Raw genomic sequence first — 1,153,433 nt, 5'->3', positions numbered from 1 at the left:
TGTTATCACTAGGTATCGATCCGGCCCTGGTGTCTTTTCTAGGCAACCTGCACAAGGATATATCTGCCTCTGTTAGGTTTGAAACTGATGGCAGTTGTTTGAGATTTTTCCCAGTATCTCGGAGTGTCAGGCAGGGCTGCATCCTGGCACCTTTTCTGTTCACAATGTGTATTAATTACCTGGAATAGGTGCTAACTGAGCTGCTTTGTGACATGCCCTGGGTGGGCTAGCGGGCTGTCCCAGTTCTGCTCTACATGGATGGCACGTCCTTATGTCCATGATGGCAGTAGGGATGCAGCATCTGCTTGACACCTTTTCTGATTTCTTTGCCAATTTGGATCTTTCTATAAATTAGTCAAAATTGTATGTTATGGTCATCGGCCGAAAGCTTTCCAAGCCTAAAATCCTTTATTGTAACAAGAGTAAAATTTATCAGATACCCTCTCTTAATTATTTGAGTATCCTTCTTGACAGCAAGAATACCTGGGGCCCACTTCTAGCTCGGATAATGGGGGGCGACAATGAATTGTGATGTTAGGTGAGGTAGGAGGTTATTTAAGCCCCTCCTTCAAATTTATGGTGCTAAATGCATATCAGCCACAATACGAGGCATGGATATTTAGAGTTATAATGATTCTTGTTGATATGTGTTTTTTAATAATGATTGGTAATTTGTTAATCTGGGATTTTGTGTGTTTGAAATGTGTCCTTTTTTTTAATTCTTCTAGACCGTGCTTTTAAATTTCTAGGCAGTATGATATGCTCATTGTCTAAGACTGGAGGCAATCTTTCTTGGATGTTCTCATTATTGTCTCACTGGTTGTTTTTATGTGCTCATGTTATTATGTAAATGTAAATTAGCACTTGTATAGCGCACTACTCACCCGTTAGGGTCTCAAGGCGCTGTACTCATACCGCTATGGAACCCCTCCTGGCTTTTCCCTGTGAGGCACCCACTCCTGAGCACCCCCAGGGTGAAGCCAGGCATCCAAGCGCTGTTGGGGCCGTTGTGGAGATTAAGCAAGCTATTGCCCAGAGTGGGACCCATGAATTAGATTAGGCACCGAGGCGAGAATTATCTGGTTAAGGGGAATTGAGCCCAAGACCTGCCGAAGCGGGACTTGAACCCTGGTCTTGAGCCAGATCTCTGCTTGAGGGTCTGCCGCTCTAACCATTGAGCCACACTTCTCCACCTATGGAATGCGCTTAATGTTTTTGAGCTGTTTTATATCTTTTAGTTTTTTTTTCTAACCAAATAAAGATTTATACTACTACTATATATGAAGCAGGTGTTTTAGAACAAGGTGATTGCCGATCACTTAGTTGTAACTGCTACCACTTTTTTCACACATGTACAGTGGCATGTCAGGTGATTTATGTGTACGAGGTCTGAGACTATGGGTGCCTGTTTGTTTGTCTGTTGTCATTGGTGTCTGTAGGTTTTCTGGTAAAAGCACATCTATGTATGCATGTGTTGTTTGTGCAAATGTTATGGAAATGTGGAGGTTTTGCTTGTACAAGAGATGTACTTATAGTACTGCATATTTCATTGTTTAAGTCATGTAAATTCGTACTATTTCCTGCAGCTATGATGGCGTGCAATAGCTATGTGAATTGAAATGAACACAAATTCAATTAAAGTTATTCCACTGGCTGGCAAAGAAAAAAAGCCATTAAAACATGGAGCAGTTGCGGCAGCTCAGTTATGTGAGGACAGGATTGATCAGGTTGGGTGAATTTCAATATGTTGCAAAGACATTTTGTTCTAGCCTTTTGTTGATTACATTTTCCAAATTAAACCAATAGCTCCGTGGGAAATCTAAGTAATTTACTGAAATTACTCAACCATATGGTCAGGAAATCTACCCTTGAAAAGTAAGAGTTAGTCCAGCCAATGAAACTGGCACGAATTGATTTTGAATTGGCTATGACGACAAACTTTGATGGAGACAATCAGTGTTAGCACTTCCATTGTTTGACTTATGTTCATCTACTTAGTCACTGACTTTTTTAGAATAAGACAAACTGAATTTATAAACTTTGAAATTTATAGTTGAAGAATTAGAAGTATTACCATGTTTGCAAATGAATGCAGCCATGTAAGTGCACAATTTTTAGTATTTTGCTTTGATTGTCATTTTCATTGAAATGCCGTTTTGGGAAAAAATTGTATGTTTGACGTATTTCTTCTCAATCAACTCGGATTTTTAGGTACCAAAAGTGGGATAAACTTTCCTATGAGTAGCTAAATTCGTAGTGTTCATGATTGCATCCTGGTTAATTTTATGTGTGCACGTCAGAGGAAAGTTCTAATACGGGTGTGCAAACAATAGAGTATTTGTGAAAAAAGTAAATAACGAGAGGAGTGAGTACTTTCATGTTGAATGATGTGCTTTGAGAGGTGTAGTGAGTTTAGGTACATTTGTTAAGTTATTCTTTCAGGGGTGTGAGTTCGCCACAGGATTCATAGTTGCTGAACGACTATTATATCACATAGCATGCACGCCATCACTCCCCATCTGCATGGGACACTTTTGATTTGTAATCACAAACTTGCCAATGTTTTTACTTCTTCTCATAAATGAAACCTATCGAATTTTAAGTAAGTTGTTAGTTAAATATTCCACCAATTTACCTGTCCATACGTTGGCATGCAAGTGTAGGGTCATTTCACGTAACAAGCTACTACATTGTTCTTGGAGTGAATTATGCCAGTTTTGTGAGCCAAGACGTAGCACCCGTTTACTTTTCTCTGTGTACAAATTCCTGCATTGCAATGGAATTTCATGTCACTAGCGGTTTCTATAACGCACACTAATTCTATTGTCTGAGGGAAATATTAATAATCTGCATGTATAACAATGACATCTTCATAACTATTGTTCACCCCTATCTCTTCCTACAATGTACTGCATACCAATACACAATCATGTAGCAGTGCGGTTTACTAGAACTGTATCTTTTTGCACAAGTTATATGATATCATGACTATTTTGAATGCTCGTCTCAAGAAAAAAATTGTCTTGCAACTTCAGACCTAAAAATGTGAGAGCATATTTGTCAAATGTCGTTCGTGGTTTTTGCAGTGGGTTAACCAAGCACGTTCATCAATGACTACTTTATTTTGTCACATGCAAAGAGCCTGTATTCCAAATATTCAATGCGGACCTTTCCAGCAAACAGCTTGAGATACTAGAGGAAACCATCCTGCTATTTGAACCATCACTGCATGCCTTTCTCATGTAGGATAAAGTGGTGTGGAATAAAGCAATGTGGGATAAAGTGGTGAGTGAACTGATGGCGGAGGAAGCAGCAACATGAGATGCAGAGTACTGTAGGACAAAATGGATGAAATGTGGTGTAGTATAAAGGGGACCATGGGCCACATGTGCACAGCTTTTTTCTTGTTGCAAAAGTCCCAATTCGCAGAAAGCATTTTGCAATGTACTGATCCATTTTTGCGATTAGGTAATCTATTTACCGAATCGCAAAAATGGTTTGTGAGTCACAATTAGGAAGGGGCGTTCCCTTCCAAATTGGGAGTCGCACTGCAATGTATGATTGTTTTATGACCGTGAATGCGGTCACAAAACAATTGCAGTTAGCACCAATTTCAAATTGGTGCTAACCCGTTCGCAAACGGGAAGGGGTCCACACAGGACCCCTTCCCCTTGGTGAAATGTAGCGATTTTTTTTTCGGAGCAGCCAGTGGTCCCACTTCTCTGAAAAAATGAAAAGAAAACTTTTCATTTTTGTTTTTGAAATGCATCCCGTTTTTCTTTAACCCCTTCGCTGCCAGGTCTTTTCCCCTCAAGTGGCCGGCTATTTTTTGGCTATTTGGGGCAGTTCGCGCTTAGGGCCTCATAACATTTTGTCCACATAAGCTAACCACGCCAAATTTGTGTCCTTTTTTTCTAACATCCTAGGGATTCTAGAGGTGACTAGACTTTGTGGGTTCCCCTGTAGGAGACTAAGAAATTAGCCAAAATACAGCAAAAAACTAAATGTTTTCCAATAAATGGGAAAAAAGGGCTGCAGAAGAAGGCTTGTGTTTTTTTTTTCTCCTGAAAATGGCATCAACAAAGGTTTGCAGTGCTAAAATCACCAGCTTCCCAGCTTTCAGGAACAGGCAGACTTGAATCAGAAAACCAAATTTTTCAACACAATTTTGGCATTTTACTGGAACATATCTCATTTTTACTAATTTTGTGCTTTCAGCCTCCTTCCAGTTAGTGACAGAAATGGGTGTGAAACCAATGCTGGATCCCAGAAAGCTAAACATTTCTGAAAAGTAGGCAAAATTCTAAATTTAGCCAGGGACAATTTGTGTAGATCCTACAAGGGTTTTCTACAGAAAAAAAGCTGAAATAAAAAAATGTTGAAATTGAGGTGAAAAAAACAGGCATTTTTCTCAATGTTTTACTCTGTAACTTTTTCCTGCAATGTCAGATTTTTGAAAGCCATATACCGTTACATCTACTGGACTCTTCTGGTTGCGGGGACATATAGGGCTTGTAGGTTCATCAAGAACCCTAGGTCAATAAATTAGCTGCACCTAGCAATGGGTTTTCATTCTATACCGGGTATCCAGCAATTCATTTGCTGAAATATAAAGAGTGAAAAATAGGTATCAAGAAAACATTTGTATTTCCAAAATGGGCACAAGATAAGGTATTGAGAAGCAGTGGTTATTTGCACATCTCTGAATTCCGGGGTGCCCATACTAGCATGTGAATTATAGGGCATTTGTCAAATAGACGTCTTTTTTACGCACTGTCTTACATTTGGAAGGAAAAAATGTAGAGAAAGACAAGGGGCAATAAGACTTGTTCTGCTATTCTGTGTTCCCCCAAGTCTCCCGATAAAAGTGGTACAACACATGCGTGGGTAGGCCTAATGCTCACGACAGGAAACACAACATGGACACATCACATTTTTACATTGAAATTTGACGTGTTTTTTGCAAGGTGCTTAGCTGTAGATTTTGGCCTCTGGCTCAGCCGGCACCTAGGGAAACCTACCAAACCTGTGTATTTTTTAACATTAGACACCTAGGGGAATCCAGAATGGGGTGACTTGTGGGGCTCTCACCAGGTTCTGTTACCCAGAACCCTTTGCAATCCTCAAAAAAAGGGTATCCTCACATTTTGAGACAGAAAGTTTTGGAATCTGAGAGGAGCCACAAATTTTCTCCCACCCAGTGTTCCCCCAAGTCTCCCGATAAAAATGGTACCTCACTTGTGTGGGTAGGCCTAGTGCCCGTGACAGGAAATGCCCCAAAACACAACGTGGACACATCACATTTTACTAAAGAAAACAGAGCCGTTTTTTGCAAAGTGCCTAGCTGTGGATTTTGGCCTCTAGCTCAGCCGGCAGCTAGGAAAAGCTACCAAACCTGTGTATTGTTGAAAATCTGTTACCCAGGATCCTGTGCAAACCTAAACATTTGGGGAAAAAACACTTTTTCCTCACATTTCGGTGACAGAAAGTTCTGGAATCTGAGGGCAGCCACAAGTTTCCTTCCACCCAGCGTTCCTCCAAGACTCCCGATAAAAATGGCACCTCACTTGTGTGGGTATGCCTAGTGCCCGCAACAGGAAATGCCCCAAAACACAATGTGGACACATCACATTTTCCCTAAGAAAACAGAACTGTTTTTTGCAAAGTGCCTAGCTGTGGATTTTGGCCTCTAGCTCAGCCAGCACCTAGGAAAATCCTACCATCCTGCGCATTTTTGAAAACTAGATTGCGAGTCATCGTTGCAGGAAATATAGCCGTTGCCATCAAAGGACTAGTAGACCAAAAAGAAGCCAGTGACAGCTTCCTTATCAACCCAATCAAAAAAGTCAAACCCAAGAACTTTTTCATCTCTTCCAAATTTGTGGGAATGCAATGGGTAGCTCTAGATTGAGGCCTAAGTCTGGCAGCGTTGTCCCTCAAATACTGCTCCGCATACAAATTAGTCTGCTCAACAATCTCTTCCAAAAATACATCATCCATAAACAGCTCAAATGACAGGCAAAAAGTTTTCTGTATTTACTCTACACCCTGGGAGAATAGTAAAGGCAGGCAACTCTGGCTGCTCCTTGTTTGGGGCAACACAGGTGTCAGGTCTTCCAATCAGAAGCCTTTCAGCCGCTGGCTATGGCACCATTGGCACATTGATGTCCTCCTCGAAAACAGGCGCTTCATCCTCACTGAGAGTGTCTTCCTCATCAGAAGACTCCTCTTGGACAGAAATCTCACTGCTAGAATCTCTATCTTCCTCGTCTGCCTCAGATGCAGAGTCCGTCTCATAATCATGGTCAGAAGACGACTCAAAAAGCATGCCAACAACCTGATGAGCGGTTACTCTGCGGCTAGCCATGATCCTTTCTAAGAGGTGTAACGTGACAAATGTGCCAATAACAACCAGCACTGTCTAAAATAAGTAATAAACAAAGTGTGGCTTTATTACAAAGAGTTATGTACTCAAAGACTATATCACTCACTTGCCTGAAAAAGCTAGACTCAAAAGCAACTAATCTGCACAGACTCAGCAATCACCAATGGTATCCCACTAAAAAGAAAAAAGAAAAGCATATTAGACAAAAGACAACACAAATATTGTGCCCAAATCTAAGGACAATTTCACACACAATCCTGCATTTAGTACACCACCAAAAACATGTCATTCATGCATGGCAACAATACTCCTTTTGGGTAAATTTACTTACCCAAAACATGCAACTACGCAAACCGCAGGTCAACCACTGCCAAAATGAGCCACAACAAAAGAAGCAAAAGCTTTGAACTAGAACAAAAAAAACAAAATCTGTTATAATCACAAATGAAATGCAAACTCTTCGCCAGTTGAGAAACACCCCGCCACCAAACAGTTAAAAACTTTCCCTAGTGTCTAGTGGTCTCCGGGGCAGATGGGCCTGAAAAAAACTAGGCCGATCTGCCCCCAGGGGGGCAGAAACAGTGTAAAATAATATGCCCCCTTGGGGGAGCAGCCCTTGCCCAAGGAGCCGCCCCCTGCACAAAAAACACAAACACAAAAAGAAAATCCCTGGTGCTTATTGGATTCTGCCCCCCCCTTAAGGGCAGATCGGCCCAAAAAAAAAAAAGGCCGATCTGCCCCAAAGGGGGGCAGAACGGCCCAAAAGTGTTTCTCCCCCTTTGGGGGGTTGACCCTTGCCCAAGGGGCCACCCCCCCACAAAAAAAAGCAAATAGCAGCACATCCCTGGTGCCATTGTGGCTTCTACCCCCCCCCCCCGGGGGCAGATCGGCTGAAAAATAATGAGCTGATCTGCCCACAGGGGGGCAGAAATGGTGTAGAAGATTATGCCCCCTTGGTGGAGCGTCCCTTGTCCAAAGGGCCGTCCCCAGCACAAAAAACTCACACACACACACACATAATCCCTGGTGCCTAGTGGATTCTGCCCCCCTTGGGGGCAGATGGGCCAAAAAAACAAGGCTGATCTGTCCCCAAGGGGGGCAGAACTGCCTAAATGTTTTTCTCCCCCTTCAGGGGCGACCCTTGCCCAAGGGGCCACCGCCTGCACAAAAAACACACACAGAAAAAGAAAATCCCTGGTGCTTAGTGGATTCTGCCCCCCCTTAAGGGCAGATCACCCCCCCCCCAAAAAAAGGCCGATCTGCCCGAAAGGGGGGCAGAACTGCCCAAAAGTGTTTCTCCCCCTTTGGGGGGTTGACCCTTGCCCAAGGGGCCACCCCCCCACAAAAAAAAGCAAATAGCAGCACATCCCTGGTGCCATCGTGGCTTCTACCCCCCGGGGGCAGATCGGCTGAAAAATAATGAGCTGATCTGCCCCCAGGGGGGCAGAAATGGTGTAGAAGATTATGCCCCCTTGGTCAAGCGTCCCTTGTCCAAAGGGCCGCCCCTAGCAAAAAACACTCACACACACACACACATAATCCCTGGTGCCTAGGTGGTCATTACAACCCTGGCGGACAGTGTTAAAGCGGCGGTAAGACCGCCAACAGGCCGGCGATAAAAATTTTTGAATTCCGACCGTGGCGGAAACCGCCAACAAAGGCAGCCACTTTAACACTCTGACCGCGGTGGTACAAACAAACAGCGCAGCGGTCACCGCCAACTGACAGGCGGGAGACAATGTACCGCCCACAGTATCACAACCTACCAATCCGCCACCTTTTCCGGGGTGGATTCACCGCGGATAAAAACACGGCGGAAACAGGCATTTCGAAGGGAAAACGCTCACCTCTACACACTCCACGAGGAACGACGACACCATGGAGCCGGAACTCCATATTCTTCCTGCGCTAGTCTTCCTGCTCCTGTACCAGGAGCACCAACGCCGGCGGCGAAGACCACGGTGAGTACTGCACCTACGACATAGGGGAGGGGGGAGGCAAAAAACAGGGACACACGCAACACTCCAACCCCCACCCCCACCCTCACCCACTACAACACACACACCAATGCATATCCAAACATTACAGTAACACCACCCAAACCCCCCGGAAGAATGCAAAGACAAAAGGAAATTAGTGTAACCATTGTAATATATCAAAATAGAGTAAGCAAAAATATACATATATACACTATTAACAAAATATACACCACGAATAGTAGTCCAGGTAATGCACCATTCACAGTCCGTGGACCACTGGGCCCAAAATGCATGGGCGAGGCCCACACATGATACCCGAACATGACGGAGAGAACACTGCAGGGGCATCAGATAGAAATACAACAGGCACCTCAGGGGGAAGGGAAGGGGGGCACCTCAGCCGGATGAGTGCACGACGCCAGATCCACGAGGGGGCTCCATGCCCATTGATATATCCTGGGGAGTGCAAAGCCACAGTCTCTCAAGTCTCTGCAGTGGGTGGTTTGCCCACTGTACCATCCTGGGGAGTGCAAAGCCACAGTCTCTCAAGTCTCTACAGTGGGTGGGTTGCCCATTGTACCATCCTGGGGAGTGAAAGCCACAGTCTCTCAAGTCTCTACAGTGGGTGGGTTGCCCACTGTACCATCCTGGGGAGTGCAAAGCCACAGTCTCTCAAGTCTCTACAGTGGGTGGTTTGCCCATTGCTTTATCCTGGGGAGTGCAAAGCCACAGTCTCTCAAGTCTCTACAGTGGGTGGTTTGCCCACTGTACCATCCTGGGGAGTGCAAAGCCACAGTCTCACAAGTCTCTACAGTGGGTGGTTTGCCCACTGCTTTATCCTGGGGAGTGCAAAGCCACAGTCTCTCAATTTTCTACAGTGGGTGGTTTGCCCACTGCTTTATCCTGGGGAGTGCAAAGCCACAGTCTCTCAATTCTCTACAGTGGGTGGTTTGCCCACTGTATCATCCTGGGGAGTGCAAAGCCACAGTCTCTCAAGTCTCTACAGTGGGTGGTTTGCCCACTGTACCATCCTGGTGAGTGCAAAGCCACAGTCTCTCAAGTGGATTACAGTCTCCACTGGTTCTGGAGGGGGCTTTGTGCCCAGAGTGCTTCATCCTGCCAAGGACTAAGGTAGTGGATGGGATACTCCACTGGTTCTGGAGGGGGCTTTGTGCCCAGAGTGCTTCATCCTGTGCAGGACAGACGGAGTGGATCCATGTCTCCACTGGTTCTGGAGGGGGCTTTGTGCCCAGAGTGCTTCATTCTGCCAAGGACTAAGGTAGTGGATAGGATACTCCACTGGTTCTAGAGGGGGCTTTGTGCCCAGAGTGCTTCATCCTGTGCAGGACAGACAGAGTGGATGCATGTCTCCACCGGTTCTGGAGGGGGCTTTGTGCCCAGAGTGCTTCATCCTGCCAAGGACTAAGGTAGTGGATGGGATACTCCACTGGTTCTGGAGGGGGCTTTGTGCCCAGAGTGCTTCATCCTGTCCAGGACAGACGGAGTGGATGCATGTCTCCACTGGTTCTGGAGGGGGCTTTGTGCCCAAAGTGCTTCATCCTGCCAAGGACTAAGGTAGTGGATGGGATACTCCACTGGTTCCGGAGGGGTCTTTGTGCCCAGAGTGCTTCATCCTGTGCAGGACAGACGGAGTGGATGCATGTCTCCACTGGTTCTGGAGGGGGCTTTGTGCCCAGAGTGCTTCATTCTGCCAAGGACTGAGGTAGTGGATGGGATACTCCACTGGTTCTGGAGGGGGCTTTGTGCCCAGAGTGCTTCATCCTGTGCAGGACAGACGGAGTGGATGCATGTCTCCAGTGGTTCTGGAGGGGGACTGGTGCCCAGAGTGCTTCATCCTGTGCAGGACAGACAGAGTGGATGCATGTCTCCACTGGTTCTGGAGGGGGACTGGTGCCCAGAGTGCATCACTCACCCCGTGACGGTCCCTGTTGCGTCACTGCCCCTGCCGCTCATTGGCTAGCGGTGCTTGACTTGGCGGTCCTTGCCCTGTTCAGCGGTGCTTGACTTGGCGGTCCTTGCCCTGTTCAGTGGTGCTTGACTTGGCGGTCCTTGCCCTGTTCAGCGGTCCTTGCCCTGTTCATCGGTGCTTGCCCTTTTCAGCGGTGCTTGACTTGGCGGTCCTTGCTCTTTTCAGCGTGCTTGCCCTGTTCAGCGGTGCTTGACTTGGCGGTGCTTGCCCTGTTCAGCGGTGCTTGACTTGGCGGTCCTTGCCCTGTTCAGCGGTGCTTGCCCTGTTCAGCGGTGCTTGACTTGGCGGTCCTTGCCCTGTTCAGCGGTGCTTGACTTGGCGGTCCTTGCCCTGTTCAGCGGTCCTTGCCCTGTTCAGCGGTGCTTGCCCTGTTCAGCAGTGCTTGACTTGGCGGTCCTTGCCCTGTTCAGCGGTGCTTGCCCTGTTCAGCGGTGCTTGACTTGGCGGTCCTTGCCCTCTTTAGCAGTGCTTGCCCTGTTCAGCGGTGCTTGACTTGGCGGTCCTTGCCCTGTTCAGCGGTGCTTGACTTGGCGGTCCTTGCCCTGTTCAGCGGTCCTTGCCCTGTTCAGCGGTGCTCGCCCTGTTCAGCGGTGCTTGACTTGGCGGTCCTTGCCCTGTTCAGCGGTGCTTGACTTGGCGGTGCTTGCCTTGTTCAGCGGTGCTTGACTTGTCGGTCCTTACCCTGTTCAGCGGTGCTTGCCCTGTTCAGCAGTGCTTGACTTGGCGGTCCTTGCCCTGTTCAGCGGTGCTTGCCCTGTTCAGCGGTGCTTGACTTGGCGGTCCTTGCCCTGTTCAGCGGTGCTTGCCCTGTTCAGCGGTCCTTGCCCTGTTCAGCGGTGCTTGACTTGGCGGTCCTTCATTGCCCAGCTGGGCTGGGGCTGGTGGTCCTTCATTGGCCAGCTGGGCTGTGGCTGGCAGGGCCCTCCTGGGCAGCTGGGCTGTGGCTGGCGGGGCCCTCCTGGGCAGCTGGGCTGTGGCTGGCGGGGTCCTCCTGGACAGCGACGATGGGGCTGGCGGTGGCCTCCTGGCCAGCGGGGATGATGGCGGTCTTCTCCGCCGTGCTGGTCCACCCAGATTTGCGGGTTTCTTCTGCCCCTTCCCCACCTTGGGAGGAGTCACAGCTGAGTCCACACTCCCCCCGGGACCCCTGTGAGCGGCTTGGGTGGCTGGAGTCTTCCCCCTCTCCCGCCGGGCACTGGCCAACTTCTGGTGCTTCACAGGGGGGGGACTGGCTGTGCTCTGGCTCCGTGATACACTGGCTGGCCTGGTGGCCGGTGCACTCCACATACCTGTGACAACAGGCACCACTGGTCCCAGTGATTTAGTGGCTGAGGTGCTAGTACGGGACCTATGAGTTGGACGGGGGGTGGTGGGAAATAGGTTAAGGGTGGACATGAAAAGTTTTTGGGAGACACTGGGACGGGTAGCTGGAGGGGGTTTGGGAGTGGAGGAAGAGGTGGTGGTTGTAGGAGGTGTAACTTTTGTGGATTTGGGTGCAGGTGCATGCGCTGGAGGCTGTCGTGAGGTGGATGGCTGTTGGGTGGGTGTGTGCCTGCGTTTGTGTATCTTGGGAGGGGGCATCACAGACACACTGGGAGAGGACACAGGGGACGTGTGAATGGTAGTGGAGGTGGTGAGTGCACGTGAGCGGGGTGTGGTGGTGGGTGTGCTGGAGAGGGACGTAGTGGCTGTAGTGGTAGTGCATGCAGGTGTGAGTGTAGACGAGACTGGGAGGGAGGAGGGAGAAGAGGAGGAGGGGGACACAGTGGAGGCAGTGGATGTTGGTGTGTCTGTATGTGTGAGATGCTTGCGTGAGTGCCTGTGGGATGTGTGGTGCTTATGTTTGCCTGAGCTTCCCTTGTGTGGTGAGGTGTGTGCAGGCTGGTCTGATGGTGTGCTTGGGATAGGCAGAGGTACAGGGGATTGGGTCTGGGTGGAGGAAGTAGGAGGGGGGAGGCTAGACACAGGGACAATGGCTGCAATCAGTGCTGAGGCCAGAGTTTGAACGGTTCGATGAAGGGCAGCCTGAACAGAATGAATGCCCTCCAGGAATGCATTTGTGTGTTGCAACTCCCTTTCTACACCCTGGATGGCATTCAAAATGGTAGACTGCCCAACAGTGAGGGACCTGAGGAGCCCAATGGCCTCCTCACTGAGGGCAGCAGAGGTGACAGGGGCAGGGGCTGAGGTGCCTGGGGCGAAGGTGATGCCCACCCTCCTGGGTGAGCGGGCAAGGGGCGAAGGCTGAGGGGCTGCTGGGAGGGCGGTGCTGGTAGGGGGGGTGGCGGCTGTACCTGTTGAAGTGGGGGGCACAGATGTTGCTGCCACCACAAGGGAGCTCCCATCGGAGGACGAGTCTGTGTCGCTGGTTGCAGATCCTGTGACCGCTGTGGTGCTCGTCTCGCCCTCCGTCCCACTGGTGTATTCAGAGTCCATAGTGTGGGCCTCCATGCCCATGTGGGATGCAGCTCCCTCGTGCTCTGGTGCCACTGCACCTGCGCCTGATGATGCTAATGCACACAAGAACAGGGAGACCGCAAAAAAGGGGGGGGAAACAGAAGAAAGACAGGTTGAGTGCATGGCTTACCGCTACCGTTGGAGGACAAGACAGACACAGCAGCCCCCTGCACTACATCACGCTGTTGGGCTCTACAGTGCAATTCCTGGGAAATGGCCTACAAGGCTATGGATGACATCTGCACACCTAGATGACACAGGTGCATGAATAGCTGTACTTGGCACTCTACAGAGGTGGGGTGGGGGGCCACAGGGCCATGCCTTACGAAGGGGCCTAGCCTACGGAACTTGCCCTGGCCTAGAGAATGCCACAGCCCTCCTCCCCCACCCAGACTCCTCCACTGCACGCAAAGTCAGCAGAATGAGAGTGTACTCACCCCCTTGTGTCTGCTGTGATGCCCTCAAGCGCCCATCCAACTCAGGGTAGGCCACCGCCAGGATCCGGAACATCAGGGGGGTCATGGTTTGACGGGCACCCCTCCCACGTTGGGAGGCCATCACCAGCTGAGCCTCCGCCGTCTTCTTGCTCCAGCGGCGAATGTCCTCCCATCTCTTCCGGCAGTGGGTGCTCCGTCTGTGGTGGACCACCAAGGTCCGGACGTCCTTGGCGATGGCACGCCAAATATCCTTCTTCTGGTGGGCGCTGACCTACATGAAATGTACAGGGGAAGAAGAGAAGTCATTAACAACTGCACCGTCAAAGTGAGTGGACCCCATCCCTACCCTTGCCATGTGGCACATGCCCAAACCGTCTTTCATGCACGCAGAACTCTGCCCCCTTTCTTCTTACAACCAGCCCTCTCCACACAGGCATAGCCCATACAACATGCTCCCTGTGTACTTACCTGTTGGTCTGGAGGACCGTAGAGTAGCGTGTACCGGGGAGGACCCCGTCGACGAGCTTCTCCAACTCCTCCGATGTGAAGGCAGGGGCCCTTTCCCCAGACGCACGAGCCATTGTCTCTTCCAAACCGAGGTCACAGCAGCACTTGCAGTGTAGGTCCTCTCCTGTCGAAGATCAGGTATCGAGTGATTCAACAGCTAGAAAATGGCGGTCACGTCCGCGGCGGTCAAGTCCGCGCCGGTGCGTACCATCACCGCTGGCGTACATCGTCATTGGCTCCTGGGACCCATAGGGTCCAATGTTAACCAATGCAGCATTGCGCCGCGGTCTTCGACCGCCTACCGCGACAGTGTACAACGCCAGCGCAGTTACCTCACATCCAATTGTCCCGCTTTAGAGGTCAGGCAGCCGCCATTTCAGGGGCCCACATGGCCTAATTACCAACTGCGTCACACATACGTAGGCCTACTCTCAACACACATACAGGCCAGATTTTGTGTATGAATCGTGTTCTGTGTAGACTGTGGGTACGTACCTCTGAGTTGTTTGACTCTGTGCTCGCTGTTGTCCTTCATAGGCACCGTCCGCTGGGACATGTGAGGAGATGGCGGAATCCTCCGGTGTACCGACCGCTGGTGGACCTGTCGACAATGGAGGAAAGAAATTTGATCATCACCTACAGGTTTGACCGTGCCACAATCCAGGAACTGTGTACCCAGTTGGAGCCAGACCTGATGTCAGCAATCCGCCATCCCACAGGAATCCCCCCTCAAGTGCAGGTGCTAACAGTGCTCCATTTCCTTGCAAGTGGGTCTTTTCAAGCAACTGTGGCCATGGCATCAGGGATGTCCCAGCCTATGTTTTCCAACGTGTTGTCCAGAGTGTTGTCTGCCCTGCTGAAACACATGCGGAGCTACATCGTTTTCCCTCAAGTGGAGGACTTGCCTACAGTGAAAGGTGACTTCTATGCCCTTGGACATATCCCAAACATCATAGGTGCCATTGATGGGACCCATGTGGCTTTGGTCCCCCCCCACAGGAGTGAACAGGTGTACAGGAACCAGAAGAGTTATCATTCGATGAATGTACAGATGGTATGCTTGGCAGACCAGTACATCTCCCATGTGAATGCCATGTTCCCTGGCTCATTGCATGACACCTACATCATGCGGAATAGCAGCATCCCTTATGTGATGGGTCAACTACAGAGGCACTGGGTGTGGCTATTAGGTGACTCTGGTTACCCCAACCTGTCATGGTTACTGACCCCAGTGAGGAATCCCAGGACCAGGGCAGAGGAACGCTACAATGAGGCCCATGGGCGGACTAGGAGGGTGATCGAACGCACCTTCGGCCTCCTGAAGGCCAGGTTTAGGTGCCTCCATATGACAGGTGGATCCCTATTCTACTCACCAAAGAAGGTGTGCCAGATCATCGTGCTGTATGCTTCATAACTTGGCTTTGCGACGACAGGTGCCTTTTCTGCAGGAGGATGGTCCAGATGGCAGTGTTGTGGCAGCTGTGGAGCCTGTGGACAGTGATGAGGAGGAAGCAGAGGAAGAAGACATTGACAACAGGGACTCAGTCATCCAGCAATATTTCCAGTGAAACACAGGTGAGAATACATTCCTGCCTACTACAAGTACTTTTACACTTCTACCTCTATCCTGTCTGTCGATTTCACCCAGTGTATGGTCACTGAGTTGTCACTTTCCCTTACGGTTTCACAGGTGTGGGTCCCAACGTGTGTCATCTGCTTAGATTCCTCATGGACTAGAGCTGTGTGACATAGGTATGTTGACATTACTATTTCCTGGAAATTTTGTCACTGTAATTGTAAATACACTATTTCAAAATCACAGACAGACTCCAGATCTTTTGGTGCTTTAGGTGTGTTTATTTACATACAAAATATTGGAGGGGGAAGTTAAATGGTGAGGGGTGATGGTGGAGGAGTGTCCATGGCAGAGTCCAGTCTATTTGTCTCATAGGTGCATTGCCCATATGGGCATAGGAAGTGGGGCTGGGGCAGTTCCAATATGGACAAGGTGACAAAGTGGGACAGTGGGTTGACAATCAGGGTGGTCTCATTTCTTGGCGGAGGTCTTGGCATCGTGCTCTGTCTTGTTCCTGGATCTCAGGGACCGCTTGCGGGGTGGTTCTCCATCTGCAGGGGGTGGGGTGCTGGTGTGGTGGTCCTGTGGCGGTGCCTCCTGTCCACTAGTGCCGGCAGAGGTGGTGGGCAGTTCATCGTCCATGCTAGTGTCAGGGGCCCCTTGGAGTGCCACAGTGTCCCTCCTGGTGTTGAGTATTTCCTTCAGCACCCCTACGATGGTGCCCAGGGCAGAGCTGATGGTTCTGAGTTCCTCCCTGAACCCCAAATACTGTTCCTCCTGCATGCGCTGGGTCTCCTGAAACTTGGCCAGGACCGTTGCCATCGTCTCCTGGGAGTGGTGGTATGCTCCCATGATGGAGGAGAGGGCCTCATCATGGAGAGTGGGTTCCCTTGGCCTGTCCGCCCCCTGTCACACAGCAGCCCTCCCAGTTCCCCTGAGTTCCTGGGCCTCCGTCCCCTGGACCGTGTGCCCACTACCACTGCCCCCAGGTCCCTGTTGTTGTTGGGGTGGTGGGTTATCCTGGGTTCCCTGCAGTGGTGGACACACAGCTGATTGACATGTCCTGGGGACGGAGGTATGGGCCCGCTGGGTGGGTGCTGTGCTAGTGTTACCAGAGGGTGGAAGGTCTGTGGTGGCCTGTGCCTGTGTGAGGGGAACCGACTGTCCCGAGGCCCACGATGGTCCGGGCTGGTCATCTAGATCCCGTTGGACAGAGCTGCTGTCATCACTGTGGGCCACTTCTGTGGGTGGGGTGGAGATGGCTGGACCCTCCTGTCTGGTGACGTTGGGTAGTGGTCCTGCAGGGGTGGAAAAGCATGATTATTGCATCTGTGTGTGTCATGGTGTGCAATGGGTGGGTGACCGTGTACCCCAGTGCTTGCAGTCCTGTGTGGGGGCTTGTGTGATGATGGTGTAGGGGGGTGTATGGGTATGTGCAGTGGGCATGCTTTAGTGATGGGTGTCCATGCATTGGTGTTGCATGCAGGGCTTGGTGTTGGGATGTGTGGTTTGTGAAATTGGTACACTTGTGAGGAGTTGGAGTGATAGGGGAGTCGGCGAGGGTGGGGGTATGTGATAGCATGCAGGTAGGGTGGGGGATATGGTAGTTAAAGGTTTGACTTACCAGAGTCTATTCCTCCACTGACTCCTGCGAGGCCCTCAGGATGCAGAATCGCCAAGACCTGCTCCTCCCATGTTGTTTGTTGTGGGTGAGGAGGTGGGGGTCTGCCGCCAGTCCGCTGAACCGCCAGGTGGTGTCTGGAGACCATGGAATGCACCTTCCCCCGTAGGTCGTTCCACCTCTTCCTGATGTCGTCCCGATTTCTTGGGTGTTGTCCCACTGCGTTGACCCTGTCGACTATTCTTCACCATAGCTCCATCTTCCTTGCAATTGAGGTGTGCTGCACCTGTGCTCCAAATAGCTGTGGCTATACCCGGACGATTTCCTCCACCATGACCCTGAGCTCCTCCTCCGAGAACCTGGGGTGTCTTTGCCGTGCCATGGGGTGGTGTAGGTGATGTGTGGGGTGGTGTGTGCGGTAATAAGTGTGGTGATATGTAGTGGTGTGTGGTGTTTTGTGTGTGGAAGTTGTGTGGGTGATGGTGTTGAGTGCCTGTGGATGCTAGTTTGTGGATGGTGGTGTCTCTCTCTGGCCTTCTCTCTGTAATTGTGGTCGTAGGGGTTTGTGGGTGATGTGGGTGTGTGTTTTATATTGTAATGGGTGTGTGGGAGTGGTGTGTGTATGTGTATCAGGTGTGTGTATTTCGAATTGTCCAATGTGGCGGTGTTTTGTAGAAGTGTGTGTATTTTGAGCGCAGGGTTGTGTACCGCCAATGGAATACTGTGGTTGAAAGACCGCCGCGTGGATTCGTGGGTCATGATAGCGTGGGAGTATTTCTGTTGGCGTGACGGTGGAGTTTTTTTTTCCGCCTGTTTATCACTGATCTTTGGTGTGGCGGACTTGTGTGGGTGTCTGAATTTTGTCGGATTTCGAGATGTGGGTCATAATAGCTGTGGCAGAATTCCACGGCTACGGCGGTGTGTTGGTGGTCTTCTGCAGGGCGGTAAACGGCTTTTACCGCCAATGTTGTAATGACCCCCATAATCCCTGGTGCCTAGTGGATTCTGCCCCCATTGGGGGCAGATGGGCTAAAAAAACAAGGCTGATCTGTCCCCAAGGGGGGCAGAACTGCCTAAATGTGTTTCTCCCCCTTCAGGGGCGACCCTTGCCCAAGGGGCCACCGCCTGCACAAAAAACACACACACAAAAAGAAAATCCCTGGTGCTTAGTGGATTCTGCCCCCCTTGCGGGCAGATCGCCCCCCTAAAAAAAAGGCTGATCTGCCCCAAAGGGGGCAGAACTGACCAAAAGTGTTTTTCCCCCTTTGGGGGGGGGGTGACTCTTGCCCAAGGGGCCACCCCCCCACAAAAAAAAACAAATAGTAGCACATCCCTGGTGCCATCGTGGCTTCTACCCCCCTGGGAGCAGATCGGCTGAAAAATAATGAGCTGATCCGCCCCCACAGGGGGCAGAAATGGCATAGAAGGTTATGCCCCCTTGTAGGAGCGGCCCTTGACCAAGGGGCCACCCCGCACAAAAAACTTACACACGCACGGAAACATAATCCCTGGTGCCTAGTATATTCAGCCAAAGAAACAAGGACAATCTGCCCACAAGGGGGCAGAACTGCCGAAAAGTTTTTCTTCCCCTTTGGGGGGTGACCCTTGCCCATATAATAGGCCTTAAGAAAACTACAGAGGGCCTACTCTGGTCAACACACGAATTTGAAAATAAATGTGCAGAAGTCTATATTAAAATTGAAAAGTACAGGCCTCAGTTTGAACATAATGGTCAATAAGGAACGCAGGGACAGAAAGGAGAATGAGGAGAGAGGCCAGGTGCAGGGTAAAGCAGTTACGATTCAGCCTAGCATACCACAGATAACTTAGAAGGACGCACACACACAAGGGAGAGTTTGAGCTACTTTCTGATAGCAGGAAAGGATAAGGGTAAATCACGACAGACTTGAAAGGGACACGGTGTTAGATGTTTGTGTTTCAAGGCTGGCAGAAGGGAGGTGACAGGCCATAAAATTTTTGGAGAGCAGGATCGAAGAACATTGTGTATGTTAGATACTATGTATGTAGTAAATCTGCTAGGACTGTATTTTTGTAACAAGCTGTCAGATAACGCTGAAAGAGTTATTGTTTTTGTTAATTGTAAGTGGGTGGGTTTTAAGCACCCTCTGAAGGTATAAAAATCACTGTGTGTAAGAGCTGAGTTGAGTGTGGCTTCAGTTGCAGAACTGTGCTGTACTCCCGGCCGTATTGTATTCTGTTTATTGTGGTTATATAAATACACAATTATTACTAGAATTGTATCACTTCTTTATTATTAATGAGAAATTTGATTACATTTTGGTGAGCCAGCCAGGAGCCAATCACTTCCTTCCCTGGACCAGCGGCTAAAGGAGGCATCGCCTGTGACGCTTGAACAGAATATTGCACGCATGCCAGGTGAGGATTACACCTGTCTCTTCAAGCGGACAGGAGAGGTTCCAGAGGCTGCTGTCCTAAAAGGGTAAGGAGGGGTCTGGCTTCTTACTGTGATAGATGAAAGTGCATAATTATGTGGTAATTGTAGTATGGGGAAGTAAATGCATGCAGCATTTGTATGGATTTGTTGAAATATAACGTTGATATGCAATGTGGTATCCCGGCCAGGCCGTAAAGCTAGCTAGTAGGGATTCCCTTTTGTAATAGAAAGGAGATAATGAGTATTAGTGGATAACCTAGGGGACAGCCCCTGGAAGACACATTAGGTGTATAACCTAAGAGGATAGTTCCTAGAAGACACCTTAAGTGTATTAACGGGATCCTAGGAGAGTAGCTCCTAGAAGACACACTAGGTGTATTTGTGGATAACCTAGGGAATAGCCCTAGAAGACACATTAGGTTTATTAGTGGATAACCTAGGAAACAGTTCCTGGAAGGGACAGTTAGTGTCCGTTACGTAGCCAGGCTAGGTCCGGAGGGTGAAAGTAGAGAATGGGTGAGACAGGTAATGTGTAAAGTCGGACAAGGTGTAAAGGGACGACCACGTGGTCGGTGTCAAGTGACCTTATCCAGAGCACGGTCAGACTTTCTGTTGAAAAGTGTAATGATGACAATGAAAATGTGTGATATTAATAATGTGTAATGTGAATGATGAAAAGATTGTGATTTTCCATAATCATAGTGGGCAAAGTGTAGAGAAAAGGCAAAGATTCTCGCCAGTTTGTTATACAATCTGAAATAAGTGAGGAGGAGGAAGTGTGAGATCTCTACTGCATATTTGATATTCCCGGGGGGAAATCTTGAAGTGCCCGGGGAGGGGGAAAACCTCAAAATGAATAAAGCCCGAGAAATTAAATAGAGAGCATTAAAAATTAGTGGAGATAAATAAAAGCTCTCATGAATGAGACTGATAATTCCCTGTGGCAAGAAGAGAATACCCTCAATTTAGTAATAACATTTGAATGGGCTCACGGCCAACACCTGTGTCTGTGTAACACTCCTCGGTTTCACATAATAACGCAGGAAGTTATTGTGTTAGAGGCTCTCCTAGACGCATTTTTCACAGATTTGTACGATTCAGAGGTTTTAAATGTAGAAAGGGACATCAGGTTTCTAAGTGTGGGAATAGAAAATGCTAATTCATAATAAAATGTGATTTGCATCATGTTAGGCAGTAACCTGTGTGGTTCCCTATAAATGTATACGCACCTGATATTGAAATAGAAGAAGGACTATAGGCTATTGCTATAGGTCAAAATACACATAGTAGTAAAAGGGACATGAGAAGTAAGTAGAAATAAAGAGCGTATAGGGGTGTAGGAAGCGTATGTCCCGGGGAAGAAATCATGGATGCTCCCTTGGAACATATGATAAAAACATTTTCGTCTGACAAAAAGAAAATACAGAAATATTGTAAGCAATGGTACAGAGACACTAAAGACTATGCTCAGCCATGGCCTAAGGAAGGAACATTTGATGAGGACATAATTGAACATACGTTGACTTACATTAAATCTAAATATCAGAAGAAAAAGAGAAAGAAGAGGGAAGCTATTTTGTCGTTATGGCGTGTTTTCTACGATACAAAGACAAATATAAAACCGACAATGTTAGAACAGACAGTGACACAAATACAAGAGAGAGACACAGAAGGGGTGTCAGAGGGACCCCCACCGTACGGTCTCTATCCTATTCGACCAGCGTCTGGATACCAAGATCCAGTGCGGGTTGAATGTGAGGAAGGTGAGACAGAGGTGAATGGGGCGTAGAAAGCATCTTGCTTACTCCGGACAGCTCCGCGGGCAGAGTATGAACAGAGAAGGAAGGAGGGAGCAATATCTAGGGTACAGCTTACTGAAGAATGGGCAGAGAGGTCGGAGAATGTTGATTCTCTTCGAGGGCGATGGACTACGGGTGGATTATTCTTAAAGTAGGGGATAAGTCTGCGAGCACATTGAGAGAGGCAGCAGGAGAGTGGATGTTGGAAGAAAGGGAAAAAGAGGAAGATGTAGAAAGGGTACGATATGATAGGTATTCAGAAGAAAGAAGAAAGAAACAGAAGCTGAGGCAACAGTTAAGGATTGGGGTGATGACTCTTATACAAATGAGGGTGCAGTAGGAAGAGGCAGGGGCCTGTATAACTTTCGACCCCGTCCTATACGAAGGTTACAATTAATAGCGTGAGACTCAGATGAGGTAAAGAGGAAGTCAATAATAAAACCATCTAAATTAAGGATGACACCTATTGAGACAACAGAACAGGAAGAAGGAAGGTATTTTTGTTACCCCTTCTCAGATGAATTGGCAGAATGGACTGAGCAACAGGGGAGAAAATCATGGCCCTGACAGGGGTCGTTTCAACCCTATGATTTAGCAAAAGCAGAAGATTGTATACGACAAGGATAGGGTGTCCGGGTTGGGACTATCCATAAATGCAAGAGTGTCTTGCTGTGTGGGAAACATATGCAGAGGACAAACCGACTGAAGTGATGTGCAGCAATAGGCCAGACCCGAGGCTAAGGAGTAGGTTGACCAGTTCCCCGCCTATTATACAATTGCCTCTCATTTTTAAAGGAGGGCAGGCACCGACATCCGTGCCTTGGCCACAGATGGACAAAAAAAACTTAAAAATAGCATTGCCTCCATTGTCTGAAGGTGCAGGAAAATGGATACGGAGTTTTGAGAAACACACAGCTGGGGTGAATCTTGCTCTAGGCGATGTTAGGAGTTTGTTGAGTTCCGTGGCAGGAGATGAGGTGAATAGTATGTTCACAAGAGCAGGACTTCCTCAGGTAACGTTGACAAATACACAATTTGATGGATCGTCTTTTAATAATGTTCGCCAACATATTTGGGATGCGCTGAGGCGGATATATCCAGACAGACCAGATATTGGAGCCCTTATGGCAGAAAGTATTAAGCCATCTGAGGGCATTGCAGAGTTTATTACAAGAATGAAAGAGGGATGGATACAGGAGGTAGGATGTAATTGGGAAAACACGGGAGGAAATGCACTGTTATTTTATAATGTGTTGAAGAAAGGCCTTCCCACGGATATACAGGTAAACTTAGATGGAGTGGTGGGAATTGAGGCTAAACCGTGGCCAGAAATACAGACGCACATAATACATTATTTGAAATGAAAACAAGAGAAAGACAAAGAGAGAATAGAGCAGGCAGAAAGAGCTACTGCCAAATTAGTGCAACAAAAGGTTAAGAAACTGAGCACTGAAGGAGCGCTTGTGACCATACCATCAGCAGCTGTTGCAACGCCAGTGCACAGGCAAGTACCAGGAGCTCAAGGACTAAGTGAAATGGGGAGATGACAAGGAGGCCCATCAGGAGAACAAGGAGCAATGCAGGGAAGAAAACAAGGAGGATTCAGAGGGGGGCCGATATGTTTTTATTGCAGCAGGTCGGGTCATTTTGTAAGGGGGTGTAGAACAAAGAGGATTGATGAGCGCATGCAGGGATGGGCCGCTCCGGAAAGACAAGTTGCGAGGCCATCGCAGATGCACTGGGGACCGCAACAATATGCAAGACAAGAGGGTCCCCAGCCTCCTCAAACTCAGTGGATGGTACCTCAGGGGCCTCCGAAACAACAGGTGCCGCAGGGTACCAGTAACCCCATAAGTGGTCAAGTGCAGGAGCAGGTAGGAGGAGTAGTGGTGCAAGGAGGTAATCTCTTTTATGTGCCGCCCCAAGTATCTGGTGGGGTACAGTCACCCAATTATGTACAATGACAAAGCCCACAGGTAACAACTATGTGTCCAATGCTATTAGTAACCCACAGATCTGAGGAGGAACCCACTGTGATGGTAGCCATAGAAGGTCGCCCCTATCAGTTCTTAATCGATACTGGGGCCACCAAATACAGTAAAAGAAAGAGATTTGGCTAAGGTACCAGAGGTGTTATGGACAAAAGGACCACATGATGTGGGATTGATTAAAGGAGCTGAACCTGTTAAGATTACACTGAAACCTGGAGCTATATTGCCCAGGATACGCCAGTACCCTCTATCCAAAGAAGCAGAGGAAGGTATTTTACCTACCATTCAGGCGTTACTTGAGCAAGGGGTGATATATGAAAGACCGACACCCTGTAACACTCCGATTTTCTCGATAAGAAAGGCTAAAGGGGGAACTTGGAGAATGATTCAAGATTTGCGCTCTTTGAATGATATTGTCATTCCAGAATTTCCTGTGGTACCCAATCCTTCGGTTATTTTGATAAATGTTCCTAGAGAGGCTACTTTCTTCTCTGTAATCGATTAAAAAAATGAGTTTTTCAGTATTCCATTGCATATCGACAGCCAATATTTGACTGGATTTACATTTTAAAATACTCAGTGTTGCCACAGTAGGCTTCCTCAAGGATTTTGCGAATCCCCAAGTATTTTTAATCGAACAGTTAAAAAGTATTTAGCGAATATTCAATGTAAAAGTATGCTTTTGCAATATGTGGACGACATTTTGGTTTGTAGTGCCACTGAGGAGATATGCAAAGAGGATACTGTTGGTCTTCTCTGCACGCTGGAAAAAATAAGTTGCAGTACGAGCAAAAAGAGGTTCATTGTTTGGGACAACTGATATCTAAGGATGGACGGAAAGTGACACCTGACAGAGTGGAAAGTATAAAAAACATGCCTAAGCCCACGACTACCAAACAGATGCAGCGGTTTCTGGGACTCTGTAATTATGCGAGACAGTGGGTGTTTGATTATGCTACGTTGACAGCACTCCTTCTCATCATGTTAAAAGAATCCCATTCGACTGCAAATAAAATACATTGGACAGAAGATGGAGAGATGGCATTTCAAGAGCTAAAGAAAGCAATTATGAATGCCCCAGTGTTAGGTACGCCTGATTACAAGAAGCAATTCTACCTCTTTTGTCATTGTAATGGAATGACTATGACTGCAGTATTGACTCAGAAGACATCTATGGGACATAAGCCAATTGCCTACTACAGTGGACTGCTAGATCCTATCATGAAGGGCCATTATCCATGTGAGCAAGCCCTGGCTACAGCAGTGTTTGTGGTCCAGAAAAGCACTACTATCGTGATGGGATCACCTTTAACACTGTATGTAGAGCATGCAGTATTTGCTATTTTGCAAAAAAGTAAAAGCACTCTTACGACTCAGAGAGTGTCTGGATATGAAGTAATACTTCCATTACACTCCCTACAGGTGGTTAGATGTCATACAGTTAATCCAGCGACATTCTTTGCGCACCCAGTTACTGACGACGAACAAGTACATGACTGTGCCAATTATGCACCAGAGGAAGTCCCAGGGAGCATGTTGCTCTTCTTGGATGGATCCTCTATCATAGACCAGGTAACGCAGATTAGGCATTCAGGAGCAGCAGTTGTAAAAGTTGAACAGCAAGGGTCATCTGACACATTGCAGATAGTGAGTCAAGTACCATTACCCTCTCATTTTTCAGTGCAGGCTGCAGAATTAGTGGCTATTATAGAAGTGTTACAACATGCGAAGGGATTAGACGTTACAATCTTTTCTGATTCAGGATGTTAGCACTACTGTGCATTCATGCATTCACAGGTGGGAAAGGAGAGGATTTTTTAAATCTGATGGGTCTGCAGTGATGCACAGAGATTTATTGGTAAAATTGATATTTGCTTTAACATTACCATCTAATGTGGCAGTAATAAAATGTGCAGGTCATACGAATAAGCAAGACCTTGTCTCCAGGGGTAATTCTCTGGCAGAATGGGCAGCTAAAGAAATAGCTAAGACATCTCCAAATTATATTAATACAGAAGAGAGTATACTGGAAATGATAACTAGACAACAGAATGATATTAACTTACAGCCCTCACATTGAGACAGCACAATTACATTTACTTGAGTTGCAGGAAGAGGCACCAACATATGAAAGCGAGTTATGGGAACAGCGAGGATGTATACAATCCCCCACAGATTTTATTTATAGAAAGGAAAGCACGGGGGAAACCTGTAATGCCCCAAGTTTTGTTGCATACAGCGCTGGAACAATTGCATCTTCCTGCGCATACTGCCAAAGAATATCTTCTAGCTACATTGCAGGCAGATTAGTTTATTCCACAATTGTCGGAAATGATTACAATGTATATTGCTGAATGTGCAGTATGCCAACAGTACAGCCCAAGACCTACATTAAAAGTAATTACATCAAAAATTCCCCGGTCGTCAGGTCCATTTAAAAATCTACATTTAGATTTTGTTGACATGATTGAGAGATATAACAATTATAGGCATCTAATAGTTGTGGTCTGCCCTTTTTCAAGATGGATCGAGGTAGGACCATGTGTGCATAATGATGCTAAAGCAGATAATGGCAGACATTTTGTAAACGTCCTTTTTCAACATATTTGCAGTTCTCTGGGGATAAAGCATAAACTGTCATCTGTCTATCATCCCCAAAGTAACGGAATAGTGGAATGCCTCAATGGTCTATTGAAAAATAAAATAAGTAAACTGTGTGCTACTTTGCATAAAAATTGGTTCCATTGTCTTCAGTTGGCCTTGTATGCTCTGAGAAATATGCCAGGAAGTGACCACCATCTCACACCGCATCAAATAGTGACAGGACACCCTATGCCAACTCCTTTGACAATAGCAAGGCACAGGACAGATGCGCATAAAACTGCTGAAGTGTTGGGGGAGGAAATGAGTGGGTATTTGTCTCAGTTGTTGAAATCTGCAAAGTTCTTCTCTAAACAGGTAACAGTGCACCACCGCAGCCCAGCAAATCAGTCCAATTTCTGTGGGAAAATTGGTATATATTCGGAATTTTGTACGAAGATGGAAAGACAGCAAATTTGAAGGGCTTTATTTGGTCACTAAGAGCACCCCCACTGCAGTAAAAGTGGAGGGCAGGAAACCATGGATACATTTGTCAGACATTCGACTGGCTCCTGCGTTGTGTCAAGCGTTGCCATTGGCACAGGAACTTTTGCAGGAAAATGAGACAGTGGAGAAATAACAGTATACTTTTTCAGAGAACGAGTGGAGCACATTAGTTCCGCCAAAAGATTTTTCTGGATTGTTTTTGTGTTTAGCTTTTTAAGTTTTTCCTTATTTACTGCTGGTTTCAAATGGTATTTTAGTCCATGTATAGAATCATGCTCAAAGGTGACATATTCTAAAAGAAATGTGTATACAAATAGGTCTCATGTACTACATTATAGATTAACTGACAATGCTTGGTATCGACACATGATGGAAATAGGTATGCAAAGTACTAATGAATCGTGCTTAGTATGTTCTTTGATTCCACATGCTAGTGATTGATAGATTGCATTCATCTAAGGAAGTTTCATCTAATGTTACACAGTGTCTTCTCCATCTTTTCCTATGTAAAATGAGGGCTCAGATGCAACCTTCACAAGTGCAGCAGGGAAATTTTTTAGTAAACATCACACAATACGAAAGAGGGTTAGCTGACATAACGAATGTTTTGACTGATCGTAAGGACATAGAAACGAAAATAGAAGCAATGTCAAGGACAGGAGACTTAAGGTACAAGGGGGGTAGATGGAAAGCAAGGATAATAGGACAAGGATTTTTAGGGTTATCACGATCTACTCTCTTATGCAGAGATTATACAGCCACACCTAGGCCTTATGGCTGTCAAGAGAGACCTTATCTTAGGGTAAATGAGTCAGTATACGTCCATGGTCAATGGCACCATGGTGCAGTATTTGGATGTAGAGCTCTCTCCCTAAGGGATAAAAGTGGGAAAAGCATTAATATACAACAAGATTGTCAGGTAATATGGAATAAAAATATACAAAGTTTAACCTGGGTAGAAACACCTACAACTTTTCGAGTGGGTCGAACACCAAGTGTTTTCTTCTTATGTTTTAAGGGTAATGGAACAATTTCAGTAGGGGCAAACGTTAATTGTATCATCACAAGATAAAATGAGGACATGCAATGGGGCACCTCTAGTCTAATGGACTATTATTGGCAATGTGGAGAATGGCTATATACTCAACTTCCCGCAGGATGGAATGGTCTCTGTTCTTTAGTCACTGTGCACACCCCTTCCTTATTAATTCCCGGAGTGGATGTTTCAAAGTTACATGAGCATCCTATGAGCCGTCCAACTACTTTGTTACACCATCATCGAAGGAGAAGAACTGCTGAATATTTTGGCACTGCAACATGGGCAGATATTCCACAGCAATATCGACTGTTCAACGACGGCCAGGTGTTTTTTGGAGGCATCCTCCCATTCATTCATGCCAAAGCTGCTGCTTGCTGGTTGCAAATAACGTGTTGGGAGCTGATGAAAGCCATCAATGCAATGGAAGATGGTTTCAATATAATCAAAGAAGAATTGAGGGCAGTGCGAGTAATGCTTATGCAACATAGATATGTGTTAGACTTGATGACAGCAATGGAGGGTGGGGTCTGTGCCAAAATGGATACAGCGTGCTGCACATATGTGCCGGCTAATGATGCGGACAATGGAACGATAACAGAGGCTATACAGACTTTGCACAATCTACAGAAGAACATGGTAGAAGAGGGGGGTGCCTCCAACGAGTGGTTTCCAGGGTTGTTTTTGTGGATGTCGGCCTGGTTAGCTGAACTGTTTAAAGGACTTCTTCCAATCCTTGTGATGATTCTTTTAATGTACTGCCTAGTTCAGATTATTGCAGGGTGTTGCAAATCAGGTAGTCAAAAGTTAGGGGGAATCTTTACTAATAGATTAGCTAGTAAAGAGTGGAAGGAGAAAAAAATGCCTACACTGAGATGGGTGTATTGGGTAGGAAAAGTGAGTAGGTAGTTGAAAATTCAACTAGAGGGGGAAATGTAATAGGTCTTAAGAAAACTACAGAGGGCCTACTCTGGTCAACACACGAATTAGAAAACAAACGTGCAGAAGTCTATATTATACGTGAAAAGTACAGGCCTCAGTTTGAACATAATGGTCAATAAGGAACGCAGGGACAGAAAGGAGAATGAGGAGAGAGGCCAGGTGCAGGGTAAAGCAGTTACGATTCAGCCTAGCATACCACAGATTACTTAGAAGGACGCACACACACAAGGGAAAGTTTGAGCTACTTTCTGATAGCAGGAAAGTAGAAGGGTAAATCATGAAAGACTTGAAAGGGACACGGTGTTAGATCTTTGTGTTTCAAGGCTGGCAAAAGGGAGGTGACAGGCCATAAAACTTTTGGAGTCTTGCAGACGTTTTGGGGGAACACATTGGTAGAGGTCACAGAGCAGGATCGAAGGACATTGTGTATGGTAGATACTATGTATGTAGTAAATCTGCTAGGACTGTATTTTTGTAACAAGCAGTCAGATAATGCTTAAAGAATTATCGTTTTTGTTAATTGTAAGTGGGTGGGTTTTAAGCTCCCACTGAAGGTATAAAAATCACTGTGTGTAAGAGCAGAGTTGAGCGTGGCTTCAGTTGCAGAACTGTGCTATACTCCCGGCCGTATTGTATTCTATTTATTTTGGTTATATAAATACACAATTCTTACTAGAATTGTGTCACTTCTTTATGATTAATAAGAAATTTGATTACACCCAAGGGGCTGCCCCCACAAAAAAAAAAAAAAAGTCTCATCCCTGGTGCCATTGTGGCTTCAACCCCCCCTAGGGGCTAATCGGCTGAAAAATAAGTAGCCGATCTGCCCCCAGGGGGGGCAGAAATGGCATAGAAGACTATGCCCCCTTGGTGGAGCGGCCCTTGTCCAAGGGGCCACCACCCGCACAAAAAACTCACACACACACACATAAATCCCTGGTGCCTAGTGGATTATAAGCCCAAAAAACAAGGCCGATCTGCCCTTTAGGGGGGCAGAACTGCCTAAAAGTGTTTCTCCCCCTTCTTGACTCTTGCCCAAGGGGCCGCCCCCGCACAAACAAAACACACACAAAAAGAAACTCCCTTGTGCTTAGTGCATTCTGTCCCCCTTAAGGGCAGATCGGCCCAAAAAAAAAAAGGTCGATCTGTTCCACAGGGGGATAGAACTGCCGAAAAGTGTTTCTCTCCCTTTGGGGGTGACCCTTGCCCAAGGGGCTGCCCCCCGCACAAAAAAAACAAATAGCAACACATCCCTGGTGCCGTCGTGGCTTCTACCCCCCATGTGGGCAGATCGGCTGAAAAATAATTTGCTGATCTGCCCCGTGGGGGACAGAAATGGCGTAGAAGATCATGCCCCCTTGGGGGAGTGGCCCTTACCCAAGGTGCCGCCCCCGCACAAAAAACACACATGCACACAAAACAAAATCCCTGGTGCCTAGTGGCAGGAATGCTAAAAAAGAGGCATCGAGGGAAAGGAAAACCCTTTCCTTTCCCCCAATGCCTCTTTTGAAGCTACCCCCCAGCAGGAGGAGAAATTTACCTCCTTTTCCCACAACAGGCTGGAAGCAAATGGCTTCCAGCACATCGGGCGGCCTCTAATGATGTCAGTGCGCAATCGAAAGTTGACGTCATTAGATAGGGGCAGGAGCGGAAAGGGGAAACGATTCCCCTGCCAGCCCCGCCCCAGGCCCTCGGGGAGAGCCCAGTGCTTTTCCCAAGGGCCGGGTGCAGGACATAACCGTTACGTCCCAGGCATCCGAGGGGTTAAGGAAAATGGGCTGCATTTGCTGCTTCATTTAAAAGCAGTCACAGACATGGTGGTCTGCTGTCCCCAGCAGGCAACCATCCCTGTGAATGCCACCATTCCCAATCGGCTCGCAAATTGTGACCTACCTCATAAATATTTATAAGGAAGGCCATTTGCAACCCCATTGGGAATCGCAAAAGTTGTTGTTGACACTGTTGTACATCAGGTTTTGAGACTCGCAAATTGTGAGTCCCTAACATTCGCAAAACGTGATATTTGTAAATGTGGCCCCATATTTAAAAAAATTATCATGCTCGGGGGACAGGTGGTATTCCTCTGTAGATCCAGACCGCACACCTATTCATCAAGATTAAGTGGACCTTAACTGTATAGAGGGCTTTTGAAGCTTGGACATTTGTGAGAAATATACTGCTGACATGTATTTCCACACAATTTGCACTTATGTCAGTAAAATGCATGTACAGTATTCTCTTAAGTAACTCAAGTGCTGTACAAGTGGTTAATAATACTAGTTTGTCAAGGTGTCAAATCAGTTGCTGGTAAATTATAAACTGTGATTAGCATAGGAGGCTTTAACATATTTTTTCACATCTGCTCCAGTGCAGTGAACAATGCTGAAATAATGGAAGCAGAAAGTACAACCAATGTGGATACCGAAGACAACATGAAAGAAAGTTTTGTGCACACATGCCCAATTAAGACAGCACCTGAAGTTGAAACCCAGCTTGAGGCTTCCACTGTGGTGAGTGATCAATCTGATGTTTCAGTGACATCACTACAGAATACATTACCAGAGGATGTGACAACAACTCCCAAGGACAATCAGGAAGAGATTATTTTTTCCCAACGTGAATAGAACATTGCCTACGAGATTGAAGCAACACTTGCTGATGGTAACAATGCAAGAAGTAGTATCTGGCAATGAAATCTGTGCAGTGATACCTTTCAGAGAGCCAAGATTCTCGAGTCACTACTCAACCATTTGAAAACCAGCAAGAGTCCGCAATAATTTATGAAGGCATTGATTGTGGAATGGAAATAGAATATGGCATGGTCGGTCAGATGTATGTATTTACGAGGCGTAAACATCATGGGCCTGATTCACAAAGGTAAACTTAGACCAAAAATCTAAGTTTAGACCAAAAGTGTAGACTTAGAACAAAAGTCTAACTTTACTTGTCTTTTGGTCTAAGTTTATACTTTTGGTCTAAAGTTAGACCAAAAGTGTAAACTTAGAGGAAATGTTTAACTTTACTATTGTTGGAAAATGGGTTATTGGTAGGGCAGGTAGGTACCTACACCTAGCAACAAGCCACAAACCTCCACAAAAGTACAGTTAGGTCTCAGTAAATTAATCCCAGCTCTACCCTTGGTAGCTTGGCATCGAGCGTCAAGGCTTAACTTAGGAGACAAAGTGTAAAGCATTCAAATATCACAAAACAGTAATTAAATAAAACACAGGAAACAGTTTAAAAATCCAAAACCAATTTATAAAAATAGCTTATATTTTTATCTTTAAAATGACACAAAAACGATTAAAATCGGTTCAGGGGAACCGGAGATATGAATTTTTAAAGTATTATTATTTTCTAGCGCATAGAAACAAAAAGCGCCAATCGGGTCATCTGGTTGCACCAGGACCGGGACAAAGTCAAACTTTCAGGCCGACCGCGATGGAGCCCTGCTCGGCTACAGGTCGCGGGAGGCCTCGGTTAAAAAGTTACCTTCTGACTTAGTCTTTATTTTGAAGTTTTTCTTCACCGGGACGAACCTGCCAGTTGGATCCGACCTCCTGGAGCCCTTGTCCGGATACGCGAAGTCGGTTTCCTCGGTGGTGATTTTTACCTTCGGACTTAGTCGTTTTTTCGAGATGAAAATCCTTCGACCGGGGTAAACCTGGATCTTGATCCGACGTCCGTGGAGCCCTTCTCGGATACGATGGCTGGAAGGTCCCGGTCAACTTTTTACGTTCGGACTTAGTCTCTTTTTTGGATGTTTTTCTTTACCGGGATGAACCACGAAGTCAGGCCGGGTCGCGGTTGAGGCAAGCCGGCTAGAATTTCCGCGTCGGGTCGGTCACTTTATGGAGCTTTTTTCCAAAAATTCTCCAATCTTTTCCAAACTTCTGGGGCTTCACCCAGATGTTCTTTTAAGGTTCTTTTGGGGTCCACAGCTCACCCCAAGGGTCCAGAAGTTCTGTGATGGTCCTTGGGAAGTGCGGACTTCAACTCCCAGAATGCACCTGGCGCAAACTCCTTTTTGGCCACTGGACAGTGGTCAGCTGGTCACTTTTTCAGGAGTTGGTGCAGGGGACTCTGGTTAGCAATTTTTCACCTGTAGCAAACAGGGAGTCCCTCCTTGAACCAGTGGAAGCCAGGCAAAGTCCTTCTTGTGGTGAAGCCCAAGTGTGCAGCTGGTGCAGTCTTTCTGAGTGCAGGGTCCAGGTGCAGGCCAGGGGTCCAGCAGGGCAGTCCTTCTTCTCCTTGTAGTTCTTTCTTCTTGAAATTTGGTGGGGATCTGAGGCGTGGGTGCAGGTCTGCCAGTTTTATCCTTGCTCCTGGGTGAAAAGCAGGGGGGCCCTGGTCCTCCAATCAGGGACAGGGTCGTCCCCCTGTGATGACCACTTCCTGGGAAGTGTGGCAAAAATCCATCCCAGAAGGCAACAGTCTCTAAAAATCCAAAATGGATGAATCTGATTGTTAGAAGAGAGATCTGGCTGAGCCCACCCACTGGTGTGGCTAAAAATCATAAACACACCCCTCTCCTGCCCTCTCCTAATCTTATCAAGGGGGCACCTAGCTGTCTGGGGTTGCAGGATGTGGGGGTGTTGCTGGGTGCTCCAGATGTCCTTCTCTGCCTTTGAAGACCAGTTTGGCAGCCCTCCCCCTTCCTGCTTCCCCATCTGCTGAGGGGAGATTCTCTCCCCCAAGCACATTCCTTTGTGTGAAGTCAGGCCACTTCACACCTCATTAAAGTAGCCTGGCAGAAGCTGCTGCAGGCTGGCCAATCAGAGCACAGGAGCAAAAACAATGCAGAGCTGAAATTGGCAACTTTTTAGGTAAAGTCTAAACTTTTTACCTGCACTAGTTATATTAAATCCAACAACTGGAAGTTGTGGGATTTATTATAACAATCAATTTGATACCAAATTCTTGGTATGTAACATTTAAGGAGACTTTAAAATTTAAAATAAAGTCTGCCCATTCTAGCCTATGAAGGCCATTTACTTCAATGAGGGAAAAACGAATTTGGCTGTTTTTACCTCACCAGGGCTTATAAATCTATTTTTATAAAGTCCCTGCTTATAGTTACATGGCACCCAGCCCTAGGGGCACATAGGGCACACCTTAGGGGTGACTTATATGTAAAAATAAGGTAGTTTAAGACTTTGGAAGTACCTTTAATTCCAAAGTCGAATTTGCATATAACTTTAATTTAAAAGCAGCCAGCAAGGCAGGCTTGCTTTTAAAATGACACTGGGCACCTCAGCAATGCACCTAGGTGTGCACCACCTATGCTGTGGTCCCTAAACCTACATGCCCTACCATATACTAGGGACTTATAGGTAGGTTAACTTAGCCAATTATAATTAGCCTAATTTGCATATCCATTTTACACAGAGCACAGGCCCTGGGACTGGTTAGCAGTACCCAGGGCACCATCAGAGTCAGGAAAACACCAGCATAAAGTGGAAAATGGGGGCAAAAAGTTATGGGGCCTCTGCAATCAGCCCCAGTTTCTCACAACTATGAGTAGACTTTAAATCTAAACTTACACTTTTGGTCTAAACTTACACTTTTGGTCTAAGCTTACCTTTGTGAATCGGGCCCCATGTTCCTGAACTCCCACATAAGACACAAGTAAAGAAACACAGAAAATGGTGAAAATGTCATTGCATCTTGTTCTCAAAGTTTGAGGTACACTACTTCTAAAGTAATAGCCTAATGACAGAGATTTGAGTGCACATTATTTCATTTGATTTTCTCGTGTTAGCACTGCACTTTTTTGTTTTCATTATGCTTATAAAATAAAACAATTTGTCATAGAACAAATAATTATTTATAATAAGCATTTTAACTACAGACATTGCTGATAACACTATGTATAATTTTGGTCACATAAACCCCCAATGCAAACAGTTTTTCGTACAATGTTACTTCAACAAAAACAATGTTTCTCTTACACAGCAAAGTTGGGCGTGGTCAAACTATATTCTTAGGGCATATTTACAAACCCTTAATGCCACCTGAATGTCACTTTTTGTGACGCTCCGGTGGCTTTGTGCCCTGTGCCATATTTACAAGGCAGCGTTAAGCCACTTTTTGTGGTTTAACACCACCTTGTATATATGCCCCGTTACTGCAGTTTTTTTTGCAGCAGAGGGGCGTGCAATGGATGTTGCTGTGGCAATACCCATGCAACACCCATCGCTTTTTGGCACTGCCCCACATTTACAAGGAAATGTAAATCTGAGGCAGCACCCCAGGGTGGGCGTTAGCATGATGCAATGAGGAGAAATACTTTTAATTATTTTTTGTGTGTGCAGCATTCTGCAGCAGAAGTAGAAAGAGCAAAAGGCCATTAATAATTGTGTATGTTCAGGAAGGTGCCCCTTCCTGCACATAAACAATCATTAAATAATGCCGATTTGCTATTTCTATGTGTGCTGTACTCTGCAGCACACAAAGGAGTAACAAATCAGCATTATTGATAGTTTACATGCAGGAAGAGATACCTTCCTGCACATAGACAATCATCCCTGCAACTATGGTGCAAGGGTGCCTGCTTTGGTGCAAGAATTTAAATTTAGCACCAGCATTAGAGGAAACACAGGGGTGCACCATATGTTTGTGAATACGGATCATTCCAGTGTTTCAGAAGTGAAGCAGTACGGCGCTGCTAATTTTGGAACAGCACCGCACAACTTATGTGTAAATATGCCCCATAATCTTATAAAATAAAGGCTAGTGAAAGACGTTTATAGCAAGTCTGTTGAATATATCTGTTCCTTTCCTATGCCCATCTTCCACTCTGTCATCACCATATTAATTGCCATCTTGTCACTGGCCATCCATTATGAGAGATAAGATGCCTCTGGTTGCCACAGTGTGCTACATGCAAAATTACACAATATAGTTTACTTGTGAGTATCAAATATCCCTGCACAAAATATGCAAACACAAAGATAGATTTTTGTTTTAGAAATTCAAAAGTTCTTTAATGGTATTCCTTGTTTTATGAGTTCTGATGAAATTCTTGCCTGTTTTGTTGTGTGGATGGTGTATAGCAGTAAACACCTACCGCTTCAATGAGTAGGAGGTATCAGATGATGGGGAAACACAGACAATAATGGACAAACTGCTACTGTATTGTGAAGCCACAAGAATGAACTTAACGAACTGTAGCATGATCCAGCAAATGAATAGAGAGAACATAGTATGTACTCAATGTAGACATACCTTTAGTAAGCATTTCCTGCCATTTTGACACAACAGCTCTACATACAAGTTAAATGCAATTAGCACCCATCTAATAACCACTTGCTCACTTGGTGCATGTCCATCACAATATATGGAATGCTGCATGGTCATGTGAGGACCCGATAAATTTGGTGTTGTAATTAAGTATACATCACAAATTATTTGGCATTTTAAAATCAGCCATTTAAAAGTATCTTATGTCCTGTTGCAAAATATGTGTTTTATTTTTGAAGCGGGATCCCTATGTATATGCACTCAGTTACGTTTACCAAATGAGGAACTGTAGCAAGGGCACAGAATCCAGTTTTGACAGCAGAAACTCTGTTGTGCATCAAGGTAATTGAAGACAGTGAGATGTGTCTCAAAACATAGGCCCTCATTCTGACCTTGGCGGGCGGCGGAGGCCGCCCGCCAAAGTCCCGCCGTCAGATTACCGTTCCGCGGTCGAAAGACCGCGGCGGTAATTCTGACTTTCCCGCTGGGCTGGCGGGCGGTCGCCTTCAGACCGCCCGCCAGCCCAGCGGGAAAGAGGCTTCCACGATGAAGCCGGCTCGGAATCGAGCCGGCGGAGTGGAAGCTGTGCGACGGGTGCAGTTGCACCCGTCGCGTATTTCACTGTCTGCGCAGCAGACAGTGAAATACATGTAGGGGCCCTCTTACGGGGGCCCCTGCAATGCCCATGCCAGTGGCATGGGCACTGCAGGGGCCCCCAGGGGCCCCGCGACCCCCCCTACCGCCATCCGGATCCCGGCGGTCCGACCGCCGGGATCTGGATGGCGGTAGGGGGGGTCGGAATCCCCGCGGCGGTGCAGCAAGCTGCGCCGCCGCGGAGGATTCAATGGGGCGGCGGTACACTGGCGGGACCCCGCCAGTGGTGCCGGTCCGACCGCGGCTTTACCGCCGCGGTCGGAATCCCCATTGGAGCACCGCCGGCCTGTCGGCGGTGCTCCCGCGGTCCTCCGCCCTGGCGGTCAAAGACCGCCAGGGTCAGAATGACCACCATAGTTTTGAAAACTTGGTTCCAGATCAAGAAGGTTGGTGGGAAAATTTCAGCAGAGACAGAAATTGAACCTTGGAAGGAACCAGTTGTGCAGAAGTAAAAAACTGTTAGTAGCATTGGCAACAGTGACACTGTCATGCATACAGTTGTGCATGGCTCCAATTTCATCTTGATCCAATACACAATGTGTACTGTGGACACTTATCCAATTTTTTAAGGCTTAATCACTTGCTCAGCTCTAGCTCTAAACATACATCCCTTTCTTCTCCCCTGGGCCGTGCCAGTCCAGGCTGCTGCTCTTCAGCAAGCTGCTGCGTCCATTGTCTTCTCAAGCAGTAAACACTGCTGTCATTGTACCCGCATAGACACCACGCTATTTTTGTATACAAAACTCAAATAGCCATAGTTCTGTATGATGCGGGAGAGTGGTATAGTTTAACAAGTACGTTTTTGTTCCAAAAGCCTCCAGTAACTTTTACAACATGTAAAAGAGAAGAACGACTTCCAGAATTTAAGAATTTACACACACAGTCCGAAACCTTGCAGGTGCCCGACCACATCCACCTAATGAGGTTAATGTGGGACAGTGGGAGCAGGACCCACTCCATATATTAGGCAATTCTTCATCAACATACAATGCAGAAAAAAGCCCGCACTCCGAGACATCAATGCCGTAAAAATTGAATGTAAGACTAACGTGTTTCAACCTTCACGGTCTATTCGGAAGTAATATTCATGATAGGTGCTTTCTTCCTCTTTAACCCACCATGAATAGAAACAAAAAACTTTACAATACATCAAACAGGATTATATCAAACACACAGGTAAAATATCACATTCAGTGAAAAACATAAATAAAACAAGTACTTGTTCCAAACTCTGACAACACTTTCATAATAGCAGCGAAACAGTGTGATTGTCATTGATATAGAAAATATATTCTGTTAAAAATTGCCTAACAACTGCTCAACATAGTAAAGAAACACTGCACAACACGCGCATCTGAATTGAGAGGGGAACCTACAATATGTCAAGTGGCAAACTGTAAACCCATCTTTTCAATCATAATACAGTAACAACACACTTAACATTACTGTCATCAAAACTCCCCTTGGCATTTTACACCACAGTATCATAGCCAAGTGGCCGATATAAGAGATTGGACCTGGTGTAACTTCCACACATTTGATACCCTCAAATTTGGCACTTGAACATCTTATAGAAACAACATTGATACATAAAAAAATGCAAAAGAGAAAAGAAAATATACAATTCCGTATATTGTTGCATAAGCTGGGCAATCAACAACTAGCCATTATTGAATAGGTATATATCTCACCAACCTGATCATGGACATAAGACCTGCAAGAAATCAAGAAGGTCAAGGTACAAGAGTAAGGGATGATCCAATGAAAAAAGGGGGTTGAGGAAAGGAAAAGGGAAGCAGTGAATCCTAATTCCACTCATAACAGCAGTAAGGAAGTCCTCAACTCATGTGTACATGCAGTTCCTCATCTTGATTCAGACCGCAAATATGTCTGCTGTTAAGTCTGATAATATAATCCAATTCTATTTTCTTAATTAGGTGCTCCCTGTCACCTCCTTTTGTATTGGTCAGAACCCTGTAAATTCCAAAAAAGGAAACCTTGTCAGTATTGGTGGCATGCCCCTGATGCCAATGTGTTGCCACAGGATAATTAGGGTCATTGTTATTTATGGCACACAAATGCTCTAAAATCTGCTTCTTAAAGGGAAGATAGTACTTCCCACATAGAGGAAGCAACAAGAGCAGGTCAAAACATACACCACAAAATCACTATTGCAGGTAAACAGCTTCCAGATTTTTACATCTCTGCCAATGGGTAAAGTGAAAAACTTCCTTTTGGAACTGAGAGCGTATACCTTGCATTTCCCACATTTATAGAATCCTTGCTGATCCCTAAGCCCCGACCCTTTGTGGCCCTGATGTTTAGTTGGATAGCTAGGTACCAACATGTTGGAAAGTGGATTATTGGTAAGGGCAGGTAGGTACCTACACTTAGCAGTAAGCCACAACTCCCCCACTTAGGTCCAGTCAGGGTCTCAATAAATTTATCCTAGCTCAAACTTTGGTAGCTTGGCAACAAGCAACAAGGGTTGTTGCTTACGAGGCAAAGGGCCGCACTATGAGGCTAGCGGCGTTAAGACACCCAGCCCCGCGGTGGTGGTCAGGACTGATGCTGCTGTGACAGTCCGCCCACCACATTAAGACTCTGGTGGACAGACCGCCAGGGTTCCGCCGTCTCTGCTGTGATCAATGATCCTGACGGGTTGACGGCGGGTGGAAGTGGCAATCCTCCAGGGCAGCTCTTGATGCAGCACTGCCCTGGGGCCACAGGGGGACCCCTCACTTGGCATGGGCAGTGCAGGGGTCCCAAAGCCCAGTACCCTCACAATGTTCACTGTCTGCTGTGCAGACAGTGCACATTGTGAGGGTGCTGGTGCACCCTGCAGGTGACAGCATTGCCAGAGACAATGCTGCAGCCTGTTTCCCACATGGCTGATGTGCGAAAACCTCGGTTTCTGCCCGTCAGCCTAGCGGGAAACTCCTAATAGGTCCAGCAGGGTGGCAGCCACCCCATTGAAAGTGTGGCAGACGAGTTATCCCATCCATCAAATTCATTATCAGACCCAAAGTGTGTAAAGCATTAAAAAATCACAAAACAGTAATACAATAAAACACAAAAAACAGTACATAAATTCAAAACCAATTTATAAAAAATAGAAAATATTTTTATCTTTAATTTGACACCAAAACAATTCAAATCGAATGAGGGGAACCAGAGATAATGAATTTTTAAAGAAGAACTGTTTTTTAGGACATAGAAACTAATATCCCCACTTGGGATATCTGGTCGCACATCGACTGGGGCAAAGTCACAGTTTGAGGCCGACCGCGAAGGAGCCCTGCTCAGCTACACCAAGTGGGAGGCCTCTGTCAATCGGTTACCTTTGGACTATCTCACTGGGACGAGGTCAGATGAAGTCGCCTCCCCGGAGCCCTTCCTCGGATCTTTGTTTCAGGAGGCCTCGGTGAAAAATCCTTCAGTCAGACTTAGTCTCTTTTTCGTCTCAAAAATGTTAGTCTGGGACCAAGTCAGAATTGAAGCTGACCTCCCTGGAGCCCTCGTCAGATGTGCAGCACAAGTGGCCTCGGTGAAGATTCTAGGTTCGGACTCAGTCTGATTTTCAGGACAGAATCCTTTGTCCGGGACCAACCTTCCTGGAGCCCTCCTCGGATCCTTTGTGCAGGAAGTCTCGGTCAGATTTTTACCTTCAGACTTTGTCACTTTTTTGGAGCTTTTTTTCTCTGACATCGACGACCCTTCAATGCAGTTTCGAATCAACGTCATCCGATTGCCTTTGCACAAGCCCCTGGTGGATTCCTGGAAGTCTGGAGGTCCGGAGCTTTTCAGCGGGATGAACTTTCAAATCAGGCCTGGTCGTGGTCAACATAAGCCGGCTTGACTCAGGACGTCGGGTCGGTCTACTTACGGAGCTTTTTTCCAAAAGTTCTCCAATCTACTCCAAACTTCAGGATCTTCTTCCACAAGGTCTTTGAAAGTCCTTTAGGAGGCTACAACTCACCCCAAGGTTCCAGAAGCTCTGAGTTGCTCCTTGAGGGTTAGAACTCCAACTTCCAGAATGCACCTAGTTCAAATCCAAAAATGACCACTAGCCACTGGTCAGCTGGTCAGTTTCTTCAGGGCTTGGAACAAGGGGCTCTGGTCAGCTATTTTCTACCTGTAGCAAGCAGGGAGTCCCTTCTTGAAGTAGTTGAAGCCAGGAAAAGTCATTTTTGTGGTGAAGCCCAAGTGTGCAAAAGGTGCAAACCTTCAGAGTGCATTGTCCAGGTGCAGGTCAGGGGTCAAAATCAATCCCAGAGGGCATCGTTCCCCAAAAATCCAAAATGGCACAATTTCAATCTTAGAGGTTAGATCTGGCCGAGCCTACCCATTCCTTCAAGCCTCTCCTAATCAATGGGACACCTGGGTTTGCAGGAAATGGGGATGGTCCAAAGCTGCCCCAAATGTCCTTCTATCCTTTGAAGTCCAGTTTGGTTGCTCTCCTCCCATTCTGTTTCACCATCTCCTCCCCCAGGCACTTCCTTTGTCCTTAGCCAGGCAACTCCTCATCAAGGAAGCCTGGCTAGGCTGCCAGAGTCTTTCAGATCAGACAAGGGCACTACAGGCCTGAAGTTGGCAACTTTCAGGCAGAGTTCTAAAACTCTTTCCCTGAGTTAGTTATATTAAATTCAACAATGGCAAGTTGTTGGATTTACTATAACAATCAGTTTGATACCAAACCTGAAATATTTAGCTCCTTTTGAAACTTTATTAATTAAAAATAAACTCTCCCTGTGTTAGCCTATGTAGCTAATTCACTACAATGAGTGAGGGATAACAAATTTGGCTATTTTTCCATCACCAGGGCTTATAAAACATATTTTATAAAGTCCCTGCTTATAGTTACAAAGCACCCAGCCCTACAGGCACTTAGGGGACACCTTAGGGGTGACGTATATGTAAAAATAAGGTAGTTTAAGACTTAGGAAGTACTTGTAATTCCAAAGTCGAATTTGGGGTTAACTTTTACTTAGAAGCAGCCAGCAACGCAAGCCTGTATTTAGAATGGCACTGGGCACCACAGCAGTACACCTATGGGGGTCCTATCTATGCTCGTGTCCCTAAACCTATACAACTTTCCATATACTAGGGACTTATAGGTAGGGGGGCATAGCCATTTATAATTAGCCTAATTTGCATATCAACTTTACACGGAGCACCGGCCCTGGGACTAGTTAGCTGTACGCAGCGCACAGCCAAAAGTAGGCAACCACCAGCATGTGTCCCAAAATGTTTAGGGGTTTCCTACACTGCATGCCCCTTAATGATTTAAGTTTCCTGTATGTTTCACGGGGGGAAAGCTGATAAGCTTGCTAATACCCTGATCAGATTTGACCAGGTGCCAATGTATCCTCCATATTCCACTAATGGTACCTTACTCGCTGGTTACAAACCTGACCTCATTGAATCCTTTCTCCCTTTCCTTAGGTACTAGATTGCTATCCCACTTGACCTTGGTCAACTTGTCACTCACTGCTCTGATCACCTTGCCCGGATGCCCCCTAGACTTGAAACTGGTACTCATTCTATTCCATTCGATCAATCAATCAGTGCTTGTGAAGCGCAACTACTCACCCGTTAGGGTCTCAAGGCGCTGGGGAGGGAGTGTAGCATTCACCAGTGGTTTAAAAAAGCCATCTCTTCATTTCCTTCATGGACCTGAGGAGAGAGGTGGTTTGTCTGATGTGGAGAGGAAGGGCGTTCCAGGTGGTGGCTACGAGGTAGGGAAAGGAACGTCCTCCTGTTCTGGTTTTTCTGATGCAGGGTACATCTGCGAGAGAAAGCTGGGTTCTGTGTGGAGTCCTGTGGGGTACCTGGAGGTTGAGTCGCTGGTTCAGGTAGGCTGGTCCAGAGTTGTGGAGGGCTTTGTGTGCATGTGCGAGGATCTTAAAGGTGATTCTTTTCTCTATGGGTAGCCAGTGCAGTGTACGCAGGTGTTGCGAGATGTGGCAGTGTCGAGGTAGGTCGAGGACCAGTCTGGCAGCTGCGTTATGGATGTTTTTTAGTTTGCGGATGAGTTTCTTGTTGATTCCAGCATAGAGTGCGTTGCCATTGTCCAATCTGCTGGTGATGAAGGCGTGTGTGACGGTCTTTCTATTTTCAAGGGGGATCCATTTGAAGGACATGTGTAGGAGGCGGAGGGTGCACAAGCAGGTGGAGGTGACTGAGTTGATTTGATGGTTCATGCTGAGATTGGAATCCAGGATGATCCCGAGGTGGCGGGCTTGGCTGGTGGGGGTGGGCAGGTTTATAAGGGTGGGTGGCCACTAGAAGTCGTTCCACATGTTGAATTGAGGTCCCATGATGAGTACTTCTGTCATGTTTGCGTTGAGTTGAAGGCAGCTATTTCTCACCCAGTTTGCGACTGCTTCCATGACTTCGTGGAAGTTGTGTCTCACTTTTATGGGTTCGTTGGAGAGGGAGAGGATGAGTTGGTTGTCAACGGTGTAGGAGATATGTTGATTCCATAGCTTCTGATGATGGTGGCTATTGGGGCTATGTAGACGTCAAACAGCGTGGGGCTGAGGGACGATCCCTGGGGAACTCCGCCGGTGGTGGGTGTGGGGTCTACGAGGAAGGGGACAAGTCCCACTCATTTACTTCGGCCGGAGAGGAAGGATTGGATCCAGTTGAGGGCCTTGTCTCTGATGCCTGCTTCATGGAGTCTTAGTATCAGGGTGTGACTGTGTCGAAGGCCGCCAAAAGGTCTAGCAGGATGAGTGCCGCCGTCTCTCCCTGTTGAGGCCAGAGGCCTGTTTCGGTGCTATGGTTTTTCCTGAATCTGGATTGGGACATGTCAAGAATGTTGTGATCTTCTAAAAACGTGGCGAGTTGGCTGTTGACCGCTTTTTCTATGACTTTCACAGGAAAAGGGAGTAGGGAGATGGGCCTGAAGTTTTTGAGGTCGGTGGAATTTGCTGAGGGTTTCTTGAGGAGGGAGTTGATCTTGGTGTGTATCCAGACGTCGGGAAGGTGGCGGAAGCTGGTGAGCGGTTAATGGTGAGGCAGAGCTTAGGGGTGATGGTGCCTGCGGCTCTATTGAAAATGTGGTGGGGGCATGGGTCCGTGGGGGCCCGGGAGTATATGGACCTCATTGTTCTCAGAGTATCTTCGATGGTGAGAGGGGTCCAGGTGGTAATTGTTGGTTTGTTTGTGTCAGGTATTGGTAGAGGGGGTTCTGCGTGGAGGTAGTCCTTGCTGAAACTGTCATACATGTTCTTAATTTTTGGGTGAAGTAGGTGTTGAGTCTGTCACAGAGGTCCTGTGAAGGTGGGATGTCCGTTGTTTCACTGTTGGGTTGGGCGAACTCCTTTACGATGCTGAAGAGTTCCTTGCTGTTGTGTGCGTGTGAGGAGATTCTGGCTTGTTTAGCTTTTTTTCTGAAGTTTCTGATGAGTTGGTGGTGTGCGGTGGTGGCGGCTCTGAAGTTGCTATGGGGTTCTGTGGATTTGGTATTTCTTCAGATTTTTTCAAGGCGGCGACAAGTGCATCTAGATTCTCGGAGTTCTGGACTTCCTTTCTGCCTCATATGCCTCCAGAGTACTACTATTAGCTTTCACTCTTAGTAACTTCCTGTAAGGGATACTCCTCTTCAAATTCAGAGGATGATGACTGCAGGCATGAAAGATACTATTGCCCGCAGTGCATTTCCTAAAGAGGCTAGTGTGTGTGGTTTCATTCTCCACTGTAACCAAAACAACAAGAAACTCTGTAGTAGTTTTATGTTGCTTATGGATGAACCTCAGATTTAAATCATTATCATTTATCCAGTGGAGGAAGGAATCCAACTCCTTTTGAGGATCATCCCATATGATGAATAAATCATCAATATTACATGTCTAAAAAAATCAGATGCTGCATCCACCTCACATTCACCTCTGTCCAGATGTGTTGGGTCTCCCACAACCCCAAAAAGATGCCAGCATAACTGGAAGCAAAACAACTCTCCATTACTGTCCTAGTAAGTTGTCTAAACCACTGGTCACTGAAAAGAAAAAGGTTATTCCAGGCAAAATCTCAGCATCCTGAGAAGCACCTTGGAGTGGTCATACAAGTAAAAGGGTTTGTCCCTAAAGAAGTATCTGTAGGCTTGCACTTCTCAGTAGGAAAATGGAACTATGGTACAGGATCAGTGAATGCTATAGGCACCACCCTGCACATAAGGGAGGACATCCGGAAGAGTTGGAATGCCCTCAGGGGCATGGTGTGTTCACTGGTCTGCAGGCCCCAGCTGCAGGCCAAGAAGACTGGCAGTGACCCACCAAGTGCCCCATTACATCTCTTTCTCTGGGAGGAGAAGGTCTTAGCCATCATGCATCCAGAGGGCTTGACAGGAATACCTGTGGGAGTGGAGTCTGGTAAGTCACCACACAAAAAAGGGCACCGTAATGCAATGTCATGCATGCTCATAGCTCACCTTTTGCCTCATTTACTGTTACTCCACTTACCCACCCTGTATTCACCTGTTTAAAAACCTCTATTGGGCAACTCACAATTGAAGTGTACTCACATGGGGATATGACATTTGTTTAGTGTTTGTAGTACAGGGACTGACATGACCCCAACTAACAGCAGGCATTGTTTCTATAACTCCAAACGCCGGATCGGTGGCCACTTGTCCAAAGACCTTTGTTATCTATTAATTTAAGGGTACACATTTGGGGAGATAACATTTGTCAAGTGTCTTTTGTACAGGCACTGACATGACTACAATTCCCAGCAGGCACTATTCCTCTAACCACAAGCACTAGCACACTGGTCACATGCTACACTACATCTGTTTCATAATTATCATTTGCAGTATACTTACATGGGAGGGGATAATATTTGTATAGTGTGTGTAGTAGAGCTAGTGACATGACTGTAACTCTCAGCAGGCACTGTTTATATAACCCCAAACACCTGGGGGATTAACATTGGTCAAGTGAGTGAAGAAGATGGAATAACCTGACTGCAACAACCAGGAGGCTCTGTTACTATCACTCCAACAATGGGAAACAGCCTAAACAATGACTCCTGAACAACGACGTGCAACGTCCATGAAAGCAGAACAACGCTTTCGTGAACAACGACCCTGTTTTTCTCTGTCTTAACAATGCATGTCCTGAACAAAAACATGCGTGGTTAAGGCAGAGGAAAACAGACTCAGGATCGGAGAGGATGCGGTCAGGTAAGTGGGGCTGGGGTAGGGTTGGGGGGAGTTTTAGGGGCAGGGTGGGGGTAGGTTTTGTTTTTAAGGGCTTGGGCGGCGGGCTTTGTAGTTTTAATTTTATGGGGCGGGCTTGGGGTGTCGGGGTAATTTGAGATATTAGGGGTGGGGTACGGGGTCAGGTTAATTTTAAGTTTTAATGGTGTGGTGGGGTAGTTTTAGGAGTGGGGTGGGGTGTTTGGGTAGTTTTACGTTTTAGGGGCGGTTGGGGGTAAGGGTAATTTTAGGAGCAAGGGGTGGGGTAGTTTAAGTTTTAGCGGCGGGCGGAAGTGGAGGGGTTGGGGTAGTTTTAGGGGTTGGGGTGTTGCGGTAGTTTCGGAGATGGGGTGGGTTTGGGGTAATTTAAGTTTTTAGGGGCAGGGTAGTTTTAGGTTTTAGGGGTGGGGTGGGGGGTTGCAGAAGTTTTAGGGGTGGGGTGGGGGTCGGGGGAGTTTTAGGTTTTAGGGGTGGGATGGGGTTGCTGTAGTTTTAGGGGCTGGGTGGGGGGGTCGAATAATTATAGTTTTTAGGGGCAGGGGTTGAGGTAGTTTTAGGTTTTGGGGGTGGGGGGTCAGGGTAGTTTTAGGGGTGGGAAGGGGTGTTGAGGTAGTTTAGGTTTTAGGGGCAGGGGTGGGTGGTCATGGTAGTTTTAGGGACAGGGTGGAGTGTCAGGGTAGATTTAGTGGTGGGGGTTGGGGGTCGGTAGCTTTAGGTATTAGGGGTGGGGTGGGGGTTTGGGGTACTTTAGGTTTTGGGGCAGAGGTTGTGGGTTGGGGTAGTTTCAGTTTTAGGGGTGGGGGGTTGCTGTACTTTTGCAGGTGAAGTGGGGGTTCAGGGTAATTTTAGTTTTTAGGGACAGGGGTGGGGGTAGTTTTAAGGGTGTGGTGTGAGGGTTGCTGTAATTTTAGTTTTTACGGGCGGGCTTGGGGAGTCGGGGTAATTTGAGATTTTAGGGGTGGGGTGCAGGGTCAGGGTAATTTTAGGTTCTAATGGCGGGGTGGGGTAGTTTTAGAGGCGGGTGGGGGTTTGGGCTAGTTTGACATTTTAGGGGCAGTTGGGGGTAAAGGTAGTTTTAGGGGCAGAGGGTGGGGGGTTGGGGTAGTTTAAGTTTTAGCGGTGTGGTGGAGGGGTTGGGGTAGTACTAGGGGCAGGGTTGGGGTGTTGCAGTAGTTTTGGAGATGGGGTGGGGGTTGGGGTAATTTGAGTTTTTAGGGGCAGGGTAGTTTTAGGTTTTAGGGGCGGGGTGGGGGTTGCAGAAGTTTTAGGGGTGGGGGTAGTTTAAGTTTTAGAGGTGGGGTGGGGTGGGGTTCGGGGTAGTTTTAGGTTTTAGGGGTGGGATGGGGTTGCTGTAGTTTTAGGGGCTGGGTGGGGGGTCGGGTAATTATAGTTTTTAGGGGCAGGGGTTGAGGTAGTTTTAGGTTTTGGGGGTGGGGGTCAGAGTAGTTTTAGGGGTGGGAAGGGGCGTTGGGGTAGTTTAGGTTTTAGGGGCAGGGGTGGGTGGTCATGGTAGTTTTAGGGACAGGGTGGAGTGTCAGGGTAGATTTAGTGGTGGGGGTTGGGGGTCGGGTAGCTTTAGGTATTAGGGGTGGGGTGGGGGTTTGTGGTACTTTAGGTTTTGGGACAGAGGTGGGGGTTTGGGGTAGTTTCAGTTTTAGGGGTAGGGGGTTGCTGTAGTTTTGAAGGTGGAGTGGGGGTTCAGGGTAATTTTAGTTTTTAGGGGCAGGGGTGGGGGTAGTTTTAAGGGTGTGGTGTGAGGGTCGCCGTCATTTTAGATTTTAGGGGCGGGATTGGGGAGTCAGGGTAATTTTAGATATTAGGGGTATTTTAGGTTCTAATGGTGGGGTGGGGTAGTTTTAGGGGCGGGGTGGGGGTTGGGCTAGTTTTACGTTTTTAGGTCGGTTGGGGGTAAGGGTAGTTTTAGGGGCAGGGGGTGGGGGGTTGGGGTAGTTTAAGTTTTAGCGGTGGGCGGGGGTGGGGGCATTCGGGTAGTTTTAGGGGCGGGGTTGGGGTGTTGTGGTAGTTTTGGAGATGGGGTGGGGGTTGGGGTAATTTTAGTTTTTAGGGGCAGGGTAGTTTTAGGTTTTAGGGGCGGTGGTGGGGGGTTGCAGAGGTTTTAGTGGTGGGGGTAGTTTAAGTTTTAGGGGTGAGGTGGGGGTCGGGGTAGTTTTAGGTTTTAGGGGTGGGATGGGGTTGCTGTAGTTTTAGGGGCAGGGTGGGGGGGTCTGGTAATTATAATTTTTAGGGGCAGTGGTTGTGTTAGTTTTAGGTTTTATGGTTGGGGTAAGGGTAAGGGTAGTTTTAGGGGTGGGAAGGGGCGTTGGGGTAGTTTAGGTTTTAGGGGCAGGGGTGGGTGGTCATGGTAGTTTTAGGGACAGAGTGGAGTGTCAGGGTAGTTTTAGTGGTGGGGGTTGGGGGTCGGGTAACTTTAGGTATTAGGGGTGGGGTGGCCGTTTGGGGTACTTTAGGTTTTGGGGCAGAGGTGGGGGGTCGCTGTACTTTTGCAGGTGGAGTGGGGGTTCAGGGTAATTTTAGTTTTCAAAGGCAGGGGCGGGGGTAGTTTTAAGGGTGGGGTGTGAGGGTCCCCGTAATTTTAGTTTTTAGGGGTGGGGGTTGGGGGTCGGGATAGTTTTAGGTTTTAGGGGAGGGGTAGAGGGTCCCGTAGTTTTAGGGGTAGTGGTGAGGGTTGGGATAGTTTAGGTTTTAGGGTCAGGGATGGGAGGTTGGGGTAGTTTTATGTTTTAGGGGTGGGATGAGGGGTCATGGTAGTTTTAGGGGCTGGGTGGGAGATCAGGGGGGTTGCCTGCTGGAACCACGCATGCCTTTACCAGGGATGCCTTCACAACGAAAAATCACTGTTAAGGCATTCGTGATAAAGGCATTAGTGGTAACAGCGCAATCGTTGTTCTGACCACGTTGTTCAGGCATGTGTGGTTCCAGCATGCTTTTTTTCCGACGTATATTCTCCAACCACCAGTCCAAAGTTCTCTTCTCCAAATACCCTTGTTTGTTAACTCACAAATGAAGTGTTCTTACCTGGGAGGATGTCATTTATCAAGTGTATGACGTAGAGGGAGTGACCTGACTACTAATGCCAGGAGGCTCTGTTTTCTTCAACTCCAAACACAAGGCCAGTGTTCACATGCCCAAATACCCATGTCTGTTAACTCTCAATTGAAGTTTACTCACCTGGGAGGATACCATTTGTACAGTGGTGGGAAGTAGAAAGAGTGACCAGAATGATAAGCCCAATAGGCCCTGTATCTTTAACTTCAACCACAAAACCAGAGTTTACTTCCCGAAATCCATCTATTTATGAACTCTCAAATGAAGTTGACTCACCTGATAGGATACCATCTGTCAAGTATGGAGAGTGACATGACTGCAACTCCCAGCAGCCACTGTTTCTATAACTCCTAACACCAGACTAGTGGTAACTTGTCCAAATACCCCTGATTGCTAACTCTCAATTGAAGTTTACTCACCTGGTAGGATACCATTTGTATAGTGGTGGGAAGTAGAGGGGGTGACCAGAATTTATAGCCCGATAGGCCCTGTATCTTTAACTCCAACCACAAAAGAAGTGTTCACTTGCACCACAACCATCACTTTGTGAACTCTCAAATGATGTTGACTCACCTGGGAGGATAACATTTGGCAAGTGTGTGTAGTATGGAGAGTGACATGACTGTGACTCCCAGCAGAGACTGTTTCTATAATCGCAAACACCAGATCAGTGGTAACTTGTCCAAAGACCCTTGCTAGCTAACTCTCAATTGAAGTTTACTCACCTGGAAGTGACCAAGATATAGATCATGCTCAGCTCTGAGATGTGTCTGGCTACCTAGCTCCATCTTGACCTGCTAAGCCAAGATAAAAGTTTTAAGGACAGGAAGGACAGCTTACCCAGTGTGCAGAACAATGATCCCTAAGGCCTCGAGATGCATAACCAGAATGGTATTGGCAGCAGACACATTCACACTGTACTGACCACATGATGAATCTAGTCACATATACATCATACTCGTGGGTCTGCCTGCATCACAATCAGCTAGGCTTCAAAATGGACAAAGCTAAACCTTGCATAGCAACTGTTTTGCCTACACTGGTAGCAAGGTGGCATTCTCAGGCCATCCTCCCAAGGGCTAATGATCTGCATATTTCAGCAGCTGCTTCAGTCAAATATATTTTGCATGCTCCACAAATATCATGCCAATACAATGAATACCATGGGTACTTGTCACAATAGAATTAACTGCAATTTAACTTTGTACCAGGACTCTGATTCATGCAACACGAAACTGTTGGCGATAGATGTCACAATACAACAAGTAACATTGTATATTTCAATAGGTCGAGTTGCCACTGGGCACACAGAGGCCACAGAAGAGACTGGCACTAATCCCCTAGATTAAGCCCTCAGTGAAGAAGACACTCTTGGACTTCTGGAAGTAGAGGACGGTTTTGGTACATCTGGGCAACCTGGTCAGACACCAACAATGAGTCTCACTGTGGCCCCTCCAACACCTCCCAGCCTGGTTGCCTCAACATCACAGGCAACCATTCACCCCCCCCAATCTGTGTACCAAACACAGTTTCTACCATCTTATGCTCCCCGTCTAGCATCCTATGTTGTCGTGCAACACTTTGGACAATGAGGTTGCAGGACCCAGTAGGCGAGGGCACCCTGTGGCAAGGGCTCAGGGCCATTGGGGTAGGATGCATGGGAGGGATGCTGTGGGCCAAGGGGTGAGAACACTGGGTCTGCTCCTGGTGAGGAGTAACCATCAGTTACATCTTGGGGGTCTATCAGGAATCCCAAGGCGTGATGTGCCAGGTAGTTAGTAAACTCTGGGAAATCAAGCAGCTAGAGGGACATTCACAGAGATATGCGAGAACAGATGTAGACCCACAATATCAACATGGCCTCACTAACTGAGGAGATGAGGGACAACAACATAGTTCTGAGCAAGGCTTTTCAAAACCAATCTTCCCCTTGCTTTGGCTCATGGCTTTGGCTCATCAACCCCAGGCACATCAACATCAGTGTCAGCCACTGGATGGGAGGCCCTGAAAGATAAATAAGCCAACCCAGACACCCCTGCCTCCATGTAGCAGATCCCCACGAAGTGTGGATGTCCAGCAAATAATCCAGGAGGTACAGATGGCAAGGCACCCACCACAGCCAGCAAATTACCTCTTCCTAAAGGAACTCCTTTGTGTACCACATATTCACTCTGTTGACTGATTCTCAACCACCTACCAGTTTCAATGGGAGATGTACTCTGGATTTTGGACTGCCAATGTTGTGGCATCTATTCCTTTGATTTCATTCCCCATGACTGACACCTTCACTTTACTTTTTTGTTCATTTCTGCTCAAATGTTATGTTCGGCATCAGCATTGTAATATATTCACCCATCACAAACTGATTTCTTGCTTTATTTCCACATTTTCCTATGTACAGATGTACAACCATGTGAACAATATGATGAAAATGCAATCTACTTGTGGAAGGAGGGATATTTTAAAAGTACACAGTGTCCTGCTCAGCAATGCAACCATTACAACACAAACACATTAGTCCAAGTGCCTGGCCACACCAAACATTTTATTCCAGGGCATAGCACAAAGGCTGTCTATATGTCTGGACATCTTGAAACAAGAAAGTGTGACTCATACTGAGTCAAAGTACATATTCTAAGGTACAGCCCCCAGACCACAGAAGAAAAGGACTTTTCAGGCATTTTCCTGTATAATGGGCAAACATTAAAGTGGATGATGTCACCAGCTTGAGCCTTAACACACCAAAGTAATTCAACATCACATAATCTAAAATACAGACAGATGGCACTACAACAGTTCCTGATCACAGGCCCATCCTGATCTACTGACTATGTTTCTGGTGGTATGACACAAACATATGTCAGTGGTGTGGCACAGGCACAGTGCCCTGAAATAATGAAACACATCTACAGCTACATACAGGTCACACAAGAATAATGTTTAGCCAATGGAAAATGACTTGGTTGCAATCTATGACTGCATATTTCATGCCCACATGACGACACACATGATGTAATCGCCCACCACAGCACACAAAACAAGTCCATTGTACACTTCCATCCTTCCACCCAAATACTGTGCAAGCTGTCTTGGCACAGGTCTCATACCCCCCAAATCTGTGACCAAAGTTACCTGGAACAAACCATGTCCACTTCGTTTGCCAGAACAGCCTCAGATACCTGCTAAAGTCACATCTCTACATGAGGATATCATGGTGAAGGTACCTGTACAAAAACAAAACAAGGAGTATAGGCTTCAAAACACAAATCACATAGTAGGCATTTGGAAAAGAATTGACATTGTAAGGAAACTGGCAGAAACAAAGCAACATCATCAAGGTGGGGATATGTCAAAAGCCAACTCATCAAGCAGCCTTTGGCTGAATATTGCAGAGTATAAGCTCCCTAGTTGTTTCTAAAACAGTCAACTCCACACATTCACACAACTACAGTTCATTGTACAATAACAGTCATTACATCACATGACATACTTACACTCATGAAAAGTAGCTATTGATGAGATCTTCCTGCAAGTCAGCTGCTTCCTCTTCACCACTGTCATCCTCACCTGGCATTTCAGGAGTCTCACCCAGTGGCACTGCAGGCTCCCTTTGTTTTGGGATGTACAGGATATTCCTCCGCAGGGCAATGTTGCGGAACATGCAGAATTCCACAGAGATCTGACACACTTTTCCAGGTGAATGGAGGAGGGCTTCACCAGTCCTGTCCAGACCCCTAAATCTGGCCTTCAGGAGCCCAAAAAACCCACTCCACTACCCACCATGTTCTTCCACGGGCCTCATTGAAGCGGACTTTCCCTGGTGTATTTGGATTCCTTAGTGTCATCAACAACAAAGGACAGTTTCGATATGTAGTGTCTCCTGTTAGGGAAAGAGAAATATGTGCAATAATGAGTCACTCACTTACTAATTGTAGCACCTGACAAATCACGCACATAACCAAAATGGATGTAACTAACCAACCAGCCAGGCCCTCTCTGGATACAGTTGTGACATCAGATGGGATATGGTGCTGTTCAGCATTATTAAAGAATCACGGGGTGAACCCAGAGAATGAGCACAGAAATGACAAATGTAGTGATCCAACAAACAGACAACATTCACATTGATGGAATTGAAGTTTTTTCTATTACAATAACTTATTCATTGGCCTGTGGTGGGCCAAGCCAACATATATGCCATTAATGGCCCCCACCACATGTGGGAGGTGTGCACAGCCATACAAGTCAGCCTTCACATAGGCTAAATCCTCACATCGGGGAAACCGGACATAGCTGTCAAGGTGTTTCAACATTGCTGAAAGGATATTCTTCAATGCTGGACTAAACATCGGTTGGGTTATACCAGAAGATAGGGCCACTCTATGTTGGAAGGGTCCTGTAGCTAGGAAGTGCAATACTGACATGACTTGTATAATGGGTGCTATGCTGGTTGGATAACTAATAGCTGGTATCAGTGCTGGCTCCAACTGATGGCCTAAGTCCACTATTGTTTGCCTATCCAGGCGGTATGATGTGCCTTTGCTTCATGGTCTGAAGGTCTAGCAGTGGGTAGTAGACAGGAGGTTGTCATATCCTCCCTCTCCCAGGGTACCTATGTAGGACAAGAAATGATTTCTAACATTAGTCAGTATTCCCACAGCAACATACATGATGTATGTCAATGATGTCATATGCCAAAGCATTTCTGACTTTATAGATGTGACACACAGTACACGTCACAGCTGACAAATACACATGGGTCACATGTAAACCCATGGTTTTTAACACATGTGTCTTCAACATGGATTTGGATGAAACTCAAAGATGTGCTACACAATTGCCCCTCAAAACGTAACTGTATATCCCGACCGCCAAAATGACCATTGGCGGTAGTGGACTGTACCCCACTGTTAAATGCCATATGTGCCCAGCAGCACAGTAGAATAGTGGTTGAGTAGTAGGACCTATATGACAAGACAGGATGAGGATGTTTGTGCAGTAAAAAAACATGTTTTGTAGGTGTGACGCAGTTTATGAAGCAGAATACAGCATTGCAGGCCTCCAAAATTGCAGCTTCCTGACCTACTCCACTGGACATTAGGAACCACCCCTGCAACTGACCGCAGAAGTCGTCATGGTTTTAGGTGGTTGCAACCGCGCGGATACAGCCATAGGCTAACATTGCCAGTGGCAGGAACTGCCCAATGGCTGTGTCCGCCAATGGGGAAAACCACGTATGTGGCAGGCATGACCGCCATGTTCTGCAGGTTCACTCACTTGACTCCTGACAATGCTGCCAGCACCACCTCCACAACCTGAACTGCTGTGTGCTGCCTCTGGGAGCAATCATGCTATGTCCAGCAGGTAATAGGGCCCCTGCCTTCTCTCAAAGAAGCTGGAGAGGCTTGTTACTGAGTAGGTAGGACACCTGTATGAACAGCTCTATGACTCACAAAAGGAGTTGGTGATTACCTAATTGGAACAATTTTCTCTGTACTTCACCATCCTTTTCCTTTTCACAGGCTACAATGTTCCCTTGTGTGCCAGTTAGACTTCTTGTGTGCCTGTTGTTGCAGTGTTTGTGGCCTCAATGGGAGGTAGAATGTACCGGTATTTGTGGACAGTAGCATATATTGAGGTCAGTCACATTATGTTTTGTGAGGTTGTTGGGGTCCTAGATCATCCTTGTGTTGGATGCACATAACTAGGTAAGGAGACATTCCTGCCATCCTATGATATCTCTTCCCTCATGACTGTTGTAAATACTGGACAATATGTATGTGCATGACAGCATGAACTGTGTATGGATGCTGTATGAGTCATTTGAGAATCATTTGAGCAATGTGTATAGTGTTACAGATCTTTGAAACCACATCTGGCCTTACTAAACTGTTTTGTAGAAGGCACATCACGACTTACTGTGCCCTTAAGTTTGCCACACACACCACATGCCAAATTGCTGATGGCCACATGATCCACTGTCATGCATGGAAGTGATGTGAATAGAGTGCCATATAGGTTATGTCTGCTCAACCTGCAGAAACCAGGGCCTGTCAAATGTGTCTCCCAAAATGAAACCTTGTCTAGGCTGTAGGAGTGTCAATATGGCTATACAAGTGTTACACTGTGTCCATTCCCTGTACCCCCGAAGATCCTGCCATGTGGCCAATGTGATACTCTAGTGGCAAAACCTGCCCTGAATGCCTCTTTCCTTCAACAAGACTAGAAATGGGTACAGAAATAAATCATTCATCTAGTACATATGTCCATTTTGCATCATTGTCAATGTGTGTCTTAGACTCATGACAGGTCCCTTACTCCCATAGCTCTGTTGTCACCTTCACACATGTCATATTTGTCCTGTACAGGCTTATTGCATAAATGTCAGTCTCACAGTGCAGACAGTGTGTTGATTCCTGGGAGGCCATGATATGTGACTCAGTAGTTTTCTCATGTAGCAGAAACTGTACAATACATATCTATGTGTGTTGGATACCATTTCTGAAGGACAGGCACATATATCCAAAGGACTGTTCTGTGGTACAGGCACATAACACAGAACAACCCCTGAAGTGGCAAGAGTCTGCATTTGTTACTCCACATGGACAAGGAAGACATTTTCTGTACCCACCAAGCCAGCCCCTTGATTGTTAGGCAAGTATAATGGTGAAGTTTGTACTATGGCAGTTGACTGTAGGGACAGTATGTAATGTATCAATCTCACAGAGTGTAAATTCAGGCCTAAAGAGTTTACCCTTTAGAAGCCACATAGGTGTGCAGTGTTTCATTGTGGCTCACATCACAGTACAGGTTGCTGGATCATGGGGTACCTGATGCTAGTAAGCTTGCTTAGTCATTGTAGGCCATGAGCAAGGTAGTGGGGTAGTCTGCAGATGCAAATACATATGTCTGTAGTCATGTCCCTGTACTTATGAGCTTGTGTATTTCACACTTGTGGAGTGTTAACAAATTGAAAAGTTCTAGCTTGGTGTTTCTGACATGTAGGTGACTCAACCATTTGTGACAAAAATTGTGATTGTAATCTCTTGATTTGTCTTTTGCATCCATGTAGGTCAATGCCCATCTGGAAAAGGAGCTATGGAGAGCCATCACCAAGAAGGTGCAGACCCTGGGGGTCCACAGCCGGCAGAGGTACCATTGTCGGAAGAGGTGGGAGGACCTGAGGCACTGGGCCAGGAAGAATGCTGATGTCTAGCTGGGGATGTCCTTTCACTGTGGGTGGGGTGCCTGCTGGACCGCGACCCCCCTGATGGCCCACATTCTGGCAGTGGCCTACCCAGACCTTGATGGGCATTTGAGGACAGCAAAGAAGCCACAAGGGGGTGTGTACAGTTCATAATCCTGCCTGTCACATTGCCAAGTGAATGTGTTAGGTTCTGACATGAGCCATGTGTAACAAAGAAGATGAGTGATTTTTTGTGTAGACATGTCATGTGTTACATACTAATGTGCCTTGCCTATTGGCCCAAGGACGTAGGATACAACTGTGTGCATTCCACAAGAAATATGCTCTCCAGGAACATATGGCAGTGTATAGTGATCAATCAAGTACTGTTTGTTGTTGCAGTGGGTGTAATTGCCATGCAACAGACCACTACTCCTCAGTGTTACAGGCCAAAAAGAAAGATCATGATGGATCACTGCCCTCTGCCATGTGTCTGGTGAAAGGGGTATATTGGCCTCTGCCACCCAGAGGCTACTTGCCTCCAGACTATGACTAGTGCTGGTACCTCAGTACTGTCTGTAACGTGAGGATGGGTACAGCTATAGATTAATACTTTCCCTTGGTAAGTGGGGAATGTCCATTGACATCACTTATGTGCAATCACGGTTGCCTACGGGAGAGCTTGCCAGGGTAGGTGACCCTGTGCACAATTGGCACTTTAAAATAGTGACCACTTATGGTATGCTACTTCCCAAGGGGCCCCCTGAATGACGAGGGATGGACGACCTTTTTGTTCTTATTTTTGACAGACAGTTTACTTGAATGTAAGTGACTGTATTATTTGTTTTTGGTTTCAATTATCTAACTTCCTTTAACTTATTAAGAGTCAGGAGGAGTTTCATTAATTGTAGATCCTGAAGAAGCGTCATAGGATCTGTAGAGACCAACATACGCGAAACATGTTGACCATATTGTAGGGGATTGGCAAAATCTCCCATCTCCAGCTCTAGATAGAAAGTGGTTGAGCATTACCTCTCATTTTCCACTTTCCTTATGTTTTTAATCTTGGTCTTGGCCCTGCCATTCCGATATATTAAATAATACTGTATTTAGTGGGGTTAAGAACTAATTTTAACTTATCACTCCCCTGCCAGGAAAAGTGCCTGACAATCTCTAGTGAGTATTTATCATTACGGCAGCCAATTATAAAAAGATCTCCGGCAAAGAGCCCCCTAACGGGGAGCCCGTAAGACATTGCAGCCCCGGTCTGACGAGGAGCAACCCGATGATGAAGCATGACATCCTATTAGGATGTGTGAGGGCTCTTGCTCCTGAACATTAAAGTTCCCTAGTCATATCCCTTCCTGGAACAGTGTACACATCATTTGTGTTACCAATCACTGTTGCCAACACGCCTACATGTCAGCATGTGTCCCTTTTTCTGTAGAAAAACATTTGTAAGCTGCCATTTTATGCATGGTTTACCTGTGTTGAGGGGATCATTTCTGTATTCCCTCACATATATATGAATGTCAACCTATGTGTGGAATAGGACACTTACAATGGGAATACATTTAACGTTGTGCCACAGACAGCAGTGTGTCACTATTGATTTTTGGCTGACACATCCCCTCAACTATCATAGCATGTCATTTGGCATGTACAACTGCAGCAGCAATGAGGGACTTGACGATTAGGCCTGGAGCTTTTTACCAACAATTTGCATTTCTATGCCATTGATGTAGAATCAGGTAACAAAGTACTTGGCACATGTGAAATGGGGAAGGTCTGTATCCTGACTGTTGGCATGCATCATGGAGTGACTTGCAGTTATGTTGGAAACACATGTTTTTGGGTACAAGCATTCATCCACAGGCCTCTGGGTTTGCATGACCAATATTGAGACAATGATGTAGTTTCCAATTGGGCTGCATATTGAGGACCTTCTACAAGTAATTGCAAATCTCTGGGACTCTTTAACATCCAAAGGACTTATGGCGTCTACTGGTGCACTCAGAGTATGTCATTGTAAGAGGTGCCAGACATTAGTGGTGATTCCTTGGGACCTGCTGATTCATTGTGTTGTGGATTTTAGAGACATATCTCCCTGACATTTTGCACATTTTATCTACACTGTACATTTCCATGACAAATGTGTGGCACATCTGAGCAACATTAGTACTACCTCCATGAGCCCATTGGGACAAAGTTCACATGGTGAAGTATGCACTGTAGAACTGTTTCCAGTGTGAGATGAGCATTTCCATGTCATCTTCTCCAGGCTATTGTACTGTTGTCAGCAACATGGCATGTTCTGGGTGCATCATTTCTTATTGTTGTGTGAATGCGTATGTGACACATCAATGTGTGCATGGCCTTCTGTGGGATCTGTGGGAATGAATGGACTTGGCATCAGCCTATTATTGTATGACAACAGGTAAGTGATGTACGTTCCATGAGGCAAAGCATTGAAGGCGATGAGGTCTCCTACTTGTTTATTGGTTACTGTGATTGCACAAGTTCAGACATGCAATTGTATTTGTGTGTGATCCTGATATTTATGTGGGCAACTGTTGGCAGTTCAGATGGCATGCATGCATATGGTATGGTTCATGTATGGGCCACTTACGTGGAGTTTTTGTTTGGGACTATTTGACATCATGGTAATGTCTGCTAATCACAACTGTTGTTCAAGTGTGATCATGGACATGTGATTACCCTATTCCTCCTTGTATTTGCAGCATCAGCACAGGGAACCAAAGGCGACAGGGCACAGCGGAGTGTTTAAGCATCTGGCCATAGGACCGTGGGTCAAGAAACCACTGACACAGAGGGACCTATGGGCCTGGAGGTTGAGAGAAGTGCCATGGGAGAGACCGGATCAAGATCCTCATCATCATCAGATTTTTCCTCCAGTGGCCATTTCCTAGTGGTGGCTGACCCACCGGGATGTTCCCAGGTGCCATCTTTGTCTGCCGCCCCAGTTCTATTGCCACCTTCCCTGTTGCTCCCCACCCAGTTGGCCATGCCCACTCTCCCAAGAGGGTGGGCATGTCCTTTGCCGCAGGAACCTCTGCCCCAGCCCCTGTTACCCATGGTGGCCTCAGTGAGGAGGCTATTGACCTCCAAAGGAGTATCTCTGTGGGTCAGACAGCCATTGTGAATGCCATCTAGGGATTGTCTTCTACCTACAACAAGCACACAGATCGATCCCCATACATCCACCTCAACACACAAGAGTACAACACATAAACACCACAAAACACATTAGCATGCAAGCACTCAACAGAGACACCCCCACCGGCACACACATCAGACACCACTTCCCCAGGCACCCCCACCACTCCCACTGGATCACACACCATGTCCAGCATACACACCGGCACCACCACAACAGTCAGTGACACACCCAACATACCCGCTGACACCATCACAACATACTGCCATCCATCACATCCACCATACCTGCAGACACCACCCCAACATACACACCGACATCCACCACTACAAGCATACCCCCAGACACCACCCCAACAGACAAACACACTTCCACCACTCCCACATCACCCAGCACCTGCACTTTTCAGCCCCAAGACACGCAAACACCCACACACGCAACAGACACCACCAACACATAAGCTTACCTCACACATGCACACACCCAAGACATCAGCACTGACGCAGAAGACAACCCATCCCTTTCACCTCCAAGTCCAAGAATGAGATATTTTAGCTGTGTTTCTCCTATGATAAAGTGTGAACTATTGTAAAGCCTTTTGTTTATATTCATTGTGACGTTGTGGGTTGAAGGGGAAAAATGCACCTACCACAAACATGGCTTTTAAAAAGACAGTGGAGGTTGAAACATGTTAGCCTTGCATTAAATTTGCAGGCCATTGATTTTGTGGAGAACAGTCTTTTTTGTGCAGAATTATATATATATATATATATATATGTATATATATATGTATATATATGTCAACACCAGGACAGTGCGCGCTCTACGGGCAACCAGAATGCAAAAACCCGTAAAAGCTTTCCCTGCAGCATGCCTGGGTGTGGTTGTGGGCTAGGCCAAGACTCTATAAAAGGGAGCCAGCCCAGCTCCACGTGCTCACTATTCAGAGGTCCCAGTGCAGAGCAGCAGCAACTTCCTGAGCTCCTGTTCCGCTGGCCTACTTTGATTTTCCAGGCCTCGCCCTTTCACTTGTTGGGTGATTCTTGATCAGGGCGGTAAGATGGAGGTTGGGCTGGGTCCCGACTCCGTATCAATGACGCTCGAACTCTTGGGCCTAATTTTTTCTTGCTAAAATAATTTGCTCTTGCGTGTGTGAATGTGCGTTTGGACTTTTCCATTACATTTTCATGGTGGCATTCGAATCGGCAAGACGCGCGATTCTTTTCTTGTGTACTAATTCATGATATACATTGTGCGCTACCATTCCTTGGCAGTTTCATGGTGGCATTCGAATCGGAAAGACGCGCAATTCTTTTCTTGTGTACTAATTCATGATATACATTGTGCGCTACAATTCCTTGGCAGTTTCATGGTGGCATTCGAATCGGCAAGACGTGAGATTCTTTTCTTGTGTACTAATTCATGATATACATTGTGCTCTACCATTCCTTGGCAGTTTCATGGTGGCATTCAAATCGGCAAGACGCGCAATTCTTTTCTTGTGTACTAATTCATGATATACATTGTGCGCTACCATTCCTTGGCAGTTTCATGGTGGCATTCGAATCGGTAAGACGTGCGATTCTTTCCTCGTGCTTAATTCATGTTGTTCATTGTACGCTACCATTTTTTGACAGTTACATGGTGGTTTTCGAATCGGCAAGACACGCGATTCTTTCATCATGCTTAATTCATGTTGTTCATTGTACGCTACCATTCCTTGACAGTTACATGGTGGTTTTCGAATCGGCAAAACGTGCGATTCTTTCCTCGTGCTTAATTCATGTTATTCATTGTGCACTACCATTCCTTGATAGTTACATGGTGGTTTTCGAATCGACAAGACGCGTGATTCTTTCCTCGTGCTTTATTCATGTTGTTCATTGTGCGCTACCATTCTAAGGCATTTACTTGGAAGTATTCGAGTTGACAAGTCACATAATTTATTCCTTGAATCTATGTGGTGTTATTCATGGCGCTCAATCCTTCTATGGGGGTTGAAATACCTATGTGGAAATCTACAATGTGCGCAATTCATGTTTCAACATTTAGAGAGAACAAAGAAGTCCAGAGTTCTAGATGAAATGTCGTGTGTTCCTAATATGTATTCTTAAAATAAGAATTATACAAAGGTTCAGAATTTACTCAGATAGTTTTCCTGATATTCATGCTAAAGAAAGTACTTGAATCTGAAAGTAATATTTAACTCCTATTGTTTTCTCCCACAGGTATTCAGTCATCAAAAAAGTCTAGTCTTTATAAGATTAATTCTTAAGGTTATTCATGTATTCAGAGTGATGATGCTTAGAGTAATAGTATAGTACTGTTTTCATGAGAGATTATTTTTATGCTTGTGTGTTTTAACCTTTTGCTTCCTACAGGTCTCCTTCCCACTGTTCCCTTCCTAATCCCCTTTTCCCCACTTGGACTCTCTTAGACTCTGTGACAAATCTAATCAGAGTATTGGAGCTGTATTGTGGTGGAAGTGTTGGGAGCGTGCACAGACTCGAGGATCTGGTGACTCTGACAATATATATATATGTCTGACACCATCAGAGGAATTATGCAAGATGTTTTTCATGATAAGATTGAATTAATCCTGAGAGATACAGAAGAGGAATCTGACACTAAAGGTAAACCCCGGTTGGAAGACAGATCGAGTAATGAGAACTCATTGATGAATTCAGGAGTCGGGGAGTTGGGTCTGACAGATAAATTGGACATCATTAGGCCTATGAGTAGTGAGATTTCCAAGAAATTAGCTATGTCTATGTCCTCTGGTTCCTCTCTCGACCACATTCCACATGAGGACAGAAAGACAGGGCAGAATTTTTATACCCAGGCCTACTAACGGTGTGTAATCAATCCTTAAGGATGTGTGAGGTCCCTTCTGGTTGGAAAAAAGCACTTGTTAAACCTTTATTGAAAAAACAAGCCATCTGCTGACATCAGTGACCTTAGTAGTTACAGGCCTATCTCTCAACTCACATACCCAGTAAAGATTGTCGCAAAAATATGTTAGTAGTAAGTTGGCAAAGTTCCTGGAAGATAACAACATTTTGGAAAGTGAACATGCAGGCTTTAGACCAGCACATAGTACGGAAACAGCGTTATTCCATGAATTGGATGAGCTGAGAATGTCAATCTATAATGGTAAGGGAGCAGTTTTAATTTTGCTAGATTTACCACAGAATTCTACTGGATAGAATGAAGGAAAATGGGGTGGAAGCCATATTTATGGACTGGGTGGATTCATATCTAACTGATAGCTATCAGGCAGTTGCACTTTCCCCTTTCCAGTCAAATTTTAAAAAGATGTGCCATGGGGTCCCACATGGCTCGGTGATCAGTCCTAACCTTTTAAATGCATATCTGCAGCAATTACTGAAATTAATTAGATCATATGGTATTACCTTTGTTAACTATGCTGATGATACCCAAATCATTTTCTCGTCGGATAATGACAGTCCAGCCCACTAAAACAGATTACATACCTGCCTATTTGATATAACAAGATGGCTTAAACAGAATTCATTTAGATTCAATGGGAGCAAGACAGAGGGGCTGATTTAAGAGCCCCTCACGCTTCCTTGCCCCCATTAGCATTAATTTATTTTACCCTAATGTGTCCCACGGAGGCCAAAATTGCCACGCCAAATTTACAAAATGGAGCAACGCATGCAATGCACCACTTTGTAACCCTTTGCGCTACATTATCCCTGCGCGAGGCATAATGTATGCAAAGAGGGAGTTCGCCCATTAGGGGCAGCCAAAAAAATGGTGCAAAGAAATCTGAAAGATTTCTTTGCGGCATTTATTTTGCCACTTTTAACGCCTGCTCAGAGGATGGTTTAAAAGGAGGCATGCTATTGTTTTCAATGGTCCTCAATTAGCTTTGCAGGATTAGTGTCAACATTTTTTACGCTAATCCTGCAAAGCTCTAAATTAGTGTAAAAAATGTTAACGCTAGTTCCCCTAACTGCCGCCATGGACGCAGTGCACACACAGTGGAGTTAAGGGGGCGGTTATGGGTGCAAGAAAGGTGGCACTGCGCTGGGTGCAGTGCCAGTTTTCTTAAATCAGGGCCAGAGTTTCTTTGCTGTAGACTAGAAAACAATGTCATTCAACCTCTGGCCTTGGAACACCTCAGAAATTTTCAAGACTTTGCAAAGTGTTCGTAGTAATAGATGAAAATCTTACAATGGAAATGTATGTAAATAAAATAGTGGCAACATGCTATGGTTTGCTGAAGAACTTAAACAAAATCATTGCCTTGCTACCCCAACCAGCAAGGAAGCTGGTGATACAGAGCACAGTGCTCAGTAGACTAGATTATTACAATGCATTGCAACTAGGTATTCCCAACTACCTAATGAAATAATTGGAAAAGGTGCAAAATGGCAGCTAAACAGGTGTCTTCAGAGAGCTCCATTGGCTACCAGTGAAGGAAAGAATCATAATTAAAGCAGTGTGTATTGTCTTCAAACGTAAGAACAGAACTGGTCCATTACTTTTGTGAAAAAAGTAAGGCAGAGACTGCTGCAAACTGTGTCTGAAAATTAGAATTGAGTACCCATATTTAAAACAATTAGGTGCAGTGGTAGATTCTTTCAGGTGAGAGCTCGCAGTGGTGGACCAAATTAACATTCCTCCTCAGGAAGGAGGAAAACTTGTATAGCTTCAGGAGAAAGTTAAAAACCTGGCTCTTCCTAAGTGGTACAAGAGTAGAGCCTATAATTGATAAGCCAGATCTGTACCTAATTCTCTGTGCTTTTACTGTAGTCCTTCTTAGGGACACAATACCTGCCAGGTATATATATATATTCACTTGAAAAACCAAAGGATACAGAGACTTGAAAAACCAAAGGATACAGAGACGTAATCGTTAGGCTCACATCTTTAAAATATAAAACAATAGAAGTTCACCTTTTATAGCTAGAGTTACCTCAAGTAACTATAACTCATGATCTAAGGCAGCCATAACTCGTGCTCCCGCCATTCGTCAAAAATGTCACTGCAAATTTTATAATGATATTGTCAATGATGTTATCAAAGATGTTATGAGTGCCATCATTTCTGGGGTAATTAGCAGTGTATTGTAAGGATGCGAGTTTAGAGCATGAATTATAGTTACTTGAGGTAACTAACTATAACTGGTGAAATTTTGTTGTTTTGTATGTTGAAAATGTAAGCCTAACTATACTTGCCCTGTAACCTTTGTTTTCTAAGTGAATATCTATGATTTTGTAATGGTCTATTTCCTAACTATAACATCCCTGTAACTTTAGTTTTTTCCAGTGAATTTCTAAGTTTTTTTTTAATGTATAGCAATTTTCATTACTATACGTTAATCGACCTCCGCAGGCACATGGCCGAAAAGCCAACCTCCTAAAAGCACCCAACCTTGCACCATGCACTGCCTTAAACCATGCGCAGTAAAGGTTGACAGCAAGACCTGGCCTGCAGCCAGACCCTGCGGCCAGCCCCCTAACCACTCAACCCCATGCTGTGCACGGCCCTTTGAGTGTGCATGGCGGGAGTTGGCCGCTGTCTCTATGGGTTTGAGAATAAGTGTGAGAGGGTGTATCTCGGTATCAGAGTGTCTGTGAGAGTGCCTGTCTGGGTGTGAGAGTGCATAAATTAGTACTTTAGTGGATGCATCAGTGTGTGCACAGGTCTCTGAGTGGGTGTATGAGGGTGTCAGTAGTTCTGTGAGTGGGTGTGTGATAGTCTGAGTGAGTCTGTGAGTGGGTGCTTAACTATCTGAGTGGGTCTATGAATGGGTGTATGAGGGTCTTACTGGAGTAAAATAAAATAAATAAAAGAGTGCCCCCAGGACCTGGGCCACCCAGCGACTTATTTAAAAACAAGCATGGGATCCTACACTTGTACTTCAGATTTGTGACCCTGTCACAAATTCATGGTAAAAAAAAAAAAAAAATGCTTTTTTGTGCTGGGTGGGTACCTCTGGGACCCTAGAACCATAGCTAAGGGATCAGGGTATTCATACCCTGGCCCCTTTTTTATTTTGTATTCTTTTTTTCAGGGACCAAAGATGGATGCCAACACTTCAATGGCTTCCTTGTTGAGGTGTTGGTAACCAATCATATCTCAGCGTGAGATCAGGAGAGGTCACAAATCCTTTGCATCCCTAGATATGCAAATTAGAATTTTCTTTTTTCTCTAAAACTACTTAACAGATTTACACCAAAACAAAAACAAGTTACTTTCTCGACCAGGACCTACCTTTCTGCTAACTTTGGAGTAATTCTGTCCAGTATTTTCGGCGCTATTGCTGTTCAAAATGCCTATGGTAAAATGAATGGGGAAAACGTGTTTTGGGACACCCCCTTTTTCTCACCCCACATCCCGAACGGATCACCCAGAAACTTTCCAGACAGCAGCTGCCATGACTGGCAATTTTGTTTTGAAAGTTTCATGAAGATTTTTCAAGTGGCGCCAAAAATAAAGGCCACTATAAAAACTAGATTCTAACTATAACTACCTAGTGGCGACTGCCACTAGGTAATGCATATATATATATATATATATATATATATATATATATAAAAAAAAAAATATATATATATATATATATATATACCAAAAAATTACAGGGAAGTTATAGATAGGCTCATATTTTTGACATACACAACCATAGAAATTCAACTGTTATACTTAGCGATATCTCAAGTAACTATAACTCGTGCCCTAAGTTAATTGTAACTCCCGCCCCGGCCATACACAATTTTTTAGTGAAAAATTTTACAGCAAACATTACATTGATCTTGTCAATGATGTCATCAAAGATGTCAGGAGTGCTGTAATTTTTGGGTGGTTCACTGACAAGATATTAAAACCTTAAATATCATGAGACTAAAATTTTGTGTCAAAAATTTCGAGTACAAAAGTATTGAAAACAAACTGTTTTACACTAAAATAGGAAAAAACCCTTGACAGCCAAGGGCGTATCTTTTACATCCTTCATTGGGTTGCTGAGGCGCCAAGGATATAACCGTTACGTCCTGGTACCGGCTCCATGAGCCTCGCCTCAGAGCCCCCACTGCATGGATGGAAGGGGACTCGCTTCCCCTTCCACCCCCACCCCCCTTCTCACCCGAGGCATCTGATGATGTCAGCGCACGATGGTTCGCTGACCTCATCAGAGGCCAGTCCCTCTGCACTAGAAGCTCAGCTTCCAGCATGGATCGGAGGAGAAACGCTTTTGCATTTCTCCTCCGATCATGTGGAGGGCCGAGAAAGGCATCAAAGGAAAGGAAAGGCCTCTCCTTTCCTTTGATGTTTTTCTCAGCATTTCTCAGCATTTCTGCTGCCCGATCGCGATGAGATTGGGAAGCAGAAATGCACACTAGACACCAGGGAGTTTGTTTTTTGGTGATTTTGACATGAGGGGAGCGGCCCCTTGGGCAAGGGCCACTCCCCAGGGGGCTGACTTATTTTTAGGCCATTTCTTCCCCCCTTGGGGGCAGATCAGCCTTGTATATTTAGGCCGATCTGCCCCCGGGGGGGGCAGAAACCCCCTAGACACCAGGGCTGTTTCTTTTTGGTTTTTTTTTTATATGTGGGGAGCGACCCCTTAGGCAAGGGTCACTCCCGGGGGGGGGGGGAATTCATTTTAGGCTATTTCTGCCCCCTTTTCGGGCAGATCAGCCTAATATAATTAGGCCGAACTCTCCCCAGGGAGGTAGAAACCACTAGACACCAGGGATTTTTTTTTTTTACATGAGGGGAGTGATCCCTTGGGCAAAGACTGCTCCCATGGGGGCCAAATTATTTTTAGGACATTTATGCCACCCTGGGGGCAGATCGGCCTAATAGAATTAGGCCGATCTGCCCCCTGGGGGTGCAGAAACCCCCTAGACACCAGGGATAAAAAAAATATATATATGTTTATTTTTCATATGTGGGGAGCGACCCCTGAGACCCCTGAGCCTAATTTTAGGCCATTTCTGCCCAGAAACCACTAGACACCAGGGATTTTTTTTTCTTCATTGTTGACACGAGGGGAGCGGTCCCGTGGGCAAGGGCCGCTCCCCTGGGGGAGGGGAGAAATATTTTTAGGCCTTTTCTGCCCCCACTGGGGGCAGATTTCCTATTATAACTAGGCCGATCTGCCCCCGGGGGCAGAAACCCCTAGACTCCAGCGATACATTTTTTTATGTTTACTTGTTTTTTATATATGGGGAGCGACCCCTTAGGCAAGGGTCGCTCCCCTGTGGGGCAAATTGTATTTAGGCCATTTCTGTCGACCTATTTTTGTTAAGCCAATCTTCCCCTCAAGGGGGGCAGAAGCCACTAGACACAGGGGATTTTTAGTCTTTTGCATCAATTTCACGCAGTGGGAGTGAACCCTTAGGCAAGGGCTGTTCCCCTGGGGGGCAAATTTATTTTAGGCCATTTCTGCCCCCCCTTGGGGTTTTTTTGTGCCAATTTCACACAAGAAGAGCAACCCCTTAGGCAAGGGTCGCTCCCCTGGTGGCACATGGGGGCAGATCAGCCTATTTTTGGAAGGCCCGTCTGCCCCAGGGGGGCAGAAAGCCCACCAGAGACCAGGGAAGATTTGTTTTTCAAAATAAGAGGTTGCGGTTATGGTCATACCCCCACCCCAAATAAATGGTGCCAAAGTTGTTCCTGCCCACCAGTGGGAAGATGGGGCAATTACCCCTAATCCACACCCATAGGGGCAGAAAGTCCACTAGATGCCAGGGAATTGAAAAAATAGTGGGGTGGTGGCTACCAACCAATATGGGGCTGGTTATGCCCCCATCCCAACTGAAGGTGGTAACAGTCTTTCAGCTCTCACACCGCACACTAAAACATCTTATCCCACGGCAAGCAAGAGGACATTTGATTATTTTGGGTTTTGGTTTTACATTTGGGCCATGAGAGCTTGGCTAACTCTCAAAATCGTCCCACTTGGAATGGTGAGGGCTGCACTTTTTGGACTTTGGGACGCTGCCATGTAGAAAAATCCACAAGACCTTGACACATCTGAAAACGAAACATCTGGGTGATTCCAGGGTGATGTGCTTCACGTGCACCCCCCACCATTTTCTTACCCACAATGTCCTGCAAACCTCCAACTTTGCTGGAAATCACACATTTTTCCTACATTTTTGTGATGGAATCTTCCTGAATCTGCAGGAATCAGCAAAATTCCTAACACGCTGCATTGTCTCATCTATACCGATAAAAATTCTGCTGCACTTGTCAGTCTAAAAATATTTTTTTTCAAACTGCCCTTTTGGACCCGCTTTGGTTCCCCCTCAATTTCAACATGTTTTTGGCTCTTCCCTTTCACAGGCACTAGGCCTACCTACATAAGTGAGGTATCACTTTTACCGGGAGGCTGAGGGGAACATTGGGTGGTAGGAACTTTGTCCCAGTGTGGTGATCCCTCACAGAAATGTAGGAAAATGTGATTTTGTAGCTAAATTTGAGGTTTACTGAGGATTCTGGGTGAAAAAACACTGGGGGATCCACGTAAGTCACACCTCCCTGGACTCCCTCAGGTGTCTAGTTTTCAGAAATATCTGGGTTTGGTAGGTTTCCCTCGATGGCTGCTGAGCCCAGGACCGAAAATGCAGGTGCCCCCGCAAAAACAGGTAGTTTTGTATTTGATAATTTTGATGTGTCCAGATAGTGTTTTGGGGCATTTCCTGTCGCAAGCACTAGGCCTACCCACACAAGTGAGGTACCATTTTTATTAGGAGACTTGTGGGAGTGCTGGGCGGAAGGAAATTTGTGGCTCCTCTCAGATTCCAGAACTTTATGTCACCAAAATGTGAGGAAAAAGTGTTATTTGGCCGTATTTTGAGGTTTGCAAAGGATTCTGGGTAACAGAACCTGGTGAGAGCCCCACAAGTCACCCCATCTTTGATTTCCCTAGGTGTCTAGTTTATAAAAATGCACAGGTTTGGTAGGTTTCCCTAGGTGCCGGCTGAACTAGAGGCTGCATGCAGTGCAGCCCTGGCTGATTCTGACCTCCGCGACCACCAGCGCGTCGGGATCATGGATCCCAACGCTGATGGTGGTGCCCTGATGATCTAACCGTCAGGGTCCTAATGTGGCAGTGGTCCGACCGCCACTGCGAGCTGGTGGTCTCAAGACCCTAAGCCTGTGAATAAGGCACACCATTTTAGTTCATAAGGTACCAACACTTACCTACCATATTGTTGACTATATGACAATCTAAAGGACAAGCCAGACCATACAATTAATATTGGCCTAATTAAAGGGACAGTGCAACATAATACAGTAAGCATCATAAAAACAGTCCAAGTAGAGACCGCAGGAAATGTGTTAACTAAAAGATTTTTAAACATGTGTTCTCTTGCAAGCTCAGCTACAAGGGACATCTCAGTTAACAAGGAGCCCATGCTTACTTGTCCCAAGGAGTGCCTTGAGTTATCTATATTACAAACCTACTGACTCCTTTACCCTGTAAAGGATAAAACTTTAGACCATACAATTACTGTTAGCCTAATTAAAGTGACAGTGCAACACAGTACAGTCAGCATCTTAAAAACAATCCATGTAGAAACTACAGGGAAAGTGTCAACTAAAAATGTTTTAAACATGGGTTCTCTTGCAAGCTTTGCTACAAGGGACAGTAGACCATTGAAACTCTAATTTGTCTCAAGCCACTTTTTTTATTTTTTTTTTATTAAATATCTGTCAAATATACCCTTTGGCATCAGAACACTCAAGACAGCTCTTGGCTTTAACCTGACCTACCCGATCATTTTAGACATTTCTTTAAAAATCGGCAATATAAAATGTGTACCTCTACAGAACAGGGGAATTGAAGTGCTGCTTATCTACATGAGTGAATGTTTAATATCCTAAAAATATGTTTTAAGTAAATTTTCCTTTGTACTTCTGGTGCTGAGCACATGCAGAAAACATGTTCAAGTGTCTCTTGCTTGTGCCCACAAAGAAGATAAGATTGAAACTGCGGACGGAATTTCCAAGAAGGGACAATGGGCCTCATTATGACCCTGGCGGTACAGAACCGCCAGGGTCAACGGGGGTGGGAGCACCGCCGACAGGCCGGCGGTGCTCCCTTGGGCATTCCGACCGCGGCGGTAACGCCGCGGTCGGACCGGGACAACTGGCAGTCTCCCGCCAGTTTCCCGCTGCCCAAATGAATCCTCCATGCTGCGCCGCCTTGGGGATTCTGACACCCCCTACCGCCATCCTGTTCCTGGCGGTTCGCCCGCCAGGAACAGGGTGGCGGTAGGGGGTGTCGCGGGGCCCCTGGGGGCCCCTGCAGTGCCCATGCCAATGGCATGGGCACTGCAGGGGCCCCCGAAAGAGGGCCCCGCTAGTATTTCACTGTCTGCATAGCAGACAGTGAAATACGCAACGGGTGCAGTAGCACCCGTCGCACCTTCCCACTCCGCCGGCTCGATTACGAGCCGGCTTCATCGTGGGAAGGTTGTTTTCCCCTGGGCTGGCGGGCGGCCTTTTGGCGGCCGCCCGCCAGCCCAGGGGAAAACTTGGAATACCCTCCGCGGTCTCTGGACCGCGGAGCGGTATTTTGGAGGGGGGAAGTCTGGCGGGCGGCCTCCGCCGCCCACCAGACTTAGAATGAGGGCCAATGTCTTTAGTGTCCATCATCCCAAAGCGAACTACCATGAATTAATATTTCAGAACTTGAGAGAGGTACATTGATAGATATTCCTGGGCCCATAATGTTTTATGTGATGATAGTACAGACCAGGCATGCTGTCTTGCAGCAACCATGTTTTTCTGTTAAAAAGAACATAAACCGAGTAGCAATGTTTGCTATGCGATCAAACTCCATTCTCCAAAAAGTTAATGACCCATGCATCTTGCACACCTAGCTCCTTGATTACATGATTTAAATAGTAACCCCATGAGCCTTTTACATTGCTATGCTGTTGTTCCTCGATTTCCAACCAATGTAGGTTGCTGATGGAGCTGACATCTGCAGCTTGACGTCTAAGTTTGATGTAGGCACACTTGCACTCGAATGCTTGATTTTTCAACCCAAATTCTAAACACATGTGTGCTGGTGAAGCTGAATTTGGATTCTGGAACACTGTTTTGTAAACCTTAATTTGAATTTGGTTGAAGGAGGCTATTTCCTTGCTGCGCACGATTTTGGCCCCAGGAGTAACTGTTGGCATTCAGTGCGCTGACATTACGGAAAGCAAATGGCTAAGTGAAGGACAGCTCAGTTTTTGTTTTAGTAACTTAAACCCATAGATAAGGGGCTGTGCTTTTGCTTTAGCGTCAGCAAGTTGTGGTTTAAAAGTAATTTGATGATCCACAATAAGTCCCAAATATTTATATGAAGGTACTACCTCCACCGGATTTCCAATTACCTTAATAAACCATGCAAATGATTTTAAATTTGAATCAACAAGCCAGACTACCTTGGTTTTAATCAAATTTAGTTCAAGACCCTGCTTATCTGTATAGCTAATAGGAGCATCAATACTGCGCTGCAAGCCAACTGATATTTGGCTAAATTATACAATATCATCTGCATATTGTAGCGTGCTATTGCTTCAGAGGCCAAAATGGGCAGATGGCTGTTTTTGAGTGAAAGTGATCCAGCCAAGTCTGCAAGATATAAGTTCAACTGCATTGAGGCTAGAACACATTCTTGTTTGAGCCTTTAGCTGTTTGAACTCTATTAATAACTTGACCACCCTCTCCAATTTCTACTTGAACCCAGGTGTTTGAATGCAATTCGCCCAGTAGGTCAAAGCATTGCACAATATTGAATGTAATCAACATATGCAATACCAATATTTCAATAGCAACAATCCAAAAATGAAGGAAAAATGTTTGATGCATCAACTCAAAATCCACACTTCCCTCCCTAACCATTAATTCTAGACTCCCAGTTATTTTATTTAAGAGGTTTTAAGAGAAAACTTCAGCATACAGAACCTCTGTAGATGTTTCTGTCAAGAGTGGTGAGGTGGCATAGAAATTAAAGCCTGAGGTGTGGGGTACCTCAGAAAAGCCTGCTCTCAGCAAAGAATGGGGGAATTTAAATCTTACCACTAACTAAACTACACTTAAAGTTTAATGCTGCCAAAGGTGACATCACATCCAAAACTTTTACTTCCAAAACAAGAACGAATATCACAAATTTTATTTAGCACTTTAGCCTTCTGTGGTCTTCTGCATTCAACCTTGGTGCACCCTCACACTTTGGAATTTCAGTACAATTACTGCTGCCAACTCAGAATACTCCTTCTGCCATTGATAAAACATTTCTCCAGGCCTTCTTAACTCCGCACAATGAACTGTCTGTTTTCTCGAACTTGTATCCTGACCTGCAGCTTTTAGAAAATATGCAACAAACAAGCTTTCACATCGGAGGTTAAAACACAAAGAACTAAGGACTTTACTCTGGCCAAACGTACAACAAACATGAATATACTTCAGTTTAAAAGACTTTTTGCATGTTTTTCATAAATGCAATGTATATAAAATAATTGCGAAATTACATTTCTAAAATACCACTGTATAAGCATACATGAAGTGTGAAGAATAAGTGTGATCACATAAAGTTAAATTCATTGTGCATTTTACCTGTATATATTTCAGTGCCTCACGTTTTTATGAGAATTAACTTGCATGTTTATATAGGAAAATAACAAATCAATTCACAGTTAAGAATCATAGTGGCACAAATTAGTTTTGCTCTCAAAACTCTTTTGAAGTCATCATAAACCTATTTCATTCTCAAATGAGATTCTCTAAAACCTGATTTTTTTTAAACAGTTTTTGCCTGGACTCCTCTAAACGCTTCACATCATCGTAATAGTTACACATACTATCTTCCAACTCAATCACTGCTCTCTTTCTTTTTCCACCTCTCTAAATCCTTCCTCTCTAGAAAATCTTGTATCCAACCAATAGAACCATTCCCGCTATTGAAATAATCAACAAAGTTCTCAACATAATACCTAGAACTTCACTTCCCAAATTCCCAAACAATCTGTCTATAGCAGAAAATCAATTTCTAATTGCTTCCATGGCACCAGTCACTTTCAACTTCTTCAAATCTTTCATCAACCTTGAAATGTGCCAGATATACTTCTGCAAATTCTTACTTTTATCTGGAATAAAGGAACAACATTGTTGGACCTTCAGCATCCGACAGACTCTTCCCTCTTTTGCAAACAACAAATTCAGTGCAAGCAGATTTTGTAATACCATGGATCTGATTGCTATCATTTTAGCATTTACAGCCAGTAAATCTCCAGCAGTACTAGTGGCTAGTTTATCCATTAGAGTAGACAACCTCTGTGTCTTTAAATCAATCAAAATCATTCCCACAGATACAACTTCAAGCACCAATATGTCACCCACCACTTCTCCTGCACTCACACCTAACTTAGGTCTAGAACCGCAAGCCAAAACAGGGTCATTAAAATGTTCTACTTGATAAATCTTGGGACAAACAATCCTAAAATAACATGTGCCATACCATCCTTTTAGCAAATTAAAATAAGCTTTTCACAAATACAATAAACTGCAGGTATAACTGCATCCTTTCCATCCAAATATTATTTGAAATTCCCTTGAACTTCAAAAGTGTGTTCACATTCACTCTTTCCAACAAATATATTGTCGGTATCAGACCTTTCCATCCAAATGCAGAACTTTAATTTATGTTCCCACCCTAAAGCTAAAGCAGCAAGATTTCCAGCTAACTGATGATCAATTTATTCTTTCATTTTATGTTACATAGTCACTGAGGAGGGTAAACCCGGCATTCTTTCATCCTACTCCCTCTTTTGAATTGCAATTTCTTCTTTAGACCACTTATTTTGACTCAGGAAATGCTTACCTGATTTGGAACTGGCTTCTAATTCCCTTCTTCTGTCCTCAACTAAATGTAAGAATTTATTTTCAGCTTCTGATACCATCCAAGTTAAAATGTGTCTATGTGCATAAACTATGGCCCTCATTCAAACCCTGGTGGTAAATGCCCCCTACCGCCATGCTGACGGCCGCCAGCATACCGAGACCGCGGTGGTAATCCGCCACGGGTATTATGACCCACACTGAGAATTCTGCCACAATATAGACACCCACACAAGTCCGCCAAACCAAAGGTCAATGATAAACTGGCGGTACCAAAACCCACACCGTTACACCAACAGGAATACGCCCACAGTATAACAACCCATGAATCACCGCGGCGGTCTTTCAATCGCGGTAAACCATTGGCGGTACACACGGCCGCGCTTAAAATACACACAGACTTACAAAACTACACCACATTGGACAATTCAAACTACACACACCTGACACATATACACACACCACACCCACACCACTATAAAACACACACCCTCATTACCCACAACCCCTTACAGTGAAAAAAAAAGATAGCAAGCAGAGAGAGACACAAGGCAGGAGCACCCACTCAATCAGAGGCACAGAACACCATCACCCATTCACCATCCACACACCTCACACCAGCACCACAACACATCACCCCACACATCACCCCTCACATCCTCACACCTGCCACTCACACCACATCCATGGCACCCCAAAGACACCCCAGGTTTTCAGAGGAAGAGCTAAGGGTCATGGTGGAGGAAATCATCCAGGTAGAGCCACAGCTATTCGGATCACAGGTGCAGCAGACCTCCAATGCAAGGAAGATGGAGCTATGGGGGAGAGTCGTAGACAGGGTCAACGCTGTGGGACAACACCCCAGAACAAGGGATGACACCAGGAAGAGGTGGAACGACCTACGGGGAAAGGTGCGTTCCGTGGTTGCAAGACACCAGGTAGCAGTACAGAGGACTGGCGGTGGACCCCCACCTCCTTTCCCACAACTAACAACATGGGAGGAGCAAGTCTTGGCAATCATGCATCCTGAAGGCCTTGCAGGAGTAGCAGGAGGACTGGACTCTGGTAAGTCAAATCTTAACTACTTTCACCCCCCTCCCTGCATGCCATCACACACCCCGAACCATATCATCACTCCCATCACTCCACCACCTCCCATATACCCCACCATCACAACCCACCCATACCAATGCAAAGCCCTGCATGCAACACCAATGCATGGACACCACTCAAAGACCTGCATGGACACCCATCACCAAAGCATGCCCAGTAGGGAGACTCACCCACCCATAAATTCACCACCCACACAAGGCCAAGCCAACAGGGAAAGCACAGACATACAGGGAAACAAACCCATGTACAAGATTGCACAGGCAGATACATTAACAATGCATTTGCATCACAACAGGACCCCTACTCAATGTCACCGGAGAGGAGGTGCCAGCTGCATCCAGACCCCCCACAGAGGAGGCCCACAGTGACGAAAACAGCTCTGCACGCCTGGATCAGGATGACCAGCCTGGCCCATCAGGGGCCTCTGGACAGTCACCCACCACAGAGCCGGCCCCCCCAGGAAACACCAGCACATTACCCACCCAGCGGGCCCATGCCACTGTCCCCAGGACACATCAATCAGCAGTGTGTCCACCACTACAGGGACCTCAGGCAACCCCACAAACACAGGACGATCAGTGACCTGGGGTCAGTGGTCACACAGTTCAGGGGACAGAGGCACAGGACAACAGGGAAGCTGGGAGGACTGCTGTGCGACCGGGGGAGGACAGGCCTAGGGAACCGACTCTCCACGAGGCACTCCGTAACATCCTGGGATCATACCACCATTCCCAGGAGACCATGGGCCAGGTACTGGCCAAGTTGCAGGAGACCCAGCGGCTGCAGGAGGGACAGTACCTGGGGATCAGGGAGGACCTAACAAAAATCTACACCACCCTGGTCACCATTGCAGGGGTGCTGGCTGACATGGGCAAGACCAAGAGGGAGGCAGTGGCACAACAAAGGGCGCCTGACACTAGCCAAACCGAAGAATAGCCCTCCACCTCCGCCAGAGCAAGTGGACAGGAGGCCCGGCCACAGGACCAACAGGCCACCAGCACCCCGCCCCCTGCAGATGGAGAACCACCCCGCAAACGGTCCCGGTGATCCAGGCAGAAGACAGAGAACATTGCCAAGACCCCCACCAGGAAATAGGACTCTCCTGATAATCACCCTTCTGTCCCACTCTGTTACCCTGTCCACCTTGAACTGCCATTGCTCCCCTTCCTATGCCCCACTGGACAATGCACCTGTGATCACAAGAGATTGGACTCTAACTGGAGATTCCTCCACCATCACCCCAGCCCCTTGCACAAACCCTTATACTTATTTGCACATAAATGCACACCCTTGAAACAAAAACCATCCTGGAGTCAGTGTAATGAATCTCAAATGTATCAGTACAACATTCTCAAAACATTGCAACGTATATGTACAGTGAAATATACTACAGGATGACCTTTGGTGGGCAGCAGTACCTATAGCAGGAGCCAGAATGGGGCACACAGATCTGAAAATAGAGAATCCAAAGGGAACAGTCAGTGGCCATAGACATAGGGTAAGAGGCTGCCATGTACAATGTCCAACAGATTACTGAAATGTTAAGAGAAGCTACAGTGTCTTACCTGAGTGTTACTGGAAGTACTGTTGTATAATATTTGTTCTGTTGTCAACATCTTCTTCCTCTGCCTCCTCTTCCTCACTGTCCAGAGGCTCCACCGCTGCCACAAGACCATCTCCAGGCACATCCTCCTGCAGAAAAGGCACCTGGTGTCTCAAGGCCAGGTTGTGGAACATGCAACGATGATCTGGCACACCTTCTTGGGTGAGTAGTACAGGGAGCCACCTGTCAGATGGAGGCACTGGAACATGGCCTTCAGGAGGCCAAAGGTTCTCTCAATTATCCTCCCTGTTCGCCCATGTACCTCATTGTACAATTCCTCTGCCCTTGTCTTGGCATTCCTCACTGGGGTCAGAAGCCATGAGATGTTGGGGTAACCAGAGTCACCTGCAAATATAGGGTGACAACTGTTAGATACACACTAACCCTTAGGGACAACTCCATACCCAGACACCTGCTCATACTGTGTGAGGACCTTTGGCTCACTTATTAGCCACACCCGGTGCCTCTAGAGTTGGCCCATCACATATGGGATGCTGCTATTCCTCAATATAAATGCGTCATGCACAGAGCCAGGATATTTGGCATTCATATGGGAGATGTACTGGTCCGCCAAACACACCATCTTCACATTCATAGAGTGATAGATTTTTCTATTCCTGTAAACCTGTTCATTTCTCTGGGGGGGACAAATGCTACATGTGTACCATCAATGGCAGAAAAGATGTTTGGGATATGTCCCAGGGCATAAAAGTCAGCCTTCACTGTGGCCAAATCCTCCACCTGGGGGAACACAATGTGGCTGTGCATGTGTTTCAGCAGGGCAAACAACACTCTGGTCAAAACGTTGGAGAACATGGGCTGAGACATCCCTGATGCCATGGCCACTGTAGTTTGAAAGGAACCACTTGCCAAGAAATGGAGCACTGACAGTACCTGCACTAGAGGGGGGATACCTGTGGGCTGGCGGATAGCTGACATCAGGTCTGGCTCCAATTTGGCACACAGTTCTTGGATTGTGGCACGATCAAGTCTGTATGTGATGATAATGTGTCTGTCCTCCATTGTTGCAAGGTCCACCAGGGGTCTGTACACCGGAGGATGCCTCCATCTCACAATCTGCCTCAGTGGTTGTAGCCTATGGAAGAGAATGGTGGTCAGAGGGTCATATTTCCACATATATTGCACTAATGTTGCTGATTTTACTTTACAGAAGCAGTATGTGAAGTCGAGAATCAGTTGATGTGCCAATGTCTGCTGTGACGCAGTTAGGTGCCATGCCCTGTGCCCCCGTGAAATGGCGGCTGCCTGACCTCTGAGAAGGGAAAAGTGGAAATGAGGTAAGTGCGCTGGCGTTGTGCACCATCACGGTAGGCAGTCGATGACCGCCGCTCAGATTCACTTTGGTTATTATTGGGCCCTATGGGTTCCAGGAGCCAATGGCGATGTACGCCGGCGGTGACGGTCCGCACAGCCGCAGACGTCACCGCCATTTTCTAACTATTCACTCACTTGCTACCTGACCATCAACAGGAGAGGACGTACACTTCAAGTGCTGCTGTGACCTCTGTCTGGAAGTGACAATGGCTCATGTGTCTGGGGAAAGGGCTTCTGCCTTGCCTGCGGAGGAGTTGGAGAAACTGGTGGATAGGGTCCTACCCCAGTACACATTACTCTACGGTCCTCCAGACACAAATGTGAGTACACTGAGCATGATGCGTGGGCAATGCATGTTTGGAGTGGTGTGGATGTAAGCCACATGTTGGGGGGTGCTGAGGCATCCTGACCTGAGTGCTGCATGAGAGGTGATCAGTGTATGTGCATCAGGGCATGGGTGGGAACTGGTGGGCAATGAGTATGACGATCCGGACAGGTGAGTAATTCGATTTTCTGCTGTCTTTTCCCTGCAGGTTTGCGCCCACCAGAAGAAAGGTATTTGGCGTGCCATCGCCAAGGAGGTGCAGACCCTGGGGGTCTTTTGACAGGCGGTGCACCCACTGCCGCAAGAGATGGGAGGACCTGTGCCGCTGGACCAAGAAAACGGCAGAGGCCCAACTGGGGCTGACCTCCCAACGTAGAAGGGGTGCCCTTCGCACCATGACCCCCCTGATGTTCCGCATCCTGGCTGTGGTCTATCCGGAGTTGGATGGGAGCTTGAGGGCATCACAGCAGCCACAAGGGTGTGAGTACAGATTATGAAAGCTGACTTTGCGCCCTTTAGGAGTTAGCTGGGTTGGGGATGTGGGCTGTGGGTGCCCCAGGCCAGGGCAATCATGGCAGGGTAGGTCCCTTGTTGTGCAGGCTCTGGTTCACTCCTACCCCAATGGTGTAAGGGGCCATCTATTACTGGGCAGGGTCCTGTGGGTTTCAGGTGGGCAGATGCTGGCCTTGTACCCCATGGGCTGGAGACTGTCTCTGTAAATGGTTGGGCATGGCCTAGTGCATAGGGCAGCTGCCTGTGTGTTGTGTCCTCTAACGGTAGTGGTGTTGCTGGCATTGACCAAGTGTATCCTCTGTCTCCCCCCCCCACTTTTTGTTATGCCACCCTGTCCTTGTGTGCATTAGTATTCTGGCAGAGGAGCAGAGGCACCAGCGACGGAGGGAGCTGCATCCCACATGGACCCAGAGGCCGAATCCACCGAGGGTGAAGGCACCAGTGGGATGGAGGGCAAGGGGAGCACCACTACGGGGGCAGGAGGGGAGCCCACAGACAGCGACTCCTCCTCTGATGGAAGCTCCCTGGCGGTGGCAGACACCTCTGTGCCCACCCCATCAACAGGTACAGCCGCCACACCCCTACCAGCACCACCCTCCCAGCAGCCCCTCAGCGTGTTTCCCATGCCCGCACACCCAGGAGGGTGGGCATCTCCTTCGCCCCAGGCACCTCAAGCCCTACCCCAGTCAGCCCTGCTGCCCTCAGTGAGGAGGCTATTGACCTCCTGAGATCCCTCACTGTTGGGCAGTCAACCATTTTGAATGCCATCTAGGGTGTCGAGAGGCAACAAACAAATGCATACCTGAAGGGCATTCACTCTGGCGTGGCGGCCCAACAGAGAGCATTTCAAGCTCTGGCCTCAGCACTGATGGCAGCCATTGTCCCTGTGTCCAGCCTCCCCTTCCAACTTCCACTACCCAGACCCAATCCTCTCAACCTCAGCCTATCCCAAGCACATCTTCAGACCAGCATTCACCCAAATCAACACACAAAAGTGGCTCAGGCATACACAAGCACCACCATTCATCTCACAGGCACTCACGCAAGCACCATCCCAATGCAGACACAACAACATCCACTGCCTCCACTGTGTCCCCCTCCTCCTCTTCGTCCACCTCCCTCCCAGTAGCATCTCCACTCACACCTGCATGCACTACATCCTCATCCACTACCTCCATCACCAGCACGCCCATCACAACACATCCCTCACCAGCAGTCACCACCCCCACAACCATGCCACATCCCCTGTGTCCTCTCCCAGTGTGACTGTGAGCGCTCCTCACAAAGTACACAAACACAAGCACCTACCCAACAGCCATCCACCTCACAACAGCATCCAGCCCATGCACCTTCACCCAAACTCAGGAGACGTACACCTCCTACAACCACCACCTCTTCCTCCATTCCCAAACCCTCTCCATCTTCCCATCCTAGTGTGTCTCAAAAACTTTTCATGGCAGACATTGACCTCTTCCCTACTCATCCCCCCCTGTCCTTCCCCTCTGGCCAGGGTGTCCAGATCCCAGGCCAGCATCTCAGCCACCAAGTCGTTGGATGCTATGTTACCTGCAAGGCCCAGAGGATCAAAGGGGGCACCCGTCAGGGCAGCCAGTGTGCTACCGACACCTGCAAAGGACCTACCCATTCCGCCACCTGCCAAGGTGAAGAAGGGGCCAGCATGCAGCACGGCCAAGGAGCACAACCCACCTAGCAAGGCCTCATCCAAAACTCAAGAGGACAGTGCCTAGGTCCGAGCAGCATCTGCCATGGTGGGGAAGGGGAAAAAAAAACAAGGCAAGGCACTTCAGGCCTCGGAGGCTCCAGGTGAGGGACTGGTGCCCACCATCAGCACTGACAGACTCGCAACCTGTACCGTGGCAAGCACCGCCACAGGCACTGCCACCTGCACCGCCATCTGCACCACCACCTGCACCGGCACGTCCACTGCCACCTGCACTGCCACTGCCACAACAACTGTTAGCAGCAGCATCCCCAGTGGACAGCCGTCAGATGCTGCAGGAGAAGGCCAGGAGCCTCCCACCACCATTTGAAGCACCCCCACCAGCACCAGCACTACCACCAGTTTTGCAGCGTTAGTCACCGCAGGATGGAATTTGGGCCTGCCTACATGCAGTATCATGCTACCTGTTCCCTGCAAATTTCGTGCCTCAGACACCCAGGTGAGGGACTGTGAACTGCCACACCCCAAGTGTTTAATTACTGGGCACAAGGCCCCCTTCAGAACCAGTGGAGAACTGCATCCACTCACCCTATTCTTGGCAGGATGAAACACTCTGGGCACAAAGCATCCTCCTGAACCAGTGGAGAATTGCATCCACTCACCCTTTCCATGGCAGGATGAGACAGACTGGGCACAAGGCCCTCTCCAGAACCAGTGGAGAACTGCATCCACTCACCCTATCATTGGCAGAATGAAGCAGACTGGGCACAAGTCCCCCTCCAGAACCAGTGGAGAACTGCATCCACTCACCCTATCCTTGGCAGGATGAAGCACACTGGGCACAAGGCCCCCTCCAGAACCAGTGGAGAACTGCATCCACTCACCCTATCCTTGGCAGGATGAAGCACTCTGGGCACAAGGCCCCCTCCAGAACCTGTGGAAGAAGGCATCCAATAGAGAGACTGTGGCTTTGCACTCCCCAGGACCAAGCAGTGGGCAAACCACCCACTTGAGAGACTGTGGCTTTGCACTCCTCAGGACCAAGCAGTGGGCAAACCACCCACTTGAGAGACTTGAGAGACTGTGGCTTTTCACTCCCCAGGACCAATCAGTGGGCAACCCACCCACTGGAGAGACTTGAGAGACTGTGGCCTTGCATTCCCCAGGACATCGCTGTGGGCATGGAGCCTCCTCGAGGAGCAGTGGCATCGTACCATCTTCCAGCTGAGGTGCCCCCCTCTTCCCCTTCCCCCTGAGGCACCTGTGTGTTTACGACCTGATGCCCCTGCAGTGTTCTCTCCGTTTTGAGGCAGGAGTCAAGTGTGGGCTTGGCCCATGATTTTTGGCCCAGTGGGCCATGGACATTTACAAAGGACAGCATATGGCCTTCTGTACGTATTGTAAATATTTGTATATACTATTTTTTTATATTTGTTAACTATATCTGCGTGTTCCAAAATATCACTGATTGAACTCAATTCCTTTTGTCCTTGCATTCTTCGAGGGGCTAACGGGGTGTAACGTAATATTGCTGCATGTTTTTGTGTGGATGGTGTTGTGAGTGAGGGTGGGGCTGGGAGTGTTGTGTGTGTGTGTCACTCTCTTTTTCCTTCTCCCTCCCCCTCCCCTGTGTGCTAGGTGCAGTACTCACCGTGGTCGTCACCTCCGCCTTCGATATCCGTCGTGTATGAGGAGGTACACCAGCATGGGGTGGACTTGTAACTCGGGCTGCATGGCATTCTGGTTCATCGTTGAGTGTCGAGAGGTGAGTCGTTTCCCTTCAGTGTTCTGTTTCCGCCGTGCTTTTGATGGCGTTGGTACCACCCCAGAAAAGCTGGCGGATTGGCCGGTTGTGAGAGGGTGGGCGATACATTGTCTTCGGTCTGTCTGTTGGCGGTTACCGCCGCAGTGTTTGTTGCTACCGCCGTGGCAGTCGGAGTGTTAAAGTGGCTATCTATGTTGGCGGTTTCTGCTGTGGTCGTGATCCCATTTATTTTACCGCCGGCCTGTTGGCGGTATTACCGCCGCTTTGTCACCGACCGCCAGGGTTGTAATGAGGGCCTATGTCTAAAGTAGCAACAATTTAAAAAAATCTTGCAATTATTTTTATTTCTGAAGGAGCTGGACGTCTACTCAAATGATCAATAATAGGGATTTCTGAAAGAACTAAATAATAATTTGAAAAATAATACTGATAATGTCCTGTTCCGTAAAACAAACTCAACAAAAGACTACACAAAATCCTATAAGTCACAGGAATATGATGACAGGTAATATCTTTTGATACAGAAGCAGGTAATTGAGTGCACACATAACAATCCCTTGCTTTCATGGTTTCAACATATTCATATATTAAGTGATAATATTCAATTGCAGAAAATCTCCCCTAGGTGCGTCTGAGTGTATTGCTTTCTCATGTAACTTATTACTTTCCTTAGGATTAATGATTTGCAGGGATAAAACTAGAAGATATCTCCTTTTCTACAAGAAGTGTAGGGGGAAAGTCTACTTTTAGCAACACTGCTAATATTACAAGAGAAATAAGCAATAGGGCACCTATTGTATATCTTGGGCTAGCTTTCGGATTTGGCTACATTTCCTATTTAAAGTCAGATCTATTATCAAATACGTACAGCAGTCGCAAAATACTTTTTTGTTGATTTCACCAATGCGAACAGCAAAGAGAGTTCAAAAGTTCAAAGTTCATTTATCAACAATATGTGAATCTTTGTGAGACTTCCCTAGCCCTTCTCTGTGTTCTTATAAATGACAACCCTGTCTCTTCTACTGGGGCCTAGGAAATCTGATTCTCTATCCCAATGGATGTATATATCTCTAATATTTGCACAAACCAAGTTCATTGAGTACAATGAAAATTCAAGATACAATTCAACCACAATGGTTAGTTCATGAAGGCTCATCCGAACATGTATGTTGATTCCAATATTCCCAGGACATTTGCAAAGTAAGTCAACTCTGGTGAAGAATACCTACAACTAGGCACTCTTGTTCTTTTCAACCTTTATAGTGCCACACCTTCGTCTTCACTCTCACTCAAGTCAGAGCTTTCAGTCTCTTCAGTGGTCATCAGTGGCAGGGGTTCTGTAGGCAGACTCACTTTCCCTCTTTCCTACCTTCTAGGCCAACGGTCTCCCGCATCCACTTGTTTTCTTTCAGCACTAGTGCCTTCTTCAGGGTCTGATTCTGACTCATTCACCACAACGCAAGGCTTGATTGTCTCTGCTTCAGTTTCATTTGTGACTTGTTCAAGACCCTTCTCAGCTTGATCAAGTGCTGTTTCAAGCTGGCCAAGCAGCTAAGATGACGCACGCTTGAGCGCTCGGCTCCGGAGGGGCCTACAATTAATCAGTCGAAATTGCTCGTACCCCTGGCCCATCGGCTCCGAAAGCGCTGTACCTGAGGGGACTGAACCCAGGAGAACGACGTGGGGATCCGACCCCGAAATTTGGGCGGTGCAGGCAGGCCGACTTCGTGGGTGCTGCGGCCGGAGCCGGGGACTAAAGTGAAGACACGAGGGGGCCCGAGCCTGGAGGCTTGGGTGCACTGTGGGCCCGACCTTGCCGGACCCACGGCCGTCGCCGGGCCAGCACGCCGAAGCAGCGGTAAGGGGGGATCTGTTCCCCGAGAATTAAGGACGTGGCTGGTCCGGCTTGGCTGGGCCCGCAGCCGGATCTGCGCACGGGGGCAGCGTGACGGCCCAGACCGGCAGGCGGCTCGGCGCCCGGCTGCAGAGGACGGAGGGGGGACGGGACAAGGCCCGAGTAAGGATGCGCTGCGGGCGATGAGGAGTGGCACCCCTGCGTGCCGGTGAAACAACGGGGTTGGGCGGACCCAGCCCCCTCCCAACAAGGTGAGTCTCCTAGGGGTGGAAGACGGAGGCGGGCCCCAGAGGAGGTGTGGAAGTGCTGTAGGGCCACCGGGGCGACCCTACAGCAACTGTGTTCTGCCACTTGGGAGGCCACCTGTATGGAGATGGAAAGCCGGTGACGGGGAGTACGGGCAGAACAGTGTGGAGACGGGAGACCGGCCCTCACAGAGGCGATCAAGCTGGCATCTGAAAGTAGGGACAGTGCCCTGGCAAGGGTAAACAAGGCAACCTTGACGCACGTGGTGGCAGCGCATTGACCAGGCATGGAAGACACTGGCTGAGAGCCCCTGCTCCGGTGGGGGCGCGGGAGAGTAACGCTGGAGTGGGACCCATCCTGCTGCACAGAGAAGAGGTAGTGCATTGCGAGCAATGTGAAGAAGAACATAGGGAAGACCTAGAATTGCAGCTATCGCTCCGAGAGCTATTCTGTGCTTGATCAAGGTAGTACCGGATGCCAATGGCAGCAAAGACCATGACTTGGAGCTGAAAAAGGCAGCGGGGAAGCCTGCGAAGCCCCCTTAGAGAGAGAACTAGGTGAGAGGGAACACTCTGAAGAGGCAGAGCTAGTGCTAGATGGTTGGGCTGCCCTGATCCCTTATGCCGAAGAGAACGGCGAGGGACAGACTGCTAAACCCGCACGGACTGTAACGGAGAGGCTCACTCTTTTTTCACGGTCGAAGTAAACCACAGCTTCCCTGATGTCATCCAAAAATCGACATAAGACCAAAACCATGGAGCATCTGACAACTACTGACCTCAAAGAGGGGGACCCTCAGAACCTATCGCAAATGAAAGTCCAGGATACCCTTGATAAAATCCTTGGGGCAATTGAGGACACTAAAGCCACATTGCAGCATGATATTAATCAAGTAGCGGTGGAAGTGGGACTCTTGAGAGCAGATCATCAGAAACCCTCAGATAGAGTCAAGGAGACGGAGACAACATTGGCGGACAGTACTCCTAAGCAAAAAGAATTAACAGCCACAGTAGAAAGCCTTAGCGATAGAGTGAAGTGACTGGAACAGAGAGAGGAGAATGCAGAAGGGAGAAACCGAAGGAATAATGTGCGTGTAGTGGGTCTACCGGAGGGGACAGAGGGGACCAACATGGTGGCATTCATGGAAGACTGTTTGTGCATGGTGGTGGCGCCGGAGGGCCTGATCCCGTTTTTCACACTTGAACGAGCACACCGAGTACCCTCGAGACCCCTCGCCCCAGGCAGACTGCCCAGAGCGGTAATTGCCAGAGTACTGCATTACAGAGACAGAGATACGCTACTCCAGAGAGCGAGGGAGGCGGGCCCCTTCAGAGTAGAGAACAGAGAGGTGACGTTGTTCCCAGATTTCACGTTTGAGGTCCAGGTCAAGCGAAACTCATGTATGGCAGTCAAGAAGGCCCTCAGAGCGGAGGGGATCCAGTACTCACTCCTCTTTCCGGCTCGCCTGAGAGTGATGCATGAGGGTAAATCTCTGTTCTTTCAGATACCGGAGGAAGCGTGGGAATGGCTTGAAGCCCAAGGGGGTCAATCATCCCAGAGGACAAGGGTCAATACGGGAGAAAACGGAAGGCACAGGGAACTGATCAGATGGAGAAACGGAGGCCGCTCCCGGGGGATGTCAACGCAGACACAGAAAGAGATCGGAAGGCAGGCGGCCCTGGAAGCGGTGGCATCCTTGAGCAGAGAGGCGTTCGAGGAAGTTGGGGTTTACAGTTACAAAGTTTGATGGTACACTGGACGGGTTGGAGAGAGGATCTTAGACATGCACTCAGAATTAAGGGGTTTATGTACGCAGACCGGGGACTGGCAATGGGTAATGCTAATAAGACATGTCCATGACTGAATATAATATACTAACATGGAATATACGTGGTTTGGGGTCCCCGTCCAAACGACAGAGAATACTGTCCTTCTTGAAACGAAGGGGGGGTACAAGTGGCAATGCTGCAGGAGACCCACTTAACCACGGGAGAGGTAGAGAAATTAAGACACAGATGGAGAGGGCAAGTGTTTGCTACTGGCTACTCAGCATACGCGAGGGGCGCTTTGATCTGGATACGTGCGGGGGTCCCCTTTGAACTAATATCCAAAGAAGTAGACCGTGAGGGAAGGTTTGTGATCGTGGAGGGAAGGCTTAATGGAACCCCAATTGTGCTGGGCAGTGTGTACGCCCCCAATCAGGATCAAGTCCCCTTTTTAACACAACTGTTGAGCCGCCTCACATATCAACAGCTCGGGGAAATATTAATAGGAGGAGATTTCAATGGAGTAGTAGATGTGAATTTGGACCGCTCCTCCCCACCACTTACAGGTGCAGCGACACATAGGGTAGCGAGACATTTAAGGGAGTGGATGAAGGCATGGGGCTTTATAGATATATGGCGGGAACAGCACCCCACAGATAGAGACTACTCATTCTATTTGGGATCACACAAAGTGCATACTCGAATAGATAGAGTAGTGTGCACAGCGGAATTAGCGCAGGGCATGACTCGTTCAGAATACCTTGCTCGCACACTATCAGATCATAACCCCCTACTGGTCACCTGGAGGGCGACACTGGACAGACCCCCCGTCCCAACATGGGGATTGACCCCTGCCTCACTAGAAGATCAAGCATACAGAGAATCCCTTCGCCTATACCTATCTGACCACATTAAAATTAACAAGGGATCTGCCTCCTCAAGATCACTGGAATGGGAGGCCCTTAAAGTGGCAACCAGAGGTTTCTGTCTAAGTCAAACAGCTGGAGTGAGGCGCACCCTAGAACGGGAATTAAATAACTTGGAGACGATAATGCATGAAGGGGAGCATAATGAGGGGACCGGGGGGGGTGAAACAGGAAAAGTATGATCAGGCACGAAAGTCCTATGCTCAAGTGGAAGAACAGCTTCGTTGTCACAGTCTCCAGAGGTACCTGTCCTCGCTCCAGGAGGAGGAGAGACACTCATGCAGAATGCTGGCATGGTTGGTGAGAGCGGAGGGGTAGAATGCCCCCATTATGAGTGTGCATGACATGGGGGGAGAACGCCTATGTAGACCAGGACCCATAAACAACACCTTTAAGGATTATTACTCTCACTTCTATAGGGCCCCGGGGGAACTTGAGGCGGATGACTTGGACGATTTTTTGAGTCCACTTCCTCTGACCACACTGCCATCCGAGGAACAAGACAGTTTAGGTGGCCCACTAACGGAAGATGAGATACAAGAAGCTATTAAGCAGTTGGCTCCAGGTAAGACCCTGGGCACAGATGGGCTTCCAATGGACTTTTACAAGAAACAATCCACACTATTGAGCCCCCAATTAGTGGAAATGTATATGGAAGCGCTGCAACGAGGAGCTTTGCCAGACTCATTGAGAGAAGCTTTGGTAATCCCCCTACCCAAGTGGAAGTCAAAGGAAGTCTTGGTGACTGACTTTCGCCCGTTATCAATGCTGAATAACGATTTTAAGATCCTTAGTAAAACCCTGGCCAACAGATTATTACGTTACATCACTGGGTTAGTACATACAGATCCAAATGGCTTTGTACCGAACTGCAGTACCTCCCTGAACCTGAGGCACTTACTCGTTATCTTGCACATGCCAGAAGAAGAGAAACCTAAGGCGGGGCTACTGCTAGCAGTAGACTTTGAGAAAGCCTTCAACTCAATTAGATGAGACTATCTTAGAAAAGTGATGCGTCGGAAGGGCATGGGTGAGAGCTGGATAAAATGGGTAGACTTACTGTATTCGGCACCATTGGAAAGGGTGAGGACGGGCAGAGTGATATCGGACACTTACCCGATTCATAGGGGTACGCGACAGGGTTGTCCGCTGTCACCATTACTGTTCGTCCTGGCCATAAAACCACTTGCGGCTGAGATGCTATGCAGGGGTGTAGGCAGGGGAATAAGATGGGGTCAATCAGAACATATCTTATCACTGTACGCAGATGACATTCTTATATATGCTAGAGATGGGGAATCGGATCTGCCCTGGTCCCTGACGACGTTGGACCGATTCGGTGCATTATCAGGACTACACCTTAATAGAAGTAAGACGTGTGTCTTCCCTCTAACACAAAACCTGGGGCGGCCCTCCCCTTCCCAGAGGACGTGGTTTGGTCCCCACGCACTTTAAATACCTGGGCATACAAATATACCATGAGATGGTGGATTTGCGGGACGGAAACATTGGGAAGGCACTCCGTTCTTTGAGGGCGTCGGTTGGGTTCTGGTGCTCATTAAAATTATCCAAAATGGCCAGAATTTCCTTATCCAAAATGGTTATGCTGCGCTGCTTCCTTTATTATTTTGCCAATCTACCAATATTGATCCCTCCGACCTGGTTCCGCGAACTGAATACATTACTTAGGGAACTTATCTGGGACGATGGCCGCAGACGTACTGCACTCGCGACCCTCTGTAGTCCAACGTTATCGGGAGGACTGGGGGTCCCAGTCTTTGAGATTTATTATCTATCTTTTCAATTCAATGGGTTGCCAGTTGGCTCGCTGGGAAGGGATGTCTGGAAAGATGGGTCACCACCGGCGATAAGGGTACGGACTGGGTCATATCGCGATTGATTGAAAGGAAGGTGGCCAAACAGGTGGACAGTGGGATGATGAAAGTTGCCATATCAAACTGGAAGAGGTGCACCAAACGAGTGAGGGTGGGATCCCCTTACTCTCCGGCTTTGCCTCTGACCGTGCTATTAATAGATTCGGGGGAAGAGGGCTTGATAGGCATGGGTCTCGGGATCTGGAAAAGAGCGGGAGTGGAAACGGTGGGTGACCTTTTCCGAGACGGGGTGCTGAAACCCTTTACTGACCTAGTTGATAGAGAGGGAATCCCGCTGGGGCAATATCTTCTATATCAGAAGTTAACACATAACTTACAAGAACACTGGGAGACAGTGAATGCAGAACCCACTCCTCATCAAATATTACACCTCCTCTTGACACTAGGAGACGATTCCCACTGCATCACAAAATTGTACCGAGCCCAACAAGAGGAGGCACTTGACCCAATGCAACCTTTAAGCGAGAGATGGGAAAGATCCCTGGAATGTGAAATAACAGACCAAGAGTGGAGTAGGGTACTAGCACACTCCAAGGAGGTCTTGAGAAACACAAGGCTGAGATATACCCAGTATAATTATACCCACAGGACGTACCTCACCCAACACCGCTTATTCTTAATGTATGGGGGGAGCCCAGGACGTGTCCCAGGTGCAGTTACGTAGATGCAGATTTTGACCACATGGTGTGGCATTGTCCCCGAAATACAACGAGGCTGGGGCAGTGTGTTAGCAGATCTTAATAGTATAATCGAAAAGGAATTGACCCTATCACCTACTGTGTGCCTCCTGGGTATTAGAACGGGACTGCCATGTGGGAAGGTGAGGAGTCGATTTGTAGACTTAGCTCTGGTTCTCTACAGGAGATTGATAGCAATGGGATGGAAGTCCCCCAGGCCCCCCACGTTAACGGAGTGGAGGTGGGAGGTGGAGAAGTGGTCCAGAGCTGAATTGCAGGTATTGAAAAGAGAGGAAGAATGTGGAATTTGCCACACACCCATTGCCCCAGCCTGGGAGGAGATACTGACGAAATGGGGAGGGATAGTAAAGGGAGTAGACCTGACTACACAGTGAATGACATAGGAACTGAATGGGGGACAGGAATAGAAGGAAACAGAGACACAATACCCACACTAGAAAGGAATGAACCGGGGACCTTAACCCTAAACGAACAATGGGAAGGAAACGGCCACAGGCATCGGAGATAAAGTCTAAGGACACAAGATGAGTGGTCGAAGATAGATGGAGTTGGGCAAGGCATGAAGGAGATACTGTTTTAATAGGGACGAATAGCACAAAAGGAATCAAACCGGTCCTGAAAAGAAAAGGGAAAAAAAGACTAACCCAGAAAGTGCAACCGCCAGTCCACACAAGTACCATCACATTATTAGTTGGTTTTAAATTAGTTAAAGACTGTTTTAGAATTATGGGAAAACAAAAAGACTGATGTTGTGGCATTTACACGTTTCACAGGTATATACACGAGGCCTACTAGGATTGAATTAAGTGTATCTGAATGCGAAGTAATGATGTAACAAATTATGCAATAACCTCTTGAACCTTGTACTACCCTGAAATACTGAAGGGAGAACTAGACGATACCACAAATCATAATGTATATGTAGAACAGCAAAATGTTAATAAGTGCTGTTTCAAGCTCAGTTTGTTCCCCGACAACTTGTCTGACCTGCCCCTATCGTCTCTTTAGCACCACTGGCTCTTCTGGAACAGGCAGCGTTGTATCAAAGAGAAACTCAACTCTGCAGGTATGGGAAGTATGGATCCAATTGGGGAGACCTCCACACTTTACAGCAGTTGTCGTAACCAGGATCACCTGGTAAGGCTCACACCAATGGGGTTCTAGTCACCTTTTTCTGACATTTCATTACCAGCACCCAATCACACAAATTAAGGTCATTACATTGTTCTTTATGTGAAGGGGCTGTGGCTGCCTAGGTCTGGTGAGACAGAATGTACGACATCAGCTACTCCCTTACGATAGTCTAGGACCGTGTATTCAGAAAAATTCACAAGTGCATTCACAGGATCGCTGGCAGTCTCATCGCCCTCCCGGTTATGATTTCATGGGGCGGCAGCCCAGTCTTTCAATCAGGTACACTCCACAGACTCATTAACACAAGAGGCAGAACTTCAGGCAATTTCAATGATGTTGAAGCACACACCTTTGCCAGTCTGGATTTCACGGTGTCCTTCATCTGCTCCACAAGACCCAGTGCCTCAGGTCTATAACTGTAATGCAATTGCTGCTCATTTACAATGCTGTGCATAACAATTTCAGGACCTCACTATTGAAATGAGTTCCTCAATCTGATTCCAAAGAGGTTGGAAAGCAAACCTGAAAATAAGTTCCCTCAACAGCAGTTTAGCTACAGTGAGTCTGTCATTTCCCCTAAATGGGTAAGCTTCGATTCAATTAGGAAAAGATACACACTACAACCAAAACATATCTCAATCCATTGCACAAGGGCATCTTAATGAAATCCATTTGTATCCTGATAAAAGGTCATTCTGATCTTTCTATGTGACTCAGTGTGACTGCAGTTCTCTTCCCAATGTCATCATCTCTTTTGAGACAACCTGCTCTGACCCAACTCTGTTGTTTCTCCTCAGACACTTCCTCCTGCAGCATATTCACTTCAGCTAGGTATCAACTGTTGTGAACAAGAGGTAAAGTCAGTCTCATCCAATCCCTCATTTGTGAATTTACCAATAAATGTACAAATATTGTTAGCACAGTATTTAGCAACCTCATCGGAGTGCCTTTTGCCCAGGGTCACATGATCATCTTCAGAACAATGTGCAGGACACTTAACAACTGCAACTTGTTAGGGCAATTGTAGTGCATCGAGGAGGTTTCTCCAGAATCCAGAAGACATCATAAACTCTTGTTGAGACCAAAGTTGTCCAAAGTCATTAATGACACCAAAGTCGTACTGACTATCGGTAAACATTGTCGCATTCAGTTGATCAAAAACAAAACAAGCTCTTGAAAGAGCAATCAATTCAGCTACATAGACAGAGAATATTCCTTGAAGCCAGGACGCTTCAACAACTCCAGAAAGGGTATAGACAGCATAAGATGCTCTCAGACATCCTACACTGTCTCTCAAGCATGAGCCATCGACATAGAGGACATCATCAGATTCCGGTAATGGTTCATCTCCTTTGCCTGGTGTCAGCACGGTGCAGAGTTCAGTAACATCAAGACAACTGTGGTCCATTTCACAATCTTCAGCATTTTCCTGACTTGTTACAGGCAACAAAGTAGCAAGATCAAAGATCCCACAGCATTTAATAGTCACGTTCTCTGCAGCCAAGATTACTTGCTCATATTTAGTAAGTCGGCTGCTTATTGGGTACTATATTCTGGTTCTAGTCATTAAAAGTTTGACTGAATGAGGCACATACACAGTTAATGGGTGACTCATGACAACATTTTCATACATCTCTATGATAGTGCTAACCGCAGCTACTGATTTTAGACATCCAGGGAATGCAGAAGCAACAGGATCTAATGTGGCAGAAAAATGTGCCACTGATCGCTTAGCATTTCTATGTATTTGAGTCAGCCCTGAGAGAGCTCATCCCTCCCTTTCACTGTAGAAAAGTATAAAAGATTTGTTATTATCAGGCTTCCCCAGAGCCAGGGCATGTCAGAAACATTCTTTCAGCTCTAGGAATGCGACAACGCAATAGTTGTCCCATGGTACTTGATCGGATGCTGAAGCCGAGTCTAAAAATGGCTGCCAACACTTCTTTGTTGATGTGCTGTCAGTCAATCAGATATCAGCACGGGACAGTTGGATCCATGGATTCTCCACGTCCCTAGATATCTGTATTTTTTAAACTCTAGCATCTCAACTCAGAAACTACTTGTTGGAAAATGGGTTATTGGTAGGGCAGGTAGGTACCTACACCTAGCAACAAGCCACTAACCTCCACATAGGTACAGTTAGGTCTCAGTAAATTAATCCCAGCTCAACCCTTGGTAGCTTGGCATCGAGCGTCAAGGCTTAACTTAGGAGACAAAGTGTAAAGCATTCAAATATCACAAAACAGTAATTAAATAAAACACAGGAAACAGTTTAAAAATCCAAAACCTTTATGAAAAATAGCTTATATTTTTATCTTTAAAATGACACAAAAACGATTAAAATCGGTTCAGGGGAACCGGAGATATGAATTTTTAAAGTATTATTATTTTCTAGCGCTTAGAAACAAAAAGCGCCAATCGGGTCATCTGGTTGCACCAGGACCGGGGCAAAGTCAAACTTTCAGGCCGACCGCGATGGAGCCCTGCTCGGCTACAAGTCGCGGGAGGCCTCGGTTAAAAAGTTACCTTCTGACTTAGTCTCTTTTTTGATGTTTTTCTTCCCCGGGGCGAACCTGCCAGTTGAATCCGACCTCCTGGAGCCCTTGTCCGGATACGCGAAGTCGGTTTCCTCGGTGGTGATTTTTACCTTCGGACTTAGTCGTTTTTTCGAGATGAAAATCCTTCGACCGGGGTAAACCTGGATCTTGATCCGACGTCCGTGGAGCCCTTCTCGGATTCGATGGCTGGGAGGTCCCGGTCAACTTTTTACCTTCGGACTTAGTCTCTTTTTTGGATGTTTTTCTTTAGCGGGACGAACCACGAAGTCAGGCCGGGTCGCGGTTGAGGCAAGCCGGCTAGAATTTCCGCATCGGGTCGGTCACTTTATGGAGCTTTTTTTAAAAAATTCTCCAATCTTTTCCAAACTTCTGGGGCTTCACCCAGATGTTCTTTCAAGGTTCTTTTGGGGTCCACAGCTCACCCCAAGGGTCCAGAAGTTCTGTGATGGTCCTTGGGAAGTGCGGACTTCAACTCCCAGAATGCACCTGGCGCAAACTCCTTTTTGGCCACTGGACAGTGGTCAGCTGGTCACTTTTTCAGGAGTTGGTGCAGGGGACTCTGGATAGCAATTTTTCACCTGTAGCAAACAGGGAGTCCCTCCTTGAACCAGTTGAAGCCAGGCAAAGTCCTTCTTGTGGTGAAGCCCAAGTGTGCAGCTGGTGCAGTCTTTCTGAGTGCAGGGTCCAGGTGCAGGCCAGGGGTCCAGCAGGGCAGTCCTTCTTCTCCTTGTAGTTCCTTCTTCTTGAAATTTGGTGGGGATCTGAGGTGTGGGGGCAGGTCTGCCAGTTTTATCCTTGCTCCTGGGTGAAAAGCAGGGGGGCCCTGGTTCTCCAATCAGGGACAGGGTCGTCCCCCTGTGATGACCACTTCCTGGGAAGTGTGGCAAAAATCCATCCCAGAAGGCAACAGTCTCTAAAAATCCAACATGGATGAATCTGATTTTTGGAGGTTACATCTGGCTGAGCCCACCCACTGGTGTGGCTAAAAATCATAAACACACCCCTCTCCTGCCCTCTCCTAATCTAATCAAGGGGGCACCTAATTGTCTGGGGTTGCAGGATGTGGGGGTGTTGCTGGGTGCTGCAAATGTCCTTCTCTGCCTTTGAAGACCAGTTTGGCAGCCCTCCCCCTTCCTGCCTCACCATCTGCTGAGGGGAGATTCTCTCCCCCAAGCACATTCCTTTGTGTGAAGCCTGGCCACTTCACACCTAATCAAGGCAGCCTGGCAGAAGCTGCTGCAGGCTGGCCAATCAGAGCACAGCAGCAAAAACAATGCAGAGCTGAAATTGGCAACTTTTTAGGTAAAGTCTAAACTTTTTACCTGGACAAGTTATATTAAATCCAACAACTGGAAGTTGTGGGATTTATTACAACAATCAATTTGATACCAAATTCTTGGTATGTAACATTTAAGGAGACTTTAAAATTTAAAATAAAGTCTGCCCATTCTAGCCTATGAAGGCCATTTACTTCAATGAGGGAAAAACAAATTTGGCTGTTTTTACCTCACCAGGGCTTATAAATCTATTTTTATAAAGTCCCTGCTTATAGTTACATGGCACCCAGCCCTAGGGGCACATAGGGCACACCTTAGGGGTGACTTATATGTAAAAATAAGGTAGTTTAAGACTTTGGAAGTACCTTTAATTCCAAAGTCGAATTTGCATATAACTGTAATTTAAAAGCAGCCAGCAAGGCAGGCTTGCTTTTAAAATGACACTGGGCACCTCAGCAGTGCACCTAGGTGTGCACCACCTATGCTGTGGTCCCTAAACCTACATGCCCTACCATACACTAGGGACTTATAGGTAGGTTAACTTAGCCAATTATAATTAGCCTAATTTGCATATCCATTTTACACAGAGCACTGGCCCTGGGACTGGTAAGCAGTACCCAGGGCACAGCCAAGAGTCAGTAACCACCAGTACCTATCCAGAAAGAGTGGGGGTGATCAGGCAAAAAAAAAGGACTTTCCTACACTGCCCCCCCCAGATGAAAGGTGATGGGTACTAACCTACACCCTGGTAGTCCTCATCAGCTAAGTGGAAAAACCTGGAAAGACCATCTGCATTGGCATGAGCAGTCCCAGGTCTGTGCTCCACTGTGAAGTCCATCCCCTGTAGGGAAATGGACCACCTTAACAGTTTTGGGTTCTCCCCCCTCATCTGCATCAACCATCTGAGAGGTCTGTGGTCAGTTTGTACACGGAAGTGAGTGCCAAACAAGTAAGGCCTCAACTTCTTCAGGGACCAAACCACAGCAAAGGCCTCCCTCTCAATGGCACTCCATTTTTTCTCTCTGGGGAGTAGTCGCCTGCTGATGAAGGCAACTGGGTGATCATGGCCCTCTTCATTAACTTGTGCTAACACTGCCCCAATCCCTTCCTCTGAAGCATCTGTTTGCACTACAAATTCCTTGCTATAGTCAGGGGCCAGTAACACTGGTGCTGAACACATAGCCTTTTTTAGGGTGTCAAAAGCTTTTTGACACTCTGGGGTCCAAATGACCTTCTTGGGCTGTTTCTTGGAGGTAAGCTCAGTTAGAGGGGCCACTATGGTCCCAAAATTTTGAACAAACCTCCTGTAATACCCAGTCAGGCCAAGAAAGGCCCTGACCTGAGTCTGGGTTTTTGGAGCCTCCCAATCCAGGATAGTCTGGATCTTGGGCTGGAGAGGTTGTACATGGCCTCCACCAACAAGGTGGCCCAGGTACACAACAGAGCTTTGCCCTATCTGGCACTTGCTTGCCTTGATAGTCAGGCCTGCTTGAAGCAGGGCCTGAAGCACTTCCTTCAGGTGGACCAGGTGGTCCTTCCAGGTGGAACTAAATACAGCTATATCATCCAGATAAGCTGCACTGAAAGATTCCAACCCAGATAGGACTCTGTTCACCAACCGTTGGAAGGTGGCAGGAGCATTTTTCATCCCGAAGGGCATCACCTTGAACTGAAAGTGGCCCTCTGGTGTGGAAAATGCTGACCTCTCCTTAGCTCTTGGACTTAAGGCAATCTGCCAATATCCTGAGGTCAGATCAAATGTGCTCAGGAATTTGGCAGCCCCCAACCTGTCAATGAGCTCATCAGCTCTAGGTATGGGGTGAGCATCAGTCCTAGTGACTGCATTTAGACCTCTGTAGTCCACACAGAATCTTAATTCTTTCTTCCCACCTTGGGGATTAGCTTTGGGCACCAGTACCACTGGACTGGACCAAGGACTATCAGAGGGCTCAATTACCTTCAGGTCCAACATCTTAGCCACCTCAGCTTTGATGTTGGCCTTGACCTGGTCAGACAGCCTGTACAGCTTGTTCTTGACAGGCAAGCTGTCACCAGTGTCAACATCATGGACACACCAATTGGTGAGTCCAGGGGTCAGGGAGAACAGACTAGCAAACTGTCCCAAGACTTGCTTACAGTCTTGTTGTTGCTGATCTGTCAATTTGGGAGAGAGTACCACTCCCTCCACTGACCCATCTTTTGCCTTTGAGGACAGGAGGTCTGGCAGAGGTTCACCCTCCTCCTCCTTCCCTTCATCAGTGACCATCAGCATGGTCATGTCTGCCCTGTCCTGGTGGGGTTTCATCCTGTTTACATGTAGGATCCTGTGAGGATTCCTGGGGGTGCCAAGGTCCACCAAGTAGGTGACCTCACCTTTTTTCTCTAGGATTGGGTAGGGCCCAGTCCATTTGGCCTGTAGTGCCCTAGGAGCCATGGGCTCCAAAACCCACACCAGCTGTCCTGGGTGATACTCAGGCATGGTAGCCTTTTGATCATGCCAGAGCTTCATGAGCTCCTGACTGGCCTCCAGGTTTCTGCTTGCCTTCTTCATATACTCAGCCATGCGAGACCGCAGGCCTAGTACATAATCCAGCACATTCTCCTTGGATTCCTTGAGAGGCTTTTCCCAAGACTCTCTCACCAAGCACAATGGGCCTCTTACAGGGTGCCCAAACAGTAACTCAAAGGGGCTGAATCCAACCCCCTTCTGTGGCACCTCCCTGTAGGCAAACAGCAGGCATGGGAGGAGGACATCCCATCTCCTCCTGAGTTTGTCAGACAAACCCATGATCATGCCCTTCAGGGTCTTATTGAATCTTTCCACCAGACCATTGGTCTGTGGATGGTAGGGTGTGCTGAACTTATAAGTAACACCACACTCCTCCCACATGGCTTTCAGATAGGCTGACATAAAGTTTGTGCCCCTATCTGAGACCACCTCCTTTGGGAATCCCACTCTGGTGAACACACCAAGTAGGGCCCTAGCCACTGTGGGAGCAGTGACTGTCCGGAGGGGTATTGCCTCAGGGTTACCTGGTGGCATGGTCCACTACCACCACAATGTACCTGTTACCTGAAGCAGTTGGTGGGTCTAGGGGACCAACAATGTCAATCCCCACCCTCTCAAAGGGAGTCCCAACCACTGGCAGTGGAATCAAGGGAGCCTTTGGCTTGCCCCCTGTCTTGCCACTGGCTTGACAGGTGACACAGGAGCTGCAAAACTCCCTGACTTTTTCTGACATTTCGGGCCAATAAAAATGGCTGACCAGCCTGCTCCAGGTCTTGGTCTGTCCCAAATGACCAGCTAAGGGGATATCATGGCTTAAGGTAAGGAGGAATTCTCTATACTTTTGGGGGACCACTACTCTCCTAGTAGCCCCTACTTTAAGGGCCCTTGCCTCAGTGTAGAGAACTCCATCCTCCCAGTAAACCTTGTGGGTACCACTGGTATCCCCTTGTTCTTGCCTGGCAGCAGTCTGCCTCAGGCCCTCAAGAGTGGGACACTCTCTTTGTCCCTGGCACAAATCTTCTCTGGTGGGCCCACCTGCCCCTTGCAGTTCTGCCAAGTCAGGCAGAGTTTGCAGGGAAGGTGTCCCTCCCTCAGAGTTCAGATCCTCCCCCTCAGGGTTGGATTCTTCCTGACCCTCTGTACTTGTTGGGGCTGGCAAGCCAGACCCAGTGCCTTTTCTCTTTTTCTTGGAGGCTTGGCCCATTGTTCCAGGGTCCAAGTGTCCAGCATTCCCCTGTTGTGCCGCCTGTGACCTGGTCACAGCACACACCCATTCAGGGAGGTCCAGCATCTGTGCATGGACCCTTCTTTCCACTTCTGACCACTCAGATGCTTCAAGATCATTCCCCAGTAGACACTCTACTGGGAGGGCAGGAGCTACAGCTACTTTTTTAGGGCCAGTCACACCTCCCCATTCCAGACTCACCATAGCCATGGGATGGAGTTTGGTTCTGGTATCTGCATAAGTCACCTGGTGGAAGACACCAGGTAAGACCTGCTCTGGAGAAACCAGCTTTTCTGCGACCATTGTCACACTGGCTCCTGTATCTCTCAGAGCTTCCACTTCAGTCCCATTGACTTTAGGCCTCTGCCTATACCTCTCCATGATGGGAGGTAAGGTGGCCATAGTTGCAATGTCCACCCCACCCACGGATACTAAGGTGACCTCAGTGTACCCTGATTCCACCCCTGGGCCAACTTCCACCCCCAACCCTACACTAGCAATCCCCTGGGATTGCCCACCAGTGGGGGGCTTCTTGGAGCAGATAGCATCTCCTCTTTTATGTCCTGGCTGATGACAGTCAAAACACTTGCCGGCCTTAGCAAGCTCCTGAAACTTTCCTGCTTTAGCAGGATCATAATTCTTTCCCTGATACCCTTTCCCTTTAAAAGTGAATTGGCTCGGGGCTCCCCCTCCCTGAGAAGTTTTTGGGGACTCTTGTGAGGACTCTTTGGGTTTTTTGTCATCTTTCCCCTGGTTCTTCCCCTGAGAAGAACCATGTCCTCCCTTTTTCTGATCACCCCTGGGGGTTTCTGGTTAACCCTTGTTCTTAACCAGTCATCTGCTGCCTCCCCCAGCTCTCTGGGGTTGGTCAACCTAGAGTCTACTAGATACTGGCGGAGCCTCTCTTAGACACAATTAGTTAGAAGGTGCTCCCTCATAATCAAATTGTACAGCCCCTCAAAGGTACTTACCCTGTTGCCCTGTATCCAGCCCTCCAGTGCTTTTACTGAAATGTCCACAAAGTCCACCCAGGACTGGGTGCTTGTCTTTTGGGTGTCCCTAAACTTAAGCCTATACTGCTCTGGGGTTAGACCAAACTTTTTAGTCAAGCAACTCTTAATACTGGGGTATGAGTCTGCATCCTCACCATTCATGGTTAGGAGCCTATCCCTCCCAGAGTTGGGAACTAACTCCCAAAGGAGGGAACCCCAGTACTGAGGCTTGACTTTCCTCATCTGGAGGGCCCTCTCAAAGGCCCCCAGCCACTTATCTATGTCATCCCCCTCTACATAAGCAGGAACTACCCCCTTGGGTAATCTGTGGCAAATCCCCCTACCCATGGACACCTCAGCTTCTTTATCGCTGCCTCCATCTTTTTTTCTTTGCTTGCCCACTTTTTCTTTTCTAGGGCAAGCTTATCTGCTTCCAAAGCTATGTAGGCTAGCTGGGCTTCCAGCTCTCTTTCTCTGATGGATGGGTTCTCTCCTCCTGAAAGGACCCCCTTCCTACCACTAGCTTTGGGTCTGCCCCTAGTGACTGTATCCACTGAGGACCGTTCCTCCTCTTCCTCACTTGGGGTCTGATGCCTTCCCTCCCCTGAAAGGTTAGAGCTAGCATCTTCCCCTTTTTCTTCCTCCTCTGGAGCTTCCTCTGTCTCTACCTCTTGGGCCTGAGCCCATGCTGTCAGGGATTTAATCAGGATTTCCTTCCTGAGATTAGTGGTTGCAGGCAACCCTCTTTCAATACACAACCCCCTAAGCTGGACTACTGTCAGTGTGGATAGGCTAGCCAGATCAAGCTCCATGGTTCCCTAGTTTTGTGTCAACAAAAACTTTTTGCAAAAATTGGAAACAAGAATTTAGAAAAATTACAAAAATTCAATAATTGAAATTAATCCAAATTAATAAAAAAAATTAAAATTAAAAATTAAAAACAATTTTTGCACTAGGACAATTTAAAGGATTTTGAATTTGTTTTACCTAAAACTGTAACGTGATATTGAACACAAGTACAGGATCCCGTCGCTGCTTCCAATTATGTTGGAAAATGGGTTATTGGTAGGGAAGGTAGGTACCTACACCTAGCAACAAGCCACTAACCTCCACATAGGTACAGTTAGGTCTCAGTAAATTAATCCCAGCTCAACCCTTGGTAGCTTGGCATCGAGCGTCAAGGCTTAACTTAGGAGACAAAGTGTAAAGCATTCAAATATCACAAAACAGTAATTAAATAAAACACAGGAAAAAGTTTAAAAATCCAAAACCAATTTATAAAAATAGCTTATATTTTTATCTTTAAAATGACACAAAAACAATTAAAATCGGTTCAGGGGAACTGGAGATATGAATTTTTAAAGTATTATTATTTTCTAGCGCTTAGAAACAAAAAGCGCCAATCGGGTCATCTGGTTGCACCAGGACCGGGGCAAAGTCAAACTTTCAGGCCGACCGCGATGGAGCCCTGCTCGGCTACAAGTCGCGGGAGGCCTCGGTTAAAAAGTTACCTTCTGACTTAGTCTCTTTTTTGATGTTTTTCTTCCCCGGGACGAACCTGCCAGTTGAATCCGACCTCCTGGAGCCCTTGTCCGGATACGCGAAGTCGGTTTCCTCGGTGGTGATTTTTACCTTCGGACTTAGTCGTTTTTTCGAGATGAAAATCCTTCGACCGGGGTAAACCTGGATCTTGATCCGACGTCCGTGGAGCCCTTCTCGGATTCGATGGCTGGGAGGTCCCGGTCAACTTTTTACCTTCGGACTTAGGTGGTCATTCTGACCTCGGCGGTAAAAGGCGCCTACCGCCGGTCAGAAATCCTCCATAATCCCGCCGCGGTCGCGGAAACCCGCCACGGTCATTCTGACCCGCAGAAGGCAAACCTCCGAAAATCCGACCGCCACAACAGACCGCCAGACCAGCGGTCGGCGGAAAGGTGGAGGTGACAAAACCTCCACCGTCACGCCAACAGAAATACGCCCATGCCATTACGACCCACGAATCCACGCGGCGGTCATTCAAACGCGGTATTCCATTGGAGGGACACACCGCCGCGGTCAGAATACACCCAAACGAACAAAACTCAGCCACATTGGACAATTTGAATCCCACACACCTGATACACATACACACACCACTCCCACACACACAATACAATATAAAACACCCACCCACATCACCCACAAACCCCTACGCTAAAAAATTCGTAAAGAAGGCAAGAGCGAGACACCAGCATCCAAAAAATAACAGCCACAGCCACTCAACACCATCACCCACACACTAGCCACACACAAAACAACACACACCACCACACTCAACTCACTTAAATACACATACTCCACCCCACACATCATACACACCACCCCATGGCACCCCAAAGACAACCCCGCTTCACAGACGAAGAACTCAGGGTCATGGTGGAGGAAATCGTTCGGGTAGAGCCCCAGCTGTTCGGCACACAGATACAATACACCAGCATTGCCCGGAGGACGGAGCTATGGCAGAGGATTGTCGACAGGGTGAACGCAGTGGGACAGCACCCCAGAAATCGGGAAGACATCAGGAAGCGATGGAACGACCTACGGGGGAAGGTGCGTTCCATGGTATCCAGGCACAACATCGCCGTGCAGAAGACTGGCGGAGGACCCCCACCTCAACCCCCACAATTCACATCATGGGAGGAGGAAGTCTTGAACATCCTGCATCCTGACGGCCTCGCAGGAGTCGGCGGAGGAATGGATACTGGTAAGTTGAAGCTTCAATACTGCTTCCCCCCCACCTGCATGCCAAATCAGACCCCAACCCTCACCCCCATCCTCGAACCCCACCCTCACCCCCACCCCCATCCTCACCCCCACCCCCACCACCATCCTCACCCCCACCACCATCCTCACCCCCACCACCATCCTCACCCCCACCCCCAGCACACCTATTCCCCGCCAATGTCTCACCATCACAACCCACACATCCCAAAACCTAGGCCTGCATGCGTCCACTAAGCATGGACACCCATCACCAAAGCATGCCCAATGCATATACACATCCCCCCCACAAGCCACCCTCACCAAAGCCCCCACACACGAATGCCAGCACTTGGGGACACGAGAACCCACAGATACACCCATATGCCACACATTGAAACTATAACCATACCTCTATACCCCTGCAGGACCCGACCGTCAACACACTGCGGCGGAGGGGCCAGAATTCTCCACACCCCCCACCCAAGAGGCCGTCAGCGATGACAGCAGCTCTGTCGACCTGGACACAGATGACCAGCCCGGACCATCGGGGACCTCTGGACAGTCGGTTCCCCTCACACAGGCCCAGGCCACTACAGACCCAAACCCCTCTGGGAACACCAGCACAGCTCCCACCCAGCGGGCCCATGCCTCTGTCTCCAGGGCGCGTCAATCTGCGGTGTGTCTACCACTACAGGGCACCCAGGATAACCCACCACCCCAACAACAACAGGGACCTGGGGGCAGTGGTAGTGGGCACACCGGCCAGGGGGCAGAGGCCCAGGGAAACAGGGGAACTCGGAGGGCAGCTGTGCGACAGGGGGGGGAGGAGAGGCCCAGGGAACCCACTCTCCACGAGGTCCTCACCACCATCATGGGAGCATACAACCGCTCCCAGGAGACGATGGCGACGGTACTGGCCCGGTTCCAGGAGATCCAGGTACTGCAGGAGGAACACTATCGGGGGTACAGGGAGGACATCAGAGCCATCAACACCACCCTGGTTACCATGGTAGGGCTGCTGCAGGACCTCGTCAACAACAGGGCGGACACTCAACAACACCCAAGGGCCCCTGCCACTAGCCTGGACCAAGAACAGCCAACCACCTCCGCCGGCGCTAGTGGACAGGAGGCCCCCGCACAGCAGCAGCCCACCAGACCCCCACCTCCTGCAGGAGAAGAACCACCCCGCAAGAGGGCCCTGAGATCTCGCAAGAAGACAGAGTAGGATGTCAAGACCCCCGCCAGCAATGGATACCACCTGATGTCATCCCACTGTCCCACATTGTCACCCTGTCCATCCTTGAACTGCCCATGCTCCATCTCTCCACAGGCCTCTGGACAATGCACCTGTGTGACTGTTACTCTGGACTCTGCCATGGACATTCCTTCACCATAGCCCCCACCCACTTGAAACCACCCATCCCATTTTGAGCACTTCAATAAACACCTATTTTGCACCAAAATATCTGGAGTCTGGCTGTGATTTCAATAGATTGTAATTGACATGACAGTGCAAATATGTCCTTGTACATGGTGAAGTCAACAAACAGCTGCCACAAAGCTGTAGTCCATGGGGAAACGAAGCACAGGACTCGTAGTGGGGACCCCAGATCTGAAATAGGGAGGGAAAAGCCAAAACTCAGTCATCATACACTGGGGCAAATAGACAGGCAGCAGAGATGCTGGAGAGTAGTTAACATTTACTAAATTATCTTTGAAATGTTACCTGTGTCCTATTGGAAGTACTGTTCAATGATTCTGTCCCTGTTGTCTGTTTCAGCCCCGTCGTCTTCCTCCTCGTCACTCTCCTCAGGTTCCACCGCTGCCACAACACCACCGTCTCGACCATCCTCCTGCAGGAAAGGCACCTGGCGGCGCAAAGCCAGGTTGTGAAGCATGCAGCAGGCCACGATGATGTGACACACCTTCTTAGGTGAGTACATTAGGGATCCACCTGTCATATGCAGGCACCTAAACCTGGCCTTTAGGAGGCCAAAGGTGCGTTCGATCACCCTCCTAGTACGCCCATGGGCCTCATTGTACCGTTCCTCTGCCCTGGTCCGGGGATTCCTTACTGGGGTCAGTAGCCACGACAGGTTGGGGTACCCAGAGTCCCCCACTAGCCATACACGGTGTCTCCGTAGCTGTTCCATCACGTAAGGGATGCTGCTATTCCTGAGGATGTAGGCGTCATGCACTGACCCTGGGAATTTGGCATTTACATGCGAGATGTACTGGTCAGCCAAACACACCACCTGGATGTTCATTGAATGGTAGTTTTTTCTGTTCCTGTACACCTGCTCCCTGTCTCTTGGGGGAACCAAAGCCACATGGGTCCCATCAATGGCACCAATTACGTTGGGAATATGTCCAAGGGCGTAGAAATCACCCTTCACTGTAGCCAATTCGCCCACCTCAGGGAAAATGATGTAGCTCCTCACGGATTTCATCAGGGCAGACAACACTCTGGATAACACCTTCGAAAACATGGGCTGAGACATCCCAGAAGCAATTCCCACGGTTGTCTGAAATGACCCACTTGCCAAGAAATGGAGTACTGACATGACCTGCACCAGAGGGGGAATCCCTGTGGGTTGGCGGATGGGGGACATCAGGTCGGGCTCCAGCTGGGCACACAGTTCATGGATAGTGGCACGGTTAAGACGGTAGGTCAGGATAATGTGGCGTTCTTCCATTGTCGACAGGTCCACCAGCGGTCGGTACACGGGAGGATTCATCCGTCTCCTCGCCCAACCCAGCGGACGGTGCCTAGGAAGGACAACATGGAGCACACAGTCAAGCAACCCACAGGTACGTACTCACAGCTAGCACAGTATACGATTCTCTATGCAGTGAATGGCGTGTCTGAGTGGCTATGCAAGGCCTAGGCCTGTGTGACGCAGTTGAAATTGAGCCATGTGGGCCCTGGAAATGGCGGCTGCCTGACCTGTGAAGTGTGACAATGGGATGTGAGGTCAATGCGCTGGCGTGGCACACCGCGGCGGGCGGCGGGCGAAGACCGCGGCGCAAAGCCGCATTGGTTAACATTGAAGCCTATGGGTTTCAGGAGCCAATGGCGAAGGGCGCCGGCGGTGGCGGGACGCACCGCCGCGGTACGCACCGCCGCGGACGTCACCGCCATTTTCTATCTACTTATCCACTTGCGACTTGAACTTTCACAGGAGAGGACCTATACTGCAAGTGTTGCTGTGACCTCGGTCTGGAAGGGACAATGGCTGCTGCGCCTGGGGAAAGGGCCCCTGCCTTCACTGGAGAGGAGTTGGAGAAACTTGTGGATGGGGTCCTCCCCCAGTATGCGCTACTCTACGGTCCTCCAGACCAACAAGTGAGTTTAATTCAATATGGATTTGGGGCCACTGGCTGGCTTGGGGGCCTGGCGGGGGGCCTGGCGGGGATGGGGGGCATGTTGGGCCTGGCGGGGGGCCTGGCGGGGATGGGGGGCATGTTGGGCCTGGCGGGGGTCCTGGCGGGGGGCCTGGCGGGGATGGGGGGCATGTTGGGCCTGGCGGGGGGCCTGCCACCACCCTCAGTAGTTTGTCAGTACAGCCATCCCTGGGCCGTGTCATCCATGGGTGCAGTTGTCAACTCTAGGCGTGTAGGGCATGTTCCACGGAATGCGTAGCGGACCCCAAGTGCGCAACTTAGTGCAGGGGGCATCTGTGTCTGTCATGTCCGCTAACTGTACCGGAGATCCATGTACTCAATATCCCTTTATTTCTCTCTCCCCCCCCCCTTTTTGTTTGTCTTTCTGTGCTTGTGTGCATCAGCATCATCAGGCGGAGGAGAAGTGGCATCGGGGCAGGAGGGAGCTGCATCTCACATGGCCCAGGAGGGCCATGCCACAGAGTCAGACTGGACCAGTGAGACGGAGGGCGAGGGGAGCTCCACGACGGGGACGACTGGACCCTGCAGCGACACGGACACGTCCTCGGAAGGGGGCTCCCTTGCGGGGGTGGCACCATCCGTGCCCCCCGCCATTACAGGTACAGCCGCCACCCAGCGCACCATCTCCGCCCTCCCAGCAGCCCCTCAGCGTTCGCCCCGTGCCCGCTCTGCCAGGAAGCCGGGCATCTCCTTCGCCCCAGGCACCTCAGGCCCTGCCCCTGTTACCCCCGCTGCCCTCAGTGAGGAGGTCATTGACCTCCTCCGAACGCTCATTGTTGGGCAGACTACCCTTTTGAATGCCATCCAGGGGGTGGAGAGGGAGGTTCATCGCAGCAATGCGTACCTGGAGGGCATTCATTCGGGTCAGGCTGCCCATCAGCGATCGTTCCAGGCTCTGGCCTCAGCACTGACGGCAGCCATTGTCCCTGTCTCCTGCCTGCCTCTACTAACTCCCTCCTCCCAGTCTCCTGTTCCTCTGCCTGTCCCACCCACACCATCAGACCAGCCTGCACACACCTCAACACCCAAGAGAAGCTCATCCAAACATAAGCACCACAGATCACGCAGACATTCACACACGCAACATTCCGATGCAGACATGCCAACAGTCACTATCACCTCTGTGACCCCCACCTCCTCGTCTCCCTCCTCCCTCCCTGTGACGTCTACACTCACACCTCCATTCACCTCACCATCAGCCAGTGTTTCCATCACCAGCACACCCTCCACTCCAGTCCGCACACGTGCAGTCACCACCCCCACTGCCATTTACACGTCCCCTGTGTCCTCTCCCACTGTGTCTGTCACCCCCTCTTCCACACCACACAAACGCAGCCACCCACCCACCCAACAGCCATCCACCTCACGACAGCCTATCCCTCCTGCACCTGCACCCAAAGACAGCAAACGTGACTCACCTACAACCACATCCTCTCCCTCCACTCCCATTCCCACTGTACCTACCACTCTCCATTGTCCCAAGAAGCTCTTCCTCGCCACTACTAACTTCTTTCCTGACCCTGAGCCCCCCCCCTCCTTCTCGTCGGGGTAAGAAGAGCACTCAGCCACCACCAGCCCTGCAGCCCCCTTGACAAGGGTGCAGGGGTATTGGAGCCCGCCAGCCCGCATGTCTGGATCTTCGCCCAGCAGCAAGGGGACAGCCAGCCCACCCCCTGGTAAGAGGAGCAGAAGGCAGAAGGGGCGCCGCAGGAGCCCGCCTTCTACATCCCCCCCGGACACCACCCAGAGACAGTCACCAGCCACAGCTCCAAAGGGAGGAAAGGGCCACAGGCCCACGACTAAGGAGGGCAAGGGCAGCAAGTCGGAGAGGTCAGGCAGCAGGCCTGCTGCCCAGGAGGAGCCCACAACCCCCATAGCCGCTGCCCCGGGAGGAACCGGCACAGCTGCCCCGGGAGAGCCCACCACCCCCATAGCCGCTGCCCAGGGAGGACCCAGCCCAGCTGGCCAGGAGGGCCCCACCACCCACAGCCCAGGTGGGCAGTGAAGGAGCACCATCCCCGCTGCCCAGGAGGGCACCACCAGGCAATTAGCAGTTGGCCATAGACCGTCCGCCGTCTCAAGAACCGCTGAACTGGGCCCTTCAAGGCAAGGACCGCTGAACTGGGCCCGCCGTCTCAAGAACCGCTGAACTGGGCCCTTCAAGGCAAGGAGCGCTGAACTGGGCCCCGCCGTCTCAAGAACCGCTGAACTGGGCCCTTCAGGGCAAGGACCGCTGAACTGGGCCCCGCCGTCTCAAGAACCGCTGAACTGGGCCCCGCCGTCTCAAGCACCGCTCCGCTGGGCCCCGCCATCTCAAGAACCGCTCCGCTGGGCCCCGCCGTCTCACGCACCGCTCCGCTGGGCCCCGCCGTCTCAAGAACCGCTTAACTGGGCCCTTCAGGGCAAGGACCGCTGAACTGGGCCCCGCCGTCTCAAGAACCGCTGAACTGGGCCCCGCCGTCTCAAGCACCGCTCCGCTGGGCCCCGCCATCTCAAGAAGCGCTCCGCTGGGCCCCGCCGTCTCACGCACCGCTCTGCTGGGCCCCGCCGTCTCAAGAACCGCTTAACTGGGCCCTTCAGGGCAAGGACCGCTGAACTGGGCCCCGCCGTCTCAAGAACCGCTGAACTGGGCCCTTCAAGGCAAGGAGCGCTGAACTGGGCCCCGCCGTCTCAAGCACCGCTCCGCTGGGCCCCGCCATCTCAAGAACCGCTCCGCTGGGCCCCGCCGTCTCAAGCACCGCTCCGCTGGGCCCCGCCATCTCAAGAACCGCTCCGCTGGGCCCCGCCGTCTCACGCACCGCTCCGCTGGGCCCCGCCGTCTCAAGAACCGCTTAACTGGGCCCTTCAGGGCAAGGACCGCTGAACTGGGCCCCGCCGTCTCAAGAACCGCTGAACTGGGCCCGCTGTCTCAAGAACCGCTGAACTGGGCCCCGCCGTCTCAAGCACCGCTCCGCTGGGCCCCGCCATCTCAAGAACCGCTCCGCTGGGCCCCGCCGTCTCACGCACCGCTCCGCTGGGCCCCGCCGTCTCAAGAACCGCTTAACTGGGCCCTTCAGGGCAAGGACCGCTGAACTGGGCCCCGCCGTCTCAGGAACCGCTGAACTGGGCCCTTCAAGGCAAGAACCGCTGGCCCTTTGGCAGACGTGGCAGGGCAGGATCTATCTCGGGCAGGGCTGCAGGATGTCCTCTGGCCAACTTGCCTCCTCCAGTGGCAGTGGGGTCTGTTATGGACTGTATGGACTGTGGCTTTGCTCTCCCCAGGATGGCCCAGTGGGCAGGCCACCCACTGTATGGACAGTATGGACTGTGGCTTTGCTCTCCCCAGGATGGCCCAGTGGGCAGGCCACCCACTGTATGGACTGTTTGGACTGTGGCTTTGCTCTCCCCAGGATGGCCCAGTGGGCAGGCCACCCACTGTATGGACTGTTTGGACTGTGGCTTTGCTCTCCCCAGGATGGCCCAGTGGGCAGGCCACCCACTGTATGGACTGTATGGACTGTGGCTTTGCTCTCCCCAGGATGGCCCAGTGGGCAGGCCACCCACTGTATGGACTGTTTGGACTGTGGCTTTGCTCTCCCCAGGATGGCCCAGTGGGCAGGCCACCCACTGTATGGACTGTTTGGACTGTGGCTTTGCTCTCCCCAGGATGGCCCAGTGGGCAGGCCACCCACTGTATGGACTGTATGGACTGTGGCTTTGCTCTCCCCAGGATGGCCCAGTGGGCAGGCCACCCACTGTATGGACTGTTTGGACTGTGGCTTTGCTCTCCCCAGGATGGCCCAGTGGGCAGGCCACCCACTGTATGGACTGTTTGGACTGTGGCTTTGCTCTCCCCAGGATGGCCCAGTGGGCAGGCCACCCACTGTATGGACTGTATGGACTGTGGCTTTGCTCTCCCCAGGATGGCCCAGTGGGCAGGCCACCCACTGTATGGACTGTTTGGACTGTGGCTTTGCTCTCCCCAGGATGGCCCAGTGGGCAGGCCACCCACTGTATGGACTGTTTGGACTGTGGCTTTGCTCTCCCCAGGATGGGCCAGTGGTCATGGAGTCCCCTCGTGGATCTGGCGTCGTGTACTCAAGTGGCTGAGGTGCCCCCCCTTCCCTTCCCCCTGAGGTGCCTGTCCTATTTTCTTTCTGATGCCCCTGCAGTGTTCTCTCCGTGGAGTTCTTGTCGTGGGACTGGGCCTTGCCCCTTTGCACAGGACCCCTGTGATCCACGGACAGTGGTTGGACTACATTTAGTAGCTGTATATATTTTGTACATAGTTTATTTATTTATTGGGATTACTGGTGTACATATTTCAATATATCTGCCCGTTTATGATCTCTTCTTTTGGTCTTTGCATTATTTCGGAGGGGGGTGGTTTGTGGGTTGTGACAGTGATCTGTGGGAATGCATTGATGTGTGTGTTGTAGTGGGTGTGGGTGGGTGGGTGTGTGCCGGTAATCTTTTCCCTCCCCTGTGTCGTAGGTGCAGTACTCACCGATGTCTTCCGCGCCGCCGGGCGTGCTCCTGGTATATCAGCAGGAATAGGAGTGCGGGGATGACCTGCAACTCTGGTTCCATACTGCCGGAATCTCGCATGGAGTGCGTAGAGGTGAGCGTTTTCCCGTTCGTAGTCTGTTTCCGCCGTGTTCTTATCGGCGGTGCTCCCGCCCCGGAAAAGGTGGCAGATTGGTGGGTCGTAATAGGGTGGGCGGTACATTGTCTGCCGCCTGGCTGTTGGCGGGAACCGCCGCGCTGTTTGTTTGTACCGCTGTGGCGGGCGGAGTGTTAAGTTGGCGGGCTGTGTTGGCGGTTCCCGCCAGGGTCAGAATTGCATATTTTAGACCGCCGGCCTGTTGGCGGCTTGGCCGCCGCTTTATCACCGACCGCCAGGGTCAGAATGAGGGCCTTAGTCTCTTTTTTTGATGTTTTTCTTTACCGGGACGAACCACGAAGTCAGGCCGGGTCGCGGTTGAGGCAAGCCGGCTAGAATTTCCGCATCGGGTCGGTCACTTTATGGAGCTTTTTTTTTTAAATTCTCCAATCTTTTCCAAACTTCTGGGGCTTCACCCAGATGTTCTTTCAAGGTTCTTTTGGGGTCCACAGCTCACCCCAAGGGTCCAGAAGTTCTGTGATGGTCCTTGGGAAGTGCGAACTTCAACTCCCAGAATGCACCTGGCGCAAACTCCTTTTTGGCCACTGGACAGTGGTCAGCTGGTCACTTTTTCAGGAGTTGGTGCAGGGGACTCTGGATAGCAATTTTTCACCTGTAGCAAACAGGGAGTCCCTCCTTGAACCAGTTGAAGCCAGGCAAAGTCCTTCTTGTGGTGAAGCCCAAGTGTGCAGCTGGTGCAGTCTTTCTGAGTGCAGGGTCCAGGTGCAGGCCAGGGGTCCAGCAGGGCAGTCCTTCTTCTCCTTGTAGTTCCTTCTTCTTGAAATTTGGTGGGGATCTGAGGTGTGGGGGCAGGTCTGCCAGTTTTATCCTTGCTCCTGGGTGAAAAGCAGGGGGGCCCTGGTTCTCCAATCAGGGACAGGGTCGTCCCCCTGTGATGACCACTTCCTGGGAAGTGTGGCAAAAATCCATCCCAGAAGGCAACAGTCTCTAAAAATCCAACATGGATGAATCTGATTTTTGGAGGTTACATCTGGCTGAGCCCACCCACTGGTGTGGCTGAAAATCATAAACACACCCCTGTCCTGCCCTCTCCTAATCTAATCAAGGGGGCACCTAATTGTCTGGGGTTGCAGGATGTGGGGGTGTTGCTGTGTGCTGCAAATGTCCTTCTCTGCCTTTGAAGACCAGTTTGGCAGCCCTCCCCCTTCCTGCCTCACCATCTGCTGAGGGGAGATTCTCTCCCCCAAGCACATTCCTTTGTGTGAAGCCTGGCCACTTCACACCTAATCAAGGCAGCCTGGCAGAAGCTGCTGCAGGCTGGCCAATCAGAGCACAGCAGCCAAAAAAATGCAGAGCTGAAATTGGCAACTTTTTAGGTAAAGTCTAAACTTTTTACCTGGACAAGTTATATTAAATCCAACAACTGGAAGTTGTGGGATTTATTACAACAATCAATTTGATACCAAATTCTTGGTATGTAACATTTAAGGAGACTTTAAAATTTAAAATAAAGTCTGCCCATTCTAGCCTATGAAGGCCATTTACTTCAATGAGGGAAAAACGAATTTGGCTGTTTTTACCTCACCAGGGCTTATAAATCTATTTTTATAAAGTCCCTGCTTATAGTTACATGGCACCCAGCCCTAGGGGCACATAGGGCACACCTTAGGGGTGACTTATATGTAAAAATAAGGTAGTTTAAGACTTTGGAAGTACCTTTAATTCCAAAGTCGAATTTGCATATAACTTTAATTTAAAAGCAGCCAGCAAGGCAGGCTTGCTTTTAAAATGACACTGGGCACCTCAGCAGTGCACCTAGGTGTGCACCACCTATGCTGTGGTCCCTAAACCTACATGCCCTACCATATACTAGGGACTTATAGGTAGGTTAATTTAGCCAATTATAATTAGCCTAATTTGCATATCCATTTTACACAGAGCACTGGCCCTGGGACTGGTAAGCAGTACCCAGGGCACAGCCAAGAGTCAGTAACCACCAGTACCTATCCAGAAAGAGTGGGGGTGATCAGGCAAAAAAAAAGGACTTTCCTACACTACTGAACAGTTTTATATCAAATGACAAAAAGCACACTTTCTGGACCAAGAGCTAGCTTTCTGCCAAATCTGATGTAATTCCATCAAGTGGTTCGGGCTGTAGATGTGTTCAAAATCACTATGGGAAAATGCATGGTAAAACATGTTTTGGGATCTCCCCTTGAGCTCGGCTCCGATGGGGCGATAGCTGACGAATCACTTCAAAACTTTCAAGACAGCAGCTGAACCAACAGTGGTATACATTTTGAAAATTTCATGAAAATTCACAAGCGGTGCCAAAGTTATTAGCAATACAAAAAACAGCCTTCCTATTGAAACCAGGTCCTAATTATAACTATCTACTGGTGACCAGTAGGTAAGAGATATATGTATATATATATATATACATATATATACATATATATATATATATATATATATATATATATATATATATATATATATCTCTATAAAACACTCATCTCTTAGCTGCATCACCCTCATAGATCCACAGCACCATTTGTTTAAAACTTGGCAGCTGATCAGACGTTGATTTCATTATTTTATTTGTGTTGCTGTTTAATGTGTTTCTCACAAACAAACAGAGTGTCAATGTGCTTCGACTGGTGCCTTCTACTAGACTATATATATATATATATTCACTGAAAAAAACAAAGGTTAGAGGAACGTTATATTTAGGAAATAATTCAGCAGTTACCCTTTCACACATCAATACAATCACTTACACTCACTGGAAGATGTCATCAGTGATGTAATCAGTGATGTCATATGAGATGTCATCAGTGATGTAGTCAGTGATGTCACTGACCATGTCATGAGTGATGTAATATGTGATGTCATAAGCAGTGCATTATGGGAGTGCAAGTTATAGTTAGCTCGGGTAAATATAACTGCTGAATTTCTTCCGTTTTGTATGAGTAAATTCAGAATCTAACTGTAACGTCCATGTAACCTTTGTTTTTTTTCAATGAATTTCTAAGTTTTTTTAATTCTATTTCCTAACTACAACTTCCCTGTAACCTTAGTTATTTTCAGTAAATTTCTAAGGTCTTTTTAATTCTATTTAATAACTGTTTCCTAACTATAACGTCCCTGTAACCATTGTTTTTTTCAGTGAACTTCTAAGTTTAAAAAAAAAAATTATTTCCTAACTATAGTATATCTGTAACCATTGTTTTCTTCAGTGAATTTTTAAGTTTTTTAAATTCTGTTTCCTAATCTTAATGTCCCTTTAACCTTTTGTATTTTTATGGAACTTCTAAGGTTTGTTTAAGTGTATTTTAAAACTATAACTTGTGAATGTTTGGTTTTTATAGGTAATTATAATTTTTTTCTCATACATGCTTAGATATCAACCCCAGATGTTTGGGGAAAAAACTGTTAGGAATCCTTTCATTAGGCTCTCAGCCATAATGAAATACACCAACCCTGTGGAGTGTTGCAAATTAAATTGAAAAGCCCAATCCTTCTTACAAAAGTGCTGCTGATACTGTTTTATGTCTTATTCAGTATTTACACAGATCTGAAGTAGTATTGTAATATTATTATTTTTTACTTAATTTTGGAACCCCAACGCCATCCGCAGTTCCGCAGACGCAGAGCTTATTTTACAGTTTTCATGAAACCGCGACTCTAGTTCAGAACCGTGTAGCTGCTCGATGTGTGAAGAGAAATTTGCCATTTCATTGGTTACTTTTGAACCACAGCAAGTTTTGGGTAGGGCACTCCCTAAAACAGTTGTTATTTGAGGGAGAAGCATCTCAGCTGTGATCTTCCTGCTACAAACTTTCCAGAACGGCTGAAGGGAGTGCTCCACCACCACCTGCACACTCTCAAGATATTCCTGAAGAAGATGGTTCTCAACTGGTGTCTTCGTCATCTAGAAAAGAGAGTGATGTATAGATTTATTTTAACATACCTAGTGGGGAAAAAAGTCAGCACAAGAATTGTGAAATGCAACCTCTGTGAAAAAGCACTTTCGTGGTACATCAATGAAATACAGCCACGGAACATCAAATATGTGGAAACATCTGTGCACAATCCACAAATGGGCATACTGACCAATGATAAGAGAAAAAGAACAGAAACATTTTGATGCAGAACCTGGCACATCATCATCTAGCCAAGCTACTGCTCAGAATATCATTATGCCAGCCACATGCACCGAATTAGGTCAAATGGTGGCATCCTGCAGCATCTACCATAATCTTGTGGTTGCAAAAGTTAAAAATGTCAACAACTTCTTTTTGAAGGAGAAAAAAACAAAAATTAAAACTTGTTCTACTGAAATCTAAAAAACAAATGGTTCTTGTTAGAACCACCAATGAATTAAACAAAGAGGTGTGTTAGAGCTTTTATTGCTCATCAGTATTTCCATGCCTGTGTGAGTGCATACATAACATTTCATTTCCATATATGAGTTTGTTTTAGCAATTTCTGTCTAGGTGTCTCAACCTATCCAAATTGTGTCACTCGGTGTTTTAGTGTAAGTGTAAATCTGATCCTGGGGATGTCAATGTATACCATAGTGTTTACCTGTATGTTTGAATGAAGGCATTACTATATGACTGGCTTTGTTAGTTTCTGCATTAGTGTCTGCCTGGGTCTCTCAGTGTATGCATCAGTGTTTATCTCGGTGAGTCAGTATGTGTATCAATGTGCCCCTGGATATATTAATCTATACATCAGTGTGCATCTGAGTGTGTCAGTGTATGCAATCATGTGAGCCTGGGTCTGTTAGTGTATGCATCATTTTGCATGTGAGTGTGTCAGTGTATGCAGTAGTATCTGTATGGCTGTATAAGTGATTGCATACGTTTGTACATGGCTGTCTTAGTGTATGCATGAGTTTCTGCCTGGCTATGTCAGTGTATGCATCAGTGTGTGCTTGTGTGTAGTAGTTTATACATCAGTGTACTCTCAGGTGTGTGACTGTCAATCTTTCCATCTCTCTCTCCCTGTGTGTCTCAGTGTATACATCACTGTACATCTGAATGATTCTCTGAATACATCAGTGCCCACCTGTCCGCATCACTGCATGCACCAATATGTGCCTGAATCTGTCAGTAGATGCATAATTGCATCCCTGGATATATCAGTATATGTAAGAGAGTGTGTCTGGATGTATCACTGTATACATCTGTGTGTGCCTGGCTCTCTCGGTCTATAGATGTATCTCCGTGTCCCACTACTTGCGTTACTGCATACCTTAGTGTGTCAGTGTCTATGGCAGTGTATCCTTGGAGGTGTGTCAGTGTACACATCACTGCCATCTAGATATTATACTGTGTGCATTACAGTGCAACTGGGTGTCACAGTGAGTTCATCAGTGTTCACCTGGTTGTGTCAGTGCATGTAACAGTGCATGCCAGGGTGTGTCACTCTACGCATTATTTTGCATCTGAGGATGTTAGTCTATACATCACAGTGTGCATAGGTGTGCCAGTGTACAGATCAGTGTGTGCCTAGGGGTGACAGTATATGTATCAGTGTGTCCCTGATTGTGTTATTGAATCTAGCAGTGTGATCACTGGTGTATGGCTTGGTATATTTGCATCTGCACTGGTGAATATGCAAGCAACTTTATGACTTTTTATTTAGATACGGACTGACTGTATTTTTTCCTTATTAGCTATATAAGTGTCATATGTTCTAGTAGAGTGCATACATACCTGGGCATAGGCCTCTACAACTTTTATCTCAATCAGTAAAACTCAGAACAACATGCTTCATCTTTTAATAAAAATAAACTCTCTTCAATAGTCTACATACATCTCATTTAAAGGGTAATTTGTCTCACAACACAAAATATAAACCTACTTAAACATATTTTCTAATGTCAAGTGTACTTAAAAATAAAACTATGTACCTATGCTCACAATTAGTACCCTAAACCATATTTAAACCACCATTTATATAAATAAGAATCTATGGGCCAGATGAATCATGTTTTCAAATAGCGATTACCTAATTCCGATTATCTGTGAATTACAATTATGTAATCACTATTTGAATGTATGAAACTCCAGGAGTTTCAATTAGCGATTCCCAATGGCTTGCAAATGGACCTACCTTATTAATATTCATGAGGTAGGTCGCAATTTGCGATCCATTGTGAATGGCCATAATCACAGGAACGGTGACCTGCTGGGCTCAGCAGACCACCATGTCTGTTATTGCTTTTAATCCTTTTTTAAAAAAATGCATCCGTGGGACCACTGCCTGCTATTAAATAATGTTTTTGCATGCATTCACAAAGGGGTCCCTTGAGGACCCCTCCCCATTTGCGAATGGGTTACCACCTACTTGAAGTAGGTGGTAAAAAGCGAAAGTTTTGCTACTGCATTTGGGTCACAAAACATTCCTACATACCACTGCGATTCGGTATTAGGAAGGGACGGCCTTGACACCCCTTCCTAATACCAAATCCGTATGTAGTCTCAATTCCATTTACCGATTTGGTGACAAGTTTCCAAATTGCAAATTGAAATTCATACATACCAAAATGCATTTTGTTGGGCCGTTTGCGATCGCAAAAAGGCATGATACATCTGGGCCTATATTATCAATATACAAAACTACATATTGCATTCATTATATTACATCCTGAATACATCTCTTACTGCAGCCTATGTACTCAAATTCCCTATGTCCACATCAATATACAAGTGGTTGTTAATGTCACTAACTGAGTATAAGTCTCGCTTTATATTTGTATTATTTTCTATCTCCTTAACAGTATACATTAGACATATACACATACCTTACCATAGTAAGTGCAGTTTTAACACAATAACAATGAACAACACTTTTTTCTCTTCTATAGACATAGCAACCTCCTCTTCAGTCTATATACAGTATATCTGACCCCTTCACCTCTACAGCAAAAACCAGTTCAAGCTACTCTCACCCAATCATTTTTCTTAGCTTTTGAAGTAATATACTTCACTAATATGGATGTCTATCTCATAGTGAAATAACCCCTATCATCTCTCAATGCAAGTGTGACTCATTGCATACATTTCACATTGCTTTTACACATACCCATTTCTGTATAGACAAACACATAAAATTTGTAGAACTCACTGCAACATTTTCAACCATTAAATTACTCATACATGAGGCATCACTTTAATATACTGATAGAAACTGGAAACATCCTTATCCAACTTCAGCTGAATACATTTCTTATATAATGAATTACTTGTCTAAAATCACAAACCTTTTATTTATATCTTTTATAGCATGTCGTGAACACAGTGCTTACTTTCTTCAACCTAATATTCATGTACTAATACTTTGTAAAATAAAGTAAATTTCAATACACATTTCTTCTGCTCTATGTTTCTCTTACAGTGTTAGTTAGAATTTCTTCTCACTGAACAAACCTCATTAAACGAATTGCAAGAATGGAAGTCCACTCTCATAGCAGGCAACCAGTAATAGCAACCTCTTCAACTCTCATTTCAAGGTTACTGAGTCAGTAAACCAATCACAATCCCCCTTTTATGCTAATACAATGTTCTAAAACTTCACACTGGTTTGTCCAGTTAACCCTTTGCAGTGCCCCTGGAAAGTTAGCCAATACCATGTGAGTTTCACTGGATCCGCAGATCTACTGCGGCGCCCAGCATGGCCCCCCTGTGTAAATTTGCGGGTGGATCCCAGATCCACAGGGAAGTTCTGAAATAATTTTTTAATCTTATTAAAAAAAAACTCAGCCATATAACCAGTTTTTTAGAACACAAAACCAAATCACAACATTAAACAATCATTATGACTCATTACTGCCTCTATATATATGGTAAAACAGAGTCACAGTCTATGCCTTATGCTCCTCTAGTTCTGTTACCATGGTTACACAAACTACAATATTTTGAGGCATGAGTTTATGACTACAGCATGCTTAGTTTCAAGGCACATTAAGCAGGTGTGGTTGAATCTTTCAGAGTAAACATATCACAGTTATTTTAACTGGTCTCCAATTTTTCTGAAACCAATCCAACATGTACTTATAATTCACATAACCTCACTATGTACCTTTACCCAACAAAATATCTACAACAGCCAGTGGAATCACTTCTTCCAGGCTGTATCTACTACCCTCCATTTCAAATGATTTTCATTTCATACCAGCCTCATTCAGCTATAGCCATCTCCTGGGTGCTTCTCCAGATTACCTCCAAGATGCTTAGAGTATGGATTGTGGGTCACAGCTTTGTGTTTTTGGCCAGAGAGACTGAAAAAAGAAGTGGTATTGACAGGGTCCTAGGTTTGTCTAATGTTTTTGTCACAAATAGAGAAATCCAGGAAACATATCAATAAAACTCTTCCTGCATTCATCAGGGACCATACATGATTTCTATATACCACAGCAACTTACGATTTCCTACAGAAGGTATATACAGAAATTACGGAGTTCACCTAATAGAGAAAGACAACAAACTTTTCCGGCATAACTTCAGAGACTGTATCCTCTATCATGTGTAGTAATCACCTATACATCGTAAACACAAAGGCTCTTTTCAGAGCCAATCTATTACCCATAAATAGATATATTTCCATTTATATACTTCTTTTTTTTCAAATCTCACTCAGGTCCGCGAATGGCTCCACCAATCTTTTAAGAGGAATAAACTATTTGAGACTGTCTATGTAGGTATGAGAGTGCTTGTAACAGTGTCTGTCTGGATGTCAGACTGAGGCCCTCATTATGACAACGGCAGTCTTTTGCCAAGAACGCCATGCATAATGCTGCCACTATACCACCAGTGCTGGCAGTACAGTGACCACCGTATTTGGTGTCACCCACGGGTTTCCAGTCATTCACAGGCGGACATGTGACACCTTCGGCCTGACCGAAGGCAAGTAGGGGCTGTTCCACTTCCAGCACCGCCATGCCACAAGGACTCCACCCGCCATGTTACGATACGTAATATGGCACGGCGGACCCTGCACGGGTGTGAGGGGCTAGCGGTGGAACAGCCAATACCCATCCCCTCCCAGACGACCACGTATGAGGAGGAGAGGGGGCATGTTGGGGTGCGAGAGAGTAGGTGTGAGTATTGGGATGCATGCGAGTGGGGGTGCATGTGTGCAAGTCTGCAAGTGAGTGGGGGGTGTCTGTGTGGATGCGTGTGAGTGAGTGAGGGTATCTGTGTGGATGTGTGCAGTTGGATGGGGGTGTTTGTATGGAAATGTGCGGATCGGGGTGTATGTGCAAGTGTGCGGATGAGGGAGTGTGTGCAAGTGTGTAGATGAAGGTGTGTATGTGTGCAACTGTGCAGACGGGGGTGTGTGAAAGTATGTATAGGTGAGGAGGGTGGGGGTGTGCATAAATGCAGAGGGGGTGGGGGAGTGAATGATTGCAGAGGAGGGTGCATATGTGTGAGTGGAGCCAGTGTTGTGGCCAGCCCAGAGGGTCATGACTCACCTGGTCAGAGATTTGTGTTTTGATTTCTTGGCTGCTCTCTGCATATTGTGAGTGGGTAGTAGACCATTTCTGGAGTAGTTAGAGCAATTGGAGCATTTAAAGGTGTTAAAATATTGGAATAGCTTGAAATTATTTTGGAAGCCAGTGGGTGCTGATTCATGCATTATGTGGAGCGTACCTTCATATTCCATTTGGCTGTGCTTGGAAATTAAGTAGTTGGTGTGAGAGGACTGCACTTGAATCCCTAGTTTTTACAGTTGAGGCTCGGAAGTAACTAAATAACTGAATAACGCAGCTGTTGTTGAAAACGTGGCATTTGTTTATTACGTTAATATTATACATGTTTTACCCAGGAAAATTAAGGCACAAGTATACTATTTGAACTCTGCACCGAGTAATGTATTGTACTGTAAGGATGTACAACAAACATTAGGAGAGCAACAAACATGTTACCCGAACACTTAAACATATAAAGAACCCTAATTTAACTATAAGAATGCCCTGTGAATAGCAGCTGATAAAAAATTGTACTTGTCCTAATTGGGAAATTAGAACTTAGAAGTAGTATTCATAATGGTAAAGTTTAAGAAAAAGAATAAAGGGAATCATGCAGAGAACCAGTACAATGAATGAGGAAGGAAGTGAGGATCCTCTAACAGACTTGCACGTTGTACAGCAAAATTAACTGTATGATCTACACATAAAACCCCTAAGAAATAGATTATTAAACAGGAATCGGTCACATTTTAAGAGGAATCAAAACCTAAGATGAAAATGCACTTATATAACCTAAAACTGAGTTTGCAAAACCCTCATGAAAGAGATATCACGTTATGAAGGAAAAGTGTGTCAACAAACGTTTCATGCATAAAAAAAATGAGTGTATGCCAAATTGAAATAAAGGATGATAAGAAGGATGAATGAAAAAATAAGCATGTTCAAAATTAAGGGGCTGATTGCAATCTCAGCGGCAATGCTGCTGAGACAGCTAATAAGGCTGGGGTGATGATGCCATAAAGCTGGTGGCCTCACCCCCGTTGTATTCTGATGTTTCCACCAGGCTGACCAGTGAAAATGTTGTATTATGTTTCCGCTGATCATCCAGGTGAAAACAGTGCAGTGGCATTGGACTCAGCTACATTAGGGAGCCAAGGCCAATGCCGTCACACACATGCATTGCAGACAGTGAGCATTCCAAGGGTGCTGGCAGAGGGGCCCCTGAACTGCCTACATAATGATCATAGGCAGTGCAGGGGCTCCCTGTTGCCCCCAGCACTGTTGTTTTGCTAGCCTTTCCATGACAGGCCCCTGCCATGAAAAGGCTGGCAGAAATTGAAGTTGTGATCAGCACAGCAGTGCCAAACTGTACACTGCCATTGCTGACCATGACTTCGACTGCCGCCAATCAGTCGGGATCCATTATCCTGGCTGTGGTGGCAGTCATCTTGCCGTCGAACACAAGGATCTTAATCTGGCAGTCGGACTGCCAGAAGTGCAGCAGTCTGGCCACCACTGTAAGTTTGGCGGTCCGTAGACCGCCAAACTCGTAATCAGCCCCTAAGTGTGTAAAAATAATAGAGATAGTAAGTCTGAATGAAGTAAATACCCATCCCACAATGAATGTGCAGAAGGATCACAGTTTGATTCAAGAAAGTAATATTATTTTGATTGGTATAGGGCACTAATCACCCTTGAGGGTATCCCGTCAATTGAGAGGATGTGTTGGCGAGTGGTCTCCATGGTGTTATACAAAGAGCCAGGTCTTCAGTCTCTTGGAGGACTCAAGTAATGAGAAAGAGACTCTAAGGTGTTGATGGAGGTCATTCCTGGTCTTGGGTGCGATATAGGAGAATGAATGACCACCTGCTCTTGTATTATGGATGTGGGACATGTGTGTGAGGTAGAGTGAGGCAGAGATTAGGTGTCTGCCAGGCTAGTGAATGTCTATGTGGATGTTGAGGTATGTTGGTCCAGTGTTGTGTAAGGCTTTGTACGTGTGTGTGAGGAGTTTGAATAGTCGGCGCTTGTGAATAGGGAGCAAGTGAAGTTACTTGAGGTACATTGTGATGTGGGTGTAGCTTAGGAGGTTGAGTATGAGCCTTGTGGCAATCAATCAATCAATCAATCATTGAATTTGTAGAGCGCTCTATGTACCCGTGAGGGTTTCAAGGCGCTGGGGTGGGGGGGTGAGCTGATGTTACTGATCGAAGAGCCAGGTCTTGAGGAGTCTTCTGAAGGTGAGAAGGTCTTGGGTCTGTCGCAGGTTGGTAGGGAGCATGTTCCAGGTTTTGGTGGCGAGATATGAGAAGGATCTACCGCCGGAGGTTTTTCTTGGATGCGGGGGATGACGGCGAGGGCGAGGTTTGCGGAGCGGAGCTGACGGGTGGGTTGTAGAAGCTGAGTCTGTTGTTCAGGTAGGTTGGTCCGGTGTCGTGGAGGGCTTTGTGAGCGTGGGTAAGAAGCTTGAAAGAGATCCTCTTGTCCACGGGGAGCCAGTGAAGGTTTCTCAGGTGGTGGGAGATGTGGCTGCGGCGGGGTACGTCGAGGATCAGCCAGGCGGAGGCATTTTGGATGCGTTGGAGGCATAGTAGGTCTTTTGCTTGGATGCCTGTGTAGAGTGCGTTGCCGTAGTCTAGTCTGCTGCTGACGAGGGCCTGTGTCACCGTTCTTCTTGTTTCTATCGGGATCCACTTGAAGATCCTACGGAGCATGCGGAGTGTGTTGTAGCAAGAAGAGGAGACTGCGTGACCTGTTTAGACATGGTGAGGGAGGAGTCGAGGACGAAGCCCAGGTTGCGTGCATGGTTGGTTGGTGTTGGTGGGGTTCCTAGTGCGGTAGGCCACACAGGAGTCGTCCCAGGCGGAGGGGTTGGGTCCTAGGATGAGGACCTCCGTCTTGTCCGAATTGAGTTTCAGACGGCTGTTTTTCATCCATTCGGCAATGGATTTCATTCCCTCGTGGAGGTTGGTTTTGGCAGTGCGCGGGTCTTTGGTGAGCGAGAGGATGAGCTGGGTGTCGTCGGCATAGGTGAGAATGTTGAGGTTGTGTTGTTGGGCTACTTGTGCGAGGGGGGCCATGTAGATGTTGAACAGCGTCGGGCTGAGGGATGATCCTTGGGGGACGCTGCAGATGATGTTGGTGGCTTCGGAGCGGAAGGGGGGGGAGGCAGACTCTCTGGGTTCTGCCGGAGAGGAATGAGATGATCCAGTCGAGGGCTTTTCCTTGGATTCCGATTTCGTGGAGGCGGGTTTTCAGGGTGCGGTGGCAGACTGTGTCAAAGGCGGCAGATAGGTCCAGGAGGATGAGGGCTGATGTTTCGCCGTTGTCCATTTGACGTCTGATGTCATCTGTGGTGGCGAGAAGGGCGGTCTCAGTGCTGTGGTTTAGTGTGAAGCCGGATTGGGAGGGAGCCAGGATGTTGTTGTCTTCGAGGTGGCTGGTTAGTTGTGTGTTGACTATTTTTTCAGTCACCTTCGCTGGGAAGGGGAGTAAGGAGATCGGTCGGAAGTTCTTGAGGTCGTTGGGGTCTGCTTTGGGCTTCTTGAGGAGGGCGCGGATTTCGGCGTGCTTCCAACTTTCCGGGAAGGTCGCTGTTTCGAAGGAGATGTTAATGACCTTCCGTAGTTGGGGGGCGATGGTGGAGTCAGCTTTGTTGTATACGTGGTGGGGGCAGGTGTCAGACAGAGATCCTGAGTGGATGGAGTTCATGATCTTGCATGTCTCAGTGTCGTTTACATTGGTCCAGGAGGTCAGGTGTTTTGCACAGGTGGAGCTTTCGGGAGTGGGGGCTGGCGTGGGAGTGGCGTTGAAGCTGTCGTGGATGTCGGTGATCTTTCAGTGGAAGAAGGTGGACAGTGCGTTGCAGAGTTCTTGGGATGGAGGGATGTCGTTGAAGTTGGCGCTGGGGTTGGAGAGTTCTTTTACGATGCTGAAGAGCTCTTTGCTTTCATGTGTGTTGTTGTCCAGGTGGTCTTTGAAGTGGGATCATTTGGTTTGTCTGATGAGTTGGTGGTGTCTGCGGGTGGCGTCCTTGTGGGCTGTGAGGCTGTCTGTTGTGTGTTTGAGGAGCCATTCCTTTTTTAGTTTTCGACAGTCACGCTTGGAGTTTAGGAGTTCGTTGGTGAACCAGGCGGCTTTTCTTCTGACTTAGTTGTTGGTGGGTTTCTTGAGTGGTGCGAGGATGTTGGCGCAATCGTTGATCCACAGAGTGAGATTGTGGGCGGCGGCGTCTGGGTCGGTGGGGTCGGAGGGTGGGTTCTGGGTGAGGGTGTTTGTAAGCTGGTCTTCCGTAACTTTGCTCCAGCATCGGCGGGGTGGTTGTTGGGTGCGATGGTGCTCGGTATGTTTCTTGTAGGTGAAGTGGATGCAGTGGTGGTCGGTCCAGTGGAGTACGGTGGCGTGGTTGAAGGTGACGTGGGCGCTTGAGGAGAAGATGGGATCAAGCGTGTGGCCGGCGATGTGGGTTGGTGTGTTTACAAGTTGTCTGAGGCCGTGGTTTGTGAGATTGTCGATCAGAGTAGTGGAGTTGGTGTCGTTATTGTTCTCCAGGTGGAAATTTAGGTCTCCAAGGAGGATGTAATCCGTTGAGGTGAGGGCGTGGGTGTTGGTGAGGTCAGCGATGGATTCGCTGAAGTGTGCTTGTGGTCCGGGAGGTCTGTAGATGAGCGTTCCTCTGAGAGTGGTGTTGGGGTCAGTGGGGATGCGGAAGTGTAGGTGTTCGGCGGTTTCGAGGGTGTCGTCAGTGTGAGTGTAGACCTTGAGGGTGGATTTGTGGGCGATGGCTATTCCTCCTCCGATTCCGTTGGTGCGGTCCCTTCGGATGACCTTGTAGCCGTCTGGGATGGCTATTGCGATGTCGGGTGCCGAGGAGTCGTTCCACCAGGTCTCGGTCAGGAAGGCTACATCTGGGGCGGTGGAGTCGAGCAGGTCCCAGAGCTCGATGGCGTGCTTGCGTGCGGAGCGGGTGTTGAGGAGTATGCAGTGCAGGTGATTAGTTCCGGTCTTTGTAGGTTTTGTTGTTCTGTCGCAGGTGAAACTGCAGCTGTGGCATGAAAAGGGTCCGTGGGTGTTCCTTGGTGAGGACTGGAAGCATGCTGTGATGCGGCCGGGATTGAGGGCGTTGAGTTGGTCGGGCATGTAGCGGCGCCTGGCGAAGCAGGGGTCTCGCGGACCGGGGGGGTGGCGCTGGGCGCGGTCCAGGCGCGGACGGGTGCAGACGGGCTTGCCTCTGGCGCGCTAGCGGCGTGCCCGCTGCGCGGATGATCAGCAACCGCCAAGAAAAAAGGGAGGGGTGTGGGAGGAGCAGCTGGGAGGCGGGAGGGAGCGGCGAATGGCGGTGCGAGGGGGGCGGGCCGCAGGGAGGCAGCAGCGGGGAAAGCGGCTCAAGGAGAGCCGACAAGGGGACGGGGGGAGCGCACAAGGGGCAAAAAAAGCGGCAGAAATAACAGAAGGAAACTGCAAAAAAGAGCGGCACAGAAAATTCAAAGGCACATAGAACGAGTCACAAATAGACGAGAGGCACAATAAATCAAGGCACAGAATACGAGTCACAGATGAACGAAAGGCACAATAATTCAAGGCACAGCACGCGAGTCACAGATGAACGAAATGCACAATAATTCAAGGCACACAACGCGAGTCACAGATAAATGAAAGGCACAATAATTCAAGGCACAGAACAGGAGTCACAATCACATAAAATGGCACAAAGCACAAGTCTAGTGAAGCTTACCAGAGCCCACTAGACGCCAGGGATGAGGCGCAGGAGGATGCCTGCGGGTGGAGGAGGGCCTCGAACGCGCGTTAGGCAGCGCGTGCAGGGTCAAGGGCAGGGGGACAGCTTGGTGGTGCTGCGGGCGTGGGGGAGCGGTCTCCTGACCAAAATCAGTGGCAATGTTCTAATTGGACTGGTGTCTACGTAGGAATTGTTTGAAGATTCCTGCATATAGAGATTTGTTGTAGTCCATCCTGCTAATGATGAGTGCCTTTGTGAGAGTCCTTCTAGTGTTCTGTGGGAGCCATTTGAAAATCTTTTACAGCATGCAAAGGATGTGGAAGCAGGAGGAGCTCACTGCACTGACTTGTGCTGTCATGTTGAGGTTGTCATCTAGGATGATCCCCAGGTTTCTTTTGTGGTCAGCTGTTATTGGTCCTACTCTGACAGCCAACAGGTGGAGTCCCATGCAGGGTCTTGTTTCCAATGACCAGCATTTCTGTCTTGTCTGAGTTGAGCTTCAGAAAGTTGATTTGCATCCAGTCTGCTATCATGGTCAAGTAGTTGGGGAAGTTGGCTTTAGAAGTGGCTTTTTCGTCTGTCAGGGAGAGGATGAGTTGGGTCCAATCGATAGAGGAGATGATGGTGATGCCTTGAGAAAGATGATGTGGGTGAGCAGTGTCATGCAGACATCGAACAGGATGGTGCTGCTAGACAATCCTTGGGGAACTCTGCAGATCAGGTTCTTGGTCTCTGATGTGAAGTGTGGCAGTCTGACCCTCTGGGTTCTTCCAGTGAGGAAGGAGCAGATTCAATTGAGTGAGTCTTCTTGGATGCCAGTTTCTCAGAGTTTTATAATGAGTGTGTTATAGGTTGCCAAGGATTATCAAAAGGAATATAAAAAAGAAATGGATAAACACAATTTAAATCCCAAAAATGTTGCCAAAGAAATTAAAGGAGAGGAAATTATAGGTGATGCAGTAAGTGTACATTTACCTACTGATATTAGACTTGAAATAAACACGGGACAGGATGCTCAGGAAATGGAAATTGGTGACAATATGCTGAAAATAAAGAAAGAAGATTATCATACAATAGTGAATAATAGTATATTCACTGACAAAGTAATAACATATCAAAGTCAATGATATCAAGTAGCCCATTTATAATTCATAAAATAAAAATCATTTTCAGGAGATCAGGATGAGGAAAGCAGTAGTCTAAATTTACTCTGGGAACCCATGAATTAGTGGCCAGGTGTGGGAGAGGATAAGGGGTGAAGTCATGAGTAATAGAGCTGGAAAATTAGAGTCTGACAGTCAACGAATACATTTATTTAAGAAAGCACCTGTTTCAGACATCATTGTATGACCACTTAATTTGGAGGGGAGTAATAAGTGCTCAGAAAACTCAGGTGGTTAACATAGTTCTAAGAGAATTATGGGGGTCATTCTGACCCCGGCGGGCGGCGGGAGCCGCCCGCCTGGAGGGAACCGCCAGAATACCGCTGCGCGGTCAAAAGACCGCCGCGGGTATTCTGGGTTTCCCACTGGGCTGGCGGGCGACCGCCAAAAGGCCGCCCGCCAGCCCAGTGGGAAACACCCCTCCATGAGGATGCCGGCTCCGAATGGAGCCGGCGGAGTGGAGGATGTGCGACGGGTGCAGTAGCACCCGTCGCGAATTTCAGTGTCTGCTGAGCAGACACTGAAATTCAAAGTGGGGCCCCCAGGGGCCCCACGACACCCCTCACCGCCATCCTGTTCCTGGCGGGCGGAACCGCCAGGAACAGGATGGCGGTGAGGGGGTCGGAATCCCCATGGCGGCGCAGCAAGCTGCGCCGCCATGGCTGATTCCCATGGGCAGCGGAAAGTCGGCGGTACACCACCGACTTTCCGCTAATGGCTGCGGCTGTACCGCCGCGGTCAGAATGCCCGGCGGAGCACCGCCAGCCTGTTGGCGGTGCTACCGCCGACCCCGGCCCCGGCGGTCCTTGAAATCCGGCGGGGTCAGAATGACCCCCTATGTGTTTGTCCAATAATAAATTTGACTCATAAATTATCATAAAGAATTTGTGTGACATACAGAATATGGACTTGTTTTGTATTTAGATAGGTAAGAGGTTTTTATACTGAGGTCATTTTGTTGCTATCAGTTCATAAGTTGCAATCATTCCATTATAGCACAATGATCTATTTACCAGCATCAAGGAGCTTCATGCAAACTGTAAGTCATGGATTAACTCCTTATTGTTTGTTTTCACAATCTGCTGTTATTCTGATATTGCTAAAGAGTGCTCCTTTAGAAAATAATAATGTTTTATTAGTACAGACAACCACAATCAGCGCAATAATTGTATATACAGACTTTTTTATTTCTCCTCACCATTCCCTGTTAATATATCATGTCTATAATTAAGAATTGTATGTAATTCCTACACTTTATAAGCGATAACTCTCATTGTGTTTTGTAACATTTCCGGTACAATGAGTTACTAACCAATATGTTTTATTATGCCTCTTTGTGTGATGTTAAGTACTTTGGGCCAGGTGTATCATGCATTTCTGCAATCGCAAACAGCCCAACAGGCTGTTTGTGATCGCAAAAATGCATTTTGGTATGTATGAATCCCAATTTGCGATTTAATAACTTTTTACCGAATCACAAGTTGGAATTGCGACTACATACCAATTCAGTATTAGGAAGGGGCTCCCCTTCCTAATACCGAATCACAGCGTTATGTAGGAATGTTTTGTAACCGAAATGTGGTCATAATACATTCGCATTTTACCACCTACTTCAAGTAGGTGGTAGCCCATTTGCGAATGCATGCAAAAAAAATTTTTAAGAGCAGGCAGTGGTCCCACAGATCACTGCCTACACTTAAAAAATGAACAGAAAACTTTTCATTTTTCTTTTTTAAACACATCCCATTTTCCTTTAAGGAAAACGGGCTGCATTTTTTCAAAAAAAAGATTGCTTTATTTAAAAGCAATCACAGACATGGTGGAGTGCTGAGTCCAGAAGACCTCCATCCCTATGATTGTATCCATTCACAATGGGTCACAAATTGTGACCTACCTCATGAATATTAATGAGGTAGGTCAATTTGCAAGCCGTTGGGAATCGCTAAATGAAACTCCTGGAGTTTCATACATTCAAATAGCGATTACCTTAATGCGATTCACAGAAAATGGCAATTAGGTAATCGCTATCCAGATAATAGATACATTTGGCCCTTTGACACTCTACACTGGAATAACTTGCACTACAAAAGAATATTTGTATACACCTAAATCTTACATTCTCACAGTGCAAGCACATCTATTACATAGGGAGTTGTACACAGTTACAAATCTGCCTCCAAATCACAGTTTCTCTTAGCTACTTGTGACATGATAATCTTCTGTGTGCCTTTGCTTTCTTCTGTTGCTTTGGAGTCTACAAGCTAGGCTCCAGATGGCTCCCATACAGTGTCAAACAGAAGGTGGACTAATAGTCCTTTAAAACAAGTCTTTGTTTTGGGCCCAGCTGGAAATGAAAATAAAACAAACCCTTCACTGACTGCTTGTTACTAGCAGTGATTGGAATGAATTGTGCCCCGGTGTCCGAAAACAGCACTATGACAAATTCAGCATGTTTTACTGGGTCGCTTGGATCCCAGATCTCGCCAGAAATAGCTGCTTAACAGAGATCTGGTGCAGCCCCCTACTTTCCAGCACTGGATATAAAAGTAAGCATGCTTGGTTAATGATGAACATGAACTATTCTCAGCAAAAAACAGAAGACATATTGAAAGCTTCTAATGATATTTGGAAGCTAGGCTTTGTCAATTGGCCATTGCAGGAAATTGTTAAGTCCTTCTAGAATGATTAGTCCACAATATTAAATAAACAAATGGCAAACATATGATTATGACAAGTTCAAACTATATGAAAGTATAATATATACAAAATTAAGATAAGATGGGTGATTGATCCAGGAAAAAGGTACCCCTAGATTGGAACTGATGTACTAAAACCATTACCCAAAAATGCTTCCTCAAAACCCTCATGAACCCTACCAAAATGTAATGGAAGTTAGTCTTATAGAATATAGTTGGTACTTGCATAAAACGGAATACAAGAAGGATGGAACATTATAGAAATGTATAATGTGATGGTAGTTATTTTGCAAGAAACACAATGTTAGAAATTGGGTTTCTGGTTGGCAGAGGTATGCTCTCTGTCCAAGCAGGAACCAAAATCTTAGTCGGGGTAAGTCAGATATACCCCCATGAACTAACCTATGCTCACCCCCTGGTAGCTTGACACAGAATAGGCAGGGTTAACTTAGCGGGCAATGTGTAAAATATGTGTGCAACACTTAAAACTGTAAAACTGTAAAACACCACACAAAAAGGATCCACAAAACGTTAGAAAAATAGAGCTTAATTTAATGAACAAAACAAGATAAAATGATAAAAAATCAATTAGCAGAAGTCGAGAAATGTATCTTTAAATATTATCTTTAACATAGAACTTAGAAGTTTAAAGCATTAACCAGGGCTATCTGCTCATGTTAAAAAAGGTGGAAATGCAAAAGTTCAGGCCGATTGTGATGGAGTGTGGATTGGCTACAGGGACAAACATTGTCCTGCTGAAAATGTACCTTTTGTGGAGGGTTAGGTTGACGTCGAAGATGTGATGTAAGCAGCAGAGGGGAAGATGAGAACGTGATATGTCATTTGCAATCTGCGCAGTAAGGGCTGTGTCATCATTGAGCCACACAGTTGATGATGTGATGTCCTTGAGCAGCAGTGCAGCTTTGAACCCTTTGTGATGAAGGCGATGAGTCGTATGAAGGACTGGGCCTTCATCTTTCCATCTCAGAACCAAGGTGATTCCAAGAGCTTTCTGGCTTGTCTCCTGTTCTTCTGAAGTCTCAGGGACATAAAATGCTTCCAACTCATCACCAACATCACCTGGACTCTGCCATCTAGGAGTCTTGCCCTGCAAAGTGGTGACAATCCAGTCTTGGAGCCTTGTTCTGCCTTCTGTGGTCCTCATCAGAACTTGTGTAAAGCAATGCGTAGCCCCACAAAGTCTTGCCACACAACTTCAAGCCTCATCGGAATCGATAACAGGTGATGTGAAGCCCCGCAATACCTTTCCATGCAGCTGCCAACCCATCAGAACCAATACACAGTGACACCAAGCCCCGTAAAGCCTTACTGCACATCTCATCAGGAGCAATGCACAGCGATGCCAAGCCTCCAGAAGCCTCGCAGCAAATACCCTGCACCAGGATTGAAGGTGCTTTGTTCAGCGGTCCCAAATGGGTCCATGTAGCCTGCCCGCATGCCATGGCTGTCAGCCTGAACTAGTCACTTTGTCTGGGTTGGTTCAACCAGTTAACCGCAGTTGGTGATTTGAGCCTATTAGCACTATATTTAATTTAAAATCTTTAAAAATCAATATCTCATCTTCTGCTTATTGGATTTAAGTTGTTTTGGTCTTATTTTATTTAATAAAGTCAGATCTATTTTTCTGACTTAGTGTGGTATCTTTTTGTGTGGTGTTTTCATTGTTTTACTGTTTGAAGTGTTGTGCAAACATTTTACGCATTAGCTCTTAAATTAAGCCTATCTGCTCTGTGCTAATCTACCAGAGGATGAGCACAGTTTACTTTAGTGTGTGTATCTGACCTACCTTAGCTAGGATTGGGGTTCCTACTTCAACAGGGTGCATACCACTGCCTACCAGAAAGCTAATTTAGCCTGCAACTTTTGCACTTCATCACCAAGTTTCACCAGCTTTCAACAGGGCTCATTTATATGACCTGTGTTTACAATGTGGAGGAATTTCATAGTTAAAATCCTTTTTAAATTAACGAATTGCTCAAAACTGTTTGCACCAAACTGAACAGAGTGTGACACACAACTAAATTGAAATACAGTTGCACTTAAAATTGGTGAAAAAAAAACATTTTTTAGACAAAATAATTTTAAAAGGATTGCCTTTGTCTCTAGCATTGACAGAGCCCCTAAAGTAATATTTTTGCAATATTCATGCAGCAAGACAGGCCTCCTTTGAAACGCCATTTACAGCTCTAAACCTATGTTCAGACAGGATATGGCTTCATTTATGGCTGACAGCTATCAGTAAAAGGATACATGTTGGGCCTATAGGGATTTAATGCGACATAATCATAAGCCACCACTGCACACAATTAAGCCATGGTAAATCCCACGCATGTAGTGGAAGTAGATGGATCAAGCTGTAGTTTGCTTGAAAGGTTTTGAAATCCCACAAACTTGTAAGTCGCGGGCACTTGCAAATTACCCTCTGACGCCTCCATCCAGGAGGCAGTCTAAGATTTGCACCAGCAAAGGGCTCGGGTAACTTGCCTTCCAGAGTGTGAAGGTGAATAGAACACCACCAAACTTTGTGGTGGAGTAGATACATTGATTTTTTTAAAAATAATTTCCCCATGGAAAACAGACTAGAAAATAAATGTGGTTTTCACAGTGTGCATAAGTGTACAGTAAGTATTGTTGTGCTTTGAGGAAATATCAGCCTTTAAAACAGAAAATCACATGATTTGGAAGAATGCATGGAAAGCTGCGACTGGAGCACCTTTCCAGGAGTGCTGCTTCTCATGTTTTTCTCAGTAAGGGAAACCCATAAATCTGCACGCAGGAGGAATGTTACTTCTGTTAGTCTTTTTTGACTCCGACCCAATATTTGCAGCACGTCATCTCAAATATCACATTAGTATTGATTTAGCATCCATTGCTATACAAATTACCTTATTTATTATATTTAATCCCTTGACTTTGCAAGGATGAAAAGCTAAATCCGCCTTGCCTCAAGACTAACCTGTGACTTTCAATTAACGCATTTTGGGGGTCATTACAACCCTGGCGGAAGGCGAAGAACCGGCGGTAAGACCGCAAACAGGCTGGTGGTCTTACCTTGTGGAATTATGACCATGGCGGTTACCGCCATGGTCATCCGCCGGTTCTCCGTTCCGCCCGCCGGGCTGGAGACCTGGGTCTCCAGCCCGGCGGCCGTCACTATACCGCTGGTGGTATTTGGACCCGGCTTACCGCCATGGATTTCCAGCGGTTTGAACCGCCATGAAATCCATGGCGGTAAGCACTATCAGTGCCAGGGAATTCCTTCCCTGTCCCTGTCCCTGATAGGGGTCTCCCCCACCCCGACTCCCTCCCCTACCCCCTCACCACCCTTGCCACCCCCCAATTGTGGCAGGGCCCCCCTCCCCACCCCGACCCCCAACATCACTTCACCCATACCCACACGACACGCACGCAGGCACCACCTACATACTTACACGCACAAACGCCGACATACATGCCTACATCCACACACACAGTCATACACGCACACCCACATTCAAACATACACGCACATATCCATACAGACATACCCACAGACATACACGCACTCATTCCCATACACACAACACCCCCGCAGGCATTCACGCACTCAAACACCCCATCTACATACACACACGCACAACCCCATGCACCCACACAACACACAACACCCCCTCCTCCCCTCACGGACGATCGACTTACCTGGTCCGACGATCCTCTGGGAGGGGACGGGAGCCATGGGGGCAGCTCCGCCGACACCACACCGCCAACAGAACACCGCCACGGCGAATCACAGGAAGTGATTCGCTGGGCGGTGTTCTGTTGGCTTGGCGGTGGAGCAACCTCCACTTCTCCGCCTCCCGCCAGTATGGCTGTTGGCGGCTCTCCATCCGTAAAAGGACGGAAAGCTGCCAACGGTCATAATAGGCAGAGCGGCAAACCGCCACCAATGGCTGTCTTCCGCACGGAGGTCCCTCGGCGGTCTAGAAAAAAGACCACCGAGGTCAAAATGACCCCCTTTTTGTGGAAAATGGTGAACTCCTTGAGTTAGGTAATAGTAAAGAGCTAGTATAAAGGGGTCTTAAATTAGCATCATATATTGATGGAGGCGAACAACAGGACTTTTAAATGCCCTTTTCTGTGCAAGTATTAGCATGGTACTCCTGCAGTAATATAGGCTTTAAATTTTCAAACAAATGCTTTTTCCACAGCTAGTAGGTCTGCTTTTAATAGGCCAGCACTTGTAAATTGCAGTTTACATTCCTCTGCTGGCATATGTTACCACACTAAAGCAAGCCCGATTGCCATTGCCATTTTTTTTAAAGAATTGGTTGTATGACCCCGTTCTGTGCCAGAGGAACTGAAGTGTAGCTGCACTTCGTGCAAAGCCTTGGCCATGTACCCAAATCTATAACCATCCCCTGGTTTAGCGTTCAGTCACTCATACATGCACAAGACAAACAGCGTCATTAAGAGTCAATAAAATGCAAATCATTTTTGTTAGGCCATTCTGCCCCAAAGGGGGCAGAAACCACTAGGCACCAGGGATCTTTTTTTTGCGCCAATTTCACGCAAGTGGAGCGAACCCTTAGGCAAGGGTCCCTCCCAGAGGGGGACAAATTTATTTTAGGCCATTTCTGCCCTCCCTGGGGGCAGATCGGCCTATTGTTATTAGGCTGATCAGCACCCATCGGGGGCAGAAACCTCTAGGCGCCAGGGATGCATTTTTTTTTTTTAGAGGTGGGGAGCGACCCCTTGGGCAAGGGTCGCTCCCCTGGGGGGCAAATTGTATTTAGATCATTTCTGCCCCACCCCCTTGGGGGCAGATCAGCCAATTTTTGTTAGACCAATCTGCCCCAAGGAGGGCAGAAGCCACTAGGCACCGGGAATATTTTTTTGTGCGCCAATTTCACGCAAGGGGAGCGACCCCTTAGGCAAGGGTCGCTCCCGGGTGGGAATTTATTTTAGGCCATTTCTGCCCCCCTGGGGGCAGATCGGCCTATTGTTATTAGGCCGGTCTGCCCCTCTAGGTGCCAGGGATAATTTTTTTTGTTTTTTTGTTTTAGAGGTGGGGAGTGACCCCTTAGGCAAGGGTCGCTCCCCTGGGGGGCAAATTGTATTTAGACCATTTTGGCCCCATTGGGGGCAGATCGGATGATTTTTGTTAGGCCAATCTGCCCCCAAGGGAGGCAGAAACCACTAGGCACCGAGGATCTTTTTTTTTTGCACCAATTTCACACAAGGGGAGTGACCCCTTAGGCAAGGGTCACTACCTGGGGGGGGGCAATTTTATTTTAGGTCATTTCTGCCCCCCCGGATTTGGTAGGTTTCCCTAGAAGGCTGCTGAGCCCAGGACCAAAAACGCAGGTGACCCCCGCAAAAACAGGTAGTTTTGTATTTGATAATTTTGATGTGTTTTGGGGCATTTCCTTTCGCGGGCAGAAGGCCTACCCACAAAAGTGAGGTACCATTTTTATCGGGAGACTTAGAGGAACGCTGGGTGGGAGGAAATTTGTGGCTCCTCTCTGATTCCAGAACTTTCTGTCACCGAAATGACAGGAAAAAGTGTTTTTTTGGCCAAATTTTGAGGTTTGCAAAGGATTCTGGCTAACAGAACATGGTCAGAGCCCCACAAGTAACCCCATCTTGGATTCCCTTAGGTGTCTAGTTTTCAAAACTGAACAGGTTTGCTAGGTTTCCCTAGGTGCCGGCTGAGCTAGAGGCCAAAATCCACAGCTAGGCACTTTGCAAACAACAGCTCTGTTATATTTGTGAAAATGTGATTTGTCCACGTCGTGTTTTGGGGCATTTCCTGTCGCGGGCGCTAGGCCTACCACCACAAGTGAGGTACCATTTTTATCGGGAGACTTGGGAGAACACAAAATAGCAAAACAAGTGTTATTGCCCCTTGTCTTTCTCTACATTTATTCCTTCCAAATGTAAGACAGTGTTTAAATAAGACATCTATTTGAGAAATGCCCTGTAATTCACCCCGGAATTCAGAGATGTGCAAATAACCACTGCTTCTCAACCCCTTATCTTATGCCCATTTTGAAAATACAAAGGTTTTCTTGATATCTATTTTTCACTTTTTATATTTCAGCAAATGAATTGCTGTATACCCAGTATAGAATGAAAACCCATTGCAAGGTGCAGCTCATTTATTGGCTCTAGGTACCTAAGGTTCTTGATGAACCTACAAGCCCTATATATCCCCTGCAACCAGAAGAGTCTAGCTGACTTAACTGTATAATGCTTTCAAAAATCTGACATCGCAGGAAAAAGTTACAGAGTAAAACGTGGAGAAAAAAGGCTGTTTTCTTCACCTCAATTTCAATATTCTTTTATTTCAGATGTTATTTTCTTTAGGAAACACTTGTAGGATCTACACAAATGACCCCTTGCTGAATTCCGAATTTTGTCTACTTTTCAGAAATGTTTAGCTTTCTGGGATCCAGCATTGGTTTCTTACCTATTTCGGTCACTAACTGGAAGGAGGCTGAAAGCACAAAAAATAGTAAAAATGGGGTATGTGCCAGTAAAACGTCGAAATTGTGTTGAAAAATTAGGTTTTCTAATTCAAGTCTGCCTGTTCCTGAAAGCTGGGAAGATGGTGATTTTACCACCACAAACCCTTTGTTGATGCCATTTTCAGGGAAAAAAACACAAGCCTTCTTCTGCAGCCCTTTTTTCCCACTTTTTTGAAATTTTTTGCTGTATTTTGGCTAATTTCTTGGTCTCCTTCAGGTGAACCCACAAAGTCTGGGTACCTCTAGAATCCCAGGGATGTTGGAAAAAAAAGACGCAAATTTGGCATGAGTAGCTTATGTGAACAAAACGTTACGAACGGCCCCAAATAGCCAAAAAAAGGCTTGGCACAGGAGGGGAAAAGACCTGGCAGTGAAGGGGTTAAGAGCTCTTTCTATGATGAGCAATTTTGGGCCAATAACTGATGAAATTACCAGAGATCAGATTGTAATATATGTTAAAATTCAAAAAAGATACAAGAACAATTTTGGGTTATGTGGGATCCAAAATTACAAGATGCCATTGCTACTGCAAAAGCTTTGGAACAATCAGAAAAATGGATGTCTTCCATCTCTAACAAAGGATGCAACTTTGAGGAAGTTTGTACTAATAATCAAATTGAGAAGAATATGTGTGCAGTGAGGGCAGTGAACAATGCACAGTTGTAGAGTATTAATGAAAAAGGAATTGCATGTTATATGTGTGGCAGTACCAATCACATTGTATCATTTTTCCAGTATCCTGCAATCAGAAAAGAATGTAGCAAATATAGACGACTAGGACATCTTGCCAGTGTGTGTAAAGATACAAAAAATGTGTGATAACACACACCTTAAGTGGAAAATAGCATACATTGCAGAAAGTAGAGAGCAACCCAAAAAAATGTAAATGTTGCAAATGGGAAATGTGCATTAGAGGAGTGGTATTATCAATCAAGAATCTTAACACATGAGAGGAGAAATATGAAAGTAAAGGTCAACCCAAGTGTGTAGTGAAGATTCTGGATGTGAATCTGGAACTTATGGCTGATTCAGGTTCTCTATGGACAACCATTACTAGACATTATTTTAATGAGAAACTTGCCGAAGCAATAGACATACATTAGTTAAAGAAACCTGACATTATAGAGAGTTTTGATGGGTCCATCATTGATATTATTGGATATGAACTGGATGACTTATATTTTAAGGAAACAGTAGCTCAATTCAAATTGTATATTGCTGAGAAAGGTGTCAATGTTCTTGGCTAGAAGGATCAAGGGAAGTTGGACATTATTCCTAATCCTAGAAGCCAAGAACCATTCTCATTGGTGGCTGATAGTAAAGAAGGTGAAAGTGTAATTTCAAGGTTTCCAAATATTTTCACAGAAAAGTTGGAAAATTGGCAGAATAATTCTCAGAAAATTAAAATGAAAGAGGGAGCAATTCCAGCAAAGCAGAAATTAAGGGATGTTCTATTTATGTAAGAGAAGAATTTAAAGAAAATGTAACTCAAATGCAAAGGAGGATATTATAGAGGCGATCAAATCTCCAAAGTAGGTGTCTCCACTAATTTTGGCAAGGAAGGGCGACAGCTGTTTGAGATTCTGGGCCTCATTACGATTTTGGCGGAATGTTTAGACCAACCGCTGAACTTCTGATGGGGAGGTTGCCGCCATAGTGGCTATTTCTCTGCCAGGCCCATTAAGAGTTTCCCGCTAGGTCGGTGGCAGAAACCTGAGTTTTTGACCACTGACATAGGAGGAAAATGCCTACAGCATTGTCTCCAACTCATAAACGAGCTGGCGGCAATGCTGTAGGATGCAGGGTGCAACAGCACCCTCGCAATGTTCACTCTCTGCAAAGCAGGCAGTTAGCATTGCAAGGGTGCTGGCCAGGGGTGCCCCCCTGCATCAATTCTCCATCAGCCTTTTCATGGTGGTGCTACAGCCATAAAATGGCTGGTGGGGAATGAGGTCGAAATCCCCAGGGCAGCGCTGCTTGCAGCATTGCCCTGTCAGATTAGGACTGCTACCTACCACCAGACTGCTGGGATCCCTGATCCGGGTGGAGTTGAAGGTCCCACAGTGGTCTGACCACACGGTTGTAATGTGGTGGTTGGACCACTGCATTGGCTGTGGTCCGACTGCCACTGCGAGTCTGGTTATCTAGTGACCTCCAGACTCGTAATGGGGGCCTATGTGTTGACGTAAGAGATACAAATGGGAATCTTATTGTAGATTGTCATCCTCTATCTAGTATTAATGAAGTGGTAAGCATGCTAGAGGCAGCAGTGGTATTTTCCACCATGGATTTATGATCAGCATACCACCATATAGAACTGACAGAGGATTCCTAACACTATACAGCTTTTCTTACATTGTTAGTCTTGTTCCAATTCAAGAGGATGCCTTTTGGGTTGGCCTCAGTGTTTCAAAGGGCCATGTATCATATTGTGGGGGGGTGTTTAGGGCTACAGAGGACACGGACGCCAAATTTCAAAACCCTTGACAGGGTTTACACGTGATTTATTTGAGTTATTGGAGAGGTGGAACAAAACCAAAATAAAAATAAAATGGTAAGGCTTCTTTTTCTTTCTTTATCTCCTTTTCTTGGGTGCGCTGGGTTTCTCTAGGTCTTTAAACGGGTTTCTTTTCTCCTCCTTAGGTGGTGAGGTTTGAGTGTCTTCCTCCGGGTATCGCGTTTCTCTCGGAAGAAAAAAGGACACACTAGGTAAGTGGGACGGTAATTTCTGATTTCTCGTTTTCTTGGTTAGTACGGGGAGGTGTGAGGGGATACGAAGTGCATAAAGAAAAATAACCAGGCACGTGGTGCTTTAGTGGGGAGTTAGGATCTTATGGGAGTAGGCTGTGCTGGGTTCTGTGAGGTTTAGGGGGAAGGTGCCCTAATAATTCCCCAGTCCCTGTTCCCTGGACAGTCCTTCTTAACCTCTCCCTGTCCTTCCCCTTCTGCTCTTCCCCCCTCCGCCTCCCTTTGTCCCCCTGTAAGGTGATTGCCCTTGAAGAGGGCACGTACCTTGTGCAGCCACGACCCTCCTGGGCCGTGGCAGGCTGTCTCATTTTCTCTCTGTCGTGCAGAGTCTGGATGGGCTCCTGGTTCAGCACGGCTTGTCTCTCCCGTCGCGCTCGTCTCCTCCCAGTCAGGTTCTTTCCTCGGCTTCTCTTCTCGCTCTGGGGTCCCGTCGCGTCTCGCCTGCTCCTTCTTTCTTTTTTCCTTGCCGCCCTCGATCGCAGCGTCTCCCTTTTTAGGCCACTCGGCAACCCGGAAGTCCGGTGCCGAGTTCCGTCTCCACCCCCATGCGTCTCCTTGGCGACGTGAATGGGAGCCGGAGGAGGTATTCGGCATCCGCCAGTGTCGTGCCCTTGTAGGCGAGGCGAACGACGCCCGCCTACACATATATTTAAAGATGTGAACAAATTTGTGAAATGTTTTCAGAATGATATCCTCATATTTTCAAAGGATCATCAAGAACAATGGACTCATCTTAAGGAACTGTGCAGAAGGTTAGAGAAGCATAGTTTAACTTTGAAGAAAAGTGAATGTAAATTATTTTGTGATTCTGTGAAATATCTGGGACACACCCTGTCTGGTGATGGAGTAGTGCCTAAAAAGTCACTTGTTGATGCTATTGCTAATGCTCCAGCACTAGACAGCAGAGAAAAGTTGCTCTCATTTGCAGGCATTTGTGAATTCATTAGCAATTTCACAACAAAAATTAAACCATTGCGTGTCTTGACAAAACATAATGTAGAATTCCATTGGACAGACATACAATAGCATGCATTTGCAAGCATTAAGCGAGACATTATTGACGCTCCCACCTTAAAACATTTCTGTGTATGGGAGGAATACATAATTACCACTGATGCTAGATTGTATTGGTTAGGTGGACTATTGTCTCAAAAATCTGGAAAGCAGGAATGGAATGTAGCTTTTTCATCAAGGACTCTAAATGATACAGAGAGGTGTGACACTGTGCTCTACTGCGGCGTCCGATTGTGCACCGCTGTCGGGCCACCGCTCGGAGTATCGGAGGGCCAACTTCACCGTGGCCCGTGTTTTTGCCTGCCTTTTTACACGGCGCGTTCAGGAAAGCGCATTTCGTGCTCCCGGTCGCACCGCTCTTTCAGCCTGCCTACCTCATACTCTTTTCCCTTCTTACCTGGTGGAACTCCTATTCTTTCTTCCTTTTTTCTTCTTCTTGTTTTCCATCTTTACTTCTTTTCTTGTTCTGGTGTCCATGTTGTCTTCTTCTTTGTGTTCCTTTTTCCCAGCATGCCTTCTTTCGTTTTCCTTTTATACTGCTCCTTTTTTCCTATTCTGTCCTATGTGGCTTTCCCAATCCAAGATGGTGTTGCTCTTTCTTCCTGTTTGTCACTTCCTGTTTCCTAGTATATAAGCCTTTCAGTTCCGGTCTTCTTTGTGTTGCAAACACTTCCTCTTGGTGGTGATCCTCGCTCCTGTTCGTCATGTTTTCTCCAGTTCCTTTTACTCTGACTAAGACTTTTCCAAGTTTTTCCTCTTTTTTACTCCTTGTTTTTTCCTCTTTTTCAGGAGTTCCTTTTCTGAGGTTTTCCCCAAATTTTTTCTTTTTTTTTCTTCTGGGACTCCTTCTTTAGGGTACAGTCTGCTTAGGTGTTTTCTGTCAAGCAGCACCGGGGCTACTAGAAAGGGTCGTCCTTATCTTGGTCAGTCCAGAACCAGCAGAAGACCGGGTGCTCTTTCAAATTTTTCAATCAAAGGTGAGAAGCATTGTGCAGACCGTGACAAGAGGAGGTATGCTGTAATTGAAAATTAATTACTGGCATGTGTTTGGGCTATCAAACACTTCCCTAATTATGTCTGGGGGTCCTATTTCATCCTTAGAATGAATCATAAGCCATTAGTAAACATTTTATCACCAAAGGGAAGTTGGAATGGTGCTACACGGATTGTGAGACTGAACTTGAGGTTACAAGAGTATAATTTTAAGGCAGAATATGTACTAGGCAAAAATAATATAATGGCAGATTTCCTTTCAGAATGCCATGTAGAGTGAATGAGGAAAAGGAGGTTAATGGAGAGCAGGAGATGATTTCCAGCATTAAAGAAGTTGTTGGTAAATTTAATGGGATTGATGAGAAATTGTGGGCAGAATGGGAAGGCAAAGATGTGTTACTGCAAGAAGTTAAGAAATACATTATGGAAGTGTGGCCTAGGAAAGATAATTTTTCTCCGGAAATATTACAATTTTGGAAAATTTCAGAAGATTTGGAGTTGCAGGGTGGAATGTTCTTCAAAAGTAGCAAGTGTGTCCCACCTGTCTTGATGCAAGAAGTGATTCCGAAATTGGCTCACAAGGAGCATTTAGTCATGTCTTCCATGAAGAGGCTTATCAGAGAAAACTTTTGGTGGCCAGGTTTAGATGGACAAGTTGACAGAATGATGAGAGATCGCTATCACTGTATAAAGGGAGAAAGGTCACTTAGGGGGTCATTCTGACCCCGGCGGTCATGGACCGCCGGGGCCAGGGTTGGCGGGAGCACCGCCAACAGGCTGGCGGTGCCCCGCAGGGCATTCTGACCGCGACGGTTTGACCGCGGTCAGATGCGGAAAACCGGCGGTCTCCCGCCGGTTTTCCGCTGCCCAAATGAATCCTCCATGGCAGCGCAGCTCGTGCGCCGCCATGGAGGATTCTGACACCCCATACCGCCATCCTGTTCCTGGCGGTTCGCCCGCCAGGAACAGGATGGCGGTATGGGGTGTCGTCGGGCCCCTGGGGGCCCCTGCAGTGCCCATGCCAATGGCATGGGCACTGGAGGGGCCCCCGTAAGAGGGCCCCACTTTGTATTTCAGTGTCTGCTTTGCAGACACTGAAATACGCGATGGGTGCCACTGCACCCGTCGCACCTTCCCACTCTGCCGGCTCAATTCTGAGCCGGCGTCCTCGTGGGAAGGGTGTTTTGCACTGGGCTGGCGGGCGGCCTTTTGGCGGTCGCCCGCCAGCCCAGTGTAAAACCCAAAATACCCTCAGCGGTCTTTCGACCGCGGAGCGGTATTTTGGAGGGGGGAACTCTGGCGGGCGGCCTCCGCCGCCCGCCAGGGTGAGAATCACCCCCTTAATGTCCTGCACCTCTGAAACCTGTGAAATGGCCAGAATTTCCATGGCAATAACTTGCATTAGATATTTCAGGACCATTTTATTCTTTGCCACAAGATGCGAGGTTTGCTTTGGTATTCATGGATTATCACTCTAAGTGGCCGGAAGTTAGGTTTGTGATGCAAATTCCTACCACTGTAGTCATTGAGTTCCACCGAAGAGATTTTTGTGAGAGAAGGATACCCTAAAGTGTTGATAACTGATAATGGTGTCCAGCTGAAATCTAGAGAAATGGAAGAATTTTGTGTGAGTTATCAAATACAACATTTCACCAAAGACGTGTAAAAATGTCTTGAGAGAAAATTGTGTTTTTATAGGACAATACTTCATATGGTCACAGAAGTCTGTTTGTTCAAATTGTTAAGAGGGAGAGAACCTATATCTCAATTGTGCCCGTGGTGGTTACGGAAGAAGTGGGTGGAGAAGAATGGGGGAAGTGATGTTGAGGATGTGGCCTGGAAGGTTGAGGACAAACAATACAAGATGTATGACACTAAGGCCCATATTTATACTTTTTTAGCGCCACATTTGCGCCGCTTTTTGACGCAAAAGTGGCGCAAATGTACAAAATACAATTGTACTTTGTAAGATTGCGCTGCTTTTGCGTAAAAACATTATGCAAATGAGGCATGAAAAAAGTATAAATATGGGACTAAGTGGAAAGTGAGGTGGGGGACTGGGTGAGAATTTGGTTGCCAGGAATTTTACCTGAAATACGGAAAAGCAATGAAAGTAATAAAGGTAAACACTAAGAGTGTAGTCACACAGAATGGCAAAGTATGGAACATAAGACGTGTGGTAAAAACGAGAGAGATAATGAGTGATTGTAGTAAAGATTCAGCACAGAATTATTTCCTCAGAATTGACAAATCTAAATGGAATGACCGATTTACATAAGAAAGCTTTGGCAAGTGCTGACTTTGTCATGAATGAAAAAATCATTCCTGTTTGTGACTCTGCGGCAACAAGAGTTAATTAAACTAATCGAGTGAGACAAGTATCTGACAAATACAAAGATTTTGTTTATTTAACCTCTTCGTTGCGGGCGTCGGCCAGTGGCCGACGCCCACACACCCTCCCTGGTGCGGGTCACGACCAGTGGCCGACACCAGGAAGGGTATCAATAAATCCTCGGGTGCGTCGCACCCGAGGATTTATTCTTTTTTTTAAACACCCCCCGGGAGACACGGAAGCTTCCGTGTCTCCCCCCGCCCCCCCACCCGCCCCTTTGTGACGTCAGCGCGTTGCAAAGGTGTTTTCCCCATCAAAGCAGGAAGCAGCCTTGCGGCCGCTTCCTGCTTTGATGGGGAAAACGGGCTTTCCCACGTTCGGGAAGGCCTCGTAAGAAAGGGGAGACACTCCCCTTTCTTACGAGGCCTTCCTGAAAGTGTTTCCTGGCCCCCGGTCGCAGCTGTGCTGCGATCGGGGGCCAGGAAACACTTTCAGGTTTCCTGGCCCCCCGATCGCAGCACAGCTGCGATCAGGGGCCAGGAAACACTTTGAAAAGGCCTCGTAAGAAAGGGGAGACTCTCCGCAGCTGTGCTGCGATCGGGGGCCAGAAACAGTTTGAGAAGGCCTCGTAAGAAAGGGGAGAGTCTCCCCTTTCTTACGAGGCCTTCTCAAAGTGTTTCCTGGCCCCCGATCGCAGCACAGCTGCGATCGGGGGCCAGGAAACACCACCAGATGCCAGGGATTTCACTTTGGGGGGGCGGCCCCCTCGGAAAACGGGCCGCCCCCCCCGGGGCATAATTAATTAAAAAAAAAAAGGTAGGTGCCCCCTGGGGGGGGGGGGGGGGGGGGGGCGCAATCGCGCCCCCCCCCCAGGGGATTGTTTTTCTTTCAAAAAAATAAAAATAAAAAATGACAGGGGGTCGCCCGTGGGCAGGGTGACCCCCTGTGGGGGCAATTTTTTTTTTAGATGTTGTAGGGTTTCCCTGGGGGCCATTTTGGCCCCCAAGGAAACCATACAACAACTAAAAAAAATAGATCTATATATAGATCTATATTTATATATCTATGTAGATAGATATATCTATGTACATGGATATATCTATAGATATATCTATGTACATAGATATATATATATATATATATATATATATATATATATATAGAGGTAGATCTATATATACCAAAGAGATTTATAAAGTGTGCTACTCACCTGTGAGGGTCTCAAGGCGCTTGGGGGGGGGGGGCGGGGGGAGGGAAAGGGGCTGGGAGGTTCACTGTTCGAAAAGCCAGGTTTTGAGGCCCTTCCTGAAAAGAAGTAGGTTTTGGGTCTTGCGAAGGTGGGTTGTGAGGGCGTTCCAGGTTTTGGGTGCAAGGTAGGAGAAGGATCTGCCCCCGGTGGTGGTGTGTTTGATGCGGGGGACAGAGGCGAGAGAGAGGTCAGCTGAGCGGACGTTTCGTGTGGGGGTGTGGAAGGTGACTCTCGTTGAGGTAGGCAGGGCCTGTGTTGTGGAGTGATTTGTGTGCGAGGATGAGGATCTTGAAGGTGATCCTTTTGTCAATGGGGAGCCAGTGGAGGGATTTGAGGTGTGGAGAGATGTGTTCGTGTCGGCGGAGGTCGAGGATGAGTCGTGCTGCTGAGTTCTAGATGCGTGTAGTTTGCGCTTGAGTTTTAGAGTGGTGCCGGCGTAGAGGGCGTTTCCGTAATCAAGCCTGCTGCTGATGTGTGCGTGAGTGACAGTTTTTCTGGTCTCTGTGGGGATCCATTTGAATGTTTTTCAGTATACGGAGTGTGTTGAAGCATGAGGAGGTGAGAGCGTTGATTTGTTGGGTCATCGAGAGGGAGGAGTCTAGGATGATGCTGAGGTTGCGTGCGTGGTTGGCGGGGGTGGGTGCAGGGCCTAGCGTGGTGGGCCACCATGAGGGGTCCCAGGTGTTTTTGTGTGGGCCAAAGAGGATTATTTCGGTTTTGCTTGAGTTGAGTTTCAGGTGATTGGCTGTCATATATATATCACTTTTGTCAATATGTGTGTGGTTTCCCTGGGGGGAAAAGGGTCCGACTTGTCTAGTGGCAGTTTTAGTGCCATAAAGAAGCGCAGAAGGTTTATATGCCTACTGCAAAGAGCAAATCTGTATTTTATGTAAATAGCTGAGTACATTAGCAAAGTCTATGGAGAGATGAAGGGCACTTTTGCTGGGTGGTAATGAGGGAATCCGAGGAGGAGGGAGTGGGAGCACCAATAATGATTGTTGGACTGGGCGCAGGAGGTGCTAAAGACTGTGACGAATGGTATGTGACAAGGTGTTTTTTGAGTGTCTTGAAAGTACGTGCTGATTGAGGGAAGAAGCGCAGGTAAGGTGGCCTCTACTGTTGCACGTATCTCACACACCATCGATTTTGTGACTGTCTACGTAGGCTAGTGTTTTAGAGCAACAGTTTAGCCAATAGCAGAGATGGCATCTTGATGGATGACTGCTGCCTGCACTCGGGTTATAGAGTACCGCTCTGACATAGGATCAGAGACTGAGACATCAGATACTGAGACAGCATCTGAGGGATAGGACAATGGCGCAGACTCTGGGAGTGATTTTTCAGTCAGAGGAGTCCCATTCGATAACTCCTCTTCCAGTACATTATGAGGGAGGTGATGAGGACAGTCCTGCTGTCCCTTCGCAAGCTGTTTGTGCAACTGGGTAATAGTGGGTTAGGCCAACCCAGAGAGCAGGTGAATGCGGCGGCAAGCAGAGAGAGAGTGCTCTCTTGGGAGCTCCCCAATTTAGTTCAGCCCCAAATTCCACCACCCAAATCATATTGTGGAGACATCAAAATTATCCATGGCAAAACAAACTGGTTTTGTAAGGCAGGCACCTGTGTTTTTGGTCCTGGATTCGGCGGCCATATAGAGAAACACACTAAACCCAAACATTTCTGGAAACTAGACATTCGGGGGAGTCCACAGAGGTGTGACTTGTGTGGCTTCCCCAAAGTTTTCTTACCCAGAATACCCTGCAAAGCTGAAATGTTGAAAAAAAACTCAATTTTTCTCGCATTTCTGTCACACAAACTACAGGAATATGCTGGGATCCACAATATTCCTACCACCCAGTGACTCCTCACCTGTCCTGATAAAAACACTACCTCACTTGAGTGCCTACACCTAGTGTCTGTGTCAGGAATGGATCACCCCAGGGTCAACAGCTGCCTCACGTAAGGACCAACATTGACCGTTGTGTGATCTATTCCTGTCGCAGGCACCAGGCCTAACCACACAAGTGAGGTATCATTTTTATCGGGAGGCTTGGGGGAACGCTGGGTGGAAGGAAATTTGAGGCTCCTCTCAGATTCCCGAACTTTCTGTCACCGAAATGTGAGGAAAACTTGTTTTTTTAGCCACTTTTTGAGGTTTGCAAAGCATTCTGGGTAACAGAACCTGGTCAGAGCCCCGCAAGTCACCCCTCCTTGGATTCCCCTAGGTCTCTAGTTTTCAGAAATGCACAGGTTTGGTAGGTTTCCCTAGGTGCCGGCTGAGCTAGAGGCCAAAATCTACAGGTAGGCACTTTGCAAAAAACAGCTCTGTTTTCTGTGATGTGTCCACGTTGTGTTTTGGGGCATTTCCTGTCGCGGGCGCTAGGCCTACCCACACAAGTGAGGTATCATTTTTATCGGGAGACGTGGGGGGACGCTGGGTGGAAGGAAATTTGAGGCTCCTCTCAGATTCCAGAACTTTCTGTCACCGAAATGTGAGGAAAACTTGTTTTTTTAGCCACTTTTTGAGGTTTGCAAAGGATTCTGGGTAACAGAACCTGGTCAGAGCCCCGCGAGTCACCCCATCTTGGATTCCCCTAGGTCTCAAAAATGTACAGGTTTGGTAGGTTTCCCTAGGTGCCGGCTGAGCTAGAGGCCAAAATCTACAGGTAGGCACTTTGCAAAAAACAGCTCTGTTTTCTGTGATGTGTCCACGTTGTGTTTTGGGGCATTTCCTGTCGCGGGCGCTAGGCCTACCCACACAAGTGAGGTATCATTTTTATCGGGAGACTTGGGGGGACGCTGGGTGGAAGGAAATGTGAGGCTCCTCTCCGATTCCAGAACTTTCTTTCACCGAAATGTGAGGAAAACTTGTTTTTTTAGCCACTTTTTGAGGTTTGCAAAGGATTCTGGGTAACAGAACCTGGTCAGAGTCCCGCGAGTCACCCCATCTTGGATTCCCCTAGGTCTCTAGTTTTCAAAAATGTACAGGTTTGGTAGGTTTCCCTAGGTGCCGGCTGAGCTAGAGGCCAAAATCTACAGGTAGGCACTTTGCAAAAAACAGCTCTGTTTTCTGTGATGTGTCCACGTTGTGTTTTGGGGCATTTCCTGTCGCGGGCGCTAGGCCTACCCACACAAGTGAGGTATCATTTTTATCAGGAGACTTGGGGGGACGCTGGGTGGAAGGAAATTTGAGGCTCCTCTCCGATTCCAGAACTTTCTGTCACCGAAATGTGAGGAAAACTTGTTTTTTTAGCCACTTTTTGAGGTTTGCAAAGGATTCTGGGTAACAGAACCTGGTCAGAGCCCCGCGAGTCACCCCATCTTGGATTCCCCTAGGTCTCTAGTTTTCAAAAATGTACAGGTTTGGTAGGTTTCCCTAGGTGCCGGCTGAGCTAGAGGCCAAAATCTACAGGTAGGCACTTTGCAAAAAACAGCTCTGTTTTCTGTGATGTGTCCACGTTGTGTTTTGGGGCATTTCCTGTCGCGGGCGCTAGGCCTACCCACACAAGTGAGGTATCATTTTTATCGGGAGACTTGGGGGGACGCTGGGTGGAAGGAAATTTGAGGCTCCTCTCCGATTCCAGAACTTTCTGTCACCGAAATGTGAGGAAAACTTGTTTTTTTAGCCACTTTTTGAGGTTTGCAAAGGATTCTGGGTAACAGAACCTGGTCAGAGCCCCACGAGTCACCCCATCTTGGATTCCCCTAGGTCTCTAGTTTTCAAAAATGTACAGGTTTGGTAGGTTTCCCTAGGTGCCGGCTGAGCTAGAGGCCAAAATCAACAGGTAGGCACTTTGCAAAAAACAGCTCTGTTTTCTGTGATGTGTCCACGTTGTGTTTTGGGGCATTTCCTGTCACGGGCGCTAGGCCTACCCACACAAGTGAGGTATCATTTTTATCGGGAGACTTGGGGGGACGCTGGGTGGAAGGAAATTTGAGGCTCCTCTCAGATTCCAGAACTTTCTGTCACCGATATGTGAGGAAAACTTGTTTTTTTAGCCACTTTTTGAGGTTTGCAAAGGATTCTGGGTAACAGAACCTGGTCAGAGCCCCGCGAGTCACCCCATCTTGGATTCCCCTAGGTCTCTAGTTTTCAAAAATGTACAGGTTTGGTAGGTTTCCCTATGTGCCGGCTGAGCTAGAGGCCATAATCTACAGGTAGGCACTTTGCAAAAAAACAGCTCTGTATTTTGTGAAAAAATGGGATGTGTCCACGTTGTGTTTTGGGGCATTTCCTGTCGCGGGCGCTAGGCCTACCCACACAAGTGAGGTATCATTTTTATCGGGAGACTTGGGGGAACATAGAATAGCAAAACAAGTGTTATTGCCCCTTATCTTTCTCTACATTTTTTCCTTCCAAATATAAGAGAGTGTGTAAAAAAGACGTCTATTTGAGAAATGCCCTGCAATTCACATGCTAGTATGGGCACCTCGGAATTCAAAGATGTGCAAATAACCACTGCTCCTCAAAACCTTATCTTGATCCCATTTTGGAAATGCAAAGGTTTTCTTGATACCTCTTTTTCACTCCTCATATTTCAGCAAATGAATTGCTGTATACCCAGTATAGAATGAAAACCAACTGCAGGGTGCACCTCATTTATTGGCTCTGGGTACCTAGGGTTCTTGATGAACCTATAAGCCCTTTATATCCCCGCAACCAGAAGAGTCCAGCAGACAAAACGGAATATTGCTTTCAGAAATCTGACATCGCAGGAAAAAGTTACAGAGTAAAACATAAAGAAAAATGGCTGTTGTTTTCAGCTCAATTTCAATATTTTTTTATTTCAGCTGTTATTTTCTGTAGGAAAACCTTGTAGGATCTACACAAATGACCCCTTGCTGAATTCAGAATTTTGTCTAGTTTTCAGAAATGTTTTGCTTTCCGGGATCCAGCATTGGTTTCACACCCATTCCTGTCACTAACTGGAAGGAGGTTGAAAGCACCAAAAATAGTAAAAATGGGGTATGTCCCAGTAAAATGGCAAATTTGTGTTGGAAAATGTGGTTTTCTGATTCAAGTCTGCCCGTTCCTGAAAGGTGGGACAATAGTGATTTCAGCACCAGAAACCCTTTGTTGATGGCATTTTCAGGGAAAAAACCACAAGCCTTCTTCGGCGGCCCTTTTTTCCCATTTTTTGGGAAAAAACTAAATTTTCACTGTATTTTGGCTATTTTCTTGGTCTCCTCCAGGGTAAACCACAAACTCTGGGTACCATTAGAATCCCTAGGATGTTGGAAAAAAAGGACGCAAATTTGGCGTGGTTAGCTTATGTGGACAAAAAGTTATGAAGCCCTAAGCGCGAACTACCCCAAATAGCCAAAAAAGGGCTCAGCACTGGGGGGGAAAAGGCCCAGCAGCTAAGGGGTTAATTATTTGCTCAAGGAGGAAGCTGTGTTGCATACAGTTATATTTAGATATTAACATTTAAGATCAAGTACAAGAGTACAGCAGAAAAACAGCTTGGCAGAGTAGCAGTCCTAGTAGCAGCACAGCAGTCCTTCTTCCTGATAGAGTGTCCACAGGTCCATATGTGTACTGAGTTGGTGGTGCCAGAGATCCAATACTTATACCCAATTCTACATTTGAAATGGGAGAGGTGTGACATATAGATATAGTTAGATGGTAACATTTTAGATCAAGTACCTTGTGTACCTTTTCTTTGTCATATTTATTGTGTAGGCCATTATTCATGGATGTTTAACTAAAGAATTTGTTTATGTTCATTTGTGTTGCTCTGCATAAGCTGTATAGAATTCAAAGTGTTGATTCTGGACCAGCTGCAGCGCAGAGGCCGGGTGACTTGGATGCTGTGCTGTGAATAAATACCTGCTTGTAAATAACTCATTCATCCCTGAATCTTTTCAATTTACACAAAAAGCTTTAAAGAAAGGAGTTTAAAGGGCACAGAGGTTCTCCCTTCCTGCCTTGGCTCCAGGCTCACTACAGGGGGTATACAGCACTTTGTGTGTGGCAAGGTACTGACCATTCAGCTGTGTCAGCCCCTCCCTCCCATTCCGTCCAGGATGGCCCATCAGGATGTTGATGGCTTATCAGTCACACCTAAGCTCCCTTTATGTGTGGCTAGAGGGAATGCACAAGCCCAGCTGTCACCCCACCCGGATGTGTATTGGAGACAGGCATTAGGCAACAAACGCTAAAGTGGGAAAAAGCCAACTTTTTAAAAGTGACGTTTTCAAAAGTTTAAATTCAGTGATTTTAAACTGTGAGTTCAAAAGCACCAAACTTGACAAACCTCTCTCTTCCAGACTGGGAATTACACTTATAGGATTTTCACTAAGGGGAGGTTCTTTTGCAATGGCGAAGGAGTTTCTCCCCACTTGCTGACCCAGTAGCTGAAAAATAAAACAATATTTTTCAGCTGCTGGCTCAGCAAGCATGTGTAAGGAGGGGTGGGGCTCGTCGTGGGAGGGGGGAGGAGGAGGATTGGAGCCAGTGCACTAAGAGCGCATTTCAGTTTGCCCGGCAGTCTTATGCCGTCCAAACTGACACGCACAATTAGGCTTCTCCAACCCAGCTGTGCAACACAGCCAGGTTGGAGAAACTGCACAGACCCTAGTGCACTATCTGAGTGACAGACCAAGCCACTCAGACCAATCCTGACGCTGATCTCATGTTAGGTATATCATGACAGCAGTGCCAGGATTGTGTGTTGAGCCTGTGCTGGTGTCCAAGGGATTGCTGGGTCACCAACACCATAGAGGGAAGAGAATTGAGGCGGCCGGCGGCAGCAGCAGAAACAGTTAAGCTTTTTTTAGATTATTATTTTATTTTCCCTATACCCCCTATGCCCCACCCCTTCCCCTGTGATTTTCAGTGACCACCACTGGTTTCAATACCAGGACATGTAAAACTTAAACGTACATGTGCTGCCTTTTAAATATCTTACACTCTGTCCCAGGGGTGACTTATATGCATAGAAAGCAAAGGTTTAGGCCTGGCAAGAGGTTTAACTTGCTAGGTTATCATGGCAGTTAAATACAGCACACAAAGGCTCAGCGAAGGAAGGAACGAGAAATGGTTGAAGGGCTACTTAGGTGGGTGGCACAATCAGTGCTGCAGGCCAACTAGCAGCAGTTAAGCTACAGGCCTGGGCATATTCAGTGCACTTTATTAAGGACTTATACGTTGCCATGTTTTAGGGGCAAGAGCACAAACACTTGAGCACTGGTTAGCAGTGACAAAGGCGGTCATTCCGACCCTGGCGGTCATGGACCGCCAGGGCCGGGGACCGCGGGAGCACCACCAACAGGCTGGCGGTGCTCCCAAGGGCATTCTGACGCCGCGGTCAGAAACGGAAAACCGGCGGTGTACCGCCGGTTTTCCGCTGCCCTGGGGAATCCTCCAAGGGATTCCGACCCCCATACCGCCATCCTGTTCCTGGCGGCTTTGGCCGCCAGGAACAGGATGGCGGTATGGGGTGTCGTGGGGCCCCTGGGGTCCCCTGCAGTGCCCATGCTAATGGCATGGGCACTGCAGGGGCCCCCGTAACAGGGCCCCACTGAGAATTTCAGTGTCTGCATAGCAGACACTGAAATTCGCGACGGGTGCAACTGCACCCGTCGCACTCTTTCCACTCCGCCGGCTCCATTCGGAGCCGGCATCCTCGTGGAAAGGGGTTTCCCGCTGGGCGGGCGGCGGCCTTCTGGCGGTCGCCCGCCCGCCCAGCGGGAAACACAGAATAACCGCAGCGGTCTTCTGACCGCGCAGCGGTATTCTGGCGGCTCCCGCCGGCACTGCGGTTTCCGCAGCCGGCGGGAGTCAGAATGACCCCCAAAGTGTGCAGAGTCCTAAAGCCAGCAAAAAAAAGGTCAGAAAATGGAGGGAGGCAGTTAAAAAGTTGAGGTAAGACCACCTAATGGCTGTCCGATGTAACATAGGCTATGCTCTTTGAAAGGTGTGATTCATGAGCTAATTCAAAAAGAGATATGATGTATTCATTAGTCCACTCAGATCTTTCTATGTGTATAAATATGTTTATGAAGAGGCCAGTGACATGGAATAGCTGATGCCTGAGCAAGCATATCATAATGACGATCACTAGTATATTATATCACCCATTTAATGAATGGCTCTATGATATAGAAATGAAATACAATATATAACAAAAACATACTTCAGTAGAAGGAGAAAGTAGAACAAAATAAAACCTGCACAAAGTAAATAAATGCTCATCTGCAGTTTGCTAGGAACATACACCTTGCCTAATTATTATACATTTTCGTGAGAGTTGCCGACCCTGCCTAGAGTGGTGAATTACTGCCAGATGTACAGGAGCAGTTTTTAGAGGTTAGGGTACAGTGTGAAACTGTGACAACAGAGTTAAAGGATACCACACTGGCTACGTGCCAATGTAAAAGGCTTGCAATTATGACCGTAAAGCTACACCATCTCTGTTCACTGGTTGTAAAACAAAATATCTACCACAAAAATATCCTGTTCAAACATCGACCAAATATACTCAATTTTAAATATGTATAATGTAATGTGCAAACATATCGACTACGAAATCCAAAATATTTACATTATAATGGTAATTATATGTATTTGTTTATAAATGACGTTATAATTTGGAATAAAAGTTTCTTTTTTTTAAAAGAAAAGACTATGTTAAAAAATATTACCACCACAAAATATTAATTACTTCATTTTCAAAACATATTTGAAAAGTGAAGGTAAATATGAAAAATCATCAAATAATAAAAATAAATTCTAAATAAAACATGCTCAAGATATTTTAAACACACTTCCAGAATAAAATAGCATGCAGTAACCTACCTCCAATCCAAAATAATCAAAAAATGAATCCTACAAACGTTGGGAAAAAGAACGCGCAAACATTGAAGAAAGTGCATACATTTAGGGTCAGACGTGCTATTCTAACTCTGGCCTGGCAAATATTGGGGAAAATTATCACATTGTGGGGGTCAGTTTCTAGTAATCTGACTGCATTCTAATGAGTGTCCAGATTTACTACCACCAAAAATATAAACACACGTAAAAATCATTTATTGTATATAAATGAAATGTTTAAAAACCCAAAATATATATAAAAAAGTAAAACATAATAAACTATTTTTAAAATGTAACAAACAGATCAGAATAAAACCATATTTTTTTAATGCATTGAGTAAAAAACCAAACATGCAAGAAAAGTAACAAAACGTTTTATTAATTAACTGTTTCTTTTTCTTTATTTATAATGTAACTACTTTTTTTAAACACATCATACCCACAATTTACCCAATATCCTGATGATGATGATGATAATAATAATAATAATAATAATAATAATGGTAATAATAAAGCAATTTATTAAGTGCATAGTAACTTCAACACAAAGGGGGTCATTCTGACCTCGGCGGTAAAAGGCTCTTGCCGCCGGTCAGAAGACCGCCATTCTACCGCCGCGGCCGCGGTAAACCACCACGGTCATTCTGACCCACAACTGCCAAACCGCCAAAAACCCGACATCCACGGAAGGCCGCCTCATCAGCGGTCAGCGATAAACTGGAGATGACCAAACCTCCACTGTCACGCCAACACAAACACGCCCATGCCATTATGACCCACGAATCCACGCGGCGGTCATTTAACCGCGGTATTCCATTGGCGTTACACACCGCCGCGGTCAAAATACACACCCAGCTCCAAAACACAGCCACATTGGACAATTTGAAATACACACACCTGATACACATACAAACACCACTCCCACACATCCAATCAACTATAAAACACACACCCACATCACCCACAAACCCCCACTACTAGAAATTCGGAGAGAAGGCGAGAGAGAGAGAGAGAGCACAGCTATCGAAAACCCCAACACACAGAGGAACACAACATCATCACCCACACTACATCCACGCACAAAACACCACACACCACCACACACACCCCACTCATCACCATAAACACCACCCCACACCACCCCATGGCACCCCAAAGACACCCCAGGTTCTCGGACCAAAAACTCAGGGTCATGGTGGAGGAAATAATTAGGGTAGAGCCCCAGCTATTCGGCACACAGGTGCAGCACACCACAATAGCCAGGACGGCGGAGCTATGGCAAAGGATCGTCGACAGGGTCAACGCTGTGGGACAGCATCCCAGAAACGGGGAAGACATCCGAAAGCGCTGGAACGACCTACGGGGGAAGGTGCGGTCGATGGTGTCAAGACACAACATCGCTGTGCAGAAGACTGGCGGCAGATCCCCACCCACTCCACCCGAATTCACAGCATGGGAGCAAGAGGTCTTGAACATCCTGCATCCAGAGGGCCTCGCTGGAGTAGGCGGAGGAATGGACTCTGGTAAGTCTAATCTCAACTACTTCACCCCCCCCAACCACCAGCATGCCAACCCACACCCCCACCCTCACCCCCAACCCCCCAGCACACATCATCCCTGCCAATGTCTCACCAGCACAACCCACCCAACACAACACCAATCCCTGAATGCCAACACAAACCATGGACACCCATCACCTAAGCATGACCACTGCACATACCCATCCCCCCCCACAAACCACCCTCACAACTCCTCCCACAAGGGAATGCCAGCACTGGGGGACAAGGGCACCCACAAATCGCACGCCATGGCACACACAGAAGCAATAACCATACTTTTTTACCCCTGCAGGGCCCGAACGCCAACACACCGGCCAGGAGGGTCCAGATTTGTCCATCCCGCCCCCAAAACAGGCCCCCAGTGATGACAGCAGCTCTATCGACCTAGAACCTGATGACCAGCCTGGACCATCGGGACCTCTGGACAGTCGGTTCCCCACACACAGACACAGGCCACAGCAGACCCAACCCCCTCTGGGAATACCAGCACAGCTCCCACCCAGCGGGCCCATGCCTCTGTCTCAAGGACGCGTCAATCAGCGGTGTGTCCGCCACTACAGGGCACCCAGGCTGACCCACCACCCCAACAACAACAGGGACCTGGGGGCAGTGGTAGTGGGCACACCGTCCAGGGGACAGAGGCCCGGGGAAACAGGGGAACTGGGAGGGCTGCTGTGCGAGAGGGGGTGGACCGGCCCAGGGAACCCACTCTAAAAGAGGCCCTCACCACCATCATGGGAGCATACCACCACTCCCAGGAGACGATGGCGACGGTACTGGCCAGGTTCCAGGAGATCCCGGCACAGCAGGAGGAACGGTACATGGGGTTCAGAGACGAACGCAGGAACATCGGTTCCGCAATGGGGACCATCGTCCTGGCCCTCAACCAGATAGTCACCACATTGCAGGACCATGTGGCACCCCAAAGGGCCCCTGTCACTAGCCCGGACCACGAACAGCCTACCACCTCCGCCGGCGCTAGTGGACAGGAGGCCCCCACACAACGACAGGCCACCAGAACCCCACCACCTGCTCAAGATCAACCACCCCGCAAGCGGAACCTGAGATCACACAAGAAGACAGAGTAGGATGCCAAGACCCCCGCCAGCATAAGATACCCCCTGATGTCATCCCACTGTCCCACATTGTCACCCTGTCCAACCTTGAACTGCCCCTGCACCATCCTTCCACAGGCATATGGACAATGCACCTGTGCGACTGAGAACTGGACTCTGCCATGGACATTACTCCACCCCCACCCATCACCGTTTTACTATCATGGACCTATATGCAGCACTTAAAATAAATCACCAATTGCACTTCAAAATTCAGGAGTCTGCTTGTATTCTTCACAAATGTATTACACATAACGGTGCAATAATGCGGAGCGGTGCTTGACAGGAAGGGCCCAGCGGAGCGGTGCTTGACAGGAAGGGCCCAGCGGAGTGGTGCTTGAGAGGAAGGGCCCAGCGGAGCAGTGCTTGAGACGGCGGGGCCCAGTGGAGCGGTGCTTGACAGGAAGGGCCCAGCGGAGCGGTGCTTGACAGGAAGGGCCCAGCGGAGCGGTGCTTGAGACGGCGGGGCCCTGTTCAGCAGTGCCTGTCTTCACGGCGGGGCCCTGTTCAGCGGTGCCTTTCTTCACGGCGGGGCCCTGTTCGGCGGTGCCTGTCTTCACAGCGGGGCCCTGTTCAGCGGTGCCTTTCTTCACGGCGGGGCCCTGTTCAGCGGTGCCTGTCTTCACGGCGGGGCCCTGTTCAGGGGTGCCTTTCTTCACGGCGGGGCCCTGTTCAGCGGTGCCTTTCTTGTCTATCAAGGGAGCCAGACCTGGCCAGGACTCCCTGCTTAGTCGCCCTCCGACCGTGCAGTTGCTGGACCCTCCTGTGACGGAGTCCTGGGCCCGTGGGTGTCCTCCGTCACACCCGGGATGGGGCTTGTGGGGCCCTCCTGGTCCGCGCCCCTGCTGGCTGACTTCTCCGCCCTGCTGCCCTTGCCCTCCTTCGATGAGGCTCTCTGGCCCTTGCCTGCCCTTGATGTTGTGGCAGGTGACGGGCCACGACTTTGCTCCTTGGGGGCAGCCGTGTCAGCCTTCTCACGGCGGGCCTTGGTTTTACGGGTTCTCTTTCCAGGGGGGGGGCTGGCTGTTCCCTTGCTGCTGGCCGATGTATCTGTGCTGGGAAAGGATGGAATCCAAAACCCGTGCACAATGGTCAGACTTGATGCAGGGCTGGTGGTGGCAGAGGTGCTCTTCGGACTCTTACCAGATGGAGGGGGTGGGTCAGTTGGTGCAAAGAGGTCAAGTTTGGAGAGGAAAAGTTTTTTAGGAGCAATGGGATGGGTAGGTGCAGTGGGTATGGGAGTGGAGGGAGAGGATGTGGTTGTAGGAGAGTCAGGTGTGCTGTCTATGGGTGCAGGTGCTTGTGACGTAGGCTGTCATGTGGTGGTTGGCTGTTGTGGGGTGGCTGCCTGCGTTTGTGTGTTTTGGAAGAGGGGGTGACAGACACAGTGGGAGAGGACACAGGGGACGTGTAAATGGCAGTGGGGGTGGTGACTGCACGTGTGCGGACTGTACTGGAGGGTGTGGTGGTGATGGAAGTACTGGCTGATGGTGGTGTGCATGCAGGTGTGAGTGGAGACGTCACAGGGAGGGGGGAGGGAGACGAGGAGGAGGGGGACACAGAGGTGGTAGTGACTGTTGCCATGGCTGCATCTGGATGTTGCTTGGGTGAATGCTTGTGGGATCTGTGGTGCTTATGTCTGGATGAGCTGCCCTTGGGTGTTGAGGTGTGTGCAGGCTGGTCTGATGGTGTGGATGAGATAGGCTGAGGAACAGGAGACTGGGAGACGGTGGAGGCAGTTAGAAGAGGGAGGCTGGAAACAGGGACAATGGCTGCCGTCAGTGCTGAGGCCAGAGCATTGAACGATCGTTGATGGGCAGCCTGACCCGAATGAATGCCCTCCAGGTATGCATTGCTCCGATGCACCTCCCTCTCTACCCCCTGGATGGCATTCAAAAGGGTAGACTGCCCAACAATGATGGTCTGTAGGAGGTCAATGACCTCCTCACTGAGGGCAGCAGGGGTAACTGGGGCAGGGCCTGAGGTGCCTGGGGCGAAGGAGATGCCCGCCTTCTTGGGAGAGCGGGCACGGAGCGAAGGCTGAGGGGCTGCTGGGAGGGCGGAGCTGGTGCGCTGGGTGGCGGCTGTACCTGTTGAGGCGGGGGGCACGGATGTTGCCGCCACCGCTAGGGAGCTCCCTTCCGAGGACGTGTCAGTGTCGCTGGTGTCACCACGGGTCCCCGTTGTGGAGCTCCCCTCGCCCTCCGTATCACTGGTGACCTAGGTGTCTGTAGCATGGCCCACCGGGGCCTTGTGAGTTGCAGCTCCCTCGTGCTCCGATGCCAATTCTCCTCCGCCTGATGATGCTAATGCACACATGCACAAGAAGATAAAGAAAAAGGGTGGTGGGAGAAATAAAGACAGGTTGAGTGCATGCATTGTCAACACCGTTGTCGGAGAGGACAGACACAGGAGCCTCCAGCACTACGCCGCGCAATCGGGGTACACTACTCAGTACTTGTGACTAGGCCTACAGGTCTATGGACAACAAATGCACACATGGGTGATGCTGGACCATGGATTGCTGTACTTGGCACCCTACAGAGGTGGGGGGAGGGGGCACAGGGCCATGCCTAAAGGCGGGGACTACACTACAGAAAGCGCCCTGGCCTAATGTCACCCACAGCCCTCCTCCCCCACCCAGGCACCTCCACTGCGCGTAAAGATAGCAGAATGTGCTGGTACTCACCCCCTTGTGTCTGCTGTGATATCCTCACGCGCCCATCCAAATCGGGGCAGGCCACTGCCAGGATCCGGGACATCAGGGGGGTCAAGGTACGACTGGCACCCCTCCTACGTTGGGAGGCCATCCCCAGCAGTGACTCAGCGGTCTTCCTGGTCCCGCGGCGGATGTCCTCCCACCTCTTTCGGCAGTGGGTGCCCCGTCTGTTGTGGACCCCCAGGGCCCGGACTTCCTTGGCGATGGCACGCCAAATGTCGACTTTCTGATGGGCGCTGACCTATTTGACATGTACAGGGTGGGAAAGGAAATTTCAACATTTTTCTGCATGTTAGATGTGATTGCCCCCCCCTCCCCAACCCTGCCATGTGGCACATGCTCTCATCTGTCGTGCCTTGCACTCCTCATTCGCTCCCCACCCCACCATTTTACATCCACCATACACAACCCAGGCATAGCCCATTCAACGTGCACCCAGTGTACTTACCTGTTGGTCTGGGGGAACCGTAGAGTAGCGCATACTGGGGCAGGACCCCATCCACAAGTTTCTCCAACTCTTCTGAAGTGAAGGCAGGGGCCCTTTCCCCAGTCGCAGCAGCCATTGTCTTTTCCAGACCGAGGTCACAGCAGCACTTGTGGTATAGGTCCTCTCCTGTGGATGATCAGGTCTCGAGTGATTAAGCAGATAGAAAATGGCGGTCACGCCCGCGGCGGTGCGTACCGGCGCGGTGCGTACCGCCGGCGCACATCGTCATTGGCTCCTGAGACCCATAGGGTTCAATGTTAACCAATGCGCCTTCGCACTGCGGTCTTCGACCGCCTACCGCCACGGTGTGCCACGCCAGCGCGTTGACTTCACATCCCACTGTCACACTTCTCAGGTCAGGCAGCCGCCATTACAAGGGCCCACATGGCTTAATTGCTACTGCGTCACACAGGCCTAGGCCTTGCATTGCCACTCATACAAGCCTTTCAATGCATAGCGATTCGTGTACTGTGCAAGCTGGGTGAACGTACCTGTGGGTTGCTTGACTCTGTGCTCCATGTTGTCCTTCCTAGGCACCGTCCGCTGGGACTTGCGAGGAGAAGGATGAATCCTCCCGTGTACCGACCGCTGGTGGACCTGTCGACAATGGAAGAACGACATATTATACTTCGATACCGACTTGACCGAGCCACTATACATGAACTGTGTGCCCAGCTGGAGCCAGACCTGATGTCCCCCATCTGCCAACCCACAGGGATTCCCCCTCTAGTGCAGGTTCTGTCAGTACTCAATTTTTTGGCAAGTGAGTCTTTTCAGACAACAGTGGCCATGTCATCAGGGATGTCTCAGCCTATGTTTTCTAAGGTTTTGTCCAGAGTGTTGTCTGCCCTGATGAAATACATGCGGAGATACATTGTTTTCCCTGAGGAGGGTGATTTGGCCACTGTGAAGTGTGATTTCTATGCCCTTGGACATATCCCCAACATCATTGGTGCCATTGATGGCACCCATGTGGCTTTAGTACCCCCAAAAGACAATGAGCAGGTGTACAGAAATAGAAAAAATTACCATTCGATGAATGTCCAGGTGGTCTGTTTCGCTGACCAGTACATCTCCCATCTAAATGCCAAGTTCCCTGGGTCAGTGCATGACGCGTATGTCATGCAAAATAGCAGCATCCTTTATGTGATGGAACAGCTACAGAGACACCGTGTGTGGCTAATAGGTGACTCTGGTTACCCCAACCTGCCTTGGCTATTGACCCCAGTGAGGAATCCCCGGACCAGGGCAGAGGAACGGTACAATGAGGCACATGGGCGAACTAGGAGGATTATAGAACGGACCTTCGGGGTCCTGAAGGCCAGGTTTAGGTGCCTGCATATGACAGGTGGATCTCTAATGTACTCACCAAAGAAGGTGTGTCATATCATCGTGGCCTGCTGTATGCTTCACAATCATGCATTGCGACGCCAGGTGCCTTTCCTGCAGGAGGATGGTCCAGATGGTGGTGTTGTAGCAGCTGTGGAGCCTGTGGAGAGTGAAGAGGAGGAAGACGACGGGGACGACACGGACAACAGGGACACAGTTATACAACAGTATTTTCAGTAGCACACAGGTAAGAATCACCCACTCCATTTTACATTTACTTCTGGCCTCCTGCATCTCTACTTTCTGTGTTTCCCCCCAGTTCTTTTTAACTGATTTTTGACTTTCCCTTCCCTTTTCAGAGCTGTATGACCCACAGCGTGACTTCTGCTTTGTTTGCCCATGGACTAATGCTTATTGACATTTGTATGTTGTCATCACAATGTAACTCAAACACTCACCCCCAGTCACAGATCTGGGTTTAATCTATCGTTCTTTTGCTCACCATGCCACCCCAGTTTGGACCCAGCCATATGCAAATCAGTCTTGACCTATGGATTAAACCCAGATCTGTAACTGGGGGTGAGTGTTTGACAATGTTCAGCATTCTGTCCATCACTTGTTGTTTTTGCTTTGTCGCCCTAAGTGGGAAGGGCATGCCCAGACGTGAGTCCCGTGCTTCCCATGCCACTGGATTCAAGCTAGCCTGGCTGATGAGGGGTGAAACCCTGAAACCGGTCCCAGGATGCTTGTTTCCGGTCCAGTGAGGACCTGGCTTGGCAGTTCGGGCTGGACTGTTCCCATGAGGAACTGGGTCAAGACTGATTTGCATATGGCTGGTCCAAACTGGGGTGGCATGGTGAGCAAAAGAACGATGGATTAAACCCAGATCTGTGACTGGGGGTGAGTGTTTGACAATGTTCAGCATTCCGTCCATCACTTGTGTTTGCTTTGTCGCCCTAAGTGGGAAGGGTATGCCCAGACGTGGGTCCGGTGCTTCCCATGCCACTGGATTCAAGCTAGCCTGGCTGATGAGGGGTGAAACCCCGAATCCGGTCCCAGGATGCTTGTTTCCAGTCCAGGGAAGACCTGGCCTAGCAGTTCGGGCTGGACTGTTCCCATGGGGAACAGGGTCAAGACTGATTTGCATGTGGCTGGGTCCAAACTGGAATGGCATGGGCAGCAAAAAAACGATTGATTTAGGCCCAGATCACTGTACTGGGGGTGAATGTTTGACAATGTTCAGCATCCCGTCCATCACTTGTTGTGTTAGCTTTACATCAAACCAGACGAAAAGGTTCTTGACTTTTGCCTTAGAGACTTGTAACAGCCCTAATGAGTCCGCTGAACACCAAATCGAGGGCTACCTACCCATGACCAGAACCTCTATTTTTCCCACATTCAGCTTCAAACACTTGAGAGCCATCCACTCAGCTACTTCCATCAGACATGATCATAACATGGCCACCATATTGACATCATCCTGAGATAAAGTGATGATAAGTTGGGTATCATCAACATATGACACAATATTAAATCTGCAATGCTCGATGATGTCAGCTAGTAGACGCATATACAAATTAAATAAGGTGGGGCTCAGTGAGAAACCCTGTGGCACTCCCAAATGCAGAGGTAAAACCCGACATGTATATGGTTTCAAGGCTACATGAAAGGTGTGATTCTGAAGAAAGGAGGCAAGCCACCACAGAGCCTTAAATCCGGTCCCACATCCCCACGATCACTCAAGAAGAAGACTGTAAGAAATGGAGTTAAAAGTTGCACTAAGGTCTAACGGCAGCACCACCACAGTGTTTCCTCTGCCTGCAAACTGATGGATAGATTCAGAGGCAAACAGTAGCATAGACTCCGTGCTTTAGTGGGGGCGGAAACCGGACTGAATCCTATGTAGGAGTTAATTTGCCTCGATAAAAGCCGACAGCTGTTGATTGATATATTTCTGGGCTACTTCAAGGAGAAGAAAGGCAACAATGAAATGGGCCTATAATCTACTTACATAGTAGGATCCAGAGATGGTTTTAGCAATGGGACTATGGTAGCATGTTTCCAGCCTTAAGGAACCCGGGCAGTTTCAAAAGAGCTGTTAATGAGACCACAGAGCACTGGTACTATAGCATTCATACTTCGTTCCCAGACCGCAGGAGAGGTAGTATCAAGCGGGACCCCTGATTTGACAACTGGGGCTACAGATAGCAGTTCCTTGGTAGTAACAAGACCGAAGATGGAAGTTGTCGGCAGAGGTTTCAAACCATCCCGCGAGGCGCATCTCTAACTGTCTCTGGAATAGGGGAACAGATGGAAGCTACTTATCAAAGAAAAACAGAGGCATTTTATTGTATTGTTCCTTGGAACTGGGAATAGTGGGTGTGGTACGCTCTAGAGATGATATTGACTTTGTCGTGTTGTCTCCCATTATACGAAATGAGACTGCTGGATTCAGGCAGCAGCGCCACTGTGCTCTGGGGAACTGAGACCAATCCCACTCTGTGTAACAACTGTGGGCCTCACCCTTCTGGTCAGCTAGCAGTACTTCACTTGCACCTAAAAGAGACAATGACTTGTGGCAGCCATGCGCATTACATTCTGATTTCTCATGGAAATCATGGTGTAACAGATCTCATCCTTTTCTCTCAGTTACATTTGTCTCACACATGCAAAGACAAACAGAAGCAGAAATTGGTCCAATATATTTTGTTGAATCACCTGCATTGTAGAGAAATGGAATGTACTGCAATAATTAGGATGATAAAACATAATAATTGCAATGCTGTGACAAGGAAAGTGAAACATAAGAAAACTCCCACCATAGAGTCAGAATGTTACATTTTGGAATTCCTACTCACGCCACTAAGGAACAATTAGAGCACAGCAGTGTCAGCCCTAATCCGCCCTTCAGGATCCCTAGGAAGACACCATCTCCCATACCCAAATATTGTAGTAGCGAAGAGGGCTGTTGGTCTACTGAGATTCCTCTACCATGTAGGGGGAAAAGACGTCAAGTCTCAGCAGACAGCTTCAATGAAGCGACAGAATGCAGTGGCAATCTGAACTCTCCATCTAACGTATAAGGGACAGAGGGAAGGTTTATAATAAAACAGCTCCTGTTCTGAGAAAACTGCCCTAACATAAGAACACGTATGTTTCTCGTGAAGTGGAAAATATTGTGGTGTTCTGCTTTGTACTGACAACATCATGTACTGCCTTGAGCAGAGTACAGAACAACAATGTAAGATTAAAAGAATGAAAACAGTACTTCGGCTAAAATTTTATGAGATAAAAGGAAATAAAACATCACCGCAGAGTGATGCTTCTGCTCAGGAAATACGATAAATAAATAAAATAAATTGTTAGTGGGCTAAAGGGCACATTCCTATGGCTAAAATGACATGCCCTGAAAGCTTACTAAAATAACCTCACAACAGCTTTACAACTGAGAAGAGTTTGTGAGAAGAATTCTGGGACATCTAAATTTTCCTTGCATAAAAGGTTCGATAAGTGGCCCTAATCTGTCTATGATAGTCTTTAGAGTCACTCCATAGTTGGCTGTATCAGTAGGATTTACATTCCTCCACCAGATCCGTTCCAGCAGTGCTTTTTTTTTCAAGGCAAGAAGCTCATCATGAAACCACTCCACAGAGGGTTTGGTTCTTCTGATAGTATGAGCAGTCGACTGGGCGATTTGATCAAGTGCATCCCTAACCTATCTCTCTACTTTGGAATGAGCGGTATTCACTCATTCACCAAAAAAGGGACAATTCAAAGCCAAGGTTTGGGTAAAAGAAGTCATTTTGGCCCATTTGTCCTGACCGGCTTCCCAGAAATGTGTACGACTGCAGATGTCATCAAAGGGATCTGAAAAAGTATAACAAAATGGTCTTACCAGAGAAGAGGGAAAGAAGAATCCACTACTAGACCAGTAACATCAGAAAAAATAGGGTCCATTGTATGTCCCAACTTGAGAGCGCGAGCATTAACCGGTTGAACTAGCTGAAGAGCCTCCAAATCTAAAACCTATGTGGCAAGGCTTGAACATGCAGCATCCTCAAAGTGGAGATTGAGATCACCAATGACTAAGAAATTCAAGTAATGCAAAACAAAAGGCAACAAGGTATCTGCTAAGGAATATATAAACTTAGAGGCTGGGCATGGAGGATGGTAGATCAAAAACCCAGATAAGGTGAGATTGCTACCCAGGGCAAGTGAGAAGGAAGCTGCCTCACTTACTGTAATTGTAACTTCCGTAAAGGTGCAGTGAAAAGACTGTTTGAAAATATTTGCAATACCACCCCCCTTTGTGATTGCATATCCAATCTCACAATCGCATAACCTTGGGGAACAGCTGTCAGAATATCAGGTGCTGAGTTTTCAGTTAATCATGTCTCCAATAAGAAGATTGCAACAGGCAAATAATCAGTCAGAAAGTCAAATATCTCTAATCTGTGTCTAACTAGTGAACGGCAGTTAAAGTAATAAAAACACGCCCTCAGAGAGGGTTGTAAATACTTGCTCACATCAGCATTCTTTACCAATGAGGCATGGGGTGCAAATCTGCATTTCTACAAAAAAGTTTATCTTTGGCTAAGTCCAATGAGTAATGACACTCACTTAATGTAGTTGGGGCCAATCTCAACAGCTCCCACATAGCAAATTGTATGGGGTTATGTTTTAAACACACAGGCAACCTGGCCCCTGGTGCTGGCAAGGTGCATATGGGCACACATGGGCTTGCCTTAGATGCGCCTTTGGTGCACCAGTGACGCGTTGGTGCATCAGCCCTATTTTTATAGGAAATTGGGCAAATGGCAGGGTCTGCCTCCACACTGCAGTGCTGACCCAAAGCCAAGTAGGCCACCCAAAATGACTGCCACAAATTCCCCACTTTAAACTAGAGTGCTAATTCCCCATGAGTATGAGCTCTAAAAGGCTGTCAACTCACACACAAAGCAATTGTTCTCCCATGTGACCCCAGCTAAAAAAACAACTTATAGCACAAACAAGTCACAAACTCCCTAATCAAGGTGCAATTTGAGGCTCACTTAAAATAAAATAATATGGTGCGGTAGAAGCGTGAAAAATGCTTGGAAGACTCTGGTGCCATTAACAGCACATTTGCGCATCTGGCCTATTTTTATAGGAGATTGGGCAAATGACAGGATTCGTCTCCACACTGAAGCACTGACCCTAAACTAAGTACCCCACCCAAAAATAGCTACCACAAACTCCCCGCTCTAAACTAGAATGCTAATTCCCCATGAGTACGAGGTCTACCAGGATGTCAACCCACACACAAAGCAATTGTTTGTCCTCTGTGACCCCAGATAAAAACATATATTTTAGCAGAAACAAGTAAAAAAAAAAAAAAATCAAGGCACAATTAGAGACTCACTTAAAATAAAATAATATGAAGGGGTAGAAGTGTGACAATTGCACAGAAGAGTCTGGTGCCATTAAAAAAATAATAATAATAAAACATGTAAACATATAACAATGCCATACATTACAAATTTATCATAGTAAACACTTCAAAAAATGTATTCACACTTTTAAAATAACATGACCCCCACAAATCCTAAAGTATGTATATGTATGTAATATTTATGTAAGGCAAACTTAGATAAAAAAGCTGTGAAGTTCTACATAGGGTCAAAAACAAGCCTAGAGTCACCAAGTGACTGACAAGGTAGTTGGCTAATGGATTGTTATTACATTGTGATATAGTGTTCTTAAAAGAGGTGGGTTTTCAACCTATTACTAAATTGAAACAGTGTTGAGGCAGTTCTTACAGATATAGAATATTCTTTCAGTACCTGGATGCACAGAAGGGAAGAAATCTGCTGTTTTTTTTCATCTTTTTTACATTTTATTGTCTTCAGTTTGATGATGACAGGCTGCCGGTGTGCCAAAAGCCACCAGAGAAGGTGAGCTTGTCTGCAATATAGCTTTCTAACTGATTCAGCTAATTTTGAAGAAGATGTGGGCCAGCAAGGAGAGCCAATGGAGTTCCATCAGGATGAGGATGATGTGATCACATTTATTCCTGTCCCAGATGTGGTGTGCTTTCTCATATAGGATGCCCTTAAGGAGTGCCAATTCACAGTTTGGTTGCCTATGGAGCAGAGTAAGTGCCCAGAGTCCTAAAGCCAGCAAAAACAAAAATCAGTACAGGATCAAAAACAGGAGGTCAGAATAAAAAGGTTTGTGGATAACCCTGCAAAACCGGCCATCTCCAACATAGCCCCCTCTACGCCTAAAGCCAGGGTAGGCCAATCATTATCTTGCTGGACTTCCCTGCTTAAGGCGAGAGAACCTGGACTATGGCCCACCATTGCAAGAGCTCCTGCCAGTTCTTTCCCCCCCTGAACCTAGTTGGATTCCTATGTCTACACTCTCAGGGTCCGCTGAACTAACCCAGTGGGAACCCTTCTTCTCATCTGTTAGCTCCATTTATGCAACACTTAACCTTGGCCAACAGTGTCATGTGTCCCATTCCAACCCTTGTGTCTGACTTTGGTCCCCCAGCCCAGGGAAAACTCTCACCACAAGGACAACCACCAACAGAGGCTACTGACAGCTGTCAGTGTCAAAAAACAAGCCCCAGGCCATCCAGGTGTCTCTAGCCACAGTGGTTATGAAAGGCGGGGGGCAGTAGCCCCAGGTGCTTGGCACCCTCCCACCAGTTCAGGGGTGGTGTCCTGAGATGGATCACTCAACTTAGGGTCTGTACCCTTAGGCTAAGCAGAGGGTAGGGTGGGCTCCCCTCATTCTGTCCCTCTTGCTGGGGTCCTGTAAAATCCACTTTGGAGTGGTACCCCCAGACAACTGAACTGTTAGAGCACTTTTGGTGGCCACCCCTCCCAGTTCCCCTGACACTGAGGGCAACTAATTCACCAGAATGCAGTCTAGGGGCATCTGGGGACTAACTATGGCCCTTATATCGGTCACGTTCCCACCCCACTCTAGGGACACCAGAGCCATAGTGTGACAAATGTCCTGCCCAGGGGCAGGAGTCACTCTACACACCTGCTGGTGTACTGCTCTGGGGAAACTAGCCTTTCCACAACCATGGTCCCACTAGCCTTGGGGTCCCTCAGAGCAGTGATTGTGACCCCCTCAACTTTCACCTGGTGGAACTGATGACTCCCACTTTCTGAGATCACCAACTCACCCTCTGAGTCCACCTCCCAACTAAGGGAGATTAGTGCATGGTCAATGACCTGTCCCTGGGCCGCCCCTGTAGAGTGGCCACCAGTGGGGGTTTTCTTAGGACAGACAGAGTCCCCTTTCTTGTGTCCTAGCATGGAGCACACAAAGCAATTGTGTTGAAACTGTGGCACCTTGGACCACCGCCCACCAGAACCTCTCTCCTTCCTGTCAGAAGAGACATGGGAAACTTTTTCTCCCCCTTATCATGGGACCTGTCTGTGTCTCCCTTGACCTCCCCCTCTTTATTCTGTTGGGGACTGTGCCCACTTCTTTTGGACCCTGGCGCTGAGCCAGCTTTCTGCCTGTTTGGCAAGCTTCCTGGGATCAGTAAGCTTGCTTTCAATCAAGTGCTGGCACAGCTCTGGAAAACAACAGCTAGACATGTGCCTCCCTGTAATCAAATTTTACAGCCCCTGGTACTCTGTCTTGTTACCTTTCACCCAACCATCCAGTGCTCTGGGAAAGGAATCAACATACTCCACCGAAGTTTGAGAACCAAGTTTAGTGCACTCCTGATAAATCTCTGGGGTGAGACTATACCTCCTGATTAGGGCTTCCTTCATGACAGGGTACTTCATACCATCTGCTTCATCTGAAGCCAACAAGGTGTCCCTCCTATCCACACTTCCACAGGCCTGCCCCTGAATCTCTCCCACAGACCCCGTTCATGCTCAGTGCCACTTCAAAACCCCCATACCCTTGCTTTATGTCATTCCTCGACCACAAAATCCTTCACTACATTCTTGGATATATATAACTTTCCCTGAGACTACACTGTAGATCTGCTGCCACCATCTGTGCTGTATCTGCTCCTTAAGTCCAGCTTCTTCAAGCTCAGCTCGTGAGCTAAGATAATTTTCCCTTCTTCTATGGCCAGTTCTTATGCCTCCATTTTGAGCCTTTCCAGCTCCAAATTGGGATGTCTAGCTTGCTTATTTCCTCCAGCTCCTCTGGGGTCAGACCCTTTGAAGAAACACTGCTGCCTGCCCTGGAGGATGACTTCCCCCAGGCACCCTAATTATCCACAAAATCACCCTGTAGGCTCTCCTTCAATCTATCCACAGTAGTATTCTTCTCCTCTGTGGACTCACCATCCTCCTTTGCTGCCAAACAGGCTCTAAGCACCTTTTACGGCTCCTCCTTTCTAGTGAGGCCTTTAATAGGACATTTGAGCTCCTTGTAGAATTTTTTGAGCTAAGGCATCAAATAGGTTTCCAACCTCTCCTGTTCAAATATCAAATCTGAAGCTCCAACTGTTGGCTCACTAGACCAAGAAATGACTGTGAATAAAATTAAAAAGTTGCAAAGTTTCAAGAAGACAAAATGACCCAAAAAGAAAAAGGAAAAAGAGTATGCCACCACGTTATGGTCTTCAATATGGAAGTAGTGTACACAATCACTGCATGCCAAGTACAAATACAAGTCCTATCCTGACTGCTGATCACCAATGTTAGAAATGGTGTCTCTAGTTAGCAGTGGTTTGCACCCTGACTAAGAAGGAACCCTCACTCTTGTCAGGGTAAGGGAGCCATATAGCTAAGATAACCCCTGCTCAGCCCCTTGGTAGCTTGGCACGAGCAGTCAGGCTTATCGCAGAATGAATGTGTAAAGTATTTGTACACACACACACACAGTAACATAATGAAAACACCACAAAAGTACTCCACACCAGTTTCGAATAACAGCCAATATTTATCTGAGTAAAACAGGACCAAAATGTCCAGAATCCAGCATACACGAGTAAATATATAACTTTTTAAAGGTTTAAATGAATCTTAGTCCATATGAATCAATGGTTGTATCTTTTTAGCACAAAGTACCTGGGATGCTTCAAAAACAAAGACAATGTGGGCCACAGTGGAGGTGAGGCATCAAAAAAACAAAGTGATGCATAGGCTCCTTTCAGTGCAGCGCAGGTGAAGCATTGATTCTTTCCTTGAAGGTAAGGCAATGTGTCAGTTCCTTACTGAAAGGGGAGGTGATGCATTGCTTCTTTACTTGCAGGAAAGCTGATGTGTTGATTTCTGGACATGCAGCCTTGGTTCCTTACTGCAGAGCTGGTTCGATGAGAAACTGATGCCCAGGGACAATGCGTGGAAAATCCAGACTTGCTGTGTTGATGGAGCTGTGTTTAAACTGTTGCTGTGTCGATTCTGCAACTGCAAGACATTTGCTGCACTGATTTTTCAGCCACAGAATATCAATTTATGGATTTTCTCCTTCAGGTCACCAACTTATGCTTCCAAGGGCTGGAGTTGACACCACTTGGCAAGTCAGCGCTCTCAGCAGAACAGCCCATGTACTTGCAGATTAAGGCGGTCATTCTGACCCTGGCGGTTGACTACCGCCAGGGCCGGGGACCGCGGATGCACCGCCAACAGGCTGGCGGTGCATCCATGGGCATTCTGACCGCGGCGGTACAGCTGCGGTCAGAAACTGGAAACCGGCGGTGTCCCGCCGGTTTCCCGCTGCCCTAGGGAATCCTCCATGGTGGCGGTGCAGGCAGCGCCGCCATGGGGATTCCGACCCCCTTACCGCCAGCCTGGTTCTGGCGCTTTTGACTGCCAGACCCTGGCTGGCAGTAACGGGTGTCGTGGGGCCCCTGGGGGCCCCTGCAGTGCCCATGCCAATGGCATGGGCACTGCAGGGGCCCCCTAACAGGGCCCCACCAAGATTTTCAGTGTCTGCCAAGCAGACACTGAAAATCGCGACGGGTGCAACTGCACCCGTCGCACCACTTCCACTCCGTCGGCTCCATTCGGAGCCGGCATCCTCATGGAAGGGGGTTTCCCGCTGGGCTGGCGGGCGGCCTTCTGGCGGTCGCCCGCCAGCCCAGCGGGAAACTCATAATTACCGCGCCGGTCTTTTGACCGCGCAGCGGTATTCTGACGGCGGGACTTTAGCAGGCGGCCTCCGCCGCCCGCCAAAGTCCGAATGACCCCCTAAGTCTTTGATGTCCCTGAGACTTCTTAACAGGAGGCAAGTTCAGTTCAAGCCCTTGGAGAAGCTTAAAAAGGATGTAGAAAGCAAAGTCCAGTATTTTCACTCCCAGGGTAGAAGCAGCAAACAGCAGGCCAGCACAACAAAGCAACAGGCAGAGTGTCAGTCCCTCCTACAGCCTCCAGCTATTCTTCCTGACAGAATGCCCTCAGTCCAGAAGTGTTCAAACTATGGGTGTCAGAGGTCTAGTACTTATCCCTATTTCTGCCTTTGAAGTGGGCAAACTTCAAAGAGAAGTCTTTGTAATGCACAAGACCCTGTCTTTATTTGCCCTGGCCCAAGATACTCTCTAGGGGGGTGGAGATTGCTTTGTGTGAGGACAGGCACAGCCCTATTCAGGTGCAAGTGTCAGTTCCTCTCACCACTCTAGCTCAGGTGGGCCCATCAGCCCAGTGATGGGCCATCAGGCTATGCAGAACACACCTCAGCTCCCTTTGTGCAAATGTCTAGAGTGAATGCACAAACAGCCCAACTGTCATCCTGACTCAGATCAGAGTGTATTCAGCAGACAGGCAAAGTCACAGAATAGTTAAGCAAGAAAACACCTACTTTCTATAAGTATCTAAACACTAACTGTTGGAACATGAGTTATTGGCAAAGGCAAGTAGGTACCTGCACTTAGCAAGAGGCCACAGTCACCCACTAGGTCTAGTCAAGGCCTCAATAAATTAATATTTGCTAATCTCCTCCTACCTTGACCCACAAGCAGGTAGGCTTAACTTAGTAGGCAGGTGTGCAAAACATTTAGGCCCTCATTATGACATTGGCAGTGACTGTTTATGTGGTGGTAATACCGCCCACAGGCTGGCGGTAATTACCGCAAAATTATGACCATGGCAGTGATAACTCCCATAGACAGCCAATGTACCTCACCACTGACCACAGCGGTAGCCATCAACAGCCAAGTGGAAGACAAGGTACCGCCCACCATATTATGACACTGCAAACCGCCAGGATTTCCTGGGCGGCACCAATGCCATCAAAAGCCTGGCAGAAACACATCACAGAAAACCAAAGACTTACCAACAGAGTCACAGAGAAGACCAACGCCGCCATGGAACCAGAACTGCAAGTCTTCCTGATGCTCTTCTACTCCATGCTCCACCTGGAACACCAACGCCGACGAAGACGATGACGGTGAATACAGCCGCCTAGCACACAAGGGAGGGAGGGAGGAAAAGGAGAGTGACACACACACGCACGACACACACCACACACACACCATACACACAACCAGCTGCAGAAGTAAACCAATGCCACACAACGCACAGCATAATAATACAAGGACTACAGTTCAGCAGCACTAACATTGTAATAGCAAGGCAACACCCACCATATAAACCAATTTTAGAACAAAGGTACATGAACAATTGTCCGGAAAGGACCAATGCCCAGTCCAAAGTACATAAGGCCCACATGGCCACAGCGCACAGTCCAAGCCCCAACTTAATCCTGACGAATTTCGCACAACACTATGCATGGGCAACATCTCGGAAATGGACAGGCACCTCAGGGGGAAGGGGAATCCCTCAGCTGAAGTCGGGAACTTGCCCACTGCTCCTGGAGGGGGCTCCATGCCCATTTCCCAATGCTGGGGAGTGCAAGGTCACAGTCTCTGAGGTAGGGCACTTGTCCACTTCTTCTGGAGGGGGCTCTGTGTACAACAGTCCCTGGAGGGTGGCCTACATGCGCCCTGCTGGAGGTGAGGGCTGCATTGTCTCTGTTGGGGCGGTGTCTCCTGGGCAGCCTCTGCTGGAGGTGAGGGCTGCACTGTCTCTGCTGGGGGAGGTGTCTCCTGGGCAGCCTCTGCTGGATTTGAGGGCTGCATTGTCTTTGCTGGGGAGGTGTCTCCTGAGCAGCCTCCGCTGGAGATGAGGTCTTCTTGCCTGTTATTGGTGGTTGAGTGGGAACCTTTTCTGACATTGGTGGTTGAGTGGGAACCTCTTCTGACATTGGTGGTTGAGTGGGAACCTTTTCTGACATTGGTGGTTGAGTGAGAACCTCTTCTGACATTGGTAGTTGAGTGGGAACCTTTTCTGACATTGATGGTTGAGTGGGAACCTCTTCTGACGGTGGGTGAGTGGGAACCTCTTTTGATATTGGTGGTTGAGTGGGAACCTTTTCTGAGATTGGTGGTTGAGTGAGAACCTCTACTGACATTGGGGGTTGAGTGGGAACCTTTTCTGACACTGGTGGTTGAGTGGGAACCTCTTCTGACATTGGTGGTTGAGTGGGTACCTTTTCTGACATTGGTGGTTGATTGGGAACCTCTTCTGACATTGGTGGTTGAGTAGGATCTTTCCTTTTTCTGGCTGGTGGAGTTGATCCTTCCCTTTCCTGGCTGGTGGAGTGTGAGAGAACAGGGCTGATTGCAGAGGCCCCCTAACTTTTTGCCCCATTTTCCACTTTTTGCTGGTGTTTTCCTGACTCTGATGGTGCCCTGGGTACTGCTAACCAGTCCCAGGGCCTGTACTCTGTGTAAAATCAGTATGCAAATTAGGCTAATTATAATTGGCTGAGTCAACCTACCTATAAGTCCCTAGTACATGGTAGGGCATGTAGGTTTAGGGACCCTAGCATAGGTAGTGCACCGATACGTGCACTGCTGAGGTGCCCAGTGTCATTTTAAAGGCAGGCCTAACTTGCTGGCTGCTTTTAAATTAAAGTTACATGCAAATTCGATTTTGGAATTAAAAGTAGTTCCAAAGTCTTAAACTACCTTACTTTTACATATACGTCACCCCTAGGGTGTGCCCTATGTGCCCCTAGGGCTGGATGCCATGGAACTATAAGCAGGGACCTTATAAAAATAGTTTAATAAGCCCTGGTGAGTTAAAACAGCCAAATTCGTTTTTCCCTCATTGTAGTGAATGGCCTCCAGAGGCTAGAATGGGGAGACTTTATTTTAATTTTAAAAATCCCCCTAAGTAACAGATACCAGAGGTCGGTATCAAAGTAAGTGTTATAATAAATCCCACAACTTCCAGTTCTTGGATTTAATAAAACTTGTTCAGGTAAAGAGTTTTTAACTTTCCCTGAAAAGTTGCCAACTTCAGCCCTGCAGTATTTTTGCTACTTTGCTCTGATTGGCCAGCCTCTGGCAGCCTGGCCAGGCTGCCTCGATGAGGTGTGAAGTGGCCTGGCTCCACACAAAGAGATGTGCCTGGGGGAGGAGATCTCCCCTCAGCAGATGGTGAAGCAGGAAGGGGGAGGGCTGCCAAACTGGTCTTCAAAGGCAGAGAAGGACATTTGGAGCATCCCAGCAACACCCTCACATCCTGCAAACCCAGACAATTAGGTGCCCCCTTCATTAGATTAGGAGAGGGCAGGAGAGGGGTGTGTTTAGGATTTTTAGCCACACCAGTGGGTGGGCTCAGCCAGATGTAACCTCCAAAAATCACTTTCAGCCATGATGGATATTTGATGAATGTTGCTCCCTGGGATTGATTTTTGCCACACTTCCCAGGAAGTGGTCATCACAGGGGGAAGGACCCTGCCCCTGATTGGAGAACCAGGACCCTCCTGTTTTTCATCCAGGAGCAAGGATAAAACTGGCAGACCTGCACCCACACCTCAGATCCCTATCAGATTCCAACAAGGAAGAACTACAGGAGAAGAAAGACTGCCCTGCTGGACCCCTGACCTGCACCTGGACACTGCACTCTGGAGGACTGCACCAGCTGCACACTTGGGCTTCACCACTAAAAGGACTTTACCTGTCTTCTACTGCTTCAAGAAGGGACTGTTTGCTACAGGTTCAAAGGAGCTGCCTAGAGTCCCCTGCATCAAGTCATGCAAGTAGAGCCCAGCTGACCAGCGCCCAGTGGCCAGTTGAGGATTCTGACCAGGTGCATTCTGGGAACTGTAGTCCCAACTCCCAAGGAGCAACTCAGAGCTTCTGGAACCTTGGATCAAGTTGTGGACACTTCAAGGACACAAAAAGGACCTCTGGAAGAATATCCAGAAGTTTGGAGACATTTGGAGCAACTTCATAAGTCGAAGAGGTGCATTGTGGGAGTTGTAGTCCCAGACCCTAAGAGGCATCCCACAGCCTCTGAACCCTTGGCTGGTGCTGTGGACCACTTTCCTGAATCAAACGCCTCTGAAAATAAGTGTGACAGTGTTACCTCGTGGTTGGCCTGAAATCTGGACTTTGTTCCTTTCCAGTGTGACCTTTTTTAACCCTTTGAGCGCTAGTTGCTTCTATGCATTAGAAAGTATTAATTCTTTAAAAATTCATATCTCCGGTTCCCCTTATCCGATTTTATTTATTTTGGTGCCATTTTTTTTTTTATAAAGAGATTTTTAGAGTTTTGTAATAGACAGTTAAATAATAATACAGCATATACAAATAGTATGAAAACAACTGGTGCGCGAACACAATCAACCCCGGGTCCTGGACAGAACTCAGAGTGCAATATCTGTGTGTCAAGATGGTAGTCAATAACCTGGTCTCAGTCTCTGAAGGAAGGATATAGGCAGTGGAAGAAAAAGAAGGAGAGGGAATCTTCCCACCATCTCCTTTGGTAAAGGCGCCACTCCTCCAATTGCGCAGCTCTGTTTCGAGCTATTCGTATGTCATGGCCTCCCACTTCCCCCACACTTTGTCATATTTATTTGGGCACCCCCTGGCATCATACACCAGCGTCTCACACTGTGCACACCAGTCCACTCCCCGTCTCCATTTACTCAGAGTCGGTGCTGCTCCGGCTTTCCAGTCCACCATAATGTCTCTCTTTGCCACCAGACCTGCCACTCCCACAAAACTCCGGTCCGCCCTCCTCAATCCCACATCCCCCATGACCCCCAGTAGAAGCGGTAGTGGGGCCACCTCTAGGTCCTCTCGCAGAGCCCTGGAGATCTCTCTCGTGACTGCCTTCCAGTAAATCCCTAGAGCTGGGCATGTCCATACCATGTGGAAGAAGTTAGCATTTGGGTTGGAACACCGGGGACAGTCAGCTGTGGGTCGGAGGCCTGCTGTGTGCAATTTTGCAGGTGTAAGGTATGCTGTGTGTAGATAGAGGGCTTGCAGAAGATGGAATAGGATAGCCATCGTTAGAGTCCGAGGTGCCATCAAAGCCGCTCTCCATTCCTCTTCCTCCATTGGTCCCACCCAGTCCTCCCACCTGTGACGAAGTCCCTCAAGAGAACATGAGGTATTGGTTATCAGTGAGCGGTAGATCTGGGAAACACCTCCTCTGCCCAGATTTCCCATTAGTACCTCCGCTTCCATGGGGCTGTACTCGGGAATGTGTTCTCCCGCTCGTGTGTGCACTATTAAAGCATGGCGAAGCTGGAGGTATTTGTGGAACTGTGTCCTGTTTAGTGAGAAGAGTCCCTGAAGCTCCTCGAAGGACCTCATATGTGATCCCCCCAGACATCTCCCAGTGTGGAGATTCCTATGTTGTCCCACTTCTGGAACCCTTCCAGCCCCGCAACCTCTGCAAGTAATTTTCCATGCCATAGCGGAGTCTGCTGGGTAAGGCGACCCCACCAGCCTGACACCTTCTGGGCTGCGCGCCACCCCAGCAAGATTACTTTAGTCACGTCTGGGATAATCCGGGGGATCGGGCAACCATAAAGAGCATCGAAGACCCCAGGGTAGCCCAATGTGCGGAGCTCCAGCCGGTATGCAGGGTCTGTCCAACCACCTCCCACCCAATCGTTGATTACAAGCAAGTGCATCGTAAGGTGATAGTAGTAAATATTAGACATTCCCCACCCTCCGTCATAGACGTCTCGTTGACAAGTAGTAAGTGCCAGTCTAGGACGGGTACCGCTCCACAGGAACTGGCGCGCCACTAAGTCTATTTCTTTGAACCATTTCTTGGGAATTGGGTATGGGAAGTTCTGCAGTAAATAAAGGAGCCTAGGGAGGACCATCATTTCATAGAGTGCTATTCTCCCAAGCAGATTGAGGAGTAGGGTCTCCCAACGTTGAAGATCGTCTTTGACTCTTGTAGTAAGTGGTGTAACGTTAAGTTCCCACGCTAGTTCTGGAAGAAGGGTGACGTAGAGTCCCAGGCATTTGAAACTATTTCGATGGATGGGGATGTTATGTTGCCAGTCAATACAGTCCCTCGTGGGGTGTTGAGGAACCAGTAAAGCTTTGCGGGGGTTTAGAGTTAGGCCTGAGGCCTCTGAGAAGAGTTCCAGAATCTCTAAGATACGTGGGCCACTTGTGGCCGGGTTAGCGATGTGTAGGAGAATGTCATCAGCGTAAAGTGCCACCCGGTTCTCCAGTCCTGCAGGCCAAGACCATCCCTCAATCAGAGGGTCCTCACGCAGCAGTTTCGCCAAGGGCTCTATTACGAGTGCAAAGAGCAGCGGGGACAAAGGGCATCCTTGACGAGTGCCTCAGCTGATGGGAAACGGGTCGGAGACCACTCCATTCACCTGCACCCTAACTGTCGGGGTTAGAGTATAGTAGCCCCACTAGGCTTCGGAACTTGGGACCAATTCCGTTACCCCGCAGGACACGATCAAGGTAGGACCAGTCCACGGTATCGAAGGCTTTTTCGAAATCGAGTAGGAGTAGGGCCATGGGGGATCGGGCCAAGACCCCGCGGAGCGCCAGGGCCAAGTGCAGCCACCTGATACAATGTCTAGCACTTCGGGAGGGCATGAAGCCACATTGATAGGGTGAATCAATGACGGGAGTGCTGTTTTCAGCCTGGAGGCAAGAAGTGAAGACAGTATTTTAATCTCAGTGTTCAGGAGGGAAATGGGCCGGTAATCTGAACAGTGCTGTGATGGAGGTTGAGTCTTGGGGATTACCACAATTGTGGCTTGGTCGATTCCAAAGGGGAACTGACCGTTGCTTTCTGCTTCGTCATACCTGTTGAGCAGGTGAGGACCTAAGATGTTGCTACATCTACTGTACAATTCTGCTGGGAAGCCGTCTGGGCCCGGAGTCTTACTCGATGCTAGGGTGGCTATCGCATCAGTTACCTCTAACAAGCTTATAGCCTCTTCTAAATCAAATCAAATCATTAACATTTATAAAGCGCGCTACTCACCCGTGCGGGTCTCAAGGCGCTAGGGGAAAGGGGGGGGGGTTACTGCTGCTCGAAAAGCCAGGTTTTTAGGAGTCTCCGGAATGCGGAGTGGTCCTGGGTGGTCCTGAGGCTGGCGGGGAGGGAGTTGGCTGCCAGGAAGGCGAAAGACCTCCCACCCGCCGTGGAGCGGCGGATGCGAGGGACGGCAGCGAGCGCGAGGCCAGAGGAACGGAGGAGGCGGGTGGGGACGTAGAAGCTGAGGCGTCGGTTGAGGTATTCCGGTCCCTTGTTGTGGAGGGCTTTGTGTGCGTGGGTGAGAAGTCGAAAGGTGATCCTTTTGCTGACTGGGAGCCAATGCAGGTGTCTCAGGTGTGCGGAGATGTGGCTGTTGAGGGGTACATCGAGGATGAGCAGGGCCGAGGCGTTTTGAATGCGTTGCAGGCGATTTTGGAGTTTGTCGGTGGTCCCAGCGTAGAGGGTGTTGCCGTAGTCCAGGCGGCTCGTGACGAGGGCGTGGGTCACGGTTTTTCTAGTGTCGGCGGGGATCCAGCGGAAGATCTTGCGGAGCATGCGGAGGGTGAGGAAGCAGGCGGAGGACACGGTGTTGACTTGCTTGGTCATGGTGAGAAGGGGGCCACAGCGCACAGTCCAAGCCCCAACTTAATCCTGACGAATTTCGCACAACACTATGCATGGGCAACATCTTGGAAATAGACAGGCACCTCAGGGGGAAGGGGAATCCCTCAGCTGAAGTCGGGAACTTGCCCACAGCTCCTGGAGGGGGCTCCATGCCCATTTCCCAATGCTGGGGAGTGCAAGGTCACAGTCTCTGAGGTAGGGAACTTGTCCACTTCTTCTGGAGGGGGCTCTGTGTACAACAGTCCCTGGAGGGTGGCCTACATGCGCCCTGCTGGAGGTGAGGTCTGCATTGTCTCTGTTGGGGCGGTGTCTCCTGGGCAGCCTCTGCTGGAGGTGAGGGCTGCACTGTCTCTGCTGGGGGAGCTGTCTCCTGGGCAGCCTCTGCTGGAGTTGAGGGCTGCATTGTCTTTGCTGGGGAGGTGTCTCCTGAGCAGCCTCCGCTGGAGATGAGGTCTTCTTGCCTGTTATTGGTGGTTGAGTGGGAACCTTTTCTGACATTGGTGGTTGAGTGGGAACCTCTTCTGACATTGGTGGTTGAGTGGGAACCTTTTATGACATTGGTGGTTGAGTGAGAACCTCTTCTGACATTGGTAGTTGAGTGGGAACCTTTTCTGACATTGATGGTTGAGTGGGAACCTCTTCTGACGGTGGGTGAGTGGGAACCTCTTTTGACATTGGTGGTTGAGTGGGAACCTTTTCTGAGATTGGTGGTTGAGTGAGAACCTCTTCTGACATTGGGGGTTGAGTGGGAACCTTTTCTGACACTGGTGGTTGAGTGGGAACCTCTTCTGACATTGGTGGTTGAGTGGGTACCTTTTCTGACATTGGTGGTTGATTGGGAACCTCTTCTGACATTGGTGGTTGAGTAGGATCTTTCCTTTTTCTGGCTGGTGGAGTTGATCCTTCCCTTTCCTGGCTGGTGGAGTATGAGAGAACAGGGCTGATTGCAGAGGCCCCCTAACTTTTTGCCCCATTTTCCACTTTTTGCTGGTGTTTTCCTGACTCTGATGGTGCCCTGGGTACTGCTAACCAGTCCCAGGGCCTGTACTCTGTGTAAAATCAGTATGCAAATTAGGCTAATTATAATTGGCTGAGTCAACCTACCTATAAGTCCCTAGTACATGGTAGGGCATGTAGGTTTAGGGACCCTAGCACAGGTAGTGCACCCATAGGTGCACTGCTGAGGTGCCCAGTGCCATTTTAAAGGCAGGCCTGCCTTGCTGGCTGCTTTTAAATTAAAGTTACATGCAAATGCGACTTTGGAATTAAAGCTAGTTCCAAAGTCTTAAACTACCTTATTTCTACATATACGTCACCCCTAGGGTGTGCCCTATGTGCCCCTAGTGCTGGGTGCCATGTAAAGATAAGCAGGGACCTTATAAAAATAGTTTTATAAGCCCTGGTGAGGTAAAACAGCCAAATTCGTTTTTCCTCATTGTAGTGAATGGCCTCCATAGGCTAGAATGGGGAGACTTTATTTTAATTTTAAAAATCCCTCTAAGTAACAGATACCAGAAGTTTGGTATCAAATGAATTGTTATAATAAATCCCACAACTTCCAGTTGTGGGATTTAAGATAACTTGTTCAGGTAAAGAGTTTGAAACTTTACCTGAAAAGTTGCCAACTTCAGCCCTGCAGTGTTTTTGCTGCTTTGCTCTGATTGGCCAGCCTCTGGCAGCCTGGCCAGGCTGCCTTGATGAGGTGTGAAGTGGCCTGGCTCCACACAAAGAGATGGGCCTGGGGGAGGAGATCTCCCCTCAGCAGATGGTGAAGCAGGAAGGGGGAGGGTTGCCAAACTGGTCTTCAAAGGCAGAGAAGGACATTTGGAGCAACCCAGCAACACCCTCACATCCTGCAAACCCAGACAATTAGGTGCCACCTTGATCAGATTAGGAGAGGGCAGGAGAGGGGTGTGTTTAGTATTTTTAGCCACACCAGTGGGTGGGCTCAGCCCGATGTAACCTCCAAAAATCACTTTCAGCCATGATGGATTTTTGAGGAATGTTGCTCCCTGGGATTGATTTTTGCCACACTTCCCAGGAAGTGGTCATCACAGGGGGAAGGACCCTGCCCCTGATTGGAGAACCAGGACCCCCCTGTTTTTCACCCAGGAGCAAGGATAAAACTGGCAGACCTGCACCCACACCTCACATCCCTATCAGATTCCAAAAGGAAGAACTACAGGAGAAGAAGGACTGCCCTGCTGGACCCCTGACCTGCACCTGGACACTGCGCTCTGAAGGACTGCACCAGCTGCGCACTTGGGCTTCACCTCTAAAAGGACTTTACCTGTCTTCTACTGCTTCAAGAAGGGACTGCCTGTTTGCTACAGGTACAAAGGAGCTGCCCAGAGTCCCCTGCATCAAGTCCTGCAAGCAGAGCCCAGCTGACCAGCACCCAGTGTCCATTTGAGAATTCTGACCAGGTGCATTATGGGAATTGTAGTCCCAACTCCCAAGGAGCAACTCAGTGCTTCTGGAACCTTGGATCAAGTTGTGGACACTTCAAGGACACAAAAAGAACCTCTGGAAGAAGATCCAGAAGTTTGGAGAGGTTTGGAGCAACTCCATAAGTTGAAGAGGTGTATTGTGGGAGTTGTAGTCCCAGACCCCAAGATGCAACCCGTAGCCTCTGAACCCTTGGCTGGTGCTGTGGACCACTTTCCTGAATCAAACACTTCTGAAAGTAAGTGTGAAAGTGTTACCTCGTGGGTGGCCTGAACTCTGGACTTTGTTCCTTTCCAGTGTGACCTTTTTAAAACCTTTGAGCGCTAGTTGCTTCTATGCGCTAGAAAGCATTAATTTGTTTTAAATTCATATCTCCGGTTCCCCTTATCCGATTACATTTGTTTTGGTGTCATTTTAACGATAACAATATAATCTATTTTTATAAATTGATTTTGGATTTTTAAACTGTTTCCTGTGTTTTATTTAATTACTGTTTAGTGATACTTGAATGCTTTACGCTTTGTCTCCTAAGTTAAGCCTTGTCGCTCGGTGCCAAGCTACCAAGGGTTGAGCTAGGTTTAATTTACTGAGACCAAACTGGACCTAAGTGGAGGTTAGTGGCCTATTGCTAAGTATAGGTACTTACCTGCCCTTACCAATATCCCATTTTACAACATGGAGTGGGATCCTTCCCTTTCTTGGCTGGTGGAGTGGGATCCTTCCCTTTCCTAGCTGGTGGAGTGGGGACCTTCACTGTCTTGCGTCCACGACCAGGAGGTGCCTCCACTGTCCCCGTGGACTGTTTGGCTAAGGTGCTGGCCTGGGTCGTTGGGACCCTGCTTTTAGGGGCAGGAGGGGGGCAAGGGGGAGGGAAGAGGTCAAGCTGGGTAAGGAAAAGCTTCTTAGGGATGGTGGGTTTGGATGAGGGAGAAGGGATGGGAGTGGAGTTTGAGGGAGTGGCTGTTGGAAGAGTACTTCTGCTAGACTTTGATGCAGGTGCATGGGTAGTGTGCTGATGTGAGGTGAATGGCTATCGGGTGTCTGAGTGCCTGCGTTTGTGTCCTTTAGGAGGGGGGACAGACAGGGTGGGAGAGGACATAGGGGACGCATGGATGGATGTTGTGGAGGATTCTGCTAGTGAGGTGTGTGCTGCTTGGTGTGGTGATGCTGGTGGTGGCTGCTGAAGAAGTTTATGCAGGTGTGAGATTGGACGTAACTGTGAGGGAGGTGGAGGAGGAGGAGGGGGAAACAGGGGAGGCAGTGGATGTGAATGTGTGTGGAACTGTCTGTTGTTTGTGTGAGTGCTTGTGGACTGAAGTGTGGTGCCTGTGTTTGGATGTGCCACTCTTGTGTGATGTCTTGTGTGCATGCTTGTCTGTTAGTATGCATGGGATGGGTTGGGGTTGAGGAGACTGGGATTGGGAAGTGGTAGTTGGAGGGGGGACGGAAGGGACAGAGACAATGGCTGCCATCAGAAAAGAGGCCAGAACATGAACTGATCTCTGTTGGGCGCCAGTCCACTGTGGATGCCCTCGAGGAATGCATTGCATTGCTGCATCTGGGATGCCAGCCCCTGGATGGTATTTACTATGGTTGACTGCCCTACAGAGATGGCTCTCAGGAGGTCAATAGTCTCCTCACTCATGGTAGCAGGGCTCACTGGGGCAGGGCCTGAGGTGCCTGGGGCAAAGGAGATGCCCACCCTCCTGGGTGAGCAGGCACGGGCAATTAGCTGAGGGGCTACTTGGAGGGCGGCGCTGGTACAGGGGTGGTGGTTGTACCTGCAGCTAGGGTGGTCACAGAGGTGTCTGCCACCACCAGGGAGCTTCCATTGGAAGCTCATTACCCTTGAGCTGGATCACGCTGCAATGTCTAGCCTGGCATTAAGAGGCACCCACTAAATCACAACCACCACCCAGATCCCATGACACCTAAAGAATATTGTAGTAAGGCCCACTGTACTCACCCCCTTGGGGCTGCTGTGATGCCCATCTAGCTCTGGGTTGGCCACCACCAGTATGCGGGCCATGAGGGGGGTCAGGTTCCGACAGGCATCCCTTCCTCGTTTGGAGGCCATCCCCAGGTGGGCTTCCGCGGTCTTCCATGCCCAGTGTCTCAGGTCCTCCCACCGTTTCCTGCAGTGGGTGCTCTGCCTGCTGTAGACCTCCAGTGTCCGCACGTCCTTGGCAATGGCACACCACAATCCCTTCTTTTGATGGGCGCTGACCTGCAGAGGGAATACAGACAGGAGGACAGCATCACACATACAATCCAGCCTGTCACACATATGGCTCACAACTCCTGTTTCCAACTCCATTGGCACACTCATCGCTCGGCACACACCATGTACACTACCACCAAACATACCACCCCACATATTACACAATTCCTGCACACACTTCTCTGTGCAACACTCCCACATGCATCGTGGCCAAGGTGTACGCACCTGTTGGTCTGGAGGCCCCTACAGCTGTCCATACAGCTGTCCATACTGGGGCAGGACCCCATCCACCAAGCGCTCCAACTTCATCGAAGTGAAGGCAGGGGCCCTTTCCCTGGTCACACGGGCCCTGGTAGGTTCCAGACACAGGTCACAGCAGCACATGCAGTGTAGGTGTTGTCCTGTGGAAAGTCAGGAATCAAGTGAGGTTATAGACAGAAAATGGTGGTCATGTCCGCGGCGGTGTACACCGTCACCACCGACGCTGATCCCCATTGACCACTTTACTCCATAGAGATCCAAACTAACCAATGCAAGACCGCCTTCTGCCATGACGCCCAACGTCGGCGGAGTTACCTCACTTTAACCTGTCCTTAGATACAGGACAGGCGGTCGCCATTTCATGGTGGTGGACTACATAAAGCTCTCCACTAACTACATCATTTAGGGAAATTGCACATATATTGCCATTCCCACTGTCCCATCACATTAATGTTGTGACAGCCTACTCACTCTTATGTCCCTTAGATACCTACCACGGAGGATGACTACACTGGAGGACAGGCACATTATACTCACCTACAGACTGGACAGGGCCACAGTCACAGAGCTGTGTGCCCAATTGGATCCTGACCCGACATCAGCTATTGGTCATCCCACTGCAATCCCCCCTTTTGTGTAGGTTCTATCAGTTCTCCATTTCCTGGCAACTGGTTCTTTCCAAGTGATGGTGTGCTCGGCAGCAGGAATGTCAAAGTCAATGTTCTCAATCGTGCTGGCAATGGTATTGTCTACCCTGGTGAAACACATGTGCAGCTACATTTCTTTCCCCCAGGTGGAAAATTTGGCCACTGTGAAAGCGAGATTCTATGCAATGGAACATATTCCCAATATTATTGGGACGATTGACGCTACACATATTGCATTCCCCCCCCACCAGAATGAACAGGTGTTCAGGAATCGGAAGAGTTTCCATACACTCAATGTGCGAATGGTGTGTCTGGCGGACCAGTACATCTCTCATGTTAGTGCCAAGTATCCTGGGTCAGTGCATGATGCCTTCGTTCTGAGGAATAGCAGTATCCCAAATGTGATAGCCCAACTACAGAGCCACAGGGTGTGGCTAATAGGTGAGCCAGAATCCAAATCCACTGTATGTCAGTGTATGCCTTCAAGTGTTTTCCCCATAGCATTGTGTAAGGCTAAATTGTGTTCCTCAAAACTAGCAGGTTTCCCTGGCTACCCAAACTTATCGTGGCTTCTGACCCCTGTGAGGAATGCCAGGACAGTGGCTGAGAACCGTTCTAATGATGCACATGGGCGAACCAGGAGAATAATAGAAAGGACCTTCGGCCACCTGAAGGCCAGGTTCAGATGCCTCCATCTGACAGGTGGATCCCTGTGCTACTCACCCAAGAAGGTCTGCCAGATAGTAGTGGCATGCTGCATGTCGCACAACCTGGCCCTCAGATGACATGTGCCTTTTCTGCAGGAGGAGAGGACTGGAGATGACCCTGTGGCAGCAGTGGACCCTAAGGACAGTGAGGATGAGGGGGCAGAGGATAAGGACAACAGAACATCATTTATACAACAATACTTCCAATGACACACAGGTGAGACAGTGTAACTGACCATTGCTCTGACTATTGATGTTTTCTGTGTGGCTGTAGCATGAAGTCATTCACTTCCTTCGCATCTCAACTTATTGTCACCTATGGCTTGTCCTTTTACAGATGTTGGTGATATGACAACAGTGTCCTGATGTGTTTACTGCAGACAGCTACAGGTCATTATTTGTATGCTATCACAGTGTTCAGGTCATTTGCAATAGATGTGACTGTTCTCATAAATGCACATTTTCAACACATAAAATGGTGTCACTCAAGTTGTGTTCAAGAGTGTTTACTGTAGTGCAAATAATTGACTGAAAAATGCAATGGAATGGGGTGATGGTAGAGGAAAGACCAGGATATTGTTCCAGTCTGTTTGTAGCACAGGTCCAGTGTCCATGGGGCCATCGGAAGGGGAGCAAAGGCAGTTAAAAGTGGACAAAGTGACAGGGTGGGACACAAGGGGGACAATCAGGAGAGTCTCATTTCCTGGCGGTGGTCTTGGTCTTGGCAAATGTCTCTGGCTTCGGTCTGGGTCACAGGGAACTTTTGCGGGGTGGTTCACCTTCTGCAGGGGGAGGGGTGCTGTTGGCCTGTGGGTCCTGTGGCGGGGCCTCCTGCCCACTAGCTGCAGCGGAAGTGGAGGGCTGGTCAATAGACTGGCTACTGGTAGGGGCCCGCTGGTTTACTGTCAATTCCCTCATGATGTTGGCCATGTCTGCCTGCACCCGTGCTATGGAGCTCATGGTGGTGATGAGAGAATGCAAGTCCTCCCTGATCTCCTGATGGTGTTCCTCCTGCAGCCGCTTTTTCTCCTGCATGTTGTTAAGGAACTGGCCCATCGTGTCCTGGGATTGTTGGTAGACCCCCAGAATCTTGGTGAGTCCCTCCTAGAGAGTCGGTTCCCTGGGCCTGTCCTCCCCTGGCACACAGCAGTCCTCCCAGTGTCCCTGTTGCCCTGTGCCTCTGTCCCCTGAACGGTGGGCCCACTGCCACTGTCCCTGATTGTTATGGGGGTGAGGTGTGGACTGGGGTCCCTGTACAGTAGGCACACTGCTGATTGATGTGTCCTGGGGACAGAGGTGTGGGGATGCTGAGTGGGTGCTGTGGTGTTGGATACTGAAGAGGGAGGCTCTGTGGTTGACTGGGAGTGGGCTGGGGTGACCGACTGACCAGTGGTCCCTGATGGGCCAGGTAGTTCATCCAGATCCAGAAGTCCAGAGTTACTGTCATCACTGAGGTCATCTTCTATTGGGGTACTGGTTTGTCATGTGTATTATGCTTCATGTCTGTGACATATTGTACATCCCTAGCTTCCCCTCTATCGTTGCTGTTGTCCTGCCACTTTTGTTTGTGTACGGTGATGTTTGTTGTGCTTGTAAGTTCTCCATACTGTGCATGCTTTTGTGATGGTTGTCCATGCAGGGCTAGGAGGGCTGTCCATGCATTGTTATAGCAGGCAGGGCTTGGCATTGGGGTTAGTCATAGTTGTATGTGGAGTGTGTGGGATGGAGTGGAGTGATGGAAGTGAGGGTGAGGGTGTGAGATGGCATGCAGGTAAGGGGTGTGATAAGTAGTAAATGTTGACTCACCAGTGTCCAGTCCTCCAGCAACTCCAGTGAGTCCCTCAGGATGCAGTAATGCCAAGACTTGCTACTTCCATGCTGTGAGCTGTGGGGGAGGAGGTGGGGGTCTACGGCCAGTCCTCTGGATGGTAAGATGGTGCCTTGCTGCCACGGAACGTACCTTCCCCCGTAGGTCATTCCACCTCTTCCTGATGTAGTTCCTTGTTCTTGGATGCTGTCCCATGGCGTTCAGCCTGTCCATGATTCTCCGCCATAGCTCCTTCTTCCTGGCAATGGATATTAGCTGTACCTGTGCTTCAAACAGGTGTGGCTCTACCCTGACTATTTCCTCCACCATGCTCCACAACTCCTCATCTGTGAAACGGGGGTGCCTTTGTGGGAACAAGGGTGTTGACTGGTGTGTGTAAGTATGTGGGTGTTGGGTACTGTGGTTGGGTGTGTGAAGTGGGGTGCATGAGGGATTTATGTGTGTATGTGGTGTGTGTGTCTAGTTGTCGCAGTAGTCTTGGTGTCAGTCTGGTGGCAATAACTTACATTCGTAAAGGGTTGTGGGTGATGTGGGTGTGTTTTATAGTGCTGTGGGTGTGTAGATGTGATGTGTGTATGAGTGTCAGATGTGTGTTTTTGGTATTGGACAATGTTTTGTAGTTTAGTACATGATGTCCATTTTGAGCACGCCGGTGTGTACTGCCAATGGTTTACCGCCACTGAATGTCCGTCGTGGTGATTCGTGGGTCATAATGTCATGGGCGTAGTTTTGTTGGCTTAACGTTATGGGTGTTGGTACCGCCACTTGACCTCTGGGCGGGCGGATCTGTGTATGTGCCAGTATTCTGTTGGATTGGTGTGTGTGTCATTATTTAGCTAACTGATTTTTGCCACCGCAGCTGTATTTTGGCAGCCGTCACTGGACAAGGACAAAGGACAAAGCCCAGAGTTCAGGCCACCCATGATGTAACACTATTACACTTACTTTCATAAGTGGGTCTTGATTCAGGAAAGTGGTTCACAGCACCAAACATCTCCAAACTTCTGGATCTTCTTCCTGGGGTCCTTTTTGGGTCCTTGCAGTGTCCCAAAATTTGATCCAAGTTTCCATAAGTTCTGAGTTGCTGCCTGAGAGTTGGGACTAAAATTCTTAGACTCTACCTGGTCAGAATCCTCAACTTATTACTGGACGATGCTCAGCTGGGCTCTTCTTGCAGGACTTGATGTCGTGGACTGTGGTCAGCTCTTTTGTAATTGTAGCTTACAGGGAGTCCACTCCTGGGCTTGTAGAAGCAATGCAAAGTCCTTGTGAGTGAAGCTGGTGTAGTCTGTGTGAGTGTAGTTCTTCAGGTGCAGACCAGAAGTTCTGAAGGGCAGTCCTTCTTCTCCAGTATCTTCTTCCAGGAGGGATCTAAATTGTTGGGCCGCTCTGCCATATTTATCCTTGCTGTTGGTTTGGCAGGGAGGGGGCACCAATGCCTAATAGGATGTAGGGTGCCACTCTCTGGGGTGACCACTTCCTGTAAAGTGTGGCAAAAATAAATCCCAGAAGGCAACATTTTTAAAAAATCTAACATGAATGAAATCTCTCCTTGAAGCTTACATCTGGCTGAGCCCACCCAATTGAGTGGCCACGTTTCCCTAATAAACCCCTTCCAGCCTCTCTCCTAACCTAATTAGTGGTGCTCCCATCTGGCTGGGGGAACAGTAAATGGTGGAGGTCCAGCTTCTGTCCCATGTGGCTTTCCCTCTTTCAAAAACCAGTTTGGCTACTCTCCCCCTTCTGCTCTGCCATTTGCTGTAGCAGTTCTCCTCCCATCAGATGCATCCTTTGTTCCAGGCCACTTCACACCTCATTAAGGCAGCTTGGAACAGGCTGTCAAAGGCTGACCAATCAGAAAAGGGCACTATGGGGTAATTTTGGGAAATTTCTGATAGAGTTCTAAAACTCTTTCTCTGTTCTAGTTATAATAAATCCAACCTTGGCAAGTTGTTGGATTTATTCTCTCTTTTGATTTAATACTAAATGTGGCAGATCTAGCTGTTTTCTAGTGAAAATTAGACTATTGATTTTCAATAAAGACTCCCAATATTAGCATATGGATTTAATACATTACAATGGGGAAAAGTGACTTTGACTGCTTTTCCCTCACCAGGGCTTGTAAAATATCCTTTATAAAGTCCATGCTTCTGTTTACACTGCACCCAACCCTTGGGGTACTTAGGGCAAATCTTAGGTGTGCCTTATATGTAAGATTAAGGTAGTTTAGGACTTTGGAAGTACTTTTAATTCCAAAGTTGAATTTGGGGTTAACTTTAAATTAAAAGCAGCCAGCGAGGCAGGCCTGCCTTTAAAATAACACTGGACACCCCTGCAGTGCACTATCTATACTGGGATCCCTAAACCTACATGCCCTACATATAGGCCCTGATTCCAACTTTCGCCCGCCAGGCGGGAACCGCCAATCGGCCGCCATGCGGCCAAAAGACCGCTGCCGGCATTCCAACATTCCCGCTGGGCCGGCGGGAATGAGGCCGCAACACAGAAGCCGGCTCCGAATGGAGCCGGCGGTGTTGCGGCCGTGCGACGGGTGCAGTTGTACCCGTCGCGCTTTTCACTGTCTGCTAGGCAGACAGTGAAAAGCTGGCCGGGGCCCTGTTAAGGGACCCCTGCACTGCCCATGCCAGTGGCATGCCAGTGGCATGGGCAGTGCAGGGGCCCCCAGGGGCCCCAGGACACCCCTTACCGCCAGCCTCTTCCTGGCGGTGAAAACTGCCAGAAACAGGCTGGCGGTAAGGGGGTCAGAATCCCCAGGGCAGCGCTGCCCTGGCGGATTAGCCCAGCCGGGGCAAAAACGGCGGGAAACCGCCAGCCCCGGTTTTCCGACCTCGGCTTTACCGCCGCGGTCGGAATGGGCTTGGAAGCACCGCCAGCCTGTTGGCGGTGCTTCCGTCATTCGTGGCCCTGGCGGTCTTGGACCGCCAGGGTCAGAATGACCCCCATAGTCTGGACTTTTACGTAGGTTGTCAGAGCCATTTTTAATTATGCCTAATTTGTACAAACCATTTCACACAGATCACTGGCCCTGGGACTGGTTAGCAGTGCCCAGGGCACAGCCAGAGTCAAAAAACACCAGTGTCAGCTAAAAACTGGGGCAGAAATTGAGTGGGCTTCTGCAATCAGCACAGTCTCCCACAATAACCAATAAAACTTAACAGTGGTGCACAAATATTGTTCACAGCTAGAAATTTCTCTTTTTACTTGCATTGGAAAAACACACTGCAATGGCAGGCCTGATACATGTTTACAGGGCTACACATGTGGGTGGCACAATTAGTGCTGCATGCCCACTAGCAGCATTTGACCTACAGGCCCTGGGCACACATAGTGCACTTTAATAGGGACTTAATAGTAAATCAAATATGCCAACCATGGATAAACCAATCACCAATACAATTTAGACAGGGAGCACCTGCACTTTAGCACTTGTCAGTAGTGGTAAAGTGCCCAGAGTCCTAAAGCCAGCAAAAACGAAATTCAGCAGAGGAGCAAAAACAGGATGTCAGAAGCAAAACATTTGGGGATAACCCTGCAAAAAGGGTTGTTTCGAACAAGCACATACCACAAACTACTAAACCAAATTCAAATTAAAAGGAACACCTACTCCCCACATTAAATAATCAACTTTGTACAAGATCCAATAATAATTAACTATAGCCATACACAGCCATACAAGGCTGTTACTACCACTTTAACCAGAGCATTTGGAGACACCGCCAACAATCTGCACTGAGTAGAATATGTAACAAAAAAACAGTTTGCCTTCGCAATAAATCAAAATGATTTTACTATCCTATGTCCCTTTAACAGTGGTAGCTCAACACTACAACTTACTACATTATGTGAACAAAGCAAGCACTAACTAAGGACCTGATTTAGGCCTTGACAGAGGGAATACTCCGTCACAAAGGTGATGGGTATCTACTTTATTATGATCTCAATAGGATATTGTGGGATTGTAATAAGGTGGACGGTATATATGTCACATTTGTAATGAGTGTTCCCCTCTGCCAAGACATAAATGAGGCCCTAAGTCCCCTACAGTCTACTTTGAAGACACCTGGGTTGGCAGACTGCACCATTCTAGACACAGACACGCTGTGGACCCAGCCGTCACTCCAAATTTCAAATATCATGATGAGATATCTACATCAGTGCCATGGCTCAAAAAGTCAAAACCAACAATATAGTGGAAGAATGTCACAATGCCTTCCAATGTGCACTATGGAGAACCCAAACTAGAATCTACAAATTTATCAAATCAACTAAGAATGTATCAATCAGTAATCACAATTATTGTTAAAATTAGCAAACAAACCAGTAGAATGTTCTACATGCTACAATGTAAAGTAAAACTCTTTACTAAGAATAAAGGAGTGCACTACTTAGAATCAGAGGCAAAATCCCTACCCTATCATAAACTATACTGTATAAACACTAACCAATAAACTGAGGTAAACACCTGTACACCAGCATAACTAAAACATGTTTTACTAAATATGAAGCAAATTATTTTTATACATCAGTCAAAACAACATACAAATAAAATTGCAAAAAACAAATACATAAAAATAATATGTCTATTAATTAAGTGAAAAAAAAAACAAATCACCAAACGCAAAACTTACAATTACAAATAAAATTAAATGTAACTGAGCAAATAAAATACACAAAACAAATAAGACCTAACAGTGCCATCATAGCACATACATAATGAACTATCAGTGTAAAAATATAATCCACCAAAAATGGGAAAATTAAATCCCAAAAAGCCCAAATAAATGGGAAAATTAAACAGGTCCATTTTATACCCAGCAAGCAATCCATTGTCATAAGGAACCATAAACAAAAGCTCAAAAATGTTAATAAGAACTCTCCATCAAGCTAAAAAATCAAAGGAAATGACAAAATAAAAATATTAGTTTACTAGAAATTAAATTAATTTCCTTGGAAAAAAAGTGCAAAATCCAAACATCCATAAGATTATTTTGGATCTGTAAACCTGTAAAAAAACATACAATACCCGCCCATAGAAATTACTATCTTCAAACGTTATATAAACATTAAAATAAAACTATGTAAAGCACATTGAATTAATGTATAGTAATCAAAATTACTTCAGGCTAAAAAAAAATAGAAATTCACCGGAAAAAAACAAAGGTTACAAAGGTGTTATAGTTAGGAAATAGAATTTGAAAAAACATATAAAGACACTTAAAAAATCCAAACAGGAATGTTATAGTTTTTTTTCTTTTTATTACGTGTTTAATGTACAGTACCCATCCATGGGTGTAGTATAGCTATGTAGCCACCATTTATACAGATTGTTTGCCTGTCACCCATAGTGACCATGGTGTACTTCATGAACAGTTAACAAGTAAAAATAATAAATAAGAAGAAGAAAACAACCCACCACCAACTGGTACAGGTTCATTGCTCCCTTACAAAAGTCTTCCAGGCATCATTGTGGTGACATTCTTGGTTCTCCATGTAAATGTTGCCTTCCTAGTGGGTCCCCCCTCACATTATAATATTGTTCCACCTTTGTTCCCGTATCTCCAGTTATCCTCCATCTATAATTGTTGGGTAGAATTACTCTTTTCTGGTTATGCATTACCCATAGTTTGCATTTGGGTGTCAGACATGTCCGCATTTCTCAGTCTGTGTGTCAGCATTCTGTCCATCATGTCGGTTTTACTCTCCAGGTCTTCTTTTAGCTTGTCATCCCTAAAGAATAGATTCGTATGCACTTTCTCAGCCTTAGACCACTCTGAGACATCCCTGTTTCACAGTTTAGCAGATGGTGTCCATGTCCCCAGCCAGCCCTTGGTCACCCTCCTTTTTGCCTGGGTCAGTGCTAATTGTTGGAATTTCCAGTGCATTTTCTTATCCGTAGGTCATGCAGTCATATCCAGAAAACATGTCTGTGGTTTTTTTTTAAAATGTAACCGTTGTCACCTGTCTCAGTGTCTGTGACACCCTTAGCCAGTATTGATGCACTGTAGGCACTTCCAGGCCATATGCAGTGGGAAAGCCCCTTCAATATCACATCAAAGGCATCTGACCCCCTCTATTTGGGTACATTCTGTGTAGTTTGATCAGTATTAGCTAAGTAAGATGGAGGAAGGTAAAGTGAGTTAGCTAAACCTTGCGTTGCAAGACACCTTTTTACCCACTCACATGACGCGCTCCAGTCTGCAGCCGTGATTTGTGTTGCTAATTCCCCCTTCCCATGCTCCTCTGGCAACCGGTGGCCTCGCTTCCCTATCAGCCTGTGGTGTTATATATAATTTGGTGACCAAATGACTCGTCTTGTTGCTGCCAATAGCATCTGTAACTTAGTTGTGATTCTCAGGGCATTCGAGAAGTCCATCCAAATCTTGAGCACTATGGTGGTGATTCTCACCCTGGTGGGTGGCGGAGGCCACCCGCCAGAGTTCCCCCCTCCAGAATACCGCACCGCGGTCATTAGACCGCTGCGGGTATTCTGGGTTTTACACTGGGCTGGCGGGCGACCGCCAAAAGGCCGCCCGCCAGCCCAGTGTAAAACAACCTTCCCACGAGGACGCCGGCTCCGAATGGAGCCGGTGGAGTGGGAAGGTGCGACGGGTGCAGTGGCACCTGTCGCGAATTTCACTGTCTGCAATGCAGACAGTGAAATTCATTATGGGGCCCTCTTACGGGGGCCCCTGCAGTGCCCATGCCATTGGCATGGGCACTGCAGGGGCCCCCAGGGGCCCCACGACACCCCATACCACCATCCTGTTCCTGGTGGGCGAACCGCCAGGAACAGGATGGCGGTATGGGGTGTCTCAATCCCCATGGCGGCGCAGCGAGCTGTGCCGCCATGGAGGATTCAGAAGGGCAGCGGAAAACCGGCGGTTTTCCACTTCTGACCGCGGCCGAACCGCCGCGGTCAGAATGCCCTGCGGGGCACCGCCAGCCTGTTGGCGGTGCCCCCGTCATTTTAGCCCTGGCGGTCGATGACCGCCAGGGTTAGAATGACCCCCTATATCTCTCAACTTAGCGTATTGAAGGAATTGCCCTCCTCCCACACCAAACTGCTCTCTAGCCTCTGCAAATGTTAGGAACGTGTCTCTAGGGTATAAGTCACCCAATGTCAAGCACCCCCACCCCTTCTCCATTTCACCATGGACACAATCTCATTTTTGTGTTGGAACAGGAGCAGTGGCCAGTGTCAGTTCCCTAGCAAACACTGTTTTTTTTAACACCCTGGTAATCACCCACTCCATATCTCCACAATCTATCAGATTTGAAAGGGGGTGCCTTGTGGGACCCTCTTTCTGCACCTAAATAATTCAATCAGCGCGTGTGCTTCATGCATGCTCCAGAATAGTCGCTCCTCTACACTATCCACATCAGGCAGCCACTGTGGGACATATCGTAACTTGGTGGCATAATATAATAGCTCCAAGTGTGGAAGTGCTAGTCCTTCAATCAGGATTTCCCTCTCGTAGGGACAGCGCTACCCGACTCATTTTTCCCACCCACAACAGGGACGTTAGGAGACTATCCAGTGTACGGAACAATCCGCAGAACAACATATACATCACGTTTTGGATGGTGTAGAGGCATGTGGAAGGAACACCATTTTTGCCACTGCCACTCTTCCAATGGTGGATAGCGGCAGTGTGTTCCAGAATTAGACTGATCTTGTAAGCCCAGCCAACAGTGGGTCAATACTGTGGCATTTCTGATCTTCGGGATCATGTCTCACCATACTACCAAGGTACCGAGACTTGGCCCCCTCCCAGTGTAATCCTAGTGGAGGCAGATCCCCTTCTGGTATCCCCTCTTGTGCCCCCAACAGGTACAACAGCAACTTATGTCTATTGATTTGGAGTCCCACTACCTCACCATACCTGTCTAGGTGCTGCAGTAATTATGGCATTGATTTCCATGGACATTGCAAATAAAACAGCACATCATCTGCTTACGAGGATATTAGGTGTGTAGTGTTCCCCACTGTTATCCCCTCAATCCCCATAGTCTTCTGAAGTTGCGCTGCAAATGGTTTGACTGCTAAAGGAAATAATAAAGGCAAGAACAGGCAGCCCTGCCTCATATCTCTTCATACTCCCCAATCTTCTGACACTATTCCTCCGCTGTGCACTCTCACTCGGGTGATGCATGTAGGACCTCTACCCATTGTCTGAAATTCAGGCCAAACCCCAGGTGCTGTTGCACTTGGTGTAGGTAGTCCCATTCCACTGTGTCAAATGCCATTGTAATGTCGACCAACAGCAGTGGTAGATCTTGGTCACTGCCCGCACCATGCGCATTATATGTCATAGCATATGCAAATTATCAGCTGTACTCTTTTTCCGCATAAATCCACGCTGATCCTCATGTACCAGTGATCCTACCACCATCATCAGCCTACCAGCTAGGATTTTGAATAACACTTTTGTGTCCACCTTAAGCATAGTGAGGGATCAGTATGCTGATGGATCCTTTTCATCCTCCCAAGGTTTTGGCACCATACAAATCTTTCCTTCCCTTAAGGCTTGGGGTAGTAATCTTTGCTCCTTGGCTTCCCTGTATAACTCAAGAAGGAGGGCCTGCTAACTGTGCCGAGAATGTCTGATGAAATTCCACCAGGAATCTATCTCTCCCAGGTGCCTTTCCCCTGTTTTGTCTCTTTATGGCTTCCCTAACTTCTTCAAGGGTAATGTCTATATCTATCTCTTCCCTTAGATGTGGCGGTAGCTCAGGTAGCCAATTTTTCATCAGATAGCCAGTTTTCATAGCCAGGTCTGCCTCCTCTCCCCTTGTATATGATGTCTGTAGGTGTGTCTGCAGTGTGTCATTTATTAGCCTTTGAGTGGTGGCTTGCAACCCATCTGGGCTGTTCAACATCATTATAGGCAGCCAGGGTAGCATTTTGCTAGGCTTTTCCCCCTCCCTATGAAGGTGTTGTTGGTACTGTCATATCGTAAACTTTCCCAGCATATCCCACGCATCTTCCAGCTGTCTATTCATATTAACCACTTGCACTTTCTCATCCTGATCTCCCTGTCATCTCCTCTACGCTTCTGCTAGCTCACTTTCCAATTCCCTAAGCTTTTCTTGCAAGTGCCAGCGTACTCTATAGACACCACTTATGCATTTTCCTCTGAGGATAGCTTTAAACGCCTCCCATTCTATACCCCTATTGGTTGCTGTACCCCAATTATCTTCCAAATAGTTTGTGATCTTTTCACCCAGAGTTTGCTGAAACGGTATGTCCAGCAGTGCCTCAGGGTGCATACGCCAACACCTCCCTCTGGGACTGCTTCTTCATCCATTCCACTCCAACATCATTGGGGAATGATCTGAGAGATATCTGCCCATGTGGATCACTTTTTGTATTTCTGTTCTCAAGCTTGCGGTGCCCAGGACTCTGTCTAGCCTACTGTAGGTGTCATGCGTAGCTGAATAACAGAAGTATTCTTTATGGTGTGGGTATCTCTCCCGCCTTTTGTCTGCACATCCTCATTTGGTCATAGTGTCAGCTAAGGAGCACCTCATTCTTGGTTTGCTAGGGGCCACAGGGGTTTTTGGTCCATGCTTGTATCTATGACACAATTAAAGTCTCCTATCCACAGCAGCTTGTTCATCAAATTCTCTATCAACAGATTTTGCTTCTTGGGGGCCTACGTATTGAGGATAGTTATGCTGGTGCCGTCCAGTGCTCCCTGCAATAACACATACCACGCCTGTGTGTGAGCCTCAACATAAATCATCCTGAAGGGGATCCCCACTTGTACCCACACCACCACTCCTCTGGCATACGAGAAGTAAGTGGCCGCATAGAGCTGCCCTCTCCATTTCTTCTTTAGCTTGTCAGCCTCGCTGTCTGTGAGGTGGGTCTCTTGGAGACATGCAATGCCTACCCCTGTACACTTCAAATTCAAATATATCCTATATCTTTACACTGGGCTGCTCATGCCGCTGACATTTCATGTCACAATCCTATAGTAGTGTGCCTTACGGTGGGTTGAAATTTGTCACTCTCCCTCGTGATATTGTCTTGACCATCCTGGGGGGCATATTGGTCTTCCTCCTGGACATTCATCCCCAAGATTCTCAGAATAGCAAGGTGCACCCTGTACCAAATAATAGATGAACAACATACAACTGTAATCAACCAGTTCCTTTCCCGGCCACCCCGGGCAACCCTGAGATAACCATAACCAACATTGTTACCCACCATCCTGGGTAACCTATGTCCAGGTTAACCCACCCTCCCCCAACTTTTAATTTACTTATGTCCTATCTAAACTTCTACCTAGTTTCCCCAATGTGCAGAGGCGAGTTATGCCAGTGCTTCATCTCCCTAGCAAGTCCAGGGAGAGGGGCCACCCCAAGCCTCACCTCAGCTGCCCTAAAATAGCCCTTAGGTCTGTGGCCTATCAGTGGCTCAGTCAGGATATCCCCATATGTCATGAATACTTGACCTCTCCTTTTGGTATATGAAGTATCTTCAGTTTTTCATCCTCCTCATCTTAAATACGAGGTCCCTCCCTCACTCATCTTTTATTATTACCATTGCCATTGTTCAGTGGTGTGTCAATGAGTTTTCATGAGTTTAGCTACCACTCTCTTGGTCAACAATTCCCAGAGTAGGAGGTGGTGTTTCCTCTTCTTCCCCACTACTGTGGGCAGGTGTACCGTTCTCTTCTTCCATTTGCATCTCTGCTTTCTGTACCTCAATCCTGGTTATCTCTGCGGTCTCCACTGTTGAGTCTCCCGGGTATATACCCCACTTGGTTACTCTCCCTCATCTGTCTCTTTGCCTTGGGCCCTTACTTGAGGTGCCCCGGGAACCTGGGGGCATTTTATACCAGCACTCAAGTCATGCCCACACATCTTCCGGCGTGTCAAAGAAGTTTGTTTTTCCATGTACGACCAATCTAAGTCTCGCTGGTAAGAGTAGCAGATATGGGAGTCCCATTGATTTAAATATTTTCTTAACTTCTATGTACAATTTCCTCTAAGTCTGTACTTTCCTTGTATAATCATGGTAAATGTTGTGGTTCTCAAATTTGAGGGTCCCCATTCTCTAGCAGCTTTGAGTATACAGTCTCTGTTGTGGTAGTTAAAGACATTCAATCGAGGCCCTCGGTGGGGACTTATCACCAGCGCCATATGGGCCCTCTCCACTGTGAACATCAGGACAAAGCCTAGGGTTTCAGCGTGCCTGTGATCCATATTTCCAGAAAGGCCTCAACCCAGTTTCCCTCTACTTTTGCTGGAAATCCTATGAGGCACAGATTGTTTCGACCGGAGCGGCCCTCTGCATCTTGAGTCCTGTTCTCCAGTGTCCTTGTTGTGTCTATTAGTTTGGTGACTTGTTCTTTGAGGGCAGCCACCTCCTTACTCATGGCACTTAATGATGTTAATTGTTTGTCACTTGACCCGAAACCTTACGTAGGTCCGCCTGCAGGAGCCCTACCTTGATTGTCACTGTGTCTATTTCACCCTGTAGGGCTTCACTGGTGCCCCATATGGCTGCCATTAGAGCTGCCCTAGAGGGTTCTTCCTCCTGTCCAAGTGCCCTTGCTCCAGCCTATCTTGTGATCCACTGTTTTTGGCCCTGTGGTTGCTCAAACTGGGTGATTGTATTGCTCTGTTGTCCATTTGTTGGTTTATCTTTCACCATGCCGTGGCAACAGACTGACTATACCCGGGGTAGTTTACTTTTATATTGCGGGAGAGGTCATTATTTGTATCTAATTGGGTCAGCAAGGTGAAGTTTAATCCAATAGGAGGGGGAATTACTTTGTTCTCTGCTCCCAGCCACCAGTTCTGCATGGGTGCAGGTCACCCCGAGGCCCACAGCCAACCCCTATAACCAACAAACCCCATGCAGTGCATGCCCTTTGGACCCCCTCCCGAGGCTGATTCTGGCCCCGGGGACGTCATCCCCAGGGACCTGGCCTAATTATCATTTTTTGGGTGGGAGGTGGGCCACGTGATCCCCCTCTCCAGGCTGATATCAACACTGGGGACCCATCCCCTAAGGCCCAGTCTAATTATTATTATTTTTTGGGGAGGGAGGGGACTATATCTGCCATGGGGACCCCATCTCCAAGGGCCTAGCCTAACTAAACATTTTTTTGGGGAGAGGGATGCCGTGTGCCCCCCCCTTCCCAGGGCTGATCTCGGACCCAGGGACCCTATCCCCCGAGGCTTGACCTAACTAATAATTTTTTGGTGATAAGGAAGCTGCATGGCTGAACAGGTGAACAGAAACAGGAAGAACCTTCACTCCATGAACATTCAATTGGTGTGTACTGCAGACCAGTACATATCACATGTGAATGCCATGTTGCCTGGATCAGTCTGTGATTCCTTTGTGCTGAGGAACAGCAGTGTGCCACACATGATGGAACAACTACAAGGGGACAGAGGATGGATCATAGGTAAGGGTTTCTGACACTTTTTGGCACATAGCAGACAGCCACGCTGTCTGCAAATGAGGTTTGTCAGTGACAGTCCTGTTTTGCCCCCTTTTTCAGGTGATTCTGGCTACCCCAACATGCATTGGCTCCTAACACCAGTGAGGAATCCTAGGACAGATGCAGAGAGGAATTACAATGAGGCCCATGGACGTACTTGGAGGGCGCATAATAGGTCTCCAGAAGGCTAGATTCCGTTGCCTCCATATCTCTGGTGGATCTCTGGCCTATGAGCCTGAAAAGGTGTGTAGAATAGTAGTGGCCTGCTGCATGCTGCACAACAAGGCTGTGAGGAAATCTATTCCACTCTTGGAGGAGGAGGGTGCAGTATTACCAGACCAGCGTCCTCAGAGAGGGGATGAGAGTGATGGTGATGATGAGGAGGGGGAAGATGTACACTCCAGGAACCAACTGATCCAACTGTACTTCCAGTAACTAAGTGGTACTATTTGATGGTGTTGCTATCTGTGCAGCATACTGTCAGTATGCCTTATCCTCTATGGGGGTGTTGGGTCTATAGACATTGTCACTGGACAAGGAAGGATCGGGGTATAAGAAGAAGACACAAAATCCCAGACTTTTAGAATCTTTCTGGAATCAAGAGGAACCTCTGCCAAGCAGAAGAGCTCAAGAGCTGGAGGAGGAGTACTGTCCCTTTGCTTTGTTGCTTTGCTGTACTAGCCTGCAGTTGCTGCTTCTGCATGAACAGAGTGCAAAGGGTGACCTTTGCTGTGTGACCTGCTTGAGAAAGTTCTCCAAGGGCTTGGAGTAGAGCTTGCCTCCTGTTGGATGCCTCAGGGACACCAAAGACTTCAGTTTCCTCAACCTTCAGCACTGGAACTGTGTGTGTTGTGCTGTTCAAGAGGAGAAACCACTGCGACGCTGCCAACAAAGCCAGTGGCCTGCAGCGTGACCTGCCGATGCCGCATGGAGTCGCATTGCTCCGATTTGCACTGCGACCCTGGTCTTGCCGATGCCGTCATTGGATGACTTCACTGGGCCGCTTCTCTCACTGTGACCTGTGGGCCCTGCACTCCAACATCGCATGCTCACACTGCAGCCTGGGCATCCCTGATGACGACGCTCCTGCTGACAATGGCGCCGCTGCCTGCACTGTAGCCTGTGTACACTGCTCATGAAGTACACAAAGCCCCGTCCCGTCCCACACAGCAGCCCCGGTCCACCGACGCCAGCATCATCGACTCCAGTGTCGTCATCAGGCATCCTGCCTGCTCTGTGGCCTGTGGACAAAGCTTGTGAGGGTCCAAAAGCACCGTCCTGCATCGCTGGCTTGGGCCTACTGACAACAGCTCTTCAGGAATGACGCTGCCTCTGACTGCAGCTTGACCTGGTAACACCGCACATCGCACCACCATGCTTCACACTGCAGCCCTGGTCTCACTGACGCTGCTGGATGCCATCACTGAGCAGCTGCCTGCATTGTGACCTCTGGGCATTGCTCGTTGCATCATCCCGTTTCGCACCGCAATCTCGATGCCATCCACACCAGCGCTCCTGACTTCATCAGCCCAGAGTTCGATCTTCAAAGTGTGTGACTTCAGGGCCCGAGGACTCCTGCACCGACTTCAGAGCAGACACCGCAACGCTACTCTCTGGAGCTCATCGCAAGGGTCACGATGCCCTGCAATTCCAAAGGTACTGTTTGTGGGTCTTCCCAACACCGTACCTGGCCCCCCGACACCGCGGCTGGCCTGAACTGTTGATTTTGTTGATCACAATGCCATGATAGCCCCAGGTGGAGCTATCAACTTCAAGGAACTGTATTTTTGAATAAATCTTGCAGAATTCATATAGTTATTACTTTATGGTGGATTTTTATAGCATTTGGTCTTGTTTTATATAGATAAATTTTGGCTATTTTTCCAAAACTGGTGTGGTGTCTTTTTGTAGTGTTTTCACTGTGTTACTGTTTGTTATGTGCAAATGTTTTACACATTGCTTCTGAGATAGGCCTGACTACTCGGCCAAGCTACCAAGGGTGTGAGTAGGGGTTATCTGAGCATGTATCCCCCTTATCCTGGGTGAGTGAGGGTCCCTACTTGGACAGGGTGCAAACCGACAACTAGAGACCCCATTTCTAACAGATATATATATATATATATATATATATATATATATATATATATATGTGTACATATAAACATAGGGGGTCGCCACTAGGCAGTTATAGTTAGGACTTTTTTTCATTAGACGGAGCGGTTTTTGTTTTGTCAATAACTTTGCCACTGTTTGATGAATCTTTCTGAAATTTTCAAAATGTACAATTTGGTCAGTTCAACTGCCGTCTTGGAAGTTTCAGTGTGATCCATCAAGCTGGGGCTGAGAAATGGGGGGATCCCAAAACACTTATTCCCCATTCAACATCAAAGGGATTTTTCAAATGTTTGAACATGACTACAGCCCCAACCATTGAACTGAATTATACCACATTTAGCAGAAAGCTAGCTCTTGGTCCTGGAAAACACACATTTTTTTATGATTTGGTGTAATTCCATTCACTAGTTTGAGAGATATTAGAGTTTTTAAATATAAATATATATAGGAATGGTGATCCTCCACGAATTCAGATTCACGAATCCGGATCCACAGACCTGGAGAAAAGGCAAAGCATGACAAAAAAGTTGCGCCCGTCATTTTGTTTGTTGCATCGGCTCGGGTGGGAACAGAAAAGTGCAAAAATACAAAAGGGTTCAGGACACAAGTATCATAACCCCATAGGTCACATAGAGGGGTCCCTTAGAGTCCCCTCGTGGTCATGAAATTGGCCTGTTTTTTTTTGTCCGATCCGCGGATCCAAAGGATTTTTATTTTCAATACACCCACTGCATTCAACCTCATGCGGTCACAAAATTGAGAACATATAAAGGGTGATAACAGATTTTAATTGCAATTTAAATCATTTTTTGTTGGTACAATACTAATTTTCGGAATTGTGGTATGTTCTAAGGTGATTTTACCCTGTAAAAAAGCCTTCTGCTGGAACTCCATCATGTTTGAGAGAAAAATGATTTCTCGTGATTTTCCCATAGAAGTTATTAAAGGTGCTCCAGGAGCTAAAATGAGAGTATATATCTTTTAAGTTCACATTATCTTTCTCAGCAATGTGAGAATAAAGTCTGACATTCTCAGTAAAACATGTACTTCCAATAGGAGCAGCCTATCAGTTGATTTCTTTGTGTTCTACTGCAGTCTCCCAGAGTGTTCTAAAGAGGAACCAGAGTGATTACAGACTTAAATATGACAAAAGTGTGCCAGAGCTGATGCCATCTTGATTGAATAAAACTGGTAAAACTTAAAAAAAATAATTTAGAAAGGAACAAAATGAGGGGGGTCATTTTGCAATAGAAGATGTGGTTAGTGCTTGAAAGAAAAATTAGGACATGTTTTAAATGAGTTCTCAAATATCTTCTTCTATTTCATTAAAACATTCTGACATGCAGACTGAAACAAGCACTTTCAGCACCAGCAGCAGACTGCTAGTTCATTCCCTGGTAATCAGCAGCTTTACTACAGTGTTCTAATGAGCAACTAGAGTGCTAACATTCTGAATTTCTGCCAAAAGTGAGGCACACTTGAATGCCATCTTGATGGAATCAATGTGGAGAAATGAATTACTTTCTACTGAGGATACTGCAGTCAATGAGGAAATTAGGGAGCTTCATAACAAATAAGTCTCCCAGATGGTCACCACATAAAAAAGAGCCCAACTTTAGCATAAATATCACTCAAATGTAGCCCATATGTATTTTCTTGTTTGTTGCAGTTTTATATAGTGCAGACTTGACCTGAAGGTATTGGAGTGCTTTACATGAGAACTAGTTGCATTACACAAGGACACATACCTTGTTGGCTTTAGGCATGGGGAGATCAAGTGAGTTGCCCAGAGTCATATAATGTGAAGCTGATGCCGAAGCTCGAACCTGGTTCCCCAGTTGCAAAGTCTGCAGCTCTCCAATGAGTGTAACATATCATCAAGCATTCCACACTTTTGTAATAAATATAGACTGTTAGCAATTTAGTGGTTCAGTAGAATACTGTGGCGAGGCAGATGTCAGGGGCACGGACTTGGATAAGTGAGGGCAGGGAGGAGGTTGCAGAGGGGACAAGTTGACCATGCTGGGCAGGCAGGAGAGGCAGTGGCAGCACAACAGACCATGGAGGTCAGGGAAAAGAAGGGCAGGGCCAAAAACCCAACCATGCAGGACAGGCAAGAGAGACTGTGGCAATATAACAGACCACTGAGGGCAGAAGAAAATGGCAGTGGCAGTACAACCATACATGCCAACAGACCCAATTCAGGCACAAAACTCCCAATGTTTTAAGCCCAAAAGGACTTTTTTATCATCTGCCTAAAAGCTCGACTTTTTCAATGTAAGTCAATGGGGAAAATCAATTCTCCAGGCTTTTTTCCAAAAGCTCCCTCTTACCAGGAGGAATGGGGTATGGGCATGGTCTTGGATAACAGAGGACAGGAGGGAGATGGGTAGGTGCACCAAACTGACCTTACGGAGGAGGCCTCAGGGGGTGCAGTGGCACAATACACCACACAGGGCAAGTGAGATGGCAGTGCAGCACAACGGACCATGGAAAGCAAATGGGAGTGGACAGGGCCATGCACATGGACAACAGTGAGCAGAGTTGAAAGGGGCAAGAGCAGCAAGTTCACGATATCGGACAGACAGGAGGGACAATTGCAGCGTAACAGACTATGAAGGGCAGGAGGAAGAGGGCAGGGGCATGACAATGGATCAGACAGGACAGGAGGAAGATGATAGTGGGCTGCATATGAAAAATGGAGGGCAGGAGGCATGGGGGCAGGAGCAGCAAGCTGACCATGGAGACAGGCGGTATGGACACTGGAAGCACAACCCACCATGGAGGGCAACAGTGAGACTATGATGGTATACGCATAGACAATGGAGGGATGGTGGAAGGGGGCCAGGGCAGCAAGCTTACTACACTGGGCAGATGGGAAGGGCTGTGGAAGCACAGAAGACCATGCATGGCAAGCAGGAACTTTAGAGGCAGCACAATAGTCATGGTGGGTGGGGGAGTAGGCTGGTAGGGACTGGACAAAGACAAGAGAGGGCAGGGAAAGGGGCTTCACAACAGACTATGCAGGGCAAGCAGTTGCAGCACAAGACGGCATGGAGGACAGAAGGGAGTGGCAGCAAAATGGGCCATGGAGGACAGGAGGGAGGGGATTGTGGCATGGAACTCAAACAGGCAGGGTGGAGATAGCAGGGACTGGCGGCAGCCATCTGACCATACTAGGCAGGCTAGAGGGGCAGTGGCAGTTCAACAGAACACTTGGAGTGGATAGGATGGATAGTGGCAGGTCCGTGGAACTTGGTGGGCAAAAAGGAAGGGGCAGGGGCATGCACACAGATATTGGAGCGCAGTGGGAAGAAGGGTGGGGGCAGCAGGCTAAGTGCAGAAGCTAAGCAGGAGGGCAATGTTGGGGCATAGAATTGGGCAACGGAGGGCAGGAGGAGTGGGCATGGGACATCAAGCTAAATGGAGGGCAGTGGCAGCACACCAGACCATGCAGAGCAAGAAAGTCTGACAACAGAGGGTATGGAGGAGGTGGATGGGGCAGCAAGCTAACTGTTCAGGGTAGGCAGGAAGGGCAGCGACAAAACAGCAGCCTCACGGGGCTGTAATGAGGGAGCAGGAGCATGGACTTGGACAACAGATGGAGGAGGGGCAGGAGCATCAAGCTCAAGTGGGGGCAGCACAATGTCAGGCCAGGCCGTGCCCCCAAAGTGCATTGCGATGGGCATCTTAACATTAAAAAAACCCTAGCAATTCACAGAAAAAAGCAAAGGATTAAAGGACAATATCGTTAGGAAATAGAATAAAAACAGTGTTAGATATTCACTAAAAAAACAAAGGTTACAGGTATGTTATATTTAGGTTCAGGTTTTACATGCAAAAAGCCATAGAAATGCAGCTTTTTTAGTAAGAGTTAGTTAAAGTAACTCTAACTTGTACTCTGAGGTAACTATATCTTGCGCCCTCGTCATGGACTGCTAATTACCCCAGATATTACATCACTCATTACATCTTTTATGACCTCATTGATAACATCACTAACATTTGCTGTAAAAATATTGATGAGAAAACTGCATGGCGATGGCACGTTTTAGTTACCTTAGGGCACACGTTATAGTTACTTGAAAGAACTTTAACTATAAAAGCTGAATTTCTATGGTTTTTCACATGTAAATTCTGAACATAACTATAACATCCCAGTAACCTTTATTTTTTAAGTAATATATACATATCCCAATATGTGGATTTAGATATATGGTTCTTTGTTGCCACCTCCTCCTTCGTTGTGCTGTGTTTGTCGACAGACTCGCTCACAGACTCACTCACCTGTTGCCATCTATTTCCTGTTTCAGATCTCTGAAATAATGGTAATTTTTTCCGTGGCCCATGTGTGTTTTGATCATAGGCCGGCCGTGTGATGTGAGCTGACATTAAGCCCCGGTGTGCTTCACTCAACTGCAATAATCTGTGCTCAGGGGCCAATAGTCCCGTCACAGATTTCTGCCCATGTACATTATTTGGGTACATTATGTAGTACCGGTCTTGGCGGAGAAATCCGACTTTCCACACATTGAGGAAAAATATGGGATCAGGCTTCTGTAAAGCCATTCTCGGTGGACCTGCGTGCCTGCCCTCAGAAGGCACTGCTGTTGTTTCCAATTACCCTGCCCACTGACTTCTCAAGTGCTGATGGTTAGGAGACGGAGCGAAAAGAATTAGTTACTGGAGCAAATTGCCTTGTTGAGCGTCTGTCCTGAGATGTGTGATACTTCGAGGGGCACTTCCCTTTCATTACCCTCTCTCATCCAAAGAACCGAGGTAACTCCGCTCTATGCTTTGGTGCACTTGTCTCTTGTTTCATTATGGTCTCCTAAATAATTGGCAAAACTCTAACCACATAGAAAGTTGCGGAGTTTTCTCTGCCATAACAGGGCTATCTTTTCCTCCTGCTGACATATAAAAGTATGTATGCAGTGGCTCATTTTAATGTTTTAATATTCATGGAAGAAAACAATGCAGCGTTTCGGAACTTGTGCAATTGTATGCCTATTTCCAAACTGAAAAGATTGCAAAACTTGGCCTCCTCTATTGGAATGCAAACCTTTACTCCATAGTGTGCGCTGCCTCTCTCCCCTTTTCACTTTCTACTGTGAAGCCTACTTGCCCTTAATAATAGAGGCAATATTTTTCGTGTCAGTTTTCAGTATTCATTATTGCAATTCACAATTACAACACTTGACAGAGTGAATGCACAGTACTACATTGATGTATTCTTCCTTCAGTTCCTACTGCCACCCCCCAGAAGTACCCTCCATCCTAATACAGAAAAAATACACAGGACCAAGCCCAATTTGCGCAATAACGGAACTAGGATGCATCATAGAATAAACACAGCGGTTCTGTGGGCCACATTTCTGCATGGTTAGCTGTGAATATCAATACAAGAATAGTCTGTGTTAGCGTGGTGCAATCAGCGAGTCCATCCGCCAGCTCCAAGATTAGAAGTCACTGGTGTAAGTGAGGAAGCACAACCACTTATATAGCGCCAGTCAGTACATAACAGGTGACCAGTACCAGAATTTATGCATAGCACCCACTGCAACATTTGTGAGGGTAACTAGCACCAGGTTCGGTATAGCACCCAGTATAAAGCGACAGAGAGATGCAGATTCACACGTGTTTGCTATAACTACCCCTTCCCTCCGCAGCATGATAGGTTGCTCTTATATAATGGCTTCTGTACGTACTATATTTTTTCACAGCTTCTCATTGTCAGCCTGTGCAGCTCTATTTCATGAAGTGATGCAGCATAACAGATCGTTAAACTGTGCATTTCTGCAAGGTAAATGCTCTGATGTTTTCAAACTACCTACTTCCCGTCTGCTACATATTAATCAGTTTCGTGAATGTGTTATATTAAACCACCTCAACAACCTCGGGGGACAAGCTTAGCGGATTCTTTATAGGGACGATGTGAGTGCCAGCTGGCTCTCTGTCAGGGGTGTGGGATGGGGTTGGAGGCCGGACTCTTGATTCTCCTGGCGATAATCAAGGCAGACACCTCCAAGCTGCTTTCCAATGCATGTGAATGAACAAGAGTGGGATTCAGTCTTGTCTGGGAAATATGTGCATCTCATCCAGCTGTATACCCTTGCTTTTGGTAGGTTAGTGATTTTTGCGTCATGGCCTGGTTTGTTTAAATAATGTTATGAATTTACCGGTATGCAGTGACTATCAAGGAGCAAAGTGTATATTTGTCCATATCATATTGCTGTTTCAGCACTGTTGCGACACTCAATGTCACTCTGCTACATTTCGATTTCCTTTCTCACCCTCGCAAAGCTGCACAGCTTTTGCACTTACTCTTTCCTTGGGATTTCCAGGCATCTTCAATTACACCTTGTCAGAATCTTGTTCAGAGGGCAATGGGAGCAAGTAGAAGCTACTGGACCCCACTGTGGGGGCTGAGGCCTTTTTAACCCTGATGTCCCAGGACCCAACCAACTATGGATCCTCAGCAACTGGATCAGGTACCTTTTCAGCATTTGACTCACAGTGGTAGTGGAGGTGGAGCAGTCCAAGGCTTCTCAGGGGTGGGAGGGTGGTGGAGGAGAGTAGGGGAGACACAGGGTGGTGAACACAGACTGCCAAATTAAAATGTGTTCAGCCACAGCAAACACTGATTGTCCTGTCAAACTCTTGCTTTTATGAAAAAAGTATTCATATACCAACACAAAGTGAAGTACAGCATTCACAAATAATGCACACAGTCCCCTAAGGTCAGGGCTCTAGTGTTTTAGCAGGAAGTTCCCTGAGTCCCACTCCCTTCTTCCCAGCAGTTATTTCCTTCTCACTAGCAGTCCAAGTCTCAGGAGTCCCACTCCAAAACTAAAGTGGTCCAGTGCTGAAGAGTTACACGGCAGGCACGTTTGCCTGGGTCGCCTGACCCATAATTCAGTCTTACTTGCACCACGCGGAACCTTCATGACCAGTGCGTCTAAGCTTGCCACCTCCAGGGATGCTGAAGCTGCGGCAGCTGTCTTCTGTGTGTTCCTCACACATTGACTTGCAGGCACAGCAGGCAGGTGCCCTCCAGTTCCTCACACATGGTCCTGCAGAGGCAGCAGCTGCGGGGTCCTCAACATTCATCCAATTTTGGTAAATTTCCTTGGATCCTCCCCACCGGTGTAGTGGGGATTTGACATGCCTGGTGCTGGTCCTCAGTCCGGGCTTGGGTTTGTATGGGTCTACATGGTGGCCTCTTTCTTTCGACAATGATCTTGACCAGACCATACTCCTTGCTTTTTTTCTGGTAGCGCCATCTGGCATCTAGGTTCACTGTCCTCACTCTGTAGACAGGCTATGCCAATTGGTACAACAACAATCTTCACAGTGACCCGACCTGGCATACGGGTTCACCGACTTCAACCTGCACACAAACTATCCAACCTGATTGGTGAAAGTTCACAGTTCCCTTCACTGTGGCCCTCCTCTGGCATAGGGATATCATCGACTTTAATCAGCACATAGGCAATGACGTGATCAGTGCAGCAGCTATCTCCTCACACCTAGCTACAGGAATCCAATCACCAGGACCCTCCACTGGACATCTCTTCCTCCGACTCTCTCTTCTTTCTCACAGAGTACACTGGTCTTGGCAAGCAGGCAGGCATTGGTGCTCCAGGCTCCAGAAGCAGGTGATCTTAGATTCCCTGGGTGTTGTCTCCTCACCCAGCTGGGCAACTGCCAGGTTTTGGCCCCCAGTCCTGGTCACAGGCATAAGTCTTGCCGAGTTTCTCATCCTCACACATCTTGAGTGGCTGCTTTCAGGGCCTCCAGCTCCCCTTCTTATAGACCATTTCCAGATACCAAAAGCCATTTACAGTCTGAGTCTTTGGCATTTAAATTGGGGGTCCGGTTCCTTTTAAAGTGCCTCTTCTTAGCCTTACCATTCTTCTATAAAGCAGTCTGTCACAGCATGAGTGACTCCACAGCTGATAACCACACAACACAGGTCATGGGAGTGACTAGAGGTTCATACCTAGATGTCAGCCACAAGAATATGTGTATCAAAAGATGACCCCAGGGCCTCAGCCCTACTCTTTATAATACTCTTATCAGCCCCATCTCCATCCTGAGATGTCCCCAGACCCATTCCCAGTGATGTCTCTGTGAATCAATGAGTACCCTTTGAAGGTATACTGAAGAGACTGACTCTCCCATTCTACAGTGTGCTCCATCCAGCTTACAGGAATGCAGAAATTCACAAATATATCTAATGTACCCTTCCCAGGCCCACATACACTCAGCATATACATTTAAAAGACACACACTCTGCAGCACTACATCTTCAATGTATTGTTCCATTCACAGACACACATACATTCAGCACATGTACATAACATACACACACTGCACAGTACTACATCTTCCATATATTTGTACCAGTCACAAGCACACATACACCCCACACTTGTATATGACACACACACTTCCCAACACTGCCCCATCCCTATCTTGTACAATTCACAGGCACACATACACGCAGCACATGTATATAAAACACAAACATGGGGCACCACTAAACAACACTACATTGTAGGACAAGGGAGAGTTAAACACACAGCAACAGAACTTTAAATAAGTGACCCTGTAGGCTTCATTCCAGTGACACAGGTAAAAGGCATGCTTACTCCAACTGATCACCACAAGGTATGATGCCACCACCATACTTCTGCTGCTCAACCCCTGGTAAAGGCAGTAGCCTTTCACCACTATGAGGGTAAGGCTTTGGGTGCCCCTTCGAGCCCCAACGGACTGCAAACTGTGTGACAGGACTATGTCATGGTGCACACCACTGATCCGTGGTCACCGGTGGCAACAAAAATCAGCACAAGGGATCCAGACCTCATAAAAGTTGGGGCTTTTAGGGCAGGGGTACACGTCTATCACTGTGCAAGAGACTTTTCCGTCCCAACACACCTGCCATTCCTGAGGTGGTGTTGCAAGTTACATAAATGTCTCCGAAGCATGAGTTCTTCCGAATGAGCTATCTTGCAGCGAGATCAACATACTGAGGTGCTCCTAATGATCGAATGAAAACCATTTGTTGTGGCAACTGTACAGTTAATCAGAATCTTTGGTAGCAATTTTTCATCTGTCTTGATATAGTAGCTAATGAACCTGTAATCCCAAACACACAGACATAGTTTGGAATTCCCACAATGACAATGTGTCTGGAAGAGCGGGGGTGACTAGAAAAGTCAGGAAACTGTTTACATATAGACATCACATGACTTTTTAATACAAGATACCTAAATGTTAACATGTACCTCAACTTTACCTGCCTTGCTTATTTATTTATTATCAGTGTATTATCTTTCTGCAAACGTACAGAAAATACTGACTCAGTTTTGCTTTTTATGTCCTATTAGGCAGCAACATTTGTATTGGTAATGAAGAGTAAATGGTCTGAAGAGCAGCAATTCAGAGGAAGTTTTATATTTTCTGTCTACATACAAAGAGTGCTACCATTTCTATTCATTATGTCACAATGTACTTTGGTCTCAGAATAGCATAGTTTCCAACCCAAGAGCGTCATGTTTCAAAAGGAGCCTTGTTTATCACAAAGATAGCAAAACTAATTCACCCATTCTAGCCATCTTTATATGCCACTGATGGTGATGAATGCTAGTTTGTAGTCAAGGAGATGGCTTAGAGTGGAGGTTATATTTAGCAGTATGGCCTATCCTTCTGGTAAATCATACCCCAAACTACCATTGAGTGCCATCGCAAAGCACTTGTATAAACCGCTCATGTTCCACTTGTGTGCCTCTCTCACACCTGTTTCTCATATCCACATTGCTGACCTATAACGAGCTGGAGTGTTGCAGCAGACTTAATAAAGTTCATGTCAGATCCCCTGCAGCAGTGGAAATGGTTACCTGACTCTTGGTCACCCGTATGTCACCCTTGTGGAACCAATGTAATGGTCGACTGAAAAGTACTCTCATGTTCTTCTAAAGCCTCTTTCATTCCAATCTAAACACAATCCCAGACAGAACAGCTATTGGATCCCTGCCTCTGTGCATGTGCCCATGTACCCTACCAAACTTAAGAAAGACACATTCATTGCTTTTGTGGAGCTGACCAGATCCTTTTTTTGCTTTTCCTTCCCCTTTCCTTGAAATAGCGGAGTCCTAATAAACAATAATAACACTGACATTTCTCTCACAAAATGCCTGCCACGGAACTTGTGCAATTGTATGCTTATTTCCAAACTGAAAAGATTGCAAAACATGGCCTCCCCTATTGGAGTGCAAACCTTTACTCCATAGTGTGCGCTAAATCTATCCTCTTTTCACTTTCTACTGTGAAGCCTACTTGCCCTTAATAATAGAGGCAATATTTTTCGTGTCAGTATTGCAATTCCCAATTTCAACACTTGACTGAGTGAATGCACAGTACTACATTGATGTATTCTTCCTTCAGTTCCCACTGCCTTCCCCCAGAAGTGCCCTCCATCCTAATGTAGAAAAAATACACAGGAACAAACCCATTTTGCCCAATAACGGAACTGACGTTTCTCTCACAAAATGTCTACCACGGCTACCATGCTGCTTGGTAAAACCAACTTTAGAGAGCTTGTGCCAGATGCATGAAGTCTTTTTACAAGCACAAAAGGGCAGATTCACAAAATTGGGATATTTGCAATGACAAAGAGGTTCTTGTCATGTATGAAACCCAAATTGTGATTTAGGAACACGTTAACAAATGGCAATGTGGGTTTGTGACCAAATAGCATTTTATAATTTCGAAGGACCTTGTTTAGGGTGTCCCTTCCAAATACTGAATCAGAATGGTATGTGTTAGACCTGTCAGCCTTAGGGTGGTCTTTCCGCAAACGTTTTTGCCTTGCTCCTCCATTTTTTGGCTGATGTCGTTTTTGCTGGCCTTAGGATTCTGAGCAATTTACCACTGCTAACCAGTGCTAAAGTGTGTGTGCTCACTCCTCTAAACATGGTAACATTGGCTCTTAACCTATTGCCATTTTTGATTTACTTATATGTACCTAGTAAAGTGGTACTACGTGCACCCAGGGCCTCTAAATTAAATGCTACTAGTGGACCTGCAACACTTATTGCACCACCCACCTAAGTAGCACTTTAAACATGTCTTTGTCTTTCCATTGCAACCTGTGTGGACAGTTTTAACCTGCCATTTTGACTTAGCACAATAAATCTTGTGTCAGGCCCAAACTTCCTTTCAAATACTTATAAGTAACATCAAGAGCAGGTCCTGGACAGCCTAGTGGGCAGGGTGCAATCTATTTAAAAAGTAGAACATGTACTTGAAAGTTTCATGTGTCCTATTTATGAAAAAGTCTTAAATTCATTTTTCACTACTGCAAGGCTTACCTCTCCCACAGGATAACTTTGGGTCTCCCTATTACCATTAATAAGTGCCAACTTTCAATGTTGCGCAAGTAAGGATATCAAGTTAGGTCTCTAAAAAATTGTAATTTAAATCCTCTTTAATGGTAATGTTGGATTTTAAGTCACAACTCTGAAAATGCCACTTTTGGAAAGCTGGCATTTTCATGCCCCAACCATTTGGTGCCTGCAGGCTGTATCCTGGTTCAAATGATTAGGTGAGCATGCAGTTGATCTTTATGTCTGGTGTGAAGAGGGGGAGGAGCTGTCACCTACCATACTTGCACATCACAACGATTATGCCTGTGCACACTGACAAAGGGTTTGACACTAGTCTTTTGTGACTGCAAACAAGCTGGGGCCTGGGCAGGGAGGCAGGCAATGCCAATCACTTCTATGGGTGGAAACCTCCAGAACTTTTTCCTAATTCAAGGTGGGCACCAGGCATATATAATGGACACGCCGACCGAACTCTTTAGTACACCCCTTAGACCTGTGGAAGACTCAAAAGGAGTGTTGTGCTGCTCTGCAAGAACACTGGAGTTACACTATTACATTTAATAAGTTGTAATTTCCAAATGGTAGCAGGTAGTCAATTCATGTTTGGTGTCTATGGAATTGTAATGAAAACTCATAAGTTGTGGTGGAGTCAGATTTCAAATTACAATTTTGTAAATACCACATTTTAGAAAGTTTGCATTTTCCTGCCTTAGGCATTAAGGGGGTCATTATGATCTCGGTGGGTTTCCCTGTCGAGATCTGCGCTGACGGTCGACAGAGGACTGCCAGCACGAAGAACCCCCCGCTGGCCACATAAAGAACATCCAGCTGGGCCAGTGGGCGGAAACAGTGTTTCTGCCCGCAGGCCCAGCTAGAAACAAGGCCTGAACATTGGCAGCAATGTGGCAGTGTGGCAGGTGCAGCAGCACCCGTTGAGCATTTCACTGCCCATAATTCGGCAGTGAAATGCGCGACGAGGCTGTGCATGGGGGCCCCCGCACTGCCCATGCCAAATGCATGGGCAGTGCGTGGGCCCCAAAGGGGGGCCCGAATCACTCATTCCGCCAGCCTTTCCCTGGCAGTGTAAACCGCCAGGGAAAGGCTGGTGGAATATGACTCATTATCCAGAGGGTAGCGCTGCTTGCAGCGCTGCCCTGTTGAATCTGAAACACCACCAGCACCAGGCTGCCTGGTGGCGGGAACCTCGCGGTGGCGGCGATTCATCCGTGGCAGTTCAACCACGTTAGTAATATGGCGATCTGGACCACCATGCCTTTGGCGCCAATTACCGCCACCGCCGGCATGGCGGTCCAGACCGCCATGTTCATTATGAGGGCCTAAGTCCCTGAAGCCTGTCTTTGGTTCACATGAATGGGTGTAGTTAGCAGTTGGGCTTTGTGTATTCCTCCTAGACAGTGACACACAATAGAGAGTTTATCTGTGCCTGGATGGGCTATCTCCCTCAAGATGGGAGGGCAGAGCTGGGCAAAGCCCTCCTTCCACTTGAATAGGCTGTGTCCTGCCTACACACAAAGGGCTCCATACCCTCTGTAGTTAGTCAAGAGCCAGGACAAGGAAGGCAGCATGCCTGAGGACATCAAGGGGGAACATCTAAAAGCTTTTCTCAACATCAAAGGCACATCTGGGTACATATATTGGACCTCAGACACAAACTCTTCAGTACACATCTGGACCTGTAGATACTCTACCAAGAAGAAGGACTACTGTGCTGCTGAAAGGACTGCCACTCTGCTGGACTGCTGCATGGAAGAACTGCTGCCTGCTGCCCTCTTGCCTGGATGAGAAGGCCTGCATATGTTGAACCCAGGAACACAAACTGACTCTAAGGGCTAGTTCACTGGCTAGAGCTTCAGTGACAGAAGGCCCCATCAACATTGAAACCAGCACCTGGACTCTGCCATCTGTGAGTCCGACCCTGCCAACTGTTCCCACCCCAGTCCTGGACCCTAGGAAGTGGGTCTGAATTTGCTGTGCCAGTCCATCTGTGGATCCAGCAAAACTGATGCATCTCCTTAGTGGCACATCTCCAACAGAACCAGTGCATCTCCTTTGCTGTTCAACCATCACCTTTTGAACTGATGCATCACCTCTGCTATGAGGGTTTTCCCAATTTAAGTACTCTGCATGGACCCACAGCCTGCATCAGGAACAGTCACCTTGTGAAGCTTTACCCACATCACAAATCCCTCATTGACAGCAGCCTCAATGACAACACAGGCTCTCACATCACAGCCTCACAACTGTTTGAAACGTATGCATCGCCTGGACTATGTGACACATCCACAATGCCAGACTTTGCATTGCAAGCCCTCGGCGAGGGGACCACCAAGGACGACACAGGACTTTGCATTTCAGCTTCACCACTCCTTGCAATGGGCGCATCGCCTTGGCTGCACAACGCATCCTCAGCGTGGGACCTCGCAGAGCTCAGCAAACCAGAATTTGAAGAACTCTTGTTCAGCAGGCCTAACTGGGTGTCTATAGCCGGTCTATGCTCCATCGCAGCCAGCCTTTACTTGTGGCTCTTCCCCAGTCTGGCACAACCAGATATACACAGTTGGTACTTTGAGCTTTTTGTTTCTATTTGTACTTAAATCTTTAAACTTCATATCTCCAGTTCTACTGATTGTTTTTTTGACAATTTCTCTTGTTTTATTTATTAAAAGCAATATCTGATATAAGGTCCTTTTTGTGTGGTGTTTTTCACTGTATTACTATTTGAAGTGTTGCACAAGTACTTTACACATTGCCTCTAAGTTAAGCCTGACTGCTTTGTGCCAAACTACTAAAGAGTAATTTAGGTTTGGCTTGTGCCTCTTCCTGACAAGGATTGCGGTTGGCTTACACACAGTCAACCAAACATCCAATTTCTCATAGTAACTTTATCTGAGATCAGAGAATACTAACAAAGATGGACAGCAAGAGAGAGCCTGGCAAATCAGGTATAAGTGAAGCTCTGTGAGAATAATACAAACATGTTTATTTTCACTTTTGCTAATTACAGAGGGGTGTCAGAAGCTCATTTGAAGAGTCATTCAATACTGGTGTGCATGAATCAGAGCCCTTTTTCTCACATGTTTACGGGTCCTAAATTAGAGATAAGTGACTGTACATAAGCATCAAAAGTCTTAGGGGCTGACTTAGAGTTTTGCAAAGAGGGTACAGCGACGTAGTTCCCTATCTGCCAAACTTACCGTCACAATCTAACGTTGGGCGGACTGGAAGTATGTTGATGATGGGGGCCAACTTTTGCTCCATCATTGACATACTCCGCTTACAGTGCGACTGATTATGGGTTGCCAATGGCTTTTGTTTACTGTCCACACAATAGAAATAAACAAAATGGCAGCACAACATGGGAGATATCTCCCATGGTGTGGGGTTGTTAGTTTTACATTTTTCAGTAACAAACTCTCAGTTTGGTTTTGAAAAAAAACAAAACTTTATAAACGTTTGAATATTTGTCAGACTTTTACAGCATTGCCAGAATCCACTGTGACAGAGGTTCCTGCTAATATTAAGAGATGTCTGTGGAGCTGGTGGACAACTATAAAGTTGGGGGACGGGTAATACATCACCCGCCCCAACTCAAAATCAGACCCTCAAAGTACCCCAGTGCCCCTTGTTCCAATCACAACATGAATGGAGATAAACATATGGTAAGCAAGAAATGTAACATAATAGCACACCAAACTAAGGGCCTCATTTACAAGAATCTGACACATCACCATTGATGCGTCAGATTTCTTGTGCTTCCCGCACATCCCCTAACAACGCCATGGATGCACTGTATTTATAAGACAGAGTGCCATTGCACACGTTTTCACAGATAGTTCAGAAATTCTGATGCATCTGTTGGTGCTAAATGCATGCATTGCTGGAGTATTGTTGTTAAACTGACGCAACTCCAGGACTGCGAGGAGTCTCCGATAGGAAAAAGCCCAACATCAATTTTACGCCTGCTCTGAGCAGGTGGTAAAATTTTGGCACAGTGAAGTCACAGAGTGACGCAGTGAAATGTTGTAAATTTCACTGCGTTATTTCTGCATGGCTTTCCCCCTTCTGCAGGCATAATGTGATTCAGGGCTTTACAAACTGATGTATTGGGCCCAATGTGTCAGTTTGTAAATATGGAGTAGTGTAGTGCACTGCCAGCATCACCACTGCATCAAAAAAAGAGGAGGTACTAAGTGTGGGAGTGCAATACTAGATAAAGCCAAACAAGGGGACATATATGAGGGAGGAGCAAAGCAATGCCAATCTGCCATTCTCCAAGTAGTTAAGGCGTCCTATAAGTTTCTGCACATAAAGAAAGAGGTTTGAAAATCACACCTTCTCGTTGTCACTGCATTAGATAATAATGGATAAGGGGGCTGAGGTCATTCTAGATGTCTCACAGTCGGTACATTGAAGTTCAAACACCTGCAAGTGTTTATTTTTCTTCAGGTCTTGCCTTTGAGATAGCTTTAGCTGTTGTGCCATACTATTGCTTTTCCAAAAAATGATCATGCATAATATGCATACCTATAGAGACTTTTGGTCAGTAGGCATCATCTGTTGTTTGTTTAATTGTCATTAATATTTGGCTTCCATCCATTAAAGCATACAGCATATGGCAGTGGGTCAGGCCACTTTCCTCACTGGCTCGTTTCACTTTCAGAAACTGCACAAAACTTATCCACATTGTTCACATCAGCATAAAAATGAATCGTTTCTCTTAAGCTACAAAGCTGGTGTTTATTTCATTTCTTTTTTTATATTATTTTTCATTTGAGTGCCCAGCTAGATGGTGATTTGATTTCTGTCTCCCATTTCAAGTTTCTGCAATAATATCTTTAAGTGACACTGACATAGTAGCTGCCTGCAATCTGAGTGCTTAGTGTTATGATGATTTATTCTTGATTTGTTATTTAAATACCTTTATTAGTAATGTAGGCACATCGGTGATTTTTTGTGTGTAATTTGAGTGTTTTTATGACGGGCATATGGCTGCCACATTTAGGTGGCGACATGCTTTTTTCTTTTTTGTAGCGTAGGCTTGCACTAACAGCAGCAACAGCAACCCTGCTATTTATTTTCCTTTTCAAATACCTAATGGTTGACTATGTAGATTACACATTACAAAATATTCAAAATGATTCATTTTTGCTTTCCTGCCGGCAATTTTTTCTATACAAGTGGGAGATCAAAAATGTCCTCCATTTGGAAGCCCTGCATGTGATATTGGTAATATGGAGATTCGTTTGTTAATACCAAGTTCCGCACACGCGACCTTTTGATTTACAGTAGCAAAGAACATCATTCAGCAATCTAAACACGACACACAAATTCACATGAAAAGATAGCATTTGGTAAGCTGTTGAGAAATTGTTGTGCTCTGGCCGATGTAGAGTTAAACTCAGTGCTTAATTTGTGCACTTGTTTTTTAGGGCCGGCACTTATTTTTTCTGCCTCTAGCATTTACTGCCAGCAAAAGACACATATGGGAAAGACGGAAGAAGCGAAAAACGAAAAAAGCCTCACAATGGGAGAAAGAAGAAAGCTACAAGAGTGAACTGAAGGGGCAGGGGGTGGCTTTAAATAGACTGAAGAGGTCCGAGATGGCTTCAGGATTTCGCTGCCTCAGTATTCGCACATTTAGGCCCATATTTATACTTTTTGACGCAAAACTGCGCTATCGCAGTTTTGCGTAAAAAAAATTTGCGCCGTCTAACGCCATTTGGATGCGCCATTCGGCCGTCAAAGTTATACTTTGACGTACGGCGGCGCAACCAACAGGTGGGAGTCATTATTTCGTGACGCAAACAGCGTCGGTCTGTCGTAAGGCAAACCCACGTAAAAGTGACGCAAATCACTGTGGGTCGATTTACGACAGCGCAATCGTGAATACGCCGTTTTTTTTCACGCTATTGCATGACATTTTTGCGCGAAAACTGCACTTACAGGAGAGGAGACCCAAAATGGATCCCAGATGCCCCAACAGACCCCAGGAGGATGAGAGCAGACCAGGACCCAGCCAGGAGGAAGCACACAGGAACCAGGACATGTTAAAGAAAAAAAGAAAGTGTCGCTTCAGTGCAGAGGAGCAGGAAATCCTGGTGAAAGAGGTGACGGAACACCAGCACCAACTTTTCATATCCTCCAAATTGCCACTCAGTAGGAGAGAGGCCATCTGGAAAGAAATTGTGGACAAGATAAACAGTGTGGCTGAAGAACGCCGGACAGTCACCAAGTGTAAGAAACGCTGGCATGACTGTAAACGTAGGACCAAAGAGAAAATGGCCAGGAACAGGAAGGCAGCAATGCAGACTGGAGGGGGGAGTCCAGCACAACAGGAGGCTCTGGACCACATGGAGGAGATGGTCGCAGCCGTCATCCCAGAGGAGATCGTCACAGGGATACAAGGACTGGACAGCGCAGACTACCACGACACTACGCACATGCAGGGTAAGTCGCATGGGGAATTACAATGCAATAATGGGGACTGTAAGCAGGGGGGGGATACCTACTACACAATGCATGTAACTTAGCACATATATGAAGTGGCATGGGGAAAGGGGCACGGCAGGGGGGAATGCCCAGTACTGACCATAGCCGGGGCACGACAAAATACTGCCACCACTACAGTCCCATGGGGACATCCTGTAATTACAACAAGAGAGCCAAGGGAAACCAGTGACAGGTGGGAAGGACACTACCCTGAATCCACATCCAGGCACTTGTTTTGCACAAACTATTCCCCATCAACTAGGTCCCTACCTGTAATGCAGTAGCAAATACAACAACTGCAACTTAACTGCCACCACAGTTGACAATAACACCTCTCATCTCTGGGCAGCTATAGTACCAAATGGCAGGAACCCCACCCTGGAACATACATTCCTAAATTAGGGGGTGAGGATGACATCTGCAACTACTCCTAGAAATAAGACAAAGCTACCAGTACACTTAAATGCCGAATGTCCATAACTGACACATACATAAGCCTAAGTAAACAGCAATAGGAGCCACACAGCACTAACGACACACACATGCTGCATACGTCAGGGTCCCTCACGTGCCTGCCTAACAATGCTACATCACAAATGTCATACTGCTCAGACAACAACATTGACGAGGGGACACAGGCAACTGGTCAATGAAACACATCTGCACAGTCTAACCAAAAAATAGGACATTCATACGATAAACAGGCCAATCCAGTAAGACACACATGAGACCCCATCTGATACAAACATCAACAATGTTTACATCCATACCACATCCTAACATTGACATACATAGGTCATGCCACCTAACATGTACAGATCATGCAATGTGAATAAAAAGTGTATGGTGCAGGGCCTGTGAGGCAAGTGTGCTGGCAGGGCAGTCACAACACCCACAGTCAGTCAAAGTGTAGCGTGGCAAGTGAAACGTATACTTTGCGCAATAGCCTCAGGCTGGAGGCCTTTGTGCATCTTACCCTGAATGTACTTATACTCATTTGCTCACATCTAAGTGCCTCAGAGCACTTTGCACTAAATGAATCTCATTGCCCTTCCTATCAGTTAATGTAGCAAATAGTCAGTCCTAAGGTGTTGGCAATTAGTCAAATCACCCTGTTTTGCCTACTTCTGCACTGGAGTTTGCCAGAACATATTCACTCTGTGGCCCAGTCAAGGATACCGTCTGGTTCGTTGATGATAGATGTGGTAGGGGTTAAGGTTTGCCATTCCTGCGTAGGGAAACTTTGTCATCACAATGACATATGTCTTTTAAATTCACTTCCTCGTCCCAAGACACGCATGGGGGAGTTTACAAACAGAAAATCACATCTAGATGCTGCCTGCCTTGCTGCTGATGCACAACCAGATCCCAGCCCATTCCTCTGATATGAGGGATGATGTCTCCCCTGTGATTCAGACAGCCAAGCTCCAAACTTAACATGCAGTGCTATATATAGAACAAGCAGAGGGAGAGTAGAAACTGTTAAGCACCATGATAGCTGTGTACCAATGTATTACTCTCCTGCGGACTATTTCAGTTCTAACTGTGTGTATTGTTTTGGTTATTGGGGCTCACACCTAAATTCCTACAAGTCAGTTGTACAATGAAACTTCATATCAAACAAATACTGTCTGTGTCATTTGTGTATGGGAACATACCGGAAAAGATAGAAATGTGTAGGACCTGAGTGACCACCACTTCCCTGAGAAGTCCCAAAGATGTCATGGGCTTGGACTTCTAAACATTCCTCTGTTGTGGGAGACCAGAGGCACTGCTAGTCTGTCTGAGCTAAATACAATATCTGGGTGACAGAGTTATTTACAAGTGGGTCAAACTTAGTCCCCCACACCATTAGCTATCCTGCTGCCTAGAAAGCCAAGAATCACATGTAGGATAATGAGAGCCCACCCAAACAAATGTCCCTCCATAACAATAGTGAAACACCGAGGGAGGAGTAGGACAAAAAAATGCATATTCCAAAATAATTACAAATCAACACCTAGAGATGACCTGGCAGGCATGTCTGATAGCTCCATATCATATATGTGACACACAGGTGGGCCATAGGCCTACAACAATGCCCTATGACAGACAGCAGATACCAAGACAAAATCAGAGTACAAAGTAAAGGCATCCAAAGGCTTGTATCTTAGTGCTAAATGATCTCAACACAGACACACTAATTGTACCCTGTTTCTTTGCAGAGGAACACGGATCTCCTGCCGATATGCCTGTCCATGAGTTCCCTGATGACATGGATGACGAGAACATCAACCTCACACAAGAGACCATTGACATGGTCCTCGAAAGCCTCCAAACCCCCCCTTCAGTAACAAGGAGGAGCCAAGATGAAGCAGCCACCACAGTAGAACCACCCGCCACCCCAATTGTAAGACCTGCCAGCTCCAACACAGCTGAGGACTCTGACGACACTGGCACCAGCTTCGAAAGAACAGTCGTTGGGGTCCAGCGGGAGCTGGCCAAGGAGGTGCGGGTGGGGATGCAAACTATGGCAGCCAGCCTTGAGGGGGTGCGTTCGTGCATGCTGTCAACTGCTGATCAGGCAGCTGCAATGCAAGCCAGAACATCGCTGTTGGAGGAACTTTTAGTAACACAGAAGGCAATCTGCACAGCTGTCATCCAGTTGACCAAACAACTCCAACAGCAAGCCAGTCAGCGTGTGCACGAATGCAACATCGAACCCCTCAGGGCAGACCTGGCTGCCTACCATCGGGATGTGGCTGCCATTCTGAAAAACCAGCACGCTCTCCTTGCTGCAGTACTGCCCTTCATAACTGGACAGGGATCAGCCCCCGGGATGTCTGCCTCCATGTCTTCTGACACTGAGGTGTGTGTTGCCCCTTCAAAACCAACAACAACAAGGACACACCAGGCAACACACACATCAGAAGAAGAAGACATGGAACAGATAACATTCACACGCAAGAGTACCCGGAAGCCCTAGTCCCTGCACCATGCCCCACTCTGACCAAGGTCCTACGTTTTGACACATGCCAGCCTCACTCCAACTACCCTCAATGACTGTTCGGCAATCTACTGTTTAACTTGTCCACATTGGCTGTAAATGTTTCTCTCCTACCATTTGGCAATTCCTGTTCCTCTGCACCGTCTGTGACATCACCCCAGCATGTCAGGAGCATCATCCACACCCTGTAAATAGGATCACCATTTAAGAATGCACCAGAACGGACTCACCTAACATTGTTAATGGACTTTTTGCACTACTCCACCTAAAAATAAATATCACTTGCACACCTATTGTGTCTCTGTGTCATTTCACACTTCAACTGTGCAGTGCATAACTCCAAAGTGGCTGTGTGGCAACCATGTTGATTCTCTAGACTACTGTCCTGATTTCATGTATACTGAAACATCTGTGCAGTGGCCAGGATTGCATCATAGCTTTACTAGACTGAGGAAAATAACTGATGTAGGGACTAAGCACACACAATCATGCTGTGTTGGACAGAATGAGGCCCCATCCATAGCTATTCTAGACAACTAATGGTGGATGAGAAATGTAGGCACCTTGCGATACTAACACAATACATTATGCTGTAAAATGAAAGGAATGAAAACCAAATTACACTGCATCAATCACCCTTACAGCGTATACTACCATGAAGGAAAGTCATGCTCAAGCAGTACACACATGATGTAGGTCAGCAATGACAGCAACAAGACAAGAGTGTGAACAAATACTCATCTACAAAGCTCTCCCTGAACTTCACAATGCTGTCCGACCTATCTATTTACCTACAAAATCAACTCTGGAAGCACTCTTTGTGAAGTAGGATACATACCAACCCCAAATCTTGATGATCTATGCACACTACCAATGGTGGCTCTCCCACACGGTGGATACTTACCAAGTTAGCACACGGGTAGCTGGCATGTTAAACCTCAATAGCCTGGGGATAGCGAGCATAGGACACAAATGTCATACTAAAACTTTCTGCTACACTGATGTCAAGGCCATGAAAAGGTAGCACCTAACGCATCTGGTAAAGGGTTAACAAATTTTTTATTTCCAATAAGTAAGAAAAGAGGCAACTAAGGGAAAGATAAACCTACACTAATCTAACCTGACTACTACTAACCCACAACTGTCCCTAACTAACCTAAGCTAAACTTACTCTACACATGTAACGAAACGATCTAAACATCAACCCCCCACCCACCATTATGAGACAAGACACATGCAGGACAACACTTACTAACCTACACACATACTATACTATCCTAAACAAACATATATTTTTTTGTATTTTTTTTTTTTTAATATATTTTTTTTTTTTTTTTTTTTTTTAATCAAACAGGAATCCCAACATTGCCCCCCACCCACCCACCCACACAAAAATATTAGATAGAAAGTATAAGGACCCCCCACCCTCTTACCTAACACTAACTAAGCTAATTACCTATACTTATCGTACAACTAACCCCCCAAACCCAACTAACAGTATGAAAAGAGGAAAGAGGGGAGAGGGGAGGGGTAAAAGTTCAGGAGGGCAAAATAACTAAAGATTTGCCCTCTGAAGTGTGCGCCGGATGGAGCGCACCTTCTTTTTAACCTCCGCCATGTCCTCCGTCAGGTTGTCAACCTTTTGAATTAACCTGTCCAGTTTCCTAGACAATGCCTGGAAGGCTGCAGGGTCAAATGGAGGGTCATTGCTGGTCTGCGTGCCGGTGGAGGTGGAGATTGTCGCTGGAGTGGAGTGGCCACGGGACAGCCCTGCTCCCAACACACGGCTGGGTCCAGGTCTTGAGGAAGATGGCTGGTCCGTCGCTGGGTCCCCTTGGGCAGACCTGGTGGTTGTAGGTGGCACCGTTGGTGGAGCCTGTGGTGTGGCATACCACGCCCCGGAGGCCCGTTCCGAATTGTATCTGCGGGCCATCCTCCGATACCCACACTGCACCTGCAGGATGTGCCTGTACCTCATTGCACGGCGCTCAAACTGGTTGCGAGCTGCGGCACTCAGGTTTGCAGCTGTGAAGGGAAAAGGCAAATATTGAGCATAGAATTTACAGTGGGTTGAATACCACAATGGGTAATTTGTCCATTACTAGCAATGTATTGGTTGCAGCAATTGTTACAACATATTTCACGGGAAGGCTCAGAGGAAGTACATGTGAATCATGCATACTGAAGGGCATATCACATATAGCATATCCATGTCTCTACATGATGGATGACATCACCCTAAACTACTCCTACAATTCATACCTAAGCCATTATACATTATGGCAACAGCTCGTCCGCATACTGACTTCACTACATATGTCATTCTATGTGATAAGAATCACACTCCTCACTCAATGGCATTTCGAAATAGTTGTGTGCTAAGATTGAACCCCTGGCCATGAATCATATGTCGACACTATGGGCCAGATGTAGTAATTGATGGGAAATCAACTAGCAAATTGCAAAGCTGAACGGTGTCTCTGACACCGTCTGCGAGTCACTATGGGGTCCCTAAATCCCACCTCATGAACATCAATGATGTGGGTTCCAACTTGCACCACCTTAGCAACTATGGGCACTCACGGGGATGGAGGCCTGCTGGGAACAGCAGAACTCCATAGACGTGACTGCTTTTAAATGAAGCAAGTTATTTTTCACCAAGTGTAGGCCCTTTATCTGAAAGGAAAATGAGCTGCGATTTGTTTAAATTCACAACAATTGATTGTTCGTAATTTACACAATAATTATTGCTCCCCTAGATCACTGGCTGTTTTGTGCAGGAGTATTTTGGTCCACTCACAAAGGTGAAGGTTCACAATGAGGACCCCTTCCAGTCAGCAAGTTGGTTAGCAGCCACTTCAAGTGGATGATAACAGCTACTCACTTTGCAACCACGTACTCGTTAGCAAATGGGATTGCCTAACACTGTGATTTGCAAGTAGGGCTGGTAAACTCCTTTATTTTTTTACTTTAGAAAAGCATTTTGCGAATATGTACATGACCACCAAAAACATTTCGGATTAGGAAACAGACGTTTGCAACTCACTAACATCAAATTATGCTATTTGCAATGTGGAGACATTTTGCTACATCTGGACCTAGGTACAAACTCAAGTCACAAAAGGTGTTAAGTACGTGTAACATACTGTTTGCTACAGTCCTAGGTACCCTGTTTCACAGTAACATCCCAGTGTTTGTGGGTGGTGTGGGAAGAACAAACAACAATCCCATGATCAATGCACAACCAGGAGTGTACAGAAAGTTCAACAAGCATGTGCCTTCACACACAACACCTATGAAGGGCTAGCAACACGTTGGAGTCAGCCCAACCTTGTCACATCCCAGGTCCACACATGTCAAAATGATATGACTTAGCCAAACATGACATACTATTAGTGAGGCATGTTTTACAACACACACAGAGGAGGTAGAACACCCATTCACATGATTCAACAGAACACCTAGGCCATTGCACTCAAGTCACACACACTTCGAGGTCACCTTGTGGAAGTACATGCCCCCGGAAGATCCGACCTACAGTGTACACAGTCCATCCTCAACTAGGAAGAAGCACTTGTCATCGAAGCCATGTGCCTAAGCTATCTGGGAGACTGTCAGTCTGATATGCTGACTCAGTTAATGGCAAGTTCCTGACCAAGTCTAACATTGACCAGTGTGTTCAAAATGAGTCATGCTATTCCCAATAGTCGCACTAATTGAATGACCTACTGCCCCTCAATCTGACAGATGACTAGGGATTGCTTTACCGAAACATTATTCCAATTTGATATCACACCAAAACAACAAAGCCAATGAACGGCCAGCACATCATATCATGAATTGTCCTGAACACACAGTAATCCATCATGCTTCATTTCCAAACAATGTAAATAGCACTTAGGCAACACTCACTGTAGGTATCGGGGTCGTCAAAATGGGCTACCTCACCAACGGTGTACGGGGCTGGTCCACCTGTAAAGCATGAAAGGAAGATTATACTCAGACTGGGTGAACAGACAAATAATTTCTGTTACAATGACAGTGTGTGAATATTACATGGTAATGATACACTTTCACACATGCTCATCCTGCCTGGCTGACTTTGTATTCTAGATTATCATTGGATGAGTCTCCTGCTCCAGTGACACACCCTACTACACTCATGCAGTGGCCAGGACAGTCATGTGTCGTCCAAGTTACTCCTCCATTAGTAGGCCCGAACAATCATGTGATCCATACATCTCAGCATGTGCATCCCAGAGAGAAACATTTCACAACTGGTTCCATGAGGACTGCATGACCACTCACAATCAAACAGGCTATGTGGACAGGTTCAACACACAGCAACCAGACACACATGTGACATATGTGTGGACAACATGACTAACTTCATGTGACGTGAAGGCAACACACAGGTGTTGCATCATCATGTGTTTGCAATTTTCGGTCTAGCTATGGCGTCTACATATGTAGGTATGTTGTTTCTACATGACGTACTCACTGGCCATTATGACCAGTAGAGTACAAATAGAGCAGTTCACGTGTTGCTTTTCAGACACAAATGCAACACTACATTCCATGCAGCTACAGCCATCTGGTATGTGTTGCAAAGATAAGGCATCGGCCTGGTAGCATAGGTCTTCATACACACCCGGCAACAAATACACATTTGGACACATATGTATACCTTTGTAGCGCAGCATTTGCATCATTTTGTGACGCAGAGAGGGGGCTACTTAGCAAAATACAAATAGATGTTGCATTTTACTGCTGTTATTGGGTGTACATGTGTAGCAAAAATGGGGATTTATGTGTATGCCCATGGGCCTAGGTTTCCCTAGTATAACACGCAGTCAGCTACTTATTTTACAGATTGGCTACCAATCATCACATGTTCACGCACACATTCCTATTATTCCCATGTAATTGATTATTACTCACCAACATAGCCACCAATCTGGAGTCCCAGGTGGTCCAGCAGGTCCTGTTCCCTGCTGATCAGATCTGCCCAGCGGTGCTTGAGTTGATGGACATTCCTCAGACTCCCGTAGACCCGGACCAGGTGATGGCGCACCTTCTCCCAACGGATTTTCCTCGCCTCCGTGTGATACCCCTGTATCACACGGCCCCCAGCCTCCAGCATCAGTGGGAGGAAATGGCTTACGAGCCATATGAAGCCCCCCAATTCGTCCTCACCCATCCTGGACAGGCGAGGCCTACCTGACATGATGCGAGGTGTAAAAAAGTACCAAAGAAAAATGAAAGAAAAAGTGGGAAATGGGGAAAGGTAGAGGTGTGAAAGAAAAAGAAGAAGGAGAAAAATAGCCCAACTAACACCCCAAACTATGCTCCCCACAACAGACTCCCCCAGACAATACAAACTATCACAGGTATAGACAAAACAACAATAAACAGACTGAGACAATGTTTGACAACAATAAAAGATTGACACAAAGACAAAATACAAGGCACACAGGACACTAAAGCAGTAAAACACAGGACAACACCTTTCACACAACCACACAGTCTAGATAACTCTGAGACTGCAAAGTGAAAGTGAAAGTCAACTCCCAGTACAGATTTGGTAAACAGGATATCCTATTACATCACTTCCTGCATAAAATGGCCGCCGTTTTTATTTTCGCGTAATGCGTCATATTTTCACGCATACACAGATGTGCGTCATATTTTTTTGACGCATTACAGTGCACATGATGCGGAGTGTAAAAATATGCTATGAATATTAATATTTCAAATTGTACATGAGATGACCAACATATTGTGCATGTAGCGTCAATTTCACCACGCATACATCATGGGCGTCGTTTTTTTTACACGTACAGTGGTGCACATGATGCGGAGTCAAAAAATATGATATAAATATTAATAATTAATACTGTACATGAAATGAGCAATATATTGTGCATATAGCGTCATTTTGACCACGCATACATCATGTGCGTGGTTTTTATTACACGTACAGTGGTGCACATGATGCGGAGTCAAAATAAATGCTATGAATATTAATAATTAATACTGTACATGAAATCCGTAAAATATATTGTGCATATAGCGTCATTTTGACCACGCATACATCATGTGCGTGGTTTTTATTACACGTACAGTGGTGCACATGATGCGGAGTAAAAAAAAATGGTATGAATATTAATAATTAATACTGTACATAAAATGAGCAATATATTGTGCATATAGCGTCATTTTGACCACGCATACATCATGTGCGTGGTTTTTATTACACGTACAGTAGGGCACATGATGCAGAGTCAAAAATATTGTGGATGTAAATAATAATTTGAAGGTGAAATATCAAGACACTTTTGGATACATTGTATCTGACTCTGCATTGTGTGCACTCATGTACATGAACAAATTATGACCGCCATGCTGTATGCGTAGAATATGGAGCAAATTGATCCAAATGTCTTCATGTGTTTAGCTTTGGAAAGGTGATTTGTCATGGTAAAACGGTGCGATGTGAGACACATTTGTGTTTGTATCTGACAAATGTCCGTACTTTTATGTATAGACGGCCTTCACACTGTGATGTTTGGGATACGTTAACTAATGTATTGGCCATATTTGACAACATATTTGGTGTAATTGCTGATGGCTATTTTGAAATGAGGTTTTTGATACCATTATGTATTCCGTCTCCAAAATGTCCCCACCTTTATGATGGGGATGCTTTTATCTGTAGTCCTAACAGGGAGTGGGAGAGTCACTTTCAGTTTTTAGGGGGCTGACCATGTCCCATTATGATTTTGTGTTTCATATTTGTGTAGGACTTGTGACATGGAGGCCACATATGTGCCTTATGCATGTGTTTAGTTCACAAGTACATGATTCCTGTATGTTTTGGGGGTGGTAGAGGTGGAGTTAATCCCCAGGACCCTAGGATTTGACCATCCAGAATAGCTACTGTATCCATGGAGTATTTTGATCATATCCTGGCAAACCTGCAGCAGCGGGCGAATGTAAGGCCATATGGTATGAATGACTGTTGACCATTCATTCATCTCATTAGCCCATTTGACGTTTGCAGTATTGATGATTTGGAGCTAAGTTGCATACCATTTTCATATGACTAAGGGGGTCATTCTGACCGCGGCGGGCGGCGGTCGCCGCCCGCCAAGCGGTTCCCGCCGAAAGACCGCGGCGGTCATTCTGGCTTTCCCACTGGGCTGGCGGGCAACCGCCAAAAGTCCGCCCGCCAGCCCAGCGGGAAACACCCTTCCCACGAGGACGCCGGCTCAGAATGGAGCCGGCGGAGTGGGAAGGTGCGACGGGTGCAGTTGCACCCGTCGCGAATTTCTGTGTCTGCAAAGCAGACACTGAAATTCTTTGTGGGTCCCTCTTACGGGGGCCCCTGCAGTGCCCATGCCATTGGCATGGGCACTGCAGGGGCCCCCAGGGGCCCCGCGGCACCCCCTACCGCCATCCTGTTCCTGGCGGAAGACCCGCCAGGAACAGGATGGCGGTAGGGGGTGTCAGAATCCCCATGGCGGCGGAGCGCGCTCCGCCGCCATGGCGGATTCTCAAGGGCAGCGGGAAGTCCGTTTCTGGCCGCGGCTGAACCGCCGCGGTCAGAATGCCCATCGGTGCACCGCCAGCCTGTTGGCGGTGCTACCGCCGACCTCCGCCAGGGCGGTAATTACCGCCAGGGTCAGAATGACCCCCTAAGTTTGCAAGACTCTCAGCGTTCACGATGTGATAATGCGAAGATTGTTTTGCTTGTCTGTGTCCCTTTCTGCATAAACTGGTTTAGTGTCATGTTACAATCTTCCTGCTAGGTTCAAACTGGGACACAACTGTGATGGTCTACTTTCAAATATTAGGTTGGTTGTATGACATATGTGTACATGTGTGTGGGAATGTGGATCCAGTATGACCTGTCTGTGTGTATGTTGTCACTGTAACTTCAAGGTCTCCTCCTGAATTAGTGGCAGCTGATGTTGTTGCAATTGTGTATTGCTCACATCATACACTTGAGAGAAGCCATTGATGACATGTTCACGTACACATGGATGGTCCCACCCTGTCTCTGAACCCGTGTGATGTGACTTTCAAATGATCTCCAATTTTGGGCTGGATGAGAGACTGTTTCAGTTGTTTGGATCCGGCATGTCTAATTGTCACATTTGTACTCTTGTTGGGCTCTGTGTATGGTAATGTAACATGTCACATCCTACCCTCTGTGCATACAGTTGTGATGTTTATTTTTGGTGTGATGATTTTTAATGGCATTCTTGATCAATGAGACGACATTCATCTTCAGCTATTTCAAACTAAAGGTGGTCAGAAATGAATAGGCCAAAGCATGATGTGGTGTTTGTGATCTGTGTTTATTTACAAGTGTGGAATACAAGTGATTATAATGACTTAAGTAAAAAAATTGTTCACAAGCTGTTGGCGCCTACGCACTCCTGCTGCGGTGTTAGGTTGTTCCCCCTCCTGTTGCAGGCCAGCATCCTCCTCATCATCATCCTCAGGCATGTCTGGGTCCGGTTCAAGGAGGGGAATGTTCCTTTGTACACAAATATTGTGTAATATGGCACAAGTGAGTATAATTTTGCATACCATCTCTGGGGAGTATAGTAGGCTTCCGCCAGTGATGTCAAGGCAGCGGAACCTTGACTTTAGGATCCCAAAGGTCCTCTCCACAATGCTGCGGGTCCTCTTGTGGGCGTCATTGTATGCCCGCTCAGCAGCAGTATTTGGGTTCCCATATGGTGTCATTATCCAAGGCTGGATGCCATACCCCTGATCAGCTGAAAGAGAAACACAGAATGGTATCAATTAGATGTAGGAGGCACTGTTGTACGTATCTTTGATGGCAGTAGTTGTGTTGTGTTGTCTGTGACTATTTTGTGTACTAATGTGACAACCTATGGTTGTTGGTGGAAACTTTGGCATTGTTTTTTTTCCTTGGCTGAGCAAGTGTTTGTTGTCTAACTGTTTGTCAGCAGGATGTATTGGTTTCTCAAGTACAGTGTGCCCTCCTTTGCATTGTGACTTGTGACACAGGTGTCCGTGTGTCCTCACTGGGGGTGTGATGATAGTTCCATGCAGAGTTGAAACATGAAAGGGTATTAGAAACGTCCATATTAACATAGCCAGGCCATCCCATCCCTTAAAAGTTATGCATTGTATTAGTGTACAGGTTATTGTGAGACTTCCAATTTGCAAGGTGACATTTAGGCAACCACAGTCATGAATGTCTTCACACTAAGCTGTGGAGTAAATTCAAATGTGTGAGAGGTTCAATGGTGACTTGTGACACATGGCTAGTGATGTGAGTACCTCAGTGTGTTCCTGTCTAGGTGTTGCTATTGTGGTGTATGTGTTGTTTATCCTAGAGGGTTTCTGTGCAGTGAGTATATAAGTAGATTTTTGTCCTTACCAACAAGTAGTCCATTGCCATACCGTCCATCCTGGAAGTGTTGGTTGATGGTGCAGTGACGGAAGATGAATGCATCATGTACACTCCCAGGATATTTAGCCACGATGTTGCTGATCAGTCCTTGGTGATCGACTATGGCCTGCACGTTGATGGAATGTGTGTGCTTCCTGTTGCGGTAGAGGTGTTCACTCGCAGCAGGTGGCACAAGGCGTACGTGTGTGCAGTCAATTGCACCAAGGACGTGCGGAAAGCCACTGATGGCGTAGAACCCCTGTTTTGTTTCCTGCTGCTTCTGCAGTGTGTTAGGGAAGCAGATGTGGCGGGGTGTCAGTCCAATGATGGCATCCAGTACTTTAGGCAGGAATGCGGAGAAAGATGGTTGTGAGATTCCACCAACCAGGGCACCAGTTGTCTGAAAGGAGCCACTTGCCAGCAGGTGAAGTACGGCAAGCAGCTTTGTTTCTGTTGGGATAGTGCGTGGAGTCACTAAAGTGGGGGCCAATTGCTGTTCAATATTTGTCAGCAGCTGCTGAATGGCCTGCCAGTTCAACCGGTACCTCTGGATGATGTCTCGTTCCCTGAGGCCATGCAGGGTTGTTCTTGGGCGGAATATCCTCTCCTGCCTTCTGCGCTGTCTTTGGGGTCCCTGCTGTTGTTGTTGTGGCTGCTGTTGTTGCTGCAGGGCTCTGCGTCTACGTGCACGTTGAAGAAAAAGCACCTCCATGTCTCCCTGTTGCTGCTCTGCTGCTCTGTTGTTTGTTCTGTGTGTTCTGATTAAGTACAGGTGTGTTTGCCCCATTTTAACGCCTGCCCTGACCCAGGCGTTAAAATTTCACGCTATTCATGCTTTGCGCCATTTTTTTGCGCCGCCTGCCGCGCGGGAGTGATTTTTGCCCTGGAGCATAAATACCACGCACCGCTATGTGCGTCTGTTTTTAGACGGGAACGCCTTCCTTGCATCTCATTAACGCAAGGAAGGCGTTCACGCAAAAAAATGACGCTATTTGCCAATACTTTGGCGCTAGACGCGTCTAACGCCAAAGTATAAATATGGCGTTAGTTTTGCGCCGAATTTGCGTCGAAAAAAACAACGCAAATTCGGCGCAAACGGAGTATAAATACGGGCCTTAATTGCTACAGCCGCGTGTTTAAGAGGAGGGCTTTGGGCACCAGCACGTTATTTACAAATTAAGCAGTGATTAAACTGCTTTGTTGCGCTTGAAAACTCAGATAGTGTTTTGAATATCATTTAACCCAATTGACTTACACTCCTTGCAGTATGTCAAGAACTTAAAATTAATTATATACAAAACAATTAATGAAATATAATTCATATTGAATAAAAAATAAAAATGCTACAGCTGGTGTATTTTTTAGGTATTCTAACTATCAATTATATGTTCAATAAATCTATATTAATTAATTAATACAAATTTACGTTAGTGTGCTGTAAGGTTTCATTTTATTAGGTCTAGGTGGACAATAAATATTTACATTTATTTTAAATTAACCCCTTCCCAGCCACAGACGTAATGGTTACCTCCAGTGGCGTGGTGCTGAGGCGGCACTGACGTAACCATTACGTCCTGGTATAGGCCCCTGGGGGAAGCACTGGCGCTCCCCCCGAGGGCCTCCCTCCTTCCCCCCAGGGTAGGGTTGGAAGGGGAATCGCTTCCCCTTCCATCCCCGCCCCCTCCACCTCCCCAGTGATTTCTGATGACATCAGTGCGCCAAAGTCCGCTGACCTCCTCAAAGGTCAACTCCCATCGTGCTGGAAGCACGAGCAGAAACTGATTTGTTTCTCCTCAGTACAGGTGTCAGGGGAGGCAGAGAGGCATGAAAAGGGAAGGAAAGGCTTTTCTGCGTTCCTGCAGCACGATCGCATAGCAATTGTGCTGCAGAAAGCCACTAGACACCAGGGAATTTTTGTGTGTGGAAATTGTCATAAGGGGAACAGCCCCTTGGGCATGGGCCGCTCCCCAAGGGGGGCATTATATTTAAGGCCATTTCTGCCCTGCCGGGGCAGATCAGCCTATATTAATAAGGCCGATCTGCCCCAGAGGGGGCAGAAGCCATTAGGCACCAGGGATGTCTTTTTTTTTATTTATTTTTTATATATTGGTAGGGGCAGCTACCCCTTAGGCAAGGGTCGCTCCCAGGTGAGTAATTTTTTATTAGGCCTTTCCTACCCCCCCTGGGGGCAGATCAGCCTACATTAATTAGGGTGATGGGGCAGAAGTCACTAGACACCAGGGATTTCTTTATTTTTTTATTTATATTGATGAGGGGGGTGAACCCCTTAGGCAAGGGTCACTGCCGGGGGGCATCTTTTTTATAAGGCTTATTCTGCTCCCCTGGGGGCAGATCGGCCTGTATTAATTAGGCCGATCTGCCCCCGGGAGGGGCAGAAGCCATAAGGCACCAGGGATGTTTTAAATTTTTTATTTATATTGATAAGGGGAGCGATCCCTTAGGCAAGGCAATTTTTTTTCTAGGCCTTTTCTGCCCCCCCTGGAGGCAGATTGGCCTATATTAATTAGGCCAATTTGCCCCAAGTGGGGGCAGAAGCCACTAGACACCAGGTTTATTTTTTTTCTTTATATTAATAAGAGGAACGACCCCTTATGCAAGGATCGCTCCCCAGCGGGAGGGGAAAATTGTTTTTAGGCCATTTCTGCCCCCATTGGGGGCAGATCGCCTATTTCTATTAGGCCGACCTGCCCCCGGGGGGAAGCAGAAATCACTTAGGCACCAAGGATTGGTGTGTGTGTGTATTTTGTTTGGGGGAAGCCCATTGGGCAAGGTTCACTTCCCATGGGGCACATTACTGTTGGCCATCTCTGTCCCCCTTAGGGGCAGATCGGCCTATTTTTGGAAGGCCCATCTGCCCCAAAGGGTGGCAGAAAGCCCACCAGAGACCAGGGAAGATTTTTTTTGTCAAAATAAGAGGGTGGGGATATGGCCATACCCCCACCCCAGATAATTGGGGCTAAAGTTGTTCTACCCATCAGTGGGCAGATGGGGCAATTACCCCCGATCCACACCCCAGGGGGTGCAGAAACTCTACTAGATGCCAGGGAATTAAAAAAAAAATTGTGTGGTGGTGGCTACCAACCAGTATGGGCATGGTTATGCCCCCACCCCAACTGAGGGGGGAACAGTCTTTCGACTCTCTCCCAGCACACTAAAACATCTTATCCCACAGCAAGCAAGAGGACATTTGATTGTTTCGGTTTTGGTTTTACATTTGGGCCATGAGGACTTGGCTAACCCTCAAAATCGTCCCTTTTGGAATGGTGAGGGCTGCGCTTTTTGGACTTTGAGACACTGCCATGTAGAAAAATCCACAAGACCTAGACACATCTGAAAACTAAACATCTGGGTGAGTCCAGGGTGGTGTGCTTCACATGCACCCCGCACCATTTTCTTTCCCACAATGCCACGCAAACCTCCAACTTTGCTGGAAATCACACATTTTTCCATATTTTTGTGATGGAACCTTCCAGAATCTGCAGTAATCCACAAAATTCCTAAAACCCAGCAATAAAACTTCTGGCCCACTTGTCAGCCTAAAAATGTTTTTTTTTTCAAACTGCCCTTTTAGACCTGCTTTTGTTCCCCCTCAATTTCGACATGGTTTTGGCTCTTCCCTGTCACAGGCACTTGCCCACCTACACAAGTGAGGTATCATTTTTACCGGGAGACTGAGGGTAATGTTGGGTGGTAGGGAAGTTGTCCTGGTGCGGTGATACCACACAGAAATGTGGAGAAAATTTGATTTTTAGCTACATTTAAGGATTCTGGGTAAGAAAACATTGGGGGATCCACCCAAGTCACACCTCCCTGGATTAACTCAGGTGTCCAGTTTTCAGAAATTTTGGGGTTTGGTAGGTTTCCCTATATGGCTACTGAGCCCAGGACCAAAAACGCAGGCCCCCCCACAAAAACCGTTTAATATTTGATAATTTTGATGTTTCCACATAGTGTTTTGGGGCATTTCCTTTCACGGGCACTAGTCCTACCCACCCAAGTGAGGTACAATTTTTATCGGGAGACTGTGTGAACGCTGGGTGGAAAGAAATTTATGGCACCACTCAGATTCCAGAACTTTCTGTCACTGAAATGTGAGGAAAAAGTGTTTTTTTGGCCAAATTTTGAGGTTTGCAAAGGATTCTGGGTAACAGAACCTGGTGAGAGCCCCACAAGTCACCCCGTCTTGGATTCCCCTAGGTATCTAGTATTCAAACATGTTCAGGTTTGGTAGGTTTCCCTAGGTGCCTGCTGAGCTAGAGTCCAAAATCCATAGCTTGGCACTTTGCGAAAAACAGCTCTGTTTTCTTTGGGGAAAATGTGATGTGTCCATGTTGTGTTTTGGGGCATTTCCTGTCACGGGCGCTACGCCTACCCACACAAGTGAGGTACCATTTTTATCAGGAGACTTAGGGGAACACTGGGTGGGAGGACATTTGTGGCTCCTCCCAGATTCCAGAACTTTCTGTCACTGAAATGTGAGGAAAAAGTGTTTTTTTGGCCAAATTTTGAGGTTTGCAAAGGATTCTGGGTAACAGAACCTGGTGAGAGCCCCACAAGTCACCCCGTCTTGGATTCCCCTAGGTATCTAGTATTCAAACATGTTCAGGTTTGGTAGGTTTCCCTAGGTGCCTGCTGAGCTAGAGTCCAAAATCCATAGCTTGGCACTTTGCGAAAAACAGCTCTGTTTTCTTTGGGGAAAATGTGATGTGTCCATGTTGTGTTTTGGGGCATTTCCTGTCACGGGCGCTACGCCTACCCACACAAGTGAGGTACCATTTTTATCAGGAGACTTAGGGGAACACTGGGTGGGAGGACATTTGTGGCTCCTCTCAGATTCCAGAACTTTCTGTCAACGAAATGTGCAGAAAACGTGTTTTTGGGCCAAATGTTGAGGTCTGCAAAGGATTCTGGGTAACAGAACCTGGTGAGACCCCCACAAGTCTTCCCATCTTGGAATCCTCCTAGATGTCTAGTTTTTGAAAATGCACAGGTTGGGTAGGTTTCCCTAGGTGCAGACTGAGCTAGAGGCCAAAATCCACAGCTAGGCACTTTGCAAAAAACAGGTCTGTTTTCTTTGGGAAAATTTGGTGCGTCCATATTGTGTTTTGGGGCATTTTCTGTCCCGGGCTCTAGGCCTACCAACACAAGTGAGGTACCATTTTTATCAGGAGACTTAGGGGAACACTGGGTGGAAGGAAATTTGTGGCTCCTCCCAGATTCCAGAACTTTCTGTCACCGAAATGTGAGGAAAAAGTGTTTTTTTGGCCAAATTTTGAGGTTTGCAAAGGATTTCTGCGTAACAGAACCTGGTGAGAGCACCACATGTCACCCCATCTTGGATTCCCCTAGGTGTATAGTTTTCAAACATGTTCAGGTTTGGTAGGTTTCCCTAGGTGCCGGCTGAGCTAGAGGCCAAAATCCACAGCTGGGCACTTTGCAAAAAACAGGTCTGTTTTCTTTGGGAAAATGTGATGTCTCCTGTTGTGTTTTTGGGCATTTCCTGTCACGGGTGCTAGGCCTACCCACACAAGTGAGGTACCAATTGTATCAGGAGACTTGGGGGAATGCTGGGTGGAAGGAAATGTGTGGCTCAGATTCCAGAACTTTCTGTCACCAAAATGTGAGGAAAAAGTGTTTTATTAGCCAGGTGTTGAGGTTTGCAAAGGATTCTGGGTAACAGAACATGATGAAAGCCCCACAAGTCACCCCTTCCTGGATTGTCATAGGCATCTAGTTTTAAAAAATGCACTGGTTTGGTAGGTTTCCCTTGGTGCCGGCTGAGCAAGAGGTCAAAATCTACAGCTCGGCACTTTGCAAAAAACACGTCAGATTTCAATGTTAAAATGTGATGTGTCCATGTTGCGCTTCCTGTCGTGAGCATTAGGCCTAACCACTCAAGTGATGTACCATTTTTATCTGGAGACCTGAGGGAACACAGAATAGCAAAACAAGTGTTATTGTCCCTTGTCCTTCTCTACATTTTTTCCTTCCAAATGTAAGACAGTCTTTAAAAAAGATGTCTATTTTTGAGAAGTGCCCTGTAATTCACATGCTAGTATGGGCACCCCGGAATTCAGAGATGTGCAAATAACCACTGCTTCCCAACACCTTGTCTTGTGCCCATTTTGGAAATACAAAGGTTTCCTTGATACTTATTTTTCACTCTTTATATTTCAGCAAATTAATTTCTGTATTCCCGGTATAGAATGAAAACCCTTTGCAAAGAGCTGCTCATTTATTGGCTCTGGGTACCTAGGTTTCTTGATGAACCTACAAGCCTTATATATCCCCACAACCAGAAGAGTCCAGCAGACGTATCGGCATATTGCTTTAAAAAATCTGGCATTGCAGGAAAAAGTTACAGAGTAAAACATTGAGAAAAATGGCTGTTTCTTTCACCTCAATTTCAATATTTTTTAATTTCAGCTATTATTTTCTGTAGCTAAATTTTGTAGGATCTACACAAATCACACTGTGCTAAATTCAGAATTTTGTCTACTTTTCAGAAATCGTATCTTTCTGGGATCCAGCATTGGTTTCACACCCATTTCTGTCTCTAATTGGAAGGAGGCTGAAAGCACAAAAAATAGTAAAAATGGGGTATGTCCCAGTAAAATGCCAAAATTGTGTTAAAAAATAGGGTTTTCTGATTCAAGTATGCCTGTTCCTGAAAGCCGGGAAGGTGGTGATTTTAGCACCGCAAACCCTTTGCTGATGCCATTTTCAGGAAAAAAACATAAGCCTTCTTCTGTGGCCCTTTTTTTACCATTTAAAAAAAAAATCAAAATTTTTGCTGTATTTTGGCTAATTACTTGGACTCCTTCAGAGGGACCCACAAAGTCTGGGTACCTCTAGAATCCCTAGGATGTTGGAAAAAAAGGATGAACATTTGGCATGGGTAGCTTATGTGGACTAAAAGTTATGAGGGCCTAAGCGCGAACTGCCCCAAATAACAAATAAAAGGCTTGGCACCTGAGGAGGAAAAGGCCTGGCAGCGAAGGGGTTAATGTTTTACATTAAAATATGTTTAATAATCCTTCAAGGTTGATAGTGTTTAATACATTGGCCTATACTTTACAATAGGGAGTTTTCCACCACAGTGGCAGTGGTCTTCACTTATGTGTAAAAAGTTAAGAATAGCAATTATTCAATCCCGAATCCTGGTATAGATTGTTGGAATAGAAGTTGAAGGCATGTAAGTCTACCTCTAGAAGTAATTGTTCCCACAGTAATGGTGTATAACAAAAAAGTGTATAGTTACTATGTGTAGTAGTAAGTATATGTGAGTAAATATACACATGCGCATTAACCTCTGTGAATGGACCAGAAAATATCAATCTAAAGGCCCCATTCACAGAGAAGCCACTCAGTAAGTAGTATGTGAGAAACAGGTAATGTACACTGAAGAGAGTTTACTAAAAGATTTGTTAGACTTCTTTCACAGGGAAGTGGAGAAGAGCACATTTTACTAAGGGTCAGTGTTGTCATAGCCGGGTAAGGTGCTTCTCGGCTGCAACAATATGTGAGGCAGGATACTTTGAATGCACCTCTGGTTAAGGAGATTCATGTGCCTTGCTGCTGAATAAATAACAATACATTATTAAATATCTATAATTGCCTCAATACTTTCAGTCCCCTATGGGACAGACATATGGGCAGTCAGAAAAAAACGTCTAATGGGTCAGATGGCTTAGCTGCCCGCACAGTGTGACACTTTTTCTTTGACACTTAAGAGATTGTGAGCTTACATTTATAACAAATTCTAACATCGTGTTCAACAGACATGATCAGAACATAAAACTTTGCATCTGAAAAATGAACATGCATTGATAGCAATTTGATGCGTGCCTTTCTTTCTCTAAGCGGTTCAAAGGAATGAGCGGATTTGGTCAAAGCTGTGCGAGAACTGTGCTGGGATACAGGCGCACCGCCTTGATCTGCTCGAGAACAGCCATCTAGTAATGCTAATCGTCTACCAAGTGTCATTTAGATGCAGAACCTGTCATGCCTGCTGCCTTGCTTGCGCTCCTGCCTGTGACAAAGAAAGCAGTCCCTCCTGGAACTGTTACACATCTGCGTCAACACTGTGGCATGCATGAAACCCGCGACTGAAGAGAGTCATAGGAATGCATTAATACACTTTATAGTTGCAAGATCACCCGTGACAAGTAATACATTGTACTGAAGTGGGACTAGACACTACAGATAGCAATAATTGTAGAATATTTCAAGTTAAGCACAGCAATTCCTTTGATGGCTCTTCGACCTCCAGAGTATAAAGTGTTTTATTAAGATAGAAAAAGAACACTAAGTGGTTGAATTGCTTAGGTCACTTAAAATGCACATTCGTTGAACTAAAGTGCAATTATCTATTTTACTATTTGATTATATGTAGCAACTAAATCAAAAGCGTCGCATTTGAGTCGTTTTATGACGCCAAATTGGCTCAACCTTATAAAATACAGTTATACTATTCCTGAAATAGTTGTTAGGCCGGTCCATTGATCATGTAACGGCATTAAAATGCTACACAAAAGTGTACAATGAAGGATCGTGTCAAAAATAGATACTTCTTGGTAACTTTACAGAGTCGGAATTTACCGACCCCATAGGCTTTTGCAAGCACTTTCATAGATATGAAGGAATTGGAAATCTTGGAACAAGTGTATGATTAATGGATAATATCAATTCACACTGACAAAGTTACTGATGCTCTAGATTAGCGAGCACCATTTAAGGCAAGGTTTTCACTTGAACCAGATCCCATGAGTAAACCTGGGTGAGCATTTGGAAAAAAGATGGAAAGTTAAGAATGGTAACCCATACAAACTGTAGAAACTGCAGGGCCGAGCCAGACTAATTCTGAGACTGGATATTTGCAACTAGAGACCACAGGGCATGATCATTCAAATGATAGCTCCCAATTTTAAAACATTATTAACACATAAATTAACTTCAGTGTTCTCACAATGTAAAACATGATGTATCGGTGTGAGAAATTGGGTTGCTGGTGGAGGGGGAAGTGAGTCCTGCTCAAGCAGCAATCCTCATCAAGTCACTAAATTAACACTGTTCTTAACCTCTTTTATCCTGGCACAAGATTAGCCAGGCTTAATTTAGAGACAGTGTTTAAAGAAATTGTGCAGCACACAACAGTAATAAAGTGAAAACATAACACAAGAACAACTTCCACATCAATTTAGAAAAATTGAGTGCATTTTAATAAATTGTTTGACACCAAACAACAAAATTCCAAACCTTACAACCAGTGCTGTGAATTTTTAAAGTTTAAAATGAAAATTAGCAACTAAAAGATCAAAGCACCAATAGTGGACATTTAGTTGTGAAACTGGGGAAAGGTTGAAAGTTATGGAGCACCATTCAGATACACAAAGTGGATTGGGCCCTGTCTCCACTTACCTTAACTTAGAAGAAACTTCAAGGAAAAATGTCTTAAAACGTAAACATTAGTGTGGAAAGGCAGATGGCAGTGTCAGAGGAGGAGGCATCGTCACTGGGGAGCCACTGGACGAAGTTGTGATCAAGATTCCTTCATTTGGACTTTGAAAGTCGAAAATGTCCAGTGGGACAAAGGTGCAGGCTATAGATGATGAGGGCACCATGATGGGGAATACCCCTTCAGCGAAGAGCTGCTGAACATGATTTGCTACTGTGGAGAAGAACGCAGCAGCTGCTGCCACAAAGTCAGGCTGACTAGTGATGAACCCTGAGCAGGTCGACGAGCAAGTACGTCTTGATCTCCTATAGGTTGTTGGAGCAAATTTTGGCAGAAAATGTTCTAAGTCCCAAGTTTTAGATTTGGACTATCTGAGCACCTTTAGCACAACTTCCAAGGATCGAGGAGTCAGGCAGAGCCACTTAGAGTTTAAGGACTCACTCATACTGGGTCCAGGTGTGGGTTGAAGATGGTTGAAGCCTTTTCTGTCCCTGAGGCTCTGTTCAGGAGGCCTGCCATCTAGCCCTTGGAGTCACTCCTGAGGTCCTGGGTTCAAGATGAAGTGCAGGGGTCAGGCATCAGGAGGTTAAAAGAAGTCTTCAGGCAGCGGAAAAGTACACAGCAGTCCTTAGCAGCAGGCAGTTCTCTGAGAATCATTCTGCAGGTCCAGAAAGTGAAAAGAAACTGAAGAGTGGGTCTGAGGGTCCCCTTTTTATCCCTGGTGCCTTCTTAGAACTGAGAGAACCTTCTCGAGGTTCCCCTTCATTGAAGTGTCTGAAATTTCCTACATCCCTGCCTTGGCCCCAGTGCAGCTATCAGCATAAAAGACTAAGGGAGTTATTACAACTTTGGAGGAGGTGTTAATCCGTCCCAAAAGTGACGGTAAAGTGACGGATATACCACCAGCTGTATTACGAGTCCATTATATCCTATGGAACTCGTAATACGGCTGGTGGTATATCCGTCACATTTGGGACGGATTAACACCTCCTCCAAAGTTGTAATAACCCCCTAATTCTCCTATGGGAGAGATGGGCCTCACTGAAGTGAAAAAAAAGAGTTTTTCGCTGCCAGGACAAGTAAAACTTAAAAGTGCATGCCCAATATTTTTATTACAATGCACCCTGCCATATGGGCCTACCTTAGGAGTGACTTCTTTGTAATAAAATACATTTTTAGACTTAGCAAGGTTTTTTTTTTCAAGTTGAATTGGCAGTTTAAACCTGCTGACAGGCTGCAATGGTAGGCCTGAGACATGGCAGGGCTAATTTAAGTGGATGGCACAATGAGTGCTGTAAGCCGACTAGTAGCATTCAATTCACAAGCTCTGAGTATATGGTATACCAATTTACTAGGGACTTATAAGTAAATACTATGCCATTCTGGTGTAAGCCAGTTTTGCCAAGATAGTGAGAACAAGCATTTTTAGCACTGGCTAGCAGTGGGAAAGTGCAGAGTCCTAAGGCCAACAAAAACAAATTCAGAAAAATAGGAGGGCAAGCAATTGGGAGAAAACCACCCTCATGCTGACAAATCTGACAGGAACCAATCCATTGTGTTCATGGTGAGAGGGTATATAGCAAAACAATTCCAATTCTTTTGTATGGTGCAGCGGTCTGGGCACCAGTAAGCTCTATTTTGTCACATGCAGAAGTGGCAGACAGCATGCACAAAGAATGACCTCCTGTATTCTGCCAACCATTCCTGATTCTTTTAGAAGAAATACAATGAGTTGAACATTCATTTATACCCACACTTGAAGTGTGGCTGTCTCAGTGCAGAATCATGGTACATAGCCTGTTTAGTAGTCTTTAAAAAAAGATGCTGTCTCATTTTCTAGATAGATTTCTGGGTAGCAATTGCTTTCTTGCTGATTTTCTCTATTAGTAGAAGTTGGATAATAGGGCTGAAGTTGATGAGGGTGATTATGGCCATGAGCAGTTTCTTTAGCAGGGAAGTGATCTGACCAGTCTTAAAGGAATTTTAGAATTTGCCTTGGTGTTGACAATGTGGAGAATGTGAGAGCCAGCTTCATATTGAAGTGATTTGAAGATGGAAGAAGGAAGGGTGTTGTCTTCATAGCAGTTGCCTTGAGAGATTTAAGGATAATTGACACAAATATGCATGCGACTGGGTTGGAAGAGGTGTTTTAGGCAGTGAGGTGCTGGTGTGGTGGGGGATTTGAGGGGACCATGGAAGTGATAATGAAGTTTTATTTGATTTAGTTGATCTTGATGTAGTAGAGGTTGATAACATTAGATTTGTCAACTAAAATAGGGACTTGGGTTCTGGAAGCAGATGGCGCAGTGTTTGACAGCCTTGAATAGGGCTCTGCTTCTACCGGTTGCCTCACTGATGGTAATCTTGTAGTGGGAGTCGTTAGGTGCAATGGTTTGTGATAAGCGATTAGAACAATGTGTTTTGCACATAGTGAGGTCAGTTTCTGAGGATTTTGTACATATCAGGCTGCTGATGGCTTTTGCTTGGTAGATCAGGTTTTCAGTGGAGCATAGCCTTTCATGTGTTGATAGAGTATTGACATCTGTGGCATGCTAGACATGTTCTGGTTGTTTAGTTCTTCCTGGAATTTTAACTAGATGAATGGATTTAATAACACAGAATGCTATTTTTCCTCTTTTCAATTATTCTTTTTCTGAGGTGTTCTATGCATGATGGTGAAAGGGAAAGTCAAGTGGTTAGTCTAGTACAGGGTGATAGGGTTAGAGGTCTTTGTCAGGGAATGTCGCTATTAGAATGAGGTGCAGTGTGTTCATTTTGGAGAGGGTTGGGTTATTGATGAGTTGTCTTTTTTCCAGTATGATGAGAAGTCTGTGGAAGAGTTCTTTCATTAATTTAAGTTTGGAGTTGCCAGGGAGGATGAAATATCCAAGAAAAGTGGGGTAGGTGTGTTGGATGGGGCAGAGGACTGAAATCTGTTCTAGAAATGATTGCGTGATCTAAGTGGTCTATAGATCAGATAAAATAAATCTTTTTTTGAGGTTTAGAAAGGGAAATGGTAGGAGAGGAGTGTAAGAGTGTAATTTAAGTAATGTTGTCAAGAGTGCAGGGCCAGGACATCCAGTGAATAACTGCAAGCCCCCTTCTGTTTTGAGTTTTCTGTTTATGTGTTGGATGCTAGAACCATCAGCGAGGACGTAGTCCAGGATGTGTGTGCAGAAGGTGTGAGCCAGGTTTCATTGATGAAGTGTGCTTATAGGTTGTGTTGGATAATGATGTCAGTATTGCCAGTGATATATGGGGTGCCTCCAACTAAAAAGTGCACATTTATGAGCATTGACTGAGGGTGTTGAGGCAGGGATGTGTGTTCTCTAGAGTGGTATGTGGATGAAGTTAGAGGTGTTAGATGTGCTAACGGGACGAATGTGTTTGCTTGGTTTGCGTGTGGGTATGGTATGAATTGGAACATTTGTAAATCACACTGTGAAGCTCTCTTCAATTCTTCTTTGTAAGGCACTCATAATTCATCTCTTTGCCATGTCCTTTTGCCACTTCTATGGCTGATTTTGACCTTTTAGGGCTACTCCTGCTCTTGTTCTGTCTGCTGTTCTTCTTCCTGCACCTACAGCTCTTTTCAGTATTCTTTTGTTTAAAAATCTCCTCACTGGTAGATTGATGGACACTTTAATTCTATTGCCTCACTCAACAGTCACTAGCAATAAGATGGGATAAGTGAACTGTTAAACTTTTTTATTGTTGAAGACATAGGACCCATTATAACTATAGACCGCCACACCCACAGTGGAGGTCCAGACTACCACCAATGCGGCGGTCCGACCGCCACATTACAACCCTGGTGGTCGGACCGCCAGCTCCGCCAGTATCTCAGATCCCATCCGTCTGGAGAACGGTGGTGGACCTAATCCACCAGGGCAGCCCTGGGGATTAGGACCCTATTTTCTGCCAGCAGTTTCATGGCGGTAGCACCGTCATGAAAAGGCAGACGAAGAATGGATCCAGGGGGCCCCAGGGAGCCCCTGCACTTGGCATGGGCAGTAAAGGGGCTCCCCTGGCCAGCAGAATTGCAATGTATAGTGTATGCTTTGCAGACAGTGAACATTGCGAGGGTGTTGGTGCACCCTGCTCGCTACAGCATTGCCGCCAGCTCGATTACAAGTCAGAGACAATGCTGTAGCCTGTTTCCCACTAGGCCAGTGGGCGTAAACTCAGGTTTCTGCCCATCGACCTAGCAGGAAACTCTTAATAACTCCTGTGGGGAGATCACCGCATAGGCGGTGTCGTAGTTTGACTCTTGCTCTAGGCAAGACTGCTGGTTTAAGGATGACAGTACTTATGTTTGTTTATGACTATGCCAGTTCTACAAGTCACAAATGTCGTCCCAACCCTCCCTGCTCACAAGCAACACCTCACCAAAAACCCAAACAGTAAAAGGTGATTTGTGGCAGCCTTTACGCATAGACTCAAGAGTGTGATATCTCAGAGAGTGTTGTTGTTAAACAGAGATTACCCCTTTCCCACATGAACAACATTTCTCAATCAAACAGAGGCAAAGAAAGAGAAGCAGTAACATTTTCAATAGGTTTTATTTAACAAAACTGCAATCTATAATAGGTTCCATGGGTTCCAATGATTAGGATAATGAAGAGTGCAAGAAACAGAATGGTGAAGAAAAGAGTCATTAAAACAAAGGTCCCCACGATCTTGCAATGACATGAAATGAAATGACATGAGATATGAAATATGTCCTAATGCCCTAATAATGTGAACCTAATCTCTATCCTAGAAGAGAGCTAGGTGTGTTAAACCTAATCTGCCAATGCCATGTCCATGAGAAGAGCCCCCAACCCTCGTTACCTTTGAATGAGGTCTCTGGCTAAGACTCCGTAGGGACTGGGTCATCGTCGAGGCGATTTGCGACATCGATAGCAGCAATGGCATCTAAGTGAGGTGCATTTTTACAGATCTGCTTGGACCACTGATGTAGGTCTATTCCCAAACAATAGATAACAAGACATGCATGGGACGGCAATTTATGTAAAGAATTCCCTCAAAGGCGTGAAGAGGGAAAGTACCTAATGTGAACACCTACAGTTTGTTTATCTTTGTCGCTTGATATTGACGCCTTAGCGCTGTGGCACTGATAACGTGAAACTAAAACATTGGCCTAACTAGAAACAAGGCAGCAATCTTAAGATATAATTAAAGAAATGGGCTAAAACAGAGCAAACTAAGTAGGGTAAAAGTCACTAGGTGACGGGGGCATGAGTCTGCAAGCCAATGGCTAAGCTCACTCCTGTTTCCCATTAAAACAAGATAGGATTCACTACATCCTCCCCATTGCCATAACAAGTATGACGCCATAAGTTGCCGTCACCGAAGGTGAATGAATTCAATGGTAAAATGTACTCTGTACCAAAAGCTAAAAGCATAAAACTAGATTAAAAAAAATCACATTTAAAAATGTGTTAAAAATCAATAGCTTAAAGACATACAAAAAGATATAATGTCGCCCATGACAACTACAGCAGGCCAAAGTAAGGGCAGTAAATGCAAACTTTGAATTCGGCATAATAAGCCAAACATCAAATATTTCTAACAGTAGTCATGATCTTGAAGAGCATCTACGAAGTCATTGAAGGGAAAGGACCTCACGAAAAAGGCCACATTGTCAGATGTTACTTCAATGACAGGATAGGCAGACCGATCCACGGAGCAGTAGTGAGTAGTAGTCTCTTCTGCAGGTCCACCTGCAGGAATGGCACTATCTACAGTGCCAACAAGAGCCAGATTATTCACTAAGGATGGCTCACAAGTGGCCTTGCAAATTAGCCTCAGATCTCAAGGGGCACGACTGTGAATGAACTCTCATCGGGGACATCAGCAGTGCTTGGTCCACAGGAGGCACTGGTGTAACAGCAGGATACAGTGTAGGAAAGTGTTAGAAGAGGCACCAGACTCTGTGAAAGACGGATTGCACTCACTATAGTAGTAGTCAGCATGACAATGACCAATCACGCTCCAATTCCCCCAGCAACGAAGCATTAAAGACCTGAACCATGCATTCATGGCACAGTTGAGCTGGTGGCAGTGGCTCCCTTGCTTTGCGTAGCTGAAAAGACACATCCACTGCGAATCAGAAGAAATAGCAGTAGTATTCCACCTATTAATGCCAATATTACAGGAAAGCCACCAAACACACTTGAAAAGAGTGAATGGATGACCAATGGAATCAATCCGAAGACAGTCTGGAAGATGGACACAAATCCAGACCCAACAGCCTTAAAGAAATGGACAATCCCCGTAGTGCTCGAAGCATTGAAAATTCTGGAAACCAGCTCTCCAAAGTGCTTGAGGAAGTTGGTATTTAATAAGGATTGTATCTCGGCTGATGATCTCGCAATCTGGAGAGCAAACGTCTCTCTAGCTGATGTCAACATGACTTGTTTTTGTAACAGTAGCGCCTTTAGTCTGCTCAGCTTGTCATAATTTACATTAGCAGTATCAATGTGAGGCCACATTTCTGATACTTTTATCTCTTGTGTGGCAGGGAATAAAACTTGTTGTCAAAACGTAACGGCCTTAGAGACTGAAATTGCGTAGGCAATTCCTGGTTGCATACCGCAACAGCTTTGGTCGCTCAACACAACATAACTTACATTTGAAAGTACATGAAATGCTGGTTGAATCAAAGGGACAGGAGTACCCTTCAGAAAACAGGCCAAGTTCATGACCCCTGCATTGCAAAGGCTGTGAAGGGACACCTGCTTGCATATCATTGAATGAATAACAGTAGTCTTGCATTCGCTTCAGCTGAGAAAGACCTCTGTTTCGCCATTCAGACATTTTTATTCTAAGGGTAACTCCCACTCTCCTTTAATATAGCTATTGCCTGGTAGCTCGTACCTGCCCACAGCAAGATGTTTCGAGCATTTCAAAAAACTAAAAGTGGAAACGGGCAGATTAATAATGCCATGTAGGAGCCAAACTGTTGATGGACATTCTACAACTGTGAAAGGCAACTTCTCTAACTTTTCTATGTGAAGCATGGTGAAATTACTTCCCTTTTAGCCATTGTCTGTTAAAAGTAGTGAGCAATTCACTACCGTTCATATACTTCCATGTAACCCGGCCATTTTTCAAAGTCTGTAACGTCCATCCTAACTGCATGAAGGAATGCAGCTGACTTTGCCCATGATATAAAAGGGACATGTCTGGCTGAAGGATATCTATCCCAGACAATACTATGTTTGTCAGGGAATAAATCCTGTTGGACAGAGTGTTCATGCCGTTATCAACAACAGCTAAAGCCTTTTCTAAGTTTTCCTTATCTATTTTCCTTAAACGTGCATCAGCTTCTATATGGGAAAGGTTCCAGATCTCATTATATGTGGCAAAGATTAATCTTTTGGAGTGTGGCTATTCTAGGACCTAACAAGAAGTTCTGCAAGTCTACATCTTCAGAGAGAGTGTTAAGATGTTCCTTAACTGTGGCTATGGTGTTAGTCTGTTCCCACTGTTGGCACAGTTTACCCACACTGTATGTTGTAACTATACCCGTGGGTTCACCCGAGACAAAGAGAGGGTTTGGCCAGCTAATCTTGAAACCCCCCTGAGGAATTCACAAAACGTGCCTGACACCCATTTGTGTCTACTGGCCAAACTAATCACCCGCCGGGACTGGAAAGTGAAGAGTTATAGGTACCAGCATGAACCTTTGCATCTAGTTCTTCCTCGGTGACATTCAGGAAGGATTACCAATTATTAAACTTTTACGGTGTAGGGATACTGGGCGTATTTCTTTCTTTCATTTTCGCTAACCGCAGACAGGATGTCTGTTGGATGGTGTCCTTTAAAAATATAATTTGCAAAGGAATAAGGCACGCTCTGAACAAAACTTCCTTATCCTGTATCTGCAAATCTTGCATTCCCCATACACTTTTTAACTAGAAAGGGTTCTTCCAGTGTTTGTAACCTTCAACTGCAAGACGGGAAACAAAGGAATCTGAATAAATTAGTTTTGAATCAGTTAGCAAAATGTTCCTAATTTTTGAAGGAGATCATTTGAAATAATATGACTCTGGATGTTTTGTGTTGTGACTGGAAAAATAAGTAAATTTATCTGAATAACGTTTTAGCCTCCCCAGTCGGTATTGAACAGTGTTCCCACTGTGTGTAGTTAAGTATTGGTCTATGTCTATTGGCACGGTACAGGTAGTAATGTCCCCAGTTGCTATAGCAGAACATTTACCCATAATTCTTTGTACTTGTGTATACATCATCACTTTCAAATACTGAATAGTCCTTCATTTCAGTTAACATAGAATCGAACTGTCTGGACATCCCAATCATCCGATACAACACCAGGTGTAATTACATCAGTCATAGAAATTTTGAAGACATATGGAATTTGAGTGACCTCAGTCGGCGCGTATATATCTAATGGAACATTGTCCCACACAATCCCATCAAGAATAGGTACAGCTGAAATGTTCACAAGGGACAAGTCTCTTCGGACCTTATGTGAGGAATGACATGGAGTTAAGACTTCATCCTTAGGCTCAACAGAGGAGTGTTTAGGCAGGTAATGAGCATTTATAAGTAAAAAGAAAACAGTCACGAAACCAATCCCTATAAATAATGAAAAAATGTCAAGCAGAACCATAAATATTTCCATGGGTGAATTAAATAGTTATTTTTAAGCCATAAATACAGCTTATGTGTCTTTGAAACATTTTCAATCACAGGAGTGGATGAGCTTAAAGAAAAGTCATCAATTTCGATGAAATAACCAGAAGCAGTCTCTGCAAATGCAGGAGCAGGTGCATTACCGGTGGATGGATCCACTTTGCGTGGAGGTACACAGTAGACCGTGTCGTCAGTCTGTGTTGTATTGGTGTAGAAAACAGCAAAATCTTGGACAGGTGCTGTTGTTGAAGTGGTAACTGGAATCAGCAAGAGCTCCTTTTCTGCCCTCCCCATGGTCGAGGAGGTATTCATAGCATCACTGGACATTGTTGTGTAATCCGAAGTAGTGTTGTTGTTTCTGCTTTGAGGAGGTATATCCTGTTGGGTAGTGAGAGGGAATCGGGAACTCTCCAAGGGACCTCTGGGTCTACTGTGCAGAATCGGCCACATGGTGAAGTTTGATGTCATCATTGGAAATTAATCTGTTTGCTTTGGAACCAGGCAGCGGTGGTAAGATTACAGTTCTGGTACCTTGTGCTGCCAGGACTGGGACCGGTGCTCTGTAGGATGAACCAAATTCCTTCTTCACAGTGATCTTCTCATGAATCAGATCCCCAACTTTAGGAATCCAGCCAGTGGAAGTTTTTTGTAAATCTCTTGTTCCTTAAGTGGCAGCACTGGCAGATGATTTATCATCACAAGATTTATGTCAAAATGTGTATCTGCTGCCACCAAACCAGGGCCATCAAGATCTGGGACATAGATAGGTATCCCAAAGAGAACCTCATAGGGAGTGCTTGCCCCCAAGGACGGTATTGGAAGATTATTTAGTGCTCCCTGGACCCCATATATATGATGAAGCCAACTGCGGGTAGAACCTAATACTCTAGCTGTTAAGGACTGCTTTAGATCAAGATTCCTCCACTCCACAACCGAATTTCCCTCGGGATGGTATGGTGAGGGCTAATGGAGTTCAACACACATCGTCCTCATGGTGTGCCTGAATGCCTTAGAGGCAAATGCAGGGCTCTGGTCCGAATGGAATGCTGCAACCGCATATGTACCGATAAAGATCAGCAACTCTTTTATAACAGTTAGAGCGTCAACTGACCGCTGTGTCCATACCCACAGGAATCTAGAACAAGGATCTACAGCGACTAAGATGTATTTGTATGCACCATCAGGTTGAAGGAGACCACAATGGTCCAGGCACACGCATTGTAGTGGCCTATTGGATACTAAGAGGGATCGCTGTGGTGGTGTCTGTTGTTGGAGTCCTAATTTGCTGGCAAATGGCACACAAAGGATGTATTGTATTGTCTGTTTGTATAGACCTGGCCACCAGAAGCGTTCTGTAAGAGTGTTACTGTGGCCGAAATACGAGCATGAGCAGAAGTGACACCCTCATGCGCTGCTTTTATTAGATATACTCTCTGGTCATGATTGGGATCACTCGATCTCCAACCCCAGGAATTGTTGCGTAGGCAACATTCTGTGAACTGATGTGATAAGAATATTTTATAGGGTATGCTTTTGGAAAAGACTTATCTTCAGCTGAAGCTTTCATGGCAGTCAGAATTTTATTATCCAATCCCATCTGATAACGAGTCACTGCAGCCACAGATGCTGTAGCTACTGCAGATTTGACCACTTCATCAGCCAAAGTGTTGCCGATAATGTGTACTCCTACACATTGGTGGCCCAATGTATGTACTACATGGACACAAGGTAGCTTATCCTTGAGAATAGCCACCCTCTCCCACAGAGTTATGTGTTTAATGGTGTTCCCTTTGGAATCTCTAAACCCTTTCAATTGCCAATGATTAAGATAATCATTGTAGGACTGGACGCAGTAGTATGAGTGACGGACAATTAAAGTGAGTAATCCTAGCTCTGTGTGTTCTAGCACCAATATCTGCCCTTTAAGTTCAGCCAGTTAAGCTGTGCAGCCCCCTAGGGTCTGGGTGTAGGTATTGTGAGGGTGGAAGACTCCATCCTTCATCACTCCGCTTACACCTGCGCAAGCGGCTGAATATTGATATTTGGTACCTACAGCTGATTGTGCTGAACCATGACAGCATGATATTTGTCAAGTGGCAGGATATTTAGAGGAGCGGGGTACTCCTGTTCATATTGGAGAAATTCTTGTGTTTGAAGTTTTGGATCAAAGATGTAATCAACAATGGTGGCAGTCAGGGAGGTTGCCCACTGAATCCAGCGTGGATGTCATGCTTTAGTGTTAGGAACGCCTATAAGGCTGGTACCGGGGTAACGACAATGATGTGTTTCCCTTGGGCAAGTGGCCTCTCCTTAATGACAGCCATCTGAACTGCAGTTAGAACTTTTTCTGTGGTGCAAAACTTTGTTCTGCATTGGAGTATAAATGTGATTTATATGCTATGAGCACAATGTCGCCTTCATTAAAGGGGATATAAGTGAACCCAATGGCACCAGCAATTATTCTGATGACCAAATTTGTTTTGTCGTCACAGGTGTTCAAGTGTTTTGCTTCTAGCATGTCCTGTTGCAATTCCCTAAGGATGCATGTGTGTTCAACATCCAGTGTCTGCTTGAAAACTCAGGACGTATTAAGTCATAAAGTGGCTTGATACGTTATGATTAGTCAGGAATATATGTTCTGACAAAATTTAAGAAGCCAAGTAAAGACTGTAGTTTCTTGAGAGTGTTAGGTGAGTGGAGTTGAACACATTTTCCCAGAAAGTGCGTGGCCAAGCTCTTTCCATTCTTTTGATAGCTCGCATCCCCGGAATAATACGCTGAAATAGGCTATTTTAGTTTTCCTAAAATAAAATTTGTAACCAAGGGCTGCGAATCCTAAAACGATCTGATCGATCCTGGCACGATGAATGTTGAGGTCGTCATCTGTGAGATAGATGTCATCCACATAGGACCACGCCTTGGGATCAATATCATGTAATATTACACTGGCTGAGAACAGCCCTGGGCAGTTCTTGTAGCATTGGGGCAAGCGGCAAAAGCATTTTGGTGAGCCAAATGAGAATGTACTCAGGTCCTGACTTTCATGTAGTAAGTTTTGGCAGAAAAATATTTTTGGAAATATACAAGGTTATTTTGTATTTTTTGCACACTTTGTTGTTTCTTAGTGCAGTGCTGTGTGCATTTTGTATAGCGTATGTACGTGTATGACTGTTTAAGTGTCTGTCATATAAGACTATTCGATAGGAATGGTCTGGTTTTACAAAGGGGAATAACGGGTTATTCATTGCAGAGACACAGGGCTCAATTACTCCCTGGTACTCAAGTTGAGTGAGGATCTCCCTCAGTGGAGCTTTTGCTTTGTGTTTAATAGGATATTGTGGCTGAGGCTGGGGTACAGACCTGATAGGTATTACATGACAAAGAGAGTCCTTGTCCCAACCTACATGATTGGGAGTACGTCTCCCTTAATTCGGATTTTAAATCATAAACCCTGTCGGATGGGAGTACATGCCTGTCCGCGGTCTCAAAAGCAATGAAATTGCTAGTTGCTGTCACATCCAGATGATCTTTCAGACTCTGGCAACATATTGTGACCTCTGCTGCGCTGTCTAACAGTGTCACTGCCCATGTTGTGTTCTTCAGCAATGTTCTCAGGTGTACTGGCATTTTTAATTGACAGTGCTGCCACCTTTTTCTTTTTAAACTGTAGCTTTTGTTGTGGGGACTTATCTACTTTTTGTCTGTGGTGAGTCTTTCTTCTGTTTCACATATTCAGGACGTCAATCAGGATGGCCCCCTCTCTTGCTACGTCTATCCGGTGTGTCCCGAAAGGAACGAGAGGGACGTGAATCAGTATTTCTGTCAGGAGCTTTTATGTTTTCTCTATTTCTGAGAGAATATCTCCTGTCGGATTTCTCTGGGTGTGGAGAATCAGCTCTCTGATTTCGTCTGTCTTTAAAATGTTTTTTATTTATTCCAGCGCTTCTTAGAACCCTCCTGTGCTTGTTTAGTACCCTCCTTATGGGTGGTACTCTGTATTTCAAGCTTCTTTGGCTTGGCTCCCAAACTATCCTATCCTATACTAGTGTAGGTGTCGGAAATAATTTTCGGTAGCTGTTTCTCCTGGTCCAAGTGTGGAATCTCTTAGAGGCGACGGCGTATAGTCAGTGCTACTGCTTCCCCTTTAATATATTACTGAGTATAATAGAAGAGACTGTGTCGAAGTTACACATTAATTTCATCCTCAAATCTGGTCCTGGTGCAGCCCCATGCTCATTCGGAATTTGTTTTAACACTTCCAGTAAATTGGCAATTGCCGGGGTACTATGTGTGGTGGTATAAATTGCAGCAAAGACTGTACCCCATGGGGCGCAGTCATCCACCGAAGGAACCGTCCCGAAGGGCTAGCACATTGTGGGAATTCCATGTTTCTCCTATGGTCCAGTATGGGGAAACACAGCTTCCAGCTGATTTGTTTTCTGAGCTATCCAGAACGGGATTTTCTTACCCATGATAGTATGCACTGTTTGTGGATTAATCCCAGTAGCCAATTAATATTCAGCAGGTGCTGGAGGTGCTGGACATGCTGTATAGTGTTCAGAGTCTGCATCACAAACTGAATGAGTCGTCTGTAGAGTGTTACTAGCCCAATGTAAAAGTTTCGCAGGTCTGGTGCCTGCATGTTTTGTATACCTGGGTGAGGTGTGTATGTGGCAAACATAGGCCATGTTGGTCCGTCATTACCTAAAGGACCTAATCTCATGGGTTGTATTACATGTGGTAGGGCGCCTTCAAACCATTTCTGATGCTCCTGATAAGTGAGCGGTATTTCATGATACTGGTATGCTTGGTACCGATGAGGTACATTTGCAATTCTCTGTTTGTGGAATGTAGTGTTGTCTTCCTTAGGAAAGTGAACCCAGGAATAAAATGTGTCTGATAAGCTTCACTAGCTTCCACTATGAATGTGACATCCCGCCCTCTTCTCTTAAGCCAGGCGTTACTAGGTGTAATGTTAATGCTTGTCTAGCATTCTCAGGCTAAAAGAGATGGAACACCAAGTGAGGAGAAAAGTCCTTTTATGAGTTCGGGCTCGAGCAACCTACAGTCTAATTGGGTGGTCGCTGTTCAGCTGAGGAGGATCTTCCCCAAGACCACGGACATCTCTGTATAATGGGACTTAGTGTACCTGCTGTATGTGAGACAGTGATAGTCAGGGTATCCGTAAATTAGTGCCTAAACACTATTGTTGTTGGCGCCATGTCGTAGTTTGACTCTTGTTCTAGGCAAGACTGCTGGTTTAAGGATGGACAGTACTTATGTTTGTGGCAACTATGGCAGCCCTACAACATGTCGCAACTGTCGTCCCAACCCTCCCTGCTCACAAGCAGCACCTCACCAAAAACCCAAACAGTAAAAGGTGATTTGTGACAGCCTTTACGCATGGAATCAAGAGTGTGATATCTCAGAGAGTGTTCTGGTTAAACAGAGATGACCCCTTTCTCACATGAACAACATGTCTCAATCAAACACAGGCAATGAAAGAGATGCAGTAACGTTTTAAATAGGTTTTATTTAACAAAACTGCAATATATGATAAGTTGCATGGGCTGCAGTGATTAGGATAATGAACAGTGCAAGAAACAGGACGGTAAAGACAAAAGTAATTAATACAAAGACCCCCAGGATCTTGCAAAGACATGAAATTAAATGACTTGAGATATGAAATATGTTCTAATACCTTAATAATGTGAACCTAATCTCTAACCTAGAAGAGCGGTAGGTGTGTTAAACCTAATCTGCCAATGCCATGTCCATAAGAAGAGCCCCCAACCCTTATTACCTTGGAATGAGGTCTTTAGCTCAGACTCTGTAGGGACATGAAATCTGGGTCATCGTCAAGGTCACGTGAAGCACCAATAGCAATGATGGCATCTGGTCGGAATCCCTCTGACTATCTGTCTAAGTGAGGTGCATTAATGCAGATCTGCACGGACCCCTGACATAGGTCTGTTCCCAAACAATAGATAACAAAGCATGTTTGGTATGGCAATTTATGTAAACAATTCCATCGAAGGTGTGAAGAGGAAAAGTACCTAATGTGAACACCTACAGTTTGTTTATCTTTGTTGCTTGATATTGACGCCTTAGTGCAGTGGCACTGATAACGTGAAATGTGATAACGTGAAACTAAAACATTGGCCTAAGTAGAAACAAGACAGCCATCTTAAAAGATATAATTAAGTAAATGCGCTAAAACAGAGCAAACTAAGTAGGGAAAAAGTCAATAGGTGACGGGGGCACGAGTCTGCAAGCCAACGGCTAAGATAACTCCTATTTCCCATTAAAACAAGATAGGATTCACTACAGCAGCAGTCACCCTGTTGGGAGTTTGGCAGACAGGCTTTCCCGTTCGCCAAACTCAAACTAGGGCCCATAGACTCTTCAGTCTGAACAAGAACAAAGGAGCAAAGTAATGTTCTTCACATTCTTTGGCAGTTCCAGGATATATGAAGCTTTTACCATGCATGGGAGCAGGAGAAGGTAAAGAGAGTTAAGGCCGCTTAATACGTGACCCACAATTTTAAGTCCGGAGGATGACAGAAATACATTTGCACTGTAAAGATGATTCTTCCAGCCCCTATAAGCAACACTTCATAGCCTACTAAAGCACATTACATGCATTCATGAGATGGGCACAGTGACATACAAACTTGGTGTCATGCTTACAACTTGGGGTTAGCAAAGTATTCTGTTCTGCCAGCAGAATTTTGTTGACTCCACATTACACTTGTGTTACAAATGGGGTCTTTGGTTGTCAGTCAGATTACCCCCTGACCAAGCAAGGACCCTCACTCTAGTGTGAGAGTGTGAATTTTATAATATATTTTATTAATTATTTCCAATGTATTAATCATTTGGTGAATTAACATGCAAAAACAGGTGACTTTTGTAAATGGTTGCCATAATTAATTTTTGTTCTCTGGCTAAGCAAAATTTTAGCTGAAGTCGTAGTTATTTTCCATTGCTCAATGCCTACATAAAAGAGTGTGCCTAATAGTTCAATAAATGTGTAAACAGCTACCCATAGCGGGTTGCTGCACTATGTCTTACAAGGTCAGATTTATTAGGTCATTACCCAAGTTTGAATGTTCTATTGTTTGAAATCATCACTAATACGTGGTTTCTTCCTCGATGATGGAAGTAAATGTTGCGAGATGAGAAGTTTCTTCCTGAGAAGAGAACTTTAGACAAGATGGAACAATGGAGTCACAGACGATACAGAAGAAGAAAAGTTACTGTTATGAATGTCTCCTGGTTATTATCAACATCATTGTGTTTTAGGTTATCAATTAGAACAACTATTGGTTGAATCGTAAACCACCCCATGTACTGACCAATCATAAACATTTTGAAGATTACTATAACAACCTGGGTAGGATTTTCTAGAGTTGGTTCTTATTCTTGATGGTGGTTCGAGTCGTATTAAGCGGTGTGGGTTTAGCTGTTGATAGGCCCGATTCTTTGAAGATTTACCTGATGGTGTCCCTTTGCTGAAGTAGACTGCATGTTGTTGTTCTATGGGTAATGTATGCAATCACATAGATATGTGTCTCTTTTGCTTTGCAGGTACCAGCTACAACTTACAGTTTAATTGCTGCATAATAATAACCATAATGTTTTTTTTATAATAACCCGAGCTAGTGTGATTTTCTAAATTTGTGTTTCTAAATTCTTTTACATGAAGTCCAACATGTTGATGCTAATTTGTGGCTAGTGAGGGAATCGACCTTCATATGCTCAAGATACATTTTGACACTCTTTGATTGTTTGTACTAATGTATACTTTACCTTTGTTGCGAAGTCTAGTGTTATTAATCAGTGTTATGATACTTGAGATTATTTGCTTGATTGTTTTGATTAAACTCAGATACATAAGATGTTCTAATCATCCACTATTGATTCTATATGCTTATCATTTGTGTGTGAGAGTTATTTTCGTGACATTAGCATTGCTAATCTAGCGAAATAAATGTATAATTCTTCTTAATAAACTGGTGTGATTATTGTTTGAGGTTCAGATCTTTGAATATACTGATTACTGTTGATGATTACAATACTCATTATTGACATCCCCTCAATGCATTGTCGTGTCGATCCATTGACCTCTTGCGCAGATTCCACTATTCAGTTTCAAGTAATAGCTAGGATTTCAGGGCGCTGTAGCAGTTTTTTGTAGCAGAATATGGTTACGTCATCGATTGATGATGACATACTGAGAGTAATGTAACTTGTGAAAAAATATTTTCTTTTAAAAGGAAATAGATTTGTTGACTTTTCTGAAATGTTATACGGATTTGATATGATGAGTTGCTAGTTGCTTTATGTGACTTTAAGTGACTTTCCCCAGTTCTTGGATACCGTCTAGGTTGAAGGGTATGTTTCTAGCGGGGTTTGGTTGAATTGAGTGAGGTGATTTGCGCTTGCACAGCTTAGGCTAATTTGCAGATGATGAAGGTGCATATGAGTTCAGAAGGAATGGATGTACTGCAGTAGAGTTTAGAAGGAGTGGGCATACTCCAATGAGGGTAGGGAAGCAGCGTTCTTCATTTGAGTGTGGCACTCAATGCAGGAATAATTATCCACGTGGTTGTTGATGACAGACCTAAGGAGAGAGGTCTGGGACTCCGGAGTATATTGACAAGTGTAGTGAGACACTTGGTATATGTTGTAATTTGTCCATTTAGTAGACCGATCCGGCGTGATTGGTAAATCGAGGTTCTGAGATAAGTGCTGTGATTTAAATTATACTGTGATTTGGTGAGTTCTAAGTGCACTAGGACAACAGTCCAATGACCAGTTGAGAAGTGAAATTTGCAGGTCGAATTTTGCTTGCGAATGAGGGGAACTGTGAAAAAGAGTAAGCGGAAGCCGAAGGTTACTTTAGAAGGTTCCTGAAGTGATTGTATTACCCTACCTTTAGTAAATGGGCAAATTTGTTTTCTTATTTTTTAGTTTTAAGTTCTGCTCGCAAATTAATATTGCGTTGATTTAATGTGTGTGTTGTAAAGAAATCAGACCGAAAGACTTTGTCAGCGTCTCAGCGATCGCACTGAGAAGGGGTGTGTGTGTTAGTGTGATGTAAGTGGTGCCGCACTGGGATTGGTTGATTAGGTAGAAGGGTCGCGCACAGATTCGTCAATCAGTCAGTCAATAAAGTAATGCAATTGGAAGGTGAGAGGGTCGAAGAGAATTGTGGGATCATATTCACTTTTTCTTGATTGGTTGTTTTTGAACAGATTTCTTTATTTGTTTTGCTTGGTTTAACTTAGTTTGTAAATAATAATTTTTGTTGTGGACATCAGTTTTGAATGAGAATTCAGTTGAAAATGAAGTTTTCAAGGCTTTGAGAAGTGCGTTGAGAGGTGATGAATATATTCTGGCACTTGAAGGAGATATTTGTCCACCAGAAAAATACTCCAGCATATATTGTATTTTAGGTTAAAGGTGCAGTAGCATGTCTTTGATTGAAACATTGAGTTAAGATTACAAGGAAAGAAGGTTGCTTAGCTTTTCCAGAAAATGGAACATTTCATTTGAGAATTTTGGAGAATTTAAGGCAGAAAATGTACAGTTTAAAACCTCATCCTAGGCCAGCACAGTGCGAAGCCCTAGCAATTTGGGAGCTGGTAGCTAGACAGCAACAAGCATTGAAATTTGAGAAAAGAATGAGGAGAGTAGAAAAGACGCTAGTGGAAGCTAGATGGGATTAAGAGTGGAAAAGGTGGAGTGTAGCAACTCTACAGGGAATCAGATTATTTCTTGCAAGGACAAAAGAGGATGAATCAAAAGATGGAAAGAAAAAGAAAAAGAGTTCTTCGGTAAGTAAAGAACAGAAACGAGATTTGGGTGCACAGTCTAATGAGGTTTCTTTGAAAGGTTTATCTGCACAAGAGATAACAAAGTGGTTGGAAGATTTAAGTAATTCAAAGACCCTAAAGAAAACATGATAAACACAGTGAGACTATCAATGGAAGGAAGTGAACTTCTGGAAGGGACCATGGGGATGAACAGACTTGAGTGTTATTCTGAAGCTCAACTGTGATATTTGTGTAAAATAAGTACAAAAGGAGCAGAGAAAGTACACCAGCAGTTAAAGGAAATAGCAGATGAGTATGGCATTGATTTATTGAAAATGAAAAGCCTGAAAAGAAGTTACTGTAATGCCGCGCCTTGACGCGGCGTCTCTTTCTGCTTTCGTGGCAGGAACGCGCTGCCGACATTCGGAGCGCCGTTCCCTGCGTTTTTTGGTAGCGCATCCTGGGAAGCGTGTATTACGCTCCTGGTCGCGTTACACTTACCTGTAGACATTTTTTCCTCTTTTCTGTTGGTGGTGGGTTTTTCTCTGGTCTTTTTCCTTCTTGCCTTGTCCATGCTTGTGTCCATCTTGTCTTCTTCCTGTTGGTGTCCGAGCATGCTCTCTTTTCTTATATACTGCTTTCTTTTTCCAATTCTTGTCTATGGGCTTTTCCCAATTCAAGATGGTTTTCTTTTCCTTTCCTGTGATGTCACTTCCCCTTTTTTCAGTATATAAGTCAGTCAGTCTTGCTCTACCTTGCGTTGCAAACACTTCCTTTTGGTTGTGCTCTTCGCTCCTGTTCTTCGTTCCTGCTTTTTTGCCTTGGAATATTTTTGTCTATTTTTTGTTCCTGTTGTCAAGTCCTGTTTTTTCTTCTTCTCTTCAGGAGTTCTTGCTTGAGGTTTTTCCCCAGTGTTTTTTTTTTTTTTCCCTCTGGGACTTCTTCTGGAGGGTACGGTCTGCTTTGGTGTTTCCTGTCAAGCGGTACTGTGGCTACTAGAAAGGGTCGCCCTTATCTGGGATTATCCAGAACCTGTAGAGCACAGGGTGTATTCGCCAACCCTGTATCCAGAGGTGAGAAGTCAAGTGCAGTTCGTAAGAGTTACAGATTAAACATGGACGAGGAACATTTTATACACATGAGGTCTTCAGGGATGAGAACACATCTTAGAGAATTACTTGAGAGAGTACAGGTTTGGAGAGTATTAGACAAATGGGAAGGCAGATGGGTCATGTTGCCGATGAGAGATATGCCAGGAGGAAAATTTGTACATATACCTTGGAATAGCGGTGATAGAAAAAGAACCCTGGAGTCATTGGTAATGCCTTACCAATCAACATTGGCACAATAAATTGATGATTTATTAATTGCATCAGAGACAAAAGAAGGCTGCAAAGAGTACAATTGTATTGTTGAACATTTTAGGAGACAATGGTCATAAGGTATCCCCTACCAAGTTGCAGTTATGTCAGCGAGAGGTAAAATATTTGGGTCATTGGATTTAAAAAGGATCCCGGAGAATCTCGAGGGAAAGAGTAGTGACAATTATGAGAATGAAAATACCAAGCTCACAGAAAGAGATGAGAATGTTTCTGGGAATGGTATGATATTGTCGTCAGTGGGTTCTGAATTTTTCAGCCATTTCTAAACCTTTGCAAAGGCTGATGCATAGGGATGTTTCAGATCCCATAATGATGGATGAAGAATGCATGAGAGCATTTACTGAGTTGAGAGAACGTTTGTGTCAAGCCCCAGTTTTAGGTATGCCTGATTACACAAAAAACTTTCCTGTTGTTTTGTCATGAGCGTGATGGATGTTCTTTGCTTTTCCTGACACAGACACATGGTGGTGTCAATCGATAAGTAGCATATTTTTCAGCTACTTTGGATCCCATTGCAGCAGCCTTACCAGGATGTTTATGAGCAGTTGCAGCAGTTGAGCAGAGTAGAACTCAAAGTAAAAATATTGTAATGGGTTATCCTCTGACGGTAATGGTACCTCATTCAATAGAAATTCTATTGACACGATCAAAGACACAATACCTGATCAATGCATGATTGACACGTTATGAGACAGTGATTCTTGGAGCACCAAATGTGACGATCAAGAGGTGCACAGTGCTTAACCCAGCAACGTTGTTACCAGATGAGAGAGATGATCCGGATAAAATAGACAATACTAAGCATGATTGTTTAGAAGTGACCGAATTATGCACAAAACCAAAAGATGATATGAAAGACACTTGTCTAGAAGACAATGATCAAATTATCTTTGTTGATGGTTCCTGTCTAAGAGATAATAGAGGTACATTGAGAGCAGGCTATGCAGTGTGCACAATTGCTGGCATACTAGAAGCTTTATAGCTTAAAGGAGTAATTTCTGCTCAGGTTGCAGAATTGGAGGCTCTTAGTAGAGCATGCCAATTATCAGATCAGATGAAAGTAACGATCTACACTGATAGCCAGTATGGATTCAGCATCGTACATGATTTGGGGAAAATTTGGTCACAGAGAGGCTTTTTAACCTCATCAGGTTCACCCGTAAGGAATCGTGAAAGGATACATGAATTACTATAGGCTGTACAGAAACCTGAGAAAATTGCTGTGGTTCAATGCAGTGCACATCAGAGAGGACAAGATTATGTAACTTTGGGAAATGCTTATTGTTGGACCTTTTGCTTATGCAAGGTCATCCCCAATCTTTTTGCCTCCTGACTCCTAATTTTTTCTGACCTGTTGCTGTTGAACTATGAGCACTTTACCACTGCTAACCAGTGCTAAGGTGTATATGCTCTCTGTGTAAATTGTATGTGATCGGTTTATCCATGATTGGCATATTTGATTTACTAGGAAGTCCCTAGTACAGTGCACTAGAGGTGCCAGGGCCTGTAAATCAAATTCTACTAGTGGGCCTGCGGCACTGGTTGTGCCACCCACATGAGTAGCTCTGTAATCATGTCTCAGACGTGCCACTGCAGTGTCTGTGTGTGCAGTTTTAACTGTAAATTCGACTTGGCAAGTGGATCCACTTGCCAGGCCCAAACCTTCCCTTTTTTTACATGTAAGGCACCCCTATGGTAGGCCCTATGAAAACCCAAGGGCAGGGTGCAGTGTATTGTTAAGGTAGGACATATAGTAATGTGTTTTATATGTCCTGACAGTGAAATATTGCTAAATTCGTTTTTCACTGTTGCAAGGCCTGTCCCTCTCATAGGTTAACATGGGGGCTACCTTTAAATCTGAATAAAGTGTAGATTCCCTTTGGGAGCGGATGGACATGTGGAGTTTGGGGTCTCTGAAATCACAATTTAAAAATATATCTTTTAGTAAAGTTGATTTTAAGATTGTGTGTTTGAAAATGCCACTTTTAGAAAGTGAGCATTTTCTTCATTGTACCATTTCTGTGACTCTGCCTGTTTGTGGATTCCCTGTCTGGGTCAGTTTGACAGTTGGGCTGGTTGCACCTCACACTAGACAGTTACACAAAAGGAGCTGGGGTGTAGTCTGCATTTCCTGATGAGCCATCTGTGCTGGGAGGGAGGGGAGGAATGGTCACTTACACCTAAAAGGGCTGTGCCTTTCCTCACACAATGCAGTCTCTGACCCCCCGGTGAGTGTCTGGGGCCTAGCCTGGGCAAGGCAGGATTTCACATTCAAAAGAGACTTTACTTTGAGTAAGTAGAAATTGGGTATAAGAAGGGCACCCAAAACCACAGACTTTAGATCACTTCTGGACATCAAGAGGAACCTCTGCCTGGAGAAGAGCTGAAGATCTGAGGAGAAGTGCTGCCCTGCCTGTGACTGTGCTTTGTCGATCTATTCTGCAGTTGCTGCTTCTGCTAGAGTAAGAGGGCAAAGACTGGACTTTGTGTGCCTTCCATCTTGTGAAGAAATCTCCAAGGGGGTGATTTAGAGCTTGCCTCCTGTTGTTTGAAGTCTCAGGGACAGCAAAGACTTCTCTCTGCCAACACCTGGGGGCTCTGACAAGTGGTGCCCTACCCAGTCCCTGGGCCCTTGAAAGGAAAGCTGGTGAAAATCCAAGGAAATCGACTTCGGACAACTTCGGACCGACGCCGCTGCTGAATCCGGTGACGCCACCTGCAACCGACTCCGTGATCTTCGCTGGAACGTGATGACCTTCGCAGGCCCGATGCCGCTGCAGTCCCGCTGAGGTCAACGACTCCGCCGATGCCGCTCAAAGTGTGCGGATTCAACATTTCGCACAGACGCCGCAATCCCCGACTTCGCGCATTGGCTTGTTTTCACTCTTCACCAAAGGTACTATACTTGGGGGTCTACACAACTCCATGTCCGGCGCCGCTGGTGTCGGATTGTGGGGAACAACTCCGTTACAACGCTGTGTTAACACCTCATCTAAGCATTTTGTGTTTCTTCTTAAAAAATTCATAACTTGACTTGTGTATGTTGGATTTTTGTCGTTTTGGTCTTGTTTTGTTTAGATAAATATTTCCTATTTTCCTAAACCTGTGTTGTGTCATTTTGTAGTGTTTTCATTAAGTTACTGTGTGTGTTGGTACAAAATACTTTACACCTAGCACTCTGAAGTTAAGCCTACTGCTCTGCCAAGCTACCAAGGGGGTAAGCAGGGGTTATCTGAGGATGATTCTCTTTTACCCTGACTAGAGTGAGGGTCTTTGCTTGAACAGGGGGTAACCTGACTGTCAACCAAAGACCCCATTTCTAACACTTATGCAGACCAGCTTGCAAAATTCTGTGCCTTAAATGGTATCTCATTGAAAGGAAATTGGGAATTTATGTCTGAAAATGATGACGTTTAAACAAATTTCACAATGCAAATTGTTGAGACCTTAGAAGAAGTGAAGGCCATACAGAACAATGTTACAGAAGAAGAGCATAGAGACTGGGTGAAACATAATTGCATTCAAAGAGAAGATGACATTTGGGTAACCACAGAAGGGAAAGTGGTTTTGTCAAACAGTCTGTTGACACAAATGGCCAGATATTATCATGGTCAAGCACACATAGGGAGAGACGTGATGATCAGGTATTTCAAACAGTTCTGGTATAATCCAAAATTTAGGCAAGTTGTTGAACTGATTTGTCATAGATGCACTGTCTGCCAACAGATGAATGTAGGCAAAGGAACAGTTGTCAACATGTGATACATAGACATGGCAGGAGGTCCATTCAGCAGAATTCAAGTGGATTTTATTGAGATGCCTGTGTGTGCTGATTTGAAATACGTGTTAGTGATTGAGTGCATTTTTAGTCACTGGATTGAGGCATATCTAACAAGGAGAAATGATAGCCTTCCAGTAGCTAAGTTACTTTCAAGAGGGTTAATTCAATGTTTCGGTTTCCCGGTCTCTTTGATAGATAAAGGGAGCCACCTCAATAACGAAGTGCTAGAATTACTATTTTCAGCTTTAAACATTCAGCAGAAACTACATTGTAGTTACCGCCCAGAAGCCTCAGGACTTGTAGAGCAGATGAATGGAACTTTAAAGTCTCGAATGGCAAAAGTGTGTGCGTCAACGAATTTAAAGTGACCTGATGCTTTACCATTAGTTCTAATGTCAATGAGAAGTTCTCCTGACAAGAAGACTGGGTTGTCCACTCATGAAATTTTAATGGGGAGAGCAATGAGATTGCCAGCAATACCAGAAAATGCACTTGTGAATATTACAGACGACATGGTACTAGATTATTGTAAAAGCCTGGCTGATGTGGTTTGGTCTTTTTCTCATCAGATGGAAGCAACAATACAAGGTCAAGGCCACAACTTGAGAGCTGGTGATTGGGTTATTATACAGAAGCATGTGAGGAAGTCATGTCATGTCTTGAGCCACGGTAGAAGGGGCCCTACAAAGTCATCCTCATGACAACGCCGGCTGTGAAGTGCACAGGTTTACTGAACTGGGTGCAGGCCAGCCACACGAGAAAAGTGAATAACCCAACAGAACAAGAAGAGGAGCTGTTGAGGTTACCAACAGCTGATGACATTGCAGGTAAAGAGCAATAAAGTGAAGAGTTGGATCCTGAGAATGTTTAAGATTTACCTACTCCTATGACAGATGAGAAGGAACAAGGTTCAGAAGAGACTGAACAATCTGCAGATGGAGTAGAAGAGGAGTCGGTTCAAGAAGCAAGAAAAATATCGGTCGAGATAAATTCTGATCAGAGGAGGGTGTCCTCAGAAGAGAGCGGTCATAGACAATCGGCTGAACGAAAATCTACTCAGAGGAGGGTGTCCTCAGTAGCAGGTGGTTTGACATACCAAGCCGAACAAAGGACTGACCCTATTGGCAAAGAAATTGAGGGTAGTCCAGCCCAAGTGGATTATACTCTTCCTGAACCAGTTACGAGAACGTCAGAAGAAAAAGGGTCATATTCAACTGCAAACCCAATCTTGAGGAAGTCGTTAATGAAGAAGACGTTGAAAGGAGACAATTGGCCAGAGAAAAGTTCAAAAGGTGGAAGAATAAATGTAATACCACTGATTCAGAAGGAAAAAGAGTTGAATGAAGGTGAAAACAGTAGTGGAGAAGAAGGCGAAAGTAGTAAAATACCGAAAAGAAAAAAGAGTTACAAGCAAGCGATATTCTGGTCCAGAATGGGCTTATGTAACTACACTTAAATGGCAAGAAGAATTTTGGAGTTATTGTTTTGATAGAGCCACTGAAAATGTTTAGTCTGGGACATGAAGATTATGGGAAAATATTTGAGAAAAATTAGAGACTTATCTGAAAGTCGTGCTTGAAAGAGACATTAAGAATTTAATTTTTACTAGGGACTTACTGGTAAACCAAATATGCCAATCATGGATAGCCAATGTACACATACAATTTGTACAGGAAACACTTACACTTTAGCACTGGTCAGCAGTGGTAAGAGTGTTCAGATTAAACAAAACAGCAAAAACAAAGTCCAGCCCACAGAAACAACCTGGGAAGTAGAGGCAAAAAGTTAGGGGAGACCATGTCAATGATGCCAAGTCTAACACGTGTCCCCCCAGCTGAAAGTGGGAAGCAACTACCCAACCTCATGGGAGTTTTAATCACTAAGGCGGAAGAATCTGGACAGACCATCAGCATTGGCGTGGTCGGTGTCAGGGCAGTGTTCCATCGTAAAGTCCATTCCCTGTACGGAGATGGACCACCTCAACAATTTGTGATTCTAACCCCTCATCTGCATTAACCATCTGAGGGGCCTCTGGTCTGTCTGAACCTGGAAGTGAGTCCCCAACAAGTATGGTCTTAGCTTCTTCAGTGCCCAGACCAGAGCAAAAGCTTCACGCTCAATTGCACTCCACCTACGTTCCCTGGGAAGTAATCTCCTGCTAATGAAGCCTACAGGTTGATCTAGGCCCTCTTCATTAAGCTGTGACAGTAATGCTCCAATACAGTGTTCTGAGGAGCCGGTTTGCAAATTCCTTGGAATAGTCAGGTGCCTTCAGCACAGGTGCTGAGCGCATGGCAACCTTCAGGACATCAAATCTGTCTGGCCAGACTCAATCCAGATCACATTTCTGGGCTTCATTTTGGAAGTTAACTCAGTCAAGGGAGCAACAATTGTGCCAAACCCCTTGACAAACCTCCTATACTATCCTGTGAGACCTAAAAAGGCTCTCACCTCATTCTGGGTAGCAGAGTGGCATTCAGTTCAAACCAACATTTCATGTCTTCCTGGCTTGCTTCCAGGTTTTCCTGTACGAGACTCCTGAAGCAGGCAGTCTGGTTTCTCAGAGCTGGCATGTAACTGAATACATCCTAAGGGAGTTTACTAGGGGTTTTCTCTAAAGCTTCCTTGACCAGACTCAAAGGTCCCCTCACAGGGTGGCTATATAACAGCTCAAAAGGACTAAAGCCAAGCCCTTTTTGAGGTACCTCCTTGTAAGCAAGAAGATGGCACTTCCACCTCAAGGGCTCTGACAGACCCATTATCATGCCCTTCAAGGTGCGGTTGAATCTTTCAACCAGACCATTGATTTGAGGGTGGTAAGGTGTGGTGAACATGTACGTTACCCCACACACCTTCCACAGAGACTTCATGTTTGTTGATATGACACCACCTCCTTGGGTAACCCCATGTGGGTAAAACCCCCATCAATGCACGGCCCACCACAGGGGCAGTGATCGATCTCAAAGGAATGGCTTCCGGGTACCGGGTGGCATGGTCCACCATGACCAGGATAAACCTGTTGCCCATGGCTGTCTTGGGATCCAGAGGCCCCACAATGTCAAAACCAACTCTCTCAAAAGGGGTACTAAAAACAGGGAAAGGTTGGATGGGAGCATTACATTCCCCCCCCCACCTTTGCCACTTGCCTAATAGGTTGGGCAAGACCAACAATAAGCATCAGAGTGCCTACACATTTGAGGCCAATGGAAGTGGGTCCCAAGCCACTCAAAGGTCTTGTCCGGTCCCAAAAAAACAGCTAAAGGCACCTCATGAGCCAGACCCAGTAGGAAGGCTTTGAAGCACTGGAGTACCACCAGCACATGGGCTGACCCAGGCTCAGGAATCTTAGGCTCACTATATAGGAGGCCATCCTCCCAGTAAATCAAATGTGATCCAGGCTCCTTGCCGGACGCCTGGTCTGTAGCCTGCTGCCGCAAACCCTCCAGAGTAGGGCATGACTTTTGTGCCTCACAGAATGCTTCCCTGGTGGACCCCCCTTCCTGCTGCCACTGTGACAACTCAGGGACATCACCTAGTTTAGAAACCTGTTCCCCCTGTAGGCTATAGGGCTTCCCCCTCAGGTTCAGCCTCCTCCTGGACTGTGGGAACTTCTGGGGCCAGTTTCCCTCACCCCTTGCCCTTCCTCCTTCTGGCAGACACCAGGCCACTCTCTCAGGCTCTCCTTATCACCCTGATGGGCTGCCATAGACTGGGTAGACACACAGACCCACCCAGGCAGACCCAACATTTCCAAGTGTGACCTGCATTCCACCTCCTGCCAAGGGGAACCCTCCAGGTCATTGCCAAGCAAACAATCTACAGGCATGGTTGGACTCACAGCTACCTTCAAGGATCCTGAGAACCCCCCCCATTCAAACAGAACCTGCGCCACTCTGCACAGGTGCTCTGAGTTGTCCGCTGCAACTACTTGGTGAAGTACAAGGGGATCTATCTGCTCTTCAGACAGCAGGTGAAACCTCACTGTAGTCACACTGGCTCCTGTGTCTCTCAGAGCCTCCACCCTCTGTCCATTGATGGTCACCCACTGCATGCACATCTTAGTGTTATCAGGCATGAATGTCCTCTGGACCATCACACTGTCCCCTAGTGAGACAAGGGTCATCTCAGCTGGCTCCCACCCACCTGGAACCAACTCCTCCCCAAGGGCTACACTGGCCAAACCCTGTGACTGAGCACCAGTGGGTGCCGGTGTCCACTTGGGACATTTGGGGCCCCACCCTCATGTGACCCTCCTGATCACATGCAAAGGTCTTGCGGGACCCCTTCTCTGTAGAGACCCATGGTTTCTTTTCTACTGGGGGCTGGGATTCTTTACCCTGGGAACTAGGTTGGGGCCCTTTTGAGAACTCCCCCTGTTTACTCTTACCCCATCCACTTCTTCTGATGGGGACCCTGCCCACCCTTGGCATGGTCTCCCCCAAACCTCTTTTGGATCCTGGTGTTCTCCCAACTGTCCGCTTCCTGCACACGCTTCCTGGGGTCAGTCAGCTTGCTGTCAATTAGGTGCTGATGCAGCTCTGGAAAACATAAACTGTACAAGTGCTCCCAAGCAATCAAATTGTAAAGCGCTTCATACGTTGTTACCTTACTGCCCTTCTCCCAGCTATCCAGTGACCTGCAAAAAGAATTAACACATTCCAACCATGTTTGGGATTCCTTCTTCTCATGAGACCTAAACTTGTCCTTATACTGATTAGGGGTGAGACCATACCTAGTGATCAGGGCATCCTTCACGATACGGTTAGAGAGCCCCTGGGGATCTCCTAAGGATGTCAGAGTATATCTTCCCTCTACCTCAAAGTGCTTCTAGAGACCTGCCCCCCAATGAGCTTCAGGGACCAGATTCATATGGAGAACAGACTCCTACCCCTTAAATCACAACAGTATATCATCCTCCCTCTTGTAATCCTTCACAAGGTCCTTAGGAATGTGCACCCTCCTCTCAGGCTGCACAGTGTTATCGCTACCACCATCCCTACCAGGATGGCTCCTCTGATCAGGTCACTCAAGCTGAGCTCATGAGCCAACAATAACTTTTTCTCTTCTATGGCCATCCTCTTTTTATCCAACGCCAACTGGTGAGCCCTCTCTGCCTGTCTGTCCTGAAACTCTTCAGGAGTCAGACCCTTGGATGACACACTGCTACCTGCCCTGGAGATCCTCTCCCTGGACATAACAGGCTCACCCACTACACCATTGTGGATGGATTGCTCCTCCTCCTCCTCCTCCCCTGTGTGCCCCTCAGCCTCCTTTCCTGTTACCCAGGCTCTCAGTGCCCATTTGCAGCTCCTCCTCTCTGGTGGAGCCCTTAATGGAACAAGCAAGGTCTTTGCAGAACTGCCTCAACTGAGCAACTGTATAGCTCTCCAGTTTCCCTAAATCAAAGGCAGCTTCAGCTGATGCATCTCCAGATTGAGACATGACGAAGAGTTAAAAGTGCAAAGTTCCAAAGGCAGAAAAACAGGTTCCCAAATGGAGTTCAAAAGTCAAACAAGGATTACCACAAAATGGAAGTAGGGAAAAATCAAAAAAAGAGAAAAATGAAAACATCCCAAAGACATGTAGTATGTGGTCACGTAATGGTCTGCACTGAAAACAGTAGTGTACACTTAATCACTGTATGTCAAGTCCAGTCCTACCACTGCCACCAATGGTAGAAATGGGGTCTTTGGTTGGCAGTCAGGTTACCCCCTGTCCAAGCAAGGACCTTCACTCTAGTCAGGGTAAAGGAGAATCACCCTCAGTTAACCCCCGCTCACTTCCTTGGTAGCTTGGTATGAGCAGGCAGGCTTAACTTCGGAAGCAAGGTGTAAAGTATTTGTACCAACACACACAGTAACTCAGTGAAAACACTACAAAATGACACAACACAGGTTTAGAACAATAGATAATATTTATCTAAACGAAACAAGAACAAAATGACAAAAATCCAACATGCACAAGTCAAGTTAGGAATTTAAAAAGCAAAAGAGTCTTAAATCCTTTAGAAAATAGTGAGAACACTTGTTAGCGTACAAAAATACCTGGGTAGCGTCAAAATAAAGCTGCACGGGTGAGTGTGAATTGGAAAAGGCCAGTGATGCGTCAATTTCAAGAGTGTGCGTTGTTCCTCCTCTGGTTGGGTCAGCGTCCATTGTTTCTTCTCTCCCGCAAGAGAGCGCTGCGTCGATCTGGACCGGCACCACGGATCCGGGCAGGCTTTGCATTGATTTTCCATGCCCAAATTCTGTCAACTGTCACATGGCAGAAATATTTCTTGTGTGTAGCACCAGAATGGTAAGTTGCTGAGCGTGAGCAAGATTTGGTGCCCCTAGCATGATTTCTGGTCGCTATTTTTTCAACATGACCGGTTGCAATGATTCACAGTTAGAAAGCTGCCACTCAAGTAGAAAATCTACTTGAATGGCAGCAAAATCAATTTGAGTAGCTGCACTCTCTGGTGTGCTGCATGATGCTGTTTGTGCTGATTTTTTAAGGACACACCACCAGCAGCACAGCGTGCATATTTCCACCTATTGGCCAAACTCTGAGGAATCTCAAAGAGTTTTTATGAAACTAGGTGGAATTCCGTGGAGTCAAATTCGTGAGCTCCACCCTCCCCTACTTACAACACCTGTTAAAGATAAATCACCTCTGAGTGGGACACACCTACATACTACATTACTTAAAAAACTCCAATGGCTCAAAATGTTGAGCAAAGTTCTGGAAATAAACATCCACAATGTTTAAACATACATAGAAATTGTTCTCAATCACATCTCTTCAACTCATATTAGGTGCATTCAACCTTTATCTTGTTTAACATGTTTCACATGGAATAATACTTACAATCTGAAATTTAGTACACCATTTAACTTTCAATACACACAACCATGCTTCCTACCAGGGCATTTGCTAATCCCATGTTATAAGCCCACATACGCACACTGTGCTGTTTATAACTATGGTGCTATCAGTGATGTCATCAATTATGATCTTTGAGATGGCATGAAGGATGTCATTAAAGATTTCATTTTACATGTCATGGCCCCCAGGGTCAAAATATATTTTTTTCAGGCTGCATGTCCCCTGGTATTCTTGCTGGATCCCCTGATGCTATGGTGAGAGTCCAACTTCATCCCCCAGAAGTACAGCGGTAGTACTTTGGGAATGCTGTGGGAGTGGAAAATATGTAAATTAGTGATGTCACTTGAGATTTTATCATGGTGTCATCAATGATATCATTGACCATTCCATAAGTGATTCAATATGTGATGTAGAATGTGAGGCCATGAGGGATGCATGGCTTTGAAACACACATTTTTCCATTATTCTGAGACCTAACAATAATGTCAATTTTTTTTTCAATGAATTTCCATTTTTTAAATGTAACTAAATTCTAAGTATGTTCCTTTGACCTTTGGTTTTTCTCTTAGTGCATGTTGAAGACGCAAAATGTGTCATAAAGGTCAATGTGCTGTGTTACATGCATTGTAAAGGATTGCATGATAAAGGCATGCATGGTAACATTGTACATCCCTTCCAGGCTGCCTTCAAATTGAAGGCAATTGAGCAGTACCTGAAACTCTGTACTGCACTTGTGGTGTGTAAGGGTGTGCCTTCACCTGTGATGATGCTGGCCGTTGATGGTCTGCTTGCTCTCCTGTATATCTGAGCCATGTCCAGTGTTGTGGATTTTCCCTGACCTGCGGTTCAGATTTCACTGCTACAGGGACTCAAGCTGTACATCATCATTTCACCTAAAAAGGGAAAAATGTGTTTATGTTTTTTTTGTTTTTAATGAGCTGAAGGGGTGCAATCCCATTCTCTTGTATGACTGTCTCCAGAAAGGAATAAAGAAAGCAAAATGAACTGTAAGAAAAACCAAATCAAGAAAAACATTGTAAATAAATAACAATTAAAACAATGAAATGAGAAAAGGACAGTTACAGGTGGTCAAAAAAACATTTGTGGAACAGTGGAAGTAGAAAGAGTAGAAAATGAAAGGGGTGGACTTTCAGCATAGAGGGGTTAAAGTTAGGAAACTTGAAAAAATGATAAAATAGACTGGTGGTGTCTTCCTGTTTTTGTCCTCCTGCAGACTTCTTTGCTGGTGAAAATTATGAGAAATCCTGATCAGAAGGTCCTTCTAGGGCAGTCAGAAGGTGCTAAATCTTAATTATAGCAACTAGGAACTTTATTTTCTGGTGTCCTGGGGCACACCCAGTGAAACCGCAAACAGGGAACCAAGTATCCCTTTAAGCATTTGACTATCAGGGTAGCAAGGCAGTGCAGTCCAGGTTTACGCGGGGAGTGCTGAAGGCTAGCGAATCGGTACTCAGCTATACAGCAAACACCAACCGTTGTCCCGTCAGTGCTTTTTCTTACAAAAAGGAAAAAGGATGCTTCGCCCTATAATTGCCTCCCTTCCACAGGCATTGCACAATAAAAAATGCCGTACAGGTGAGGTAACCCCTTAAATGTTCCATTAAGGCAACTCGTTCTTTGCACCATCAAACCATAACCTCTAAATACAAAATAATCTCTTTATGCACCTAACACAACATGGGTGCACTAATACAGACGTCTAGTGCCACCATAATATTTAAATGAAAAACATAAGACCTTTACCCATAATGCGTTCCTGCACTGAAAACATTTCAAATAAATATGCTCACGAGGTAGAGTGGCAACTCTTATTGCACTTTGAGATGTTGGTTCTTAAACCTTGCTGATGGGGAAAATGCCTCAAGACACACAGCCAACGTATAGTAATAAAGGCGATTATGAAATTAGTTTAATTGTTTTTGCATTGGCCTTTGAACAGTGTCAGAAATAAAAACAAAAGAGAATGATGAAAACTGAATTTAGACATTTTGAAAGACTGCAGATTGAAACTCTCATTAGTTTCTATTTCGATATATTTTGCACAAAATTATTTCCTTGTCACTCCTTTTGGTGCAAGCAAGTAAAAAGTAAAGTTCATAAAATAAAACATGACGACGCTATATTTCAAGGTGTGGGAAATATTTTTAAAACATTTAAAAGATCGCATGAAATCATCTTTTTTGTACACCTTGATTTTTATTGTGTTAGTGAACTCCATTTAGTGCTGGCTGAAATCGGGCGACCTTTTCATTTACAGTTACATAGAATTCCTTTTTAGACACCAGAGAAGGAGTAAGTGCTTTTGGACTCACACAACACCATTAGAAGCAGCTAAGCTGTTTGCTTAGATTAATCAAGGCTGAAGGCCAGGACACTGGTTTTTATGAGGGAGTTATTTAACTCTTCCTCGTTTGTTTAGGCACAGAGTGATACAAACAGATGAGCACATGTTATTTAACTCTAGATAAAACAAAATAAGGACATTATCTTATTCTTAGAATTTATAATCTAAAAACGATATAATTTGTACAATAAATTGCATAAACTCCAAGTTAAAGATTTAGCCAAGAAATATGTTTAGCTCTCTTCCCTTAACCGTTCAAATGACAGTGACTTGAGATATTTTTCTAGCCTGGCCTTTCCTCGTGATTTTGTAGTACATTATTGGGAGCTGTCAGTCTTGACATCCCCCGTGGGGTAAGACCCAATGGGAATTCACTTTCATAGAAATATCTGTTAACATGATCAAGAGGTGGTTTCATCTGCTAGCTAGATTGTTGACTTTGGGCTGGAAATCTAACGATGCAATTCTGGCCTTTCCACTTCATCACCTCATAGGATTGCGGGTACATCACCTCATAGTCCTGTGTTTTACTTCTCTTATTTGACCCAACTGAGAATTATCGATGATGAGGTGACCCCCATCACTATGGGCTGCGTATTAAGTAGACATTTAAAAATATGGTTTTAGAACATTTGATGTGTACTTTATACATTGACACACATACATATTGTTGAAAATTGGGTCTCTAGTTGGCAGTGGTTTGCACCCTGTCCAAGTAGGGACCTTCATTCTGATCAGGGCAAGGTAGTCACACAGCTAAGATAACACCTGCCCACCCCTTGGTAGCTTGACTCAAGCAGTTAGGCGTAGCTCAGAGGCAATGTGTAAAGTATTTCTACACACACACACACACACACACAGTAACGCAGTGAAAACACCACAAAGGTACTTCACACCAGTTTAGAAAAATAGGCAACATTTGTCTAAGTAAAACAAGACCAAAATGACAAAAATCCAACATAGACAAGTCAAGATACCACTTTTAAAAGTTTAAGCGAATTTAGTCCATAGAAATCAATGGATGCATTTGTTTTAGGGCAAAGTACCTGAGATGTGCAAAAGATCAAAGACGAGAACAGGTGCAGGGGAGGTGAGGTGCTGGAAACGCAGACAATGGATTAGTTCCTTACTGCCAGGCGAGGTGATGCGTTGGTTTCCTGATACTCTGCCTCGTTTGTTTTTACTGCAGTGCGGTGTCGAAGAAACTGACGCACAGGGATGATGTGTAAAAAATCCAGATGCACTGTGTTGGTCTACAGCGGCGAAGCAGGTGTTGCATCTATTCTGCAGCAGCGGTGCAGGTGGTGCATTGATTCCCAGCAGTAAAGCAGGCGCTGCATTGAAATTTCTCCTTAAGATCACCAGAACTCGCTTTCAAGGGCCAAGGGACTGGATTTTACACCTTTTGGCAAGTCAGAACACATTCAGGCGCAGTGCTATTTACCACCAATTAAAGAATAGTAAACCTGGGTATGGATGGCTACATGGTAAGGTAATAGCACTACATGGGCAGGGATGTGCCTACACCTTCACTACAAATGCTAACTGAAACACATTTGGTTTCCAGGCAACAGTGTCAATGATGCACGTGGGTGGATCCTCACACCCTATCTTCATACCAACATAGAAAAGTAGAAGATACATAAAATGTGGCCACAGAAGAACATGAAACATTGTTTTGGTCAGTTTGGTGATTTTGAAAGGAAGGCGTAAGTGCCTTAAACAAATCAGGCAAGGCATTACAACCTGGCATGTCATATGCTGCAGGATCATTGTCATATGTAACATCTTATAAAACACAACAATGCATAGAGATGTTGAATGTTTTATAAAAAAAGGCGGGAGGTGACAATGACAATACTGATGGAGCAAATGTTGCCAGAGCCACAAAAGGATGTGGCAGAAGTAATAAAGCCCCCAAAGTTATTTTTGAGGTAAGTAAATCACATTATAAGAATGCATGCCTACATCAATGTTTTGAAGACACCCAATAACATTTTCTAACTTGTTTCAAGAGATACAGTGACACGAAAATAACGTGTCATGCTCATGATGAAAAGACAAAACTGCAAATTAAATCCAGTGCAAATATGGAAATAAAGTTTTCTGAAAGTGTAATTTGAAATAACTGAATGTCACCAGTGCTTTCTACAGCAACCCTTTACATCCGCTTCACTGCCCTGGCTTTCCTCATGTGTTCTCCTGTGCCCGTGATGGTTGGGCATCTGCAGATGGTCACAGTGGCAATACATATTGAATCACTGCCAGTGGGAGTGGTTATAGGTCTTGATATGTCATTGAGATGTCTTTTATGGCTGTGGCATTTTGCAGCAGTGCTGTGCCTTGCTCTGTTTTGCTTATAAAAAGTCTTCATATCATCTGAAAATTCTCCTGCTCAGTATATTGCTGGAATTGGCTAACTCGTACACTGTGGCTGTGTGACTGTTCTATAGCTTTATACTGGTTTGCTAAGGAGGATTGTGTAGCATCTTGAATACAGACCATGCAAGTCCTTTAAGGCCCCGCAGTATACCCTGTAGGTTCACCTTCCTGTTGGTACATGTTTCTATGATGGTATTCATGATGTAACTCACACAGAAGCCACTGATGTTCATAGCACACAACTGCAGTTTCTGCACAGGTATGCATATGTATCTATGTTTGTGTGTATTTATGTATGTATGTAGTATTTCTACAGCAGAAACCTAGACAAAAGGCAGTGAAGCACTGAACATGGTCAAAGTCTAGCATAAAGTGATAGGACAGGTAGCTGGTTTGTGGACTGTTAATGCATTGGGATAATATGTTCTTTTAGGAGGTAAGTCTTCATCTCTTTCCTAAAAAGGAGAGGCATTGAGGGTGGTCCTGTTGGATATGGGGATGCTGTGAAGATCCTGAATCCATAAATGGAAAATATCTGCTGACTTGCGTTTTACTTTTTCACGTTTCTTAGTCTGATGGCATTCTGGCTGTTGATATATAGAAAAACACAAGAGTGTTTTTCTGCACATCAACAGAATGTTGAGCTTTCCTGCAAGACAAATGGGAGGTCTAGAGCAGGATGCTGGTAGTTATCACACTGCAAATGATGAAGCTGTGTTTGAAGATTGTAGATTGTACAGTCCAGCAAGAGGAGTAAATAGAGTTCCATCAGGATGGGTATGTGATGTTGTCTTATTTTTTCGGACCCTGTATCAGATGTGCTGCAGTACGTAGAACGTGCTGCTTCAGAAATGCCAGTGTGTAGTCTATAAGATCATAGAGTAGGGCATTACCACCATGCAGATGCAAGAGAATACGGGGTTGAAGTGCAGTTCTGAAGTTAGTTTCTGGAAGAAATTATTTTACTTTCCCTACAAGAGAGGTGGGACAAAGTCATGTGTGTTATTTGGTAATGTGTGGAAGTTGAGGGTGAGGATTTGGTTAAGGCTGGTATTTTGATCCCATGGTCTCAGGATGGTGGCTGATTGATATCATGCAAAGTTTACAGAGAGGGATCACCTAGGTTGCACAACATCATGACTGAATTGCAGGCTTACTTTTCTTGTACATTGATTCTTGATAGTGCTGTGGTTTTCACTGGTGTCATTAATCATTTAATTGTGGTTTATCAGCAGAGATTATAATTGTATACCAAGGTTCCCACACGGCCCAGTGACCCTGTATTATCACTTCAGGCAGCTTTGGAGCCAGGTCAGGGGAGGCACATCCCGGGTCCTCGCATGTTATGTCGACAGAAGCCTTGACAATGACACTGAACTCCGCATCGTGACCTCGCAGTTCCTCCGAACCAACACATCGCCAGCTGCACACTGCATCCCTGATGCCAGACTTAACACCGCAAGCCCTGTTCTTGGCCTAACTGGGTCCCTTAACTAGCCCGTGCTCCATCACGGTCAGCCCGAACTTGTGAATTTGTCCAGGTCCAGTGTGACCAGATTTCCCCGGGAGCGATTTGTGCCTTTGGCGCTATTTTTACTTAGAATTTTAAAATTCAATATCTCACATTCTACTGATTGAGTTTTTGTCATTTTGGTCTTGGTTTATTTATGAAAAACTTGTCTTTTTTCCTAAATCTGTTATTGTCTCAGTTTGTGGTGTGTTTCCAATCTGTTTTTGTTTGATGTGTTGCACAATAACTTTACACATTGCCTTTATCCAGACTGGTCTCTGCCAAGCTACCAAGGGAATGAGCACAGGTTAATTTGGGGTTTTCTTGCACCTTACCCTGATAAGGACTGTGTTTTGGGCTTAACAAGGGCTTACACCCCAGTCAACCAACAACCCAATTACATATACTTGGGACCTGATATATGGTTGGGACACCCAGTGTCTGATCTGTAGATAGTACATGCACTCCAACTCAGGATACCAGACCTGGACTTCAATTGCTGGAAGGATTGTAGGTCCTCTCCATTGTATAACTCATCTTTGCTCTTGCAGTTTGTGGTCTGCCACTCAGTACGTTTGTTACAGATGAAAGCAGAATGAATTAATGATTATGGTTCTCAATGATGAAAACATTGTTGTAAGACTGTCCGATACCGCCACCTGGTTCCATGCTTCAAGTGGTTCTCTGGTGACTGGGGAAGAATAGATCCACCTGGCCAGTACTACCTGGCAAACCAGGGATCTTACATAAATGGATTTCTGCAATGTGTTGGTCTATAAACCACAAGTGCTTTACAGAGGTTGACCAATGCCACTCCACCTTATAACTGAGTTGTGCCTTGATGTACTAATGCATTAGATGCAGGACTCCCAGGGCCCCCTCCACAGACAGGAGATGAGCTTGTTTTCTCGAAATTTGTGTTTTCTTGTGTCCCCAAAAGAAGTTTTAAACTAGTTTCCGAGGCTCTGAGATCAGCCCCAAGGATGGTTGCAACAGTTGCATCTGCATTAGGTATAGTATTTTAGCTCCAGCCATGCGATGGAGAGAGTGGTTAGTACAGTTAGGTATCAGTGCTCAGGCCTTGCAGTGGAGTGGAGAGCACTGGGAGCTCGGATGATCCTAAATTGTATTAAATCTCCTCAACTCTTAAATACCCAGTAGGGAATCTTTGGAATGAGCGGGGGAAATGACAAACTGTAACTCATAAACTTAAACTTTTGGTATTAATCAGATGCTAATTCTCAAGAGTCAATAATGAGCATTTTAATTAATGAAGGTTGTATTAATCATTAGTTCGTATTTCTTTTTCTGTATTAATCAAGCATAAGTTGCAGAACATAGCATAAAGTATGTCCCATGAATCTGATCACTGTTCTACAATTCTAAATCAGGAAAGTACATTCAAATCAGCTAACTCCTGAAGAGTTTCTCATAAAAGAATATTCAAGGCTCAGTAATAGAAAATCATCTGAGTCAGATAGTATCAAGCAATTTAATATAAAATAGCAGAATGAACAAGTGTCTGAGAGTCAGTCAAGCAAGCACAGCAAGTGAAGTATTGCCCTCTTTAGCAAGAGAGGGATTGAGAATTACCTGGTTCGTCCTTAGGACACTTGCATATGAAATACAATGATACCTAACTGTTAACAATTAGTTTAGATAAAGTATTAGATCAGCCAATCAGGAAGTGTTAGACTTTTCATCCTTGGCGTGGTCTCCCTTACTCCCTTAATGTTTTGCCTCTGTTACCCAGGTTGTTGATGTGTGCTGGACTCTGTTTTTGCTGATTTTGTTACTTTGGGCACTTTACCACTGCTAACCAGTGCTAAAGTGCAAGTGCTCCTATACAAATGTGTATGTAATTGGTTCATTCATGATTGACATATCTGATTTATTTGATTTACTGGTATGCCCCTAGTACAATCCACTAGAGGTGCCCAGTGCCTGTAAATCAAATGCTACTAGTGGGCCTGCAGCACTGGTTGTGCCACCCACAATAGTAGCTCTGTAAACATGGTTCAGACCTGCCACTGCAGTGTCTGTGTGTGCAGTTTTAAACTGCCAATTCGACTTGGCAAGTGTACCCACTTGCCAGGCCTAAACCTTCCCTTTTCTTACATGTAAGGCACCCCTCAGGTAGGCCTTAGGTAACCCCATGGACAGGGTTCAGTGTATGTTTAAGGCAGGACATATACTAATGTGTTTTATATGTCCTAACAGTGAAATACTGCTAAATTCGGTTTTCACTGTTGCAAGGTCGATCCCTCTCATAGGTTAACATGGGGGCTGCCTGTAAATATGATTAATGTGTAGATTCCCTTTGGGAGCGGATAGACATGTGGACTTTGGGGTCTCTGAGCTCACAATTTAAAAATACATATTTTAATAAAGTTGATTTTAAGATTGTGTGTTTGAAAATGCCACTTTTAGAAACTGAGCATTTTCTTGCTTGAACCATTTCTGTGACTCTGCCTGTTTGTGGATTCCCTGTCTGGGTCAGTTTGACAGTTGGGCTTGTTGCACCTCTCTCTAGACAGTGACACAAAGGGAGCTGGGGTGTAGTCTGCATACCCTGATGAGCCATCTGTGCTAGGAGGGAGGGGAGAAGTGGTCACTCACACCTGAAAGGGCTGTCCACTAGCATGGGCAGTGCAGGGGACCCCATCTTGAATAATAATGTCTCAAGGTTGCTTTCCATGCAGTCTTGGCTTTCATTAACCAGCTCCAACCATGCTGTTACCTGGAGCTTCACGTTTGCAGCTATACCTCCCAGCAAGCTTGGTTCTGGTGTCTAAAAAAAAGGAGTGCTTGAATCCCCACTCCCCTCCTCCATTCTATGGACTCTGGTGATCACTATGAGGCCCCTCAACAAAGGAAAGCATAAGTGTGCACAACACTGCACAGCCTTGTGCGCCATGTCAAGAAAACATTATCCTATACCTGCTGGTTTTCATGTGCCATATCTAATACAATGCGTTCTGGCAGCTGTAGCCTTTGATCCTTCAATTGGCTCATTAGGGATAACACAACTGGTACATGTTTTGTACAAAGAAAGTCTAGGATCTGAAATGTATGGGCCGGAATACACTATCACTTTTTGTCAGTTTTACTATAAAACACTGTCATTTGCAGTCACCAGCGCTCTAGCTCTACTGCTGCTCCATGCTCTGTTTGTCTTGGTCATGGTGTGAGAGGCAGCTGCAGTCTGCGTTTTTATACGGATTGGAGGCGCCATCTTTCTGATGAGGAAGTATTTGCTGCAGAATACCTATTAGCAGAACTCTTCGGTGAGTGAAGCTTTTGGGTGTGAATAAAATATGATACATAATAATAGTGATCAGCCGTACTTCGTATCTAGCTTTACATATCACCTTCATAGTACAAGACATTGACCTTCATGACCTGTTGCAAGGCCTTAAATAACTTCGGGACAACGCAATAGAACTGACAAGTGACTAGTTAATATTATAGCTTTCGAAAAATATTTTAAAATTGAGAGTAACAGAATCTGGGCATTGTCTAGTTGGCTTAGCGTTAACGTTTCCCATATTTTAACGCAGAAGCACTGGTACCAAGAGCATACAAAAGTATGGTACCAAAGAAAGTTCTTACAAAACTGATGTTTGTTTTACTCATAGCTGCATGAAAAAGCACTTGTTTTCTTTGTATATGACAAGTACACAACCCTCTGGTGATGGAGGAGCCAATAATTGACAGCATTAAAGAGGATGTGAAAAACGCACAGATGGCAAACAATCTGCATGCGTCACAGATCAGAGGCATTCTGTTTGCTCTCGAGACCTGCATGTTAATGTTGAAATACTTACAGGCACGATCATTTTTAGGGATGTATTTGTTCAAATTTACAAAGCTACAGATTGCTTCTTTCTGTTTTTATAGTTGATATTTGCATCATAATGCCGGGATCTCCTCTTGGGAGCACATCTGGGAAATCAACCCATTGAAAATGTTTCTGTAATTTTTCTTGCAAGTTGCTCATTACATATTGAACATTCTATATCATTCATGGAACAAATAGCTAAACGCTTCTGCATCTTAGATGAAGCTCAAGGATTTATCTGCAGACGGAATTGACAAGCTGCATTTGCTCCCAGAGAGACCTTCACATATAAACAACGCTTCCCTGTGTTCACAATATAAATGCCTATCTGAAGTATTCCTCTCAATTAATGTTAAGTGATGTTATTAGACTCGGCCTTTTGAAAAGAACGCTAATTATGGGAAAGCAGGTCGGCATCAGTGTGGCACAGCAGAGGAGAGCAGCTTAGGTGTTACATTTGGATGCTATATCTATTCCATTTCTTACTGTAGGGGGCAGTGTCTGGGTAGACTCAAAAAAAGGCAGAGAGGCACCACTCAGTCCGGGAGAGTTGTCTGCAGAGCTTTACGGGCAGGGCCTTTCTCTTTGGGTGATGACACTCAGCAGGACCATTCAAGTGGCACTAAGAACATGTTCATACAAGAGGCAGTTAAAGTTAAAAGAGATCATTCGTCTCCCCAGAGATAGCACCCAGTGCTGACAACACTACCGAGAAAACATGCTAACACTTATTGAACTTGTTTAAGGAAACAGTCCTCTTCTTTCTTGAATTTTAAGGAACTGAACATTTTGTACATGTGGACTGGGCGACTTTTGTAAAGTAGAGAGTCCTGTGCATCATAACATTAATTCATTTTCTTTATTCTCTTGATAAAGGGGGCCAACTGCAAGGGATAATTGAAAATAGTTTCCTGCTTGGTACATGAGTGACATTTCTGGCTAAACAGATTGGCTAAATGGATTGCTTCTGATAAAACTTCACCCTTTTGTCCACTAGTATCTAAAGAAGGGGTTCACAAGGGAGACGGGACTTTATTTGTTTAAAAAAACACGAGATTTGGACAGTTAACTGCAGCAGTACCATTGATTATAGTGGGGCTCCTAAATAAATATACCTGCCAAAATCCAGAGAAAAGTGCAGAAGGTGCTTGAACAGCTTAACATTAAAAAAAGACATTTGCCACACTCTACACCTGCAGTATTGAAGAAAAGCAAGCATCTATTAGGATGCACCAGAATAAAGAATAGGTGCTTAGTGAACTGTTGTAGCGTGAAATAGGTTAACCATAGGTTACTGTAGATGAATGTGACCTTTTGTGATGTAGACAGTTTTCATTTAAAGTGCTCCAATACCTTTGGGTTGATTTCGCTTTACATAAAACTGCAACAAAAAAAAATCACAATATTTTACAGAAAGCCACTTGTCGTTCATTAATGAATCAGACTTGTGTGATTGTCCTTCAGGCCTTCTGCTAAGGCCTCTCATGCCCATGCTACTTCCATCAATCAGAATGCCCTCCTGGCTTCATGAAGTGGAACTGCACCCCTGTGTCTTGCCAATCTCTCAAATTCCTTATGCCCTGTGGTGATACGGGACACCCCAGGGCCTTCCAATGTCATGTGATTTCCCTCTTTGCTAAGATAAAAGCTACATCCTGAAAACGACTGGTGATCTTTGTTTTTGCAGTGTTTGGGAACCAATGCAGAATGCAGTGGTGTTAGAAATGGGGTCTCTGGTTGGCAGTTAAGTTACCCCCGTCCAAGCAAGGACCCTCACTCTAGTCCGGGTAAAGGAGAATCACCCTCAGCTAAACCCCGGTCACCCCTCTGGTAGCTTGGCACGAGCAGGCAGGCTTAACTTCAGAGTCTAGCTGTAAAGTCGTTGTACCAACACACATGGTAACTCAGTGAAAACACAAAAAATGACACAACCCAGGTTTAGACAAATAGGAAATATTTATCTAAACAAAACAAGACCAAAATGAAAAAAATCCAACATACACAAGTCAAGTTATTAATTTTAAAAGCAAAAGAGTCTTAAATCCTTTTGTAAATAGTAAGAACACTGTTAGCATTGAAAAGTACTTGGGTAGCATCAAAATAACACGCACGGCTGAGTGTGTGTCAAAAAAGGTTAGCGATGCGTCGATTTCTCACCCGTAAGCGAGACCGTGCATCGTTTCTCCTTCTCCGGTTGGGTAGGCGTGTGCCGTTTTTCCTCTCCGCAGGAGAGTGATGCGCCAATCTGGGCAAGCACGCAGGTCAATCTGGGCAAGCACTCGGGTCTGGGTAGGCGTTGATTCATTTTTCCGTGGCCAGCAAGATTTGCGTAAAAAATCCTGCCGCACGGTATCAGCAAAACCGCGCTGTGTAGTTTGCGATGTTACCAGCCTCTGTTAGCGGTGTTGCACGTGGTTTCTCCTGCCGCGTGCGTTGATCTTCCAGCCGCACTGCAGGCAGAGCATCGATTTCAGCCGCGAAGCCAGCGGTGCGTCGTTTCTTCAGCCACGTCTCGGAGGTTGCGTCAGAAATTTGCCCGCATGGCGGTCTGTGCATGGATTTTCAATCTTGGTCTGACAGCTACACCTGTCAGGGCCCCAGGAACTGGCTAGGGCACCACTTGGGAGTGCAGGAGCCTCAGCAGAGAGTCCAGGTGTTTGCAGGGGAAGTCTTTGATGTCCCTGAGACTGCAATAACAGGAGGTAAGCTCAGGACAAGCCCTTGGAGATTTCTTCACAAGCAGGAATGCACAACAAAGTCTAGTCTTTGTCCCTTTCACCAGGCAGAAGCAGCAACTGCAGGATAGCTCCACAAAGCACAGTCACAGGCAGGGCAGCACTTCTCCTCAGCTCTTCAGCTCTTCTTCAGGCAGAGGTTCCTCTGGATTTCCAGAAGTGATCTAAAGTCTGTGGTTTTGGGTAACCTTCTTATACTTATTTTGGCAGGCACAACCCTTTCAGCTGTAACCACTACTCCCCTCCCTCCTAGCACAGACATTTTGAAACATATGAAATGCACACTCAAAATTAAATAAAATGTTAGTTTTCTGCAGGCTTCATAAAAAAAGCCTATTTGATTTCAGGGGTTCAAACAGCAGTTGCTAAATTTTATCTTTGCCTTTTTAGGACCTTTCCCTACAGGGAAAGAAGGAGAAAAAAAACAAATCCTAAGGGTGACCTGGCAGGTTATGCTTGCATCACAAATACATATGGTCAGCCATTTGGTTCACTGCCTCTGTTCTGCTGCTGCCCATGCAATGCATAACTGGGCCCAGATTTACATAGAATTCACGCAAGGCAGCCCAGCAAGAAAAGTAGATGTGCTGCACTATGTGAACAGAAGAGAGCAGAACAGCATCATATGCACTAAGATGTGGCCCAGTTCTGCTCACTCTTTGTGCTTGCTCACTTTTGGCTGCCATGTACCAATAGAGCCACCCTTGTGTCATAGTGCAAGGGTGTCTGCCTTGCACGAGGCATAGGTTTTGTGCTGTAAGGAGTCCCTTCTAGTACAAAAACTATGCTTTAAGGTGTTTTTCACTTTCCATGTATGTTGTAGGATGAAAACCCTTCTCCTTGTCATGCATACCTTAAGGAGGCAAAGGATTTTGGCTTGAATCATTATGTACTATTCATTGTAGTTATGGGTTTGCATCAAAACCCATTGGTGGTTGCCAAAGGAACGCCCATGCACCACTCGCAGAATGACCCCTCGGCACAAGGTAAGGCAAGGGAAGGCTCTGCGCAGCTTTGCATTACTTTAGGTTACAATCCAATGCAAATTGTGATGAGCTTTGGATTGCAAATTACACCACAGCACATTGCATCGGGTTTGTATTAAAAAGCGCACTTCAGAGGTAAAGTGTTTGTATATCGGGTCACAGTTTGTGATGATCGCCTGAAATAATGATAAGGCTTTTTATTTGAGGCTGTGTGGAAGAAATGAGCACTGTATTTTGGGCACTGGGTGATGTTTCTAGCCCTTAACAGGGCCAGGGCATTTTTAGCTGGGTCTAGTTGGTTTGACCTTGTGCATTTGCATGTATGTGTCCAGGTAAATCCATCTAGGTAGATGACAGCTACGAAGTTGATGTTTGAAAGCAACACTTCTGGCAGTTAATATTTGCACCCATAGCATATCATGGCACTGTGTGCAAATCTGCAGTTTCACCATTATTTGTTAATTTTTTTTAAATTTCAGGGTACCACGGAGGAAGCCTTAAAGCCCCCGCGGCCCCTGCTGACTGCCGGTATTGCAGGGAGCTGCTTTAAATAGCAGCTACCTGCTTGCGGGAGCAATGATTTAATATCTTTCCCTGCAAGCATTTTTGCTTCCAGGGAAACAGATGAAAGCTCTGATTTCATCAAGCAGAGCTGTTGGACACTGCCCACTTGCTGAAAGCGACTGTGTGTTTGCTTTTGCTTTGTGGGAGATGTCTGCTCCTGCCAAGCAAAAGCAAACAGCTACCTCCCGAAGGTGGGTACTCAGGAGGTAGCAGTATCCAGCCCCCCAAAAAATGTATGAATTGCCCCAGTGAGGTGGCGGTCCCCAGGTCGTGGGGGCTGTTTGGCCCACACATCTATTATACTGATTGCCCAAGGAAGATGTGGTCCCTGGGGCTCCGGGAGTGGGGTCGTGAAAGCCCCCTGCATAGATAGAAGTTTATTGCCCCATGGAGTTGGTGGTCCCCGGGCTGGGGGTCCACCATGATTCCCAAAAATTATTTTATATAAGCCCTGATGGAGGAAGTGGACCCTGGGGCTGCATGCGGGCCGTGTGGGTCCCCTCACATTCATTTAAGAGGTTTTGACCCAGGGAGGTGGCTATCCCTGGGAAGTGGGTGGGCCGAATGGGCCTACCCGCATAACTAATTTGTAGTGGCCTGGGGAGGTGGCAGTACCTGGGCCTGTGGGGAGCACCCCCCCCACATAGGCAGTAGTTGATTGCCCCATGGAGGTGGTGATCCCCATGGCTATGTGTCCACGCGGACCCCCTATATTATTTTATTTGAGACCCGGGTAGGTGGTGGTCCCCCGGACTACATGGGAGCCACCTAGCCCCCACCTGTTCATTTTAGAAATTTTGCCCTTGGAGGTGGCAATTACTGGTGCACACGTGGGCTAAACGGGCCGGCCCGCATTCAAAATTTGCAGTCCCCAAGGGAGTTGGCGGGCCCGGGGCTACTAAGCCTTAACACGGGGACCCTGTGCAACAGCCTCCTTTTTTCGAGCTGGCAATTCGTCTGGGACCTTACCCACCCGGTGGCAAAATAATTCAAGAGCGCAGGAGACCTTGCTTTAAAAAAAAAGAAATTATCCGTAGAAGCAGCGGATCTATTCGCAGATGTTTCTGAGATTTAATTTTTAAATGCCTATTAGTCCTGGCGTAGTCTCTGGGGGACCCCTGCACCAAGCCTAAGGGGTCACCCTGGCCCCTTTTCTTTTTTAATATGTTTTTTTTGTGGGACTCGGCTGAAGTAGAACCCCAAAATGGCTGCCAAGCCTTTCTTCTTGAAGTGTTCACAGTCAATCAGATAGCAGCATGGGGATAAATGGATCTGTGGATCGTCTGTGTCCGTAGATATCTATATTTTTTACCTTGAATAGCTCAGAAACTACTGTAGAGATCCACACCAAATCACAAAAAACACAATCTGTGCACCAAGATCTAGATTCCTGCTACATGTGGTGTAATTCCGTTCAGAAGATGAAGCTGTAGGTATGTCCAAAGACCCAAATGAACAGGGAAAACATGTTTTGGGACCCCCCCTCTATTTCTCAGCTCCTGCGTGAGCCCCAAATCTTTAAAGACAGCAGCTGAACCAACTGTCAATTTAGTTTTGAAAATTGCATGAAGATTTGTCAAGTAGCACCAAAGTGATTGGCAAAACCAAAAATGTTTTTATTACTGAAACAGGTCCTATCTCTCTCTCTCTCATATATATATATATATATATATATATATATATATATATATATATATATATATATATATATTGTACCTGGTGGAAGAAATATATATATATATTGGGAGCACGATCCCTATGGCCAGAAAACGAGTTTTAGAGCATATGAGAGTGATCACACAGCATGATTTGTCTTACCCTGTAGCTAGACATTTTCATGAAGAACATCATGGGAGCAGTAGCCAACTACAATTCTTTTGTATTGATCAGGTGGGGAGGGAGGAGAGAGGTGATGACAAAGTCACAAAATTGAGGCAACTTGTGTCCTGCTATATCATTAGACTAGGGATGAAGTAACCTCTTGACCTTAATAGTAATGAAGAAATGTGGACACACATGGGTATCTAAAGTTGAGTTATGTTGGTTTGCACTACGGTTCTGAAGAAATATTGAATGAAGTTAATATAGTTAGAGAAGGTATACCCTTCATAGGCTGAGCCCTTATTGTTGGTATGTTCTGCAATATTTGTTAGATAGTTGGAAATTTGAAAAACAGCTGTAACAAATAAGAAATATGAATGAGCTATTAATTTTTTTGTTGTTGACGATGTATGATCCAGATATTATTATGACAAAAGATGAAAGTAGTATTACAAAATTGTTAGACCTGACATGCCTTAGGGTGGTCACCCCTAACTTTTTGCCTGCCTCCCTCCACTTTTTGGACTCTGTTTTGCTGGCTTTTAGACTCTGCGCACTTTACCACTGCTAACCAGTGCTAAAGTGCATCTGCTCTCTCCCTTTTAAACATGGTAACCTTGGATCATACCTGATTGGACTATTTAATTTACTTATAAGTCCCTAGTAAGGGGCACTATATGTGCCTAGGGCCTGTAGATTAAATGCTACTAGTTGGCCTGCCGCACTGGTTGTGCCATCCACTTAAGTAGCCCCTTTACCTTGTCCCAGGCCTGCCATTGCAAGGCCTGTATGTGCAGTTTCACTGTCACCTCGACTTGGCATTTAAAAGTACTTGCCAAGCCTAAACCTCCCCTTTCTCCACATGTAAGTCACCTCTAATGTGTGCCCTAGGTAACCCCTAGAGCAGGGTGCTGTGTGGGTAAAAGGCAGGACATGTACCTGTGTAGTTTACATGTCCTGGTAGTGTAAAACTCCTAAATTCGTTTTTGCACTACTGTAAGGCCTGCTCCCTTCATAGGCTAACATTGGGGCTGCCCTCATACAGTACTGAAGTGGTAGCTGCTGATCTGAAAGGAGTAGGAAGGTCATATTTAGTATGGCCAGAATGGTAATACCAAGTCCTGCTGACTGGTGAAGTTGGATTTGATATTATTATTCTAGAAATGCCACTTTTAGAAAGTGAGCATTTCTTTGCACTTAAATCTTTCTGTGCCTTACAATCCACGTCTGGCTGGGCTTGGTTGACAGCTTCTTGTGCATTCACTCAGACACACCCCAAACACAGGGTACTCAGCCTCACTTGCATACATCTGCATTTTGAATGGGTCTTCCTGGGCTGGGAGGGTGGAGGGCCTGCTCTCACACAAAGGACTGCCACACCCCCTACTGGGTCCCTGGCAGACAGGATTGAACTGAAAGGGGACCTGGTGCACTTCTTAGCCACTCTTTGAAGTCTCCCCACTTCAAAGGCACATTTGGGTATAAAACAGGGCCTCTGCCCTACCTCATCAGACACTTGCTGGAGAAGAAACCAGAACCAGAACCTGCATCCTGCCAAGAAGAACTGCCTGGCTGCCTAAAGGACTCACCTGACTGCTTTCTACAAAGGACTGCTGCCTCGCTGTTGCCCTGCTGCCTTGCTGAACTCTTGTCTGGCTGTAAGAGTGCTCTCCAAGGGCTTGGATAGAGCTTGCCTCCTGTTCCCTGAAGTCTCAGGACCAAAAAGACTTCTCTTTTTCATTTGGACTCTTCGTGCGGCGAAAGTTTTGATGCACAGCTTGCTCGGCGGCGAGAAAAATGCCGCATACCGATGCTGATCAACGCGACGCCTTCGGTACGACTGGAACTTCGACGCACGGCCTCGCAAGGACAACGCCGCCCGACTTCCAGAGGGGAAATTGACGCAACGCCTGTCGTGAGAGCGAAACTTAGACGCACAGCCCCACGGAACGACACGCAGCCGGAAAACAAGCAGGAGAATCCTTGCACAGACCCCGGGACATCTGGTAATCCCGCGACCCACAGAAGGAGACTGTCCGCGCGCCGGAAAACGACGCCCGACTTCCCCGCGTGAAAAATAATGAAGCAAGTCCGTGTGTGCTGGGGAGAAATCGACGCACACACCATTTTTCCACGTATTTCTTCTTCTGCGGCCCTCTGCGGAGATTTTCCACTCCAAACCAGGTACTTTGTGCTTGAAAGAGACTTTGTTTGGTTTTTAAAGACTTAAGACACTTTTATATCACTTTCCAGTGATATCTCTACAATTTCACATTGCATCTTTATTCGTTTTGACCTACAATTATCCTGATAAATATTATATATTTTTCTAAACACTGTGTGGTGTATTTTTGTGGTGCTATATTGTGGTATTGTATGAATTATTGCACAAATACTTTACACATTGCCTTCTAAGTTAAGCCTGACTGCTCGTGCCCAGCTACCAGAGAGTGGGCACAGGCTAATGTTGGATTGTGTGTGACCTACCCTGACTAGAGTGAGGGCTCTTGCTTGGACAGAGGGTAACCTGACTGCCAACCAAAAACCCAATTTCTAACATTGGTGATCAGCGGTGAGGATAGGACTTGTATTTGTGCAGTGACATGCAGTAGCTAAGTATTTCACTACCTACCCACAGTTGAAGGTCAACTTGATTTTTATCTCTTGTTTTGCAAATTTGTTTTTCCTGACAATTTTCAAAAACTAAATCCTCACTCAACAATTCTCTGACTGGGTCTCAAGTAGGCGACTTGACCTAGCCCTGTTGGATACATATACGGTCAAACAGCTAAGAGGGTTCTGCAGGGTGATGAGAGTACCCACCCAAGGGGCCTCCAAAAAGGAGGACTTTCAAGTGGCGCTGAGGGCCTGGGCAGAAGCCCATTTAGAGGAGGATGATGAGGAAGAGGAGCCAGAAAATGACCCCTCAGAGGATTTGTTGCTATCAGTGGATGATGTTACCACTGCAATTGTGCCCCCTTCCAGACCAGGGAGCAGTGTCTCTGTGCAAAGCCTGACCGCAGAGGAAAGGAGAGAGGAAAGGGAGTTCCAATTGCAAATGGCAAAACTGAAAATTGAGGCCCAACAGGAAGACAAGAGGGCAGAGAAAGAAGCCAAACAAGCTGAGTCTGAAAGAGCTTTGGCTGAAAAGAACATATAGTTGGCTCACAAACTGAGTCTCAAGGAGCTGGAGATCAAGGCGAGACAGTCTGAATCCAGCAATAATGGTGGCAGCATACAGACAGGACCTGCTGGAGAAAAGAAGATTCGTATACCCAAAAATGTGGTGCCCAGTTTTGTGGTGGGAGATGACATAGATAAATGGTTAGCTGCTTATGAAGTTGCACTAAGGGCTCATGAGGTTCCTGAAGGGCAATGGGGGGTAGCTATGTGGGGTTATGTGCCGCCATTGGGGAGGGACACACTTCTCACATTGGATCAACCTGATCAAAACACATACCCACTTCAGAAAGCCATTTTACTTGCCAAGTTTGGGCTGACCCCTGAGGGATACCGTCAGAGGTTCAGGGACAGCACCAAACAAACCACACAAACATGGGTAGATTTCTTTGACTTTTCCAGTAAGCCACTGAATGGATGGGTGCGGGGCAACAAAGTAGATAATTATAAAGGGTTATATGACTTGATTCTGAGAGAGCATATGCTCAATGTTACCTATACAGAGTTGCGCCAGCACTTGGTAGATAGTAAGCTGGCTGATCTCAGGAAGCTTGCTGAGGAGGCGGACCTCTGGGTTAGCACCAGAGTGTCCAAAAAGGTACCTGGGGGGACACCCACAAAGGTGGTCAGGGTTCCCAACAGAAGAAAGAGGGGGGAGATAAACTTACAGATAAGGAACTCTCAAAAGGTCCCCAAAAGAATTCCCAGGTAGGGGGTGGCAACCATTCCTTTTCCAGATTTGGGAAAAAGCCAGGGACATATGATAAGTCAGGGAAATCCAACCCCAAATGCATGGAGTGTTGCCAGTATGGTATGGTCACTATAAAGGAGACCCCCAGTGCTCCAAGAGGGCACCGTCCACTACCGGACAGACATCTGGGTTGACTAGTGTAGCGCTCGGGGGGGGAGATGGACCCAGATAGCTTTGGGGAGCAGGTAGAGATTTCCCTAGTGTCCCTGGGAGAAAGAGAAATGGTGCCCAAAGCCCACATGCCCCGAAATACTTCCAAGTACAGGCAGTGGGTCACCATTGAAGGGCAGAAGGTGGAGGCTCTGCGTGACACAGGAGCCACTATGACTACTATCAAGAGTCAGCTGGTGTCAACAGAGCAGGTAATCCCTAATACATTCCACCAGGTCATAGTCGCTGACAATCGTGAGAGTCACCTACCGGTGGCTCTGGTTCCCTTTGAGTGAGGGGGTCTCTGGTACTCTGAAAGTAGCTGTGAGTCCTGCCATGCCTGTAGATTGTCTGTTAGGCAATGATCTTGAGCATACTGCTTGGAAAGAAGTGGAGCTCAGATCTCACCTGGAGATGTTAGGGTTACCTGAGTGGGTCTGCATGACCACACAGTCCATGGCTGCCCGGGAAGGGAGTCAAGGGTGTCTGGAGCCTGGAAAGATGGCCCAGGCTGCTGCCAAGAGGAAGGGCAAGGGGCGCGGGAAACCCGCCTCCAATGTTCCCACGGTGGTGGACGAGGCCCATGAGGAGGAGGAGGCCCCTGAGCCAACTGGGGAGGACATAGCTGACCTGGGTAACCTACCTGAACTTGCTGGCTGGCAAGTGGAGGGGGGACCAACCAGGGCAGCATTCTGCAAGGCGCAGAAGGAATGCCCCACCCTTAAGGGTCTGAGGAAAGAGGCCACAGCCCAAGCAGCAGGTGACGCCTCTGGCGCTCACCATATTTACTGGGAGAATTATCTCCTTTGCAGTGAGCGTAGGGTTCCAGGTCCTGGGGCACCCCGTGTACTGGTGGTCCCCCAGTGTTACCGGAAATTCCTACTAGGCCTGGCTCACGACATTCCCAGTGCAGGACACCTGGGCCAAGACAAGACCTTTTACAGGCTTGACATCCACTTTTATTGGCCCAGAATGAGGACAGCCTCAGATAACTTCTGCAGAGCTTGCCCCACCTGCCAGGCTAGTAGGAAGACAGGGAAACAGCTTAAAGCTCCCCTAATCCCAATCCCAGTCATTGGCACCCCCTTTGACAGGGTGGGCATCGACATTGTTGGTCCCTTGGACCCCAAAACTTCCTTGGGCAACAGGTTTATCCTGGTTTTGGTGGACCATGCCACCCGCTATCCAGAAGCAATCCGTCTGAGAACAGTGACTGCACCGGTGGTGACCAGAGCCCTGTTGGGAATATTTACCCGTGTGGGATTCCCTAAGGAGGTCGTGTCTGACAGGGGCATAAACTTCATGTCTGCATACATGAAGGCCATGTGGGATGAGTGTGGGGTGACCTACCGGTTTACCACCCTTTATCATCCTCAATCCAATGGGCTTGTTGAGAGATTCAACCAGACCCTGAAAGGCATGATTGGTGGCCTGACTGAGGCCATGAGGCGTAAGTGGGACGTCCTCTTACCCTGCCTGTTGTTTGCTTATAGAGTGGTGCCCAAGAAAGGGGTGGGGTTCAGCCCCTTTGAGCTTCTCTATGGTCACCCTGTCAGGGGACCCCTAAGCATTGTTAACGAGGGCTGGGAGAAAGCTCCCCAGTCACCTCCCCAGGATGTGGTCAGCTACATGCTGGCCCTCCGCAAACAAACCCAACGCTTCTGGAAGCAGGCCCAGAGTGACCTCAAGGCCAGTCAATAGGTGATGAAGGAGTGATATGACCAGAAGGCCACTCTAGTTGAGTTCTCACCTGGAGACAAAGTTTGGGTGATGGAGCCAGTAGAGCCCAGGGCTCTCCAGGACCGCTGGACTGGCCCCTTTGAGATCAAGGAGCATAAAGGGGAGGCCAATTACCTAGTGGACCTCAAGACCACAGCAGTTGTAGCACAGGGGCAGAGTCCATGGGGCCAGTGGTGGATGTGGACATAGCAGTGGAAAGTCAACAAGGTAGCTCAGTGGCACATAAGGGAGACAGTTCAGGGCAGGGGCTTCCTAGCGATGGGCTTGGTCTTGGCTGTTGTTTCACTGGGATGTCTGGGTCTGAGGCCACATTTGCGAGGGGGAAGCTGGGCTGCAGGAGGGGTGCTGGTGTCCTGTGAGTCCTCAGGCAGCGCTACCAGTCCACTAGCTGATTGAGATGTAGATGGCAGTGCAGTGTCCTGGCTAGTGGAAGGGGCCTGCAGGTGGGTGGAGGACTCAGGCAGGATGCTGGTCTGGCACTGCAGCACCACTGCAATGGAGGCCACAGCAGTATTGAACTGTTTCCATTGATCCATGACCTCCGGGTGTTGTGCTACCTGCAGCCTCTGACTCTCCTCCAAGGTGGTCAGGATCTGGTCCATCCTGTGCTGAGAATGGTGGTATGCTCCCAGGATCATCTTCAAGTGGAGGACTGGCACTTCTTGGGGTATCTGTCCGGGTGACATGGGTGGTGGTGCCTGTGTGTGAGGGAGTAGAGATGTGGGTATCCTGCACTTTCGTTTGCGAAATGGTGTGCGTGTTAGTGTAGTGGCAATGCTGTATGGGATATGGCATTGGCAGTACTGTCCCTAGATCTAATATGAGTAGTATGGGGGTTGATTGCATCTGTTTTGTTTGTATCCTGTCTAGTTCCCCCAATACAGTCATTGCCATTTCCCTTGCAGCACTAGTCAACAGTAGTTGGTGGATACATTTCCCATGTACTAGCATGCTGGTTCCCATTGTGTAAATTTTTATGCATTTGGTGATGGACCGGTGGTGCATTCTGGGTGTTGTAGTGCTAATAACTTTAGATGGAGGGGTTGTAGTCTGTGCCCAGGGGGCAGGATAGTGATTCGTTTTTTTTTTTTTGGGTAGGGGTGTCTGGATGTTGTGGGCTGGGTGGGTGATGGGGTTGTAGTGGTAGTGAGAGGGGTAGGGTTAGACATGCATTACAGGTGTGATGATGATAGGGTATTGTAGTAGACGTACCCGAGTCCAGTCCTCCAGGGAGTCCAGTGAGGCCCTCCAGGTGCAGGATAGCCAAGACCCTCTCCTCCCAGTCGGAGTATTCAGGGGGAGGAGGTGGAGGACCACCGCCAGTCTTCTGTACCACGATATTGTGCCTGGATGCCATGGAACGCACCTTCCCCCGTAGGTCTTTCCATCTCTTCCTGATGTCATCCCTTGTGTGTGTGGATAGCTTCCCACAGCATTGACCTTGTTGACTATCCTCTGCCATAGATCCATCTTCCTGGCCAAGGGCGTCTGCTGCACCTGTGTCCCGAACAGCTGCGGCTCGACCCTGAGTATTTCGTCCACCATGGTCCTTAACTCCCTCTCAGTGAAGCGGGGGTGATTACGGGGTGCCGTGGTGCGTATTGTGGTTGATGTGTTGGCGGTGAGTTGGTGGTGGTGTTGTTGTGTGTTTGCGTGTGTGTTGTGTGATAGTGGGTATACAGTGTTGGAGTTTTGTTTGTGGTTTTGAGGGTGTGACTTGTGTGCCGGTTGGTTTGGTGTATGGGTGTTCGGGTATCACTCTCTCGGTCGTGAAATGGGCATAGCAAAGGATTGTGGGGTGTGTATTTGTGTGTTTTATAGTGATGTGCCTTGGTGTGTGAAGTGTGTGGATGTGTGTCAGGTATGGGCCTTTCAAAATAGCCAATGTGTGCTGTAGTTGTTGGCGGGTCCCATTGCTTACCGCCAATGGTCGTTCCCCATCCACTGTCCGCCACGCTGATCTGAGCATCATTATTTGGTGGGCGGGAGGTTGTATGAGTGGTGGTGGCGGGGTGATGTGTCAGGCATTTTCTGCCGTCGTTGGCCCCAGCGGTGGGTGGAGGATGGCAGATTTTTGGCAGACTGTCTTTTTGGCATCATTATAGGGCGGGATGCATTCTGCCGCCAATGGCGGTGTTCTGTCGACTGTCCGCATGGCTCGCAGAGGTCTTTCTCACCAGGTTCATAGTGACCACCATAGTATTTAGGGGCATATTTATACTCTGTTTGCGCCGAATGGGCGTCAAACATTTTGACGCACATTCGGTGCAAACCATGCACCATATTTAAACTTTGACGCCTGAGCCTGTGGACGTCAAAATTCCTCTGTGTGCGTCATTTTTGGGATGCAGGAAACTGCCTTGCGTTAATGACATGCAGGGTAGGCGTTCCCGCCAAAAAATGACTTTAAGGCCTGTGCGCCTTATTTATACTCCAGCGACGCACAGGAGGGGGCAGACCTTAAAAAACGGCGCACAGCCTGATGTGTGCTGTTTTATAACACCTGGGTCAGGGCAGGCGTTAAGGGACCTGTGGGCTCACTTCCATGGTCTCTGACCATGGAAGGAGTCCAGAGGTGCCCTTCCCTGCCCCCAGGGACACCCCCTGCCACCCTCGCCCACCCCTGGAGGACACCCATGGATGGGGGGACCCATCCCAGGTAAGTACGGGTAAGTTGAGGTAAGTATATATATTTTTTTAAGTGGCATAGGGGGGCCTAATTTGGGCCCCCCTTACATGCCACTGTGCCCAATAACCATGCCCAGGGGACAGAAGTCCCCTGGGCATGGCCATTGGGCAAGGGGGCATGACTCCTGCCTTTGCTAAGACAGGAGTAATTTCAATGGGGGTTGTGCGTAAAAAAATGGCACAAGTCCGGTTTGAGGCATGATTTTTGCCTCAAACCTGACTTGCACCATTTTTTGACGCACAACCCCCATTTTCCCCTACGCCGGCGCTGCCTGGTTTGAATCATTTTTTTTACTCAGACCAGTCCACAGCGCTGCCTAACATCATTCCTTAAATAAGGTGCATGCATGGCGCGTAGGAATGGCGTTAACCGGCGGTAAAATATTTGACGCAAACCAGCATCGGCGCTGGTTTGCGTCAAAAAGTATAAATATGGGCCTTAATCACAAAATCCAACAACTGGGTTAGAAAAAAACACACTTGTGCTTATCACAAATGTCAACTAGAGCAGGGATGGACTGCTCAAAACATTTTTGCACTTCAAGCAAAACTGGCCCAACATAGCAAATTGGGGACCTGTTGGGCAATGATCAGATGGAGCAGCAGTAGTGGTAGATGTTCCAGTTACAGCTTCACCTGCTGAAGATGTTGCTGTCGAGCTGCAGTCACGGTCTCCCTTCGCATGAGTTAGGTGCCTTAGGTGAATTGTCTTAAGATGTTTTAGCATGCTAGAACTACCACATAATTACGTCTTTAAACTACCTCTTGATAGAAATTTATTTCACATCATGTACTGCAACTTTTGGGCCACCACTTTTTTTCCCCCCATGGAATAGAAAACAATTCCAATGCAATACTCCCCTTCTTGGGAGTCTTTCCTCCTCAGAAGTGCTTCTGTTGTCTGGATTTACATTTTGAGGAACAGATGCCATCTCTTCTTCAAAAAACAAATCGAAAAGCCAAGTGCAAAACAAAACTGTAACTCTCGATGGAGAAGTGTGAAATCTCACAGCAACATCTAAAGCATGGGATAAAGTGGTGGAGACTTCCTGCACAAGCGATTGAAAGGTCTTTGAACCACTGAAATTCATTTGTTCCTGTTTCACATGAGATTCACAACATCATTGTGACGTCATTGTGACGTTGTCACAAATCCCAGAAATCTATTTAAATCAACTTTAAACATTTTTTTCACTTAAACTCCATTCGTTTCAGTATAGTTTTAGAACCCCATTGAACTGAAACACTATTTTTTAAGTTTCTATATATGTTTTTAGGTACTGACCAGACCACTGCACAACCCTAAATATTGAACTAAGGAACTCTTCAAAAGGATGGGATGTGTCTTCACTGTCCTGTAATAGTACCCCCGGCCAACTGAAGACCATCATCTTTCCTTCTACCTGTAACATCTAAACACATTGTGAACAGAGAGCAATACAGAAACAGCAGTTATTCAGAAAATACTGACCATGCTACAAATACACAATAATCTACTACCGCGTGCTCCTGATTTGCATACATTGAAAGAAACACCAGCTAATCATGGATTTATTAGTACAATGATATAGCATGGGTTTTTTAGCGCAATCATGTAGCACATGGTGCTTTTTACTAATAAAATGGCTTCTAGGCGGTAGCAAAACATGGTATACCTCAGGGTTCCAACTGCTATGCTCCACATACTCGATGTACCCTTTCCTGCTACCCCTTGCCCAGTGCCACTGGTAAATTAAATGTACAAGACCTTAGAAAGTCACTGAAAAAAAATCTATGGTTTCAGTGACATTATAGTTAGGCAGTAGAATTAAAAAAACTCAGAAATTCACAGAAAAAGCCAAAGGTTTCAGGGATAGTATAGTTAGGCTGTAACCAACAAGACCATACAAATTAGGCAGTTATAGTTACCTCACCAATGACTTCTATCCCCACAATGTACTGCTTATGACCTTACAAATTACATCACTCATCACATGGCCAGTGACATGACTGATGTAGTGGTGTAAGTTATAGTTATAGTTAGGTGAAACTATTCTGTTGAATTTCTATGGTTTTGTACATTTCAAATGTCAGCCTAACTATAACATCCCTGAAACGTTTGATTTTTCAATTAATATATATTGAAGACAGAGGCCCTCATTCTGACCTTGGCGGGCGGCGGAGGCCGCCCGCCAAAGTCCCGCCGTCAGGTTACCGTTCCGCGGTCGAAAGACCGCGGCGGTAATTCTGACTTTCCCGCTGGGCTGGCGGGCGGTCGCCTTCAGACCGCCAGCCAGCCCAGCGGGAAAGAGGCTTCCACGATGAAGCCGGCTCGGAATCGAGCCGGCGGAGTGGAAGCTGTGCGACGGGTGCAGTTGCACCCGTCGCGTATTTCACTGTCTGCGCAGCAGACAGTGAAATACATGTAGGGGCCCTCTTACGGGGGCCCCTGCAATGCCCATGCCAGTGGCATGGGCACTGCAGGGGCCCCCAGGGGCCCCGCGACCCCCCCTACCGCCATCCGGATCTCGGCGGTCCGACCGCCGGGATCTGGATGGCGGTAGGGGGGGTCGGAATCCCCGCGGCGGTGCAGCAAGCTGCGCCGCCGCGGAGGATTCAATGGGGCCGCGGTACACTGGCGGGACCCCGCCAGTGGTGCCGGTCCGACCGCGGCTTTACCGCCGCGGTCGGAATCCCCATTGGAGCACCGCCGGCCTGTCGGCGGTGCTCCCGCGGTCCTCCGCCCTGGCGGTCAAAGACCGCCAGGGTCAGAATGACCACCAGAGTCATTTGGAGTGCGGTTTTTCCTTGATTAATATAAGGAATTTGTGTATATATATATATATATATATATATATATATATATATATACAAATAACACCAATAAGCTCCCATACCTTCAACAGGTAATACTGTGGCTACGCTACATCAATGACCTCTTTGTAGTGTGGAAAGGGACTGCAAAAGAAGCTCAACTATTTGTGAAGGAATTCAACAAAAATCTCACAACTTGATATTTACTGAGAATATTTGTAAGAATAGTGTGATATTGAGTGTGATATTGAGGTGAAAATGGTGAATAACAAGATTGAGACCAGGTTTCATAGAAAATCTTCTTCTTCATGCTCTCAGTGACCATCCTACAAATTTGAAATGGAGAATCCAGTTTGGGGAGCTGCTGAGTGCAAAAAGAAACTGCAGTTGTGCTTGAGAGAGGAAGAGACTGTGGTCAATAGATTCAAAGAGAGAGGATAGCCTTGTTGGGTCTTAGATGAAGCCCGCAAAAAGGTGAGGAAAATTGATAGAAATTAGATCTTAGTGGAGATAGAGGGGGCCTTAACCAATGACAAAAATCAGAATGGCATGAGATCCAATTAATTTTGTGCAAACATTGGAATATCTTGATGAATGACCCCCATATTGGTGACACAGTAGATGTACATCCCAGAATGACATATAACGAACTTTGAGGGATATGATCGATGCTAATGACATTACATTACATTACTTTTACTAAAGCATCAAAGACCATGTCTTGCAAGGTTTCTTTCCCTGTGGTCATTCAGGGCTTGCCAAAACAGTAAGATGGTACAAAAGATGTAAATACCCAATGGGGATGGGGAATGGGGAATGGGCTATCAAACAATTCCTCACCTGTAGCACTGCATATGTTATATATGTACTGGAGCGTTGTTGCCAACTGAGCTATATATAGAAAGCACTACATTGATGGCCAAAAAAGAGGGTAATGGAACATATGAGGTCTATAAGGATGTAGATCCCCATTATCCAGTAGCTAGACGCATTCATGAGAAACATGGTGGAAACAGTGCCCTTTTGTCTTTCTATGCTATTCAGCATATATCACAAAGTCCCAGAAGGGGGAATAGAACATTACGACTGAGACAACAAGAATCCAGATATATTTTGGAGCTTGAAACCAAGACCGCCACAGGCATCAATTATGATGAGGAATTTGGAATACATCTTTATGAAGAATAAGAGGGACAGTGTCCTTGTTTTGCCAGAAACAGTATGTACAATGTTTAAGGTAATTTATTTGTTGCAGTAAATCCGCTTGCACTACAAAGTTGAGTGAGCATCTCTATTGTTCGATTCAATTTTGGGAGTTTTCAGCCAGCGTGCTTCACTGGTGAGAACGCTCCACCCCCACGGGTAGTGACTCCAGCAGAAGAGTTCATTGTTTAGGTTGTATATATATATATATATATATGTATATATATATATATATATATATATATTGTACTGTCAGTTTCCAGTAGGTAGTTATAGTTAGGATCTACTTTCCATTGCATTGAAAAAATGTGTGCCCAAGAATCTTGGGTTGGGGAGTCAAAAAAGGTACATTTCCCATGTTAATTCACATTGACTCTTTAGACCTGGCTGCAGCCCGAACCTCTGGGCGGAATTACTCAAAAAATTTCAGAAAGGTGACTTTTTGTCCACAGATCATGCTTTTTGTTATTTTGTGTAAAACCATTTCATAATGTTTGAGAAAATAAAGGAAATCCATTTTGTATATCTGTGCAGAGCCTAGGCACAGATCTCATGGTGAGTTCTGATTGACTGTCAGCACTTTAATCAGGCAGTGCTGGCAGCCATCTTGGGACCAATATATATGATAGCAACCCATTGAAATGCATTGTAGTGAATGGCGGGTTTTGAGGATCACAAAAATAAGAACCTATTAAGTGTAATTTTAGGAACTGTGGTGGGTACTAAGGTGATTTTACCCTGCTGGAATTTCATGAATCATATTAGAGAGAACACTGTTTTCCCATAATTTTGCCATAGAGGTGATGGAAAGCAATCCAGAGGCTAAAATGAGAGCGTATTTTCTTTAAATTCATGCTCAGCCATATGAGAATGATCACATTCTCAGTAAAACATGTACTTCCAAGAAAAGCAGCCTGTCAGTTGATTCCCTTGTGTTCTACTGCAGCCTCATGAGAGTGTTCTAATGAACAACTAGAGCGCTAACAGGCTTACTTATGAAAAAAGTGTGGCACACCTGAAACCATCTTGATTGAATCAAACTGGTAAAATTTAAAACATTTAATTTAGAAAGGAACAAAATGAGGGGATTCATTTTTGTCATAGAAAGTATGGCTAGTGCTATAGGAAGAAGAATTAGACATGTTTCAAGTAAGTCCTCAAATATCTCTCCCTTCTGTTTCATTAAAACACTGTGACATGCGGACTGAAACACGCACTTTCAACATCAGCAGCAGAATGCCAGTTAACTCCTTGGTGATCAGCTGCTAATAGTGTTCTAATGAGAAACTATTTTGCTAACATTCTGAATTTATGCCAAAAATGTTGCACATCTCAACGCCATATTGATGGAATCGAAGTAGAAAACTGAAAGCATTACCTACTGAGGATACTGCAATAAATAAGGAAGCTTGGGAACTTCATAACAAACAAGTCTCCCAAGATGGCCCCTAGAGAAAATAGAGCGCAAATGTAGCAGACATATTGACAAAATGTAGTACAAGTTTAGAGGAAGTATTGCCAATGACAGAAATGTGCAAAACACTTGGAGGCATATTTAAGATCCACCGGACCATCACTTTTAGTGCCGCTCCTGTGCCGCTATGCACTGCACCGTATTCACAAGGTGGTGTTAAGCCACTTATTGTGGCCTAATGCCACCTTGTGAATATGGCCCCACACAGTACTTTGCATGGAAGGGGCGTGCAATGGGTGTTGCTGTGGGCGTGCCACAGCAACATCCATTGCATTTTGATGCTACCCAAGGTTTATCGGTTTTGTGATCCTGAGGCAGCACCAAAATCTAACGTCACCCCAGGGGTGGTGCTAGAGTTGCACAACAAGGAGAAATGATTTAATTTCTCCTAATTTTTTGCTCCTTCTATGTGTGCTGCATAGAAGGAGCAAATGGCCATTGAAGATTGTTTTTGTGAGGAAGGTGTTGTTTTCTGCACAAAAACAATCTCCCCCTCAACACAGCTATCCTTGCACTATGTTGCTAGGGTGGTTGAATTGGCATGCAGCAGTACATTTTGCGTGGTGCAGGAGGAAGCACAGGGGTGTGCTATATTATTGTACATATGGCACATCCCTGCGTTTTGAAAATAATGGTGCGCAATGCTACTAAATCTGGCGTAGCGACACACACTGTCATTTTCCCTTAAATCTGGCCCTTGATTTTTTAGTATTTTTGCAGTTTTATATAGTGCAGACTTGCTCTGAAGATATTGGATTCTTTTATATTAGTATTAGTTAAATTACACTAGGACATATTAATTTTGGTATATAAAGATAGAAAATAATTTAAAAGTGCTTTGTCGCTGTTTGAGAAATCAGAAAATATGTCCTCATTTTAGTTTTTATAGAGCACTAACCATCTTTTCTATGAGACAAAGACCCTCTCATTTTTGTCATTTTTAAAGGAAATGCTTTAGGTATTATGAATTTGATGACGCCAAGCATGCCACACTTTTGTAATAGTCTTGGCACCATGATACACCTCCGTAAAAAAAAATGTTGTCCAGAGATTTTCATTTTTGAGTTGTGCTGTAGAGAAGTAATTTAGCTTGGGTACACATTGCTAATCCGGGCTGATGTTTCCTGAATAACATTTTTCAAAATGGCCAATGTGTTGAAGTGATGATGTAATATTTGAGGAACTGTGCAACCTATATACTTCATTTGGTGTCAAATAGATTTTGGGGGTCAAATAGGTTTTGGTGATCAAGCAGTGTTATAGAGACAGAACACCTCAGAGCAATCCTTTCTTCATTTTCCAAAATGGCAGCTCTATAATGATGTGTTTTAGCCATCATATTGGTAATACATTTTAATATTGTTTTTGTTTCAGGTTTCCATTGATTCAAATTCATAAACATGAGCAATGCAGGTGGTAGTAGAGGATCTTTACCTATTGCTAACTACTAAATTGGAGGACTAAGAAAGCAATATGTGTCATATGCCAAACTAGTCTGAAAGAAAAGCTAAAATCAACTACAGCTGGACATAAGAGAGTTAGAGATGCTGCAGGAATACAGAAAGATGAAGTTTACAAAAGATTGAAACTGATGGGTGAAGAGGATCACATCTTTTATCACTGTAACAACAAGTGCTACACGTTGTGTAAAATGGAAATAAAGCCTGGGATAAAATGTCAAAAAAGAGCACAAACCAGTGAATCACAACAGGAATCTGAGTCTTCTGAGAAAGCGGCAACATCCAAACCCAATGCCCATCCACTTAGAAGATCGATGGCTACCCCTCGTCCACCTTCAACAACTGATCTGAAAGCTGAGGATCTTCAAAGTGTTGTATGTGGTTTAGGTAGAACAAGAGACACAGGGATTGATGAAAGAAAAAAGTACAGCGTATGTGAGTCTCAAAGGGCAAACATGTTTTGATCTGCAGCTAGTTTCTTCCAAGATGAGGTTTTCAGCATAGTAGCTGATCTCAGCAGCAAGGTGAATGTATTTGCAGAAGATTTGTATGCCCACCAGAACTGTATGCATGCATACATTCAAAAATATGAATGTACAATGAGCTCCCAGCAGCAATGTAACCCCCAGCCTTCAGATAAGTTACCCCTATTTGAAAAAACAAATAAAGTTTTAAAGCCATTCGAGTGCTGGCTAGGGGTTCACACTCAGTGAGATCAGAGAAATAGTGGTCAACTGTGATAAAACTGTATTGATCAATAATAATGAAATTAAGATTTTTTCTGGTGAGAATTTACAACGACAGAATTATTTTTTGTCCTTCTACCAAAAAGAATGAGACACTTATCGTTTTCTCAGCAGATTTGACTCCAGAGGTTCCTGTTGCCAAAATAAGGTCGCAGAATGCAGTAAAATCAGATTGAACAATTTAAGAAATGTACTGAAAGATTTAGATTTTGGATTTAATTGCACATTTTATGATGCCCCAGAGCATCTCAAAACATGGGAGCAACAAGAATGCCTGATGTTGTCTTGACATTTTTTACATCATTGTTTAATATCTGCAAAGCAAAACTGTTACAAACTAAAGTTCTTGAGTCCAGAACAGAAGCCAACAACATTGATGATGGCTTTGAAGATATAAGCAAAGAAGTGAAAGACAGTCCCATGAACGAAAAGGCTTATGCAGTGCAAATGTACTGTGTTTTCCAGATCATGCTTTGTGATATACATCACAGCAAAAAATAAACTCTGCTATACATGATGACTGCCCAAGCAATGACAAGTGCAAAAGTAGAGAATTAATCAATTCAATGGACAGGTTTGGTGTATCAACAAGTTATAATGACATAGCATGGAGCAGGAACTTGTTAGCAGCGCATGCTATAACATTTTGTGAATCCTACAGCACACCACTTCCAAGTCACTTTACCAGGAAAGGAGTTACAATTGCTTCTCTTGATAATTTTGATTTTGAAGACAGCTCATGTTTGTCTGGAGCATCCGGCACACATGACACTGCCACAGTGGTTTTACAAGACTATACCAATGAAGTAGCTGCTGGGAAACAAGCTGTGTCAGCTGTAGCCCTAAACAAACAAAGCTGCAAACTTATAACCCAAGTGCCTTGCCAACGTGTGCAAAATCACAACAAGTTATCAACATGACCCAGTCTACCAGAAAGTTTCAAAGGGGCAGAGGACATGGATCTTCTTCTACCTGATGCGGCGCACTGCAAAGCTGATTTAACTGAATTTATCATATCCCCTATTCAGTGCAGACAGATGTGTGAGGAAAAGGTAGTTACTCCATGGGCTGGAATTCATGCTCTGATCTCCAAGAATACCGTCCCACCGAAGAAGGTTGGGTTTTATCAGTAATACCATCTTAGACAATGTACTTGTTGAGGCTGAATTCTTTGGAACCAAAACTGTCCAGACATTATTGAGCGGAACTCATTATGTCAGGTTGTTCGTTACAAGATAAGCTCATCATATCTGTGGCCACACAAACATTGCATTGAAACGCTTTCTGAAACAAGAATAACAAATTACCATATCAGCAATTCCTGGACAAGATGGGCCAAATACTCGCCATCTTGGGGAAAAACCAAAGGCTGAAGATGGAATACCACCAGGAGGCCATGCAGCAGTGGCAGACACTGAATGCCTCCATGGCCACCATTGCATGGGTTCTCAGGGACCTCCCCAGCATTCTGCATCCCACCTCAACCCAGCAGCAGGCCCCTTTCACTGGCAACCCCTTATCGGAGCCCTCTACATCAGCAGCAGCCAGTGGACTGGAGGCCCTGACAGGGGAGCCACAGGCCACTGACACCCCTACCTCTGTAGCTTAGGAACCCCCCAACACACGTGGTCGTCCATCCAGGCATCTGGCTGGAGCAGATGCCAAAACCAACCCCACTGCCACGAAGTGACCCTCTCCTGAACATCCTCCCTTGTGTGCCACTGACACACCCTGTTGACTGTTCAATGTCATTTCTCCATTTTACCTAGGGTCCTTGAAGACTGGACCTATACTACCTACAGCTAGACCATCCTCTCCGATGATTTCATCCTCCATGACCCCACTCATCAACTATTGGACAAAATACGCACAATAAACTCTGTTGATCACAGCAAAAGCATTTGTGTATTTATTGTGTGATGTTCAAATGTGTGTTCAGCTAAATGTGATGTGTAGTAATATCCCTCAACCGACAGCAAGTGCAAATTACAGTAGAGGGAGGCATCCTCTGCAGTGGACCTAGTACATCAGAGCTTCACCATAGTCAGTTGAACGAGAGACAGTAGTGCAGCACACACCAGAGCAGACTCAGTAATCAAATCTGAAAAAAGCACTTCCAGGGACACAAATCAGGATGTGAGGCATGGTAGCACTCAAAGCACATATGCAGTCCATCATTGGTGTGATCATTGTGGATTGGCAAGGCAACAGGGTACAACTGATTACACTTCTACAAAACAAGTAGATAATTAAATAGCTGCAGCTGACAGCTGCAATGGGCTCAACTTAACAACTTCAACTGTTAGAAATTCAACTTGACATGGATGGCTCAGGCAACTGCTAGGAGAAGAAAGGATAACCTGTACACAGTCCATAGCTGCACTCTCATCTGGACATGAGATGACAGGACACATAGCACACTAAAGGACTGTCTTTAGAAGAAGCTCACCTAGAATCCTGCATAGGGCACATATGGCTGACTTGAGACCAATAACACTGCTGCAGACATACAATCAGTCATCTATCACCACCCATGCATAGAAATAATGTAAATGGCCAGTAGGAGCATTGTCATTAATCCAAGTGCAAGTATATTACCTGCTACAACACACACAACATACCAGTATGTCACTGCTGGAAGTACTGATTGGTCAGCTATGTCCTAGAGTGTGGTGCACCATCCTCATCTGCCTCCTTATCACTTTCCATGTCACCATCACCACCCATCGGTCCAGCTGCCACCTACTCATCTGTCAGTAATGAGATGTGACGTCATAGGGCCAGACTGTGGAGCATGCAGCAGGCAACTATGATATGGCACACCTTTTGGGGACTGTTGATGAGGGCACCTCCAGAGACATGGAGACAGCAGAATCATGCCTTAAGGAGGCCAAAAGTCCTTTCAATCACATGCCTCGTCCAGCCGCAGGTCGTATTATAACATGTCTCGGCATCCATGGCTGGGAACGTCACTGATGTTAACAGCCAGGGCAGGTTAGGATGGCCTGAGTCACCTGTACGAATAAAGGCAGGACATGTTACAAACCAGGGACAGCCACAGAGAAGAATGTGTTAACAGGTTCTAAAACAGAGACGCACATCCATATTGATACTTACCAATGAGCCAAGCCCTCTCTCTCTGTAGATGTGCCATCATATGTCGGATTGCTGTTCCTTATTATGTAGGTCTCATGCACAGATCCCAGAAACTTGGCAATCACTTGGGAGATGTACTGGTCTGCCAAACACACCACATGCACGTTAATAGAGTGAACGTTTTTCCGGTTCCCATATACTTGTTTGTTTACAGTGGGAGAAACCAAAGCAATATGGGTGCCATGAATTGTTCCTATGACGTGAGGAATGTGTCCAAAGTCATAGAAGTCTGCCTTTACAGTGGCCAAGTCTGCAGTTTGGGGGAACCTGATGTATCTGTCCATGTATTTTAGAAAAGCAGACTGTACATCCTTCAAAACTAAACTGAACATGAGCTGTGACATCCCTGCAGCCAAGCCCACTGTGACCTGAAAGGAGCCCGAGGCAAGGAAGTGTAGTACCATCAAGACTTGTACCGCGTGAGGGATGGCATAGGGATTAAGGATGGCAGGCAGTAGATCTGGCTCCAGCTGGGTACAGAGCTCCATGATGGTGACACGATTCAGACGAAAGGTGGATGATGTGTCTCTCTTCGAAGGTAGCAAGGTCTACTAGTGGACGGTACACAGGTGCATTTCTCATTCTTCTCATTACGTGGTATCTAGGATGGAGAGGAGAGAATGTAGAATTTGATTAGCACTCCACACGTTAGCTATACAAAATGTTGTGCCACACACCAAACTGTGCATACATGCCTGCACATGTGACACACACTACATTGTGGAAGCAGACGGGCCATTTCTACCATCCTTGCTGTCCATTGTTGGCCCTGTAGATTGTTTGAGCCACACAACACATGTGTGATGTTCCATGTTGTATGCCCATATGGGTCCCCGTGGGCCATGTATGTAGATGCTACAGTCATCTAGGGTGCAACAGTGCCTACAAGGCAGCTAGTAGGTGAACATGCAGTTCATTTGATCTCCGCCCATATTACAGCACTGTGCATTGAATGTGACATGTATGTGCCAATATATGATGGTACAACATAGGCCTGCGCAGCATTCTGAACATATAAGTATCATGGCACACTTATATTTTCAACAACAAGCCATTTACTGAACATAAATTAGCAGGCGCCTGTCCTGCAGCACAGGACAGATGGAAGTGATGCAAGTCCGCTGGTGTATCCTGTCATGGCAGTAGGCGGACTCAACCGCTGTGCAACTTCTTATTGGTTAACATTGCTGCCTAAGGGGGGCTGGGGCCAATGATGATCTGCCCCGGCAGTGATGGTCATGGATGCGGTGGCCATGACCACCATTTTCTACCGCTTATCTCACTTGATTCCTGACACTCCTGCAAGCAACACCTCCACTACGTGAGCTGCTGTGCACTGACTCTGGGAGCCATCATGCCACGTCCTGCAGGTGATAGGGCCTGGCCTTCACCCAAGAAGAATTGGAGAAGCTGGTCAAAGGCATCCTACCCCTGCCTGGACAGCTGTATGGGGGCCCAGAGGAGCAGGTGAGTCCCATGCAATTATCATGTGTGGTAGGGGTCTGTGTTGTTATGAATGGTGTAGGTATACCGGCCATGGAGTACATGCATGCTGGGGGCATGGATATTAGGAGTTTGACCCATTACAATGGATGTGGATGGTGATGTGATGTGTCTGGTGTGTGTGGACCATTGCTGCCTACTTTGTGCCAGTCTGGCATCACAGTTTCACCACAAGAAGAGTCTCAATGGGACAGGAGTATTGCCCAGATAGGTGACTATGCAAACATATGTCACCTTAAGAGTAGAGGGATGTGTAGAGAAACAACAATGGGATACTGCTGCATGAGATTACATGAGGGCTGTCAGAGTCACCAGATCCTCGGGGTCTGTGCACGTTTCCAACACATCCACCACTGAACAGCTCCAAGACTCTGATAGATAAATCACAGAGAATGAGAGAGTCCAAGAGGGGAGGGGATTAGGAAGGGAACAGCTGGGAAGGAGACCTGTAGTAAGAAAAAGGTTAGAACACACAATATGAAAATTATATCTCCTGAAATCAATACTAGACTATGATTCTAAGCCTAGTCACTCTGAAAACATGAACAATCTAAGACTTAAGTTTAAAATGACTAAGTTTCAAGATGGCTGGATACCTGTAGAGGAATCAAGATGAATTCAATGAAAACTTTCTTATTCAAGTACTTTCCTTTGCATGAGAATCAGAAAAAACATTCTGACTAAATTTTAAACCAGTCATGTAAATCCTGTTTTGAGAATGTATACTAGGACCATACAATATTGCATCTAGAAACTCTGGCCTTCTGTGTACTCTTAAAATGTTTCAACACAAATTGCGCATATTGCATATATATATATATATAGTAAACACCATAAAAGGATTGTGCACCATGAATAACACAATATGGATTTAGGAAACAAATCACATAACTTGTCAACTCGAATATTACATAATAAATATCTTAGAATAGTAGCATACAATAAACAACATGAATTAAACTCGAGGAGAGAATCGTGCGTCTTGCCAATTCGAGTGTTACCATGTAAAATACCAAAAAATGGTAGCATGCAATGAATATCAAAGTCAAATCATCATTAATTAAATCGCGCGTCTTGCCGATTCGTAAAACACGATGTAAATGTCAAGGAATAACAGCTCACAATAAATAACAAGATCAAAGTACCATGAAACGAATCGCGCTTCTTTTGCCGATTCTTAAGCCCCCATGTAAAATGTCAAGAAATGGTAGCGCGCAATGAACAACATAGTTAAATGCTCATGAAACGAGTTGTGCGTCTTGCCAATTCGTAAAACATCATGTAAATGTCAAGAAATAGTAGCACGCAATGGACAACAACGTTTAAACACCATAAAACGAATTGCTCGTCTTGCCGATTCTTAAGCCACCATGTAAATGTCAAGAAATGGTAGCGCGCAATGAATAACAAAGTCATTGTGCGGACTTGGCCTTACATCTATGGGATTGTACATGACATGGTAAGTGCCCTGTGAGGTCCCTGAAGTACCAACATTGTGTATTCATGTCATTTTTTGATATGCCCCAGCCAATTCCTCTGCTGCACTGGTGAGTCACTGCCTTCATATTTGTACTTGTGTGCACATCTGATGTTAACTGTCCATTACAGCTTTCCATGGGCAATAGGTATGATCAGAAGTGGAGTGCAATTGCAATGGCATGCCCATGTTCATATGTGTTTATGGAAGTTAGGTGTTGACCCTTTTCCACCCTATCTTCTCTCTCTCCCTCCCTCTCTTTCTCTCCCTTTGTGTGCATCAGCATCATCTGCCGAAGGAGAAGGGGCAAAGGTGAGTGGGGAAGAGGCAGCCCATGGGACCCAGAAGGCTGATTCCAGTGAGGCCGAGGGACCCAGTGGGACGGAGGGCAAGGGGGAGTGCCATGGGAAGACTGGATTGTCTACATCATCCTCGGAATCCTCCTCCAGTGAACACTCCTTGGCAGTGGTGGTCCTTTCTGGGATCACCCCAGCACCATCACAAGCACCACAAGACCCACCTATGGCATGCACACAGACAACACCCACCTGCAGACACAAAAGCATCCACTGCCTGCACAGACATCCCCACTACACCCTCCATCTCAGACACTTCACCACTCATGCTTGCTGGCATGACATCAACAATCCCTGATCCAGCCACAACTCCTATATTACCCAAAGTCAACACAATAGTTGACCCTCAGACATCCATCCCAGTCACCATACTGCACTCACCACAACCACCGACACCCCAACATGCAGCATGTCCACCATTCCAGCGACCGCCACCCCAACACACAGTCAACCATCCAGCATGGCAATTACCAGTACCTCCTCTCTACCTCCTCCCTAGACACCTAAACGCCCGCACTCATCCACCCAACAGACACCCAGCACACACAAGCATTCTACTCACGTACCTATACCCGTGACACACAAAAAGACACATCTGACAACCACTCCCACTCCCAAATGCTTTTCCCATGACCGCCCTTGTGTCCCTAAGAAACGTTTACCCAGCTCCCTGACCCTCTCCCATCCCATCAGTCCCCAAAGCACCCTGTCCCTGCCCAAGTCCAGCCCTTTCACCTCCACCATTCCAGTGCCCCAAGGTGTTGCCCCAGTTCTTCCTCCTGCCAAGAGTTCCACCCCCCAAATCCAAAGTCCCCCCTCCCAAGGTCAAACCTAAAGACCCTCCACCAAACCCCAAACCCAAGCCCAGGCCCCTCCTCTCCCAAGCCCAAACCGCCTCTTGACCACCACTTCCTCACCCCTTAGGCGCCTGCAAACCCCCGTGATGCCCCAACCATGTGGAGGTGATTTTGGAGTCAGGAGTCACGTTGGGGCAGTGAGACATGCCATTTCTGTTATGGCACGGAGACACATGGTCTGGCCAGTGGCCTTTTGCCTGTACATAGGTCCTCATTGCGACCCTGGTGGATGGGGGAGCAGTGGCGGTAAAACCGCCAACAGGCCGGTGGAAAGAAAATGGAATTATGACCATGGCGGTTAACGCCACGGTCATCCGCCACTTCTCCACTCAGACTGCCAGGGCGGTGATGACCACTGGGCTGGAGACTTCGGTCTCCAGCCCGGCGGCTGTCACCAGACCGCCGGCGGTATCAGGACCCTGCAGACCGCCATGGATTTCGGGTGGTTTGGAACCGCCACGAAATCCATGGCGGTAGGCACTATCAGTGTAAAGGGAATTCCTTCCCTGGCACTGATAGGGGTCTCCCACACCCCCTTCCCCCACCCCGAGTCCTCCCCCCACACCCCTGACCCCCTTTATCCCCAAAGGTGGCAGGACCCCTCTCCCCACACCCACCCCCAACAATCACATACACACACCCCCTCCCCACCCCCAACATGCACATACACACATCCCTACACGCACACATACACTACAACAACACATACCCCCACACATACAAACAGACATGCACACAGACCGCACACATTTCCCATACACACAACACCCCCTGCATGCATACACGCACTCACACACCTCCTCTACATGCTCACACGCACACCCCCATGCACGCACACAACACCCCCCCACCCCCCTCCCCTAACAGACGATCAACTTACCTTGTGGGTTGATCCTCCGGGAGGGGACGGGATCCATGGGGGCTGCTCCGCCGCCAGCTTCCCGTCACCAGAACACCGCCACAACGAGTCATGGGACGCGATTCGGTGGCCGGTGTTCTGATGACGGGACGGTGGAGCAGCCTCCACTTCCCCGCCAACCACCAGTATGGCTGCTGGCGGCTCTCCGTCCGAAAAAGGATGGAGGGCTGCCAGCAGTCATAATACGCTGCGCGGAAAACCGCCTGCACTGGCGGTCTTCAGCATAGCGGTACCTCAGCGGTCTTTAAAAAAGACCGCCAAGGTCGAAATGAGGGCCTTAGGGCCATATGTACAAACACATTTTCCCATTGACACAGAATGGGGAAAACCCTTTGCTACATCTGGCCCTTAGTTCTTTATTTATTTTTGAGCTTGAATACATCAGTGCCAACCTGCTGTTGATGTCAATGATGACTTACTTGTCCTGCCTTTCATTCAACATGTCTTATTTGTGTTTTGGGCTTTGGTTTGTGGGTGTGTGAGTTGTGGGTGTTGGTAGTGATGGCTTTTGTACCTGGAATGCATGTGTGTGTGGGGGCCTGCCATTGGTCCAGCTGCTGCTGATGTATTTTGGGTGTGTAATATGACTGTATGATTCCAAGCATGTGTGAGCATTGTAAGTGGTGTGATGTGTTGTGGTAGTGCTGTGTGCCACTGTGTGCTTGTTGTGTGTGCGCCCATGTGCGTGGTGATGGCTATGTCATCTGCGTTTTGTGTTATGTGAGCATGGTGTGACATTTGTTATGCTGTGTGGGTGTATGCTGTTGTTGATTGGTTTGTGTTGTCTATGTGTGTTGTTGTTGGTATGTGTTGGCATGTGTAGGTGTGCAGTATAATGTGTTGGCAAACATTGTTGTGTAGCTGCGATTATGATGTTGTGACTTGGTGGTATTGTGTCTATGTGTAATGGCCTGTGTTTCGGTCATGTGTGTGCAGGGTGGTGTGTGTATGGCACATGTGTTTTGTGCGTACTGTGTGTATTGTTCATATGTGTGTGTGTGTTTTGTGTGGGAGTGTGTGTGTGTAGGTGTGTTTGTGTGTTGGTATGGGTGTGTGGTTGCGCATGTGTGTATCCATCACTAGCCGTCCTGGATGTGTGTGTGTGTATGCGTGTGTTCTGATACCTTTCCCTCCAGTGTGTGCTAGGTGTGTGTACTTATGGTTGTTGTCCTCTTCGTCATCGCTGGTTCCAAAGGCGTAGGGCATGCTGGATCATTGGGAAGACTTCAAGCTCTGGTTCCATGGTGGCTTCAGATGTGTCTGTGTTCCTGAAGATGAGTGTCTCCTTTTCTATGGTTCGTTTCCGCAAGTGTATTTTTACTCTGTTGAATCCTTCACAGGGTTCAGGGCAAGAAACAGTACAGAGTCTACTCTTTTGGCAGTGTTGGACAGTGTCTGGTCACTAATATATCCAGGTAAATCAACAGCACTAATCCTTTTGGATCTTTAGGCAACTTTCAACATTGTATCTCACCAACGTTTGCTCCAAAGGCTGCATGAATTTGAGTTGCATTTTCACACTCTGCAGTGGCTTTATTCATTTCTAAGCAATAGATCTCACTCGGCACAGCTATCCCCTTTGAAATCTAGCCCTCGAAATTTGCACGGTGGAGTTCCTCAGTGTTCTTCCCTGAGACCCATGAAGATATTCATGCTATTTCTTTAGAGCACTGGATTTTAGTCTGATGCCAGCATTGTTAGAGGATGATTGGAGATTCAGGAATAGCCCTTTTCCCCTGCAAAAATTGGAAGAAACAGTGAGAAGTCTTCCTGGGGGTGAAGTATGCGGTCTGGATGGGTTCCCCACTGCATTATCTAAGACTTTTTCAGACGTTTTAAATCCTTATTTGTTAGCATTTGTTAAAAACATTTTAAAAAGAGGATTAACCCTGTATTTAAGCTAGGCAATGTGTTAGTTAAGACCCATTGGATCCAAACTCCTACAGTCTGATCCCACTCTTAAATATGGAGTACATAATTATAATGAAGTTGATAGCGAACACATTTATAAAATTACATCCAAACTGATTGATGGGGGTAAAAATGGGTTATAGCTGGTTGGCATATGAGGCCAAGTACCAATTATTTATTAGAGGATTTGGATATATTTGCTATAAAATGGATTCCGGTGATGAGTTTTTTTATTGACTGCAGAAAAGGTTGTTGATCTTGCGGTCTGGTAAACTCTTTTATGTATATTAGAGAGATTTGGATTTTCTTACAGGATCACAGGTTTTATAAAGAAGATCTATTTTAACGCCGATGAAAAACTGATCCTAAGTTCTTTTGATCTAGGACCATTTAGAGTTCAATGCAGAACAAGGCAAGGCTGCCCTCTTTTGCCAGTTCTTTGTGTCTTTTTCATTAAGCCTTAGCTATACAAAAATTATAAAGCACTTCTGTCTAAAGTTTATAAACCAAATGGGCACCACTTCCTCTCACACTTTTTGGAACTGTTGGCAAAATAAAAATGGCATTTCTTCCTCTATTTAATTTTCTTTTTGCAGCTGTTCCATGTATAATATACTCTAGATTTTTTAAATTAGCAAATTAAATTATCTCATCTTTTTTATGGCATAATTCTAGTCCGTGGTTAGCACTTAGGCCCATATTTGTACTTTTTTAGTGCCGCTTTTGCAGCATTTTTTGACGCAAAAGTGGCACAAACTTACAAAATATAATTGTATTTTGTAAGTGTGTGCCGCTTTTGTGTAAAAAAATTACGCAAATGCGGTGCTAAAAAAGTATAAATATGGGCCTAAGTACTTTATATAGAAGCACGGAGAAAGGCGACGTGGCTCTTCTAAGCTTAAAGTCACATTATTTGCGCATTTTGCACATTATTAATTTAGGTTTAGTAAGATTTGCACTTGACATAGACATATCTAGAATGATGCAGTAGACAGGATGTTAGTAAAAAATCAAATTAGAGATACCTTAAGGCAATCCAAATACACCAAAAAAGTGAGATGTAGGACACTTTAAGCGTTCTTTAAAAAAAATTATTTTATACAGCATATTGCATTCCATATGTTGAGATGGAGTTACTAGGTGGGAATATTGGGTAAACTTGTGTGGGACAATGGGGCACCATGGATTTGGCAATTGTAGGTAGGTAGGCAGCTGATGGTTTATTGAAATTGCAAGATTTCTGGGTGAATTATATATTGAAAACTTAGAATGAGATTGAATTGCAGATTTCCAGTGATAAAACCTGACTGCAGTGATCCTATCGGGCTCTGGATGGGGTTCTACAGAACCTCGATTCTAGGGCCATGTTAGAGAAGAAGGAGTTGGTGATAAAATTGATTAATAAAACTGACATGAATAAATTAGATTCTTGGAAGCATTAATTTCTACTCTGTGAGAATGTATATTTTATGGTGTGAAATGGTTAAGAGGAGAGAATGTGGTATTGCACAATGATAGTTGGCAGATAATTAATTAGTTACATTTCTCTATTTTGAGGGGGGGGTCAATCTCCATAAAATGCAATGCTTTTTAAAACATTGTTGACACATAGGACACCACAGTGTTTGAATAAAATAAATAGACAATGTCTGAATCAATGTTTTAGGAGTGACACAGTAGGTGGTGGAGGTTGGGCACATATTAAATGGAACTTTGGTAACTTGGGTAAGTACTGGGAAAGTATTTTTAGATTAGATTTGTAGAGAGACAGTTGCAGATTCACATACCTCCAATCCCTATGCTGACAGTTTTGGGCTCCTGTCTCAAAATGGGCAGTGCATGGAGGCATCAAAAGCTGATAGTTGTTGTAATGCTGGTGGTGTGGTCAATACTTTCACAGGGGTGGAGGTCAAAGATAGCACCCAGTTATTTAGACTGCTTAGGGAAAATGAAGAAGGTTAGGGAGAAAGGAAGAAGGTGTTCTCTGCTGGGTCAAAAATTACAAAAAAAATGAGAAAGTGCGAGACCCCTTTTTGGTAAATTAAGAATTGGAAATTGCAGTAATCCTGCTTGTTTTTTTTTATTTTTTAGAAAAGAGGAGTTTTATGGATGCCATGAAATGTCTTTGGGGTTGGTTATATTTATTGTATTTATAATTATATCAGATGTTCCATCATGGGCTAGGGGAATTTAGGCGACTCTGGTGAATTTGGATTGCATTTTAGAAATGCTGTACTGTGCCGCCAAATGAAAAATACAAAAATAAATAAAAAAATCTGACGACACGTAAAGTTTGGATTTTTTAAGGGTAAAAGGCAAAAACATGAAACATGAAATATTGCTATGAAATAAGGACATGAAATATAGGTTCCACAATTGTAAGTCGTTGAGATGTGTGAAACAAAATCTTTCAACTACCTTGCAATTTCCAACAATGCCACAAGAGACCTGCACTGAGTGAGTCTTAGCAAATACATCAGTGGTATCATCTGCTTCGATAGCCACATAATCAGTGCTTCTCCACTGCTGTGCAATGTATTCGTCAATTACCTATAGCTTATAGGCAATCAACGAAATCAGAATAGTTTTGGATGTGTGTTTAACAAAGCAATTTTAAATGTGTTTCCATTGCACTGTCAATGCTAGAGAAAATTTTAAGCAGCCCTCTAAACATCCCACTATTAAGAGACTCTTCAGTCTTATCATGGCTTTGTAATAACAGTTGAAAGGCACCGAAAATAAATACTGTCAATCAATTTGGTTCAAAGGTATCCATTTTTATCAATGTCTGACTTATGATTTCCTACTCCCACACAATATGTGTGAAACCCTACAGAGGCCCATGAGGCAAGCAGGAGCACCTGGCTCAACCATAGGAGTTAAGGCTTCAACTATCCTATGCCTACTATGGATCCTAAGCAAGTCGGCCAAGTAATTTTTCAGCTCTTGACACTCAGTGGTATCGCGCTGAGCAGTACAAAACTCCTTGGGGGATGTAGATGCCAAGGGTGAATCCTGGCTCACAACTCAATACGTTTTCACTAGCAGCAATAACTGAATACCCCGTCAAACGCTTGCTTCTATTAAAAAAATGACTTTTATTTATGAACACAAAGGGAAATGTGGTGTATACAAATAATGCACACTAAGGCCCATCTTCGCTCTCTATTGGTAGTGGTTATTCCCATTCCTAATAGGTGACTTTCAGGTTAGGTTTCGCTAGCAGTCTGACTCTTAGAAGTCTAATTCCGACTCTTAAAGTGAAAAGCGTTGCAGCGCTTATAAAGATATGAGGCAGAACAGATTCCCCTGGGCCATGCTCTGAATAGAAATAATTCATTAAAATTCGCCATCAAATGGCAAAGCTGACATTGGGTAATACCCGTCAGAAAAGTTCAAGGCAGATCATTGATATATCCTATCTTTTCTAAACACAGCAAAACAAATATTTATTATTCCACTAAAGAGTTTCCATTTCTTAATATTTCCAATTTTAAATGGAGCTAATTTACAGACAAATATTGAACAAATTGCAAAGCTCTTATTATTAGAAATTGCAGTGTTATTTCTAACTGAGATCCTGTTGTAAACTGGATTGCGCTATAGAGAGTTTACATGTCCTACAGCTCATACTCTTCTCATTGTACTGATCGGAAACCCCATCAGAGCTCCATAGCCAAAGATGCTTCTTCATCCAACCACACATTTGGCACCAATTTACAGTGGAGTGTGGACCCTTCAGCTACATAGAGAAGCATGTCTTGCCTTCGTACTTGAGGTCAAGATGCAGAATGGGTGAATTTAGGTGATGGCTCAGTTGCAGCAAAAACACAATATGTAAATTGTCTTCTATGTCTCCTAGTCGTACTGATCTTGAATGCAGTTTTCCTATGACCTGACTTAACTCCAATTTGCCAAATGCTGATGCATTAAAAGAAGGAATTTATGCCACCAGTTACATTGGAAGCATGTGGTATTTCTATGAAATATGTTTACTGTAGAAAACTGTTTTCCACATACCAATTAACAACATTCCAAACAATACATTTTGTCAGAACATAGAGCTGGGCTAACCATTGAAGGCATGAGCCGTGCTGGAGCCTGATGATCCTCTTGGACCCTCGACGGAAAAATAACAAATCCTTCATGTGGCTCATATTTGTCACCCAATCTCTAACATCGTGCATCAAGAATTGAAGGTAACACATTAATCATTCATGGAAAATAGGAGAACGATGTGCCTAACTTGTGGTTGAAAAGCACAGTGTGAAATCTGGAAACTTCTGATCAATCCCAGCCTCCTTGATTGAGATCAACTTGTGTGATCGTCAGCAATTTAATTCACTCTGCCTATTTTTCCTTCCTTCATTACAGGTTCAGCCCTAGTGTGCCATCATTGAGACTCTTTGCTTTCCTTTCAGAGCTGTAACCACTAAGGAATGAGAGACGTTCTTATTTTGACTTCCAGCTGGACCTAATACAAAGGCCTCACTTAAAGGGCCATCAGTCATCCTTTTGTTGGGGTCTCATCCTGGCTGGAAGCTATCTGGAGGCTAACACTTAGAAGCAAGTACCATGGAGGGAAACAGAGGCACTTCGCTTGTTGTCACTTCGAAAATGCTCTGGAGACTTTATTCAATCTTTGAATGTAACTGATATTCATGCTTGTAAGGATGTATAAATATCTGTTTATATGAGTAAATGCATAAATAATTATTTATATAGCAGAATGCAGGATTACAGAGTGTTTCACATCACACACACATTATACAGCGACAATGAATCATATGTCTGTGCGAGTCAATGTACAGGAACATGTACAATTAGGATGACGAGGGGCAGGAGTGACATATCATCCTTAAGGTATGTATGAATACTGCTTGGTCTAGGGAAACACAGAGTCAGGAATTTAAACATAACACAGTGGTTGAGGTTGTCAGTCCGTACTAATATAAGACTTTATTGTTGTCTGCAAAATGTACACCTTAGAATGACACACAATTGAAAAAGGGATCTGATTTAGAGTTTGGCAGGCAAGTTACAAATGTGACAGATATCTCACCTCCCTTATTATAAGTGCATTATAACATATGTGTTGGAGCAGGCTGTCTCTGCTTGGTCACCCCCAAACCTTTTGCCATCACTCCTCCTGTTTTGCTGTTTTTTTTTTTTTTTTGGTTTTATGGCTCTGTTCACTTTACTACCGCTAAGAGTCCTAAGTGCTTGTGCTCTCTCCTATAAACATGACACCATTGGTTTATACCCAATTGGCATATTTAATTTACTTGTAAGCCCACTGTAAAGTGGTACCGCATATAACCAGTGCTGGTAAATTAAATGCTACTACAATTAAATTGGGTTGATAGTTGAGGAAGGTGAAACCTTACTTAGGCAGTTTCCACAAACCTTGTCAGGGTGAAGTCACAAGCAAACCTCAAATTAACCTGTGCTCAGTTGTCTGGTTCCTTGTCACAGAGCAGTCAAGTTTTACTTAGAGGCAATGTGTAAAGTATTTATACAGCAATTTAAACAGTAATAAAGTGAAACACAACACAAGCAAAGCCCCACACCAATTTAAAATGTTTAGTAAATAATTTGATACCAAAACAACAAAAACCTAATCAGTAGAACCAAAGATATGCAATTTTACTCATTTAAATACCATTCTAAGGCTGACACGTCTAACCCTTCTATTGGGCCTGCAGCACCTATTGATCCATCCACTTAAGTAGCCCTTTAAAACCTGTCACAGGCCTGCCATTGCAGCCTGCGTGTTCAGTTTTTAACTGCCAGTTTCACCTGGCAACCTAAACATGCTGACATGCCTAAATCTTTCTTTTTAATACATATGTCACCACTGGGGTACTCCCTAAACAGCCCATAGGGCACGGTGCTTTACTTCACATGCCCTGGTAGTGAAAAAACCTTCAAATCTGTTTTTCACTATTGCAATGCTGACCTCCCCCACAGGATACATACCCTATCAGAATTATTAAGTGACAACTTGTTTGGGAGAAGTTTGGAATACCATGTTTGGTGTCTCATGAAGTATAATGTAAAACCCTATTTAATGGTAAAGTTAGATTTTAAGTCATCATTCTGAGAATGCCACTTTTAGAAAGTTTGTATTTTTCTAGTACTAACCATTTTTAGCCTGCAACCTGTTTCCTGGTAACATGACTTGGTGTAGTTGGCAGTTGGTCTTTGTGTATTCCTCCCAGATATCCACACAATAGAGGGTCTGGGTGATTGCAGAAGGGGCAGAGCTGTCACCTGTCACACTTGTACTTCAAGAGCATTGCCTTAGTTCACACACAAAGGATTACAAATTAGTCTATTGTGCCTGCAGACAGAGTGGGACCAGGACAGTGAGGCAGGAAATCCCAGACACTTCTGTAGGGAGAAAACTGTAGACGTTTCTTCCACTTCAAAGTGGGCACCAGGTATAAAAATGGAACCCTCGACTTACTCTTCAGTGTACTCCAGGACCTGTGGATACTACAGAGGAAAGACTGCCCAACTGCCAGAAGAATGCCCTGGTGCATGAGGCCTGCCATTCTATCTGAGAAGAAAGAAGGGACATGCATCTTTTAATCCCAAACTACCTGAGGGCTAGCTAGTTGGCCTCCTGTTCTGCGCTATAGGGACACAACAAGCTCCAGAGACCTCTCTGCAACTGGCCAGATGACCTGCTGTAACTGGACCTGCCTATACCTGTAACTGGACCTGCCTGAGACATGCTGGACTCTGCTGGAGTGAGTTCCTGATTGCCAAGAGGTGCCTCCTAGGTGCTGGGACCATGGTGTGGCATCAGTTGAGCTGACCACAAATGGGCCGGTTCATAGCAAGATCTTGCTGCCCATGCTGACCACCAACACTAAGTTCTGGTGAACCGACTCTTCTATTTTTGTGAGCAACCACCAGCGGTGATCAACAACTCGAGATCTGCACATCGTGCTACAGTATCTATAGCCCGCAAAGACTGTCTACAAAAAAACTCCAGAAATGACCAACTAAAATGCCCAGCAGGATCTTTGCGCTACAGCGACAACCATCTGTGGTGCTCAGCCTGCTTTTCCCGCTACAATGACCATCCACAATGCTTTTCCTGCTCCATGTGGCCTCCCCCACTGCAAATGGAGCTCTTTGCGCTGGACTTTGGAAGGTAACCTTTCAGTGGGACTAACCTGGTCCCCGATTGGGTCTGTGCTACATAACTGTCTGCCTGAACTAGTGACTTTCACCTAGTCATGCATGACCAGATAAACATGAGGAGACCTTTGTGCTTTTAAGAGCTTTACTTACCTTAAATGTTTGAAATTGCATATCTCCAGTTGTATTGATTGGATTTTTGTCATTTTGGTGCTTAATTATTTATTACATTTCACTCCACTTTACTTTCTTGTGTTGTGTTTTCACTCTATTACTATTTGTGTGCTGCATAAATACATTAAACATTGCCTCTAAGATAAGCCTGACTGCTTTTGTGGCAAGCTACTAGAGGCTTAAAAACAGTTTAATTTAGTGACTGTTTGTGGTTCACCCGGCAAGGATTGTGGGTGTTGCTTGAGAATGACTCAAACCCCCTTAACCAAGCATATGGAGTATCTGTCTTTTTTGTGGTGGAGTAACACATCCACCATACTATAACTAAGGCCCTAAGGGACATATTTATACTCCGTTTGTGCCGAATTTGCGTCGTTTTTTTCGACGCAAATTCGACGCAAAACTAACTCCATATTTATACTTTGGCGTTAGACGCGTCTAGCGCCAAAGTTTATGGAGTCAGCGTCATTTTTTGGCGTGAACACCTTGTAATAAAGTGAATCCACACCAGATGAAGATATATGGTAGGAGGTATTTATTACAGCCTCAACCAACAGCCAGCATATCAACTGTCATGCAGAGAACCCTGCATGACAGAACCTCAGAACAAGCTGGTTCCATGCCCAGTGTTCTGGCATGGAGCCATGTTACATCATTGCACTTCTTCCTCTTTACATTAGAACAGAAATAACATGAGAACAAAAAACACATTTGAACAGAAAGAAAAAGAGGGTAGAAAGAACTACACAAAATCACGCAAATGTAAAGGAAACCTGCATGTTCTGACACTCCTACGAGTATTATCAGACCTTAAATCAATGTCAGAGGGAAAACGATAAGAAGTATCATCTCTCCTGTCGGCCACACCACACCCCCCAAAATGTGCTACACGACTATGATTCCAGATGCGACCATCATCCGTCTTGACAGCATTTTTAAACAGCTTAATGATAGTTTTTGGAGAGGTATATTTTGACCAATTTTGACACCCAACAGGAGCTTTGACCTTTACTTTATCTCCAACCTCAAAATTTGTAACTTTTGCATTATTCCTTTTATCAACATAAATCTTCCTTTTGCTTTGCAGAGACACTTCTTTGTCTCTCCATTCCCCAATACCATTGTTTTTCAAACCCTTCCCAGCAACCATCCAGCCAGGACACAAACAAGTATTTGGAGACCTTCCCCTGAGCAGTTCAAAAGGAGTCTTCCCCGTTGATGCATGAGGAGTGTACCTGTAAGCTGTTATACGACCCTGCAGTTCTTTTCTCCAATCTAAACAGTTTACCTTTGCTAATTGTATACTCTCCTTTAAAGTCCTGTTAAATCTCTCCAAAGCACCATTTGCCTCTGGATGATATAACGCACTTTTTTTATGTACAATTCCACATTTTACAAAATACTCCTCCATCTGAGCAGAACAGAACTGCGGACCATTGTCAGAAAGAATAGAGTTAGGAAAACTCTCGCGTTTGAACACAGATTCTAAAAAACTGATCACAGATTGAGAAGTGATCTCACTCACCAAACTCACCTCCACCCATCGTGAATACAAATCCAGCAACACCAACAGGTAAGGAGTCTGATGTTCTCCATGCAATGGCCCCACAATATCGATAGCTAATTCATCCCATGGACTTTTTGGTAAACTTCTACAAACCATAGGTGAATATCTTGGTTTGAGTACCTTATCACTAGCTTGACAAGGTGTACACTCCCTAACAGTACGTTCCACCATCAAATCTAATCCAGGCCACCAGAAATCCTGACGGATGCGCTCTTTGGTTTTAGAAATGCCCATATGCCCTTCATGAGCCATGTTCACGATGACTTCTCTCAAACTCAATGGGGGAATCATTCTTGTGCCCCTCATTAGAACACCATCAACAACGGCTAACTCATTCGCAACTAACGACCAAGGTTTAACCAGACTTCGAGACTTATGCTGATCCAAAAGAGACATCACAGAACACAATTCACTATCCTTTTGCATCTCATCCCTCCATTCATCTTCCTTTACAGCCCCCAGCGTAACATCACAAACTCTTATGCCACACTCAGCATCACATTGATCATTTTCATCCTGAGATTTATCATTCTCTACCACCTCCACCAATCTCGACAGACAGTCTGCTGTTACATTTGTCTTTCCCGGAATGTATTCAAACATGAAGTTATACTCCTGTAAGGAAATGACCCATCTCCTGATCCTCGAGGAAATCGAGTCCAAACCCTTCTTCTCAAAAATTTCTTTCAGGGGTTTATGATCAGACCTGACTACGAAAGAAGATCCCCACACAAATTTTCTGAACTTGTTTATGGCCCAGAATATTGCCAACGCTTCCTTCTCTATAACAGAGTAACATATCTCTGCCCCTTTCAAGCATCTTGAAGCACAAGCTATTAGCACCTCTTGGCCCTTCCTGATCTGAAAAAGAAGAGCACCCAGCCCCTTTATACTCGCATCAGTAACAATGAAAGTGGGATTCCCAGGTACAAAAGCTTGTAAGTTTGGTGCATTCCTGAGATCATTTTTTACTTGTTTAAATTCTGTACCACACTCTTCCGTCCAAACAAACTCTGCATTCTTACACATCAACTTCCTTAGATTTACTGTCTTATCTGCAAAATTTCATATAAATTTGTTATAAAATTCTGCCATACCTAAGAATGAAGAAACCTCATCTTTTGTACACTTTAACATTTCGATAGTGTCCACCAAATCCTTTTTAGGACTCACCCCCTGCCGTGAAATATGATGACCCAAATAGTCCAGTTCAGTGACTCCAAATTTACATTTGCTTCGCCTAAGAGATAACCCAGCATCAAGCATCCTTTTAAGCACAGCATGCACCCTCTCATCATGTTCTCTCACGTTTCTCCCACATATTAATACATCATCCTGGTAGCACTTTACGCCTGAAATGCCTTTAAAAAGATCTTCCATAATCCTCTGGAATACTGAGGCCGCAGAAACCAGCCCAAACGGCATACGCAAAAACTTGAAGGCCCCCATTGGCGTAATAAAAGCCGTTAATTCTTGACACTCTTTACTCAACGGAACCTGATGGTATGCTGATGCCATATCCAGAGTGGTAAAATAGCAAGCATCATCCAACGATTATACTAATTCCTCAATATTGGGAAGTGGGAACTTGTCAACCACCACTTCTTTATTTAAGGCACGAAGATCCACACATAGACGGATTTCATTATTTGGTTTACGTGCCACAACAATGGGAGCTAACCACTCCGTTGCCTCTACAGGCTGTATAACACCAGTGGACAACAATTTATCTATCTCTTTTTGTACAGCGTCTTGGACACAAATGGGAATGCGTCTAACTTTTGCCACAACTGGTACTGCGCCCTGTTTCAACTTAATATGGTGATTGTACCCCTTTAAACACCCCAAGGTGTCACTGAACAATTCACCAAAAGCTCTCACAAACTTGTTTTCGTCACTCTCAATAGATTGTACCTGAACAGATGGATGTGCATTAGGATTGAGAATGACACCCAAGCGTGCTTGATGACTCCAGCTCAACAAATTATCACCCCTCTCAGCAACATAAATCCTAGCATCAGTGAACCTACCATTGTACTCAATGCAGTCATCAAAATAACCTAGTAACTTAATTGGCAACCCACCATAACCCGTAGGTTTAATATTAGGTTTGAACAGTTTCTTCCTTCCTTGAAAATTCTTCATAAAAAAATTATTTGAGAGAAACGTGATGTGAGAGCACGAATCAAATTTCATTTTGACTCTAACATTCCCCACCAAAACCCACTCAGAGGGATTTTCCACCTCACTCTCACTAACTTGAAAACTGACTTCCTTTATTTCTGATCTAGAAACTCTCCTATTCCTCATCCTACAATTTTTTCCAAAATGTCCTCTTTTTCCGCAAACATTACAAGTAATCCTATTAGCAGGACACTCACTTGCATTAGCCATGTGTCCAAATCTTCCACATCTGTAGCAATTTCCTTGAAAAGGTGTTGCAAACCTCCTATTCCCCTGTGTCTTTCCTGCGCTATTTTCTATTACAACACCTTTCTCACGGACACCCTCATACTTTTTTTCCTTCTCATCTTTTTGTATGACTTGACACTCCACTTCTTGTGCTTTTACACTAACCTTGTCTTCTTTATGTGCTTTACTTAGTTCTCCAACACACTTTAACATATGCTCTACCCTTTTTGCAATACTAACAACCTCATCCAACGGTGGCTCGTCCTTTAGCCAGAGTTCTTCCCTCACTTTATCTCTGCAACACCTCAGCACAAACTGATCTCTAATCCTTTCTTCTACCAACGCCCCAAATTTACAACTTGAAGCCAACTTCCGTAAAGCGGTAATATATTCTTCAACACTCTCCTCTTTCCCTTGCTCCCGCAAACCAAAATGGTACCTTTCCATAATAGTACTAATCTTTGGCAAGTAATGTAAATCTAGTTGTCTTGCATATATTTCATATTCATTCAACCCCCTCTGATCAGCTTGCGACAATGGAGGTAGATTTTCCAACACCTCCTGTCCTTCACCCCCTAAACAATGTAACAAAAGTGCCTGCTTCCTTTCACCACTCAAATTCGTACCACACACACTGGCATAATTCTCAAAAATCTTTTTCCATTTCTTCCACTTAATAACCGGTTCTCTTGGATCTGACAAGAAAAACGGCGGCGCCGTAACATTCTGCATACTCACAAGAGGTGTAAAACACTTCTTCCCCACAATATATTCCAAACCCTACTAGTTGCTAAAAGTACTTAAAGTCCAAAAGGTGTGCAAGTCCAAAAGGTGTGCCAGTCACTGTATGTCCCAGCACGATGCCGCTATATCAAACACGGGTCTTCAGGTGTGTTTGTCACCGCAGAGACGACCTTTTCAGTGTAATTCATTTTACAACGCCCAATACTTGTATTCCACAAGTGCAATAAAGTTTCCAAAGAAATGTATATTCCCGTGACCACAAACCAATATAGGGATCCTTATCCAGTCTCCGTCTTAGTTTCAACTTCCAATAGACCGTCGATGTTCTCCAACAATTGCGCTGTAAAAAATTTTTTTTTTTAAAAATACAAAAATTCCTTCTTCCTCATCTAAGATGGCCGCCACAAAACATTTGGTCCGTTTTCTTCAGGCAGTTGGGCTTGCTTTCTCTTTGAGCAATCTCTGATCGTTTTCCTCACTCAAAATGGCCGCAACCAAACATCCAGTCTATTTTCTTCAGTCAATCTGGCTTGTTTTTCTCCTTCCACCACACTCAAGATGGCCGCCAACAATTCCCACAGCTTTCAGTCCTTTTCCAATTGCTCACTGACCTTCTGACGTCGTGAAGCATACAGAGACCACTTTGATCCTCAGTAAATGCTCAAACAGCTTTCCACAAAGCCCCTACCACCGCAATTTCACACTTTTCTCCGCTAGAACATGCTGCAAGACGCTCGATCCTCTCCCAGCACGTCTCTGTAAGTTATCTCAGTTTTTCTCTTAAATAATCCAAGCTCTTCCTTCTTTGTTGTTGTTGAGGCTGTCCCTTCCTCTGTGTTCCTTTCTCCGCCCAAGCGTCGCCAGTGTAATAAAGTGAATCCACACCAGATGAAGATATATGGTAGGAGGTATTTATTACAGCCTCAACCAACAGCCAGCATATCAACTGTCATGCAGAGAACCCTGCATGACAGAACCTCAGAACAAGCTGGTTCCATGCCCAGTGTTCTGGCATGGAGCCATGTTACATCATTACACACCTTCCTTGCGTTAATGAGATGCAAGGTAGGCGTTCCCGTCTTAAAAAATGACTCCCAGGCATGTGCGTGGTATTTATACTCCCGGGCAAAAATGACGCCCGGGAGTGGGCGGGGCAAAAAACCCCGCATTTGCGCCTCTTTTTAACGCCTGGGTCAGGGCAGGCGTTAAGGGACCTGTGGGCTCAGAATGAGCCCAGAGGTGCCCTCCCCTGCCCCCAGGGACACCCCCTGCCACCCTTGCCCACCCCAGGAGGACACCCAAGGATGGAGGGACCCATCCCAGGGAAGAAAAGGTAAGTTGTGGTAAGTATTTTTTTTAAAAAATGTTGTGGCATAGGGGGGCCTGATTTGTGCCCCCCTACATGCCACTATGCCCAATGACCATGCCCAGGGGACAGAAGTCACCTGGGCATGGCCATTGGGCAAGGGGGCATGACTCCTGTCTTTGCTAAGACAGGAGTCATGTTAATGGCGTCTGGGCGCCCAAAAAAAATGGCGCAAATCGGGTTAAGACGTTTTTTTTGCCTCAGCCTGACTTGCCCCATTTTGGGACGCCCAAACGCCATTTTTCCCTACGCCGGCGCTGCCTGGTGTATGTCTTTTTTTTTCACGCACACCTGGCAGCGCCGGTCGGCTAACGCCGGCTAACGCCATTCAATAAATACGGCGCCCGCATGGCGCTTCAGAATGGCGTTAGCCGGCGCTAATTTTTTGGGCGCAAAACTGCGTTAGCGCAGTTTTGCGTCAAAAAGTATAAATATGGCCCTAAGTTTCTAAACCTATGGCTTTCAGCTTGATTGCATCTCCTTTATGATGATGCACTTAATGTAGGCTGCAGCATGACTGCACAGCCGATGTGAGCAGCAGATGCATCACAGACACACCAAAGATGTGCTAAAGGTAAGCCGGTCTGGGCCTGGCTGTGACTGAACTGCACCCAACGCCAGGCACCCTGGTCTGTGAGGTGTATACACGTACTTCCCCGAGACACTCCTCTGACTCAACCCAGACACCTCCAAGACCGCTGCTACCTCACTGCACTACCAATCCACAGTTAGTCCATAGTTAGTCCTTTCACATGCCTACACTGCTGCTTTACCTGCCACCACACTCTCATACCCTCCAGACAAATTGGTAGTATTGAAGTAGTAGTATTGAAATCAGTCTACTCTGGGGAACCCTTTGGACCCTTGCACCCACCACATCTTCAACCGAGCTGGCACCACCATCACCACCATCACCCCCAAACTGTGCTGCACCATCAATTGCTCCATTGAGGCTGTCACCTCCCCGAAAGACTGGAAACATGTGGAGATCAACCCTCTATTGAAGAAGCCCTCCTTCGACCCGACGGACCTGAAAAACTACAGACCTATCTCTACTAGGGCAAAGCCATCTAGAAGGCCATCAACGCCCAGCTCACTAAATTCATTGAGACCAACCACATCCTGGACCCCTCCCAATCTGGATTCGGAAGCAACCACAGTACAGAGACCACACTCCTCGCAGCCACGGATGACATTAACTCCTCTACGGTGGCGAACAGTAGCCCTCAACCTCCTGGACCTTTCCGCTGCCTTCAGCACCATCTCCCACACCACACCACCGTCTACACCAGACTACACGGTGCTGACAAACCGACGGAGACCAGCTGTGGCGTACCCTAGGGCTCCTCCCTGAGCCCAAGTCTCTTCGATATCTATGTGACCCCACTTGCTAACATCATCGGACACCATGGTCTCAACATTGTTTCTCACACTGATGGTATCCAGCAGTTTCTCTCCCTCACTGAGGAACCAACAACGGCCAAGAACAACTTCCCCATGGAATAAAGGCAATCGACCTCGATGTCTCAAGGTGAACTCCAACACGACTGAAGTCATCATTCTGGGCTGCATCCCCTACACCTGGGACGAAACTTGGTACCCTGCAGCTCTCAAAGCCCCACTACCCACTGACCACACATGCAACCTCGGCATCATCAGTGTGCTTCCACATGCTTTGCCTGCTCTGAAAGATCTTCAACTGAAACCCTATTGAGGCAAGAAGAAATGTCATCCAGGCACTCATCAGCAGCAAGCTTGACTACGGCTACACACTCTATGCCAGCATCACCAAGAAACTCCAAACAAGACTCCAGAGAATCCAGAACGCCACAGTCAGACTCATCCTAGACATCCCCCACCACAACCACGTCACGGCACACCTGAGAGACCGCCACTGGCTACCAGTCAACAGAAAATCGCCTTCAAGCTTCTCACACATGCATACAAGGCCCTACACAACATTATTGGTGTTATTAACCAACACCTCTCCTTCGACACTCCCACCTGACAGTTCCATTGCCCCCAGCTGGCCCTCGCTTCCACCCCAAGGATCTGTAAGAAGTCAAGTCAAGGAGGAAGATCATTCTCCTACCTTGCAGTGCAGACCTGGAACACGCTGACTCTCCACCTCAGGCAATCCCACTCTCTGATCCAGTTCAGGACGGACCTCAAGACCTGGCTCTGTGGCTGATCTGCACCCTTCCCCCCAGTGCTGTGAGACCCACCGGGTGATAAGCTGCGCTTTATAAATACCTGATTCATCGATTACACCCCTACAAGTTTGACAATTTAGACTCTGAGTCACAGGTATTATTATTTTTTAATGTATATTGGCTTATTAAACACACATGTGGTACTGATCTCAAAATTAGGCAGAATTCGTGGACTGTCATTAGAGCCGGTGCTGGAAACCACCAGCTCAAATTAAGCACTGCCCTAAGATGACACGTCTAACATATGCGGCCAGTCAAAATCTATATTAATTATCAATATGTTTTTGAATTTACATAGGGGAAACAGGAAGCAAATAAAATTGGATTTCTGTGTAACCCTGGATAACCTAAATAGCAAACATGATAGTCACAAAATCATTTTGACATGGGGGTTCAATTTAATTTTTTCCAGTTTTTTTATACAGCACAAATTTGACTGGAAGGCATTGGAGTGCCACAGGGAGATTAATTGAACTGAGACGCTGTGTGCCAAAGGTGAACCCAGAGCGGAACAAACACCGAGGATGTAAGCAGCTGCTTGGAGCCACAACGTGTGATGAAAAACAGACTAGTAACATTAACAAACTAAGGCCCATATTTATACTTTTTGACGCACTACTGCGCCAAAGCAGTTGTGCGTCAAAAATTTTACCGCCGGCTAACGCCATTCCAACGCGCCATGCCGGCACCTTATTTATGGAATGACGTTAGCCGGCGCTGTGGACTGGTGTACGTCAAAAAAAATGACTCACACCAGGCAGCGCCGGCGTATGGGAAAATGGGGGTTGTGCGTAAAAAAATGGGGCAAGTCAGGTCTGAGGCAAAATTCAGGCCTCAAACCGGATTTTCGCCATTTTTTTTTTACACCCAACCTCCATTGACATGACTCCTGTCTTAGCAAAGACAGGAGTCATGCCCCCTTGCCCAATGGCCATGCCCAGGGGACTTATGTCCCCTGGGCATGGTCATTGGGCATAGTGGCATGTAGGGGGGGCCAAATCTGGCCCCCCTATGACACTTAAAAAAAACGAAAAGAAATACTTACCCCAACTTACCTCAACTTCCCTCGGATGGGTCCCTCCATCCTTGGGTGTCCTCCTGGGGTGGGCAAGGGTGGCAGGGGGTGTCCCTGGGGGCAGGGGAGGGCACCTCTGGGCTCCTTCCGAGCCCACAGGTCCCTTAACGCCTGCCCTGACCCAGGCGTTAAAAAACGGCGCCCATCAGGCTGTGCGCCGTTTTTTAAGGCCCACCCCCTCCTGTGCGTCAAAATGATGTCAGAGTATAAATATGGGGCACAGGCCTTAAAGTCATTTTTTGGAAGGGAACGCCTACCTTGCATATAATTAATGCAAGGCTGGTTCCCCCTTCCAAAAAATGACACACATGGTGGAATTTTGACGCCCGCGGGGTCGGACGTCAAAGTATAAATATGGGGCAGGGTTTGCGACGATTGTGCGTCAAAATTTTTGGCGCACATTCGGCGCAAACAGAGTATAAATATGCCCCTAAGTGAGATAAGAAAGGCAGTGGCAGAAGCTGTTTTTGAAATAAAGAGACTTGAAGTAGTTTGCAAACAATCACAAATTGGTAAATGTACGCTGAAACTTAAACATGCTTTCCCATTTTCAAAGTCGGAATCTCTATACCATAGACTGGCAACAAAGGTCCACATAAACAAAAAACAAGCAGCTGCTGGGCGCTACGACCTGCACCGAATGAACATGAAATAATAAAAAAAAACAATAAGGGTCGCAATGTGGATGAGCGCGAAAGAGAGACACAAAAGAAAAAATAGTTCACTCACAGTTAAAAAAATTGGCAATCGTGCAATTATCCATGTAACATGGTCCGTCCCCAAGGTGGTAACAAAACCACCCCAAGGCTGGACAAACATGAAGCAATTGCAATGACATGAAGGGATTATTGAAAGGTAAGTCCACGAACGAGTGAAAGTGATGAGCGAGAGGTGGGCATGGTTAAAAGCCCACAATACTTACAACAGGTCAAAGCGCTTGTGCACTTAACCTAAAAAGGCAATAACACAGATCCAGCAAATTACAGGCTAATTACATTGCTGGACATTGATGCAAATCATATGTCAAGATTCTGTGAAAACATTTGGAGGACGGGCATATGTAAAAAATTAAGAACTTTTAATCAAACAGGGTTCAAACAGAAATCATCACCAACAGGTATCACTGTAGGATTATCCTACCTGGCACACAACACATCACACAATTTGTATTCACCTATGTTTGCATACTTTGTCGATTACTCAGCTGCTTTTGATATGGTAGATCAACAGCTTTTATGGGCCAATCTTACCGGGCATACCATTAGGATTACTCAATGTAACAGTCAATGTCTACTCCAATACCTGCATTTGTATCATACTGGGTAAAGGTGACAAATTTACACAACATATACAAATGAACCAAAGCTCAAAGAAGGTATGTGTCATGGTGCCAATATTTTATAATCTCTGTGCCATTGCCCTTGATAGTGCATTGTAATAGGCAAACTCCATTCACCCTAGGATTGGCACATATCAGTTTTGGATCATTCAATATGCAGACTATTTGGTCATCCTAGACCAAATGAAAATTGGCATGCAACATGCGCTGGTCTAATGGATCGTATTTAGTTTTAATGGGAATCAGGAGTTTAGCTTAGTCTTCTGGCTTGAAGGCCTGTGCCCCCGTCATCTAGTGACTTTTAACCTAATTAGCCTGCAATGTGTTAGCACATTTATTTAATTCATTTTTCCAAGATGGCTGCCATGTTTGTAGTTAGGAAGATGTTTTAATTTCATGTTATCAGTGCCACTCTGTGAAAGCGTCGCTATCAGTGTCAAAGATAAGTAATATACGTAGGTATTCACAACATGTCCTCTCCCACTTACGTGACAAAGTAACATAGGGCCAGATGTAGTAAGCCGTTTGCATGTCGCAAACTGCAAAAATCGCAGTTTGCGGCATGCAAACGGCCGAACGCGATGCTCATTCCCAAATTGCGAGTCGTTACCGACTTGCAATTTGGGAATGCGACTCACAAATAGGAAGGGGTGTTCCCCTGTAACCGAGAATGAGGTCGCAAACCAACTCGCAGTTACCACCAGTGTCACACTGGTGGTAATTCATTCGCAAAAGGGATGGGGTCCCGAATGGGACCCCTTCCCCTTTGTGAATGTCGGCAAAAATACTTTTTCAGAGCAGGCAGTGGTCCTGTGGACCACTGCCTACTCTGAAAAAAACGAAACCAAATTGTTTTGGTTTATTTTTCATTTTGCAACTCGTTTTCCTTTAAGGAAAACGGGCTGCAAAATGAAAAAAAAATCTGTTTTATTTATAAAGCAGTCACAGACATGGAGGTCTGCTGACTACAGCAGGCCACCATCCTGTGAGTGCAGGGACTCGCTATGGGGTCGCAAAATGCGACCCACCTCATGAATATTGATGAGGTGGGTCTTTGCGACCCCATAGCGAGTTGCAGAAGGTGTCTGAGACACGATTCTGCATCCAATTTTGCGACTTGCAAATTGCGATTCGGTCGGACTCGCAATTTGCAAGTCGCAAAATTGGATTTTCCTACATCTGGCCCATAATGTACCTTTTCAGGGATTTGTTTAAATAATTGTTAGTTAGTGATTTTTTTTGCAAAGAGTGATTTTCACCATCAACTTGATTTTTCAAAATGACTTAGCTACTTTGTGGCAGTGAGACTTTGTTATGAAGGCACCTATTAGGAATACAGCCCGTGCATCTGGAAGTATTGGGCTGTTAGTTCACAGCGAAATGCAGCACATGCCTTGAGACTTGGACTGTGTATGACAATTGTAACTTTTAAATATAACCAAAGAATGTTGAATTGTCGGCATAATATTCTGCTGGTCAAAAAATAACTTTTACAATTAAAGAATACCTAGCTGAATCTGACAGTTATCAGAGGAAAGACTCCATTGTGATGGTGCTGATTCTAGCACATGAAATACTGTAGCTTGAAAGAAATTAACTACAGGACTGGTCAAAAATGTATTAGAAGAACAGGATTTCCAAGCTTGCCCTAACCTTCCACAAGTGTTAACCTACCTAAAGAATATCCAGTATACAGAAGTAAAAAATTGGGTGTGAAAAAGAAGACTCACTCAATTTCGACTGAAATAGAAATAATAGAAATAATAATAATAATAATATTAATAATCATGCTAATAATAATTGTAAGTGTGACTATGAGTCAAAGTGTTAATTTTGTGACTCTAAAGAACAGGTGTTTAAAAGTATTGTTTAAAAAAAAAAATACAGTGAGAAGACTATGACACATTGGCGATGGTATGCCCCCGACCTCCTGGAACACCTCTCGGCACTTCCTAGTGGACTCAGAAACCCCAGCAGGTGTCCCAAAAGGAAAGGAGTAGTGAAAGAGAAAGAGACAAAACACTGCCACATCTTGCCGGTCCAGCCAGGTACCCTGTATCTTCGGGGGGCAGGTCGTTGTTGACAGAGCGATAGTAGAGTTAGTGCACTCAACTTCCTTGAAACTGAATCTCTCTTTCTGAAATGGGCATGGGAGTGGTAGAAGAACACCGGGATGCTCCAGCACTTTTCTTGGATAATAATAACTGTTGGCACAATTACTAACACTGCATTACCAAAAACCCAAACTGAGTACCATAACAATAAGTACTGCAACACTAGGGCTGGCTTCACAGAGATTCACTGTTGCACACTACAATTAGAACTGTGGTTGCACTTATCATGCAAAAGAAAGACAAACAAGGGCACTAATTATATCACATATAACTTTCTTGCATGCATAGGGTTAAACTAAAAGGAACAAAAACAATCCAAGAAATACAAATGTCCACTCCGGGTTCAAACAGTGAGGGTGGCACAGTTTGGTTTGGTTTCACTCTGTGTGAAAAACCCTTCAAAAAGCTAATTCCTCAAACCTGAAACACAGGCATGAATGACACAATTTAAATCCAAGAGTTATGCTATTAGAGAAAGAAAAGTCACGTAAATCCTCTTTTAAAATTGCACTGTCACGTTTTGTAGTACTTGAGTTCAAGCAGATTTCCTAAAGCTCATTTAGGCAAGTAACTACAATAATAATGTAGAATGTTCAGAAATGCATTTATCTCTTCAAGATAAGCACTCTGCCGAAATACGAGGTCTGAAATACACCAGCTGTTGGAGTAAACGCGCTCAAAGAACAAACTCCCTTGAGAATACTAGTCACTTAGCTGCAGTCTTTTCCGGTGTGCTGGAGGAATGCCTGGTGTCAGTTGGTACAGGAACGAAGAAAAGATTTGCCTCAACAGTTCTGAATACGAGGATGACAGTCAGATGCTGAGATCAGGAAGCAAAACGAACCCAAGTAGAGAGGCATGCTTCACTCTGCTATTTATAGCCAATCAGGAAAGCAGTTGAGATGAGTCACCATGCCCAATTAGAAGCACATGTCTACACCTGCTCACATTAGCAAACAAGCATTGATAAAAACGAATTGTGTAACACAGCACATTATGCTACTTAGAAATATGAAAGTTTAACCAAGAACAGAGATATGATTTAACCCTAATCCCTGGGGATGCTGACAGATAACGAAGGAGGCACCTTGGGGATTCCTGACATCGCTAATGTGGTTAGATGGTGCAAGGCCATCCTTAACGTTGGACCTACGTTTTATGTAGTAAGCTAGGTATGTTTTTTCAAAATAGTGCAAAATTAAGACTGAAGCACCTTGAGTGACTGTTAGTCTCTTCCTAGGTAGCTTGTGCACTTACCTTCACTAAGAAAGAATTTATGATTATCAAACAAAATTCTGAACCTACTAGTTACCATATTACTGCTTTACATTTTTAGCCCTCTGTGGGTCTCTAGCAAACCTTTTCATCATTACAAAAGCAGTACCCAAAGGATTTTTTTCTCTATTAAGAGTTCCATAACCCTTTCTGAACTCCCCCTTCCTACTGAACCCAATCAATTGTATGCAACTCTGACAGAGCTCCCTTCTCTTTTCCTGAAAGCAACCAAAGAAGTGATTTTGACCATCAGTGTTGGTTGCCCTTTGGGAAATAGCCCATCTGTAATATGCATTATACTGCAGACATTAGAGCACTTAATTTAAGCAGGCATATTTAATTCTCTTTCAGTTGTGCTTCAACCCACTTTGGAAGAAAGTACTCTCCTTCCTTAGGAAGAGGTGAGTGAATTTGGCTACATTGGGCAATTGCAGGCCTATTTCTTTGCAATCCTTTGCATCAAAATAATGGAAAGGGAGTTAAATTCTCAAAGTCTTGACGTGGGTTTCCCTCTGACATTCCACAGCCCAACCCTTTTAATTGTTATGTTACTTTGCAACACTTATGAATTATGTAGCCAACACTCACAATATCCTGAGATTGGATGTCAATTTTGACTTTGTTCTGTTTGGTCGGTTTCTGTAAGTTTTGGACTGCAGTTATAGAACCAATGAGGGACCATTGTCTCAAAATCAATTGAAAGAAGACCTATGTCCTTATCTCTGGAGGATCTCCTTTAATCTGGTCTGCTTATTGCAGGTGTCTCAACTTGGCATCTGCCCTCAACTGTTATATCTGAACACAACCTACGGTTTATGTTTGACCTGGAACATTCTCATGCCCTTCAAATTGCCAAAGTTTCAGCAAATTGCATTTTTGATCCAAACGTCTTAAAGAAGATCCATACATTTCTCTGCATAGAACAGCACTTCTCTGTTAGCTTAGTGACAATAGGCTCTCTCCTGGGGCTGTGTCTCTATCGGATCTATTGTTGTCAGTGAATGAAATTGGGTTATTGGTTAGTAGGGGTGGAAGCCCTACGCAAATAACCACTACAATGCTTGCCAGGGTGTGGTTATCCCTCTGGTAGCTTGGCAAAAAGCAGTCAGACTTAACTTAAAGGCAATGTGTAAAGTATTTTTCTAGAATACAAACAGTAATAAAGTGAAAAAGCAACACAAGAAAAGTCCTAAACCAATTTAGAAAAGTAGAGTACATTTTAATAAACAAAAGGATACCAGAGTGCCAAAAATCTAATCAGTAGAAACAGAGATATGGAATTTTAAAGTTCTCAGTGAAAAAGCTCCAAGAAGCAGGAACCACTACTCACTATTATCTGGTTGCCCTAGACTTGGGGAAAGTCACAAGCTCAGGCCAGCTGTAATGGAGTGTGGGTCAGATACAGGGACAAGGTTAGTACTAAAGAGGTAGCTTCTGAAGTCCAGAGTGAAGAGTTTCACTTGCTTTGTAGGAGGTTATAAGGAGGACACTTTCAGTCCAAAGAGCAGGTCGAACATCGCAAACGGTCACAGCTGCAGTTTGAAGAGTTGGTTATCACCAACCTTTGAGCTGTAAACTGAAATACAAATCATGAAATGTAATGCCAGCTAAAATTTAAAATCAAATTTTATAGAAAGCCTTGAAGGACTGAACGTATATACCCTGGCAGCATTTGTTGAAGCTAGCCTCGCACCTGGTCTCAAGCTACCTTTCGAGGCCAAGAATGCTATTGAATGGTAAAGGTAGCTCATGGAGCTGTCGTGCCTATATTGCAGGCTACAGCCCATCACTGGGGACTCGACTGAAAGCCAAAAGCCCAAAAGCCAATGTGTCAGTACAGAAATAGATAAAAGCCACCTCCTGGTGCTGCCTTATGCAGAGTTAAGTACAGGAGTCGAGCTAGATGCCAGAAGTCCAAAATACATAAAGGCCAAGTGTATCTTCTACATTCTTTGATAGCAAGCTTCAACAGTTTAGCCTAAAGGGCTCATTTGTTTCTCAGGTCTGTACAGAGTAAGAAAACCCAGCATGCAGCTCCATGCTTTTTAGAGAAGCATTCTGACGGTTTAAGGGCCGAGGTCTATTTCTGGGGGCCCAGGTACAGATGCCAGGAGCCAAGTGGACAAGATTTGAGTTAGAGGTTGCTGTGGGCTCTGTAGAGTTAAGTGCAGGTCTTGTATTGCCGGCCATCACAGATGGTCACTGTCAGCACAAAGAGCAGGACTCAGCAGGGCCTTGCATAGGCAGTTCTCATGAGGAGCAGAATCTTGGTGCAAACGGGGAGGTTTGCAGTCATGAAAAGCCAAAAGTTAAGGATTTTCTCACTGATGCCATCCAAGAGTCCAGGACCTGGGGAGCACCTCTTGAGGATCAGGAATCAGGTCAGCAGAGGCTAGCAGCAGGGCTCAGGCTGGTCCAGGTAAATCCATTTGGTGCTGGACAACTTGCAGAGAGGCCATGGAAAACTTGTGTTCTTGTAGCTCACACAATCAATTAATCAATCAATTTGTAGATTTGTAGAGCACTTCTTGTTACCTGTGAGAGTATCCACATTCTGGTGGATCCAATTGATTAGCCAAGTAGCCAGGTCTTCAGGGACTTTCAGAACTCTGGAAGAGATTGAGAGGATCAGAGATATAAGGTTAGCTCGTTCCATGACATTGCTGCTAGGTAGGAGAAGGATCAGCCTCTGAGTCTGCTATGTTAGATGCGGGGCTTGAGGGCTAGAGAAATGGAAGCTGAGTGGGAGTATCTAGTGGGCTGATGGAAGTTCAGGCTGTTATTCAAGAAGACAGAACTGCAGTTGTGTAAGGCCTTGTATGCATGTGTCAGGAGCCTGAACTGACATCTTTTCTGTACAGGGAGCCAGTGGAATTCCCTGAGGTGGGAGTTGATGTAGGTTTGCCTAAGGAGATCCAGGACAAGTCTGGCTGCAGTGTTCTGTATGGTCTGTAGCCATTGGAGAAGTTGATCTGTGATCCCTGCATAGAGAGTGTTGCCTTAATCCACTCAGCTGGAGATGAGTGCCTGAGTGATGCTGCATCTTGAGCTATGAGGTAGGTATTTGAATATCTTACAGAGCATGCAGAGGATGAAGAAGCAGGAGAAGGAGACGAAGTTGACAGGAGCAATCATGGTTAACTTGTTCTTTAGAATGATGCCTAGGTTCTTAACATGGTAATTCGAGGAAGGAGTAAGTGCAAGTTTTGAGGGCCACGACGATGCATCCAAACGGGAGCTTTTGTTTCCAAAGATCAGTACGTCTGTCTAGTCCTGATAAGCTTTTAGGCAGTTGTCATTCATCCAGTCAGTGTCATCTGTCATGCAGGTGTGGATGTTAGTTTTGGTGTTGGCGGTGTCTCCAGAGAGGGAGAGTATGAGCAGTGTGTCGCTGAAGTGAGATATAATGTTGAGTCAGTGGGTTTTGATGATGCTGGCCAGAGGTGCCATATAAATGTTGAAGAGGGTGGGACTGAGTGAGGATCCTTGGGGTATTCCACAGATGATTTCCTTGGATTCGGAGGTAAAGGCAAACCTTTTGTATTCTTAAGTTGAGGAAAGAGGCAATCCATCTGAGCGGCTCCTTGGATGCCTATGTTATGCATTCTTGTGATGAGGTGTGGTGGGAGCCCGTATCAAAAGCTGTTGAGAGGTCTAGAAGATCAGAGCCCCAGTCTGTCCTTGGTCAAGTAAGGCTTGGATGCCGTCGACAGCTGCGATGAGGAAGGTCTTGGTGCTGTAGTTGCTGCAGAATGCAGATTGGAAGGAGTTGAGTAGGAGATTCCATTCCATATGTGAGGAGAGTTGTTGGTTGATGCCTTTTTCTAATACTGTGGCTGGGAATGGTAGCAGGGAGTTCAGTCTGTAGTTGTTGAGTTTACTGGGGTCTGTCGATGATTTCTTTAGTAGGTAGTTGACTTCTGTATGTCTCCAGTTCTCGGAAAAGGCCTGTGGCAATTTAGGGGTTAAACAAGATAGTGAGTATGTGGCTGATTCTGGCTTCGCCTACGTTGAAGATGTGGTATGGACATGGTTCAGTTTGGGCCACTCAGTGGATCAAGTTCCTGGAAAGGGTGTCCTGTGGGGCGAGCGGGCACCATTCAATTAGCTTTTATGGGCCAAACTGACCAAACTGGGCATTCCACCAGAATTACTCATAAATAATAAATAAAAATACAAATTATAGCAATCAGCAATAGGTGGAAGGTGAGGGGGCATTGTGCCACAGGGAGATTATACTCCTGTACCTATTCCAGTAAGAAAGAGGTGCTTTGGGGGGAGCATGTGTAAGTGAGTGAGTAGGAATGAAAGAGAATGAACAAGTGTGAGTGAGAATGATTGTGAGAGACTGTGAAAGAGTGTGAGTGAGTGAATGAAAGTGTGCATGATTGACTCTGAGTGTGTCATGCTTGTGAATCCCCTCCTGGCATTGACATTCCAGCGGTAATTCTTAATTACCCCCATAAGGAGCCCACATGGCAAAATACTGCTGTTGGCACACAAGAGGTAATACTTTATATACTAAAGATAATTCTGGGCACAAGTATGAGAAACTATAACGTGGTAGGAAGAATGAGGCACAATGAAAAATGTAGACCATGACATGTGAGAGATAATTTTTGACGTATTAATAACTCCTGTTATAGAGAGAGAATACATGGCTATATTCTTCCATTATTTACAGATGGAGGGGAACCCATTTAATATTTTGAAAAAATTGAATGTACCCTTGGGAAGCATCAGGCTTTAATGGCTTTGCACACCACAAGTATTTGAATAATTAATTACTGCAGTTTCAGAGTCAATGGATTTTAAGCAATTGTATGTGAAAGGGGAAACATCCTTTATGCCGACTTTTTTATAACGAAGTCCTGGTTAACGAAAGCGGAACAACGCTTTCTTTAACCACGACTTCGTTATTTTGTGCCTTAACCACGCATGTCCTGAACAACAAACATGCATGGTTAAGGTACAAACAAGGGAGTTGGCTGAGGAGGACGACGCAGATGATGAGGCGACGACTCAGGTAAGTGGGGGGTTTTAGGTTTTGGGGAGGGGGTGGGGGGTCGGGGGTTTTAGGTTTTGGGGTGGGGTTGGGGGGTTTTTGGTTTTGGGGAGGGGGTGGGGGGTCGGGGGTTTTAGGTTTTGGGGTGGGGTTGGAGGGGTGGGGCGTTTTTGGTTTTGGGGAGGGGGTCGGGGTTTTAGGTTTTGGGGTGGGGTTGAGGGGGTGGGGCGTTTTAGGTTTTGGGGAGGGGGTGGGGGGTCGGGTTTTAGGCTTTGTTGTGGGGTTGGGGGTGGGGCGTTTTAGGTTTTGGGGAGGGGTTTGGGGGTCGGGGTTTTAGGTTTTGGGGTGGGGTTGGTAGGGTGGGGCGTTTTTGGTTTTGGGGAGGGGAGGGGGTGGGGGGTCAGGGGTTTTAGGTTTTGGGGTGGGGTTGGGGGGTGGGGCGTTATTGGTTTTGGGGAGGGGGTGGGGGGTCGGGGGTTTTAGGTTTTGGGGTGGGGTTGGGGGGGTGGGGCATTTTTGGTTTTGGGGAGGGGGTGGGGGTCGGGGGTTTTAGGTTTTGGGGTGGGGTTGGGGGGGTGGGGTGAGGCATGCAGGATCAATGGGTGCCTGTTACTAATGACTTTACCAGGAATGCCTTTACAATGGCATTCGTGGTAAAGGCATTAGTAGTAACAACGAGGTCGGTGTTCCGACCTCGTTGTTTAGGCACCCGTTGTTTTGTCAGTCGGCATTCCGTCGTACAACCATGTGAAAGTGGTGCTCTAAACAACTATTACTTCTAAACTTTTTATTTCAAACAACAGATGAAAATACCTTCAATACCTATCCCACCAAAACACCTCCTTAAAATGGAAGGGTGGGTGAGATAATAGTAGCTTCCAATACAATCATGATTCTTTATTCAGTCATCCTATGAGATTCATAATTTTATGGCAAGACAGGAAGATAGCATTATGCATGTTTAAAGACCTTCAAAACACAATTGGAAATATGTTCCACTACAAGTTTGAAATAAAGCCTTATGAAAGTCTCAGTTGTTGACCTGACCACGTGTTGCTTTCATGATCTCCTCCAACTGTCCTCCTATCATGCAATCTTTGCTTGCCATGGCACCCCTGATAGAATAAACTGTAAACTTTGACATATATACACCTGGTTCATTCATTGTAGCCTTCACCTACCTTGCAATTGTTGCACTTGTGACTGCCTTAAAAGGTTTTACATAGGAGATTAATAAAATATCTGCTCTTGCACACCCTCTATCTGACATCCCACTTTCATACTTTTTTAAACATTGAACCACACACAAGTTAGGCGAACTATCAAACCTACAATAAAACAAGCACAACTACAGAACACTTTTGGACTGAGGACGTTCTGCCAGGAAGAAGAGCTGGATGCTTTAGGAGGAACTGCTACTCTGCCTGTTGCTTTGTTGTGCTGGCCTGCTGCTTCCATCCTCGGAGTGAAAGGACTGGACTTTACTTTCTACATCCTGCTTCCCAGGGTTCTCTAAGGGCTTGACCTGAGCTTGCCTCCTGTTAGGAAGTCTCAGGGACATCAAATACTTCATCTGCCAGTGCCTGGACTCTTCTGCTGAGACTCCTGACTTGCCAAGTGGTGCCAAATTCAGTCCTGGGGCCCTTAGAAGTGGAAACTGGTGTCCTGGGGAAGGAAATCCAACCATCAGATCACCACAGCTGAAATTAGACGCATTCCTGGGCTTGTGGCAGAAGAATCGATGGAGTACCTGCCTTGTGGCTGAAGAATCGATGTAGCGCCTGTCTTGCAGTGGATCAACGCAGTGTATGTAGGACCAACACAGCACCTGTTCTACTACCGCTCTATCATCACTGTGAATCTCGATTTTCCCACGCATCCTCTCTGGGTGTAATTATTGCATCAACCCCGCACCACAGCAAGGAACTGATGCTGTGTGATTGGAAACAGATGCATCATCTCTCCTATAGGGAGAGAAGAGATGTATAACCTCCCCTGCTGGTAAAGAATTGATGCATCACCTCCCCTGCCAGTAAGGAACTGATGCTTCACCTCTCCTGCAAGGACAAAATTGGTGCATCACCTCTCCTTTCAGTAAGGATCCAACTTATTTCCTCCCTTGTGCAGTAAGGAACCGATTCATCACCTCTCCTGCAAGGACAAAATTGATGCATCACCTCTCCTTTCAGAAAGAAACCTACGCATAACCGCCCTTCTGCAGCAAGGAACCGATGCATAGCTTTCTGTCCAGTGCCTCACCTCCTTTGCAGCCCACTTTAAAAATTGACAACCATTGATTCCTCTGGATTAAGACTCTTTGCAACTTTTTAAAAGTGATATTTTGCTTCTGTATGTTGCATTTTTGTCATTTAATCTTCTTCCATTCACATAAATATTGGCTATTTTTCTAAACTGGTGAGGAATCCTTTTGTAGTATTTTCACTGTGTTACTGTGTGTGTGTGAGTGTACAAATACTTTACACATTGCCTCTGAGATAAGCCCGACTGCTCCTGCCAAGCTACCAAGGGGGTGGGCAGGGATTATCATAGCTGTGTGGCTTCTTTACCCTGACTAGAGTGAGGGCCAATATGTGGACAGGGTGCAAACCACTGCCAACCAGAGACCCTATTTCAAACAGTGGGCAACCATGTCTGTGCTTTCCAAAAAGGTGTAACTAGTACCAGCTGATATATCTGTCCCCTCACCTGTACTAATACCATATGAATCATCAAAAATGGGGGGGAAGCATATCCTCCCATTTCCTTTCAATAATGCATAAATGCATCCACTCCTATTGCTCTTAGATTCTCTCTCCAACTGATATAACTTTGGAACTAATAAGTCAGTCTGGAAGCAAACAGATCCACCACTAACGGCCCCATCAGTTTCTGAATCCTCTGGAATATATCCTCCATTAACTTCCAGTCACTGTAATATGTCTTATAGTGTGAATTCTAGCCTGCTTTCACATTCCGAACTCCTGGAAAATACTCTGCTTTCACATCATTTTTGTGTTCCAAAATTCCCAATCTCTTTTGCTAATTCTGATAATGCCTTTGACATGCTTTCTCCTAAGTTGTTTACATGCGTTACAGCGGTCATGTTGTTCATCTTTAATAGCACTAAATTCCTCTTTAAGTTTGTCCTGAACTCTGGAATGCAAACAATCCTGCTTGCATCTCCATACAATTTACATTTTCCTTTTACTCTAAGGGAGTGCAAACTCTATCTGTCTCCTAACTTAAGCATGTAGTTCCACGTCCTGAATTGCTTGCATCCATCTCCGTTGAAAAATCTGGTCTTGTTCCAAAAATAGCCCATCCATTTCAGGCTTCCAAATTTTCCTTACATCAAAAACACTGTACTCCTGTCTCCCTGCTCAGAGACACCAGGTCCTCAACCAAAAACCTTTTGCTATGTCTAAAGTCTTTAAATGCTGAATGGCCCTGAAATGTAAAAATAATCATAACATTCAACAGTATTTATCTGCTCAGAAGCAGCAAGCAAACAAAAGAGGAAGAAGATGGAGGACAAGAATAATTTATGGGACTGAAAGTTCTAATCTTTCATTGTGATTTTTTTAAATTTCTGTTTTGGAAGCTTTTAAAGGTTGCTGCTCAAAAGGAGTGAATAAAGTGTTATGCATAATGCTAGCCTCCTGTCTTGCAACAAAATGTGTTGCCTCTTCAGCTGGCAATTTTTTATGCTAGTAAAACAAACAATTGGATCACCCTTTACTCTCTTCTGTAATTTTTTAGTTCCTTGATTTAGAATTCGGAGAGAACTAAAAACAGTATTCTCACTGTCCTTCAATGATAATAACCAACAGAGAAATCCAGTGTTACTTCACCTGCTTGGAAGGCTTATCTTGCTTTTACAAAACACATACATAATTTAAAAAAGCAGCTAGATGTCATCCGAAATTGAGTCATCATGTTTGTTAATAGACTTGTTAACTTTGCTTAAACAGTTTATAAAATACACAACCTGAATTGTAAACCCTATTATCAGTATGCATTTTTTATAGTTTATTTGTTCAAAAATGTTTTTATCTGTTTGCATTATTTGATTTGTTGATCTTGTTTTATTGCTTACAAGTGACTGTCAGGTGATGGTAAGTGATTCATAATTAAAGAATGATTTTTACTGGCACAAGATAGGCAGTCCTGTGTCATGCAACAGAGCATACTGTTGACACAATGGCAGTTTGTCACCACTGTGTAGTTATCGTTCAACCAAACTTTGCAATGAAAAGGCATTTTTTGCTTATAATGTTTGACCCTGAGGATGGATTTGCACAAAACATACTACTCTACTTTCTATCAGCTAACTTTCAGAATGCCAAGTGTTGTGAAGGTCCAGTCACAGGAAAAAAGTTAAAGGAGAGTGTGTAAAAGTATAACATTTCCCACGTTCTATAAGAAACTTTGCTAAAAGATAGAGCTGAACAAATGTGCACCAAATTACATGAAAGTATAACTTTACATGGAAGGGAAGTGTGCATTTTTATTTAATTTGGTATATATCTGTTCAGTATTGTTCTGAGGTATTCATGTTTAAAAAAATGTGCCAAGGATGAGTTAAAGGGTTTATACTTTTGAATAGATTGTTCATTGCAAAGCCATTTGTTAATTCGCTTATAACCTTGGCACTATTTGATTAGTCATACCCAAAATTTGATAGACATTTAGGATCTGATTTAGATTTTGACAGAGTGTGTACTTTGTCCCCACTGTTATGCAGAAGTCTTTGAGCCAAACCATTATTGTGGCTGCCTGATTTACTGGTTGACAGATGTTAAGTAAGTCAAAGACTGGGCCTTCACCACCTCCGGTGCTGACATACTTCCCCAGTGGCCCGATGGAGGACAGGCCATCAGAGGTTTACATATAAGACCATCAGCCCAACTTTGAGAGAATGGTGTTTTATGCTTCTTTTGCTGTTGATGAGTGACAATAAAAGACAAATACTGACCCCCACACCATAGGAGAAAGCTCCTATGGTGTGGGAGGTCATTAACCTTTGCAGTTTTTAAAAACAGAATTCTGATTTGGGATTTTTTGTTTTTTAAGCTGGGCGGCCATCAAACTTTTAACACATTGACAGGAAGTGCCATGATGGCAGTTTCTGTCAATTAATTGAGATGTTTGCAGAGTATGTACTCTGTGAAGCAACATAATATTTTACTCTTTCAACCTGATGGAGTACAAACCGTACTCCACAATTTAAACCCGGCCTTTTGAAAAATCATATTACCATTGGTATTTTTGAATTTGTGCATATCCATGAAGGGGGTGCCAATTCAAAAGGGGGATTGAAGTAACACAGTTTTCTTTTGCTAATACATTTGCCACTGCGTGATTAAATTGCATTAAATTTGGCAGAATTGCTTCAAGCGTTATGAGAAGGAAGGTGATTTGTCTTCACAACACAAGCAGTACCAGGTGAATGTAATTTAAAAGGTGGGTTATTTCTTCATTGGTTTGAAGAAGCTGCTAGAAATTGTGTAAAAACTGAAGCTGCAGAAAGACCGAGCACTAGTTCAAATACAGATATCATTACAGCTCCTGAAAAGTAGAGACCTTCAAATGTGCTCAAGTTGAAAGTCAAACTAGATAAAATTATTGGAGGATGTTTGAATCTTGCCGCATAAACCAATATCAAGAATAAAAATTGGTTTATTTTATCAAAGAAATTACAAGATAAGCTGTCGTTCATGACGGATTAACTGAATTAGAAATCAAATATGAAACTGATATTTCTAAAAGTGTACCATTACAGAGACGTTTTAAGGTGCAATTAGATGATGAATTCATTGAAAACATGCAGCCTTCAGAAATGCAAATTCATCTGACTGAATTCATATAATGCGTATTGTTAGACTTATCATTCTTGGCGTAGTCTCCCTTAACTTTTTGCCTCTGTTTCCCAGGTTGTTGATGTGTGCTGGTCTCTGTTTTTGCTGTTTTTGTTACTCTGGGCACTTTACCGCTGCTAACCAGTGCTAAAGTGCAAGTCCTCCTATACAAAATGTGGATGTCATTGGTTCATCCATGATTAGCATATTTGATTTACTAGTAAGTCCGTAGTACAGTGCACTACAGGTACCCAGGGCCTGTAAATCAAATGCTAATAGTGGGCCTGCAACACTGGTTGTGCCACCCACATTAGTAGCTCTGTAAACATGGTTCGGACCTACCACTGCAGTGTCTGTGTGTGCAGTTTTAAACTGTAAATTCGACTTGGCAAGTGTACCCACTTGCCAGGTCTAAACCTTCCCTTTTCTTACATGTAAGGCACCCCTAAGGTAGGCACTAGGTAGCTCCAAGGGCAGGGTGCAGTGTATGGTTGTGGTAGGACATATAGGCCCTCATTACAACATTGGTGGTAACTGCCGCCTACCGCCACGGTGATGGGCGCCAACATAGCGTTGCCATGGCTACCAGCCGCCCACCTCAATTATGACCCTCAACAGTATTTCGCCAGAATGCTGGCAGAATACCGCCGATGGTCATGGCGGAGGACTGAGGTAAGGTGGCGCTGCTGTCAGCAGCAGCACCATGCCAGCAAAACACCGTCAACAGTATCATGAGCAGTGATACGGCCTGGCGGTGTTTTTCTGGCGGACGGTGCTGCTGACAGCAGCGCCGCGTCCTGTCTCTAGGTTGAGGTTCCCCTGCAAGCAGGTGAGTCTGGTTCTCCAACAGAAAAGGGGGGCAGGGGGTGTTGTGTGCGTGTGTGGGGGTGTTGTGTGTGTGGGGGGGTATCTGTTTATGAATGCGTGCATGCGGGTGTGAGTCGCATTGAATGAGTGCGTGAATGCCTGCATGTGAGTGTACGTGTATGTTGTGGTTTGTGCATAGGTGTGTGTGACAATGTATGCTAGTGTGTGTTGCAATGTGTGGGTATGTATGTGTGCATGCGTGGGTGGAAGGGGGTATGCGTGTGTGTATGTGTGTATGTGTATCTGTGTGTGTGCATGAGGGTGTGGAAATGTGCGGGGGCAGGAAAGGAAGGGGGAGGCTGGGGTAGGACTCTGGGGAGAGGGAGTGGGACGGAAGAGACCCCTATCAGTGCCAGGGAAGGAATTCCCTGGCACTCGTGCCTACCGCCATGGTTTTCGTGGCAGTACGCTTGCCACGAAAACCATGGCGGTAGGCAGGGTTATAATCCTGAGGGTGGGATTGTGACAGCATCCGGGCTGGAGACTTAAGTCTCCAGCCCAGCGGCCGTTACCACCCTGGCAGTTGGAGTGGTACATTGGCGGTTTGGCTTGAGCCAAACCGCCAATATCATAATTTGTGAAAAGGTACCACTAGCCCGTCAGCAGTACCTTTCTCCAAATTACCGCCGGCCACCAGGGTCGTAATGAGGGCCATAGTAATGTGTTTTATATGTCCTGACAGTGAAATCCAGCTAAATTCATTTTTCACTGTTGCAAGGCCTGTCCCTCTCATAGGTTAACATGGGAGCTACCTTTAAATATGATTCAAGTGTAGATTCCCTTTGGGAGTGGATAGACATGGAGTTTGGGGTCTCTGAGTTCACAATTTAAAAATACATCTTTTAGTAAAGTTGATTTTAAGATTGTGTGTTTGAAAATGCCACTTATAGAAAGTGAGCATTTTTTTGCTTATACCATTTGTGTGACTCTGCCTGTTTGTGGATTCCCTATCTGGGTCAGTTTGACAGCTGGGCTGGTTGCACCTCTCACTAGACAGTGACACAAAGGGAGCTGGAGTGTAGCCTGCATATCCTGAAGAGCCATCTGTGCTAGGAGGGAGTGGAGGAGTAGTCACTCACACCTGAAAGGGCTGTGCCTGTCATCACACAATGCAGTCTCCAACCCCCTGGTGTGTGTCTGGGTCCTGGCCTGGGCAAGGCAGGATTTCACAATCAAGAGAGACTTTCCTTTGAAGTAAGCCTACTTCAAAGGGCCAAATGGGTATTAGAAGGGCACCCAAAACCACAGACTTTAGATCACTTCTGGAAACCAAGAGGAACATCTTCCTGGAGAAGAGCTGAGGAAGAAGAGCTGCCCTGCCTGTGACTGTGCTTTGTGGAGCTATCCTGCAGTTGCTGCTTCTGCCTGTGCTAGAGGACAAAGTCTGGACTTAGTGTGCCTTCCTTCTTGTGAAGAACTCTCCAAGGGCTTGATTTAGAGCTTGCCTCCTGTTATTGAAGTCTCAGGGACAGCAAAGACTTCTCTCTGCCAGCACCTGGAGCCTCTGCTGAGACTCCTACTGCGCCAAGTGGGCCCATCCAGTTCCTGGGTCCCTGAAAGGAGAAGCTGGCAGGACAAGAATGAAAAATCCACGCACAGACTGCCATGAGGGGAAAAGATGGACGCAACTCCGAGCCACGGCTGAAAAATCGACGTGCCACCGGATTTGTGGCTGAAATCGGCGCTCGTCTGTTGCGTGGCAGGACGATTGACGCACCCTCCTGGAGAAACGACACGCAGCATCGCTGACTGAGGCTGGTGAGATCGCAACCTGCGCTGCATGGTTTTCGAATCATTGTGTGGCAGGATTTCCGACACAAACATCGCTGGGTGTGTAAACCTACCCGGACTCGAGAGTGCTGTTCGGATCGACGCATCGCTTTCCTGCGGAGAAAAGAAATGATGCACGCCGACCCGACTGAAGGGGAAATAATGCATGGTCTCGCTCGTGAGTGATATCAACGCACTGCAAGCCCCTTTTGAGGCACACTCACCCGTGTGGGGTTATTTTTGGCACACTCAGGTACATTTTCACGCTAGCAGTGTTAGCGTTGTGTTTAAAATCACATGAAGACTCCTTTTGCATTTTTATTGATAACTTGACTTGTGTATTGTGTTTTTTTGTCATTTTGGTCTTGTTTGGTTTAGATAAATATTCTCTATTTTTCTGAACCTATGTTGTGTCATTTTGTAGTGTTTTCATTGAGTTACTGTGTGTGTTGAAACAAATACTTTACACCTAGCACTCTGAAGTTAAGCCTGCCTGCTTGTGCCAAGCTACCAAGGGGGTGAGTGGGGTTTAGTTGAGGGTGATTCTCTTTTACCCTGACTAGAGTGAGGGTCCTTGCTTGGACAGTGGCTAACCTGACTGCCAACCATAGACCACATTTCTCTGACATATGCAAATGGAGTGAATTTGACATATTTGGAAGGAAATGGCCACAAAAACATGAAAAGAAAAAGAAACAGCAGAAGAAGATGAGAAGAAAGGAAAACAAACGGCCTGTCCAGAGAAGAAAGAGACAACTACAGCCTATCTTTTAAGGGAGATACAAAGAGGGTATGTACATGTCCCTTGGTGTAAAGGAGACCTTGCATCATTTACAAACAATTTTCCAAAGTTAATAGAAAGCCCATTGCACAATAAACAAGTTGAGAGATTTGTTACAATTTCAAATGTGTTCTGGCTTGATTAAAATATATTTTTTGTTATGTGGTCCAGAGTGATTTGAAGACAGAATCTAAGATTGCTGTTCAATGGCCAAATGCAGAATCAGTGAGAGATCTTGTCACTAATGCACCTTTGCCTATGGTAATGATTAAGTATAATAAAGCAATAACATTTTAGAAAGGCAGAATTCCACCTAAGGATTTGATCGATTTGAAATTGAATTGAATGCAGCAGGAAGTTAAGGAAAATGTGCATGAATTTTAATTAAGGTTGATGAAAGCATTTCAGCAGCATACAGAGCAGACAAACCTTGATGTGACAAATTTGGGACTTTTCATTTCACAGTTTGTGCTTGGTTTGAGACTTGAGATTTGTCAGAACATACAACAGAATGTGATTAGCTGGAAAACAACGTCTTTGGATGAGTTTTAGAAGTATTCCAAGTAGTACAGTGACAGTGAAGAGGAAGAGATGCATTGATTGATCCGAGTACAAGTGTTGAAGTTGTGACACTTAAGAAGATGGCACATTATCGCCAGATAGAACTGGCAATAATCAGATGCACTGAGTAAACCAAACCCAGATGCCCAATGTTCCTATGAGCGAAATGCAGGTGCCGTGGCAAAATTAGACTCAAATGGTAACCATGCTACAAGCACCTGTGGTCCAGTCTAATGTTAACAGTGCAATATTAAATCAGAATCGGTTGATAAAAATGAATCAAAATGTGATGAAGGTTCAAAATCAAATTGCAGCCCAGTAGTTTCCCATGTTTGGTAACAATGGGATGTTAGAATCAGCCATGTCACAATGATGGTGCCTGAGAGTTGAAGTAGATTGCATGCTTGGCGCAGTCTTACATGTAGAGCATAGTGGACTATTTGTGGAAGGTGATGTGAATGGCCACCAAGTATCATTTAAGATTGGCACAGGAGCTACCTGTTCCACTGTGACAACAGCAGAAGTACCAGACCTACCCTTTTTGGGCCATGAGATCCAAGTTGTGGGAGTTGCATATGGAGAGATTTCTAACCTGATTTCAAAAGAGGTATCTGTAAAAATAGGATTGTTTGAAGAAAATCATCAGTTAGTAGTGTGCAATTCAAGTCCGGTTAATCAATTAGGGAGAGATTTATTGTGCAAACTAAATTGCACTACCTATTGCACACCACAAGGAGTCAAGTTTCAAAATCATGATGAGGACGTGGATTTTAAAATTTCCCAGAAGAGACAATAAGGATCTGACCAAGGTTAACGACAAAAGATTTGCCTGCAGATCAAAAAAGGACAGTTAACCCAGAAGTGTGGGATTTTATAGGAAAATATATGAATCAAAGCAGTTAAATCAGTCAAAATAAACATAAAACCGAATGCAGTTTTTCCTACACCACCACCTTATTATATGACACCTGAAGTGATAGCGGCAATAACACCTTTAATTAATGACATGTTAGAAAACTGCATTTTGAGAGAAAGAATTGGGAATCCATGCAACTCACCAATTATTCAATTGCAAAAGCCAAATGTCAAATTTAGACTCACCCAGGACTTGAGGAAGGTGAATGATATTGTTATCCCATGTTGTCTTGTGATACAGAACCCAGACACCATCATTCATCAAGTCCTATTTACAGCAGAGTGGTTTACTGTGATTGACCTTTGTCCAGCTTTCGTCTCAGTTCCATTGCATAAAGAGAGTCAATACTTGTTTTTCATTGTGTTCTGAGAGAAAGTATTAGCATGGTGTCGGTCCCACAAGGGTACACTGAGAGTCCCTTTATTTTTAAACAGATCTTGAAAAAGACTCTGGAAGCATTAATCATGGCCCAAAGTTCAGGCTTGGTACAAAACAATAGATGATTTGCTTATTGCATCAGAGACAGAAGAATCTTACAAAGTTGACACCATTGCATTGTTGAGTCATTTGGCAGAGAATGGACATAAAGGGCATGATTTAGAACTCAGCGGATGGGTTACTTTGTCATAAGGTTGACGGATATTCCGTCCGTAAAAATCGAAATCCCATTATGGGCTATGGGATTTAGATTTTGGCAGAGTGGATATCTGACACCATTGTGACAGAGTAACCTGTCAGCTGAGTTCTATATAAGACCCAAAGTGTCTCTTATAAACAAAATGTAATATTGTCAAAAAGAAGTACGATATTTGGGACACATCGTTGAAGAAGGAACAAGGAAAGTATCAAAAGAGACAGTCAAAGCTATTCGGAGGATGAGTCCTCCTAAAATGCAGAAAGAAGTCAGGATGTTTCCTGAAATGTTTGGCTACTGTAGACAGTGGATACCCAACTTTTCTTTAGTGGCAAAACCTTTACTGAGGTTCATGTGCAAGATGTACCAGGTCCGATTTCAAGGGACAATGAATGCATGAAAGCATTCCTAGCTGAGAGAAAGTCTCTGTTGTTCCCTGACACTTGGAATGCCAGATTATGCAAAAGATATCATACTGTTTTGCAGTAAGAGGGAGTGCTGCGCTCTCTCAGTGCTAACTCAAGTTCATTGAGATGCCAAAAAGCCTGTGGCTTATTTTAGTGTGACTCTTGATCCTGTAGCTGTTGCTTTGCCTGGATGTCTCAAAGCAATTGCTGCAGTGAGTGCGAGTCTTGAAGAATGTGAAAACATTGTGATGGGACATCCTTTAACAGTCATGGTCCCTCACTCAGCATAAATATTACTCACAAGATCGAAGCACCTTACTAACTCTAGAATACCTCACTATGAGCTCACATTTTGGCATGAAGTAATATTGTGCTGAGAAGATGTCAAGTACTGAATCCTAGCATACTGTTACCAATCCCCAAGGGAAATTAATCTGACTGTTTTGAACATGATTGCCCTGATGTCATGGACATATGCACCAAAGCCAGACCAGAAATAAAAGATGAGCCTTTAATAAGCCCAGATTATATTTATTTGTGGATGGCACCTACTAGAGCTTGCACCTTGGCAGCACAAATGAGAGTGACAATATTTACAAATAGTATGAATTTGGTGATGTCCAAGGTTTGGAAAATTGTGGTCGCAGCGGGGGTTCATCCATTAGAAATATGGAACATGTAAAGAACATATTAGAAGCTCTATAACTCCCTACTGGAACTGATGCTGTGAATTGTACAGCACACTGGAGTGACAGCATTTTTGTCACATTTGGCAACAGGTATGCTGATGAAGTGGCACACTATTGTGCACTTGTGGCCTGCAAATTTAACAGATCCAGGAGAAAAATGTTTTTTTCAATGATGATGAGAGTGGCTGATACTTGGAATGGAGTTAAACGAATGCAGGAAAATGCAGCAGACACAGAAAAAACAGGGTTGGATAAGAGCAGGATGTGGGATCGATGAGAACAATGTTTGGGTCTCTGCACATGGAAGACCAGTATTGCCAGGCAGTCTGCTATTTCCAATGACAAGACAATTCCAAAGCCTAACTCAGCTAGGTAGGAGTGCCATGATTCAAACTTTTAAACAGTTCTGGTTTAACCCCCGATTTAGAGCCCATGCAGAGGAATGATGTCATCAAAGTGTAACATGTCAACAGGAGAATGTGGGCACACAAACACATGTTACATTGAGTCAGGTAGGATGATCAGAAGGTCCTTTTAACAGGACGCAGATGGACTTTATTAAAATGCCCGTATTCAGTGGGTTGAGATATGTCCTGGTGATTATCTGCATCTTTTTCAGATGGATAGAAGCTTATCCAACCAGGAGAAATGATAGTCTCACAATAGCAAAGTTACTGTTGAAGGAATTAGTACCCAGATACGGTTGCCTGTCTCTCTAGAGTCACATCGAGGTACTAACTTTAACAGTAAGATTATAAAAATGTTGTGTGCAGCATTGCAAGTTGAACAAAAGCTCCATTGCAGTTATCATCCAGAAGCTTCAGGCATAATGGAACAATTTAATGGGACAATTAAATCAAGATTGACGAAAGTTACGTTGTCAGGCAGGACTGCCAGAACTTTGAGACGTAATCTAGAGACTGTCTACAGTGAGAGCTGAAATACAATACAAATACAGTGGTCCGGCAACTGAGCCCTCATAACAATCTTATACGTTTGTTGTTAATGTTTCTGTTTTGGGTCTAAACATACAGGAAGATCAGCGGATGGATCATTTGGAAAACACCACACGGTAAGTTAGGGACAGGGTGAGTTCAGGGGTTCTTCACAACACCAAGATATACTGATGGTTTGGACATATCCCCCTCATGTTGCAAGGGGGGACTTAGACCCAGTTAGGCATACTCCAACCAATTCTGCTACGACACACCTACAATCAATAAAGATGTTATCATGGAACATCAACGGCCTGGGCAATAAAATAAAGCGGAGCCTGATAGAAAGAGTGCTTCATAGACTTAAACTTGCCATTGAGTACATACAAGAGACACATTTGATGGATAAGCAGCACTGTAGGATGGGGAGGAGATGGCACAGACTGGCGGGACATGTACAATATTCCTCAGGCTTGAGGAAGGTAATTATTCTTATCAGGAAAACACTCCTCTTTCATGTCAAATGCACTTGGACTGATGCTCATGGATGCTACACTGTGATCTTAGGTGAACATGAGGGGAAAGAGATGTTATTGGTTAATGTGTACGCCCCCAGGGCTAAGGGATGAGGGCACTGTACTGTTGGAGGCCCCGCTGGCATTGGTGGTGCTGGGCAGGGACGTCATCCTCATGCTGGACACAACAAAGGATAGGATGAGTCACCAGGTAGAGGAAGGATATACCTAGAGGAAAGCTGGAAGGTTTCGCACAGGTGATGGGGCTCTGTGACATATGGAGGGAGATTCACTCTGACGATAGTAGATATTTTTTTAATTCTGGAATCCATAATATACACTGCAGACTGGACTATTGTTTTGCCAAGGTGAATCGCTCACAAGGTTTAGTGCAGTGACTTACAAGGGTGTCTTAATGACTACCATCCTCTACAGGTGACATTAACTCTTAAAACTCAAAAACCCTGACAGATATGGAGAATGGAGACATAGCATTTGACTAATAAGCAAGAAGTGAAGCACTTAGATAAAGCATCTTATTTTTTTTGTGTAAAATAAAAGACAGAACCTAATAACCCTGTGGGAGGTGTAAAAAGTTGCAATTAGAGGGTTAATCTTTTTTAGGGAAATAGGGGAAAGACAGAAAAGGTGTGCTAGATTGATTACCCCAGAGGGAGAATTGATACAGCTATAAAAGGATTGTGCAGTAGCACTGACCCACTCAGGAAAAACGGCCCTGGTATCGAAGAGGGCAGAATACCAAGCGGTGGCAAAACATGAGGCAAAGACATCCTATTTAGCAAAGCAAAAGCAGATTTATGAAGGAAGTAATAAGACAGGCAAATTGCTTGCATGGCTGGGAAGTAAAGAGAGAGCTCAAGTGACAGTCAGGAAGCTAAAGACAGATATAAGGAGTACGGTAAGGGGAAGTATTTGTCAAATACTTGGAAACATTTTATGACTCCTACATGAGCACCCCCAAACACAAGGTGTTAGATTTTGTTAACAACTGCCCCATATGTAGATTAGGGGGAGACCGAATGAAAGATCTAGAAGATGATATTACAGTAGAAGAGGCGTTATCTACAATGGGCCAAATGCATGCTGGTAAAGCACAAAGACCAAATGGATTTCCGGCTGAACTATTCAGAAGGCTGTGGAAGCGAACGGTTGCTCCACTGCATGCAGCATGTATTAGAGCATTTCAGGAGGAGAAACTGCTGGATGACATGTGCACTGCAATGGTGGTAGTGATACTAAAGGCAGGTAAAACTCCAGACAGCTTCAATTCGTATAGGTCCATATCACTTCTAAATGCTGATGTTAAAGTTCTGGCAATGTTTTTAGGGAAGTGGTGACAGATTTAGTACATCAGGATAAGAACGGATTCATGCTGGGTTGCTCGACCAGGCTGAATCTAAGGTGCCCCTATAATAATTTAGAGTGTGTCCAAAGCTCACCAGCAGGGAAGGTAATTGCTCCCATGGATGCAAATAATGCCTTTGATTCCATTTATTAGATCTATATGTTTGAATTCCTGAGAAAGAGAGTATTTGCTTCTAAATATATTAAGTAAATCAGACTTTTCTACGACCGACCCAAGGCAGAAGTGCATTTTAATGCAGAAGTACTACATCCGGAAGGGTACATGGCAAGGATGTCCTCTCTCACCAATGTCAATTGCTTTAGCAATCGAGATATTGGCAGCAGGGGTGCAGGTAGCTGCCCAGGTATGGTGCTGGCTCAAGGGGATTAGAAAAGACGAATGCATCTCACTATTCACAGTTGATATACTACTTTACTTGACCAATGTTAAATAGATAAAAGACTGATCTGTTTATCAAATTAAAAGATTAATAAATGGATTTTAAAAGAAGATAAGAAAAGTATAGAGGTCTAAAGGAGCAGCCGAAGCATAGGGATAACATTTTAGAAGAACACAGAGTAGGGTTAAGGATTGTCTATATGAAGATATTAACATTAGTAATAGTGAAAGATTAAAAGAAAAAGAAATTACAAGGAAAAGACTAACTCAAGATGAAAACTAAACTGAAGAAGACTTCAGTGATATTGCTCAAGCTCAACAAGATATAATTTGCTGTCACAAGTGATGCATTAGTAGTAGATGTGATTTTAGAGAAACATGAGCTGATAATAGAACTAGATGCAAAATATTTTTTGGGACTTTACTTACACTTGTAGTTTTAGGAGGAGTAGCAATAGCATCAGTTATATACTTCACATGTGACGCAAAAAAACCTGTAGTAGAAAATGCCACTGCAACATCTAAACCAGGTATAGATGAAAATGAGTTGAAGACATCATTTGAATTTTATATGAATGAAGATTACTGAATGAATGTTTACTCTAGAATAATACAAGACTGCATTAAGACTATTGATGTTAAAGACTGCTATGTTTGTGCACACATGCCATCCTCAGCAGAAGAACAGGTTTCCTATCATCATATTCCACTTTCCTATGTTATCTCATGGAGTATATTTCTTAGTTTAGCTTATAGACAACAACATCTTCAATACTAATGCTCAAACTTTGATATGGAACTTTCTAAAGTTCCACTAATGAAGAGTATGAATCTACATCCACAAGGTAGAGAAATGTAGACGGCACAGCATTACTTTAGACCCATTCTTCCTGTAAACCCTGTTAAAGCACATGAGAGGAATCTAACATGCTTACTGAATTTACAAAAAAGGCGTTTGTTGCAATGTTAGAAAAGAGAAATGAGCAATTTGCAAAAAGTGCGTATAAGAAAAAAGAATTTTCGGAAGAATGAATGAAATAAGAATATGAACTTAGAAAGAAAATGTCTGTTCCTAAGCTTAAATTAGATAAAATAATCATGGGGAAAGTATGTGTTTTAGAGGAGAATTGGTCGGAGAAAGACACCAGTGGAAAGCATGTGCTTAAATTGTCTTGAGAAACATGGCAAATTTTGCAAGAAGATAATCCTCCAACACCTGGACTGTACTTTATATGTGGAGAGAATGCATATTTTAGGTTGCCGCTTATTAGGAGAGTATTTGCTACAAAATCTAACTTTTTCCAAAAATGTTTCACATACAGAGCTTAGATGCATTAACAATGATACCTGCGCACAAACAATATACTCACATTATAAATGAGGGAACACAGTTAGTGGGAGACATATTTGCAGCAATCATTCCTGCTGTAGGAGTAGTTTTGAAAATTGAGAAAATCAGAAAGTTTTCAACAGTAGTTGATAGATTAGCAAATAGTACTTCTGGAGCTTTATTGGTAGAAAACAGTGAGGTTATAGCAATTAGATCAATGGTTTTGCAGAATCACTGCGCCTTAGATATCATACTTGCTGAAAAAGGCAGAGGTTGCAAGATGTTGACAAATGAGATATGTTGTACATACATTCCTGACAAGAGTATAAACATAGTGGAGTATGCAAAAAATATTTCTGATCTAAAGCTTAATCTTGAACCTTTAAAAAACATGTATAGTTCAAAGCTTTCCAAAAGGATTTTCCACAGTAGATAGTAGTTTAAGGCAGTAGGAGGAGGGATTCTTAAACAATTATTAATTCCCATTTTTAATATTAGTAGTATGCTTCCTTCTTACATTAGCAATTTACAAGGCACTACAATTATTTTAATAAAGAAGAGAGCAATAAACATGAATAAAAGAATGAAGAAAGATTTAGAATTGAGTGACAGAGTCACAGAAGAATATAAGAGATTGAAAGAAAGATAAAACCGTAAATAGAAAAGAGGAGATACTGAAGAAGATGAGAGTGAACTCTGACAAATTAATTAGTGAATGAAATTTTTGTGATGGTTTTAAACCATCGGATGGGAAAGTTGCAAGAGTTTTCAATACCAATATAAAAAACATCTAAATAATAACCTGTATGAGTGAAATCTAGACCTAATTAAAAGCTGCATTTTAAATGTGTATTTCCCTTGTAAACTTTACATGACCTTCATTTGTTTGACTTGCTTGATTTGCTAATGTTAACAAATTCCAAATAGCTTTAGCTCAGCAGAAATGTTCATATCGTGACTTTTGCATGGCCCTTTCATGACGCAAACTTCCTATATTATTTTATGCTTTTTAACCACTTGACTAGCATTGGAAGCTCAAAACGTGCAAAACTACTCTGAAACTTGCTTCTTTATGAATAGCTTTTAGTCTGAAGATGTGTGAGAATTAAAAAGACATAAACTATTTGTGCATAAAATTTACATACGTGTCTTTTCTTTGAGAGACCAAGACGGCTGAGAAAATCTTTTAGTGTATCAGCTTATGTAAAAATGTTTAATAAATGTATTTTGTATTAGAGCTGCCTTTGTTATAAGTTACCATCTCAACAGACCTTGTTCCTGGCTCACTGTTTTTCCTGTTTGTGATTTGCTTACTCAAAAAAGCAGTTGAAACAATTGTCAGAAAGTGTAATTAATTGTATTATTATTATTATTATAAAGGTTTACCAGGGAAAGAACAGATATTCATAATTAGAGATCATTTTTAATTCTCTCATGCCTGATCCATTCTATCACTTTCACATGGAGCTCCTAACTGCGAGACTTAGACAGACTTTGCTCTCTGCCTAGACTATTCTCTATCACAGACAGTTGCAGTATTCTCTATGAGTACTGATAGCTTCGCTGACCAGACTACCATTTAGATATTTGTTCCGTTGTGCTATTTTCTGAGTAAAGTTATTTACTTTTACTGATTTACAATACTAGAATGGGGCGTAGATTATGGGACACACTTTATACAATGTTCTGTCAAAAGTATTTAACTAATAAAAAGTAAGATTTAAAACGCCGGATAAATAATCTTTCAAACTATTAGTACAAGTCTCATTATTGACTACGGAGAGAGGTGAAATTCTGTATTGATGTTTAAAAACTGCATCTTTCTAGCTCATATAGAAGAACACCTACAGAGTGTCCAACAGGTGTAGAGTATTTTATAAATTTAGGATTCTCTGTGCTCCCAGACTCTAGAGGGAAATAGTCTTCCATTGGTGTGTCACGTTTTGTGCCAATCCATAAAGGAGGGCGCATTTAAAGGAGAGGGGAGTCAATAATATTTTATTTGCTTCAGCTGTGTGCAGCATGGGGTGAGACGCATGGCCTGGATGCAAACTCACCCATGGGCTCCTGCATTCATTTATTATTAGTTTATGTACTTATGTATTTAGTGGGTGTCCTGGTGCCACCTGGGACACCTATATGTTTTGTTTTTCTGGTGTAGGCCGTCCATGAGCTGGCAAACCATTTTTTGTGTTTTGTTTTAAATTTCTAAAACTGGTGTGCCACAGTGCCCACCCTGGACACGGGCAGCATTTTTTAGGTTTAGGGCCATGGTGGGAGCCCCATGGCCCACGTGGCCCCTACAGGCTTCCATGATGGCAGCTGATCACTTTTTCCTTTTTTGGTGGTGTTACAGTGCCAACCCAAGGGCCCCACAACAACGTTGAGAGCCGCAAGGGAGCCCTGAGGCCCTGGAGGCCCCAGCACAATCCCCAGCCAGCACCATACTGGGTACTGGCGGGAGCTGGCACCATTCTTTTGCACCCATGCAGGCAGGAGCAGCATATTACACTGCTCCCACCAGGAGGGAACAAAGCTATGTTTTCTGCTCAGGAGAGTGTGGGCGAGGTATTCACACAATATCCAGGACAGAAAACACAAGTGTTCCAGGCAAAGGACCCCCTGGGACACTGCATCTCTATGAGGTGCCAGGGGGTGCATTCCCCAGGGCCTCTTCAAGGTTCAGGGAGGGAGTCTGCATGTCCCCCTCCCCTTAACACTCAATACAGCTCCAGTAATAATAGGGTCCCCAGGGTCTGCAAAAGGGTTGAGGAGGGGTACATTGTGCCTTCTCTGCTTTTGTACATTACTGGCCCTGTGGGATTGGATCCTTGGTGCCTGTTTCAGGCTCAGAGAGGGTACCCCGAGCCCTCTCCCCTTAAAAGCCAATGCCCCCACAGGGAAAAGTGTCCCTGGGGGCTGTAAAAGACTCAGGGTACAGAGCCGCTAGCCATCCTCATCATAATATTAACATATTGACCACTGGGCCTATTCAAAGCTCGGGGAGGGGGGGTGCATGCTTTGTCCCCTTAATAATGAATATGCACTGTTCCCCTGCGCCCTTTTCACGCCCTGGAGTTATTGTTTTATACCATGGGAGTCCACAACTTTTTTTTTTATTATTACACTCATTAGTGGTTCCACTGCGAATTTTCTGTAAATTAAAAACAAATGGTTTCGGCCCCTGGCAACCCACCCTATGAGCTCTAAAAAGGCTACTGCCTTCTTTGTTGATATGGTGGCCAATTAGATTGCATCTTGAGATCTCTCAGCTCCGTGGATCATCTGCAGCATGAAATATGCAAAAAAAAATTGAGTCCTGATTTCACAAAAACTCCTGGACAGATTTACACACAATCACAAAAAAACATGTTTTCTGGAACAAGATCTGCCTTTCTGCCAAATTTGGTGCAATTCTCTTTAGCGTTTGGGTTGTGCCTTCTGTCTAATTTTCATAAAGAAAAATGAATGGGGAAATTTTGTTTTGTAACTCCCTCCCTTTATTTCAGCCCCCACTTGATGGATCACCCGCACACTTTCCATTTTTTGGGAAGTTTTTTAGGAGATTCATCAAATGGCACCAAACTTACAAAGAGACAAAAAAAATGCTTTTCCTATTGAGAGGTGCTCCTAACTATAACTACCCAATGGCTACAGCAACTGGTTAAAATGTTGCATATATTAATCTGTTGATGTTGGCACCTGGAAGTTCCAAGCCAAAAGCTAAGGGCCGCATGGGTTGGGTACCAGACTGGGAACTGAACTTTGATGTGAGGTCAAACCCTGCATAAGGCCCCCCTGTGCATGGCCTAAGGCTTTCCACAGTGGGCTTTGGCACTTGTGGAGGATTGGACCTTGATCCAATTTAGAACATGATGACAAAACCTCAGAAATTCACAGAAATGAAACAAAGGTTAAAGTGAAAAAAGAATGCAAAAAAACCTAATATTCTTGCTATACTATAAATAAATTTGGTGCCATGTGATGAATCTGCATGGAGCTTGTCAAAAAATGCATACACTTCAGATGGGGCAGGCTTCTGTGATATAATTGGAAGACCTGGTAGGTGGTGGCAAGGTGCAGCCCATTCAGGCTAAGATTGAAACCATCATGGCCTGGCAACCACCTAAAATCCAAACAGAAGTGAGAGCTTTGCTAGGTGTCACTGGCTACCACAGAAGATTTATTAAGGGCTATGGCAGCATTGGTGCCCCCTTAACTGAGCTGACTTCTAAAAAGCAGCCCAGGTTGGTATCCTGGACAGAAGCTTGTCAGAAAGCCTTTGTTACTCTCAAGGAAGCCATGTGCACATTACCTGTGCTCAGGGTCCCTGATTACTCCAAGGAATTAATCATGCAGACGGACACTTCAGAGCATGGCCTAGGGGAAGTCTTAGCACAGCTAAATGAGAAGGGCCTAGACCAACCAGTAGCCTTCATTAGCAGGAGATTACTTCCACAGGAACAGGAGTGGAGTGCCATTGAAAAAGGAACATTTGCAGTGGTGTGAGCACTGAAGAAATTGTGACCATACCTGTTTGGGACTCACTTCCGGGTTCAGACAGACCACAGGCCCCTCAGATGGCTCATGCAAATGAGGAGTGAGAATCCTAAACTCTTGAATGGTCCACCTCTCTACAGGGAATGGACTTTATAGTGGAAAATCACAGGGGGACTGACCACACTAGTGCTAATGATCTCTCCAGATTCTTCCCCCTCAGTGAAGGGTTGGGTAGCTCTCCCCACTTTCAGCTGGAGGTACACATATTATACTTGACAGCCTTAGGGTGATATTCCCCAAACCTTTTGCCTGCCTCCTTCTCTGTTCTGATTTCATTTTTGCTAGCTTTAGGACTCTGGCACTTTACCACTGCTGGTCACTGCTAAAGTGCTTGTGATCTCTCCCCTAATCATAGTAACATAGGGCCAGATGTATGAAAAAACCAAATTGCATTTCTTAAATAGTGAATTTTAAGAAATCGCTATTTAAGAAATGCAAAATGGTATGTACGAATTTGGCGATTCAATAATAGCGATTTCTTAAAATTTGCAAATGCTATTACCGAGTCCTAAACTCTTGAATGGTCCACCTCTCTATAGGGGATGGACTTTATAGTGGAAAATCACCAGGGGACTTTCCACACCAGTGCTGATGGTCTCTCCAGATTCTTCCCCCTCATTGAAGGGTTGGGTAGCTCTCCCCACTTTCAGCTGGAGGGACACATATTATGCTTGACAGCCTTAGGCTGGTCTTCCCCAAACCTTTTGCCTACCTCCCTCTCTTTTATGATTTCATTTTTGCTGGCTTTAGGACTCTGGCACTTTACCTCTGCTGGTCACTGCTAAAGTGCTTGTGATCTCTCCCCTAATCATAGTAACATAGGGCCAGATGTATCAAGAAATCCCTATTTAAGAAATGCAAAATGGTATGTACAAATTTGGCAATTCAGTAATAGCGATTTCTTAAAATTCGCAAATGCTATTACCGAATCGAAAATAGAGAATCCAACCCCAAACGCACCTATGGGCCTGTTGCGAATGTTTTTGCATTTCCCAAATTGAGAATTCCAGTTAGGAATTCTCAATTTAGGAAATGCAAATCCCAGAGTGCTGGGGGCCTAGGACACCCTTTGCTGCACCACAAAAATATTTTTACGGACGTGTGAAGCACACATGTCAATTTTAAAAATGCATTTATAATGCATTTTTTAAATTTGCACATGGTTACCACCAAACTTTAGTTTGTGGTAACTGCATTTCCTAAATGCCCAATTCACATTTAGGAAATGCTTGATACATGTGCTTTGGAAATCGCAAATAGGAATTCTCTATTTTCGATTTCCAATTTAGAGAATCACAATTTGCGATTCTCTAAATGGGGTTGCAATTTTAAGGAATCGCTAAAATAGCGATTCCTTAAAATTGCACTGCAAATGCCTTTCATACATTGTGAAAGGCACTTTTGCATTCGCAAATGTCCGAATTTTGCAAATCGCACCGTTTGCAAATCCAAAAAAGCTTGATACATCTGGCACATAGGCTTATTCCAAATTGGCATATAATTTACTAGTAAATTGCACTACATGTACCCAGGGCCTGAAAATTAAATGCTACTAGTGGGCCTGCAGCACTGATTGTGTCACCCACATAAATAGCCACTTAACCATGTCTCAGGCCTGCAATTGCAAGGACTGTGGCCCACATTATGACATTGGAGGTAAATGCCACTTACAGCCATGTTGACTGCCTCCAACATACCGCCGCGGCGGCGGATATCCGCTCACCATATTATGATACTCACACCAATCCGTCACTATTCAGCCATACACACAAATCCGCCAGCCCAAAGGTCAGTGAGAAACTGTCAACTATAGACCTATCAGTCTTATTGATGTTAGTCAAAAGATATTCACTAAGCAAGTACTGAATAGATTACAGACATGGATAGAGGATTCCCAAATTCTCTCTGATTCTCAGGCAGGCTTCAGAAGAGGGCTGAGCACAATAGACCAGGCATTTCGGTTTAACCTTCTTTGCTGGAAATACCTGTCACTTAATAAAAGCCATTTGTATGTAGCTTTTATCGATTTAAAAGCTGCTTTTGACATGGTACCTCGGGATACATTATGGAAAGTCATGGAGAGTTATTAACCCAATAGTGAACTACTAAGACTGATTAGATATCTACACGAAGGGACTTATGCTCACGTGCGCTGGTCAGATAGTGGCGATCTAACGGAAGCTATTCCTGTCGATAGAGGGGTTAGGCAGGGGTGCATCTTGGCACCAACACTGTTTAACCTTTATATTAATGGTGCTGTGGACCAATTGCTACATTGCAATCATGATGCCCCAAGGTTAGCTGGAACCCCGGTCCCCATCCTAATGTTCGCCGATGACACTCTACTAATTTCAAGAACACCCATGGGCTTACAAAATGAATTGGACACCTTTTATAATTTTTGCTCTAACAGAGGACTTGAAATTAACCCAACAAAATCTAAGTTCATGGTTTTCAACCCGCATAAACTATTTAGGGGAAAAATGACGATAGCAGGCCAACCAGTGGAGAGAGTAAGCCAATTTGATTATTTGGGGATTAGGTTAAGTGACGACCAACGTTGGTCAGCTCAGATCAGGAAGAGTTTGACAGCACTCAGACAAAGGTCAACAGTGATAGTGAGGAAAATAGCCAATACTCGTGAAGGGGAGATAACACCTGCCATCACTGTTTACAAAGCAGTGGCAGTAGCAGCCTCAATTTATGATGCTGAGCTTTGGGGACATACTAATTCTAGGTGCCTGACCACGGTAGAAAATCGTTTTATATGAAATTTCCTGAAGTTGCCGACGAGCACCCCTCTCACCCTGCTCAGATTTGACTTAGCCCTAAACGAAATACATAATGAAATTGCACTAAGACCACTAATGTATTGGATTCGTCTTTGGACCTCAGAGTACCTGTCCACTCTCCATATAGCATTAGATTAATTTCTCGTAAGTGACAGCGCACTAAAGATCCCTTGGTTCAGACACATCAGAGATATGTGTAAATTCCTTAAAATGGAGGAGGTGTGGAGTGCTCCCCATAATTTGATCAAGGAAATAAAGGAGCGTGTAAAAAGGTGCTATTGGGAGAACATCTTGGCCCTAATTTGGTTAAAAAATCATGGCAGTTTGACTTTACAGTTTTTAGACCATAAATGCAGCCCCAAATTTGAGGCCTATATGGATAATGTAAATCCTCCCTATACTAAAACACTATTCATCAAGTTTAGACTAGGGACCCTCCCGCTCAAGACATTTACAGCACAATGGAGATCGAAGGACTGCAATTCAATATACTGCCATCATTGTCAAAAGACAAAAGAGTCACTTGCGCACTTTATGTTTTTCTGCCCTAGATATCTGGCACCTAGGAAAAAGTGGATTGCTCCATTATGTAGGGCAGTTGGGATAAGGGAATGGAATACAGCATTACGACTTTTAACAACTGACACAAATGATAAAATAGTATTTTCTGTTGCAGGATACTTGCGAAGTGCATGGGCCATAAGAACAAGAGAATTATTATAAACATGTATTTTTAACACATTGGTTTTAGCTTATATTCATTTTATATATTAGGTCTTAACTGGATGAAGCCAAAGTCTCAATGGCCTGGATCTTCAGATTTTAATGACGACTTGCTTGTTTTTTATAAATTTGTGACCCCATTATTCTCCTAGGGCTCTTAAAGTAAATTATGGAATTGTCTCCCTTTACACCAGACAACTGAGATAAATGATAAAACTGGTCCCTCAGTGATGAGGTACCTGTAAGAACATAGGGGAGATATGAACTAGAGAATTTTTATAATCACGAGTTTTTAATAATTTGGTTTTAGATTATATTTATTTAGTTTGATAAGTTTTAATTGATTGGAGCCAAATTATAATGACCTAACATTTTTATATCTTTTGGTATATTGTAAAATTCTTAAAAACAATGCTATCCTTATAGCTTTATAATTGTTAATTAATATGTCCCCTAATCATGTTATGTTTTGTATTGTCTACTTTTATGGCTTTCAGCCGAAATAAAGTTATACAACAACTGGTGGTCCCAAAACCCACACTGTTACGCCAACAGAACTACACCCACCACATTATGACCCACAAATCACCACGGCGGACATTCAATGGCGGTAAAACATTGGTGGTTCATATCACTGTTGTGTAGCCATTTTAGTTACAGCTCCATGCACGTTATTTTAGCACACTAGGCCATTGTGCACTTTAACCTAGATATATTTTATTCGGCTTTGCATTGTTATTTTTTACAATAACCATTTTTACGGTCTTGTTTTATTTTCACCTATCTAACTGTGTTCGCCTAGACCAGCACTGTGTTCTCAAACAAGACATTCTTGATCACTCTGTGCTTCATTCAAGGTTACAGTTCGGTACATTGCTGGTGAACGTGGTAGAAGTTTAGTCTCCAACATTCGTAGAAAATACATAGGGACATTTTCTCAGAATATCAGCTGTGTTGTTATATAAACACTTCCTTGTCGATTACACGATAGAGGGAGATTCCAGCCAGGGAACCACAACTTTATGCTGATTGCTGAATGCTTCGCTACAGGTGATAACGCAGACCACAGGACTTTACTCAGGTATGGGGGTTGATACCAGGGGAACCTGAAAGGCAGAATTAGAGCTTAACATGCTGTGCTCAAATTATAACCTAGATAGGAAATAGACCCTCGACTATAGTGACAATATGATAGCGTTGTTTTTATGCTTCACTCTTCTCATCACCATTTTAATACTATCATGTTGTATCGTCCTGGTTATTGCAGCTCACGCTTTGCTATCTAAGATGCAGTCGTTTTATTAAAATAATCATCGGAACATACACTGCTTCTGTTTGTCATTTATATATGAGACTGAATTGTAAGTGAGAGAACCGGATGCGACCTGAGTGACCCCGACTTCCCTGAGAAGCCTAATATGTCATGCGCTCGGCTGCCCAATCATCACTATCCCCTGCTAGAGATGAGGCACTGCTAGTTGGCCGGAGCAAAACCCGGATTTAGAGCGACAGGTGTCACCTGCAGTGGATTGCCACACCGCAGACGATCTTGCTGCTCAAAATCCAGTAGTCTCATTAGAATAATGAGAGCCTACGGGACACCACTGTGCTCAAAATACACACACATACAAAACAACACCACATCGGACAATTCAAACTATACACACCAGACACCCATACACACACCACACCCACACCACTATAAACATACACCCACACTACCCACAACCCCTTACGAATAAAAATAATTGCCAGCAGAGTGAGACAGCAAGAGCACACACACAACCAGAGCCACATACCACCATCACCTATCCACCACCCACGTACCTTACATCACACCCCCAACACATCACCCTACACACCCTGACACACACACCACTCACACGACACCCATGGCACCACAACAACACCCCAGATTCTTTGATGAGGAGCTAAGGGTCATGGTGGAGAAAATCATCCAGGTAGAGCTACAGCTATTTGGAGCACAGGTCCAGCAGATATCCATTGCAGGGAAGATGTAGCTATGGCAGAGGATTGTGGACAGGGTCAACGCTGTGGGACAGCACCCAAGAACAAGGGATGACATCAGGAAGAGGTGGAACGACCTACGGGGGAAGGTACGTTCCATTGCAGCAAGACACCATCTCACAGTACAGAGGACTGGCGGTGGACCCCCACCTCCTCCCCCACAACTAACAACTTGGGAGGAGCGAGTCTTGGCAATCATGCATCCTGAGGGCCTGGCAGGAGTAGCAGGAGGACTGGACTCTGGTAAGTCAACTTTACACTAATTTCACCCCCCTACCTGCATACCATCACATACCCCGACCCATACCATCACTCCCATCACTCCACCACCTCCCACACACCCCACCATCAATACCCACTCATCCCAATGCCAAGTGCTGCATGCCTAACTAATGCATGGACACCACTCACAGACATGCATGGACACCTATCACTGCAGCATACACACTAGAGACAATCACCTAGCAAACCAAATAACAACTCACATGAGGCAACTCTGCCAGGGCTATAACAACCATAGAGGGCAACCCACCCATGCACAAACAATAGCACTGCATTTACATCCCCACAGGTACCCTAGCCAATGTCACTGGAGAAGAGATGCAACATCCAGTCCCCCACATAAGAGGCCCACAGTGATGACAGCAGCTCTGGTCGCCTGGATCTGGATGACCAACCTGGCCCATCACGGACCTCCGTACAGTCGGTCACCCAGGCATACTCACACCACCACAGAGCCTCCACCTTCAAGAAACAGCACTACAGCACCCACCGAGCGGGCCCATTCCTCTGTCCCCAGGACACATCAATCAGCAGTGTGTCCACTACTACACGGACCCTAGGCCAACCCACAAACACAAGACAATCAGGGACCTGGGGTCAGTGGCAGTGGGCACACGGTTCAGGGGACAGAGGCAAATGACAACAGGGAATCGGGGAGGACTGCTGTCAGCCTGGGGAGGACAGGCCCAGGGAACCGACTCTCCAGGAGGCACTCACTGTGATCCTGGGAGCATACCAACATTCCCAGGATACACTGGGCCAGATCCTGGACAAGATGCAGGAGAACATGCAGCTGCAGGAGGGACAGTACCTGGGGATTAGGGAGGACTTGAAGTCCATTAACACCACCCTGGTCTCCATTGCAGGGGTGCTGGCTGACATGGCCAACAGTATGAGGGAGGCAATCTCACACCAGCGGGCCCCTGCCACTAGCCAGACTACGAAACTGTCCTCCACTTCTGCAGCCGCTAGTGGACAGGAGGCCCCGCCACAGGACCAACAGGCCACCAGCACCCCTCCCCCTGCAGAAGGAGAACCACCCCGCAAACATTCCTTGCGATCCAGGCAGAAGCCAGAGACTACTGCCAAGACCCCAGCCAGGAAATAGGACTCTCCTGATTGTCACCCTTGTGCCCCACTATGTCACCCTGTCCACCTTGAACTGACATTGCTCCCCTTTCTATGCCCCTTTGGACAATGCACCTGTGCCACCAATAGACTGGATTCTACCCTGGACTTTCCTCCATCATCACCCCAGCCCATTGCACTTCCCACTTTTCTTCAGAGCACTGAAATAAACACCCTTTTAAAAATACAAGTATGGAGTATGTCAAATCATTTCAAAATGTATAGGTTTAACGAGGTTCAAACACTGCAATTCAACTGTAACTGTAATGTTTCCATAGGGAAGACCTGTAGTTGGCTGCAGTAAACACACCAGGAGCACTAGTGGGCCATCCAACATCTGCAAAAAGAGATGCCAATGGGTACTGTGAGTGGGCATTGAAGCTGGAAATCACAGCCTGCCAGTGACTATGTCACACATCAAACTGTCAATGAAACGTGAAATAACAATGTCTTACCTGTGTGTCATTGAAAGTATTGACGAGTGAATGGACTTCTGTTGTCCTCATCCTCATCCTCTGCCTCCTCATCTTCACTGTTCACAGGGTCTACTGCTGCCACACGGCCATCTCCAGCCTCCTCCTGCAGAAAAGGCACATGGCGTCGCAAGGCAAGGTTGTATTACATACAGCATGCCACGATGACCTGGCAGACCTTCTTGGGTGAGTGGCTTCAGGAGGTCCTTTCTATTATCCTTCTTGTTCGCCCATGTGCCTCATTGTAACGTTTCTCTGCCCTTGTCCTGGGATTCCTCACAGGGGTCAGTAGCCATGATAGGCTGGGGTAACCAGAGTCACCTGTAAATATCGAGGGACAACTGTTAGCCACACACTAAACCTTATATTCCATAACATACCCATACACCAACATCCACAGGGTGGGAACCCGGGCTCACCTATTAGCCACACCCTGTGCCTCTGGAGTTGGGCCTTCACATTTGGGATGCTACTATTCCTCAGGATAAAAGCATCATGCATTGACCCAGGATACTTAGCATCGATGTGGGAGATGTACTGGTCCGCCAAACACACCATCTGGACATTCATTGAGTGATAGCTTTTTCGATTTCTGAAGACCTGTTCATTTTACCGAGGGGGGGGGAGGACAAATGCAATATGTGTACCATCAATTGCACCAATGATGTTGGGGATATGTCCCATTGCAAAGAAGTCAGCCTTCACTGTGGCCAAATCCTCCACCTGAGGGAAAACGATGTAGCTGCACATGTGTTTAATCAGGGCAGACAACACTCTGGTCAGCACTATTGAGAACATTGGCTGTGATATTCCTACTGCCAAGCCCACTGTCACCTAGAAATAACCTGTTCCCAGGAAATGGAGCACAGGTAGCACTTGCACAAGAGGGGGGATCCCTGTGGGGTGACGGATAGCAGATATCAGGTCAGGCTCCATTTGGGCACACAGCTCTGTGATTGTGGCCCTGTCAAGTCTATAGGTGAGAATAATGTGCCTGTCCCCATTGTTGCCAAGTCCACCAGGGGTCTGTACACGGGGGATGTCTTCAACTCCTATTCATCCGCAAAGGCTGCAATCTATGGGGTAAAAGAGTGAGCAGCTGGTTATTATCTGTACATTGTAACCACTACAGTTCAATGCATAATGTGTTTGTTACAATATTTTGTTGGCATATGCCCAGAACGTGGAATTGTAAACTGTGACACAGTTAGGATCGATGGCCTGCCCCCCCTGAAATGGCGTCAGCCTGTCCAGTATGGAGGGACAGGTAGAAGTGAGGTAATTCCGTTGACGTTGTGCACCATTGCGGTAGGCGGTCGAGAACCGCCAGGCAACTCCTCATTGGTAATCATTGGGCCCTATGGGGTACAGTGGCCAATGGTGATGTGCGCCGGTGGTGACGGTATGCACCGCCACGGAAGTGACTGCCATTTTCTATCTGTTCACTCACTTGTGACCTGTCCTTCAACAGGAGAGGACCTACACTGCATGTGCTGCTGTGACCTGTGTCTGGAACCTACCATGGCTCGTGTGACTGGGGAAAGGGCTCCTGCCTTCACCTCGGCAGACTTAGAGAGACTAGTGGATGGGTTTCTACCCCAGTACCGACTGCTGTGTGGGCCTCCAGACCAACAGGTGAGTACACTGTGAGCACAATGCATGGGGCATGAATGCAAGGAGTGCTGTGTGTGAAGGCCTCGTGTGAGGGGGTTGGTGGATGGGCCCTGGGTAGCATGCAGCATGTATGCTGGGCCATGTCTGTGTGTAAGGGGATGGGAAGGGCTATGGTGGGCCATAAATGTGACATGCAGGATGGTCAGACTAATACCTTTCCCTGTGTGTATTTCTGTGCAGGTCAGCACCCATCAAAAGAAAGGTATATGGCGTGCCATCGCCAAGGACGTGTGGACCCTGGGGGTCTACGGCAGATGGAGCACCCACTGTCGGAAATGGTGGGGGGACCTGAGACGCTGGGCACAGAAGGCGGCGGAGGCCCACCTGGGGATGGCCTCCCAACGAGGAAGGGGTGCTCATCGAACCCTGACCCCCCTGATGGCCACATACTGGCAGTGGCCTTTCCGGAGCTGGATGGGCGCTTGGGGGCATCACAGCAGCAACAAAGGGGTGAGTACAGTGCCCTTCATTACAACTTACACCTGGTGGCGTGGTATCCGGGTGGGGGATGTGTGCCTGTGGGTGCCCCTAGGCCAGGCCTGACACAGCAGAGTAGGTCCCATGTTGGCCAGGGTTCTGATGTGATATTCCTCCAACCTAGCTAATAGTGATCAACTACTGGGCAGGGGTGTGTGGGTCTCAGGTATGCTGCAGTTGGCGGTATATGTCCCTACCCATGGCGTGGTTACTAGCATTCTAACTGGTAGTGCATTGCTTAGTGCGTAGGGCTGTTCCCTGTGTATGAGTGTGTTGTGTACGCCAACGGTGGTGTTGGTGCCACCATTGACCAAGTGTATCCTTTGTCTCTTCCAACCCCTTTTTGTTTTATCATCCTGTCCTTATGGCACATTAGAATCATCTGGCTGAGGAGTAGAGGCACCAGTGGAATGGAGGGCGAGGGGAGCACCACGGCGGAGACTGAAGGGATAGTTCGGACATGGACACCTCCTCCGATGGAAACTCCCTGGTGGTGGCAGACACCTCTGTGCCCACTCCAGCTACAGGCACAGACGCCACCCCCGTAACAGCACCTCCCTCCCAGCAGCCCCTCATCAAGTTGCCTGTGCCCGCTCACCCAGGAGGGTGGGCATCTCCTTTGCCCCAGGCACCTCAGGCCCTGCCCCAGTGAGCCTTGCTGCCCTGAGTGAAGAGGCTATTGACCTCCTGCGATCCATCGCTGTTGGGCAGTCAACCATTGTGAATGCCATCCAGGGGCTGGCAGCCCAAATGCAACAGTCCAATGCATTTCTGGAGGGCATTCACACTGGCTTGGCGGCCCAACAGAGATCAATCCAGGCTCTGGCCTCCTCTCTGATGGCAGCCATTGTCCCTGTTTCCACCCTCTCCCTCCAACTTCCTCTTCCCAGTCCCATTCCCCTCAACCCCAACCCATCCCAAGCACACAGGCAGACGAGCATGCACACAGGACAACACACAAGAGTGGACACGGCAAACACAAGCACCACACATCATCCCACAGGCACTCACACAAACACCATCAAGATGCAGACATACCAATATCCACTGCCTCCACTATGACCCCTCCTCCTCCTCATCCACCTCCCTCCCACTTACGTCTCCACTCACACCTGCAGGCACTACATCCTCATCCACTACCCCATCACCAGCACACCTATGAGAACACATACCTCACTGGCAGTCAAAACCCCCACACCCATGCACACGTATCCTGTGTCCTCACCAACTGTGTCTGTGCTCCCCCTCCCAAGGTACACAAACGCAAGCACTCAGACACCCAAGAGCCATCCACCTCATTACAGCATCCAACCCATGCACCTGCACCCAAACACAGTAGACTGACACCTCCTACAACCACTCCCTCTTCCTCCCCTCCAAACTATCTCCCTTTTCCCACCCCAGTGTCCCTAAGAAGCTTTTCCTCTCCATCATTGACCTCTTCCCTACCCCTCCCCCCAGAGGGTAAAAACCCAGGCAAGCACCTCAGTCACCCACTCCAGGGGCACAGTAGTGGCCCCAGCAACTCCAGGTGGGAAAGGATCCCGGCCACCATCCAGCAGACCAAAAGGGTGCCTGTCCCAAGTGCTGCAGGAAGGAAGGGCAAGGAGCCAGCCCCAGCTGCTGCAAGAAGGAAGGGCAAGGAGCCAGCCCCAGCTGCTGCAGGAAGGAAGGGCAAGGGGCCGGCACCAGCAGGCAGTGAGGACAAGGGGCCTGGTGCTGGGTCTGAGACCCCACCATCAACCATAGTTGTGCAGCTGTCTGAGGCTGCAGGGGATGGGTTGGAGCCTCCCCCACCACCACCAGCACTGAGTCCAGCAGCAGCAGCACCAGTGGGCAGCCGTCCGAGGCTGCAGAGGATGGGCTGGAGCCTCCCCCCACCACCACCAGAACCACCACCAGCAGCAGCACCAGTGGGCAGCCATCGAAGGCTGCAGGGGATGAGCTGGAGCCTCCCCCCACCACCACCACCAGCATTGCCACCAGCAGCAGCAGCAGCACCAGCACCGCCACCAGCACCACCACCAGCAGCAGCAGCACCAGTGGGCAGCTGTCCGAGGCTGCAGGGGATGGGCTGGAGCCTCCCCCCACCACCACCAGCAATGCCAGCAGCAGCACCAGTGGGCAGCCATCTGAGGGTGCAGGGGATGGGCTGGAGGATGAAGATAACTGGGCACAATGCCCCCTCCAGAACCAGTGGAGAAGACATCCACTTGAGGCACTGTGGCCTATCACTTCCCATGACCAGGCAAAGGGCATGTAGCCCCCTCCAGAACGAGTGGGCAAGTCACCCACTTGAGAGATTGTGGCATTGCACCCCCCAGGACCAGGCACAGGGCATGTTGCCCCCTCCAGAACCAGAGGGCAAGTCACCCACTTGAGAGACTGTGGTCTTGCACTCCCCAGGACCAAGCACAGGGCATGTTGCCCCCTCCAGGACCAGTGGCGTTGTACCATCTTCCGGCTGAGGTGCCCCCCACTCCCCGTCCCCCTGAGGTGCCTGCCTATTTTTGACCTGATGCCCCTGCAGTGTTCTCTCCGTGTTGTTTCAGGAGTAAAGTGGGGCCTTGGACTTTGTAATTTGGCCCTGTGGCCTATGAACATTGAGGACTGGGCAATGTCCCAACATTTGTATATATATGGATATACTTTTTTTGATTTGACCTGCTACTATTTGATGTTATTGCACTCTTTTGACCCTATTGTAGTTATCCTTGCAATATTACTGAGGGGCACGGGGTAAATATGTTATGTTACTGCATCTGCTTGTGTGTATGGTGTTCGGGGTAGGGGTTTTGCATGTGTGTGTCACTCTCTTTTTCCTCCCTCCTTTCCCTGTGAGCTAGGTGGCTGTACTCACCATGGTCGTCTTCGCCGTCGCTGGTGTTCGTAGTGGAGCAGGACATAGAAGAGCATGGGGAAGACATGCAGCGTGGGCTCCTTGGCTGCATGGTTCTTTCCTGAGTCTCCAAAGGTGACTCGTTTCCCTTCTGTGTTCTGTTTCCACAGCTTTTGATGTCGTTGGTTCCACCCTGGAAAAGGTGACGGATTGGGCTGTCATAATACAGTGGGCGGAACATTGTCTTCTGCCTGGCTGTAGGAGGTTACCGCCGTGGTGCCTGTTGATTCCGCCCTGGCGGTCGGTGTCTTAAAGTGGCTGTCTGTCTGAGCTCTTTCGCAATGGTCATAATTTGGCAGTATTTACCACCAGCCTGTTGGCGGTATTACCACCACTTTATCACCAACCGCCAGGGTTGTAATGAGGGCCTGTGTGTACAGTTTTACTGCCACACTTCAACTTGGCATGTAAAACTACTTCTGAAGTCTTAAACTCTGCACCCGGAAATCAGTGCATCACCTTGCCTGCGAGGAAAGAATCGATACATCACCTCCATTGTACCAGAAAAATCAATGCATCGCTTTACTTTCCAAATCATCACCTCCTTTGTGGCCCTCTGCGTCATTAATTATGATGCATCCCAGGTGCTGTGTGGTAAAAATATACAACCACTGATTCTTATGGATTAAGACATCTAAACCTTTACAAAGTGATATTTCCACTTATGTACATTGCACTTTTGTCATTTTGGTCTTATTTTATTCAGATAAATATTATCTATTTTCCTAAATTTGTGTGGAGTATTTTTTGAGGTGTTTTCACTGTGTTACTGTATGAGTTTTTGCACCATTGTTTTATAATTTGCCTTCTAAGTTAAGCCTGCCTGCTCTGTGCCAAGCTAACTGAGGGTGAGCACAGGATAATTAACGTTCTGTTGTGACTTACCCTAACTATGCTTGTGGTCCCTATTTAGATAGGGTACATAACTCTGCCAACTCAAGACCCAATTTCTAACAGGGATCAGTTTATATTATAAAAACTGATATTCCCAGGCCAGAAGTAAAAACAAATACTGAATGGCCCACTTAGGATCTAATCTCCCCTGATTCAATAAGAAATAAATACATAGGGGAAGCTGAAGAATACTTTTTTCTGCAAGCCTAATCATATGCAGCTGAGTAATTCCAGTAAATAAAAACCTAAAACTACTTTTCCAACCAGAATGTAGATCTTGAAATGCTGTTTTGAGCAGAGATAATATCATTAAGTTATTTCTAGCACCTCTACTGCTACATCTTGTATTAAAAGGCATTAGGGCAATAGCCTCTGAAGCACCAAACCCTGGGGAGCTAACTGACATTTTAGAGATAACTTTTGGACAATTTGGGGAACCAAAGAGCCATTAAATCTTATTTGGAATTACAAACAGCAGTTACTGAACTGGGGAATTAAGACCCTCCTCTATTTTATACCCCACCAGGATTTCAGATTTGGTAAACTAAAGGGGGGTTCTCATCAAATTTTCCATGTATGTACTATGGACGGGGAGCCTATTTTATACATAATGTGCATGTGGGAATCACTGGGAAGAGAAAGAAAGTTCTTGTTAAGACTCAGGAATCTGCATTTAAATATACAGATATGTAGAGAAGTGGTGAGTTCTTGTTTAATGTGATTAGACCACTAATCTACTAGTAGAGTTTTAAAATTCTTGACAGTGGCTTGTAGCAAAATTCAGACAGCTCACACCAGTATCTCTCCAACAGAAGAAGGTTAGGATATATGCGATCAATGTATGATTATATATTAATTAGGTGTATCTGTTGTAATGTTTATTATTTATGAATTTGACTATTTAATCTACCTTTTTATGTGTTTTAGTTCTAATGATAATTATTATATTGATAATCACTAAGAGCCTCATTTAGAGTTTGATGTACAGATTACTCCATCACATAGATGACAGAGAACCCTGCCTGTCAAACCCTCAGACTGCCCACCTAAAATAGAGAAAGGCAGACCTTAAGTATTCTACTGACATAGCCCCCATTGAGTCTGTGCTTCCCCTGATGCCTCAATGCTTTAGGGTCAGTCAGAGAAAGAACATTACACCATTCATCCTATTTCAGGTTAGTAGGGTAATGCCTTTTTTGCTATCCAGTGAGGGACAGGAAAAAAACAAAAATAACCTCCACACCTTGGGAAAAAAGTCCCATGTCTTGGAGCTCATTAGCATTTTTTGCAGACACAAACTCCAACTTGGAGAGCTTGTTTTTGAAAAATAAGAAAAGTAAATGGTTTGGAGGATGGCTGTGAAAACAGATGTCAAGTATGTTGAATGGAACCACTGTGATGGTGGTTACTTCCATTGTACAGAGACGACCACTGGGCTGTTGGTCATCTCCAATATTTGGCAGGAAAAGTACCATTGAGATCACAGAGGTAATGGCATCCGCCATCTTAACGTAGACTACTCTGAACTCCATATGCTATATTAGGCCTTCATTCACTTACTTACATTTTTATTATGGTATGTGACAGCTGTTGTATCTAGGGAGTTACGTCCAGTTAGACCTTACACCCTTGGTGTAATATTTCCCCAAACGTTTTGCCTTCACCGCTCCTGTAATGCTCAATTTGTTTTTGTTGGCTAACCAATGCTAAAGTGCTTGTGCTTTCTCCTTCAAATACGGTAAACTTGTTCTACACCTAATTGGCACATTTATTTAACTTGTAAGTCCCAAGTATATGGTACTACATGTACCTAGGGCCTGTAAATTGAATGCTGTTAGTCAGCCTTTAACATTCATTGTGCCACCCAATAAAAAACATATCCCGGGCCTTCCACTGCAGGTTGTAGTACAGTTTTAAACTGCCATTTTGACCTGGCCAAACAAATCTTTTGCCTGGCTTAAACCTTTCTTTTGATACTTATGAACAACCCCTAAGGTAGGCCCTAACCACCCAGAGGGCAGAGCTCATAGGGGCATATTTACAAGCCCTTTGCCCCTCCTTGTGGCACATTAGCATCATTTTTGTTTGCACTAATGTGGTATTAGGTAGGCATTTCTGGCACACCATATTTACAAAGTGGCACAATGCTTGCAATTTGCCACCTTGTTACCCCTTGGCAACATTATGGGGGTCATTCTGACCCTGGCGGTCATTGACCGCCAGGGTCAACGACCACGAGAGCACCGCCAACAGGCTTGCGGTGCTCTCAAGGGCATTCTGACCGCGGCTGTTTGGCCGCGGTCAGAAAGGGAAAACCGGCGGTCTCCTGCCGGTTTTCCGCTGCCCTCAGGAATCCTCCATGGATTCCGACACCCCATACCGCCATCCTGTTCCTGGCGGTTCGCCCGCCAGGAACAGGATGGCGGTATGGGGTGTCGTGGGGCCCCTGGGGGCCCCTGCAGTGCCCATGCCAATGGCATGGGCACTGCAGGGGCTCCCGTAAGAGGGCCCCACAAAGAATTTCAGTGTCTGCTTAGCAGACACTGAAATTCGCGACGGGTGCAAGTGCACCCGTCACACCTTCCCACTCCGCCGGCTCCATTCGGAGCCGGCTTCCTCGTGGGAAGGGGTTTCCCGCTGGGCTGGCGGGCGGCCTTCTGGCGGTCGCCCGCCAGCCCAGAGGGAAAGCCAGAATGGCCTCCGCGGAGCGGCCATATGGCGGTTCCCGCCAGGCGGGCGGTGACCGCCGCCCGCCGGCCTCAGAATGAGGCCCTATGTCTGTGACAGTCTTAATGTATGCAAGGTGGTGTTTCGGCCCTGGGAGGCCAGAAAAAATGGGGTAGTGAAATTTACAGGATATCACTGCGCCATCTTTTGCATCATTTTTAATGTCTGCTCAGAGCAGGCATTAAAATGATGCACCCATTGTGTCCACTGGGCCTCCCTGTGCTTTGCTGCACTATTGTCAAAATTGTTGACACTAGTGTAGCAAGGTGCCACAATAGCATCAAAAATGTTGACACAACTGCCATAGTACACCGTATTGTAAATATGGAGCAACCATGGTGTCGTTCGGTGCTGTTAGGGGGGTGCAAGAGAAGTGGCGCATCATCTATGATGCATCATTGTCTTGTAAATATGGACCATAATATTTAAAAAGTAGGACATATTGGTTTAAGCTTTACATGTACTGGCAGTGGCAATCTCCTAAAGTTGTTCTTCACTGTTGTAAGGTCTATCTTTCCCAATGATTAACACTGGATTATCTATTACATGCAATAAGTACTAACTTAGAATTGGGAACATACAGAGAAATGCTGTTTACACGCAAATGAATTGTAATTTAAAATCCTCGTTTAATGGTAAAGTCAGATTTTAAGTCGTACTTCTGAAAATGCCTGTTTTAGAAATTTGGCATTTTCTTATCTCAACCATTTGTGCCTTCTGCCAGTGTCCTCGGTCACATGACTGTGCATGGCTCTGCTGTTGGGGTTTGTGTATTGCCTTCAATCAGTAACACAGAGGGGGGCATAGCTGTGGACAGTATGGGCCATCTTAGAAGGATGACTGAGGAGGAGTTTACCTAGCTCCACTTAAACTTTAAAAGGCTTTGCTTCCTTCACACACAAAGGCACCTGACACCAGGCCTGCCCTGCCTTTTGTCACCCACAGACAATTTGGAGCCTTGGCAGTGGAAGGGGAAGAACTTTAAGAACCAGGGGCCAGATGTAGGAAGCATTTTGCATGGTGCAAACTGCACAAATCGCAGTTTGCGCCATGCAAAATGCTCATCGCGATGCTCATTCACAATTTGCGAATCGGTACCGACTCGCAAATTGTGAATGCGACTCGCAAATAGGAAGGGGTATCCCCTTCCTATTTGTGACTCGCATCGCGATGCTAAATTGCTTTGTGACCGCGAATGCGGTCGCAAAGCAATTCGCAGTTACCACCAGTGTCACACTGGTGGTAACCCATTCGCAAAAGGGAAGGGGTCCCCGTAGGACCCCTTCCCCTTTGTCAATGTTGCCAAAAAAGGTTTTTTCAGAGCAGGCAGTGGTCCAGTGGACCACTGCCTACTCTGAAAAAACTAAACCAAATGGTTTCGTTATTTTTTTTATTTCGCAACTCGTTTTCCTTTAAGGAAAACGAGATGCAAAAAAAAAAAAAACTGATTTATTTAAAAAGCAGTCACAGACATGGAGATCTGCTGTCTTCAGCATGCCACCATCCCTGTGAGTGCAGGGAGTCACTATAGGGTTGCAAAGTGCGACCCACCTCATTAATATTAATGAGGTGGGTCTTTGCGACCCCATAGCGAATCGCAGATGGTGTCTGAGACACCGTTCTGCATCCGATTTTGCGAATCGGAAATTGTGAGTCGCACCGACTCGCAATTTCCAATTCGCAAAATCGGAACTTCCTACATCTGGCCCCAGATCTGATAGTAGGCGTGGGGTCCCCCACACAAAGGCTGGCACCAGGTATAAACATTGGACCTCCAGAGCCACACTTCAGAACACTCCTGGACCTGTGAAAGTTACAGAAGAAGGACTGCCCTGCTGCCCCAGGACTGCCTGCTGTTGGATGTCTGCCTTGCTGTCTGAGAATAAAGATTAGATCTGCTTGCCTTCATATCAGGCTAATCAAAGTGACTTGTTTGTTCAGCTGCAACTGGACCAGTCTGGGCTAGCAACTGGACCTCCCTAAACCTTACTGGCATTTGGTGGATTGAGTCCTCGATCTCCATGAGGTGCCTCCCCTCATCCCGGACCCTCGGCTTTCTTCAGAGTGTACTCCTCCTAAAGAAAATTAAGTTTGAACTCCTTGTGGAGCAGGCCATTCATGCCTAAAGTCTGCGACCTACGATGACCACCAGTGCAAACTCTGGTGACATTGTGTCTCATCAGCCACTGTCAGTGATGACTGGCAATGCAAAACCCACACTTTGACCTACAACAACGGCAGCCTGCCATGATCTCCAGCGCAAAACTCCAGCAATGACCATCCGTGATGCTTGACCAGCCCTTCGCAGTACAACAATGCCCGACCTGCTCTTCCCCCTACAGCAATGACCTCCTCATGGCCTTCTCCACACCAAGAGGAACTGTTCATGCTGAAGTTTGAAGGTACATTTTCAATGAGACTAACACGGTCTCTCCATCCCAAACTACAACGTAGCCAGCCTGAACTTGTGACTTGCCCCCAGTCTAATGCGACCAGATGATTACTTTTAAACGCTATTTTCACTCAAATATTTAAAACTGAAAATCTCCAGTTCTACTAATTGGATGTTTATCATTCTGGTGTTATTGTAGTTATTATAATTTTCTCTATGTTTCTAAATTAGTTTGGGATGTTTCCTGTGTTGTGTTATCTCTTTATCATTGTTTATGTGCTGCAGAAGTACTGTACACATTGCCTCTGATTTAAGCCTGGCTTTTTTGTACCAAGATACCCAAGGGTTAAGCACAGGTTATTTTAGTGACTTTTATGGTTTACTCTGAAAAGGACTGTGGTTGTTGCCTGAGTAGGGTTCCAATCCCCCACCCAGTAACTCAATTTCTTACATGTCTACCAGTGACTTCAAGGACCATGGTTCAGCAGCTGACAGCTAAGGGCCTGTCCACAAACTAGACATCTGTTGCAAGAGCTTGAAAGATATGTTACTACCTAAATGTTTTTGACCATAAACTAATCAATATTTTAGCAAGTATAATTTCTACTCCTTGTTATTGGAAAAGTGCCTTGCAGGGACATATGAGAGTATCTATTAGTAACAGCTATGAATATACATTATTTGTGAACTTTTTTATAACTCCTGGAGACAATTATCATAGCAATGATGGTGTAACAACCACAAGCAGAGGGATGCTTGTAATTCTCAGAGGAAACCTGATCCTCCTTAAAGCTATACTTTCTGCAGCCTCCACTGTTCAAGAGGAAGAGTAGGAGGAGCAGATGGAGTGGGGAGTAGGAGGAGGATGAAAAGATGGAGATTGTTTGCCCAACAGAAAAAAATTCTCAAAGAAGAGCTAAGGCCACCAGAAGTCTCCCGACAAGACTACTCCTGCAGATGACAAGTCACCAGGGAACAGCTATTTGACAATGGATGCTTCTACAAGATATGCAGGACTGTTCCTCCCCCTATCTCAACCTACAAGTAAACCAGTTGGCATACCTGCTTTTTCCTCCAATGTAGGCATAACTCACCTCATTTCTTCATCAACAGAGGAAAGAAAAAGTCCTGGTGAGAAACCCCATTTAACAATCTTTCTCCTACATTGGGTCAGCTGTCAATCCCACTCTAATGAACAACCTTACTGTATTCTATGATGACCATGCATGTATGGGGAGGGATTTTGGCATAACCTAATTCCGTTCTCCAAGAGGATCATTTTTTCCAACAACAATCCTCCAGGAGAGGGAATATTTTGTCAAATGGGGGAGAAACTATACAAACTGGAACCTCACCAGGAAGCTGTAAGAAGGTTGTTGGAAAAAGTGAACCGTTAAATGAGGTGAAATTATCCATCGAATCTTGGTGGCGTTACCGCCAAGCACCATCGGTCCCAAGAAGACAATCAAGCCAACGGTGTTTAACCCACCATATTTAGATGTTACAGCTCTGCAAGTGGTGGATTGCCGATGGAAGGAGACAGCGACAGGATCCAATGGACTTAATACAATGGCAGTGGCAATGGCAAAGAGGAAAATGACACACAGTCACTGTACTTTAGACACATGTGTCCCGTGCACTGCACACTACAGAACACAGTACATACACACCGTCATCAGTTACAATTCCAACACAACACAACCAGTACATGCCGAAAAGACACATTGACATACATCCATGAGACAACACACACACCATTGACATGGCACCCACACATGACACAACCAAAACAACCAACACAACTGCACACTCAGCTACACAGACACACTCACATCACAGCAACTTCCGCCACACATCAACAACACTCTCCTGAATGAGTCACACTGTAACACAGCATACACAACATCTGTCTCACATGCAAGTGACACACGCACAGACACAACCATATCACACACTCCAGTTCCCTCCACCTCAACCAGCCAATCCATACACCTACTTACACATACATGTACTGACTCAAATAGCACAGGTCCTCTTGCAACACGTACACATGGACACCATTTTCAAGTGTGAATGTACCCTCATTGTGCGGCCAGCATTCGTTTGGTAATAAATGATGATACCACAATGACCAGTGTGTATGTGTGCAAAATGCATGTTGTGCCAGTGTGTCCCCAGCCATGTGTGACACAATTGTCTCCCCGACATAAGCCTGTCACAGTGATTTAAAAAAAGTACTCTGACATATATATGCCTGCAGTGGTCACGACCTCCCTTGCAGTGCCCACCAATCACACCCTGGCAATGTTGATGCCCTACCTTCGGGTCTGCCAATGGGGGGATTGTGTTTTCTCTGTGGGACGGTGGCAGCAATGACAACAGGTGGTGTCCAGTTGTGTCCAGTCCAAAATGGAGGTGGAATGGGGAAAAAAGGAGAGTTTTCACCTCCTTTGGACCCCAATCTGTCAACTCAGAAGTGGAGGTCAGATCACCGCTTTTTGCTTGGCGATAAGGCACATCCAAATCTGCACGGTGGGCAGGGTGGCTAGTGTCCCACTGTAAGCCACATTTCCCTATCCCGCCGTCATCGCTGGCTGTGCTTCTTGGGGTAAACAGCAGTTTAAATGCAGGATTTTGGCTATGAGACTGTCATCATCTTAATATGACGAGCGGACTGTGACAGTGGCTGATGGGTTTTCAGTCGAATACCCAACAGCAGGACCATTACTGCCAACATCTAAATCAGGCCCAAAGTTAAATTTCTAATCAGAAACGATAGGGGACCTCTCCATATGATCCACAGCCATTTTGAGTGAAAGGCTGAGAAATTGAGCAGCAGGATGATGGAGGATTCTATTGAACAGATGGCTAAGTAATGGCCTACTTCCTGTTTCTGTATCTCATTTCCTGTTTGGCATAGTGGATGGAAAACTCCACCTTGACTCTGGAGATCTCCATCCGAGTAGGGAGATTTCTACATGAACAGAGGAGGTGGAAAAATCAAGCCTGGACTTGAAATTCAAAAAAATGACAGGATAAAATATCACAATATAAATGAATGTGTATTGTATATAATTTATGTTGGTATCAGTAACAGATAGTAAATCAATGAGGGAGAAAGTGATATGTAAGTGAATGCATATGACAATGAGACTTGTAGGGTTGTGACATGATGGTATTGCAACAACAGCAATGACAAAGTGTACCATTCATTATTGACTCAACACTGTACAAACACTACGATGCGGCAAACAAAATAGCAGCTCATGTGACAAAAAAGGCAACTAGTTGGTCACTCACCAGCAGACCATGACTTCTGTTACGTGTCCTGATCCTGGAACCAAGACTGTGCATAGTTCAGGGGTCAAATCCACATGTATCCATTAAATAGCGATGTCGTGCAACAGACTCCAACTGTTGTCACACTTCAGGTGAGACGGGAGCAGCCCACTCCTGTGTAATCAAAACATCTGAAGTGCGACATGAGGATGTAAAAAATGATTGCTCTTATACATGTGTGCCTTGTAATATCTCTCTCAAGGCATTTTATGTTGGACGTTGGGATGAGGAGATGGTGAGAGAGGACATAACTCGTAACACATATAACAGACATGATATTATTGTGTGATGTCAGTTCATTGTAAAAGCTACACACATTCTACCCATGCATGTACAAAGGGATATACCCCTGGGTAAGTATAGTGATAGGGTGAAATTGAGGGTGACTAAATTGAAAATGCCATGACCTTTTTAACATGCAGTCACAGTGTTAGTTAGTGAAGCCTAACTATTAGCTAGGCATGTGCAGAGTACGCAGAGTCCTGCTTCGTGGAACTCCGCGAAGAGGCTAAAAACTCTGCCGCACTATGCGGAGTTCCACTAGCGGGTAGAGATCGCTGTTCACCCATTCTCATTGCATTTTACATCACACACAACGCGAAGTGCGTACTTGTGTTCAAAATCTCGAGTGAATGACACCGCAAGGTTTGTAAGGATGCAGCCATCTTGTTTTTCACTCTGTTTGCGGTGCTGGGACTTCTACTTCTATCTGCCCTCAATCTTTGCAATCCTCTATCCTATACTTCATCAACCCCTATTTTTGTATTTATTGTATTAGTGTTTCTTTTTGAGTCTCATTCGTTTTACTTAGTTTACATTTTTGTGTGTTTTTTGTGACTTTTTGTTATTTAGTTTATTTTTCCCTTTTTCCTTCCTTTTCCTTTTCCTTATGTTTCTTTTTATTTTCTCCTACCCTGCCCACCCAGCACCATGTCAGAGCAACAGCGGGGCAACAACGGCCACTTGCCTTGTGGGCGGTGCCACTGAAAAGTGTTGGAGTCTTGCCTGATCGTCAGCAAGGAGGAGGAGGTGGCAATACTTGTTTCTTATATGCAGTGCCACCTCCACGCTGGCAGCAGGAGGCAGGCCTGTAAGCGGGTAGCCCTGCTGGAGCATCAGCAGTGCTGGCCAAGATAGCGCTGATTGGTCAGGGCCACTACTAAGGTCCAGCGCACCACCCAACAGCAGACTCATCTCTGACTGTGTATCATCGACTGTGAGCAGGACCTGCTCATATTGCTAGACGTGCAGATCCCAGGGCTTGATGAGTATTATATTTTTATTGTGTTTGTGTTCTACAATAATAACTTTTTTTTCCGAATAGCATGTGGCTTCCACTCAGAGGTAAATTATGTTTAGTTTATGTTAGATTATAATTTTTTATGTTATCCAGGTGCTCGGTGCTACATCATTGATTTTTATATTCATAGGTAGGCACTCGCTTTGGCTGATCATTTAGGAAGCCATTTTAATGCAGACTCCGCTGTCCTCCTCCTAACTCAATAATGAATTGGTGATATCAGTGAGTTAGCATTCTCTGTGACTTTATGTAGCACGTACAGTCCCAAGCAATCACCACCCACCGACAGGCCAGATTCGACCGTCGGGCCGACTGTGGGCACATTCGACCCGGCGGTGGAGGCCGGACCTGCGGTGGGATTTTGATCCCATTTCCATCAGGGATTTCCTGGTGAGATACCCTGCCAGGTAGTTGCTGGTGGAAAGCATACGGGTGACAGAAATAATCATTCCTGTCACCTGTATGGGATTTGCCAGGCCCCCCCTTGCCACTACACCTACCCACCCCCCATGCCCCTAGATCTGCCCCCGCCCCCGAATCCTGAAAACCCACCCCCCAACCCTCCACCCCCAAAACCCCATGTGGGTCCCCCCAACCCGACCCTCACCATCCCCCACCCCTCACTTCTACATATAGGTCCCCCCACATCGACATGCACCCATTCACCTACATGCACACATGCATACATGCACTCAGACACACACACCCCCAGACATACACTCATGCACACCCCATGCTCTCACACACTCACACACATCCCACTCCCCCTTCCCTCTCGGACACCACTTACCTCTTCTGTCGCACTGCTCCGGGAGGGAACCGGCTCCCTGGATGCTGCTCCACCGCCATCGCCGCCTCTCCATACACGGCCATCCCTATAACTGCTTCATTATAGGCATGGCGGTGTATGGTCTGACGTGGCAGTGAGGGTGGAGCAGCATCCACCGCCGCCACGCATGGCGTCCCTCACTGCAATCATTGGCGGTGAGGCTCCATGCGTCATTATTTGTCGGGATACAGGCCGCCACCACTGGTGGTCTTCCATTGACCGCCTGCACGGTTGGCGGCGGGGCATCCTGCCAAGTCCATAATGAGGGCCTAAGTTTGGACTTTTCGCTTGACGTTTTGGGGATGGGTTATATTTGTTTGGGGAGAGGGTGGGACTGTTGTGGGTGGAGAGGGAGGGATTTATATTTGTAAAGAACAAAGGGGATTGTTTTTTCTTCATTTGCGTGTCAAATCTTTATTTAGGTGTTTTAGACTTTTAGTTTACACTGTGTCTTTTAGCGTAGACTGTTATTTTTAATCTGCTAAAAAAAAGTGTATGTAATTTACTTAGACCCTTGCTCTATTGCCCTCTGCAACTAATATTGACCACAAGGGGATGATTGCCCTTACCTATTATGCCTACAAAAGCCCAGTACACACAGGCCACATCTTCTTTAGTAGGAGTTAAATACTAACTAAACAAGTTCACTTCATAGTACTTCTCTTTCCTGAGTAGATGAAGTGAGGGAGTCTTCTTCTTACTGCAGGGTTTTCCCAGGATGGCATCTTAAGGGGGTGGTAGGTAGGTAATAGTAGTAGCAGGCTAGCACACTAACAGAGAAGACAGAACATGACAGAATGTGCAACCCCACCTATGCGAACTCCAACTACAGGATAAATCAAAGGGTTATCCATCATTGTCAACTCGATTGAAAGAAAATAGAAAGTTAGTGGGTCATCATCATATATGATAACTGTAGAAAGAGTGAGACCAGACTACTACAATCACAGCATTGACAGACAGAAAAGAAGAAGACCTGATAGGTTAACAAAATATAGAAATATAAATTTCTTCTGAGCAATAGTAGGGAGCTATAGTATAATAAAACTAAACTTAGGAAATGACATCATGGAGTCAGAAGTGAGCTCAGACTCAAGAGTGTTTGGACCAGGTTAAGCATTTATGGAACACACATACAAGGTATGAATGAAGATAGTAATGGAGCCAGTGTAGAATATTGCTCAGGGTAATAGAAGGTTGAAGATCATGCAGTGAATTGGTGTTGCTTACTTGCTTTCACCACATGCGCCCCAGCAAGTGTGTGATTCATTTATGGTATACAATTAGGTCACACCTCAATAAATCACACAGCCAGGGGGAAGAGTGTTAGGGACCCAGTGAATGGATGGGAAAGGGGATTTGGGAAAATGTGTGACAAAGACAAACACTACACAAAAGAAACCTTGACGATATTTGTTGGGCTGCTGAGCAGCACACTTTCACCAATCTGTTGTGAAAAGAGGAAAAAAGGGATAAGTAAGAAAGTATGACACAGTTCAGTAAATTCATTGGAAACAGACCTTCTGCCACAGAGAGACCCCAGATAGTATATCCTAAGTGTTATGTTTTCTAGTTTTGAAATAGATAGGGAAGATTGAATGTAACCCACCCAGTTCTAAAAATGATGATTGTTAAAAGGAAAATGATACTGTATTGCAAAATTGGGTGATGCATCTCCATTCTCATTGGAATGTCCATCACTCTGGTGTCTGTCTGATCCTTTCCGGTAGGTAAGCTAGAATCTTGAATTTTGCAAGTTTTGTTTGTGTAGGAGAAGACTAGAAGAAGGCCTGTGTATTGAATAAAAACAGTAGCTGTATTATAGAGTAAATGAAAAGGACAAGAAGACTCAGAGGCAGAGCAAGGAAATAAGAGGAGTTTCACATTTAAGCTAGGAATGCAGCAACCACATACTCTACAGCATTTCCAAATCAATGTACCTCTCTCCAGTTCACAGAGCTGAGTGAGTACTAGGCCTCAGAGTCTTTGCCATCATCATGGTTTCTCTTTGAAGTTTAAAACGTTCTTCTTTCTAGCTGTTGAGGTAGTCCCACCCTGAGTCCTTCAATCATCCTCCCCCAGATTCAGAGTAACTCCGTCCCAGTCCCAAACCGAGCAAGGTAGACTTGTGAAGTGCGCTACTGTTGAAGAACAAATAGAGAAACAGAATAGGAGTATTTTTTGTGTAGATTTGTGTTTTGTAAGTAAAGTGCCTGGTTTGTTATGAGGAACCAGAAAAAAGGAGTGGACCCTGCAAGTAAATTTCACAACTTTTGAAAGGCCATTCACTTTCAGGAAAAAATGATTATGCACCACCACCCAAACTTTGCAAATCATCAGAAACAAGTTTACAGTTTTGTTCAACTCACTCCCTGACTGTCAGCCACCACATACATCAGTTATCACTCAAAAATTCACAAACACAATCAATCAATATATCACCCCTCATTGATGCAATTGTTACTTAGTTACCTCTTCTAATTCAAACATGGTGGTTGAACAAAATACCTCCTCTTTGATGGTATCCACATATTGGAATTAGACATTGGCAGTCTTTTAATGAATGATTTTCTAGGTCAGCCCTGCTAGGTAATGTATAGGATAGGCAATGGCATGTGAGGGAGGCAGGCAGCATCTCCAATGTCCTGAAGTGTATGTGGGGCTTTTTCACTGCACATGGGTCCAACTCCAATCCAGGCTTGTGTATGACTATAAAATCAATGGTGTGGCAGCATAAATCTAACACAAACCTAATGTTAGAATAGCATTTTTTTTAAAACAAAGAAAGGGAAAAAGAAGCTGATCGAGAAATAATGAAAAAAGTCTGTTGGGGCACTTGCATACACAATCCGGGAAATAGTGTTTGTTCTCAAACTCTGGTGGTTCACCCAAAAGTTGGTCATCTAACATGCTTGATTGGGACTAATCATTCTCTTCCTCCTCCTGTGGTGTTTCAGGAATGGTGTTATTAGGTGCTATAAAATGAAGGATCATTTTGATCATGGTCAGTCTCTCCATGTTTTGAGGAGAGAGACTGGTCCTTCTCACTGTAACAACTGCACCAGCTGCACTGAACACATGTTCAGCAGACAGCTGTCTACAGGACAAGCTAGAAACGTTTTTGCCAGCCTGCTGAGCTCTGGCCATTGGCGCATCTTTGCATACCAATCCACCAATGGATTTTGGGTCATTTAGATACTCCTGGAACATCCTCTGAATTGTCATTGGTGTTGCAACCTGCTGAACCACTTTTTCATTCACCTCTGCACTGGACTTAAGCCCTGCCAGATGTTGGGTCCAATTCTTCTGATGCTGTTGTTGTCTGTTTTCCTGTTAGTAGGGTTTGCGGATGTGAGACAGGACTGCCCTCTCTCGAAGTGGAAGACAGCACCCCACAACTGTGGAGTGGGAATCTAAGTTCCAGCCAGTTATTGTTTCAGTTCTCAACAATCCACCACTTGTGTTGTGGAACATCCCCTTCAGAAAAAGGAATGATAGTGGGAAGAATTTTTTTAGTAGCATGGATCAAGTAAGTTGGCACAGATGTACTCTTTGAACAAGATGATGTCATTTTGCTGCCTCGCATTATACATCAAGCAATAGCTTAGGCTAGTAACCAAGGCATACGTTTCTGGGTTTTCATTCGCACCCACAAATTCAAACCTTTCAGACACCTTCTTTAGCTGCTCCTATAGCAGATGCAATAACGGGATAGCTTGTCCCATTGCACTGTCCTCCTTGCTAACTTCTGGCGTGAAAACCGCACAAGGGAGCAGCATCTGTGTGAGTCATTTGACTAGGCCCCATTTGTCTGCATCCATGGTCATAGCTCTCCCAATTGCATCAGGTCTTTTTTCAATGACATAGCCAGTCATCTATTTGTCTCACTCAAACAGACATTGCAACATATAATAGCTTGAGTTCCAACATGTTGGCACCTCCTCTATCAGGGCTTTATTAGGTCCTCTGTATGATGCTGAATAATCCGCAACTGTTTCCAAGGTTTAAAAGAATGGCTGAAATGAGTGCAGATGCGTCTATAGGTGATCAGTATGTTGATGACTATGTTGGTCATTATGATACTGGCGGTCAGTGATAAAGTGGTGGTAACACTGCCAACAGGCTGGCAGTAATTACTGCCAAATTATGACCTTGGCGGTGATAACTCCCCTAGACAGCCAATGTACCACACCAACCACCAGGGTGTTAACAACATTGACCATGGCGGTAGCCATCAACAGCCAGGCGGAGGACAAGGTGCCACCCACCATATTATGACACAGCACACCACCACGATTTCTGGGGCGGTACCAACGCCATCAAAAGCCTGGTGGAAACACAACACAGAAGACCAAAGAATCACCATTAGAGACACAGATAAGATCAACGCCGCCATGGAACTGGAACTGCAGTTCTTCCCGATGCTTTTCTATGCCATGCTCCACCTGGAACACCAATGCCGACGATGATGACAATGGTGAGTACAGCCACCTAGCACACAAGGGAGAGAGGTAGGAAAAGGAAATTGACACACACACGCACAACACACACCATTCACACACACACCATATACACAACCAGCTGCAGACGAAAAACAGTGTCACAGGACACACGTCATAATAATGCAAGGACAACAGTAAGGCAGAACTGAAAATGAATTTGCGTTACAACAACCACCATTAGTACCGAAATGACAAATATTATACATGAACCATTGTCCAGAAAGAGCCAATGCCCAGTCCAAAGTACAAAAGGCCCACATGGCCACAGGGCAGCGTCCAAGCCCCAAATTGATCCTGACATTCATCGCACCAAACTGTGCAGGGGCAACATCTTTGAATTGGGCCGGTACCTCAGGGGGATGTGGTGGGGGCACCTCAGCTGAAGTGGGGAACTCACCCACTGGTTGTGGAGGGGGCTCCATGCCCATTTCCCAAAGCTGGGGAGTGCAAGGTCACAGTCTCTGAAGTGGGGAATTTGCCCACTGCTTCTGGAGGGGGCTCCTTGTACAAAAGTCCCTGGAGGGTTGCCTACATGCCCTCTGCTGGAGGTGAGGGCTGCATTGTCTCTGCTGGGGGGAGTGTCTCCTGGACAGCCTCTGCTGGAGGTGAGGGCTGCATTGTCTCTGCTGGGGGAGGTGCCTGCTGGACAGCCTCTGCTAGGGGCGAGGGCTGCAGTGTCTCTCCTGTGGGAAGTGTCCCCTCGGCAGCCTCTGCTGGGGGTGAGGGCTGCATTGTCTCTGCTGGAGAAGGTGTCCCTTGCTCTGATGGAGGTAAGGGCTACATTGTCTCTGCTGGGGGAGGTGTCTCCTGAGCAGCCTCTGCTGGAGGTGAGGGCTGCATTGTCTCTGCTGGGGGAGGTGTCTCCTGGGCATCCTCTGCTTTAGGTGAGGGCTGGTTGAGTGAGAACCATTACTATCATTGGTGGTTGAGTGGGAACCATTACTGTCATTGGTTGAGTGGGAACCGATATTGTCATTGGTGGTTGAGTGGGAGCCGCTACTGTCATTGTTGGTTGAGTGGGAACCTTACCCTTCCTGGCTGGTGGAGTGGGATCCTTCCCTTTCCTGGCTGGTGAGTGGGATCCTTCCTTTTCCTGGCTGGTGTAGTGGGATCCTTCAGTTTCCTGGCAGGTGGAGTGGGATCCTTCATTTTCTTGCCTCCACGACTAGGAGGTGCCTCCACTGTCCCCGTGGACTGTTTGGCTGAGGTACTGGGCTGGATCGTTAGGACCCTACTCTTACTGGCAGGATGGGGGCAGATGGGGAGGGAAGAGGTCAGGCTGGGCAAGGAAAAGCTTCTTAGGGATGGTGGGGTGGGATGAGGGAGGAGGAATGGGAGTGTAAGTTGAGGGAGTGCTTGTTGGAGGAGTATGTCTGGTGGACTAGGGTGCAGGTGCATGGGCAGTGTGCTAATGTAAGGTGGATGGCTGTTGGGTGTTTGAGTGCCTGCGTTTGTGTCACTTAGGAGGGGTAGACAGACAGGGTGTGAGAGGACACAGGGGACGCGTGGATGGATGTTGTGGAGCTGTCTGCTAGTGAGGTGTGTGTGCTGCTTGGTGTGGTGCTGGTGGTGCTGACTGCTGAAGCAGTGCATGCAGGTGTGAGTGTGGATGTGACTGTGAGGGAGGAGAAGGAGGGGAGGCAGTGGAGGCAGTGGGTGTTTTTGTGTGTGCAACAGTCCATTGTTTTTATGAGTGCTTGTGGCTTGAAGTGTGCTGCCTTTGTTTGACTGTGCTATTCTTGTTTGATGTTTTGTGTGCATGCTTGTCTGTATGTGTGCATGGAAAGGGGTGGGGTTGAGGGGACTGGGATTGGGAAGCGGTATTTGGAGGATGGACGGTAGGAACAGGGACGCCATCAGAGAGGAGGCCAGAGCCTGGAACAATCTCTGTTGGGCCGCCAATCCACAGTGGATGCCCTCCAGGAATGCACTGCATTGCTGTTTCTGGAATGCCAGGGCCTGGATGGTATTCTCTATGGTTGACTGCCCTACCGAGATGGTTCTCAGGAGGTCAATAGCCTCCTCACTCAGTGCAGCAGGGCTCACTTGGGAAGGGCCTGAGGTGCCAGGGCAAAGGAGATGCCCACCCTCCTGGGTGAGCGGGCATGGGCAACTCGGTGAGGGACTACTGGGACGGTGGTGCTGGTATGGGGTGGTGGCTGTACCTGGAGCTGGGGTGGTCCGAGAGGTGTCAGCCACCACCAGGGAGCTCCCATCGGAAGAGGAATCAGAGTCAGTGTTGTCACCTCCTATCTCCACAATGGTGCTCCCCTTGCCCTCCATCCCACTAGTTCCCTTGGCATCTGTGAACTCTGCCTCCTGGGTCCTGTGGGGTGCCCCTGCTCCTCCGCCAGATGAAGCTAATGCACACATGGACAGGATGACAGAAGAAAAAAGGGGGAAGAGAAAGGGAACACTGGGTCAATTTCACACAGTTGTCATTCACATTACCATCACACACAGGGTTCAGGATTGAGCACTATGCACCACACTGGCAATCAATTGGCTAGGTGCCACAGAAAGATGTGGGTCAAACACCGCCAACTGCAGCCCTCCTGGGACCCACTAAGCCCTGTCTGACATGAAATACAACCTAGCTAGGTTTCCTGAATTTGCTCTACACCCATTACCCTTGAGCTGGGTCACGCTGCAATGTCTGACCTGGCATTAAGGGGCATACACTGACTCACAACCACTACCCGGATCCCATGCCACCTACCAATGAATGTAGTTACACCCACTGTACTTACCCCCTTGTGGATGCTGTGATCCCCTCAAGCGTCCATCCAGCTCTAAGTAGGCCACCACCAGTATGTGGGCCATCAGGGGGGTCAGGTTCCGAGGGGCACCCCATACTCGTTGGGAGACCATCCCCAGCTGGGCCTCCACGGTCTTCCATGCCTAGGGTCACAGGTCATCCCACCTTTTCCAACAGTGGGCTCCCCGCTTGCTGCAGACTCCCAGTGTCTGCACGTTCTTGGTGATGGCATGCCACAATCCCTTCTTCTGATGGACGCTGACCTGCAGAGATAATACAGACAGAAGGACACCATCACACAGACAATCCAGCCTGTCACACATATGGCCCACAAATCCCATTTCCATCTCCATTGGCACACACATCACCCGGCGTCTGCCATGTACACTGCCAACAGACATACCACCCCCCCAAATAACACGATGCATGCACACACATCTCCATGCAACCTTGGCACATGCATTGTGCCCAAAGTGTACTCACCTGTTGGTCTGGAGGCCCATACAGCAGTTCATACTGGGGTAGGACCCCTTCCACTGAACGCTTCAACTCCTCCGAAGTGAAGGCAGGGGCTCTTTCTCCAGTCACACAGGCCACAGTAGGTTCCAGACACAAGTCAAAGCAGCACACGCAGTGTAGGTGTTGTCCTGTGGAAAGTCAGGAATCAAGTGAGGATTTAGATAGAAAATGGCGGTCACATCTGCAGCGGTGTACACCATCACAGCCACCGCTGATCCCCATTGGCCAAGGTACTCCATAGAGCCCCATATTAGCCAATGAGGAATTGTAAGGCGGTGCGAGACCGCCTTCCGCCAAGACGCTCAACGTCGGCAAAAGTACCTCACTTCCACCTGTCCCTACATACAGGACAGGCAGTCACCATTTAATGGTGGTGGACAACATTCAGATAATCCATAACTGCGTCATTGCTGATGAGTGCACGTACATTGCCATTCCCACTGTTTCATCACATTAATGCTCTATTTGCACTGAGGTGGTGGTTCCATTGTTCAAATTGTGACAGCCTACTCACTCTTGTGTCCCTTAGATACCTACCACTGCAGATGAATAGGACCCCTTGTGGACTTGGCTACACTGGAGGACAGTCATATAATACTCACCAATAGACTGAACAGGGCCACACCACAGAGCTCTGTGCCCAATTTGAGCCTGATCTGATATCAGCTAACCATCATCTCACTGGGATCCCCCTCTTGTAGAAGTCCTATCAGTGCTCCATTTCCTGGCAACTGGTTCTTTCCAAGTGACAGTGGGCTTGGCAGCAGGAATGTCACAGCCAATGTTCTCAATCGTGCTGGCAAGGGTTCTGTCTGCCTTGGTCAAACACATGTGCAGCTACATCGCTTTACCCCAGCTGGAAGATTTGGCCACTGTGAAGGCAGGATTCTATGCAATGTGACATATACAAAATATTGTTGGGGCTATTGACGGAACACATTGCGTTTGTCCCCCCTCCAGAAAGAACAGGTGTTCTGGAATCGGGAGAGTTTCCACTCACTCAATGTGCAAATGGTGTGCCTGGCGGACTAGGACATCTCCCATGTCACTGCCAGTATCCTGGGTCGGTGCATGATGCCTTTGTTCTGAGGATTAGCAGCATCCCACAGCTGATGACACAACTATATAGGCACAGAGTGTGGATAATAGGTGAGCCTGAGTGCCCACCCAAAGTATGTCAGTGTATGCCTTCTGGTGTTAACCCCATACCATTGTGTAAGGCTAAAGTTTGTCCTTCAATACTTGCAGGTGACTCAGGCTACAAAACCCTATCATGGCTTCTGAGCCCTGTGAGGAATGCCAGGACAGGGGCAGAGAATCGATACAATGATGCACATGGGCGAACCAGGAGAATTATCGAAAGGACCTTTGGCCTCCTAAAGGCCGGGTTCAGATGCCTGCTAATCACCTGAGAAGGTCTGCCAGATAGTAGTGGCTTGTTGCATGTTGCACAACCTGTCCCTCAAAGGACATGTGCCTTATCTGCAGGAGAAGGAGACTGGATATGCCCCTGTGGCAGCAGTGGACCCTGAGGACAGTGAGGATGAGGAGGCAAAGGATGAGGATATGTACAACAGAACATCAGTTATACGTCAATAATTCCAATGACACACAGGTGAGACAGTGTAACTGACCATTCCTCTGACTATTGTTTTATCTGTGTGGCTGTAGCAGGATGGCATTCACTTCCTTTCCATCTCTGTTTACCGTCACCAATGGCTTCTAATTTTGCAGATGTTGGTGAGATTACAACAGTGTACTGATGTGATGACTACAGACAGCTACAGGTCATTGATTGTATGCTATCACAGTTTTCAGATCATTTGCACATGACGTGACTGTTTCCATAAATGCACATTTTCATTACATTAAACACTATCAGTCAAGTTGTGTGTGTTTAAGGGTGTTTATTGTAGTGCAAATAATTGAAGGGAAAGTGCAATGGAATGGGGTGATGGTAGAGGAAAGTCCCGGGTATGGTTCCATTCTGTTTGTAGCACAGGTCCAGTGTCCAATGGCCATAGGAAAGGGAGCAAAGGCAGTTTAATGTGGGCAAGGTGACAGGGTGGGACACAAGGGGGGCATTCAGGAGGGTCTTATTTCCTGGCAGTGGTCTTGGTCTTGGCAAGTGTCTATGGCTTCTGTCTGGGTCGCAGGGAACATTTGCGGGTGGTTCACCTTCTGCAGGGGGAGGGGTGCTGGTGGCCTGTGGGTCCTGTGGCAGGGCCTCCTGCCCATTAACTGCAGCGGGAGTGGAGGGCTGGTCAGTAGGCTGGCTAGTGATAGGGGCCCACTGGTGTGCTGTCCATTCTCTCATGATGGTGGCCATGTCTGCCAGCACCCGTTCCATGGAGATCATGGTGGTGTTGAGGGCCTGCAAATCCTCCCCGTTCTCCTGATGGTGTTCCTCCTGCAGCCACTTGTTCGTCTGCATGTTTGTAAGGATCTGGCCCATCTTGTCCTGGGATTGTTGGTAAGGCCCCAGGACATTAGTGAGTGAATTCCTGGAGAGTCGGTTCCCTGGGTCTGTCCTACCCCTGGCGCACAGTGGCCCTCCCAGTGTCCTGGTAACCCTCTGTCCCCTGAATGGTGTGCCACTGCCACTGACCCCAGGACCATGATTGTCTTGTGGGTGTGGTGTGGACAGGGGTCTCTGTACAGGTGAGCTGATTGACGTGTCCTGGGGACAGAGGTGTGGGGATGTTGGGTGGGTGCTGTGGTGTTGGATACTGATGGGGGAGGCTTTGTGGTGGATTCTGAGTGGGCTGGGGTGTGCGACTGACCAGCAGTCCCTGATGGACCAAGTAGTTCCAGAGTTACTGTAATCACTAGGAGCATTTTCTGTTGGGGGACTGGTTAGACGTGGCACCTCCTCTCCACTTAGATTGGCTGGTGCACCTGTGGGGATGTAAGTGATGCATTGTGCCTCATGTCTGTGACAAATTGTACATTCCTGGCTTCCCCTCTTTCGTTGCAGTTGCCCCACCACCTTTGTTTGTGTATGGCGATGTATTGTAGGCTTGTTAGTTCTCCATGCTGTGCATGCTTTTGTGATGGGTGTCCATGCAGGGCTGTGAGGGCTATCCATGCATTAATCTAGCATGCAGGGCTAGGCATTGGTGTTTGTCATATGTGTGGGTACAGTATGTAAGATGGAGTGAAGTAATGGGAGTGAGGGTGAGGGGGTGTGATGGCATGCTGGTATGGGGGTGATAAGCAGTAAATATTGACTCACCAGTGTCCAGTCCTCCAGCAACTCCAGTGAATCCCTCGGGATGCAGTATTGCCAAGATTTGCTCCTCCCATGCTGTGAGCTGTGAGGAAGGAGGTGGGGTCCACCGCCAATCCTTTGTATGGCCAGCTGGTGCCTTGTTGCCACTGAACATACCTTTCCCAAAAGGTTGTTCCTCCTGTTCCTGATGTCGTCCCTTGTTCTTAAATGCTGTCCCATGGCGTTCACCATGTCTACGATTCTCTGCCAAAGCTCCATCATCCTGGCAATGGATATTTGCTGTATCCCTGCTCCAAACAGCTGTGGCTCTACCTTGACTATTTCCTCCACCATGACCCGCAAATCCTCATCAGTGAAACAGGGGTGCCTTAGTAGGGCATGGGTGTTGTGTGGTGTGTGTTGGTGGGAGGGTGTTGAATAATGTGGTGGGGTGTGGGATGTCGGGTGCGTGATGGATGTGTGGGTGTTTGTGGTGTGTGTGTAGTTGTCTCAGTGGTCTTGGTTTCAGTCTGGGGCAATAATTGGTGTTTGTAAAGGGTTGTGGGTAATGTGGGTGTGTGTTTTATGGTGCTGTGGGTGGGTGGGTGTGGTGTGTGTATCAGTCTCAGGTACGTGATTTCGGTTTTGGCCAATGTAGTGTTGTTTTGCATTTGGGTGTCCATTCTGAGCACACCGGTGTGTACCCCTAATGGTTTATCGCTGTGGTGATTCGTGGGTCATAATGTGGTGGCCGTTGTTTTGTTGGCGTAACGGTACGGGTGTTGGTACCGACATTTTGGCACTGACCTTTGGGCTGGTGGATTTGTGAATGTGGCAGTATTCTGTTGGATTATTTGTATGTGTGTCATAATATGGCGTACGGATATCTGCCACTGTGGCAGTATGTTGGCAGCCGTCACCGCAGCGGTAGGTGGGATTTACCACCAATGTCATAATGAGGGCCTATGTTTTCTTTTATAAGAACGTTTTGAAGAACCAAGTTGATGCAGTGCTCCAAACACAGGACCCTCAAATAGCCACCATCTGCCATGGCCTTGATTATTTATTGCCATTGTCCTTGGCAACAAATCCAACTCAAAGACCTCTGGGTTGCAGCAATTCAGACACCTTGCTATTAAATTCCTCCAAGAAGTTTGCAGCTGCTTGAGACTTCTCCGTGGCAAACACGGCTACTGTTGCATGCCGCTGAACGCTCTTAAAAATGTCTTCAGGACCAAGACTTGTAGATAGCTTTTGCTATATCCCCAGAAAAGAGATCCAGTGTGCAGTGATGCACATGTACTCAGTCGCCTGACAACTGGTATACATGTCTGTGGTCAGGTGGACAGTGTGGACAACACTTTGCTGCAAAGCTTGTCCATCCAATTGCAGCACATCGTCATGCAGTGCTGGAACAGCAACTCTGGTAAAACTCCAACTCCTTCCACAAAAAAAAAAGGAGGGTGTCTAGCGCTAACATTTTTGCCAGCCTGCCATGGTAGAAATGTGCCGTTGGGTGGTTGCGGTCATATCACCCCTGCCTAAACATGCCCGTAGTTGTGTTCTGGATTTTATTCTTTTGTGGGGCCAGTGACACAGCTGACTTTTCAGATGTAGGAGGTGGTAGACTCAATGTGTTTTGTGGTGCTGCAGTCACCGTATGCTCTGGTGTGTCTGCCTTCCTGTGCCATTGTGAGGTCGCTGAGTCAGTTGATTCTAGTGCACTGCTGGTGACAGGGCTGCTTTTCATGAGGATGATGTCACCCTCTTCTTCCTCATCTTCCACTGAGATTTGACCAGGTGTAGCTGATGTTTCCTGGCTCTCCTCACCTTTACCACCGTGACCACGTTGAGCTGTTTCTTTAAGAAGCTGCTCCCATTGAATTGCGTGATGTTTTTCATATGGGTCGTCTGGCCTCTAGTACCATAATGTGAACCAGACTTACCTCGACGAACACTTGTGTGGCAAATGTAGCAAATGGCAATGTTCTCCCTCTGTTTTCTAATTGTAAAAAAGTCTCAAACTGGGGAGGAGTACTTTCTTATTGGGCCAATGCCTGAAGAAGAACTGGATGTAGGTGGTTGTGGGTTGGTCAATTGACTCGCTTCAGTGAGGTAGGGCTTGGTGCAGGTCTCTTCTGGGGCCCTACAAATATGGGAGCTGGCGGTGCTGTCTGTGTCACATCTCTCAGAGTAGATTGGATAGTAATGTTGGGCTCCTCTGTACCAGATTCTACAATGACTGTGTTGTTGTCATCATCTTCGTCATCATCCCTTTTCATGATTATAAGGTTTTCTGTAACTTTTCTTTGGCCTTGCCTCTCCTGGCATCTCCAAGACTCTGCCGGGGTCTATTCCATGTCCCTGTCATCATTTTCTTAAGTGGTGCTTGAAGAAGATGGTGGAGTAGTACACTTCCTTTTTCTTGCTGAAAACCTGGGAGCCCTTGATTCTAAAATAGGAGGTTCTTGCTCAACAGCAAGCTTGACCTCCTGTTCGGCTCCAACTTCTGGAAGATCTGGCTGCAGCTGCTGTCCACTTTGTTCTGTTTCCTGAACTGATTGGGTACTACTTTGTGAAAGGGACAAGTACAATTCAACACAATGCTCTCTGGGGTCGCCATGATTGCAGTGGCTGCCTCACTGATGGACATCGCCTTGGGCTTGGGTTGGTGTGGTGCTGTTGTTGATGAAGGAGTGCTCCCAGGTTCCCCCACAGAGACCGGTGTGGCAGCAGGCACACCCCTCCCAAAACAGGTTGCGGTTGGCACACCATATGCAGAAAGTTGCTTCGTTTCACTGGCTACTTTCTGAGGAGCCTTGAGGCCATCTTAACTGGCTCTAGGTTGGCAGTGGCACTAAGATGCACAAGCGAAAAAGTTTGGTGCCTGTGGACCGAAGTAGCTGTGGGGCCTTCTCTTTAGCAGTACTGCAAGTGATGTGGGGGGTCTCTTCTCTTAGACATCTAAAAACAACCAAGCAAGTAAAACATGTAGGTAATGAAATGTGACATGCCATTCTTGCAGCAGGTTGTAATTAGTACAGGGAAATACAGTCTTAGTGCAGCTGATTACTTATGTAATATACCTTGCATTTATTGTAAAGGCAAACCACAAATGACATTTCAAATCAGACAGCTAGATGACAGATGACTCTTTGCTTTATTTATATCTGTTTTAGGTGACATCTGGGGTAGTAAGAGAGAGGTGCATTGGTAAGTAGAATTATCCTTTAAATAAAATAACCTATGGCCACAAGATGGACCTGGATGAATAGATGGAGGAATGGAATGGATAGGATGGAGGGAAAACCTAGAATTAAATAAACATAAAAATAAAGAATTATAAATAAAAAAAACAAGTAAAAAAAAACATATAAAAATTAAAATAAAACGATTTTCGAAATTAAAACAAGTAAATTAAAAAAAAAAAAATAGTCTAAACGTTAATTAAAAAATTAGAAACTTTTCAAACAAATGATCAATAACTAACAATGTTTGTATGTAAGCCTATGTCAACTCAAAGACACACTGGCTGCTCAGTGTACTCACAAAATGGCTGCCAGCCAGCCACATGGCCAAACAACAACACGGAGCAAGGAGGAAGCATGGAGAACAAAGAACAGATGCAAGCCTATGGCAAGGGACACTGGCTGAATGGACAAAATGGCTGCCAGCCAGCCACATGGTCTAACAACAACAAGGAACAAGGAAAACAAAGAAAAGCACATGAAATCCTATGGCAAAGGGGCACTGGCTGCACGCACAAAATGGCTGCCAGCCACATGGACAAACAACAATACAAGTAGCAAGGAGGCATGGAAAACAAAGAACACATGCAAGCCTATAGCAAATGACACTGGCTGGATGGACAAAATGGCTCCAGCCAGCCACATGGTCATACAAGAACAACAAGGAGGAAGGAGGAAGCATGGAGAGCAAAGAAAACATGCAAGCCTATAGCAAGGGGCACTGGCTGCATGGACAAAATGGCTACCAACCAGCCACATGGTCAAACAACAACAGCAAGGATGTAACAGAAGGCAATTGCAAGCCTATGGCAAAGGGCCACTGGCTGCATGCACATAGCTGGATGCACAAAATGGCTGCTAGCCACATGGTCAAACAATAACACGGAGCAAGGAAGCATGGCAACCAAAGAACACATGTAAGCCTATGGCAAAAGACACTGGCTGAATGGCAAAATGGATGCCAGCCAGCCACATGGTCAAACTACATCCTCCTGTGCCTTCAAATCTTACTACCCCACAATATAAAACGTTTTTCAAAAAAATAATTGCAAACAATAGTCAACATTTTAAATTAAAATGAATCCAACATCTCCTGCCCTAAACAAAGTTTAAAAAACATACACCACTGAAACATTTATTTCAAGCTCTGATGACTACTAGTCCTGGCCTGGGACAACTGGCTTAATGGCCCTTTGGAAATCTAGGCAGCATACTAAAATAATATTGCAAATGGAAACATTTACTGAGCTGTGCAACATTGTTCCTTTACAAAAGATGAAAAGTCAATAAAAATCCAAAATAAATAGCAACTAGGCCCATACCTGCACTTCAGGCCACCCACAATTATACATTTTCAAATCAAATGAAAGTTCAAAGAAATACTGGTGCATGTCCCAAGCAAACAAACAACAACACCATTACTCCATATAGTTTTATTACTTACTTGTATGACGATTTCACAAAAACAGAGTCCTTAAATCTAAAAGAATATCCAAGAGACAAAGAGAGTGATCCTTCCACCTTGAAATCCAAATGAAAAGTGATCAGGGAATAGACAATGCACTGGGAGGAGCCTGCTGGACAAGAACAGAAAGTTGGAGTCTGTGACACACTTCCTTCTTGTTTGCAGCACAATAGACCGTGAGGTCTCGTGCACCCTCGCTAACGGCCCGGGAGAATCATCACGCTCGTGAGAGAGCACCAAAACCCAATCTTGCAAGCGCAAACTAACTCCACTCCACGCTAGAGAGGGGAATTTGGCAACTCGACGCTACTTTGTTCAGCACGGAGTGCCTGAAATCTGCAAACTCCACTAGCGGAGAGGATTTCTACACCCAGGCCTACTATTAGCCAGCCATGTGTCAAGCAACCATCTGACAAGCAAGAGGTGACTCTTGAAAGATATAGCTGCCATGTGTGCTTCCAGGAAAGGTAGCATACATAAAAGTGAAGCAGCATCAGGCTTCGTGGACGACTTGTGGACTGATGGAGTGTCAGCAGTGTCTGTGGCAGAAATGCCATTCTCTGAGCTGGGATGTCTGAAGTGCCATATGGATGGAGTCAATGTCACTTAATACTCATGTGAAATGGTCAAAGGCATAGAATTCACTTAACATATGTTGCCTTCCTGCCAGTGACTTTGGCATGTCAATAAACTGGTGAACTCAGCTCATGAAGCATCTCAGTACCTATTGGAAGCATTGTATATAATTGGCTTGACTGTGCAGTGTAGCCATTATTTCAACATGTGCAATTTTGGTTTGTTGTGAGACGGCTGTAGGTGAATTGTGCTTTTTTTCCTAGTTTGCATTTGCAACAAAGATCACATCTGGAGAGAAACTGCACCTTGGACATGCTAAAGATTTTGATCCTCTGCCTGTAAATTCTATCTCTCCTCCTCAAACAGTTGTTCCTCCAAATGAGGTTCAAAGCTACAAAGATATTCACTGACACAGTGAGCCAAAATCTGTTTTGTCTGTGTGACACTGTTTTATTTGGTCAGTCTATGTATCATTGTTTGATGCTGCAATAACTTTCAGGTGCTGATAGGTGTGACAATGACAGTTCACTCCAACCCTCACATTGCAGTTGCAGGTGAATTGGAAGTGTTTGAAGCCTTTTTTGAGTATGTGATTTATAATACCTGTGCAAACAAAAACAATTCATCATTTTTATGAATATTTAAGAAAGAAAACTACCATATAAAGTGCGTTTTAGCAATCCTAAGATATTTCCAATTTATTTTCCTACAATTTTATATGTGTTTTAGTATTATTCATTTCTTCTGTTGATTACTATGAAAGTATCTTGCATTACCATCCATTGGCCATGTGCGGTGCTTGATTACCTTCAATGCTTGGCTGACGTAGATTTGACCTTGTTTAATCAGTAGTACTTTAGTATATTGTTTTAACCTTTGATGATAGTCATTGCTGTACTCCTTTGTGGGTGTGTTTTAGTATATGTATGACCTTCATTTTCTCTTAACCATGCCCATTTAGTAGTAAATGTTCCATATTTTTCACCAACTCCTCATATCTCCCTCATTTGCTACAAAAAGTTATACTTCTATATTGTGGAGTTCTCAGTAGACAAGTGACTTTGAAGGCAGAGGTGGAGCTATCCAACTGGAGATTTCTGAATGGCAACATGGCAATATAGAAGGACTACATCACATATTCAAACATTTCTTTGTGAATAGCCCCATATTTTCTACCTAAAATGGATGAAAAAACACTGCCAGGGAATGTTTGCATTTTTGCTACCTTTTTTAGATAACCTTACCACCTGAGACTGTAGGTCTGTCTATCTATCTATCTATCTATCTATCTATCTATCTATCTATCTATCTATCTATCTATCTATCTATCTATCTGTCTAATCTCTCAGTAGCCATGAAAATCATAACTCAGACAACAGATACAAAAACTTACGGCTTTGCCCTTGATGTGACCAACAAACTCAAAAGTGTTGTAAATAATCATACAGATTATAATACATGTCATATCCTCCTTAAACAATATGCAAATGAGTATTATGTTTAGATTAAATATGTGCATTTATTTAATCACATTGTGATTTTATGTAGTGTTCCTTATTGAGAATAATATTGTGGCCATATAAATTTAATTTGTTTTGTGAGTAATGGTTTACATTGCTGTGTTTGAGTTATGGATGCTTTATCTAACTGTGAGAAAAGTCTTCTTTGTCCTGGTTAGCCCCTACTTTTTGCCTGGAATTTGATGTGGTCTTGAAGTTCTTATTGCCAACGGCCCCTGCTAACCAGGTTCCCTGGGCCAGATCTCTTTCCCAATATCTCTGTGATGCATTGACACAATTGACAACACCTTTAGCTGCCACTATAAGTCCCTAGTAAATGGTACTTAGGTACCCGGCACATGGAATACTAAGGGTAGACCCCTGAAAGCAGCAGCACAGATTGTGCCACCCTCAAGAGCCATGCATACAGATGCACCCAGCACTGCCATTGCAGGCTGAGTGTCCTGGTGGAATCCTAAACTGCAAACTCAACATGGCACACAGCCTATGTGCCCAGACAATCTATACATTATATTCAATATATGTACGTTACCCCGCTGGCAGGCATCTAGCCCTAAGGTAGTGTTCACTTTACTTTGTGTGAGGGCATAGATGAATGAACAATATACCCCTACTGTGTCCTTGCCAAACCTAGGACATAGTAAGTGAATAAGCAGCCATTTTATGTGCATGTGCTGGACATTGGTCAGTACGAGTTTCACAGCTACCTGATGGCCACTCTGGACCCTAGCATGCTTGGTATCAAACAGCTCAGAATGATGAATCCAAACTGGCACCAGTATTGAATGTATTGCAATATGTGCCCAGGGCCACCATAGAGGTGACCCCTGAAAAGCCAAGTAACACTGGCATGGTTGCTGGCCAGTCACAACCAGCCTGCCAGCATCAGACAAGATTATGGAATCCTTGGGTGAGAGCTCCTCCTCTCTGAATCCCAGAACAAAGCCCTTCCTGGGTGGAGGTGACACACCTCCCTCCCCAGGAATGTGCACTGCCCTGCTAGGAAGCTTCAAAGGGCTTACCACCCTTGAACTCTGACCCCAAGCCTGCTGCTAGCAGTAGATGGCTGCCCCCATTGCAAACCCCACTTTTGGTGGGAGCAGCAGTGGGAAAGCACACACAGGACAGGAGGAGTGGTCAGCCCCAGCTTGCACCACTCCTAAGGTGTTGCATGCAAGGTGACCCCTCCCTTTCATTATTCTCCATCTTGCATGGAAAGAAAATAGTCAATCAGATGTAGGGAAGTGACCTCTGCCACAGGAAGTGGACACTTAGTGGGTGTAGCCAACCTAAGGTAGATGGCCCATTGGTCACTACTAGGTACTCCCCTAACTGCCCTCTAAATACAGAATTTAGTGGGCACCCCTAGACCAGAGTTTCAGATTCCTCGGACAAAAGAAGTCCAGCAACAAAGAAGTCCTAAGGCTCAAGAACTGAAGTCCTGCTGCACCTAGAAGGCACAAAAAACCACCTGCTGCATTCAGGAGTCGACACTCACCATGCTGAGGGGTTGCTAAGATATCGGATGGACCCTACAAACCCCCAGAAGACCTCCACTCCTCTAAAGATTTCCAGAAGATCTCTCTTCAGAGTGAAGGCATCCTTCTCCTGCAACAAAGTCCAAAAGACCAGTGAAGTCCAGTTCACTGACTGGCTGCTGACCAAGGAACCAGGGGCCACAGCCAGACTATATTTCACCTGATGAACCACAAGGACAAAACCTACCAGTGTGCCAACTTTGGAAGCACTGCCGTCTCCTGTGGCCAAACCATGCAATAGCCCCTGGCACTGGTCACTCCACGTCGGACACCCAGAAGGACAGTCCACTCTGGACTGAAAAAGAACCAGGAGGAAGCGCCAGTCAAGAAACTTCAGAAAACACCAACACTCCCCACCAGAGTGCCCCTGCTCACCTGCAAACGACCCACAAAATGACCTACCTCCTGCTTCCATGAGCACCTTTACACACACCTCCTGGCTCACCAATTCCCTCTGCACCTGGCCGACTTGCACCCTGCACCAAAGATCCAGCTGTGTCTTAAGGGTCCCCCACCCCTTACAACCTCAACACACTAAGGGGACCCACCGGACTCACCTTGAAGCCCACCTGTGCAGTCCTTTTCCAAGTGGTCCCCAGCAGTGGCCTTGCACCAGCTCCAATACCTTTCTGCAGCTTCTCCTACTGAAATCGGGAGCTGCCCGAACTTCTCCAGCTGGTCTACAGGGCCCACCAATGACCTCAACCCATCTGCAAAAGCAGACATTTGTAAACGCATTGCCTGATTTTATATGCATTTTAAAGTATTTCTCCATTGATTCCAATGGCGCATACTTACGCACTGTCAACATCAGGACAGTACGCGCTCTACAGGCGACGAAAATGCAAAAACCCAGCCTTTATGCAAGAGCATAATTCATGCATTGTGTTTATATGCAGTTTGTCAACTTTTTGCACTGCAGACTTTAACCTTGAAAAACACTATTAATGATGTTTGCAATAACTGTTCAATTGCAAGGTATTGCTACAGACTTATTGAGTGTGTTATGGTGTGGTCCCTTTCAAGGACCTTCTAGAAGTTTTCTCTGCAGCATGACTGGGTGTGGTCTGTGGGCTGGGCCAGGCTCTATATAAGGGGGCCAGCCCAGCTCCACATGCTCACTATTCAAAGGCCCTGGTACAGAGCAGCAGCAATTTCCTGAGCTCCTGTTCCGGAGGCCTACTTTGAAGTTCCAGGCCTGCACTGCATTATCTTGGTGATCCTAGAGCAGGGTGATAAGACGGTGGTCGGGCTGGGCCCCCGACCCCGCTCTAAAAAGACTCTTGAATTTTTGGGCCCATTCTTGAAAACTTTCAGAGTACGCAAAACATTGCTTTGATGTTAATCTTGGTGTTCGGATCGGCAAAGGTTTGCGTGATCGTTTCATGGCATTTGCATACTTTGTTAGAATTGGTTGTGTGCACAATTCATTTCTTGCATGACAAACCTGGCGTTCGGATTGGCAAAGGTTTGCACGATCGTTTCATGGCATTTGCATACTGTGTTAGAATCGCCTGTGCGCGCGATTCATTTCTTGCATGACAAACCTGGTGTTCGGATCGGCAAAGGTTTGCGCGATTTTTTCATGGCATTTGCATACTTTGTTAGAATCGACTGTGCGCACGATTCATTTCTTGCGTGACAACCTCAGTGTTCGGATCGGAAAAGGTTTGCGCGATCGTTTTATGGCATTTGCATACTTTGTTAGAATCAGCTGTGCGTGCGATTAATTTCTTGCATGACAAACCTGGTGTTCGGATCGGCAAAGGTTTGCGCGATCGTTTCATGGCATTTGCATACTTTGTTCGAATCGGCTGTGCTCGCGATTCATTTCTTGCATGACAACCTTGGTGTTCGGATTGGCAAAGGTTTGCGCTATCGTTTCATGGCATTTGTATACTTTGTTAGAATCAGCTGTGCGCACGATTCATTTCTTGCATGACAACCTTGGTGTTCGGATCGGCAAAGGCTTGCGCGATCATTTCATGGCATTTACATATTCTGGATAGAATTAGCTGTGTGCGCGATTCATTTCTTGCATGACAACCTTGGTGTTCGGATCGGCAAAGGCGTGCGCGATCATTTCATGGCATTTACATATTCTGGTTAGAATCGGCTGTGTGCGCGATTCATTTCTTGTATGACAAACTTGGTGTTCAGATCGGCAAAGGCTTGCGCAATAATTTCAAGACATTAACATATTCCTGTTGGAAACGGCAGAGTGCACGATTCATTTCCCTCATGTAAAACATGATTCCCAGATCGGAAACAGTGTGTGAATCATTTCATGGCCATACAAAAAAACTCTTAAGTGTAATATTATTTAACGTGCACACATTTTTTTGTGTGTAAATGACAAATCCTAAATGTGACGTTCTTGTGCATATTAAGTTCCTAGCATAATTCAAATTGTTTTCTAGGGATGGTTTTCAGACAGCCTTTCGTCCTCATGTTAAAAAATGCAGTGTTTTGTTCCGAAACAGTATTCTAGAAGGTTCTTTTATTTCTAGACATTATGGCCCTCATTACAACCCTGGCGGCTGTTTCGTCGGAAGCACCGTCAACAGGCTGGTGGTGCTTCCCATGGAATTACGGCACGGTCGCACCGCCGGGACCGGCGGTTTCCCGCCACTTTGGTCCCAGCGGTTGTAATCCCCCAGGACAGCGCTACTTGCAGCACTGCCCAGGGGATTACGACTCCCCCTCCTGCCAGCCTTTTCATGGTGGTATGAACTGCCATGAAAAGGCTGGCGGAAAGGGGAGTCGCGGAGCCCCCTGCCACGGCCCCATGGAGCTTTTCACTGTCTGCATAGCAGACAGTGAAAAGCGGCACGGGTGCAACTACACCCGTCGCACCGCCGCAACACCGCCGGCTCCATTTGGAGCCGGCTCCCGTGTTGCGGCCGACATCCCCACTGGGCCAGCGGGCGGAAACTAGGTTTCCGCCCGCCGGCCCAGCGGGGATCTCGAAATGGACACCACGGGAGTGTGGCCGCATTTGCCTATGTGACATGTTATGAAAGGCTCATATGAAACATTGCATTAACCATTCTTGATTCCTTTCCAGGTACCTAGATTTCTTGAGGCCTAGTTAAAGTCTAGTGCTAGGCCATTCATGTTCTTTCAGTCTAAGTGTTATTTCATGTTCCGAGTATCATGGAACTCTAGATTCAACAGAGTGTTATTTCCTGTTCTGAGTATCACAGAACTCTAGATTCAACAGAGTGTTATTTCATGTTCCGAGTATCACAGAACTCTAGATTCAACAGAGTGTTATTTCATGTTCCAAGTATCATTGAACTCTAGACTCAACAGAGTGTTATTTCATGTTCAGAGTATCACAGAACTCTAGATTCAGCAGAGTGTTATTTCATGTTCTGAGTATTACAGAACTCTAGATTCAACAGAGTGTTATTTCATGTTCCGAGTATCATTGAATTCTAGACTCAACAGAGTGTTATTTCATGTTCTGAGTATCATAGAACTCTAGATTCAGCAGAGTGTTATTTCATGTTCTGAGTATCATTGAACCCTAGATTCAACAGAGAGTTTTTATGAACCTAAATGTGATTTTATTCTGATGTTGTGTTGTTTAACCTTTTGCTTCCTACAGGTCTCCTTCCCAGCTGTTCCCTACCTAATCCCCTTTTCCCCACTTGGATAACTAAATCAGAGTATTGGAGCTGTCTTGTAGTGGACATGTTGGGAACGTGCGCAGACCCCGAGGGTCTTGTGACTCTGACACACACAGAGCTAAGACAATTTCTAAACTTTACAAATTATTACCTTAAAAAGTATATACCCTATTTTGATGATCATGGGCTTAGAAATGTTATAAAAATATGAAGTATCCTTGTAAATTGGTTTTTAGTTATTCTTTTGAGTGTGTGTCTTGCTTTATTGATACTGTGAGTCCAACAAATGCTTTGCACTTCTCGAAGATTAGCCTAACTGCTCGACCAAGCTACCATAAAAATTAGAGCATTAGGTGGTCTAGTTTTTACCTCTGTAAAGCAACAAGTGGTTGTCCAGACCCTCTACATGGTGTACCTGGTTTTGCATACTACATAGACAGCCAGTCTCCTACACTAACCACAACTTGCAAATGTCAGTGTTTTTTTAGTTTTATTTCATAATGCACATAGCACTTGTCAATGCACAGCAAGAATTGGCTCTAACCCCTTGCCAATGGCAAGGCTCTGCCAACTTCAATAGATGGCCGGCTCTCACAACAGGGTTTGGCCTCTATACCCAAACTAGGGGTGGCCATAACTCACATAATTCTGTGCAGTGCTATCTAGTGTAATAATGCAGAATCACCTGTGAGATTGTGTGGAATTATACAAGAAGAAGAGCAATGATGCATTTTGTGCTATTATTTAGTGCAAAAGTGTCCCCTACCACCTGAAATGGACAAAAGCTTGCATTTTGCACTAAAAGAAAGCTCTAAATTACACTTAGTTATGGGAGCAGGGGTGATCATGTAATTATCTGTAATTCTGTATAAAAGATCAACTCAGAATTACTGAAATGACTCAGATTACTCTGGCGTAGATTAAATTACTCCCAGGCCCAACCAAAGAACAAGTGGGCCTGGCCCTTTTTTAACAACATATTTTCCCAACTTTAAAATGTGCAGGCGGTAACAAAACAAATGGTTCTTGGGGCCTGGGGATTGCAAATTGTGTAACACAAAACACTTCTTTGCATTTATTTCCCACAGTGAGCGACGTTTAAGATGTCTATGTTTTGGACAGTCAATAAGAGGCTTCTGGTTCACAAACCAAGGTGTGAATCCATTTTTTGTGGCCCAGCCATTGTGGCCAGTCTATTGAATAAATGGCCAAGATATTCAAAAGTCCTAACCCTTTCAAACATACTGTTTAAACTTTAATTTTTCAAAAAAACACAGACACGATATACACCAAGCCATGGAAAATATGCTTTCTGACTAAAGTTCTACATTCATGCCAAGTTTGACGTAAATTAGTTTAGCGTTGTTTGCTGTAGCAATATGATAAAATTCATATGCAACCCAAAATGGGAAAACACCTCTATTTTGTCTCCCATTTAACTTTTCATCCCCTTTACATCACAAAATGGAACAGAGAGGAAGAAGCTGCTGGGGGTTGCTGTTTCTGTTTTGCTGCATTTAGCTCTATTGTCTTAGTGGAAAATGCATTATATGGTTCATTTTAGATGCAAGGGTGCATTTTGCGCTGCAAAAATAGCACTAAATGCAGGGTTACCCTCCTCATATAATTTCATGTAAACTCACATAACTTTGCTGTAATTCTGCATACTAACTCCATAGCAAATTATGCAAATTACGCCCACACCTACATTTGGATACTTAACATTTACAAATGATCTTCCCCAATCATTGGTACTGTTTGTGAATCTTTGTAAGCAATAGTGGGAGAAAAAAAGGAGTTAGAGCCAGAAACAGTGTATCACAGCGAATGTGCACCCTCACCTTACTGCCCATATGGCAGTAAGAGGATTCACATTAACCAAGGAAGAAATTATGTCAGTGGCTGGAGTGGACCAGTACATATGACTGAGATTTCCTATTCATGAACTGAAGTAGAAACTGCAGATGAAACAGGGCTATTCTTACATCATGCAATGATAATTATCCGCATCACACACCATACAAATAAATTGAAGTGCTCTTACCATATATAGAACATAAAGGCCCTCATTACAACCTTGGCGGTCAGTGTTAAAGCGGCGGTAAGACCGCCAACAGGCCGGCGGTAAAAAAAAATGGAATCATGACCATGGCGGAAACCGCCAACATAGACAGCCACTTTAACACTACGACCGCCACGGCGGTACAAACAAATACAGCGGCGGTCACCGCCAACAGACAGGCGGAACACAATGTACCGCCCACACTATTATGACAGGCCAATCCGCCACCTTTTCCCGGGCGAGTTCAACACGAATAAAAACACGGCGGAAACAGGACTTGGAAGGGAAAACACTCACCTCTACACAACCCACGAGGAACCAGGACGGCATGGAGCCTGAACTCCAAATACTCCCTGCAATAGTATTCCTGCTCCTCTACCAGGAGCACGAAAGAAGGCGGTGACAACCACGGTCAGTACTGCACCAACAACACAGGGGAGGGGGGAAGGAAAAGAGAGTGACACACACACCCAACACGCAACACCCCACCCCCATCCTCACGCACAACAACATACACACCAATACATGCTGCAACATTACATTTATACCCCACCACCCCCCTTTTAGATCGCAAGGACAAAAGGAAATGAGTTGAACGATTGTATTCAATAAAAATCCATTAGTCAAGACTTTATATACAGTATAAACAATTATGTACACCAACCAATCAAGTCTGGGTAGTGCACCATTCATAGTCCGTGGACCACTGGGCCCAAAATGCATGGGCGAGGCCCACACTTGATACCAGACTCGAAATGGAGAGGACACTGCTGGGGCATCAGATCAAAATGAAACAGGCACCTCAGGGGGAAGGGAAGGGAGGCACCTCAGCCAGATGAGTGCACGATGCCAGCTCCACGAGGGGGCTCCATGCCCATTGATGTATCCTGGGGAGTGCAAAGCCACAGTCTCTCAAGTCTCTCCATTGGGTGGGTTGCCCACTGCTTTATCCTGGGGAGTACAAAGCCACAGTCTCTCAAGTCTCTCCAGTGGGTGGGTTGCCCACTGCTTTATCCTGGGGAGTGCAAAGCCACAATCTCTCCAGTGGGTGGGTTGCCCACTGCTTTATCCTGGGGAGTTCAAAGCCACAGTCTCTCAAGTGGATAACAGTCTCCACTGGTTCTGGAGGGGGCTTGGTGCTCAGAGTGCTTCATCCTGCCAAGGACTGACTTAGTGGATGCCTTTCTTCACTGGTTCTGGAGGGGGCTTTGTGCCCAGAGTGCTTCATCCTGCCAAGGACTGAGGTAGTGTATGTGAATCTCCACTGGTTCTGGAGGGGGCTTTGTGCCCAGAGTGTTTCATCCTGCCAAGGACTGAGGTAGTGGATGTCAATCTCCACTGGTTCTGGAGGGGGCTTTGTGCCACAGTGCTTCATCCTGCCAAGGACTGAGGTAGTGGTGGTGCAACATGCAAGCCACCCAGGCCCCTGGAACTGACCACCAGCCTCGTACGAATGACCACTGGGGGTGGCAGCCATGTCTGCTGTGGTGCCACTGGCTCAGGATGTTACGGGCCGCTGGTGGTGCTGGCGGTGGTGTCAGTAGCGGCAGTGCTTGTGGTGGGATCTGTGGTATCAGTGCTGGTGGCGTCATTGTGGCGGCGGTGCTGTCGGCGGGCTCACTGACTGCGGTGTTGGCGGCGGTGTCAGTAGCCGTGGTCTTGGTGGCAGGCTCACTGACTGCGGTGCTGGTGAAGGGCACAGTGTCTGCGGTGCTGGTGAAGGGCTCAGTGTCTGGGGTTCTGGCGGTGGTGCAGGTGACGGTGCCGGTGTCGGTCTTGTCCGCCGTGCAGGTTGGCGTCGACGTGGACTTGCCTTTCATTTTCAGGCCCTTCCCCACCTTGGATGGTGGCGCAGCTGTCTTGCCACTTTCAACTTTTGTCTTGCCTGAGCCCTTGGTGGCAGGTGTTTTCGCCTTCTCCCTCCAGGATGTGGGCAACTTTTTCTGCTTTGGAGGTGGTGGAATGTCCTTGCCCTTGCTCCTTGGGACACTGGCAGCCCTTTTGTTTTACGCACTTCAAAATCCCACTATTGCTGGCACCACTGTGCCCGGTGATGTGGTGGCTGAGGTGCTGGGTTGGGACCTGGAAATGTGGGCCCTAGAGGAAGGACGGGGGGGGAGGTATAGGGAAGAGGTTAAAATTTGATAGGAAAAGCTTTTTAGACACACTGGGATGGGTAGATGGAGGGGGTTTGGGAGTGGAGGAAGAAGTAGTGGTTGTAAGAGGTGTTTGTTTGGTGACTTTGGGTGAAGGCGCACGGGCTGTAAGCTGTCGTGAGGTGGATGGCTGTTGGGTGGGTGTGTGACTGCGTTTGTGTACTTTGGGAGGAGGGCTCACACAGACACACTGGTAGAGGACACATGGAATGTGTGAATGGTAGTGGGGGTGGTGAGTGCATGTGAGCGGTGTGTGGTGATGGGTGTGCTGGTGATGGAGGTAGTGGCTGAGGATGTAGTACATGCAGGTGTGAGTTGAGACGTGACAGGTAGGGAGGAGGGAGACGTGGAGGAGAAGGACACAGTGGAGGCAGTGGATGTTGGTATGTGTGCATGGGTATGATGCTTGTGTGAGTGCCTGTGGGATGTTTGGTGCTTATGTTTGCCAGAGCCACCCTTGTGTGTTGAGGTGTGTGCATGCTGGTCTGATGGAGTGCTTGGGATAGGCTGAGGACCTGGGGATTGGGTCTGGGTGGAGAAAGTTGGAGGGGGGAGCCTGGACACAGGGACAATGGCTGCCATCAGTGCTGAGGGCAGAGCCTGAAATGCTCGCTGTTGGGCTGCCTGGCCAGAATGAATGCCCTCCAGGTATGCATTTGTTTGTTGCAACTGCCTCTCTACACCCTGGATGACATTCAGAATGGTAGACTGCCAAACAGTGAGGGATCTCAGGAGGTCAATATCCTCCTCACTGAGGGCAGCAGGGCTGACTGGAGCAGGGCCTGAGGTGCCTGGGGCGAAGGAGATGCCCACCCTCTTAGGTGAGCGGCCACGGAACACATGCTGAGGGCTGCTGGGAGGGCGGTGCTGGTAGGGGGTGGGGGCTGTACCTGTAGATGCAGTGGGCACAGATGGGCCCGCCACCGCAAGGGAGCTCCCATCAGAGGAGGAGTCGGTGTCGCTGGTCTCTGCTCCTGTCCCTGCCGTGGACCTCCCCTCACCCTCTGTCCCACTGGTGACTTCAGACTTCCTTGTCTCCCCCTCCAGGGCCATGTGGGATGCAGCTCCCTCCTGTTCCGGTGGCACTGCTCCTCCGCCTGATGATGCTAATGCACACAAGAACAGGGAGACAACAAAAGGGGGGGGGGAAGAAACAAGAAAGACATGTTCAGTGCATGCAATACCGCTGCCGTTGGCGGACACTAATGACACAGCAGCCCTCTGCACTACGCCATGCACGTAGAGCTCCCTAATTAATCACAGGGACATGGGATACTAGTTTCTCCAACTCCTCCAATGTGAAGGCAAGGGCCCTTTCCCCAGACACATGAGCCATTGTCACTTCCAGACTGAGGTCACAGCAGCACTTGCAGTGTAGGTCCTCTTCTGTCGAAGGTCAGGTATCAAGTGAGTGAACAGACAGAAAATGGCAGTCACGTCCATGGAGGTTCATACCGTCATCGCCGGCGTACATCGTCATTGGCTCCTGGGACCCATAGGACCCAATGTTAACAAATGCAGGATTGCGGTGCGGTCTTTGACCGCCTACCGCGACGGTGTACAACGCCAGCGCAGTTACCTCATATCCCCTTGTCCCACTTACAGGTCAGGCAGGAGCCATTTCAGGGGGCCACATGGCATTATTTTTAAATGCGTCACACATATCTAGGCCTTGCATACACACAGTGAGAGGCACATAGCGGATTGACAAATTTGTGCAATAAATTATTTTTTTACTACCTCAGGGTTGGCTGACTCTGTGCTCGCTGTTCTCGTCCATAGGGCACATCCGCTGGGGCAGGTGAGGAGATGGCGGCATCCTCCGGTGTACAGACCGCTGGTGGACCTGTTCACAATGGAAGAGAGACATGTAATAGTCACCTACAGACTTGATCCTGCCACAGTCCAGGAACTGTGTGCCCAGTTGGAGCCAGACCGGATGTCAGCTATCCGCCATCCCACAGGAATCCCCCCTCTAGTGCAGGTCCTGTCAGTACTCCATTTCCTGGCAAGTGGGTCTTTTCAAACTACAATGGCCATAGCATCAGGGATGTCCCAGCCTATGTTCTCAAACGTGTAGTCCAGAGTGTTGTCTGCCCTGCTTAAACACATGCGCAGCTACATCGCTTTTCCTCAGGTGGAGGATTTGCCCACAGTGAAAGGTGACTTGTATGCCCTGGGACATATCCCCAATATCATAGGTGCCATTGATGGGACACATGTGGTCTTGGTACCCCCCGCAGGAGTAAACAGGTGTACAGAAACCGGAAGAGCTACCATTCAATGAATGTGCAGATTGTGTGTTTGGCCGACCAGTACATCTTCCATGTGAACGCCAAGTTTCCTGGCTCAGTGCATGACGCTTACATTCTGAGGAATAGCAGCATCCCTTATGTGATGGAGCAACTCCAGAGGCACCGTGTGTGGCTAATAGGTGAAGACAAGGACCCTATACCCTGTGAATAGTTGTCTGGGGTTCGCCCTAAGGGTTTGTGTGTGTCTAACAGTTGTCCCTCGACATTTGCAGGTGACTCTGGGTACCCCAACCTGTCATGGCTACTGACCCCAGTGAGAAATCCCAGGACAAGGGCAGAGGAACGCTACAGTGAGGCACATGGGCGAACTAGGAGGATTATAGAAAGAACCTTCGGCCTCCTGAAGGCCAGGTTCTGGTGCCTCCATATGACAGGTGGTTCTCTGTACTACTCACCAAAGAAGATGTGCCAGATCATCGTGGCCTGCTGTATGCTGCACAATTTGGCTTTGCAACGACAGGTGCCTTTTCTGCAGGAGGATGGTCCAGAAGGAGGTCTTATGGAAGCCGTGGAGCCTGTGGACAGTGAAGAAGAGGAGGTAGAAGAAGAGGATATCGACAACAGAAACAACGTGATCCAGCAATACTTCCAGTGAGGCACAGTTAAGAAGACTTCACTGCCTCCTACATCTCATACAATTGTTAGACCTATCATATGTCTGTCACTTTCACCCAGTGTATGGACCCTGACCTGTCACTTTGCCTTTCCATTTCACAGATGTGGGTCCCACTGTGTGACCTCTGCTACGTTACCTCATGGACTAGAGCTATGTGACATAGGTATGTTGACAATTCAATGGGCATTGCTATTTTCCTCAGTTATTGCAAATACACATTTGTGAAAGCACAGACTGACTCCAGATTGTTTTGTGATTCAAGGGTGTTTACTTAAGTGCAAAATAGTGGAGGGGGTTGTAAAATGGTCAGAGGTGATGGTGGAGGAATGTCCATGGCAGAGTCCAGTTATTTGTCTCACAGGTGCATTGTCCAAAGGGGCATAGGAAGTGGAGCTAGGGCACTTTTAGAATGGACAGGGTGACGAAGTGGGACCGAAGGATGACAATCAGGGTGGTCTCATTTCTTGGCAGGGGTCTTGGCATTGTTCTCTGTCTTTGTCCTCGTTTTGCGGGTGGTTCTCCATCTGCAGGGGCTGGGGTGCTGGTGTCGTGGTCCTGTGGCGGTGCCTCCTGTCCACTAGCACCGGCGGAGGTGGTGGGCAGTTCATATTCCAGGCTAGTGTCAAGGACCGCCTTGTGTGCCAAAGTGTCCCTCCTGGTGTTCACAAGGTCCTTCAGCACCCCTACAATAGTGACCAGGGTGGTGTTGATGGAATTGAGTTCCTCCCTGATCCCCAAATACTGTTCCTCCTGCAGCTGCTGGTACTCCTGAAACTTGGTCAGTACCATTGCCATTGTCTCCTGGGAATGATGCTACGCTCCCATGATGTTGGAGAGGGCCTCGTGGAGAGTGGATTCCCTGGGCCTGTCCTCCCTCTGTCGCACAGCAGTCCTCCCAGATCCCCGGTTTTCCTGTTCCTCTGTCCCCTGAACCGTGTGCCCACTGCCACTGCCCCCAGGTCCCTGCTGTTCTTGGTTTTGTGGGTTTGCCTGGGTTCCCTGTAGTGGTGGACACACTGCTGCTTGACGTGCCCTGGGGACAGAGGGATGGGCCCACGGGGTGGGTGCTGTGCTGGTGTTTCCTGAGGGGGGAGGCTCTCTGGTGGCATGAGCCAGTGTGTGGGGAACCAACTGTCCCGAGGTCCGAGATGGGCCAGGCTGGTCATCTAGATCCAGTTGGACAGAGCTGCTGTCATCACTGTGGGCCTCTTCTGTGGGGGGGGTGGACATGTCTGGAACCTCCTGTCCGGTGACGTTGGGTAGGGGTCCTGCAGGGGTGTAAAGGTATGATTATTGCATCTGTGTGTGCCATTGTGTGCAATGGGTGGGTGACCTTGTACCCCAGTGCTTACATTCTTGTCTAGGACCTTGTGTGATAATTGTTTTGGGGTCTGTGTGGGTATGTGCAGTGGACATGCTTTGGTGATGGGTGTCCATGCTTTATTGTTGCATGCAGGGCTTCGTGTTGGGATGGGTGATTTCTGATAGTGGGACATATGTGAGGTGTTGGAGTGATAGGGGTGAGGGTGAGGGTGGGGGTATGTGATAGCATGCAGGTAGAGTGGGGGATATGGTAGTAAAGAGTTGACTTACCAGAGTCCATTCCTCCTGCTACTCCAGCGAGGCCCTCAGGATGCAGTATAGCCAAGGCCTGCTCCTCCCATGTTGTTAGTTGTGGGGGAGGAGGAAGGGGTCCGCCACCAGTCCTCTGAACTGCAATCTGGTGTCTTGAGACCATGGAATGCACCTTCCCCCGTAGGTCGTTCCACCTCTTCCTGATGTCATCCCATGTTCTTGGATGCTGTCCCACTGCGTTGACCCTGTCCACGATTCTGCGCTATAGCTCCATCTTCCTAGCTATAGAAGTGTGCTGCACTTGTGATCCGAATAGCTGTGGCTCTACCCGGATGATTTCCTCCACCATGACCCTGAGCTCCTCCTCAGAAAACCTGGGGTGTCTTTGCGGTGCCATGGGGTGGTGTGGGTGATGTGTGAGGTGGTGTGTGTTTTGATGTGTGAGGGGATATGTTTGTGTGTGTTGTGTGAGGTGCATGGATGTTGTGTGAGTGATGGTGTTGTGTGCCTGTGGATGCTAGTTTGTTGATGGTGGTGTCTCTCTCTGGCCTTCTTTAGCAATTCTGGTCGTAAGGGTTTGTGGGTGATGTGGGTGTGTATTTTATATTGGATTGGGTGTGTGGAAGTGGTGTGTGTATGTATATCATGTGTGTGTATTTGGAATTGTCCAATGTGGTTGTGTTTTGTAAATGTGTGTGTATTTTGAGCGCAGCGGTGTGTACCGCCAATGGAATACCGCGGTTGAAAGACCGCCGCGTGGATTGTGATAGAGTGGGCGTATTCCTGTTGGCGTGACGGTGGAGGTTTTGCTATCGCCAGTTTATCACTGACCTTTGGTGTGGCGGACTTGCGTGGGTGTCTAGATTTTGGCGGATTCTGAGCTGTGGGTCGTTATAGCTGTAGTGGAATTCCACCGCCGCAGCGGTGAGTTGGCGGTCTTCTGCACGGCGGTAAGTGGGATTTACCGCCAATGTTATAATGAGGGCCATAATGTTGTGACAAGGAAGACTACTGCATGTAACACATGCTTTGGGTTGGGAACCTTTAGCATTGTCAGGGAAGAAATGGCCAGTACTATATACAAATACACCTCATTCAGAAAGTGGTTCACTGTCCATAGTTGAATCTAGGAAAATGTTAATTCAGGTAACAGCTAAAGACAGATAGATGGTTTGTATTATAGCAGTGAGGCTGGGAGACAGAAACACCACTGGGATAGCTAGAAAGACGTAGGTGGTTTATTCACACTCAACTTCATAGGATAAACATTGTCTAATGAATATTTTCCTTCCAATAGGAATGGCTCAAAACCCATATCAATGCCAGTTATGGGGAAGCATAATTTCAAACCTATACATCACTACACATGGCATACTCTTGATATCTGTGTTACCTGAGGTCCTCTTGAAAGCACAAGAGGATCATGTGGCCTCATTTGTATTGGACCTGAGAAAAACTTTGAATAGAAATGTAGATACTGTGGCCGCAGTAATTTTAGTGAACATCAAAAGTGATGCAGCTCTTTTGGCCATTCGACAAAGATAGGATACTAGCCTACATGGTCAGAAAGAATTGGAGATAACAAAATTTATCCTGCAAGTTACATCTCCAGGGATAGCAGCACCTTAGGTACAAAACCACAAAACATCAAACCTAAAACATGAGAAAAGTAAGAATCTGGATATGCAGTGAAAACGCAGGGTGGATTCAGGAAAAGGAAATTGCAATATTATTTTAAAGACTAAGGGTGAAGAGGGTATAACTTATGAGCTAAGTAGGAAGCTAAGCCTTCAGTGAGATGTCACTTCTCTGAACATCATTCTCCTTATTTACATGATAAAGTCCAGGCAGTAAAGGTGCCAATTCTTTCCAAGGATTTGATAAATGACAGCTGTATTAGCAGGGAGAGGGAAGGGAAAAGAATCAGGTCTGGCTGAAATCACAATTTCCAACAAATGGAAGTTACTGCTACCAGAAGGTAGGATTTCTCACAGAAAGAAGACTCTGCTGAAGAATAAGAAAAAATATTGTTCATCCTTAACAGAACTGTGGAAATCAAAATAGCCCAACTAAAGCTCAAACTACTGCTGATCACAGAGAGGACTAATGACTATGTTTCGTTAGAAATACCAGCCTGGCATTTAAGTAACCCAGCTTTAATTTACAAAAAACTGGATTCAAACTAAAGGGGTTGAGCTGCAAATCTTTATGATTTTCAGGGGTTAGTTGAGAGATTCCCATGATATCATGTTGGCTGAGGAAGGCAAGTCCCCACATCTAGTAACAATCTTTCACACTGGTGAGGATATTGTAATGGCAGCCTTCTCTTCACTGGTCCCCCAGCCACTTAAGAACTGGCTTGCAACAAAATTTGTATTTCAAATGGCTCCGGGGCTATATGAAAATGATTTGGTCTGGAACAAAATACTAAGTCCACATGAGGTTCCTTTGCAGTCAAAGCTTCAGGTTCAGAAACAATATTAAATGAAAGCAGAACAGAAGCAGGCTCTAAAATGCATATTGCGTGAATTGCAATATTAGTGAATACCCATCCTAAAGCCATACCACTATACCATAAACACTCCTTTATTCTGGTGTTGACATTATGGGGGTCATTCCAACCCTGGCGGTCGGTGTTAAAGCGGCGGTCAAACCGCCAACAGGTTAGCGGTTAAAAAAATGCAATTCCGACCCTGGCAGAAACCGCCAACAGAGATCGCCACTTTAACACACCGCCCCCCACGGCGGGACAAACAAACAGCGCGGCGGTCACCGCCAACAGAGAGGCGGGAGACAATGTACCGCCCACCCTATCACAATCCGCCACCTTTTCCGGGGCGCTAGCCCCGCCGATAAAAACACGGCGGAAACAGACATTTCAAACGGAAAACGCTCACCTCCATACACCCCACGAGGAATCTGGACAGCATGGAACCCGAACTACACATCCTACCAGCCATTGTCTTCCTGCTCCTCTACCAGGAGCACGAACGCCGGCGCAGAAGACAACGGTGAGTACTGCACCTACGACACAGGGGAGGGGGAGGCAAAAAATTACGGGGACACACATATGCGACACACCCACCCTCACCCTCAACCACTACAACACACACATCAATGCATAGCAACACATCACAGTTACACCCCCAAACCCCCCGGAAGACTGCAAAGGCAAAAGGAAATGATTATAAATATAGAATTATATTGTAAGACTGAGTATAAAATATATCACACATCTATAACTTTATATACATAAATTGTCCAGTCCGATATGTCTATCAGCCATTGTTCGTGGGCCACTGGGCCAAAACACATGGGCAAAGCCCAAACAGGATACCTGCCTCCAACGGAGAGAACACTGCAGGGGCATCAGATAGGAAAACTACAGGCACCTCAGGGGGAAGGGATGGGGGGGCACCTTAGCCAGATGAGTCCACGACGCCAGATCCACGAGGGGCCTCCATGGCCACTGTGCCATCCTGGGGAGTGCAAAGCCACAGTCTCACAAGTCTCTACAGTGGGTGGGTTGCCCACTGTGCCATCCTGGTGAGTGCAAAGCCACAGTCTCTCAAGTCTCTACAGTGGGTGGCTTGCCCACTGCCATATCCTGGGGAGTGCAAAGCCACAGTCTCTCAAGTCTCTACAGTGGGTGGCTTGCCCACTGCCATATCCTGGGGAGTGCAAAGCCACAGTCTCTCAAGTCTCTACAGTGGGTGGCTTGCCCACTGTGCCATCCTGGGGAGTGCAAAGCCACAGTCTCTCAAGTCTCTACAGTGGGTGGCTTGCCCACTGCCATATCCTGGGGAGTGCAAAGCCACAGTCTCTCAAGTGGATAACAGTCTCTACTGGTACTGGAGGGGGACTAGTGCCCAGAGTGCTTTGTGCAGCCCTGCCCGACACAGATGCGGGTCTGCCCCTTCCGCCAATGGGCCAGCGGTGCTTGAGATGAAGGGCCCAGTTCAGCGGTGCTTGAGACGGCGGTGCCCAGCGGAGCGGTGCTTGAGATGAAGGGCCCAATTCAGCGGTGCTTGAGATGAAGGGCCCAGTTCAGCGGTGCTTGAGACGGCGGTGCCCAGCGGAGCGGTGCTTGAGATGAAGGGCCCAGTTCAGCGGTTCTTGAGACGGCGGTGCCCAGCGGAGCGGTGCTTGAGATGAAGGGCCCAGTTCAGCGGTGCTTGAGACGGCGGTGCCCAGCGGAGCGGTGCTTGAGATGAAGGGCCCAGTTCAGCGGTTCTTGAGACGGTGGTGCCCAGCGGAGCGGTGCTTGAGATGAAGGGCCCAGTTCAGCGGTGCTTGAGACGGCGGTGCCCAGCGGAGCGGTGCTTGAGATGAAGGGCCCAGTTCAGCGGTGCTTGAGATGAAGGGCCCAGTTCAGCGGTACTTGAGACGGCGGTGCCCAGCGGAGCGGTGCTTGAGATGAAGGGCCCAGTTCAGCGGTGCTTGAGATGAAGGGCCAAGTTCAGCGGTGCTTGAGACGGCAGTGCCCAGCAGCGGGGCTTGAGATGAGTGTCCTGGTCAGCGGATCCGGCCCAGGCATGGATGTCACTCGCCACCTGACATGTGGCTGGCGGGGCCTTCCTGCCCATCTGTCTGGTGGCTTGCGGGGCCCTCCTGGGCTGCAGTTCTCGGCCTGTGGGTGTCCTCCTGCCCACCTGGGACGTGGCTTGCGGGGCCCTATTGGGCTGCAGTACCGGGCCTGTGTGTGTCTTCCTGCACACCTGGGATGGGGCTGGTGGGGCCCTCCTGGCCAGCTGGCCTGCTGCCGGACTTGTCGGGCGTGCTGCCCTTCCCACCCTTCCCTGCACGCTTGTGGCCCTTTCCCACCTTTGGCGGTGTGCCAGGTGGCACCCCACTTCCTGACGGAGCCAATGTATGGATTTTGGTCCCTGGGGTCTTTGGTCGCTCGTGCTGGGCACTGGCAATCTTAGGATACTTTTCCGGTGGTGGGCTGGCCGTGCCTTGGCTCCTAGCTGAACTGGATGCCCTTGAGGGTGGGGGACTCCACAGTCCATGGACAACAGTCTTCACAGGTCCCGGTTTTGTGGTGGCTGAGGTGCTGATTGGAGTCTTATGAGATGGAGGGGGTGGGGGAGTTGTTGGAAAGAGGTTAAGGTTGGCAAGGAAAAGCAATTTGGAAAGAGAGGGACGGGTAGGTGTAGTGGGTATGGGAGTGGAGGAAGAGGATGTGGTTGTAGGAGTGTGAAGTCTTGTGTCTTTGGGTGCAGGTGCTTGGGTTGGAGGCTGTCGTGAGGTGGATGGCTGTTGGGTGGGTGGCTGCCTGCGTTTGTGTAGTTTGGAGGAGGGGTGACAGACACACTTGGAGAGGACACAGGGGATGTGTTAATGGTGTTGGAGGTGGTGACTGCACGTGTGCGGAGTGTTCTGGTGGGTGTGCTGGTGATGGACGTAGTGGCTGAAGATGTTGTGCATGCAAGTGTGAGTGGAGACGTCACAAGGAGGGAGGAGGGAGACGAGGAGGAGGGGGACACAGTGGAGGCAGTGGCTGTTGGTATGTCTGCATGTGGATGTTGCTTGTGTGAATGCTTGTGTGATGTGTGGTGCTTATGTCTGGATGAGCTTCCCTTGGGTGTTGAGGTGTGTGCAGGCTGGTCTGTAGGTGTGTCCGGGATAGGCAGAGGTACAGGGGATTGGGTCTGGGTGGAGGAAGTTGGAGGGGGGAGGCTAGAGACAGGGACAATTGCTGCCGTCAGTGCTGAGGCCAGAGCGTTGAACGATCGCTGATGGGCAGCCTGACCCAAATGAATGCCCTCCAGGTATGCATTACTCTGGTGCACCTCTGTTTGTACACCCTGGATGGCATTCAAAAGGGTAGACTGCCCAACAATGATGGTCCTTAGGAGGTCAATGACCTCCTCACTGAGGGCAGCAGGGGTGACAGGGGCAGGGCCTGAGGTGCCTGGGGCGAAGGAGATGCCCACATTCCTGGGTGAGCGGGCACGGGGCAAACGCTGAGGGGCTGCTGGGAGGGCGGTGCTGGTGCGCTGGGTGGCAGCTGTACCTGTTGTTGCGGGGGGCACGGATGTTGCCGCCACCACAAGGGAGCTCCCTTCAGTGGACGAGTCACTGTCACTGACATGAGCACGAGTCCCCGCTGTGGAGCTCCCCTCGCCCTCCGTCTCACTGGTGAAATCCGAGTCAGTTGCATGGCCCGCCATGGCCATGTGAAATGCAGCTCCCTCGTGCTCCGATGCCACTTCTCCTCCGCCTGATGATGCTAATGCACACATGAACAGGAAGACCACAAAAAAGGGGGGGAGGAGAAATAAAGACATATTGAGTGCATGGATTACCGCTACCGTTGGCGGACAAGACAGACACAGAAGCCCCCTGCACTGCGCCGCGCACTTGGGGTCCACTATGCAATCCGTGGGACATGGCCTACAAGCCTATGGACGACAACTGCACACATAGATGACACAGGGCCATGGATACCTGTACTTGGCACCCTACAGAGGTGGGGGGCGGGGCACAGGGCCATGCCTTACGGAGGGGCCTAGCCTACAGAAATCGCCCTGGCCTAGGGATACCCACAGCCCTCCTACCCCACCCAGACACCTCCACTGCGCGCAAAGTCAGCAGAATGTATTTGTACTCACCTCCTTGTGTCTGCCCGGATGTCCTCACGTGCCCATCCAAATCGGGGTAGGCCACCGCCAGGATCCGGGACATCAGGGGGGTCAAATGACGACTGGCACCCCTCCTACGTTGGGAGGCCATCCCCAGCTGAGCCTCCGCCGTCTTCCTGCTCCCGCGTCGGATGGCCTCCCACCTCTTCTGGCAGTGGGTGCCCCGTCTGTTGTGGACCCCCAGGGTCCGGACGTCCTTGGCGATGGCACGCCAAATCGCGATTTTCTGGTGGGCGCTGACCTATGTGACATGTACAGGGAGAGAAAAATTGTCATCACCTTCTGCATGCTCGATGTGAGTGGCCCCCCATCCCCACCCTTGCCATGTGGCACATGCTCTCATCTGTCGTTTGATGCATGCCTCAATCGCTCCCCTCCCCACCATCTTTCATCCACCCAACTCAACCCAGGCATTGCTCACTAAGCACGGTCCCAGTGTACTTACCTGTTGGTCTGGAGGACCGTAGAGTAGCGCATACTGGGGGAGGACCCCATCCACAAGTTTCTCCAACTCCTCCGCAGTGAAGGCAGGGGCCCTTTCCCCAGTCGCATGAGCCATTGTCTCTTCCAGACCGAGGTCACAGCAGCACTTGCAGTGTAGGTCCTCTCCTGTCAAAGATCAGGTATTGAGTGATTAAGCAGATAGAAAATGACGGTCAAGCCCGCGGCGGTGCGTACCGCGGCGGTGCGTACCGCGACCGCCGGCGCACATCGTCATTGGCTCCTGAAACCCATAGGGTTCAATGTTAACCAATGCGGCTTAGCGCCGCGGTCTTCGACCGCCTACCGCCGCGGTGTGCCACGCCAGCGCATTGACCTCACATCCCACTGTCGCACTTCACAGGTCAGGCAGCCGCCATTTCAAGGGCCCACATGGCCTAATTACCAACTTCGTCAAACATACCTAGGCCATGCACCAACACTCATACAAGCCATTCAATGCATTGGGAATCGTGCTATGTGCAAGCTGTGGTTACGTACCTGTGGGTTGCTTGACTCTGTGCTCGCTGTTGTCCTTCATAGGCACCGTCCGCTGGGGCATGCGAGGAGATGGAGGAATCTTCCTGTGGACAGACCGCTGGTGGACCTGTCGACAATGAAGGAACGACATGTCATACTGACATACAGGCTTGACCGAGCCACTATACAGGAACTGTGTGCCCAGCTTGAGCCAGACCTGATGTCACCCATCCGCCAACCCACAGGGATCCCCCCTCTAGTGCAGGTGCTGTCAGTACTCCATTTCTTAGCAAGTGGGTAATTTCAAACAACAGTGGCCATATCATCAGGGATGTCCCAGCCTATGTTTTCCAAGAGTGTTGTCTGCCCTGCTGAAACACATGCGGAGCTACATCGTTTTCCCTGAGGTGGGGGATTTGCCTACAGTGAAGGGTGATTTCTATGCCCTTGGACATATCCCCAACATCATAGGTGCCATTGATGGGACACATGTTGCTTTGGTCCCCCCCAGCAGGAGTGAACAGGTGTACAGGAACCAGAAGAGTTATCATTCGATGAATGTACAGATGGTGTGTTTGGCTGACCAGTACATCTCCCATGTTAATGCCAAGTTCCCTGGGTCAGTGCATGACGCTTACATCCTGCGGAATAGCAGCATCCCGTATGTGATGGGTCAACTCCAGAGGCACCGGGTGTGGCTATTAGGGGACTCTGGTTACCCCAACCTATCCTGGCTTCTGACCCCAGTGAGGAATCCCAGGACAATGGCAGAGGAACGGTACAATGAGGCCCATGGGCGGACTAGGAGGGTGATCGAGCGAACCTTTGGCCTCCTGCAGGCCAGGTTCAGGTGCCTCCATATGACAGGTGGATCCCTAATGTACTCACCAAAGAAGGTGTGCCAGATCATCGTGGCCTGCTGTATGCTTCACAACCTGGCTTTGCGCCGCCAGGTGCCTTTTCTGCAGGAGGATGGTCCAGATGGTGGTGTTGTAGCAGCTGTGGAGCCTGTGGAGAGTGAGGAGGAGGAAGGCAAAGAGGACGACATAGAGAACAGGAACACAGTAATACAGCAGTATTTTCAGTGACACACAGGTAAGAGTAGACACCGGCATATTACATTTACTTAAAGACTCCTACCTCTCTACTGTCTGACTTTTTCCCCCAGTGTATGCTAACTGTTGTGACTTTCCCTTCCGTTTTCAGAGCTGTGGGCCCCACTGCGTGACATCTGCTTTGTTTCCCCATGGACTACAACTGTGTGACAGCGGTTTGTTACCATCACAATGTGAATGAACATTTTGGCACGGTCATGTCTAATACATTTGTTCTAAATCACAGCCAGACTCCAGATTGTTTTGTGCAATAAGTGTTTTTATTCAAGTGCTCTAAATTGGATGGGTGGTTGCAAATCGGTGAGGGGTGATGGTGGAGGATTGTCCATGGCAGAGTCCAGACTATCAGTTTCACAGGTGCATTGTCTAAATGCCTGTGGGAAGTGGAGCAGGGGCAGTTTAAGGTTGGACAGGGTGACAATGTGGGACAGTGGGTTGACAATCAGGGCGGTATCCTTTGCTGGCGGGGGTCTTGACATCTTACTCTGTCTTCTTCCTGGATCTCAGGGCCCGCTTGCGGGGTGGTTGTCCTTCTGCAGGGGGTGGGGTTCTGGTGGCCTGTTGGTCTTGTGTCGGGGCCTCCTGTCCACTAGCGCCGGCGGAGGTGGTAGGCAGTTCTTGGTGCATGCTAGTGTCAGGGGCCCTTTGAGGTGCCACAGTGTCCAGCAATGTCGTGACTACCTCATTCAGGGCCACTACGATGGTACCCATGGCGGAACTGATGTTTCTTAGTTCCTCCCTGAACCCCATATACTGTTGCTCCTGCAGAAGCTGGATCTCCTGAAACCTGGCCAGGACCGTCGCCATCGTCTCCTGGGAGCGGTGGTATGCTCCCATGATGGAGGAGAGGGCCTTGTGGAGAGTGGGTTCCCTGGGCCTGTCCCCCCCCTGTCGCACAGCAGCCCTCCCAGTTCCCCTGTTTCCCTGTGCCTCTGTCCCCTGGACTGTGTGCCCATTACCACTGCCCCCTGGTCCCTGTTGTTGTTGGGGTGGTGGGTTAGCCTGGGTTCCCTGTAGTGGTGGACACACCGCTGATTGACGTGTCCTGGGGACAGAGGTATGGGCCCGCTGGGTGGGTGCTGTGCTGGTGTTCCCAGAGGGGGGAAGGTCTACTGTGGCCTATGGCTGTGTGAGGGGAACCGACTGTCCCGAGGCCCCCGATGGACCGGGCTGGTCATCTAGATCCAGGGAGACAGAGCTGATGTCCTCACTGTGGCCTCTTCTGGGGGTGGAGGGGACATTTGTGGACCCTCCTGCGCGGTGACGTGGCGTTCGGGTCCTGCAGGGGTATAAAAGTATGGTTATTGCTTCTGTGTGTGTCATAGCGTGCAATGGGTGGGTGCCCGTGTACCCCAGTGCTGGCATTCCTTTGTGGGGGCTGTTGTGACGGTGGTTGGGGGGGGTTGTATGTGTATGTGCAGTGGGCATGCTTAGGTGATGGGGGTCCATGCTTTGTGGACGCATGCAGGGCTAGGTGTTGTTATGGGTGGGTTGTGATGGTGAGACAGTTGCAAGGAGTAGGATGTGATGGGGGTGAGGGTGAGGGTGGGGGTATGAGTTGGCATGCAGGTGGGGTGGGGGGGGAAGTAGGTAAGATTTGCCTTACCAGAGTCCATTCCTCCGCCTATTCCTGCGAGGCCCTCAGGATGCAGGATGTTCAAGACTTGCTCCTCCCATGTTGTAAATTCTGGGGGAGGAGGTGGGGGTCCGCCGCCAGTCTTCTGCACCGCGATGTTGTGCCTGGATACCATGGAACGCACCTTCCCCCGTAGGTCGTTCCACCTCTTCCTGATGTTGTCCCGATTTCTTGGGTGGTGTCCCACAGCGTTGACCCTGTCCACTATTCTGCTCCATAGCTCCATCTTCCTGGCAATGGTGGTGTGCTGCACCTGTGCCCCGAACAGCTGTGGCTCTACTCGTACAATTTCCTCCACCATGACCCTGAGTTCATCATCAGAGAACCTGGGGTGTCTTTGCGGTGCCATGGGGTGGTGTGGGTGATGTGTAGGGTGGATTGTGTGGTGCTAAGTGTGGTGATGTGTATTGTTGTGTTGTGTGAAGTGCGTGCAAATATTGCTGGGTGACAGTGAATTGGGCGTCTGGGTGCTCGGATGTCTTTTCTCGGTGCGTGTTCACGAATCTCTAGGAGTGGAGGTTTGTGGGTGATGTGGGTGTGTGTTTTATATTTAATTGGGTGTGTGGGAGTGGTGTGTGTATGTGTCTCAGGTGTGTGTATTTTGAATTGTCCAATGTGGTTGTATTTTGAGCGCGGCGGTGTGTACCGCCAATGGAATACCGCAGTTGAAAGACCGCTGCGTGGATTCGTGTGTCGTGATAGTGTGGGCGTATTTCTGTTGGCGTGACGGTGGAGGTTTGGTCATCGCCAGTTTCTCGCTGCCCTTTGGTGTGGCGGACTTTTGTGGATGTCTGTATTTTGGCGGTTTGCCTGTTGTGGGTCAGAATGACAGTGGCGGTTTACCGCGGCGGTGTTATGCCGGTCTTCTGAACGGCGCCTTTTACCGCCGAGGTTGGAATGACCACCTATATCAGTTCTGGAAATTAGTCTAGTATTCTAAAGAAGAATGCTTTGCTCTGACAGAGACAATCATCAAGGCAAAGCAAACGGCTATTATAAAAGAAAGAACCATTGCTCAAGGCAGGAAACTGATATCAGTTGTGCCAATCCCATTATTGGAGACAGCTACTAAAGAAACATATCAAGATCTAGAGATTTAGATGTGTGCTGGGTGTAATGGGCCAAAAACCAGGCCAGTTCAGTCACTCAAGTTGAGCATGACCTATCACTAAAAACACAAGTATTCCCTCAATAACAATCAACAACCTAATACAAAGATTAAGGCCCTCATAATGAGTTTGGCGGGCGGCGGAGGCCGCCTGCAAAACTCTGTCTACCTTCAGGCTGCCTGTGTGGCCTGAACTCCACGGGCCCTATTAGGAGTTCACTGCAGGACCGGCAGGCGGATACATGTTTCCGCCACTGGCCCTCCGGTGAACAGGGCCTTAATGTTGATGCCGGCTCCATTAGTGGTGGTGCAGCGGGCGCAGCAGCACCTGTCGCACATTCCAATGCCCGTAATACGGACAGTGGAATGAGTGACGGGGCTGTGCATGGGGGCCCCTGCACTGCCCATGCCAAGTGCATGGGCAGTGTAGAGGCTCTCAGGGGCCACCAATTCCCCCATTTTACCAGCCTTTCCATGGAAGTGTAAACTGCCATAGAAAGGCTGGTGGAATGGGGACTTGTAATCCCCAGGGCGGCGCTGCAGCTATTGAGGGATTGTTTAACTATCGTAATTTTGAAAAAAAGCATCTCGAAATTAAACCCTCATGTGATTCTTTAGCACTAATAGATAAATTAAAGACATTCCTCTTACCACTACAGAAAGCTAATGCTCGATTTCCAACATTGTTTATTTTCAAATCTTGGTTATAAGTGCATATGTTGAATGTAGATGGAAAACATTTGGAATCCATTGGTTCCAGACACCCAAGGGGATGACAATAAGAGCAACATAGGTCTGACCATGAATGGTGGACAACAGAAGACAGCTTCCATTTGTGAATGTTCAGTGCGCATTTTATTGATGGGGAACAGGAAGTAGGCTTTGCAACGTTAAAAGGCACATTCACTACCTCACCTATTTTAAGACATTCTGATTGGTTTCTTCCTTTCATTGTGGAAATAGATGCCTCTTTTTTTGCTATCAGAGCTAATTTGTTGCAAAATGATCCTGAAGGCCAGCGCAGTCCATCCAGTTTCTCACTATTGCAGAAATCTGCGTTCTTTAGTGATCAGATAGAGCATCTGTGACAGAGAGTTGATGGCAATTAAGAAGGCTTAGGACATTAGATATATTATTTGGAAGGGGCTCAACATTGTTTTACCATCAGAAAAGATCATAAGAACTTAGGACAGTGAAAGTCTATAAAATGTATGAAACCCAGATATGTGAGATGATATCTTTTTTCTCCAGGTTCCATTATCAGTTTAGTTATTGAACCAGCAATTGACATGGGAATATTCACAGCCTGCCAGCATTCCCAATATATTTTAGCTCTTTGAAAGGAAACACCTTAGTCTAAGAGCTATTCTTATTGAAGTTGATGCAGAGTGTTGGACCTGGCCCATTTACAGGGTCATTTCCCAGAGTTTTTGCTTTTTGCCTCCTTATTTTTCTGACCTTTGTTGGCTGACGTTTTGACTCTGAGCACTTTTTTCACTGCTAACCAGTGCTAAAGTGCATGTGCTCTCTCTTACAAATTTGGTATGATTGGATTATACCTGATTGGCATATTTAATTTACCTATAAGACCCTTGTAAAGTGGTATCCCTATATCCATGGCCTGTAAATTAAATGCTAATAGTGAGCATGCAGCGCTGCTTGCGCCACACACAGAAGTAGCCTGTCAAACCTATCTAAGGCCTATTAGCACAGAGCCTATGTGCACAGTTTCCTGCCACAGGGACCTGGCATCTAAATTTACTTGCCAGGCCCAGAACTCCCCTTTTACTACATGTAAGTCACCCCTAAGTTACGCCCTAGCTAGCCCTTTGGGCAGGGTGCCATGTATGTAGAAGGCAGGACATGTGTCATGTTGTGTGGCCTGTCTTGGTAGTGACAAACGGCCTAACTTGGTGTCTCACTGCTGTGAGTGCAGCCTCCTCATAGGATTGCATTGGAAATGCCCTGCCTTATGTGTAAGGGGTATTGTCTGATTTATGAGGGGTAGCATAGGCATGTTTGGTATGGTTGTGATAATGGTGAGAAATGCTGCTTACTGGTATAGGTGTATTTGCTATTACTATCACAGAAATGCCACTTCTAGAAAGTGCGCATTTATCTGTGCTTATGACTTTGGTGTTTTGCAGCTTGCCTCCAATCCACGTCTGGGCAGACTGACAGCTGGGGCTTTGTGCATACTTCTCAGACAGCCTGAACACAGGGAGGGTGGAGGTGTCACAGAGGTGCATCTACATATTGTAAAGCCTTCCTGGGCTGAGAGAAGGGAGAGGCAGGACACACCTGCATTTGCAAAGACTGTGCCCTGACCTCACACAATAGGGTCGTTAACCCCCCACTGATGTTTGGAGCCTGTGCTGAAAGAAGAGAGGGGGCACTCCCAGAACCAGTTGTAACTGTCTGGAACCTCCTCTCCCTACCATTGTAAAACACCCTGTAATCCTAGTATAAGTACAGGGGAATTTTCCCCACAAATTGAACATTCTTGGAACTTGGAACTGGACACAGAACGCTGATGAATGGACTCACCAGGAAACCACTTTGGACTGCTACTGCTGTGCTGACCTGTGACCTGCCTGGTCACTAGGAGGAACTGCCACCATCTGCACACCTTGTGCTGGCCTGTAGCTGGGTCCACCAGCCCTGTACCTTTTCTTGCTTTATTGTTCCGAGGGGCAGGGTGCTGTGGCCCCTGACCCCTGCCACGATCTCTACAGCTGGGTCTGTAGCACTTGAGAAAAGCGCTCCTTCTTGACTTACTGCAGAAAGATCACCGCCGCAGCCCGGGCTTTAGCTTTGTCCTAGCGCTTTGAAAAGCGCTTTACTTTTTCCAAAAAGTCACCGCCGCAGCCCGGTTTTACGAACGAGCCCCTCGCGCTCTCCACGGCGCCTCTTCTTTGGTTTACTTACCACCGCAGCCCGGGCGCCGCATTTTTACTTCAACGCGAGGACCGCGCTGATCCTAGTGCCCCAGTGGCACTTACTAAAGGTAAAGGAAGATGCTTGCACGCTCCTACTGTGTCCCCGGTTGGCGTGACCTTTTCAGAGCACCCCCGGGGCACACCTCGGCTTCAATTCCTCACGCTGCTTCTCTCGCGGACGAGGGAAGGCAGAAACCCGGCTCGTGCACCGGACCGGGTGCGGCCGCCTGTGGAAGCAGGTGCAGAGCCTCATCGGAGGCCTCTGCGTCCCACGCTACCTCGTTAGGCAGCCGCACCGCAGACAAGGGCGGCTACCTCCTAGTCCTAAACAGGACACGGGACGAAAAGGGAATCCCCTTTCCCCCGGTTACTGCGCTAGGGGCGCGATCGCCCCATACTGCCCTAATCTTTGACGCTTTGGCCCCCCCCTTTGGAGAGGGCCATTAGAGGCCCGGGGGGGGGGCCCCAAGGATCACGGGTCCCCAGAGGCGCCCGGTCTTTTCATTGTAGAGGGGGTGCAGACTGCCCCTCTCTACCAGGAACCCCCGTTTTGCGCATAGGAGCGCCGGGGGCCCCAGTGCTCATCTTTTAGGCATGAGGGGTGCCTCCCTATCAGAAAACAGGTACTTTTTAGGGAATCTGAGCTCTAGGAGCCTAGTACAGACTTTTGGATGTTTTAGATTTCCTACCTGTTTACTGTTCCTACATATATGTGCTAATGTTCCTTTTTATGGGCATGTCTAGCTGATATGTGTTTATATGACTTGGGAGATATTCTCTAATGTTCCTTTTATGGGTATTTAGGAATTGTTCATGACAAGTGCATACATCTTTTACTGTAATTCCTGACTACTGCTTATGTTGTAGAATCCTGAGTACTTACGTGTTCTAATGTGACAACTGCATATTCTTGCAGAGTATTAGTAACTTGTGTAACATTCTGACAACTGCTAAGGTAGCAGGGTATTACTTACGTGTAATGTTGGTCTAATTATGTTTTGTGCAAACAGATTATTTTTACATAGATCAGTGTTGTGTTTACTTTGTGGTGTACATTTTGCGTCACGTGTGTTGTGTGTTGTGCAAACGCTTTACACATTGCCTCTGGGATAGGCCTGACTGCTTGTGCCAAGCTACCAAGGGGGTGAACAGGGGTTATCTTGGACGTGTAACTCCGTAGCCCTGACTAGAGTGGGTAAGTTCTGCCTGGCTGAGGTGCATACCCTAGCCAACCAGAAACCCCATTTCTAACACAGAGCTACTGAGTCCTCAGTAGAAGAGACTGGGTAGGAGATAATTTCTCGCTATGAAAAGACCATGAGGAACTCCTACCACATGACTACCACATGACTAGAAGCTGTTGTAGTTGTAAACCCTCTAATGGGTTTATAACAAGAGATCATGAACTGGGACCATGATCCCCCCACAGCTCACCCTCTGGAATGAGAAAGCCTAGAGACATGATCATCCGGTTATGATGGCGACATTTAAGGAAATATCTAAATCAATATGTACAACAATTTGCACTATGTGCCCAAGGTAAAACATGCTGAAGGAAACCAGTAGGGTTATTACAGATTTGTCTCCCTATGAGGGAAACTTTGCACTCCTGGTTCTTGTGGACTATCTCATCAAAAACACATGCTTCATTCCACTTATTGCCAATAACATAACAATGTTTTAAATGGAAGCAGTTAGGCTTCATGACCTGTTATTATAATCAATAGATGGTTTCAGTTTTTTGCCACAATATGGAGGGCTTGGTTGTAAAGATTAGGATTCATGAATTTTTTGTCTATAAACTATCACCCACTGTCAGATGACTTAATCAGACTTTCAAACAGTAATTGCGCTAGTTCCTTATGAAACATTCTGATCAGTGGGCAGAGCGCTCTCAATAGGAACCCATAGAGATATTTAATAATGCTTATTTTAAAGATGTATTTTTTTGTAAAATTACAGTCTAAAATAATTTTAAACAAAAACCATCAAACTAGAACTGTTAAAAGAAACAGATACAAACACTGCCTCCTAAAATTACCTTATTACTGTATTAATTTGTAAATATATTTAAATACATTATTTTTAAAATCTTGTTTAGCAATATTTTAAATTTATCATCACCCACCCATGCTAACATGTATATTTTATTTTGTTTGTGGCAAACATTGTTACAAGTTATGTTTTGAACTAATATTATTATATTTTACATTTTTAACTAACTTCAAAACATAATGTAGTTTATTTTAAATTTAGTCTATTTTGAAATTAAAAAAAATATTAACATTTAGCATTATTGATATGCCATTTTTCAACTTACAAAAAATTTCATACATACATTTCAAAATGTGGAATTAATTCTTTACATTATTTCTTATGGAGTGATAGTATTGAAGCCTACCTTCATTGTTTTCTGTGAGTGGTGCTTGACATACTCCAAGGTGGCCTGAAGTACATTGAGGCTATGTTGCCACTATTAGGGCTATAATAAAATTAGAAGTGCATTTTGTGAATAGCAATTGTCCTAATCTTATGTGGGTGTGAGTCTTATATTAATATACCTCCCCAGAAACCTCTCCTCAAGCTTCCCTTACCCCGCCCAGTTCTTCTTTTCTCTGAAATGCTGTATTTACCTTTTGGACCATAGGGGATCTAATACATGTGAACCCAACAATTTGGGCTTCAGACAAGAACTTCATAAGCCTTCCACATGTATTTGCAATAAGCAGCGTAAAACTATTGCTGAGCCATCACTTAAATGTATGCGTTGACTATAAACACATTTGTCTTGCTAGCATTTAGCTTTTCAGAGAGTAGTTACTATGAAAAACTATCATAATGTTGTAACTGTTTGCATTTTTATGAGTGTCATCTCTCTTCAAGTCCAAAGAATAAGTGTGGAACATCATATTTTGTATATGACAGCAAATAGGATTTTATATGCAGCAAGGTTTCTAGGACATGTTTCTAAATCACAGAAATGCTACCATGGGAGATTTCACACTTGTTCCAGTAATGCTTCCTGTAGGTTTATCAATTTAGAATGTAAGAAGTATAAGGAAAACACAGCTAAAAGCCTGTACAGGTCAAATACTTCAATTCTTTTATTGGCTTACATTTTTTTAACTAAGCCACCTCAACAACCCACATGCTCCTGATGGTAAAACAGCACCATGCTGCTCTGCAATCTACCTGTGCTAAAGTTCTGTGAAAAATTGGACGCGTTCACAATGTCATGAGTTATTACTTATTTAATGCCCGGCTGGAGCACTCAAATTGGCAAACCCATTTTGATCAAAATAATATTTAAAATGTGTACTGATTTAAATATGATGTTTGAAACTCTGTTGTACTGAGACAGTCTCCTATAACATTTGGCAATGCTTGTTCATAACTTCATAGGATATTAACACTGTCATATTTTTTATAAAACGTAATAAAAGCAATATATTGTGTTCATAATGATACACCAGTTGCAATGCCTTCTCATTTGGTTGTATATTTTCTATGCATGTATGTGGAATTCTTATAGCGCAAACCTAGCCAAGAGTCTGCGGAGTGCTCTGCAGGGTCTAGACCAATCATCAAGTCAATGATTGATAAGAGAGAAAAAGACGGGTTGTAGAACGTTAATGCATTCTGATATAGTGTTCCTTAACCCTTTAGCTCCTGTCACTTTCTTTTCCTCCCCTAGTGCTGAGACATTTTTTGATGTTTGGGGCACTTTATGCATAGACCATCATCACTTTTTTCCCTCATCGTGGGGGGTTTAAAGGTAGCCAGGTTTGTGGATCCTCCCAAAGGGAACCAAGAAAATACCACAAATCAAGAAAAAAACAAAGAGCTGAGCAGGAAAATACTTTTTCCCCCTATTATGGTATCAACAAAACATTTGCTGTGCTAACATTAGTATTTACATACCCTTCAGGAAGAAGCAGAGTGGTAAAAGAAAACTCACTTTTTATTACAGCTTTTACCTTTTTTGCTACCTAAACCCACTTTGAATTTGTGGAGGAAACAGGTGTGAAAAACATGTGTGAGTAGAACCCATAACATTTTTCGTTTCTGAACACCAGACAATATTCCAAGTTAAACAAGGGGTCATTTGCATAGATTGCTTGAGGTTTCCAAAAGAACATAGCTGTTGAAGTAAAAAAATAATAAAAATAGATAGAAACAAATAGCATAGGTCCCAAAACGTAATATGAAGACGTCAATATTTACTGGAAAGAAAATGACCTGATTTGACAAAGGTGGAAGCAGTTGCATTTGCCAACCCAGACATTTTTAAAAATTAGGCACCCTGCATAGTCCAATAGGGGGTGCCTTGGCTGGATTCCAGCAAGATTTATCCCCCACAATGCCATGAAAACTCAATCTTTGCCCAAAATAACACATTTTACCTTGGGAAGCTGTGTGGATCCATGCAATTCCTACCACCCAGCTTTTCCACACTTCTGCTGAAAAAACTTAACCCCACTTGTGTGTCTATCTTTAATGTCACTCAATAGCAACAAAGAGAGTCCAAGTATACACATACTGCCAGGCCACAGCCATACATACTCCTTGTCATTTGAAACACATACCATACAAATGACACACATACCAGCAGCAAACATCCAAACACACTGACAGCCAATAGCCACACATACCAGCAGACAGCAGTCACACTTCCCACAGCAAACAGCCACATATACTGCCAGCCAGCAGTCACACAATCCAGCAGCCACCAGCCACACACTAAGCCAGTCACCAGCCACACATACCACTAGCCAAGAGTACCATATTACACAAGGCAACAGCCACACAATTGCCACTGTTGGGGTAGTGCCTTCAATCACCTTGACCATTTACCTTGTACCTCCACAAACTCCTTAGAAAATCAAACCTAGGCTAGGTTTCGACTCTCTGTTCATGTCTGTCTCATCCGGATTTCCAATTCCACAAGGGTACCAGAATCACCTTTACTAATACCTCCTGGCAGCTTGCTTGGGCTCAGAAAGGCTTGTCTTTCATGCATCTTCGGCAAACTTGCTGCACTGGATCCAACTCATTCCAGGATGGGGAAGCAAATTGGTGGTCTGGGAATGCACTTGTGTCCTATTTTCGGACAATTAGAACATAACTATCATTGAAAACTGGGGTAAATATGTCAGGACCAACTATCCTAATATCCCTAATGATTATGTCCAGAAAGACTAAAGGCTAGATTTATACTTTTCGATACAAAGCTGCGCAAATGTAGTTTTGTGTCAAAAAGTTTTGCGCTGGGTGGCGGCAATTTTTAACGCCACCCAGCCTTATTTTCACACTATGATGCTGGGTGGCGCTAAAAACAGGTCAAATTTTACACTTACCATTGTGCCTTGTTGTACGGCAAAATTACGTTAATGCCGGCAAAATGACACTAACCTATTTTACGACACGTAAACATGTCACCGAATTGAAATGCATAATTTTTTACTGCGTTAGCATCAACTCTTCACGCTAATACGGAAAACAGTGCAAAGGAGATGCAAGATGGAGCCAAAATGCCAGGAGAGACCCCAGGGTGACCTCAGTCAACCAAGAACCAGCCAGGAGGACACACACAAGACCTGGGGGGGAGAATAAAAAGTGTTGTTTCAGTGCAGAGGAGCATGAAATACTAGCGAGAGAGGGGACGGAGCATCAACATCAACTCTTCACCCTCAAAATTGCCAATTGGCAGGAAAGAGGCAATCTGGCAGTAGATAGTAGACAAGATTAACAGTATGGCAGAGGTGAAGAGAACCATAACTGAGTGCAAGAAACGCTGGCATGATTTCAAGTAAAGAACAAAAGAAAAAAAATGGCAAGGAACAGGAAGGCAGCACTGCAAACTGGAGGTGGTACTCCAGCACCACAAGAGGACCTGGACGAGATGGAGGAGATGGTTGGAGCAGTCATCCTGGAGGAACTGGTCACTGGAATGGCAGAACAGGACAGCACAGACTACCATAAAACACCACAAATGCAGGGTAAGTTGCATGGGGGAAATGAATGCTAAATTTTCACGTGCAAGAAGGGGGAGGCACATTGGACACACACAATGCATGTCAAAGGAGCGCAGAGGGACACCTTGCACATGAAGCAAGTTGCAAAATGCTGACGTAAGCTACACATGTACCTACGCCTTGGTGGTGCCATGCACCACAACACATACACAACCTGGACAACTGCCAAACTCCAGGGCTAAATACCTAAATGTACATATGCAGCACATGGGATGGATGGCATGTCTAATGTCTAATGACTGTGCCTCTGGTTGTGTCATCACAACATCCCTTGCATATAGTCAAATTAACCCCACCCACATGACCAAGACATCAGAGACTAGAAGGTCAGTCAATACCATTTCTGGGGTTACGTCATGGTGGTGTCCCTTGCAGGGACACCTTGAAACTGCCTTCTCATTGCCCAAACATATGTGGGATGCAACCATCCCAACAGTACCCAGACATGTGCTGATTGCACCACTAATCTGCACAGTAACAATTCATGCACATAAGGCAGCCACCATTCCATCATGCAGTGAGGATGCCCCCTGGACAGAATCCCTAGGACAACACACGATTTGCACCGTGCACTAATGGGAAGACCCTGAGACACTAGCATATAACACAAAGTGTATAGGAGTACGCAAACATGTTTATTAAGAAGTAAACTGAACTAAAAAAATGAATAAACCCTACCCTATCCTAAACTAACCTATTCTAACTATACTTAACCAACAACTAAAGCTAACTACCCTATGCTAAGCTTAACTAACACATTTAACACCACACTCTAAGCATTGGCCCTCCACCTTTAAGTTACAGGACACATGCAGGACAACATATACTAGTAGTAATATTACACATATACTAACTAAATCTTAACAAATATATATTCTTTTGTATTTTCTTAAAATTTGCATATATTTTAATTTTTTATTTTTATTTAACACAGAGATACCCAGACATGACCCCTCACGCACCTTTGAACACATGATAAGTAAATATCCCACCCCCAAATCCACATGTCCTAACTAAACTACATACCTACACTAACCTAACATATCCCCCTAAAACACACAATAAAACATAACTTAAAAGCAGAAGGGAGGGGACAGAACTTGGAGGTGCCAGTTCAGATTAACTCAGAGTTTGGCCTTCTTCAGTTTTTTTTTTTTATGAACTTCAGCCTCTTCATGTTGGCAGCCACCTTCTTCTCCAAACTGTCCAAACATTTCAGGACCAGGGAACCATCCCTCTTCAGATCCTGCAGCAATTGCGTGTCCATGGCAGCATGTGGTGTTTGCTGTTGCACTGTTGTGGTTAAAGTTGTTGAAGCCAAAGTAGTGCGAGTGGTGCCAGATGTGGCCCCCTGCACTGCTGAGGAGACATGTGTTTGCAGTGCCTTCTTTGCCACTGTGGGCACCCCTCGTGGGAATGCCCGCCATTTCCCCATTGCCCTCTCAGAACGGTAGCGGCGAGCCATTCTACCTAAGTCAGATTCCACTTCCAGGATATGGTGGTACCTCACTGCCCTCTTTTGGAATGTGCGTAGCTCATCATTGCTCATGTTGGAAGCTGTGAAATGGAGACAGTTGACCATCAGTGTCAGCATTGTATGGAGTCTGTACAGATTAGTAGCTTACACTGCTACATCTAATTACACATGCACTCCAACTCACATTCCAGAAAAGACAATGGCTCTGATAAATATAACGACAATGCTGCTTAGGCATCATTTTATTGACACTAAGGCGACACAAAACACGAAAATGAACCAAACTTATGGAAGTGTGCATTGCTTTTACATTGTAAAGAAACATGGAAAGGCAGTTCAAACTTGACATAGATCAGGCCCAAACTTCCTCATCATCTGTGTCTATTTGCAACCGTACATCACCAAGAGCTCGGACATCTTAATGGGAGGATGGAATGCTGTTGGTAACCATAAGGGGTCAGAACTTATGGGTACACATGCAAGCCCAATCAAAATGACTGTCACCTAAACTGTGAGCATCACATCTACCTACAGATTTGGTATTCGACTCCCCCTTGGCCTAAGGGGGGGTGGCCATACAATCTATCATCTCAACTGTCCTGGTCATCCACTAAGGCATGTCCACTCATACATGGAGTCAAGGAGTGGACCATATTTTAGGAGGGATGACAACTGGGAAGCTGGTATCTATAGGGCTATCACATCTGCATTCATGTGTCTAGGTGTAGACACCCATCAATACCTGATCTGCCGCTACTATTCCTTACACACCCATTTCCATGCCAGCACAAACTTGGCCTTGACCTACATGCAAGCCAAATACATTCCACATAAGTGTAACACACGTGGAGTGCAAAAGACGGAGCGCCATACTGGGTGACTATTGCCAGCCCAGTCCTCCATCTTCATGACAATACAGGAATGCACCAAATTGGGTTCAATATGGTGCATCCCTGTGTTGTGAGAATGATGGAGTGTGCCACTACCAATATTCTCGCAGTGTTGCACTCTGTCTTTCTTAGTCACATATGGCCCTACACGTGGCTTGTCATCACCTTGTGTATATGATGCTGGCCATTGTGCACCAGGTTCCTCACAAGATGTGACCCTCTGGTGGTGTATGGGGATCCTTTAAAAGGGCCATCATGTCAGCATCCAGCCTACTTTGATATATGATCATTGGACAGCTTATCACATCTGGCAGTGTATTCAATACTCAGGACTCACTCACACAAAACCCTAGATTACTTCACAGGACACACATTATCACACCTAGTGGATACATCTGGGTCCTCAAATCGCTCCACTTCCCCGATTGTGTAGGGGGCAGGTCCACCTGTAAGAAATGAATGGAAAACCATGCTTAGTGTCATATCACAGTCACTGCTAGTGGAAAACACATTTCAGTGTGAACTAGTTGAGAGGAGTGAGCTAGTTATCCTAGCAGAAAACAGTGCAACAAACACGCCACTATGATCACACAATGACACAGACACTCAGGTGACACCTCTGAACACTAACACTGGGCCAGAGACTCATGTAGTGCTACACCCTGCAACAACCATATGTGGGCCACCTATAGAAGAGAGAAAAACATGGTATAAGGGGGAGTTGTGTGAAAAAACATGACACTACCCTGGTGCTTTACAAGACGTATGACTCAGGTACTCAAGCCTGTCCTGTAAAGCACCCAGAGGTACTTTGTGATAGACATGCCGCTCAATACTAAGTCTGCATGCATTGATTAATCCATGACTGATGTGGCAAAGTTGTCTAATGGTATCAAATTCTCGATATACATTCCCACTAAGGCAGGTAAGCCCCCTTTGTTAACATAATGACAGGGGGAGAGGTCATGTGCGTTAAATGATGACAAAGCTGCGTTATACATGCATTGCCCAACTTTGTTGACACAATCCAGGGAAAATATGGTAGGCTGGCGGTGCCTTAACGTTTCATACATGACACTATGCCGGGGCACAGGTGTCGCCCTGGCCTCTGAAATGTATGCCTCTGTGATGGTTGTGCAGGACTCACCAGACATCTGACCTGCATTGGTATCGTGGTTGGACATGTGAACTCCAGGCCTAGATTGGCGCAGATACACTTCATTCTGGTTGCATACAACCTGTCCACAAGCATTGCATGCAGCACTTGAACTCATCTGCTACTGTCATTCAAGCGCAGTGAACAGTAAATAGTATGCCAATAGGAGACTCACCAACAGGTCCAACATTCTCAACACCAAGGTGATCAAGCAGATCCTTCTCCCTGGCCACCAGATCTGCCCAGCGATGCTTGAGCTGGTGCTCATTCCTGCCGCTCCTGTACACTCTCTTCAGGTGGTGAAGCACCTTGCCCCACCACAGTCACCTGGCCTTGGCCCCATATCCCTTGATGACGGGGCCACCCATCTCCAGCATCATAGGTAGGTAGTGGCATACCAGCCACACAAATCCACCTAACTTATCCTCTGACATGCTCCTCAACCTCCCCATGCCTGACATGTTGTAAATGGTCAAAGTTGACCCCAAACACCAAGAAAAAATTTAAATAAATGGAAACTTAACCCTACTAACTAATCCCAACTATCCCAAATTCTAAACTACCCCGGACAGACACCACACAGTATAAATAAAAATGTAGACAAAAAACATACAAAATCAGAACTGCTGGGACAAAATGCACACAATAAATGACAGGACACAACAGGAGGGACACCATAAACTTTAATACACAACCACCAGCTCAAGAACACAACCACACAGTCAGAAAGGCACAGACTGTAAAGAGAAAGTGAAACTACACCCACTGTACCATGCTTGTAGACAGGATTTCCTATTACATCACTTCCTGTCCCCGTGTGTCACGTTTTTCAGTTATGCGTGTATTTATTTGACGCATTTGACATTTGCATGTAGGTTTCTTTAGATGCATAACATACGTGCGTCGCTTATATAGATGCATGACGGTTATGCGTCGATTTCACTGAGAGGAGTGAGAAGGTGGAATTTGCGCTAAGGGCCCATGTGTCATTTATTTTGCGTTTGTGGATGTTTTAGACACATTTGCATCATATTTTTTTACTCTATTCCTGATTTTGTGTTTTTTTGCATTGTGCTTAGATGCACCCTGTTTCAACATACACATGACATAGGCTGTGTTGCAGTGTGGCATTTTGGGTATGGCCACACGAGGTAGTCCATGCAACAATGTGACAAGTGTGTAATTGATCTGTTCCACCAATGTGTGTGCTACAGACTCAACAGCATGCAAATTGTTGCACGTTGTGCATATATGCATGTGTGACAACAGTGTATCCACATATGTTTGGCATTCAGTTCAATGCAATAGTTCTGATTTGTGATTGTGTATTGTGTTTTTGTCTGTGATGTGTGATATTGTCGTATAGAGCATGATATTTAAAGCTGCATACTAAGGCTTTGTTGATGATGAGTGAACCTTTGCTACCTAGGAATTATTACGCGGCAACTATCTCCATGTGTAGCTTTTGAGCTTAAGGAGACTTGTGTGAAGCCAACATATTTGTCTTACATGTGTACATCTTTGGTACATAGTGTGTATGACACACTCTGCCTACATTCCACCCAGATGATGTTTTGATCATAAAGGTTTGATTAAACTTGTTGCAATCACCAATGGTTGTTGGTTTTGTGTGGTGGACCTGCAGCCCTAGCTGCATATGGTCTCATCCATGCTGATGTGCATTACTCAGACTTGTCTGTTCAATGTATGAGGTCATGTGTACCCTGGGTCAGGATTGTGACCCATGGCAGTGGCAGGAGAGATTACGATGGATACTCTGCGCAGGCCCAATATTTACCATTGGTTGTTATACCTGGGCAAATCATGATGACCATTGTTACGAATTAACCCCCCCACTTGTCACACATGTTTCCTGCAACCATTGCAACTCCCACACTGAGTTGTGACAGTGTTCAATTCCAACAGTACTTAATTTCTATTTTTTTGACATCCACTACCTCATGTGTGGGCCCCTTGCATACATCCTATTTGGACATGATGTAGTTGTGTCTGATGACCTATTGACTAACAAGTTGTCAATGTGGATGTACAAAATATGTAGTGGTCCATAGATTGTGTCTTTCAGTTGTCACATACCAGTGATGAGGCTGTTAGTGATGTGTGTGATGGTGGCAGTGCAAACTTACACATCACATATGATGTTGCAGCAGTACTTGTCAGATTCCTATTTGTAACATGATGCCTGACCTTTGACTCACATTCCTTTGCTATGTCTAGAGGAGATTGAAAAGACCAAAGCATGATTGGTTGTATTAGTAAAGTGTTTATTTACAAAATTGATAAGGTGAATTCAGTGGTTCTTAAGAGTAAAAGTTGTCAATTATGTGCTGTCTCCAGCATACCCCAGAAGCTGTGTTCCCCCTCCATATCGTTACCACCATCCTCCTCCTCCTTCTCAGGCAGGTCATCTACCTGATCATACATTGGAACGTTCATTCGCACACATATGTTTTGTAGGCTAACACGTCAGAATGATTTTGCACCCAATGTGTTGGGCATATAGAAGGCTGCCTCCTGTGAGATCCAGGCACCTGAATCTTGTTTTCAGTATTCCATATGTCCTTTTCATGATATTGCGTTTCGTACGGTGTCCCTCATTGTATGCATGCTCTGCTGCTGTGCTTTGGTTTGCAAATGGAGTCATCATCCATGGCTGTATGCCATATCCCTGAACCCCTGCAAAAGATAAAAGGTGTAAGTTGTTGTTTAGTCTTGCAACAGGTTTGTCATGTAGCATGACAGTTGTTATTTTGATTTGGTTGTGTCTCATACGTGTTTGTGGTATGTGTGTAGCACTGTGTTGTTGAACATGACAATCTTGGGTATTGGCTCAAGGACCTGGGACATACATTTTGGAATCCTAACTGATGCTCAGTATGTATGTACCATGTGTTGTGTTGTGCACCTTTGTATCAGTGTGCTATCACTAGAGGGGACATGACATATCCTCACAACACAATGGGGTCAGATGTGGTGACAACGTGGTAGCCCTACAGAGCATGGACATCCCAACCATTTTGACATGTGTCATTACAGATGAAGTGCAACACTTAGTCCCATTTTAATAAATAAGTGACAATGCACAACACAGCTCCAACATTGGCAGCACTGTGCTGCAACATTTTGACTATGCAGGAATGCACCATGTGTGACATGTTACTAGGCAACCTTTTGTTGTCCCCTGCGCCGGCGCCTAATATGCAGCTGTGCACCAAGACTACCAACCTTGCACCATGATGCTTGGCTAGCTGCTCTGTGGAGGTGGATGTATTTATGCAGGAAGGGGCACCTTCCTACACATATACATTTAGATGGCCAATTGGCTCTTCTGTGTGTGTAGCAGTATGCAGCATGCATAGGTGGCACATTCATATGAGGTCAGATCAAAGTCTATTTCATTATTGCAACCTGCAAACGGCACCCCTGGGGTGGTGTTTGATGTTGACACTGCCTCAGGTTTTAGGTGAAACCTACATCTGTGTCAGCATCATAATGCTCTGTATCTTGTGGTGACAGACCTGCAGCTACACACATTGCAAGCCCCTTCCACATTAAGTGCTGCGTGGGAGGGTGGCCGATTTCCAATGTGGCTTTGAGGCACAAAAGAGTTGTCATCCGCAAACTTGTACATATGCACTGGGGGCTCTTACATACGCCCCTTATTGATCCTGAGTGGCAGCTGATGTTTGTGCCAGCCATCAGGTATCTAAGGGTGTGTATCCCATTGTTTCAGGATGATCAACATCACTACCAGTGTCTCTCCTATCTTCCAAAACATGAATCAGCATTTATACTCTCCACACATGCACAGTGCAGGCTATGGGATGGAGCTTAGCAACTTAGAACATGTATCTCTTAGCACAGTGCATGTAAGGTCAGTGATGTCCTAATTACTTCGACAGGGTCCCACTATTGCATCCAAGATCTGCACTGTCTAACAGTGACTCTGCCCCATGGTGGGCCATTTATTGTTTACAGTACAGACATGATGGTGTTGTGGGTCAGTAAGTGGTACATGTGAGGAGGCACTACAGTAGGTGTGGTACCACTTCTCACAAATCTGGCACATGGGATGTGATGGCCATTGATGTTGTATTCCTATGTGTGACCCAATGCATCATGCAGTTGTATATGCACACTACAGGTAAGTTAGGTATGTGTTGATGAGATGTAGTTGGTATTGGCACCAGTTGTCAGGCATGTGATGTTTGTTCTGGCAGAGACTTGCACGGCATCATTTAAGTGATCTGTGCCTATGTGTGACTTACGTTACATGAGCATGGTGTATGCCATTGACATTGCTGTGCTATTCTTTGTTTGGTGTACTGTGTGTGTGAAGTGAACGTAGTAGGCAACATGTGGGCACTTGTAGTGGTTTGTGTACATCTTCTGTTAGCAAAGGGTACATATCTGCACCTGTCATGCAGGTGGAACAAGTCAGACATGGGTGCAGTCAATTGCACCGAGCACACGTGGGAATTGGTAGAACCCCTGTTTTATCTACTGCTGCATTTGCTTGGCGTTGTGGCAGCAGATGTGGTGGGGTGTCAGAGAGGTAATTACATCTAACACCTTTGCAAGGAACACCAAGAATGAGGGCTGTGAAACACCAGCAACCAGGACACCTGTTGTTTGAAATTAGCCTCTTGCCAGCATGTGCAGGACAGCTAGCAGATTTGTCACAGGTGGTATATTATGTGGGGTCTGCAGGCTGGCTGTGAACTGTGGCTCAAAGTGGTGCAGCAGGTGTATAGTTTGTCGGTTGAGTCTGTATATCCTTGTTCCCTGAGGCCGAGGAGGGTTGTCCTGTGTCAGAATATCCTCCCCTGCCTTCTGCATTGCCTTTCTGGGCCCCGTTGTGGTGGTAGTGGTTGCAGTTGTTGTTGCTGTTCTCTGTGTCGTCTCACAAGTTGGAGAAGTATCACTTCCAATGTTGTCCTGTGGATTGGTAATGTTGCTTCTGTGTGTTTTCCTTAAGTAGTGATGTGTGGGCCTCATTGTAACGCCTGGTCTGACCCAGGCATTAAAATTTGAAGCAAATCGGAGTTAACATCATTTTTTGGGTCCGCCTCGAAACCTGTGCATCATTTTTGCCCTGGTGAATAAATCTAGAGCTAGGGGCTTTTCATTGATACAAGGTGGTTTCACACATCCCAAAAATTACGATAATTCCAATATTGTGACGCTAAACGGGTCTAGCGTCAAAATATAAATATGGAGTTAAGTTTGCACTTAATTATTCTTAAAAACAATGATGCTAATTCAGCACAAAACAAGTATAAATCTGGGCCTAAGGGCCTTAGGATTGGTAGACAGGGTACACAGTCAAGATGTCCTGTTCAACTTTATGTGCAGTGCATTGACTGTAATACACTTGTAACACAGTGGAGAAAACAAACACCATGTTTTGACCAATGATGAAGGTGGCAAGCAGCCAAAAGTAGGACCAAGTTATACCTCTTTACTGGAGTCAGCAAAAGAACATTGGCTCAAACCTATTTTAGAAAGGAGAAATCAGTGACCACTGTCACTTTCTATATTAGATTAATTAATTAAAAAATATACACAGATACTCAAGTCATGGATCATGGAAGGTATGTATCCATGGACAGCCATTCGGAGCAGATACCTTCTATCAATCCAGGTGTTCCACTTCAAATAGATGGCCAGAACTTCACCTTTGTGCAGTATAAAGTGAAGCATTCAGAAAACACAGACCAGTCTGAGATGGACACTGGGAACAAATAATATCTATTCTCCTGTGTCTTTCTGTGTCAAGCAAACACACTGTATTAGAGATGCTGGCAACTCTTTTGCTGTGTTGCAGAAATGGGGTTAGCAGAGTGCTGATTCTGTAGCCTTGTGATATCTTCCACACAAAATTAAACAGAAGCTACCACTTCTACCACAGTAATGCTTTCAATAACAGGCAGCTGAAAGTGAAAAAAGGGCAACAGTCTTCCCAGAGTGATCTGGCAATAGACAAAATATGCATTGTATGTTGCCATCTGACGTAGGTGGACAGCCAACCAACTATAACATGTGCACGTTTTATGACTCATATTATATGGTTGACAAAATTGGTGCTTTTTATCCACTCACCCCATATACCTTATGATCAAGTACACAGGAGAACTTGTGGAATTGCTCTCATCTTGAACTGTAGAAGACAAATAGACTTCCACCTGTCTGAGAATTTGACTGCAAAAAAAATTGAGCACTGCCATGTATTCTTACAAACGAACTCCTGACTGAATCCCTAGCAGAGTGCTACGTGCCAGCTAGATTCTTGTACAGAGGTTATTTACATAAAGCAGGTGTGTAGAATTCCTATAGCCCGACACCCAGGACATATTGTTTGGGACAGGTAGGCCCAACCCCCCTGCAGCACAAACCCTTTGGCTGCCAGTTTACATATGAAGCAGGAAAAAAAACTGTCTGCAGTTGATGTAATATTTGTGTCCATATGTTAACACTGTTTGTACTTGTATTTATGGTTCACTAATGCAAAGCCTTTATTGTTAGGGTGAGCATAGTAAATAAATGTTGTAAGCTCGGACTGCACTACTGACAGAAGTTCCAATAAAAAAATGTGTATATACACATTTGGAAAGTTTAACAATATGAGGCTGCATATAATGCTCCCGTAAATATAATGCTCTAATCTCTGATTAGATGCAAATGCTTGCAGAAGCTTGAAAGCAAGCTTGATGTTTATTTGCTTTCAAAATAAAAATGTCACTATAAAATGCAACTAAGGAAAAAAATAGTTTGCAAAATTATTGTAAAATTTTAGGTACCATTTCTTTGCAGCATCATTTAGTAAAATGTGTTGATATATGGCAGTAATTCCAAAAAATATTCATAACGGAAAATCAATGTAACGAGTTTCAAGAAGATTATGGGAAATATGAAAATAAATAAGCACTGGCAAAGACAAAAGGTACAACATTGATAGCAAGTCTTATGGCCAGGGCCACTAGAATTATAAGATTGTGCAGCCATAGTGATTTTCACATAATTATAGAATTGCCACCTTTGCCACGCAACCCATCATCTGTCACATAATCTGCAGATTTTTACAAACAAATAGTTTCTAGCTCAAACGGTTCAAAAGTTGCTAAAAATACAAAGACACGTTTTGCCACTCAGTGGAATTCACTTTGCAAAGCTGGCTCTGCCACTTTTCTATGGCTTATTGCTATATTTGGGTGTTAAACTGATACTAATACGGTGCAACCAATACCCAGAGAGTGTTACCAAGTTTAAAAATGACAGAATAAAGTAGTGATACTATTGCAAAATGTGCCGCATTATGCAGCATAATTTGCCTTTTCTTGCTGCATAACTTACTCAACCCTGCTGCATATTTTGACTCTCTCCTGTTGCATACGTCTAGTGGCCCTGTTTGTGGCTTTGTCAATGTATGCCTTGTTTTGACATGGCTTTTGTAAAACTTTATTGTTGTGGAAGCTGTCGGGCCCTCACCATTGCAACAAACATTGGCACAAAGCAAAAGCACTCATTGCCTTATTAGTTCCTGAACAAAACTACTTTATGTGCTGAAATGCTGCTTGTGAAGGAGCAGGTTGCTATCACTCATGGTAAGCGATAGAATTTTAATAAAAACAAAAGGTTGTGGTTAATGTCAGACCTAGTTAGGGGCCCAATTATTAAAGAAAGTCACAAAAGTGCCCTCATGGTTTCTGTGGTTGCATTAGCGCAGATTTCCGTATTTTATGAATTCACAAGAATTTACCTCCTTGTGGACCCAATCCACCCTGTTTTATGACCTACTGGGAAGGGTGTTGGGGGGGTCAACATTTGCAAGAGAAGGGCATTCCATATTTAGATGCTGGAGAACTGCCAGAAAAGCCCCATGCAGTGCCGCACATAAACAGATCTGCCAAACTTTCCCTTCTCTTGGGGGTGGGGGTCTGATTATGCCCCTCAAGACCTGATCCTGGAGTGTCTGTGATCCATAAGAAGAGGTTGGTTTGATAAAGGTACTGCTGGAAATTGGAGGCTCTCCTCTTTCCTTCAATGCCTCCCTTAAACTTGAGAGAGCACACTTGTGGTAGAAATCCGATTGGATTCATGTAGAGCTGCTCTCACCTGCTCTTCATGACACTGACTGGTGGACTCCGTAATGTCAGCATGATAAACAGTGTGCTGATGTCAGTGATAGGTGGAAGAAGTGGTGGGGCTGATGTGAAAGCAATTCTGTTTTTAGCTCCCATCAGTGGCCTCCACTGAGGCCTTCATTATGAGGTCCGAAGGTTCTTTTGTGCTCCCCCCTTTGGACAATCCATTGACATCCTAGACAAGGTAGAGATAGCCAATAGGGTAATCCACAGCTTTAGAGGGGAAAAAGATGTGAGTCCTCAACTCTTTCCTAAATTGGAAGAGCACCTGGGCAGTCTTGATGGTTATGGGGATGTTGTTTCATTCCGGATGCATAGATGAAAAAGGCCTTCTGCCTTGTTTTTTCTTTTTTTTTACACTTCTTAGTCTGCAGTCTAATGATGTCCTGGCTGCATGTGTGTCGAGTAACACCAGAAATGGTGATATTGTCTGCAGGTCAGCAAGGGTGCTGGTTGGAACAGCCTTGTAAATGATGCAGTTGGTTTTGACAATGGTGTGTACCAGCATCTGACCTTCCATATAACTGATCAACTGTTTCCGGCATTGTCTACCTCATAGTGCCTAATGGAGGCATGTGTTTTTTCATACAGACTTTTATGCAAATCTTAAAATACGCCAGTCAAGAGAGCTTCAATTCAATACTTTTTACAGAGAAAGACAGGGAGCTCTCACTCAATGAGTCCCACACAAACATGTTAGGAAAGATAAAAGGGAGAGAAGTTGAAAGATAAACTCCAAGAAGCGCTGCCAGTTATCTAGGTAACAAGACCGGAGTGAAGTGTACATATATAAAGGTTAACATCAGAGTGCGGCACTAAGAAACATGTGTAGGTTTATTGAATGGTAATCATTGAAAAAGTATTTCTAAAACTACCTAAAGTATTAGCTGAGAACACTTCCTCGCCCCATTACATACATTGATGAGGTGAAGTCTCTTGTGACTTCTTTTACCACCACGTTACAAGCTAGATCTCTAGAAGGGTCATCTTACTATAAACTACTGCAGATAAACCACATTTCCTGCTTTGTTTCCGACTTTTATTTTCACACTTTCAGCACTTTGGAGGTTGCTGGGTGCTGGGTTGAAGAGGTGAAGTCTCTTGTGACTCCTTTTACCATCAATTTACAAGCTAGATCCTTAGAGAGGGCATGTGCCCATAAACCATTGCCTATAAACAACACTTTCTTCTTTTGCCTTCCTTTATTTTCACTTTTCAAGCACTTTGGAAGTTGCTGGGTGCTCACATTTTTTTCTGTTTACTATATTTAACTTGATTGCCAAGTGCCGGGGCATTTATAAACCTACCGACAGATGAAGAATGGACTCACTATTGAAGAGTGCACAGACATTTTTATCACATTAGGCTTCCAGCAAAGTGCTGAAGGGTTCACATAGAAGTATATTTTCTGCTGCTCATTTAAAGGATAGTGCAGATGCACATTCAAAAATGACTGTGACAGTAATTGTGGTACATCTTTTACCCTTTAGAAGAATGAAGGATCACTTTGTAGTTTACACTGTGGTGTTGCAGGGGTCCACTTGAAAATGATTGTGGCGGCAGTTATGGCAAATTCTGGCTCCCATTTGTGAAACATCGGATGAGCTTTGCACATAGCGCTTCAGGAGTTGGAAGCCATTTTGAAGTGCACTTATTGTCATTTGTTTACCTAGCTGTGGGAAGACCCTTGTATGCTTACTCTCCCGCTGAGCATCTACTATGTTGCCTTTTCTTTCTCTTTATAAAATAATGCCTTTTTCTTCACTTTTACCGGCGTTCAGATACTCTGTTATTATGACCAACATATATGTATGATGGTGTTTTAACAGTGTATTAAGATTTTTAAATGAGGAATTAATAAGGCTTCTTAGTTGAGAACCCATTGCTGTTATGTAAGCATTCCAACTTGCCTGTGCTCGATTTGTGGGTCTCAGGCTTTGATGCATCATGATCAAGCATAGGGTGAAGTGACGTCAGTCTTCCCCTTTATTTCCAGGGGATAGTTTTCTGCATGTTGCTAAAAGACAGCCACAGTGGAGATCCTGTTCTTCTCTTATGGCTGAGAATATTTTATAGGTTATGGTTAAATCTCTTTATGATGCCTAGGACTGTCATAGAGGTATTTGTGTCCCTCCTCGGTAATCTTATCTTACATTGGATGGTTCACAGTTTTCAGCCTGTTCCCTTCCTTTTTCCCTGTGCCTCTCCAGACTATGAGGAAGAAGAATTGTATTTACAGGATGATTCTTCTACCCCGAGGTGAAGTATATCCAGAAGGAGTCGATGAAACCTGTATCTCTTGCCTTTCATCTATTGTTTAGCTACTAGAATTTGCAGGATAACCTTCCAAAAGCAGTAATGATTATTCCAGGTTGTAAAGTTTCTAGTAATTCCACTGTTCAAGGTATTTTACAGAGGGAGCAGAATGATCTGCATATGGTCTAAGTTCTAAGATTCATTTGCAGACTCTCTCCCCTTGCTAAGTGCATCTTTGAACTACCCAAAACTCTGGCCATTGCCCCCACATTTGGATAATCATTCTTCTTCTAGAGAACATCCTTATGTCAGATCATGTAGATGAGGAAACAAAAATATGTTGCACTGAGTTTATTGACGAGATCGGAGATTCATGCGGTCTATGATTTGCAATCTCCGGTCAAGGGTTTTCAATTCCTTTCAACCTGCATTCAGGAAAGTGAGGATTGCTTTCAGCTGCTAAATAGTGAGGAAGTACAAGTTAAATTCCTCTTGGACTTGGTCTTTGATAGCTTGAGAACTTCAGCCATTGCATTAGTGCAGCTGTAACCTCAATGCCTTTTTCTGGAAATAAACTGCTTGGAGAGGAGCACAAAGAGGTGCTGTATAAGTCTGTCAAGAACCAGTAACACATGCAGCCTTCCGTTATCAGCACAGGAATCTTTGACAAAAACAAGAGAACTTCTAAGTGACTAAACAAAGAAAGTGTGATTTCTCTTTCAATAGATCTTGTTTGCAACCGAAAGCTGCTCAGGGAAATTATACTACATGCCAGTCAGCTGGAAGTAAGGAGAGTCAAATACAGCATCCTTAGGGTCTTTAGAAGATGCAAACCCAGTAGGCGGTCAAGTAGCCTTACTTTTGGAGCCTTTGCAGACTGACGTAAAGGGCACATAGCTCTCAGAAGTAATGCCACCACTGAATCACAGGATGGATTTTTCTCTGTTTTTTCAGGACTCCCAGTTTATTTAATCTCATTGGCCCAGAGATTAGGTTCTGAAATATGCTCCACAGGACAGTGTTGTTTCTTTGATGAAGAGGATAACTATTCATCAGTTTCCTCCTTGAGAGGCAGGGTTGGGATGGTTTTCAATCATTTTTCTTGTCCAAAAGGAATTTGGAGACTACAAAATGATTAATGACCTGAAGACCGTCAACTTTTTCATTCAATCTATATACTTGACATTGAACTCTCATCATTCCTCAATCCTCAATGGGAGACTTTCTGAGAAAAAATTAAACCTGCAGGATACTTATCTACTCATTTCAATTGCAGAATTTCATCAGCAGTATCTCAGATTATGTGTAGGGGGAGATCATTGCCAGTTGTGGGTCCTGCCCTTTGGGCTGATCACTGATTCAAGAGTGTTTATAAAAATTGTTTCTCCAGTGATGGCTTTGCTTTATAGCCAGGTTAGAAAGATAGATCCCTACCTCAACAATGTCTGATCCATTATCAGTCACAAGCACAGACACAAAGGGATAGCCAGCTTTTGATCCAGACTCTCCGGAGTTTCAGATTCTTAATCAATCTCAAAAGTCTCAGCTACCTCTGGCTTAGAGTATATAGGAGCTTAACTCAGAATGGATCTTGGAAAAGTGTTTTTCTAACCAGCAAGGTGCCCGGAGTTGTGCAAACAGCTGGAACCCCACATTTTGAAGAAGAAGGCTCCAGTGAGAGAATGGTTTTGAGTGAAGGGTGGTACAGTAACTATGATGTAAAGTCCTGGGTTATTAGGAATTCAAAAAAAGAAAAATACAAGAAAGGGATGAATTAAATCGATTATTTCAAAATTCCTCTTTACTTTTTTCCTATAGGCAGCAACCTAATTAATACCTGGAACTCTGTATCTTCTGGGATGGATACACTGTCACATTTTTGCCCACTGGTCTTCAGTTATAAAGGAAGGCTTTATCCCAATAAAAATGCCTGTTGGAGATCAGTTGTCTTTGTGGCATATTACTGCAATGGTGGAGCAACAGACCCTATTTTCACCTCCAGATTTAAGATTTGCTAATACAGAAGTCAGCAGTCAGGGTTGGGGCTGTGGTGGAGGACCTCTCTTCTTAGGGGTATTAGACAGTGCAGGAGGCAAAGTCATCTTTCAATTATGAGAGATTTGATGGTTGTATGGAGGGCACTTCAAGGATTTTTTAATCAGATGTGCGAATCAACTTTGGCAGTGCACACAAACTATATGGTTGTGAAAAATTTCCTGAATCAGCAGTTTGACGCAAACGTCTTGAGCTCTAAACCAGGTAATTCTCCTGATATTTTCTGGGCTGAAGATAATTTTCTTCCTTTGGGAGCAGATAAATTAGCACAATGAGGCCAATACTTTAACCTGTGTTTTGTACTAAATCCTCCAGTATTTCAAGAGTTTTGTTTCAGAATGGGTTTTCCAGAATTAGACCTCTTCACAGAGCAGACAAATGCTTTGTTCTTCTCAAGGTTTGCAGATCAGCAAGTTCTGTGAGCAGATGCCTTCTTGAATCCATGCCAAAGGTCCCATTGCATACCTTTCCTCCAAATTCTGAGTTCTGAAATGGAATAGTCAGAGGTGATCATGGTGGTGCAATTCTGGAGAAAAGGACATGGCTCCCTCTTTTTCAGTTCCACAAGTTTTAGAGGGGGTAGATTCTACCCTTATCTCTTCCTGTCCTGCTACCCCCAATCCTTTCTTTGGTGCACTCCCAGCATGTAACTGTGTGTTTGGAAAGTGTGAGGGAGGGTCACTTGAAGACAACCAAAGCCTGCAGACTTCTATGGGGTGCTTTGTCAACATCAGATAATTTGGTTTCAAGAATGTTAATGGGCTTGGTATTATGAAGAAAGAAAGTTGGGAATTTCTGTCCTGATTTGGACCTGTTTTTGGTATTATATATTTTTTCTGAAGATGAAATTTGAACCGGTGGGTGGGTTATCAATCAGAAAAATTACTAACTTTCAAATGTTTTTTTTTTTTCTGGTGGCTATTACCACATCTAGAAGGATTGGTGAATTAGGTTCATTTTATTACAGCTCTCCTTAATTTAAAATATTTGAGAATAAGATGGAATTGATCATGGTTCCTAAGTTTCACCCAAAAGTGAGTTTATCTTTCTATATGGATCAGAATGTTGTAAAGCCCTTAAAATGTATCTGCAGAGAACAGCAGACTTTAGACAATGAGACAGCTTATCTGTCAGATGTTATGAAGCCCTTAAAATTTATATGCAGAGAAAAGCAGGCTTTAGACAATCAGATAGCGTATCTCTCAGTTTCAGTTCAGCAAGAACAAGGTTCAAATCTTCTAAACCTACAATTGAAAAATGGATTAAGCCAGTCATCCAGACTGCCTATATGCATTAGGTAAAGGTATTTCCATAATGCCTTTTGGCTGATTTTACTAGGTACGTGATGCCTTTTGGGCAGAATAGAATGGAGGTTCTATTCTGCAAAACCGCCACATAGACATCACTTTCAAATCTTATTTCCCACTACAGGCTTAACGTGACCAATTAAGTTTTGGGTCAAGAATTCTCTCAAAAGCAGCTGATTCATAAAGATCATGGCATGGTCTGACAAAATGTACATGGTTCTCTGTTTTCTCACTTGAGGGTGAGGATTATAAAGGTTGTGGGATTAAGGTTATGTTTTATTGGGATTAATCAGACAAGAATGAAGGCATGCTGCTTGGGTATATAACCTTATCTTTTTAAGGAATCGGACGAGTAAGAATATGAGGAGGCAGTCCCCAGATTACTTTTGATGATCTTCATTACTGCAATGCCTCCTTCCTTCTGCCAGTACTCCCAACCACCCCTTTGTTTCTTTTCTGGGAGTTTTCTTCATCGTTCTGAGTTGCTCCTCCCATCCGTCCTAATGATAAAATACAAAATAACTAGGAGCCATGCTTTTAGTTTCTTTCCCCTAAAACAAGAATTGAACTGTCTCGCTCAGTTAGATCTGAGGTTAGCATCACACTCTTTAAGAACAAAAAAACAAAGGCACAGCTTTTTGTTCAGTATTAATCTTGTTCTGCTTTTTTTCGGTCTGGTTGCTATGAGTGTTGCTTGTAGCACCAGGACGCACTTGTTTTGCGTGTTAGTGCGGTCTATAAATTAATATACATATATGCATACATATTGGGCTTTAAATAATACCAGGAAATGAGTGATGGATGAAGGCTTGGTTCAGAAGCTATTATTCACAACTGAGACAACACCTATTTCTGACTTGGACTTTTGATTTCTCGCTGTGAGATGACATGAGAAAAGGAACGCAAGGGGGGATTAGTAATATGTCAGATTTTCTTGATTTCTCCCCTTCCCACACTGACCATGGTAGAAGGGGTCTGTGAACCAGGACAACGTGGGAAGCAGGGACAGACAGTATTGCCTCTCAAATATATGCCATCAACTAATAAATGAACGCACTAGTGTATTTTAGGAGCAGATGTCAAGTTGAGAATGGAAGGCCCCATGGAGAGATGGACGCAGGACAGTCTCTCCAAGTGGAGCGTTGGGCCGGAAGGAGATGGCCTGGGGCAGGATAGGCTGGGGAGAGGAAGGGGAGGGATTTAAGGTAGGGCTTTTAAGAAGGGGTGGGGTCGGTGAGTGGCCTCTTCGCCGCTTGTCGCGCTGCGGAAAAGATTGGAGCCGATCCCCAGGGGTAGGTGTATTTTCTGTTTAGAAATGTTTAGAAATGGCCACGGTGCATGACACGCCAGCCGTGTGGGCAACGCTTTGTGTTTGAAACCTTCAGTACCTTCTTGCAGTGGGTATTTTTTTTGCTACTGAGTGGGCATCGGACAGTGGCACACTATTTGGATGATTTTATTTTTGTGGGTGCACATTCAGGAGCGTGTGGGAAGGCATTGTGATGTTTTGAGAACTTGCCGCAGGAGTTTTGGGTGCCTCTTGCACCAGAAAAGACAGAAGGACCTAGTTGCGTGCTGTCATTTTTGGGCATTGAGCTGGAACACAATGGCATTCATGGCACGTTTGCCAGCGGATAAGGTTGCAGAAATTTTGCATTTTCTGCACTAGGCCAGGTTGAGACAGAAAATAGAGCTGAGTATGGCACAAAAGCTCCTGAGATACCTTAATTTTGCATGTCGGATACGGGGAGGAAGGACATTTTGTAGATGCATGGGGCTGGTGATCTCTGGTGCATCCCTTCCTCATCACAAGATTTGTCTGACGGTAGGTTTGAGAGAAGACATCAAGGTTTGGGAGCTTTTCCTGATGCAGTTTAATGGGGTTTTCATGGCATTTCGAGAAAAGGACACAGAGTGGCAGATGCAAAAGTTTTCGGACACGGCAGGGGCTTCTGGTTTTGGCCTTTTTTGGGATGGATGGTGGTGTGCAGAACCTTGGCCAGCACATTGGTTAAACCAGGGCAGGAGCATTGTGTTTTTTGAATTCTTCCCACTGTTGCTGGCTTTGGTGGTGTGGGATGAAGAGCTGACAAACAGGACTGTAATGTTTCATGTGGACAATTTGGCAGTGGTTAAGTTGGTGAACAGACAGAGGGCAAAGGATCTTAGGGAGTTGTGCCTTTTGCAAAGATTTATGCCGCACTGCTTGTCTTTGAACATCATATTTAAGGCTGCACACATTCCTGGGGTCAACAATTCTATTGCAGATTCCCTGTCTCGTTCATAGTGGCAGCGTTTCTGCGCATTGGCACTGGGCGCAGAGGAGCACAAGACTGCGGTTCCAGCAGACATTTGGGAGTGGGGGGCGTGATGGTCATAAAACTGGTGGAGATGTCGCTGGCTGAATCCACGCTGACGAGTTACCGTTTGGCATGGTTGGAATTTCAGGATTTTGATGCAGATGGAGATCGTTTCTGGTGGCAATGGAGGGGGTGTGCTTGAAGCGCGTGTGGTGCATTTTGTGTTATCTCTGATTCACAAGGGATTGTCAGCAGCCACGATTGGGGGTAAGCTGGCGGGTGTGTCTTTCTATGGGAAGTTGTTTTTGGCAGGGACCCAGCAAAGGATGACATTTTGCCGAAAATGTTGAAAGGGTGGGTCAAAGCACGATCAGTGTCGGGAAGGATGGTGCGTGAGGCTATTACGTTCAAGCTATTGGTTCAACTGTTACATGTGTTGCAGGCAAAGGATGTTTTTTGTCACATGAAGGGGAAGAAGCTTATGGCTTTCCAGTTGTTGGCTTTGATGAGAATGGCTTTGAGGAAGGATGGAAGGCAGCCGGGTAACTTTGGCACTCATTCTTTCTGGATTGGTGCTGCTACTGAGGCAGCTCATTTAGGCTGGGACAAATCCAGCGCATTGGCAGATCAAGGTCAAAGTGTTGCGAGAGATATGTCAGGACAAGAGAGGGGGTATTGTCTGGGAAAAAGACAATTTTTCAGACCGGGGGTGGGATCTTTGTCATACATTGATATTTGTTTATTTTCTAGGTTGTGTATACGGCCCGGAGAAAGCAAAAACAGTGACATGGCTGGTTGGACATTTGTATATTCACTGGGCGGCAAAATATGCTGAGAAGCAAGTTTATGGATGATCACTGGGACTTCCGAGTAGCAGAAAAGAGGTGTTGTGGTGGGGGAGGATGGGCATGAGGTGGGGCAATTTGCTTCCTTTTATAACTGCAATGTTGCCGACATGGGTTTGTCCGGATGTTCTAGTATTGCACCTACAGGAAAATGATTTGGTTCGATTATCAGGGCTCACCCTACTACAACACATGCAGAGGGATCTGGTGCAACTAAAGTACAATATGCATTGCACTTGTCTTGTATGGACAGAGTTTGTGCCCAGAAGGAAGTGGAGAGGAGCTTTGAAGCATGGGGCCATTGAGTGGGCCAGGAGAAAACTCAATCGGGCTATGCAGGTGTTTTGTGGGGCGCAAGACATCAAAGTGCTGACACACGAAGGGATTAAAGAGAGTGAGCAGGGACTTTTTAGAGATGATGGAGTCCATTTGTCGAACATGGGGAATGCGCATTACATGATGGAATTGTGTTTTTTGCTGACTAACTTGTGGGGGGAGAAGCTATGGAGGAGTGAGCCTGTCTGATTTTGTGTTCCAGTGGGTTTGCTGGTGAGGCAGCAAAACTCCTAGAGGGAAGTGAGATTGGAAGACAGGGGAGTTTAAAGTGAAAAGTTTGAAGTGTTCAATCAAGTTACAGTTATGTTAATGTTTATGTTATGACAACAAGCCTGTCCTAATTAATGGCCTTTTACACTATGAAAAGGGTGTCCAGTGTTTATGTCCCGATGATGCCTGTCGATAAAATGTAATGTGGATTTACTCAGGCCAACACAAATCTGAAAAACAAAAGCTACACCAGTGGCGTAATAAGTGTGCAACATGTACTAATGCAAGCAAGTTGCCTCCCTCCCTATGTCCATGTAGTGAAAAACACCCACACGTTTAGTTAAAGTTGGCCCCTGAAAGCCCTGGTCTCTAGGAAGACTGTACCTGTTGAGCCATTACACTCTAACGTGAGTTACACTGTTTTTTTATTTAATTATATACCTTAGAATGTGGGATGTATAGCAATGCCACTTTTCCATTATTAGGTCCACGGTAGTTGCTTGCTCTGCAACCCTGATCTGTACACGAGACAAGCAGTAAATATGGCTTCTGTGTACGAATTATCAGGCAAGTTGTGCGACTGTGTTGCTGCACCGCTCGTCTTATTACTTCTGTACTTTGCAACAAAACTGCAGTGCTGTGCAGATCGGGTCTTTGGCAGAATGAAAACATTCGAACACAATAAAACCTGAATGACAGATCTGACATTATTCTAAGACCTGCGTGCTTGGCGATTTTAGATCGATAGTCAGCAGTATTTCAAACACACAATTCAGGGATTTGTGGGATATTAAAAAATAAAAACAGATACTGCTGCAACGAGTGTTCATTCAAAGCATTGTTGCACTGCTCTGCGAAAAGAATGGAATCCTGCAAAAAAAGGCTGCTGAATATTGCATCACATGCCTCTTCGGTTTACTGTTCAATGGATGGTTTATCCAAAACCTGTGCTAAAATGAACCTTAGTCTATGTTTAAAGTATTGAATTGATTTATTTCATTTTCAATTACAGACATTTGAGGCTTTATGATGTAAACGTCCAAGGGGGTACAGCGGGAGTGTTCGCCCGCTTTCTGAGCCCTGGGGTACTTTGATTTTACAAAGGGGGCAGCAGACGGTTGTGCGCCCCGTTCTGTAATACACATACTGCTGGTTCTGTCCTAAACTGGCGTTCCTTCATTTGCATGAGAACGAGGTACAACAAGGGAAAACATTTTACCTCTGCCACCCTTGCCTTATTATGAATGTTCTGAGGAGACTGTGCAACACAAAAGGGTGGTGCCCTGTCACTGTGCTCTTCGATTGCTGTCTTTGATAGGAAACAAGGGCGTCCCATGCCCCCCTCCCACAAACATCCCCTTCCAGGTTAGTGCAATCACTCAGTGCACCTGTCTGGAGGGGATCTCTGCCCACCTCCCCCTTGAAAGTCTACGTCAGGTACTGCCTGCACTGTGAAAGCAGACTGGCAGCTTCAGTCCTCAGGGCTGTCTTTCAATAATGCTCTACCCCCGGGATAGCACTAGTTTGAAACTGCTCTGGGATTAGCGCATTATCACTAATAGGGCACACTGTCCTATTAGTGCCCAGCATGCCTACTTAAAGATGCATTGTGGCACAAAAAATGGAGCAGTGCATCTTTACTGTGAAATACAGCCCCAGAAAGGCATTGTTATCTTTATGAAAATGTGTTGGTCAGGCATTCATTTCTCACTGATGGTGTAAGAATGCAAGTCACAGGCACCTGCAGTAAACCTGTGTCACCCTAACTATGTTTATGCTGTGCCAGCTGACTGGTCGACATGAAGCATTCAATCAATGATATTAATGGGGGATAAAGGCCTCGTCTGCAGGGCTTCGGGTGATAAGCGTACCTGTAAGTCTTAGGGTAGAAAAATGGCACAATTAACGCACAAAGGGGAATATTTACACGCCTCTAGCACCACCTTACGCCACCCTAGCACCATTTTTTTCAACGCTAAGGCAGTGTTAAGGAGACCTTCCTCCTGCGCTGTATTTACAAAGTGGCGCAATAGCTGCATTGCGCCACTTTGTAAACCCTTGTGCCACATTATGCCTGCACCAAGCACAATGTATACAAAGAGGGCGTTCGGACGCAGGAAGGTCCGACAAAATGGCACAGTGAAATTTACAACATTTCGTTGCACCATTTTTTCCATCATTTTTAACACCTGCTCAGTGCAGGCGTTAAACGACGCCCCCATTTTAATCAATGTGCCTCCGTGTGCTTTGCCGCACTAGCGTCAAAATGTTTGACGCTAGCACATCAAGGCACCACAATAGAGTCAAAACCTTTGATGCTATTGTCCTAACGACCACCATGGTGCGCTGCATTGTAAATATGGTGCGACCTTGATGTCGTTAGGTGGGGCCTGGACAGCGCATGAAAAGTGGCACTTTCTTATAAATATACCCCAAAGTACCATCTGAAAAGTACTCATGTGGTGATGCCTAGTTACTACAACATATTGTAAAGAAACTGTTCGGGTGGGCTTTTGATTCAACCTCACTGTATTTAAATTATGCCTGTTATTTAAATTATGCCTCTTTTCCACAAAATAAGATGCTGAATTGACTGAGGACTGATTGAATATTTTTTTTTAAAAACAGGCTCGCTGCTTTCATTAAGAGATTAAGTTTGATTGAAATTGTTGTTTTCAGATAAAGAAAACTCCTGAAGATAGATGGAAAACAATCGTAGAAGAAAAATGTGCAGAAAAGATTCTGCTTATAAGTTGTGAGGTGTGTGGATTAATAAATAAGAAGTATGGAGAATTAAAGTGGCACTAGTACAGTAAGCACGTACACATTTATTCAGGGTAGTAGAAGTCTCTAACTGTGGTTGAAAGGTATGCTTTATATACATAACGAGTAGCACTAAAAGGATATATATATTTTGAAAAACAAGCCAGTTTAAAAAAAGCTTTCACAAATATGAGAAGTACTAATCCTGTATGTACTCATAAATGCAATTTACAGATGTCTGGAAATAAATCTCTGCCTATTCCCATCCTAGCTCCAGTGACGACCATCGCATAACGCAAGAGGAGACAGAGACAAGGTAATTAATTTTTTTAAAACTTACCTTGCCTCCATCCCTGTCGCATCCTGCCGCCTCATGCTTCTCTTCCTCTGGTGTCCCAGCATTTACTGCTGAGACATCAGCACAGGGTCCCCAGCAATCCAGGTGCTGCTTTCATGCAAAGTCTTGCATGAAAGCAGCATCAGTATTGGTCTGAGGGGCAGTGACTGCCACTCAGATACAGCCTGGGGTCTGTGCAGTTTCTCCAGCCCAGTTGTGTAAACAGCCAGGCTGGAGAAACCTAAGTACGCATGTGTGTTTGGCCGGTTAGGTGCACTCTCCCCTCCTCCCCCTTCCACCTCCCGTGCTCCAGCCTCACTCTTCCCTGCACAACTGGCTGTGCCAGAAGCAGACATTTGTCTGCTTCTGCAACAGCCAGGGGGGCAACGCCTGCCTAGTTCTCATGGATGGATTTTTTTTTTACCTTGAGTGCAGGAAACCACACACAGATAAGTCTATGTGTGTGTTAATGTGGGGCTTGCGAGGGGTAGTGGCTGGAAAATAGGAAATATCTTCAACAAAATGGGAGGAGAAAGGAGAAAATGAAGTAGTGGCACGAAGATGCTAAATTCACAAACACAGCTAAAAAGAAGTATGTCAGTTGCACTTCACTAATAATACACCCACATATATTATATATTATATGCTATCTTCAGACATTAAAAGTCATACACCACACATTAGCAATCATGTTTTGCAAGGGAATCACACTTAAATCACTGGGGACAGGAAAAAGCAGCAACAGCAAAAGGTACTACAGCACCCAAACAACTAAAATGAAAGTAAAACATACTCTTATAACATTACAGTTTGCATATGTCCATACACATCTTATTGTAAAAATATAAGAGAATAAGAACTAAAATGAAAATAATACAGGTAATGTAAAAATGATCAAAAATTGTATATATTGCATAAATAACATTAAATATCATTAAATATAACAAATGCACAGATATGAAATATATCAAACATATATGGTTAATAATTAATTAAAGAAAAACACATGACTCATATCACATCTAGACTACACATATTTAAAAACAGATAATAGCACATTCCATGTCACAAATACACACACATATGCATACAATGACACACAACTGGAGTTGGAGACTGTAAGGTGTGTTGCCACTGTCAGGTGGATGACATTGCAGCCATAACTGATGCTACAGTTAATAAACTAGAAACACTTATAAAAAGTGACAACCCACAATCTTACTGCTTACTCAGTATAAGGTAAGGAGTATTGTCATCTATAGATAACGGAGGGGTAATAGGTTTTAAACAGGATGTGGCAGAGCCTTGCAGGAAGGTTCAAGTGTATGCCCCTTTATTTATTTATTAGATAAAGATCTGGGGGGTCATTCTGACCCGGGCGGGCAGCGGACGCCGCCCGCCTGGCGGGAACTGCAAGGGAGCGCCCGCCGGCCCAGCGGGAAAGGCCCTGCAAAACAGAAGCCGGCTCCGAATGGAGCCGGCGGTGTTGCAGGGGTGCGACGGGTGCAGTTGCACCGGTCACGATTTTCACTGTCTGATATGCAGATAGTGAAAATCATGCTGGGGCCCTTTTAGGGGGCCCCTGCACTGCCCATGCCAGTGGCATGGGCAGTGCAGGGGCCCCCAGGGGCCCCACGACACCCGTTCCCGCCATCCTGTTCCTGGCGGTCAAAACCGCCAGAAACAGGCTGGCGGGAAGGGGGTCGGAATCCCCATGGCGGCGCTGCTTGCAGCGCCGCCATGGAGGTTCAGCCCAGCCAGGGGAAATCCGGTGGGAAACCGCCGGATCCCCTTTTCTGACCGCGGCTTTACCGCCACGGTCAGAATGGGCACTGAAGCACCGCCAGCCTGTTGGCGGTGCTTCCGTTGCCCGCGGCCCTGGTGGTCTTAGACCGCCAGGGTCGGAATGAGGGCCCTGATCTTCTGGAGAAGTATAAGTACTATGATAAGTTCTCTTATGGTGCTAAATGTTGGAGGAAATTATTGGAAACCTTTTTTTACTTTTGCTCATAAATGATCAATTTGCTCTCACTGAGAAATAATGTTATAACATAGATATTGAACAAAGACAATGCATCCTGTCGACTGTTGTTGAAGCAGAGTTCATGTGCATAGTTGTGAAAACTGACTCCAAAGAGTTTAAAGAGAGGTCAGAAGCTAACTGTCAATATTAAATAAACAATACACTTGGACAACCCCATTGTTGACTGGTTGTAAAAGCATGAAGGAAGTCTTCCACACAGAGGTCTTCAGTTGACTCTCAGTCTGAAAAAAAATGAACCAATAGTTTCTCTGCTCTGACACATCCACTGCCTATCAGATTCTGGTTAGCATAAAGAGATTATCAAAAGTGCTGAAAGTTACTGATAAATCCACCATCTGTCATGCTCCTCATAAATAGAGTATTAAACATCAAGGAGATTAGTTTCTGTGCCACAGTTGGGCCAGGATATTGATCAAATAGAAGAATAATTCTCTGGGATTTTCAAAAATGATAGGATTTTAGCTATTGCTTGAATGTTCTTACAATCAATTTCATCCACACTTTCTTAGTTAGAGTTAGATCTGGTTTGGAAGGGGAAGGGTACAAAGACTGCAGAGACTGGCAAAGGCTTAATGAGACACTCACTGAACACAATAGATGGGCAAGGACCTCCCACATGAGCTAAATTCAAGTTCTTTCTAACAGAGAGGGCCTCATCCAGGGTAATCTTTTGTAATGCAAAACAGATAAGGGAGTTTTCCTCAACTCCTCCTTACTTTGCAGACTGATATATGATGAGAATATCTTACTGAAGGCCCACCCTGACTTTGCCCTTACTTTTTTCTAGATTTCTAGATTTTTTTAATTGATCAGTAAACCCATGTAATAGTTTGTCCTTCAGAATTTGATATTGTAATGGTTTGTGAATTAGCGGGTTAAAACAACAGCTACAAATATGTTATCCTATCTCAATTATCTCTTTTTCACACTCATCATCACATTTCCTACTGTGGTATTTTTCATCTTCCTAATAATCGCAGCTCATATATTTACTCAGAGAGTGTAGTCTTCTCAATAAATGCATTGAAAACTGTCCTGCCTCTAGCTCTTTGTCTGTCTGTGCTTGTGTGAATCTTGTACTACTGAGAGAAAACGGCAGGATCTGCCAAACACGACTTCCCTGAGCAATCAGATTGTCATGAATCAGGCTGTTACAAATCACCTTTACTTTTCAGGTATGGTTGAGTATCTGCTGGCTAGTTCAAAGGGTTAGGCTGACGTGTACCAGATGGTGTGGATCCGCTTAGTCACCTACATGCGGTGGGGCTTCTGTCTTCCTCAACTAAATAGGGAGTACCTATTTTAGGCTGTAAGTTGTTCAAGCTTGAACCTTAAAAGGATTTCCCCGTTGGTGTTCCCGAGTCTGAACCCTATCTTTTAACACGGCTAACGCACAACGAGTAAATACCCCAGATAACTGTAGACACCCCATCACGCCATTTCTAATAGCTAATGGACTAACAAGGATGGGGACGTTACATTCATGGTTGGGGCACGCAATGCATACAGAACAGAAATATTCTTCTAATTGGCCACCTTTCCTGCAGTTAAAGGAGACTCAAACACATTTTACAAATACAAAATAGCAAATGTAACACAACAATACAGAGCATACCAAACACTTGGAGATACCTCTAATTTATTAAGAACACCATGATTGGTTTAATGGTGCCTTCCCACATGTATACAACCTGTTAAGTTAGGTTCCTTATGCAATGATGGACCTATATTGCCAACATTGTCCACATGTACACTATCCCAATGTACAACCTATGTAAGCAGCTGAAGCACATACATTATACAATGATCTGTTAGCTATTTATAGATGCCTAATACAATTTGTAATGTGGACCTTAAATACCACCCCAGCGAGGGCTGTTCCAACTATAAATCAATTGGCTGTTACAGGAATAAATCCACACTCAAAGTCCATTGATTAATGGGAAAAGCACCCACAAAACAAGAGATTCCGTTTTCGGTTGGACAAAAAACAAACCAGCTAGAAGAAGTATTTTACCATACGGGACCCCAAGATAAACACAGAATTCTCCCAATGTGCTTGCCTTTTGGAATGGTTCCCTCTATAGAGGATTGTGCCACTTGGGGCACCGTCTTTGCTGGAATATACACTTCAACACATGGAACACAGATTGTCAATCTTCCAGAAGTGTTAAAAGAAATTCAAAATGATCAAGTGGTGGCTCCCGGACTTGGGGATGATACTGATGTGCGATTTTGACACAGTCTCCTGAATTATTTTAAGTAACATTAAAGGGGCAGAAGAAGCATTGACAGTTCGCTAGCAGCTCTGGGAAATTCCTCAACGGGATCAGAAACGCAAGCTGCCACAGATTGTTTCCGGATCTTATACTACTATAGGTCGAGATACTTGAGGGCCACACCAACTAAACCACAATTACAGGGTACGTCTGGTACGGAAGGTACTAAGCAGGCACAGGAGAGCTCTAAAAAGCACTGGGATGAACAAAAACCTACTAAAGAAAGAAGAAGCCAAAGAGGAGAATCTCTACAATTGGAGACCTCAGAACAACGATACAACCTTAGAGATAGGGAAACTTTAAAAACTCCTGACAGATACCAATAAAACTTACAGTCACCCATCTCGCTCCTTCCAAGACACACAGAATACACAGAGTGAGAGAGGAGGGCAGTCAGAACACTGAAGTGACTATGTGAAGCTGAAAAAGGACTCACAATGTTCTTCAGAAACTTTTACGAAAAAGGAAGAGACACTTCCTTGACAAAAACCCCAATTCAAAAGGAAAAAGGTTGTGGCTATTTCGGCCAAACATACCAAAAATATTGAGGATGCTACTGAAGAACAGGACATGGGCAGTGACTCTACTAGACAGCACAGCAGAAGTAACAATATGTCACCAGAATCCTATAGATCTTCTGGATGTGACACCAACTTCCTTGAAGTCGAAACAGCGGACATGTGTGTCTCCTCACGTGATAGGGTGTACAAATTAAGACTAGAGATTGAGGGAGAGATAGAACGCACCATAAAAGTAACCATCAAGAGAAGACATACACTAAATTATGATATGTTATTGCCAGAAAAGGATTGGCCACCTGAGCTTGTTTGCATGCTCCCACAAGGGGAAGATGTCATTTTGTCAATCTTTCTCAGTCCTAGTTCAAGACTCAGTAATAGAAGCTAACGCTGGGCATTGGGGCAAGCACCAATACTGCACCACAATGATGTAGGGTATGATAGAGATTCCCCCACCACGTTATTCCAATAAGATAAACTCCACAGAGGAAACCATAATACCCCATTAAACATAATGCTAAAGCACAAGTGAGAGAAATACTCTCACAACTCGAGTACCAGGGAGTAATTGAACTTTTTGTCTCTTCATACAGAATAGAGTTAAATTACAGACACTTAACCAGTCACACATGAACATTTGCAACACAAAATGCACACAGCAGAGTACTTATTAACAACATAGTGCACAAACAATACAAAACAACATTGGATAATTCCATCATGTTTTTTTCAACCAAAATCTAGCTCCTGAAAGCAGGGATTTAATCGCCTTCACAGTGCTTGGGTCACAAAGGAAATTTAGCCGTTTGCACTGGGGTATAAGAACAGTCCAGGATTGTTCTTTGTCCATCTGACATCAATATTACATGATATTGATTATGAGGCGTGGTCCTATGTGGATGACATCTATCTAACAGATGACGACCTCCACACACACTCAGCCAGGGTGGTTCTCATTGTGTTGGGATTTGCTGCCCAGGGCTGCAAATTCAACTTCAAGAAAACCAAAATTGTTTTTCTTAGTGTCCTATTTTTGGACAATCACAACCACCAAATACCATCAGAAATCTACAGTCATTACTGGGCTTTTTCAACTTTTTGAGAACTTACATTCCTGATTATGTGCACTGCATAAAACTACTTAATGACTTCATTCATCCAGATTTTGTAAGCAAACATTGGACACCTGAACATACATGCATTCTCAGAGAATTACAACTTGACATGTTTGAAGCTAAACACTTACATACATTAGACAACAAAATTAATTTGGTAATCACATTGATTCCTGGTGTCATCGAGTTCACCTCTGTCACATTTAGTGAGGGTGACACGGTATCCATAGCATACAAATCACTTTCGTACTGCAATTCAGAACAATATTTTGCACCAACAGAAAAAAATACTGACTGCTGTTCAGATGGCTGCCATCAGGGATAGACCTCTTGCCCAGGGAAAATGCAATATTGCTGTCACCCCAATACCAGCCCTTGAGGCTGTTACTAATGCTAGAACCTCATCGCTAAGGCATTAAATTACGTTGGATTCAATGGGCAACGTCTCAGACGGCCACTGATGTTGATAATGTTTTTGATCCAAAACTTCAGACCCACAAATTCATTCATATGAACTTGAGTACTCCATCTCCACCAATATCTTGCCTTCTGAGCAATATCGAATCAGCATTTGTACTGATGGTTCAGCACAACCAGCTGTAGGTACCAAACACCAATACTCCGCAGCTTGTGCAGTCATCAGTGGAGTAATGAGGGACGGTGAATTCTGCCCTCTACATACCTACACACAATCCCTAGAGGACTGCACAGCACAACTTGCAAAGCTTAAGGCTCTAATATTGGTACTGGAACACACAGATCCTGAATTTTCCATCATAGTTGTGCATGATTTGTACTATTGTGTCCAGTCCTTCAATCAATACTTGCATTACTGGGTCCTTAATGGGAGTAACACCATCAAACACAAATTCTTGTGGGGGAAGTTAGCTGATCTAAAAGAGAAGCTGCCACAGGCCCACGTTGTCCATGCATTGGGTCACCAAGCTGTAGGAATATTTGTTGTAGGAAACACTTTGGCTGATGAAGCTGTGAAATCTGCATTTGCTACAGCTTCTATTGCTGCATTTACTCATTCTCAGACAAGAATGGATAATGAAATGCTGGCTGCTATGAAAGTTTCGTCTGACAGCAAGGCGTTACCAAAAGCATATCCTTCAGAATATTCCCACCACTTAAATGCCCATAATATTGCATTAGAAACAATTCCAGGGTTGGGTGATCATGTGATCCCCAACCAAGATCAGAGATTAGATCTCATCAAAGCAGCGCATAAGGGTATTGCTTCTGACCATGCTGGTGTGGGGGTAACCATCTCATGATTGCAAAAATGCTACTGGTGGCCAGGTCTCTACAAACCTCGCCAACATTTCTGGGGAAATGTTCTGTTATCACCAGGTCTATACAAACAGACCAAACAGGATGTCCTTTGCTGTGACATCTGGCAACAAATTAAAGGGTCCACCATCAAATGCCCACCACTGACACCCCTCCTAATTTCCACCAAACCCCTACAATGTGTGTTCCTACAGTACTGAGGTCCCTTACATCTAGGTGGTGCATACAAATATATTCCAGTTACTGTAGAATCAGGCTCCAGATTTCTGTGGGTATAGCCACAACAATCGGCTGATGCCCAAACTGTTAGTAAGGATTTGCAAGTCTTCATCTGGACATATGCAGTCACAGCATTCCACTCGGACCAGCACCCTGCTTTTGTCTCCAGGGCATTCAGGGTCACTATGGCAAGGATGGGTGTTGGGGTGAATTACTCCTCCCCCATACCATCCAGAGGGAAGTTTGGTTGTGGAGAGGAAGAACTAAGACTTAAAGCATTCCTTAACAGTTAGAGTATTAGGTTCTGGTTGCAGTTGGCTTCATCACATATATGGGGTCCAGAAAGCACTAAACAATCTGCCCGGAGGGTCCTTGGGAGGACGTACCACTTATGAGGTCTTGTTTGGGACACCTATGTATGTTCCAGAACTTGATGGCCCTGATGTGGTGGAGGCAGAAACACCTTTTGACATAAATGAAAGTGTTGCTGGTTCACAGGAAACACAAAAGCTATGTGATGAAAATGAATCTACCTATGCCTCCACCTTGAGAATGAGGGATTTTCTAATAACATCTACTGACTAGATTCCTAAAGTTTGCGATCTAATGTGTGAGAAAATTGCTGTAAGGAAGGGAATCAGCCCTTCATATTAAGCACAGGTTTTAGTTTTAGGAATACACAGAACCAGATCCGTCATTCTACCACTGCTGCCTGGTTCGAAAACTGCTTTATTTTAATTAACAATGTCACATTGCCCCATGTGGCAAATCCTGCACATTAGACCAAGAGGATTCCTGGGTAGTTCCCTTGCCTCCCTCACTACCACATGGGAAATACCTCTTCATGCACTCAACAATGCTGCAATGCTCAACTATTATCTCACCAGGATTTGGGAGGGCAGAGATTGAACTTTTGTTAATTACTGTCACCACTTCACTGACAAGAAATGTCCATGATGTAGATCCCTTCTATTGTAATGCAACACAAACCTATGACATAGCTCATTATGAACCACCAACATTGGGTACATTTACCAGTCTGTACTGGCTCCAGCTTTTATACAGACTGCTTCTGGTTACTTTGTCAATATTGATTACTTTTCTTCAAATGCTTTAGCATCAGCAAATGCACCTGTAGAAAGAGCACGTAAGCTTTTGAACTGGCTTAACAATAATTACTTGGTTTGTCCATGGAACTATCTGTGGAGAATACTGACACTGCTTGCTTTTCTGTGATGGATTGGTTATGTCATTGTTTTCTTCCGTCTGATACTTGGTCACTATCTTCCTGAATGCTCTGCTGTTGTACTGGTATATCAAACCAAATCATAAATATTTATAAAGCGCGCTACTCACCCGTGTGGGTCTCAAGGCGCTAGGGGGAAGGGGTTACTGCTGTCTCCCGATGAAAATGGTACCTCACTTGTGGGGGTAGGCCTAGCGCCCGAGACACGAAAAGCCCCAAAACACCACGTGGACACATCAAATTTTCATAAAGAAAACAGAGCTGTTTTTTTGCAAAGCACCTAGCTGTGGATTTTGGCCTCTAGCTCAGCCGGCACCTAGGGAAACCTAGCAAACCTGTGCAGTTTTGAAAACTAGACACATAGGGGAATCCAAGATGGGGTGACTTGTGGGGCTCTGACCAGATTCTGCTACCCAGAATCCTTTGCAAACCTCAAAATTTGCCCCAAAAAACAATTTTACCTCTCATTTCGGTGACAGAAAGTTCTGGAATCAGAGAAGAGCCACACATTTCCTTCCACCCAGCGTTCCCCCATGTCTCCCGATAAAAATGGTACCTCAATTATGGGGGTAGGCCTAATGCCCGCGACAGGAAAAGCCCCAAAACACAACGTGGACACATCAAATTTTCACAAAGAAAACAGAGCTGTTTTTTGCAAAGCACCTAGCTGTGGATTTTGGCCTCTAGCTCAGCCGGCACCTAGGGAAACCTAGCAAACCTGTGCAGTTTTGAACACTAGACACCTAGGGGAATCCAAGATGGGGTGACTTGTGGGGCTCTGACTAGATTCTGTTACCCAGAATCCTTTGCAAACCTCAAAATGTGGCCAAAAAACACTTTTACCTCTCATTTCGGTTACAGAAAGTTCTGTAATCAGAGAGGAGACACAAATGTCCTTCCACCCAGCGTTCCCCCAAGCCACCTGATAAAAATGGTACCTCACTTGTGGCAGTAGGCCTAGCGCCCGAGACAGGAAAAGCCCCAAAAGACTCCGGAAAGCGGAGTGGTCCTGGGTGGTCCTCAGGATGGTGGGGAGGGAGTTCCATGTCTTGGCCACCAGGTAGGAGAAGGACCTCCCACCCTCCATGGTGCGGCGGATGCGAGGAGGACGGGTGGGAGTGTAGAAGCTGAGGCGGCGGTTGAGGAGTTTGGGTCCCTTGTTGTGGAGGGCTTTGTGTGCGTGGGTGAGAAGTCGGAAGGTGATCCTTTTGTTGATGGGAAGCCAGTGCAGGTGTCTCAGGTGGGCGGAGATGTGGCTGTAGCGGGGTATGTGGAGGATGAGGCGGGCGGAGGCGTTTTGAATTAGTTGCAGACGTTTCTGGAGTTTAGCGGTGGTTCCTGCTTATAGTGTGTTGCCGTAGTCCAGGTTGCTCGTGACAAGGGCGTGGGTCACGGTCTTTCTGGTGTCGGCGGGGATCCAACGGAAGATCTTTCGGAGCATGCAGAGGGTGAGGAAGCAGGAGGATGATACGGCATTGACTTGTTTGGTCATGGTGAGAAGTGGGTCCAAGATGAAACCGAGGTTGCATGCGTGGTCTGAGGGGGTCGGTGCGGTGCCAAGGGCCGTGGGCCACCAGGAGTCGTCCCAGGTGGTCGGGGTGTTTCCGAGGATGAGGACTTCTGTTTTGTCTGAGTTCAGTTTCAGACAGCTGAGTTTCATCCCATCTGCGACGTCTTTCATTCCATCTTGCAGGTTGGTCTTGGCGCTGGTGGGGTCCTTGGTGAGGGAAAGTATCAGTTGAGTGTCGTCGGCGTAGGAGGTGATGATGATGCTGTGTTTGCGTACGATGTCAGCGAGGGGGCTCATGTAGACATTGAAGAGTGTCGGGCTGAGCGAGGAGCCTTGTGGGACGCCGCAGATGATCTCGGTGGGGTCTGAGCGAAAAGGTGGGAGGTAGACTCTTTGGGAGCGGTTGGAGAGGAAGGAGGTGATCCAGTCCAGGGCCTGTCCTTGGATCCCGGTGGAGCGGAGGCGGGATATTAGGGTTCGGTGGCAGACGGTGTTGAAGGCAGCCGAGAGGTCGAGGAGGATGAGGGCGACTGTTTCTCCGTTGTCCATCAGGGTTCTGATGTCGTCTGTGACTGAGGTTTTAACGCCTTACTTGTCATCACATAAGGTCTGAAGAGACTTGCACCTTGTGAACATTTCAGCTGTTCCAACAATGGGATTGTTTGGGATAAAGTACTGTATGATATATTTGGTCCTACTGAAGTAATTCAAACTCCATATGTATTCAAAGTATCTACGAATGATATTAATATACTGGCAGTTATTTCTGATGACTGGAATGTATAAACAGTTGATTCTATGCTTTCTGAGCTTGAATATTATACTGTATTTGAAAGTGAAGATGACAACTGCAAATTCTGAGGAAATGTTCTGTTATCACCATTACAGACATTTTCTGCACTGAGCTAGCACCCTAAGATTAGTTTATAATTACACACAGTGGGAACATTGTTCAACTCTACCAGTGGGGAGTTCCAAAACATACGTAGACATGCTTGAATCTTTACTGGGAATGATGCTAAGAATGCTGAATCGTATTATTTCAAATTACCTCCCTCTATATTGAGGAAAATATTGCTAACCAACTCCAAATTGACATATTTGGATTCCTTTGTTTCCCAGCTAGCCGATGAAGGCTATGACTTTGGAGAAAGTCGATTGATTTATAGAGTGTGCAGGGAACAGGAGATTGGTAAATACAGAGTAGGGAAGCTTTAATTGCACCATGTCTTATTCTTTTAAAAATTGTATTTTTAAATGACACCATCTAGAAAACAACTTGCCTTGAGTTAGCAAAAAAAAAATCTGAACACGCCCATTATTCCCACCTTTTGCAAAAAGTGATAGTTGCTGAAAGGTTTTAAATGTCACCAAAGAACATCTCAATAGCTGGGTTCAGAAAGGTATGTTTAATTCATCACTTTCACATCCTAAAGGGTGTTTCTGTGGCCAATGAACACAAATGGTTGCCATGCATGTTTTGTAAACTCCACACGGGTTTTAGAGTGGGTGTCACCACACAACACTCAGGTATTGCCACAACATAAAGGCCCTCATTCTGTCATTGGCGGTAAAAAACCGCCTACCACTGCGGTAATGGCTGCTAAAATACCGTCACCATGGCTGCCATCCGTCTGCCATACTATGATCACTGCCGGACTTCTGCCACAAGAAGGGCGGAAATCCAGCAGTGATCATACTGGCAGTTGGTGGTAAGCTGGCGCTGCTACCACCAGCACCGCCAGGCCAGTAGAACACCACCAGCCACATCATGACCTGTGATACGGCCTGGCGGTGTTCTGCTGGCAGGCGCTGCTGACGGTAGCAGCACCCCTTCCCATCCCCTGCCAGAAGACCACCTGGAAGAAGGTAAGTTGGGCTTCCAACAGGGGAGGGAGGTGTGGGGTGTTGTGTGTGTGTGTGTGTGTGTGGTTGTGTGCATGAATGTGTGAGTGTGTGCGTGAATACGTCTGTGTGTGTAATGCTGTTTTCGTGGGTGTATGCATGTAAGTGAATGCATGTAAGAATGCAGGTGAAGATGAAGTGAGTGCGTGTCTGCATGTCAGTGTGAATGTGTGTACGAACATGTGCAAGCATGACTGGATGTATGTAGGTATGAATGTGTGTATGCCAGTGTGAGTGGGTGGGTGTATGCGTGGTGTTTGTCTGCGGGTGTGTGCTTGTGTAGGGGGGTGGGAGGATTTGAAGGGGGGAGTTTGGATGGAGGAGGGAAGGGGGCATCAGGTCAGTGTTGGGGGTGGTGGGGGAGTCACCTACCAGTGGCAGGGAAGGAATTCTCTGTCACCGGTAGGGCCTACCAAAATGGTTTTTGTAGCATTGCTGATGCCACGAAAACCATGGTGGTAGGCTGGCTCAAAATGCCACCAGCGATACTATGCCAGCCGCCGGGCTGGAGATTGACATCTCCGGCATGGCGGTCTGAGTGCAGAAGTGTCGGGTTGGCCGCAGCCAACCCGCCATTCTCATAATGTGCAGGTATGTACCGCCAGCCTGTTGATGGTACTGCTGCCACATTACCACTCACCGCTGGGGTCATGGTGACCCCCATAGTGTTGGCAAACAATGCCAACAGTGGTTACACTCTTCCACACAGCTGTAAAGCAACACCTTAGTCTCCTTTCAGAGTATGTCAGCTTACATAGGATTTGCTTGTCAACTTGGACATTTCAATCTCTTTTATGTATATTTTAATTTGTCTTTACTATTGGAGGTTTAAATGTAGTTTAGTTTAGGACTTGGGCCATGCACTTTTATTCCATCAATGGGGAGGAAGATTTGGATTCATTGCTTGGGCACACTTAATCTAGCTTAGGCCTGCAGCCTCTGTCCTTTTACCTAGCTACATGATTCATTTTCGTTCATTCATTTTAACTCATTTTAGCATGGCTTGTTTTTAGCGGGAATGTTTTATTTTTCTAATCAGCTGCTGTTCTGTGAAAATTGTATTACTTTCCTTGCACAACATTACACGTGTTCCTCTGCCCAAGGCTGTACATGATAATCTATTTAGTATTGCTGCCACAAGAGTGCGCTGGCAACCTTACAACAGCAGGCCTGTTTCTCAGAACACAACATTTTTTTAATAAAAACATTACACAGGTCAAGGAAAGTTAGAGAGGTCATTCCAGCCAGAGACGCCATCCTATGCTGTGTCCCACTTCATTGCCACTTTGCTGACCTCAGCCCTGTCTCTACAGCCTACTCAGGAGATGGTGGGCAGATCCCTGTTTTTCAGGTTTAGGGGTGGGTGTTCCTTCCATGGGATATTACGGGCAGAGAAGGGCTATCACTACTATGCTCTCATGTACAAAGCTAGAAATGTAGTTAGGGGTTTGTACTTTCTTGTTTATTCCAATATGCTGGGATTGTTTAACCATTTCACACTCATTATCACATTTCTAACTGTGATATTTTTTGTTTTCCTAATAATCGCAGCTCATATATTTAATCATAGAGTGCAGTCCTTTCAATAAATGCATTGAAAATTGTCCTGCATCCCTTTGTCTGTGTACTAAATAGAGAAAGGGACATAATCTGCCAAACACAACTTTCCAGAGGAGTCAGAGTCTCATGCATGAGACTGTCACAAATCACCTTTACTTTTCATGTTTGTGTGAGGCGCTGCTAGCTAGCCAAATGGGTTAGGCCACCAGCTACCAGACGGGATGGGGTTGACTCAGACACCTACATGCAGTGGTGCTACTGCCCTAAACCCTGAAGTCCTGCCTCTATGGTTAGAGTCCAACGATACCAGACACATAAAAGCACAAAAGAACTTACAGGGCTGCAGAAGTGACCTCATGTGGTGAAAGAGAAGTCTCTGAAGATCCAGGAGGGTTGGGACTGCCACATCCAATCATTGGCTGACCTTGGGTACTTTTCATCAAAAAGTTGAATGGGGTCACTGAGAGTTGTTGACCACATCTCACCCTGTAATGAGCATCACTGATGGACACACAGCCCTCTGCACTTTAGGGATTAAAACTGAAGCACCCAGGTCCGCGTCTATCATGAGGGGCAGGCATGCCAAGTGCTTTGCCAGGGTGAGGAGGTCATGTCCACAGGGCAGTGAAATCTTAAGACTGGCAAAGTTTGGCTCAGACAGCCATCCGCCTGCACATATAGCCATGTCCGCCAGCTGGCTGCCTGACCTGAACATGGAGATTGTCTGTCAGGCTGAACATTTTTTGGCCTGACAGACACTCTTCATGTTTACAAAAAGGTTTCGGATTGTGTGCGCCTGAATTGTTTAATGAAGTATGCTGCACAGTTGCCTTGATGGCAACTGTGTAAAGGCAAGATCAGCATTTTTATGAAAACAAGGAAAAAAGCGAATTAAGGAGATAAGTCTATCTTTAAAAAAGATTGCTCTTTTAAGCAGCCTTGGAAAACTAAAAGGTTGACTTTTTATTAGTGAAAGTGCTCAGTAGTTGATGGGAGAATGCGTTTATGTGTTGTTCAAGTAACTGAATGTGGGTGTTACATGAGTAGGTGATTGTGGGTGATTGAGAAAGGTGTGTGAAACTAGGTACATGGATGCATGAGCGAATACATAATCAGAAGTGTAGAATTACCCATGACTGTGGGTGTCCTTGCACTCAATCACCATATTAAGCTTTCATCTGTCCCTATTTGCAATTAAGTCTTCTCTTGTGCATGGACACTCTCTCATTCATTTACATAGTCTTTGACGCATTTTCACAATCACCTATTCAAGTTTCTGCAATGCCATATACTCGAGCTGCCGCTCAAAACCAAACCTATTGTCTTTGTAAATTATATTTTCTGAAAGCAAGATGGATATTCTGTGTTTAATTGGGCTTAAGGAACACATTCCTTAGCCATCTTGCAGAAAGCATGTTTTCAATTAGATGTAGCATTTTCTACTTGTGTTGCAGGGGACAGCTTGAAAGCATTATAGAAAGAACATTTTGGTGATATCTCAGGAAACATTGTGTCCCTGAAAAAGGAATTCTCCATTGCTGTGCTCATGTGCTCATGTGTCACAAATAACTGTCATTCGATGTGCCAGTTCAATTGACTGCAGTTCAGTCGACTGCATAGATGTGGTACTAGACTGAAGCTCTCAAATTGCATAAATTAGGTTTTCAAATGACGTCACATGAGCACCTTTGGCATCCAAATTCTGGAGCAAAGGATATTTAGAGAAGATTCTCACACTGTCAGCAGTTCTCCTTCTTGTATAGCCTCAATAGCCATCCAATGCTGTAATTACATAGACCTTGAAAACCTCACATTTTGGTAGAATGTGACATGTTAGCTCAAACCTCTGAAATCATGAAATCTTGCAGATGTGGTACACATCTCTAGTAGGGTGCTTTTCTCCCCTGCTCATTCTAATTTGTGAAACATTGTCCTCTCCTTCCAGCACTGCTAACCTTAAGCCCCCTCTCCCTGACCCACCTCCCAGAAATAGCAGATAGTAGCAGCAGTGCTGTCATCTTACAGACAAAAAAAGAGCAGCAATGGCAATGTTACCAGAGGCAATGTCTCCTTACTGTTGAACACTGATTGCCCCTCATACTCTACAAGGAACATCAAATGTGTCCTATAAGCACCACTAAAAACATCACATGACTAGCACAATTGCGTTCTGCTCATGGGCATACTCAACAATGTGTCAATGTGAAGACCTAATTTGATTGAATGTGGATGTTGTACTGTTCATTATGAACTGTGGTTTCATATCAACATGAGCACAAGAAAGAGGAGCGATTTATAATAGCTTAGGCATTTCGCTTTACTTGGCTCCTGTGATCTCACTCAGTCCCTCATTTAAGCTGAAGCATGGAACATAGGTGCCTCTGAAACTTACTTTTTGTATTGCAGCAGTCAGCTCTTTGGTTTTTTGCGGGGCTCTGACCTGGGAAAAGGATATGACTGTAAACAGTAGCAAAGATTCTAAATAAGAAGGTAACAATAACTTTCACAGTTGTAGGGCTCCTGACCCTTGACTTATGCTTTAGTGACGACTAACACTACTGCACTCCCTGGCATTGTTCAAAGACAATGGCCCTCATTATTAGTTCCGTGGTCTTTTACTAGGACAGCTGAAGCCATATGTGCCAGAAGACCGCCAGTGCTGGCGTTTTTCCGACCACCATATTACAAGTGCTGAAGGATTTCCGTCACAATTTGGGCGGAAATCCTTCAGTAGTCATGCTGTCGGTTGGACGCTCATGGGTGGTTCCAACACCGGCCCCGCCCCGCCAAAAGGACTCCATCAGCTGTATTACGACCTGTAATGCGGCCTTGCGGTGTCCTGATGGCGGGGTGCTGCCGGCGGTGGAAGCACCTGTTCCCATTCCTTGCTGGACGACCTTCTCGCCGGACAATATAAGTCGATCGTCTGACAGGGGAGAAGGAGGGGAGGGTGGGAGGTGTTGTGGGTGCCTGTGTGAGTGGGTGTTGTCTGCGTGTGTGAATGTAAGTGTGTATGCATGCGAGAATGGATGTTTGAATGCATGTATGATTGTTGAAGTGAGTGTGTGTTGTAATGTTTGTGTGAATGCGATTATGGATGCATGTGAGTGAATGCGTGTATGGATGTGTGTGAGTGAATGCATGTATGTAAGTGTTGAATGAGTGTATGTGGGGTGCATGTGGGTATGTGTGTGCTTGTATGCGGGGAGCATTGGGGGTGGGCGTGCTGTACTGGAAGGGGGGTTTGGGGGTGGGGGAGTTGTACTGAAAGGTGGTGAGGTGGTTCTGGTATGGTGGTGTGGAAGGAGGGTGGGGGGTTGGGATTGCAGGGGGGGTTGGAGTAGTCGTCTGACAGTGACAGGAGAGAGATTTACGGTCACCGGTAGCCTTTAAGCCAGGGTTTTCGTGGTGGTGCTACCGCCGCAGAAACCCTGGTGGAAAGCTGACTTGTGATAACGCCGGCAGTCTTCAGTGGATGGCCGGGTCGGAGATGCTAATCTCCGGCTCGGCTGTCCAACTGCCCTGGCGGTACAGGCGTGGATGTGGTGGGTTGCTAGAGGCCAACCCACCCCACTCATAATATGGTGGTTTTCACCTCCAGCCCATCCTTGGACTGCAAGGGTCATAATGAGGGCCACTATCTCAGGTAGGTAACCTCAAGCAGCATGTGTGCCAAACTACAGCACTACAGTGATGAGTTTGTAGGTGTGTGCAGCGGTGCTCTACACTGAAGCCCCTTTGACTGGCTGCCAAAGCCATTCAACACCTGTCATCTGATCACTTCCTTTAAAATATCAGTTTATTAAATTCACCTTGGAGCAAAATTGTCTTTCAGAAATAGAAACCATCTCTCTTTCTATAAGGGCTCTATATTTGCTTCATTGAAATAGATTTGTCATATTTGTCCATCTTTTATGCTGATCTTATACAGGGCTGGGAGCTGCGAGGTCTGGGATGATCAGGCAAAGTTTCTCCTTTGTGTTGGTGACAGTGGCATGTATGTGTGCCTCATGGAGTACTCTGCCTCTTCCAGTGCCTCGGAGGTATGAACAAGAACAGAGTATGCTGGACATGCAGATCATATATTACAGAAGCACTGTGAATTATCCCTCCAAAACACACTGAAAACAAAGTGATGACTAAAAACGACTTACCCATTCTGTCTCATAAACTAATTTGTATTCTGTCTCATAAACTAATTTAGAATGTGAATGATTCTTCTTCAAAACAATGACAGAACAGGACTGTTCAAATAGCTCCTAAAAGTTATTTTAATGTAAAGTGCTGTAGCTGCTATTCAATGAAAAGCTGACTTGCAATGACTATATATAGTTTCCCCATATCTCTCTGTCTATTAGTGTTTTTTCTGATCATTCGAGGTCTGAAAGACAGCTAATCTTTCATATAGATAAACATAAAAAATGCTAAAGCTAGCATAAGAAATAAGAAATAAAATGTACTCTTGATAATTATTTAATGTATACTCCATTTGAATAGTATGTATTATGTAAATTAATTCTGCGGGGAAATGTATGCAAATTATTCTACTGTTAGAATAGTTTTTATTTTTTGTATAATAGTTTTCATTACGTACAAATACCCTGCAATTAGTATGCTAAAGTATTTAATATCTGTATTGTTTGAAATATATTGGTTTGTTGTTACAATGTTGTAAAGAAATACATTTCTCAGAAGAGCAATGCATGTGTCAAGAAGACTACATGAACTGTAAGGAAGACTGGTATTATGAGGCTTATCAAAACATTGTGTTTGCTGTCCTATTTTTAATGAGTGTGTGCAGCTACAAATGTGTATGTGAATCATAATATCTTTATCTTTGATAGTCCATGCAAGTGAGTATGAGTAATTGTTATTGTAATTATTAGCTAGAATCTTGTGGTTTCCAGGGTTAAGTTGGTGCTGTGTTAGTCTTTGTATAATTAGTGTGTACGTGCCACATTCACACAAAGACCCTCATTTCAAGAATCCGTTACCCCTCTAGATAGAGGTTAAAATTGACAGTTACAGGTGGCATTTCCATGTTACTTATGGATTACAATGTATTTGCCCCAAAATGGAAAATAACATGTGGATGTGGGAATAATGCGTGCAGCTCCATATTTTTTCACAATTCTTGGGAAACAACAGGAGCAAATCTGTACAGATTTGCCACTTGGTTGGAGCAGGTGGAAATGGTTTGGTGGTGGGCCCTGAGTCACCTTGCAAAGGTATCTGGAACCGGGCAATCCACAACAGCGCATGGTGGGGCAGGCACAGGGAGATGCAGGACTGACACAGGGGTGCAGGCGAGTTGCATCCACCTGAGACAAATTAGATTGTCACATGCAGAGGGATTACAGACAGCAGGTGCACAGGGAGGGGGACATGTCTGGGTGAATGCTGGCTTGGCTGCCTATACGCCACAGGACCCCACGGCAGGAAATCGGTGGGGCAGGCAGTGATTAACTTACTGCTGCAAGATTATTTGCAGGGGTATATGCAGCACCAGTGGGCAAAAGAGCAAGCTCAGTGGCAAATGTTTTCAATCGTATTCAGGTCCCCTGACTGACACAGGTCCAGACAAAGGGGCTAGAAGGAGACATACAGCTGAAAGTACTGCAGGAGGCCCTCCGTGACTTGGCCCCGGGTGGGTGTCAAGAACCTGATGGGCTTCACGTTGAATTTTATCTGGCTAACTCCACCTTCCTACTTCCTGCACTGTTGGAAACCCTATGTGAGGCACAAGCCAATAATTTTTTTACAACCCACATGCGTGAAAGTTTAATATTTATGCCCCCAAAACCTGGAAAGGACCCAGCAACGCCAGTTTATTTCCGGTTCAATGTGGCTTTCTGCCAGGGAGAGGCATCCACATAAACCTGCATAGGCTTTCCCACGTGCTACATGAAGCCTGGGGCATGGAAGTACGGGCCGTGTTGATAGCCTTGGATATTGGAGAGTCATTTGACAACCTTTCCTGAGAATAACTGTGGGAAGTACTGCGGTGGAAAGGACTTGGTTTGGGGTTTCTAGCATGGATTTTCATGTTATGTAAGGAACCCACGGCGAGGGTGTGCTCTGGACAGGTGGTATCCGACACATTCCATGTGGCGAAAGGGACTCCATGGCTGCCCACTATTGCCACTCCTCTTCACACTTGCCATGGAGCCATTAGCGATAAATTTAAGTGAGGAACACAACAACTGGGATATGTGGGTGGGTGACGTGACACATATTGTGTCCAGGTATGCAGAAGACAACATGTTATATGTAATCAATCCAAACTCTTGGTGACCCACCTCCTGTGGCTTATGGACAACTTTGGGAGGGTATGTGGCCTACATGTTAACCCTCACAAAACAGTGCTTTTTCACCTGGAATCCTAAATTGCTAGTGCAGAGGCCTACCTCCCTGAGTTGGGACTGAAGTAGGAAATGCAGCAGTTCTGATATCTAGGAATGCAGATAATGCATGACCCACACTAACAATTGGAGTTAAACATGAGGAGAGTGAATGGTTTCACAGCCTCTACATAGTTCTGGAAAACACTGCCGCTGTCGATGTGCGGGGTGGCATTAAGTAAGATTGCCCTGATGCTTTCACACTATGCCGAACTTGTCTGCGTCCTGCTGAACTTCCTATTTCGAAGGCTTGATGGCTTACTGGTGTCCCTGGTGTGGGCTGGGAAGTGAAGCAGGCTCTGATTGGAGGTCCTGAAGCTAAACCTGGCTGAGGATAGATTGGGCCTCCCTGACCTTAAGCTATAATATTTGGCCAGTCTTCTCCAATATGCTGCTTTGTGGTGTGAAAACGGCCCCAATCAGGGACACACGCTAACAGAGGGATTGTCTGCTGCAGACGACCTCCCCAAGTTACTTATGTAAGGCCACAGATTTGCCAGTGGGTACCCCTTTATAGTCTTGCAGGTCACACAAGCATGAGAGAAGGTGTTTACCCACGTTTTGAGATGGGTAACCTACACTAGACTTTTTCCGATTTATGGTTGCATCTGTTTATTCACATACAGAACTCCATGGATGTTTCACACTGGGTATTAAGTGATGTCAGAGTGCAGGAGATCTTTATCTGAATGACAATATCATGACAAGACAGGGGTTCACTTTGGCATCGAGTGTGGTGGACAGCAGTAGACCTTAGGGTCCTGATGATAAGGCAGCGGTCGGTATCTCTTCCTGGCACTCACCAGGCACTGCATCAGTGGCCATTCATGCAGTAGTAGAGTTCTTTGATGGCTGGAGAGGTACGAGATGTGAGCATGCTGAGAGTTGGATCAAAGGGCTGAAGATTCAAAACTGTTAGACACCCCTTCTTCCTCTCGCCAAATGCTGCATCATAACGGTCTGACACAGGTCTATCAAGGGATATGGGCATGCGCCTGTGTGTCACTTCCTTGTTTCCATGCCTTTCCCCCCCTAGTCCCTCCCTGTCTGCCCACCCAGCACCTCCTGCCTGCCCCTCATCTTCGGTAGAGTTCAAGTACCCATATTAAACAACCACCCCTTCTTGGAGGAAGAGTTACAGCTATTATGCTACAGACCTATTAGATTGTTCTTTGTTCTGAATCAGGGTGTTACCCTGATGGTTCTGCTTTGCACGGATGTATGTACTGTTGCACTTGCAAAAAGAGAATTAAGAAATGTTTTTAAAAAATGGAACCAGTCACATCCACAGCCCGCAGCCCCCACAGTTGCCCATCAGATTCTGGGTCCAATTTCTCTCATCCATTGGTCTGGAGTTGGCAGACCCGATAATAGCCACCAGAAAACTTTTATTTTCCCAGAATGTTATCCCTCAAGAGCATATGTGTTATGTTAGGTTGGTGCTAGTAATTGCTCCCAGAGGAAATGGGTATATCCAGCATCGGGATGCCTTAGAAGATATTTTGCCTGATACACAAGATAAATATACATGCATATATTTATCCACGTGCAGATATATTCCTATACTGAGGAGGTGTAACTCTATTCATTTTTTTCCTATTCAGCATTTCCAAATGGAGATGTACTCCTAATTGTAGACGTACATGACTCCATCGATCTCCAACAACAGAAATGGAGTCTCCTACAACAGAAATTATGATTGTAAAGTTACTACTAGTAAATTTTCTCTAGGGTGGCGATCTCCCTATGGGAATGTATAGGAACATTTAATAACATTTATTTTTTTAATGGATAATATAAACGTAAATTAATTTGAAATAATTATATTTAGCGTAGAACTAATATTATAAAATATTCCAGATCATTAACTCCAATTAACTGGTTTTGGGGGCTGTGAGCAAATATTCCTTGATCTGATGCCTGGCTTGAACTTCTGCAGTTTTTAAAGTGCTTGTCTGCATTGATGTATGTGTCTTTTTTCCTTATTTCTAGTTGTATGTTTATTTATTGGAAGATGAGTGGGTGTGTTATACCATGTCTTGCTTGTGCTTTTTACACTGATGATTGTGGCATTTTGTGGGAGCATGCTGTCATGAGAAGATCAGTTTTACTTTGGGTGTAGAGAATTACATGTTAACTATAAAAAATATTAATATATGCCAGGTAGTGTACAGTGTTACTTAAATAAAGATCATGAACCAAGAGGATGCACCATCCAAGTACAATTAAAGACTTTCATCTATGGAAAGGGTAGCAACTCTCATAAATATATACCAAATGTTCTGACATGGGCTCATCTAGCATCTAAGCCTGAAAGGCATCCTGTTAACTAAAGGGAGATAAGTGTCATTTTTTTGGAAGCAGCAAGACCGTCCTCAGTAGTGAGATAGCCCTGAGAGACACATGGGCTGGTGTGGCCTATACTACATCACTGTGGCACAGCAGTTGCTGAATAAATATTGCTCTCTATGACTAAAATTATTTGGAACAGAAGAAACTAGCATTTTATACTCCATCCTTTTTTCACAGTATTTTTCTCTACCTTACCTCTTTTCCAATGAATGTCTTCTCTACCCAACTATTTTCTCAGTTTCATTTTTTTCATAACGTTTTTGGCGGAGCCCAATGTTCTTTTTGCATATACACCAAAGCTTCTGAGACAGTTTGTGCATCACACTCATTTCTGTTCCTGATCATTGAAACATATGAACCACCCATTTAAATCATAACAATTAGGTAAAATTGCACAGGCCACTCCATTAACGATCTACAGGTTAAATGTTCAAATTCCAGTGGAGATGACTCAACATTTCATTCAGTTAGAAAACAGGCCAGAGGAACAGGTCATTATCTCTAACTTTGACTGAATGACAGAAACTTGGTAAATGGTGGCCATTAATCCACTTTACTGTTATTCGAGTGACATGCTAATTAAGGAACATCACTTCGCACCATTTTGAAAGTCAGGAACCTCGTTCATTCCTCAGAAAAATTGTAATTCATTCCTCAGAACAATCCTTCTACTCCTCCAAGCTGAGTGCCAGAAGGAGTTGACTACATTCCTTGAAATGGCCTGTCTTAACCTTTAAAACATCATTTGCATTGGTACATCAGTAAAAAGTCATTGACAGGCTTCAACGGCTGCAAAATGTGTCTGAACTTAAAGGAGCATGACCACCAAAAAACTGCCTTAGAAGCATTCAAATGCCTCCCAGTAAATGAAACAATAAAGTTATGCGTTTTCTCCAAGCACAAGGATTACAGGGCAGACACACTAGATACCTGTGGAACAGCCTATCCACTATGTACCCTACGTAGAAAACTACATCCCATAACACGTTTTCAGATGGAATAAACTGAAGGCAGATCCCTGGGAGTCCAGAGACACAGAGGGCCTCATTACAACTTTAGCGGTCTTTTGGCAAGAGCCCCATGGTGGCAGCTGCCAAAAGACTGCCATTTTGGCGGTCATTCGACCACTGTATTACGACCCACACCGTGAAGACCACCAAAAGACAGCCAAAATGCTGAAACCACCAGGACACTAGAGGGTGGAAAAGAGGGAGTTACACCACCAGCACTGCTAGCCCAACACAGATTTTCCCCCCAGATTATGACCGACAAGTCATCACAGTTGTTCTTCCATGGTGGGAAAACATTGGCGTGCGAGCCGCCACAATCAGAAACCACCACTGACAGAAAACAACACCACATTGGAGAGTTTGAATACCCCACACCTGACACACATCCACAAATCCACACCCAGACCCACCTACACACACCACTATAAAAAAAAACACACAACCCACAAGCTTTTGGAACAAAACTGCAATACTGGGAAACAGAGGGCAGGCACATACACAGAGCGAGCACCCTAACACAATAGGCACACACAAATCACACACATCACACACCAGCTAAAGGAACACAATACACACAGAAGAAGCCTGCACAGTCCATGACAACCATCCATCTCTAAGAAAGCACCACCCACACCCCATCAATCACCCAACACTGTACCTTTTCATATACAACACCCCCCCCAACACTGTCAACACAATGTCCCCACAATCCACTGACTATGAGCTGAGGGTCATTGTGGATTAAATTGTCAGGGTAGAGCCACAAGTGTTTGGAGCACAGGTCCAGCAAACATCAATTGACAGGAAAATAGAGTTATGGCAAAGAATATTCGACAGGGTCAACTCAGTGTGCAGCCATCCACACACAAGGGACGACATCAAGAAGAGGTGGAAGGACCTACTGAGGAAGGTGCGTTCCATGACATTGAGACACCAGATAGCGTGCAGAAGACTGGCGGTGGGCCCCCACCTCTTCCCCCACAGCTCACATCTTGGGAGGAGACCATCTTGGAGATAATGCATCCTCAGGGTCAGACCGGAATACCTGGAGGACTGGAGTCTGGTAAGTACCCACAGCATCATTGTCACACAATTGTCATGTCCTGCATGCCTCCTCACCACCCAAATACCCCCTTATTCACTGAAGGTCCTACTATATCTACTGGACAATCGCCCAATGCCCCTTTCCTGCATGCCACCATCCCACACAGCCCTTCGGCCAACACAGCCCTTGGCAAGGGCACGGGTACCACAGGTTAATCCTACTACTACGACTCCTACAATGCACCAACCCATTACTGCGAAAACCTGCTATGTGCACATCACGTCACATCACATTCACATATGATTATTGTACTACCTACACCAACTAGAATGTACGACTGAGGACCAGTACATGTCAATGACTGCAATGCAATGGCACACCACAATGGTAAGCAAGGCAAAACACAGCTACAGCTGAGTGATTATTCCAAATGGACACTGATCCATATCCTCAAGGCAGTGATGGAATTACCATGGTTTGGAAAGTAAGATGACAGACTCCATGCACATGCACAACATCCAGAGACAGGAATATTACTCTTGCGTACCCCCATACTGTGTTCCTAATGGGACATCATGGTTCAACGTGCAACCCTATTGTGGGACAACTACCAAGCCTGACTAGTAACAGAATGAATCAACAGTGCCACATGTACAAATCATTCATGACAGCACCCAACATGGAGTATGGTACTCCTATCACCGACTTGTGTGTACTACCAAGCTTTACTGTGCAGCATCTCTCATTGTCATTGCAGGTTTTCATGGTAAGCCACAGTCTGTATCTCACAAAGAGGGAACCAAATACAGTTTCTTAACTGTAATATGTGTCTCACTCCATCCACAGGTATCCCTGCCATTGCTACCATGTAGAGGATACCAGACACTGTCAGCCCTCATCAGGGTAAAGGTGGATGTCTGGACAGTGATGACTTACCTGACCCATCTGGGACACCTGGCCAGTCGATGACTCCCAACCTCACCTTGCCCACATCACTCCCCCCACCCCTGTTGCTGCAACATCATAGCCAAACAAGCGCCTCCAAACCTGTGTACCAAGGACTGTTCAATGTATTGTGTGCTCCACAGAACAGAGACCTGAGTTGGACCTTCACAGCCCAGACAATGATGGTCCTGCTAACACTTGGATTGGGCACACTGTGCCAGGGGGCGTGGGAAGGATACTGTGGGCCAGAGGATGGGGCACCCAAGGGACTCAACTGACAAGGATACCATCTCCCACGTGCTGGGAGCATACCAAACTTCCCAGGACAGGGTGGGCCAGATCATCACCATATTGGGGGAAAATGAAAGGCTGCAGATGGAATACCACCGGGAGGTCATGCAGCAGTGACAGGCACACATTGCCACCATGGCCACCATAGCAGGGGTGCTGAAAGACATGATAAACTCCCTGCATGGTATAGCAATCCACCATCAGGCCCCTTCCACTAGCAATGTGACATCAGCCCCCTCTATAGCAGCTAGTGGAATGGAGGCCCTGCCAGGGGAACCCCAAGCCTCAGACACCCCTCCCTCTGTAGCTGAAGAACCCCCCCACAAAATGGATGTCCATCCAGACACCCGGCTGAAGCAGATGCCAAGACCAAACCCACTGCCATGCCAGGAAGTGAACCACTCCTGCTTTGTCACCTTTGTGTGCCACTGATATACCCTATTCACTGTTCTGAGACATGGCACAAGGACACTGGACTTGTGTGACCAAATTTTGTAGCAGCTACTCTGATCAATCCATCCAACATGACTTCACTCATCACCTATTTGGAATGTTGTTCACAGTCATAACACTTGTCACAAAACTTAAATGCACAATAAATAACTTATGGACACAGCTATTGTATATGTGTGTTTAATGAAATAACAATTTTTGTTCTTCCAGATAAGGCGGGAGAACATGGCGGATGCACGAATTGCAGTGCACTGAAGCACCTATGTGGGCCTCCCAGTGGGCGCTCGCGCTGGTGTCAATTTTAGGAAGCTCTTCATCTTCCAAATGGGAGTAGCTCCGCAAGTCCTGGGGGCTATTTTTCGAGGTTCTGACACCTCCTCGAAATCATCGAGCTGGTCGAGCGTGAGGTCGGAGCTCAAGCGCTCCAGATGAGTCTCAGCCTGGGTTTGCTTCTGGGGCAAGAGAGGCAGAGTCAGCACAAGCGCTGACAGACTGCCAGTTGGAGGTGGGGAAACCACAATCCCTGCAGAAGAACCACGGAGATATGGTGGAGGGGTTGTTACAGCCTGCCCCCGCCCAGGGAAGGAGTGGACCATTGTGGAGGGGGGAGAGACAACAGGGACTCGCCCAGTTTAAAATGGATTCTATGAGGCGTAACAAGCCACAAGACAGGAAAGTTTTGCTTAGTACTAAAATTGAAATTGGAAAAGGGAACAAAAAGGGTACTTTTAAATTAAAATGATGAAAAATACTAAAGTAAAGAAAAAAAATTTGACTACTAATCCTAGCTCAAAGCTTACTCCGTCCCTGAATATTTACCTTAAGGTGAGGTCCCCAAATAAGTTGGCTTGTGAGCAAGAAGAAATCAGTGTTAGCGTTCCAGGAGCACTGGGTATAGAGGGTGAGGGCGGACACCAAGTAGAAAGTTGCTCATATAAATAGCGACAGCGGCCATTGATGGTATCCCAGGAATCTGCTGACCTTCATAATGAGAGCAGCGAGAGTATGAGTAACGAGGATGTATTATCTGACACTGCGTACCCCTCAGTACCTGTGTTAACAGAAAGCGCGGTACCATTCATGTCTACCTCCCTGTCTTTGGACCCCACCCCAGGTTCTGTCTTACTTGCAAACAATCCAGACTCTTCTATTGAGAAGGCATTTCTGGCCTTGTCTAAAGACATTAAAAGGGGGTTTGCGATTTCCGAAAATAATCAAGGAGAAATAAGGGAGGCCTGTGGAGCCTTGGAGAAAAAGCTGGACCTCCTGGTATTAAGAACGAGAGCATTAGAAGAGTCGTTGGAAGTAATGAAGGACGAAATTAGAGTACACAAAGAAGAAATTAACACATTAAAGGAAAATGATCAGACTTTGCAAAATAAGCTGGAACAGTTAGAAACCAACTCTGGGAGGAATGATTTGAGAGTTTTGAATATTCCGAAATGAGCGGAAGGGGAAAACCTTAAAATGTTTTTGAGCTCTCTTTTAAAAGCTTCGCTCTCACTGGAGGAAAGCCAGGAAGAAATAGCAAACAATATTCAGAGGATTCATACGGATAATTTTTAGGAAAAACCTGATAGTGTCAAACCTCAGAAGATTCTGATACATTTTCAGACATACTTATTAAAAGAAAAAATCCTGACCTTGGCGCTTAGGCAGAAAACTTTAAAGGGAGATCATTTTACGTTTGAGTTCAGGTCAGATCTGTCTAGTATAACTATAAATAAGCAGTGGGATCTTGGTAGGCGAATGGATGAGTTCAAGAAATTGGGTGCATCTGTGCAGCTGAGATTCCCAGCGGCCCTTAGAATTATGTATAATAATAAAATGTATAATATAAGAAAGGTTAAAGCAGCGGATGAGCTATTGGAGGCTATTAAAGACAGAGATATCGAGAAATAGTCGAGGGTACCACGCCCACTGAGGAAGACCCAAAGGTGCTTCAGAATTGGGCCAACATCGGTCCTTATGAAGGGAGGGTTCTCCAATGGAGCGAAGGAGGGTATCATGGGGTTGGGAGGGTTTGGGGAGCACTGGGTGGGTAGCAGATGGGAGGCAATATGGGGAAAAAGTCCTGTGCACCTCAGAAATCACTAAATTAACCACAACAGATGGATAGTAATGGGATGGCCCAGGGGACCAGTGGTGAACAAGGTATTCAAATTCTGTCTTGGAATGTGAACGGTTTGAGGGTGAGAGGTAGAAGTAACAGGATTCTACAGTATATGAGGGATTCTCCCACTCAGGTTTTGATATTGCAAGAAACTCATTTAACTGGAGATGAATGTAAAGAACAGAAATGGGTCCGTCACTATGTATGTACTGAACACGATTTTAATACTAAGGGGGTGGCAATATTTTTTAAACACCAGATTGATGCAGTAATATTAAAGGTTAATACGGATAATACAGGTAGGTAGGCAATAGTTAAAGTACAGTTATTCGGAAGATTTATTACATTGGTTGGATATTATGGCCCCAATTGTGATGATATAGAATCACTTAGAAAGCTGTTTTGCCAGTTTCTAGACTTCCCTGATCCAGTTTTAATGGCAGGAGATTTTAATGTAGTTTTAGACAGTAAACTCGATAGATCGACAAAAAGCAGATCAGCAGTTAGCTCGAAATCTCAGCAATTGTTGAGAAAGATGATGAGGGAGAGGGCTTTGTGTAATTTGTGGAGGGAGAGAGCTAGTCAGAAGCAGGTCTTTTCATATAATAATACAAAATCCAGCCATTCTTCACATATTGATTATTTTTTGGTGGACCAGTTGTGGTGTGATGTGGTAGAAGATAGCGTATTTTTCTCCCCACCTATCGGACCATTCGGCTGTAGTGTTAAAAATGAATTTACCTAAGGAGAAAGAGAAAAACCGGTGGACCTTAGATCGTACTTTTTTGTTAAACAAAGAAGTTGTAACTAAGCTGCTGTGGAGACTGAGGAGTTTTTTAAGGAGAATCTAGGCTCAGTTTCACTCAATGTGGTCTGGGATGCTTATAAAGCAGCGATACAAGGGGTAATTATGAACATTGCTAGTTACAAGAATAAGCAGTTTGGGGCTGAAATAGGGAATTTGGAAACAGAGATGAGGGGGTGTAGAGAGCGGTTATTGAAGAGTACAGATGAAGGGGAGAAGGTGATGTGGCAACAAAAGCTCACCACTATAAAACAGCAATTTGAAAGCCTTTTACAATTAAGAGTTGCAAAGCGCTGGGAGGTAAGCAAGTTGGCCCATTTTGAATATGGGGAAAGTCCAGGGAAACCAGTAGCGTGGAAAGCTAAAAAGGATCAAGTGAGGAATTACATTAAGGAAGTTGAGTCAGATCAAGGGGAAAGGATCACAGAGGGTGAACAAATAAATAGTGCCTTTCTGCAATTTTTTTCCCAACTCTATACTGAAGAGGCAAGGGTTGGGGAAACAGAGTTTTGAACTTGGTTGGGGAAGGATACACTTCCCACTTTATCGCCAGAGCAACAGCTCTGGTTGAATAGACCAATTACATTAAGTGAAATAACAGCTGCTTTAAGGGGTAGCAAAGGAGGGAAAGCCCCAGGCCCAGATGGTCTCCCGGTTTAATTGTATAAAGCATTGGAGGAGGTATTAATACCATTTTGTTAAAACTATTCACTGAGGTTTTTGGGAATTACTCTGACTCAGCTTCCTGGAATGAGGCAATTATTTCATTGATTTTAATTTTAAAACCAGGCAAAAAAACAGCTAGGTGCAAGTCATATAGACCCATATCTTTGCTGAATTGTGATTAAGCTATTTGCAAAGATATTAGCGGATAGACTAAATGCAGTAGTAAAAGGTATAGGTATTTACATAAGCTTACGCACACTCTAATTGGGGCAATAGATCTTGCAACCACTTATAAGATCCCTTTAGGAATTATAACATTGGATGCTACAAAAACATTTGGTAGGGTCAATTGGGATTATTTAACTCTGATTTTGAGATATTTTAATTTAGGCAATAGTTCTTGTAGGGCCATAAGACAGATTTATTATGTTCCTTCCACTAGACTTCTGAAACCAACAAAGCCCTTTAGGATATCTAGGGGTACCTGGAAGGGTTGCCCTCTTTCTCCACTGCTGTTTGATCTTTACCTTGATCCTTTTGCCAGGAAAAAAATGCAGGATCCTGAAATAGTTCCTGTTAAGTGGGAGCATTGGGAGAGAAAAGTAGCACTCTATGCGGACGATTTAATGGTGTATACCACAAGTTTGTCAACCTCACTTCCTGCATTGCTGAGGTTAGTTGAGGATTTTGGTTCTGTCTCTGAGTATCAGGTGAACTCAGACAAGACGGAAATAATAGCATGGAATCAAGAAGGGGAGGTATGGCAGGGGAAGGTGGAAATGAGGTACCTAGGTTTAGTTATAACCCAGGACATTGAGAAACTTGTAGTGAGTAATCAGGAAAAGCTTTTAGAGGATTGTACTAACTTAATGAAGGGATGGGTTCATCTCCCGCTGATGATAGAGGGGAGAGTTAACTTGGTCAAGATGATAATCTTCCCCAAAATAAACTTTATTCAGAACTCTATTCCGATACAAATGAATGGCAGGCACCTCAATAAGCTTCAACAAGCTATAAACTCATTCATTTGGGCATGCAAGGGCACCAGAATTGCATGGAAAAAGCTGCAAAGGAGGAGAGAGAAGGTTGGCCTGTCATTGCCATCTACAACTATATGCATGGGCCTTCCAACTGAGGAACTCAAGGATGTTATTTGCCTCACCGGATGCTACAGTGATGGGCGTTATGTTTAGGGCTACAACAAACTAAAAATATTGAGGGATGCAGCAATGTGCTGGCACCAGGTTAAAATGATCACTAAGATAGCTTATTACAACCAGCGGGCTGCGATACGGGACTCCCTGGGTACACCAAAATGTTTGAAAGCTGTATTGACCAAACCAATAAGGGAAGCTGGTTTGGAATTTTCGGGCAAACTTTTAAGGGAAGCGGTGTTACTCCCATGGAAAGAATTAAGGAATAAAACTGGTGGCGATCTGACCAGGTTGAAATACATTCAAGTGGAAGCCTGGGCACAGTCCATTCAATTAAGTCGGCAGGGGAAAATCCCTTAGCAGAAAATCTTTTAAGGGCTCCTCTAATAGCAATAAGGTCTCAACTTGGTAATGGGAGATTCTGGAGCTAATTGATGGCGACTTCCAATTGCCTGAGCAGCTGTGGGAAGGCACTATGATGAGGGAACTGATACAGATAGGATGGCAAGAATCAATGAGAATATGTTTTGAGGTAGTAAAATCTGCTGCGCTGAGGAAAAATCTTTTGCACGTGATACATAGAGCCTATATCACCCTGCCAAAGCTCACTAAAAGAAAGAAAGGGGAAGTGGTGAATTGTGCTAAATGTGGGGCCCCAAATGCCACTGATATCCACATGTTTATGGAGTGCCCAACAATCGACTCCTTTTGGAATGAGGTGGTGGGAACATTGTCGTAGATGTTGGGGAGGGAAATATCGGTAAATGTCCCCCTTATTATTTTCGGGAAACCACAAGATTTGAAGGGTTGGACTAAAGAGAAGAGGAACTTTCTGTTTTATGCTATTCTTTTGGCAAGAAGGGAGATTTGCTTGAAATTGGTTACGGTGTTCCCTCCCACATACAGGAGTTGGCTTGAAGCTCTTCTGTATACTGCAAAATTAGACACAAAGTTGGGTGGCCCCGAGCAGAGACGGGAAAAGAAGAAGCTATGGGCTCCCCTTCTGGAGTGCCCCCCCTTATCTCTCCTTTAACTAGAATGTTATGATATAGACACCATGATGAGCCGCTCAAGGAAGGCAATTGTTGGGGTTAAAGTCTAATGATTAAAACCTTTTTCATACAGTCCAGCCACGAGGGGTGTTCGCTGGAAGGCTGAGAGGGTGAGATTGGTCTCCTTGAGCATATTGTCCACCTTCATGCCTTTTGTTATGGAACCTGAGAAAGTTGCGGTGTGAAGGTGTGATTGAAGCCCTGAGGTGTTTGAGAGAAAAAAAATATATATATATATATTTGTCCTTCCACCCAACTGAGGTCTGGTAATGCCCCTCTGATTCAAACTGGCAGTGTTATGGCCATCAGATGGAGGCTCCCTCAGCAGGACACACATGACAACAGTAGTGATAATGGACAGATGTCTGAGCGTGAGGTTGTAAACCACAGTTACACCAGAGTCTAGTCCGTTGAGCCATCTGCAATTAGAGCAAGACAGAGAGTACCACCAGGATGGACGGCATGATGACACAGTAAGCACATAAACAGATAATCGACTGTGTGCCTATTGTAGTATAACTCCTAATCATGGGCACCCAGATTACACCTTAACAGCACCAGGCTCAGGCCCTTCACAAGATGCTTTTAACAGGCTATCTCTCATGAACACCTCTCAGAACAGTCCTCAGTCACCATTGATTATTGACAATGTATACCTCAAGCCTGAGATAGCAGACCCACTAATGGAATCCATATCCAGTGGCTGGGAGGAGATGGGAATAGGTGAATGCAAGTAATCCAGCTCAATACTGATCAGTCCATGAGATAAGTGAATGTTGGAATCAGTTGCTACAACACATGCTAGAGGTCAACCAGTAATACTGTACACCTTACATTCTATTGTCTGCTTCCACAACTTACACATAGGCATTGGACATCATTACTCCATCACATATGCTAAATGTCAGGAGGTGTAATGACAGCTATCCACTTCTGATTGTGCACAAACCAGACTTGAAAATTGCCAACTCACATACCTGTATGTCACTGAAAGTACTGATTGATGAGTTTAGTCCTACAGTCAGCTGTTCTTTCTTCCTCTGTGTCTTCATCACTTTCCATATCACCATGTGCAGCCACAGGTACAGCTGCCTCACTGTCATCAGCCAGCAGTGGTATCTGACACCTCAGGGCTAGATTGCGGAGCATGCAGCCGTTAATGATGATTTGGCAAACCTTGTGGGGCGAATAGAGGAGTGCTCCTCCAGATAGGTCCAGGCACCTGAATCTTGCCTTCAGGAGACTGAAAGTTTGTTTGATTACCCGCCTTGTCCTCCCGTGGGCCTCATTGAAATTAGTTCCCCTGGCGTGGCTGGGTACCTCACAGGTGTCAACAGCCTAAGAAGGGTTGGATAGCCAGATTCATCTATGAACACAATGGTAGTACTATTAAAATTGATGGTTCAGTGAGTGTGTTGTGTAGCCATTTTAGTTATAGCTCCATGCACGTTAGTTTAATGCATTAGGCCACTGTGCACCTTGACCTAGATATATTTTATTTGGCTTAGCATTGTTGTTTTTACAATAACCAGTTTTACGGTCTTGTTTTAATTTCTTCTATCTAACTGTTTTGCTTAGCGCAGCACTGTGTTCTCAAACAACACATTCTTGATCACTCTGTGCTTCAGTCAAGGCTGCAGTCTGGTACATTGCCGGTGAACATGGTAGAAGTTTAGTCTCCAACATTCGTAGAAAAATACACATCCTTACGTAGGGACATTTTCTTAGAAGATCAGATGTGTTAATTATAAAAACACTTCCTAGTCCCATTACACGTCAAGAGGGAGATTCCAGTCAGGGATCCACAACTGTACGTTGAATGCTTCACTGCAGATGCTAACGCAGACTACAAGCCTTTGCTCACGTATGAGTGTTGATGTCCTCCCGGGGGAACCTGAATGCAGGATTAGAGCTTAACATGCCTTGCTCGAAATCTGATTTAGATAGAAAATAGTCCATAGATTCCAGTGCCAATATGATAGAATTATTCTTATGCTTCACTCTCATCGTCACCATTTTAATATTGTTGTGTTGTGTCGTTCTGGTTATTGCAGCTCACGCTTTGCTATCTAAAGTGCAGTCGTTTTATTAAACCAATCTTTAAAACTTATACTGCTTTTATTGTCCTTTATATATGAGACCGAATTGTGAATGAGAGAACCAGATGCGACCTGAGTGACCACGACTTCCCTGAGAAGAATGACATGTCATGCGCTCGGCTGCCCAATCATCTCTACCTTTCAGGAGAGATGAGGCACTGTTAGTTAGCCGGAGCAAAGTCCGGATTTGGAGCGACATGTGTCACCCACCATGGGTCAGACTCAGTCTCCCACACTGTGGACGATCTTGCTGCTCAAAATCCAGTAGTCTCATTAGAATAATGAGAGCCTAAGCGACAAGTGGACAGATTATGATGACAGGTCACATTACATGAAAAAACACATTACAATGCATACTTACCAACGAGCTAGGCCCTTTTTGTGTGCAGTTGTGCCATCATGTGTGGGACATTGCTGTTCCACATAATGTAGGAGTCATGCACTGATCCAGGAAACTTGGCTGTGACTTGGGAGATGCACTGGTCTGCCAGGCACACCACCTGCACATTGACAGAGTGGTTGTTATTCCTGTTCCTTTACACCTGTTCATGGACACTGGGAGGGACCAAGGATACATGGGTGCCAACAATGCCCCATACCACATGAAGAATCTGTCACATCTGATAAAAATCAGTCTTCACATGGGCCATATCCGCCCTTTGGGGAAACCTGATGTAGCTGTCCAGGTGTTTCAAGAAAGCACTCAGTACATCCCTCAGCACCAGACTGAACATGTGCTGAGACATCCCTGCTGTTAAGCCAACAGTATTCTGGAATGACCCTGTGGCCAGAAAGTGTAGCACTGACAATACTTGAACAATGGGAGGTATGAAAAAGGGATTGCAATTTCCTGGCATCGGATCTGGCTCCATCTCTCTACATAGATCCATGGTGGACTGGTGAGTCAGAAGATAGGTCTTAATAACATGCTTGTCTTCCATAGTTGTCAGGTCTACCAGTGGACGGCACAATGACGGTTGTCTCATTCCCCTCCTGGGCAGATATCTATGTTGAGAGTAGAAGATGCACAATAAGTCATGCAGTGGGCACCGGTCAGCAGCACATGGTATAGTAGCTGACACCTAACATGTCTAGGGAATGCGTAGCAGTGCTGACATAAACATTACAGAACATAGAAATGCACATCATACACAGTCAGTGCATCACATTGGCTGAAATGTAAGTCAGGTAGGACATAAGACACACATGTAAGAAAATGTGTGAGTGACTGTACAGTCCTGGACTGATCACACATATGTAATTAAATCAACATATAGATATCTGATGCCTATGTACCTCAGAGTAGCTACACAGAACTATCCACATATATACATACAAAACATGCCATATTCTCATGATTAGCCCAATATGTAGCACAACCATAAAGTCACAACATTGGGTGAGACAGATATCTGGATGATTAGGTATCTGACACATTTATTGAAGCACATGCATCGAGTACATGCACCCAAAATGGCAGGCACCTGACCTACTGTTCTGGACAGTTGGAAGTGTCCTAAGTTTGCCGGCAGAATTCTTCATGGCGGTAGGCGGTCGCAACTGCTGTGCAACTTGTCATAAGTTAACATTGCTGCCTATGGCAGACTGGGGCCAATGTCGATGACTGCTGGCAGTGACAATCCTGTATGTGGTGGCCTTTACCACCATTTTCTGCAGTCTTGCTCACTTGACACTTGATACTGTTGCTAGCAAGACCTCCACTATGTGAGCTGCTGTATACTGCCTCTGGAGCCATCATGCCACATCGTGCAGGTGATAGGGCCCCTGGCTTCACACAGGAAGAGCTGGAGAAGAGAGTAGAGGAGGTCGTACGCCTGTATGGACATCTATATGGAGCACCAGAGGAAACTGTGAGTCCAATGGGCCATCCAGGTGTACTTAGTGTTGTGTGTGACTGTGAGTCGGCCATGTGAACTGTAGTTGGAGTAGATGCATGCATGTGGCATACTGTACAGGCTTGTGTGCTGAGAGGATGGGTATGTGTGCTCACTTGCTGTAACAGTTGTGTTGTGTCAACTCCTGTTGGTACAGGCATGCGTACATGACTTTCTCCTTTTTTCTGTGTCATCCATGCAGGTGAATGCCCATCAGAAGAAGGAGATCTGGTGTGCCATCGCCAAGCAAGTGCGGACCTTGGGGATCCACAGCCGGCGGAGCACCCATTGACGGAAGTGGTGGGAGGACCTGAGATGCTGGGCCCGGAAGACCGCTGAGACCACAGCTGGGGATGTCCTTCAAACGATGGAGGGGTGCCCATCAGACCATGGCCCCCCTAATGGCCAGCATTTTGGCAGTGGCCTACCCTGAGGTGGATGGGCTTTTGAGGGCAGCACAGCAGCCACAAGGGGGTAGGTACTGACTGTTTCCTGGTACTTGGCTCTGGTCGTATGGTGGTTGTTGTCTCACTGTAGCTGGTGTGACAATGTAGTAGGTGACGAATGTTTGTAGACCAGTAGAAATCAGTTGGTACCACCTTGCCAGTGTATGAGATGTAGATCTGGCATCATGGTTAACTATGTGTATGTTTTGGACTCCTGTATCAAGACACCATTCTGACTGCATGTGCAGAAGCTCACATGTCCTTGCCACATTTGTTGTCCCATCTTGACATACCAATGGCCTCAAACCAGGTCCATACTTCTTCATATGAGCGTTAGTGGGTCTAAGGTGCCTGACCACTTCCATCAGTGCTGAATACCTGTTGTTTCAACTTGGTGACTCACTTCTTTGGCACAGGGTCCAATTATTAACAGTACTGGTACAGGTATGGCTTCTATGTGAGACTGCCATTTCATTTACACCACAGATATGGCCTGTGTAGGACAGTACATATCTGTGTATGTTGTTGTACCCCATTGTTCGTTCATCTCCATTATATGGGATATGTGAAGGTTGCACCAAAAGGAAAAATTACTTTGGTTGTCTGATTTGTGTATTTGGACCCATCATGCATTTCCGTTTGATTGATGAGGGCATTTCACATGTGTCCCAAAGGGTTGGTTCTAGAGCAGGTAAGTGCCTTGGCAGAGCTAGATTCTTACAATATGCTATGTCAATGCTATGTGTGCCAATGCACTACCAATTCCTTAGCAAACTTGGGTATATGCTGCCTACATCATGTCTCCATGGTTACTTGGGGGCACAATATATGAAGTGGGCCTATCTTTGCTACCCTTGGCCTAGATGATGTGTTCAGTCTTGTGTTTAGGTATTACAACACTAATGTGATCAGGTAATAAAGGTTTTGTTGTCCCACTAATTCTAAAGCAGGTATTTGTTGTAATGGCAATTGTTGTTTTTGTACTGGCCGTCGTGTAGGTCCATGTGTACATCATGTGAACACGTCATTTCCCGTGTGCAAATTGTGTAGTCTGGAGTTAGGTAGAGGTAATCACGTCATGCATGTTTTTAGTGATGTTGGTTTACTCATGTTGTAAAGTCTTGGAACTGTAACTGCATGTCAGGTGGAATGGTATGTGGCTTAATGGTCTCAGTTGTGGCTGCTTGAAGTGTAGTTGTGAAACTGCACTCTGGTTTTGCCAATCGATGTAGAATGTGTGCTATGTCAGCCATTGTAGCTGCACATGCATATATGCACTGATGTGGTGTATCTGTGTTTTATGTCAACTGATAATCCTCGTGAATGTGTGAATGTCATGCCATGCCCGTGCTCCAGACATGTATACTACACATCAGTTGTCACCTGTATGGGAGACCCAATTGTTTGGGCTTCATCAGTTCAGGTATCCATGTTGCCATATATGTATAGGGGGTCAGCCAGCCATGTGATATGTATGGCAGGTTCTGTGTGGTCTGTGAATCGGGTAGTCTACACTATCAAGGGACATTACTAATGGAGATGGACTGGTCAGGTGTTGTTTCAAAACATGCATGATGTGTAGTGATCAGTCACCTGCTCTTCCGATAGGTGATAGGAGTATGGAAAGATAAGATCTGGAATAAACTTGATATACCTACTTCTGCCAGGGCATGAGTAGCATGCTGACGTGGCTTAATGGATGATCTATTGGATTATTCCAGTTGTGCTAAGTTACTTGGAATCTGATGTGGGTGTGAGGGATGCCATAAAGGGGTGGATAGTTGTAATATGTTGTGACATGATATAAGATATGTGTAACGCCAACAGAGATAGCCTAGCCCTGAGATTTTTACCTACAGTTGTACATGTTTACATGTGTGTATGTAAGGAATAAGGAAACCCTTTTGCTCCCTCTCTGTCTCTCCCTCCCTCTTTCTCTATTTGTGTCCATCAGCATCGGAAGGCGAAGAAAAAAAGGCACAGGTGAGTGGGGATGCTGCTGGCCATGGGACATGGAGTGCTGAGACCAGTGACTGCGAGGGACCCAGTGGCCCGGAGAGCGAGGGGAGTGCCACGGGGGAGACCAGATCTATTGCATCATCATCTTCTGAATCCTTCATCAATGGACACTCCCTGGTGGTGGCTGACCTATCTGGGACCACCCCAGGACCATCTTTGTCCATCACCCCCCTTACTACCACCACCCTCCCTTCTCTCCCCACTCAGTTGTCCGTGACCACTCACCCAGGAGGGTGGGTGTCTCCTTCGCTGCAGACTCCTCTGCCCCAGTCCTCCCTGATACCCTCAGTGAGGAGGCTATTGACCTCCTGAGGTCGATCTTTGTGGGTCAGTCGACCATGGTGAATGCCATCTAGGGACTTTCAACTCAAGTCCAATAGAGCAATGCATTCCTGGAGGGCATTCACAGTTCACTGGCTGGCCTAAAGAGATCCTTTCAGGCTCTGGCCTTGGCACTGATGCAACCAGTCTCCCTTTGTCTACTGTCCCTCTCCATCTTTCTTTTCCTAATCCCACTCCCCTCTTCCCTGTACCAGCAAGAGCAAACAGACAGACAAGCATGCATCCAACTCAACAGCCAAGGTTTCTGCAGACAAACACAAACACTACAAGACCCTAAACAGGCATGATCACAAACAACACCCACCTGCTGACACACCAACATCCACTACCTGCAAAGACTTTCCCACCACCCCCACCTTCACAGACACTACACCAGACACACCTGCAGACACCACACCCACATTCACTGATACAGCCACAACTCCTATCATACTCACAGTCAGCACAATAGCAGATGCACAGACATCCACTCCAGTCACCACAGCTGCAGACACCACATCCACAGACACACCCACATGCAGCACATCCACCATACTGGCAGTCACCACCCCAACAGACAGACATCCATCCAGCGTGGCAACTCCCAGCTCCTCCACCCCCCTCCTCCCAAGACACATTAACGCCCATACTCACCCACCCAACAGACACCCAGCACACATAATCATTCCTCGCACACACATGCACCCAAAACATCCATCAAGACACATCCTACAAACACTCCCTCTCCTTCCACTCCCAAACCCATTTACCATGAACTTCCCTGTGTGCCGAATAAGTTTTTCCTCTTTGAGTTATCCCTTTTCCCTACTCCTCTCCCACCCCATGTGACCACCAAGAGATCAGTTTCCTTCCCTAAGTCCAGCCCTACCACCTCCAAGTCCTCCCGCCCGCCTGCTACTACACATGCCCCTCCCCCACCAAGAAGTTGACCCCTCCAAAGTGTTCGCAGCCCTCCCCTAAGCCACGTATAAAGGCCCCCTCCCAAGCCCAAGCCAAAGGACTCCCCTCCCAAACCTTAGCCCAACCCCCCCCCCACTGCCCCACTAATCGCTGAGGTGCCTTCCTGCCCCCTTCATGCCCCTAACCCGTGGAGGTAATTTAGCAGTCAGGAGTCAAATAGGTGCACTCTGATGTGCCCTCTATGCATTGTGCAATGTCTTGTTTGGACTGGCGTAAGGGCTACTTTGTATTGGACATAGTTCATTATTTATATATTTATATACATACATCTGGCAAGACCAGTTTTTGGTCCCAACGTTACATATTTGTCCTGCTTTTCATTACTCATGGCTGTTATGGTCTTGCCTGCTTTCTTTTGTGTGTGAGTGTGTTTTGTGTGTGTGATGGTTGTGCTACCAGTGTATCTGGGCTAATTGTGTGGGTGTGTGCTTTTCATTTGTTCCAATGTGATGGCTGGGTATGGTGTGTTGCCCATGTGTGTGTTTAGGACATTCATTTATGTTGATATTGTGTGTATTGATAGCATTGGCATTTGTTATTTGGAGTATGGTGTGCCCTTGTGTAGTTATACTGTGTGCATGCGTGTATGTGGTGATTGGTATATCAGAACCGCTGTGTGGTGTGACGTTTGCCTCATTGTATGGCTGCATGATTGTGTGTACTGGTGCAATGGCGTATCTATGTTGTGTTTGTATGTATTGTCATGTGGGTGTGTGTGTTGTGGAGTGTTGACAGTGAGAATGATGTGTTGCGGTTGTTGTGTAGTTGTGTACTTTGCTGGTGTGGTGTGTTGTTGTGTTTGACAGTGCTGGTGCCATGTGTCTGTGTGTGTTTTGGCAGGCCTTTGTGTGTGTACTGAGTCTGTGCGTGTGTGTCTGTGTGTGAATGTGCATGTCAGTGCTGGAATACGTGTCGGTGTCGCCATCGCCACCCGTACCGGATGTGTATGTTGTATGTGGGTCATTACCTTGGCATTATGGGACAGTGACAGGTAAGTATATGTACTCACAGTTGCTACTGTAGTCGTCGCTGGTTCTGGAGTCATTGGACGGGAAGGAGCAGCGGGAAGACGTCTAGTTCAGGTTCCATGGTGGCTCCAAACGGGTATCGCTTCCTGAAGGTGAGTGTCTCCATTTATACTGCTGGTTTCTGCCAGGGTTTCTGTGGTGGTGCGACGGCAGCAGAAACCTTGGCGATGTGCAACTTCATAATCTGTCCAGCGAAAACATGGTGTTGCAGGCTTGAAGGTAACTCCTGCCATCCGTGGAAGCCTGGCAGCACTGGCGGTGCAGGCGGTTGTATTCTGTGTAGATGGTCATAATTTGGGGGTCTTTTCTGCCAGCCTGTTGGAGTTACGCCTGCCACTGTCAACATGGCGGTCATGGAACCACCAAACTTGTAATGACCCCCAGAGTGTGGAATTAACTGAACAGAAGCCACAGCGCAGAACTAAACTTCCTATCCTTCAGGAAAAGGTCTGAAAACAGGATAGGTGAAGCATGCATACAGTGAAAACCCATTGACTAGAAGTAGTAATTTGAAAATATTTGTCAGGACCCAAATTCAGGCACATGCAGTTTACAAAAGAATCCTGAAAACTACTCAATTAAGCAGAGCATGAGAGTCGGCAAGATGATCCAACTCTCATTTAACTATAGAGAATGTAATCTTAAATGAAATTCAATGACAATCTGTGCATGAGCTTGTGAGTGGTGTATTCATCTAAACAGGAATCCCCATCTGTTGTACATGCCTGCAACATGACCACTACTGCAAAGTTTTGTTTTACCTGTGATGATCTGACCACTTTCTATAAACGTTCACAACTAAGGGCCTTATTACAACTTTGGAGGAGGTGTTAATCCGTCCCAAAATTTGTAATAAGGCCCTAAATCTTCTTTGTTAAGGAAGGTTTCTCAAGTCATTGTAGGATACTCCTGTTCATAGCTCTCCAGTGTTTTCTGTCTCAGTCAACTTTCCTGAGTTTTAAATTTCTCTATTTTCATTCCAGTGTTCCAGCTTTACCTCATTACCTTTTCTTCTGCCTACTCTACCTGGCATTCAATTTTACTTCTTTAACCGCTTCTGTGCCGGGGACGTAATGGTTATGTCCACCGGCACTGTGCTCCTTTGCCGAGGACGTAACCATTACGTCCTCGCACATAAGCTCGGAGGGAGCGCTAGTGCTCCCTCCATGGGCTTGCCTCCCACCCCCCTCAAGGCAGGTAAGGAAGGGGAAGCCCTTCCTCTTCCACCCCCAGCTCTCCCGCCCAGTGACGTCTGATGACATCAGCGCGCAATTGCGCGCTGACCTCATCAGAGGCCACCTTCCTTTGCGCTGGAAGCTCAGGGTGGCAGAAACCACTTAGGCCCCAGGGATTGGTGTGTGTGTATGTGTGTGTTTTGTTTGGGGGGACAGCCCCTGGGATAAGGGTCGCTCCCCATGGGGGCACATTACTGTTGGCCATATCTGGGGGCAGATTGGCCAATTTTTGGAAGGCCCATCTGCCCCCAACGGGGGCAGAAAGCCCACCAGAAATCAGGGAAGATTTCTTTTTCCAGAATAAGATGGCGGGGTACCGGCCATACCCCCACCCCAAATAAATGGGGCCAAAGTTGTTCTGCCCACCAGTGGGCAGATGGGGCAACTACCCCTGATCCACACCCCGGGGGGGCAGAAAGTCCACTAGATGCCAGGAAATTCAAAATAAAAAATAGTGGGTTACTGGCTACCAACCAGTATGGGCCTGGGTATGCCCCCACCCCAACTGAAGGGGGTAACAGTCTTTTAGCTCTCCCCCGCACACTAAAACATCTTATCCCATGGCAAGCAAGAGGAAATTTTATTATTTTGGGCTTTGGTTTTACATTTGGGCAATGAGAGCTTGGCTAACTCTCAAAATCGTCCCACTTGGAATGGTGAGGGCTGCACTTTAAGGACTTTGGGATGCTGCCATGTAGAAAAATCCAGAAGACCTAGACACATCTGATAACTAAACATCTGGGTGATTCCAGGGTGCTGTGCTTCACATGCACCCGCACCATTTTCTTACCCACAATGCCCTGCAAACCTTCAACTTTGCTGGAAACCACACATTTTACCCACATTTTTATGATGGAACCTTCCGGAATCTGTTGGAATTCACAAAATTCCTAGCACCCAGCATTGTCTCATCTATACCAATAAAAATTCTGCTGCACTTGTCAGCCTAAAAGTGTTTTTTTTTCAAACTGACCTTTTGGACCTGCTTTGGTTCCCCCTCAATTTCAAAATGTTTATGGCTCTTCCCTGTCACAAGCACTTGGCCCACCTACACAAGTGAGGTATAATTTTTACCGGGATAATGAGGGGAACTTTGGGTGGTAGGAAATTTGTCCCGGTGTGGTGATCCCACACAGAAATGTGGGAAAAATGAGATTTTTTGGCTAAATTTTAGGTTTGCTGAGGATTCTGGGTAAGAAAACATTGGGGGATCCACGCAAGTCACACCTCTCTGGACTCCTGCGGGTGTCTAGTTTTCAGAAATGTCTGGGTATGGTAGGTTTCCATAGATGGCTGCTGAGCCCAGGACCAACAATGCAGGTGTCCCCGCAAAAACAGGTAGTTTTGTGTTTGATGATTTTGATGTGTCCAGATAGTGTTTTGGGGCATTTCCTTTCGCGGGCAGTAGCCCTACCCACAAAAGTGAGGTACCATTTTTATTGGGAGACTTAGCGGAACGCTGGGTGGAAGGAAATTTGTGGCTCCTCCCAGATTCCAGAACTTTCTGTCACCGAAATATGAGGAAAAAAGTGTTTTTTTAGCCAAATTTTGAGGTTTGCAAAGGATTCTGGGTAACAGAACCTGATCAGAGCCCCACAAGTCACCCTATCTTGGATTCCCCTAGGTGTCTAGTTTTCAACAATGTGCAAGTTTGGTAGGTTTCCCTAAGTGCCGGCTGAGCTAGAGGCCAGAATCTACAGTAGGCACTTTGCAAAAAACAGGTCTGTTTTCTTTGGGAAAATGTGATGCGTCCACGTTGTGTTTTGGGGCATTTCTTGTCACGGGCTCTAGGCCTACCCACACAAGTGAGGTATCATTTTTATTGGGAGACTTGGGGGAGCGCTGGGTGGAAGGTAATTTGTGTCTCCTCTCAGATTTCATAACTTTCTGTCACCGAAATGAGAGGAAAAAGTGTTTTTTTTGCCGAATTTTGAGGTTTGCAAAGGATTCTGGGTAACAGAACCTGGTCAGAGCCCCACAGTCACCCTGTCTTGGATTCCCCTAGATGTCTAGTTTTTAGAAATGTGCAGATTTGCTAGGTTTCCCTTGGTGCCGGCTGATCTAGAGGACAAAATCCACAGCTAGGCACTTTGCAAAAAATAGCTGTTTTCTTTGGGAAAATATGATATGTCCACATTGTGTTTTGGGGCATTTCCTGTCGCAGGCGCTAGGCCTACCCACACAAGTGAGGTACCATTTTTATTGGGAGACTTGGGGAACACTGGGTGGAAGGAAATTTGTGCTCCTGTCAGATTCCAGAACTTTCTGTCACCGAAATGAGAGGAAAAAGTGTTTTGTTTGCCAGATTTTGAGGTTTGCAAAGGATTCTGGGTAAAAGAACCTGGTCAGAGCCCCACAAGTCACCCCATCTTGGATTCCTCTAGGTGTCTAGTTTTCAAAAATGCAGAGGTTTGCTAGGTTTCCCTAGGTGCCGGCTGAGCTAGAGGCTAAAACCCACAGCTAAGCACTTTGCAAAAAACAGGTCTGTTTTCTTTGGGAAAATGTAATATGTCCACATTGTGTTTTAGGGCATTTCCTGTCGCTGGCGCAAGGCCTACCCACACAAATGAGGTACCATTTTTATCAGGAGACTTGGGGGAATGCTGGGTGGAAAGACATTTCTGGCTCCTCTTAGATTCCAGAACTTTCTGTCACCGAAATGAGAGGAAAAAGTGTTTTTTGGCCACATTTTGAGGTTTTCGAAGGATTCTGGGTAACAGAACCTGGTCAGATCCTCACAAGTCACCCCATCTTGGATTCCCCTAGGTGTCCTGTTTTCAAAAATGCGCAGGTTTGGTAGGTTTCTCTAGGTGCCGGCTGAGCTAGCACTTTGCAAAAAACATGTCAGATTTTAATGTAAAAATGTGATGTGTCCATGTTGTATTTCCTGTTGCGAGCATTAGGCCTACCCATCCAAGTGAGGTACCATTTTTATTGGGAGACTTGGGGGAACACAGAATAGCAAAACAAGTGTTATTGCCCCTTGTCTTTCTCTACATTTTTTCCTTCCAAATCTAAGACAGTGTGTAAAAAAGACGTCTATTTGAGAAATGCTCTGTAATTCACATGCTAGTATGGGCACCCCGGAATTCAGAGATGTGCAAATAACCACTGCTACTCAACACCTTATCTTGTGCCCATTTTGGAAATACAAAACATTTTTTGATACCTATTTCTCACTTTTTATATTTCACCAAATTAATTGCTGTATGCCCAGTATACAATGAAAACCCATTGCAAGGTGCATCTAATTTTTTGGCTCTGTGCACCTAGAGTTCTTGATGAACCTATAAGCCCTGTATAACCCCTCAACCAGAAGAGTCCAGCAGACGTAACGGTATATTGCTTTAAAAAATCTGACATCACAGGAAAAAGTTACAGAGTAAAACGTGGAGAAAAATGGAAGGTTTTTTTTACCTCAATTTCAATATTCCTTTATTTCACCTGTTATTTTCTGTAGGAAACACTTGTAGGATCTACACAAATTACCCCTTGCTGAATTCAGAATTTTGTCTACTTTTTAGAAATATTTAGCTTTCTGGGATCCTGCATTGGTTTCACACCCATTTCTGTCACTAACTGGAAGGAGGCTGAAAGCGCAAAAAATAGTAAAAATGGGGTATGTCCCAGTAAAATGCCAAAATGTTGTTGACAAATGGGGTTTTCTAATTCAGGGCTGCCAGTTCCTGAAAGTTGGGAAGATGGTGATTTCAGCACTGCAAACCCTTTGTTGATGCCATTTTCATGGAGAAAACCACAAGCCTTCTTCTGCAGCCTTTATTTTCCATTTTATTTTTTAAAACAAAATGTATGCTGTAATTTGGCTAATTTCTTGGTCTCCTTCAGGGGAACCCACAAAGTCTGGGTATCTTTAGAATCCCTCGGATGCTGGAAAAAAGGACGCAAATTTGGCATGGGTAGCTCATGTGGAGAAAAAGTTATGAGGGCCTAAGCGCAAACTGCCCCAAATGGCCAAAGAAAGGCTCAGCACAGGAGGGGAAAAGGCCTGGCAGCAAAGGGGTTAAGGGCCTCCTTTCACTCATGTTCCCTCTTTTCCTCAGTCTGGTTCATTTAGTTAACAGTTTTTCTACCTTGTCCGGCAAATATGTTTTTGCCTCGCATTTTCAGTCATCCAGTTATTATGATTTTCCTGAACTACCATCTAAGCTCGGTCTCAGTAGCCAATCATCAAGTTCCTGGTTTTCAAGACCGGTCTGGGTGCACACGTAATCCAATCTGGATTGTTCACTATCCAATGCACTGTTTCTAAAAGGTATGATGTAAACAAACAATGGAATATGTGATAAGCAAGTGCCCTCGAGAAGCTGCCACCTTCTGGCACGGAAAAGCCAAAGGTCTAAAAAACCTACTTGCTGGCTGAAGACTTCAGAAAACCAGGAGTCCTGAATCAAATAGTGAAGTTCCTCAGCAAGTGGAGGGAGTGAGAAAACAAGGAAAGGAACATGGTTTTCTTGCAATACACCCTTCAAGCAGACTAAAGTTTTATATAGTAAGAGAACAGGAAAAGGAAAGACAACAAATACCACATGACAAGAAACAATCGGGTGGGAAAAGTAGGCAGCTACCAAAGAAGAAACAACTATGATGGAAAAGAAGGAGTACAAAAACCTGAACTAGGCTAACCTTGGAGTAACTTTAAAAGGCAGCTAAAAACCCTATGGCATGTGATTGTATATTTTGATGTTAGACTAGCAGGGAGTAGCAGCAAGGACCTCAGGAGCTCGAGAAAATGCAGCCCCAGGTGAGTGAACCTCTCAGCCCACATCTACAGGCTTTATCCTGTGTCTTCAGAGACCTGAGTACCGCAGTACAATGCAACGTACCTTATTTCTCTTGTGGCCAGGAGGTGAAGATGCACCATCTTGCAGATCTCTTCTAGCGCTATTAATGCGACTGTCACTTTCCAGGGCCTAGTGAATCTACCTGCTTAACCTCCAGAGGGCACACACAGTCCAAGATCGTCACGCTCACCCCATTCTCCTCCTTGACAATACTGGACCGGATGCATCGTGGCTCCAATTGTACTCTAAACTCCACCTCTGTATTTTACTTACTGTATTCCATTTCGTTCTCGGAAGTAACTGGAGGGACACATAGAAACTCTAAATACTCAGATATAGAGGTGGCACCTACTAAGCAGTGGCCCAAAGGCAATTACATTTGTGGTGTACGCTTTGTGAACAGAGATAAAAAAAATTTTTTTGTTATTGTCATCTGCACAGGAATATCCATGACAGTGAAAGCCACATTTCAGTGCTAATATTACAACAAAATGTTCAGGGCTGATTTTAGGCTGGAAATTGTGAGTCATATCAGCACGTCTGCTCTTGTCATGTTAAAATGATACCCTGATGAGATAATTAGACTGATTTATAGCCACCCCCTGCCACGACTACCTCTGGAAACAAGATAGCTTCTTGAATCTTGTTATTCTCCCTTTCCCAATACAACACATTTCTTGTGTACCGGACTAGGTAAAACTCTTTACCAGACGAGTTGCAAAACTGCTTGAACGTCATTCTTTTCTTAGTTTATGGGAGCCTCAAGTTAACTTTTGTCTTCTTCGTTAATCACTTACTTTTTATTTCCGTTTATTTATTTATGCTAACCCAATAGTTAATTCATGTGAACAAACTGATCAGAGAAACATCCTTTGCACAAGGTAAAAATTTGCTGACCAACATCTTGAAGGATCAAAATCGGGTACACCTTTTGTAATTACTTATGCATGAGTTTTCAAAGAGCCCATGCTTAATGTTTATCCAGTAGACAGGATCGTCATAAAATATGCATATTAAAATATAAAACGCTGACATTCCTCTAAGGAAAAGAGATTACGCTAGCACCATTAGTAGCAGCAAAACAAGTAATCTTGGCAGTCTGCGGCAAAGACACGACCCCAAAGTTTTCAGCCTGGCCTTCATGAATTTGGGACATTCTGGCCATGCAGTATTTATTACTAAACCTAACACCTGATACTACATAGCAGCCCTTCATAGAGGTATTGGTGGACAAGTTCAGAGAACCATCACACCCACAGTATCTCAAGGTCTTGAGACTAATACCAGAAGACATGACTCAAATGAAGGTTTGCTACTGTTGTGTAGTTTAGACATGTATTTCAGCAAACTAGGCCTGCCGCTGTGCACTTTAACCTAGATATGTTTTATTCTAGCTCCGTTATATTATTTTAATAATAATATCCACATTTTTGGTCTTGTTTTATTTTCTCTATCTAGCTGTTCTTCGTCTATGTCAGCACTCCCTTCTTAAACAAGACATTTCTTTCACTCTGTGCTTTCCTCAAGGCTGTAGTATGATCGCTTGCTGGCAAAAGTGGTACGCTTTGTCTCCAGAGTTCACAGAAACATAGACAAACTTACTTGGGGATCCTTTCTTGGAACATCAGCTGTTTTATTATAAAAACACTACTTTGACCGATGTACATTAGAGGGAGATTCCAGCTAGAGGACAACGCTTGTATGCTGATTGCTGAATACTTCGCTGCAGCTGCTTCTGTAGACTACAGGCCTCTTGCTCAGGTATGATGGATAATGTCTTCGCAGGGAAACCTGAAGGACAGAATTAGAGCTTAGCATACTATGCTCTTGCATAGTCTAGGTAGGAACTGTTCTTAAAAACTGTAGTGACAACATGGTAGCGTTATTGCTGTGTTTTACTCTCCTTGTCACAATTTTAATCCTGTCATGCTTCATCGTCCTATTTATTGCAATACAAGCTTCATTATCTAGTATGCAGTTACTTCAATAAAACCTTATTGAGCTATACTCTGCCTCTGATTGTCTTTGCATATGTGAGACTAATGTAACTGAGAGAAATGGATGAAATCTGAGTGACCATGATTTTCCTGAGGAGTCATTAATGTCATGCACCCAGTTGCTCAATCATCCCTGCTCTTGGGTGGGGATGAGGTAGTGCTAGTTAGCCGGAAGAAAACCGGGATTAGGCCAACAGGTGTCACCTGGTGAGGGTTCAGACTCAGTCCCCCGCAGTACAAGTGATTCTGCCGCCCAGTAGTCTCATTATGAGAACCTACGCAACAATACCAGCCTTCTATTGCAATGCAGAGGCCAAGCAGCACAGATGTAAAGACGGAAGCTACAAAATGTAAGAGACTTACACCACTTGAAATGAATGTACATTCTGAGTGGACCTGGGGAGGGAGGACGAACCAGAATGGGTGGGGAGCAGAGTAAAATTTATGTTTCTTTTTCAAATACGCTTTAGCAATTCTTGTGCTGGGTAGGTTGTGGGCAATATATGTGTCAAGATTCTTAACAATATGATTACAATTGAACCTAAAATATAAAACACAACATGAGAGCTCAGCATCTACAGAAATGTAGTCAGGGATAGAGAGAAACAAGAAGGGAAGAGATTAGGAACATATATGTCCTCCCTCCACCACTCCAAAATCATTGTATTGTTGTTTATCCATATTAGCTATAGCTCCATGCACGTTATTTTAACACATTAGGCCAAGCCACTGTGCATTCAAACCTAGATGTATTTTATTCAGCTTTATTTTATTGTTGTTACAATAGCCACTTTTATGATCTTGTTTTATTTTCTGTTTATCTAACTGTTGACCTGAGTGACCATGGCTTCCCTGAGAAACCAATTGTGTCATGCGCTCGGCTGCCCAGTCCTCTCTACCCTCGGGTAGAGATGAGGCACTGCTAGTTAGCCAGAGCAAAACCCAGATTGGAGCGACAGGTGTCACCTGCAGTGGGTTAGACTTAGGACCTCATTACAATCCTGGTGGTCGGTGTTAAAGCGGCGTTAATACCGCCAACAGGCCAGCGGTAAAAAAAATGGGATTTTGACCCTGGTGGTAACTGCCATCAAAGACCACCACTTTAACGCACCGACCGCCAGGGTGGTAACATCCGCTGGGCTGGAGTCTTCGGTCACCAGCCCGGCGGCCGTCACAATCCCATCCTCGGGATTAAGACCACGCCTACCGCCATGGTTTTCATGCCAAACTTATCACCACGAAAACCATGGCGGTAGGCACTACCAGTGCCAGGGAATCCCTTCCCTGGCACTGATAGGGGTCTGCCCCACCCCCCTCCCCAGAGTCCTTCCCCACCCTCCCCCTCCCTCTCCTGCCGCCCACACATATACACACACACACGCGCACCCATATACACACATGCACACATGCATACCTACCACCACCCACGCATGCACACATACATACCCACACACTGCAACACACACCAACATACCTTGTCACACACATGCATTCACAACACACAACATACACTCACAATCAGTCATTCACGCACGCAATCAATGAACTCACACCCGCATGTACGCATTCCAAAACATACACACACCCCCAACATACACACAACACCCCCAACCCCCTCTCCTGTCGGAGAACCCGAATTACCTGCTTGCAGAGGGTTCTCCAGCTGGAGACGGTCCGCGCCGCTGCTGGCAGCAGCAGCGTCCGCCAGCAAAACACCGCCAGGCTGTATCATAGGTCATGATACGGTCGGCGGTGTTTTGCTGGTGTGGCGGTGCTGCTGTGAGCAGCGCCGCCTTACCGCCGTCAGCTGCCATGACCGTCCGCGGTGTTCCGCCAGCATTCTGGCTGAATACCATCAGCGGTCATAATACGTGTAGATGGCTGGTAGCCACGGCGGCGGTATGTTGGCGGCCGTCACCGTGGCAGTAGGCGGCAGTTATGGCCAATGTTGTAATGAGGGCCTTAGTCACCCACACCGCGGGCGATTCTGCCACTCAAAATCCAGTAGTCTCACTAGAATAATGAGAGCCTACGCGACAGTATCGATGACACGAAATGCCTGACGAAAACACTTCATTCAGACCTTTGGTACATCGTATTATCAAATTTTACCCATAGTTCTAGGATACAGGGATACACCAGTCGTGAAACCAGTGCAGTTTATTGGACACATGCAGTCCTATAGTTTCAGACATTCTTTGCCACAATAGAGGGTTATTGTTCTTTGGTTCTATGGAATTCTCTGGCTTTTTAGTGATTATATTTGGATGGAAAATTGTGTTCTAAAATGAACAGCTTCACCCGTTTTCTAAACAGTTCTATCACAATTCAACTAGATAGGGTTAGGCTTCCTCACTACTGTTTGCATGGTGTAGTTTGGGATATGTATTATTCTAATTTCTTACTGGCAATCTTAATTTGTCTGAATCATAGGCAACCTTGTCTCAATCTTGCAACATTGACATTCCAGCTCCCTGAGATACTTACCCAGTAAACATTCCCAAGAAGTTTTTTCCCCTTTTTGTTCCTAGGCCTTTCCCCACTTTTTGTTCCTAGGCCTGTCTTCCCTTTCTATTGCACTATTGGACCCCTCTCCTTCCCTATAACACCTATCTTCTCAGTAGAACATAAGCTCATGTAAAGGCTGTGGGGAACACCTGTTCAGGGGTGTCCAGTGAGGGGCGCGAAAGGGGAAGGGTGAAGAGGACTGTGATAAACAAGTTTAGGGTTCAGGGAAATGAAGATTATTGGGAAGGTAAGTATCCTGAACATTACTTCCTTAGCCGTTTTCCTCATTCCAGTGCTTACATTACCCCATGAGGATATAACCAGGCATCCCATCTAAAGATAGCACAAAGAAAAAAGTTGGGATGCAGAGGTAAAGAAAAAATAATTTATAATACAGAAACTAAAGAGTTACACTTTTTGTTTCAATGAAAAGTTCCCTCTGCAGAGTCTAATAAACCCAAACGATAACATTAGTTTACAAAACTATGAGAAAGAGCCCAGGCGGGTGAACTACAAACCTGTAATTGAACTCAACTAATGTCAACATATGGAACTCTACTCCTCGATCTAAACTGAATACTATCTGGACAATTCTAACCAAATGAAAAGTAGGTGTGAGAAATGGTAATTTGTACCCAACGAATTGAAGTAGTAATTGAGTACGTTTTAACACACAATCCAAAGTTACATACCTGTAAACTAACAGTATAGATATTTGAAAATGTATAAGCAGTTTATAAAATACAAATCAAACATATTTGTGTAGAATGCTAAAGGATCAAAGCAAAGCAACAGTTTTTGGGGTGCAAATTATAAATATTCACTTAGAGATGATTTCCAAACATTGTTTGTGTCCCACATATTTTATATCAGTAAAAATGAATGTCTGTAAAAACTTAGGGGAAATTTACAAGAAAGTGCCACATCATAGATGATGCAACACTTTTCTTATGCCCCCATTGCGCCCTCCTAATGACACCATGGCGCACGTTAGGCCAATAGCATTAAAAAATTGATGCTATTCTGCCACTTTGGTGGATTAGCAACATAAATTATGGCGCTAATCCATCAAAGTCAAGGGAAGCCCATTTAATAGAATGGGAGTGTCACTTTAACGCCTGCCTAAGGCATGAGTTAATAATGACACTAACAAAGGCGCAGTGAAATCTTATAGATTTCACTGCACCATTTTTCTGGGCCTCCTTACGGGGGAACACCCCCTTGCATACATTATGTCTGGCACAGGTGCAATGTGGTGCAAGGGGTTACAAAGTGGCACAATGCTTCAATTTCGCCACTTTGTAAATATGGTGCAACGAAAATGCCTCCTTAACACCTCATTAGTGTAAAAAAATGCCGCTAATGTGGCGCAAGGAGGTGCAAGGCACTTGTAAATATACCCCTTAGTGCCTCTTTCAATGGAAACGTGCAGTACATTACTGTATAAATGATAATGCACTACCACACCATGCTTTGGTAATGTATATGTGACAGTGAGTTCGAAAATGCAGTACACCCCTATCACTCTCCTGCTAAATGTGTGTGGCTCATTTGCTACACTTCTTTGTGTGAGCATTGAGTTTTTCACAATCCCTAGGACTTTAGTGAAGTCACACTGACAGCAGTATCCCCATTCAGGACATTGATTCAACACCACTAACTGAAACTACATAGAGGTGACTTCGCTTTTCACCCCGCAAGCTAGAAATATGGGGCCAGATGTACAAAGCTTTTTGCATGGTGCAAACAGCGAAATTCACAAATGCAAAAAGCACATTGCGATGCTCATTCCCATTTTGCGAGTTGGTAACCTGGTTACCGACTCGCAAATTGGGAATGCGACTCGCAAATAGGAAGGGGTGTTCCCCTTCCTATTTGCGATTCTCATCGCGATGTAGAATTGCTTTTGACCGCGAATGCGGTCGCAAAGCAATTCGCAGTTAGCACCCATTTCAAATGGGTGCTAACCCATTCGCAAAAGGGAATGGGTCCCCCTGGGACCCCTTCCCCTTTGTGAATGGCTCTGAAAAAATGAAACAAAAACGTTTCATTTTTTCATGTGTATTGCAACTCGTTTTCCTTTAAGGAAAACGGGCTGCAGTACCAAAAAAAACTGCTTTCTTAAAAAGCAGTCACAGACATGGTGGTCTGCTGTCTCAAGCTTGTTTCCAGTGGTGCAGTGTGCACAAGACCCATGACTAGACATACCTTTCACACTTAAAGTGTTGAACTAAAGTAAACAAAAAAATGATGGTGAAATGCTCGACTTAATTTCAGCCACTGGTAATTACTCGGGGCGGCACCCTAGTCTATTGTTTTTTCTCCCACTGTGCCACTCCAGATTAGATCCATCCATGTGCAAATCAGTGTTGGTCCTGCTCATGTGGGAGCAATGCAGCCTGAACTGCCATGTCACGTCCTCTCTGAACTGGAACATAAGAAATCCAAGACAGGTTTCTACCAAATTGGCCCTCTTCAATCGAGTGCAGCGTGGGTGCAGTGGCACAGTAGGAATGGAACACACGTTTGGGATTACAACTTGCAGTTAGGTTGCCACCCTAAAGTAAACAAAAAAGTTATGAGTGGAACTGCTTATTAGTTGGGGCCACATCCTAGTCTATAATTTTTTCGCCCACTATGTCACTTCAGATTAGACCCGATGCATGCAAATCAGTATGGTCCTTCTTCAATGAGAACAGGCTAGCACAAACTTCCAAGCCTGGTCCTTTCTGAACAGAAGCACACATAACCCAATACTGGTTTCACCCTAGTTGAGGATTATCACAGTTTATTCATCAATAATTTTATTGCAAATATGCAGTGACATTATCAATGATGTCATAGAAGATGTCATGACTTATGTGATATATGGGGTAATTAGCAATGCACGGCAAGGGAGCGAGCTATTGGGAACAAGTTATAGTAACTTGAGATAACTCTATAACTGATGCATTTCTATGTTTTTGTGTGTGTAACTATAACATAACTCTAAACTTTGCTTTTTTTAGTGAAGTTCTACGTTTTTTTAAATTCTATTCTCAAACTATAACGTGCTCTGTTTTTTAGGTGAATTTCTACAGTTTTTAAATGTTATTTCCTAACTATAATGTCCTTCTTATCTTATTACTTTCAGTGAATTGCTTTCAGTGGGTTTTTACTATAAAATAATTTTCAATGACCATACAATAATCCAACCGCTGCTCTGCAAGCCAACCGTTTCGCATAAAGCAAACACCATGCTGTGCACAGCGGAGAGGTTGGCAGCAGGGCTTGGCCTGTGATCAGGCCCTGTTGTCAACCCCCTGCATGTGGTTCACCCCACGCCACACACAGTCTATGGCTTTAAACCTTTGGCCAGGCACTCTGGCCAACCCCCTAGAGGAAGCTAACCCTTAACTTTGTATGGCTTTCAGCAGGGCACAGCAGACATTTGGCTACGTGGCCTAGCCTGTTGCCAGGCCCTGTAGCCAACCTCCCAAAGGCAGTCAACCTGAGAGGAGGACATGCAGCCCCGCGCCCTAGATGATTCAGCCCACTGGACCCAACCCCCCAGGGCTGGCACATTCTGTGAGGTAGGTGACATGTGTGCCCCTCCTTTGACCTTGGGGACCAAATCCCCCGGGGCCTGGGGCATGTTCTTTAGAGAAGGGTGTACGTGGTTCCAACCCTTGGCCATTTATGGCCCTGGGGACCCCATCCCCGAGGCTCATCACTGAATTTATATGGGAACTTGCAGCCCCCTTCCAAGGGATGGTTTCAGCCTCGGGGACCCCATCACTCAGGGCCCAGGCATATTGCAAAAAGGGTGGGGGCATGCAGCCACCAACCCAAGGCAAACTTTGCCCCAAGGACCCCAAATCCTGGGGACCTCCAACTTTTTAAATAGATGGGGGACACCCTCCTCTGGCTGATATCTGTTCTGGGACCCCATGGCCCAGGACCTGGACAATTACTAAAGGAGTAGGGGGGCCATGTGGACCCCCTCCCTGGGATGGCTTTGGCCCCAGGTCCCCATCCCCCAGGGCCTCCATCCCCCAGTCCCAGCAAATAAAGGAAGGGTGCCCTGGTGACCATCCATGGCACCCACTGTATCCTTGTTGGGGGCTGGTGAGGAGCCCCAGCGGGCTCCAAACTCCAGCAGAAGCCAGCATTGCTCCTGCCAACAAAGAGCAGCTAAAAATGTTGCTCCCTGCAGGTGGTAGCAATCTTTTCATTTGTTTTCCGGCCTCCTTCAGTGCAGGCATGGAAACAGATGAAAAGTCTGCTTCCAATGTTTCATGTTTGCTCTTGTGTGGTGGGAGCTTTGAAATTGCTGCTTCCAAGCGAGAGCCAATACAGGTTTCCCTGCCAATGCCAGTGCGGGCAGGGAAACTGCTATGTCCCAGGGGTGGGAGCCAGCCCTCAGCGATGGGGTTTTTCTTTTGGCCGATCCGTGGATTCGCAGATCCTCCTTGGATCCTTGCGAAAAGCAGGGCACTGATTGGCTTGCCACAGACTGACACAAATATTAATGTGTGTGTGTTAAAAAACCATAGAAACTGAATGAAAAATGGTTACAGGGGTGTTATGCTCACGCCCTAAAGTAACTATAACTCGCACCCTCGCCATCCACTGCTGTTTATCCCAAATTACTCCAAATGATTGAAGGAAAAACTGTGCATGGGCGGGCACAAGTTATAGTTACCTTAGGGTGCGAGTAATAGTTACTTAAAACAATGATAACTATAACTGCTGAATTTCTATGCTTTTGTATGAGTAAATTGAGAATCTAACTATAATGTCCCTGTAACATTATAATATAATTAATATACATATATATATATATATATATATATATATATATATATATATATATATATATATATATAGATAGAGAGATAGTTAGATAGATAGATAGATAGATAGATAGATAGATAGATAGATAGATAGATAGATTGATCATGCACAGCTAATTACTCCACATATAACATCATTAATTACGTCTTGTATGGGATCATTGATATTACCACTGAAACCTTTGCAATATCATTATTGATGAGAAAACTGTGGATGGTGGGGCACAAGTTATAGTTACTGGAGTTAACCATAACTATAAATGCTGAATTTCTGTGTGCTTGTGTGAGTAAATTCAGAACCTAACTATAACGTCCATGTAACCTTTGTTTTTTTCAGTGAGTATACATACATACATATATGTATACGTATAACAATAACTATAATAAATACATCTATATCTATCTCTATATCTATCTATATTTTTTTTTCACTGAAAAGACCAAGGTTACATGGAGTGGAAGTTATAGTTAAGTGAGGTAACTATAACTGCTGAATTTCTATAGTTTTGTACATTTAAAATGTCAGCTTAACCACCCTAACCATAATGTCCATAATGCCCATGTAACCTTCGGGATTTTGAGTGAATTTCTAAGGATTTTTTAATTCTATTTTCCTAAATATAATGTTCTTGCAACCTTTGTTATTTTCAATGGATTTCTAAGTTTTTATTTTTTTTATTTTGTTTCCCAACTATAATATCACTGTAAGCTTTGTTTTTGTAATGAATTTTTATAGTTTTTAAAATTTTATTTACTAACTATAACATACGATATTCAGTATCTCAATGGACATATTACTGGTGGGGGCTAAGCAGTTTCAAAATGTATGTGTCTTCACGTGGGACTGGGATGATTAGCAGGGTAACAGAGACACTGTGCTTTACAAAAACTCTAATACACAAGTTTCCATCATGATATTCAATGCATGTACCAAAGTAAAACATGCTGGGCTTAAAACATCATACTTGTATGAAGGAAGGGGGCGTACCTGATAGACAAAGGATGTATTTACATATATGTATTAGTGGAAACTTTGCTTCTAAAACAGGTATTCTAAATATTAACAAGTACTAATGAACATCTATCCAAGAGGAATTAATGTTGTTATACTAGAACTTTTTTTTTTTATATTATGATAAAATGTGCATTTCTTAAAACTGATAACAGTTAGTTCCATACTTTGGAGTACTCCTTGAGAAGGACTCCAAAGTATTGTTTTTTTGCAATATTGTTTGGATATCGCAGATCCGTTGCGTACCGTCCCGATCTAAAATTCCAGTCCTGTTGAGGATTTGTGAGTTCAGAGAGATTTTTAAAAAAATATTTAAAACCATATATAGAGGCTATATAATTAAATTGTGAACAAAGTGATAATCTAAAATCGCCTGGAAACCTAAATTACACTTTGTAAATCTATGTTAAAAAGTGATTTTACTCGATATTTCCGGATTCGCGACATCGCCGCGACACCACTGCGAACCCTATTTGACAAAGCAAGAAAGTTATTTCATGGACTGAAACTCCTTTCATGCTTTTGTATAGGAAATCCCTCCCACTTTCTTTCTCCTTTGGGTGTGTCTGTGTTGGAAGGTGAGTCATTAGTTGTGTGGCCTGCACAAGATATGGGTCCTCACACGACCACAAATGGGAACCAAACACCCCATTGTAGCACTTGACTCTCATAGGGTAGCGGTGCACAGTCCAAAGCTTACTCAAGGGAAGTGGTGTTGGCTAGTAATCCCAATTCTCGAGCACACAAGTATGACATTCAAACAATTATTGTGTAGTCTGTGCTTTTTTTGATAAAGTAAACTTACATTTATTGCACACAAACTACGCAATACTATGCAACATTTAACAAATATACACAAATTGATGGAATTACTCTTGTATAACATGGTGTAATCATTCTTGTCAATATTTCCTGGTATCCCAATGTAAGAGTTGACTGTAAATTGGAGTGAGAGCACGTAAATCGTGCAATGAAGTCCATCTACTTTGATAAGAGATGGCTGTCAGTCTCATTACTCAAATAGGCATGAAGGAGGACTATGCAAAGGAATCTAGGAATAGTTTAGAGATGAGGATTACTTTCATATTACTTTCTGATTACTTTCAGGTTACTCCTAATTAACTTTGTGTAATACCATCCTACACCCCTAGAGGGTGCAGTCCCAAAGCAAAGAACAAAAGGTCCAAGAAGCTTGTACTTTACATTGTGTTGGAACCCTTGGGGGGTTACAATTCTTTTGTCACACCTAACCTAGGGTGAGGACACCAAGTCTGCGTCTTGTAGCTCCCCCTGCCCATAGGCGCTTGGTTGGTGGTGGCCCCATCTCCCTGGGGCCATCATCAGCTGAGCAATAAGCTCAGATAAACATTGGGCCTTGCAAGGCCTTGAGGGGCATATGTATATGGAATGAGCTGCTCTCCCCCTGTGCCGGAGAGAGACGCCTTGCTTTAAGTTATGCAGCATCGTGCCACATTCTTCTTTGTCTGGGGGATGTCCAATCCCACATGGACAACCCCTGCATGGCTGTTTTGTTGGAGATCTGTGCGGGGAGCCCACCCCCAACTGCCCTCTTGCTGGGGGTGTCCGGTCCCCCCCAGATACCCCCATTAGGTGATTAACACTGGGGAGCGGCTCAGGGAGCCCAACCCTGGCTGCTCCAGCCAGCTCCCCACATGGTCAGCACCTCAGCAGGCAGACACGAGTGGCTGTGAAGACCTGGTGGGCCACCTGGGGGAAGTGCAATGTCACTCCTCCCTTCCCTCCTGCCGCATTGAGGCCCCAGGATGGGGTCCAGGATCCCTTTTCACCTTCCTGGGAAGCATGGTGGCATTCCCCATTTTCCTCTCCAATCTGGTGTCCCTGACTTCAACTTCCACTCGGGGACCCTGGGATAAGGTCTGGGGTCCTATTGGTATTTTCACGGGGAGTGCAACTGTGCTCCCCGGTTTTGTCTTTGGTCTCTGGCCTCTTACTCAGCCGGTGGCCATCTTTGAGGGAGACACAATGGTGTCCCCGGCTTCACTTAGTTGGGGAGCCCCGGGCCGGGATTAGGGGCCCCTTCTTCCTTTCAGCTTTCACGGGGAGCGCAATGGCGCTCCCTGACTTAACCTTGTCTGTGGGGCCCCGGTATGGGGTCCGGGGCCACTACCAGCATCTTCACAGGGGTCGTGATGGTGGCCCCCGGCTTTACTTCTTTTTGGGGCAGACCCCGGGCCCTGGCCAAAGCAGCAGCGGAGCCCCATGCGCTTCGCTGCTCGCTTTGAATTAGTTCAAAGGTCACAGACCTTCTCTGCCTGCTATCTCGGGCCATGTGGGCCATTTTTGACAATCCTATTGTCGTTTTGCTCCTGGTGGAGAGCCCTAGCTACCAGAATCACTTTTGTTAGGACTCCTGGCCTAGAAGGTCCCTAGGTAGTAGGGAGCTAGTCCCCCTGACTCCCTGCGCCAGCCTTTCCTCTGGGTGCCGTCCTTTTCTTCTGGGCAGCACAGTTTCCTTGTGCCAGGCAAGTCTTTCCCCCAATTAGTCCTCAGGAGTGGTATAGGGGGCAGCTTATCTAGCTCTGGCATGTGCCTCGCTGGGTCTGAAGTCCTTCAAGGGCAGAGTCCCTGCCCCAGGGGCAGTCAAGGGTTTCTTCCTTCCAGTTGCCTATGATGCCCATCTGCAGTCCCAGTGTCCAGCAGTGAAGCACAGCCAAGAGAGAGAGCTCTCCTTTGTGCATGACCTTTTAAGCGGATGTGGAAGTGTTCAGCAAGCCTGCACCTCTGGCCTAACCAGATGTGCCACATCACTTCCTTGGCTCTGTCACCTCCTTCCTGCATGTCTTCTTGGATATCTCCAAATGATGTCGTCCAGGACCTAGGGCCACAAGTGCTCTCAAACTCAGCCCCTCCTCTCTGGCATTCCTTCCAAGTCCTCTCTGCCCTTTTCCTGGCAGTGGCTGACAGCTCGCTGCTCAGGCAGTTGAATAGAGCAGTAATTGACCCTAATCCTGAGCTGAGTCAGAGAAAGATGACATTCCGTACAACTATGCTTTTGTAACCTACTGCATCATTCTTTTCATACAGGTTACAGTGTACATTGGTGTGACTCTGGTCTTTGTGGGCCCTAGGGCACCTGAGTTATGCCCTAGGCCACTCGTTCCTATTTACATTTAATGGAGTGTCCCTACGGTGAAAAGACAGTAAGCACACTGACATTGACATTTACTGGAGTGTCCCTAAACTAAAAAGACAGTAAGCACACTGACTATCCCTCACATGTATACACCCATCTCATGAGGCCTTCTCCAGGTCACCATCCACTCTGCATTGTTCCTTCTGCACCATCCTACCTAAGCACAGTTCTTGGGCTGCGCACGCCAGGAATCCTCCCTTGCATGGGTGCACATGTGCACACATGATCAGGTGTAAACAGCCCAGAGCCGCCTACTCTTGCTGCGCCACAACAGCCTTTCCTTAGCATGGTGACTCCGGCGGTAAACACGCACAGTCCATTTTACAATGAGTTTACTGTGGATGAGTCCCTGATTAGGAGGCTCTCTCACAGTAAAAGGTCTAAACCAAGGTGGTGAAAAAATGAAAAATCAGGGTGGACCAGATGGTCAGAACCTTCCTCTCACATCCTGTTAGAAATCACACCTATTACAGAGTCAGAAGCGGAAGATTTCTTGTTGCTGTTTTTTTTAAAGTTAATTTCACATTGGCTTATTCTTCAAACTCTCAGCAGGACCCTGATGAGGAGAGTTCTTCTTCAGATGCGTACTCACGACCGCCTTAACAATGATCCTTGGACCGATATAGTGTTACTTCAGCAAATGACTGGAAGGAAAGGAATACTGGTCTTCTTAAGCTAACCATTCACAGATATAGTTACTGTGATTGGGTCCAAGCTACGGATGATATTCAGCCCTGATGAAGTCGATGGGGTCGTCCCCGGACGAAACACGTGTTGGCTGTGAGGTCAATATGGAACTGATGGGCATTTGACTAATGGCTGGGAGGTCAATATACAACGGAAGAGCACAATATTGAAAACGGAATCACTGATCTAATTTTGGTTGTATCCATGAGATGAGAATACGAAACAAGGGACAGAGACATTGAAATTTCAAGAATTGTTACATCAAATCGAAGACTACTGACGCCTCTTCTATTTTGGATTATTCCTCATTTTACTCGTATGATGGGACACTGTTCAAATGTAATATTTGGAGTGATTTTCTAATGGTTGTAACTAGCATTTTGATATTTTTTGCAAGTGTATAATAGTAACGAGTGCCTCTTAAATGTATTTTGTTCACTAGATTGCCACGCAAATCAGTTGGGGGTTGGAGGGTGTAATCCCCTTAGAGTGCACCGTTTAGAATCAATGTGGAAATCTTGGATACACCTCAGTACTTTGAGCCCCATTTCTTCCTTAACCAAATACCCCCCTGGAAGCAATTAGAGTTCTTCTTCAGATGATCAGCCAGTGCCAAAAAAAAGAATCCATCACCTGGCAATTTTTCATAACCCCTTCTGGGGAGAAAAACGTTGAAGCAAGAAAAGTGAGATGCAAGCTGTGTGACAAGAAACTTCCAAGGGCTTTAAAGAAGTACTCACACAGAACCAGCAGTATGCTCGAACATTTAAAACCTATTCACCCACATCACCTTGCTAGAGCAGAAAGGGACCATGGTGCACTGCATACATTTACATCAGGTGTGGGGCAAGTAGCACCTGGGGATTCAGGGCCAGCTATGGCTCAAGAACATTTTGTGGCAACCATTCTGGGTTCTGCAAAAATTGATAATTTTTGCACAACCCACAAGAAAGTTCTTACAATTAGGAAGCAGTCTGCACTTGGATTGATTCAAGAAACGAACAGACACAAATGCTATTTTTTGTTTATTTTTGGAATAGAAAACTTGTTACACAAGTTATGTGCATTTTGGTAATTTAATTATTGTGTGCAGTTGCCATTTTGAAAAAAAAACAAAAAAAAACTAACTGCTCAAAAAGACAAAACAAAAATGGTTTCATAAAACAAACATGTGTTCTTGTTAGAATCACCTTTTAAGGTTTAAAGGTAGAAAAACTATTTGTTACATATTTGTAAATACCTTTTGTTATTTGAGTGTGTATTTCTGTGTTAGTTTGAATAGGTGTTTTATTATTTTTTGTATGGGTGTATCAGTGTGTGTTCCTGAGTGTGTTAATGTATGCATGAGCGTATGTCTGGGTGTTTTAGTGTATTCATCACTGTGTGCCTAGGTGTGTCAGTGGATGCATGAGTTTGTGTCTGGGTGTGTCAGCGTATGCCTGAGTATATCCCTAGTGCCTGGGTGTGATATTGTATGCATGAGTGTTTGCCAAGGTGTTTTAGTGTATGTATCAGCATACGCCTTTGGGTTTCAGAGTATGCAATGTGTGTCTCGTTGTGTAATGGGTGAGTGTGTGCCTGAGTGTATTAGTGTATGCATGATTGTGTGCCTAGGTGTTTTAGTATATGTGTCAGTGTGTGACTGGGTGTGTTATTCTAAGCAGGAGTGTGTCGCTGGGTGTTTTAGTATGTGCATCAGTGTGTGCTGCGGTGTCTCAGCGTATGTGTCAGTGTGTGCCTAAGTTTGTTAGTATATGTGTCAGTGTTTGCCTGGATGGGTCAGTGTATGTGTCAGCATGTGCCTGTGTGTCAGTGTGTGCATCAGTGTCTACTTGGGAGTGTCAGTGTTTGCATTAGTGTAAACCTGGAAATGTTGTGCCAGTGTGTGCCTTGATGTGTCAGTGTATGTGCCAGTGCCAACCTGGGTTTGTCAGTGTATGCATTAGTGTATGCCTAGTAATGTCAGTATATGCATGACTGTGTGCCTGGGTGTGTCAGTGTATGCATGACTGTGTGCCTGGGTGTGTTAGTGTATGGATGAGTGTGTGCCTAGGTGTGTTAGCATATGCATGAGTTTGTGCCTGGGTGTTTTAATGTATGAATCAGTGTGTGCCTGGGTGTGTCAGTCTATGCATGATTGTGTGTCTGGGTCTGTCATAGTATGCATCAGTGTGTGCTTGGGTATGTTACTGTTTGGATGAGTGTGTGCCTAGGCGTCTTAGGGTATGTATGAATGTGTGCCTGGTTGATTTAGTGTATGCACCAATGTACTTGGGTGTGTCAATATATGTGTAAATGTATACCTCGATGTGTCAGTATAAGTGTCAGTGTCTGCATGTGTGTTTTAGTGTATGTGTCAATGTGTATCTAGGTGTGTCAGTGTATGCATGATTGCATGCCTGGGTGTGTCACTGTATGCATAAGTGCTCTTGGGTGTGTTACTGTATGGATGAGTGTGTGCCTGGGTGATTTTGTATATGCATCAGTGTGTGCCTGGGTGTGTCAGTGTACACAGCAGTGTGCTCCTGAGTATCTGAGTTTATGTGTCAGTGTTTTCCTGAATATGTGAATGTATGTGCCAGATTTTACCTGTGCATGTCAGTGTCTCACTGTTTGCTTTAGTGTGTACCTGGGTGTGTAAGAGAATGCATCAGTGTCTACCTGCGCGTGTCCGTGTTTACATCAGTGTGTGCCTGGGTGTGTCATTGTATGCATCAGTGTCTTTCTGGATATGACCGTTTATGCATGAGTGGGTTCCTGGGTGTGTCAGTGTATGCATGAGTGTGTGACTGGGTGTTTTAGTGTATGGGTCACTGTGTGAGTATGTATGTTAGTATAAGCATGAGTGTGTCCCTGTGTGTTTTAGTGTGTGCATCAGTGTGTGCCTTTATGTCCCAGAGCACACATCAGTGTGTGTCTGAGTGAGTCAGTGTATCCACCAGTCTGCTAGGTGTGCCAATGTTTGCATAAGTGTGTGCCTTGGTGTGTCAGTGTACGTGTCAATGTGGGCCTGGATGTGTTGGTGTACATATGAGTTTGTGCCTGGAGGTGGTAGTGTATATATGAGTGTGTGCCTGGGTATGTCAGTGTATGCATGACTGTGTGCCTGATGTGTCAGTATGTGCCTGCGTGCGGTGGTGTACAGATAAACTTGTGGCTGGTTGTGTGTATGCATGAGTGTGCTCCTGGGTGTTTTAGTGTATGTTTCAGTGTGTGCTTGGGTTTGTTAGTGTATGTACGAGTGTGTGCCTGAGTGTTTTCCTGTAGGCATCAGCATGTGCCTGAGTGTATACGTGTATGTATCAGTTTGTCCCTGAGTGTGTCAGTATATGCATCAGTATGTGCCTGAGTGTGGTGGTGTACAGATAAGCCTGTGGCTGGGTGTGTGTATGCATGAGTGTGCTCCTGGTTTTTTAGTGTATGTTTCAGTATGAGCCTGGGTGTGTTAGTGTATGCATGAGTGTGTGCCTGAGTGTTTTCCTGTAGGCATCGGCATGTGCCTGGGTGTACACGTGTATGTATCAGTGTATGTGTCAGTGGTTTCCTGGATGTGTATGTGTCAATGTCTATCTGGATGTGTCAGTGCATGCTGCAGGTGTGCCTAGGTGTGTCAGTGTAAGCATGACTGTGTGCCTGGGTGTGCCAGTATATGCATCTGTGAACCTAGCTGTGTTAGTGCATGGATGAGTGTATGTCTGGGCGTGTTAGTGTATGCATGCATGTGTACCTGTGTGTTTTAGTGTATGCATCAGCATGTACCTGGGTGTGTCAGTGTATTCATCAGAATCTACTTGGATGTGTCAGTGTTTACATCAGTGTATGCTTGGGTGTGTCAGTGTATGTGTCAGTGTGTGTCTGGATGTGTCAGTGTATGTGTTAGTGTCTACCTAGGTATGTCAGTGTATGCATCAGTGTGTGTCTGGGTGGGTCGGTGTATGCATCCCTGTGTCTAAGTGTGTAGGTGTATGTGTCAGTGTGTGTCTGGGTATGTCAGTTTATGCATGCGTGGGTGCCTGGGTATGTGAGTGTATGCATGAGTGTGTGCCTGGGTGTGCCAGTGTATGCATGAGTGTGTGCCTGGGGATGTCCGTGTATGCATCAGTGTGTGTCTGGGTATGTCAGTGTATGCATCAGTGTGTACTTGGGTGTATCAGTGTATGTCTCAATGTGTGCCTGAGTTTCTAGGTGTATGTGTCAGTGTATGCCTGGGTGTGTCTGTGTGCATATTAGTGTGTGTCTTGGTGTGCTAGTATGTGGATCAGTGTGTGCCTGGGTTTATTAGTATATGTATGAGTTTATACCTGGCTGAACCAGTGTATGCATGCGTTTGTGTGTCAGTGTATGCATCAGTGTTTGCCTGGGTGTATCAGTGTATGTATCAGTGAATGCCTGGGTATGTTAGTTTATGTGTCAGTGTGTACCTGGGTGTGCCAGTGTATGCACCAATGTTTGCGTGGCTGTCTCATTAGGTGCATTATAAATGGTGAAAAGTATAATTAGTCACCTACATTACTGCAATAAATAGTTCAATTGATCTGTGTAAAAAGAGAGAAATCATAAATATAAGTTGTTACATGTTATACTTTTACACAATAAAGTTTACGTTTCTGCAATGCAAGCTTTTGTGTTAATTAATAGAGCATTACACATTTGTAACGCTGTAAAGCAATCATACATTTCAATTAAACGTTTAATTTCTCCTTTTTTTTCACTATTCTCAAGTTCCATACTTTTACACCTTACATAATGTGCTTTGTAAAGAATCAACATTGAACAGTGGGGAAAATCAATCACATAGATTATAGAAAAATAACACCAGAACTTCACAGTATGTCAGTGTAAATTATCTACAATTAAATAAGCAATGGTTTTAGCTATACTTCCTGAACTAATAAAAAGAAACATATGCTAAAGCTAAGTTCTTTCTTATTAACATTTTTACAATACAATTAATTTCCATAAAGGACTGGGGTGTATGGAGAGCCTTCTAAAGACATCACCCCTGGTAGGCCTGATGATGTTATAAAAACTGACATGAACTACAAATAGACTACTTCACTTTGCCAATTGTAATCCTTCTTGTAAGTTGTTAGTTCATGTTGTAATATCTGTTTGTGGTATTCTTCTCATCTTATTGTGTCCATCCAGTTTTAGTTTTTGAAAGCAAAATGCTGTTTCCAGAGGTGATAGCATAAGTAACTCCCTCATAACAGATAATATCCTTAGTAGTATTTCTTTCTCCACAAAATAGTTGTTTGTCCTAGTTTTTACTTTGTAATAACTGTTTCCAATTTACTGGCATTTGCACTGTATCTTTCTACCATTAACTGCATACCAGTATTTTGAATGCCTTAATTAGAAATCACCCTGGTTGGTCATGTGATGTCACAAATAGTTGTATTAGAGGTGCCACAAGAATATTATTTCACATTTTCAGTTGTAATGTTCTTTAAAACTTATTTTCAAGAAACAGAAGATAGGAATTTGGTAGTTCAAAAGGTAGTATTTTCTTGAACATGTGGATTATGTCCACGCAGTTAGAGTTTTTACATAGATGAGATATATATATATATATATATATATATATATATATATATATATATATACTTACTCCTTTATGGAAAATAATAGCCATAGTGGTACATGATTGTTCAGAAACAGATATCCTGCTTCAAAATTGGTAACGTGTGTTTCCAAATTATGTTCATCTGCTATACATCACTGTAGCATTAGGATACGATGTTTGTATATGCAAGGATGATAGAAGATCTGATTGACAGTTTCTGCAGGTATTCTTCTGTGAAGCTTCTCTAAACAACCTGGTTTCATGAATAACTAAGGGCCTGATTTAGATCTTGGCGGTCAGGATTACTCTGACACAAACATGATGGTTACTCCATTCACAATATTACCATTTCTATAGGATATAATAGAATCACTATACAGTGAACAGGATATCCATCATGTTTGTGACAAAGTAACCCCTTCCACCAAGATCTGAATTAGGCCTGAAGTCCAAATAAGTCATCAATAGTTACTGTCTCTTCCTCTAAAAAAACAAAAAATTCCTTTAGCAATTCTTATGCATCTCCTTGAGTGTTTTGGTTCAAGTGTACAAATTCATTGCACACTTCTACAAGGTCGTGAATGTGAGATGCACACTGTGTTTTACTTCTATCACTGCATAGGCATTCTAACACAGCAAACAGTGCAGAGCACAATCTATTATTTTTTCTCTGTCCAACTTTATGAACAACACAAGGTAAAGAGAACAGTGCATACAAAACCGCAATGGCAGAGCAGTTGACACGAGAGGGGTTTGACAACTGGCAAACAACAATATTACCTACATTGTCAATTTTTTTCTCTTAAGAAGTTTGTTTGTCTTTCTTACACTTCTCTACAACATCAGTAGGATACTTCAAATGCTTTCTCTTCAGACAGATGGAAGGTTTTTCATAAACCAGACACTGTTCAAAATTAGGAGCATAAATACTTCTCCATCGGTTTTACTCTTTGACACAACTTGAATAAGCATTTACATTACTATTGTCAAAGTCTACAAGATACATATCGAACAAGGCGATAGGGCTACATAGGACATACCTTCCTTAAAGACAGTAGTACCAATATTAATGAATGCTGCATCTAAACTTTAGTCAAAGCATATGTTAGAGAAGCTGCTGAACATACATACATTTCACAAGTAAGAAACTTGTAACGGACCTTCCAATCTGTTTTACACCATCACTCTAATTAACGTGAATCGCTATGTATTCAATTAATTTACCCATAGCACCATTAACTAATTCTTCCCCAACATTCAAATTACGCTGCATAATTTATTTATATAATAATACAGTTTTTGCATACATGTAAACACTTTTCTAATCCTGCGTTCTGAAAAGAGATTTCTTCAATTAATCCAATTTTGCTTGTAATCTTTCACTTAGGAGTACTGTTACACCCTAGTGTTTCATTTTATCAATTGCTGTAAATTCCAAAATGTCTTCTTTCTCCAGTTTTATTAGTTGTTTGTTAAAACAGGAACACTCCTGAAGTGTGGGCATTAGACAGACAATGGATTTCCCTTCTTCAATGAAACTGGACATTATCTGTGCTACTGTCTTGTTTGTAGGAAATACTTTCTTTGTAAGCAGACTCTCTAAGCTATGTTTCCCCTCTTTTGTGAGAATTTCTATCCTAGTATCTCTCAGAATATTTCTGTATTCCATGTCAGATGCTTGGTGCATATTCCTAAGTAGTTCTTTGTATTGGAAGTTTAGCCAAATGTTTATGTTTCCAATACTTCCCAAGGAATTCAGAGTTTCATCATGGAGAAGTACCTTGGACTCAGGTTGCCTATGGACGGGGCAAGATGTAGTAGATTGCCGAACTCAAACAAGCGTTTTCCTCCAAATAGCACACCCTAGACTGTCGTTAGAATCTCTTTCATTCTCAGGTGTACAAGAGCAAGCATTAAGTTTGAGACCATGCTCACCTCATCGATTATCAAAGCTCCAATTTATTCAATACTCTTTAGACTTTATGACAAGCTTCACTGGATATCATTTGGTACTCCAGTATGGTATCATGTTCCACAGGTAGCATAAGTAGTCAATGTAAAGTAATTCCTTTTATGTTATGTGTAGCTAATCCAGTTTGTACTGAACTATACACAGATTCAAGTCTGTAGGTAAGCTGTGAAAACTTCAATTAAAAGCTTTTCCCAGTGCCAGCTTGACCACTGACATATAATAGTATTGGGTTAAATGATGAACATTTACATTAATTCTTCTTATGGAGGAGTCCATGCTCTATATTCTCTTTTACCTCCATATATATTTCTTTCTGCTCGTCATTCTGTTGTCCAATTATCTGTTCTAAATCAACACTTTCTTGCCTTGCTTGTTGCATTACAGCCTCTACTTCAATCATGGCTAGGGCAGTTTCATTAACAATAATTGGTTGTCCAAGAGGATCTTGACTTAGACATCCTGCACTTTGGCTGCTTCGTGAACTGTCAGTAGCTATCTCAGCAGCGATTGTTTCCTCCTGTTCAGTCTCATCATTTTACATTTTCATGTAGATGGGAAAGACTGAACCCTGAATGCTGTCTTTCACCGCATTGAAAGAATCTTCACAGCTGTCAAAGTGTCCAAGCAACTCCGGTCCATAATGCCAAGGCTTGAAAATTGTCAAAGTGCCAAACAGAAAAACTTGCTTTCATCAGAAGTTTGGCAACTAAGATTTCTGTGGTTTAATAAACTTCCTTCCGTGTCCTGAACCAAACAACTGTTGAAACCAACTCTCTTCAACTACATTTTTTTATATTGTTTCTAAATCACATACCCACTCTTATACCCAGACAGACACCCACACATCCACTAACACACCCACAGAGACAGTCTCGGGAACACTCACAGACCCACACAGACACTCAGGCAACCACTCACTGGCCCACACAGATACTCACATACCCAATCTCAGTCCCAAAAAGACACTCTCAGACCCACTCACAGACACAAAGTTTTTTCAAATAACCCTAAGGTAACTATAACCCACGCCTTTACTATGCACAGTTTTCTCATCAATAATTTTACTGCAAATGCTATAGTGATATCAAAGATTTCATGAGTGATGTAATATCTTGGGTAATTAGCAGTGCGTGGTGACGACGTGAGTAAACATTACCTTGGGGCACGATTTATAATACTTCTAACAACTCTAACTATAACAGCTGAATTTCTAGGGTTTTGTGTGTGGAAATTCTGACTTAACTATAATGTCCTTGTGAATTTCTAGGGTTTTTTAATTCTATTTTCTAACTATAACATGCCTGTAGCCTTTGTTTTTTTCAAAGAATTTCTAGGGTTTTTTAACGTTAAATAAGATGTTTCTCACAATGCATGGTGAGGGGTTTGACCCAGAGCCTGACTTCCTAATTTCCTTATTTACTACAGTATCCTCAGTGGAAAATGCTTTTATTGTTCCACTTTGATTACATCAAGATGGAATTCAGATGTACAACACTTTTGGCATCAATTCAGAACATTAGCACTCTAGTTGGTCATTACAACCATGTAAGCTGCTTAATACCAGGTAGTTAACTGGCAGTCTGCTGCTGGTTTGAAAATACATGTTTCAGTTTGCATATCAGAATTTTTAATGAAATAGAAGATTTCTACAGCACTAACCAAACTTCCTATGACAAAATGACCCCCTTCGTTGCAGTCTTTTCTAATTTAAGGGCCTGATTTAAGAAAAATGGCACTGCATCCAATGCACGCCACTTTTCTTGTGGAATGTGGTGCCCCTCTACTGCCACCATGTGTGCGCTGTATTTAATATATGGTGCACCATGGCGCAGGGTAAGGGCATTAGTGTCAGAATTTTTGACGCTATGTACTCAATAGGATTAGCACCAAAATGTTGGCAATAATCCTGCACAGTATATAGGGGCCCATTGAAAGGAATAGTGTGCCCCTTTTTAATGCTTGCTCTGTGCAGGCATTAAATGTAGCCATAAAAAAATAATGCAGCAAAATCTCTTAGGTTCCACTGCACCATTTTAGCAGTCCCCCTAATGGGGAAACATCTCCCCTGCATACAATATGCCTGGCACATGCATAATGTGCCGCAAAGGATTAGAAGGTGGGGCAATGCATGCATTACACCACTATGTAAATATGCTGTGGCGATTTTGGCATCATTGGGCCACATTAGCATTAAAAAAATGATCCCCTTTAAATTATTTAGTATGTGTCCCGGGGAAGTGGTGATGCCTGAGGCTGTGGCCTCCCTCACATATCAAAAGCATTTCTGTCCCGGGGGTGGCGGTCTCTAGGGTGCGGGGGAGGCCATCGGTCCTCCTCCATGTCACAAAAGCATTTTTGGCCTGGGGTTGCTCCCCGGGGCGATGGAGGACTGCACAGACTCCCACTCATATTACATTATTCGCCCCAGGGAGGTGGTGGGCCCCTGTGCCAGGAGCGCCACTCTTATTAAAACAAAAAGAGTGCCCCCAAGGCTTGGCCCACCAGGTTGTTTATTTAAAAACAAGTGGGGAAGCCCGCTTTGGATCCCCAGCACCAGGGTGTTCATACCCTGACTCCTTTTGTATTTTTAATTCTTTTTTTCTTGGACTGGGCATCATCCGAGTCCAAGATGTTTGCCAGCACTTTCTGTTGTGTTGGCAGTCAATCAGATCTCAGCACAACATCGGGAGGGGTGAGGAATCCTTCACGTCCCTAGAAATACAAATTTGAATTTCCTTATATTTCTCAAAAACTTCCTGAATTAATTTACACTAAATTTCAAAAAGTGCTCTTTCCGGACTAAGAGCAACCTTTCAGCCAAATTTGGTGTAGTTCAGTCCAATGGTTTTCGCACTATTGCTGTTCAATTTTTCATATGGGAATTAACATTGAAAATGCTCTAAATTTAACTACCTCTTATCTTAATCTCAGCTTGATGGATCACCCTGAAACGTTCCAGACAGCAGCCACTGGAAAATATATATTTTTATATATATGTACATATATATATATATATATATATATATATATATATATACTAATGGCGGTCGCCACTAGCTAGTTAAAGTAAGGTCTGCTTTTTTTTGCCAAGTTCAGTCAGTTCAGCTTTTTTCTAGATAGTTTGGGGATGCTCTGTCATGTGGGGGGTCAAGAAAAATGGGGGGGGTCCCAAAACACTTTTTCCCCTTTCTATGTCAATGGGATTTTTCAAAATTTTGAACATGACTACAGCCCAAACCACAAGACAGAATCACACCAAATTTGACAGAAAGCTAGATTTTGGTCATAAAAGTATGCTTTTTGTAATCTGATGTAAATCCATTCAGTACTTTTGGAGAAATTAAGGTTTAAAAAAAATAGATACATCGGTACGTGGGTCCTCCATGATTCCGACTGACCCTGTGCTGATATCTGATTGGCTTCCAACACTTCAACCAGGAATTGTTGATTGTTAGCAGCTATAAACAAAAAGGTGAAAAAAAGAAAAGGGGCCATGATAGGGACACCCTGACCCCTTAGCTCTGGTGCTGGGATCCCAAGGTTCAAAAGAAATTTTTTTAATACTTCAGAAGAATCCACAGATCCAGATCTGTGGATTTTTCCGACATAAAAAAAAAAAAATCCCACCTTTTTCATTAAACCCCTGGGTAGGCCAAGTCCAAGGGACATGCAAGAAATAAAGATGGGTGGCACATGGAGTTCTCCTCCAGGGCTTCCCAAAGCCCTGGGGACTGCCACCTCCCCAGGGAGAAGATTTAGATGTATGCGAGGGGCCACGTGCCCCCACCACAGCCCCAGGGACCACCACCTCTCTGGGGTGAATGTAATATGGTATGTGGGGGTACATGCAGCCACCCCACAGCCCCTGGGACCACCACCTCCCCATGCTCCTGCTATGTCCTGGGGTGCCAACCCCCAGGAGGCAGCTGTTTGGTCTGACTTGGCGGGAGATTTGACAGCACCCACCAAGTTAGAGCAAACACTCTGCTCACAGTGAGGCAGAGCTGTCAAACAGCTCTCCATCACTGTCAGTGGAGGTTTCTTATGTTTCCCTGCCACAGAGAAGCAGTCAGGGAAACCAAGGAAAACATTACTCTCACAAAAATCAGCTCCCTATCTGTGACAGCAAGATGGCTCCTACAGATGGGGAGCTGGTGTGGATCCCAGGGGTCTTCAATCTCCCCTGTGGTCCCCATCATAGTGACTGGGTGCCTTGGGGGCACCCAGATCACATGGTTCCCTGGGGGATGGGGTCCCTGGGGCCGAGATGGACTTTGGTGAGGGGGGGCACACTGCTCCCCTCCCCCAAGAAAAAATTAATAGTTAGGCCGGGCCCTGGGGGATGGGTCTCCAGGGCTGAGATCGGCCCTTTGGAGGGGGGTCATGCAGCGATGCTTGGATTAACATCATAAAAATTACTTAACGTTAAAAAAAAACATAGAAATTCACTTAAAATACCAAAGCTTACAGGGATGTTACAGTTAGGATCACATTTTAACCGTATAAAACCATAGAAATTCAGCTGTTAAATTTAGAGTTTTTTCAAGTAACTATAACTCACGCCCTAAGGTAACCATAACTCACGCCCCAGGCATGCACATTTTTTTCCCTAAATGTTTTACAGCAAATATTACATTGATACTCTCAATGATGTTCTCATAGATGTTATGAGTGCTGTAATGGGTAGGGTAATTAGCAGTGCATGGCGAGGGTGCGAGTAATAGTTAAGTTACCTTAGGGCCCAAGTTATAGTTACTTGTGATAACTCTAACTACAGCAGGTGAATTTCTATGGGTTTGAACATTTAAAATATGAGCCCAACTGTAACATCCCAATAACCCTTGTCGTTTTCAGTTCATTTCTGTAGGTTTTTTTACGTAATTTTACTTATTATATGTTAATCCAACCACGGTCACACATGGCCTTTGGCCATGTCCTGCGGACAACTTCCTATAAACACATCCAGCCCTACAGCTTTGGCCATGCAGGGTGTGGGGTTTTGAGCTTAAAGGGGCAATATTACATATATATATTTAGTGGGGCATTATGGGCCCTCCTGGCCTTGGGGACCACCAGCTTCTGGGGTAAAACAATAAATATGTTGAAGGGGCTGTGCTGACTTTGAGGCCCAGGGACCACCACCTCCCAAGGAAAACATTAAATAACTATATGGGAGGCCACTCTATCACCATGCGACCCCATACCACACACGGCCTTCAGCCATGTGCAGTGGGGATTGGCCAAAGGGCCTGACAGAAGGCCAGGCCCTGTGGAAAACAAACCATAACCACCCAACCCCTCTATAACCACCCTACCTACTTTGGCCTGCGGCCAGGTCCATGCCAACCCCCTACAACCAAAATATTCCGCCCCTGCATGGTAGGGGTTGGCCACAGTACCTGGCCTGTGGCCAGGCATGTAATCAATCCTCTTTAAGATACAAACCCCGAATCATGCATGGCCAAAGGGGTTTGGAGCTTAAATAAGGCAACATTAAATATATATATTTTTGGGGGCCACATGAGTCCCTAAGTCCCCAAGGACCACCATCACCTCCCCAGGGCTATGTAATAATGAGGCTTTGCAGATCCTCTTGGGTCCCAGAGACCACCACATCCTCAGGACAACATTAAAAATATGGGGGAGGCTGCACATACCCTCCTGGTCACATTGACCACCACCTCCTTAGGGCCATATAATAAAAAACTAAGGGGGGTTGCACAGACCCCCCACAGTCCCAGGGACCAGCAACTCCTCAGGACAACACTAAAAAAATACATGAGGGGCCACACTGACCCACCCAGGCCATGGGGACCACCACCCTCCAGGGATTCATGCTAAAACAAACTTGAGGGGGGCACGCAGACCCCCCCGGTTCCAGAGACCACCACTTTCCAAGGAAAATATAAAAATAATATATATATGGAGGACCACACCCACAGATCCCTCCAGGATCACCACCTCCCCGGTGCTACATTTTAAAACTACATGAGGGCCAAGCGGACACCCCTAGGGACCACCACCACCCAAGGATATTTAAAAAAAATATTTATAGGGGCCTGCAAGGACCCACTTGAGCCCCGGGAACCACCACCTCCCTGGGGCAAAATACTTTTTTCAAAAGTGACGTGGGCCTTGTGGCCCTCCTGCCTAGGCCAATTTTGTCCCCAGGGACCTAATCCCCTAAGGCCCGGCAATATAGTCAAGGGTGCCCGGGGCACACATTAAAACTTGTAGGGACCACTTGGGGAGCCTCAAGGACCCTGAAGTCCCACCGGCTCCCATCTCATGCAGGAGTTGGCAGTGCTCCCACACACAGGTACCTACTTTAAATAGCGGTTCCCTGCATGCAGGAGCAATGTTTTCATCTATTTCCCTGCCTGCTTGTTAGCAGGCAGAGAAGGAAGATAAAACTTGACTTTCAGGAAGTGAGAGCAAATTTAAAGCTCCCACTTGCTGAAAGCGGAGTGTTAGCTTTTGCTTGGTGGACGCTGTCAGTTCCTGCCAAACAAAACAAAACACCTACCTCCGGAGTTTGGGCACCTCAGGAAGAAGCAGGAGCCAGTCCTGGGGGTGGCAGTCCCCAGGGCCATATATGGCGTCAGGAGCCACACAGCCCCCCTCTCCCAGAGTCCCCTAGAGTCCATGGCTCTCCCTTTAACTTGCTGTAAGTATGCAAATGTGCAAATGACCTTGAAGCTCCGCCTGCATGCTACCACACTGTCCACCTTAGTAGTATGCAAGGTCCTTCCTGCATTTTAGCAGGATGATGGACAGCTTCACAAAGGGGTCCCCAGTACTTTCCTCAATGATTTGGTGTCACGTTCTTGTTGGTTGAGAAATGAAGGACATATGCAGGGAAAATAAGTGACATTTGCCTCTCTCTAAATCTTCATTGTGACCTCCTACAGAAAGACTCACAGGCCAAAGGTTTACACCAGGGGAACCAGCAATTTCCTGGCTGGCACGATGTTTAGGACAGCAAAGCCAACTGAGACTCCACCATCAAACAGAGCTGTCCCAGCACATCTTAAGGAGGCAGGGGAAACAAGAATTGGGACATTTGACAACATTTGTAGGATGTATATGCATACGTGTATGTTTTTTTATTAATAAAAACATGAAAATAACAAATTAAAATAATGCTACAAAAACCTGACCAGGCAAACGAGCCAATTGAGCCGTTGCAACCCTGAGGAGGGCTAGCAGTTGCAGGACTCACATGTTTATATTCTTCAGATGACCTGCATAATCTACCACACCACAAACAGAACATTATCAATTAGTATTAACTATTTTTCCTATCATGTAAACAACTTGCCAGCCTTCTATCTCCCACTCCACATTTTAGTATCAACAATAAACTTTTAACCAATGCTAACTCCAGCATTTTTCATGTGTTCTTCCTTCTGTCCTCTGGCGCTTAACTTTGCTTGCCTATCCTGCTGGCTACCCTCTTCTCTCCTCTGTTTCCCTACTTCCTCTTTTCATCCTTATCCTGCTTATCCAATGCACCTTTCTTTGAGCCCTCACACCACTTGCTTATCAAAAAACATCACACAGCTATACATCCCATGCCCAACCTGCCCTCAAGAACTTTTTGCCGTGCAGGAGGTAGGCTAAGCTGTTTCTTGTGAAATATTTCCAAAGTGCCTTTTGCCTTGCTCCTGCTCGTATCTAAACAAAGACCTTTGTCTTAAAACCGGTTAATTCATAATTTAAAGCGTTCCAACTAGTTGAGAACATTTATCAGCTTCTCCATCAGCGTTGTCAGTCCTCTGAATTTATAGTCCTAATTCAGAGCTTTTCTTTTCTATCCCAGTAAAAGAAAGACTCTTCCTACTTCACATTGTTCGTTTATTTAGCTACCAAATTAAAATATTTATACACTAAAAGCCCCTCAACCATCCCCAATCAAAAGAAGTGAGATTCACGTCTGCACTTTCAGCAATTTTAGCTGTCAAGAGAGCAATGGAGCACATTAAAATCGCCCATTAAACTAATAAAAAATCGGACTAAAAGGAAAAATAACAAGAGAATTACCAATACAAGCTTCAGGGGATTACACATAGGTTACAGATGTCCCGCTTTATAAATCCTTGCAATTTACCCTTCAGGTTTAGTCGAACAGTAATAAAATCTTTCACAAAACAGATTATTGCAATCAACCATATGAGTATTAGCTACTTTATAAAGTCGAGTTTCAGTTCATGCTCAGCAGGGACGTTTGCGATAAAGCTACTTTTGATCAAATATTTCAGACCGACAGGAACATTCCTACATGATGACAAATAGGGAAGCAAGGATGTACGTCTTTGTAAAGCTATCTAAAGAAAAATGGCTAGCATTCATTTCCTTGGGAATTATTGTAAGCTTTGCTAAAAAACGCTTTACTGGTTAGCATCTATCACTAGCGTGATGTATTTATCCCATGTTTTCTGTTACTTCTCACTGCCTCTTTATTGGAACTTGCATACTTATGAACATTCCCAATGTCACAAGCATGGCTATGAGCACACTCCTGGCCCTATGTCACAGGCTGCAATGCAGCGCACCTTGAGTTGGATGCATTGGCTGCAGACCAGGTCAGTGCGACTTATCACAATGTATGCACTGGCCCTGTGCAGTGCTAAATATATGCACACCCTCGGGGAGTGCATTAGTGAAAGTTAGACTGGCTGTTTGAAGCCAGAGACATCCTTTCAATTCATAGGTGCAGTCAGTCTTCATTTGCAAAGGGGCGGAGATCTCCTGCAAGTGGGTGCCATGAATGAATGCACTTGCTGCGGAAGGATGCCTGGGCGTGTCCACAGGGTACCTTTTTCCCCCTCTTCCAAGGAGCCCCCACACTAAGAGTGAGGGACCAATTTGCAGCACACAATTATAATGCCACCTGACAGCTCCTTTGACTCTGCTTATAATTTGGCACAGGTGTAGAAGTCTCATTTGCATTGAACAAGACCCCAATGTGAATGCATCTTGAGATTTGTGAGAAAACAGGGCTGATTGCAGAGGCCCCCTAACTTTTTGCCCCATTTTACCAGTCCTAGGGCCTCTGCTCTGTATGAAATAAATATGTAAATTAGGCTAATCATAATTGGCTATGTCAACCTACCTATAAGTCCCTAGTATATCGTAGGGTATGTAGGTTTAGGTACCCCAGCATAGGTAGTGCACCCATAGGTGCACTGCTGAGGTGCCCAGTGTCATTTTAAAGGCAGGTCTGCCTTGCTGGCTGCTTTTAAATTAAAGTTATATGCAAATTCGACTTTGGAATTAAAAGTACTTCCAAAGTCTTAAACCACCATATTTGTGCATATAAGTCACCCTTAAGGTATGCCCTATGTGCACTAGTGCTGGGTGTCATGTGACTATAAGCAGGGGACCTTATAAAAATAGTTTTATAGGCCCTGGTAGGGTAAAACAGCCACATTTGTTTTCTCCTCATTATAGAGAATAGCTAGAATGGGGAGACTTTATTTTAATATATAAAGTCCCCTTACGTGTCAGGTTTGGTATCAAATTAATTTATCATGAATCCCACAACTTACAATTGTTGGATTTAATATAACTTGTTCAGGTAAAGAGTTTTAAACTCTACCTAAAAAGTTGCCAACTTCAGCCCTGTAGTGCTCTGCTCTGATTGACCAGCCTCTGGCAGCCTGGCCAGCCTGCCTTGATGAGATGGGAAGTAGCCTGGGCTCAACACAACACAAAGGAATGTGCCTGGGGGAGGAGAGTTTCCCTCAGAAGATGGAGAAGCAGGAAGTGGGGAAAGATGCCAAACTGGTCTTCAAAGGCAGGCATGGACATTTGGAGTAACCCAGCACCTCCCTCACATCCTACAATCCTAGACAATTAGTTGCCCCCTGATTAGATTAGGAGAGGGCAGGAGAAGGGTGTGTTTAAGATTTTTTGCCACACCAGTGTATGGGCTCAGCCAGATGTAACCTCTAAAAATCACTTTCAGCCATAATGGATTTTTGAGGAGTGTTGCTCCCTGGGATTGATTTTTGCCACACTTCCCAGGAAGTGGTTGTCACAGGGAGAAGGACCCTGCACCTGATTGGAGAACCAGGACCCCCCCGTTTTTCAACCAGGAGCAAGGATAAAACTGGCAGACCTGGACCCACACCTCAGATCCCTACCAGATCCCACACGGAAGAACTACAGGAGAAGAGGGACTGCCCTGCTGGATCCCTGACCTTCACCTGGACACTGCACTCTGGAGTACTGCACCAGCTGCACACTTGGGCTTTACCGCAAGAAGAATTTTGCCTGGCTTCAACTGGTGCAAGGAGAGACTTCCTGTTTGCTACAGGTGAAAACAAAAATTGCTAACCAGCTTCCCCTTCACCAACTCCTGAAGAAACTGACCAGCTGACCACTGTCCAGTGGCTGTTTTGGAGTTTGTGCCAGTTGCATTTTGGGAGTTGTAGTCCGCACCCTCAAGGAGCATCTCAGAGCTTCTGAAACTTTGGGGTGAGCTGTGGACCTCAAAAGAACCTTAAAAGAACATCTGGGAGAAGATCCAGAAGTTTGTAGAAGTTTGTAGAACTTTTGGAAAAAAGCTCCGTAAAGGGACCGACCTGCCACTGCAACTCTAGCCGGCTTGCCTCAACCGCAACCAGGCCTGACTTGCACGTTTAACCTGGTGAAGAAAATCTTCAAAAAAGTCACTAAGTCCGAACGTAGAAAGTTGAGCGGGACCTCTGAGGCAGTGCATCCGAAGAGGGTTCCAGGGACGTCGGATCAAGATTTAGGTTTGCCCCGGCTGAAGGATTTTCATCTCGAAAAAATGACTAAGTCCGAAGGTAAAAATATCCACTGAGGGCTCCCCCGACGCATACCCGAGGAAGAATTCCTGGAGATCGGATTGGACTGGTGACTTGGTCCGCTAAAGAAAATCTTCAAGAACAACTAAGCCCGAAGATAAACTTTTGACGAGGCCTCCCGCGGGCTGTAGCCGAGCATAGATCCATTGCGGTTGTACTTAAACTTTGACTTTGCCCCGGTTGAGGTGTGACCAGATTGGCGCTATTCCTTTCTAAGAGCTAAAAAACATGAATTCATTAAAAAATCATATCTCCCTTTCCCCTTTTCTGACTTTAGTCATTTTGGTGTCATTCTAAAGATATAAATATAATCTTTTTTTATAAATTGGTGTCTGATTTTTATTGTGTTTCACTTATTTACTGCTTTTTGATTTTTAAATGCTTCACACACTACTCTCCTAAGTTAAGCCTTGTAGCTCGTTGCCAAGCTACCAAGGTTTGAGCTAGGTTTAATGTATTGAGACCTAACTGGACATAAGTGGATTTTAGTGGACTATTGCTAAGTGGAGGTACTTACCTGCCCTTACTAAGAACCCATTTTCTTACAAGATTGCACTTTCTTCAGAATGATCGTTTCCTTATCTGATCCACTGTATGTTTTCCATTTCCAAGTGTAGTCTTCCTTCAGTCACATGCCTCTCTGCCTTAGTCTCTCACCTACTGTATTTCTGCAAATTGCTGATAACTCATTTCATAGATCATAACATCTCCTTATTTAAAATACTATCTGTAAAACCTAACAATTCCTAATAACAACTAGTCTATCTTTTCTCACCATCCAGTTGTATGAACCCACGTAGCTTAGCACTAATGATCACGGCTAATGTGTATTTTAATCTAACACAAACCAGACTAAATCATTGAAATGTTTTATTTATTTCTTGAGAGTGCATGACTAATCCCAATAACGAACAATCACCATTAACCTTGGCGTCCTGAGTAGTGTGATACGCACTGTAAACCTCTTCAATGCCTTGCAAGGGTAGTAAGCATTGTATACACGCCGCAACAATACAATACATAACTTGGGCTTGATGTGCCTCTCTCTGTGTATGCATGTGCCATGTATTTATGTAACATGAAGGAAAGAGAAGAACTGTAGAGATATTATCGGAGAGGGTTGTATGTCGGAACGCCGCCTGACGGAACAACGAGTGCCTGAACAACGAGGTCGGAACAACGACCTTGTTGTTACCACTAATGCCTTTACCACGAATGCCTTAACAACGACATTTCATTGTAAAGGCATTCCTGGTAAAGGCATTAGTAATAGGCATCCATTGATCCTGAATGCGTCACCCCGCCCCCCCACCCCGCCCCAAAACCTAAAACCCCCCGCCACCCCACCCCCCAAAACCCCCGATCCCCGCCCCTACCCAAAACCTAAAACCCCCCACCCCCGCCCAAAAACCTAAAACCCTCCGACCCCGCACCCCGTCCCAAAACCTAAAACCCCGACCCCCCACCCCGCCCCAAAACCTAAAACCCCCCACCCCGCCCAAAACCTAAAACCCTCCGACCCTCCACCCCAACCCCAAAACCTAAAACCTCCCGCCCCCCCACTTACCTGAGTCGTCGCCTCGTCGTCCGCGTCATCCTCCTCAGCCGACTCCCTTGTTTGTGCCTTAACCATGTATGTTTGTTATCCAGGATATGCATGGCTAAGGCACAAAACAACGAAGTCACGGTTAAGGAAAGCGTTGTTCCGCTTTCGTTAACCAGGACTTCGTTGTTAAAGAGTCGGCGTAGAGGACGTTTCCCATCGGAGAGTGATTCTAGACAGTTGTGCTAGGTTTGAAAGGGTAGTGAATATTTACTGTGTTGCAATGTTGTTTCCTTCAAAGAATTGTGTCTTCAGCTCTTTCCTAAACACATTATTGGTAGGTATGATGCAGATGGATAGAGAAGTGACCTTTCAGATCACCTGTACATAGATGGTGAAGGCGATCTATCTAATTTGCTCTTTATTGTACTTTTTTGTCTCCAGTCTCAGAGTGTCTTGCCTGTACATATGCTAAAAGGCATCAAAGATGTTGTGCTTGACAGCCAGACAGGTGAGGGTACATTTGTACCCCTGCTCCATTGCTTTCTATTTGCACTGTGTGGTCATGACACATAATGCAAAAGTTGCTATTCTATCACATGCATAGGCAGCAGTTTGGTCTGTCAGCTTTTAATTAGCGGTGTGCGAAAATCATTTAATTAGCTTTTGTGTAATTCTGCAGAAATTTGGGGGAAAGTACACAAATTTAGACATAATTATGAAAAATGCAAATTCGTCAGTTAGTGTTCTATTTCATCTTGAAATCTGTAGTTGTATCAGTTTGTGACACGAGAAAGCATATCACGTTAAAAATATGGCATAAAAAACAAAAGTACCAAAAGCAAGAGTCGCTCATTTTCATGCCATTCACATTGTTCCTGACCTTGGTAAAACTTTGCCATGAAATCTGCAAGTATGTAATGTGGCGTAAGAGCATAATTCTGGGAATTTTACATAAGAAGCACAAGGCAAAATTCCCAAAATTATATGAATTATGTTGGCATAAGTAATAATACTTTATTTGGTTAAAACAATTTTCAACCACAAGAACAGGTAAATAAACAGCACATCACAAATCGCTCATACCTCATATGCCCCCGATAGTTTGAACACATTTAAAAATTATATTCAAAAGTTACTCAATTAATAAATCCATGATAAAATGGAAATGTATGTAAAACACTAAAAGGGTTAACACTGTTCCACCAAATGTTATCTCCCCATCCCCCGCTGCACATCACAATATCGCTCCTACCTCATGGCCCCCAATCTCTATTAAAAACGTTTAAAATTCCATTCAAGATTTCATTAGTCCATTAATACGTTCATAACAGAGTAAGACTTTGTACGAACACTAAAAAAAATTAACACTGTTCCACCAGGTTATGACTCCCTTTAAAAAGGAACCTACCCCTGCCACACCAGTGCATCAGACGCCATGCGCAGCCACAAAAAGCAGGGCGATATTGCATAAAACGCCTATCCCTCAGCAGAGGGAGTAGATGACGTCGCCTAAAGGGTGCATAAAAATCACAGAACAGGGTAAAATGAATTAGGGTCTGTGAGGACACACCATCACACGGGTACAATTTTATAGAATTTTGATTAAACTGACCTAACGGAAAACACAAATTGCTCCTAGTTACCCCCAAATGGAAACGCGTAATGAGGGTCCTTTCCCATACATGTCTTATCTCCAGAAGGTAGGCCTCTGGGCCCACCCCATCTTTACCATTAAAAACTCTCTCACTGATTTTTTCCTTATCTCTTCCTCCTCCCTCTTGGCCCCTGCAATTTTGGAGAAATTCTCCTTCACCCACCGTTTGTCAGCACTAGTTAAGCCTTCAGGTGCGTCAAACATGTCTGACTGCCCAAGTGCGGTGGCTACTTTTCTTATATAGGCCAACCAGGGAATTTCCTTCGCATGATCACATTGCAGGCAATCCCGCAGGATTTCCCTGTTTAGGGACGCAAACTCATTTGTCCAGATAGAAATCCACAATAGAAGGGGAGCTATTTTAATGGTATGTTCTACGAAATCCAGATCCAATTCGACATGCAAACAGAATCCAGAGTTGTTTTGACCCACTCCTAATAACCTTCTACAAAAATGATTTTCCTCAATCATAGGGGCCCTATTCTCTGTATAGCCCCAAAGTGGGGCCCCATACAACAATACTGGAAGGCATTTACACCTATGAACCTCAAGCAAAGGCTTGATAGGTTTATTTCCCACCCTTGCAGCAAACTCAAATGTGGCACCTACAGCAGAATTAAAAAGCATCCCTCTTTTCGAGATACAGGGTTTCCAGGTGCCCTTTTCATCAAAAATCACCCCTAGATATGGGAATTCGTTTACCCTGCTAATTACCTGCTCATTTAACTTCAGTGCTCCCACCATACTAAGTGGTTTGCCATACACCATGAAATGTGATTTGCTGCAGTTTATCTCTAAATCTAGAGATGACATAAAATGTTCATACGCTTTGACTGCCTCACGGAGTACATTCATGGTGCGGGCCATGGGCACTGCATCGTCAGCATAGATCAATACCGGGACACTTTTGCCATTGATTTTGGGTGCATCCTTCCATCCTTCAGCTGAAAAATCAGACAACCCATTTGTATATAGCAGAAACAGGGTAGGGGCCTAAAAACACCCCTATTGCACGCCCCTATTAAGCTCAAATGGCTATGTGAATTCTGTTGGTGGACCAACCTTCACATTAGCATTTGTTCTTAAATGAGGTTAGCAAAGCAGCTCCACAATATGGGGATCCATACCCAGCCAGGTTAGCCTTTCCCACAGCTTAATCCGATTAACCTTGTCAAAGGCACAGCTAAGATCCATAAAGGCAAGATACAAAGTACCCCACTATGCTTGCGTATATTTGCCAAGCAGCATAAGCAGGTTTAGACATTGCTCTCGGGTACCTAGCCCCTCCCTAAAGCCATACTGTACCTTGCTCAGGATTGTATTTACAGACATCCAGTCCTCAATGCGTCTAAGGATAATCTGACCCAAAATTTTAGCTGAGGAGTCAAGAAGTGAGATTGGTCGATAGAACTTTGGGTCGTTGCGATTGCCCTTTTTATAGACAGGTATAATACATGCCGATCTCCAAGAAGCAGGAATACCTACACTGACTGCAGCATTGATGACATTAAGCAGAATGGGTGCCCATAACTGAGGACAATGTTTATATAGATCCATTGTAATAGTATCAGGGCCCGGGGCTTTATGGCTAGCACTGCCTTGCAATGCCTCCATCACCTCTTCAAGATTAAACCTAATAGCTAAGTTAGGAGGGTGGCCGTGCTGTTCACCCTTTTTCTCCCCTAAAAGACTCCCCAAAAAGATCCCACAAAAATGGGTCACCCAAACCTCAGGGGCTGTGTTACCTCCCAAAGTCTAAGATGTTCCCATCTCAATGGAGCCCCTGTTTACAACCTTCCAGAACAGGCCTGGATTCTTATGGGATGATGCACATTCCAGCTCCTCCCAGGCCTGCACCTTGAGCTGATGCTTCCGAGCCCGTTTTATAATGGGCCCTCGCGTCTCTTAAGTAAGCCTTGTCTCTAGGTTGTTCATTTAAGGCCTTCCTCAGCAATTTCTTAGCCTCGTAACAGGGCTTGCTAAACCAACCACACTGATTCTTACAGGAAGGATGCGCAGCTACAATCATGCCTTCTTTGATGGCTACATTAACTTTAAGCATGGCATCCACGACTTCCCTTGAACTGGGAGATTCAGCCAAGAGAGTTCCTATAATCAAATTCAGGTTTTTACCCACTACCTTCTCTACTACTTGCTGAATATTTACCTGTCTCCAGCCAAGTCTTCTACCCTGATCTTTAGCTTTCACCAATGCTAGCCCACCCCACACTGATCAGCATATATCTCAGGGAAATTGAAGAAGATCGTGAGGGGATTATGATCACCGAAAAACTGCACTACTACTTCACCATGGATAACCAAGTTCTTTAGAGAAGGAGATACAAAAATGTAATCGATTGTTGTTCCAGCCCCCCTGCCAACAAAAGTAGGGGCCTGATGTGTACCCACCACTTTAGGGTCATATGTATTCAAGAGACCTGAACTCCTTAGGCCCTTAATCAGGGCCCCACCCCTCAGGTCATATGATCCTGCATCTGGATGTATCTCATGATCCTGATCAAAAGGGTTCACCACAGTACAGTGTCTTCCTATTTCGGCATTAAAATCCCCTGACACAACAGCACAGAACTCTAGACCAAACACCTCCAATCTAAACTTCAATTTCTACAAAGACTGAAAAAGAATCCCAATTTGACAGCTGGAGTCCCAGACGGCATTGTAGAAGTTTACCAGCAGGACATTAAATGTGTTTGGGAAGACTACCCAGACAATTAAAAGGCCCTGATGTTTACAGGTAATTTGATAGGCTCTCGCTATTTTAGAAAATCGAATTAGGGTAATTAAGCCTCCTTTAGGGCGTCCTCCTTGAGACCTCATGGGCGGGACTGCAAATCTTTGAAACTCATCCCAGACAGCCAAACCATTCGACCAGGGTTCTTGGAGTAAAATAAAATCGTAGTGTACCAGGAACTTTACCTATTTACAATCTGATAGCTTAGAGTCATGCCCTGCAAGATTCCATGAGATAAGGCAACACTTCGCAATCGATCCACCCCGACCTTCGGTATTCATGGCAACGGAAGAAGATTTCGATGGTCTCTGTGCATAGCGTCAATCCAACCCCTCCAAACCTGGGGACCCCTCCAAACCTGGGGAGGTAGTAGAACCATTGCTCAAATTAGTAGGCTTTAAAACATCCTGCACTGAGCTAGGAATCCTAGTTAAGGAATCATCACTCGGCCTGGTATGATTATAGAAAAAACCGAGGGGGACCATACCAATCTTATCCTTCAACTGGGATCTCAATCGTTGTGATGAGAGGAACCTCTGGGCCAGGCCTGGATATCTACAATTTACAATATTACAATCCCCATTCCCATTCTTTACCCGAGGCCCGACCCAGTCAATTCTTCTTACAAATAAAATATCCTCAAAGTCCTTACAGGTAAAGTCACAGTTTTTACTCAGCCAGTGACAAGTCTTATTCTTTAGTTGATCTGTGGATTCGCTTGTGCCCATCGCTAAAGGGGGAGCATCCGTGATGGTCCACATAGGTGGCATAGGGGGAAGCTCTAAGCAAACATGTAGAGGGACTTTCCCTGTCACCGGTTTTGAGCCTCACTTCTGTCTGAAGGGATCCCCACATCTCCCATGGGCCCGCTGCCAATTGGCCGTCCATCTCTAGCCCTACAATTTTTCCTTGAACCTGCTGAGAAGTCATCCGAAGCAGTCTCCACATAATGACCAGTAAACCCCAGGTTGGCACACCTGAAAAATTGCAGCGTCTCCCTCACCAGGGGACTGGGATTTCTCTCTTGGGGAAAAAAACCCTCGGGAGAACTGCTTAGACACCTAGGAACCACGGGCCCCCTTTGGCTAAAACTAGCCTAGGCCTCTCTTTTCCACACAGCCGGGAGGGTCCTGTTTCGAGCGCCCGCAGTTTCTCCATAACCGGAGCCATACTAGCCTCAATTAATTCCTTAAGCCACATCAGTATGTTTTCTACACAGGGGCCTGAGCACTGGCTAGGGCTTATGTGCTCCGCAGTATCCGAGGGGTTCGGGTTAGAAGGCAAGGGTCGTTTTGATTTTTTCCCAAGTGTTTTCAAGGTCTTTATCTTTTTCAGGGGAGGGCTACTACTGCCGGGAGGAGAAACCATCAAGAGCCTCTTGCTCTTCCTTATTGTTCCAGCCATACCCTTAACCCCTTATCCTGCTTGCAGTGGTGTTTAGGGCAGATCCCCCTGGCCAGTCCGTAAGAGTCCATCCCCATCCTCTGAGGACCTAAGAACCCCATTTTCTATGGATGCTTGCTGCCAGTCACCCATCTCCAGCGAGAGCCTCCTCTCTGCCAGATCGATCTCCTTCATGACTACCCCAACAGCTCGCGCAGGAAAGGAATCCAGCGTTGAGTTAGTTTTTCCATTTTCACCTCCACAATAGTCCCCATTTGGCAAGGCCCTTCTCCTGCCCATCTTTTCAGTTTACCAAGAAGGACTCTCAGATCAGCCTCAGATCACTTTCAACTGCAAAATGGATGAGTAATATCTCATATAGCAGAAAAGGAAAACACTTCTCTTCACCATAAAGGTTAGCTTATATAGGCAATATGCGGTAGTCATTAAAGTTGAACAACTCACCCACTGCACCAAATCTAAGAGAGGTGGCCCAGCCCGACCTCTTCTGGTCAATGACGGGCAAGGGAAGGGCCAGCCCTTGGCCTGGGCTTCGCCCGGGCGCATCCTGTGCGCGTCCTGTGCAGCGGTGTTTTGTCGGCGCTTCAATAGCGCTTCAGGTCTCTGCTCTGCCCCCTCCGCCATGGGCCTCTTGGGACACAGAGTCCCCACGTGTTCAATGCGTGTCCCGCACAGCGGTGTTTTGGCGGCGCTTTAATAGAGTATCAGGTATCTGCTCCACCCCCTCCACCAAAGGCCTCCTGGGACACAGAGTCCCCACGTGTTGGATGCGCGTCCCGCGCAGCGGTGTTTTGTCGGTGCTTTAATAGCGCTTCAGGTCTCTGCTGCTCCGCCACCTCCACCAAGAGCCTCCTGGGACACAGAGTCCCCACGTGTTGAATTTTGGCATAATATCAATTTAACCCAGGCCTAATGATTGGATATCTTTTTCTACATGACCCACGCGCTTCAAGTCTTGGGAACTAGGAACAGGTTTAAAACAGGGGCAAGGCAGTGTGCTCATACCCTGTAGGCTCTTTCCTAGCTATATTGTGCTGTTGTTCATGCTGCACTCTCCCAGCATTACCTTCCGTATCTTTGTTCCTGGTAGATTATAAGGTGTATGTCCGTCCATAAACTCATCGCTGAATGTGAATCTCAACTCAGTTCATTTTCATGTGTAGTCAAAACTTTGAAAGCAAAGAAAACACTCAGACATTGTCCTCTTGTCTTCATGCTGTGGGCTTGAAATAACCTATCTCTAAGACAAAAAATATATATTTTTTTCAAAGTATTGAATCTACCAGCCCATTGGAGACTATGAGGAGCAAAGGAAGACTACAATGCTCAGATTGCAACTTACTAAATGGAAACTCAAGACTGATACTATGTATTGTAGAGCTGATAAGGTGGGATCTACCAGCCCAATGTACAAGTTAAAGTAAATACATTTTAATATTGCTATTTAAATCAATCCCAATAACACACAAAGTATATGTATGCCGTGAGCTAATAGCTGTCTGTACAGACTCTTTTGTGAATCTAATTATAGCTATTGTGTTTCTATGTATGTTATTTTTTTTATTTTCTTTATTTGATGAAATTCATTTGTGAGCTGGCAATCACTTCTTATCTCTGCAAATATGTGCATATTATCTCTTTGTCTGATATGCCTGCGTGTTTATGGAGACACTTCTAACTATTGATTCTTCCCACGAGAAGTCTCAAGTGAGGGGTAAAATACTGGGATGCTTCCGTTATTCGTTTCTAGCCATGCAATAATTATTAATCTGTTGGTTGTTATATTGCTAGCAACGTTACCAAGCCTTTCCTTCTAATTGAGAAAGCATCTATGGAGGTTAGAAATGTTTATAGTACTGAAACAAATGAAAACATGTTGATTAATAAATACATAAAAACGTTAAGAACCATTGTGTTGGCATCCCACAGGGTCTTACATTTTTTTTGTTGCCGGTCGTATGGATCAGGTTGTACTCAGATTATTGATTATTGATTAATATGGTGAACCGTTGTTATTAGTGGGACTTGAGTATTCCAATTGACAGTGCGTGGTGAGGAAGAACCCTAAAATAAGTCTGTAGGCCCGGTGGAAATCATGTGCCTTCAATTCTCTTCCAAATTTCAAAAAGTCCTCTATGGCTCTTACAAGCAGAGGAAGTGTGTTTAATATAGAGTTTATCATCAGGTTTTGGACTGATAACGTGGAATAAGGCTGTGCCAAACGTTTTATAACAAATAAATGCAAATGTTATTTAACTGGTTACTAGTCAAGACTTTTCATAGGATGCATGACACAGCTACGGCAGCACAGGACACATTGGAACAGGATGAATTATTTTGCAGCATTTAGAGAATGTATAGTGTCATTCAGGCAGTTCATCTATTCTAGCATTAGGTGTAGCCACCAATTCTGGTTAAAGGAGTTAACCTCTAAGGAAATCTGGAAAAAAGTAAGGCAAATCAGTACATTTTCGAGTCAATTTTTTGAAGAATTTAAGTAACAAAGTCTATGCTTTTTTCTGTTTAAATAATCTTCGTATGCATTTTTGGCCTCTGTTGGAAGTGGCACTTTCTGCAGGGTCATCCCCAATCTTTTTGCCTTCCTCCTCCTGTTTTTCTGACCCTGTTTTGGTGGTTTTAGGACTCAGGGCACTTTACCACTACCAAACAGTGCTACAGCGCACATGCTCTCTCCTCTAAACATTGTAACATTGGCTTAACCACAGTTGGTCTATGTAATATATTTGTAAGTCCCTAGTAAGGTACACTACATGTGCCCAGGCCTATAAACTAAATGCTACTAGTGGGCCTGCAGCATTGATTGCGCAATCCACTACTGTAGTATTTTAAACATGACTCAGGCCTGCCAGTGCAGGGCCTGTGTGTGCAGTTTCAAACTACCATTTCAACCTGGCAAGTGCACCCACTTGCCATGCCCAGACCTCCCTTTTAGTACATGTAGGCCACCCCTAAGGTAGACCCAAGTTAGCCCCAAGGGCAGGGTGCATTGTACTTAAAAAGTCAGACATGTACTTTTAAGTTTAACATGTGAAGGTAGTAAAAAACTGCTAAATGTGTGTTTCACTATTGCAAGGCCTATCTCTCCCATATGATAACATGGGATGACCTTAAACCATCTTGTAAGTGTAACCCCCAATTGAAGATAGAAATATAGAGTTTGGTTTCTTTGGACTCACAATTTAAAATCACTACTTATGGTAAACTTGGATTTTAAATTGTAAGTCTAAAAATGCCACTTTTAGAAAGTTGCAATTTTCTTACTTTAACCATTCTGTGCCTGCCTTTTAATACATGCCTGGGTTGGGTGACAGCTGGGCTTTGTGCATTCCCTCTAGACATCCACAAATAATAGGAGTTTAGATATGACTTGAGGTGCCTTAATGGGCCTTATCAGGTCATTAACTGGCTTGATGGGGGGAACGGAGCTTAGCATTGCCTCACGTATACCTGAGTAGACCCACAATAGGGCTTAACAATCCTGTTTTATCACTCCAGCTACCTAGGAGCCAGGCCAGGGCATGCAGAGCATCTTTACATTTCAATAGAAGGCCTAGACGTTTCTCACACCTTCCAAATAATAAATACTGGACCTCAAACCCCACTAAATCAGATCTTTACTAGAACCAAGAACACTCTGCCAAGAAGGGCTGCTGTGTTGCCAGGAATGACTGCCACTCTGTAACTTCATTGCTTTGTTGGCCCACACTGCTTGGTGTGCTGTAGGAGGGACTACCACTTTGCTACTTGCTCTGCTGTGTTGGGTTGCTGCCTGCTGCTTCTGTCCTGCAATGAGAGGGACTGGACATGCTCTCTACATCCTTGAACCCAAATCTGTGAGTCTACCCTGCAAGTGGTACCACCCCAGTTCTGGATTGTTGGAAGTGAGCCTAAGGTGCTCTGCCTTCTGTGGTTTTCATCAGAACTGCCGTGAAGCAACGTGAAGACTTGTAAAGTCTCACCACGTGCTGCCAGCTTTGCTGGAACCAATGGCAGGGACACAAACCTCTGCAAAGCCTTGCCGCACAGCTGCAAGCCATTGTAATCAGATGCACCACAATGCCAAGCCCTGCAGAGCCTCGCTGCTCAGCTTCTCGGAACTGTTGCCAGACAATGCAAAGCCTTGCAAAGCAACGCCGTGCAAACCACGCACCAGGATTTAAGGTACTTTGTTCAGCAGGCCAAAGTGGGTCCCTGCAGCGGCTTATGCTCCATCGTGGTCGGTCTCAACATCAAGAATCATTTTGGTTCTGTTTTAATCAGATACTTTTTATCTGTTTTTCTGGTGTGGAGTCTTTTTGTGGTGTCTTTCACTGTGTTACTGTAATTTAAGTGTTGCACAAATACTTTACACATTGCCTCTTAAGTTAAGCCTGCCTGCTCTGTGCTGAGCTACCAGGTGGTGAGCACAGGTTAAACGGGGTGTGTATCTGACTTACCCTGACTAGGATTGTGGTCCCTACTTGGACAGTGAGCATACCTCTGACAACTAGAGACCTAATTTCCAACAGTCTCTTATTTATAGATGCATAAATGACCTTTACTCAGTTTTAACGCTTTCTATGTTCCAATCCTATCAATTTTCATTCTTCTTCAATAACTGACAATCTACTTGAAAACAAGAGGATGGAAATACTTTGTTGCACCAACTGCATAATCTTAGTCATTAGACAGCTCAGCTATCCCTGTGGTTAGACACCTGCCACTTGCTCAGACACTACAACTGCCTCTCAGATTACAAGGATCATATAGGTGCAAACAGTAAACAATTTTAGAGGTTTTGGTCACAATCAGGCTTAACGATGATACTATTAATATGGTTGTTAATATGTGGCAGCATATCCACATTCATGCTCTTAGCCCTCACTCTGTGCACTCCATAACCTCCAGTAAACATACCAACCCAGCTGCCACTGCCTCCTCTGTTGATTATTCATCTGCTCTCTGCTCCTGGTCATGTGAAAAGGAAAAGTGGGGTGGAACAGAACAGCAACATCTTCCCATTCACATGTGTGTGCAGGTGATGCAATACATTGGACTAATCACTGTGTGTTTTACTGGAAGTCTATAATGAAAGGACAATATGTTTCAGGAACATTAAGTCAACCAAACTGGAATTGGAGCAGACGACTTGTAGTGACTGGGTTCCTACATATCTGCACATATATTAATGCCAAGCAGCCTCAGAGCATGTGCAAATATGGACATGCAGGGCAAGGGATGCAGACAGCACTGCAATCTGGACTACCCCAATTCATTCATACAGAGTTATGTTTTGATAATACTCAAATGGACATAAAAAATTGCCCTAGGCAATATCTAGAGTCAATCTCAGCTCTGTTTTGGTTATTAACCAGTCTCACCCGTTTGGATTATCGAACTATTTTCAGTTACCAGCCACTTGCGTTCAAACCCACTGAGCTGTCCACATAGCAAATCCAGCTTGATACCATGTAGCTTTCTATCCGGTTTCTTTGTCACAATAACTGATTGTGGTAAATACAAACCATGATAAGCTGGAAAGTTCACGAAGACGCAGAGGACACTACAAAACTTTCACTGTAATATTGCAAAGGTCACAGGGCACCATCTATTCATATTGTTCTGTTTTATTGTGCCAGACCATTTGAGTTTCATCTCATACCTCAACTAAGTGTGTCAGGGTGTGTCTCTTTTCTACCTGTCAATTAAAAAACCCTTGGGATGATGTCAAACCTTCGAATAATGTTGTGGATAGGAACATTTGGTAATTGCCCTATAACTGGATTAGTGGACATTTGCTCTACTTCTGATAATTTCAAACATTGCCGGCAATTCCTAAGAGCTGAGTTGTAATACCATGATGTGTCCCAGTGGTACTGCACACCTACTGAAAATATTTTGTTTACCATTTTGCTACCACAGAAACACTGAGGTAATGACTGTCGGAAATAACATTTCCACCAGTCAATTCCCCAAATCTCCAAACATGTTCTAAATATTGTGTTCACGGATGCTGCTAAAAATAGGCTATCCAATGTTGCAATATTTCCTGGACAAGTCATGTCGTTGATTAGACATTGCCAGTACGTGTACTCAACTAGTATAGTACAATATATGAATTTTAAACCCTATGCCACCTTTTGAAGTAAACCTTGATTGTTTGACTCACTGCCTTTGATGAGTCAAAAGTACTCAGGGAGTAAATTAGTTAATTAGTAAATTAGTTATCCGATTGGAGTGCAAATGTACCTGCGACCTCGAGATGTCAGTGGTAAAAAAACATTGCCCTCCAGTCACTACCTACGATCATTGAAAAAAGGTCTAGATCTTACTTGTTATAGGTTCCCTCGAAAAGATTGGTTGTGAGTACTTTGTGGACGCTAAAACAGTCTCCTTCACTTATCAGATATACAGAAAGGACATTGCAGAAGGTAGCGTGGGTGTTAACAGACCTTATGCCAAATCCAATATGTATTTCTACATTGACGGTAAGTGAAATCTGCGTGGCCAAACTCAGTAGTAACAGTGATTCACCTTTTTCTTCCATTGCGCTCTCTCTGCTTTCTCCCACTCTTGGCAATGTTGATACTGTTGAATTTTCTACAAAGTCATTGCTGAGCAGCGTACCCCCCGAGCTTGCACATGTGCACTTAACGAGGTAGATGGTGCCTTGTTATTTAAGGAGACATCTATTGGTAAATTGAAGGCTCTCTGACTTGGGAAGAAGGGATGTAAGGCCTGTCCGTTACAAGCCCAAATAACTCTCCTTTCTATCCAGTTTCGCAACACACAAATTTGAGTGACCTGTGATAAACAAACGTGAGTTAACTATTTTCAATTTTAATGGTGTAACTGCAATAACACTGAGAACTAAATCATGTTATATGGCATGAATTAACTTCCTTTTGAAGATGGGTCTGGAAGGTCAATGGGCTAAGGCATCCACTCCTGGGGATCTGGAGGGAAGATAGACTTTCATCCTGCTGGGGATGACAACTTAGGTATAACTGGATAACAAATAAACAGTGCTTATCTGTTAGTAGGATCCAGAGATCTCTATTGTGCTGTACAATAAATGCTGCTATTAAGAGTATAATGTTAAAATAGTTGTCCAAAAGTTCTAAATGTTGGATGCAGGGCAAACATTCATTTAATTTAATACAGCACTTGATTATGTGTTGAGTTTCATTATTATCTCTGTACGACAGAATACCGGAAGACTTTGATTGTCTAAATCAAGAATGAAAGAACCAGAAGGAATCTGTTAACAGAAAATGAGTACCAATTAACATGCTACATGTTGTAGTACTTCAGTACTTCGTTGTGCTCATGTACGTGCTGTGAAGGCTCCACAGTATCGTAGACAGAAGGAAAATACCAATATTGAAGGAGAAACATTGTAATATATAATAACATATACCTTGATGCATACCATTAATGTAATTGATCTGATTTGAGGGCACACTTTTGTTTATCCCAAGGAATGTCAATTCCCACTGACGAGATAAACATTATAGAGTAATACTTAATACGTGGTTTTACTCTGGCATGGATGACAAAGTATGCCTATGATTATTGCTTTGTTTTTATAAATCTAAAAATGTTTGTCTTCATGATACCTCAGTGTTGAGAAGTAATATGCTTCTGTTGACCTTTTAGTTTGGATGATGCATTTCAATATATTTGCAGACATCAGAAAGGACTAAGGGGCATATTTATACTCTGTCTGCGCCGAATGTGCGTCAAACATTTTGACACACATTCAGTGCAAACCTTGCCCCATATTTAAACTTTGACTCCCGAGCCCACGGACATCAGAATCCCGCTGTGTGCATAATTTTTTTGATGCGGTAACCCGCCTTGCGTTAATCATATGCAAAGTAGGCATTCCCGTCCCAAAAATTACTTAAACGCCCGTGCGTCGTATTTATGCTTCCGGGGGAAAATGCTGCACGGCCGGGAGGTGGAGCCAGAAAATGACGCACAGCCCGATTTGCGCCAAAAATTAATGCCTGGGTCAGGGCAGGCGTTAAAATGGGGCAAACACACCTGTATTCAATCAGAACACACAAAAGCAACAGCAGAGCACCAGAAGGGAGACATGGAGGGGCTTCTCATCCAGTGTGCACGCAGACGCAGAGCACAGCAACAACAACAGCAGCTACCACAACACCAGCAGGGACCCCAAAGGCAGCGCAGAAGGCAGGAGAGGATATTCCGCACCAGAACAACCCTTCATGGCCTCAGGGAACATGACATCATCCAGAGGTACAGGTGGAACTGGTAGGCCATTCAGCAGCTGCTGCGCAACATAGAGCCAGAGTTGGCACCCACTTTGCTGACACCCCGCACCATCCCAACAGAAAACCAAGCTGCTAGCTGTACTTCACATGCTGGCAAGTGGCTCTTTTCAAACAATTGGTGCCCTGGTTGCCGGAATATCACAGCCATAATTTTCTGCCTTTTTGCCCAAAGTACTGGATGCCATCATTGGACTCACACCCCGCCACATCTGCTTCCCTAACACACTGCAGAAGCAGCAGGAAACAAAACAGGGGTTTTACCTCATTAGTGGCTTCCCACATGTCCTTGGTGCAATCGACTGCACACTTATACGCCTTGTGCCACCTGCTGCAACTGAACACCTCTACTGCAACAGGAAGCACACACATTCCATCAATGTGCAGGCCATTGTCGATCACCAAGAATTGATCACCAACATCGTGGCAAAATATCCTGGGAGTGTCCATGACTCATTCATCTTCCGTCACTGTACCATCAATCAGCACTTCCAGGATGGGCGGTATGGCAATGGACTACTTGTTGGTAAGTACAGAAACCTACTTATATACACACTGCACAGCAACCCTCTAGGACACACAACACATACACCACAACAGCAACATGTCGACAGGAACACACTGAGGTCGTGACATCGCTAGCCATGTTTCATAGGTCAGCATTGAACCTGTCACACATCTGAAATTAGTGTACAGTCTAATGTTAAGACGTCAATGATCACAACGTTTGGAGTGGTTTGCCTAATTGTCACTTTGCAAAATGTAAGCGTCTCAATTATGTTTAAATTAATCCATTGCATAAGTCTAAAGGTATGGGATGTCCAGGGTACATAGATGTGAATATGTGAACAACACTGTCAAAATGAATCTGTGTATGGAACTATCATCTCACCCCCAGTGAAGACACAGGGACACCTGTATCACAAGTCACAATGCTAGGGAGTGCACACTGTACTGCAAATCCCAAAACATATTGCTGACAACCGGTCAGCAGGGAAACACTCGTTCAGCCAAGGAAACAACCCAATGCAGATGGTACATCCTAGAAGCCTAGCAATCAACACAACAACACAAAAGAGTCACAGACAACACAAGACAACTACTGCCATGCAAGGTGATATTAATGGGGCAAGCTACATCAACATGATCCCAATCATTTTCTCTTTCAGCTGATCAGGGGTATGGGATCCAGCCATGGATCATGACACCATTTGGCAACCCAAGCACTGCAGCAGAGTGTGCATACAATGACGCACATAGGAGGACACGCAGCATAGTCGAGAGGACCTTCGGCATCCTCAAGTCGAGATACAGGTGCCTCGACATCACTGGTGGTAGCCTCCTATATTCCCCTGAAATGGTCTGTAAGATCATTCTAACATGTGCCATCCTGCACAACATTTGCATAAGAAGGAACAGTCCCCTCTTGGAACCAGAGCCACACATGCCTTAAGAGGAGGAAGAGGAGGATGGTGGCCTGCAACATGAGGGGGAACAACAAAACACGGCTGCTGGATTGCGTAGGCGCCAACATATCATGAACAATTTCTTTTCAAACTAATCACCATCACCACTGTATTAACCAATGTAAATAAACACCAATAATAATCACCATATCATGGTCTGGCTAATCATTTTTGCTCACCTTTATCTCTAACTATCAGAATAAGAGTGTAGCCTCATGGCGCATAGCTGATATACCAATCAGGACACAGAAAATCCCAGAGCAATTGTGATGCGTATCATACAACAGTCACATGCACACACACTGTAAATGACATTTATCGTGTACATTTCAGCTTTGAAGGGCAATAACAGAGGACCACACCTATTTCACACATACATGTTGGAAACATGGTTCATCGCAGCATATGGCACACAACTAAGACACCATCACTCAATAAGGGGGAAACAAGCATCATACATGAGGCAGTTGATGTGCTATTGAATTGGTAACAGGAATGTATGACCAGACCCTTGACAGCAGTAAGTCCAACTGCATCCAATCTTTGCAAGGACTATCTGTGACTAGAGTTCCATATCAGCAGAACATAGACAGCACAAGTGCCACACCTATGACAAGCATTGCGCACATGACATTCCATGTACATGTCAGCCCATTTCCTAACTCCTGACACACCCATGCTCCTGGTCACAACCCACCTGTCTGAAGAGGTCCCTGGAATGGTAATATGTGTACCCCGATATTCCCTCCTCTACACACACAGACAAACAATACTAATCCTGTGTGCTACACCCTTTCCTATGTTATGCCATTGTCATAGTACATCTGGCTGCATGGACGTCAGGTCAATTAATACACTGGCTTGTAGTTTCTAAGCCCTGTTAGCACCTGTAGATTGCTTCCCGTGTGAAAGTTACTGTTGGCCATTTGAATTCAATACTCACATACAGGACTTGTGAGAAACAGATGCAGCACACACCTGTGAGCACCTCCATGCACACCACCCATTTGAACATGCACTGCCCCTGCTGATGCCTGGAACAGCATAGAAGTTGCCATTTTGTCAAATACACTGTTATGCATTGCTAGTAATTAAGCCGTGTAACACAGCCCTTGGGTTCATGTGTCACCTTTAAAAACACAGGACATACAAAGTTTTCCATGTCAACTGTCTTGTTCTTCCTCCGACCAGTCTTCGTCAGACCACTGATAATGTAACTTGTGAAATTGCTGGATCCAGATATACCCTGCACCTGTCTGTGCGTTACCCTAAAGATTCCTTGTGGCTACATATGTACCACACTTGCTTTACCAAACCTCACATTCCTCAGAGGGTATTTTGTCATGTGCTTCATCAATGCATACCCAAATACATTGTATAGCATCATCTGCTTTTTAATTGTACCATATTTGTAAAATTGTCTTTGAATACCAAAATCATGGCCCATCCCTTGTCTGGGTCTCATGTGTGCATGAACGACAAAGTGTGACAGTGTACCAGGGCTGTATGCAGGGATTGGGTATGGTGCCTCCAGCAGAACCAGCTACCTCTGATAATGTCAATGAAAAGTCCACACATGTTAGGACCCTGACAGTTCACATACTGAATCACATTGCTCACAACATATTGATGGGCCGTGCGTGGTGAATAGCTGCGAGAACAATCAGCACAGAGGCTATGATGTTCCCAGATGCAGTGGGAATTTTAGAGGCCAACCTGTCTACAAATGTTGTAATGACACCTGCCAGAACATGACACCTCAGACATTATCTCACTCAGCACACCAAGGTTGCCCTGTTGACAGTCTCATTACACGTCTTCAGTGACAGGGTGGGACCATCCCCATGTAGGTTCTCATGTCCTCATCGACTTTTCTCACATTGATCTCCGAAGGATACTCAGTAGATACAGGAATAGCTGCCACTGGCTCATGTTGAGACCTGGACGTAACTGTGAAAACATACACTCCTAAAAATATACAGGATCAACATTGGACCACACACATGAACAAGACACCTCTGTGCAATTGATCACTGTAAATATGTGGACATGTGCTGCATCGTCTGCTGGTCCACCACTGCCACTGGAGAGTTGCGGCTCTGTCATATGACCACATCTGTGGCGTCATTTTACATTTATGGTTCATCTTTGGCTGTCTGGGCCAATGACATGGTACCCACTTCGTCTATGCATGTGCCTGACTCACTGTGGGTTCACCAACAAGTACCTAGGAAGCATTTACCAAAATTCACATGTCCTCTCTCATTTCCACAATGACTTGCATCTAAGGTTTGGACATATTGACTTCACATTCATACAAGCATATTTGCAATAATGCATCTTGTGATGCACACACACTGGGTCGACTAATACATTAGTAGCCACTGCACACACATTGAGCCATAGGCATTGAGGTATTGTACTCATGTACGTCACCTTGCTATCCTCTCCTGATGCCAAACATGCCAAAATTGTGCAATACATATATGTAGGCCACACATATGGCCATCTAGTGCATCAGCCAAGCGTCAAAATCCTGTTAAGGAAGTTGCGGGTCATGGTCCGCTGCAGTATGATGTCTCACATGTGAACATACACCATCAACATCAAAGTGGGTGGAATAAGCCTATCTCAGTTGTGTCCCAAATGTAACAATACATTAAAATGGAAAAAATACCCAAAACCAGTTCATGCCCTGAAATTTTGACGCATACGTGTCAAAAAATGACGCTTATGCCCAAAAAACGATGCATAATGCCCTGAAAATTGGTTAAGTGTTAAGACTATTTACAATTATTTCGATGCGGCCTAATTTTCACTCCTGTGCGTCGAAAAATATGATGGACATACTGTATGCGTGAAAAAATATGACGCACAACGATAAAAACAGCGGCCATCTTATGCAGTGAAGTGATGTAATAGGATTTCCTGTGTACAGATTATGTACAGTGGGTGTACTTTCACTTTCACTTTGCAGTCTGTGATTCTTCTAGACTGTGTGGCTGTGTTCTGAGTGTTGTCCAGTGATTTTGTGCTTTTGTGTCCTGTGTGCTACATTACTTGTTACTTTGTGAAATAAATGTTGTTGTATATGGTCTGAGTGTGTTTTGTTTTCAATTGTCCAGTATTGTATTGTATTTGTTGTTTGTGGGAGTCTGCTTTGGGTAGTGCTAGTTTTTGGTTAGTTGGGCTCTTTTAGTTGTTAAGTTTACTTTTTTTTGTACTTCTACTTTCCCCCTTTTCTCCTTTCTTCTTCTTTATCCCCTATTTCCCTTTTCGGTGCTGAGATGTTGGGTAGGCCACATCTTGGCAGGATGGGTGAGGAGGAGTTTGGGGGGTTTATATGGCTGGTGTGCCATTTCCTCCCACTGATGATCGAGGCAGGGGGCAGGGTGATACAGGGGTATCACACTGAGGCACGACAAATCCAGTGGGGAAAGGTGCTGCATCACTTGCAGCGCATGTATGGGAGCCAGAGGAATGACCACCAGGTGAAGCACCTCTGGGCTGACCTTATCACCAGGGAGCAAGATCTGCTGAACCACCTGGGAATAGTGATTGGTGGCCCTGTTGGTGAGTACAAATCATGTAAATCTGCACAATTAAAAGCTCTGTAGTGACATCAGATGATTTGTACAATATCTGCCGGCTAAGTTGCTGACTGTGTGGAATGCTGCAGAAACATACAGGGCCATTGATGGCCTATGTGAAGGACCACAATTGCTAGCTGTCAAGAAGCAGTGGCTCTGCAAACTTACAGAATACTTTTGCTTAATGAAATTTGGTGCCGCCTTTGTGTCAGACAGCAAAACAAAATAGTAGATTCACTAAAATATTTGCAACCTTTGTTGACGCTATAGCTAGACTGACTTTAGAAACACTACATGATGCAGAAAATGAGTGCTGGCTTCACGTCAATTGATGATAGCAATGTGGCCCAGACATATGTCTCATGTGTGTCTGGTGAGTGTGTAAGGAATGCGTTCTATGAATGTTAGGGATTATTGTGGTCCTTCATCATTTTGGATACATATCGGATCTGGATTTGAAAACATCGGGAAAAGGTGTAAGGTGCCCTCAGCTAACATCTTAGACTGGTATTTGGAGTTTGTAGTGCCACATTCTGATTAGGGATGGCAGTCCAAAGGTATGCACATGGGTTCATATCTCTATGGTTGGTGCAAATCGCCATAGCTGGGCCACATCAAATGAAGAAACTGTAACAACATGAGGGCTTACAAAAGTCCCTGCCCCTCTGTTCATTGTACCTATGTGTCATGGTCACATAGGCTGTTTGACTGGTAATGCAGTCCTCAAGTAACCAGGCTTTGGATGTCTCTCTTGGATGCACATGATGAGACGAATACACTCCATTATTATTTCTGCTCACTAATGAAGGAGCATGTTTGCCACCACATGATAGTTAGGGCCAGTGCATGTGTGCAGATATGTGTGTAATTGTCACAGGAGACCCATGCTATGTACATGTTAGCCGTGCTATATCGGATGATGTATCATCATGTCTGAATGGCTTTAATTACTAATGTCATCTTACACATAGTTTTTGTCTTTGGAATTGTTGGTAAGTGCACAGATTTTTAGCACATTTCTTCCTTCCATGCCTTACAGGTGGACCGGCACCTTACACTGTGGGAGAGGTGGCTTCATTTGAGGACCCCGACAACTCCAGTAAGTGTTGATATGTCTGTTATGTGTTGTGTTTGCTAGTGATGTGTGATGGACTCCTGTGGGTTGAACACATAGCAAGGTATGAAGCGATGGCCCATCACTTGTCTTGTTCCATGAGTGGGATTTCATTTTCTCACCATTTTAGAGTTGGCCAATGGTTATCCTATTGTCTTATCTAGGGATTGTAGGTCATTCCTGTAGGCCCCGCAATGAGAAGTGGGGTGAGTCATGTGGATAACACTTGTATCAACAAGAGTTGCACTGGAACTAATCTCAGATTTAGGGGGTGATTCCAATCTTGGCGGGCGGCGGGAGCCGCCCGCCAAGCGGGAACCGCCAGAAGACCGTACCGCGGTCAAAAGACCGCGGCGGTCATTCTGAGTTTCCCGCTGGGCTGGCGGGCGACTGCCAGAAGGCCGCCCGCCTGCCCAGCGGGAAACCCCCTTCCACGAGGATGCCGGCTCCGAATGGAGCCGGCAGAGTGGAAAGGGTGCGACGGGTGCAGTTGCACCCGTCGCGATTTTCAGTGTCTGCTATGCAGACACTGAAAATCTTTGTGGGGCCCCCAGGGGCCCCACGACACCCGTTCCCGCCAGCCAGGTTCTGGCGGTCAAAACCGCCAGAACCAGGCTGGCGGGAAGGGGTTCGGAATCCCCATGGCAGCGCTGCCTGCAGCGCCGCCATGGAGGATTCTTCAGGCCAGGGGAAAACCGGCGGGAAACCGCCAGTTTCCCTTTTCTGACCGCGGCTTTACCGCCGCAGTCAGAATTGGCCTGGATGCACCGCCAGCCTGTTGGCGGTGCATCCGCGGTCCCCGGAATGACCCCCTTAGTCTGCCTGTCAGACCCACATTCTCCCAGATTGGGGATACAAAATGCTTACCCACAGACTTCTGCTTCCCTATTCACCAAAGTACTTATTAAACTGTAGGTTGAACTTCCTAGCAGCATGTAGCTCCACATGTAGTGCTACAAGTATGTGGCACTTGAGTGCAATGGCCTAGGGGTGCATGCAAATCATGACCATGGGTGTTCTTGCAACTCTGTGTCTGTTGTAAATCATGCCTTACTGGAAGTATATGATGTGGACAAAGGTCTGCATTTCCAGACAAGTGTGGCGCTAGGATTGGTCAAGGGTTTGCTGTCTCCTGTTTGTTGATAGACCTTACCTGTGGTGTGTGTGTAGAGCGAAACACATGTCCAGCTTTCTACAGCTTCCTGGGTGTCCATGTTGTTTGGAATTGTTAGTTGTTTCTCCACCCCCACACCCTCAAACACAGGCATGGGTTTGTGAATAGTGTACCCAGGACTGATGCTACCAGTATGTTACACAGACATGGAAATCAGTGAATGTTTGGTCTGAACCTAGTATACACACTCAGGTATAGCACATGAGTACTATACTAGCCAGTCCATTTACAACTTGCAGATCATGTGGCTTTAGATTTCCATCCCGTACACTGACATTTGTAGCCCTGGCATTGGCACGGGATGTGCTGCATGATTGTTAGCTGACAACTGGCAGAACTCTGATGCCAAATTAATGCCAGTTGTTACCCATCTTGTAGGGCTTGGATGTGCTATGTGTGATACGACCTTTGTAGGCTGGCCTGCCATGTACTTCCTCAGGGACATTCAATGATCTATATGATGATATGAGCTGTTACAAGTACAGTAGATGTACTGTCTGATTTACTTCTTGTGCCATTTCACACAATACAGTTCCTAATGTAAATTTTTTGCCTTTGTCTTCACAGCTGCGAACATGACACCCATCCAGGTCCGTGAGTTCCAGAGGCGGGCAATGCGTTACCAGCATATCCTGCTGGTAGAGTCAGGGTTTAGACGGGTGGCCCGAAGATACCGGAACGAACGGGCCTCCGGAGCATGGAGGGCTTTCCCACAGGGTGGCCTGCTTTGCCCACCACAGCCACCACCAGCACAACCACCACTTCCACCCAGGTGGCACCACCCACAGCTGGGACTGTTGTCCCAACGTCTGCAGTTGCTCCAGGCCCTAGCAGTGGAACACCTTCAGGGCAGCCCACAGGCATAGACTCTACACGCCCACACACATCCTCAGCTGGTACCCAGACCGCCCCAGCTGCTACAGTTGACCCTGCAGCTTTTCAGGAAATGCAAAGAAAAATGGACCATGTCCTACGGAAAATTAGTCACCTGCAGCAGGATATGAACAGGCATGTGCGGTCCATAAAGCGGACCCTCCGGAGGGCCAACCTCTAGACTTTTACAATGGACATGATTCCCTCCCCTCCCTCCTCTTTCCGTGTTCTTATACTTAGTGGGCTTAGGGGGCTTAGTGTTAGGTTAGTATAGGCTGTTAGTTTAGTTAGTGTTAGTGGGTGGGGGGTCCTGATTATTTCAATTTTTTCTTTTTGAGTGTGTGGGTGGGTGGGTGTGGGGCTATGTTGGGGTTCTTGTGTGTTTACAAAAAAATAATAATAATAAAAAAATAAAAAAATATAAAAAAAACACAAAAATATATATATTTGTTTAGTGTAGGATAGTATGTGTTTAGGTTAGTATCTGTTGTCCTCCATGTGTCCCGTCTAATAAGGGGGGTGGGGGGTTGATGTTTAGAACATTTCGTTACATGTGATAAGTAAGTTTAGCTTAGGTTAGTTAGGGATAGTTGTGGGTGATGAGTAGTTAGGGTAAATTAGGGTAGGAAAGACTTTTCCCAGAGTTTCCTCTTCTGTTATTAACGTTTAATAAATATATAGTGAACCCTTTACAGTATGTGTTAAATGCTTGTTGATCAGGGCCATGGCATACGTGTACATGAATTTTGTTCTATTACGTTTGTATCTTATGCTACAAACAAATCCCAACTGAGCTGTAAGATTGGCAGCTACCCCAGAGCTACCTTGCAGAGATTCCACCATTCATTGCAACCACCAATTACAGTTAATATGGATCCCAACGTGTTTTTTTCAATAAGTATGTTTTCAAAGTCACAAACAGTGCTGCCAGATTTGGTATTGGGGGAACTGTTTTAGGTCTGACTGCAGTGTGATGTTCAAAGACACCCTTATAAGGTGAGTGGTCGTAAGCACTCTTGTAGTATCGTCTTCATGACTCACAGACATCATTTGTGACACTGTTCAGCATGATTACTTTTTTGGATGGAAACTCAGACCCCTTCATTTATGCTTTTTTTGGAGTGTTTGCTTAGATTTGTGTGCACTGTTATATGTGTTAGTATTGCATGGTGACAACATTTAGCTGCCACTATTTGATGACTTACATATCCCTTGAGGAAGCATTATTCTGTCCAACACAGCATGATGGTGTATGTTTTCTCTCTTCATCAGATATTACCCTCAGGAAGGGCAGAGTATGATGCAATCCTGGCCACTGTGCAAAGTTATCTGACTGCATAATTTCAGGACAGTTGTATTGACAGGCTACGTAATTTGACAGGAGGCACATTTCAGTTATCTACTGCACAGTTGATGTGTCACATTACACAAAGACAGATTTGTTGTGTAAGTGCTATTTATTGAAAAGTGCTGTAGTGCTAAATGTACATTGTCCATGATTGTGAGTCCATTATAGTGACATCTTCCATTGTGATCCTACACAAGTGGTAAAGGAAAATGCTTTTGACATGCTGGGGTGATGTGTCAGACAGTGCAGAGGGACAGGATTTGCCAATGAGTAAGTGGGAGACAATACTGGGCAGGATGACAAGATTAACAGTGGTTTGCAGAACAGTTGTTGTAAGACTGGCATGTTACAAAGCGCTGGACCTTGGTAATAGTTGGCCATGTGGCAGGGACTAGTTATTCTGGGTACTTTTCCATGTGAAGGTGATCTGTTCCACGTCTTCTTCTTCTGATGTGTGTGTTGCCTCCTCTGTTCTTGGTGGTGGTGGTTGTGAAGGGGCAACACACACCTCAGTGTTAGAAGACGTGGAGTCAGACATCCCGGTCGCTGCTACCTGTGAAGGTCTTAATTCTTAAGGGCAGTACTGCTGCAAGGAGGATCTGCTGATTCTTAAGAATAGCCACAACATCACAATGGTAGGCAGCCAGGTCGGCCTTGAGGGGTTCAATGTTGCATACGTGCACGCGTTGACAGGATTGCTGTTGTAGGTGTTGAGTCAACTGTATTACAGCTGTGCTGATTTCCTTCAGCCTTTTTTCTACTTCCTGCAAGATAGTTGTTCGCCCTTGCATAGCTGCTGCCTGATCTGCAGATGACATAATTGCATGAACGCACCCCGTCTAGGCTGGCTGCCATAGTTTGCATCCCCACCCGCACCTCATTGCACAGCTCCTACTGTACTCCGACTACAGTTCTCTCAAAGCTGGCGCCTGTGTCGTCTGAGTCCTCAGCTACATTGGAGCAGGCAGGTCTTACAATCGGGGTGGTGGATGGATCCTCTGTGATGGCTGCTTGTTCTGAGCTCCTCCTTATGACAGAAGGTGGGGTCTGGAGTGTTCCAAGGACATCTTGGATGGTCTGCTGGGTGATGTTTGTCAGCTCGTCATCCATTTCATCAGGGTATTCCTGGACAGGCATATCCGCAGGAGATCCATCGTCCTCTGCAATGAAATAGGGTACAATTAGTGTGTCTGTGTTGTGGCATTGGTGATGTGACATGTCTGCCTTGTGATGAATTCACATTGTGATCTTGTTTCCTGTTCATTGCTCAAGTCTTTCTGATGGGCATTCTCCCAGGCCTATGGCCAACCTGCATGTCACATGTATTGTATTAAGTTATTAGACTTGTCAGCATCATCTCCTCTAGTGTTGTTTTAGGCCAAATAGTGAATTGCCACCTTCTTGTCCTCCTCAATCCTCCGTCTACATCCATTCTCATGGTGAGACCTTTCACTGGCTGTGGGTGCTCTGATGGCACTAGCAGCACACTTAACAATCTGGACCAGCCCCAGTCTCTGATCTTTCACATCCACTTATATGTAGTTGACATGTAGCGTATCCTAGGCATAGCATTGTTATGGCACGATATGGATGTTAGCATTGGTAATGTGTACAGCTGATGTTGGGGAGTGTGTGGAGATTGGATTGCCCTGATAGTCGTAGCAGTGTCCTATTTCCTCCTCTGACTGTGCAGGTGTATGTCAGTGACCAGTTACATGTGCCCTCCCCCTCAATGCTGTTGTCTGAGCAGTATGACATTTGGGATGTTGCATTGTGACCCAGGCACAGGATGGACCCTGACGTATGCAGCATGGGTGTGTCCTTAGTGCTGTTTAGCTCCTAATGTTGATGACATTGGCTGATGTTTGCAGCAACTATGGGCATTCACAATTGACAGGACTGGAGCCTTTGTCTTGTTTCATGGGATTGTTAAAGTTGTCATTCTCAATCCTCTAATTTAGGTGTGTATGATCCATGGGGACGTTACTGCCATTGGCAACTTGAGCTGCACACAGAGCGGAGGTGGTAGTGGCAACTGTTGTCACTGTTACATTCCAGTTGTCGGTATGGCTAGAGGTTGTTAATTGGGCCCTAGTAATTGTAGGGGGTATAGCGGCTGACGTGTGCCGGGATGTCAGTTTGACGTTGTGCCCGTCCCCCCTGGCGTGGCTTTACCTTTGCTCCATCGTTGGTATGGCAGCATGCCCCCATGAGACTGTTGTTAGTGTAGTGTAATGGTGTGCCCCAGCTTCTCTCTGTGCAGGCCATGCCCCCATGCCATACCCCTTTACCCATGCCACTTCACGTATATGATGACTTCCATGCATTTTGTGGTCTGTATCCCCCCCCTGCTTACAGTTGTCATTAGTGCATTTTAATTCCCCATACAACTTACCCTGCATGTGCGTTGCCTCCTGGTAGTCTGCGCTGTCCTGTCCTTGAATCCCTGTGACGATCTCCTCAGGGATGATGGCTGCGACCATCTCCTCCATGTGGTCCAGGGCCTCCTGGTGTGCTGGACTCCCACCTCCAGTCTGCAGTGCTGCCTTCCTGTTCCTTTGGGTCTGTACAGGCATCTGGGATCCATTTTGGCTCTCCTCTGCTGAAATGGCTGTTTGCAGGGAATTTTGACGCTATTGCGTCAAAAAACACTGCATATCTAGTGTGCAGTGTCGTAAATTGACCCACAGTCATTTCTGCCGCGTTAACGTCGTTTTGCTTTATGACTTGACGCTGCGGTGTGCGTAAAAAAAAAAGACTTACACCTGTGGTTCGCGCCGCCGTGCGTCAAAGTATAAATTTGACGCCCGCACGGCACACAGAAATGGCGTTAGCCGGCGGTAAAATTTTTGACGCAAAACTGCACTGGCCAGTTTTGCATCAAAAAGTACAAATATGGGCTAAAGGGCATATTTATACTCTGTTTGCACCGAATTAGCGCCATTTTTTTACTCTAATTCGGTGCAAAACTAACTCCATATTTATACTTTGGTGCTAGACCCATCTAGCTCCAAATTTATGGAGCTAAAGTCATTTTTTTGAAGTGGAGACCTACCTTGCCTTAATGAGATGCAAGGTAGGTGTTTCCGTGCAAAAAATGACTCTATGGCCTTAATGCCATTTTTAGGGGCATATTTATTCTCTGCGGCATATTTATACTCTTTTTGCACCAAATTAGCATCATTTTTTTAACTCTGATTGGGTGCAAAACTAACTCCATATTTATACTTTGGTGCTAGACCCGTCTAACACCAAGGCCCTGATTTATACTTTTTTGTGCCACATTAATGTCATTTTTTGATGAAAAAGTGGCACAAACTTACAAAATATTGGCCCTTATTTATACTTTTTGCTGCAAAACTGCACTAACTCAGTTTTGCACCAAAACTTTTAGCACCGACTTGCACCATTTCTGTACACCAGCCGGGCATCTTATTTATAGAATGGTGCAAGCCGGTGCAAAGGGTAAGCAAAAGTAAAAAAAATGACTTTAGTCGGGTGGGGCTGGCAGTATAGAAGAAGAGGGTTTAGCACCAAAAGATGACTGTAGGCAGTTTAGAGTAAAACAATAATGACTCTAACCAGATTAGCGTCATTTTATGGTGCTAAACCTACCATGCCACATGACTCCTGCCTTAGATAAGGCAGGAGTCACGCCCACCACCCCAATGGCCAGCACAGAGGACAAGGGTCCCCTGTGCATGGCCATTGCACCCTGTGCCATGTATGGGAGCCCATTTCAGGGCCCCCTATGGCACTTTCAAAAATAAAATGCAATCTTACCTGTACTTACCTGGGATGGGGTCCCCCATCCTCCACAGTCCCTCTGGGGTGGGTGGGGGTGCCCCTGGGGCCTGGGGAGGGCATCTGTGGGCTTATTCCATGGTGTTCCACCATGGAAATAGGCCCACGGGTCCTCTAATGCCTGCCCTGACCCAGGCTTTAAAAAATGGGGCAAAGCAAGCTTTGCCCCATTTTTTGACCCCTCCTCCCTCCCTTGGAGCATTTTTGCATGGGAGTATAAATATGGCGTTAAGACCATCAAGTCATTTTTTGCACGGAAACACCTACCTTGCATCTCATTAAGGCAAAGTAGGTTTCCACTTCCAAAAAATTACTTTAACTCCATAAATTTGGCGCTAGACGGGTCTAGCACCAAAGTATAAATATGGATTTAGTTTTGCACTGAATTAGAGTAAAACAAAATTACGCTAACTCAGTGCAAACAGAGTATAAATATGCCCCTTAGCGTCAAAAAATGAAGCTAATCTGGTTAGAGTAATCTATTTTGACTCTAACCTGCCTAGCGTAATTTTTTTTTACGCTAGCCCACCCTTTGCACCGGCTTACACCATTCCATAATTATGGTGCCCAGCTGGTGCTAAAAAATGGTGCAGGCCGGTGCAAAACTTTTTGTTGCAAAACTGCGTTAGTGTAGTTTTGCACCAAAAAGTATAAATAATTCCCTATATTTTTAGTTATCAGTTGGTTTAAGAAGGTCGTATATGCAGACTTGCAAACCAAAAAGCAGCATACTGACTCATTTCTTTTGTTTTTGTTTTTCCTTGACACGGGGAGGCACTGCAGAAGCTCCGCAACAGCTTCCAGCGTAACTCGACCTAATCGGTAATTGCAGTGAGCAGGATGCTATTAGTGGCTTAAGAAAGGGAAGTGGTGTATAGCAGACACAATGGAAAATTATTTCTATGTGGTTAGATCCAGCTACACCGGCGGTCATGGGAGGGGCCGCAGAAAGAGTACTGTACTGCTCGGGTATATCACATGGGTGAAAATCAGTCGTAGTAAGGGAAAGAGGGTCTTCGGCTGTCCATACCTTTGGTAGCTTTCTGCACTGAAGGCTAGTGGACCCTTACGTTGCTCTCAACGGATGTCTCACTGGATTCAATCATCTCGTGCGGAGACACAGAGACGTGATGAAGAGGTGTACTTTCTACTGATCTTGGCTGGGGTCTATTAAATAGGCAATGCTTTGCCGTCGAATATCCTCACTGCTGCACATGAAAGTTGCAGTCTTTTGAAGGCATCCAATCACTGCCCAGTCCATCTTTAAGTTGGTGTAGTTTGGTTCCCAGGAAGATAGCTTCTCTAACAATGCACAGTCAATCTAGATACCTTGATGACATAGGCATCCCAAACTTCCCAGTGTATGCGTGCATCAGGCCCAGACATTATTTTTCAATCTGTTCTTTCAGAAGAGCTAAATACAGAATACCCTTGGTTACTGTGCATTGTTAAGGTGTTGCATATTCCAGTTTACAGACTAACCTACTGGAATTGTTTGGATTTAGAGACAATTTACACCACAAATCTTTTCTCCTCAATGAAGAGGGTGTAAATCCAAGCGAGTAACACAGAACCTGGCTACAGTGAGGAAATTAGAGAGAACTGTGCAATGTGGTATGCAGGAGATTGGTGATAGCAAACCACACTTTCTACTGATCATTAATCTGTAAAGGCACCCTAAAATCCTAGTGCTTCTTTCGTCAGGGAGTCTCCCATACTGGGGTGTCTTATATCCTAGCCCTAATTGCAAGTTGCACGATTCTGGAGCGATGACAAAATGGCATGTGGTTTTACCACTACAGCCGGGTAAAATAGCACCAGTGCAGTGCAAGTACCTGTAGAACCACATGGAATGGAGCATTGCCACATGGGACAATTTTTCCCAGTAATGCAACCACACGGAATTTGCCATTCCATCGGGTTTTACCACAAACATTTACCACTTGCTCTGAGCAGGAGGTAAATATATGTGCTGACCTATGAGCAGGACAGAGGGTCAGGGAGGAGGGATGGGAGCAATAGGGGAAGAAATGCTGCCGCTGCAGCCAAAGCCTCATGCAGCGTCTCTGGTCATAATTATCGAGTCCCCTACCTACCCATTGTACCAATTGGGATTTTTTAACGTTGTTTAAAAATCCTTGAAAACAGCTTTTTCATCTTAATTCTTCTAGGTCAGCTGTGATTAAGCTCTGTTTCTAGTATAGCGTTTAGTTACCCTCTGGTTTATTGCGCTTTATAAATCTATTTTTTATTTTCATTTCATTCGACAAATAAAAACCATGTTAATTTCGCTCCACCTAACTTGTAATCAGGGAATTCATGTGTCACCATGAAGTTGTAATACAATAATGCAGTAAATTCTTTCTCAGTGCCCACAATCACTTCCTGTATTTATTCTCGAAATAGGGGGTTTGTAAATATAAAGTTGGTGCAGACCTAGCAGTGCTGATAGGTGCAGTGATGTGAACAATAAAACATGATACCTATATACAGTGCTGATGTTCACAAATCTATAAAGATACACATTTCAGTATAAATTCTGATTTCTGGATTGACATATGAATAATGGACAATCCCTGTCCCAATGTTGACGTTTCCACCCAGTGTCTGTAGGTTCTGACAGGTGTGTTGTGATTCTGACTTTCGGCGTTCTGTCTGTCAGAAAGGAGTGTATCCATTGAAGGGCCTTGCAGCGTATGCCTTACTGTGTGGAGTCTTGTGCATAGGGTGCGGTGAGATACTGTATCAAAGGTGGCTGAGAGATCAAGTAGGATGAGGGTTGCTGTTTGTCCATGGTAGAGGAGGGAGCAGATGTCATCTGTGGCAGTGAGCAGGGCAGTTTTGTGCTGTGGTTAGTTCTGAATCCTGATTGGGAGATGTCCAGGATGTTGCTGTCCTTGATGTGTTGCATAGCTGAGTGTTGATTGCTTTATGTGGATTGTTAGTTCATGCAGATCCAAGAGCCCTGTATCACAGGTCTTCCATGAACTCACATTTTAAACAAGTATAAAACAATTTAAATGATTACAATTTGATTGGGAGAGGTAGCTTTTTCTACTGTTGTCTATGTCATATCTACACACACAAAGTCTGTCTTGCGAACACAAAGCTCTCTCTTTGGCTTTCTATAACTTGATAAAAATGCTGTGACTGCAATTACAGTAGCCAGTAAAGGACTCAGTGAAATTCTAATTGTGCTGTGGAGTTCGCTGACCCTCGTGGTGGGATTGCAGCAATCCTAAAGTCTTCAGACTCTGGCCGAAGCACAGCAAATGCACAGCAATTGTTTTGGAGAAATGTTCAACCTACGGCCAAGTCCAGCAGTATGCTGATCCTATATTAGGCCTGCAGGACCTGTGGAAGTCAGAACAAGAGAATAACTTGTATATTGGTAAATAGTCCATCGCTAATACAAATCTATTCATTATTTTTTTTAAATACCATCATCAAAATAGTAAATCTGAAACAAACTCATTCTGAAAACAGATCTTACACATATAAAAAATAATGAAAATATTAAAATTCATTATTCGAATGATTATATTGATCAAAACGCAACATCAACATAATGAATGTTCTCATCAGTGGTCATCAATTATGTCATTTGAACTCCCTAGTGATGTCATAAATGATATAATTTTATATATATATATATATGTATATAAAATTTAAGATATAATTTAATTTGTCATGAGTAATACCATCTGTGAGGTCATAAGCAGTGCATGCCCTGAGTATAAGGTATATCCAGTTTACCTAAGCATATCTGGCAAAAGTCGTTGGCGTTTTTAGGACTTGTCACATTAACTTCAATTTAATTGTGTTTTTATTGACTTTGTGAGGTTTTCTTAAACCCACATTAAGGTAATATTTCCAAAGCTAGCCATAACTTCACTTTCTTCAGTGAATGTGTATATATATTTATTTTTTTAATTGTGTAAAACTTGAATAGAACTAATAACTGAACATTGTTTGAACTAATTAAGTAATATAAAATGTTTTCCAGTTGTAATGTGACACTAGTAGTGAAAGACAACACACCCAGAGCAAATTTAATTGAGCATAAAGCTCATACAACTTGACACACACATGTGAAACTGTTCATGGGAGGAACCCGCACCTGTCATTGGTAACTTGGCTCAATCAGAAACATTCATGAAGACAGTGTGCAGCTACCCTAACACAATATGGTTGAAGGTTATTAATTTAAAAAGAGGGTCTAGTGTAGGGCATTAAGGGTATGATCCATTCTAGATTTTGAAGATGCCTACATAAGTTGCATTTATGTAGAATTAATCCAAATGGAAAATATTTAGCTTGATATTCCAATTTCTGAAGTTCTTACTACCCCTGGTGAGGCATTGAAGCACTTTACGGTGAGTAGCAAACTACATGTGAGCCCAAAGTTAGTGGTCCATTCACTGGGTATTCGAGTTAGGCTTGCATGCTAATAGATTCCATTCCATGTAATAAATTCTTTATGGTTGTTAGAAATGGGGTCTTTGGTTGGCAGTCAGGTTACCCCCTGTCCAAGCAAAGAACCTCGCTGTGACGGGCTTGTTACGGATCGCCCGCACATGGATCCGACTGGTGCTGGCACTGCCGCTAGTGCTCCAGACCTTCCCGGCCTCCCTTCCCGTGATTGGTTGAAGGGACTGTGGGCGCGGGACGCCGGGAGGTCAAATAGCCCCGGAACAGTATATGCGGGCGTCGGAGAAAGAAGATACAGGACCGGTGCTGCTGAAGCAGACGGCGTGGACCACGAATACGAGGAAGAAGGAAGTCGGAGAAACGAGCGGAACCCAGAACCGAGAAAACGGTGTTCAACCCTGAGAGAGGACCGCAGACCTCCGACGGGATCCATAACAGCAGGCAACCGGGAGGACGGAACGCTGCACCCCGCCACGCTTCTGTAGAAGCGTGGCAGTTCAAGGTGCGTGGGGCCACTGCCCTGAGGGAGTGGGGAAAGGGGGGGTAAGGAAGGGGAATTCAAAGAAAAGGGTAACTGAAGGGAAAGGGGGGGGGCTGGGGAGCACTATCACTGAAACTCACCAATAGTACAGCACCATGTATAGGTCTCACACTAAGGCACCGCGCACAGGTTTTTAATAGCCACAGAGGATTATAGGAGAAAAATAGCCCGATAAGTAGGAAAAGAAAAGGAAGAAAGAGAGAGAAGAATAGCCCTAGAAAGACTTCTAAAAGAGAAAGAACCAAGCACGATCACCAGGAAGGAAAGAGACCACAGGGGATAGGAAACAAAAGAAGGACAACAAGAAAAGAGACAGGAAAAGAGAATAAAAACAAAACCCGTCCTGAGTAACAAAACCTGAACACTTACCTCTGTTGTTCTCTTCTCTCCACATACGCTTACCGGGACACCTGTAAGACGAGGAGACAAAAAAGAGAAGAGTGAAGAACAAAATACGAGATGCAAACCCGCCATAGCCAAGTCAACAGAAGAAAGACTTAAATCTACTCAGGCTTTAACCCACCAAAAACTAATAATAAAAACACCTTGTACATAGAACAAGAAGATTCCTGAGTGATTCCTACGCGCTGATACGGTTACAAGTGGTGTCAGAAGTGGGATTGTGAGGAACCGCCGCCATGGAAGAGAGGGCATCAATGTCTGACATGATAGCCCAGTTGGCAGAAGGGCAGAGACACCTCCAGTTGGTGTGGGAGCAACAAATGAAAGAGGCCAAAGAGGAGGTGGAGGCGTTTCAGACAGCCCTTAAGAGTCAGGCAACAATTATGGCCAAAAACCAGCTGGTACATGAAACTGCTCTGGGGAAGGTTACCGACACCATCGCCCATACAAAAGTACACCCCAAAGTACCAAGTAGTGTACTGCAACGTTATCAGGAACAGGAGGATCCAGACTCTTTCTTCACGGACTTTGAGAGAGTTGCCAGCACAGCCAACTGGCCTGAGGACAAATGGGGCCAGTATATCGCCCCCCTACTTACAGGCCACTTGCAGGCAATTTACCAAGCCATTAATCCCGGTGGTACCCTACCGTATAGGGACATCAAGAAAACCATTTTAGAAAGAGTGGGGTTAGATAGTGAAAGCTACCGCACCAGGTTTCGACAAGTGAAATGGCAGCATCAGGAGAACCCTCGCACCTTATATTATAGAGTCCAGCACGCAGCAGGGAGGTGGTTACACCCTACAGAGAAAACCAGGGAGGAAATGTTTGACGTTATAGTCCTAGAACAGTATTTGGATGCCTTACCGTCTACCACACGAAACTGGGTAAGACAACATCCCGGGCTCACTAACGAAACAGCCGTGGATCTTGCCTGCGCATACCATAGGGGTCCGGACTTCCGTGCTACCACTAGTAGAGCCCCACCTCCCCCACCTGTTCGACCTATCATGACTAGGAATACCACCCATCGGCCAGTATTAATTCATGGCCGTGACCGTTCCCAACCAGCTGCCCCGGTGGCGTCCGGATACCCAGGCACAGGGCCTCAGTGCTATAACTGCTCAGAGTGGGGACATATTGCCAGGTATTGCCCCCATAAAAAAGACGCTGAGGAACCCATGGAGATTGGATTGCCGAGAGGGAGAGTATTCTGGTCTGGAGGAGAAAAACCAAAATATACCCCAACCCTCATCATCAATGAGGTGGAAAGAACAGCTCTAATTGATTCAGGGTGTAGCCAGAGCGTGATAAGGGGGATCTGGTATTGCCTGGTCAAGAGGATTTTGAGACCCAGGTCCTAATCGCCTGTTTGCATGGCGATCAACGGTATTATCCACTGGCTACCATACGGTTGAAGTGGAGGGATAGGACCAAGACCCTCCGGGTTGGGGTGCTTCCCCGTTTGGACGAGGATATAATCCTCTGTACTGATTATGAAGACTTTCCCTCTCTGTTAGAGAAAGCCGGGCAAGAACAACTCTTGAGAACCTGGTGGGAGGAGGCACCCAGTGGATTGGATAAGGAGGAACCCAAAGAAACACAGGTTACCCTCAGTAGGAGACAGAAACAGGAGCAACAACATTATTATGCACAGAAATCCCTACCACAAGTGTCAGAGTCACCAGATCCTCGGGGTCTGTGCACGTTCCCAACACGTCCACCACTGAACAGCTCCAAGACTCTGATAGATAAATCACAGAGACTGAGAGAGTTCAAGAGGGGAAGAGGGGATTAGGAAGGGAACAGCTGGGAAGGAGACCTGTAGTAAGAAAAAGGTTAGAACACACAATATGAAAATTATATCTCCTGAAATCAATACTAGACTATGATTCTAAGCCTAGTCACTCTGAAAACATGAACAATCCAAGAGTTAAGTTTAAAATGACTAAGTTTCAAAATGGCCGGATACCTGTAGGGGAATCAAGATGAATTAAATGAAAACTTTCTTATTCAAGTACTTTCCTTTACATGAGAATCAGAAAAAACATTCTGACTAAATTTTAAACCAGTCATATAAATCCTGTTTTGAGAATGTATACTAGGACCATACAATATTGCATCTAGAAATTCTGGCCTTCTGTGTACTCTTAAAATGTTTCAACACAAATTGCGCATATTGCAGATATATATATATATATATATATATATATATATATATATATATATATATATATAGTAAACACCATAAAAGGATTGTGCACCATGAATAACACAATATGGATTCAGGAAACAAATCACATAACTTGTCAACTCGAATATTACATAATAAATATCTTAGAATAGTGGCATACAATAAACAACATGAGTTAAACTCGAGGAGAGAATCGTGCGTCTTGCCAATTCGAGTGTTACCATGTAAAATACCAAGAAATGGTAGCACGCAATGAATATCAAAGTCAAATCATCATTAATCGAATCGCGCGTCTTGCCGATTCGTAAAACACAATGTAAATGTCAAGGAATAACAGCTCACAATAAATAACAAGATCAAAGTACAATTAAACGAATCGCGCTTCTTTTGCCGATTCTTAAGCCACCATGTAAATGTCAAGAAATGGTAGCGCGCAATGAACAACAAAGTTAAATGCTCATGAAACGAGTTGTGCGTCTTGCAATTTGTAAAACATCATGTAAATGTCAAGAAATAGTAGCGCGCAATGGACAACAATGTTTAAATACCATAAAACGAATTGCGCGTCTTGCCGATTCTTAAGCCACCATGTAAATGTCAAGAAATGGTAGCGCGCAATGAATAACAAAGTCAAACCTTTATGAAATAAATTGCGCGTCTTGCCTATTTGTAAACTACCATATAAATGTCAAGAAATGGTAGCGCGCAATGAACAACAAAGTTAAATGCTCATGAAACGAGTTGTGTGTCTTGCCAATTTGTAAAACATCATGTAAATGCCAAGAAATAGTAGCGCACAATGGACAATAATGTTTAAACACCATAAAACGAATCACGCATCTTGACGATTCTTAAGCCACCATGTAAATGTCAAGAAATGGTAGCGCGCAATGAATAACAAAGTCAAACCTTTATGAAATAAATTGCGCGCCTTGCCTATTTGTAAACTACCATATAAATGTCAAGAAATGGTAGCGCGCAATGAATAACAAAGTCAAATCTTTATGAAATAATTCGCGCGTCTTGCCTATTTGTAAACTACCACATAAATGTCAAGAAATGGTAGCACGCAAGTAATTTGTTACTCATTTAAGAATTAAACCAAGAATATGAAAATTCTCAATAACGGTGTCGGGGCAGTCCAACCACCGTCTTACCGCCTGGAACAATGATCACCAATGAAGGATGAGGGCAGAAGACCGGAAGATCCAAATAGGCCACCGGGACAGGAGCACAGGAAGAAGCTGCTGCTCTGCACCGGGACCTCTGAATAGTGAGCACTGGGAGTTGGGCTGGCTCTCTTTTATAGAGTCTTGGCCCAGCCCAGAACCACGCCCAGGCATGTTGCAGGGAAAGTCTCTGGAAGGCCCTGGAAAGGGGCCACACCCTAACACACTCTGAAAACCTGCAACAATACATTGCTAAGGAACAGTATTTGTAAGGATATTAAAAATAAGTTTTCAGGATTGAACTCTGCAATGCAAAAGGTTAAACCACAACATATCAGCACAATGCATAAATTACGTTGTTTTGAGAGTGCTGGGTTTTTGCATTTTTGTCGCCAGTAGAGCGCGTACTGCTCTGGTGTTGACAACAAGACGGTCACAAAGTTGCTAGAAATGTCTATACGGTCACAGGAGACTTTTGGTGGAATCAAAATGAGGACCCCTCTTTGAAACACGCATGGCAGCAAGCCGTATCCCCGGCAGAACAAGGGGTAGAACCCAGATTCCAGATTCATAACAACCTATTGTACAGAAGACCCACCACAAACGGGGGAAAAGAATTGCAGTTGGTCGTACCTAGGAGTCACCGTCAACAGGTGTTACATTTATCCCATGGGGATAATGGGGAAGGTCATTTGGGGAGGGAAAAAAACGAAGATGCAGTGCTCAGACGGTTCTACTGGCCAGGGGTTTTTGGGGATATTCGCAAACATTGTTCCGAGTGTCCCAAATGTCAACTGTATAACCACTCTCCACATAAACCCGTTCCTCTCCAACCCCTTCCGGTTATAGATATTCCATTTACTAGAGTTGGGATGGATATTATTGGGCCTCTCACCCCCTCCATTCGAGGCAGGCAATAAGTCTTATTATTGGATATCCAGAAGCCATTCCCATACCCAGTATGCACACCAAAGCCATTTCCCAGGCAATGATAGAGTTTGTTTCGAGGGTAGTTTTCCCAAAATAAATATTGACTGACCAAGGGACTCCCTTCATGTCCAGATTGATGACTGAGGTATGCCGCTCTCTAGGGGTGAAGCAAATCCATACCTCTGTATATCACCCACAGACAGACGGTCTAGTAGAGAGGTACAATAGGACCATTAAAACTCTTTAAAAAAAAGCATATCAGAGGCTGATAAAGATTGGGGAAAAAAACTACCTCTAGTATTATATGCCATCCGTACCCACGTACAGGCCTCCCTAGGACATAGCCCCTTTAAACTGTTGTTTGGCCGACAGCCACGTACACTGTTTGATATGTTAGCAAAACAATGGGAGGAAACAGAGGAGGAAATAAAGGACCTCTTAACATATACACGAGATTTGAGAGAAAATCTTCAGACAGTATGGGAAGAAGCCCACACTGCTCTACGTGAAGCTCAGACCAAGCAAAAGCAAATATATGACGCCAGGAGTGTAGTTCGTAGTTTAGCTGTAGGAGATAAAGCGTTGGTCCTACTCCACAGCACTGAAAATAAACTGTTGGCTCGATGGCAGGGACCATTTGACGTTATTGCACAAATTAACCCCACCACATATAAACTGGCCATACCTCAAGGCAGTGGAAGGGAACAGATATGCCATATCAATCTCCTAAAAAAATGGTTAGAACCCACCGGTGGGCAGCCCGTCCGTTACATCACCCATGATGTTACCGAAGAAATCCCTTATCCCTCCCTCCCTACCCAAGATCCTTCTAACCTAGCCAAACCCTGGATCAATCCCGCTCTCACAGGATCTTGTCACAAACAACTTGTCCACTTAATAGATGTAAATCAGGACGTCTTCTCTAAGTATCCCGGGAGAACCACCCTAGTCCAACATCCCATTCGGCTCAAAATAGATAAAGTATCCCGACAGAGCCCACATCGCATCCCAGAGGCAAAACAAAGGATTATAGAACAAGAAGTCCAGTCTATGTTAGCAGCTGATATTATTGAACCATCAGCCAGTCCTTGGTGCTCGCCGGTTGTACTGGTTCCCAAACCAGACGGTAGCACCAGGTTTTGTGTAGATTATGGGGGGGTCAACAACTTAACCCACTTTTATGCATATCCCATGCCTCGAATTGACGAACTTATTGAGAGATTGGGCCAAGCTAGATACTTATCCACCCTGGATCTTACGAAGGGATATTGGCAAATACCCTTGAGAATGGAGGACAAAGAGAAAACAGCATTTGCCACCCCTTCGGGACTATACCACTTCACAGTCCTTCACTTTGGGCTCCACGGGGCCCCTGCCACCTTCCAAAGACTCATGGATAAAATCTTACGGCCATATAGTCAATATGCTGCGGCTTATCTTGATGATATTGTTATATATAGCAAAATGTTGGGTGATCACATGTCCGATTTAGATGACGTTCTGCGGGCCCTGAGAAAAGCCCAGCTAACCGCAAATCCGGAGAAATGTTGATTAGGCCAAACCAGTATCAAATACTTGGGCTACATAGTTGGGGGGGGGGGTCAGATTAGCCCACAAGTGGAGAAAATAGAAGCCATCAAGCAAATGACTCTCCCAAAGAAAAAAAGAGACAGTAGGGCTTTCTTGGGATTAATAGACTATTATAGGCGCTTTATTCTCCATTTTTCCACGGTGGCAGAACCCCTTACTAACCTGTTACAAAAAGCGTGCCCCAATACCCTTTGTCCTCCTACGTTGTCTGAGTTACATAGCTTTGACAGTCTAAAGGCTGCGCTCACTTCAGAACCAGTGTTATGTTACCCGGACTTCCGTAAACCTTTTGTTTTACTGACTGATGCTTCCGAGGTAGGCCTTGGGGCGGTACTAACCCAGCCACAAGACGATGGCACACAACACTCCATTCTTTATATCAGCAGGAAACTCCTGCCACAGGAAAATCATTATCCTGCTATAGAAAAGGAGTGTTTGGCGATTAAATGGGCTATTGAATCTCTCCGATATTATCTGTCTGGCAGGACCTTTACCCTGGTTACCGATCACGCTCCTCTCACTTGGCTCGCATATATTAAGGACACAAATTCCTGTATTCTGCGCTGGTTCCTTTCCTTACAGCCTTTTTCGTTTCAGATTCAGCATCTCCCGGGAAAACAAATGGTGACTGCTGATTTTCTATCCCGTTATCCGGTTTCTGAGCATTCCGACCGGCCACTCTCTAGGGCAGAGGTCTTCAATCTGGGGGTCGAGACCCCCAGGGGGGCCGTGGAGACCTGGAAAGGGGGTCGCACATTCCTCCAGCTGATCCTTAAAATGCCTCAGCTGAACTTTAATTGAGTCTCTTGTGCTGCGAAAGCCTCACAGACAGCTAAGGAGACTTTCAGCCCAGGGCTTCTGCTTCCTGAATGAAAAGCAAATGTGCTCTAATAGCTGATCTGCAAATGTAAAGGGTGCTTGGGAGCAGCTTTAAATGATCAAAGCTTTGTGAGGACAAACATTTTTTTTTTTGAGGGGTAGTGCAAAGAGTTAACAACTGAGCTGTGAAGTGCATGCTTTTAATTGTAATTGTATTTACACAGCGCTTACTTCACCTGGAGGTGTTGAAGGGACAGCTATTTAAAAAAAAAGGTATTGCATATGCTCAGATATTACTTGAATACACATTTTGAAAGCACTGTTTTATAATAAACCTTTTTGTAGTTGCCTATCTAATACTGTGTGCAATGCAAGTATAAAATAATGCCTTTTTATATATTCACAGTGCTTTCTGTCACAGGCTGTGACATCATGGCACTAAAAATACACAAGTCACTATTCTCAACTGTACTAACAAAGATTTAGTTCTGTTGCTCTCCTGTTAAACACAGACCTCTGCAGTGCATTAACTAATAGAGGCTTCATAATGCACTACAGTGCATTTCCCAATGAGTAACAACTTTATTTTTCATTTCAGCTGGCTATTATTTTATATGTAGCTACCTGGCGGTGAAAGACGTAAACAAATTTAGAGAATATTTTGGGTTTATTTATGAGAGGCTTGCACTGCTGGAGCATCACTTTTTTTTGATGCTCCAGCATCACAAGCCTCTCAATCGTACCTATGAGCTGACTCAAACCACCCTGAGTGGATTGAATGGCCTTGTAGATATGGAGTAAGGCAAGGCAGTGCAAGTCGCTGCATTGCCTTACTTTGCATCAAGGAGGCATTCCATGAGAATTGTGGTGGGTGTTCCTGTGCAACACAGATGGATTTTGACGCTGCCCGAGATTTACAAAATCACGCAAACTGGAGCAGTACCAAAACCTTACACAGGCAGAATGAAGAGAAATGTTTTAATTTCTCCTTGTTTTTTTCTCTTTCCGTGTGTGCTGCTATCTGCCACACATGTAGAAAGAGGTACAATGCCTTTCTGGATTGTTTTTGTGCAGGAAGGTGCCCATTCCTGCACAAGTACAATCCTGCCTATGTTGGCACTAGGCAGCAATTGTGCGCCAGCACAGGGGGAAAGGACAGAAATGTACTGTATTTCATAAATACGGTCCATTCCTGCCCTTTTGTATTGGAGTGTGGCAGTGTAGCAAGAAGACTTGCATCTCTGCCCCATGTCAATTCCTAATAAATGAGGACCTTTGTTTTTAGCCACACCCTTGACCACGCCCCCACACTCACTGATCTTTGATTTGCGAAACACTGTTTAATATTATTTCCTCACAGTAAAAATGATTTGCTGTGTGAAATGGGGAGGTTTATTATTGTTGATGATGAGGAGTACCAGGTTCTAGAAATTTTTATCAGGAGAGGGTCCTTACACCTAAAATTTTTTAAGAGGGGGTCCCGGCATCAAAAATTTTGAAGACCTCTGCTCTAGGGGGAGTGTATGTGACGGGCTTGTTACGGATCGCCCGCACATGGATCCGACTGGTGCTGGCGCTGCCGCTAGTGCTCCGGACCTTCCCGGCCTCCCTTCTCGTGATTGGTTGAAGGGACTGTGGGTGCGGGACGCCGGGAGGTCAAATAGCCCCGGAACAGTATATGCGGGCGTCGGAGAAAGAAGATACGGGACCGGTGCTCCTGAAGCAGACGGAGTGGACCACAAAGACGAGGAAGAAGGAAGTCGGAGAAACGAGTGGAACCCAGAACCGAGACAACAGTGTTCAACCCTGAGAGAGGACCGGAGACCTCCGATGGGATCCATAACAGCAGGCAACCAGGAGGACGGAACGCTGCACCCCGCCACACTTCTGGAGAAGCGTGGCAGTTCCAGGTGCGTGGGGCCACTGCCCTGAGGGAGTGGGGAAAGGGGGGGGAAGGAAGGGGAATTCGAAGAAATGGGTAACTGAAGGGAAAGGGGGGGTGCTGGGGAGCACTATCACTGAAACTCACCAATAGTATAGCACCACGTATAGGTCTCACACTAAGGCACCGCGCACTGGCAATTAATAGCCACAGAGGATTATAGGAGAAAAGTAGCCCGATAAGTAGGAAAAGAAAAGGAAGAAAGAGAGAGAGAGAAAAATAGCCCTAGAAAGACTTCTAAAAGAGAAAGAACCAAGCACGAGCACCAGGAAGGAAAGAGACCACAGGGGATAGGAAACAAAAGAAGGACAACAAGAAAAGAGACAGGAAAAGAGAATAAAAACAAATCCAGTCCTGAGTAACAAAACCTGAACACTTACCTCTGTTGTTCTCTTCTCTCCACATACGCTTCCCGGGACACGTGTGAGACGAGGAGACAAAAAAGAGAAGAGTGAAGAACAAAATACGATATGCAAACCCGCCATGGCCAAGTCAACAGAAGAAAGACTTAAATCTACTCGGACTTTAACCCACCAAAAACTAATAATAAAAACACCTTGTACATAGAACAAGCGATTCCTGAGTAATTCCTAAGCGCCGATACGGTTACACTCACTCTAGTCAGGGTAAAAGAGAATCACCCTCAGCTAACCCCTGTTTACACCCTTGGTAGCTGGGCAGGAGCAGTAGGCATAACCTCAGAGTGCTAGATGTAAAGTATGTGTACCAACACACATAGTAACTTAATGAAAACACTACAAAATGAAACAACACAGGTTTAGAAAAATAGAGAATATTTATCTAAACAAAACAAGATAAAAAAGAAAAAAATCCACAATAAAATGCAAAAAGAATCTTCATGTAATTTTAAACACACACTAACACTGTTAGCATGAAAATATACCTTGGGTGCGCCAAAAATAACCCAGCACAGGGGAGTGTGCTTCAAAAAGGGCTTGTGATGCGTCAATTTCACTCACTAGCAAGACCTTGCATCGTTTCTCCTTTCGTCGGGTTGGGCGTGTTGTTTCTTCTCTCCTCAGGAGAGCAATGCGTCGATCTAGTCAGCACTCTCGGGTCAGGGCAGGCCTTGCATTGTTTTTACACGCCCAGCGGTACTTGCGTCGGAGGTCCAGCCTCACGATGATCCGAAAACCACGCAGCGCGGGTTGTGATCTTACCAGCCTACATCAGTGATGCTGTGAGTCATTTTTCCAGCCCCGGGCGTCGATCTTCATGTCGCGTTGCCTGTGAGCATCGATTTTCAGCCACAAAGCCGGCAGTGCGTCGATTTGTCAGCCGCAGATTAGAGTCGCATCAATCTTTTCCCCGCACGACGGTCAGTGCGTGGATTTCTTCCTCTTAGGCTGCCAACTTCTCCTTTCAGGGTACCAGGAACTGGATGGTCACCACTTGGCAGAGTAGGAGTCTCTCCAGTGACTCTAGGTGCTGGCAGAGAGAAGTCTTTGCTGTCCCTGAGACTTCAAACAACAGGAAGCAAGCTCTAAATCAAGCCCTTGGAGATCTTCACAAGATGGAAGGCACACAAAGTCTAGTCTTTGCTCTTTTACTCTGGCAGAAGCAGCAACTGCAGGATAGCTTCACAAAGCACAGTCACAGGCAGGGCAGCTCTTCTTCCTCAGCTCTTCAGCTCTTCTTCAGGCAGAAGTTCCTCTTGGTTTCCAGAAGTGTTCTAATGTCTTTGGTTTTGGGTGCCCTTCTTATACCCATTTTCTGCTTTGAAGTAGGCCTACTTCAAAACAAAGGGCCAGATGTAGGAAAGGAACATCTTGCGACTTGCAAATTGCGAGTCTGACCGACTCGCAAATTGCAACTCGCAAAATGGGATGTAGAAAGGTGTCTCAGACATCTTCTGTGACTCGCTATGGGGTCGCAAAGACCCACCTCATTAATATTCATGAGGTGGGTCGCATTTTGCAACCCCATAGCGAGTCCCTGAACTCACAGGGATGGTGGCCTGCTGTAGTCAGCAGACCTCCATGTCTGTGACTGCTTTTTAAATAAAGCAGTTTTTTTTTTCTTTTTGCAGCCCGTTTTCCTTAAAGGAAAACGAGTTGCAAAAAGAAAAAACTTCCGAAACCATTTGGAGTAGGCAGTGGTCCATAGGACTCTCTGAAAAAATATTTTTTTCGGCATTCACAAAGGGGAAGGGGTCCCATGGGGACCCCTTCCCTTTTGCGAATGAGTTACCAGTGTGACACTGGTGGTAACTGCGAGTTGGTTTGCGACCGCATTCGCGGTCACAAAGCAACTCAGCATGGCGATGCGGTCGCAAATAGGAAGGGAACACCCTTTGCTATTTGCGAGTCGCATCCTCAAATTGCGAGTCGGTACCGACTCGCAATTTGAGGATGTGCATCGTGTTCGGCCTTTTGCATGCCGCAAACTGCGTTTTTCGCAGTTTGCGACATGCAAAAGGCTTCCTACATCTGGCCCTATGTCTCTCTTGATTGTGAAATCCTGCCTTGCCCAGGACACGCCCCACACATTCACCAGGGGGTTTGAGACTGCATTGTGTGAGGGCAGGCACAGCCCTTTCAGGTGCGAGTGACCACTCTTCCCCTCCCTCCTAGCACAGATGGCTCATCAGGAAATGCAGACTACACCCCAGCTCCTTTTGTGTAACTGTCTAGTGTGAGGTGCAACCAGCCCAACTGTCAAACTGACCCAGACAGGGAACCCACAAACAGGCAGAGTCACAGAAATGGTATAAGCAAGAAAATGCTCACTTTCTAAAAGTGGCATTTCAAACACACAGGGGGTCATTCTGACCCCCGCCGGCGGCGGAAGCCGCCGGCCTGGCGGGAACCGCCAGAAGACCGTACCGCGGTCAAAAGACCGCGGCGGTCAAAAGACCGCGGCGGTCATTCTGACTTTCACGCTGGGCTGGCGGGCGACCGCCAAAAGGCCGCCCGCCCGCCCAGCGGGAAAGCACCAGCAACGAGGAAGCCGAATGGAGCCGGCGGAGTTGCTGGTGTGCGACGGGTGCAGTTGCACCCGTTGCGATTTTCAGTGTCTGCCAAGCAGACACTGAAAATCTCAATGGTGCCCTGTTAGGGGGCCCCTGCAGTGCCCATGCCAGTGGCATGGGCACTGCAGGGGCCCCCAGGGGCCCCACGACACCCGTTCCCGCCATCCTGTTTCTGGCGGTGAAAACCGCCAGAAACAGGATGGCGGGAAGGGGGTCGGAATCCCCATGGCGGCGCTGCTTGCAGCGCCGCCGTGGAGGATTCCCTGGGGCAGCGGGAAACCGGCGGGAAACCGGCGGGAAACCGCCGGTTTCCCTTTTCTGGCCTGTTGGCGGTGCTTCCGCGGCACTCTGCCCTGGCGGTTTTCAACCGCCAGGGTCAGGATGACCGCCACAATGTTAAAATCAACTTTACTAAAATATGTATTTTTAAATTGTGAGCTCAGAGACCCCAAACTACACACTTTAATCATATTTAAAGGTAGCCCCCATGTTAACCTATGAGAGGGACAGGCTTTGCAACAGTGAAAAACAAATTTAGCAGTATTTCACTGTCAAGACATATAAAACACATGACTATGGGGGTCATTCCGACCCTGGCGGTAAAAACCGCCAGGGCCGGGGACCGCGGATGCACCGCCAACAGGCTGGCGGTGCATCCTTGGGCATTCTGGGGAAACCGGCAGTGTCCCGCCGGTTTCCCGCCGCCCTACGGAATCCTCCATGGCGGCGCTGCAGTCAGCGCCGCCATGGGGATTCCGACCCCCTTACTGCCATCCTGTTCCTGGCGGGTTTCCCCGCCAGGAACCGGATGGCGGTAACGGGTGTCGTGGGGCCCCTGGGGGCCCCTGCAGTGCCCATGCCAATGGCATGAGCACTGCAGGGGCCCCCTAACAGGGCCCCACCAAGATTTTCAGTGTCTGGCAAGCAGACACTGAAAATCACGACGGGTGCAACTGCACCCGTCGCACCCCTTCCACTCCGCCGGCTCCATTCGGAGCCGGCATCCTCATGGAAGGGGGTTTCCCGCTGGGCTGGCGGGCGGCCTTCTGGCGGTCGCCCGCCAGCCCAGCGGGAAACTCAGAATAACCGCGGCGGTCTTTTGACCGCGCAGCGGTATTCTGACGGCGGGACATTGGCGGGCGGCCTCCGCTGCCCGCCAATGTCAGAATGAGGCCCTATATGTCCTACCTTAACCATACACTGCACCCTGCACATGGGGCTACCTAGGGCCTTCCTTAGGGGTGCCTTCCATGTAAGAAAAGGGAAGGTTTAGGCCTGGCAAGTGGGTACACTTGCCAAGTTGAATTTACAGTTAAAACTGCACACATAGACACTGCAGTGGCAGGTCTGGGACATGATCACAGAGCTACTTATGTGGGTGGCACAACCAGTGCTGCAGGCCCACTAGTAGCATTTGATTTATAGGCCCCCGGCACAGCTAGTGTACTTTACTAGGGACCTACTAGTAAATCAAATATGCCAATCATCGATAAGCCAATTACATTCACATTTTGTAAAGGAGCACTTGCACTTTAGCACTGGTTAGCAGTGCTAAAGTGCCCAGAGTAACAAATACAGTAAAAACAGAGTCCAGCACACATCAACAACCTGGGAAACAGAGACAAAAAGTTAAGAGAGACCACGCCAAGGATGAAAAGTCTGACATGTGTCCCCCCAGCTGAAAGTGGTTAGCAACTACCCAACGTCATGGGAGTTCTCATCACTAAGACGGAAGAACCTGAACAAACCATCAGTATTGGCGTGTTCTGTACCAGGATGGTGTTCCACCGTAAAGTCCATCCCCTGTAGGGAAATGGACCACCACAACAGTTTTGGATTCTCACCCCTCATCTGCATTAACCATCTGAGGGGCCTGTGGTTGGTCTGAACCCAGAAGTGAGTCCCAAACAAGTAGGTCCTTAGCTTCTTCAGCGCCCAGACCACAGCAAATGCTTCACATTCTATGGCACTCCACCTACGTTCCCTGGGAAGTAACCTCCTGGTAATGAAGGCTACGGGTTGATTTAGGCCCTCTTCATTAAGCTGTGAGAGTACTGCTCCAGTACCATTCTCTGAGGTGTCTGTTGGCATAAAAACTCCTTGGAGTAATCAGGTGCCTTCAGCACAGGTGCTGTGCACATGGCAGCCTTCAGGGCATCAAAAATGGTCTGGCAAGCCTCTGTCCAGATCACCTTCCTGGGTTGCTTCTTAGAAGTCAACTCAGTCAAGGGGGTAACAATGGTACCATATCCCTTGACAAACCTGTGGTGTCCTGTGTGACCTAAAAAGGCTCTCACTTCAGTCTGGGTCTTGGAAGGCTCCCAAGCCAGAATGGTATCGATCCTAGGCTGTAGGGATGCCACGGGGCCACTTCCCACCTGGTGTCCTAAGTACACCACAGAACCCTGCCCTATTTAGCACTTGCTTGCCTTAATAGAGATGCCTGCCTTCTGCAGGGCCTCTAACACTCTCCAGAGGTGTTGCAGGTGTTCCTCCCATGTGGAACTAAACACAGCAATGTCATCCAGGTAGGCGGCACTGAACTCATCCAGGCCGGCCAACACCTGGTTGACCAACCTCTGAAAGGTGGCAGGGGCATTCTTCGTCCCAAATGGCATGACTTTAAATTGAAAGTGTCCATCTGGGGTAGAGAATGCTGACCTCTCCTTGGCCCCCTCAGTTAAGGCAATCTGCCAGTACCCAGATGTTAAGCCAAATGTTCTGAAGTACTTGGAAGCTCCTAACCGGTCAATGAGCTCATCAGCTCGGGGGTGGGGTGTGCGTCAGTCTTGCTGACTGCATTGAGCCCCCAGTAGTCCACACAGAACCTGAGTTCTGGAGTGGCACCAGGTATAGCAGCCTTTGGGACCAATACCACTGGGCTGGCCCAAGGACTGTTGGAGTGCTCAATAACACCTAGGGTTAGCATTTTGGATACCTCATCCTTAATGCAAGCCCTGACCCTGTCAGTCATCCTGTAAATATTTTGCTTAGTGGGTGTACTGTCCCCAGTGTCCACATCATGTGTGCACAAGTGTGTGATTCCTGGGATCAGGGAAAACAGTGAGGCAAACTGTCCCAACATGTGGCAACAGTCGCCCTGCTGCTCCTCAGTCAGGGAGGGGGAGAGGATCACTCCCTCCACACACCCATCTTTTTTTCCTGGAGACAGGAGGTCAGGAAGAGGCTCACTCTCCTCCTCCTCTCCATCATCTGTCGCAAGGAGCATGGACAGTTCAGTCCACTCAAAGTGAGGTTTGAGGCGGTTAACATACAGGACCCTTAAAGGGTTCCTTGGAGACTGCAAGTCCACCAGGTAGGTTATTTCACTCTTGCGCTCCACCACCTCAAATGGCTGAGTCCACTTATCCTGGAGCACCCTAGGCTCCAATGGCGCCATCACCCACACTTTCTGACCAGGTTGAAACTCGACCAGAGTGGCATTCCGGTCGTACCACTGATTTCATATCCTCCTGGCTTGCTTCTAGGTTCTCCTGTGTGAGACTCCTGAAGTCTGTTTTCTCAAAAGCCAGCATGTAGCTAAATAAATTTTTTTGGGGGGTGCTTACTAGGAGCTTTCTCCAAAACCTCCTTCACCAGACTCAAAGGTCCCCTCACAGGGTGGCCATAGATGAGCTCAAAGGGACTTAACCTAAGTCCCTTTTGAGGCACCTCCCTGAAAGCTAACAGAAGGCATGGCAAGAGTATGTCCCACTTCTGCCTCAAGGGCTCTGACAGGCCCTGAATCATGCCTTTCAAGGTGCGGTTGAATCTCTCAATCAGACCAGTACTTTGGGGGTGGTAAGGTGTGGTGAACTTGTAGGTCACCCCACACACTTTCCACAGAGACTTCATATACATGGATATGAAGTTGGTACCCCTATCAGATACCATTTCCTTGGGGAACCCCATGCAGGTAAAAACCCCCATAAGTGCACGACCCACCACAGGGAAGTGACTGACCTCAGAGGAATGGCTTCTGGGTACTGGGTGGTATGGTCCACCAAGACCAGGATGAACCTGTTGCCCAAGGCTGTCTTGGGGTCCTGAGGCCCCACAATGTCAATACCTACCCACTCAAAGGCAGTACTAACCACAGGTAAAGGCTGGAGGGGAGCCTTACATTCCCCCCTCCACTCTTGCCACTTGCCTGACAAGTTAGGCAAGACCTACAGTGTGCAGCAGAATGCTTATACATCTGGGGCCAATAGAAGTGGGAGACAAGCCTCATATAGGACTTGTCCTGCCCCAGATGTCCTGCCAAAGGCACATCATGAGCCAACCCCAGTAGGACGGTCCTGAAGCACTCGGGTACCACCAGCATATGAGCTCACTCAGGCTCAGGAACCTTAGGCTCACTATACAGGAGGCCATCCTCCCAATAGATCAGGTGAGTACTGGGCTCCTTGCCAGCCGCCTGGGCTGGAGCCTGCTACCGCAGTCCCTCTAGAGTAGGGCAAGTTTTCTGTGCTTCACAGAATGCCTCCCTGGTGTGTCCCCCTTCCTGCTGCCATTGCGACAGCTCAGGGACCTCCCCCAGTTCATCCACCTGTTCCCCTGTAGGCTCCGGGGTGTCACCCTCAGACTCTGCCTCCTCTCGGACCGTGGGAACTACCTGGCCAGTTTCCTGCGCACTCCCTGCCCTTCCTCTTCTTGGCGGTCCCCTGGGCCACTGTTTCAGGCTCCAGGGGCTCTTGACCACCCTGATGGGCTGCCATTGACTGGGTGGATAGGCATACCCAACCAGGCAGACCCATCATCTTAAAGTGAGACCTGTGTTCCACCTCCTTCCAAGGGGAATCATCCAGGTCATTGCCTAGCAAAGAATCAACAGGCATGGTTGGATTCACAGCTACCTTCAAGGAATCTGGGACCCCCCATTGAAAGGGAACCTACGCCACTCTGCACAGGCACTCTGAGTTGTCCACTGCAACCACTTGGTGAAGTACCCGGCGATCAATCTGCTCTTCATACACCATCTGACTCCTCACTGTAGTCACACTGGCTCCTGTGTCTCTCACAGCCTCCACCCTCTTTCTATTGATGGTCACCCACTGCCTGTACTTCTTAGTGTTCTCAGGCACAAGCATTCTCTGGACCATCTCACTGCTCCTAGTGAGACAAGGGTCCTCTTAGCTGTCTCCCACCCACCCGGAACCAACTCCTCCTCAAAACAGGAGGCAAGCTCAGTTCAAGCCCTTGGAGCTTCTTCTCAAGCAAGAATGCACAAAAAAAGTCCAGTCTTTGTCCCTTTCACAGGCAGAAGCAGAAACTGCAGGATAGCCCAACAAAGCACAGCCAAAGACAGGGGCAGGGGCAGCACTTCTCCTCAGCTCTTCTCCTTGGCAGAGGTTCCTCTTGATTCCAGAAGTGATCTAATCTTCAGGGGTTGGGGAGCTCTTCGTATACCCCTTTCTGCCTTTGAAGTAGGCCTTCAAAGGAAAGTCTCTGTTGTTCACAAGATACTGCCTTGCCCAGGCCAGGCCCCGGACACACACCAGGGGGTTGGAGACTGGATTGTGGGAGGGCAGCCACAGCCCATTCAGGTGTGAGTGACCACTCCTCCCACCCCTCCTAGCACACATGGCTCATCAGGATATGCAAGCTACACCCCAGTTCCCTTTGTGTCACTGTCTAGAGGAGAGGTGCACACAGCCCAACTGTCAAACTGACCCAGACAGGGAATCCACAAACAAGCAGAGTCACTAAATGGTTTAATCAACAAAATGCCTACTTTCCAAAAGTGGGCAAGAAAATGCCAACTTTCTAAAAGTGGCATTTTCAAACTAACAATCTAACAAACAACTTCACTAAAATATGTTTTTTTAAATTGTGAGTTCGGAGACCATAAACTCCATATTTCTATCTGCTCTCAAAGGAAATCTGCACTTTTATGTTATTTAAAGGCAGCCCTCATGTTAACCTATGAGAGAGGTAGGCCTTGCAACAGTGAAGACTGAATTTAGCAGTATTTCACTGTTCGGCCATGTAACACACAGCAGTACATGTCCCACCTTTAACATACAACGCACCCTGCCCGTGAGGCTACCTTGGGCCTACCTTAGAGGAGACTTACATGTATAAAAGAGGAAGGTTTTGGCCTGGCAAGTGGGTACACTTGCTAAGTCGAATTGGCAGTTCAAAACTGCACACACACACACTTCAGTGACAGGTCTGAACCATGTTTACAGGGCTACTAATGCGGGTGGCACAACCAGTGCTGCAGGACCACTAGTAGCATTGAATTTACAGGCCCTAGGCACCTCTAGTGCACTTTACTAGGGCTTACCAGTAAATCAAATATGCCAATCATGGATAAGCCAATTACACATATATTTACACAGGAGCACTTGCACTTTAGCACTGGTTTGCAGTGGTAAACTGTCCAGAGTATCAAAAACAGCAAAAACATAGTCCAGCACACATCAACAACCTGGGAAGCAGAGGCAAAACTTAGGAGAGACAACGCCAAGGATGCCATGTCTAAGACACCCCTCCACATTACACATTAGGGCTAAAGCCAATGAGACTTCCCATTCCCATCATCCAACCCATCCACACAATCCTTTAATCTTACCCTATTCTCTGTTAGCACTCTGCTGTGTATCATTTGCCTTTGTGATTCATGTACGAAAATACACAGATGCACGTTTATACACTAATAGATATTGATAGAAAATATTTTTGAAAGATATTGAGAAATGCTCAATATATTTTAGTAATATAATAGTAGAATGTATTTCTAAGTCACCAACCAGTGATTTTTTGTCTAATGCAATTTGTCACCTCTGCAAAGCAATTGACTAATGTAAGGAATTTGGTTATTGGCTGAGGGGATGGAAGCTCTATTCAGGCAACAACCACAATCCTTGAAAGGTTGAACCACAAAAGTCACTAAATGAACATGTGCCTAACTCTTGGGTAGCTGGGCACAAAAGCAGTCAGGCTGAACTTAGAGAAATTATGTAAAGTATTTTTTGCAGCACACAAACAGCAATAAAGTGATGACACAACCCAAGAAAAACCCCAAACCTATTTTTAAAAATAAAGTAAATATGAATTAATAAATTGACATCAAAACAAATCAGTGGACCCAGAGATATGATTTTTTTCAAATTTTAGTGTAAAATAGCTTCTAAAACATCAAAGAGCCAACCAAGGGTATCTGGTCAAGCAATAGCGAGTCCAAGTCAAAAGTTAACTCCAGCGGTGATGGAGTAAAGGTGGAATTCAGTGAAATAGGTTGCAGACTGTGTCTGAAGATCCATTGTTATCATAGGGAAGCTGCTCAAAGAGGTCTTGATGAAGCCATCATCAATGGCAAGAAAAAACACAGAGCAAAAAAAACGTCATTTCCAGGCTGAGAAGGCTGTCTTTGTGGATGGGGAGCTTGTTGCTGTTGAGCCCGGTAAATATTTTTATGCTCGGACTTAAACAACAATTTGGAAGTCGAAAACCTTTAGTGGGACAAAAGTGCAGGCTGTAGATGAAGAGGGGTCCATGAGGCCAGATACCGTTACTGAGAGGTCCAGCTGAGCAGGATTTGCTGCTGAGTAGAATAACGCAGTGGGCGCTTCTGGTAAGTCAGGTCAATTGACGATGCACCTTGGGCTGACTGGTAGGCCCTGCTCTTCTCTAGGTTCTTTTGGTACTTTTTGGTGAAATTTCTTCTTAATTTCAACTTTTAGGGTTAGGCAGAAGCAGCACTTCTAACACCAATTTCAAGGGTTCAGTACCTAGGGGGCACCACCTGTGGGGTAGGCAGTGGCTAACCCTGTAAGAGGCCGACTGCAGGGTTCAAGGTCTCTGGAGATGGTGATGTCACTGTCTCTCACACAGGAGACCAGCAAACAGTCCCTTCCAATCACATCTGATGGTTCTTGGTCCAAGGAGATGGTCCAGTTCTCCTTTAAGCATCAAGGCAGCCTTTAAGCAGCAGGGCAGTCCTCTGGTAGCAATAGGGAATTCCTCTGGGATCCAGGAAGTCCTTCTGAAGCCTTCCACAGATCCTGGAGTGTAGTCGTTTTCTGAGGGTCCAATATTTGCACCTAGTGCTAGAGCCAGCCTATGAATGGGATGGGACAGCCTGAACTGCCTCCCATATCTGCTTCTAGAAAATTCTTCCCTTCCCCTGTCATTTCTCCAAGAAGTCTGAGATGACAAAAGTCTAGCATCAGTTTCCCCAGTGAGTTGGAGGCAACCCCTTCAAATTGTGAGTGGGACAGGGAAGAGCTGCACCCCTACTAATCCTGGAAGTATGACCCATCCTTCCTACATTGCCAGTCTCACTGTCTGGCAGGAATACACAAACCCGGCAACAGCAGACCCCTTCACAGTCATGTGACCCAGGACACGGGCAGAAGGCGACAAATGGTTAGGGCAAGAAAATGCCAACTTTCTAAGAATGACATTTTCAAAATTGTGACTTTAAATTGAGCTTTACCAGTAAAGAGGATTTTAAATTCAATTTATTGAGTCCAAACATGATAGACCTTTCCACCTGCTCCCAAACAAAAGTTAGCCCTTATGAAATGTAATAAGGTAGCCCAATGTTATCCAATGGGAGTGATAGGCCTTAGTGTAATGAAAAATTAATATAGAGATTTTCACTATAAGAACATGTAAATATAATATTAAAACCACATGTCATACTCTTTAAAGTAGTTTAAATTAGTTAATTTACAGGCCCTTGGTATAATGTAGTACCATATGCCAGAGACCTATAAGTAAATTAAATGTGCTGATCAGGTGTAGATTAATTTTAACATATTTTAGTTAGAGCGCACATACACATACTACTGTTTAGCAGTGGTGAAGTGCACAGAGTCCTGAAGCCAACAAAAATGAATTTAGAAAACAGGAGAGGTGAATGCAAAAGGTTTGGGGGAAGACCACACCATGGATATCAGGTCTAACAACTATTATTTTCAGTTGGCAAAACAACTAATTTCATGAATGTATTTTAAATACTTTAAGTAGAATGTGAAAAGACATGTCCTGTGGTGTTTTCTTGTCTGTACGCATTGAGCTCGCTCCTCGTGATGTGGGTGCAGGGTTCTAAATTTTAGAAACCCAAAAATGTTTCCTCACTCATAATGCTCACATTCACTGGATTTGAAAAAAGTATTAGACTTCAGTTTCCTGAGGCAATGTGCCCCTGTGTTAATGGCCCATAAGGCAGTCATGAGGATCCTAATGGGCTGGCCTCACAGTTAGTGTGTGGGCAGTTTTCTGGCTGTTTTAGGGCATCTTTTATGGTCAGTTTTTACCGATTTCGTTGACATTGCAAAAAAAAAAACATTGCCTGCAGCAAACACAAATACATAAAGTCTCCCATACATTGCAAAATATTCATAGAGTGTTTCTTGACAAGTTCAAAATTAGCCTGAATTGCAAATTTGGGCCACTGTTTTAGCTATCTAGTTTGCCAATGGGGGTACTTTTATTGTGGTGCCCAGGCTATTTTTTGTCCCTGTCTAACCCTGTATATGGCAACTCCTAATGCATCAAAATATCAGAACCCAATTAAATGGTCCCACTCAGTAATTGAGTTCTAGATGACTAAAAATGTAAAACAGTGTTAAAAAATTGGAAAAATAAGTGGTGCAGAGTCAATGTGTGAAGGCTCTTAATAGAAAGAGATGGCGAGAACTGCAAAATCAGAAATTATTTTAAATCCCAAGTAGGCAGCAAATCAGGAAAATAATGGACATTATCCCTAGCAGAATAGAAGCGTCTTCTGACTCACCTCCAACATCTGGAGTTTGTATATATTATTTTTACATGTAAAATTAGAGAAACTGCAGAATCACTGTATTGTGAGCAAATGCATCATTTCACCAGTAAACCAGAGCACATATGGAGCACTCTACACTCTCTCTAATGATGCCTAAAAATATTTCACAGTGATGCATCTTGTGTTCACTTTGCACTTCGTTGTCCAGCGTGTGCTTTTTAATAAGCATAAAAAAGGATCTAATCTGGCACTTAATGTATTTTATGGGGATGCACTCAAATTGTAGCAACAGATTTTATCATTTGCTTAGGTGTTATTTGGAACACCTTTATATTTACCTTTCTATTTTGGTGCACCATGCATTATTCGACCTATGCATTTTGACATGCTCGACACGTCTGTGATATGTTTCATAAGGATTTTTATGTAAAATGCAAAATATAAAAATCAGAATACTCATCAATTGCAAACTATGAGAATTGGAATTAAGAACCTTTCTGAAGAAGTCGGGCGCAAATGAGAGGGGTGAAAGTTGACTGGTCTCACAATGTCCCTACCACTGAAAAAAAACTTGTCTGACAGTGGGATGTGTATACTTCATTTTGAATTGCTTTGTAGTATACTGATATATAAAATCTATCGAAAATGTTGCACGTTTTCCGTGTGAACTGCTCCTGAATTCCTTCAGGTTTTCCTGTTTATCTATACTGGGTAAGCCCGTAGCTTAACCAATTCTTCCCAGGACTACCGAGGTTTAAGCTGTCATTTTCGATTAGACGAATAGTAAATCTCGTTTGGTGGCCAGGTCAAAAGTAAGCGTTGAAGAAGTGATCCCATAATTTTTCCCAGTAATATATCTATTCTCAGCTTTTTTTATTTTGCGTTTTGCTTGACCTGTGGTCTCTCTTTTCCACTTTTCCAAGCTCTATCATGTGCAATATTTAAATACTTTCATGTACACATCATTTTAGCATAGAGGGAATTGAAGAGTTGATGAACCGCAGCTGCGCCCCTGTCAGCTCCAGTAACACAATATTCACAGCATCACCAGGCCAGTGCTTCTGAGTTCCCTCCGGAGCAACTACCTATGGAGATGCGAAAGTTGCTCATTTAATATGTTCGGGTGCTCTTTGGAATCAACTGTGAACAAAGGCGCTGATTTTTTTTAAGTTGGAATAGAGACACCCCCAGCCAGTGGGAGCAGATTGGGAAAACTTCATTAAATCAGATGCGGATATTACATCTCTGGTTTACAATCCAGGACAGGAGATATAGAAAGCACTTGTCGACTAACCAACAGAGAATACACTAAATGGCATTTTATAACAGAGACAGCTGCTTAAAAAGAAAGTTCTGAGCTATTCTGAAAAAAGTCAGTAAATCGCTTTGTCCCTGCTGGCCAACTGCAGTGGGCTGATTGCAGCTGGAATAATTCTGTGCACTAAATATTCAAACTGTTAGCAAGTAAGCACAAATCATGTCACCTTTGATGGACAAAGATTGAAATAATTTTTTGGGGAGAAATTCTCTAAAAGCGATGCAGTGTCCCTCATCACAGGTATTAGACAAGTAAGTCCATGGCTGTGTGAAGTGTACAACAAATGATTTACCCTTTGGGCCACAACACCCAATTTGTTTAGGACTAACTAGAGGAAGATTTTTCTCTCTGCCCTTCAAGGGGCATATTTTCAAACATTTCATGCAAAACAAGTGAATTTACTGCGCCATGTTGTGTTAAAGAGAGAAAACAGAACAGCATGATATTTTCAAAGATATGGCGCTGTTCTGCTCTCGCCCAGTACACTCATGGCTGTCTAGCGCCAACACAGGCATCATTACGTAATGACACAAGGATCCCTGCACTGTGTGTCAGGATAGTTTCTGTGCAGGAAGGTTTATCTTGCAAAAAAAAAAACACTATCTTTTGAGGATATTTCCTCTTTGTATTTATGCTTCATAATGCAGCACACATGCAAAGAGGAAATAGTAAAGAAAATAAACATAATTATCGTTACTTCAGCATCAGGTAGGTGCACCATTGTGGTGCACACCCATGTTTACAAGTCTTTTTAAATATGGGTTTGTGTCAAAATACATGAGTGGATTCACAAGAAGGCCTGTGCATCACCCATGTAATGCTCACCTGACGAAAGTTAATGCAAAACTGCATATTTTTTTGGCAAAGCTGGTTCTGTAAATTCCACAATGGATTTTGTGTTGGGGCTGCACCTAATAAGTGCTGCAACACCAATGCACAGTCTTCATAAATCTGGACCTAAGCCTCTTCCTTGTTTGCATTTGTCGGCCCTGCTTTTGATGTAAAGAGTTGCAAATGCATACATAGACTTCTGCGCAAAGTACAGATGGTGACATATAATTTCCTTTATGCAGTAGGACAGTACATCTCAAATTGTTGTGCACAGGAAAAAAATGATATCATTGGTGACATACTAAAAATGCCTGTTCTACATGACACAGCTTTGTACAAACACACAAAAGCAAGCCAGCAGAGTCTAGCATAGGATTTGTAATCAAGGTGCAACCTTGAGTCCTAATCTATAGGTGTAGACAACCTGATAGAGGTCAGACTTGTAAGATGTGCATTTTTTGTATAAAGTACACTTGTTACATGCAGGTTTACCAGGTCATACACTGCTTGCCCTCCTAATTGAGCATGGTTACACTTACCACAGGATATGTAGCAAAGCCAAATCATACACTTTAGTAGATCTGACTTTGCACCAAAACATATGTTTGCATTATTCCGTTACATCAGCCCATTTTATATAAATCAACAAGAGGGAGGAGAAAAGTCGTAATAGCACTTTATGAGGGTCAGCGTTTGGGACAAAACTGTGTTTTTTGCGGAGATTTGCACCATTTTGCATCAGCAGAGCATCAGGGCAAACCTTTATAAATCTGGCCCAGGGCTTTAAACTTCAACATGATTTCTGACTTAGCAAATGTAGACTTCTCTGGGTTGCAGATATATGTATACCCGTTTGCAGTGCATTATAACCTTGCACACCCTCTACACGAGAAATTAGATATACAGACACATGGTATTGCCACCCTGGGAAAGTGTCCTAGAGGAGGCAACAGAACTCTGTTTTTGAGACAACTCGAGAGCAGATGGATTGTCAAATTACGTGCAGTGGAAGCAGGCCTTAATTCTGACAAAGACCCTCATGTATTCCTTTAAAGAAATTAACTTGTTAAAGTATACATGTTTTAGAACTTCTCACTGTATAGTGTCATTTCACCGGCACCATTGTGATTTTTTTATCCACTTGCTGGTCCATACATTTGATGTTATCATACTAGGGAGATTGTTTTGTTTTTTTCTCAATGTTGCCTTACTCTGATGTTACCCTATTGTAATCTTTGTATGCCTTAAAATGACCTTTCTTGTTCTCCAATAAGACTCAGTGAATTAGATGTCTTTACATATTCAGATTTATTTTTTCTTTTCCGCGGTGGTTTTTGTTCAGTTTTATCCTTGGTTCTTTCTATGTCTCCTGATTACACATATGCATGCCGCGGACTTCGCACTTGGCTCTATCCACTTCGTTTACATTTATGGTTTGGGTTTTCTTCTCTTTTCTCTGGTCGAAATTTCCTTTCCAAGATGGCGGTTTCTGTGTCCTCTGGTCACGTAGTCCGTTTATTATCTCCATTTTGCAATTTCTGGCTTCCGATCTAGATTTAAGCTCAAACCTCGGACGAGCATACGCCTTTGATGCGACGCCATTCATGAACACGCTAGCCGGGAGGCCGGTAATAGGTAACTGTGCTTCTTGCCCATTTTCTATTTAACATATTTTTTTTGGTAACACGCTGGTTTTTGGAACAGCGGTTGGCGGCAGCTCGATTTTGCTCTTTTCTTCCATGGCAATGGCCTTAGCGTTGGTGTAGGAATTGTTTTCCCGTATTTCTCATATCTATGTTAGATGCGATAGTCGCGCTGATTTCTCCCGTGTTTTTGGCATTTCATGGTGTCAAAACTGATTGCCACTATCAATTATCACTTTGTGATTTTACTAACAGAATGACTCATTAGTTTCCATTTGTGCAGTGGTAGGCTCATAAACACATAGAGTCGCATTGTCCTTGATTGGTTAGCCCGATTTTGTATCTTGCTAGGGACAATATTGCACACAGACTTTTTATAGAATAATGATAGCAATGGACATGATTATCACCCTTTGATTTAATCCCAATTAAGCACTTTCTCTCTCTTTTCTTTTAACTTATTAAGGAGCAGCTTGTTTTCACATTACCATATTTGTTTTTTTTGGCTTTTTAACAATAGGCTCTTTGTTTTTTCCTACTTCTGCAGACTTACTATGGTCTCTGGTTTTCCGCATGACCCATGCCTTAAACCTTTTTTTATTGGTTACACATCTTCGAAAATATTTGGAGTTTTTCAATACAAACTTTACTTCTAGATTGTTTAAGGTATGTTCAACCTTTTTTTTCCCCCTAATGTTACTTTTTTTCGTCTTTCTGCATGCTGTTCAGATATATACGAAGGGCTCTATTCACACAATGTGACTCCCATTCACTTTCTGGCTCACATGGTGTTCCATCTCTTGGATCTCCTTGGTCGCACTTCACATGGATATTCTTCGTTCCTTTTGGTGATACTTAGGATTTGTTGTGTATTTGTCTCTTATACACTTACGGTTTATGGAAGGAGGCTCTCTCCTTTTATGTCAGTTTTTCAATTATACCATGTATCTATGGAACATGGCCTCTCGTTTAATTTTCACTAATACGTTTCGGCATGACTTACTAGCCATTTATCAGTGATTTGTGAGATTTACACATCCCATTTTCATATGTTTACAGCCTTGAAAAAGTCAAGGGTGACGAAACACGTGTCAGCTGTTTTCTCTCAACTATGGAATTTCTATTGGCTTTCAAATCAGTTGCAGAGTGTATTCTATTGGATCAGGGCACTCACTTCCCTGACACAGAACTAAGGAATAAAGGACTTTCATTATAAACCTGAGATGTGCCGTGGTTTTCTTCTTTCGGGTTGCAGATTATTGATCACACTGAGGCTGTCATTACAACTGCCCCACAATTCCGTATTTGGCCAGTAACTAGTTCCATTGGGAATTACAAGATCCACTGGAACACCACAGGTTTGTAGCATTTTACTCTGTCTATTGAATGCAGGCAATAGGTCTGGGTCAAATAAGAAGCAAAAACCTTGAGGAATCAGAGTGGAAAAAAGAATCCTCCATGTAATTTCCCAAACACATGTAATCAAGAGGATTTTCAACCTTAGCAATTCAGTGGGGTATACCTTTCTGGTATATGGCCCACTTAATTTTGAAGGATTTTTATGGTCTGTTAGTTTGGTTGCAATGCCTTGGGTTTATGAGTGACATCTAAGAAAAATCAAGTTGTGTTCTCTTTTATAACTAAAGTCACTCAGAACCATTTGGAGAAAAACACTGACATTATTCACTGTTACCTAGCTATAATACTATATTTAGAATATGCATGTTATATATGTACTGTAGTGGTATAAATACTTATAAAAGGAAACTTTAATGCTAAAAAAGCTATCCTTTGAGGCACTTTCCTCTTTGTATGTATGCTGCAGAATGTAGCAGGTATATTCTAGTATGAGACTTTCAAGCCACTATGTTTGCATGTGCCTTACTAATCCTGAAAAGTTCAACAGTGCCCAGATTTTCCTTTGACTACAGTGCTGCATGTAGACCTTTTTCATCTGTAATATTTTGTCCTAATGGCTGGTTTACAAAAGTGATATACCAATATGTCAGTCAGTATAGTGTGGACCAGTGTTTGCTGGTTGTCCAAACTCACATGATACACAGATCCATCAATTGACTCCGGTTTATAATGATTTTTCATTGTGTACAGGCTACGCATCAAGTCGTATGGTAACAATTAGTGAAAATTGGGTGTGAAGGAAACCATTTTTTTTTAAAATGTGCCCAATACAATGAGTTAGAAATATTTGTATTTGTACAGCTCCGAGTTTGAAGTTACCTCTCACTGGTAATTCAGATGGAATTTTGAAAATATGTTCTTTCTTGCACTCCAAAAGTGAGAGACATTCACTACTGATATGCGTTCCTACACTTCTCCCAATAAAAATGAGGGCAGAAATATTGTTGAGGTCTTTAGGGGTTAGGTTACAGCCCAATGGCTTGATGGGCCAGCCCCCATCCAATTTCTTTAAAAAATATATAAACCCCTGGTGCCTGGTGGGCTTTCTGCCCCCAAGTGAGGGCAGAAAGACTATTTGGGCTTATAGGAGTATGGCCCGTGGAATGGAGGGTGGGCTTCCAACCAAATATTTTCGTGATGTACATCACAGGTCAACAAAAAAACATCCTGGGTTGTGTCGGAAGGTTGAGATTTTTATATGAAAGAAAATTCATCTGGTATCAGAATTACAAGCATTGTCTTTTGCCAGTTGGACGATGAGATGCTCACATCCTTCTCACTAGTAAGGTAGTGAACATCCCGTCCTCAACTCTGATGTGGTTCAAAACAAACATATTGCCTTTTAATCAATTTAATGACAAGTTTCATAGTAGTAACTTCATATATAATCACACAAGAGCAACCCAGCAGAGTCTAGCACAGAGGGAATCCAGAGATTTCTAGGAAAGCAGGTTACCCAGAAAGTCCAAAGGTTTTAACATGAATATGTGCACTTGCATAGGGCACCTCTGTGCACCAGTTTTTATGCTAATGGATTGCCTAACGGGAATATATTTACCAAGGAGTTTCCCCAAGTTAGTTTACGAGCTACAGACGCGTAGCTTGAAAATAGAGAAAGGTAACCACAGCTCACTCTTTTCAGAACTGTACCTTCTACAGCTCATACGTGTTAAATATATGAGCTAGTGGCAGTGTAATCACGTAAAAACACATGCTACATTGTGCTTTGAGCCAGCGCAACTATTCATATAGTGGATGCAATGTACCAAATAATACATGGTTCCATGTTGGAACAGCTGACTGACTTTGCGTAAAATTCTAGCTGCTCGCCTGTTTATCATGTTTCGATTCCAGTATAGGTAGTCCATTTCAAATTTTTGATCTATTATTGTGCCTTTCCTGAATGTGATATTCATGGCAAAATGCTCAGAAAAATTGACTGTCTACCACGCCTGTCACACCTACCTCTATCATACACTGTTTCTCTGTCTATCATACCCTCTCTTTCACGCTCTCACTGGTGTAAATTATTTTACACGCTTCCGTATGACCTTGTGGTTCCGTTTAAACTAATATTCAATAGTAACTACCTTGTGTGCTGCTTAGCAACAGACCGGAACCTTCAGAGCCTGCCTGTTTGCACAGGATGTCCTTCAAAAATGGAATGCTGCTTCTCAGGGGTTGCACATCATAGACCAAGAAATCTTAATAAACACAACACTTTAGTTGCCTGGTGTTTTACTGACTAGTTTATTCTCACTAATTAAAGCGTTTATCTGCACCACCCTTCTTCTAGCTTCAACGCTTGAACACATGTGGTGATAATATTTCTTTTTTGAGAGACTTTTATAGGCATCCCTGCAGGGATAAAGGATAAAAAGGCTTAGACTGGTGGAACCGCTGTGATTAATATCAGGGCCAGACTGGTTTGATTGTTCATGCCATTGTCTCACAGTGGTGTGCACATTATTAGCATGCATATTAGGGACCATATTTAAGAAAAATGAGGCATAACTGCGCTAGCACAGTTGTACCTCAAAATATTTAACGTTGCATAATGACTTCCCATAGCGCCATGCTTGTGCCGTATTTATAAAACGGCACACCATGGCGCTAAGAAAAGGTTAGCGCAAATAAAAATGATGCTAACCTTTGTGACAAGTCGTAAAGAAAAATTACGCTAATGCTGCAAAAGTGGCGATAGCATGTTTTTAACACTTTTTTTACGCTAAACATGCTAATGGCATTTTAGCGTGAAAAACGTTAAAAAAAGCAGCTAAAATGCTAAACAATCCAGGAGGACCCAAGATGGAGAATGTGGGACAGGAGAGACCCTAGAGAGACCCCAATGAGCCCTGTACAAGCCAGGATGGACATATAGCCTCACAGGAGAAGAGGATAAAGAAGAGGAGGTGTTGCTTCAGTGTGGAAGAGAACAACATCTTGATCACAGAGGTGACGGAGCACCAACACTACTTCTTTGTCACCTCTAAATTGGCAATAGGTAGAAAGAAGGTCATATGGCAGTCAATAGTAGATAAAATCAACAGTGTGGCTGAGGTCAAGAGGTCTGTGACTGATTGTAAAAAGCACTGGCATGATTGCAAGTGCAGAACTAAAGAGAAACTGGCCAGCAACCAAAAGGCAGCACTGTAGACTGGACATGGAAGTCTGGCATCCCCGGAGCAGCTGGATGAGCTGGAGAAAATTGGTGGCAGCAGTCATCCCGGAGGAGTTGATGATAGGAGTGTTTACATGGATAGGTGTTCGACGTAGCCGGGTCGTGACTAAATAAGACTACATAGTGTGTGGACTTTTGGAAATCTCTTGAGAGTATTAAATCGTATCTGTGAATGTTCCTAATGGAGTCGAGAGTAAAATAAGTACATTTTTGCAGTGCTGTTGTACATAATTGGCCAACCAAAGCCTGAAAAAAACTCTTAAAGAGTACAGGAAAATAAGCCTTGATAAAGTCCCTTATGGGACGAAACACGTGTCGGCTGAATCTGATCAATAATCTGCAAATCGATCTTCTACATTGGATGATAAGAACTTTCATTTCTACAAGTCAACGAATTGGACATTATTTATTTGCTCTATGGACCTACTGGAGCATGGTGCTTTGACGTTGTAGTTGCTGAAGAACATTTGGTTTTGATAGGGCTAGAGGATCTATGTTAAATGTGTGATATTTATGTTTGTATTTGACATGGTCTCGATATATATGTTTTATTTTTATAATTTTTTCTGTTGTATATATGTATAATACACGGGTATTCTTTGTATTAAAAGTGTAATTGTGATAGTACAGTCTTGGAACCATCTTACACCATTGCCATATACATTTTTTCTTTTTGAATATATCATGTCTATGTACTAAACTTCTCAGCGGAATCTAGGATTCCATGGATACAACCAGCAAATGTAATTCAATTTAATTTTGTAAAGTGTGCTCCATTCTCAATTTGAGCTATTGATGATGGGAGTGTAAGGACAGGACGGTGCAGCAGATCAATAACTACCACAAATGCAGGTTAAGTTGCAGCAGGTGGCAATCTGATAACTAACAAATGGCTGAAGGGGGAGGCACATAGGACCCACTGTATGCTTGCAAAAGGGTTGCACGGAGGCATAATAATGGCTAAACACATGTAATGGGCACTGACCACCCCTACATGCACAGACCATTTCTCAACCCTCACATCACTTCCTTCACTGAGGCAACTTTACCATCTGCCCATGTGTAACACTCATTGGGCATCATGTACAAGGACTGTTGTGCAATATGGGGCATCAAGAACTGGTATATGCCTTCCTACACCAATGAGAATGGGCCCACATGTCATGTATACACAATACATGGGGTATCTCTGTGATTACCATCTGCACTGCTGTACAAGTTGTTGCCATGTGCCCATGCTGCAAGGCTGCCTGTGTAGTGGGGATAGTTGGTGTTCTGCACAAAGAGACACCTTCCTGCATAACATCAGCCACAAGTGGTCTTTCCATCTCACTAAGGGTCATATTAACAAGCCATTGATGCTAATGTGCCCTTGAAGTGCCCATTCCCCTTTTGACAGTCTGATAGTGCAAGGGGCTTGTACATGTGGTCATATATAAGGGTGATGTGCTTTGGATGTATGGAGCGATGCATGTTCCATATGTGTTGCTCAGCGGTTTTCTATACTTCACTGTCCATGTGTGTGGAGTGTGGTGTGTGTATTGTTTGTCCTACATGTTTAATATGTGTTATGTTGTGTCTGCTTGCTTACCTAGGAGAAGGCCTCTTGCCACATTGTCCATCCTGGAAGTGTTGGTTTGTTATTGAGTGCTGGAAGATGTAGGCATCATACATGCTACCAGGATATTTAGCGAGGATGTTGTTGAATATCCTGCGATGGCCCACTATGGCCTCCACATTTCTGGACCGTGTGTTTCCTGTTCCTAAAAAGGTGTTATGTTGCAGCAGGAGGGACAAGTTGGGCATGTGTGCAGTCCATCGCCTTTTTGGCTACAATTGTGGTGGCTGAGTGTGCTGCAGTGGTACTGGTGGCACTTGGTGGCATTACTGTCATTGTCTCTGGGTGCTGTGCTGTAGCAGTAACAGGTCCATGTTGTCCTGTTGCTTGCCTGAGTTCCTTCTGTGAGTTTTCCTCACATTACTATGGCTGTGCATCATTTTAACACCTGGTCTGACCAGGTGTTAAAATTTTCATGCAAATCAGACTTAGGCCCTCAATACAACCCTGGCAGTCGGTGTTAAAGCGGCGGTAAGAACGCCAACATAGACAGCCACTTTAACACTCTGACCGCCATGGCGGTAGAAACAAACAGCATGGCAGTCACCGCCAACAGACAGGCGGAAGACAATGTACCGCCCGCACCATTATGCAAGGCCAATCCGCCACCTTTTCCGGGGCGGATTCAACGCGAACAAAAACACAGCGGAAACAGGACTTGGAAGGAAAACTCTCACCTCTACACACCCCACGAGGAACCAGGACCCCATGGAGCCGGAACTCCAAATTCTCCCTGCGGTAGTCTTCCTGCTCCTCTACCAGGAGCACTACTGACGGCCGTGACAACGGCCACGGTGAGTACTGCACCTACAACACAGGGGAGGGGGGATGGAAAAGAGAGTGACACACACACGCAACATGCAACACCCCCACCCTCACACACAACAAACCACACAGCAATGCATGCTGAAACGTTACATTCCCCCCCCCCCCCAACCCCTCCTGGAACAACGCAAGGACAAAAGGAAATTATTTGAACGATTGTAATCATGAAAAATCCATTACTCAAAATATATATACACTATTAACAAATATGTACACCAAGAATTCAAGTCCATGTACTGCACCTACATAGTCCGTGGACCACTGGGCCCAAAATGCATGGGTGAGGCCCACACAAGATTCCCAATCCAAATGGAGAGAACACTGCAGGGGCATCAGATCAAAATAAACCAGGCACCTCAGAGGAAGGGAAGGGGGGCACCTCAGCCGGATGAGTGCATGACGCCAGCTTCATGAGGGGGCTCCATGCCCTTTGATGTATCCTGGGGAGTGCAAAGCCACAGTCTCACAAGTCTCTCCAGTGGGTGGTTTGCCCACTGCTTTATCCTGGGGAGTTCAAAGCCACAGTCCCACAAGTCTCTCCAGTGGGTGCTTTGTCCACTGCTGCATCCTGGGGAGTGCAAAGCCAAAGTCTCACAAGTCTCTCCAGTGGGTGGTTTGCCCACTGCTTTATCCTGGGGAGTGCAAAGCCACAGTCTCACAAATCTCTTCAGTGGGTGCTTTGCCCACTGCTGCATCCTGGGGAGTGCAAAGCCACAGTCTCACAAGTCTCTCCAGTGGGTGGTTTGCCCACTGCTTTATCCTGGGGAGTGCAAAGCCACAGTCTCACAAGTATCTCCAGTGGGTGGTTTGCCCACTGCTTTATCCCAGGGACTGCAAAGCCACAGTCTCTCAAGTGGATAACAGTCTACACTGGTTCTGGAGGGGGCTTTGTGCCCAGGGTGCTTCATCCTGCCAAGGGCTGAGTTAGTGGATGCCTTTCTCCACTGGTTCTGGAGGGGGCTGTGTGCTCAGTGTGCTTCATCATGCCAAGGACTGAGGTAGTGGATGCCTTTCTCCACTGGTTCTGGAGGGGGCTATGTGCCCAGAGTGCTTCATGCTGCCAAGGACTGAGGTAGTGGATGCCTTTCTCCACTTGTTCTGGAGGGGGTTTGTGCCCAGAGTGCTTCATCCTTCCAAGGACTGAGGTAGTGGATGCCTTTCTCCACTGGTTCTGGAGGGGGGTTTGTGCTCAGAGTGCTTCATCCTGCCAAGGACTGAGGTAGTGGATGCCTTTCTCCACTGGTTCCGGAGGGGGCTTTGTGCCCAGAGTGCTTCATCCTGCCAAGGACTGAGGTAGTGGATGTGACACTCCACTGACAGTGTTGGGCAACATGGAAGCTGTCCAGGCCCCTGGAACTGACCTCCAGCCTCATACGAATGACCACTGGAGATGGGCCACTGGCACAGGATGTGGTGTGGCCTCTGGCGGTGCTGGCGGTGGGCTCAGTAGCAGCGATGCTTGCGGCGGTCATTGGGCTGCGGTGCTGGTGGCGGCCTCACTGAGCTTGCTGCTGGTGGCGGTGTCCTGAGTGGCGGTGCTGGTGGGTGGCTCACTGAGCTTGCTGCTGGCGGCGATGTCCTGAGCAGCGGTGCTAGTGGCGGCCTCACAGAGCTTGCTGCTGGCGACGGTGTCCTGAGCTGCGGTGCTGATGGTGGCCTCACTGAGCTTGCTGCTGCTGAAGGGCACAGTGTCTGCGGTGCAGGTGAAGGGCACGGTATTCTGGGGGCTGGCGGCTGTGCCTGTGGCGGCGGTGCATGTGGCGGTGCCGGTGGCGGTCTTGTCCGCCGTGCAGGTTGGCGGTGACTTGCCTTTCTTTCTCTGGCCCTTACCCACCTTGGATGGGGGCACAGCTGTCTTGCCACTCCCAACTGTTGTCCTTGCTGAGCCCTTGGTGGCAGGTGTTTTGGCTTTATCCCTCTGGGATGTGGGCAACTTCTTTTTGGAGGTGGGGGAATGTCCTTGGCCTCGCTCCTTGGGACACTGGCTGCCCTGTTCCTTGGCGCACTCCAGAAGCCGATTACTGCTGGCACCACTGTTCCCGGTGATGTTCCCGGTGATGTGGTGGCTGAGGTCCTGGGTTGGAACCTGGAAAGGCAGGCCCTAGGGGACGGAAGGGGTGGGGAAGGTGAAGGGAAGAGGTCAAGATTTTTAGACACACTGGGATGGGTAGATGGAGGGGGTTTGGGAGTGGAGTAAGAGGTAGTGGTTGTAGAAGGTGTTTGTTTGCTGACTGGGTGAAGGTGCATGGGCTGGAGGCTGTCGTGAGGTGGATGTCTGTTGGGTGGGTGTGTGACTGCGTTTGTGTAGTTTGGGAGGAGGGCTCACAGACACACTGGGAGAGGACACAGGGGATGTGTGAATGGTAGTGGGGGTGGTGAGTGAACGTGAGCGGTGTGTGGTGATGGGCATGCTGGTGATGGAGGTAGTGGCTGAAGATGTAGTGCATGCAGGTGTGAGTGGAGACGTGACAGGGAGGGAGGAGGGAGATGTGGAGGAGGGGGACACAGTGGAGGCAGTGGATGTTGGTATGTGTGCATGGGTATGATGCTTTTGTGAGTGCCTGTGGGATGTGTGGTGCTTTTGTTTGCCAGAGATACCCTTGTGTGTTGAGGTGTGTGCATGCTGGTCTGATGGTGTGCTTGGAATAGGCTGAGGTACTGGGGATTGGGTCTGGGTGGCGGAAGTTGGAGGGGGGAGGTTCGACACAGGGACAATGGCTGCCATCAGTGCTGAGGCCAGAGTCTGAAATGCTCGCTGGTGGACTGCCTGGCCAGAATGAATGCCCTCCAGGTATGCATTTGTCTGTTGCAACTGCCTCTCTACACCCTGGATGGCATTCAGAATGGTAGACTGCCCAACAGTGAAGGATCTGAGGAGGTCAATGGCCTCCTCACTGAGGGCAGCAGGGCTGACTGGGGTAGGGCCTGAGGTGCCGGGGGCGAAGGAGATGCCCACCCTCCTAAGTGAGCGGCCAAGGGGCACACAGTGAGGGGCTGCTGGGAGGGCGGTGCTGGTAGGAGGGGTGGCGGCTGGACCTGTAGATGCGGGGGGCACAGAGGGGCCCGCCACCGCAAGGGAGATCCCATCAGAGGAGGAGTCGGTATCGCTGGTCTCAGCTCCTGTCCCCTCCGTGGAGCTCCCCTCGCCCTCCGTCCCACTGGTGAATTCTGAGTCCGTAGTCTCGCCCTCCGTGGCCATGTGGGATGCAGCTCCCTCCTGCTCCGGTGGCACAGCTCCTCCGCCTGATGATGCTAATGCACACAAGAACAGGGAGAGCACAAAGAGGGGGGGAAAGAAAGTAGAAAGACATGTTCAGTGCATGCAGTACCGCTACCTTTGGCGGACACTACAGACACAGCAGCCGTCTGCACTACGCCATGCACTTTGAGTTTCCTAATTGATCACAGGGACATGGGGTACAAGGCCTATGCCCGACTGCTGCACACATGGAAGTCACAGGAGCCTGACTAGGTGTAGATGGCTCTTACCACTGGTGGGGATGGGGTGCCACTGTGCCTGCCTCACAAAGGGTCCTTGCCTACAAGGCTCGCCCTAGCCTAGTGGAACCCACAGCCCACCTCCCCCACCCAGACACCTCCAATGCGCGCTGAATCAGATGGATGTGAGTGTACTCACTCCCTTGTGGCTGCTGTGATGCCCTCAAGCGCCCATCCAACTCCGGATACACCACTGCCAGGATCCGGAACATCAGGGGGGTCATGGTGCGATGGGCACCCCTCCCACGTCGGGAGGCCATCCCCAGCTGGGCCTCCGCCGCCTTCTTGCTCCAGCAGCGAATGTTCTCCCATCTTTTACGGCAGTGGGTGCTCCGTCTGTGGTGGACCCCCAGGGCACGCCAAATATCCATCTTCTGGTGGACGATGACCTACAGGAATAGTACTGCGGAAAAGGTACAACATTAACGGTCCGGACTGTCACAGTCATTGGCCCACGTTCTCACACTTGCCCTGACACACATACACTCACTGTCGTTTCATGCACGCCTCATTCCCCCCCATCTCCCATCCACACCACTCCAAACAGGCATTGCCCATACAGCATGCTCACAGTGTACCCACCTGTTTGTCTGGAGGACAGTAGAGTAGCGTGTACTGGGGGAGGACCCCATCCACTAGTTTCTCCAACTCCTCCTATGTGAAGGCAGGGGCCCTTTCCCCAGACACTTGAACCATTGTTGCTTCCAGACTGAGGTCACAGCAGCACTTGCAGTGTAGGTCCTCTCCTGTCGAAGATCAGGTATCAAGTGAGTGAACAGACAGAAAATGGCGATCACTTCCACAGTGGTGCGTACCGTCACTGCCGGAGTACATTGTCATTGGCTCCTCGGACCCATAGGGTCCAATGTTAACCAATGCAGGATTGCGCCGCGGTCTTCGACCGCCTACCGCAACGGTGTACAACGCCAGCGCAGTTACCTCATATCCCCTTGTCCCACATTACAGGTCAGGCAGCCGCCATTTCAGGGGGCCACATGGCATTAATTTTACATGCATCACACATATCTAGGCCTCGCATACACAGTAAGACAGGCACATAGCGGATTGACAAATGTCTGCTCGCTGTTCTCATCCATAGAGCACGTCCGCTGGGGCAGGTGAAGAGATGGCGGCATCCTCTGGTGTACAGACCGCTGGTGGACCTGTCGACAATGGAAAAGCGACATGTAATTGTCACCTACAGAATTGATCGTGCCACAATCCAGGAACTGTGTGCCCAGTTGGAGCCAGACCTGATGTCAGCTATCCGCCAACCCACAGGAATCCCCCCTCTAGTGCAGGTCCTGTCAGTACTCCATTTCCTGGCAAGTGGGTCTTATCAAACTGCAGTGGCCATTGCATCAGGAATGTCCCAGCCAATGTTCTCTAACGTGTTGTCCAGAGTGTTGTCTGCCCTGCTGAAACACATGCGCAGCTACATCGTGTTATCTCAGGTGGAGGATTTGCCTACAGTGAAAGGTGACTTCTATGCCCTGGGACATATCCCCAACATCATTGGTGCCATTGATGGGACACATGTGGCCTTGGTCCCCCCGCAGCAGTGAACAGGTGTACAGAAACCAGAAGAGTTACCATTCTATGAATGTGCAGATGGTGTGTTTGGCTGACCAGTACATCTCCCATGTGAACGCCAAGTTTCCTGGCTCAGTGCATGACGCTTACATTCTGAGGAATAGCAGCATCCCTTATGTGATGGGGCAACTCCAGAGGCACTGGGTGTGGCTATTAGGTGAGGAAATGGACCCTATACAGTGTGAATAGTTGTCTGGGTCTAGGGTTGTCCCTAAGGGTTAGTGTGTGTCTAACAGTTGTCCCTCAACATTTGCAGGTGACTCTGGCTACCTCAACCTGTCATGGCTACTGACCCCAGTGAGGAATCCCAGGACAAGGGCAGAGGAACGCTACAATGAGGCACATGGGAGAACTAGGAGGGTTATAGAGAGGACCTTCGGCCTCCTGAAGGCCAGGTTCCGATGCCTCCATATGACAGGTGGTTCCCTCTACTACTCACCAAAGAAGGTGTGCCAGATCATCGTGGCCTGCTGTATGCTGTACAACTTGGCTTTGTGACAACAGGTACATTTTCTGCAGGAGGATGGTCCTCAATACTTCCAGTAAAACACAGGTAGGAAGACATCACTGCCTCCTACATCTGATAAAATTGTTCTACCTCTCACCACTTTCACCCAGTGTATGGACCCTGACCTGTCACTTTGCCTTTCCATTTCACAGATGTGGGTCCCACTGTGTGACCTCTGCTATGTTACCTCATGGACTATAGCTGTGTGACATAGGTATGTTGACAATACAATGGACATTGCTATTTCCCTCAGTTAATGCAAACACACAATTGTGAAAGCACAGACTGACTCCAGAATGTTTTGTGATTTAAGGGTGTCTATTTAAGTGCTAAATAGTGGAGGGGGTTGTAAAATGGTCAGGGGTGATGGTGGAGGAATGTATATGGCAGAGTCCAGCCTATTAGTCTCACATGTGAATTGTCCAAAGGGGCATAGGAAGTGGAGTTAGAGCAGTTTAAGGATGGACAGGGTGACAAAGTGGGACAGAAGGATGACATTCAGGGTGGTCTCATTTCTTGGTGGGGGTCTTGCCATTGTTCTCTGTCTTTGTCCTGGATCTCAGGGACCGCTTGCGGGGTGGTTCTCCATCTGCAGGGGTGGGGGGTGGGGTGCTGGTGTGGTGGTCCTGTGGCAGTGCCTCCTGTCCACTAGCGCCGGCGAAGGTGGTGGGCAGTTCATCGTCCAGGCTAGTGTCAGGGGCCCCTTATTGTGCCACAGTGTCCCTCCTGGTGTTCACGAGGTCCTTCAGCACCCCTACGATGGTGCCCAGGGTGGTATTGATGGATTTGGGTTCCTCCCTGAACCCCAAACACTGTTCCTCCTGCAGCCACTGGATCTCCTGAAACTTGGCCAGTACCGTTGCCATTGTCTCCTGGGAATGATGGTAGGCTCCCATGATGGTGGAGAGTGGGTTCCCTGGGCCTGTCCTCCCCCTGTCCCACAGCAGCCCTCCCAGTTCCCCGGTTTTCCTGGGCCTCTGTCCCCTGAACCGTGTGCCCACTACCACTGCCCCCAGGTCCCTGCTGTTCTTGGGGTGGTGGGTTAGCCTGGGTCCCCTGTAGTGGTGGACACACTGCTGCTTGACGTGTCCTGGGGACAGAGGTATGGGCCCGTTGGGTGGGTGCTGTGCTTGTGTTTCCTGAGGGGGGAGGCTCTGTGGTGGCCTGTGACTGTGTGAGGGGAGCCGACTGTCCCGAGGTCCCAGATGGGCCGGGCTAGTCATCTAGATCCAGTTGGACAGAGCTGCTGTCATCACTGTGGGCCTCTACTGTGGGGGGAGTGGACATGTCTGGAACCTCCTGTCTGGTGACGTTGGGAAGGGGTCCTGCAGGGGTGTAAAGGCATGATTATTGCATCTGTGTGTGCCATGGTGTGCAATGGGTGGGTGACCTGTACCCCAGTGCTTACATTCTTGTCTAGGACCTTGTGTGCTAATTGTTTAGGGGTCTGTGTGGGTATGTGTAGTGACCATACATTGGTGATGGGTGTCCATGCTTTGTTGTTGCATGCAGGGCTTGGTGTTGGGATGTGTGGGTTGTGATAGTGGGACATATGTGATGAGGTGGAGTGATGGGTGTGAGGGTGAGGGTGGGGGTATGTGATAGCATGCAGGTAGGGTGGGGGATGTAATAGTTAAGATTTGACTTACCAGAGTCCATTCCTCCAGCTACTCCTGCGAGGCCCTCAGGATGCAGCATAGCCAAGACCTGCTCCTCCCATGTTGTTAGTTGTGGGGGAGGAGGTGGGGGTCTGCCACCAGTCCTCTGAACCGCAATGTGGTGTCTTGAGACCACGGAACGCACCTTCCCCCATAGGTCGTTCCACCTCTTCCTGATGTCATCTCGTGTTCTTGGGTGCTGTCCCACTGCGTTGACCCTGTCCACGATTCTGCACCATAGCTCCATCTTCCTAGCTATGGTGGTGTGCTGCACCTGTGATCCAAATATCTGTGGCTCTACCCGGATGATTTCCTCCACCATGACCCTGAGCTCCTCCTCAGAAAACCTGGGGTGTCTTTGCGGTGCCATGGGGTGGTGTGGGTGATGTGTGAGGTGGTGTGTGTTGTGATGTGTGGGGTGATGTTTAGGGGTGTGTGTTGTTTTGTGCGTGGATGTGTATGTGTGATGGTGTTGTGTGCCTCTGTATGCTGGTGTTGTCTTTGCGTTGCTGTCTCTCTGGGCTTCTTCAAAGTTTTTGGTTGTAAGGGTTTGTGGGTAATGTGGGTGTGTATTTTATATTGTATTGGATGTGCGGGAGTGGTGTGTGTATGTGTATCAGGTGTGTGTATTTCGATTTGTCCAATGTGGTTGTGTTTTGTAAGAGTGTGTGTATTTTGAGCACGGAAGTGTGTACCGCCAATGGAATACCACGGTTGAAAGACCGCCACGTGGATTCGTGGGTAGTGATAGTGTGGGCATATTCCTGTTGGCGTGATGGTGGAGGTTTTGTTATCGCCAGTTTATCACTGACTTTTGGTGTGGCGGACTTGTGTGGGTGTCTAGATTTTGGCGGATTCTGAGCTGTGAGTTGTAATAGCTGTGGCGGAATTCTTGGGCCGTGGCGTGTGTTGGAGGTCTTCTGCACGGTGGTAAGCGGCATTTACCGCCAATATTGTAATGAGGGCCTTAGACTTTCCTAGGCGAACCTAGGCATGCGTCATTTTTCTGACTGCTTGTAAATATGACGATAACGGGCTAGCATACATTTTTAGGAGAGAATGCCTACCTTGCATATCATTGTCATGAAACGATGCAAGAAAAGGCAGCGCTCATAAAAAATGAGGAAGCCAAGGAAAATGGCACCAGACTGCTCTAGCACCACTTTATAAATATGACGCTGAGTTAGCACCACTTTTGCATTAAAACATGGCACAACGGCAGCGCAAACCTTTCTTAAATATGGGCCTAGGAGTCAAATGTTGCTGCTCAGGAACACTAGCTCCAAACCTCCACAGACTACATTATGAAAAAACGTGTAAATGATGGTCACTTTATGAAATTAAGGACCTGCAGAAGATCATCATGAGGACATTTCAATGTGTAGTAGCTCAGTAATTTGTTGATAACAAGGTTGCCACTGGTAACAATATATCAATAAACTGTGGTTATCAAGAACATCACGAACAATTTTCCTGATAGTAGTAGCCTGTTCAGTGTGATTTATTTCTTAGTGCATGGAATTCAACCTATTGTATCCTGGTTCTGATTAATTACTTCTGTTCATAAATACCAAACACAAAAGATCTGCATGCTATTTATTACCATTGTTACCACTGCTGAGGGAGAAGGGGAAGTATTACTCACTCAATGCTTTGCCTCTGATGAGTCATGACCTCCTTCCCACACTCAACAATGATAATAAACATATTTTACATCTGTATAGATCTTTCTATTTTTCTCCAGGTTTTATAAAACAATGATAGGGTGATATGAAAAATGAAATATAAGCAGTTCATACAATCATAAAACTACACAATTGGTTCAGACAAAAGACATGCATATCTTAACAGTGTCTCTCCGAGTCCAAGTCAACATGGAGCAGTTGAACATTCTAACAATGTGATCAAATAACAATAGAAATATGTCCATATAGCAGCCTTCTGGCAAAAAAAGTGTAATGATTTCCATATTAGGCTATCATTTTTTTCATTTTAGAAAGGCAGCCCTGAACATAACGTAAAAATAAATGCCTGCTCCCTCTTTCCTCACATGCTGGCATGGTACAATCTAACTTCTCATGCTTAGTGCAGGTATTGACTATCTCAGGGGTGATGTCACAGAGGTTTTTTTACCCTATCTGCTTTGCTGTCTTTAGACCTCGGTGCTTTTTGTCTGTTTTAACAAGGAGTAAAATTACTGTACTCCTTTTTAAACATGGCTAAAGTGGATTATGCCTAATTGACACTTTTAACTTGCATGTGAGTTCCTAGTATAAAGTGTAGAAAGTGAACCCGGGGGCCTGGAAGTTGAGTGTCTCTTGTGGACTGCTGCATTTATTGTGCCATTAACAACAGTAATAGTGCAAACATGGCTTCTGGTCTACCTTTTGTAGCCTGGTTGATGCAGTGTAAAACATGTGGTGCAGCCTGTCATAAAAAAAAACATTTTTGACAGGTAAAGACTTCTGTTTTAAATATTAATGAGTCACCCCGATGTAGGTTTTGTAGCCCACAAGGCAGGGAGCTAAATCTTTGACAGCTAAGAAATTAATTTTACCTAATGGCCTACAATTACAAGGTGCTAAAATCTATTTTTACCATTGCAAGCCTAGCTGATCTATGTAGAAAATCTGAAGTACAAATTGAAATACTAAGGACTTGATTCATAAACTGCACTTTGTAGTATGTTTCATAGTACTACTACAAACCTTACAGCAAAGTGCTATTCACAAAGAACAATTTTGTAGTAGCTCATAGTTTTGTCTAAGTTTACTACTTTTTGTAATTCACAAAGTTTACTTTTATGCAATTCTGTAGTAACTTACACTTTTGTCATAACCCCCTACCTGCATTATTTTCTATAAAGGAACGTTGCAGTACCAGTGTTTGGCCATGTGTAGTGGTGGATTTACTAAAAAAGTGTAAGTGAATACAGCAAAGTAGTAACACTATTTGAAAGTGTAAAATTACTTACAAGTTGTCTTGGTGAATCTGGTCCTAATACTTTAGAGAATGGGACCAGTTACAAAAATTGACTGAAAAACTATTTTTAATATTTATTCAAATCAAATTTAATGCTGTAATCAGATTTTTCATAAATATTAAGGAAACTATATTTGAAAACGTTATATTTCCCATACTGGAATTTTCTGTAGGCTAATTTGCATTAACTCTTGAGCAACTCCTAGCCTGAGCTCAGCCCAGGAGGAGGTGTGAAGAGGTATGAATGAGATGAAAACGTCCTCCAAGGAGCACAAAATAGGCTGACCTGAATGGGCAGAGATGACTCATCTGAGGTCTGAATATGCAGGGTGGGGTCTGTTGTTATTCAACTGGCACCCCAGCATCAAATCCTACTGAGAGGTCATTTGAGATACATGTAATACTTTAGCGCACTTGATAGCGAGAGAGCAGGAAGCTCACCTTTGCAGGCCTGTTCTTGTTGCAAGCATCTACCCACGGATCATCCTCCATGGGTGAACATGAACACTGTAAATGCAGAAGCCTTTCAGCAAAAAGGTACACTGTCCCATATTGCAGCATTTTTTATGTATTTCTTGTCAAACCTTCTCTATAGTGTCAATGTAGTACAAAAGAATGCCTTATTTTAGAATACATGTTAATTTCTGCTAATTTCCTGTCTGTGGCAAGACACTGCTTTTGTCGTAACATACTTCTCTTTTAGCCCAGGTTTAGTGTGGTCAAATACTTTCATCTTCTTGAAAATGCTTTGACACATGACATTTTGGGCCAATTTGCAGTAAGACAAACAGGATGTACTGAACAAGTGGGCAGGGTTGCATCTGGGAACTTATACCCTATTGCTTAGGTAGAGCACATGCATGAATGTGGCATCCCAAGGTATGAGTGTGACACCCCAATGTGGACATGATGGAGAAAAGAATTGGCATTCACCCTCTGCCTGCAACCTAGAAGAATCCTAATGAACTGAACCTGCAAGCGTGGACCCACGGCAATGAAATTGACTCCAGGGTTCAGATGGCAGGCCTTCTGTGTGGTTAGAGGGTGGAAGAAAGTCCTCCTTTTTGCCCTGGTCACCCCCACACTTTTTGGACCGGTGCTGGTGGTTACTGACTCTTGGCTGTGCCCTGTGTACTGCTTATCAGTGCCAGGGCCAGTGCTCTGTGTAAAGTGGATATGCAAATTAAGCTAATTATAATTGGCTAAGTTGACCTACCTATAAGTCCCTAGTATATGGTAGGGCATGTAGGTTTAGGAACCACAGCATAGGTAGTGCACCCATAGGTGCACTGCTGAGGTGCCCAGTGTCATTTTAAAGGCAGGCCTGCCTTGCTGGCTGCTTTTAAATTAATGTTATATGAACATTCGACTTTGGAATTAAAAGTAGCTCCAAAGTCTTAAACTACCTTATTTTTACATGTAAGTCACCCCTAAGGTGTGCCCTATGTGCCCTTAGGGCTGGGTGCCATGCAATTATAAGCAGTGACCTTATAAAAGTAGTTTTATAAGCCCTGGTGAGGTAAAAACAGCCAAATTAGTTTTTCCCTCATTGTAGTGAATGGCCTTCATAGGGTAGAATGGGGATACTTTATTTTAATTTGAAAAGTCCCCTTAAGTGACAGATACAAGGGTTTCGTATCAAATTAATTATTATAATAAATCCCACAACTTCCAGTAGTTGGATTTAATATAACTTGTTCAGGTAAAAAGTTGTAAACTTTACCTAAAAAGTTGCCAACTTCAGCCCTGCAGTGTTTTTGCTCTTGTGCTCTGATTGGCCAGCCTCTGGCAACCTGGCCAGGCTGCATTGATGAGGTGTGAAGTGGCCTGGCTTCACACAAAGAGATGTGCCTGTGGGAGGGGATCTGCCCTCAGCAGATGGTGAGGCAGGAAGGGGGAGGGCTGCCAAACTGGTCTTCAAAGGCAGAGAAGGACATTTGGAGCAACCCAGCAACACCCCCACATCCTGCAACCCCAGACAACTAGGTGCCCCCTTGATTAGATTAGGAGAGGGCAGGAGAGGGGTGTGTTTAGGATTTTTAGCCACACCAGTGGGTGGGCTCAGCCAGATGTAACCTCCAAAAATCATTTTCAGCCATGATGGATATTTGGGGAATGTTGCCTCCTGGGATTGATTTTTGCCACACTCTACAGGAAGTGGTCATCCCAGGGGGAAGGACCCTGCACCTGATTGGAGAATCAGGACCCCCCCGGTTTTTGATCCAGGAGCACGGATAAAACGGGTAGGCCTGCACCCACACCTCACATCCCCATCAGATTCCAACAAGGAAGAACCAAAGGAGAAGAAGGACTGCCCTGCTGGACCCTTGGGCTTCATCACAAGAAGGACTTTGTCTGGCTTCAACTGGTTCAAGGATGGACTCCCTGTTTGCTACAGATGAACAATTGTTAACCAGAGTCTCCTGCACCAACTCCTGAAGAAATCAACCAGCTGACCACTGCCCAGTGGCCAAAAAGGAGTTTGCGTCAGGTGCATTCTGGGAGTTGTAGTCCACACCCCCAAGGATCATCTCAGAGCTTCTGGAACCTTGGGGTGAGCTGTGGACCCCAAAAGAACCTTAAAGGAACATCTGGGAGAAGATCCAGAAGCTTAGAGAACTTTAGAGATCTTTTGAAAAAAGCTCCATAGAGGGACCGACCCGCAGCGGCAACTCTAGCCGGCTTGCCTCAACCGCGACCCGGCCTGATTTGCAAGTTCGACCTGGTGAAGAAAATCTAAAAAAAAAAGACTAAGTCCGAACGTACAAAGTTGACCAGGACCTCCCAGCCAGCGTATCTGAGGAGGGCTCCAAGGACTTCTGATCAAGATCCAGGTTACCCTGGTCGAAGGATTTTCCTGGTCTCGAAAAAACGACTAAGTCCGAAAGGAAAAAATCTCCACCGAGGGCTTCCGCGACGCGTATCTGGAGAAGAGTTCCAGGAGGTCAGATTGGACTGGCAGGTTCGTCCCGATGAAGAAAATCTTCAGAAAAACGACTAAGTGTGAAGGTAAACTTTTGACCGAGGCCTCCCGCGGCCTGTAGCCAAGCCAGGCTCCATCGCGGTCAGCCTTAACCGGTCGAGGTGCAACTAGATGACCCAATTGCCGCTTTTTGTTTCTAGGCACTAAAAAAACAATAATTCTTTAAAAATTCATATCTCCGGTTCCCCTTATCCGATAGTATTCTTTTTTGTGTCATTTTAAGGATTAAAACATAATCTATCTTTATGAATTAGTTTTGGATTTTTAAACGGTTTCCAGTGTTTTATTTAATTACTGTTTTGTGATATTTGAATGCTTTACACTCTGGCACTCATTACAACATTGACGGCGCCGTGCAGAAGACTGCCAACACACCGCCGCGGCAGCGGAATTCCGCCACGGTCATTATGACCCACTGCTCGGAATCCGCCAAAATTGAGACACCCACACAAGTCCACCACACCAAAGGTCAGTGATAAACTGGCGAAAACAAAACCTCCACCGTCACGCCAACAGAAATACGCCCACACTATCACGACCGATGAATCCACGCAGCGGTCTTTCAACCGCGGTATTCCATTGGCGGTGCACACCGCTGCGCTCAAAATACACACACTCTTACAAAACACAGCCACATTGGACAAATCAAAATACACACACCTGATACACATACACACACCACTCCCACACACCCATAACAATATAAAACACACACTCACACCACCCACAAACCCCTACGACCAAAATACCGAAAGAAGGCCAGAGAGAGACACTACAAACTACTACCAAGCATCCACAGGCACACAATACCATCACCCACATAACTTCCACACACCTCACACAACACACCACTAAATATCACCCCACTTATCACTACACACACCACCCCACACATCACCCACACCACCCCATGGCACGGCAAAGACACCCCAGGTTCTCTGAGGAGGAGCTCAGAGTCCTGGTGGAGGAAATTGTCTGGGTAGAGCCACAGCTATTCGGATCACAGGAGCAGCACACCTCCATAGCTAGGAAGATGGAGCTATGGCGAAGAATTGTGGACAGGGTCAACGCAGTGGGACAGCACCCAAGAAATAGGGATGACATCAAGAAGAGGTGGAACGACCTACGGGGGAAGGTGCGTTCTGTGGTCTCAAGACACCACCTTGCGGTTCAGCGAACTGGCGGCGGACCCCCACCTCCTCCCCCACAACTAACAAATTGGGAGGAGCAAGTCTTGGCGATTCTGCATCCTGAGGGCCTCGCAGGAGTAGATGGAGGAATGGACTCTGGTAAGGCAATGCGTTACCACTATATTCCCTACCCTACCTGCATGCCATCACATACCCCCACCCTCGCCCTCACCCCCATCACTCCAACTCCTCACAAATGTCCCATTATCACAAACCACACATCCCAACACCAAGCCCTGCATGCAACAACAAAGCATGGACACCCATCACCAAAGCATGGCCACTGCACATACCCATACACCCCCCTAAACCACCATCACACAAGGTCCCACACAGGAATGCACGCACTGGGGTACACGGTCACCCACCCATTGCACACCATGGCACACACAGATGCAATAAACATCCTTTTATACCCCTGCAGGACCCCTACCCAACGTCACCGGGCAGGAGGGTCCACACATGTCAACACCACCAACAGAAGAGGCCCACAGTGATGACAGCAGCTCTGTCCAACTGGATCTAGATGACCAACCCGGCCCATCTGGGACCTCGGGACAGTCGGTTCCCCTGACACAGTCACAGGCCACCACAGAGCTTCCCCCTTCTGGAAACACCAGCACAGCACCCACCCAGCGGGCCCATACCTCTGTCCCCAGGACACGTCAATCATCAGTGTGTCCACCACTACAGGGAACCCAGGCTAACCCACAACCCCAACAACAACAGGGACCTGGGGGCAGTGGCAGTGGGCACATGGTCCAGGGGAGAGGGGAACTGGGAGGGCTGCTGTGCAATCGGGGGAGGACAGGCCCAGGGAACCCACTCTCCACGAGGCCCTCTCCAACATCATGGGAGCCTACCATAATTCCCAGGAGACGATGGCAACGGTACTGGCCAAGTTTCAGGAGACCCAGCGGCTGCAGGAGGAACAGTATTTGGGCTTCAGGGAGGAACTCGGATCCATCAATTCCACCCTGGGCACCATCGTAGGGGTGCTGAAGGAAGTCCTCAGCACCAGGAGGGACACTGTGGCACTACAAGGGGCCCCTGACACTAGCCTAGAAGATGAACTGCCCACCACCTCCACCGCGCTAGTGGACAGGAGGCACCGCCACAGGACCACCACACCAGCACCCCCACCTGCAGAGGGAGAACCACCCCGCAAACGGTCCCTGAGATCCAGGACAAAGACAGAGAACGATGCCAAGACCCCCGCCAAGAAATGAGACCGCCCTGATTGTCATCTTTCTGTCCCACCTTGTCACCCTGTCCATCCTCAAACTGCCCCAGCTCCACTTCCCATGCCCATTTGGGCAATGCACCTGTGAGACTAATAGACTGGACTCTGCCATGGACATTCCTCCACCATCCCCCCTCCCCATTTTACAGCACCCTCCAATATTGAACACTTAAATAAACACCCTTAAAGCACAAAACAATCTAGCTTCTGTATGTGATTTCGAAATTGTGTATTAGCAATTACAGTGTCAAAATGCTCTTTCAATTGTAATGTCAACATACCTATGTCACACAGCTTTAGTCCATGAGGAAACAAAGCAGATGTCACACAGTGGGACCCACATCTGTGAAATCGTAAGGGAAAGTGACAACTCAGTGACCATACACTTGGTGAAAAGGACAGACAGTAGAGAGGTAGTAGTGTTAAAGTACCTGTAGTAGGCAGGCTTGTATTCTTACCTGTGTCTCACTGGAAGTATCACCGAGTTCCTGTTGTCGATGTCCTCTTCTTCTGCTTCTTCATCTTCACTGTCCACAGGCTCCACAGCTGTCACAACACCTCCATCTGGACCATCCTCCTGAAGAAAAGGCACCTGTCGTCGCAAAGCTAAGTTGTGAAGAATACAGCAGGCCACGATGATCTGGCACACCTTCTTTGGTAAGTAGAATAGGGATCCACCTGTCATATGGAGGCACCTGAACCTGGCGTTCAGGAGGCCGAAGGTCCGCTCTATAATCCTCCGAGTTCACCCATGGGCCTTATTGTAGCGTTCCTCTGCCCTTGTCCTGGGATTCCTCACTGGGGTCAGTAGCCATGACAGGTTGGGGTAACCAGAGTCACCTGCAAATGGCAAGGGACAACTGTTAGACACACACTATCCTGTAGGGATATCCCTAGACCAAGACAATCATTCCCACTGACTTGCTTCCAGGTGCTCACCTAATAGCCACACACGGTGCCTCTGGAGTTGACCCATCACATAAGGGATGCTGCTATTCCGCAGGATGTAAGCGTCATGCACTGAGCCAGGGAATTTGTCATTCACATGGGAGATCTATTGGTATGCCAAACACACCATCTGCACATTCATCGAATGATAACTCTTCCGGTTTCTGTACACCTGTTCACTCCTGCTGGGGGTACCAAAGCCACATGTGTCCCATCAATGGCACCTATGATGTTGGGGATATGTCCCAGGGCATAGAAATCACCTTTCACTGTAGGCAAATCCTCCACCTGAGGGAACACGATGTAGCTCCACATGTGTTTCAGCAGGGCAAACAAAACTCTGGACAACACGTTGGAAAACATAGGCTGGGACATCCCTGATGCTATGGCCACTGTTGTTTGAAATGACCCACTTGCAAGGAAATGGAGTACTGACAGCACCTGCACTAGAGGGGGGATTCCTGTGGGATGGTGGATAGCTGACATCAGGTCTGGCTCCAACTGGGCACACAGTTCCAGGATTGTGGCACGATCAAGCCTGTAAGTGATGATCACATGTCTTTCCTCCATTGTCTACAGGTCCACCAGCGGTCTGTACACCAGAAGATGCCACCATCTCCTCACATGTCCCAGCGGACGGTGCCTATGAAGGACAACAGCAAGCACAGAGTCAATCAACTCAGAGGTAGGTACCCACAGCTTACACAGAACACGATTCATAATCCGAAATGTGCATGTATGAATGTAGAGGCAAGGCCTAGGTATGTGTGACGCAGTTAAAAATTAAGCCATGTGGGCCCCTGAAATGGCAGCTGCCTGACCTGTAAAGTGGGGCAATGGGATGTGAGGTAACTGCACTGGCGTTGTACACCGTCGCGGTAGGTGGTCGAAGACCGCAGTGCAATTCTGAATTGGTTAACATTGGACCCTATGGGACCCAGGAGCCAATGACAATGTACGCCGGCGGGGACGGTACGCACCGCCGCGGACGTGACCGCCATTTTCTATCTGTTCAATCACTCGATACCTGATCTTCGACAGGAGAGGACCTACACTGCAAGTGCTGCTGTGACCTCAGTCTGGAAGAGACAATGGCTTGTGCGTCTGGGGAAAGAGCCCCTGCCTTCACCACAGAGTAGTTGGAGAAACTCGTGGATGGGGTCCTCCCCCTGTACACGCTACTCTACGGTCCTCCAGACAAACAGGTAAGTACACTGGGAGCATGCTGTATGGGCTATGCCTGTGTGGAGTGGGTGGATAAAAGATGGAGGGGGAGATTGAGGCATGAATGAAATGACGGTGAGTGCATGTGCCACATGGCAAGGGTAGGGATGGGGGCCAATGACTGTGACGGTGCAGTTGGTAATAACTTTTCTTTTTCCCCTGTACAATTCATGTATGTCAGCGCCCACCAGAAGAAGGACATCTGGCGTGCCATCGCCAAGGACGTCCGGACCCTGGGGGTCTATCACAGACGGAGCACCCACTGCCGTAAGAGATGGGAGGACATTCGCCGCTGGAGCAAGAAGATGGCAGAGGCCCAGCTGAGGGTGGCCTCCCAACGTGGGAGGGGTGCCCGTCGCACCATGACCCCCCGGATGTTCAGGATCTTGGCGGTGGCGTACCCGGAGTTGGATGCGCGCTTGAGGGCATCACAGCAGCCACAAGGGGGTGAGTACATTCTCATTCAGCTGATTCAGCGTGCAGTGGAGGTGTCTGGGTGGGGGAGGTGGACTGTGTGTTTCCCTAGGCCAGGGCGAGTGTGCTAGCTAGGTCCCCTTCTTCTGGCAGACCCTGTGGCACCCCACCCCAACTGTGTACAGTGCCAACTACACCTAGTCAGGCTCCTGTGACATCCATGTGTGCAGATGTCGGCCATAGCCTTGTAGGCCATGTCCCAGGGATTGAACAGTGGACCCCAAGTGCACGGCGTAGTGCAGGGGGCTTTTGTGTCTGTCGTGTCCGCCAACGGTAGCGGTATTGCATGCACTCAACATGTCTTTCTTCTGTCGTCCCCCCCCCTTTTTATGGTCTCCCTGTTCTTGTGTGCATTATCAGGCGGAGGAGCAGTGGCACTGGAGCAGGAGGGAGCTGCATCCCACATGGCCCTGGAGGGCGAGACTACGGACTCGGAATTCACCAGTGGGACAGAGGGTGAGGGGAGCTCCAAGGCGGGGACAGGAGCTGACACCAGTGATACGGACTCGTCCTGTGATGGGCACTCCCTTATGGTGGTGGCCACTTCTGTGCCTCCCGCATCTACAGGTACAGCCGCCACCCCCCCCCTACCAGCACCGCCCTCCCAGCAGCCCCTCAGCCTTTGCCCTGTGCCCGCTCACCCAGGAGGGTGGGCATCACCTTCGCCCTAGGTACCTCAGGCCCTGCCCCAGTCACCCTGCTGCCCTCAGTGAGGAGGCCATTGACCTCCTCAGGTCCCTCACTGTTGGGCAGTTTACCATTTTGAATGCCATCCAGGGTGTAGAGAGGCAGTTGCAACAAACAAATGCATTCCTGGAGGGCATTCATTCTGGTCAGGCAGCCCTTCAGCGAGCTTTTCAGACTCTGGCCTCAGCACTGATGGCAGCTATTGTCCCTGTCTCTAGCCTGCCCCCTCCAACTTCCTCCACCCAGACCCACACCCCTGTACCTCAGCCTACCCCAAGCACACCATCAGACCAGCATGCACACACCTCAACACACAAGGGAAGCTCTGGTAAACATAAGCACCACACATCCCACAGGCACTCACGCAAGCATCACACACATGCAGACACACCAACATCCACTGCCTCCACTGTGTCCCCCTCCTCCTCGTCTCCCTCCTCCCTCCCAGTCTCGTCTCCACTCACACCTGCATGCACTACATCTACAGCCACTACTTCCATCACCAGCACACACACCACCACACACTGCTCACGTGCAGTCACCACCCCCACTACCATTCACACGTCCCCTGTGTCCTCTCCCAGTGTGTCTGTGACGCCACCTCCCAAGATACACAAATGCAGGCACACACCCACCCAACAGCCATCCACCTCATGACAGCCTCCAGCGCATGCACCTTCACCCAAAGTCACCAAACGTACACCTCCTACAACCACAACCTCTTCCTCCACTCCCAAACCCCCTCCAGCTACCCGTCCCAGTGTTCCCAAGAAACTTTTCCTGTCCACCCTTGACCTCTTTCCCTCACCTCCCCCACCCCGTCAGTCTCCTAAGGCCCGACTCTCCAGGTCCCAACCTAGCACCTCAGCCACAATATCTCCGGGACTAGTGGTGTCAGTAGTCACCGGACTCTGGAGTGCACCAGGCAGCAGGGCAGCCAGTGTGGCAAGGAGCCACAGCACGGACAGTCCCCCACCTGTCAAGCATCAAAAGTTGGCCAGTGCCCGGCGGGAGAGGGGGAAGACTCCAGCCACCAAAGCCACTCCCAGGGGTACAGGTGGGAGTGTGGAGTCAGCTGCGACACCTTCCAAGGTGGGGAAGGGGCACAAGAAACCTGGCAAGTCTGGGAAGAGCAGCACGGCGGAGAGACCGCCATCATCCCCAGCCCAGGAGGCCGCCGCCATCATCCCCGCTGCCCAGGAGGCCACCACCATCAGCCCCGCAGGGCCAGGAGGCCACCGCCATCAGCCCCCCGCCATCAGCCCCGCTGGCCAGGAGGCCACCGCCATCAGCCCCGCTGCCCAGGAGGCCACCGCCATCAGCCCCGCTGGCCAGGAGGCCTCCACCATCAGCCCCGCTGGCCAGGAGGCCACCGCCATCAGCCCCGCTGGGCCAGACAGGTCCGCCAGCACAAGCCCCGCTGGGCCAGGAAGGACCGCCAGCACCAGCCCCGCTGGGCCAGACAGAACTGCCAGCAGCAGCCCCGCTGGCCCAGACAGGACTGCCAGCACCAGCCCCGCTGGGCCAGACAGCACCGCCATTAGCCCCGCTGCCCAGGAGGCCACCGCCATCAGCCCCGCTGCCCAGGAGGCCACCGCCATCAGCCCCGCTGGCCAGGAGGCCTCCACCATCAGCCCCGCTGGCCAGGAGGCCACCGCCATCAGACCCGCTGGGCCAGACAGGACCGCCAGCACCAGCCCCGCTGGGCCAGACAGGACCACCAGCACCAGCCCCGCTGTGCCAGACAGGACTGCCAGCAGCAGCCCGGCTTGCCCAGACAGGACCGCCAGCACCAGCCCCGCTGGGCCAGACTGGACCGCCAGCAGCTAAGTCGCTGCCAAGGACCCCACCGCAACAAGCACTGCTGAACAGGACACCTCCGCCACAGGCACCGCTGCCAAGGACACCTCCGCCACAAGCACCGCTGGCCCATGAGCACCAAGGGCACTGACGCTACTGAGTCCGCCACAAGTAGAATGAAGCAATCTGGGCACAAAGCCTCCTCCAGAATCAGTGGAGTATCACATCCACTCACACAGTCCTTGGCAGGATGAAGCACTCTGGGCACAAAGCCCCCTCCAGAACCAGTGGAGTATCACATCCACTCACACAGTCCTTGGCAGGATGAAGCACTCTGGGCACAAAGCCCCCTCCAGAACCAGTGGAGAAACGCATCCACTCACACAGTCCTTGGCAGGATGAAGCACTCTGGGCACAAAGCCCCCTCCAGAACCAGTGGAGAAAGGCATCCACTCACACAGTCCTTGGCAGGATGAAGCACTCTGGGCACCAAGCCCCCTCCAGAGCCAGTAGAGAAAGGCATCCACTCACACAGTCCTTGGCAGGATGAAGCAGTCTGGGCACAACGCCCCCTCCAGAACCAGTGGAGTATCACATCCACTCACACAGTCCTTGGCAGGATGAAGCACTCTGGGCACAAAGCCCCCTTCACAACAAGTGGAGACTGTTATCCACTTGTGAGACTGTGGCGTTGCACTCCCCAGGACTGAACAGTGGGCAACCCACCCACTGTAGAGACTTGAGAGACTGTGGCTTTGCACTCCCCAAGATTGAACAGTTGGCAAACCACCCACTGTAGAGACGAGAGAGACTGTGGCTTTGCACTCCCCAGGATTGAACAGTGGGCAAACCACCCACTGTAGAGACTTGAGAGACTGTGGCTTTGCACTCCCCAGGATTGAACAGTGGGCATGTGGCCCCCTCATGGATTTGGCGTTGTGCACTCAACCGGCTGAGGTGCCGCCCCTTTCCTTTCCCCCTGAGGTGCCTGTTTTATTGCTATCTGATGCCCCTGCAGTGTTCTCTCCGTCATGTTCGGGTATTGAGTGTGGGCCTCGCCCATGCAGTGTGGGCCCAGTGTTCCACGGACTTCAATGGAGCAATAGCTGGACTACTATTCTTGGTGTATATATTTGTTAATAGTGTATATATATTTTTGCGTACTGTATTTTAATATATTACAATGGTTACACTAATTTCCTTTTGTCTTTGCATTCTTCCGGGGGGTTTGGGGGTGTAACTGTAATGGATCATGCTGTATTAGTGTGTGTGTTGTCGTGGGTGAGGGTGGAGGTGGGGGTGTTGCGTGTGTGTGTCCCTGGTTTTTCCCTCCCCCCTCCCCTGTGTCGTAGGTGCAGCACTCACCGTGGTCTTCGCCGCCGGCGTTCGTGCAAGAAGATAAGGGCAGGGAAAATGTGAAGCTCTGGTTCCATGGCGTCCTGGTTCCTCGTGGGGTATGTAGAGGTGAGCGTTTTCCATTCGAAGTCCTGTTTCCGCCGTGTTTTTGTTCGCGGTTAATCCACCCTGGAAAAGGTGGCGGATTGGTAGATTGTGATAGGGTGGGCGGTACATTGTCCTCCGCCTGTCTGTTGGCGGTGACCGCTGCGCTGTTTGTTTGTACCGCCTTGGCTGTCGGAGTGTTAAAGTGGCTGTCTTTGTTGGCGGTTTCCGCCACGTTCGTGATTCCATTTTTTTTCCGCCGGCCTGTTGGCGGTCTTACCGCCGCTTTAACACCGACCGCCAGGGTTGTAATGACCACCTCTGTCTCCTAAGTTAAGCCTTGTCGCTCGTTGCCAAGCTACCAAGGGTTGAGCTGGGTTTCATTTACTGAGACCTAACTGGACCTAAGTGGAGGTTAGTGGCCTATTGCTAAGTGTAGGTACTTACCTGCTCTTACCAATAACCCATTTTCCAACATTTTTTTGGTGCGTAGTGGTGGGGTCCTATCCTTGTGTTCAGTATCACATTACAGTTTTAAGTTAAACAAATTAAAAATCCTTTAAATTGTCCAAGTGCAAAAAAAAAAAAAGAAATTAATTTGGATTAATTTCAATTATTGATTTTTTGTGATTTTTCTAAATTCTTGTTTCCAATTTTTGCAAAACGTTTTTGTTGACACAAAACTAGGGAACCATGGAGCTCATCTGGCTAGCCTACCCACACTGACAGTAGTCCAGCTTAGGGGGTTGTATACTGCAAGGGGGTTGCCTGCAACCACCGACCTCAGGAAGCATGTCCTGATTAAATCCCTGACAGCATGGGCTGAGGTCCAAGAAGTAGGCCCAGAGGAAGCTCCAGAGGAGGAAGAAGCAGGGGAGGATGCTTGCTCCAACCACTCAGGGGAGGGAGGGCATCTGAGCCTAAGAGAGGAGGAGGAAGACCGGTCCTCACTACACACAGTAACTAGGGGCATACCCAAAGCTAGTTGGGGGAAGGGGTCCCTTCAGGTGGAGAGAACCTGTCCCTCAGGGAAAGAGAGCTGGGGGCCCAGCTAGCATTCATAGCTTTGGAGGCAGAGAAACTGGCCCAAGAAAAGAAAAAGTGGGCAAGGGAAGAGAAAAGAGATGGTGACAGCAACAGAGAAGCTGAGGTGTCCATGGGTGTTTTTTTTCCCCCAGATTACCCAAGGGTCTGGTGGAAAGATTTAATAAGACCCTGAAGGGCATGATCATGGGTTTGTCTGACAAACTCAGGAGGAGATGGCATGTTCTCCTCCCATGCCTGCTGTTTGCCTACAGAGAGATGCCACAGAAGGGGGTTGGATTCAGCCCCTTTGAGTTACTGTTTGGGCACCCTGTAAGAGGCCCATTGTACTTGGTGAGAGAGTCTTGGGAGAAGCCTCTCAAAGAGTCCAAGGAGAATGTGCTGGATTTTGTGCTGGGCCTGCGGTCACGAATGGCTGAGTACATGAAGAAGGCAAGCAGAAACCTGGAGGCCAGCCAAGAGCTCATGATGCTCTGGCATGACCAGAAGGCTACCATGCCTGAGTATCACACAGGACAGCTGGTGTGGGTTTTGGAGCCCATGGCTTCAGGCCAAATGGACTGGGCCCTATCCAATTGTGGTGAAAAAGGGTGAGGTCACCTACTTGGTGGACCTTGTCACCCCCAGGAATCCTCTTAGGATCCTGCATGTCAACAGGTTGATACCCCACCAGGACAGGGCAGACATGACCATGCTGATGGTCACTGATGAAGGGAAGGAGCAGGAGAGTGAACCTCTGCCAGACCTCCTGTCCTCAAATGAACAAGATGGGTCAGTGGAGGGAGTGATACTCTCTCTCAAGTTGACAGACCAGCAACAAAAAGACTGCAGACAAGTTTTGGAGCAATTTGCTAGTCTGTTCTCCCTGACCCCTGGACTCACCAATTGGTGTGTCCATGACACTGGTGACAGCTTACCTGTCAAAAACAAGCTGTACAGGCTGTCTGACCAGGTCAAGGCCAACATCAAAGCTGAAGTGGCTAAGATGTTGGAGCTCAAGTTAATTGAGCCCTCTGACAGTCCTTGGTCCAGTCCAGTGGTACTGGTGCCCAAACCTAATCCCCAAGGTGGGAAGAAGGAATTGAGATTCTGTGTGGACTACAGAGGTCTAAATGCAGTCACTAGGACTGATGCTCATCCCATACCTAGAGCTGATGAGCTCATTGATAGGTTGGGGGCTGCCAAATTCTTGAGCACATTTGATCTGACCTCAGGATACTGGCAGATTGCCTTAAGTCCTGGACCTAAGGAGAGGTCAGCATTTTCCACACCAGAGGGCCACTTTTAGTTCACGGTGATACCCTTTGGCCTGTAAAACGCTCCTGCCACCTTCCAACGGTTGGTGAATAGAGTCCTGTCTGGGTTGGAATCTTTCAGTGCAGCTTATCTGGATGATATAGCTGTATTCAGTGCCACCTGGGAGGACCACCTGGTCCACCTGAAAGAAGTGCTTCAGGCCCTTCTTCAAGCAGGCCTGACTATCAAGGCAAGCAAGTGCCAGATAGGGCAAAGCTCAGTTGTGTACCTGGGCCACCTTGTTGGTGGAGGCCATGTACAACCACTCCAGCCCAAGATCCAGACTATCCTGGATTGGGAGGATCCTAAAACCCAGACTCAGGTCAGGGCCTTTCTTGGCCTGACCGGGTACTACAGGAGGTTTGTTCAGAATTATGGGACCATAGTGGCCCCTCTGACTGAGCTTACCTCCAAGAAACAGCCCAAGAAGGTCATTTGGACCCCAGAGTGCCAGAAAGCTTTTGACACCCTAAAACAGGCTATGTGTTCAGCACCAGTGTTACTGGCCCCTGACTATAGTAAGGAGTTTATAGTGCAAACATATGCTTCAGAGGAAGGGATTGGGACAGTGTTAGCACAAGTTAATGAAGAGGGCCAAGATCAACCAGGTGTCTTCATCAGCAGGCGACTACTCCCCAGAGAGAAAAGATGGAGTGCTATTTAGAGGGAGGCCTTTGCTGTGGTTTGGTCCCTGAAGAAGTTGAGGCCATACTTGTTTGGCACTCACTTCCGTGTTCAAACTGATCACAGACCTCTCAGATGGTTGATGCAAATGAGGGGGAAGAACCCAAAGCTGTTAAGGTGGTCCATTTCCCTACAGGGGATGGACTTCACAGTGGAGCACATACCTGGGACTGCCCATGCCAATGCAGATGACCTTTCCAGGTTTTTCCACTTAGCTGATGAGGACTACCAGGGTGTAGGTTAATAAACAACATCTTTCATCTGGGTGGGGGGGGCAGTGTAGGAAAGTCTTCCTTTTTGCCCTGGTCACCCCCACACGTTTTGGACAGGTACTGGTGGTTACTGACTCTTGGCTGTGCCCTGGGTACTGCTTACCAGTCCCAGGGCCAGTGCTCTGTGTAAAGTGGATATGCAAATTAGGCTAATTATAATTGGCAAAGTTAACCTACCTATAAGACCCTAGTATATGGTAGGACATGGAGGTTTAGGGACCCCAGCATAGGTAGTGCCCCCATAGGTGTACTGCTGAGGTGCCCAGTGTCATTTTAAAGGCAGGCCTGCCTTGCTGGCTGCTTTTAAATGAAGGTTACATGCAAATTCGACTTTGGAATTAAAAGTAGTTCCAAAGTCTTAAACTACCTTATTTTTACATATAAGTCACCCCTAAGGTGTGCCCTATGTGCCCCTAGGGCTGGGTGCCATGTAACTATAAGCATGGACCTTATAAAAATAGTTTTATAAGCCCTGGTGAGATAAAACAGCCAAATTTGTTTTTCCCTCATTGAAGTGAATGGCCTCCATAGGCTAGAATGGGGAGACTTTATTTTAATTTTCAAAGTCCCCTTTAATGACAGATACAAAGAGTTTGGTATCAAAATAATTGTTATAATAAATCCCACAACTTCCAGTTGTTGGATTTAATATAATTTGTTCAGGTAAAGAGTTTTAAACTTTACCTAAAAAGTTGCCAACTTCAGCCCTGCAGTGTTTTTGCTGCTGTGCTCTGATTGGCCGGCCTCTGGCAGCCTGGCCAGGCTGCCTTGATGAGGTGTGAAGTGGCCTGGCTTCACAGAAAGAGATGTGCCTGTGGGAGGAGATCTCCCCTCAGCCGATGGTGAGGCAGGAAGGGGGAGGGCTACCAAACTGGTCTTCAAAGGCAGTGAACGACATTTGGAGCAACCCAGCAACACCCCCACATCCTGCAAACCAGACAGTTAGGTGCCCCCTTGAGTAGATTAGGAGAGGGCAGGAGAGGGGTGTGTTTAGGATTTGTAACCACACCTTAGTGCCTGAATTACAGTTTGGTGGATGGGTTACTCTATAGGCTATTATAGGATCATAATATGGCAGACAGAATATCTGTCAGATTTGTAACGGATTAACTATGTCCGCCAAACTAAATCAGGTCCTAAGTCAGAAGGTTAATATCTTTACTAGGATCAACCTGGTTGGTGTATCGTACCTGTGCTCCATCGCTGTCAGCATAAAGTCATGCCTAGGTCACTGTATACAGACATTGGTGCTTTGTGCTTTTTCAAATTATTTCTACTCACATCCCCAGTTCCCTTTATTGGATTTGTGTTGTTTTGGTGTCATTTGTAGGAAGCTGGCCTGGTGTATGGTGAGCACCTATGGTGTTATCACCTTATACCTGGTATCCCCTATTGTGTCAAGAAGCCAGGGCGCTCTAGAGGTATCTGTGGATGAGCATCCAAGACTTATCTAGGAGAAAAGCAAAATGTATGCACTACTACTGCAGTCACACACATGAAAGAACCACACAGTGTTACAAAAATAAAGGTACTTTATTGTGGTAACACAAATACTAGAATACTGTATAGCCAATACTCCACAGGGGGTGAGTAAACACACTATTATAAACACATTAGAGGTCAGTGATTGCCAGCGAAAGTAATAGCAAACAGTAAAACAATAGAAAATATTGAAGGCCTTAAGGGGATACCAAACCATATACCAAGTAAGTGGAATGTGAAAGACAGTTCCCCCACCCAAGGAAGTGTAATCCATAGAGGGGAGCTGGAGGAACTAGGAACCCCAAAGGGTGAGTACCAGGGTGCCCCCCAGTGGCCAGGAGAGAAGAGGTAAGTACTGGGTTTTTCCCCAACCACAGGAGAAATTTGGAAAAGGACTGTGCAAGACCTGGACAAGACTGGAAGAAACAGAGGTGGATCCTGACTGAAGAGGGAGGCCAAGTCCATTTCAAGTTGGAGTGTCCGGTTGTGGCAGGAGCCACTACCCACCCTTCTGGAGATGCCGGACTAGGTTTATGATGAAGACAAGGAGTCAGCTGTGCAGCACCGGAGCAGGAGAAGAGTTCCAGAAGTGATGAAGGTGATGTCTAATGACAGAAGAAGAGTTGCAGTCAGTCAGTGGTGTTAGAAAACCACTAACTGGCCTTGGCAAAGGCAAAAGTCGCAAATGAAGATTGTCGGGGACCAGCAAGGTCCGGGAAGACTCACCCCAAGGAGTGGAGTCCCAGATGACCCTCAGCAGGGAGGAGAACCAGAAGACGAATATGCAACCCCCACTGGCAACTCACAAGCAGCAGGCACAGAAGTAGCAGTAAATCCTACTCTGCGCACCTAGAGAGGAGTCCCACATTGCTGGTGCAGCAGGCAGGAGACTGTGCTTTGTAGGGAAAAGTGCTGGAGGCTGCAGCTACATGGAGGCTGAAGTTATCTTGGAGGAGGAACAACAAGCCTTGGTAACTGCATGAGTCGCTGGGCACAGGGGTACTGTCCTTCAAGAAGAGGCAAGGGTCTCCCAAGTTTGACAGCTGGTAGAGAGGACCAAGGAGACCGCTCCAGACTACCACCTGTGATGCAGAATCCATGCAGTTTTGAAGGAGAGGGGATCCATGCAGCCAGCCATTGTTGCACTTAGTGCCTGCGGATGCAGGGGAGTGACTCCTTTATTCCAAGGGAGATTCCTTCTTGCTTCTTGTGCAGGCTGAAGACTCGTCACCCTCAGAGGATGCACAGCCAGGGAAATGTTGCAGTTGCTGGAAGGAGCGAAAGAAACAGTATTGCAGAGTGGAGTCATCGCAGGAGTTGCAAATTATCGGTTCCTGGAGGGTCCAGTTGCAGTCCGGGTGGCCAGAAGTTGAAGTAAATGATGCATAGGAGTCCTGCTGGAATCTTGCATGTCGAATCCGAATACCCACCGTGGAGGGAGACCCTAAAAAGCACAGGAAGGGGGATTGGCCACCTAGCGGGTGACCACCTATGAGGTGGGCACTGTGATGTCATCTGCCTGACTTGGCCAGTCCGATGCCCCCAGGGGTCTGTGCCCACCTTGGATTCAAGATGGCAGAAACAAGTGGCCACCTGGAGGAGCTCTGGGCACCACCCCTGGTATGGTAATAGGCAGGGGAGTGGTTACTCCCCTTTCCATTGTCCAGTTTCGTGCCAGAGTAGGGACTGGGGGTCCCTGGACTGGTGCAAACCGGTTTATGCAAGGAGAGCACCAACTGTGCCCTTCAAAGCATATCAGTGGCTTGGGGAGGCTATCCCTCTCAAGCCATGCAACGCCCATTTTCAAAGGGAGATGGTGTTGCCTCCCTCTCCCAAAGGAAACCCTTTGTTCGGCCTTCCTCTGCTTGAGCTGGCTAAGCAGCAGGAGGGCAAAAACCTGTCTGTGGGGTGGCAGCGGTGAGGGCTGCCCGGAAAAGCCCAGAAGACTGGTAGGAGCAATGCTGGGGGTCCTTTAAAGAGTCCCCAGAGTGCATGGAATCATACAACTAATAATGGCAACAGTATTGGCGTATGATTCCAACATGTTTGATTCCAAACATGCCCAGGTTCAGAGTTACCATTATGTAGCTGGACACAGTGTCCAGTACATGGGTAAAATGGCTTCCCCGCACTTATGAAGTCCAGGGAAATGGAGCTGGAGTTTGTAGGGGCACCTCTGCACACATACTTTCTCCCTGTCCTCTGGGCAGGCCTACAAACACATTTTGCATGGTCTTCTATGTGTGGCACAATACATGCTGTAACCCATGGGGAACCCCTGGTGCCCCAATGCCCTGGATACCTAATTACCAAATACTAGGGCTCACATAGGGGCACTAGAATGCCAAATGTGGGATGTGCTAAATTCTAAGCATCTAAATTTAGAGTGAGAGAGCACAGTCACTGGGGTCCTGGTTAGCAGGATCCCAGTGAACACAGTCAAAACACACTGACAGCAGGTAAAACGTGGAGGTAACCATGCCAAAAAAAGGGTACTTTCCTACATCATTGTTGCTTATTAAACTTTACTGTATGTTTCTAATTCAATTTGGAGTTTTCATTATCTGGTGTTTTTAATTAATTTCTGCTTTGGTACTACATAAATGCTCTACACATTGTCCTATGTCAAGCCTGTCTGCTCTGTGCCATAGCTATCAAGGTTTGAGCTCAACTTGATGTAGTGACTGAGGATTCACTGGCAAGAATATTATGATTATTCCTTGAGATGGGCATGTGTGCACCCCAAATATTAATCCACTTTCTTACACTTAGTACTGACCACATTGTTTTACTAGATAATAAGAGGAAAATAAACACTGTGGGCCCCATTACGAGTCTGGAGGTCACTAGACTGTCAGACTAGGGGATGTTGGTTGGACCACCGCATTGACAGTGGTCTGAGCACCATATTTTAACCATGGCGGTCAGGCCACAGTGGGCCTCCAGCTCTGCCATGATCCGGGATCCCGGCGGTCTGCCGAGAGGTGGTGGTCCTAATCCGCCAGGGCAGCGCTGCAAGCATCGCTGCCTTGCGGATTTAGACTTCTTTCTCTGCCAGCCATTTAATGGCGGTAGCACCTCCATGAAGATGCTGGTGGAGAACTGGTGCAGGGGGCCCCAGAGGGGCCCCTGCACTGCCCATGCATTTGGCATGGACAGTGCAGGGGTTTTCCCTGGCCAGCACCCTCGCAATGTTCACTGTCTGCCTTACAGACAGTGAACATTGCACGGGTTCTGGTACACCCTGCATCCTACAGCATCGGCGCTGGCTCGATGACAAGCTAGAGACAATGTTGTAGCCTGTTTCCTGACGACCTAGCCGGAAACTCCTAATGGGTCCGGTGGGGAGGTAGCCACTATGTTGGCAGGCTCCCCGGCTGAAGTTTGGCAGACGGTTTACTCGTAATGAGGCCCAGTGTGACATCCGAGAGAAAATTCTAATTCCACTATCTACTGGGCTTCAGTACGAAGTGTGAAATCACTTGAGTGAAAGAGAAAAACACACCCATTCACGTACTGTTCCACTCATGAGCATTATACAATTTAAAGAAAAGTGTAATGAGAATAAAAACAGAACATGCACAACATATTTTGCAAAAATATCTCTTTCTTTAAATGATGCAGAAAAACAAGTCAAGTTAAAAAACCAAATATATTCAGAAGTACATTACTATAAAATGAAAGGTTTAAAATCTATCAATAAACCATGTAATAAAAGAAAATACATAACAGATAATCATTTAGGCCCTCATTACAACCCTGGCAGTCGGTGTTAAAGCGGCGGTAAAACCGCCAACAGGCCAGCGGTAAAAAAAATGGAATCACGACCGTGGCGGAAACCGCCAACATAGACAGCCACTTTAACACTCCGACCGCCACAGCGGTACAAACAAACAGCGCTGCGGTCACTGCCAACAGACAGGCGGAAGACAATGTACCGCCCACAGTATCATGAGAGGCCAATCCGCCACCTTTTCCGGGGCGGGTTCACTGCAAACAAAAACACGGCGGAAACAGGACTTGGAAGGGAAAACGCTCACCTCTACAAACCCCACGAGGAACCAGGACGCCATGGAGCCGGAACACCAAATTCTACCTGCCATTCTCTTCCTGCTCCTCTACCAGGAGCACGAAGGCCAGCGGCGACGGCCACGTGAGTACTGAACCTACGACACAGGGGAGGGGGGAGAGAAAATAGAGTGACACACACACGCAACACGCAAAACCCGCACCCCCACCCTCTCCCACTACAATACACACACAAATACTTGTTGACACATTACATTTACACCCCCACCTGGAAGAACGCAAGGGCAAAAGGAAATGAGTTGAACGATTGTAATGAGTAAAAATCCATTATTCAAAAATATATATACACTATTTACAAATATATACACCAAGAATTCAAGTCCATGTGCTGCATCTACATAGTCCATGGACCACTGGGCCCAAAATGCATGGGCGAGGCCCACACAAGATACCCGATCAAAACGGAGAGAACACTGCAGGGGCATCAGATCGAAATAAAACAGGCACCTCAGGGGGAAGGGAAGGGGAGCACCTCAGCCGGATGAGTGCACAACGCCAGCTCCACGAAGGGGCACCATGCCCATTGATGTATCCTGGGGAGTGCAAAGCCACAGTCTCACAAGTCTCTCCAGTGGGTGGTTTGCCCACTGCTTTATCTTTGGGAGTGCAAAGCCACAGTCTCTCAAGTCTCTCCAGTGGGTGGGTTGCCCACTGCGTTATCCTGGGGAGTGCAAAGCCAGAGTCTCACAAGTCTCTCCAGTGGGTGGTTTGCCCACTGCTTTATCCTGGGGAGTGCAAAGCCACAGTCTCACAAGTCTCTCCAAAGGGTGGTTTGCCCACTGCTTTATCCTGGGGAGTGCAAAGCCACAGTCTCTCAAGTGGATAACAGTTCTTCGCTGGTTCTGGATGGGTTTTTGTGCCCAGAGTGCTTCATCCTGCCAAGGACAGAGGTAGTGGATGTGATACTCCACTGGTTCTGGAGGGGGCTTTGTGCCCAGAGTGCTTCATCCTGCCAAGGACTGAGATATTGAATGCCTTACTCCACTGGTTCTGGAGGGGGCTTTGTGCCCAGAGTGCTTCATCCTGCCAAGGATTGGGTGAGTGGATGCCTTTCTCCACTGGTTCTGGATGGGGCTTTGTGCCCGGAGTGCTTCATCCTGCCAAGGACAGAGGTAGTGAATGCCTTTCTCCACTGGTTCTGGAGGGGGCTTTGTGCCCAGTGTGCTTCATCCTGCCAAGGACAGAGGTAGTGGATGCCTTTCTCCACTGGTTCTGGAGGGGGCTTTGTGCCCAGAGTGCTTCATCCTGCCAAGGATTGGGTGACTGGGTGCCTTTCTCCACTGGTTCTGGAGGGGGCTTTGTGCCCGGAGTGCTTCATCCTGCCAAGGACAGAGGTAGTGGATGTAATACTCCACTGGTTCTGGAGGGGGCTTTGTGCCCAGAGTGCTTCATCCTGCCAAGGACAGAGGTAGTGGGTGTGACACTGCACTGACGGTGGGCCTACATGGAAGCTGTCCAGGCCCCTGGAACTGACCACCAGCTTCGTACGACTGACCACTGGGGATGGCAGCCATGTCTGCGGTGGTGCCACTGGCGCTGGAGGTGCTTACAGCGGCCTCAGTAGTGGCGGTGCTTGCAGCAGCCTCAGTAGCGACGGTGCTTGCGGCGCTCATTGGCCAGCGGTGCTGGTGGGTGGCTCAGTGAGCGTGCTGCTGGCGGTGGTGTCCTGGGCAGCGGTGCTGGTGGCGGCATTGTCCTGTCCAGCGGTGCTGGTGGTGGCGGTGTCCTGGGCAGGGGTGCTGGTGGCTGCGGTGTCCTGGGCAGCAGTGCTGGTAGCGGCGGTGTCCTGGAAAGCGGTACTGGTGGGGGCGGTGTCCTGTAAAGCGGTGCTGGTGGCGGCGGTGTCCTGGGAAGCGGTGCTGGTGGCTGCGGTGCATGTGGCGGTGCTGGTGGCGGTCTTGTCCGCCGTTCAGGTTGGCGGCGACTTCCCTTTCTTTCTCTGCCCCTTCCCCACCTTGGATGGTGGTGCATCTGTCTTGCCACTCCCAACTGTAGTCCTGGTAGAGCCCTTGGTGGCAGGTGTTTTGCCCTTCTCCCTCTGGGCTGTGGCCAACTTCTAATGTTTCTGAGGTGGGGGACTGTGCTTGGCCTGGCTCCTTGGCACACTGGCTGCCCTGCTGCTTGGCGCACTCCAGAAGCCGGTTACTGCTGGCACCACTGTTCCCGGTGATGTGGTGGCTGAGGTGCTGGGTTGGGACCTGGAAAGGCGGGCCCTAGGGGACGGAAGGTGTGGGGGAGGTGAAGGGAAGAGGTCAAGGTTCGACAGGAAAAGTTTTTTAGACACACTGGGACGGGTAGATGGAGGGGGTCTGGGAGTGGAGGAAGAGGTAGTGGTTGTAGGAGGTGTTCGTTTGCTGACTTTGGGTGAAGGTGCATGGGCTGGAGGCTGTCGTGAGGTGGATGGCTGTTGGGTGGGTGTGTGACTGCGTTTGTGTAGTTTGTGAGGTGGGCTCTCAGACACGCTGGGAGAGGACACAGGGGACGTGAGAATGGTAGTGGGGGTGGTGAGTGCACATGAGCGGTGTGTGGTGATGGGCGTGCTGGTGATGGACATAGTGGCTGAAGATGTAGTGCATGCAGGTGTGAGTGGAGACGTGACAGGGAGGAAGGAGGGAGACAAGGAGGAGGGGGACACAGTGGAGGCAGTGGATGTTGGTATGTGTGCATGGGTATGATGCTTGTGTGAGTGCCTGTGGGATGTGTGGTGCTTATGTTTGCCGGAGCTACCCTTGTGTGTTGAGGTGTGTGCATGCTGGTCTGATGGTGTGCTTGGGATAGGCTGAGGTACTGGGGATTGGGTCTGGGTGGAGGAAGTTGGAGGGGGGAGGCTGGACACAGGGACAATGGCTGCCATCAGGTACTGAGGCCAGAGTCTGAAAAGCTCACTGTTGGGCTGCCTGACCAGAATGAATGCCCTCCAGGTATGCATTCGTATGTTGCAACTGCCTCTCTACACCCTGGCTGGATGCCATTCAGAATGGTAGACTGCCCAACAGTGAGGGATCTGAGGAGGTTAATGGCCTCCTCACTGAGGGCAGCAGGGCTGACAGGGGCATGGGCTGAGGCTGAGGTGCCTTGGGCAAAGGAGATGCCCACCCTCCTGGGTGAGCGGCCACGGGACACACGCTGAGGGGCTTCTGGGAGGGCAGTGCTGGTAGGGGGGGTGGCAGATGTACCTGTAGATGAGGTGGGCACAGAGGGGCCCGCCACCTCAAGGGAGCTCCCATCAGAGGAGGAGTCGGTGTCACTGGTCTCAGCTTCTGTCTGTGCCGTGGAGCTCCCCTCGCCCTCCATCCCACTGGTGAATTCGGAGTCCGTAGTCTCGCCCTCCAGGGCCATGTGGGATGCAGCTCCCTCCTGCTCCGGTGGCACTGCTCCTCCGCGTGATGATGCTAATGCACACAAGAACAGGGAGAACACAAAAAGGGGGGGAAGAAAGTAGAAAGACATGTTCACTGCATGCAATACCGCTACCGTTGGCGGACACTACAGACACAGCAGCCCTCTGCACTACGCCATGCACTTACAGTTCCCTAATTAATCACAGGGCCAGGGGGTACAAGGCCTATGCCCGATTGCTGCACACATGGAAATCACAGGTGCCTGACTAGGGGTAGATGGCTCTTAACACTGGTGGGGTGGGGTGCCACATGACCTGCCTTACGAAGGGACCTTGCCTACAAAACTCGCCCTGGCCTAGGGGTACCCACAGCCCACCTCCCCCACCCAGACACCTCTAATGCGTGCTGAATCAGATTAATGTGACTGTACTCACCCCCTTGTGGCTGCTGTGTTGCCCTCAAGCGCCCATCCAACTCCGGATACGCCACCGCCAGGATCTGAAACATCAGGGGGGTCATGGCGCGACAGGCACCCCTCGCCATCTTCTTGCTCCAGCGGTGAATGTCCTCCCATCTTTTCTGGCAGTGGGTGCTCCGTCTGTGGTGGACCCCCAGGGTCCGGACTCCCTTGACGATGGCATGCCAAATATCCTTCTTCTGGTGGGCGCTGGCCTAGCGGAATAGTACAGGGGAAAAGGAGAAGATATAACCATCCGGACCATCACAGTCATTGGCCACGTTCCTACCCTTGCCATGACGCACACACACTCACCGTCGTATCATGCACGCTTCATTCCCCACCCCAATCTCCCATCCACACCACTCCAAACAGGCATTGTCCATACAGCATGCTCACAGTGTACACACCTGTTTGTCTGGAGGACCGTAGAGTAGCGTGTACTGGGGGAGGACCCCATCCACCAGTTTGTCCAACTCCTCCGAAGTGAAGGCAAGGGCCCTTTCCCCAGACACTTGAGCCATTGTTGCTTCCAGACTGAGGTCACAGCAGCACTTGCAGTGTTGGTCCTCTCCTGATGAAGATCAGGTATCAAGTGAGTGTACAGTGAGAAAATGGTGGTCACGTCCGTGGCGGTGCGTACTGTCACCGCCGGCGTACATCGTCATTGGCTCCTGGAACCCATAGGGCCCAATGTTAACCAATGCAGGATTGCGCCGCGGTCTTCGACAGTCTACCGCGACGTGTACAACGCCAGCGCTGTTACCTCATATCCCCTTGTCCCATCTTAAGGGTCAGGCAGCCGCCATTTCAGGGGGCCACATGGCATTAATTGTAAATGCATCACACATATCTAGGCCTTGCATACACACTAAGACAGGCACATGGCGGATTGACAAATGTGTGCAATAAATATTCTATTTAATACCTCAGTGTTGGCTGACTCTGTGCTCGCTGTTCTCGTCCATAGGGCACGTCCGCTGGGGTTGGTGAGGAGATTGCGGCATCCTACGGTGTAAAGACCGCTGGTGGACCTGTCGACAATGGAAGAGAGACATGTAATTGTCACCTACAGACTTGATCGTGCCACAATCCAGGAACTGTGTGCCCAGTTGGAGCCAGACCTGATGTCAGCAATCCGCCATCCCACAGGTTATCCCCCCTCTAGTGCAGGTCCTGTCAGTACTCCATTTCCTGGCAAGTGGGTCTTTTCAAACAACAGTGGCCATAGCATCAGGGTTGTCCCAGAATATGTTCTCCAACGTGTTGTCCAGAGTGTTGTCTGCCCTGCTGAAACACATGCACAGCTACATCGTTTTCCCTCAATTGGAGGATTTGCCTACAGTAAAAGGTGACTTTTATGCCCTGGGACATAACCCCAACATCATAGGTGCCATTGATGGGACACATGTGGCCTTGGCACCCCCCGCAGGAGTGAAAAGGTGTACAGAAACCAGTAGAGTTACCATTCCATGAATGTGCAGATGCTGACCAATACATCTCCCATTTGAACACCAAGTTTCCTGGCTCAGTGCATGACACTTACATTCTAAGGACTAGCAGCATCCCTTATGTGATGGGCCAACTCCAGAGGCACCGTCTGTGGCTATTAGGTGAGGACAAGGACCCTAGACCATGTGAATAGTTGTCTGGGTCTGGGGTTGTCCCTAAGGGTTAGTGTGTGTCTAACAGTTGTCCCTCGACATTTGCAGGTGACTCTGGCTACCCCAACCTGTCATGGCTACTGACCCCAGTGAGGAATCCCAGGACAAGGGCAGAGGAACGCTACAATGAGGCACATGGGCGAACTAGGAGGGTTATAGAGAGGACCTTCGGCCTCCCGAAGGCCAGGTTCCGGTGCCTCCATATGACAGGTGGTTCCCTGCACTTCTCACCAAATAAGGTGTGCCAGATCATTGTGGCCTGCTGTATGCTGCACAACTTGGCTTTGCGACAACAGGTGCCTTTTCTGCAGGAGGATGGTCCAGATGGAGGTGTTGTGGCAGCTATGGAGCCTGTGGACAGTGAAGAAGAGGACATAGACAACAGAAACACTGTGATCCATCAATACTTCCAGTGAGACCCAGGTAAGAAGACATCACTGCCTCCTACATCTGATACAATTGTTCTACCTCTCATCTGTCTGTCACTTTCACCCAGTGTATGGACCCTGATTTGTCACTTTCCCTTTCGATTTCACAGATGTGCCTCCCACTGTGTGACCTCTGCTATGTAACCTCATGGACTAGAGCTGTGTGACATAGGTATGTTGACAATAGAATGTACATTGCTATTTCCCTCAGTTAATGCAAATACACATTTGTGAAAGCAAAGACTGACTCCAGATTGTTTTGTGATTTAAGGGTGTTTATTTAAGTGCTATATATTGGAGGGGGTTATAAAATGGTCAGCGGTGATAGTGGAGGAATGTCCATGGCAGAGTCCAGTCTCTTAGTCTCACAGGTGCATTGTCCAAAGGGGCATAGGAAGTGGAGCTGGGGCAGTTTAAGGATGGACAGGGTGACAAAGTGGGACAGAAGGAAGACAATCAGGGTGGTCTCATTTCTTGGCAGTGGTCTTGGCATTGTTCTCTGTCATTGTCCTGGATCTCAGGGACCGCTTGCGGGGTGGTTCTCCATCTGCAGGGAGTGGGGTGCTGGTGTTGTGGTCCTGTGGCAGTGCCTCTTGTCCACTAGCGCCGGCGGAGGTGGTGGGCAGTTCATCGTCCAGGCTGGTGTCAGGTGCCCCTTGTTGTGCCACAGTGTCCCTCCTGGTGGTCACGAGTTCCTTCAGCACCCCTACACTGGTACCCAGGGTGGTATTGATGGATTTGAGTTCCTCCCTGAACCCCAAATACTATTCCTCCTGCAGCCGCTGGGTCTCCTGGAACTTGGCCAGTACCGTTGCCATCGTCTCCTGGGAATGATGGTACGCTCCCATGATGTTGGAGAGGGCCTCGTGGAGAGTGGGTTCCCTGGGCCTGTCCTTCGCCTGTCGCACAGCAGCCCTCCCAGTTCCCCTGTGTTTCTGGGCCTCTGTCCCCTGAACCGTGTGCCCACTACCACTGCCCCCAGGTCCCAGCTGTTCTTGGTTTGGTGGGTTAGCCTGGGTTCCCTGTAGTGGTGGACACACTGCTGGTTGACGTGTCCTGGGGACAGAGGTATGGGTCCGCTGGGTGGGTGCTGTGCTGGTGTTTCCAGAGGGGGGAGGCTCTGTGGTGGCCTGTGACTGTGTGAGGGGAACCAACTGTCCTGAGGTCCCAGATGGGTCGGGCTGGTCATCTAGATCCAGTTGGACAGAGCTGCTGTCATCACTGTGGGCCTCTTCTGTGGGTGGAGTGGACATGTCTGGAACCTCCTGTCTGGTGACGTTGGGTAGGGGACCTGCAGGGGTGTAAAGGTATGATTATTGCATCTGTGTGTGCCATGGTGTGCAATGGGTGGGTGACCCTGTACCCCAGTGCTTGCATTCCTGTGTAGGACCTTGTGTGCTAATTGTTTAGGGGTCTGTGTGGGTATGTGTAGTGACCATGCATTGGTGATGGGTGTCCATGCTTTGTTGTTGCATGCAGGGCTTGGTGTTGGGATGTGTGGGTTGTGATAGTGGGACATATGTGATGAGGTGGAGTGATGGGTGTGAGGGTGAGGGTGGGGGTATGTGATAGCATGCAGGTAGGGTGGGGGATGTAATAGTTAAGATTTGACTTACCAGAGTCCATTCCTCCAGCTACTCCTGCGAGGCCCTCAGGATGCAGTATAGCCAAGACCTGCTCCTCCCATGTTGTTAGTTGTGGGGAAGGAGGTGGGGGTCCGCCGCCAGTCTCTGAACCACGATGTGGTGTCTTGAGACCACGGAACGCACCTTCCCCCGTAGGTCGTTCTGATGTCATCCCGTGTTCTTGGGTGCTGTCCCACTGCGTTGACCCTGTCCACGATTCTGCGCCATAGCTCCATCTTCCTAGCTATGTTGGTGTGCCGCACCTGTGATCCGAATAGCTGTGGCTCTACCCGGATGATTTCCTCCACCTTGACCCTGAGCTCCTCCTCAGAAAACCTGGGGTGTCTTTGCGGTGCCATGGGGTGGTGTGGGTGATGTGTGAGGTAGTGTGTGTTGTGATGTGTGGGGTGATGTTTAGGGGTGTGTGGTGTTTTGTGCGTGGATGTGTATGTGTGATGGTGTTTTGTGCCTCTGTATGCTGGTGTTCTCTTTGCTGTGCTGTCTCTCTGGCCTTCGTCTACATTTTTGGTAGTAAGGGTTTGTGGGTGATGTGGGTGGGTGTTTTATATTGTATTGGGTGTGTGTGAGTGATGTGTGTATGTGTATCAGGTGTGTGTATTTGGAATTGTCCAATGTGGTAGTGTTTTGTAGATGTGTGTGTATTTTGAGCACAGCGGTGTGTACCGCCAATGGAATACCGCGGTTGAAAGACCACTGCATGGATTCGTGGGATGTGATAGTGTTGATGTATTTCTGTTGGCGTCACAGTGGAGGTTTTGTTATCGCCAGTTTATCACTGACCTTTGGTGTGGCGGACTTGTGTGGGTGTCTAGAATTGGGTGGATTCCGAGCTGTGGGTCGTAATAGCTGTGGCGGAATTCCACGGCGGTTTGTTGGCGGTCTTCTGCACGGCGGTAAGCGGCATTTACCACCAATGTTGTAATGAGGGCCTTAATATAGAAGTAAATTGCCATTCCAGGTTTCTGGTGAACAGTCACTGAGCCTTCTGCTTCTTTACTTACAATGTCATTAGAACCTCTCATTTGCACTAAAATAAATATTGTCAAAGCAGAACCCTGTCAGCAAAAAGATACCCTGTCCTACAGTGAAATGTTTTATGGATGTCATGTTAAACCATCTCCATAGTGTCAGTGTAGTATAAAAGAACAGTCCATTTTAGAGTACATGATTCTAATTTCCTTACAATGAACTTTGCATTAAAAATAAAACATATCATTGTGTAAATCACATTTTAAATATAAGAATGTGATTCCCAACAAATTTCACATTCCTTAAAACTGTAACATAAATATCTCAAGTCTCAGGATAAAAGCAAATGTTAACTTTCTTATGTGTATGAATACATTCTTAGACTATTCAGCCTTAGGGTGGTCTTCCCCCAAACATTTTGCCTGTTTCCCTCCATTTTTATTGCTGAAATTCATTTTTGTTTGCCTTAGAGCTTAGGACTCTGTGCACTTTACCACTACTAGCCAGTGCTAGAGTTCTTGTGCTCACTCCCTAAAACATTGCAAAATTAGCTTACACCCAATTGCATATTAAATGTACTTATAAGTCCCTTGTAGAGTGCTATACCATACACCCAGGGTCTGTATAGTAAATGCTGCTAGTGGGCCTGCATCACTTATGAAGCACCATAAAACATGCCCCAGGCTTGCCAGTGAGGCCTGAATGCATTTTAAACTGCCAATTCCAATTGGCAATGTAACCTCTTTGCCAAACCTTAAACTCAACTTTTATTGCAATAGGTCACTCCTAAGGTAAGCCCTTGGTAGCCCATAGGGCAGGATGCATTGTAAATAAAAGGTTGGATATGTAATTTTAGGTTTTACATGTCCTGGTAATAAAAACTCCTAAATTTGTTTTTCACTACTGTGAGGCTCCAGCAGATCGTGCCGGGGACACAGAGCAGCCGAAACGCCCTACACGGATCGGAGGGCTGAAGCTGTCCGGAGAGGTGCAAGCACCCGTGGATGCTCCAGGATTGCCCTGGCCATCACGGAGCGACACTGAGGTGAGAAGCTGCTGCTTGGGAGCAACATGGGTGGTGTGGCCCAAAGACCCGGCTGGAATAAAGGGATAGTCGAGGAGGCCAGGAGGTGGCAGAAGTGGGGCGGAGGCAGGAAGACATGCGATACGGTGCGGCTCGCCCAGAAGTAAAGGAGGCCTGGTGGGCAGTCCGGGCCCAAGTGTGCAAAGCAGTGAGAAGACGGCCTCTTCAGCTGATAGAGGGGTTTGCGGTGCCCACCGGGGGGACGGGCGAGCGCAGTGGCTGCTACCCCAATAATTGGATCTCAGACAATCGCTACGCATGCTATTTTCGGCTAAGATCAGAGAGGGTCCACGCACACTGCTACCACCACCTAGTGGGCACAGCAACCCCTGACTCCAACCTGGGCTGATCGGGGGAGTGGGAACAAGTCTCTTCGGGCACTAACGGACGATATTAGCCTGCCGTGATGGCTTCCGAACTGCGAGACTGGCATCGCTGCTCGTAGCACAGACAACCTCGCTAATTATGGTCAAGGAAAAACCGCAGCTCATGGTGGACGCCGAGGGACTGAACCCTGCAGGCCTAGCGGGAGCACAAGCCGATGCACTGCAACAAATAAATCAGACACTGCAAGCGCACTCAGCGCAGTTCGACAAACTAATACTAGACACGAAGACCACATTGGAGGCGAAAATAGACTCTGCATTAATCGAAGTAAACTTGCTCAGAGCAGACCATCGCAAATTAGTAGACAGGGTCAGGGACACTGAATGTGCACTAGCGGTAACTCAACATGATGTCAAAGAGTTGAGCGATCAGCTACAGCATCTGGAAACAGAGATCGGTCAACTGCAGAAGAGAGCAGAGGATGCAGAAGGACGCTCGAGAAGAAACAACATCAGATTCATAGGATTTCCGGAGCGAACAGTGTCCCCAAGCGCTGAACAATTCTTGGAAGGGTGGCTTTTGAATAAAGTCCTGACACACATGTCATCACCAAGGTTCGTAGTAGAAGAGCGCTATGTGAATACGGCCAGCAGACAATGCTGCCAGTCCCTCTCGGGGCCTGCTGCCAAGAAGCCGAGGCCACACGAGAAGGCAGGGCTCTTGCCTTTCCCAACCAGCTGCCGGACAGGGTATAGCAGCAGCCTCCTGTCCTGGCCTCGTGTAACACAATCTGTGGCAGTCAGCGTGGAGAGCAAGATATCACAGATACCGCCATTAAAGCGCCTACACACACCATGGGTTCAGGGAGTGTTGTGATGGGCTGTACATGTGACCTATAGTAGGGTGGCTCTTTGTTATTTCTAGATATGCCCCTCCCAGGTCAGAGTTTACAAGGTTAGCGCCATTTAATTGAAACACGCCTTGTACCACAAGCCCCAAATTAAACACATTTATGTCTACTGTACAAAATACTATACTTGTGAAAGGGCGGTCACCATTCACATTAAAAAAAACTATGTAACAGGGTCGATGTCATGCAACGCGCTCGACTTCTGCCAAGTGAGATCGCGCTGCGAACAAAGATAAAAAGTAGTCCACAAACCGGACAAAAAACAGCGAGCCTCGCATGTTTTCAGTACTTGCTCGCTGCGCTCGAGGAGGAGTAACCACCAGAAAAGGCATGACGTATGCGTGCCTTCCACTAATAAAAGCAAGCCGATTTTAGCAGGCAAGCCCACAAACCAATGAAATACACTGACATGACGTGGACGGGGCTCTGAGCCCTTTTCTAACTCCTAAAGTGTCTCGCAAGCGAAACGCATGCACAAGCGCATGCGACGCAGGCTCGACCCTAAAAAACCTTGTGCACAAGATAAATAGCTCAGAATGCAACGTGTTGGGTTGGGAATCATCAGAATGTGTGTAGTATTTTCTGTGCACTTCTCGTCTAAGAGGGCAGTAGTGTCACTTCGCACCTTTTGAAGATTGGAAATACTTTTGTCTGGTAGGTCTTTAAGGATTTTACAACAGTAATGAATTCTGGAGATTAACATTTGTCTGGACAAAGATGAGCCTCGGAGGCAGAAGTAGCAGGAAGATAAGTCGGTAGACAAAGCATTTTAGGTATTCACCTGCGGGATTTGAAATATATTTTGGGAAAGAGGTAGGGGAATACCCACACAAGTCAACACTTACATGTGAGTGCTATGTAGGCCAGGACCTCAGTAGAGGAAGAATTCGAAAACATTCAGCTCTTTTCTAATAAACTTTGAACATGTGGTAGAAGTTTTAGTTAAGCTCACATTTTCGAGGATTTTTGTGTCCGATTGTGTTGCTGAGGTGTCTTTCTGTTTTGTGTTGTGTTATGATTTTGTATTCTTTTGTTATGTCATTGTATTGTGTAATCGTATTTCCTTGGTATCATGTTATGTTTTAGTTGGTTACTTTAGCATTGTTATTGATTTGTATGGTGTTGATGTTCAAAATATGGTCTTTGGTTGGCAGTCGGGTTACCCCCTGTCCAAGCAAGGACCCTCACTTGAGCCAGGGTAAAAGAGAATCACCTTCCGTTAACCCCCACTCACCCCCTTGGTATCTTGGCATGAGCAGATAGGCTTAACTTCAGAAGCAAGGTGTAAAGTATTTGTACCAAAATACACAGTAGCTCAGTGAAAACACTACAAAATGACACAACACAGGTTTAGAAAAAAAGATAATATTTATCTAAATAAATCAAGGACAAAATGACAAAAATCCAACATTCACACATCAAGTTCTGAATTTGAAAAGCAAAAGAGTCCTAAATCCTTTAGAAAACAGAGAGAACGTTATTAGCGTACAGAAGTACCTGGGTAACATCTAAATAACACTGCACGGGCAAGTGTGCTTCGGAAAAGGCTAGCGATGCATTGATTTCTCACTCACAAGCGAGACGTGCATCGTTCCTCCTCCAGTCGCATCGGCGTGCATCGTTTTTCGTCTCCCGCAAGAGAGCGATGCGTTGATCCGGACAGGCACTTTGAGGACTGGGCAGGCTTTGCGTTGTTTGTATTTGGAGGACCATCTGATCAAGGGGGGGCAGAAACCCTGCAAGTGTCAAGGATTTTTTTACATTATGTTTGAGTGCGGCCCGTTGTGGAAGGGCCACCCCTATAGGATATACATCTTTTCAAAATTACTTTTGGCCATTTCTGCCCCCTCTGGGGGCATGTTGGCCCAATTTGGAGGCCCATCTGCTCGCAGAAGGGGCAGAAAACACACTAGTGCCAGGGATTAATTTCTATTATGTTAGGGGGTGGTCCTTTGGTCAAAGGTCACCTCTATGGGGATAATAATATTTATAATAACTTTTGGCTGTTTTCTGCACCCCCCAGGGCAGATCATCCCTATCTGAAGGCCTATCTGCCTCCGGGGGAGTCAGAAAACTCATTAGCACCCACGATGTCTTTATATTATGTTTGGGGGTGCTCCCTTGGGCCAGGGTCACCCCTATTGGGGATATTAATGTTTGAAATTGCTTTTGGCCGTTTTCAGATCACCCCTATTTGGAAGCCCATCTGCCTACAGGGGAGGCATCAGGGATTTCTTCATGTTATTTATGGTGATGCCCCCTTGGGCAAGGATTGTCCCCATTGGGGAATAACGTTTAGAAAAAGTTTTGTCTATTTTCTGCCTTCCCGTGGGGGCAGTTCAGCCTTATTTAGAGGCCCATCTGCCACCAGGGGACAGAAAACCCACTAGCACCAGGGATTGTTTTATATTATGTTTGGGGATGGCCCCTCGAGTAAGAGTTGTTTCAATTGGGGGGTATGTGTTTTAATTTACTTTTGCCCTTTTTTCTGTCCCGCTTGGTGGTAGATTGGCTATAGTTTTAGGCCAATCTGCCCCCAAGAGGGGGGCAGCAAACCATTAGAGACCAGGAAAAGTTTTTGTGCGTGTCTAGACTTTGGGTGGCGATGTTTGTGAACTAGCGCTTGGCTAGCAGAGTGTGTGGACTGGCATTTGGATAGTGACATAGCGTTTTATATTGTTAACTCTTTTATTTCTTGTCATTTGCAATTGTGATTGTAATTTTGTATTTCTCCTTTTTATCATAGTGCAAAGCTTTTGATTGTATTTGCTGTGATTCCTGCTTGTGTCACTGATGAATCTACAGCTTGTGCAGTTGCATGTGTCAAGTAAGAAAATATTTTTTTACTATTTACTCTAAATGAGTATCTTTTCCCTGCGTGAATGTGTTTTTTTAGTTAATGGCGTAATAAAAGCAGCATGTTTAGCTTCTGTTTTATTGTGTGTGAAATTCTCCTTGCATTAGTGCACAATGTGTATTTTGTAGTCTTGTGAGTATTTATTTTCCTTTCTAGTTGGGTATCGTTGGTGCTTGCTGTGTCTGTGCAGAGTAGGTGCTGGTGAGTCTAGCTGTCTCTGGCAAGTGAGTGGCATTGTTTTTGAGTATACAGGCATTTGTGATTATGCCTCACTATTTATACTACTTATTTTACACAGTGTTGGTTGTGGTTGACCTATTTGTTAAGTTACTATTATTAGTAAGGATTATGGCTAGCCGCAAGATGACTGCTCAGCAGATTGTTGGTATGCTCTTTGAATCTTCCTCTGACCATGATCATGGGACTGACTCTGCATCTGATGCAGAGGAGGAAGTTCAAGACTCTGACAGTGAATTTTCTGTCCAAGAGGAATCATCTGATGATAAGTAACTCTCAGCACAGAGGAAGTGCCTCTTTTAGAGGACACTGATGTGCCAATAGTGCAGCAAGAGGCATCTAGATTGCAGCGAACGCGGTCGCAAAGCAATCGCAGTTACCACCAGTGTCACACTGGTGGTAACCCATTTGCAAAAGGGATGGGGTCCCCATGGGACCCCTTCCCCTTTGCGAATGGCCTTGAAAACATTTTTTCAGAGCCGGCAGTGGTCCTATGGACTACTGCCTGCTCTGTAAAAATGAAACTGACACGTTTCATTTTTTCGTTTGTAATGCATCTCGTTTTCCTTTATGGAAAATGGGCTGCATTACAAAAAGAAAAAAACTGCTTTATTTAAAAGCAGTCACAGACATGGAGGTCTGCTGTCTTCAGCAGGCCACCATCCCTGTGAGTGCTGCGACTCGCAAGGGGGTCGCAAATTGCAACCCACCTCATTAATATTAATGAGGTGGGCCTTTGCGACCCCCTTGCGACTCGCAGATGGTGTCAGGGACACCATCCTGCATCTGGCATTGCGACTCGCAAATTGCGACTCGCAATGCCGGAGTTTCCTACATCTGGCCCTAAGACACTTTATATCACTTTTAAAGTGATATCTATACATATACATATTGCATTTTAATTGTTTTGAACTACATCTTACCAGATAAATATTATATATTTTTCTAAACGCTGTGTGGTGTATTTTTTTTGATGTTGTACTGAGTTATTGCATGATTTATTGCACAAATACTTTACACATTGCCTTCTAAGTTAAGCCTGACTGCTCAGTGCCAAGCTACCAGAGAGTGGGAACAGGATAGTTTGGATTGTGTGTGACTTACCCTGACTAGAGTGAGGGTCCTTGCTTGGACAGGGTGTAACCTGACTGCCAACCAAAGAACTCATTTCTGACAGTTACTTACAGTTGGTGTTTTATTTTTTGTTAAAAAAATGTGATGGCTGTGTGTGTAGACTGGAGCTTGGCTGGCGGTGTGCATGGGCTGGTACTTGTCTTGCTGTGTGTCTGAACTGGGGTGTGGCTGTCAGGTTGTGAGTAGTGTCTTGCTGCTGTACACTACACACACTGCTAGTCAAATGCCAGTCCACACACTCCGACAGCCAGTGTGATTGCTGTGTCAGGCATGTGGGTATTGGAAAGTTATGGACCCTTGAATGGCGCTGTCTGTTAATGTAAGTGTGGTAATGTGCTGGGTTCATGACTGGCGGCATGAATGGTCTTGTGTGTGTCATGTATTAAAGGTGTGTGAATGGACTGTAAAGCAGTTGGTGCCTTCACAAGCCTTTACAACTCATGAGCTGTGAGTCATTGGTTCAGTTTTTTGACATTTTGATTATTAATAGTGCCTTTCATTTTTTAAAATCTTTTGTTAATAAAATGTTATATATTGAACTATCACTCACCTTCGTACCAAATCTAACAAGTATGTGCATGTTATGAGAGCGGTGAGCTGCCTCAAGATGTATTTATTGCACTTCTGCTCTCTGTTGGCAATTCATCTCACAGAAAAACCTGTACCATTGTAATCAGGTGTTGAAGCACCCACCTGTCATGGTAGATGTCTCAGGTGGGACCCCAAGGATGAAGCATGCCACCAACTAGGTTGGTGGGTGAGGGATCTTTTTTAACAAAACCTGAGGGTGCTTTTTCACAATTTGAGTTTTTGGGACATCGCAGAAGTAAGAGACTTGGTAGAGTGCTCACTTCTTATCTAGGAAAAACCTACCAACTCTAGATGTGTTTGAAAACTGGACACCCAGGACAGTACCAGGTAGTGTGCCTCTTGTGGATCCCCACAACCTTTCTTACACACAATGGCCTGCAAACCTCAAAATGTGACTAGATCACACATATTCTTGCATTTCTGTGTGATATTCTTACAGAAACAAACCTTAAATTGCCTTTCACCCAGCTTTCTCCCGAAACAAATGCTACCACACATGCGTGGGAGGGCCAAGTGCCCCCACCAGGAAAAGGCCCAAAACGTGTTGTGGTAACATCAAAATTATCTATCACAAAACGATCTGTTTTTGCAAGAGGAGCACCTGCATTTTTGGTCCCGGACTCGGTGGCCATCCTGAGACCAAATGAATTGCTGTATACTCTATACACAATGAAAAACCAATGCAAGGTGCAGCTCAGTTATTAGCTCTGGGTTGTGAACGTTCTTGGAGAACCTACAAGCCCTATATCTCCCTGCAACAAGAAGTGTCCAGTAGACATGAAGCTGTATTGCTTTTCAAAATCTGCTGTAGTTAAAAGACGTTATAGAAGAAAACTTAGACACAAATGACAGTTTTTTCACCTCAATTTCAATATTTTTTTATTTCAACTGTTACTTTCTACAGGAAAATCTTGAATGATCCACACAAATGACCCCTTGCTGAATCTGGAATGTTGTCCACTTTCCGAAAATGTACAGGTTTCTGATATCGACTATTTGTTTCACACTTATTTATGACATTAACTGGAAGACGGTTGAAAGCACAAAAATAAGGAAAAATAGGGTATGTCCCAGTAAAACGTCAAAATTGTGTTGAAAAATGTGGTTTTCTGATTGTAGTCTGCATGTTCCTGAAAGCTGGGAAGTAGATGATTTTAGCACCACAATCTCTTTGTTGATGTAATTTTCAGGACAAAAAACAGATGCTGTCTTGTGCAGCACCTTTTCTCATTCCCCCCCCCCAAAAAAAAAAATTATGTGGCTGTATTGAGGCTAATTCTCTGTCCCCTCCAGGGGAATCCACAAACCCTGGGTATCTTTAGAATCCCCAGAATGTTGGAAAAAAGGACACCAATTTGGCATGGATAGCTTATGTGGACAAATGTTGTGGGGGGCCTATTCCAAATAGCCAAAAAAAAAGCTTAGCACTGGAGTTGGAAATGGCTTAGCAGTGAAGGGGTTACATTAATGTATTATTAGATTGGATTGCTACACTGCATTGTTGATTTCTTTCCATAGCAACACAGATTGATTATGTAGCACTTACAGCCAAATCCATGATGTACTCCATGAAGAAACTCAAATTCTTTCTTCTTTCATGGACTGTCTTCCTTGTTGTTCAGGCACTTGTATTCAGACCTCTCTGTAGAAATACTGTCTTGATGGTACCCAGGGTTACTCAGTTGTCCCTTAAAACCATGATTCATTCCACTGCTAGGCTTGAGTGTCCAAAAAATATGATCACCTTTCTTCTGTACACAGAGTACTGCAGAGGCTACCTCATGAATCCAGGGCTAGGTTTAAAGTAGTCTGTATAACTTATACTTCTCCATATCTGCTGCCATCTGGATAACTTCAAGCCTCCCAATAGTAATCTGGGACAAAAGACATATAAGAAGTGTGAAAAACCTAACCTTGCACCTTGCACCCAACAAATATAGAAGCCAAAAATGTAGCCTAGCAGTAGCAGTCTGAAATGTACATCCATCAAACTCAAAATGTGCAGAATCATGAATCTAGATTTGAAAAAAACCCTGAAAAAATACTTCTTCTAGAGTCAACCAACACCCAGTTCCCTGGCTATATCTCTCTTCCCACACCTCTGATCTTCTGCCTCCAATGTTCTTGCTCAGCTTTTTTGTCTTCGCTTCCCATTCTGCACATTTTACTAAAGTTTTAGACCCCACCATTTTTGGGCCACACAATTGTTTTAAAATGCCAGCTGTGCTTTCTCAAGTGCAGTCCCCAGATGAACGGTCTCCAACATTTTCTGCAGCAAGAGCTACTTCTTATCAGTGAAAATCACTGTAAGCTACTGAAGACTAAGCAACTTGTGCACTGTTACCAGACACCCTCACACCCATCATTCTTGAGTTTATATCTAATGTCTGTAGAGTTAGAAACTATGGTTTGAACAAAATACTTTAAATACTTTGACATGGGACACCCTGTGACAGTATTGCAGTGTTGCCATGTGTGTCTGTGAGAGCGGGGCCTTTGGGGATATATGAACATGTGTGTGAATTATATATATGTGCATATATATATATACATATATATATATATATATATATATATATATATATATATATATATACATATATATATATATATATACATATATATATATATATATATATATATATATATATATATATATATATATATATATATATATATATAATAATCCAAGAACAGTGAAGAACCCCCCTCAGAAACAGGAATGATCTTACTGCGGTAAGGCGATGTGTATCTCACTTCAAGATAACCTGGCGTGGTGCTGCGTTTAACTCCAATCCATACATTCTCCGGTTCATGTTCATCATGCACACTCTGAACAGCGTGCTAGCCGTACTGCGTACCAGAAAGCCGTGGAAACATGTAATCCAAGAACGATGAAAAACTGCTCAGCGAACGGCTGCGACTTCAGGCTGAGAGAAACAGGATTCCAAAGATATCACTCATCTGCTTTTTTATTTTTCTCAATAGTGATTAAGATAACGCTTTCCCAACCAAATGTCTGCGCGTTTCGGCTAACGCCTTCCACTGGACATTGGCAGCCATCTTAAACACACCTATAAATATAAAAATAACCCCTCTTTTGTTTTGGTGACACACAATGCCTGTCTAAACGGCGGCCCTCTTTAAACATAGAAGCATCTATATGTAACCATTCAGGGAAAATGCCATCGGACTGGTTATGTTAGTGCTATTAGTTACCAACAGTTATTCTTGAATGAATTGAACATTGAATAATAAAGTGCAAAGTGGCCAGATAACTTATATAAATACAAATACAATTATTCCAATTATTTAGCCCTAACCATAGCACACAGATCTATTTTATATTCAATTAGCTAAAATACATAGCACATGTTGACAAAGACACAATGGTGTAGACAAACTAAGATCATAAATATAAAATACAAAAATGAAAAAATTCCAACCATGATTGCTATGTATGAAATATAAAAAAGATCAGAGATTGATGATACAAGTGTGTCTATCACTATATATGCAGTCCAATAATAGTTTTTATCCATTAAATTACAGGTACAATCGACCTAATGTGTATAAAGATGTTATAAAAAAAACGCCAATTCTAATAAAGTGCCTAGTGCAAAAATGCAACCATACCTGAACATGTAATATCACGAAACAGTGTGTAAAAGACAAAAATATTCAAATGTAATTCTGGCTATTGTATTTCCAGCACCCTTGTATACAAGATACCAAGTTTAAGAAGATCATCAGCATAATAATATATCTATGAAGACTTATAAGGACCAATTCTAATTGACAATCATGATGAAGAAAAATATATAAAAAGATAAATACATAGCCAAACCCTAAGAGATCATTATTTCTATACATGTCAAAGATCAACTGCATCATGAGGGGTATCACAGATGGACATATAGTTCAGCATCAAAATTGTGTCCCCAAGGGCTCTCTGAACTGAGCAATAATATCATTTTAGATTCCATCTGTCTTAACTCTGCCATTCTATCTCCTCCCCGCAAATTTATTTTAATGGTTTTGATTCAATAAAATATCAACGAACTATAGTCACCTGCATGAACATCCCAGAAGTGTTTGGCTAAAGGATAGGATCTGTCATGATTTTTTATCGCTCTGAGATTTTGTAAGAATATAACCTTAAGCTTGTGAATGGTGCTGCCTATATATTTGTTTTGGCAGCCACATTCAATCACATAAATAACATACTCTGTATCATATGTTATGCGATCCATGATTTCACAATTTTTGCCCTCAAATGTGCTGTAATTGTGTGTATTCCAAGCAAACTTGCATGCTTTACATCGACCACATTTCCAAAAGCCTATGCTTATCTTGGATAACCACAATATATTTTCTTTGGATGAAAAAAAGCTGTTGGTTAGATGGTCTCCTAAGGAGTATGACTTCCGATAAGTGATTTGTGGGTGTTGTCCAATGCTATCTTTAATATGGGGATCTTGTTGTAAAACATGCAATTTTTTTGTATGATATTACTAAGTTCTGCATGTTGTTGGTTAAATTAAAAAAATTATCTCGGTGGGGCTGCAGTTTTAAAGAGTAGTTCTTCTCGAGATAGATTGATCACTCAATTCTGAGCATCAGTCAAGATCTTCAAAGGATACCCTCTGTTTAAGAACCTTTAAGTCATGGTAGCGATTTCAGTTCTAAACCCTGTATCATATGAACATAATCTGCGAGCCTGCAGGAATTGACTGTATGGTATGCTCCATTTCAAAGCCTTAGGGTGACCACTATTACCATGCAGTATAGAATTGCATGCAATTGGTTTATGATATATTGTGGTCATTTTTAGCTAACAGCAGAACATCTAAAAAATTCAATAGTCTGCTGTAATTCAAATCTAGATGAATATTGAACTTGTTGTTATTAAGTGCACTAATGTATTCCAAAAGGGACTGTTCATGACCATCCCATATGAGGAATAGGTCATCAATATATCGCACCCTTGATATAACTTTGTCCATTTAACTTTTGTTTGTCTCAGACCAAGCTATTAACAAACTGAAAAAAACGAAGGTTACAGGAATATTCTAGTTACAAAAGAGAATTTTTAAAAAACATAGAAATTGTAAAAACAAAGGTTATAGGGAAGTTATAGTTTGGCTCACATTGTAAATGTACAAAACCATAGAAATTCACCAGTTTTATTTAGAGTTACCTGAAGTAACTATAACTCGTGCCCTTTGGTAACTTTAACTAGAAACGAGGTTGTAATTATAACTACCTAGTGGTGACCACCACTACGTAATATATACAGGTGACTGACAGCTTGTGTAGCATGTACTTGTGGCACAGGACATCTCCCACAAAAAAATAATGGCAGCATTTTTTAGTTATAAATATGCCACCATGTCTATAAACCACTGGGAATAAGATCCCTGCTATGTGTAAAGGCAAGACCTTGAAGTAGGAACAAATGAAACTGAAGGGTTACTTTATGTTGGTATGGATTCTATAAAACTCATCATTTACATTTTTTCCAATTTTTAAATGTCACATTTACAAACAGCAGGCATCTTGCTCCTAGTGGCCTGTAGGCATGATGACATGTTTTAAATACAGCCATTTATTTAAACAGAAGGACTTTAAAGTTAAGAAACATGCTTGATAAAACATTAGGATATAATTGGCCTAATTGAAAGTGGACCAAAACTTTAAGACTTAGTGGGTCATTACTAGTTTGGCGGTCGGAAGCATCCAACCACCAAACTCCAGACGAGGAAACTGCCACGGTGCTGGTGGTCTCCCCAGTGGGCCCATTTACCATTTCCACTGGGCTTCGTTCCTGTCCCCTCAACCCAGTTGGAAAGGTGCAGCAGCATTGCTCCCAGCTCATAACTGAGCTGGCGGAAATGCTACCACACGTAGGGTGCACCAGCACCCTTGAAATATGAACTGTCTGCACAGAAGACAGTGCGCATTTCAAAGGTGCTGGAGTGGGGAACCCCTGCACTGCCCATGCCAAGGGCCACGGTCAGTGCAGGGGCTCCCCTGTGGCTGCCTACACTTGTTGTCTGTTAGCGTTTTCATGGCCGACATAAGAAGGGTGGTGGAGTATAAGGATGTAATCAGTAGGGCGGCGCTGACTTCAGTGCTGCCTTGGCTGATCACAACCAAGCCATTCTGTCAGGATCAGAGATCCTGGCAGAGATGGCGATCCCTTGGCGTTTGGACCACCAGGATCATAATGTGGTGGTCAGACTGCTACAGCTGCGACGGTCTTACCATCACTGCGAGTCTGATGGTCTTGAAACCTCCAGACTCGTAATCATGCCCTCGATGTTTCGTAGAAATATTTTACTTCACTTTACATTCTTCCCATTTAAAAAAACCTGTATATTTCAGTTATAAATATAGCATAGTACCTACTGGTCACTGGGAACAAGAAGCCTGCTGCTTGTATAAGTAACACTTTGAAAAATGAGAAAATTAAAATGAAGAGTTAAGCTAATCACTAAGGTAACATTTAATTTTCTCTAGTTTAAAAGCATCCAGAAACATAATTTTATTCTAATGCAACAATATTGAGTTGACGTGGATTTTTTTAAGAGTTAAATACCTCAGTGCTTCAGTTGTTCCACTCTGTTCCATAGCCTGGGTCATAAATCTGAATGAGCTCTGCTTAATATCAGGCCCAGTTAACTGCAGCCTTCCAGTAACTTTAAAATAAAAATGGGACTCTGTGCTTATTTAAAAATGAACTAAAGACTGGGAGCTAATCTGAAGGTATCTTCCAGCTACTGGTTGGAGACATTTGCCCCAGATACACTGACTGGTATACCAATACTGGCAATCAAAACAAAAATACTCATGCTTATTTCAAATATAAACCATAATTCTTTTCTTTATTGATAGTTATTCTCCATGATGAATATGCATTATTTGTTTATTGTGGAGTTTCACATGACTTGTGATGACACTAATTGATTTTCATCAGTTTATGTCCACAGAATGAATTAACTTCCAATTTCTGTGTTCTTATGTATTTGGATCCAGATCCCAGTGCATTGCGGACATAGTAAAGGTGTCACAGGCTTCTTCCACAGCCTCAAAATCCTCCTGACTGGCCAAAAAGTCCCTGAAGTGTCCGAGTAGAGCAAGTGTGGGCCACAACCCAATTCGCTGTATGCACCTAGCTGATAGGCTGTGGAGCTCTATATCTGTCACGGTAAAAGTAACAGTCAACATGTTATTGAAGGTGAACTGAAGCATTCCTAATGGATGGGGGATGCCCTTCCAGATACTGTGGGCAAAGAAGGACAAATCCTTTGCCTATGATTTTATTTTTGCACATCTATATCTCCAGTAGGATAGCATCCTAGCTGCAGTGTACCAAGACCCACAACAGATAGCGAGGTTCTCAGCCAGACAGTCAGGGGTGCAGGTCATGATGGCTTTGTATATGATGTAGTTAGTTTTGGAGATGGTGCAGGCAGGCTAGGGGAGCCCGTGAAGCTCCATCAGGGTGGAAGTGATATGGTGTTACGTACTGCACTGGACTTCTCACCTCTGGATACCGGGTTGGCGAATGCACCAAGTCTTCTACAGGTTCTGGATACTCCCAGATAAGAGCGACCCCTTCTAGTAGCCACAGTGTCATTTGACAAAGCAGACCGTACCTTCCAGAAGGAGTCCCAGAGGGAAAAACCCCAACACTGGGGAAAAAACCTCAAACAGGAACTCCTGAAGAAAAACAAGAAAAAACAGGGCAGGACAACAGGAAACAAAAATAGGCAAAATCTCCCAAGGCAAAAAGCAGGAACAAAGAACAGGCACAAATCTCCCAAGGCAAAAAGCAGGAACAAGGAACAGGAGCGAACAGCACAACCAGAAGGAAGTGTTTGCAACGCAAGGTGGAACAAGACTGACTGACTTATATACTGAGAAAAGGGAAGTGACATCACAGGAAAAGGAAAGAACACCATCTTCAATTGGGAAGATCCCATAGATCGGTATAGGAAAAAGAAAGTAGTATAAAAGAAAAACAAAGCATGCAGGGACAAAAACACAAAGAAGACAAGATGGACACAACATGGATAGAAACAGGAAAAAAGACCAGACAAACCAACCACCGACAACAAAAAGAAGAAAAAAGGGCTACAGGTAAGAGTAGCGTGACCGGGAGCGAAATATATGCTTCCCAGAATGTTTAGTCAAAAAACGCAGGGAACGGCGCTCCGAGTATCGGTGGTGCATTCCATCCGCGAGGACAGAAAGAGACGCTGCGTCTTAGCGCGGCGTTACATATGGTCATATTTCATAACGCCTGTTAGGAAGTATCCTGCAGCATTTATGAGGCTCTTAAAGGGGTGCTAATGAGAAACAAGGCATTGGCATTCTCCAGATGCAGAGATACAAATGCTTCAAAGGTTGCTCCAAAATAGTTTTTTGGGAAAAATGGTTTCACTTCCTGTAGCAGAGAACACAGGTATCGGGCAGTCATCTATCAAGATAAACCTGAGCTACATGGGTAATGATGGGATTCTAATCCATCAAAAATCATGTCACTGAGGCAGGTTTGGACAAGTTGTTGCTAGTTGTTCTAGTTAATAATAAAAATTCAGGTTGGGGTTTGAGCTTCAGGCATGTGGTGGTCATCCAGCTCTGAGTTAGTTTGAATCATTGGGGAAAGGAGGAGAACGGACATTCAAGTAGAGTTGTGTGGAGTGTGTTGCATAGCCTGGGAGGCTAGCAACACAGTATCACAGTGAAATGACCACAGGACACTGCTAGTAGCTGGTTACTGCCTGTGATGCAAAAACCCCAGGCCTCTTTATTTCCTCGCCCCTTACGTCAGGGGCGTACCACCACTCAAGCTGGAGCTGGGAAGAACCAACCATCAAAGGGAAAGAAAACGCCTGGGCAACATAACATTCCTCCCTTACCCATGAACAAATGAAATGGAGAAAATAAAAACAAAACAAAAAAAATCAAGAACCAAGGCAATGTCACTTACGAACCTAGAACCATTTCTAGACATTCCTTCATTAATTTTTTTGACTACCCATAGCAATACACAATGTACTTCATGTAGTATTTTATCATAGCAATACAAAGTCTTGCGGCTTACTGGACTGCAGCGGTCGAGGCCTGAGATGGTATCTCCCAGAACCGTCCCTCAGAGGGACACTCACCCCACCTCTTCAGAGTCATTTCGTCTGGGGTTTCCACGCTGGTTATCTCTCTCCCTTCCATCAGATGAAGTCCCAGGAAGGACTAGGTTCTCCTCTTAGTGATTACCTTGGATTGTCATATCCCCAGACCCCACGGTGCAGACAAAAACATCAACAGTTTCCACACCATCAGAGTCACTGAGTGGGGGTGTAGCACAATCCTCCACAGGAACGTTCTCTGAGTAATAGCTCTTGAAAAATGAAATATTCTGAGTCACTAACTCCTGTCCATTCATTGCAGTTACCATAGTGCCTCAGACCCTCACAACAGTCCACAGCACCAGCTCGAATGGGAGTTTAAACTTCCCAACTGGGCAGCGGTTCTGGACCTATACCTGGTCACTCACTTGGAGAGGCGAAACACAAATCACATTTCTTTTTTGACATGCAGTCATTGGCAGATCCACGCTGACGCAACCTCTTACTTGCCTGCTCCTACAGTGCGGTGGGGATGTCACAATGTGGGATTGTATCTCCCATCTGTTGGTTCATTCACAAAGAACTCGTGGGTACTTTTGTAGTAGTGTGGGGTGTGAGCATATACTCCCTCAAGAAAGCATAAAGCACAGTCAATATTGCGTGACTTGGCCACCGCAATCCTCAGGACTTTATTCTATGTCCGCATGAAATGGTCAACTTCACCATTGGGTTGTGGCCAACAGAGTGTGATTTTTCAATGAGCAATGCCATGGACTGCCAGATATTCCGCAAAGTCCTGACTGGAGATTGGCGGGCTATTGTCCGTTCTCAGCTCCTGAATGATGCCAGGAGTAGCCATTATTTTCTAGAAGTGAGGAATGATCTATTCAGCCGTGGTTGTGTCCAGCATTTCCACCTCTGGATATTTAGAAAAGTCATCAGTGACCACCAGCATGTGCCTTCCATCGGGTGAAGGACCCAAATCAGCACTGGCCCTGTTCTACAGACTTGATGGGACTGATTCCGTGATTAGGGGTGCTGGAGGCTCAGAGGGGCCCATGGCCTGACGGAGGTGACAGTGTTGCACCACTCACTCCACATGATGATCCAGCCCCTGTAACCACACTTTGCATTGCAGTCTCACTTTTGTTTTGACCACGACTTGGTGTGCTGTGTGTGCCAGATCCACTATGCATGATTGTAGTGACCGGGGAACTACCAATCACTAACCACTGAGAAAAGATCCCTTCGAGGACACCAATAGGTCATGTCGGACATGATGAAAAGCAGCTAACGTGTGGCCAGCCTCCTCAGTACTTTCTGACAGATTATGTACCATCTCATGCCACCTTCCTGTAAAGGCTCCGGCTATGGCTAGTTGAATAAATTTGCCTTCTTTAGAGGAGATCTTGAATTCTTGCATAGACACAGGTAATGGTTGAGATCGATCAACTACCAAACACACATAAACCTCCACATCTTCTGTTTCCACTTCTTCAAACCTTGCCGGTCTGGCGTGCCATGACAGATAATCCGCTGGATATTTGGACCCTAGTCTATAAATCACAGTGAATTGATATTCCTGCAATTGTAGAATCCACTTCTCTATCCTGGGGGGAAGAGGTGGATGTGGACTGGTTGAAAAGAGCAATGAGGGGCTTGTGGTCCATCACCACCGTGAAAGGCAGGCCATACAGATAGAGGTGAAAATGACGACAACCCCAGTGAACGGCAATGGCCTCTTTTTCGATGTGGGAGTAATGCTGTTCAGTTTCCGTCAGGGCTCAACTGGCATAGGCCATGGGCGAACATTCCCTTTTGTCGCTACGCTTATACAGAATAGCACCTAGGCTCACCCAGCTCACATCAACTGACAGCTCAGATACTTTTGATGGATCAAAATACCTCAGCATGGTGTGAGCAGGCAGCGCACCCTTGCTGGTGTGGAAGGCTTCTTCGTGAACGAGTCCTGACTCCCAAAGAGCATTGGTCTTTGTCAGTTCTCTGAGGGGAGCAGTGAGGGATGGCAGGTTCTGAATGAACCTCCCACAGTACGTCACCATACCCAGAAAATTGCAGACACCTGCAACAGAGGTGGGGTCGGGTGCCGTCTGAATGTCTTGGACCTTCTTAGCAACTGGCATGACTCCTTGGTCAGAGAAGTGATACCCAAAAAAAGCAACATGAGTTTGTAGAAAGGCACACTTTTCTCTGTACAGCATGAGTCCATGCTCTTGCAGTGGCTTAAATGTGGTGCAAAGTCTTTCAAGGTGTTCCTCCACCGTGGGGGCATGTTCCAGGATATCATCACTCACGTTGATGACTCCCTCAAGCCCCACCAACACTCCCATTATGGTGTCCTGAAACACCTCAGTGGCTTTTAAAATCCCAAAGCTGGGGCGTTTGTACCTCCTGAGCCCTACATGGGTGGAAAACGTGGTAATGGCTCTTGCTTCAGGGTCATGCATGACTTGATGGTAGCCTGCCCTCCGGTCCATCTTTGAGAACCACCTGGATCTGCTCGCTTTCACCACCATATCGTCTACAGTAGTGGTTAGGTGCCATTTGCAACAGATGGCTGCATCAGGCAACCTCCTAGCTACACAGATCCTCACCTTCTGCGTAACAACAATCAGAGAGACCCAAGGCTTGGGTCCCTCGACTTGCTCAATAATGTCTGCCACTTCCTGCTTTCGCAACTCCTCCTCCACCTTAGGACACAGAAGAAAAGCCACTCGGTGATGTTTCAAGGCTACTGGCTGAATGGGTTGGTCAATGTAGAGGTGTATAAACATCCCTTGTAGGCACCCTATTCCAGTGACCATAGTGGAGTGTTCCGTCATCACCCCCTCAACACTCTCCTGATGTAGACTAAACTTAAATTATATGAGACTCTCAGCCTTCAGGCAGCTCAGCAGCATACGGGAACCAGTCTTCATGACGTAGACTTTGGTGCCAACTGTATTGACCTTGTGTGTGAAGTCTGTTCTGAATATTGCCAGGGGGAGTGGAGTGGATGACCCAAAGGCAAATACTTTGGTGGTGGTGGGGCGAAGCACTGGTTGAAATTGGAGGGCCTTTAGTACCTGGAGAGCCATGATATTGATTGATGCCCCGTGTCTATGAGTGCCACCACTGGCGTGCACTCCACTCGTATGTTGCATTTTGGGATGCGCTTCCTGGGGCAGCCTCCCGGCTGCATGGCATGGACCACGTGGTTGGCACCCTCAAGGTCATCATCATCAATGTCTCCATCTCCTTCGTCTGGTGTGTGCTGCATGAACCGTCTTGGTTAGGGTGGGCTTCTCAGATGAAGCAGATCAGCAGACCTTGGCAAAGTGATTGGGTTTGTTGGAGTTCGTGCACCTTTTCCCTTGGGCAGGGCACTGACCTTAATGAGGGTAAACCCCTCTGCACATATAGGAGGCTCAAGCTTCTGTGCTTGGATTCGGGTGTGACTTTTTTTGGTCTTAGTTGGCTGCGGTGACAGCATTCACCAGTTCCATTTTTACTGGCCTCTGAAGGGCTGCCTCCATATGTGCCATATGTTCCATTAAAAGCTCTTTGGATCTCCCCAAGGTGAGCATGTTTGCCATTGACATCCCCAGTACTTGCAGAATGTTCTCCCTCAGCTTCACTGAGTGACAGCCCTGGATCAATGGTGCTTGAATCTCATCCTCCACATCAGGCAGAGTGCACATGCTTGCCAACTCCCGGAGTCTCACATAGAAGGTGTCCACCAACTCCTCTGAGAGCTGTCTGGCCTGGCGGAGAAGGAATCTTTCATAATCCGGGTTGGCTAACAGCTCAAAATGGGCTCTGAGAGCACTTTATATTGATTGATACGCAAATGGTGGCCCTTCCTCTATGTGTGATTTGCTAATCTTGTGGTCACCCCCCCCAGATGTAAGAGCATGGGACGTTGTTGGTCATTATCTAGGGGTACAGCTGCAAAATATGTTTCCAGTCTCTCAACCCAGTCTTTCCACCTGGTTGCCTGTGCTGATAGTGGGCCGTGGATTATGAAGGGTTCCACCGCAGGTATAGATGACATGGCTTGTCACGGCTAATGTGGTGCACTTCCCAGTGATCTGTCAAGTGACAAAGGCAGGAAAACTTCAAATGGTAAGGTGTTTATTTATTTAATTCTTTAATTTAATATATATATATATATATATATTCTAGCAGGCCCTTCCCCAGTCTTTGTTTTGTGGGGGTGTGGTGTTTATGTTGCCTGGGGCCCCCTGGTCTCATTAGGTCTCTTTAGTGCTCTATGTGGGCCAGGCCTCCCACCCTGAGTGAGCTGAAAAAGATGCCTCTCCCTGCTGTTGTGTTGATGCACCAGAGGCACGTGGCTGCGCCTTGGTGATTTTAGTATTCTTTCTTGCTGATACCTGGAAGGGATTGATGACCTCCCAGCTTGAAGAACTGCAGGGTCTCAGCAGCATTAATCAGCAAGGCTTGGACGTGCCTGCATACTGCCCTTCAGCTCTCGTTCCCCAGGCAGACTACGATCGGAGGGTGGGGGCAGGGCCACTTTCACCTTCAGAAACTCACTTGTCACGTTTCCTCAGCAGGGAGCGCTGCCCGGGGCCGCAGACACACAGGAGACAAACTCTGCTGGCCGCTGGGCACTGGAATGCCAGGAGCGCAATGCTTTGCCGTCAGACGGGTCACTGCCGGTCCAATTGCCGCCACGTGGTGATTGTCCACTCGGCAAAATGATGCAGTGTGCGGTGAGGAAGGAGATGCCCACCCATCGTCGCCAGTTAGTTACATAGCCCAGGTGGCTAGCAACACAGTCGCGCAGTAAAAACGACCACAGGACACTGCTAGTAGCTCGTTACTGACTGTGGCGTGAAAATCCCAGACCTCTTTATTTCCTCGCCCCTTAAATCAGGGGCGTACCACCAGTCCGGCTGAAGCAGGGGAGAACCAACCATCGAAGGGAAAGAAAACCCCTAGGCAACATAAAACAGTGGATGAATGGGCGAATTTATATACTGTTATCAGTTAGTGTAGTCCCAAACCAATCATCTGCTTCTTCCTTCACTGACAACCACTGTCAACTCTGAGCAGAAATTATGGTTCGGCAAATCTGACGTGACAAAAGGCAATAGGAGGATCTGAGGAAGCAGACAGTGCCACTGGCTAATAACCACCTTTCCTCCCACGAGCAAATCCTTCTCTCATTCACAAACATGTCTTGCATGGTAGCATCCTGTAACAGTCGACTACACCTACTTAGAAACAGCTCTATTGATTTTTGGTGTATCATTATCAGGAATAATCTTACATACAAAAAAAATACATTTGGAGCTTGACCTCACATTACTCTGCTTTCAATTTCTGACTTGTTAGGCATCAGTAAGGGGGCTTGGAGATTTGCCTTGGCATCGGTATAACCAGACAGTTGCATGCATAATGCTTCGGTTTTTTTTTCCTCGAGGATAGTATGTGAGTTGTGTCAAAGCAATAGGGTTTAATTGGAAAAAAGATTTTGCTTCTAACCTTTGCTTAATTGTTGGATAATGGTTATAACTGGAACTGTTTTTACACTCATATATTTTTCCTAGTCTTCAGTATGCTATGTGAACGAGCTCTAAAATCTACACTCCTTTTCAAAAGGTTTCCTTCTGTGGATTGCCTGGGAAACATGATTGCCAAGATCTGCAGTTAAAAGGCATTTTGAAGGGGCTGCAGTTGTTTCAGCATATCATCAGAGCTTTGAGAACGAGCTGTTTAGAAAAGGGGTCTTGGGCGCGATTAATTTCAAAAGTATAACAGTGCCACAAGGTTCAACACTGCTGCAATTTTCGTTCAGAAAAATAAAAAAAACTCACGTATTTTAAATATACACAAATTAATGAATTCAGGAGCTTTAAAATATCGAATTCCCAGTGAACATTGCACATGCTCTTTGGGCTTGGTAATGGACGTCATTTAGGGGTCGCCAGGGTTCGGAGCTGCGACCCCTGGCACTGCATTTTCGACCCGTAGCCTCAGAGGTGGCAAAATCAGTGCCAGGAACACAGAGAAAGATCGTCCTTATGGACATTGGTTGGGGCTCCAATCTCCTAGTCTTTTATTACACTAATAGTAAATAATAATATTCACTATTAGTATAATAAATGAAATTGAGTACAGTTAGCTGGAATGAGACCCACCCTGGCAACTGAGGTGCGTAACAAATGCTTTTAAATGTATGTTGTGTACTTGTGTGCAGATGGGAGTGTGTGTGTGTGAGAGAGAGAGAGTGCCTGTGTAAGTACGTGTGTTTGAGTGAACGTAACGGTCAAATGACGTGTGATGTCACTTGTACTACCCCTAGCCTTTGGGTGAATTGGCGTTCATGGGCGTGGTTCCAGCAACATCTTTAATGCGATGACATATGACAAAGTGACATTGCGAAGTGCATTCCTTTAATTACTTGTGTACGTTGATATATTTTACACTTGTTTTACACGAACACATTCTACAGGTAAGTAATTCGACATTCAAACCAATTATCCATTATTTGCATGTGGGCTTTGTTGTGTCCATCTACTTCATGGACTGCTGCCGTGCATGTGCTGAGGCTAAATACTGAATGTCTTCAATAATGACCCCTCGGATTTGTTGGTATCTGCACGTTCATTTCTCAGAAATATGCATGTATTCTATTCAGCCAGGCACTCATCTCTTTGAGGGATGCTTGTATGCTGTGCTGAGCTTTTCATTGTGTGGCATTGATATTCATCATCTGATCTTGCAATCGATTTTCTAAGCCTACACTCAACTGCGTCTTACTTTTATTTCTGTCTGTGCTTATCCACTTGGGACTCGTGGTTACTGTCTTCATTGTAATCCACGAGCACATTCTGGGTTCACTGATGTTTTCCACTTTGTGGAATATTCTCTGTTTCCAGAAAAAAATGGATACAAAGAAAACCAATGTTAGTAATAATGAATCCCAACATATACACATTTTGTTATCTACAAATAACTAATATTTAATGCACACATATACAATTAAAGATTATTGCTATGACTAAACCGAATCAAACCCCAAGTTTGCTCTAACAGCTCAACCTAGTGAACACATGACTGCGCCATTTTAAGGATTTGTGGGACCCTAGTTGAGATATATTTTAGGTTCCTCTGGTTGGAATAAGTTTAAATGTATTATCCATTTTCAGCATGTCCAAGCCCTCATAATGCCGAACAATAATAATTCATATGTTAAACCTTCAGAACGAGGCGAATGCAAAAACAGCAGCAAGCTCAAGCTGGTCGATATTTATCAGCGAAATAGTGACAAACGAAAGCTTGAACCAGCATTGATGAAGCCTTTTCTGTTTAAATCTGGATCTATATTTTTGTACTTGCAACCACATTTCAGAGCGCACATCCAACTCGCTACTTCAATTGCTAACGGGTGACTTGGAAGATGCTTAGTTGAATGGTATATGATACTAACATAAAATATGAGCATACCACTTGAAATTGTAGCTTTAGTGGCCTGGTTTTATTCAAATATATCCCCCTTCACTACCGAAGATCGTACTGCAACAGTGAAACTTAGACTGTTTTTCTTAGCATTGTCACCATTCATTTGTTAAAATCTCATACTTTCCTCCTAGTTTCTCTTTCTCTGCTTTGCCCTTCTTTTCCTCCTTGTGTCATTGCACCTTTATGGAGAGACAGTTAGCTTTGACCCGGATGAATAAGAGAATTGGAACAGGGCCTGAGACAAGCACAGAGACATAAAGAGAACAGTATAGTGAGGGACATGAGATGATGTGGAAGAAAGGGAGAAACTTGTGGAATTCAGAAAAAAAGATAAAGAGGGATAGAAAAATTATTTATATGAGTACTGTTATTAAAATTGTCTAGTGCATCAATCATATTACCATGGGATGCCCTCGAAGGTGATACTTCCATAGGAGCACTTGTAAAACACTATATTAATAACCAGAACTCTTCAACGCCCTGCCATAGCTTAATACTCTTGGAACCTCTGAGAGAAAAAATAAAACCCAGAGGTCTTGAGGTAACTCATATGTGCTCAAACCAGAGCAGACAGTATCAGAAAGGAAAAAGTAAGCCTGAGAAAAAACAAAGGCTGCCAATGCTAATTATGCAGGGACCAGAGCCTGGTTGAATTGAAAGTCTTCTGGCCCTGTACCTGTTTTCTTTAAGGTAGGGAATATGCTACACTCTAGCTACAATGCCTGCACACAATTAGACCAACATGTGGAGGGCCAGACTTTGCAATAATGGGTTGCTGATCTGAAGGAAAAAGACTTCTGGCATTAAAAAAAACATGGATGAAAAGATGCTGGATTAAAGATGGAGGAGGAGAAGCTGAAGAACAGCATCAGGCTAGAAAGCACTGGACAACAGAGAGGAAACTGGGCTGAAAAGTATCCAAGGACCCAGAGAAAATTGCAAAGGGCAAAAATAAGCCTGGAGGAGAAACAATTGCACTGAAAAAACTATGGGGCTTGTTTACAAGCCCCTTGTGTGGCTGGTGCATCACTTTTTCCCATAGAAAAATGGACGCACTGACAACACAAGGGCCTTGAACATAAGCCCCTATGGGTCATTACAACACCACTTGGTGGAACAAAAGCACTTCTTATGGAAGCAGAGATAGGAACAGAAGGTCCTAAAGAATCACATGCCACAGCCTTCTTGGACTGGGAAGGCTAATAAATATATCAGTGGTGCCAGCTATATCAGTAAGAGTCTTGCCAGCAACTAACCTAAGCCCAGTAGCTTGTAAATAAAAGCCTTTGGAAAATGTGCCTCAGATGCCTCAATTAGGAATCACCAAAAACAAGGATGTGATTAGTCTATCCCCAAGGACCAGTGGAATGCACTGATAATGCCCCCAGTGAGCATGGATATGCCCTAACAGCCATGTGAGACTGGAATCGAATTGCCATTGTATATCCCACTGCAGAAGATGGCAACTTGACAGGCACCCTGCTACACAACCAGGAAAATACCTGTGAGGAGTGTGACTACACAGGAGAGTACAGTAGCTTAGGGTCTCTTCCCTATCTATTTTAGGGAGAAATGTATCCTTGCATCTTCACATCAATTTTTGGAGCAAGGATGTATTTAAACAAGACCATTGTGAACAACAGCCACTCGCATTTTCATGCCACTGTGCAGTCACAGTAAATTTTCACCACAGATTGTGAGCAGCACATGAATGAGCATAATGTCATATATTTTTATTAAATTTATTTATTGCTTTTATATGTTAACATGACATATTGCAGAGTAATAGTACCTATGACCTATCTGGTCACAATCAATATCAAGTCAAACATCAATCATAGGTGGGGCAATGCTGGTAACACGAATCTTAGCACCCACATTTCGAATTCAGTAAAATTGCGGTACAGCTCATAAGCACTCTGCACACCACCCCCACACATCTATTCCATGCAGCTGATAACCAACTTAGAATCCCCACATCTAAAGCGTGTGTGTACCTGCTTTAGTCACTTAAACAGTTCTGCAGCACGCTGAATTGAGTATGGATGCTGCCAACTCTCCATCACTGATATCCGGGGAATCAAAGTGAAGTAAGAGCCGGCGTCAGCGGCGTGCATGGGTCTGTTAATATTAGCTCCCACTGTGCCGCAAGGGGATACTTTCACAGCCCCAATGCTTCCTCGTGCTGAAGAGCTGTGCATTCCGCTCTCGCCCAGATAGACACTGAACATACCCATGCTTCATAGGCTGGTGGCTCAGAAGATTGCCATAGACGAGTTATAATGTGTTTGGCCATTAACATCCCCATATCCAAAAGACAGGACGTTGCTTTCAATTTTTTACCCCTAGGAAACAATCCCAGGACACGCCTCCCACGTCAATAGCAAAGGCCGAACCACACAGTGCATCAATCGTGCATGGATTGAGGTCCAATAGTGACTGAGGGTGGGACATGACCACTTCATGTGTAGAAAGTCTGTTCCCAAGCACTGACATCGCTGCCAAGCGGCGTCTACACAGTTAAAATATGTATTGATCTTATCAGGGGTAAAGTATGCTCTTTTGGTGACATAATATTGAATGAGTCGAAAACGCATATTGCGAGGTACATATATGGGGGTTTCGAGTAGTGTCACCCATTCCCTGTCTGTGAAAGGTTCCCCCCTGTATATCTCCCACTTCCTTTGGAGGGACACAAGCGGGCTAGTCATATGGAGGTGCAGTGAGCCTGCTATCCAGTGTATTAAATGCCCCCCTTCCCCAAAGACATGTAGGTACTGTAGCGTATAGTGCATACGCAGTTCTTCTGTAAGGTCACCCCACACTTGTTGTAGGGAATGTCTAAGGGAGTTGTACAACATGAACGTACCTAGATGCAGTCCAGTGGCCTCCATCAATGCGCCATGAGTACTGAGATTGTATCAGTGTATAGGTCCTCTAGTGTAAATATTCCCACCACATGCCAAGCTGCCAGCTCTGCAGCCGACATGTCACATGTGCCACGTGGCATCCCCAATAGTGGTATGGCTGGTACATAGGGCATGGTGTCCCTAGTGAGGTGACAGCATCTGCGGAAACAATGGTATGCTAGATTCAGTAATATGGGAGCCGCGCTGCGGATTTAGCACAGGGATGAAATAAGCGTAGCAACTTACTCCTTGGCCACGCTGGAAGGTCCATGGTTGTGTCTGCCAACTGCTTCGAGGAGAGCCAACGGGCCACCCATTGCAACTGCGTAGCTATATAGTAGTGTTCTAGATTCTGCAGCGCTAAACCACCCTGTTTCAATGGGCGATAAAGTTTAGAGAGGCCCACTCTGCAGCGGGACATGTTCCAGATCAAATTACGCACTTCTCGTTCCAAGGATCGGAAAAGAGAGGCTGGAATATAGAGAGGTAGTTTGACAAAGTAATACAATAGTCGACATAGCACTATCATTTTAACAAGGGCCACCTTGCCCATGACCGTCAATGGCAATATTTTCCAGAATGCCATCTGACGAAGCAGGCTTGATATGGCACACATCAAGTTCCCGCCGAATATATCTGAATCTGTATGATATACTTGTATGCCTAGGTATCTGAATGTGCCAGACTGCCACGCTAGATTAGAAGGTATAGATATTTGGTTTAGAGACGTCAGAGGCGACAATGGGAAAATACAGGACTTGGTCCAATTAACTCGCAGACCGGAGACCTTTGCATGCGCGTTGAGCAAAGGCATTATGTCACCAGGAAAATTCGTTAGGTCTCTAATATACACCAGGAGGCCATCGGCATACAGAGAGACTGCATGTGTCCCATCTCCCAGTGGTATTCCCCAATTGCGTCCTGCCTCGCGGAGTGCAGCCGCCAGTGGTTCCACTGCAAGAGCAAAAAGGAAGGGGGACAGAGGGCATCCCTGCCGTGTGCCTCTCATAACATGTATAGGGGATGACACCAAACATCCCATTCTGTTATGGGCCAACGGATATGTGTACAATAGTCTCACCAATTGTATAAAGCGAGGGCCAAACCCATATTTTGTTAGGACTGCAAAAAGGTAAGTACACTCCAGCGTGTCAAACGCCTATTCCAGGTCAATCACCAAACAGCCCGCCCGTGGCCAATGGCAGGGGGCATACTGTAGTATGTGAAAGAATCTATGTAGCTTAAGAGATGCTGTGTGACCCGGCACAAAGCCATTCTGATCCTAATGGACCAAGGAGGGCACCAGCAGGGCCAGGCGCGTTGCAATCACCTTATGCAATATTTTGTAATCTGTGTTTAAAAGTGCCAACTGTCTACAGGAGTGCAGATCAGTCGGGTCCATATGCGGATTAAGAAGGGAGACTAACATGACCTCTCTTAACGTAGTAAGTAAGCACGCCAGCTCCAAGCACTCCTCGTACAGAGCAAGCAGCTTAGGGGCCAGCAGGGTTGCTTAGGCTTTATAAAATTCAGCTGGTATCCCATCCGGGCCAGAAGCCTTGCCATTTGCAAGTGAATGAATGGCCTACTGTATCTTCAACAGTAAAAAAGGATCATCTAATTCCAGACACCGCTCAGCTGTGATCCGGGGCAGAGATACTCCCATGAGGAACCCCCAACATCCTGTAGGGGAGGAGGCGAGATAGAACTATTTAGATATTCATAATGAGTATGAAATGCTGCATGTATCTAATCCTGTGTGTATAATAAATCACCGGACAGCGTCCGAATAGATAGCACTCCACTAGGGGTATTCTCCTGTCGTATTTAGCGGGCAAGCAGAGCGCCAGCTCTATCCGCCCATGCATGTACATTTACAGAGTGCGGCACATAATTGATGCATCGCAATCGTTCAAGGAGCTCTAAATGGTTTTTGCGCATGGCTAGTAATTGAGATAGGACACTGGGATTCTGTATGACTTCCAACTCCTGCCGCAATAGCTGTCGCGCTATCACGGACACCTCCCGGTCTAGTTCTCTGCGTGCTCCAATACCAAACCCTATACAGTGGCCCGCAACACAGGCTTAAATGCGTCCCATTCGATCGAACGGGAGGATGCTGTTAGCATTGAGCTCAAAGTAGTTAATTATCTGCTGGCCAGTCGACTCGTGGAATGCCGAGTCCTCCAACACAATTGGTTGCATTCTCCACGTAGAAACAGGGCACTGCGCAGTCCCACCCCAGTCGAGTTGAAGGTATTGGGGATTGTGGTCCGAGTGAGTACAGTCCAAGTAATCAGTCTCCACAACCAATTGAAGCAGAGCGGCTGTGCAGAGTAATCTATAGAGTCGGACATGCAAACCATGCGGGCTGAGTAGAAGAAGTACAATCTGGCATCTGCATTGTAATGTCGCCAAACGTCCCTCAATTACCAGTGGTGCAACCAGGTTGCAAGAGAGCGGGCATTGGATATGGCAGTGGTGCGTGCTAATGGCGGGAAGGATCTGTCTAAGTACGTATCCAACACACAATTGAAATCTCCTCCAATCAGGCAGGGAATGTCACCCCAGGGCGACAGTAGCCGAGTTTGTTCAGAAAGATTGTCTGATCTACATTGGGAGCGTATATGTTGCCAAGGAGAACTTGACGGCAGCTCAGTTGACCATGGACAAACACATATCAGCCATCAGTGTCCGCGACCTGTTCTAACAAATGGAATGGAATCCCCCGGCCCGATCATATCAGTACTCCCCACGCATAGGACGAATAATTTGTGGAATATACTTGGCCACGCCATTTTCTTCTAAGTGTGTCTACTTCCGAACTTGTGAGATGAGATTTTTGTAACAGAGAAATATGGACACTATATCGCTTCAAATAGGAGTATACAGCGTATCTGTGTGCAGGAGTGTGCATGCCACTACTTTAATGCATGCCATTGTGCACATGACTACTAAACGATAGTGCAGAACATAGTTGGCACACATCCGACAGTGGCCATGCGATGTGCAAAGGAACTGAACAATGTATGGCAAGTGCCTTCATGTGTCGCCTAGCACAGAACAGGGATGTGAGCAAATAACAACAGTCAACATATTGAAACCATGACATAATGAATACCAAAAGAGCAGTACACCAGAACCCGTGACCGGCCAAACTGGGTGTTAACAACTAAATTAATGGAAAGGTATCCTTACGGTAGGGACAACCAGCTGAGGGTCTACAAAACACAGTAGCAAAGGGAGTCTAACATATGCCACCTTTTAAATAGTACAGTGCGTTCGGCTACAGAAGAAGCATTATACATTAATAACAATTGTGTTTGTATGGAGAGATAGGAGATAGACTGACTGACAGATGAACTCAAAGGAGAATGTCTGACATCTGCAGAGTGACATCTGGTGGCTTATGCAAGCTCAGCAGTGACGGCCACGTAACAGCAGAACGTTCTCCATTTGAGAAGTGGGAGCCCTGTCCTTCCAGGCTAGTGTACAGCTCTATGTTCGAAAGTACGGCCGCCTGCTGTAGTGCATTGTGCCGTTCCTGTATTCTCTGTTCTAGATCAGGAACTGCAGGTAGGTTCCCCACTTTTTGCGCTCTTATCCTGCGTTGCCCTCTGCGACGCCATGCAGCACTGCCTCCTGGCAGCTCCAACCGCAGTGAAGAAGTGGCACCGCCATCGGAGGTCTCAATCCAGTGCCATGCCTCCTCAGTGGTAGCAAAAAAGTGCGTGGTGTCAGCAGTCACTACACTGAGCTTAGCTGGGAAAAGGAGAGAATAAGTGAATTCCATCTCACAAAGGTCCTGCTTCACTGCCAGGAAGCTATTACGTTGCTTCTGCACAGCAACTGTGTAGTCAGGAAAGAACATCACTTTGGCGCTAACCACCGTATCTCTGTCATTGATCGGGTCTCCTTCAATACTACGTATCTATCTCGGTGGTGAAGAAATCTCACCACCAGCGGCCACGGATTAGGGCCCACTGGAGGTTGCTTGGTCGGCACCCTGTGTGCTCGCTCAATGGAGAAAAAGCAGGAGAGTGCGCCCAACGGGAGTGCAGTTCATAATCAGTTCTCCATATACAGCACAGGATCATGCCCCTCAGTGCCCTCTGGCAGACCCACCAGTCGGACATTGTTTCTGCAGGTTCTGCCCCATGCATCCTCCGCACACTGCTCCAGTACTCACAGTCTGTCTGTTAGTGCCTTCAGAGAGGTTTCCAGGCTATGTGACCTGTGCGGTGATATCTGGGCATCTTGTTCCATCAATGTCACTCTATCTGCCAACTTCCTATGGTCCGCATGCAGGAGACTCAGATCAGAGGATATCGTGTCTATTTTAGACTCCAAAGAGGTCGGCGTGTTATCAATGGCCGGCAGTACAGCATCGAATTTGTCCTCTAAGGCGCAGGGGCGCTCTGTAGTATCCATGGTGGCTGTTGACTGCAGCACAGGCGGCACCCCCCCAGTTCGCTGGTGGCCCATGGCTGGCTATGTGAAGTCATCCGTGAGGCAACGGGACCTCTCTGCGCACCTTGCGTTTGCCTCCCGCAGTGAGCACTCCCCACAGGGAACCAGTTGCAAAAGGGTCAGGGCAAAGTCTGCGTAGCAGGAGTGTAATACCTTTAATAAGGACCGGCCAAGGACACCTCGCAATATCTAGTGCTTCCAGCGCAATACATCCGCTGCTATAGAGTGTTCCGCAGCCTGGGATTAACAGTAGTCAGGAGTAGTAGCTGTTCAGTATAGCCCATCTTACTGTCCCATCGTGGCACCTGGCGCCAGATCCCCTCACTTAGGCGATAGTGCATCTGTTCAGCAATGGGCCCAGGCAGCACCAGCAGCATCCAATCTCAACATCACAGTCTCTGCACACGTGGGGCCCGCACCGCAGGTCTGTCTGCCTGCTTAAGAGCTGTCGCAGCAGGTCCAGCCACAATTGTAGCCGCCCCTCTTCCAGCTAGTGCAATCTCAGGGACCCTGGTACCATCATGGGGTCCCCGCTTCCAGTCCTCACAACAGTGGCCGCACCCCTGCTCCAGTGCACTCCGAGTAGCCATGGCCTTCACCCCTGGTGGGCACCACCCACCTCACCTGTGGATAGCTGGGTAGGTCAAGCTTCATCTGGCCCTCACAGCCCAGCTTCCAGCACTCTGCACCACCGCCGACATCCCTCGCACCGCTACGGACAGCCGCTCAGTCTCAAAGCTGCCTCAGGCACACCGCTGCCTGATCCACTCCTCCGCTTGCCATTTTGTTTTTTAGGTTGTGCCGCTGCCACGGAACTTCTCGGCCACCTGCGGGTTCCAAGGAGGATGTAGGCATTTGCACTCAATGCCACCACTCCACAGGGACCCCACCGCATTTCTGCCGGACCAACTCTCCCTGCACTGCAGCTGTTTTAGTCAGGAGAAGTGGGTGGCATGGCGGAGCTCCGCTAACAATCATCCGCCATGCTGGCTACTCAAGCCACGCCCCCATGAGCATAATGGCATAATGTCAGGAATTTTCAAAGAAGTTTCCAGGCTATGTGTTCTTTGTGGTAATATCTGAGCATCTTGTTCCATCAATGTCACTCTATCTGCCAACTTCCCATGGTTCGCGTGCAGGAGACTCAGATCAGATGATACCATGTCTATTTTAGACTCCAAAGAGGTCGGCGTGTTATCAGTGGCCAGCAGTACAGCATCTAACTTGTCCTCTAAGGCGCAGGGGCGCTCTGTAGTATCCATGGTGGTCGTCGACTGCAGCACAGACGGCAGCCCCCCTATTCGCTGGTGGCCCATGGCCTGCCACGTGAAGTCATCTGTGAGGCATCGGGACCTCTCTGCGCACCTTGCGTTTGCCTCCCGCAGTAAGCACCCCCCCACAGGGAACCAGCCGCACAAGGGTCAGGTCAGAGTCTGCGTGGCAGGAGTGTAATACCTTTAATATGGGCCGGCCAAGGACACCTCGCAATATCTAGTGCCTCCAGCGCAATACATCCGCTGCCATAGAGTGTTCCACAGCCTGGGATTAACAGTAGTCAGGAGAAGTATCTGTTCAGTATAGCTCATCTTACTGTCCCATCTTGGCACCTGGCGCCAGATCCCCTCACTTAGGCAATAGTGCTTCTGTTCAGCAATGGGCCCAGGCAGCACCAGCAGCATCCAATATCGGCATCACAGTCTCTGCACACATGGGGCCCGCACCGCAGGTCTGTCTGCCTGATTAAGAGCTGTTGCAGCAGGTCCAGCCACGATTGTAGCTGCCCCTCTTCCAGCCTGTGCAATCCCCGGGACCCTGGTACCGTCAAGGGGTCCCCGCTTCCAGTCCTCACAACAGTGGCCACAGCCCTGTTCCAGTGCACTCCGAGGAGCCATGACCTTCACTCCTGGCGGGCGCCGCCCACCTCACCAGAGGATAGCCGTGTAGGTCAAGCTTCATCCAGCCCTCACAGCCCAGCTGCCAGCACTCTGCACCACCGCCAGCATTCCTCGCACCGCTACGGACAGCCGCTCAGTCTCAAAGCTGCTTCGGGCACACCTCTGCCCGATCCGCTCCTCTGCGTGCCATTTTGTTTTTTAGGCTGTGCCACTACCACAGAACTTCTCGGCCACCTGCAGGTTCCAAGGAGGATGTAGGCGTCTGCACTCAATGCCACCACTCCACAGGGACCGCGCCGCATTTCCACCGGACTAACTCTCCCTGCACTGCAGCTGTTTTAGTCAGGAGAAGTGGGTGGCATAGCGGAGCTCTGCTAACAATCATCCGCCATGCTGGCTCCTCAAGCCACGCCCCCATGAGCATAATGGCATAATGTCAGGAATTTTGTGTAACAAGCGACACACAAAATTTCTGAATTTACACTAGCAAACTTTAAATTACACCCAGAGCTAGTGGCAGTCCCACATATAGAAATATTTTACAACCCCAAACCCTTGGAAATTAGTGATACATATAAAACAATAATAATAACTTTGCTTTTACAGTTGCTTCAGAAAGCACCTTTTCGTTGTCCTTATACTTTCACTCACAGATGGTGGCAGCATCTTCCTCTGTGGCATCACAGACTCCAAGTAACCCACCACAGCACAGCCAGGGCCTGAAGACATGTGTCAACCTTGCTCTAGTGGTGTGCAACATATATATGTATATATGTAATTGTAGTAGTGGCCATGTGTCCAACCTCCATGACCATAACCACCCATCCCATTGTTGTGCACGGCCTTCGGCCATGCACAGTGGTAATTGATCTCAAGTCTGCCTGGCACCATCCCTGGCAGATTTTGGCCCAGGAAACGATTTCCCCCCGAGCCTGAACTTGTAAAAAAATGTTTGGGGGGAGGGGTGCTGTGTGGTTCCCCTCTCCAAGGTGATATTGCCCCCAAATAATCCATCTCCAGTAGCCTGACCTAAATATTTCTTTAAGGTGGAGGGGGCTGCCCGGCCCCCCCACTCTAGGCCAATCTTAGCCCATGGACCCCAGAGGCCAGGCCTAAATATTTAATTTTCTTTTTGGGAGGGGCTACATTGCTGCCCTCACTAGGCTGATCTCAGCCCTGGGGACCATATCCCCTGGCCTAAACATTTAATTGTTTTTTTGGAGAAGGGGGCCATGAAGCCCCCTCCCCAGGCCAGTCTCAGTCCTGGGTGCCCCCATCCCAAAAGGCCCCCCTCCCCCACACCAATCTTGGCCCCGGAGACTCCTTCCTCTGGGGTCCAGCCTTGGTATGTGAATTATTTTGGTGGGGGCTGAATGGCCCCACTCCCCATGGCCAATATCTGCCCCAGGGACCCCATCCCTAGGGCCCAACCATGTGACCTGGTAGGGACTGTGGGGGAAGTCTGAAGACCCTGCAGTTCCAGCCAGCTCACCACCTCCTGTGGGAGTTGCCATTACTGTCACAGAGAGGGAGCTGCTAAAGCTGCTCCCTCTCTGTGAAAGCAATGTGTCCTCTCTCTCCCTGCCGGCATCTCACTGGCCGGGGACCAGAGGAAACCTTCCCTTGCAGTGAGGGAGAGTGAGGGAGAGCTGTTTGACCCTGGGGTTGAACTAGTTTTCATTCTGTGTTCTCGTTGATTGTCTTTCAGTGTTTTTTAGTTTATTTATAATAGCCACACAATAAATATAAAAATAAAACTATTGTTTTGTAGCAGTCATTTCGATATTTCTGGTTTCTTTTATTATTCTGGAAAGTGGAGTTGATCCTGAAATTCAGGAAGGGAATCGGGAGGAGGATCACTCCACACACTTTAACGTCCTTCATTTATGGTTAAGTCTTCTGTTGCCTTATAATTTTGGGGTATAAAATGTATATTCATTTAATCAGCAATAGTCTTTTCACAGTTTGAGGAGAGAAACTGGTCCTTCTGACCATGACAGTTGTCTCAGTTGTATTGAACATATGTTCTGAACATACAAAGGCTAAAAGATGTGTTACATATTTTATAGCAAGCCTGCTGTGTTCTGACCACTGTTAATTCTTCCAATACGAATAGGTCAATGTGTCTTGATTCTGATAGATGTCTGCTGAGTCATCCGATTTGTTATATAAATTAATCTCCAGTGTCATTGTTGTTTCTGCCCTGCCTGCGCAGTTGATTTACATTTTGTCATATTCATAAGCTAACCTATTGCACGTATTGGAAGTGAACATTTTGGTGATGTTAGGGTTAGTAAAGGCAGACTACGTTACCGCTGATGGGTGCTGCTGCTGCAGTTGCAACATACTTATCAATTCTAGGCCAGCACCTCACTCTCTGGAGATGAAAGGCATCAATTCAATTCAGTTCTGCTGTGGCCTTAAAATTGAAGTTGTTCATATTCTAGGTCATCTGCTTTACTGACGATCCAGTTCTAAATTAAGACATCCACTGTTGAAAAAGAAATTAAAGTAGGCAGTGCTTTTCTGTACCATTGGCCAGTATTGTGGAACGGACATACATTTCTATGGACATAATTTGTTTTTCAGCCTTTGATTTGAGTTCACATGAAAGATTAAGCTGTTGACGACTTCAGCTGCTTCTTCATTGATAATAGAAACTATTTGTTTCATTTTTTGCAAATATTTCTGCAGCATGAGCAACATCGTCTCCTTGCTCTGTCCTCCATGTTGACTGACCAAGTCAACTTCTCAATAGGCATTAACCTTTGGATCAGGTACTCCACTAGACCTGATTTATCCCCAGATGAAATTCCTTTCCTTAATAATACGTAATCATTGATATGTCTATACTGCTCAAACAAGTGTTACAGCATGAAGACGGTCGAGTTCCAGTGGGTTGACACCTCATGTAGGAGGGCTTTTACAGGGACAGCTTTTACAGGGACGCTATTAGCATGCTGAATGATCCTCAGCTGCTTCTCAGATTTGAAAGAACGGCTGAAATGAGTGCAAATCCTGTGTCAAATTTCCCATATGTTGTTGACTGCTTCTTTTTGAGAAAGTCTTGAACAATAGATTGATGTAATACACTAACCAGAAGACTGAAGTATCTTCCATCAGTTATGTCTTTGACAATATTACTGCCATTATCAGTTGCAACAAAACCAATACTGAAAGCTCTGGTTTGAAGTTATTTGCAGACTTTTGGAATTAAATTTAAGTTGTGGGAGCTGTATCTGATTTCTCCTTGGAGAACACTGCAATTAGTACCACTTGAAAGAGAGCCATTGTGCAGGGATGCAGATGTAGTCAGTTGCTTCTATGCCAATGGTATACCTAATGACAACTCAGCACTATTCACCATTCTCTCCCTGCATGTGAAATCAGCCCACTTCTCCCCACGTGGCCCCAAGGAACAATTGCCTCCACTGATAAATAGTTGACAGGGCTGAAATGATTAGCTCTTCTCATCCAATCACATTCTAAGTGCAGATTGTATGGGTGTCATTTATGGGTTACCAACAGTTGAGGGTGTCACCTTTGGCTTTCCCCTTGTGACGCCAAGCACTGCCTTTGGGGCCAATTACCTCAGAGATGGCAAAGCTAATGCCAATAAGGCAAGTGAGAGCGTGTTTTCCAGTGAGAGTGTGTGCTAGAATGAGTGAGTCAGCGTGAGAATGAGTGTTAGAGAAAGTGTGACTGTGAGTGAGGATGATTAAGAATAAATAACATAAGTGTGAGGCATTATTAAAGAGAATGAGAGGAACACTAAATGAGTGTAACTGTGAATGAGAACTGGAGAAAAAGTGAGAATGAATGGGGCAAAAAGTGAGCAAACATGAATGTGAGTAGGCATGAGTACATTCAGATTAGGAGTGAATGAAAATGTAAAGAATAAATGAGTGAAAGTAAGAGTGAGTGAGCGAAAATCTATGAGTACAAGTGAAAGTGGGTGAGCGAGACTGAGTAAGAATGAGCTTGAGTAGGCAAATGACTAAGTGAGAATGTTTTGTTATGCTGATGAGTCTGCTGTTGAACATGGCATGCTCAAGTTAATTCTTTGCATTATACTGGCACCTGCTGTTGCAGGGATTCCGGAGGAAATTCTTAGCATAGTTGGCACCCATGGCAAAATGCTACAAATGGCACATTGGAAGAAATACCTGGCATTAGGCAAGACAACTCTGCCATATGGGTGGGTGCATGCATAACAAAATTCTATCTTTGACATGTTAGAGTAAACTTTTGAAATCAGGATCACCCATAGTATATGAATGCAATAATGAAAACAGTCTTGCACTGATATGTTGCATGTAATGTTTGGGCTAATGGGATATCCATGACAAAAAACTAGCCTTGCAAATGGAAGCACTTTTCAACATATGGGCAACCATAGGAGATTTAACATAGTATGGGATCAATTCATAAGGCCATCAGGTTTTTGTTTTTTCCCACTTGACACCGTGAAAGTAATATATGGGTGTCATTTCTAAGCCTACAGATTTTTATCAATTTTATTTCAAATTTGTACTTTAACATGCATTATTGGAACCCTTTTTTTCCAAATTTTCAAAAGAGGAAAAAACCTTCCCCACCTGACCCCTCCCCAAAAGAAATTGAACTCACACTCTTTGCTTGCTTGCTAAAATTTAAGTAAATTTTTCCCTTTGGCATATCACATGAGCACTTTATTATAGGTGTTATCTAAAATAGACGTTTGTGTGTTATGTTAATCAAGTATTTATAAGGGAACTTCAGGGATGTTAATTATTGTGAAACCATCAGGGTTAAGATCAAGTGACTTCTTTTCCTGGGCAAATTGAAGGTCAAAGATAATGTAATGGCTCTTCCTGTGATGTCCTTATGGTCATAGTGAGGTGATGTCTGCTACTCCTGGCATTTTTTGCGAATTAACGTCCCTCGCAGATTGAAATGTTTGTGAAATGATTGAAAAGCACATCTATCCATTTATCTCAAATTTCAACAACTTCAGTAGGGATTGGCACCAATCAACAGCCCTCTATTTTTAAAAACTTTATCTAACCGGGAGCTATATTGCAAGTCTATTGAGCTGCTGTTGAAACTCCCCCATACTTTCTAATCATACAATTCAAAATCATTTATGTGTCCCTTTTATGTACTGTGGCTAGCTCTACCTAATTCATTTTCAAATTTCAAATGAAAGAATTGCATTAGGAAAGACGTGTTTAAAAGATATTTAAAGACATCGCAATGTCGTTAGGAAAAACTGTAAGCAGATCTTGTGCTTACGATGTGCCACAAATGCACATTGTTGGAGAATGGGTTATTGATAAGGGCACATAAGTAGCTAAACTTAGCAATAGGCCACTAACCACCACCAGTCTCAGTTAGGTCTCAATAAATTAACCCCATCTCAACCCTTGGTAGCTTGGCAACAAGAGACAAGGCTTAACTTAGGAGACAAAGCGCAAAACATTCAACTATCATAAAACACAGGAAACAGTTTAAAAATCAAAAACCAATTCATACAAATAAGGAATAATTTTAGCTTTGAAATGACACCAAAGCAAATAAAATCAGATAAAGGAAACAGGAGAGATGATTTTTTTAAGAATTCATGCTTTTTAGCGCATAGTAACGAAAAGCGCCAATCTGGTCACACCTCGACCAGGAAAAAGTCATAGTTTAAGGCCGACCGCAATAGAGCCCTGCTCAGCTACAGCAAGCGGGATGCCTAGGTCAAACGTTTACTTTCAAACTTAGTCGTTTTCTTGAAGATTTTCCTCAGCAGGACCAAGTCACCAATCCAGTCCAACCTCCTGGAGTCCTTCCTCGGATACGCGACGCAGGAGCCCTCAGTGGACATTTCTATGTGCGGACTTAGACAATTTTTCGAGATGAAAAACCTTCGACCGGGGCAAACCTGAATCTTGATCCGACATCCCTAGAGCCCTCTTCTGATATACTGCCTGGGAAGTTCCGGTTAACTTTCTACGTTCAGACTTAGTTACTTTTTCGGAGATTTTCTTCACTGGGCTGAACCTGCAAGTCAGGCCAGGTCGCTGTTGAGGCAAGCTGGCTAGAGTTGCCACAGTGGGTCAGTCCCTTTATGGAGCTTTTTTCCTAAAGTTCTCCAAAGTTCCCCAAACTTCTGGATTTTCTTCTAGAAGGCCTTTTAAGGTTCTTTTGGTGTCCACAGCTCACCCCAAGGTTCCAGAAGCTCTGAGTTGCTCCTTGAGGGGTGCAGACTACAACTCCCAGAATGCACCTGGCACAAAATCCAAATTTGCCACTGGACAGTGGTCAGCTGGGCAGTTTATTCAGGAGTTGGTGCGGGGGACTCAATTGTGCACCTGTAGCATACAGGGAGTCCCTCCTTGAACCAGTTGAAGTCAGGCAAAGTCCTTCTTGTGGTGAAACCCAAGTGTGAAGCTGGTGCAGTCCTCCAGAGTTCAGTGTCCAGGTGCAGGTCAGGGGACAAGAAGGGCAGTCCTTCTTCTTCTGTTGTTCTTTCTTGTAGGGGTATGAGGTGTGGGTGCAGCTCTGCCAGTTTTATCCTTGCTCCTGGGTGAAAAACAGGGGGGTCCTGGTTCTCTAATCAGGTTCAGGGTCCTTCCCCTGTGATGACCACTTCCTGGGAAGTGTGGCAAAAATCTATTCCAGGGAGAAACATTTCTCAAAAATCCATCATGGCTGAAACTGATTTTTTGAGGTTACATCTGGCTAAGCCCACCCACTGGTGTGGCTAAAAATCCTAAACACCCCCCTTTCCTGCCCTCTCCTAATCTAATCAAGGGGGCACCTAATTGTTTGGGTTTGCAGGATGTGAGGGAGGTGCTGGGTTGCTCCAAATTTCCTTTTCTGCCTTTGAAGACCAGTTTGGCAGCCCTCCCTCCCTCCTGCTTCTCCATCTGTTGAGGGAAGTTCTCCTCCCCCAGGCACATCTCTTTGTGTTCATCCAAGGCCACTTCACACCTCATCAAGGCAGCCTGGCCAGGCTGCAGGAGGCTGGCCAATCAGAGAACCTGGAAAGGCCATCTCCATTGGCATGGACAGTCCCAAGTCTATGTTCTACTGTGAAGTCCATCCCCTGTAGGGAAATGGACCACCTTAACAGTTTTGGGTTCTGGCCCTTCATTTGCATCAGCCATCTGAGAGGTCTGTGGTCAGTTTGTAAAAGGAAGTGAGTGCCCAACTGGTATGGCCTCAATGTCTTCAGTGACCAGACCGCAGCAAAGGCCTCCCTCTCAATGGAACTCTATCTTTTCTCTCTGGGAAGTAGTTGCCTGCTAATGAAGGCGACTGGCTGATCTTGGCCCTCTTCATTAACTTGTGCTAACACTGTCCCAATCCCTTCTTCAGGCTGCCAGAGGCTGGCCAATCAGAGAAGGGCTCTACAGGGCTGAAGTTGGCAACTTTTTAGGTAGAGTTAAAAACTCTTTACCCGAACAAGTTATATTAAATCCAACAATTGTAAGTTGTGGGATTTAATATAACAATTAATTTGATACCAAACATGTATCTGAAACTTCTGGGGACTTTATACATTAAAATAAAGTCTTCCCATTCTAACCTATGGAGGCCATTAACTACAATGAGGGAAAAACAAATGTGGCTTATAAAACTATTTTTATATGGTCCCTGCTTATAGTTCCATGGCACCCAACCCTAGGGGCACATAGGGCACACCTTAGGGGTGACACATGTACAAATAAGGTAGTTTAAGACTTTGGAATTACTTTTAATTCCAAAGTCAAATTTGCATATAACTTTAGTTTAAAAGCAGCCACCACGGCAGGTCTGCATTTCAAATAACACTGGGCACCTCAGCAGTGCACCTATGGGTGCACTACCTATGCGGGGGTCCCTAAATCTACATGCCCTACCATATACTAGGGACTTATAGGTAGGTTAATATTGCCAACTATAATTAGCCTAATTTGCATATCCACTTTATACAGAGCACTGGCCCTGGGACTGGTAAGCAGTACCCAGGGCACAAACAAGAGTCAGTAACCACCAGTATCTGTCCAAAAAGTTTGGAGTGACCAGGCATAAAGGAAGACTTTCCTACACTCCTACATGGTCATTAATTTACGAATACATTCTGTTCTATTGCAATGTTATATAAACCTGCAAATCCAACAGATACTGGGTTTACTTCTTGATGCAATACAAAGTTAACTTTCAAATTCGGTGGAATTAAAACAGGACATAAAAACCCCTGTGGAAATGGACATTTCGGGCATTTCCTGGCAAAAAGGCAAGCACCGGTACAGCAGTGAAGTATGATGAGATGATTTCCTCCTCCCACTGGGGTTTATGCACAGAAACACTGGATTTAAGCTCATGGACAAGCCATTCTCATCTATGCTTTATTCATGTTTAGCCGTGGATGCCATGGCTTGACCTTACTTACTGTAATTGCACAGTTGACAGCGTATATAACACCTGATCATTTTCAAAGTTGTTTAGAATCAGTTGCGCCAAAGCTAAATGCCGTCCAGAAAATGCAGTAACACTGTTCATAAAGTTAAAATGTTTATTATATATTTTTTGGGCCGTCTGTGTTCTTAATTATTCCTTATTTATTTGATGACTATTGACTTCTATGAAATGGATCATTCTTCACCGTTTATCATTCTTTATCGCGTTATCCTTTCGTCCACGCCTTGTCAGCATTCCAAAAAAGAATTAGCAGCATGTGCGTTTAAGTACGGGTTCCTTTTCCCAGCAAGTAAATAACACATGTATTTAGTTCAACGCTCTACAGGGAGTGCAGAATTATTAGGCAAGTTGTATTTTTGAGGATTAATTTTATTATTGAACAACAACCATGTTCTCAATGAACCCAAAAAACTCATTAATATCAAAGCTGAATATTTTTGGAAGTAGTTTTTAGTTTGTTTTTAGTTTTAGCTATGTTAGGGGGATATCTGTGTGTGCAGGTGACTATTACTGTGCATAATTATTAGGCAACTTAACAAACAACAAATATATACCCATTTCAATTATTTATTATTACCAGTGAAACCAATACAACATCTCATCATTCACAAATATACATTTCTGACATTCAAAAACAAAACAAAAACAAATCAGTGACCAATATAGCCACCTTTCTTTGCAAGGACACTCAAAAGCCTGCCATCCATGGATTCTGTCAGTGTTTTGATCTGTTCACCATCAACATTGCGTGCAGCAGCAACCACAGCCTCCCAGACACTGTTCAGAGAGGTGTACTGTTTTCCCTCCTTGTAAATCTCACATTTGATGATGGACCACAGGTTCTCAATGGGGTTCAGATCAGGTGAACAAGGAGGCCATGTCATTAGATTTCCTTCTTTTATACCCTTTCTTGCCAGCCACGCTGTGGAGTACTTGGACGCGTGTGATGGAGCATTGCCCTGCATGAAAATCATGTTTTTCTTGAAGGATGCAGGCTTCTTCCTGTACCACTGCTTGAAGAAGGTGTCTTCCAGGAACTGGCAGTAGGACTGGGAGTTGAGCTTGACTCCATCCTCAACCCGAAAAGGCCCCACAAGCTCATCTTTGATGATACCAGCCCAAACCAGTACTCCACCTCCACCTTGCTGGCGTCTGAGTCGGACTGGAGCTCTCTGCCCTTTACCAATCCAGCCACGGGCCCATCAAGACTCACTCTCATTTCATCAGTCCATAAAACCTTAGAAAAATCAGTCTTGAGATATTTCTTGGCTCAGTCTTGACGTTTCAGCTTGTGTGTCTTGTTCAGTGGTGGTCGTCTTTCAGCCTTTCTTACCTTGGCCATGTCTCTGAGTATTGCACACCTTGTGCTTTTGGGCACTCCAGTGATGTTGCAGCTCTGAAATATGGCCAAACTGGTGGCAAGTGGCATCGTGGCAGCTGCACGCTTGACTTTTCTCAGTTCATGGGCAGTTATTTGGCTTTCCATTTTTTTCTCAGAAGTAGTCCTAACTGGTTGCCACTCAATTTTACCGGACCTTTACACCCCCTGAGCACATCTATCCATCTGTATCTGCCTAGGTTAGGGCACATACAAAATATATTAACTGCTCTGCGATCCTTTTTGCTCTCAGAATCGAAAAACATAAGGAAAGCAGGTTCATTTGGCAACTCAACTAACTACTGATTTCAATATTTGTCATTTCAAATCATTTAAACTAAAGATTATATGCATAGGAAAATTTCCAATTAAAAAAAGTTAAACGAGTTCCAAATGTTAAGCGTGAAATGCCAGTCACTCATAACATTAACTTAAGCTCTGGTTAGACAGGTTACGTGAACTGCACATTTGCCCCACCACTGGGTGTGGAAAGCACTATTGCCATAAATACTTACAGAAGAATCAAAGCTGCCAGAGCAGAAGGATGGGTAAGAAACGTGAACTGTTGTGTGACCAACACCTATACACAAACAGGATTGTGATTAAAATGTGCACTCTGCAGTCCAGTAGCATTGCTTTCTTTAGTAATGTGGTCACTTTGGGCCTGATGTAGATTTCGGCAGATTGGCTACTCTGTCACAAAAGTTACAGATATCCTGTCCACCGAAATATAAATCCCCTTATTTCCCCATTGTATTTATATTTCTGCAAATGGGATATCTGTCACCATTGTGAAGAGTAACCCATCTGCTGAAATCTAAATCAGGCCCGTTGTTTAATGCCAGTGATGTCACTTGGTGATGACATCTATGATATCATTACTAGTGGCAATTGTAACGTAATTTCTCTTTGTCTCTTTGAGGACTGTTGGAAATGCCCCCCATTGCAGGCCACTCCCAATTTTTTTGCCGTTTACCCTCCACATTTTGATGAATTCGTTTTTTTGGCCTTAGAACATGTGCCCTTCACCACTCCTAATCAGTGCTAAAATACCTGTGCTCTCCCTGAAACATGGTACAATTGGCATATACCTAACTGGCATTTTTAATTTGCGTGTAGGTCCCTTGTTGAGTGGTATACCATACATTCAGGGCCTATAAATTAAATTCTATCAGTGGGCCTGCAGCACCTATTGTGCTGGCCACTTAAGTAGCTCTCCTAAACATGTCCCAGGCCCACCACTGCAGCCTTAATGCAGTGTCACACTGCCATGTCCATGTGGCATTTAAACCCTCTTGCCAAGCAATGAATTCCCGTTTTGATACATATGTCACCCCTAAGGGGGGGCCTAGGTAACCCAGAGGGTGGTGTGCTATGTAATTATAAAGTTAGACATGTACTTTTAAGTTGTACATGTCCGGATAGTGGAAAACCTCAAAATGTGTTTTTTGCTAGTGTGAGGCCAACCCCTTCAATAGGATAACATTGGGGATTCCTTGCTACCTTTGATAAACTGTAATTCCTAATTGAGAGGGGGCAGATATGTCATGTTTGGTACCTATCAAATTGTAATGATAAACTCCCTTTAATGACCTTGCAAGATTGCTCATAATAATTGAAAATGACACACTTAGGAAGTTGGCATTTTCCTGCCCTTAGCCCAGCCTGTCTTAAGTCACATGACTCGGTGTAGCTGATGGTTAGACTTTGTGAATTTCTCCCAGACAGTCCCCAAATAGTGGGATTAGGAGTACTTCAATGGCCATTAATGGGCTTGATGGGGGTAGAGCTGAGCACAGCCCCACTTGCATCTGAATAGGCTGTGCCCCTGTATTGTCACTTCAACCAGCTTGAAGCCAGGGCAGTGGAGTCAGGAAATTTCAAGAACTCCAGAAAACCTTTCCAGAACATCTTCCACATTCTAGTAGAAGGGCCCTAGAGTATACAGATAGAACCTTCAGATCAACTCTTCAGTTCACTACTGGACCTGCAGAACGACTCTCAGAGAACTGCCTGCTGATGAGACCTGCTGTGCACTCTGCCAAACTGCTGCTGTACTTGGAAGGACTTCTTTGCTACCCTAAAACCTTGAACCCTGAGAGGCCATTCCCGCTGTTAAGCACTGCATTTACATTTGCAATCCAGACTGCCAGAAGTGACTCCAAGGGCTAGTTTGCTGACCTCCTGTTCAGAGTCACAGGGATAGAACAGGCTCCCACCATCTTGAACCAGCACTTAGACCCAGTCATTATGAGTCATGAACCCCCAAGAGGTCTCCAAATACCACTGGACCCTGGGTTGTGGTGCTAAGGGATACCAGATGTCATCTTACAGGCTATCCTTTAGGTGCTAATTTTAACCATAAACTTTAAAAATGTATAACTCCAGTTCCACTGATTGGGGTTTTATCATGTTGGTGTCAAATAATGTTTTTTTAAATGTACTCTATTGTTCTAAATTGGTGTTGGATTTTTTCTTGTGTTGTTTTTTCACTTTATCATACTTTGTATGCAGCATAAATACTGTACACATTGCCTCTAAATTAAACCTGACTGCTTTGTGTGCCAAGCTGGGGCCACATTTCTACAGTATTGGTCTTTTATATTACAAATGTGGAAAAAAAGAATAGATAGTTTTAAACTATGGTAATTAAAAAAGGAAAAGTAATAGAAAGTGGAAGACGGTGATGCTGCAGGACTCAATTCACAAAGATCCATATAGTAAAGTTAGAATTTCCGTCTAACTTTACAATTTTAGTCTAAACTTAGACCAAAAGTCTAAACTTAGCCCAAAGGTCTAACTTTACTCTGGACTTTTGGTCTAAACTTACTTAGCTTTTGTTCAAAGGTTACCTTTGTAAATCGGGGCCAAGGTATGTAAGGAAAGGGAAAAAAACACTCTAAGCAACAAAAAAGAGGAAAAATTAAAGGAATAATATAAGTGCAGAGAAGACTACTGAGGAAGAAGTCAGGATAAGGGTACAAATTTAAAAAAGAAAAGATAAAGAGGTTTGTTAAAAGAAAAAGTAACTATTAATATTTTAAATATAACTAACTTATAATTATTTTTCTAATGTTCAGGATCAATGGATCCACTGTTTTGCCTGGAAAACTTCAACAGCTGTGCGCTATGGTTTTCGCTTAAATCACGTGATCAGGAGGGATCCACGGATGCCGCAATTTTTTTTATGTGGTTACTTTTAGTATATACGGGCATCTGTCTTTCATATTGGAATCAGTGTGCTCTTACATGCAAGTATATATAAGTTACCCTATAATTATTTTAGTTTCAAATATGTGATTTTAGGTGTATTCCGGATCCGCGGATCCACAAAGAGAACCACAGACTAGGACAATGTTACAAGAAAATTCTGCTTCTTGATTGGTTAGTTTTGGACCACACCTACGTTTGAGTAGGACCACTTCCTAAAACAGTTAATATTTCTGTGGCTGTTGTGCGACTAAGTTGATTTTTGGAGATCATCTTCAAAAATTGTTTATGATGGCTAAAGGCAGTGCTGTACAACCACCTGCAGAAGGTTTACATGGTGAACATGAAGAGGAAGAACACACACGTTCAAATTCACAAAAGTAGAACAAGGTATGGCAATTCTTTTACTATACCTAGTGGAGAGAAGAAATGTATGGCCTGATTTGTTAAATGAAACATGTGTTGTTATTAATTGTCTTGTGGCACATTAAAAAAGTACAGCCATGTCACATCTAGCATGTGGAAGCCTGTATGCACAGTACACTGTTGGACATTTATCCGAATGATGAGGCAGAGAGAAGGAGGAGATTTAATTGCTGAACCTGGCTCATCTTCATCTGGCCATGTCCCATCTGCAACCAGCACTATGGAAGCCACATGCACTAAATTAGGTCAAATGATAACATCATGCCCCATCTTCCACAATCTTGTTATCATAAAATTTAAAGATGTTTTTCCCCAGGTGAAGAAGCACTGTTGCTGATTTTTTTCACAGTTTGTTTTAAGCAACTTTCTACAGCACAGCTGTGCTTTCAAAATGCAAATGTTTGGCATTTAGGTTTTTCCTAAGTGTTTTCATATTTTTTGAAAATAATTAAAAAACAGTTTTTCAACAAAAAATTAAAAAATGGTTCTTTTTAGCACCACCATTGGATCAAAGAGCTATGTTTTATTATTCTTTTAAATTTTGGTGTATATGGTGTTTGTTGTGTAAAAAAGCTCTGTTAGTGTATGTGTTAATGTGTATCAGGGTGTGGTAGTGTATATATGAGTGACTGTGTGAGTGAGTTAGTGACAGCATCACAGTGTACGTATCCAAGTGTACCTGGGTGAGTTAGTGGCTGCATCAGAGTATCCCTGGGTGTATCACTGTATGCATTAGAGTGTGCCTGGGTGTGTCACTGTATGCGTGAGAATGTACCTGGGTGTGTCAGTATATAGATCACTGTGTACCTGTGCAAGAGTGTATGCATAGGTGTGTATCTAGGTATGTCAGTGTATTTATAGGTGTTTGTGTGTGGGTGTGTAAGTGTATGTATCACAGTATGTCTGAGTGTATCAGTCTGTGCATCAGTGTCTATCTAGGTGTGCCTGTGTATGCATTAGTGTATGCATGGGTGTGTCAGCGTATGCATTAGTATACTTCAGTGTGTCAGTATATCCAACAGTGTGTAGTTGTGTGTGTCAATGTATGCATAGGTATGTGCCTGGGTGTGTCAGTACACATAAGTGTGTCCCTGGGTGTGTTAATGTATGCATAAGAGCATACCTGGGTGTCTCACAATATGAATTTGTGTGTGTTTGTGTGTGTCAGTATACGCATATGTCTACACCTGCGTGTGTCAGTGTATGCATCAATGTATGCCTGGGTGTGTCAGTGTATGAATTACAGTGTGTCTGGGTATGTTAGTGAATGCATCAGTCTTTGCCTCTGTGTGTTAGTGTATGCATCAGAGTGTATCTGTGTATGTCAGTGTTTACATCAGTGTGTGTCAATGTGTGTCAGTGTATGCATGAGAGGGTAGCTAGGTGTGTTAGTATATAGATCAGTATGTGCCTGTGTGAGAGTGCATGCATAGATTTGTGCCTGGGTGTGTCAGCGTATTCATAACTGGGTGTGTAAGTATATTCATGAGAGTATGTCTGGGTGTGTTAGTGTGTGCATCAGTGCCTATCTAGGTGTGTCAGCGTATGTATTAGTGTCTGCATGGGTGCATCAGTGTTAGCATAAGAGCGTACTTTGGTGTGTCAGTATATCCATCAGTGTGTTTTTTTGTGTGTCAGTGTATGCATAGGTTTGTGGCTGGGTGCGTCAGTGTATATATCAGTGTGTCCCTGGGCATGTCAGTGCATGCATGAAAATGTGCCTGGATGTGTCAGTGTACAAATAATTGTGTTCCTGGGTGTGTCAGTGTATGCATGAGTGTACCTGGGTGTGTCAAAATATATATTGTGTTTGTCTTTGTGTCAGTGTATACATATGTTTGTGCCTGTGTATGTCACTGTATGCATCAGTGTGTGCCTGGTGTGTCAATCTATGCATCTGAGTGTACCTGTGTATGTCAGTATATGCATCTGTGTGTTCCTGGGTGTATCAGTGTACAGATCAGCGTGTGCCTTGCTGTTCAGTGTATGCAGGAGAGTGTACCTTGTTGTGTCAATGTACATGTAAGTGTGTGCATGGGTGTGTCAGTGTATGCATGAAAGTTTACCTGTGTGTCAGTATATACATCTGTGTTGCCTGTGTGTGTCAGCGTATCCATAGGTGTGTGCCTGGGTGTGTCAGTAAATGCATAAGTGTGTTCCTAAATGTGTTGCAGTATATATTAATGTGTGCATCAGTGTTGCCTTAGTGTGTTACAGCTTGCATCAGGGATTGACTGGTTGTGTTAATAAATGGATATGCATGTCCCTGGGTGTGTCACTGTATATATCTATGCTCCCCTGGGTGTATTAGTGTTTGTCTGGATGTGTTAGTGTGTATATTACTCTTTGCTTATGTATGTCAGTATATACATCAGTGTTTGTTTGGGTATCTCAGTGTGTGGATTAGTATGTGCCTGCATTTTATCAGTGTATACATGAGCAAGTCCCTGGATATGCCAGGGTATACACCAGTGTGTGCCTGGGTGTGTCAGTGTATGCATTAGTGTCTGCGTCAGTGTGTTCATCTGTACATCATTGTGTGCTCAGGTGTATGAGTGTGTGGATGAGTGTGTACTGGGCAGTGTCAGGGTTTGTATCATTGTTTGTCTGGGTGTGTCAGTGTGTATATTCGTGTCTATCTGAGTGTATCAGTGTCTCAACTAGTATGCACCTGCATGTATACATGAGCGAGTCTCTTGGTGTGTCATGGTATATCTCAGTGTGAGCTTGGGTGTGTCTGTCTGAGTGTCACACTGTATGTGTCAGTGTTTCCCTGAGTGTGTTTAGTGTATGCATTAATGTATCCCTGGGTGTGTTAATGTGTATGTCAGTGTGTGCTTGTCTGTATGAGTGTATGGATGAGTATGTGCCTGGCTATGTTAGTGTATGCATTATTGTGTGCCTCGGTGTGTCAGTGTATGGATTACTGTCTACCTGGGTGTGTCAGTGTCCCGATTAGTATGTTCCTGCATGGACTAGTGTATATATGAGTGACTCCCTGGGTGTGTCAGGCTATATAAGGTTATACCTAGTATGTTGTCGGTGTATGCATACGTGTTTCCATGGGTATGTTAGTGTATGTATTAGTGTCTATCTGGGTGTGTCAGTGTCAGTGTCAGGATTAGTACATGCCTCCTTGTATCAGTGTATAGATGAGTGAGTCCCTGGATGTGCCAGGGTACATACCAGTGTGTGGCTGGGTGTGTCAGTGTTTGCATTAGTGTCTACTTGTATGTAGTCATCTTTATGTCAGTGTGTGCTTGGGTGTATAAGTGTATGGATGCGTATATATCTGTGTACGTTAGTGTATGCATCAGTGTTTGTCCTGATGCCTCAGGGTACGCATTATTGTCTATTTATATGTGTCAGTGTATGGATTATTACGTGCCTAGATGTCTCTTTGTATACTTAAGTGAGTCCCTGGGTATATTAGGATCTATACCAGTGTGTACCTGGCTATGTTAGTGTATGCACCAGTGTTTCTCTGGGTTTGTTAGTGTATGAATCTGTGTGAATTTGGGTGTGTTATTGTCTGTATTAGTATGTGTATGCATGTATCAGTATATAGATCAGTGTGTTCCTAGTTGTCAGTGTTTGTATGAGTGCCTTCTGGCTGTGTTAGAATATGTATCCGTGTTTGCTTTGGTATGTCAGTATATGCATTACTGTTTGCCTAGGTGTATAAGGTCATACATGAGTGTTTCATGGGTGTGTTAGTGTATGCATATGTATATGCAAAGGTGTTTCCATTAGTGTGCATTGGTGTATCAGTATAATTAATTATTTCTGGCCTATGAATGAACAAAGATGTAATTAGTAACCTACATTACCCCAAAAAATAGGTCCTTTAATCTGTGTAAAAACAGAGAAAAGTAAAATAGAAGTTACATTTTAATATTAATATTAATAACAAAAAAACCTTCACAATCTGTAATAATTAAAAGGTATTGTTAATGACAAGAGGCAAAGAACATATATCAATGTATAGCAATTACAAATAGTATTTAAGTATGTCATGTTGCCTTGTCCACTCTTCTCAACTTCTACACTTTTGCACTATAAATGAAGTGTGTATAGATTCTCATCCTTAAAGAGTGGGGAGGGGGCAGTCATATGGACTGTAAACAATACCCATAAGTACATAGCACGTTATTTCAAATTAACATTACCATGTATCACACTTAAAAATATTTAGCGAATTATTTCACCTATACTTGTTAAATAATATAAAGTATATTAAAGTTTTATAATATATTTAATGTATATGAATCACAGTGGTAGGTGAAAAGACTTCTAAGGAAATCATCCTTTGTAGGCCGCATGATGTCATAAAATCTGATAATCAGTTCAACAGGAGTAGAGTATATCAGTGGTGTTATTTTTTTTTTTAATGGAAATCCAGCTGTTCTTCAAACAGAAGTTTAGCAGTATTCCTTTTTCTCTTCAGTAGATCTTTGTCCTGGTTTATACTTTGTAATCTATCATTGCAATTTAGTGGTATGTCTGTTTCTTTCAAGAGTAAGTAGATTTTGAGATTTCAAATCCATTATAAAGACACCACCCCTGGTAGGCTGTATGATGTCTTAACTTATTGTATTAGAAGTCTTATAATTGTAGTATTATATTTTTCCAGGAGTAATCCTCTTTAGAGATGTGGTTCAAGAAAGAGAAGGTAAGAATTTGGCAGTTTATACAGAAATTTCTAATTGAATGTAATGTTGCTATTATTACACTATGTCCAGCCAGTTTTATTTTATAAGTAGATGGTGTAGTGTCCAGATATAACATTCACTCCTTCATGAAAAATAATGGCTATAAGGGTATATTATTTCAACAAATAGAGATTTCTCCAGTTTTAAAATTAGTAATTTGAGTTTCTAATTTAGGGGGTATATTTACAAGTCCTTGCACCTCCTTGCACCTCCCTAGCATAATTTGGTTTATAAGAAGGAGGCCAAATTTACAAAGTGGTCTCTGTATGCATTGCGCCAGATCTGATGTATGCATGGGGGGCACTCCCACACAGGGAGGCACAAAAAATGGTGCAGTGTAATTTACAAGATTTTACTGTGCCATTTTTTCCTGTCATTTTTAACTCCTGCTTATGGCAGGCATTAAAGTGATGGTCCCATAATAACCTAATTCTCTGTGCTCTGCTGGACTAGCACCATAATTTATGGTGCTAACGCAGCAAAGCGCCACAATAGCATCATAAATTATGACACCATTGTGCTAATGTGTGCAATAGTGCGCTGTATAGTAAATACAGCGCTACCATGGTGACATTAGGGGGCACAGGGCGACACAAGAAAAGTGACACATCAGAGCTGATGCACCACTCACTTGTAAATATGTCCTTTAGGGCCATATGTACGAACACTTTTTCCCATAGACACAGAATGGGTAAAAACCTTTGCTACATCTGGCCCCTAGTTCCATCTGCATTGCAACGCTGTAGCATTAATATGATATACTTGCCAGTTTTTTTATGATCAAAGTTGATAGCAGATCTTGCTTGCATTTTGTGCAAGTGTTGTTCTGTGGCACATGTTTAAACGCTCACAGCAGAATCTTTATAACAAGGAAAAGAGTGCAGAACAGAACCTGTTATCCTTTTTTGTTTAATTTCATGAACCAGAGTTGGTAAGGAGAATAGTGCATCTAGAATTACATTGGCATATCAGTTGACTCTGGAGATGTTTGAGAACTGGTAACCTACAAAGTCACCTTCATTTTAACTGTTGTTTTTGACCTTCACTATGATACTTTTAAATATTTTGCTTTGATTAGATTGTAGGCTTTTTGTAAACTGGGTATTGCCCTAGATGAGGAGCATACAGGCTTCTCAAACAGTTATACTCCACTACACAACTGGGATCAGTGTTTACTCTAGTGTCATCAAACTTCTAAAGTTTTTCTAACCCATGACAAAGCTACATCAGACATACCTTTTTCTAATACAGTGCTACCAATATTAGAAATGCTGCTTCTGCACTTAGGGCCTCATTATGAGTGTGGCGGTATACCACTGCACTCCGGGTGGTCCAACCACCCAATTATGACCCTGGAAGGTGGACCCTTCAGTGGACCACCAACCCCACTGGGAATATTGTTCCTGACAGGCTGACAGCGGTCTTGGTTGTTGTCAAGCACTAACCTGTCTGTCCCACAGAAACACAATGTTGACCAAGCTGCTTGGTCCCAATTGCACCTAAATGTTGCAAGCCTCCACTTGAATACACATGATCACTGTCCTAGGGGAAAGAGGATGGATGAGAGAAGGAGAGAGAGGCTGGAGTCACAGGGCTTGATCTGGATTTCAGTGATGGTTCTTGAAAAGCTGGTCTTTCCTATGATAAATAACACATCAGTCAAATAACTAATATCTCATAATCCACGTATAATCTACTGTTAAACTATGATGTGAAATCTAGATGTAGCTGTTGGGGTCCCCTTTCACGCTTTCGATGGATCTCCCTCTCTCAAGGAATTTTTGGAAACAACGTGGATCACCTGTAATTAAAAAAGAGCCATGAATCTCCTGTACAATCTATAGCTATTCTCACTGTGTTCCCAGATTAGTCCCTTGTCACCGCAATTAAGCCTACCTAGATGTTCCAAGATGTTCATTGGATATCTTGCGTGTTTCACATTGAAGAGATTTCTCAAGATGCTGACTCACTTGACTAATAGACATTTGCATAGGCAACAATAATAACAACAAACTCTCAGGGAATTAAATTCTCCAGATATTCGTGGATTAATTGCTGTGCTGTGCTAGTATTGTGAGGAACCCAATTCGCTGTTTAAATCACGCTGAAAACATGGGTTAATATCAAGCATTAAGGTTCACATTGTATTACAGTAAAAACATAGGGTTAATCAATAGCGCTCAACTTCATGAATAACCAGCTTATCACTATTCCATCACAGTGTAATTTTGAACATGGCAAAGATAAGCTTCAACTTCGTTTAAGCGCCAAATAGGGAAAGTTCTGCGTCACCAGCAACAATTTGAAATAATGCAATTGCCACTTTGAACTCAGTGATAATAAACATATCCACAGTATATCGTTTTCATAATAATTGTTCAATAGAAACTCCTGTCTGTGGTATAATGTAAACAACTACCATAAGCGTCATAGCATGACAAGCAGCGAACATCCCAATGACCTTAAAAGCCAAATATGTGCCCTTTTAGGCGCATCACATCCTGGAACATTTGCTTATCAAGTTTCAAGTCTGCAAGTATAAAGATTTAGCAATAAATGTTCTTAAATCGCATGCAGCGCATTACTGCCTTTTTAAGGATTAATTCCCTTGGTTTCCTCTTCAGCGGCCTCCAAGATGCTGAACAGAATATAATGTGAAGATCAAAAGCGGAGGAACAGAGATTCCTTCTCTGCAGCCGGTGACCTTTACAACAAGCAATCCACTTAGGCCAGGTGTGGTTTAAATACCTGCTGCAGACACTCATAGGGAACCACACCCAGTCCGAGTCATAGGGATGCTGGAGGCTTGTGCAACATGTGTTCCCAAACAAGCATTGAACTATAACATGCATTAGTTCTAACAAGCATTGATCTCTGCAAATAAGCATTGGTGTCTGTTAACATGCATTGGCCCCTGCAAAGGCAAATGATCAACTCAGAAGTTTTTTACTGGGGAATATCCGGGTTTGCAGACCCAACAGTTGTAGTCAGCCAGGGCAGCACTGAACTAAGTGCAACCTGGCTGATTACAACCTTGTGCTCCACCAGCCTTTTAATGGTGGTTTCCTCACAATGAAAAGGCTAGTGGAGAACAAGTGCAGGGGGCCACGGGAGGCCCTTGCACTGCCCATGCCCATGTCCCTCTTGCTTAGCAACATCAGAATGCTTATTGCCTGCTTTGCAGACAGGGTGTATTCCAAGGGTGCTGAACGGCCCCCTCTGTGCTAGGATATAGCACTCGACTCCCTTCAGGGACCCAAGTGCTACATCATAACACTGTTCCCGCCAGATTGAACAACAGGAATACATATTGCTATGTTCCCACTAATAAGCACATCGGGAAAATTATAATACACTCAGGGTGGCATCCTCCCGGCGAGTGTGGTGGGCCCGTGGTAAGACCGCCAAACTAGTACTGAGGGGCTTAGGCCTTGAGACTTATATATTGTTACAGCACATGCTAGAGATCTAGAGATATTGGAAATTGCTTTCTGCAAACAAATAATTCTTTTACAAGCAAGAAATGTGTACCAGACCTTGCTATCTGTTTTACACCTTCAAGATCATTGAAGTTTAATTTCTAGGCAAAATCATCCTACAGTTCCTACAAACACGCAAACACTTTGCTACTCCTACAGTTTTGGAAAAAGACTTTTGACTGTAGCTTTTACTGTATTGTCACTCCTTGGTGTTCCATTTTATCAATTGACATCAATTCCAATATTTGTACTTTCTCAAGTTGCAGTAATTCTTCATTAAAAAAGTTATATTCTTGGTGAGTAGGTATTAGACACACAATAGAATGTTGTTGTTGAATACATTCAAACATTATCTGTGCTGCAGATCTTTTGGAAGTAAATATGTTCTTTATGAGTCAGGTTTCCAAGCAGAGCTTTTCTTCTGTTGACAGTATTTCTACTCTAATATCCTTCAGAATATTTCCATATTGCTTATCAAATGCTTGATGCATGTTTCTAATTAGTTCTTTATACTGGAATTTCAACCAAATGTTCACATGTCCAATACTTTCTAAAGAAACTATGAATTTCTTTGTGCAAGAGGCTCCTAAACATAGGCTATCCAGGGGTAAGTTGTGAGAAATCACCAAAACAATAAGATGCCTTCCTCCAAAAAGCACATCATACTCTGTGTTCAGTATCTGTTGCATTCTTAAATGTACAAAGGCGAGCATTACGTTTGAGACCATGCACACCTCATCAATGATTAAAAGTTTTAATTTCTTGAATACTCTTGAAAATTAATGACAAGCTTCCCCAGATATCTTTAGGTACTTCAGTTTATTATTGTGTTCAAAAGGGAGCATAGGTAGACAATGTAAGTCAATTCCTTTGATGTTGTGTGCTACCAAACCAATAGGGGCTATTACTAAACACGATAGTGTTTTGTTTTTCTTATGTGGGATGGTGCATGTAACCCACTGTCTATGAAAAACAGTACAAACTCACCCTTTCACCCTCAGTTTCAAAGTTTGGTGCATTCTTTATCCGTAGGAGCATGTGTAAATAAGGAACACCACTTGCCTGATATTCTTTTCTCTAATCCCTACATACATTAGCAGGATCCATAAAGCAAAGTTCTCCTGCTGTCTTCAAATGAATATCCTTTATGTTAGAATTTGCTTGTCTTAGAAATTCTAGTAAATAATCCTGTGCATATTCTGCGTAACAAGGCATAACAAACCAAGTAGGAGGACCTAAGTTTCGGGGCATGCATTTAAGTTCTCCATGATGACGCTACCAATATTCATTAGTCCCACGTTGACGTGCCATCAACTTAACTAATTTGTCCTCCAGATTTTCATCCTTACCTTGCATCTTATCAACCAACTCCCTTGCATAAAGATTTTGTAGATTGACTCCTGTTTTAAGAATATGGTGCACAGCATAAGAGAGTCCTGACGAGTCACTTTCAAATAACAACTGGAATATATAGGGAATACATTGTCGAAGCCTAAGGTCTTCTGAATATTATCTTGTTGACCTGTAGTCAGCTGCTGGTATTTGTAAAGGTCACTCATCATAGTGGCCACCTACTCCTGTGAGAAATAACTGTGGAAAACAGCGAGCCACTAAATTGTTTTCCCCAGACATTCATTGGAGCTTCTCTAGCTTGTTTCATTTGAAACAGATCACTTGTAGCCCCAATAAGTTATTTTAAATGAACTGGATGAATACTATAGTGCTCCTATATTTCTTCTGACTTCTGTTTATCCAATTTTTCTGTTTGTTCACTTGTTTGTAGTAGTTCATCATTAATACAACTTACATTTCCAATAATGTCAACATTTTTGTAAATAAAACATTATTTTCTTTTAAGTATAATGTGGAATTTTTTTACATTATTCACACCAACTAAAAGTAGCCAGATTTGTTTACTTTTCATAGGCACTTCATACACTAGAATAATGAGTGGGTGATCTACATCTTTATCAACAACCACAAGCAGTAGCAACATTTTATTTTAATCTAATGGTGCATATACAATTATTTATTTAAGCTATTTCTGTAGTTCTGTTGTGACAGTTTCCCTGTCTTTGGCTCCATTTGAATGAGCGCTTAAAATGAAAGAACATTACTAGAATTGATTCATACACATTGAATTGGTCAAGTTCTTGTGACATTGGTAGCAATGATAATCTATTATGAATTGCTTTAGCTGGCACTTTGTTTTCTTCTAATTTGTCATTACAATACTTAGATATCCCTACCTTTGTGTTGAAATGAAAATATTCTTCAGCAAATAGATATGCACCCAATTCTTGCCACTCATCATTTCTTGTTCAGTTTTAGAAAAGACAACTACATTGGTTTCTTTAGTAAGTGTGGCGACAACAAATACAAACATGCTCAGGTTTCTCAGAACACACTGTTTCAGACTTTCATATCTCCTTAAGACATTTTCACTACTAATCTCTGTATCCACTTCCTCTACACCTGTTCTCACTGCCTCCTCATTTTCTCTATTATATTTTTCATGTGCAAAGAAATGGATCCGAATGTCTTCAGAAACTTTCTCAACTTCTGCTAAATTATCACGTAACAGAGCTCTATTCAAATCTCCTACACATAAAGCTGGGGTTTTTGCATAATAAAGTCTCCTAACAAAATTGTGCATTTTTGAATGATGCACAGCTAACATTCTAAAGTGATGAAAACTCCTTCTACACACTTTCTTTGACAGACCTGCCAATGAATGACCTTGTAAGTTAGTGAATTTTCTAACATTGCATGGATCTAATTCTTGAAGCATTTAAATTTTCTGTTTGAGACTTCTCCAGAAATATTTCCTTAGGAAATTTTTTGAATTTATCAATTGATGCCTGATAGATACTCCAAATACTGCTACACTTCCATTGGCACACAGGAGTTTGTTTACCCCTTCCTTGTACTTCTTCAGTGATCACATGTTTTACATTCCTAGGAACTATCTGTTGGAAAGTGGATTATTGGTAAGGACAGGTAAGTACCTTCCCTTAGCAATAGGCCAATAACCCCCAATAGGTTCAGTTAGGTCTTAATAAATGAACCCCAGCACAACCCTGGGTAGCTTGGCAATGAGCAACAAAGCTTAACTTAGGAGACAAAGGCTCTCATTATGAGTCTGGTGGTCTCATGAAGACTGACACATTATGAGTGTGGCGGGTTGGCCTCTGTCAACCCGCCACATTCCCGCCTGTACCACCACAGTGGTTGGACCTGCCGGGCTGGAGATTAGCATCTCCGACGAGGCGGTATAATGAAGACCGCAGGCGGTATTAGGAGTTAGGTTTCTACTTGCGTTTTCGCGGCCATAGCACTGCTACAAAACCCTGGGGGAAAGGTTACTGATGACAGGAAATGTATTTCCTGTCACTGGCAGACGACTCCCCCACCCCAACAAGCCCAATGCCCCACCATCCCTCCGTCCCAGAACCCCCCACCCATCCTACCAGGAGAGCGCCCCCCCTAAAACAGCCCCCTCCTAGTACACCACTCCCCCACCCCCTAGTACAGCCCCCCTCACCCCACTCCCCGCATACACGCACACAGACAGCCACACGCACCCTGCATACACTCCATCACCAACACTGACATGCACGCGTTCACTCACAAGCGCCCATACTCACATTCACTTCAACATTCATACACGCATTCACTTCAACATTCATACATGCACTCACTTCAACATTCATACACACATTCAACCAAGCATACACACATGCATACACACATGCATGCACACACGCATACACACACGCATTCACACCCATACACACACACATAAAAACACCCATACACACTTACATTCACACACGCAGACAACACACACTCACATACGCACACACTGCAAACCCCCGTCCCCTGTTGGACCCCCGACTTACCTTGTCCGGCGAGGAGGTCGTTCGGCAGGGAACAGGCGCTTTCACCGCTTGCAGCGCCCTGCAATCAGGACACCGCCAGGCTGTATTACAGGTTATAATATGGCTGGTAGAGTCTTTTTGATGGGGCAGGGCCGGTGGTGGAATCGCCCATGTGCTTCTGACCACGAGCACCAATACTGTAGGATTTCCACCCAAAATGTGGCAGACATCCTGCAGTACTCGTAATACGGTGGTCAGCTCTGGCGGTAATGTTTCTAGTACTTAGAAACTAAAAACGTCACTTAGGATATCTGGTTGCACTTTGAGCAGGGCAAAGTCAAAGTTTCAGGCTGACTATGATGGAGTCCTGCTCGGCTAAAGCAAGTGGAAGGCCTCAGTCAAAAGTTCATCATCAGATTTAAGAACCTGGCTGTCTTTTGACCGCCAGAATTAATGTGGCGGTATAACCCCCAACAGGCCGGCGGTGTATACCGCCACATTATGAGTGTGGTGGGTTGGACGCTGCCAACCTGCCACATCTCCAATCATACCGCCATGGCAGTATGAACCACATAGCCAGAGATGTACATCTCCGACCCAGCAGTCCACAGAAGACCACTGGCGGTATTATGCGCCGGCCTACAGCCATGGTTTCTGCGGTAGTAGGGCTGCCAGTGACAGGGAATTCCTTCCCTGTCACTGTTAAACATGGCAGGGCCATGCACCTGATACCCCCACCTCCCTACACACATTGCGCCCCCACCCCTCCTGCACTCACAGCATCCCCTACCCCCTACAGTCACAGCACCCCCACCCTCCTACAGTCACAGCATCCCCTACCCCCTACAGTTCCAGCACACCCTACTTACATGATGTCCCCTACCCCCTCCCCACATAAATGCACACATACACCCACACACTCCAATCATACACCCATTCACTTACACTTCCAGACACACATCCACTCAAACACTCATCCATCCATGGATTCACTCACACACACTCACACTCATTCAGACACTCATACACACAAACATCCAAACACGCATGCTCACACGCATACACACTGACATGCAGACATGCACTCACTTCAACATACATACACGCCTTTACTCACATGCATACAACCACGCAAACACCACAACACTTTCAGTTGCACTCACAAATGCACACACACATTCATACACACACGAAGAAACCACACCCTCACACACAATACCCCTCACCCTCACCCTCCCACCCCCCTCCCCTGTGGGATGCCCAACTTGCCTTGTCTGACAAGGAGGTTGTCCGGCAGGGAAGAGGAAGGGGCCCTGCTACCACCGGCAGCGCCCCACCAGCAGGACACCGCCAGGCCATATTAATGGTCCTAATACGGCTGGCGACATTCTTCTGGCGGGGAGGTGCAGGTAGTAGCAACACCAATGCGCCGCTGTCCGCCAGCATGGTTACTGCTGGATTGCTACCCTAAGTGTGGCGGAAATCCCGCAGTAACCATAATATGCGGTCTTCTGGTGCCCATGGCTTCAGCGGTCTCACTTAGAGACGGCCAAAGTCATAATGAGCGCCTTTTCTCTTTTTCTTGAAGATTTTCTTAAGCAGGACAAAGTCACCAATCCGATCTGACCTTCCTGGAGCCCTCTTTGGAATTGCGTCAGAGGAGACCTCAGTCAAGAATTCTACCTTCAGACACAGATAATTTATCAGGACAGAAATGTTTGTCCAGGCCAATGCTGAATCTTGATCTAATGTCTCTGGAGCCCTTCTTGGACACGCTGCGTGGGAAGTACCCGTCAACTTTTATACATTTAGACTTTGTCACTTTTTACAGCTTTTTCTCCCTGATGTCGGGCGACTCTCCATAGCAAGCCAATTTCGAATCAACGTCATCGGATTGCCTTTCCAGGCCCCCCCCCGGTGAAATCCTGGAAGTCTGGGGCTCCAGAGCTTTTCAGCGGGACAAACCTGCTGGTCAGGCTGGGTCGTGGTCTACGTAAGCCGGGTTGACTCTCGACGGCGGGTCGGTCTGTTTATGGAGCTTTTTATCAAAAGTTCTCCTATCTTCTCCAAACTTCTGGATTTTCTTCCAGAAGGTCTTAGAAGGTCCTTGAGCAGTACAGAGCTCATCCCATGGTTCCAGAAGCTCTGGGCTGCTCCTTGAGCCTTAGGACTCCAAATCCCAGAATGCACCTCTCTTAAACTTCAAAATAACCAACAGACAGTGGTCAGCTGGTCAGTTTCTTCAGGATTTGATATAGGGGACTCTGGTTAGCTATTTTTTCACATTTAGCAAGCAGAGAGTCCCTTCTCAAACCCGTTGAAGCCAGGCAAAGTCCTATTTGTGGTGAAGCCCAAGAGTGCATCTGGCGTAGTCTTTCAGAGTGCAGTGTCTAGGTGCAGGTCTGGGGTCCATCAGGGAAATCCTTCTTCTTCTGCTGTTGTTCCTTGTAGGTATCTGAGGTGTGGGTGCAGCTCTGCCAAACTTATCCTTGCTTCTGTGGTGAAAAGCAGGGACGGGGGCAACTGTCCAATCACAGGCAGACCATGACCCTCTTGGACTACTACTTGCTGGGAAGTGTGGCAAAAATCTATCCGAGGAAGCAGCATTCCTTAAAAATCCAAAATGGCAGAAACTGTATTTTGAAGATTAGGTCTCACTGAGCCCACCTGTTGTGACCTCTCTCCTACTATCTCCTAATCTAATTAAGAGGGCATCTGGTTGTCAGGGTTTGCAGGAAATGGGGGAGGTCCTGAGCTGCTCCAAATGTCCTTCCCTCCTTTGAAGACCAGTTTGGCTGCTCTCCCCCATCCTATTTCACCATCAACTGAGGCAGACCTCCCCCCTTGCACTTCCTTCATGTTCAGCCAAGGCTATCTCACACCTCATCAAGGCAATCTGGTCAGGCTCTCAGAGGCTGGCTAATCAGAGAAGGACACTACAGAGCTGAAACTGTAACTTTTAGGAAGAGTTCTAAAACTCTTGCCCTGAACTAGTTATGTTAAATTGAACAATGCATTTATTATAACAATCAGTTTGAGAACAAACTTGCCCCATTTAGCTCCTTTGGAGACTTTATTAATTAAAATAATGTCTCTCCATTTTAGCCTATTGAGCCTATTCAGTACAATGAGGGAAACAACAATTTTGCTATTTTCCTCACCAGGGCTCATACAACATCTTTTATAAGGTCCCTGCTTCTAGATACACTGCACCCAACCCCTGGGGCACCTAGGGCACACCTTAGCGGTGACATATGTAAAGATAAGGGTGCACCACCTATTCTGAAGTCCCTAAACCTACATGCCCTACCATATACTAGGGTCTTATAGGTAGGTTGACATAGCCAATTATAATTAGTCTAATTTGCATACTCATTTTACACAGAGCACAGGCCCTGGGACTAGTTAGCAGTACGCAGGTCACCATCAGTCAGGAAAACACCAGCAAAAAGTGAAAAAATGGGGCAAAAGGTTGGGGGGCTTCTGCAATCAGCTTCTTCTAAAGGAGTACCATCCTTCACTTTATAGCAACAGCCACTTCTGTCAACTTCATGCAGTAATGTGTTCTCTACCCAGTATCTCTCTTCACTAAAAAATGGTACTGTGCACTTTTAAAAACTTTACAAAAACGACTTAAACCTTTTCCTTAAAGCTCTTTTCCTCATGCATAGTACTGTGTTGTCTAGGGTCTTCATTCTGTTCAATATTAGGAAAAAAGTGCCCTTTTCTAAACAAATGTTTTGTCCCCATACCCTCAATACATTGCTTCTGCTTAGTTATAGCACTTCTCTTTTTATACTTCTTTATCTTTTTCGACAAATTTTGTATTACTCTAGTTAGAAACATTTTTACTCATCTCTTAAACTGTTTTAGTCTCCTGTCAACTCCTTTTTTTTGTTATTACATTTTCTAATTTACTAGCATGTAGACCTCCCTCTTTAACATTTGATTTACAACTCCTCTTTTCATTGAACACATTTTTTTCAGTTTGCAATTTCAACATACTTTTTTTAAAAAGCCCTTAGTGCTCTTACCAACTGTTTTTTTTTCTTGTCCACATTTACCACTTTATCTATCTTTATCAGGCAAGTGGATGTCTGTAAAACAAATACAAATGCATTTAGCTCTACCGCAAATAGTATTATATTGCATATTAGAATTAATTAAGTTTGTCAGTGTGTGCACTACCAACTACATATGTGTCAGTGATTATCTAGGTGAGGGGTGAATTGTTAGTAATAAAAGTAGACTTTAAGGTTTAGGAAATTGATTTTTAATGGCAACTCTAGCTAGCACCACAACAGCACTACTTGTCTGGGTGGGATTGTAGATTGTGTCAGTACTTGGCTACATATCTGACAGAGTGTATCAGTACTTCTTTGAGTGTCCCACCATACGTTTAAGTAAATATAGTAAATACAGGGATATGTAGCTATGTGTACAGCTGTCTTGAATAATGCAGGAAACATAAGTGTTGTGTGGGTGTGTGTATGAATGTATAAAGATCTCTTTTACTGTCTGACTTGATGTGTGATTAGCTCTATCCTTTTGTTAATGGGTATATCAGTTGCAGTATCGGTAAGACATTGTGTATATATCTGAGCATAAGAGTCTGCAAGTGCATGTCTAACTCGCTGATACTTAGAAGGAGATTTTTCATATTTTAGCCACAAAGCACCATGCTCTATGGCCTAGGTACAGCCTAGCTGAGTACTCAACTTTCTGTAGTACAATAACAGCTTAACGATTGACAAGCAGCTTTTCTAATGGCAAGTCGAGCTGACAGTAAAGATGTACAGTTACAGTCTGCAGTAGTAGGCCTGAGCCATGTTTAAAGGATTAGTTATTTGTGTGTGAGTAGGCTGTGACAGTACCTGGCTACATAGCTGAGTGACTGTATGGGTCCCTTTAGGGGTACGCCACCAGATGTTTAAATGTGCATGTGCATACATGTAGGAGCAGCTCTCTCAGTGTAGACTAGATATGCCAGTGGCTCTACTCTTTTGATATTAGCTATATGAGTTTAAAGTATGAGTTAGACACTGTATATGTAAGTGAGCAGAAGACTCTGTAACTGTATATCTAACTCCATGAAACTTAGAAGGATATGTTTCATCTGTTAAATATAAATCTGCCTGGTCTATGCCCTACCTGCAGCCTACCTGAGAAGTGAACTTTCACCACTAAAATGACAATTTAAGGTCTGAGAAGCAGCTTTTCTATTAGCAAGTCCAGCTGACAATAAAAGTGGATACTCATGGCCTACAGTGGTAGGCCTGAACCATGTTTCAATAGTACTTTGTGGGAAAGGTGAGTAGGTTGTGTTGGTGTTTGGTACATATGTCACTAAGTGTATCAGCGCCTCTATGACTATCCTACCAGATATGTAAGTATATAGGGTGAGTAAAGGGTTGTGTAGCTGTGTGTGCAACTGCTGCCAATACTGTTGGATACATAACTAGTTTCTCTGTGTATGCATGAATGTATAAGTGCCACTCTAACCATATGACTGTCTGTCTGTCACTAGTTCTCTAAATGAAGGGTGAGTTATTTGTACTAAAAGTATACTTTAAAGCTTGACAAGTGGATTTTTAATGTCAACTCGAGGTAGCAGTAAACTTGCACACTCAGGCGCTGCAGTAGTAGGCTAAAGCCATCTTTAAAGGAGTACTCATCTGTATGGGTCTCTAGTTTCTGTCAGTACCTCACCACATACGTGAGTGTATGACTCCATCTATGTCACAGGATCACTTACGAGGTCTATGGGTCTGTAAATCTGCCTGTAAATGTCTCTATGAATAGCTAACTGACTGGGTTGGTGACTGCAGTATGTAACTGTATGTGCATCTGGCTGTGATAGTGTAAGATACATACCTACTGCATGAGTATATGCATGAGTTTATAAGCGGGCATCTCACTCTCAGACAGGCTGTGTCAGTGGTTCTATCATTTTATTATTAGGTATATGAGTTGCACTGTGACTTGGACACTCCATATATAAGAGATCATAGAAGTCTGTAAGTGCATGTCCAACTCAGTGAAAGCTAAAAGGACGTTTTACCTTTTAACTACAAAGTTCCCTACTGTATGGAATGCCTACAGCCTACCTGAGTATTGACATTTCAGCAGTAAAACAACAGTTTAAGGATTAACAAGCAGCCTTTTTAACGCCAAGTTCTTAGGCAAGGGTCGCTTCCTGGGGGACAAATTTATTTAAGGCCATTTCTACCCCCCTTTGGGGTAGAAACCACTTAGGTACTAGGGATTGCTGTGTGTGTGTGTGTTTTGTTTAGGGGGCAGCCCCCTGGTCAAGGGTTGCTCCCCATGGGGGCACATTATTGTTGGCCATTTCTGCCCCCTTAGGGAGATATTAGCCTATTTCTATAAGACTCTTCTTCCCCCGGGTGGGGCAGAAAGCCCACCAGACACCAGGGAATATTTTTTCAAAAAAAGAGGGTTTTGAGTATGGCCATACCCCCATCCCAAATAAATGGGGACAAAGTTGTTTAGCCCATTGGTGGGCAGGTGGGGCAATTACCCCTGATCCACTCCGCGGGGTCAGAAAGCCTATTAGATGCCAGGGAATAAAAAAAATTAATAGTGGGCTGGTGGCTACCAACCAGTATGGGCATGGTTATGCCCCATCCCATCTGAAGGGGATAACAGTCTTTCAGTTCTCCCCTGCAAATTAAAAGAACTTATCCCAATGGCAAGCAAGAGGACATTTGATTATTTTGGGCCATGAGAGCTTGGCTAACTCTCAAAATCGTCCCAATTCGAATGGTGAGGGCTGCACTTTTTGGACTCTGGGACACTGCTGTGTAGAAAAATCTATGAGACCTAGACACATCTGAAAACTAAACATCAGGGTGAGTCCAGACTGGTGTGCTTCACATGCACCCCAAGCCATTTTCTTACCCACAATGCCCTGCAGACTCCTACATTGTTTTAAATCACACATTTTTCCCACTTTTTTGTGATGGAACCTTTTAGAATCTGCAGGAATCCACAAAATTCCTACCACCCAGCATTGTTGGATGTATACTGATAAAAATTCTGCCCAACTTGTTAGCCTAAAAATTTTTTTTTTCCAAACTTCCCTTTTGGACCTGCTTTGGTTCCCCCTCAGTTTCAACATGTTTTAGGCTCTTCCCTGTCACAGGCACTTGGCCCACCTACACAAGTGAGGTTCCTTTCTTATTGGGAGACTGACAGGAACGTTGGGTGGAAGGAAATTTGTTCCAGTGCAGTGATCCCACACAGAAATATGGGAAAAGTGTGATTTTTAAAAAGTAAATTTGAGGTTTGCTGAGGATTCTGGATAAGAAAACACTGGGGGATCCACGCAAGTCACACCTCCCTGGACTCCCTCTGGTGTCCAGTTTTTAGAAATTTCTGGGTGTTGCAGGGCCTTTGGCCCTGCCATAACACACAATGGTGCGGGCCGATAAGATCGTGCCCCTGGGGTACAATTGAAAGAAGCCTGTATTGATATCAGCACGTCTCCAGCGCAGACCCGGAAATGAAGGAACCGGAGGATGCGGAGAAGACGCCGAAGGAGCCTGAGGATGTGGAGAAGACGCCAAAGGAGCCAGAGTATGCAGAGAAGATGCTGAAGGAGCCGGAGGAGGCGGAGAAGAGGCTGGAAGAGCCAGAACATCTGGAGGGAGCAGGAGACGCAAGTCACAGAGAAAGGGAAGCAGACCAAAGAAACAACGAGCCGGAACAGCGAGATGACAAGAAGATCGAGGGAGAGCAGAGCACTGACAAGATTGACAAAACCCCGTTTTGGAACAACGCAGCCCACCATGTCCCAGGAGAGACGTGGCTAACACAGGTATGTACCTGTATTCGTGAACTTGTAACTACTCTATTTGGGAACAAGGAAAGCAACCACAATAGGAGAGGTTTTGTCCTAAAAGAAAAGAGGAACAAGTGGGGAGTGAATTCAGTGTTCTAAAGGAAGCATGACTATTTTGTTTAGCACATTCACTATTTCACTATGAGCACAAACTGAAGTGAATATTTCACAGATTGAACACACTTGGCACTAGACACTCACTTTCCCTCCCCGTTATAGAGACCATAAATATACTTACCCCCAGAATAGTAGACCTACCTTTCTTTTCCACTCTTTCCTCTGTTTTGTCCCCATGCTCTTCTCTGGCGAAGGTCCTGCCATGAGATCCATCTAAGAAACAAAAAAAAGGAGAACAATGAGAAAAAAGATCCACAAAAGGAAAAGAGGACTACTAAAAAGACTGCTGTAACGGAGAGTGAAAAAAAGGAAGGGAAAAGCAACACACAAATAGGAATACGTTTTCCTTTTTTGTGAAAAAACTCATGTGAGTTTGTCTATTTTGTGGGATTCCCAGACCTAAGGAAGAGACCTCCATGGTGGTGTTATGGACCTCCGTGAACAACACATAGCACTGGGTTTTGGTAGGTTTCCCTAGATGGCCGCTGAGCACAGGAGCAAAAACGCAGCCCCCTGCACAAAAACAGGTAGTTTTGTGTTTGATAAATTTGATGTGTCTGAGTAGTGTTTTGAGGCATTCCTGTCGCGGGCACTAGGTCTACCAACACAAGTGAGGTACCATTTTTATCGGGAGATGTGGGAGAATACTGGTTAGAAGGAAACTTTCTGTCACTGAAATGTGAGGAAAAAGTGTTTTTTTGCCATATTCTGAGGTTTACTAAAGATTCTGGGTAACATAACCTGGTGAGAGCGCCACAAGTTACCCCATCATGGGTTCCCCTTAGTGTCTAGTTTTCAGAAATGGCCAGGTTTGCTAGGTTTTCCTAGGTACTAAGGCCCGTATTTATACTTTTTGACGCTAAACTGCGCTAACGCAGTTTAGCGTCAAAAAAATTTGCGCCGGCTAACGCCATTCTGAAGCACCATGCGGGCGCCGTATTTATTGAATGGCGTTAGCCGGCGCAAGCAGACCGCCGCTGCCTGGTGTGCGTGGAAAAAAAACACGTACACCAGGCAGCGCCGGCGTAGGGAAAAATGGCGTTAGGGCGTCTTAAAAATGGCGCAAGTCAGGTTGACGAAAAAAAAACGTCTTAACCCGATTTGCGCCATTTTAAACGACACCCAGACGCCATTTACATGACTCCTGTCTTAGTAAAGACAGGAGTCATGCCCCCTTGCCCAATGGCCATGCCCAGGGGACTTCTGTCCCCTGGGCATGGTCATTGGGCATTGTGGCATGTAGGGGGGCAAAAATCAGGCCCCCCTATGCCAAAAAAAAATAAAAAAAAATAAAAAATGTATACTTACCTGAACTTACCTGAATGTCCCTGGGATGGGTCCCTCCATCCTTGGTTGTCCTCCTGGGGTGGGCAAGGGTGGCAGGGGGGTCCCTGGGGGCATGGGAGGGCAGCTGTGGGCTCATTTTGAGCCCACAGGTCCCTTAACGCCTGCCCTGACCCAGGCGTTAAAAAGTGGCGCAAATGCAGGGTTTTCTGCCCCGCCAACTCCCGGGCGTGATTTTTGCCCGGGAGTATAAATACGACGCATTTGCGTCGCAGTCATTTTTTTGGACGGGAACGCCTACCTTGCATCTCATTAACGCAAGGAAGGCGTTCACGCTAAAAAATGACGCTCTTTACTCATACTTTGGCACTAGACGCGTCTAGCACCAAAGTATAAATATGGCGTTAGTTTTGCGCCGAATTTGCGTCGAAAAAAACGACGCTAATTTGGCGCAAACGGAGTATAAATATGCCCCTAGATGAGCTAGAGGCCAAAATCTAGAGCAAGGCACTATGCAAAAAACAGGTCAGTTTCCTTTGGGAAAATGTGTTGTGTCCATGTTGTGTTTTGGGGCATTTCCTGTCATGGGCACTAGGCCTACCCACACAAATGAGGTACCATTCTTATCAGGAGACTTGGGGGAATGCTGGGTGGAAGGAAATTTGTGGCTCCTTTCAGATTCCAGCACTTTCTATCACCAAAATGTGAAGAAAAAGTGTTTTTTGCCACATTTTGAGGTTTGCAAAAGATTCTGGGTAACAGAACCTGGTGAAAGCTCCACAGGTCACCCCATCCTGGATTCCCCTAGGTATCCAGTTTTAAAAAATGCACAGGTTTGGTATGTTTCCCTGGGTGCCGGCTGAGCTAGAGGCCAAAATCCACAGCTAGGCACTTTCGAAAAAACACGTCTGATTTTAATGTAAAAATTACATGTATTCATGTTGCATTAGGCCTACCCACACAAGTGAGGTACCATTTTTATTAGGGGACGTGGGGGAACACAGAATAGCAGAACAAGTGTTATTGCCCCTTATCTTTCTCTACATGTTTTCCTTTCAAATATAAGACAGTGTGTAAAAAAGACATCTATTTGAGAAATGCAAGTTAATTCACATGCTAGTATGGGGACCCCAGAACTCAGAGATGTGCAAATAACCACTGCTTCTCAACACCTTATCTTCTGTCCATTTTGGAAAAACAAAGGTTTCCTTGATACCTATTTTTCTCTCTTTACATTTCATCAAATTAATTGCTGTATACCCAATATACAGTGAAAAACCATTGCAAGGTGCAGCTCCTTTATTGGCTTTGGGTGTCTAGGAATCTTGATGAACCTACAAGCCCTATATATCCTCGGAACCAGCAGAGTCCAGCAGACATAACAGTATATTGCTTTAAAAAATCTGCCTTAGCTAGAAAACGTTACAGAAGAAGATGTGGAAAGAAATGGCTCTTTTTTTAACCTCAATTTTTGATTTTAGCTGTTACTTTCTGTAGGAAAACCTTGAAGCTACACAGGAATCTTCCAGAAATGTTTAGCTGTATGGGATCCAGCATTGGTTTCACACTCATTTCTGTCACCAACTGGAAGGAGGCTGAAAGCACAAAAAATAGTAAAAATGGGGTACGTCCCAGTAAAATGCCAAATTTTGTTGAAAGTCTGCCTGTTCCTGAAAGCTGGGAAGATGGTGATTTTAGCACTGCAATCCTTTGTTGATGCCATTTTCAGCTGAAAAAAACACAAGGTTTCTTCTGCAGCCCTTTTTCCCCCATTAAAAAGAAAAAAAAACTAAATTTTTGCTGTATTTTGGCTCATTTTGTGGTCTCCTCCAAGGCAACCCTCAAATCCCTAGGTTTTTTTTAAAAAAAGGACGCAAATTTGGTGTGGGTAACTCTGTGGACAAAAAGTTATAAGGGCCTAAGTGCAAACTGCCCCAAATAGTCAAAAAAAGGCCTGGCACCTGAGGGAGAAAAGGCCTGGCAGCGAAGGGGTTAATAACAAATTACCCTGCTCTATGAACTACCTATGGCCTACCTAAGGGTTGACTCTTGTGTGGTAAAGAGGAACTGTTCTCTTTATTTCCTGATTATTATACCTTTCTTCACTGTTATCAAATAGCTATTATTTATATAGCATGTTAGTACTTATGAACATAAAACTCACTCTCATTCATTGTATATACAATTATCCCTGTATTAACACATTGTAATTTAAAATATACTACACATACCTGGTAAGTATATTTCTTGCTCTGTATATTTGTCTCTCACTTTTAGCTACACTTTCTTCTCACTTAAAATATGCAAAAACTAAGCAGATGAATGCTACACCACTCTCAAGCTAGTGAACTATTAATGGCAACCTTTTCATCTTTTCTTTCAAGATTACTCATTCACAAAGCCAATCAGAATCTCTCTTTCACATTTAAGTTATGCTATACATCTTCTGATTTTATATCATAGTTAACCCTTTCCAACACTCCTCAAAAGCTAGTCCAATTCCATACCAGTTTTCGTCAGATCCCCTGCAACACTAAGCGCAGTCCTCTGTGTAACTCTGCATGTGGCTCCACGGATCCACGCAGGAGGATAACATTTATTTTTAGTATATATGTTAAAATACTGCAATCAATATTGCTCCTCAAATAAACAAATGTATTGTCACCTAAACATACTTTTAAACACTTTTTCCCAGTGGAACTGTAAATACTAAGTCACAGACTTGTCTTTTTTATACCCTTCCCACCTGCTCCTCTGGCTGTGCTACCAAAGTAATGTAGTTTGTAACATTCTCTTGCAACAGTAGGTCACATATCCATAACAGTTTCTACAAGTACCATGCTTACTTTTAAATGAAAAGTCGCTGGTGTGGTTGACTTTTTCAAATAATACACATATCACAGACAGCAATACTTTTCTGCATTCTCGAAAGGCAATCCCACATCTTTTTTCTTTTCTCATAATGTCACCACCTACCTTTATACACCAACATATTTAGAACAACCAATACAAACTGTTGTTTTAAGTTTTAACTAGTACCCTACATGTTCAACTACATTTCTGCATTTCATTTAAAAACTGCCTCATTCAGATGTACCTTGTCTTTTGTGATACTCTAGCTTTCCTCCAGAATGCCCAGAGAGTGGATTGTGGGACACTGCTATGTGTGTTGGGCTAGAGAGAGTGGAAGAAAGAGTGACATTGACGGAGACCTGAGTTTATCTAATATGGGTATTGTTTGGATTGGCCAGAGAGGGTTAAAGTGGCATCGGTTGTTCTCTTTGATTGAAAGCACTGTATATTGGCAACATCTAGACCTTATGATTGTGCACTGAGGTGGCAGCAACCTGGGCACTGTTATAGGGGTAGGATTGGAAATCCTAATGAAGTATACCTTTGCAAATTAAAGGCAATTTCCCCACACACTGCCTTGTTTTTTCTAACATTTGCAGAAGGCAGAAGTGGAAGTGTTCAAGTGGATTCTGCCCACAAATAGATCCTGGAAATCTGTTAATAAAACAGTTTCTGCATTCCTTGGAGAGTATAACATGGGATCTATAGACCTCAATAATTTATGGTTTGATATGATATTGATGGTATTTATAGAAATGATGGAGTTCACCTGACGTATAAAGTCAACAGGGTGTTCCTGCTGAACTTGACAGACTGCATCCTGTTTTATGTGTAGTGATCACCTATACAGATAAAAACAAAGGCTCTTTTCAGTGCCAAAAAAAATTGGCATTCTCTTTCCTACTATTCCTAATGTGCCACGTTTATCTCAACACCTCTGGCCAGGGAACTACTACCCTGTCCCCTTAATAAGTTTTACTGCCCACATTTTTGCCCAGGAACCCTTTCCTGTTTCAATAAAATGGCACCCACAATTCTGCATCTCATGTCACGGCCATCCTACTCTGTATGAGCATCTCTTTGAGAGTGAGAGAGTACATGAGAGTGTCTGACTTGATATCAGAGTGGCTGTACAAGTATCCATCTGGGTATGTGAGTGGGTGTAAGAGTATTTCTCCAAGTATAGGAGTTTATGTACGAATATCTGTGTGACTGTGAGAGTGTGTGTAAGAGGGTGTCTCTGAGTGTGAGCATGTGGAAGACTGTCTTTGTGTGTGTCAGAGTGTGTGTGAGAGGCTGCCCCTGAGTCAGTGAGAGTGTGAGACTTTCTGGATGTGACAGTGAATATGAGAGAATCTATCTGAGAGAGTGAGTGTGAAAGGGTGTCTTAGGTTGTGAGAGTGGGTGTGAGAGTGTATGTCTGGGTGTCAGAGACTGTGTCTGAGTGTGAGAGTGGGTGTGACAGGTTGAGTCTGAGCATATGACTGAGTGTGAGAGTGTCTCTCTGGGTCTGAGATTGGGTGTGAGACTTTCTTTATGGGTGTAAGAATGGGGTGAAAGTGTCTGTCTTGGTGTGAAAGTGGGTGTCACAGTGTCTGGACAAATATGAGTGGGTGTGAGAGTATTTGTATGGATGTGAGAGTGGGTGTGAAAGGGTATCTCTTGGTGTGAGAGTGGGTGTGAGAGTGTTTATCTGGTTGCGAGAATGGGTGTGTTCGTGCCTTTCTATGTCTGAGAGTGAGTGTGAGAGTGTGTGACTGGGTGTTAGAATGGGTTTGAAAGTGTCTGTTTTGGTGTGAGAATGGGTGTAAGAATGTCTGTATGGCTCTCAGTCTGGGTATAACAGCGCCTATCTGGCTGTGAGAGTGGGTCTGAGAGTGTCTGTCTGGATGTGAAAGTGGGTGTGAGAGTGTCTGGTTTGGTGTGAAAGAGGGTGTGAGAGTGTGTGCCAGAGTAGGAGTTTGTGTGAGAGTGTCTGGATATGAGAGATGATGTGGGAGGGTATGTCTTGCAGTGAGAGTGAGTGTAAGAGTATCCCTGTTGGTGTGAAATATGAGAGGAAGTGTGAGAGTGTCTGTATGGAAATGAGAGCGGGTGTGAGAGGGTATGTTTTGGTGTGACAGTGGGTATGAGAGTGTCTTTCTGGGTATGAGAGTAGGTTTGATAGTGCCTGCCTGGGTGTGAGAGTGGGTATGAGTCTCTTTGGGTGTGAGAATGGGTGTGAAAGTTTCTGTCTTGGTGTGAGAGTGGGTGAGAGAGTGTCTATCTGGGTGTGAGAATGGGTGTGACAATGTGTTTCTGGGTATGAGAGTGTCTATCTGGGTGTGAGAATGGGTGTGATCGTGTCTTACTATGTCTGAGGGTGAGTGTGAGAGTGTCTGTCTGGGTGTTAGAATGGGTGTGAAAGTGTCTGTTGTGGTGTGAGTTTGGGTGAGAGTGTCTGTATAGATATCAGTCTGGGTGTAACAGTCTATCCAGGTGTGAAAGTGTGTGTGAGAGTGTGTGGATGTGACATTGGGTGTGAGAGTGTCTGTTTTTGTATGGGAGAGGGAGTGAGAGTGTCTGTGTGTAAGAGCGAGTGTGAGAGTGTCTTTCTGAGTATGAGAGATGATGTGAGAGGGTATGTCTTGCTGTGAAAGTGGGTGTGAGAGTATCTCTATTGGTGTGAAAGTGGATGTGAGGTAACTGTGCCTTAAGGTAACTATAACTGACACCGTCGCCATGCACAGTTTTTCATCAACATTTTTACTGCAAATATTACATTTATATTATCAATGATGGAATCAAAGATGTGCCATAATTTGTGGGCAACTGCCAGTGCATGGCAAGGGCACATATAGGTAGTTACCTTAAGGCACAAGTTATAGTTACTTGAGATAACTCTAACTGTAACTGGAAAATTTCTAAGGTTCTGTACATTTAAAATGTGAGCCTAACTACAATGTCCCTGTAACCTTTGTTTTTTTCAGTTAATTTCTATGTTTTTTAAAAATTCTGCCTCCTAAGTATAACATCCTTGTAACTTTCTTTTTTTTCAGTGAATATATATTTACACACACACACATATATATATATATATATATAGGTGGGACCTCATTTCCATACTCACACACCCACTCATACACCCATGTGTACAGACCCATATTGCCACTCACACACCCACTTACTGACCCATAGAGCCACTCACACACCCACTAACACACCCAGAAAACCACTCATAGACCCATACAGTCACTCACACACCAACCAGGCACATACAGGCAGTCCCACTCATACAGCCTCAAAACCACTCAAATACCTGCTCATAGATCCCTACAGCCACTCACACACCCACTCATGGACCCATACAGCAACTCACACACCCACTCACTGACCCACTTAGCCACTCACACACCCACTCAGACACATATTCAGAGACATAAACAGCCACTCACACACCCACTCACATACCCACACAGCCACTAAAACACCCACTCACATACCCAGCCACACACACACCTTTTCATACAACCACAAAAATACTCACATGCCCACATACAGACCTATATAGTCACTCACACACCCACTGTTGGAAAGTGGATTATTGGTAAGGGCAGGTACCTACAATTAGCTATAGGCCACTAACCCATACTAGGTTCAGTTAGGTCTCAATAAATTGACCCCAGCTCAACCCTTGGTAGCTAGGCAATAAGCGACAAGGCTTAACGAGAGAAAAAGTGCAAAGCATTCATGTATCACAAAAGACTAATTAAATAAAACACAGGAAACAGTTTAAAAATCCAAAACCAATTTATAAAAATAGGAAATATTTTTTAGCTTCAAAATGACACAGAGATGAATAAAATCATATAAGGAGAACCGGGGATATAAAATTTTAAATAATTTGTGTTTTTTAGCGCACAGAAACAACTAGGGCCAATCTGTTCATCTGGTCGCACCTCGACCGGGGCAGAGTCAAAGTTTAAGGCCGACAGCAATAAAGCCCTGCTCGGCTACAGCAAGCAGGAGGCCTCGGTCAAAAGTTTACCTTCGGACTTATTCGCTTTCTTGAAGATTTTCTTCAGAGGGATGAAGCTGCCAGTCCCATCCTACCTCCCTGGAGCCCTTCCTAGGATACTCATTGCGGGAGACCTTGGTAAAGATTTCTACATTTGGACTTAAATGATTTTTTGAGATGAACATCCTTTGGCCGGGTCGAACCTGAATCTTGACCCGGCATCCCTGGAGCCCTCTTCGGATACACTACACAGGATGTCCCGGTCAACTTTCTACATTCTGACTTAGTCTCATTTTCAGAGATTTTCTTCAGCGGGACGACCCTGCAAGTCAGGCTGGGTCGCGGTTGAGGCAAGCCAGATACAGTCGCCGTGGAAGGTCGATCCCACTATGGAGCTTTTCCCAAACAGTTCTCCAAACATTTCCAAACTTATGGATCTCGTTCCAGAAGGCCTTTTAAGGTCTTTTAGGAGTCAACAGCTCACCCCAAGACTCCAGAATCTCTGAGGTGCTTCTTGAAGGTGCGAACTATAACTCCCAGAATGCACCTGGCTCCAACTCCAAATTGGCCACTGGAAAGTGGTCATCTGGTCAGTTTCTTCAGGATCTGAGACAGGGGACTCTGGTTAGCAATTTTTCACCTGTAGCAAACAGGGAGACACTCCTTGAAGCAGTTTAAGCCAGGCAAAGTCCTTCATGTGGTGAAGTGCAAGTGTGCAGCTGGTGCAGTCCTTCAAAGTGCAGTGTCCAGGTGCAGGTCAGGGGTCCTTCTTCTCCTGATGGTCTTCCTTGTAGGGATCTGAGGTGTGGGTGCAACTCTGCCATATTTATCCTTACTCCTGGGTGAAAAACAGGGGGTCTAGGGACTCCAATCAGAGGCAGGGTCCTTACCCCTGTGATGACCACTTCCTGGGAAGTGTGACAAAAGTCAATCCCAGGGAGCAACACTCTTCAAAAGTCTATAATGGCTAAAAATGTTTTTGGGAGGTTAGATCTGGCTGAGCCCACCCACCATTGTGGCTAAAAATCCTAAACACTCTCATTTCCTGCCCTCCTCTAATCTCATCAAGAGGGTACCTATTTGTCTGGGGTGGCAGGATGTGAGGGAGGTGCTGGGTTGCTCCAAATGTCCTTCCCTGCCTTTGAAGACCAGTTTGGCAGCCCTCCCCCTTCCTGCTTCCCCATATGCTGGGGCAGATCTCCTCCCCCAGTCACATCCTTTGTGTTCAACCCAATCTACTTCATACCTCATCAAGGTAGCCTGGCCAGGCTACCAGTAGCTGGCCAATCAGAGAAGGGCACTACAGAGCTGACGTTGGCAACTTTTCATGTAGAGTTTAAAACTCTTTACCTGAACTAGTTTATTAAATCCAGCAATTGTAAGTTGTGGGATTTATTATAACAATTAATTTGATACCAAACTCAAGGAATCTGACACGTAAGGGGACTTTGTTAATTTAAATACAGTCGCCCCTTTTTAGCCTATAGAGGTCATTCACTACAGTGAGGGAAAACGAATTTGGCCATTTTACCTCATCAGGGCTTATAAAACATTTTTTATAGTGTCCCTACTTAACGTTACATGGCACTCAACCCTATGGGCACATAGGGCATACCTTAGGGGTGACCTCTATGTAAGAATAAGGTAGTTTAAGACTTTGGAAGTACTTTTAATTCCAAAGTTGAATTTGCATATAACTTTAGTTTAAAAGCAGCCTGCAAGGCAGGCCTGCCTCTAAAATGACACTGGGCACCTCAGCAGTGCACTACCTATGTTTGGGTCCCTAAACCTCCACGCCCTACTACATATACAAGGGACTTAAAGTCATGTTAATACTGCCAATTATAATTAGCGTAATTTGAATAGCCACTTTACACAGGGCACTGGCACTGGGACTGGTAAGTAGTACCCAGGGCACAGCCAAGAGTCAGTAACCAACCAGTATCTGTCCAAACATTTGGGGGGGACCAGGGCAAAAAGGAAGACTTTCCTATACCCATTCACCGACTTATACAGCCACTCACACTCCCACTGATTGACCAATGTTCCCACTCATACCTCACTCACAGGCTAATACAGCCTCTCACGCACCCATTTACATACCCAAAACACTCACAGACCTACATAGCCACTCCTCCTCTCACACTCTAAAAAACACTCCCACTCATAGACCCATATAGCCACTCACACACCCACTCCCTGACCCATATACACACCCACACAGCCACTTATATATCCATTCACTGACCCACACAACTGCTCACAAACCCACTCACAGACACATACAGCAACTCATACACCTGCAAAGTCCCTCACATACCGACTCACAGACCCATACAGCCATCTACACACACAGACCCACACAGCCACTCACTGACCCACAATATGATTTACATACAGTCACAGTTCCATACAGCCACTCACATACCAACTCAGAAACCCATACAGCCATTCACACACATGGTCACACACCCGTTCAGCTACTCATACACTCACTCACTCACCTACACAGGCACTCACACCCCCCACTCACAGACCCACATGAACACTCACACACCCACTCACACACCCAGACAACCACGCACAGACCCACACACTCACTTGCACACCCATATAGACACTCACACAATGTATAATAAACCAATGCAGCCACTCACATGCCCACTTTTAAATGTGTTGTTGCTTTGAATGAGTTCTTTTATTTGGTAGGTGATCTGCAGATCCGTTGTGGAGCCAACACGCTTTGCTGTTTTCTTCTGAATCTGTGTATTTGTTTTGGGAATCATGACCCGAATGAGAAACTAAAAAAACAAATTTGAAAACAAAATGAACCAGTGTTTGAAAAAGGGTGGGCTCTGAAAAGATCCTCTGTATTTATGGTGTATAGATGAATATCACAATAGAGTAGGAAGCATTCTTTCAAGGTGTTGAAGAACACCCTCTTGCCTCTGTATAGTAAAATGATCTCCATCATTTCAATATATTCCATCCATATAGAATGATAAGATGTTGTGGTATGTTGTGGTCTCTGAGGAATGCAGAAACAGTTTTATTGTTAAGTTTCCTGGAATTCTCTGTCTGTGGACAAAATTCAGTTGGCTACTGCCACTTCTGCCTGCCCAAATGTTGGAGAACACCAAGGCATAATGAGGGAAAAGTGTCATTAATTTACCAAAGGTGTCTTTTATTAGGATTTCCAGTCCTACCCGAATAATTGTGCCTAGTTCATTCCCACCACAGTGTACAATCATGAAGTCTGGATACTGCCAATCCACAATGCTTTCATCCAAAGGTAGCAATTGATGCCATTTTACCCCTCTCTGTCTAACCCAAGTAATGTCTACATTAGGTAAACTTAGGTCCCTGTCAATGCCACTATTTCCAGCACTTTCTCTGGCCCAAAACTATGCCCCCATCAATCCCCACTCTGACCATTTTGGAGGCAAACAGGAGTAGCAAACAAGAGAAGGCTACAGCTGAATGAGGCAGTTTTGAAAGTGAAATGCAGTTCAAATGGAGGACAGCACCTAAAATATAATAGAACATATTTGATTGGATGGTGGAGATGTGAAAGAATTGAATTTAGGTTGTGACTCTAAGAAAAAAGTAAATGATTTGCTTTGGAAAAAACATTTTTATGGTGTTTGGGATATGCTTAGAATTGAAAACAGTCAACCACACCTGCTACAGTTGAATTTGAATCTACTATGCTGCTCACAGAAAGTCTTGTAAACTTTTGCCCTTCTTCTAGCAGAGAGTATTCCAAATATGGTTACTGTGGAAACTGAGCTAAAAGAGTGTGTGGGCGGGGAGGGAACCAAGGAGACTGCAGTGTGAAAGTCAACCGCAGAATGGTGAACAAACATTGCTTATTGAGGAGTGTTTGGCTTGTAATTAAGTAGTGTTTTATAGAGTACAATATAAATGCAAAGCATTAACGGCAGATTGTTAAATGCTTATAAGAGATACCATATGGATCCACAGATCTGCTACACACTTCGATGGGGGCCGCACTAAGCGCCACAATGGATCTGCATATCCACCGAAAATGCTACCAAATTGGGCTTCTTTACAGGAGACTTAGAAAGGGTTAAAAACTACTGACTATTTAGAAGTGATATACCAAAAATATTACATGCACGGAAACTTGTGATTTGCTAAGTATAGGAGTATCAGTGAAAGGAGAGTGGGAAAGGTAGCCATTATGGGTACTTTTGCACTGAGAGTGGAAGAGCCTTGCTATATTTCTGTTTTAGATTTGCACTAAAGAGACAGTAACTGATATTCAGAGAAGAGTTGGAGAACAGTTATTAGAGAACAGCAAAGAGATTTTATGGTATGTGAACTAAGATGTGCAGTAAAAAACGATGTGTAAAACATTATAATTGCATATAAGCTGAGAGACAATGTGTCCTCTACAATGAAAGGGAAAATAGAAAAGAGGTTACATATGAGAGGTTAACAATTTATGATGCTTGTATTGTACTTTTATGGTATGTTTTTACTTACCGAAATAAAGTTAAATGATGATGATGAAAAGAGGTTAGATGATGGCATTTAATCAAACATTCTGACCAGGAAACAAGAAAGAGGAATTGGTAGACTGAAAGTATAGTTATTTTATAAAGCACATATGAATAAGCATGTTTGAAATTAGAAATGGGTGGTTGATTATAGTATGCAATTTAATAGTATGTAATTTGCACTCACTGACACAGTGATGCATCTACTCATACACCCAGTTACACTCTCAGTAAAGCACTTGTGTACCCACCACTGGTATAGCTAGACAGTGAATAACATACTCAGAAAGACACCAATAAAAGTATTCACACATGAATTTACTTACCTATAGATCCACTTACATAGACATTTAAAGATCTATACAGGCAATGTTACTCCCACTCACACACTTATACAGCCATTCATATACCCAGCACCAAGACAGTTAGGTAAATAGACACTTGCACACAGATTTACCCAGTCACCTACACATATAAGCGCTCAAATACCTATTTACAAAACCAAACAGTCACTCATCGACAGAGGCGATTACACATCCATTCACACACCCAGATAGCAGTTATGTATGCACCACTGACACAGTCAGTAGTACACATAGGTACAAATCCACACACTGGCTAACACAACCAGTTACCAATCCATATACGCATTTACATACCCATTTATGTGCCCATAGAGTCAATAACAAAGCCACTGATATACCCAAACAGCTACTTACACATCTAGAGACACACACACAAGGCACTGATACACTTACTGAGATATCCACCGAAATTGTGATACATCTAGACATCCACCTGCAGAGCAACTTATATATACAGTTGTACACATGTAGTAAGACACTTATAGCCAAATTCACAAAAGTAATCTTAGATACTCGGTTTAAACTTACACCAAAGTTTATATCTTTGTGAATTCACAAATAACATTTAGGACTACTATCTTTTTTTCTGTACTTGGGGTAGATTCCCTTTGTGAATTGGGTCCTCTGACAGCCTGTTGCAAACTAAAATAAACATTTATATAGCTACTGATGTGCTCACAGTATATAATGAAGTTGTATAAGATATAAAGTTAAACGTACTATATATTTGCTTTTGAGATGTTCACTTGTTTTTTTATAAAGGAGGATTTTTAATGATGAGAGCGAAAGAAAAGAGGAAAAACTGTTGAAAAGTACTATCTGCCTGAAACTGAGAGTAAAAAAGCACATGATGTGGAGAATATACAGGGGAAAAAAGAGCTGCTAATAGGAGAACTAAGGAATTTCTCAAAACAGTATGTGGATGAACAGCTAAAATGCACTCAAAATGGAGAAGGAGTAAGTGACATTGAAATTCAGAAATGTTATAAAGAAACAATCTACTTTGGCAAGGAGATAGAAGCTATTTAAATAAATATGAATGACAATGTTTAGAAGTAGAAAAATAAAGAATTTGGGACCATATTTATACTTTTATATCGCCGCATGTGCATCATTTTTTGTCGCAAAAGCGGTGCAAACTTACAAAATATAATAGTATTTTGTAAGTTTGCGCCGCTTTTGCGTCAAAAAATGACGCAAATGCAGCGCTAAAAAAGTATAAATACGGTTCTTGGTTCGCAACATGAAGCAGCGTAAAAGGACAAGGGCAGCATTGAAGCAAAAAAAACATTTTGAGAATGTGGTTGATCAAGCATTTGCCTTGACGCTCAAACTGTTTGTCTTGATACTAAACAGAATGAGAACACTGGATAGAACATTGTTGTCTATGAAGAAAAGAAGCCAAAAAAGGCTTATCAATAGCAGTCATTTTTGCAAACTTTTTAATGGCAAATGGAAGCGTACCTCTATTATTGTGTCTTTCTTTAACCCCTTCACTGCCAGGCCTTTCCCCCTCAGGTGCCAGGCCTTTTTGTTTTACTATTTGGGGCTGTTCGCATTTAGGCCCTCATGACTTTTTGTCTACATAAGCTACCCACGCCAAATTTGTGTCCTTTTTTTCCAACATCCTAGGGATTCTAGAGATACCCAGAGTGTGTGGGTTGCCCTGGAGGAGACCAAGAAATTAGCCAAAATACAGCAAATGTTCATTAAAAAAATAATAGGAAAGAAGGCTTGTGGTTTTTTTCCCCGAAAATGGCATCAACAAAGGGTTTATGGTGCTAAAATGACCATCTTCCCAGCTTTCAGGAACAGGCAGACTTGAATCAGAAAACCACATTTTTCAACACAATTTTGTCAGTTTACTGGGCCATACCCCATTTTTACTATATTTTGTGCTTTTAGCCTCCTTCAAGTTAGTGACAGAAATAGGTGTGAAACCAATGTTGGATCCTGGAAAGCTAAACATTTCTGAAAAGTAGACAAAATTCTGAATTCAGCAAAGGGTACTTTGTGTAATTCCTAAAAGGTTTCCTGCAGAAAATAACAGCTGAAATTAACAAACTTGAAATTGAGGTAAAAAAACGTAATTTTTTCTCCATGTTTTACTCTGTAACTTTTTCCTGCAATGTCAGATTTTTGAAAGCAATATACCATTATGTTTGCTGGACTCTTCTGGTTGCCGGGATATATAGGGCTTGTAGGTTCATCAAGAACCCTACGCACCCAGAACCAATAAATGAGCTGCATCTTGCAATTAGTTTTCATTGTATACAGGGTATACAGCAATTTATTTGCTGAAATATATAGAGAGAAATAGGTATCAAGGAAACCTTTGTATTTCCAAAATGGGCACAAGATAAGGTGTTGAGAAGAAGTGGTTATTTGAACATCTCTAAATTCCGGGGTCCCCATACTAGCATGTAAATTACAGTGCATTTCTCAAATAGGTATCTTTTTTACACATTGTCTTACATTTGGAAGAAATAAATGTAGAGAAAGACAAGGGACAGTAACACTTGTTCTATTCTGTGTTCCCCAAAGTCTTCCCATAAAAATAGTACCTCACTTGTGTGGGTAGGCCTAGTGCCTGCGACAGGAAACACAACATGAACACATCACATTTTTACATTGCTTTTTTTAAAGTGACTAGCTTTGGATGTTGGCCTCTAGCTCAGCCAGCACCTAGGGAAACCTACCAAACCTACCAAACCTAAACACAGAGGAGAATCCAGGATGGTGTAATTTGTGGGGCTCTCACCAGGTTCTGTTACCCAGAATCCCCTGCAAACCTCAAAAGTTGCCCAAAAAACCACATTTCCTCACATTTCGGTAACAGAAAGTTCTGGAATCTGAGAGCCACAAATTTCCTTCCACCCAGTGTTCCCCCAAGTCTTCCAATAAACATGGTACCTCACTTGTGTGGGTAGGCATAGTGCCCGCCACAGGAAATGCCCCAAAACACAACGTGGACACATCACATTTTCCCAAAGAAAACAGAGCTGTTTTTTGCATAGTGCCTAGCTGTAGATTTTGGCCTCTAGCTCAGCAGGGACCTAAGGAAACCTACCAAACCTGTGCATTTTTTAATAAGACTACTAGGGAAATTCAAGATGGAGTGACTTGTGGGGCTCTCACCAAGTTCTGTTACCCAAAATCCTTTGCAAACTTCAACATTTGGCCAAAAAAACACATTTCGGTGTCAGAAAGTTCTGAAATCTGAGAGGAGCCACAAATTTTCTTTCCACGCATCGTACTCCCACGTCTCCTGATAAAAATGGTATCTCACTTGTGTGGGTAGACCTAGTGCCCGTGAAAGGAAATTCCCCAAAATGCTATGTGGACATATCAAAATTATCAAATACAAAACTACCTGTTTGTGGGCTCAGAAGCCACATTAGGAAACCTACCAAACCCAAACATTTCTGAAAACTAAACACCTGAGGGAGTCTAGGAAGGTGTGACTTATGTGGATTCTCCAGTTTTTTCTTACCCAGAATCCTCAGCAAACCTCAAATTTAGCTAAAGAAATCATATTTTTTACACATTTCTGTGTGAGATCACCGCACCAGGACAACTTTCTTACCACCCAACATTGCCCTCAGTCTCCTAGTAACAATGATACCTCACTTGTATAGGTGGGCCAAGTGCTTGTGATAGGGAAGAGCCAAAAACATGTTGAAATTGAGGGGGAACCAAAGCGGGTCAAAAAGATCCGTTCGAAAAAATACATTTTTAGGCTGACAAGTGAGACAGAATTTTTATCATTATAAATGCTACAATGCTCGGTGGTAGATATTTTGTGGATTCCTGCAGATTCTGGAGGGTTCCATCACAAAAAAGTGGGAAAAATGTGGGATTTCCAGCAAAGTTGGAGGTTTGAATGGTATTGTGGGAAAGAAAATGATGCAGGGTGCATGTGAAGCACACCACCCTGGACTCACCAAGATGTTTAGTTTTCAGATGTGTCTAGGTCTTGTGGATTTTTCTACATGGCAGCGTCCCGAGGTCCAAAAAGACTTAGACATGCTCTCATGGCCCAAATGTAAAACCAAAACCCAAAATATTAAAATGTCCTCTTGCTTGCTGTGGGAAAAGATGTTTTAGTGTGTAGGGGAGAGCTGAAAGACTGTTACCCCCTTTAGTTGGGGTGGGGGCATAACCATGCCCATACTGGTTGGTAGCCACCACCTCACTATTTTTTGTTTAATTGCCTGGCATCCAGTAGGCTTTCTGAGTGAATCGGGGGTAATTGCTGCATCTGCCCACCGGTGGGCAGAACAAATTTGGCCCTGTTTATTTGGGGAGGGGGTGCCCCACCCTCTTTTATTGAAAAAATAAATCATCCCTGGTCTCTGGTGGGCTTTCTGTCCCCCTTGGGGGCGGATAGGCCTTCCAAAAATAGGCTGATCTGCCCCCAAAGGGGGCAGGAATAGCCAACAGTAATGTGCCCCCAATGGGGAGCGACCCTTACCCAAGGGGCTGACTCACAAAATAAAGCACACACATACACACACAGCAATCCCTGGTGCCTAAGTGGTTTCCGACCCCAGGGGCAGATCAGCCAAATAAAAATAAGCCGATCTGCCCCCAAGGGGGGCAGAAATGGCCTCAAATAAATTTGCCCTCTACCCCGGAGGAACGACCCTTGCCTAAGGGGCCACTCCCCTTGCGTGAACTTGCCTAAAAAATAAAAAAATCCCTGGTGTTTAGTGGTTTCTGCCACCCCTTGGGAGCAGATTGGCCTAAAAAAATAGGCCTATCTGCCCCCAGTGGGGTATAAATTGCCTAAAATAAAATTGGCCACCAGGGGAGCAACCCTTGCCTAGTGGGTCACTCCCCACATCTAAAAAAGTAAAACAAAAACCAAAATGATTCCTGTTCCCTAGAGGTTTCTGCCCCCCCCCCCCCAGGCAGAGCAGCCTAATTTCAATAGGCCAATCTGCCCCCAATGGGGCCAGAAATGGCCTAAAACAAATTTGCCCCCCCAGGGGAGCAACATTTGCTTAAGGGGTCCCTCCCCTTGCATGAAATTGATAACAAAATAAATCCATGGTGTCTTCGGGGCAGAACGGCCTAGTAAAATAATGGCCTAAAGACATTTTGCACCCATGGGGAGCTACCCTTGCCCAAGGGGCCGATCCCCTTATGCATATAATAAAAAAAAAACTCCCTGGTGTCTAGTGGGCATTTCTGCTGCTCGATCGCATCGCAATTAAGCGGCAGAAATGCTGAGGGAGACATCAAAGGAAAGGAAAGACCTTTCACTTCCTTTGATGTCTCTCTCGCCCCTTCCGATCCCTTCCAATCCGCTCTGGAAGCTGAACTTCCAGCGCGGTGGGGGCAGCCTCTGGTGAGGTCAGCGTGCGATAGAGTGCTGGTGTCATCAGACATCACAAGGTGGAAGGTGAAGCGATTCCCCTCCCATCCCTACCGAGAGGAGGGGGGTGCCAGTCCTTCAGGGAGAGGGCTAGCACTCCCCCGAGGACCCATAGCAGGACGAGCTGGACTCATCCTCGGCACACGGCAACCATGGTCGAGACCAGCTTGTCCAGAGCACCCGAGGGATTAATGAACAAAGCTACTTTCAATAGAAAACATTATTGCATGCAGTTTAAATGATTGGCTTTCACCCTGTACAGGACTGAATGTGTGTCAGCACGAGTGGAACACATGTGCATGACTGTGTTGGCATGCTTGGTCTGTTATTGGAGTGGCATGTGTGAGTGAAGGCATGGCATATAATGACATGGCATTAGTGTATGTTGTAGTGACTTGTGTGTGGCTGTTGTGTTGGCATTGACCAATTGCTTCCTGTCTCTCTCTCTCCTACCCAGTCTCTCACTGTCCCACCCTCCCTCCCTCTCCTCCTCTGTCTTTGTGTGCATCAGCATCATCTGGCGAAGGAGAAGGGGCACTGGCTAGTTGGGTAGCTGCATCCCACGGGACACAGGAGGCTGATACCAGTGAAACTGAGGGGACCAGTGGGATGGAGGGTGAGAGGAGCACCACAGGGGAGACAGGAACAATACACCATCATCAGATTTTTCCTCCGATGGTAACTTCTGAGTGATGGCAGAACCTTCAGGCCCTATGCCTGCACCATCTTGTCTGCCACCCCCTTACCAGCACCACCCTCCCTGTAGCCTCCCCACTCAGTTGTTTGTGCCTGCTCACCCAGGAGAGTGGGCATCTCCTTCGCCCCATGCACCTCTGCCCCTGCCCCAGTCAGCCCTGCTGCCCTCAATGAGGAGGCTATTGACCTCCTGAGGTCCATCTCTGTTGGGCAGACAACCATTGTGATTGCCGTCCGAAGGCATTCACGGTGCCCTGTCTGCCTTTCGGGGATCGTTTCAGGCTTTGGCCTCCTCATTGACGGCAGCCAGTGTTCCTTCTCCTTCCATCCCCCCTCCAACTACCTGCTCCTGCTCCCACAGCCCGCTCCCATTTCCCATTCAAAGCACACTTTCATACCAGCATGCATCCCCTTCAACAGACTCAGAGCGCAATGACAATCATATGCATCACAAACGCCACCACCACCACACCCGCCATTCATACGCACACACAACAACATCCACTCACTACACTGACTCTCCCACCTCCTCCCCCATCACAGTCACATCACCACTCACACCTGCAGACACCACATCATCAGTCCCAGGTTCAGCCACATGTGCTGTCACTGCCACTGTCACCACAACAGCAGACCCCATATACATGTACCCCGCATGCACCACAACAGTCAACACTACCACATGCAGCACATCCACCCTAACTGCACACACCACCCCAAAATTCACTCACACATCCCCCTGCCATCTCCCTGTGTCTCCTCCACTCCTCCACCAGTACACCTATACACCCACACTCATCCACCCAACACACACCAACACACACGTCATACACCCACGCACCAGCACACCATATCCACGTACACACCTGTCAACCATCCCCTCTCCCTCCACTCCCAAAAGCCTTACCCATGACCTACCTGCTGCCCAGAAAAAAATATTCCTACATGAATTTTCCCTATTCCCGTCCCCTGGTCCAGTCCCTGTCCCCCCCATACGCCCTGCTGCCCTTCCCAGACCCCTGCCTTCCACCTCCCTGTCCTCCTCTGGGCTTAGCCATGCCCCGCAGACAGCAGTTTGCAGTGCTGCTACGACAAGTAGACCTGCCCCTCACACCTCCAGGCCTGGTACCACTCCATTTGGGTCCCCTGCTGTCGTGGCCTCCATCGCCATCCCTCCAAAGAAGGCAGGAAAGAGGGGCAAGGCTAAGGTATTCCCTAGAAAGCAGGACAGTAAGGAGGGGAAGCCTGGAAAGAAGACGAGGGACCTCCCATAAACCCCCCCCTACAAACCCTGAGCACCCTGCCACACCTCCAATCCCTGAGGTATCTGCATACCCCATTGATGCACCTGCCCTGTGGAGGTCTGTACATTGCAGTCAGGAGTCAAGTTGGGCACTCCTCAAATTCCCAGTGTACCCGGGACATTTGGACATTCATGCACTGGCCCTTGTGCATTATGTGAATAGTTGTTTTCATTATGGTGTTTATATATCTAATTATATTTATCAACAACGGCACAGTTGGTGTTGATGCTACATAGCTTGTCCTGGCTTTCCTTGTGCATATATGTGTGGTGAATGTGCATTTGTGCGTGTGTGTGTGTACTAATATCTTTCCCTCCAGTGTTTGCTAGGCTGGGGTACTTACGGCTGGTGTCTATGTCGGCGTCGCTGGTGCTGGATGTCAATGGCCAGCAGGAGCATTGGAAATACTTGCAATTCATTTGTCATGGCACCTATGGATGTGCCTTTGTTCCAGAAGGTGGGTACCTCCTTTTATGTTGTTTGTTTCTGCGACGGTTAGACCACCCCGGAAGTCCTGGAGGTGTGCAACCTTGTAATAAGGTGGGTGGAAACTGTGTGACCGCCGGCCTGAAGAGGCCTTCCGCCGGCAACAGCAGTATGTCCAAAATGGTGGTCCGGGCGGAAACTTGACTATGTTCTGTAGGTGCCTTCCCAGTACTCGTAATATGGCGATCTGCACCACCAGGCTCGCAGCGGTGCGACCTCCATCTCCACCGTAGCGGTCCACTGACCGCCAAAACTCGTAATGAGGGCTATAGTGTCATTGGTTGAAAATCTTTGTGAAGATATTAATTCATGTTTCTTTGGTCCAGAAGGGGAGTCTGGGCAAAATGAGGAATTTGGTTGTTCAGGTGGAGGGAAAAAAATGCAGATCTCAGTACTGATAACTTTGCATGGGAAATAGCAAAGTTTAATGCAGATTCTATTGAGAAACCAAACTAGGACCTGATTTAGTTCTCGGCTGGTGGAATACTCCATCACAAACAAGACTGATATCCCATCCACCGTATTATGATCTCCATAGAATATAATGATTGTAATACAGCCGACTGGATATCTGTCACGTTTGTGACGGAGGATTCCCCACTGTCAAGATCTAAATCAAGCCCTATGTTTGTGTTTGCTGTCAGCATATTCACTGCAAAGGCCAAATAGGAACTGTTGATGTGTTCTTGAAAATGGAAAAAGAAAGCAGACAAAAGGGGCTAGAATTTGCAGTGTATTTATTTGTGGAGGATCGTTTTGAGTTGTCAACACACCAGATCATGTGTAAGTATTGATATGATAAATTAAAGGACAACAAAATGCCTGTCACAGCAATATATACTAAGTTAAAGGTGAGTGAAATTCCTGAGGAACTTTGACATCTGAATGTTTATGAAGGAATACTCAAACAATGTATACATCCTTTTCAAGCAATAGTTTGTATGGAACCAAAGACTAGGAAACTGCCATCCACTGAGCTCAGGCACCTTAAAGGTATAGTTGTATATTTACCTTTAGATTTTAAATGCAGTATCGAAACAGTGGGAGTACAGAGAGAGGTGGGTGAAACTCTTGTTGTTCTAGTCAATAGTGTGCCCACAAACAACAAATATTTATGGCAGAAACTAGTGGATGTGAATAAGATGAAGAAAGCTACATTCAATCTTAAACAGATTAATGTGTTTGATAAAAATGTAGATGTTGCCACATACAGAATATGCATGGAGGGAGAAATCTTGTCTTCAAATAGACAGTTTGAAAAAGTAGATAGAAGTAGATCTGAAGAACTATGTGAGCACAACTGTAGACATCCGCTGCATTCAAAAGAGTTTATGGGGATACTGTTGAAATGCATCAGATGAAACAATCTAAAGGAGCTCCAATAAGTGTGGGGTACAAAACGTTAGGAGCTCGATGTTTTCCTCAACTATTTCCAACTGGTGTAGTTGGACAGTATGATGACCACCCTAAGCAAATACCTGTAGCTGAGTATAGTCAACATGACTATATTCCAAAGACCATTGATTTCAACAACGTATTTCATGTGTATTCCATCTCTGTTCTGCTTTCCCACTTATCTCATAACCGACCTTACAGAACCTCTCTGGAATGCACTTCTGAGTTTAAAGAAGACATTTATTGTTATTAATTCCCCACCCACAAGTTCCTGAGAGACGAAATTAGTAGATTGGAAGCACGCGTTCAAAAGTAGTTGCAGCAATGAAATCAAAATATATCAAAGTACTTCTCAGTTGCAATGTACACAACAAATACAGGTGATTACATTTATATCATAACTTCAAAGCAAAGCATAATAGTCAAAATTCATCACCGTATGGGCAAGTAGGGCCTATACTCACCTTCATCTTTCTGGGGTCTGCAAGTTGATGACTCCGGTCAACTGCGAGAAAGAGATTCTCTACCCAAACGGGAGACTTGCAACTGACGTCTAGTTCCAGTCTGAAGTCAAGCAGATTCAAATCTAACTCACTGTAGCCCAAGAGTCATCCTTAAAAGAAAACTCAGTGTGAGAGCTGATAAACCTTGGAGAGGGGCCAGTTCTCCTGAGCAAATTCGCTCTCAGACTGGATTGCGAGATAAACACAAAATCTACGTGCTCTTATCAGCTAAGGTCTGGTGTGAAGAAAACAGCTTGGTCCATCTTGTGGAAAAACACAGCTTGGAAAAACACATACATCTGTAATGTCTCAACTGCAATGTCTAACTCCACGTTAAAGCCAATAGGTAGCTAACCTAAATATCAAATGTAATGTCTAATGTCATGTCAAAGCCAATAGGCAGCTAAACTGAATACAGAATGTAATGGCTAATGCCATGTCAAAGCCAAAAGGCAGCTAACCTAAATATCAAATGTAATGTTTAATATCATGTCAAAGCCAATAGGCAGCTAAACTGAATACCAAATGTAATGCCTAATATCATGTCAAAGCCAATAGGCAGCTAAACTGAATACAAAATGTAATGGCTAATGCCATGTCAAAGCCAATAGGCGAATGGCTAACTCCATGTTAAAGCCAATAGGCAGGTAAACTGAACAAAACATATAGGGCCTCATTCTGAGGCTGGTGGGCGGCGGTAGCCGCCCGCCTGGCGGGAACCGCCATATGGCCGCTCCGTGGTCGAAAGACCGCGGAGGCCATTCTGGCTTTCCCGCTGGGCTGGCGGGCGACCGCCAGAAGGCCGCCCGCCAGCCCAGCGGGAAACCCCTTCCCACGAGGAAGCCGGCTCCGAATGGAGCCGGCGGAGTGGGAAGGTGCGACGGGTGCAGTTGCACCCGTCGCGAATTTCAGTGTCTGCTAAGCAGATACTGAAATTCTTTGTGGGGCCCTCTTACGGGGGCCCCTGCAGTGCCCATGCCATTGGCATGGGCACTGCAGGGGCCCCCAGGGGCCCCACGACACCCCATACCGCCATCCTGTTCCTGGCGGGCGAACCGCCAGGAACAGGATGGCGGTATGGGGTGTCGGAATCCCCATGGCGGCGCAGCAAGCTGCGCCGCCATGGAGGATCCCTGAGGGCAGCGGAAAACCGGCGGGAGACTGCCGGTTTTCCTGTTCTGACCGCGGCCAAACCGCCATGGTCAGAATGCCCTGCGGGGCACCGCCAGCCTGTTGGCGGTGCTCCCGCTGACCCCAGACCACCGGGGTCGGAATGACCCCCATAATGTGCTACTGGTGAACATTGAGCAACTAATATGCGCAGTGGTGAAACACAAGGTCATTGGTCAAACACAATTAATAGCATCACAATCTGTTAATAGAAAGTGATATGTCTGGTCTGGTATACGCTGTTAACCATATTCTTTAAACAGGAGTTAATGTGCAAAATATGTCTACAAAAGACTTTGTGGGAAAAGATCCTGGCAAAAATGAGAAGCTTGAGTACAATTTGATAAAATTCATGGCATGCCAATGTCGCACCAATGAATACTGGTTTTGTCATCGTGGTGAGCTCAAGTGTATGTTGCAAAATTTAGATGCACAACTTGATTTGGAACACTGAGTTATACAGAGCATGCATTAGATTATTTATATGAGTTTTTGAGAGAAGCAAACTCTAACATTAAAGGTATTGCACTGAAAACACCAAGAGAACTTTGCTCTTTGAATCCAACACATTTTGCAGGTAACTTAACCACAGATTTGAAGCTCTGGAGTCCTTCATCTGCAACGAAAAAAATCCACCTCTTGGAGACGTTACTGATTTGTTTTGGCAAAAAAGTGCAAAGCAGGATGCCATCCGCCTATTCATATGCTTTTGTGGATAAAATATGTATCTAAATTTGGAACAAACACAGATGAATATGTGCTTTCTTTCATAGAACAGTATGTTAGATGTAGCCATGTAGCATCCCAAAAGACACTGAGGAAAAATGCCTAAAGAATCAAGACCTGCATTTACAATCAAATAGATGTGGGGAGTACTGTCAGCAGAAATGCAGAACAAAAGGACAATTTTGCACAAAATGTAGTTTTGGATTTCCAAGATGTTATTTCAAAAGGAAATGGGAGAACATTTTTTGTCTCCAATGAAACACAACATACAACCTGAGGAAACCAAAGGCTTCTAAATATATTAAAGAATGTAATCCTGCCATTTTGAAAATGTAGAATGCCAGTGTGAATATTCCGTTTTTAACAGACAACTGTAAAGTTGTTGTTCATTATGTGACTTCATACATTACAAAATGTGAGAAGACAGATATGAAAGCTCTGTGGAAAGAGCTCTCTGATGAAAACTCTCTAGGAATGAAATTGTACAACTTCAGTTTGAAGATGCTTTCACAGAGGGATATTGAATCCTGTGAATGCTGTGATTGATTGAAGTCAGCATGTTTATTCAAAGTTGAGAGGAATTGTTTGGGTTAGTCTAGACCTGGCATCAACAGGAGACAAAGGCGGTCATTCTGACCGCGGCGGTCGGCGGTCGCCGCCCGCCAAGCGGTTCCCGCCGAAAGACCGCACCGCAGTCAAAAGACCACGGCGGCCATTCCGGCTTTCCCGCTGGGCCGGCGGCCGACCGCCAGAAGACCGCCGGCCGGCCCAGCGGGACAGCCCCTTCAACAATGAAGCCGGCTCGGAATGGAGCCGGCGTAGTTGAAGGGGTGCGACGGGTGCAGTGGCACCCGTTGCGATTTTCACTGTCTGCTAAGCAGACAGTGAAAGTCTTTGTGGAGCCCTGTTAGGGGGCCCCACGGCACCTGTTCCCGCCATCCTGGTTCTGGCGGTGGACACCGCCAGAAACAGGCTGGCGGGAAGGGGGTCAGAATCCCCATGGCGGTGCTGCAAACAGCGCCGCCATGGCGGGTTCCCTGGGCCAGCGGAAAACCGGCGGGAAACCGGCGGGAAACCAGCGGGAAACCGCCAGCTCCCCTTTTCCGACCGCAGCTTTACCGCCACGGTCAGAATCGCCCAGGAAGCACCGCCAGCCTGTTGGCGGTGCTTCCGCCGCACTCCGCCATGGCGGTCATGGACCGCCAAGGTCAGAATGACCCCCAGAGTTTTGAAATCTTTTCCAGAGATTCAATATCTTGCCAAATTATGAGCCAGACAGTACTGATATTGTAAAAACATGTTGGACATTTAGGGCATGATGACACGTTTGGAGATCACTAGACAGCCTGACTTGCAATGGCGGTCAGGACCGCCACTGCTGTAGTGGTCCAACTGCCTCATTATGGCCCTGTCAGTCAGACCACCAGGGTACCGCTGTCTCCACTGGTATCAGTGATCTCGACAGGTTTCCACCCATCAGACATCATAATGGGCCTGGCGGATATGTAGTCAGTATGGCGGCAACCTCCCTGTCAGAAGTTCAGCGGATGGGTGATCCCATCCTCCAAACTCATAATCAGGCCCTTTCTGTCCAAAAAGGAGTGCACTCTTTGAAACTCTTTGAAACTGTTTGTCTCTATGAAGTACTCCAGTACCACACATGTTGAAACAATGTGACAGAACATGTAAATTAAGGTACATTTGCAGTAGTTGTTTGCAATGGGTATCTGTGCGACATAGGAAGGGCACTCTCATAAGCCATAAAAAAAATGATATGTTAGACTGCTGAAAAAGAGAATATTTCATTTGGCACTTTTGCAGCTGTTTTTGGTGTTCAGAATCAGAATTACTAGGAGAACTTCATAGCTATGAAGATTCTTTCAATGCTGCTGAGGATGATATTCATGCTCAATATTTCCTAAATATTTGAAAATGTTAAATGATGAGATTGAACAAGAAGATACAATTGCTGCTGAGGTAGCTCAGGAGAGTTTACTAAGGAGCTAAAGTACAGGTCCACAAAGTCAGGACGGACTTGGACAACCTGTAATTGAAGATCTACAAATGAGGGTGGTATTGCGATGAATGAAGCTGAGACTGCAATGGAGAAAGTGAGATAAGAAACAATTGATTTGTCAGATTTAGGTGGATAACTAAACATTAAGCAAATTAAAATACAGGTGGAAGTGAAAGCCACAATTGAGCATGGATTGCTTCATGAGAACAAATAGTGCAGATGCCCAACATTTAGGCCTATACTGCTGTATGTTAGCTGTCAAGCTGGTACTTGTAAACGTTTCTTAATGCAAGTTCTTACCGCTTTCCTACAAAAGACCACAGACTGCATTTTATCATGTAAACAGAATCTACTGGATTAGCTGCACACAATATCAGAGCTATTACTGGACATTGTTTTTGATGCTGCCTGTGACAAGAGAATATGATACCACAGTTATCTGGTGAAGCTATGAAGTGTTGAGGGTGTTAAAGAAGTTAAAGCTTTCAATTATTGATGAAGTGAGCATGGTCTCAAACGCATTGTTTGCCTTTTGTACATTTGAGGATGTAAGAGGTTCTGAGAATAGATTAAAATGCACCATTTGGAGGAAAACATTTGATTGTTTTTGGAGATCTGCTGCAACTCACAACTGTGTAAGGACAACCTGTATTCAAAACAGTGCTCCATTGTGAAACTGAGTTCTTTGGGTGGCTTTGTAAATGTGAATATTTGATTACATTTTCAATACAAAGAATTAATTAAGAATACGTGGCAAGCATAGGACATGGAATATAGAAATATTTTGAAAGAGAGTTAGAGTAGGTGTCCTTTCAAAAGAGTATGTTCTACAAGGTTGTCTTCTCAAAAAACTGTTTCCAACAACCAACACAGCAGCAGAACTAATGTTCTCTTTGATAAAAGAAGGTGAACATATTGTGTGTCTAATGCCTATATTGGAGGAGTGTGCCTCTTTCAACAAAGAATTGCTGGAATTATAGATAGAAGACAACTGAAGGCAATAGATCCAATGGAAAACCAGAATGTCACTGTATTGCTAAACGAAAAGCTGTAAGCCAAACTGGACTCATTAGAAAAATTTGTTTCACAAACTGCAGGGATTGAGAAATATTTAAATCCATGCATAATCTGTAGGATGAGTTTGTGTTAAAATGTACATTTTGAGGAAGGTTTGGTTAATAGTGTTGCTGATTTTATTAATTTTCCCCTAGGAATGAGGTGGCATACCTTGTAATTAAACTTGATCAGAATGACAACGCAAAGCAGATTAGGTGTATTGCACATTTTAGCCTATGTTGTTACTATTCATAAATCACAAGGTTTAAGTTTAGATGCAGCACTTATTAATATTCGTAGTGCTGATTTAAGGAAGGTATGTCATATGTACCTTTGTATTGAGTTAGGACATTGTCTAGTTTGCATCTGGTTGCATTTGATGATAGCAGAGTAAACACAGTCTCCAGTTGTGTTATAGAATACAACTAATTATGAAGTATTTATGCTCCTCATTTAGGACTGTACCCAGTTTATGACAAACGCTAGGTCTTTCCAAAATGGTGTAGTGGTGATGTTGCAAAGAAGGAAATGAAAGTGAAGAAGGAAATTGTTAAGAAATAAAAATTGAAAATGATGGATATATTGTAGGTTATCAACTGTCAAACCCCTCTGGTGTAAACAGCTATGTTAAAGTGGTAAACATTTTGCTTGCATTACCTTGTGTTGTAGATATAATTCAAGACAAACACCAGACGGTATTGTGTTCCACAGTATATAGTTTGTTGAATCATCTGTGTACTTCGAGATTGAAAAAAGAAAAATCTGCATCAGTATTTCCAGACACTGTAGATATATGTAGTGAGTTTGTGCAGGTCACTCAAAATACTCAAGAATATGCATAGGAATTTTTAATAGTGATAGTTGGTGTCTTAGAAGAAGAAAACATAACTGTTAATGACATGTTTGGACTTAGTTACTCGTAGCACTATGAATGTGAAGATTGCTCATACACATCAATTACAGAAATAGAATTGGATCGTTTTATTTACTTAACATTACCAGATTGCAAAAGTGTAAGTTTTGAAATAATAATGAAAAATATTCAAAACAATGCATGTTCAAATTTTCACGTACATCTTTTGTCAATTTTACATGTAGCAAGAAGTTAAAAGTTTGTTATTTTAATGCTACAAGGATGCTGAGCAGATGGCAGTAAATTACACAGTGAGATTACTAGCTTTAAAGGAGGACAAATATCTATCTATAGTAAACATAGACTACTGTTACTATGAGTTTTCATGAAGAGGTTACTATTTGATCTGGTCATTACTCTGACTATCTAAAAGGTACCAGGAGATGGACAGAATGTAACAATAGGAACCTTAAATTTAAGGACAGATTGCATTGGAAGTTAGCCAACTCTTATCTTGAGTTTCTGGAACCAAAGTTCTAAGGAGGATTACAATGTAAAAGTGTAATAGTCTAGTTCTTGAAAATGCATTATCAGAATTTATGACATCATGCAGCTTACTAAGGATGATGGCTTTATAAGGCTTTGCTTCTGCGGTTGAGCTAATGATGAACTTCTCATTTTCAGCACGCTCCTTTAGAAAAGTACAGCAAATATAGGTAAAATGATCATTTAAAAATTGCAGTGAGTGCAATGCAGTGTTGCTTATTTTCAGTGGCATACTGTGAATTTTTGTAATTTATACAGTCTATGCAATAGTTTTTTCCCACTGTTCAAGGATGATTCTTTGTACAATACATCATTTATCTTGTATAAGTATAAAAACTGAGAACAGTAAAAAGTGAAAATGAAATGCTAATTCTTATTGAAACATTGGATTGCAGGACAGAAAAATATTTAGTGAGTTGTTCCTGTACTGAAGTTATCTGTTGTTGAAAAGTCTAAGTTTATTTTAGTATTTAGCAAATTCTAATGCTAATTCATATTTGTTTTTTCTCTTTTAACACAGATGAATGTCACTGTTTGTTTGGAGACATGTGGTTTACAAATGTGTTTTCCCATGTTGTATTACTTATATTGTGAGGGTTTCCAGAGTACAAAAAAAAAACATTCACCCACAGTTACGCCTGGTATCCTTGGTGTGATCTCCCTTAACTTTTTGCCTCTAATTCCTAGGTTTTTGCTATGGGCTGGACTCTGTTCTTGCTGTTTTTGTTACTCTTGGCACTTTACTACAGCTGACCAGTGCTAAAGTGCTCCCTACGTAACATTGTGTGTGTAATTGGCATTTCCATAATTGGCATATTTGATTTACTAGAAAGTGCCTAGTAAAGTGCACTAGAGGTGTCTAGGATCTGTAAATCAAATGCTACTTGTGAGCCTGCAGCACCAATTGTGCCACCCACATGAATAGCCCTGTAAACATGGCTCAGACCTGCCACTACAGTGTCAGTCTGTATAGTTTTACCACTGCCAATTGGACCTGGCTAGTCTACCCTCTTGCCTGGCTAAAACCTTCCCTTTGTGTACATGTGAGGCACCCCTAAGGGAGGCCTTAGGTGGCCCCATTGGAAGGGTGCAGTGTATGTTAAAGGTAGGACATGTACTTGTGTGGCTTTACATGTGAAACACTGCCAAATTTGGTATTCACTGTTGCAAGGCCTATCCCTATGATAGGTTAACATGAGGGTTGCCTTTAAATATCCTTAAAGTGCAGTTTTCCTTTGAGAGCAGGGGTCTCTGAACTCACAATTTAAAAATATATCTGTTAGTGCAGTTTAGTTTGTTTTTAGATTGTTAGTTTGAAAATGCCACTTTTAGAAAGTGGGCATTTTCTTGCTTAAACCATTCTGTGACTCTGCTTGTTTGTGGATTCCCTGTCTGGGTTAAACTGACAGTTTTGGCTGTTTGTAAATCTTCTCTAGACAGTGACACAAAGGGAGCTGGGGTATGGCCTGCATATCCTGATGAGCCATCTGGGCTGGAGTGGAGGGAGGAGTGCTCACTTAAATTGGCTGTGCCTTCCCTTGCACAATGCAGTATCTAACCCCCTGGTGTGTGTCTGGAGCCTGGCCTGGGCAAGGAAGGATCCTGTAAACAACAGACTTTTCCTTGAAATTTGCCTACTTCAAAGGCAGAAAGGGGTATAGGTATTGGACCCAAACCCCTAGATTTTTAGATCAATTCTGGAACCAAGAGGAATCTCTGCCAAGGAGAACAGCTGAAGAGCTGGAGCTGGAGTACTGCCCCTTTGCTTGTGACTGTGCTTTGCTGGGTTGGCCTGCAGTTGCTGCTTCTGCGTGGAAGAGGACAAAGACTGGACTTTGTGGTATACTCCTGCTTGTTAAGAATCTACAAGGGCTTCAGCTGAGCTCGCCTCCTGTTTTGAAGTCTCAGAGCTATCAAAGACTTCCTCTGCCAGCACCCGGATTCTCTGCTGAGACTCCTTCAATGCCAAGTGGTGACCTATCCTGTCCCTCGGCCCTTGAAAGGTGAAGCTGGTAGAAAAAGGACAGAAATCCATGCACAGGTAGCCATGCTGGGAAAATGTTGATGCACCATTTGCAACGTGGCTGAAATCGATGCTCCACCTGCATCACAGCTGGGAGTTTGATGCACCGTGGCTGGAGAAACGACGTAACACCCGCTTGCAGCTGCTGATAATGATGCAAACCCCATGCAGCGCAGTTTTCTAACACTGTGTGACCGGATTCCTCATGCATCGTCCCTGGGTGTTAAAGTACTTGTGAACCTGTGTGGATCTGAGGTGCCCTGTCTGGAAATAGACGCATCGCTCTTTTGTGGGGGAGAAAAATGACGCATCACCTACCCGACCGGAAAAGAAACAACGCACGGCCTCACTTGTGAGTAACGAATTGACGCATCGCTGACTTTTCCAAAGCACGCTCACCCATGCAGCTTTATTTTTGATGCTAACCAGTTACTTTGTGTAGAATTAATGTTTCCATTGTTTTCTATGGAGTAAGGCTCTTTTTACTTTGAAAATGTCATAATAAATTCATATCTTGACTTGTGTAAGTTGGATTTTGCTTGATTTGGTATTGTCTGATTTAAAAATTTAAATAAATATTACGTATTTTTCTAAACTTGTGTGGTGTCCATTTTGTAGTGTTTTCAATGTATTACTGTGTGTGTTGGTACAAAGCTACCAAGGGGGTGAGCAGGGGTTGTCTTAAGAGTGTAACTCTCTTACCCTGACTAGAGTGAGGGTCCCTGCTTGGACAGAGTGCAGACTGACTGCCAACCAGAGCCCCCATTTCTTGCACCCACTTAAACAGTTAGAGAGCTACTTACACTTCCAGGGAGCCACTCATACACTCACTCACACTTACACAGACGCTCACATACCTAGTCAAACAGTCATTAACCCAATTACACACCCACACAGAAATTTACATTTGCTATAACATGCCCATACTTTACTTACAAAAGTACGAACGCACCCACAAAGACACTCAAACATCCAGTCACACTCCCACATATCCATACAATAAAACACACACCTACAGAGCCATCCACAGAACTATTAACTCACACAGCCATACAGTCTCACAGACACAGATCCACACTACCAGTCACACACTCAGTCAAATATACAGCGACTCATCCACTTACACACCCTCACTGACATTACAACCTCCACCAACAGATCCATTTACTCACAGAGGTACTGACATAGCCACACAGACAGTTGCACAGCAATTCACACTTCTATACAGTCACTCCAGACCCATTGACAAATACAGACACCTAATCACGTAGGGCCTCATTATGAGCTGGGTGATCTTATGACCGTCAAACCTGCAGTGGTGGTTGGACCACTGCACTCCTGGAGGTCCAACCACCAGATTACAACCCTGGCTGTTGGACCACCAGGGGGCTTCCACCACTGCTGGGATCACGGATCCAGATAGGTGGAAGCAGTCGGAGTCATGGTCAGCCACAGTGGTGCCCATGGCAGCACTTCCATGCTGATCACAAGTCCACTTTGTACCAGTTTTTCCATGGTGGTTTAAGAGCCATGAAAAGCTGACAGATAGCCTATGCTGGGGGCCACAGGGCAGTGCAGGGACCCCCCCTGCCAGCACCCTCAGATTACGGAGAAATCAGAGGATGCTGTTGTACAATGGCAGTGGCCTCTGCACCCTTAAGGGAGCAGAGGCCAATGCCGTAGCACTGTTTCTGCCAGGCTAACCAGCGGAAATGTCATAATAGGATGTTTCCGTAGGTCAGCACGGTGGAATCATTGTAATATGACTGGGGGTGAGGCCGCCAAAATGACAATACTCATAATTCCATGCAGACATTTACACACTCAGTCACACATCCACACAGACACTTACACACACCCAAATAGACGCATAAAGCTTCTTACATACTCAGACAGCCACTCGCATTAGCAGTGATGCACTTGTAGAGCCATTGGCATTCCAACTCATTTACCCATTCACTCACTTTTACACCCATTTCTATTTTAGTATTCCAGATTACAGTGCAAAACATTTGCAAGTGTATTCTTTAATACTGTATAGGTTTATTCTCAATGATGAATATTAAAGTAGTCACATGTACAGGGTGTGATACATATATACAGTTAAAAACAATTGCACAAAAACATAATACATGTAGGCAGCTCATTCTTTGGCCAGATGAGTTGGTTCTAATACGAACTGTTTGTTTTTTTAGTAGTTCTTTTTTCTTTTTTTTAGGAACAAAAGTAACCAGGGTTGTAAAACGACTAAAGGAAGGGAACTTGGAGGAGACAACTGGCTTCGGTATTTGAAAAAAATGAAAGATCAAACAGGGAGAGTGTTAGACCTGACAGCCTTAGGGTAGTCACCCCTAACTTTTTGCCTGCCTCCCTCCACTTTGTGGATACTGTTTTTGCTGGTTTTTAGACTCTGCGCACTTTACCACTGCTAACCAGTGCTAAAGTGCATATGCTCTCTCTCTGTAAACATGGTAACTTTGGATCATACCTGATTGAACTATTTAATCTACTTATAAGTCCCCAGTAATGTGCACTCCAGGTGCCTAGGGCCTATAGATTAAATGCTACTAGTGGACCTGCAGCACGGATTGTGCCACCCACTTAAGTAGCCCCTTTTCCTTGTCTCAGGCCTACCATTGCTAGGCCTGTGTGGGCTGTTTCACTGCCACCTCGACTTGGCATTTAAAAGTACCTGCCAAGCATAGAGCTCCCCTTTTTCTACATATAAGTCACCCTTAATGTGTGCCCTGGGTATCCCCTAGAGCAGGGTGCTGTGTAGGTAAAAGGCAGGACATGTACCTGTGTAGTTATATGTCCTGGTAGTGTAAAAAAAAACCAATTCGTTTTTGCACTGCTGTGAGACCTGCTCCCTTCATAGGCTAACATTGGGGCTGCCCTCATACACTATTGAAGTGGCAGCTGCTGATCTGAAAGGAGCAGGGAGGTCATATTTAGTATGGCCAGAATGGTAATACAAAATCCTACTGACTGGTGAAGTCGGATTTAATATTACTATTCTAGAAATGCCACTTTTAGAAAGTGAGCATTTCTTTGCACTTAAATCCTTCTGTGCCTTACAATCCACGTCTGACTAGGTTTAGTTGACAGCTCCTTGTGCATTCACTCAGACACACCCCAAACACAGGGTACTCAGCCTCACTTGCATACATCTGCATTTTGAATGGGTCTTCCTGGGCTGGGAGGGTGGAGGGCCTACCCTCACACAAAGGACTGCCACACCCCCTACTGGGACCCTGGCAGACAGGATTGAACTGAAAGGGGACCTGGTGCACTTCTTAGCCACTCTTTGAAGTCTCCCCCACTTCAAAGGCACATTTGGGTATAAAACAGGGCCTCTGCCCTACCTCATCAGACACTTGCTGGAGAAGAAACCGGAACCAGAAACTACATCCTGCCAAGAAGAACTGCCTGGCTGCTCAAAGGACTCACCTGTCTGCTTTCTACAAAGGACTGCTGTCTTGCTGTTGCCCTGCTGCCTTGCTGAACTCTTGTCTGGCTGTGAAAGTGCTCTCCAAGGGCTTGGATAGAGCTTGCCTCCTGTTCCTTGAAGTCTCAGGACCAAAAAGACTTCTTCCTTTCACTTGGACGCTCCGTGCGCCGAAAATTTCGACGCACAGCTTGTTTCGCGGCGAGAAAAACGCCGCACACCGACGCTGATCGACGCGACGCCCTCGGGACGATCGAGACTTCGACGCACAACCTCGCAAGGACAAAGCCGCCCGACTTTCCCGGAGAAATCGACGCGACGCCTACCGTGAGTGCGAAACTTTGACGCACGGCCTCGCAAGGACAACGCCGCCCGACTTCCAAGGAGAAATCGACGCGACGCCTGCCGTGAGACCAAACTTTCGACGCACGGCCTCGCAAGGACAACGCCGCCCGACTTCCAAGGAGAAATCGACGCAACGCCTACCGTGAGATCGAAACTTCGACGCGCAGCCCCGCAGAACGACGCGCAGCCGGAAAACAAGCAGGAGAATCCACGCACAGACCCGGGACATCTGGTAATCCCCGCGATCCACAAAAAGAGACTGTCTGCGCGCCGGAAAACGACGCCCAACTTCCCCGCGTGGAAAAGAACGACGCAAGTCTTTGTGTGCTGAGGAGAAATCGACGCACACACCCTTTTTCCACGCATTCCTTTTCCTGTGGCCCTCTGAGGAGATTTTCCACCAGAAACCAGGTACTTTGTGCTTGAAAGACACTGTATTGCATTCTAAAGACTTAAGACACTTTATATCACTTTCCTGTGATAGTTCTACAATTTTCCATTGCATCTTTATTCTTTTTGACCTACAATTATCCTGATAAATATTATATATTTTTCTAAACACTGTGTGGTGTATTTTTGTGGTGTTATATGGTGGTATTGTATGACTTATTGCACAAATACTTTACACATTGCCTTCTAAGTTAAGCCTGACTGCTCGTGCCAAGCTACCAGAGGGTGGGCACAGGATAATCTTGGATAGTGTGTGACTTACCCTGACTAGAGTGAGGGCTTTTGCTTGGACAGAGGGTAACCTGACTGCCAACCAAAAACCCAATTTCTAACATTGGTGATCAGCGGTGAGGATAGGACTTGTATTTGTGCAGTGACATACAGTAGCTAAGTATTTCACTACCTACCCACAGTTGAAGGTCAACTTGGTTTTTATCTCTTTTTGAAAATCCGTTTTTTCCTGACAATTTTCAAAAACTAAATCCTCACTCAACATGTCTCTGACTGGGTCTCAGACAGGGGACTTTGACCTAGTCCAGTTGGATACATACACGGTCAAACAACTAAGAGGATTCTGCAGGGCATTAAGGGTACCCACCCAAGGGGCCTCCAGAAAGGAGGACTTTCAAGTGGCGCTGAGGGCCTGGGCAGAAGCCCATTTAGAGGATGATGAGGAAGAGGAGCCAGAAAATGGCCCCTCAGAAGGATTTTCACTATCTATGGATGGTGTTACCACTGCAATTGTGCACCCTTCCAGACCAGTGAGCAGTGTCTCCATGCAAAGCCTGACCGCAGAGGAAAGGAGAGAGGAAAGGGAGTTCCAATTGCAAATGGCAAAACTGAAAATTGAGGCACAACAGGAGGAGAGGAGGGCAGAAAGAGAAGCCAAACAAGCTGAGGCTGAAATAGCAGCCAAACAGATTGAAGCTGAAAGGACAGCCAAACAGATTCAAGCAGAAGCTGAAAGGGCAGCCAAACAAGCAGAAGCTGAAAGAGCAGCCAAACAAGTGGAAGCTGAAAGAGCTTTGGCTGAAAAGAAACTATTGTTAGCTCATGAACTGAGTCTCAAGGAGCTGGAGATCAAGGCAAGACAGTCTGAATCCAGCAATAATGGTGGCAGCATACAGACAGGACCTGCTGGAGAAAAGAAGGTTCGTATACCCAAAAATGTGGTGCCCAGTTTTGTGGTGGGAGATGACATAGATAAATGGTTAGCTGCTTATGAAGTTGCTCTAAGGGCTCATGAGGTTCCTGAAGGGCAATGGGGGGTAGCTATGTGGGGTTATGTGCCGCCATTGGGGAGGGACACACTTCTCACATTGGATCCACCGGATCAAAACACATACCCACTCCAGAAAGCCACTTTACTTGCCAAGTTTGGGCTGACCCCTGAGGGATACCGTCAGAGGTTCAGGGACAGCACCAAACAAACCACACAAACATGGGTAGATTTCTTTGATTTCTCTAGTAAGGCACTGAATGGATGGGTGCGGGGCAACAAAGTAGCAGATTATAAAGGTTTATATGACTTGATCCTGAGAGAGCATATGCTTAATGTTACTTATACAGATTTGCGCCAGCACCTAGTGGATAGTAAGCTGACTGATCCCAGGAAGCTTGCTGAGGAGGCGGACCTCTGGGTTAGCACCAGAGTGTCCAAAAAGGTACCTGGGGGGGACTCCCACAAAGGTGGTCAGGGTTCCCAACAGAAGAAAGAGGGGGGAGATAAACTTACAGATAAGGAACTCTCTAAAGGCCCCCAAAAGAATTCCCAGGGAGGGGGTGGCAACCCTTCCTTTTCCAAATTTGGGAAAAAGCCAGGGACATTTGACAGGTCAGGAAAGTCTAGCCCCAAATGCATGGAGTGTTACCAATATGGTCACTACAAAGGCGATCCACAGTGCCCCAAGAGGGCACCGTCCACTACCGGACAGGCACCTGGGTTGACTAGTGTAGCACTCGGGGGGGAGATGGACCCAACTAGCTTTGGGGAGCAGGTAGAGATTTCCCTAGTGTCCCTGGGAGAAGGAGAAATGGTGCCCAAGGCCCACATGCCCAGAAATACTTCCAAGTACCGGCAGTGGGTCACCATTGATGGGCAGAGGGTGGAGGCTCTGCGTGACACAGGAGCCAGTATGACTACTATCAAGAGTCAGCTGGTGTCAGCAGAGCAGATAGTACCTAATGCATTCCACCAGGTCAGAGTCGCTGACAATCGCGAGAGTCACCTACCGGTGGCTCTGGTTCCCTTTGAGTGGGGGGGGGGTCTCTGGTACTCTGAAAGTAGCTGTGAGTCCTGCCATGCCTGTAGATTGTCTGTTAGGCAATGACCTTGAGCACACTGCCTGGAAAGAAGTAGAGCTCAGGTCTCACCTGGAGATGTTAGGGTTACCTGAGTGGGTCTGCATGACCACACGGTCCATGGCTGACCGAGAGGGCAGTCAAGGGCATCTGGAGCCTGGAACGATGGCCCAGAGAGCTGCCAGGAGGAGGGACCAGGGGTGCGGGAAACCGGCCCCCGCTGTTCCCACAGTGGCTGATGGGGCTCCTGAGGAGGAGGCTTCCGAGCCAACTGGGGAAGACATCGCCGCCCTAGGTGACTTACCTGAGCTTGCTGGCTGGCAAGTTGAGGGTGGACCCACCAGGGAGGAATTCTGCAAGGCGCAGAAAGAATGTCCCACTCTAGAAGGTTTGAGGAAACAAGCCTCAAACCAGGCAGCCGGCGACGCCTCTGGCGATCACCACCTATATTGGGAGAATGATCTCCTCTACAGTGAGCCTAAGGTTCCGGGCTTTGGGGCAGCACGTATGCTGGTGGTCCCCCAATGTTACCGAACCTTCCTACTGGGTCTGGCTCACGACATTCCCCTGGCAGGACATTTGGGGCAGGGCAAGACCTTTAACAGGCTTGTCACCCACTTTTATTGGCCCAAAATGAGGACACACTCAGACAAATTCTGCAGATCCTGTCCTACCTGCCAGGCCAGTGGTAAAGCAGGAAAAAGGGTTAAAACCCCCCTGATTCCACTTCCTGTCGTTGGCACCCCCTTTGAAAGGGTGGGCATCGACATTGTTGGTCCCTTGGACCCCAAAACTGCCTTAGGCAACAGGTTCATCCTGGTTTTGGTGGACCATGCCACCCGTTACCCAGAGGCAATCCCTCTAAGGACAGTAACTGCACTGGTGGTGGCCAGAACCCTGATGGGGATATTTACCCATGTGGGATTCCCCAAGGAAATAGTGTCTGATAGAGGCACTAACTTCATGTCTGCATACATGAAGTCTCTGTGGGATGCGTGTGGGGTAACTTACAAGTTCACCACACCCTATCACCCCCAGACGAACGGTCTTGTGGAGAGATTCAACAAGACCCTGAAAGGCATGATTGGTGGCCTTCCTGAGGCCATGAGGCGTAAGTGGGACGTCCTCTTACCATGCCTTCTCTTTGCTTACAGAGAGGTCCCCCAGAGAGGTGTAGGGTTCAGTCCCTTTGAACTTCTCTATGGGTACCCTGTCAGGGGACCCTTAAGCATTGTCCAGGAGGGGTTGGAGAAAGCTCCAAAGACACCCCCGCAGGATGTGGTCAGCTATATGTTGGCCCTCCGCAACCAGATGACCCGCTTCTGGAAAGAAGCCCAAGATAACCTTGAGGCCAGTCAAGAGGTGATGAAACAATGGTATGACCAGAAGGCCACCCTGGTAGAGTTTCAACCTGGAGACAAAGTGTGGGTAATGGAGCCAGTAAAGCCCAGAGCTCTCCAGGACCGCTGGTCTGGCCCATTTGAAATAAAGGAGCGGAAAGGGGAGGCCACTTACCTAGTGGACCTCAAAACCCCTAGGAATCCCCTAAGGGTGCTCCATGTGAACCGACTAAAAGCTCATTGTGAGAGGTCGGAGATCAACATGCTTCTGGTCACAGATGAAGGAACGGAAGAGGAGAGTGAACCTCTCCCCGACCTCCTCTCTGCCCAAGAAGGTGATGGGTCAGTAAGTGGGGTCATTCTGTCTGACTCCCTGACTCTAAATCAGAAAGGAGACTGTTATGAGCTGTTGGAGCAGTTCTCCCCCCTGTTCTCCCTTACTCCTGGGCTGACCCACCTCTGTGTTCATGATATTGACACCGGTGACAGTCTCCCTGTGAAAAACAAAATTTACAGGTTGTCGGATAAGGTGAAGGCCAGCATCAAGGAGGAGGTCTCCAAGATGTTGACTCTAGGGGTCATTGAGAAATCCAGTAGTCCCTGGGCCAGCCCAGTGGTATTGGTCCCTAAGGCTACTACCCCAGGTGCGAAGCCAGAACTCCGGTTCTGTGTGGACTACCGGGGTCTCAACTCAGTCACACGGACTGATGCTCACCCCATCCCCCGAGCTGATGAGCTCGTGGACAGGCTAGGCGCTGCCAAGTTCCTGAGTACGTTTGATCTTACTTCAGGGTACTGGCAGATCGGCCTAACTGAGGGGGCCAAGGAAAGATCCGCATTTTCAACCCCGGATGGCCATTACCAGTTCTGGGTGATGCCGTTTGGGTTGAAAAATGCCCCCGCTACCTTCCAACGGTTGGTTAACGGGGTCCTAGCTGGCAAGGATGCCTTCTGTGCAGCCTACCTGGATGACATAGCTGTCTACAGTTCCAGCTGGGAGGAACACCTGCTTCACCTCAAGGAGGTGCTTCAGGCCCTGCAACAGGCAGGCCTGACCATCAAGGCCAGTAAGTGCCAGATTGGGCAGGGTTCCGTGGTGTACTTAGGACACCTAGTGGGTGGTGGCAAGGTGCAGCCACTCCAGGCCAAGATTGAAACTATCAAGGCCTGGCAACCACCCCGAACACAGACGGAGGTGAGAGCCTTTCTAGGCCTCACAGGATACTACCGCCGATTTGTCAAGGGCTATGGTACCATTGCAACACCCTTGACAGAACTCACTTCCAAGAAGCAACCTAGGTTGGTGAATTGGACAGAGGCTTGTCAGAAAGCCTTTGACGCCCTGAAGGAAGCCATGTGTACGGCCCCCGTGCTCAAGGCCCCTGACTACTCCCAGGAATTTATCGTGCAGACAGACGCTTCAGAGCATGGCATAGGGGCAGTTCTAGCACAGCTAAATGAGGAGGGCAGAGATCAACCGGTAGTCTTTATTAGCAGAAGACTATTACCACAGGAACAGAGGTGGAGTGCTATTGAAAGAGAAGCTTTTGCTGTGGTCTGGGCACTGAAGAAGCTGAGACCCTACCTGTTTGGGACTCACTTCCTAGTTCAGACAGACCACAGGCCCCTCAGATGGCTCATGCAGATGAGGGGTGAGAATCCAAAACTCTTGAGGTGGTCCATTTCCCTACAGGGGATGGACTTTACGGTGGAACATCGCCCAGGGGTTGACCACGCCAATGCTGATGGTCTCTCCAGGTACTTCCGCCTTAGCGATGAGAGCTCCCAAGAGGTCGGGTAGCTCTCCCCACTTTCAGCTGGGGGGGACACATGTTAGACCTGACAGCCTTAGGGTAGTCACCCCTAACTTTTTGCCTGCCTCCCTCCACTTTGTGGATACTGTTTTTGCTGGTTTTTAGACTCTGCGCACTTTACCACTGCTAACCAGTGCTAAAGTGCATATGCTCTCTCTCTGTAAACATGGTAACTTTGGATCATACCTGATTGAACTATTTAATCTACTTATAAGTCCCCAGTAATGTGCACTCCAGGTGCCTAGGGCCTATAGATTAAATGCTACTAGTGGACCTGCAGTACGGATTGTGCCACCCACTTAAGTAGCCCCTTTTCCTTGTCTCAGGCCTACCATTGCTAGGCCTGTGTGGGCAGTTTCACTGCCACCTCGACTTGGCATTTAAAAGTACCTGCCAAGCATAGAGCTCCCCTTTTTCTACATATAAGTCACCCTTAATGTGTGCCCTGGGTATCCCCTAGAGCAGGGTGCTGTGTAGGTAAAAGGCAGGACATGTACCTGTGTAGTTATATGTCCTGGTAGTGTAAAAAAACCCCAATTCGTTTTTGCACTGCTGTGAGACCTGCTCCCTTCATAGGCTAACATTGGGGCTGCCCTCATACACTATTGAAGTGGCAGCTGCTGATCTGAAAGGAGCAGGGAGGTCATATTTAGTATGGCCAGAATGGTAATACAAAATCCTACTGACTGGTGAAGTCGGATTTAATATTACTATTCTAGAAATGCCACTTTTAGAAAGTGAGCATTTCTTTGCACTTAAATCCTTCTGTGCCTTACAATCCACGTCTGACTAGGTTTAGTTGACAGCTCCTTGTGCATTCACTCAGACACACCCCAAACACAGGGTACTCAGCCTCACTTGCATACATCTGCATTTTGAATGGGTCTTCCTGGGCTGGGAGGGTGGAGGGCCTACCCTCACACAAAGGACTGCCACACACCCTACTGGGACCCTGGCAGACAGGATTGAACTGAAAGGGGACCTGGTGCACTTCTTAGCCACTCTTTGAAGTCTCCCCCACTTCAAAGGCACATTTGGGTATAAAACAGGGCCTCTGCCCTACCTCATCAGACACTTGCTGGAGAAGAAACCGGAACCAGAAACTACATCCTGCCAAGAAGAACTGCCTGGCTGCTCAAAGGACTCACCTGTCTGCTTTCTACAAAGGACTGCTGTCTTGCTGTTGCCCTGCTGCCTTGCTGAACTCTTGTCTGGCTGTGAAAGTGCTCTCCAAGGGCTTGGATAGAGCTTGCCTCCTGTTCCTTGAAGTCTCAGGACCAAAAAGACTTCTTCCTTTCACTTGGACGCTCCGTGCGCCGAAAATTTCGACGCACAGCTTATTTCGCGGCGAGAAAAACGCCGCACACCGACGCTGATCGACGCGACGCCCTCGGGACGATCGAGACTTCGACGCACAACCTCGCAAGGACAAAGCCGCCCGACTTTCCCGGAGAAATCGACGCGACGCCTACCGTGAGTGCGAAACTTTGACGCACGGCCTCGCAAGGACAACGCCGCCCGACTTCCAAGGAGAAATCGACGCGACGCCTGCCGTGAGACCAAACTTTCGACGCACGGCCTCGCAAGGACAACGCCGCCCGACTTCCAAGGAGAAATCGACTCGACGCCTACCGTGAGATCGAAACTTCGACGCGCAGCCCCGCAGAACGACGCGCAGCCGGAAAACAAGCAGGAGAATCCACGCACAGACCCGGGACATCTGGTAATCCCCGCGATCCACAAAAAGAGACTGTCTGCGTGCCGGAAAACGACGCCCGACTTCCCCGCGTGGAAAAGAACGACGCAAGTCTTTGTGTGCTGAGGAGAAATCGACGCACACACCCTGTTTCCACGCATCCCTTTTCCTGTGGCCCTCTGAGGAGATTTTCCACCAGAAACCAGGTACTTTGTGCTTGAAAGACACTGTATTGCATTCTAAAGACTTAAGACACTTTATATCACTTTCCTGTGATAGTTCTACAATTTTCCATTGCATCTTTATTCTTTTTGACCTACAATTATCCTGATAAATATTATATATTTTTCTAAACACTGTGTGGTGTATTTTTGTGGTGTTATATGGTGGTATTGTATGACTTATTGCACAAATACTTTACACATTGCCTTCTAAGTTAAGCCTGACTGCTCGTGCCAAGTTACCAGAGGGTGGGCACAGGATAATCTTGGATAGTGTGTGACTTACCCTGACTAGAGTGAGGGCTTTTGCTTGGACAGAGGGTAACCTGACTGCCAACCAAAAACCCCATTTCTAACAGAGAGCAACAAAAAAAAATAACACTTGTGGTTATTGACTTCTACCATAGAGGCTGCCACGGAAGACATGTTCAAACCAACAGGCATATGGCATTTCATCTGGCACAGTGAGTCTACCATGGTGGAACATTTTTCAGAATAACTGGGAATGGTGATTAATTGTTGTGGGATTGATGCTTTTGCAGATGTTCCTGCTGATGCTGATAGGGAACCAGCTGCTTTCTCACTCATCATGTGATTGTATGTTCTCACATGGATTGTTCTCAATTGTTTCCACATGGAAAAAGTTACATGTGAATATTTCATTCCTATTCCATGTGACAACTTCTTTGAAACAGATGTTGCACTGAACAATCTTCGCCACCACCTTCTTCTCGCCAGATGGCATTCAGAAGTGCTTCCAGGCATCTGATTGTTTTGTGGGTGGTGGCTTATCCTCTTCATCTTCTCTCACAGCTTCAGGAGCTACTCGTTCCTTTGTAGAAGACATGTCTTCACTCAAAATAATGACTTTTGCAGAAATGCAAAAAAACAAAGTACAACACTGATTTTCAGTATTCTCTGCAGAGATCTGAAAGCCAAATGAGTAAGGTAGGATGTGATTTGTAATTTTCATGGGTGGCGACTTACTGTAGTCAAACAGAAGTTGAGATTTAGATGTGTTCCAGACATCACAGTGGATCTGCAGACCCAGCCCAAGGATTTGCCAAACTTGTAAATTAAAAAACTATGTTTTAAAAGACACTTAGGCTTCCAAATATTTATGTATGTACTCACTTTCAACTGTTTTGTGGCCCTTAGGATGGGGTCCTTGGGGTCAAAATAGACTCAGGGAGGGGACACACATGGCCACTCTCCCCTTTTGAAAATGATCTGGGGCCGAATTGGTCTCTGGGAGGAGTGCAGAGTGCCCAATTAGGCACCAGGGACAGGAAATGTGTGTACCCTTCCCTTTTTTATTGCCTTTGGTCCCAGGGGACAGGAACCACACTCTCCCTCCCCTAACAATTCAGCATTGGGGGATGAGGTCCCCAGGGCCCATTAGTGCCACACAGCCCCTTCCCTTTTTGGTTGAACTTGGCCCTGGCGATGGGGACCCATGGCCTATTAATGGTTGTGTAGGGGGGCTGTTTGTCCCCTTCGCTTTAATATATATGTTTTAGCCCCAGGGGATGGTGTCCCTAGGGTACAAAGGCCAACCCTTTGCTGCATTGCCAAATGCTGTTCACAGCTTTGATTTGGCTGACCATGGTGTATTGGCCAAAGGACCAGGCAAGGCCCCACTTGAAGACTCCCTCACACTGAGCATGGCCTGCAGCAAACCCCACACTGTGCACGGCCTTCGGCCACACATGGTGAGGAGTTGGCTACAGGGCATGTGGACAGCCCTCTCCCAGGCACTGCTGAAGGACCTACACAGTGTGGGGTTGGCTGTCTTCTCTTTTTTCTGTGAATTTCTAGGTTTTTTAACGTAAAGTAATATTTTATTACCATATGTATATCTAACCCCCTGCTGCATACGGCCTTTGCCCATGCATGGTGGGATGTTGACTGCAGGACCTGGCATGTTTACAGGCCCTTTGGCCAACACCCCAACATGCCCAGTGTGGGGTTGGTCATTGTGGGGTTGGCTGCATTTGACCAACCCCACAACCATGCATGGCAGGAGGCAGTGCACTTCATGGGATTGGCTGCATGTGGAAGGTTGGCTGCAGAGCCTGGCTGCAGTCTTTGGCTATGTATGGCGGTGGTTGGATTGGCATTTATGGAAATAAAATATTGCTTTACGATAAAAGATTCTAAAAAATTCAATGAGAAGAACAAAGGTTTGAGTAACAATAGTTAGGTGAAATGTTCTGCAATAACATATTATTTTAAACTAAAAATAATGACAGAAACTCACCAGTTATGCTATCTCAAGCAAATATAACTCATGCCCTAAGATAACTATCATTCCCACCCTTTGTATGGACTCCTAAGTATCTCACATATTATGGCATCGTCTAGGACTTCAATATTAAACACACTGGATTAATTAAATGTTTAGGCTTTGAATAAATAAATAGATTAAATGAATTTGATATAAAAACATTTGATTAATAAGAACACATTAATAAACTCTTATTAAGGGTGGTGGTTTTTCAATTTTAATTAAAAATAATATTTAGAAAATACATTAATGCATTTTTATTATTTAAATATTGATTAAACATTTAATATTCTGGCTTAAGGTGCTATACCATTTTATCGTATTAGGTCTAGGATAATAATAATCATTTTTCAAATTTGTTTTACATTAAAATAAATGTTTTTGTTTGTATTAAAAAATACTACACTCTATTGCTTTTTCCTCAATTTTACCAATAGGGAGAACCCTGCACCAGTGGAAAAGATCTCCTCTCTAGTGGTGGTGAGGTCCAGCCACCTGGTGGTGGGGACATCTGTCCCAATGATGAAGATCTCTGATTCATCTGTGCTCAGGAAAGAATGCTTAACTATAATCAAGGTCCGGGGCTTCTGCTGTCCTAGGTAAGGGCAGCAACGCCCATAAGCTACAGTGCCACCACACACTGAAAGATGTGTAGGCAAATGTCCTCAAGAAGCTGCCACCTTCTTAGGAGGAAAAGACTCTTTGCTTAAAAAGCCTTCATTATGACATTGGCGGTAAGTACCGTTTACCGCCATGCTGGCTGCCGCCAACATTCCGCCACCGCAGTGCATCACCGTAACCCATATTATGACACACACATAGCAATCCGTCACTATACAGCCACACACACAATTCCGCCAGCCCAAAAGTCGGTGATAAACTGGCAGTATCCAAACCCACACCATTAAGCCAACAGAACTACGCCCACAACATTATGACCCACGAATCACCACAGCGGACATTAAATGGCGGTAAACCATTGGCGGTACATACCGCTGCGCTCAAAATATAAACACACATACAAAACAACACCACATTGAACAATTCAAACCATACACACCTGACACCCATTAACACACCACACCCACACACCGATACCACTATAAAACACACACCCACATTACCCACAACCCTTTACGAATACAAACAAGTGTCAGAAGAGATATAGCAAGGCAACAGCCACACCCCACTATACACCACCCACGGACCTTACATTACACACCCCAACACATCACCCAACCCACGCTCACCCACACCACTCACTCTACACCCATTGTACCACAACGACACCCCAGGTTCTCAGAGGAGCAGCTAAGGGTCATGGTAGAGGAAATCATCCAGGCAGAGTCAAAGCTATTCGGATAACGGGTGCAGCAGACATCCATTGCTAGGAAGATGGGGCTATGGCGGAGAATCGTGGACAGGTCAACGCCGTGGGACAGCATCCCAGAACAAGGGAAGACATCAGGAAGAGGTGGAACGACCTACGGGGAAGGTGCATTTCGTGGCAGCAAGACACCAACTAGCTGTACAGAGCACTGGGGGTGTACCCCCACATCCTCCCCCACAACCAACAACATGGGAGGAACAAGTCTTGGCAATCATGCATCCTGAGGGCCTGGCTATAGTAGGAGGAGGACTGGACTCTGGTAAGTGAAATCTCTATTACTATCACCCCTCCTACCTGCATGCCATCACATACCCCTACCTTTACCATCACTCCCAACACTCCACCACCTCCCACACACCCCACCATCAGAACACACCCATCCCAATAGCAAGCCCTGCATGCAACACCAAAGCATGGACACCCATGGCAGACCTGCATGGACACCTATTACTACAGCATGCACACTGGAGGGAAACAGATAGTCCACCAAATAACAACTCACACAAGACAAAGCTGCCAGGGCAAAAACAACCTTAGAGGGCAACACACCCAGGCAGATGATGTCCCACGCATTTAAATCTCCACAGGTCCCCCACCCAACGTCACAGGAGAGGAGGTGATAGCAACATCCAGTCCCCCCCCCCAGAAGAGGCCCACAGTGATGACAGCAGCTCTGGAGGCCTGGATTTGGATGACCAACCTGGCCCATCAGGGATCTCCGGACAGTCAGTTACCCAGGCAAAGTCCCATACCACCACAGAGCCTCCCCCCTCAAACACCAGCACAGTACCCACCCAGCGCGCCCATACCTCTGTCCCCAGGACAGGTCAATCAGCAGTGTGTCAACCACTACAGGGACCCCAGGCCACCCCACAAACACAGGATGATCAGGGACCTGGGGTCAGTGGCATTGGGCACACGGTTCAGGGGACAGAGGCACAGTACAACAGGGAAGATGGGAGGACTACTGTGCGACAGGGGGAGGACAGGCCCAGGGAACCGACTCTCCAGGAGGCACTCACCGCGATCCTGGGAGCATACCACCAGGAGACAATGGGCCAAATACTGGACAAAATGCAGAAGAACCAACGGCTGCAGGAGGGACAGTACCTGGGGATCAGGGAGGTCTTGAAGGACATAAACACCACCCTGGTCTCCATTGCAGGGGTGCTGGAAGACATGGCCATCACTATAAGGGAGGCAGTGGCACACCACTGGGCCCCTACCACTAGCCAAACTGATGAACAGCCCTCCACCTCCGCTGCCGCTAGTGGACAGGAGGCCCCGCCACAGTACCAACAGGCCACCAGCACCACCCCCCTGCAGAAGGAGAACCACCCCGGAAACGTTCCCTGGGATCCAGGCAGAAGCCAGAGAGACTATTGCCAAGACCCCCGCCAGGAAATAAGACTCTCCTGAATGTCACCCTTGTGTCCTACCCTGTCACCCTGTCCACCTTGAACTGCCATTGCTCCCCTTCCTATGCCCCCCTGGACAATGCACCTGTGCTCCACATAGACTGGACTCTATCCTGGACTTTACTCCACCATCAACCCAGCCCATTGCACATCCCCCTCTACTTATTAGCACTTAAATAAACACCCTTTAAAAAAAATACAAGTATGGAGTATGTCAAATGATTTAACTATATTTTAGTTTAACAAGGTATAAACACTGCAATACAACTGTACAGTACTGTAAACATAGGAATGACCTGTAGTTGGCTGCAGTCAACACACCAGGAGGGATAGTGGGGCACAAATTTCTGCAAATAGAGATGCCAAAGGGTACAGTGAGTGGCCATAGAAGAGGGAAAATCAGCCTGCCAGTGACAATATCACACAGAAAACTAGCAATTAAAAGTGGAGTTACACTGTCATACCTGTGTGTCATTGGAAGTATTGATGGATTATTGCACTTCTGTTGTCCTCATCCTCATCCTCTGCCTCCTCACCCTCACTGTCCACAGGGTCCACTGCTGCTACACGCCCATCTCCAGCCTCCTCCTCCTGCAGAAAAGGCACCTGGCGACGTAAGGCTAGGTTGTTCAACATACAGCATGCCACGATGATCTGGCACACCTTCTTGGGTGAGTAGTACAGGGATCCACCTGTTAGATGGACAACGAAACCTGGCCTTCAGGAGGCCGAATGTCCTTTCTATTATTCTTCTTGTTCGACCATGTGCCTCATTGTAACGTTCCTCTGCCCTTGTCCTGGGATTCCTCACAGGGGTCAGTAGCCATGAGAGGTTGGGGTAACCAGTTACCTGCAAATATCGAGGGACAACTGTTAGACACATACTAACCCTGAGGCCCCACACCATAACCATACACCAACATTCACTGGGTGGGAACCAGGGCTCACCTATTTGCCACACCCGTTGCCTCTGGAGTTGAGCCATCACATATGGAATGCTTCTATTCCTCAGGATAAAGGCATTATGCACACACCCAGGATACTTTGCATTGACATGGGAGATGGACTGGTCCGCCAGGGACACTATCTGCACATTCATTAAGTGAAAGCTCTTTCGATTTCTGAACACCTGTTCATTTCTCCAGGGGGGGACAAATGCAATATGTGTACCATCAATTGCCCCAATATTGTTGGGGATATGTCCCATTGCATAAAAATCAGCTTTCACTGTGGCCAAATCCTCCACCTGGGGGAAAACGATATAGCTGCACATGGCAGACAGCACTCTGGTCAATACTATTGAGAACATTGCCTGTGACATTCCTGGTACCAAGCCCACTGTCACTTGAAAGAAGCCAGTTGCCAGGAAATGGAGCACTGATAGCATTTGCACAAGAGGGGGGATCCCGGTGGGGTAACAGATAGCAGATATCAGGTCAGGCTCCAATTGGGAACACAGCTCTGTGATTGTGGTCCTGTCCAGTCTATAGGTGAGGATAATGTGCCTGTCCTCCATTGTTGCCAAGTCCCCCAGGGGTCTGTACACGGGGAGATGTCTCCATCTCCTATTCATCCACAGCGGTTGCAATCTATGGGGCAAAACGGTGAGCAGCTGGCCAGTATCTCATATTTCCAAACACTACACTTTATTGCATGTTGTGATTGTAACAGTATATTGTTGGATAGGTCCAAATGGTGCTTATGTGTACTGTGACGCAGTTAGGTGCCACTGCCTGCCCCCTGAAAATGGCATCTGCTTGTCCTGTCTGGAGGGATATGTGGAAATGAGGTAATTCCACTGACGTTGTGCGCCGTGTGCCGAGGCAGTTGAGAACCGCCGTGCAACTCCTCATTGGTTGTCATTGGGCCCTATGGGTTACAGTGGCCAATGGTGATGTACGCAGGAGGTGACGGTATGCACCGCCGCAGACGTGACTGCCATTTTCTATCTGTTCACTCACTTGTTACCTGACCTTTAACAGGAGAGGACCTACACTGCATGTGCTGCTGTGACCTGTGTCTGGAATCGACCATGGCTCGTGTCACTAGGGAACGGGCTCCTGCCTTCACCTCGGCAGAGTTGGAGAGACTGGTAGATGGGGTCCTACCCTAGTACCGAATGCTGTATGGGCCTCCAGACCAACAGGTGAGTACACTGTGAGCACGATGCATGGGGCATGAATGCCTGGAGTGCTGTGTGTGAAGGCCTCGTGTAGGGGGACTGGGGGACTTGGCAAGGGCCCTGGGCAGCGTACTGCATGTATGATTGGCCACGTCTGTGCATAAGGGGATGTGAAGGGCTAAGGTAGGCCATGAGTGTAACAGGCAGGATGGTCTGACTGATACCTTTACCTATGTGTATTTCTCTGCAGGTCAGTGCCCATCAGAAAAAGGGTATATGGCGTGCCGTCACCAAGGATGTGCGTACCCTGGGGGTCTACGGCAGGCAGAGCACCCACTGTCAAAAATTGTGGGAGGACCTGCGACACTGGGCACGGAAGATGGCGGAGGCCCAGCTGGGGATAGCCTTCCAACGAGGAACGGGTGCCCATCGAACCCTGATCGCCCTGATGGCCCGAATACTGGCGGTGGCCTATCCGGAGCTGGATGGGCACTTGGAGGCATTACAGCAGCCACAAGGGGGTGAGTACAGTGCCCCAATATACTACTTGAGTGTGGTGGTATCCGGATGGGGGATGTGGGCCTGTGGGTGCCCCTAGGCCAGGCCGGACATTGCAGGGTAGGTCCCATGTTGGGCAGTGTCTGATGTAAACTTCCTCCAACCAAGCTAGTAGGCATCCACTACTGGGGAGGGGGCTGTGGGTCTCAGGTATGCTGCAATTGGCGTTAGGTGTCCATGTCCATGGGCTAGTGACTAGCAATGTGACTGGTAGTATATTACCTAGTGCGTAGGACTGTTTCCTGTGTGTGTGTGGTGTATGCCAACGGTGGTGTTGTTGCCGCCATTGACCAAGTGTATCCTTTGTCTCTTCCTCCCCCTTTTTGTCTTGTCACCCTGTCCTTATGGTCATTAGCATCATCTGACAGAGGAGCAGAGACACCAGCAACGGAGGGAGCTGCATCCCACAGGGCCCAGCAGGCCGAATCGACCTACAGTGAGGGCACCAGTTTGACAGAGGCCGAGGGAAGCACCAGGGCAGAGAATGGAGTGGACAGTTTGGACTGTGATACCTCCTCCGATGGAAGCTCCCTGGTGGTGGCAGACACCTCTGTGCCTACCACAACTACAGGTACAGCAGCCACCCCCGTACCAGCACCGCCCTCCCAGCAGCCCCTCGGCGTGTTTCCTGTGCCCGCTCTCCCAGGAGGGTGGGCATCTCCTTCCCCCCAGGCACCTCAGGCCCTGCCCCAGTTAGCCCTCCTGCCCTGTGTGTGGAGGCTATTGACCTCCTGTGATCCATATCGGTTGGGCAGTCAACCATTGTGAATGCCATCCAGGGGCTGACAGTCCAAATGCAATAGACCAATGCATTCCTGGAGGGCATTCACTCTGGCATGGCAGCCCTACAGAAATCAATCTAGGCTCTGGCCTCCTCTCTGATGGCAGCCATTGTCTCTGTTTCTAGCCTCCCCCCTCCAACTTCCTCTACCCAATCCCATTCCCCTCAGCCCCAACCTATCCCAAGCACACAGGCAGACCAGCATGCACACAAGACAACACACAGGAGTGGTTCAGGCAAACACAAGCGCCACACATCATCCCACAGGCACTCACACAAACACCATCCAGATGCAGACATACCAACATCTACTGCCTCCACTGTGTCCCCCTACTCCTCGTCACCCACCTCCCTCCCAGTTGCATCTACACTTGCACCTGCATGCACTACATCCTCACCCACTCCCACCATCACGCCCCTCATTGGCAATCACCACCCCCACATCCATGCACACGTCCCATATGTCCTCTCGCACTGTGTCTGTGCCCCCTAATCCCAAAGTACACAAGCACTCAGACACCCAGCAGCCATACACCTCACAACAGCATCCAGCCCATGCACCTGCGCCCAAAATCAGCAGACAGACACCTCCTACATCCACTTCCTCTTCCTCCACTCCGAAACCTTCACCCTCTTCTCACCCCAATGTCCCTAAGAAGCTTTTCCTCTCTATCATTGAGCTCTTCCCTACCAAACTCCCCCCCGTCCTTCACGTCGGCCCAGGGTGGTCAGAACCCAGGCGAGCACCTAAGCCACCCAGTCCACGGCCACACTAATGTCGACAGCTACTCTGGGTGGGAGAGGATACCGGGCACCAGGCAGCCACACTGAAAGGGTGCCTGCACCAGGTGCTGCAATGAAGGCTAAGGAGGCACCACTAGCTGCTTCAAGGAAGGTCAAGGAAGCACCCCCAGCTGCTACAGGGTATGGCAAGGAGCAATCCTTAGCTGCTGACAGGAAGGGCAGGAGGCCTGGTGCTGTGACTCATTCAGAGCCCCCACCACCAACCATGGTGGTTCAGCCATCCGAGGCTGCAGGGCTGGAACCTCCCCCCACCAATGCCAGCACCGCCACCAGCACCACTCCCAGAAGCAGCAGCCCCAGTGCAGTGCTTCCTGCAGGGGAAGGGCTGGAGCCTCCCCACACCACTTCCAGCACCGCCACCAGCACCACTGGCACCACTGAGCAGCCGTCACTGCCAGCGGACAGTGGGTTGTCCTGCATCCATGGGCTGTTGGGCGGCCTGGCCCCTGCAAATCCTGTGGGTCTGACACCCAGGTGAGAGACTGTGACCTTGCACTCCCCAAGATCTGCATCACAGGGCACAATGCCCCCTCCAGAACCAGTGGAGAAGCCATCCACTCACCCCATCCTTCCCAGGATGAAGCTCACTGGGCACAATGCCCCCTACAGAACCAATGGAATAAGCCATCCACTCACCCCATCCTCCACAGGATGAAACTCACTGGGCACAATCCCCCTACAGAACCAGTGGAAGAAGCCAACCACTCACTTGAGAGACTGTGGCCTTGCACACCCCAGGACTAAGCAGAGGGCAAACCACCCACTTGAGAGACTCTGGCCTTGCATTCCCCAGGACAGTACACAGGGCATGTTGCCCCCTCCAGGACCAGTGGTGTTGTACCATCTTCCGGCTGAGGTGCCCCCCCATTCCCCGTCCCCCTGAGGTGCCTGTCTATTTTCGACCTGATGCCCCTGCAGTGTTCTCTCCATGTTGTTGCAGGAGTGAGGTGGGGCCCTGTCCTATGTGTTGTGGCCCTGTGCCCCACGGACATTGAGGACTGGGCAGTCTCCCTATATTTGTAAATATGTATATACGTTTGGATTTTGATGCACTTATTCATAGTATTTTATTATATTACACTCACTTTCTTCAAATCATTTTGGCCTTGCATTATTCCTGAGAGGTACGGGGTAGATACGTTATGTTGCTGCTTCTGGTTGTGTGTATGGTGTTGGGGGTGGGGGACTGTGTGTTGCATGTGTGTGTCACTCTCTTTTTCTTACCCCCTCCCATTTGTGCTAGGTGGAAGTACTCCATGTGGTCGTCTTCGCTGGCATTGGTGTTCATAATGAAGCAGAAGGTAGACGAGCATGGGGAAAACTTGCAGCTCGCGCTCCATGACATTGTGGTTGTTCCCTGAGTCTCCTCAGGTGAGTCCTTTGACTTCTGAGATCTGTTTCTGCCAGGCTTTTGATGTCATTGGTACCGCCCCGGAAAAGGTGGTGGATAGGCCGGTCATAATAGAGTGGGCGGTACATTGTCATCCGCCTGGCTGTTGGTGGTTACCGCCGTGGTGCTTGTTGATTCCGCCATGGCGGTCAGTGTGTTAAACTGGCTGTCTGTCTTGAGCGGTTTCCACCGTGGTCATGATTCAATTTTTGTTACCACCGGCCTGTTGGCGGTATTACCGCCGCTTTGTCACCGACCACCAGGGTTGTAATGAGTGCCAAAGTCTTTCCATAGTTGGAGAAAACTAGGAGTCTAGAACATAGGCGAGGAAGTCCCAAGAGCGACAAGTCAGGATCAGGAAGCCGAAGGAGCGAAGAACACCCGAAGGAAAATGGCTTTGTTGCGATGCACCCTTCAATTAGACTGAGGCCTTTAATTGGTAAAGGAACAGGAAAGGAAATGACATTAAAACACTACATGACAGGAAATATAGTGGATTTGGGAGGTCATAATGGAATGGGCATGAATGAAAAGAAAAATAAAAGAGAACGAAAAACCTGAAGTAGACTAGCTACAGAGGTGCCTTAAAAGACAACTGCAAACTCTCAGTCAAGTGATTGCCATTTAGGAGTAGAAGAGAAAAAAACAGCAGCCTGAAGCCCAGAAGCATGAAAGAAAATAAGCATGGGTGAGTCACTGCTATGAATTTTGTATGGTGCCTTCTGATCACCGGGAACGGTAGTACCCCAGGAAGTAACACATTTCTGGGACATTTAGGCAGGGGGGGAGCTGTGGATTCAACAGTATGAAAACTCAGTAGCAGTAATATTATACTTGTAAGTTCTGTGTTAAATGGCTACAACCCATGTCTGGATACAGTGAAGACAGATAAGTCTACACTTAAGTGTACATCAACTCTTGGAAAGAGTGAAGAAAAAGGTGATGATTTACACCTGGGTCCAAAAGTAAATTTACGTGTGAGTGGATCTGCACATGTAAATACACCTTTCTTAACAGTGACTTTGGTTATACCTCCTACCTCAAGATCAGGGGCAAAAACCTGAGTATATTCAGGGAGTAGAGATGACCGTACTACATTTAGATTTATAATGTAAAAAATGGACAGGGATGAATCAGAATGCATAGAATACAAAATACAGTCCTCTAAGTAAAGATATCTCCTCCCTGAATGCAGTTTCCCTATGGCGATGTATAAGGTAAAATAAAAAATGTTAACTTGAAAAAAAGTGTCTCAAAATATTTATCTGTTGATTTTTATTGGAAAATAATTTTGTACATTCATTTAAAATGTAGAACAAAATAAAAATGCTACAACACTATTTCCTTTAGTTTACATTAATTATTTAATAAACTTAATATTAAACTAAATAAATATTTTTCTGAAATATAAATTGAATAATAAATGTCCCATAAAGGAAAAAGGAAAAAAACAATTTTAGTGTGCTTTAATAGCTTTTAAAAGCTTTTTATAGAATCAATTATCAGTCATGTAATTGTACTTTTAAAATGTTACAATACTTTTTACATTCGGAAATGGTTAACCTATTTTAAAATAAAAAGATGAATATGTACTACTTGTATATTTTTAAACAATATATTACATTTATATAGATGCTAAACTAATTAAAATATTTTAATCAAACATTAATTTATATGGAGTAGGAAGCGAAATAAAATTAAATGCAAAAGGAAATGAAAATATTTAAAATAGTTAAAAATATAGATAAACTAAATATAATTTAATGGTAAAAAATCTATAAAAATAGTACATAATAATTATGTATGTGTTAAGTATAAACTATTTTTAATACCCTATTTTGAACTTTCCATAAATTTTAATGCATTAGAAAAATACATTTCTTTAAATATTTTTTTAATTAAATTTTCCTTTTTATACTTGTAACTATTTAAAAAATAATGTAATTTATCATTATTGAACATTATTTCCTTTGAGGTTTTACATTATTGAACGATCATTTGGGTAGTGACCATTTTGAAGTTGCATGCGAAAATTAAGAAATTTATATCCTTAAGGTGTATCATGGGTCTGAATTCCCCAGATGCTTTTGGACACGAAAAAAGATGCTGTGCTTCTCTGAAGGGAGTTACACAAATTCAGCTTTCTTGATAAAGTCCTCGAGCCCTTGTCGAATTACTTTCCGGCGAAGGAGGAATTGAAGGATTGGAGTCCTGCTGAAGACATCTGGTAGAAAGATCACACAGAATTTTGTAACCATACTGAATGGTTTATAAGACCCAGGAAAATTGTGTTTTGCCAAGCTAGTAGAAAATATTGCAGAAGACTTCCCACAGGCCAGTTTTCTAAAGATCCTGAGTGAAATAGTCAGGATTTTCAGGCATGTTTAGACGTTGTAGGGATGTTGGGGGACAGGGATTTTTCAGGGACAGGGTTTTGGCCCTTCCTAGAAAGGATTAGCTCTGATTTCTATTGGAAGTAAAAAAGCCCCTCTGAATCCAAATCCTCATTCTTTAAAAGAAGGTCATAAAAGAGTCATCAATTTCCGATATTTGGCTGACATCTCTTCCAATTGAGATACAAAGCGTTTCATATCAGTTAATATGTGAATGGGAAGAGATTTCTGGGAGATATCCATATTTCAAGGATATATCCAGAGGTGTCTTCTGGTCTAATGAGTTGTAAGATATGTCAGACAGAAATACTTGCTGTATAACTTGCTGTTGAATATGAGACAAGATAGGCATTGTACCAGCAAGACTGCGTAATATCAGCCTGTGGTTTGAAAGTCTCTAAGAAGTGACTGCACCAGATAAAATGCACACGTTTGAATGTTTAAAAAAATTGAGGCCACATAAGACTGCTTTAAGGCAATTTCTACTTTTTAATTGATGGTCACAGATACACCTTCAGAAATTATAGCTTAATGTAAAGTTAAGCACCCAAGCACAAAGCTAGAGTTTATACTCTACCTTTACTATAGGTAGAAATTCATTCAAAAATCCCTGAAGAGTATATACGCTAGAAATAAATCCAGGGAAATTCAATTTCTTGACTTCTTTCCTCTCTTTTAACAGAATCCTCTAATGCAACATAAACTGCTCTGATTCTTTTTTTTCATTTTGAAGGAAACCATTTTAATCATTCCCAGGCCCATCACAGTAAGTCTCAGATTATTTTTAACATGTTGCATGTCTTCATCCAACTTTGCTTCCTGGACATATAGGGCCTGATTCTAACTTTGGAGGACGGTGTTAAACCGTCCCAAAAGTGGCGGATATACCACTTACCGTATTACGAGTTCCATAGGATATAATGGACTCGTAATACGGTAGGTGGTATATCCGCCACTTTTGGGACGGTTTAACACCGTCCTCCAAAGTTAGAATCAGGCCCATAGTCCTCTGATGTTTTGCTCGTCATCTTGAATGTCAGGATCTCCATCAGTCATCTGTTTAGGCTGCTTAGGTAGAGAGCGTTCTCTGGCATGTACAACTTATCAGTCTTTGCTTGGTATCTGCATAGGTGCATCTAATGCATTCTCCTCAGCATCCTGTATAGTAGACGTAGCATGAGCCATAATAGGATTTTTACTTCTGAAAGTGCACCTATTAGTGTCCCTTCTACTTAGCTAAATAACTGCACTCAACACCTATTCAATAATGACAGCAAGAAAGGAAGATACTTTAGTTCTTTAGCAACAAATTTTTGCACCTGTCATTATTGAGTGAACTCAACTGGGGCAGATAATGTTCTTTTCACCTGGCAGTCACCCTCGAAGAGAATGCCACTGCCATCAATGAAGACTGCCTTGCCACACTGCTGAAGCATGCCCGAGATTAGGAGATTCTCAGGTAAGTGTACTGACAGGTTATAAAGAAAGTGCTCCATTTTCAATGTGAAAAGTTGGTAGGTCACTCTCAGGAGCTGGAGCTTCTTTCGTAAATACACTATGGTGTGTCAGAATGAGAGGTTTGCTTTAATAGAGTAAACATTTACACCCAGCTGCTGGTGGAAGCCTTGGGATGAAACTGTCAGACAGTAGATGTTGTGCTGGATATAGCACCTATTTAAATAAAAAACAATTACATGTATTCTTACATCAGGAAATGGGCTGTACACTGTATTCCACAGTACCAAGACAGAAGAATCAAAAAGAAGTTCTGTCAACCAGTCCCTTTCTTAAGGAAATAGTGTAAGTAGGATAGGTACATTGGATTGATAGTTAGAAAAGACTGCTTATGTTTGAGATAGCAGTCTGTATGATGCTAAGTTGGGACATACACTGTAATAACTGTAATGAGGAGAAGAGATGAGGCAGGAATAACAGGTTAAAAGTGTTGAGTAGTTGTCAGATAATTTATTAGTAAAGCAATTCTATTGCTGGGCTTATCTACTCACACATGTTCTGTATGAAATAGAGACTTTGGTCACTGTGGTAGCCATCAGCAACATTTACAATATTATGCAATCAAGAAAATAATAGCTCTGCAGTATAAAAAACAGTTTCCAAACCTGGTCCTGAAAACGCCAGAAAACAATAGCTGGGAACCTTTCATTGACCAGGTGTATGCAGGACTGATTAGCTCAAAGGGCATTCAGAGGTTTGCATGATGACTTACCAACAATACCCTGACAAATGTCTACACCTACACCTACCACTCATGCCAGGAACCTCATAATCATCATCAACAGCAAACTAGACATGAACGTACAAGTCAACGCTCTCACTACATCCTTCTTCCATACCCTAAAGATGCTGAGTAAGATCTTCAAATGGATCCCAAGCAACACCAGAGACACCATCACTGATACAGGGGAAACAGCCCGAACAACGAGTCGTGAACCATGAAGTTGTGGAAAATGAAAACGAAACAACGCTTTCGTTTTCCACGACTTCCTTGTTTTAGGGCCTTAACCATGCATGTGCGAACCACGAACATGCATGGTTAAGGCACAGAAGAAGGGAGTTGGCGCAATCAAGGAGGAGGTAAGTTGGACTGGGACTGGGGCTTTTTTTTGGGGGGTGGGGTGGGGGGCTTGGGTGAGTAAGGTTTCGGGTTGGGGGATCAGGGTTTAGGTTTTAGGGGTGGGGTGGGGGTTTGGGGTGCTTTAGGTTTTAGGGGCGGGAGTGGAGACTCAGGATATTTTTTGTCTGTGGGGGTGGGGTGGGGGGCTCAGGTGATTAGGGTTTAGGGGCGGGGGGTCAGGGTTTAGGTTTTAGGGGTGGGCTGGGGATTGGGGTGCTTTAGGTTTTAGTGGAGGGGGTTGGGGTTGTGGTAATTTTGGGGGTGGGGGTTGGGGTGGTTGTGGGGGTGGGGGGTCTCAGTAATTTTTAGGGGTGGGGGGCCATGGGGGACGCATGCTGGAACCATGCATGCTGATCACTAATGCCTTTACCAGGAATGCCTTTACAATGAAAAATCATTGTTAAGGCATTCATGGTAAAGGCATTAGTGATAACAACGAGGTCGTTGTTCTGACCTCATTGTTCAGGCATGGGTGGTTAAAGCACTCGTTGTTTCAACATATAACCCTTATTCAGTATTCACCTGGAAGTTGGACCATAGGAACACCATGCAACTAGCCAGAAGACTACAAACCATCCAGAAGTTGACAGCCAGACTCATCCACAACCTCCTACGCAGAACTGGAATCACACCACACCTCAGGGAGCTCCACTGGCTCCCTATACACAAATATATTGATCTCAGACTCCTTACACACACATTCAAGGCACTACATAACTTAGCACCCCCATCTGAGCAGTCATATCTTCATCCACCAACCACCTAGACACCTCCGCTCTGCAGGACTCTTTCTTGCACACACCCCATGCATACACACAATCAGGACAAGACTAGCTACAGAGTGTTTCGGTGGGCTGCCAGGATGGGGCTAATTGTAGTGTCTTGGGAGCTGTTTTTGTTGCTTGGGACCCGCTGACCACATTCCTACTTGTAGCACTTTCAAATAAACAACACAAACTTTACAGCCATTTGCTCCAGAAGCTGAACACCTGGCCTTTCAATTAACCAACCTACTTTAAATATGGCTAGGCACACACACACGGTCACAACCAAGATTCGCTCACAGATGATAGTGTGCTTTACAAAACCGCATAATAACGTAACATAATATAGCATAACATAACATAGCATACATACAGAACTTCATCAATATTCTGTGATTGGGCATAGAAGTCACATGAAAGAAACAAAATGAAACATCCCTAAGCACAGGCTGTCCCAATAAGTTGGCACAGTAACCCTAAAAGTACTTCCAGCATGTGCCTCTGGCTCCTTATAAATGATAGCTTTCATGGCCATACCAATTTAGAGGATGACCTATTTGTTTTATGATGGAGGAAATACTCAAATCCAGAGCCATCAGAAAAGAATACAGATAAATGTATTTAATGCAAAACATCCTTAAAAAAGATCCTACAGCAAACACAAGCGCGTGAGATGAACTAAAAAGGAACCCCTCCTTACTAATTTGTAATCAAGATTATTTTAGCGTGAAAAACCAAAAGTGGCAAAATAATAATCATAGAACATTAAACAATATAATCAGTCTCAACGGAAATCTACTTTAATGAAAGCTTCACATTTTCAAGTCAGATGAGAAGTGTTTAGCAGTAGCTTTCAGCCCGAGTCTACTTGTTTTAGAAGTCTTCCCTCTCTGGTCTACATTTTGATCATAACCTATTTTATGTCTCTAATCATGTGCAGTTAGGTGGCCTTTTAAAATAGATGATGTATAGGTGTTACACTGTACTGTTGTAAGAGGATATTAAATTTATGTTGCGTGATTGCATGCAATGGACCTGTGAATGAGTAATTTTGCACTGCTGACCCACCAAGTTTGTACTGGCATTAGCCAGCTACAAGACAAGAATGGCATTTGACACTAGAAGAATGCAGAATTCCAAGCAGAACTCAGCCCAGTGTGTTGGCATGTCCTTTTTTTAAACCTGCTCCCTATATGCAACTATTAACGCAGCTACTGCTGGGATCTGATGTGTAACCGGCAAGACATGTTTTCAGTTCAAAGCTTGCACTTTTTCTGCAGGTTCTATAACTGCAGTGTGAGGGAAACATGCACTGCCATGTCCTGTGAAGTATGTGCTCTTGGTGAGAGAAGCTTGCATTGCTTTTACATATGCTGCGTATGTTCTACTTGTATGAAAGAACCTGTATTGCCGCATGTGCTGGACTTGCTCTGTTAAAAGAAGTTTGCATTGTCACTGCATGTGATGTGCTGGCTCTGTTTGATGGATGGTTGTGCCACCTCAATCCATGCCACCACAGACAATGTTTCCAAACCTAACCATCAGTGTTGGTGTTATTGTAGTTTGTTAAATCAAAGTCAACTAAGACGCCAACATCCAGAATTCACATGTTCTGACATAAAGGCCCAGGGTTTAAATCGGTGTTTTGATGCTATTGAGTGAAGCGGCCACTCTATTTCAGAATCACCTCAGTCTCACCTTCCCGGCACATATAAAAAGGAAATTGATGACCATCCGATTTGGCCGACTCTGGCTGACCACCATCTTAGAAATACAGTGGTGATGATTCACGTAGACTTTAGGGTTATAAGAAAGAGGATTTTTCACATCTGATATGCACATGTCTTTATCTGTATATAGCTTGTGTTAGTGTGTTAAAAAAAGGCTTCAAGGTAGGAGGTATTCTCACATGTAGGGAAGCAATAATAAAAAGTCTTGGTCCAGCTAATCCCCAATTAAACACTAAACTGATTAAATATTTATTGTTAAATGAACAAGCATTTATCAATCATTGAAAGGGGAAAGCAATACTGTGCCAGTTGTAGTATAGTGGTCCGTTGATTACCCTCTGCAGTCTTTCAGCTGGTCGCTATGTTGACTTCAATTTATTTACTTCCAGCTGGCAGCCATATTGATTGACTTCACTTCGTTTTACTTCCATCTGGTTACCATGTTGACTTCACCCTGATTTACTTCCATCAATGGCTATCTTTGTTAGGAAGGTTAGTACGCAAAAATTAATGGGAAGTGAAGGAATTAGTATATTTTAGCGATTTTAGAATATTTGAATGATTTTATTATTATTATCGGTATGAATTTGTATTGATGGTCTTACCGCACAATATTTTTATATAATGTGTCCCATGGACATTAATATTCGTATGTCATGAGTGATATTGTTACACTTTTAATTAACTAAACAATGAAGTTTTGGTTTGGATATTTCAAGTCAATAAGAACGTTGTAATGCTTCCTAATGTCACCTCATTAAAATGTGCATGCATTTCATTTTCATGTTCAGATCCAACCGATGATAAAAGCAGAATGTAGTACTATGAAAATAAGCTTTTGGGCAGTTGAAATTGAGTAATGATAGAGAATATTATTTAGATTGCTTGTCATGCATGTTTAGGTCTTACGCATCTGTATATGTTAACAAGGTTATTGCCTTATGGGTTCCATTAAATGACACCACATTAAAAGAAAACAACTGCAATTTTCGTATGGAATGTGAAGTGTGTCAGCATCAAAACATCATTCTTTTGCCAAGAGCAATTAATATAGGGGCGGCTTCTCCATAAGGGCGGAGGAGCGTCACCCCCGCCAGCAGTGGCAGCTGCAAACCTTTTCCCCAAATACGATAATAAACTTTGTTTCTTATTGTTTTGGGGGAAAAGGGGTGGGGCCACGTAAGTGGCGAGAAATGATGGGAGCACTCCCCCTCAGAGCGCATGTGTGTTTGGCCGGCCTCCTCGGTCCGGCCAAACACACATGCGCACAGGGCTCTCTCCAGCCCAGCAACATATTTGCTGGGCTGGAGAGAGCCTGCACTGGCTCCCAGTCTGCCTGGGAGTGCACCCAGCCAATTCTGATGCTGCTCTGAGCAGATTCAAGATTGGTGCAGGGCAGGCTGGGAGCTTGTGCCTGCAGCAGAGCGGATGGAGCGGCGCGCAGCGGAGGAGGTACGTGTTTTTTAAATTATTTTATTATTTTTAATCTAATCCTTCCCTCCCTCTCCCTATGCACTGCTGCAACCCCCTCTGCATCACGTGAGCCAAAACTGAATGAACATATTTGTATTGCTCCTTTGTTTATAATCTGGGCTTTCTCATTAATGATCATCTCAAATAGTTGTGGCCATAGAGAACGTTCTTTGGAATTAAATAGCCAGATTATTTTAGAAAGTAGTTGGCAAGAACAGTCATTACTAATGATACCTGTCAGTTAAAAAAAAAAAAAATCCTAATTCTTTAGTACTATTATAGATTCAAAATATGTTCCTCCTCTCAGTTTGTCAAGAGGTCTATCCTTTATCCATGCTGAACCTTCTCGCGTTTGTCCGATAGGCAAGGTTGTTGCACAGATTTCCTAGTTTGTAGCTGTTTTGGTGCTGCATTAGGACTGGTGCATAAATGCCAGTGTTTTCATTTACTTATTTTAGGACACCCTTAAACGTAGATTGATATGTACTGATATGTACATGAATATACTCAAGGTTCTTTTTACCTTCTTCTGTAGGCAGCATGTTGTTTTTTTAATCACACTCTGCATATTCATTGCTGGCCTTTACAATAACTAAGATTGGAAAGAGTTTGACATGGTTTAACGACAATCTATGCGTGCCTGCTAGTAGAGATAGATTAGTGGTACACATCTGCTGTAACCATATTAGAAAGTAAGGTAATGAGAAAGGATGACAAAATATACATTCTGGTTTCATTGGGAAAGCTGCAGGGTCGGTCTGTCCTACAGGGCAATCAGGCAGTGCTCAATGAGCTGGTCTAACAAGTCAGTGTGTGGGCTGTCTTTTTAGCAGTTTTTTGGACTGTTTTATTGTCTGCTGTGCCAGGTTTTACTGTTTATTTCCCTAATAATAAAATAAATATTTCCTGCAGCAAGCTCAAATGTATGCACTCCTCTATACCTTGCAAAATACTTCCACAGTGCATCTTTATTAGTTCATAACTGCCCCCATTTGCAAACATAGGCCAACTTTTTAGCTATCTAATTAACCAGAGGGGCCACTTTAATTTTGGGTCCAGGGCCTATTTGCTGTCCCAATCTGTCATTGGAAAGCTGTGTTGGAAGGTAAAATGGGGCAGCCGAACAGCAGTTGCAGTATGGCAAGCAAGATCATTGAAGAGACCCAGGAATGTGGGCAGCAAATCAGTGGTGTTGCTGAAAATGAGGAGGCCGAAGGATATTTGAAAATGTTCCCTAAAGCATGAGAGACTAATGGTACAAGAAAAGTAAAAGCATTGTACTTCGACTTCCCAAGCATGTATCAGATAATCCCAGAGTTAATATCATGCCTAGTCCCATATTTAGTATGGATGTACTGTTTGGCATGAGCTAATGTTAAATTCTGGTGGTGACAATTACAAATTATTTACAGATTTTCAAAAAAGAATACATTGTGTTACTAATGAGTTGTAAAGGTTGTTTGATCATTATTTATATCTAAGGACACTAAAAACCTTTTATTAGCTGTCAATTTATATGCATGTTTTAAAATGTTTATCATTATTGTTATCATTTTGGTTTTAACCGTTGACGCATTCTATCAGCATAAATATAATTTACATAGCCCATGAAACAAAATCCCCACAAACTGTTGAAGTTGAAACTGAACTATAGATTCCACTTTCTACTATGCCATGACAAATACTTTTAGTATGTCTGTGTTTTTTAAACTTAATATTTAGCGGATCGACTCTAAAGTTTACCTATAAAAACACCCCATTTGAACCACCTGAACAACAGGAACATTTTCTAACGTTTGCTGCCATCTATAGTACATTCTCTTGCATATTCTTCAATAATGCTCTAGGAGATATAAAGCCCCTTTTTTCCCGGAAATGTGTATTCTATCAGCCTGGAATTGTTAAAAATGAACAACTGTCTTAATTAGAGCTTTCATTCTACTGTTTTGCCAAATGTTTAGTGCGCACGTATGAGCCTTTCATTACATTCGAAACAACTCTTGATTATACTGACTAAGCACCAGAAAGTTTGCTATAATCCACCTCTCCCGCCCGCCCCCCGGAGAAATACAGAGACAATGCTGGCTACACCTCTGACTCTTCATATCCAGCAGTAAAAGTAAATAGAAGAGCAAAATGATTGCTGTTCTTGGAGAGTGCAGATTTGATCCAGGAAATGTTCGTTGTGTGTTATGTAAAGTAAACTTTTCTACGTCAAACCAAATTAATGTTGGTAAAGTTAGTCACCGACATGGAGCTGTCAACACTATTTGGTAATTTTGACTCAAACGCCAGAGGAGAAAAATGGCAAATGTAATTTGTACCAGTTTTAACATTATTACGGATGACAAGGTGAACGCATGTTGCGTTCATTCCTTTGCTTGCACGGAACGTTTAGACCAAGTCCTACCTGGTTGCAATTAGTCTTGCAAACTTGCGGGTAAACAGTAATAGTGCATGTCAAATGAGTGAAATTACATTTTGTGCGTGTTATTCCCTATCACTCACACATGGGTGTGAAACAAGTGCAAGCAACACCTCCAGCCCCACACATATATTAGCTCTGGAGGAATTTCTTGCGCACTCTGTAAAAAAAAAAAAAAACACCGAGAACTACTATACAATAACTGCATCGTTGTCATAATGTAAGGTTTAGTTATATATTGGAACCCCACATGGGTGATCAGACATTTTATACTACCTATAGGAACAGCTACAGATAGGCCGTACAGATAATTAGACCATTAAGGGGGTTGTTAACCATTTTCAAACAAAGCGAATATATTCCATAACTTCCTCGTTGTTACATAAATTCCACTGATTACCGTAATCAGACGTGCCCGCTCTAGTAACAACTACAAATTCTGTCAAGAAAGGGGTTATAAAAATGTCTCTCACAATATATCACTTAAAGTACAAATCTAGCCATGTTTTATTTTTCGGTCAGTGCGAGCGTGGTTTTTTCTATATAAGTGAGGAGGGAAATAATGGCGCACAGATGCTATCTGTTTCGCTTGAATTTGCATCACAAACAGACTAAAACAACGGTATGGGCAATACAGGACGAACAAAACACATATATTCACCTCACCGCGCAAGTTAAGTAATGGTCTTGCAGATGTCTTTTGTCCACCAATTGTGTCCAATCAGAGGGAGGAAAAAGGGCTGATTCCAAATCGAATAGATGTAAAACTGAAAACAGAACATAGTCATGCTGCGAGGATCAATTAGTCCAGTGGTTTTGCTCAGGCTGGCAAAACAATTTTAAAGAAAAAAATCAAGAAACTTTTTTCCATGGTTTCTTTTATCTTTGAAATTGCATATTTTCTTTGATCGTAGGCATTCGGTTAAAACGTCCTCGTTGCAATCATCAAAGCTAATAGCCGTATTGCCTTAAGGTGGTGTGCAATATCTGAGGCTCAAAAGTTTTAGACTGGTGGGTGGATCGTGACTGTTCAAAACTTTTAAATTTGAAGTACCAGAGTTATTAATTAATTCCATTGTTTGGCTTGTGGGAATTTCAACATACACTCATTTTTGAGTGAGCTAATTATTTATCTCTTTTATAATCCCTGAAGATTGAAATAGGCGGCGGCTTTGCCAAACTGAATGTTGGTTCTATTGCCATAATGAGGTCTGAGGAAGTCCGTCACCAGGTAGAAGTAAGAAAAAGGGCAAAGTCTTGTGGAACTATGCATACTTTATTTCCTTAATATAAATTTGGCATGGATCTTACAAGTTTTTGTTCTTTTTACAGTATTGCTGAATTGCGTTAACGTGGCGCTCTCCGCTAGACAGTAAGAAACCCATGATTTTATGTGGTTTTGTGTTTACCTTAAGAGCAGTCGCATTCAGCCTGTAGAGGGGTTTGTATGAAGGGATGCCCAAGGGGGTCTGGCCAAAATGCACCATTAGTCCGACTTGTGGGCTAGTGACAAAGGGGCATATTTATGAGTCCCTTGTGCAGCAGTTGAGTCATTTTTTGTGACGCAGCGGTGGCACAAACCTTCAACTCATATCTATGAGGCCACGCAAAACCACTTTGTGTGACTTTGAATGGCCTCAGAAGTATGGAGTAAGGCTAGGCAGCACAAATTGCTGCTTTGACTTACTCTGCGCAAGGAAGGCATTCCATGGGCTTTGTGGTGGGTGTTCCCACACAATAACCATGGATTTTGGATTGAAAGAGGAAAAGGCCTCCAGGATTAATTTTGTGCAGGAAAGTGTCCTTTCCAGCACAAAAAAAATCCTGCATGCAATGCAGGCATCCTTGCACCAAGTTGAAGAGTTCCTGCTTTGGCTCTAGGCTGCCAAAACTGTGCCAGTGCAGTGGGAAAGGACAGAAACGCGCTGTATGCCATGGATATGGTGCGTTCCTGCCATTTCTCTATAACGTGGGGTGACACAGGTTACTTGTGTGATGGGCTGCGCTGTCCTGTATCAAAAGCCCATAAATAGGGAGCATAATGTCTGCTTCCAAGCATATGTATGATTTAGTGAAAGAAAAAAACAAGAAAATCAATGTTGCCTTTTGTCAGAAGTGTTGTGGTTGAGGGTAGGTTGAGATGGCATAAGGGTCCACAGTTAGGCACTTTCAGGCACCTAGCACTACTAAGGAATATTAGTCACTATTGATTCATATTTACATAGTACACAGCAGTTTCGACAGAACAGTTTTGCGAGTTGGGAGGCTGGACTTCAGTGTCACCTCATGAAGACCATAACAGTTGACAATAACCCAAGTGCTACTTTAAGAGTGAGTGTACCATATATGCCAAACTTAGGATCAGGAGTGTCTGGGGTATAGTGGTGTCCAGTGGTGCATTTTTCACAGATTATTGCTAAAACCTGGCGTGGAATACATTGTGATTTATAGAGATCTCATTCATGAGCATAATTACCTCTTCTTGCAATGAAACCACCAGAAACAACTACTAACTGTTTAAGAAATTGGGTTGTTAGTTGACTTCAGTGTGAGCCCTGGTCAAGTAGAAACCACAATCCTTCTCAGGGTGAGACACAGCCAACCTTAAATTAACCTGTCCTGGTAGCTTGGCACAGAGCAGTCAGGCTTAACTTATAGGCAATGTGTAAAGTATTTGTGTAACACATCAAACAGTAATAAAGTGAAAAACATGACACAAAAAGTAAGTGACACCAAGTTAGAAATATAGAGACCAAAACAACAAAAATGCAACCAGTAGAATCAGAGATATGCAGCTTTAAAGATCTCTGTGAATGTAGGGCCAAAAAGCACAAAGAGCCAATTGTGGATATCTGGTCGTACAGGACTGGGACAAAGTCACAAGTTCAAGCCAACTGTGATGGAGCATGGGCCAGCTACAGAGACCGAAATAGGCCCACTCCACAAAATGTCTTAAATCCTGATTTGAGTAGTGTTACGAGGATCTGTGCCGAAGATGTGATGCACAGCCAAAGTTATGCATCAGTTGCAAGGTTGGAAGATGCAGTGAGGCTGCATTGCGAGGTCCTGCAACATCGTTGAGGATCCCATTGACAAGGGCTTGCAATACAAAGTCTGGTATCAAGGATGTGTCATGCAGTCAGGGCGATGTGTCGGTTCTATGGAGCTGTGAGGCTGCGATGCAGAATCCTGTGTCATCGTCAAGGCTACCATCGATAAGGGATGTGAGGGCCTGTGCTGAGGATAGGTTGTACAGTGGCAGTTCCAATGAGGGAGCAAGCTGTGATGCGGTGATAATGATCCACAAAGAAGCAGTTCCTGCTGGGGTTTTTGCCGCACAACAGAGGAGATGCTTTGGTGCCACTGGATCCACAGAGGCTGGCAGACTAACTTACGCCCACTTCCAAGGGTCTAGGACTGGGGTCGCACCGCTTGGAAGGGTAGTCTCACCGATGACAGAGGCCAGGTGCTGGGTCATTGGGTGTTGGAGCCTTCTGCCCCAGATGCTGAAGTCAGGAGGCCAGCCTACTAGCCCTTGGGGTCACTCTGGGGCCCTGGGTCAACGGACGCAGGTCCAATCCTTCTCACACATGCAAGAGGGCACCAGGCAACAGGTCAGCACAGCAGGGAAGCAGTTCCATCAGAACAGCAGTCCGGCAGAGTGACAATCCTTTCCTGGCACAGTATCCACAGATCCAGAAGCGTACTGAAGAGTTGGTGTCAGAGGTCCAATATTTATACCCAGTTATGCCCTTGAAGTGGGCAGAAGCTTCTAGAGGCATGCCTTTCAAGTGCTCTGTCTTCCATGTCCTGGTTTCAGACTAACTACAGGGGGTTGCAGCCCTTGTATGGAGACAGAAGACATCGTATTCAAGTGTAAGTGGTGCTGTGCCCAGGTCCTTCCTCCCATCCCACCAGTGATGGCCCATTCAGGCACACCTAAGCTCCCTATTGTTTGCAGCTGTCTGGGAGGAATACACAATGTCCAACTGTCAACTATACCCAGTCATTTAACACAGAGACAGGCTGCAGGCAGCACATGGCAAAAGGCAAAAACATAACAGCTTTCTAAAAATGGCATTTTCAAAATTGTACTTTAAAATCTGACTTCACGTTGTGTTAGGATTTTTCATTGCAATTCCAAAGTCAACAAACATGTACTGGTTACTTGTTCCCATTTGGAAATTACTGCTTATTAATTGTAATAAGGTAACTCCAATGTTATCCTTTGAGAGAGGTAGGTCTTGCAGTAGTGAAATATGTATTTAAGAGACCAGGACAAGTACAACTGAAAAGTACATGTTACACTTTTTAAATATATTGTACCCTGCCCTCTGGGCTATCCAGGCACTACTGTAGAGGTGACTTACATGTATTAAAAAGGAAGGTTTGGGCCTGGTAAAAGGTTTATTTTGCCAGGGTTACATGGCATTTTAAAACTGCACACACAGGCTGTGATGGCAGGCCTGGGACATGTTTAAAGTGCTACTTAAGTGGGTGGCATGATTAGTGCTGCAGGTCAAATAGTAGCATATAATTTGCAGGCCCTGGGCATCGGTACTACCACTTGACTAGGGATTTACAGGTAAACTAAATATGCCAATTGGGTATAAGCCAATTGTACCATAATTTAGGAAGAGAGCATAAGCACTTAGCACATTTTTGTAGTGGGAAAGTGTGCAGCATCCTAAAGCTTTCAAAAACACAGTCAGCAAATACGAATGTTGAAGGCAAAAAGTTATGGGTTAAACCACATCAAGGATGCCAGGTGTAACAGACAGTCAACTCAGATTTGATTGAGAAAGAGCAAGGTCTTAACCATTTTACATACATTACAATGGCCTGTATTGATGACAGACATGAGAAACTCTGGTGCCTGAACAAAAGTTGGAACTATGCCGTGGAGCCCTCCAGCTCCAAGTAAACTGAGTTTCTCCAAACCTCTGCCAGTCATTGATCCACATACATCTCTCTCTCTCTCTCTCTCCCTCTCTTTCTGCTGATATCACCAAGAATAATCTGAATGAAATGCATACTTTGATTTGTGGTAGTGTAAACATCCTCAGTGGGGGCTAATCAGTCCAACCCCTGTCTGCACTCAAAATCCCCCATAAACATGAAACAGATATTGACCCTAAAACACATCACATATTTTACAAATAATCTTCCCAGCCCTTCCACAGTAAGTCACATCTTTTATGACTGATTGTGCAATTTCCTTGTTTGAAACATTGAACTACATCATACGTAATGAACATGCCAAGTACTGTGCTAGGAATAGTAAAGCCATCTAGAATACAGTGTTTTTCAAATAACAATAAATCACAATAAGTCCTAATGAGTCATATGTGTGCACAGGAGAAATAAATATATGGTAATGCTGCTCTGAAATTACATGAACCTCCCAGTAGTGTACAATAAAACTGACCTTCTTGAAAGTGTAAGAAAGAAAAAGCATGCAAATTACTATGCTAGAAACCAGAGCCCAGTAGTCAGCTTTGTCCTACGTCATGCCATGCTCTCTAACCACGGTTTCCACAATGTTGGCAGGATACAAGAATCTCATTCCTTTCTGTTAGACTTTTCATCCTTGGTGTAGTCTCCCTTAACTTTTTGCCTCTGTTTCCCAGGTTGTTGATGTGTGTTAGACTCTAATTTTGCTGTTTGTGTTACTCTGGAGACTTGACCACTGCTAACCAGTGCTAAAGTGCAAGTACTCCTATACAAAATATGTATGTAATTGGCTTATCCATGATTGCCATATTTCATTTATTTGTAAGTCCCTAGTACAGTGCAGTAGAGGGGCCCAGGGCCTGTAAATCAAATGCTACTAGTGGGCCTGCATCACTGGTTGCGCCACCCACATAAGTAGCCCTGTAATCATGTCTCAGACCTGCCACTGCAGTGTCTGTATCTGCAGTTTAAACTGTAAGTTCAACTTGGCAAGTGTACCCACTTGCCAGGCCTAAACCTTCCATTTTCTTACATGTAAGACACCCCTAAGGTGGGCCTTAGGTAGCCCCAAGGGCAGGGTGCAGTGTATGGTTAAGGTAGAACATATAGTAATGGGTTATATATGTCCTGACAGTGAAATATTGCTAAGTTTGTTTTTCACTGTTGCAAGGCCTGTCCCTCTCATAGGTTAACATGGGGGGCTACCTTTAAATATGATTAAAGTGTAGATTCCCTTTGGGAGCGGATGGGCATGTGGAGTTTTGGGTCTCTGAGCTCCCAATTTAAAAATACATCTTTTAGTAAAGTTGATTTTAAGATTGTGTGTTTGAAAATGCCACTTTTAGAAAATTAGCATTTTCTTGCTTATACCATTTCTGTAACTCTGCCTGTTTGTGGATTCCCTGTCTGGGTCAGTTTGACAGTTGGGCTGGTTGCACCTCACACTAGACAGTGACACAAAGGGACCTGCGGTGTAGTCTGCATTTCCTGATGAGCCATCTGTGCTAGGAGGGAGGGGAGGAGTGGTCACTCACACCTGAAAGTGCTGTGCCTGTCCTCATACAGTGCAGTCTCCAACCCCCTGGTGAGTGTCTGGGGCCTGGCCTGGGCAAGGCAGGATTTCACATTCAAGAGAGACTTTGCTTTGAAGTAGGCCTACTTCAAAGGAGAAATTGGGTATAAGAAGAGCACCCAAAACCACAGACTTTAGAACACTTCTGGAAACCAAGAGGAACCTCTGCCTGGAGAAGAGCTGAAGAGCTGAGGAAGAAGAGCTGCCTTGCCTGTGACTGTGCTTTGTGGAGCTATCCTGCAGTTGCTGCTTCTGCCAGAGTAAGAGGGTGAAGACTGGGCTACGTGTGCCTTCCTGCTTGTGAAGATCTCCAAGGGCTTGATTTAGAGCTTGCCTCCTGTTGTTTGAAGTCTCAGTGACAGCAAAGACTTCTCTCTTCTAGCACCTGGAGTCTATGGAGAGACTCCTACTCTGCCCTGTGGTGCCCATCCAGTTCCTGGGACCCTGAAAGGAGAAGCTGGAAGGCTAAGAGGAAGAAATACTAGCACAGAGCGCCGTGCAGGGAAAAGGTTGACGCAACTCCGATCTGCGGCTGAAAAATCAACGGGTCACCGGCTTCGCGGCTGAAAATCGACGCTCGCATGCAACGTGACCAAAGAATCAATGCACGGAGCTGGAGAAATGACGCGCAGCATCGCTGACAGAAGCTGGGAGATAGCAACCCGCGCTGCGTGGTTTTCCGATCATCGTGCGGCTGGATTTCTGACGTAAACACCGCCAGGCATGTAAAAACAACGCAAAGCCTGCCCAGACCCGAGAGTGCTGACCTGATCGACGCATTGCTCTCCTGCAGAGAGAAGAAATGATGCACCCTGACCTGACGAAAGGAGAAACAACGCAAGGTCTCGCTTGTGAGTAAAATCAACGCATCGCAAGATATTTTGACGCACATTCGCCTGTGCTGGGTTATTTTTGACGCGCCCAAGGTACATTTTCACGCTAACAGTGCTACTGTGTGTTTAAAACTACATGAAGACTCTTTTTGCTTTTTAATTGACAACTTGACTTGTGTATTGTGGATTTTTGTCGTTTTGGTCTTGTTTTGTTTAGATAAATATTCTCCATTTTTCTAGACCTGTGTTGTGTCATTTTGTAGTGTTTTCATTAAGTTACTGTGTGTGTTGGTACAAATACTTTACACCTAGCACTCTGAAGTTAAGCTTACTGCTCATGCCAAGCTACCAAGGGGGTAAGCAGGGGTTAACTGAGGGTGATTCTCTTTTGCCCTGACTAGAGTGAGGGTCCTTGCTTGGACAGGGGGTAACTTGACTGCCAACCAAAGACCCCATTTCTAACACTTTCTTTCAGAAATCCTTGGCTAATTTGTAAGCCAAGGAAGAATGTGACTCCCAGAAATCACCGATTTGGTAACTTGGTTCCAGGACATGAATAATGACATCCTGCTGACATGAAATTACCTGATAACCCTATCATTAACACGACAAATCACAGGAGAAGTTGTCACCAGTCAGATCCTTAGTAACACAGAGCACATACTGAGCAGCATAGTGTCCTAACTGTCTCAAATGCACCCTAGTCAGGCTTAGTATCTAAACGTGTGAGGCTGAGGATCAAGGTTGGTGCAGACTCATGACATCAGAAGGTGAACTTGACCAAATTTGCCACCTACCAACTCACAAAGCTATGCCCTCCTAAGTGACTTGTGATACATGGAGATTAATAAGTTAATGGAACTGTGTATTTGTTTTGGAAATTTTACTGCTAATTTATTTGTTTATTAAAATTGGGAACATGGGGTCAACTAACAATTGCTGTGTGATTTAACTGTGTAGTACGAGTATAATTAAAAAAAACTATTTTGTTAATGCAACCTAAGTAATTTGTTTAGTTTGTTTAACAGTCCTATTGCTAAACACCGAGGCCCAGTTCACAAAGGTAAAGTTGGACTTTTGATCGAAACTTAGACCGAAAGCCTAAGTTTATGAATTTGGGAATTCACAAATGACATTTACGAGTAGTATCACTACGCCTGCGCTCAGGGCAGCTTCTCCACACTTGGGGCGGATTCTCTGCTTTCCGGGTGGTATCACCGCACTCAAGCCGGAAAGCAAAATCTCAAGATGTACAACCAAAATAGCATATAATACACCAATGACAATAAGAATTAACTACATGTAGGCACTGGGCAATTACATATGTGAATCTGTAGGGTGTGTATTGCAGTGGTAAATGTTCTATTAAAAATATACAATACTACAACACTACAAGATTGTTGTAAGAACACATGATTGCACTTAAACATCTTCTCCACAGTATCATATGTAATCCACAATCATGGGTCAGGTAAAGTCTTTAACAAACAGTCAAATTGTGAAGGTAATATGCCACTCCGAACAAATATCTGAATCCTAGGTTTCTCCCAAACACCTCACACACACCTGTGTCAGTATTTACCATCCCCCCACCCAGCTCCAGCTGAAAGTCGTTAGCCAATCATGGCCTGGCTGCAGACATAAAAGCTGAACTGCCACACACAAACCCTTTCAGACCTTTCAACATGCTCCTCAATCTCTTTGTTAGTTTGCCCCTGGTCATGCGACAGAATGATGTAAGGAGAAGGAGGATGAGAACAGAGAGGATATTCAGCCAAAGGATTAATCTTTTCGGGATGTCTGGCCCAGATGTCAGGGCAGAATTCAGGTTTCCCCCTTATGTCATCTTGGAGATGGTTTCTGAGTGGGACCTCTTCAACTTTTCACCTACTAAAGACCATATCCATGAGCCCCTTGTGCTACTGTAGCATCTCTTTCTGTGGCACAATGGTGGTGCAGATGCACCATTTATGTTTTCTCTTCAGCTAAACTGATCAGGGTATTTGGGTTTTCGGAAGTCTCATATGCTTACAATACCCAAATCATGATATCCGTGACCAGCAATCCAGCAGATACAGCCATTCGTTTTCATGACTGTCTCCTTCAGGTCAGAAAATGGATGTCCCTGAACTGCTTAAAACTTAACTCCAGCAAAACGAGGTTCTACTTTTTGGAAACAACACCTCTTTTTGGTCATTGGCATGGTGGTCACAGGATCTCGATTCCCTCCCAAACCCTATTAATAAGGTTAAAAACTTAGGGGTAGTTTTTGACGTAAACATTGTTTTGAGGTACACATCAATACCATCAACTCAGCCACCTTCTATACTATGAAACTCCTCAGGAAGATCTTCCCTTTCATCCCATCTAACCTGAAGAAAACCTTGGTTTTAGCTAAAGATGACTATTGCAAAGCCCTATTTGTCAACATTCAGAAAACATTTCCCAATAAAATCCAGAGCCTACAAAATGTGGCTGCACTCCTACTCTTGGGCATTCCTAAATTTGAGTCTGTTTCCTCCGTGTTCAATTTTCTTTATCGTCTTCCTGTCAATAAGCACATTGATTTTAAAGCCCTCTGCATTGTCTCCCACCGAACTGAAAAAATTAGATCTGCAAGCCTTTAGAAAAGCACGCAACCCCTGGCTTTTCACCCAACAGATCTTATGCAGTATTGTTTCTTCTTTTCATTTGGCTACTGTTCTCTGAGAGCTTGCACCTAGACACCCCCAGGTATCAGAGTGCATTATAAATCACATTTTCATTTCATTACAGACTTTTCAACCATATCACTTTGCATGGTTTGGAATGGACCCATAGATATGTAGTGAGGCAACACTGCACAAATTGCTGCATTGTCTCTCTCTTCACAAAGGAAGCATTCTATGTTCCCATCCAAAACCCATGGATTTAGATGCCTACCCAGATTCACAACAACACAATCTTTTGTCATCAGTGGAATTGTGCTGGATTGTGCTGTACACATAGCGAGATAAATATGTCTCCCAGGATTGCTTTTGTGCTGGAAGGTGCCCCTTACTACAAAAAACACTCCTGCATGTAACACAGACACCATGGTGCATGGGTTCCTTGTTTGGCGCTAGACCAGTGCTGGTTGAAGGTCAGAAATACACAGCATGCTGTAAACATATGCTGCTTTTCTACCATTTCACTAGAATACAGGTCAGTGCGGCCAGCTGAATAGCTACACAGAAGCATGTCAAAACCACAACAATCTGAACCCATGTGTCACAATTATTAATACCTATGCATGAAGTCATTTACATTTTACACTGTGTCCAAGATGGAAAAGTTAGAACTGCAATTGAAAAGGGTACAATTAAATGTCAGTCTTTGAGATTTTGAAAAAACAACACTTCAAACAAGCACACCTTTTTCGTTGTTTAGAGAGGATTGGCTGTGTCAGACTGTATGGTGGAGAAAGACTAATACACAAGTGACATGGCGGTGTCAGGCCGTGTAATGATCTTGGAGGCAAACATATTATTAGACGGTGCAGTGCTGCGCTGCTAGCCAACTTGCTACCCTTTACTGTGTAATTTTGAAAGTTCAGGCATGGGCCATATCTGAGGCAAATAGTGCATTCATGCCCTGTACACCTAAGCTGGGGCTGAATAGTGTGCCTAGTGCTTGGTGCAAGGGTGCCTGTGTTACAAGCATGATTGTATTTGTGCAAGAAGAGGTACCTTTCTGCACATAGACTAACCTGAGTTGCTTTAGCCTGTTTATCTGTATGCTGCATGGGAGAAGTAGTGATTTGACAGACCATTGTTCCTCATCTGAGGTGTCGTATTGCATTTTTTCCATGGTCATATAGCCTTATTAATTTGTGGATGTGTCCAAATCTTTTTGTTTTGTGTGTAAATAACCACTTCAAGCCAGGGCACAGTAGTGAAATGCAGCAATTTGTGCAGCATTCCACTACATCTGATTTATGAGGCCACCATCAGGCAATCAAAATTGCTTGGTTTTGCTTCTTATATCTGACATAGAGCATTGTATCATGCAGATACCACTTTGTGTGGTTCATGTGTGATGCAATGCAATCATACATATGTCTGATCCAGTTTGGCCAGCTTAAGTCACCTGTAGGAGTGTTTTGCTCTAATGTATGTGTCGAGGAAGGCTCAGAAAAACATTAAATTGGCTGTGCCATGGTAGGTACTTTTTTCCTGCCTTTTAATTGACCGTGTATCATTTTCTCGATTATATCACAGTTTTGTTGGTGAAATGCAGATTCTCAGCCCGAGTGTGGAGTACTCATCCAAGTGCGTACACACCACACACAGAGAGGAGACTCTGTACATGGGGCAGAGACTCCGCAATTGAGCCAGGACTCAACATTTTCATACAGGAAATAACACACAGGAAGAAAACAGTAAGACGTTCATAACAGGAAGCTCCCTGCAGTCATTTAATCATTCTGAGCCATCCTCACCTGCAGGCAAGATTTTCAGCCATACTGCTGCTCTATGTACCTGACTTGTCCACAAAATGGCTGCAGGACTTGATGACAAGGCATCCCCTTTCAATGAGACAAAATTAAACATTGTGGCGGGGGAGTGCTTTATAAGTACCCTCAGTATTGAAGCGGGCTCACATTTCTGTGAAGACATTGCTGTGTGCTGCATTGCAGTGGATATTTTTCATTGGCGGGTCCAAATGTGCAAGAAGCAATGGGAGGACATGCAACACTAGGCCAATGTCAAGGCCCAGGTACTCTTGGGCCTGTCCTCTCAGCCATGTGTCCATAGGCCCATCCTCAGCCCACTGTACCGGAGGGTCCTGAGAACAACCTGGCCGACCCTCCATGCTCAGCTCAAGGAGCTTGAGCAGTAGAGACCTGGCAAGCTCATGAACTGTTTTATGCCTGGTAGTATGATTTGAATTGATATGATGTTACTACATATTTATTTGTCTGCAGACACTCTATGTTTGGAAGATTACAGTATTTATGAGTTCAAGATCTCCTTGGAGCATTTTTAAGGATTCTTTATGAGGCCATTCTGGGGCTTGCAGTGTAGTAACTCAGTGATATTAGCATAGCTGCATTTTCAAGAAAAAAGCACTTACGAAAGCAGAACTAGGCTCCAAAGGACCTTATAAGTGGTGTATTCAATGGGGAAGGAAGGGCTTGTGCTTTGGGGCTTCGATGCTATCTCATGCGTGCTTTTTGGGTGTGTCTTTTGTCTGCTTTCAGCCTATGTGCTAAACGCTTACAGTATTTATGAGGTCACGGTCTCCTTGGAGCAATTTAAAGGATGCTTTATGAGGGCATTCTGGGACTTATAGTGTAGTAAACACAACTAGGGTAATATTACCATCTAGCTGCATTTTCAAGAAAAATGCACTTATGAAAACAGAACTAGGCTCCAAAGGACCTCATAAGTGTATTATTCGATGGAGAAGGAAGGGCTTGTGGTTTGGGGCTTGGATGCTATCTTAGCATGCCTTTTTGTGTCAAATTGTTCATACGTTGAATGACATATTTAGGGGCATATCTAAGAGCTCATAGCATCACCAGAGCGTCAATTTTTGTGACACTCCAATGGTGCAATGCCCTGCACCGTATTTACAAGATAGCATTAAGCCACTTTTTGTGGCTTATGTCACCTTATAAATACAGCCCCTTCACATGAAGCCCTTTGTGTGGGCTTGCAATGGGTGTTCCTGTGGGCATGTCACAGCAACACCCATTGTGTTTTGACGTTGCCTCGGACTTACTAGTTTTCGTAAACCTGAGGCAATGCCAAAATCTAATGCCACCCCAGGGGTAGCATGAGCAAGTCCCAACGAGGAAGAATACTTTAATCCTCCCCATTTTTTGCTTTTTCTTTGTGTGCTACATTTTTCAGCACACATAGAAAGAGCAAAATGCCAGAAATTATTGTTTATGTGCAGGAAGGTGTACCTTCCCACACATAAACAATCATTTCAAAAAGACGCTTTGGCACATCAGCACACACAGAAGTGCCAAATCGTCATCAGTGATTGTTTATGTGCAGGAAGGAACACCTTCCCGCACATAAACAATCAAACCCCTCAACACAGACATCCTTGCATGATGGTGCAAGGATGCCTGCGTTGGAGCTAGGCAGCTGAATTTAGCACCTGCACAGGGGGAAACGCAGGGGTGTGCTGTATTCTAATAAATACAGTGCATCCCTTTGTTTCTAAGATGATGCAGCACGGTGCTGCAAATCTTGGCGCAGCAGCACGCTGCGCCACTTTTAGTAAATCTGGCACTTAGGCCCTCATTACATCCCTGGCAGTCGGTGATAAAGTAGCAGTAATACCGACAACAGGCTAGCGGTAATTACTGCCAAATAATGACCATGGTATTGAGAACTCCCATAGACATCCACTTTACCACACCGACCGCCAGGGTGAAAACAACAGGCACCACGGCGGGGGCCGCCTACAGCCAGGCTGAAGCTGATGTTACACCCACCTTATTAAGACCCCGGAAACCGCCACCTTTTCCGGTGCGGTACCAACGTCATCAAAAGCCTGGTGGAAATAGAACACAGAAAGGAAAGGACTCACCTTTGGAACCACGCCGCCATGAAGCCTGAAATTCAGATCTTCCCAATGGTATTTTACATCCTGCTCCACCACGAACACCAACAACAGTGAAGACGACCATGGTGAGTACAGCCGCCTAGCACACAGGGGAGGGGGAAGAGAGTGACACACACACGCAACACACCCACCCCCAACACCATACACACAATCAATGAAGTAAGAAAACATATTTACCACCTACCCCTCTGGAATAATGCAAAGACTACAGGAATAGATGAAAGTGAGTGTAATAATATAAGTACAATTGAAAATCGAAAATGCAATCCAATGGTATGCACATATGTACAGTTCAACGGACACTGCCCAGTCCTCAATGTGCGTGGGACACAGGTCCACATGACAAAGTCCAAGGCCCCACTTGTCTCCTGCAGCAACACGGAGAGAACACTGCAGGGGCATCAGTTGGAAAATAGGCAGGCATCTCAGGGGGATGGGGAATGGGGGGCACCTCAGCTGGCAGGTGGAACAACACCGCTGGTCCTGGTGGGGGCAACATGCCCTGTGCTTGGTCCTGGGGAGTGCAAGGCCACAGCCTCTCAAGTGTGTGACTTGCCCACTGGCTCTGGAGGGAGCAACATGCCCTTTGTTTGGTCCTGGGGAGTGCAAGGCTACAGTCTCTCAAGTGGGTGACTTGCCCACATGCTCTGGAGGGGGCAACATGCCCTGTGCTTGGTCCTGGGAAGTGCAAGGCCACAGTCTTGGCTGTGGAGGGGGCAACATGCCCTGTGCTTGGTCTTGGGGGGTGCAAGGCCACAGTCTCTCAAGTGGGTGACTTGCCCCCTGGCTCTGGATGGGGCAACATGCCCTGTGCTTGGTCCTGGGGAGTGCAAGACCACAGTCTCTCAAGTGGGTGACTTGTCCACATGCTCTGGAGGGGGCACCATGCCCTGTGCTTGGTCCTGGGGAGTGCAAGGCCACAGTCTCTCAAGTGGGTGAATTGCCCACTGGCTCTGGAGAGGCCAACATGCCCTGTGCTCTTGTTCCTGGGGAGGATGGGGTGAGTGGGTGCCATACTCACTGGTTGTGGAGGGGGCATTGTGCCCTGTCCTTCAGATCCTGGGGAAGATGGGATGAGTGTGTGCCATACCCACTGGTTCTGGAGGGGGCATCGTACCCTGTGCTCTTGTTCCTGGGGAGGATGGGGTGAGTGGGTGCCATACTCACTGGTTGTGGAGGGGGCATTGTGCCCTGTCCTTCAGATCCTGGGGAAGATGGGATGAGTGTGTGCCATACCCACTGGTTCTGGGGGGGGCATCATGCCCTGTGCTTCAGATCAAGGGGAGGATGGGGTGAGAGGGTGCCATAACCACTGGTTCTGGAGGGGCATTGTGCCCTGTGCTTCAGATCCTGGGGAGTGCACAGTCACAGTCTCTCAGCTGGGTGTCATTTCCACAGGATTTGCATGGGGCAAGCCACATAACAGCCCATGGAGGCAGGACTACAGACCGTCTGCCGGCGATGACGGCTGCTCAGTGGTGGTGCTGCTGATGCTTGTGGGGGGAGGCTCCAGCCCATCCCCTGCAGCCTTGGACAGCTGCCCACAGGTGGTGGAGTGCTGCTGGTGGGGGGAGGCTCCAGCCCATCCCCTGCAGCTTTGGACTGCTGCCCACTGGTGGTGGTGGTGTTGCTGGTGGGGGGAGGCTCCAGTCCATCCCCTGCCGCCTCGGATGGATGCCAACTGGTGGTGGTGGTGGTGCTGGTGAGGGGAGGGTCCAGCCCATCCCCTGCAGCCTCAGACGGCTCCCCACTGGTGGTGGTTTTACGGCTGCTGCTGCTGGTGGGGGGGCTCCAGCCCATCCCCTGCAGCATCGGATGGCTGCCCACTGGTGGTGGTGGTGCTGCTGGATGAGGGAGGCTCCAGCCCATCTCCTTCAGCCTCGGATGGCTGCCTACTGGTGGTAGTGGTACTGCTGTTGCTTCTGGTGGGGGGAGGCGCCAGCCCATCTCCTGCAGCCTTGGACGGCTGCCCACTGGTGGTTGTATTCCTGCTGGTGGGGGGAGTCTCCAGGCCATCCCCAGCAGCCACGGATGGCTGCCCACTGGTGGTGGTGGTGGTGCTGCTTCTAGTTGATGGAGGCTCCAGTCCATCCCCTACAGCCTCAGACAGCTGGCCACTGCTGGTGGTTCTGCTGCTGCTACTGGTGGGGGGAGGCTCCAGCCCATCCTCTGCAGCCTCGGACGGCTGCCCACTGGTGGTGGTGGTGCTGCTGGTGGGGGGAGGCTCCAGCCCATCCCCTGCAGCCCCGGACTGCTGCCCACTGGTGGTGGTGTTGCTGGTGGGGGGAGGCTCCAGTCCATCCCCTGCAGCCTCGGATGGGTGCCAACTGGTGGTGGTGGTGCTGCTGCTGGTTGATGGAGGCTCCAGTCCATCCCCTACAGCCTCAGACAGCTGGCCACTGCTGGTGGTTGTGCTGCTGCTGGTGGGGGGAGGCTCCAGCCCATCCTCTGCAGCCTCGGACGGCTGCCCTCTGGTGGTGGTGGTGCTGTTGGTGGGGGGAGGCTCCATCCCATCCACTGCAGCCCCGGACGGCTGCCCACTGGTGGTGGTGTTGCTGCTGGTGGAGGGGGCTCCAGCCCATCCCCTGCAGCATCGGATGGCTGCCCACTGGTGGTGGTGGTGGTGCTGGATGGGGAGGCTCCAGCCCATCTCCTGCAGCCTCGGACGGCTGCCCACTGGTGGTAGTGGTACTGCTGTTGCTTCTGGTGGGGGGAGGCGCCAGCCCATCCCCTGCAGCCTTGGACGGCTGCCCACTTGTGGTTGTATTCCTGCTGATGGGGGGAGGCTCCAGGCCATCCCCAGCAGCCACGGATGGCTGCCCACTGGTGGTGGTGGTGCTGCTGCTGGTTGATGGAGGCTCCAGTCCATCCCCTACAGCCTCAGACAGCCGGCCACTGCTGGTGGTTGTGCTGCTGCTGCTGGTGGGGGGAGGCTCCAGCCCATCCTCTGCAGCTTCGGACTGTTGCCCTCTGCTGGTAGTGGTGCTGTTAGTGGGGGAAGCTCCATCCCATCCCCTGCAGCCCCGGACGGCTGCCCACTGGTGGTGGTGTTGCTGCTGCTGCTGCTGGTGGGGGGAGGCTCCAGCCCATCCCCTGCAGCCTCGGATGGCTGCACAACCATGGTTGGTGGTAGGTGCTCTGACTGAGTCCCTGCACCAGGCCCCTTGTCCTTACTGCCTGCTCGTGCAGGCCCCTTGCCCTTCCTGGCAGCAGCTGGGGATGGCTCCTTGCTCTTCTTGGCAGCAGCTGGGGATGGCACTTTGCTCTTCTTGCTAGCAGCTGGGAAGGCTCCTTGCTCTTCTTGCCAGCAGCTTGTGATGGCTCCTTGTTCTTCTTGCCGATAGCTGGGGATGGCTCCTTGCCCTTCAGGGCAGCACTAGGGGCAGGCTCCTTGCCCTTCCTGGCAGCACTTGGGGCAGGCACCCTTTCCTTGAGGCTGCCTGGTGCCCTGGATCCTTTCCCACCACGAGTGGGTGTGGGGACTACTGGGCCCATGGACTGTGTGGCTGAGGTGCTTGCCTGGGTGTTTGCCACCCTGGCTAGATGTGAAGGACGGGGGGGAGGGTAGGGAAGAGGTCAATGGTGGAGAGGGAAAACTGCTTAGGGATGTTGGGGGGAGATGGAGAATGTTTGGGAGTGAAGGAAGAGGGAGTGGTTATGGGAGGTGTCAGTCTGCTGTGTTTGGGTTCAGGTTCATGGGCTGGATGCTGTTGTGAGGTGCATAGCTGTTGGGTGTCTGAGTGCTTGCGTTTGTGTACCTTGGGAGGGGGGGACAGACAAAGTGAGAGAGGACATAGGGGACGTGTGCATGGCTGTTGTGGTGGTGTCCGCCAGTGAGGTGTGTACTCTGCCAGGTGTGCTGGTGATGCTGGCAGTGGATGATGGTGTAGTGCATGCAGGTGTGAGTGTAGGCACAACTGGAAGGGAGGTGGAGGTGGGAGACACAGTGGAGGCAGTGGATGTTGGTATTTCTGCATCTGGATGGTGTTTGTGTGAGTGCCTGAGTGGGATGATGTGTGGTGCTTGTGTTTGCCTGTGCCACTCTTGTGTGTTGTCCTGTGTGCATGCTCGTCTTCCTGTGTGCTTGGGATAGGTTGAGGGAAATAGGATTGGGAAGAGGAAGTTGGAGGGGGGATGTGGGAAACAGGGACAATGGCTGCCATCAGAGAGGAGGCCAGAGCCTGGTTTGATCTCTGTTGGGCTGCCAAGCCAGTGTGAATGCCCTCTAGGAATGCATTGGTCTGTTGCATTTGGGCTGCCAGCCCCTGGATGGCATTCACAATGGTTGACTGCCCTACACAGATAGATCGCAGGAGGTCAATAGCCTCCTTACTCAGGGCATCAGGGCTGACTGGGGTAGGGCCTGAGGTGCCTGGGGCAAAGGAGATGCCCACCCTCCTGGGTAAGCGGGCACGGGCAACTCCATGGGGGGCTGCTGGGAGGGCGGTGCTGGTACGGGGGATCGCGGCTGTACCTGTAACTGGGGTAGTCACAGAAGTGTCTGCCACCACCAGGGAGCTCCCATCGGAGGAGGTATCTCTGTCCGAACTGTCCCCTCCAGTCTCCGCCGTGGTGCTCCCCTCACCCTCTATCCCACTGGTGCCCTCACTGTCAGTGGACTCTGCCTCCTGGTTCCTGAAGGATGCAGCTCCCTCCATCGCCGGTGCCTCTGCTCCTCCCCCAGATGATGCTAATGCACATAAGGACAGGGTGACAAAACAAGAAAGGGGGATAGAGTCAAAGGATACACTGGGTCAATGGCTGCACCACCGTTGGTGTACACACCACCCTCACACACAGGAACAGCTCTACGCACTATGCAATGCACTACCAGTAATACTGCTGGCCACCAGGGCATGAGGAGGGGCACATACCGCAAACTGCAGCACACCTGGGACCCACACAGCCATGCCCAGTAGTGGATACCTACAAGCTAGGTAGCAGGAATATTACTTCAGAACCCTGCCCAACATGGGACCTACTCTGCAATGTCAGGCCTGGCCCTGGGGCACACACCGACACACATCCCCCATTTAGGTACCCCCCTACCATGCATAAGTTGTAATGATTGGCACGGTACTCACCCCTTTGTGGCTGATTCCCTCAAGCACCCATCCAGCTCCGGATAGGCTACTGCCAGTATGCGGGCCATCGGGGGGTCAGGGCTTGACGGGCACCCCTTGCTCGTTGGGAGGCCATCCCCAGGTGGGCCTCCGCCATCTTCCATGCCCAGTGTCTTAGGTCCTCCAACCGTTTCCGACAGTGGGTGCTCCACCTGCCATAGACCCCTAGGATCCGCACTTCCTTGGCGATGGCACGCCATATACCCTTTTTTGATGGGCGCTGACCTGCAGAGAAATACACACAGGGAAAGGTATAAGTTAGACCGTCCTGCTTGTTACACTCATGGTCCACCATAGCCCTTCACATCGCCATTTGCACACACAGGGCCCAGCACACAAGCTGCCCACAACCAGGGGCCATCCACAAACCCCCCCACACAAGGCCTTCACACACACTTCTCCATGCATTCATGCCACATGCATCGTGCTCACAGTGTACTCACCTGTTCGTCTGGAGGCCCATACAGCAGTCGGTACTGGGGTAGGACCCCATCCACCATTCTCTCCAACTCCGCCAAGGTGAAGGCAGAGGCCCTTTCCCCAGTCACACGAGCCAAGGTATGTTCCAGACACAGGTCACAGCAGCACATGCAGTGTAGGTCCTTTCCTGTTGAAGGTCAGGTAGCAAGTGAGGAATTAGATAGAAAATGACAGTCACGTCCACGGCGGTGCGTACCGTCACCGTCGCCGTACATCACCATTACCCACTGTACCAAATAGGGGACATTATTATCCAATGAGGCGTTGCATGGCGGATCCCGACTGCCTCCTGCAACAGCGCACAACGTCAGTGGAATTACCTCACTTCCACCTGTCCCTCCACACAGGACAGGCGGACGCCATTTCATGGGGGCACAGGCCCTGGATTATAACTGCATCACAGTTCACAATTGAACATACATGGCAATTGCCACTAACACATTAAAAATTAACATCATGCATTGTACTGTTGTGGCTACGATGTACAGTTTGTGACCGGCTCCTCACTCTTTTGATCCATAGATTGCTACCGCTGTGGATGAATAGGAGATGGAGACATACCCCCGAGTACAGACCCCTGGTGGACTTGGCAACAATGGAAGACAGGCACATTATCCTCACCTATAGACTTGACAAGACCACAATCACAGAGCTGTGTACCCAATTGGAGCCTGACCTAATATCTGCTATCTGTCACCCCACTTGGATACCCCCTCTTGTGCAAGTCCTATCTGTGCTCCATTTCTTGGCAACTGTCAACACCAGGACACTGCGCGCTCTACGGGCATCTAGAATGCAAAAAACCAACACTCTCAAGATAATGTAATTTATGCATTGTGATGATATGTTATTGTTTAACCTTTTTGCATTGCAGAATTCCATCCAAAAGATTCATTGTTAAGGTGCTAATAAATACTGTACATTTGCAATGTATTGCTGCAGACATTCAGAGTGAGTTAGGGTGTGGTCCCTTTCCAGGGCCTTCTAGAGACTTTCCCTGCAACATGCCTGGGCGTGGTTCTAGGCTGGGCCAAGGCTCTATAAAAGAGAGTCAGCCCAACTTCCAGTGCTCACTATTCAGAGGTCCCGGTGCAGAGCAGCAGCTTCTTCCTGAGCTCCTGTCCCAGTGGCCTATTTGTATTTTCCAGTCTTCTGCACTCATCGTTCATTGGTGATCACTGTTTCCAGGCGGTAAGACGGTGTTTGGACATTTTCCAACACCGTAATTGAGAATTTTCATATTCTTGATTTTAATTCTTAAATGAATAACAGATTACTTGTGCGCTGCCATTTTTTGACATTTGTATGGTGGTTTGCAAATAGGGAGGACGCGCAATTTATTCCATAAAGATTTGGCTTCGTTATTACATTGTTGTTCATTGCGCGCTGATATTTCTTGACATTTACATGATTTTTACGAGTTGGCGAAACGTGCAACTCGTTTCATGAGCATTTAATTTTGTTGTTCATTGCGCGCTACCTTTTCTTGACATTTACATGGTGGCTCACTTCTCGTGTGTAATTCATGCTGTTCATTGTGCGCTACCATTTTCTGGCATTTACATGGTGGCATTCGAATCGGCAGCATGCGCGATTCTTTCCTTGAGGGTTTTTTCATGTTATTCATTCTGCGATACCATTTCTTGGCATTTGCATGGTGGCATTTGAATCGACAAGACGCGCGATTTTTTTTTTCCTGAGTGCTTTTCATGTTGTTCATTGTGCACTACCATTTCTTGGCATTTGTATGGTGGCATTTGAATCAGCAAGACGCGCAATTCTTTCCTCGTGTATAAATCATGTAAATTACTGTGCGCTACCATTCTAAGACATTTTCTTGGTAGCATTTAAAGTTGACACGTCGCGTGATTTATTCCTTGAATCTACGGTGTGTGATTTCATGGTGCACAATCCTTTACGGTGTTTAATACTCATATAAAAATCTGCAATGTGCGCAACTCACTTTCCAATGTTTTTTCTGAGATGAACACAACAATACCAGAGTTCTAGATTTAATGCTGTGTGTTCCTGATATGTATTCTTAAAAGGAGATTCATATGGTTGTTTAGAAATTGCTCAGAGTGTTTCCTGATTCTCATGCTAAAGAAAGTACTTGAATCTGAAAGTCCTATTTAACTTTTCCTGTTTCCGCCTCAGGTATTCGGTCATCTAAAGCCTAGTCAGTTTTAGGACTATTCTAGGGTTGTTCATGTTTTTTCGGAAAAGACGAAGCTTAGAGTTGTAGCATGGTACTGATTTCATGAGATGTAATTTTGATGTTGTGTTTTAACCTTTTGCTTCCTACAGGTCTCCTTCCCAGCTGTTCCCGTCCTAATCCCCTTTTCCCCACTTGGACTCTCTTAGACTGTGTGATAAATCTAATCAGAGTATTGGAGCTGTCTTGTGGTGGAAGTGTTGGGAACGTGCACAGACCCTGAGGATCTGGTGACTCTGACAGCAACTGGTTCTTTCCAAGTGACAAAGGGCTTGGCAGCAGGAATGTCACAGCCAATGTTCTCAATAGTGCTGACAAGAGTGTTGTCTGCCCTGATTAATCACATGTGCAGCTACATTGTTTTCCCCCAGGTGGAGGATTTGGCCACTGTGAAGGTTGACTTCTATGCAATGGGACATATCCCCAACATCATTGGGGCAATTGATGAAACACATATTGCATTTGTTCCCCCCCGGCAAAATGAACAGGTGTTCAGAAATCGAAAGAGTTTTCACTTCATGAATGTGCAGATGGTGTGCCTGACGGACCAGTACATCTCCCAGGTAAATGCTAAGTATCCTGGGTCGGTGCATGATGCCTTTATCCTGAGGAATAGCAGCATCCCAAATGTGATGGCCCAACTACAGAGGCACAGGGTGTGGCTAATAGGTGAGCCCTGGTCTCCAACCAGTATACGTTTGTGTATGGGTATGGTGTGGGCCATATGGGATAGTGTGTGGCTAAATGTTGTCTCTCAATATTTGCAGGTGACTCTGGTTACCCAAACCTATCATGACCACTGACCTCTGTGAGGAATCCCAGGACAAGGGCAGAAGAATGTTACAATGAGGCACATAGGTGCACCAGAAGGATAATAGAAAGGACATTCAGCTTCCTGAAGGCCAGGTTTCAGTGCCTCCATCTAACAGGTGGATCCCTGTGCTAGTCACCCAAGAAGGTCTACCAGATAATCGTGGCATGCTGCATATTGCACAACCTTGCCTTGAGACTCCATGTGCCTTATCTGCAGGAGGAGGAGGCTGGAGATGGCCGTGTGGCAGCAGTGGACCCTGGGGACAGTGAGGATGAGGAGGCAGAGTATGAGGATGAGGACAACAGAACTGCAGTGATTTGACAATACTTCCAATGACACACAGGTAAGACAGTGTTACTTCATAGTTCATTGACATTTTTTGTGTTTATCTTTGTCACTGGCATGCTGTGATTTCCCACTTCTATGCCCACTCACTGTACCCTTTGGTGACTCATTTTGCAGATGTTGGTGCCCCTCTATCGCTCCTGATGTGATCAATGCAGTCAAATGCAGGTTTTTTTAATGTGAACATTACTGTACAGTTTAATTGCAATGTTTGAACCTGCTTAAACGAATACATACTTAAATCATTTGACATACTCCATACTTGTGAGAAGGAGGAGTGGGGCAAGTGCATTGGGATGGGGTGATGATGGAGGAAAGTCCAGGGTATAGTTTCAGTCTATTTGATGCACAGATGCATTGTACATGGGGGCATAGGAAGGGGAGCTATCGCAGTTCAAGGTGGACAGGGTGACTAAGTGGGACACAAGGGTGACAATCAGGAGAGTCTAATTTCCTGGCGGGGGTCTTGGCAATAGTCTTTGGCTTCTGCCTGGATAGCAGGGAACGTTTGCAGGGTGGTTCTCCTTCTGCATGGGGAGGGGTGCTGGTGGCCTGTTGGTCCTGTGGCGGGCCTCCTGCCTACTAGCAGCAGCGGAGGTGGAAGGTAGTTCAGAGGTCGGTCTAGTGGCAGGGGCCCGGTGGTGTGAGGCTGCCTCCCTCATAATGTTGGCCATGCCTGCCAGCACCCCTGCTATGGAGACCAGGGTGGAGTTAATGGCATGCAAGTCCTCCCTGATCCCCTGGTACCAGGATCTCAGTGAGTGCCTCCTGGAGAGTCGGTTCCCTGGGCCTGTCCTCCACCTGGCGCACAGCAGTCCTCCCAGTGTCCCTGTTGTCCTGTGCCTTGGTCCCCAGAACCATGTGCCCACTGCCACTGACCCCAGGCCCCTGATTGCCTTGGGGGCGAGGTGTGCCCTGGGGTCCCTGTAGTGGGGGACACACTGGGTGGGTGCTGTGGTGGTGTTTCCCGAGGGTGGATGCTCTGTGGTGATGTGTGACTCTGCATGGGTAATCGACTGTCCAGAGGTCCCAGATGGACCAGGCTGGTCATCCCGATCCAGGCGACCAGATTCCCTGCCATCACTGTGGGCCTCTTCTGTTGGGGGGCTGGATAGTGCTGGCACCTCTTCTCCGCTGACATTGGCTGGGGTACCTGTGGGGATGTAAATGCAGTGTTATTGTTTCTGTGTGTGACATATTGTACATCAGTGGGTTACACTCTTCGTTTGTATTCACCCTGGCAGCTTTCACTTGTGTACGTTGGTGTATAGTGGGATATATAGTTCTCTCTAGTGTGCATACTTTGGTGATAGGTGTCCATTCATTGGTGGTGCATGCAGGGCGTGGCATCGGGATGGGTGATATGTGATGGTGGGGTGTGTGGGAGGTGGTGGAGTGATGGGAGTGAGGGTGGGGGTATGTGATGGCATGCAGGTAGGGGGGGTGACAGTAATAGAGAGTTGACTTACCAGAGTCCAGTCCTCCTGCTACTCCTGCCAGGCCCTCATGATGCATGATTGCCAAGACCTGCTCCTCCCATGTTGTTAGATGTGGGGGAGGAGGTGGGGGTCCACCGCCAGTCCTCTGTACATCGAGTTTGTGTATTGCTGCAATGGAACGTACCTTCCCCCTTAGGTCGTTCCACCTCTTCCTGATGTCATCCCTAGTTCTTGTGTGCTGTCCCACAGCATTTACCCTGTCCACGATTCTCTGCCATAGCTCCATCTTCCTAGCAATGGATATCTGCTGCACCTGCGCTCCATATAGCTGTGGCTCTACCCTCATGATTTCCTCCACCATGACCCTTAGCTCCTCTTCTGAGAATCTGGGGTATCTTTGTGGTGCCATGGGTGTTGTGTGAGTTGTGTGGGTGAGGGTGTGTAGGGTGATGTGTTGGGTTGTGTGATGTAAGGTGCATGGATGGTGTATAGGTGATAGTGGTGTGTGGCTCTGGTCTTGTCTGTGGTCGTGGTGTCTGTCTCGTGCCAATGGTTTGTAGTCGTAAATGGTTGTGGGTACTGTGGGTGTGTATTTTATAGTGGTGTGGGTGTGGTGTGTGCACGTGTGTCAGGTGTGTGTAGTTTGAATTGTCCAATGCGGTGTTGTTTTGTTTGAGTGTGTGTTTTTGTACGCAGCGGTATTTACCGCCAATGGTTTACTGCCATAGAATGTCCACCGTGGTGATTCGTGGGTCATAATGTGATGGGCATAGTTCTGTTGGCGTAACGGTGTGGGTTTGGATACCGCCAGTTTATCACTGACCTTTGGTGTGACGGAATTGTGTGTGTGGCTGAATACTGACGGATACTGACGGATTGGTGTGTGTGTATCATAATATGTTGAACGGATATCCGCTGCCGCCGCAGTATGTTGGTGGTAGTCACTGTGGCGGTAAGTGGGATTTACCGTCAATGTCATAATGAGGGCCTTAGTGTTAATGAAGTAAGGCCTGACTTAGTGATACTTGTGGCAATCAAAATAAGAAGAAGATGTCTATAACGGTGTGCACATATCTTCAATGCAGTGGCACATATGTCATTTCTATATTCCTGATCAAAGTCCTACCTATGCACATGTGCCTAGCAGTATACAGCATAGACGAATCTGTCTATGCATGGTAAATGAGGCTCTTGGCCTGTACACTGTCCAGTGTTCTTTAGGTCTATTCAAATATTTTGACCCACTTCTTTGACAAGGTCATATTCAAGGCCTTGTTCTCATCTGTACACCCTATTTTGCAGGTATGTAGTGCTTCCGTATGCTACACAATCAATGACATTGCTAGAAAGCTTATAACTGTTGACATTGGCCATTCCCAGATATTTCTAAATCCATTTTTTAGGTTTGGCTAAATCCATCATGACTTTGTCCTATCCCACTTATGAACTTTAAGATAGGAAGTTAGGTGTTTCAGTGCCCAGAAACTCGCCTCACACCAATGCTGAAGGTGAGGCTTAGTAGGTATTGAAGCGAATGCAGAGCAACCTTGAGACAGATGTTATTGTGTGTCTAATATCAGGACTTTAATGTGAGTATACACCTAATTTTGGCCTTCCAAAACATTACATTACCCAGTGAGGACAAAGGGTTTCAAAGTCAGCCCTTTCTTAATGTTGTTGTGAGGTTTTTGTTTGTTTGCACACCAACTACATAATTGTTTGCCTTCTATTTCAGTGCACCCAGCTGGCCAAGGAACATCAACCCAGGACCAGTGGCAAGGAAATGAAACCTCAGCTCGAAGGTGAGACTGACCTCCAGATACCACCAGCGAGAAGAAGGAGGAGGAAGATGAAGACCAAGGCAGGGGAAGTGCACCCACCCAGACAAAAGATATTCCAGCAACTTCATCAGCCCGGGTAGAGGCTGTGGACATTGAAAGGGGGACGTTGAGGGTTCAAGACCAGCTGGGGGGAGACTATGGATTCCCCCTGGCCCAGAAGTCCAGGACTTTGTTGTGGTGTCCCAAGGCAGGACCCATTGCCATCTGAGCCTGTCCCCAACCACTCCCTAACTCCTGAGGTCTCCAGCTGCACTCCCTGCCACCAATCCACCCCTACGTGCCCACTCATATGAGCTAAGGAAGGCATCTGCTTCTGACACCCCACATCCCTCTTGCTTGACCCAGACCACTCCATGTACTGCGATTCCTTGGGCTGCCTCACAGAAACTGGTGCTGGTACCTGAGATTGAGGGGAAAGGGTCCTCTCAGATCTTACAGGTGATCCACGATGAACTCTGTAATTTCCGAGGAGCACAATCCTGAGATACGGCTCACGCCAGTGTCTCCTGCTACCCTTCATACCCCTTATGCTGTCTGCTCCCTTGGGGTGTCTGGTTAGCCCCAGCCATTGATTAACAGTCACAGAAGCAGGTGATTTGACCATCATTGTGAAAGATGAGTGAGGATGGCCAGTGACTGGAAATTGTTTAGAAAATGGACTATCTTTTGGTTTCCTCCTTGTACAAAGACTAGTATCCCTGTTGCTTCCTGACATGTTATATTTGTTTTGCCCAAATACACTTCAAGTCCCCTTGCCCAATCCGCTTTAAGAAACTATTTTATTTCCTTTATCCCTTTCCAATGGACTGGTTTTAAATTTTTCAGGTAATTTCATGAAATACTATGAAAAATCTACATTTCTGTGTAGTATCGTTCATTATATTTACTGTATTTCAAATACTGAAGTCACATTGTTATGTGGTTAGTTATGCTTTGTACACAGATGGTTCGACTTATACATGTTTTACACACATTTTATGTTGTGGCCTACAACCAGATTTACCAATTGACCCACTTCAACTGTTACTCAACTCATTTAAATTATGAAAGAGTATAACAAATACATATTTGACATTGATCATGGGGGATCCCTCTTGCGGCTTTGCAATTGTCTCAGTGAGGACCTCTGTGAGTAAGTGTGTTTAATGCATAGGTGCTGATATGTGGGTGGGTGTGGTGCCTGAGCCTGCACCGGGGAGAGTGTAGCTATATAGGGGGTGATAGTGACTGCACAGGGATGGGACGTTCCTATATAGAGGGTGATGGTGCCTGTACTGGTTGAATACGTGCCTTTACAGGGAGTGATGTTAACTAAACAGGGGGAACATGCCTGTACAGGGACTGATGGTGGCTGTACAGGTGGGGGACATGCCTGTACAGGGACTGATGGTGACTGTACAGGGACTGATGGTGGGTATACAGGTGGGGGGCGTGACTGTACAGGGACTGATGGTGGCTGAACAGGTGGGGGACATGCCTGGACAGGGGCTGATGGTGGCTGTACAGGTGGGGGATGTGACTGTGCAGTGGTGGGGGCTTGTGCGAGCAGAGAGGTGTCTTTGAAGATTGGGGATACCTGTGCAGGTTTTGGTACCAGGGCCTGGGTGTGACACAGTGCAGGTAGATATGATCGCTCCCATTCATGTGTTAACTGTGAAGGCTGACTTGGTATCATCGTCAGTATGCCCTCTATCATCTTCATAGCCAAGATATGTTGTCTTGCACACCCTTTCCTATGCATGTCTTTTATCTTATTTACCATGTCTTGCCAACATTTGTCCATCCTGTCCAAAACCTGGGTCAATCTGTTGATCATCTGAGGGAAAGTGTGCATGTCCTGTAATGAGTCTGAAATGTCAGAAAGAGTACACCCTATGCCAGCCATGAATGTCCTGCTTCATCTCAGCCTGCTGTTGGAAAAAATCCTCCTCCCACTGGTCACCATGACCATCTGCCATCCCAGTCATCATGGGATGCCCTGAAATACTACCATCAGGTCCAGGAGCAGGCATGGGGTGGCAGGTGGGGGATTGTGGACTGGAGATTGGTGCCTAAGGGATACCTGCTCCTCACCAGGGGTGGTAGGTACCTCAGATGGTGGAAAGAAAGCCTGGGTTGCACTGTCATGGGAGGAGTGTGTAGGAAAACTAACACGTCTGATCTGGATGTGAGAGCTGTGAGGGTTTAATGTTTGTGTTGGGGTATGTAAACGCTGTGTCTGGTTGGCTGACTGATAGGAATGGGCAGTCCTCAGGGGTGGAGTGGGAGGCATTATGCTGGCCCGAGCTAGTGTGGGCTTGGATTGTTTGCACAATGCGCCAACAATGGTGGGCAGGAGATCAGCCTCATCATTCTCTTGAAACAGCGAAAGATATTCTTTATCCTCCTCTGCTTCATCCTCCTCCTCTTCTTCTTCCTCATCCAGTTCAGGACATTACTGGCAGCTGACAAGGCTATTTGGAAAAGGAGTGGGTTCTCCCCTTAGATTGCCCATCGCCCGCCTCTGGTGGATGATAGCTCTCCCTGAAATGGCTCATCTTCCTAAGCACCTGGAAGACAGAGGTTGCAACAAAATAAAGATTGGCCTTAGAATAACTTGTGGTGCAATGCAAGGGTTGATTAAAATTATCTGTACATCATCGAATGACCAACATGTGATCAAGTTTGTCTACACCTACATGTGGCATCTCATACTGACATTAAGGTGTTCAATGCAGATGTACAAGGCAAAAGCAGACTTACCTGCTCTAACCACAGCTCTTTGTTGTATTGAGACCCCCCTTTCTGTCAGCTGCTGAACCTGACTCCTTAAATGTAAAGTAGAAGATGTTTTCCTCAATCCTGGAGCTTGAGACAGAAGTGACAGCATCTTAATGTGCTGCGTGACTAATATGTTAGCATGCAGACTTGACACACACATCACTGATTATCTTGGCAACATTTTACACACCAACTTCAGATGCCATGCAAACGTGGCTAGATCTACTAATGTAATTCTACAAGTATTTGGTTATTGTGAATGAATTGTGATTCGATAGATTACAACACTGTAAGGCACCCTTACCTGATGGACGGATGGTAGTGGCTTTTACTGCTGCAGCCAGGATGTCTCCCAAACCCCTGGATGGTGTCTTTTGGAACATTTGAGGGTGTCCTGACAGCAGCTGTAATGTTACATACATGTCCATATTTAAGTGCATGAGATGATGGTAATTATACTACATGTCTAAGTCAAAGATAAAAAACAGTGATAGGAAATTTACAGGTGGTGAGTCGCATGTGGCCCTCCTGACATTCACATGTGGACCAACGATCAACAGCAACACAGGGCAGCTGTTGACTCAACACAACACTGACACCAACCAGATTTCACATTAACAGGCAAATGTGTATAATAAAATTACTGATAGTCAAAGGAAGGAATTTACCAGGGTGTCCTGCCCCACCCACTTTGGATACCCTTCAGGGACACGATGCATCATAAGTATGATGTGGTCTCTTCAAAGTTCTGATTGAGAGTACATCAACATATATACCTGTTTCACCTTAACACATCAGCTATTGTCAGTGCTTTGATGCCAAGCAATCATAGATATCATAGGTCAGCCATATTTGGAAAACATTTATTCTCCCCCATCTCTGGGATATCAATGCCCATAGGGGGTTGGGTGATCTACCTCTTTTCCTTCCCTGTTTTGCCCTCATACATGAACAACATCATAGTCTATTTTACATGACACTGGTTATGGATTTGGACAGCACACATCCCGAAGTCATGTATTTCAAGCTTCACTTATAAGTAATTATGACAGCAAAGGGGGCAAAGTGAAAATCACCATTTGGCTTGGATCAGACATTTTGATCAAGTGGAGAAGCTGGGATGATCCACACTTTTACTCTTTTCACATTGTGCAGTTCCACCACCATGATAATATGTTTCACTTCCTTTACACCTACCTTACAAGCCACAACCCCTCTCCCTAAATGCAACCCTGCTGGCATCAGCACAACATTCATACACAACAATCAGCATACATTTTGGGCTCTACAATTTTGTTAGCAAGTAACCACGGAATGGTCTTTCAAATAATGTTTTCAACTCCTGTTTATAAGAGACAATGTGAGCAAATGGGTATGCACTTTGTTAACATACTGTCCATTTTGAGACATCCTATCATTAGGCAACATGTTATGAAGTGGTATACTATTATGAGCCATATGTTAATATAAGGAGATGTGAGACAACAGTGAGATTAGCCACACACCACATTTAGCTGACATTTTGGCCACTTTTTAAGAGCATGAATATTTTGTAAAGTCATTACTATTCATACATACCAGCGCCCCACATCCACCCAGTGTTTGGTGCCTGACCACACATCCGTATGTATACGAGAGATCGATGTGGTATTCTGGACAACGTCATTGGCCATACAATGATATCTGTGGTTTCAGTTTACATTTTAGTTGAAAACCTGTGATGCACAAGATAACCTAGTTCATTTCATAGGTTTGAAGTGTTGATGGATTCTATGACTATATCTATGGGTTGTCTGACCACAATGTAGGATTTTGGGGCCCTCTCATGGCCATATTTCATACCAGTTTGTGCTGGTGGTACGGGTTGATAATCCCCATGATGTTCCTATGGACCTCGACTGCAGTGGGTGACCTTACTCTGGCTATATGTTGCAATAAAAGAGAAAAGTCAGCAGACCTAGCCCAAACATGTTGCATATGTGCAACTTGTTACATATCACACACTTGCATCTACATGCCATCATTAATGGTGAGTGAAGGAGGCACATCATCTATTATCATTTACCAATGTAATAGCCCAGCAGTGACAGGCCACTATTTTGGACTGAGGAGTCTCAAATTGCCATTTCCACCACAAAGGATCCTGGGACTTGTATTGCAAGGGTCTAAATGAGAGTCTGACTCACCATGAAATGTACATATTTTGGTACAAAATCTATAGTCACATGTGTAGTGTATCACAGTTGTTTATCATTAGGTGTCACTGTTAGATTCATTACACATTACCTGGCACCACATTGAGGTCATCACTCACAGGCAGCCCCTGGAGCAGTTGGTGGTTCATGGTGGAGAGGATGTCCCTCTCAAGTGGGGTGAGATGGAGGTGGGGCACAGTTGGGCCAGAAGGGAGCGCTCTGGCCACCTCTATCCTACGGCACTTCTCCTTCACCCTCCTCTTCTCATCCTGCCACTTCTTCTTTAGGTCTTTATACCCCAGTGCACTGACTGTCGTGGCCAAATGCTGCCATAGGGCTGCCTTCAGTGTGGTACTCCTGCTGTATGGTGGGAGACTATGCAGTCTTTTGTAATACCTCACTATGAACTTAATTTCATGGTGGTCTCCTCCTCGCTTTAATTTTTCTTCTTCCTTAGGGGTAGCATGTCTTCAGTTTTTCCAAACACAGAGCAGGCAGTCCCAGTGTTGGTGTGGAAAGACCAGAGCCTTGAATGTCTGCTGCTTTTATGTGGTTTTTGTTGCAGCGTTGCAGGTGGTATTGATAGTCTGCAGGTGTGTGCAATTACACTCTGCCAAAGTGTCTATTTTCCACTCCGAGAGCAGAGAATCCACTCCAAAAGTAGAGTCTCCTCCCTGAATGCGGAGAATCTGCCCCAAGGGCAGACATAAAGACACTATTCGTAAATGCCCTTTGTAAATTCTCAAAGCCACAAACTTAGACTTTTGGTCTAAGTTTAGACCAGAAGTCTAAGTTTACCTCTGTGAATTGGGTCCTGGGTTTCATAAGCACAAAATTCATGATAGCCTAATTAGCAAAAAGAATTGAAGCTGGCCAAGAGGTGACTCTTAGGCAGCAGGAAAAGGTTAATTAATGATAAAGTAGCACTGTCAGTTAGTGCATAGTGCGTCTGCAGCGCACATGGTACAGTATTAGGAACATACTGAAAGGTGAAGGAGTACCTTAGATGGTAAAAAATATTATATAAAAAAGAATACACTGAAAAAAATAAACTACATGGAATGGCCAGGATCCCATGCTAAACAGAGTGGTAACAACCAGTTGTGGAATCAACTGTTCATCTGTAAAATAACATCATGATTTTATATTCTTATTAGATATAATTGAGAAACAACTTGTTGTTCCACTGTTACAAGTAATTTGGCACACTTACATCAGTGCATTTAGGCCCATTATTTTGCTGGTAGTAAGTAGCATGTATTTTGATTACTGTGATGCAATGTTACAGGCTATTGGAAACTGCATTACAAAAACAAGTTTGCAGCTAAACATAGGTTAAATTATGGGATTTTAAAGAACACTTTCCAAACCCCTTCCAGGATAACTCATGCAAACAGTGATGGGGAATACTACTAAAAATGGAGAAAATGAGGGCGACATAAGGCAGGCCTGATAGTGGAGTAAGGCAAGCTTTTGGGAAGGACAAACAAAAACAATCACCCACCCACAAAAGACTAAGGCTATTGCTATTTATGAACTGAACTTTTAAAGTTACTACTACCAAAAACAACCAAAAACAATTGTAAATGTACACCAGCCCAGCCTTGGAGTAAGAGCAGCACCACACATGGTGACTCACAGCTACTGCAACACACTCCAATAGAAAATATAGGAGGTATGATCTTAAAAGTACACCCTACATGAAATAATGATAAATAAATTCCAATAATCCTTTATTTCAACATCCAGTGCAATAAAAGTCACATAACACCACAATAAATATTAAAGCCATAAAATATTACATTAAAAATAATTAAAAACATGACACCGGAGACAATACAGTGCAAAATACAGTTCCAATTTATAGTATAGGAGCTGGAAAGTGCAAATGCAACTATGTGGAAAATTTTAAACTAAGAAGTCTTGGCCAACTTCCTTCTAATGCGCCACATACCTGAGAGGAATTTGGCAACTTTAGGAGCAATAGGAAGGCTAGGGTCTGATTTTAGAATCCTCATAGCTACAGGTTGATCTCGAGTCCCAAACTGTTTGCAGGTTCCAACAAGCCATTTCCTATGTGGGGAAATGTAGAAGGGACATACAAAGAAAACATGGGCAATAGACTCTTGAAACAAATGACAACAGGAACAGAGCGAGTTAATGGAAGCCCTATTCTGCCATTTGTTGACAAACGTTTTGAGAGGAAGGGAGCCAAATCTAAATTGCATGTAGAGCTTCCTGTCATTCAGATCTAAAATACCATCCAGGTATGGTTCCAACAGCCAGGTAGATTTGAAATCCAAAAACTCACTAGTTAATCACCCTACATTAAGTGAGGGAGACAAGGACTGAGCTACCCACTCCCAGTAACAGAACTTCAGTGTTTCTTTGGTGGGTAAAGGGCCGGTGGGCAGGCAATTCTATGAATCTCCTGTCCCAATGGCGATCAAAGTTGATTTAGTTGAATTGATCCACTTGATCTTTTTGGAGGTGTCCAGCAAACAAACTTCCCTGAAAGCAGTGGCATAGGAGGACAGTTCAGGTGTATCCATGATTCTCCTCCAAAACAGCAGCCGTCTAAGACTAACCAGAGCAGCTAATGGTTTGCGAGCCATGTCCAGATGCAGCGGAAGGAGCGGAGTACTTGGTGGCAGGGAAGTAAGATTTCTCAGGAACATGTTTTCTATATGGGTAAGCTCCTTTACGTCCTCAAAGCCCCAGAGTTCTGCCTCATAAAGTGCTACACTAACGGGCTTCATGTTATAAATTTGGAGAGGTGCAGCTATTGGTCGGGTAGTGGATGTCTGTTGCTCCCTCATAAGAGCTCCCACCAGCTGGCTGAATTTTAGCGATGTAGAATAAAATGGGTTTTCCAGGACATTGAGTCTGATAGGTTAATCCCAAGATGTTCAAAATTATTAACTTGTTCTAGTTTCGACCCACCTAGGGAAAGGTTCCCCATGTAGGATCTATATGGGTTAATGACCATGAACTTGGTTTTAGAAGTATTTATTTCTAAACCTCTCTGAGAACAAATGTCTTCAGATTGATTCAGCAGAAGTTGGAGACCCATCAAGGTGTTAGACACTATCAGGATGTTGTCAGCAAACAGGAGTGTCAAGATGTATTCCCTGCCTAGGGCTGGTGCATCAGAGGGGTAAGGTGCTGGACAACCTAATTTATGTATAAAGTGTAAAGGGTTGGAGCCCCTGGCTACCTTAATTGGACTGGTAAGGTCACCTTGCTTCCCCCAACATATTCTTGCAAAATTAGCTTCCTGAAGTTGAACAATTACGGCCAAGAGCTTAGGAGGTGTTCCCATCTCACTGAGGACCTCCCAGAGTTTACCTCTGGGGACCAGGTCGAAAGCAGATTTAAGGTCTATGAGGGCTACGTAAAGACTCCCCCTCCCTATCACCACAACCTTCCAATACAAAATCAGAAAGAGAAAAAAATGGCCCATGGTGTTCGTTTTAGACCTGAAGCCAGCCTGGAATGGTGACAAGATGTTGTTATCGGTGATCCAGCTGTGAACTTTAGATAATAGAGCATGACAAAATAACTTTTGGATTGTATACATAAGGTTTATGGGCCTAAAATCACCAGGTAGAGACCTGTTGCCTTTCTTGTAAATGGGTATTATCTCAGCACCCCTCCATGACTTTTGAATAGAAGCTCCACTAGAAATTGCATTGGATAAAAGGAGAATGTAGTCAGCCCACTTATCAATGTTGTGTAAAAAAGATCACTAGGGATACCATCGGGGCCAGCAGCTTTAAACGTGCTATGTTATTAATTGCATTGCGTATATCTCCCAGGTTAAACAGATCATCCTGGTGGCTAGTAACCAACTGTAGAGAGTGAGGAAGCAGGGTGGTCGGAAGTTGGCTTTCAGCATTATATAGGGAATTGAAATGATGAGACCAGTCCAAGGGCTGAATGTTATTACCAGATGCAGGAGCTCCCCTATGGTCGCTTTTGCTTACCATAAATCAGAAGGATTTGGAGTCCTTGTGTTCACAAGCGTCCTTCATAAGCCTCCATCTCTCCTCCTCCCAGTCCTTCCTGGCCTTACTCTGCATCTACTTGTACTGCTTCCGCAGAATCCTAACACGCGCAACATCTTTTTGCTTGATTGCACTAATTAGGTTTGCCTGGGACAGCCGAAAATCGTGATGAAACCAATCGTCTCCCTCACAGGGTAAGGAACTATAAGGGATATGGGAAGCTAGCACAGTAAATAACTTTTCCAATCTTTTGAAAAACCCAGTGTGAATGTCTAGAAGGGAGGAGCAATTTCCCACTTGCTCATCCATCAAAGATATCAATGCTACACACTGTTTCAGATCTTGGCTGATGGTGCTGAGGATATGATCTTGGAGGACGACCTTGCTCCATCTTAGACGGCGTCTGTTGTTTGTGGGCTGCACCACCCTAGTTACTTGAGAGGGGGTTGGCACAATGTGCGCCTAACCCCATAGGGGCTCTAGACTAAGACAGAGTGGGTTATGGTCACTGTCTATTTTGTTCTGAACTGCCATATCAGTTACTAAGGCCCTCGTTACAACCCTGGCGGTCACTCATAAAGCGGCCGGTGGTAAAAAAAAAAGGAAATATGACCATGGCAGAAACTGCTCAGACAGACAGCCACTTTAAGACTCCGGCCGCCACGGCGGTAGCAACAAGTACCACAGCAGTAACCGCCACCAACCAGACGGAAGACAATGTACCGCCCACTGTTTTAAGACAGGCCTATCCGCCACCTTTTCCAGGGCTGTACCAACGGCATCAAAAGTATGGGGGAAACAGAACACAGAAGTCAAAGGACTCACCTCTGGACACTTAGGGAACAACTAGGACGCCATGGAGCCCAAGTTGCACATTTTACCCATGCTCATCAACCTCTTCCTGCATTACGAACATCAAGGTCGGCGAAGACGACCACAGTGAGTACTGCCGCCTAGCACACAATGGAGGGGGGAGGAAAACACACGCAACACGCAACACCCCCACCCCCAACACCATGCACACAACCAGATGCAGTAACATTACATTTTCACCCTCTATCCCTCAGGAATAATGCAAGGATAAAAAGATTGGAAGAAAGTGAGTGTAATAGGATAAAATAACATGAGTAAGTGCATCAAAATACAAATGTATATACATATTTACAAATGGAGGGACACTGCTCAGTCTTTAATGTCCGTAGGCCACAGGGCCACAACACATAGGCCAAGGCCCCACCTCACTCCTGCAACAACACGGACAGAACTGCAGCAGAATCAGGTCGAAAATACACAGGCACCTCTGGGGACGGGGAATGGAGGTACACCTCAGCTGGAAGATGGTACAACATCACTGGTCCTGGAGGGGGCCACATGCCCCTGTCCTGGGGAGTGCAAGGCCACAGTCTCTACGGTGAGAGATTTGCCCACTGCTTGGTCCTGGGGAGTGCAAGGCCACAGTCTCAAGAGGGTGGATTGCCCACTGCTTGTTCCTGGGGAGTGCAAGGCAAAAGTCTCTCAAGTGGGTGCTTTGCCCACTGCTTGGTCCTGGAAGTGCATTGCCACAGTCTCTCAAGTGGGTGGATTGCCCACTGCTTGGTCCTGGGGAGTGCAAGGCCACAGTCTCTCCAGTGGGTGTTTTGCCCACTGCTTGGTCCTGGGGAGTGTAAGGCCAAAGTCTCCTAAGTGGGTGCTTTGCCCAATGCTTGGTCCTGGGGAGTGCAAGGCCACAGTCTCTCAAGTGGGTGGATTGCTCATTGCTTGGTCCTGGGGAGTGCAAGGCCAAAGTCTCTCTAGTGGATGGCTTCTTCACTGGTTCTGGAGGGGGCCTTGTGCCCAGTGTGCTTCATCCTGGGAAGGATGGGTGAGTGGATGACTTCTTCCACTGGTTCTGGAGGGAGCCTTGTGCCCAGTGTGCTTCATCCTGGGAAGGATGGAGTGAGTAGATGGCTTCTTCCACAGGTTCTGGAGGGGGAATTGTGCCCTGTGATGCAGATCTTGGGGAGTGCAAGATCAGAGTCTCTCACCTGGGTGTCACACCTACAGAATTAGCAGGGACCAGGACGCACTACAGCCCATGGAGGCAGGACTACACACTGCCTGCCGGCGGTGATGGCTGCTCAGTGGTGGCAGTGACGGGTCTGGTGTTGGGGCTGGCAGTGGTGCTGGTGGCAGTGCTGGCAGTGGTGGGGGGAGGCTCCAGCCCATCCCCTGCGCCTCTGACGGCTGCCCACTTGGGCTGCTGCTGATGCCAGTGGTGCTGGTGGCGGTGCTGGTGGCGGGGCTGGCAGTGGGGGTGGAGGCTCCAGCCCTTCCTCTGCAGCCTTGGATGGCTGAACCGCCATGGTTGGTGGTGGTGGTGGGGGCTCTGAACTTTTGCAGCTGGTGGTGCCTCCTTTCCCTTCCATTTCACAGATGGTGGTGCCTCCTTGCTCTTCCCTTTCACAACTGTTGGTGCCTCCTTGCTCTTCCTTGATGCACCTGGTGCATTCACACTTTCAGCACTGCTGGGTGGTTCCTGGGATCCTCTCCCACCTGCAGTAGCTGTCGACACTACTGTGGCCGTGGACAAAGTGGCTGAGGTGCTCGCCTGGGTTCTGACCACCCTGGACCGACGTGAAGGATTGGGGGAGGGGGAGGGAAGAGGTCAAAGGTGGAGAGGAAAAGCTTCTTAGGGACATTGGGGTGGGAAGAGGGTGAAGGTTTGGGAGTGGAGGGAGAGAAAGTGGTTGTAGGAGGTGTCAGTCTGCTGTGTTTGGGTGCAGGTGTATGGGCTGGATGCTGTTGTGAGGTGGATGGCTGTTGGGTGTCTGAGAACTTGTGTTTGTGTACATTGGGAGGAGGGGGCACAGACACAGTGAGAGAGGACACAGGGGACATGTGCATGGATGTGGGGTGGTGACTCCAAGTGAGGGGAGTGTAGTGATAGGCGTGCTGGTGATGGAGGTAGTGGATGAGGGTGTAGTGCATGCATGTGTGTGTGTAGATGCTACTGGGAGGGAGGTGAACGACGAGGAGGAGGGGACACAGTGGGGCAGTGGATGTTGGTATGTCTACATCTGGATGGTGTTTGTGTGACTGCCTGTGGGATGATGTGTGGTGTTTGTGTTTGCCTGAACCTCTCCTTTGTGTTGTCCTGGGTGCATGCTGGTCTGCCTGTGTGCTTGGGATAGGTTGGGGGAAATGGGACTGGGTAGAGGAAGTTGGAGGGGGGAGCCTAGAAACAGGGCCAATGGCTGCTATCAGAGAGGATGCCAGAGCCTGGATTGATCTCTGTTGGGCTGCCATGCCAGAGTGAATGCCCTCCATGAATGTATTTGTTTGTTGAAAATGGGCTGCCAGCCCCTGCATGGCGTTCACAATAGTTGACTGCGCAACAGAGATGGATCTCAGGAGGTCAATAGCCTCCTCACTCAGGGCAACAGGGCTAACTGGGGCAGGGCCTGAGATGCCTGGGGCGAAGGAGATGCCCACCCTCCTGGGTGAGCGGGCACAGGAAACTCACTGAGGGGCTGCTGGGAGGACGGTGCTGGTACAGGGGTGGCGGTTGTACCTGTAGTTAGGGTGGGCACAGAGGTGTCTGCCACCACCAGGGAACTTCATTTGGAGGAGGTATCACTGTCCGAACAGTCCACTTCTGTATCCGCCGAGGTGCTCCCCTCACCCTCCACCCCACTGGTGCCTTCACCGTCGGTGGATTCGGCCTCCTGAGCCCTGTGGGATGCAGCTCCCTCCGTCGCCGGTGCCTCAGCTCCTCAGCCAGATTACACTAATGCACAGAAGGACGGGGTGAGAAACAAAAAGGGGGGGGGGAGAGACACAGGATACACTTGGTCAATGGCTGCTACAACACCACAGCTGGCTACACAATACACATACATACAGGGAACAGCCCTACGCATTAGGCAATGCACTACTAGTCACAATGCTAGTCACCAGCCCATGGACAGTAATGCCTAACACCACTAACAGCATAGCTGAGACCCACAGACCCCTGCCCGGTAGTGGATGCCTACTAGCTTGGTTGAAGGTGGTTCACATCATACCCTGCCCAACATGGTACCTACCCTGCAATGTCAGGCCTGGCCTAGGGGCACCCACAGGCCCACATCCCCCACCCAGAGACCACCCCACCACGTGCAAGTAGTATATTTGGAAACTGTACTCACCCCCTTGTGGCTGCTGTGATGCCCTCAAGCGCTCATTCAGCTCCGGATAGGCCACCGCCAGTATACAGGCCATCAGGGGGGTCAGGGTTCGACGGGCACCCCTTCCTCGTTGGGAGGCCATCCCAGCTGGGCCTCCGCAGTCTTCCTTGCCCAGCGTTCTGACAGTGGGTGCTCTGCCTGCCATAGACCCCCAGTGTCCACACGTCCTTGGCTATGGCACGCCATATACCCTTTTGCTGATGGGCGCTGACCTGCAGAAAAATACACATAGAAAAAAGGTATCAGTCAGACCGTCCGGCCTGTTACACTCATGTCCCACCACAGACCTCCAATCTCGTGATGCGCAGACATTGCCCACCAGACATGCAGCACACTGCCCAGGACCCTTGCACCAACCCCCCCTTACACGAGGCCCTCAGACACAGCACTCAATGCATTCATGGCCCATGCATCGTGCTCACAGTGTACTCACCTATTGGTCTGGAGAATCATACAGTTTTCGGTACTAGGGTAGGACCACATCCACCAGTCTCTCCAACTCCACAGCAGTGAAGGTAGGGGCCCTTTCCCCAGTCACACGAGCCATGGTCGGTTCCAGACACAGGTCACAGCAGCGCTTGCAGTGTAGGTCCTCTCCTGTTGAAGGTCAGGTAGCAAGTGGATGAACAGATAGAAAATGTCGGTCACGTCCACGGCAGTGCGTACCATCACCGCTGACGTACATCACCATTGGCCACTGTAACCAATAGGGCCCAATGAGGAGTTGCACAGCGGGTTTTGACCGCCTCCCGCAATGGCGCACAACATCAGCAGAAGTACCTCATTTCCACATGTCCCTCCATACAGGACAGGTGGACGTCATGTCAGGGGGGAGGGCAGGCCATGGCACCTAACTGCTTCGCAGTACACACATGCACCATTTGGGCCTATACAACAATCTTGTGTTACAGTCACAACATGCAATGCAGTGTAGTGTTTTGAAATATGGGATACTGACCAGCTACTCACTGTTTGCCCTCTAGATTGCAACCGCTGCGGATGAATCAGAGATGGAGACATCCCCCCATGTACAGGCCCCTGTTGGACTTGGCAACAATGGAGGACAGGTACATTATCCTCACCTGTAGACTGTACAGGGCCACAATCACAGAGCTGTGTGCCTAATTGGAACCTGACCTGATCTCTGCTATCCCTCAGCTCACCGGGATCACCCCTCTTGTGCAAGTCCTATCTGTGCTCCATTTCCTGGCAAGTGGCTCCTTCCAAGTGACAGTGGGCCTGGCAGCCAATGTTCTCAATAGTGTTGACCAGAGTGTTGTCTGCCCTGATTAAACACTTGCACAGCTACATGGTTTTCCCCCAGGTGGAGGATTTGGCCACAGTGAAAGCTGATTTCTATGCAATGGGACATAGCCCCAATATTATTGGGGCTATAGTATTATACATATTGTATTTGTCTCCCTCCTGGAGAAATAAACAGGTGTTCAGAAATCAAAAGATCTTTCACTCTAAGAATGTGCAGATAGTGTGCCTGGACCAGTACATCTCCCATGTCAATGCAAAGTATCCTGGGTCTGTACATGATGCCTTTATCCTGAGGAATAGCAGCATCCCATATGTGATGGCTCAACTCCAGAGGCACCGGGTGTGGCTAATAGGTGAACCCTGGTTCCCACCCAGTGGATGTTGGTGTATGGGTATAGTGTGGGCCTTAAGGGTTAGTGTGTGTCTAACAGTTGTCTCTCGATATTTGCAGGCAACTCTGGTTACCCCAACCTCTCATGGCTACTGAACCCAGTGAGGAATCCCAGGACAAGGGCAGAGGGACGTTACAATGAGGCACATGGGCGAACAAGAAGAATAATAGAAATGACATTTGGCCTCCTGAAGCCAGGTTTCGTTGCCTCCATCTAACAGTTCTACTCACCCAAGAAGGTGTGCCAGATCATCGTGGCATGCTGTATGTTGCACAACCTTGCCTTACGTCACCAGGTGCCTTTTCTGCTGTAGGAGGAGGCTGGAGATGGCCATGTGGCAGCAGTGGACCCTGTGGACAGTGAAGATGAAGAGGCTGAGGATGAGGATGAAGACAACAGAATTGCTATTATAAGACAGTACTTCCAATGACACACAGGTAAGACACTGTAATTGCAGTTTACATTGACAGTTTTGTATTTGACATTGTCACTGGCAGGCTGATTTTCCAGATTCTATGCCCACTTACTGTACCCTTTGGCATCTCTATTTTCAGATATTTGTGTCCCACTATCGCTCCTGGTGTGTTGACTGCAGCCAACTACAGGTCATTCACGTGTATACAATACTGTACAGTTATATTGCAGTGTTTAAAGCTTGTTAAATGAATACATGGCTAAATGATTTGACAGACTCCATACATGTATTTTTTCAAATGGTGTTTATTTAAGTGCTAATGATTAGAGGGGGATGTGCAATGGGCTGGGGTGATGATTGAGGAAAGTCCAGGTTGTAGTCCAGTCTATTTGTATCACAGGTGCATTGTCCAAGGGGGCACAGGAAGGGGAGCAATGGCAGTTCAAGGTGAACATGGTAGAGTGGGACACAAGGGTGACATTCAGGAGAGTCTTTTTTCCTGGCGGGGTCTTGGCAATGTTCTCTGGCTTCTGCCTGGATCACATGGACTGTTTGCGGGGTGGTTCTCCTTCTGCAGGGGGTGGGGTGCTGGTGGCCTGTTGGTCCTGTGGCAGGCCTCCTGTCCACTAGCGGCAGCGGAGGTGGAAGGCTGTTCATCGGTTTGGCTAGTGTCAGGGGCCCAATGGTGTGCCACTGCCTCCCTCATGGTGTTGGCCAGGTCTGCCAGCACCCCTGCAATGGTGACCAGCGTGGTGTTTATGGACTTTAGCTCCTCCTTGATCCCCAGGTACTGTCCCTCCTGCTATGCTTCCAGGATGTTGGTAAGTGCCTCCTGGAGAGTCGGTTCCCTGGGCCTGTCCTTTCCCTGTCGCACAGCAGTCCTCCCAGCTTCCCTCTTGTCCTGTGCCTCTGTCCCCTGAACCGTGTGCCCACTGACCCCAGGTCCCTGATTGTTCTGTGTTTGTGGGGTGGCCTGGGGTCCCTGTAGTGGTGGACACGCTGCTGATTGGCGTGTCCTGGGGACAGAGATATGGGCCTGCTGGGTGGGTACTGGGCTGGTGTTTCCTGAGGGGGAAGGCTCCGTGGTGGTATGGACTGTGTCTGGGTTACCGACTGTCTGGAGATCCCTGATGGGCCAGGTTGGTCATCCAGATCCAGGCGTCCAAAGCTGCTGTCATCACTGTGGGCCTCTTCTGGGGGTGGACTGGAAGTTGCTGGCACCTCCTCTCCAGTGATGTTGGGTGGGGGACCTGTGGGGATGTAAATGCAGTGCTATTGTTTCTGTGTGTGTCATCTTGTGCATGGGTGTTGCCCTCTATGGTTGTTATTTGTCTGGCAGCTTTGCCTTGTGTGAAGAGCAATTTTGTGGGCTAGGTGATTCTCTCTAATGTGCATGCTTTAGTAATGGGTGTTCATGCAGGAGGGGTGTCAATGCATTGGTGTTGCATGCAGGTCTTGGTATTGGGATGAGTGTGTTGTGATGGTGGGGTATGTGGGAGGTGGTGAAGTGATGGGAGTGAGGGTAGGGGTGGGGGTCGGTGATGACATGCAGGTAGGAGGGGTGATAGTAATAGAGATTTGACTTACCAGAGTCCAGTCCTCCTCCTACTCCTGCCAGGCTCTCAGGATGCATGATCGCCAAGACTTGCTCCTCCCATGTTGTTAGTTGTGGGAGAGGAGGTGGGGGTCCACCACCAGTCCTCTGTACAGATATTTGGTGTCTTGCTGCTGTTGAACGTGCCTTCCCCCGTAGGTCGTTCGACCTCTTCCTGATGTAATCCCTTGTTCTGGGGTGCTATACTACGGCGTTGACCCTGTCCACGATCCTCCGCCATAGCTCCATTTTCCTTGAAATAGACGTCTGCTGCACCTGTGATGCAAAGAGCTGTGGCTCTACCCAGATGAACCTGGGGCGTCGTTGCAGTGCCATGGGTGTAGTGTGAGTGGTGTGGGTGAGGGTATGTGGGGTGCTGTGTTGGTGTGTGTGATGTGGGGTGCGTGGATAGAGTATAGTTGATGGGTGTGTGTCTGTGGTCTTGTCTTTGGTCTTGCTATCTCTCTTGTGGCACTTGTTTGTAACGGTAAAGGGTTGTGGGTAATGTGTGTGTGTGTTTTATAGTGGTGTGGGTGTGTGGGTGTGGTGTGTGTATGTGTGTCAGGTGTGTGTTATTCAAATTGTCCAATGTGGTGCTGTTTTGTTTGAGTGTGTGTATTTTGAGCGCAGCGGTATGTAGCGCCTATGGTTTAGCGCCATTGAATGTCCTCTGCTGTGATTGGTGGGTCATAATGCTGTGGGCGTAGTTCTGTTGGCGTAATGGTGTGGGTTTTAATACTGCCAGTTTATCACTGACCTTTGGGCTGGCGGACTTGGGTGCGTGGCTGTATAGTGACGGATTGCTATGTGTGGTTCATAATATGGGTGATGGTAATCCGCTGCGGTGGTGGTATGTTGGCGGCAGTCAGCATGGCGGTAAGTGGGATTTACCGCCAAGGTCATAATAAGGGCCTAAATGCCAATGTCTAAGGTCCATCAAAATATAATTGATACAACTCTTCACCTGTGAACGATTAAACGTGAAGGCAGCATGCTTATCAGAATCTGTTCTTCCATTAACTGCCCTCAAACTTAGGCCGAGAGTCAAGGTCTTTAACTGCAGAGCGGCCTGGTGCCACTTCTTAATAAGCGAGAGCTGGAGCCTGGGTATGTGACATAGATGATCTTCTTCTAGGAAATCACCCACATTGTCCAAACCAAGGGGTTCGGACATAACATTGAAGTCCCCGCTACAATAAGGGTGTGATTGGAAGGTCTCTGACCTAAATTAAATTATTTAAAACTTTACATCACACGCACACACAGAGATACACACACTATTATAAACACACACAAAATTATAAATACATCTACTTAACTTTTAAACTTGGGATACAAATTTAAATAAAATTGATTAATTGATTAATGAATTGAATATGTTACTCATGTAACATAATAAATAATAATTAGATACAAACATATTAGTGAGGATGGGATTTTGTAAAAAATATTTTAACTGATAAATTAAATGAATATATTGTGTTGTTTGTTTGATTTATTAATAATTAAAAGCTGTATTTGATGACACCAAGTGCTGCACTGTTTTGCTCTTTGAGTGTTCAGTCAATAATACATTTTTAATGTAAATTTGCATTAACATATATATCTTTTTAATAATTCATAAACTTTGTTATATTTCCATATATTGTACCACGGGAGATCTCCAACCCAGTGGTGGGGACCGCGGCCTACATGTGAAAAGTTACTAGTAGTAGCTTTACAATTGTAAATTCTCTTGTTCCCCAGTTTTGAGTGGATGAAGACATGTAAGTTTGTACATTTCCACTCAGCAATAGTGAATGGCAAAAGCATGTATTGTTACCGTTAGGTACAGTGGTAAATTTATATATGAGTAAAACTACAGGTGTAAATTTATCTTTGTGAATAGGCCCCAGTGTTTATACTGAGTAAACATGTGTTTCTGATTTGCACACTCAACATTTAGTACAGTAGAGAAAATAGGGTTCCTATGAAGTGTGAGAGTATTAGAATATTTCAGGATTTCTGTTCTCTAACTGCCTCTAATACCTTTGGCTTGTTAACCTAATTATTTGGAATATAATGCTATAGAAATGCACCACTTCACTCATTTTACTAGCACACCATTGGGAATATAACACCTCTTAATGGCCCTCAAATTTTCCATTTCCACAAATCTGTTAAAAAAGTGTCCTTGCTGAAAATGTGTTGAGGTCCCTGCAATATCTTCTTGACAAAATAGTTGGGTTGTGGTTAAAAGGGAAAAATTAACATCACACAAAGTTCTCAATATTAATCATAGCCACAATGTGCATCATGATCTATGTGACATCCTCTGACAGTTCTATAGAACACGAACAATAAAGTTAATGTTCCTTACTTTTATAGACCAGATTGTTGATTTTGAAATATATTAAACAGTTTTTATAGAGTTTTTAAAATAAAGTTCCACTGTACCACATAGTTTACTTGTGAGAGAGTTTGCAGTTTTATACGGCATGAACTTGGCCCAATGGCATTACAGTGGTTTACATGACCAGCAAATTATACTACGCAATTTGTTTTTATTTTGAGGCACAGGGAGATTAAACAATTTGTCTAGAATGGCAGTTGCTTGATTCAGGGCTAGGGCATGAACCTCTTTACTTATTTTCCCAACGTGTTTAGGCCACATTTCCTCCTGTTTACTCTTTTTTGTTATAGTGATAAATTATTCTAAATTTGTAACACTAGGAAAGGTGCTGATCAGAGAGCAGAAGATGTCTGTTCTGTTACATATATCATTATTGGTCATCGTTTTTTGGAATGATAGGCCGTCCATGCTTGATTTATAATAGTATGTTTATTTAGCTCCTTAGTAAGCATTTCCAACCCCTGTCAGGCTTCACCTCCATCTGAGGTTCTGTTGAGATTCTGGAATGTCCAGCCTCAGCATAGAATCCTGCCAGCCAATACACATCAAAACACTCCATATCATTGTACATTAGGAAAAGTGGTGTTTTGCCAGTGGCTGAATGTGGTGTGTTTCTATAACTCCATAACATACTACTCACTGCCCTTTTTAAGTACAAATCACTCTTAGCTATACACGTTCCGTCAGAACCCGATTAATTCTCTCTACAAGACTATTTTCTCAGGGATGATAGACAGCAGTTCTGTGATGTTTCAACCCCCTCTTTTTCCAGGAATTTCTGGAATTCCTCCACAGCAAACATTGGACTGTTATTGGATACAGCCCAACCTGGACATGCTTCTTTTCTAATGCTTTCTTCAAACAAATTACTATGCCAGAAGCGTTCACCTCTTTTAATGAAAGCCACATCAGGCCACATGGGGAAGTAGCCCACCAAAACCACAGCATACTTGCCTACATATCCCCTATAATTAAATGGCCTGCCAAGATTAATTGCCACTCTTTACCAAAAAATTTTCAGGAAGTTTGGTTGATGCAGTGGGGGTATCAATGATGATTTAGTATTTGCCACTACACATGCATGCAACACAATTGCGCACAAATCTCTCAATTTCTCTGTCCATGTCCTGCCACCAAAAATCTTCTTGAGCCCTTCTTTTCTTGGCTGGCATTCCACCATGACCCTCAGTCAACAACTCCAACAGTCTGGTGTGTACCCCAGAGGACACTACCAACCTTCCATCTCTTCTTAGAATTCCATTCACCACAGGCAATTCAGACCACACCACTTTAATATCTGCAGAACTCCTCTCTTCCATTGTCCGTTTGTCCAGTGGTTTGAAACATTTGAAACAGACATGAGATAAATTTAGCAACATCTCATCCATCTTTAGCACTTGTTTCCACTCATCTTCAGAAACAGCAATGCTACACAATTCACCAACACTCCCCCAATTCTCGTCATCATTATTGTCATTCCCATTTAGAACAGTTAAGGGAAACCAAGACAACCAGTCTGCATTCATGTTCCTTTCTCCTGGAATGTAGTTAAACTCAAAATTGTATTCTTGTGGGTGATACAGTCACTTGGTGATTCTGGGTGTCGCTTTCCCACACCCTTTGTGGAAAATAGATTAAATAAGGGTATGTGATCTGTGAGTAAGTCAAAGTTGGTTCCCCATACATATGTTTGAAAGTACTACACACCCCACCAACTTGCCAATGTTTCCTTCTTGATCACCAAATATTTACTTTCAGCTTGTTTAAACGACCTTGCTGTCAACACAACTACCCACTCCTGGTTATTTTTCTCTGCATCAAAACAGGCCTAAGATCAAACGCACTGGCATCTACCATAATTGTAGTCTTGTCCTGAGGGACAAACAGTTCCAAGACAAGAGCTTGGACAATATCCTGTTTGATACTTTCAAATGCTGACTGACATTTATTTGTCCATTCGCATTGCACTCCTTTTTTCATGAGCAACTGCAACACATGCACCTCGTCTGCAAAGTGTTGCAAAAACTTCAAGTAGTGCTCAGCTAAACCAAGAAAAGAACTCTTTGTTGCTTGGATGAGGGGCATTTTCAATAGCCTCTACTAACTTTATTGTTTTGTTTTATACCCTCCACTGACAACCTGTGCCCTAGATATTCCACCTCTGACACTCTGAATCTGCATTTATCAATACTCAGAATCCCACGTCTTCTAACATTTTTAACACCACATTTAAAGGCAGTTATGCTTTTCCATGTCTGTACCCCACACTCAAATATCATCTTGAAAATATAGTACATTTGAGAGGCCTTTCAAAATGCCTTTTATAGACCTCTGAATAACTACAAATGCAGACATCAATCCAAATGGTAAGAGCACAAACTGGATGGCACCTTCAGGTGTCATGAATGACATCAAATGTTTTGATTCTGGATGTAATTGTATGTGGTGATATAGCACTGGAAATGTAAAGAGATGAAAATTACTTTGCCCTTTTTATGCTTCTGATCATTATGTTTAAATATGGAAGGGGATGGTGACCAATTCGTATGCATTCATTGAGGTCCCTCGAATCCACAAACATCTGTAACTTCCCATTGGATTAACGTGCCAACACAATTTGACAAAGGCATTTTGATGACTCTGTAGGTTCAATCACGCCAGCACTGCACAATCAAACCGTTCTTCCTTAATTTGCTCCGGTAAAGCTAAAGAAACATTTTTCATTTTATGCACTTTAGGGCAACAACCTGTCTTAAGTATAATGCGGTGTTCAAATTTCCCAAAGCACCTTAACTGCTCTGCAAATAACTTGTATACTTGCTACTCCACTTTACCATATCAGCATGTTCCATGTGTAGAACTTGATCAGATGTTTGGAATTCAGTATTATGCCTAAAGCCTTCCATCCCAATAACGCTTTGCCTTTCTCACCCTTATACACCATCCCTATATCCAACCTGTTTGTGTACGTAAGCCTGCCTTCAAAATATCCTACAACTGGTAGTTTCACTCCCCAGTAACCATCAGGTTCTATTTCAGGAAGATATATTTTACAACTACCTAATATCCGCTATATTGCCTTGTCTAGTACAATGTACAGCAAACATGAGTAACCTCATAAGGAATTGTCATCGTTATTAAGCTAGTGAAAGGTTCACCTTCTTAATACTCAATAGGAACATCCCTTAACGCACTGACACTCTGCTTGCTCCCATTCCGTTCTTCTAACTTGCACACTTTGGAGAAATGTCCTAGTTTCTTACATTTTAAATGCCTTGCTTTAGTAGCAGAATATGTGTTACATTCAACTGTATGTACTGTACTCTCACACATGTAGCACATACTTTTTTACTTCATAAATTATTTTTTGGAAAATAATTTTGACCCAGACCCTTTTTGTGTTTCATGAACAGCATTCACATTGTCAACATCATTTTTTTCTTTTTGCTGGCCGGCATTCAGTTCTTTTTTATACATATAGTTTTGTCTAAGGAAGGATGTTTTAATTCCAGTGATTCCTCCTGAATTCTTACATTGTTAGTTCTATTATTTAATTGGCCTCCTAGGATTTCCTCATGCAAATCTCTAAGTGAGCATGTTGCAGCCAACGTCCTCAGAACTGAAACATATTGTTCTCTGCTTTTTCCTAGGCAATTGAGCATGAGAAAATATTGTGTCTCTCTACTACTCAAATAGCGCGCTACTCACCCGTGCGGGTCTCAAGGCGCTAGGGGAAAAAGGGGGGGTTATCACTGCTCGAACAGCCAGGTCTTAAGGAGTCTCCGGAAAGCGGAGTGGTCCTGGGTGGTCCTGAGGCTGGTGGGGAGGGAGTTCCAGGTCTTGGCCGCCAGGAAGGAGAAAGATCTCCCACCCGCCGTGGAGCGGCGGATGCGAAGGACAGCAGCGAGTGCGAGGCCAGAGGAGCGGAGGAGGCGGGTGGGGACGTAGAAGCTGAGGCGTCTGTTGAGGTATTCCGGTCCCTTGTCGTGGAGGGCTTTGTGTACTACTGTGCTCATTTTCTTGTCAAAATTCCCTTCCAGACCATTTATGGCATCTAAATACTAATCCTCATGCACCTCATCTGAATCTGACACATCATCTCTATTACCATCACAGGTATTGCAATAGGTAATGTTTTCAATACTTTTCTCCCTTCAACTCCCAAATTATGCTTTCACATTGCTAGCTTACACTTTGCTAAAAACACATCCCCACCCACAGCTCCAAGTTAGGTTTCAAATGATTCACTCTAATCTTCCCAAGTTATAATTGGGAGACCTGAATTCTGCAAACCTTTGGGAGGAGCTGTAATACATGATACATCCATGAGACCTATTTTGAAAGTAACAAACTAAATTATCAACTCATCCTGTTTTTATTTCCATAGCAGGACTTAGTCAGTGCACTATGCTCTAAAAATCCAGTTGGCTTTTTGTCGCTAACTCAGACTCCATCCATGGCTTGGACAGCACCCACAGACCACTCCTTTGACTGTCTGCGATGTCATCAGGCAACAATGCAGGTTTAAGTTTCTCTGCGACCCTAATGTGCTGCATGCTGCCACAGTTCTGAAAACTCACGGCTACTCTGATGAGCCACACACCGCTAAGGGCACCGACAGCTCAAGCAACCCTGATATGTGGCACACCGACACAAGCTCTAATTTAGGTCATGGGGAGGATGTCATTTGGCCTAAATTTACACACCTCGATGGACTCCACAATATTGATTACACTTACAGACAATTAAATTGTAAATGCAGACAATGGCATAGCTCACTGCACTGGTTCACCTTGTAGAAACTGACACTAACACAGTTCTTTGCACTGGCTCATCTCACGGTTAGAAACCTGGCCTCAAAACACATGTTCTTCAAAACCTGAACCCGACACAATATATGATAAGCAGGGGTTAACCACTTCCGTAAAGCTTAGTCCCTAAAGATGTAGAAGTTCACAGTAACTGACTGTTGAATGAATTCCTGCCACCAGGGACTGTTATCTAAATACACGCTTTGTATTCCATGGTAACTCCAGGGGTCAGAACATCAAACTTGCTGGGTCCTGTTCAGCAGAAACTGATCCCATCCTTGTCACCAATTTTGGAATGATAGGCTGTCCATGCTTGATGTATGTCAGAATGTTTATTAAGTTCCTTGGCAAGCACTTCCAACTCATGTCAAGCTTCACCTCAGTCTCCTCAAACCCTGCCTGCACATCATCCAGTGCCTACCCAAATCCCATTGCAACCAAGACAGAGATTCTGTTATTTGTGAAGAACAAGAAACAGTACAAACCTGGCCCAATGACACATACCTTGCTAACATCTATCTCCAGCTTTCACCCAGCACTAAGTCACTTGGATTCACCCTAGACACCAACCTCATCACCAAGGAACTGTGGAAGTTTTGCACCTTTGAACTATATATGTGCTATCATATTAGTTGTTGCATTTAAATTCACACATGTGCATTAACATGAGCTATTGCAACTGAAAACAAATCATTATGATGTGTTTAGTGTGTTATTCTGGCTTAGGCTAACTTGGCCTCAGATAGGCCTCATCTTAATTTTTGTTAAAATGGTGCCAAATCATGATGTTCGTTCTGTGTTTATATTCCTCTCTTGACACTACATACAACAAGATGTGCATCTTTTATTTTGTATGGCATATTATTAATGAACTCACTGGAGGAAGCCTTTTGTTATGTTGTATGGCTCTTTCTCCTAGCACACTATATTGCATTCTTTCACAACTGTTTCTGTTGTTTATGTAACTAGTTTGTTCTAACGTCTCCAGATGACATCAGGTCAAAAGGGGTGAACCAATATTCACATAGTGGGTTAGTAGTAAGATGGTGAATTAAGTGATGTTTCAGACATTTTTAAAAATGATTTGATGTGGAAATCCTCATACCATACTGACTTCACAGCTTCTTTGATTTCCTATGCTGAAAATGGCTATGCAAACCCTGGACTTTGGGGTGTTCCAGATCTTTTGGGTCTCTACTAGCAATTTTCTATTCATTTGCAGCACTTTAAACTTATTCTATTTCCTGATTTTTGTGTTCATTATCGCACTATCATGTATTTGAGAGCCTTTATGGCAAATAATTTCTATGTATGTAATACGATTACTGCTGCCTTTGCATTTGCCAAATTTCCGTACTGTGCTTTTCTTTTGAACTCATAATAAACATTCCTGGTTTTCTCCAAGGTTTCTCAAACTCCCTTATTGAGTCAGTCCTTTCTTTTTCACTGTATTTTTAAAATGCTGTTTAAATCTTTGTCTCCAGGGACATTTAGAGCTACATGTATCAAACTCTGGATTTACGACTCACAAATTGCGAGTCAGAGCGACTCGAAATTTGCGGGTTGCAAATCAGGATGCAATTAAGTAGTGCAATTCCAATTTGCCATTCGCTGCGGAGTCGCATCTCAATTTGTGAAATTGCAAATTGCGATTTCACAAATTGCACAAGGGTGTGGCCCGGACTCTCAAATTGCGACTAAGTCGCAACTTGTGAGAGGGTGCCAAAAAAAACAGAAGAAAACACAGTTCCTGGTTCAGAGTGATGACATCAGAACCAGAAAGTACCCCTCATGGAACTGGAAGGAGTCTTCCCAGCACAGACAGCAGAGGCACACCCAGCTCAGAGGAGCAACTGCAGCCATGGCAGTCCAGACCAAGGAGACACCCACTGCAGGGAGGAAGAGGAAACTGAAGTTTTCTGATAAGGAGCTGGAGGTCCTGACTGAGGAGTGCTTCCTGCACCATGAGTTCCTGTTTGGCAAGGCAGCGATGAGTGTCCCTGCCACACAGAAAAAAAGATCTGGCTGGACATTCAGAACAAGATAAATGCGATTGGAGTCAGCCATCGCACAATCGATGAGGTCCGCAAAGGGTGGTACGACCTCAGGTCCAGGACCAAAGAAAGGGTGGCAGAGGGGATGAGGGAAGTGAACTGAACTGGTGGAGGACCATCCACAGTACCACCTCCTACAGCCATTGAGAGCATGGTGGAGAGCACTCTGGAGCCGGAGGCTGTCATTGGAATTGGGGACCTGGACAGTTTTGCACCATCAAAAAGTAAGTAGCAAATCTTACTTATTTACCCCATTCAATGCACCATGTACACATCCACAGTACACAAAAGCATGCATAATCCAAATTTGTTCCATGCCTATATTGCAACCTAAAGAACAATGCATTATGGGCTATGTAGTACAGTAGTCCAACTTATTAGTAATATTTATTTTGATACACCACACATATGAGAGGCACTTACAGTGTATCCCCTGTTTCCCACAGGTCTCCCACAAGTACCCACTGATGACCCTACTGCGCAGGGAGATGAATCTGCCACCTTCACTGCAGATGAAGCAGCCAGTGTATCAGTGGGGGAGTGCATAGCCACACCACTTGTCCACCATGCATGTGATACCACCGAGGAGACAGATGTGGACACTGAGACAGGCAACCTGACACCGGGGCCACAGATTAGTGTGAGTCAGCCACATAGGTCAGCTGGGTCTGAGCGGAGACGGCAACATTAAGCAAAGTCAGCAGGTGAGGAGGATGTCACAGGGGAACAGTTCCTAGGACTGGAGGCATCCTTACTGAGCAGTCACCGACTGCAAAATAAACATATGCGGTTAATGAACAGGAACTTGCACAGACTGCAACAGACCCTCTCACAGGGTTTTGCCAATGTTGACTCATATTTCACCACCATGAACAACAACATGGCAAACCTCACCAACGCCATCAATGACCTGTGCAGAGAAATGGTGGCAGATAGGGCCCATGCAAGGTGCAGAGAGTGCAACACTGCTGCCCGTTTGGACCGGCTGAGTCAGTCAATTGGCTGCCTTGCAACCACTACTACCTGCCTGTCCAGGTGCACTGTAACGCTACAGGTGGAACTTGGGCATTTTGCTGGTGATGTAGCAAGGGGACTAGGGTGCATCAGTCATGCAGTGGACCTAATACAGACCACCCAGGCAGCAAGGGGCATTGGCGATACCCCTCAGGATAGTGAGGACATCTCCAGTGTTAGCAGTGTTTCTACCTCAGATGCACGCATTCTGCGGAGTAACAGTGCCCGCCAAACATCAGGTGACCAACCAGGATCGGGCCATGATGGCCGTAGTCACAGGAGGGTGTGAATTTGTTAATCTGGGAATTGCCTGAGGCACATGATGTAAATGTGTCAGACATCATAACATATTACGTTTTTATTGCTGCTTAGACGTCAACAGTTCATCATTACACTCCTGACACTAAGGGGAATTTTTGTGCTTGCACAACCTGGCTATGTGTGTCTTACCTTTGTGAGTGCCGTATCAGTTGCCACGTACATGCCAAAGTAGTGAGTTGCAATGTGGTCCCGTCTCTGTCTGCCCTCCATTACGATGCTACCATCCCCAGGCTGTCGATGTGGTGGCTCTTGCTCCTCATCCTCCGAATCTGTGTCATCTAGGATGAGACGTAGCCCACGTCTGGTTGCTATGTTGTGCAAGATGGAACATGTTGCCACAATCTTGCATGCAGTCTCTGGGGCAGTGCCCCTCCACTTTTGTGCAGACATCTAAAACATGACTTCAACATGCCAAATGTCCTCTCAATGACGGTTCTGGTTTGCTGATGTCCAATGTTGTAGCACCTCGCATTCTGATTGGCAGGTGTTAGGTATGCGGTGAGTATCCATCACCTCAGAGCATGTGCACTGTCACCTGTGTAACAAAACAGCAGATATGATCATGGCTTCACGTGGTTCTGCAATGACATGTATGTAAGACATCAGTGTGTACTACACTGTACCTAATAAATATCCTTCACCAAACTCCCCATGTTCTAGGCGTTGGTGTATCCCACTGTGCCTGAATATGTATGCATTATGTGTACTTGATGGAAATTTTGCCACTATGTCATTTATTACATTATGGGCATCACATACCACCTGGATGTTGAGTGAGTGAATACATTTCCTATTGCGGAAAACACATTCCAGATTTGCAGGTGGGTAAATGGGTATATATGTCCTGTCCACACACCCTATTACATGGGGAAAGTTGGCAATTCTGTAGAAGTCCAACTTGGTGTTGTGAATTTCCTCCTCATTCCTGGGAAGGTATATGTATCTGGACATGTGTGCAAGTATGGCATCTAAGAACCGTCTAAAGAATTGTGACACGGCACTTTGGGACACTCCACCAGCAAAAGCAATCACCCCCTGGTAGCTACCCGAGGCCAAAAGGTGCAGTGAGCAGAGCACTTGCACATGTGTGGGGATAGAGCAGCTACGCAAAGTCTGGCGGTCTAGTTGCGGTTTCAGCAGTTCAATAATCTCTAAAATTACTGCGCTGCTCAGTCTGTATTTGTCATGTATTTCCTCCTCAGTCTGTTGAAATATGGTCTGCATGGTTCTGTATATCCTCTCCTATCTCCCCCTCCTCCTCCTCTGCTGGGCAGCCTGGACTCGCCTCCTCCATGCAATCACGTAGAGTGCAGCCATTTTGAGAAACCCAGATGCCTTCTGGGTCTGCTTTTATACTTTGGTTCTGGTTACCACCTGTTTGGAATCAATGCTAATCTGGGTGTGCAAAACGGGCTTTTTGCGACTATTCACTATTTGTGATTACCTTGAGCATGCGGTTTGCAACTCGCAAATTGCGATTTTGTATTTGTGAGTTGCAATCTCAAGTTGTAAATTTTGCGAGTCAGTAATTGGTTGCATCGCTATTTGGGACATCGAAATGGCATTGGAACAGTACATTTTACTTTTTGCACGGTTTAGCGCTGCGACCAATTACCGACTCGCAAAACGTGCGTGCATGTGGCCCTTAGTCTCATAGACTTTGAGGTTAGCATGGTCCCTGGCCCTTCAAACTGGGCATACCCCTGGAATGCAGCTAACATAAGAGATAGCTTGCCCACAGAAGACCCTCCAAAAATCAAACCTGGTGTCAAGAGAAAGTGAAGCCATTTCTTGCAGAAGGTGACTTTAGAACTTTTGTCCAATCCCTCTTATTCTCACATCTGGATGGTGGTGATGCCCTGGTTCATAGCCTCTGAGCTTCCACACTGGTACACATTCATGGCATCCTACATGGCATAGAACACCTTATCCAGGGCCATAAGAAATCCTCAAGAAGCACTATTGGCTCCCTTTGCCAGCTGCCACCAACTTCAAAACCAACTGCATCATTGACAAAGCCATTGTGATCAGCACCTCCACTTATCTTACAGACAGGCTCAGCATCCATACGAGTTCACAGCACACACAGAGCCAGGACACATAAGACTGCACACTGAATGTAAAATAAGATAATAAAGGCACCAGGCTTTTTCCATTGATGCACCCAGGGTGTGGATCTGCTAACGATCAGACCACTGCATCACAATGCATTAACCGTACACAATCTGGATACCTCGCCAATCACTTTTTATTTTATGCTTGTCTTTGACCATGTACTGTGCTCTACTACCGTTTGGGTAAGATTGTGCTGTACAAATACTACAGACATTCACATATATTACACACAGAACAGCTGCATTATTACTTCATAGACTTCGATGATTTAGGCCTAATGTGAATGATACTAGCTTTCGAGCAGATATTTCACTACTGGGCCTGTCGTCTTCTTTCCCGGCACTGGCTTACAGGATGTGGGGTGCAGATAATAATGATGACCAAAGTACTGGAATGCATGACGAGAATCCACACCCATGACATAGCTAAGGTTACAAACAAGAGGCAAGCAGGATGTCTGCAGCATTCAACGGTGTAGCCTTCCTCAATCTGTGTGGAGGGTATCTTGCTGTAGCTAGATATTTTGGATAAGCCTCTAAGCCCAAGGGCCTTAGTCAGACCAGTTCAGACTGTATCTTGGTGAAATTTGAATTGGACTCAAACGTAGTTTGCCATTTATTCCAGTTGTGACAAGAGAATGTGACAACAAAGGAAATGTGCCAAGCCTACACAAGTTGAAAGGAATGGCTTCATGACCTCCTCTACCCAAAAAGTGCACAGGTTTCAGGTGCAAAAGACAGGGAACCCATGTTTGTGATTTTACTACTGAATATTGACAACAATGATATGGTGTCATGCTAATATCGAGGGACAAAATATCGAGAGTTAAGAGAGAGAAGTGCAAATGTACTATTCCTAACTTGAAATCTTCACATTTTGAGGATATATGTACCACCTAGGTACATATTTGTGAAGTTAGGTATGGAAAATCTAGACTTACCTGTCAATATTTTGTTTTGGATATTTATCCCTTGATGTTCTGTCCCAAAGATATTATTGATTCGACATTTAGGGGGCACACCCATCTTTGTGAGTTTTGATACACTAGATGGACACGGCCCTAATCAACCACCATTGTGCAACTCACACAGGATTCAAACTCTGCCATTCCACACACTCACAAATATATAACGATCTTAACACGTCTCTGACATGATGGGACCACAGTTATGAGACTGGACACATCTTTCAAAGGGGAGAGCTTGTAGGCAGCCTCTGACATAAGTGCAGGGAAAAAGTATTGTGCCCCTGAATGAGAACCATGCTGCCCCTGCCACAAGTCGTTATGTAACCTGGGTTAAGGGGTCATTACCATATCCGCTCAGAAGGATGGTCTACTTTGTGGGTTCCTTGTCAGCAGAGTTCTGTTGTCAAACATAACCCAAAAACAAGAAGCACCTCAAGCATATTGGAGGAAATGATACGAGGATATTCAAATCCCTTTATAGTAAAGAATAGCACAGACTGCACCTACATATGCTGAGGCACTTAGATCAGGGTACAAATCGGTACTTCCAAAAAGAAAACAAACCCAACTATGTGATTTTATTAATTTTATATTATTTAGTACAGGTTTCCTAAGAAATACCTTGTTATCAAACAGAACACTAAGCATACACTATACTATGGCTACAGAGTGAATTAAATGCTGAACCATCTGAATGAGGGTCACAGATAGTCATCACTGACCAGGAGGGAATCTGTTGAACTAGCTAAAACATGGCGGTATCAAACAATCAAAAAATGAATTTAGTGACTTTTCATTTGTGACTTAAGGTGACTTCAGTTCCACAGTACTGGCAGTGTATGAATACTTAAGTAACTGTAATTGTGAGTAAAGACTACTTTGTACTATATCGGTCACTAACTAGTGATAGCCCCGCCTGCTCTCATTAGGCTTCGTAAGTTACTGCAAGCAAACACCTACAGATATCGGATTTAGGAGGTAAAAAGGATACAGAGTGAAAGACAATGTAATTATTTTCTCATTTGTGACATGTCTTATTTCAAAAGAATACCTCCTAAAAGAATGCAAACATATTTCCCTCTATTGACGTTCTATGCCATCAAACAGACCATTAAGCAAATAGAGGTCAATGGAATAATCAGGCATCAAGCCTTCAATTTTCAGAGTGAAACTGTACGACATCAGTACTCCACTGACAGCAAGTTAAAGGGGAGTCAGAAGTTGTTTTCTCAGCCGTGGTGTGCTTTTTTTCTAAAGGAATACCTCCTGAAAGAATGCAAAAAAAATACGGATTTTGCGTTTCCTATAGATATCCTTGAAATATCTAGTGATGAAACACACTTTTAAATAAAAGCAGGAACATGTACTCGTGGTAACTGGAACCCTTAACGTTCAAACCAAGAAATAAGGGAAATGAAACACTACACCAAAAGTCACCTCATTTGAGGCGCGTGACAACATAGTAACGAAATGCAGCCCAAAACGAAATTCAAGGAGAATTCATAGGTGGCTGCAAATATACACCTACGTGCATTTAAAATGAAATATAAGAAGGAGAAAGAAAGATAATTATTTTCATATTTGAGTCATGGTATATTTCAAATAAATTCTTCTAGAAGGTTTCCAAAACGAGATTCCGTCTACTGATCTCTCACCTAATAGAGAAGCTTTTGAAAAACGTAATGATCAAACTGAGGTCATGCAGAAACAGGCTCATGGTGATATCAACTCTCGAACTTCAGAAAGGGAGGCTGAGCCTTAACATTCAGCTGTTTAGGCAGAAGGACTACTGTTAGACCTGACAGCCTTAGGGTGGTCACCCCTAACTTTTTGACTGCCTCCCTCCACTTGTTGGACACTGTTTTTGCTGGTTTTTAGACTCTGCACACTTTACCACTGCTAACCAGTGCTAAAGTGCACATGCTCTCTCCCTTTAAACATGGTAACATTGGATCATACCCAATTGGACTATTTAATTTACTTATAAGTCCCTAGTACTGTGCACTATTTGTGCCCAGGGCCTATAGATTAAATGCTACTAGTGGGCCTGCAGCACTGGTTGTGACACCCACTTGTGTAGCCCCTTAACCTTGTCTCAGGCCTGCCATTGCAAGGCCTGCGTGTGCAGTTTCACTGCCAATTCGACTTGGCATTTAAAAGTACTTGCCAAGCCTAAAACTCCCCTTTTTCTACATATAATACACCCCTAGGGTAAACCCTAGGTAACCCATAGATGAGGGTGCTGTGTAGGCAAAAGGCAGGACATGTACCTATGTATTTTACATGTCCTGGTAGTGTAAAACTCCCAAATTCATTTTTACACTGCTGTGAGGCCTGCTCCCTTCATAGGCTAACATTGGGCCTCATATATTGTTTGAGTGGTAGCTGCTGATCTGAAAGGAGTAGAAAGGTCATATTTAGTATGGCCAGAATGGTGATATAAAATCCTGCTGACTGGTGAAGTTGGATTTAATATTACTATTTTAGAAATGTCACTTTTAGAAAGTGAACATTTCTCTGCAAATAAGACTTTCTTTGCCTTACAATCCACGTCTGGCCGGGTTTAGTTGACAGCTCCTTGTGCATTCACTCAGACACACCCAAACACAGGATACTCAGCCTCACTTGCATACATCTGCAGTTTGAATGGGTCTTCCTGGGCTGGGAGGGTGGAGGCCTTCTCTCACACATAGGACTGCCACACCCCCTACTGGCACCCTGGCAGACAGGAATGAACTGAAAGGGGACCTGGTGCACTTCTAAACCACTCTTTGAATTCTCTCCCACTTCAAAGGCACATTTGGGTATATAAACAGGGCCTCTGCCCCTTCCAACTCAGTCACTTCCTGGAGAAGAAACTTGTAACCAGAACCTGCATCCTGCCAAGAAGAACTGCCTGGCTGCCCAAAGGACTCACCTGACTGCTTTCTGGGAAGGACTGTTGCCTTGCTGTTGCCCTGCTGCCAAGCTGCTACCTGGCTGTGGTGAAGAAGTGCTCTCCAAGGGCTTGGATAGATCTTGCGTCCTGTTCCCTGAAGTCTCAGGATCAAAAAGACGTCTCTCTTGCAACTGGACTACTTGTGCGGCCAAAATTTGACGCACAGATTGCTAAAACCGACGCACAGCCGAACTGGACACCGAACCGGAACGATGCAGCACTTGTAACCTCGCTCCACAAGCCCAGGATTCCACGCACAGACCTCGGGGCATCTGAAAACCCCACAGCCCGAAGAGGATCCACGACCGAGCGCCGGAAATAATCGCACAGCCGTCCCTGCGTGGAAACTAAACGATGCATCATCGTGTGCGGCCTGAGAAATCGACACACACCTCCTTTGTTTCCACGCTTCTCCTCCTCTGTGGCCCATTGCGGAGATTTTTCACACAAACCAGGTACTTTGTGCTTAAAAGAGACTTTGTTTGCTTTAAAAAAGACTTAAGACACCTTATATCACTTTTCAGTGATAGCTCTACATTTACTTATTGCATCTTTGATCGTTTTGACCTGCAAATACCCAGATAAATATTATATATTTTTCTAAACACTGTGTGGTGTATTTTTGTGGTGTTATATTGTGTTATTGTATGATTTATTGCACAAATACTTTACACATTGCCTTCTAAGTTAAGCCTGACTGCTCAGTACCAAGCTACCAGAGGGTGGGCACGGGATAATTTGGATTGTGTGTGACTTACCCTGACTAGAGTGAGGGTCCTTGCTTGGACAGGGAGTAACCTGACTGCCAACCAAAGACCCCATTTCTAACAACTACTGCACCAACAAAGTGACTAGAAAGCTTAACCTTTAGACTGAGAGTCATAGACATGCACCAATAAAGCCTAATCACCTTATGTGCGGAGCAGTGTGCCCAAGGGGGATACCGATCCACCCATTAATGATAGTTCTAGTGTCCCTGTTTACTGAAGCTTCAATTTCACCAGTTGTGAATTTGCACGTGATAAAGTCACAAATGAGTTGCAAGAAGGGTCATAGCTATAGGGAGGGCATAAGGCTATAGTAGGTGCTGCACCGCAGAAGCAGCCACCTCTATTCACTTGCATCCTATGCTGGATTAGGCTGGTTTAGTCCATTTACCTACTGTCAAGCAGATCCTGACCACTTGTCCTCTCCTTGAGGTCTGTAGAAGCTCAAGGAATTGTAAACAAAAATTGCCAAAAACTGGGGTTACATTTAAGGATATAAACGTGCTCTGTTAAAATGTCAGGCCTGGTTAGAGATGGCTATAGCTGTTCGCTAGAATTTACTTTGTTAATAAGAAAAAATAAAGATTGAGGGGGTAATGGATTTATTTCCTTTTTACCATCTTCCAGTCATGTCAATATGGCTTAAGATGCCCGAGTTTGCATAGGAACGGTTTGAAACTGCAATGAATGGGCTGTGATGCATTGTTTTGCTGCAATGAACATGAATTGAATCACATTCGTCTGATTACCAAGTCTGAGACAGGTGCAGTCTGCAGCACAGCCATTCCCAAGTGTAGGGCTAGCCCCTCCTTCTGTAGTCTCCTCAGAGCTCAGATGAACACAGGCAGAATGGAGGAGTTTCTGCCCCCTCACCCTAGTGGCATTTTTGTGAGAAACTTGTTCTTTACTTGGGACTGCAACACTCAACTGTGGGAGTGGCATCACAGAGCCACAAAAGTAGGTGCCAATGTGAGCACCTTTGTGCAGACCGACTTTCATGACCAGATAGTCTCACCTTGACGTGTCTTTTCTACTCTGCTCAGCTCTCCTCTTCTCTCCTCCTTCCATGTCTGATGCAATGAACTGAACAGTTTGAGGAACTGCTGAATGACAGCATTTGTCTGATGCATGGTACCCTCTACTGAGCGAGTAAGATTTATAAGACTTAAATGTCAATAAGACACAATGACATGAAGGTATCTCTAGTGTAAGTAATTCTATTGACAACCTTTCTATCACTATTGCATGTATGATAGAAACCATTAAAGAATTACTTGGTAAAGGTTCATCAGAAGGAGGTCTAGAAGAGGATTTTAGCTCTATGAGTAAGATCAACAAAGTCATTGCACATAAGTGTGGGATGAATTATTTTAAGAACTATTGAGGCATATTGGTTTTCGAAGAGATTTCAACAGATGATGGTACCATCTGATATAAGAACCAGGTCTGCTGCCATGATCCTAGATATGAAAAGTTACCAATAATGTGTCAAAAGATCTGAAAGGAGGAGTGGGTGGAACCTAGAAGTATTGAAACAGAATGTTGATGAGTCTGGCTCAGACTGAGAGTAGAAAGTTATAACTTATGGCCTGATGGCCACAGAAATGTAAACGTAATATATGTTTGCTCTTGATCAGTTTGATCATTAATAAAAACCTACATTTCTGCATTTTTTATTATTTCTAAGAATGTGCTTGCTGCATTAGCCTCGAAGTACTATCTGAGGAATTCTAGAAGTGAAGTTAGGTGGTGAACAAGATTCTTTTGCAAGAAAATCAGTTATTACTGTGCAATTTTATGTTATATGAAGGGGCAAACAATATGCTTCAAGGGGAATTACTATGGGATCGCTTTCCCCTCCAAGATCCTACCCCTTATTTCCCTAAATAAAGCATGTAGATAATCCAGGAGCTATTTTACCCCTCAAGCTGCTGCAGCTCCACCTTTACCCGGATACTTCGGACTTATTCACAGAGGTAAACTTGCACTGTTGTGTAAGTTAACTTTGTTTGGTATACACAAACTATGAGTTAATAGTATGTTTACAACTGCAAAGACTCCGCAGTTGTGGTGGAGAAATCTGCACACAAAAAGATAGGCCTCCACCCTTCAAACATTCATATTCACCAAAATCTGCAATCTCTTTGACTCAATCTAATTTGCCAATATCCACTTAGCATCAGAGAAAGTCAGAATAAGTCTTAATTTCAGTCATCCATAATATTTTCTCCTTTAACACTTCTTCCCAGAAGAGAGGCACAGATCCATTATCTGAACTGAGAGTATCTGTTTTCACATCCGCCCTCATGGAGACCTCCCCTTCAGGCCAAGTCTCAATCCCAGTGTCCACTAAGAATCAAAGTCTCACTTAGAGATTTACCTTAAATGCTAGTGAACTTACAAGATTTGATCTCCATGAACTGACTGCAAGCGCAGAAGAGCCTCCTCTGTTGCTGGCTTGAGCTTCTGCTCCCTTTGACTAGCAGTTGCAGTCTGGATCGAGCTTCCTTTCATAGAAGGTCACTGCCTGAGTTCAAGTGAGATTGCATGAAAGACACGATCCTAGATAGCCACCACAACTTCAGAACTGCAGAGACCTACAGAACGTGCCCTACTTTGCTATTCTAATGAATGAGGCCACACCACCCAATGGTAAACACCCCATGACATCTAGTAGGCTCCAAAACAGTAAAGAATGGCACCTGTACATTCAATGCGATCGGTGCAATCCTGCGAGGACAACCTTCTAGTGTTGACACTGGGTGCAAACGACTCTGATACAGAAGAGTTGAATATCCCAGGTTTCTGGAGACTGTGGGGGAAGCCCTAACATGTCCCTATGTTTCCTAATGCCTCGTGAGGGTTTTCTGTTGCCATTTCACCTCCTAAACGGCATGACTGCAAAATCACTGCCAAATTGAAGGTGATCTTCAGCATGTTCATGGCTTCCCTTCCTCTCCTGACTAATGGTGTGTGAAATTCACAAAATTACTGTTAGTGTAATTATGCAAAATAAACCATAAATATGCTTCATTATGTGAAATGCACTCCCAGCCACTTTTCCAAAAAGATGTGTTGAAAACAGTTTGCGTTAGAAAAATGACAAGGACATGGGATTGAATAAAAGGCACACATGTGGCTATTTTCAACAGAAAGTGCAACTTAGTCTAGCCTTCACTTGGTTCTTCCCTAGCTGTTTTCCATATCCAACCCCATCCATCACAATGTTGCTCATCTTTATCATTTTTTTCCATTTTCTAGTCCCCCTTTTCTCCTTTCCCTGTGTTTTTAGTTGTTATTTGCTATCCCGACCAATTGTTTTGCTTTCTTTTTTCGTTGGTACCTGCACCCACAGGAATGGAGTACTTACCCCCGCAATATTCTTTTGGAGGGAAAGTGCAGTACCTCCTCTATGTCATGCTGGCGGTAGATCGGGCAAGTGTTACTTCTTGCATAAGAGGAAGGAGTGCTTGAAGAGGAAGGAGGGCTGGAGGCAAGAGCAGCACTGGATGCGGCACCTTACCTATGTGCCAGGCCGATGTCATGAACCGCAAGCAGGATCTGCTGGATGTGCTCCTGATTGAGGTGGCAGAGCCTACAAGAAATAGATTTTAAAAAATGGTTAATGACATTAATAATTGTATTACTTTGCCGGAAGCAGTAGTGGTTACTTCTATTTATCTATCTATCCATCTATCTATCTATCTATCTATCTATCTATCTATCTATCTATCTATCTATCTATCTATCTATCTATCTATCTATCTATCTATCTATCTATCTAACTTCATTAAAAAAAAAACAGAGATTACAGGGGCGTTATAGTAAGATTCTGAATTTACTCGCACAAAAACATAGAAACTCGCACCCTAAGGTAACTATAACTCACACCTTTGCTATGCACAGTTTTTCATCAATGATGTTACTGCAAATATTACAGTAATATTATCAATGATGTTATAAAAGATGTCATGAGAGATGTAATATCTGGGCTAATTAGCAGTGTATGGCGAGGGTGCAAGTTATAGTTACCTCAGGGCACAAGTTATAGTTACTTGAGCTAATCATAACTATACCTGCTGAAAAACTATGGTTTTGTGCAAGTGCATTTAAAATCTAACTACCACATCCCTGCAACCTTTGTTTTTTTTAGTGAATTTCTATGTTTTTTAAATTTAATTTCCTAACTATAACGTCAATGTAACTGTTGTTTTTTTCAGTGAATTTCTATGGTGTTTAGGTTTTCTGCCTGTATTATTCTGAAGCCCTTATTTTATTCATCATTAATGATAAACGTTGAAATGCCTGCACTGAAAGAGACTACTGACACAAGACATGCATGAGCCAGAGTGAATGGATGAGCGAGTGAATGCACGAGCCATGCTTTGGACCGTCACTTTTAGTTTGTGGTGCAGATGTCTTATGCCTTTGTGGAGGTTCACTGTGAGGTTGTGGGCCGGTGTGTAATTGGGTATAGCAGTGTGAGAGTCACTGTGAAGTTCTGGTGCTGTGTGTGTGTTTGGGGTGTTGGCTACAGTCCTGTTATGGCCATCCAGTGCACTGGTCTTGCTTTGAGATTGTAGAGCTAGTGTGTGTTCTGTGAGGAGAAGTTTTGAGTGAGTTGGGAAAGTGAGTGGAACAGGTCAGTGTGAGGTGCAAGTGATTCCTTGATTCTAAGTATGAGGTTGCAGCAGGCAGAAGTGTTACTCTGATGTGCGGTGCTAAGGGTACAAGTGTATATGTGTGAGGTGGTAGTTCCAGGGTCTCCCTGTGATGCCATGATCCTGTGCAGCACTGGTCTGACTATGAGGTTGTACTGTGTGTGTGCACATTTTTTAATGAGATTGTGGTGAAAAGGGTGCTGGTGTCTCCCTCTGAGTTGTAGTGCCAGGGTCTCTCTGTGAGGTGTAGTGTCTCCCTGTGTGGTATAATGCTGGGGTCTCCTTGTGAAGTTTGGTGCAGGCGTCTTCCTGTGAGATGTAGTGCCAGGGTCTCTCTGTAAGGTGTAGTGCCAGGGTCTCTCTATAAGGTGTTGTGCGAGGGTCTCCTTGTGAAGTGTAGTGCTGTGGGTTCTCCCTGTGAAGTCTAGTGCTGGGTCCTCTCCCCATGAGGTGTAGCGCAGGGGTCTCCCTGTGAGGTGCAGTGTCGGGGTCTCACTTTGATGTGTCAATGTCAAGGTATGCTACAGCTCCCCCACACATTGTGTCTCCATGCATTGTGGAGGGCAAACCCCTACCGCAGGGCTGATCTCAGGCATGGTACCTGCTAACAGCACAAAGCCTCTAATACACTTATAGCCGGAGGTGAGGCCCAAGGTGTCAGCACAGGTCGCAATGCGCACCATATACAATCGCGCAAGCCATATGGAGCTATTAATCATAAAACTACCGCCCTCATTGCACCCATGGCCCACATTCACTGGAAGTCTTCTTATGGAAATCTGCATCTTCTAACTCTAACGTGTTTAGTTGACCGCAGGATCCTCCTTATATTTATTTTCCTTATTTCCCCAAAGAGGTGGTGGTCCCCGGGGCTTGTAAGAACCCTAGAAGGGTGGCCATGTGTGCTGTTTCCTTTTCTTAACCCCATAATGCCCCCGGGACCTGGCCCACATGGAGGCCAATGCATTTTTAAACATGGAAGACCATGTTTTATTTTTGTTACTGCAAATATTCACACATTTGTGCAGTGAATTTCAAAAAAAGGCTTTTCTGCTTTTGTTGGGCACCAGGGGTGCCAGTGCACCAAGGCTGTGGGGTTAAATAAACATACCCTGCCCCCTTTTCTTTTTTTTTCATTTATTTTTTCTAGACTTGGCTCAAAATAGCTGCCAACACTTTCTGCTCGAGATCGGGAGTATTTGCAAAGTATTTACTCCTCCAGATATACATTTTTTTTTTTTAATATCTCAAAAACTACTGAACAGGTTTACACGAAACAAACAGCACTCTTTCGGGGCCAAGAGCTATCTTTGTTGTATTCCATCCAACAGTTTGGGCTGTAGTGGAGTCCAAAATTCCCTATGGGAATTGAAATGGGAAAGGCAGTTTTCTGACCCTCTGTTTCTCAGCCCCACTGACCAGATCAGCCCGAAACTTACAGTGCACAACAAAATTCTCTGGGACACTTTTTTGGGAAAATATAGTAAAGATTTGTCAAATAGTGCAAAGATATGGGCAAGTGAAATAATGCTTTTTCTGTGGAAACTAGGTCCTAATATATATATATATATATATATATATATATATTACCTCCACTGGCAGTCACCGGTAGCTAGTTATAGTTAGGACCATGTTTCCACAGGGAAAGAGTCTTTTTACTTGCCTATATCTTTGGTTCTATTTGACGGATCTTCACAAAATTTCCCCCAAAGAAGTGTGCCAATAGTTCTTGTTACGCATGGAAAGTTTCAGGGTGATCTGGCAAATGGGGGCCAAGGAAAAGGAGGGGGTGTTTACCATGTTAATTCCCAAAAGCGTTTTGAACACGACTACGGCCCGAACCACTGGACGGAATTACACCAAATGTGGCAGAAAGCTAGATTTTGTTCTGCAGAATGTGCTTTTGTTATTTGGTGTAAATCCGTTTAGTAGTTGTTGAGAAATTTAAGGAAATACAAATTTGTATATCAAGGGCTGCAAATCCTCCCGGAAGACTTCTCAAAGAATAACAAGTTTGTGCAGGGAAATGCAAAGATCTGATTGGCTCCCAAAACTACAAACCGAAAGTGTTGGCAGCCATCTTGGAACTCATCTTTGACCGAGTCCCACAACAAAAAGTGACAAAAAGGTGGCAGGGGAGGAATACCCTGGCCCCCAAGCCTTCTTCTTGCAGTCCCAGAGGAGCATCAACAGGGCAAAAAACATTGTGTATTTGTGGCAAAAAAACAACAAAAAAACAAGTGCGATCTGTTGCAAGCCAGGTTCTGGGTGCATTCCTCGTTTATTAAATTAAAGAAGGGGGTGCATATGGCCCTCCTCCATGAGCATTTGTATGCCTTTGGGGACCACCACCTGCCCGGTGCTTATGATAAAATGATGGTGGGTGACTGTACTTATACTTCTGGGCTATAAACAAGGGGGGCTGTGAAGACCTGCCTGAGCCTCAAGAACCACCTCCTCCTCAGGCTACAATTAACATCAAATAGGGGGTCAGTGTGGACCCACGGCCTGAGGAATGATCACCTCCCCGGGGCTATAATTAATATTAAAGAGGGGGGCTGCGGGGCTCCATTCCTGGAGCCATTAATGGCCCTAGGGACCCCCAGGACCGGCACCTGCTATGTCCTGGGGTGCCCACTCTGGCACATAGCTGTGTATTCTAACTTGGCTGGAGCTTTGACAGCTCACGTCGTCAGAGCAAACACAAATTCTGCTCCCAGGAAGTGAGAGCTGTCAAAGGGCTCTTATTTGCTTGGAGCAGAGTTTTTGAATGTTTCCCTGCCCGCAGAGATGCAGGTAGGGAAACAGATAAAACAATTCCTAGCACACACATGGAGCTGCATGTTTAGCAGCTCCCTTTGTGTGAGAACAATGCCAGCTCCCACAGGAGGCGGGGAGCCAGCTGGGACCATGGGGGCATTCGTGCTCCCCCTGCAGATCTCAACGCTGCTGACTGAGCACCCTGGGGCACCATGGAGACATGACCAGGCCCTGGGGATGTGGAACCCAAGGCCGAGATCAGGCCGGGGAGCTGTGCCTTGTGGCCCCCCTTCCTCTTTTTCAATGAAGGCCAGGCCCTCGGGGATGGGGTCTCCAAGGCCACGTTCGGCAGGGGAGTTGGGCTCCTAAAATGTATGTCAGTCCCCAGGGATGTGGTCGCCGGGGCAAGATCTGCCTGTGACGGTGGAGCACTCTGCCCCTCTTCCCCATTCAGCTGTGGCCAGGCCCAGGGATCAGGCCTCCGGGGCTGTTTTGGACATGATGCTCATTTAACTTATATCAAACCTCACCAGGAAGTACTTACAAATATAAACATAGCAGATGCCCCAGTTGGAGCTTCACGTCTGGAAAGGACAAATGATCCTAACGCCTGGGCTTAGCTAAGGCAAAGCAAGTCTTATTGATTCCATATTGATAAACAATCTGAAAGCCTTGTGGAGAGCAATGAATCGTTGATCCATTGGAGTGCAATCTGTATCTGACTGTGATTAGTGGTTTCTTTCCTGTCCTCTTCTGGTTAGAGCAGAGTCAGTTGTGCTCCCTTCAAATTGCTACAAGTACGCAAATGTGCATAGTACTTGGAAGCTCTGCCCACTTGGCCACCCTCCGTCCACCTTAGTAGTATGCAAAAGTCTTCCCCCTTTTGTCAGGATGATCGAAAACTTACCAAAGCACCCCCCTGCATTTTCAACTGATTTTGGTGGTGCGTTCTTAAATCCAAGGAATATGATGACATCTCCACAAAACAAAGAAGCACTTACATCATGTAGACAACAAGAAGGACCCTGTCTTGGTGGAGATTTACAGCCTTGTAGTTTTGTTGGCCTCGCTATAGGAGTATTCATGTTATCACATATTTCTGGATAAAGCTGCACCAGGGACAATCATATTGCCAAAATGCACACAAGGTCACTGGTACCATTCTCTTGTACTCCATTATGCAGTTGAAGTGTAGTATACATACTGGAGATTTACCCAAGGAGACAGAAATAACTTTACTTGAGAAGTTATTTTGTGAAATACTATGGACTCTTGTTGGATAAAAGGGCAGGTGAGGTTCCTTTGTGGCTGAGCCACTCACACATGTACTGACATACCCACAGAGACACTCACACACCCACTCACAGATGCACTCAGACACTAACTCAGACACTCATTCACCCACTCACAGACACACTCAATCAAGCCACCACTCCCAGACACTCCCAGACATTCATGCACCCACTCACAGACCCACTAAGGCTCATGTTCCTGCTCACTGACCCACTTAGAGACTCATGAACTCACTCACAGTCTCACTTAAACACCTATGCATCCATTAACAGACCCACTCAGACACTCACACACATACTCACAGACCCACTCACACATGACTCACTCACAAATTCATGCATCCACTGACAGACACACTCAGGCTCACAAAACCCACTCACAGACCCACTCAGACACTCACAGACCGACTCACAGACAGAGTTAGACACTCATACACCCAGTCACTGACCCACTCAGAGACTAACGCACCCACTCACAGACCTACGCACACAAACTCACACTGACAGATCCACTCAGACACTTTCACACCCACTCACAGACCTATTAAGACACTTATGCACACAGTCACACACTTACAGTCAAACGATAGTGGTTACAGTTAGGAAATACAACTTAAAACACCTTAGAAATTCAGTAAATAAGCAAAGGTTACAGAGACCTTATAGTTAGGAAACAACATTAAAAAAAACACAACCTTAGACATTCACTGAAGAAAACACAAAGGTTACAGAGACCTTATAGTTAGGAAATAGAACTAAAAAACCTTAGAAATTCACTGAAAAAACAAAGGTTACAGGTATGTTATAGTGAGGCTCACATTTTACTTGTACAAAATCAGTGAAATTGAGCTAACTATAACTTACAACACCCGCAATGCACTGTTTATGATCTCACATATTACATCACTCATGACATGGTTATAGTTACTTTCATTGACTATAACTGTTGAATTTCAGTGTTTAAAACATTATGGCCCTCATTACGACCCTGGCGGTCGGTGGTAAAGTGTTGGTAATTCCTCAACTACTGCCAAATGATGACCATGGTGGAAAGATCTCCGAAAGACAGCCAATGTACCACACTGACCGCCAGGGTGGAAACAACAGGTACCACAGCTGTAGCTGCCCACAGCCTGACGGAAGTCATGGTTCTGCCCACCATCTTAAGACCAACTTTTCCGGGGCGGTACCAACGACATCAAAAGTCTGGTGGAAACAGATCTCAGAAGGGAAAGGACTCACCACTGGAGACACAGGGAACAACCATGCCACCATGGAACATCAACTGCATGTCTTCCCCATGATTTTCACCTTGAACACCAATGCTGGCGAAGACGACGACGGTGAGTACAGCCGCCTAGCACACAAGAGAAGGGGGAGGAAAACAAGAGTGACTCACAGACGCACAACACACACCCCACACACACAAACAGATGCAGTACAAAAACAATTTTACCCCGTCACTCAGCTGAATAATGCAAGGACAAAACGATTTTGCAAAAATGAATGTAATGAGATCAACACAGTATGAAAAATAGGTTAGGTAAGATAATAGATATATACATATGTACAGCAAAAGGGACACAGCCCAGCCCAAAATCCAAAACCTACATCACGGAGAGAACATTGCAGGGGCATCAGTTGGTAAATAGGAAGGCACCTCAGGGGGATGGGGACATGGGGTCATCTCAGCTGAGAGATGGAACAAGACCACTGGTTCTGGAGGGGGCAACGTGCCCTGTGCTTGATCCTGGGGTGTGATGGGCAAGTGTGTGTCATACCCACTGCTTCTGGAGGGGGCAATGTGCCCTGTGCTTGATCCTGGGGTGTGACGGGCAAGTGGGGGTCATACCCACTAGTTCAGGAGGGGGGCAACGTGCCCTGTGCTTGATCCTGGGGAGTGATGGGCCACAGTCTCTCAGGTGGGTGCCATACCCACTGGCTTTGGAGGGGGTAGTCCGCACAGCAGCCCATGGAGGCAGGATTATATACCATCCACCAGTGGTGACCGCTGCACAGTGGTGGTGGTGCTGCTGGTGGTGGGAGGCTCCTGCTCATCCCCTGCAACCTCAGACTGTTGCACAGTGGTGGTGGTGCTGATGGTGGAGGGAGGCTACTGCCCATCCCCTGCAACCTAGGATGGTTGCACAGTGGTGGTGGTGCTGTGGGTGGGCTCCTGCCCATCCCCTGCAACCTCGGACGGCTGCACAGTGGTGGTGGTGCTGATGCTGGGGGGTGGCTCCTGCCCATCCCCTGCAACCTCGGACGGCTGTACAACCATGGTTGGTGGTGGGGGCTCCGTCACAGTTCCTGCCCCAGGCCCCTTGGTCTTCCTGCCTGCTGGTGCAGGCTCCTTGGTGTTCCCGGCAGCAGGGGTAGGCTCCTTTCCCTTCCTGCCTGCTGGTGCAGGCTCCTTGGGCTTCCTGGAAGCAGGGGTAGGGTCCTTTCTCTTCTTGCCTGCTGGTGCAGGGTCCTTGGACTTCCTGGCATCAGGGGCAGGCTCCTTCCCCTTCTTGCCTGCTGGTGCAGGCTCCGTGGTCTTCCTGACAGCTGGGGCAGGCTCCTTTCCCTTGAGGCTGCCTGGTGTAGGCTCTTTCACCTTCAGGACATGTGGCCTGGATCCCTTTCCACCACGAGTGGGTTTGGTGACGACTGGGCCCGTGGATCGTGTGGCTGAGGTGCATGGCTGGTTTCTTCCCACCCTGCTCATACGTGCTGGACAGTTGGGGAGGGGTAGGGAAGAGGTCAATGGGGGATAAGAAAAGTGTTTTAGGGACATTGGGGCGGGAAGAGGGTGAAGGAATCGGAGTGGAGGATGAGGAAGTGGTTGTTGGAGGTGTCTGTCTGCTGCTTTTGGGTGCAGGTGCATGGGCTGAATGCTGTTGTGAGGTGGATGGCTGTTGGGTGTCTGAGTGCTTGCGTTTGTGTACTTTAGGAGGGGGGACAGACACAGTGGGAAAGGACACAAGGGACGTGTGCATGGCTGTTGTGGAGGTGTCTGCCAGTGAGTTGTGTGTTCTGCTTGGTGTGGTGATGCTGGTAGTGGATGATGATGTAGTGCATGCAGGTGTGAGTGTGGTTGGAACTGGGTGGGAGGTGGAGGCGTAGGAGTAGGAGGAAGGGGACACAGTGGAAATAGTGGATGTTGGTGTGTCTGCAACTGGATGGTGTTTGTGTGAGTGCCTGTGGAATGAATTGTGGTGCTTGTGTTTGCCTGTGACACTTTTGGCTGTTGTCTTGTGTGCATGCTCATCTGCCTGTATGCTTGGGATGGGTTGGGGTTGAGGGGACTGGGCAGTGGCAGTTGGAGGAGGGAGGGTAGAAACAGGGACAATGGCTGCCATCAGAGAGGAGGCCAGAGCCTGAATCGATCTCTGTTGGGCCATCAAGCCAGTGTGAATACCCTCCAGGAATGCATTGGATTGTTGCATCTGGGCTGCCAGCCCCTGGATGGCATTCACAGTGGTTGACTGCCCTACAGAGATGGTTCTCAGGAGGTCAATAGCCTCCTCACTCAGGGCAGCAGGGCTAACTAGGGTAGTGCCTGAGGTGCCTGGGGCGAAGGAGATGCCCACCCTCCTGGGTGAGCGAGCACGGGCAACCCAAATAGGGGCTGCTGGGAGGGTGGTGCTGGTACGGGGGTGGCGTCTGTACCTGTAGCTGGGGTGGCCACAGAAGTGTCCGCCACCACCAGGGAGCTTCCATCAGAGGAGGTATCTGAGTCAAAACTATCCCCTCTAGTCTCCGCCGTGGTGTTCCCCTCGCCCTCCGTCCCACTCGTGCCCTCAGCATCGGTGGACACTGCCTCCTGGGTCCTGTGGGATGCAGCTCCCTCCGTCACCCATGCCTCTGCTCCTCCACCAGATGATGCTAATGCACATAAGGACAGGATGACAAAACAAAAAGGGGGGGAAGAGACAAAGGAAACACTTGGTCAATGGCCGCACCAACACCACCGTCGGCGTACACAGCACACAGGGAACAGGCCTACACAATCTGCCATAGCACTACCAGAGAAATAGTTAGCGGGCAAGGCATGGGGAGGGGCACACACCGCCAAATGAAGCACACCTGGGACCCATGCAGCCCTGACCAGTAGTGGATGCCTACGAGCTAGGTAGAAAGAATTTCCCTCCTGAACCCTAGCCACCAGGGGACCTAGACTGCAATGTCAGGCCTGGCCTAGGGGCACCCACAGACCCACACCCCCCACCCGGATACCACCCTCCCGTGCGTAAATTGTAATGATGGGCACTCTACTCACCCCCTTGTGGCTGCTGTGATGCCCTCAAGCACCCATCCAGCTCTGGATAGGCCACCGACAGTATGCGGGCCATCAGGGGGTCAGGGTTCGATAGGCACCCTTTCCTCATTGGGAGTCCATCCCCAGCTGGGCTTCCGCGGTCTTCCATGCCCAGCGTCTCAGGTCCTCCCACCGTTTGCGACAGTGGGTGCTCCACCTGCCTTCGACCCCCAGGGTCCGCACTTCCTTGGTGATGACACGCCATATACCCTTCTTTTGATGGGCGCTGACCTGCAGAGGCAATACACACAGGAAAATAGATTTAGAGAAACAGTCCTGCCTGTTACACATATGGCCCACCGTACCACTTTCCATCACCATTTACACACACATGGCCCAGCACACAACCTGTACGCAGCCAAGAGGACATCCACCCATCCCCCTTACACGAAGCCTTCACACACACACACCTCCATGCATTGTGCCCACAGTGTACTCACCTGTTGGTCTGGAGGCCCATACAGCCAAACATTCGGCTCGGGCCGCGGCGCGTGGCACAGAGACTTGCCGTGCCCCCAGTCTATCATGCAGCATACGAGGCCCCAAATTGGGCATGGGGCCTCATTGCTTCATAGCGCGGCATGCATTCGGGCATGTCCAACTCTACCCCACTAACCTGCTACTGTTGTTCTTTTTCTTTCGGTCTCCCCCATTTGTGCCTCCCCTTATGTTTTTCCTTCTTTCCCATTATTCCCCTCTCTTCCCAGCATGCTTTGGTTCCCTTCTTTCTATGGCTCCTTGTCCATTACTTTCTATGTGTTTTTCCCTATCTAATATGGTGTCCTTGTACTTCCTGTTGGTCGCTTCCTGTTTTTGGGTATTTAAGGGCTGTGATTCTTTCACTCCTTGCGCTGCAACACTTTCTGTTTGGATGGTGTCTTTGCTCCTTCTTCTTTGTGTCAGATACTGGTTCACATCAGTTCCAGTGTTTTTCCTGTTCTTTTTAAATCTTGTATTTACTTATTGATTTTTGCTCCTGTTTCAGGACATTTCCTTTTTGGAGGTTTTTTCCCCTACTTAGTTTTTTTTTCCCCTCTGGCACTATTTCTGAAGGACACGGCCTTCCCCTGGCGTTCCTATCGCCTCCAGCACCGTGGCTACCAGAAAGAGTCACCCCTACCTGGGCCAAGGCCGAACATTCAGGAACAAGAACCTCGCCACTCGTTCAGCGGACTCCAGGTTAAAGCAGCGCATAAGTCGTAACACATACAGCAGTACATATGGGGGTAGGACCCCATCCACTAGTCTCTCCACCTCCTCCGATGTGAAGGCTGGGGCCCTTTCCCCAGTCACACGAGCCATGATAGGTTCCAGACACAGGTCACAGCAGCACATGCAGTGTAGGTCCTCTCCTGTGGAAAGTCAGGTAGCAAGTGAGGAATCAGCTAGAAAATAGCAGTCACGTCCGCGGCGGTGCATACCGTCACTGCCGGCGTAGATCACCATTGGCCACTGTAACCCATAGGGCCCAATTCTAACCAATGAGGAGTAGCACAGCAGTTCCCGACCGCCTCCCGCAACGGCGCACAATGTCAGCGGAATTGCCTCACTTCCACCTGTCAACCCACACAGGACAGGTGGCTGCCATTTCAGGGGGGGGCAGGCCCTTGAAAATTGCTGCGTCATTGATGATATTAGGACATACTGGACATATTACACTGACCCATTACAAGTTGACAGGATGAAAAGTTCTGTTGTAGCTCCATTGTTCAGTTTATGACCGGCTCCTCACTCTTTTGTCCCTTAGGTTCCTAATGCTGCGGATGAATAGGAGATGGAGACATACCCCCATGTAGAGACCCCTGGCGGACTTGGCTACACTGGAGGACAGGCACATTATCCTCACCTATAAACTGGACAGGGCCACAATCACAGAGCTGTGTGCCCAATTATAGCCTGACCTGATATCCGCTATCCATACCCCACTGGGATCCCCCTCTTGTGCAAGTGCTAGCAGTTCTCCATTTCCTGTCAACTGGTACTTTCCAAGTGACTGTGGGCTTGGCAGCAGGAATGTCACAACCAATGTTCTCAATTGTGCTGACCAGAGTGTTGTCGGCCCTGATTAAACACATGTGCAGCTACATTGTTTTCCCCCAGGTTGAAGATTTGTCCACAGTGAAGGCCGACTTCTATGCAATGGGACATATCCGCAACATAATTGGGGCAATTGATGGAACACATTTAGCATTTATCCCCCTGCCAGAACGAACAGGTATTCAGAAATCGTAAGAGTTCCCACTTTATGAATGCACAGATGATGTGCCTGGCGGATAAGTACATCTCCCAATGCTAAGTATCTGTGGTCAGTGCATGACGCCTTTGTCCTGAGGAATAGCAGCATCCCAAATGTGATGGCCCATTTACAGAAGCACAGGGTGTGGCTAACAGGTGAGACACAAATTGGTGAATTTCTGAGTTAAAAAAATAATATATATAAAGTAAGATATTATTACCAGACCAAACTATAATGTCACCTCAGCCTTTGTTTTTTTCAGTGAATTTCTGAGTTTTTTAATGAAAGTTGCAATGTAAATAGTAGGCCTGGGCAAAGTGACCAAAAGGCTCTGCTGTGCCATTCAGAGTTCTGTGAAGTGGTGGAGTGTGTTAGGTTGCGACATTTGTGCTGATTTCTAGTTCTGGGTGTTTGACCTGCGCTGTAACATCAGCGTAAATGGCACCACATGCAGTGTAAGAGGGCGCTGCTTTTTTTCTGCCACTGAAGTAGATTTTCTACTCAAGCGGCAGCTTCTCAACACAAACAAAAGGTTTCTCAAAGCAGGCAACAGCAACCATCCATGACGGCCACGTTGAGAAATCTCGCTGGGAGGTGGTCTGGAGTAAGATTTTCTTTGCTCAAAAACTTAACATTGGTGAGTGCAAGCGAGGAAAAAACTCAGCTACGCAGTGCAGAGCGGAGTGGGAAAAACTCTGCAAACTCCATGAGCGGAGCACAGTTCACGGCCCACTCCTAATAAATAGTTGTAATTTTAATTAAGGGAGACCTACTGGCTTTGCCAAAGACTCACAAAACCAAAATATAAATGGCTGGCTTAGGGACGTTAGCAAGGGGTCAGCCCATTAACCTATACAAAGCAAACCTTTTTGCTTTGCCAAAAAGTCACCACAACAATTTATCAAGAACAATTTTCCAAAGTAATCTATATATACACAACTCAATGTATTATTATCCTAAACATATTTAAAATAACTCATTTTTATTTCAAACAACTCTAAATATGTACTTGAGTCTTTCTTCCCAAATGTATAAACTCTTCAGGCAAAAAAATGCAGCTATAGAACCAACCACTAGAGGTCCCTACTTTCCAGCTGAAGAGCATACTGTGCAACCCAAAAAGAGAGTTTAAAAATGATGGTAAGCTCTCCTGGGATCATGCATTCTATGAAACTGGAAACTTACATTTTTTATAAAAAAAGATTGATGGGGCTGCTGTTCTCCTTGCAGTCCCCCACAACATCCTTCTAAATTGTTGCTGCACCCCTATCTCTAATTGGGGCACCACAACACCTACAATGTATTAAAATTAAACTTGTGCAGGGCACTATGGGGCATTCTTGAGAGAAATCGTTGTGGGAGGTTGGGCCACACTATCCTGTTTATAATAATTTCTACATGGCCTTAGGCCCCAGGGGTTGGGGTCACTGAGGCCACATACTGGCTCAGGGATGGGCATGCACATTCCCTATATTTTTGTTTTTTAAATACTTAAATACAGAGGCCCAAGAGTATAGTGTCCCTGTAGCCATTCAATGTCTCAGGGAGAAGGGCTGCATGTCCCCCTCCCCTTAATTATTAGTTGTGATGATACTATGAGAATTTAGGTTGTTGGTCAAGGGGGATTTGAAACCCTTCTCAAGCAATAGCTACAATCCTTTCCACAATAAACAGCAAAAGTCACTTATTAACCTGTACTTCACCCTTTGGTAGCTTGGCCCAAAAGTAGTCAGGCTTAACACTGAGGCAATGTGTAAAGTATTTATGCAGAACCTATAGATTTTTAAAGATAAAACACAATACAATAAAACCCCCTTACTAATTTAGAAAATAGAATAAAATGTACTACATTTGTAGACTTCAAACTGACAAAAATCCAATCAGAAGAACCAGGGATATGCTTTTTCAAAGGTTTTGGTAAGTCTAGTGCCTAAAAGCACAAAGTACTACTTGTAGGAATTTCCTATCTTCCTGCTCTGGTTCTAGGATGTCTGAAGTCACAAATCCTATGTGATGTTATTTGGGAGGACTACACACAGGTTAACTTCCAACTACACCTAGTCATGTGACCCAGGATACAGGCTACAGGAAACTAATGGTTGGGGCAAGAAAAGGACAACTTTCTAAAAGTGGCATTTTAAGAATTGTGACTTAAATTCTGATTTTACCATATTAGAGGGTTTTAAATTATAATTACTTAGACACCAAACATGATATTCCCCACTGGTTCGCTTACAAAAGTTATCACTTATTATATATAATAAGGTAACCTAATGTATCCTATGGGAGGGACAGGTCTCACAGTAGTGAAAAATGAATTTGTGAGTTTTTCACTACAAGGACATGTAAAAATTAAAAGTACATGACCAAGTTTTTAAATACATTGCATCCTCCCGCATGGCATGGCCCCAGGGACTAACATATGTGGGACATATATATTGAAAAGAAACATTTAGGCCTGGCAAAAGTTGTATTTTCCCAGGTGTAAATGGTAGTTTAAAACTGTGCAGAGGTTGTGGTGGCAGGCTGGAGATGTATTTTTGAAGGGCGACTCAAGTGGTTGGCACAATAAGTGCTGTAGGGCCACTAGTAGCATTTAATTTACAGGTCTTTGGGTACATATAGTGACATTTTACTTGGGGCTTACAAGTAAACTAAATGTGCCAATTGAGTGTAAGCCCATTTTAATGAGTTTAAAGAAGAGAGAGCAAGCACTTTAGCACAGGTTAGTAGTAGAAAAGTACAGAGTCCCAAAAGCCAACAGAAAACAGAAGGGATGAAGATAAAAAGCTTGGCTGTGAAATTTTACCTAACTATAAGGTTATTTGAACCTTTGTTTTTTTCAGTGAATTTTGAGGGTTGTTTTTCAATATAAGCCCTATTTTTTTACCATAAATAAAGCCAAGCCCTGCGTCCAGCCCCCCGCAGGCAGCCAACCCCACACTGTGCACAACCTGTGGCCAGGCTCTGTTTCGAACCTATCTGGACACAGTTATCCCCACATTGCAGGCAACTATTGGCGATACGAAGTGAGAGTTTGAGAACAAGGATTGAACCCCATGCTGCGCATTGGTTGACCATAAGGCTTCGCCTATATCCAGACTCTGAGGTCAACCCACCTGAAGGTAGCAAACCACCTCACAGGCTGCCAGCCCAACTCTGCAAACAACCTTCTTTTTGTGTGTGGCATAGGGTTTGCCTTCGGTCCTCGGAAGCCAATTCCCCTAGAGCAACAATATAAATATAAAGGATAGGTGGTCATGTAGCCCACCTCCCCAAGCCTTCATAGTTTCCTGGTATCTCATCCTCCATTGAAAAATTCCATCAAAAACAGGAACGGGCCATGTGCCCCCCTCCCTGAGTCTGTTGTCGACCATGGGGCCTCTTTGACCAATGGGTGTGTGCCCGATGCTCATCTGGAGCACCCAGCAAGCACTACATATTGATGGGAGGGGGATCTCAGTCGCCTTTCCAAGCCTCATTAGCCTCTGGGATCCTATCCCCAACCCCAAATTCAATTCCCCATCAGCAAGCCTTTTTAGGGCCTAGAGATTCCATGGCCTGCGCCAAACTGAACTAAAAACAATTATGGTTTTGTATGGATAAAACATCAACCTAATTATAAGGTCTATGTAAGGTTTGTTTTATTCTGTGAATTCCTATGTTTTTTAATGCACACATTTCTGTCAGGTTGTGGTTAGCAAATCAGACTTTGCTTTTCCCCTTGATTCAGGATGCAAGGATCTGCAGATTGGCCAAAAACTAAATAGGCATATTTTGCCCACAAGTTGTTATTAAGGGACCACTCCATGTGTCCTATAGGGTCAGTATACCTGTATCCTGACTTCTTATAGGTTTTTATACTGTTTTTTTCCCAACCCCCCAGCTAATGCGAGAAACAAAATGGCGGCTGCAACCTCTCTGTCAGGTTGCAGCCAGCCAATCAGGGTCTTGCTTTTCTTACCAGTCTAAGGAGAATTCAAGGAGGATCCGAAGAGGATCTGTGCCTCAGATATGCACATTTATTTTTCCTTTAATAACTCTGAAACTACTGAATATATTTACACCATATACCAAAAAGTGTGATTTCCAGATCAAAAGCCTCTTTCTGCCAAATTTGGTGTAATTCCCTTCAACGGTTCAAGCCTTAGTCGTGTTCACAATCCCTATGGAAATTAAAATGGTAAATGCACTTTTTTTTACCCTCCCTTTTTCTCGGCCTCACCTGACGGATCGCCCCAAAACTTTCCATTTATATATGGCCAACTTCCCATCTTATTTGAAATAGACATGTTTGAGTGTGACCTCCTAGGTTTTCATGTTGATCCTTGAGAATGTATATTTCATTTTCATTCCATATTCATATTCATAACTAATTTGTGTTCCAGATCTCATTTATTGTAGCATAAATAGTTCATTTGATGCAAGCAAGTTGTGTCTCATCATATCATGGGGTCAAGCACTTCAACAAAACTCCTCCCATCACCATATAGTTCCCATCTCGCCCCCAAGTGGGCCTTTAAGTGAGTACAATTAAAATGCATGCTGGTAAGAGCAGTTCTTATACCCAAATAAGGCTCATATTTTAAACCTACAAAACCATATAAAGTCACCAGTTATAGTTTTAGTTATTTCAAGTATCTATAACTTGTGAACCCGCAATGCACAATTTTCTCTTCAAAAGTTTTTATTCCACAAATATTATATTGATATTATCAATGATATGATCAAATATGTGGGATAATTAACAGTGAATGGCAAGAGCACAAGTTATAGTTACCTTAGGACATGAGTTATAGTTACTTAAAATAACTCTAACTATAACAGGTGAATTTGTCTGGTTTTGTACATTTTAAATATGAGCCTAACTATAACGTCCCTGTAACATTTGGTTTGTCTAAGTGAATTTCTATGTTCTTTTTAATTCTATTTCCTAACTGTAATGTCACTGTAACCTTTGTTTCTTCAGTGATTTTCTATGGCTTTTTAATGTAAAGTAATTTTAATTAGTATACGTTTATTCAACCACTGCCACACACGGCCGAAGGCAAGGGTTGGTCACAGGCGTTACGACCAACTTCCTATAACCACTCAGCCATGCACCACGCACAGCTTTTGGTCAATGCAGCTGGGGTTGCCCGCAGGGCCTCGCCTGTGGCTTGGCTCTTTAGCCATCTCCTACATCAACCCAACCCCATGCCGTGCCCCGGCCTGCGACCAGGCCCTGCAGCCAGATCCCTATAACCACCCATCTCTGCATCACGCATGCCCTTTGGCTGTGCCCGGTGGGGGTTGTTTCTCAGAAGCAGTTGACAAGAAAAAACCCACTCTTCACAGTCAGTACAGGAGATATTGTGCTAAAAAAATAAAGGATGCAAACACCTTCCTCAAGGTTTACAGATAACTGTTCAAGGTGAAAATGCTGAGAAAAACCACTTCCCTTACCTTGACCAAGTGCCCGAAATTTGGATGATTATTGCTTTACAGAAGTAGAGCTTCAACTTGACCACCTGCTTTGTTTAAATCTGTAAGTGCTTCCAATTGAGGTTTAATTTCAGTGATGTGTGCATCATGCCAGAGTGAATTCTGCCCTGCACATTTATCCAACAAGAGCCACCATTATTTGCAAAATGTCTACTCAACTGGAATACTTCCTACTGGCTAATTAGTAACTGCTACCTTTTTGGATAACAGTATAGTGCATCTCCTACACTGCAGGTGCCTAAAGGACACTGAGGAAATGTCTTTAGTAACCTTGTGTGTTTGTAACTTTGTCAAAGTGATTGCTCCTTGAGCATCAATTTCATGCAACTTAACAAGGTGGAACTGCAGATAGAACACAGTTGGATGATTTGTACTTGACAGAGGTTAGTCCTTATGGGACTGTGGGGGGAGCCTCAGGGCCCCTGCAGTCCCACTGGCTCCTGTTTCCTGCCGGAACTGGCATTTCTCCTCCAAGCAAGGAGCTGCTTTACATAGCAGGAGCAATGTTTTTATCTCTTTCCCTGCATGCATGTCTGCTTTCAGCCAAGCAAAAGCAAAAAGCTTCTTTCTGAGGGTGGGCAACTTTGGAGGTAGCAGGAGCGGGCCCTGGGGGATGGGGGTCCCCAGGACCATGTATGGCTCGATGAGGGGGGCTGTGTGGCCCCTTCCCTTTCTTTAAAAATTGGGCCCAGGGAGGTGGTGGTCCCCGGGGGTCTGCAAAAGTCCTCCTTCTGTAAATATATTTGAAATTCCAGGGAGGTGATGATCCCCGGGACCAGGAGCCCACTAGTTAATTGACAATTTGCCCTGGGGAGGTGGTGGGTGCTACACATAGCCACCTTGCATATTTTATAAAAATAGCCCCGGGCAGGTGAGGGTTCACGGGGCTGGGGGATTGACAGGAAACCCCCTACTAATTACATTATACATTGCCCCAGGGAGGTGGTGGTCCCTGGGGTGCGGGGGTGTGCGCCCCATGTAGAATACATTTAAGGTGGACATTGCCATGAGGAGGCGGCAGTACCCGGTTTGGGGGGGTCATGCTGCCCCCCCCATACAATACACGTAAGGAGGACATTGCCCTGGGGAGATGGCGGTCCCAGAGCTATGGGGGGACTGTGTGGCCCCTCAGCATAAATACACTTAAGGAGGACATTGCCCCTAGAGGTGGTGGTCTCAGGGGTTGATGGGGTCTGCAGCTCCTCCACAGAGTTTACAACAAATGTGCTTTGGGGAGATGGTGGTTCTTGGGGTCCCTGAAAGCCATAGGAGGGGGGCCCGTTTGATAACTCCTTTTTTTACACCCTAAGGCCCCAGGACATGGCCTACCCAGCGGCCAATAAAATTACAGCCCGGGAACCCATGTTTTTTTTTTTTTAATCACAGAAAAACCTGCAGATTTGTCGGAGATTTTTAAAAAAACAATGCTTTTTAAACCAGTTGGGGTGCCTAGGGGACCCCTGCACCAAGGCAAGGGGCTCAGGGTATCCTTAACCTGGCTCCTTTTCTATTTTTATTTTTTTTAGTTTTGGGGGACTCGGCTGAAGCCAAGTCCCAAAATGGCTGGCAACACTTCCATGTAAGAGTGTTGCCAGCTACTCTGATATCCACGCCGAGACAGTTTGATTCCTGGATCCACCGCATCCCTAGATATCTATATTTTTAACCTTTAATATCTCAGAAACTACTGAATGGACTTACATCAAATTATGAAAAGCACAATATGCGCACCACGGTCTAACTTCCAGCCAAATTTGGTGCAATTCCATTCAGCTGATCTTTTTGAGAATTTGTTTTTGAAAAAAAAAGTTGAAAGTTTGTTATATGGATCAGGATGTTGCATAGGGGTGGGAATAACTTCTGTAAATCTGTGTAGTGTAATCACATGGAATTACCTACAAATTGGCAAAATGCAGAATTCCATGAGGAGTGTGATTATGTATTTAAAACTATTTTCTTTGCACAAAATGCACCATTTCATTCAAAACGGTCATGGGGATACATTTTGTGGTACAAAATAGAGCTAAATGCAGCTGAAAATAAATTGCAAGCGTGAACAGCCATGCACACTCACTAAAGGTATACTGGTGGTAAGATTTTCCTCTAACTTACTCTTGGCATTTAGTGCTAGTTTTCTAAAAGTGGATGCAAGGATGCATCTTGCACTAATAAAATGTCATTAAATGCACCAGAACATAAGCAGCAGTTGGAGCCACTACTCACGCTCACTTAAACCACTTTCATGGTAGTATTTTATTGCCCCAATTACTCTGAACTATGCAAACAGGAGCAATCACATTATTCTGCATTAAAGAGAAACACAGAATTACTGAAAATGCTCTGGTTACTACAGCATCACTAAAAGTACTCCTAGATCTAATGTTGACATATCTGTCCATCAAGCTTTCAATGCATTTAGAGGAACTGCCTTGAAGGCGGTCATGACAATGGTTTGTGGAAATGCAAGAGCTGTCTGCTTGGCCCATTGGGCAGGAGGAGTCTAAATCAGGTTGTCAGTCTTTAGCAACCAACAGGCTCCCACATTAGATACTGTTATCTTGGCTCAAGTCCAACATGGAAACAATACAAACACTTTAAAAACCTATATATTAAAAACTAAGCAAAATGAATCAGTATAGAAATGGTGCAACTGCATTTTTCTGGCACTGTCTGTCTAGAGATCAGAGGTTACCTTCAGAGTGGGAGTCCCATTGATATTCAACTTATTTGCAGAAGATAAGCTCTGTAAATTGAGGAAAGCAAATTTGATATTTTAGAGTCAAAGCAGGTGTGCAAGGAGGAGTAAGGGTATAGAGCATAAACTGGCATACAATTAGCTAAGGGACAATCTATGATAACCAATCCCAGACAACTTGCTGCAAGTATTGATCACCCATATAATAGAAAGTATAACTGTGTCCACCACAAGGTAACAAACCCTTAAGATTTGCCATCGAGCCACTAGTCTGCATTATTTCAAATAACAACTCACTCCTTTCCAATTCCAATCCACAGTGATAGGTGGCTTTGAGTCCCCTTGTTTCTAACAGAAATAGATGGGTTTTCTTTCTTCTTCTGCATATTGTTATTGAGACTTACATATTGTATTCTGAAAGCTCTGTTGAACAAGAAATGTTAGTCTTCGTCTAGTTAAAGAGAGAAGTTTCAAAGGAATTAAGATATGCTAGCACTTAAATTGCTAAATAGCCAAACAAGTAACACTCCAAGTGCTCGTACCAACTCAAATGAACACCCAAGTGTGAAATACCAACTTTACTTAAGCAAAGGCCTTCACATCCATCACATGAATTGCCATTTTGCATTAATTGACAACATATAAAAGGTGTGCAGCACAGCCCTTGTAATCTTCAGTTACAGCTGTACATGGGAATGCAAGGCTAAGCATGCGGGCAGGCATTCTGTTTTTTTTTAGAAAATGGTCTGGAGGCATCCATTGCTGAGTTAAATATCATTGATTGTTCACTACACCATACAGTTGACTTTTAGATTGAATTTGTTCTCTTTCTTTGTCACCATTCACCAGTTAATGGCTGATTCCATCAAGATTGCTTATTTGTGTAGCGCACACATGTTCATTTAAGTTTATTTACATTAGCCACACACCAAATGTTAAACTATTGTTTTCCTTTTTTACTCTTTTTTTCCTCATAGTAGGCATTTCTGTTGCGTTATTCATTTTTTAACACTTCTTTGGACTATCTTCTGTACTTATATAGGGATGGCGCTCACAAGAACTACACCATTAATTAGTTGTTAGGCAATCAATAATTATCACAGTGCTCCTGGAAGGACGATCCTCCCAACACCTCCAAAATTCTCCAAGGAGAATGACATAGAACATATAGAAAATCCAAGGCACTACGTGTAAGTAAAGAGAGTGTTAGTGTCCGTGTCTCAAGTATCCAAACATCTTTTTCTTATAGCAAAAAACAAATAGTCAATAACCGACAGCTTGAGTCCAATTTCTTATTTATTGTCTCTGAAATGTTCCCGTTGACCGAAGTCCAAAGCACCAGCCTCCAAACCACAGCCAACACCTGTTTCGTCAAGCGAAGAATATTCGCATCAACTTCTTCAGGGCTTGTAACTTAATTCCTTGAAAATCTCTTATAGTTCAATACTTTAAAAGTATCTATATGGACATGTGAAAAGCTGCTTAGAACCGCTTTAAACGAATGCCGAAAGCACCAATCATGCTTAACCAATATCGTCAAACTAAACAAGATTTATAGTTCGGGAGTTCAACTCCCACTCCGTCCTGCGGCATGTACACTACAATTAGTTAGCCTCTATATGTCCTAAAAATGAAACTACCCCGACCACTCACTCCCCAGAAACAAAAGTACTCTGACCCCCACCCCAAAAACCTAATTACCCCAATCCCCCAAAACCCAAACAACCCTGATCCTCCCACTCCCCACCCCAGAAACCAAACTACCCCGACCCACCCCACCACCAAAAACCTAACTACCCCGATCCCACCACCTCTACCCCCAAAAACCTAACTACCTCCATCCCCCACCCCAAAAAACATACACCCTTGATGCCCCCGTGCCAAACACCAAACTACCCCAATCCTCCAACCCCAAAAAACAAACGTATCATGACCCCCACCCCTGCTCCTTTAAACAGAATTACCCTGACCCTCCACCCCTGCCCCTAAAAACAGAACTACCCCAATCCCCCACCCCCAAAAATCAGAGCTACCCCAATCTCCCACCCCACCCCTAAAAAACAAGCTACCCCGACCCCCCCACCCTGCCCTAAGCCCTTAATCCACCCATACCCCTAAAAACTATCCCCCAACCCTGCCCCACCCCACTTACCTGACCGCATCCTCTCCCGATCTACTCTGCCTTTTTCTCTGTCTTAACTGCGCATATGCATTGTTCAGCACATGCGTGGTTAAGGAAGAGAAAAAGGCAGTTGTTGTTCCAGTACGCATGGTTACGCTTGCGTTGCTCCCTTAATTATTGTTCCGGAGTCGTTGTTCCAGACGTTTCCCTAAATAATCATCATCAGGAGCAAAACAGTATAATAAACGATCAATTACATTAATAAAGAAAAACCTGTTGTTTCTCCAGGGTCCATGGAACCCCTATGAGACGCCGGCAATAATTGAATAAATAAATGAATAAATTGTAGGTGACCCTCCAGGGAAAATTGTGCCCCTATGGAAGGCAGAAGGGCATGAAAAAAATGAATAAATTAAGTAATAAATAATTGATGTCCCTCTAGGGCTCATGGGGCTCCAATGGGAGACAGGGGAAACAGGCACAAATCCAATACATTAAGAAAAAATGTCATGGGAAGTACGGAGAAAATCGCTGCAATACCCTGGCTAGAGTCCCTTCCTTACACTCTTTCAAAAACACTTGCAGGATTGCAGGGAAAGGATTGACACCAAAAATAGGACTGACTCTATACTCATGGCTTAAGTATGCCACCAGTAAAGTAGGAACAATGATGAAAAAGAAAATCTAGCAGCACACTAAAGGGAAACTGAAAAAAGTTTAAAATAAACTGTAAAAATGTCCCAAACACAAATAGCACAAGGTAGCAATTACCCCTGCCTCATACTTTTAAATGTTTTTCATCACACATCTCACACAAACACACACACACACCAACACACACCACACATACACACACACAAACACACAGTGAGAAAACACATGGTGAAAAACAATGGAAAATATCTTGATACATAGAGCTAGACTCATGGAACCACTCCGTTCCTACCCCCTCAAGGGGCACATGCATGCAAAAAAAAAAACTAAATTGGGCATGAACATGAGGACATATACAAGCCCCTGGAATAATAAAAACAAAATGTCTATCATGCAAGCAGTGAGAATGTGAAAAAATACATTAAAAATACTTTGAAGGCTTACAGCAGTCTAGGCCCCAAAAAGTAAAATGCACCAACGTATGAAGACACATCTTGAAAAGATTCACAAAAACAAAATAAAAAAAACACAAAGAAAATGATGAAATGTTTTTAACTCTCATCCTCCACCTCCAAAAATGTACTTTATCCATGAATTTCACAATGGGTTGCCTGCGCTTTCTGTAACATAATCTCTAGGCAATCAGCAACAATCAAATAAAATAAATAAAGAAACTAGAAAGGAATAAAAATAGTGGTACTTGCCAAGACAAACATTTTGCAAAGAAATGTACCCAGAATACTTGATTTTCCCCAAAAATACAGATTCCAACTTCCAGGGGTGGATGATGCAGCAGAGATTGCGATTGCTGACAAATGAAGAGTACTGCTTTCTGTAAGATGCGGCATCTTTGGTGTGGTCTCCCCTAACTTTTTGCCTCTGCTTCCCAGGTTTATGATCTGTGCTGGACTCTGTTTTTGCAGTTGTTTTTGATACTCGGGGCACTTTACCACCGCTAACCAGTGCTAAAGTGCAAGTTCTCCTACGTAAAATGTAAATGTGATTTACTAATAAGCCCCTAGTAAAGTGTACCAGAGGTGCCCAGGGCCTGTAAATCAAATGCTACTAGTGGGCCTGCAGCACTGGTTGTGCCACTCACATTAGTAGCCCTGTAAACATGGCTCAGACCTGCCAGTGCACTGTTTGTGTGTGCAGTTTTAAACTGCCAATTCGACTTGGCAAAGCCTAAACCATCCCTTTTGATACATGTAAGGCACTCCTAAGGTAGGCCCTAGAGGATTCTCTGCCAAGGAGAAGAGCTGAGGAGAAGTGCTGCCGCTGCCTGTGACTACTTTTTTGGGCTACCCTGCAGGTGCTGCTTCTGACTGTGACTGGACTCCAAGTGCCTGAGTTGAGCTTGCCTCCTGTTTTGAAGTCTCAGGGCCATAAAAGACTTCCTTTGCTAACATCTGGACTCTCTGCTGAGACTCCTGACCTGCCAAGTGGTGTCCTATCAAGTCTCTGGGTCCTTGAAAGGTGACGTTGGCAGACAACAGCTGAAAATCCATGCACAGAATGCCGTGCAGGGAAAGTTTTGACACACCATCTGCACGCGGCTGATAAACGGCACACTGCCAACCTTGCAGCTAAAATCAATGCTCCACCTGCATTGTGGCTGGGAGATCAACACATTGTGGCTGGAGAAACAACGTACAACACCTGCTTGCGTCTGCTGATAACAACACAAACCCTTGCAGCACGGATCGTCCCTGGGCGTCAAAGCCAACCCGACTATGCGTGGATCGGAGGTGCCCCGTCCAGAAATCGACACATCGCTCTCTTGCGAGGGAGAAAAACAAAGCATTGACGACCTGACTGGTGAAGAAACAATGCACAGCCTCCCTTGCGAGGAAGGAATCGACGCATCGCTGTGTTGTAATGTGTAGCTTAGTCATATTAGAATGTTTGTAGGTTGTTATGGGAACCGAACTTGACATTCCACCCGGGGACGGTTATTGGAAGCTGGCCGAGGTGGAGGTCACACTCATTACAACATAAATTTGGTGATGAGTTGGAGCTGGCTAATACGGCCAAGGAGTGGTGTGACCTCTACTCTCAGGGCATAAGCGGACTAGCGTGCAGTGATCACTGGGACTTCAAGGAGGAAAAAGAAAGGACTTTGTCGGTTCTTCACTTCGTTGTGATATAGTGTAGGTACTGTGTGTGAGTCTTAGCACAGTCGTGGATGGTATCTTAAGTTACCGTCTGTTGGATTACCAACGGTAATTACAGACTGCGCGCGTGCTGCGTGCAGCGCGGCAGCACCTGATATCTCCTGGTGGAGCGCGTGAGACTGGCTACGTGGAGCGCAGTGGTGCCTGTGTTGCAGTGAAATACGTAGAGCACGGTGGGGAGCGCGGTATAATCTGGTGTTCGCGCTTCTTCTGGCTACATATTGACGGCAAGTGGAAGTGTGAGAGAGCATTTCCGGCGCTACGGCATTGGAGGAAAGGACCTTTAGTTCCAGCATATGGACATTAGAAGAAAGGACTTAGGAAACGCGGTGGAGAGTACATTGTTGCCGAATTGATTGTTTGCAGCACAGTGGGAAAGATACTGCTGTCAATTTGACATTAACTCAAGGCTTTAAATCTCCAGTTTGACTTGTGGAACGCATATTAAGTGCATATTTTTATGTACATATTGTACTCATGTTGGTCAATTTTTTTTTTTTATATATTTTTTTTGTTTGTCTGTGTAATTGCAGGGTACAACGTACAGTATGGGGTTGATTAATTTATTCTAGGGTCAGTATCAACATGGATTTGCATGCCATTGCACCACCACCGTCATTTTTATCCCAACCAGGTGAGCCATCGCTTGAGTGGGAAGAATGGATAGATGTTTTTGATAACTATTTAGAAGCAATTGATGGGCGTAACTTTTGTCTTGGGAGGAAAAAGGCTATTCTATTAAATGCTTTGGGCAAGGAAGGGCAACACATCTTTAAGTATCTACCGGCATTACCTATTCAAGAAGATCAACCTGATGTAGATGTTTATTCTGATGCACGCAAACGTTTAGAAATTAGATTTGCAAAGGGTAGAAATATTGTGATTAGACGCCACAAATTTTATACTCAGCCACAACGTCCCGGTGAGTCGATCGATGACTTTGTTACCAGATTAAGAGAGTTATCGTTAAAATGTCAGTTTGGCCCAAAGACTGATGAGATGATATGTGATCAACTTATAGTACAGTGCAACATTCGCAAGATACAAGACAGGTTGTGGGCTGCTAAGAATCCTACTCTTAAAGATGCCATAGAAATAGCTAAAGTAATAGAAGAATCTGAGTACTGCATGAGGGTAATGGATAAGAGGGAGGAAAAAAATTGTGTGTCAGTCATTGGCCAACATACAGACAGTGAAGTTTTTAGTAGCAAAAGTGGTGCAAGTGCGTACAAAATCAGTAAAGGTGGTCAAAGCGCAAAAGTAACTGGGAAAGCATGCAATAACTGTGGTAGTTACAATCACAGTACTGGAGCTAGAAATTGTTTCGCGAAGGTAAAGGACTGTAGGAAGTGTAACCAAAAAGGACACTTTGCCAGGATGTGTCAAAGTACTGCAAAGATGAGAGTAGCAGTGTTATCAGAAGGATCTGATGATAGTTTGAATGGATGCCCGGATAGAGTATTAATAGTTGAGGATGAATGCAATAGGAAACAGAGACCCACAGCTGAATTCCTTATAAAGGGACAGGCTATTCATTTAATGGTTGACTCTGGGTCTCTATATACCATTATACCAAAGGGTTTATTCAGGTCCAAGTGGCCAGACACTAAGCTATTGCCGAAAGATATCAACCCTGGTGGGTATCAGGGAGAAAAAATCGATATCATGGGCTATATGTTAGCTGATATCACCTTTGGTGAAAGGATTATTCAAGGGAAAGTGTATGTTGCAGAAGCTGGTCCGCCGATTCTCGGGAGGGCTCATCAATACGATTTACACATCACTATAAATCCACGTGCGGAGAATCCCATCATGGTTGTTCAGGAGGTGGCATTGGAAGACATTATGAGGGGTGCAGACAGTGTGTTTCGTGAGGAAATGGGTGAACTTAAGGGGTACGTGCATAGAATTAAATTGAAACATGGCGCGATTCCAGTCCAACATAAAGTTAGAAGAGTACCTGTTTTGGTAAGAGAGGTAGTAAACAAATTAATAAGTGACATGTTAAAAAGAGGAATAATTGAGCCAGTGGAGACATCAGAGTGGATTTCTCCAGTGGTTATTACACACAAAGCTGACGGAAAATTGAGATTTTATGTTGATTTGAGGAGTCTGAATCAATGTGTTGTTGCAGACAATTTTCCACTCCCAAATATCAACGAACTTTTGACTCTACTGAAGGGTGGAAAATTCTTCACGAAACTAGATCTGAAGCATGCATATCATCAGATCAAGTTGCACAATGACTCTAAGGGGGTCATTCCGAAACTGGCGGTCCAAGACCGCCAGGGCCGGGGACCACGGAAGCACCGCCAACAGGCTGGCGGTGCTTCCCAGCCCATTCTGACCGCGGCGATAAAGCCGCGGTCAGAAAAGGGGATCCGTCGGTTTCCCGCCGGATTTCCCCTGCACGGGCTGAATCTCCATGGCGGCGGTGCAAGCAGCGCCGCCATGGAGATTCCGACCCCCTTCCCGCCATCCTGTTTCTGGCGGTTTTTACCGCCAGGAACAGGATGGCGGGAACGGGTGTTGTGGGGCCCCTGGGGGCGCCTGCACTGCCCATGCCACTGGCATGGGCAGTGCAGGGGCCCCCTAACAGGGCCCCATAAAGATAAGCAGACAGTGAAAATCGCGACGGGTGCAACTGCACCCGTCGCACCCCTGCAACTCCGCCGGCTCCATTCGGAGCCGGCTTCCTTGTTTCAGGGCCTTTCCCGCTGGGCCGGCGGGCGCTCTTTTGGCGGTCGCCCGCCGGCCCAGCGGGAAAGCCAGAATGGCATCCGCGGTCTTTTGACCGCGGAGCGGCCATTTGGCGGTTCCCGCCAGGCGGGCGGCTCCCGCTGCCCGCCAGGGTCAGAATGACCCTCTAAGTCTTAAACTTCTTTCATAATCATGGAAGGCACGTTCCGATTTACACGAATGCCTTTTGGGTTATGTTCGGCGGCCAGTGTGTTTTAAAGAGTGATGACTGATGTATTCCATGATTTAGAAAATGTACTATATTTCCAGGATGATATCTTAATTTTTGGAGACACTGTGGAGAGTCATAATTCCACTTTGAAACAGGTTCTGGACAGAATCTCTAATGCTGGACTGACTTTGAGGAAGGAGAAATGTGTGTTTTTGGTCAGGGAGATAGAAGATCTTGGGCATACACTTTCGGGGGAAGGTATCAAGCCTAAGAACAACCTACTGGATTCTATTAAATTGGTTCCACCACCTCAGGACAAAGATCAATTGAGGTCCTTTTTAGGAATGATAGAATATTACTCGAAATTCGTGAAGAACTTTGCCTCTAAGACTGAGATTTTGAGAGCGTTGTTGAGGAAAGGGACAAGGTTTTTGTGGTCCAGCGTACAACAAGAGTGTTTTGAGGCCACCAAAGAGGAGGTGTGCTCCGCTGGCATATTGACTCCTTTTGACACTGGCAAAAAATCCCTAATCACGGTGGATGCGATTGCATGTGGTATAGGAGCTGTGTTAGCGCAAATACCCCCAACAGGTGAAAAAACTGTTGCGTTTGCTTCACGTTCTCTAATGGATTCAGAGAGTAATTACTCCGTTATTGAGAGAGAAGCTTTGGTCGCAGCTTGGGGCATGGAGTACTTTAGAGTCTATGCATGGGGAACGTGTGTGACTCTATGTTCCGTCCACAAACCTTTGTTGAAGATTCTGGTGGTCATTCTGACCGCGGCGGGCGGCGGTCGCCGCCCGCCGCCCGCCATGTGGTTACCGCCGAATGACCGCTCCGCGGTCAGGAGACCGCGGCGGCCATTCTGGCTTTCCCGCTGGGCCGGCGGGCGACTGCCAAAAGGCCGCCCGCCGGCCCAGCGGGAAAGCCCCTGCAACGAGGATGCCGGCTCCGAATGGAGCCGGCGGAGTTGCAGGGGTGCAACGGGTGCAGTGGCACCCGTCGCGATTTTCACTGTCTGCCAAGCAGACAGTGAAAATCTGTATGGGGCCCTGTTAGGGGGCCCCACGACACCCGTTCCCGCCATCCTGGTTCTGGCGGTGAAAACCGCCAGAAACAGGCTGGCGGGAAGGGGGTCGGAATCCCCATGGCGGCGCTGCAAGCAGCGCCGCCATGGAGGATTCCCTGGGCCAGGGGAAAACCGGCTGGAAACCGCTGGTTCCCCTTTTCTGACCGCGGCTTTACCGCCGCGGTCAGAATAGCCCTGGAAGCACCGCCAGCCTGTTGTCGGTGCTTCCGCGGTCCCCGGCCCTGGCGGTCATGGACCGCCAGGGTCGGAATGACCCCCTCTGTCTTCTGGTGGGGCCGGGAAGTGTTCTGCAAGACTGGCTCGACTAGCAGCAAGGTTACAGGAATATATGTACGCCCTACAATACATACCAGGGTAGAAGAACGTGCAGGCAGACTGCTGGTCACACTTACCTTTAGATTGGAAGGTAGTTGATGGAGAAGGTGTGTTGAAGCATGAGAGTGAAGGTGCAGTAGCGAGTGTCTGTGATGTAGCTCAGTGGACCCTGGGGGCAGTGAGTGAGGAAGAGTGGGAGCAAAGTTTAACACAGGATGAGGTGTTGAAGGGAGATGTCAAAATGATAGTGGAAGGAGGAAGGAGAGAAAGTACCTTACCCCCAGCTCTTAGGCCATATGGTAAAGTCTTGGACGAGTTGTCTATTTTGGGAAATGGAGTTTTGGTACGGGGAGAAAGGTTGATACCTCCGGTAGGTGTCAGGAAAAGGTTATTTGATATAGCCCATGAAGGTCATTTAGGACAAACGATGTCAAAAAAACGCCTCAGGGCTGAGTTTTGGTGGCCAGGTATGGACGATGATGTGGTAAACTGGGTGGAAAGGTGTTCTGAATGCATAGAGAGCGAGAAAAGGTTGAAGGTGGGCAGACAAACTGTGTGTGGCACCATGCAGGATCCAGGCATAGCTTGGCATATGGTTTGTGGTGATTTTATTGGTCCAATGGCAGGTGTGAGTTACAGTCAGAGGTTTGCGTTTGTCTTGGTTGATTTGAATACCAAATGGTTAGTTGTTAAGTTTATGGCGGAGGTGACAACAGTCTCTACAATAAGGATTTTATCTGAAATTTTCAGTGAGGAAGGTTTTCCTGATTGTCTCGTCACTGATAATGGTACTCAACTTACATCAGATCGTATGAAGCAGTTCTTAAATGAGTGTGGTGTAAAGCATGCACGCACGTCTCTCTATAATCCTCAGGGAAATGGCACTGTAGAAAGAGCTAATAGACTGGTTAAGGGTGCCATTCAACTAGCTTTGGCAAATAGACTGAGTGTAGGAAAAGTTGTGAGTGATTTGGTGTGGGTTTATCGGACTACGGCAAATAACACTTCGGTTTCTTCGCCTTTTAAGTTGATGCGGGGCAGAACGCCTAGTACCAAGCTAACTCCGTTTTGGATTAAAGCTCTTTTGGAAGGAAATGGAGTTGAGCGGGAATGTCAGGAGAGTGAAAGGAAACATAGTAAAAAAATAGTTCCTGGTGATTGGGTGAAAATAAAATCGGGACGGTGTGTCAGAGGATTAAACACATTTTGTGTGTCATTTCAAGTTAAGCATATCGGCAGATGGCATGTCATGTTAGAAAATGGTTAAAAGTGGAATTTTAGGAGGGTAGCTAGGTTTGGTGCGCAAGACTCAAGGTTTGGTACACAGAGGAGTGTTTGTGAGGAGTCAGTGTTGGGTGAGAGTGAAGGAGTAATTTCAGAATGCCCGAGTTCTACTAAAGAGGTTGGGTCAAACCCTTTAACATTTAATGTTGAGGTGGATGGATCCAGGGGAGAAGCTTCACAGGATATAGTGAAGGGTGCTACATTTTCCTCAAGGGTTTTTGTAGAGGACAGTGTATCTTCTTCCCAAACATCAGGGATTGAATCTCCTGGCATTATTTCAGGTGGTGAACAATGTCCTGAATCTTCCAGAGTTGTCCCAAGGTGTGTACAAAGTCCTGGGGAGGAATGTTTGCCTACAAGAGAGCAGAGACAAAGACGCCCTCCTTTGTATTTGCAAGATTATGTAAGATAATCATTTTTAAAGTGGTACATATTGTAAGTGATATTATTTCAAACTATGTTTTTTTTTTTTTGGGGGGGTTATGTGTAGTATGTGCATTTACTATTGTTATAAATCAAAAGGGAGTAGGATGTTATTATGTAAAGGGGGAGGATGTTGTAATGTGTAGCTTAGTAATATTAGAATGTTTGTAGGTTGGTATGGGAACGGAACTTGACATGCCACCCGGGGACAGTTATTGGAAGCTGGCCGAGGTGGAGGTCACACTTGTATCGTGTTACTTCAATAAACGTCTAATGAAGACATCTTCCTGTTGGAGTCCTCTGTTACAACACGCTGCTTTTTCCGATGCACGGTCACCTGTGCGGCTTTATTTTTTACACTAACCAGGTACTTTGTGCCAAATCATCATTTCCATTGTTCTCTATAGAGTAAGACTCTCAGGCCCTCATTACAACATTGGTGGTAAATCCCGCTTACCGCCGTGCAGAAGAACGCCAACACACTGCCGCGGCCGTGGAATCCCACCACAACTATTACAGCCCACAGCTCAGAATCCGCCAAAATCTAGACACCCACACAAGTCCGCCACACCAAAGGTCAGTGATAAACTGGTGATAACAAAACCTCCACCGTCACGCCAACAGGAATACTCCCACACTATCATGACCCACGAATCCACGCGGCGGTCTTTCAACCGCGTTATTCCATTGGCGGTACACACTGCCGCGCTCAAAATACACACACATTTACAAAACACAACCACATTGGACAATTCCAAATACACATACCTGATACACATACACCCACCACTCCCACACACCCAATACAATATAAAACACACACACACATTACCCACAAACCATTACAATGAACAATTTGGAAGAAGCAGAGAGACAGCAAAGCAAAGACCATACCAGCATACAGAGGCACACAACACCATCACTCATACACATCCACGCACAAAACAACACACACCCCTAAACATCACCCCACACATCACAACACACACACCCTCACACATCACTCATACCACCCCATGGCGTCGCAAAGACACCCCAGGTTTTCTCAGTAGGAGCTCAGGGTCATGGTGGAGGAAATCATCCGGGTAGAGCCACAGCTATTCGGATCACAGGTGCAGCACACCTCCATAGCTAGGAAGATGGAGCTATGGCGCAGAATTGTGGACAGGGTCAACGCAGTGGGACAGCACCCAAGAACACGGGATGACATCAGGAAGGGGTGGAACGACCTACAGAGGAAGGTGCATTCCGTTGTCTCAAGACACCACATTGTGGTTCAGAGGATTGGCGGCGGACCCCCACCTCCTCCCTCACAACTAACAACATGGGAGGAGCAGGTATTGGCTATACTGCATCCTGAGGGCCTCGCAGGAGTAGCTGGAGGAATGGACTCTGGTAAGTCAAATCTTTCACTACTTCATCCCCCACCCTACCTGCATGCTATCACATACCCCCACCCTCGCACTCACCCCCATCACTCAAACTCCTCACATATGTCCCACTATCACAAACCACACATCCCAACACCAAGCCCTGCATGCAACAACAAAGCATGGACAACCATCACCAATGCATGTCCACTACACATACCCACACAGAACCCCAAACAATTATTACACAAAGTCCTACACAGGAATGGAAGCACTAGGGTACAGGATCACCCACCCATTGCACACCATGGCACACACAGATGCAATAATCATGCCTTTACACCCCTGCAGGACCCCTTCCCAACGTCACCAGACAGGAGGGTCCCGACATGTCCACTCCACCCACAGAAGAGACCCACAGTGATGACAGCAGCTCTGTCCAACTGGATCTAGATGGCCAGCCCGGCCCATCTGGGACCTCGGGACAGTCAGTTCCCCTGACACAGTCACAGGCCACTCCAGAGCCTCCCCTCTCAGGAAACACCAGCACAGCACCCACCCAGCAGGCCCATATCTCTGTCCCCAGGACACGTCAAGCAGCAGTGTATCCACCACTGCAGGGAACCCAGGCTAACCCACCACCCCAAGAACAGCAGGGACCTCGGGGCAGTGGGCACACGGTTCAGGGGACAGAGGCCCAGGAAAACCGGGTTAACTGAGAGGTCTGCTGTGCGACAGGGGGAGGACAGGCCAAGGGAACCCACTCTCCACGAGGCCTTCTCCAACATCATGGGAGCGTACCATCATTCCCAGGAGACAATGGCAACGGTACTGGCCAAGTTTCAGGAGACGCAGCGGCTGCAGGAGGAACAGTATTTGGGGTTCAGAGAGGAACTCAAGTCCATCAACACTACCCAGGGCACCATTGTAGGGGTGCTGAAGGACCTCGTGAACACCAGGAGGGACACTGTGGCACACCAAGGGGCACCTGACAATAGCCTGGACGATGAACTGCCCATCACCTCTGCCGGTGCTAGTGGACAGGAGACACTTGCACAGGACCACGGCACCAGCACCCCACCCCCTGCAGATGGAGAACCACCCCGCAAGCGGTCCCTGAGATCCAGGACAAAGACAGAGAACAATGCCAAGACCCCGCCAAGAAATGAGACCACCCTGAATGTCATCCTTCTGTCCCACTTTGTCACCCTGTCCATCCTTAAACTGCCCTAGCTCCACTTCCTATGCCCCTTTGAACAATGCACCTGGGAGACAAATAACTGGACTCTGCCATGGACATTCCTCCACCATCACCCCTTCCCATTTCACAACCCCTTCCACTATTTAGCACTTAAATAAACACCCTTGAATCACAAAACAATCTGGAGTCAGTCTGTGCTTTCACAAATATGTATTTGCAATAACTGAGGGAAATAACAATGTCCATTGTATTGTCAACATACCTATGTCACATAGCTCTAGTCCATGAGGTAACATAGCAGAGGTCACACAGTGGGACCCACATCTGTGAAATCGAAAGGGAAAGTGACAAATTAGGGTCCATACACTGGGTGAATGTGACAGACAGATAATAGGTCGAACAATTTTATCAGATGTAGGAGGCAGTGATGTCTTCTTAGCTGTGTCTCACTGGAAGTATTGCTGGATCACGGTGTTTCTGTTGTGTATGTCCTCTTCTTCTGCCTCCTCTTCTTCACTGTCCACAGGCTCCACAGCTGCCACAAGAGCTCCTTCTGGACCATCGTTCTGCAGAAAAGGCACCTGTCATCGCAAAGCCAAGTTGTGCAGCATACAGCAGGCCACGATGATCTGGCACACCTTCTTTGGTGAGTAGTACAGAGAACCACCTGTCATATGGAGGCACCAGAACCCGGCCTTCAGGAGGCCGAAGGTCCTCTCTATAACCTTCCTGGTTCGCCCATGTGCCTCATTGTAGCGTTCCTCTGCCCTTGTCCTGGGATTCCTCACTGGGGTCAGTAGCCATGACAGGTTGGGGTAGCCAGAGTCACCTGCAAATGTCGAGGGACAACTTTTAGACACACACTAACCATTAGGGACAACCTCAGACCCAGACAACTATTCACACTGTATAGGGTCCTTGTCCTCACCTAGTAGCCACACACGGTGCCTCTGGAGTTGCCCCATCACGTAAGGGATGCTGCTATTCCTCAGAATGTAAGTGTCATGCACTGAGCCAGGAAATTTGGCATTCACATGGGAGATGTACTGGTCGGCCAAACACACCATCTGCACATTCATCGAATGGTAGCTCTTCCGGTTTCTGTACACCTGTTCACTCCTGCGGGGGGTACCAAGGCCACATGTGTCCCATCTATGGAACCTATGATGTTGGGGATATATCCCAGGGCATAGAAGTCACCTTTCACTGTAGGCAAATCCTCCACCTGAGGGAAAACGATGTAGCTGCGCATGTGTTTCAGCAGGGCAGACAACACTCTGGACAACACGTTTGAGTGCATAGGCTGGGACATCCCTGATGCTATGGTCACTGTTGTTTGAAAAGACCCACTTGCCAGGAAATGGAGTACTGACAGGACCTGCACTAGAGGGGGGATTCCTGTGGGATGCAGACAGCTGACATTAGGTCTGGCTCCAACTGGGCACACAGTTCCTGGATTGTGGCACGATCAAGTCTGTAGGTGACAATCACATGTCGCTCTTCCATTGTCGACAGGTCCACCAGCGGTCTTTACACCGGAGGATGCCGCCATCTCATCACCTGCCCCAGCGGACGTGCTCTATGGATGAGAACAGCGAGCAGAGGGTCAGCCAACACTGAGGTACTAAAACAACAACTTTATTGCACACATTTGTCAATCCGCTATGTGCCTGTCTTAGTGTGTATGCAAGGCCTAGATATGTGTGACGCATTTAAAAATAATGCCATGTGGCCCCCTGAAATGGCGGCTGCCTGACCTGTAATGTGGGACAAGGGGATATGAGGTAACTGCACTGGCGTTGTACACCGTCGCGGTAGGCGGTCGAAGACCTTGGCGCAATCCTGCATTGGTTAACATTGGACCCTATAGGTCCCAGGATCCAATGACGATGTGCGCCGGCGGTGACGGTACGCACCGCCGCGGACGTGACCGCCATTTTCTCTCTGTTCAATCACTTGATACCTGATCTTCAACAGGAGAGGACCTACACTGCAAGTGCTGCTGTGACCTCAGTCTGGAAGCGACGATGGCTCATGTGTCTGGGGAAAGGGCCCCTGCCTTCACCACAGAGGAGTTGGATAAACTAGTGGATGGGGTCCTCCCCCAGTACACGCTACTCTACGGTCCTCCAAACAAACAGGTGAGTACACTGTGAGCATGCTGTATGGGCAATGCCTGTTTGGAGTGGTGTGGATGGGAGATAGGGGGGGGGATGAGGCATTCATGATCCAACGGTGAGTGTATGAACGGTTGTACGACGGAATGCCGACTTACAAAACAACGGGTGCCTAAACAACGAGGTCGGAACACCGACCTCGTTGTTACTACTAATGCCTTTACCACGAATGCCTTAACAACAATATTTTGTTGTAAAGGCATTCCTGGTAAAGTCATTAGTAACAGGCACCCATTGATCCTGCATGCCTCACCCCACCCCCCCAACCCCAACCCAAAACCTAAAACCCCCAACCCCCCACCCAATCCCCAAAACCAAAAACGCCCCACCCCCAACCCAAAACCTAAAACCCCGACCCCCTCCCCAAAACCAAAAACGCCCCACCCCCCCAACCCCACCCCAAAACCTAAAACCCCGACCCCCACCCCCTCCCCAAAACCAAAAACGCCCCACCCCCCCAAACCCACCCCAAAACATAAAACCCCCGACCCCCCACCCCCTCCCCAAAACCAAAAACACCCCACCCCCCCAACCCCACCCCAAAACCAAAAACCCCGACCCCCCACCCCCTCCCCAAAACCAAAAACGCCCCACCCCCCAACCCCACCCCAAAACCTAAAACCCCCGACCCCCTACCCCCTCCCCAAAACCTAACACCCCCCACTTACCTGAGTCGTCGCCTCATCTGCATCATCCTCCTCAGCCGACTCCCTTGTTTGTACCTTAACCATGCATGTTCGTTGTTCAGGACATGCATGGTTAAGGCACAAAATAATGAAGTTGTGGTTAAAGAAAGCGTTGTTCCGCTTTCGTTAACCAGGACTTCGTTATAAAAAAGTCGGCATAAAGGATGTTTCCCTGTATGAACATCAGGGCAAGGGTGGGAACGTGGGCCAATGACTGTGACGGTCCAGACGATTAATGTTGTACCTTTTTCCCCTGTACTTTTCCTGTAGGTCAGCGCCCACCAGAAGAAAGATATTTGGCGTGCCATCGCCAAGGACATCCGGGCCCTGGGGGTCCACCACAGACGGAGCACCCACTGCCGTAAAAGATGGGAGGACAATTGCCGCTGGAGCAAGAAGACGGCAGAGGCCCATCTGGGGATGGCCTCCCAACGTGGGAGGGGTGCCCGCCGCACCATGACCCCCTGACGTTCCGGATCCTGGCGGTGGCGTATCCGGAGTTGGGTGGGCGCTTGAAGGCATCACAGCAGCCACAAGGGGGTGAGTACAATCACATCCCTCTGACTCTGCGTGCATTGGAGGTGTCTGGGTGGGGGAGGTGGGTTCCCCTAGGCTAGGGCGAGCCTTGTAGGCAAGGACCCTTTGTGAGGCAGGCTAAGTGGCACCCCAACCCCACCAATAGTAAGAGCCATCTACACCTAGTCAGGCTCCTGTGACTTCCATGTGTGCAGCAATCGGGCATAGGCCATGTACCCCATGTCCCTGTGAGGAATTAGGGAACTCTAAGTGCATGGCGTTGTGCAGAGGGCTGCTGTGTCTGTAGTGTTCAACGGTGGCGGTATTGCATGTACTGAACATGTCTTTCTACTTTCTCCCCCCCCCCTTTTTGTGGTCTCCCTGTTCTTGTGTGCATCAGCATCATCAGGCGGAGGAGCTGTGCCACTGGAGCAGGAGGGCGCTGCATCCCACATGGCCCTGGAGGCCGACACTACGGAGTCAGAATTCACCAGTGGGACGGAGGGCGAGGGGAGCTCCACGGCGGGGACTGGAGCAGAGACCAGTGACACCGACTCCTCCTCTGATGGGAGCTCCCTAGCGGTGGCGGGCCCCTCTGTGCCCCCCCACATCTACAGGTACAGCTGCCACCCCCCTACCAGCACCGCCCTCCCAGCAGCACCTCAGCGTGTGCCCCGTGGCCACTCACCCAGGAGGGTGGGCTTCTCCTTCGCCCCAGACACCTCAGCCCCTACCCCCGTCAGCCCTGCTGCCCTCAGTGAGGAGGCCATTGACCTCCTGAGATCCCTCACTGTTGGGCAGTCTACCATTCTGAATGCCATCAAGGGTGTAGAGCGGCAGTTGCAACAGACAAATGCATACCTGGAGGGCATTCATTCTGGCGAGGCAGCCCAACAGCGAGCATTTCAGACTCTGGCCTCAGCACTGATGGCAGCCATTGTCCCTGTGTCCAACTGCCCCCCTCCAATTTCCTCCACCCAGAGCCAATCCCCAGTACCTCAGCCTATCCCAAGCACACCATCACACCAGCATGCACACACCTCAACACACAAGGCTAGCTCTGGCAAACATAAGCACCACACATCCCACAGGCACTCACACAAGCATCATACCCATGCACACATACCAACATCCACTGCCTCCACTGTGTCCCCCTCCTCCACGTCTCCCTCCTCCCTCTCTGTCATGTCTCCACTCACACCTGCATGCACTACATCCTCAGCCACTACCTCCATCACCAGCACGCCCATCACCACACACCGCTCACGTGCATTCACCACCCCACTACCATTCACACATCCCCTGTGTCCTCTACCAGTGTGTCTGTGAGCCCTCCTCCCAAAGTACACAAACGCAGTCACACACCCACCCAACATCCATCCACCTCATGACAGCCTCCAGCCCATGCACCTTCACCCAAAGTCAGCAAACGAACACCTCCTACAACCACTACCTCTTCCTCCACTCCCAAACCCCCTCCATCTACCCATCCCAGTGTGTCTAGAAAACTTTTCCTGTCAAACCTTGACCTCTTCCCTTCACCTCCCCCACCCCTTCCATCCCCTAGGGCCCGCCTTTCCAGGTCCCAACCCAGCACCTCAGCCACCACATCAAGGGGCACAGTGGTGCCAGCAGTAACCGGTTTCTGGAGTGCGCCAAGCAGCAGGGCTGCCAGTGTCCCAAGGAGCGAGGCCAAAGACATTCACCCACCTCCAAAACAGAAGAAGATGCCCACATCCTGGAGGGAGAAGGCCAAAACACCAAGGGCTCAGCCAGGACAACAGTTGGGAGTGGGAAGACAGCTGCGCCACCATCCAAGGTGGGGAAGGGCCTGAGAAAGAAAGGCAAGTCAACGTCGCTGCCAACCTGCATGGCGGACAAGACCGCCACCGGCACCGCCACATGCGCTGCTGCCACGGGCACCGCCGCCAACACCCAAGATACTGAGCCCTTCACTTGCACAGTAGACACTGTGCCCTTCAGCAGCACCAAGGTCAGTGAGCCCGCCACCAGCACCACCGCTCATGACACCACTGCCAGCACCAAGGTCAGTGAGCCCCCCACCAGCACCGCCGCTCAGGACACCGCCGCCAGCACCAAGGTCAGTGAGCCCCCCACCAGCACCGCCGCTCATGACACAGCTGCCAGCACGGAGGTCAATGAGCCCCCCACCAGCACTGCTGCCCAATGAGTGCCGCAAGCATCGCCGCTACTGAGCCTGACGCCAGCACCGCCAGCGTCCACGCCACATCCTGAGCCAGTGGTACCACCGCAGACATGGCTGCCATCCCCAGTGGTCATTCGTACGAGGCTGGTGGTCAGTTCCAGGGGCCTGGCCACCTTGCATGTTGCACCACCGTCAGTGGAGTGTCACATCCACTACCTCAGTCCTTTGCAGGATGAAGCACTCTGTGCAAAAAGCCCCCTCCAGAACCAGTGGAGAAAGCCATCCACTACCTCTGTCCTTGGCAGGATGAAGCACTCTGGGCACAAAGCCCCCTCCAGAGCCAGTGGAGTATCAGATCCACTACCTCTGTCCTTGGCAGGATGAAGCACTCTGGGCACAAAGCCCCCTCCAGAACCAGTGGAGAAAGGCATCCACTACCTCTGTCCTTGGCAGGATGAAGCACTCTGGGCACAAAGCCCCCTCCGGAACCAGTGGGGTATCACATCCACTACCTCTGTCCTTGGCAGGATGAAGCGCTATGGGCACAAAGCCCCCTCCAGAACCAGTGGAGACTGTCATCCACTTGACAGACTGTGGCTTTGCACTCCCCAGGATAAAGCAGTGGGCAAACCATCCACTGGAGAGACTTGAGAGACTGTGGCTTTGCACTCCCCAGGATAAAGCAGTGGGCAACCCACCCACTGGAGAGACATGAGAGACTGTGGCTTTGCACTCCCCAGGATAAAACAGTGGGAAAACCACCCACTGGAAAGACTTGAGAGACTGTGGCTTTGCATTCCCCAGGATAAAGCAGTGGGCAAACCACCCACTGGAGAGACTTGAGAGACTGTGGCTTTGCACTCCCCAGGATAAAGCAGTGGGCAAACCACCCACTGGAGAGACTTGAGAGACTGTGGCTTTGCACTCCCCAGGATAAAGCAGTGGGCAAACCACCTACTGGAGAGACATGAGAGACTGTGGCTTTGCACTCCCCAGGATAAAGCAGTGGGCAAACCACCCACTGGAGAGACTTGAGAGACTGTGGCTATGCACTCCCCAGGATACATCAATGGGCATGGAGCCCCCTCGTGGGGCTGGCGTCGTGCACTCATCCGGCTGAGGTACCTCCCTTCCCTTCTCCCTGAGGTGCCTGTGTTTTTTTCGATCTGATGCCCCTGCAGTGTTCTCTCCGTTTTGATCGGGTATCTTGTGTGGGCCTCGCCCATGCATTTTGGGCCCACTGGTCCACGGACTATATTGGTGCAGCACCTGGACTTTAATTCTTGGTGTACATATTTGTTAATAGTGTATATAAATTTTGAATTAATGTATTTTACATGATTACAATCGTTCAACTCATTTCCTTTTGTCCGTGCGTTCTTCCAAGGTGGGTTAGGGGTTGTAAATGTAATGTTTCAGCATATATTGGTGTGTGTGTTGTTGTGGGTGAGGGTGGGGGTGTTGCATGTTGCGTGTGTGTGTCACTCTCTTTTCCCTCCCCCCTCCCCTGTGTTGTAGGTGCAGTACTCACCTTGGTCGTCGCCGCCGTCGGTCGTGCTCCTTGTAGAGGAGCAGGAAGACAATCGCAGGGAGTATTTGGAGTTCAGGCTCCATGGTGTCCTGGTTCCTCATGGAATGTTTAGAGGTGAGTGTTTCCCCTTCCAAGTCCTGTTTCCGCTGTGTTTTTGTTCGCGTTGAATCCGCCCCGGAAAAGTTGGCGGATTGGCCTGTCATAATAGTGTGGGCTGTACATTGCCTCCCGCCTGTCTGTTGGCGGTGACCGCCATGCTGTTTGTTTGTACCGCCATAGCGGTCGGAGTGTCAAAGTGGCTGTCTATGTTGGTGGTTTCCACCACGGTCATAATTCAATTTTTTTTACCGCCGGCCTGTTGGCGGTTTTACCGCCGCTTTACCACCGACCGCCAGGTTTGTAATGAGGGCCTTATTCTTTTGAAGTTTCATATTTTAACTTGTGTAGTTTGGAATTGTGTAATTTTGCTCTTGTTTGATTTAGATAAATATTACCTATTTTTCTAAACTGGTGTGGTGTCCATTTTGTGGTGTTTTCACTGTATTACTGTGTGTGTTGTCACAAGTAATTTACACATTGCTTCTGAGATAAGCTTAACTGCTTGTGCTAAGCGACCAAGGGGGTGAGTGGGCAGTTATCCAAGTGTTTTTCTCCATTACCCTGACTACATTGAGGGTCCTTGCTTAGACAGGGGTTAACCTGACTGGCATGCAAAGATCCCATTTCTAATACTTTCCATCCAAAATCCAAATCCAAAATGACCGAGCATTTTTGGTTGAGGCTCAGGGAGGAACCTACCATCTGTACATTAGCCTCACTTTGCCCTCTGCTCAAGAAAGAGGATGTTTTCCTGAATATACATCTCATATATGAAGGCATAATCCTGGGTATTACACATAATTTTCACAAAGCACAATTCCTGACACTATGCCAAATGTAAATGTTGATTTAGGAGTAGTAGGTCTAAACATCCGTCTGTGCACTTGCCTGTGAATATTTTTCTCATTGATATTTTAACTTTAATATTAAAGTATCCTGTCCTGAAACCATTTTCTAGTTACTAAAAACAATGCCCCAAAGATCACCAACTTGATCAAATGATGAAAAATGAGATAAAAGCTCAGATCATCTGGTTGGTTAGCTAGTGGCTTAGCCAATGCTACACTGCTCTTGTAAGATAAAATACAAATTACATACAAACTATATACAGTGAGGAAATTAACAACATTATAAGGGGGAAACACAATTGAGAAGTGCCCTCTAAATTTCAGCCATCCAACTTAGATTTTGGCCCGTACTGAGTGGTTCTAAACGTATATTGCTCTCTACGTTACCATCACGCGCACTCTCCCTTCAATGAGAAAAATGAATGAGCCAATTAAAAAAATGGCTCTTTGGGATTGGGTACCAGGGCTTAATAAGGCTCAGGTGGGGACCACTAGGTCCCCCTCACCTTTAAAAAAAAACATAAGGCCCAGTGGGATTTGGGCCCCAGGGCCTAATGAGGTTTGGGGAGGGAAGGCACTTGGTCCCCTCCCCATTAAAAAAACATAAGGTATTGTGGGAGGAGTTGCTGCAGGCATTGTGGCCAACTTGAGAACAATTTTTATGGGAAAGGGAGCCAATGCCCCCCGGCCCTCATTAGGCCCTGGGGGCACTATTTCTCAGAGTCTTTCGTATTTTCAAGAGGAGGGGGCTATATGCCTCCCTCGCCAGGCCTTATTAGGCCATCTTGACCCTGTCCCACAAGGTTTATTTTTAAAGGGGGGTGCAGGTCCCACTTCCTAGAGCCTTAGTAGACCCTGGGGACTCCATTCCCAGGCCACTATTTAAAATAAAGGTTTGGGGAGTCACAACCCCTCTCGGGACTTTTCTGGCCCCAGGGACCCCATCCTCTGGGGCCTGCCTTAGTAAAGGTGGGTGCCCTAGTTTTCATCCACTGCACCCTCCATACACTGACTTCTTAGAGGCTGTGGTGGGAGCCCTAGGGCCCCAGAGGCCACAGCTGGCTCCCCGGATGCAGGGAGAGCCAGCATTGCTTCCACCATCAGGGAGTCGCTACTTATGCAGCTTCCTCTGGGTAGGAGCAATATATTGATCTGTTTCCATGGCCGCATCAATGCAGACAGAGAAACAGGTCAAAAGTCTGCTACCAGCTGCCTGGAGCATTTTTAAAACTCCTGCCTGCTGGGAGCGGACTTTGGGCCTGATTTAGATCTCAAGGGTAACAGTCCCGCCATCACTTTTCCATCTAAAAACCCACCCGCCGCCATGACAATCGGTTCACCCTATTTAGATGTTAGCAGGAGCATAGGTGAAATACTGCTGATGGTCCTTTAACCACCGAGCCAATCACGATGTGCATTTCCGCTGACACAACTTTGGTGGCTAAACCTCCATACCTGAGTGTGTAAATTGGGAGGGATAAAAGGACTAAACTCACCTTTTTCCACTTTTGTCACTTACGACCGCCATGAACCTGATCATACCAGTCCTATTATTGCTGCGGCTCCTGGACCAAGAAGAAAATCAACCCCGTAGTCGCTGGAACTGAAGTTAAGTCACTGTTATATCTGTCATTCTCTCAATTGTTGCGGGACTCGTGCATGTGTAAGAATTACAATTTTCATTTCAGGTATCACTTTGTTCATCTTCATTGCTTTCCCATCTGGACATAATTAAGGACACTTACAAGTCATTTGGGCTATGTGTAACTCTGTTCCCAATGTGTACACATTCCTGTCTGTTTCAAACAATACATTCTGGCATGAAAAGTCATGTTGGCTGACACACACTGGCACACATGCATATTTGGAAAGGACTAAGGGTTCATGGTAAACTGTTATTGTCTACATGGAATAAACTGATTCTTGCTATTGAAGCATTTCTCAAGCAGTATTCAGATAAAGAATCATGCCATTCTACGCATGTTTCCAGTCCTTTTGGTGCAATTGCTCATGAACATATTTCCATTGTACCAAGTTACCAATGAAAAGTCTGAAACTGCAACTGTCTCACAAGTAGTTACTATGCCATGTCACCAGTGATAGGGCCTACATTACCTACTGACAACTGTGATAAAGCAGAACACCTGACCCAATCCTCAAATGGGGTATGTTAGGTACAAATATCCCTCTTAACATGTAGAAAATGCAGGTGCCCCTTTCTTTGCATGCTGCCACGTGATTGCTCTAGATAGTACTTGGCTTGTGATGAGAGATCTTGTCACAAACTTTGGCACAAAAATACATTCCAAACACAGCATCAGACAGCATCGAAAAAACTGACACCTCCAGAAATCCTCTTCTGCGTTGGATGTGTTTCAACTGCCATGTTGATGCCAAGCTACATGGCTGTAAATTGAAAAGGTTAATCAACAAGAATAGCTGCACGCAATAACTCATGCTCTTTATGGGGGCCACTGGGGGGGTCTGCCTGTGGCACATACGCTTACCTCATTGGGAGGCCTGACCGAACTGGACTTGCACTGGCTTCCTGGCCCAGAGTCAGAGGTCCTCCCACCTCCACCCACAACGTAGGCCGCACCTCTTGAATTCCCCCAGGGTCTACACCTTCTTCGACATGGCCTTCTAGATGTCCAGCTTTTGATGGGTGTTGACCTGTATGGATGACAATAAATTACAGCAAAAGAGGTTTTGATTGTATTTTGGTTATCTGTAGTGCAGTCACACTATTTACCAGCAGTTCTCACATGCATTCCCAGAATACAGAGAATAGATTATCTACAAATATTCAAACGTTCCTTATAAACACTAATTTGCGGTGATATGTAGAGTAGCCTCAACATTTTTTTCTTTCCTCATGTTACCAATATAGGACACAAACACAATCTAGGGCAGGAATAGGGAACTTGTCATGTAATGAGACCCACTACATATTAGTCCAACTCATTGTGAGCTACTAAAGACTAAACAACCTGCACATTATGAGCACATAACCACATGCACACCTACATTGGCTTCATGCCTAACCTTATGAGTCAGATACTATGGTTTGCACCACATAGAGTGACTAAGGGCAGTATGGGAGTGCTGCCATGTGTCAGTGACAGCATGGTTTTGAGTGATATATGAACAAGTGTGTGCAGTAATGGGACATAATTGTAAGGCTGATTATGAGCCTGTAGTATTTAGACTGGCAGTACAGAGACTACCTTTCAACATATATGGCACAATGACATGTTTAAAACAAAACATTATTCAAATTTCCAATTATGACCTGTACATTCACTTGACAGAATAGTATCAGACAACTCCAGAACTCTGAACATCTACTTCGATGTCAGATTTCTACTATTTTGACCTAAGCTGTCTTTTCCCACTTAAACCTGGAATTGTGAGCAACATGCACTGACAACTCAGCTAATTCTCACAGGTGACTTTTCATTTCAATCCACAGACATTTCTAATATTCTCAAACAACACCCTTTGCCTAGCTAAATCATTCAGTTCACTACCCTCCAATCACAACATAACAGTCATGAACAAAAAGGAACCAAATAGCCTGTGAACGAAGATGGAACAGTTTACTTTGGAAAACATTTCACACTCAAACATATTCCTGTTCCTCTGGGGCCCCATACAGCTGGCTATACAGGGACAGGACCTCCATGTCCTCAGTGAACAAGGCAGGGGCCCTGTCACCTGATTTGCCCAGCATCCTGGCTCCTAGAGGTCAGTAATAGCAGCAAAGAAATGAGGAGGTCCTGTTGGCTGTAGTGTTAGGGGTCAAGAGGACTTTTTTTCAATACATCATGTACAAGTACACAGCAGATGCATTACATGATGGAGACTGGAACAGCCATTGGATATTGTGCATAGTTGTCACACATGTTAGCCTCTGGTAGGGTCCATCATGGAATGTTCCACCTACTATGCTGTAAACATCTGCAAACGGCCATCTGGTAGCCAATGTCCTGACAGCAAATTCAGGCAGCCACCATTTTAGGGTGTGAAGCTGTGTATTTTTCAATTGTTTGTGCATGACCAGCCCTCAGAATGCAGGGTAGTGTCCATACATATGTCAGATATGAACAACACTGTTTGTGGGATGATATGGCACATTAAAAAGTGAACTGTGACCGTGTTTGATATCATTACTGCCATGGGGGAAATAATACCTCCAATGGCGGTATTTAAAAAAATAATTAAAATATTATATGCAAACGTTAAAATGTATTATTTGCACATAATTAAAAAATAAGCATTAAAAAGAGTTTTGAAGATTAAAAATGTTTAGAACAATGTGTGCACATGTAACACACAATGACATTGCTAACGTTACCAAGACTTAAGATGTGTTTTGTTCATCAAAGTATGCTGTGACCATTTAAGCAGATATTTTCTTTCCCATTGTTGGACCTGGCCATTGTTTTGCAGGGTCATCCACAAATGTTTTGCCTCCTTCCTCCTATTTTTTCTGACCTCTTGCTGTTGGCTCCAGGACTCTGAGCACTTCATCACTGCCGTTCAGTGATAAAGTGCAGGTCCTCTCCCTTCTAAAGTTGGTATGATTGGCTTACACCTAATTGTCACAATTAATTTACCTTTAAGTCCCTTGTACAGTGGTATCTACTTAGGGCTTGTAAATTAAATGCTACTAGTGGGCCTTCAACGCAGCTTGCACCACCCACAGAAGTAGCCTTGCAAACCTGTCTCATGCCTGCTAGAGCAGGGCGTGTGTGTGCAGTTTACTGCCACATGGACCTGGCATCTAAATTTACTTGCCAGGTCTGGAACTCCCCTCTTACTACATGTAAGTCACCCCTAAGATAGGGCCTAGCTAGCCCTAAGGACAGAGTGCTGTGCATTGAAAGGCAGGACGTGCCTGGTTGCGTGGCTTGCCTTGCTCATTGGATTGCATTGGAAATGCCCTGCCTTATGTCTAGTGGGTATTGCCTGATCTATGAGGGATAGCATAGGCATTTTTGGTACGGTCGTAATGGGAGTGAGATATGCTGCTTACTGGTGTAGGTGTTTTTTTATTACCATTATAGAAATGCCACTTTTAGAAAGTGACAATTTCTCTGTGCTTTTGACTCTGGTGTTTTGCAGCTTGACTCAAATCCACATTGGGGGAAGAGTGACAGCTCTGCTTTGTGCATACTTTTCACACAGGGAGGGTGGAGGTGTCACAGAGGTGCCTCTGCAAATTGAATGGTCTTCTTGGGCTGAGAGCACGAGAGGCGGACAAACCTGCATTTGTAAAGGCTGTGACCTGGCCTCACACAAAGGGCTTTGTTTACCCCCAACAGATGTCTGGAGTCTGCTGGAGGAGAGAGGGGACACTCCTAGAATCAGTTGCCTCTTCTCCCCCTCTTTGTGAAAGCTTGTGCAAAACTAAGTATAGGTACAGGGGGTTTTCCCAATGTTGAAAAATGCACTTTTGAACTTGGACATAGAATGTGCTGGAAGGACTCACCAGGAACCACCTTGAACTGCTGCTGTTGTGCTGACCTGTGACCTGCTAAGTCACTAGGAGGAACTGCCTCTGCTTCAACCCTTTGCGCTGGCCTGTTTGCCTGGGCCCTGCTGCCCTGTGCTCCTTTTCATCGAACCCAGGGGCTGGGTGGTGTGCTCCAAAATGTTGCCCTGTGTTGAGCTGGTGGCAGAGGAGCGTTTAATTATAGAAGAGGAAAGCACAACCTGAGCACTTCCCTGGATGTAGATAGTGCATTTCGAGTGCTTTATGCAGGAATATTTATAGTGTGGCCTGATTGCTTTGACTCTGGGCCTCGGAGCGTGCCAGGAGGTGCTCCGCTGCTTTGTGGGTGAAAATTCACAGCCGTAACGTGAATTTGTCTAGCGTGTCAGAAAGCGCTTTATGATGTGACCCTGGGGGACTGAAGCACTTAAATGAGTGACCCAGGGCACAGGCAGGAACCAACTATTGTCAAGAATTCAATATATAACTAGGGGGGTCATTCTGACCCTGGCGGCCGGTGGCCGCCAGGGCCACCGACCACGGGAGCACCGCCAACAGGCTGGCGGTGCTCCCACGAGCATTCTGACCGCGGCGGTTCAGCCGCGGTCAGAAGCGGAAAGTCGGCGGTCTCCCGCCAACTTCCCGCTGCTCGGGGGAATCCTCCATGGCGGCGGAGCGCGCTCCGCCGCCATGGGGATTCTCGCCAGGAACAGGATGGCGGTAGGGGGTGCCGCGGGGCCCCTGGGGGCCCCTGCAGTGCCCATGCCAATGGCATGGGCACTGCAGGGGCCCCCGTAAGAGGGCCCCACTGTGTATTTCAGTGTCTGCAATGCAGACACTGAAATACACGACGGGTGCAAACTGCACCCGTCGCACCCCTGCAACTACGCCGGCTCAATTCTGAGCCGGCGTCCTCGTTGCAGGGGCATTTCCTCTGGGCCGGCGGGCGCTCTTTTGGAGAGCGCCCGCCGGCCCAGAGGAAATGTCTGAATGGCCCGCCGGGCTCAGAATGAGCCCCTTGGTGTTCTGTTGCCTCCGGGTTAGGCCTGACTGCTCATGCCAAGCTACCGAGGGAGTGAGAATGGGTTATCCTGGGTGTGTAATTCTCTCACCCTGACTATAGTGGGTGGGTTCTGCGTGACTTAGGGCCCTAGCCACCCAGAAACCCCTTTTCTAACACCCAGACATGCAGATCTTTGAACCAATGCATGGGCAGGAGGCAATGGTCTCAGCTCTCCAGGCCATTCCCAGACCTTGGTACCATGGAAATAAGGGATGCCCTCAAAATGCTTTAGATAAATAGGCAAACTATCCTGAATTTTTTGCCACCAGCTGGAACCTGATATCCTGCCTCACAATATGAATACAACAGCAATAACACTAATAGCGAAACTCATGGCATCACTTCATTGTGTGGCCCTTGCCTCTTTCCAAAACACAGTGACAATATCAGGGGGCATATCCCAACCAACCTTCAGTGGTGTGCTATAAGAAGTCCTTTCTTCAATGCTGAAACAACAGCTACATCCACTTCCCATGACATTAGGATTTGGCCAATGTGGAGAGAGGATTTTATGATTTGGGTGAACTGCCACATGTCTTTGGAGCAATAGATGGCAAGTATATTGCATGGGTGCCACCACACGCAAGGGGACAGATCTACAGCAATTGGAAGGACTTCTATTCCATCAATGCTCAAGTGGTCTGCTCAGGGAATTTGTACATCTCAAGTGTGTGTGCCTGATTTTCTGGATCAACACATGATTTATTGGTGCTATGGAAGAGCACCATACCCCTGCACATGTCACAAAAAGGACCTGAGAGGGCCTGGCCTGTTGGTAAGTACAATATGACATGAGGATCATTTGCTTGAATCCTAGTTTAGGAAGGTACAAAGGATTGATATGGTATTAATCTACTGATATGTTGCTTCCATGTTGGAGAATCCGCTCATCCTAACAGACCATGGTTGTTTACACCGCAAAAAAATTCAACAACGCCAGGGAAAGTCAGCTTCAATGAGGTCCATGGAAGAAAATGGAGGCCAGTGGACTGGGTTTTTGGGCTCCTCAAGGCCAAGTTCGGGTGCTTGGACAACTCTGGTGGAGCCTTCATCTACTCACCTGATGAGCCAAATCACGGTACCCTGGTACATGCTCCACAACATCACCCTGTGACAGAACATCCCAATAATCACAAAGGATGGAGACCATGAAGAGCCACTGGGTGAGGATGTTGATATGCCTAATGAAGATGACAGTGGTGAAGAAGAAGGAGTTGACCTGTGTCAAAATGTTATAGACCACTTCTTCACCTGAGTGTAAGTTTACCTTTAAATATTGTAACTTCCAAAGTCAGACCAACATGTGACATAGGGAACATATCAGTCTGCAATGTTCATTTGATAGGAATAGTCAATTGAGGAAAGTCAAAGGCAAAAATGTTAGTGGATCAGAGTTTCCCTCCATTGATTACTGTGTTTATTGACATAGATTAACTTTGCTTGTGCTAACTTGTCATTTGAGTCACATTTATTGTGTAAAATCATTAAGTATCCCTTGTAATTCTGTTTCAGGGTCCTTCACCATGCCATCTTCATTTATACATTTCAAAGTTGTGATATTTGTAGTGAGATGCTGCTATTGGAAAGTACAAAGTGAACATGTGATGATCCTGGGACAGGCACCCATTTGGGATTGACAGATCTGACAGAGACAACTTGCACTCTGATTGAATAGAAATTCAGGACATTGTATCATACCTGTTTTGTGTGTAATGTTGCCATCAAGGCAATATGTATCATGCAACTACATGTGCGTGTCAAACCATACCATACTGTTCTTCCTTCACATTGGATAAATCTTCAATTTGTGTTCAGAGGGGGAAGTGGTTGATTTGTCTCCTCTTAGTTGATAATTTTTTTAGCACGCCACTGAATGGTGGTTGTGACATTGTACCAGGTACTGCCACAGTGTCCTGTAATGACTATGTGGCCTGAAATTGTTTTATTGTCATGATGTAGACTATTGGGGTTATGGATGTAGGATTCTTATTGTGAGGCAGGATGTATGACTCCAGCTGAGGCCATGCATCAATGATAGTTTGCCAAGTTAAAAGTGAATATGAGTCCATGTAACATTCCCTTTCTTCCATGGTGCCAAGGTTGTGGAGTGTCCACCTCTAAATGGTACAGACTATTAGGGTTGTGCATACTTTGTGAAACTCAGCTTTGATTTCATCTGAGACTTGTTACCTATATATGTATGTTACCAATAGATCCGGATTTTGATTTGTTTTGTTTGAATGAAATGGGTAACACATTACCTCTTTGTCATTTTTCATTTTTCTTTCTTTGCAAATAAATGCTCAAATTATTTGACAAAATGATGGTGGAAGGCAGAAATGACACATGAAATGCTACAATATTTGCAACAACAATCTTGTGGTTTGGGCCAATATCATTTATTTGCATGACACAAAGGAACAGAAATGTGTTTCAAACAATGAGAAAAGGAACTAAAAAAAAGTCTATCATGGTGGATGATAGTATAGTAGTAGAGTCAAAAACTGTTTGGAGTCCAATGTACAAAATACAACTGTCTTTAAAAAAGGTGAATTTTTACTGAAATAGTCCACAGAGTGAGTGGTAGACACACAGGGAGGAAATTAGGATCTGCGTCTCTTGGAGGTGGCAGTGGAGGTCCAGCCATCCTCTCCTTATGGTCTGGATGGCTGCCTCCTCCTCTGAGGAAGGGGGGACACAGGTGCAGGGAATGGGATGGAAGGAGAAAGCTTCTCATGTGGCAGGGACTCCCTGTCTTTGGCAAGGCAGTGGTGTACCTGCTCCAGATGTCGATGGACCACAGACAGGGGCAGATGGTATGAGAAAAGCCCAGTATATGTGGTGATTAATGTGGAAAAGCACCTCCAGTCAGGAAGCTAATTTTGTCATTGTAGTAGCATATGTCCAACATGAGCTCCCTCTGTACCTCCTTGATCTCTGGAGCTCAGTTACGACCTGGCCTATCAATTCTTGGGACTGTTTCACTGCTCCCAAGACTCGATCAATGGTGGCCTGGCTGACAAAGACGTCAGTGTTCTCACTTTGCTGGCCCCCAGATTACCTCCCACGACCCCTATCCGGACTACCCTGTGTCCTTGAGCACTATGCCCCATCCAACTGGGCCTTGGCTCAACTGGTGGCGGTGTTGGTGTAATAGCAGCCAGGACTTGGGGGAAGATTGGTGTGTATTTCCTCTGTACACAGGAAGTGGAGGTATCATGATGTTGAGATGTGGTTGCAGGTGTAGATGTTGGCCAAGTGCAACTCACTGGAGCTGTCTGGCCAGACAGACCAGATGAACCACTCTGCTCCCAGTCATCTGGACGTACAGGGGTAGTGTCCTCACTGAAGGCTTGATCTTGGTCAGGAGTGAAGGTGTTATGAGTGGCAGACGGTGCTACACTGGACCAGGGGTTTGGACCTGAGAAGAAAGCAGACAATATGAAATTAAAACCTGGTTTGAACCTCATATGCGTCTTTAGCTACAAATGGGGCAATCTAAAAAAGTACAATTAGACGTTTAGGTGATTTTCATTGTTTTACGCATGCAGGTTGATTTGCACATATGCAAACTCAAGTGACGATGTTGTAGAGATGTCCTGAAATGCAAACTGTTATTTCTGAATTGTATATTACATGTACTAGATGTTCAATCTAAAACAGTGGTGAGTAGATTAGAGTACTGGACCATTCCAAGGTCTAAAAAACACTTTACTCCATATTTATATTGAGGAGGTTACATCATTTTTGCGATGTGTGAAACCAGTTAGATGCACGGTAGACATTCACGTCCAAAAAATGACTCTAAGCACTTAGCACCATATTTATCCCCAATGACGCACGGGTGGGGGCGGACCCAAAAAATGACGTTAACCGCATTTTGCGTCAAATTTTTATGCCTGGGGCTGACCAGGCATTACAATGAGGCCCATGCACCACTGTATAAGGAACATTCACAGAAGGAACATTTTCTACCTTCAGGACAACATAGGAGTCATACTGCTCTAGCTAGGCACACAGCACAGACGTCCGCAACAACAGCTGCTCCCTCCACCTTCACAACAGCAACCCAAATACCACAATGGCACCCACAAAGGCAATGCAGGAGGCAGGAGAGGAACATCATCAGGAACTACCGTCTCTACCGGGAGTCCATTATCCGCCTCCTGAACCAGATTGCACCAGACATTACAGCAAGGCTGAAAACTCCCTACCACTTACCACCCATCACAAAGTTCCTCACTGTTCTGCATATGCTGGCTTCTGGATCATTTCAGACAACAGGGGCACTAGTGGCTGGTGCCTCTCAGCCATCAATATCTGTTTACCCGCCTAAGGTCCTAGATGCCGTCATCCGTCTCACACCCCACCACATCTGCTTCCCAAACACCCAGTAACTGCAGCAGGAGACCAAGCAATGATTCTATCTGATTGCTGGGTTTCCGCATGTGCTAGGTGCAATGGACTGCACCCATGTACGACTGGTGCCACCTGCAGCTAAGGAACACCTATACAGGAACCGCAAGCACATATATTCCATAAATGTGCAGGCCATTGTGGATCACCGTAGGCTCTTCACCAACATCTCAGCCAAGTACCCTGGCAGCGTCCATGATGCTTACATATTCCAGCACTCCACCATCAATGATCGGTTCCAGAATGGCAGTGGCCTACTTGTCAGTAAGTCAACCAACCAATCAGTACACACACAACACACCAACCCTGTAGGACAAACAACATATACACCACAACAAAGATGCATGGGCATGGGACCACAGATGTACTGCAACAACACGTATGCAACATGCCGCAGTACACCACAATGACTGGACATCATAAGCGCAGACAACCACATGTACCTAACACAGCTGCAATCTAAGAACCACATCACGTGAAGGACAGGAAGAGCTATGTTCTCTTTGCATACAGAATAAGACCACAAATTGCTACAAGTGTCCACTGATTGACAACTAAGTATTTTTCACACACATTAGACCAAACCAACAATAGCTCTGCCATCTCAATGGCCTATGGCATAAGCACACAAAGAAAGTCACACTTAGGCACATCCCCACCTCATTCATAGTGTGCAAGACTCAGGCACAATCCACATCAAGGTGGTCATTATGAACATGGTGGGAAAGATCGCACTGCCTGCGGTGGCGGTAACTACCACCAACTGGATGGCGGTCTGGACCGCCAAATAATGAAGCACATGAGAAACAGCCAGCATGAAAAACACTGACCACCAGCACAGGAGTGCCGACATTAATGAAAGAGGACACCCACAGGCCTTTGGAAAGGCCCCACCCCCCAAACAAATAATGAAACACAAGACCGCCGTCAGTTCCGGGGCGGGAACCACTGCCAGAATAGAATAGAACAGTATAAAAGGAAACACTCACCGTAGGCACACACAATACGCCGAAGCGGGCATGGAGAGAGAGTTGAAAATCATGCCAGTGCTGTTCCTTGCCATATACATCCACGACCGTGACCGCTGACGAAGACGGTCATGGTAAGTACTGCAACCTACTAAACAAAAGAATAAAGGGCACAGTTACACACCCGGCAATGCACCCCCAACCACTCACACTATCACAAGCCATACACACCAGAACAAGAGGTACTTACCCGACACAAGGCCAATACAACCTGCCCAAAATACACACATGTGCACACCACACTACCACAATGAAACACTGAACCACGTTTCCAGATTGTGCCAACAGAAACACTGAGCACTCAAACTTGAATAAATATTGAAAAATGTAATGTCCAAATAAGGCCACTGGCCAGTCCATGTAAAACAGGCTGAAGGGCCCAAATGGCCCAAACTTGACTCCCACATGTGCACATGGTACTCAACCATAAAGGGACATCAATGGTGCAGCCAGGCACCTCAAGGTACAGGGGCAGGCGGTGGCGGGGTGGGGACTTAAGTCGGGGTGGCTTGGGCTTACTTTTGGGAGGTGGAGGGGGCTTGGGTTTGCACTTGGAAGGTGGGGGAGCGGGCTTGGAAAGGGGGGTGGCAGATGGACCTGGGCCAGCACGGGGCTTCTTGGTCACTGGGGAAGGGGCACGTCAATGGGAAGGGCGGACTGGGGCAGACTTCGACATGGAAGGAGTGGCTAGAACCAGGAGGTGGGCACGTTTAGGGATGAGATGGGGTGGGCCAGTGGGTTCGAACAGGTCAACACGGGACAGGAAAGGTTTTTTAGGGGCAGTTGGGGTGGACATGGAGAAAGGTGTGGGAGTGGAGGTAGAGGGAGTGATTGTAACTGGTGTAGGTGTGCTGGACGTGGATGCAGGTTCCTGTACAGTATGCTGAGGTGTGGTGGGTGTGTGTTGGGTGGGTGTCTGGGCACGTTTGAGTGTTTTGGGAGGAGGGGGGTAGACACAGTGGGACAAGACAGACTGCCAATGTACATGGATGCTGTCTGGGTGTCTGCAGGTCCGGTGAGTGTGCTGCATGTGTCAGTCAATGTCGTTGTGGTGAGTGCAGGTGTGGTGTCTGGGGTGAATGACTGGAGGTCTTATATTGTGGTGACTGCAAGAATGGGGCCAGCAGCAGTGACTGAGGGTGTAGTGCTTGTGGGTGTGCATGTTGAGGTGACAGACAGGGAGGCAGGAGAGGTGGACACACTGGGGGAAGTGGATGTGTGTGCTTTTGTATGTTGGCTGTGTGTATGCCTATGGTGGGAAGTGTGATGCTTGTGTTTGTCTTTGTGCTTCTTGTGTGTTGAGGTGTGTGCATGGCTGTCTGAACGTGTGCTTGGAATGGGTGAAGGGAGTGGGGTACTGGAAGGGGAAGAGATGATTGGAGGAGGGACAGAAAGACCAGGGACACTGGCTGCCGTCAAATAGGAGGCCAGAGCTTGAAAAGAGCTCTGTAGGCTAGACATGACACCGTGAATGCCTTCCAGGTAGGCATTGCTGCATCTGGGATGCTAGCCCCTGGATGGCATGCACAATGGATGTCTGTCCTACAGAGATGGTCCTCAGGAGGTCAATAGCCTCTTCCGTGAGGGCAGCAGGGCTGAATGGGACAGGGGAGGAGGTGCCTGGGGGAAAGGAGATGCCCACCCTTCTGGGTGAGCAGTCATGGGCAACTGGGTGGGGAGCAATTGGGAGGGTGGTGATGGAATGGGTGTGGTGGAAGATGACACAGAATGGGTGGGCCCACTATGGTCCGCCACCACCAGGGAGCTCCTATTGGAGGAGGTATCAGAGTCACTACCGCCAGTGGTAGTAGCCTCCCCTGTGGTACTCTCCTCGCCCTCCAACCCTATGGTACCCTTGGCATTGGTAGACTCTGCCTCCTTGGAACCGTGAGCCACTGCATCCCCACTCGCCGGTGCCACTGGTCCCTCGCCAGATGATGCTGATGTACACAGACAACACAAGAGTACAGGGTGGGGAGACAAAACATGAGAGATCTCTGTAAATACCTGAATGGATGTACATATTTGGTGCACACACACTCCCACCCAGCTTACACACCAACACACAGCACCTACAACTATAGTTATGCCTATGCCCCTGACTAGTAGCCACAACCCTAGCATACAACTCATCTCCCACATGACACAAGCACCTGTTGAAATACAGACCTGCCCCTAACCATCTCAGTGCCCATGGGGGCAGGACTGCTGGCAGACACCTGGCAGAGTACCTGGCACTAGACAGCATACATACTACAGCACCCAAACACATCCATCAAAGAGGCATGAAATGGTGTTGGTAATCACCCCTTGTGGCTGCTGTGCAGCGTTCAAGCGCCCATGCAAATCTGGATATGCCGCCCCAGAATGCGGCACATGAGGGGGATCAGGGACCGACGGGCACCCGTTCCTCGTTGGGAGGACTTCCCTAGCTGGGCCTCGCAGGTCTTCCTGGTCCAGCGCTGCAGATCCTCCCACCGCTTTCTGCAGTGGGTGCTCTGCTGGTTGTAGACCCCCAGGGTCTGCACCTCCCTGGCGATGGCCTGCCAGAGTGCCCTTTTCTGATGGGCGCTGAAATGTATGGGACCCACAGAAAAGAAAAACAGAGTTCAGGAAATGGCCATTTGATACCGCTGACTATACATCCCCTATGGGACGGACACTTCACAAGATCATTTCACCACCTCACTCACGGTACTTGCCACACAATCTATGCTTGTGCAGGTACATACCGACCACACATGCATACAGGCAACCACCACCATCACGCACATCCATGGACGTCATCCGCCTACTCACCTGCACCTCTGGTCGCCCATATAACTTGGCATACAGGGGGAGGACCCCGTCCACCAGCTTCTCCAGCTCCTCCGTAGTGAAGGCCGGGGCCCTTTCCCCTGTGACACGTGCCATTTGAGTAACCAGAGTCAGGACACAGCAGCACAGTCAGTGGAGTACTTCCATGCACGGGATCTGGGAGTCAAGTGAACTTGAGGTGACGATATGGCGTACGCTCCCCGGTGGTGTGCACTGTCACCACCGGCAGCAATCATGATAGGCCCAGCTTCCCCATTAACAACCATGTTAACCAATGAATGGGCAACAAAGCAAACACAACAAGTGATGGACGGAATGCTGAACATTGTCAAACATTCACCCCCAGTACAGTGATCTGGGCCTAAATCCATCGTTTTTTTGCTGCCCATGCCATTCCAGTTTGGACCCAGCCATATGCAAATCAGTCTTGACCCTGTTCCCCATGGGAACAGTCCAGCACGAACTGCTAGGCCAGGTCTTCCCTGGACTGGAAACAAGCATCCTGGGACCGGTTTCGGGGTTTCACACCTCATCAGCCAGGCTAGCTTGAATCCAGTGGCATGGAAAGCACGGGACCCACGTCTGGGCATACCCTTCCCACTTAGGGAGGCAAAGCAAACACAACAAGTGATGGACGGAATGCTGAACATTGTCAAACATTCACCCCCAGTACAGTGATCTGGGCCTAAATCCATTGTTTTTTTGCTGCCCATGCCATTCCAGTTTGGACCCAGCCATATGCAAATCAGTCTTTACCCTGTTCCTCATGGGAACATTCCAGCCCAAACTGCTAGGCCAGGTCTTCCCTGGACTGGAAACAAGAATCCTGGGACCCGATTTACACTAAGCAATGCTCTACATTCATGTCTTACAGATGGACCTGCCCCTTACACCATCGGAGAGGTGGCGAGATTTGAAGACCCTTATGCATCCAGAAAGTGCCATATTGTGGCTCCTGTTAGCTACTCCAAGATTTGGTGTAAGTCAGTTAGAAGAATGGAATGCAAAGACTGATGTAGTTTTTGGGACCAATGATAAGAAATCAGAGGAGGTTGGATGGTGACATCATGGGGCATGTGTAAGAGTCCCAAGCATCACTGGAGCTTCTATATTTGAGAGGCTCCGGGGACACTATGCCCTGCACCATGTACACATGGTGGGCTTAATACACATTTTTTGGCTTCACATTAACTTGTCAATACGCCCCCTTCACATGCAGTACTTTGCATGGAAGGAGCGTGCAATGGGTGTTGCAGTGGCTGTGCCATAGCAACACCCATACCAATTAGACACATTTACTTACACTAGAGGCTGTAGTAAATCCTGAAAGCACACCAAGGTGTGGCTTTAGCAGGCCACAACCAGCTAACATATATGTTGCTGCACCTTCCATACTTTGCTCTTTCAATGGTTGCTGCATTTGGCAGCACACATTGAAATGTAAAGTCCCTTTGTAGATCTTGTTTGTGTATGAAGTTGCCCCTCCATGCACAATGACTATCTCCCCCTCAACGCAGCCAGCTAAGCACTATAGAGTAAGGGTGGCTGGGTTGAGTACTGGAAGCAAGATTAGGGCCGCCGTAGGTGACAACACAGTGATGTGTCCTCTTCTATTCAATACGGCACATCCCTGCGTTGTGAATTTGTTGTAGTGCTGTGGTGCCAATTGTCCGTCAGCATGGTGCTCCGTCAAATTCTCATCATATATTGTGAGGTTGTGCAATGAGATTGGCTTGCATGGCATGGAATTGTTTGTAAAAGGATTAGTAATGACGAACCACATATTTATGGATAAAATTAAAACAGTGCTCACAAGGAAGAGATCCATAGGAAAAGGGTGCTCACAGAAAGTCCATATAGTAATAGTGAAGAATATTAGTGGCACGGTGCACCTGGCAAGAGGATCTTCCTTAGTCCTCCAATGTTTCAAGGGAAACTAACAGTGACAAAACAAATGTCAGGGCACTCATGAATCCATACTTATAAGTTAGTAATGTATCCAATCTTCATTGTATGATGACAACAATCTTGAGTAGGTCTTATAATGTATAATGCAAGTAAATCCCAGGAACGGAGAATTAAGTCGAATTTTTCAACTTAATTCTCCGTTACTGGGAACGCTGCGGATGGATTGGACCGCGGTGGGGTTCCCCATATAGATTTAAATAACCATGATTTGATAGGTACGCGTGATGATGACTTCAAATCGTTATAGATTGTGAATGAGTATAGTATATTAAGGTCATTCATTTATTATTAGAGGATTACTTGCATTATACATTATAAATTGAAGTTAAGCCCTGATGAAGTCCCTAAGAGAACATATTCTCATAGGATGAAACACGTGTTGGCTGTGGCTGTGGTGGCTATTAGAATATTGGCCATGTCTACTACACAATGCTTTAATTTTAAGGACGATCTGTGTTTTTAACTCTATACGTTATAATTAAATGTGGATTTTGAGACCTACTCAAGATTGTTGTCATCATACAATGAAGATTGGATACATTACTAACTTATAAGTATGGATTCATGAGTGCCCTGACATTTGTTTTGTCACATATTTATGGATGTCTGCCATTGTAAGTCACAGGCCAGCTGTATATGTACATAGCATGCCTGTTGTTAACAACCTTGTCACAGCACCATGATCCGCAATGTGTGCCACACATAGCTCACACTTGATAACAAGATGGCACAGATGCTGGGTTCCAACTGGATTACTCTCTAGGGTGATTCTGTGGGAGACATACACACACCACAGGTGCCACAGTACCCTCCAGAGATGATGAGGTAGTGGTACAGCAAGGAGCCGTAATGTTCTGAACTGCAGTAATTGGTGTACACAATGTGTGGACAACTCCACTTACCATGTTTCAGGTCAAAGTCTATAAATCTCCTAACACCAGTTGTCAGCAGTGTGACCATAATGGTGCAGCCACCATGTAAATTGTGACTGATGTATTTGACATCACAGATGCATAAGAAGTCAATGCTATTTGTGTAGCTGGTGCTATGAGGATATCTGACATGATTCTGCTGATGATGTGAGACACTCCTAGATACAGTTGTAGTGCACAAACCTTTGACACAATTGCTGTGGCCTTCAGGGCATCCATACAGCCACCATGTGCATGCAATTGAACACATGTAGCACTATATGGCAGCACTACATGACACAGGGTAGGGGACTCCAGTGCTGTAATGTCTTGACAATAGTGATTGTGGAGGTCAGGATTTGCCCAACCTTTCTCATACAAGGCAGCATCAGTTGTAAATGTGGCCACAGCATGGGAAATGCAACTGGATCCCAGTTATGTAGGCTTATGCCAGGTTTTAAACCTGGACACATGAATGTAGATGTAATATAACATAGAATACTAGCTTCATAGTTGACAGCCCCCTAACAATCGGCTTACCCCTACACTCCATGATGAGTGCTCAGGCATTGGGGCATCACAAGGGGTGATGAGCTAATGGATTGCATGCCTAAACCCCCTTCAGCTCAGGGAGACAGGAAATCTAAATTTGTTGAGACACTTGATGCTCAAAGTGTAGATAAGAGTGATGTTGAGGGTCCATTGTTAGTTCTTATCAGCTGTGGCCCCTCTTGATTTATAATGGAAAAACCAGAAAGAGAGCACCCTGCCTCACACTCCAGCATGCAGTCAGTCCCAGTGTATCATGTGTATCATGGTAAATGCAGTACAAGTTTGTTTTTCACCTATCTGCTGACGAAGGGATTACCCAGAAACACATGTCCAGAGATTTACAACACTTGCTGCACCTACTAAGGTGAAAAACTTTAGTTTACTTTATGGATTAAAAACAAACTTGTACTGCATTTACCATGATTCACTGGGGCTGACTGTATGCTGAAATGTGAGCAAGGTGCTCCCTTTCTGGTTTTTCTGTTTAAGAAGGCTCCCTTGAGCCAACGAGCTGACGAGCTCTGGTTAAAGCACCTGCGTGCCAGTGAGTGGTACACAACCCTGAGAGAACTTTTGGCAGCATTTCCAGCAACCCCACAGACAAAGCTGCTCTCTGCTGATGAAGGGATTACCCAGAAACACGTGTCCAGAGACTTACAGCACTTGCTGCACCTGCTAAGGTGAAAAGCTTTAGTTTACTTTATGGATTAAAAACAAACTGGTACTGCATTTACCATGATGCACTGGGGCTGACTGTATCCTGGAGTGTGAGCAGGGTGCTCCCTTTCTGTTATTTTTTTATTTATAATGGATTGACATCATCCACTTGACATGTACAAGATACTGGTGATGTATAGTTGGATATAGAAGCAGATGAAGAGCAATACAATTTATTTGAGGCATGTGTATAGGACTGTATGTATAATCAGCTGTAGCAGTGCAAGTTACAAATCTGGACATACTCCACCCAATGCTGATACAGATGGTTGGTTGTCCTCATTTTGCAGCTGCCAACATGACCAATGAGGAAAGGCGTCAGTTCAACCGGAGGTCAGAACTCAACCAACACATCCTGGAGGTGCACGCAGGTTACTGCTGCATGGCACGCTGTTTCCGTTCCAAGAAAGCATATGGGGAATAGTGTATATTCCCGCACAGGGGACCCACTCACCCACCCAAGACAAAGGATGGAGCAGGAACATCTACAATGCAGGGGCTCCCAGCTGCACCCACCCCATCCACATCAGCAGCACCAGTCGCCACCCCCGCACTAGCTTTGCCACCATAATCTTCTGGGCCATCACAATTGGAACAGGACATACGTCAGGACATCAACCTCATATTACAGAGTTTGGACATGTTGGTGGAGGCACTGGCAGAGGACTGCAAACTCCTCAAGTATATTAAAAAGAAGGTCAAAAGTCACACAAATGAACTTAGCCTATGATGGACTACCTCCCAGTTACCTCCCCTCCCTTTTAATGTTGTCACTTATTTTAGTTTGGATTTTATGTAGTTAGTGGTACGTTAGTGTAGTGTAGCCATTAGTTAGGATAAGTGTAGTTGGGGGGTGGGTTTCTATTCATAGGTTTTTATTGGTGGGTTGTTGGGTGGGGGTTCATGCTAGGGGGGTTTATATGCATTCTTATGAAAAATAAAAAAATAATACAATTTAAATAAATTACAGAAATATATACATTTGTTTAGGCCATAGGATTAGTTAGTGCATGTGCAGTATTAGTAATTGCTGTCCTACTTGTATCTTGTTTCTTAAAAGGGTTGGGTGGGCAATGTTTAGAGTGTGGTGTTTTATGTGTGAGTTAAGTTTAGCATAGGCTAGTTAGATTTAGTTGTATGATAAGTATATTTAGTGTAGGTTAGTTTAGGACAGGGTAGGTTTTAGTTGTTTTTGAGTAGATCATTTCTAAAATAAACATCCTGTTATTAATGCAAACAGTTTGTGTAACTAGTGTGAGTCTCAGGATTCTCCCCATGTATGCACTGGCCAAATTGGGGAAATTACCTATTAAATTTGTCCTGCCTACAAACCCCTCATTTACCATGCGTTATTCCTATTGACAATGGAGCTTTCACATTGACTGCAACATCACATCTACTAGTCCATGCATCTGCCATCCAGTGTACCTACCACTCACGGCGAGTATGTATACTTTGTATTGGACAGGTAGATCTGGTACTTCAGCTGTCAGTGCTGGGGTCCTGTAGTAGGAATGTTGGTAACTGTGGGGCATCTGACAACAGCCACAATTGGAACTCTGTCCTGCAAAACTGACCAGTGCCATCACTAATGAGGTTAGATACCTCTGTACCACACCGTTGAGTTCTTCTGGTACTCCCAGCTGACGATATTACCCTAAACTTGCTTTTCAGCCATACCTGCCGTATATGGTGAGAGAACCATGTATGTGTTATTCATTTGTGACATATTCAGTGAATTGCTTGCTTTGGTATAACATATGGCATCACTGCAGCAAGAAGGAACTGCAGATTTTTCAGGACAGCAGCAACATCCCAGTGGTAGGCAGCCGTGTCTGCCCTGAGGGAGGCCACTTCACGCTGAATGGAGTCCAGTTTGTTCTCTATCATGCTGCTGCCAGCTTGGGAGGGCAGTTGTTGTAGCATCTCCCTCATGGAAGCAGCTATGTCCTTCAGACACTGGTGGGCTCCACACAGTGGGGAGTGTGTGCCTTGGTTGGCAGCTGTGTGTTCATTACCAGTCACAAGGCATTTGCGCATTTCCTCTAGTCTGGCTGCCATAGTCTCCATCCCCACCCGTACCTGCTTGGCCAGCTCCCGCTGGACTCCTACCACTGTCCTCTGGAAGCTTGTCCCTTGGTCCTCGAAGTACTGAGCTGTGTGGGTTCTCACAGGTTGTACATTTTGGGTGTTGGGTGAGTCATCTGAGATGGCTGCCACATTGGTTGTCCTCCTTGCAACTGGATATGGTGTCTAGCGGGATACCAAGACATCCTAGAGAGTATCTTGGCTGATGGTTGTCATCTGGTCATCCAGGTCATCGGAGAACTCTAAGACAGGCAGATCAGCAGGAGAGCCATCATCCTCTGCAATGAGATGGTGTAAAATCAATCTTTCTATGTTGTGGCAGTAGACATGTCATGTCATTGAATTGCTATTGGAGGCTCAGTGACAACTGATAGCCCAGACATTGTTCTTATACATTATGGGTGAATTTATCAGCTCTTTCCCCCACCTGAGTGCCATAAAGGGAAGCTCAGGTGGTGCAATAGGCTGCATCATATTTACAAGGTATGATGTATTTCCTTTTGGTGGCTTGACGTCATCCTGTTATTGTGGACCCTTCCCATGCATCCATTTGCATGGTAGGGCCTTGCAATGGCTGTTGCAGTGGTCAAGCCACAGCAATTTGCCCCGTCCCGGTTTCATGTGTTTTTCATTCACCAGGGATTCACCAAACCTTACATCACCTCAGGGATGGCATTAGCAAGGCACAATATTGTTTCCTTTGATTGTTCCTCATGTTGATGTATGTGTATGTGTGCTGCATTGCACAGCACACTTGGACCTAGCAGACTGCCATTTCAATTTCTGGTTGTAGTGGAAGGTGCTTCTTCCTACACAACTATGATCTCCCTCTCAATGCAGCCATCCTTGTAATATGGTGTAAGAGATGCAGCATGGTGGCAGAACAGCTAATTTGACACTGGCCCAGGGGTGGACCCAGGGCTGGCCAGCATGGGTATCATTTGATGATGTGAATATCATTTTCTACATGACAGTGCCTGATGCCACAAAATAATGGACATAGCCAGTTATCTAATGTTGAACTTAGATCAGGGCCTCGAGCTAGTTTGAAGGAGATTTTGCAGGTAGTTGTACTGGTATATACATGGACCCTTATTACAAGTCTGGCAGTCCTATGACCTCCAAACTGCCATTGGCAATATGACCACCGCCAACAGCCCAGGTGGAAGAGGCACATGTTGTCCATGCGGAATGCCCCATGGGCCAATGGCTTGGCACTGGCAGGTTGCCGGCAGCTTACAGACTGACAATGCCACCTGTCATGTGACACCAGACCAGTATTACAATCAACGCTACCCTCCAGGTATGTTTTTCCGCGAGCCTTTGCATGGTGGTGATAATGTGGTGTGGTGTGCCCCTGGGTCCCCCTGCACCACCCATGCACCTGGCATGGGCAGTGCAGGGAGCCCCATGCCCAGGCCCTTTGCGCTTTCCACTGCCTTATTTGCAGTGATAAGTGCAGTGTGAGCTGTCACACCCGATGCACCCCAGGTTTGGCACTGGATCTATTTGATCCTACAACAATGTTGTGGTAACTGCCCCACAGAGCTAACATGAGGAGACAGATTTCCACCTGCCATCCCAGCGTGTTACTCATACTGCCAACCACGGACAGTAAACTGCACTCGCTGTCTTACCAACGCCAGACTTGCCCATGCACCATCCCTGCCAGTCAATGTGAAATTGTGCACCATTATATTCACAGATATACACCATATTTTGTGTTTGTATGATTGTTTCCCCATCCCTATGTGGCTCACAAGGTTGTGTCAGAACTGTTGAGGGCTTAGCCTGTTTGTTTTGTGACCCACAGACTGCAATGTGTATGTGCATTATTTCTCTAGTGGCACAGTTCTGTTCAGCGTCAATATGTGTGGCTTCACACTGCACCATGTTAGTTATACTGGGTAGTGCCATGTTTCCTGTGATACAGGACCACCCTGCAATTTCCCCAGCATCTGCACAGATTACTGCACCCAGACAGGCATCCTTACTGCATGATGGAGAAGTGGCTGCTTTAAGAGGATGTGTTGTTTCTGTGTGGGGTGGTGGTGCTTCCTGCACATGTCTGAGTAATGTTAGCTAAGGTGCCATTTTAACGTGTGCTGTAAGATGCAACACATATGTGTTTTGGCAACGGGACAAGGCAGTTGTGAAGTGTTTCTGCAAGAGACACCGCCATGACATGACTCTAGAAACAGTATTGACTGACTTCTTAGTCTCTGATGTCTTAGTTGTGTTGGTAGAGTATGTTTATCTATATGCAAGGGATTTTTCGATGCCACAACCACAGGCACAGTAATTAGACATGCCTTCCGTCCTATGTGCTGCACATGTAGTTGTTGATATGTAGACCTAATGATTAACATATGTCCAGGTTGTGTATGTGTTGTGGTGCATGGCACAACCAAAGCGTGTTTACATTTGTTGCTTATGTTTGAATGGTTCTACTTGATTCATGGGCAATTTGTTCCACTGCACTCATTTCGCATGCATTGAGTGTGTCCTATGTGCATCCCCCTTCTTGCATATGTTAAATTTGCATTTATTTAGCCCATGCAACTTACCCTGCCTTTGTGTTGGTTGTTTTAGTTCTGTGCTGTCCTGTCCTGCGTTTCCAGTGACAAGTTCCTCCGGGATGACTGTGGCAACCATCTCATCCATCTCATCCAGGCCCTCCTGTGGTGCTGGACTTCCAACTCCAGTTTGCAGTGCTGACTTTCTGATCCTTGCCGTTTTCTCCTTTGTTCTTCGCTTACAATCATGCAAGTGTTTCTTGCACTAGTGACAGTTCTCCTCACCTCTGACACACTGTTAATTTTGTCCACTTTTGCTGCCACATTGCCTTTGTCCTGCAAATTGGCAATTTGGAGGTGGTGAATAGCTGATGTTGGTGCTACGTCACCTCTCTCACAAGGATTTCATGCTCCTCTGCACTAAATCAACACTTTCTCTTTTTCTTCTCCTTCCCTTGGGACTTCTATGTGTCCTCCTGGCTGGTTCCTGGGTATCTGGGCCTCCCTGGGGTCTCTCCTGGCCTGCTGCTTCAATCTTCCTTCTGCTTTGCAAACTTTCTTGCATTAGCATCTAAAGTTGACATAAATGAAGGTTAAAATGGCGCATATCCATTTGCAACGTGTTTATGTGCTGAAAACGGGTTCTAGTCAATTTTGCAGCATTAATGTCAGTTTGCCTTACGACAGGACGTAAGGGTTAATATCAACACTTTTTACTCCAACCATTTCTTAGTGCCATCCTGTATCATAGTATAAATTTGATGCCCGGGTGGCGCTAAAAAATGGCGCAAGCCAGGTCTAAATGTTTTGATGCAATACTACGTTTGTGTAGTTTCATGTCAAAAAGAATAAATATACCCCCATATCTTCGTGTGCGAATGAAAGGAGTTTTCAACCTGTTTTGGGAGAACAACAAAGTATATTGATAGAAAGCAAGGGACTGAGGAATTGCAAGGGATGATACATGGGGAACAACAAACAGTCTTACTAAACATATTGCACATTGTTAAAAAAGAGAGCTACAACAATGATGCTTATAATTAGTATGAAACAAGATATTTTGTGGAGTCAAGTTTAGATATAACTGTTTTGATAACTGAACTGTTTTAAATATCTAACTTAAGGGAAGGTCTCCACTTGTGATTGTTAAGATACTGCCAAATGCAACTTACCAGTCTGTAGTGTGGTTAGTTTTACGTATTCATTGCGCTTTAGCTTCAGGCTTTAGGCCTTTGTGCACTTTGCCCTGAATATATTTTATTCATTTGCTGACAGCTTAGAGCCTCTGTGCACTTTGCTCTACATGCTTTTTATTAGGCTTCGTACTGTTATTTTTCAAATAGCCAGTTCTACTGTGTTTTTTTTTTATTCATATCACACTGTTTTGCCTACTTCAGCACTGGAGTTCTCCATAACATATTTACTCTGTGCTTCAGTCAAGGATAAAGTCTGGTACATTGCCGATAGACGTGGTAAGAGTTTAGACTTGGCATTCCTGCGTAGGGACATTTTGTGATCACTATGACATGTTAGTTATAAAATCACTTCCTTGTCCCAATACACGCAAGAGGGAGATTCCGACCAGGGAACCACAACTAGACGCTGACTGCCTCGTTGCAGATGCTGAACCAAGATCACAGGTCTTTACTCAGGTATGAGGGCTGATGTCTCCACAGTGATTCTAATAGGCAAGCTAGAAGCTTAACAAGCTGTGCTCTAGATAAAACACGCAGAGGGAGAGTAGAAACTGTTTGACAATATGATAGCTTTGTTCTTATGTTTTACTCTCCTGGTAACTATTTCAATCCTACTGTGTTGTATCGTTCTGGTTATTGCGGCTCACGCCTTAATATCTAAAATACAGTCGTTTTATTAAAACATTATATAAAACTTATACTGTCTTTGTCATTTGTATATGAGATCATATTGGAAATAAGAGAGTTGGTTTGGATCTGAGCAACCACGACTTCCCTGAGAAGTTCCAAAGATGTCATGCGCTCGGCTGCCAAATCATTCCTTCCACATGGGAGAAATGAGGCACTGCTAGTTAGCCGGAGCAAAAACCGGATTTAGGGTGACAGAGTTCTTTACACGTGGGTCAGACTCAGTCCCCCACACCGTTATAGATCCTGCTACCTAGAAATCCAGTAGTCTCATTTAGAATAATGAGAGCCCATGCAACAAGTCTCCACTCCAACCTGGAGTCTAGTCAGGACTTCAGATTGTAGTATCTGTAAGACCTTTTTTCCCCCAGGAAAAGAGCTGTAATTAGTGGCTTGGAGAACCAGCACCAGTCCTCTGGGCCTCCAGGTAATACTTGGAGGCCAGAGAATGCACTCTCCCCTACAGGTCATTCCACCTCTTCCTAATCTCCTCCTGTGTGTGCAGGTTGTTTGCTACAGCATTCATTCTGTCAACTATTCTGGTCCAAATCTGCCTTTTCTGAGATATGATTGTTTTTTGTACTTGTGCTCCAAACAATTGTGGTTCTACTCTAATAATTTCATCCACCATTACAGACAACTATCCCTCTGTGAAACGGGGATTTCTCCTCCCTGCCATTATGATTTTTTGTGAAACAAAATAGTGCCCGAAAAGATGTAGGATAATCAAAAAATATAATATTAACACCGAGGGAAAGAAATGCAGAAAAAACCTGTCTCTTTTGTGGCACGTTCTGCTGAGAAAATGGTCTGCTGCATTGTGATGGCAAAGGGTCATAGTTTGAAATGGAGTGTGATTTATAGTGTGTTTTGTCGGTGTTCAAAATTGACCAATATACAACGGGTGTGGGGTGATAGCATACAACCAATAGCCACAGCCATAGTACTATACTGTGCGGGTTCTGCAACAGATTCCCACTGTCATGGGTCGGCCACTGATACACTGCCAGCATGACTGTGATGTCTAAATAGACTCAAGATAGCAATTATGGGCTACTCGTAAGCACTGGAGTCTATTTCGTCAGCTGTGGGATGCAGCTGGGGCGACAGAGTACACTCCATCATTGTGGCTCAGCCGCAGTACATCTAAATACAGTGGGTGGGACCCCATCGACTTCATAGTCTTTTAGGGTCCATTGCCGATGTGGCTTGGTGCTAACACCATCAAGATCTAAATTAGACCCTTTGTGCTTATGCCAATATGACAGGAGATTCAAAAAATCTTCGGCCGAGCAGGAGCGAGCACAGGGAAACTGCTCTGTCATGGGGTGGCCTCTCCAGGACATAGCTAGTGGGCAGGCCCCTAGAGCCACTAATGCTTCAAGGAGGGTGGTCAGGGCAGGGTGGCTCCACCATTAGGGAGGAGGAGCGCTGTGCCCCCTGCCAACTGCGGCAGCTTCAAAACCTTTCAAAGAAAACAATAATACACTATGGGCCTGATTCTAACTTTGGAGGATGGTGTTAAACCGTCCCAAAAGTGGCGGATATACCACCTACCGTATTACGAGTTCCATAGGATATAATGGACTCGTAATACGGTAGGTGGTATATCCGCCACTTTTGGGACGGTTTAACACCGTCCTCCAAAGTTAGAATCAGGCCCTATGTTTATTATTGTTTTCTTTGAAAGGGGGGCATGGGAGTGACGTGCATGGGGTGACGTGCACTGAGGGGGAGTGCTCAGCACTCCCCTTCAGAGGGCATGTGTGTTTGGCCGGCCGTCTTGGGCCGGCCAAACACACATGTGTACAGGGCTCTCTCCAGCCCAGCAACACAGCTGTAGGGATTGATAGAGCCTGCACAGGCTCCCAGTCTGCCTGGGAGCACCGTGGCTGGGCACTCCCAACCAATCCTGACACTGCTCTGAGCAGCAACAGGATTGGCCGCAGGGCAGGCTAGGAGCCTGTGCCTGCAGCAAGAAGACTGAGGAGCCAACCATTCAGATATCTATATTTTTCTTGATCCTCAATTTCTCAAAACTACTTAACGAATTTACAATAAAACACAAAAAAGCACCTTCTGTGGACCAAGATCTAGTTTCCTGTGAATTTCGGTGTAATTCCTTTCAGCAGTTTTTGCCCTAGCCTTTCTGAAAGAAGTCTATGGAAAATGCATGAGGTTTTTGAGTTTTTTGACCCCCTTTTTGCACAGTCCCTGCTTGATGGATCACCCTGAAACTTTCCTTCCACAAAGTAGTCAAAACGTAGCACCTTTTTTAAATGTTTGTGAAGCGTCGTCAAAGGGTGTCAAAGATATTAGAAATACAAAAAACACTTTTCCTATGGAACAGCTGACCTAACTACAACTTCTCAGTGGTGACCACCACTGGGTAATATATTTATATAGTGTAAGTAAAATAGTACAAATCTTTATTTTCCATTATTTCATTATATCATAGATAGATAGATAGATAGATAGATAGATGGATAGATAGATTGATATTTTTTTTAAAGCTTTATTTATTGTTTTATTAACAAATCAACAAGGCAGTCATCACGTACACAATCGGGCATTGGTTATCAAGGCATCCATAAATCATCAATGCATTATTAAACGGGGAACACAATATAATCCAGGTCTAAACCTTGTAGAGTAACCATTTGGTCCCTTATGGAACTACACCTATCTGCTCATTGTTAGATAGAGGTGGTTCCCCCCATGTCTCCCTGTGTCCCAGGTTCCCGAAGTGTTGGAGTCATCACAACATTCCAAGTCTGTAGTCGTTTCTTGGTCAGGGCCCAATAATCTATCACACAAAGCTTTCCATGTGGCAAGAGCTTCTTGGAACCTATCATCCTGTCTACTCAGTCTGATAGATGTTTCCTTGGCCAGAGACAACTCAGCTACCTCTCTGCGCCATTCCTCTATTACCGGGGATCGTTGTGACATCCATGTAATGGCGACTCTACGTCGTGCTAGTACCATAGCTAGTTGTCCAAATTTATGGGTCACGTTTCTGCTTTTGGGGTGTTTGAAGTTGCCCAACAAGCAGCACTGCAGCGTGAGAGTTATTGGTAGGTGTGTAGCGAGTACCATCTCATTTACTATCAATTCCCAATGTGTGTGTATCGCTTTACATGTCCATGCCATGAGTACCATTGAGTTGGGTAACAATAAACATCTGTTATTCAGCGCCAAGATGCCTGCGGGTGAACGTGCGCTTTACAAATACACATGTTATGTTATGTTATGTTATATGTAAGAAATCTGCTCCCTTAGTGCTACATCTGGGGCAGGCATCAGATCTTGTTTTTGTCAATTGGTTCAGTGTCCTGGGGGTAATGTAAGTCCTATGTAGGAAATTGTAATGTATGAGACAAAAGCGGATGTTACTGGAAACTGTTTGTGTCAGTTCACAGATGCGTCCTCTATAAGTGTCTCCAGATCGTATTCTCATGCGTCATGTCTACCCTCATGGCTCTATAAAGGAGTGTGTTCATGTGTCTATTAGATCACGCCATTGGCAATACCCCAATCGTGTGTGATGATGGGGGGGGCGCTGAATAGCTTGGCCATATCTGAAAACTCATATCCACCAAATCTGTGTGCTGCAGTAACTGCCTCAGCCCCATATTAAAGTCTACACAAGCTTTTTGAAAGGAGATAAACAATTCACTGGGGTATAAACTGCCCAGCTGCTCACACCCACCATCCCTCCATGTCCTGAAGGGCATGTCCGCCATCATCTGTCTAACAGGCTTTAGGATTAATATGAGTAGTTCCCTATAAAAATGGTGCTCGTTTTACAGCTGTGCCATATCCCCGCTGTTTGCCTCACTATATATGGACCATCTTTTGCTATACCTGTCCCCTCTATCAACAGTTCTGGGAACCTGTTCACCTTTATCAATCCCGTCAGCAGCCACATCTCCTAGCTGGGGACAGTGTCCAGCCATCTGTCTGCATGTTGTAAATGTGTTGCATTGTAATATAACTCCAAACGTGGGACCTCCAAACCCCCCCTATTCATATGTCCTAGTTAATGTGGAAAGGGCCGCCCTACTCTGTTTATTTGTTCACAGTAAGGAGATCAATAAGGAGTTCAATCGCTTAAATTTGAGCGCAGCAATGGGATTCATCAAGTTCTGGACAACATACAGAGAGTACCACCATCTTTGAAATAGCAATTCTGCCCATTAAGGACAGCGGAAGTCAATTCCAGAATGCTATTGAGCATTCAAGCGAGGACATTACTCTTCCCATGTTAAGACAGAATTGTTGAGTTGGGGTATAGGCCACATGAATCCCCATGTACCGGAAGGAGTCCAGTTCCCAGCATAGGTCCAAATCTGGGAGGTGCCACTCTGGGACTCCATGCAGACGAGCCATTGGGAACAACAGGGACTTATTATTATTGATCCTGAGCCCTGAGATGTCCCCAAATTTGTCTAGTATCTGCAGAAGCGCAGATACCAACACCCTTAGGGTCGTTATATAAAACAATGCATCGTCAATGTATAGGGAGACAACTTTGCGCGTCCCCCCCACCTGCATGCCCCAGGTCCTTAAATCCCTTCTGACCCTAATCGCTAATGGCTCTATCACCAAGGCAAAGAGGAGCGGGGATAGGGGACATCCCTGTCACGTCCCCTACCCCAGCTCTCACACTCCTGATCGGGTCTGACCAACTCGCACCCTGACCATAGGAGCCGTGTATGTTCCTTTTTAAGGAATATAATATTACTAATCGGGACCAAGCGCTGAGGCTACTTATTGATATGAGATTTTTAAATGTAACCTCTGCACTGGCCCTATTTTTAAACGACTTAAGAAGGGAAATATTCAGATTTATAGGGGTTGATAGAAGGTAGGGTATAATGCGGAATGTAGAGTTTTAAATAAATGTTATAATTGATTACTATTATATTGGTTGATGGTATTTTAGGAAATTTTCTATGCTAGGAGAAGGCAAGAAATAATATGGAGAGCACTTTTTATTGAAAAAATGCACTTTATGATAAAGTAAGGATGGAACTCCTTCAGAGCTGTATTGGGGATAAATTGGTTGGCATGTTGCACTTTATGAACCTATAAGAACTTGAATTATGGAGGAAGTAAAAGGAAAGAAGAGCTTGTTTATTCTAAAATTATATTGGTTGATGGTATTTTAGATAACCTCGCTACCATAACAAGGCAAGAAATAAAATGTGGAGCATTCCAAAATGGGAAATTGCACTTAGGAGATGGCAAGGACCAGAGTCTAATCAGAACTGTATGTGGTATAATTTAAGTTGGCACGCTGCACTTTCAGGAACTGTAAGAACTTGATTTTTATTCAAATAAATTATGCAACTAGAGTAGGTTAATAAGAATTAGAATGATCTAAGAACTCTGTGTGTTAATGTAATATGTAATTATAAATCTTATTGTTTTTATACTTTTAAGGCTTATGCCAAATACAATAATTTTTTTGACTGACCTATGAGTCTAGTTGCATTGCTCAGGATCGCCTATGGCCAGTTGGCAGCGAGACATCTCAGTCATTAAAATATCAGCTCCGTTAGCCGTGCGATGCATCACAGGCTGAGAATCGGATGCTAATGCGCAGATACACTGTACAAAAACATCAAATACTTAATTAAATGTGTTCTGTTTAGGGCCTCATCTGGCTCAGAGCACCTGCTTAATATCAGAACATTTCCTATACACAATTGAAATACCTGTGCTGGAACACGTGCTTTAGTAGGAGACACTTATAAGCTCAAATATGAGAAAAAATGTGAACTTTTAACCTTTATTTGCTGCCATAAATCTTATTTCCTAATTTATTTTAAAAGCTATTGACTTAGAACGAATAGAAGTTAACACCGAGTAAATAAGTTATTAATAAACGCAATAACAATAAAAATGCAGATGTTAAACATGGACTTCATCAAATAAATCTCATCTATTTAATCTTTTCACAAAAAACACCTTAAGGCACATTATCCAGATACCTCCATGACGATACTACAAACCACTATACGAGCTTTGCTCGCTGGAGCATCTCTCATGACAATGTTCCAATCAGGTGCATTCCTTTTGTTGAAAAGATGTTTCCATAAATTATTACACTGCATAAGTGTTTAAATGTTTTATAGTGTTGCAGAGGCGCACTGTTGCAGAGGCGCACTTGTATGACTCTTGGAGATAAAAGAACAGAGGATGCTCTTCTTCAGTTCTGCGATTGCTTTCTATTTCATCCGTGTTTTGCCACTTTTCACTTGGATCATTTCAAGGACATCCTCCACAGAATTCATTGGCGTTTGTTTCATTATGCAAAGAAAGCTCCATTCAAATCACAAACTACTCAACAGAATCCATCAAACTACATACAATGTTGAAGAAACAACTTCAAATGAGAGGGGAGCAGCAGCCAATTAGCATTTCAAGCTCCTGGGTCTCCATAAGTGACAACACAATGTCATATTGTATAAAACGCACTCCATAGAAATGCCACTGTGAGGGCTTGATGTGGTAAAAGCCTTACAATTATCTATTTGCACTCATAAAATGGAATGCAAAGTTGATGCACATATGGGATATACATTTCTAAGGTTGTTCTATACATTACTGTGTGGTTTTTATTAGCGTGCTCCTTTTTGTAAAATACTTGGGCCCATATTAATACTTTTTTAGCGCCGCATTTGCGCCGCTTTTTGACGCAAAAAGCAGCGCAAATTTACAAAATACAATTGGGCCATATTTATACTCCGTTTGCGCCAAATTTGCGTCGTTTTTTTCGACGCAAATTCGGCGCAAAACTAACGCCATATTTATACTTTGGCGTTAGACGCGTCTAGAGCCAAAGTAGGAGGAAAGAGCGTCATTTTTTTGCGTGAACGCCTTCCTTGCGTTAATGAGATGCAAGGTAGGCGTTCCCGTCCAAAAAATGACTGCGCCGCAAATGCGTCGTATTTATACTCCCGGGCAAAAATCACGCCCGGGAGTGGGCGGGTCAAAAAAACCCGCATTTGCGCCGCTTTTTAACGCCTGGGTCAGGGCAGGCGTTAAGGGACCTGTGGGCTCAAAATGAGCCCACAGCTGCCCTCCCATGCCCCCAGGGACCCCCCTGCCACCCTTGCCCACCCCAGGAGGACACCCAAGGATGGAGGGACCCATCCCAGGGACATTCAGGTAAGTTCAGGTAAGTATAATTTTTTTTTTTTGTATAATTTTTTTTGGCATAGGGGGGCCTGATTTGTGCCCCCCTACATGCCACAATGCCCAATGACCATGCCCAGGGGACATAAGTCCCCTGGGCATGGCCATTGGGCAAGGGGGCATGACTTCTGTCTTTACTAAGACAGGAGTCATGTAAATGGCGTCTGGGCGTCGTTAAAAATGGCGCAAATCGGGTGGAGGCGATTTTTTAGCGTTAACCTGACTTGCACCATTTTTAAGACGCCCTAACGCCATTTTTCCCTACGCCGGCGCTGCCTGGTGTACGTGGTTTTTTTCCACGCACACCAGGCAGCGCAGGTCTGCTTGCTCCGGCTAACGCCATTCAATAAATACGGCGCCCGCCTGGTGCTTCAGAATGGCGTTAGCCGGCGCAGAATTTTTTGACGCTAAACTGCGTTAGCGCAGTTTAGCGTCAAAAAGTATAAATACGGGCCAATTGTATTTTGTAAGTTTGCGCCGCTTTTGCGTCAAAAAATGACGCAAATGCGGTGCAAAAAAGTATAAATATGGGCCTTGTTTTTTTTAAATAACTATAGTAGCCCAGGAGTGTTGACTACGTTTTGAGTCTGGCTCCTTCTAAAAATGGCCTACCACGGCTGGAATTATTTTAAGGCTTTCAATTAACTAACAATATCCATTTCGACCCAAGTCGTCTTGCTTTGGGAATAGCAGTGTTCTGACTACATCTACAGGTCTGGAGTAGAAGTATAAACGACAATAATGTTTTATGTCATGTCCCTTTTTGGCTGCAACATGTTTATTTTCAGACAGGAAGTTCCAACGTGGACAGTGAAGTCCCAGCTTCCAGTGCAGGATCACTGAACAAAGTGAGCCAGATTCACAAAAAGTGGTGCAGACGTAGGTGTGACTGACTCTTATAGAATTTCTGACTTACTCCTGGGATTTAGGAGTAAGCAATCAGTAAATAACTTCAAAATCCTAATCGGTCCAATGTACTGTAAAATAGTTGCTCAGAGAGGACTACAATCGAATTGCTGGGTCCATCTTACAAAAAGGATGCATGTTATTCGATTCTCCCAGTAGACCCACAGTGAGTGACCCAAGGCTAGCCTGGCACATGTCCTCTAGTACTAAGAATAAAAACACTCAGGCCCATATTTATACATTTTTAGTGCCGCATTTGCTACATTTTTTGATGCAAAAGCGGCACAAACTTGCAAAATACAATTGTATTTTGCAGGTTTGTGCTGTTTTTGCATCAAAAAGCGGCGCAAATACGGTGCTAAAAAAGTATAAACATGGGCCTCAGTCCTTAAGATAAGAAGCTCCATTAATTCTTGAACTAGAATTATAGCCATGGTAAACATTTACTTAAGATCTGTACCACCTACCAGTTTCTCCCCCACAGTGGACCAACTATTGAATATGTTAAACAAGCTGCATTGGAATTCACTAAAAATAATAGCAGGGGGTTGTAATAACCAGATAACTCCTGAAATGGAAAAGGAAGGAAGGGAGACTTATTTGCCTGCCAAAGGGAAAAAAGGCATCTAATGTAGCTCTACAAATGGCTGACCTGATTTTGGCCCATGGCCTGAGAGTAGCTCATGGCAACACAAAATCTGACATTTTCCAGTGTTCAACCTTCAAAAGGGACTTGATAACCAGCAATATAGATTATATTTTTATAGATCATCTCTAATGGCCATCTCTATTAGATATGGAACATGTTCCAAGAATGGATAGTGATCACTTTGCTTTATGTGTTAAGTTGGAATTCAGTACCTTCAGGAATCTAAATTTGAATCCAGTAATTAATGCTGACATACTCCAGAACTCCAACAATAGGAGGAATGTAAAGTGGTCAGTTGTAATTAATGATAGTATGGCCCTAACTCAAATATATAACCTTTTTGAGGAAGTGCTATCTAAAGCAACTAATGAGAGGGAAAGGATGAAAAACTTTCCCATTCTCCATACTCATCTGATGGAACAGCTAAGTAAATCTTTTGTGAAAAAAGTGAACAGAGTAACTAATAAGGAAAAACATCCACCTGTCTGGTTCACTGGGGAATGTAGGTTTGCCAAAGGCAGCTAGGAAGCACTACAAAGCTGTTTTGGCAAAGGCAAAAAAAGAATGGGCATGGTGCACTGGGTGGAACTAGCGAAAGCCAAACTGTAAGGGGAAGCAAAAGCTTTTTTGAAGCTCATATCCTTAAGATCGCGCACCATTGATGACCACCTGGAGCCAACTATCCCTCCTGAGAAATGGGTAGCCTACTTTGAGGGTCTCTGTATAGAAAAGGCAAGGTGACTAAGGGTAATTCCCTAGATTTATGAAAAAGGCTCAGGTAAGAAGAGTGACAACCTTGACCAACATGATGGTATACTGGAGAGTATAGACAAAGGGGTAGCAAGGTTTACTCTGCTTGAAACACACAATACTATAAAGCAAGTCAAGAGAGAAAAGGCACCCGGGCTAAATGATATTCCTGGTGATCTCTATCTCTCCCAGCCTGACGTTTGGGTACCATATATCAATACCTTGATTAATGCTATTTTGATGAGAGAGGGTACCCTTCTTCCTTGCAAGGAGCAGTCATAATCCCCATATATAAAAAGGAGTATAGCGAAGAACCAGCTAATTATAGGCCCATAAGCCTTATAGACACAAGCCAGAAACTATTCCGCAGACAGGTTCTGGCGAGAGTCCAGACTTGGGTAAGTGACAATTCAATACTCAAAGATGGATAGGAGGGCTTTAGGGCAAATGTCAGTACATGAGACCAGGTTTTCCGATTTATGATCTTATGATGGTAATATATCACTCTCACGCGGGATCATTTACATAGAGACTTCCTAGATCTTCGAGTGGCTTTTAATGTGGTCCCAAGAGACAAACTATGGGGGGTCTTGGAAGCCTGTGGGATCCCTAGTGACCTAGTATGGCTATTGACAACATTACATAAGGATACTTATGCTAGGGTAAGATGGAATAGGGGAGAGGGCCTTACAACCAAGATCCCCATCAAACTGGGAGTCAGACAAGGATGTGTCCTTGCGCCTACATTGTTTAGTCTTTATATAAATGGACCAGTAAAATGGCTATTCAAATGTGGGCATGATGCACCTAAACTTGAGGGATCACCAGTTCCACTCCTTGTGTTTGCGGACAACACTCTCCTGATATTGAGACCGCTAATGGGCCTGCAATAAGAGCTGGACTCCTTCTATGACTTCTGTTTTGAAAGGGGATTAGAACTCAACCCAACAAAGTCAACGTTTATAGCTATAAACCCACATCGATCCTTTAGAGGCAGCATGAAAATTGATGGGGTTGTACTCAAACAAAACTTTTACTATTTGGGGGTAGGGCTGTCTGAAAAAATGAAATGGGGGGCCCAACTGGAGAAAAGTAAGACCAATCTCTAATGTAGATCAATGGCCATAGTAAGAAGGTACAAGGCATTAGATGGGGATCATTGTCACCAGCTCTAAAAGTATACAGAGCTGCAGCTGTGACAGCCTCCGCATATGGGACTGAAATTTGGGGCTATGCAACTGCAAATGTATTGCAGCATGGCAAAGAATAAGTTTATCGCAGCCCTTTTTAATCTCCCCAAAGTGCTCCCCTTCTACTGCTGAGATATGATTTAGCTCTCAATAGCTTCCACACAGTGACTTCTTTGAAACCTTTACTGCACTGAATCTGAGTATGGATGTCTGGGCAATCCTCCCAATATAGGGATTCACTCATAGAACTAACAGCCTTAGATCCTCAAGTACGAATGCCTTGGTTAAAGCATGTTAAAAATGTAAGCAAACTAGTCAATCTGAGCAAATTGTGGAATGATTCTGGGTCAATCAAAAAGGACGACAGCCAGAAACTGAAAAAGAGGATATTAGGAGTACATGCTCTTAAGGTCTTGGAACAACCAGAAGGAAGGGAGCATATCTACCAGTTTTTAAGGCATAAATGTATTCCACAGTTGAGTCTTATCTTGACAGAATATTGCCCTTCCAGGCAAAGGGTCTCTACCTCTTGTTCAGATGTTGGGTTTTGCCACTTAGATCAAATGGGACAAAGGCACACATTTATCTGCAAATGTCCCCACTGCTCCTCTAAGAGTTAGACCGAAGCACACTTCTTCTTCTTCAGTCCCATGCATGAGTAACCCCGTAATAAATGGGTTATACCATTATGTAAAACTATGGATGTGAGGCATTATTGGGCAGCTTTGAGGATCATGAAAATTGTTAAGCAAGGAACTATCATATTTGCAATCTCTAGGTTTTGCAATGGGCTTGGAAGTTTAGATCAAGAATGGGTACCCAAAAGTCTTACAATTAAATGAGTCCAGCTTGGTCTAAAAGTACAGAATAGCAAGCAAGCCTAGGCTCGCTTTGCATAGAGGACATATGGAAACACAAGTTGCTGATATTTATTGATTTAATTGTAATTGTAGGAAACTGTATAAATTGTATTGATTTTTATTGATTTTATTGTATTTTATGAAGTACTGCTTTTATGGCTTTTAGCCTAAATAAAGTATTTTGACACAATGCGACACTCAGGGTATATTTTCACACCCTATACACTGCCAGTGTGTCACTTTTTCTGATGCTCTAGTGGGGCAATATGCAGACCCATTTGTATGAGGCCACGCAAAGCCACTTTGAATGGCTTTTCATGGTCGCATATATATGGTGTAAGGCAACCCAGCACAAGTCATTGCATTGCCTTACACTGCATCAGTAAGGCATACCATGGGCATTGCAGTGGATGTTCCCATTCAACACTCATGGGTTTTGATGCATTCCCAGATTTACAAGAATCTGTAAACCTGGGAATGCATCAAAACTGTACACCTCCCCTCCTCTGCATTCTGCAGCACATGTAGAAAGAGGTAAATGCCTCTCTGGATTGTTTTTGTGTGGGAAGGTGTCCCTTCCTGCACAAAAATTCCATGGTGCAAGGGTGCCTGCATTGGCACTAGGCAGCAATTTGTGGAAAGGACAGAAATGCACCGTACCTTCAAAATACGGTGCATACCTGCCCTTTCGAATTGGCGTAGGGCAGCGCCGAATGAATATTTGAAGCGCTGCCCTAGGCCAATTCAATGAAAATATGCTCCACTGTGTGCAGTGGATTGCATCATATCTACCAGTCAACATAGGTTTTGCAAGGCAGTGGAAAACAAAACCCAGAGCAGCCGCTCTGTGCTGCACTCTTTGTAAGTTGAGCTCTAACCCATTAGAGGTCTACTAAGACCCACAACAGAGGGGCAAAATGAAAAAAACCCTTTGCCAGGCCTAAACCTAGACCCTAGGTAGCCCCAAGGGCAGGGTGCAGTGTATGGTTAAGGTAGGACATATAGGTGGTCATTTCAACCTCGGCGGTCTTTTCACAAGACCGCCGTGGGACCGCCGTGCTGAAGGCCGCCAGTGCTGTCGGTTTTCCGCTCGGCAAATTATGACTGCTGGCAGCCCTCTGTCCTTTTCCGGACGGAGAGCTGCCAGCAGCCATAGTGGCGGTCGGCGGGGAAGTAGAGGTTGCTCCACCTCCACCGCCCCGTCAACAGAACACAGCCCACCGAATCACGCTACGTGATTCGGCGTGGCAGTGTTCTGTTGACGGGGTGCTGGCGGCGGAGCAGCCCCCATGGATCCCGTCCCCTCCCGGAGGATCAACGGACCAGGTAAGTTGACCGTCCGTTGGGGGGGGGGTGGGGGGCTGTTGTGTGTTGTGTGCGTGCATGGGGGTGTGCGTGTGAGTACGAAGAGGGAGTGTGTGAGTGCGTGTATGCATGCGGGGGTGTTGTGTGTCTGGAAAGTGTGCATGCCTGTCTCTATGTATGTCTGTATGGATGTGTGCGTGTATGCCTGAATGTGGGTGTGCGTGTATGACTGTGTGTGTGGCTGTAGGCATGTTTCTTGGTGTGTGTGCGGGTATGTGTGTTGGTGGTGTCTGCGTGCGTGTCGGGTGTGAGTATGTATAGTGATGTTGGTGGTGGGGGTGGGGAGGGGGGTCCTGCCACCTTTGGGGGGTGGCAGGGGGCTGGGGGGTGTCGGGGAAGGACTCGGGTGGGGGTGGGGGGTGGGGAAGACGCCTATCAGTGCCAGGGAAGGAATTCCCTGGTACTGATAGTGCTTACCGCCATGGATTTCATGGCGGTTCCCAACCCCAATGAAATCCATGGCGGTAAGCTGGGTCATGATACCGCCAGCGGTCTTGTGACGGCTGCTGGGCTGGAGACCCAAGTCTCCAGCCCAGCGGTCGTATCCGCCCTGGCGGTCGGTTCGGAGAAGGGGCGGATGAACATGGCGGTAACCGCCATGGTCATGATTCAGTTTTTTTTACCGCCAGCCTGTTGGCGGTAAGACCGCCGCTTCTCCGCCAACCGCCAGGGTTGTAATGATGGCCATAGTAATGTGTTTTATATGTCCTGACAGTGACATACTGCTAAATATTTTTTTTCCTGTTGCAAGGCCTGTCCCTCTCATAGGTTAACATGGGGACCACCTTTAAATATGATTAAAGTGTAGATTCCCTTTGGGAGTGGATAGACATGTGGAGTTTGGGGTCTCTGAGCTCACAATTCTAAAAATATATTTTATTAAAGTTGATTTTGAGATTGTGTGTTTGAAAATGCCACTTTTAGAAAGTGAGCATTTTCTTGCTTAAACCATTTCTGTGACTCTGCCTGGTTGTGGATTCCCTGTCTGGCTCAGTTTGAAGTTGGCCGGTTGCACCTCACACGGTCGCATAGGCTCTCATTATCTTAATGAGACTACTGGATTTTTGGGTGGCAAGATCGTTCACAGTGTGGGGGACTCAGTCTAACCCACGGCAAAGGATCCTTGTCACCCCAAATCCGGGTTGAGCTCCGGCTAACTAGCAGTGCCTTATCTCTCCCAAAGGGAAGAGACAATTGGGCAGCCGAGCGCATGACATCTTAGTGCTTCCCAGGGAAGTCGTGGTCACTCAGGTCCCAACCAGTTTTCTCATACACAGTGTTTTCTCATATATAAATGACAAAGGCAGTTTAAGTTTTAAAGATTGGTTTAATAAAACAACTGCATTTTAGATAACAAGGCGTGAGCCGCAATAACCAGAACCATACAACACAGTAGGATTGAAATAGTAACGAGGAGAGTGAAACATAAGAATAACACTATCATGGTGCAACTAGATTACGTTCCCTCCTCTAAGTTCTATCTTGAGCACAGCATGTTAAGCTCTATGCCTGTCTTTCAGGTTCCCCCGGGAGGACATCAACCCTCATACCTGAGCAAAGGCCTGTGATCGGGATCAGCATCTGCAACAGGGCAATCAGCATCTAGTTGTGGGTTCCTGGTCGTAATCTCCCTCTTACGTGTACCAGGACTAGGAAGTGTTTTTATAACTAACACGCCGGTGTTCTAAGAAACGTCCCTAAGTAAGAATGTGTACTTTCTACGAACCCTAAAGACTAAACTTCTACCACGTCTATCGGCAATGTACCAGACTGTATCCTTGACTGAAGCACAGAGCGAGCAAGAATGTATTGTTTGAGAACTTCAGTGCTGAAGTAAGCTAAACAGTGTGATAGAAGAAAATAAAACAAGACCGTGAAACTGGCTATTGTTAAATAACAGTGCGAGGCTAAATAAAATGCATCTAGGGCAAAGTGCACAGAGGCCTAATACTTTGAGCAAACGAGCAGAAAGCTACATTAAAAATGGCTACACTACACCCTACCCTTGTCGGTAGAAAGTGGTTTAAGCTAAAACTAAAAATGCCCCACATTGGGCGCCATGTCACTTAGGCTCTCATTATCCTAATGCGACTACTGGATTTTTGGGTGGCAAGATCGTTCACAGTGTGGGGGACTAAGTCTAACCCACGGCAAAGGACCCTTGTCACCCCAAATCCGGGTTGAGCTCCGGCTAACTAGCAGTGCCTTATCTCTCCCAAAGGGAAGAGACAATTGGGAAGCCGAGCGCATGACATCTTAGTGCTTCCCAGGGAAGTTGTGGTCACTCAGGTCCCAACCAGTTCTCTCATACACAGTGTGGTCTCATATATAAATGACAAAGGCAGTTTAAGTTTTAAAGATTGGTTTAATAAAACGACTGCATTTTAGATAACAAGGCGTGAGCCGCAATAACCAGAACCATACAACACAGTAGGATTGAAATAGTAACGAGGAGAGTGAAACATAAGAATAACGCTATCATGGTGCAACTAGATTACGTTCCCTCCTCTAAGTTCTATCTTGAGCACAGCATGTGAAGCTCTAAGCCTGTCTTTCAGGTTCCTCCGGGAGGACATCAACCCTCATACCTGAGCAAAGGCCTGTGATCGGGATCAGCATCTGCAACAGGGCAATCAGCATCTAGTTGTGGGTTCCTGGTCGGAATCTCCCTCTTACGTGTACCAGGACTAGGAAGTGTTTTTATAACTAACACGCCGGTGTTCTAAGAAACATCCCTACGTAAGAATGTGTACTTTCTACGAACCCTAAAGACTAAACTTCTACCACATCTATCGGCAATGTACCAGACTGTATCCTTGACTGAAGCACAGAGCGAGCAAGAATGTATTGTTTGAGAACTTCAGTGCTGAAGTAAGCTAAACAGTGTGATAGAAGAAAATAAAACAAGACAGTGAAACTGGCTATTGTAAAATAACAGTGCGAGGCTAAATAAAATGCATCTAGGGCAAAGTGCACAGAGGCCTAATACTTTAAGCAAACGTGCAGAAAGCTACATTAAAAATGGCTACACTACAACACTAGACAGTGACACAAAGGGAGCTGTGGTGTAGTCTGCATTTCCTGATGAGCCATCTGTGCTAGGAGGGAGGAGAAGAGTGGTTACTCACACCTGAAAGGGCTGTGCCTGCCCTCACACAATGCAGTCTACAACCCCCTGGTGTGTGTCTGAGGCCTGGTCTGGGCAAGGCAGGATCTCACAAACTAGAATGACTTTCCTTTAAAGTAAGCCTACTTCAAAGGCCAAAATGGGTATAAGAAGAGCATCCAAACCCCTGAAAGTAGATCACTTCTGGACATCAAGAGAAACCTCTGCCAAGGAGAAGAGCTGAGAGCTGAGGGGAAGTGCTGTCCTGCCTGTGATTGTGCTTTGTGAAGCTATCCTGCAATTGCTGCTTCTGCCTGTGAGGCAGAGGGGAGGAATGGCCACTTACACCTGAAAGGGCTGTGCCAGCCCTCACACAATGCAGTGCCCAACCCCCTAGTGTGTGTCTGGGGCCTGTCCTGGGCAAAGCAGGATCTTGAAAACAAGAGACTTCTCTTTGAAGTAGGCCTACTTCAAAGGCAGAAATGGGTATAAGAAGAGCACTCAAACCCCTGGAAACTAGATTACTTCTGAAACCAAGAGGGACCTCTGCCACGGAGAAGAGCTGGAGAAGCTGGAGGAGGAGTACTGCCCCTTTGCCTGTGATTGTGCTTTGCTGGGTTGGCCTGCAGTAGCTGCTTCTACGTGAGAGAGGACAAAGACTGATTTTTGTGTGACTTCCCCCTGGTGAAGAATCTCCAAGGGCTTGAAACTGAGTTTGCCTCCTGCTGTTGAAGTCTCAAGGACAGCAAAGACTTCTTTCTGCCAGCACTTGGGCTTTCTGCTGAGAGTCCTGCCTGCCAAGTGGACCCTAACCTGTTTCTGGGCCCTTGAAAGGTGCAGCTGGTGGAAAAGGACAGAAATCCATGCAAAGACCGCCGTGCGGGGAAACCTTCAATGTACCACCCACTTTGTGGCTGAAAAACAACACTCGGCTGGCCTCACAGCTAAAATCAATGCTCCACCTGCATCGCAGCTGGGAGATCGACGCAACGTGGTTAGGGAAACTACACGCAACTCCCGCATCAGCTGCTGTTAGCAACGCAAGCCACAGGCAGCGTGGTATCTTAACACTGTGTGACCGGATTTTGACGTAACATCACTGGGCGCGGAAAATCAATGCAGAGCCTGCCTGGACCCGTGGTGCCTGTCCGGATCGACACGTCGCTCTCTTGCGGGGAGGAAAAACAACACACGCGGACCCAACCAGAGGAGAAATGATGCACGGTCTCGCTTGCAAGTGAAAAATGGACGCATCACTGGACTTTTCTGACGCACACACGCCTGTGCAGTGTTATTTTGACGCAACCCAGGTACTTTTTCACGCTAACAGTTTTCTCACTGTTTTCTAAAGGATTTAAGACTCTTATTCTTTAAAAATTCATAACTTGACATGTGTATGTTAGAGTTTTGTTGTTTTGGTCTTGTTTTGGTTAGATAAATATTACCTATTTTTATAAACCTGTGTTGTGTCATTTTGTAGTGTTTTCACTGAGTTACTGTGTGTGTTGATACAAATACTTTACACATTGCTTCAGAAGTTAAGCCTGCCTGCTCGTGCCAAGCTACCAAGGGGGAAAGCGGGGGTTAACTGAGGGGGATTCTCCTTACTCTGACTAGAGTAAGGGTCCTTGCTTGGGCAGGGGGTAACCTGACTGCCAACCAAAGATCCCATTTCTAACATACGCTCACCCTCTTGAGCAACGGCGGCGGCCACAAATCACAAGGGGAGGGGTGGGGGAGAACACATAGACGGGGGAAAATAAAACATAAAATAAAATAAACATACATTACTGCTGTCTGCGTTTCCTGCCGCCTCGCGCTCCTCTTGCTCCATGTGGGGTCCCAGCATTCACTTAGACACCAGTACAGGCTCCTTAGCAATCTTGGTGCTGCTTTCATGCCAAACATAGTTTAAAAGCAGAGTCAGGATTGGTCTGAGTGGCAGTCGCTGCTGCTCAGACAGTGCCCTGGGGTCTGTGCAGTTTCTCCATCTTGGCTGTTAAAACAGCAGAGATAGAGAGACCTAAGTGTGCATGTGTGTTTGGCTGGCCTGAGATGGGCAACCAAACACACATGAGCACTCAGGTGCACACGCTCTCCTCCTCCCACCTCCCATTGCCCTGCCCCGTCCCTCCCTGTACTTCTGGCTGAGAGGGCAGATGAAAAATAAAATGATAGTGCAACTATTGTTTTATTTTTCATCTCCTGGCTCTTGGCCAGGGGGGTGACGCTCATTCGTCTTAGCGAAGGAGCCACCCTTGCTCTTGAGGGCCTTCACATCTCCACCATGGGCCAGGAAAAGCTGCACCTGCACAGACACTGAAAGCACAGTTCCTTCTGCAATGCTGCACGGAAGTGTTGACAGGGGCTTTTCCTGCGAGGGCTCCTATAGTGCTACTTGACAGTGATGTCTCCCTTGCATGTGTTTTAAAAACTATACACAGATAATGTTTAGCAAGCACAAGCTGCATATTAGAGGTGGTTAAGTTACTAAGAGCTTGAGCATGGCTTAAGGCAGATGTCTGCCTCTGCCCGTGGGTGTCTAGCTGTCTTGGGCAAGAACAATCGGTGCTTGTTTGCAGTCGTGGATCACTGTGCGGTAAAGGGGCAGGGCGCGGCGGGGGTGACAAAAGCATTTAATTTAAAAAATTAAATAAAAATAAAAACTTACCTGCTCTGCCACCGCACCGCTCTTCTTTCCTGGTGACAGCAGGCAGGCACAGACTCCCAGTCTACCCTGCGGCCAATCCTGATACTGCTCAGAGCAGCATTGGGATTGGCTGGAGCACCCAGCCAAGGCACTCTCAGGCAGACTGGGGGCCTGTGCCTGCTCTCTCCAGTCCGGCAACACAGTGCTGGATTGGAGAGAGCACAGTGCGCATGTGTGTTTGGCCGGCCCAAAATGGCCGGCTAAACACACGTGCACACTGAGGGGAGTGTACAGTGCACCCCCCCTTGTCCTTGTCCTTGTCATCCCCCATGGCCCGCCCTTTTAACAATGAAACGATAAACACAGTTTATCAGCGTTTTGTTGTTTACAATTGTGTTCCCCCAAAAAATATATTGTATGCTTGCCCCTCCTTTGCTGCACCCAGTGAGGAGTCCCTAAAGCCTTTGGCTTCTTGCAACACTTGGATGGCCATGTCAAACACAGAATCAAGTAGTTTAGGGCCTGAACTGCTCCTCCTGTGTTGGACTCAGCCAATCCAGTGTTGCCCTTCTAATGTTTCTCTAGACTACATAACAATGTTTTTAACCTTTCATGCCACAGTTTTTCCAGGGTTTTGCAAGAAGTGGGATTGAGAAAGGACCTGAGAAAGGGAAAATGAAATAGTAATAAGAGAGAGTAGGAGAAAAAAAGAAGGAAAGAAAAATGGCGAGAGAGAGACTCAGAACATGAAAGATAAAGCGTGGGAGATCTAGAGACGCAGAATCAGAAAGAAGGGATATAGTAGAAAAAAAAGGGAGAGAGAACGAGCAACGGCAAAAGACTGAAATGGAGCGTGAGAGTGTGTGTGCACCTTTGTGTGTGCAAGCTTGTTGGTGAGGTAATAGAAGTAAATGGGTGGGGTGTGACTAAAATGCAGAACTGGCACAATTTAAGGACATGGCCACTGACCTTAGAAATGCTATCTAAAAATTGTTTGCTTTTTTTGGATGGCTTGGGCTCTTTGGTCTCTTAGAATCAAGCCACACCCTATCTCAGCTCTGTCTCAGCTAGGATTGGCTCATAATCTCTTCAATTCCTAAAAGACCACTCCATTGATGTATGCAACACTTTATAAATTAGAATGCCACAGTGAAATGTTGTTTACACTGGTGTGATATCATATAATTTCCGACATTTCTCATTCTGTTCAATATGCAAAATGCTGACATTTGCTCATTGTGACACATTGTGTAATAATGTGCAACTTTCCATACTTTGTTTGTGCTTTTTGTGTGATTTCTACAAAGACAATTATAAAAATTTAGTATTGAGAATGTGTGATCAGAAAACTTACATTAACTTATGTAATTTGTGTTTCAGTCATGAAGTGAGGTTGACCAATGAACCCTAGAAGTATATCTACGGTACCAAACTTTTTCCAGATATAAAAAACTTGTGAGATGATATATGTTACTTTATAGACCTCAGCCAAAGCTCTCTGAACAGCCTCTATTAGATGGGCAAACGGAATTTATTTGAGAAACAAGCATTGCAAAAACATAGCTCTATCCGTAAAGTATCACTTCATGTAAAAACAGGCATTCATACGTAGTGTGTAGATCTTTGCATACACAAATGCTGTTCATCAGATTAAAGCCTGCCCTATTGGATTTACCAATGACAGAAAAAGTAGCAAGAAAAGAATTGCTTTCTGTATGTAATGTAAACGGGAGATGAATATATGAATGTCACAAACAGTGACCTGATTGAGTGTACCCTGAGTGTACTTTTCAAATGTAAAATAGTCCCTCATGGTTTCCCATGAAGCACTTTCTGGAAGGAGGAATCATACACCAGATAGCCAATAGCTTTCAGCATATGAATGATGTTCTTTGTGTGGTGCCAGAGCCTAATCGACGTATATTTTAAAGACTTGACAATACGTCTAGAGAGTACTGCACTATCAAGCAAGACCTATTAAGGACATAGAATGTACTCCCATATTAACGTTCGAATGCTAAAACTTAACTGTCACTGTAGCGAAGTGAAAATACTTTATTCACAGCCCTAAACTTCCCTAATAGCAATTCTCTGCAATCCCCACTTTGTTGACAGTTCCCACAACCTAAAACCAGCCATTGAGAACGTGCCAACAAATAAGCGACAAGGTCTACTTCTACACATGCTTCACACACCAGAACTGCCAGAGAAAATTAAATGAAAGCCGCTATTGCACACGGTTTAACGTATTAGCTGCAAAATATTTGACACTAAATAACTATTCCATATTTAACGGAGTCTTGATAAAAATATGAAACATGGCACTTACACCAAATATACTCTCCAAACTTTCTGTCAAATAACCGGAACCTTGTTTCTGCGAGGCGGAGAAAAGGCACATTTAAAATCAAAACAGTTGTGATTCAAGCTGCTTAAGTATTCCGAGCACATATTCCCTTTATCCTTTCTAAAATAATTTTGTTTGCAAAGTTCTGATGAGAGTCATTCTTGCTGACAGGGGTTACTATGAAAGCGGATTATCGCATGCCTAGTGAAGCGCGAGGAAGCTTGGCGTTATCCACACTTCAAAGGTTGCACAATTTTCTGCACAATATCCCTGATAATCCCCCTGCTCTTCCTGCCCCAATGAGTTCGGGCATTTTGTAGGCAGACAAACTTCTGAGTATGCCTGAGGGAGTCACTGGAGGTAGCAAGGGAGCTTTGCATTGCTGGTAGATGTTTACACTCACATCATGATGCACTGAAGCTGTCTCCAGCTCCCCGGGAGGAGGAACGGACTGCCATGTAATTAAAGGCTCTCTTCAACTCAAGGGTGTCTACAGAAGAAATCAGCGAATCTCCAAGTTTCAATGGATTCTGGTAGCAGAACCCAAGAGAGCACAGAAGGCACATTTATTTTGTATTTTTTGTTTTAATTGTTTTTTACAGCGCAGATGCAAGTACAAACAGCATCACAGTATTTTGTACTTAGTTGAGGGTCGGAGTCCAGGAGAAAAGGAAAGAGGAGTAAACAGTTGCATAATGTAACAGGTATATTCAGTGGCCTTCTTTCTACTATATTTGTCTTCGTTGACAAGGCGGATTTGATAAATATCTGAATGTGAGAAAACAGCTTGATGATTGAGTGTAGTGAGAGCAGACTTTAGATCTGTTTCCATGCCTGCAGTGATGTAGGCAGGTAAACAGATCTATATATTGCTACGGTGTAACTAGTGCGTCTCTCCAACTTTCCTAAATTAAAGTATATATATTTCTTGTCTAAATTCATATCGGATCATGTAATATATTCTGGGAACTGAAAAAAACTCTTAGAATACTCAGATAGTAAATTAAGATATATAAATTTATTATACAAACATTTACAAAAACAATATTCTTATTTAAATGCTTTCTCTTAAAACAAACATTCACTCACTATCATTCATACAAGACAGTGTACAGAATATGCATCCCAATATAAACAAAACATAAATAAACAATGACAATAGACATACTCACAATAATTGTTAACAAAAAGTACAACATATGCCTAGGTATTGAATGCAGATTACCAACATCACATCCACTTCATTTTGATAATCACTGAAAAATTCATGTTGAAAATACTTTTTTTCATGCAGAAACCTTTTATAGATCTTGATGTCTATTAAAGCTCTTCTTTATCTATACCATAAGATCTACATTACATCGTCCGATGCCTAATTGCAGTCCTCTACTTATCATTCCTTGCCAAAGTGACAATCTTTTGCTGCTGGCAGTGTCGTGCCTATTCACAATCCTTTACCACAAACTGTTACTTCGTGATTTTGTGCCACAATGATTCTTTATCACATCTTGTTGCCACTCTGATGGTTTGACAAGATAAAAAAGCAGAGCCAATTAAGCTCCTTTTTGAATAGTTGGAGATATCGACGCTTATGAGGGTATGGCATGGTTTCTTCAATGGCGTGGAGAATCCGCAACCAGATTCGGTGTGTCTAGTAGTAAAGTTGCTACTAGATTAAAAAAAATATACTAGAATGATGCAGTGAAATCTAGTAGATTTCACTGCGCCATTCCTGTGGGTCTCCAAGCGGGCAATCGCCTCCCTTGCATACATTATACCTGGCACAGGTATAATGTGGCGCAAGGGTTTACAAGCTCGTGCAATGGTACCATTTCATGAGTTTGTAAATATAGCACTGTGTGGGGGACTGTTCTGCGGCACTGTAGTATAAAAAAATGCAGCTAAGTAGGAGCAAGGGGCTTGCAAATGAGCCCCTTAACTCAGACAGGTGAACCAGCCATCGGTGGGGAAAACACGACTCTAGTGAGATTTCAGCCATCGCTGGAGATGGGGAATATGACACACCAAGTTTGAGTCGCTGCTCGCCAAGGTTACAGGGGGTGGGGTGGCATACGCAGGGGGGATGGGGAGGAATTTTAATATACTTTTTAAAAAAACTACCTCCGTTCCTTGCCGCTCTGTCTTGCAGTGCCCTGAAGCCAATCCTAACGCTGCTCAAAGCAGCGTCAGGATTGGCTGGGAGCGCCCAGCCAGGGAACTCCCAGGCAGACTGGGAGCCTGTGCCTGCTCTCTCCAGCCCGAGAGAGCCTACTGCACATGTGTGTTTGGCTGGCCCAAGACAGCTGGCCAAACACACATGCGCACTAAGAGGAGTTCACAGTGCACTCCCCTCAGTGCTCCTCATCCCACATGACCCGCCCCTTTTATAACAAAGGGATACTAAACATAGTTTATTATCCCTTCGTTGTGAAAGGTTTGCAGCTTCTGCTGCTGGTAGGGGGACAACACTCCTCTACCCTAAAAGAGGAGACACCACTGCCAAGTTTCACCTGAGCATGCACCAGCACATCCAAGGCAAGTATCCCCTAGTGTCAACGCAGCCACCATCACTGGACAAGAGACACAAAAGCCCAAAGGAGTATGAAGCACATGAGACAAAAATGGTACAAACCACCCCCAGCCAAGCAGGTGCAGGTGACATCACGGGTTCTGGGCAGCAGCATCCTTAAGAAGTTGCACAGCATCATCTGGTGTCATTTCGAAGGATGTTATCAGAAATTCACTCTCAGGGGCCCAGGAACTGGACTGGCATCCTCTGAAAAGCTAGAGTCTACAGAATGCAGACTCAGAGACTGGTTGGTGAAGCCTTTGCTGTCCCTGAGGCTTCAAAACAGGAGGCAAGCTCAGTCCAAGCAGGAATATACCACAAAGTACAGTCTTTGTCCCCTTTCACAGGCAGAAGTAGCAAGTGCAGGTTAGCCCAACAAAGCACAATCACAGGCAGGGACAGCACTTCTCCTCAGCTGTTCATCTCTGCTCCTCGGCAGAGGTTCCTCTTGGTTCCAGAAGCAAATCTTGAAGAAATCTTAAATCTGGGTCCAGTACTTATACCCCTTTCTGCCATTGAAGTTTCTTAGCTTCAAAGAAAAGTCTCTGTTGTTTACAGGATCCTGCTTTGCCGAAGCCAGGCCCCAGACAAACACCAGGTGTTTGGAGACTACAATGTGTAAGGGCAGGCACAGCCCATTCAGGCATAAGTGACCACTCCTCCCTCCACTCTACCTCAGATGGCTCATCAGGATATGCAGGCTACACTCCAGCTCCCTTTGAGTTACTGTCTAGAGGTGATTCACAAACATCCAACTGTCAGTCTGACCCAGACAGGGAATCCACAAACAGGCACAGTCACAGAATGGTTTAAGCAAGAAAATGCCTGCTTTCTAAAAGTGCCATTTTCAAACTAAAAATCTAAAGACCAACTTCACTAAAAGATGTTTTTTTAAATTGTGAGTTCAGAGACCTCAAACTCCTCATCTCTATTTGCTCTCAAAGGGAAAATGCACTTTAAGAATAGTTAAAGGCAGTCTGCATGTTAACCTATGAGAGAGATAGGGCTTTCAACAGTGAAAAATGAATTTGACAGTATTTCACTGTTAGGACATGTAAAACACATTAGTGCATGTCCAACCTTTAACAAACACTGAACCCTGCCCACTGGGCTACCTAGGGCCTACCTTAAGGGTGCCTTACATCTATAAAAAGGGAAGGTTTGGGCTTGGGAAGTGGGTACACCTGCAAAGTTGAATCAACAGTTTGAAAACTGCACACACAGACACTGCAGTGGCTGGTCTGAGCCATGTTTACAGAGCAACTCATGTGGGTGGCACAATCAGACCTGCAGGTCCACTAGTAGCATTTGATTTCTAGTGCACTTTGCTAGGGATTTACTAGTAAATCAAATATGCCAATTACACATACAATTTCACATAGGGAGCACTTGAACTTTGTTGGATTTTGCCCTTTTGCAGGGTCATCCCCAGTCTTTTTGCCTCCTTTCTCCTATTTTTCCTGACCTGTTTTTGTTGACTGCTAACCAGTGCTAAAGTGCATATGTTCTATCTGTAAAGTGTGTTGTTGATTGGTTTCTCTATGATAGGCATATTTGTTTTACTGGTAAGTCCCTAGTACAGTGCACTAGAGGTGCCCAGGGCCTGTAAATCAAATGCTACTAGTGGGCCTGCAGCACTGGTTGTGCAACTCACATTAGTAGCCTTGTTATCATGTCTCAGACCTGCCACTGCAGTGTCTGTGTGTGCAGTTTTAAACTGTAAATTCGACTTGGCACATGTACCCACTTTCCAGGCCTAAACCTTCCCTTTCCTTACATATAAGACACCCCTAAGGTAGGCCCTATGTAGCCCCAAGGGCAGGATGCAGTGTATGGTTAAGGTAGGACATATAGTAATGTGTTTTATATGTCCTGACAGTGAAATACTGCTAAATTCGTTTTTCACTGTTGCAAGGCCTGTCCCTCTCATAGGTTAACATGGGGGTACCTTTAAATTTGATTAAAGTGTAGATTCCCTTTGGTAGCGGATTGACATGTGGAGTTTGGGGTCTCTGAGCTCACAATTTAAAAATACATCTTTTAGTAAAGTTGATTTTAACATTGTGTGTTTGAAAATACCACTTTTAGAAAGTGAGCATTTTCTTGCTTAAACCATTTCTGTGACTCTGCCGGTTTGTGGATTCCCTGTCTGGGTCAGTTTGACAGTTGGGCTGGTTGCACCTCACACTAGACAGTGACACAAAGGGAGCTGCGGTGTAGTCTGCATTTCCTGATGAGCCATCTGTGCTAGGAGGGAGGGGAGGAATGGTCACTCACACCTGAAAGGGCTGTGCCTGCCCTCACACAATGCAGTCTCCAACTCCCTGGTGAGTGTCTGGGGCCTGGCCTGGGCAAGGCAAGATTTCACAATCAAGAGAGACTTTGCTTTGAAGTAGGCCTACTTCAAAGGAGAAAATGGGTATAAGAAGGACACCCAAAAGCACAGACTATAGAACACTTCTGGAAACCAAGAGGAACCTCTGCCTGGGGAAGAGCTGAAGAGCTGAGGAAGAAGAGCTGCCCTGCCTGTGTCTGTGCTTTGTGGAGATATCCTACAGTTGCTGCTTCTGCCAGAGTAAGAGGGCTAAGACTGGACTTTGTGTGCCTTCCATCTTGTGACGACCTTCAAGGGCTTGATTTTGAGCTTGCCTCCTGTTGTTTGAAGTCTCAGAGACAGCAAAGACTTCCCTTTGCCAGCACCTGGAGTCTCTCGAGAGACTCCTATTCTGCCAAGTGGTGCCCATCCAGTTCCTGGGACCCTGAAAGGAGAAGCTGGCAGCCTAAAAGGAAGAAATCCACACATAGAATGCCGTGCGGGGAAAAGATTGACTCGACTCTGATCTGCTGCTGGAAAATCGTCGTGCCCCCGGCTTCGCGGCTGAAAATCAACGCTCACCTGCAATGCGATCGAAGAATGGATGCACGGAGCTAGAGAAACGATGCGTAGCATTGCTGACCGAGGCTGGTGGGATCGCAACCCGCGATGCGTGGTTTTCGGATCATCGTGCGTCTGGATTTCCGACGAAAGTACAGTTAAGCGTGTAAAAACAATGCAAGGCCTGCCCGGACCCGACAGTGCTGACCGGATCGACGCATCGCTCTGCTGCGGAGAGAAGAAACGACGTGCCCCAACCCGACGAAAGGAGAAACGACGAAAGGTCTTGCTCGTGAGTGAAATCGACGCATCGCAAGCCCTTTTTGACGCACACTCGCCCGTGCGGAGTTATTTTTGATCCACTCAAGGTACATTTCACACTGACAGTGTTAGTGTGTGTTTAAAACTACATGAAGACTCTTTTTGCTTTTTAATTGATAACTTGACTTGTGTACTGTGGATTTTTGTCATTTTGGTCTTGTTTTGTTTAGATAAATATTTCCTGCTTTTCTAAACCTGTGTTGTGTTAATTTTGTAGTGTTTTCATTAAGTTACTGTGTGTGTTGGTACAAATACTTCACACCTAGCACTCTGAAGTTAAGCCTACTGCTCGTGCCAAGCTACCAAGGGGGTAAGCAGGGGTTAGCTGAGGGTGATTCTCTTTTACCGTGACTAGAGTGCGGGTCGTTGCTTGGGCAGGATATAACCTGCCTGCCAACCAAAGAACCCATTTCTAACACACTTTAGCACTGTTCAGAAGTGGTAAAGTGCCCACAGCAACAAAAACAGCACAAACAGCAAAAACAGAGTTCAGCACACAGCAACAACCTGGGAAGTAGAGGCAAAATGTTAGGGGAGACCACACCATGAATGCTAGGTCCAACAGGGATGGTATCTAATTCAAAAGGCACTTTCACCCCTTACATGGACAATATGAAATCCAAAGCCACCTTCTCAACCTCAGGCTTTCACATTCTCTCAAGATCTTTTCAAGGCCTTACTTTAGGACCACTTCAGAAGGCCGTATCGACAACATTGCTCCTGTCCATAAGATATGGTTGTGAAATAATGGCAGGACAGAAGATGGGAAGACTGTTGGACCTGCTGATTGCAAAAGCCTGTCGGACCATCAATAGGCTTCCAAAATACACATTGCAGGCACAACTGCACCTAGAGCTAGGTTTAATAAAACAATCACTTGCCATAAAATGCTCTTTTCTGAAAATGTGCCATAGATTCTGATTAGCAGAGGACAACAAGATGCATGTGTCTGGCTTCAAATAAGTACGCTGAATTCAAAATCAATGTTGAGAAGCTGTTTTCACAGTTCTCTGCAAGCCTCTGACCTATGGGTCACTAGTTTCTCAATTGCTGAGTTTAAAAACATTCTCAATAAATCCACCAGTCACCTTTCCATGCAAGAAGATAAAGTGACCTTGGCAGTGCTTAATTTGGCAATTAAATATGCGAGCACTGACTACTGAGGCAATGTAATCCTGAAACCATCTCGGGCCTCTTCAATCAATTTAAAGCCACTCCTGTCCCTCCAGCTTACCCTTGCAGCTTTCTGCTTTCTCTCATTGTGCCGCTTTTTCGTTTTTCTCTTCCCCTGTCCTTTTCTTTTGTGTCTTTTGCTCGCAGCAAATGCTTGAGGTAATAAGTGCCGGCCCTCAAAAATAAGTGCAGGTGCTCCGCACCGGAAACAACATGCACAAATTAAGCACTGGACCTTGGAAAAGTCAGCACATGCTTGGCAAATCATCCATTCTTACAAGTCTTTAAAACTACAGCCATAATTTGACCTTTGTTTCCCATGCCACATCAAACTTAAATTCATGTATTTTCAACCTAGGAATCCAACCAACTTTGGACCAATTACTCATCTGGGTAAAACCTGCCAAGACATATTGCAGACTTTGTGGTGTGAAAAAAGAGACTTTAAACAGGTCCTCTGCATCACCCGGCTACCTTATCAGACTGCAGAAGGGTGTTGCATGGTGCTTTTAATCAGGCAGTTATAACTGCACTTAACCCAGAATATACACATGTAAACAAAGTTTAATTTGGTAAAGTTCTTTGAGAGATTTGAAGCAAGAACAAAGGTCATTGTGGGAAAATGAAGGCTCCTCGTGGCTCCAGCATGCAGTCATGACAATGGGGGCTATCAAAATCAAAGGCACTTTAGCAAAATTTGCACAGCAGCTGCCACACCTCACCCTTATGTCACCTGGAGATTGATGGAGATGTGGCAGCCACAAAGGATATTGTAGCCAAGCATCACCTCTTGAACCATTTGATGGCAGGAGGATGATAACAGAGTCAAGATCAGCAAGGTTTGCTATGGCAGAAGACTCTCACTTAAACAAATCATTTTGCATTGTTATTGTTAGACCTGGCATCCTTAGGGTAGTCTTACTTCAGACTTTTTGCCTTTTATCTCCCACTCCTATGCTGTATCTTTTTGTTGTTCATAGGACTTTGAGCATTTTAGCACTGCTAACTAGTGTAAAAATGCACTGTGTTTCTCCCCCAGACATGGTAACATTGGTGTATCCACAATTGGCACATTTAGTTTACAAGTAAGTTCCTTGTAAAGTGATATACCATATACCTAGGCCCCGTAAATTAAATGCTACTAGTAGGCCTTCAGCACTGATCGAGATCCATAATTAAATTGCCCAATAAACATGTCTCAGGCATGCCACTGCAGAGCCTGTGTGTGCAGTCTCACTGCCATCCTGACTTGACATTTTAAACCCCTTGCCAAGCCTTAAACTGCCCTTTTCTCACATATACATTACCCCTAAAGTAGGCCCTAGGAAGCTTATAGTTCGAGTGCCAAGTAAGCAAAAGGCAGGACATGTTTTCGTGTCCTTCCAAAGTCATTTTTCATTACTGTGAGGCCTGCCCCTCTCATAGGCTAGCATTGGGAGTTGCTTAAAATACCTTTAAGCTGTGATTCCTTGTCTGAGAGGAGTAGCTGCATCATGTTTTGTATCACTGGAGTGGTAACGATAAATCGTATTTACTGATAAATTTGGATTTATTATCACTATTGCAGAAATGCAACTTTACGAAAGTGGGCATTTCTCGGTTCTCACGGCCCTGTGTGTCTAAAGCCTATCTTCAATACATGACTGATCTGGGCTAGGTGACAGCTACACTTATGCATTCCCTCCAGACACCCACAACTCAGGTTACTCAACTGCAACTGTCACTCATCTGCATATTGATGGGTCTTCCTGGGGCAGAGGCTGGGAAGGGCTCACACGTACACTTCAAAGGATAGAGACCAGGATCCACACAAAGGGGCTGATTACCTCCCACTGATAGTCTTGTGGTAGTAATTGACTTAGCCTGACTTGGATTGTGGTCCCTACTTGGAGAGAGTGCATGCCTCTGCCAACTAGAGACCCAATATCTAACAGTTATGCAGATGGTTCAGCCCTGTCACATACTACCAAATATAGCCACTCCAACAAAGCCTGCTCAGTTATATCCGTGACCTAGCATTGCCACTTTAACATTCTTGCACAGCCAAGCCCATTGCATACCGTTTAATGTGCATATGAAACATTTTAAATTGCATTTTATGGCTGTTTATTTCAATTGAATGAGTAATTATTATGCACTTGATTATGGTTATTCTGCATATATACAATGGTATTACTGTATCTCCATAATGTTACCATTTTTCCAAACATTTATGGAAAATGTAATATTACACTAGTGTTAACTAAGACTATTAAAAATAAACTTGAACTTTATTCAACTTTTGCCTCAGTATTCTTTATTCGCTTCACTGATCATGCCATAAAAGAAATCACTTTGTGGTCTAAAAACATTGTAACACTTTCTTGAGAATGAGACTGAGCATCATTTGGGTCACAGTATACAGTATCTTTGATAAAGACTTAAGTCCCTGGATTCATGGAGCAGCTGTCATCTTGGGTGTAGATCTCAGTGTAGAAGGACACCACACCGAGAGGTACAAGCTCAGCTTTGATTGAACCAGCAGTGCTGAGGACAGATTGAGCAGTCTGCTGGACAGTATGAATTTTCCTGGTTGGAGAATGAGCCCGCATTGTGACCCTGAGAGACGAGACGGAGGTGACCCACAACATGGGTCAGAGCACTTTAGTCCATATGCTTCAACAATTGTGCATTTAAAGTAAAGTCAAACTTGGAAAGTCTTTTTTCTGGAACCTTCTTGAAGTATAAGAAAGTCTTAATCTTTAGAAAAGACACATCAGCTGAGACTGATGAAAACAGTAGTTACATCTTAAAAGACAAATGTCAGTTAACAAGTCAAGAATTGTTTTAACTCTGTCAGGAGATTAAACGCAGTGCTTCTGAATCTATGAAGTAATAGGATAGAAAATGTCTCTAGATTGTCCATGCAGTCTCATCACATGTGCAGTGTTGAATAATGAACTCAAGTGTCCTTCTGTTGTCACCCACCTGAAGCAAAATATCTATATTGTTTGGAAAAGCAGAAACAAAGGCATAAGATGTGTTCATTTTCTTTTACTGGAAAAACACATAAACTCATGCAGTGATTGTGAGCAATTGGGTTACTGGTTGAAGCGAGGAACCCTATTCAAGCAGCAACTGCAATCCTTGTCAAAGTGAGGCACATGCAAATCCCAAGTTAATCTGTGCTCAACCCTCTGGTAGCTTAGCACAGGGCAGTCAGGCTTAACTTGGAGGCAATGTGTAAAGTATTAATGCAGCATTTCAAATAGTAATAAATTAATAACAAAACACAAGAACAATTTCACACCAATGTAGAAAACTAGAGTAAAATGTAATAAATAAAGCAAGACCGAGGTAATAAAAATCCAATCAGTAGAACCAGAGATATGCTATTTTAAATATTTAAGTGAAATTGGCCCCGAAAAGCCCAACGCACCACTTGTAGCTATCTGGTCATGTGAGACTGAAATTCACAAGTTCAGGTGACCCCATGGAGAATGGGTCTGATACAGGGACCAGGTTAATCTAGTTGAAAAGTTACCTTCTCAGTCCAGCGCTAAGAGTCTTGTTTGCGGTGGAGGGGGCCATGAGGAGCAGAGAAGCATTGCAGTTTATCATTAATGTAGCGCGAAGGGCAGGCCTGGCGTTGCGGATGGTCAATGCTGTGAAGATCCTGTTGTTGTCACAAGCAGGTGGGTTGGAGCTTCACGTGGTGCTCCCCATGAGCGCTCGATGCTCTAGCGTGAAGATTCAGGTTGACAGAACTTCACACTGGTGCGTTGTTTGAGCGACAATGGATTGGCACCAACAGGCCTGTTTGTGGTCTTGAAGAGCCCAAAAACTTCAATTTGGCCTCTCAGAGGTGACACCATGGGCCCAGGACCTGAGGGCACCACTTGGGGACCAGAAGCTTGCTTTAGGTGTATCTAAGTGCTGGTCCAGGTGATTGTGAGCATGTTATATCCCGGTGGCTTTCAACAGAAGGCCAGCAGACAAGCCATTGGAGTCACTCTGGGAGTACTGGGTTCAGGTGCAGATTCAATCCTACTGACTCAAGCAGGAGTACAGCATGTCAGCAATCAGCAAGGCAGCAATCCAGCAAGGCAGTAGTCCTGAAGGGTAGGAGAGTTTCCACAGTTCCAGAAGTGTATAAACGAGTTTGTATCTGAGGTTCAAGATTTATACCATGGGCCTCTTTTGAAATGGGAGAAGCTGCTAGAGGTTTCCCTTTGAAATGCACAGGTTTCCTGCATCCTTTACCCTAGCTCCAGATTACCAACAGGGGGTGTGCATCCCTTTGTGTGGAGGCAGGACACAGCCCATTCAAGTATAACTAGGGCTGTGCTCATCTTCATCCTTTCATCCTGCCAGTGATAACCCATCAAGGCACACATAACCTCTCAATTTAGTATGACTGTTTAAGAGGAATACAAAAATACCAACTGTCAGCTACACCCAGTCATCTGGCCCAGAGACAGAGTGCAGGCCTGAAATGGCTATGGCAGGAAAATGTACATTTTCTAAAATTGTTATTTTCAAAATTGTAAATTAAAATCCAACTTTAACATAAAAAAGGATTTTTATTACAAAGACAAAGACGCAAACGTGAATTGGTAACCTGTTCCCATCTGGGAGTTCAATAGTGCTCAATCCCAAAATTGTCTAGTGCAAAATATCCATAATCCATGGTATGATATGGATGCATGTCATTCTTCACTTACAGTTAAATCTGTACCTAACAAGTGGATAGATATGTATTACTCCAGCAGATATTGTAGAAATTATATGGGAGAAAAGGTATTGGTCATTTCTACTCATTGGGCTGCTCATATGTATTAGCTCAGTATTCATAGGATATGGAAGTAATATCTTCTTTTGTTTTTCCAAGTCTTTTCCCCTGCTGTTCCCATTCCCCCAAGCCTCATGCCTTCATCTTTCCACATCAATCCTCTACTTTTGTAGATTACGAGAGTTGGTGATACCAGAAGTTGGGCCTTATTGAGCATTGAGTCACTTCTAAGGATCATCTGCAGACATGACTACTTGAGACTTGATTAGGAACATATTACTAGTCTTAGCCTAATTTAACTGACCACAACCAGACATTAAGAACAAAGCTTTATAGTTCACCTGTTATGGTAGAGATCTGGCATTATATTGATTAGTAGTTGCCACATCCTAAGAACACTAACTAGGCATAACAGTGTCATACCTGGCACCTACACCTCAGCACACATTTATTTCTGAAGAGTGAACTGAAGGACTGCCCTACTGTTTCCTGGACCCAGCACAGAGAGTCTGAATCAAGACAGAAGTGCACCTAATGCTCCTTGGGCTAACAAAGAGAGGACTGTGGTGCCCTGATTGCGGAAGAATCGTCCCTAAGCCTCAGACAGAAGGAATGACTCCAAGAGTTAGTTGGCTGACTTCCTGTTCGTGCTAGATGGCCAAAAAAGCTGACAAAGCCAACCTTTGCAAAGTTTGACCACAAGAGTGGTCCATTACAAAGTTTTATTGGATTAAATGAAAAGGCGGTGGTTTATTACTCCTTTAAAAATTCATAGCTTGTAAACCCTTCAGTAGACTTTTGTCTCTGAAGCTGTCATTTTGAAGATAAAAATACAACTTTGTTTTCATAAATTGGTGTTGGGCTTTTATTGAAACTTGTTTCTTTCTCATTTGACAGTTCTGCTTCTTTTTAAGGCATTACTGATGCTCCTTTGATAGAGCTTGACTGCTCAGAGCCACAGCTATCTGGGGTTGAGGTACGTTTTTTTAAACAAATCTGACAACACCATACAGGGAGTGAGTTTATTACATGGTGAGGTCACACAACCACACCATGATATAAACCAGTGTATTCACAATTACGTTGTTTTTGCCATCTGTGGTGAGGTTATTAACTCCTCAAATTCAATTAGTTGGTGACAGTTCAGACGCCTAAGTAGGATTCTGCGATTTGGAGTGTATTTTGTCATAAACAGGTTACAGTTCTACGTACACTTGAGCCAATCACAAGCACAAATGGCATAATTATGTTCAAAAGAGAGTATTAAGTGCAGTTGTTAAACACAGAATAATACCTCATTACTTTGAAAATGCTTCCAAAAATGAGGGCATATACTTTTTTGTCTCATGTTACTTAATAACTTGATGGCAGCTTCACATCTTTAATAAATATTTCACTGAGCTATCATTGAGATCAATAACCAAGCTACATGTGATGTCTTAGAACGAGATGGCCACAGCACACAGAGTATAAAGTTCAATGGTGTGACAGGGAAAATCTTCCTGAAAGTATATTTGTTGAAATGTAAAGTAGACTGGAGTCCAAGTTCTTGTTTTACAGATGTAGCCTTTAATTGTAGATATCAAAGATCATTGTGTCATCAACGAGATACAGCCAACACGTGTTTCGTCACACAAGTGACTTCCTCAAGGCTGCAAAACAGTAATGAAATACAAAAAAGGAAAAGTTCTAATGTTATGGCATACATAAGTGTGTGAGGTTACACATGGGCTCATAAGTGAGCACATGAAACAGACTCCAAATCGTTGAATGTCAAAAACACTCAGTAATTTATATGTGAACTCAGTGTAGTGTGGTGAGTAGGTAAGTGTAGAAAACACACATCAGAACTTGGTGCGTGATAGGGACCCTAGACGTAGTGCATAAAACAGCAAAACAGTGAATTACCGTGGAAATTTTTTTTCAAAGTTTAAAATTGGACAAGTGCAACCATGGTCTGGAGTGGAATCCATGTGCCTATGAAGTGAAGTGTATCAGGTGAAAGAAAAAAGAAGGGCTGAGAGACAGATCCGAACCGCGGATGAGTAAGAGTACTAAAGTTAATCAGGTGCCTTGACTGATGAGAGAAGTGGCGGTAACTAAATGCGTAGATCATACCTGGGCCAGCAGGCCAAAGTGGAAAGTAACAAAGGTAAGTGGAGCGGGAGCCTCGTGTTCAGTTAGCTGGGCTCCAGAGGTCAATTGTAGCTGGTACGAGAGAAACAGGACTATAAGTATGCAAAGAAACAGTACAGAGTAAAGAAGAAAGGATAAGAAATAGAATCAGAGAGTAAGTAAAAGGGAGAAGAGAAGAGGTATAGATGAGTGGTGTGTAAATGAAGAGAGAAAGGTAAAGAGAAATAGGTCATCCAATACATACCTTCTATGAGTCGATCTGTCACTAGTGTACCTGGGTAGGTAGTGAATAAGTAAGAGGAGGACAATGGTAGTAATGGACCCTGATAAGTCCCTGGTCAAAGAAACCTAGGAAAATGGCGTAAAAAAGGGGGAACAAAGTGCGAATGAGCCAATGAAGCCTGGACAAAGAGAACATGAACGTAAGTAATTGGTATGCATGCAGGTGGTGTTAAGGCAATGGGGAGTGCGTAGTTTAAATAGAGAACAATAGTAAGTGAGGCACTGGAATGGAAGGTCAAGTATTAATGGCCGCAACGATTTTGTACTAGAGAACAGTGGTACATGCAGAATGAGCTGAAGGTGGTAGGGGTGACGGCTAAGCGCGGTAAGTCCATCTGGGAAATGTAAACAGGTAACACTGAGAAAATCCAGAAACGTAAACTGGTATGGTGGTAGTGGAGTAGGTAGAAACTAAGCGGGCCCCAGAAAATAGGGCTACTTAATTAACATGGGGCAAGTAATCATAAACACGAACAGACTAAGGGAAGAGGCAGGAAGTATATACGCGTTTAAGATCAATCGGACAAAAAGAAATTGGGCAGTGGATACAATTGCGAATGAGCCAACACACGAAAAAGGGGCGAACCACTAAAATGAAAGAGGAGTCGATCGGTCATGGCGTGAGGTGATGAGGTAAGGACGTGCTAAGTTGTAGAACAGGAAGCCGTAGGGAAGTGTGGCAAACCAGCAGCACGGTTAGAAGAGCACTAAACACACTAAGCCGGTAAATGGCGCAAGAACGCACATAAGGAAGTCGTCAAAGGAGAGTGGGCTAGGTGCAGGATGAGAATTAACACTAGAACATTACGTCAGAGAAACGATGCGGTTTAGAGGAAGTAGACGGAAGCGGGAGTAATAGACGGCATACCTGAAGTTCGAGGAACGTGGCACGAAGTAAGCGGAACGTAGTAATGGGCCGAGAGAGCTACCGGTCTCATTTTAAAGCTCTCGGAAGGGAGAATAGTAGAAATCGAAGATGGACTAGTATAGTGAAAGACTAGTCAGTGCGGCGGCCATAATGGATATGAAAATAAAACGCAAGGTCGCCTAGAGTAGAAGACGACCGCGTATGCAAAATGAAATCTGGAGGAGGCGGCCATCTTTAAAGAGAGGAGAAATAGAAGGTTGAAAATAGGCGTTTCTTGAAAGAATAATGTAGACAGAGAGTGTGCATGCATAAAACGAAATGCAGGTTGGCAGAGAAAAGTGTAAGTGCGCTGTTGAAGTAAGGTGCGAACGGTTACAATGGTACAAATGGTTGGTTATGGTGGTAAAGAGAAGCACTATAAACAAAATAAGCAGCAAGAACACAGAATCACACAGAGGTCATGAAGCATGGTACATATGATAGTTGCAGTCTACCAAAAACAATCGAGCATATACGGCCAAAGGTCATGGAGCATGATAATTTTACACATACAATGGTGATGCATGGGCATGAATAGGCAGTGCAGCATACATAAATACAATGCAAGATGATATAAACAGGGATGTCATGACCCGTAAAGAGTATAGTGTAAAAGCAAAAGTAATCATGTATATTAGCCACGGAAGGGCCCAATTAGCAAATGGAAGGCAACATGGGAGTCGGTCTTCAGAATTTACGAAAGAAAATAATGAAGCTCACGGTCAGGGTTTAAGCCTGATTCAACTGAACGAAGTTTTAAGATCCACTTTGCCTCGCATCTACGCAAGTCCCTTGTTCTGTCCCCCCCTCTTGGGGAGTTGGGAACATGCATCATGCCATGGAATCTAATGTTCAAGAGATCTTTTTCCCCATGCAGGGTGTTGAAGTGAACAGCCAATCTGTACATGGGCCAATTTGAGAAAATCCACCTATGGTCTAACTGCCCGACACACATCACGGAACATATCTTGTACTGGGGGAGATATATTGATGACATTTTGGTCATCTGGACTGGCAACATCCCTGACCTCAATGGACTCATACAACACCTCAACATCAATGAGTTCAACATAGTGTTCACTCACAAGGTGGACACTACTCAAATAGAGTTTCTAGACCTTCTGTTGTACATCACCGATAGTAAGATCATGTCTAGACTCTACAGAAAACCCACGGCCTGCAATTCGATCCTACATGCCCAGAGCGCCCATCCCCTTACTCAGATCAGGGCCATTCCATATGGTGAGATGGTTAGGATTAGACGTAACTGTACGGACACGAACATCTTCAGGCAAGAACTAAAAAGCCTATCACATCGCTTCCGGGCTAGGGGATACACTGATAAACTCATCTCGGGTGCCAGCAAACGCATATCTAGCAAGAACCAACACGCCTTATTGCTCAAAACCCCTAAAAAATCTGACGCCAGCGGCTCTCCCAACAGGAGACCGGTCGCTTTCATCACCCAATACAGCCCTGTGAGTAAGACGGTTCTGCGCATCCTGAAGAAACATTGGCACTTGCTAATGTTGGACACCTGCCTCAAAAACTCAGTAGGGTTGTCACCTACCATTGTGCACACCAGAGGTCGCACGCTCAGAAACATCCTGTGTCCCAGCTTTCTTGGCCCCTCCCCCTCAACTCGTACAGTGGGTTGGTTGCCAGAAAAACCTAACGGTTTTTACAAATGTGGCTGTTGCATATCTTGCCAATTGGCCCTCAACAAGAAAGTAACATTTTCCTACAATACCGGGATCACGTACCAAATCAAGACCTTCATGAACTGCAACACAAAGTTCACTGTGTATTGCTTAATATGTGTATGCGGCTTAATTTACATTGGTAGCTCCATACGTCCACTTAAGGAACGAATACAAGAGCATGTCAGAGCCATTAGAAATGTCAACACCAACTATCCTCTTGCTGTTCACTTCAACACCCTGCATGGGGAAAAAGATCTCTTGAACATTAGATTCCATGGCATGATGCATGTTCCCAACTCCCCAAGAGGGGGGGACAGAACAAGGGACTTGCGTAGATGCGAGGCAAAGTGGATCTTAAAACTTCGTTCAGTTGAATCAGGCTTAAACACTGACCGTGAGCTTCATTATTTTCTTTCGTAAATTCTGAAGACCGACTCCCATGTTGCCTTCCATTTGCTAATTGGGCCCTTCCGTGGCTAATATACATGATTACTTTTGCTTTTACACTATACTCTTTACGGGTCATGACATCCCTGTTTATATCATATTGCATTGTATTTATGTATGCTGCACTACCTATTCATGCCCATGCATCACCATTGTATGTGTAAAATTATCATGCTCCATGACCTTTGGCCGTATATGCTCGATTGTTTTTGGTAGACTGCAACTATCATATGTACCATGCTTCATGACCTCTGTGTGATTCTGTGTTCTTGCTGCTTATTTTGTTTATAGTGCTTCTCTTTACCACCATAACCAACCATTTGTACCATTGTAACCGTTCGCACCTTACTTCAACAGCGCACTTACACTTTTCTCTGCCAACCTGTATTTCGTTTTATGCATGCACACTCTCTGTCTACATTATTCTTTCAAGAAACGCCTATTTTCAACCTTCTATTTCTCCTCTCTTTAAAGATGGCCGCCTCCTCCAGATTTCATTTTGCATACGCGGTCGTCTTCTACTCTAGGCGACCTTGCGTTTTATTTTCATATCCATTATGGCCGCCGCGCTGACTAGTCTTTCACTATACTAGTCCATCTTCGACTTCTACTATTCTCCCTTCCGAGAGCTTTAAAATGAGACCGGTAGCTCTCTCGGCCCATTACTACGTTCCGCTTACTTCGTGCCACGTTCCTCGAACTTCAGGTATGCCGTCTATTACTCCCGCTTCCGTCTACTTCCTCTAAACCGCATCGTTTCTCTGACGTAATGTTCTAGTGTTAATTCTCATCCTGCACCTAGCCCACTCTCCTTTGACGACTTCCTTATGTGCGTTCTTGCGCCATTTACCGGCTTAGTGTGTTAAGTGCTCTTCTAACCGTGCTGCTGGTTTGCCACACTTCCCTACGGCTTCCTGTTCTACAACTTAGCACGTCCTTACCTCATCACCTCACGCCATGACCGATCGACTCCTCTTTCATTTTAGTGGTTCGCCCCTTTTTCGTGTGTTGGCTCATTCGCAATTGTATCCACTGCCCAATTTCTTTTTGTCCGATTGATCTTAAACGCGTATATACTTCCTGCCTCTTCCCTTAGTCTGTTCGTGTTTATGATTACTTGCCCCACGTTAATTAAGTAGCCCTATTTTCTGGGGCCCCGCTTAGTTTCTACCTACTCCACTACCACCATACCAGTTTACGTTTCTGGATTTTCTCAGTGTTACCAGTTTACATTTCCCAGATGGACTTACCGCGCTTAGCCGTCACCCCTACCACCTTCAGCTCATTCTGCATGTACCACTGTTCTCTAGTACAAAATCGTTGCGGCCATTAATACTTGACCTTCCATTCCAGTGCCTCACTTACTATTGTTCTCTATTTAAACTACGCACTCCCCATCGCCTTAACACCACCTGCATACATACCAATTACTTACGTTCATGTTCTCTTTGTCCAGGCTTCATTGGCTCATTCGCACTTTGTTCCCCCTTTTTTACGCCATTTTCCTAGGTTTCTTTGACCAGGGACTTATCAGGATCCATTACTACCATTGTCCTCCTCTTACTTATTCACTACCTACCCAGGTACACTAGTGACAGATCGACTCATAGAAGGTATGTATTGGATGACCTATTTCTCTTTACCTTTCTCTCTTCATTTACACACCACTCATCTATACCTCTTCTCTTCTCCCTTTTACTTACTCTCTGATTCTATTTCTTATCCTTTCTTCTTTACTCTGTACTGTTTCTTTGCGTACTTATAGTCCTGTTTCTCTCGTACCAGCTACAATTGACCTCTGGAGCCCAGCTAACTGAACACGAGGCTCCCGCTCCACTTACCTTTGTTACTTTCCACTTTGGCCTGCTGGCCCAGGTATGATCTATGCATTTAGTTACCGCCACTTCTCTCATCAGTCAAGGCACCTGATTAACTTTAGTACTCTTACTCATCCGCGGTTCGGATCTGTCTCTAAGCCCTTCTTTTTTCTTTCACCTGATACACTTCACTTCATAGGCACATGGATTCCACTCCAGACCATGGTTGCACTTGTCCAATTTTAAACTTTGAAAAAAAAATTTCCACGGTAATTCACTGTTTTGCTGTTTTATGCACTACGTCTAGGGTCCCTATCACGCACCAAGTTCTGATGTGTGTTTTCTACACTTACCTACTCACCACACTAGTTCCACTGAGTTCACATATAAATTACTGAGTGTTTTTGACATTCAACGATTTGGAGTCTGTTTCATGTGCTCACTTATGAGCCCATGTGTAACCTCACACACTTATGTATGCCATAACATTAGAACTTTTCCTTTTTTGTATTTCATTACTGTTTTGCAGCCTTGAGGAAGTCACTTATGTGACGAAACACGTGTTGGCTGTATCTCGTTGATGACACAATGATCTTTGATATCTACAATTAAAGGCTACATCTGTAAAACAAGAACTTGGACTCCAGTCTACTTTACATTTCAACAAATATACTTTCAGGAAGATTTTCCCTGTCACACCATTGAACTTTATACTCTGTGTGCTGTGGCCATCTCGTTCTAATTTGTCTATGGGTATTTTGTTACCCTTCTTTGTGCCTACCGGGTAGTAAGGCACTGGGCCAGGCTGCACCAGACCCTGCTTTCACTTTGACTACTTGTCTCGGTACAACTGTTTTATTGCTCAGATGTGCGGCGCCTTTCACCCTTACTACCCATCTGTGTATTCTCTATGATTATGTTCTGTCTGAATTAGGGTGAGCCGCACTCTGGTAACATCTACTGTTTTTACTATTATATTTGAGTATTTTCTGTACAAACAAGATTACCTTCTCCCCAGACCTCACAACATGGCTTCATTTGACGACAACAGGGACACCTTAGCTGCTGAGCTTTTTTCGAGAAAACCGCAAGCACCACGTACCTCAGACCATACACCCACTAAAGAAGGACTGAGACAAAAATTCATAAAACTAGAAAGACTCAGGAAACAAGAGTTAGCTCGCTGGTGGGACATCACCACTCTTAAACGCTATTTGGAACTCAAACAAATACCTAGGGGACTGCGCGTGATAATATTCCCATCCTTTGAAGACCTGGACCCTGACTTGCTTGGGGAATGGGAACACCTTATTTCAGCCACATCTTTCGGCATGATTAACATTTTGATCAAACATGCGGATAGAAAACGTGACAAATTACTTCAGGACATCACATCTCTGGAGGAAGAGATTAAGAATCTCAACCTCACAGAGGCAACTGACAAAAACTACACGATTATGAGAGAGATACTGACTGGTTACCAATTGTACATCAAGGATAAGAAAATGCGCAAACTTATCAGAGATGATAATGACTACACTAATGGCAGGAGTTATACATTTGCACGAAGGTTTGATCAAGTTAACAAGGAATCTAGCAACAGAACCACCTGTACCACTACCCCTTCGGGATCAATTGCAGGCAGTCTATCTGACATTTCCAATCTATCCAGCGACTGTTCGGACCCACCTAGGGATAGGTCCGCCGTCAGTACACTTCCACCTAACACAACACAACAACCAAATTCTTTTTTAGAGGAACTTGGCCGATACAGAAAGGGACTACGACAGAATTACAACAGATCAGGTTCAAACACAAACCCACCCGGCGGGGGGGTAGGAAACACCTTAGCAAACACCAGGGAGGGCGTGACAACTCGCTCTACCACAAAAACCCAAAAGACCTGAGTGATCCCCATCCAGAACAAAACCTCTCCACCTCAGAAGAAACTGTACAAGTTATGAATCTTTCCAAATTGAAATTTTCTGTACATGAAATAAATATATTAAAGAAGGGTTTGGGTTTTTGTCCTACTTCCACACCTGACTACACTACTTTACACTTAGATCTGTTCAAGTTTGTACGTAATCTCAAACTGAAAAAGTTTTTCCAGAACAAACCAGACGCTATCGAGTCTGCCAGCATTTCACCACCAACTTGCAATCAATCCATCAAGGACCTACAAGATGTCCACACTATTCTCTCCATTGACAACACCACGTCACCACCCCTCAGTTTTGATGAACTACTGACCCAACTAGACATTACACCCAACCTAGACATCAATAGTGGGCTCAAACCTAGATCCACCTTTGTCCCCATCCTACCACCAGACAATCACATCGATGTCTTCTACAAAGCCGTCAGTACGGAGTTGCACAACTTAGAGGACAAAAACAACACTTGCACCCGTAGACCATACACAAATCTCAACCCCCCTGAACTCAGGGCACTACGCAAACTCTCGAAATGCACGGACATAGTCATCAGGGAGGCAGACAAAGGGGGCAACGTTGTCATTATGAATAAAACTGACTACATTGCAGAAATCAACAGACAACTTAATGACACACAGGCCTACTCTGCGCTACAATCTAATCCTCTTCCTGACATCACTAGTCTCATCCAAAAGAAACTAACGTCCTGGAGGAACCTCTGTCTCTTAACCGATATTGAATACAGATTTCTGTATACGGAGGCGCCTCGTGCTCCCTGCATTTACATCTTACCCAAAGTCCACAAATCGGGTGACTTTCCCCCAGGGAGACCCATCATCTCAGGGATAGGTTCTCCCACGGAACACATTTCCGAGTACATTGATTCTTTTCTCCAACCTTTGGTACACAACTTACCCTCGTACATACAGGATACTAGGGACTTGCTGTGTCAACTTGAGGACATCGAATGGACGGAGGGGTGTGTGTTTGTTTGCCTTGACGTTAGTTCTCTCTATACCTCCATTCCCCTGGAAAAGGGTCTAGAAATGCTCCAATTAACGCTCAATGCCCGTGACGCTACTCTCTATGAACACACACGCATGCTTCTTGACCTCACCCGATTGGTGCTAGAAAACAATGTTTTTTTACATGATGGTAGGTGGTTTCGCCAATGTCAGGGTGTAGCCATGGGAGCGAAGTTCTCTCCATCATATGCCAATCTGTACATGGGCCAATTTGAGAAAATCCACCTATGGTCTAACTGCCCGACACACATCATGGAACATATCTTGTACTGGGGGAGATATATTGATGACATTCTGGTCATCTGGACTGGCAACTTCCCTGACCTCAATGGACTCATACAACACCTCAACATCAATGAGTTCAACCTAGTGTTCACTCACAAGGTGGACACTACTCAAATAGAGTTTCTAGACCTTCTGTTGTACATCACCGATAGTAAGATCATGTCTAGACTCTACAGAAAACCCACGGCCTGCAATTCGATCCTACATGCCTAGAGCGCCCATCCCCTTACTCAGATCAGGGCCATTCCATATGGAGAGATGGTTAGGATTAGACGTAACTGTACGGACACGAACATCTTCAGGCAAGAACTAAAAAGCCTATCACATCGCTTCCGGGCTAGGGGATACACTGATAAACTCATCTCGGGTGCCAGCAAACGCATATCTAGCAAGAACCAACACGCCTTATTGCTCAAAACCCCTAAAAAATCTGACGCCAGCGGCTCTCCCAACAGGAGACCTGTCGCTTTCATCACCCAATACAGCCCTGTGAGTAAGACGGTTCTGCGCATTCTGAAGAAACATTGGCACTTGCTAATGTTGGACACCTGCCTCAAAAACTCAGTAGGGTTGTCACCTACCATTGTGCACACCAGAGGTCGCACGCTCAGAAACATCCTGTGTCCCAGCTTTCTTGGCCCCTCCCCCTCAACTCGTACAGTGGGTTGGTTGCCAGAAAAACCTAACGGTTTTTACAAATGTGGCTGTTGCATATCTTGCCAATTGGCCCTCAACAAGAAAGTAACATTTTCCTACAATACCGGGATCACGTACCAAATCAAGACCTTCATGAACTGCAACACAAAGTTCACTGTGTATTGCTTAATATGTGTATGCGGCTTAATTTACATTGGTAGCTCCATACGTCCACTTAAGGAACGAATACAAGAGCATGTCAGAGCCATTAGAAATGTCAACACCAACTATCCTCTTGCTGTTCACTTCAACACCCTGCATGGGGAAAAAGATCTCTTGAACATTAGATTCCATGGCATGATGCATGTTCCCAACTCCCCAAGAGGGGGGGACAGAACAAGGGACTTGCGTAGATGCGAGGCAAAGTGGATCTTAAAACTTCGTTCAGTTGAATCAGGCTTAAACACTGACCGTGAGCTTCATTATTTTCTTTCGTAAATTCTGAAGACCGACTCCCATGTTGCCTTCCATTTGCTAATTGGGCCCTTCCGTGGCTAATATACATGATTACTTTTGCTTTTACACTATACTCTTTACGGATCATGACATCCCTGTTTATATCATATTGCATTGTATTTATGTATGCTGCACTACCTATTCATGCCCATGCATCACCATTGTATGTGTAAAATTATCATGCTCCATGACCTTTGGCCGTATATGCTCGATTGTTTTTGGTAGACTGCAACTATCATATGTACCATGCTTCATGACCTCTGTGTGATTCTGTGTTCTTGCTGCTTATTTTGTTTATAGTGCTTCTCTTTACCACCATAACCAACCATTTGTACCATTGTAACCGTTCGCACCTTACTTCAACAGCGCACTTACACTTTTCTCTGCCAACCTGTATTTCGTTTTATGCATGCACACTCTCTGTCTACATTATTCTTTCAAGAAACGCCTATTTTCAACCTTCTATTTCTCCTCTCTTTAAAGATGGCCGCCTCCTCCAGATTTCATTTTGCATACGCGGTCGTCTTCTACTCTAGGCGACCTTGCGTTTTATTTTCATATCCATTATGGCCGCCGCGCTGACTAGTCTTTCACTATACTAGTCCATCTTTAATTTCTACTATTCTCCCTTCCGAGAGCTTTAAAATGAGACCGGTAGCTCTCTCGGCCCATTACTACGTTCCGCTTACTTCGTGCCACGTTCCTCGAACTTCAGGTATGCCGTCTATTACTCCCGCTTCCGTCTACTTCCTCTAAACCGCATCGTTTCTCTGACGTAATGTTCTAGTGTTAATTCTCATCCTGCACCTAGCCCACTCTCCTTTGACGACTTCCTTATGTGCGTTCTTGCGCCATTTACCGGCTTAGTGTGTTTAGTGCTCTTCTAACCGTGCTGCTGGTTTGCCACACTTCCCTACGGCTTCCTGTTCTACAACTTAGCACGTCCTTACCTCATCACCTCACGCCATGACCGATCGACTCCTCTTTCATTTTAGTGGTTCGCCCCTTTTTCGTGTGTTGGCTCATTCGCAATTGTATCCACTGCCCAATTTCTTTTTGTCCGATTGATCTTAAACGCGTATATACTTCCTGCCTCTTCCCTTAGTCTGTTCGTGTTTATGATTACTTGCCCCACGTTAATTAAGTAGCCCTATTTTCTGGGGCCCCGCTTAGTTTCTACCTACTCCACTACCACCATACCAGTTTACGTTTCTGGATTTTCTCAGTATTACCAGTTTACATTTCCCAGATGGACTTACCGCGCTTAGCCGTCACCCCTACCACCTTCAGCTCATTCTGCATGTACCACTGTTCTCTAGTACAAAATCGTTGCGGCCATTAATACTTGACCTTCCATTCCAGTGCCTCACTTACTATTGTTCTCTATTAAAACTACGCACTCCCCATCGCCTTAACACCACCTGCATACATACCAATTACTTACGTTCATGTTCTCTTTGTCCAGGCTTCATTGGCTCATTCGCACTTTGTTCCCCCTTTTTTACGCCATTTTCCTAGGTTTCTTTGACCAGGGACTTATCAGGGTCCATTACTACCATTGTCCTCCTCTTACTTATTCACTACCTACCCAGGTACACTAGTGACAGATCGACTCATAGAAGGTATGTATTGGATGACCTATTTCTCTTTACCTTTCTCTCTTCATTTACACACCACTCATCTATACCTCTTCTCTTCTCCCTTTTACTTACTCTCTGATTCTATTTCTTATCCTTTCTTCTTTACTCTGTACTGTTTCTTTGCGTACTTATAGTCCTGTTTCTCTCGTACCAGCTACAATTGACCTCTGGAGCCCAGCTAACTGAACGCGAGGCTCCCGCTCCACTTACCTTTGTTACTTTCCACTTTGGCCTGCTGGCCCAGGTATGATCTACGCATTTAGTTACCGCCACTTCTCTCATCAGTCAAGGCACCTGATTAACTTTAGTACTCTTACTCATCCGCGGTTCGGATCTGTCTCTTAGCCCTTCTTTTTTCTTTCACCTGATACACTTCGCTTCATAGGCACATGGATTCCACTCCAGACCATGGTTGCACTTGTCCAATTTTAAACTTTGAAAAAAAAAATTCCACGGTAATTCACTCTTTTGCTGTTTTATGCACTACGTCTAGGGTCCCTATCACGCACCAAGTTCTGATGTGTGTTTTCTACACTTACCTACTCACCACACTAGTTCCACTGAGTTCACATATAAATTACTGAGTGTTTTTGACATTCAACGATTTGGAGTCTGTTTCATGTGCTCACTTATGAGCCCATGTGTAACCTCACACACTTATGTATGCCATAACATTAGAACTTTTCCTTTTTTGTATTTCATTACTGTTTTGCAGCCTTGAGGAAGTCACTTATGTGACGAAACACGTGTTGGCTGTATCTCGTTGATGACACAATGATCTTTGATATCTACAATTAAAGGCTACATCTGTAAAACAAGAACTTGGACTCCAGTCTACTTTACATTTCAACAAATATACTTTCAGGAAGATTTTCCCTGTCACACCATTGAACTTTATACTCTGTGTGCTGTGGCCATCTCGTTCTAATTTGTCTATGGGTATTTTGTTACCCTTCTTTGTGCCTACCGGGTAGTAAGGCACTGGGCCAGGCTGCACCAGACCCTGCTTTCACTTTGACTACTTGTCTCGGTACAACTGTTTTATTGCTCAGATGTGCGGCGCCTTTCACCCTTACTACCCATCTGTGTATTCTCTATGATTATGTTCTGTCTGAATTAGGGTGAGCCGCACTCTGGTAACATCTACTGTTTTTACTATTATATTTGAGTATTTTCTGTACAAACAAGATTACCTTCTCCCCAGACCTCACAACATGGCTTCATTTGACGACAACAGGGACACCTTAGCTGCTGAGCTTTTTTCGAGAAAACCGCAAGCACCACGTACCTCAGACCAAACACCCACTAAAGAAGGACTGAGACAAAAATTCATAAAACTAGAAAGACTCAGGAAACAAGAGTTAGCTCGCTGGTGGGACATCACCACTCTTAAACGCTATTTGGAACTCAAACAAATACCTAGGGGACTGCGCGTGATAATATTCCCATCCTTTGAAGACCTGGACCCTGACTTGCTTGGGGAATGGGAACACCTTATTTCAGCCACATCTTTCGGCATGATTAACATTTTGATCAAACATGCGGATAGAAAACGTGACAAATTACTTCAGGACATCACATCTCTGGAGGAAGAGATTAAGAATCTCAACCTCACAGAGGCAACTGACAAAAACTACACGATTATGAGAGAGATACTGACTGGTTACCAATTGTACATCAAGGATAAGAAAATGCGCAAACTTATCAGAGATGATAATGACTACACTAATGGCAGGAGTTATACATTTGCACGAAGGTTTGATCAAGTTAACAAGGAATCTAGCAACAGAACCACCTGTACCACTACCCCTTCGGGATCAATTGCAGGCAGTCTATCTGACATTTCCAATCTATCCAGCGACTGTTCGGACCCACCTAGGGATAGGTCCGCCGTCAGTACACTTCCACCTAACACAACACAACAACCAAATTCTTTTTTAGAGGAACTTGGCCGATACAGAAAGGGACTACGACAGAATTACAACAGATCAGGTTCAAACACAAACCCACCCGGCGGGGGGGTAGGAAACACCTTAGCAAACACCAGGGAGGGCGTGACAACTCGCTCTACCACAAAAACCCAAAAGACCTGAGTGATCCCCATCCAGAACAAAACCTCTCCACCTCAGAAGAAACTGTACAAGTTATGAATCTTTCCAAATTGAAATTTTCTGTACATGAAATAAATATATTAAAGAAGGGTTTGGGTTTTTGTCCTACTTCCACACCTGACTACACTACTTTACACATAGATCTGTTCAAGTTTGTACGTAATCTCAAACTGAAAAAGTTTTTCCAGAACAAACCAGACGCTATCGAGTCTGCCAGCATTTCACCACCAACTTGCAATCAATCCATCAAGGACCTACAAGATGTCCACACTATTCTCTCCATTGACAACACCACGTCACCACCCCTCAGTTTTGATGAACTACTGACCCAACTAGACATTACACCCAACCTAGACATCAATAGTGGGCTCAAACCTAGATCCACCTTTGTCCCCATCCTACCACCAGACAATCACATCGATGTCTTCTACAAAGCTGTCAGTACGGAGTTGCACAACTTAGAGGACAAAAACAACACTTGCACCCGTAGACCATACACAAATCTCAACCCCCCTGAACTCAGGGCACTACGCAAACTCTCGAAATGCACGGACATAGTCATCAGGGAGGCAGACAAAGGGGGCAACGTTGTCATTATGAATAAAACTGACTACATTGCAGAAATCAACAGACAACTTAATGACACACAGGCCTACTCTGCGCTACAATCTAATCCTCTTCCTGACATCACTAGTCTCATCCAAAAGAAACTAACGTCCTGGAGGAACCTCTGTCTCTTAACCGATATTGAATACAGATTTCTGTATACGGAGGCGCCTCGTGCTCCCTGCATTTACATCTTACCCAAAGTCCACAAATCGGGTGACTTTCCCCCAGGGAGACCCATCATCTCAGGGATAGGTTCTCCCACGGAACACATTTCCGAGTACATTGATTCTTTTCTCCAATCTTTGGTACACAACTTACCCTCGTACATACAGGATACTAGGGACTTGCTGTGTCAACTTGAGGACATCGAATGGACGGAGGGGTGTGTGTTTGTTTGCCTTGACGTTAGATCTCTCTATACCTCCATTCCCCTGGAAAAGGGTCTAGAAATGCTCCAATTAACGCTCAATGCCCGTGACGCTACTCTCTATGAACACACGCGCATGCTTCTTGACCTCACCCGATTGGTGCTAGAAAACAATGTTTTTTTACAGGATGGTAGGTGGTTTCGCCAATGTCAGGGTGTAGCCATGGGAGCGAAGTTCTCTCCATCATATGCCAATCTGTACATGGGCCAATTTGAGAAAATCCACCTATGGTCTAACTGCCCGACACACATCACGGAACATATCTTGTACTGGGGGAGATATATTGATGACATTCTGGTCATCTGGACTGGCAACTTCCCTGACCTCAATGGACTCATACAACACCTCAACATCAATGAGTTCAACCTAGTGTTCACTCACAAGGTGGACACTACTCAAATAGAGTTTCTAGACCTTCTGTTGTACATCACCGATAGTAAGATCATGTCTAGACTCTACAGAAAACCCACGGCCTGCAATTCGATCCTACATGCCTAGAGCGCCCATCCCCTTACTCAGATCAGGGCCATTCCATATGGAGAGATGGTTAGGATTAGACGTAACTGTACGGACACGAACATCTTCAGGCAAGAACTAAAAAGCCTATCACATCGCTTCCGGGCTAGGGGATACACTGATAAACTCATCTCGGGTGCCAGCAAACGCATATCTAGCAAGAACGAACACGCCTTATTGCTCAAAACCCCTAAAAAATCTGACGCCAGCGGCTCTCCCAACAGGAGACCGGTCGCTTTCATCACCCAATACAGCCCTGTGAGTAGGACGGTTCTGCGCATCCTGAAGAAACATTGGCACTTGCTAATGTTGGACACCTGCCTCAAAAACTCAGTAGGGTTGTCACCTACCATTGTGCACACCAGAGGTCGCACGCTCAGAAACATCCTGTGTCCCAGCTTTCTTGGCCCCTCCCCCTCAACTCGTACAGTGGGTTGGTTGCCAGAAAAACCTAACGGTTTTTACAAATGTGGCTGTTGCATATCTTGCCAATTGGCCCTCAACAAGAAAGTAACATTTTCCTACAATACCGGGATCACGTACCAAATCAAGACCTTCATGAACTGCAACACAAAGTTCACTGTGTATTGCTTAATATGTGTATGCGGCTTAATTTACATTGGTAGCTCCATACGTCCACTTAAGGAACGAATACAAGAGCATGTCAGAGCCATTAGAAATGTCAACACCAACTATCCTCTTGCTGTTCACTTCAACACCCTGCATGGGGAAAAAGATCTCTTGAACATTAGATTCCATGGCATGATGCATGTTCCCAACTCCCCAAGAGGGGGGGACAGAACAAGGGACTTGCGTAGATGCGAGGCAAAGTGGATCTTAAAACTTCGTTCAGTTGAATCAGGCTTAAACACTGACCGTGAGCTTCATTATTTTCTTTCGTAAATTCTGAAGACCGACTCCCATGTTGCCTTCCATTTGCTAATTGGGCCCTTCCGTGGCTAATATACATGATTACTTTTGCTTTTACACTATACTCTTTACGGATCATGACATCCCTGTTTATATCATATTGCATTGTATTTATGTATGCTGCACTACCTATTCATGCCCATGCATCACCATTGTATGTGTAAAATTATCATGCTCCATGACCTTTGGCCGTATATGCTCGATTGTTTTTGGTAGACTGCAACTATCATATGTACCATGCTTCATGACCTCTGTGTGATTCTGTGTTCTTGCTGCTTATTTTGTTTATAGTGCTTCTCTTTACCACCATAACCAACCATTTGTACCATTGTAACCGTTCGCACCTTACTTCAACAGCGCACTTACACTTTTCTCTGCCAACCTGTATTTCGTTTTATGCATGCACACTCTCTGTCTACATTATTCTTTCAAGAAACGCCTATTTTCAACCTTCTATTTCTCCTCTCTTTAAAGATGGCCGCCTCCTCCAGATTTCATTTTGCATACGCGGTCGTCTTCTACTCTAGGCGACCTTGCGTTTTATTTTCATATCCATTATGGCCGCCGCGCTGACTAGGCTTTCACTATACTAGTCCATCTTTAATTTCTACTATTCTCCCTTCCGAGAGCTTTAAAATGAGACCGGTAGCTCTCTCGGCCCATTACTACATTCCGCTTACTTCGTGCCACGTTCCTCGAACTTCAGGTATGCCGTCTATTACTCCCGCTTCCGTCTACTTCCTCTAAACCGCATCGTTTCTCTGACGTAATGTTCTAGTGTTAATTCTCATCCTGCACCTAGCCCACTCTCCTTTGACGACTTCCTTATGTGCGTTCTTGCGCCATTTACCGGCTTAGTGTGTTTAGTGCTCTTCTAACCGTGCTGCTGGTTTGCCACACTTCCCTACGGCTTCCTGTTCTACAACTTAGCACGTCCTTACCTCATCACCTCACGCCATGACCGATCGACTCCTCTTTCATTTTAGTGGTTCGCCCCTTTTTCGTGTGTTGGCTCATTCGCAATTGTATCCACTGCCCAATTTCTTTTTGTCCGATTGATCTTAAACGCGTATATACTTCCTGCCTCTTCCCTTAGTCTGTTCGTGTTTATGATTACTTGCCCCACGTTAATTAAGTAGCCCTATTTTCTGGGGCCCCGCTTAGTTTCTACCTACTCCACTACCACCATACCAGTTTACGTTTCTGGATTTTCTCAGTATTACCAGTTTACATTTCCCAGATGGACTTACCGCGCTTAGCCGTCACCCCTACCACCTTCAGCTCATTCTGCATGTACCACTGTTCTCTAGTACAAAATCGTTGCGGCCATTAATACTTGACCTTCCATTCCAGTGCCTCACTTACTATTGTTCTCTATTTAAACTACGCACTCCCCATCGCCTTAACACCACCTGCATACATACCAATTACTTACGTTCATGTTCTCTTTGTCCAGGCTTCATTGGCTCATTCGCACTTTGTTCCCCCTTTTTTACGCCATTTTCCTAGGTTTCTTTGACCAGGGACTTATCAGGGTCCATTACTACCATTGTCCTCCTCTTACTTATTCACTACCTACCCAGGTACACTAGTGACAGATCGACTCATAGAAGGTATGTATTGGATGACCTATTTCTCTTTACCTTTCTCTCTTCATTTACACACCACTCATCTATACCTCTTCTCTTCTCCCTTTTACTTACTCTCTGATTCTATTTCTTATCCTTTCTTCTTTACTCTGTACTGTTTCTTTGCGTACTTATAGTCCTGTTTCTCTCGTACCAGCTACAATTGACCTCTGGAGCCCAGCTAACTGAACACGAGGCTCCCGCTCCACTTACCTTTGTTACTTTCCACTTTGGCCTGCTGGCCCAGGTATGATCTACGCATTTAGTTACCGCCACTTCTCTCATCAGTCAAGGCACCTGATTAACTTTAGTACTCTTACTCATCCGCGGTTCGGATCTGTCTCTTAGCCCTTCTTTTTTCTTTCACCTGATACACTTCACTTCATAGGCACATGGATTCCACTCCAGACCATGGTTGCACTTGTCCAATTTTAAACTTTGAAAAAAAAATGTCCACGGTAATTCACTGTTTTGCTGTTTTATGCACTACGTCTAGGGTCCCTATCACGCACCAAGTTCTGATGTGTGTTTTCTACACTTACCTACTCACCACACTAGTTCCACTGAGTTCACATATAAATTACTGAGTGTTTTTGACATTTAACGATTTGGAGTCTGTTTCATGTGCTCACTTATGAGCCCATGTGTAACCTCACACACTTATGTATGCCATAACATTAGAACTTTTCCTTTTTTGTATTTCATTACTGTTTTGCAGCCTTGAGGAAGTCACTTATGTGACGAAACACGTGTTGGCTGTATCTCATTGATGACACAATGATCTTTGATATCTACAATTAAAGGCTACATCTGTAAAACAAGAACTTGGACTCCAGTCTACTTTACATTTCAACAAATATACTTTCAGGAAGATTTTCCCTGTCACACCATTGAACTTTATACTCTGTGTGCTGTGGCCATCTCGTTCTAGTTTGTCTATGGGTATTTTGTTACCCTTCTTTGTGCCTACCGGGTAGTAAGGCACTGGGCCAGGCTGCACCAGACCCTGCTTTCACTTTGACTACTTGTCTCGGTACAACTGTTTTATTGCTCAGATGTGCGGCGCCTTTCACCCTTACTACCCATCTGTGTATTCTCTATGATTATGTTCTGTCTGAATTAGGGTGAGCCGCACTCTGGTAACATCTACTGTTTTTACTATTATATTTGAGTATTTTCTGTACAAACAAGATTACCTTCTCCCCAGACCTCACAACATGGCTTCATTTGACGACAACAGGGACACCTTAGCTGCTGAGCTTTTTTCGAGAAAACCGCAAGCACCACGTACCTCAGACCATACACCCACTAAAGAAGGACTGAGACAAAAATTCATAAAACTAGAAAGACTCAGGAAACAAGAGTTAGCTCGCTGGTGGGACATCACCACTCTTAAACGCTATTTGGAACTCAAACAAATACCTAGGGGACTGCGCGTGATAATATTCCCATCCTTTGAAGACCTGGACCCTGACTTGCTTGGGGAATGGGAACACCTTATTTCAGCCACATCTTTCGGCATGATTAACATTTTGATCAAACATGCGGATAGAAAACGTGACAAATTACTTCAGGACATCACATCTCTGGAGGAAGAGATTAAGAATCTCAACCTCACAGAGGCAACTGACAAAAACTACACGATTATGAGAGAGATACTGACTGGTTACCAATTGTACATCAAGGATAAGAAAATGCGCAAACTTATCAGAGATGATAATGACTACACTAATGGCAGGAGTTATACATTTGCACGAAGGTTTGATCAAGTTAACAAGGAATCTAGCAACAGAACCACCTGTACCACTACCCCTTCGGGATCAATTGCAGGCAGTCTATCTGACATTTCCAATCTATCCAGCGACTGTTCGGACCCACCTAGGGATAGGTCCGCCGTCAGTACACTTCCACCTAACACAACACAACAACCAAATTCTTTTTTAGAGGAACTTGGCCGATACAGAAAGGGACTACGACAGAATTACAACAGATCAGGTTCAAACACAAACCCACCCGGCGGGGGGGTAGGAAACACCTTAGCAAACACCAGGGAGGGCGTGACAACTCGCTCTACCACAAAAACCCAAAAGACCTGAGTGATCCCCATCCAGAACAAAACCTCTCCACCTCAGAAGAAACTGTACAAGTTATGAATCTTTCCAAATTGAAATTTTCTGTACATGAAATAAATATATTAAAGAAGGGTTTGGGTTTTTGTCCTACTTCCACACCTGACTACACTACTTTACACTTAGATCTGTTCAAGTTTGTACGTAATCTCAAACTGAAAAAGTTTTTCCAGAACAAACCAGACGCTATCGAGTCTGCCAGCATTTCACCACCAACTTGCAATCAATCCATCAAGGACCTACAAGATGTCCACACTATTCTCTCCATTGACAACACCACGTCACCACCCCTCAGTTTTGATGAACTACTGACCCAACTAGACATTACACCCAACCTAGACATCAATAGTGGGCTCAAACCTAGATCCACCTTTGTCCCCATCCTACCACCAGACAATCACATCGATGTCTTCTACAAAGCCGTCAGTACGGAGTTGCACAACTTAGAGGACAAAAACAACACTTGCACCCGTAGACCATACACAAATCTCAACCCCCCTGAACTCAGGGCACTACGCAAACTCTCGAAATGCACGGACATAGTCATCAGGGAGGCAGACAAAGGGGGCAACGTTGTCATTATGAATAAAACTGACTACATTGCAGAAATCAACAGACAACTTAATGACACACAGGCCTACTCTGCGCTACAATCTAATCCTCTTCCTGACATCACTAGTCTCATCCAAAAGAAACTAACGTCCTGGAGGAACCTCTGTCTCTTAACCGATATTGAATACAGATTTCTGTATACGGAGGCGCCTCGTGCTCCCTGCATTTACATCTTACCCAAAGTCCACAAATCGGGTGACTTTCCCCCAGGGAGACCCATCATCTCAGGGATAGGTTCTCCCACGGAACACATTTCCGAGTACATTGATTCTTTTCTCCAACCTTTGGTACACAACTTACCCTCGTACATACAGGATACTAGGGACTTGCTGTGTCAACTTGAGGACATCGAATGGACGGAGGGGTGTGTGTTTGTTTGCCTTGACGTTAGTTCTCTCTATACCTCCATTCCCCTGGAAAAGGGTCTAGAAATGCTCCAATTAACGCTCAATGCCCGTGACGCTACTCTCTATGAACACACGCGCATGCTTCTTGACCTCACCCGATTGGTGCTAGAAAACAATGTTTTTTTACATGATGGTAGGTGGTTTCGCCAATGTCAGGGTGTAGCCATGGGAGCGAAGTTCTCTCCATCATATGCCAATCTGTACATGGGCCAATTTGAGAAAATCCACCTATGGTCTAACTGCCCGACACACATCACGGAACATATCTTGTACTGGGGGAGATATATTGATGACATTCTGGTCATCTGGACTGGCAACTTCCCTGACCTCAATGGACTCATACAACACCTCAACATCAATGAGTTCAACCTAGTGTTCACTCACAAGGTGGACACTACTCAAATAGAGTTTCTAGACCTTCTGTTGTACATCACCGATAGTAAGATCATGTCTAGACTCTACAGAAAACCCACGGCCTGCAATTCGATCCTACATGCCTAGAGCGCCCATCCCCTTACTCAGATCAGGGCCATTCCATATGGAGAGATGGTTAGGATTAGACGTAACTGTACGGACACGAACATCTTCAGGCAAGAACTAAAAAGCCTATCACATCGCTTCCGGGCTAGGGGATACACTGATAAACTCATCTCGGGTGCCAGCAAACGCATATCTAGCAAGAACCAACACGCCTTATTGCTCAAAACCCCTAAAAAATCTGACGCCAGCGGCTCTCCCAACAGGAGACCGGTCGCTTTCATCACCCAATACAGCCCTGTGAGTAAGACGGTTCTGCGCATCCTGAAGAAACATTGGCACTTGCTAATGTTGGACACCTGCCTCAAAAACTCAGTAGGGTTGTCACCTACCATTGTGCACACCAGAGGTCGCACGCTCAGAAACATCCTGTGTCCCAGCTTTCTTGGCCCCTCCCCCTCAACTCGTACAGTGGGTTGGTTGCCAGAAAAACCTAACGGTTTTTACAAATGTGGCTGTTGCATATCTTGCCAATTGGCCCTCAACAAGAAAGTAACATTTTCCTACAATACCGGGATCACGTACCAAATCAAGACCTTCATGAACTGCAACACAAAGTTCACTGTGTATTGCTTAATATGTGTATGCGGCTTAATTTACATTGGTAGCTCCATACGTCCACTTAAGGAACGAATACAAGAGCATGTCAGAGCCATTAGAAATGTCAACACCAACTATCCTCTTGCTGTTCACTTCAACACCCTGCATGGGGAAAAAGATCTCTTGAACATTAGATTCCATGGCATGATGCATGTTCCCAACTCCCCAAGAGGGGGGGACAGAACAAGGGACTTGCGTAGATGCGAGGCAAAGTGGATCTTAAAACTTCGTTCAGTTGAATCAGGCTTAAACACTGACCGTGAGCTTCATTATTTTCTTTCGTAAATTCTGAAGACCGACTCCCATGTTGCCTTCCATTTGCTAATTGGGCCCTTCCGTGGCTAATATACATGATTACTTTTGCTTTTACACTATACTCTTTACGGGTCATGACATCCCTGTTTATATCATATTGCATTGTATTTATGTATGCTGCACTACCTATTCATGCCCATGCATCACCATTGTATGTGTAAAATTATCATGCTCCATGACCTTTGGCCGTATATGCTCGATTGTTTTTGGTAGACTGCAACTATCATATGTACCATGCTTCATGACCTCTGTGTGATTCTGTGTTCTTGCTGCTTATTTTGTTTATAGTGCTTCTCTTTACCACCATAACCAACCATTTGTACCATTGTAACCGTTCGCACCTTACTTCAACAGCGCACTTACACTTTTCTCTGCCAACCTGTATTTCGTTTTATGCATGCACACTCTCTGTCTACATTATTCTTTCAAGAAACGCCTATTTTCAACCTTCTATTTCTCCTCTCTTTAAAGATGGCCGCCTCCTCCAGATTTCATTTTGCATACGCGGTCGTCTTCTACTCTAGGCGACCTTGCGTTTTATTTTCATATCCATTATGGCCGCCGCGCTGACTAGTCTTTCACTATACTAGTCCATCTTCAATTTCTACTATTCTCCCTTCCGAGAGCTTTAAAATGAGACTGGTAGCTCTCTCGGCCCATTACTACGTTCCGCTTACTTCGTGCCACGTTCCTCGAACTTCAGGTATGCCGTCTATTACTCCCGCTTCCGTCTACTTCCTCTAAACCGCATCGTTTCTCTGACGTAATGTTCTAGTGTTAATTCTCATCCTGCACCTAGCCCACTCTCCTTTGACGACTTCTTTATGTGCGTTCTTGCGCCATTTACCGGCTTAGTGTGTTTAGTGCTCTTCTAACCGTGCTGCTGGTTTGCCACACTTCCCTACGGCTTCCTGTTCTACAACTTAGCACGTCCTTACCTCATCACCTCACGCCATGACCGATCGACTCCTCTTTCATTTTAGTGGTTCGCCCCTTTTTCGTGTGTTGGCTCATTCGCAATTGTATCCACTGCCCAATTTCTTTTTGTCCGATTGATCTTAAACGCGTATATACTTCCTGCCTCTTCCCTTAGTCTGTTCGTGTTTATGATTACTTGCCCCACGTTAATTAAGTAGCCCTATTTTCTGGGGCCCCGCTTAGTTTCTACCTACTCCACTATCACCATACCAGTTTACGTTTCTGGATTTTCTCAGTGTTACCAGTTTACATTTCCCAGATGGACTTACCGCGCTTAGCCGTCACCCCTACCACCTTCAGCTCATTCTGCATGTACCACTGTTCTCTAGTACAAAATCGTTGCGGCCATTAATACTTGACCTTCCATTCCAGTGCCTCACTTACTATTGTTCTCTATTTAAACTACGCACTCCCCATCGCCTTAACACCACCTGCATACATACCAATTACTTACGTTCATGTTCTCTTTGTCCAGGCTTCATTGGCTCATTTGCACTTTGTTCCCCCTTTTTTACGCCATTTTCCTAGGTTTCTTTGACCAGGGACTTATCAGGGTCCATTACTACCATTGTCCTCCTCTTACTTATTCACTACCTACCCAGGTACACTAGTGACAGATCGACTCATAGAAGGTATGTATTGGATGACCTATTTCTCTTTACCTTTCTCTCTTCATTTACACACCACTCATCTATACCTCTTCTCTTCTCCCTTTTACTTACTCTCTGATTCTATTTCTTATCCTTTCTTCTTTACTCTGTACTGTTTCTTTGCGCACTTATAGTCCTGTTTCTCTCGTACCAGCTACAATTGACCTCTGGAGCCCAGCTAACTGAACACAAGGCTCCCGCTCCACTTACCTTTGTTACTTTCCACTTTGGCCTGCTGGCCCAGGTATGATCTACGCATTTAGTTACCGCCACTTCTCTCATCAGTCAAGGCACCTGATTAACTTTAGTACTCTTACTCATCCGCGGTTCGGATCTGTCTCTCAGCCCTTCTTTTTTCTTTCACCTGATACACTTCACTTCATAGGCACATGGATTCCACTCCAGACCATGGTTGCACTTGTCCAATTTTAAACTTTGAAAAAAAATTTCCACGGTAATTCACTGTTTTGCTGTTTTATGCACTACGTCTAGGGTCCCTATCACGCACCAAGTTCTGATGTGTGTTTTCTACACTTACCTACTCACCACACTAGTTCCACTGAGTTCACATATAAATTACTGAGTGTTTTTGACATTCAACGATTTGGAGTCTGTTTCATGTGCTCACTTATGAGCCCATGTGTAACCTCACACACTTATGTATGCCATAACATTAGAACTTTTCCTTTTTTGTATTTCATTACTGTTTTGCAGCCTTGAGGAAGTCACTTGTGTGACGAAACACGTGTTGGCTGTATCTCGTTGATGACACAATGATCTTTGATATCTACAATTAAAGGCTACATCTGTAAAACAAGAACTTGGACTCCAGTCTACTTTACATTTCAACAAATATACTTTCAGGAAGATTTTCCCTGTCACACCATTGAACTTTATACTCTGTGTGCTGTGGCCATCTCGTTCTAATTTGTCTATGGGTATTTTGTTACCCTTCTTTGTGCCTACCGGGTAGTAAGGCACTGGTCCAGGCTGCACCAGACCCTGCTTTCACTTTGACTACTTGTCTCGGTACAACTGTTTTATTGCTCAGATGTGCGGCGCCTTTCACCCTTACTACCCATCTGTGTATTCTCTATGATTATGTTCTGTCTGAATTAGGGTGAGCCGCACTCTGGTAACATCTACTGTTTTTACTATTATATTTGAGTATTTTCTGTACAAACAAGATTATCTTCTCCCCAGACCTCACAACATGGCTTCATTTGACGACAACAGGGACACCTTAGCTGCTGAGCTTTTTTCGAGAAAACCGCAAGCACCACGTACCTCAGACCATACACCCACTAAAGAAGGACTGAGACAAAAATTCATAAAACTAGAAAGACTCAGGAAACAAGAGTTAGCTCGCTGGTGGGACATCACCACTCTTAAACGCTATTTGGAACTCAAACAAATACCTAGGGGACTGCGTGTGATAATATTCCCATCCTTTGAAGACCTGGACCCTGACTTGCTTGGGGAATGGGAACACCTTATTTCAGCCACATCTTTTGGCATGATTAACATTTTGATCAAACATGCGGATAGAAAACGTGACAAATTACTTCAGGACATCACATCTCTGGAGGAAGAGATTAAGAATCTCAACCTCACAGAGGCAACTGACAAAAACTACACGATTATGAGAGAGATACTGACTGGTTACCAATTGTACATCAAGGATAAGAAAATGCGCAAACTTATCAGAGATGATAATGACTACACTAATGGCAGGATTTATACATTTGCACGAAGGTTTGATCAAGTTAACAAGGAATCTAGCAACAGAACCACCTGCACCACTACCCCTTCGGGATCAATTGCAGGCAGTCTATCTGACATTTCCAATCTATCCAGCGACTGTTCGGACCCACCTAGGGATAGGTCCGCCGTCAGTACACTTCCACCTAACACAACACAACAACCAAATTCTTTTTTAGAGGAACTTGGCCGATACAGAAAGGGACTACGACAGAATTACAACAGATCAGGTTCAAACACAAACCCACCCGGCGGGGGGGTAGGAAACACCTTAGCAAACACCAGGGAGGGCGTGACAACTCGCTCTACCACAAAAACCCAAAAGACCTGAGTGATCCCCATCCAGAACAAAACCTCTCCACCTCAGAAGAAACTGTACAAGTGATGAATCTTTCCAAATTGAAATTTTCTGTACATGAAATAAATATATTAAAGAAGGGTTTGGGTTTTTGTCCTACTTCCACACCTGACTACACTACTTTACACATAGATCTGTTCAAGTTTGTACGTAATCTCAAACTGAAAAAGTTTTTCCAGAACAAACCAGACGCTATCGAGTCTGCCAGCATTTCACCACCAACTTGCAATCAATCCATCAAGGACCTACAAGATGTCCACACTATTCTCTCCCTTGACAACACCACGTCACCACCCCTCAGTTTTGATGAACTACTGACCCAACTAGACATTACACCCAACCTAGACATCAATAGTGGGCTCAAACCTAGATCCACCTTTGTCCCCATCCTACCACCAGACAATCACATCGATGTCTTCTACAAAGCCGTCAGTACGGAGTTGCACAACTTAGAGGACAAAAACAACACTTGCACCCGTAGACCATACACAAATCTCAACCCCCCTGAACTCAGGGCACTACGCAAACTCTCGAAATGCACGGACATAGTCATCAGGGAGGCAGACAAAGGGGGCAACGTTGTCATTATGAATAAAACTGACTACATTGCAGAAATCAACAGACAACTTAATGACACACAGGCCTACTCTGCGCTACAATCTAATCCTCTTCCTGACATCACTAGTCTCATCCAAAAGAAACTAACGTCCTGGAGGAACCTCTGTCTCTTAACCGATATTGAATACAGATTTCTGTATACGGAGGCGCCTCGTGCTCCCTGCATTTACATCTTACCCAAAGTCCACAAATCGGGTGACTTTCCCCCAGGGAGACCCATCATCTCAGGGATAGGTTCTCCCACGGAACACATTTCCGAGTACTTTGATTCTTTTCTCCAACCTTTGGTACACAACTTACCCTCGTACATACAGGATACTAGGGACTTGCTGTGTCAACTTGAGGACATCGAATGGACGGAGGGGTGTGTGTTTGTTTGCCTTGACGTTAGTTCTCTCTATACCTCCATTCCCCTGGAAAAGGGTCTAGAAATGCTCCAGTTAACGCTCAATGCCCGTGACGCTACTCTCTATGAACACACGCGCATGCTTCTTGACCTCACCCGATTGGTGCTAGAAAACAATGTTTTTTTACATGATGGTAGGTGGTTTCGCCAATGTCAGGGTGTAGCCATGGGAGCGAAGTTCTCTCCATCATATGCCAATCTGTACATGGGCCAATTTGAGAAAATCCACCTATGGTCTAACTGCCCGACACACATCACAGAACATATCTTGTACTGGGGGAGATATATTGATGACATTCTGGTCATCTGGACTGGCAACATCCCTGACCTCAATGGACTCATACAACACCTCAACATCAATGAGTTCAACCTAGTGTTCACTCACAAGGTGGACACTACTCAAATAGAGTTTCTAGACCTTCTGTTGTACATCACCGATAGTAAGATCATGTCTAGACTCTACAGAAAACCCACGGCCTGCAATTCGATCCTACATGCCCAGAGCGCCCATCCCCTTACTCAGATCAGGGCCATTCCATATGGAGAGATTGTTAGGATTAGACGTAACTGTACGGACACGAACATCTTCAGGCAAGAACTAAAAAGCCTATCACATCGCTTCCGGGCTAGGGGATACACTGATAAACTCATCTCGGGTGCCAGCAAACGCATATCTAGCAACACGCCTTATTGCTCAAAACCCCTAAAAAATCTGACGCCAGCGGCTCTCCCAACAGGAGACCGGTCGCTTTCATCACCCAATACAGCCCTGTGAGTAAGACGGTTCTGCGCATCCTGAAGAAACATTGGCACTTGCTAATGTTGGACACCTGCCTCAAAAACTCAGTAGAGTTGTCACCTACCATTGTGCACACCAGAGGTCGCACGCTCAGAAACATCCTGTGTCCCAGCTTTCTTGGCCCCTCCCCCTCAACTCGTACAGTGGGTTGGTTGCCAGAAAAACCTAACGGTTTTTACAAATGTGGCTGTTGCATATCTTGCCAATTGGCCCTCAACAAGAAAGTAACATTTTCCTACAATACCGGGATCACGTACCAAATCAAGACCTTCATGAACTGCAACACAAAGTTCACTGTGTATTGCTTAATATGTGTATGCGGCTTAATTTACATTGGTAGCTCCATACGTCCACTTAAGGAACGAATACAAGAGCATGTCAGAGCCATTAGAAATGTCAACACCAACTATCCTCTTGCTGTTCACTTCAACACCCTGCATGGGGAAAAAGATCTCTTGAACAAGATTCCATGGCATGATGCATGTTCCCAACTCCCCAAGAGGGGGGGACAGAACAAGGGACTTGCGTAGATGCGAGGCAAAGTGGATCTTAAAACTTCGTTCAGTTGAATCAGGCTTAAACACTGACCGTGAGCTTCATTATTTTCTTTCGTAAATTCTGAAGACCGACTCCCATGTTGCCTTCCATTTGCTAATTGGGCCCTTCCGTGGCTAATATACATGATTACTTTTGCTTTTACACTATACTCTTTACGGGTCATGACATCCCTGTTTATATCATATTGCATTGTATTTATGTATGCTGCACTACCTATTCATGCCCATGCATCACCATTGTATGTGTAAAATTATCATGCTCCATGACCTTTGGCCGTATATGCTCGATTGTTTTTGGTAGACTGCAACTATCATATGTACCATGCTTCATGACCTCTGTGTGATTCTGTGTTCTTGCTGCTTATTTTGTTTATAGTGCTTCTCTTTACCACCATAACCAACCATTTGTACCATTGTAACCGTTCGCACCTTACTTCAACAGCGCACTTACACTTTTCTCTGCCAACCTGTATTTCGTTTTATGCATGCACACTCTCTGTCTACATTATTCTTTCAAGAAACGCCTATTTTCAACCTTCTATTTCTCCTCTCTTTAAAGATGGCCGCCTCCTCCAGATTTCATTTTGCATACGCGGTCGTCTTCTACTCTAGGCGACCATGCGTTTTATTTTCATATCCATTATGGCCGCCGCGCTGACTAGTCTTTCACTATACTAGTCCATCTTCGATTTCTACTATTCTCCCTTCCGAGAGCTTTAAAATGAGACCGGTAGCTCTCTCGGCCCATTACTACGTTCCGCTTACTTCGTGCCACGTTCCTTGAACTTCAGGTATGCCGTCTATTACTCCCGCTTCCGTCTACTTCCTCTAAACCGCATCGTTTCTCTGACGTAATGTTCTAGTGTTAATTCTCATCCTGCACCTAGCCCACTCTCCTTTGACGACTTCCTTATGTGCGTTCTTGCGCCATTTACCGGCTTAGTGTGTTTAGTGCTCTTCTAACCGTGCTGGTGGTTTGCCACACTTCCCTACGGCTTCCTGTTCTACAACTTAGCACGTCCTTACCTCATCACCTCACGCCATGACCGATCGACTCCTCTTTCATTTTAGTGGTTCGCCCCTTTTTCGTGTGTTGGCTCATTCGCAATTGTATCCACTGCCCAATTTCTTTTTGTCCGATTGATCTTAAACGCGTATATACTTCCTGCCTCTTCCCTTAGTCTGTTCGTGTTTATGATTACTTGCCCCACGTTAATTAAGTAGCCCTATTTTCTGGGGCCCCGCTTAGTTTCTACCTACTCCACTACCACCATACCAGTTTACGTTTCTGGATTTTCTCAGTGTTTCCAGTTTACATTTCCCAGATGGACTTACCGCGCTTAGCCGTCACCCCTACCACCTTCAGCTCATTCTGCATGTACCACTGTTCTCTAGTACAAAATCGTTGCGGCCATTAATACTTGACCTTCCATTCCAGTGCCTCACTTACTATTGTTCTCTATTTAAACTACGCACTCCCCATCGCCTTAACACCACCTGCATACATACCAATTACTTACGTTCATGTTCTCTTTGTCCAGGCTTCATTGGCTCATTCGCACTTTGTTCCCCCTTTTTTACGCCATTTTCCTAGGTTTCTTTGACCAGGGACTTATGAGGGTCCATTACTACCATTGTCCTTCTCTTACTTATTCACTACCTACCCAGGTACACTAGTGACAGATCGGCTCATAGAAGGTATGTATTGGATGACCTATTTCTCTTTACCTTTCTCTCTTCATTTACACACCACTCATCTATACCTCTTTTCTTCTCCCTTTTACTTACTCTCTGATTCTATTTCTTATCCTTTCTTCTTTACTCTGTACTGTTTCTTTGCGTACTTATAGTCCTGTTTCTCTCGTACCAGCTACAATTGACCTCTGGAGCCCAGCTAACTGAACACGAGGCTCACGCTCCACTTACCTTTGTTACTTTCCACTTTGGCCTGCTGGCCCAGGTATGATCTACGCATTTAGTTACCGCCACTTCTCTCATCAGTCAAGGCACCTGATTAACTTTAGTACTCTTACTCATCCGCGGTTCGGATCTGTCTCTCAGCCCTTCTTTTTTCTTTCACCTGATACACTTCACTTCATAGGCACATGGATTCCACTCCAGACCATGGTTGCACTTGTCCAATTTTAAACTTTGAATTTTTTTTTCCACGGTAATTCACTGTTTTGCTGTTTTATGCACTACGTCTAGGGTCCCTATCACGCACCAAGTTCTGATGTGTGTTTTCTACACTTACCTACTCACCACACTAGTTCCACTGAGTTCACATATAAATTACTGAGTGTTTTTGACATTCAACGATTTGGAGTCTGTTTCATGTGCTCACTTATGAGCCCATGTGTAACCTCACACACTTATGTATGCCATAACATTAGAACTTTTCCTTTTTTGTATTTCATTACTGTTTTGCAGCCTTCAGGAAGTCACTTGTGTGACGAAACACGTGTTGGCTGTATCTCGTTGATGACACAATGATCTTTGATATCTACAATTAAAGGCTACATCTGTAAAACAAGAACTTGGACTCCAGTCTACTTTACATTTCAACAAATATACTTTCAGGAAGATTTTCCCTGTCACACCATTGAACTTTATACTCTGTGTGCTGTGGCCATCTCGTTCTAATTTGTCTATGGGTATTTTGTTACCCTTCTTTGTGCCTACCGGGTAGTAAGGCACTGGGCCAGGCTGCACCAGACCCTGCTTTCACTTTGACTACTTGTCTCGGTACAACTGTTTTATTGCTCAGATGTGCGGCGCCTTTCACCCTTACTACCCATCTGTGTATTCTACATGTGATGTCAATGAGGAGCCAAAAGATTGTTTTATATCACTTCGGTTTACCCAAACTATTTGGATGACACTGCATGATGTGAGAGGAAGCTCTGGTAGATTTTGACTGACGATCAATGGATTGTAGGGTCCCGTGGAGAGCATGCACGGTCTTGTCTCTCCCTGGGAGCATTCGGGAAGGGGGGAAGTGACACTTCAGGACAGGGATTGGCTGGGGTCTAGGTTGGGGAGAAGCGGCTGCTGCCTGTGACGCGCTTCACGCTGACGGTGAGGCCGGCCGGCCAGATCTGCTCAGGCCCGGTGGTGGGACCGGGCCTGGGTGGGTAGGGCACGCCCTGGGCACACTGAGCAGCACGGCGCTACGTCGGCTGTGGCCACGTGCCAGCCTTAGTATAAGTGTGGCAAACAGACAGCTGCGTGTGGAGCAGGGTGGGAGGGCTGGGTTTCTTGTGGAAGGGCTAGCAGAGTAGGACATGTCACCACCTGCTGAGCAGGGCCCAGATGAGGGGCAGTGGTGGGAGGGGGGCGGGGGCCAAGTCCAGCCCCTGAGTTGCCGGGCGGTGCAGGGGTCCGATAGTGTAGGAGGCTGGCAGGGCGCTTGGCAGGCAAGGGAGCAGAAGTATGGCGGCGGCTCGGGGCCAGGTTTACTCAGGAGTCCCCAGGGTGCAGCAGAGGGGGCATATTAGGGTGAGCAAGTTGATGGCCAGGGGAGGGGCCATGGGGGAGACAGCAGCAACTATTGGTGGTTTGGTCTTGCCTGTAGTGGTTAGAGGCCATGATCAAGGAGCTAGTAGAGATATGTCGGAGACTGAAGGGAGGTGGGCCCAGCTACGCGGGGTGGGAGGAGGGGAGGGTGAGGGAATAGGCAACTGCAAGGGAGGACAGGGGTGCTGAGGCTCTGGTCAGGGAGGAACCCGGGACTAGCCAGAGCGGTGGTGTGGGGGCGACATAAGGGGATCACAGGAAGGGGCAGGAGACTGGAGCAGACAAAGGGGCAGGCAGCACGTGGGGCACACGTGGCACACATGGCCATGCAAATCGAGGCGAGTCGATGTCAGCGGTGGAAGCTGGCAGAAAGGTGGTGAAGCCAATGGGGTGCAACACGGCCCCTGGACGTTGGCCCGAAGGACTAGAGGGGTCTCCTGCAGCCTTCTCTATAATGCAGGAACGTGGTTACCACACATATGGCACACGCCATGAGGGGTAAGGAGCTGGGTAGTTGCGTGAAGTGACATATGCTGAGGGTGTGGAGGATACGTGTGTACTTAAAGAGGAGGATGTGTGGCACTCGATTATGAGGTGGTTTTGGAGATTGGGAGTAAGGGGAGAGCCACGAGCACGTGGTGACTTTAGAAGCGGGAAGGTGAAGGGGCGCAAGAGCAGCACAACACCCCCTTCAGTTAATGTTTTGCAGATTTTCAAGATGGGCACATGGAATTTATTGCAGAAAGAGAATGGCGTTCGCAAGTCAGTGGTGGACGCAGGAGCACGGGCACAGGTGGTGTGAGGTAAGGATGAAAAGTGGTCAGTTGGATTTTGCTGAGTAGTCACTGTGCACTGAATGGCAAATCCTGGGTGATGACTCCATACACGGAGTGCCTGGTACAGGTGTGGCACAGGTGGAGCGCAAGGAGGGGGTAGAGGGCAAGGAGTCAAAGGGCCTGGGAGGGAGAGACAATATCAGAAGAGGAGACTGAGGGTGAGGATAAGGAGACCGGGACACAAGATGAGGCTCCCATGCATGGGTTGGGCAAGGCCTCTTGGTTTCTCACATTGCAGAGAAAACTAAGACGAGGATTTGGGAAGCCGGAAGGCGTCGACATTTCAGGCTGCTACATAGGGACTCAAGTTTTTTCAGCCTTGTCCTGCCCAAAAGGGGGGGGGGGGCGGTATGGTCTCATCAACAACCTCAGGTGCCTGGTATGGGAGCCTGCTGGAACTTTAACAAGGGTTTTTTGTCCCACGCATCAGTACACTTTCGATCTTGATTGTTCAAACTGTGGGGGAAAACACCCGATCACAGGTAAGATGGGTATACTCAATGCGTTCTCCCTCGGCAGCAGTGCTGAACAGCGGAGGGCCAGAGGGTACATAGGGGGATGGGGAATGGCTGGGCTTCGGAGCTCCTACGCCAATTAGGGGAAAAACAAAATTGCTACCATGGCTGCGCATGTATCTGGGTACGGTCATGGTGCGCAAGCTTAGGTGGGGGTTTTCAAAGTTGGTTTCAGTGTGGGACACCAAGGGCCATGTATGTGGCCTTGGACTGACAATTTGCGGTCCACACCAGACATGGCAGGAGTAGTGGTGACTGAGTGCACAAAGAAGTGGCAGGGGGCAAAAATGGTGGGGACATTCTATGAGTGGAGGTGGAGTTTTTGATGATTCCACCTATGAGTGGGATGCCTTTTTAAAAAAAAAAATAAAAAAAAAAGCAAATGGTATTCAGCCTCATACCTCACTTGTCATGGACAGGGGGAGTCGGTGAATGACTTCATCGTGCCGGCAGATACGCAAGTGGTGTGTGCGTTGGGGGATGATGCTATTGGGCTCATTCGAGAGAGTGGGAGAGGTGCTGAATTGGCCAAAGGTGACAGTTGAAGCAGCATTTCGATTTGACTACATGGAGGAACTTTTACATTGCTGAGAATTGGGGGGGGCAATATATGTGGACGGCGTGCTGCCCATGTGGTGTGCGATATCTTGTGGTTTGTTCCAGGACTTCAGGACATTTCTGCACTGGGATTTTTCATGAAGGGAGTGGGCACTGGACGGTGCCCCACTAGCTAGAAAAAAAGTTTTTTGAGGGAAATAATGGTTTCAGGGTAGTGGGGTAAAGCTTTGCGGTTTTTCGATCAGATTGCAGGGGGTTTTGGAGTTTCAGTTAGCTCCTGTACAGACAGAGGGTACCAGCGGTGTGTTGACAATTTAAGAATTGAGCTAGACACGATGGCCTTCATGGCAAGACTGCCATGAGGCAAGGTAGAAGAGATTTCTGACCTTCATGCGGTGGAGCGATTTGCTGCGATCATTTGAATAGCCCATGGCATACAGGCTATTGGTTTTCCTCACACATTTGCATGCTGGGTGGTGCGAGGGGGCAGGACATTTTGTAGGCATGGGTGGATTTGCGATGCCGGGTGCATACTTTTCTTATCACAGGGGGCCTGAGGGAGGACATACGAATGTGGGACATATTTCTAATATGGTTTTAAATGGGGTGTCAATGGCTTTTCGGGACAGAGGATACTGTATGGCAGGTACTGATGTTGTCGGATGAGACAGGGGCCACAGGTTTTGGCCTTTTTGGGTATGAATAGTGGAGCACGGCAGCCTGGCTGGAGCCATGGTTGACACAAGGTGGGAGTATTGTGTTACAGGAATTTTTCCACTGTTCGTGGTTCGGATAGTGTGGGGAGATGGGTTAGCAACTCGAACCATAAGTTTTTACATGTGGACAATCTGACAGTAATGGACTTAGTGAACAGACAGAGGGCAGGGGACCTTAGGGTACTGCGGCTGCTGCAGAATTTCATGCTTCGGTGCTTAACTCCATGAAAAATAATTTTATGGCAGCACACATTGGGGGTGAACTATTCAGTTGCAGATTCCCTGTATTGTTTGCAGGGGCAAGGCTTTTTTGCAGCTGGGCCCAAGATACGGATGGGCGCAAGACAGTGGTCCTGACATGCTTGGAGTTCCAGAATTTTGTAAGATATGATGGGACAATTTGGTTGCTGGAAAGTCGTAATATGGGGACACGAGGGTTGATTTGGTTTGTCTTGATTTGGAAAGGTTTCTCTCGTGCCAAGATTGTGGGTAAGTGGGTAGGTGTGTTTTTCTACGGGCAGTTGTTTTGTTGCGATCCGGCTAAGGATGATATTGTGGAAGGGATGATGGGTTGGGGGAAAGTGGAGACTGGGGAAGGGCACAGCGGCAAGAGGGGCTATTACATTTGTGTGGCTGCTTGAGATGTTGCACGTATTGCCAGTCTGCTGGGTGTATGCACATGAAGTGGCAGGGTTCAGGTTCTGCATGGAATGTATGTTTTGGGGCTCTCTGGGTGTCATGAGTTGCCGGGTGGTGGGAATTCTGTTGGCGTGCAGGGAGGGGTGGTCAGCTTGTGTGTGGTCAGCGTCGAATATGGCTTTGGCGGTCAAAAACAGATCCATGGGATGAGGCGAGATGGGCATGTTTGAGCAGAGGGGGCGTTGCAGCAGCTTATCCGGTATGTGCATGGGACAGTTTTGGGACACATGGGGTGGCGAGATGGGAGGGCGCTTTTTGTCACGCGAAGGCGAAATAAGTTACTGGGTTCCAATTGATGTCGGTCTTGAGGGTAACATTGCTTAGGCCAATTAATTGCCTAAAAGAAGAAGAAACAGGTGAAGGATGACAGAGTGGGGGATGCCCAAGACAGGCATGGGACGGAAGGAAAAGAGGGATTTGCGGGGGAATGTATGTAGATACTGGAACAGAGGCAAGATTGGAAGAATGAAGTAAAAAGGAAGAATGGGACGGTGTTCAAATGGGGGGGTTGAAGGGTCGATAAGTTGAAGTTACAGTGAATATCAATGTTACCTTATGTTTGCAATCCTGTCCTAATAAATGACCTTTTACACTAATAAGTGAGTGTCGATCACCGTTTCACGTGTTTTACAAACTACACCTACAAGTGAATTTTAATCCTCTCTGGCCAACGAGCTGTTTGGCTTAGCATGAGCTGTTTCTGTGTAATCAACCCTCAGGCCACTGTTCTATCCCATTGTTCCATGCCGATGGCCTACAGTCGAGCAGCCTAATATTGCATCAGTGTTTACAATGCTCATGTAGAATACGTTTTTCATGGAGCAGAATACAAGTAAACAAGATGTGCTCGTCGATAAGGTTTCACCTGGTTGATGTTAAAGTTAGTTCAGACCATCAAGCCAGGCTAAACTGAAATATAGTACGACGTTTATTCATGTGGGAAAGGCTGTTTCGTTTACTCAGTGAGATAGAATTTGAACTATCATAACCGACGCTTCCTTTGTTGAAATACAGCTTGTGGCAAAAGTGGGAAGGCAGACTGTTAGTGCCATTCTGAAATATCTAAAGCTTTATGATGGTTATATTAGCCCCGACACGGCACAAAAATCAGTCTGCCTTAATTACCTTGTATTGATGCCCCGCTAATTGCTCTGATGCTTTCTTAGAGGCCTGCCAGATGCCATAAACAGAGCATGATTTATAATTGATTGGTAGTGTTATAAACATTCTTACTTAGTTCCTCTTAGTGCCCCTCACGGTTATTTCGATCCTACTAAAAGCCTTTATGGCTGCGCCTATGAGCTTCAGCAGTGCTGCATAGGAAGATTGGGGACGATATCTCAGTGGGTCAGTGTGCAGGCTGGCACGAACTCTTTTGAATTTCGGATTCTCGGACTTCCGACCGAGCCTTACGCCATCCCTGCAGAGAAACTTTAATACATACAATTGTGTGGCTTCGAAAGGTTAGTTTTTATTTACTGAAATATACCATAAGACGTTTTGTCGCAACGCTGTCAAATATTCCCAACACTGCCCGTGGCATTACTTTTCATTAAATAGGAGAGACGGTGGAATTAGTTTAGCAAAAACTCGACCACCAAATTAAGCCATCTGACGCACAAATTGCTATTTAGCACCAGTATAGAGTGATTTTCTAATCTAATTTTTCATATTTGTAGGAATGTTCAGAACTTCCCTATACATACATTCACAACGTTGATATTAGTCAGCATTGGGCGAAGCCAGACGTTTGTCAGTGCTCGAGTGCAGCATTTTATCACACCTGGCCGGTGGCGCACCAACAGATCTATCAGCGGTAAGGCAAGGAAGAAGGCTGCCTCCACAGCCTCCTTTGACACTACAAACCAACTATAATTTGGGTGCCGTGGTCTGTCGCCCCCAAAGACCCTTGTTCATCATTGTTACTACACGTGATGCAATACTGAAGCTTACGCACCTGCCCAAGACAAACAGGCTTAGAAAATAGCAATGTGATCTAGGTAAAAGGTATGGACTGCTGGGTTGAAGCATGTGGAGAGCATCTATACCATACACCCTTGGGCCCACTAGACCTCGTTGTACTTGCTTAATGCCACCGGGAGAAAAAAGCTGCCTGGCCTTGCCTGCCTGTCATAGCCTATTACTGCACCTAACATGTGCTAGTGCTGCAGATGATTTTGTACCCCATTGAAGGAGAGTTGGAGCGCTATGGTGACAAACAATATAAGTCTCCCTGGATACCAGGTGAGTAAGATTGGAGGATAGGGTAGAAGGTTAGAGCAAGATGTTTTCTGGGGCAAGGGCTTTTGTACATGGGTGTGTGTGGGGGCATTTGTGTGCATGCGTTCATGCGTGAGTGTGTGGTATGGGTTTGTGTTACTAACCTTGTGGGGATTTGGGTGCGATAACACACTCACACTGAGGGGACTTGAATCCTCTGTGAGGACCTGAATCCAAGTCCCTGCAAGGTATGTCTTTTAAATGATAAACAAATGTCTTAATAAACAAGTGTAACAATTTATACAACTTTTTAAAAATTGGGCTTGTTGGGACCTGTGTTTCGTTATGTGTGTTTATATTTTTTTCCTCAGCTCTGCCCCCATGGACAGGAGCTGGTACTGCAACCTTAAACACACAAAAGCAATTTTAATACACTTTATGCTATAAGCAGACTAAAGAACCATTTCCATGGAAAAGTAGCATGCCTATCAGTATATTTTATATTGAAAAATGTGGTTGTTTCAATATCATTAGATTCTTTCTCTGTTTTAAAAAAAACTATTAGCTGTGTGAGCATACTGCTGTCTTTGTGTTTTGATTTGATTCGATGTTTTTATTAATTACCAATACTTGACAGAATTTGTATTTGAAATTACAAAGCACTTAAGAATATCATGCCTCCCAAGAATGGCATGTGGTCATACTGAAGTCCTCACAGGAATAGTGTATTAAAGTTTTAAAGTCCCTAAACAGATGATGTGTGATCATATAGTGATTGTCACATGTGTATTGCATGATTATATTGAAGTCCTCAAAGGGAAGATGTGTGACCATATTGAAGATGGTGTGTGACGAGAAAAAGATGCATGTGTGATCTTTTTGAGGTATTCACTGTGATGTTGTGTGATATAAGTGAAGTCTTTACAGGGATGTTGCACTATTGTAATAAAGTCCTCAAAGTGATGGTGTGTGATCATAGTGTAGTTTTCACAAGATTTTATGTTATCATTTTGATGATGTGTGATCATATTGACAGCCTCACAGGCGTAGTGTATGATTATACTAAAACTGTCACATGGATGTGGTGTCATCATACTAAAAGCTTCACAGGGATGGTGTGTGATCGGATTGAAGTCCTCAGGTTTATGGTATGCAAATATACTGGTGTATCCACATGGATGCAGGGCTGCTGTGTGATAATACTGAAGCAATCAGAAGCATTGTGACCGGTCATACTGAAGTGCTCATGGGTTTCTATGTTATCATCTTGAAATCCCCATTACATTAAGATCCAAACATGGATGAAGTGTAAATACATTGACATTGTCACTAGCAGTGGGCCTAGTCTGTGTACCTTGCTGTAGCGTAATTAGGTGGCATTACCACACAATTATGTGAGATTCTGTGTAATTGTGCAATAACACTAATCCAGCATTTTGCACTATTTTCTTAGGGCAAACAGGCCCCCTTGTGACCGAAATGGACCCAAGGGTGCATTTCACACTAGGAAATAGTACTAAATGCAACAGAACACAAATAGCAGTGACATTTTTCCCCAGCATACTTCTGGAACTATATTCTTAGTGCAAAAGGCATCCTTGTGTCCAAAATGAACACGAGCATGCATTTTGCAGTAAGAAAATAGTGCTAAATGCAAATAAACATGAATAATAGGGCAAGCAGCTGCTAACGCTTGCTAAATTAGTTGCTTCTGTGCTTATTTTCACTCCAAATGTTACTCCTAATTCTGCAATTGCGGTTTTTTTTGGGTCAAAGAGCAACACAGAATTACTGAAATTAATCTCATTGCTCAGACAGAATTAAAAATGTTCCAAGGCTTCATGGTCGCTGGATTGTTGTGTGATCCTAATGAAGTCCTCAAGGCATGGTGTGTTATTCGATTGAAGCCTGCACAGGGGTGGTGTGCCATAGTGAAGACACTATAAGAATGATGGGTGGTCATATTGAAGCTCTCACAGGCATGGTAAATGAATAACCTGAGATCCTCTCAGAGTTCTGTGTTATCATCTTGAAGTCGCCCATAGAGATGGTGTCCTATCATATTGAAGTGCCTATGCAGGCTCAGATAAATGATCGGAAGTCAGTGGCAAGGCTACTTGCTTCCAAGTGTGAGGAAAGTTACAGAATGACACATATTTCAAATGCGTCCGCAGCATCGGATAGGCTTGAGCTAGGATGGCAGTTGCAGATGTCAATAAGATCCACTAAAGGATTCCTTACTCTAAGGGTGATTCTTGAGGGGATTGAGGAATGGATTGGCTACCAAGGGAGGTGTTGATTATCTTGGTGATGGGAAGAAAGAGCACAGTTTGAACACAAATTCACCACTTTTACATTACAGACATCCAGTGAGGGTGAGAATTATTGACGAATCTTAGTATCTCTCTTAGTGACTGGATCGAACTAAAGAAATAAGGTATAACAGGCAGATTTTTGTGGAACAGGGACTTCCGACCCTAGTGCTGCAGAGGAGATCTTCTCACCAGGCAGTCATTTTGAAAATGAAGAAGAAGAGGAGGTGATTATCATTTTAAAAGCATTAAGAGGCCTATCATTTGCACTTCACAACACAGAATAATGTCTTTGTCACAGACATGCTCAAAAGGCAAAACTGCAACTACATTTGAGTCATCCTTTCTGTCAAGATTGTTCTGTGTAAAGCAGGATGGCCTAGTAGTGCTAATTACTACAGACTCCATGGAACGAAAAATGGAAGATTCCTTTCTACTATGTTTGTTTTATTTTTATTAACATGACTAATGCCAAACCACAGCTAAAATAACATGGCAATCTAAAACACACTGTTAGCTAGTTTCATGATTTACAACCTTAGTTTTCTAGTCACTAAACCTTTCACATACACAAGTTGCAGCAAGCATAGAGGTCTTACTTCTGAATCGGATTCAGTATCTGAGTGTGCAGGTGAGACACCACAACTCATAGCACCCACTCTAGGGGTCGATTGGATCTTTGGACTCAGTGAATATTGGTTATTCAGATTCATTGAATACAAATCAATAACATGAGAAATCTAAATAATTTAAACACCATGACCAATTTGGCAACGGAAAGCTTTATTACAGCCACAGAGCCAATGTAATATATATGGTACGTAAAAACAAAATTATAAACATACATGAAAACTGTAGGCTGACTGAAACACCAAAAGAGATTAAGCCTACGAAACATCAATATGATTAAACCCTCCAGTAGAATAACACAAATCAACAATACTGTAATATACACATCAAACACTGATTTCAAAGCACATGATGGTGACATCAGTACATCATCAAAATTCAATTAGTAGCAATCAGTTTTTTGTGCTGGGCCATACTTATCCCGATTAGGAATTTGGACTTGCATGTGTGTGTGGGGGGGCTAACACATGCTGACAAAACAAAACAAGAGACAAAAATAATTTGGAAAATCATCTAACTAGGGTAACTCTCTATGAAAAGACACTAGTGTAATATTCTAAACTGAAAAAGAAACAAGAAGAACCACATTGCAGATTATATCCCTCTCCTCAGAAGACAGCAGACAGGAAAGATTCATCAGTCCAGACAGGAAAGAATAATCAGTCCTCAGTAAACAACAGCATCAGGCACAGTACAGAACACAAGCTGCACATCGGGCAGGACAGCAGTTCAGAATTTGCTGGGCATATTAGTACTGAAAAGCACATGTAAATGGGGCATGAAAGACTAAAGGGAAATTCATAACATGAAAGACCAGAAATGGTAGATGGCTTGAAGAGGAACAAAAGGTGAAAGCTAGAACGCTCAAGCGAGAAAGACTCCCCCGATTCAAAAAGTCTCTCCCTAACTAGAAAGGTCCATGGAGTTCTGATTGGTCCTCAGAGTGGATCAATCTTGCACAAATGGATCATTAGCCAATGAAAATTATAGATCAGATTTGCAACTGTTCCAGATTTTCTCAGGGAAGGTATGAAGTCATCACAGTTCTGCCATAATATAACTTTTAGAGAATTTTGAAACACTGGGTGCCTTTCCAGGTTTTTACAAGATGATTCTAACAGTTCTCATGGTATTTTCAATTATGTTTTCTGTCTTGCTTGCCAGCTAGAACAAATACTGATACATTTGTTATTAGTAAAATAATGGTTTCTGTCTTCAATACAATAGGACATTCTCTAACACATCAGCAACCTAGGAAATAATTCAGATCAAAGGTAATAGAATGAATCAGCACTTCTCATTATTGCAGGAAAATGAATTTTCAGGCCCAGTCTGGCTAAGTAAGCCCAAATGCATTGTTCTAATTGTTAAACACTTTTGCTAATGTGTACCATTTATTTAACATATGCAAACAGAATTAATTTAACACATTGTTCGCCATAACTCAAACATGCACATTTTTACATTTCATGTTAATTTCTCTGTTAGGCTTTCAAATGAAGATTTATAAGTCGCCATATACTAACTTCTATGCCACTAATGTATTAGTGAAATTTGATCTCTATAACAGATTCTAGAGAGTTAGCACATTTTCCGTCACTTCTAATGCACCTGCAAATTGTGCAGAATGTGGAGTCCAGAATGGTCTGCCATCTTCCCCCTAGGATTACAGTGAGTCTCTTTTTGAATTCCCTTAATTGGTTGTCCATTAAAAGCAATGTACTTTCAAATTGCTCTGATAAACTCATAGAGCTCTGTGTGGTGGGGAACCCTGCTATATTTTTGCAATGGTTAGGCTGGATCAACTTGGCAGAGAGTTGAGATCATCAGAATGGCCCTGGTAGCTCCACACCAGAATCATACAGCCAGTAGTGGCAGCCACTTTATTTCATACCTTGCTCCATATCACTGGAATAAGCTGCCACTAATCAATTAAGATTGTAGGAATCTGACAATTAAAAAAACTGCCTAAAACCTGGTTATTCTAGGAATCCTGTAATTCATTCCCATTGCATAAATATAGAAAAAAAATAATGACTTATGAATCATTTCTCTTATACAGTCAGGGTTTTAAGAAATCCAAAATCATGATCCATGAATAGCATGTTCTTTTGAAAGAAGTGTACAAAAAAAATGTAGTACAAACCCTAAGATTCCATAAAAGCATTCTACCTGGTGTAAATCACTGCAATACCTCTTAATGGGTCTCACGTGGTATGTAAACAGAATTACAATACAATATATAAACCACACTAATACTAATACCATATCACTCAGCGATTGGGTAGTCAATTGTAGTTCATACAGACTGCAAAATAATTTCCTTATATTGCTTGAGAAGCTCACACTCACATAACACAAAACTGCTATGAGTCATGTCCATCTCCCGGTAGTGTCCTGGCCCATAACAATAAACCAACCTCTACCAACTCAAAAGGCATGGAATAACTGAAGAGATCTGCCATGTGCTGCTTGTCAATGGAGGACCTTAATTTAGTCCACCACTGTTCATTTCAACTGGTTGCATACTAGGACAGTTTTTGACATTTGCCATTGATAATCAGATGTTGGATGATAGCAGTGCTTAATGTGAGCTGGTGGTTGCATGCGGGGACCACCAGCACTGATTTTTGGGGACCAGCACTTATTTTTCCTCATCAGACTTTGACCCAGGGCATGAGAGAGAAAATCAGTGCAGAAAAGGGGGAGAGAAAGACAGAAAACATGACAGAGATAAAGCTGGGACTTGTAAGTGTGATATAAAGTGACAGGGTGTGTCTAGTGTTGGATTAAAGATGCACAAGGTGGAATAAAGATTAAGCAGCCTCAGTATTCAGGCCCAGACCTTCCATGGTATTGGCAGTGGGCTTTTGGGTCCCGACACCTAGGGGAAGATTTATCAGAGTGTTGTGTTGCCCCTGCATCATGAAAGGTATGCAAGGCCAACTCAACACTAAAATCAGATTTACCAAGCACTGCAAGGCCACCTTGTGTGGCCCTTTGATGCTTGGTAAATCTGGAGTGACTTGTGTTATTCTGCCATTCGAAGGCGTTCCATGTGTGGAGCATGGATGTTTCCACATATCAACCCATTGATTATGACACATTCCCAGAATTACCAGTAGTGGTAGACCTGTGAATGTGTCAAAATTGTACACTTCCCAGAGGAGGTATAACAATCAGAAATATATTTATTTCTCCCTGTTGCTTCCTCTTTCTATGTGTGCTGAAAAATGCAGCACACATAGAAGGAGGAAAATGCTTCAGAGGACTGTTTTTGCTCAAGGAGGTCCCCCTTCCTGCACAAAAATATCCTGTCTACAATGCAGGCACCCTTGTACCACAGTGCATGGGTGATTGCTTTGGTGCAAGGCAGCACGCTGTGCGCCAGTGCAAGGAGAGGACAGGAATGCATGATATAGTGTTAAACATGGCGCATTCTGGCCTTTTCCTTTTCACCAGCGCAGCAAGGTGCCTTGCTGCATTGTGTTGCATGAAAGTTTGATAAATCTGTCTCTTATTCTTTTACAAATTAAGCACTGGAAGATGGTAAAAAAAAGTCCATCCCAGCAGATCTCAGATTTATGTCTTCCTCCAACCTATGCCAGCTTACAACCATGAACTTTAAACTAAATAAGTCAGAATGGACAACACAGTGCAGTTACCAGCTAAGTAGACTATGAAAATAAGAAATACCCAATGGGACCTGCACTGCTGCTCAAAGCTGCAAGCTTACACTTCAGAGTATTAAGTGCTATATAAATGTTGCAATGCAATACATTACACATCTTAACTATTTGTTCTTACAATAAGAACATAGAAAACATTTAGTTGCCTCAAAAGTAGTCATTTTTTTGTTATTTCTTTTTTTGTTATTGATAGTAAATGAAATCAGTTTACTCTTGTTCTCATTCTGTGATTTCTGGATGAAAATAACACATTTAGGACATATTTACAAGCCCCTAGCACTACTTTGCACCTTGTAAACCCTTGTGCTACATTATGCCTGTACCAGGCATAATGTATGCAAAAGGGGTGTTCCGACGCAGGGAGGCCAGAAAAAATGGCGCAGTGTAATTTACAACATTTCACTGTGCCATTTTTTCTTTAATTTTTAACGCCTGCTCAGAGCAAGCATTAAAATGACATACCCGTTTTAATCAATGGGCCTCCCAGTGCTGTGCTGCACTAGTGTCAAAGGTTTTGACGCTATTGCAGCAAAGCACCAAAATAGCATATAAATGTCTTAACGACAGCTATGGTGCACCGTTTTGTAAATACAGCGCAATCATGTTGTTGTTAGGTGGGGCAGGGACGACGCAAGAAAAGTGGCCCATCACGAACAATTCACCACTTTCTTGTAAATATGCCTCTTAGTTTGAGAAAACTATCAAATCACAGTATAAGAAAACTACTTCAAATATTGTTCTCAAATTCATCAGTTCCATATCAACAAGTTCACCAAATATTGCATTCTTTTTTCAACAGATGAATATGCCTCACAGATTTTCACTAAAGTAAGGTCTTTAGATATGTTAATTATTCTAAGCACATCTTGGATGGCGCTCAGAGCAGTTGTGTCTTGTTTCTGGTCGTCTACTGTAGACTTTCTGTAGGAGTGTTCAAGTTTATAATTTTGACTGTGCCTAATTGAAATGCATAAGCCAACTTAGTCTAACTCTCTCTTTTTGGAAGGAAATGGCGCTTAATTCTTAAAAAATACACATTCTTCTACAAAACAAAAGTTGTTGGTCTTTCCTAAAAACTACACACCAAATGGTATTGCTACATTATTTTTCCAAAGGTAAAACTTAATTTCATCAGGGCACAGTATAGGTCACTTTAGACCCTGCAAATTCAGTCTGTTCTGTTGGAAAAGTGCAGCAAGCCCTGTGAGACGAGCAGACGGATCATCAGCATGTACAAAACTGTGATAAATATTGTATTTGTAGAACCCCCCGTCATGTTTGATTTTATTTGCTTCCATTTACTTTTTAATGTGCAATCTCGCCTATATTGATTTGTCCGGGACCCCTTTCCCTTTGTTACATCAGCTACAGGGTTGAAAATCCAAGGAAACGCAGGACGAACTGTTTAGCCCTGCATGACAATATCATGGACACTTCAATCAAAGGTAGCATAGTGCAGAACTGAGTGTATGGGAACGGGTGGCAAGAACGGATGAAGATCTTTTCAGAAAGTGGAATTGCCAGATGTCTAAAACCTGCAGTCACAGTTTCTGATAACAGTGAGACTTCTCAGAGATTTACCACACCTGCTGGGCGACTGTTTAAGAAATCGATATGTAACCTACTGCCCAGGTTTTAATCCTGGCATGCCGGGCTGGTCTATGACAAAAAGCAGCCCTGGAAAAATATTCAATCCAGCTCAGTTCCCTTGACCTTCTTTTATCTCTGTGTCTCTCCTCATTTCTTAATCTCTCTCCTGCTAAATCTTGTTTGTTGTAATTAACCAGGGGAAGCTGGTGAAAGTGGCAGAGGAACCAGCAGCGGCCCTACTATCTCAAAAAAGGTCCACCAATGGCCAGGGGAATGATGGGATACATTGACTATCCAGCCCTCCTGTATTGGCCAATTCAACTTTCACCTTAATACCAGCAATACATCTGTAAAAAAAGTAGGTGTCAGGCCAAAGTTTTTGCTAAGAAGCTCGTGGCCCATGCTATTGAATGTCAGGCTGTGTAATCTTGATCCCGTACTCCACCACCAGACGCTCATTGTCCCTATATCTCACTTCTACAAACTACCTTTTCATCTCTGATTTACCATTTGTCTCATCCTCTTTCTTTCCCCCTTTTGTATGTTTCATTCTATTTCTTGGGGTCCAAGTCTGATGAGGGAAAATAAGTGAGGGCCCTCTTGCAACCACCAGCCCAAATAAGCACTGGTTAATATTTAGTACTGTTGTGCTTTGTGTAATAGGCCAATTATTTACAGTGCTTTGAAGCATTAACATAGTTTCTAGCAGCCACTGTCTAAAGCACAAGTTAGATGTCAGATAAAATCTTGTCATTCTTTACAAAAATATAAAGAATGAGTACAAATTTATAATGTGTGACAGACACCTAAGTAGAGCGTTTTTGTGCAATTGAGAAAAGATAATTAAGCAGTGGGGTTCAGAGTTAATTTGCAACGGGTGTTTGCTCTAGAACTTGGATGAAAAAGAAGAGAAAGCCTATCGTCCTATACAGGCCTTTTTAATTCTGTGTGGAGAGATCCAATGGCTGGAGTCGTAATGGAGTCCTGTAGAACAAAACAGAATATTGTGCTTCTAAATGGCAGGAAGATCCTTGCCATCTAAGAACTGACAAATACATAAAGCATTGAAAATTGAATAGTTCTGGCCAGGGAGCCAGTGTAAGGCCTGGATGTGTCAAAAAAGGAACTGCTGGATAGAAGGGCAAGCAGGAGTCTGACTGGACTATTCAGAATTTTTTAAAGTCTATTGACTAAGGTTTTAGGAAGACATATAAAAGTAATTACAATAGTCTCTCCCTTCCAGGGCCAGTAGAGCAGCGCTCCCATTAAGGGGAATATACCTCTCCAGGCCAGTTCCCCAATCCTCCTCAGGGATCCTACTCTCTGTCAGTGCCCTCTCATACCTCTGCAGCCACTGACATATGTCACCCCCCTCCTTGAATCTAGGTACCAAGTCTGTGAGTATATGGGTGTTGTTCCTGGCACTAGTCTCCAAATCGCTGTCACCACTGGACTCCAGCTGCAATGCTGGTGAGTCCAGAACTGTAACACTATATACAAGGGTCAGCTTCCTTTCCTCAAAGGCAGGTTTTTCCCTGGTGAAGGCCTTTCCAGCCTCCACCATCCTCTCCTGATTTAGGGCCTTTTGTCCTCCATAGCCATCTGCACCAACTGCAACCTCAAGTCCCTCTCAGCCTGGCTATCTCTGAACTCCTCAAGGGACAGGAAATTTGGGAGATGACACTGCTCCTGGCACTGGACCCAGCAAGAGACTCCCTATCTATGGGGTCCTAATCCATTACTGGTGTCTCTGCCTGGTCATTTGCTCCCGCCTCTTCATTTGCCCTCTGGGGATGAGGATGAGGAACCCTCCAACCCAGAGTCCTCACTAATCTCAGGGTCCTCCTCAGGGTTTCCCTCCAAACCATTACCCTCCTGGCTGGGGACTAGGAACCCTTCCACCCGGATTCCTCGCTAGTTTCAGGGTCCACCCCAGAACCACCACCCTCCTGGTCTTCTCTCTCAGATGCTTTCCCACGGCCCCTCTCAAAATATTACAGGACTTCCACAAGATTCCTCATTCACAGGTAGGCCTCTTTCCCTGCAGAAAGCCTTTAACTCTGCAGACCCTAATAATACCGATCATCCTGGTCAAAGGTTAGCCCCATTTTGTTCATGCACAAAACACAGGTGTAAGGAACAAGTGTGAAGAAATGAGGTAGGACTAAAAAATAAAATGCTCAATACAAGAGAACAGGAGAAAATCAACAACACATAATGGTCTAAGTGCAGAGATTTGTAGTGCAAAAATGAATCACTGTGGTATTGCGCAAATGCGATTCATATGCTCACTGCTGATCACCAATCCTATAAATGGGGTTTCTGGTTGGCTAGCATATGCACCTCAGCCAGGCACAAACCACCACTCTTGTCAGACCAGTCAGTTACACCACAAAGATAATCTGTGCTGACCCCGTGGTAGCTTGGCAGAGAGCATTCAGGCTTATCCTTAAGACATCATGTGTAAAGTGTTTTCAAAACACACACACTCCAGTGACACAATAAATACACCCCAAAAGACACTCCACACAATGCTATATAAAAATATACTGTATTGTATAGAAATCATAGACCAAACATGACATGAATCATGAAAAACATCCATAATATACCAATACTGAAATAGTACCCATTATCCAGGTAAGGCAAGAAGCAACACAACATGCTTCATAACATCAATAAATCCTTAGGGCATGAAATGCATCAGGTTATGAAAAACAAAGGTATATAGATCACCACCTTTGTGCGAGTAATAAAACCAGGGTTGGAGACCAGTTACACAAGATATTACATGTCAGCATAAATGTATGAATCACCAACTATCTCCAAAAGAATGTAAGGTGCCAGGCATCTGCCCATCTATTATATGCTATACTGTAATTCTGGGTTCCCCATAGTATCTGCACACCTAGTAGGCATCATACGGTAATGGGGGACCTCGTAATGCTTCCTCAAAGTGCAAATTCCTGTGGGCAGAGATCAAGATCAGGCCTCCCAAACGTAGGTGAACCTGGCGCTGTCCATGGCCCCGAGTCTCGTTTCCTTGATTGGAGGAAATAGCGTCACCCGAGGCTCATAGAAACTGAAATGTCCCCCCAGATCCATACCCACAGGGGGAACACACATGATGTAAGCAGGGAGACCTCACCGGGTCCCCACGAGTCAAATGAACAAAGAAGCATCTTCCCGCAAACATTCAGGGGAGCAGTTCCCAGCAATCATGGGCACTTGGACCTTCCTCAAGTCGGGCCCCCACAAGGGACAGCACAGCCATGTCTCCTATGTAGCTCTCCCTGGATGTGCTCCGAGTGGTCCTCACATCCCTAGGTAACCTCTCTTGCAGCCAACAGTAGAGAGACGCAAATTCCGGGACAGAGAGCCACTCACATGCACCCTCAGCAGGGCATGTTCTCCTCTGAGCAGTGGCTTACCAGTAAAAAGGGCCTTGCAAGGGGGTTTCCATTGAGCCTGCATCGTGGGAGCCAATATGCTGCTCTTCTCAGGGAGAACCAAATAAAAAGCACTCAACGCACACAGTTGATCGGGCTCTGACCTCAGAACTTCCTGCAATTGCTGCTATAAGTGCAGGTGGCAAACACACCTTCCACTCTCCTTGTCTCATAAGAGGTGCTCCACAAGTGCTGAGTTTTGAAGGCCAGAATTGCTAGGTGTAGGGCCCAAAGCAAGTGGGCAGACAGGTCAACACAACAAGACAAAGATGGTGGTTCCTCCTGGCAGTACCACAGCAGGGTCCAAATTAGACCAGAATCAGGGAGTATCTGGCAATAGGGCAAAAGACAGAAGAGTCCTTCAGTGGGTACTTTAGGCTACCCAGTAATTCAGGCAGCAGTGCAACAACAGAAAAGCAGTCCTGACGAGTCCCTCAGTGTAGCATCCCCTCTGGTAGACATTCGTCCCCCGCCCAAAAGTGCTCTAGAAACATGGAGGTACAGCCTCTCTATTTATCCTGAAAATGCCTAGATTCTAGAAGGTGGGAGAAGGTTCTAACCAGATCTGACCAATTCTAGGAATGTCCCTTCTTCTCTACTCTACCTCTGGACTTCAGTAGGGGTAAACAAGCTCTTTGTGGGAGAGCAAGACACAGCCTATACTATTGTAAAGTGTGCCCCCTCTCAACCAAGGAAACCATCAGAATGCAGATGTAACCCTGTCACACCTAACCGTCCCTGGTGGATGGCTGTCTGGGGAGTATGCACACAGTGAAGCTGTCACTCTGCCCTAGACATGTATTGGAGTCAAGCTGGAAAGTTCCGTAGCTATAAGCACAGAGAAATGCCCACCTTCTAAAAGTGGCATTTCTAAAATAGTAGTGCAAAATACACTCACACCAGTAAGCAGAATTTCTCATAAACATTCCAAATATGCCAAACGAGCCCCCACTACTCCTTTCAGATCAGAAATTACCATATAGACATATATAAGAGAATTCCGAATGGAAACCCATGAGAGGATCAGCACTCACAGCAGTGAAAAATTAAACAGGCTGTTTCTCAATACTTTGACATCTAACACATAAAAATATATGTCCTGCCTTTTACATACACAGCACCCTGCCCATAGGGCTATCTGGGGCCTCCCTTAGGTATGACTAAGGTGTAGTAAAAAGGGAGTTTAGGCCTTGGAAATAAGTTTGACTTGCCAGGTCAATGTGACAGCAAACTGTGCCTGCAGGCACTGCAGTGGCAGGCATGAGACAAGTTGAAAGGCTACATCTGTGGGTGGTGCAAACTGCAATGCAGGCCCATTAGTAGCATTTGATTTACAGGCAAGGGGTATATGTTGTATCACTTTGCAAGCGACTTACAGGCAAATTAAAAAAGCCAAACAGGTGTAAACCAATCTACCAAGTTTGAGGGGAGGGAGCACATGCACTTTAGCAGTGATTATCAGTGATAAAGTGCCTAGAGTTCTAAAGCCAATAAAAAGAGGATCAGAAAAATAGGAGGAGAAAAGCAAAAAGTTTGGGAAAACACTTCAGAAAGGGACATTTCTAACACTCAGACAGGAAGTGTCCTCTTACCAGAGATTAATAGCTACTAACATCATAAACGTAAATTGATTAAACACATTAGGAGCAAAGAAATCTGCAAGTTAGGAACCAAAACGAGTAGGGTCTGGGTGGCCGCAAAGGAGAGCACCCTCTAAAGTGTTTACTCAGGGTAACAATGTAAAGGAGTGGCTCTCCTGCGGGGAAAGAATTATCTGACATGATGGAAAGTGCCAATATACCCCTGAAAATAATAAGGCCACCACCCTTGTTGTGTAGTCAATCGTGCTGAAAAATATTATTGCCGGGGGAATAGGAATGCCAAGTTCAGGATTATATGGTTAATGGGGCCACATTTCAAGAACACATTGTATAATCACTGAGTTTAAGAAGATAAATAGTGCAAGTTTCATTTGGTGAACTGAAAGGAGTAAGCAATAAGGATAAAGCATATAATAGCACTGGCAAAAGAATGCTGGAGGGCAGTAGCAATACATGCTATATGACCCGAGTTGATCAATAAATTCAGAATATGTATATTCCGTGTGTGTGTGTGTGTGTGTTTTTGGTAGAACTATTGGAACACCTGTTCACATTGCAGATGCACGCTTTGTAGTTTTCTACATTGTATTGTATCACACTGTCACATTTCGATAGCACTTTCCACCTCTTATTGAGGCCCCAAGACCATGTCCTTCTCAGTTTCTTTGCAATTTCTCCAATGATCTATATCCCATCTCTTTAGTGCAGGTGAGGTCCTTGATCTTTACACTAGCCAATAACTACCTGAAGAGGTAAGAGACTGGGTTTTTATCATGGTCACTCACTAAGACCAAATGCCACACCGGGTAATAGCAGAAGCTCTCAGATATCAGAAGGCCAAACTCAACTCAAAGTTCCTCAAATGCTCTGATTGCTGTACTTTTGTTTAAATCCCATATTATTAGACATCCTTTCTGTCTCTAGCCAATAAGTAGAAGTCAAGATATTAATTTTTAAAGATTAAATCGCACTATAGTGTTTAAAAGGATAAAGACCCTCATTCTGAAATCGGCTGGCTTTCCCGCTGGGCCGGCAAAGGAGCGCCCTCCAGCCCAGCGGGAAAGGCCCTGCAACAATGAAGCCGGCTCCGAATGGAGCCGGCGGAGTTGCAGGGGTGCGACGGGTGCAGTTGCACCCGTTGCGATTTTCACTGTCTTCAGTGCAGACAGTGAAAATCTTTATGGGGCCCTGTTAGGAGGCCCCTGCACTGCCCATGCCAGTGGCATGGGCAGTGCAGGGCCCCCCAGGGGCCCCACGACACCCGTTCCCGCCATCCTGTTCCTGGCGGTAAAAACCGACAGGAACAGGATGGCGGGAAGGGGGTCGGAATCTCCATGGCGGCGCTGCTTGCAGCGCCGCCATGGAGATTCAGCCCAAGCAGGGGAAATCCGGCAGGAAACCGCCGGATTCCCTTTGCTGACCGCGGCTTTAATGCCGCGGTCAGAATGGGCATTGAAGCCCAGCCAGCCTGTTGGCGGTGCTTCCGTGGTCGTCGACCCTGGAGGTCGATGACCGCCAGGGTCAGAATGACCCCCAAAGTGCCTACAGGGGCTAACTCGTTCCCTAGACAGGGTGAAATCCAAATCTTCCAGTCAAGGACGACGGAGCATAGGTCGGGTACAGTCCCAGACAAGTCAGGCTGAAGTTTTACCTTCTCATAGTGAGCCAAGAGTCCCGTTTGTGGGGAAGAAGTTGACAGGGAGCAAGGAGAGCATCACTCACTGTGGTCTGTGCTGAAGAGAGTAGACCAGGCATCGTAGACTGTTGGACTGGAGCCTCACAGTCGCAAACGACAATACTTGCTTTGTGAAGAGATTAATTTGCTGCGGCTCACACTGATCCTTCATGGAAGCAGCATGGTTCCGGTGCAAGCGGGGCCACTCGTGGTGACGAAGACCCCAAAATCTTAATTTCAGGAGCAACAAAACCACTTTCAAGGGCTCAGGAATGAAGCGGCACCCTTTGGGGGCCAGGAGCTGGTTAAAGACGGGTCCAGGAGCTGTAGCAGATGTATTTGAAATCTTTTGTGTGCCTGAAATGTCAGAACAACAGGAGGCAAGACAACAAGCCCTTGGAGTCACTCTGGTTTTAGGCTGAAGAGATTCAGGTCAAGTTCTTCTCACTACCAGGCAAGAAGGGTAGCAAGCAACCGGTCAGCAGAGTCAAGCAAAGTCCAGAAGAATAACAGTTATTTCAGCAGCACAGTAGTCCTTCTTCCTAGCAGAGTATTTACAGGTCGAGAGGTGTACTGAGTTGGTGGGGTCAAAAGTATAATTCTTATACCCAGTGGGGCATTTGAAGTGGGAGAGACTTCAAAGGCCCCTGTGGGACTTTTGAAGTGCACAGAGTCCCTGCCCTTCCTGCCCTGGCTCCAGACTCATTACAGGGGTTTATGAAGCCCTTTGTGTGGGATCAGGACACAGCCCATTCAGGAGTAAGTGTCAGCTCCTACCTCCCATCCTGCCTAGGACGGGCTGTCAGGATGAGGATGGCCGATCAGTCACACCTAAGCTCCCCTTGTATGTGGCACAGAGCGCAGCTGTCACCCACCCAGATGTGTAGTCAGAGACAGGCAGAACGCACTAGACTGTTATAGTATAAAAACTTTCTAAACGTGTCATTTTCAGGATCACAATTTAAAATCTGACTTCAACATAAGTTGTGATTTTACGAAAGTTGGGGGTACCAACTCTTCCCAGTTGGAAATTACACTTATAACAGGTAATAAGGCAATCCCAATGTTATCCTATGAGCGAGATAGGCCTTGCATTAGTGAAAAACGAACTTCAGAGTTTTTCACTACTAGGACATGTCAAACTTAAAAGCACATGTCTTACTTTTTAAGTATACTGCACCCTGCCCATGGGCTGCCTGGGGCCTACCTTAGTGGTGAATTATATGTATTAAAAAGGAAGGTTTGGGCCTGGCAAGAGAGTTAACTTGCCAGGTTGACATGACAGTTTAAAGTTGCACATACAGGCTCTGCTGTAGCAGGCCTGAGACATGATTAAAGGGCTACCAAAGTGGGTGGCACAATCAGTGCTGTAGGCCCATCAATAGCATTTCATTTACAAGCCCTGGGCACATGTAGTGCACTTTACTAGTGTTTTTACAAGTAAATTAAATATGCCAATTGGGGATAAGCCAATACTACTATGTTTTAGGAAGCGATCACATGTACTTTAGCACAAGAGGCGGTAGTTAGGGCTAGCGTCAACATTTTCTATGCTAGTTCAGCATTTTGCAGGACTAGCACCAGAAATTTTTAAGCTAATCATGCAAAACAATGGTGTGCCTCCTTTTAACATCTGCTCTGAACAGGCTGTAAAAGTGCAAAAAAAAATGATGCAAAGAAATCTCTTAGATTTCTTTGTGCCATTTTTTTCGACCCCCCCTAATGAGTGAATGCCCCCTCTGCATACATTATGTCTGGCACAGGCATGATGTAGCGCAAGGGTTATAAAGTGGCACAATTTGTGCATCTGGTGTGGAAATTTTGGCCTTGTTGGGCCACATTAGTGTAAAAACAAAATTACGCTAATATGGCACCAGGAGGAGCTTGGGGTTCTTAAACCTGTCTCTGGGAAGTTCTTGCCACTGCTCTTGGTAGCAATGTATCACTAAGAGCAAGGCTACATTTCACTGATTAAAACCCTATAGTCTTAAACTAGTGAACCTGCAAAGGGATTTGTTGTCAATATCTGAAAAACTTTGACAAAGTATCTGCATGTTTGCACGGAAACATTACACTCCCTGCTCTATCCTTCAGCCAAATAATAAGTGTATGGTGTATAGTACTATAATCACATGAACTAACATGATCCCTAGAGATGGACAAACAATCATGGTTTGTCCATTTTGGAGCAATTGTGTGAGTGATTACTCCTGGTGGACAAGAGATCGAAAATTGTAGCTTGCTTATATTTGAGAACTATACCAGTTTAGATCCTTCTTGTTAAAAAAAGATAAACACCATATATTTTTAAAAAGTAATTAAATCCACCCCTATTCAAATAAGTGGTGTGAGAAATTTGCTTAATTTGGTTTCACATAATTATGCAAAATATAAGTAACACTATACAAAATTACATGTAATTATGTGCAATTATGCAAAATGCAAACCCATCATTTAGAGCTAGGTTTTAGTCCAAATTGCATCCTTGTATCAATATCTGATGTAAGGACACATTTCACAGTAAAACAAATCGGGGCATATTTAAGTGCCACTACCACCACCTTAGCACCACCATGGTGTCATTTTTTTATGCTAAGGTGGGGCTAAAGTGGCCTTTTCACTGTCCCATATTTACAAAGTGGCCCAAAGCGTGCATTGCTCCACTTTGTAAACCCTTGCACCACATGATGCCTGCACCAGACATAGGCCCTCATTCTGACCTTGGCGGTCTTTTCGCAAGACCGCTGAGTTACCGCCGCGGTGAAGACCGCCGACCGCGGCGGTGTGCCGCTGTGCGCATTCTGACCGCTGGGAGCGTTCCGCCGGAAAACCGCCAGCAGCCACACTGGCGGTCGGCGGGAAAGTGGAGACTGGTCAACCTCCACCGCCACGCCAGCAGAACACCGCCCACAGAATTACGACCCACATTTCTGTGTGGCGGTCTTCTGTTGGCGGTCTTCTGTTGGCGGTCACGTCCCTATGGCTCCCGTCGCCTCCCGGAGGACCAACGCACAAGGTAAGTTGATCGTCCGTGAGGGGAGGGGGTGGGGGGGTGTTGTGTGATGTGTGCGTGCATGGGGTGTGCGTGTGAGTGTGCAGAGGGGGTGTGTGAGTGCGTGTATGCGGGCGGGGGGTGCTGCTGTGTCTATGGGTAATGTGTGCTGTTCGGCAGGTGCGCATGTCGGCATGTATATGTGCGGGTATGTGTCCCCGTTGTGTATGTGTGTGTAGGGGGTGTGTATATGTGCATGTTGGGGGTGTGTGCATGTCGGGGTACATGTATGTGCATGTCGGGGTGGGGGTGGGGAGGGGGTTCGTACCACCTCTGGGGGGTGGCAGGGGGGTGGAGGGTGTGGGGGGAGGACTCGGGTGGGTAGTGGGGGGTGGGGGAGACCCCTATCAGTGCCAGGGAAGGAATTCCCTGACCCCGATAGTGCTTACCGCCATGGTTCGCACGGCGGTTCCCGCCCGCAAGAAACCGCGGCGGTAGGCAGGGTCATAATACCCTTGGCGGTCTTGGGACGACCGCCGGGCCGGAGTGCGCAAACTCCAGCCCCGCGGTCATGACCGCCGTGGCGGTCGGAGTGGAGAAGTAGCGGTCGGTCGCGGCGGGGACCGCCGCGGTCAGAATGCCATTTTTAATACCGCCGGTCTGTTCGCGGTCCGACCGCCGTCTCTCCGCCGACCGCCAGGGTCAGAATGAGGGCCATAATGTATGCAAGGGGGTTGATCCCCTGTTATGGGGGGGTGAAAATATGGTGCGACGAAATCTAAGAGATTTCCTTTTGCCTTTTTTTCAGCACTTTTAACGCCTGCTCAGAGCAGGCGTAAAAAGGGGGTTTAATACTATTTATAATGGGCCCCTATGTACTCCTGCAGAGTACATCAATAGCATAAAAAGAATGACGCTTTTGCCTCCTACCCTGCGCCATGGTGCGCCATATTTTAAATACGGCACACACATGGTGGTGGTAGAGGGGTGCTAAGGGGCGCAAGAAAAGTGGCGCTGCACTGGGTGCAGCCCCACTTTCCTCAATTCTGACCCATAGTGTTAAAAATACAAGAGGTGCAAGAAATAGCTGCTTATCCTGTGGCCATTAATGTTGTTCCTGCATGCTCACAGTAAAATTTTACTTCTAATGTTGCATAATAGCATGAGTGGCATAATGGTGACAGTTTGAAATTTTCACATAACATTTGTAATGAAAGATTCCTGAAAATAAAATGAATCATGCCAATATATTTGCACCAGTCTGAAAGACGGAATGGAATAAGGATGAAAGGGAAATCGCGTCTGTGAAGGAGTTATTGGCTCTGAGTTGCGCCCATCTCAGACCTTTCTCTTCCCACGCATACAGGAAATACAGGAAGAAGGCCTTGGAGGCTAAAAAAGGACCCCGTGAAGCCGCGTTCAAGGGTTGGCAGTATGCCTTGGCAGTCAATGGAACACATTAACAGCTCGGTGCGGGAGGTGTTCAAGGTGAGAGCAACTCTAGGTCCCGGTGGGCACTTCTCTCTGTCAGGTAATGTACTTTTATTTTATGAAAATAAGGGCAGGTTAAACAAGAATCGATTCTGCAAATGTATTTGTCTCTGATCGACGATATTTTAGTTTATAATTACCTTCTGAACCAACACTCTAGCGATCTACTCCATGTGAGCCAATAACCGCAATGAACTGTAAATCTGTTACATTGTCTCTGTAGAGGTGCGGGCTTCCTTCATTGTTAAGGCAGAGTGCGGCCTTGGAAATTAGCATCTGTGCTTTCACTTCCCTAAGTGCAATGGGGCCATCTAACAGATGCAATTTGCTTCTCAGTTTTATATTAGCTGCACATACAGAGCCTGATTGAAGAAAAGTGGCCCTGCATCCACTGCAGCGCCACTTTTCTTGCGCCCCTTAGCGCCTCCCCTAACGCCACCAAAGTTGCACCTTATTTGATATAGGGCACACCATGGCAGTAGTTGTGTAACTAGCATCAAAATCATTGACACTAGTTTGGTGCTTTGCAGGATTAGCGTAAAAAATGTTGATGCTAATCCTGCAAAGCACATTGAGGCCCATTATAAATAATGGTGGGCATTGGTTGCACCTCATTAATACCAGTTTGCCACCACAACATAGCAATGAATAACAGAAACATGACCAGTTAACCTTTGTAAAGGGCTTTCCACTGCGAGGCAACACGAGTTCTTGTGGTTTTTTTAGCAACTTTTCAACTATTTGAGGTAGAAACGATTTTTTTTATATGATCTGCAGATTATGCAGCAGATTATGGATTATGGGGCAAATATGGTGAATCAATAATGATACGAAATGATACGAAATAAGTTGCATCAGCATAATTGCATAATACCAGTGGCCATGAATATAGCAACAGAGACCTGAACAAAATGGTTTTACTGCCTTGCAGATTGCAGGTAACAATTAATAATCTATTGCCTCTAAACCTGGGCTTCCAAATTAGTGTGCTACTTGCCTCAAAATGCATCAACACCTCGTCAGGGGTAGTTAGCGTTACATAAATAAAATTTAAAATTACATGAAAAAATAATACAGCAATAAATACATGTGCAGATGTGAAAAGTACATTATGATATTTTAGGCCATGCTTAAGGGAGGGGGATCATGGCATTTAGTGCAGTCGTGTACAGTGGAGTGGTGTAAAGTGAAATAGCATACATTGGAGTGGTGTGGAACATAATAAAATTTACTGTAGTAGTGTACAGTGGAGTAGCATAGAGTGTAGTGGCATAGAATGGAGTATGGTACAGTGCAGTAGTGTTCAGTGGAGTAACATTGAGTTTAGCGGTATTAAATTGAGTGACGTACAGTGGAATGCATTTAGTGGCATAGAGTGGAATGGCATTCAGTGTAGCAGTGTAAAGTCCAATAGTCTACTGTGGAGTGGTATACAATAGAGTGGCATACAGCAGAACAGCCTACATTGGAGTGGTGTAGAGTGTAATAGCATATAGTGCAGTGCGTACAGTGGAATAGCATAGAGTATAGTGGCATAGAGTTGAGTAATGTATAGTGGAGTAGTATCCAGTGGAACAACATTGAGTTTAGTGGTTTTAAGGCTAGTAAAGTTCATTGGAGTGGCATAGATTGGAGTAGCATAAAGTACAATGTTGTACAGTGGAATAGGGTTAACTGTAGAAGCATAGAGTATAGTGGTGTACAGTGGATTGGTGTTTAGTGGAGTGGCGTACAATGTAGTGTTGTAAAGTGTAGCATACAGTGGATTGTGGTAGAATGCTGTGACTTATATAGCAGTTAAGTACACTATAGGGCCACATAGTTGAGGTGCGTACAGTGGAACAGTGTAGAGTTGAGTTACATACAGTGAAATAGTGTACAGTGGATTGGTGTGCAGTGGAGTGCCGTACAGTGAAGTGGCATACATTCGAGTGGTGTAGAGTGGGCATGTGCAGAGTGGAGTAAGGTGTAGTGTACTGCTGTAATGCATAATAATGTAGAGTGGAATGGAGTAAAGTGGAGTGTAAGAGAGTGGAGTGGCATATAGCAGAGTTTTATACAGTGGAGTAGGTTGATTAGCTTTGTTCATAATTAGTGACATCATATAATTTCCTGTATCCTTCCTCTTATCCCATGGCCAAATGACCATGTTCCCAACTTTGTCTGATCTTTTTATAACTATGTGCCTGATTATGAGTTTGGCAGTCGGACTGCCAGACTGCCTTATTGGCAGTCTAACAAAGACCGCTGCACTGGCAGTCCCTAGCCTGCCTTATTTTGATGGGAACAGGCAGAACTGCCATCTGCCAAGCAAAAAGACAGACTGCCAGTGGCATGGAGGTCTTGTATTTGGGTGATCTGGCCTCAAGCGCCATCAATGCCGCAGCTAACCACCAAGCCTATTACAAACATACAGTCACCATGGCGGTCTCCTTGCAGCAGTTAGCAAAGTAACAGACAAGTTCACATTGGATGAATTTAAAAACAACACAGCTGACACACATTGGTCTGGTGGACACACCTGCACTTCCTATTGCATATCCCCTGTTAAATAAGTCCCTGTCGTTATCCACCATGCTGCGTCCCAAAAATTCCCATTTCCCAAAAAATGAATTGAGAGTCATGGTGGATGAAACCATATAAGCAGAGCCACAATTGTTTGGAGCTTAAGTCCAACATATTCCTCTCAGTAGGAAAATGCAACTGTGGCAAAGGATCGTCAACAGAGTGAATGCTGCAGGCACCACCCTGCGCACAAAGGAGGACATTAACAAGAGGTGGTTTGATCTGAGAGGAAAGGTGCATTTCCTGGCTTCCTGGCAACAGATGGAGACCAACAAGACTGGTGGTGGCCCTCCCAATGCCCCATTAAGAGTATTTTGTTTTGAGGAGAAGGACGTGGCCATCCTGAATCCTGAGGGCTTGACAGGAATACGTGGGGAAGTGTCTGGCAAGTTACCACACAAAAACTGTCACTGTCAAAATGCAATGTCCAGCATGCTCACAGACCAGCGTTTGCCATTGTTTTGTTCATGTACTTCACCAACATTCAATACCCAGAGTATCTAAGATGTAACGTTGTCAGTGTGTACTGTTGGACCTAACAGCACAGCTACCAAGGCCCATCACAATCCAAGTCAAAATGGTGCTTGTAAGTCTTTCCATATCACAAAATCACCCAGGGAATCATAGTATGTAGTATAGTAGTATATAGTAGTAACCTCGCCCTTGCAACCATCCCCCGCATCCACTGGACCACAACTGGCGGCAGATCCTTCTCCCACCTCGCTGCCAAAACCTGGAACTCCCTCCCTGTCAACCTACATCTGACCCAGGACCTCCTGACATTCAGGAAGCGCCTCAAGACCTGGCTCTTCGAGCAATAACACCCCTCTTCCCCCACCCAGCGCCTTGAAACCCTTCCGGGTGAGTAGCGCGCTTAACAAATTACTGATTGATTGACTGAGTATGTTCCAACATGTAAATGTGTGCACAAACCTAAATGCAGTCTGCCTACAGATATGTAAATCCCAATATTTGTCAAGTGTAGGGAAGTAGAGGGAGTGATCTGACTGTAAAGCTCAACAAGCCATGTGTCTATAATTCCAACCACTAGCCCAGTGTTCACTTGCCACTATATCCCTGTTTGTTAACTCTCAAATTAAGTTTACTCCCCTGGGGGGATACCATTTATCAAGTGTTGCGAAGTAAAGGGAGTGACCTGACTGCAACTCCCAGGAGGCCCTGTGTCTGTAATTCTAACCACCAGCCCAGTGTTCACTTGCCCATATACCCCTGTTTGTTAACACTCATAAAGTTTGCTCACCTGGGAGTATATCATTTGTCAATTGTTGGGAAGTAGAGGTAGTGACATGACAGCAAAGCACAATATGCCCTATGTCTCTAATTCCAACCATCAGACCACTGTTCACTTGTTCATATACCCCTTTTTGTTAACTCTCAATTGATGTGTACTCACCTAGGAATGAGCAATATACAGACCATGCACAACTCAGGGACGTATCTCTCTACCTAGCTCCATCTTGACCTGCTATCCCAAGATAAAACTATTGAGGACAGGAATGACAGCTTACTAAGTGTGTACACCAAGTATTCCTAAGGTCTCAAGCTGCATCACCAGATTGGTATCGGCTGCAAACACATTGACACAGCACTGCACACGTGATGACTGCAGTTACATATACAACAAAGTTCTGGGTTTGCCTGTATCTCAATCTACTATGCTTCCAAATGGTCAAAGGCATATGTTGCCTCTCCAATGTGTTGACTTCACTGTTGGTAAGCTGTGACTGTCATTCCATCATCCAAAGTGCAACTGATCTGCACATCTCCTCAGCTGCTTGAGTCAAATAGTTTAGACAAGCTTCACACATGTCATGTCAAATATTCCAGTACCAGGGTATGATGGCACAATAGGCTACCCTGCAGCTTAAGAATGTCTGATGTATCTGCTTACTATATCACAAAACCTTTGGAGGTAGATGTCACACTTCAACCAGTAACAATATACTTCCTTCATCAACAGGTCAAGCTGTCACTGGGCACACCAAGACCACAGAACAGACAACCACTACCCCCCGGCTGAAGTCTTCAGTGATTATGATGTTTCTGGACTTGTTGATGTGGAGGACGATCCTGGCCCATCCAGGCTACCTGGTCAGACGGCAACAGTGAGTCTCACTGTGGCCACAACGTCAACTCCCAGCCCTGTTGTATCAACATCCCAGGCAATGATACACCCCGCAACCTGTGTACCGAGCACTGTTTCTACCATCTTGTGCCCCCCCAGTCCTGGATCCTGAGGTGCAACTTGACACTCCTATTACTGAGGGTGCAGGACCCAGTTGGAGAGGGCACAGACTCATGGGCATAGGGTGCAAGGAAGGGATGCTGTGGGCCAGCAGGGTGAGACCACTGGGGCTTCTGTCGGCTATGGCACCGTCAGCAATGTATGTGGGGTCAGTTGGGAGTCCCAAGGCATGATGGGCCAGTTGTTGACTGATAGCCGGGAAATGAAGCAGCTTCAAAGGGTCATGATTGAAAAAATGCATGCCCATAACAATTAAATGGGCACCCTAACAGGGGTGTTGAGAGAAATCAACACAACCCTGAGCACAGCTTTTATCCCAACATTTTGTCCTTCCTGTGTGGCAACTACACCATGCCAAATACATCTGCAGCAAACACGGGAAGGGAGGACCTGGCAGAGGCACAAATACCCACAGACACCCCTGCCTCTGCAGCAACTGATCCCCCCCTTGCATGTGGAGACATCCAGCAAAGAATCCAGGAGGTGCAGATGGCAAGACAGCCACCCCTGCCATCAACCAACCTCTTTCTTAATGTCCTCCTTTGTGTGACACACATAAAATCTGTGGTCTGATACTGAACCATATTCTATTTCCAATCAGAGGAATACACTGGACTTTGTATTTCCAGTGATGTAGCATCTACTTCAATGATTTCATTCAGCATGACTGACCCCTTCACATTACAATTTTTGTTAATTTATTTCACAAATATTTTCTGTTAGCAGTAGCATTGCAATAAATTCACAAAATCATTGTCTGCTCTCTTAAATTTTGCATTTTGTTATGTAGATATGTCAGACAATGTGAACCATACAGTGATGATCCAAGGTACCTGTGCAAGATACGATATTTTGCATGTACACAGTGTCCAGCTCAGGATTACAACCATTCCACACAAACACATACATACAAGTGTCTTGTCAAAAAACTAAATGTTATTACAATGTTCAATGCATAGGCTGTCAATATGCTTAACATAGCAAATCAAACATGATTGAATCAGACTGTGTAAATGATAAAGTCACAGGTACAGCCCTCCAGACCATGAAAGGAAGGGGTTTGTCTGATATTGTCCTGTGGAACAGGCAAACATTAAAGTGGTTGACGTTGTCAGCTGGAGCCAAATCTCCTACCACACAAAAGTAATTCAACATCATATAATGCAAGACTCAGACAGATGGCAGTATAGCAGTTTCTGATCACAGGGTCATTACAATCCAGTGCTTATGCATCTGGTGGTATGACACAAACAGATGTCAGTGATGTGGCACAGGCACTTTGGCCGGACAATGATGAAACACAGCAACAGCTAAAGGTCATACAAAAAGATTGTTTAGCAAATGTGAAGGGAAACTAACATTAATTTGGCCTACAACTACATACTTGCCTACCACATGACGACATACATGATACATGACAAGGAACAAGTCAAATGGAGTTTTCTAAACTTCCATACTATCAGTGTGCAAGCTGTCTTCACACATGTCTCCTACACCCAAAGTCTGTGACCTACATTCCCTGGAACAATCCATGTCCACTTCAAATGTCAGAACAACATCACCTTCCTGCTGATGTCAAACCTCTGAAATGCTCACATGAAGATGTCATGGTAAAGGTACCTGAACAAAGAACAAAACAAGGAGTATAGGTATGAAGCCATACATATGACACTAGTCACATAGCAAGCATCTGGAAAAAAAAGTACATTATAATAAATCTCACACAAACAAAGCAACATCATCAAGGTGTGGATGTGTCAAAAGCTATCTTATCAAACAGTCTTTGGTTGATTTTGCCTGAGCAACTATTCTCAAAAAATCACTACACACATTATCACAACTACAGTTCATTGCACAGTCCAAGTGATGACATCACATGACAAACTTACATTCATGAGAAGAAGCTGTCAATGAGATCTTGTTGCAAGTCAGCTTCTTCCTCTTCACCACTATCATCTTCATTTGACATTTCAGAATTCTCACCTGGTAGCTCTGCAGGCTCCCCTCCTCTGGGATGTTAGGGATATTCCTCCACAGGGCGTTATCATGGAGCATGCAGCAGGCCAAAGTGATCTGACACACTTTCCCGGGTGAGTAAAGGAGAGCTCTACCAATCCGCTCTACCAATCCTGTCCATACAGCAAAATGTGGTCCTCCCGAGCCCAAAAAGCTTCTCCACTGGCCACCATGTTCTTCCATGGATGTCATTGAAGTGGACTTCCCCTGGCATAGTTGGATTCCTCAGCGACGTCAATAACTAAGGACGGTTTGGATATGATGAGTCTCTTGTTTAGGAATGAAACATAAGTGCAACAATAGGTCACTCACTTCATGATTGTAGCACCTGACATTGCTTACACAAAATCAGGACAGATGTGATCTACAAACCAGTGAAGCCCTCTCTGGTTTCAGTTGTGACATCAGCTGGGGTATGGTGCTGTTCTGAATTACAAAAGAATCATTGGCTGAACCAGAGAACCAGGCACAGATGTTTGAGGTGTAGAGATCTGACAAGCAGACAACTCGCATGTTGATTGAATGGATGTTTTTCCTGTTGCAATAGACTTGTTCACTGGCCTCCGGTGGCACCAAGACAACACGTGTGCCATCAATGACTCCCACCACATGTGGGAGGTGAGCAAAATCATAGAAGCCACCCTTTACATTGGCTACATCCTGATGTTGGGGGAACCTGACATAGGAGGCAATGTGTTTCATCATTGCTGATAGGACATCTCTCAACACAATTGAACATAGGTTAAGACATACTGCCAGATATGTTTACAGTATTTTGGAAGGACTCTTTTGGCAGGAAGTGCAATACTGCCATGAGTTGAACAATGGGTAGTATGTAGCTTGGATTACTGTTTGCAGGTATCAGATCTGGCTCTAACTGATGACAGAAATCCACTATTGTTTGCCTATTCAGACAGTACTGTTTTATGATTTAATGTTCTTCTATGGTTTGAAGGTGTGGCAATGGATGGTACACTTGAGGTTGTCGCCTTCTCCCACTCCAAGGGTACCTATGTGTGAAAATACATGAGTTGGAGCAGTAGTCACCGTACACACCAACATACATAATGTATAACAGCAAAACCATGTACCAAAGCAATTCAGATTAGAAATACAATACACCAAGTACACATCACAGCTGTCAACTACACAAGGGTCAAATGTGACCCCCATGGTTGTCAACAGATGTCCACAACATGGATTTGGGCAACACCCAACTATCACCTCCTTATTGCCCCTTGAAATCTAACAGTCTGTTCCTACCACCAAAAATACCATCAGGGGCATTGGAGAGCGCACCGCCATCATTTGCCATCTGTGCCCAGCAACACACTGCAGTGGTGATTGTGTCATACAACCTACACATCAAGACTGCTTTAGGATATTTGTGATGATCCAACACATATATTGGTGTTGTGATACATTCAACAGGGGGCAATACTGTGTTTTCATTTGCCCATATGGTGGATGCCTGACCTACTTCATTTGACATTAGGAACCACCTGCAACTGCCTGAGGTCATCTGTGTGGTGGGCAGTATGACCGGCAGCGGACACAGCCATAGGCTAACATTGTTGCCTATGGCAGCTGCAGGCCAATGGCTCTGTCTGTCGACAGTGATGACCGTATACGTGGCGTACGTGTACGCTGCTTTTTGCAAAATAAGTTACTTGACTCCTGACACTTTTGCCATCAACACCTCCACCACTTCAGCTGCTGTGTGCCTCCACAGGGAACAATAATGCCACAGCCAGCAGGTGAAAGGCCTACTGTCTTCTCTCCAGAGGGGCTGGAGAAGCTCATGGACGAGGTCCTTCCCTAGGAAGGTCAGTTCTATGGCTCACCAGAGGGACAGGTAAGAACCTCATAGGCACATTTGACTCTGTTCAACACCATCCTTTCCCTCCTCACATGCTACAATGTGCCCCTGTGTGCCAGGTAGATGTCTTGTGTGCCTGTTGTCTCATTTTGTTTGGTAGAAAGGGGATGTACATGGTGAAGTTATTGGAGAAAAGTACTCTATGTAATGCACATTCACATTGTGCTGTGTGATGTATTTTGAGGCCTAAATTCTCCTTGTGTTGCATTCATATATCTAGACAAGGAGACTTTACAGCCACACAATGACACATCAATGGATATGATGATTGTAAATGTCAAACAACACGTATGTGCATGAGAGTATGAGCTATGTATGCACACTGTTTGAGTCATTTGAGGATCACGTAAGCAATGTGTAATGTGCCACAGACCATTCAGCTCACATCTGGCCATGCCAAACTGTTTTATGAGAGGCATATGATGACTCAGTGTGCCCTTCAGAGACCCACAGAAGCCACATTGATGATCGTCACATGATGTACTGTCATGCATGGAAGTGATGGAAATGTGAGTGTTGTGTGGGTTCTGTATGCTCAGCCTGTAGAGACCAGGGCCTGTCAAATGTATCTCCCAGTATGGGACTTAGTTGAGGCTGAGGTAGAGTTACTGTGGCTATGGCACTGTGGCCACTCCATGTAGACCTGCATATCCTGGCATATGGCCAATATGAGGGTCTAGTGGCAAGACTTGGCCTGAATGCCTTAGTCCATTAAGTAGATTATGAATGGCTACTGAGGTAAATTCCTCAACTAGTACATATGTGTAATTTGCATCATTGTCAACGTGTGTCATTGACTTATGTCAGGTCTCTTACTGTCAGGATACTTCATTTCGATTTCCTCAGAAGCAGAAGATAACTCCTCAGTCCCGACCCGAGCTACTCACAACAAATTTTAATCCTTCGTGCTGAGCACCCCGGAGGGGGAAAGGGGAATGGGATTGTAGAGAGACTGCCACAGAGATGATGAACGTCAGTACTTAGTCTGCCTCTTCATGTCTAATATTGGATGCAGCACCTGCAAGAGTCACAGTCGCAATTACTAGGGACATACACTACACTTTCTACTCTTAACACTTAATTCTCTTTAATTCTATTATTTCTTCACTCACCCTGAGTTCTCTGTAGCCTTGCTTCTCTCTATGAATGATAAGCTCTTCTTAAAAATGCTTATTACTGATTCTGGAAGAACTTCTCAACCTTTTTTAGAGATTGGTTTTATGTTGCTATATATATATATATAGTTGGTGATAATGCGTTCTCCAAATCAGCTGATGTTAGTTGGTTTCTACTTTACATTAGAGAGTTCAATTACGTTTATTGCATTGGTAATTCTTGCTTGTGAAAGTTTGTTTCTCCTGTCTTATTTTGACTTCGGTCAATACTTGTATTTGTAAATGCTTGTTTATTAAAGTTCGCTTCTTCTTTCTTACTTCGACATGTGTTGATAACTTGTATTTGTAAATGCTTGTTTATTAAAGTTAGTTTCTCCTTTCTTACTTCGACATCTGTCGATAACTTGTATTTGTAAATGCTTGTTTATTAAAGTTCGTTTCTCTTTTAAAGTCTACTTTGGTTTATTACCGTTGCATTTGTAAATGCTTACTTGTTAACATTCATTTCTCCGTTAAACTCAGCCTTCGTCTATAACCTTTGTATTTGTAAATACTTGCTTGTTAAAGTTCGTTTTTCTTTTGACTTTGGTATCTTAAACAGGAACCTTGTAAACATAAGGTTTATTCATACATTAAACTCTGTAGCCTTGCCAAACCTCCACTGGAACGGTCTACTATCAAACTCCTCAAATAAACCTTGACAATATTTATCACGTTTTCTGTAAAATAGTCTTCAAGTGTAATTTTACCTCACAGGAGTTTCTGCTCTGAAGCGCGCTCTCTCTCCACACAGCTGATTCCTGTCAGACCTCAGTTGAAGTGCCAAGCTTCCAGATGGTGAGCTCGTAACCTAGCAACCAACCGATTGCAAGACTAGAACTGTAACTAACCTTCAGGACTCACGACGGCCATCTTGAAGCTTCTCTTCTTGATTCTTCCTTTGAAATAAGCGCAAGATTACTCTGCAAACCTTCTTCCAGTTTGGGCTTTGCTGTCTCCACTGAGGATATCTCTTGGCTTTTCTCAAGCATTTCTTTGATTTGATTTGGCAAGTTTGTGTGGTCATGACACTTACTCCCACAGCTCTATTGTCATCTTTACATTAGTCATATTTGTCAAGTACAGGCGTATTGCACAAGTGACAAGCCCATAGTGCATACACTTGTACATTCCTGGGAGGCCGTGTCATGTGACTCAGCAGCTTGGTTACATGCCAAAAAGTAGATCAAATATACCTTTGTATGTTGGATGCTATCTCTGTAGGTTTGAAACATACGGTCAAAAGTGTGTTCTGTGGTACAAGTACATAGCGCACAAACCCACTCTGAACTTGCATGAGTCTACATTGGGTAGGCCACATGTCCACATGAGCACAGGGGAGAGACTTTCCATGCCCCCCACAGCAGCCCTTTCATTGTCTCTCAAAATATTAAGGTGAAGTCTGTACTACGGTAGTTGCCTGTGGGATTGATTGCACTTAGTCAATGTTGCAGAGTGTAAATTTGTCTGTCCAGTCAGGCCCATGAAGTTTACCCTTCGCAAGGCTGCAGTGGTGTTCTGTGTGTCATTGTGGCTCACATCACAGTACATGTTGCTTGAGCATGGGCTGCCTGATGTCAGTAGGCTTTCTTAGTCAGTGTAGGCGACGAGCAGGGCAGTGGGTTAGTCAGTATATGAATACAAAAGCCTGTAGTCATGTCCCTGTGCTTATCAGCATGTGTGCTTTACACATGTGGTGTGTTGACAAGTTAAACATATGGGGTCCGATTCACAAACGTAAATGTAGATGTTTGGTCTAAACTTGGACCAAACATCTATGTATACGACTTTGGGAATTCACAAAGGGCATTTATGAGTACTACCTTTGGTTCCACACTCCGGACAGAAAGCTATCTGTTGGTATGCAGATTGTGCTTTTTGTTAATTGGTGTCAATCCATTTGATAGATCTTTAGAAACATAAGGAAAATCAAATTTGTATATCTCTGACAGCAAAGTATTTATGAACAAAGGCAAGCTTGTGCAGGGAAATTCACAACTCTGACTGGCCGCCAACACTTCAAACCAGGAAGTGTTGGCAGCCACCTTGGGACTCGGCTTGAGCGGGGTCCCAGAATTTATTTTTTTTTTAAATGAAAAGGGGCCAGGGTAGAGACACCCTGGCCCCGTAGCACTGGTGGTACCCCCCAGAGCAAAAAAACATAATTTTTAATTATTTTTTTGCTGTGAGTTTGCGAGATTCGCAAATATGAGGCAAAAAACAAAGTGTGCAGGCTTCTGTGCTTGCTTTTTATAGGCCCCAGGTGGGCCGGATCCCGGGGAGATTATTCAATTTGTGTGGGGGGACCTCCTGGCCTACCTACAGCTCCAGAGACCACCACGTCCCTGGAGCATTCATTTTTTTATATTCGTGGGGCCTGTCGCCCCTCTCTACCCTGGGGGCCGCAACCTCCCCACGGCTTTCTTTTTGATGGGAGGGGGCATGCAGCTTCTATTAAACTACATGCGGGGCTGCCCATGGCCCCCTGCACCCTAGAGAGCATCACCCCCCGGGCTTTCTAAAAAATATATGCTTTGGGCCCGACACACCGGGGCTATCTCCACATTGTAGGGAGGCCGCCGTCATGGAGCCACATATGTCCCTGGGGAAAGCCAGCCCCCAGGGCCAGCTCCTGAAATAACTTATAGTTACAGTTAAAAAACTATAACTCGTGTCCTGAGGTAACTATAACTTGCGCCCTTGCCATGTTATAGTTCTTAAGTTAACCATAACTATAACTGCAGAATTTCTATGGCTTTGTGCGAGTAAGTTCAGAGCCTAACGATAACGTCACTGCAACCTTTGATTTTTTAAAGTGAATTTCCATGTTTTTTAAAATTGTATTTCCTAACTATAACGTCCCTGTGTCCTTTGGTTTTTTCAGGGAATTACAATTGTTTTTTAATGTAAAGTGATTTTAATTTTTATACATTAAACCAACCACAGCTGTTAAACCAACTACTGCAGCCAACCTCCTATTACCACCTAACCTCACACCATGCACAGCATTTGTGACAAACTAAAAAAAAAGGGGGCTTGGTTAATGAACCCTAAAACCTTGGAAATGGTCCTGGGGTCCCTCCTTGTACCGTGCCAGGGCCAAAAAGTTTTATTTTTTTAGTTTTCTGCAAAATCCGTGGATTTTGCCTAAACTTTTTAAAAAAGGTCAGTCTTCTGTGCTTCTTATTAATTTTTCCCCCGGGTGGTCCACGTCACAGGGGCATAGCCAATATCATTGATAAGAAAGGGTGCATACAGGGCCCCCCTTCTAGGCCTTTTAAAAGGCCTGGGGATCACCACCTCCCAGTGCAATATTTTAAAAATGCACAAGGGGCCAAACGAACCCCAAGATCCCGGAGCCCACCATTATACCTGGGCTACATAATTTCAAAGAATAGGGGGCCCACGAGGACCCCTCTGTGCCCTTGAGACCAACACCTCCTCGGGTCTACATTATTAAAAAAGTTAGGGGAGTTGCACAGACCTCCCCTGGTCCTGCGGACCACCACCTCCCTGGAACATTAAAAAAATATATGGGGTGTGTATGGACTCCCCAGGCCCTGTGTACCACCACCTCAGCAGGGCTATATTTAAAAAATATGCGGGCTGTGTGGACCCCCCATGCCACATGGATCACAATCTCCCTGTGGCTACATTTTAGGAATATGTATAGGGGAACTGCAAAGACTACTCTGTGCCCCAGGCACCACCACCTCCCCAGGGCCAACATTTTGTTTAGAAAAGGAGAGGGACTATGTGGCCCCCCAGTAAATTTTGGCCCAGAGCCACCATCTCCTGGGGCTCGACCATATGTTTGTGGGTGCCCTGCCCCCCACCCAGAGCACCCAGTATTGCTTTATGGGACCGTGGAGCATGCTGGCTCCCATCTCATGCAGGAGCCAGCATTGCTCCTGCATGCAGGAAGCTGCTGCAAATAGCAGCTCCCTGCAGTCAGGAGAAATACAATAATCTCTCAGAGAATAAATTTCCGCTTCCAGCATGCAAGAGCATTTTTAAAGCTCCCGCTTGCTGGAAGTGGAATGTTTGTTTTTGCTTGGCGGGAGCTGACACAGGTCCCACCAAGGAAAAGCAAGGAAAAGGAAACAGCTACCTCCCAAAGGTGGGCACCCCTGGAAGTAGCAGGAGCTGGCCTCCAGGGGGTGGCAGTCCCCAGGGCCATATATGGCTCCAGGAGAAGGGCCGTGCATTGGTGGTTCCTGGGATGGGAGAGTCTACACAGCACCCCATTTTTTGTTATCAATTAAGCCCTGGGGAGGTAGTGGTCCCTGGCATCCAGGGAGGTCTATGCAGCCCCCAATATTGTTAAAAAATAAGTTGCCTTGGGAATCTCAAAATGGCTGCCAATACTTCCTGGTCGGAGTGTTTGCATTCAGACAGATCTCTGCACAAGATTGGGAGAAATTATGAACTGTTTGCCCTCTAGGTAAACACATTTGAGTGTCTTTTAATATTTCAAAAACTACTGAGCAGCTTCACACAAAATAACAAACAGCACACTTTTTGAACTAAGAACTAGCTGTCTGCCAAGTTTGGTGTAATTCCATCCAGTTGTTCGTGCTGCAGTCATGTTCAAAATCCCTATGGGCATTAACATGAGACACACAATTTTTTCGACCTCCCCTTTTGTGTCAGCACCTCACTTGACAGTTCACTTTGTTAAGATTCATAAAATTTTGTGAAAGATATAGCCAAGCAAAAAAACGCTTTTTCAATGAAAACCAAGTCCTACCTATAACTGCCTACTAACAGCTGCCAGTAGGTAATATCCGTAATATTTAACCTTATATATATATATATATGAATTTTTAAAAACGGTGCGTAGTATTACAACACCAAATGGCTGCACAATATCCAGGAGATCGTGAAAAGTAGATAATGAAAAAACAGTTCAAAATTAATTAGTATGAAGAATCGTCGGCTCCATTTATTGAAAAAGAAATTCATAGAGGCAAATCTGAATACATTTCAAAATGCCACTCAAAAATGTATATAGTAAATAAAATAATGCCAGAAAACAACAAACACACGCTGTCCCGGCCAAATGTCATATATATATATATATATATATATATATATATATATATACACACACAAAGGTTCCAGGGACTTTGTAGTTCGGATCTGCATTTGCTCCCACAAAACCATTGACATTCAGCTGTTATAGTTCACTCAAGTAACTATAACTCGCACCCTAAGGTAACTATAACTCGCACCCCCACCATGTACAGTTTTCTCATTGATAATTTTATTGCAAATGTTGCAGCAATAATATCAATGATGTCTTAAGGTGTTATCAATGATGCAATATGTCAACTAATTAGCTATGCATGGCAGAGCCATGAGTTATACCTTATAGCACAAGTAATATTTATTATAACTATAACTGCTAAATTTCGGAGGTTTTATCAGAGTAAATTCAGAACCTAAGTATAATGTCCCCGTAACCTTTGGTGAATTTCTATGTTTTTTTAGCACACACACACACATAAATATAACTGAAGATGCCATGCCCGGCAGCCAATCCTTCTGCATGCACCCAAACCCAAGTTATGCACAGCCTTTGGCCGTGCACAACATAAGGTTGGATGCAGTGGGTGTTTTTTTTTCAATTTTTCTTTGGAACCATAAATTCACTTGTGGATCCGCAAATCCACAGATGGGGCAAAAAAAAAAAAATTGGACAATTTTTTCCCCACAAGGGACCTCTTTGTGTCCTACTGATTGAGGATACCTGTATCCTGACCCTTTTTGCAATCTTCCTTTCCCACTGGCCAGCTGATGCAACAAACAAAATGGCGGCCACAACTTTTCTATCAGGTATGGCCAGCCAATCAGGGTCTTGCTTTTCCCCCCGGATCTGAGCCCAGATCCGCAGATCTGCAAAGGATCTGCATCATTAGATATCTATATTTTTTAACCTTAAATAACTCTGAATCTAATTGATGGATTTATACCAAATTACAAAAAGCACAATTTGCATAGCAAGATCTAGCTTCCTGCCATATTTGGTGTCATTCCGTTCAGTGGTTCAGGCTGTAGGTGTGTCTAGAGACCATATGGAAAAATGAAACATATCTTTATAATTTCTGCTAACATTTCCGAATGTTTTAGAAAATGAATATTTCTCCGTTGTAAAAAGTTATAAAAAGTATTTCACCGCTTTCATACCCAAATCGTGAGATATTGATAAATGATATAGATATGTATGCACAACAATGCATTTATCTTTACCAATGACATTTACCAACAAATTTGTGGGACAGCTATGGGAATTTCATTCTCTCCAAGCTATGTGAATTTAACCATGGGATGGTGGGAGAAGTCCATAGTTGGGGGGAAGAAAACGAACACTATATGGATAAAGTTCTTGTCTGGTTATGGTATATAGATGACCTATTCATAATTTGGAATGGTCCTGAAGATATGTATGTGGAGTTCTTTAACAAATTAAATAATAATAACATAGCACTCCAATTTACATACAAAATGAGTAACGTCTCTATAGAGTTTTTAGATGTCAAGGTGTACATTGAAGACAATACACTGCAAACGACTTTGTACCGCAAATCAACAGCCACGAACAGTCTCCTACATGGCTCAAGCCTTCATCCCAGATCACTCCTCAAAAGTATTCCATATGGGGAGTTTATTAGGATAAAGAGAAATTGTTCCAAAGTAGATGATATGGAGATGAAGTTTGAAGAAATGGAACGAAGGTTCTTAGCAAGAGGATATAAGATCAGAGGCATAAAACAAGGAAAACAAAAAGCAAGAAAAAAAACTAGAAAACGGACTTTGCTGCCAGTGGTAGATCAAAGAACAGTGGAGCAAGATGATAAGATACGTTTGATCTTGGACTATAGTAAGGAAAATGCCCAAATTCTGAATGTCCTAAATAGATACTGGCATCTGATTAAAAAAGATATGGACGTTGGTCTAAGAGTGGGAGAACGTCCCTATGTAACATATAGTAAAGTACCATCTTTGAAAGATAAGCTAGTGAAAAGTCATTTCGAGTCACCATCTGTGTCCAATTGATTAACAACTTCACAAAGGGGTTTCTTCTGTTGTAACAAGTGCAAAGCATACATAAATGGGAGCAACAGAAAGAAAATTGAGGACCCTCATGGCAGAGACTTTATAATTGGTGAAAGGATCACATGTGATACTATGTTTGTAGTGTATGGAATAGAATGTCTCTGTGGTATGAGATACGTGGGCAGTACTATTTGCCCCTTAAAAAAACAAATTCTAGAACACATAAGGGCAGTACAAAATGGTGATGGTAACTATACAATTTGAAAAACCATGTGGGAGCTGATTGACTACATATGAGATTTTTTGGTATAGCAGTGGTAAAAAAACACGAAAGAGGAGGTGATAGAGTACAACAGCTGAGATGCCTAGAATCAAGGCTTATAATCAGATTAAAAACTAAGACCCCATATGGGATCAATGGGGATGAAGGACTATATTGCCAACTCTAATTTCTCTTAGAAACTAGAAAACAAATCCTGAACATTCATATCTGGCCCTTGGTCATTGTGATGGGACTTTTTGATTTGTATAATAGTGTGTGAGATCATCACACTCTCTCTCTCTCTCTCTATATATACATATATATATATATATATATATATATATATATATATATATATATAAAACATGTCCAACATCACAGTGAATGTGAAGAAAGTTTAGTCTTAAGAGAAGGAATAGGTTAATAAGTAGAAATCCCTCTGTAAGTCTCTTGCCATTAGTCTATTCGACTCATCCATCTTGGACATAATCTTAAAATGAAAAATCTCAAAACATTAAAATGAGAATAGTCGTCCTTCTTTCCATCCGTCTATCATTATCTCTCCATTGTCTCCTCCTCCTTATCCGTACTATCGTTCTCTCCTGCCTCCTCTTTCACCTAAATTATAGGTGTCTGAGTTTCTAAAAGAATTTGAAATTGATGTGTGTAAATAAGAGAAGGTAAAAAAAAATGGTTTTAATATTTGTTAATAATACATATTTAGTTGTGGTTAATCATAGTGGTTTGTGGGGTTTGAAATAAGTTGTAATTTGTTTTCACTTTGTAGTGTTATGTAATGAGAAAGTTGGTGTACTACATATCCCATAATGCCCCATAATGGCATGTAATAGGAGAAACTATAAATTAAGCAGTAAATGAATCACTTACCCACTGTGATCAAGACCCTGGTGGTTGAAACGCGTTGGTGGTGTTTGGGTTACTCGTTTCTGCTGTAAGAATAAACATCAAACACAAGGAATCCTGTGTGTGTCGTGTATGACTTTGTGTCATTTGGTGGAGAATATATAGGGCGTAATCTTCATGATATGTTGAGATCAAATGATGTTACTTCTATTTCGCAAATAAAGGAACACAATTTACAGGGATTTTTTCCATGTGGCCATTGTAAAGCTTACTGCAATAGTATGATTAGGAAAGAGTACCCCAAGAATAAACCAGGGATGAAGAGACAAATCAAGCAGTTTTTGACATGTAGTACTCCATTTACCATTTATGTATTGGAATGTCCCTGTCACCTTTGGTATGTGGGTAGTACAAAACATGCAGTGAAGAAACGTATTCTTGAACATATGCGTGCTATTACATCAAAGGATCCACATTATCCTGTAGCTAGACATTTTCAGGATTTTCATAATTCTGATATTACTTTGTTATCCTATTTTGGTATTGAACATGTGCCATTACACCATACAGGTGGTAATAGAGAGTTGACTTTACGCAAAAAAGAATCTAAATATATCGTGGATTTAGAAACCAGACACCGAGAGGATTGAATATTGGTGAAGAGCTTAATACCCACTTGTTTGATGACTAATATAATGAATTCAGGAAAATATAAGGAATTATAGTTGTTACATTTTATACTATAGTATGTATTTTATAGCACAAGTAGTAATATCGTATATTGTGAGCAGCAGTGATTTTTTAATTCATTTGTTTTGATTATGTCTTTCAGAATGGAGGGGTCCGGATGGATTCCTGATTCCTGATTTCACTAGTGCTTATTCTTTCACATGGTGTTATGGTTATTGGCTACACAAAAACAGTGACAAGTTTCTTCCTATAGCTTTGCTATGATTTTGAATGGAGAATGTTTTTATAATTTTCCACGAAAAAGAAGAAAAAATATTGGTATTGATCAGTAATTTGGGGGTATAGATTTATATGTAAAAAAAATATATATATATGTGAATTTTACTGCTTTAAGTAGAAGAGAATGAAATTTAAATTTAAATATTGGCTCTGTTTACATTTAAAAAATAATATTCCTTTTATTATATGGAGATATCTGAGCCGTACTTATATTTATATTTATATTGATATGCATAATCTATTATCATATTTATATATATTTATAGTGCTTTTATCATCCAGCATTCTTGTGGTAATCTAGTTAAATAATAATTCACCAATGAGATATATGGTTGTATATATATATAGATATATTTATTTAATTGAACCAGTCTTTTTTTATTACCCATTTTATATTACCTATATTACCCATTTTACTTTGATATTTGTATGTATAAAAGAAGAAATTACCTAGTCCTGTTTCTATGTCTGTGTCTGGAGGGTATTTAAAGTGGTGTATACTGTTTGAACTATACACGTGATCAAGGCTGCTTGTCAGCCGAAACACGTTGTGTGTTAAATAAACACTTAAGCTTTTAAATTCCTGAGCGTGCGTCTTTTCTTTGGAAACTCTGGATTTATGCATATATATATATATATATATATATATATATATATATATATATATATTGAAACCAAAAAACAATATTTATTGCAACTATATTAATGTAAAGTATATTAAATACAGCAATATGCTTCATATCAATGCTATATACACAAATAAACAATATTCTTATATTCTTACCTTCAATGCTCTGTCCCATGATATTTTTGTAGTGACAATATCTGTAACGCAATATTTATGTCACACCATATTTGGGAATCTATATTTGTGTCACCATTGTCCACCATGTTTAATATGTACCCATTTTCTCAATGTAACTTTTCCCATGAAAAATGTAGTTGTACCGCAGTCAGTTACCGTTTCTTTTCTAGCACATAGGGGCCACCATCACCAATTCAAACAATAGATTTTAATACACTATGTACAAAAAATGTCTACTGCTGAAAATGTGTTTTTCAACCAATTAAAGGACTGTCTTTAATAGGGGCACATTTTAATGTTTATTTTCTCACAAAAATGGCTGATTGCCTTTCTTTGTTCCTGAGAAGAAGATTCACTAGCCCCTTTGAGAAAGCCTATTTGTATACCCATCATACACTGATGTACAGCATTTGTGATCCTCAAAAGTGTTTATGCTCAGTTAACATAGTGAAAGGCTTCTATAATTAAAGGGGCACATTCTGAGGTGTTTATTTACATGAAAAAGACAGCTGTACATCAACCAAAGTGACATCATGTACTATTACATGATAAGCATACCAGCTCAGTTTAGTAACTCAATTTGTATGACTTATCTTTACTCTGTTAAAGACTCTTGTAGTTAACATTGGCAATGCTGGGAATGTGCTTTTTTCCATGAAGAAGAGGCAGTGTTTAAGAACTCCTGTATTACACCCCATACTTAAAACGTGGCTCCCAAATAAAAAAAAAAAACTTTATTAAAGTCTCCTGTGTTTGACATGGGCCCATTTTGAGAGTGTCTTTTTCCCATTAAAATGTTGTTGCACCACACTACTTCCAATGTGTTTTTTCTACTCTTGCACAAAGCAACCACTAGCCTCACTTTGGAAATCCAACTGTATGTTCCAATTCCAGAATTTGTGGTCCAAAAGACACCATATGTTTTGACTTCATTAAACAAGGTTTATGTATGTGCATACAATAATTATGGAATGCGAGCCAAGGTAGATTGAAGGAACCCCAAGCTCAGGTACAATGAACAATATGAGGTAAGTAAGAGCTTTGGGAGGAAAGCCTGATTATATTCTCGAATTCAAGAGACAAAAATAACAAAGATGTGCCGTTACATAAATTTATTTCTCCAATGTATAAAGTCACAGTGTCAGAAAGAATCAGTGTGGTAAGTTTATTACAATCAGAATATAGTTTTCTCCTCCATACAGAGGCTAGTTCTTAAGGCAGTGGGTAGAAAATTGAATGAGAGCTGAGATATTTAGATTTCTAGGGAACTGTGGACCTTCATGTACAAACACAGTTTAAATCAGTTATTACTGCATTTTGGGTGGGAATATTAGATCAGTGGGACAATTCCAGTCTAGTTCCTGCAGGTGTTTGAATTCCACTATTATCACATCATCTCATGGGTATTTATAAAGTTCATGTTCACACATGGGGGGATCTTGGTGCTGAATAACAATTGTTTTTTGTTACTTTGGTAAATAGTACAAATTTGATCACCCGTGGAAGGATGAAAGTCTGAGTGGAAGCACCAGGATTTAAACATGTAATTGGAAGGTCAAACACAGATCCCTCAAGTGGATACATTAGTTTACTAAGCCACCAGACTCATAATCTTGGTTCGTGTCTTCAAAATAACTATAATAACACACTTCACTGCGGATCTCTGAGTAGGACTATAAACACACACTATCACTCTGGGGACTTGAAAATCACTATACTTACATACAATCTCTGTGGGGACATGAACGTGACTATAATAAGGCACTTTCTCTGTGGGGACTTGAACAAGATTATAATCACACACTATTTCTGTGGTGTCCTGGGTATCAATGTAATCAGTCAAACACTATCTTTGCAGGAAACTGAATACGACTATTGTCACACACATGACTATAACCACATACTAACTCTTTGGGGACTTAAAGAAGGTTATAATCACACAATATCTCTTTGGGATCATGGGCATCAATAAAATCAATCAAACTCTATCTTTGTGAGAATTTTTACAGGACTATCTTTGCACACTATTTCTGCAGGGACTGTGGTAACACTGTGATCACACACCAACTCTGTGGAGACCTGGAAAGGTCTATAATTACTCACTATCTCTGTGGGGCCCTGTGCATCCATTTAATCACACATTATCTCTGTAGGGCCCTGTACATCAATGTAATCAATCACATGCTATGTTTATGATGAACTGAACATGACTATCATCACACATATCTCTGTGAGGACCTGCACATATCCATAATGACACACTATCTGTATGGCTACCTGGGCATCAATAAACATTAATGTTGTGGGGAGATGAATATGACTATAATCACATACTATCTCTGCATGACCATCAACATGTCTATCATAAAGGACTGTCTATAGAGGGACTAGAAGTTGACAGTTGTCACACATGTTATATACAGGTCTCTAATAACTATCTCTGTGGGTATGTGGCCATCCCTATTATCATACACCATCACTTTGGGGACCTAGGCTACGCTAGAATCACACAGTAACTCTGCATCACTTAAGCATGTCTGTTAAACTACAATATTTGTGCAGGTGCCTGGGCATCACTATGACCACATACTACCTCTGCAGGGACCTGAGCATGACTATTAAAATACACCATCTCTCCAGGAAATCCTGCATTACTATTATATCAAACGTAATGTGGAAACTTGAACATTATTGTAATCACACGCTATTTCTGTGGAGATGTGAACATAACAATAACCACACACCGCCTCAGAGGGGACTTGTACATGAATATCATCACACACTATCTATGGGGACTTGAGAGTGACTATAATTAAATGCTATCTCTGTGGTGATCTTGGCATTACTGTAAGGAGACACTATGGCGGTCACTCTGACCGCGGCGGGCGGCAGTCGCCGCCCGCCATGCAGTTACTGCCGAATGACCGCACCGCGGTCAAAAGACCACGGCGGTCATTCCAACTTTCCCGCTGGGCCGGCGGGTGACCGCCAAAAGGCCGCCCGCCGGCCCAGCGGGAAAGCCCCTGCAACGAGGAAGCCGGCTCCAAATGGAGCCGGCGGAGTTGCAGGGGTGCGACGGGTGCAGGGGTGCGACGGGTGCAGTGGCACCCGTCGCGATTTTCACTGTCTGCAAAGCAGACAGTGAAAATCTTTGTGGGGCCCTGTTAGGGGGCCCCTGCACTGCCCATGCCAGTGGCATGGGCAGTGCAGGGGCCCCCAGGGGCCCCACAGCACCCGTTCCCGCCATCCTGGTTCTGGCGGTGGACACCGCCAGAAACAGGCTGGCGGGAAGGGGGTCGGAATCCCCATGGCGGTGCTGCAAGCAGCGCCGCCATGGCGGATTCCCTGGGCCAGGGGCAAACCGGCGGAAAACCGCCGGTTCCCCTTTTCTGACCGCGGCTTTACCGCCGCGGTCAGAATAGCCCAGGAAGCACCACCAGCCTGTTGGCGGTGCTTCCGCCGCCCTCCGCCATGGCGGTCATGGACCGCCAGGGTCAGAATGACCCCCTATGTCTGAGAGACAGTCAGCATGACTATCATCGTAATCTATCTGCACAAGGATTTGAACATTACTATCATAATACACTTCATGTGGGGACTTGAATATGATTATAATCACATACTATCTCTGTGGGGACTTGAATATGACTATAATCACAGACTATCTCTGTGGATACCTGGGATTCCTTACAACCACACACTATCTCTGTGAGGACTTGGGCATTCCTATCTTCACACACTATCTCAGTGGGGACCTGTGCATCCCAATAATCACACACTATCTCTGTGAGGACCTGGGCATCCCTACAATAACACACTATGTCAGTGGGGATCTGGGCATCAATATAATCAATCAAACGCTATTTATTGGGGAGTTGAACATAACTATAATCACTCACTAGCTCTGTGGGACCTGTTATATTACTGTAATATTACTGTAATAGTGTTATTTCTGCATGAATTACAGCATAACTATCATTGTACACCAAACTCGAACACAATATCTGTGGGGACCTGGGCATGACTATAATCAGACACCATCTTTTGGAGAATTTGAACAAGACAATAACCACACACTATCTGTATAACAAGCTGGGCATCCCTCTAGTGACGCACTATAACCTGTGATTTCAACAGAACAATTGTCAAACACTATCTCTGTGGGGACTTGAACATAAATATACTCACACAGTATGTTTATGGTGACTTGAAAGCAACTATAATTAAATTATATATCTGTGGGGACCTGGACATCAAAATAATCATGTGCTGTCTTCATGGGGGCTTGAAAATGACACACTTTTTCTGTCAGCTCTAGAACATTACTATTATCTCATACCGTATCTGTAGGGACCACTAATGCACATTAATGATGCCAAGTGGTGAAGTTGATGTAAAAGAAGTAGATTGTCAGATGGCAACTTGGCTTTGCCATTAGACCACATTGCAGGATCTTTCGGGATCTAACTTAATTTACCTGTGTGTTGTTTTCATAGCCCTTAAAGTTTGTGAGCGCTCGGAAATAGGCTAGATATCTGTGAATCCCTTACCATGCACTTGATATGCTATTGTTTTTTCAGGGAAATGCATTATCATCAAAATTTCTATGTGCTTCTATGGCAAAATGAGGTATTCATATTTGACTAAACTATCATGTAATCTAAGTATGGCTCTGAAAAATAACATTCAGCCATTTGATTATGAATGTATTCAATCATAAATTATAATTATTAAGTCCCCGCAAGGATGGTAACACACGTCCGATTCCACACAATAAGAGTGCTGTGCGCGTGACTAAGTAAATAAAAAAAGCAGAATTGAAGCAGTATCCTGTATTATGATATTTTTCTTAATATTTCTACTTAAAAGGTATATTTTTAAAAACATTAGGAAGGGTTGGTCCCCGCAAGGCAGGTGTCCACACATAGCCCCTCCCCATAATGATGTAACACGTGTATGTGTGTGTGTTATCATCATATGCTTGGGTACTAACACTGAAATGTAAGACTGCCAGGGCCATTTTCAAGTGAGATTTTGAAAATGGCATATGAAGGTGGAAACATGACTGGAATTTGTCTGAATTCAAAGTAGAGAGAGACCAATAGGCACTGCATGCTTATCTGGGGCAAATTGAATCTGTCTGGCAAATTAGAAACTGACAGAATAGTGTGGAAACATCAATAGTAACAAAAGATATCGTTAACATGATCTAGAAATGTGAAAAATGTAATTATATTGGGGTAATATAAAATGCAAATGAGAGCATGTGCTTAAATAGGACAAATGGGAAATCAGGCATGTCAATGGGTAAATTGGCATGCTGTGTTTCTGGGTGCCATGTAAATATGGTACAATAATATGAAAACTGACAATGTTTTTCATGGCAAGATAGACATGATAAACTGAGCCAATGAAGAGAGGCATGGATACAAGAAAACTGCAATTACAATTACAAAAATAGTACTGTCATATGTAAACTGGAATGTGAGTTTTTGCCCAGAAACCTAATTTGCAAATTTTAATGTGGACCTAGAGATTCTGACAATACAATAGGGCCTCTACTTAAAAGTCTGCCTGCACAGGCTAAGAAGGAGCCAAAAGGAAACCCAAGGAAATATATCTAAATATCACTCAGAAGCAAGCAAGCATGATTTTCCTGTTTGCTCCATTAAAGCGTTCCAAGTACACTAACAACCAGTACAGTTCAGTATTAGAGACATCACAAAATTTCTCCTTGGCTAAGAAAAGCCATTTTTTCTTTCGGTGGAATGTAAGCAAAACTGATGATGATCGCTGTTATTTGTAGTTAAGATGTCGGATTGTTACTTTTGGAACATGATGGCAATTCCATAATAAAACAAAGCTTGTAGCTGCAAATGAAGTTACAAGGTTTCTTTGTCAATACTGTAACCACAACTGACCATCCTTAAAAATGTTTTGCACCCCTAATTTGATAGCTTCCTGGTATGTGCATCTCTGAGTCTATCTAGCAAAATAAAACAACTAAGTATTTTTAATGTAGGATTTCAAAAACAACTGAAAATGTTCCTTTTAAAATTCCCATTTTGTATCTGAAAAAGTTAATTGCATGTGGCTTTATTAAAGAAGAGTTTAAATCATCTTTACTGTCATAACCACTTTCGGAGGGCTACAGGGCAAGCATGGGTTAGCTGGCCTACAGTTGGGTTTAGTCCTTTTAACCTGATGTCCAGGGCCCAACCTACTATGGAGTCTGAGCAACTGTGCCAGGTACCCATTCTGCACTTGAATGTAGGGGCCTGATTACGTGTTTAGGTGATACTTAATGTACGTGTTAAATAACAGTACCACGGGGTACATTATTTATCAGGTGTGCTAAATAACCGCTTTTAACACCTATTATGAGTTTGTGGGTAATAACATGGGGATGCTGGTGTCTAACATATGAAAAATTTGCATAGTGCAGTAAATACTTTATGATTTAATCTGCCGAAATGTAATGACAGTGGAGGTATTTAAACAGGTGCAATAATTACCCGATACATTAAACACATTCAAACTCATAATTCCGACCCACAAATAAATAGGGGTTTAAACATGGGTCAAAATATAATAAGCAAATCACAGTCAGTGTAGTCCAAGACTTCCTCAGGGGGAGGTGGGGATACAGGAGAGTGAACACTGGCTCATAACTCAAAATGCTCAAAGAAGCAGCAATAAATCATTGCCCAGCCAACTACTCAGTTTTTATGAAAAAAGAGAAGTATTTTATTCTCTACCAACATAAAGGAAAATTACAACATTCACAAACAACTACACAATCCTCTGAGGTCAGGACTCTAGTGTTTTCTTGGCAGTTCCTTGCCCCACTTAAACCTCACTTTAGCTATAAATTTTTTTTAAGGCTGTTAATTCTACTGCATACAGGAAATACCGCCAGGGTCAGATATACTATGAGAAATGATTATACGGCAGAAATTCCAATCGAGCGAGGTGTAAAACAAGGCTGTGTTCTGGCCCCAACCTTATTCAATTGTTATATAAATGAAGTAAGCCAAGACCTGAGGGAATTAAATCTGGACGTTCCAAAGTAGCCAATGAAAGTACACCTATCCTGCTCTTTGCTGATGACGCTGTACTACTGGCAAGAACGGAGATAGCAATGCATCGACTATTCAGGGGTTTCGAATCATTCTGCACCTCAAGGAGTATGGTAATCAACGAGGTGAAAACAAAGTTTATGATTCTTAACCAAAAACAGACGATGCAATCAACCTTTAGGGTAAATAACAAGCCTTTGACCCGAGTGGCTACTTATGATTACCTGGGTTGCAGATTAGACGAAAAACAGACATGGAAACCACAAATTTATAAAAGTAGTATCTCCCTGGCCCAACAAGCTGGAGCAGTACTCAGATTTGCAAAAGCTACAGGCAACCATTCTGTGAGTTCTGCACTGCTCGCATACAAAACAAAAGCAAGAGCCGCAGCACTTTTCAGTGCAGAGATTTGGGGATTCAGAAAGACTCCATCAATACAAGTAACCGAGAATAAATTTCTACGCCGATTACTTTGTCTAGGCAACGCCACACCAATGAACGCAATAAGAACCGATCTACAAATGAGAAAGGTTGAGGACTACATTGCTCTGGCTCCAATAAGATACTGGATCCGTATTTGGTCAAAAGAGGAACTTAAACCATATAGAGATGTACTTAAGGACATCATGAAGCTACAAAGCCATCTGAAATTGCCCTGGTTCAAACACATCTCAACTACCCTGGCTGCTATCGGCCAGGAAGACCTCTGGTTCCATCCAGAGAAAATCAGAAGGCCTAGTTTAGCTGTCATAAAAAAGGCATACTGGGAGAAAAAGACTGAGAGTATGTGTGAGACACTTAGCCCCTTATTCAAGCGCTATATCCTGTTTAACCAAGAGCTTAAACCAGCAATATTTATAGACAGTATTTATCCGGAGGAAAAAAGGCTTCTCTATTTTAAATTCCGCATGGGCACACTACCTGTGATGGCGGTGACCAACAGATGGCAACCCGTCCCTCTGGATAGATTAGAATGTTGCCCATGTCTTCACGGTGGCTTAGAAACACTTTCCCACTTCCTTTTATTATGTCACTTCACGCTTAAACTCCGCAAATTGTATTTACGTCCACTTTTTAGATCTTACGGTGTCAGGAAGTGCAACGAGGCGGAAGTGTTATGTATGCGATCAGACGAGAAACACATTGTGACAAAAGTTTCAACTTACATACTGGAAGCATGGAAGCTACGCTCAATAATGCACCCACAATTGACTCAAACATAACCATATGTGTTAGCCCATAGCCCATGGCCATCTAGTCTGGGAAATTGGTGCAGGGTGCTACAAAACTGGGTTAGGCATCGGGCTTTTATTAGACGGTTGGCAGCCACCGTAAGGTTAAGCTTTATGCAAATTACGGTTACGTATTTAGTTTTTCGATGATGTAGGGCAAATCGGATACACTTCGGCACATGTTAAATCAAAAATTCAAGCATAATTTTCTTTTATTGAGATGTTTTTATTTAATGTGATTTATTTATTGTATTTTTTATTTTTCTCGAGTGTGATGGACTGATACTTATTGTGTGATATTGTTATGGCCGGATAGGCTAACAACAATTAAATAAAAGCGAAAGCGAATTACATTACACTTTAGCTATAGTGGTTATTTACCATTCACCACTGCAACATCCATGGTATGCCATACTAGTAGTTCAAATCTCAAGAGTTCACAGTGACTCTAGTTCTAAAGTCAACAGTGTTTGAGCATCGCAGCTCTAACAAGCAGCAATTTCTTCTGGGGCTGACTGGCCTAAAATCCATTTTACCTACACTTTTCAGGATCAGAGAGACCAGAGCTCCTGAATGCACCTTTTTTACAGAAACTGGAGCAGAAGCTGTCGATTCTGGTGAGTTTGCTGCATGTCTCCCAAATAAGTTTCACTCAACCGTGGGAGATTCTTCACATGTAGTAATGCCTTGGTGGTGACTGAAGGTTCCCGATGTCTACTGAGCATAGTGTGTTTGCTTTCTCCTGCAATGGGAGTGGATAGGTTGATACCTAGTTCCTGGAGTGAATCATTCACCCCAGGCAGGTGTACAGGCTCCACAACAGCCTCACTCCCATTTGTGATGATTCCAAACAGGTCACACAAATTGCTAATTCATGTGGTCCCTCTGGGTTACTGGGTAACCCTATCCTCACAGTACATAGGCTTTGGCTCAATTGAAACAGTGAAATCCTCTGTGGTAGCCCCTCCTGGCATACGGGGTTGTGGCCCTCTACCACACATGGATTCCGGCCCTTACTGCACAGCAGTCTTCTCATGGTAGCCCCTCCTGGCACATGAGGTCACTGCTCTCCCACTGTGCATAAGCTCTGGCCTTATGGGAGCAGCGATGTACCTGTCTCAATTCACAGCAGCCCTCCTCTGGCAGAAGAGGGTCAACGACTTACATCTACACACAAGCAATGACCTGATCGGTGCAGCAGCCATATCCTCATACCTCGAAAAGGGAGTTGACTCTATAGCGTTCCCCACTGGATCTCACTTCCTCCAATGCTCTCCTCTTCTTCACAGGGCATATTGGTTTTAGCAAGCAAGGAGGCACTTGTGCCACAGGCTCCAGGGCAGGTGGCCTTAGATTCCCTGGGTGATGTCCCCTCACCCAGCAAAGAGAATAGTAGACCTTTGCCCCCCAGTCCTGGCCACAGGCAGAAGTCTTGAAGAGCTTCCTCTCCTCATACAGCCTGTCTGGCTGTTTCACAGATGACAATTTTGGGGGTCTCAAGCTCCCCTTCTTATAGTTCATTTTCAGATACCAAATGTAGTATAGAGTTTACGTTTTAGAAGTTTATGTTGGGGAACTGCTTCTTTTGAAGTACCCACGTCTCTGCCCTCTTCTTCCTCTTGAAAGCAGTCTTCACAGCAAGAGTGACTCTGAAACTGGTATCTCTACAACACAGGACATGGGAGTGAGTAGAGTTCACACCTCGATGTCAGTCACAGTGATATGTATACCAAAAGGTTAGTCCAGGGCCCCAACAATAATATTTTTGATTCTCTTATCAACCCCATGTTCTTTCTGAGGTGTGTCCAGGCCCCTCCCTTGTGATATCTCGCTGAACCAAAGAGTAAACCTTTGAAATGTCTCCTCTCTCCAGTATGTGGCCCACCCAGCTTTCAGGAATTCTGTAATACACATATCTGCCTAAGGGATTTATCGTCCTCCTATTCATGTTTCACAATGCAGGCCTGTTTCTCTCACAATGTAGCTCCTAGGCACACATACACCCAGCACAGGCACTAACCATGCTTGCATTACTCAGTACTGCATTACCCTATATTGTACCCTTCCCAGGTGCTCATACAATTGGTGCAGATACATTACTCCTACGCAGCACTTCACAACATACCAATGTAAGTCCAAGGGTGAGTAAAGCACACAGCAGCAGAACTTTAAACCGGTAGGTCTCACTCCAGTGACACAGGCTAAAAAATACCTTTTTACTCCTACTGATCATAACACAGTGATGCAGCTACCACCCCTTGAGCTGCTTCACTCTTGGTGAAGGCAGTAACCTTCCACAACTATGACAGTGGCACTTTGGGCTCCCCTCCTGGTCTAAGAAGATTACATTCTGTGAAACAGGCCTATGTCCTGGTGCACACCCATGATCCATGTTTGACCATGACAAGAAACATTTGCATTAGGGATCCAGACATCAGTACAGTGGGGCACTCATTACAGGGGTGCATGCCCATTACCACTCAGAGGACTTCTTCCGTCCAACAGAAACACATCCTAAAAAGAAACATATCAAGTGGTCAACAACTACCTGATGTAGCATGAAATGAAATTTGTCCTCATGCAAGACAGCTCCACAAAATGTTTTGGTGAAATAGTGGTGGTTCTGAAAACTGCTGCACTTGGTTCTGCCCCTGCAGTACACCCGTAATTTTTGCTTTTCTGAACACCCAGTTTTGGACTTTTTACTGTGGGTGAGCCTCACTACCGGTTTCTCACCCACAGTAATCCCATAGTAAACGGACTGTGCATGTTTACCACCAGTGTCTGCCTTTTAAGATAAGGCCAATGTGATACAGCTCGGGTAAGGGGCACATGGCTGGTTACACATGAATATGTGTGCACACCAGTGTGCATAAGCGTGCGGGCTGCACGTGTGAGACTACTGTTGTGCACAGCTCGATATCAGTGCACAGATATCCTAGCACCACGGAGACTCTGCAGGATTAGGTATATACCTGTGATAGGCCTCATGTGGTTATTGTACACTATTAGGGAAAGTCAGTGTCCTTTAGAACCTTTCTCTCTCCTTTAAAAACTCTTGCACAGGGGGAAGACTCCCTCTTGCCTGCACATGTACTACCTGTTTTACTGCTGGATCCTGGGACAGTCATGGAGAACTGGAAGGAGGAACCCAAGACTCTGTCCATTTGACCCCAGGACTAGTGGATCTCCCTGAGAGCCAGTGAGGCTGGTCCTTTTCTCCCCCTGACGACCAGTTGGGGGAAGCCCTGGACTCTTCTGTGCCCATCAACAAATCATCATCAAAGGAGAACTGGCGCAAGGAGCCAAGAGGACCAACTTTTGGAAGACTGCACAACTCTGGAGGTAATGAGAGTTGTTACAACAGATCCTGGTGGATAGAGCTCACCACAACGAGTAAAATGAGCCCAGGATTGTCCATGTCAGCCCAACGGGGCCTGTGTTGTGGCATTTTAATTTTGGCGACTTTTGACCTTTTATCAGCAAAAGCGCGTGGGTCACTGGGACAGTGACTCCTACTTTGACTGAGTCTCGCCCAGCAAATCTGCTAGTGTGTAAGGAAAGGGTAGGCTCTTGCTGTGGGTTTTGTCAGTTTTCCTGTGATTACTCTTGCTACTATGAAGGCCTTTGTGTGCCACCTTTTAATTGTTACCTATATATCTTTCGCTAATAGTGCTATGAAATATCTTGCCTGCCCATGGGGCAGAGGTCATAGATCACGCTATGGTCTTATTTCCAGAGCAGCTAGTCAACTATAGAGGGCAGAGCCTGTTAATATTGTCTCATTGCAAATGCCACTACCCTGGGGCAGTGCTCCAGTAATGAAAGAAGTAATTTTTACTGATGATTACAAAGGAGTTAATATTAACATAGTAGTGTATAATTGTCTTAAGAAGGAAACCAGATTACAAAGTTCTCATTGTACTAAAGTGAAGGCAACAGCGATTGAAAGTAGAAATACAAGTTAATCAATGACTAATAGCTTTTGTTTATTAAACTAGTTGTCTGAAACCGCTGAAGGCTTCCAGTAAAATGTAAGGTGACTATGGGGGCTTTACAAAAGAGAATGGAACAAGTTACACGTGCAATCAACATCCTTAAGTGAGGAGTCTTATCGCCAATCATTGTTTTAATTGGGAAGCTTGTGCTCCCCTTGCACTGCCAAGCCATCTGAAGAATCAGGTTTGTTAATGTGCCACTTTATGGCGTCAAACTAATTGAGATCTATTTATTCAGCGTATAAACACTAGAGAGTTTATCAGACTTGGGCTATTCCAGTACATAGTAATGTCTGACTACTCAGATAGAAGTTGTTTTTATAAATACAGATAGTATCAGCGAACGTCTATGCTTCCCATACATAATCAGAAAATCCTGGTGTTCGAGAAAAAAATAAAATTAACTGTTCAAGTTGTTAGCATTGTAAGCTTATGTATACAGTAATGCAAGTTGTTTAAAGGCTGTGGCAAACATCACATTCCACTGACTTGTCTGATTCTGAAACATTTAAAAAAAGATTTTACATATAAAACACATAAATCTCCATATTTCATTTTAATCACCTTTTATGAAAATATATGTTAGAATGTTGGGAAAGGTTTAAAGACAAGGTAAAAAAGCATTACAGTGTAGCAATAGCATACTGAAGTTTGAGGTGGAAGGGATTAAATGTTGCATAAAATAATAGAAAGACTTTGATGTAGATGTTTTTTGGATCAAATTGTAAGACTCCTTTTTAGAGTAGGTGAACAATATCAGAAGTGTAAAAATGTTGTGGAAGGTGACGTCATCTGCGATGGGTCTAATGAAGACAAGGCACTTGGCTGGCCTGTGTGTGACCCTCCCTAATCCCTGGATGGCAAGTCAATTTTAGAGGGTCTGAAGCGACTCAACATGTAATCCTACAGTATCACTGACTCTCACCTGACTTCTTCATCTCTAGTTCTTAAACTTGAGTAAGGGTCTTCATTCAAGGATAGATTAAGCTAGCTTCTCCATAAAGTATTCCCTGTATGTTTGTACTTCTACTCCTCTTCTATGGATAAATCTTCTCTCCGCTCATTTTTCATACAGTTTTTTTTTCCTGTACAAAGCTCAATGGATTGGGTGTAGCAGTTCTCTCTGGGGGGAAAAAAGGAAGTTTTAATCACTCTGCTATATGTAAGAAATTTGAATGTATGTCGGAACAACGCATGCTTGAACCATGCATGCCTGAACAATGCAGTCGGAACAACGACCGCATTGTTACCACTAATGCCTTTCCCACAAATGCCTTAACAACGATTTTTTGTTGAAAAGGCATTCCTGGTAAAGGCATTTGTGAACGGCATGCATGGTTCCAGCATGTGACCCCCCCTGAACCCTCCACCCCTCCCCTAAAAATGATTGCAACCCCCCTACCCGGCCCCTAAAACCTAAAACCACCCCTGCCCTAAAACTACCCTAATCCTGCCCCTAAAATTACTGCACCCCCCACCCGCCCCTAAAACCTAAAACCACCACCACCACCCACCCCACCCCTAAATTACTGCGACTTCCCACCCCTGCCCCTAAAACATAGACTATGCCAACACCCCACCGCGCCCCTAAAACCTAAAACCACCCCAACCCCCCACTCCAGCCCCTAAAATTACTGCAACCCCCACCCCTAAAACCTAAAACCACCCCAAGCCCCCACCCCACCCCTAAAATTACCACGACCTCACCCCTAAAACCACTCCAACCCCCACCCCCAAAACCTAAACTACCCCAACTCCCCTCCCCCAAAAAAGTAAAATTACCCCGGAGCCCCGCCCCCACCCATAGAACTAAAAATACCCTGATCCCCCCACCCCGCCCTTAAAACTAAAAATGCCCTGACCCCCCTCCCTTCCCCGACCCTAAACCTAAACCACCCAGACCCCCACCCCCAAAAACTAAAAATACCCCAACCCCTCACCCCGCCACTAAAACTTAAAAATGCCTCAACCTCCATCCCCCTCCCCTAAACCACCCTGACTCCCCACCCCCAAACACTAAAAAAACCCGACCCCTCACCCCCACCCCTAAAACTTTAAAATGCCCCGACCTCCTCTCCCCGCCCATAAACCACCGACCCCCTAAAACTAAAAATGCTCCAAACACCCCACCCCGCCCCTAAAACAGTCCCACTTACCTCCTCCTTCATCGCGTCCTCCTCCTCAGCCGACTCCCTTCTTCTGTGCCTTAACCACGCATGTGCATGGTTCAGCACATGCGTGGTTAAGGCCCCGAACAAGGAAGTCGTGGTTAACGAAAGCATTGTTTCGCTTTCGTTTTCCACGACTTTCTTGTTCGGGAGTCGTGCTTCAGGCTGCTTCCCAATAAATTTAAATGGAAAGGTATTATGGGTGAGGTGATCTCCGATTGTTGAGCTATACCCAATGTGAGGCTTGGTTAGCACTTGGTCACAATTGTCAGCAGCAAAAGAGCCCCACATTTTTATACTTATTGGGTAAAATAGTTGGGCACTGCAAGCCTTGGTTTAGATCAGGTAAGTACACAACACACTCATGAATCTATTGTCATAGTAATATGGGAAGCAGAAAACAGAATAAATGTTTAAAGGACTGCTTCTGATTTCCTAATTTGCTGAGTCGATTCCTTGAGATAATGGCGATATTGGGGTAATGTGCTGAAAAGTTCAGACTTACAGAAGAAACTTAGATGTTCCCAAAGACAATGGAGGCATGGTAAATATGCTGAAAACTTTATGAAAAGTGTACACATGCGAAAGAACCTTAACAATAGCAGGAGACAGATTAGACAACTGTCATGGCCCCAGGGGTTCAGCAGACATTCATTAATGATGCAGCTAAGCAGGCATTGAGACAACAGGCTGGAAGCGAGTCTACTATTTTTTAAGACGCCAATAATGATCCACAAGAAAGATATTTTCAAGAAGTAGAACTTTGGTAAAACTTTGAGTACTTAGACTTTGTTTAAATATATAGGTGAGAACTTAAATTCTCCAGCCCCTAAATTGATAGAGAAGGAAGATTTCTTTTTGCCAGATTCAGGTCATAGAATTTCAATTCTTTGACAGTACATAAAGCGATTCAAAATCACACAGGACAATCACTTGAAAGATACTGAAAGACAAACATATCCTAGACATCAGGCAAAAAGTATAGAATGGACAAATTTGAGAGTGAAGTCCTTCCATTAATGAACATTGATTCATTATTGGCCACAGGGGCATCACAATCATCTTTAGCTTTTGAGCACACCTTACCCTTTGAGAATATGGATAAAATATTTGTATGGCCTTAAAGGGGGCTTACACCACATGCAATTTTAGGATAAGAGCAGAGGTCTCTGCCATTTACACAATGCAGTCACTATTGAATGTTTTTCAGAGTCAATCTGAAATAATGTAGAATTGAGACGATCTAGTAACTGGTCATGTCGACTATATGAAGGAGAGTATAAATGCTCCAGTGGTAGTTTCTTTTTTTATGGATCACCAGAATAGATCAGTGACAGAGAAGTGCTTACTACTGATTATGCAGCCAGGCTATGTTCTGAAATTCAAGAAAATGTCACAGATAATTTCAAGAAAGAGAATGCCTTGACCTGTGAAGGCTGTAAAAGCGGAAGCAAATTAATGGAGGACTACTCTCTTTATTAGAGAAGGGAGCATTAATGATGGTTCCAGAAGTAGAAAAAGAAGAAGTATTTTATTCAACTGTTTTCTTAGCTGTGAAGCCAAATGGATACTCCAGTCTGGTTTTGAATCTAAAAAATGAACAAATTTCTGTTGCACTGACCAGTCTAAATGACAATATCAAATACATTCATTCCATTAATCAAGGAAAGAGATGTTTTGGTAAAGCTCAATATTGAAAATGCACATTCCAATACCTCTCAAACATCAGAACTTCCTATATTCATTGTGGGAGAGCAACATTACCAATTCCAAGTACGTCCTTTTAGGTTAACAGGATTCAACTTTCATAGGAGGCCGTATTGAAACTGAGCTGGGAAAAGTTTCACTTCTTCAGGAAGGAGTGGAAAAAATTCAGACAGTGGCCATTTGTTTACTGAAGCAACAATATGAGTTAGGTTACGTTAAGACAGCAGGGTGTTATGCATTTCATCCCTTTTGTCATATGATGAGCTTAGTTCCATTTGAAAGAGTTGGTGACCCTTCTATTGAACAGAAGTGATCTTTTGCTCTTGAACTACAATGTGTAAATGAACGCGAATCTGTCACTCAGAAACTCTCTAAAATGGGGTTGAGCAAAGACAATCTTATGAAAGGGTTTTCATTTAAAACACTGACTCTGATGGTGTTTACATCAAATGCAAGCCCAAAGGGATCGGGAGAGATTCTGGATCAGTACTTGGCACAGGATCATTGTTCACAAGAGGAGGCTCATCAAGCCTTAGACTGGAAGGTGTGAGCAGCTATCCCAAAGGCTTTTATGATTTTTTCTCTGAAGTTAGTATGAACATCAGTGTTTGTAAAAATGGATGATCAAGTAGCCATAGCACACATACCCCAGAAGGGAGGGACAAGATCACACTACCTAAAATTGTTGGTGCAGAAAATGTTCCCTTTGGCATGGGCTCGTCTCCCTTCTCCGGTAACCTGGGGCTTGCAGACCCTCTCGTTGCCAGTTGCCATTATCAGTCTACATTCAGCCTAATTACAAATACTTTTCTAAGCTGTGGAACCCTAACTATTGACCTTTTCACATCACCATAAAGCAATTTCCTCCCTCAATTTTGCTCCCTGATTTTATCAATGAAAGCATGGGCAGGAGATGCACTGGTATTAAAATGGCTAAGCAATATGTGATATGCATCTCCTCTGATCCCAATCATGACAAAGGTACAGAGGGAAAAAGCCAATGTTATTCTGATAGCTTCAATCTGGCCTAGAAGTGTTTGCTTTCTGCTGCTTCTATGTATGATTGAAGTTTGTATTAGTGCCCTCACCACTTCCAGTAGAGCCTATGAAAATCTGTGCCAGCAGCTCTGGAGAATGAGCAGGGCAATTTGCAAAGATTAGGGTGTTCAAAAGAAGTAACCTTTGAGTTGCAACAAAATAAGCATCCTTCCACCTTAAAATGATATCAACTTCATTGGAGGAATTTTCGTTTGTGGTGTTCTGAAAAAGTTTTGATCCAAAAAGGTATGATGCATTTTAGATTCTAGAGTTTTTAATGGATCCTACATTGAGAACACTTTAGCCCTAAGAACATTTAGAATGGACAAGGATTTGTTAAGTGATATACCCCTAGTAGCTAGACTGGGACATAGTTTTCAAAAGCGTAGGCCGATTATACAGGGTAAGGTTCCTTGCTCAGACTTACTTTTAGTTATGAGTGTCGTAAACAAATATTTGTGAACCTCTAATGCAGCACACGTATTGTTTTCAGAGCCATAACATCAGGTAGGCGAGTGGGTGAGCTTGGAGCTCTGTTTTGCCATGAACCTTATATGTACAGTGATGAGAATGTAGCCTTTCAGGCAAAGATGTAGTCAGGTTTTTGTTTGTCACAGGAACTACATGTTTCTGTGCTAAAAGATACACTTCAAGATTCAGGTTTGTGTATGTTAGCACTACAAATTGTCCTATAGAGGATGGTTTATTTTAGGAAAACATGCTTTTTTAAGTTTGGTTCCCCAGGGAAAGGTGGCAGGGACACTAAGAAGAAGGATATGGCTATATTACTCACAAACAATCTTCATTATATTGAAACTGCACTTCTGCCTGTCTGTCTTTAGGACCCACCCTTCAAGGGCTTCGTCACCCTTTTTTTTGCTTGATATTATGCAATTTACTTTGAGAGGAGGGAAGCCTTACCATGAGAGGGGTGAAGTAAAATTATTAGCATTAATCAAATATTTCCCATCACTCTTGTAAGGGCAGACAAGGAAGTTTAGTTTTGAAATAATGACGATTATCAGTACCCTAGTGATCTCTTAGTGAGAGTCCTGAAAAGGGTCTTCTGAAACTCGGGTAGTCAGAAGTCTTCGACAAACTACTGGGCATATTTATAATCCATTCGCCAAATTTACGTAATTTTGTTTACGCAAACTCGGCACAAAGCTAACTCCATAGTTATATTTTGATGTTAGACAAGTCAAATGTCAAAATATTAGAGTTTGCACCATTTTTTAGATGCGTGGACCTACCTTGCGTCAATGAGATGCAAGGTAAGAGTATCCATCTAAAAAATGGTGCTAACCTCATAGCCCCATATTTATCCCCTGTGCTAAAATGACGCACAGGTGGGAGGAGTGGCTAGGTCAGACCAGGCGTTAGGGGACCTGTGGAATGGGTCCACAGGTGCCCTCCTCAAGCCCCAGGAACACCCCCACCCACACCAGAGGGACACCGGAGGATGGGTGACCCCATCCTAGGTTATGTATAGGTAAGTATATTTTTCAAAAACATTAAAGTGCCATCTGGAGGCCAACTTGGGGCCACGTGCATGGCACACGGTGCAATGGCCATGGCCAAGGGACACTGGTCCCCTTTACTGGCCATTGCAGTGGTGGACATGACTCCTGTCTTTTGTTAGATAGGAGCCATGAGGTATGGATGGTTTTGTGTCAGAAAATGACACTAGGCTGGTTAGAGGCATTTTATTTTACCTATAACCAGCCTAATGCCATTTTTTGGTGCAAAACCCCCTTCTATACCACCACCAATCCACCCAATGTCACTTTGTTTTACACTAGCCCACCCTTTGCTGGCACTCAGGAATGGCGCAATTTCTGCAGGTGAACAAAAATTTCCTCTAATGAAACAGGCAGCCTCCATCAGGGTCGGACCGGCCTGTAGGGCAATCAGGGAGTGCCTGGTGGGCTGATCTGAAAAATCACTCTGTGGGCCAGTTTTTTAGCAGTTTGTGGGTGTGCTCTATGGCAAGGTGGGACGATTTTTGCTGTTGATTTTCCTGATATTGCCATAAACATTGCCAGCAGCAAACACAAATGCGCACACAAATGCGCACAGTCTCTAGTTCCTTGCAAAAAATACAAAAACATACAGTGTGTATTTACAAGTTCAATATTGATTTGCAAATGTGTGGCACTATTTTAGCTATCTGGTTCGCTGCTATGATGACTGGGCCTAATTTTTGTCCCAGGCCGATCCTGACCTCCATAAACATTTTTATGACTAAAATTGATGAGGCTTTCTAGAGGCCAGATTTTTGATAGAAACATTGTTAAAAATTAGCAGATGATTGTTGTGGACTAGGAACATGGGATCAGGAAATAATGCATTTTTCCTTTTGGAATCAAGATTACAAAGAGCTGCAATTAGTTATTACCAAACACATTGGACTGGAAAAGCTACCTTAAGATGTATCTTAAAAAATGTAAAAAGGAATAAGTATCAACGGTTCCAGATTATCTGTTGTAGACTTTGATACATATCTTTAAATTGATACCATGGACTGGCATTTCTGAATCCTAATATATGAGCAATAATTTAGGTAGCACAATTTTACTTCCTCTTTACGTTTTTGGGTGATCATAAAAGGATTTTCAAAAAGGTCCTTTTTACCTATTATGGTGAATGTCTTCCCCATCTATTACCAGACAATCCAGAATACAAAAGCTGACCAACTCTGCCTCTAGATTTCGCCAAGACTTGATCCACAATAACTGCGAGGCTAACCCCTACATTGCCTCTAGATAAGGGAGACTTACTTCTTCATGGCAAATCAATGTTGTAGAGGCCAGGGGAACCAACAATAGACTTCGTAAAAAACAATTCCCAACTTTCTGAAGGATTTCCACATTTGTATGCCCCACAGGAACGTGCCAAATGCACCTACATTTCTTTAATGGGACCCACCTTTTTAGCAAATCTATAAATTGCATTTATATTGATTTTAAGGCTCTGTGCCCTGGCAGTTAAGAGCACTTTCCACTGAGAGGAGAAGCTAAATAAACCACCCAAGTAATTAAACTACTTTCTCCAGGGTAGAATACCCCATGACATAAGTTTTAGTTTTAGTAGTACATGGCCCGCAAATCATAACATAGGATTTAGACTGATTCCTCCTGATATCCAAGTTACCCATAAAATTAGAAAATGCGTCCAATAGAATTTGCAACCCATTTGCCAGAGACACAATTAACATTGCGTTGTCAGTGTAGAATAAAATTGTTATTTTTTTCCCCTCCTATACAAGGAATGTCCTTCATTACCTCATCCAAACGTTTGGGAATTCCATTTATATGTAACAATAAAAAAAAAGGAGCAAGGATGCATCCCTGTCTTATGCTACACATGGATAACTTATGGGGGCTTGTTTCATCCTGCTGGCCATATTGAACTTGAAACATCAGATTCTGGTGAAGACATTTAATTAATAATAAAAGCTCAGGTTCATCACCCATAGATTCCATCGTTGACCACAATTTACCAGGACAGAGGCACTTGAAAGATAAATAAATGCTAGGTGAAGCAATACCTTGTCTGCCTGAACATGTTTCCCTAGTATAAAGCAGAGATTTAGACATTTATCTTAAGTGCCCAGTTCTGGCCTATACCTGAACTGGATGTTTGACAAAATTTCATTTTCAGTACCCCACGATTCCAGCCATTTAGAAAGGACCGTGCCAAGTATTTTCATGTTGGAATGTATTGATATGGGTCGATAACAGTATGGAGAATGATAAATATAGAACGTTCCCAAAAGTTCGGGATTTGTTCTATACACATTAGTTAGAAGAGGAGCCCACAGGTACATGTTAGATTTAAAAATATCTGCAGGCACCCCGTCCGGACCTAGAGCTTTCCCTGTGTCACATTTATTAATGGCATTAATTACTTATTGTACTTCAATGTTAGCCAGAGGGTCCTGGGAACTTCAGCCAGACAGATCTAAGTCCTGGTTTGGAGTGGTACTAAGGAAATAAAGTAGTGTCAGATTGAAAAATAGCTGAAAAATGAGCCACTCATAGTTCCACAGGGATCACTACCTTACTCTTTGGAGTATCCCTAATTGAAAAGAAAGGCAAGTTATTTGTATCTCAAAATAATTTGTTATCTCCAACTGAAGCTGCTAATTGAAGTTCTTCCCATGTCCTCTCCTCTATCCTTGATTTATAATGATTTCTTTAATCTCCCCCACCAGGCAATAATTCATTTTTAGAAGGGCCTTCAGGCTTCTATGAGCTAAAGAACATTCTCGATTAAACTGTCTATGCAGGGGCTTTTCCCATAAGGGCTTATCTGTAATTAAGTTGTCTGAGATAGCTTTATGCAAGTTCTCAAAGCATTCTCGTACAACTTACGCTGGTGTATATGCTGATAAACAAGTTGATATTAAGGCCAAGTTCTGCCAACAATCTGCCTGGTAAAATGTTCTATCTTTACCATTTCCCACTTTATTATCAGTCCCTTCTTATTTGGATACAACATACTACTGTACTTGGGTGCGTTAAGATCCCTTTGCTGGTGATTCAAAAATAGGAGCAGAGGACTGTGATTGTTGATGGTGTTTATAACAACTATGAAGTCCACAGTGGAACATGCCAATTTAGAAGACTATACAATGAATCAATGCAGCCCCCCCTAACCCATTCTGTGAAGGTCCGATGTCTGCTCACCTTCCTTTCTACCAAGTCATTTTCTAGAACTAAGTTGCACTTTAAAATAAGGCAATTCAAAGTTATCCCATAAGGCAAGTTTTTAAAATGTGTCAGGTTTTCCCTTAGTTCATTCATAGAACCACAAACCGATTCCCCACCATGCTCACAAAGACTGATTTTAAAAACATCAACCCTGCATTCCATGGCCCTACGCTTGACTGTCAGGAGGAACAAGGCCACAAAATTGTCAAAAGGGACAATTTCCTCCGGTGTCAATTGACTAAAATTATTATGATAGCAATTCACTAACCTAATATCATATTCCTTTAGTCTGGAATGTAAAAAAAAGAAAGGAGAAGACCACATTTTTGCCACGTGGGATGAGAGGATTTGAACAGTTACAAAGGTTGCTAAACCTCTCTTGGCTCTTCCTGCGGGTGACGGATGAGTAGACTCCCGAAAGGCATGACAGACATTTAGATAAAACTCTCCTGTCATCCATGTTTCCTGTAGACATGCAATATCTCTGAAGCTTATGAATTCAATCCAGTCTGGATATTCAAGTTTTGAATGAACCCCAGCCCACCACAGCTGGGGTCGAACTCCGGACAACTTCATTAGACTGTGCATGTAAAGAAGGATGAGGATCAAGACGTGGTGCCACAGTGAGGAGTCAGTCTGTTTGGTCCAGATTTGAAATCGGCTTATATCTATTTAATGTAGACACTGAGAAAAGTGCAGAGTTTGACGATAAGGGAGGGGGAGGAGAAAGTTTAGAGGGCAGAGTACTTTTACCCTAAGCCCCTAGCCCTGGTGCAGGTAAAAAAAAGCACATTTTTTTTAAATTCACAGTGACATTTGTGAATCGTCATTTAAAAATGCTTTGGCCCCCGGGTGTGCCAGGTCCTCGGGCAGTGTGGTTTCATAATAGGAGGGAGGTACATTGGGTCACCTCCTAAAGCTTTTAAAAGCCCCGGTGACCACCACCTCCCTGGGGCTCTTCTTATTAAATATGCGGAATATAAATATGGACCCCCCCCCCGGACCACAACCTCCTGGGTTTATATTTGTATTGAACTAATGGGCGTCAAGCCCCCCTCCTCTCCTGGGGACCACCACCTCTCTGGGGCTACTTTTAGAAAGTATGCAAGGGGGCATGCACCCCCACCTCCCTTGGGCAACCTACAAAGTAAATATAAGGGGGAGTCCTGCAGAACCCCCCAGGCCCTGGGGGCCACCACCTTCCCAGTGCTATTTTCAGAAAGTATGTGGGTGCTGCATGACCTCCCCATGCCCTAGGGGCCACTACCTCCCTGGGGCAATATGCAAAAGATATATAAGTGGGGGACCTGTGCCCCCGTGCTAGTGGAGCCACCTCCCTGGGGCTACAAAATGAGTTACATAGGTGCTTTGCTGTAGACCCCTGGCCTTGGGGACCACCACCTCCCCAAGGGCAAAAATCAATTCATGAAGAGGAGGCTCACAGCCCTCCTCTTGGAGCCATACATGGCCCTGGACACGGCTACTCCCTATGGCCAGCCCCTGCTATCTCCCAAGGTGCTACCCTTGGGAGGTAGCTGTTTGCTTAAAGCAAACATTCTGCTTTCAGCAAGCTGGAGCTGTCAAAATGCTCCTGCTTGCTGAAAGTGGAGTTTTCATCTCTTTCATTGCCTGCTAACATACGGGCAGGTAAAGAAATAAAAACATTGCTCCACACGCAGGGAGCTGCAATTTGTAGTTACTACAATTCATGCTGTAAGGTAATTATAACTAACGTCCTCACCGTGCACTGCTAATTACCCCAGATATTACAGCACTCATGACATATTTTATGACATCATTGATAACATCACTTTAAATTTTCTTGTAAAGTATTTATCAAAAAACTGGGCATAGCGAGGGTGCAAGTTATAGTTACCTTAGTCAAGAGTTATGGTTACTTCAGATAACTGTAACTATAACTGCTGAATTTCTATAGTTTTGTGCGAGTAAATTCAGAATCTAACTATAACGTCCCTGTAACCCAGAGGTCTTAAAACTAGGGGGTGCCCCCCCCTAGGGGGGCCTCAAGTGATTCCTGGGGGGCGCCAGGCTCTGGTTAAAAGAAGCATTATACAGATAAGGGCTTTGTTTCAAGCAGAAGCATGCTACTTCATTTTTAAAAAAGTAAAAATTCTTAACTGCAATGTTTAAATAGGTCTAGACATATTTAAACATTTCCATCTTTATAAAATAATTGTGAAAAATTCTGAGGGGGGCCCAATGATTTTTAGTTTTCAACTGGGGGAGTGCGGCATTAAAAAGTTTGGTGAACACTGCTGTAACCTTTAGAAGTGAATTTCAATGTTTTTTTAATTCTACTTTCTTACCATGACGTCCCTATAACCTCTGTTTTTTCAGTGAATCAATCTATCTATCTATCTATCTATCTATCTATCTATCTATCTATCTATCTATCTATCTATCTATCTATCTATCTATCTATCTGTCTGTCTGTCTATCTATCTATCTATCTAGAAATAAATATACTGTATATACATAAATAGTTGTGGTCACCACTAGGTAGTTATAGGACCATGATTCTTTAGAAAAAATGTTTTTTGACTTGCCTATATCATTGGCACAGTTTGACAAATATTCCCAAAACTTAAAAAAAAATATGCTGATGATTCTGGTTGTGAATGGAAAATTTCAGGGTGATCCGTTGGGGCCAAGAAAAGGGGGGGGGGTCAAAAAAGTCCAATAAGGCCTTTAGACACAACTACAGCCCAAACCATTAGACAGAATTACACCAACTTTGGCAGAAAGTTAGCTTTCGGTGTGCAGATTACGCTTTCACATGTTTGATGTAAATCCATTCAGTAGTTTTCGAGATATTAAAGGGAAAATAAATGTGTATATCTAGGGACGCGGATCCTTCACAATGTATTTACAAATAATGACAAGCTTAAACTTTAAACCAGGAAATGTTGGCAGCCATCTTGGGACTCAGCTTCAGCCCAGTCCCACAAAATAGAAGAAAAAAAAGACAAGGGGCCAGGGTAGAGTCACCCTGACCCCTTAGCTCTGGTGGTGGGGTCCCAGAGGTACCCCTTTAACCGCACTAAAATGCATTTTAAAACAGAATGCTGTAAATTCACAAATTTCCTGCAAATAATTAAAAATAAACAAGCATGGGCTCCCACGCTTGTTTCTGTTAGGCCCCTAGGTGGGCCAGGTCCTGGGGACGTTTACATTTTTAATGCAGTGGGCCTCTGCCGCCCCAGGGACCAATAACTCCATGGGGCTTTTAGAAAATGAAATGAGGGGTCCACCCTGCTCCCCCACAACCACAGGGACCACCACTTCCCCAGAGCTTCACACAATTGCAACAGGGGGGCCCCTTGAGCCCCAGGGGCCACCAACACCCCAGGGCTTCAAGCAATTGTAATGGGGGTCTCCTGACGACCCCTCCAAGCCCCAAGGGACCTTCACCTTATTGGGGCTTCAAATGAATATAACACAGGGGCACCTGCCCCTCCCTGCAGCCCCAGGGTCTGCCACTTACCTGGGGCAGGGATGAATTTGTGTGCGGGCTGTGTGCCCACCCCCATAGCCCTAGGGAGTGCTACCTCCATGGGACATTGCTCAAATTGTGTGTGGGGGGCCACGTGTCCCCCTCAACCCCGAGAACGACCACCTTCCTGGGGCATTGCTGAAATTGCATGCAGGAGGCCACACAACCACCCACCAACTCCAGGACCACCACCTCCCCAGGGCTTTCCTGCAATTAAGAGCAGGTGGACACTCAGCCCCCCCAGCTCACTGGGGACCACCACCTCCCCAGGGCAAATGTAAAAATAGAAAAGGGTTCCATTTTGGACCCCCCAGCCCAGGGACCTCCACCTCCAGGGGCTATACTGATTAGAGGAAACGCCCCCTAGAGGAGACACTGATGGCCCTGGGGACCGCCACTCTCCACGACCGGCTCCTGCTATGTCTCAGGATGCCCACTGCCAGACATAGCTTTTCACTGTGGCTTGGGGGCAACTTTTACAGCTGCTACCAAGTCACAGCAAACATTCTGCTTGCAGTGAGGGAGAGCTGTCAAAAAGCTGTCCCTCACTGCGAGCAGAGGTTTCCTTAGTCTCCCTGCTCATGGAGAAACAGGCAGATACAGAGGAAATATTTATCTCACAGGGAGGGAGCTGTTTTAGCAGATCCCTCTCTGTGACAGCAATGCTGGCTCCCACAGGAGGTAGGGAGCCAGCTGGGACTGTGGAAGCCTTTAGGCTCCCCCCGGGTCCTCAACATTGTGACTGGGTGCCCTGGGTGGGGGGTTGTGTGGGGTTGAGTGTGCTGAAGCCTCTGTGCAGCACAGGGTTGGGAGGTTTTAGATGTTGGCCACAGGGCCTGGCCAGTGGCCACGCCCTGCAGCCAACCCCCACTGTGCATACCCAAAGGCCATCCACAGGGTGGGGTTGGGTTGTTATAGGGTTGCCCACAGCGCCTTGCCGAAGCCCACATGAGGTGATGGTTGGATTAACGTATAGTAATGAAAATTACTTTACATAACAAAAAAACTTAGAAATTCACTGAAAAAAAACAAAGATTGCAGGGACGTTATAGTTAGCAAATAGAATTAAAAAAATCTTTGGAATTCACTGAAAAAAACAAAGGTTACAGGGATATTATACTTAGGTTCTGAATTTACTCATACAAAACCATAGAAAGTAAGCAGTTACAGTTAGAGTTCTTTCTTGTAACTATAACTTGTGCACTGCTGATCACCCCAGATATTACAGCAGTCATGAGAACTTCTATAATGTCCTTAAAAGTATAAATGTAACATTAGCAGTCAAATTTGTGAAGAAAAACCTGTACTATATATATATATTAGTGCAGAATATCAACTAACAGTATGGGGGTCATTCCAACCCTGGTGGTCGGTGTTAAAGCGGCGGCCAAACCGCCAACAGGCAGGCGGTAAAAAAAAAGGAATTCTGACCCTGGCGGAAACCTCCAACAGAGACCGCCACTTTAACACTCCGACCGCCACGGCGGGACAAACAAACAGCGCGGCGGTCACCGCCAACAGACAGGCGGGAGACAATGTACCGCCCACCCTATCACAACCCACCAATCCGCCACCTTTTTCGGGGCGGTAGCCCCGCCGATAAAAACACGGCGGAAACAGCCATTACGAATGGAAAACGCTCACCTCTACACACTCCACGAGGAATCTGGACAGCATGGAACCCGAACTACACATCCTACCAGCTATTGTCTTCCTGCTCCTCTACCAGGAGCACGAACGCCGGCGCAGAAGACAACGGTGAGTACTGCACCTACGACACAGGGGAGGGGGGAGGCAAAAAATTATGGGGACACACATACGCGACACACCCACCCACACCCACAACTACATACACATCAATGCAGAGCAACAACTCAGAGTGACACCCCCAAACCCCCCGGAAGAATGCAAAGACAAAATAAAATGATCATGAAATTTGAAGTATATTGTACGGCTAAGTAAAAAAATATATCATACATCTATAACTATATATACAGATGTAAATTATCCTGTCCAAATTGGGTATCAGCCATTGTTTGTGGGCCAATGGGCCTAAACACATGGGCAAAGCCCACACAGGATACCCGACTCCAATGGAGAGAACACTGCAGGGGCATCAGATAGCAAAACTACTGGCACCTCAGGGGGAAGGGAAGGGGGGGCACCTCAGCCAGATGAGTCCACCACGCCAGATCCATGAGGGGCCTCCATGGCCACTGTTCAATCCTGGGGAGTGCAAAGCCACAGTCTCACAAGTCTCTACAGTGGGTGGATTGCCCACTGTGCCATCCTGGGGAGTGCAAAGCCACAGTCTCACAAGTCTCTACAGTGGGTGGATTGCCCACTGTGCCAACCTGGGGAGTGCAAAGCCACAGTCTCACAAGTCTCTACAGTGGGTGGATTGCCCACTGTGCCATCCTGGGGAGTGCAAAGCCACAGTCTCACAAGTGGATTACAGAATCCACTGTTTCTGGAGGAGGCATGGTACCCAGAGTGCTTCGTGCAGCCCTGCCCGACACAGATGCGGGCCTGCCCCTTCTGCCAATTGGCCAGCGGTGCTTGAGACGGCGGTGCCCAGCGGAGCGGTGCAGAGACGGCGGTGCCCAGCGGAGCGGTGCTTGAGTTGAATGGCCCAGCGGAGCGGTGCTTGAGATGAAGGGCCCAGCGGAGCGGTGCAGAGACGGCGGTGCCCAGCGGAGCGGTGCTTGAGTTGAAGGGCCCAGCGGAGCGGTGCTTGAGATGAAGGGCCCAGCAGAGCGGTACTTGAGATGAAGGGCCCAGCAGAGCGGTGCAGAGACGGCGGTGCCCAGCGGAGCGGTGCTTGAGTTGAAGGGCCCAGAAGAGCGGTGCATAGACGGCGGTGCCCAGAGGAGCGGTACTTGAGATGAAGGGCCCAGCGGAGCGGTGCTTGAGATGAAGGGCCCAGCGGAGCGGTGCTTGAGATGAAGGGCCCAGCGGAGCGGTGCTTGAGATGAATGGCCCAGCGGAGCGGTGCTTGAGATGAAAGGCCCAGCGGAGCGGTGCTTGAGATGAAGGGCCCAGCGGAGCGGTGCAGAGACGGCAGTGCCCAGCGGAGCGGTGCTTGAGTTGAAGGGCCCAGCGGAGCGGTGCAGAGACGGCGGTGCCCAGCAGAGCGGCGCTTGAGTTGAAGGGCCCAGCGGAGCGGTGCAGAGACGGCGGTGCCCAGCGGAGCGGTGCTTGAGATGAAGGGCCCAGCGGAGTGGTGCAGAGACGGCGGTGCCCAGAGGAGCGGTGCTTGAGTTGAAGGGCCTAGCGGAGCGGTGCTTGAGATGAAGGGCCCAGCGGAGCGGTGCTTGAGATGAAGGGCCCAGCGGAGCGGTGCAGAGACGGCGGTGCCCAGCGGAGAGGTGCTTGAGTTGAAGGGCCCAGCGGAGCGGTGCTTGAGATGAAGGGCCCAGCGGAGCGGTGCTTGAGATGAAGGGCCCAGCGGAGTGGTGCTTGAGATGAAGGGCCCAGCGGAGCGGTGCAGAGACGGCGGTGCCCAACGGTGCGGTGCTTGAGTTGAAGGGCCTAGCGGAGCGGTGCTTGAGATGAAAGGCCCTGTTCAGCGGTTCTTGAGACGGCGGTGCCCTGTTCAGCGGTTCTTGACTTGAAGGGCCCTGTTCAGCGGTGCTTGAATTGAAAGGCCCTGTTCAGTGGTGCTTGACTTGAAGGGCCCTGTTCAGCGGTTCTTGAGACGGCGGTGCCCTGTTCAGCGGTTCTTGACTTGAAGGGCCCTGTTCAGCGGTGCTTGACTTGAAGGGCCCTGTTCAGCGGTTCTTGAGACGGCGGTGCCCTCTTCAGCGGTTCTTGACTTGAAGGGCCCTGTTCAGCGGTGCTTGACTTGAAGGGCCCTGTTCAGCGGTTCTTGAGACGGCGGTGCCCTGTTCAGCGGTTCTTGACTTGAAGGGCCCTGTTCAGCGGTGCTTGACTTGAAGGGCCCTGTTCAGCGGTGCTTAACTTGAAGGGCCCTGTTCAGAGGTTCTTGAGACGGCGGTGCCCTGTTCAGCGGTTCTTGACTTGAAGTGCCCTTTTCAGCGGTGCTTGACTTGAAGGGCCCTGTTCAGCGGTTCTTGAGACGGTGGTGCCCTGTTCAGCGGTTCTTGACTTGATGGGCCCTGTTCAGCTGTGCTTGACTTGAAGGGCCCTGTTCAGCGGTTCTTGAGACGGCGGTGCCCTGTTCAGCGGTTCTTGACTTGAAGGGCCCTGTTCAGCGGTGCTTGACTTGAAGGGCCCGGTTCAGCGGTTCTTGAGACGGCGGTGCCCTGTTCAGCGGTGCTTGGCTTGAAGGGCCCTGTTCAGCGGTTCTTGAGACGGCGGTGCCCTGTTCAGCGGTTCTTGACTTGAAGGGCCCTGTTCAGCGGTTCTTGAGACGGCGGTGCCCTGTTCAGCGGTGCTTGGCTTGAAGGGTCCTGTTCAGCGGTGCTTGACTTGAAGGGCCCTGTTCAGCAGTGCTTGGCTTGAAGGGCCCTGTTCAGCGGTGCTTGACATGTGTGTCTAGGTCACCAGATCCGGCCATTACATGGATTTCACTCGCCACCTGACATGTGGCTGCTGGGCCCTTCATGCACATCTGTCTTCTTGCTTGCGGGGCCCTCCTGTGCTGCTGTCCCGGGCCCGTGGGTGTCCTCCTGCACACCTGGAATGGGGCTGGTGGGGCCCTCCTGGGCAGCTCACCTGCTGTCGGACTTGTCGGGCGTGCTGCCCTTGCCACCCTTCCCTGCTCGTCTGTGGCTCTTTCCTCCCTTTGGCGGTGTGCCAGGTGGCACCCACTCCCTGACGGTGCCAGGGTAGTGCGTTTGGAGCCTGCTGTCTTTGGCCTCTCGCACCGGGCACTGGCTTTCTTGGCTTTTTTTTCAGGGGGTGGGCTGGCCGTCTCTTTACTCCTAGCCGAAGTAGCTGGCCTTGAAGGTGGTGGACTCCAAAATCCTTGGACTATTGTCTTTGTAGGTCCAGGTTTTGTGGTGGCTGAGGTGCTGATTGGAGTCTTATGAGATGGAGGGGGTGGGTCAGTTGTTGGAAAGAGGTCAAGGTTGGAAAGGAAAATCAATTTAGAAAGACAGGGACGGGTAGTTGTAGTGGGTATGGGAGTGGAGGAAGAGGATGTGGTTGTAGGAGAGTGAAGTCTGGTGTCTTTGGGTGCAGGTGCTTGTGCTGGAGGCTGTCGTGAGGTGGATGGCTGTTGGGTGGGTGGCTGCCTGCGTTTGTGTGGTTTGGAAGAGGGGGTGACAGACACACTGGGAGAGGACACAGGGGACGTGCAAATGGTAGTGGGGGTGGTGACTGCACGTGTGCGGAGTGTTCTGGTGGGTGTGCTGGTGATGGGCGTAGTGGCTGAAGATGTTGTGCATGCAAGTGTGAGTGGAGACGTCACAGGGAGGGAGGAGGGAGACGAAGAGGAGGGGGACACAGAGGAGGCAGTGGCTGTTGGCATGTCTGCATGTGGATGTTGCTTGGGTGAATGCTTGTGTGATGTGTGGTGCTTATGTCTGGATGAGCTTCCCTTGGGTGTTGAGGTGTGTGCAGGCTGGTCTGTAGGTGTGTCTGGGATAGGCAGAGGTACATGGGAGTGGGACTGGGTTGAGGAAGTTGGAGGAGGGAGGCAGGAGACAGGGACAATGGCTGCCGTCAGTGCTGAGGCCAGAGCGTTGAACGATCGCTGATGGGCAGCCTGACCCGAATGAATACCCTCCAGGTATGCATTGCTCCGGTGCACCTCCCTTTCTACACCCTGGATGGCATTCAAAAGGGTTGACTGCCCAACAATGAGTGTCCTCAGGAGGTCAATGACCTCCTCACTGAGGGCAGCAGGGGTAACTGGGGCAGGGCCTGAGGTGCCTGGGGCGAAGGAGATGCCCACCTTCCTGGGTGAGCGGGCACGGGGCGAACGCTGAGGGGCTGCTGGGAGGGCAGAGCTGGTGGGCTGGGTGGCGGCTGTACCTGTTGTTGTGGTGGGCACGGATGTTGCTGCCATCACAAGGGAGCTCCCTTCCGAGGACGTGTCTGTGTCGCTGGTGTCACCACGTGTCCCCGCTGTGGAGCTCCCCTCGCCCTCCGTCTCACTGGTGAAATCCGAGTCAGTTGCATGGCCCTCCATGGCCATTTGAGATGCAGCTCCTTCGTGCTCCGATGCCACTTCTCCTCCGCCTGATGATGCTAATGCACACATGAACAGGAAGACCACCAAAAAAGGGGGAGGGGGTGGAGAAACAAAGACATGTTGAGTGCATGCATTGGCGACACCGTTGGCAGAGAGGACAGACACAGAAGCCCCCTGCACTACGACGCGCACGTGGGGTACACTACTCAATCCGTGGGACATGGCCTACAAGCCTATGGACGACAACTCCACACATAGGTGACACAGGGCCATGAATAGCTGTACTAGGCAACCTACAGAGGTGGGGGGCGGGGGCACAGGGGCCTTGCCTAACGGAGGGGCCTAGCCTACAGAAATCGCCCTGGCCTAGGGATACCCACAGCCCTCCTCCCCCACCCAGAAACCTCCAATGTGCGCAAAATCAGCAGAATGTGCTTGTACTCACCCCCTTGTGTCTGCTGTGATGTCCTCACGTGCCCATCCAAATCGGGGTAGGCCACCGCCAGGATCCGGGACATCAGGGGGGTCAAGGTACGACTGGCACCCCTCCTACGTTGGGAGGCCATCCCCAGCAGAGCCTCTGCGGTCTTCCTGCTCATGCGGCGGATGTCCTCCCACCTCTTCCGGCAGTGGGTGCCCCGTCTGTTGTGGACCCCCAGGGTCCGGACGTCCTTGGCGATGGCACGCCAAATGTCGATTTTCTGATGGGCGCTGACCTATGTGACATGTACAGGGGGAGAAAATAAAAAATCATCACCTTCTGCAGGCTCGATGTGAGTGGCCCCCCATCCCCACCCTTGCCATGTGGCACATGCTCTCATCTGTCATTTGATGCATGCCTCATTCGCTCCCCTCCCCACCATCTTTCATTCACCCCACTCAACCCAGGCATTGGCCACAAAGCATGGTCCCAGTGTACTTACCTGTTGGTCTGGAGGACCCTAGAGTAGCGCATACTGGGGGAGGACCCCATCCACGAGTTTCTCCAATTCTTCAGAAGTGAAGGTAGGGGCCCTTTCCCCAGTCGCAGCAGCCATTGTCTCTTCCAGACCGAGGTCACAGCAGCACTTGCAGTATAGGTCCTCTCCTGTGGATGATCAGGTATTGAGTGATTAAGCAGATAGAAAATGGCGGTCACGCCCGCGGCGGTGCGTACCGCGACCACCGGCGCACATCGTCATTGGCTCCTGAAACCCATAGGGTTCAATGTTAACCAATGCGGCTTTGCGCCGCGGTCTTTGACTGCCTACCGCCACGGTGTGCCACGCCAGCGCATTGACCTCACATCCCACTGTTGCACTTCACAGGTCAGGCAGCCGCCATTTCAAGGACCCCCATATCTTAATTTCTACTGCGTCACACATGCCTAGGCCTTGCATCAACACTCATAAAAGCCATTCAATGCATTGAGAATTGTGTACTGTGCAAGCTGTGGGAACGTACCTGTGGGTTGTTTGACTCTGTGCTCCATGTTGTCCTTCCTAGGCACCGTCCACTGGGACTTGCGAGGAGATGGAGGAATCTTCCCGTGTACAGACCGCTGGTGGACCTGTCGACAATGGAAGAAAGACATGTCATACTGACATACAGGCTTGACAGAGCCACTATACAGGAACTGTGTGCCTAGCTGGAGCCAGACCTGATGTCACCCATCCGCCAACCCACAGGGATCCCCCCTCTAGTGCAGGTTCTGTCAGTACTCCATTTTTTGGCAAGTGGGCCATTTCAAACAACAGTGGCCATTTCATCAGGGATGTCTCAGCCTATGTTTTCCAAGGTGGTGTCCAGAGTGTTGTCTGCCCTGCTGAAATACATGCGGAGCTACATTGTTTTCCCTGAGGTGGGCGATTTGGCTACAGTGAAGGGTGATTTCTATGCGCTTGGACATATTCCCAACATTATTGGTGCAATTGATGGGACACATGTTGCTTTGGTCCCCCCCAGCACGAGTGAACAGGTGTACAGGAACAGAAAAAGTTATCATTCCATGAATGTCCAGGTGGTCTGTTTGGCTGACCAGTACATCTCCCATGTAAATGCCAAGTTCCCTGGGTCAGTGCATGACGTGTACATCATGCGAAATAGCAGCATCCCTTACATGATGGAACTACTTCAGAGACACCGTGTGTGGCTAATTGGTGACTCTGGTTACCCCAACCTGTCATGGCTACTGACCCCAGTGAGGAATCCCAGGACAAGGGCAGAGGAACGGTACAATGAGGCCCATGGGCGTACTAGGAGGGTGATCGAGCGGACCTTCGGCCTCCTGAAGGCCAGGTTTAGGTGCCTCCATATGACAGGTGGATCCCTAATGTACTCACCAAAGAATGTGTGCCATATCATCGTGGTCTGCTGTATGCTTCACAACCTGGCTTTGCGACGCCAGGTGCCTTTCCTGCAGGAGGATGGTCTAGATGGTGGTGTTGTGGCAGCTGTGGAGCCTGCGGAGAGTGAAGAGGAGGAAGACGAAGAGGACGACACAGACAACAGGGACACAGTAATACAGCAGTATTTTCAATGACATACAGGTAAGAATCAACACCGGCATTTTACATTTACTTAAAGTCTCCTGCCTCTCTACTGTCTGAGTTCCCCCCCAGTGTATGTTAACTGAGTTGTGACTTTCCCTTCCAATTTCAAAGATGTGGGCCCCACTCCGTGACCTCTGCTTTGTTTCCCCATGGACTACAGCTGTGAGACAGTGGTATGGTGTCATCACAATGTAACTGGACATTTTGGCACGGTTCTGTGTAATACATTTGTTCAAAAATACAGGCAGACTCCAGATTATTTTTGGTGCAATAAGTGTGTTTATTAAAGTGCTCAATTTTGGGTAATGGTTGCAATTCGGTGATGGGTGATGGTGGAGGAATGTTCATGGCAGATTCCAGATTTTCAGTCTCACTGGTGCATTGTCCATATGCCTGTGGAAGGTGGAGCAGGGGCAGTTTAAGGTTGGACAGGGTGACAATGTGGGACAGTGGGATGACAATCAGGGGGTATCCTTTCCTGGCGGGGGTCTTGGCATCTTACTCTGTCTTCTTCCTAGATCTCAGGCCCCGCTTGCGGGGTGGTTCTCCTTCTGCAGGGGGTGGGGTTCTGGTGGCCTGTTGTTCTTGTGTCGGGGCCTCCTGTCCACTAGCGCCGGTGGAGGTGGTAGCCTGTTCTTGGTCCATGCTAGTGACAGGGGCCCTTTGTGGTGCCACATGGTCCCGCAATGTGCTGACAATCTGATTGAGAGCCACAACGATGGTGCCCATTGCGGAACTGATGTTTCTGAGTTCTTCCCTGAACCCCATAAACTGTTCCTCCTGCAGTACCTGGATCTCCTGGAACCTGGCCAGGACCGTAGCCATCGTCTCCTGGGAGTGGTGGTATGCTCCCATGATGGAGGATAGGGCCTCGTGGAGAGTGGGTTCCCTGGGCCTGACCCCCCCTCTGTCGCACAGTAGCCCTCCCAGTTCCCCTGTTTCCCTGGGCCTCTGTCCCCTAGACCGTGTGCCCACTATGCCCACTACCACTGCCCCCAGGTCCCTGTTGTTGTTGGGGTGGTGGGTTAACCTGGGTGCCCTGTAGTGGTGGACACACCGCTGCTTGACGTGTCCTGGAGACAGAGGCATGGGCCCGCTGGGTGGGTGCTGTGCTGGTGTTCCCAGAGGGGGGTAGGTCTGCTGTAGCCTGTGGCTGTCTGAGGGGAACCGACTGTCCCGAGGTCCCCGATGGGCCGGGCTGGTCATCTGGGTCCAGGGAGACAGAGCTGCTGTCATCACTGTGGGCCTCTTCTGGGGGTGGAATGGACATTTCTGGACCCTCCTGGGCAGTGTTGTGGCGTTCGGGTCCTGCAGGGATATAAGAGTATGGTTATTACTTCTGTGTGTGCCATAGCATGCAATGGGTGGGTGCCCGTGTACCCCAGTGCTGGCATTCCCTTGTGGGGGCTGTTGTGACGGTGGTTTGGGGGGATGGGTATGTGCAGTGGGCATGCTTAGGTGATGGGTGTCCATGGTTTGTGGTCGCATGCAGGGCTTGGTGTTGGGATGGGTGGGTTGTGATGGTGAGATAGTAGCAAGGAGGATGTGTGATGGGGGTGGAGGGGGAGTGTGGGGGTATGATTTGGCATGCCAGTGGGTGGGGGGGATGAAGTAGTTGAGATTAGACTTACCAGAGTCCATTCCTCCGCCTACTCCTGCGAGGCCCTCAGGATGGAGGATCCCCAAGACCTGTTCCTCCCATGTTGTAAATTCTGGGGGTTGAGGTGGGGGTCTGCCGCCAGTCTTCTGCACTGCGATGTTGTGTCTGGATACCATGGAACGCACCTTCCCCCGTAGGTCGTTCCACCGATTCCTGATGTCGTCCCAATTTCGTGGATGCTGACCCACAGCGTTGACCCTGTCCACTATTCTTTGCCATAGCTCCATCTTCCTGGCAATGGTGGTGTTCTGCACCTGTGTCCCGAAGAGCTGGGGCTCTACCCGAACTATTTCTTCCACCATGACCCTGAGTTCAGCGTCTGAAAACCTGGGGTGTCTTTGGGGTGCCATGGGGTGGTGTGGATGATGTGTGGGGTGGTGTTTGTGGCGATGAGTGGTGTTTTGTGCGTGGATGTTGTGTGAGTGATGGTGTTATGTGCCTGTGAATGCTCTGTACTAGCTGGTGGTGTCTCTCTCTGGTCTTAGTCAATAAATGGTGGTTGTAGGGGTTTGTGGGTGACGTGGGTGTGTGTTTTATATTGTGTTGGGTGTGTGGGAGTGGTGTTTGTATGTGTATCAGGTTTGTGTATTTCAAAATGTCCAATGTGGCAGTGTTTTGGAGCTGTGTGTGTATTTTGACCGCGGCGGTGTGTACCGCCAATGGAATACCGCGGTTGAAAGACCGCCGCGTGGATTCGTGGGTCGGAATGGAATGGGCGTATTTCTGTTGGCGTGACGGTGGAGGTTTGGTCATCGCCAGTTTTTCGCTGGCCGTTGGTGTGGCGGACTTTTTTGGATGTCGGGTTTTTGGCGGTTTGCCTGTTGCAGGTCAGAATGACCGTGGCGGTTTCCCGCGCCCGCGGCGGTGTTGTGGCGGTCTTCTGACCCCCTATATCCTTAGAAGCAATATAGATATATATATATATATATATACACGTATATATATATATATATATATATATATATATATATATATATATATTTATGTTATAGTGTTAGTTGATATTCTGCACTCCATATTCTTGCATTTCAATGGTTTTCACCTTGAGAGTGTGACACGTATTCATGGTGAACTGCATGTTGGATCGTGGTACAGCTGTCATTACCTCTCTAAAGTCTGGGAAAACTTTAGAGCAGTTAAAAGGCAACGTGTAAAATCCCACAAAGAAAAACATTGCTATTTACTATTAGATCTCTCTATATTGTTGTTTTCTAATGTCCCTATGTGCCATGTATGAAGACCTTTAGGCTTTGGAGAAACATGAACTTCTGGTAATTTGAAGACAACAAGCACTGATCTTTTTTCTACTCCAAATAGGACCATTCTGAAACAGTTGATCTATATTACATTCATTTGATGCTTTCCTAAAAAGGCCTGGGTGAAAAACTCTGCTCCGCTGTCAGCGTCTGTGGAATTCGGCAACTGTGCATTTGGTGGATTTACCAATAGACTCAGCATTCCACAATGAGTTTTTTTCTGTTTTTCACCATTTGTTGCGAGTTTTCTGTCTTTTCAGACATGTGAGAAATGAGATGAGAGACTTCCAGTCTCTCGTTTACCTGCTCACGCGAGTTATCGCTGCACCACCAACTTCCAGTGCAACTTTTTTGATGTAGGTAAGCGCGAGTGAGCGGGATCGACTTCTGCTGCAACCTGGTGAAGTCGAAGCAGTTAAAATATACAACTTAAAGTAAAAAATCTTCTCGAATTGACGAATTGATTTTGTTGTGCGAGGAGTCCTTTTTTTTTTTTTTTTTTGAAGAATCACTTTTTTTGTCTCCTGGATATGTAATTGGATTTGGGTTCTTTGTTATATTTGAGATTTAACAAGTACGTTAAAACATTTGCTTAAGGGTGTTTTACAACTTGTTAGTTTGATAGGAGGCATGCACCAGGATTTATCTGTACTTTCATTTGATTTTTTACATTTATTGTGGTGGGTGGGCTACATTTGGGGCCTAATCATAGTTTTACTTGTAATTTTTGTTCTAAAAAGGAAAACTGTTTTTTTTAGTTCACTACATTTTCTCCACGTTTTGTTTTGTAAATTTGCAATATTCTTTAAATTGAATGTTAATGTTAAGTGGCCTAGCCTGTTAATGGAATAGGCCTTCCAGCTGTAGGCCCAGTACTCTTCATGGGGGCAGGATGAAAAAACAACTGTTTGTGTTGTCTGTGGAATTGAAACACCATGAAAGGCATTGGATTAAAGATAACAAAATGTTGTTTGACAGTATTTCACACTTTTTTCCTGCAAACAGTTCACGGTGGGGTTATAGTATTTGATCCCTTTGTATGGTGTGTGCTGTTGCTGTAAAAATTTTAGCCCCTTTAACTTTAGTTTCTGGAATTACTGACAATGTGATTTTTTCTCCTGTACCAATGCCTTCTTTGTCTGGCCAGAGTGTGAGAGTGCTTGTCGCAGGCCCCCATTTGTCTTTGTTCCCCATGGCATGTGGCCAGGGGCCCTTTTTGTATTGTCAATTAAAGTCTTATACCTCTAAGGTTTTATTTTGCATCCTGCTTGTTGTTTGACCATATGGCTGGTGGCCATTTAGTTTAGGTATTCTGTAGTCCTGCATGTGCTCTTCTTTGTTTTGGTGGTCATGCATCCTTGCTGATTGTTGTTTGACAATGTGGCTTGTGGCCATTTTGTGTAGGCATCCAGTGTGTTTTAGGCCCGCATGTGTTCTTCTTTGTTATGGTGCCTATGCCTCTTTGCCTGCTGTTGTTTGACCATGTGCCTGGTGGCAATTTTGTGTAGACAGCCAGTGTGCTTTAGGGTTCCATGTGTTCTTCTTTGTTGTGGTGTCCATACTTCCTTGCTAGTTGTTGTTTGACCATGTGGCTGGCAGTAATTTTGTGTGTTATTCAGGCCTATTAGGTCAATGCGTGTCACCAAAGGTACAAGGTTTTATATTTGTTATATACTTCTCCCAAATTCCTGTAGTTTTTCATGCTAGTCCCCTTCCCTTAGTACATCAGCAATTGAAATCTATTTTAAAAAGTATGTCAGCCTTTTTTCTAAATTTCACAACCTTTATTTTATTTAAATTTATAATAACATCCCAATAATAATTCTGATAATAATAATAATAATAATAATAATAATAATAATAACAATAACAACAATAATAATAATAATAATAATAATAATAATAATAATAATAATAATAATAATAATAATAATACTATTTAAGTATTCTTTTATCTTTTTTTCTTGCTTTTCAATTTTCTAAAAAATAAATTACAATTTTTTTGTTGATATTTTTTTCCTATTTCCCCATTAGCCCCATGTCTGCTCTAGGTGTACAGTTGCGCTACGTTACATTATTCAAATATTATTGTTCCATTTGTCACAAGCACCTCCCTGAGTGCCACATGCCAATTTGATGCAGACAGATAAAGCTAACAGTTACATTTGGTATGTTGTAGTTGTTGCTCTTTCTTATCCTTCATGACTGTACATGATAATGAAAGTCAATGTTGGTGTGTTGTTTTTACCAATGGATACACTGTATTTCATAATTATTTATAAGTTTATTTAAGTAATTATACAATTATATTATTTGTTTCTACTAGTAATGCAACTGCAACAGCAATACCATGTCTTTCTTGCATGTTTGCTTTTAGGTGCACACTGAGAAAGAGACATCCCCACAGTACTGCCAGACAGAAGGCCTGTGCACAACGTGATGCATGACCACACTCATGACCACACTGACATCTCTTCAGCTTTTGAAGCTAAGTACCACTGCCAACTGATAGCTTCAAGACAGTCCCAAAGAAAGCTGCTCCCAAGAAAGCATCCAGTGATAAGAAGTAGCTTCCCACCATTGGTATGTTGCCCCAGACCTTTTTTGGGCAAAGACATGTGCTTACCATACCAGCTTCTGGGGAGCAAGCTGGGAGCACCACTCCCGCATCAGCTGCCCCATTCCAAAACAGGCCCAAGCCCATGTCTGGGACAGAGAAAGCCTCTCTAATCACAGGAACGCTGACGAGCAGTGACGTTTAATTGGACTTATCTTTTTCTCAAAGTAGTACCCAATCATTGCCGGAAGCTCGGGTAAGTGTGCAACAACAGCAACAGCTAGCAATTACAGTTCCTCCTGAAGTAGGAGCACATCAGGATGTTGAGCTTCATGCAGAGGAAGCCAAAGAAGCTCATCCTTCACAAGTTCCACTGTCTTCCAGATCTCTACCATCTTCTTCCTCAAGTCCCACTTCTGATGATCAAGACTCCACATGGATGCCACCTCAGTCTGAGACATGCCATGAGAGGCAAGGAGTGAAAAGGGAAAGTTCCTGAAAACCTTAGGGTTATGGATGAAGAAAAGGAGGATGATGAGTCTGATGACGAGCCAGTCCTCATGGATGTTAGCCCATCCCCAGTGGAGTCAAACATAACTTCATCTTCTCAACCTGCTCCAAGGGATGTCGCACTGATACCACCACCTCTACCAGCTTCTATATTTACATGGCCCTGGGTGCGAACTACATCCACAGCCACCTCAGTAGAAGAGGGCACTGCAGAGAGGCAAATGTCATCAAAACAACATCCACCTATCGACATTTCTTCAGACATTTGCAATGGCACCAGTGTTAGAAAGTTGACCTCCCGAGTTTGGGACTTCTTTATGGTTAGTGAAAAGGAGCCAAACATTGCCATATGCTTCATTTGCCAAGCAAGTGTTAGTTGGGGTTAGCTTGGTACGAACTATGGAACCGGAGGTCAAACAACCGATTTGAAAAAACACCACTGGGAGGTGCACCATAACAGCCAAAAGTTAAAGCCTGCAAGTGGTGTTTGTTGAAAGCAGGGAATCTGATCTGATCATGTTGGAAGGTGAAGGTGAAGAAGAGGGTGCCATTTTTGTTACACAAATCAGCCCTGTCCCCAGCAGTGCAGTAGTATCGACACATCAGCAACATCACAATGGCACAGGAAGACTCAGAGTCAGGTGGAAACACCAAGGCCAGAACCTACAGTGTGCAGAGATGCACATTGAGCTTACCACCACCTTCTGAGTCGCCTGCATTAGTGGCACCTGCAAAGAAAAAAATCCAGGCTGCTATTTCTGCCATGTTTAGGCAGGAGGGGCAGTACCTATGTAACCACCCAATGGCACGTTTGTACAATGGGAAGCTGAATAAATTGTTAGCGTTGCACCTTCTCTCTTTTCATTTTGTGGAGGAGGGGGTTTTCTAGAATTTGTGGTGGCTATCAGCCTGAAATGAAAAGTTCCAAGCCGGACCTATTTTGCCAAAGTTGCTGTTCCAGGGCTACATCATGATGTGCTGGAATTGGTTGGACAGGCTTTGCAGCAGAGTCCTGTGCACATAATCCACCTGACGACAGACATGTAGACCAGTTGCCAAGCCACTAATTACATGTACTTCACTGTACACTGGATCTCTTTTGTGGGGGTTAGAGAAATTATATCTGCAGGTAGTGACACAGCTGGAATGATTAATGGTGCTTGGAAGCATGCAACAGTAGCTATGTTCACCATGTAGAAATTCCATACCGCTGCAAACATCTTGAATGACTATAACAACGAGTTCTTTGAATGGCTGCGCCCCAGACGGCTTAACATTGGATTTTGTTGACACGAACAATGGCAGTAATATAGTTAAGGACATGTCAGATGGTGGCTATTTCAGGGTGCTGTGTTTGGCACACTGTATAAACATCATTGTACAGGACTTCCTCCAAAGAGAACTGTCCACATTTGTGAAGAAAAGCATGTACAATATATATATATATATATATATATATATACATATATATATATATATATATATATATATATATATATATATATGTAATAGAAAAATCTGTACTCATTTTAGCCATACTTTTAGAGCCCACAAGCTGTTGAGGATTCTCCAGCGTGATAATAGCATGCCAACTAAAGCCCTCATACAGGAAGTGGCAACAAGTTGGAATTCTACTTATTACATGTTGGAACGTATGTTTGAGCAGTACAGACCGATCAATGAATACAGTATGTAATACAAAGAGGCAATGGAACTGTGAAAGGCAGGATCATTGAGATGGAAAAAGGGGGCTTGGAAAATGCCTGACAGAGATGCTGCTTCCTTTTGAAATTATTACATGGGAAGTCAGCAAGGAGGACTGTACCATGGGCCAAGCTATCCCTTTGGTGCATATGTTGCAGAAACATCTAAAGGAGGTGTCTGAATCGTACGCAGGTGTGGATGAAAAAACAGATGTGCAGGAGTTGGCGGACAGCTTAATCCCTCGCTAATCTGTTAATACAAGGCTTAAAAGAGACATTGTGTAATCCAAACATTACATCTGTGCCACAATTCTTGCACCACAGTACAAACAATTACTGGCCACTTTCATTCCTTTTTCAGATGGGAATGTTTCAAACTACAAGAAATTAATTGCTGAGCAAGCCAGAGACTTAGAAACAAAATGGCTGGTGCAGCCTACAACTTCCATAGAGCCTGCGGGCAGTACTGTTGGCTGGCAGCAGCCAAAATCAACACCAACAACAACAGGAACGATAGCAGCAGACCCAAAATCTGCATTTGATTGGTTTCTAAAGGCAGGGCTTAAATCCACTGCAGAGGCAAAGGCAAAGAGTTCGAGCAAGGTGGAGCACCAATGACTCTTGAGAGGATGGTCCAGACCTACCTGGATAACCCAAGGGAGGTCTGTCTGTAGCAAAACCCATTGGTGTATTGGTATTGAAAGAGTTGCCAATGACCAGTGCTCAGCAGGCTGGCAATGAAGTATCTGGCTTGCCCTGTAGCCAGTGTGTCTGCTGAGTGTATGTTCAGTGCAGCTGGTACAGTTGTGACAGTGAAAAGGACCAGCCTCTTGCACCAAAACATCAAGAGATTGACCATGATATAAATGAATCAGCACTTTACACCACCAAATTACAGCATATCTGAAATACAACAGGAAGCACAGATGAAGATGATGATTGGTCAGACTCAGGTCAAGGTGGTGTGTTAGATGATCAACTTCTGGGTGAACCACCTGAGTTTGAAGACACACTCTACTTCCCTGACTAGACCTGGGGCACCATAGAACTTTCTACTTTCTACTGTGAACTGCTTTGACAAATACATAGCTAGCTGGGGGAACCCTATTATTTTATATTGTTTGTTTCTGTCTAACTGACTAATGAACCACAACTGTTTAGGCACATGTATGGCTAAATTGCAGTTGGACCACTGTGAATTGAAGAAGCCCACAAAATCGCTAAAATCACTTCAAGGAGATTTGAGAGATAATGCCTTCCTCCATTCTGTGTCTATCCTTTCTTTTGTCCCCTAGCAGGACTGCTCCAGATATTTGATTTACAATTTACTGGCCAATTTGTGTTTTGTTTCCTGAATCGAAGATGATCCACAATGTGCCACTATGCTTGATTGTAACAGGTAAGTAGTAATGCTGTATGCCTCAAAGATTGATATGAGGGATACTTGTTTCAATGTTGAGATGGTTCGTGTGACTCATCTCTACTGGTGGCAGATAGTGAGAGTATGTATATTGCTTACCTATATTATTTCGCTGGCTTGTGTTTGTGTCGTGATCGATTTACAATGTTGGTGGCATAATAAGAAAGTGTGATCATTTTTTTCCTGAAGGTGTTTTTTTCCCTTCTCCTTTGACACGTAGCAAAATTTGTTTGCCGGCGTTTTCACACTCCTTTGTTTTCTGTTGCTTTGTTTTCTGGTTCACATTTCTCAAAGAAGACCTAATCAGTCCATTTAGCGAACAAACAACATTCTAGTCCAGAAAAAAAAATACTCAATATTTCTCTTGTTGTTAAACACAGCTATGTGCTACAGATACCCTTTCATCCATCCTTCACCCACTCATCTATCCTATCATCCTCCTCATCACCAACCTATATGATTATTATGCGCCCTTTCATCCACACACACATCCTTTCACTGACATTATATAGAACCAATCTATTCTACTTCCATCCTTCTTTCAATTTTCCAAAACACATCATAGTTCAAGTTCATTTTATGAACCTTAGTCTGCTGAATGGCAGAAAAATAGGCATTTAATACTTATTTAACTTCAGCTACATTTGCTAAACCAGGGTGTTGACATGTGAGTCAACAACAACACCAGTACACACTTGTAGTGCCTTTATTGTTAATTGTCGATAAGCAAGTAATGGGACTTACCACCGCCCCCACCTCTGCCATTGCAGAGACTCCCCCCTCATCCGCTCCTGCAAATGCGTCTACACTGGTGCTGTTCCTGTTGGCCCCAGCATTGGTGGTCGGTGAGGCTAAAAAAAACATTACACATTTTAGATGCCAGATACTCCTCCTCCCATTGTTTTTTTGTAACAGCAAAATACAACTGCAATACATCACTATATTTCGGTTACAGAATTCTCTTGTATCAATCTATCAGGTGGTCATTTTGTTGGTTGGCAATATTTTAAAAGCCAGGTAATGAAGTAAAAAAAATGACAATGGAGGGACAGAACTAGCTATTGATCAAACTGACTTTTTCAAGAGAAATAAAAGGATGCACAAATTGGTCAATGAAGGACATATGGTCTTGGTTGGCTAATGCAGTGGGGCCCTCCTCATAATACTTCCAACCATTGTTCACGGTCATCAACTGCTAATATACTAATAATACATACACAACATTGGTGGGTACAAACAATTACATGACTGTGTTCAAAAACACTTGTTTTTCCTTCTTTTAACGATTGAGCTGCAACAAGACAAAGAAAACCTTCTCACAAGACAACTGCCCCGGCACGTGTGGAGGGGCCACCTTCAGCTGCCTGGCTGGCCTTGTCACCACCAGCCCTCTTCCTGCCCCTGGATGCTGGATGATGTAGGAAAAAAATAGAAAAGGTTAGTGGTATTAATAAATAATCTCTCCAAGAATATTATTTTTTTTAAAGGAAAAGGCAAATACGGTAACATTTCTACATCAGAGGTTTCATAATAATAATACTAGTATCTTGGACCATCTTATTCCAAATTTCCTAACCCTATTCCAAATTTTGTAAAATACATTTTGGAATTACTTATAAATTGCAATGAATGATTTCCGCAGTTCTCATCGCCTTCTGAATCTCTCAAAGCATAGATTGGATGCATGCAAAACTACTCCACATCACTGGAAAATTTCTTTATGCCGCCGCTGCCCACAGTTGGGGGCCTGGCCATGGTGCTGGGGACTTAAGGGGGAGAGATAAGGAAGGATTATGAAGAAGGAAGAGAAAATAAAGCAAAAAAAATGAAAAATAAGAAAGTTGCAAAAAACACACAAAAATTAGGAGAAAAGTTAAACTATAACAAGAGAAAAGGTAACAAAATGAAAAGAAACTAGGGGAAACAGGTTTTAAAAGTGGGGGATAAGAGAGATATAGAGAGGATATAACTAGGTCCCAGCACCATAACAAGCAAAAAAAACAATATGACCACAACCATGCGAACGGCATAGTGCCATTTGTATGAGAATTTGCACGCAAGGACATACTTCGCATTGCCAGTGATGTTAAACGTCATGAGAACGAGCGTGGCAAGGATCTCCGCCCACCAGCGGAACTCCATGTAGCACGACAGAGTTGTTTTGCGACATTGCGTAGTTCAGCGTAGGCCGATAACTCAGCCCAGACCTGCTCCTAAACACTAATTTCTCTTTTTACAGGATCATGTTTTATTATGACATTTCATCCAAAATAGTGGTTTATTGATTGCAAAGCCTTGAAAATTAAACTTCATGAGGGACTAGCAGAACAGTGATAGAAGAACATGTAATGGTTGCTTTTCAGTCTAGTTGTCAAAGACTTTCTTCCTTCATTCCTTTCTTTCATTTCCCTCCCTCCTGCCTTCCTTCCTTCTTTCTTCCATTCCTTCCTTCCCTCCTTCCTGCCTTCTGATAAAATGTGTCTCATAAAATCACAATATCATGTTTATTTTAGCTGACCTATATATGAACATGGATAAATTTACCAAGGGAACAGAGACATGTCATGTTAGCAGAGCACATCTGGACAAGACCTGTTTATCTAGGATTATTCCAATTGATTGAATCAGAATATGTGGGGAAAATGTTGTGGAAGTGTTGTTGATAAGCTCCGGGGATAGAAGTCACATGTATGATGGATGTGAGAAGTCAATGAGCTCCTACAAACCCAAAACAATTTGACACTAGCCTCCTGACTCACAAAATGGACTTTGTTGTACATTTTGTATTATTATGAAACTTACAACATTATGCTATTCACAAATCTATATGTGGAGTTTCCACTTCTGCCTCTCCTATCTTTTTCTGTGAGGAGATCTCCATCCCGACTGCAGAGTCTGCACACACGATTATACGTTTTAGAAGAAATTCTTGGAGGAACAGGGAGGAGTGGCTGGAACAATGGGGATTCTTACTTCTAAAAGTAAGGGGATTACGGTAAAACATGGAATAGTTCAAGGAGGTGTTTAGAGGAATGGCACCCACCCCCAAAAGAGTAAGCCCATTGCTGTTCTAAAATTGCACTTCTGAAGTTACAACTGGCCAATAGTAGGTCAAGTACTACAGGTGGCTAAACACTGGTATTACAGCACCTTTCCCTTTTGAAAGGAGACAGAGATTTAAAAAATACACATGAGCTAATGTTAAATTAGATTTATATTGCAAAATATTTGGAAATGAAATGACTTGTAAATTGATGCATGTAATAACATATACCACTAGAATATTTTAATAAATAAGTCAAGCATCTAAATAGTGATAACATATCATGTAATTTTAAAAATAAGTAGAATAAAAATATGTTTTAATTTAAAAATATGTTTAAAATGTACTTTCTGGAAAAGTATAGTTCCAAATTCTGGAGGTATGGATTATAATGATTTCAACACTTGCAGCACACTTGGTAAAGAAATGAGTAATCGGTCTCAACTCTACCACCCATCCCTCACACACTCATTACAACAACAACCATTCACAGCTAGGCTGATCACATGTAAGAGACACCCTCACACCAAAACTCTTTTGCTGCTTTCTCTATGGTGGTGGACGTGTGGGTTTGCCCCTTTTTTATAGAGAAAAAATGTGGGGAGGCAAGAGAGAGTTACAAGCAAAGGATCAACAGCTTCGATATGTCCATGGAAGCTGTTATATCAGATACCGTTTCCCACCTGGAAATGGTTGCCGGCTGGGAACAAGAGCTGCTTTCCCCGATATGCCATTCCCCGGCTATTCCAGCCTATCTAAAAATACTGCCAGCTCTCCATTTTATGGCCAGTGGATCTTTCCAGATGGTCTCCTCTAACAATGTTGGCATCCCACAGTCAAACCAGTCCTGATATTTGCATCAGGTGCTGAAAAGCATCAAAAGAAGAATGCACCATTTTATTGCCGTGCCACAGTCACTGGTGAGAAGGCAAAGGCTGGCAAGGGAATTTTATGCCGTTGCCCACTTCTCTTGTGTACTAGGTGGCATTGACTGCACCCATGTGGCACTTTAACCACCTCATCACAGAGCACATCTTCGCTGCAAATGACACCGCTGGCACTCCATCAATGCGTGGGCTGCCTGGGATGGCAGTGCTGCTTCACATGTGTATACTGCCAATCCTCCAATCACATATGTCAACTTCATTTTTTGGCAGGTAAGCTTTGAATGTTGTTTGTTTGTTGGGGATTGTGATGACATGTGGTTTATTGATAAGTAACAGCACCCCACACGGGCCAGAATTTGTATCAAGAGTGCCATCTCAACACTGCTGTTGAATTCTGGTCTGCTGGCAGAGTTTGCAGAGTTTAGCCCACTTCTGTCTCGGTGCAGAGTTCTGAAAAACTCTTTGGAGCAGGCAGAGTGGAGTTTTTTCTCTCTTGTGGCTTGCCAATGTAAGGTTGACGAGAACGAGCGAGTTAAATTACACACTAGACCACCTCCTGGCCAGACTTCTCAATGCTGTGGTCAGGGTAGTTTGCTACCCCTGCGTTTAGAAAGCTGCTGCTCGCATTGAGAAAGCTGCTGCTTGAGTACAAAATCTACTTCAGCGGCAGAAAGAATGTTGTCCCATTTATGCTGATTTTACAGTGTGGGACAAACTCCCTGCACTAAAAATCAGTGTAGGCAGCATGACTTACTGCACTCTGCTGCTCACAGAACTCCGCGGAGTGCAACGCAGCTTTTTCAACGCTTCATGAAGTTCCACATAGCAGAACTCTGCGAAGTCCACCCAGGCCTAATGCATACGCATAATGTAGTAAAATTAGAATAGAGGGCCTTTGTAAACATTTTTTTCAGGTATGCTCTCATTCCTGATCTCCTCACACCCTACAGTCCTCCAACCACTGTATCTCACTGGAGGTACACTAGAGAACATATGTATACATAGGGCGTTATAAAAAGCATTTTAGGGCTCCTGTTGTGATTCAGATTTCTTGATTGTAAAGGGAATAGTGGAATATTTCTCAGAAGTTGTGTGCAAGATTGTTGTAGGTTATTGTCTGTTGCACAGCAATGGCAAGTATTAGGGCTTACATTTAGACCTTGACCCTGAGCAATGCCCCCATCCAGGTCACCTGCATGGAATACAGAACAGAGATCAGAATATGCAGGTGCAGAATCATCTGGTCAACTGATGTCTCTCTTGAACAACTAGTCTGATTACTGCTTTCACATGATTGGACAGCCTTTTGTCACTGAAGAAAGTAGCTGCAGTGGCTGTGGAATAGAGGTAAGTCACACACACGTACACCGTACCTTAACCATATGTATCCCCTTGCATCACACATGCCACAACACACCACATACACTCCATTAGCCATTGCCATTACACCACAACACAACATGTACATACCGTGCACACACATTGATGTACATCCATGACACATCATACGCACACTATTTACTCTGCACCTTCATATGACACAACCACAACTCATCAACAAAAACACACTCCCACAACATCACAGCAACACATATTACATTAATGACCTCCACACAACAACACTCACCTGAATGTTGCATGCAGTAACACAATACAACCCTACCTACCCAACAACATCAATGCCATATGCAAGTGGCACAAATACTGATACAACCACATCACCTCCCTTCACCTCACCTAGCCAATTGCATCACACATACACATACACAGTCTGACTCACACACACAGCTCGAAGCACAACAAGTCAGGTACAGATCCCCTGGCAATGTGCACACATTTGACAGGTGTGATTGTACCATTATTGGTGTGCCAGCATTCATTTGGCAATGAATACTGATGCCATAATGACAGTTGTGTATGTGTGTGATCTGTGTTGTGTACCAGTGTGTCACCATCTGTGTCTGACCCACTTGGGTCCCCGACATGTGCATCACAACCAATGCCGGTTCCCTCCCTTCATGTTCAGCGACGGGGGCTTGTGTTTTCTTATTGGTCAAGTGGCAGCAGCGACTGATGGTTTTGTCTAGTCGTGTCCAGCTGGAAACAGAAGTGGAATTGGGAAAAGGTGAGTTTTTACCCCAATCTACCAACTCAACTGTGGAGGTCAGGCCACTACATTTTGCTTGGCAATAAGGCACATCCAAATCTGCTGCGCTGTAAGTGTGGCTGGAGTTCTACCACCAGCCACTCTTTCTTATGGTGCTGTGGCGGTGGCTGGGAATCCAAGGTGTAGGCAGCGGGACTCAGGCGGGTTATCATCTATGGGACCGTCAACATCCAAATTGGTCAAGCTAATTACCTAGTAAATAGACCTTCCTTTTGGTTGAGGTAAACTTTAAGGAAATGCCATAAAGCTGAACTCAAATAGAGCCTAGGGTTTACCCATTTGCAAATTGCTTGTAACACCCAATGAGACATAGGATGTGCGTGACTCAGATTGGGGTCTTAGGAAACTCCCAAGCCAGGGTTTTGACTGGAGAGGCTGTTGATGGTTCATGCCAACATGGTGACCAATGCCTTATGAAGATCTTTGACCCACCTGACACTTACTGGCCTTTAAAATTAGGATGATATGCCACAGAACCTTATGTGCTTCCTGTAGCTTTACCAGGCAGTCCTTGCAGCTGTAATGGTAGACAGAATGTCATTAAGTCCACAAACATAGGTCACAGACTCAGGGGCTTATTTACCAGCCCCTTATGCCACCTGAGCATCACATTTTGCTACGGTGGCCCTGTGCCCTGCTCCATATTTACAAGGCGGAGCTAAGCCAATGTTCATGGCTTAATGCAGCCTTGTAAATATGGGCCACCCAACGGCTTTTCTGTGGCAAATAGGCATGCAATTGGTGTTGCTGTGGGCATAACCATGCAACATCTATTGCTGTTTGACACTGCCCCAGATTTATGAGGAAAAGTAAATCTGAGGCAGTGTCAAAAACTGACACCTCCCCAGGGGTGGCTTTAGAGTGGCACCATGAGGAGAAATACTTTTATTTCTCCTCATTGTTTGATCGCCATTAATGATGGTTTTTGTGCAGGAAGGTGTCCCTTCCTGCACAAAAACAACCACCTCCACAATGTAGGCATCCTTTCACCATAGTGAAAGGGTGCCTGTTTTGGTGCTAGGCAGCTGATTTAGTGCCAGCATAGGAGAAAACACAGGGATGCACCATATTCTGGCAAATATGGCACATGCCTGCATTTTGGAAATGATGCAGCTCAGCGCAGCAGAATTGCTTGCAGAACAGTTTTGTGACATTTCCTCATAAATGAGGCCTTCATTAGTATGATTGTAAAAATGTTGAGGCCAATTCTGCCCTCTCCCCTTGAATTAGATCAAGGATGGTGAAAAAGATAAAGGCTAAGGGGAAAATCGAATGAGGAAACAGAAAGAGTGAGAAAGACAGGCAGTCCTTCTGGCTGGCAGTTGGAGGTTCTGAACTGAATTCCTCAGGCACAATGTCTTCAGTTTGAAATTCTCAAGGTTTAGGTCATTTCCACCTGTAATGTGAGAGAACACCAATTATTAAGGTGCCATGCTGCAGGAGTGAAGTAAGACGTATGAGCACAACAGATTACAGTTTACCTGGTGCCAACAGATAGCACACTATAACTGGGCCCCGGTATACCACTAAACCAACACAGAAAAACAGAAGATGAATCCCACTGCATCCCAGGGAATGTGGAAGATAGAATGGGATATAAAATCCAAACAAAAGTGTGAGGAGCAAGATAGCAGTTCACAATAGAAAGGAAAATGAGCAAGCGAAAAAGAACAAAGGAAAAAGCAAGGAGTCACAACAACCGTTATTGCCAGACAATAGGCTCAGTGTGAGTCAGGCCTAAATACTCTGAGCCTAATTTAGAGTTAGGTGGATGGAGTTCCACTGTCACAAACATGACGGATATCCCATCTGCCATATTACGATTCTATTATATCATATGGAAATCGCAATACAACAGACAGAATATCTGTCACATTTGTGATAGAGTAACCTGTCTGCCAAACCCTAAATCAGGCCCTCTGTCTGCCACTATTGACCTGGAAGTGTGTCTCTAGTGGCTGGGCTGCAACTCTAACTCTGGAAGTAGTTTTGCATGTCAAATAGGGTAATTCTGATTGTCCTGGACGCCATCACTTCCATATTTACCTTCTTATGTGCCTCACTGTGTCTCATAATCTGAGAACATAGTAGTGATTGGTTACATTCCTGGTTAAATGGAGGAGAGAGCAATGTTTCAGTTCATGAAGCTTTTCACTATTACGGCACCGTGGCGTGCAGTGGCTGCTGTTCTTTTTGGGTGAGTAAGGAACATTTGGGGCAAGATGTAGGTAACAGTTTGCAGGTCGCAAACATCGATTTTCGCTGTTTGCGACATGCAAACTGCACTATGCAATGCACAAAACCCGTTTTGCGTTTCGGTAACCTGTTTACCGAATCGCAAAACAGGTTTGCGAGTCGCAAATAGGAAGGGGAGTCCCCTTCCTAATTGCAAGTTGCAGTGAAATGGCAGATTGCTTTGTGACCGCGGTCGCAAACCAATCGCAGTTTGTACCTATTCGAAATGGGTGGTAACCCATTTGCAAAAGGGAAGGGGTCCCCACGGGACCCCTCCCCCTTTGTGAATGGAACTGCAAACATTTTGTAACAGCAGGCAGTGGTGCTTGCTCTGTAAAAATGAAACAAAAATGTTTCATTTTTCGTTTTTGTAATGCATCTCGTTTTCCTTTAAGGAAAACGGGCTGCATTACAAAAAAAAAACTGCTTTATTAAAAAGAAGTCACAGACATGGTGGTCTGCTGTCCGCAGCAGGCCACCATCCCTGTGAATGCCGCCACTCGCAAGGGGGTCGCAAATTGCGACCCACCTCATTAGTATTATTGAGGTGGGCATTTGCAACCCTCTTGTGAGTCTCAGATGGTGTCAGGGACACCATCCTACATTCCAATTTGCAAGTCGCTCTGACTCGCAATTTGCAAGTCGCAAATTGGAATCTTCCTACATCTGGCCCTTGGTGTTGTATCTTTTGATTAAGGCAAGATGTAGCTCATGAGGGTGTATTTTTGTTGGGCTTAGGTATTATTATTTTTATGTCCCTGGACATAGTAATGACATCTTGAGCATTAGGAATGTTTGGTTCTTGTTGAAGGGATGATACTCTTGACTTTAGATTGAAATGCTATGTTGAGAATCGGCTTATGGTCTCTCTATATGATTGTGCTCAGATCCCACTGGGAAGTTGTATGATCTTTCCGGACCAGTAGTTCAAGGGAATGTTGAGAACCTGCTCATAGTTGAAATGCTAAATGCTGGAAGTTAGTTTTTTACTGTTTATGATATACATTGTGTGGTATAATTTCTGTATATTTTTTGGTAAATAGGGATATAGGATGTTTACACAATTTGTATTCAGTGTGTGATTCCTTATTAGATTAACTTACTTTGAAGGGATGTGATTGTGAAATATATTGTTTAAAACTTCAACTAATTTTTGCAATCTTTCTGGGAAGATGTGTACTCAGTTTGAGACATAGGCAGTCATTATGAACATGGCGGTGTGGTCCACCACGCCGGTGGTGGTAGTCATGACTGCCAACGGCATAGTGGTCCAGATCGCCATATCCTGAACACAATAGTGAACTGGCTGCTTGGCAGCCAGTTCACTACAACCCACCGCCAGGCCTGTATCGACCGCCGGGCCGACTGTAGGCGCATTCGACCCGGCGGTGGAGGCCAGACTGGCGGTGGGGTAATGATCCCATTTCCACTATGGATTTCCTGGCGGGATACCCCACAAGGTAATCCCTGGCAGAAAGCATACAGGTGACAGGAATACTCATTCCTGTCACCTGTATGTGACAAGCCAGGCCCCCCTTGCACTACTCCCCCCAATCCCCTAGATCTGCCCCACCCCCTGAACCCTGAAAACCGACCCCAAGCCGCCACCCCCAAAACCCCATGTAGGCCCCCCAGCTCAACAATCACCATCCCCTACCCCAAACCCTACATACAGGTCCCACCAAACCCCAACCTGCACATCCACATGCACTCATTCACCACCATGCACACACGCACTCAGACACACATCACCCCACACATACACTCATGCACACCCCCATGCACTCGCACACTCAAACACAAACACCCTTCCCCCCTTTTTCCTCTCGGACAGGATTCACCTCTTCCGTCATGCTGCTCTGGGAGGGAACGGGCTCCCTGGATGCTGCTCCACTGCCATTGCTGCCTCTTCATACACCACCACACCTATGAATGCATTATAGGCGTGGGAGGGTATGAACTGACGTGGTGGTGAGGGTGGAGCAGCATCCACCCCGCCACCAATCACCAGCATGGCGCATGGCGGCCCTCACTGCCATCAATGGCAGTCAGGCTCCATGCGGCATTATTTGGCGGGATGCTGGCCGCCACCACTGGCGGTCTTCGATTGACTACCGCTGCGGTTGGCGCGGGGCATCCCACCAAAAACAAAATGACCACCAAAGTATGTTCTAATGATTTATGTGTAAGAAAATTGGACTTGCTTTTATCTAAAGCTCTGATAATATAAGAAATGTGGTTTCTCTTTTTCTCCTTCTTTTCTTGTTTTGAGAGAGTCATTAGGTATTATGTATATATTCTCTTTGGGCTAATGTTTGGCTTGATGCTATTGTATTGTAAAAAAATTAATTGAATGAAGAAATTCCTCGAGTTAAGGGCCAACTAACATTATTAGTGGAGGGAGGTGTAGAGAATAGAGGAATACTATATTATACATTAATGCATAATAAGGCCTTGCTTAATTTGCTCTTTTAGGATCACAATTCCTGTTTATTGTGGATATATATTTGTAAGCTCTGGTTTTCAGTGGGGAAAAAGAGAAGTTTGGGTTAGAATTCATGATTGTGCCTTAAATAATTTTTTGGAATTGACATCCGAGAGATTTGAAGGAGTGACAGTGCTAATTAGATTTCCAGACTGACTGATGCTTAGGAGGCTGCAAACCCATTCAGGTCCTTAGCGGACATCCTGTGTTGACCCTGAGTCTTCATTTGTGTGTTTTCTTTCCTCCAATTCCTCTTTCCCCGTGATGTGTTGGGACTTGGAGAGTGTATCTTCTTCCAGTGATAGCAGGGCTTGGGAGGCACAGGAATTTGATTTCTGGACACTCTTCTGTCTCCTACAAGATTTAGCATTATCACTAGTTACTGGTAGCATTACCCAAGACAGAACCACACCACTTGGCCACTCTTGATGGGTGCTCTTTGGCACCAGAAGCACTAGACTGCACCAAGAACAACTAGAGGGCTCAGTTACCCCCACCATTAGAATATTTGATATCACTTCCTTGATATCAGCACTCTCCTTTCCTGACAGCCTGTAGATGTTACTCTTGACAACCACTCTGTCACCCACATTGATGTACTGGCCTGGTATGTCAATATGTCAAGATGAACAAATCAGAGTAACAAGCAGTAGTCTTGCTGTTGCCTATCGGTCAGACTATAAGATGTACTTCCTCCACTAAATCATTCTATTCATTGTAGTAGAAGAGATCAGGAGGGAGTGGTCAACTTTAGTTTTCCTCTCTTTCAGCTGTCACTCAGAGCATCACCATATCAACCATATGAGTTTAATGTCAGTTGGCGTAATAAACTAAGTGGCTGTCCTCATTAGCCAACAGATTTCTACTGACATTTTACATGTAATGGGGTATCTTGAACCTAAGGTCTACATCATAGTCCACACATTCTCCTTTAGGTTTCTCAGGGGACCTCTCACAGGGTAACAAAGGGAGTTTACGATTAAGTGTGAAAAAATAAAGAACAATCATAAATGTGAACAAATGTTTGCTAAATACTATGGCTAAGATTAAAGCAGCTTATTTAATACATGGATCAACTGAATGCATACTATAAATCTAATGACTCTACTGAGTGTGTCACACTGTATTGCCCACTGATACGGTTTTTGCTTTTGGATTTTTAATAACAAAGATTTGTTAATTCAAGGTTTTTACTTTTCATCCTTGTCATACATTGCAGAACGAATGATATAGTTTACTCTTGCAAGCCACCTTTCTACTGCATAACCTAATTTTGTGTAAATGTGCAAGTTGTAAGCAAAACATTGCAATCTGAGTAAAAATATGGGGCCATATTTATACTTTTTGATGCAAAACTGCACCAACGCAGGTTTGCGTACATTTTTTTACCAGCGGCTAACGCCATTTATTTGCACCACTCGGGCGTCAAATTTATACTTTGACGCATGGAGGCGCAAACCACAGGTGTGAGTCTTTTTTTTTTTACTCACACCAATGCATCACGTCGTAAAGAAAAACAACATTAACGCGGCGAAAATGACTGTGAGCTGGTTTACAACGTCGCAAACCGGATACGCGCCTTTTATTTTACGCAATAGCATCAAAAAGCAGCGCAAACACAGCAAAATGTGCTAAGGAGAGCCAAAATGGATCCCAGATACTTTGACAGACACCAGGAATATGACAACAGACCAGGAACCAGCCAGGAGGACCCACACAAGACCCAGTAGAGGAAGAAGAAGAAAAGAAAGTGTCGCTTCAGTGCAGAGGAGCAGGAATTTTTTGTGAAAGAGGTGACGGAACACCAGCACCAACTTTTTGTCACCTCAAAGTTGCCAATTAGTAGGAGAGAGGCAATATGGCATCAAGTTGTTAACAAGATAAACAGTGCAGCAGAAGTACGGAGAACAGTCATCGAGTGCAAGAAACTCTTGTATGACTGCAAGCGCAGGCCCAAGGTAAAGATGGCTTGGAACAGGAAGGCAGTACTGCAGAATGGAGGTGGGAGTCCAGCACCGCAGGAGGCCATGGACCACATGGAGGAGATGGTGGCAGCTGTCATCCCTGAGGAGATCATCACAGGGATTCAAGGACAGGACAGCACAGACTACCAGGAGACAACACAGATGCAGGGTAAGTCGCATGGGGAATTAAAATGCACAAATGTTATCTGCAAACAGGGGGGGACATACCTACTACACAATGCATGTAAGTCATGATATTCAGGGAGTGGCATGGGTAAAGGGGCACGGAACGGGGGCATGGGCTGTTCAGAGGAATCCTGGGGCACAGTAGTACACTACACAAATAACCTTTGCATGGGGGTATGCTGCTATGCCAAGGATGTTGGAAAGGTAAAGCCTGTCCAGGAGAGTAGGGTACAACGTAAAACTGGCCTCCTGTCACATGACAGCTGGTATTCTCCCTACATGAACTGGGGCTCAATTAACAGTCTCAGGCCATATCCGCAAGTAGAATTTAACATTGACAACAGTTGCCACTACCACCTCTGCTGTATGTGCAGGTCAAGTAGCTAATGGCAGTAACGTCCCCATGGATCAAACACAACCAAATTAGAGGGTTCAGGGTGACAACGTTATCAATCCCCTGTAATCAATAAAAATGTTCTAATCCTGTCAAATGTGTCCATAATTGCTACAAACATTAGCCATTGTCATAAACATTATGAAGTACACAGCACTAATGTCATACCCATGCTGCATATGTCAGGGTCCAACTTGTGCCTGGGTCACAATAGCTCCAATGACACCATGCAACATCCCAAATGTCATACTGCTCGGACAACAGCATTGAAGGGGAGGACATATGTCATCAGCTAGTGAAATTCACCCTCACAGTCAGAAGAGGAAATGGAACACTGCTAGGACCATCAGTGCAATTCAATGTAGCACACATTCCCCAACATAACCATTGCACACTACCAATGCGGACATATGTAGTGTGCCATGCCAATTCTATACATAGTTATGCTAGGTCTCAGCAACATATAGCTGGATGTGAAATATCTGAGACTTGCTCATTTCCAGATTGTTAAGTGTGGTGCAAGTCCCATCAGAACACCCACAGCCAGTGCAAGGCCTCACCATGAGAATGGAAGTAGACGGAGGGTTGAGTAGGACAAGAAGGTGGCAATATACAATTTGGCCAGAACCAACAACTAGAGGATGTGATGCAGACAAGTCCCCAAACTGACCACACTACATGTGACATGCAGGTGGGGCATAGGCCAGGGAGAATGCTAATATTATAGACAGGAACAATGAACAGGAACCAAGATCACAATGTGCAACAAATAGGAAGGCAGGCACGTCACATTACAAATCCAACAACACAGACACACTAATTGTACAATATCTCATTGCAGAGGATGATGACCCTCCTGGGGATATGCCTGTCCTGGACTTCTCTGATGACGTGGATGACGAGCTGACAAACATCAGCCAGCAGACCCTCCAAGATGTCTTTGGAACCCTCCAGACCCTACCTTCAGTTGCAAGGAGAAGCACAGATACAGCAGCCATCACAAAGGACCCACCCACCACCCCAATTGTACGACCTGTCAGCTCCAACCCAGCTGAGGACTCTGATGACACTGGCACCAGCTTTGAGAGAACTGTAGTTGGAGTACAGCAGGAGCTGGCCAAGGAGGTGTGGGTGGGGATGGAAAATATGGCAGCCAGCCTAGAGAGAGTGCATTTGTGCATGATGTCAACAGCAGAACAGGCAGCAGCCATGCAAGGGCGAACATCAATCTTGCAAGAACTTGAAAAAAGTGTGAAGGAAATCAGCACAGCTGTAAGAGATTTTACACAACACCTCCAACAACAAACTTTTCAACGTGTGCACGAATGCAATATTGACCCCCTCAGGGCCAACCTGTCTGCCTACCACAGTGATGTGGCTGCTATTCTTAAGAACCAGCAGCTCCTCCTTGTTGTAGTACTGCCCTTAATAGCCCCACAGTTGGCAGCTACAGGGATGTCTGACTCCATGTCTTCAAACACTGAGGTGTGTGTTGCCCCTTCACAACCACCACCACCAAGGGCAGAGGAGACAACACACACATCAGAAGATTAAGACATGGAACAGATCACCTTCACCCTTAAGGATACCCGCTAGCACTAGTCTCTGTCACCTGGCCACTTATGACCAAGGTCCTGTGCTTTGTAACATGCTAGTGTTGCAACAGCTGCTCTCAAGCACTGTTCTCCAGCCCACTGTTTATCTTGTCACTCTGCCCGTGATTGTCTCTCACTCATTGGCAAATCCTGTCCCTCTGCACTCGCTGACACTTCACCCTAGCATGTTCAATGACATGTCCTTTTACACTTGTGTAGGATCACATTGGAAGGTGTCACACTAATGGACTCACAATCATGGACAATGTAAATATAGCACTACAGCACTTTATAATAAATAGTACTTACACAACCACTTTGTCTCTGTGTAATGTGACACATCAACCATGAGGGAGATCAGTGATGTTTGCCTCATGTCAATGATTATAGAATGTCAATACAGCTGCCCTGAAAGAATGTGGGCTGATAACTATGCACTGTGGTCTGGATTTTATGATCATCTGCACTTTCTGAGGGTTAATTCTGAGGTAAATAGAAACTATACAGATTAATGCTGTGTTGGACAGAACAAGTCTTCCTCAAGGAATATCTAAGGCAAAAATGGTTGTCTTCAAATTTTTCTTCAAAACAATCTTTATTTATGTGCCATTTGACTCAAAATTTTCCTCACATACACCATACAGCAGGAATGGATGTGTATGAGTGTACGTACAAATAAGTAACCTGGCTGAACAATGTAACAAATTATAGTTGTGAGTTATGTATACCATACTACATGAGATCATACCACCATTCACCTTATAAAGCTTCACTTGAACATCAAGCTGCAGGCAGATGTAACACAGTGTCCTCAATACCAAATCTGGTCTCAATGTATGTGAGATTGAAAACATACATCAACATTTAACAACACATTGGAATCCATAGTAACCTTTCGTGGTGGGTGCAATGGACGGCAGAATCTTAGCAAAGTAGCTCTGGTGTAGCTGCCAATGTAACAGCTCAATTGGGAATTGGTTGCAGGATGGGACACAAATGCAAATACTAAAGAGACACTGTTCAGCCATGCCAAGGCCCTGATCCCCAAGCATTTGACACATACTGAAAAGGAGTACCTAAATATGTATTTAACTGTAAAAAAGGAAGATGAAACCTGGGGAAACACCTTAGCTAATCTAACCAATTCTAACTACACATTACCCCCAACAGGCCCTAGCTAAACTAAGCTAAACTTACTTATCACATTTAACTAAACACTCTAAACATCAACCACCCACCCCCCTTATAAGATGGGACACATGGAGGACAAAATACCCTAACCTAAACACATACTATCTTATACTAAACAAATATATTTTTTTTTGTATTTTTATATTTTTTTAAAACACAAAAACCCCAACATCCTCCACCACCCACCCACCCACACACATAATAAAAAAACATTTCAAATTATCATACCCCGAACCCACTACTACTAACTAAACTAAGAAGCCTATTCTAACCTAACACTAAGCCCCCTAAACCCACTAATTAAAAGAACAAGGAAAGAGGAGGGAGGGGAGGGATTCATGGCTGAGGGTATAATTGTTGCAAGTTTGCCCTCCGCAGGGTCCTCTTGATGGCACACACCCTCTTATTAATTTGTGACACCTCCTGCTGCAGCCTGTTCATTCTCTGCAACATACGTTACATGTCACATTGCATCCTTTGGAAATCTGCAGGGTCAATGACTGCAGCAGGGGTGGTCTGAGTGCCAGTTGTAGATGTTTGTCTGGTTGGTGGTGCCATGCTTGTAGGGGGAGGTGCAGGTGGTGCTGTCATTGGTCCGGGAGCAGTGGAGGTCAATGGTCCTGCAGTGGTGTCTGATATGCTTGGTGCCACCTGGGTGGTAGTGGTGGTGCTGGTGGTGGTGGCTGTTGTGGACACCGAAGGGCCCCCCTGGGCAAATGCCCTCCACACTCCTGAGGCTCTTTCATGGTGAAAACGGTATGCCATGTGGTGGAGCCCAGACTCCACATCCAGAATGTGGCGGTAACGCATCACCCGGCTCTGAAACTCATGAATCTGGATGGCATTCATATTGGCTGTTGTTAAAAAAGATAAAGCCAAACATTAGATACTTGTGTGATATAGCTACTGATGAAAATCAGACAATACATCTAATGTAGCTGAAACAGGCCATATCACCATACAGATCACAGATTCTCCATGAGGAAGTACATGCCAACACAGCCTACACATGACCTGTCTAACAGCACAGCAATGCTCTAAAAGATGTGTAGCAATTTAAATGACCTATGCATCATTGTTGAGCCATTTGTCCCATACAAAATGCTGCAAGTCCTCCACATGTGACAGGCCAACTAATGGCTATCTTCTGGATGACAATAAAGGGCCACGAGTTATGTGATTTGTAAATGGAATTGCCAGGATGAGTGGGTACCCTAGGTTTGGACAAGTGATTTACAGATTTACATGTCTGTGTAGTAAACTCGGATCATCACACCTAGGTACACATTTGATAACCCTAAGCCTGTGCTTCGGGGGGGGTGGAGAAGCAACAAATACTTTCAAACATCTAGGACACCAGGAAGATTTGGACAGCTGTACATGGGTTTGGGCAGTCCACCACAGGTAAGGAGGATGTCCAACTAGGATACACCCAAACCTTGGACAATCCCATCCACATTTATGTTTGGAAATGCAGACAATTGTCAACATCATTTAATACCACTAATACCTGTCTTACAACAAGCAGATAGATGCAAGCACACATCTGGCCATGAGCTGCATGCACACCAATGACATTGTACTCAAGAGCCACATACACGTAGCACAACATGTGGAGCTACATGCTGCTAGGAAGTCAAACATACAGTTGAACATGTTCATTAGTGAACAGGGAGGCTCAAGTCTGTGGGTAAGACTTTGGCATCCCTATTCTGTGAGATTCAGGGTCTGACTAGCCGACTAAATCATGAATATGGGCCTCTGCAAGTTTTTCCTTATTAAAATTTCAAATACAAATGTCACCCTCTTCACATGGCCATGTCTACAAGGCTGTGCTACAATCCCAAAATATGACTATACGCTACTGATTGTCCACCTCAAAGATGGGAAAAAAGTGATACTCCACTCAAGTAACATATCCGATCATTTACCAGCACATCATACCTTGCTATCTGTCCAACACACAGGAGTCAATCACACAACAGCTGCACACACAACACAGAACTGAAATATCAACACTTACTGAATGTGTCTGGGTCCGCAAATCGAGCCACCTTTCCGATTGTGTAGGGGGCAGGTCCACCTGTAAAGCATGCAAGGGAGAAATGTGCTCAATTTCTGTGCACTGTACAACACTTCCAAATAAAATTACTGTGTGTAACATTAAATCTGAAAGTCCATCCTTTCAGGCATGATGATACTGCAACAGACATACCACTGCAAACATGTACAGACCCGGTCACTCCAGTGAGTGATACACACATATCTGCACACATGCAGTGGCCCTAATTATCATGTGGTGACAAACATGCTCCATCAATTGTTTGCAGACTCATTTATGAAGTGTACTCCTCTCATCATTTGTAGTAATGAGAGACATGCAAAGCTACTTTCCTGGAGCACTGCAGTACCAGTCACTCGGGTATTGTGGCTTGTGCACCAAGGGACAATCATTTACTGTGTGACACACCTGTTGGTTGGTTTAAGCTCATGATTTATCATGCTTTCTATGGTCCCTTACATATGGGCCTGTGTTGTGTGTAGGTTACATATGCTGCATTAACAGTGTACCCTGAGCCACATATGCCCCCTATGACACCATAATGGCAAGGATCATGTGCATTAATTGGTGACAGTTTGAGGCTAGCTATGGATTGACCAGTTTTAATATTTGGATACAACAAGGAGATATATGTTGACAGTGTATATTGTAGTCATCCTTGACAGACTGCATGGGCACAGGTGTAGTCATTGCACCTGAAATCTGTCACTCATTGCCCTGTGTACCCATTATGGGTTTTGGAAATCACAGTGAGCCACATTCATCATCTTACATTTGCCAAATATTATTAACACATGGTTTAGCAAATGTACCACTGTGTCAATCATGATAATGTAGGTTTCAATTTGTATGTACCTTTGGAATGGCAGCAGTCACAGGAATGCTGGTCTTCTGATCTTAGCATACACCCATGTCTGTGATAGCCTCCATACTGGGAAGTTAGTTATTAAACATATGCTGCACTAGATCAGAAGGGGTGTGCAAAAATAAACTAGCAAGTATTAGGGAACTTTATATGTATGATGGAATTGGTCTGGGGTCCCTTCCACAACATCATACACGTAATACATTGTGATGATGTATTCCCCGTCAGGTATCCCATGATGATCCCATAACTTATGAGAAGTTCATGGCTATAGAGGAACACAGATGGCAAATGCATTACCTCTTTTCCAGCTAGTGTGTCCAAGACCAATGTAAAACACACAGGTAAAATGAACAGAGGGCCATGGATAGTTGTTATCCGTCAATTTATATCATTTGCTTCATTTTATGTGCCACATCTATGGAAAGTAGCACCAAACATTTAGATATGAACCTGTGTGCATTACTTTTGGTATCCATCCCTAATTTAATTGCGGCACAACCAAGTCAGACTATCAGCCTAAGATGTTACCTGAGGTTAGAAATAACTTGGTACGTATGTGTCAGAATCCAGTTCAGACATGTATCATAAATAATTGGGGGACACATTAAATCTAGAAATTATCTGGATTAAAAACATGTCTTTCCTGGTACACTCACAGACCATGCCTAAAACATATGTTAGAGCCACATTTGCATCATCTATTGACGTGAAGGCAGTACTGATTTACAGGCTCCAGTTGTGTTTTGTATCTCAGTGCAGCTGTTGCGTCAACAAATGACGGTAATGTGTAGCACTTATTGTGTAACTCAAGGCCACTATATGTTTAACTTGCATTCCACATGTCCAAAAACATTGCCTGCAGCATATGAACAAATCTGCTACTGTCACTACAGAGCATTTAAATGTGCACATTACTCTGAATTGTACTCACCAACAGGGCCACCAATCACAATCCCCAGGTGGTCCAGCAGGTCTTGCTCCCTGGCAACTAGGTCAGCCCAACAGTGCTTAAGCTGGAAGTCATTGCGCGGTGTGTTGTATACGCGTTGCAGATGGTACAGGACCTTTGACCACCGGAGCCTCCTTGCCTCTGTGTGATACCCCTGTATCACCCTGCTACCTGCTTCTGTCATCAATGGGAGGAAGTGGCACACCAGCCAAATGAAGCCCCCCAGCCCCTCCTCACCCAATCTACCAAGACGTGGCCTATCCAACATGCTTGAAATAATAAAGGAAATAAGGGGTACAGAGGATAATGAAGGGAAAGGATGAGAGGCAAATGAAAAGTAAATAATCCTAAAACAGCCCAACTATCCCCAAACTAACACTACCCACAACAGACTCCCAACGGTACAAAGGCAAAATTAGACACCAGAAATGACAAAAATACACTTACACAGGATACCACAGACACTTAGAAAACACCAAAAGACAATAAAAAGAGCACACAGGAGACACATTCACAATATTCACAAAGAGACAAGTTCAAACACAGCCACACAGTCAACAAAAATCACAGACTGCAAAGTGAAAGTGAAAGTACACCCACTGTACCAATTCTGTAAACAGGATACCCGATTACATCACTTCCTGCCTCAAATGCGGTGCGTTTTTATTATGATGCGTCAAAATATTATAACACTTACAGTCTGTTCGTCATTTTTTTTTATGCACATGCTTAGAATTACCCCGCATCCATATTTTCAAATATTTTTCATTGTTAACCAATTTCATGGGGTACAGTGTGGGAATTATCGCTGAGGGCCAATAGATGTATCATGGCAGTGAGCATCATTTTTCTATGCATATGCAGCGTTTTTTGAAGCATGTGCGTCTTTTTTGATGCATATGCTTCAAAATGTATGTCTTTTACTGGGTTTGGGTCATTTCTCAAATTTTAATGGTACATGACAGCTGTACTATACAGAGATAGGCTGTTTGCACCTACATTGTGCATTCCAGTGTATGGGCACATGTGGTAGATCACACTACTGCGGACCATGATCCTCTAGTTGTTGTACTGGATTTGCACTCTTCACTGACGCAATAGATCCCCAAACATTTGGAATACAAATTGGTATTACCAAGTTTGAGCAGGTTCTGCGTCAATAGAGGATAGCAAGGCTACACATCTCAATACAGTAACTCATTGCCTGTCTGTCAATGTGTGTGAATTGGCTTTTACAATTTTAGTTGTCCCACTGTGTAACCATCACAAGACGTGTTTTCATAAATGTGCTTGTATGCATGTGTTGTCAATGTGGACAACCATCAGATGCTATTCAGTGTGGAAATGGGTAAGGAAATGTGTTTGTCCTACATGTAGCAACAAATGCTGTGTGAACTTTGCAGATTTTGGGGACAAAAGCATCTCCCATGACAAACCATGCTCAGGATAGATAGAGGACGGTTGATCATGGCAATGTTCCAAGACTAAGCCATCACATGTCCTGGAATGTTGGATACCACTTCCTGGTCACTTGTTTCGATACTACCCATGAGTCAGGCATTTGAAAAAGCTATGTGGGTACGGCGTTTGTGACACCGAGTCCCAAAACCAATCCACAAATGCAAGGTTACTCCACAGTTTGAGTCATATAAATGACCTATGTTTCTCCTGTGGCAGTGGAGGAACAGCAGACCAAGCAGCATGTGTTCACATATTTCCAGTGATTAATTGCACAAAGGTGTCCAGTTCAAGTGTGTGGGCCCATGTGTAGCCTGTGTCATTATTGGGGTCCATGTTGTCTCAGTTACGTGCAGATCTAGTCATGAGTCTGTGGAACCATTCCCTGCATTAACAAAGTATCCTTCACAGCTGAATTGAAAGAAAGCCAAAGAGGAATTGAGAACACACATGGGGATAGTCCAGCTATAGCACTGCAGACGTTTTATGAGACTGACAACAGGGCAACCTTGGTGTGCTCACAAAGTTAATGGATCAAGACTTTTAAACCTGCAGGTTTCATCACAACATTTGGCCTCTAAAATTCCCATTACAGCCGGGAACATCAGTGCCTCAGTGATGATTAATCTCACAGCTATTCACCATGCAAGCCCCATCAGTATGTTGGGGCCCATGTGAATCAGTGTGTGGACTGTCAGGGTACAAACAAGTGTTGACTTTTCATGCACATTATCTAACATTGTTTGTTGTGCTGGAGGCACCCTACCCAATCCATGCATACAGCCATGGTACACTGTCACTATTTGGCACTCATGCATACATGAAACCCAGACAAGGGATGGGCCATGATTAGGCTATTTGAAGACATGTCCGACCCCGTGATACGATAAATAAACTGATTAAACTATACAATGTATTTGAGTATTCATTGTAGACCTACCTGATACAATACCCCAGGAGGGCAGTGAGGGCATGGAAAGCAACTATGAGGTAAATGTAGCCATAGGGAACCTTTATGGTAACACAAAGACAGGAACCAATCAGGCTTACAGGATGCAGGGTCAATCAGGAACAAAAATGAACAAGGCAAATACAAAGTGAGCATACTTGTCAAAGCTGGAACAACACTGTGGAGAATGTAAACTGTATTTGTCCTGTGTGCTGCAACGTTACACAATAACCCAAGGCCTGTGTTACACAAGTGATTTATATGGCAATGCATAACAGTGATATACATATAATGGCAGTTTCTATGCTGTTCCAGGCAGCTGCAAGGGCAGTGCATGTTCAAATGGCTGGTCTGCATGGAGGTACTCACAGGTGTGTGCAGCTTCAGTCTCTCACAAGTCCTGTAGGTGAGAATCAAGTTCAAAAGGCCAACAGTCCTTTCACATGGGAAGCAATAGACAGGTGATTACAGGTCCTACAAACTACCAGGCAGTGCATTATCCGACCAGACGTCCATGCAGGAAGATGAACAATGACTATGTCATACCATACTAAAGAGGGAAGCACACTGGAGTCAGAATGTGAGTCTGGGTGTGTGTAGATGAGGGATTATCTGGGTATAAATAGTCCATTTAGAGGGCCCCCTAGGGTGGGGAGAGGCAGAAAACATGGCAGTGGCAGCACTTATGACCTGGGATGGCATGTGCAGGGGATATCTTGTGAGCAATGCTAGTCATACCTGGGGCACTCGTGCTATCCATTCGCTGCTTACATGGATTTCTTGTCACACTTACTCCTTGCAAAAAGAGCTGATGTCACACTTACTGCTGTCAAGGGTCTGGTCATACATTCCTGTTACCAATGGAATAGCACATCCACTGCCTCATTTATGAAGCATGTTTTTCCTTATTGAATGATGGTGTCTTTGTTGTGTGCCATATGCTGCAATGAACCATGTTGCCAACATGTATGTGTGAAATAGCTGTAGACCTCTGATATTGCCCTTCAAAAGTGAAATGGACAGGATATATGTCATTTACAATGTGTGTGAAGTTGGGTGCACATTCATACCCATCAAATGTGATGTGGATTTTTCAGTATCCTAATATGTATCTCTGCAATGCTCCATGAGGCTACACTCAGATTATGAATCTTAGGGATAATGTGATGCAAAAATGATTACCCAGACCATGATATAGTGATTAGAATAGGTGTTTAATGACATATGGTAAGACCGTGGTGATGGTGACTATAGTTAAAAGAAGTTTTGGACAATGTGTTGTCTCTGATGCAATCCTGCAGCTGTGTTTGGATGGTCCCCCTCATGTTGATGGACAACGTCCTCCTCTTCCTCCTCTTCAGCCATTTTTGGGTCTGGTTCATAGAGGGGAATGTTCATCCTTACACAAATGTTGTGCAGGATGGCCTAGGTCAAAATGATGTTGCAGACCACTTCTGGTGAGTATAGGAGACTGCCTCCAGTGATGTTCTGGCACCTGAATCTTGACTTCAGGATGCAAAAAGTCCTCTCGACTATGGTGCGTGTCCTCTGATGTGCCTCATTATAAGCATGTTCTGCTACAGTGCTTGGGTTTGCAAATGGGGTCATGATCCATGGCGGATCCCATACCCCTGATCAGCTGAAAGAGAATATTAGTGGGAACATTTTGATGTTGCTTGCACCATGATTATCACTTTGCATGGCAGTTGTTCTCTTGTGTAGTCATATGTATGCCTCTCCTAACCTTTTCTGCATAATATTTATGTAATTTAGGGCTAGATGTATCAAACAGTTTTGCAATCGTAAACAGTGCGAATCGCAAAATTCCACCGTTTGCAAATGCAAAAATGCATTTCAGAATGTATGAAAGGCATTTTCAGTGTAATTTCAAGGAATCTCTAAAATAAGGATTCCCTGAAATTGCGACTCCATTTAGGGAATCGCAAATTACGGTTCCCTAAATAGGTAATCACAAATAGGGAATACCTATTTGCGATTACCAGTGCACATGTTTCATACATTTCCTAAAATTGAGTTTGGCATTTAGGAAATGCAATTACCACAAATTCAAGTTTGGTGGTAAGCATGTACAATTGTTAAAAATGCATTTTTAAAAATGACAAGTAGCACACACATGCCCATAGGGCATGTGTGCGCTTTACATGTCCACAAATCTTTGTTTTCAGGTGCATCAAAGGGGGCCTTAGGCTCCTACCACCATGGGATTTGCATTACCTAATTTGCGAATTCCTAACAGGAATTCGCAAATTCGGAAATGCAAAACCATTTGCATGGGCCTACAGGCCCATAGGGATGAATGGAGTCCCATTCCCCTATTGCGATTCGCTAATAGCGATTGCAATTTTTAAGAAATCACTATTACAGAATCCCAATTTTCATACATCCCATGTTGCATTTCTTAAACAGTGTATTTCTTAAAATTCACTGTTTAAGAAATGCAAACCGGGAGCTTGATACATCTAGCCCTAAGCCAGCTAAATGACAAAATGCTGTGAGTGAAGTTCAGTATGTAGGAGATTGGTTGTTGTTTTTATCCTTCTTTCTGTCAACTACCTGTTATCAGTCAGTGATTAACTTGTTGCTAAAACTCATCAAGTTCCTTGCCTTCAATTAGCCATTTGTGCCTCTCTTTTTCTTCACTCGTGTGAATGCTCACCATTCACTGCACTTCACTTCCTGACATTCTGCAGTTTGGTGAAGAGCTCTGCAGGGTTCTTGCTTCAACCATCTCCTTGACTGATTTGTCTATGGTTGGCGCTTCCTTGGCTCAATGAGGGAGCATGGGTCACCATCCCTAGGACTAGGAACAATGCTCAGTCCGTAGTCAGAAGTCAAAAAAACATACTTCTCAGTAATTCAGACACTGGAACATTTTGGCACCCATATGATAAATACCAAAAGAGAAGATGGAAGCACACTGCCTCATATCCCAGCATTCCGTTTGCCCCAATGCATTATGGTAAATGCAGTGCATGATAACATTTACTCTGTGATGTTCTTTAATTTTTCCACCCTTGTTGATGTAGATAGTGTTATGTATCTCTAGACATGTGTTTCAGGATAGTAATCCTTCTTTAGTAGAGAGCAACACATTATTGTGGGGCCAGTAGAAATGCTGGGCAGTTTTCTGAGGCAATTTGCTCCCAGCCTCGTTGTTTGAAAAGGCTCCCTTGAGCTAATGAGCTTATGAGCTCTGGTTGATACTCCTGGACCCAGTGAGTAGTACAGACACCTTAGAAGAGATTGGGTGACATTTTTCAGATGTGAGATGCATTTTTTGCAAAAAAAATAAATGTGTGATATGAACAACAGCTGCTCACTTTCTCTCCATTTGCATTGTATCCTGTGATCCTTACATAAGATTTTTACCTGAATGAAATTTCAATTACATGACTCGTGTAATGGAGTAATCTCAGACATGTGGCCTAACAAGCATAATGCAGAATGGTGAAAGTTATTCAAGCTTGTCCCAGCATGAATTACATTTTATCAGGGCCTAGTCAGCACCCCCATTGCTCCTGGTATGATTGTGTTTTTTTATTTTTATTTTACTTTTATTGAGGTTTTTGTCAAGCACTGCATATCTTCTCAGAGCAGATTCTGGGGGTCATTCCGACCCCGGCGGCCCAGCGGGAAAGCCACAACAATGATGAAGCTGGCTCCGAAGGGAGCCGGCGGAGTTGCTGGTGTGCGACGGGGGCAGTGGCACCTGTCGCGATTTTCAGTGTCTGCGTTGCAGACACTGAAAATCATTATGGGGCCCTGTGAGGGGGCCCCTGCACTGCCCATGCCAGTGGCCCCACGACACCCGTTCCCGCCATCCTGTTCCTGGCGGTATTTACCGACAGGACCAGGATGGCGGGAAGGGGGTCGGAATCCGGATGGCGGTGCTGCAAGCGGATTCCTTGGGCCAGGGGTAAACCGGCGGGAAACCGCTGGTTGCCCTTTTCTGACCGCGGCTTTACCGCCGCGGTCAGAATGGCCCAGGAAGCACCGCCAGCCTATTGGCGGTGCTTCCGCGGTCCTTGGCCCTGGCGGTCATGGACTGCCTGGGTCGGAATGACCCCCTCTGTGTATTAATGTGGTGGTAAAACATGTTCTAGGAATTAGGTGATTGATGTGGTGGTAAGCAGGGTCATTTTGAGTCTTCTATTGGAAGAATTAGACACATCTTTGATTGGGCCGAGTTTTGTCTAGGGCTAAATATATGTAATATGCTGCTTTTGGGAAGAAAAATTCCTCTGCATGGTGATGGATGTTTACGTCTGGCCTGAGTACCCAAATGTACTGTACTGTTATCTGGATCCCTAATGCAGATTTTATTATCATAGGCAAAATCAAATCATGCATGTGTGACATGACATAGACCTGTCTCACAGATTGTGGCACACCATGGCACAATACAGAAAGGCAGTGCATGCAGAGTGAATGTATGTGTGCCTGAGGTGGTACAATAGATGGAGGTACCAGTGCCGTACAGTGTATGTGCTGTGTACAGACACTTAATGCAAGTGTGCCTGTAATGGTACATTACATGGACGACCCTTTGCTCCATTTTGGGAAGCCCAGGACTGCCTGGTGAAGACATTAGGAATTTGAGGAATCCTATCTAAGAGATTTGTGTATTGCTGAAATGGGTGAGTTACACTGGAGAAAGGAGAAAGACTCCCCCTGCACGTTACAAGAGGTGTTTTTAATTCAGTGAGAGATCACAAATAAGGGGTCTGGACACATCTCAGGAAGGTGATGAGGGTGATAAGTCATAAGGGAAAATAATGAGTAGGGTTGGGAGCCCAGGATTAACATTTTGATGTACATATCATTGTGGCTGATCCAGGTATGAACTCTAGTCACTCACATGGCTTGTGCTGTGGGTCTATCAGCTTTGGAGCCTCTCCTGCTGTGACATATGGATGTTCAAGGACAGCTGGAGAGCAGAAGTGCTCACTTCAAAAGAAGCAGAACTCCAAGAGAAAACTTCAAAGACCCAGACCATAAATCACATTTGATGTCTGGAAATGGACTATAAGACGGGGAAGTTGAGACCCCAAACATTTGTCATCTGCCAAGCAGCCAGACAAGCTGTGTGAGGAGCAGAAGTTCTGCATGACATCTGCCTGTAACTAGGACATGGGGCAAAGCCTGTTAATCTCCCTGCTAGGTGAGGGGATTAGACACATGTAAAAACAAGACCACCTGCTCTGGAGCCTGGAACACTAGTGTCTGCCTGCTTCCCAAGACCAATGTCTCCTAAGAGGAGAGTGTTGGAGGGAGAGAGACCAGTGGGATTCCTGTTGAGTGGCCTGCCAATGCAAGGTATGAGGAGATGACTGCTGCACTAATCCAGTCATTACCTGTGTGCAGATTTGAGTCAACTACTCCCATTGAAATAGCCACTGTGAAGATAGCCTTGAGCAGAGTTCTGTACAGGGATTGGAAGCCTTTGCTGCCTTTTTGCGGCAACCCTGTATGTCAGGAGGGGATGCTGTGGAAGATACTGGCAGATAATGAGGTCTGAAGCCTGCATGAAACCTTATCAGTGATGGGTCACCATGGTACGGACCACCATTGGGTGTGAGCCAAGACCTTGGTTGGTAGTGTTGCGGAAATGCCTTATGCAAAGTGAGGCTGTTGCTATGAAGAGTGCTGTGAAGGTTGGGCTGTCAGCTGTACACTGTTAAGTCATGTGGGCACAAGGAACCATTGGTGATTGCACCTGACTTCCCCAGTGAACTGAGAAGGGTGCCATGTGTACATCACCACAACACTGATACTCCTATTGGGAGCAGTGAAAACCAACCCCCTCTCCTATGTTGAGGAGATCAGACCTTAATGTGCAGAAGGCGCACAAGAGCAACGCCAATTGTTGCTGGAGCCAATTGTGTAAACTCACAGGAGAGCCTGCACCTGCTGGGTGCAGCCACGCCTCCTGCGTGCAGCCGACTCTCTTAACAGGACTGGAGCCTTGCGAGTGCGGTGGTATCTATCTGCTCTTCAGATACCAGGTGACTTCTCACAGTAGTGACACTGGCTCCTGTGCCTCTCAGAGCCTTCACCTTCTGTCCATTGATGGTCACCCATTGCCTGTACGTTTTAGTGTTCTCAGGCATAAGGGTCCTGTGGACCATCTCACTGTCCCCTAGTGAGACAAGGGTCATCTTAGCTGGCTCCCACCCACCGGGAACCACGTCTCTGCAAGCACTACATTGGCCAAACCCTTTACTCAGCACCAGTGAGTGCCGGTGTCCACTTGCTACATTTGGGGTCCTCCCTCACATGACCCACCTGGTCGATTGCATAATACTTACAGGGACCCCCCTCTGCAGGTTTCCCTTCAGAAAACCATGTCTTCTTCTCAGTGAGGTGCTGGAAATCCTCACCCTGGGAACCAGGTTGTGCCCCTTTAGAGAACTCCCCCATTTACCCTTACCCTCCTATTCTTCTGAGAGGGACCCTGCTTACCCTTGGCATGGTCTCCCCCTACCTCCTTTGGACCCTGGTGCTTTCCCAATGGTCCACCTCCCGTGCAAGCTTCCTGGGGTCAGTCAGCTTGCTGTCAATGAGGTGCTGGTGCAGCTCTGGAAAACAAAAACTATACAAGTGCTCTCAAGCAATTAATTTGTAAAGCCCCTCATAAGTTCACCCAACCATCCAGTGACCTGCAAAAAGAGTCAACACATTCTAGCCAAGTTTGGGATTCTTTCTTCTTGTAGGACCTAAACTTTAGTCTTTAGGATCACCTAAAGATGTGAAGGTGTCCCTCCCTTCTACCTCGAAGTGCTTCCACAGACCTGCCCCCCAATGTTTTTCAGGGACCATGTGGAGAGCAGACTCACACCCATTAAACCACAATTAGATATCCTCCTCCCTCTTATAATCCTTCACCAGGTCATTAGTAATGTGCATCATCTTCTCGGACTGAACTGTGGTACTGCTGTCACCATCTCTACTAGACTGGCTCCTCTGATCTAGTTGCCTCAAACTAAGCTCATGTGTTCTCTAATTCAAACAGGTGCACCCTCTCTGCCTTTCTGTCCTGCAACTCTTCAGGAGTGTGAGAAAACAAGGCTGATTGCAGAAGCCCCCTAACTTTTTGCCCCCATTTTCCACTTTTTGCTGGTGTTTTCCTGACTCTGATGGCACCCTGGGTACTGCTAACCAGTCCCAGTGCCTGTGCTCTGTGTAAAATCAATATGCAAATTATGCTAATTATAATTGACTAAGTTAACCTACCTATAAGTTCCTTGTATATGGTAGGGCATGTAGGTTTAGGGACCACAGCATAGGTAGTGCACCCATGCACTGCTGAGGTGCCCAGTGTAATTTTAAAGGCAAGCCTGCCTTGCTGGCTGCTTTCAAATTAAAGTTATATTCAAAGTCTTAAACTACCTTATTTCTACATATAAGTCACCCCTAAGGTGTGCCCTATGTGCCCCAAGGGCTGTGTACCATGAAACTATAAGCAGGGACCTTATAAAAGTAGTTTTATAAGCCCTGGTGAGGTAAAAACAGCCACATTTGTTTTCCCCTCATTGTAGTGAATGGCCTCATAGGCTAGAATGGGGAGACTTTATTTTAATTTGTAAAGTCCCCTTAAGTAATGGATACAAGAGTTTGGTATCAAATTAATTGTTATAATAAATCCCACAACTTCCAGTTGTTGGATTTAATATAACTGGTTCAGTTAAAGAGTTTTAAACTTTACCTGAAAAGTTGCCAATTTCAGCCCTGCATTGTTTTTACTGCTGTGCTCTGATTGGCCAGCCTCTGGAAGCCTGGCCAGGCTGACTTGATGAGGTGTGAAGTGGCCTGGCTTCACACAAAGAGATGTGCCTGTGGGAGGTAATTTCCCCTCAGCAGATGGTGAGGCAGGAAGGGGGAGGGCTGCCAAACTGGTCTTCAAAGGCAGAGGACATTTGGAGCAACCCAGCAACACCCCACATCCTGCAACCCCAGACAACTAGGTGCCCCCTTGATTAGATTAGGAGAGGGCAGGAGATGGGTGTGTTTCTGATTCTTAGCCACACCAGTGGGTGGACTCAGCCAGATGTAACCTCCAAAAATCAGATTCAGCCATCATGGATTTTTGAAGAATGTTGCCTCCTGGGATTGATTTTTGCCACACTTCCCAGGAAGTGGTCATCACAGGCGGGAGGACCCTGCACCTGATTGGAGACTCAGGACCCCCTGTTGTTCACCCAGGAGCAAGGATACAACTGGCAGACCTGCACCCACACCTCAGTTCCCTACCAGATCCCCATCAAATTCCAACAAGGAAGAACCAAAGGAGAAGAAGGACTGCCCTGTTGGACCCCTGGCCTGCACCTTGAACCTGCACTCAGAAGGACTGCACCAGCTGCACACTTGGGCTTCACCACAAGAAGGACTTTGCCTGGCTTCAGCTGGTTCAAGGAGGGACTCCCTGTTTGCTACAGGTGAAAAATTGCTAACTAGAGTCTCCTGCACCAACTCCTGAAGAAACCGACCAGCTGACCACTGTCCAGTGGCCATAAAAGAGTTTGCGCCAGGTGCCTTCTAGGAGTTGTAGTCCGCACTTCCAAGGATCATCTCAGAGCTTCTGGACCCTTGGGGTGAGCTGTGGACCCCAAAAGAACCTTAAAAGAACATATGGGAGAAACCCCAGACGTTTGGAGAAGTTTGGCAAACTTTTGAAAAAAAGCTCCATAGAGGGACCGACCCGCCGTGGCAACTCTAGCCGGCTTGCCTCAACCGTGACCCGGCCTGATTTGCTTGCTCGTCCCGGTGAAGAAATCTCCAAAAAAGAGACTAAGGTGGTCGTTACAACCCTGGCGGTCGGTGTTAAAGCGGCGGTAAAACCGCCAACAGGCCAGTGGAAAAAAAAATGGAATCACGACCATGGCGGAAACCGCCAACAAAGACAGCCACTTTAACACTCCGACCACCACAGCGGTACAAACATACACCGCGGCGGTAACCGCCAACAGACAGGCGGAGGACAAAGTACCGCCCACTGTATTACAACAGGCCAATCCGCCACCTTTTCCGGATCGGATTCACTGAGAACAAAAACATGGCGGAAACAGGAGAGAACACTGCAGGGGTATCAGATAGAAATACAACAGGCACCTCAGGGGGAAGGGAAGGGGGGGCACCTCAGCCGGATGAGTGCACGACGCCAGATCCACGAGGGAGCTCCATGCCCACTGCTGTATCCTGGGGAGTGTAAAGCCACAGTCTCTCAAGTAGATAACAGTCTTCACTGGTTCTGGAGGGGGCTGTGTGCCCAGAGTGCTTCATCCTGCCAAGGAAAGAGGTAGTGGATGTGAATCTCCACTAGTTCTGGAGGGGGCTTTGTGCCCAGAGTGCTTCATCCTGCCAAGAACAGAGGAAGTGGATGTCTTTCTCCACTGGTTCTGGAGGGGGCTTTGTGCCCAGAGTGCTTCATCCTTCCAAGGACAGAGGAAGTGGATGTGAATCTCCACTGGTTCTGGAGGGGGCTTTGTGCCCAGAGTGCTTCATCCTGCTTGTGGTGGCCTCAGTAGTGGCGGTGCTTGCCGCGCTCATGGACCTGTGGTGCTGGTGGGTGGCTCAGTGAGCGTGCTGCTGGCTGCGGTGTCCTTGGCAGCGGTGCTGGTGGTGGCGGTGTCCTGGCTAGCGGTGTCCTGGCTAGCGGTGCTGCTGGCGGCGGTGTCCTTGGCAGCGGTGCTGGTAGCGGCGGTGTCCTGGACAGCGGTGCTGGTAGCGGTCTTTTCCGTCGTGCAGGTTGGCGCCAACTTGCCTTTCTTTCTGTGCCCCTTCCCCACCTTCGATGGTGGTGTAGCTTTCTTCCCACTCCCAACTGTAGTCCTGGGAGGGCCCTTGGTGGCAGGTGTTTTACCCTTCTCCCTCCGGGCAGTGGCCAACTTATTATGCTTCTGAGGTGGGGGACTGTCCGTGGTCTGGCTCCTTGGCACACTGGCTACCCTGCTGCTTGGCGCACTCCAGAAGCCGGTTACTGCTGGCACCACTGTTCCTGCTGATGTGGTGGCTGAGGTGCTGGTTTGGGACCTGGAACGGCGTGCCCTAGGGGACTGAAGGGACGGGGAGGTGAGGGGAAGAGGTCAAGGTTGGACAGGAAAAGTTTTTTAGACACACTGGGATGGGTAGATGGAGGGGGTTTGGGAGTGGAGGAAGAGGTAGTGGTTGTAGGAGGTGTACGTTTGCTGACTTTGGGTGAAGGTGCATGGGCTGGAGGCTGTAGTAGGGTGGATGGCTGTTGGGTGGGTGTGTGGCTGCGTTTGTGTACCTTGGGAGGTGGGCTCACAGACACACTTGGAGAGGACACAGGGGATGTGTGAATGGTAGTGGGGGTGGTGAGTGCATGTGAGCGGGGTGTGGTGATGGGCTTGCTGGTGATGGAGGCAGTGGCTGAGGATGTAGTGCATGCAGGTGTGAGTGGAGATGAGACAGGGAGAGAGGAGGAGGTCGTGGAGGAGGGGGACACAGTGGAGGCAGTGGATGTTGGTATGTCTACATGGGTATGATGCTTGTGTGAGTGCCTGTGGGATGTGTGGTGCTTCTGTTTGCCAGAGCTTCTTTTGTGTGTTGAGGTGTGTGCATGCTGGTCTGATGGTGTGCTTGGGATAGGCTGGGGTACAGGGGTTTGGGTCTGGATGAAGGAAGTTGGAAGGGGGAGGCTGGACACAGGGACAATGGCTGCCATCAGTTCTGAGGCCAGAGTCTGAAAAGCTAGCTGTTGGGCTGCCTGCCCAGAATGAATGCCCTCCAGGTATACATTGGTCTGTTGCAACTGCCTCTCTACACCCTGGATGGCATTCAGAATGGTAGACTGCCCAACGGTGAGGGATCTGAGGAGGTCAATGGCCTCCTCACTGAGAGCAGCAGGGCTGACTGGGGCAGGGGCTGAGGTGCCTGGGGCGAAGGAGATGCCCACCCTCCTGGGTGAGCGACCACGGGGCACACGCTGAGGGGCTGCTGGAGGGCGGTGCTGGTAGGGGGGGTGGTAGCTGTACATGTAGATGTGGGAGGCACAGAGGGGCCCGCCACCGCAGGGAGCTCACATCAGAGGAGGAGTCCGTGTTGCTGGTCTCAGCTCCTGTCCCTGTCGTGGAGCTCCCCTCGCCCTCTGTCTGACTGGTGGCTTCAGACTCCGTTGGCTCGCCCTCCAGGGCCGTGTGGGATGCAGCTCCCTCCTGCTCCGGTGCCACTGTTCCTATGCCTGATGATGCTATTGCACACAAGAACAGGGAGACCAAAAAAGGGGGAGGAAAGACATGTTGATTGCATGCAATACCGCTACCGTTGACGGACACTACAGACACAGAAGACCTCTGCACTACGCCATGCACTTAGAGTTCCCTAATTATTCACTGGGACATGTGGTACAAGGCCTATGCCCGATTGATGCACACATGGATGTCACACGAGCCTCACTAGCTGTAGTTGCCTCTGTACACTAGTGGGGTGGGGTGCCACATGGCCTGCCTTACGAAGGGACTGTGCCTACTAAACTCGCCCTGGCCTAGGGGAACCCACAGCCCACCTCCCCCACCCAGACACCTCGTAATATGCGCAGATTCATCTGAATGAGAGTGTACTCACCCCCTTGTGGCTGCTGTGATGCTCTCAGACGCCCATCCAACTACGGATACGCTACCACCAGGATCCAGAACATCAGGGGGGTCATGGTGCGACAGGCACCCCTCCCACATTGGGAGGCCATCCCCAGCTGGGCCTCCGCCGTCTTCTTGCTCCAGCGGCGAATGTCCTCCCATCTTTTCTGGCTGTGGGTGCTCCGTCTGTGGTGGACCCCCAGGGTCCGGACTTTCTTGGCGATGGCACGCCAAATATCCTTCTTCTGGTGGGCGCTGGCCTACAGGAATGGTACAGGGGAAAGGGAGGAGATGTAACTGTCTAGACCATCACAGTCATTTGGCCCACGTTCCCACCCTTGCCCTGACGCACATGCACTCACTGTCGTTTCATGCACGCCTCATTCTGCCCCCCTCTCTTCCATCCACACCACTCCACACAGGCATTGCCCATACAGCATGCTCACAGTTTACTTACCTGTTTGTCTGGAGGACCGTAGAGTACCGTGTACTGGGGGAGGACCCCATCCACTAGTTTCTCCAACTGCTCTGTGGTGAAGGCAGGTGCCCTTTCCCCAGACACATGAGCCATTGTCCTTCCAGACTGAGGGCACAGCAGCACTTGCAGTGTAGGTCCTCTCCTGTCGAAGATCAGGTATCAAGTGAGTGAACAGACAGAAAATGGCGGTTATGTCCGTGGCGGTGCGTACCGTCACCACCGGCGTACATCGTCATTGGCTCCTAGGACCCATAGGGTCCAATGTTAACCAATGCAGGCTTATGCCGCGGTCTTCGACCGCCTACCGCGACAGTTTACAGTGCCAGCGCAGTTACCTCATATCCCCTTGTCCCACATTACAGGTCAGGCAGCCGCTATTTCAGGGGGCCACATGGCATTAATTATAAATGTGTCACACATATCTAGGCCTTGCATACACATTACGACAGGAACATAGTGGATTGAAAAATGTGTGCAATAAAGTTGTGTTTTCGTACCTCAGTGTTGGCATGTCCGCTGGGGCAGGTGAGGAGATGGCGGCAGACTCCGGTGTACAGACCGCTGGTGGACCTGTCGACAATGGAAGAGCGACATGTAATTGTCACCTACAGACTGGACCGTGCCACAATCCGGGAACTGTGTGCCCAGTTGGAGACAGATCTGATGTCAGCTATCTGCCATCCAACAGGAATCCCCCCTCTAGTGCTGTCAGTACTCCATTTCCTGGCAAGTGGATAACCCACCACCCCAACAACAACAGGGACCTGGGGGCAGTGGTAGTGGGCACACGGTCCAGGGGACGGAGGCCCAGGAACACAGGGGAACTGGGAGGGCTGCTGTGCGACAGGGGGCGGACAGGCCAAGGGAACCCACTCTCCACGAGGCCCTCTCCTCCATCATGGGAGCCTACCACCACTCCCAGGAGACGATGGCAACGGTACTGGCCGAGTTTCAGGAGACCCAGCGCATGCAGGAGGAACAGTATTTGGGCTTCAGGGAGGAACTTAGAACCATCAGCTCCACCCTGGGCACCATCGTAGGGGTGCTGAAGGAAATACTCAACACCAGGAAGGACACTGTGGCACTACAAGGGGCCCCTGACACTAGCATGGACGATGAACTGCCCACCATCTCCTCCTGCGCTAGTGGACAGGACGCCCCGCCACAGGACCACCACACCAGCACCCCACCCCCTGCAGAGGGAGAACCACCCGCAAACGGTCCCTGAGATCCAGGACAAAGACAGAGCACGATGCCAAGACCCCCGCCAAGAAATGAGACCACCCTGATTGTCATCCTACTGTCCCACTTTGTCACCCTGTCCATCCTTAAACTGCCCCAGCTCCACTTCCAATGCCCATATTGGCAATGCACCTGTGAGACTAATAGACTGGACTCTGCCATGGACATTCCTCCGCCATCACCCCTCACCATTTCCCTACCCCCTCCAATATTGAGCACTAAAATAAACACACTTAAAGCACAAAACAATCTGGAGTCTGTCTGTGATTTCGAAATAGTGTATTATCAATTGCAGTGACAAAATGCTCTTTCAATTATAATGTCAACATACCTATGTCACACAGCTGTAGTCCATGAGGAATCTAAGCAGGTGTCACACAGTGGGACCCACATCTGTGAAATCGTAAGGGAAAGTGACAACTCAGTGACCATACACTGGGTGAAAACGACAGACAGTACAGAGGTAGCAATGTTAAAGCACATGTAGAAGGCAGGTCTGTACTCTTACCTGTGTCTCACTGGAAATTTTGCTGGATCACTGAGTCCCAGTTCATGTCTTCTTCCTCTGCTTCCTCGTCTTCACTGTCCACAGGCTCCACAGCTGCAACAACACCACCATCTGGATCATCCTCCTGCAGAAAAGGCACCTGTTGTCGCAAAGCCAAGTTGTGAAGCATACAGCATGCCACGATGATCTGGCACACCTTCTTTGGTGAGTAGAATAGGGATCCACCTGTCATATGGAGGCACCTGAACCTGGCCTTCAGGAGGCCGAAGGTCTGCTCGATCACCCTCCTAGTTCGCCTATGGGCCTCATTGTAGCGTTCCTCTGCCCTTGTCCTGGGATTCCTCACTGGGGTCAGTAGCCATGACATGTTGGGGTAACCAGAGTCACCTGCAAATGGTGAGGGACAACTGTTAGACACGCACTAACCTGGAGGGATATCCCCAGACCCAGACAACCATTCCCACTGACTTGCCTCCAGGTGCTCACCTAATAGCCACACACTGTGCCTCTGGAGTTGACCCATCACATAAGGGATGCTGCTATTCCGCAGGATGTAGGCGTCATGCACTGAGTCAGGGAACTTGGCATTCACATGGGAGATGTACTGGTCTGCCAAACACACCATCTGTACATTCATAGAATGATAACTCTTCCGGTTTCTGTACACCTGTTCACTTATGTGGGGGGGGGGACCAAAGCCACATGGGTCCCATCAATGGCACCGATGATGTTGGGGATGTGTCCCAGGGCATAGAAATCACCTTTCACTGTAGGCAAATCCTCCACCTGAGGGAAAACGATGTAGCTCTGCATGTGTTTCAGAAGGGCAGACAACGCTCTGGACAATACGTTGGAAAACATAGGCTGGGACATCCCTGATGCTATGGCCACTGTTGTTTGAAATGACCCACTTGCAAGGAAATGGAGCACTGACAGCACCTGCACTTGAGGGGGGATTCCTGTGGGATGGCGGATTGCTGACAACAGGTCTGGCTCCAACTGGGTACACAGTTCCTGGATTGTGGCACGGTCAAGCCTGTATGTGATAATCACATGTCGCTCCTCGATTGTCAACAGGTCCACCAACAGTCGGTACACCGGAGGATGCTGCCATCTCCTCACATGTCCCAGCGGATGGTGCCTATGAAGGACAACAGCGAGCACAGAGTCAAACAACTCAGAAGTACGTACCCACAGTTTACCCAGAACACCAATCATACACAAAAGGTGGCCTGTATGTGTGTTGAGTCTAGGCCTAGGTATGTGTGTCGCAGTTGGAAATGAAGACATGTGGGCCCCTGAAATGGCGGCTGCCTGACCTGTAAAGTGGGACAATGGGATCTGAGGTAACTGCGCTGGCATTCTACACCGTCACGGTAGGCGGTCGAAGACCACAGCGCAATGCTGCATTGGTTAACATTGGACCCTATGGGTCCCAGGAGCCAATGACGATGTACGCCGGCAGTGACGGTACGCACCGCTGCGGACGTGACCGCTATTTTCTATCTGTTCAATCACTCGATACCTGATCTTCGACAGGAGAGGACCTACACTGGAAGTACTGCTGTGACCTCGGTCTGGAAGAGACAATGGCTCGAGTGTCTGGGGAATGGGCCCCTGCCTTCACATTGGAGGAGTTGGAGAAGCTCGTGGATGGGGTCCTCCCCCAGTACACGCTACTCTACGGTCCTCCAGACAAACAGGTAAGTACACAGGGAGCATGTTGTATGGGCTATGCCTGTGTGAAGAGGACTGGATGTAAGAAGGAAGGGGGAGAGTGCTGCATGCATGAAACGACGGTGAATGCGTGTGCCACATGGCAAGGGTAGGGATGGGGGCCAATCACTTTGACGGTGCAGCTGGTAATAACTTCTCTTTTTCCCCTGTACATTTCATGTAGGTCAGCGCCCACCAGAAAAAAGATATTTGGCATGCCATCGCCAAGGACGTCCGGACCCTGGGGGTCCACCACAGACGGAGCACCCACTGGTGGAAAAGATGGGAGGACATTCGCCGCTGGAGCAAGAAGACGGCAGAGGCTCAGCTGGGGATGGCCTCCCAAAGTGTGAGGGGTGCCCGTCGCACCATGACCCCCCTAATGTTCAGGATCCTGGCGGTGGCCTACCCGGAGTTGGATGGGCTCTTGAGGGCATCACAGCAGCCACAAGGGGATGAGTTTACTCTCATTCTGGTGACTTTGCGCGCAGTGGAGGTGTCTGGGTAGGGGAGGTGGGCTGTGGGTTTCCCTAGGCCAGGGCGAGTTCCGTAGGCAAGGCCCCTCCATAAGGTAGGCCATGTGGCACCCCAGCCCACCTCTGTAGAGTGCCAAGTACACCTAGTCATACCCCTGTCTCATCTATGTGTGCAGATGACATCCATAGCCTTGTAGGCCATTTCCCAGGAATTGAACAGTGGAGCCCAAGAGCGCGGCGTAGTGCAGGGGGCTTCTGTGTCTGTCGTGTCCGCCAACGGTAGCGGTAATGCATGAACTCAACATGTCTTTCTTCTGTCTTCCCCCCCCTTTTTGTCGTCTCCCTGTTCTTGTGTGCATTAGCATCATCAGGCGGAGGAGCAGTGGCACCGGAGCACGAGGGAGCTGCATCCCACATGGCTTGGAGGGCGAGACTACGGACTTAGAGTTCACCAGTGGGACGGAGGGCTACTGGAGCTCCACGGCGGGGACAGGAGCTGACACCAGCGACACGGACTCGTCCTCTGATGGGAGCATGCACTCAAACCTGCATGCACTACCTCTACAGCCACTACGTCCCTCTCCAGCACACCCACCACCACACCCCGCTCACATGCAGTCACCACCCCCACTACCATTCACACGTCCCCTGTATCCTCTCCCAGTGTGTCTGTGACGCCCCCTCCCAAGATACACAAACGCAGGCACACACCCACCCAACAGCCATCCACCTCACGACAGCCTCCAGCGCATGCACCTTCACCCAAAGTCACCAAACGTACACCTCCTACAACCACCACCTCTTCCTCCACTCCCAAACCCCCTCCAGCTACCCATCACAGTGTGTCCCAAAAACTTTTCCTGTCCAACCTTGACCTCTTTCCCACACCTCCCCCACCCCATCCGTCTCATAGGTCCCGAACTAGCACCTCAGCCACAACATCTCTGGGACCAGTGGTGCCTATAGTCACCGGAATCTGGAGTGCACCGGCCACCAGGGCAGCCAGTGTGGCACGGAGCCACAGCACAGACAGTCCCCCACAAGTGAAGCATCAGAAGTTGGCCAGTGCCCGGCGGGAGAGGGGGAAGACTCCAGCCATCAAAGCCGCTCCCTGGGGTCCCGGTGGGAGTGTGGAGTCAGCTGTGACACCTTCCAAGGTGGGTAAGGGCCACAAGAAACCCGGCAAGTCTGGGAAGAGCAGCACGGCGGAGAAGACCGCCATCATCCCCGATGCCCAGGAGCTCACCTCCAGCACAATCCCAGCTGCCCAGGACAGGACCGCCAGCACTAGCCCAGCTGCCCAGGAGGCCACCGCCAGCACCAGGCCAGCTGCCCAGGAGGCCACTGCCAGCCAGCACCAGCCCAGCTGCCCAGGAGGCCACCGCCAGCACCAGCCCAGCTGCCCAGGAGGGCCCCGCCAGCACTAGCCCAGCTGCCCAGGAGGCCACCGCCAGCACCAGCCCAGCTGCCCAGGAGGCCACCGCCAGCACCAGCCAAGCTGCCCAGGAGGCCCCCGCCAGCACTAGCCCCGCTGGGCCTTGAAGTATCACCAGCAAAAGCCCCGCTGGGCCATGAAGGACTGCCAGCAAAAGCCCTGCTGGGCCATGAAGGACCGCCAGCAGCTGAGACCCTGCAATGGAGACCGCCATCTCAAGCACCGCTGCACAGGGCACCGCCATCGCAAGCTCCGCTGCACAGGGTACCGCCATCTCAAGTACCGCTGAACAGGGCACCGCCATCTCAAGCACCGCTGCACAGGGCACCGCCATCTCAAGCACCGCTGCACAGGGCACCGCCATCTCAAGCAGCGCTGAACAGGGCACCGCCGTCTCAAGCACCGTTGGCCCATGAGCAGCAAGGGCACTGACGCAACTGAGTCCGTCACGGGGTGAATGATGCACTCTGGGCACCAAGCCCCCTACAGAACCAGTGGAGATAAGCATCCACTACCCCAATCCTTGGCAGGATGAAGCACTCTGGGCACCATGCCCCCTCCAGAACCAGTGGAGAAAAGCATCCACTACCCCAATCCTTGGCGGGATGAAGCACTCTGGGCACCATGCCCCCTCCAGAACCGGTGGAGAAAAGCATACACTACCCCAATCCTTGGCAGGATGAAGCACTCTGGGCACCAAGCCCCCTCTAGAAACGGTGGAGAAAAGCATCCACTACCCCAATCCTTTGCAGGATGAAGCACTCTGGGCACCATGCCCCCTCCAGAACCAGTGGAGAAAAGCATCCACTACCCCAATCCTTGGCAGGATGAAGCACTCTGGGCACCAAGCCCCCTCCAGAACCACTGGAGAAAAGCATCCACTACTCCAATCCTTTGCAGGATGAAGCACTCTGGGCACCATGCCCCCTCCAGAAACAGTGGAGAAAAGCATTCACTATCCCAATCCTAGGCAGGATGAAGCACTCTGGGCACCAAGCCCCCTCCAGAACCAGTGGAGAAAAGCATCCACTACCCCAATACTTTGCAGGATGAAGCAATCTGGGCACCATGCCCCATCCAGAACCAGTGGAGAAAAGCATCCACTACCCCAATCCTTGGCAGGATGAAGCACTCTGGGCACCATGCCCCCCCCAAACCCAGTGGAGACTGTCATCCAATTGTGAGACTGTGACTTTGCACTCCCCAGGATATGGCAGTGGGCAACCCACCCACTGTAGAGATTTGAGAGACTGTGGCTTTGCAATCCCCAGGATATGGCTGTGGGCGACCCACCCACTGTAGAGACTTGAGAGACTGTGGCTTTGCACTCCCCAGGATATGGCAGTGGGCAATCCACCCACTGTAGAGACTTGAGAGACTGTAGCTTTGCACTCCCCAGGATATGGCAGTGGGCAACCCACCCACTGTAGAGACTTGAGAGACTGTGGCTTTGCACTCCCCAGGATAAAGCAGTGGGCAGCCCACCCACTGTAGAGACTTGAGAGACTGTGGCTTTGGTCTCCCCAGGATAAAGCAGTGGGCAACCCACCCACTGTAGAGACTTGAGAGACTGTGGCTTTGCACTCCCCAGGATTGAACAGTGGGCATGTGGCCCCCTCGTGGATATGGCGTCGTGCATTCAAGCGGCTGAGGTGCTCCCCCTTTCCCTCCCCCTGAGGTGCCTGTTTAGTTGCACTCTGATGACCCTGCAGTGTTCGCTCCGTCATGGTCGGGGATCTTGTGTGGGCCTCGCCCATACTGTGTGGTCCCAGTGTTCCACGGACTTTCTTAGTGCACTACCTGGACTACTATGCTTGGTATATATTATGTACATGGTGTATATATATATATTTCTGCCTACTTGCTTTTAATATATTACAATGGTTACACTCATTTTCTATTGTCTTTGCATTCTTCCTGGGGGTTTGGGGGTGTAACTGTGATGTATTGATATGCATTACTGTGTGTGTTGTAGTGGGTGAGGGTGGGGGTGTTGCGTGTGTGTGTCCCTGTTTTTTGCCTCCCCCCTCCCCTGTGTCTTAGGTGCAGTACTCACTGTGTTCTTCGCCGCTGGCGTTCGGGCTCCTGGTAGAGGAGCAGGAAGAATATTGCAGGGAGGATTTGGAGTTCCAGGTCCATGGCGTCCTTGTGGGGTGTGTAGAGGTGAGAGTTTTCCCTTCGGGATTCCTGTTTCCGGCGTGTTTTTATCCGCTATGAATCCGCCCCGGAAAAGGTGGCGGATTAGCCTGTCATAATAGTGTGGGCGGTACATTGTCTCCCGCCTGTCTGTCGGCGGTGACGCCACGCTGTTTGTTTGTACCGACGTGGCGGTCGGAGTGTTAAAGTGGCTGTCTTTGTTGGCGGTTTCCGCCACGGTTGTAATTGCTAATTTTTTACCGCCGGCCTGTTGGCGGTCTTACCGCCGCTTTAACACCGACCGCCATGCTTGTAATGACCACCTAAGTCCGAAGGTAAACTGTTGATCGAGGCCTCCCGCAAGCTGTAGCCAAGCAGGGCTCCATCACGGTCGGCCTTAAACTTTTACTTTGCCCCGGTCGAGGTGCAACCAGATGACCCGATTAACGCTTTTTGTTTCTAGGCACTAAAAAAACTATAATTCTTTAAAAATTCATATCTCCGGTTCCCCTTATCCGATTTTATTCATTTTGGTGTAATTTTAAAGATAAAAATATAATGTATTTTTATAAATTGGTTTTGGATTTTTAAACTGTTTCCTGTGTTTTATTTAATTACTGTTTTGTGATATTTGAATGCTTTACACTCTGTCTCCTAAGTTAAGCCTTGTCGCTCATTGCCAAGCTACCACGGGTTGAGATGGGTTAAATTTACTGAGACTTAACTGGACCTAAGTGGAGGTTAGTGGCCTATTGCTAAGTGTAGGTACCTACCTGCCCTTACCAATTACTCATTTTCCAACAAGGAGTCAGAACCCTAGAGGACACACTGCTACCCTCTCTGGAGACCCTCCCCCCAAGCAGTACTGGTACCTCTACTACACCCTCATGACTGTCTTGCACTTCCTCACCCTCAATCTCCTCCTCTGTGTGCCCCCCCAACCTCCTTGGCTGTCACCCAGGCCCTCAGTGCCTTTTGCAGCTCCTCCTTCCTAGCAGAGCTCCTAATGGGACAGGCAAGATCCTTACTGGACAGTTTCAGTTGAGCAACTGTGTAACTCTGCAGCTTCTCTAACTGAAAAACAGCTCCGGCAGGTGCATCTCCAGATTGAGACATGCTGGCAAGTCAAAAGTGCAAAGTTCCAAGGCAGAAAACAGAGTCCCCAATGAAAAGTTCAAAAGTCAAAGAATGGAAGCAGATGAAGTCCAAAAAAATAGAAAAGGGAAAATCATAAAAACAAGTGGTATGTAGTTACGTAATGGTATGCATTGGAAATAGTAGTGTACACTTAATCACTGTATGTCAAGTATAAATACAAGTCCAATCCTGACCGCTGATCAGCAATGCTAGAAATGGGGTCTTTGGTTGGCAGTCAGATTGCTCCCTGTCCAAGCAAGGACCCTCACTCTAGTCAGGGCAAAGGAGAAACACACCCGGTTAACCCACGCTCACGCCCTTGGTAGCTTGGCACGAGCAGAAAGGCGTAACCCAGAGACAATGTGTAAAGTACTTGTACCACCAAACAAAGTGAAACAATGGAAAAGGACACCCTACTGGTTTAGAAAAATAGTAAATCTGTATCCAAGTAGAACAAGACCAAATACAATAAAAATCCACAATACACAATCAAAAATATGACTTTGGCAATTAAAAACACAAAAATAATGCCTAGAAGCACCAATGCTGCAATTTGATGTGAAGCGTCATTGTGATGGAGTTGCTTCCCACAATGCGACACCCCTGTGGCCATTTACGGAGTCACACGAACCCCCAGGCATAGTACCTTAGCAAAAGTGTAAAAAACAGGCCGGTGCATGGTGTCAGGGAGCGAGGCGTTGCTAGATCCTAGGCGGCTCCAGTTCCAGAGCTGCGAGGCAAAGCAGCGGAGGCATCACAAAGAGGCATCAGTCCTTGCTGTGAAGCAGTGGTGGTGAGGCAGCTCGGTTGCAAGGAGTCAGTCCCTGGGCACCTCCAGCAAAGTCGAAGTCTGGTGAGGTCACGATGCTGTGGGGCAACCTCAACGGGCAGCGGTCATGTCACAGAGTCACAGGCACTGCGACGGAAGTGGGTGTCACAAAGGTCAGTGCTTTGACACTCCAATCTTGCGAGTTCTTGGGACATCAGCAGTGTCGGTGCCGCAGGGCCTGCAATGTCGGTGGGGTTGTCGTGCATCTGCGAGGTCCACCGCTTCAGGGGCAGGAGGCGTCAGGGGTTCCGCGCAGGAGCATCCTTGTGAAGTCGCATGGAGTCGTTTCACAGGATTTAATCAGATATTCACTCTCAGGCACTCAAAAACTGGAATGGCACCCTATGACAAGCTAGAGTCCACAGCATACAGACTCAAAGACTCATCAGTGAAGTCTTCACTGTCCCTGAGGCTTCAAAAACAGGAGGCAAGCTCAGTCCAAGCCCTTGGAGATTCTTCTCAAGCGGGAATATACCCAAAAGTCCAGTCTTTGTCCTCTTTCTCAGGCAGAAGCAGGATGGCCCAACAAAGCACAGTCACAGGCAGGGGCAGCACTTCTCCTCAGCTCATCAGCTCTTCTCCTTGGCAAAAGTTCATCTTTGTTCCAGAAGCAAATCTTCAAGAAATCTAAACTCTGGGGTTTTGGGTCCAATACCTATACACCTTTGTGCCTTTGAGGTTGCCCAACTTCAAAGAAAAGTCTTTGTTGTTTACAGTACCCTGCCTTGCCCAGGCCAGGCCCAATAAACACACCATTGGGGACAGCATTATGTGAGACAGGGAACAGCCCATACAGGTATAAGTGACCACTCCTCCCTCCACTGTAGCCCAGATGGTTCATCAGGATATGGAAGCTACACCCCAGCTCCCTTTGCGTCACTGTCTAGAGGAGATTCACAAAGAGCCCAGCTGTCAGTAAGACCCAGACAGGGAATCCACAAACAGGCAGAATGGTTAACACAAGAAAATGCCTACATTCTAAAGTGGCATTTTCAAACTAACAATCTAAAAACAAACTTCACTAAAAGATATATTTTTAAATTGTGAGTTCAGGGACCCCCAAACTCGATATCTCTCTTTGCCCTCAAAGGGAAACTGCACTTTAGGAATATTTAAAAGCAGCCCACGTGTTAACCTATAAGAGAGATAGGCCTTGCAACAGTGAAAAACGAATTTGGCAGTATTTCACTGTTAGGACATGTAAAATTCATCAGTACATGTCCCACCATTAACATAAACTGCGCCCTGCCCATGGGGCTACCTAGGGCCTAACATAGGGGTACTTTACATGAACAAAAAGGGAAGGTTTGAGCCTGGCAAGTGGGTACACATGCCAGGTCGAGTTGGCTGTTTTCAACTGCACGCACAGACACTGCAGTGGCAGGTCAGAGTCATGCTTACAGGGCTACTCAAGTAGGTGGCACAATCAGTGCTGAAGGCAAACTAGTAGCATTTGATTTACAGGCCCTAGGCACCTCTAGTGCACTTTACTAGGGACTTACTAGTAAATCAAATATGCCAATCATGGAAAAGCCAATTACACATACAATTTCACATAGGGAGCACTTGCACTTTCGCACTAGTCAGCAGTAATAAATTGCCCAAAGTAACAAATACAGAAAAAACAGAGTCCAGCACAAAGCTGTAACTTGGGAAGTAAGCCAAAAAGTTAGGGGAGACCACGCCAAGGATGCCAGGTCTAACAGGTATATATTTAGTGCCTTCATAAGTATTGTTTTCATTCAAGCATGCTAATATTTATACATAAGTATTCATTTTTCATGAATCGTCTATAAAATACCAAGTACACTACTTGACTCAAGAAATGTTCTTAGCTAAATCGTGCATTACAGTTTGAATCTATCTGTTTACTTTTCTGCACCTAACACATGTATCAGACAATTTAATAGGCCACATTTATGATATCTGTTTTTCTTGTCTTCGAAGGATCATTTCTCCTTGAAATTTTTTTAGAGACTACTTTTAAAATCACTTGTTACTGTCTGATTGTAGCTGTAATAAATGGAACCGCATAACCTCTTAAATCGGCTCTTAATGCAAGTAAATCCTGCTTTGAGTTAAATTACATTTTCCTGACAGAATAGCTCTTTCACAGGGGCACAGCACCCTGTTTACATTATGGAAACCTTCTGAGTCTAATGGTGGGATATTTATAAATAAGCTTCCTTTTATCACAGCTTGAGTAATCCACAAATACGTGGCCCACAAATATTATTATTTGTTTTAAATGTGTAACTTCAACTTGAAAAGGGTATCAACAACATGGCAGTATTATATGACATTTAAATTTGTGTATGCATGGAAATTCAAACACAATTGTATTGTATGGGAGGCACTAGGAACGGCACGATAATAGGTGCATTAATTTTTTTCCAGCATTGTGAAAATGCTATTCATAATATGTTTTTTACAACAGATGGTTAGTGGAATATTCTCCGCATAGTTCAACATCCCCTAGGGCCTGCTCATGGTTGGCTCACAAGTATCAATATGGACACAAGCTCCTGCGTGCACCCGAACTGGCATTGCATGTAAACAGTAAGCAACAAAGGTTTTTGCCTGGCTACAGATAAAGGACACAACACACTGTTTTCAGACCTTAGAATGGGGAATAGCTCACACTGTTCATATGTTATTCCTAATTTCAGTGCAATTAACAATGGGTCACGAATTGTGCACCCAGTAATCACTGAACCCTACAAATTAGCATTTTCAGGGTGTGTAATTTGATCCCAGCAGACTGAGCAATTTACAGGCCTCCTGTGATGGAGGTCTACATTATAACATTAAACTCATGTGAAAGAACCACAAAACCAGGGATCACCACCCTGATATTACGAGATCAAAGGAAGCAGGAAAATATTTAACCACATTCCTTTTTCTAAAGGCTATGAACCTGCTACATATAGGTCGATTGATACTTACATGCATTTACTTCCATTTATAGTATTATGTAACATTAGCGACTAGTGCTGCAGCGCTACGAAATCCTAGCTATTACTTAGGCTGAATAGAGGATTTTGCGCAAGAGGTCAATGGATCGAAGCGACAATGGATTGAGAGGATGTCATCAATGAGCAATGCGGGTCGCAACATTAAATAACAAATTTGGAATACTGAACCTTAGACAATGACCACACCAATTTATGAAGAAGAATTATGAATTTATTTCCCTAGATTAACAATGCTAATGTCACATAAGTAACTCTCAAACACAAGTGATAAACATATAGAAGTAATAATGGCTGATTAGAACGTCTTATATCTGAGTTTAATCAAAACAATCAAACAAATAATCTCCAGAATATTAACACTGATTAACAACACCAGAATCGGTAATAATGACAAAGTATGCATTAGTACAAACAATCAAAGAGTGTCAATATAAATCTTGAGCATATGAAGTTAATACCCTCACTAACCATGAATTAGCATCAACATGTTGGGCTTCATGTAAAAGAATTTGGAAACACAAATTTAGGAAAAAAATTCTATCTCAGGTTATTGTAAGAAAACATTATTTATAGGCAGCAGTCAAATTATAAGTTGCATCTGGTATTATTATGATTTCATACATTACCCATGAAACATCAACATGCAGTCTACTTCCGCGAAGGGACACCATCAGATAAGTCTTCAGAGAATTGGGTCTAATAACAGTTAAACCCAAGCCGCTAGTATGTCTCGAACCATCAGGAACTTGAACTAAAGATCTCTCTAAAGTTTGACAGCATTCTATCCTAGAGTGCTATCATGGAGTCTGAAAATCTCATCTCTTTCTGTGACTACAGAAAATCCTACCCAGGTTGTTATATTTATCTTCAAAAAGCTTATGATTGGTGAGTACATGGGGTGGTTAAGTTTAAAAAAATAGTAGCTCTAATTGATAACCTAAAAAGCGGTAATGTCACATTCACCAGGACATATTCATAACAGTAACCTTTCCTCTTCCGTCTCGTCTGTAGCTCCATTGTTCCATCCCATCCAAATTTCCCTTCTCAGGAAGAAACTTCTTACAAAGTAACTCTTACTTCCATCCTTGAGGAAGAAATCATGGATTAGTGACAATTTCAGACAATAGAACATTCAACTTATGCACGAACTTCGTTGAACATGGCCTTGTTAGACATAACGCAACAACCCCCTATGGGTAGCTGTGTACACATCTATTAAACCATCTAGCACACTTTAATATAAGCATTGAACTATGGAAAATAACCACAACATTGTGTTAGAAATTTGCTCAGCTAAGTACAGAAATGAACTATGGCAACCATTTTCAAAAGTCACCCATTTGTGTACGTTAATTCACTATATAATAAATATACTAAAATTATTAATGAAGCATATTAGAAAATTCACTCTCTCACAATAGTTACAGCCTACCTTAGGGGCTTCTGCACTAGATGCAGGACAATAGATTAATTGTGTCCCCCTTATCGAAAGAATGTCTTCCTACCTCTGAAAACCACCATAGAACGGACATAAGAACATACCCTTGTGTAGTTGCAAAACGTGTGGTTTGGGAATGTGCCTCTAAACCCACAATCTGACTTTTGCAAGGGGCACGGCCCCCTTGATGATCTTTCTTTCTCTTCACCCACCTATGTCTTGGTACTAAGAGGTTGCATGCTGTACCTTGTGCCCCCTAAAAGTGCCCCACCATTGAGAAGAGAAAATTTGAGATTACTTCCAGGTTTGTAAACAATGGGACACATTTACTATTATTTCAGACAAAGTAGGACAGGTACGAAACTTGCTGCACCATGTTGTGTGAAATGGAGGCAGCAGAGAGTCTCCATATTTACAAAGATATGGAACATTTCTGCTCTTTCCTTGCGCTAGTGCACTATGTGCTGTCTAGTGCCAATGCAGGCATCCTTTCATCATAGTACAAGGGTGCCTAACTTATGGACAGGATTGTTTTTGTGCAGGAAGGGACACCTTCCGGCAAATAAATAATCCAAAAACAATCCTTATATGCTTATTCCTTTTACTATGTAGCGCATATGGAAAGAGTAAGTAAATAACCAGCTTTGTATAAGCTTTAGTCAAGCTGGTGAGAGAGTATGTCTAAGACATGTTGTCTATTCATGTGGCGATGTATATAACAGTCCTCCCTGTTTCCTGTTTTCATTTCCATTTACCCCTGAAGAAGGGACAGTTTGTTCCAAAATTCATTGGGTCCTACACATGCTCACAACCTGAAAAGAATTCAAGAATGTTCTACAATGTACCTTTGGAGTTCTAAGCAATTAGGTTATGAACTATTTTGCATTGTGAATATTACATTTGGCCCTTTGGACACAATCAAATGAGTTAAAACAAACACAAAACCTGTGTAAAGTTCTTTTGTTATGAATGATTTGCTGTGCGCACTGGCTCTGCGTCACTTGTGTGGCTCAGTTATTCGAATATTACGAGACGTGTAGTTGGCAGAACATATTCAAGTGCTGCACACCATAATTTGGTGTACAGTGTTTACCAGAGAAAAGGTTTATCTTGTTTCGTTTAGGGAGTGCATCATATATTCATTTGCAAAAAAAACCTGTTCCCTGGCTTAAACCTTCCTTTATAATATATATGTCACCCTTAAGGTAGGCTCTAGAAGTTCATATGTCAGGGTACATTATATCTAAAAAGTAGGACACATGTACCCAAGATTTACATGTCCTGGCAGAGAAAAACTCTAAAGTCGTTTTTTCACTGTTCTAAAGCCTATCTCCTAGTTTATTACATTTATTAAGTGATAACTTTGGATTGGGAGTAGATGTAAATATACTATTTACACTCAAATTTATTGTAATTAAAAATCCCTTTTAATGGTAAAGTTGGAATATAGGCCACAATCCTGAAAATACCACTTTAAAAAAATTGCCATTTCCTTGTCCTATCCATTTACACTTTCTGCCAGTGTCCTGGGTCATATGACTGTAAATGGTCTTGCTGTTGGGAATTGTGGATTGCTTCCGGACAGAAACACAAATGGGTTTAGGTGTGGAAAGGATGGGCCAACCTGACAGGGTGACTGGGAGGGGGTGTACACCACTCTACTTAAAATTTAAAGGGTTTTGCCTCATGCACACACAAAGGAATATGAAACTAGGCATGCCCTGTCTTTTGTCACCGCAGACAGTTTAGAGCTTCAGTAGAGGAACAGGAAGAACTACCTTCAAGGGCCAGATGTGAGGGTACTACAGGGAATCCCCCAAGCAAAGGCTGGAACAAAGTATACTTATTGAATTTCCCCAGCCACTCATCAGAATAATTCCAGACCTATGGAAGTTAAGGATAAGGACTGCCCTGCTGTCAGAAAACTGTTTTCTTGCTGAAGAACCGCCTTGCAGTCTGAGAAGGAAAATTGGACATGCTTACCTTCTTCCGAGGCTAATCAGAGTTGATCCAAGTGTCAATTGGCTGACCTCCTGCATGAGCTACTGGGATGCAACAAGCTTCAGAGGCCTCACTGCAACTGCGTAGCTGACCTGCTGCACTGGACCTGCTTTAGCCCTGCTACTGGCCTCTTCTAGAGTGAGCCCCTGATTTCCAAGAGATACCTTGCCAGATCTTGGACCCATGGCTGGCATCAGAATGTACTCTCACCTGCCTAACTGTGGGCTCCATCAAATGTGACACAGAGCAACGCAACTTGATGGTGGACCGCCCATAACAGTTTCTCACAGCTCCAGAGTGGCAGCCTCAGTGGAACCGACACAGCATGTCACAACTCAAAGTAGGACTTTGCATTACAGCCCCTCTCAGCTCCTGATCGGAGGCCTCATTGGAACCGATACCGCGTGACGCAGCTTAATGCAGGAACTCACATTGCTGCTCTCACAGCTCCTCATGCACTTTTGTGCTTAGCCCTGCCAAGGAATGTAGGTGTTGCCCGAGTCGGGCTTTCACCCCTCAACTAATCACCTAACTTCTTTACACTATACAAGAACATATTCCCCACTCACTTTCATGTTGTTCACAGCAAACTTATCACAAGAAAGTTGGGGGCTTCATATCTCATCTGGCTGATCTTTTTTAAACATATGTGAGTAATAGAAAAAAACCTGAGTGATCCAACCAAGCAAATTTGTCAAAATTACAACTAAAAGCTATCTGCACTACTGCCGTAGTGCACTCACACTGCAGTAGACACATTGACCTCACTAGGACAAAACACTACATAGGAGTGCAATGCCTGCTTTCCATCCACAAAGGTAGGTAAGCTGAACAAACAGGTGATTACAACCAATAGCTTGCAATTCTAAAAAAAAAGAGGGGTGGAGTGACCATTAAACTAACTTTGCAGACATGTAATGCCCGTGGTGCAGTTGATGTTACATGCTAACTCAGTGTGTACAGCCTAAGACCCTGCTGTTGTGCATACGGGCTTCTCTTTTCCATTTTTAACTGAGTCGTCTTAAAATGTGTCCTTCCATGTGCTATAACATTGACAAAACATTAATACGCGACTAATAAAATAAATGAACACTTAAAAGTGAGCCAACTGTCAGCTAAGGTGTGTCCTAAATAGTAAGTTTACGCTTGTGGTGTGGACAGTCAGAAATGTGATGAATCTGCAGATTGACTGCGGATCGTGAGGGTCAAACATTGACATCACTGCTGGCCGACAGAAACGAGTCCCATTCCTCTCAAAGACTGGTTTTAACAGTTGTCGTCGTGCTTCCTTCAAGGCCGGGCAAATACAAATCAGATGGACCATGTTTTCCTTGGAACCTTTACATAACCTACAGGAAGATTCTCCTCCATTCTTCCAAGATGGTTTGGTTCGCTCTGGATGGTAGAGAGCCTAGACGAAGAGCCAGCAAAAAACGCTTGATATGTAGTGCGAAAGTTGAAATCAGATATTGTGATGGCGACAATGCGGTATAAGTGTGCATAAGAAGCCAGGCGTGCGAGCGTTGTGCAAATTTAGATTTATCAGCTAGAAAGGACTGCAATCCCATTTCCTTTTTTAGCTCTCGACACAACAGTGGATATGAGATGTTGGAGTCCCACAGATGCATCATTTTTGTCTCTTGCAGAGAATTATACAGATACCTTTTATATACTGATTTTGGATTGTTGCTCACTGTATACCATAAAGTCATGACTAGGGGGCTGCTCATATTTTTTCTTATTTTGTACCAGGACTTTATTGTATGCGCTTTCCTGCCCAACTGCTGTTGTATTAGGCCAAATTCTAACCTGACCTGTGCGAGAGAAGCGGAGCCAGGAAGTTTAAAGACCTGCTTATACATTTTTATTTGTTGTTGGTCCAATAGCAGGGCGTCTTTCCCATATAAAGCTTCGCTTCCATATGTAGTGGCTGGGAGGAATTTGGCCAACATAACAGACAGTAACGGTTTATACGATGGGCCTTTTAATCTTTTTGCTAGGGTACAGAAAGCTAACGTTAAAGCTTTGCACTTCTGTGCAATGTACCGCTTCTGCGGCGCAAGATTGGCCTTGTTATCAATAATGATGCCAAGGTATTTATAGCAGCGAGTTGTTTCAAGGGTAATGCCATTCAACTTTATATTGTTAGCTAGATTCAGAGGACATCCCATGGACATGGTTTTGGTCTTTGAGGTGTTAACTTCTAATTTGTTTGTCTTTGCGTATTCACCTAAAGTAGTGACCAACCGCTGCAGCCCTATTTTCGTGTGGCTTAGCAGAACAATATCGTCAGCGTATGAAAGGTGTGATAAGGTCAAACTTCCCATCCTTGGAGAGTGTGAGTTGGTTGCATCCAGCTTCAAGGAGAGATCTGCTGTGAAAAGGTTGAAGAGGTGCGGGCCAAAACACAGCCCTGTTTTAGTCCTATATTTGTCGGTATCCTCCTAGAAATTTTGAGCCATCTGCTACCTTGACCTGTACCCAAGTTTTATCGTATAGCATTTCTATGCATCTGAGAGTACGCTCTTGCAGGCCCCACCTTCGCAATTTGCTCCAGAGAAGTGCCCTATCGACTCGGTCAAAAAATCGATTTTGAAGTCCACGAAACATAAATATAGTTTTTTCTTTAAGCATTTTGCTCGGTTGGCAATGTCTCCTAGTGTAAGAATGTTAATCACTGTACCATATCCCTTCCTAAAACCAGTTTGATTCAAAGGAATCAGGTTATTTGAGTTTGACCAATTGAGTAGGTCGGCCAGGACTAAGGTGGCGAAGTATTTAGCCTCTCTGTCAATTAACGCTATCAATCTGTAACTGGCTGGGTTTGCTCTACAACCCCCCTTGTATATTGGGTTAATGATAGATCCTCTCCAACTTTCTTGAAAGATTGTGTTACACTCAACTTCAGTATACAGGATTGACAGTGTTGTTGACCAATATTCAGGGTCAGCCTTGAAGACAGCTTGCAGAAGACCATTAGGACCAGGGGCCCCGTCCCTGCGACCCTTCCTGATGGCTAGGGCGACGTTCTTGGCGCTAAACCCTGTCCCACTCTGACTGACGTCTGTGAGTTTTATTGACTCCTTCAGAGGCTGATTTACTTCAGATGGGGGTGGTTTAAAGAAAATGTTGGCAAGGTATTCCACCCATTTTCCTTCTGGAACTGATGTAAAGTTTATTATTCTTACCTGCCGGCCGATTCTATTCACTGTTGTCCAAAAGGCCCTTGAATTAGCCTTCCTTGAATTCTGAAGTAATTTGAGCCAGAAGTCGTCCTCCTTTTTGGTTCGCATTTGCCATACCTGATTCTTGTAATTTTTCAGTAGGGTTTTTATTTGGGCGCAATGGGTTGCTGTGGGACAGCTATCTTTTATTAGTCTAAGGTTGCGCCTCAATTCCTTCCTTAGTTCTAAAATTTTTACTGGTAGGTTTGAAGACCTTGCCTGATTATTATGTGGCAATTGACGCCTGGCGAGGCCAACAGAGGGTACTGACTGAAGAAAAGTGGCCCACGCTTCCACTGTTGGTAGGTCCTGGCATATTGCCAAATGAAGCAAATGTTTTATGTTTTTACACAGCCTTGGTAATGAAGACTCCGACCAGATCAGGCGGTTTAGGTTGATAGATGTTATTGTCCCTAGTTCCTTTATAGCTGGAAGAAGGCACAGAGCATTCCAAACGAGTTCTTTGTGCTGAAATCAGTGGTCATTATGGAGAGTCTGTTTAATTTTAAATTTGCTAACATGAGCTAGCAAAGGAAGAGACATGGCTGTATACTCTATTATTGTCGCGTACTTTGCGCTATGATGAGTGAAGCTTGGCGGGATGTCATCGTTGATCCTGCCATTTAGTACCCTCCTACTCATGTGCTCTAGTGCCTCTACCAGTTGTTTACCCCTTGTGTCCAGTCTTTTCTGCGCTGGCGGCACTGACCATATGGCATTTTCAGCTGCCAGTTGCTCGTCTGGTTCTGGAGTGTGCATTAAGTTAGCATTGAAGTCGCCTGTCACTAATATGTCCCATGCTGGATTAGCACATCTTGGGCCAGATGTATGAAAACTGGGTTCTGCGAATCGCAAAATGCAATTATTAAGAAATCGCTATTTCCGAGTCGCAATTGACCATGTAACAAAATTGCGATTCGGAATTAGCGATTTCTTAAAATTCGCTATTTGTGGTTTGCGAGGCCCATATTCCGAATCGCAATTTGCATTGTCGCAATTTGCGATTTGTTTGCGATTCGGTAAAAAAACGCAAAATGCGAGAAATTCGAGAATGCACACCTGGAGGAGCCTGATGACATCACCAGCAGGAAATGAGTCATCCCAGGCATTTTCAGGTGCCACACCCAAACCAGCATCCTGAGTGAGAGCAGCCCAGCCACATTGAGCAGCATTCTGAAGGAGCAGCATCACCTGAGCCACAATGGAGCCCCAAGGTGCAGCACAGGAGAAGCAGGAGAGGAAGCGCAAACTCAAGTTCAGTGAACAGGAGCTGGAGGTGTTAACAGAAGAGGTGGTGAGGAGCCATGACCGCCTGTTTGGCAAATCATCCCTCTAGGTGCCTGAGAGTGAGAAGAGAAGACTCTGGCTTGAGATCCAAGGCAAAATCTACGCTATTGGAGTGGCACAGCGCTTCATTGATGAGATCAAGAAACGCTGGTATGACCTGCGGTCCCGGGCAAAGAAGAGGGCGGCAAGAAGACTTGCAGAGGCCAGGGGCACAGGAGGAGGACCACCAACCGAGCCACCTGCCACACCACTGGAGGACCTAGTGGAATCGACACTCCTACCGGAAGCAGTGACAGGGGTCACAGATATAGACACCTCCGCTCAACCAAGTACCAGCCAAGGTAAGTGCAATGTTGTCGTGTGAACCCAATATGTGCATGCATAAAAGCCCTTTAGGAATTAGCATGTAATGTGAAGTAGCGTGTGAAGTAGTCCAGTCCACATCTTAGTAGCAGCACAACAATGCATTATGGGAGTCGTGGTCCACAAACTAGTACAGACAGTAGCATGACAATGTAAGCAAGCATAGTGACACCCAAGGTAACACAACACACACTACACCATGTAGAGCAGTACCTATAGCTTTATTGCCATTTCTGGACAGATAATGTAACATACAGAACTGACATGCTGCATATTGTTGTTGCAGGTTGGCCTGGCCCAGCAGCCACAGAAACTCCGTGTGTAGGGGAGACGGACACACAGCAGCCCTCTGACACCAACACCAGTGGGTCCGTCAATGTCTCCACTGTGCGCCGCAGGCCCAGGCCATTGCCACTTCCAGACCTCAGTGGTGACTCCGATGTGCAGCAGGAGGGGCCAAGCACACCATCTGCACCCGATAGGCGCAGCCAGATACCAGAGGACAGGGGTCATTCAGCACATCGCAGAAGTGCCACAGTGTCCGAGCAGCAACCGCAGGAGGCAGCTGAGGGTACATCCTTGTTCGGTGGACTTGAGGCTGCTATGTTGCAGCAACAGCGCCTGCAAAACAGGAGAATTTTGAGTCTGGACAGGAACCTTAGAGTCCACAACAGACATATGATTGGCCTGCATCGGCGAATTGACAGCCTGAACAACAATATCACCCAGCTGCGTGAGGGACAGGTGCAGGCCTCTCAGGACACTAGGGAGCTAACCAGTGCAGTGCGTGACCTGTGTGAGGAGCTGCGCCACGAAAGGGTGAGTCGACGCAGACATGAACACCGTTTCAGAACCATGTTTGCGAATTACTGCAGGTCCTCATACAGGATGGCCAACTCCACCGCACTCATCGCCTGTCGTGCTGTGGCGGCCCAGGTTTAGGCTGCACACACCAGCAGGGATGTCGTCCAGGGCCTTGTCCAAATCACCAATGTGATTGAACTAGTCATGGGACAGAGGTCGGCCACTCTCAGTGAGGTTGCCTTGGGGGACTCGGAGGACAGTTCGAGCCTCAGTAGTGTGCAAGTACCTGCTTCAGACACCAGACGGCGCAGTGCCAGGCGCAGCACTGCCACTGAGGGTGACATTCAGGGTCCCAGTGGTGTGCGAGGGAGGAGGAAGTGACTCTTGCCGCATTGACACTGGTGTTCCCACTATGATGTGAAAGTGTGGGACTTAGTTCTTTTTTTTATTTTCGGTTTTCTTATTCACCTGTTTACTTCATTTTTCACAATTAATTACCTGACGTAAGGTAATAAATTCCTATCACTACAGGTACAGTTGTCAGTGTAGTTTTGTTATACATACTCACATCTGTTATGGTTGTGTGTGATGTCAGCACGCCTTTGCCTTCCCTCTGCTGCACTGGTCCTGTCTGCTGGTTGTAGAGGTGGTATGGGATCGTCATCCTCATCTGATTCAGTGTCACTGATTTCTATAGGTATGCCCCTGGTTGTAGCTATATTGTGCAAGATTGCACAAGTAGCCACTATTCTACATTTGGTCTCTGGACTGTACTGTAGTGCCCCTCCACTCTTGTGGAGGCAACGGAAGCGACTCTTCAGGAGGCTAAATGTGCGCTCCACCACGTTGTGGGTTGCCCTGTGTGCTGCATTGTATCTCCGTTCTGCCGGTGTTGTGGGATTGAGGTAGGGCGTCATCATGTAGGTGTGCACTGCGTAGGCACTGTCTCCTGGAGGGACAGGAAAGTGTGATGAGTACCTCAGCCATCTGACAAGGGTTTGTTATCTATGCGCCAGTGTAAAGAGTGACATTACCTAGTAGATATCCTTCACCAAACTCCCCAGCTAGCAGTCTTGTGTGAATGCCGCTGTGGCGAAATATGTACTAATCATGTGTGCTCCCTGAGTACCTGGCCACAAGATCAGTTATGATGTAGGAGGCATTGCATATCACCTGTATATTCATGGAATGTTGTTGTTTACGGTTTCGGTACACATACTCTGTGACAGATGGTGGACATATTGCCACATGTGTGCCATCTATGGCACCTAGGACGTGGGGGAACTGTGCTATCTGATAAAACTAAATTTTTGTCTGCTGTATTTCCTGTGGGGTGTGGGGGAATCTGATGTACTGTTGGAGTTTGCTTAGCATGGCGTTGATAAATGCATTGAAGAATCCGGAGAGGGTGCTCTGTGACACCCCCTCAGCCGCTGCTATGACCCCTTGATAGCTCCCTGAGGCGAGTAGGTGTAAGGAGAATAATACCTGCACATGGGTGGGGATGCTATGGGTCCTTAGTGTTCTGCGCTGCAGTATGGGTTGTAGCTCAGCTATCAGGTCAAGTATCATGGCTGAGTTCAACCTATACCTCTCAAATATTTCCTCCTCTGTCAGGTCAAATAGTGTAATGCGCACTCTGAAAATGCGCTCCTGTCTCCTCCTCCCTCTCCTCAAACCTGCCAGGATCCTCATCCTCCTCACCATGACGTAGAGTGCAGCCATTGTGGTAGAGAGTGTGAGGCATTCTGGGCCTCTTTATATAGGTTGCACCTGGTTACCACCTGCTTTCACTTAGTGGTATTTTGCATGTGCAAAATGCCATTCTGCGAAAAATCGCTATTTGCGATTTTTTGATGCATCTATTTGCGATTTGGATTTTGCGATTCGCATTTTGCACCTCGCAATTTCCTACTGGAAATACTGAATCACAAAATGCGACTCGCAAAACCAGGTCGCACTGCAAAAAATCGAAATTTTTGCGATTTCTTATATTTGGTCTGCGAATGCCTTTCACGCATCGCAGACCACGTTTTTGCACTCGCAAACGGCGGATTTTTGCGATTCGCACCGTTTGCGAGTACAAAAACCTTTTATACATCTGGCCCCATATCTCTTCCACCCTATTCAGTAATTCATCAAAGAGCAGTACTTTCCGATTTTTCCGCAGATGGGCATAGACTTTAAAAATGACTAGCGGGGCGTGCTGATTATTACTAAAGGTGATTTTAATGGCCTGCATGTCGGTGTTTGAGAAAGTCAACTGCTCTGTTGAAACAAGAAGTGCCGTTGAAATGTATGTGGCTAGACCACTGCTTGGCCTTCCTGATTTCTTTGATTTTTTGGCACTAATGTGGTGTAGCGAGTAGCCTCCTAATTCGATTGGGTCCTCCAGCCACATTTCTTGTAGTAGGATTATGGAATAATTGCAACTAGTCATTGCTGTGAACCCGTCTGCTATGATAGTTTTTGCACAGGCGATGTTCCAGGACATTATGGTGACAGCCAAACTTTGATCAATGTTTACTGTATTTAATGCGCTAGGTCAATTGTTTTCCTCGAATTTAAAGTGTGAGCCATCCATCTCCATTCATCTCGCTCTCCCTTCAGTACAGTTGGGGGGCCACTGTTGGTTTTTAAGTTTTGTACCTTCCGTTTAAACTGCCTTTGTTCCAGTTCCGCAGATTCCGGGCCCCCTACGAATTTGATGGCCGTTGGCAATTTTTCTCTAGAAATTAACAATAGGGGAAAGGGATAGCGTTGACTGGATGGTTCTGATAACCGTATGCCCCAAATTTTGAATTGCTGTTTGACTGCCATAATTAATGTAGCAATATCACTTGTTCTCCACATTGTTAGAATTTGCTCCAGCCCATTTTGAGCGCTGCCAGAGAGGAATTTCACCGATGTCAAGTCTGCGGATACGATTATCTTAGTTGATGGGAACTCGGCAAGAAGCCTCAGAATGTTACCCCTATTTAAGCTGTCTTGATGGCCTCGTGATTTATATTGCGGGGTAAAAAGAATCTGCCTTAATTCACGATCATTCTCTGTGGCCTGAGTGGATTGTAATTGGTGGGGGTTATCAGTGTTTCTCTGTGTCGATGGCCTTCTCAACTGGCCCCCCTCCGACTGACTACTATATGGTACCCTGTCTAACATGGGTGTTTGTTCGATTGAGGAAACTTCGTTTGAGAAATTGGTTGCTGAGGTTTGGCTATTATGAAACGTAACTTTAGTTTTAATAGCCCTTGATTGTTTGTAATTGTGACCACCCTAGAGGGGTTGCTGTGACTTGGGCTTGTTGTCTGGAGCTCTTCGCTGCTGATGTTCCTAATGCCGGATTGCAAGCCGTATGCTGAGAGTGAGAGTTTATGAGTCTGACTTATGGACTGTGCTTTTGCCTCATCAGTATTTTTCCTTGAAAGTAGTTTGTAGTTTGGTCGATTGCCCGACATTGTATCTGGGGAAATTTCTATGACTTGCGTGGCACCAGTTTGGGTGCAAGATCCTTTCCATGGGTCTAACTTGAGCATCGACATGATGCCTGCTGTGGTACCTGGGGAGGTTGCTGCGAATTGTGGGACACAAGTTGCTTCTTGTTCCTACCGAATAGGGTGGCGGCTGATGCCGCTGCATGTGGGATGTCCTTTGGTCTTAGTATTCCAGCTGTTATTGACCATGGTTGGTCCTTTCTCGATATTAGAGCGTCTGGTTGGTTTGGAGATTTTTTGCTACTCATGTGCGTTTTTTCCTTTGGACACCTCTGTTGGGGTGCCTGGTCCAGAACTTCCCTCACCCTCAACTCCAAGGCGTGTGGGTTAGACTGAAATTGTACTGTTGACTGAGACATTTTGTGTACAGCTGACTTTGGTGAAGCGGCAGTTGGTGACGGACCTAGGCCATTGACTGCCCCATCCCTTGTGACTTTCCCATAATTTGGGGCCTTCTGATTCCCTGGAGATCCAGAGTCTTGGGTTTGTGGTCTCTGGAACACCGAAAATATTGGGTAAAGATTATCATTAGCTGCTTTGGCACATGTTTGTTTCCTTGCCTTCCTGGCTCGCTTTTTTTGTCTCTTAGTTAGGGGTTTCGGTTTTCGAGATGAGCGCTCGATTGTACACTCAGAATTAGTGGGCACTATTTCTTTCAGCTGTGATGATTCATCCGTACTAATTGAGTATATACCCTGAGTATTTGCCTCTTCTTTTGTAGGACTACTTCCCGCCAAACCTGGTGTCTTTTGAAATCTGACTATATCACCTGAATCGTGGCTTGCAGTATTGAATGTTGCTTCATCGATATTGCTTGTTTTAACTTTCTGCAGTATCTCTGTTAAAATAGTTGGTAACGTGCTTAGTTTATCTATTACTGGGCCACAGTTGCAAAAGGCTTGCTGTTGACTAGATATTTGCTCCAATGGCCGAATGGCCAGCAGATCCAGCTTACGATTGATGTCGGCGATGTGTATTGCCATAACCTTCATTAGGTCAAGCTTATCCGATTGCATGTTCAGAGCCGTCGTTGAAGTGTGTAGAGCATTTAACAGTGAGGCATGTAATCAAGTGAGATCTTCCATTTGACTGCTCGGGTAACCTGCATGAGAGGAACTTTTGGAAACATTGTTTTACCTTCTCTATTGATTGTCTCCAGGGGGGAAACAGTCAGGATGCTTCTTGCAATTGCTGCGACGTCATGTTGTGGTTTTCTTATACCACTTGAAATTTCCATAATTGAGTTAGGCGGCCTTTCTTGTTGCGGTATAGAGGAAATGTTTTCGGTGCTACCCACCAGTAGCGGTTTGTTTAAATACTGATCTTTAGGATTCATTAGGTCAAGGGTTTTTAGGTCCAATGCTTCACCTGGGTGTTTGTTGTTTGTTATTGAGAGTGACTGCAACCAAGAGTCTTCCATTATTCCTGTAGCTACTTCAAAGCCCATATCCAATCTCTCATTGCTCCCCTGGGTATTAAGATTTGACCGTGAGATGGGGGTCGATTGTTGGCGCATTCCCTTATGCACGATGTCGTTGTGTACCTCTATCGAGATACCTGTGGAGAGTAAAAGCTCTGTGTTACTAGGATTAATAGATGCGCCCTGCTGTTGGTCACTTTGAGAAGATTCCCTCTCTTGAGCATGAACCTGAACCGTGGTCACAATACTGCCCGTCTGCAGATTTGAATGCACTGTTGGGCTGCTAGTGACCCTGGAGATGATTGGTCGTTCATGAGCTGGGCGGTCATTATGTACTTCGGGGGTCAGACGCTTTGAAGCTTCCTGGACGGGTAAATCGGCCTCTAATTGTTGAGTGGGGTTTGCTGGTACCTCGAGCCTCAACTGCCCAGTGGCCATTGGCTGTGGAACCAAAGGAGTTGGTAGGCGCACGTCGGTGTCAAGATTTGAAAAGAAGGCTGCGGCTGGATCTTTTAGAAAGGTAGACTTGTTGGAAAAACCTGTTTTCTTGAGGTAGACCTGCAAGGGAGTAAGGGGCAGTGCCTGCTGGTCCGACCTACTATTTTGCGGGCTCTGTGCGGAGCAGTTTTCCTTCCTTTGCAACCCCCTTTGAGGTCTTGAAGTTTTGACTTTACCCTTTGTTGGCAGCCTGAGGCATCCTGATCTCATGGCTGAGCTCTCTTAGCCCAGATTTCTGCAGGAAGAACTCAATTTACTTGAGACGGATGGACTAGCGTTGATGACCTGAGATGCTCGGTGAGCGGGGCACCCGGGACTCTCACAAGCCGCACCCGGACCTGGCAAAGCCGCTTCCGTGTGGCCCCGGTGCGTTCTCTCTGCTGCAGTTTACTAAGACTGCTGCGCTCACCCTGGCAGGAAGGAGATGGATGGATCCTCGGCCCAAAGTCTCCTGCCGAATGTTGGTAGGTAAGGTGATGCAGCAGCTAGCGACACCTGAAGAGTTGGACTCCTCAGGAACGAGGGGTTGTCAAGGGGTTGTCGATATTAGGTGCTATCGGTGAGCGGGGCACACAGGGCGCCCACAGGCTGCACCCAGACCTAGATGGGCCGCTTCCGTGCTGCCCTGGTGCACTCACTCCGCGGCCGCTGACTAACACGGCCACGCTCACCCGGCGCTCTCCTGGCCAGCAGTGCAGTTTGAAGGATTCTTGACGCAGGTTTCCTTTTTTTTTTTTTTTTTGATTGTTTGATTGCTGAAAAATGGTTTAGGATAGCGTAGAGTTGGCTGGATGGGCGTGAGCAGGTGAGAGGAGTGTGAGTGAGGGGAAGGTGGGGGGAGGGAAGGAGATTGGAGGACCCTTGAGGAGGACCCCTGAGGAGAGGGAGACGAGGCTAGAGGGAGAAGACCGCGAAACAATGGTGATGGGTCCCCAGGCAGGTGGTGTGGGGAGACCGGCGCTGGGAGTAGGGGCACACAGAGGCAGCGGGAACGCACAGGCCCTGCCAAACCCCACCACGCTTAGGGCGCGCTCCAGAACCCGGCGTCACCCCTCACCAACCGGCCACCAACCTCTGACCACCACCCCGCACGCCTCACCACTCCTCACCAAGCCCTACCCCCTCACAGGCCCCCTCCCCTCCACAACACCTCAACCCTCCTACCTCCTACCTCATTCACCATTGTGTGCCTGGGCCCATCAAGAGTCCCACGGGATACCGGTCCTGCTGGTCCACTGCCTGGCTCCTGAGTGGCCCAGGTGGCTTTGGGGTTCCCCCCTCCTGGATAAACTGGCTTGCCACTACCGGCGTGATGTGAGCCTCATGTGCCCCACGCTGCTGCGGGCAGCCGGAGGGAGCACCGGCCTCGACGGCTCCCTTCCCCCTCTGCTCCTGCACCCTCAGGAAAAATCGCTCTCTCCCGCTCTCTCTGCCACCTCCTCCTGCTGCCCTGGCCTGCCCTGGCCTCCCGCTGCTGGCGCTCCCGCTGCGCCAGCCCTGGCACTCGGACCGCGGTGCCTCAGGCTTCAGGGGAACAGGCGGGGCTTAGGCGCTTTCGGGAGGACAGACGCACTGGTACGCGACTCTTCCTCCTTCCTTCTCCTCTGCTTCCTCTTCCGGTTCAGCAATTGTAAGGTTTGTGGGTGTTCCGATAAGGCAAGGCAAACCACATGTGGAACATTTACTTTCCCACCCGATCTGGTGAATGGTCCAAGAGCCCTTGGGGGAGAATACAGGTCCTAGATGCCAGTCATATGTCCTGCTCTTGCGGATTCCTCTCCCAACCAATAGGATATCAGCTATGATTAAGGGAAGCACAGTGGCTCAACAACAATTGCTCATTTTTCCATATCTGTAACCATTAGGTACACAGGTTGGGGACCACCTTGTGCCAGTGATTGTTATATGTAAGTTTATGAAATAGCTTTCTTTGATCAGCCCAGCTTTTGGTCAGTTTGCTATGCCTGTGTGCACATTTATGTGACCCATCACAAAAACATAATCAATTGACATGTTCCAAGGGAATACTCGCAGAGGTAGAGCAGTTTACTGCCCCTCCTTTGTAATTGGAGCCTTCCCTTCTAATGCTGTCAAAGCGAAAGTGGTTTAATGAAAGGAGTGGAGGTAAGTCACTTGACAAATATACGTGGAATGTGTAAAGGGGTACATATTGGCTGAGCTGGAGGATTAATAGTTCTGTATTCTTGGCATCTGCTGCTTCACAGAGCGCATGACAAATTCACACAAATAAAATGGAAAAAGGAAATGCAGCAAAGGTAATTTGAGCATTCTGTATCAAAGGTTGTAAGACTATACAATGCATGCCTTTACCATGCATGACTACCAGACATTCTTCACAATGCATAAACCTTTACCACATAATTTTATTTTTTAAAAGAAAAAAATACAACTAAGGAACAATGTAAAATTATGTTTATATAGGAAATGCAATTTCAATGTCTCCTAATATATATTTCCCAACAATTTGCACATTTGTATGCACCAAAATGCAACACACCGCAACATATTGTAATAGTATGCAACATTTTCAACATCATTATATCAGCACAAGGCACAACGGAAAACATGGAAACACTATGCACATATTTACATCAATGCAACATATTAAAACACTGTGCAAATGTTTTCAACATCATTATATTGTAACACATAATACAAACTGTGACCTCTTGCATTATTACACAACCTAGGACTCTGTCCCCAACTAAGATGGTGGGCAAACAATCTGAGGAAGGTCAAAAATGTGACAAAAAAGCACTGACAAAATATTTATTGGTCAATTCACAGAAAAATACAGATTACAAATGTTATTTTACTGAAAATTTTGGTGACCTTAAAAAAGATAAAAACAGCATCCATTTGTGATCATCGATGCACTGCCTTCTGAAGTGACGGCACAGGCAAGAGAGAGAACTATTTCAGAGACACTCTTTGAAACACTGCCATCAATCTATCATAGTAAGTATAACTAGCAAGTTTAAGTGAGTCATTACTAGTTTGGTGGTCTTTTGGGAAGACCGACACAGTGGTGGTCGTCAAAAGACTGCCATGATGGTGGTAATACGACCGCCAAATTAAGAGTTACACTGTGAAGTCTGCCAATACCAGCCAAATATCCGAAACCTCCAGGACACTAGAGAACGGAAAAGAGGCAGTCCCACCATCAGCACCTCCAGCCCAACAAAAATCCTCCCATCATATTAGGATCCCCAAATCACAACAGCAGTTCTTTCATAACAGAAAACCATTGGCAGTGCGAACAGCGGTGATCTCAACTCACATCACACTAAAAACAACACCACATTGGATAGGTTGAATACCCACATCTGACACACATCCAAATACCCGACACACCTACTCACTGCACTATATAACAAACTCTAACACAACCAACAATGCTTTCAAACAAAACGCCATACACAGCCACAGACAACCTACATATTACACAGATACAAAAAGTTAGAATAGGCGCCCATAAACATTTCACTATGTACACATCAAACACCCGCACAACCGCACAACACACATTCTACTACAACATACAACCCACATCAACCATCATCCATTCACATCACAACACCTACACTTTACCATTTACCCACTTCGGCAGCCTTTCACTTTGAACACTAGCACACTGTCCTCACCACCACTACCATGTCCCCACAAAAACACCCACGTTTCACAGATGAGGAGATGAGGGTCATGGTGGATGACTTGGTCATGGTAGAGCCACACCTTCAGCAAACATCAGCTGCCAGGAAAATGGAGTTGTGGCAAAGAATAGTCAACAGGTTCAATTCTGTAGGCAGCTATCTATGCACAAGTGAGGACATCAGGAAGAGGTGGAATGACCTCCGGGGGAAGGTACGGTCCATGGCATTCAGGCACCAGCTGGGGGTAATGGAGACTGGCGGTGGACCCCCTACTTTCATACCTTGGGAGGAGAAGATGTTTGACATACTGCAGCCTGAGTGCCTGACATGAATATCTGGGGAGTGGAGTCTAGTAAGTCCAACAAAAAACCATGTCACTCAATTGTCATGTCCATCATGTTCCCTCACCACCTACCCCACCCCAATTAACATATCACCAACTACACCGCTGTCCAAATACCCGTCTCTGGCATGCCACATGTCCACTAAACTCACCTGGCTCCAAAGCCCTTGGAAATGGCACGTGAAGTACTGGCAACTCATAGCACTACAACTCCCAGAATGCAATATCCCAACAATATAAAACATGAACAGTGCAGCAAATGTGAGATGTCATGCATGTGAAACTAAATGCTAATCTAAGCCATCTTGAATGTTCAAGTGTGAAACAGTTAATGCCAATGACGGCAACACAATGGCCCACTCCCACTATCATCACAAACAAAACACAACTATAGCTGAGTGTCCAATCATAATGCTCTTAGAATAATGATCCCTAAGATTGTTATGTAATCACCTAGGGTGGAAATCTAGATGCCAAAGTGGATGCACATTCAGTACATCCAGATACAGGTCAATGTCCATTGCTTACTCTCATACTGTGTCCCTACAATGACACTAATGTCCATTGTAAAGCTCTTATTTGTGCCATCTAGTATGCCAGACAGTTCACTAGGTAACAAAGGTAAACACACATATCAATTATCAGACAACATCAGATGGCATCAGCAGTACAATCACTGCCAACATAGTTTATCAACTTAAAACAGGGAGTATGTAATTCAAGTCACAGAGTTTTATGTTGTACTAAGTTATTCTGTGCAGCTGCAGTCATTGTCATTGCTGGGGATCATTTTAAGGCACTGTCTGCATCTCACGCAATTGCAACAATACCCCCAAATTAACCCAAACTCTGTGTTTCACTTCTCCCACAGGTAACCTTGCCAGTGTCACTGTGTACAGAATACCAGAGACTGTCACCACCCCTCTGGATAAATGTCCCAGTGTGGACAGCACCACTGTGTGTCTAGACACTGACGAAGAACCTGGCCCATCTGGGACACCTGCTCACTCAATGTGAGAAAACAGGGCTGATTGCAGAGGCCCCCTATCTTTTTACCCCTATTTTCCACTTTTTGCTGGTGTTTTCCTGACTCTGATGGTGCCCTGGGTACTGCTAACCAGTCCCAGGGCCTGTGCTCTGTGTAAAATCAATATGCAAATTAGGCTAATTATAATTGGATATGTTAACCTACCTATAAGTCCCTAGTATATGGTTGGGCATGTAGGTTTAGGGACCACAGCATAGGTAGTGCACCCATAGGTGCACTGCTGAGGAGCCCAGTGTCATTTTAAAGGCAGGCCTGCCTTGCTGGCTGCTTTTAAATTAAAGTTATATGCAAATTCGACTTTGGAATTAAAAGTTGTTCCAAAGTCTTAAACTACCTTATTTTTACATATGTCACCCCTAAGGTGTGCCCAATGTGCCCCTAGGGCTAGGTGCCATGTGATTATAAGCAGGGACCTTATAAAAGTAGTTTTATAAGCCCTGGTGAAGTAAAAACAGCCACATTCTTGTTTCCCTCATTGTAGTGAATGGCCTTCATAGGCTAGAATAGGGAGACTTTATTTTCATTTTTTAAGTCCCCTTAAGTAATGGATACCAAGAGTTTGGTATCAAATTAATTGTTATAATAAATCTCACAACCTTCAGTTGTGGGATTTAATATAACTTGTTCAGGTAAAGAGTTTTAAACTTTACCTGAAAAGTTGCCAATTTCAGCCCTGCATTGTTTTTACTGCTGTGCTCTGATTGCCCAACCTCTGGCAGCCTGGCCAGGCAGAGAAGGACATTTGGAGCACCCCAGCAACACCCCCACATCCTGCAACCCCAGACAACTAGGAGCCCCCTTGATTAGATTAGGAGAATGCAGGAGAGGGGTGTGTTTATGATTTTTAGCCTCACCAGTGGGTGGGCTCAGCCAGATGTAACCTCCAAAAATCAGATTCAGCCATGATGGATTTTTGAAGAATGTTGCCTCCTGGGACTGATTTTTGCCACACTTCCCATGAAGTGGTCATCACAGGGGAAGGACCCTGCACCTGATTGGAGAACCAGGACCCCCCTGTTTTTCACCCAGGAGCAAGGATAAAACTGGCAGACCTGCACCCACACCTCAGTTCCCTACCACATCCCTACCAGGAAGAACTACAGAAGAAGAAGGACTGCACTGCTGGACCCCTGGCCTGCACCTGGAACCTGCACTCAGAAGGACTGCACCAGCTGCACACTTGGGCTTCACCACAAGAAGGACTTTGCCTGGCTTCAAGTGGTTCAAGGAGGGACTCCCTGTTTGCTACAGGTGAAAAATTGCTAACCAGAGTCCCCTGCACCAATTCCTGAAAAAATCAACCAGCTGACCACTGCCCAGTGGCCAAAAAGGAGTTTGCGCCAAGTGCATTCTGGGAGTTGTAGTCCGCACCCACAAGGATCATCTCAGAGCTTCTGGCCCCGTGGGGTGAGCTGTGGACCCCAAAAGAACATTAAAATAACATCTGGGATAAGCCCCAGAAGTTTGTAGAAGTTTGGAGTACTTTTGAAAAAAAGCCCCATAGAGGGACCGACCCGCCATGGCAACTCTAGCCGGCTTGCCTCAACCGCGACCCGGCCTGATTTGCCGGTTCGTCCCGGTAAAGAAAATGTCAGAAAAAGAGACTAAGTCCGAAGGTAAAAAGTTGACCGGGACCTCCCAGCCAGCGTATCCGATGAGGGCTCCAAGGATGTTAGATCAAGATCCAGGTTTACCCCAGTCGAAGGATTTTCACCTCAAAAAAACAACTAAGTCCGAAGGTAAAAATCTCCACTGAGGGCTCCTGCGATGCGTATCCGGAGAAGAGTTCCAGGAGGTCAGATTGGACTGGCAGGTTCGTCCCGCTGAAGAAAATGTTCCCAAAAGAGACTAAGGGGGTCATTCTGACTCCCCCCGGCCGCGGTAACCGCAGGGCCGGCAGGAGCCGCCAGAATACCGCTGCACGGTCAGAAGACCGCCGCGGTTATTCTGAGTTTCCCGCTGGGCGGGCGGGCGACCACCAGAAGGCCGCCCGCCCGCCCAGCGGGAAACCCCCTTCCACGAGGATGCCGGCTCCGAATGGAGCAGGCGGAGTGGAAAGGGTGCGACGGGTGCAGTTGCACCCGTCGCGATTTTCAGTGTCTGCCTGGCAGACACTTAAAATCTTGGTGTAGCCCTGTTACGGGGGCCCCTGCAGTGCCCATGCCATTGACATGGGCACTGCAGGGGCCCCCAGGGGCCCCACGACACTCCTTACCACCATCCTGTTCCTGGCGGCCAAAACCGCCAGGAACAGGATGGCGGTAAGGGGGTCAGAATCCCCATGGCGGCGCAGCAAGCCGCGCCGACATGGAGGATTCCTCAGGGCAGCGGGAAACCGGCGGGACACCGCCGGTTTTCCGTTTCTGACCACGGCTGTACCGCCGCGGTCAGAATGCCCCGGGATGCACCGCCAGCCTGTTGGCGGTGCATCCGCGGTCGTTGGCCCTGGCGGTAGTCTACCGCCAGGGTCAGAATGACCCCCTAAGTCCGAAGGTAAACTTTTGACCGAGGCCTCCCGCTAGCTGTAGCAGAGCAGGGCTCCATCGCGGTCGGCCTTAAACTTTGACTTTGCCCCGGTCGAGGTGCAACCAGATGACCCGATTGGCGCTTTTTGTTTCTAGGCACAAAAAAAAAACAATAATTCTTTAAAAATTCATATCTCCAGTTCCCCTTATCCGATTTTATTTGTTTTTGTGTAATTTTAAAGATAAACATATCATCTATTTTTATAAATTGGTTTTGGATTTTGAAACAGTTTCCTGTGTTTTATTTAAGTGCTGTTTTGTGATACTTGAATGCTTTACACTCTGTCTCCTAAGTTAAGTCTTGTTGCTCGTTGCCAAGCTACCAAGGGTTGAACTGGGATTAATTTACTGAGACCTAACTGGACCTAAGTGGAGGTTGGTGGCCTATTGCTAAGTGTAGGTACTTACCTGCCCTTACCAATAACCCATTTTCCAACACTCAACAACTGTCAGCCTCACCCTGTCCACATCCACTCCTTCCATTTTCCTATTTTGCAAGGACACTGGACTTGTTATTCCTAATAGCGTAGGAGCTACCCTCATGATTCCAGCCACCATGACTGAACCCTTCACTGTTAATTCTGAGTTACATTAAGTGACTAGTCACACATATTGTTTTAGTGTCCATAATAAATTTCACGTAAACACAGGTCCAGTGTATGTGTCATTTATCAACCATGTAATGCACACCAACACTAGTATAATTATGTCCCTCTCTATTGTACAACCTTTGTTATGGACATCACACATGGACTATTTCAACAGTAGACAATTTACATTAGGATTGTAACATGGACAGATTCCAAATAAGTTGGATACCAAATCTGCACACATTTATTGCTAAATATGCAAACAACACATAGAGCATAACTGAGAGTATCATCAGGATGTTTGCTAGGTTGTCACACAATGCTAAACCACAGAGTACAGAAGTTAGGTAATGTTAGTCTTCCTACAAAGCAGGAGGCACACAGTTTGGCCCTTTGTATCACCAGATAAAGCCTTATCACATACCGATATCTTAGCTTCCAAATTTTCAGATCCCATGATACAGAGAAAGATCAGTACTGATGTCTCCAGTCAAGGGATCTCTCACTTACATTGGTCAGATACCTGTAGGCTTATAACTCACCTATGTCAGTCCACAGTGACATGCACATCAGTCTGCAAAGTAGGAACACACTGTCAGCTAGTGTTAGACCTGACATCCTTAGGGTGGTCACCCCTAACTTTTTGCCTGCCTCCATCCACGTTTTGGACACTGTTTTTGCTGGTTTTTAGACTCTGCTCACTTTACCACTGTTAACCAGTGCCAAAGTGCAGATACTCTCTCCCTTTAAACATGATAACATTGCATCATACTCAATTGGACAATTTAATTTACTTATAAGTCCCTAGTAGTGTGCACTATATGTGCCTAGGGCCTGTAGATTAAGTGCTACTAGTGGGCCTGCAGCACTGGTTGTGCCACCCACTTAATTAGCCCCTTAACCTTGTCTCAGGCCTGCCATTGCAAGGCCTGTGTGTGCAGTTTCACTGCCAATTCGACTTGGCATTCAAAAGTACTTGCCAAGCCTAAAACTCCCCTTTTTCTACATATATGACACCCCTATGGTATGCCCTAGGTAACCCATAGGGCAGGGTGCTATTTAGGTAAAAGGCAGGACATACACCTATGTAGTTTACATGTCCTGGTAGTGTAAAACTCCCAAATTTGTTTTTACACTGCCTTGAGACCTGCTCCCTTCATAGGCTAACATTGGGGCTGCCCTCATACATTGTTTGAATGGTAGCTGCTGATCTGAAAGGAGTAGGAAGGTCATATCTAGTATGGCCAGAATGGTGATATAAAATCCTGCTGACTGGTGAAGTTGGATTTAATATTACTATTTTAGAAATGCCACTTTTAGAAAGTGAGCATTTTTCTGCACTTAAATCTTTCTGTGCCTTACAATCCATGTCTGGCTGGGTTTAGTTGACAGCTCCTTGTGCATTCACTCAGACACACCCCAAACACAGGATACTCAGCCTCACTTGCATACATCTACATTTTGAATGGGTCTTCCTGGGCTGGGAGGGTGGAGGGCCTGCTCTCACACAAAGGACTGCCACACCCCCTACTGGGACCCTGACAGACAGGATTGAACTAAAAAGGGGAGCTGGTGCACTTCTAAGCCACTCTTTAGAAGTCTCCTCCACTTCAAAGGCACTTTTGGTGATATAAACAGGACCTCTGCCCCTTCCAACTCAGACACTTCCTGGAGAAGATAACTGGAACCAGAACCTGCATCCTGCCAAGAAGAACTGCCTGGCTTCCCAAAGGACTAACCTGACTGATTTCTGTGAAGGACTGCTGCCTTGCTGTTGGCCTGCTGCTTTGCTGCTCTCTGGCTGTGGTGAAGAAGTGCTCTCCAAGGGCTTGGAAAGAGCTTGCCTCTTGTTCCCTGAATTCTCAGGACCAAAAATACTTCTCTCTTGCAATTCGAAGCACAGCTTGCTAAAACCGGTGCACAGCCTGCCCTGCGTTGAGAAATTCACCGCACACCAAACCGTAACGACACAGCTTGACTTCGCAAGGAGAAGATCGACGCGGCACCTGTGTTGCGACCGGAACTTCGATGCACGGCCCACCGGATCGACGCACAGCCGACCTGGGACGACGCAGCCCGACTCCCAGAGGGGAAATTGACATAGCGCCTGCCGTGCTGAAGAAAATTCCACGCAACGCCCACCAGATCAACGCAGCGCTTGTGACTTCGCTCTGCAAGCCCAGGATTCCACGGACACACCCCGGGGAGTCTGAAAACCCCACAACCCGAAGAGGATCCACGACAGAAAGCCAGATATCAACACACAGCCCTCCCTGGGTGGAAACTAAACAACGCATCGCCATGTGCAGCCCGAGAAATCGACGCACACCCCTTTGTTTCCAGGCTTCTCCTCCTCTTCGTCCCTTTGCGGAGATTTTTCACGCGAACCAGGTACTTTGTGTTTGAAAGAGACTTTGGCCCTCATTTTGACCTCGGCGGTCTTTTTGCCGAGGTCCCGCTGGACAGAAGACCGCCAGTGTTGGCGGTCTTCCGCCAACCAGATTATGACTAGTGGTGACCCTCTGCCATTAATTGGATGGAGAGCCGCCAGCAGCCATACTCGTGGTCGGCGGTGTAGTGGAGGCTGCTCCTCCGTCACCGCCACGTCATCAGAAAACCGCCCACCGAATTACGTACCAGTGTTCGGTGTTCTGGTGACGGGCTGCTGGCGGCAGAGCAGCCCCCATGGATCCCGTTCCCTCCCGGAGGACCACCGAAGCAGGTGATCGTCTGACAGGGGAGGGGGTTGATGGGTGTTGTATGGTGTGTGCGTCAATCGGGGTGTGAGTGTGAGTGTTTAGAGGGGGCGTGTGGGTGCGTGAATGTTTGCAGGGGGTGTAATGTGTGTAGTGGGGATGTAACGTGTATGTATGTGTGCATGTGTGCTTGTATGTGCGCGTGTATGTGTGTGAGTGGTGTGTGCGTGCGCGAGTGGGGGGTGGGGGTTGTTTAGGGTGGCCTATGGAGGTTGGGGGGAGTGGGTGGGGAGGGGGCCCCACCACCTTTAGGGAGTGGTGGGGGGGCGTGGGTGTTGGGGGTGGAATCAGGGGAGGGGGAGGTGGTAGGGGGAGACCCCAATCAGTGCCAGGGAACGAATTCCCTGGCACTGATAGTGCCTACCGCCATGGATTTTGTGGCGGTTCAAAATACACAAAATCCATGGCAGTATTCTGGGTCATGATCCCGCTGGTGGACTAGTGATGCCCGCCGGGCTGGAGACCGCTGTCTCCAGCCTGGTGGTCGTTACCGCAGTGGCGGACGGTGTGGGAAATTGGTGGTTTGGCATGTGCCAAACCGCCAGTGTCATAATAGGGCAGTAATTACCGCCAGCCTGTTTGCGGTCCTACCACCAACATTGCACCGTCCGCCAGGGTTGTAATGAGGGCCTTTGTTTGCTTTAAAAAGACTTAAGACACTTTGGGGGTCATTCCGACCCTGGCAGTCCAAGACCGCCAGGGCCGGGGACCACGGAAGCACCGCCAACAGGCTGGCGGTGCTTCCCAGCCCATTCTGACCGCGGCAGTAAAGCCGCGGTCAGAAAAGGGGATCCGGCGGTTTCCCGCCGGATTTCCCGCCGGATTTCCCCAGCATGGGCTGAATCTCCATGGCGGCGCTGCAAGCAGCGCCGCCATGGAGATTCCGACCCCCTTACCGCCATCCAGTTGCTGGCGGTTTTTACCGCCAGGAACAGGATGGCGGGAACGGGTGTCGTGGGGCCCCCTAACAGGGCCCCATAAAGATTTTCACTGTCTGCTTAGCAGACAGTGAAAATGGCGACGGGTGCAACTGCACCCGTCGCACCCCTGCAACTCCGCCGGCTCCATTCGGAGCCGGCTTCCTTGTTGCAGGGCCTTTCCCGCTGGCCGGCGGGCGCTCTTTTGGCGGTCGCCCGCCGGCCCAGCGGGAAAGCCAGAATGGCCGCCGCAGTCTTTTGACTGCGGAGCGGCCATATGGCGGTAACCGCTTGGCGGGCGGCTACCGTCGCACGCCGTGGTCAGAATGACCGCCTTTATACCACTTTTCAGTGACATCTCTACATTTACGTATTGCATCTTTGATCGTTTTGACCTGCAAATATCCAGATAAATATTATATATTTTTCTAAACACTGTGTGGTGTATTTTTATGGTGCTATATGGTGTTATTGTATGATTTATTGCACAAATACTTTACACATTGCCTTCTAACTTAAGTCTGGCTGCTCAGTGCCAAGCTAACAGAGGGTGGGCACAGGATAATTTGGATTGTGTGTGACTTACCCTGACTACAGTGAGGGTCCTTGCTTGGACAGGGGGTAACCTGACTGCCAACGAAAGACCCCATTTCTAACAGCTAGGTTCAAGGAGGAATGCGTACAATAGAGATCTTTGTCATGGGAGAGGCTAAGGACTTATATTTAGACATGAGACAGACACATATAGATGCACAAATGACACAATTTTACCACTTCCTGTACCCTACAGATGAACTTGATGGGAAAAACCCATGTCCACCCCAGTGTCCTGACATTTTGCCAATGTTTTTTACACTTCACATAGTCATGACTCGTTTCAGCCTTGTCCACTTCTCATGTTTGCCTTCATTACGCAACTGCTTCTGACACTGTCTTTTACATGCCAAGGTTGATGAGCCAAGCAGGGACCCGGCACATCTGTGATTGACAGAGATAAGGGACTTAGCAGAAAATATTCCTCAAATCAGAGAAGTCGTGTTCCCAAGAGTGAGTTTGTATGTGATATAACAATACATGACACTGTAGACTACTCTGTTCAGTACGCAGTACAAATTTACAGTCTGCATGCACAACTCACTCATGGGCATTGGAGCTACCTACAACCCCATAGATGATGCAATAATGAAAGTGATATGCTACCCCGCAACTGTAGGTTACAAAATTAAATCACAACATTAAGTAAACATCACATACCTTTTAGTCAGTTGAAGTGCTGATTGATGAGATCTGCCTTGGAGTTTCCTGCTTCATCTTCCTCTGGCTCTTCATCACTTGGCAAATCTGCATTTCCACCCACAGGTTCTGCTGGCTCCCCCTCAGCTGGTAGGAATGGTATCTGATGTCTCAGGGCAAGATTGTGGAGCTTGCAATAGGCAACACTTATTTGATCTACCTTGTTGGGTAAGTAGAGGAATGCTACTCCTGAAATGTCCAAGCAACTAATCTTGCCTTCAGGAGCCCAAAATTCTGTTCTAATACATGCCTTGTCCTCCCATTGGGCTCACTGCGGCGGACTTCCCCTTGCGTGGTTGGGTACCTCACTGGTAGCAAAAACCGAGAGTCACCTATAAGCAAATTGGTACAACAACACAAACATATATGTGGAACATGCAACATTGTGATGAAAGGAGACATACTTTGTATACACACATTTTGAATCTAACTTACCAACCAGTTAGGTCCTCTCTGTGTTGTGTTCCGCATGATGAAGGAATCATGGACTGATCCTGGATACTTAGCACTGACTAGTGAAATGTACTAGTCTGCCAGACACACCACTTAAACGTTGATGGAGTGGCAGTTTTTCCTGTTCTTATACACCTGTTCGTTGCCACTGGGGGGAACCAAGGCTACATGGGTGCCATCTATGGCTCCAACCGCATGTGGAATGTGTCCCATAGCATAAAACTCTGCCTTCACATAGGCCAAATCCACATGTTGGGGAAACCTGATGTAGCTGCCCAGGTGTTTTAACAATCCACACAGTGCATCCTTCAAAACCAGACTGAACATGGGCTGAGACATCCTTGCAGTTAGGGCCACTGTACAGTATTCTGAAATGAGCCAGTGGTCAGGAAGTGTAGCACTTACATTACATGAATGATGGGAGGTATGCTATAGGGATTGCGAATGGAAGGCATCAGATCTGGCTCCAATAGATCACAAAGATCCATGATAGTATGCCGATTCAGCCGATATGTCTGGATAGTATGCCTTTCCTCCATGGTGTACAGTTGTACAAGTTGACGGAACACTGGTGGGTGTCTTCCTCTCCTCTTGACATGGTAACTATGTGGACACATGCACATATAGTATGTGACATGAAGCACGGACACATCATGTAAATGTCCATATACAAGTCACACATATCTGCTGTCGAGGTCAGTTAAAACCTCTGATATCTACAGTACAGCACATAGCTATGCATCCAATGACACTATGCTTTGTGCACATTCCCTCATTTACCTAATGTACTACACCTGCATATTCATCTGTGTCTGTCCATTTTTGTTAGTCCAACTGACTTTACATGTCTTGCACATATTGTTGCACATTAATTACATTTACAACGCACATAGGATCCTCAGAATAGGTGTACATGGCTATGACCATATATCCTTCATTTACACAGCCTTTACTGCTCACATGCACTAATAGACAACTATACATGAAGGCAGTACTTACAGATATACTGCACAATATAGGGATTAGTTTATGATGCAAAACGTTTCCGTACATGAAATGTGCTTACAATGGCAGCTGAATGACCTGCTGTACTGGACATGTGAAAGTAACCGGTGGGAATTGCTGCCTTTGTCGGACTTGGGTCAATGGCGATGTCTGCTGGCAGTGACTGTCCTGTATGTGGCGAAAGTGACCACCATCTTCTGCAGTGTTTCTCATTTGACTCCCGAAACTGCTGCCAGCAAGACCTCATTAGCTGAACTGCTGTGTACTGCCTCTGGGAGCTATGATGCCACGTCTTGCAGGTGATAGAGCACCAGTCTTCACCCCTGAAGAGCTTGACTGGCTTGTGGAGGAGGTCCTACCCCAGAATGAACAGCTATGTAGTGTACCAGAGGAGCAGGTGAGTCCAATGCAATACCAATGTTTGAAATGTGGGGTGTATGATGGTTCTTGAAATGTAAAGTAATGAAGATGTTGATGCATGCAGATGCTAATTTGTACATGAGTGTGAACTCACAATGGGAATGTTTGCCTACTTGCTGTCACTGAAGTGTTCTGTCCACTATTAGTGTTATGGTGCATGTGGACATGGCTTTTTCCTTTTGTCTGTGTCATCAATGCAGGTCAACGCCCATCAAGAAAAGGAAATTTGGCGTGCCATCGCCAAGCAAGTGCGGACCCTGGGGGTCCACAGCCGGCAGAGCACCCACTGTAGGAGGTGGCAGGAGGACCTGAGACGCTGGTCCCAGAAGACTGCAGAGGCCCAGCAGGGGATGTCGTCCAAGGAGGGAGGGGTGCCTGTTCGACCTTGACCCCTAATGGTCTGCATTTTGGCAGCGGCCTACCCTGAGGTGGGTGGGCATTTGAGGGCAGCACAGCAGCCACAAGGGGGTAAGTACTGACAAAACTCTTGTACATGCTGCTGCCAGTTAAGTGTATGATTTAAAAGTATTTCAGTTGTGACAATGTGGTAAGTGCTACAGGTAAAGAGTCTCCTAGGAAGACATAGTACAATAGTTGCCAACATTTAAACACAGATGTGGCCATTGTATTGTTTATAGGGACATGTTAATAACCTATGTGAACCAAAGAGAATGACGGCATATAATTGTAATTGAAATTGCGATTATAATTGTATTATACAGAACATACTACCCCTGTCTAGGAGATGAATAGCTTTTCAGCGAGTGGCACACTACTCTGGAACCCAAGAGGAGTTAGTGGTGGATTAATATAGGAAAATATGAGTACAGTTTTACTATTAGTATGAGTTAATTTGAGAAGAGGATTTGTGAGTTTGTTAGTTGGATTGACCAGAGTAATGGAGGGGTGAAGGAAGGAAGAATCCAGAAGTGTTAATTGGGAGTTTATAGTAATAGCATGAGGCTTGGAAAGAGTAAAGGAGAAATCGAGGAGGGAAGGGTCTGTGGAAAGGGGTTAGGGAGATTATAGTAGCAGAATGGGTTTTGGATGAGTTAAAAGCGAGATAAATGAGGGATAATTTAGTAGGGTTGTTTGGTAGATCATAGAAGTAAACTGAGGTTTTGGGTGAGCTAGATGTGGTAGAGGAGGAAAGAGCTTAGGCAGGGTTATTTTGGAGATCAAATTAGTAAAATGGAGTTTGAATGGGTTAGAGTGGGGATGGAAGTTAGATAGATAGATAGAGACACAGGGTGATAGGGGGAAAGAGTAAAGCTTATGAAAGTAAATTTTATTTTATTTCTTATCTATTTTTTATTTTTTTTATTTAATTATTTATTTATTTAATTTGATTGATTTATTTAATTGTATTTAACATTTTATTTTATTTTGTAATTTATTTCCTTGCATGATTAATTAAAATCTTAGCAAAATAGTCAGCTAATTACATAATTAATACAGCTAGACACTTAAAAAAATAAGAAGAAACTGCCCTTATGTTGCCGGCCTAACAATATATGGGGGATAGCAATATTTGATAAAGCTAAACACAGTTAAAATTCTTGAATTTATGCTAAAACAATGATAAGAGTAACTAAACAATTATTAAAAAGCACAAACTTTTCAATGTGCCTGATTCAACATTTTTTCAAGGTCATAAACTAAGGGGATCATTATGACCCCGGCGGACAGCTTTAATATGGGGGAAAGTACTGCCAACAGGCTGGCGGTACTTTTCTCCATATTAAGGCATTGTCAGTACCACACTGCCCGCCATAGTGGTAATGACTGCTGGGCTGGATACTTCAGTGTCCAACCCGGCAGCCATCACTTGTCCGCCTGTGTGATCATGACCCCACCTACCGCCATGGTTTACGTGGCTTCCTTACTTCCACGAAAACCATGGCAGTAGGCACTATGAGTGACAGGGAATCCCTTCCCGGTCAATGATAGGGGTCGTCCCACCCTCTCCCCACACCCCTCCACCCCCTCCTCCCCAGATCCCCCTACTACATACAAGTACCTTTATGCACACACAAACACACGCAAACACACTCATTCCCACATTCATCCACGCATGCATCCATCCATTCACACACACATCCACACACACTGACATACATACAAGCTCACACACATTCACACAACACAACATACATGCACTCACACATCCATCCATGCACACACATACTACACGCATCACACACCTGCATACATGCACGCACAGACATACACAAACCACCACACACACAACACCCCCTTCCCTGTCGGAGCACCCGACTTGCCTGATGTCAGGGGGTCCTCTGGCAGGAGACGGGACGGGCGCTGCTGCCAGCAGCAGCATCCTCCAGCAGAACACCGCCAGGCCGTATCATGGGTCATACGGTCTGCGGCGGTCTACTGGTGTGGCACTGCGGCTGGCAGCAGAACCACCTTGCTGCCATCCCCCGGCATGGCCACAGCCAGATTTCCATCATCCCTCTGGTGGAAATCCGGCTGTGGTCATAATTTGGCTGACGGCTGGTAGCCATGGTGACTGTCTTTTGGTGGCTGTCACCACGGAGGTAGGCGTTTTTTACCGCCAATATCATAATGAGGGCCTAAGTCTTTATGATGTATTAAAGGTCACAGGCCCGAGTTTAGGTATTTGGTTTGTACAGACAGAAATTTGACAAGTCTACAATTTATCTGCGGGTCAGTTGGATCGAACATTTTCATTGCTGCTGGCTGATAAGAGCGTATCCCATTTGTGCTAAAAACTGGTTTCAGCAGTTGGCAACGTGCTTCACTTAGGGCTGAGCAAATACTGATCCGATGGACCATGTCCTCCCTGGCAGCATTGCATAGCCTACATGATATATCTCCCCCAATCTTTCATAATGGTTGATACGCTCTTGATGGAAGGGATCCTAGCCGCATCACAAGCAGGTGGTGTTTGATGTTTACTGAAAATGTTGAGGTCAGATATTGTGATGGTGCCAGGGTAATGTAAGTATGCATGAGAAGCCAGGCATTCGAGTATCATGCAAATTTGCGTTTATCATCCATCAAAGATTGCAGACCTATTTCCTTTTTTAACACATGGCACAGAAGGGGATATGACATATTAGCGTCCCATAGGTATGTCATTTGTGTCTCTTGCAGTGAATACTGCAAGTACCTGTTGTATACTGACTTTGAGTCATTACTTACTGAATTCCATAAAGGGCTACTTGTATTGCCTCTTATTTTATCCCAGGTCTTTATTGTTTGTACTTTCCTGTCCAACTGTTCTTGTTTGTGGCCAAATTCAAGCCTAACTTTGGCAGGGGAAGCAGTACGGGGAAGATTGAAAACTTGTTTGTAGATTTGTATTTGTTGCTGATCCAGGAGCGAACTGTCTTTCCCGTATAGTGCTGTGCTTCCATGTGTAGTGGCTGGAAGGAATTAGGCCGACATGATGGACAGTAAAGGTTTGTACGAAGGCCCTTTTAACCTTTTGGTTAGGTCACAAAAAGCAAATGTCAGCGCTTTGCCTTTCTGAACGATGTACTGCTTTTGCAGTTCAAGGTTAGCCTTGTTGTCTATAGTAAAGCCCAAGTATTTATAGCAGCGAGTCTCTTCAAGGCTAATGCCGCCCAACTTAATTTTATTTACAGAGTTAGAGAAATATCCTATAGACATGGTTTTTGTCTTCGTAGAATTGATTTCTAATTTGTTTGACATTGCAAAATCAGTCACGGAGCTAACTAGCCGTTGTAGCTCAATGTTTGTATTGCTCAATAAAACAATGTCATCAGCATATGAGAGTTGTGATATGAGCAGGTTGCCCATCCTCTGAGAATGTGAGTTGGTCGTGTCTAACTTTAGGGAGAGGTCAGCAATAAAAAGGTTAAATAGGTGCAGGGCTAAAATGCATCCTATGGCCCTCATTACAACCTTGGGGGTAAATGCCGCCTACCACCGTGCTGACGGGCGGCAAGATACAGTGAGCGCAGTGATATATCGATACGGGTATTATGACCCACACAGAGAAATCGGCCACTATACAGACACCCACACAAGTCCGCCAGCCCAAAGGTCAGTGATAAATTGGCGGTACCAAAACCCCCACCGTTGAGCCAACAGGAATACGCCCACAGTATCAGGACCCACAAATCACCGCAGTGGTCTTTCAACCGCGGTAAACTATTGGCGGTACACACCGCAGCGCTCAAAATACCTACACATATACAAAAAACACCCACATCATTGGACAATTCAACCTACACACACCTGACACACATACATACAGCACACCCACACACTCACACCACTATAAAAACACACCCACATTACCCACAACCCTTTCTACAAAAAAATAAGATTGCGAACAGAGAGAGAGACAAGCCAGGAGCACCCACTCAATCTGAGCCACAGAACACCATCATCCAATCACCAATCACCATCAACACACCTCACAGCACACACCACAACACATCACCCCACACATCACCCCACACATACTCACACATATCACTCACACCGCATCCTTGGCACCCCAAAGACACCCAGGTTTTCAGAGGAGGAGCTAAGGGTCATGGTGGAGGAAATAATCCGGGTAGAGCCACAGCAATTCGGATCACAGGTACAGCAGACGTCCATTGCTAGAAAGATGGAGCTATGGGGGAGAATTGTGGACAGGGTCAACGCTGTGGGACAGCACCCAAGAACAAGGGATTACATCAGGAAGAGGTGGAACGACATATAGGGGAAGGTGCGTTCCGTGGTTCCATACACCAGGTAGCTGTACAGAGGACTGGCAGTGGACCCCCACCTCCTCCCCCACAACTAACAACATGGGAGGAGCAAGTCTTGGCAATAATGCATCCGGAGGGCCTCGCAGGAGTAGCTGGAGGACTCGACTCTGGTAAGTCATATCTTTACTACTATATCCCCCACCCTACCTGCATCCCATCACATACTCCTACCCCTTCCCTCACCCCATCACTCCACCACCTCACATATACCCCACTATCACAACCCACCCATCCCAAAACCAAGCCCTGCATGTAACACCAATCCATGGACCCCCATCACAGACCTGCATGGACATCCATCACCACAGCATGCCCATTAGAGAGAATCACCTAGTCCACAAAATCACCACGCACACAAGGCAAAGCTGACAGGGCAATCACAACCATACAGGGAAACACACCCTTGCACAAGATGGCACACGCAGATACAATAACATTTCATTTTCATCCCCACAGGACCCCTACTCAACGTCACCGGAGAGGAGTTGCCACCAACATCCAGGCCCCCCCAGAGGAGGCCCATAGTGATGACAGCAGCTCTGCATGCCTGTATCACGATGACCAACCTGCCCCATCAGGGACCTCTGGACAGTTGGTTACCCTGCCACAGTCCCAACCCACCACAGACCCTCCCCCCTCAGGAAACACCAGCACAGCACCCACCCAGTGGGTCCATGCCACTGTCCCCAGGACACGTCAATCAGCAGTATGTCCACCACTACAAGGACCCCAGGCAACCCCACAAACACAGGATGATCAGGGATCTGGGGTCAGTGGCAGTGGGCCCACGGTTCAGGGGACAGAGGTACAGGACAACAGCAAAGCTGGGAGGACTGTTGTGCGACAGGGGGAGAACCGGCCCAGGGAACCGACTCTCCAGGAGGCATTCACCAACATGCTGGGAGCATACCACCATTCTCAGGAGACCATTGGCCAGATACTGTACAAGTTGCAGGAGACCCAGCGGCTGCAGGAGGAACAGTACCTAGGGATCAGAGAGGACATACAAAACATCTAAATCATCCTGTTCACCATTGCAGGGGTGCTGGCTGACATGGGCAACACCATGAGGGAGGCAGTGGCACAACAAAGGACCCCTGACATTAGCCACACCGAAGAACAGCCCTCCACCTCTGCTGGCACTAGTGGACAGGACGCCCCGCCACAGGACCAACAGGGCACCATCACCCCACCCCCTGCAGAAGCAGAACCACCCCGCAAACGGTCCCTGTGACCCATGCAGAAGCCAGAGAACAATGCCAAGACCCCTGCTAGGAAAAAAGACTCTCCTGATTGTCACCCTTCTGTCCCACTCTGTCACCCTGTCCACCTTGAAATACCAGTGCTCCCCTTCCTATGCCCCATTGGACAATGAACCTGTTATACCAGGAGACTGGACTCTACCCTGGACTTTCCTCCACCATCAGCCCAGCCCATTGCACACCCCCCCTCTACTTATTAGCCCTTAAATAAACACCCTTGGAACAAACACAATTCTGGAGTGTGTCAATTGATTGAAATATGTATTAGTACAACATTCTGAAAACATTGCACATTTTATGTATACTAATTTATACATTGGCATGACCTGTAGTGGGCAGCAGTAAACATACCAGGAGGCTGAGTGGGCCACAGAGATCTGAAATTAGAGATGCCAAAGGATACAGTAAGTGGCCATAGACATAGGGAAATCAGGCTGTCATGTAAAATGTCCAACAGAAAACTTATAAGTAAAGTGAAGTTACATTGTCTTACCTGTGTGTCACTGGAAGTACTGCTGGATGATATTACTTCTGTTGTCCACATCTTCTTCCTCTGCCTCCTCTTCCTCACTGTCCACAGGCTACACAGCTGCCACAAGACCATCTCCAGGCTCAACCTCCTGCAGAAAAGGCACCTGGCGTCTCAAGGCCCGGTTGTGCAACATGCAACATGCAACAATGATCTGGCACACCTTCTTGGGTGAGTAGTACAGGGATCCACCTGTCAGGTGGAGGCACCAGAACCTGGCCTTCAGGAGGCCGAAGGTCCTCTCAATTCTCCTCCTACTTCGCCCATGTTCCTCATTGTAATATTCCTCTGCCCTCGTCCTGGAATTCCTCACTGGGGTCAGTAGCCATGAGAGGTTAGGGTAACCAGAGTCACCTGCAAATATCGAGGGACAACTGTCAGACACACACTAACCCTTAGGGACAATCCCATACCCACACACCAACATGTACTGGGTAGGGACCTTGGGCTCACCTATTAACCACACCTGGTGCCTCTGGAGTTGGCCCATCACATATGGCATGCTGTTATTCTTCGAGATAAAGGCGTCATCCACAGAGCAAGGATACTTGGCATTCACATGGGAGATGTACTGGTCCGCCAAACACACCATCTGCACATTCATAGAGTGATAGCTTTTTCTATTCCTGAACACTTGTTCATTTCTCCGGGGCGGGGGAACAAATGCTACATCTGTACCATCTATGGCACCAATGATGTTGGGATTATGTCCCAGGGCATAAAGGTCAGCTTTCACTGTGGCCAGATCCTCCACCTGGAGGAATACAATGTAGCTGCGCATGTGTTTAAGCAGGGCTGACAACACTCTGGTCAACACATTGGAAAACATAGGCTAAGACATCCCTGATGCCATGGCCACTGTTGTTTGGAAGGAACCACTTGCCAGGAAATGGAGCACTGACAGGACCTGCACTAGAGGGGGGAATACCTGTGGGCTGGCAGATAGCTGACATCAGGTCTGGCTCCAATTGGGCACAAAGTTCTTGGATTGTGTCCCGATCAAGTCTGTAGGTTAGGATAATGTGTCTGTCCTCCATTGTCACAAGGTCCACCCGGGGTCTGTACACAGGAGGATGTCTCCATCTCATATTCATCCTCAGTGGTTGAAGCCTATGGAGGAAAACGGTAAGCACAGGGTCATAATCACACATCTAGTGCAATAATGATGCATTTTTTCCCTTACAGGACCAATATGTGAATCTGAGAGTCAGTTGGTGTGCCAATGTCTGCTGTGACACAGTTAGGTGACATGGCCTGTGCCCCCTGAAATGGCGGCTGCCTGACCTGTGAGGAGGGACAGGTGGAAATGAGATAATTCCGCTGGCATTGTGAGCCGTTGCGGTAGGCAGTCGATGACCGCCGCGCAACTTCATACTGGTTATCATTGGGCCCTATGGGTTCCAGGAGGCAATGGCGATGTACGCCCGCAGTGATGGCACGTACTGCTGTGGACGTGACGGCCGTTTTCTATCTCTTCACTCACTTGCTACCTGACCTTCAACAGGAGAGGACCTACACTGCACGTGCTTCTGTGACCTGTGTCTGGAAGCGACAATGGCTCATGTGTCTGAGGAAAGGGGCCCTGCCTTCACTGCAAAGGAGTTGGAGAGACTGGTGGATGGGGTCCTACCCCAGTACACGTTACTCTATGGTCCGCCAGACAAACAGGTTAGTACTCTGTGAGCATGATGCGTGGGCCATGAATGTATAGAGTGCTGTCTATGTAAGCCACGTGTAGGAGGGGCTGAGGCGTCGTGGGCAGAGTGCTGCATGTATGGTGGTCAATGTATGTGCGTCAGGGGATGGGAGGGATATTGTGGGCCATTAGTGTGACGGTCCAGACAGTTAACTAATTCCATTTTCTGCTGTCTTTTTCCTGTAGGTCAGCGCCCAACAAATAAAGGGTATTTGGCGTGCCATTGACAAGGAGGTGTGGATCCTGGGGGTCTTTGACAGGCGGAGCACCCACTGCCGCAAACGGTGGGAGGACCTGCGCCGCTGGGCAAGGAGGATGGTAGAGGCCCAGCTGGGGCTGGCCTCCCAACGAGGAAGAGGTGCCCGTTGTACCATGACCGCCCTGATGTTCTGCATCCTGACGGTGGCCTATCCGGAGTTGGATGGGCGTTTGAGGGCATCACAGCAGCTACAAGGGGGTGAGTACAAAATCTGATTCAGTACTTTGCACATGTTCAGCTTTTACCTGGATGGGGATGGGGACTGTGGGTGCCCCTAGACCAGGGCGAACATGGCAGGGTAGGTCCCTTGTTGGGCAGGCTCTAAAGCACTCCAAACCCAATAGTGTCAGTGGGCATCTACTACTGGTCATGGCCCTGTCTGTTTCAGGTGTGCATCTGATGGCGTTAGGCATTGTACCCCATGGGCTGGTGACTGGCATTGTAACTGGTAGTGCATGGAATAGTGCATAGGGCTGTTCCCTGTGATTTGTGTGTGCCAACGGTAGTGTTGTTGCTGGCATTGACCCAGTGTATCCTCTGTCTCTCCCCCCACCTTTTTGTTTTGTCACCCTGTCCTTGTGTGTATTAGCATCATCTGGTGGAGGAGCAGAGGCACAGCAACGGAAAAAGCTGCATCCCAAATGGTCCTGGGGGCCGAATCCACCGACGGTGAGGGCACCAGCGGGACAGAGGGCGAGGGGAGCAGCACTACGGGAACAGGAGGGGACACCACAGACAGCGACTCCTCCTCCGATGGAAGCTCCCTAGCAGTGGCGGACACTTCTGTGCCCACCCCAACAACAGGTACAGCCGCCACCCCCCTACCAGCACCACCCTGCCAGCAGCCCCTCAGCGTGTTTCCCGTGCCCGCTCACCTAGGAGGGTCGGCATCTCCTTTGCCCCAGGCACCACAGGCCCTGTCCCAGTCAGCCCTGCTGCCCTCAGTGAGGAGGCTATTGACCTCCTGAGATCCCTCACTGTTGGGCAGTCAACCATTCTGAATGCCATCCAGGGTGTCAAGAGGCATTTGCAACAAACAAATGCATACTTGGAGGGCATTCACTCTGGCGTGGAGGCCCAAAAGAGATCATTTGAGGCTCTGGCCTCTGCACTGATGGCAGCCATTGTCCCTGTCTCCAGTGTCCCCCCTCCAACTTCCTCTACCCATTCCCAATCCCCTCAACCCCAACCAATCCCAAGCACACCTTCAGACCAGCATTCACCCAAACCAACACACAAAAGTGGCTCAGGCATACACAAGCACCACACTTCATCTCACAGGCACTCACGCAAGCACCATCCCCATGCAGACAAACCACCATCCACTGCCTCCACTGTGTCTCCCTCATCCTCCTCATCCATCTCCCTCCCAGTAGCATCTCAACTCACACCTGCATGCACTACATCCTCATCCACTACCTCCAGCACACCCATCACTATACACCCCTCACTGGCAGTCACCACTCCACATCCATGCACACGTCCCCTGTGTCCTCTCCCAGTTTGTCTCTGACCCCTCCTCCCAAAGTACACAAACACAAGCACCCTCCGTCCCAACAGCCATCCACCTCGCAACAACTTCCAGCCCATGCACCTATACCCAAACTCAGTAGACAGACACCTCCTACAACCACTCCCTCTTCCTCCACTCCCAGACCTTTTTCCTCTTCCCGCCCCATTGTCCCTAAGAAGATTTTCCTTGCAAACAATTACCTCTTCCCTACCCCTCCCCCCGTCCTTCCCCTCGGGGATCAGGGTGGCCAAAACCCAGCCCAGCACCTCAGCTACCAAGTCCAGATCCGCTGTGGTTCCTACAGCTGTCAGAGGATCAAATGAGGCACCCGTCCGCCAAGCCAGTGTGCATCCAACCGCTGCCAAGGCAAAATCCATTCCGCCACCTGGCAAGGTGAAGAAGGGAACATCATCTAGCAAGGAAAAGGAGCCACAACCACCCAGCAAGGCCACCTCAAAGACTCCAGCTTCCAGACCCAGGGTGACACCACCATCTGCCAAGGTGAGGAAGGGGCACAAAACACCAGGCAAGGCACTTCAGCCGTCCGAGGCTGCAGGTGAAGGGCTAGTGGCTACCAGCACAACCGCCAGCACCGCCACCAGCACCGGCAGAAGCACCACAGCTAGCACCGCTGCAAGCACCTCCACCTGCACCGCCACCTTCACCACCACCTGCATCGCCACCTGCACTGCCACCTGCACCGCCGCAAGCACCACTACTGTCAGCAGCAGCAGCCCCAGTGGGCAGCCTTCCGAGGCTGCAGGAGAAGGGCTGGAGCCTCCCCCAACCACTGGCAGCACCTGCACTGCAGCCAGCACCGTCACCTGCACCACCGCAAACACCGCCGAAAGCCCTGCCGCAAGCCCTGCTACCTTCACCACTGACAGTAGCACAACGGCCAGCAGTAGCAGCCCCAGTGGGCAGCCGTCTGAGGCTGCAGGAGAGGGTCTGGAGCCTCCCTCCACCACTGGCAGCACCCCTAGTGGCACCGTCACTAGCATCATAGTGCAGACGAAGGAGCCACCGGATGGACTCTAGCCCTGCCTCCATGGACTATCATGCATCCTGGTCACTGCAAATCTTGTGGTTCAGACACCCAGGTGAGGGACTGTGATCTGCCACACCCCAAGTGTTGCATCACTGGGCACCAAGCCCCCTCCAGAACCAGTGGAGAAAGGCATCCACTCACCCTATCCTTGGCAGGATGAAGCACATTCCTGCAGGCCCCAGCTTTGCAATTTGCGCTAAAGAATTGCTCTATCCACACGATCAAAGGTGCTTTTAAAGTCTATAAAGCATAGATGTAGCTCTTTCGTTAGCAATGTCACTTAGTGCTTAAATATTGATCATTGTGCCGTAACCGTTCCGGAAAGCCGGTTTGGTTCAGGTGGACAAGGTTGTTTGAATTGGACCAGTGAAGCAGATCATCCAAGATCAGCGAGGTGAAGTATTTGGCCTCACTGCCAATGAAAGCAGTCTGTAGTTGGCCAGATTTGTACTGTTACCCCCTTTAAATATCGGATTGATAATAGATCCTCTCCAACTATCAGGGATAATTCTGTTGCGCTCTACTTCAGTGTAAAGAATTGCCAGTGAAGTTGACCAGTACTCCAGATCAGCCCTAAATATTGCCTGTGGAAGGCCATTGGGGCTGGGCGCACCATCCCTATGCTCCCTCCTAATTACTAGGGAGACTGCCTTAGCGCTGTACCCTACGTCGATCTGACAGAGGTCCTTTGGACTTCCAGGCTCCTTCAGATGCGAGTTTGCTTCAGGTGAGTCTTGTTTAAAAAAGATGTTGGCCAGGTAGTCCGCCCATTTATTTTCGGGAATTGATAAAAAATGAATTACTCTTGACTGCTAGCAATTTAAATCAGAAGTTGTCCTCCATCTTGATGTGCTCATGCCATACCTGACTTTTATAGTTTTTACGAAGGCCTTTATTTGGACACATGTATATTCTGTGAAAGGACCTTTTTTAATTCCTCTGAGTTCATGCCTCAGTTCCTTTCGTCATTTAAAAATTTTCTCTGATAGACTTGAGGACACCAACCGATTTTGTGTTGGTGATGGCCGCATAGCAGAACTGAGCAAAGAAAACAAAGTTAGAAAGGTGGCCCACACTTCCACTTTATCTTTTCACACAGCCGCGGTAATGAAGACTCTGACGAAATCAGATGTTTTAAGTTGATAGATGCAAGACTTCCCAGGTCAGCGACGAGAGGCAAGAACTATGGGGCATTCAAGTCCAGTTCTATATGTTGGTATGAGTGATCGCTATGGAGAGTAGTTTTTATTTTAAATGTCCTCACGATGATAGCAGGGGAAGAGACACAGCCGTGTAGTCTATCATGGTTGCAGCCTTTGTGCTATATTGGGTGTAGCTAGATGGCATGTCATCCTTGGTCCTGCTATTTAAAACCCTCATACTCAAATGCTCTAATGCTTCAGCCATTTGCTTGCCCATGGCATCAGATCTCTTCCGTATTGATGGTAGTTGAGGCAGAACTGACCATAGAGTGTTTTCCGCTGCCAGTTGCTCATCAGGTTCAGGAGGGTGGATTAAGTGGGCATTAAAGTTACCCATCACTAGAATGTCCCATTTTGGGTGAGCACATCTTATCTCTTCTGCTTTATTTAGTAATTTCTCAAAAAGCAAGGTTTTCTGATGGTTCTGCAGATGAGCATAAACATAAAAAATTACAAAGGGAGTTGGTCGGTTGTCTCTGAAGATGAGTTTGACTGCCTGCAGGTGGTTTTTTGAGAATGCCAGTTGCTCTGTTGTAGCGTGTAGCACCGTGGATACATACGTGGCTAGACCTCCACTTGGCCTGCCCGATTTATTTAATTTTTCGGCACTGATGTGGTGTAGTGTGTAACCTCCTAGGAAGACCGGGTCTAATATCCATGTTTCTTGCAATGTGATT

This window comes from Pleurodeles waltl, chromosome 6, assembly GCF_031143425.1.
Source record: "Pleurodeles waltl isolate 20211129_DDA chromosome 6, aPleWal1.hap1.20221129, whole genome shotgun sequence".
Taxonomy (NCBI): Eukaryota; Metazoa; Chordata; class Amphibia; order Caudata; family Salamandridae; genus Pleurodeles; species Pleurodeles waltl.
Note: the sequence above shows the minus strand (reverse complement) of the source record.